General features: G+C 45.5%; 19 protein-coding genes and 3 long non-coding RNA genes across 91 annotated transcripts; 12 read left to right on the top strand and 10 right to left on the bottom strand.

Moving 5' to 3' along the window:
- Nucleotides 1-1,417: 1,417 nt before the first annotated feature.
- On the top strand, nt 1,418-21,033 carry LOC120386224. The gene is made up of 3 exons (XR_005589596.1): nt 1,418-1,493; nt 17,994-18,098; nt 20,911-21,033. It is a non-coding gene; the product is annotated as an uncharacterized LOC120386224 (long non-coding RNA).
- Nucleotides 4,842-32,114, bottom strand: PPP1CC (protein phosphatase 1 catalytic subunit gamma). 3 transcript variants are annotated; one of them, XM_039505308.1, is made up of 8 exons: nt 31,990-32,057; nt 31,823-31,959; nt 14,618-14,749; nt 13,066-13,296; nt 8,372-8,476; nt 6,470-6,693; nt 6,013-6,147; nt 4,842-5,532 (listed from the first exon to the last, which is right to left on the bottom strand). In XM_039505308.1, exons 2-8 carry the CDS (start codon nt 31,875-31,877, stop codon nt 5,443-5,445), a joined length of 972 nt encoding a protein of 323 aa, XP_039361242.1. In that variant the 5' UTR covers nt 31,878-31,959; nt 31,990-32,057; the 3' UTR covers nt 4,842-5,442. The 3 variants fall into 3 exon arrangements, with proteins under 3 accessions (XP_039361242.1, XP_039361241.1, XP_039361244.1); XM_039505307.1 differs by having other exon boundaries at nt 31,823-32,114; XM_039505310.1 differs by lacking the exons at nt 31,823-31,959; nt 31,990-32,057 and adding an exon at nt 26,604-26,622.
- A 30,549-nt stretch (nt 32,115-62,663) lies between these two features.
- Nucleotides 62,664-78,829, top strand: CCDC63 (coiled-coil domain containing 63). Of its 8 annotated transcripts, none has more exons than XM_039504519.1 (13): nt 62,799-63,045; nt 63,350-63,425; nt 64,845-64,940; nt 65,741-65,907; nt 66,610-66,799; nt 68,307-68,426; nt 68,989-69,170; nt 70,009-70,190; nt 71,514-71,734; nt 75,029-75,103; nt 76,326-76,518; nt 77,316-77,513; nt 78,609-78,829. In XM_039504519.1, exons 3-13 carry the CDS (start codon nt 64,926-64,928, stop codon nt 78,722-78,724), a joined length of 1,659 nt encoding a protein of 552 aa, XP_039360453.1. In that variant the 5' UTR covers nt 62,799-63,045; nt 63,350-63,425; nt 64,845-64,925; the 3' UTR covers nt 78,725-78,829. The 8 variants fall into 8 exon arrangements, with proteins under 8 accessions (XP_039360454.1, XP_039360453.1, XP_039360455.1 ...); XM_039504521.1 differs by having other exon boundaries at nt 64,840-64,940; XM_039504520.1 differs by lacking the exons at nt 62,799-63,045; nt 63,350-63,425 and adding an exon at nt 62,664-62,728.
- Nucleotides 78,830-80,660: 1,831 nt separating this feature from the next.
- Nucleotides 80,661-88,741, bottom strand: MYL2 (myosin light chain 2). The gene is made up of 8 exons (XM_039504398.1): nt 88,605-88,741; nt 87,639-87,717; nt 86,403-86,492; nt 84,897-84,972; nt 83,958-84,062; nt 82,517-82,592; nt 82,352-82,400; nt 80,661-80,974 (listed from the first exon to the last, which is right to left on the bottom strand). The coding sequence occupies exons 1-8, from the start codon at nt 88,724-88,726 to the stop codon at nt 80,876-80,878; spliced, it is 696 nt and encodes a 231-aa protein (XP_039360332.1). The 5' UTR covers nt 88,727-88,741; the 3' UTR covers nt 80,661-80,875.
- A 42,988-nt stretch (nt 88,742-131,729) lies between these two features.
- Nucleotides 131,730-350,729, top strand: CUX2 (cut like homeobox 2). Of its 11 annotated transcripts, none has more exons than XM_039505550.1 (23): nt 131,861-131,876; nt 263,046-263,152; nt 263,688-263,798; nt 267,818-267,865; nt 293,068-293,146; nt 307,307-307,444; nt 310,916-311,039; nt 315,061-315,137; nt 316,786-316,852; nt 319,648-319,696; nt 321,798-321,902; nt 323,904-324,095; nt 325,481-325,539; nt 326,061-326,109; nt 326,213-326,312; nt 327,564-328,223; nt 331,922-332,023; nt 337,245-337,990; nt 339,655-339,814; nt 343,898-344,167; nt 344,891-345,079; nt 346,506-346,779; nt 347,279-348,107. In XM_039505550.1, the coding sequence occupies exons 4-23, from the start codon at nt 267,830-267,832 to the stop codon at nt 348,105-348,107; spliced, it is 4,305 nt and encodes a 1,434-aa protein (XP_039361484.1). In that variant the 5' UTR covers nt 131,861-131,876; nt 263,046-263,152; nt 263,688-263,798; nt 267,818-267,829. The 11 variants fall into 11 exon arrangements, with proteins under 11 accessions (XP_039361478.1, XP_039361479.1, XP_039361480.1 ...); XM_039505548.1 differs by lacking the exon at nt 131,861-131,876 and adding an exon at nt 248,307-248,322; XM_039505544.1 differs by lacking the exon at nt 263,046-263,152 and having other exon boundaries at nt 131,730-131,876; nt 263,691-263,798.
- A 12,614-nt stretch (nt 350,730-363,343) lies between these two features.
- PHETA1 (PH domain containing endocytic trafficking adaptor 1) lies at nt 363,344-367,783 on the bottom strand. Its single transcript, XM_039504455.1, has 2 exons — nt 367,653-367,783; nt 363,344-364,206 (listed from the first exon to the last, which is right to left on the bottom strand). Exon 2 carries the CDS (start codon nt 364,193-364,195, stop codon nt 363,344-363,346), a length of 852 nt encoding a protein of 283 aa, XP_039360389.1. The 5' UTR covers nt 364,196-364,206; nt 367,653-367,783.
- Nucleotides 367,784-379,512: 11,729 nt separating this feature from the next.
- On the top strand, nt 379,513-472,999 carry SH2B3 (SH2B adaptor protein 3). Of its 3 annotated transcripts, none has more exons than XM_039504969.1 (8): nt 379,513-380,212; nt 395,566-396,354; nt 458,012-458,113; nt 460,125-460,216; nt 464,328-464,422; nt 465,938-466,152; nt 466,913-467,084; nt 471,196-472,999. In XM_039504969.1, the coding sequence occupies exons 2-8, from the start codon at nt 395,593-395,595 to the stop codon at nt 471,498-471,500; spliced, it is 1,743 nt and encodes a 580-aa protein (XP_039360903.1). In that variant the 5' UTR covers nt 379,513-380,212; nt 395,566-395,592; the 3' UTR covers nt 471,501-472,999. The 3 variants fall into 3 exon arrangements, with proteins under 3 accessions (XP_039360903.1, XP_039360904.1, XP_039360905.1); XM_039504970.1 differs by lacking the exon at nt 379,513-380,212 and adding an exon at nt 390,151-390,428; XM_039504971.1 differs by lacking the exon at nt 379,513-380,212 and adding an exon at nt 390,151-390,441.
- A 6,405-nt stretch (nt 473,000-479,404) lies between these two features.
- On the bottom strand, nt 479,405-563,459 carry ATXN2 (ataxin 2). 16 transcript variants are annotated; one of them, XM_039504665.1, is made up of 26 exons: nt 563,438-563,459; nt 541,007-541,043; nt 538,773-538,832; nt 537,934-538,005; nt 537,477-537,627; nt 530,210-530,224; nt 527,810-527,934; nt 526,330-526,421; nt 520,058-520,255; nt 519,347-519,525; nt 517,395-517,604; nt 515,755-515,937; nt 513,908-514,105; nt 512,649-512,756; nt 510,643-510,713; nt 508,540-508,847; nt 507,905-507,968; nt 506,440-506,592; nt 502,493-502,559; nt 500,415-500,599; nt 499,618-499,750; nt 495,075-495,128; nt 485,437-485,582; nt 484,390-484,617; nt 480,871-481,039; nt 479,405-480,040 (listed from the first exon to the last, which is right to left on the bottom strand). In XM_039504665.1, the coding sequence occupies exons 1-26, from the start codon at nt 563,446-563,448 to the stop codon at nt 480,012-480,014; spliced, it is 3,246 nt and encodes a 1,081-aa protein (XP_039360599.1). In that variant the 5' UTR covers nt 563,449-563,459; the 3' UTR covers nt 479,405-480,011. The 16 variants fall into 16 exon arrangements, with proteins under 16 accessions (XP_039360599.1, XP_039360603.1, XP_039360593.1 ...); XM_039504669.1 differs by lacking the exon at nt 563,438-563,459 and adding an exon at nt 552,740-552,863; XM_039504659.1 differs by lacking the exon at nt 563,438-563,459 and adding an exon at nt 551,753-551,804 and having other exon boundaries at nt 515,785-515,937.
- On the top strand, nt 552,822-565,357 carry LOC120385992. Its single transcript, XR_005589474.1, has 3 exons — nt 552,822-552,957; nt 554,469-555,181; nt 564,408-565,357. It is a non-coding gene; the product is annotated as an uncharacterized LOC120385992 (long non-coding RNA).
- Nucleotides 565,358-569,990: 4,633 nt separating this feature from the next.
- Nucleotides 569,991-589,897, bottom strand: LOC120386033 (BRCA1 associated protein). Of its 2 annotated transcripts, XM_039504790.1 has the most exons (12): nt 589,693-589,897; nt 588,388-588,549; nt 587,335-587,539; nt 586,220-586,409; nt 584,442-584,555; nt 583,400-583,548; nt 580,253-580,328; nt 579,530-579,668; nt 578,907-579,016; nt 577,412-577,501; nt 575,369-575,472; nt 569,991-573,393 (listed from the first exon to the last, which is right to left on the bottom strand). In XM_039504790.1, exons 1-12 carry the CDS (start codon nt 589,772-589,774, stop codon nt 573,033-573,035), a joined length of 1,782 nt encoding a protein of 593 aa, XP_039360724.1. In that variant the 5' UTR covers nt 589,775-589,897; the 3' UTR covers nt 569,991-573,032. The 2 variants fall into 2 exon arrangements, with proteins under 2 accessions (XP_039360724.1, XP_039360723.1); XM_039504789.1 differs by lacking the exons at nt 578,907-579,016; nt 579,530-579,668 and having other exon boundaries at nt 589,693-589,894.
- Nucleotides 589,879-619,451, top strand: ACAD10 (acyl-CoA dehydrogenase family member 10). 4 transcript variants are annotated; one of them, XM_039504785.1, is made up of 21 exons: nt 589,879-590,009; nt 590,687-590,884; nt 591,971-592,119; nt 593,176-593,370; nt 595,951-596,109; nt 596,894-597,053; nt 599,874-600,015; nt 601,283-601,351; nt 602,770-602,951; nt 603,864-604,014; nt 605,889-606,034; nt 606,858-607,031; nt 608,977-609,365; nt 610,547-610,687; nt 612,091-612,228; nt 612,895-612,985; nt 614,043-614,201; nt 615,432-615,604; nt 617,495-617,638; nt 618,013-618,090; nt 618,551-619,451. In XM_039504785.1, exons 2-21 carry the CDS (start codon nt 590,698-590,700, stop codon nt 618,683-618,685), a joined length of 3,162 nt encoding a protein of 1,053 aa, XP_039360719.1. In that variant the 5' UTR covers nt 589,879-590,009; nt 590,687-590,697; the 3' UTR covers nt 618,686-619,451. The 4 variants fall into 4 exon arrangements, with proteins under 4 accessions (XP_039360719.1, XP_039360720.1, XP_039360718.1 ...); XM_039504786.1 differs by having other exon boundaries at nt 589,945-590,032; XM_039504784.1 differs by lacking the exon at nt 589,879-590,009 and adding an exon at nt 590,148-590,403.
- A 3,483-nt stretch (nt 619,452-622,934) lies between these two features.
- ALDH2 (aldehyde dehydrogenase 2 family member) lies at nt 622,935-643,189 on the top strand. Its single transcript, XM_039504426.1, has 13 exons — nt 622,935-623,101; nt 628,648-628,752; nt 631,044-631,184; nt 632,264-632,343; nt 633,681-633,792; nt 635,264-635,392; nt 635,987-636,100; nt 637,290-637,392; nt 638,857-639,041; nt 639,437-639,601; nt 640,130-640,287; nt 641,419-641,533; nt 642,501-643,189. Exons 1-13 carry the CDS (start codon nt 622,970-622,972, stop codon nt 642,531-642,533), a joined length of 1,572 nt encoding a protein of 523 aa, XP_039360360.1. The 5' UTR covers nt 622,935-622,969; the 3' UTR covers nt 642,534-643,189.
- Nucleotides 643,190-644,699: 1,510 nt separating this feature from the next.
- Nucleotides 644,700-673,631, top strand: MAPKAPK5 (MAPK activated protein kinase 5). 5 transcript variants are annotated; one of them, XM_039504429.1, is made up of 14 exons: nt 644,700-644,750; nt 649,994-650,067; nt 652,133-652,208; nt 653,714-653,811; nt 655,050-655,158; nt 658,240-658,329; nt 659,599-659,694; nt 661,125-661,205; nt 664,451-664,638; nt 667,303-667,423; nt 668,137-668,267; nt 671,952-672,073; nt 672,944-673,048; nt 673,436-673,631. In XM_039504429.1, exons 1-14 carry the CDS (start codon nt 644,715-644,717, stop codon nt 673,528-673,530), a joined length of 1,422 nt encoding a protein of 473 aa, XP_039360363.1. In that variant the 5' UTR covers nt 644,700-644,714; the 3' UTR covers nt 673,531-673,631. The 5 variants fall into 5 exon arrangements, with proteins under 5 accessions (XP_039360363.1, XP_039360362.1, XP_039360364.1 ...); XM_039504428.1 differs by lacking the exon at nt 644,700-644,750 and adding an exon at nt 644,772-645,346; XM_039504430.1 differs by lacking the exon at nt 644,700-644,750 and adding an exon at nt 644,773-645,346 and having other exon boundaries at nt 671,952-672,067.
- Nucleotides 673,632-679,100: 5,469 nt separating this feature from the next.
- LOC120386128 (disintegrin and metalloproteinase domain-containing protein 9-like) lies at nt 679,101-682,150 on the top strand. The gene has a single exon (XM_039505049.1). The coding sequence runs from the start codon at nt 679,696-679,698 to the stop codon at nt 681,916-681,918; it is 2,223 nt and encodes a 740-aa protein (XP_039360983.1). The 5' UTR covers nt 679,101-679,695; the 3' UTR covers nt 681,919-682,150.
- Nucleotides 682,151-683,962: 1,812 nt separating this feature from the next.
- On the top strand, nt 683,963-689,187 carry LOC120386127 (disintegrin and metalloproteinase domain-containing protein 20-like). Of its 2 annotated transcripts, none has more exons than XM_039505046.1 (2): nt 683,963-684,101; nt 684,420-689,187. In XM_039505046.1, the coding sequence occupies exon 2, from the start codon at nt 684,467-684,469 to the stop codon at nt 686,729-686,731; it is 2,265 nt and encodes a 754-aa protein (XP_039360980.1). In that variant the 5' UTR covers nt 683,963-684,101; nt 684,420-684,466; the 3' UTR covers nt 686,732-689,187. The 2 variants fall into 2 exon arrangements, with proteins under 2 accessions (XP_039360980.1, XP_039360981.1); XM_039505047.1 differs by lacking the exon at nt 683,963-684,101 and having other exon boundaries at nt 684,431-684,689; nt 684,966-689,187.
- A 5,454-nt stretch (nt 689,188-694,641) lies between these two features.
- On the bottom strand, nt 694,642-724,869 carry TMEM116 (transmembrane protein 116). Of its 7 annotated transcripts, none has more exons than XM_039505053.1 (11): nt 724,467-724,869; nt 719,187-719,233; nt 718,878-718,941; nt 715,442-715,573; nt 707,935-708,039; nt 699,902-699,951; nt 699,014-699,097; nt 698,776-698,914; nt 697,367-697,511; nt 697,164-697,237; nt 694,648-695,460 (listed from the first exon to the last, which is right to left on the bottom strand). In XM_039505053.1, exons 2-11 carry the CDS (start codon nt 719,198-719,200, stop codon nt 695,260-695,262), a joined length of 1,008 nt encoding a protein of 335 aa, XP_039360987.1. In that variant the 5' UTR covers nt 719,201-719,233; nt 724,467-724,869; the 3' UTR covers nt 694,648-695,259. The 7 variants fall into 7 exon arrangements, with proteins under 7 accessions (XP_039360989.1, XP_039360988.1, XP_039360986.1 ...); XM_039505050.1 differs by lacking the exon at nt 724,467-724,869 and adding an exon at nt 719,855-720,223; XM_039505051.1 differs by lacking the exons at nt 694,648-695,460; nt 724,467-724,869 and adding exons at nt 695,547-696,960; nt 719,855-720,223.
- A 1,345-nt stretch (nt 724,870-726,214) lies between these two features.
- ERP29 (endoplasmic reticulum protein 29) lies at nt 726,215-732,898 on the bottom strand. Its single transcript, XM_039504399.1, has 3 exons — nt 732,515-732,898; nt 729,222-729,360; nt 726,215-727,998 (listed from the first exon to the last, which is right to left on the bottom strand). Exons 1-3 carry the CDS (start codon nt 732,641-732,643, stop codon nt 727,496-727,498), a joined length of 771 nt encoding a protein of 256 aa, XP_039360333.1. The 5' UTR covers nt 732,644-732,898; the 3' UTR covers nt 726,215-727,495.
- Nucleotides 732,899-735,349: 2,451 nt separating this feature from the next.
- On the bottom strand, nt 735,350-781,628 carry NAA25 (N-alpha-acetyltransferase 25, NatB auxiliary subunit). 6 transcript variants are annotated; one of them, XM_039505173.1, is made up of 24 exons: nt 781,598-781,628; nt 772,926-773,011; nt 771,989-772,127; nt 769,793-769,911; nt 766,197-766,271; nt 765,120-765,227; nt 763,566-763,644; nt 762,413-762,524; nt 761,009-761,098; nt 760,041-760,210; nt 758,158-758,270; nt 756,124-756,331; nt 755,507-755,596; nt 753,767-753,947; nt 752,351-752,450; nt 747,353-747,504; nt 746,482-746,607; nt 745,913-746,156; nt 745,575-745,698; nt 745,120-745,185; nt 743,477-743,574; nt 742,821-742,931; nt 741,572-741,718; nt 735,350-738,598 (listed from the first exon to the last, which is right to left on the bottom strand). In XM_039505173.1, the coding sequence occupies exons 1-24, from the start codon at nt 781,611-781,613 to the stop codon at nt 738,476-738,478; spliced, it is 2,877 nt and encodes a 958-aa protein (XP_039361107.1). In that variant the 5' UTR covers nt 781,614-781,628; the 3' UTR covers nt 735,350-738,475. The 6 variants fall into 6 exon arrangements, with proteins under 6 accessions (XP_039361107.1, XP_039361106.1, XP_039361111.1 ...); XM_039505172.1 differs by lacking the exon at nt 781,598-781,628 and adding an exon at nt 778,568-778,665; XM_039505177.1 differs by lacking the exon at nt 781,598-781,628 and adding an exon at nt 779,010-779,028 and having other exon boundaries at nt 735,353-738,598.
- A 215-nt stretch (nt 781,629-781,843) lies between these two features.
- TRAFD1 (TRAF-type zinc finger domain containing 1) lies at nt 781,844-798,714 on the top strand. Its single transcript, XM_039505715.1, has 12 exons — nt 781,844-781,978; nt 783,213-783,275; nt 785,381-785,516; nt 785,592-785,645; nt 786,765-787,179; nt 788,786-789,052; nt 790,011-790,081; nt 790,753-790,980; nt 793,741-793,870; nt 794,924-795,236; nt 797,216-797,288; nt 797,692-798,714. The coding sequence occupies exons 2-12, from the start codon at nt 783,226-783,228 to the stop codon at nt 797,734-797,736; spliced, it is 1,782 nt and encodes a 593-aa protein (XP_039361649.1). The 5' UTR covers nt 781,844-781,978; nt 783,213-783,225; the 3' UTR covers nt 797,737-798,714.
- Nucleotides 798,715-801,687: 2,973 nt separating this feature from the next.
- Nucleotides 801,688-914,516, bottom strand: HECTD4 (HECT domain E3 ubiquitin protein ligase 4). 8 transcript variants are annotated; one of them, XM_039504791.1, is made up of 76 exons: nt 914,104-914,516; nt 890,856-891,373; nt 887,529-887,618; nt 887,022-887,152; nt 884,350-884,458; nt 882,843-882,981; nt 881,731-881,901; nt 880,828-881,020; nt 877,426-877,587; nt 877,198-877,311; nt 875,008-875,148; nt 874,389-874,621; nt 873,726-873,871; nt 871,207-871,277; nt 865,208-865,313; nt 864,335-864,455; nt 863,088-863,216; nt 861,755-861,879; nt 860,081-860,234; nt 859,110-859,210; nt 857,897-858,095; nt 856,325-856,471; nt 854,980-855,084; nt 853,970-854,133; nt 852,402-852,635; nt 851,890-852,082; nt 851,617-851,721; nt 851,088-851,176; nt 850,350-850,525; nt 849,126-849,318; nt 848,835-848,976; nt 848,544-848,710; nt 847,399-847,545; nt 846,331-846,515; nt 845,324-845,477; nt 843,907-844,187; nt 843,312-843,501; nt 841,789-841,870; nt 840,804-841,006; nt 840,530-840,665; nt 839,735-839,917; nt 839,468-839,638; nt 838,903-839,072; nt 838,307-838,422; nt 835,032-835,135; nt 834,580-834,741; nt 834,326-834,474; nt 833,948-834,027; nt 833,659-833,822; nt 832,835-833,072; nt 832,224-832,360; nt 831,941-832,067; nt 829,435-829,572; nt 828,881-829,017; nt 828,567-828,727; nt 827,372-827,553; nt 825,257-825,462; nt 824,748-824,878; nt 824,258-824,463; nt 822,748-822,927; nt 819,861-821,164; nt 818,254-818,461; nt 817,130-817,353; nt 816,894-817,045; nt 816,517-816,623; nt 815,443-815,566; nt 814,414-814,604; nt 813,861-814,007; nt 812,565-812,684; nt 812,263-812,418; nt 810,029-810,132; nt 808,891-809,112; nt 807,266-807,432; nt 806,658-806,853; nt 805,649-805,871; nt 801,688-804,958 (listed from the first exon to the last, which is right to left on the bottom strand). In XM_039504791.1, the coding sequence occupies exons 1-76, from the start codon at nt 914,263-914,265 to the stop codon at nt 804,822-804,824; spliced, it is 13,332 nt and encodes a 4,443-aa protein (XP_039360725.1). In that variant the 5' UTR covers nt 914,266-914,516; the 3' UTR covers nt 801,688-804,821. The 8 variants fall into 8 exon arrangements, with proteins under 8 accessions (XP_039360725.1, XP_039360726.1, XP_039360730.1 ...); XM_039504792.1 differs by having other exon boundaries at nt 816,517-816,620; XM_039504796.1 differs by having other exon boundaries at nt 849,126-849,261.
- A 1,483-nt stretch (nt 914,517-915,999) lies between these two features.
- LOC120386084 lies at nt 916,000-939,063 on the top strand. Of its 7 annotated transcripts, XR_005589518.1 has the most exons (9): nt 916,000-916,485; nt 917,271-917,429; nt 918,097-918,366; nt 930,952-931,001; nt 931,225-931,389; nt 933,156-933,193; nt 934,315-934,355; nt 935,688-935,819; nt 936,812-939,063. It is a non-coding gene; the product is annotated as an uncharacterized LOC120386084 (long non-coding RNA). The 7 variants fall into 7 exon arrangements; XR_005589516.1 differs by having other exon boundaries at nt 931,228-931,389; nt 935,688-939,063; XR_005589517.1 differs by lacking the exon at nt 935,688-935,819.
- On the bottom strand, nt 937,888-942,139 carry RPL6 (ribosomal protein L6). Its single transcript, XM_039504916.1, has 6 exons — nt 941,938-942,139; nt 941,739-941,837; nt 940,457-940,600; nt 939,749-939,797; nt 938,961-939,145; nt 937,888-938,077 (listed from the first exon to the last, which is right to left on the bottom strand). The coding sequence occupies exons 1-6, from the start codon at nt 942,100-942,102 to the stop codon at nt 937,925-937,927; spliced, it is 795 nt and encodes a 264-aa protein (XP_039360850.1). The 5' UTR covers nt 942,103-942,139; the 3' UTR covers nt 937,888-937,924.
- Nucleotides 942,140-950,377: the final 8,238 nt, after the last annotated feature.

The following is a 950,377-nucleotide window of genomic DNA, read 5'->3' as shown; positions in this document are numbered from 1 at the left end:
TAATGTTGATCAGGTCACTTAATGCAGTGGGTTCTCAACCAGGGGTACATCACCTCATCTAGATATTTGCCTAGCTTTACAACAGGCCACATAAAAAGCTCTAGCAAAGTCAGTACAACCTAAAATTTTATACCATGACTGATGTATACTGCTCTATGTACTATACACTGGAATGTAAGTATATTTATATTCCAATTGATTTATAATTATATGGTAAAAATGAGAAAGTCTGCAGTTTTTCAGTAATAATGTGTTGTGACCCTTGTGCATTTTTATCTCTGATTTTGTAAGCAAGTAGTTTGTAAGTGAGGTGTAACTTGGGGGTGCGCAAGACAAAGCCGACTCCTGAAAGAGGTTCAGTAACTGGGAAAGGTTGAGAGCCGCTGACTTAGTGCACTCCTGGGAGGCACTCGGAAAAGGGGATGAGCCAAATATACAAGCTGTGATCTCTGTCACTGGAGTTCCCTATAGTCTTGTCTACACTAGCATTTTAGAGTCTCCTGCGGAACAACGATCAATTATAGCTATATTGTTGGCTGAGACAAACAAGGATGTAGGAAGTCAGGAAGATGGAATAAAGAAAATGGGATTGTTTTGCATCCAAGATTTACACATGCAAATTCTAGTCAAGCAGTAGCAATAATCACAACTCACCACTTGCCTAACCAGTCTGAGAGGAGGGTTTTCTATATGCATTCTGGAGGCGGCCAACTAACCTGGAGGGGTAAGGTGGTAACTCCCAGCCAAAATCTGGGAAGCTCTTCGCACACTGAAGGGTCAGCATGGGAGACAGCACATAGATGGGTGTGGAAGAAGCAGGTGACCATATTGGCAGAGTTAAGGCAGAAGCTGCTCTCATGGTAATAGGATGGATAAGAAGAGTGGAGTTCTATTATGAAAGCCTGTAACAGTTGAGATAAGTTCGATTCCTTTAGCTTTTGTTCCACTGCTGAATAAATATTAGCTCTTTCCATCCCCCATGGTCTTTAAGTATCACACCATCTGTATCACTCCCCTCAACCCAACTTTTTTCTTATTTTTTATTAGACATTTTTCATTTTCAGGCTTTACAGTTCCATAGCACAAAATGTTTTACTCCAAGAATCACTTCATACTAAAAGGAGCCTAGCTAAGCAGACATGCATTTGGTGGAACAGTGTACCATGCAAACACACCTGCTTCTTTTAAGTGGCATTTATTGATTTGATAACAAGCTTTAACCGATAAATGCCACTGACATTCACACAAGGCATGACATTAAAGCATGAGTCTATGCAGAGATCAGAATTCAGCTGCAGACAATGTGTGCAGATTAATTCCACTAGTCCAAGGTGTGTGTGTGTGGGGGGGTGTCAAAAGGATTACACAAGTGTAAGCTTTATACAATTAGGCCATGATTAACCCATCTCACTTTACAGACCCCATGCTTCAGCAGAAGTCTTGAAGACTGTTGCCCCCCCCCCAAGCCAAGCCTGATTTTGGAATAGCAGCAGGTGAGCTCTGAAAGGTATTAAGGGAATGTGTCTACTGGCAGTCAGTTTAAGACAGACTATTTAGGGGCTGTCACAGATTCACAGGGTTAGTGCTATGCCCCAGCCTTTGAACAGTTGCCTAGGAGTACCCCTTTAGTGGGGGCGGGGGGGGGGGAAGGTTGGTCACACCCTGAGCAAGATTCACCAGGCAGGCATCTACATAATAGGATAAGATTTGTTGTACTCACCTCAAGGCAAGGCCCACCACATCTTTATCTGTGGAAAATTTGTTTCTTTCAAGGAATGTAAAACACACCCTGGATACATGTTGCCAATTATGCATAAATAAAAATCTTTCAAGACTGATGCAGGTAACCAGCTGAAGCCTAAGTTTTGATTATAGGGATTGTCAATGCAGAGGTGCCAGTGTTGTAAGCGTACTGAGGGCAATGCAGGCAATCTTGTTCTCCCCATGGGTCATGAAGGAAAGGTGATGGGGAGGACCTCATGGCCTGAAAGGACAACCAGGACTAGCCCAAGTCCCTGCACATACAAGCTGTAGGAAAGTACATCTTTTAGAAAGGTATCTAATTTTAAAAACTCCCTAGTGATGGTGATGACTCCACCTCTGCTGTAAGATATTCCAATGTTTAATTATCCTCACTGCTAGGACATTGTCTTATTTCAAGGCTAACTTCCAACTCCCAGCCTGTGGGCCTGGTTATGTCTGTCAACACAAGTGAAGAGCTCCCCCCATTAGATATCTTGCATGTGTCAGTACCTACAGTACTTAAGTCACCTCTTAACCTTCTCTTTGGTAAACTGCATAAATTGAGCTCCTTAAGCCTCACATCCTAAGACGTGTTTTCCAGGTCTTGGATGACATTTGTTATCCTCCTTTGAACTTTTTCCACTATTTCCACATTCTTGCAGTCATCTTGTAGCAGTCTTACCAGTGCTGTCACAGGCCTTCAAGAAGTCCATGTATACATCAACATAACTGCCTTTATCAGAGTTGTAATTTTGTCCAAAGAGACAAAATGGATTTATTTTCTACTCCCCTATTCAATGCAAGTAGAAAATAAGTTGTAAATATTACAAGGTTAAAACACATATGGTATGATAGGAACTTCACCCTGAGATTTTCCTAATCAAATCTCCATTCTGACTTACATTAAGCCAGGGCTACATGACCCAACTCTATTGGAGGAAATATCAGGCAAATGGTTCCCAGCTGTGATGTGGTAAGGCTGTCTCTGATAGGAGCAAGAAGCCTCCATTCCTGGTTCCCATGTGCTCTAGTAAGAGAAGCTCAAGTCTGAGTAATACTCAAAATATAATCTTAAATATTGCATGTCCCTGTTAACTGTCTTAGCTAGTTAGTGCTCACCATATTACTCCAGTATTAGCACTGTATCCCATTAGATGGGCATAACAGGGAGAAGAGATGAGCCTCAGTAGATGCAGAGACTTACCATGATGGGCATGGAATAAGAACCGTGCCTTGCTGCAAGTTCTCTTATACAAAACTGATAAGGGGAAAAAAAACCTGTCACTACTGCTTCTTATTCCCCTTCATATGGAGAAGGTATCTGGTACTAAAGGGATGTTTTAACCTATCTGTAAGGCCGAACAAGAGCCAATGGCTAGAAGTTACAACCAGACAAATTATAGTTAACATTTTTTGCCTTATTGCGAACAGCTAGGGTGATTAGCTATTGGAACAAGCCACCAAGGAAGTGGTGGATTCTCAATCTGTTGGAGTCTTCAAATCAAGATTAGAGGACTTTCTCAAAGATATGCTTTGCTCAAATGCAAGTTATTGGGCTCATGGATCCCTTCAGTCCTATCTGCTGAGTCCAGTCGCCTGCTATCACAGCCAACCCCACTCATATAATCCCTTTCAGATTGGAGTAACAATGAAGTTCTTCAGTCTCACTCTTGTATAACACAGGCTAATGATCTAATGGTTCCTTCTGTCCTTAACATCTATGAATCTAACATTCACAGTGATGGAGACTTGTTCTGTAATTACACAGCCAGATAACCAAAGACTTATATAGGAGCTAAGTTCTTCCTGACAAAGCTGTTTGAAAGAAGGCTGGTGGTACAGGACAAACTAGTTTATTCTACTTTTAAAATCCTACTCTGCAAGGTCTTTCAGAAAAAATGTGTGGTGTATTTTCCCCATTAGCATTCTTATCAGGGAACTTCATCACCAGAAATTTACTATCATTTAAAGCTTTGGGCTTTAACTATAAACCTCCACTCCCTCAGATTATACTGCTACTAAATGGAAATACACTATACTAGTAAAGCCTACTGAAGATATGAGGCCAAGTTTTGGGCTGCAAAGGTGAAACTGGGGGCGGAGTATCAAAGTTTGAGGGGAAAGCAAAATAGCACAGTTCAAGGCTGCAGGAAGATCTTACAGCACATTCTTTCCCCATTCCACTGGAAGGCAAACAAAACTGTCTAGGAGTTGTGTTGCAGCTATCTTGATCTATGGAAGACATTATAAATGTTTAAGATGCCTGTATTTTTAGTGACAAATTTAGAACTTAAGATTTACTTTTATACTATACTGGATCTACAGGAGTGTGTCTAGCAAGTTAGTCTGACAGCACAACTCTCCCATCTCGCTTTTAATTGGGAGGCACTCAAGTTTTACATGTAAGCATGATGAATCTATAGCAAGACCTTCCCTTTAGAAACATACCGCAGGTGTGTGAAGCTCAGACATAATTCCAAGTTGAGTTTGTGGGTTTCCAGATCAATTTATTGATCTAATTTAACCAAATCTTCTGATAACTCTGGTGTGTATTGTGCTGATAAACAGACACTGAGAAGATTTAACAATTTCTTCATTTAATAAGTGAATTATTTTCACTACATGGTATTGTACACGGTCATCTGTTCAAAAAAAGATTAACAGTTTTGTTTTTAAAAACGAGAGACTTAGATTTGTATAAACTGGTGAACAGAAATAACTCCTGTGCTTGGCTGGTTAGCAAGTTATTTTCTACGCTTCTTTGCAGAAGCAAGTCTTTAGGCCAGAAATGGACAAATTCTCAGGCAGATCTAGAACCATTTCCACACGTTACTGCTTTCTGGAACTGGCTGCCCCAGGACAGCTGCAACTGTAAGAAGGTTCACTCAGTAGAATATATTGAAATTGTACAAAACGTCTTTACCTTTACCATTAATAGCACAAACAGCACAGCATTACAGCTTGCTATTGAAAGTCAAAACTTCCTTTTATGTCCAAGAGAAAGGCATGAATGTAAAGTCCTGCCAATTCATCTTGATGTGTTGTGTAGATACAGCTTTTTAAACAGAAACTTTGGCTTCAGGAAAGAGACACAAACATTTAAAATAATGGCTTTAATTTTCATTTAAAGCATATGGGAGGGGAAGTGTGCTTTAATTAAATATACATCATACCAGTGATGCTGGTCAGGTTGAGGGTTATTTCTTATGTTGACAGCAATAAAACTAATGTGTACATGACAAGACATTAAAAGAAAAGCAATCCCTTTAAAACAAATTTTTAAAGTAAAAAAAGTTCACAGTGGTTTGTATAAACAGTATGTAACTTCAGACAATAACAAATTTCTAATCTCACAGCACACTAGTGCCCTCTTTAGTTCCTAAAGAAGAAAACAAGCATTTACACTACGCATTGTACAGATTCAAAAAAGTCAGTTGTACAATTACCCATAATGACAGGATAAGATGCTGTGGAGTGTACAGCTGTAACACCGACATGAGGGAAGTTTTAAAAACTCTTCTTGGGAAGGGAGAAAAGTCTTTCATTTGCTGTTACAACCAGCAAATACCATTCATTAAATCAAAATGAAAAACCACAACACGTTATCTATTTTGAGCAAGCCGAACAGTACACGTTACAGTTTTAAAAATGGAGGTTATATACTATAATACAAGTCCCAACTAGGCAGTACCAAATTTACTATTTCTTCGCTTGTTTTGTGATCATACCCCTTGGTGGCGTTACAGGTCTGCTAGCATTAGGCTTCTTTTTCTCTGCAGGTTTCAAAATCTGAAAAGACAATTCAGCCATTTACTATGGTGCTTTAGCCGCAAATAACTAGCCAATCTGCTAATTTGCTTGTAAAAAACATCATACATGATGAGTAAAGTCAGCCACCAGCTCTGCATGCTCAGTGCTAGGAGTAGTGTGCTCCCTGCCCACCTAACAGTTATGCTAGTACTAGACCAGACGATCTAGAATCACGTGACAGTAAGAGTCAGGAAACAGACGAGACTTCAGTTGGAAAATCTAATTCAAGGTGAGAAGTGTGCTCTACTTTATGCCAATGTGGACAGAACCTAAATCCTTTCTGAGAAGAGAAAGGGTAACTGAACTGAATGTAGCCTTTCCAGCCACCTTTCACTTTTGTAAAAAGTCTATTTGCAGTGAGAACTATTTCTATAATAGTGGGGTTTTTTTGGTGTTTTTTTCTTTTTCTTTAACTAAAAAAGCAAATTCACTAAAGGGCAAAATCTTAAGATACTGTACCTGAAAAGAGCACATTAGAGTTTCATCCACACTCATCATGGCACCAGCATTGTCAAATTCTCCACAGTAATTTGGGGCAGAAAACAGAGTTACCAATTGCCTTTTTGCAAAGAACTCATACCCATCTTCAACCACCTTTAAGAGAAAATTAGCTCTATTAGAGTAGAACAATTTCTTACCACAGTCATGTAACTATTTCTCAAATGACATGCATCTAAGTCAGCCCACATACAGCTGCAAGATGGTATGACTGTCTAGCACAGACAACTGTGGAAGAGCCATTTAAGCCGAGACAACAGAAGTTTTAAATTAAGTAGCTCAGAACAGAATTAGGAATGGATACTGGGCCCACTCTTGGGGTGTGATCTATTAGCAATGAAATTGTGGGACTCTGCTGAGGCACTAGGATCCCACTGGGAGAACAGGGCCATGGATTGTACTTGTAAAATTAAAATACCTGATGAGCTCTACATATAAGATCCAAATCATGTTTATGGAGAAACTTTGCAACCACTTCAGCACCAAATGTGAAGGACACTCCTCTGTCATTTTCACCCCATCCTAAGACGTCTTTGTCAGGGTCAGACCATAACAGATCACAAAGAAGACCCTGATCTGGTACATCAGTGGGGCGCATAATTCGCCGAATCTGTTCCATTGACTGAAGGTCTGGCGACAGGCCTGTTAGGAGTTTTAAGGTGTATAAATGGTTAGTGTTTTACTCAAAGTATGTTCCACACATTAATAAACATTTTGACTCATCTATTAAGACACAAAAAGCCTTAAAGTCCATCCTGTTGATTTGCTGGTGGCGATTAGTATCTATCTAGTTTTATGGTGATTCTTAATTTTTATCCAATTTTAAAAGCTTTCTGTAACAGGGTGGTCTGTCACCATCAAGAAGCAGTGGGGCGCAGGGCCAGCCAACCCTATTCCATGACATGGCCTCATTTAAGGAAAAAAATGCAAAGGAGTGGCATGCAAGCCAGCAAATGACTACCAAGTGTTATACAGTAAAACATGACAAAGCCCAACTGTTGGGAGGCGGGGGAACAGGAGAAGAAGAGGGTGAAAAGCCTGGTGAGGAGAAGCCTGACTGTTGAAATACAGCACAACCCAACAAGGAAGGCTAAAACTTCTTAACTAAGGGGAAGGAACTGAGTGGCCTACAAGCATGAACTGGAAGTCTCAAGTTGGACAGGCTGGGTCTGAAGGGCTAAGAGATACACTATTGTATAACAACTTAATAAATTAGACTCCAAGGAGGGGGACATTACTTTATGTAGCCCAGGCTTTAAATGAATTATTGGGAAAAATCAGGAAGGGAACTGAGTGCAGGGTACTTTGAAGGGCCACACCATGCCACAAAGAGGTTTAAGTGACTTGTCTTCACAGCTTTACGATTTAGCAGAAACAGTGGCCTATTGTGCATGTTCATATATTTAAGTATAAGGATGAGAAAGGTCACTTCCACATTTTACAGAATACTTCATTCTCACTGCTTAATATTTGTGAACACCTACAAAGTGTGCCTTTAAGACACAAACTGAAAGATATTTAAATAGTAGAACGAATACTGTACTTGTCAGATTGTTCAGGCATAGTAACATAAAATACTAAGATGGGGAGATATACTAAGTTACTGTAACACTAAGTAATATTCATACTATTTTTCACTGTAGTGTCTAGGTAAGCTATAATTGTTGCAAATTATAGACAGATACCAATAGGCCACATGTCACTGCTAAAATACTTGGACTGTTTTACACATTAGACCCATTCAATTATTGAAGTGGTATAAACAGCTGTAAAAAAACCTAGCTTAAATACACTTCAAAAAGGGTAAGACTGACTTTTAGGAGTAGACTAACCCCTTGGTATGTCCTGGGGGTCCCCTCAATGACCAGGAATTTATTGTCCTTTGTAGAATCTATATAGGACTCTGAGTCCATCTATTCGGCAAATTACATAGATTCTCTATCTGAAAGGCGAGGTGAGTGCAGATGAACTTCTATAGAACAGGAAAAGCAGACCGCCATATATCCCCAATGATACTAAACTACTTGCTCAATTAAGTATTTCAATGCCTAAAAATAAGCGCTCTGGAACTTGCTGCATGACAATCTATTTAGGGTTGATTTACTTAACTTACCCTTCAATATCCAGCTCAGTGCATGAATTGAGCCTCCTATATTCCCCCCGGGAGAACAGGTGTTCCAGAATTTCAGCAACGAGGATTAAACCAACAGGGAGTCATTTTCCAACTATGCAAAATGCATAAACACAAATATGGAACTAGCACACCTAGAAGTAAGAGATTAGCAATCACTTGAGTAACCACTAGAGAAGCACTACATACCTCCATGACAGCAGAATATTTTCTCATCCACAATGGCTGCAATTGGTAAACAGTTGAAACAGTCTGTAAATGTTTTCCACAGCTTAATATTATATCTTCTTTTACCTACAAAAGTTTTAGGGGGAAAAAACCCAATTAATATGGTCTCCGAATGAGAACTAGAAAGGATCCAACAACATTACAATACTACTATTGCTGTCTTAACTTTGCCGCGGTGTAGAAATGAAGCCTACACACACACACAGCTCCTCTTAGACGCAATGCATTTTACTGCTGATGAAAAAAAGTTAAGGGGTCTCAGACTGTAGCGAATTCAGAAAAGCCAAGTGGCTCTTAAAGGTTTCTTTTGGAGTGGTAGGAGTTTCCATGTGTAGAATGAGACTGACCTTTTATAGATTAGGGCCAGATTCTCTGGCTTGTTCCACTTCCATTGCATTGCTCATACCTTCTCAAACAGGCACAGAGCCAGTTCAACCAACTCCTACTCTCCACCCTCATGCAGCCCCAATATAGAGGCATTTTGGGAGTATGCTGCACTCTGGAAATACATAACTGAAAGACTGTCCCTTGGAAACCACTGTTGACTAGTGTTCAGAGCAGCCTTGAGACTACTCTAAACTTAGCAGGGACTGTACCTGACCAAACAGTCAAGAGAATCAGAGAGCTGCAACTGTCTCCATAACACCCCTCTACTCTACTGTACCCAGTTGAAGCTAAGCTTAGAAAACCTGGACCTAAAATTTAAGCACACAAAAAACCCAAGAAGTTGTGTTTATACAAGTTATCCTAAGCAGCACCACAGAGGTGCATAGTGTTTTATATAAAAACATCTCAGACTAATCTATGTTGTCCAACAGTGAGTATGTAGAAGATTTAAAAGTCTCATTAATTCATCCAAAGAATGTTCTGGATGAATGAGAGAAAGTTGGAAGAGACCCTCACTCCCATATGAAGTCTATTGTATTTTGCATTAAAAGTATCACGTAAGCAACTAGCAAAGCAAATGACCCACAACACAAACAAGTTTAGGGCAAGATAGCATGTTTTCCCCATATTTTCATTCAACTCTTTAAAAGTGAAGTTATCCAGCTTGTTAGGTTTTTGGTTTGTTTTTTTTAATTACACCCCAGAAGCCTTTTAAAACGTAACTTTAAGTACATTAAAGTTATGATTAACCGAGCACTTGTTTAGAGACATTCTTAGCATAGATCAAATATATTCAGAGTTTATTTTGCGTACTGACCCCCTAAAGTTGGGCAACTTGTGTATGGAATTATGTTAATATTTACATTATATACTTACATAGTCTTTGTCCTAAAAGAGCCTAATTAATATAAGAATCAACACTTTCTCCCAGTGGCAAGTGATAACAGTATACAGCAACACTGTATGTGGTTCAGAGTTTACCAAAAGCTACCCTCAACACCATGGTGAGATACTGGGTCCACACCAACACTCATCGAGAAAGGCCGCCTATTGAATTAGCAATCTAATTTCATGGGCCACCTAGGTTTTCCATCCATACACATACTGTCCAAACTGCTCAGCATGCAATATCAAATCAGATCACAGCACAAGATAATATAGGACAAGGTACTCCCGTCATACTAACATTTTGGTATATAAACCTAAATTATCTTTTTCCGAGTTCAGAGGACACCAGTACGCCTCAATTGTATCAAAAGTAGGGGGTTCTTATGACTTTTAAAGTGTTTTAATAATGAAGAATCTAAGTTATGAAGCCAGCTCTATGAAGTGGGGCGAAACAAAAAACCTCTATTTTCTGCACAATTTGTATCCTGCACAATTTGTAACCTTATTCTCCCCATAGTATAAAAAGGGCTAAAACTTAGAGGTAATGGTTCTCCAAGCAAAGTTTATATTTTGAAACAGCATATCACTTTAAAAATCAAATGTATATATTGTGGACAGCACAGATGAAAAAAATTGTCTTTATGCGTGCTTTTAGTCCACACACAGCCAACAGTCAAGGTCACAAGGCACAATAACTAGGAAAGCTGCACTCATTTAATCAATTCCATTTGAAAGGTTGTGTAATTACTGATCATGTTCTGCTTGAAAAATGTTAAAGCAACAAGCACATCACAGTTTCTATCCTACTTTCATATAGTTTCCATGAACATTCTTTTTAAGAGTATTGTTGCTGGTTGCCAAATTTACCACCAAGATCAAACTTGCCAATCTGATAGATCTGAACAAGACATGAAAGATTCCACATTCCATTGCCAATCTATGAATATTTAAATCTTAAGAGTTTTCTTTTAATAAGCCAGTAGAAGTGAAATCAAAACCTTTCCAATGAGATTTCCCATAAACAAGTCACTTGTCATCAAGATTATTTTCACCAGGAGACAAGAATGCCAGTAACAATTTTAGTTTAGAAGTAAAACTGCAAGCCAAAGACAAGTCAATTTTAGTATTTATTGTTCCATTAGGATGCACAAAGATAGCTTCAATTCTCCCCCTGCCTCCAAAATATATACAATATTTGAAATGTATCAGATCCTTACTGTCTTCCAAAGATCACAGTCAAGGTCTTCCAACAAAGGGAACAGATGAAATGTGTCAATTCTGTAATCTGAGCTGCCTCTGTCTCCTCTAATGAGAGGGGCAGCAGAGGGTGGATAAAATCTGATGACTTTAAAAAAGTCGACTTATCTGAATTAAATAAAAGTTCATTTAAAAAAATTACCTTTGAATTTAATAATCTATTAAAATTAAATACAAAAAAATTAAGTATTTGCTGCCAAGTTTTAAAGAAAGCCAAACCACTAAAGTGGTGGAAGTCACTGACTAAGCAACTGGAACCAGATATCACTGAAGTGCTAAACCAGCTTTTGGATGGCAGTAGCCACTTCTACAGGTGCAGAAAGATTTTTCCCTTCATTTCAGTTTATTCTGCTAATTGAGTTTTATGATTAGTTCATTTGAAGTTAAGAAACCAACTGGAAGTTGAAAAAGCTGGGAAGCTTGTTTTTGTCTTCCAATCTATGAAAAAAATAGGTGCGAGGATGAGATCTACTAGGTTGAATCTCAAAAAACATAGGATAGGATTGGACCCAGTATGTTTTAGCTCCACTACAATCCACAAAACTCCCACTGAACTCTGTAGATGCCTACATTCATTTGACACCTATGTTTTTGCTGCAAGAGTTCCCTAGGAGCTTACTGTTTCTGTCTCTGGGAATGCCCACTACTGCCTCGTTCTATGTGTCTGGAGTCCTAGTGCCTGCCAAATTCCCAAAGCAATTCCTGAACCAGGTAAAGACAGGTATTTGGCCACCTAAATCGTGTATACGGCCCAATCTGGTAGGCATGCTCAGAGGCTGTTTATAGGATTGGATTTATTCAAAATCCAGATGGAAGAGAAAATCCAGCCAACAGAGGTGGCACCTATCTTGTAGGTTTTAGCTAAATAGTTGGTGCACTTGCCTGGGTTGTGGAAAACCCAGATTCAATTCCCCCATTCTCTGCCAGGAGATAGAGGATTTGAACAGGGGTCCTCCCACCTCTCAGGAGAATTCTTTAACCAGTGAATTATGAGATATTCTGATGTGGGGCTCCCTCAGTCATGCTATTCAACTGTAGATAAACAACAAAAGTGTCTCTGGAGCATGGAGGGGGGAGAATTGAACCTGGGCTTCCTTGATCCCAGGCTAGTACTCTGGGCTAAAAGTTATTAGGTGGGCAGCACCATCACCATGTATGTTAAGTTATATCATTGCTTAAATACATTTTTATAGATATAGCGTACCCTACTGGTTCATGAAAGGAAGCATCAAATTTAGTGTAAAGGCTATATTTAGTTACAAATGGTTACCAAAGAAAACCCAACCTTTTTAGTTATTTTCCTAAAGAAAAGTACAAATGCATATCATGCTGTATCACTATTCAGGTCCTCCTGAAAAGCGGAAATAAGGATCAGCTATTTCTAATATAAACAGTTTTGTAAAAAGTCAAATCTTGTATTTATTGTATGATAAGCAGGGTATAAGACAGGGGTCCCCAACGCGGTGCCCGCGAGCGCCATGGCACTCGCGGGGGCATCTAAATGCACCCGCATCCTGCCCGGCGGTCGAGCATCCACCGAAATGCCGACGAATTTCGGCGGCGATGCCTCTCTATGACACCGCTTGGAGCTGACAAGCGGCATCATTGAGAGGCATCGCCACCGAAATACCGCAGAAATTCGGCTGCATTTTGGCGGATGCTCGACCACCGCCACGGTCCTTCGTCTGGCGCCCACCAGACAAAAAGGTTGGGGACCACCGGTATAAGATAAAGGACCATTCGCTAAAGGATTTACAATGTAATTACACACAAGTTTTATACTTCAGAGAAAAGGTAAATATTTTTGTGCTGCAATTTAGAATTTCTATCTAATACAAGATTAGATAGGCTTACAATTTGAACTTTAACACAGTGTACAGAAGTGAGAGCTGTGATCAAATAGGAATAAAATTATACCAGTCATTCTACTTTGCTGATCAGACCATAATTAGATCATTGAGGGTACACATTTCCAAGAGGCCACCTGAGCTATGCAAGAGAGAAGCTGTAAGTTAGTACACAGTTCAAATAAAACCAGACTGGGAGAGAATTTTTGTAAGCTAGCATAATTAAGTGCATAACAATCCTCCTTCTCCCATCCACCAAAAATAAATGTTACTTACATTCATCATAAAATCCATAAATTCTATTAATGCTGGCACATTCATGGTTCCCTCTAAGAAGGAAAAAGTTCTCAGGATATTTGATTTTGTAGGCCAATAAGAGACAAATTGTTTCTAAAGACTGTTTTCCTCTATCAACATAGTCACCAAGAAATAGATAGTTGCTTTCTGGTGGAAAACCTCCATATTCAAAGAGTCGAAGTAAGTCATAGTATTGTCCATGGATGTCACCTTAAAAACAAAAGCATTCATAAGCGGTGGTACATAAGTGAGACCTTCACTACAATCACCAACTGACTTGCTAGCCAAATAAAACTTGAGAAAAGCTATATCTATTTCTGATATCTCATGTAAAGCTACTTGCTGCCCACCATAGATGTCTGAAGAATCAAATGGTCTCGTCTATTAGTATGAAAATTATGCACATTCAGCAGTATACAGAGTCGCTGAAGTTACGTAACCCAGCAAGTTGTGCTGAATGACCAATGAACTGCTCTTTAAGAATATCCATATATATTTTTTAATACCTCAACCCAAAAGTTAAAGCTCTTTGTGCCCAATCCTATAGTCTTTACTCAGGTAAACTCCCATTCGACTCCACTGTGAGTTTTGCCTGAGAAAAGATTCTATGATTAAGACCCTTTATTTTGGTCTTAATGCCTCCTGATGGCATCCATCTGCAGCTTTTCATTTCAGAATGCTGCATAAGTAAGTATTAGAAGATCCCTCCTAGATATAAATCTTAACATATCCATAAATGGCACTCAAGAAAGTAACAAGATTATTCAAACCCTAGCTGCAAAGTTGGCTTGGAAGTGAATGCTACTTTCACTTCTGGTCTAGATTTTTTTTTAAAATAGAGCATGCCCAACAATCATACTTATAAAGACTACTAGATTTTAAATCAGATGTGCAGTTATAAGAGATAATGGACAAATTACTCTAAATTGAGGTAATCTTCAGTCTTAGAAAAGGATTTAATAAAACAACCTAATTTAAGAGCTGTAGTTACATATTCTTACTGGAGTGGTTTCTATTTTGCCTTTTATCACAATATAAATTACTTAGATAGGCTAGGAATCTATGCCTCAAATACCTCGCCTAGAACTATTATGGGTCTCTGTTCTACCCCTAGATTCAATCAGGGCGGTGCTGAGGGCAGGGCTTTCTTCATACAAGGTCTTCTGTTCTGGGACTCCCTCGGGCCCCCAACCCAGAAGTAGCCCATCCTTTTTTGGTAGTCTAGTTTCAGCAAGCTTATCTTTGTCATTGGGGTTACTGCTCCTCATCCCCCACTTTTTTACTTCTGTATTTGCTACCCTCTTCATTATTATTCTTTATATTAACCAGACATTGGTTTGTTCATGCCCTCATGCTATAGCCTTTTGTTCAGACCGGCTGATTAGAACTAATATAAAACAACAATTGTACTGTATTTAGATTTAAGACACTTATCAATAGGGATGTAATAAACAAAATATTTCCAAGTTAATGCCTGTTCACTGAAAGCCAAGTGTCAACTGACCAATACACAGTAAGTCACAATACTTACCACATATTTTAAGCGGAGCTTCAAGTTCTAGTAGAATAGGCTGACTGAGAAAGATTTCTCTGGATTTCAAGCACAGTCCTCTAATTTCATTCTCTTGAAGTTGGACGTTTTTACCTGGTTTTGAACCCCTCACTGTGGGAAGAAGTTAAAACTGGTAAATGAATCAAATGACTTGCTAAGCACTCCTGTCCCTGTTCTTTTATTAGTTGTCCCCCGAAATTAGTGGGTTTCTGAGGGTCCGTAGATCCTCCCCTTAGGCTGGGGGGATCCTTTAGCATTGCCCGCCCAGTTCCCAGAAACCCAATACATACTCCTAACCTCCAAGGCTGCAGTGCTGTTCAAATTTAGTCTGGTCCCACTGAGGAGGGAGCCATCCAGGCCAAATCAGAGTAGCATTGTGACTAGGTTTATGGGATTGCAGCACCACTCTCTCAGATTTGGCCCAGCCAGCCCTGTCATTATGACAGAGAGGTGGCTGGCCAAACCTGAGTAAGAACATAACATAAGAACATAAGAAAGGCCGTACCGGGTCAGACCAAAGGTCCATCCAGCCCAGTATCTGTCTACCGACAGTGGCCAATGCCAGGTGCCCCAGAGGGAGTGAACCTAACAGGCAATGATCAAGTGATCTCTCTCCTGCCATCCATCTCCATCCTCTGACGAACAGAGGCTAGGGACACCTTTCTTACCCATCCTGGCTAATAGCCATTTATGGACTTAGCCACCATGAATTTATCCACAGCACAATGCCCAGAGCAGAGAGCCCAGCCCCGCGGGACTGAAGCCTTTGTAGTCGATGCTGCAGGGAGAGCTCTGCATCCCTCCAGTGCATTCCCCCCCTCCATTTTACGCATTCTGGTGACAATTTTGATGATCACTTTGAAAAACTTTAGTTTCATTCTGAACGATACTGACCGACTCAAGATTACAAAGAATTTAATTTAAATTTGAGAGGGAATCTACTCTACTCTTTTAGACAGCAGATTTTCTAGACTTTCCATTTGCGTTTCTTGGCTACATGATTGATAGCCCAGACAAACTCTTAAAATCCTCTCTGTAACACAAAAACCAACAAAAAATACAACATACCATTGTTTTTCCTAGCTTCCACCCTAACCCTTTTGGATTTGGGTTTCTCACTATCTTATTTCTTACCACCGGCTCCATATATCCCATCCTCAGTTCTTTTCCTGCTTTTCCCCCCATCCTCTACCCCTTCTGTTACAAGCTTCCAGTATCGACAATATTCTCCTCATCCCTTGCATCCCAACATTTCTGCACTACCCCAACTGGCTCCCTCCCCAGTCTGTCAATAATACTTCAGTTATTGAAGGGTGTTGAGAGTTAAAATAAAGGTGTCCCCCAACCTTTGCTAATTTAACAGTAAGAACCCCAACTCAGTCCAATTCTGTTCTGAATAACTATGCCACCAGTTCAGCTTTCCCTTCAGTTTTACTGCCTCCCAGTACTCTTTGAAAATAAACATTAAAATAACACTATGACAGTACGATAGCTCCTGCTAGGGATATGCCCTGTGCAATAACAGCAGAGTGAAGACAATATTTGTCTCCTCCTTGCCCTGTTAAATAGAAAAAAAAGGATGTGTGTTGTAAATGTCCCTCTTAGGCAAAGTGTTTTACCTCAACAGTTGACTCATTACAGGCCCATCCCTCCAGATCTCAAATGGCATTCCAGAGTGTCCTGGGGATTTAAATACCTTAAGTCTAACAGTGGCAGTACCCAAGGCTGTGTCTTCGAAACAAGTTTACAAAAAATCCTATTCACCATTCAAACCAGCTCCATAGTGTTGATAAAGCTCAGGTGGTTTCTAAATTTTTAAATCACTATTTTAGTCAGCAGGTTTAGCTAAAACATACGCTGCCATTAGAACTTGTCTACATTACTGCTCCCCTAGTTCAGCTGAACCAGTGAACACGGTTAGGATCAACCCCCAAACACAATCAAGGCCAAAGAGGTCTAACCTTCATGGATTAATTTCTCAATGGGGACTAAACTTTTAAAGCCTAAATTTCAGTAAATTAAAAGCTACTATCAGTGGCTAGAATTGTATTAGAGGGAACTCAAAGAACTAACATGTCCACTATAATTACAGCCCTGCATGGATACAAATTTATATCCGCGGACATAAATCGGTATCCGTGGAACCGCAGGGCTCTCCTGGGAACCGCAGCAGTGAAAGGAACAGAACGTGGGGTCACTGCTCCCAGAAGCCAGTGCCCCATGCCAGCAGCTCCTCCAGCACGGCTGTACCGGCCCCAGCCCTGCCTCCATCCCTTCCACACAGCTGTCTGAGTCTCCTGTCCAGGGGCATGTGCACTGCACGAACACAAGAGCGCGACCAGGGACAGTTGCCGGTGAGCCTGGTGCCTGCCCCAACGGGCTGGGTTGGGGGCAGTACAGCCACACTGGAGGAGCTGACAGTGTGGGGCGCTGGCTCCATGTTCTGTTCCTTTCGCTGCTGAAGTTCCACAGATACTGATTTATATCCATGGATATAAATTTGTATCTGCGCAGAGAGAGAGAGTTTGCATAGAAGAGGGTCTTCATCTGGGCTGCAGCGTGGCCATAGAGAAGTGGGTTTTTAGCAATGGACATCAAAAGACTAATTACAATTCTGAGTTGTGAAGAAGGCTCTAGTAGTCTTCAAATGCTACTCTCCTGTGAGAGCATCTCTGATCACACACTAGATGTCAGTGGTGTTTCTGAGCAATCAGAGAGGCACTTAGGAGCAATCTACCTCCATTACATAGAGAAGGAAGTAGCTAGGAGCTCTGACAGTCTGCAGAAAAATGCATCAGCTGGCAAATGGCCCAAGTTGTATATAAGGCAATCCTTACAAGAGACTGAGTTGCTGTCCTATAGCATCTGAGTCTTTAGTGAACAAGTGGAGCCTGTTGACGTTTGTCTTCAACAGACAAATACACAACACTGAGTATTGTAGCAGAAACTGGTGCCTGAAGCTGGTGCTTGAAGCAACTAGAAGACGCACTTTGAGATGCAGTCTCCAACTGTATATAATAGGACATTAAATATTACTTCATAGTCCAATATATTAAACAAAACATACTAGGTCAGTGGTATCAACTACCCAGGCCACTTGATGCACCTGTGGCCCACATGGCATTCAGCTTATGCAGAGTGTAAAGTTCTTTAAAAGTTTTTTGCCCTCAGTTGCAAGGAATCTTCCAAACATGAACCTAATGAAAACTGATACAAATATTGTCCGAAACTGCAGACAGCCTGAGATAGCGACTCAGACGTTAAACTCCTCTACCCCCTTTAACCTCACTGGAGTGTAAACTCTAAAGGCCAACGATGATACAAATATCAACTTTCTCATTGCTGACTACTGTAGTGCAGGAAATGGAGAATGGATGGGAGATAAGAAGTTGCGGTAGGAAAGGAAATGCAGATGGAAGAACAAGAGAAACAAAATGCAGAAACAGTCGAGGGCCAAAAGGTGAGCGTATTTTACTATTGGGTGATATTGTCTCACAATAAAGGGACCACACCAACAAAAGTTTCATTAATACATAGAAGTACATACCTATAATCTTTGTGCAAGCCTCCCACTGACATTGCTGGGCATTTTGCTGTGACTGAGGGGAGTATTCAGCCCTAGATTTATACTACAGACAACTATAGTTAAAAACTGAATTAAATCCTTTCCTCTGAATGAGCTTAACACTGTCCTGTTTTAGACCATGTACTTGTAGTGTGGTAACAAACATTCTATAACCATGGTTCAACTGAACTGCTCAAAGTAGCGGGTACGCTTTTTGGCAAGAGTTAAGTGAAAAGTTCCTTCTGACTATTGAAGTAAGATTACGTCTATCCTGCAGTCTACTTGTGCAAATTAGACATTGCCTGAACATTTAGTGAGAAGTTGTAAATCAGTTTCAAACACCTTAAACAGGTGGGATAAGATTAACAAGTAAAGAATAATGCATGCCAATCTGTATCCATTTATATACATTTTAAATAGAAGAGCAAATAAGCATCCAAGTATAACAAGGTTATTATTACATCAATGGTGACCTAGAGGCAAAGAAAAAAAATCTGCTTCGTTGAACCCCTTGTATTCACAGAGATAACTTTTAAATTAATTTTTACTAAAGCTAAAATTGGAACTACTATCCAAGAACCAGAGTGTCATAACAGAGAAAGTTTAACAAATAAATTTGACAGTGCTTAATCTTTAGGTGTGATGTTTTCCAATTTGAAAATAAGAAGCACAAAGTCAGGAATTTAAAAAAAGGTTTAGATTTTAGTCCAGTCAAGGTGCCTATACTAGAAAAGAATACCCATATTATAGCAGCCAGCAAGCATAATATGGATACTCACTTTTCTATATAGACACATATAGCCTGTTTAACTCTTAATGGACTAAAACATACCATTCTTTGACCCTAGCGCCCCCACCCCACTTGTAATTTTTATAGTGAAGTTCAGTTTCAGAACTTTAAAAAACTAAGTTGCCCAATTCCTTTCCGGAACACCTTTTAAAGTATGTTACTTGTGATTCTGCAGCCTTGTCTATTCTAGAAAAATGAGGATCTGTGTGTCATACCAGGTACAGTTGCAATGGTAGTAGCAATGACCTAACCACTAGTGTAGACAGAATTCCAGCATACGAGGCTTGCCTACACTTGTGGTTTAGTAGTATCAGTTGATGTCACAGGCACTAATTTTTCCTACTGTAGACAAGGCTGCAGAATCACAAATTGAGTTTTTTTGAAGTTCTGAAATTGAACAGGTAGTGGGGGCCCCAGAGCTCCCAGCCACCCCACAGTTGCCCAGTCCCTTCTCGTTTTATCATTTTTAGTAAAAGTCAGGGACAGGTCATGGGCTTCCATGAAATTTTCTTTACATGGGGTCCCCAGTATACATCGGGGTTGTGTTCTGAAAAGGATGACTGATACTGAAACGACGGATACCGGGGAATTTTTCCCCATAAGAAATAGTGGCCTGGGTCACCTCTTCCCACCCAGTTCCGCCCCCTCCTCCAAGCATGCCATGTTTCCACTCTTCCTCCTCCTTCCCAGCGCCTCCTGAACGCTGGGGGAAGCGCCCAAAGAAAAGTCATGCAAAAGGTGAAGCGATGAATATGCGGATCAGGACTGATGTGAATCAGAATACGTTCCCCTACTGATGAGCGATGGGATACATGAAACGATAGATAAGGCGGAGACGTATACCAGGGACCCCCTGTATTGCCAGTGACCTGCCTGTGACTTTTACTAAAAATATCTATGACAACATCTTAGCTTTACCCATAATCAATGCGGACCCCATCCTGAAATAAAGTTTTCCTTAACCCCTTCTTCTGGCCTTCAAACATCCCCTCCAACCTCTCAAAGCTCATCATCAGAAGCCAGCTCCCCACAGACCTGGACACCTACTCAAAATCGGCACCAGACCCTGCCAGAACAGATACAAAAGCTGCAGACATATCTCCACTGCTACAATGATCAATAGCCCCCGTAACATAGCCTTCAAGATCCATGGGTTCTACACATGCCTATCACAACACATGGTGTACCTCATCCAGTGCACTAAATATCCCAACAACTACGTGGGTGAAACCAGACAATTACTATATCTTGAATGAACTCACAGATGAGACAAAAACACCACATCACCGGAGGGTGAAAAAGACATCACTCAGTATCTGACCTATCAGTCCTCATCCTCAAAAGGAAACCCAGACAACATTTTCAAAAGATGAGATTGGTAGCTTAAATTCATAACTTTGCTGGATACTAAAAAATATGGACCGAATAGAGACACTGGATGTATGGCTTATTTTACAACAATCTATAACACACACACTGCCCGCCCTAGCTGCCTTGCCCACCTTCCTTTCTCCCTTATGGGCAGTATTAACAGGCCACTTCACCTGGAATTGCCCTTTGAAATGCATTAACTACTATGATAAACAACTGATTCACTCTTGTGTTTAGCTGTGACACTGAGGGCTTGTCTACACTGGCAATTTACAGCGCAGCAAGTTTCAGCGCTATAAAGTGTCAGTGTAGACAGTGCTCCCAGCACTGGTAGCTATGCCCCCATGGAGGTTTTTAAAAGAGCGTCGCACCCACACAAGCCACATTAGAGCGCTGCCACGGCAGCGCTTTAGCATTGCCAGCGTAGACTAGGCCTGAGCATGTTTCCCAGACCTGAAGAAGAGCTCTATTACTCCCAGAGGAATTCTGTGCTACTGCATATGCACATAATTAATGAGATGTACCTATTTTTATTTTTTTGCACAGAAAAAAGCTTCTGCTGAAATTTTGCTACAGTTCTTCCTTTTTCCCACCAGAGGGCAAAGTAGCAATAGTACCACACAGCTGCTCCCGGCCAGCAAGGGAAGAGAAAGAGCCTGTAGTGCCTTCTTCACTGCGCCTGTCAGGCCAGGTTAGGAGACATGAGCTATGGGGTGCTGGTCACACAGGGGCTCATAAGGGCTAGTGAGTGAGGACAGACTGGGGCAGAGGCTGAATGGGAGTGGAGGCACAGGGCCACAGGGGGGTGCAGAGCTACATAAGAACAGGGGAGTAGCTGGGAGGGGGGACAGAGCCACATGGGGATGGGGGGATGGAGAAGGGGGATGGATGTCTGAGTGGGAGCAAAGGAACACATCTGGACAGGTGGTGCAAAGACACTGGGGGTGCAGGAATACATGGGAACAGGGGCAGATGTGCCTGACTGAATAGGAGAGGCTAGGGGTCAGCCAGGGTCTGCATGGGGGAAGCTCCCTAACAATCCCTTCCCCCCCCCCCCCCAAAAAAATGTTCCATACTTTTCCCACCCATACCCAACAACCCTCCAAGTTCACATCCAGGTTCCTTCCCAGCAATTTACTTCCCTCTCCCTCAGCTCCTCCATTACCCCCGACTCCCCCAAGCCTTTGCACTGCTTCTGAGGGGTGCGAGGGAAACGGTTCTGTATTGTAGTTTAAATGAATTATTACTCAGAGTTCTGTATGCCTAATAAGGAATCTATTTGTCAAAAAAACATTTCCTGAATCTTTTTTGTTGTCTGTATTGTTACAGACATACTTGCTGACAGGTATTTTGAAATAAATGACCAAAAATAATTGAAACTGGTGTGATTATGTGGTGTTATTTTGACAAATAAAATATGCAGAATTTTAAAATATTGTGTGCTTATTTTTTAGGCACAGAATTTCCCCAGGAGTAGCTCTATGTAAGCTTGAAAGCATGTGTCTCTCACCAACAAAACTGATCCAATAGAAGATCTGACCTCACCCACAGCGTCACTAATATCCTGGGACCAACATGGCTATAACACTGCATATCTATATCATCATACATCATTGACATTATATGGCATCACTGGAATTGCCACTAAATTTCAAGTGTTCCATTAAAATGTTAAAAGTCATGAAGCATGGAAATGAAAGTTAAATCTTTATTTCATAATAGTTTATTGAGCATGAAGCTACTCAGCCATATAGCAATTTTCAAAACACTTTGAGCTGAGCAAGTTGTCCAAAATGCCAAATATCCAGCAGCAAATTAACAGAAATTTATAGAAAAAGTGATCAAACTTAATTGCATTATAAAAGAGAGCAAAATTAACATTTAAATATTAAAATTAAACTTTCCTTTAGAAAGCTTAACAAGTGTCTAGTCTTATCTGTAATTTCTGTAGAGAGGAAACAGATTTAACCTTGCATTAGTCAGTCTTATAGGTACTACTACTACTACTACACTGAAACCCTGCGTCCCACATTCTAAAAAAGCAAAGAGATTAAAAAGGCTTAGAATGAGCAATAAATATGCTGTCCACAGGCTCTCAATTATATTTGTAACTAGACCAAACAAAGATGGCACAAGTCTATTTTTGCTAGAAGTTACGTGATAATTTGAAACAGAAATCAGTATTAAATTTTCAGGGATTTTTCTCTCCACTGAAATGCCAGAATATTTTGTTTTCATGTAAGAACAAGCAATTTCTAGTCCTTTGGATGCCGACTGTCTTGAAAATAGAAACTGATCACTCTGTTGCCAGTGCACATTAAATTCATTGCCATAAAATGATAGACGGAAAGAGAGAAGTGGGGAAATCTCTTGAAATTCAGTGAGGTACTTTTTTTTGCATGACCTTTGGAATGCTTTGGTGAAACCAGGCCAGAGAATGGAAATTTTAGTTCTCTGTAGTCTTAATGCTTCCTAAACTAGCAAATATGGATAATCTGCTTGAATTGGTGATGGCGATATAATACTTCTGTCTTGATGTGTTGGAAAGGTACTTCCTGACTCCTGCTGAGTTGGCTATTTCAGATTCAGAACTGGAACTGAAAAGCTACTCTTAGATGCTTGAGTCTCTATGGGTATGTATACACAGCAATTAGACACCAGATGACTCAGGCTCACGGGGCTTGGGCTAAATAGCTATTTAACTGTAGTGTAGATGTTTTGAATTGGGGTGCAGTCCAAGTTTTGGGACCCTCCCACCTCACAGGGTCCTAGAGCCCAAGTCAGCTGGCACAGGCCAGCTGTGGGTTTAACTGCAGTGTAGGCAACCTAAGGATATGTCTATACTGCAACATAAGCCCAGGATTAGCAGAACTCAAGTTAGCAGACCTTGGGTTTGTTAACCAAGGGCATGAGTATCTATGCTCATTTATAACCCCATGTTAGGGGCTGCTGAACTGTGGATCCCAACCTGAGGCTCCAGCATCTACACTACATTATGCAGGCCCAAGTCCAACCATCCATATCCCAGGCTTCCTAGTGCAATCCCAAAAAATGTGGCTGCTCTAGCCCTCTGTTCATGGTGCAATGTGGGAAAACTTAACTGCTCACTAAACTTGACTGTCCAGAGGACAAAGTGTCACCTTGTGAGATTTGTGGAATACTTTTGGCAGACTCCTAGAGCATGAGTCCAGTAGAGCAGCATCTACACTGCAAAACAGTAAGGCTTGAACTCTGGGTTCTGGCCTGACTCAGGCCCAGACCCTCCTCCCCCTTGGGGTCCTGGGACCCTTTGTCTGAGCAATTTGTGTGTAGACAAAAAGGGGGTTAGGTTTGAGTCTGATTTGAACCCTGGGCTTACACTGCAGTGTATACATACCCCAAGAGAGAAAATTCTAGAGCTATTAACTTTGATAAGACTAAAGCTCACAGTAGCACCACCAAATTGAAAATGTGTACTTCGCATACGACTGCAAAACAAAATAGCATTTTATGTAATATTTACTCAGACTGTTATAAGTAGTAATGTGCATTCACTGAGGTAGAGGTTAAGTGACTTGTCCATATCAGTGATAGCGGTAGAAATAGAATCCAGGTCTTCCAACTTTTAAGTACCTAATTCTATTAGACACTGCTGCATCCCTGCAGAATGTAGTCCACTAAAGGGTATGACCCATTCCAAACTAGAGGTTTCCAAACTAGTGAGCACTCCTTGTTAATTAGGAACACCACGTGTACCACATGCACCAGGCTTGCCCAGTGAGCTTTGAAATAGGGTTACTTAAATAGCTTGCTTAATAAAATGCTCCTACAATTCTGTCAGCAGCATGGGATTTAAAAGAAAGCCAGAGAAGTCTCAGAACAAGTTGCCAGATCTGAGTGCAGTGAACTTTTAAAAAGACAGATGAGTTCATATTCAGAAGTTAACGCCTGAGCGCTCCATGCAGCTGACCTAAATGCTACAAATACAAGATTAGTTGGCAAGAATATGTCTCCAAGCTCATCTTCAACAACAGCTTCACCACGCTAGCTCCTTTGTGAAACAAGACTGACTATGGAGCAAACATGGAGACACCTCCACACAAACACTGTTGCTGTTTCAGTGATCACCACTAACCACCTCAACTTGCATCCCTAGCATTATGACCAGCTACAGGAGCACATGGGCAGTGGTTCTCCTTACAAGAACATGGTGGAGTGGCTGTATTTGTGAAAGACAACAATGATTGAACTTGGTGGCTTGTTTTGAGGAAGACTGCACTTTCATTTCCACAACTGCATGAACTCTATAAGGATCTTCACAAAAAACAATGAAATGCTTGAAATATTAGATGCAAAAGTATTTAGAACTCTGTTTTTTGAAAAACTATGAAAAATATTTGCATTTACTTCTAGAAACTAAAGGCCTTTTTTTTACCTAAGGACGAGTTAGGAAATAAGAATTCCATGTAATACTTTTCCTTTCCCACAAAAAGTTTTCTTCCCAAAGATAGACACCTTAGAGTGCTTTGTAAGGCTAAAACATCAATTAGTAAGTTATTCTATGTATTGCACTAGCACCTGGAGGCTCCAACCAGCACCAGGGCCATATTGTGCTAGGTACTGTACAAACATAGTAAGAAACAGTTCATGCCCTGAACACCTTTTTATTCTAAATTGACAAAACATGGGAGAGCAGTATTACACATTCAAGCAGAAGGCTGGGAACAAGGCTCAGAGAAGGGAAATGACTTGCCCAAGGTCACACAGGATGTAATAGGAGGCTGGGTTGAATTTCTGGCTCTAAGTCCCAGCTTAATGCACTAACCACTAGAAAATGCTTCCTACCTAACCAGAAGTTTAAGGAATGAGTAGATGCAGTTTTAAAGAGGGAGGGGGGAAAACAACCAACAACAAAAATGTACAAAATCAAATTATTTGCTTTAGGAAGAAGGCAAAACTTTATAAACACTGCCTATGCAAGTTTATCCATATTCCCTCCCACCTAAGGCCCAGGAAATCCTTTTCCCCCATTTACAGAGATAGATGGATGTCTCCTCAAACCAACATGTAAGAGGCATTACTAGGAACAGAAACCTGGGTGTAGTAAATGTGCATATTTGATTTGGAGTCTTTCATGTGTTAGCCGGGATCTCAGCACTCCCTCTAAAAAACAAAAAAAGTAGAGTTCTAGCTTTCATTGGCTGCATCTACACTGGCAAAGTTGGGATGCATAATTTACAGCTCCCTTTTGGTAGTAACTGTGGAAGCTCTAGCACAGAGAGAACCAAGATTTTCAGAAACAAATGGTTTATAATAGGTTTAGGAGCCTACCCTTAGGCACCCATTTAAGATCTTGGTCATCTGTTTTAACATGTCAGTTAATCCTTTTTCCTCTGATTGTTTTATTTTCTTTTGCCACCTCAGTAAGCTGAGCAAGTTTCAATCTCATTTTCAAGATATTATTGTGGAGTCCAGCTGCATGAATAACCAATGTCTCAGTTTGCTGACCATTCCATAAAATTGAAAAACTCATTCTAAGTCAACCCAAAGCAATGTTTGGATTTCTCAGCAAATGAAAGAGTAAAAAGATTTGTTCCAGGTCAAATGAAATGTTTTGTTCAAAAAAGCAGTTTCATTTAATCTTTAAGGTATCTGGTTTTTTTAAAATAAAGCAAGTACATTTTGAAACAAAGCCATTTTGAATCAAAAAATTATTGTATTTGATTTAGAAAGTGTCAACACAAACTACGAAGTTCCCTTTTTGATCAGCATCTACTTTTATATTGTATGTAATAAGGTTAGTGATATGCACTAAATGCAGAAAGCAGTTAGAAGGCTAAAGTTATAAAAACAAAATATCAGAAGTGCACGAAGACTGGTATTTCAAAGCCATGCTTCAGCTTTAAAAACCCTGGAATGTCTTGATTAAAAATCTCTGGCCTTAAGAATGGGAGTTTAGGCATTTCCTAGAACCCCTTTTCATGGCTGTCTGATCACTACTGACTCTTCCCAGTGTAGGGGGTCATTCTCTCAGAGGCATCTTTCCTAGCAACGTTCTTGTAACTAGCCCTTTTAATTTTACAGACAGGCAACTGCAACCTTGAAGTGGCCATTTCAGAAGCTGACTAAATCTCCTTTCTTATTCTTATACAGCTGGTATATGCTCAGGTATTGCTGAACATATTTTTGTACATCTCATTCTATTACTAAGGGGAATTTTAAGAAACGTCTTTCTTCCACGTAGTGTTCCTGTTACTTACTCCCCACTTCAAGTCTCGTTCTTCTATCAATGTATGCTGTGAAAGTTACTGGAACATTCTGCAAACGGGAATAAGCAGCAAGAGTATATAAACTCTAAGTGCCCTCAGAACAAGGGAAGAGAAATAAAGAGTTGATTACAGGCAGAATTATCTATAAAATAAGTATTATATTTTCATTGAATTGTTCTTTAAGGTTGTGACCAGTCAAATGGCTTTGTACTATACATGTTTGGAGGAATAAAGGAAGCGTCAAATATTTACATTACAATGAGAAGAAAGTTTAAAGTGTGTGCGCAAGTCTTTAAAATCCAATCATACAGATTCATTTTTTAAAGTGTCAGCTACTTTGAAATGTGGTCTCCATAAAACTACTATATTGTGGGTGTACAACTTGTTAAACATTGTACTCAAGTAGTTATCAATGGTTTGTTCAATCTAGTAGGGCACCACAGGAGTCAGTTCTGGGTCCAGCACTATTCAATATTTTAATAAATAGCTTGGAAAATCGAGTAGAGAGTATGCTTATAAAACCTGTGGATGACACCAAGATGGGAGGGTTTGCATGCACTTTGGAGGACGGGATTAGAATTCAAAAAGATCTTGACAATCTGGAGAATTGGTCTGAAATCAGCAAGAAGAAATTAAGACAGACAAGTGAACTACTTCGCACGTAGGAAGGAAAAAATCAAACTACTAAATGGGGAATAAGTAGTAGTACTGATGAAAAGGATCTGGGGGTTATATTGGATCACAAATTGAATACGAGTCAGTGTCATGCAGAGGCAAAAAAGGTTAATATTCCAAAGTATCAATAGAAGTGCTGTATGTAAAACACAGGCGGCATTTGTCCCACTCTGTTCAACACTGGAGAAGCCTCAGCTGGAGTATCATGTCCAGTTCTGGGTACCACACTTTAGGAAAGATGTGGACAAACTGGAGTGACTCCAGAAGGGGAGCAACAATGATAAAAGATTTAGAAAACTGGCACTACGAGGAAGGTTAAAAAATCTGGGGCATGTTTAACTCTTGAGAAAAGAAGGGGGATGGGAATGGACTCGATAAGTGTCTTCAAATATGGTAAGGGCTGTTTTAAAGAGGACTGATCAATTGTTCTCCAAGTTCACTGAAGGTAAAACAAGTAGTAATGGCCTTAATCTGCAGCAAGGGAGATTTAGGTTAGATATTAGGAAAATTTTTCTAACTGTAAGAGTAGTCAAGCTCTGCAATAAACTTCCAAGGGAGGTTGGGGAATCCCCATCACTGGAGGTTTGTAAGAAGAGCTTAGACATAAATCGGTCAGGTTTACTTGGTGCTGCCTCAACACAGAGGGCTGGACTTGATGACTTTGAGGTCCCTTCCACCACTACACTTCTATGGTTCGATGAACATGGGCTAGATTACATTTTTTTTTTTTTAAAAAGGGGGAGGTGGTATATCAGTAACTTTTTTTTTAAACTGTCTTTAAAAATTTCAGCCCAAGAACTACAAATTTTTTACTGAAATTAACCATAATCTGTTTAGATTTGAGTTTATTAATTTAACACATTTCACACTGAATCTTTCCTAGGTACCATATTAATGTGATGCTTCAAATGGGTATTAAGAATTGGATATTCAAGACAAAGTATATTTCTGTTTTACACGTGAATCCATGTTTTGTCACCGCAGTCTTTTCCTTTATATTTTGAATGTGTGACTATAATCTGACATTAAAAGTTATAGGTAACTGCACAATCACTATATTCAATTTCTACACTGAATTTTTAACATAACTTTTATCCTTTTTATGAAAATGCAATTACATTAACATTCTATTATTAAAACAAAGTAGTTTACTCTTTACCATTAAATCACTTCATTCTGAGTGGACAATGAAAACAGATTTTCTGGTTAGTTTCACTTTGAGTCTTCCCAAAGAGCACAAGACTAAAAACTATGTTATAAATAATGAAGCAATGTTTAAATCCCAACACCTTCTCATTGATTTGAAGTGTTTCACAAAGATATTTCCATTGATATTAGGTTCTGTTAGCTCCAAATTACCTGTCCGGATGCTTTAATTTTATTAGCAAAACATTTAGAAATCTGACTATTACCTACAAAATGCAGGAGTATGTAGTTTCTAAGGACAGGTGTACTGAAATACAAGATAGCTCTAAAGATTAAGCCTTTACTAAAGGGTTTTAGGATTAAGTTTGAGAGATGTGGTAATCCATCAGAACAAACTTTTAATCAATGGAGAACCCAGTCTGAAGTGTTATTCATTTGAGGAGAATTTGACTGAGATATAATTATATGAAGTTATGCAATAGTTTCAGATATATGCATGTGCGCACACCTAAATATTAGCACATTTTCATGGAAGTAAAAGTTTGGTCATGCTACCAGTGCTACTGTAGTTATGGTTGAGGAGGAGCTTTATCCAGGGCCTCTTTATAGATGAGTTATAATCCAGAAATCATCATTTGGGTTTCTCTCCCTCAAGTTTGCTCAGCAAAGCCCAAAGAACATTTACTGAGTGGAAGAAGAAAAGAATGGTGGTGAGGCTTTTGGGATGAAATACACTAAGAGAATTTGAGCATAAAGACATTTTTGTATTTAGATCAAATGCATCTGTTCAAGTTAACTTTTAAAATGTTACCTACATAGTTAATGGGGATGTCGGCTTTCCCAAGTTTGGAAAAAAGGGTTGGGAAGTTGTAAAACCCACTATACTATTTTAGTTCTTACATGTTATTTCCCTTTTAAAATACACAATCACAACTTAACACTTCTATTCAAAACACAGCTATTTACTTGAATGCAAAAATGGGTCTTCGGCCTTAGTTTATTAAAAATGGTATTAAATACAGAAGGCTACATTAATCTAGTATCACTGAGATTTATAACAAAATTAAGTTTTTACTCCATATAGCAACTGATTGCTATAGCTCATATTGAAAATAGGAGTAAATATATAATACACTAAATACATATAAAAAGGGGCAGAACTAGCTGTTGTGGGAACAACTGTTAATATCTGTAAACAGTGTTATATGTAATTTAAATCTAGAAAAATAATACCTGCCCCAAGCAGTTTAAAATCCTCTCTTTAATTTCTTGATATTATATAAAGTTTCAATGTTAAAGCTTTGGCATTTAATCAATGCAACACTAGTTAATACTGCTAATTTTTGTAGTGATAAGTACAGTGAGTGACATGGCCATATCCTTTGAGTACCTTGTTGGTGAGTTCTTTAAAGTACTATTTATGTAGTATTTCAAGTAGGGTTGTCGAGGTGTACTTTTTCTTGTTAAAGAACTTTGACACATTTACTTTCTTTTCCTGGAAAAAACTACTGATAGTTATGCTATAGCAAGGCAAACAAGAACTACAGTAAGTAGTCACGATACAAACAACTTTTAAAGACCAAATGCACTGAAACAAGGAGCTGACACCTGCAAAAAAGCAGCGATGTTTCAGGAACACTTCTGCCTAAGCTTGTCAAAGAAAGGCTATATATATAAAAAACCCTCCCCATTAAGGAGAGAAAAAACAAGAGACGAGAAACACTCTCTCTATACACACACACACACAGCACAATCACAAACCAAATCCGCTGGATTTGTAAATCCTAAATTTCTATAGCAGCACAACTGTCCCTTTGCCCTGGCTTTTCATTATCCAGGTCAAAGATATCTTACAATAAGGAAGAGATGAAAGGCATTTATCTAGTATCTGGCTAAGCAAAGTCTTAGATTACTTTGTGCCAAATGGGAAAAAAATTAAAATCCTGGCCAAGCTCTTCCAGGGTAAATCCATACATATGAGTGCATGGACGGACTTGAGACAGGCTAGATAAATCCAGTTTTCTTCTTTAACCAATTATTTTGCTTTCTATTCCAAGGAGAATATCCATTGGCTACTTTGCAACCTTGTACCCTAGTCAAAGATTAATAAACCATTTTAATCAGATGCTGACCAAATAAAAAAATTAAACCCAGCACAACCCCCGTATTTATTTAGGAAAGTCTAGACACTGGATGCACCTCCCTATCGCCTACCCTCTAATGGAATACAGATGGACAGTAAGACAAACCATCTAAATGCCATTTTACTGAAAACTGCAAAACCAGCCCACTTTCATTTTAAAAAAAAATCAAATATGAGGCTTTATAAACTGTAACTCAATTACACACCCATCATCAGAGGCTTGTATTCCTACAAGTAACTGATTACAATGTTTTAATTAAAAATTATACCCCTTCCCACCTGAACAGAAAATCTCCCAGATTATGCTAAAAAAGGTTGCCACAACAGACTCAGTCTCTGTCCTTTAGACCAGGGGTTCTCAACCTTTTTCTTTCTGAGCAAACCCCCCCAAAAAAGGCTATAAAAACTTAACGGCCCACTTGTGCCACAACCACCGTTTTTCTGCATACAAAAGCCAGGGAATACATTAGTGAGTAGCAAGCAGGGCAACTGCCATGGGTCTCATGCCACAGGGGACCCCAAAAAGCTAAGTTGCTTTGGCTTCAGCCCCTGGCGGGTCTCGGGGCCCCGGGTTTCCATCCCATACGGTTGGGCTTCAGCTTTCTGCCCGCGGCTGAGCAAGTCTAGTGTCGCCCCTGCTTGGCAGATCCCCTGAAACCTGCTCGTGGCCCCCCAAGGGACACCAGAGCCCTGGTCGAGAACCAGGGCTTTATACAGAGACGAGCTGCACTTGCACACACACCCCCTGTGACTGCCCAGCCACTGCGCATGTGTGCGGCGGGCAGGCTGCTGGACATTCAGCTTCTTAACCTCTCTCTACTCCCCCACCCCCCCAAAATCGCCCCCCGCTTGCAAAGAGGGTGGGGGGAGGGGAACGCACCCAGCAGCCCCACGCAGGACCCTGGTTTTCCCGCGGGCGGGCGCTGAAGGAAAACCCGGCGTTAACACGCAGAGGCCGGCCAGGCAAAGCCGGGGGGTCGCCGGGGCACACACAAAGCGCCTCTCCGCTGCGGCCAGCCCTGTTCGAGCGGGCCCGGGCACCAGAGGCCCCCTCACCGCCCGGGCTGCCCCCACACACCGCGCCGGCCCCGGCGTCCCCGCCCCCTGCCGCGAGCCTCCCACAGGCTCCAGCCCCACCGGACCCTCCCTCTGCTGCAGCCGGCGGGGCCGAGCGCCTCGCCTCGGGGACCCCGCCGTGCTTACCCCTAGGCCCCGCGCTCCCGCCAGGGGCCCCCCGCTCCCTCACCCTCCAGCAGCCGTTGGATGATGCTGTCGATGTTGAGCTTGTCTATATCCGCCATCGCCTCTCAGCGGCAATGCGGACCCCGCAGCTCCCGCACCCGAGTGGCCCGCCTCGCCCTGCTGCCCGCCGGCCCGGCGCTCGCCCGCTCGCTCGCCTGCCTCCCGCCGCTCTCAGCAGCGACCCAGCACCGCACAAAATGGCCGCCGTCCCCTCTCAGGAAGCTTTGGTGGCGCATGAACACTAAGTGCTACGGCTCGGCAGCCGGGAACCCTTTATAGGCAGAGCGCCGAGCGCGGGTTCGCTTTACCAGCGTCCCACTCTCACGGAATCCTTCCGCCGCGAGGGGGCGGGAGCAGGGAAATAGATCCGACCTGAGCTTTAAAGGCAGCATGTGCCCGTAGCATTGCACGGGGATGGTGTGTTCGGAAAGCGCCTTGTAGCCAGATTCCCCAGGCGTGCAAATCTGGTTCCTAATCGACTAGATGAGTGTGTGAAGATTATTATTACTGTCAATCCTGCATAATTAATAGAATCAATAATAATTAACAATCCATAAATATAATACATATAACATTAATATCAATCTTAATTTGCCATAACAATGCTAACTGAAAAATGATCAATAACTATGTCAAGTGATTATTAAGTGCTGTTATTCAGACATCATATTTTGAGACTATTTGCTCTATTGCTTAAAGGCTTCCACTTTTTTCTTTTAAACAGACCTGCCCAGCCACTTAGAACATCTGGATTTACCCTGGAAAGCAGCTGTCTGACAACCACAGATAGGGGGAGTTTGTGTAAGAAATGTAGTCTGTTGGTTATAGGGTGATCAGATGTCCCGATTTTATAGGGACAGTACTGATTTTTGGGTCTTTTTCTTATATAGGCTCCTATTACCCCCCCACGCCCCATCACGATTTTTCACATTTGCCGTCTGGCTGCCCTAGCTGGTTAGAGCACAGACTAGAGCCTCAAGAGATTAAAGTCCTGGTCCTGCAAGGTGCCCAACATGAATGAACCCCAAATGGAGCGCCCCGTGTCTTCAGCATGGCTCTGCATGGGTGCAGGGCTCTGACTATGCAGAGCATATTGCACAATTGGGTACACAGATTCTATTCCTGGCTTTGGCAATGACTCACAGTGTAGTGCTGGGGAAGTCAATTTCTCTGTTTCTCAAACCCTTATCCTCCAATGAACTCTATAAGATTGTAGGGGTGTGGCCCTGGGGCTCCCATGGCCCAATTGGGGTCTCGGTTGCTCCATCAATAAAATGGGGTAAATCATACTGACCTACCTCCCAAAGGTGATCTGAAACTTAATTCAGTAATGGCCTCAATCCTGCCAATACTTCTGCAGATAAGTAACTATGTATGCGAGTCTCCCTATGCCTCTAGTTATTTCCAGGATGTTTGTTAAGTGCTTTGAAATTCTTGTAGGAAGGCACAAGACATTAGCATATCCTTTTAAAAATATTTTATTTTAATCCATATTTAAAATTATTTTATTCTATATGTAGTAGAAACACATTGGAGGCAAAGCCAAAAACAATTAAAATCAGCTGAGTTTCTGACAAATTAAATTGCATTGGCAGTGAGATGGTCTGTGCTGGCCTTTACTATTGCTCACTGCTTTGCATGTATGATTGAATATTGTTTAATGGGTTTATTTACTCCTAGTTTAATTTGCAGGGACGTCTCTGCCAATCCAGTTTCCTCCTCCTCCTCTCTCCAAGATAAATTGCTTCCACTGTACACATGCTGCATTCTTCACACAGCAGTTATATAATAATCATAATAATAATCATTATCATGGTGGGGCCAGAGCAGAGTTCAGAGTGATCATGGTGATGAAGGAAGAAACTTGCAATCTCAGCAAATTTTAGAGCCAATAACAGAGAAGCAGTTGAAAGGAAATAGATGTAGAGACCATAGGTAACCACAGGCATTTGCTGATTACAAAATGCACCTTCAAAATTAAGCTCTGGAGTGAATGTCTATCCTAATAGGTACCCCAGAGTCAAATGCTAATCTCAGAACAAAAGTAACCCCACACTGATGTAAATCTGGAGTAACTTTATTGTCTTCAGTGTGACTGAGATCAGGATCTGGCCAGCCACGTGCAATGAGTTGCTATGAGAAACTCAACTTTTGTATTTTCCAAATTTGTGTGTTTAAATTCAAACCTCATTTCCACCTACTCCTCCTTCACTCCCTACACTTCTTCCTTCTTCTTCGTGCTCTATTTCTCTCCATCTTCCATTTACAGCTTTGCATCTGTTTTCATGCTGCCTCTTCCCTTGGAACAACTTCCCAGTTCTTGCCCACCAAACACCCTTTCTCTCTTTTAAATCTCTCCTTTAATTCCATGGGTCAACTTCTCTGCCAGCTGATTCCATTTAACTCAGTAGAGTTACATCAGCAGAGAATCTGGCCCCCTGTTTCCAAGGAATCTTTCCTGTCTTGTTCTCCTTGCCAATAAGGTCTCCATCCACTCTCATATTTCAACTGCTGTTCCACATCTTGTTTCTCTTAGAGGCCTAATCCTGCAAGGTCCTGAGCATCTCCTGTGAGGTGCTGAGTACTTTCAACTCCTGTTGATTTCTGTAGGAGTTGGAAGGGCTCAGCACCTTGCAGAATCAAGCCTTTAGGATTCAATCCTGACAGCAAAGATGTCAGTGGAACCACTCACCTGTGTGAAGTTACTTGCGTGAAGCAGGATTGGCCTTTACAACATAAACTCTTCTGGGCAGGGACTATGCCTTGCTCTGAATCTGATCATGCAAAGTGCAGAGGACTAACAATTCCCAGTGGCCTCAGCAGGTGCTGAGGGTGCTCTGCACCCTGTTTAGGATCAGGCCCTTTTTTGCAAAGCTCTATGTACACTGACAGTGCTACATACACTCTGACTGTTCTAACACTAAACCACAATTCATATCCATAAAATACATTGTTTGCAAACCACAATCATTACTGTGACATTTTAAAATGAAATTTTCTGAAATCAGCTAATTGTTCTTTGCAGAAAATAGCAGGTATCACTTGGCAACAACATCGTTGCTTTAAAAAAAGGGCACAGCCAAAGTATTTTTAATAGTTTTAATTTATTCCCCTCCGTTATTTGCTTCAGGGTGTTTGTGGGAGAAAGAGGCAGGGAAATTCCTCCATCCTTTAAACTCTCAGCTTGCTGGTTTCAAGCATTCAATAACTTTCCAGCCTAGAGAACATATCTCTCCCCTCCTCTCTGTTTTTCTGAGGTTTTCATTATACTTTGCTAAATACATGATGACATGCTATTTGTCTCACTCCACAGCTTCAAGACCTTTGGGTTGCTTCCTCCCTCTCCTCTAGGAACTAAACCAGTAATTTATTTATTCCATAAATAAATCACTGGTTTAGAACTCCTTGGCAGCCTGAATATGAAATGCCCTTTTCTACCCATTTTTCTCCTCCATTACAAGCATATAAACTGCATTATTTGTAGTAGACTGTCTCAATCTGGGCTGTTGGGGCTAATCGTGTTTAATTAATGCTCTTTTTTATTGCCGTGAATGTGTCGATCATAAGAAATGTGAATTATCCACAGTCCCCATTGACTTAGGTTACATATTTGCTAAATCTACGGAATTCCATGTGTTTTAAATGAAGAATTACCTGGATTTTGCAAACATTCTAAAAATAAAACTGAATCAGTGTTGGCTTTCCCAAGCTAGACTTTCAAATTAGGGGGGAGGGATAGCTCAGTGTTTTGAGCATTGGCCTTCTAAACCCAGGGTTATGAGTTCAAGCCTTGAAGAGGCCACTTAGGGATCTGGGGAAAAAAAAAAAAAAAATTTGGTCCTGCTACTGAAGGCAGAGGGCTGGACTAGATGACCTTTCAAGGTCCCTTCCAGTTCTAGGAGATTGGTATATCTCCAATTATAAAAAATAAAATAAAACATGGCTTGTGTGTTTCCATGGCTCCTATTGTTTCCAGCTGCTGTTTCCATCTAGGGAAAATTTCTCCACATTTTATTCAATCTTGATGTCTAAAAAAAGTTTGCTGACCCAGAAGCCTCGGATGTTTAAAATAAATAAATAAATAAATAATATATGGAGCTATACCTATCTCCTAGAACTGGAAGGGACCCAAAAGGTCATTGAGTCCAGCCCCTGCCTTCACTAGCAGGACCAAGTACTGATTTTGCCCCAGAGCCCTAAGTGGCCCCCTCAAGAATTGAATTCACAACCTAGCTCCCTGTGCAGAAATTCCAAGTAAGAAACCACTGCCCTGTTCCTAGAACCAACTAGCTTGAGCCTCTGCCCCCTCCATTTAATTGGTGCAAAAAATGAATGTAGACGAGTCCATAGTCAAACATGTGTAGTCTGCTTCCTTCCAGAAACTACACTAAGGGTAGGTCTACACTTACCTGCCAGGTCGACGGGCGGCGTTCGACTTCTTGGAGTTCAAACTATCGCGTCTAATCTAGACGCGATAGTTCGAACTCCGGACGCGCTCCCGTCGACTCCGGAACTCCACCGGAGCGAGTGGCGGTGGCGGAGTCGACGGGGGAGCCGCGGACTTCGTTCCCGCGGCGTCTGGATGGGTGAGTAGCCCGAACTAAGGTACTTCGACTTCAGCTACGCACGCTGAAGTGAAGTCGCTGAGTTCGAGTTCCCCAGTGTAGACCAGGCCTAAGTTCTCTCTCTTAATGCTTAATACATAGTTCTGTTTGAGCCCTCAGCCCCTATGTATGAAACCTAGGAAAGCACATAAGCTCCACATTTTCCTTCTGAACTGAAAGGTCTCACAGTGGTTGAGGCATCAGCCTTTTCCTTTGCATGCAGTTGTTTTGCACTAGACAGGGCTGAGCTGTTCTCGTCTAGTGCTGTGCAGGAACCAGAATTTTCACGTTGTACGAAATGCCACGGTTTTGACATTTGTTATTGTTTTGAAATTTCCCACAATGTGACATGTTTGAAAACTATTTACTTCAGGTCATTTGAAACATTTTGTTTCAAATTCAACATTTTTTTACTAATATCAAATACAAGAAATTTAAAAACAAAAAGTTGTTTCAAAACAAAAAAAATGAAATGTTCTATTCTGAAAATGTCAGAGGAAGATTTCAATCTAATCAAAACGCTTTTTTCAATATTTTCTCTAAATTAAATTTTGTAAAAATTGAAATGTTCCCACAGGAAGTTTGTTTCAATGAACCAGTATTTTTTGACAGAAAAGCATCCCACTGGAAAATTTCTGACCAATTCCACTCACGCTGTTGGTCACAAAGGAAAGCATTTTAAGCACACCCCTTCACTTTAACAAGTTGGTCAGTCTGTGATCACTTTGCATCCAAGAACTTCTCAACATATGTACTTACATGCTTTGTAACATAGGGAACTGAATTCCCCCAGTGAAAAGTCTGGATCATATGCTGAAACAGGAGCAGTGGCAGCTCTAGCTCAGAAATGTAGGTGTGGCACTGTATCTTGCGTTAGTTTCACATGGATTGATGAAAGCACTTAATGAAGTGCTCCTAGATGCCTTAATGCCGTGGCCTGGTTGTTCAGGAACAACGTGCAGTTGCTTTGCAGCCCCCCAATGAAATGTGCACTATGCAACTGGGACAATGGAGTGGCTGTCCTGAAACATGACCCGTTTCTCCACTCACACTGATTTTACACCAGTGAAAACAACTAACTTCAATGGATTTATTCCTGATTCACACCAGTGTGAGAGGAAAATCAGGCTCTCTGGACATTTGTCTGGAAGGGCTATAAAGAAGAGCTGTGTATAGAGTTAGGATGAAGGTACATTTTGCCTTGAGTTTTGTTCTCCTGGTTTCAAGGGGGGCAGAGCTCCTTTGTACCTTACAGTGGAAAAACCACCACTGAACAAGAGGAGGCACAAGAACAGGGCCACCCAGAGGATTCAGGGGGCCTGGGGCAAAGCAATTTCCCTTCCATAAAAAAAAGTTGCAATACAATAGAATACTATATTCTCGTGGGGGCCCCAGCAGGGCCTGGGGCAGATTGCCCCACTTGCCTCCCCCTCTGGGCAGCCCTGCACAAGAATGAAAGAAGTCAGCCTGGAACAAGCCAGCTGAGGCACTTGAAAGAACAAAGCAATGAGTTGCAAGAAACCAGAGACCAAAATTGGGGCAACAAAACATCGAGGTGAGGGGGAAATCCCTAAACATTGAACAAAGGGGCGTAACAATTTGTGAGTACAGTAAGTGCAATGCCAGCCAGAGACACAGTCACACGTTTAGGCTGCCAAAAAGACAATTGAAAGGGGCCTGACTGTCCATTTCTATGCATCCAAAATTAGCACTGGCTCCAATGAAATGCAAGATGGGACTGCATGAGCGCTCACCGAGCTACTGAAGGCAGGAATCTCAATACAGTCAAGCTATTCCCCATGCTGAAGTTAGATGACCATAGTTAAGGGGATGTGAAATCACCGTTCCCTTTCCCTCCTTTCCTGTCTGTGGACCAGATTCTGATCTCACTCACACTGGTGTCAGTCCATAGTCACTCTATTGACTTCAATCAGTTACCTTGGATTTCCACTACCATACATGATCTTAGAACCTGGCCTTATGTAGGTAGCTGCCTTTATTTTGTTTGTGCGTGTGTTTATTTGTTTTCATTCTCACCTCCTCCTTTCAGCTCTTCTATTAGTGTAAACTGGCAGATTTTCAGGAGCTAAGCTGTTATTACATAATGTTACACCAAAAGGTATATGAATGAATTCAGAGGAATGTGTGACTCAAGCCAATTTTGAATCACTGAGCCCTCTGAATTCATTCAGATGCCTTGGACATGCCATTGCAGGCTGTTTCTTTGCCCTGGAGTTTCCTGGAATCCAGCAGTAATGCCATAGGATGACGTCTTTCAGATTTTGGCTCTTGCCTTTTGTAGGATCAGGCTGTCAGAAGTATTGATCAAGTGCAACATGTGCTGCATCTGCCTCCTGAGAGAGCTGCCATGCTCAGCAACCACCTACTTCACCCCGAATTAAGAGAGTTGGATCTCTCTAATACAGTTATTTACAAAAGGAAGCATCTCTGCATCCCACTGAAAGAGGTGAAAAATGTAAAAATCTCCAGGGAAACCGCAGGTGACTCAGTAGGCCACACTCTTCCATCTGAATAAGGGTCCTATCAGCTTGCCTGGTCGTTGCAGAACGATAAATCCTGCTGTGATCCAGCGGGTGGTACTACCAAACAGGCCAGTTCACCCCTGAGGTGGCTTCCTTTGAGTTAGGTAAGCTGCAGTCGGTTACAAAAACAACAAGGAGTCTGGTAGCACCTTAAAGACTAACAGATTTATTTGGGCCTAAGCTTTCATGGGTAAAAAAACCTCACTTCTTCAGATGCATGGAGACAGTAGGCTATGCCTCTCTAGTGCCCCCTTGGGGAGAGGGCAGGCAGTGCTCCTGCCTCAGAGTTCGGGGCACAGCCCTCCAGCTGGGCTATTCAGGGCGTCTGCACCCGTACAGGGTGGAGTTAAAGTCACCCACACCAGAAGTCAGGATGCTTCTCCCACCCACAAAAAGCAGTCGTGGGCCTTTGGGAAGCCAGAGAAGAGAGAAAAGTACCAGCCCTTCTCCCTTCGGAGAGGGCCTGGGCAGCCAAGGGGCTCAGGCTGTTTCTCCAGTCAGCAACCCCCAGCTGTGTGGTCACAATGCCACTGAAATTTGATCTGGCCACCCCTCCCTACTGACAGGGGGGCAGCAGGGCCAAATTTCCGTGAGTGATGTTGCAACCCGGTCCCACGGGGTCACAAAGCCACTGAAATTGACCTGACCGCCCCTCTGTGCGGATGGAAGGATGTCCAGGCCAAATGGTGTCGCAACCTGCTGCGTGAGGAGTCTGTTCCTACACAGCAGAGCACAGGGAAGATCACTAAGAAGTAAATTCCTGGCAGCATTGTCTCATGCATTGTGTGGGTTAGAGAGAGGGGAGACTCCTGGGCTGAGGGAGACCCAGGGTCCCCGTGGGAGGAGGGGAGATGAGCGGGGACCAGATTGGGGTCCCAGCTGGCGGAGGTGGGGACCAGAATTTCCTCCCCTGAAATATCTGAATTGGCATCACTACAGAGAACGCTGAGTTACAATCCTGCCACCCTGTACTTGGCAGGGATCCTCCTTTTCCAGGACCTGCCCATCTCCAGGCTTGACAGCGCTCACAGGTGCACAGAGCAGAGGCTGCCTGTGCCCAGACGAGCTCTTTAACGCCTTCCTGACCGAGGTGCGGGATCTGCTCCGCCACATAAAGACAAGGGCTTCAGGATACTTCTGCGGGAAAGCTGCAATGTAACTGTCATTGACGCTACGGGCCCCATCCCAAAGCCTTCATCACATGTTTAGTCCAGGTGGAATACACTCCTGTGCACAGAGACAACACAAATCCCCAACACCACTTACATCCTCACTGGAGGGCTTAAGTGGGATAACGCTGGTTTCGGCCCTCAGCGTAGCAGTGAACGGGACCCCCAGTCTATACTCAGGCAAGTGTCCCACTGATTTCAATCGGAGCAGGACTGGGCCTCCGAAAAGGGGAATGTAATAAAAAAATCCAAGGCAAAACGCACAATGAGAAGAGCATCTATTTTAACACGGCAGCTGATAATAAAATAGCCAGGTGCCTACATGAAATTAAAATTCCTTTGTAAACAGGTTTAAGCATTACATTTCCAATGGGTTATTTGTACTAACAGCAAAGGAAAAGGGGCATTACAAGATATGAAGAAATCCTGACAAAGGGGTTTTTAGGACTTTGACACCCATGTTTCAGACGGAGATATTGTATACTCTGGGGTGAAATGACCATTGTTAGCAACTGCCGATGACGTTTTTCAATTGTTGGCAGTGAATCTCAACTTTACCTAATCAGTGCTGGATAATGCTGCAAAATGGGTTGCCAGACTGCACCAATGTTAGGGCAATGATAGATTTCCCAGAGTGTCTAACGCAGAGACAGCCATAGTCAGAATGTACTTATAGTGGTCTTGGTTATAGTGAAAGCCTTTGAAACAGCTCAGTACATTTCAATGGATTTTCACTCCTTTCAGTAAAGCTGCCTTCCACTTCCAATGAAGTTTCCCTCTGCCATAAATTGATTCCACTGGGTTGACACTCCCCCTGCTCTTTGAATTCAACAATTGTGACTAGGCAAGTGTGCTGCATTCCCAAGGGATCCTTTGGCAGAGCAACAGAGGAGAAGGAAGTTGCCACTACCTCATGTGGAGATGGGGAAGAAGAAATTCCTAGGGCATAGTCTTGCTGCAGCTGCTCCTAGAAAGATGCACTGTGAAAAGGAACCAGTCTGGCTACAGCTGCTCCCCCCGGGAATCAGTTGGGTTTTTGAGATCCTGTGGATCCTCCCCTTGAGCCGGGGGGTGGGAGGGGGAATCCGTTCCCAGAAACCCAATAGGTACAGCTGCTCCCCAATAGAAGAGGAGAAAATAGCTGCGAAGAAGCTCTACTAACAGCTTTCTCTGGCCCCTGAGGGTTTATCTAGATTATTATTACCAGGGTTTGTCTGCACTAGAAATTTGTAACAGGAGTGAATTCATTGCCAATTAACTCAATGTAGTAACAAATATAAAAGCAAGTGATGGTGCTCCTGAAATGTCTGAGGTTTATGTTAGGGCTTGGAGGCTTTGCCACAGAGTTGCTAGAGTGAAAAGTAGGGGACTTTTTCCTGTTAGGTCCTCTCCTGTTTCCTGGACCACTCAGTTCCTATCTGGAATGCTTAAGTGGGATCACACTTGGTCCCTATACCTTGTTTTAGCCCTCCACACAAGAGTAAAAATCACCCTTATGTTTCTCCACCCCCGCTGTTATAGGAGACCACATTAGGGCTGTCAACCTTTTTTTTTTTAGTTTACAGCTCTGCAGCTGCTTGGCTGTATCCCTTTGACAGCAGCTTTAGCCATGCATGAAGGGGACAATTAGATGTCTTCATTTCAGCAGGATGCAACATACCTGCAGTATTCACCTCTCCTACAAACTTACTGCACTCTGCCAATGAATTTCATCCACCTTTGTCACTGTAAGCTACTGCTGTGGGGTTTCTTTCCCCCTCAGTAGCATGTAGGTCACCAGACAGCTTTAGGGACCCACCAGCTGACAGTCAATCCTTAATTTTGAATCTGTGCATCAACCTTTCTGGAGGCAGTAGAAGCTAAGGCTGACTTCTTTTTGCATGGTCGTAATTAAATGTCTTTCCCAGGACAATATTGTTGCCAGTATCATTTTTTAAAGAAACAAAAATGAAAAAGGTTCAACAAGGTCCCACTTGCCTTTGTTTTTGAGTGGCTCAGTCAAAATGTAAGGAGCCTGTATTCCTTCATGAAAAGGTCATCTATATTTTCAGTTGAAATGTCTCTTTTTCTTTGTCTGCCACTTAACCTTGCAGATTAACCATTGTTAATGTCAATGCCCATGAGCTTGTAGGGGTTATTGCTTTGCGCTCAATGGATTGCTGAATCTGCTGGCATTGCAGCCATTCCACATGCAAGCCCAGAAAGTCACTCAATGCTCTAGACAATGATTTGGAATAAAATACATACAGGACAAACAAAATGTATATTAAAGCTAATACAAGACAACGTAAATTTAGAGCGGGGCAATACAAAAGTGACTGGCTGAAGGACAAGCATCTCAGAAAGGGTTAGAGGACTCCGTACAGGATGTAAAAATAGACCTGTAAGGAGATGGTTTTGTCACTGACTGAATATGGAGATGAAGATAATAAAAATAAATAATTAGCACGTCCCAAGTTCCTTCCTTCTGAAATCTCAAAGAACGTAGCAGAAGTGAATACAGTCCCACAGTCCCCCTCTGACGGAGGTAGGTATTACCATCCCATTTTACAGGCTCATCTGCCTTAATGCATCCGTTTTCAACAGTGGTCTCCAATGTTGGGTGTCCCAGTTTTTGGGTGACCAACTTGAGACGTTTAGGATCTGATATGCAGAGGTGCTGAGTGCAGCTTCCAGCGGCCACCCAAAAGATGGAGGCCACTGAAATTAGAACCCACTTTTCAAATATATGCAGTTTGCTGAACTAGTGTCTTGTTATGTGCTTTCTGAATCGTTTGATCATCTTGCTACCTTGGAATCCTTTTTGACACTAAATTGCATGATGTGCCAGTTGGAAAATAGAGAAAAAAATACATTTTCCCAAATGATTTTGTCTGTGGCTCATTTCGTTGCAGAAGCTACAAGGACCTTTTGTAGGTCTTGCTCTACTTCCCTCCCATGCCCAGTGGCTCCTGGTCCTCTCTGTGCTTTTGCTGCAGTGTCCGTCCTGTCCTCTGAGCCTGGTTTGCATGTTCCCAACACCCCCTTTGATGCCTGTGTGGCTTCCCTGTTTTTCCAGTGTGTCTCACTTTGGAAAAACCCACCATCTGCCTTAAACAGACTGGATATAGAAGGTTCAATGACTCATCATTCAGTCATATGCACACTGCTTTTTCCAGATATGCTTATTTGGCTTGAACTGAACCTTACAGCTAGAGGAGCTTAGAGATCTCTGCTTGGATCTTGGAATACCTATGCTCTTGTAGTATTGCAAGATCATATTCCAGAAGGGTTCACCCTAGCCTTTATCCTCCTGAAATAATTAACTAAAATGAGCAGCATGCAGTCTAATGTGTGGGGATCATTAGAATAAGATTAACCCCTCTAAAGCCTATCCACTTCATGTAGAGCACCTTTTGTTTAGGAAGAGGTGTCACTGGCCAAATAATTCCTCTGCTCCAGTGTTGGCTGGCTGGCTGCAGCCTGCCACCCCAGAAGGCTGGCTGGCTGCATTTCAAAGAGGCTGTATGTACATAAGATGTGCAATTCTTTAGGATGAAAGTTACTAAAAATCAAATATATGTTAATATCAAGTTCTTTGGTATCTTTTGGTTTGATGCATACTGCAGCCACTTGCTACTCATAGTTATTTAAGATAGCTCAGGCCATCTTTGGTGGGCAAGCTTTCTCTAACTGTAGCAAGAATTTTGTTGATGAAAGTTGCATGCAAGGGTAGGAATGTTCCCAGTTAGCTGCAATACAGCAGGTGCCAGCCATAACATTTGCATGAGAAACAGAAAGGTGATGAGGAAATCAAATCTAAAAGCAAATGTAGTGAGTCACTTGGTGAAACTGTAATAACTCTGCTGTTATTTGCTGTACCCTGAAACCAGGGCAATAGGAGAGAGCTGTAATAATAGTTTGGGTGTAAGCAGCCAGGATAACAAGAACTCGCCCAGTCTCTCACGCAGCAGAAGAGCTGACCAAGTCAACTAACCCACTGCTGTTTGCCTCAGTCATCAGTGCTTTAGCAGCACTAGTTGATTAGTATAAACATTGTAACATGACTGAAATCTGCAACTGAAATGTCTATAATTTTATGTGAGACAAGGTGGGTGACTTCTGTTGGGGAAAGAGACGAGCTTTCGAGCTCCACAGAGCTCTTCTGCAGGTTTGGGAAAGATGTTTTTATGTGACTATTATTATATTTTGGAATTTGACCTTCAGGTTGATGAATTCCTCAGACAAAGCCAGCATAATTTATCTGCAAAGCAGGTGTGGTTCAGAAAAATAGCATTTAATGCCTCTTGTTGGTATGCTCTGGGTTCACCTGCTAAAAGATTTTGAGCGCCATATCATTAAGTGATTATTTATGCTATGCTCTTCAGTTTCACCTTTCTTGATGATAAAGTTATGATCTTGTTAGTAAAAAAAATTAATACACCTCAAAGGATGATAAAAAATGCCTGTATTGAAACATGTTGGATTTATACTTTTATTGCACTTCCAGTTTTTATACAGGACTTACTGTTTGTGGCGGTTATTTTTCCTGATTCACAGATTAAAACAACCTTGAATTTTTGTTGTGCATTGAACCAGCAGGTTCCTGCAGGGAATTTGGTATTTGACTTTTAAATGGAAAATGAAACAACCACTAAATAACCCTATTTTGTTTGTATATTTCTCAAGATTAAAGGTTGTCAGCCTGGCCACTCTATAACAGTATAGTCATGTATTTCAAAACCAGTTGCATTAGATTTCATCCTTCACTATTTAATGTCTGATTCTGCAGCCTTTACTCACAATAAGCAGTACTTACACAAATAGCCCCACAACAGGAGTGTTGTGCTAATTTCGGGCTTTGAGAGTCTCCAGAAGCTGGATGTCACAGATAATAACAAAACTTCTAGGATACTTTGATCCGAACAAAGTCTAAAACAATGCTACATTGTAAGGGGAGGTGCCATACGTCAGGGTTGAAGATTACTTACTAAGAAGGTGCCAGGTCATTATATGATATAAATAGGATTATTGATTTTAGGTTAAAAATAGGCTGGGAAGTATTAGAGTTTTATCAGTAAATGTTGATTTCATCATACGCACACAAACTGGTGAACAAATATTTCCAGCAAGAATAATCAAAATGCACAGACAGGCAAAGGAGAAAAAATGCTGCTTGAGAACTTATCACAGTTTGATTTAAGGATAGTTACTTTGCATATTTTGAAATACGATGATGACAACTTGTGTTTTAATGGTTATAAAGCTTTAACTTTTTGAATCTCAATGTCTACTATCATGAAATAGTTATTGGCTGACCCCCTTCCTCCATAACTTCCTGCCACTGTGAAAGTTTAAACAGATGAAAATAGAAAAAAGCTTGAAAATAAACATTGATATTATCTGTCAAAATTAGAAAAAAATAAAAATTGAATTCTGCCAAGCCTTGTTAAAACAAATAAAACACACACACAGCCTGAAAGCAAACATATCAAAATTAAATTGTTAATGGAAATAATACAGTGAAAATCCCTCAAGTGTACAGTTTTTGCAATGTTGAAAATGTTTTCCATAGTGGCCAGATGGACCCTAAAAAACAAGCTAATACACTGACAGCTATGGGAACTGCTTGAGTTTGTAAGGGCTTTTCAATACAAGTAAAGCATGCAGAGCCAGGATCATTACAGTTCCTTAGAGTATACACAGCAGGCTCATGGGAAATGGAAAACGGTTACTTATCAGTCTGACAGAAATTAGTGGCTAAGTATGTCCAAGAAACACAAGGGATTGTAAAACAAGTGTTGAACCATATGTATTCTCAAACACTCTCTCTCTCTCTCTCTCTCTTTCTTGGACAAAAGGGCTCACTAATACGAAGTCTCACTGGTAGCCTCTCACTGATGCTGAGTTTATTATTCAGAAAGCAGCCTCTTATTATCTGTTCCAGACCTTTGGCCAATTTCCAGTGCTTGCCTTAGCAACCATGCCCACAGAACTGTGTTTAAATATGGCTCCAATGCAGTTGCTCCATAAACAGGTTGTAACGCAGTTGAGCTGCCCTGTGTAGACATAATACAAATTTAAGGTAAAAAAACATAGTGGAGGCTCAGCTTTGCAGTTGTGTTTGGTCTATGTTTAAATATAATTTTTCCATGTCTTCTTTTTCAGTCATGGAGGAGCCCAGCTTTGGATTAAGTTACTCAGGAAAGTGTTCTCTCTCTCTGTCACTGCCACCTCCACAAGCATCTTTTGATGTGGCTTCCGTCTTTACTTTCCAAACAACAGGTGAGAATAGCCACACCCCCTGTCAATCTGGCTTCCCGCTCTGTGCTTCCACCCCAAGGACCAGCACATGTTGAGGATTCCAGCGGTGCAGTGAAGTATGGAAGTCGATAGCTACCAAAAGATGCCTTGAATGTGCCTATGTAAGAACCCCCTGTTCAGTGGGTGTTACATGATCCACTCTGTGTTTCGTGCACAAAGGATGTGAATAGAGGCCAGAGGACTTAAAACCAGATTTTCAAAGGAGCTCAGGGGCAGGTTTTTAAGTGATCAGCCCCCACAACTTCGGCCAGATTTTCAAAAGTGTTCAGCATCCAACGTGCACCCAGCATGCTGAGAACTTTTAGTAACATGGGACACTTACTTGGGTGCCTAAATGAGATCTGAGCCTTTTGAAAAATCTGTATTTTAGTGCTTTAGCTCTGGACGTCATATGCTATGGTGATAAGCGTGGTATAAATATCTATATTGACTAGAAAAGAATTGGTCCTTGATTCAATCCCTGGTAGAAACCAAGATACACATGCTGGAGATGCTAGGCCAAGTGCAATCCTGCTATAACTTCACTAGCTTTGGTGGAGTTACACGAGGGCTGAACTGGGTGCACTGTGTAGAAATTTCTGTACTGGGAGAGCAGAGAAGAAATTGTTGTTGTAAATGCAAACTCTACAGAAGCAGGAACACCCAACTTGCTTGAGGCACAGAGAGGGAGTGCACTAGATCTGGTTCTTATGCAACCGTACTCTTTACAATACCCTAGGATGTTCCTGTACAAACAGGTGTATCTGTGCTTAATTGCTCCCATCAGTCACAGAAAGAGGACATGTGTATTCAGGAGAGAGGACCCCCTCTTGTAAAATGCTGCCCTCCAAAAACACCAAGCACTTTCTGCTATTAAATCTCTTAATGCATACATTGCTCTCCGGAGCTGAACTGCAGAACTAGATTCAGAGAAGACAAGACAAGCTGTCAGAAGCTCTGCACATCAAAGCCACAGCGCTGCTGCTGGGGCTTTTTTCTTTTCAGCATTACAACACGGTGGATTACGCTTTGATCTCTGCAGCAGAATCCTTCCAAGCTGAAGCTCCTCGGCCTCAGTGCTGCACAAAATACTGTACCATTGGGCTTTCCATCTGACAAGGCTTATTTTGCCCTTGGATGCTCGTGAGTGAACCCCAGTGTAGTCAACAGAATCAAGACTCAGGGGTAGAATTTGACCCATTGTACTTAGCAGGGAGACTGAGTTTTCGCTGAAAGGGTGGGATCCCTTTCGCAGAATGACTGCATGGTAGAGCACCAGACCCCCATAGAGAGTTGGGGCAGGGATATAGTGTTTAGCACTGTTGCTGATGCTGTGACTACCCAAGCCAATGGGCCAAATTCATCTGGGCACCAATGCAGGGACAGAGGAGAGGTGGCTTATATCTCCCCTATTTTGGGACTGCTGGAGGCTGGTTTGGCTCCCAGCACAGGCTGCCTTAATTTGTACTTAATTCATCCTCCCTTCTTGTCAGCCCCCAGTCTTCTCTGCAGAGGGAAAGCTAACCTGGGCAAAGGGGCCACAGTGGAGTAGAAAACTCCCTTGATTGTGTTCAGAGTGCTCAAATGTCAGATGGCTGCCCTCTGCGCAGGTGTGCAGGTTGGGACGGGCCCTCTTGCTGCTCCCTTCCTCCCCATGCCTGTGATTTAGTCAGCCGGAATGGTTCTTTCATTGTAGCCACGATTAACAGGCATCTATCTTAATTTGCTAAAAGTTCCAGCAGTCATACAGCTGCACTTCTTACACCGTGCCATGATGCAGCAGTTCCTTTCATTTCGGGAAAGCACAGAGGTTTGTAGCAGTGTGTGACTTGGAGACCCAGCTGCTTAATTATGGCTCAAATATGGAGCTATGCATAATGTACAGTTACTGGGACTGCAGCCAGCTAATATATGGATGTTGGTAACACAAGGCTTTCCGATTCTGAGAAGTGCCAACCTGGGGCTTCCCTCTTCATGTCTTCTTCGTGATTTCAGAGGTCACTTGATCAGCTTCCCATCCAAAAGAGGATTTTTCTATCTGCCAAAGCGACAAGCTCCCCGAGAGAACAGAATGTTCAATTGACTCTTCTGTCTCCTGCAGCACTGTCAATATTAAAGGTTCTACAATTAGAATTTAGCTGACAATGGTGCTAATAGCAGGAGAGACAGAATAATGGGGGGTTTATAGCTGGTATGTACAGAAAGATACACAACTGCCCTGTACAAGCTTGTATCTGATCAAAGGGAAACAGAGGAATTTGGGCAGTGCAATGGAATAAACTCCAAAGGAGTGTTTCTAGAAGCATAACAAGTAGACCTTGTAAATTATAAAACGCCATACTTCAGGGATGTTATATAATGTCTCTTTACAGTACTTGGTAGCTAAATATAAAAGAGAGAGTGATTGCGCACTAATATAAAATGATGCTACAGGATTGCTTCGCTTGGGAGGGTATGTGAGAGCGAGGGACTTAGCTTCAGCACCACTGGATCTATTTCCATCTCACCCACTAATTTGCTATGTGACTTTGGGAAATTCATTTAATCTCTCTCTGCCTCAGTTTTTGCCTCTCTTTAAAATGGAGACAATAATATTTCATTCTCTTACAGCTGTGTTGTAAAGGTTAATGAATGTTTGTAAAGTAACCAAGATTCTCTAGAAGTGCCAGATAGTATACTATTATCCTGATGAAAGCTTCATGTATAATATCAGTGAGCCAAATTCTCCTCTCACATTGGAGCAATCCCACTGAGGTACCTCTGAGAAAAATCTATAGGAAAAAAAAGCCGAGACCTCTGTCATCCTGTTCTTTATGTCTCACTTTCTACAAATCAAGACATGGTGAAAATTCAGTCCTTGATTAGCTCCAACTAAAATGAACAGTGCTAGTTCTGGGTAACTGACAAACCAGCTAATTGCAAAATATGCAGTAGCCCAGCAGAGATTTTTGATCATTCATTTGTCTTTCCCCTCTGGAAATATTCACACCTATAACAAACCTGATGAACTGAGACTTTGGAACATTGGATATTTACAGGAGCAGCAGGAACTGCTTTCAGGTTTTTAGCTAAACATTTCAGAACATATTGCCAATCAGTTGCTATCGGCAAGTGTGCTGCTATGAAAACACAAGGTGCAATGAAACAAGTGAAACATAAACCTAGAGAGACAGTGTGTGTTCAGACACTTGCTGAATGCTAGAGAATGGTTCATACAGAGCCAGTTTGCATTTCCTTGGTCCCCTTCCTTGAACTGTATTTCTGTACACAATGACCTACCCTACACAAACCCAGACGGGTTAATCAAAGTGAGTTCTGATCCCAGCAGTATTCTATTCCATATATATCCCCTGTTCTGTTTTCCATGTAAATGGATGAGACTGAGATTCAGATTTCAATCTTCTTTGTTACACTGGTGTATTATGATTATTCATGATTAATATTGCCACAACCCTAGGAACTCCAGCAATGGACCCAGACCCATTGTGCTAGGTGCTGCACAAACACAGAACAAAGAGACGTCCCTGCCCCAAAATCTGGAGTAACTCCACTGCGGTCAATGGAGTCAGCTACAAATCCTGATCCCATGTAATTGAAGGGAAAAGTCCTATGAGCTTAATTTAAACCAGGATTTAGCTCTTACTCCAGACTTATGGTGGTGTGAGTGAAATCAGATTCTGACCCAGTGTTTGTAAAACAAGATATTGGATACCGGGGATTTAGTCAGAAAAGAGCTAAAATAAACGATCCTCACTTGCACTCATTTCCTGACCAATTTCCAACTGGCATTTGACTTCCACCACTGTTTACATCCTCCCTGAAAATGGTCCGAAGACCTGCATGGAGCTGCAGTTGCTTGCACCAGGTCTGCATCGGCCTGTGTGTCTATGAGAGAGCAGCCCCAAATGTAAGGCATAAAACAGTCTGGATATAGACTGAGGGCCTGATCCAAAGCCTATCGAAGTCAATGGAAAGACTGGCATTGATATCAGTGGGGTTTGGATCAGGCCCAAGTTCAGTCACACTGTTTGTGACTACGTGATGACAGTGGTGGTTTCTCAGAAGACACACATATGAGTCGACTATTTCCCCACCCAGATCAAGGGCAATGTGGTTTCTTTTCCGATGCACAGCTGCAGCTGTAACCATACAGTCGGTTCAACCCTGAGTTTAAATGTGCACTCTTCGGTTGAGGGAGGCTCGCCAGGAAAGTGCTAGCACTTCAGTTAATACACGTGGGCCAGTTCCGACTTCTGCTTGATTGAATTGCCAGCAGTGTCACTCAGAGCTGATCCATGACAACCACCATATACTTGCGGTGCAGGCCTAATTAAGATGTAACAGAAAAAGAGAGAGAGAATGGCAGATAATTGATACAGCTTTCCAAGCCACAAAGGCATCAGGTTCACTCCAATTGCACAGACATTTTTCACTTGCAGAAATCACTCTTCTCCTGCAGCTGTACTTGCTTAGGTTATGATATTATCAGATTCCCAAAAACTGAACAGGGCCATGTGTGGGCTGGGAGACCAGGCTTTGGGTGCTGCAAACACTGGTGATGAAGTAGGAGACCTTCTGTCCTCTGAATCAGTAGTGAATCAACACTGCTGGCTGCACTCTGTTTCTGGAGATGCCAACTTTCTGAGGAGGAAATGGCAGACATGACCACTTAGGATCATTAAAGGCCTTATCACACCTTTCCCAGGAGTAGATGTGTTAACCCCTGAGTCCTTTTGGCCAAAGGGTAATTACTGGAAGGTTCCTGCTGGATACAGCATTAGTCACTTCCCATTCTAAACTATTGCATTGTGTTGCTGTGCACTAGCAGCTGCTGCGTTCCATCCCAGAAGTGGCCACGTTTCAACTGTAAGTGGATAAATAAATACATAGTGAGGACCCATGGTGTTGTGTGGAGTTACACCAACTGAGGAGCTGGCCCATAATGTAACAAATCTGTGGCCACATAGGACTTCATGGTTGTCATTATGACACACACCAAGGCCCCTGAGAACTCCATAAAGCTCAGTGGTATCTCAGCTTCTCTTCCACAAAAGCACCCTTGAGTTAAAGGAGAATCTCTTTAGCTGTGAGCCATATAGGGCCTAACATGCAGATTAGCAGTTCTGCTTGTGTCCAGCAGGCAGCAGCAGTACACCTACACACTAGCTACAGGAACTCCTCACTTAAAGTCCTCCCCGGTTAACTGTTGTTTTTATGTTACGTTGCTGATCAATTAGGGAACATGCTCATTTAAAGTTGTGAAATGCTTCCTTTTAAAGTCTTTGGCAGCCACCTGTTTTGTCCACTGCTTGCAAGAAGAGCAGCTCGTTGCAGCTAGCTGGTGGGTGGTTGGAACCAGCATGGACCAGCAGCCCCCCTATCAGCTCCCCACTCCCCTAAGTCCCCTGTGCAGCAGCTGTCACTCCCCCCACTGCCATGTGCTGCTCCTGCCCTCTGCCTTGGAGCTGCTCCCAGAGACTCCTGCTTGCTGTACAGCGGGAGGGGGGCTAATGTTAGGGTGTCTCCCCCTCCCCCCTGCTCCTGCACCCCGCTTACCTCATCTTCCATAGAGCAGGGGGGACGAGGGAGCTTGTAGGCAGTAGCTGTGGTCTCAGGTCTCAGCAAGCTGATTTAATTAACAAGGCAGTGTACTTAAGCCTGGGGTCAGCTACTTAAAGGGGAAATGTGCATTTTTTCTCTCACACACAGGGTGTGGGTCTCTGTCTGCCCTCCCTCCTTTCCTGCTGCCTTGTTTAGTGTCGTGAGAGTTAACCCTTGAGGGCTCAGTCAATTGCTAGTTCATTTAGCAGTAAGGCATTCCCTGGGAAATATCCCACCCTCTGACTCCTCCACCTCAACCAAGCTTCACAATCATCATCACTGTGTATCAGTATTAAATTGTTTGTTTAAAACTTATACTGCGTGTGTGTGTGTGTGTGTGTGTGTGTGTGTGTGTAAAATATAGTCTTTTGTCTGGTGAAAAAAAATTCCCTGGAACCTAACCCCCTCATTTACATTAATTCTTATGGGGCAATTGGATTTGCTTAACATCGTTTCACTTAAAGTCGCATTTTTCAGGAACATAACTACAACGTTAAGTGAGGAGTTACTGTTGTTAATTCTATACTAAAGTGCTTTGAAGTCCTGTTGGATGAAAGGTGGTTATGTCCAGGGCCGGCTCCAGGCACCAGCTGAGGAAGCAGATGCTTGGGGTGGCCAATACAAAGGGGCGCCGAAGAAGTGAGGGAGTGAAGGACCCACCTGCTGAACTGCTGCCAAAGAATGGAGCGGCATGATTGAGCTGCCGCCGAAGTGCCGCCGATCGGCTTTTTTTTTTCTTTTTTTTAATTTTCCGTCGCTTGGGGCGGCAGAAAACCTGGAGCTGGCCCTGGTTATGTCAATGTGAATCTTTGCTATTCTTCTCCAGTCAGCTAGGAAATATAGCCCTCTCATCCAGAAAGTCATGATTTAGTTTAAATTTCCTTTCAGTACAAGCATCAGGTAATTTCTTCCAACTTCTGTATATGCCACACGGCGTTGCATACAAGTGACAAATATTGGTCAGGGCTAAATAATTCCAAACAAGTCAAACACCATACTGCCTTGTGTACTTTTGGGCATGTCACCATGAGTATTGCTCCTCTGCCTTGTTTGAATGGTTATAATGGCGTATACTTCAGAGTTTGTTTCAGAGGAACAGACCACAGCCATGGGATAATTGTCACCTGCTACGTCCAAAGCGCTAAGGCAATGGCTGTTTGTTTTCAGATACGGAGACAGTGATCCCATGCCAGCGATCTGCTCCCTGGATGTCATTTCTGTAATGCAAAATGAGGTGTGTGCATTTAATAATTGTAACTGATAGAGAAATAAACCAGGAGAGAGTCAATTACAGGGCTAGTGGCGTGCACGCCTTCAGTGTGTGGTGAGGCACAGGGCTTTCAGCCTCCTGCCTACAGCCATTCAAAAATGGCCATGTGCAGCCTTCCTTTGAAACCATGGATTTGCCAGCCAGCTGCTGCCCCTGGAGCAGGAAGAACAGCAGGAAGCTCACCTGCTAATGCTGGCCCAGGAAGCATCAACTTAGTTGAGGAATCCCTGTGTGGTGTGAGTCCTCTGCCTCCCTCCTTAGGCAGATCTCAAGCCCCAGTGAGCACCCACAGATGGGGTACCAGGAAGATGAGGTGTGTGGGAAGAACCAATGCCACAGGGGTGGTGCTCCCCCTTCTGTGGCCCTGGCCCTGCAGATCCAACCCTAAATCTAGGATAGTGAACCACTCCCAGTTCAATTTTTATTCTAGTAAATGGATTCAAAGTGTCTGAAGGTCCCTAAACTGCTGCTGAAAGGGCTTTGTAGGGGGGTTGTTGTCATGGCCACAAGAACAAAGGGTTGTTATTCCTTTTGGCTGAGATTTTCAAAGCCACCTAGGGGATTTAGATGCACAGCTTCCATCACTGGGAACTGTGTCAAAATCCCCAGGGCACTTACAAAATCTCAACCTCAGCCTTATGAATTAATGAAATTCTGGCAGACCCTTCACTTCTCTGAGATGGCTGTAATCCTCGTCCCACTCCAGGGCACTTTTTGTCTTCATTCTCCAAACCAGTCCTGCCGGTGGTTCGCTTCCCCATCCATTCAGCACTAACTGCTGCCTTTTTTAGTTTGGTCTGTTTGTGCAGCCCTGTGGATGGCAGCTTTCCTGAAGACCAGATAAATTAGATCCAGAGCCCCCCCTAGGTTGTGTGTGTTATTTTTGTAACCCATCTGATTAGCTAGGCCTGATCCTCCTTTTGTGAATCTAGTCCAAGTTGCTGAAAGAAATGTTTTCTGACAGGATGAAAATTTGCATTCAAGTTGCTAGGCAACTGCTACAGTTCTGCTGCCTATTGAACTTGTCTACGTGGCCAATCCATACCACCCTGCCAGCGATCCAAAACCTGATCTGTATGTTTTGTACAGAGGCCCTATACTGAAGGTAAAATAGAAGATTGTTAATGATATTTAATACATTTAATTGATGAGGGAAAGGATGATCTTGTGGTTTCTTCACTGCCCTGGGACTCCGGAGATTGGGCCTCTGTTGCTGACTCTGCCACGGATTTCCTGTATGACCTTGGTCAAGTCACTTAACTAATTTACCCATAGACATGAAGACAATCATTCGCAAAAACAGGTTTAGAATTCAGGACTTTGCTTCCCAGCCCTGTGTTATTCCTTCAACTCATGCAGCCTCCCTTTGAGCTAGCCACCAGAAACATGCATACTAACATGTCAAACAAAAAATACAGTGATCCTGATTACAATCCCACTTTCACTGGAGTTATACTTGTGTCTCTATGGAATGATTTCTGATTTACACTGATATAAATTAGTTCAGATTTGGTTTCAAGCTGTCCAGAGAAATATGCATCTCAAACCCTTGGAATTTTTTAAAGTTTTTATTTAAAGAAATTATTGAGTAACACCAGACAATTGCCAACAAACAACAACCTCACTCTTGAAATTCTTGCAGCTGAAAGGAGAAGGCAAAAACCAAAGGATTATGGGAGAAGAGGTGACCAATAATTGTGATCTTGCAAAAGCTCAGTGGCTGAGCATGTGGTGACAAATGGCAAATCCAGCCAGCAAGCATAAACAGCAAATGGACCAGAATGTTCTGAACAATCTGTTCCTTTTATCGGGGAGGAATAACATGTTAAAAGGAGGCTGGGAAAACTTCTGTTCTTTGGAATGAAAACCTGAAATGTCTGTTCAGAAAAATGGAAGCGGGAGTAAAATTCCAAAGTAGAGATGGTCCACTTATTTGATGACTCAAAAAAATGTGAGTTGATCACTTCAATAGAATCACTTATCTCTAAGTTCCCTGATGGCTTTGTTGTGTTCTTTGCTCTTTACACAATAAATGGAAGATGAAGGAACCACACAGGCACAGTGGGGTCCAAATGATTGTGTGTATTAACTGTATACAACATGCATGGCCTAGCTACATATTGTTTCCTCTTTGGCCCAAGTGGTTAGCTGGGGCTTTACAAGGTTGTTTCTCTTAGGAGGAGAAATTGAGACCATGAGTCAAGGGAATTCTCAGTGTAATCTTTGTTTATTTAAAAAAATGTGTACCCAAAGTCCTGTTTCCCTGAACACAGTAGAAACCAGCAGGCAGTTTCCTTGCTCAGAAATCCCCAAGTCTGCCATTCTAGCAAGCTCTGTGCTCAAGGAGCTCTGACTTTGCTTCTACGCAGGGTCATGGTTACCACTGCTTCTCTGGCTTTCTGCTGCAACATACACAAGCTGCAACCAATCTCTTAGCCCTGCATTTTCACCTGGGGAAAGCACTGTTAGTCTTACCCAGGTTAGCTCTGCTCAGGCCTGGCCATGCAGTGTAGTGCCTCATGGGGAAGTCTCCATTGTCTGTGGTTGTTTCACTGCTATGAAGCCTGAAGGAAAGTGCCTGGCAAGGTGGGCATCAACAAGTCTTGGCCACTATATTTGTATTGCTTTCAATGTTGTAAATTAGAAGAATTCAGTAAACACAGTCTGGACCTGGTTCTGATCTCCCAGCAATAAAAAATAGGAGAAACTCCATTTATATCAACAAAACCACACATGCAAAAGTTTAACCAATGTGGGGTTAGAATTTGGCTCATGGTGTTCAGATAACTTTTGAGGGGATGAGGGGCTTAAACACCGTTGGTCAAATTCAGTGTTGGCAGAAATGGGCACAACTCCATGACTTCAATGGTGTTAAGCCTACTTACACCAGCAATGAATTTGGCCCTCTGACTGTTAAACATTTTTGTGAGGAAACAAGCGCATTGGAGTTGCCATCCCAGGTCAGGCCATGGTCAATCTAACTGTAAACTTTCCTTCAGCAGTGGCCAATAGCTGATGCTTCAAAGGAAAGTGAAGTATTCCCCATCTCCATCTGCCCATCTAATGCATGGAGCCAACTGTGTATTGGGGGTAGAGGGAGAGATTTTCCTTTCTGACACCCATAGCAATTAGTTTATTTCTCTGATACAAGACAACATCCCACTGGTGTTCTTGCTGCAATACATTGGATGGGACCAGCATTTACATTCTCTGTCAACAGACCTAAACCCCTTCCTCTGCTGTATCAGCTAATTCAATTCCATGATGACAAGTGCCATGTAAGATATTAATTATTATTATTAAAACTGTACTTATTGTTAACACTTCTAGCCAAGTGCCATCACTTTGCACTCAGACACACGGCACTTCATATTCCACCGTTGGGCTGGTTTGCCTAAGCTCCCAATTTTAGCTTGTAAAACAGCTACATCCCTCTGAGACTTAACCACTCTTTCTCTTTTGGTATCATCAATCCACTGATGGTGTTAAGTTCTTACAGCTTTGTCTAAATCATGAAGAAAAACATTTCAAAGCACTGATCCCAATATACAACCTTGCAGGACCCCATGACTCCTCAGCTTTCACAAAAAGTTCTTGCCTTTAATTCCAGTCATCTGCTCTCTGTCTGTCTGTTTCTCTGTATGTCTAAATACTTATGTGGCCTCTATCATTGCCATATCTGAGTGCCTACTGCTATCTAACCAGGGCCCTGATCCTAAGCCCACTGAAGTCAATGGGCATCTTTTTATTGACTTCAAAGGGTTCTGGATCATGCCCCATATCTGTATCTGTCTTAAAAATGAATTACCTAATCCATATTTACAGTGTTCATACAGTAATTCATCATGTGAAACCTTACACTTGGTTTAACTTTCTGAACGTGCAGGCATATTAAATCTTACTGCTTCCCTGTTCCTAGACCAACAGCTATTTCCTAAAAAAGGAATCAAGTTTGCCTGACATGATTTCCCTTTCACAAATCCCTGCTGACTCACACCAGTTCAATTCAACATCATAAACCGAATATCTGCCACAGCCTAAGTAGCATGTAAGTTAGCAGAATGGGACAAAACTAATCTATACCATTAGGTTCACACTGCCTGACAGAGGTCTGAAGACTATAGGATTTCCTTTTAAAAATACCACATAAAATCATCAAACCCCAAAGGAGTCTGTCCACTGCATGAAATTCCATGTTGTTGGTTAATAATAATTCAGAGGAAACCTGTTTGTAGGGAATTTACAATTAGAAATTCAGAGGCAGATAAAATGGACAGGAGGGCTTGTGGCACCTTAGAGACTAACAAATTTATTTGAGCAGAAGCTTTCGTGGGCTACAGCCCACTTCTTCGGATGCATGCAGTGGAAAATACAGTAGGAAGATATATATATACACAGAGAACATGAACATGAGGCAGATAAGTGGAGATTTCAAGTGAAAAGGAATTATTGATGCACAAGATGAGATCCAGAAAAGGTTCTTAGTAAAAATGACTACTAAGATGTGAAACAACCTGCTTGGCAGAGAAGTATCTATTTCGCTTCTGATATCTAAAGCATAGTGTCAGCAGCTGTTATAGACAGTCTAGGAAAACCTCCAGAGAGGGGGAAGTTAAGCTTTGTTTTTCTGGTTTGGTAATACTACTGCTAGAGCCATGCTTGTTACTTTGTGTCCTGTAAGTTTTTGGGGTAAGGCCTGCCTGCCTTCATATCCTGACTGGGGCGGCAAGGTGTTATTGTCATACAAATATTAACTAATTACAATGATAATAGTTGCTTGCACCATTGGAGTACTTAGCATCTTTTATTACCCAAGGAAAGGCAGAGAGAAGAACGGCACTGGAATTCCATGGAGTGGGTTTTTCAACGTTTGTGGGTTTTGTGCGGTATTTTTATAAAGCAACATTTTGACTTTTACACAGCACCCACAAGGGGCAAAATTCAGCCCACTGTAAAAGCATGCCAATCCAGCTATGTCTTTGGAGTGGCACCCACTTACATCAGGGCTAAGATTGTCGGATGGAGACCAGCTTAGCTTGTGCACACAAGCCAGAGAACTAATTAAGCCATTGACTATAGGCCAAAAATACAAATCTACATGTACCGTGTCTCTGGCATGAGCACAGGAGCAGACTTGTCAGGCTACCTCAGTACCTGAGGCATACCTGAGATCAGAACCTGACTTTTAGGTTTTGCCTTTTGACTCTTAACTGGGAATATTCCTCCCACCATAGCGTATGCCTTACTGGTTGTCAGTCTTTTCATGCATCGCCCAGTGATGCTGCGGGAGCTGATCTGAGTTTGAATATGATTTAACCCAGGCAAAAAGAAAGTTCTGACAGTTCCATATATAGCCCTCTGACTCACAGATTTCATGTGTCAAGGACTGAAGACTGGTTAAGTAGAATTAAGTTTTGGATTTGTTATAAATAGGGATTAAGTAACATGAATTTATTACATTTGCATTAAAAATATGGGCCTGATTCTCTTCTCACTTGAACTAATGTAAATCGGAAGCAATTGGAAGGAAGTGCAGTTATGCCGGTGCACATGAGACCAGAACCAGGCCCAGTATCACTGGTGGTCACAGCCCTCTGTAGACACCATCTAGATAGGCTAGAGTGTGCTCTCAGGTAAACGGGTGTAATGCTGGAGTAATTCTGTTGAGGTCTGTGAGTTGCTCTGGATTTACACCAGAGTTATCGAGTTCAGAATCTGGTCCCCAAAGTAGCAAAAGTCATTTTAATTAGTCTAAATAGCTGCAATTGAAATAATTCCTCCACGTCAATCAGCGTTATGTGTATCAGCTAAATCAGGGCACATAGCTTTAAAGAGGATTAAAACCAGCACTCAAGAAGGCTAGATAACATGGAAATTCTATACAGATTAATTCCTTTTCTGGATGCACCAGTAAATAGAGCTGCTGCTGGATTCAGATGTTACTGTTGATCTTTTCCCACTCTGATTACCATTTTGCTGAGCAGCAGCATAAGAGTCTATTCAGACAATAAAGTCACATTCATCCAAGAAAAGCCTGACAGTTGTTCATTGTTTGGGTAAAAAACATAGGTCCCTTTTGGTGAAGTAAATGCTTCTGCAGTAGAGGGACAGACACGGACGCTACCAAATCAATTCCCTTCTCAACAATTTAATGTACCGCCTTGGTGATTGCCAAACAATTGAGAATAGGCCCATGGAATATGGATGCAAGGAACAATATGACCAGTATTTTTAAGCTGAAGTGTACTCTGCAGAGCAGGAACCGTCCAAGGAAATCCAGGGCCTCTTAGAAGCCATTTGATTGGGTCTTCCAACTACAACTTTTATGAGACGTTAGGCCCAAACACTGCAGTAGCACCATTACTATCAGCTGCAGGTGCTGCTCCTACTTCCATGGGTGGGAAGAATGGAAGGAGGAAGGGGGAACAGCAATGTGCCCCAGTCAGGAATGCCTAAGAAGGAGGGAGCCCAATTCCACAGAGCTCTCAGTCAGTAGGACGCAGCTCAGACTCTGCACCACACAGCACTGAAACCAAGACCAGCAAATCTCTCATTAGCCTTGGTGGCCAGCCAGGATCAAATGTGGCTGCAGGTTTGGCTGCTTTGTTGAGATCATCCCTCCCCGAGGCTCATTATTTTCTGCTGGCGTTTATCTATTGCCACATTCCATTTTCCTCAGCAAAAGTCGTCTTCAATTAAATAAATGACCAGCGTGTATCTGGCTTTGCATTAGCTTGAAACTTGATCATTGGGTCTTTAGATCATTACGGTCTTTAGAGTAACTGGGCAAACCAGGCCCAAGAGCAATGAATTTTTTGTGGGTTTTTTTCTTCACTTTCTCAAACTAACTGTGCTAACCTTGGCCATATGAAATGGAGTGTAAATGCCCTTGTCTTGCCAGCAGTGAACCTGTAGTTCCATTTATTCCAGAGCTAAGTAAGCAATACAACCGGTACAAAATAGGGACTTCATAGGGACTGGAGTACTGTTCAGGTACTGCAGTATCTCGCCAGTTAGGTTATTTAATTACGGTACTTTGCCTTTTTATAGCACCCCTCACACAAGGAGGTCAAAACATTTCACAAACATTAATGAACTGATCCTCTCAAAACCCCTGTGAGATAGGTCAGTGTCACTAGGGCAGTGGTCCCCAACCTTTTTGTCTGGCGGGCGCCAGACGAAGGACCATGGCGGCGGTCGAGCATCCGCCGAAATGCTGCCGAATTTCAGCAGTGATGCCTCTCGATGACATTGCTTGCCACTGACAAGTGGCGTCATCGAGAGGTGTAGCCGCTGAAATTCCGCCAAATTTTGGCAGCATTTTGGCAGATGCTCGACCACCGGCCAGGATGCGGGCTCATTTAGATGCCCCTGTGGGTGCCATGGCGCCCATGGGCACCGTGTTGGGGACCCCTGCACTAGGGGGTTGGGTGGGCTTGAGCTCATGTGGCCAGCCTGAATATCCACCAGAGCTGCAACATCGGCATAGCTATTTTAGCATGCTAGCGTGAGTCCATCGATGCAGGCTGGGAGACATACCCAGAGCGACCTACCCAAGAACACAGCAAGTTAATGGCCGAACTGGGAAAAGAACCCAGAAACTTGCTTGACTCGCTGGCGACCACTAGAACAGAGTCCTTCACTGGTTACTTTCTAAGGCTACAGTACGCAGTAACAGTCTGACGTTATTTGCGCTAATATTTGGGGGATGGATTTTCAAAATGCAAACTTTGAAATGCTATTAGCTATAAACAGGGCTGGCTCCAGACCCCAGCGTGCCAAGCGCGCGCTTGGGGTGGCATTTTGCCGGGAGGGGGGCAGGAGGCTCCGGCGGACCTTCCGCAGTCATGCCTGCAGGAGGTCCACCGGACCTCCCGCAGGCATGACTGCGGAGGGTGCGCTGGTCCCGCGGCTCGGGTGGACCTCCCACAGGCATGCCTGCGGATGCTCCACCAGAGCCGCGGGACCAGCGCACCCTCCGCAGGCACGTCTGCAAGAGGTCCCCCGGAGCCGCGGGACCAGCAACCGGCAGCGCGTCCCCTGCGGCATGCCACCGTGCTTGGGGAGGCCAAATTCCTAGAGCCGCCCCTGGCTATAAACCAAATCAATGTACATAAAGTTTGTTTGCAGTGTTGTAGCCATGTTGATTCCAGGGTATTAGAGAGACAAGGTGGGTGAGGTCATATCTTTTATTGGCCCAACTTCTGTGGGTGAGAGAAGAACTCTGTGTAAGCTGGAAAACTTTTCTCTTTCACCAACAGAAGTTAGTTCAATGAAATATATGACCTCACCCACTCTGTGCAAAAAGGTACCATTGCAAATAAGGGAAGTGAACTCAAGCAGATGTTATGTCAGGAATATCATCACAGAAACCCTTAGTTGTGAATATCTGAATGGGAAAACATGCATCATCTACCTCTGGGCTCTGTAATCAAGTCATTATCTCAGTGCATCCAGCCATCCATATACGTACAGCGTGTAAATCAGCTGGATTATATAATTGGAGCTGTCTTCTGAACTCAGAAATAAAATCCAAATTTCCAGCTATACCAGTTTGATCTAAATAGAATGTTGAGAATAAAAATATCTAATAACATCGTTCCACCCAAATCTAACGGAGAAAGGATGCAGGCAAATACATCCATCTCTTCAAGCACAGTGTGGAACTAGGGAGTCGTGATTTATAACCCTCTTATGAAACAGTAAGAGCATTGGCCTTAGACACAGGAGGACAAAACCCCCCTCGTACTTCAAAGCCCTTCTCAATCACAAAACGTGCGGTCCCATTAATATGCCCTTCAGCCTAGGCCAGTGGGTCTCCACCTTTTGTACGGGGGACCCCTTTCACACAGCAAGCCTCTGAGTGCGACCCCCCCCTTATACATTAAACACACTTTGTATATCTTTAACACCATTATAAAGCTGGAGGCAAAGCGGGGTTTGCAGGCTGACAGCTCACACCCCAGGTAAGACCCTCGTGACCCCAGTTTGAGAACCCCTGGCCTAGGCGGTTGAAAGCAGAGAGGCGAGGAGGCCCGGGGATGCGGGCTGGCAGCCCTGAGGGTCGCTGCAGGGGAACAGGAGTGTCCCGGGGTTCCAGGAGCTCCTGTCTCCCCCCGAGGCGCTTTGCAGCGAGCTGTGCCCTGGCGAGCAGGGGTCAGACCGCGCAGCGAGCGGCCGGGGGGCACGGGGGGGGAGGGGAAGCAGGTGGGGGGTGGGGAAGGAAGGAAAAAAATGGGGGGAGGGAGCGGGGCAGGAGCCTGCAGACACCGGAGCGTGTTCCCCCCCCTCCCCGGGGCTGCGACTGTCCGGGGCAGCCAATGGCAGGCGGCCGCGTCACAAAGGGGCCCCGTTTGTGCGGGGAACCCCCGGCCCGGCGTGTTCTGTTACGGGCTGCGGAGCGCAGGAGAGCAGCGGCCGGGCCCGGCTTCCGCACCCCGCGTAGGCGGCCTGTGCCCGGCGGGGGCGGGGTCCTGCCCGAGCGGCTGGCTGCCAGCTGGGGCCGCCCCTGCAGGGCCGGGGAGATGCACGGGGCGGTGGGATGGGGCCGGGGCCGGGGCCCTTTTCTTTCCCCCCCTCGGGAAATCGGCTGGCCCCGGCTCGGAAAGCAGGAGCTGATGTTCCCCTTGGCTCTAAATGTCATGGATTAAAAACAGCTTCCTGGGGCAGGAAACCTTTGCCCCCCTTACAGAGGCTGGACAACCCACCGCCTCCTCCCACTCGAGCCCGCTCTGAAGCCCCGTGGTTGTATGAAGATGGTATCCCATGAGAAAAGTGTTCGGATCTGATCCAGAGCCCACGGAAGTCAGTAGAAAGACTCCCATCGACTCCCGTGGGCTTTGGGTCTGGCCCTTCATTGGAGAGTTTATCGATAAACCAAGCTTTAATGGGTAGTTTTTTAGGCCCTTTCTGCAAGGACTGGCCCCGAGTTTTAGATTTGTGACAAGTTTCCTCTACTAGTGGGACGGGAGGGTGTGGGTGTGGGTGGGCGTGTGTGCTCCTGCATGTATCCCAAAGACAAGTGTGTAAATACTGAAATAACTTTAATCCACAACTGCTCAGAGAGTTCTACCTTCCTTGAGGTTTTTACCAAGTTATTGGACAACTAGTTTCTCATTTCTTCAATTTTCTTTAGCAGGTGCACTCTTTTTTAAAATGTAAAACCCACCAATAAAGTTACGGGTTAAGTGTAAAGGCTTGTCTACATATGGAGTGATTCAGGAATAGCGATTGTGCTCTATATTTACACCTACCTTAATCTGAATTAACTCTCAAATTTTAACTGTTACTGGGTATCTGTAAAAGATCCGAGCATAGATAGAGCCTTCCAGTTACCACAATATACTTACAGTCCTTGCACAGAGCAAACAGTAGTGAACAGAAAGGGTGTGTTGGATACTGACCCGTTGCTGTGTAGGGATCTCTCATAAGCACTTCTGATTTGTTTGCCAGGCTCAGATTTTCAAAAGAGCGCAGGGCCAGGTTTTCAAGTGCTCAGCACCCACGAATGGCGACAGATTTCTACAGCAGCTCAGCTCCCATTTAGGCACCCGGATCCAGGCCAGATTTTCAAAGGCACTCAGCATCCAATGTGTGGAGCTCTTTGAAAAATCTGGCCCTAATTGCAAGCCTGTGGGCTTCTATAGCAGCACAGTTTAGCAGCCCAGAAGAAGGGCAGACAGAGCTGTCCCACTCAGCACAAGCCCTAGTAAGTGGGTGGCATCCCTGACCTGAACTTGCCAGGGAAGTGTTCCTTATATGCCATCTCATACAGAGGGCCACTTGCAGCCCTGTTGTGTGGAGTGGGGGGCAGATTCATGGCCCTACCTTGTCCCTGTCCCCTTCAGGTGACCCTGGAGGAGTAGGGAAGGAGCAGAGTGCAGGGTCGGCCCCTGATGCAGATGCCGCAAGGGAAGGGAGAGAAGTCTCCTTGTACCTCGGCTCCTTTGCACCCCTGCAGAAAGGTCCCGGCTTAATCTGGCCTTCAGTCCTGGCACAGTGCAAACTCTCATTGCAGCCAGTGGGAGAGGAAGGATGGCAGGATTCATCCCATACTGATGACTAATGACTGTCCGGGTTGTATTTGAAGAGGGGTTGGAAATCCTGGGGCTAACTTCTGCCCTCACGTCCACCGTCACGTCTCCTGCTGAAGCCAGTAGGAGTTCTGTGCCCATAGCTGAGGGCAGAATCTGATTCCCCAATCTTCTTTTAACCCCTTCATCCCCATGCCTACTGTATGTTTCATGCAGCTGCTCTGCAGACATGAGTTCTTTCTATGATTTCTATGGAAACTCAGATACTGAATGGGTTGGAATAGGCTTCAACCATCTGTTCTTCCCCTAATTATAAACTGGATAGGAGGAACATGTTTCACAGTGACATCACTACAAATGTTCTTCTTTTATTCAGCATGCAACCATCTGTGATTATTTGCTCATGTGCCAAAGATAATAAAGGGGGTTTGGGGCTGGGGCGGGGAGACTGACTGAATCCCGAATCAGTGCAGGGAATCTGCTGACATAGCCGGTTAATTCTCTATTTTTTTCTTTAAGAACAGAGCTTCTCTGGAGGAGGGTTTGCTACGTTTACCGTATCGCAGTATCTGCCCAGAACTGAAGGCTGACGTCAACAGGAAACAATGAAGGGTTCGCAGGTAAAAAATCCCCAAAGCCAACATCAGAGACTAGAGGAAAGGTTATAAGCAAAACTGCACAAACTGTCTCCTACGACTGTCAAGAAGATCGTGGGTGAGACTCTGGCCTCATTGAAGTCAGTGGCAGAACTCCCAGGGGCCAGGATTTCAACTCATATGAATAAATGCTGGCTTTAGAGGGGAAGGACTGTCTAGTGATCAGAGCAGTGGCCTGGGAGCCAGGCACTGCTGTGGCCTGATCCTTTGTCATCGAGTTGTTGTGGTGGCTTTGTGGAACCGGGGGAAGAAGGTGCTGCAAGTCCCTGCCCCACATCTTTGTGCTCCCGTCCTGGGGGCCGCCAGCTTCCTGAGATGTGGACTTCCAGGTGTGAAGCAGTGCTAGTGCCTCCTGTGGTGTTCGGCAGCCCATGGGGGTATCACAGCCATGACCACACCCTACTCCTGTACACAATAACTTCTAAAGTCAGGCATGCGGACAATGCTGCACCCGTTACAAGAGTGTAGCAATTGCTGCTCCTGCATGTGCTTCCCTAGAGACCCTGCAGACTTTTTGCCTACCTCTGTCAGCTGCAGGACACCCCCTAATGCTGTTGTGGCTTTTAAAGCCACAGCAGAGCCCTCTCTGTCCCTCAGTTTCCCCTCTGTAACACAGGGGTAGGACTACTTCCCGAGCTCTCAGCGCGGCTAAGAGGCTGAACTAGTTAATGTTAAGGTGTTACTTTATATAGGCACTAAGTGTTAGCATTTAACTTTCTTAAGCAACTTATTAAGATTTTGACAAAACTGTACCATTTCCCCAGCGGTGGAAAGAGTCCCAGTCCAGGAGTGACCCTTCGGAATTCACCGAGAAGGAGAAGGAGAAGATGGCTGAGACCGAGCTCCAGAAGCTGCAGCAGCAGTTTCGGATCATGGTAGAAAGACGGAAGTCTTTTGGTGTCAAGGCTCAACAGGAAATGTACCATCAGGAGTAAGGGCAGCTTCATTTTGCTTGTCTGCGACTGAATAAGAAAAGACACCTTCAAATTTGGGCCGCACATGTCCTCTGTGGGCCTGATTCTGCTCTTACTTATGCCAGGAGCAGTTACATTAAAATCACTCTGAGCCAGATCCTCAGCTAGTGTCAAACAGTGTAGCTGCATTGACTGCAACAGAACTATGCCAATGTGCACCAGCTGGGAATATGAGCCTCTGTGTTTTGCATACTACATGATACTGGAGGTCCGAAAAGCACACATTTATGGGCTTTGGGCCCAGTCCTCCAGGCCAGGTTCGTCCACTGGGAATATTGAATGCACAAGAAATACAGGATTGGGTTCTTTATGTGATACTATTCTCTTTATAACCTTTTGAATTTCCCGCTTTCACAGAATTAATCTATTTGCTTAGAATAATTAGAGACCCTTTGTTTAGGTCCAGATCCTTCCTTATGCAGAACTCCCTTTGAAATCAGTGGGAGTTTTAAATGCAAGAGGACAGCTGGATTAGGCTATAAAGTGTATACATTTTTGGAAAAACTCTTAATTTTTTTGCTTGGGGGGAATGTCTTTTAAAATAATTTGTCTAAACTAATTTTTCTCTCACTAGAAGCTGAAATTGCAAGGGTTAAATGGTTTGCACGGTGCTTTGAAGTTGCTAAGTGCCAAATATTATTTTTATCATTTTTCTACAGAAAAGAAATATATTCACTGAAGCAGGAACATGAAGAGATTGCATTACTCTTGAGCCTTACAAAGTCACAGAGAAATATGATGTTAGATGACAGAAATTGTATGGAGCTTAAATTTCTCTTACAGACCAAAGAGGAATATGATTCTCTGATTAGAGCAACAAAAGCTCTGATAGCTGAACTTGACGATAAGGTAGAGAATCTGAACAGCTAAATGGATAAACATGATATACATTAGCAAAGCCACAAAATGAGCGACGCCCTCCTATCTGTCACAACTGGGATGGTAGCTCTTTCTTTGCTTTGCAGCTGTGCAGCTTCAGGTGCCATCACATTTCATAGCTTGTCAAAAGAGCAATTCACTGCTACCAAGGTTCCCGGTACTGCATCCATTACACACCTGAGTAAGTCTTACCTGAGTAGTGCCAATGAAGTAAGTGTGACTTCTTGCATAAGGTAAGGACTACTCAGGTGAGTGTCTTGGGATCAGACCCTAAATTGGCTATACATTTTCAGGTTTCTGCTCTAACTGATAATGTAACTCAAAGGATTATGACATAATAAGTTTGAACACCACAATGGCAATATCATGGCATGAAATAGCCAAAGGGACTAAAGCCCCGAATCAAATAATTAAAATCTTAGGGGGAAAAATCTGGCCTGTCTGCAGTCTGTTTGCGGGGGAATCTTGTGTTTGAAGCATTTGTATATAAAATGTGTCAGCTCAGGCCTTGGAATATAATGCCACCTCTCCAGCAAAAGACCACATGATTTGAAGACATTATGGACCACCTAATCTGTTCCTGTTACAGTCAGTGGAAGTTTGCCCAGTGACTTTGGGTTTGACTCTGGTCCCTGTGTTCCTATACACCAGTATGGTTTGAGGGGGTGGTCTGGATGGGGAAAAGGGAGTGTGGGATTTGTTGGGGAATATTCCCTACCCCACGCTTGCTCTCATTGTTTTTCTTGGAAAAGAGGCAAAACCAGTGTTTTTTGTTACATTAATTTATGTGCCCTGAGACTTGACATTTAAGTAAAACAACCAAATACGCACAATAAAAATATCCTCAGCTCTTATAGGCTCAGCATAGTTGGGTCTGACCAGTATTTTTAGAGGAGACCAAGGAACACCCAAATGCTGCAGAAGTGATTTGGGAGACTCAGTAGGTGGCACCTTCCCTTGTGAGTCAATATGGAATCATTGACCATCGTGCTAGTAGGGGTCAGTTTCAGGGGATCTTCCAACTGTTTCACTCTTCTGACCACTTTGTGTTGAGAGTTTCTTCCAACTCCCCATTTCTCCAAACATTTCATTATATGCACCTTCAGGAAGTGCTCCACCAACCGTAGGTGGCCCGTGGACTATGGCACAAAAGGTATCGTGATAAAATAGTCTTCATTTTCTGTTCTACTCTGTTGCATAGTGTTGCTGTGCCTGTTGTGCCCTAAACAGCTGCTGTTTCACCCCAGAGGTAGCCGTATTTCAGTGATGACATAAAAATAAAGTGACTGCTGTTTGTAGTTTGTACTTCAATGTCTATGAAGAGGGATCAGTTGGGATAAAAGCTGCTCTATAAATTTAAGATTATTACTGACATGGGTCACTGTAGTTCAGGTCACCACATGGGTATTTACATTGGCTAAACACACTGACAAAAATCCAGAATGTAAAGATAGATTTTTTTTTATTTTTTTTTTAGGTAATGGAGATGGAAAAAAAGATCAAAACCCAAAAATTGGTTGTAGCAAAGGTGAAACAAGTGAATGATAGCAAATGGCTGCAAAAGCAGATTCAGATGCTGGAGAATCGCCTAAACCATGTAAGCAATTGCTTGACCATGCTGTTGATACGTTTTGCACTGCAGCTCCTTGACTAGCTGGCTACCTGTATGTGGAGTGTTTGCAAGATGTTTTTCTATTATCAAGATAATTTAAAAATTCAAGCACTGCTGGTTCACCCAAGCAACGCAAAGGAATTTTCCTGACTTCATTGACCCACTCACTCTTGCGGTATATTTCACACCCAAGCCTCTTTCAGGCTTGTCCATCCAAGAGCAATGTTTGCAATTTCCCAGGAGCTCCAAGGGCTACACCTACTTTGCAGCAAAATGAAGCTGATTGCAGCCAAGCATCTTTGATACAGGGCAGGTGGACTTCAGTAGCCACAGATCCCAGCTCCATCGTGATCCAAGTGGCCTCTCCTATAGGTTCAGTGGGCTCCGCTGCTGTATTAAAACAAGGGTAGCCAGAGGGCCCACTTAAGACTTCCGTGGGCTGTGTTTGTCCTAGCCCTGTTGCATGTTGTTTGACCCATAATAGCTGGGCTCCTCCTTCCTGTTCTGCCTCCCTTACAGACTTTTCATTTGCAACCTGTCTTCCCAGGTCACTGTCCATTTCGACACCATCCTGACCACAAATGCCACACTCAGAGAAGAGATTGAAAACCTGCGATGTCAGAAAGCTATTTTTGACAATTTATATTCAAAACTTCATAAAAAACTAGATCAGCAAAAGAAAACAATGGAGAATGCAATTGAGCAGTCCAGCCAAGCATACGAACAGCGGTAAATGGGAGAGGAAAAGGCACAGGCCGCGCTAGCTCTTGGCAGTACATTTGGTATTGCTCTCCAGGGCACAAATGCCCATTTTAGTCATTAATAAATATCCACCTAGGATCAGATTTTAAGACGTGCCCACCGATTCTGGGTGCTCAACATTAAATACGGGACTTGATTTTCAGAAGGGTTGATCTCTGGCAGCTCCCATTGACTTCAACTGGAGCTGTGGGTGCTCAGCACCTGTGAAAATCAGGCCCTAGATGTCCAAAGCTGGGCACCAAAAGCAGAGTTAAAATCCACTGTGAAAATGTGGGCCTAGATGGGTTTTCTAGTGCCCAGGAAAGATGCCTGATTGATGGACCTAGAATCTGAGCTCCTCTGCTCATCCATAGGACAGGCAGAGTGGGGTGGTCTTCACCCAACTGCCCACTACCAGTGCACCTCAACCAGGACCGTGTAGGGATGGCCCCATCAAACACTTGGCCTCTTAGCTAAGACTGGGGGGTGGGGTCTATCAGTGCCCATTGCAGTGGTGGTTTATGGGGTGGTGAACTTCTGTCCTATGGAAACTGAACCTCACCAAGTCATTTCCCACGCACCACCAAACAGCAGCTAAGCTGGCACAACACTTGGTGACTACTAACCTGGGCTATAGTCTAGCCAATGTCCTTAAGGGGAAATACTCTATACCCCATTCTCCTGAGTTGTGCTGTTGAGGAGCCACAGTCTGTCCATGCTGCTAGTTAATTGTTGAACCAGTGTCTGGAATGATACGTGTGGATTGTCACACAGGAAAGGCTAAGTAGTTAACGGGGCGTGTTGTGTGATTTCTGGCTGGGTCTAGGGTCGAGGCGCTGGCACGGATTTCCGCCATGAAGGAAAGGCGCTGCAAAGACATCGCACAGTATAATGTGGAATTCAGGGAACTGGAGCGTGTCTTTGACCACGAGACCAAGCTGAAAGCCTTTATGCTCATCAAACTAGTGGATCGCTCAGACTTTGAGGAACAGGCCAAAAGGGAAGAAGGTACCATATGAGATAACAACCCTCCCACCCCACATCCTCCATATGGAAAAAGCTGGTGTGTGACTCAGCATAAAACCTCGTGGTCACAGTCAGCTGGGTCTTGTCTGCTGAGGAGAATGTTCATAACAAGAAGACAGAACACTCTCAGATTGGGGTCCATCCTGGTCTTGACCTTCCCAGAGAGGTTCTCACCCCTGTGTCTCTTACTCCGATAACCCCAGCACTGAATCTGGGTGTGAGGGGATGGGGACGCTGAGCTGGGGTTAACCCCCTGCTCGTGGGGGACCAGGGAAAGCCCCTACCCTCTCCCACAGAATGGGTGGCATTATCCATAAAAGTAATGATGATGTGAAAGGCCATTTGGGCATCTGTGGACAGAGGACTAAATCCTGCTAGTGCTGAAGTCATTGGCAAAAATCCCATTGGCTTTAGGGAAGCTAGGATATGGTCCACGCTACGGAGACACCATGGTCTGGATTCTCCACTCACTCCAGGATAACTTCATGGACTTCCACGGTGCTACTCCTGATTTAAACCAGGCAACCTTCAGTGAGCTGTGTAACTGGGCAGCCAGTGTCAGGGGTCCCTTCCAGGCCTACATTTCTGTGATTCTGTGGGACCTTGCGGCAGTAGGAGGGGGAGAGGCGCTGGAGAGAGGTGTTGGTGAGGGAGGGGAAATAGGCTCCAGTTTCAGTGTACACTAGGGGGCTAATCATTTATTGCTTCACCTCAGCTGAATTCAGTGAGGTGGCATCGATGGGACTGAGGGCAGAGGTCATTTCTCCTGCCATCCTCAGGGAGAAATTCCCATCCTCCACTTGTACTGTTACCTTGCAGGTGCGTATGGGCCATGTGCGCCACCCTGGGTTTTCTTATTCTATGTCTACACAGCAGCTGGGAGGTGTAATCCCAGGCCGGGTAGATGTACACGCACTAGATCTGCTCAAGACATAGCAGTGTGGCCAGGGCGGCCTGGCTAGTTGCTTGGGCTCACCACGCTAGGTACGTAGCCAGAGTGTCGGGCAGGAGTTCACCTGAGGCGCCCAACCACACTGCTATCTTTAAGTGCTATTGCAACTCTCAGCTGCTGTGTCGATGTACCCTTAGTCTCTATAAATCAGCTCCCTGGGTCTCTCTGGCATGTCCCATTCTCCAGCCCTGCTGTCAGTTTTTTTGGCCTTCTTGAGGTGGGCATGAATTTAATCCCCAGTGTTTTCAGGTGAATTCTTTTGAGTTTGCCCAGCGATGGGCATGGATGAAATGACAAGAAACGGAGGTAGTTTGCTGCCCCAGCAGTTGTGCGTTGCTGTTGGTCTCTTCCAGCCCTCAAGGCGAGCAAGCGGGCCAGAAAGAGCAAAGGCGAAAGCTTTGAGAGCTACGAGGTGGCTTACATGCGCCTGCTGAAGCTGAGCGAGGATGGGGACATTGGCCAGCTGGTGGCAGATTTCATCGAGAAAGAGGAGAAGAACTTTGCGTATTTCAGCTACGTCACCGAGTTGAACAACGAAATGGAGAGGCTGCAGAAGAAGACACAGGACATTCAGGTTAGTCCCGGCTGCTTTTCTACACCCTTCATGTTGCTGTTTTGCTTTTAGACGGGGGTTTTCTTCTTTCCGCTCTTGCAGCTGTTGCCACCCACGCTAGGGCCTCAGCTGCCGATCCCACCGCAGGCGTGTGACTTTTAGAACATAAGTGGGGTATCCAAAAAAAGAACTCTAGTCTAGGAGACAGAATCATCGTCTCATTGCTGCCATCTTGTACCCAGAGGAGGTACTGCAAGGCAGTGATGCTCAGCAGCTGTGCAGAGCCGAGGGTGTTTGCTGCAGGAGATGCTGACCAAACCCGACTTGATGTTCTTTTTAGTGGGTGTCACTGGAAATGTGCACAGAAATGGGACAGCAAATGGTGCAAAAAATTCTACTGGGAGGGATCAAGCGTGGAAGCTCTTCCTAGGGCTTTGCCTGGGCGAGACTCCCATTGAGTGTTGCAAGAGAGGTGAGTGCTGGCGGACGTCAGGGTCTGGCCCCCGGTTTGAGGGTTTGGTGGTAGAAAGCAGTATTTTTACCTCTGTCAGTGGAAAGCTATTTCTGTCCTGCCCGGGAACCTGGCTCCCCTCCTGCCATAACATTTGCATCAAATCCAAACTCGAACTGAATAGGCACCACACTCTAGCTCCTAGTGCCCGGATCCCCAGATTTTATTTTGCCCACTGTCGAAGCTCTGGCTTGTTTGATGGGTAAATGGAGTGTTCCACGGCCTCCTTGCAGCCATGGCATGATGCTCTAATTCATATGCTTTACCTGCTGTCCATTACTGCTGCGGACTGCAGCCTCTGTGCAATCTGGTTAAATCAAAGCAGGATCAGCTGGAAGGGATTCCATGGGACACTCTCAGCCTACCAAGGACAGGGAGCTGGGGAGGGACCCGTCAAATGGACAGGTTAGGTGCGGGGGGAGGGTGGAAGCATGAAGCCTTTCAGAGAAGGTTTTACTTTGCTACAAGGATTGTTTTCAGGAGAAAATTGGGCCCCATACTGCACATAGCTTGCCGGGGGTCTCCCAGAGACTCAAGATAGGCCTTAACACTCAGCTGTTCAGGTTTTCCCCAGTGGCTACGGCATCTCCTGTTAGTAGAGATGCATGGCTGAGAATAGCTGGCCAAACGCTCCTCAGTTCAGCCACACTGACTTCTGTGCCGCCGAGAGGAACGTGGCCCAGCATACCCAGCAGTTACCTGCTGGACCCTTAAAATATGGGGACTTTATTACTCTCTGGCCTGTGTTTGAGCAGAATGGGCCTAGAATTATTATTCCACCAGGCTCTGCTGCTGAGATCTTTAGGGGAAGGGTGCTGGTGGGTCCATCTTCTGCACAGCCAAAGAGAGTGGGACTGTAGGGAGAGGCTGCTGATGGTCTGTGTTCGGACACAGCAGAATTCCTCCCCGTGGCAAAGCAGCCGATCTCTTCGGCTTCCTTTCTCTACAGAAGCTGGGCTTTAAAATGTATCTTCTGTGAGGATTTAGTGCTTGGGAAAGCTTTTAGGATGGCAGCAAAGAAGAGGTGTGTTCCCCTGCTGAACAGGGTACAGCATAGGCAGTGCCAGCTGCTCTACCTGTGCCTTATCCCAGATCTGGAGGGACCACTCTTACGGGAGAGAAGGATGTTCTGTCCTCATGGCCCAATTGGTCCTTCACTGCTCTGTGGAAACTTCCACAGTGGGGTCAGTCTAGCAGAGAATTTGGTGATATGGACACTTGTTTTCCTCGGGGGTTTGGACTGATATCCCAAAACATTCATCAGCTGGTAACACCTTTCAGTTACTCTGACCTGGATGTGAACCAGTGACCTAGAGATAGAAGTCTCAGTGTTACCTGTCAGTGATAGTTAATTGTCCCCTGGGATGAAGGAATTAGTTCCAAGGCTTTACCTCCCAATACTGTCTCTTGATTGTGTGGCACTAAAGAAGAAAACACTTTATCAGCCCTGATACTGATGCCTGGAAGCTGGGAGATAAGGGAAGCCTAGTGGTGGGAAAGGAATATCTTGGCTACTAACCAAAAATGTTTCCTTTCTTGACTTCTAACTAGGAAGCAGTTATGTCCTAGTGACTGTGAGCTGACTGACTGGCAACATGTCCTAAGCAGTGGCTAATTCATGCAACCAATGCAAGAACCAATGTATTCATTGCGGGTGAAAATAGAACTCTGCTTAGCTCCTTCAACTTTATGATGCATCACATGTGCCTTGGAGCTATTATGCTCTGTGCTTTCCAGGTGTGGAACACCTCCGTCAGGCATTGGCTGGTTGTTCTAGTCACCCGGCAGACTGGCAGTTGAAAGCAATTAACACAAATCCAATGTGCCGACTTTGTAATGCCCGTTTCACCTTGGAGTTGAACAGCACAATGAGGCTGTCTGTGATCTCTTGTGATTTTATTCTCCAGTTTAACATTTTCAGCTGGTTACTACATTTTGGAGCAGAGCCAAGAGGTACTGGTCCTACTGGATCCTAGGACTACTGATCCTCCAGTTGACTACAACAGACACGAATATAGACAGGTTGAAGCATTCCAAGGGAGTGCACCGGCATTTCCACTAGGGGTATAGCACTGGGGTGGCAGCACTTTTTTATTATATATTATTTGCATAACTGTAGCGCCTAGGAGGTGTGTCAGGTGCTGTACAAACGTGCCATTGTGCTAGGGGCTGTACAAACACAGAACAAAAAGATGGTTGTGCCCCAAAGTGTTTCTAATCACTTGGATCCTAAGGTGATAGATACCTTACAGAGAATGATCGATTACCGATCCCTTGAGCTTCCGGCTCTCCACCAAAGACAAGCTTTTCAGCTGGGGTAACTCAGCAGTGCCCCACTGATTTACACCAGCTGACGAGGAACTGGCCCATATTTTTCAAGCTGCAGTGACATGAGCTCAGAATAATGGTTTTTGCTGCGATTAGTAGAACTTTTCTCCCATTTGCTCTTCCAACACCCAGGGAGGGAATACTGCTAGGACTTGCTGCTGCTTTCAGAAAATCCTGCCTGATTTTGGAAGGGATTATTTTAACAGAAGGTGGAAGAAGACAAGGAGCCGTACTCTGGTCTGTCTTGTTCCCACACAAGCCCATTGGCAGCCAGTGTAAATGAGAGCAGGAAGTGAAGCTTGCAGGAAGCAGACCCTATGTGTAATCGGCCCCGCTGAGAGTATAGCATGGACACTGCCATTGGTAGCGTACAGCTGAATCAATGCCGCTACTACATACAAAGTCCCAGGATATGGTTTGCTCAGCAGTGTGGGGAAGCCCTAATCATTAGTCTTATGTGCTTATATTTTATGTAGAATGAAATTCTTCACTTAAAATCCCAACAGAAGTTTGCTGATGACAAAAGCAACACCAGCCTCAAGGAGATGGAGGTAAGGAGCTGTCCGGGGAGAGCCTCGGTAGCCCGTGACTTGCCCCCTGGCTGTACGGTATGTACTGTATGGGCTAGATTCTGGGCCTTGGATGCTGTCTGCATGGCCTGGCCAGGCACTGGGATTTCTCTGCATGGGCATTGGCAGAAGGAGCTATTCCACTGCCAGTGCTGCAGCCTCTGAGGCCGAATGCTGCCCTCCTATGGAGGAGAATGGCCAGTTCCCTCCATTGGTCCTGCTCTGCCCCTTTGCCTCCAGGCCACCCCTGAAAACCTCTGCCCAGTGGGGCTCAGAGCTCTGTAGTGGGCAGGGCTGCAGACCCACTGTTCAGGGTCCTCCGATCCAGCCCCTGCCCCTTCCAGTGCCCTTAGTTCTAGAGCCTCCTTGACGACAATGGGTGTCCCTTCCCGCCCCTCCTGTCAGCTCTGATACCAGTGTGTGCCAAGGGGGCAGTGGTTGGCTGAGCCGAGCAGAGGACCCTGCTTTGGCTTTTGCCAGCCCTTTCTCTCAGCCCCCGTCTGAAATCCCACCGGCTCAGGATGCTGGAGTGGGCTCTGTGAGTGCAGGCCTCACCTTGTGACTGGGAACTGCACACCAACCCTGACCACCCTCCAAGTCAGATGGGCTCCGGGTGTAGCCCTGTCAGTCACCCCGGGCCCAGTCTATGCCATTCATGGAGCCCTTGGCTCATTCTTCCCCACACGTGGCCCTTCCTAGCCACCTGGGGCCTCCCAGCTTATTGAGATTACTTGGGGGAAGTGGGGTGTTGTTAGCCTGTCTCCTGAGTACTGAGTATCTCCTGCTCCATGATCTTTCAGGGGACATTTGGTGGTGATGTCCTGCCTGGAGAATGGGGGTCTGGACTAGAAGGCCTCTCAAGTTCCCTTCCAGTCCTATGATTCTGTCATCCTCAAGGGGCTGCCAGGAGGGGGCTACTCCCCCCCAGACACATGGCATCGTAGAATTACAGCAGGGATGAGATCAGTCCAAACCCTTTCCACACTGGTTTGTGCTCAGTGTCTTTCACACTCACCTTCTGTGTGGAGATGCTCCTCAAAGCCTCCAACCCTAAACTGAAATTGGGCCTGAGCTGCAAACAGAGTTTGGGGTATTCGGATGGGGCACAGTTTGTGGGGGGGGTCGCTTTGGGCCCATCTCTTGTACATGGTACAAGCCCTGTAGCCTAGATAACTCTTGGGATGGCTTTGCTTTGTGCTGATAGGAGAAGCTGAAGAAAACCACCGAAGAGGCCAACCTGTACGAGTACACCTGTAAAGAGAGCAGCAAGGTCCTGGACCAGCTCAAATCCGCTGTGGACTTTCTGTTTAAACAAATACACTGCGAGGACACCAAGATAATGGAGCAGCTTGGTGAGAGTGGGGAGATCACGGATCTGAACCTGATGCAGTATTTTGGTGAGTTGTTAGTTATTTTTCCTTTGCTCGAATTTTACTAAAGCTCCAAAAAAACCCACCCCAAACTATTTCAGAGAAACTCATTGAGAGAGAAGTGAGTCACTCACACATTTATGGTGGGAGTGAACGTGGGTCTAGTAGCTAGAACAAGGGGCTCTTGGACTTCTGAGTTCTCTTCTTGGTTCTAGAGGGGAATGTGGCATCTCGGGGCTGGAGCAGGGTTTGGGGATCAGGACTGCTGAGTTTTATTCTTGACTCTAGGGGGGGAATGTGAAGTCTGGTCTATTTTGTACAGCACTCCAGTGGTTGGGGTGGCTCTGGGGAGCCTGGATTCTGTTCTTCGCACTGGGAAGAAGTGTTGCCAACTAGTTAGAGCAGAGGCCTGGGGACCAGGACTCCTGAGTTCTATTCTTGTCTCTAGGGGGGGACCATAGGGTCTAGTCTGTTTTGTATGAGGCCCCACAAACCCAAGGCCTCACCTAGCCAGTGATAACCTATGTCCCACAAGAGCTTGAAATAGAACCCAGGTTCCTGCCTCCCAGTGGGGCTTTTGCCAGAAGTGGTCTCGGAATGGATGGTATCGTATGCCTGGATCTGGGGTAGGGTTGCTAAGTGTCCAGTTTTTGACTGGAATGCCTGGTCGAAAAGGACCCGGCGGCTCTGGTTGGCACCACCAACCGGGCTGTCGGTGGTACAGAGGGGGCCTGTGGCTAAGGCAGGCTGTGTCCGGTTTTGTGTGATTAGAAAATTGGCCACCTGAATCTGAGGGGTCACTGGTTTCAACTTGTCCCCCACAGGCATCATAGAAAAGAAAACCAATGATCTCCTGCTCATTGAATCCTTCCTGCGCTATAAGGAGGTCGAGGGAGAGCAGGATTCGCTCCCTTTATTGAATCCATTTTTGGGTGGCACAGGACTCCTTAAGAGTACAGATGCAGCGAAATTACCCCCGTCTTCCCCTACCATAGAGCACATGGCAGAGAACATAGAGGACTGTAAGTACTCACATCTCGCCCAGCCTCACTTGCATCCAGCGCCACCTATCACACACAGGAATGGAACCACAGAGGCCTGGCGGGGCAGAGCAAGGAGACTGCAAAAGGAACAAAACGGGGAATGTGAATCAAATGGCAGGATCATAGCAGTCAGAGGTGGAAAAGGCTCCTGGGATTATAACTGTCTCCCCGCACCCACTTGCCAATACGTTCCCATCTTGGCTTGTGTTCCATCCAGCCTGGCTTGAAATGGCTCTAGTGATGGGTCTTTTCACGACTTCCCTTGGGAGCCTGTTCTGAAAGATCTAACTTGGCCTGGTTCTCAACTACGCCAAGGCCCTTTTACATTGCCCTGGCGTAAAGAAGCCTTAATGCAGGTGGAAAGGATGCTACAATAATATCCCCTGTGGAGGGGGCTGCCCCGGTGGGCATAAGGGCTCTATGCCAGCCCTGCTCCCAGCTCCTGTGATGGGATGGCTGGAGTGCACTGCATTCTGGCTGTTCTCTGCTTCCCAGGGCTCATAGTGGCCAGGAGAAGTGAATCATAAGAGCAGTCCTGGGGCTGCTCTAAATTAAACCAGGGACAAAACGGGATCCTTTATTAGCCCCAAAATATAGGGAAGCAAAGGTGGCTAAAAGTCACCTCCACCCTTGCCTATAGCACAGGAATGGAGTCACAGAATCAGGCCCCATAGTTTCTAAGATGGGGCCAAATGCAGGGAGTTCCCTAGGGCCTGCAGTTGCTGCTGGAGTCAATGGGAGATGTATGTGCTCAGTGCCTACCCAGGATTTGGTTCATTGCTTTATTAGAGTGGGCACATTTCTGACAGTCTGGGGACTTAGAAACGTTATACTCGGATGGCTGTGGGAATGAAATGCAATAGCAGAGCTGGGGCCACATTTAACACTAATGTGAGTGGGTGAAACTCCGTGGGCCCCTGGATTTGCATATTATTAATGAGATGGTATTAGCAGCCTTCTGATACAATTATCCAAAAGTGCGGGTTTGCAGCAAGCGCAGTGACAAGTTAGGACTTTAGCTGAAGCTCTGGAGAGATTTTTCCCCCCTAATAATCCTAATTTCTTTTGAAACAGTTGATTGGCCTTTGGACCATGGCAGTTTGCGCAGCCTGATTATTGAGAACTTCGAGAAGGAAAAGTCTAGTGGGATCTCACTGGACAAAGAGAAGAAGAGAGGGATAATTTTATAGACAGGGAAAAGCAAATACACTGGGTATAAATAATAGGTTATTAATTCACTAGAAATCAAAATCTGATTCTGTGCTTAATTTAAACAAAGCTAACTTTAAGTCTCTGGACTGCTAGTACTGGCTTGTATTTACAACAGCCTTTGCCATCCGGCAGGATCTCAAAGCCTTTTACAAACTTGAAACAAAGCTCTACAGATTATAGGCAGGCATCACACACAGTGAAATGCAACCATTTCTGGGGTGGAAAGGAGGGCAGCAGCCGCCTAACAATAGTTCACAACAGTTTGACCGCAGCACTGGGACTAATGTCCTCTGTGTTGCAAAGTGCTGGTGCACTAAGTGCATGGGCATTAATGGCCACAGGTGGGCATGACCTCACTTCTCCATCTCCTCTGCCTGAGCAAATTGCCATGGGCTCTTCAACATCTGCACAGAGTAGGCAGGCCCCTGTTTAAAGTCCCCACAGAATAAATCAAAGGATGGAGGCCTGAGTTGATGCTGCACTTCCAAGTGTTTCAGACCTGAGATGATTCTTCTATTGGACCGTGACTGCCTCTCACCTCTTAGTATATGGGACTGGCTCCTCGGCTGGTGTAAATCAGTAGAGTGCCATTGAATTCAATAGAGCTGATTTACCCCAGCTGAGGATCTAGTCCATGATTTTTAACATCTCTGTGGGTTTTTTTTTTCAGTTAACAAATATTCTGTCTGTAGACAAACACTGGTGAGAATCCCAGAGAACTAGACATAAGGGGGGAAACTAGAGAGCAGGAGAGGATCAAGCATTTGAGTGGGACTCTGGACAGCTGGGCTCTAATCCTAGCTCTGCCACTGGCCTGATGAATGACCTTAGGCAACTCATGTCCATGGCTCTGTGCCTCAGTTTCCCCATCTGTAAAATGGGGATAAGGATACTGACCTCCTTTGTAAAGTGCTTTGAGATCTACTCATGAAAAGCTCTGTATGAGAACTAGGTTGTGGTGTTATCACTATAGAAAAGCTCAAAAGTGGAAGCAACCAGCCTGGCTGCTAGCTACTGCTTGATCTTCCAGTGTGAAACAGATACTGATCCCCTTAGATGCTTTTGAAGATCTCACTGACAGTTCCTGTTCCAAGGACAGAGGAGACTCTGATAAGATGCCTGGGAGATCCAGAGAGGTGGCAGTAGCTTGGAAAGATTTCTCACTTTGGGTGGTGAGGGTTTCGTAGCCACGTGGGACAGCAGTGTTGTGCGCTTTGCAGAAGCGGGGGGGTTTCCAGAGGGGTGTGAATGAAGGGAGCCTGCTCCAGTGGGTTTGAGAGGGTAAAATCACTGCATGTCTTTGTGCTCTCAAGGCAGCAACCTTGTCATAACAGCCGTAGTCATGTAGCTGTTGGAAAAGGGGGCACGGTAGCCCTGCATTGCCATCAACGGAGCCTTAGTTATTTTGTCTTTTAAGCACCCCCATACCTTGCATGATCCCCATCACAGAGAGAGAAAGAGAAGCTTTAGTGGTCTGCGTAGGCTGGCCAGTAAGAGAAGTTTACTAATGCCAGCGATGTACCGTGCACCATTAGATTAGCGGCAGTTTGACAGCGAGCCATGCAGTATGAGCCCATTTCCTCCCTGCTGGGCTTCTGCTGTTTGATGTCTGCAAACTGAGAACGGTATCACTGGAGGACAGCACCACGTGCCACTCTAGCCCGAGCTGCACAACCCACCTCGGACAAGCCTTCGCCACCTTCCCTGTAACCGAGTCTCGTCCTCGGAAATTCAGCCGCAGGGATTTTTTGGTGGTGACCGTGTCTAGATCTGGCTCACTGAGCCCTCAGCTGGGGAGATCTCACACACACACACACACACACACACACACACCCACCCCCCTCTTTCCTTGCAGCTCTGCAGGGTTGTGTTTGCCCCAGACAGAGCATTTATTTTACAGACCCTTATCACTATTGACGTAGGCAGCTGGATTTCCTCCTGCAAAATGTATCATTTAATTTGGACACAATTCAGGTCTGCATTTCCCCAGTTACAGTAAGATTTTCCTGCATAGAAAAACAGACAAGAATGGGAGCAAGGCCAAACCCAGCCAGAACCACGGGGAGAGGCAAGCGTCGCAAGGTACCATCCCCATTACTGTGCCTGAGGAATTAGCGCAACCCCGCTTCTTAATCCTTCTCTTCTCCATGTGTGATGATGTGGACGAGGTTTCTGTAGTCTAAATTTCCAGTGATGTCTGGGGGAAAAGCTGCAAACATCTGGTCGATCTGCAATGTAAACGGGCCCAGAAGGGAGAGGGTTCAAGAGAATGGTTGGGTATTCAGGTCACAGATCTGAAGGAGGGGGCTGGGAGGTGTTTGAAATCACTGGAAGTTCTGCCATTGGCGTCACTGGAAGCAGGATGGGACTTGGAGGCTACCGTTGTGGCTGCCGGCCCTTATTTCGCTAGCTCGTTAACCGAGCAATGGGAATGTGGGAGGTAAAGGAAAGTCTCTCGCGCTCCCCTAACTGCAAGGCCCCTGATCTACACTAATTCTGTGCCCCGACCCCCAGCTCCACTGAAGGCTCTTGCCCGTCCACTCCTGTACCGCGATGCGCGGTGCCGCGGGAAGCTCTGATGGGAGTCCATCGCTCATCACTATAGCTCAGTGTTGGGTCCACGCCCAGCTCTGGGTGCTGCTTGACACAATTCAGAGATGGCTTGGTCCCGGCCATCACAGAGATGGTGACGTGGATCCGGGCCGGGTTTGAATTCTCACCTTTTGGGGGTGTTTGTATCCAGGGGGTTGGGTTTGACTGGTTATGGAAAGAGGGGCCTGCTGTGAAATTTAGCTCCCAGACTCCCCCAGGATGTAGGGTGAGTCAGGCTGTGGGAGATGGGCTCTGTTGCAATGGACTGATTTGCTTCGTTTAATTGTTGTTCCTTTGTGCCATGGCCTGATGTGATGGACCCCCATGTCATGGCTCTGAGCTGGGCTCAGTGCCCCCAGCCCACACAGCACGTGAGCGCCGGACAATCAAGGGACTGTCCGTGGGCAGCGTGGGAGCAGCCAGGGACATGGCAAGACCCAGAGTAGGGGAGCTGGGGGGGCTGCCCAGGGGGGCTGCGGGGAACAGTGAGAGGACCCTGAGCAGAGGTAAGAAATGGGCTGTAGAAGACTTTTTGGTGAGCCCTGGAGAGAATTTGTATGGGTAGTGGTAGGAAGTGGCAGTGGGAATTGTGTCGCAGGATGATCTTGGGGTTGCAGCAGGGTCCATGGGCCGGGTCCCAGCGTAGAGGCCGGGCATGGGCTCCCCTGTCGTCCCCATGAGGTGAGGAGAATCCTCTATGGGAAACACTGAGGCCCTGTTCAGTCTAGGGCAGGGGAAGGACTGTTTCATCTGAACTCTTGTGACTGCCCCATAAGGGAGGGCTCTTGCTTCATCCCCCTGCCCAAAGCACTAGTTCACCCAGCCACAAAAGGGAGACTGCAGACCAATGTGGAAACTGAGGCACGGACCTGTGCTCTACGCTGGAACGGTAAGCCGACCTGTTACAGCCTGACCCTGCTTTCCATGCCTGCGCAGTAAACAGATCAGTGCTAGGCATTGCTGAATGGTGCACCCTGTATAAGGATGGAGGTGAAAAGGAGCCCTATGCATACCTCTTCCTGGGAGAACCTCTCTCCCTGTGTCATCAGCATTTCTTTAATGCTGCAAATGAAAGAGCATGTTGTCAGAATGAGGGAGGGACGGTGTGAGGAAACCAGAGCAGCTCTCCACCCCACCACCCGGCCCCATGCACACCCCAATCGCTGCTCTGCACTTACTAGTCAGATTTCAGGCCTTTGCCCTCAGGGTCAAACACCTTGAACGCGTTCAGGATCGTCTCCTCTGGATCAGCACCTGCAATGGGGAGCACACGCAATTGCTGCTGGCACGGAGCAGGGATTGTCCCTGCAGCGGGCGGCGCCGGAGAGTAGCATTCCCTTTGGGGAGGGGGATGGCAGATCCTGTGACATCCCCCGGGAAACAGAGGCTGTGTGGGCGAGAAAGCTCATTCCCTGCAGGGAGGCGTCTGCAGATCAGTTGTGCCCTGTCCTGCTACCACCATGCACAGCAACGGCTGACGTATCTCTACTCACCCCCTGCTTTCAGGACCACCATGGCATAGAGAGGAACAGATGCACATTCATGTTGCCTCTCCCCGCTCCCAATATCTAGCTAATCTACCCAGTGTATTTATAGCATGGCAGTCTCAGAGGAGCCAGGGGCTCTGTGGCCTTAAGGAATTCTGCACCGAGGTCACATAGCTCGGGTTGCACAATGGGTGAGGGGATATAGCTGCTGGGCAGGAGGGACTCAGAGTCACAGACAAGCTGCTGCTCTAGGGATTGGGAACATCCTCTCCTGAAAACCTGTCAGGACTTAGGCAGCAAATAGCCACAATAGTTCACATCAGCACGCCTGGAGTCTGTGGCACCGAAGCATGGGGCACGAGTGGCGTGGGCAGCTGTTAGCGAGCGTGTCTCATCTGGAGGCCCCGGGGTGCTTCCCAAAGATGGAAGCATTGCTATCTCTATTGGACAGATGGGGAAACTGAGGCACAGAGCAGCGGCGACTTGCTCAAGGTCACCCAACCTTGGCTAGGGGCAGAACTGGGAATAGTGTAGTGTAGAGGAGGCTGAAAATGAATAGAAGCAATTGCTGTGTACATTACACCTAGGTGCACAGATTGCTGGGGAGATCCCGTGTATGAGCCTTTGACTGGCAACACCCCATCACCCTGTCTTTGCCATTGTCTGCCCCACAAGGCTGAGAGAAGGATGCAGGAGAAACCCCAGGGAATGGCTCTGGGACATTTTCACCTGTACTTGTCTAGGGGGAAGAGGGTGATTTGACTCCTAGGCCCTGAGCCAAAGCCCCCTTAAATACAGGCAAAAGTGCCCACTGAGCGCAGGATCAGTTCCTTGGGGAGCAACTGCACATAAAGCTGCTTTAGGCTTTAATATACATTGCCCTTTCCTAGCACCTTCCCTTGGAGGAGCTCAACACGCTAAGTCTTAGCATTCCTTGTGAGGCAGGGCAGGGGCATTATCCCTGCTTTACACATGGGCCACTGTGGCCCAGAAAGGTTAAGTGACTTGCCCAAGTCACACAGGGAGTCTGTGGCACAGCCCAGGTATACAGCCCAGATCTCTTGCCCCCACAAGCGCTGTAACAGCCACCGGACCATCCTTCCACTCATTTCATCCCCCTTCCTCATCTCACCCTTGAGCTTTTCTCCAAACATGCTCAGGAATACGGTGAAGTTAATTGGTCCAGGAGCCTCCTTTATCATTTCATCGAGTTCTTCATTTTTTACATTCAAACGACCTAGACGAGAAAAAAAAAGACAAATCACCTGGGACATGGATTAAACTTTATGCAGATCTCAAGGTACATGAGCCCACTTTATACACAACCGAGCCTATGGATGAGTTAAAAGACACAGAAAAGGTGCATTTTTTACCATGGGAATAGTCTCCCCAGGGAAGTGGTAGACGCTCCATCCTTGGAGAGAAAGAGAACTGGACCAGACAAAGCACTAGAAAATGTATCATAGGGAAGAATCCTGCACTGACTGAGGTATTTCCAGCGCTGATTTCTATGAGTCTAGGGAACATCACAGAACTCCACCATGGTACTTGTTTAATTAGTTCCCACCTACATTTTGTCAGTAAAATGAACAGAACCAAACATCTGCATATTGTCATCCATAGAGCTACAAAAACAGAGCCTGATCCTCTTTGGATCTGTCACACCAGGCCTTATGTTTCTCCAAGGAGGTACATAATTCTCATAGATCACGTAATCCAGCAAGACTACTCATAGAGTAACTTATAATTCAGCAGCAGTAAGGCTGGAGGAATTGGGCCCTAATTAATTTAATAACCATTTTCTCTAGCCAGGACCTAAATTATTTAACAACGTCAGCCTAAAAAATGATCCACACTGATCAAAAATGTTCTGAAGGTAAAACATTCTGCTCTTTGTAATAGAAATGATTTTGGGTCCTGTGGTTTTGAGCAGAGGAAATGGAAGATCCAATTAACCAGGGATTGAATGAAATGGAAAGCAGAGTCGTTGACTTCTCCTCTAATAATTAGTCTAACATGATCAAAGCCTTTTCTGGGGGGGAAGGAGGGGTGTTCTAAGGTGCAGGCTTACCCACTGCAGCAAACGTATCTCTCAGATCTGCCTTGTCAATAAAGCCGTCCCGGTTCTGATCCATGATGGTGAATGCCTGGAAAGGGGAGAAAGGGGAATGGCAGCATGATGAACAATAACCCACAGCTCCCCCAGAGTGTAATATTGCTCCCTCTGGCTAGGAACTGTGGTGTGTCAAGGGACATAAGCCACGGCTTTAACGGTGTTTGTTCACAGCTGTACCTGCACCTGCCTCTCGCAGTGATTTACGCCAGTGGGAGCGGAGGTGAGGCCTTCCAGCAGCGTTCAGGATTGGGCCCAAAGAGCCCCTCTTGTTCAGCACCATTTGTTAGAGGCCCCAGTGGTGCAGGGCTGGAGGCTGCTCTCCGAGCCCCTTTGGGAGTGGCTGCGTGACACGGGCTGAGGCATTACTCAGCTGCCCAAAACTGCCCCCCTTCCAGAGCAGGTGTCTCCACCCAACCTCCTCACCCTATGTGATCAATTGGTAATGTCTTCGGAGCCCAGCTGACAACTGTGCTCATGAGAATGACATGAGAAGATGCACTGAGAATGCTAGCAGGGGATGGGCCTCTCTGATTGGCTGCAAGGTCCATCAATCAGCTAGAAGAGCGCAGATCTCCCTGTCCAAAAGCTCAGCCAGGGAGCAGGACCCATGGGGTGGGAGATTATCCCTAAGGTGTCACTAGAGGTAGGAGAATTCCTTCTGTAGGAGTTGTTGGGGGGGGGGGGAGAGATGTTCTCTCCCACATGGTAGCTATTCTCTAGTTTAATAGAAGCCTCCCCAGTAGGCCTGGAGCTGTCTAACCACTCTGCCTGCAGCCAAAGGTTAGATGACATTGTGTAGGGCGACAAAGAGTCCTGTGGCACCTTATAGATGAGCCCAGCGAGTGGGGCTGCGGGGGGAAGGAATCAGCCAGGAGACGGCGTTATGGAGCACAGGGGTTGGGGAGTTCCCTTGCATGAGGTCACCTGCCCCATCTGGCTCCCACGCTCCCCAGCATGCCGGAGTTCAGTTTTGGCCACTGCCTTGTCCTCGGTTATCGTAGTGGGAAGAACATGGATACACTCAGCTAGAGAAGGCCCCGCGTTATCACCACGTCCAAAGAGACTCCGTGGGTAACTTTTAAGACCTGAAAATGTGTAACCATGTGACACCCAGGAAAGGGTTAACCAGTTCTCGGTAAGAATGCCCTGCCTCATAGTCACAGCTCAGCCAATGAGAATTTGCTCAGATGATACAGTGCTGCTGTCTTGCGTGTCTTGTCACTCACTCTTCTGCGGGGGGTGCAGTATCGTGAAGTTGAGAGAAGACTCCATATTTGATTATGTAGTCGAATTATTTCCCCCTCCCCAATAAAGCAGTTGTCTTTTAAATGAGCTTCTAGGACTCTTGTTCCAAATCCAACATCGCCGAAGCTAAAAGCATTTAGGAAAAGTTTGACGATACCACCCCATTGGTGGTTCTTGGCTTTACCCTTCATGGTCATTGCAACAAAGGCCACCTACCTCTTTGAATTCCTGGATCTGTGTTTGTTCGAACATAGAGAAGACATTGGAATTAGCTCCCTCTGACCTCTTCTTAGCTTTCTTGGGTGCCTAGGGGAATGCAAGCATGCTATCAGTAACTCACTGTATTTTTCAATGTGGAATAAATTTAAAGTACCCTGAATTTATTCCTAAATCTTTATGAATAGCTAGGGGCTGCTGCCTACTGGTGCACTTTAGTTCTTGAAATGATCCGCTGTTTCTCAGCTCAGAAGTGTGGGGTAAAGTACATACTGTTCTTTAGTGATGGGAGTTATTATTTCTTCTCACAAGGTAGGGTAGAGCTCAGTTGCTTGGGCTCCTCATGCTTCTCACCAAATTGATTAGTGGGGAAGCGACGTGAAAAATGACTAGCCACACTACAGTGTGATGTCTGCTGAGGTTCAAATGACATTTGGCTGAGAAGTAAAAGCAAAGAAATCTCCACTTGTAACAACAGACATTCAGGACCCCTGGGAGTGGAAAAGATAGTTAAGCACATCTCGGAGATTTCATGCAATGGCTGTAGCTATTCTGAGCTTTATCACCGTTTCACACTTTTTGTTAAGAATGATGTTACTGCAATGGCTACTACACATTAAAACGCTCTAAAATCTGCCCTTTCCTACATCAAAGAAGATGAAACCCAGAATTTAGTTGATTCTGATTCTTGTGGTTTAAACAAGAAATGTTTCAACACACGTGTTACAGTTTCTACCTTCTTGAGAACTTCTGATCCTTTCTACCTTAGCGACACGCGTGATCTGCTATGATCTTTTCCTTTTAAATAAAAATCACAGATTCATAAGCGACCCCATGGAGAGGGTCCATGTCTGGTATTCCTAGGTACTACAAAATACAACTAATAATAATAATGATTATTATATAATAATAATAATTTAGATAGAGCGCTGGAGATGTACTTCCTAGAAGGTACATGGATGAGGGGAAAGAATTCCAATTTGACCTTAAAAGGTGCTCAGTCCCATCTTGCAAGCTCTGTTTAGTTCTTGATTTGAAGACAGGGCAGCAGTTAACCCAGAAGAAAAACCCTCCACTTTGCTGCCGCTATTTGTGAGCCACCAGTGAATTAAATACCCCTAGACCAGGAGCTATAAGGCATGTGTGTGCCATTAGGGCACTAAAGCGTCTCTCTCTCACTGATTGCTAGAGATGCGCTGACTGTCATTCCCGCAGCTGCCCACTCGCGTTACTCACCATCACCGGAGTTGCTTTGCACGGCCCCTGATGTTCCTGCAAGAGGAATTCAAAAGACAATCCCCCAGGCCGCCCTGCGCTGAAACAATAAATACAGCCCAGTGCAGTTTAAAAATAAACGCATGCCCACTTTTGGCTGTAATAGGTAAGTTAGCTGCCACCTCCGCCGCCCCCAGCCCTGTTGTCTCTCTCTTTGTCTCGCTCTCATCTTGAATAACAGCTTGTTGTCACTGTGTGACACGTGAGACACGGAGGTTTTCAAGGTTAGCGAAGTGCTAGCAGGCTGTGTGGTTGCCACTTTGAAGATGTTGACACAAGTCGTGCTGCGCAGCTTGTGCAGAATGAGTGACACTTGCGTTTGTCAATGGATTGCTGGGGGCGAGATAAGCACGCTGGAAGCAATATATTCCGCTAGCTAGGGATCTCTGGCTATACAGACGTACAGAGCTGCGCTGATTTACAGCGGCTGAAGATCTGGCCTGCAGATCAAGAAGGTTCTGTGCAGTGAATGTCAGATCTGAACCAGGGTTTGAACTTCATCCCCCGACTCCAGGAGTATTCCAGGAGGGTTTTGGTTTGCCTCATTATAGAGCGGGGGTGATCTCTATGCACAGTGAGATACATCAATCTACTCACCCAGATCTGCCTCTGAGATAGCACCTTCCACCCTGGAAGATCCCAGAGTGCTTCACCAACCACACACATGTTGGGATTCGCAGCACCCACCACACAAATGCAGCCCCCTCTGGGATGGAATGTGGCAGCTGTCACAACACAGCAATCACACAATCCTATCCACGTCTGCCCAAAGGCCCCCACAGCCCAGGTGGTGTGAGCTGCCACCGTGCCAGGGCTGAGGTAGCCCTTTGCGGCACCAGCAGGGCGGGGTGGGCCAGAGCCCTTTGTTTGGGGTGGAGGGGTAGGTGCTTTCTCAACTGGATCCTTGCTGAGGAGCTCCTGCCCCACCTATCTGCCTGGTGGTGATGAGGGACCCCAGGCTCCAGCTGCTGCTGTCTCCGGTCTCCTTGATGGAAGGGGGCTTGCTCCCTCTGGTTGCCCCCAGGGATCACTGTCCCGATAGGCCCCATCTCATGGTCCTATCTCGGGGCTGCTGAGGTCAATGCTTGGCTGTCAGTGAGGGTGGAGCCTGGCCCAGCCGGTGCAGCTGGGATTACGTTGCTAGCTGGGCTGCAGAACCATGAACGGGCACAGCTGCAGGGAAGGGCCAGAACAAAGCAGCCACGCATCCAAATTGCCGCTGGGCCAGATTCAGCCCTGCACAGGTGCCTGGCATAAGACCCTGAGGAGGCGGCTGGTGCCTCCCCCATCCTGGGGCTGCTGGGGGTTGGTCTGGCCCCACACAGGTTAGGGCAGCCCTCCCGAGGCTGCGCAGCGCTGGCGCTCAGAGCCATGAATGGGACAATGCCGCCTCTCCCCCCCTGCCATGCCCTGTTACTGACCCTTATTGATGGGCACCCACCTGCTACCCAGTTATGCCACACGCTTACTATGGCTTTAACTCCAGCATACTGCAGTGCAGTTATTAACCTGCTGCCTTCCATTCATTTTCAGCTAGCGTTGCAGTGGGCTGTTGAATAGTTGCTATGTTTCACCCCAGACGTGGCTGCCCTTTGCTGCTACAATTGATTTGTCCTGGAAGAACAGACAGCTGTAGCAGAGGCTACTGAAGGTGAGAGATGATGGATCCTCCTCCCAGCTGGACAGGCTACATCTTGTCTGGGTCTCACTAGCCCACGAAGCCATTGACTCACAAAGCTGAACTCATCGGTAACCATTTTTTCCCCTCGTCATATATTTAGCCTGTAAATTTGATCTCCTCCCCACCCCATGAAATCTATCATGTGATGCAGACATACTTGTACAATGAAGTTGAAATGACACTCCTGGTTAAACAATGCCCTGCAGATCCCCTCCCGGCTCTCAGCTGTCTTAGCCGGTGGCTGGTGGCACTGCAGCCACGCCACCCAGCTGGAACTGGGCCATGCTGCCAGCGCTGCCGCCACCACCACGCAGCACAGAGACTGGGTCAGGCCGGGCTCTGCAGCTGCGCTGCCCCAGAAGCTCGCAGCCAGGGCCCGCTCCAGACCCCAGCGTGGCACGCAGGCATGACTGCGGAGGGGGCGCTCGGCCCGTGGCTCCAGTGGACCTCCCGCAGGCATGACGCGGGACCAGCGAACCCTCCACAGCTGCGGGAGGTCCAGCCGAGCCCCGCGACCAGCGCATCCGCCGCAGTCATGCCTGCGGGAGGTCCACCGGAGCCCCGGGACCAGCGGACCTGCCGCAGGCATGACTGCGGAGGGTCCCCTCTTCCCGCGGCTCTGCTCCAGCTCCCGCAGGCATGACTGCGGAGGGTGCGCTGTCCCGCGGCTGGGACCGTCCGCAGGCACTTCTTGGGGCGGCGGAATTTCTAGAGCCGCCCCTGACAGAATGGGCAAGAAAAATATTGGCCCAGCCAAAGCATAGAAGCAATTTGATGTAACCTCTCTTCAAGCAGGCCATTTTAACGCTTGACTTTTACATACTATCTTCAGGGGCTTTATGTAAACTCTCCATCAGTAATGATTAACCTGGGAAAAGCGTAGGATAGAAAAAGCAGATCATTCAAATAGGCTGTTGCCAAGTCTGTTGGCATCTATAGGAAACCAAGAAAGTCAGCAACTCCAGTGCCGGCGCCGACTCTGATCATTAAAAAAAATCCCATTTTTAGACTCGCTCATGAGATTTTGGCTACCTAATAACTGGACCTGGAAGAAGCACACCTACTGATTTTTGGATCTGTTTTCTATTCTTAAACGTGGAGCAAATTCATATCCCACCTGTCAAAAAACACAGAAAGCGAGATACATATTTTTCTGTGGTGGTTTCTTTTCATAATTTTTAGTGTCTTTTTTCTTCATGTTCATCCCTGTGTATTTATTTAAGGCACCCATTTTTGTTTTGGGGAGGATGTTTTCTCCATTCTACTAGACACTGTTATGTTTATTGTCCTGCCACCATCATGAAAACTGTTTCACAAAGCTAGAGGCTTTATAAAATGTCAAAAACTGTTGGGCTGTCCAGTCCATAAATACCTTTTAGAAAATAACAGATCTTCCAACTAGGTCTAAATCATTATCTTCTATATTTCCCCTACTCCTACTGTTCATCTAACAATTATGGCACCACAACAAAATTCATGGCATATTTCCCACATCGTTTCTCTTTCTTATCCTCTCTTTTGGTCTGTGTCAAGCTTGCCTGTACTTTTCCTTTTATGGGTAGCTTCATCTCCATGTTAGACCAAAACTGTGCTAGATAACCAGTAAGGGCCATCAACTAAACCCTCTTAATCCTAATTTCCCTTGAGGGGCTTTCCCACCTTGGGGACCTTTTTGGGTAAAAGACAAGCTCTTCTTGCCCTATATTCGTCTGACCTTCTGACAACATGGCAACCCTTCAACATAACTCCTTTCACAAAAGAACAATTTCATATCTAGTGGGGTGATTGTTTTCAATTACTTAACTGTGTATTCATGCTGGTGATGATCAAATGCACAGATAAATGCAGCATGTATGCAACTGACATTTGCAAAATAATACAATGCGAAACTGTCTTCTATGTTGACATTTTATTACTTTCAAAAAAACCCCTAAATATGCAAGTCAGCATGCATCAATTCTCTGCATGTATAAATCTGTGTGGTATAAATCTGCTCCTTGAACATCTGTCAGATACTTCTTTGTATAATGTATGAGAACATGTAAGTGCACTGATATGACACACAGGATCACAACACAGACTGACATACAAGCAGAAGGACAGAAATAGACAAGACAGAGGTGCTATAGTTGTTATCTCACACTGAGTAATACCTCTCTCTTCTAACACTGAGTTCAATGGGACTTGCTTGTGGGGTATTGTATAGTCAACATAAGGGTGGCAGAATCTGGCCCAACATGAGAACAATAGGCCAGATCCTCAGCTCATGGAATGCAGCATGGCCCCATTGGCTGGCCCAATAGCATTAAAAGAAAACAGATAACCCACAGTAGAAGCCAGTTACAGTGATTGGTGTAAGAGGGTCAGAGCCAAAGCCTGATAATAAAATTCATCTCTCTCTCTCTCTCTATATATATATATATAGAGAGAGAGAGAGATAGAAATGGAGAGAAAGAGGGAGATCAGCTCCCAGAGCTCATCCAGAGCTCTGTGATAATAATAGAGAGCCCCTGAGGAAGCCAGCCCTGATTACAGAATGGGCCCCACCTGAGAGAAAGTAGGTGATTTCAGGTTAACTACTGAGTGGGCCCAGCTGAGGAAGGGCTGGAGGAAACAGAATGCAGGGAGTCAAAAGGTGCCTGCAGGGTAATAAGTGAGCACCCAGGGGACAGATTGGGAGACCTAGAAGGGAAGGAAAGAGGTGAGGAAGGAAATGGCACAGGGAAAATTGTAACAGGGGTAGAGGATTTGATTTAGCTGTGCAGTACAGAGTCCTGGGCTGTAACCTGGAAGTGAGGTTGGGACTAGATTCCCCTACCAGCCCCAAGGAAGCAGTGTACAAAGGTAGCTGAGCCCAGAAAGGGGGCTGCAGTCTGAATGTGACCTCGCTGAAGAAGGAGCTGTGGAGAGACTGGAAGCTTTTTATTTCTGTTAAAATAGTTTTGAATTTTAGTGTGGAGCGGGGGGCCGTCAGGCCAGCGGGGGGGAGGTAGTTCCCTTTTATGGACACCCAGTCAGCCGGAGGTGGCGGAACCATACCCCAGACCAGAATCCATGACAGTGGTTTTCGATCCGGTTCCTGGGACCCAGCCAGAACCCATGCAAGGATCAGATCAGGCAGAGCAGTCAGCATCACAGGCTGCGCTTACAACCCCACCAGAGTCAGGAGCCAGCACCAAGGAGCTCCATGGAGCCTGCAGCAGCAGCTAAACCAGTGCAAGATCAACTGGAGCCTGAAATGCCACCTAGCGCACCAGTGGAGAGTAGTTCAGTCAATGGATGCACCCACATCATCTGCATCGCTTCGTGTGACCCAGCCGAAGTTCACAACATAACGAGGAACTAATGTCTTATGGAGCAGTTCCAGGTAGAGCAGGAAGCGGATGAGAGCCTCAAGGGAGCTTGGACGGCAGCCCAGAGTAACCTACCCGCCTCTCAGCTCTTCTAATAGGTCCAGGTTTGTTGTAGAAGGAGGGCTCTTACACAAGGAGACCCTTTCTGGTGGGCACAGGGAGGACTGGCATCCTCAGAGACAGTAGTTCCAACTAAGTATAGGGAAAAACTCTTGAGCTTAGCCCACGATCACCCTAGTGGCCATGCTGGGGTGAACAGGATCAAAGACCATTTGGGGAAGTCATTCCAACTGGGAGGGAATCAGCAAGGACATTTCTACCTATCTCTGGTGTCATGAGGTGAGCCAGAGAGTGGTAAAGCCCAAGACTAGGTCAAGGCCCCTCTTCAGCCACTCCCCATGATTGAGGTTCCATTTCAGCATGTAGCCAGGGCCGGCTCCAGACCCAAGCGTGCGCGTGGGGCGGCATTTTGCCGGCAGGCGGGTCCAGCGGACTTACCGCAGGCATGACTGCGGAGGGTCTGCTGGTCCAGCGGCTCGGGTGGACCTCCTGCAGGCATGCCTGCGGATGCTCCACCGGAGCCGCGGGACCAGTGAACCCTCCACAGCTGCAGGAAGTCCACTGGAGCCGCGGAACCAGCGAACCCTCCGCAGTCATGCCTGTGGGAGGTCTACCCGAGCCGTGGGACCAGCACCTCCCGCAGGCATGACTGCTTGGGGTGGCCAAATTCCTAGAGCCGCCCCTGCGTGTAGCTGTAGATATTCTGGGTCCTTTCTCTAAGAAGACATCCAGAGGAAAGCTGTACATACTGACTTTCATGGCCACAATGCCAGGGCTGGTGTCGGCTGTGGCCGCAAGGCCAGGGCCGGCACCTGAACCATCTGAACTGAGGAGTCTGCTACAACTTTGACTTAAGGGGCACGTGGCTTTCAGCTCATACAGTCAAGGCTCTTACACTAAGATTCAAATGTCCAAGGTTCAATCCTGCCCACTGAAAACTAGGGCCTGTCAGCGTTACAAGTGGGGGCTCATCTGAGATGTCAACTGGGAAGTTTTTGAAGCTCAGAATGTCCTTCAACATGTCCTCTCCCAGAAGTACACCCATAGGTGTTTTACCTCTGCCAGGGGCTGTGTAGATTAGGGGTGGCCGACCTGTGGCTCTAGACCCACATGCGGCTTTTCAGGGGCTCCGGTTAGGGTTAGGGTTGATGTATATTAGAGTTGGGTGTCACTAGCATTGCAGCTCTTGCTGTGCTGTGAAGTCAAGACATCATCAGCGTTATGAGGCGCTGAGTCTGTATGAACCACATAAAGACGTGATTCCCTCCATAGCCCTGATACATAGGAAGGAACCTTTTATGTATGTAGCTCCACTATTCACTAACTGCCCCACTCTACCTTTCATGACCTGACAGATCTTCAGTCTATCCCCTATGCCTCCCAAAGACCTGTTGCTGCCTGTTTTTCTGTTTTGGCTCCTCGGGGTCTCTGTACTGAGTGGAGACAGAGGGAGTCAGGCTAGCAGCATCAGAGGACAGAAGTAGCTAGTAGAACTCAAAATGTCTATTGGCTTTTCATCCCAGAGATAAAGCAGGTTATAAGGAGGAAATGGAATAAGTCTATTTGTGTTCAAAGTTAACATTTTCAGAAATGGTGTGTGTGTGTGTTGAAACTGCTGTGGCTCTGAAGCTAGAGGATGGGGGGGACATTTTGTAAGTGTAGGGGAAAAAATAAAAAAGCGTTCATTCAGAAATGTTTCCTCTGCTGAAGTTAGTAAATCTTTGAACAAAAATATTATAGAAAATTCAGTTGACCCACAAAGAGCATCTATTAAATTTGGAGACTACATTCAATTGTTAAATATAAAAAAGGCTTTAAATGCAAAATTTGAATGCAACCTCAACTCTGGAGTTACTGCTAATGCGTCCATAATAACTATAGCACTCCTGTCATAAACTTCAAAGGGCCCTGGTCCCACAGGGTAGTGTTACAAGGAAGGGGCCAGGTATTGGCTCATGACATGTAGATCAAGTTATTATATTGAAGGTTTTATTGTATTCATTGATACTTTTTCAGTCTCGTGCAAAGGCACTCTCTTCCCTACCAGCTCTATTCCTGCAGCAGTTGTTTGCTTGAGTATTCAAACGCCAATGAGAAACATGGCAAACATTACATCATGTACCAGTATATTGAAGTCCATCCAAGTGCTTTGCTAGGGAACTCAATAGCAAGTTCACAGCAGATATGAACAACGAAGTGGCACATTAGACAAGTAACTCATGTTCTGTGCACAGATACATGTGAAAGGGAAATTACTTAACTGGTCTGATGTTTTTTCCCCTTTAAACTAACTTCACTGACAATGTTTCCACATACACATTGTGCCATTAATCTTCATCCTGTAGCTTCTGCAGAGAACCCTTTTTTCTTTCCCCTAAGGCTTCCAGGCTCCAGCCCTGTAAGGGGGCACAGGTTGCAGAGAAATTCACAGAAACAGGAAATTGAGCTTCCTCAATCAGTTTTGAAACACTAAAAACCTGTTTCCTCTTCTACAGAAACAAAACTGGCAGAGCACTCTGTGCAGGTTCACTCTGAGCTGCACCTCAGGAGGAGGAGAAGGCGGCTGCAGGATCCTCACACAAGGAATACATGCTTTAAAATATTCATGAATTAAGCCCCAGAACACTCCATTGTACAGACGGAGAAAACATGGCACAGAGGTTAAGTGACTTGCCCAAGGTCACCCAGCAATTCAGTGGCAGAGCTGGGAGACCTCAGATCTTACTTCCTACCGTTTAGCCACAACTACATGCTTCTGCCATTAAGCTTTGTGTTTAAGAAAAAAAGTTTTACAGAGCCAAGTATTAGAAAGGTTTAAAATAAATCAAATGCAATTACTTTTAAAATTATTTTTTTTAATGTAAAGCAATCCCTTGCAGCGTAAAATCCAAAACACTTTCTGACACTTGTGCATGGGAAGGAGAAAGTGAAGCTGGCTAGAGATAAACCTGGAACTATTCAGGCTAGATGTGTTGTCCCAACGACTGAAACGTTGCACATACACAGTATAGGAGATTGTTAAACTGGAAATCACTTTTAAAACCTACAGGGTTGGTAACAGGCAAAAATGTAATTAAAAGCTAGGGAGACTTTCTTTTTAAATGCTTCTTAGTTTTGTGTACTTTCAACACATTTTTTTCTTCACATTCAAGTATCTTATTCTGGGAGGCAGGAGCTAAAAACACCCTAGTTTTACTCACATTCAGATATCACAGTGATGGACATCATAGGCTTTGGCCAAGTCAGTTAACGTCAGTGTCAAGTTCCTCATCTTTGAAATGGAAGAATAATAATACTTGCCTACATTATTGGGTGTTTTGAGGATTAATTAACTATCCAAACCCTGACTGATTTACTCCTGAGCAGTGTCAATGAAGCCAATAGCTTGACTCACATAACCTACAGAAGGGAATTTTTAAAGGGGCAGAATGTCTTTTCTCAGCCTGGAATATAGCCAGGACTCAGGGAAAGGACTGTGGAGTCTCCAGTGACCAACGATTAGTGATCTGTCCCTAAAACTACGAATCAAACGCTTCCCCCGTAATCAGATTCTTCTGTCTTTTTTTTTTTTTTTGAGAGAGAGAATGGCAATGTACATCTCCCAGCATCCTCAGGACCATTCCCTGAGCCAGCGGCCCCCAGCCCACCTCCCGGGATGGTCCCTTTTATAAACCCGGCCCAGGCGCCGCCCCGGCAGATTCTTTTCTTACAGGATCTAAGATGCAAACAACAGCTGCTACTCTGGTGTCCCCTTTGCTGCCCTGTGAAAATGGCATTGTTACAGCTGAACCTGTTTGTCAAGAGTCCTAAGACCCCGGGGGCTATATAAAGGCCAGAGCTCTTCACATTGCCATCCACTGGACGCCAGACACCCGGACAGAGTTGCTTTCAACACTCGTCAGTTTGTTGGAGACATTGAGAATAGGGAAGGACTGGAGAAATGGGCAGACGTGCTTCTCCGTGCTCCCAGACCCCTGGGGAGTGCCTAAAGTCAGCCATATTTAGGCAGCCACAGCTGGGACCTCAGAGCTTGCCCAGGTCCGGCTGGAATTGCCTGAATGGGGAACGCTGCCTTTGGCCGTTGGGCCCCATGGAGAGGCAGTTCAGAGCTGGCTGGCGGTTTTACCCAAGCTGTTTGAGGCGCATGTAGAACATATGGCTATAGTGTGAGAAAGGGGCCGAGGTGGGGTCCGGGGCCGCAAAGAGAGACGCACACAAGCTAGTGTCTGGCCAGTCTCAAAGACATGGAGGTTCAGGTCTGTTTGGTTGCCGAGCTCAGACCATTCAAAAGTCTCTGAATGAACGGGGTGCCAGTGTCAAGAGAGAGGTTCCTCGCAGGTTTCCAGGGCTTCCTGGGGTCGGCCTCTCCTGTCGAGTCTGCGTGTGCTTCCCGTCCTGTCTGAAACCAGGGAGTGCAAACTACAGCAGGTTAACTAAAGATGGGTCACCGAGGGAGGTGGTGGAATCTCCTTCCTTAGAGGTTTTTAAGGTCAGGCTTGGCGAAGTCCTGGCTGGGATGATTTAGTTGGGGTTGGTCCTGCTTTGAGCAGGGGGTTGGACTAGATACCTCCTGAGGTGCCTTCCAACCCTGAAATTCTATGATTCCCATCCAGATACCTGCGCGCACACACGCAATCTCTCTCTCTCTCTCTCTCTCTCTCTCTCTAAGAAACCCAAACCTGAGTGATCTATTCAGACAATCATCACAAATCTCTGATTTTGTTGTTTTCCATGGGAAAGAATATAAAGCTATCTAGCAAACCTGGTTTTATTGCATTCTGATATATACCCCAGCGTGTGGGGAATTCCTTATTTTCCTTCATGTTATGAACATTTAAGAGGGAATTTTCTAGGTGTCTCAGGATTTAGGACTCCCTAGACATTGAGAACAAGCTCCCTGCCTTTAAAAATGAATGTATTTTGTAATATAACTAACAATACACTGAAATCGACATTTTCCCAATTAGCTGTACTAGAAATGTAAATTGCTGCGGCGAAACGTTGCAACTGAAATTCCCTTTCCGCTGCTGGCAAATGCAGGGTTAAGGCAGGGATCTGCCAGGGTGTCGCTGAAGGGCCAAATGTGGCTTGTAGTGTACTAAAATGCAGGCTGTGCCCACCCCCTGTTTTCCCTGCAACTTCAGAGTGAGGCCAGAGCTGATCAATTGCAGGTCTCATTGCTTGGGAAACTGACCAGCAAGCAATTTCTCTTCATCTGTCAAGTACAAGCAGCTATCACAATGACGGGCACTCAGTTTTCATTAAATAATGTATCAATATTTATGTCTAAAAGCAGGTGACACCCTGGGTCTCCGGGCAAGCCGCCCAGGCTGTTCTTGGTGTTACAAGGTTTTGGCAGCCTGGAGAGGAAGGGAGATGGGAGAGAAGATGTCGGCAGTCAGAGATAGGGTGACCAGACAGCAAGTGTGAAAAACTGGGACGGGGGCAGGGGGTAATAGGTGCCTATATAAGACAAAGCCCCAAATTCCGGGACTGTCCCTATAAAATCAGGACATCTGGTCACCCTAGTCAGAGAAGAGTTGAATTGTTTCTACTGTGTAAGAAATGGCTGTTTTGGTGGCTAGTCCGTGATTCGAGATTAAAATGCTGTTTGAATGTCATGTTAAAATGAGGTGTCACTAGGTGTCCCACTGTGACAACTTTACTGTACATTTCCTGACACACGCCCTACGACAGCCAGGTACACGGGAGGGAGAGGTGGGGGCGGGTGGGGGGGAAGGGATAAGCTTCTGCATTTAAATCTTTAACAACATGATGACTATGCTCTGTGGTACCAGAGAACAAATAATGTTCTTCCCAGATTATTATGTTTTAGAACTTGCGTTGAGTCTATATTAGTGATACACGGTATGGGATACTGTCAAGCCTTCTGGGGAGAAAGATGACAGAGCTGAACACTTTTTTATGGTGGGCTGCATTTAAATTGGGGTATGTACTAGGGAACTGATCTAAGCCTAAAGAGTCTTGTCAGCAATGACTGTTGCTTAATGAGAACAGTAATTCCGCTTAATGGCGGCACCGTTCAGGTGACTTAACGGAGTTGAAGTTCACTGACTTCAGTGACGTTATTTATGACCTACCCCAATGGGAGACCTAGTCAAGTTACATCCAGATCTCCAGAGGCGATAGGTGGTACCACAGCCTTCCCTCCCAGTGGCATACGGCTTAGGGAACACTCCTCCCCCAGGGAAGCTAGAAGGTTACAACACTTTTGGAAACAAAAGGGAACAGTATTTAATAAGCACTTGGGAAACCAGATCCCCTTGGGTTCAAGGACTGTGGTAAGATGAGCTAGCTTCTTGATTGCAAGATTGTCCTAGTTTGCCAAGAGGCTTTGAATATCATTTTTAATACCCTGACAGCTGCTTCTCAATGACACCTTCCTCTGCCTGGCTCCCTCTGCAAGCTAGCTCACAATGCACATTGGCTTTAAAGGCCTTGCATGCTATTCCACTTATTCCAAGATGGCATTTGTTATAGGGTCAGTTGACAGAGCCGAACGTAACAAAGGGCTCAGAAAAGACCCGGGGAAGAAGCTGGGTCAGTACAGGTGAAATCTGGTCCCCACCGTGGTGAACGGGAGAAAACCAGAAGGCAGAACCGCATTCCATGAGAAAAGTCAAATGGCTAAAGGAAAATGGACAGTGTCCCCTTTCCTTTATGGAATAGGGGGCTTGTGAACTGAAGAGCAGTGCTAACATAGGAGCTATTCTGGCCCTGAGCCAGGGCACTGGAAAAGAGATTTAAATAGCTAAGAGGCTAACCAAGTAAGACAAAGAGATGGTATAAGAATAAACTCTTAAATGGGGCGTTTGGGCCGAGTCCTGAAGTCGATATTCAGCCCTTACTTGGGCAGAACTCCCACCAAAGTCTGATCGTGTGTCAGGATTTAACAACTTGCCCTGTTTTTTTGGGCGGGGGGTGACTGTGAGGATGAAAGAGAAACAGGGAGAAAGATCAGAAGTAAGAGCCAAGTCTACGAAGTGTCTGCAGCTGGCATTGTATAAGTCACAGAGGAGCAGGGCAAATTCAGGGCCCTCATTGAAGCAAAACTGTCAGGAAAATGTACTGTCGTAAGCCCCAGACCTGCGTCCCCAGCCTCTGCTATGATGATGATGAGAATTTGTAAAAGAACAAACTCTTGCCAGCTATTATAGATACACTCATTCCAAACAAACCACTCGTGCAGAATCTTGCCATTTAGAGGACAGTTCATCTGCTTCCATGTGACTCACCCGCATGCAAATATGTCAGGCTCACTATTACAGTAGTAGTTGAACACCTCACAGCCTTTGTAACATATTTATCCTCACAACACCTCTGTGAGGTAGGGCAATGCTATTATCCCCATTTTATAGATGGGGAAACTGAGGCAGAGCACAACTAAGTGATTGGTCCATGATCACACTGGAAGTCTGTGGCAGAGATGGGAACTGAACCTGGGTTTTTCAAATCCCAAACCTTAATGACTAGACTATCCTTCTTTTGCCACAGCCATACTCCAACTGGCTGTGAACTGTGAGATTTTATAAGCTAAGTAGGATTGGGAGACCAACAGGGAAAAGCCAGAATGCTACCAGAAGTTGTACTGGGGATCCAGTAGGTGGCGATCTTCCCTTTGACTTGGTACTGAACCAATACCCCCGTGTGGTGAGAGGGGCTGTGTTGGTCAAGGGGCGATGCCATGGCCAACCGAGGACTTGTGGCTGCTCAAGTTTCGGTTTCACGTTTTGCAGGAATCATCCCATGTCCCGGGCAGCAGAGCCTGAGCTCAGGATCTGGACCCCCGCCCATGTTTTCTCAGAGCCCTCCCGTGGTGACTGAAGGGAAGGCCTATGAGAAACACGGTGAACCATTTTCAGCTCCTCACGGGTACTGGCAAGTGCATTTTCCACCGTCCCTGTGGAGTCCATGGCATTTAGCACAGTCCCAAGGGCAATCCAGCTCGCCCCTCTCTCTGCATCCCTAAATTCCCCTCTTTGTGAAAGTGACTTCTGGTGAGCCCTGCAGTTGCTGCAGGAACTGGTGTGGTTCTTGGCCTTGCCAGCGCCTCCTGTGTTGAGATCGGTGGGCTCTGGGCAAGTTTCTAGGGTTGTTGGAATCTCCATCGATGCAAAAATCTCATTGATTTTACAAAGAGATCACTTTTCAGGTGAGGCTGGGGGAGTTCAGCTCTGAGTCCCATTTCATCCAGACCCCTGCACTTTGAGAGGTTTGGGGAAAGGCTTCCAGGCCGTGGCCCCTCCGTGCATGCACCTAGAGTGTGAATGGCATGTAGAAAAATGCCACGTGGAACCTGCCTCGCTCTTGGAACACTGGCGTCTCCAAGGTTCAACAGACAGGAGATATTTATACATACAAGTATGCATACCAACAGGCAGAGTCTAATCAATTGAGATTTGAAGGTTCAACAGGAAGCCCCACCACCAGCCTTCGGGCTGTATTACCCCTGAAGCCCAGGAGAGGGCAGTATTATGTCACCATTTTCCCACTAGCGCTAACCAACAGGTGCATGCATGGCATATACGTGGGGATTTCATTTTGCCCATCAGGTATTAGAAACTGACATTCTTGTCTTGTCCGATCAGCTAGTGCATGGGGGAAGTAACCCCTCTGTGTCAATAGGAACACATTTATAGTGCAGGCCGGGGCTGGGGTGCCAGCAAAGCTCAGGAGTCAGAACACAGGGTGCAGAAACTTTACACAAGGAAGTGAATTATTTAAAATGTAAGTGTCACCAGTTTGCTATGTCCAGAACCTCTCTTTAAAGTGACTTTGGCCCTCCGAGGCTTCTGAACTGATGTTTTCCTTTTCAGAGTTAGTCTGTGTGAAATAGGTTAATAAAAAACAGTTCATAGCCCAGCTGTTTCAAATAACAACAGTACAGAAACCAGGTGAAGACACATCCTGGCTCAAGGAGGGAGAACAGTTCCTAAAGTGGTGCTGGATTCTGTCTCTTTTCCTTGTTAATACGTATGCACCTGGCCCAAAGCTTTGGGCCAAGAGCCGACTTCTCCCGTGAAAAGCGGGTTGGAGTTCAGAACCTTAAGGTGATTTATTGTCAGGATTTTAGTGTAAAAAGAGGGAGGAGAGACAGAGATGGGTTCTGACTACTACAAACCAGGGCACATGACATTGTAATTCCCCCGTGCTCATAACACACGAAAGGCTCTGAGCGAGGCGCGCTGTCACTCCCACCTCCGCTCTGCACGTTGTGTTCAGGAGGGGGTTAAATTCCCAGTGCTAGAATGAATCTCAGCGGTGATACCAGAAGGGCAGCAGGACTATCTATATTCCCAGCAAACAATCGACAGCAAAAGCAAATTCTTGATCCCATCCCTGCTCTTCGGGGGCCCTCTGTTGGTGAAACATAATGAGAGCTCCATCACACTGAACATGGAGGCACTTCCTGAAAGGCAGACCGGATTGTTGTGTGCCGCGAGCTGTCTGCCAAGGCTCCATGTGAATGGGGGGCATGTTCCCAGTACGTGGGGGCTGCTGGCAAGCAGGGACTCAGTGTCCCAGGGGAACGGTTTTCGGTCAGGGTTCGATCATGGCCGGGCTTGTTAACCTTGCAGCTATTCAGCAGTCAGGGCCTGGTCTCCCTGCCTATGATACAGCCCACAGCAGGGGAGAGGTCCTTCCCCTGGGTGTATTGAGTGGGGAGGGTTTCTAAGGATTGCAGCCTGGAGACCCTGTGGAATAGGGGCCAGGCCGCCCTGCAGACAGGTGGAGGATCTCTCGTCTCTTCTTTGCCCCATGACAATACAGCTGCCTCGGTAGATGAGCTGCCATTGGCTCGCGCTCCCCCAGCCCCAGCACCTGTTCACCCCCCTCCCTCCGAGCAGGTAGAGTTCTCAGCTAGTTAACCCCCAGGCAGGCTTCTGCTGAGGCTCAGAGGCTGTTTTCCTGACACAGCCCCAACGCGCTGCCTCCAAGCGTCCCCGTGCACCCATGGAGGGGCTTCTGTGGCTGCTGGGGAGTAGCTGGTTCCCTCCCCGTTCTGCACCCCCTGTTCCGTTCGGCCTGGGTTTTGCTCCCCTCCCCTCTGAAATAGTGTCCCAGGCCCTGACGTGAATCAGTCATCTTGGAAACACCCAAGGGTAGCAGCCTCTGCCCAGCTCCAAGCAGAGGATCTTGATGCAATTTACAAAGCCTAATGAATTCAGTCTCCACATGACTCTCTGAGGCCAGGGTCATTAACCCCATTTTACAGCTGGGGAACCAGAGGCAGAGAAAGGGGCAGGGACTACTTGGCCAGGGTCACTCAGTGAGTCGGTGGCAGAGTCAGGTATAAAACCCAGGAGTCCTGACTCCTAGCCCTGTGCAATCTCATCTAGTAACAGAACCTTCCGCCTTCAAAGTGCTGTCCCAACATTAGCCGATATATTTAGACTGCACCAGTTCCACTGTACTGTGGTTTTATCCCAGGTACTGTCAGGTCCCTGAGTCCATTGAGATTGTATCTGGTGCGGGAGGAAATGACTGGGCCATTCATTCTTTCGCGTCAGAGCAATGCTCAGTTTGAGTGCCCCAGGCAGAAATTTGCCGATGCAATGGGCATGCACACTTTGTGTAAGACATTGGAGCCCAGGTCCCTGGCAGCTCTCCCTTGGCATAGATGGGATGGGATGGGGTGAGCTCAGAAAGCTTTACGTCTAATCAAAGTTCGGACGCAGCCTCTCCTCCAGAGTCCAGAGACATTAATTGGCCCCATGTGCAATCACCTTCATTTGCAGCATTAGGTAAAATCTATAAATGTCAGGGGGCAGCACGCAGCGGCTTCAGCTGAGTCCTCAGGCTGGGGCCTTCTGTTCAGCAGTGGGTCAAGTCCGGGCTGAGGGAAACTCAGAGGATGGGAGTTTCTCACACCCTTGAACTGCTTGTGGGTTCACAAAACTACCGGTACTTGGTGTTTGAGCTGCTCCCCTCGAATTTCAGCTCCCCTCCCGCCCTGGGTGATGCAGCCTGACACCCCTCGTGTGTTTCTAGCAAAAGGGAACCAGGCCTGGCCCAGTGCATGCCCTCTCCACGATCCAGATGGCCCGGCAAGTGTCTTTCCTTTCCAGTTCTTCTTTCCTCACTTCTGCAGCTTTCCTCAGTCTGTCCTGGCCGGATTGCAAGCCCTGTAACGGCCACATCTGGGCTTGAAATCAGACAAACCAGGGCTCAAGCCGAGCTGCTACCTGCACTCTTAATAACTCACCGCTGCTCTAATTCCTGCGTCCTCTCACCCGTCCCGTGCTTCTTCTCCCAGAGCGGTCTGGGAACTCCTGTTATGACTCCTCTCCAGCCCACCCCTCTTTTGGTTCCAAATTCCTTTTCATTTAGAAATTGAAAGTTAATTTAAGGTTAAGGCAATGTTCAAAGGGACTAAATCGAATCAAAACACTTTGATTGACCTGATCGGAAATGGTCTTCAGATTTTGAGATCATGGACGTTTTTGAGATTTCGACTTTTCGTCTTGATTCGGGTCAGGAAAATTTAAAATCTCAAATTCTCATGGGACAGGAAAACCATTTCTCACCCCACTCTGACAGTGAGCCTGGTATCCAGTCTCCAGACCAGCTTCTGCTGCTTCATAGGCGGGCAAACCCCAGCCCCCATGTTAGACTGGCAATACGGAGTGGGTGGTAAAAGTCCTTCTACTTAAACTCACTTTGCCTCAGTTTCCCCACTTGTCAGGTGTGCCAATAGCCCTTCTCTCTCTACCTCACAGGGTGTTGTGGGGCTCCATTGGCCAACACTGAGGCTCGCAAAGGGCTTACGTTTTTCTATACACAAAGAGCAGCTGCAGACTTTCATTCAGAATGGCTTGGATTTTAGCATAAGGCAAACAGGAAACAGCAAAAAGGAGCTGAGCCCTTTCTCCAGGAGCGAGCCCAGTGTGTGCAGCTCCCTGCGGCATGCTGCACCCCCTCTGCCTGGCTAAATGGCAGCTGCCTTGCAGATTGACAGATTCCCTCAGAAATTTAAAGGCACAGCGCACAGAAAACTGTCATCACAGCTATGTGTCCCCCAGCCCGTGGGGAGGTGCTGGTATGTGTAAAGTGCTACCTCAGAGCTAAGTTACCATGACTCAGGCACACGGACTGCCGAGAGCCTCAGGAATGTTGCCAGTTCCTACAGCATCCGGGCTTCCACTCTCTCATCTCAAGTGGTGTTTTGGCTTCTTTTTCCAGGGCTTGATTTTCCCTGAGCTGGGCAGTTAGTTCTTGTGATCTCCACTTTTCTGGTGCCAGCGGGAGACCCCTTTGCAGTCAGGTGTGAACAGGTGCTGGGATAGAAACTGGAGCTGGAGCTGGGGTGTTCCAGTCTTGAGTCGGATCCAAACCAGCCTTCGCCAGAGTATGGGGGAGGGTTGGTTTTCAGTCTTGGGCTTCTGGATCAGGCCTGTTCCAGAGAGAACCCCCAGCGGCGAAGTTTGGATCTAGAGCTGAGCACGGTGACCACGCACCTGGCTAAACATACCATGCAGTGTGAGCACTGGGCTCTGTTCTGCCACAAGGAAATGCCTTGGTTTGCCCCTGGACTGAGGGCTGGCTGATGAGACGTCTCAGTCCGAAGCTCCCATTAGCCGCGGTTTCCTGTTCTTGGCCAATGGGAGCAACAGGGGAGGTACCCACAGGTGAGGGCAGCACGTGGAGCCCTCTGCCCACCCCCTTACCCCAGGGGCCACAGGGACATGGTGCCAGCCACTTCCAGGAGCGGTGCGGGGCCAGGGCAGACAGGGAGCCTGCCTTAGCCCTGCTGAGTGCCACTGCCACCCCAGAGCTGCTCCAGAGCCTGCACCCCAAACCCCTCCTGCCCCCTAACCCCCTGCCCTGAGCCCCTTGCCATACTCCACACCCTCTGGCTCCCCCTCCCTCAGGGGCGGTGGGGATGTGGTGCTGGCCACTTCCGGGAGCAGCACTGGGCCCGCAGCGCCATAGGGGTGGCAATCCCGTGGGCCAGATCCAGAGCCCTGATGGGCCAGATCTGGCCCATGGGCCGTAGTTTGCCCACCTCTGATCTACAGGGTCCCTGGGCAGGGATATTATTATGATATGATATTGGCATAACTGATGTATTTTATGCAAGATGAGTCATGTAAGATATCATTGAAAAGGTTATGATTTACTGAGTATGATTATCCTACTTGTATACATGTATCATTTCTGTATCTGGAGTTAGGAATATGTTTTAGGTCTCTGTTACAAATGTGTTTACATCTGGGCAATGCCCACTAGGCAAAAGACACTCTGTCTAGATGGCTGGCTGGGAAGGGTCTATTCAGGTCAATGAGCCATTCGGAGAAAACAATAGGTCTGGAAGATGCTAATCTCCCACCAGGGAGCCTCCCTGAGGACTCTGTAAACAGCTTCTGACTCATGACTGCTAGCAGGGGCGGCTCTACCTTTTTGGCCGCCCCAAGCAGTCATGCGCGGGAGGCGCCCCGGAGCCGCGGGACCAGCGGACCTCCCGCGGGCATGACTGCGGAAGATCCGCTGGTCGCGCGGCTCGGCTGGATCTCCCGCGGCTGCGGACGGTTCGCAGGTCCGGTGGCTCCGCTTGAGCTGCCGCAGTCATGCCTGCAGGAGGTCCAGCCGAGCCGTGGGACGAGCGTCCCCTCCGCAGTCTTGCCTGCGGCAGGTCCGGTCCTCCCGGGGCTCCGGTGGACCTCTCGCAGGCATGACTGCAGCAGGTCCGCCGGCCCAATCTGCCGCCCCCCCGGGAAAGGGCCGCCCCACGCGCGTGCTTGCCGCGCTGGGGTCTGGAGCCGGCCCTGACTGCTAGTACCCTACATGGTCATGTGACCAGGTCACCTGGTACTGGACTCCATCTTGGAATACCAGTGTTTTTCCACAGGCTAGCAACCAAGCTCGGAGACAAAGGGTTCCCACTATATGCAAAAGCTATTTAAGGCAGGGGAGTGACATCACTGGGGTTTTTCACGGACTCCCTGCCTAAAGGAGACTCTGGGAAACAGCTGAGGAACAAGGACTGAACTGGGGGGAAGTGCTGGACCCAGGCTAATAGGGACACCTGGGGTTTTTAAGCTGCAAGCAAGTGCAGCTGCCCTCTTCAGAATCTCTGCAGCCTGCTTAAGTCATCATTTAGGGTGAGAATTTGCTACTCATACCCAATCCTCTTAGTATATTAAGCTTAGATTGCATTTTTGTTTATTTGCTAGGTGATCTGCTTGCTATCCCTTATCACTTAATATGTATCTTTACTCGCTAATACAGTTTTTGCTTTATCACAAACCAGTGTGTGGGAGTCATAACTTAGACAACACCTTATTGCCCCATTTCCTCTCCCCCTTGAGGGAGGGGGTGAATTTCAGGAGCTTACACTGTACAGATCTCTGTGCAGCGCAAGATGGTCTAATTTTGGGTTTACAGTGCGGGGGAGGGGGATGTGTGCACTTGGGCAATTCCTTAGTTGTCGCCTCGCCACGCAGAGCTGATCACAGCATCTGTATGTGACTGCATCTGAGTCTCCCTGTCTGTGTGTGTGCTGGAGCCTGGAAGAGGGCTTGGCAAGCTGGTCACAGCAGTACGGTGTAAAGGGAGATCAGGCTGGTGGGTTGGGGGGGCTCAGTGATACCCCAGTTCCAGGTAGCACCCAACGGAGAACCCATCATAGAGTGGGACTGGGTCACTCCCCCACTCACCACTGGGGAAGTGGCTTGACAGTGGACTGCAGGGCCCCCAGAAGGGGGGAGCACAGATTGTGACATAGACGGAGGGCTGTGTCATGAAGAGGACGCCGTGGTCCTTGGAGTGATGTGGGTCCAGGAGCAGAAGTGACGGTGGGCAGGGCACCATCGGGAGAGGGCATACCAACCTGCAGAACCAATCCCCAAGATGGCCAGCAGGAGGCGCCAGCGGGGTCAGTCCCACCCTGCAGGAGCTGAGTGCCGAGGGTGGCCAGGAATGTCAGTGACTTGGCATCTGATGAAAGCCATTTAAAAATCTGTAACCGTTACCCTCAAGTGGAGTTTTAGCCCCGATCTTGCCAACACTTAGGCAAATGTTTAACTTCATGCCGTTGAGTGGTCCTGTTGGAGCTGCCACGGGCCTGAGGGTTTGCAGCATCAGGGCTTTAGGTTTCCCAGCCTGTTGAGCTCCGGTGAGCTCTTAAATCAGGCCCTAGTGAGCACTCCCTCCTTAGTGCTTAAGCCCGTCTTCCCACACAGGAAGGGTAACCACAGCTGTACGATCAAGGCCTCTAGTGGGTCGAGCCCTGTTTCATGTGGGGGCAGCGATCGCCCCGCTGGGGTCAGCTGGCAGAACGAGGGCCAGAGGAATTGTAGATTGTGATTGGTGACACAGGTGGGGATTTTATGTGACTCTCCCCAGCCTTCACCTGCTCTGCGCCTGGCACCGACCGGAGTCCGTTGTATCATTTTTCTGGGGCCAGATGAGAATGGCCTCTGGTGAGGCTGGTTTGTGGCCAGAGCAGCCAGCAAGCAGTAAATCTGCAGCGTGTGGCCTGGGTTTTGGGGCCGCTGCCCAAGCCTGGCTGTAGCACTGCATGAACTGGAGGGGTGGATGTCCTGCTGAGGTGACCGACCTGGGGCTGAATCCCTGGCCCTAAGCTAGGCCTGGCATGGGCAGTGCAAGCGTCCCCCATCGGGGCTTGACTATGTGGGAGAAGCACCAGCAGGAAGCTGAATCTCCGTGGTTCTAGGTCTCTGGAGAGACTGCAGCACCTTCCACTGAGTAACTGCTGCTGCTCAGTCCCACCAGTGTGGGGCAGGGTGTAGCGGTACTTGCTGTATCCCTATTGTATTTACCCATCTCATAGCTTCCACGCTGGCTGAGCTGCCCCGTCCATTGCTGCATCATCCCCTCCCTAGCCACACAAGTCTCGTGACTTGTATTACAGCCCCCACAGGGCCCCATTGTGCTAGGGGCTGCACGTCCCAAGAGACAGCGCCTGCCCTGCAGAGCTTCTAACGTACCTAGACAAGGCAGGGTGGGGGCAGAGGTTCAGAGAAGGGAAGTGACTTGTCAGGGTCATGCAGTAGGTCCTTGGCAGAGCAGGGAGTTGAATCCAGTCTCCAGTCTACTTCCCTATCCACTGGGCTACGCTGCCTCCTCTGCTCCGTGGAAAGAGCAGTGAAATGCCACAGCCAGTGTTAATGGGAGGGACTCTCCTTCTCTGCCCCTCTTGGCCACTGAGCCGGCCCTAGCAGGGCTCAGCTGCCTCGCAGAAGGTGTTGGTCCCTATCCTAGTCCATGGCTCTGCCCAGGACTAATGGCCATGCGCAGGGCAAGCCTGCCTGCTTTGGGGCATGGTGGGATCCTTAGTCCTGCTAGGGAGCGATTGATCCTTTCCCCAGGTGTGGGGAGGCTGGAGTTCAGTGGGGCCAAGAGAGACCAGCCACCAAAGATGCAGGGAGCGGTTTTGAAATTTGAGCCCATGATCTTTCCTGCTCTAACTGTGGTTTCCTGCCTGCCCTCCCCATCCTGTTCTGTGGCTCCTTCCCTGCCAAGTGCCCCCAGGAAATGGGAGTGTCGTCCGTCCTCTGCATCCCAACCTGGTATTTGATTCGTAGCTGGGAAATAGCCAGTGGCGGAGACTAGAGCGCCCTCCAGCCTGAGTGCCCAGGCATTTGAGGCAGGAGATTTAACAGCTGTGCTGATGGTCTCCATTCACCGCAGGGTAACCAGACATGCAATAGGTGCCCTCTGAACTCCTGCCCCTCCTTCAGCCATGCATGGCAGCCCCGCACCCCACCTGCCATGACGTGCTTCTGCCCCATTGCCTCGCCCAGGGATGGATTCGAGTAGCCGCTGTATTGCACCCAGGAGACAAAGGGGAACAAATATCCGCACCGTGCAGGGCCAGCTCCCCCCGGTCTCTTCCAGCTCAGCACCCTGCTGTATTAGCGGCATTGTCCGGGCCCTCGGCGGGAGCTAGCTGCAGCTCTGTCCTCCCAGCTGAGGTGAGCTGGTGCCTGGCACCCGCTGAAGGGTTCAATACAAGACTCTAAACTCGGATTTAGAGAAAGAGCAAGTGGAAGCGCCAGACTGGGAAACTGGATTACCTGAGATTACAGGCTAAGTGGGGCAGAAGCAGGGTAAGTGTGGGCCGGGGGCATTTGAACAGTTCATAGCTAATAAGATGGGGCGGGAGGGCAGAGAGAGTTAACACAGACTTGCCACTAACTTACTGACCACTTCCCCAGGCGGATCGTTCAGCAGCCACTTCTAATTGGTGTCCCCTAGTGGCGCTGGGGGCATTGTAAAAAGCTGAGGACCAGAGTTCAGGGAACTTCGGCTGCTTATTTGAACAATCAGGACCCGGCTGGCCTGTCCTTTGGTCCCTGGAACTCTGCCACAGTGACAGTCCTGGAGCTCACAGCAGGCTGATAGTTGCTCTTTGCGCGGTCCCAGTGGATGATGCTGGCAGCATGGTCTGTTGCTTACGTAATTCATGTTAGCCAAGTGGGTCTGCCCATCTCTTGTGGTTGGACCACATGCTTTTGGTTCAGTGCCCATAGACAACTTATATACTTCCGAATCCTAGTTCTTTACAAATGGTTTAGCAGTACATCTCAAAACACATCACAATCTTCAATGAACTTATGTGACACCCTGTGAGGCAGAGCAGTGCTGTTCTCCCCATTGTAAAGATGGAGAAATTGAGGCACAGAGAAGTGAAGTGACTTGCTCAAGATTGCACGGGAAGTTGGTGGTAGCTGCAGACTGGCAGTCTGAACTCCTGGGGGCTGATGGCAATATGAGTGAGCAGTAGACTTCAGGGGGAGCTGTGTGTGTGCATCTGTGGAGACGATCAGGCCTGTGGCTTCTAGCCTCTGCTCTGCCACGCTTACCATGACACCTTGGGCAAGCCATGTTGGTGCCTCGTGCCTCAGTTTCCCTCTCTGAGGCTGTATTAATTGGAATTTGTAAAACGCATGGAGTCAGAGGATGAAAGATGCTCTCGAAGTGCAGAGCACCCTGTTACCCTCTTGTCAGAAACAGACGCCTATGGCAGCACTACATTTGTGGCCTTGCATCTCACATGTACTGTCTGATGGATTACAAGATGTTGACAGGATGGTTCGGATCCTAAAAACATATGACTACATATGGGAGAGCCCCAGTGCAGCATTACAATTCTGGCTGGTGGTAGGGTGCAGATGGCTATGTATAATTCCATGGTAATTTGTAAGACTGTACATCTGCTCTGTTGCTCATTTCTCAGTAGTCAGACAGCAGCCCGAGTGTTGTGTTATCGCGCCGGGTGGAGAAGTGAGGCTGGGTGCCAGGGAGCTAAGAAATCCTTCCCCGGTGGAGTGTTCGGGAGGCTGGAGCAGGGTGAGGCGTGTGCGTCGGTCCCGGTGGGTCTCTGACTGCAGCAGAGACCTGCACTAGTACTTCTGACAGCAGCTGGAGTGCTCCCACGCCGTTCCCCAAGGTCTCCTCTCTGCTTCGCAGACAGGCCTTTCACTTATGTCCCGCCCAGGGGAGTCTCCTGTTGGGGACGGTGCTGCCCTTCCCCTGATCCACTGAGCCTCTCCAGCGTGGACAAGAGTGGGGCAGCGTCGGAGAAGCTTGCACCACAACCCGCTCCAAGCTATGCAGAGGTGATTTGAGTCTCCATGGCCCATTCAGGCCTGGGCCTGAGCAATGTGGCCGTTAGAGCTGATGTGGCAGCTTGTGAGAATCTGCTCCCTGGGAACTCAGGTGGGAAGACTTTTCCAGTCCTCACTGGCTTGGGGGCTTGTTCAAATCCTGCCCTAGAGGCAGACAGCTCCGGAGCCCATTCCAAATCCTGGAGCCAGCCAGCTCCAGGTCTTCAGCAACCAGCTGCCTCTTGCAGACCAGGTGAAACCAATTCCAGTCTACCCTGCTGCTGGAAGCGAGCCTCAGGCCAGCTAGACAGGCTCCTGCTAACAGGGCTGGAGCCAGCACGTTACAAATAGGGGTCTGCGTCCGTGTCTGCGTCCATCCAGCTGCAGTGTAGACAGCCCGGCAATCCCTTGGGGTCTGTCTTCACTGCAGTTAACTGGGGCTCTTAGTTGGGTGTTGCCCCTAAATCCCCCTCCTATATCCACCCCCCTCACCACGAGTGGTGATGCTACCAACCCGGGCTAGCTGGCCCAGCTGGGGGTGTAGGTTAAACCCAGGTCCCACTGGGCAGTGACGACGCAGGCGAAATCACTTGAGTACTGATAGTCCTCAGCACCTTCCCACAGTGCGCAGAAGGACAGAAAATGTTCTCCCACAATTCACTGGGAAACGATCCTAAGGAGCTTTCTAACTGCTGGCAACCAGACCCCCGAGGCCCCAGCCCTGCCTTCCCCATCACTCAGCCCCAGGCCTGGCCTGGGGATTAATACCTGTTTGGAGGGGAGGGTGGGTTGGTTCGCAAGGGCTCCTATTCCAGAAGGGTAAATGGCCCAGCGAGCCCCCCACGCTCGCTCCCCTTGCAGCCGGCGTGTGCAGGATCCAGTGTGGATTCCCGCTCCCCCGAGGCAGACGGCTAAGCTGCCATGTAACAAAGGGAAGAACGTTATCGCCCCTCGCCAGGCCGAGCCAGGCTTGGCTCCGTTGCAGGCCACACGTCTCGCTCAGGCAGAACACGCCAAATTGAAAAGAGCGCGAGTTAATCCAACCCCTTTGACTGTGGTTTTATCACACTCGAGAGGGGCCGGCCTATTAATTAGAAAGGCTTTTTCATGTAAAACACAGGCTCCTCTGCGGATAAGGGGGGAAGATGCTGGATTCTGCAGTTCCAGTGCTGCTCCGTTATTCCCTTCCATCCAGTCGCTGTGCCGCAGCCATGCGGCCTCAAGGGTCTGTTTGCTTGAAAGCTTTGCTTTGTTTAAAGGAGCCCAGTTTTTTCAGCGTCTCCCTGAGTTTCCAGGTTCACCTGCTGCTCATGCAGCCTGGGCTGGGCTGGAGACCACACCCGCTCCCAGCACTCCAGCTTTTCTCTGCATTGTTGCGGTTGTAATTGGAATCAGAAGCTGACCCGTCCCATTGCCATGCATCTGCACGGAGCACCTGGCGAGTACAATGCCAAAGTGAAACTGCAAAACCAGACTCTCAACACCATGGGAGGCAGGATCAGGGCCTGGGGCACCAGGATTCCCAGCTGAATGCAACTGAGTTGCTGGCGACATGAAATGAGGTGCAAGTTGGCCCATCTGGGTCTAAACAAAAGCTGAAATCAGATGGTCCAGCCTCAGCCCAATGTATTTTATTAGAATTAACCCATTTGTTGGCCTAACACTAGAGTCAACAGGATTTTTCTGAAACCAGCCTATGGGGTGTTTGTTCAAAACCATTGTTTTACTTTTTATGAATAGAATCTTGCTCTAACCAATATATAGATTATTTGTTGTTGTTTTTTTAAATCAGATACATTTGACTAAACTAATAAGTATGTATAGAAAGTTCTCCATTCCCATTCAGACCAATGTAAGTTACCTTTAACCAATGCACTTTCCCTGGAAATCAATGCATTTTAACACTGGATAATATTTATGAAATTGAATGTTTTTATTAAAGCTAATGCAATTCTAGTCTATGCATTTTTTAAAAAAGCTTCATGCATTTTAAATTAAACAATTGTATATTAACTACAACAGATGCTGGTACTTACAGTAAAATGTTTGCTGAAATCAATACATATTCCAGACCCAGGATTTTCAGTTAACCAAGCTACAGCAAATATAACAAATGCATGTAGCTACTTAATTTGGTGCTTATATACCGTGGCTGGTGTATTTTGTTTTTTATTGGTAATGATTTTTAAAAGGAAAAAGCTGCTACAAAGATGGATTTCTATACTGTATTGCGTGCTGCTCTTGTGATCTGAGTGCTGGTTATGGCTGGATCTCTCCACCTCACCACCCTACCCTTGGGGTTAGAGATTTTTATAGAATTACTCTGGATTTCCTCCACTGTACCCGAGAGCAGAATTTGGCCCTTAAACTGTATTAAAAAGAGAGAATTCCCACTAGCTAGTGGTGGTAGAGGCAGTGAGATCCAGGGGTAGGATACTGGATTGGGAGTCAAGAGCTGGGTTCTATACCTGACTGGCACTGAACTGCTGTGTTACTTTGACCAGGTCCAGGTGCCGCTTGGTGCCCTCTGTACATTGGGACTAACATTACACTAGTTGCCTTTCTTGGTGAAGCGCTTTGAGTTCAATGGATGTGGGGTGCCATGTAAGTGATGGTGTCTCAAGCAGGGTCCTGTGGTTCTGAGCACCTCTGTGTTTGGGGGGATATGAAGAAATCCAAGTCTGAAAGTTGCTGTGGGGGGGCCTAGCCAGTCTTCCCACAGCTGTGGACTTCACAAGAGACCTGGATCTCATCCTGAGTGGGTGGGAAGCTCTCTGGGGGCAGGGAGAGAGTGGGGTGGGTGGAGTCACTGGGGCCCTGGTACTGAGTGGAACCACTGGGCACTACAGCAATAGGAGACCAGGCTTCACATCAGCCTGGATTCGGTTGCCATCCTTCCAGCTCATTGTCTGCTGCTCACTCTCCAGCTATCTAGTACGGACGACCAGAGAGAGACTGCAGTGAATGTGAGATCATGATCACCAGGTCTCTCTAGAGCAGTGGTCCCAAAATACTTTACCTCGTGCCCCCCTTACCCCTGTCCATGCCCACCCCCAGGGCCAGGAGGGTGGGACGTGGACAGGAGTAAGGGGGCTGAGGTGGGGGGGGGCAGGGCCAGGAGCAGGGAGACCAGGGTCCCAGGCATGGAGCTGAGTGACACTCCCTCCCTGCTCTCCCTGGGGGCTGGCCTGGGCCCCAGCTGCACCCCCCCAACTTTCCTCCACTCCCCACTCAGGGGGCACACCCCACAGTTTGGGGACCTCTGCTTTAGAGACAGACATTGAGCAGGAGCTCCCGCAGGGGGATGAGATCCCGGAGTAGCAGAAGGTCCCTAAAGGCGTGGGGGCCATTGGCACCTAAATCATGGCCTGCCCATCCAGGCCACATCTTCCCCATGCCCCCCCCACTCCTCTCTGCCCCCTTCCCTCTGTCACTCACCCCTATGGCCAGTAAAAAGTGATGGGGGGCCATGACCCCCTTCTCCCTCCCCCCCCATTTCAGCACCCCGATTAAGTCTCCTCTCTCCAAGAGAAAAGCTGGAGAACACTTTACAGGCCCAAACTGATCAGCCTCCGGGAAGGTGAGGGTTAACTTCCATCCGGGTACCTGGGGGCAACCCCATTGTGGATGTGGGTGGACGACGTGCCTGCAGGGCAAGGGCATTAACAAGCCCCCTGGTTTATTCCTTTCAGGATTTTGTCTTTACTCTGTTTATGGCAGCTTCATTTAGAGACTTGCTGCAGCAGCAGCTGGTGTTGGCGGGAGCTTGTGGTCAAGGGTACCCGGCTCCCTGGTACTGGGACACTCCTGGGAGGGGCCAATGCTGGGTCGCCACATGCCGCTTCCGAGCTGAACTGCGGAAGAGATGGACTTGGTCTGTGCTGCATTAGCTAGTTATTGCTCCCAGCATTAATAGTTCTTAATCGTAGCCTCTGTTCTTCCAGCTAACGACTCTCCCGAAGCTGCAAAGGGAAACTGCGGCCGCTCTGGGCTCCTGGCTCCCGCTCCAATGAGTGGGGAGTTCTCTCCAGGGCAAACCAGGCCCCTGCCAGGCGAGCGGAGACCCCACCTGCTTACAGACCCCCTTGGGGAAGCACAAAACTAGAAAACAGGAGAGTGGCTCTCTCGGGGGCAAGGGAAGGGCACTGGTTGCTGGGGACAGGTCATGTATCGGTTTTAAAACTCCATCTGAACCTGTTTCTAAACACAGACAAAGAGCTGGCAAAATCCCCCTGCCCCGGCACTTGTCTTTGCTTCCTTATTCCTCCTGCTCTTGCATTGCCTGTGACACCTCGTTAGGCCCCAGGAGGATTTTTCAAGCTCCTCCGCACAATTCTGTGCGCCGAAGCCCCAGCAACTGCCCTGGAAGTTGTGCCTCTGGAAGGCCCCCAGGCTTGGGCCCTCGCTCTGTTTTACTAGCAGTCAGTGTTGGTTTTTCTAGGGTCTGATGGCACACGCGCTGACGGGAGGTAACGCTCCCCTTGACTCCGCCCTTCACAGTTATTTGCTTCCCAGTGGATCTTTTCTTTAACTCTTCCTCTCTCAGGTTATAGACCAGGTTTAATAGCATTATTGCGGCCCAAATGCTGCTCTGCAGTATCTGCAGCCTAGACTTTAACCCCCCCTCCCAATTCACAAAGCTTGTTTGCACCAAATGCACGTACGCTATTGAGCAGGCCCAGTTTAGTCGTGCAAACCCCAGGCTGGATGTGTGCCAGCTGCCCACGACCATCCACCTCACCGCACGAGCCTGACTTAACACACCTACCCGGAGAGCTCTGTGAGTCTGAAGCAGTTTACACATACAAGGCCTGATCCCAAAGCCCTCTGGAGTCAGTGAGACTGACTTAGCTGGCTTTGGAGCCCGTGCAAAATGAGCGTGAGCGCTTGCATGGGAATGCTTGTGAATCGCCGCATAGTTTAGTACAGAGCCGTGTGCTGCAGACCGAATTCTAAACTCATTCTCCTGAGCTTGGAGCTGACAAGGGGGGAGAATAGCTCAGTGCTTTGAGCATTGACCTGCTGAATCCAGTGTTGTGAGTTCAATCCTTGAGTGGGGCATTTAGGGAACAGGGGGAGAAAAATCTGTCTGGGGATTTGTTCCACTTTCAGCAGTAGGTTGGACTAGATGATCTCCCAAGGTCCCTTCCAACCTGGAGATTCTGTGATGTAGAGGAGCAGGGCTGCTAAACAGAGTTTCCCCTGAAAATGAATCCCTTGATGGCTGTAGGCTCTCAGGCCTGGCATGGGCAGGTGGCTTTTGCAGGGACTGCTCAGAAGTGCTGGGTTTTTCTGGATCCCTGACATGTTAGTTTGGACCCCACCTGCCTCTTGGGGAATAAAGGTCCCATTTCAGGCCCAGCCACTGTCCTATGCAATGTAAAATGTGTTTTTCAGTCCATTTCCATGAGGGGGCAGTGTTAACACCCGAGGGCTGAGTCTGGTGCTTGAGCTACACCTGGCTGAGTTCCATTGTCATGCAAACTAAGATCCCCTCTAGTGAAAAGGAATATTTGCATCTCCCTAGGCCTCTTCTGAGCAAATCCTAACTCTGCTCTCCACAGTGAGTCAGGAAGGGCCCATTCCTGCATGGCTGGGCCCAAGTTCAGACTTTCTGCAGGTGGTTGTACTTCCTCTGCTATTAAGGGAGTTGAGTCCACTTCCCACAGGGCTGAGTCTGGTGCTAGGAGTTTGGGCTGTGGCAGGAATGCAGCATCGGGCCCCTCGAAGAGAGGGCTGAATGCTCTCCGCTCCTATTGAGGCCATGCAGGATCGGGCCCTGCTGTAGTAAGATCTGGGCTCCTCAAGTGGCAGGGGGAGGGGGGGTGTCTGTATGAGGAAGCCATAAGCGACAGGGCCGTGCACATGTTGAAGAGCTCCATAGCTCAGACAATCCCCAACACAGTAAAAGAATAAAACGAATTAAAGAGCATGTGCTAATGGTAGCAGGGAAGCCCCGTGACATAAAGAGAAATTGCATCTGCCCAGTGCTGGTAAAGGGCAGGAAGGTGCCGGGATCTGCCAGGCCAGCAGCAGCTGGGGCAGGGCAGCAAGTGGAGGGGCTGAGGGTTGTGCGGACCCCAGTGGAAGATCACATCCATTCCACACTGTAAAATGCTTCCATGGATTTTTATTTTTATTTTTAATAAGACCAGAGGGAACTATTGGATCATCCAGTCTGACCTCCTGAATAGAACAGGCCCGTAAGGGCATGTCTCCTACAATTAGACACCCGGGGCTGGCCTGTGACAGCTGGCTTGGGCTGCAGGGCTGTTTAATTTCAGTGTAGGCATCCGGGTTCAGCCTGGAGTCCAGACTCTAGGACCCTGTGAGGTGGGAGAGTCCCAGAGCTCTGGCTGCAGCCTAGAATGTCTGCACTGCAGTGAACCAGCCCCGTGGCCTGAGCCTGTCAGCTGGCATGGGCCAGCCACGGGTGTCTTAATTGCAGTGAAGACCTACCTTAAGTGTCATCCAGATGCCCCTACATTGAGCCCAGAGACTTCAGCATTTCATTCCTCAGGAGACTCAACCATCGTGTGCTCCAGGCAGGACCAATGTGCTCCCCACGCTCCAGGCCCCTGCAGTGATTAGGTGAGACATGCCCGTGATTAGCGAGTGGAGCTGGACAGAATGTTTGCCCAGTAACCTGAGAGCAGGTGACACTCATTCAAGCAGTCAGGGACCTTTCAGCTTTCTTGGGCGGATTGCGGGGAAACGCCCTGGCAACCTCCAGCACCCAAGGCAAGGCTCTCTCCTCTTTGGGTGGGTGTTTTCTTGCCTGCCAAGTAATGGTGGGGGGTCACCCGTCTCCTCTTGGAACTGGACCCTCTGGTTAGAGGCCCGGTTGGTGGAGGACAAGTTCTGTTCATGGATTGTTGTTGTAGGATGGCAGTAGTATGAGTGAGGGCACTGCGCCGGCGACACTGTTCTGCTCTTGGCCCTACAAGGAGCAAGCCCTGTATTATTGCATCTGGTTGATGCAGGCACTGACTGTTGGCTCTGGAACACAATCATTCATAAAAAGGAGCAGTATCAGTTGCCCCTGAACTGCAGTGACAGCTTGCAGCGTACCTCGCAGTCAACAAACTCTGCCTTTGTCAGACTGCAGGAAGGGAGTGAATCCAAATCACTGCCTGCCACTACCTTGAACCAAGCCCCCTGGCCTGCAGTCTAGGGGCAGCTTGCGTGTGTGTCCTAGTTAGACTCCAACTGCCTAGGGAATGTATAGAAGAGACTTCTCTTAGCTACCCAGGATCCAGTAGGAAGAGCCTATGGAAACAGCTGGGTTTGCTTCCATGTCTCCATCTTTTTCCTAGTAAATGGGCAGCTGATTGTGTATCCCACAAATGTTTTATTGTGTTGGAATTGCCTCATCCATGCTGGACAGGAAAGCAGTGACTCAATTCTCCCTGCCTGGAGGGATGCATAACGTGTAAACTTCTAGCATCTGATACCCAATCCACTGACTCAGGAAGAAAATGGATTCTCCAATCTTTGAATCTGAGACCATGCATCCTATTTGGGCCCTCAGGCTTTAGAGTCTATTACATTCTGTTACACATTTATAGTACAATGGAAAAAGGAAGAGCTGCACCATTAAGAACTATCTTCTGTGTTGGAAAACTATGGAATCAGGTATCAGAGAGGTAGCCGTGTTAGTCTGGATCTGTAAAAGCAACAAAGAATCCTGTGGCACCTTATAGACTAACAGACGTTCTGCAGCATGAGCTTTCGTGGGTGAATACCCACTTCTTCAGATGCAATCAGGAGAACTCCGCTGTAATAGAAAATGCCTGATTTGAGGAGTACCTTTTACATGAGCCCTGCATGCCTTCGGAGCAAAGCACCCACCCAGTAAAAGTTCATAGGACTCCAGGATCCCAGAAAACTGACAATGGAGTGCTGCAGAATTTCGCCCTTTTGCTGTAATGAATGTAACAATTGTGTGCTGTGCACTCACTGTAATTCCCCATGATTTCCACCAGATGGTGCCTTTGTCCAATGTGCCACATTAGTTGTAATAATACCGAGGAAGGCAGGCGCCTGTATTAAATTATTTGTGTAGTTCTTGAAGTTATGAATTTATGTGGGGGGAACTCAGCTTGCAGAGATGAGTGGAGCCCGAAGATGTAAACTAAATCACCTGCTGTAATAGGTTTAGACATTAACAAGCAACAGTTTAAATCATTAATGAGAACGTGAAAAACAGATTTAAATCATTTAATAACCCTCACAGGGCAATAGCTTGTGTTTTCCTGGGATAGCTGATGTCATTGAATCCCAGGGAGTCTCTCAGATGGAGCCCAACTTTGCCCTGCTCCTTCAAAAAAAGAGAAAAAGTCCCCTTGAATGATTGTCCCCCAGTGAAACAGAAGCATGAAAAATTGACAGGATTGTAAGCAAGTTGCTAGAGATGAGATCAGGATGGGGAAATTAAATGGGCTGCAGTTGAAATTGACCATGCCAATGTTTGCTACCCCAGGTGTCTAAAAACAATCCCTTAACTCCATAATTTAGCCTGCTAGATGAAGGGCGTGTATATGTGTGGGTGTGTGGTGGTGGTGGTGGTGTTTGGGTTTTTTTACACCCAGTGGCATGGTGCACTGGCCACTGCCCTTGGCTCTGAAAATCAAGGCACTTTAGCTGAGAAACCCAGCTTGGGAAATGTTAGTCACATGCTCTCTAGCTGAGCAGGTCTCCAAAATGGCAGCCTGCCCCCTTCAGATCCATGTTCTCCCTGCCCTCTAGCTGAGTCAGTCAGAGTCCTTCCCGTGAAGTCAGCACAGGGAGCAGGCTGGGAGAGAAAAGTTGGGCCCACTGTCCTTTAAATACTTTGCAGTCTCCTCTAGCGGGGGCAGTGATGTGCTGGAGGCAGCTAGCATAGGTGCCCCTGAGTAAAATTCTGCCCCCAAAGTGAAGAGGAGTTTGGGGTGATCCCACATTCCTGATTCTCTAGATTCAGCTAAATCAGCCCTGCCCGGGAAGATGCCAAAACCTCCTTCTAGCCAGCAAAGCTGAGTCTATTCCACTGTCATTTAGGACAATGACAAGCTGGTCTCAGATTCTCAGCGGGAGCAAACTGACTTTACACCAGCTGAGAATTTGGCTCTAAATATTTTTGCCTTGGGCACAAGCAGATTGCACCCAATGACCAGTATTTCCATAGAATCCCCCAGTAGGATCTCTCCTCCTCCCCCCGCAATTGACAAAAGGTTCCTTCTGTGCTATTGCGTGGGCTCCAGACAAGCTCCAGGCCCAAAGCACACGATCCCCATACACAGCCCCTCCCAGCTGTTTGTTTAGCGAGTGGTGCTGCCTCTTTCCTGGGCTCTGAGAAAGCAGGTGCTGTTTACCTGGGAAAGCAAATGACCCGATGCCCATGGCCCTTCTTACCCTCTCCTCTGCAGCACCTGCCCCAGGCATCTCCAGGGTTTACTGCAGGCTGGTGGAGATAGAGCCAGCAGCCCTTGCGGGAGCACTGGCAACATGACACAGGCCCTCTCGCACTATAACTTCTGGGTGATCGTGCTGCTGGCTCACTGCAGGGGCAAAGCGCTTTCTGTGTAACGTGCAGCACAAGGAAGCTCTGGCACATCTCCCTTCCTGGGGCCCAAAACTCTGCTTGGAGTGGGGTTTGGGTGTTTGTTCTGGGGGGCTGGCAGAGGTTTGGGACTGGACGGTGCGTCGCTTACGTTGGAAAGGCGTTCTCAGAGGAAGGTTTTGCGACGGTCCCTAACGCCGGTCAGACTGGATCCACCTGATCTTCTCCAGAAGGTTGTTCTAGAGCTGGATCCCCTCGACTGAGCATGCTCTGCCCATCTCCTCCTCTTGGCCTGCTCTCCTCGCCTGAGTTTCCCACCGTCGCAGGCGCTTGTTGCCGTGCAGAATGTGCCCACGTTGCAGGCAACCTTCCCCCTGCGTGGTTCATTGGGTTAGGGCACAACCCATTGGGAAATCCTAATTCACCACCAGGCAAGCGCCTGTGATGTCCTAGCCAGGAGCTTGAATGATTTAATGAAGTGGGCAGGTGTGAAGGACAAAAGCACAGTAACATTCTCTGCTCTTCCCCAGCCCCTCTCAAAGTGCTCTTCAGGCACTAAGCAATTTGGCCTCACAGCACCCTCAGACACCTTTGTTCTGATGGGGAAACTGAGGCACACAGCAGGGACATGACTTGCCCATGGGCACCTCGCCAATCAGGGACAAGCTGGGCCCAGGAGGCAGCTGATCTGACTCCCAGCCCTGTGCTATGCGCTCTAGCCTGAGAAATACACTCAGGGATGTCTGTCCATGTACGTACCAGCAGAAGGGGAAGGAGAGATTTGGCATCATATCAGTCCATGGGCTGAACGTACCAGTAAGAGGCAGGAGCAGTGTTCATGCGAAGGCTGCACCATTGTGTAACAGCCGTAGGGAGACCCTGGGGAGCACAGACCTAATGGGTACCACAGTCAGCTCTTGGTGTGAATGGGTGCTGCGGTGTGGATAGCAGTGGGGTGTTGTCCTCTGTACTCTGTCCTGGTACCAACACTGCCGCTTGCTCCCTTGCTGGGCTGCCATTCAATCTTTGCCAGGATGGGTCCGTTTCACACCTTCCCCTTACGCAGCTCCCAGACGGTTTGGGCAGGGTGCACGTGGCGTACATCCCACGGCTCCGGCTGGCTGACGTTACCCACCCTGCTCGTGCTCACACCTTCGTGCAGCACCACGCAACACTGTTCCAGAGGCCCCCCACAGCTGCCCCCCACGGAGCTCTACCTGAGGGGCACGTAGGCATTTGTAAGCTGCAGGGGGAGGTCTGTCCCTGGCTTTTTTAGGCACTTCCTACAAACTGCTCCCCTCCATGTCATAGGAAGGCACTTGGTCATTCTCCAAAGGAGGAGTTATCAGGTGGATCTCCAGTAGCAGGGAAGGGAGAATAAATTAATGCCGTACATGGGAGCAGGGAACATTTGTTTAAATCAGGCAGAAAAGTCCCTTCCATATTTTAATAAAAAGCTTTTCAAAAGAGAAGGCAAAGGGTTGCCAGTTACAATGGGCCATTGTCAGTCACACAAAGAGCATCAGTCTGGAGACAAACTGATTTATTAACTTGCATGTTGCAGCATTCTTTTGAGCAGGGTTAGAACCTGCCTGGTCTGAACCGAGTGTTTCTGTGCATGCTATTGTTTAGAATGCTGCTCGTCGGGTAACCGTTATCCAGAGAGTCCAGAGCCAGGCTGGTAAGCATCGCGAGGCATGCTCAACCAGTGGGGAAATCGCGGCAGGGACAGACAGCAATTCGCTGGCGGAGTGGGGAACGGAACTCAAGCCTCTTGCTTCCCAGTTCTGCAGCCCTCTCCCATGGCCTGTGCTGGTCCTCTAAAGTACCATCAGCCCTACGCCTTACGGCGACTGCTGATTTACTGTGGCTTGGCCAAACAAGCGTTCCTCTGTGCCAGGTAGTTAGGCGGTTGTGAGTGGCATGGGGCTACAGTGTCTCTCGTTCCCAGAATGAGCCTGGAGTGTTTGGGATACTGGGGAGATGGTTTACTTATACAGGACTGATTTGGTTCTGAACTGGAACATGGGAGGATTTCCCACTGGCTCATATCCAATTGCAATGCTGCCGATGGATCTCCTGGGGGGAATTTCTTCCCTCCCCACTCCCTGCCCCAGACAGACCCTGAATTCTAAATACCACATCCTGCAGGGCTCACTGGGGTAAATGCAGCTCCCCCAGCAGCCAGTGGGAGCGCAGGGCATGATCCCAAAGACCAACTTCACGAGACGTCTTGTCTGGCTGTAGGATTCGGCTCCGAAGCCTTGTCTGCAGCCAAATTTACATTGGTTTGACTGAACTGACTCCAAACCACCCCATGAACTAGTGTTGGTTTGTGTGTCCATAGGGCCTAAGGTCCAGGAAAGCCAAGATCCAGTCCCCGTGCTGGACTGTCCATTGCTGCTTTTGACAAGCTGTTTGCTGTTCATCAGCGCCTTCCTTCCCCTAGCCACATGTACATCTTTCATTTTCTCTGGCACAAGTTGATCCAAAACCTCTCCAAGGCTCTAAATCTACCAGCAGCCCTCAGAGTACAGGGCGCACCCATGGTTCTGCTTGTTCTAGTGACACTCAGATCTCGTCCCTGAATTTCACAGGTGAGATGGCCACTCAGGGTGGGGAGACGCTCCTGGCATCTGTATCTCTGCACGCTGGCCTTGCCCTGCCTAGGCAATCAGTGCACACGTGGCTCTGCTAAAACATCCGGCTGTAAGGACTGGGAGGAAACTGCTGATCTTTGTCAAAGTAAAAACTTGGAGGAACAAAGAATTTTGCTGTGTGCGACTCCAAAGGTTCCATGTAGCTAAGGGCCTGCACCACGTGGGGTGAGAGACCCCTTGGGATCGAAGGGAAAAATCGGCATGTGCTGCAGCTCAGAAGAGGGACTGTAAAAACAATTTCTTTGTAAGGCTTCCGTGCTTTCTCCCCTGTCCCCAAGCCAGGATCAAACATGCTCTGCTTACCTGTCAGATGATGCTGTTTGTTTCTGACAGCCGGCACTGCAGACATCACCTGGGATCTGAGAGTCAAGCTGGGCACTGGCCGCATCTTCAGTTGCCACCGGGCTTTGCTGTTTGTTTTTTAACTCTGTTGACTATCTTGCTAACAAATAGAATCCTGCCTGCTCTCCCGTACCTGAACCAGCTCTGTGGGGCTCCAGGAGGCACAGTTTGGTGTTAATCAGTCAAGTAAATGTAGGACTCAAAGGCACATGGAGAACACCCCAAGTTAGGACATGTCACTTCGCTAACCATATCTGTACTCAAGGCATGATCTATAGTGGGGAACTCACTTCAGCCCCAATCCCGCACTTGGATCTGCATAGGCAAAGCCCTGAACCTGCAACCAGACCCAGTGTGGCCAGGGTTCTGTCCACACAGGCCCTGGGGTCTGTCTGCGTGGATCTGATTACGGGATTAGGGCCTGTGTTCTGAAATCCTTGTTAATGCGGGTAAAATAAAAAAGAAAAAGAAAAACTTGAGTGAGTCTGGTATCACCTAGTGCCCCTAGCCAAGACCCAGGGGGGCTAGCACTGGCCACAGGTGTAGTAAGAGTCCCTGCGGGGGAGAGCTGACATTCTAAACACATGCGGGGGGGAATTATTCTCTTCATTTTGCTGATTGGGGTGGGGGGACCCAAGGCCCAGAACAGGACAGTGACTTGTCCAAAGTCACCCCGGGAGCTGAAGGATCTGTGGGACTGTGACCCAGGTCTGTGGGGTTAGGACTAGCTTGTTCCCACATTGCCACTGGGAGGGGGGCGGGGCATGGAGAGCTACTTCCAAGGAGCCCGGTGGAGATTAGGCACTGCACTGCAGGAAGTACCGCCCCAAGGGTCCAGAGTGACAGCACGCTGTGGCCTTGTGATTGGCCCATGCTCACTATTTAAGCTTGGAGAGTGGCCCAGGAAGCTTCCTGGGCCATCATGCAGAATTCTGGCTTGTGGTGACTCCAGACCTTGTTCTGCCCCAGCCTGAGTCTGACCCTGACTCTGGCCTTCTGACCCCAACTTGGCACTTGCTTGTTGATCCCGGCTCTAGCGATTACTCTGATCCCTGCTCATTGACTACCGCCTCGTGGCCATCCTGGCCAGCTGTGACTGCTAGGCCAGACTGCCTGCGTACCGGTCCCTGACAGAGAGGGTGCTAGATCTGACAGCGGAATCTAGATGCACGTGCCTGAGCAACACGACCTCACTGGAGAGGGAATCTCTGGCCGGGTGGATAGGTGGGACCGTAGGATGGCGGAAGGCACTATTTAGGAGCATAGGCATTGCCAGACTGGACCAGACCCAAAGCCCATCTAGGCCAGTGTCGTGTCTCTTAGTGGCCAGCTCCAGATGTGTCAGAGGAAGGTGTCAGAACGCTGCGGAAGGCAGATGGAGTCATCCTAACCCCTAATAGTAAGTGATGGGGTTATATGGTATCAAAGGGGGCAGGGAGTGAGGGGGTCGGACGTGCCCAGGGTCATGTGGTCCGGGTCTGCCATGGCTGGGATAGCCCTGGCCTAACCAAAACCATGAACATAAGAATGGCCATGCTGGGTCAGACCAATGGTCCATCTCGCCCAGTGTCCTGTCTCTGGCAGTGGCCGGTGGCAGATGCTTCAGAGGGAATGAACAGGGTAATTTCAAGTGATCCATCCCCTGTTGTCCAGTCCCAGCGTCTCACAGTTGGAGATCTAGGGACACCTGGAGCATGGGGTTGTGTCCCTGGCCATCTCGGCTAATAGTCATTGGTGGCTCTATCCTTCATGAACGTATCTAATTCTTTTTTTAAACCCAGTTATATTTTTGGCCTTCACAACATCCCCTGGCAAGGAGTTCCACAGGTTGACTATGTGTTGTGTGAAGAAAGACTTCCTTTTTTTTTTTTTTAAACCTGCTGCCTATTTATTTCATTGGGTGACCCCTGGTTCTTGTGTTATGTGCAGGGGTAAATGACACTTTTTCTCCACATCATTCATGAATTGATAAACCGCTATCATATCCCCCCCATTAATTGTCTCTTTTCTAAGATGAACATTCCCAGTCTCCAATTTTTCCTTCTATACAAGGAAGGAAGTCTATCCTCTAAAAAAAGGAAGTCTATCTCTAATTATGTTCATTGCCAGTCTCTGCAGCTTTTCCAATTCTAACGTATCTTTTTTTTAGATGCGTGAGAACCGCACACAGCATTCAAGATGGGGGTGTACCCTGGATTTATGTAGTGGCATTACGTTTTTTTGTCTTATCATCTATCCCTTTCCTAATGGTTCCCAACACTGGTCACTTTTCTGACTGCCACTGCACACTGAGTGGATGTTTTCAGAGAACTATCCCCAATGATTCAGAGACCTTTCTTGAGTGGCAACAGCTAAGTTAGACCCTGTCATTGTATGTGTAACTGGGATTATGTTTTCCAATGTCCATCACTTTCCACTTATCAGCGTTGAATTTCATCTGCCATTTTGTCACCCAGTTTTGTGCGGTCCCTTTGGAACTCCTCGCAATCAGCTTTGGCCTTTGCTGTCTTGAGTCATTCTGTATTGTCGGCAAATTTGGCCACCTGACTGTTTACCCCTTTTTCCAGCTCACTTATGAATATGTTGAATTGCACAGGTCCCATTACAGATCCTTGGGGACCCCCACTGTTGACTTCTCTCCATTGTGAAAACAGACTGGAGGCAATTGAAATCTACGTTGGGTTCTTCTCTAGCTGCCATCTTCCTGATGTTTGGGGTGCCTGGTTGCTCTGGCCGTAAGCTAGGATGTCAAAGAGGGCAGGAGCCAGCACCAGCCCTGTGGGGCAAGGGACGGGTTTTTTTTTTCTGCCCAGTCACCAAGTTGTCCCTGGGGGGAGACGGACTTTTGCAAAAGACTGAAAGTTAAAACAAACCAACCTAATTGCACTGGCTTGTTGTAGGGCCCAATTCTATCGGCCTTACTCCTGCAAAACTCCTATTGCCTCCAGTTACCCTCCGCTCGCTAGGGTGGGAGGGCAGCAAAGCTGTTGCTGATGCTGTGTGCGATTTGAAAGCCAGGGTGTCGAGTGCGATATAAACATGTAGGGCCAGATCCTCAGCTGGCGTAAATCAGAGTAGGTGCTTGGGCTGCAGTAGAGGTGGGTTGATTTACAGCTGCTGAGGATCTGGCCCCAAGGTCTTTGGTTATACTGGTGGATTGAGGTCAGTGAGAGGTGTAAAGGAGAGTAAGTGGCCCCTAAGTGGAGAGAGCTAAGCTGTACTGATGGACTTGCATCTGTCAGATATTCCTAGTGCACCAATTCACTGCGATGGAGGCACCATAGCATCTAGCTTGACCTCATTAACATGGCTGCAGGGGGAGGATGGAACCAAAATCTTTTACACTTAAAAGGACAAAAACCCTACAAAACCCCAAACCCTAAGTCAGGGTGATGGTACAAATACTCACCCCCATCTCCCCCATTTATTTCCAGACTCCCCTAAAGCTTGGGTGTGCAACTTCCACCACTTTCACTGCAAGTTTTCAGGGCTAAGCGGCGCACAAACAGGATCTAGAATTAGTTCAGGTGGAGATGCACCTATTACTTGCGTGTGACATGCTCTGATTTAGGTCCAAGTTACCTTACTTAAGCACCTCACTGGGTGATCAGGGCTTGGGGCTTGTTTCTGACCCCCATTAAGTCAATGGCAAATCTCCCATGTGCTGTTGACAACTTGCATGACTTTATCATGAGTCTTGTGATTTTTGGTTGCCCTTGTATTGCCGGTGAGTCTCCCTTGTGTAAATGGTGTAACAGGAAAGAGGAAAAACTTGATGGTAAAACCACAAAAATTGTCCAGGGGTCGGGGGAGGGGTAGTGGAGGGTCTAAAACTACATTTAACTCCATTTAAAAAAATTGACTTTTTCAAGTTGTCCCTTTAATTTAAACCATTGCTTTTCAGTGGAAATGTAATTAAAAATCCTGCTTTTCACACCAAGTAGAACCACTTGAAATGCAAATAAAAACAACTCTGGCCTGACAGTAATTCCTGCACTGCTGCTGGGGTGACCAGGTGCAATCAAACTATCTTTGTAAATCCTACAGCAGCCTAGAACACACATTTCTTGCCAGAGCCCAATGGAACACAAAACTCCAAAAGCTGGGAGTTCTGTTCTAGATCAAGCAGCTCAGTGGGTTCTAAATTGGGAAGGTGAATTCTCCACTGTCAGGTATTTGGCATCTATATACTGCAGTGAGGGGTGACCAGGAAATATCTTGGGGCCCTGATTCTGCCAACATGTATGCACAGGAGGAACTTTAAGCCTCTGAGAAACCCTTAAGGAGACATCCTCAAACCAAATGCTGCTTAACTCCAGAGGCCGGAGTGAGATCCTCTGCTGGAGGCTTCCATTTCTGAACACTCCTCTCTTTGCAGAATAATTTAAACTGAAATTTACCAGGACATAGGTAACTGTTACAGCCATTGTTCACCGCTAAGTAGCCTGGTCTAGTGATTGCATCACCCCAGTGGGAACCAAGCATATGGGCCAAACTTCCATCATTGCGCAAGTTAAATTCTTACCGACTTTCACGGGCATTCTGCTCAAGGGCCACAACAATTGGCCCTTTGAGACTCTTTGTGTAGTTCAAGGTGCAAAGTGTGTTCTACTGCTTAGAGGCGGCCACATGCTGAAGTAGTAACTCATGCGAAGCTTCCTATACGCATCTTCCCTGTTTAGAAAAAATGGTCACTTTCCAAGCTCGCTGGGGTGGGGAGGGCAGATCCTAGTGGGAGATCCGTGCAATTAGGGATGGCATACCGTCCGATGGGAGGGGTGGGCTACGGATCCCAGAACAAAACAAGGCTGCAGCTAGTCTTTCTTTGTGATGTTTATTTTCAGCTTCTACTGCTTGCTCCAAATCAGATACATAATTGTCACCACCTCCTCTTTAGATAGCAGCTGTCTGAGGCATACCTGTGTGTTATCGTATGGAAAATACATTTCCATTCTGGTCTTGTGACTTCACAATGAATTCAGTTGGAGGCTTCGGAGTTGTCTATCATGTAGCCAGGCTTCTGGTGGCCTGTCTGGGGCTGCATAGTGTTTCTGGGTGACATTTTCTTTTGTTTCGCCTTTGATGCAGGGGAATTCGCATATCATTATCTGTTTGTGGTTAAGGACCTGCCATTATCTCAGAACATCTTTGTGCAAGCCTGTGAATTTTCTAAAGGCATGTTTACTTAAGCCTACATATGTTTTCTGGATAAAGCTACACTCTATCCTTAGCACTCCTCCCTGGCTTGTAGATGCCTCATTTTTGCCCCGAATTTTCTTTGTAACTTAGAAATAAATCATGAAATTTAATTTTTTTCATATACATTGTTACCTGTGTATGTGGACACTATTAGTTCTCTTAAAAATAGATACAGATCCTATGTCTCATGCACAAACTAGTGCCCTTGGATACTAAAAACTGTTCACTTTTGTTAATGTCAAAGGAAAAAATATTCTAATAAAATAACAATTTAGCACTTTTCTTTACACATGCAAACAATCTTCCTGACACAACCAACATCAATAATATCTTTTCAGTATAAAGATGGGTATGTTTTCCTACAACTTTAATTTATTATTTACACATAGTGAAACGGAAATGTAATGTTCAAAGACTCTTCACATGCAATATCGTTCAGTACAACAAGCTGCTGTACAATTGTGTTTGTACTAAAATATCTGGAGCAGATATTTGAAAATCCTCTAACAGCACCAACAAAAAAAGGCAATAAACAAAGCTAATATGTTTCAGCAAAAACAGACTATCACACTCATTTTTTTTTAAATGTATCAGCTTTAGCTGCACTGCCACTTTCTGGCATTAAAGTTGTTTGAATTCTTCAGAGAATAGCTGCATTAAGGTGTTTTAAAAATATCAGCCTTAAAAGAATCTGAATTATTGGATTTTTCTTGCTGCTGTGCTGTAAGCATGTTTGCTATGGCAATTCCCATTAGGGTCAAAGGTGCAGAACATGTCAGTTTGAAAATCTGAAAAAGTTTACTGGCTGTCTGAAAAAGCTTTGTCTGGAAGCAGTCTTCTCTTTCGCAGCTAACCGAAAGCAAGTCACCTTTTTACGTTGATTTGTTTAAAAATAAATTAAATTACCCTGCAAGATCATATACACATTTCAGATTTTACAACTGTCTCTTATAGGGCTATAAAAAAGCCACTGTTATTTCAAGTGCTTATAGGAAGGCTTGTAAGTAGACAAATTGTAATGCCACACATTTATGAAACCTACATAAATTAATTTCGTCCAGGGGAGATGGAAATGTAACTGTGAACTTGGCTGGAGCTAAGAATTTTTTCAAAAGCACCAACCCATCATAGTCTTTATTAGAAAAACCAGTGCAATTTGAATTTTCTTACTGAGTTTAAAATCATTACTGTCTGCAAATTCTAGGGAACGGGATTGAGAAGAGGGGCTGTCTGTGTCTTGATAAATGACATTTTAGCCCTGCCCATGGAAAAGGCATGTAAAGGTAGTAGGGGAAAATTTGTATTGTCTATTAAATCAATAAACAGACTGAATGATTTAGAACTAAACCTTCAGACAATCCAGTATCAAAGGGATGATCAACCACTTATTTGCATGACATTAACAAACTTTTTAAATAGCTTAAAAGCAGGTGATAACCTAGACCTCCTTCCAGCTGGCATAAAGCTTAGGGAGGAGGGCATAGAAAACATCAGTAATTTGTTAGCTTTATAACTCTTATGAACTTTATCCTTTTAGTGAGCATTGCCTGGATCTATCGTCCCCATGCACGAATGATGTAACTGCCGCTGGCTGATCCTAAAATATAATTCCCCATCAAATAATCTACTTTTTTCTTTTAATGATGGATCTTCCTAGAACACAACAAAACGGATGCAGCTCTAATGCTCTCTCCCCTGTGGTGCACAGGATCAGCGCCTGCCTGATATGCCAACCGTTGCCTGAAGGATATATATGGATTATTGGCAACAGGCACAGTGCACGACGAGCCTTGGCATCGAAACTGCCCGTCTTCCCATGCAAACGGCAAACCAGTTCGAGACCGGGCGCCACCTCTCTCCTGGTGTTACAGCCCTGCAGCTCCAGCCTGTGCAAGCAGCCCCCGCTGCACAGAGAGATGCAGCCGCTTGGGTGCATTAGCCACCTCCCGCCCCCCGCAGGGCAGTACAGCCCGATGCACCGCGGAGTGAGAGGTAGCAGCACCTCCGGCCGCGTGTCCTGTCCGATCCCCGCACGCAGCAAGCAGCAGCCCAGGGGGATGCAGCGTGGGGCGCTGCGGGAGCAAGGACCGCGCCGGGGTCCCTGCTGCCCCGGGCGGCGATCCCCACAAAAAGCAAACTCCGAACACTTCTAACTTTGTTATGCGGGGAGGGGGGCAGCGAGGTGTGTCCCCCCCCCGCGAATAAATTACACACCCGCCCCCGCGCCTCCCCCAAAGCGCTTCCTCCCTTCGCCTCCTGCATCGATCCGCACGTGACGTCAGTATCGATAAGTTTGGGGGCGGGGGGGAGAAGCCAAAGTCAAGTGCAGCCCCGCTGCGCCTGGCGCCCGGACTTGGGGGGGAAGGGGGCGGGGGGCGAAGGCGGGCAGCGCTCGCTGGCTCCGTGGGAAGCCGCCTCGCCCGCCGCCGCCGCCTCCCCCCGTCCCCATCCCCGCCGCGCTCCGCTCGGCTCCTCGCTCCCGTCTCCTGGTCGCGGGCAGAGGCGGCGGCGGCGGCGGGTGTTCGCGGGGCAGCCCCGGCCGCGGAGGCAGCGGTGCGGAGCAGGAGGGGGGCGCGCTGGGGAAGTGGGGGGCGGGGGGTTCTCGGCCGGGGCGGGGGCAGAGTCCAGCCCGGACATTGGGTCCAGCCACGGCGGGAGCGGAAAACCCCACACAAAACTCTCGCCGCCGCTCTCCGCTCTCCCCAAGATGGCCGCCGAGGTGGGATCGATGGTTCAATATTGGAAGCAATTGGATCTGCGCCGGCTGCAGGTGAGTGGCCGGAGCGCCGGGCGGCGCGGCGCGGTGCGGCGCGGGGGAGCCGCGGGGCGCGCCCGGGAGAGCCCCCCCCCGTCCGCCCCCTGCCCCGGGCGCGTGGGGCGCCGCCGCCGCGGGGCTGCCCGCATCGATCGGTATCGGGAATTGATCCCCCGCCGCTGCTCTTTGTTCGGGGCGCGCTGCGCCGGCCCGGCCCGGCCTCCCGCCCCGGCCACTTGCCGCCCGCCTCGCAACTTCCCCGGGCTGCCCGGGGCCCGGCCCGGCCCGAGGGCAGGACACCGGGCCGGGGCCGGCGGGTGCGCAGAGAGGGCACCTGCCTTCCCGGACTTTCTGCCCCGCCGGAGCGGGCTTCGCCTCGCCGGGCCGGGCTGGAAGTTTTCCCCTGCTGCGTTAGGACTTGAATTGCCTCGGTCGGATCCGAGCTAATTGCCAGGCAGGTGAATTCAGCAAATGCAGATGTTCAACTTTTCGGGGGGGGGGGTGATTTCCATTTTCTCCTCTCCCTAGCGCTGGGGAGAAGGGAGAGCTCGGCTTGGCGGCCCGGGGGTGGCCCTTGATCAGGTCTGTGCAGGGTGTTGTATGTATTATCTGTACTGTTTTCAGGGGTACATTTTAGGTATTAACTTCATATATTGCTTAGGAAGCAACTGTTTTGTCTTTGCTGCTGCACTGAATACTCCATAAATGTTTAAATCTTTGAAGTAGCAATCACAGCAGGCAGAAGTTGAGGGGAAATGATGCAGATAACAGACCTATTATAGTATCTTGACTTGTTTGCCATGACATTAGCTTAAGATAAAAGATAATCAGGCTGAAGATAAAAGAGCTGCTTTCCCCCTATATGCAAATGCTGGTAAGTTTCTTACATTCAGGCAAGTGGTACCATCCCTGAGCCCCAACAACCGGCGTTCACATCAAATGAATTCAAAAGCAAGGCAAGGTGCTTTTAAAACGTAAGCTGCAAGTGACTTGCATTTTTTTCAGAGGTTTTCTGACCATGAGCATGTAGCAAAGAAACAAACCAAACTGTCTGTTACCTGTATTTTCTGCCTTTTAAAACGCCCCAGCCACAAAAAAAGAAATGTCTTAAAAATCAAAAGCTGCTTCCCCCTCCCCCTGTTCTAGGTTGTCTGTATTGTATTTGGTGTTAAGGCAATTGTAATTGTATTCCCTGCTAATGTTTGTGAATCAGACCTGGGCACTCTAAGGGCATAGACTCTTTATTTATGATTGATGTTCTGTAACATAAGGAATGACAAGAGCATGGCAAACAGATATGGGAGAAAGCAGAAGGAGAATCAAATCTGCTCAGGGCTAGCTGAAGCCCTTCTGTGGTCCTATTGTTATTCAGGTCTTGAGAATTTAGTGTGCAGATTTACAGCAGTGGTATTTGGGTTCATTCATCCCTGAATGTCAGTTAACAAAATTTTCATTAGCCAACTAATATTCAATCTTCTAACCTTACTCAAGGTGCATATAGATCTGATTGTCAGTGTTTTAGACTTGTGATGGATACACCTATCTTGCATTAGGAAAGAGATCCTTTGTGGTTCTGTTTAAGTCACAGAATACTGTATACAGCTGTAGTGCCACTGGTCTGTGAAATTAACGATAAGCTCTTTAACATTTACAAGAGGACAGTTGACCTGAAAAAAATAGATGTTTACATTTTGTCATTATATAGCTTTCTGTATGTGGCATATAATGAGATGAAGTCTAAACTGGAACTCCTACAAAAGGAGAGATGCTCATTTACATGGATATTAAATAGGTTTATCCCTGTAGGATATTACAGTCTTTAAAATGCGGCATGTTTCATAGGGGAGTAAACAAATTTAAATACAATTTATGGCACTTCAATAATGTATCAACAGTTCCAGCATTTAATACATTTTGGCTTTTAAGCAGATTACTTAGTACATCTGTGATACCCAACCCTCAAAGTAATACAGGTACTACAGCCAGTCAGCTTTCCATGACTGTTCATTTATGGCATTTTGGTTTGAAGGGGATTAGCATCCTAAGCACATGGGATACAAAGGATTCCTTAATACATTCTGCTGATGACTTTTGCACAAATATTTACAACTAGTTTTTTGGTGTGAAAAAAAACAACTTTTTTGAGCTTGGGCGGGGGCGGATTTTGTAAGATCTAGTTTGACTCTTCAGTTTAATTGTGCTTCCTTGGAAAGAGGTATATAGCTTTAATTCTCAGATGTTCTGAATGAATGTGTAGCTGGGTCTGGGTGCTGAACTGTAGAGATAGTTCTCGCTGTCTTCTGTCCAGGCAGCACTTCTGGCACCTCCCCTCAGATGGTGGAGGGAAGGGTGACCTTGTGCCAGCTTGGCCTAATGCCCTCTATTAAATAAAATTGAAACAATCCATTTATTATTTCCCCCAAATGCATTTTTAAAATTTGTATACACAGGCCTGTTTGCCTGGAACGCCCAGGCAATGGCAAAGTTTGGACAACCTTGACAAACAGTGGGCATATGTAAAACATGCAGAAAATGGGATACTCTATAGCACGTTGATCAAAATGGCATTGAGCCTTTTTACAGCAAGTAGGCTCGGAAATGAGAAGAGATAAAATTCTATCAAAGATAATGCCAGGCATATTTCATTTGGTTATGAGATTGTTTTATAGTGTACATTACTAATGCTGTATTTTTTTACAGCTTTCTTGTGTATAATAGTCATAACAGGATTCATACCTTTATGATTTGTCTGGTTTTAATTTGCTCTGTTTTATTATGTTCGGTATACCAGTGTATGGATTATATGCTGTCTGCATCCTGTATGCAGCCCATTCTACATTTAAAAAGGCAGAAGTGGGAAGCACTGTAGACTACTGATTTTGGATATTAAAGACAGCTCCAAACTGGGGGATATATACCTACTATTGCCCTGGTTACACAGTGTGAGCGAGTTAATCAAACCAAATATTGTGCATTTAGTTTCAGTAGGGCAGGCATTTTTGCGTGTCTGTGCGAACCAGGGCTTGAGGCTGTTGGCATTGTGGAGCGTTCCGCAGAAACTTAAGTGGTAAGATAATGTGAGGCATCTAGTTAGTTCAGACTGTTTTGCCATTCACCGAGTGCCAAGAATCTTCTGAATGCGTTGTGCTTGATGGAATGTTTTCACTGTTCAAAGTTTAGAAAAAATGTGGATGTGATTAAAATATTATAACCTTATGATATTCTGAAGTGCATAAATTTTACATATCAGCTACAGAGGGAGTTTAGACATCCATTAAATGATATGACAGCTTGACTTATCTAAATGTGCTATCATTTAACAATGTGTCAAAATTCTTCTTTCTATAGATGACAGTGGTAAATAAGCTATCAGTCCCGTTGGCTGAAGCTTAACTTCTGAAACTTGGCCTAATAAACTTCACTGCAGTACTGTGGAGCAGTCATAGGTGGAATAACCTAGTTATTACCTCAGTGGGTATGCCCAGAGCCTTCCAAAAAGAGCTCCAGAGGTGGCTCTTGCGAGGATTTAACCTCGCCAAATGCTCTGGGCTCTGCATATCATTAGGACTTTCCAAATTTACAGTAAGGCTGAGAAGTTAATGAATCATCCAACTTACTACTTCATGATCAGCTTCTTAAAAAGTACGGCATAACTGATTGCTTGGCCAATAGACCTAAGCCATAGCATGAATCAATTCCTGTTGGGTATCAGACTCACAGGTACATGCATATTAAAAGCAATAGACAGACAGGGCCAAATTCATCCCAGCTAGGTCTATATTGACTTCAATGGAGTTAAACCAGGGATGGATTTATCCCTAACTCCATTGACCTCTGTAGACGCTGTCTGAATGATGGAGCTTAACACTAGCTGTTTCTATTTGCAGGTGTTTTGGGGACCATATCTGATTCCGTAAGGATTTGTTTGGGGAAGCTGTTGGCCCAAACAGTGCTGGTTGTTTATATAGTCAGGCCATTATTCTATTAATACCCTCTAAGGTATGATGAAAAGACTAGAGCTGTGCAGGACTTGCTTTCTTTAAAAGATTCAAAATAAAATTCCATTGCAGCAGCATAAAAATGTCTCCTTTGATGTGTGGGTTTGTAGCACTGTCGTCTTCTTGTATTTAGGATCTTGATCAAACCGTCACTTGGAAGGGGAAAAAAAATGTGTTCAGGTTTTTTCATGACCTTGGACAAGGCAGAAGGCACCAGTTCAACAGCCCTGGAAATTCAGGTTCTTGAGTTCTCTATGGAAGAGATACAGCATAGGGCATGCTGCCCTGCCCATGTGTCTTAACCCTGTTATCAATGGACCAGCTGTTGGGGCCAGAAGGGTGTCTGGTCTTCAGGGGCCCAGTCAGTCTGTGGTCTGTGATTTGCTCTTGCAATGCTGCCTGTACAATGGTGGTTTTGGTAAATGTGGTCACTCATTCACTAGGAACCGGACTGAGATCTGTCAACCGGTTCTTTTATATTGAAAGTACAGTTCAGGTTAAACTTCCTATCCACTCAAACCAGTCTCTGAGGCACTCAGCTTTGTGGTGGACAAATGCATTAGGAAACAGAAGCAGAGTATTGTCAGAGGACTGTTAACACCACTACCTTTGTCTCCCAGTTTCCATTATTCATTTAACTTAGTTTCCAGAGTTTCTGAGCTCTGGACTAACAAAGGTCTGGTTATGGGTGACACGCGAGGTTGGATCCTCAGCAGGTGTAAATTCAGAGAGCTCCACTGACGTTAGAGCTATGCTGATTTAACACCAGCTGACGATCTGGCCCACAGTGTTCATGAGCGCAGCCTTGGAACTCTGACTCCTTTTGAGATGGGGTTGTGAATCTAATGTATATTGTTTGAGATGTGTTGAAGCTTCAGTAACCCAAAAAAAGCTTCATGTTTTTTGAAACAAGGGGATTGCAAGTGGTTAGTTTCTAATGTGATCACAGCCAGCACCCTTATCGAGAGGCTTGGCAGAATTAGATTTTAATGTTTTTTTTAACAATTTCAACAGATAATATTGAAAATTCTTTGTAAGCATTTTTTTCTATTATCGATTTAAATGTTCACAGTTATGGGAAATTGTAAGGGACTGAGGCCATAATTATTTAGTGACAGTGGATGTTGAGATTCAAAAGCTTTATAACCATTAAAACACAAGCTGTCAGCATCACATGTCAAAATCTGAGTCACAGATCAAACTCCGGCAAGTTCTCAAGCAGCATTTTTCTTACTTTGCCTGTCTGTGCATTTTGATTAACATCTGCGGAAATATTTTTTTCACCCATTTGCGTGTGTACGGTGAAATCAACGTTTATTGACTTTTACCGATAAAAATAATCCTTCCAAGCCTACTGATTGGCCACCTCAGTGAGGCCAAGGATTCAGTGGGTTCCGGAGTCTGAATTATCATCATATCCCTAAAGGTGATTCTTCTGGGTCAGGATAGACAGTGTAAGGGAAGCTGGCACTACTGCTATGCATGCTGCCAGTGTCCTGGGGAATGAAGGGTTCTATCCTGACCCACTGAAGTCAGACAGAAAGGGATCATGAGTCTTCAGGATTGTCAAGCCAGCATCATTCACTCATCTTTTTGAGGGGTGAAGGGGAGTGTAGCGGGGTGGCTACCCACTCCTGCCCTGTGGGGCTTTAAAACAGCCCTGGGAAGGGGCTTTTTGGCTGGGCTGATTGGGGAAGTGGCTGCAGCTGGAGGCCACGCCCCAAACTGAACAGGGCTTATAAGAAGGCAGGGAAGCCAGGAGCAGTCAGTCTCTCTCTGCTTCCAGAGGGAGAGGGGCCTGACTGCTTAGAGGTTGAAAAGGTACCTATGGTGAAGCAGGGCTGGGGAAGGGCTGAGGAGTTAGGGAAGCTCCAGCCGGGAAAGCCCCAGGCTGCGGCCTAGGAAAGGGCAAGAGGTACTGGGGGTTGCAAGGGACAACCCAGGAGTAGGTAAAGCAGCAGGTCCAAACCCCTTTTGCCTGTGATGAGTGGGCCGATGCTGCAGTCTGCCCCAGGGTGTGGAGCTAGACCATGACTGTCAGTGGCCACTACTGAGGCAAAGTGGGGATAGCAGGGTGGGGGTTCCCCGGGGAGGGGGAAACCCAGTTAAAGGGGCACCGGGGTCCTGGGAGGGACACGGGGCCGATAAGAAAACAGGCGGATCACCGGCCAGCAGAGGGCGCTCCGGGCTGAAAAAGAGCTGGTTCCCCGGAAAAACCAGCAGGAGGCGCTGCGGCGGTGAGTAGCCCGTTTACAGGGAGGCAGGGTCTCCTAATGGAAAATTGAAAACAATCCTGTTAGCTTGTAAAGTTGCTACATTTCTCCCCCTCTCCCCACAGGAGAGTCATTTGCAAAGTGCATTTCTGTTTCTGCAGGTGCCCAGTAACTACTTCCATCAGCTGTTTCCATCAAGGTTTCAGCTTAGCCTCTATGGGGCCTGGCTTTGTGCAGTGTGAGTCTCTGTGCATTATGACCCAACTTTCCTTACCTGCGCCTCTGGAGCTGGGCCGGTCTGGCTGCTATTTACACAATTACCGGTAACTACAACAGCACCAAATGATCTCCGACGGTGTCTTGGGTTAATGATCTGCAAAGCGCAGGATTTCCTTGTGTGACGCCACCGGGGGGCCACCCCATGGTGTGTGGTGCCAACAGCACCCACTGTGAGGGTTCCATCTCCTTTGGAACTGCTGTGGCTCCAAACTACGCTCTCATTGATCTGATAGACCATAATGGCTCCCAAAGCTGATAGACCATAATACTACTGAGAAATCTGCGTTAAAGATTGCACAAGGATAATTAAGGGAGCAGTTAACGTTAACAGGCTAGATTCATCCTGGGTGTAGTTCCATGGCTTTGATGGAATAACCCCAAGGATGAATTTGAACCACTGTTTTCTCTAAATAAAACATTCCTTGAATGTTACAAGCTGGCTTCAAACCACAGAAGCTGGGATGTTCAGCTAAGGCTGGGGCTGGGCATCCATCCTTAATTTGCCTCCTTGTGTCTAGCTGTAGCCAGGACACACACATATATGTACATATAATATAATGCTGTATTCTGATCTGGGACCCTTGTGATACCCATTACCACTGCACCTTGGTATGTCAAGTAGGCCCTGCCTGGTCTGGTATTGGATATAACTGGGGATCACTCTCCCTTTCTTGGAGCCTGGGTTTGGTGACCTCCAGGACATGATGTCAGACCATCTTTCTAGTTGGGTGTTTACACATTATTGCTGCTGTAGCCAGGGGAGTCCAGGGCATCGAGTGGTTTCATGGTGGGCTCGTCTACTCTGATTGCGTATTGAAGGCAATGTGCGTCTGTCCCGTATGATTTTCATTGCTGTGCAGCACTGAGAGGCCAGCAGTGAGTGCCAGGTTTGTAAATAACAGTAGGGAGAGGGGGAGTGAGAGTGTGTGTGTAAAAGGAGAAGGGAAAATAAAATGGGTGAAAATATTTTACAGTTTCCAAAAAAAAGTGGATCCTTTATAACATTGGAAAAGTTCATTTCCCCAGCTGTGCTCAAGGAACAGAGTGTGACTTCCTTGGATGCTGTCATGTAGAAGAGGGTAGATTATGGAGCGATATGGAGACTTGTTATGAATTTTAGTAGCCTTCTCTTGCTGACTTGAAGTCATTAAACTCCTATTAAAGTACAGTGTATTGTTTAGGTGGAATGCATGGCAGGTTGATGGCTGTCGTTTGTATTACCCCAGTCAGGGATACACACACACATCAAACGGTGGTCCCTGCTCCAGAGAGCTCTCAGGCTAAGGGTAAGATGAGACAGGAGCTAGATACAACACTCAGGTCAGGGCAGTACGGGGTAACAGGGAGGCACTTTGTTCTTCCTTGACCGTACTATAGTTCGTCTTCTAGGCCTTGATTGTGCGAACACTTGCACCTGCAAGGAACTTCCCACCCGGGACCGGTCAAGTTGAGATCCATGGGTTACTCTTCTGAGTAAAGCTGCTCACCCGCATCAGTGTTTGCAGGATCCAGAGCTAGTTCTGTAGGTAACGTGTGGCAGGCTCACTGGTGGCTCCTGGATCTCCTCTTGCATCTGAGCAGACAGAACATGCGATTGAAGCTGATGGTTTACTTAAAGAAAAAGTCACCCTGTCAGAAATGGCTGGCCCTGTCCTGCCAGGCTGAGGAAATCTTATTGAAACTGAGTTTTAACAAATGGGAGACACAACCTGATACCTTCTTCTTTATAACCTGCCTCACTCAGTTTGTGCCCAGTGTCCTTCTTCCTTGCATTGCCTTGTTGTTTCTTATTTAGGCTCTGATTCAGCAGCTGTGTCTCTGGGTGTGCCGGGGTCCATCTGGGGAGATCTGAGTGAAGGGTCTGGTCTGAGGATTTGTAAGTTCCTCAGGGCAAGGTCTGCTCGTTATCATTGTGTGCAGAACCATGCACACCTATGGCCCTAAATGCAAATGTTTAAGAATAACAATTCTGGTACCTGTAATTATTGGCTTGATCCTCCTGCCATTGAAGTTTTGCCATTGTGGCAGCAGGTCTAGGGATCCTTATTTTTAATTAAGAAAAAAAAATGGGGGTGGTGGGAGTTGGATGGACTGACTGTCCCAATTTCTTCCTCTTAATTCTGAATTTCTTTGTATTGCTGGAGAAAGTCAGGCTCTGAAAGTTACCAAAGTGTAATGTTTTTTGTGGTTGAATAATTGAGACTCTGGCAGACAAGGCTGGCAGAGCTGCAGAAAATTAGAGTTTATCTTTAGCTCAGCAGCTCTCACTTTAGAAACTGGTGACCCCAATTCCAGCCTGAAGAGTGACTTCTTCCCTAATTAATAAATCCATTAATTAATTGTGTGCATGCTGCAGCCCATTAGAGATGAATTGGGTGGCCTCCCGATCCAGTTTAGTGGATTCTCTCTACGGCCTTGCGAAAAATGTGACTAAAAGGCAAACGGGACATAAACGAAAATATAATCAGATTCCCATGGGCCGACAGTGGATGTTATTGACGCTGTGACTCTTGGGTATTTCCTGGCCTATTATCTAGTGAGTTGGTGTTTGCAGATGCGCATTTCAGATTGATAGCAGAGCTTTCAGATTGTCCATAAATGGCACCCCTCAGTGGCAGCTGCAATGAAAAGAGTGGGGATGTGTGGAGAGGCTAAGATAGGGCATTAGCATGGGGGTGATAGTGCCAGGAGACCCTCCCCTTCGAGAGCACTCACCACATCTGCCCTGATCTACCATAACGGCATCTGGCCTCTCTCGCGTTCTTGCTGTTGGGTAAATCGCTGAAGGAGCCCTTCGCTTGAGACCAAGCAGGTCATCTCGCCACCGCCAGGCCCAGCATAGGTGCAGCACCTCAGGACTTCCGTGGCATGGGACAGCAAACCACACATGGAGGCTGGTTTTCCCTGACCTTAACATCAGCCAGCAAACGGTGAGCGATGGAAGGGGCTCGTGCACATAGCACTGCACCTGCCGGTGGAGTTGGGATCTCTAAGCAAGAACAGAAGCCCGCGATAGAGCCAAGCTGACGATAGCGCTGCTGTGTTTGCGTCAAACTCCTTATAACTGCCAGAGCTCTAGGAAAATTGTGTTGAACGAGGCAGAAAGTCAAGCATCCGTTTGCACCTGGAGAAGGTGGATTTGAAAGAGGGCTCTGGAGTTCTTCAGTTGCATATGGAGTGGAATGTTAATTGTTTGGTGATCTGAATGAGTAGTTATGAACAGATTTAACAGACAGTACACTCCAAACTGAGTTCCCTTCAGGAAGCACGTGCTTAACCAGATAACCTCTATGGAGCTTTCACAACCAGCTATTAGTCTCCCTCCATATGTTGGCACAGTAGCTACTCTCTTCATTTATTTTTTTCTTATAGTCTGCTGAGGCTTCAACTAAAAATGCAGAAAGAATTGTTGTGCATTCTGATCCCTGATCTAATGTTTTCTCCACTGAACGTAGTTAACTGTCAGGCTCAAAATCATAATGTAAGAAATCAAAATTCCTAGTTTGTCTCTGTGGATTTTAAAAATCAAATAGGCTTTTTGCATTTTTCTCTGTGTGGCTAGTGAAAATACACTAGTCAGTTTGGCACATCAGTTTTTAGTCTTTCAGGTGCTTATGCCTCGCATCGTACTGTGCTTGCTGCACTACAAACAATGACAAGGAATTGAAAAAAAGTTTTCACTGGAATTAAATAAAAAACATCCTTGACAACATTTTCATTGGGTTTGGTTATTGTAAATATTAGGTTTTGTTTAAAAACCCAACATTCAGATTAGCTTGGCTCAGTGTCTCTTCCATAGACAAGACTGCAGAGATAAAACTGTAGATTTGATACGGTGTTGACTCTCTTTAGCAAACAGGTAGTGACACACATCTGTACCAGCAAAAACAACGAGGAGTCCTTGTGGCACCTTAGAGACTAACACATTTATTTGGGCATAAGCTTTCATGGGCTAAAACCCACTTATCAGTTTCTTCCACCAGAGACTTCACTTGGTGCTATCTACAGAGGGCTGGAGGAATTTTCACAGAAGTTTAGTGCTCTGTGTCCTTTTCTGGGGCTGGCTTCGGTTCAGCAAGTCAGTTATTCTGCATTTCGGGTACGTCTACACTGCCATTAAACCCCCATGGCTGACCCATGTCAGCTGACTTGAGCCTGAACATCTACACCACGATTTTACAGCCCCACAACTCAAGCCTCAGTTGTCTGAGTTGTTAACAGTTAACTTCAGTGTAGACGTACCCAGGGTGTTTCTTATGTTGTTCAGCAGACAGGGAGAGAGAATGAGGGGTGAGATCGAATTATTAGATCAGTAGCAACCCCCTCCTATATCTATCCTTTAGAAATAAAAGTGACTAACTTTCCATGTGTCTCATGTTGTGGGTAGTCAGTCCCCTGCCTGGATTTCAGTGAATGTTCACAAGAATAACTGATGCAACATTAAGAATGAAAATGCAGGCATGTTTGCAGGGACTGAGGGGTTCAGGACCTGAAGAATCCTGCTCCTAGAGCAGAGATCTGGTTTAAATTAATTTAGGGTTCGAAAGCTACAGTATGTGCAAATACAGATTTTTTTTTTTCCTTGTACCTTGAGATAGAAAATGGATCTGCAGCATGGTTTCTTTATATAGAGCACAGGAAGAGTCCCTCTCAAATTGGAAAATGAACCTCGAGGACATTCATTCCATCCAAAAAGGCTCTATGAATATTCTCAGAACATTTGGTACCTTCTGGCACCTATTATAGAAAGATGTAATTCCCCAACTTGGGAGATAATAAGCAGGTATTGACTTCTGCTGAGGTCATTATCAAGATTTATTCAGTCAATATGGCTTCTTGGGTCAATAAATCTTGAGGTTGATGGAGGAAGAATATATACTTGTAGACCTTATTAAAAAGTTTTCCCCTTTTCGTAACACTTTCCTATGTATATTACATGAGCATCTCTTTCTGATTTTTATTACCACATTTTTTGGTGATTACACTTTTTTATGCTGCTTTAGACGCATTTTTGTTTGTTACAAAGTGAGGGAAAAGTAGGAAAGATCTTGTTTTATTTAGTAGGTTTCATGTGGGAGTGTTGCTCTGTTCTGATATGCTATTTTTTAGGTGGGGGAAGATTCCTAAGACAAACAATATATAGCTGTTTTCATCTTCAAAGCATATTACAAGCATTAGCTAATTAACGAATCTTCCCATTAGCCCTATAGCAGTATATCTGTTTTGCAGATGTGGAAGCTGAGGCTGAAATGCTGAGTGACTTTCCAAAGGCCACAGAGATGGCTGGTGTTCATTCCGGGATTCGAACCCAGGACTCCTGGCACCCAGTCCTGTGCTTACATATTTGGCCCTTATTTCTTTCTGTTTCCAAGCCCAACATTTTGCTGAGGTTTAGGAGAGAGCAAGATGCCTTGCAGTGATACAACTCCCACTGATTTCAGCAGGGGCAGAATCAGACCCTTTAAAATCCCAAGCCTGGGGAGGTTGGTCTGTTTCTGAGCAGCAGTCATTGGGGTTGAATGGAGGTAACCGAGGGCAGAATCTGGCTCATTGACTTCATCTGGAGTCACATGGGGTGACATTTCTCCCCTGGGCAGACAGGGGGGCACCAGTTGAGCCACATGTAAATCCCCAGAGCAGGGTTTAAGTGGGGTGTTAGTGGGGGCCAGGAAAAATGAGGGACGTTGTCTCCCACAGCAGGGAGTGTGTTCAGTGCAGCCTGTTCTGATTTCCAATGTTCCACGTAGAAAATGGCCCCCTAAAGGCAGATTCAGAACACCAAAATACATGTGCAATTTAGCACATAATTTGCACATGCAATTGCAGTGATTGTGTGCTCAGGTCAGGTGTTTGCATGTACCTGCCTTCTGAGGTTCCATAGTAGACTACTGGTGCACACAGGTGCCTGACTTACACGTGCATTTTCAATAATTGCATGTGTAAATGGGTTGTGCAGGTACCTTTGCACAGAGCGCTAATGTACTGTACTGTGAAAATTTGGCCCCATCAGAGGGCTGGGGGTTATCAGAGGAATCTAACCAAAGGTTTAGCTAGACTAGAAAGCCGAAGTGTTCATTATGTACTGCAGTGCTTGTTAATGAACAGGGACTTGCAGAGAGTGCAGCCCTTTTATCCTGACTGGTTGTATACAAGTGCTGGAAGTGATCCTTGTGTCTGCAGCCCCGGCCTGTGTTCAAGGAATAGTCTGCAGTAACCACCCCTAATTCTTGTGGGTATTGCTGTGGCAAAAGAGAGCGAACAGACTGAAATCAGCGTAGAACTTGCTACTGCTTGTTCCCCTTCCTGGTGTTTTCTGGGATTCATGATACCGTGTCCCACTGCCCAGCTTTGCAAGTTTCCTTCTGTTATAAAGCTGTTGTACTGTATTTGGGGCCCATTGCGTTCAGAGTTACTGGGCCCAATCCCATGTCCCTCGCCCACCCAAAACACTCTGCATCCAGTGGCTATTCTGGGTGAGTAAGGATGCAAGATTGGGCCCAGTGTTTGTACAGCACTTCAAGGATGGAAGCGCCAAGTATTGTAACAAAGCAATGCCCACTGGGGGAATACACAGTTGTCCTTAGGCTACAATCCATGTCTAGTGGGACTTTGTGCATCCACAGGACCAGAACTTGGAGTCTCCTGGTCCAAAAGAGCAGGCCCCTGCTTCTTAAACTAAATGAGTCTCTCTGTAAACTGTTAGCAGTATAGGATCTATGACACACGGATGAGTATTTCTGATTCCATCCAGGAGAGGACAGTGGGACATGCATGTAGACTCTATGCGTGCGCATACACACCTTCACACCCCTCTTGGGATTTTCTATCCCGTGTGAATTTCACCTCTGTTATCCTAGGAAGACTGAATGGGCAGATTCCTATGGCAGTTCAGGAATTGCTCTGGCTGTTTGGGTAGAGGGAGGGACTAATGATTAAATCAGTTTTGTACTCATCCAGGTACATTTCATAGCAGCTGCATATGATAATATAAGAGAAAAAAAGCCAGTTGAAAGGACTGTGTGTAATCTAAGGATTGCTGTTGCTTTAGCTGAGCATTAATATTATTTATTTTGGCAGTGGCAACAAAGAGCCTTTTTGCAGAATTCCATCGGCTGGCGCTTTTCTGCTGGCTGTGTATGTTGCACAACAAGAAGAGGTCATTTATTTTAAGTTTAGATGCTAGATTGTGTGTGCGCGCACACACACACGTGTGTGTGTGTGTGTGTGTGTGTATATATATATATATATATATATATATATATTTTTTTTTTTTTCCAAAATGGTCTCAGTGCTTTTGAATGTCGCCTCACCGTGTCATTATTTTTTTGACTAGTTTGGTGTAACGTTTTCTCAGAAGCTGAACCAGGGCCCCCGAGTATTTATTTCGCTGTAGTTTAAGTGACTCTCGGCTAACGTGGGGCTGTTTGAATATTAATTGGTCTGCGTGTGCGTGCAAGCTGGTTCTGCAACACAGATTTCTAAAAAAGTAAATAGCCAATTTGAACCTGGTGTAAATATTACTCTAGTGGGAGCTGTGCCGTGCGTCAGCTGCTCTGAATGGGGCCTGCTTGCCTGTGGGTAATGCTCTTGCTGAAGTTAGGACCTCAGGCTTTCTGTTTTCTTCCATCAGGACAACATAATAAAGTATTACCTGATTCCTGGCACTGAGTCTTGTAATGTGTAGCATAGGCAGAGCCACTCATCTGGGAGATCTGGGGAGAGCGGCAGCGCTGGCTAAGTAACGTCTTGCTGCCTAGCCTGGCTGCATAGTGCGTTTATTCTTTATTGATAATCATACAGTATGCTGACATAGCTGCTTTCAGCCGAGGATCTCTAAGCACTTCACACACGTGACTTAATTCCAGAGAGGTAGAGAGAGAAGGTTGGGGGGGTAATATCTTTTATTGGACCAACTTCTGCTGGTGAGAGGGAGAAGTTTTCGAGCCACACGGAGGTCTTCTTCGGGTCTTTCGGTAATTATTACCACCCTCATTTTACAGGCGGCGTGACGGAAGCATAAAGGATTTTGGTGAGTTATGTTACGTGTCTTGCCCGTTGCCACACAGCAGGACGGTAGCAGGACTGGGTATACGTGCTGCCTAGGGGACAGGCAGATTGAAGGACAGCCCAGATCAGTGGTCAGAGTTGACGCAAGAGATCCAATCCAAGGGGCAGGTACTGCGAGGCAGCAAGGTAGGGTCAGGCAAGGCTGGATCCTAGTATCAGCTAGCGGGCAATGGCTTGTTGCTCAGCCAAGGTCAGAAAGGAAACAGGAAGTTTATGTATGGTCATCAGCCAATCCGGGTCAAGACCAGGTGGGCAATCAGGAAGCAGGTCAAGGAGCCCTTGAAGCTGACCCACCCAAGTTGGTGAATTCCTGGGTAACTGGATGAGTCCGTGCGGTGCAACAGCCAAGGCTGCTCCCCAAGGGTAGAGCCTTGCAAGTCTGCTTTATAGCCGTGGAGATCCATGGACCATTTTTGAGGATTGTGGACAGGATTCGGATACAAATTTTGTATCCACACACGGCTCTACCCAAGAACCCAGTGGGCTGGGCTTTGAGACCGGGGTCTTGCTAGCATAGAACCCAGGAGCCCCGACTTCTAGTCTTCTCCTCTCTAACCAGTGAGACAACCAAGGGTCTGCTCAGGAGTGGTGCTGAGCACCAGCAGCTCTGAATAAAGTTTGTCAGAGATACATGTGCTCAGTGCCTCTGGGAGAAGTCCCATTGGTGTTGCAGAAGGTTAAGTTTCCTCATTTGCGATGTTTGATTGGTGTGTGTTTAGTTGTTTTAGAATCAGTCTAGCATGGGGTAGTCAATTTTTTTTGTCAAGGTCCAGAGAAAGTAATAATAATAATAATAAAGTGATAAGTAAATAAAAAGATTTTGGGGTCCGTTCAAAAGCATCTGGTGGTCTGGATTTGGCCCAGGTTCCGCCTATATGCCTGGTCTAGCACATCGGCAGGGTGATTTGATAATGAGCCGTGCTTTGATTCCTGGAGAGTTTATTGGGGTTGTACAGTTTTAGTTTATGGCGGCTGGTGGGAATAGGTTGGGTGGTAGAAAGATGTCATTTGTTTGGTTCTCATTTGAATAGCGCTAATGGATCCAGTTGTGCTGCACATCATTTTTAACATTCTTACCTGTGCACTTCTGCTACTGTAGCTTCTGCATCAGCCAGCTTGGATTTCTGAGTTCAGGTTCTCCCTTGCCAGGTGGAGTTGGAGAAAACTATCTGCAAAAGGCAATGGCCCTACGGCTCCTAACTCACCAAGGCTCTAGTGAACATTCTACCTGATATCTAAACCCTCCTGCCCCTTTCTGAGACCCCAGACCCTCGTACGGATGTAGAATAGTGTCAGTGCGCTCTAGGCTGCTGGTGCTGCGGGGTTACTAGTGATAGCCGAAAGTTACCGACACAGGAGTTACCGGCCCGGATCAGATGGCAGCCCCTCTAGTCCAGTGTCTTGTCTCTGAAGAAGGTGTCAAATGTGGGGTAACCTGCCTCCTATATTAGGTCTCATCCTGATCCCCTAATAGTTGGAGACTGTCTAAGGCCTGAGGTTTAATATCCCTCCCAAAATGTTTGTGGTTTATTATGATAACCATGGTTAGTTTGGTTAGCCACATTAATATCCAATCCCTTTTTGATTTATCCCCATTCCCTTGGCAAAGCAGGGAGCACCGTATCCACTGGAACTTCTGCTTTAAACTCTCTGCAGATTTGGGAAGCCCTTGGGCGTCTCCTTATAGAGACCGTAGCGGCTTTGTCTCCTTTGTGCCCTTTTAGCTTAGAGGAGATGCCCTCATCAGAGAGCTGGGATGAGCAGGTGGCTCATGAAGAGCTGGTCAAGCTCCAGGGGCACTGGCTACACAGTCATGGTAGCCACTGTGGTTCTACTGATCTCATGAGTCTGTAGACTGCACCTACCCTGAAGCTCTCCTCCCCTCCAGGGAACAATCCTCTTCAGAGTATGACACAAAAGTGTTGAATTCCCAGCCGCTAATACCACTTCCCTAGTTTCTGGGGTCATCTTTGTTTAGATAAAAAGAACAGGAGTACTTGTGGCACCTTAAAGACTAACAAATTTATTTTATTTGTTTATTTGTTTAGATAGACTCTCTCTAAACCTCTGCCACACCGACTGTGCTGTCCTGAGTATCCCACGTCCTTGTTAAGTACTGGGATTCCATTGTCTGGTGCTTGCCCTTATGCGTGGTGGCAGCTACAGAATGTGGAGGGCAGAGAAAAATGTTTTTTTGATTCCTCCTTAGATAGACCGTCTAGTCTGGAACTGAGAGGTTGGCATGATGGCACCACTGAGTCTAGCAGAGTCCTGTGTTCCATATGTAGAGCAGATGGAGTCTTCCTCCTTTCTGAGATGCTTATAAAGCAGCCTCAGTTCCTTGCCTGGCCAATCCTGTGTCTTTATGGTCAGAACAATGCCTTCCCTCGATCCTCTGTATCCATTCTGAGGACCTCACCTTTCGGTTTGGATTGTTGTGGAGCAAAGAGTAGAATAAAGTTCTGAGACCTTTTAACAAATAAAAACATGATAGGTTTCCTCCCCCACTCTCTTCATTTGAGAGACGTCTAGGCCCAGAGGTCCAGCCTGGTGTTTTGTTTCCAACGAGGGTTTGTTTCAAACACACTTAAGACGGAGAATACCATAAGCTGGGCTGTCTGAAGGGTCCGGTCCGCTTGTGGATTGGAAAGGAGGGAGCTGAGGTCACTCCCTCAGCCTTGACTCCCGAAGAACTGCTGAGGAAAGAATTGGAGACTACAGAGCTGCAGAGAGAGCCATGCTCGCAGGCGGTGTCCTTTGCGTTGTCTGATGCTTTAACAGAAGATTGGGAAGACAGAAGTGGCTGGAAAATTCCCTCCTCTGCTCTGAACACATGCTGCACTCTTGGACCTAAGTGCTCCGAGCGACTGGAGGAAATATCAAACCTAGCAGATTATTTGGCTGACTGAGTAAGTGTGTTGTTCAGAAGGATACATGGAAAAATCTTGCTGCCTCCATGGTGCTATTAACCTGGTGGAGGATAAGGAGAAGTCTGGATGCTTTTGCAAAACTGGGACATTTGGAGGGAAAGGGGGAATGGCATGAGGTAAGTGGTCTTGACGGCCCTGGGGATCAGCTGTTGTTCTGAGTATGCTGATAACAGATCAGGGGACGGACGGGGCAGCGTGATGGGCCAGGTAAGCCAAAGGGAGTGCTGTTGAGAGGATTAATATGTCCACTCGGGGGAAGGATCGTGAACATGGCTTTACAATCCCGGCGAGCTATAAAAGGCATAGACAGAGGAACGTTCTTGTCCAATGATCTCAGGTGTGAGTGGAAGTGACATGTGAGGGTGGGTTGCCTGGCGGGTCCTTTGTGGTGGTGTGATCCTCCGGACTAAACTCCAGGGTTTGTGTTGCCCTTCCCAGTTCCTTGCTGGTGCAGGGAGCATCTTGGCTGGTACTTGTGGGGGATGACACAATGTATTACAATGTGCTGTGGGCCGTGCCCCCCTTCCCCGCCCCCCGAGCCCACAAATGGGTGGAGCTGGGTATGCAGCTCCCTCCCACCTGGGAGATGGCTAGGAAAAGCCTGCTCTCCACTCTCCATATTCAGTGCCCAAACTCCCCTCCCCACCCTGTGCCATGCCTCGTGTTGGCACGCAGGGGTCAGGCCAGTGGCAGAACGCCGTTTGTGTCCGTGCAAACTGCTCCCTAGGCAATGAGCTGCCGAGCTCGAAATGACATGAGTCTCTCCCAGCCTGAGTCTGATGTTTCCAGCCTTGGACTCTGTTTGCCAGGCACTCGCTGGCTGGCCGACTAACCAGGCGGTAGATGTGAAAGCTCCGCATCAAGCCCCAGCAGGCTCCAAAGGCAACACCCGGGTGGGCCAGCCCCTAGCTGCTGGGTAGGGGAAGATTCGGGACTTCCTCCTAAGTGCTGTCCCCAGTCCCTGCTTGGAGTCCATGTCTCTGGCAGGTGCCTGTCACACTTGACGCTCCACCCCTAGATCTGCTCGAAGGAGCTTTCTCGCTGATTTCCCCCCTGCAAAGTTTCCTGATTGCTGCCAGAGGGGAAGGCCTGCGCTCTTTTACCGATCCCTGCTGTGTAGCCTTGGGCTCGTCTGCCCGTCGCTGGGGGCCAGGTTCATCCCTGGTGTAATTCCCACTGAAGGCTTTTGGCTTCCCTGCCTGTAAAAAGGGGAGACCACGAATACCGCCACCGACCTCCCGGGGCTGGCCTGGCACTCGGTTAGTGTTTTGTGATGGGTTTAGAGATGGGAAGTGCTGGTCGCTGTATTGTTCTGTGGAATGTGTCCTGGGCTGATGGCATCAGCCTGATGTGAGCGCTTCAGTACCTGTATTGGTACAGCATAAACTATTAAAAGCGACAAGTGTAAGTAGACCGCCATGGTTAGGCTGAGCCCCTCGTTCGTGGAGTTCTCAGTACCCTGGTTCCCTGCCCTTGAGCCGAATGGAAGTGCTACCAGACGTGCCATGCAGCAGGCTGGTAATGGGCTACACTGCAGTAATCCTCGTTGACTCTTAATTTCTGCAAGAGCCCGGCTTTCATGCTGCAAAAGCCGAACGATGGGCAGAGGTTAGATTGTACCCCATCAGTTGGCTCACGTTGCGAGTTTCGTGACCCTCGTGTAGCTTAGACTAGGAGGGGATTTGGTTTTTTCTGGTATAAAGCTTAGTATGTTGCAAAAATTGCTGCTTCTCTCTCTTACACTGTTTTTTCCTGAGTGCGGATAGTGTAATCTAGCCTACGAGTATTGCTCAGGCAAATACCTGATTAGCAAATGGTCCTGTGGAAATCCAGAGGAAGGCTGCTCTCTTTTTTTAATTTTCCACAAGGAGAAGGCTGCACAAAGCTGTGCAGCCCTGACTCCAGTACTTAAGAGTCTCCTGCTACTGTACTTTCTTCCAAATAAAAGCAGCTAATTAACATTATTCTTTAATTATTGCTTTTATCAACAAGGGGTCTGATTTGTACCAGCAGGATAGTCGCTTTCCCTCAAACTACCCAAGCGAATGCTTCAATTCCTGTTGCTTTTGAAATGAATTTGATGTCATCTGCCCATTGTCACTTAATGGGGGCACTTGGGTAATGATTGTGCGTACTAGCACTGTTAGCAGCACTGCAAGCATGTAATTTAGGCCCTTAGGCAACAGTACTTCTGAAATCTCTGGATAGTTTTGAACTCTCTGTTCTTAATTAAATATGCAATTTTTCACGGTAACCAGGTTAATTCTTTTGTGTTGTGTTGTAATACTGTTAGGAATTTTCATAGTTCTTATTAAACATTATTCAGGCATTGTGAATTCCATAATTAAAAAAAATGAAAAGAACAAAGCTTGATTCACTTCTTCCTTTTCCCTGGTTAATTTATCAAATGAATTTTGCAAATTTTTCTTTTTGTCCCCAGACAGTATGCCAAGTGTTTTAAAGGGGAAGGATTTAATTGCTCTGTAGGGATTGGTTGGTTATGAAGGATTTGGCTGTTTGATTAGTAAACCCTATTGGGAATGGTTTAATGCTCCATGATCTTAAAAATTGTCTGATTGTTGGGCTCTCCAAGGATGCTTTCCCTTTTCGTTATGTACGGCAACAGCTTCACACAAGTGTGATTATTAGGTACTGAGGAGGAAGTGAAGGGGAAGAATCTTACTTCTCTTTAAATTGGTGATCATGGGAGATTTTTCTTTTCCTCTGGCAGTGCAAAGGGAGTGATTGCTTCCTACATAACGGGTAGGATGAGGAGACAAATCAGTAGCTGTTTACATACATCATCACAGATAATGCACATTGCTGGAGTGCTGGTGGTTAAACCAAATAGGTCATATATTACGCTGCAAAAGAGCCATTCCTGTTGTGAGACCAGTTCCTGCTCTCACTTACTCCTTCGTGAATCCTGAGTAACTCCATTAGCTTCAATAATGCATCATTAACTGCAGCTGAATTGCACCAGATTTTCTCCTGGCAGAATCTAGCCCCACCAGAGCATGCTTAGGCAGAGGAAAAGAGGTTACTGGGTGACTAGTATAAAAAGAAATCTTGATGTCTGTAAAAACATGGGTGATTTTTTTTCCCTGGTATCCAGTGCTTCCAAATGCCTTTGGAGCTGAATTTCTCTTTCAAGGCCTGTTTACCAATATCTGCAGTGTAGCATAATGAAATTATACAATATGTCTGATTTATCAAGGGGCAAATCTGCAGCATTCTCTACTGCTCTGTGTCCAAATCCGTATGATATTTTCATTAGACAGTGACAGAGGAAATGGGGCATTGACATTTACTGGTAACAACAATATTAAACTGGCATAATGGCACACTGGAAAGTCCTCAGCGGTATGTGCTTTATAGCTGCACAAAACAGCTAAGCAAGGAGATGAACACAACCGGGTGTGGCCATGCTGCTAAAGCATGGGATGACCTTCCATCGGGAGGTGGCGGAAGTCTGGTTACTTGAGACAAACTAGGTTGGACCCAATATATTGTAGGGAGCAATCCTGGTGAATGTTGCCAACTCTCACAATTTTATTACAAGTCTCACAATTTTTGCATTTTTTCCGTAAAGCCTCAGCTGTGGGAATCCACATGAGAATCCCAGCTTTAATTTTAAAAGATGTACGTTTGCTCTAAAGCTTGAAGTCACAAACTCTTTAGGCTCAAAAACTAGAAGGCAAATAAAAAACCTAAACTTACTATTTTAAAAGGAATCTGGCTTGAAAATAATAACTCTCATGATTTCTGAATTTATGAGGTTGATGATATTAAGTAGATTACTTAGTATGTCTCCTCCAGCTCCAACTCCTAACATTTTTTGGGATTAGCACACTCAATAGACACATTCAGGAGGGCTACATCCTGTCTTGACTCTCAACTTCTTTAAAACCCATTGAATGAATGGGGCAGGCTCTGATCTTACTTGTATAAAAACTGACCTGAAGTTGATTGAAATTGGAAAGAGTCTTTCCATTCACTTCAATGGGGTTTGAATCAAGCCCTAAATCTGGAGTATCCTCTTTGATTTCAGTTTACACGGTCATAACTGGGGACAGAATTTGGCCCTGTGGGAATATCTAGGGGGCTGGAGTGATAGAATTTTGCTCTCAGGGTGGTGGTTAAGCAACCGTGTGATATGTTTCTCTTGTAAAATGGATGCTTGGTTGGTTGGATTTTCAAAATGCCATTGCATTTGAGAAAAAAAGTCAATATTTAGTAGTTCTCTTCTGTTGGTAATGCATCGATGCAGCTTTCAAAATACCTGAATTCAGTATTTAAGAGATTCTTCTTCTCAGCTCTTTAATTGTGCAAGAGGTTGAAGTGCTCGGATCCAAGAGTTTATGTAAAAGAAATAACATTTCATGTCTGTGCCACTTGGGACTGATTGCGCCATTTCTGTGGCAAGTGAAGAAAGGAGAGTGAGAGCTAGACTCGGTCAGGTCCGATGCCACTGAAGCTTTCAGAGCTTAGCTACCCTGTGATAAAAGTTGATCTCCCCCTCTCCCTCCCCCAGCAACCTCCTGCAAACTGCTTAATCAACAGGATTGGCAACTTCCGATGGAAAAAAAAATCTTTGAAAAATATCAAATTTTATCTTTGGTTGTAAAAGAGTTTTATAGCTTTTTAAGACACAGCATCTGCTGCAGCCTCTCTCCCTCAGACATCCTGGGCATGGCTCCTGTGCGCTCCAAAAATGGGGTGACTCTTGCGACATGAAGCTCTGGGGGCCTGATACTGTGAGGTGCCCAGTGCGCGACGCACCCTCCTTGAAGTTGCCACCTTGGTGGATTGGGACTTTCATAGTCCCTCTGACAGAGCAGGGCATGAAAAGAATGTACAGCTGGATATTCAATTGCAATGTGAGGGCTTCAGAAGTTCCAATCCCAAGATGATATTAGCTCCTCACACCCGCATGGCTCAGAACTCTGATCAGGCGGTCGAGGTTCTAGGATTTCCATTGCTTTATAATTGAAATTGTAACATGAGCTCAACAAATCCTGCAGTATAATTAACTGGGAAAACTCACAGCCCCTGGTGTTGATGTTCAGCAAAACAGAATGGACTAGAAACACTTGCGTGAGACAATTCTTGCTTTTCACTCCTCTCCAGCATCGATCCTCCATTCCTGTGTATCCATTGAAGACAGCGGGACTTTGGGGGGTGAAAGTAATGCGGCACTGGGCCTTCGAATTGCATGTGTGGGGGCATGCTTACGTGTGTGTGTGTGTGTGTGTGTGTGTACACCTCTCTCTCTCTCTCGAACTGACCAGTGGCCACCTCAGTTAAGTCTTTTCTCATCCCTATTACGAATCTGTTTTTTTTCCAGGGCTTTTCTCTTGTCTGTATAATCCCATAATTCGCCCCTGGCTGAAACCTTGGGAACATACAACTGCAGCCTCAAGGAAAAATTATTTTTTTTGGATGACTTGAGTCCATTGTAAACTCTTCCCTGGCAGCAGGTTCTAGGACTTTGCTGTCAATGGAGACAGAGCTGGGTGTAGAACGGCGGGGCGGGAGATGCTTTGTGTACAAAGGGATCACATTGTGGAAGGTGAATTAAAATACAAATGGGTGGTGATTTATTGGGTCAGCAGGGTGGTGGCAGGGGACTCAGGTGCAGTGGCTCTGCTCTTTGTCGGCCCGTAGTCCATCCTGCAGACTAGCCCCTTCTCAACACAGTCCTGGGCTGCCCTTCTCTGAGAGTGGCCCAACAGGGTGTATTCTCCTGTTCCTCAGCTCAGCAGAGTTGGGGCTTAGGGATTTCAGGGGGTCTATGCCAAGGGGAGGAGGAGGAGCCATGCTCTGCTACCAATTCCCCCGGGATCCTTGGGGCTGGGGGTTGTGGTGTGGGGGGTGCAGGGCGAGGGCTCTGGGAGGGAGTTGGGCACGGGGGGGGTGCGGTATGCAGGCTTGGGGCGTGGGCGGGGGCTTGGGGTGCCGGACCTGGGGGGCACTCAACTTGGGCGGCTCCCTGCAAGTGGCGACCTGTCTTGGCTGCTTCTAGGTGAAGGCGTGGCAGGTGGGGCTGCACGCTGCCCCTGCCCAGCGTCAGGGGCGGCTCTAGACATTTCGCCGCCCCAAGCACGGTGGCATGCCGCGGGGGGCTCTCTGCCGGTTGCTGGTCCCGCGGCTTCGGTGGACCTCCCGCAGGCGTGCCTGCGGAAGGTCTGCTGGTCCCGCTGCTCCACCGAAGCCGCGGGACCAGTGGACCCTCCGCAGACGTGCCACCGAAGGCTGCCTGTCTGCCGCCCTCCCAGCGACCGGCAGAGCGCCCCCCACGGCTTGCTGCCCCAAGCAGGCGCTTGGCGTGCTGGGGCTTGGAGCCGCCCCTGCCCAGAGTGCTGACTCCGCAGCTCCCATTGGCTAGGAACTATGGCCAATGGGAGCTTCCGGGGTAGCACCTGTGGGTGGAGGAGTGCGCAGAGCTGCCTGCCGCATCTCTACCTAGGAGCTGGGGATATAGACTCACCCTGTATGTCTTGCTGGCTGTCTAGCTCCTGGGTTGATGCACAGAGCTCATGCTGAAGTCAATGGAGTTCTGTCCAGAGTCTCCCTGGTCTGGATGAAGCAGACATGAAACAGGGAGCTGATATCACTACAGCCCACATGGCCCCACCTTGCGCACAGGGACCTCTCCCAGGCGTCACTACCTGGGGTTCTAGAATCCTGCTCTCCTCACTGTTTCCCTCCATGCAGATGAGCCTCCACGGGGCGGGGGGAGAGGGGAGGCATCAGGGGAGAGGCTCACTTCCCCCCTCCCAGGTCAGTGTTCTTGGGGAAGTTCTGTGCCTAGCCCTGAATTATGCCTGGATTTAATTTTATATATATTTTACTTCCCCATATGGGAGATCTGAGAAACAGACCATACAGGATGTTCCTTGGGATTTCAAAATCTTTTGCGAGAGACACTGGCTTTGTTTATGTCTTCGAAGAAGCCACATCAAGAGCGGGGAAGGTGCAGACAGCACGTAATGCCAGTTTAAACCCATTTGGAGACAGTAAGTTATTTCTGCAGCACTATCGGCAGATCCTTTCTGATCATCCATTTACAGTTCTCTTCTCTTGCACATCAAAGAGCTGCCATTTTCAGAAGGGCTGCGATTAACTGTCACTTCATTCTGTACTGAAACCGGTTTCTCCACGAGCTTACTAGTAACAACTAGTCCAGACCGATCTCTTTCCCCCCACTCCCTCAGTGACTGTGGAGTTACACTGAAAGCGGAATTTGACTTTTTTTATGCTAATATAATTGCAGAATAGGCTGTTACTCTGGACCATGTTCTGCATGCAGAAGTTCCCTTGATGTTGTGGGAGACTCTTGTACAAGTTGTGGGTGGAAGACCGCTCACTGAATGCCCCGGGGGCAGGATCTCACTTATAGCAGCATAACTTCAGCATATTTAATCTAAAGTCATCAGAGCTGCTCTGGACTGACACTGGCATAACTGAGAATCTGGCCCCCAGATTACAGAGCTTTGTTGTAGGGAGTTTGTATTAGCAGAGGCGCGTATAAAGACACATCAGATATGTGTTAGACACCATCCCTGGGGAGCTTGTAGAGAATCATTTACTCCACCCAAAGACAGCTTTATTGTATGCTCTTGAAATAGGCTTAAATTCAATAGCCTTGAATTGTCAACCCATGAGTAACTTGAGCTCTGGTCCTCAAACACCCCCCCTTTTGCCATTTTTGGTCATCTGCCCCTCTGTGGAGATCCAGCATCTGGAACGTGGAAGAGATGTGTGGGACTGGGACAGAACAGAGCAGGGGGCAGTGAGGCTGCAAGGACCTGATTGAGGCTTGGTTCCACCATAGGTCTCGCTAGCCTTGATCTCCACAAATGATTAGAAGAGGGAGCAAATAGCACGTTAATGAAACGTGGGAGGCGTTACAACTCCCAGTGAGTGCAGGAAAGTAATACCGATTTGACCGGGCAAAAAGCCTCTAGGCAATGCCAATTCTGCAGCATCAGGTATATAACAGCAGATGACCTGTGAGCACTTTACATTCCCGTTGACTTCAATAGTAGCACTGGGGGATCAGTGCCACATCTGGGCTCTGTAGGGCTTTTGCATCATTTCTACAACCTGGGGTGAGCCATGTTTTATGAAGATGCCAGGAAGTATGTTCAGCTCCCACCAAAGGCACCAAGCGCATGCAGCATCACGTGCCCCTTGGAGATGATGCTCACAATGAAATCACAGACCAGACAGGATCGATATTCGCAGGTCTAAGGATGCCCCCGGAGGATTATTCTGTTTTTAAGGAGAGGTTGGAGAGGCATTAAACTTATAAATATATTATTATTTAAGCAAAGATTCATTGTAGTCTTTGAGTTTAGTTTATATGGCGCCAGTGTTTTGCTCTGTCATATTTTATGGTTATCGCTCTAGGTGAATTAAATTGAATGACTGTACAATGCTGTCTGCATCCAGTTAGTTTTTGTTAAATAGAAAGTTTCCTATAGGGCCACAATCAAGTAGTGTTTTGTTTTGTTTTTTTTAGAAAGGTATTTTTTTAAAGTGTGTGGGGTTTACAAAAACTAAGGTGTATAGACATTTTTTTCCTATAAAATTTAACACACAAACATGTGAATCATCTTATGATTTATTGGACACCCAAACACAACACTTGTGTGTTAGCTTGTGAGATTCAGAAAATGAAACTGCTAGACAAGGACTAAAGGTTTCCTTAATCTAGAATCACAGAAATGTGGGGCTGGAATGGACCTTGAGAAGTCATCATGTCCAGCCCCCTGCGTGGAGGCAGAACCAAGTAAACCTAGACCATCCCTGACAGGGGTTTGTGGAGCTTGTTCTTCCAAACCTCCAGTGATGGATTCCACAACCTCCCTTGGAAGCCTATTTCAGAGCTTAACTTATAGTTAGAACCTTTTTCTTAATAGCCAACCTAAATCTTCCTGGCTGCAGATTAAGCCCATTGCTACTTGTCCTACCTTCAGTGGACATGGAGAACCGTTGACCTGTCCTCGTTATAACAGCTCTTTGCATGCCTAAAGACTATCAGGTCCCCCCTTCAGTCTCCTTTTTACAAACATTGTCTTTTTTTTTTAACCTTTCCTCATAGGGCAGGGTGTCTAATCCTTTTATAATCTTTGTTGCTCTCCTCTGGACTTCCTCCTATTTATCCACGTCTGTCCTAAAGTGTGGTGCCCAGAACAGCACACAGAACTCCAGCTGAGGCCTCATGCTTGCTGAGTAGAGCCAGAGAATGACCTCCCATGTCTTACGTATGACACCCCCATTAATACATACCAGAATCACATTAGCCTTTTTCACAGCTGCATGACATTGTTGACTCCTATTCAATTTGTGATCCACTAAACCTCCACGTCCTTTTAGCCTAGCCAGTTCTTCCCCATTTTGTAGTTGTGCAGTTGATTTTTTTTCCTTCCTAAGTGAAGTACTTTACACTTGTCTCTATTGAATTTCATCTTGTTGAAATCAGGCCAATTCTCCAATTTGTCAAGGTTGGTTTGAACTCCAATCCTGTCCTCCAAAGTGTTTGCAACCTCTCCTAGCTTGGTCATCTACAAATTTTATAAGCATACTCTCCACTCCATTCTCCAAGTTGTTAATGAAAATTTTGACTAGTCATGGGCCCAGGACTGACCCCCGTGGGACCCCACTACGTACACTCTCCTTGTTTGACAGTGAATCACTGATAACTACTCTCAGTACAGACTTTCAGCCAGTTGTGTATCCACTTACAGCAATTTCATCCAGATTGTATTTCCCTAAATTATGTAGGACAGTGTCAGAAGCCTTGCTAAAATCAAGATGCTGCTTCCTCTCTATCCACTAGGCCAGTTACCCTGTCGAAGAAGGAAATGAGGTTGGTTTGGCGTGATTTATTCTTGACAAATCCATGCTGGCTATTCCTTATAATCCGATTATCCTCTAGGTGGTTACAAATTGATTGTTTAATAATTTGTTCCAATAACTTTCCAGGTATTGAAGTTAGGTTGACTGGTCTGTTATTCTCCGGGTCCTCTTTGTTCCCACTTTTAAAATATAGATATTATGTTTTCCCTTCTCCAGTCCTCTGGGACCTCACATGTCCTCCTTGAGTTCTCAGTCAAAGATAATTGCTAATGGTTCCGAGATTGCTTCAGCTAGTTCCTTAAGTACCCTAGGACGAATTTCATAAGACGCTGCCGACTTGAATACATTTAACTTATCTAAATCTTCTTTCTTATTCTTTCCCTATTTTGGCTTGCGTTCCTTCCTCCTTGTTGTTGATATTGTGTTGAGTATCTGGTTACCATTAACCTTTCAATCTAGTGAAGAAAGACATAACAAGAACCGATGACTGAAAGTTAAAGCCAGACAAATTCAAATGAGAAATAAGGCACAAACTTTTACCAGTGAGCGTGATTACCCATTGGAACAAAGAGCCAAGTGATGGATGCTTTTGTTGTCTTCACGTCAAGACTGGATGCCTTTCTGCAAGATATGCTTTAGTCAAGCACGAGTTATTCGGCTCACCACTGGGGTAGCTGGGTGTAATTGCGTGGCTTATGTTGTCCCAGAGGTCAGATTAGATGGTGTAATGGTCCCCCCCTAGCCTTAAAGTCTATGAATCAACAGAAAATGTTTGCTTGCATTCAAGGTGGAATATAAATGAACCTCAGTGTGTGTGCAAAGCAAGTTTTTACAAAGCTCCTGTTGTAGCATCTTGAGAGGGTTTTATCACAAGGCCTTTGTTTTTAAAATGATTTTTATCTTGTTCCTTTTAGGAAAAAACACAAAAAGATGCATGTTGATTTGCAAAGCAATTCCATGCTGATTTGGGCTAATATAGCTGTTTTTGACTGGATAGCAGGTAGTCAGTTATTTTGTTTAAGTTTGTAGGCTAGCGGATACACTAACTTTTCAGCCTTACAGTTTATGGCCAGATCTCCAGCCGGTGTAAAAGAGCCTACCTTCTTTGGAGTCTGGGGAACTGTGTTGATTTTCCCCAGCTGCGGGGTCTGGGCCGCATGCATTGCTGACATGGGATTTGAAATGAAGTCCGTGTTTCTCTAGATTTCTGGCCCAGAATAGCACAGACAGTATTTTCGCTTTAGAAAATGTGAATCCTAGAGGATTCTGAGAGCTTTCCATTCCCACTGAAGTTAATGGGACTCAGAACCACCCAGGAGGCCCCCGCTGTGATGTGTGGAAGAGTAGAAGGAAATTCTGTTTGCTGTGTAAGGGAGGAAAGTGCTGCTTTGAGTAAAAGAGTAACTTCAAATGCAGCTCATTCCCAGCGTTGTCAGAAATGCGATATAAGCACTGAAATGGGAATGTGTCTGTGACTTTCATTATTTATATATGTATATTTTAATATATATTTTAAGAACAACTTCTGTCCGGTGCTGTAGTAGCCTCAGTTAATTAGTTAGGGCCAAATTCTGACTCTAGTTACACCGATGCAACCATGCTGATTCTCCCCCAGATTTCACACTACTGGCACTCCACGCTGGGGTTGCTGCAGGTGGAGCAGTGCAGGAGCAGAATCGAGCTTGCTGAATGCCATTTCGGGTGTGTAACTGTGCGAGCAGAATTGGCTCCTTAGTTATTTGCTTTGTTTTTGTTTAAAAAAGAAATAATTGGCAAATTCAGCCTAATTCAAGGTCAGGGTGCTCAGATTTTCCTGAGAAGCCAGACTTGAAGCAATGCAAAACGTAGGTGGGTAGCATATGTCTTTTTAAAAATATACTTTACACTGAGCCATGTCAATCTAGCGATTTTTAAAACAGGGAAGTGAAATATTTGCCATTAAAGCCCTAAGCCTTACTGATTTAATTCAATGTCTTTGATCATGTTAGTTGTAGGGGGGAGAAAAAACCCATTTCTCACTTTCTTTCCTTTAAATAACAGCATCTTTTAGCTGTCTGCTGCTCCCACTGTGCAGCACTGAATCCAGAAAGTCATTTTAAAATAAGGCCTAGACATCTGAAAGCTGAAGCTGAGCAGACGCTGGTAATGTATTCGCAGTCATGACACAGAGTGGCAGCATGTCATGAACTATATTCTCCGGGGACCAATGGGTCTGGGATATTGGCTTTAACCCACAAAGACTCCAGTCAGAGCGTAAATTCATCAGGCTTCCAATATTGCTGTTGGACTACTGAATAATTTACAGTTTCAGGGCCCAGCCAGGTTCAGGTCATTGGGGTTCATGGGTTAATAACAGGTTTGGTTTTTGTTGTCAGCAGCTGCCTTGATAACATATGAAAGAATCCTATTCTGTTGATTAGATTTTGAAATGGATCAATTTTTAATCAGCAGAACATCTGACTCACTCAATAAGAGTAGCATTGTGGAGACAGGATGGAGGTTCTCTTTATTTACAGGATTGTTTGTTTTTAGTAATACGCAAATACTTGGCATGGCCTCGGCCCTTCCTCCTCCCCAAAATAGACTGGCAGGATTTATCGTCAGACTCGAATCATATATTTGATTCATCGACTGATTAGTTAGTAAATCCATGGGTCTGTTTAAGAGATAAGAGTACGCACTAACGGTTTGATTTAGTTATTCATTGTTATTGATGGAAAAACATTTACTTACTAACGAGGAAATTTTGCTTAATGGAATAATGAAAAAATGCCAGTAGAATGGTGTTTGGGGGGGGACATCGGCAAGCTGGTAATGGGGTTCTGAAAAAGCCCCCTCCACTTGGATTGGGAAACTCCACTAGAAACCTTGGTGCAACAACAGGGATGCCGTTAGTCGGGTTACAACCATCAGGTGGGCAGAGCATCAGACGGTATCTGCATTTCAAAGTCTGCAACGTGTTGAGAAGCCAAGATCTAGCCCTGGTCTTTATCCAACTGGTGTGCTAACCCTGGCACAGAAACTGCTGTGCCTTTGCTCCCGTTCATGCAACTAAACCAGCTGTGTGGAGGTGGTGTTGCAGAATGATGACACTGTACGTACATGGTAAAATCACTGCTGAGTCTTCCACGGCAGATGGGCTTGTGTCCCCAAATCACGCTACGCCCTCGGGGACGCTTGTTTCATCGCAAGGACCGGCTACGATTTTAAATGTTGTTCAAGCCCATCTACACCTCGGTCTCCAGGGCCGTCCGTGTGACGGCGTGGTCCCGTCTGCCTAGAAAGGACTATTGCTGCTGTGTCAGCACTATTATTTTCTTGCCCTACCAAACGGCAGTGCCAGGAAAGCATCCCATGGATCTACACTTGTGTCTTGTGTTTATTGCTCACTGATTGTATTTGACGTGAGGACGACACAACATTCCAGATTTCACCAGCTTCAGGGTCTCTTCCAATAACATCTGATGGGTTTTTCTGCCACTAGGTGACCCCCGGCAATGTTCATGAATGTAAACCCCCCAGCCCTGCCCCACTCCTGTCTTCATGTGGTGTGGGACAGCGTCTCTGGGAAAAATATAAATCAAATGGAGAAGGGGTGGGAATTTCTGGTTGTAGAAGATCATGGGATTTCTCTCGGGTGAATCTGAGGCTTGCGTGCAATTCCATGTGGAGGTCGCTGCACAGGTGGGATCAGTGGATTCCTTGGCGGGGGGTGGGGCTGGGGATTCCACATTCTCCTTACCCCCGGGGAGAGGACAGAAAGCACTGCACGTGGCAGATGCTAGTCACGTTGTCGACGCTGTTCACAGGCTACGATGCAAGACTCTATATAAGAACCCGAATGGGACAAGACTCTCCAAGCCCCCTCTTTGTGTTGTATTGTCTGGAGAAGGAAGCCGCCCCCTAACCACTTTATGACTGTTGGATCTGCTGGTAAACTGTTGGGGCCAGGAGCTCTCTGCCCATTCACACCCACTGAGCATCTAGCCCCAGACACCCAGGATTCTATCAGATCTGTTGGCTGTCTTCAGTATTGCTGAGCACAAGATATTGCTGACCTGCCTTGCACAGGTGGACAGGGTCACTCTTGAGTGTCTTTGCTCCTCTCTTCATAAGGAAGCTTTTTTATGAGCAGTTTGTGATTTTCCCATATTTATTTGTTGTTGGCAATAATTTGCTGACTATTTTCCATGAGTAATTGTTGGGCTATAGATCGTTTGTGAGAGGTGTTGATATTAAAAACACATGCAGTGCTGGTTAGTTTTGATTGGCTGCACAGGTTACATGGCGATTGTTTCTGTTCCCCGTGGGATGAGCACAACACCTCGATTGTGTGTTCACTTTTATACAGTTCAGAATTTGCACTCGTTGACCCTATCAGCTGATTCCACAAACGTTCCCACTAAACACATGTGCCCTATTTGTGGAAAGTGATCACGCAAGGGGCACCAACCCTACCGAAAGCAGTGTAGAGTCAGATCCTCAGCTGATGTATAAATGACAGCAGCACCGTGCGGATTAACATCATCTGAGGATCTGGCCTTCATTTTTAAATTCAATTGAAGACTGGCAACTAATTCTTCCAGCCATAATGGTAATTATGGCTCTGTGGTCAAGGGGAAGTTTTCCATTGACAACAAGTCCATAACGTAACAGGGATGGGTCTTTAGACCAAGTCTGTGCATGAGCAAAGGCAAAGTTTCAGAAGGGAGCAGCTTGCCCAGTTCCATGGTTATTTTTAATATTAAAGGAGCCAAGTTTTCTTAATACATTAAAAATATCTATTTGGGGGGTGGGAGAGGGATTGTGCTGTTTACGGTTTAAGAGCAAAAAGGCAACTGAAACCATCATTTCACCCTTGCATCCTAACAGCCATAGATACTCCTTTTGTAAAGACATGTCTAAAGTACATCTCCTCCTACGTGGAGTCTTGGGAGTCAGATTTTGGCCTGAAGCTAGCTTGAACAGCTGCGTTAATAGAACTCCTTGAAAATTACCTCCCCCCCTGCCGCTTTTTCTTTTTTTCTTTCTTTTTTTTAAATAATGGGAAAGGTAAGAGTCCCATAAATATGGTACTGCTGTATTAAAGATTACTTTGTGGTTGCTCATTGAGTGCTGACAGACCAGTTGGGAAGGCCTTTTGCTGGCAGATATTGATAATGATAAGAAGCCAGTCTGAATGGTAATTTGCATAGTTTTGCCCTCCGTGCATTGTAATTTTACTTTTAAAACTCATTGCCTTCTGACAGTCTCCTTACCCTAAATAAATATTTTCCCTCTCACGTGGATCAATTAAGATCACAGTTACTGAGGGGCTTGCTGTTGGCCATATCTTCCGCTGTGATGTTTTTAACATTTGCATCTGATTTTAAAACGCTCGCAAGTGTTCACTTCCCCGGAATATGGGAGAATATGCAGAAGTGGGTCTCAGAACTGGCTCCAGATGTGTGGAATATACGGCAGCACAGCCATCATGCAACCTGTTCGACCACTTCTTCCGAACAGGATTTCAACCTGACACTTTTCTTAGCGAGTGCTTTAAAACGACAACAGCCAAACGGAACGGGCTTCTGGCTATTATGGAAATAGGAAGCAGCAAGCGCTCTCAGGGAATGAATGGCCTAATTTAATTACCGCTTTAATGTATTTTAATGCTTACTATTTATATTTTTGGTAACTTGATTACATGGCATTTTAAACACCTGTGAATGTTTTTTAAACCTCCCTGTGCAATGGGTTGTTTTCAGTGTCCTGAAAAATTCTACTACCAGCATGAAGATGAACATTCCTGTGAAATCTCCTATGCTTCAGTCACCTTGTGTAATGAAGGTAGGAAAGCCTTGTGACGTGGAAACAGAGACGATAAATGACTTGCAGTGGGTCACACAATAGGGGTGTGATCTGCAAGGACTCAAGAACTCACTAGCAGGGCCTTTGCATGATCTAGCTATGTGTCTGTAACAGACTTGAGAACAGAAGTCACTGTGCTACCTTGGTGATGGCACTGGGCTGGGATTCAGAAGACTTGGCTTCTATTCCTGGCTGTGCCACTGACTCGCTGTGGGACACTGGTCACCTCGCAGCTCTGTGACTCAGTTTCCCCATCTGTGAAAAGAGGACAATAATACTAACATTCCTCTGGAACCTGCGTTGAGAGCCACTGACAAAGAGCTAAGCCTCATTGTTGTTTAATGTATTTACTTGGCATTTCTGTGGCACTCATCACTGTACCATTGGAGTGCTGGGACCCTGCACTGCTACCTCTTGATCTCGGCTGCTTCCCAGTGACTTGGAGCAAGCCGCATAGGGGCCTGACCTGGCACTGCTGCTGCCTAAGCTGCAGATAGGCAGGGGCCTCACCGCCCAGCACTGCCCCCCTGGCACCTTCCGCAGCACGGCATTCCCTGGGCATGAATTCACACAGGAGCTCACCAGGCCCCAGCGTATTTCCTCCACCTCTGCTGAGCTTTCCCACTTGTGCTTTATAGCCAGAAAGCCAAGGTTCAGGCTGCATTGCAGCTGGGGCATAGCGCCCTCCTGTGGGGGAGCAGGTGTGCAGCCCGGGATCCTTCCTGGGCGTCAGCGAGAACTTGAACAAGTATTTGTAGTGAAGACTGCAGGGCCAGGTAAATAGTCTCAGCAGCACAGAAGGAAAACACCACTCCCATCCCCCCAGACTTATTTTTAAAGAGAAATCGTAATTGGTCTTGGCCTTTCTGCACACTGTAGAGCCTGTTTTTATGTCTTTTGGCTCCAGTGATCCATGCTCCAGTGATTTCTAAAATGTACGTTCTCCAGAACGGTACCTGCTGTTCCGGGCAGAACTGCCGAGCTTTTCCCCGCTGAATTCAGCCAGCAAGTTCCTTGGTCTCTGTGTCATGCAGGGGTATAATCGCTGCTGATTGTATCTGCGTTACGATGGCTGTGTCTTGAGCAGAGTCACTCCAAAAATAAATAAATTGTTACCAGAACAGGAGAAGGAGAACGTCTTCCCGGAGCTGCCCTGAGGAACATGAGTGCCTTCCCCAGTGTGCTAGGGTTCTATAAAGAAGATACAATTCCAGATGGGATTGGGGTAAATAGTAGCCATTCTCCTTGGTGGAACGTGCTGCTCAAGGATTATCTTTGCATTTAAAAGGAAATCGACATGGCAATAGTGCTTTACGCTTACAGAGCACCTTCTGTCTGCAGGTCCGAAGCACTTAATGAACAGGCATCACTGCCTGTTAACCAAACTTCCATACAAACGGACTTCACTGAAATAAGACAGGAGATCTACATTACTCACTTCACCTCTCTACAAAGGAAAAAGGACTGTAAGCTGTCTAAACTCCTGCCTGCTACATGGGGCCACAACCGTGATACCCCTAACCCACCCAGCAATATCGTCAATCTATCCAACCACACACTCAGCCCAGAAGAACAGTCTGTCCTATCTCGGGGACTCTCTTTCTGCCCTGCCACCCCCACCAACATGATACAGTTCTGCGGCGATCTGGAAGCCTACTTTCGCCGTCTCCGACTCAAAGAATACTTCCAGGACAACACTGAACAGTGCACTGATACACAGTTACCCTCCCACCAACAGCACAAAAAGAAGAACTCCACATGGACTCCTCCTGAGGGTCGAAATGACAGTCTGGACCTATACATTGAATGCTTCCGCCGACGTGCACAGGCAGAAATTGTGGAAAAACATCGCTTGCCTCATAACCTAAGTCGTGCAGAACGCAATGCCATCCACAGCCTCAGAAACCATCCTGACATTATAATCAAAGATAAAGGAGGTGCTGTTGTCATCATGAACAGGTCTGACTACCAAAAGGAGGCCGCCAGACAACTCTCCAACACCAAATTCTACAGGCCACTTCCCTCAGATCCCACTGAGGAATACACTAAGAAACTGCACCATCTACTCAGGACACTCCCTACACTTACACCGGAACAAATAAACATACCCTTAGAGCCCCGACCAGGGCTATTCTATCTACTGCCCAAAATCCACAAACCTGGAAATCCTGGACGCCCCATCATCTTGGGCATTGGAACTCTCACTGAAGGACTGTCTGGATATGTGGACTCTCTACTCAGACCCTATGCCACCAGCACTCCCAGCTATCTCCGTGACACCACTGATTTCCTGAGGAAACTACAATGCATTGGTGACCTTCCAGAAAACACCATCCTGGCCACCATGGATGTAGAGGCTCTCTACACCAACATCCCACACGCTGATGGATTACAAGCTGTCAGGAACTGTATCCCTGATGATGTCACAGCACAACTGGTTGCTGAGCTCTGTGCCTTTATCCTCAGACACAACTATTTCAAATTTGATGACAACCTATATCTCCAGATCAGTGGCACCGCTATGGGCACCCGCATGGCCCCACAATATGCCAATATTTTTATGGCTGACCTGGAACAACGCTTCCTCAGCTCCCGTCCACTCACGCCCCTTCTCTACCTACGCTACATTGATGACATCTTCATCATCTGGACCCATGGGAAGGAGACTCTAGAAAAATTCCACCATGATTTCAACAGCTTCCACCCCACCATCAACCTCAGCCTGGACCAATCTACAAGGGAGGTCCACTTCCTAGACACTACGGTGCAAATAATTGATGGTCACATTAACACCACCCTATACCGAAAAGCTACCGACCGCTATGCCTACCTTCATGCCTCCAGCTTCCATCCCGGGCACACCACAAGATCCATTGTCTACAGCCAAGCACTGAGGTACAACCGCATCTGCTCTAACCCCACAGACAGAGACCAACACCTACAAAATCTCCACCAAGCATTCTCAAAACTACAGTACCCGCACGAGGAAATAAGGAGACAGATCAACAGAGCCAGACGTGTACCCAGAAGCCTCCTACTGCAAGACAAACCCAAGAAAGAAACCAACAGGACTCCACTGGCCATCACATACAGTCCCCAGCTAAAACCCCTCCAGCGCATCATCAGGGATCTACAACCCATCCTGGAGAATGATCCCACACTTTCACAAGCCTTGGGTGGCAGGCCAGTCCTCGCCCAGACAACCTGCCAACCTGAAGCATATTCTCACCAGCAACTGCACACCGCACCACAGTAACTCTAGCTCAGGAACCAATCCATGCAACAAACCTCGATGCCAACTCTGCCCACATATCTACACCAGCGACACCATCACAGGACCTAACCAGATCAGCCACACCATCACCGGTTCATTCACCTGCACGTCCACCAATGTAATATATGCCATCATATGCCAGCAATGCCCCTCTGCTATGTACATCGGCCAAACTGGACAGTCTCTAAGGAAAAGGATAAATGGACACAAATCAGATATTAGGAATGGCAATATACAAAAACCTGTAGGAGAACACTTCAACCTCCCTGGCCACACAATAGCAGATCTTAAGGTGGCCATCCTGCAGCAAAAAAACTTCAGGACCAGACTTCAAAGAGAAACTGCTGAGCTCCAGTTCATCTGCAAATTTGACACCATCAGCTCAGGATTAAACAAAGACTGTGAATGGCTTGCCAACTACAGAACCAGTTTCTCCTCTCTTGGTTTTCACTCAACTGCTAGAACAGGGCCTCATCCTCCCTGATTGAACTAACCTCGTTATCTCTAGCTTGCTTCTTGCTTGCACATATAAACCTGCCCCTGGAAATTTCCACCACTTGCATCTGAAGAAGTGGGTATTCACCCACGAAAGCTCATGCTGCAAAACGTCTGTTAGTCTATAAGGTGCCACAGGACTCTTTGCTGCTTCTACAGAACCAGACTAACACGGCTACCCCTCTGATACTAGGCATCACTGCCACAACCCTATGAAGAAGGGAGTATTATTATCCCCCATTGTACTTGGGGAAACTGAGGCATGAGGCAGGTAAATGATTTGCCATGGGTCACCTAATAAGGGCCTGCAGATCACATCACCGCTCGGTTTCCCTGGCTGTCAAGTAGGGACAATACAAGAGTTGCTTACCTGACCTGAGTGTCATGAGGGCTAATTAATCTTTGTAAAGTGCTTTGAGATCCTTGGATAAGAGGTTCAGCGGAAGAGCGAATTCTTACAGTGCTTTGTCTGTAAATGGTTAGCCACCGTATGTTAGTCCCCGGGGTGAAGCTGTTGCCCCTGCACGCTGAAGGCAGATAACGCCGGCCAATACGTTCTGCTGTGTCTAGTGGAGTGTTAGACCAAAGCAGTGGTTTGGGAAAGATTTGCAGTAGGCTAAGTGAAAAGCTCCTGTATAGAGCAATATAGTGCCCAATGTTATTACAGTAACATAAGCCCAAGGGCTCTCTTATATAACCTGGAAGTAACACTGCAGGAAATAGGCAGTTTGCTAATAGCCACAGTAATAGCTTATAGACTCTTGCTCCTGTCAGCAGGAATGGACGATATATCAGGTTCTGTTAAAAACATTAGCAGCATCAGAAGGTTAAATATGCATATTATATCATCCCTGGCGGTTTTATTTTCATGAGAGCAATGGATGGCATAAGTTCATGACTTTAAAATTAAGTTTATTTCAGTGATGGAAAATCTGCTTACCTCCTCGACGTCTCCTAGTTATTTTCTGAGATTAGTTAAAAGGAAAAACATTTTTGTAAAGAGGAGAGGGCTGGCTGCCCTGATTTTTAGTAATGAGTGCTTAGGAAGTATTGATTGAGATAATCAGCATTTAGTGTCTTTTGTAATTTAATGAGGAACTGTCCAGTTTATGCTTCATAAAGGCAGTTGGCGGCTCTGGGGCTGTGAGGAACTTTGCAGGTGCTGGTGAATGGGAGAGCTTTCAAAATGAAGAATCAAATTGTAGGTGTTTCAAGGAGAAGGCACCAATCAGGTGCCTTCCTCGGCCTGCCATATAGACATAATCCACATGTGGTGGAGAGTCCAAACTCAGGCAGCCTTGGGGTCCTGCTTTATTCACCTAGGAAACAATGAGACAAAGTGAAGATCAGCTCAGACTTTCTCTGATCATATGATTCCTCCCTCAGGACTGCTCAGCCCATACCCTTGATTCTCTTTCCCCCAGGAAATCTCTCACTTCTTTTATAGCCAGGTGGGTAATGAGTTACCTGCCTCAGAGTTAGCAGAAATTATTTAGACCTCTTTTAGCAAGATAACATCTGTTAACAATGAATTCCGGGCAAATGCTGTCAGCTGCTTAGGCCTGATCTATACCTAAAAAGTTAGGTTGACCCAGCTACGTCACTTGAAGTGTAAAAAATCCGCATCCCAAGAGATATGTTTAAGCTGACCTAACCCCCCGTGTAGCCAGCACTAGGTTGATGGAGAATTCTTCTGTCGACATAGCTACCACCTCTCAGGGCCGTGGATTAGCTATGCTGACGGGAGAACCCTTCCATCCACACACCCTTATTCATCTTATCCTTCCTTCTCAAAGTTCAGGCGTGTTCCCAGCAGTGTGTTATCCTGTATTGTGAACCCCAAGCATTCAAAATTCATGAGTCAGGCCCCCCAAAATCACAAGGTTAGATTAAAAATCATGAGATTTAAAAAATACTCAAATGTGACATCAAGGCTCTGGTTTCTGAGCCTTGATGTCACACATGGGTCCCATTTTGAAGCTTTTCTGCGCAGCAATGAGGGCTAGACACTTATTTTATTTGTACCGAAATCTGAAATGTTCACGATCACCTGACTCCAGGGGTTAGGGCTTGAAGACGTAACACTGAATATTGCCAATTCTCATGATTTGATGGTGACTCTTGCAATGCTGGGTCTCAATGGTGGGGGGCTCCCGCCTAGCTCTGCCAAAGCAGGCACGGCTCCCTTGACTGCAGCGGACTCACTTCTGCTTATGCCAGCATTGAATTTGGCCCTACGGGTACACTTAGACCTGGGGTTGGCTGGTGTTTTATTGCCTAGGCTGAAAAACATTTCCCGCCCCCCAAAGGCACATGCAAACCACTCCCCTCCCCCAGACCGGAGTTTGGCACCCCTGCACGTGGGCATCCAGGGCAGCCGCCTCGATCGCTCACTGCTGCTTAGGCTTGACTTCTCAGAAGCAGCCCCTGATTTTTGATGCCTTAGTTTTTGCACGCCCAGCTTGTCCCACTAGTGCCTGGTTTTATTGCAGGGTATTAAACACTTGCACTTCCAGTCGCAGCCAAAGGGACGCTAGGGCATCCCCACGCCTTGCTGGATTCTCTTGTTCTCAGGTTCTTATACTGCGGCCGTCCCCGTGGTATCTGAGCGCCTGGTGCTTGACTGGGCTTTTAATAGCCAAATTCATTCTGGGTGTAACTCCACTGCAGGTCCCCAAGCCCTTTCTAGGCAGACAGGCTTAGAAAAGCAACCAGACCGCTTTGGCCTACTGGTGTAAACGGGCCAAAGTTGCTGTGTTTCCAGACTAGTTCTGCTTTTAGGCATGTTGTACCAACAAACCTTGTCTAGTGCTTCCCCCGCCCCCCGTGCCCAGTAAAAGGAGACTTTGATGATCTGACTGGGGGTTTGACACAACATGTCATCAGATGCGATATGAAAAGCTCTCACTTAGGCAGAGCCTTTTTGAAGCGCTGCTTGTTAGCGAAAAGCAGTCATTTGAGAAGGGGCAATCTCCTTCACGTGAGTCAGCCCACGGATTTCACCGGGAATACTCGGAACCCCTGCACGCCTCTCCGGGGTCCAGTTCTGCTCACCTTAAAGCACAAACTACTGTGATGTGGATACAGCAATGAAACCTTTCCGTGGGCCTTGTGCTTGTCTCTTCTTCTGACTAGCTGAGTGCTACAGCCTTGCCCCAGGGCTCCGTTGCGTAGGGATCTGCTCTAGTATTGGTGGTCACTGTGAGTTAGGGTGACCAGACAGCAAATGTGAAAAATCAGGATGGGGTGGGGTGTAATAGGAGCCTATATAAGAAAAAGACCCCGGAATCAGGACTGTCCCTATAAAATTGGGACATCTGGTCACCCTACTGTGAGTGCGTTTGTAGGTCTGGGAATAAAAATGGGCTTTGATTACCCAGGTGTTTGAAGCTCTAGCTGATCAGTGTTCATAGTCACGTATCTTTTTTCTAAGCTGCTTTTTGCAGGACCGGAAGCTCTAGTGAAAGCTGCAGACAGATTTGCAACCTAACTTCTATTACAAACCTCAGTTTTGAGTTGCTCTTAACTTTCTCCGAAGCTCTTTGAAGGTTTGAGAACAATATGCTTATCAGATTTGGAGTTAGCTGACTTGGGGCAATAGACATTGAACTCAAAGAATAGCTGCGTATGAGAACTTGAAGCTTTGTACCCTCCAGTTAATTCTGATTGTTATTAAAGGATTCCTGTTTAGCTCTAGTCACAGGTTTATTTTCTAATTAATTTGTTTGATTTGTTTCATTCATTTCATTTCTCCATACCAGCTGTGGCATTATGAAACTTAACAGCTCTCAAAATTGCTTTTGTGAAAAATAGCACTTTCTCATTCCCTGCTTCCTGCTTGAGTCAGCGGTGCTGACTGTAGTGACAAAAGTAAGTTTTTACTACTTCTGTTGATCCTGCAGATCCAACACAGTGAGTCAGGTTCTGTTCTGGATCATGCATCATCACAGAGTTATTGACTAAATTCCAGCGGCAGGGCCGGATTTCACTGCCAGTTGTACATTTGCAACCTGTTAAAGCCCGGGGGGGTGGGGGTCTCGGTTGGAGCTGAGGGTTATTTCTGGCCTGTAAATTCTTACAGCTTGACCTGGAGGTCTCAAAACTGGCAGTTAACAAACAGGTCGTTTTACTTGTAAAGTTAGTTAAATTCAATCTAGAGTTATTGAGACACAATAAGCATGGAGGGTGGTTGTTTTTTTCTTAACAGTCACACTTCAGAGTAGAAGCCCATTTTGATTTGCAGTGTCCTACAGTATTTTGCGTGGAATAGCTGCACTCAGACAGATGTTTCAGAAAGGCCCTCAACTTCCTGAGAGAGACAAATGCAAAGCATGTTGTGTATAGTCAATGTCACGCTTTCCCCTTTACAATCAATCACTTGCTTGTTGAAAAGACTCTTGTAAACCTCAACAGGCGAGTAGAAAAACCCTTCCATTTTTAGAAAGTTCGTTATTTGAAGAGCCAGCCGTATTATTTAACGGGGTCTCTAATTTTTTTCTAAGTTTGTCAATTTAAGAAACAATTCCAGTTGCTAGTGTCCCCTTTAAACAAAAATCTGACTAAAAAGCACGCCCTGGGGGGGGACTCCTGGCTCTATGGGCAGTTACTTCTAGTTTTTATCTGTGTTAGGCAGGTTTGTACCTGAAATTTCCAAGCAACTGTGCAAATCCTGCATTCCCCCCCAATGCGTATTACTCCATGGGCAATGGAACAGTGCAAGAATCAGGGTGTTGGGGCTTCATATGTGGCTGTGTAATATCCTCTGTGTGTAATATCTTGTTAGTAGGATCAGATCTGGATTTCAGACTTTCAGGGCAATCCCAGGAAATGGTCTTGCATCATGGGCTCAGTTTTCCCCTTTAGAGTAAGATGTCACACCCCTCTTCTGCTCATGTCAGCTGCAGTCATGTGGATAATTCCCAGTGTGCCACTTTGAAAAGCATCTTCCCGGGCCGGCTGTGACTCCTTGGGGCCTGATCCTGAGGGATTCTGAGCACTCTCCCCCCCCCCCCCCCCATTGACTTCACTGGGGCACACGGATGCTCAGCAGCTCTCTCCTTGGATCAGGGCAGTGCAGAGAACTAATAGGCAATCTGAGGGGCTGAGATTTTTTACTGATATAACTGAAGAGGGGCTTTTTAGTGACAAAGACTAGATAGTGGATAATCCCAGGCTGCTGCTTCTAAAAGCGATAAAGAAGCAGGAGCGCTGGTTGCTGAGTTTGGCTGGAGCTGGCTGGTCTCAGTTGTGCTTGTTAATGTTGCCTGATGCACAGCGTGGAAAAGTTTTGGCTACTGAATCTTTTACAAAGAGCCCAGACAATTTGCTAGTGAAATCACCGGCCCTCCAGGTTGTGCCTTTAGTGCGCAATGCCACCTCAGAGTTGTGGTGTTTGCTTCCCTTCATCTTTGCCGATTTCTCATTGAAAGCTCCCCCACCCCCACCTTCTTTTTTTAAAGCAACTACAATTGATAATTTAGCTTTGGATAAAGCAACCTTAGAGCTTTTATTTCTCAGAGGCCAAACATTGATGTTGTGTGAAATGGGGGCTGTGAGAAGCCTTTGTATGGAACTTAGCTTCCTGAAAAATTTATTTACTGCGACTGTGATCTGCAGGAGTGAATTGATGTTTATCTATAGTCATTCTTGCCAGGGAAAAAAATGCATAACTGCACTTTCTTTGGAAGCCTTGAAGGGGCTTTTAAATAAGTGTCGAATAGTAGGCTCTCAATAGCGCACAGCCAGCTTGATAGACAGTGTACGGTATATTATTACCTGTAAGCAGGCTAATCTTTTTCTCATGTTTTGGAGAATGTTTTATAACCTTATGGCCAAAGAATTCATGATCGCCAGGTATTTGAAGCTAAGCAGAATTATACCGGCAGTTACTGCTGTGAGATCGATAATACTGGGAAACGTGCAAGGCACTGAACTACCTTTTTGCAGTGTGGATCCTGACATTAGCAGGATCCATCGCTTTCCTGGGGTTGGGCAGATCTGCGTCTAGCTTGCACGGGGGCCAAGAGCAGGAAACAATTGGATGCTTTTTTCCCAGCATGTGCGTATCCCTTTGCTGTCCGTGAATCTGATGGTGATGGAAATCCAGACCCCCCTTATGACCACCAGCGCTCCTCTTGCAGTCACATGTGGATGAGGGGTTGTTTGAAAGCTGTAATTGGGTGCATCTGGGTCTCAGCACCACCTTTATTTCATTCTTCTCTCCATCTAATCTCCATCGCAGGCGGGCAAAGCCGTCAGCAAACCACAGAGCGCAGGTACCTGGGAAAAGGCGCATGAGACAGACTGGTCCCGTACTTCCATTGTTCCAGCTGCCATTCTGAAGAGGCACCGGTGTCCCCAGGCGACCTTCAGCCTTAGTCACAGAAAGTCTGTGAGACAATCATGAAATCTATTGTTGGACAAGCCGGCAACGTCCCGGGCTGCTTGCATCTCTCTACTCCCTCCTGCCCAGCCCTCTTGTGGCGTGTGGGGATTTTCGGACCCACCTGACTCTCCGTGTGACCAGGCGAACCAGGGTTCACCTGACCCGCATCACCCAAAAACCTCACTGGTCCAACATGAAATCATGTTCTTCCTCTTCGTCCCTGAGGTGGGTTACTGGCCCTGAGAAGGGCCTGACCTCTGCTGGGTGTGAAGGAAGGACCCCCATTCCATTTGGGTAATCAGAGTCGGACTTTGTATCCTAATGGTACTGTGTGACGGCGGTGTAGAGATAATCGCCCCTCCGAATCCACTACATTTCAGCAGGGGCAGGGCTGCACTAAGAGGGGAGTAAAGTCCCCCCAAAATGGGGGAGTTTTCCAGCCCCCACAAACCCTTTCTCATATGATTTCCCAGTGAAGGGCTCACGTAAAGGCAACTTCCCCCAGAATGTGCAGCATTGCCAACTCGCCTGGCTTTATTGTGAGTCTTGAGGTATTTGGTGGGTTGTTTTTATTTTCATGCCCCAGCTCCTGGAGTCAAGTGATTTCTTAACTTTTCATATTTGTTAATGTAGGTTTCTAGGCCTCATGGCAGCAGAAAAAAGTTTGAAATTGTGACCCAGAGTGACCCTAAAGGGCCAGAAATACCCAGAAAGCAAACTAGAAGAATTCCAAATTAACTCTTTTTAGAAACCTCTTGATTTTTAAGCTGAGCTCCAGATCTTTGAGGGGCCAGATTCTTGAATGTTTAACACCGACGTTAACAATAGTGAATGTAGTTAAGAATTTTTGCCCAGAGGACTCCTAGCTGAGAATATAGGTGCTCAGCACCTTTCAGAATCAGGCTCTTGCGTTCCATAGAGGATCCTTATTACCCAGAGCAGTTCTTTCCTGCATTCTCCCGTCCAATTTACTTTAGTGCCATGACTGTAAATCCTGTGTCTTTAGAGAGCGCTTGCATCACCTGCAGGGATCCTGGGCTGGTGGTGTGTGCAGCATATTCCAAGGTACACTCAGTAATGTGCGGACGGATGCGCTGCGTGACAGCGAGATGTAATCTCAAAGTGCAGATAAATGTTATCTTGGGACTTAGCGTAATGTCTAAATTACTCCAGCGAGTCTGGTGCAGTTGTTTTTGCTCTTGCATTTGACATCCGATCATCTCACTTTTCTCCTCCTCTTGTGTTTTTATTTCCATGACAAATATTTGTTAAGCGATTTCCTTCGGTGCTGAGTTGTTTTTTTTAATAAAGTCTGTAGTCGAACTAAAATCCAAGCTCCAAATGGAATCCTGGCTCTGACTGAGGTGGCCGTTTCAAAGGGACCTGGGAACTAGCCCCAGAATGGACTGTGGTTAATCACAAATCGTATTTAAAGAGCACACTGGCTATCCTGGCCTTTGATCGCTAGGGGCCCAACCCAACTGCTGCTGGAGTGAATGGGAGGCTTTCCATTGACGTTAGTGGGAGCTGGATCAGACTGAGGGGCTGAATGTGATCTTTGGATTGCCTGCCTGGGGCTTCCATAGATTTATTGACTTCAGCGGGAGCTGCCTGCATGCACATCAGAGGAGAGGTCTGGCCCCAGGACAGCAGAACCAGGTGAAGCAGGGAGACAAGTCTAGGTCACCTGTGGCTTTCCCCAGCTGGTGCCTGCAAATGATCATTAATAAATGTCCTTCCGAGCTAAGGGCCTGATCCTGCGAGGTGCTGAGCACCCTCACCCACCATTGACTTCAGTGTGGGCTGAGGTTTCTCGGCAATTAGCGGACTCCAGGGTGAAGTATCCTATTTACAGAACAGAGGCAGTGGTAGCAGTGGGCCATGCGGCCTGTTCAGTACAGGGCATTGTTCTTCCAGGAGCCTGATACCCCACACACCACCTACGAGTCAGGTCTCCGCCAGGCCGTGGGAGAGCCCCGGCCCCTCACTATTTGGGTGCAATGATCACGACGGGGGTGCATGCCAGGCATGTGCCTTGGCCTCAGATGGAGGTTCTCTGATTGATGGCCGTGCCTGGCCAGGCCAGAGCAAAAAAAAAAAAAAAGCCACGATTTCCACCGATGGGAACTGCTGGCTGCTCAGCACTCTGAGCCAGGTGCCCAGCTCCGGGCTGTGGGGTCTTGCCTCCTGTTTCCATTGTGGAAAATCATGGGCATGATGATTTCCACGACCCTCTCTGAGCACCTCGTTTGCTCGTGCTGTATTGTCTCCTCATATACCGGTAGCTCTGCCCAGAAGTCAGGGGATCGATAGATGGTTGAGATAAGTGGCTTTGCAAAAACCAATTTTGCAGAAGTGTCAGCGGAGCGGCTCCGTAGCCCCACCCTGCGTTCAAGCCACAGTCTGCCTAGCACAATAGGGGCTGGAACACTCCGCATCTCTAAACCACTCTGCCAGCACAGAACGTCCCGGGGAGCAAGCTTTGGTAGCTTCCTCTGACCGCCAGGCAAACGGAGGCAAAGAGAGGTTAAAGCGACTTTTCCGAGGCCACTCAGCTAGTCCAAGTTAGAGCTGGGGGCTAGGACTCAGCATTTCCAGTCCTGCGCTTGGTTCCCTGTGGGGCTGGCCTGACATTTAGACCATTAGTTAGGGGATGTCAAAGACAGATGAAGCCTTCCCCTTTCCCCATGTGCTGTGTCAGTAGCTCCTCTGCCTTGCCTTTCATTCTCCTGTACGTTTTCAATGCATGCAGAGGCCGGAGCAGTAACTGTAACTAGCTGCATTGAAGCTCCAGATAATGGCAAAGATTAATTTTGCTAGAACTAAAGTTTTGTTGGTTTTCCCCATTGCCTGGCAATTTTATGTTGGTGTTCGGTGTCAGAACAGATAATGGCAGCACACCGTGCCGCAGAGTTCATGAAATCAGCAGAGACAGCCACAAAAACTGAGCAAGCGAGATAGTTAGCTATTAAGAGCTGTTTGCTGGGCCTGCTTCAGGTTGGGAATAGGAAAACTGTGGAGTTTATTTTAACGTTAAGGCATCCCAGCGGATTTGTTCATTTCGTTTCCCAAAAGCAGCGCGTTAATCTGTTTGAAAAGGAGGATGGAAATGTTTGTTGCCTTGCACGGAGCATCAATCAGAGCAGGAGTCCCAAGGGAGACGAGCTGCTCTCCCCACCTTTTTAGTTTAATTTGTTAACTCGTTAGTCACCGGTTTTGATGGCAGCATCAAAATGAGCTGTAGGACTGCGTTTATCCGAGTGCCCCACAATCTTCCATGTATTTATCCTCACAACAGCCGAATAAGTAGAGTGGTGATATTATCTGCGGCGCAGAGAGATGTAGAGAGTATAGCAGGGAATTGAACCTTGGTCTCCCAAGTTCCAGGCTGGTACACTAGCCACTTTACAGAGAAGCTTTCTCTCTCTCTCTCCCCCTCCCCTCCCATTGACTTCAGTGTGTTTAAGGAATATGCCCACAGGCTTTCTTGTGTGTCATTAACCATTATTAATTGGTCTTTTGTCAATCGTGGAGACCCACATTCTCCGTGCCCTCCCCCTCCTCCTTTTAAAATAAAATTCTACCAGGCTTGGGCCAGATGCTGCTCTGTTACTATAAAATGGTGTAAATGTGGAGTGATGATGTAACATCAGAGTCATTCCAATTATGCCACTGTAACTCAGGACAGAGTCTGGTCCCCTGAACCGATCTGTGGACCAAACCTTGAAGTCCTTGTTTAGTTCACAGTCACTTCTTTCTCAGGCAGATCCCCCAGTGGCTTCAATGCCTGAATAAAGATGATGTGAAATCCAAGCTTCAGGCTTTGTCCTCGTGTTTAGAGCTGGGTTTAGGAAACAGGACTCCTGGGTTCCAGGCTCAGCACTGACACCGATCCATTGTGCGACTTCAGGCAAATCACCTCAACCAGATTTCAGATCGCAGTTGTGCACGTGGAGAAGTCTGGTCTTTGGCTGTAAAATGGAGCTGTTACTTACCTAATGCATGGGGATTCTCTGAGGCATAAGAGACGTTTATCAAGGGCTTTGAGCTCCTTGGAGGACTTTGAACAGAACTTAGCTGTCACGTGAAGAGCCAGCCATACGCTCTGGTGGATGGACTTACCTCTCCTCTCCCGTAAACGCCCCCCCCACCATTGTTCATGCTTCAAATGAACAGATCGTTGTGTAGGTTTATCTTGATGTAGGGGATGATTATGAGGTTGTGAATATCAGAGCTTGAAATGGACCAGGGAGGAGCGCTCATGTAGGTTAGAACCAGGCCACGCTGTTTCCTGGTCATCCTCTCCAAAGGTTCCGTTGGGAGGTTCCTTGATAACCACCTTTCATTTGTCAGGCTTTCCTCTCTGATATAGTCAACAGCTTGTTTGCTTGGAGGAAGAGTTCAGCAGGATCTCTGGACTATGTCTATAGAGCCTTTTCTGCTTATTCCAAGAGGGAATGGTGGGTCTGATTTCTATAGCAGGAGGTCCTTTGTGAGGATCTGTATTGCCCCAGTGTTCTGGAATAGCTGCTCTATTCTCAGCAGAGGAATGTGTGTGTTCCTGGGACTGTCTTGCACACGGGATAGGTGGACTTTCCTGTGGGGCAGAGGAGGTAGAAGACCCTGTAAGAAGTTGGGATGGACTGACTTTGGTGGAATGAGCCACCTTTTCTGATTCCCCCCCCCCCCTTGGGGCCTCCTTCCATAGAATCACAGAGCTGGAAGGGACCTCGAGAGGTCATCTAGTCCAGTCCCCTGCCCTCATGGCAGGACGAAGTATTATCTAGACCATTCTTGACTGGTGTTTGTCCAGGTGTCCTCCCCAGTTTTGGAGCCCATATCCTGCTCCCACACCAGCCTTTCCTCTCCCAATGAGGAGGTTCCAGCTGAAGATGAATGATCTGTCTCACTTTCCAAGGGCTGAGAACGTTCCCCCAGGTCTCTGGGTCATGGCAGGGTAAGTTCTTTGTGTGCAGAGGGACAATCTCATGAGCAGACGGTAACAGAAACCTGCGTGTGGCAGTGTGAACTGTATACGGAGTCACTGAAAGGGCACCTGGCCAGCTGTGGTGAAGAAGCCCAGGGTTTGAGTTGGATCTGAACCTTGCCCACTGATGAGCGGACCTGGCCATGGGGGAAGGCGAGTTATTGTCGCATGGGACAAAGGACCATACTGTTCCACTGAACTAGACGGGGTTTCTGACCTCGGCCTTGGCTTTTAATGAGTGAGCTATTGGAAAAGGTCTGGGCACCGTTGGCAGCCCTCCTGGAGTTGACTAGTGAGATTTCCAGGAGCCGCAATACCTCTGTGGTTACTAGAAGACCCCCTAGGACGATAAAAGGTCTCTTGCTCGGTGCAGTAAGGATGACTGTCATTCTGTTCTGCACCTCGAATGTAACTCCCTCTTGCTGCAGATAATTTGGGTGTTAATGGGGTAGAGATTTTAGAGAGAATGGCACTCTCCAGCCAGAATGCCGTGCAAGCCCCGGAGGCACTTGGAAGACAGGGGAGGCGAGCGGAAGTCAAAGGAATGCCTGGTGGGCAGAACAAACGTCCCCCTAGATTGCAGGTCTTAGCGAATGATTGTGTATTATATATGCGTAGGTCCCAGGCAGAGCTGGCCTGGAGCTGGGTGAGGGGTGGGCAGGGCACAGAGTGAAGTTGGAGCTGGGGGTGGGTGTAGGGTGTGGAGCTGGGGCTGGAGGCAGAGTGGGGCTCTCTCCCCGCCCCCCTGTAGGGGCTGACCTGGGCCCTGCCACGTGCCCCCCTGAATGTTCCTCTGCTCCACAATTTGGGGACCGCTGATCTACAAGGAGCCGGGGGATCCCTGCGGGAAGCCGCAGAGTCCCTGGGACGGGGAGCCTGGGGAGAAGCTGCTGGGAGGAAGCAGCGTAAGTGAAGCTGTTCAGAGCCCAGTCGGGGCCTGGCAGCAGGACTCCAGTGTAGCCCAAGGCGGGCAGAAGTAGTAGTATTGGGTATCTCTTTGGCCTTTCAGCTGGACCTTTCCTCCCCTGGGAGGGGCCTGAGCTTTTACGTGAGTTGGCGGGAGCGCCAGGCCACGGAACACCCCGCTAGAGACTTGGGCTAAGACAGGCTGGGCAGGGGCATTGCAGGGCTAAGGAAGTGGCCGCTGTGGGGTGCCAGAGAGGAGGCCACATCACGCCCTGACACGCGGGTGCGCTCTCAGGGGGAGGACCCACCCTTGCAATATACCACTCTGGGTTCAAGTGGCTCAGATAGTTTTTTCCACCAGCTTCGCTAGCATTTCTTTTTCCACTACCAGAGTGCAGCCACCTCTGGGGTGAGAGGCAGCATGTGTTCAACAGTGCACACTGACGTTACACAGCCGCCTAGGGCAGGGTGGGAATAACGTCTCCGGTTCACCTTGCTGGAGGAATTTCAATGGGCACAGGGTGATACACCCCTATTGGAACTGGTCTACAATACTCACTGCCACACAAAGGGCCATGGGCGCACTAGTGACCTCAGATGATCAGGACCTTGGCAAGCAGGGTGGTGCCCTCTTTTGACTATGGCATTATCTCCGTGTTTACTCAGCGGAAAGAGCACCACCACTTGAGTCCTTCGTTCCCCTTCCTGCAGCTCCTTGGCATTCCTTGGAGACCTCCCGTCCGAACAGCTGCCCTGGCTGGGCTCATGAGGCCTGGCAGGATCCCAGCTGCCCTGGCTGGGCTCATGAGGCCTGGCAGGATCCCAGCGCAGGGTGAGGGGTGATTTTCAGAAGTGTCTGTGTGATTTAGGAGCACGAGTCCTGTGGGCTTAAGTCACTTTTGATCCTTCCGAAGATCCCACTGGGTACGGTTACCGGCCGGGGTGCAATGAATACGTTGCCCAAAGGGAAGGGTTTGGGAAGTCGGAGAGGTAAATGTGAAGCTGCCTAAAGGCAATAGGAAGTTAAACAAGCAGCATGTACTCAGTGATAACTTGTAGCTGGCCTTGGAGCCGATGGCTCTGCCAGCATTACGATGCCAGTATTTACATAAGGATGAAGTGTTCTTGTACAATTTCTCCAACAGAGTAAGGCACAAGCTGGCTTTTCTTTAATCTGTGCCGTGAATTACTTGTGGGTCCAACTATGTTTTTCCCCCACTTGAGCAAACAAATTTATTGTGCGCCTGCAAAGAAAAATCCCGTTTTCTGTTTGTTCTGAGCTCCCACCCGTCTCCCTGAGTCGATGGCATGCCAGCAGGAGCTCAGATGATTCACGTGCCTGGTGGTTTGGGTTCCCTGGTGGGCACCGGAGCCCGAGAGGAACTGGTAGGGCCAAATTGATCCTAGTGTAATACCATAGATAGCTTTGTCTCAGTGCACATAGTGATTTTTTTCTCCCTAGATCCCTTTTAAGCACTGAAATAAACTTTCTGCATCCTGGCAAGTGCTGATCCGTCCCTGCAGTGGGAGCAGGTTTGCGGCGATGCCCTATCACCTATCTTTGTGTTTAATTCTAACATCTTGGGGGGAAATTCTGCTTCACCTCCTTCACTGGGACTCCCGTGTGACGAATGCTTCACGTTTAGGGCTCAGTCGTGCTTCCCCCGCAGTCGGGAGTAAAAGGGTGTATGGTTCCTGCAGGGGCTATCGGCACCACTGATTGGCGTGTGTGTGTGTGTGGGGCGGAGGAGCCGCAATATCTGTAAAATGCCTGGATCCCCTTCGAGGGCGGGGATGGTTGAAAGGAGAAGTGCTATTGAAGGGAATGAATTATTCCCACACCTTTCTGAAGGTGTATGCAATATGAGCTTTGGTACCCAGCACGCACCGGGGAAAAACCTCCGTCCCAGGACAAAGAGGGTCAGTGCTAATTACCCACCCAGAGATCTTGTGCGCAGTGAAGGTGTTTTGAGAAGCAGATGGAAAGGGAGCGGAATAACCCCTTTAAAGTAGCATCTCGGCAGTGTCTTCCCCGGAGGCAGCGTCAGTTTTGAGCTTAGTTGTGAATAAGTACATACCTACAGCTGTCTTGTGGACTTGTCAGAAGAAGACAGGCAGCTGCCTGTTTTTCGGATCTCTTGTTATAATTAAAAGGAGGTGATAGTATTCACGTCTGACTTACGTTTGTAATAGAAAAACACGGTATTGTGTTAGGGTCTTTTAAGACACGGATGAGTGTAGATGTTTGTGGTGGCTATAATTTGATCTGCTGATTGAATTTCTGAACTATGTTTTTACCTCTTTCCTGGTTCATTTAAGGGCTTCATTTGGCAGCTAGGCTGAATTCCCAGTCAAACCAATGGGAGTTTCAGGATGGGACAGGTTGTATGATACAGAAAAAACAAAACACAAAACCCACACTCAAATTTTTTTTAATGTTGTGCAAGCTGAAAAGTGAATAATGATAACATTTATATAGTGCCCCTTACCCAAGAATCTCCGAATGTATTACAGTATTGCCAGTGTCAAATGTTCAAAAATCAAGAGTCGGGGGCCCCCCTCCCAAAGTCACGAGATTGGTGTTCAGTCGTCCACTTCCTGCGTCATCGTTTGTCACTTCAAACTCATTCCACATGTTGAAGAAATTCTCTCTGATAAACAGATAGAAATTATAGTAGCAAAAGTTAAATGGCATTAAAGCAAAGTGACATTTAAACAATTGGTATCACATAAAACCCACTGACTTTGTCATGATTGATAAACTTGCGGTAATAGCCACAGAATCCCAGAAATGACCTTAATTTCTTGAGAGTTGTGGGCCTCGGCCAGATAGTTACCGCCTTCACCTTCTCTGGGTCTGTAGCTATACCATCTGCAGACACTGTGTCCCACATACCGCACGGATGTTTGGCAGAAGATGCACTTGTTTAAGGATAACTTGAGGCCAGCCTGTTCCAAACGATCCAGGACTTTGCACAGCCGAGTCTCGTGTTCTTCTAAAGTGTGCCCGAACACTATAATGTCATTCAGGTATACCAGACACTCCAACAGGTGCATGTCCCCTACCACCCGCTCCATGAGTCGCTGAAATGTGGCTGGAGCTCCAGATACTCCTTGAGGCATGCGATTAAATTGGTAAAATCCTAAAGGGCAGATGAATGCTGTCTTTTCCCGGTCCTCGGGTGCCATGGGCACTTGATAGTATCCACTGCGGAGGTCAAGGACAGAGAACCAGCAGCTACCATTCAAGCTATTCAAAGCGTCATCCACCCGGGGCGTTGTGTATTGGTCAGGGATCGTCCGCCGGTTCAGAGTGCGATAGTCGACGCACATGCGCACCTTTCCACTTTTCTTTCGTACTACGACGATCGGCGATGCGTAGGGGCTCCTGGATTCCTCAATGATACCTGCTTGAACCAGTTCCTGTAGGTGCTGCCTCACATCTTCAATATCAGCGGGGGCTAATCGTCTTGACCTCTCTCAAAAAGGCCGACCATCCTGCATTTGGATATGGTGCTCCACATCATGTGCACACCCAACATTCCATTCGTGCATAGAGAAAACAGCCTTCCTCTTGATTAACTTCTCACACAGGCGGTCCTTCCACTCAGCAGGAATGGGGGAATCCCCAAACTGGAAACTATCCCTCCCAAAAGGTCTAGCCTTGGTCTTCTCTTGGGATGGGGGCCCCCTGGCTCGCTGGTATGCATTGTCCCTGTTTTACAAATGGAGATCCAGATCTGCAGTGGGTATAAATCAGTATAGTTCCTGGAGCTGCTCCAAGCAACAGCAGCCGAGGATCTGGCTTGCTCGTAGTGAGGGGCAGGGAAGTCAAGTCACCTGCATGAGATTACAGAAGGAGTCCTCAACAGAGCTGAGAAGAGGACCCAGAAATCCTCCCTCCCAGTCTTCTGCTCCAGCCACAACACACATGGGTCCTGATTCCCCTCTCACCTGCATTGGTGAAAATCAGGATGAACTCCATTGAAATGGCTGGAATTACACTGGTATGACCCAAGGCCCTGGCCCTTGGGCCGCAGTGCAGGCCTCTCTTTTTTTCCATCCAAGGCACTTGAATGTACCCTTCCCCCACCCCTTGGTTGAACATTTTACTGCTTTCAAGATCTCTACAGTAACTAGCAATCTCAAATTTCCAGAAATCAGCATTTGCAGCCCAGAGATATCGCGTGGGTTTGCTAGTATTGATTCTTCCATGTGTTCTTTGGCATAATGTCAGATTTTTTGGATTAGATTTTTCCAGACTTTCTGCTGGAAGTTGATTCTAAAATAATTCCTTTTTTCTCGAGAGTTCTCCGTTCCATCTTGACTCCTTCGACCCTGGTCGCCTTCCTCCCGCTGCACGTCTTCAGCGGACAAGGGGAAACGTGTTGTTTTATTTCTTTTCCTCCTGAGAGAACAACTCACTAGAGGCTGGAGATGACATTTTGCATGTTGCACTCACAGCTGAATAGCCTCAATGCACAATGCAAAGTCACCTTCTACCTTATACACAACCCTGTTGTTTTTTTTCCCCCAAGTTGTTCCAAACCAGCGCTTTGCAGTTGAATTTAATTGTCAGTTGGATTTGATAAAATATTAACATCAACACCTCATGAGAGAGATTCAGGGCCAGATTTTCAATTGAGCCCTCATTTAAGCATCTAAGGGTATGTCTACGCCGTGGGGTAATGTGCACTCTGGGGGTGTGATTTCTAAAGCACACAATGTATTGCACACGAACTGGTCCATGTAGGCCTTGCTGGTGCGCACTAAAATTTCCCTAGTGTGCTTTAACATAGTACTGTTTCAAACGGCACTTTGTGAACATGCACTAGGGAACTTTTAATGAGCAGCAGGGTCTATACGGACCAGTTAGTGTGCAACACGTTTGTGCGCATTAGAAATCAACCCCCGCTCCCATGGAGTGCCTTGCCCTGCCTTCAGATCACCCTGAACTGAAGGGATCAGATTTTTCCAAAGTGCTCAGCAGCCAACTGCGCCCAGAGAGAAAAACGGCGAATGTCCCTGCACCATTGAGGATGATGGGAGCTGTTAGGTGGTGGGCACTTTAGATAATCTGACAATCGGCCCCAGTTCTGTAAAATGATGAATGCATCTGGTGAGTCATTAATTCAGCTCAGTGGAAGGTGCTTAGCACCTCGCAAGCTCAGACGCAGGCCTGCTCTACACACTGTTTCAGTTAGGGTTGCTATTTTTGTTACCGCATAGTTAGACCCGTACAGCCCCTAGCACAGACACCTTTATATGGTATAAAGGTGCCGCCTACCAGTATAGCTTATCTTCCTTCCTGGAAGGGAATCAATTGTATTAGCCTAACCACGTTTAGCTGCCTCCACACTAGGCTGTAGTGCTGAATTAAAGTGGTACAACTGTTGTGGGTAGACTAGGCCTCAGAGTTGGATCATGATGTCTTTTTGTTCCGTGTTTGCCAGCGCCAAGCACACGGAGTCCTGGTTGACGACTGGGGCTCCTCGATACTGCAGTCGTATCAATCAGAATGTTAGAGTGTTGTCCTGCGTTTCCTTTTACTGGCTGTCAACTTGCTGTTCTGTATGATGCTTGTGGAGAAGGGCTTGGGGGGGTCTAGGAAAGTGAATTCCATTGTGGATGAGAGTGACAATGATTTCCCCTGGCTCCTGTATGGGCTGCTTTCAGTGCTTTTGATAAGTGGAGGTGATAGGCGATGCCTATTGATTTCTCCGGTTTCTGCCGTGAGGCAGCTTGTCCTGAAAGCCAGTGACTCAGCACAGAAGAAATACTTCCAAATTCAGGGAGACGTCGGGGCTAGAAGGTAAAGGCAGCAGGCCAAGAACTTGGAGCAGCACGTCAGCTGGTCACACTATGGGCTGCTGCTGTTTGGGCTCCATCCTCTGGAGCTGTCGGCAGAACACGCTGATTTACAGTGCTGGGAATCTGACCTGCTGTGGATTATTCTGTGTAGTCTCAGCAGGGTCTGAAGGGGGCTTTAAAGAGATGGAGCCTGACTCCGCTTTTAGTTTTATCAGCATCAGTCTGTAGTAATTCTGCTGGGGTCAGGCGGGTTACTCTGGTTTTGCACTGGTGTGGCTGAGATTAGTGACTGGTCCATAAGAGCACCTTGTGAGATCTCAGCATCCCAGTGAAGCGTGAGGGAGGGGATGCCAGGAGATGCAAAGGGCCTGAGCAGTGACGTTAGCATCGGGCTTGTTTTCCCAACAGATTTTTATTTTTTTATTTTTAAACATATACCAGTGGTTGACTGTCTCCATGTCTTTGGGGGGAGGGATAGCTCAGTGGTTTGCGCATTGGCCTGCTAAACCCAGGGTTGTGAGTTCAATCCTTGAGGGGACCACTTAGGGATCTGGGGCAAAAATCAGTACTTGGTCCTGCTAGCGAAGGCAGGGGGCTGGACTCTATGACTTTTCGAGGTCCCTTCCAGCTCTAGGAGATAGGTCGGTGGAGAAGCAGATGTGGGGGGAAGGGCAATAAGGGTTGAGAGGCCTCCTGGAAGCAGGATATATTAACAAAAACATGAAGGACGACATGGTAGAGGTGTAGCAGGAAGGCCGGGGCCAAGCCTTGAGCCCATGTGCCCAGCCTAGCTCAGTGGAGATTTCCAGAGGGCCAGGGAGGATGCTGCCTCCTTGCGGGGCAGTGCGCATTGACAGATTGTCCCCCTGTTCTGTGGGCTCCGGATCTGTCACCAGTGCAGCATATCTCTGTCCTCCCCCTTTCCAGAATGATACAAAGATAATTGTTACCTCTCAGGCAGCCTCAAGAAGAGGTTTAAAGGGGGGAGGAAGAACGGAAGGAAATCTTTTGCTTCACAGCTCTAATAGTTCTGTATTGATTTGTCACACTGGGAGCTTTCCAGTCACTGTGTTCTTAGGCGTAGGCATCTGTTGGTACAACAGGGCTACCAGCCAGCTACCACAGGGCGTATTTCCCGCCCAGTCCTGCAGCTTGATAAAGCTCCATCACTCTCAGCCCCACCAGTCCCACTTACCTGATCATCTTCCCTGCACCCATGGCTCTGCTGAAGGAATAAATGATAAATAGCTCTGAAAAGTTGAATGTCTAGCAGAGATGGGCCTGAGCTGCAAAATTCAGAACCAGAACTACACTGAAACTGTTCAACACTCCGCAGAGGTTGGGATTCAGGCCCATCTGTCGAATCCAGACCACAGTACAATCCTCAGCAATTCTGTGGTGTCGTGGGAACATTGGAACTGTCAGGCAGGATCTGACCCGGGGTCTGGCTTGTCTAGTATCCTGCCTCTGCCCAGCACCAGATGTTTTGGTGCAAGGAACCTCACAGTAGGCAGATTGTAGGATAAACTGCTCTCCTTCTACTCCCCAATAGAGTTTAATTCCTGAAGCCTGAGGTTTAATATTCCCTCCATAATGTGTGAGCATTAACTGTAACAACTCTGGATACCCTTGATTTCCATCTCAATGTCCAGTGCCTTTCCTGAATCTTACTAAATTCTTGGCCCCAGGAACATTCTGGGGCAGTGAGTTCCACCGTTTCATTATGTGCTGGGTGAAAAAATATTTCCATTTTGGTTTGGAATTTGCCACCTTTTAATTTCATTGACTTCTTGTTTTATGGGACAGGGAGAATGATCTCCCTTCTCTAGACTCTTCAGTGTTTCATTGCCTTTTATGTACCCTTTTATTCATAATTCATAATCATAATGCCAGCAAGTTAAAGTATGGATTGGATGACTGGACTATAAGGTGGATAGAAAGCTGGCTAGATCATCGGGCTCAACAGGTAGTGATCAATGGCTCAATGTCTAGTCGGCAGCCGATATCAAGTGGAGTGCCCCAAGGGTCGGTCCTGGGGCCAGTTTTGTTCAACATCTTCATTAATGATCTGGATGATCTGAATCTGCACCCTCAGCAAGTTCACGGATGACACTAAGCTGTGGGGAGAGGTAGATACGCTGGAGGGTAGGGATAAGGTCCAGAGGCACCTAGACAAATTGGAGGATTGGACCAAAAGAAATCTGATGAGGTTGAACAAGGACAAATGTAGAGTCCTGCACTTAGGACGGAAGAATCCCCTGCACTGCTACAGGTTGGGGACCATCTAGCTAAGCGGCAGTTCTGCACAAAAGGACCTGGGGATTACAATGGACGAGAAGCTGGATATGAGTCAACAGTGTGCCCTTGTTGCCAAGATGGCTAGTGGCATATTGAGCTGCATTAGTAGGAGCGTTGCCAGCAGATCGAGGGAAGTGATTATTCCCCTCTATTAGGCACTGGTGAGGCCTCATCTGGAGTATTGCATCCAGTTTTGGTCCCCCCACTACAGAAAGTATGTGGACAAATTGGAGGGAGTCCCAGCGGAGGGCAATGAAAATGATTAGGGGGCTGGGGCACATGACTTACGAGGAGAGGCTGAGGGAACTGGGTTTATTTAGTCTGCAGAAGAGAAGAGTGAGGGGGGATTTGATAATAGCCTTCAGTGACCTGAAGGGGGATTCTAAAGAGGATGGCGCTCGGATGTTCTCAGTGGTGGCAGATGACAGAACAAGGAGCAATGGTCTCAAGTTGCAGTGGGGGAGGTCTAGGTTGGATATTAGGAAACACTATTTCACTAGGAGGGTGGTGAAGCACTGGAATGGGTTACCTAGGGAGGTGGTGGAATCTCCATCTTTAGAGGTTTTTAAGGCCTGGCTTGACAAAGCCCTGGCTGGGATGATTTAGTTGGTGTTGGTCCTGCTTTGAGCAGGGGGTTGGACTAGATGACCTCCTGAAGTCTCTTCCAACCCTAATCTTCTATGATTCTTTCTTGGGCAAACAGTCCCAGTTTATGGAGGGGATGGTATGATGGGATAGCCTAATTTTGGCAATTAATTGATCTTTGACTATTAGCAGTAAATATGCCCGGTCTGTGATGGGATGTTAGATGGGTTGGGATCTTAGTTACTACAGAGAACTCTTTCCTGGGTGTCTGGCTGGTGAGTCTTGCCCACATGCTCAGGGTTTAGCTGATCACCATATTTGTGGTTGGGAAGGAATTTTCCTCCAGGGCAGATTGGCAGAGGCCCTGGAGGTTTTTCGCCTTCCTTTGCAGCATGGGGCACGAGTCATTTGCTGGAGGATTCTCTACACTTTGAAGTCTTTAAACCACGAGTTGAGGACTTCAGTAGCTCAGACATAGGTTAGGGGTTTGATACAGTGTGAGATTCTGTGGCCTGCATTGTGCAGGAGGTCAGACTAGATGATCATAATGGTCCCTTCTGACCTTAAAGTCTATGATTCTATAATTCTGTTCAATGTCTCTTGATATGAGCGTTTTTCTAGGCTCCTGATCTTTGTCACCCCTCTCTGAACCCTCTCTAGTTCTGCAGTGTCCTTTTTGAGATGGGGTGACCCATACTGCACACAGTATCCACCACTGATTTATATAATAGCATTATAATAGTCTCCATCCTACTCTTTATGCATCCTAACATTTTGCTTGCTTTTCTGACCGCAGCTGCCCATTGCACAGAGGTTTTCGTTGAGCTCAGCAATGATGCCCAGGTCCCTTTCTTGAGTGGATATGCTTAATTTAGAACCTTCTGAAGTGTCTGAGCAGTATAAATTTTGCCCTGCAATGTGCTTTACTTGGCATTTATCAGTGCTGAATGTCATTTACCTTTGTGTCGCCCATTCACCTAGCTTGTTTAGGTCTCCAAAGTTCCTCACAAGCTGCTGTAGTCCTGAGTAACCTAAATAACTTTGTGTTATCTGCAAAGGGTGGGGATCCTGAACAGCGCTCGAGTGCCCTTTCTCTTCCTGAACTTGAATGTACGAGGCTGGTTAGCTACACCGAGCTCCTCTTGGGCCCTCAGCCTCAGAGACAGAGGCATTGCCGAGTTCTGAGCCGGCCTCTGAAACCGACTTCCTCTTTGGCTTTGGACAAATCGTTTTGTATTTCTGTAAAGTGAGGAGAATAATTCTGGCCTAACTGCTGACCGGAGTGTTGAGGATCAGTTATGGTATTGCCAACACTAAGCATTCAAAACTGAGTCAGGGCCTCGAAAATAATGATTGGCTTGAAAATGAGATTTTTTTTTTTTTTTAAATTGGATTCTGTTTGTTTTCCTTCTGTTCTTTGAACCTTAAGGGGTCACATTTTTAAGCTTTGTCCAAAACCATAAGGGCTCAAACGGTGAGTCTCACAGAATCATGTGATTCCAGGAGCTGAGACTTGAAGAAGATCTCCAGGTTTCATGAGAGTGGGAAGAATCATAATTATTGTTTTTTAAGTCCTTTGAACGTGAAAAGAGCTATGCAAATTCTAAATATTATTTAATTAGCTGTTACCACACAAGAAAGAGAGCTTGTAGTTACGGTAGATGGTTGTCTGAAAACTTCTGCTCAATGCACAGCAGTGGTCAAAAAGACTAACAGTATTTTAGGAACGATGAGGAAAAGGTTAGAAAATAAGAGAGAACATGTCATAATGCCACTATATAAATCCATGGTACGTCCACACCTTGAATACTGTGGCAAGTTCTGGTCACCCCATCTCAAAAAGAATATAGTGAAACTGGAAAGGGTACAGAGAAGGGCAACAAGATGATCAGGGATATGGAATGGCTTCAGTATCAGGAGAGACTAAAAAGATTATGGCTGTTCATCTTAGAAAAGAGATGACCAATGGGGGGCGGGGGGATGTGATAGGGGTCTATAAAACCATGAATAAAGTGACCTAAGAATTGTTGTTTATAATACCTCCAATACCGTAACCAGGCGTTACCTGACAAAGTTAATACAAACGAGGAAGTACTTTTTTATACAATGCACAACGAACCTGTGGAACTCATTGCCATGGGATGTTGTGGTGGCCAAAAGAATAAATGAGTTCCAAAAAGAACTGGATAGGTTCATGGAGGATACCTCCATCAATGATATTAGCCAACATAGTCAGGTTCGCAACCCCATGCTCAGGGCGACCCTAAACCTCTGACTACCAGATGCTGGGAAGGAAGACAGGGTGGATTACTGCATAAGTGCACTGTTCTGTATATTTTCCCTGAAGCTCTGGTGAGGGCCACTGTTGGAGACGAGGTGGTGGGGAGGATGGATCATAGTCTTACCCGGTGTGGCTGTTCTTATGTTCATATTAATCCTCTCAGGTTGGAATTCTGTATACACTATTGCAGGAGACATGATGGTTTAAAAACTGACAAGGTTTTTTAAAAAAAGTCTTAAAAGTGTAACACTTTAAACTGACAATGTTCTGTTTAATAAAGTGATTTATTTTGCAATAACTAATCTGAAACAAAAGCAGGTAAAATTCATTCCTGGTGCAACTGTGCTGACTTCAGCTAAGTTAAATCAGACATGAATTTGGCCCAAGTGTGTCTAATTAAAAACAACAGCACCTTTTTTTTTCCTATTTTGAGTGTTGGGTTCACGTACAAATTCCATATGAGCAGCTGCAGAGAATTTACATGACATATTGAAATCATTAGGTTACAGCTAGTAATTAGGTTTACGTGAGGGCTTTTTTTCACCCCTCTCTTTCTTATGGAAACTATGTTGGGCATGTGTCTCTAGCAGAGACTTTTTTCAGTTCTGAGTTGGTATTGTTTTGGTAAGTTTACTTTGTTCCATTTTTTAAATCTTTTCCTGTGCTCTGCTTGCCTGTAAGGCATAGATTATACGTGGTTAATGGCTTAACAGGAACTATTTTTAAATCAAAATTTCAAGTATCAAGCTAACATATCCGTACATCTCTGTTTTAGGAAGCATGAAAGTTACTCCAGGGTCAGAGAGTACAATAGGCGGCACATCTCACTGTCTATATCCTCTCCCAAAAGGAAATGTTGCATTGTGTTCCTGGTGTTCTAACTCACAGGAGCATCTTATAGTGGGTGATATTAGACAAACAACGACTAACTCCTCCGTGTTCCCCGAGGACCTGATTCTGGCCCCATTAAAGTTAATGGCAAAACTTCCCTTGCCTTTAATGGTGTCAGATCTGGGCACATATTGAACACTTAGGGCCTGTTTCTCATTCACACTAAGGGCCCTTTAAACCACTCTGGCAATGCAGAGGGGCCTAGAAATGGGTGTAAAATTGCAGCTCCCCCGCTGCAAGGTGCCTTTTCATGTCAGAATGGCATAAAGGGGTCTCAGTGCAAATGAGCATCAGCCTGTAGGCCTGGCCGTGCACTCTCTCTTTAGCATGGCCCTGCCCCACTTGACCGTGCTCCGCAGTGTGAGAGTTGCACAAGCAGGCCCTGGGTTAGCGATGTGCTGCCCTAATGCCTGGTGGTGATCATGGTGCAGGTCGTGTTTGCAGCAGCCCCGACACCTGTAACAACTCCGGTCCCGATGTCCAACTGCGCCAACATCTTACAGCTTCAGAGGGATTTTCCCGTGGGACGTGCCCTTAGTCACCACAAGCTACTGCTTAGTCGTAGCCAGAAATGCTACATGAGATATTGCACTGTGAGTGCGTGGGTATAATGTGGAGATGAAGCCATGACCCTCCTGTATAATAGAGCTACCGAGTCGTGGATACCACAAGTGTTGGAAGGCTCATTAGCTAAAGAAACTCCCAGTATCTCCTGTTGTGGGAGGAACCCCTTCACCCCCTCCAGGTAATCAATTTCTATTTCATTACACTTCTGCTCAATACATTAGCAACACCATGACTCAGGCAGCTAGAATGTGAGCCAGATACAAACCCTTGACGTCAGAAACGGGCTCAGTTCGGTTAGGCCCTACAATATTTACGCAGAATGTTTCCCAATCAGGAGTTCCTGAGAGACAGAAGTTTGTCTCGCTGGTATTTTTTGAACGTGGTGGGGAATAGGCATCAAGTGAACGAAGCTCAGCAAAATGGAAATGCCGACATAAGCCTGGATTTTATTGACACATGATAGTTTCAGGGAATGTAGGAGAAAATGGAATGAATCATTGTTTGTGTGCCCCAGAGTGGAGAGAACCTGATCGCAGTTGTATTCTCTTAATAGGCAGGTGCTAAGGCGTAACCATAGCTTCTCCTTCCCAAACTCTATTGGCTGCTCGAATCTGCTCTTTCCGCCTGCTGGTTCACCAATCCCTGTTCTTGGGGCAATGTCGCTGCAGGATTCATTCAATAAGAAAACAGAGGGGTGCTCAAAAGAGGCTTTTCTGTGTAATGGCCTGGCTTGTGTGTGTTTTGCGCAGCACTGCCCTCTAATGGACGGAATCGGAACTGCCCAACCGTGTGTCAGAGACCCCGGGCTGCTAACAGGAAGGACCCTGTGCTGTTGGAGCAGGAAGGTATCCGTGCTTTCCCCTCTGCCTCTGTGAGGTTGTGAGTGGCTGTCGTGTGCAGCACAGTGATGATCATAACGGTGTGGGGTGGCCACACGTGTTCCAGCATTCTGCACATCATGTAAATGGACACAGGTGCTGGCAAGCATGTGGCTCAGAATAGCCCCCTCTTCCTCCGTGCACTGCTCTCTGTCAGTTGCATTTCCATCTCTCCTGCTGGCCTCCTTTTGCAGAAGCTGGCAGTCCCAAAGGGGGGACCAGAGCTCTCCTTGGTGTAAACGGGCATAGCCCCACTGTAGCCAGTGAAACTACACTGAGCTACAGCAGCAGAGAATCTGGCCTGGGGTTCAGAGGGAGACACTGGATGATCCTTCCCTATGTGTGTGTTGCTTTCACCAGCTGCTAAATGCTGGGACTGCTCTTCCATCCGATCCCTGTTGCTGTGTTTCATCCCGTGAAAAGGGAGCTGCTGTGGGAGGAGAAGAGGGAAGATCTGCAGCTGCAGAATAATTTTTTTGTCTTTGGAAGCCTTGGCTGAGAAATCTTCACCTTTTTAGAACTCACTGCCTGGTTACAGGTTTCAGAGTGGTAGCTGTGTTAGTCTGTATCAGCAAAAACAACCAGGAGTCCTTGTGGCATCTTAGAGACTAACAAATTTATTTGGGCATGAGCTTTCGTGGGCTAAAACCAACAGCCTACTGACCTGGGTTAATGCATCCGTGCTAGAGAAACCAGGGCTGGGATTTTCAAAGGAGCCTAGTTCAATAGGAGTTGGGTGCCGAATTCCCTTAGGCTCTTTCGGAAAACAGAGAGGTAGGGAAATGACCATTTCATCCCTCTAAGGCTGCATGCCTGGCAGGTACTATTCCTGTCCCATGGAACAGCAAATTTGATACTTGATCCTAGAGGAGATATTATCCATTTTAATTCTGATGGATTAGTTCTAAAGCCTGTTTGTGGATTGATCTCATAGTCACATTCCACTCCTCCTTATCAGAAAGCATTGGGCTTGAACTGATAAAGCTGAAAGCTTTGTTTGGAAATGGCGAATTTTGGAAGGGCTCAGAATTTTAAGAACCGTCAGCATCACCACATGAAAATGAAACACGATCCACTCGGCATTGTCTGATGAAAACTCAGCTCCAAGCTTCCAGGACTTGCACGCTTCCAGGACGAGATCCATTTGGGGTCAGGCTGCTGGGGATGGGCTCCCGGGCCAGTGTTTGGGAGGGAAGTGAGATTCACATGCAGTGCTGCCGTTACTTCACCCCCTGTGCTAAGTCATGGAGTCAGTGCTGGTTTGGCTTTGGGCTCAATACAAACTGAAGTGGGGCTGTTTGTAACTTCACCAGCTGTTGAATTTCTTTCCCTTTGATGGTCTCAACAGATACCCATGGTCCTAAATTGCGCATGGGTGCACCTACATTCATAACCCAATGGTGATAGTTACATGTACCCCTTCTGTGCATGATCCACAGAGGATGAGTTTCTGTTACAACTCTCCCCTACAGAACCTGCCTGTTTAGCCCAAGCTTTTAGCTTTAAAGGTCTCCAGTTCAATCTGTAATGTTGACCAAAATGGTAGCCGCCACATAGCGAGATCCTCAGTGGGTTTTGAACTGTCGTGGGCCTCAGAGGCTCAGGACAAGCTTCCTCTTCCATCCAGGACATATGTTACATGCCTGATCCACAGCATACCCTAACCAGTGGGTTACGCATGCTTGTGTCCTCAACCCTCACCCAAATCTTTATCCAGTGGATACTGCCTCCTGTGGTCTCTTTGAACCCATCAGATATACGTATCAGTTACGCCATGAACTGAATCCAGTCTAGGAGCTGAATCTGCAGATAGTATTTATAACGAGCCCATCAATGTAGTATCTAAATATTGCTGGTGGTTTTTCCTGAAGTACAGTTGTTGTTGACTTCCAGGGGATGTGCTGGTTGTCCTCTACTGTTCCTAATCACTGAGCTGTTGCATCACTAGGCACCGCAGAAATAAGGAACTAATAAGTTCAGGGTATTACGGTCAAGCAAAAGTTCTTTATTTAGTGCCCTGCTCCTTCACACCAGCAGTCAGGGATCTCCTGCTCCGTGTCCCAGCCCCTCCCCGCAGTGTGAGTTCCAGACACCCTCATGGATGGTCTTGTGAAATTGATTGGACACCTGTGCGCTACCAGACGGGCGCATGTTTAGCTACCTCCTCTGCAGAGTCAATCTCTCTGTACTTCTTTCCCCCAACAGCTTGTGCAGTGAGAGTCCCCAGCCTAGCCGTTCTCCAGCCTGGGCAAACGCTGTAGCCCACCTCCCAGCATAGCAGAGTGCTACTGCAACACACCTGCTGGGCATTGCATTCAGTTCTGCCATCCTGCAGCTTTAAAGGCCACCAGCTCCTCTCCAATCAGTCCTGTGGAGCACTTTTCCACATAGCATAGTCCACAGTCCTGTGGAACTGCTTGCTTGGAAGTATTGGGCACTGGCTGCTCTCAGAGACAGGACACTGGATGAGATGGGCCACTCGTCTGATCGCTAAGGCAGCACCCGTGATACCAAGAGAGAACCACTGATCCTGGAGAATACAGTATGCTCCAGAGGCCCTCAAATTTCAGAGGGAAAAGCTTACCCCACACTGTTAGCATCCAACTGCACAGCATTGGTGGCTTGATCAGTGGTTAGTATTTATACCGTGCTAGTGTTTGAGCGACATCATTTTATATTCCAAAATGACGGGGGATTTTGTGCTTAATTTTAGCCACTAAATATGGCACATTTATAGATGCTGCTCAAGCCAAATCATGGTAGCTTTGTTAGGCAAGTCAAAAAGGGAAAGGCAGGCACATTTCTGATGCTATCTCTTAACAGACTCTGTTTAAAAAATTAATGCAAGCAAGCTTTTGAGAGTTGCACGGTCTTCATCAGAGCACTGAGAGCCTGTGTTTGAGATTAAACCTCACATTTCATTTTTATATGCTGTGCTTAATCCAATAATGATTTCATGTTACAAACTGCAATAATATCTTTCAGCATAGTTAATCAGAATAGACTTAATGCTGTCACTATTTATTAACCTTTGTTGAAAAGCAAGAAGTTTTCCTACTTATCTGTGATTGTTGCTCTTGTCAGGCTCTATCAAGTGAAAAAACAGATTTGGCATTCATTAAAACTGTGAGAATTCTGTAATGACAATTGAAACTACATGGTGTTTGGTGCATGAAATCTTTGTTCTATTCACTGTGATAGCTGTGAAAACTGAGCAGGGATCGAGTAACCCAAATAGCTAGTTCAAAAGACTTAAGTTTATTTACCATCGAATGTATCTAACCACTGTATAACAAAGCTGCCCAGTAAATGAGGGAACTCCAGCCATATACAGTATCCAGACAAAGGAAGCCCTTTATTTGAAGCAGCAGAATGGCCTTTTGGTATCAGGTGGTTCAGAAAAAGGGATGAATTCAGACACTGAGCTATTCAGCTTGATCAGACTCATGGTGCAGCCCAAATGCCCCAGTTCTGTACCCCCAAAACTTTAGGAAGGTTTGGATCCCAATTTCTTGGCTTTGTATTACCCCTCATCCCTTTCTCAGGCAAAATTTCCACTAACATCTTGGTAGTTTTGCCTGAGGAAGGACTGCAGAATTTGGCCTATTTCTGGTCTGGGCCTATATACTACATTCAGCTTTTCAGTGTAGGTGTCATATTGCCTTGTGAATAGGGCCATTTTATAGATGGAGTAACTGAGGCACAGAGAAGTTAAGGGAATTCCTTAAGGTTGAATGCAGGACATGGGATCCAGGTTCCCCAAACCCCAGCCACTAATCTGCTGCTGTTAGTTGGGATTATGTTTTGCAGATGTAGGTGAACGTTCATAACTGGTAATAGTTTAAATAAATGTGTCTGTACCCTCAATCCAGGACCTGGGCTGAAGCCAATTGAAACCAATAGATTAGGCCCTTCGGCATAGTTACATCTTGAGACATGAGGCCTTATGAATAGTTTAGTTGAGGAAGCCTCCAAAGAACTGAATCCCAAGTAACCCTGGTACCCATTTAATAAGACAAGGTCCCTATCGTCATTTGAGTTACCTGCACAAACCTGTTGCTTTAAGGAAAGAACACTTCTGCCATATGGGACCATTGCACCACTCAGCAGCCAGTCAGGAGTTTCCTGCAGTCTGAGAGCTGCACTGTGTGACTGTCTTAGCAAACGAACTGTGGAGGGGGAAGCCTGAATCTCATGGCTAACGCAAAGGCTGGTGGAGCTGACTTCCACTCTTGGGCTTGTTGTGTGACCACAGGGGAGTCTTTCCCCATCCCGGGGACTCATTTTCTTCCTGACGATAGTGTTCCCGTCTTGCAAGGGAGCTGTGAGGCTTAATTCATGCTTGTGTGATGCTTTGGATGAAAGGCACCTTGTAAGTGTATAGTAATGAGAATACCGTGTTTTTCATAGCAGATCACAGAGATGGCCAGTCTCTTTCTCCCCATTTTACAGATGGGGAAACTGAGGCACAGAGTGGTGAAAGTGACTTGCCCAACATCACCGAGCGGGGGCAGTGTCAGGACCAGAACCGAGGTCTCCTGAGTCCCAATGTGGGGTTTATCTGCTAGGTCACACTGCTTGAAGTTACTGAGGTTTCTCAGGAGCCTGGGGACCACGGATGTGGTGTGACTGGTGTGGAGATAATGCTTTGTGATGGTGATAATTGAAATGCATATGTCGGCAAAGACACAAATAACCAGCTGGGTGGACAGGTGCTGCTATTTATGTGGGAGGAATGAAGCAGTTCGAGGTGTATGTTTTCGAGGCTGTGTGGTAATAAAAGGTTGTTGCATGACGGGATCTCAAAATTCAATATTCTCATGTCTACCTCATATTGCAAAGAAGTCTGTGCTGGAATTGGCTTGTAGGAGCATCTGGAATTAATGAGCCAGTTTGGTACAGTGCAGAAATCAATGTTTCCTGCATTAATTGCACTATGTTCGAGCTTTGTCCTTTTATTTTGAGTTATGTAGTTACAACGGGAGATGTCTCTCTCAAACAGCAGTCCTCCATCTCCTGGGGAAAGGGCCTTTCTCCCGGGGCCAAGCGTGCTCCTAGGGCTTTGTTGGCATAGCGTGTGGCACCTCTCTCACAAGCCCCACTGTTTGGGGGCCTATTTGATATGCCCTACCTGAGTGGCACTGGGACAGGGAGGCTCGGAGCAGTGGGTACTGGATACAGTTCGTTGGAGTAACTGGTTTTGAATGTGATCCTGGTTGGTAGGGACTAGCAATGACTCTCTAAGTGGTGCTCTGTCTGAAGTGAGCTGATGGGCTCAGTCCAATGTCTGTTAGTACAGAGACAGAGCTGCTTTCTGCTCCCAGAATGGCGGGTGTGATGGAGCTGGAGTTGTTCTGAAATGTGTGGATCCTGTCTGTTGCCCTGCCTCTGGGGATGTTTACAGTGCGAATATATTGGGTTAGCTGCATAGGGGCCTGTCAGGAAAAACAAGCAGGAAGAATGGCTTGAGAGAAGCCACCCCTCGGAAAAAACACTTGAGGGGTGTTAAGGGACAATGCCCAAATTGTTGGCTTTGAATATTTGACCTCCTCCCCTGTCAGCCTGCAAAATTAGCTCTGTCCAGGAGGGCCGAAGCCTGCGAATGCAGATGAACAAAAGGACTATAGCAGTTTTAAAAGGGTCTTTCTCAAGAGAGTGGGGAGTTGTTCAGGGAAACAGGACTTGGGTGCAGGCACCCGCTGGTGTGTCTGAAGAAGCCAGGCTTGCCTGTTACTGTCAGGGGATGATGAGCCTATAGGTAAGAGAAACATGCATGGAGACTGTGGCTTTAAAATCCTGTTCTCTGCATGCTTTGTCACTACTGCTACAATACTACTTTGGTTTTAAGGAAGCTGTTTGGTCACTGAATACCAGACCCCTAAGGGAAGAACCGCAGGCACCAGAACTGCGGGGTAAGCACGGTTGGTACACACGGTGCTGTAGCCTAGGGCCTGGTCAAAGTGTGGGAAGATTGCGGCGTTCCGCCCCAGGATAGGTAAAAGCACAAGGCCTGGCACCTGCGCTCAGACAGGCCAGGAAGGGCACAGAGATTCAGCTAGCCCTGTAACAGAGCCAGGCAGGCAGGGCTGCAGGTGTGCGCCAAGCTCACATTGATACTGCATACTGAGTACGTGTTCTGCCGGGAGCTGATTTCTGTTTTCAAGGCTATCAGTTGGATCCGGCACCTTTCATGAATACTAGAGGCCTAAGCTGGAAGTCCTGGAGGAGAACTCTTGTAAACCTCTGTGGGAGGTTTTTCAGGAATAGGATTCAGTAAAAACGTCAGGACAGGACTCTCCAAATACACCTAAAAGGAACAAGAAATTCCAAGTTGGAGAAGTTTTGGGGGAAAGGGATTAGATCTGGAGTCAGGAAGCAGGGTCACAGGGAAGTTGTTTGAAAGGTAGGTTAATGTTCAGACAAGTATCCAAACTTCTGGATGCTTATTTGCCCTGAACCTCGACAATGTCTGCATTTGCTAGTCATGAATATTAATACAGCAGTGTGGCTATTGCTTCCTTGAAACACTTGCCTCTTATCTTGACTAAAGTAGAGGCTAGAGAACTATGCTATGGCATTCAGTATCCTAGATTGCCGGGACCTGCTGAGACATCAAGTACAATCTGTAGCATCCAGCTGGAACGAGATCACTGTACTTTCTATATAGTGGGTGCTGTTAAGAACTCGGCATTCGCCACCCCAGATGCTGGTGGTACTTAGCCTGGGAGAGATCACAGTCCTGCAGTCAGACTTGATTCAGCAAAATTCTCTCCAGGTTTAACTCTAATCATGTGCTTAAGTCCTTCTCTATCCCGTGAAGAACCAAAGCATGTTCTGAAGGCTCCTTGAAATCAACAGGACCTAAAAGTGTGCTTAGTGCTTTGCTGAATCAGAGCGTCCGCGTGGAGTGGTAAGTTTGTTTTAATAGCACCCATTTTGGCTTGAATGTCTCCCCTGAGTATGCCAGAACTACCACTGGAGCTTGTCTCCACCATCAAAATGTGCCTCCTAGTAGCCAACCTATAAGTATCCTTTTAACTTAAATCCATTTCTCCTTGTTTTACAATAGTGCCCAATGGACATAGTCCTTTTCCTTTGTTCTCATTATTACTCTTTATATGGCGTTATCAGGCCCAGTTTTCAAACTAACTAGTCTAAATTCATCTTCACATTCCACATTTATGTACTCAAATTGGCCCTGAGATGCAAAAAGTTAATCTGTATTTGAGGGCTTGCATTCAGAGTTGGGTGCCCCAAAGTGGGCCTCTGTAGAAAAAAGTGGACCTTGGTCTTCCATGGTCCCCCGTTAAATCAGTATGTAGTATGAGCTTATACTCTAGGGTTTGCGTTAATCAGACGTAGTTCACTGTTTTAAAAAAAAAAAAAAATCTAAGCTTTCCAGATTTTTGATCTTTGTGTCCAAGAGTTTGTATTAATAATATCCGGTGTGTGTGTGTGTGTGTGTGTATTTTGAATTGCACCGGCTGTAAATGTATGATATAAATTTAAGCAATATCTGCTAGAAAGACAAAAGATACTTTTCCAATAGGATTTTCAGGTAGTGGGAAGTTTTTACTAGCTGATGTGAGCTCTGTACCTTCATTGGCAGGCTTGCTACATGTAATTATGACAGATTGAAATTGCACGTCTGCAGAGAATTTACAGGTAATGATTATAATGTGAAAGTTTAATTTACTAAGAAGGTGTCACTTTTGCAGCTCTGGGTTGAGCAGTTGAAAACCTGGAGGATAGTCTTGACTGAATTAATCTTAGCTAATAATTAGGAAATTCTATGAACTGAAAAATACTGAGATTTTTTTTTTTTAAGCGAGGAGAGCTAGGTGTTCCCAAAGCAATGAAATGTAAGAGGTGTTTTGCAGTAGTGAGTTGAGGTATTTGGTGTCTCGTTAGTTTTTTTTTTTTTTGTTTGTTTGTTTTTTAAATTACCATTGTCAAGATTGTATGTAGTGTAGAGGTTTGTTCTCATGTTTCATGGGCACTCCAGTGGCTCAGATCCTTGAGTTCTCTCTCCAGCAAAACTTCCATGGATTCAATGGAAATTTGTGCTGGAGGAAGCATTGAGTAACACCGGAGTAAGGACGTCAAGACTTGGTTCCATGTTTAGTACATTCCAGGAAAGTCCATGGAGAACATACTTTAAAAAGAACTGCTCTGAGGCTGCACATCCGGCAGATAATAGGGCAGATCTAGCAAAGCACATAAGCACTTGTTTAACTTTAAGCCCGTGCTTAAGTTGCGTTAAAGTCAATTGGACTTTAAGCACGTGCTTAATCAGGACCTGACATGCTAGCTTTTTATTTCTGAGTGAGCTGGACCTCAGTGTGTTCGATTTACAAATGAAACGAGTTTGCTCTAATTCTATCCTGGGGTGTGTGTAAGTGGGGCCAGTATACAGGAATAACACAATGCAACTGTTGGGTCTAGCTGTGCGTTCCCAGGACCGTGTACATTATATCCTAGGTGAGCAATGTCTCACTGAAGCTTCAGTCTAAATGACTCTATCTAGACTTGCAGACTATGCTTAGTACTGCAAGATCTGAACTCCCTAGAAGGGAGACTGACCTGTCATAAGGTGGGGGAGGAAATGGAATGGCATTCTTCTGATGACCCTGAAATTGACATGTGTCACAGATGAGTGACAGCCTTATATAACACCCACTAAAATCCATGGAAAGACACCCATTGTCTTCAACAGGCTCTTAAAAGAGGCCACAGAACTTAATACCTATTAGTTAGCATCTCAAATACAGCTTTATGATGATCATCCCCTGGACAGAATGAACTGGCCATTGCTAATGGAAGTGTGCTGTTGCAAAGTACCACGGTGGTGCATTGGTTGAGCTGCATGGGAGAGGATGCCCACCATCTTTCTGGGGTATTTAATTTTCCTGACCAACATATTCCTCCCAATGTAATATATATAAAGAACTGCTATAATCCAATGACTCTTCTTTTATTTAATTATTTATTTACACCTGAAGCTTTCATTAACTCTTAAGTAGAATATTCTCTCTCTCAATACCTTGGCCACAAATTGCCAGTAATCAGCCAAATGAAGAGAGTGACCATGAAAGTCTGGTTTGATTTAAACCTGTTTAAAGAGTAGCTCTGTGTAACACTGCTAGTTTCAGCTTTGATTTGCAATTTGAGATAAGTGCATAAGATGTGTGTTTAGGTCTCTACTAAAGGGTTATATTTCTTTGCAAGTAAGTTGGTGGTCGCTTTCAGTTTTGGGGATGGCTATTTGTAATGTTTATACTTGAACACTCATTTACATCAACAGAACATTTCCTTAGGCCCCATATAGCTGTGGTCCTACTGTTTTGGAGGGGAAACTGCTATTATCGTAAAATGTCTTTTTCAGCATTCCTATTTTGAGTTCAATTAGCAGCAAATGTTACTTTGATCTTATTGTGGTCACTTGAACAGATGCAGTTATTTTAGTAACAGAACTAAGAACAAAATCTTGTTAATGTTGTTAAAACACAAACATGGTATTTTGTATTTTTAGCAAATTGTTCTTTACGGTATTGATTTACATGTAATGTAGTACTTGCATGAATAACTACCATAAATCTGCAAGCATTTATCATCTGAAGTAGCTATGAATTCAGTCAATTTTTTTATTTATTAGACATGGTTATGGAACTTACACTGTAAGAATAAAGAATAAAATGTAAACCATTTTTCCTATGAACAGCACCGAATTGAATCCAATGAACGAATTGATCTGTTAAGAGGTGTAAGGGTTCAAATAATCTGCCAAAATGAAAAAAATACTACATACATTATAATAAATGGATGCTTTGATCTGACTTGTGAATATTAGTGCTGCATTGTGTGTGTGCGCGCTTCTGCAGAGAGGAAGAAACAAACTTTTGAATAGAGTGGGTACAATATTTTCCTCTTGACTCTCATTCTTAAGTCCTGATAGGGAACTGTAGCAGCAAATGATTTGTTTTCCTGTTGATATTTGAAACACGGGAGGGTTAAGCTTTGTACAGCTAAGACCTTTTGATAAAAGTTTAAATCTTGTGCTTGAAACAGTGAACATAAAAATACCCTGGTTCCTGTCACGCGTGGCTACTTGGAGGTCTGTAGTTCAGAGGTCTAATGTGTTCAATGTTCCAAATTTAGCCATTTAAAAGAAGATTATGGGCTATCCACTTGGGACTTTTAAAAAGCCTTTCACAATAACTCTTGAAAGGCTGATGCCTTTAATCCTTAACTTTAATTTAAAATAAAGAAATCTTTTCAACTTGCATTCCTTCTATCCCCTGCCTCATTCGCCAGGAATAGGGATCTTTACAACTTGCTTATGGAGCAGAGATGTGCTAAAGCTCTTTTAATTTCATCTGAAGAGGGTTTTTTTTTTTAATAGAAAATCAAGTCAACACTCGAGAGTATACACAGCAGTTTACCGAGATAGGAAGAATTAATCAGTCTATAAAGTTCAAAATGTAAAAAGGAAAAAAAAACCTGACTGATCAAACACAAGCTCTTCTATGAGATGCAAAGATAAAAGACTTTTCCTCTGCGAGCGTCTTAACTATTGGCAGACAGTGGGGTCAAGATTTTTTGTTATGGAAAGCTAAAGATAATTAATGTTGTTGAAAGAAGACTATTCTGTTGGCGTCTAGCTGGCTAGCCCCCTAGTCTGGGATCCTCTGAAAAAGAAGCAAGTCAGGAAAAAGTTATCCACTGAGGAACTGCCAATTTAACTGAGCAATAAATAATATCTAGAGATAAAAAGAGCATTTAAAAAGTTATGTGGTGCTGTGGCTGCTGCTGCTATTTGATACGCGGCAAAAAAAGAGTGTGTGTATGTGTGTGTGTTTGGACGCGGGGGACATTTGCATGCAAATCTTTTAAAAAAGAGGTTGCAACAGAGCAGGCAAATGTTAAGCAGCCGCCCTGATATTTACAGTTTTCATTACTTTTTCTCCCCTCTAACACAGTTCAATCTTTAATTTAATGGGCAGGAAATTCTTCACGCAGCTAAAAAGTTCATTGCTTCTTATGCTACCCATAGGAAGTGGTGGACTTTTTGAGTGGTTTTGTTTGCTGGAGCGCTTGACTGGAATAGGAGCACCAGAAAAACCCACGTTTGAGTGCAGAGCTTTCCTGCCATCAAGTCTGCCTGGCTGAATGAAAGTTGTCCTGCAAGCGTCAGCGAGATCTGAAATAGCACCGCTGTACAATGTTCTCCTGATGTGCTCCGTTTACATGTCAGACTCCCTGGGGCAAGGCCCTTCTCTTCTTACTTGTCTCTCCTTGTGTATAGCAGTAGTGCTATTGATAGTAACACATCTGCAGAGGATTCAGAGGCTGGTCGCGTGTTGCTTCCTGCTGCCTTTTGCTTCGTCCTCTCTTTGGGGCTATTGGGAGTTTTCCCCCAGAAGGACCAAGGGGTCATGGAAACTACCACCCTGGGCTCCCTCATCTTACTACCAAGTTGGTCAGAGGCTTAAAAGCCTATGGCTGGGCTGGAGGCAGTGCTTGTCTGGGCATCCTTCCTAAGGAGTCGATCAGCCAGGCAGAGGGGAGTATAGAAGAAAAGACTGAAGGGTTTTAGGGAGCTCTCTGGGGCCCAGGGGCTCTCTGTCTTCAGGCACAGGTTGTGCTTACAGAACTGTGGGTACAAATCTGAGTACTTGTGTCTCTAGATACCAACTTTCCTCTCATCCTGGGATGGTCTGAGATGCTGGGACTCAGCTGGGCGTCTACAGTTTAAGTGCAGATGTCTGGATGAAACCAGCGGGGGGAGAGGATAGTTGAGGCACGGAACTGAGACTTTGGAGATCAGGGTTCAGTTCCTGATTCTGCCGTTGGCTTCCTGGTTGCCTTGGACAAGTTGCTGTCTCCTGTGATGGCTCCACGGTGCTGGCTGGCAGCCAGGACACTTGGCTGTTTCTGTATAGCCCACCAGCCGGGAGGCAGAGATCTGGTCTGGTTTGGTGTATTGGAGCTGAAGGCTCCCCTTGCTGGCACAATGGCTGAGCTTGCTGCGCTCCCAGTCTCTGCCTCTTTGAAGGCAAGGCTCCCCTCTCCTCTCCCCTCCAGCAGAACCTTTTGCAGAGGATCCTTTTCCCTAGCAAACAAGTTTTCCCTTTTATTGTTTTTAGCTCCTGACAGTTTTCTCCATCTGCCCAGCTTGGTCCCCTGCTCTCCCAGCCCAGGCCAGCCGCCTTGGGAGTGATGTCAAAGGGCTTTTGCTCTCACTTCCCACACGCAGGGGAGTTGGGCCGGTAGGGTGGTGGTCAGCACTTGGGGCAGAAGCCCTTATCCCCGGAGGTTTCCCTCCAGGTCTTCCTGCCCCTGGACACCTCTCAGGGTATGAGCTCCAGCCAGTTTATACCAGTAACTGAAGGTCTGTTGGTCGTGCTCTGTATGCTCTCTGCATATGTTGGTCAAGTGCTCAACAAGTTGTCTTGATGCTCGGTACTTGGCTCTCTCTAGGACTTGGGCTGTCAGCTGTGGTCTTCATAAGCTGACACGTTGACTTTTCCTCCTGTCTCCAGGAGTCTGTGGTCAGCCTCTTGAAGATCAGACTCAGGATCCCAGCTCTTCCTCCAGTTATCTGAGTTAACTACACGGGAGTGGATACTTAAGGTCTATGGCTGGGTCGGAATCCACCTCCAAGGAGCGATTTGGTGAGGGAGAGTCTACTTCAGATTCCTCAGCCTGTCAGAGGTTCAGTGCCATCAAGTCCTTGAGGAGACATGAGACAAATGTCAATGTGTGACCCAGGTCCTGGCTGCCCATCCCCTCTGTGCACATGTGAACCTGAAAGCACAATGGTTGGGACATGTGCACTATTGCAACATCAAAGAGTGTTGTCCACATGCACATGAACTAGCACATGGCTCATATCCACCTTTTTGTCATTAGGGATGGCTCCAGATCCAGTAATCCCTGCTCCCTCAGCCTTATTGGAAGTAATTTCACCTGATATCGCATAGCTTTGGGGTGAGCAACATTAGCCTAGCATTGGACCTTCTCTTTAGAACGTTCCATTAATCTTCACATCTTTAATGTAACCATTATGGTCAGTGCCTGGATGTTCAGGTCTCAAGGTCTCTTGGTTTCCACAAGGATTCACTCATTGGGATTCCTTCCCAAAACTCCATCAAGCTGGTTTGTTTTCACTGCTGGAAACGCTTTAGACCCCTCTGTTCGTGATGGCTGCCTGAAGGTCAGAGTACGTGGAATGCCCTCAGTTTACACAGTCTATTAGGCACGTAAGGTGTCACCCGAACATGTTGGCGAAGGGAAGTGGATGGAGTGGGAGGGCTACTTGGACATGTAAAAACGTGCCCGGGTGATCATTTAAAGTTAGCTTGGGCTGGAGGCATTTAAGCTGATTGATGCCCAGATAGAGGGCATGTTGCCTTGCCCCGCAGCAACACATTCATCATGCTGCTGTGCCGAACGTACAGATGTGGTTAAACAAAGAGGCGCTGGTGAAAAGACAGTGTGGTGAATGTAAAGGGTTCGCTCAAATGCTTTTGAAAAAGCAGCAGCAGCTTGGAAGGGAAACACTGGTTTGGGATCCCAAGCAGGTCTTTCCATTTGTGAGTTTTAAAAAGGGCAGAATATTTGTGAACCATTCAGGGCGGTCAGAGTTACCTAATCAGGCCATTTAGGTCCACTTGCCGCACGCTTGATCTATTTCGACTCCTACTGCTCGTTTGGCTATGCCTATTACAGTGTTTGTGTTAAATCTCCTTGCACTAATAATCAATAGACGTATGGTCACCCACGCTGTTTATGTATCTCTTCTATCAAAGCTGTGACAACAAGCGATCGAGATGTGAGCAGCGAGGCTGACATGTTGGATGCTATTTAAGAATCAGGATGAATTAATTACTAGCATTAATAATTGGGATATCCAGTACCCTAGCAGGCTTCAGCTAATAGTTTTAAGCCTCTAGTCAGTAAGTCTAGTAGGTGGCATGTTTTGGTATTTCTATTCTGGTATTTCAACAGGATGTACGTATGTAGATGATTATAGGCTGATGATTATATTTGTGCATATAAGCTATGCAGAAAATCTCTCCGTGATATGATGCCTCTCTTCGGTGCTCCGTTGTGCCCAACTTTAGATGTCCTCTCTGATGAAACTCCTAAAATTCACCTCCCTTCAGGCCAAATTCCAATGATGTTGATGGAGTTACAACAGAGGTGGAGTGAGTTAGTCCCTCCTGATCAGCACTTAATTGTCAGCATGGGTGGCTACACATTGAGATGCGTTCCTAAGTAATCTTGGATCTCTGTGTCCCTGTGAATGTCTAATTTAGACCACATCTATAGTGGAGGCTGGTAGCGGCATGTCCTTTGCATGGTGAGGTCCATTCCTACAGCATGTGACAGGGAGAGCTGGTAGGGAAGAGAAAAATGAAACTGTGCCTGTATTGGTCCTGGTATGTGAATAAACCTTGTCCCTGTTTGCTGTCCCCTCATCCGAGGCCTGTAGATCTACACCACAGTTTACAAATGATGACTAGGACCATCTTGGTGGACAGCAAGGCTGCTTCCACCCAACTAATCTGATGCCAGTCTGTGTTGACTAGACAGCAGGGACTTGTTGTGGGACCATTTAGTGCCAGTCCTGCTTCCTGCACAACCACACATCTCTGTCCGCTTGTGACGGGTGGAAGTGATCTGGGGTTGCTAAGTTGATCAATAGTGCAACTCAGATAAAGGGAGAGTTGCATTCATCAAGGGCCTGTTTAACAAGGCGTTGCTGGGCCCATGCTGCACAGGGAGGGAGCCTGCAAAGCGAGTTCGGGCTGCTGGAGATAAACGTCACAGCTGAATCTGGTATCGCCAGGCTATCCCTTCGGGCAGTATGCCCATCTTCAGGTGAGGGTTTCCCGCTGGAGAGCGTAGAGTTGTCTTGATCGCTGGATAACTTGATTATCCAGCCAAAAAAGTGTGAATCAGATTCGCACCTTTCCAGGGACAGCTATTGGGTCCCTGTGCCCTGCTCTGGACCCCTCTAGGAGAAGAGTCCCAAATGAGGCACTGGGATTCATAGAATCATTCGACGGGAAGGAACCTTGTGAGGTCATCTAGTCCAGTCCCCTGCCCTTGTGGCAGGACCAGTCATTATCTAGAAAGATCATCCCTGACAGGTGTTTGTCTAACCTGCTCTTAAAAACGTCCAATGCTGGTGATTCCACAACCTCCCTGGACAATTTATTGCACAATGGTGACGCTGGAGGGCTGCTGGGTTATTTGCTGCGGCAGGGGGACGTGTGGGGCTTGACTCAACCTCAGTTATGATGGCTTCTGCTGATGTAACTCAAGACCCAGAGGGATATTTTGGAGGTTCGAAATGCCAGAGGGCTGCATCAGGAGACCTGTGTGTTAACAGCACCCAATGAGCTCTCTTGGCCAGAAGAGATACCTGGGAGATGTGCTGATTCAGTTAATCTCCGCAGCTACCTGTCCCGGTGAGCTGTGGCGCTCTTGCTGCAAACTAAAGCTGCTTTCCTCAGTGGAAGCCCAGGAGAGATGTGATGATGCAAATCCTGGCTGTCCTCCCCTGTGCTGAATTCCCCCCAACCCCCGGTTGTGGTGGGGTAAACTTTTAGCAGGGAAGGGGCAGGACAGGGATGAAATATTGGCTCTGCAAGCTTTGACCATCCCCAAATGACCTACTAACAAATCTTGATTGTAAGTGTTTGCATCATTACAGCTTAGTGAGACGATCACGTCTAACAATCATTGGCTGCTGAATCTGCCCCGTTGGGCCGCTCGCTGTTTTGAGAAGATCCAATTAATTTATTTTTAATTGCTTGGGGGCATTCCTGTATTCCCCCCTCCCTCTACAAAGCAGAGATTTAGCTCCCCTTCTCCTCCACCTTTCTTTCTATTGCTGCATGATAAATAACTGCATAATCAAAATTGTTATCAGACAGCACTTGTCAGCTATAAAGATACTGGGGAAATTTTATTAGTGGAGAGAGAGGGCTTTTTTCTTTCCTCATGAAAATATTAAAAAGTCATTCTAGTTTAGAAACCTAATTTTAATTTGGTTACGTTTTAATTTAGTTTTTAAATGTATTTTTCAGACAGAAGTCAATTTTTCAAATATAATTTGATGCAGTCAGTGGCTATAATGTTTAATGTCCTACCTATAAATTGTTAGGACTGCTTGGAAATGATTTGCAGAATTCATAGTGGTCTGGCAAGTGGATAAAGCTGTCGTCTTGGTCCCATAATGGGGGGGAGAAAGGGATGTAGTTCTGGCATCATGATCTCCCCTCCCCCGCCCCGTGCAGATGACCCTTACTCTCACCTAGAGGAAGACAGGGAACCCCTGGTCTCCCTTCCCTTCTGGTGCTGGTGGAATGGTTAGAGGATTGTTCAGAGCACAGTCCTGGAGTGTTTCTTTGCTACTGCCAACGTTAAGGAATTCTTTGTCGCTGGGGCAGAGACCGCCATAGATTGCACAGCTCAAATTGCAGCCACTTTGTTCTGATCCCTGGACGACACCCACTTACTGAGCAGGGGCGATTGTGTTGGCTGCATTCGGATAGCGGAGAGAGGTCGCACACTTGGGAGGGCACTGGAGGGGCAATGTGCATAATTAGGTAAAACCACATCTCCACTTCTATATAAAAGCTGAAACTTAACGTGGAGACCCAATTTCCAGACTAAATGTGGAACACAGGACTTCTAGGAGGGATGGATGCTTGGACAGGGGATGTTTGGCCAGGTGGCAATTCTCCCCTTTTTGGGGTACATCTGCACTACAGCTAGGAGATGTGATTCCCGGCTTGGGTAGATGGACGCACGCTAGCTCTGCTTCAGCAATTGTGCTAAAAACAGTAGTGTGAGCGGGCTGGCACAGGTGCCATGGGCTAGCCACTTGAGTACATCCCCATCCGAGACCCGAGGTATGTATTCGGGTGGCACGCCTGTGCAGGGGTGGCCACGCTGCTAGCCAGCTAGTGTAAGTCTACCTGCGCTGGGAATCACACTGCCCAGCTGCTGTGTAGATGTACCCGTTGTCCATGCAACAGGTAGGGTCAGGCTGCAAGGCAAGAAGCCCGTCAGGAATGGCTAGTAGAGAGAGAGGTTGATTCTCTAAAATGCTCTGCAACCTGCCAAACCTGACTGTGCCAATACGGATGCTCCTCTGTTTACTTCAGTCACTCTAGATCCCTGGGGAGGAATGTGGCTGTTTTGAGGGCCGCTCCGCTCGGCTAGACTGGCTGCAGTTTAGGGAGCTTGTGTTTTTTTTTTTTAAATTTAAATAAATGTGTTTCCACTTCCACGTAGGCCAGGGTGGGTAAATCCCCCAAATACAAACCTCACAACGCTGACTGCGCTGGGCAGAGGCCAGCAGCTGTAGAGCAGAGTAAGGCCTAGGCTCAGCAAGATACTTAAGCAAGGACGTAACTTCAAGCATGTCCTGAAGTGCCTTGCTGCTCTGGGACTTATGCGATTGCTTAGTTTGGGTCTTTTCCTGGAATGCCCGAACCTATGGTACTGAGGGTAATTTTACAGTGTGGTTTGTTGCCTAGGAAGGTAACAGGAACCAAGCTGAAGTTAGCTACCTCTTTTGCTTGACCCTTGTCTACCTTTAAATGCGACTGGACAACCCTCTTCTATCCCTGAAGGGGCAGGACCTCGTGCTGCCCCCGTTGAAGTCAGCGTTAAAGCTCCAGTAAGGGGCGCAGAATCCGCTCCCTAGATTCAAGGCTTATCTGCTGATTTTCTCCTCTTGCAGTGATGGGTTTGTTTCCGCAAATCAAAGCGTGCTTTAAAAAATGTCATAATGGAATGTTGGAATTTTCTCTTGGGTTAGTTAACACACAAAAGGGAAGGAGTATAGTGAGAAGAGCCCCTAGACGCACTACACACAAAGCCGAACACTTGTGTGTCTAAAATCAAGGCACAATATCGTAAAGTTCAGTTGCATAAAATACCGCCCCAATTTAATCTGTCTATCTACTGTTCCATCTAATTACTGTATTAGAAAAGCCTTTAGACCATGTATTGAACATTATAAATGGGAATAAAATGATTCTGGTAATGGCTTAATAAAACAGGTGAGGTAGCTCAGTCTGTCTGCTTAGATCCTTGGATTGGGGCCAGATTGATTTGTCAAGGAAAAAACCCCCTCTGTGCTTGTGTTACACTTTGGAGAGTGTATCCATTAGAAGGCTTTGATTTTAGTCTTGTTTTTGCTTCTGAGCGGTAGTCGTTGGCTCCTTTTGTTAATGGTGGAATATGCAGGACCTATGAAAAAACATGCATTGTGTGGTTTTATATATGTATAAAAAGAAATGACTGACACATCCACTTACTGGTTTGAAGGAAACTGCATCCTAAGACTGCCGGATGAATGTCCAAACAATTAATCTCCCTCCTCTTAACAGGTGCAATTGTTGGTATTTAAAAGCACTGGAAATTTGGTCACAAAAAGAAGGCTATTTGCAGCATAAAATTGCCTTCAAGTTGGGTGAATGCAGCAAAATGTTTCTGGAACCAACCGGCAAGCATGTGGTACTGATCCCCCTCTGTGTCGATCCAGAGAGGATGCAAGCTGTTACAGCCCCCAGCTAGGGACCCTTGCCTGTGTCTCAACCTACAGCAGCTCATGGTTATAGTTCAGGAAGTTCAACCCCTGGTGTTTCAGCCAAGATGGCAACCATCACTTGCTTGGATTTTTGTAACAAATTCTCTCTGCTGTGCTTATACCCCCTTGGGATCTGAAATTCACCCCAGTGCAAGCTCAAGCCCCCACTTCTTTCTGAGGGCTAAATGGGGCTTCACTGGTCCCCAGGCCTCATGATGACTCTCTGCAGAGTCCGATTTTGCCCTGTGCGAACGTTGCAGTGAACGAGCTTCCGCCACATGGATGTTTGTTAGTGTGGAAGCTCGTAGTGAAGGTTGTGATCTGCTCATGGATACTCTGTCAGCAGAAAATAGAGTTGAAATTCCTTGGATAAATGGTTTGTTAGTAGCTGGTCATTTGGGCCCTGATTCAGCAGGTCATTTACACATTTGCTTAACTTTAAGCTTATGTGTATAGTCTAGGGTGACCAGATAGCAAGTCTGAAAAATTGGGACAGGGAGTGGGGGGTAATAGGAGCCCATATTTTAAAAAAAGCCCCAAATGTCAGGGCTGTCCCTATGAAATCGGGACATCTGGTCACCCTAGTATAGTCCCATTGAAGCCACGTACTTAAGTAATTCGCTGAGCTGTGCCCTCCATTCTAGAATCAGCATTGACGGAAGCGTCTCTAAACCAGGACCTTTTGGTTGATCTGGCTTTTCAGAAGTGCTGGGCACCCACAAATTCCATTGAAATCAATGGGAGAGGCAGGTGCTCAGCACCTTTGAAAATCAGGACGCATGTCGTAAGCTCCAATTCAGCAAAGCATGTAAGCATCAGTGGGATTTAAATGCTTTGCTGACTAGGGATGGACTGCTGACCTGAGGCCTTGGTTATCAGTAAAGTGCCATCCAGACCTATTGGACTTTATAAATCGTTACCACAGGCTAAATCCTGTGGGTTTTACTCCGGCAAATGCCCACTGCCGTCGGCAGGAGATTTCCCTGCATAAGGATCTCCAGATTTGACCCAGTAATAATAGACATGTCATTCTTTTTGCAGTGACTCCCTAAAGGTGCAAGACTTCAACTGTGTGTGTGTGTGTGTGTGTGTGTGTGTGTGTGTGAGAGAGAAGCCAAGATTTTTTTTACCCACTTTATTCCTACAAAGCGCATTGTGAATTCTTCATAGATTCTGCAGCTGATATAATTATCACTTGCAATGCTCCTACCGGGGGGGAATGATTTGCAGGTTTCAGAGCTGGTGCCTGATAAAGACCCTTGCCAAGATCTGAATTGCTTATCCCAGTGTATTTTAAAAGGTGTTCAGGCTTCATGGAATGGGTCAAACTTGTAGTGCAAAGCACCTTGCTTATTTACAGTACAAACCCTATAATTTCTTGCTCCTAGTAGACTATTATGCAGGTGTCAGAGGTTAAATTCCAATGCACCAATAAGGTGTCCATCTTACGCAGAGAGATGCCATTCCTGCTCGGCGTCTTCCATGTTGTCATGGATACTAAAGCATGGGACCCCAGAGATTGGAGCTGGGAATTAATGGCAGTCCTGCATAAAGGATTCCTGTCTTGGCTGAGTTGATGGATTACATTGATGTGCCATTTGTCATACTGTAATTGTTCTGGCAAATGTAATACCCACTAGTATAAACATTGTGCTGCTTTGCTAATAAAACTGAAAATAGGAAGAGAAAGGATGATACAGTGTTACGTTCAGATAAAGAGACAATGCTGCTTTTCTGGACCTGAGCATAGTTCTTCTTCCTGAAAACCCAGCTCATTCTGCACTCTTTATTGATGGGCGAAAACGTACTAAGAAACCATTCAGGTTCCTTGTAGAATACTTATTGCAAAGCTTCTCTTTGTTAGCGCCTGCTGCCTGAAAATCAGGGTTCAAATATTTCAGGGGGTGGTGTGGGTGGGTTCAGGCGGCCGAGAGAGAATTCAAAGCACGTGTTAGCATTGACTTCCTGGTCACTACATTCTTCTGACATTAAAAGTAATTTTCAATGGAAGATCTGTCCAGCAAGATTCCTGCTCATGCCTGGGACCTGTTCCATTCTGGGTTCTTGCCCATCATTCTGCTAGGGCAGGGGTTCTCACTGGGGGTCGGGACTCCTCAGGGGGTCGTGAGGTTATTACGTGGGGGTTGCGAGCTGTCAGCCTCCACCCCAAACCCTGCTTTAGCTCCAGCATTTATAATGGTGTTAAAAATATAAAAAGTGTTTTTAATTTATAAGGGGGAGGGTTGCACTCAGAGGCTTGCTATGTGAAAGGCGTCACCAGTAAATAAAAAATTGAGAGCCACAGTGCTAGGGGGGTTTGAAATTGTAATTTACTGAGTCGTGCAGGCCTTAATTTCACATGCACTAGAAGCAGTTGTTGGAGGCAACTCTTTGGTTTGTGTTGTCCAGTACTTGCCATGCTCAAGAGGGATTTTGGCATGTCCCATTTTTGTTGTTTGATTTTTTTAGCATGCACAGGAGATTGAGGCAAGGAATTGTTGGTTTGTCCTCTTGGACCAGCCAGTAATTTAATAGTCTCTCTCTCTCGTGCTCTCTAGGTACCCGAATCTAGCCCTTTATGGTGAGGGATATTTCGGTGACCTAAACACTAGAGGTCAAATTCATTCCTGGTGTAATTCCATCGAAGTCATCAGGGCTGAATTTAGACTCATCTAGATAATAACTAGACTTATGGAAACCAAAGATTCAAATTCAGGAGAGGACGACTCAGCCCCTAACCCTTGTTTGATAAGTGAATTGAGTACCATGCAGTTTGAAGATTTTGTCATTAAGAGCCATCCACATCCAAACACCAAGGTCCTGCTAGATCTGTGCATCTGTTAAGGGTATTATGGCCCTTTTGAAACAGTCCCATCCCCCAAGTCGGGTACTGTGTGTTGTTAAACAGCTGCTGCATTTCACCCCAGATGTAGCTGCATTTTGGTGGTGTAAACGGGCTACTCACCGCCGCGGCGCCTCCTGCTAGTTTTCTGGGGGGAATCTTTTTTTTCCGTCGCGCGCTCTGGCAGGCTGGTGATGCACTGTTTTTGCTCTCGGCCCGTGTCCTCCCCCACAGGACCCTGCCTTTTAATAATTAATCTCCCCCCTCCAGAAACCCCCCCCCCTATATCCCCTTGCCTCAGTCAGTGGCCAGGCCACATGGTGGTCTGGCTCCACCCCTGGGGGCAGACTGCAGCATCCCTCATCTCACACAGGGGGCAAAGGGTTGCTGCTGCCTGCTTTTACCCTCCTGGGTTGTCCCCCCAGCCCCCCCACCTCCTTGCCCCTTTACTTGGGGGCAGCCGGGGCTCTGGCTGGAGCTTCTGCTCCTCAGCCTGTCCCCAGCCCTGCCCCCTGCAGTATCTAGTCTCAAGCCCTAAGCAGCCAGCCCCAGCCCTCTCTCTCTCTCTCTGAGAGACTGTCTGGACTCTGCTTCCCTGCTTTCTTAGCCCCAGGGCTTCTTCAGTTTGGCGGGCCCCAGCTGCGCCCACTTCCTTCCCCAGCCCAGCTTCCAGAGCCAAGCCCCTCAAGCCTGGCAGGCAAGGGTGGTGATTAATGTATATAGGGTCATTTGGAAAGTGCTTTGGGAACCTTCAGGATAAAATTTGGCATATAAATTATAAAATATTATTGGTATAAATTGACTAATAATTGAAAAATAAGAGACTCTGTGGGTACATCGGGAAGCAGGTCAAAGCAGGTCTCAGTCACTCTCATGTCCATGTTCCTCTACACTGCTCAGAGAACTACTTGAGAGTAAAGCTGGCTGCTAGTGAAGCCAGGCTAGCAGGGTCACCTGTATCAGTGGATTTGAATGCAGACCTCAGGTCCTGCTGCCCCTGAACTTTAGCATGTTTGAAACAGAATTTTGGCCCAGATCCCTGGGGTTTTTTTTAACAAGAAAGGTCTCTACCTTCTTGTTTAGAATATGAGGGAGCTTCAGAATGTCGTATATGAAATTCCTTGCCTTTTCAGTCTGTGCACTCCCCTTTCAGAGACATGCTGGGATGGATGGATTCCCCCCTCTGCCCCGATGTAAATCTGGAGCAGCTTCCTTGAAGTCAATGGAGATGTTCTAATATAAATCCAGTAGGAGAAGAGGAGGAGGCCCGTTGCTCGGTTATTCATTGAAGGATGCAAAAGTTGGCCGCCGTCTGTTTGCTTGTGTGTTTTTTCTGACACTCTGGCATCAAGGATATCCACAGCTCAGGGGAACCTGGAGCTCAGTCTAGCCCCAGCCAAATTCCATCCTCTGATCTGTGCACATGGCTCCCAGGGAAGTCAACGGGAGCTGCAGATGTGCATCTGTGGGCAGCCCCCGTTGTTTCCACTTGGCACAGAAGCAGTGTTTGTTAGTAACTGTAGCTGCCGGTGGTGGTGGTTAAAAACAGAGCCAATATAGGGAGCTGAAACAGGCAGCAAATCTATTACAGTGCAATCTGGTGTGATCTCACCGAGTGAATAGCAAGGGTTTCGTTTGAATTTCTCAGTGACTGACTAGTACTGACCAAAAGAAACCAACTATAGAAGTGGGTGATTCTGGGTCAGGCCACATTTTAGGCCTAACTAAATTGAGCACCAGTTTCTCTTTAACATGGGAAAAATGCCAGCTACCCTGGACAGCTTCATAAAACCAGTGGATTTATGTGGTCTTGATTGGCTGTCTATGCATTGTTCATTCCTCATTATATTAGTGTGATGAGACTCCCTGCTGCGTCTCTATACCATTATTTATGGTAATACAATTGTTCCTCTTTTGCCATTATCCAGGCTACTTCCACTCTTTAAAGAGACACGGTCACGTTAAAAACAAAATGCCAACCCCAATGTAGTTGACTATCTGGCTAATAAGCTCAGAGGTAATTAGCACAGAGAGAGCTTTATGGAATGTAATTTAATTTTTCACCATTTCTGCAAGCTTATTCCCTCTTTCTGCTTTTCACTGAGGTTGGACAATGACAGACAGACCTGTCAGTTTCACTTGATGTTTGCAGAGCCTGATCCTGTGTGTGTATTTTATCTCCTGACTTTCAAATGAAGTACCGTAGAATATGTTAGAGGGTGCTGTAGCATGGGCAGGTAACTTTCCGCTGGCTAGCACTGTTAGCACCCTAGGAGCTAGAGGCACCAGCCCCATGGCACCATCTCCTCTCCTGCATTCCACTCACCGCAGGGAAAGTGCTAATCTGGCACTGTAACGGTGGCAGTCTCTAAGGCGCCGATTCAGCAGAACACTTCTGCACATGCTTAACTTGAAGCACCTGAGTAAGTATTTTGCTGAATCAGGGCTGAAGATCCTGTCTAGAAAGGCAGGGCTCGTCTGTTGAATTGGTGTGAAGTAGGCTTACTGTAGTTACTGCTGAGTGATGCTGGTAAGTGGGTCCAGTTCAGTGGAACTAGGGTAGAAAGGAGTGGAAGTCTCTCTTTGAGAAGGGGGAACAAGAGGCTGGGACAGAGGCAGTGCTGTGGAGAAACCCTTGGAATAACCCAGCACTGGGAAGGAGGTTAGGTTGAGCTTGTGTTGTGTTCTGATCCCTGTGGCCAGGCAGAAGAAGAAATCCAGGCTAGCAGTGCTGATTGCAGGACTAGGGCCCAGCTTTGCCTGTTGTTTGCCTAGCCCCCTCTCCAAATTTTTCATCTTTGCTGACAACAATATGAGCCTTGGCTCCCTCTCGGATCTTGTCTTGCGGGCATTAAAGTTCTCTGAGAGGCAAAGGAAAGGGAAACTACAACCGCAAAAAAGAAAAGAAAGAAGGGGGGGGGAGAAGAGAAAGTAGCCCCTTTTGATGCAGCGCGCCTGTATAAAAGCCTATGTGAAGTCCTGAATATTCCAGAGGCATCTTCGTTTATATGATTGTATCTCCAAATGTTTTTAAAGTTTATGGTTGACCTGATTCGTAGAAAAAGATAAACACCCTTTCTGTGTTTGCAGTCATATGTAATTTTTATCTCTTGACCTTTAAACGTAAGCAGCAGTAAAATGAAGAACTATGGCAGTCATTTAACACCCTGCCTGTACTAACTGGTTTCTGCCTGTGAGCCGTGGTTTTAAATTGGCTAATGCAGAATACTTGCAGAGCTAATAATAATTCAGATTACTCCTGTCAGCTATTCCGGTTTCATGGGTAATTTAGTAGTTGAATAAATTTTTAAAAAAATTCATTCGTTCCCATGCACTGTTATGAATCAGTAGATGGTTTACCATTGGCAGCAGTAACTGTAAGAAGATTTAAATTGCTACTGAAAAGGATTTGAGTGAAGGTAATGTTTTATAATGTTCTAAGCCATATGCACTACTTTCAGGCCTCATCAGTTTTACATTGATTCCTAGTGAAGTGTTTAATTGCATCATGAATGCAATATAATTCAGTTCTTTTTGCTAATATGGTATATATCTCAAAGTGATATACAGCACTGACAGGGAGAATTCAGAATTTTCATAGGATTTTAAAATATATGTGTGTGAATGTGTTTGTTTACACACATTCTGAACATGCTCAGGGTTCAATTCAGATCTCATGTATGTGTAACTGTCTATATACCAGGTGGAATGTGGGTACTATGTGCCAGGCTAGCTAACAAATCTCCAGAGATGTATGAATAAGCACCTGCGAGTGGGCGGAGTTTAGCTGATTGTGTAATTGACCATGGATTTTAAATATGGGCGCAGGGATTTCATTTTTTTTCATTTCTTTTTCACCCCCTTGCTCATAGAAGGGGCTACTCACATTTTCCCAGATGCTAAATAATCAACATAATACTCTGCACCTGAGGCTTTAGAGTCAAATTTGCTGGTTTATACTGGTGTAAATCTGGAGCATCAGTGAAGTTGCTTTGGATTTACATTAGTGAAACCAAGCTCAGAATCTGACCTTTAGGAGCCATAGCCATATGGTATGAAATTCATCTCTCTGCAGAAGGCTAGCATAAATTTCACAAAAGCCCTCAAAATAGGGCATAGCTCTCTGCATAGGCTGAATATCATCTGCAGTACTCAGACACTGGTTAGTCTCATCCCCGCAGGTGGCAGATCTACCTCTATCCCGGTATCTCTGGTGCTGCTAATTCTTATGCCCAACAGGCGTCAGCATAATATTGTGGTATACAGCCTCATTGCTGCTTCTCCACGCCATGTGAGTGAGGTGAGGAGACGCAATTCTGTTGCTATTGGCCTGATCGTGGGCAACAGATGAAAAGGAACATGGTTTCATGTTAACATGAAGACAATTTATTTGAGTCCATAAAAGAACTAATTACTGATGCAGAAGATCAGTAGCTCTAAAACAGTGGCATCTTCAAAGCAATTCTGCAAGATAACATTCCTTGCTTATATGGTATCTATCTTCTGGATTCTGGGCTGGAACCAGTGGCGAGAGAGCTGAAATACAGATAGACTGTGGAGTTTAGCTGCCTGGTCAGAATAAATATGCTTCTTCCAGAGAGAGGGGATTGGACAGAAAGATGCTGAAGGGAGTTAGCATTTAATACAGTGGAGATACAGCTCAAGAACCGATCATCCTTATATAAAGGCTATCCCTGTAAAGCTGCCAAATTGACTAAGGCTGTGTCATCTGCCATGCAGCTGGTGATCTCTGCCCAGGAGCAACGTGGGCATGCTTTCCTCTCCCCCCACCAGATTCCCTGCTTTCCATTCATGAATTGGCATGAGTAGTTCCCATTTGGGGCTGGATCCTCCCTTTCCTCCCTCTCGCTGTCTCTCTTTATAATTCGCTCATTGCAGCTGAATTGGATAATGAGGGATTCGGGGTGGGTGACTATGCAGGGTTCACACAAGTTCAACAAGAGACTTTCTGCCCACTTCTCCGTTTAAATTACATACAAGCTAGACTCTTCCATAGTGTAACACCCTTCCCACTCCCCCACACACACACCAAAGGGCCCAAAATCAGGGGGTTATACCTTTCCAGATAGCCCACGTTGGACCTTGAGCTAACAAAGTGCGTATAAAACACACAGGGCTTTAAGGTAAAGCCCCTCCAGCCCAGCTCCGATGTGAGTAATCACAGGTCGTCCTCCACCCTTCCAAGGAGGGCTGACAGCCTCACCGTTTTGATCATCGTCCCTCCTTGGTACAGAGGAATACTTTATCCTGGGCCCCATGGAGGAAAATGGCACCATATTATCTCTGAAAGCGGGTTCCCGTAATCTAAGGCAAAAGGATTTTCTTGCTGTCATAAGGGAGATACGGGATGTGCGCTCAAAAAAGCAGAGGGAAGAGGAGAGGCCCCAGCTCCCTGTGAAGAATAGTAATTAACACAAGTTGTTACAAGAGAAATATTTCCCTTCTGTGGAGGCGGAACATCCTCCCCCAGGAGACAAGGGATACTTGGCATTGTTCTTCCACTGTGTGCAGCCTTGCTGAGCTCTGGAAGGAGCATCCTAGACATCTGGACTCTAAGGCCCTGATCCTGCCCTGAGAGCAGAGTCTACCTGGCCAGAGCCCCATTGATTTCAGTGGGTGCTGCACTGGTGCAGGATTCTGCCCACACGGTTTTCAGAACGAGACCGGGGCCTAAGGGTGTGGTCTAAAGGGGAGGGGAGAAGGCATTCCCAAAATACAATCGCTGCTCACAACAGCCCTGATCATGCTGGTCTCCGAGAACTGCAGATGGTTGAAGAAATGTGGTGGAACAATTTTCCACTGTAAAATGCAGTTTCATCAAAATGGAAACGTTCAATGGGAATGTGTCAATTTCGATGACATTTTCAATGGGAAAAAGTCTAAATGGATCGGTTCCATGTTCTCGTTTCATCTTTCATTTGACTAATGTATTTTTAATATATTTTATATGTTATATATTTTACATTATATTCTAACATTTTTGACATTATTGAAACCCAAGCATCTCCTGGCCACCTCCATCCCTCGTGATGGTGCTTAACTGACATTTTCCAAAATTTCCATTCATGCCGCCTGGAAATTTGAAATATCGTTTCTTTGGGCAGATTCAGACCAAACCCAAATGTCAACACGTCAGAAATTTGCTTGGAACTGGAAATTCTGTTTTCCGACCAGCTCTGCTGAGAGTCTCCTAAGTATTTGTGAATTTATCCTCCCATCCCTCCTCTTACGGGTGTGAAACTCAGGCACGGAGAGGTTAAGGCTGTTACTTTACAAAGGGACGTAGGGGAGTCAGTGGCAGTTAGGCTCCCAGCCAAAGTGATTTGCCCAGACCCACCTGCCAAGAAATGACTTCAGATCTCCTGAGTCCTGCTTCAGTGCCTGAACCACCAGGCCATTCCCCCTCCCTGCTAGCACATGTTGATCCTGTAATGATATGTTTTAATTCCTGAAAACGTAAATTGCGGTGGCTTTTTTAGCTAAAGAGATTTGAAGGGCATTAGGCAGCAATGCAGGCATTACAGAGCTTTGTGCTAATAGAGATTCGGGGCGGGGGTGGGAGCCGCACATGTATTTACTGCGAGAGATTCCGCAGGTGGGTGGAAATCATTAGACTTCTGCTGTGAGGCTGCAATTTTCAGCTTTAGGAGTCTTTCATTTTGAATGAAGTAGTAAGTTATTCATTCAGGATGCAGAGCCCTTGCTTTTTATTTCACATCTTCCCAACTCAAGAAAAAATTCTCCCTCCTTTCTCCACAGTCCCCATCAATTCCCTGCCACGGAAATGGTACCAGGCTGCATGGTATGTAAAACAGGCTCCCCCGGGCACAGGCCTTGGGGGATTTTGAAAAATTAAATAGGATTGCACTTCTGAATTGAAATGTACAAGTCAGACCCGTTAGTCTCTTAAGTTACCTTCAGCATTTCCACAGCAAACCATTTCCCGCCCCCTTGCCTTTCCCCTCTCCCAGGTGTAGTAACGTGCCCTGGTTTAGATTGCATCGCCTCGTCTTGCTCCCCTAAGATGACTCTGCCAAGATGTCTCATCTATGGCTGATCGAATAGAGCCCAGCTGAGGGGATGCAGTGTGTACTTGAGAACACTAGGGGGAGCCTCAGCAAGGGCAAATCTTGAGTCAGACAGAAGTGGGAAGGAAAGCCAGTGAATTTACCATCTATAGATAAGTCTCCTGCATTCAGCAGTCGGCACCTTGATCCTGAGTGGGGCTAGAGACCCAGCCTGAGGACTGCCTCTTACGGAGGCTCTCCGCACCATTCAGGATTGGGCCCTGTGGGCTTAAGCCTGCTTGCCGTGGCCTGGATTCAGGAAAGCACTAACGCGCGTGTTTAGCTTGAATCACTTGCCTCACGTTCCATTGGCTTCAGAGGGAGTTAAGCCCCTGTGAAGTGCTTTCCCACGTCTTGCCACTAGTGCTCCCAAAACGTCCGTGGCCGTTGGTGGGAGTATTGGGTATGCACAGATAGTACGGACCAGCCAAGCCTCGGAAAAATCATGAGAGAGATTTTGAAAAATCATTAAACGTTGGGCTGCTTTGCTTTCTGATTCCTGAGCCTTTAGCCCTTGGGTCATAGTTTCAAGCTTTGCTCTGCAACTGAGACTGTAAGTTCTTTGGGTCAGGGACTGTTTTTTCCTTGTCTATCTGTACAGCACCTAGCAGACTGGGGTGTTGGTCCATAACTAGAGCTTGCAGGTGGTGGTGCAGTACAAATAATAACAACCAGGAGGGCTAGAAACTTTTTTTTTTATATAATGAAAGCTGAGATTCTCATTTGATCTCTTGACTCCAGGAGCTGGGGCTTTAAATAAACGTCCCCAATACTGTGTCGTGAAGCTTACATTAAAATATCAAGAGTTGGCAATGCAGCAGTGGTACAGTTGATCCATAAACATACACCAATCACAAGCTGCCTAAATAGTTAACCATCTCTCCTGAAGTCAAAGAAGAGCACTTTTCACCTAGTCAAGTTAAACTACTTTTCCCTCAGAGCTTAGGCTAGCTAAGCATTGCTTAAAGAGACACCCCCCCTCCCCCCAACTCACCCATGCAATCCCACATTTTCACACAGGCTCAGATGTTTTCTTCACTGTATCCTCAACCAAGCAGAGCAACCTTCTAAATAATTAATTGTTAAGCAGTTGGTCTTGGAAGTGGAAGTCGGTTTGATGTAGGAGGAAGACAAAGCACTGAAATGTTTACTGGAAAATCAGCTGCTGCTCATCTTCTTTTTGTATAAACCCATCGATATTTTCTTGCCCATTTATGGAGAAGTGAATAACTTGGTTACAATGGTCATAAGCATATGGGACTTAGGAATCTTTGCTACAGTGCTAAGTTTCCATTCACATGTGCTCTGCGGTATACGCGGGCTCGATATATTTGTTGTTTGGGTTATGGTAGTGCCTGGGAGGCCCATGGACCAGGTGCTGCACAAACACAGAACAAAAAGACAGTCCCGGTCCCAAAGAATGTCTCTAGTCTTCCACTCAGATTGTACAACAGCCAGGGACAGGCAGGCAGACGGACAGACAGCGGAGTGCAAAGGACCAAGGAGATATGGGTCAGCATGATAGACAGCGGTCGATGTACCCGCTTGCTGAGCTTGGCTTAATTTGTAACTCAAATAGCAAAATGTACGTCATCCTAAGCTTGCTTCTCTGCAGGACCCTCTCTGCCCAGCCCTGAGACCCCCGTGTCCCACGGAGACGTCACGAACCCTCTCAGCAACAATCCCAATTCCGAAATCTGCCCCCCTCGAGTTTCCCCACAGCCCCAATCCAGAGCCCATCCCCTAGTTTGTGCTGGGCTCCCTGACAGCCCCAATCCAGCTCCTGCAAACCCCCAGCTCCTGCCTCCCTCCCCCATAGCTCCAGTCCAGCCTTCCCATCCTCCAGCTTCTGCCAGCTCCCTCCCTTGCTCCCTTCCAGTGCGGGTCCAGCCCCCGCCACTCTTCCTCAACCCCCCTGCAGCTTGGTTCAGTCCAGCTCTCAGCTCCCCCAGCCCTGAACCAGTCACCCCTCCACATCCCCTTAGCTCCCCTCCTGCCCCCCACTTCCCTGATCCACCATTACAGGCTTCCACAAGCCCTCCTCCAGCTCCCCTCCTTGGACCCCTCCAGCTCCACTCCAGCCACCCCCTTCCTTCATCCCCCCAGCTCTGATTCCGACCCCCTTCCCCTACCCTCAACAGTTCTGATCTAGCCCCCCAATCTCCCCAACCCTCACCAGTCCCCCCCATTCAAAATGGCCGATGCTTTCACTTTGTGCTCTATCTTTTGTGAGTGGCCAACGTGTCCCATCTCCGGGCCGCTCCCACGCATCCCCCAGCGCTGAGATCCCTCCTTCTCCACGCGTCCTTGCCGATCACTCATCCCTAGGGCCCGGGGCCACCACATCTGAAAGGCCCCCAACCCACTCGCTCCTGGCAGCCCCTCTGGTTGGGCCCCTGAAACCTGTGGCATGGAGAGGTGAAGTGACTCACCCCAGAGGCGCACAGTAGCCGTGCTGGCAAGAGAACTCGGGAGTCTTGATTCCCAAGGCGTATGTTTCATTGAGGGTCAGTTCTCCCCATGGTGGAGAGCCAGCAGTAGGGACTGCAGCCGTGCCCTGGCCTCTGCACGGGGTGAATTGTCTCTGATGCCATTAGCAGTGACAGACGTGCCCTTTCCAGTTGCCTCTTTGGCTAGTAACTTCTTCGAGCCCTGCTAAGGCCCTGGAATCTGACACGCTGCTTTCTGTGTGCAGGGCTTGTATTGATCACTTTATCTGCCAGCTTCCCTTCCCGCTCTTTCAGGGAAATACTCTCCACTGGTGCTGTTTCATTGCTATTAATACCCTTCTCTGAGTGACCTGGCACGTGACCTCTGGAGCGGGAGTACGGCTGTAGGGTCTCACGCCGGGGTCCCATCGTGTCGGAATGTTCCTGGCTTTGAGGTTGCGGCAGAGTCTCTGGTTTTCTTCCAGTGAGAGCTGCTGCTCCTCCCTCCAGCCCCCGAAGCCTCCAGGCAGTCCCCCTGTTCTGCAAGCAGAGGGGGTCAGAGAGGCAACTGCAATTGTGTGGGCCTCAGCTCCTGCTCCATGGCCCGCTACACAGGGCGGCGCAGGACTTGGGAGGACCCTGCAGTGATGTCTGTGTGGCAGTGTAAAGGGGAGGGATGGTGCCAGGACTAGATCTGGATGATCCCCCAATCCGCTCAGGTTATAGGCTGTGAAGGCTGGTTCAGCCATTGCCTGGAGTAGCCTCCAGGGAGCAAGGCTTGGAATGCCCCTGATCTAAGCTGGGTGCCCCTGGAACTGTCCTGGGGTCTCAAGAATTCATCCTCCCCTGCCCAGCCTGCCCCATTGGGCTGAGCACAGAGCTCAGCATTTCCCTCTCTGGGTTTCTGGCTCGAACCGTTCCCTAAAATAGCTTCCCCCTCTTCTCCCAGTGGTAGAGCTCCCTGTTTGTTGTTCATTTATTTCAGTGTTTTATGGATGCTGCCTATCGCCGTGGCACTGGGTGCCTCCCATGAGTAGAACACATCCACAGGCATGCATAGGATAATATACATGCAAATACTGCCTGTGCATATAACAGGTGCAGTTAATAAATAAGCTACATGGCACAGTGGTGTTAGTCCATCGCTAAGTCCATGGACTGAATACATGGCTAAGCTGAAGCTCATTGGACTCAGATTCAGGGGGAGGATCTGGAGGCAAATTTCTGCATATGTGACTGATCTTTATGCTGGAGCTCAGCTAACCTGCCAGATTCACACACTTGGTCTCTGAGGGCTCTGAAAGCTAGATCCAGATTTTCCAGCATAGGCCTGACTGTCCCCAAAGAAGATGTTGGACTTGTAGGAGGCACCACCAGACAGGGGCGTGACCTTGCTGGGAACTGCCACAGGGACGTTGCTGAAGGGACTGGGCCCACATTGGCTCTCGGATACTCACCTAACCCCGCCCCGAAATCAGTGGGGTCACAGGTGTGTTGGGGGAGCAGCGCAGTTCGGCCTGGCGTTTGGAATATTCCTGCCAGAGGAATCTCATTCAGCGTGTGGCTCTGCAGAACAACGGTTCCAGGCAGGAATGCAGTCCAATTGTATAGGCTAATGTGATATCAAAGTCACTAACATGATTATGCTTTTATATCATATTAGAGAAAATGAATACTAATTCAATACGAAATACTAATTCGGTAGAACAGAAAATTGCTGAGAGAATAGAAAACTGCTTCATGTGCTGAACCTCACATTCCAGCTCCAAGTAAATACAATGTGCGCCCCCCCCCCCCCCGAGCTATTTTCTGCTTTCTCTTGCTTTGTGGCATAGTTAACTGAAGATATATGGAGTCAAATGTCCCTTGGTGAAGCTTTGTGGAAGCCAGTGGAATGAAGCCAGAGATGAATTTGACCCGTGATGATGATGATAGGGTAACCATGACGTGACTTCGAATATTGTCCTCAGGGCCAGATCGTGCACCTCTTACCATGGGGCCTGCTGCTCACTCAGACAGTGGTGAGACGAGTTCGTGGGCCCACGTGCACCAGTGAACGCTCCTCAACCGAAGTGGGGGCTGTGGAATCGGACTCTAAATGGATTCTTCTTTTGATACAAGTGCAGCCTCGGAATTGCAGCAATGCTTAAAACTGTGCATTTAAATATTATGTAGTTGCAGTAGTGTCTAGATTGTGTGAGGCGCTGTCCAACCACATAGTGCAAACACACAGGCCTTGCTCCGAAGGACTTGCAGCTTAACTAGGCAAGATAGCCAAAGCGTGGGAAGCAAAACAACTAGCAGGTCAGTGGGACGAGAACCCCCATGTCCTGATTCCCAGTCCAGTACCCTAGACTAACCCAGTGAGTCCAATCTGTTACGGTGTTAAGTACAGGATTACTATGGTAATGCACCTTCCCTGAAGGCATCAGGGAAATTCCCCTTGGATTCAACAACAAGATCGGGTCCTAGCTCTCTCTGGAGAATTGGGAATTTTTAAATGTATCAGAAAGAAAACTCATCAGCAGAGCAGGGCAATTGTTCCTCATGCTGCAGGTGTGTGAAGAACAAAGAATACGCCCAGCATCTAAGCATCCGCTGAGCTGCGGCATTAGCTTGCGAGTGAAAGGTGTTTTATCAGTTAAAATATATTTTAAAAGGCTTTATCTAACTTGTCCATCATTAATCATCAGATCACTGCATATTAGTTAATATAATTCATTTTGGGGGGAGGGTTGAGAGCTTCAACCAAGTAGAAACACATCCTAAACTCTCACCAGTCTAAAGCAAATACAGAAGTCATGAGAACAGATTCGACCATACAGATTTGCATCCTAGACCAGTTCTTGGTTTAGCTCGTGAAGGCCATGGGAGTTTCTCCATTGACCTCCGTAGGACCAGGATCTGGGCCTGGCAGCTGAAGGCTGTTACTCAAAGTGTATTTAGGACCGAGTGCTCCATAAAGCAAGCCTCCTCACTGGGTCGGATCCAGGAATGTGCGTGGGTGGACTCTCTAGAGTACATTCACAGCTCATGGAGAAAGGCATCCCATTGCTTGTTCCTATTGCAGACACACAGCGCTTTTCTTGTGAAGTTTGGGTGAAATTGGAAGGTGCCATTGACTGAGTCTTTATGTACCCTCAGGCTCCATCAGTCTCATGAACTGATGGGCTGCTCTCTTGCTGTAGGATTGACAGGCATACGTGACCACTAGGAAGTCAGGATTATTTGGTGCCTTCGTCTCCCCTAGCAACGTGCCACCCTGGAACTCCTTGGTGATTCCAATCAGAGAAGCCCCCAAATCGCTGGCTGATTGGACCCATTTTTCAGTGTTGCCGGAATACTTTCTGCATGTATGGTAGCAATACCCCGTCATAGATTACAAAGTCATGCATTCCGTGGAATTGTCTGTTCCTTTCTATGACCACGTAAGCTGTGCTGCTGCTGGTTTGCAGAACAATTCTACCAGGATTTAATAAGCGTTGTAGACTTTCATAAAGTCTACAAGTTTGATAAAGGTTTCTGCTAATGCAAAAATTACAGGACAGAATACTTGATTTATTCCTCTTTTATATTAGTTTTAATTATTGCTCATGTGAATTTTAGGGCCAGATTGAGAGCCCTAGAGACTGTCCAGGGAGAAGGTACAGCACACTCAGTGGCAGTGCAAGGCTGCTGTGCCTATATAATGTGTGCCACATCTCCCTCTAATGGCTTGTCCATATAGAGGATAACAGCCTTCTGCTGCTGCAAGTAACAGAGTTACTCCTTTAGCTCAAGTGGAAGAGGTCTGTGCTGTGGTGCTGAAGAGTCCGGATTGGAAATCTGCTGACAACCTTTGATGAGGGTCCTTACGCCTGTTTTCCTGCCGTCCTGAATGGGCCATGCTTCTCGGCAAGTGAGGGAAATAAATTTCTATGGCTCCTTGAATTCTCTGCTGAGACTGTCATCAAAGGAGCTGATGTGTGGTGATGTGGACACTTTCCCATGGTGAAATGGACTTAGACCCACCTAGCTCATTTTGCACCGGTGTCCACTTATTGAACGTCAGTCATGGTCAGTCACTACCAACCCGCACTGGATTTGAACCTGCAGCCTTAGCCGGGGGGGAAAAAGCTATTGCCTGTTACTGATCCCCTGATCCAGAAAGTCCTCCTTTTCCATACCATTTACATCACATTGTAAATCTTTTGGGTGAAAGTTACATCTGTTATTAGGAAAGGGTGGAATAAAAGGTCTGTTTACATTGTCTGACTGAATCATCTGGTCTCGGGTCACTTTGAACAGTCCTGAAGACAGCTGGGATTTGGAAAAGTGAAATGAATCCCTTGGAGCCTGCCTTGCAGGGGGAATCCATTGAAAAACGCTGAGTTCCTGTAACAGACCCTTCAGAAGGGGCGGAATTGTAAGGCTCCAGGATTTAAAGGGGAAAGTAGTGTGAGAGAGAGGGAATGTGAGCCAGAGTGAACGCAGGTGTGATGTGTGAACCCTTGCAGTCTAACCCCAGCGCCATCCCCGGGAGCAGGGCAGATAGTGACTCTGAGAGTTGCAATCTGGTTCCCGAAAGTAATTTGCACCCGCCTTCACAGGGGCTCAGATTACTCCACGTGGGCACATGGGGGTGTGGAGCCCAGGTTCCTTTCACTCCCCGCCCACCAGCATGGGGTGGAAGTAGCTGTTCTCTCCCCACGCAGACTGTAATGGTATGGGTAACACATGCAGGGATTTAAGGGGTCTCCTCACACCTCCCCTTCACAGATGCACTGGAGGGATCACAGCTGAGCCCTGAATAACACAGGTTGGGTTTTTTTGCAGTGTGCGACTTTATTAGCCCCCGGGTGGTGTGCAGGTTGAGATCTGTACTGCGCCCTGGGTGGTGCTACGTGCCTATGGCACTCGTCTCAGGTTTGGTTCACACAGGCTTCGGCAATGTAGCTTTGTCAAACATCTGGATGGTTCTGTCACTCACAGCACTGCCCGGGCAGCAAGTGAACAGCCTATGCCTGGCGGGGTTGTGTGTACGCGATTCAGCTACTTGCCTGGGGAAGGAGAAATATTTGTCTTTCACAAATAGTCAAAAAATTAGCCTTTGGATTTAGGGACCTGACTGAAAAGGCTCGTTTTCCTTTTCAACGTGTGTTTTTAAGCAGCTGGAATAGTCTGATTTTTATTCTGATTCTGTGCAAACGGCAACGTTTATGGGAGTGCTAGAAAGGTCTGTAATCTGTTGGTCATTATAGATATTGTGTGTATGAGAGAGAGATGTACGTGTATGTCTCTCGCGCACACACAGGCTTGGATTAAAGAAGTTTGGGACCCTGTGCACTATGGAAATTAGAGGGACAGAACATGTGAGATGCAAGATAATTACCATCCTAGGCTGAACTGCGGTGTCCCATCCCCTCTGACCTCCTGGGAACCGATTCTCAACCGGGGTGGTGCGTCGGACTTTCCCCGGGGCGTGGTGCATCGAGCCTTCTGATGGGGGTTACGGTAGAAGTGGGGGAGTCAAGCCCCGGGCTGCAGTGCCACTCACTAAGGTTTGGCCCGGCTGTTAGAACAGAGCGCCAACTGGGCCATCTTTGAGTGAGTGGCACCGTGATCTGACACACAGGGGTGCAGCACCACTCGGGAATTTTCCTGCAGTGGTCGGGGGACCCTTGAGATGGTGGCCCTGCGCAAGTGCAGCGAGTGCACGTTGGCTAATCCAGGCCTGCGTGCACACCCCCCAATATAGCCTATTGCACACCCCCCAATATAGCCTACGGTAAAACCACAAGAGTTGGCAACACCGGAGCAGTGTGTGTCCTGCTCATCCAGGAGTGACAGAAAGAGCAAGGGAGAGAGACTTGCTGGCCAGTATCAATATAGAAGCAGAGAACAGGACTGGAGGTGTTGGCTTTTGTGCCGAGATGCTGTTTTGAGGAGTAAGAGCCCTCTGTGCTCTACAATCTCCACTGTGCTGCTGCAGGTCAGTCAGAACCCGTGATCAAATTGCATTAATAGTATTGATGGCCAGGACTATTAATCTCTTCCAGATTTCCCTGGCGAAACTTCTGAAGCACTTTGAAGTTGAGGGGAACATTGATTGGTGGGCTCCTGCCTGACACACCTGGGAGGAGAGCGCCTCTCCCAGGTGTTCTAGGCTGGGGCACTCAGCATTCAGAAGCCTCGTTTGTAGGTGGAAGGTCTTGAGTCTTGCCCACATGCTCAGGATTTAGCTGATTGCCATATTTGGGGTTGGGAAGGAATTTTCCTCCAGGGCAGATTGGCAGAGGCCCTGGAGGTTTTTCGCCTTCCTCTGCAGCATGGGGCACGGGTCACTTGCTGGAGGATTCTCTGCAGCTTGAGGTCTTCAAACCACAATCTGAAGACTTCAATAACTCAGACATAGGTTAGGGGTTTGATACAGGAGCGGGTGGGTGAGATTCTGTGGCCTGCATTGTGCAGGAGGTCAGACTAGACGAGCATAATGGTCCCTTCTGAACTTAAAGTCTATGAGTCTGAGACATACCCGCTGGCCCCTTCTCAGTCTGATACACAGAGCAATGTGGTTTCTGCAAATGGTACTGTCTGGGGTGGGATGTTTGCCATCTCCTGGCCAACAGGAAAGAGGTAGGTGAAAACCAGCTCACGGAACTAGTGGCCAGTCCCCGAATAACAATCTGGTCTCTACGGCACTCCAGTGTAAAGCCAGTTCTTCTGAACCAAAGTCAGTTTGTTAACATGGCACCTGACAGCTCCATCCTGGTGGCTGCTCGGTGGGTATTTTTGTTGTTACAATGCCACAGAGCTTCATCTGGGCCATCTGAAACGCTAGCCAGGGTTACTGCCGCTGGCGTCAGCCTTGGGAGGGGAGCGGAGCCCGTAGACTTTCTCTCCCAGAGCCAGTCAGCAAACCAAGGCTCAACATGGTGAATTCCGTGCTATTTTGGGGTACATATCACCCCAGCCACCCTTTGTGGGGGGAAAAATCATGTCGGCTCCAGGGTTCTGAGTATGGGGGCAAACCAATTCCGAGTATAGTGATTCTGAGGGGAGGAAATGAACCCTACCCTCAGTCCCAGCCTTAGTGCCTGTGATGCTTGGGAAATGTGCCGGAGGCAGCCAGCTTCCATCCCCAGATCAGGTGCAGCGGTGCCAGTCAGCTGTGCAAGCATCCCTTAACTCTGGGTGAGTTCGGTCTACATTCGGTTGACGAGTCCCAGCTCTCACCAGATGAGGAATGAAAGGCAGAGACCAGGGTTTCCCATTCAATCCTGGGACCGCCAGTAAGGACGCTTGTTTGTGCCATTTGCACTCCCACCTGGACTCAGACAATGAGCTCCGTACATGTACCCCATCACTGAACAGTCATTGGACTGCAGCTAGGAGAGCGAACCCCTCTACTTTACCTTACACCGGCCTGCTCACCGCCATGGCTGCCTTGTGCCCACTGTACACTTGTTTTGCACACCCAGCGCATGCCAGCTTGGTGCAAGTCACACTCCAGATTTACACTGTTAATGGAGAGCAGAATTAGGCCCACTTACCCCCCGTGCGTAACATGCAGCACCATGAACATGGCAGGCGAATTTGGTCCTGAGATTGCTGTGGGAGCTGCAGTCACGTCTTCCTGTCTGCGTTCGCCTCCTGTTCCCCGGAGCTGAAAGTAGGCCTAGAGCATTGAACCATCCTGTGTCTCAAAGGAGACTGCACGCACTGAACTCAATGGAGCTGCACCGGCTCACACCGATGGGGCAAATTCCAGTCATTTACCCCCGGTGCAGCTTCCATTAAATTTAGCAGGAATTGTGTTCCTGTAACTAAGATCAGCATTCGGCCCACGGACAGGGATCCTCCCAGTACCTTAACCAGCCCAGTCCACACACCGATGTACGCAGAGCACATAGATCTATTTAGAAATGTAAGATCGCTTGCCTAGTTCAAAGTGAGCTGCAACTGGGAGTTTCAGCGTTTCGGTGCTAATATGGTAACAGAGTCTTATTGTATTAGCAATTTCCCATCAGATCATGTCATATTAGTATTGGATTGTATTAGTATTTGTTTTCACTAATGTGATGCGAAAGTTGCTAATATGATAAGACTTCTGCATTGTATTAGTGAAAACAAATATTAATACGATAGGATGGAAAATTGCTAATAAGAAACTAAGTTGCTAATCCGACATGATGGATCTCCTGGAGAAATGGGTTGTAGCTTTCCTGTACTTTTCCAGAACCACCTTCAACCGTGCTCAGAGGGGAAATGGTGAAGAACATCTCCACTGCGGCCTCATGCAAACCTTAGGCAGAGTTGGATCTAAATAGCCAAGATGACATTGTAGCCTGAATGCCCACCAACAGTCAGTGGTGGGGAGGGGCTGGTAGAGGATAATAATCATTAACAGCAATTCTAGGCCTGCTTAGAGGCAGTGGGCCAGAACCTGCTTGCCTTACCCCGATGCTGTTTACCTTGCTGAAGGGAGCAAGGGAGGGCTGGAGTGAATTGGATTTGCAGCAGTGGAAACATCTTCCTCCTTTCTACAGTTAAAAAGCGCAGTTATTAGTCTAGTGCACTAACCTTTGGCTGCTGTCTGCAGTGTGGTCAGTGGTTCAGAGCCACCGTTTGGCCCACGTTGTTCCCTGCAAAAGGCTTGGTGGTTTTTAAAGAGAAAACATCCATTATGCGAGTGTGAGGATTGACGCACTGAAGCTGCAATAGCCTGGCCTCCTGGTAATACGTGATTAGAGGATTCTTAAAACTCCACTTACTTCCTCTCTGGTACATAATGGCTCTTTTGGATTTCAAGTAGGATTTTATTTACTCCTTAATCCATAATAGTTGCTGAAGAAACACTGCACGGTCTGTACTTAGACCATTTCAGAGATGCATATTACACCCTGGCTGGAGCTCAGCGGTTGCAGGTGCTAGGTCTGGTTATGTAAACGTTTGGGCTTTTAAAATAATACTATGACAGGTCGTAGGTCTAGCATGCAAATATTGGAATAGCATCCCCTTCTGAAATGATGCTGAGATGTTGCTTGGCATGAACAGTGGCTGATATTGGGATCATCTAGGCCGGATTCGGGACCCGTTGGTGAGCAGTCCTTGTGTTAGTGGTCCCATTTGAAGTTTGTCCTTCCGAGAGGGAGCTGCACCGGCTTTACTCCACACTGCATGGAGCCAGTAACTCAACTGTGTTAATAAATCATTCATTGTAATATTTGTTTAAAGGACTTAAACTACAGGTAAGAGTCTGATATCCTTACTCATGTGGAGTAGCATCTTACTCCATAAGTAGCAGGATTACTTGTGGAGTAAGATGCTACTCAGTGTGAGTAAAATCATCAGAAACTGGCCCGTTGTAACAAACTACAATGGGTTAGATCCTTAGTTGGTGTAAATCGACATAGCTCTGTCAATGGAGCTACTTTGATTTACATCAGTTGAGGAATCTATCTTATCTATCTCCCTGCCAGGGATGTTGTGAAGGCCAAAAGTATAACTGGGTTCAAAAAAGAACTAGATAATTTCATGGAGGAAAGGTCCATCAGTGGCTCTTAGCCAAAGTGGTCTTGGAGGCGACCCCATGCTCCGGGTGTCCCTAAACCTCTGACTGCCAGAAGCTGGGACTGGATGACAGGACATGAATCATTCAGTAATTGCCCTGTTCTGTTCATTCCCTCTGAAGTTTCTGGCACTGGCCACTGTCGGAAGACAGGATAGTGGGATCGATAGGTCATTGGTCTGAGCCAGTATGGCCGTTCTTATGTTCTTATCTATCTAATCTATCAAATCAAATCAAACATTTGAAATCTGTGGGCTTGACTCTGATTTTCACCTCCCTTCTTTTCTATGGGATCAATTTAGTTACCTGGAGGAGCGACTTCTGATTTACACTGGTGTGAGTGACTTCCGAATTCAACCCAATGGAAGTTTTCCTATTAACTTCAAGGGCAGCAGAATGAGGTCCTGGAAATGGACATTAAACTTGTTTAAATAAAAAAAATATTGGAGCGAGCCTGCTTCATGTGCCTGGTTCCAAACTGGAGTGACTCATTTATGGTCAATTATAATTCTCTGATGAGAGAATTTAATAAAAGAATTGCTGACCTACTGTTAACTATAGTAGAGCAAATGGCATTGCTATAACTTCGGTTATATTGCTGCTAACATGGCACTGTCCACTGAGTCTGGTTGAATCATCTCCTAGAAAAGCCCATTAATTCCTTTTCTGTGTGGAAAATGCCGCGCTTTATTTTTTCCCCTCTTTTAAAAAACACTTTTTCTAGTGGTCTGCACTATAATGTTACAGAGACGCGATCCGATACTCATCGCACTTACATTGCTGTAATTCAGGAGTAACAGATCAGAACCTGAACCAGTGGGTGTGATTCTCCTCTCACTTGCACCAGCAACTATTTCTTTCAATGGAGTGACTCCTGATTTACCCCAGTGCACATGAGAGGAGAAACAGCCTGAGTGCCTTTCAGATAACAAGGCAAACTCATCACACCACATTCAAAATATGGTTGGATGCCAGCCATGTGGGGACACGTGAGCATCTTGCATTGATATATGGTACAGCATCCCATGGGCTTAATTGGGTTCTGTTACCCCTGTGGAATTCCAGTGTAACAGAGAGCCCAGTTTGGCCCATTAACCTTAACATTTACTGGTCATGCATTTCCTTCTGTGGCAAAATTCAGTTTAACGTGGCTAGCAGCATCCCCATCAATGCCCCTGCTGTGCTCTGTGGTGGAGTTGTTATTAATGTAGGAGACTACCGTGACACCAGTTTGACCACAAATTCCTTTATTAAATCTAATACTATTTCTGCTGTTGCTCTGAACACGTCTAATAAGCCTAAATACTAAGCAATTTACTACATCCAAACAGTAACAGGTATTTAAAGCATTTGATTGAAAGAGTCACAAATGGCCAGACCCAGGGGTGCTTAGACACATGTTGGTCGGCTCCAGCATGGTCAGGCAAGTATTAGCAATGACCCCCTTTAAGAGTTTACCTTTTTATACCTTTTAACAAACAAGTGATGTCATTGCCAATGAGCGGGCCTTAGCTAAGGTGAGATGAAGCCGTTTTTTTTATATCATCTTAAACTTGTACAGCCAATTATTTACTGCACCAGGTACCCAGGTAACTATGATTTCTTTCTGTTGCTTCAGCCCAAACCTTAAATAAGATACCAGTGGCGTTTGGAAGGGTCACTGCGAGATGAACACAACTCTTCTGTGTCATGATCTCATTCTTTCTGATCACCTGCTTTGGGCTTATTGCTCATGCTAATGTCCCAAAGCAATTTACAACCATAGTTCACCCAGGTCTAATGTGGGCCAATATTTTTACACTGTGGAGCTAAACTTAAGAGCTTGGCTACCCTTAAAAAATGTTGCTGCTTTTATTCTGCCGGTATAGTTACAGTGGCAAAAAAATCCCTAATGTGGTTGCAGTTATAAAAGTTCTTGTGCTGGTACAGGGTGAACCTCTCTAGTCCGGCACCCTCTGGATCTGACCGGTGCTGACCCAGAGAATTTGCCGAACCACGGGAGGTCAATACAGTACTGTAGTGAGCGGGTCTCTTTTTATTTTTATTTCACCGAGGCAGATAAACAGAACAACGTCCCGAGGTGCCCTTTTCCAATTTCTGCAACTATTCCACCTTTTGCTGTATCGATATTGACACGTGCTTCCGCTTAGCAGCATTGCCAACACTTCCACGGCTTGCTGGTCTCTTAGGCATATTTAGGGGTAAATTAGAGCGAAATAACAGCACAGAACACTGAGAGCCAGGACTGGCGGGACTTTGCCAGACCCCACCCACGATAAGCGGTCATCCGGCTAACTAAAATCATGCTGGACCACGGATGTTGCTGCACCAGAGAGTGCGGGACTAGAGGTTCAACCTGTATAACTTGTTCTGTTTCAGGAACCAAAATAAGCTATACCAGTAAAAGGACTCTTATACCGGTATAATTGCATCCATTCTAGGGTTTTTACTGGTAGGGGGTGATTTTTTTTTAAATCAACATAGTTCTAACTGACATTTATACAGTAAAATTTTGAAGTGTAAACCAGTCTCAATGTGGTCTGCCCTTGTCTCTTATCTGACTCTGTTCATCTCTCAAACATCTGGCAGAAATTGTAGAAACCCCGTGTCACAGGTTTAACACACGCACCAAATAACGAGCAAGCAGGCAGTTCATTGCTAGGTCCCCTTTTCAGTATGTATCTTAGCGAAGAGGCAACATAAAACTGATGGAGAGTCCTTGCTTTCACATTTAGCATGTTTAGGGGTCACTTCCTCCATCAGTGTGAACTCGCCAAGAGGAGAATAGATCCCTTGGTAAGCAGAATGGACATGAATTTATGGGCAGTGTTCAGTTCTAGCCCACTCTGAAAGAGATGACAGATAAATCAGCTTCTTAGGGAGCCAGGATTTCATGCTTTGTCTTTGGCGGTAGTGGATGTGGTGCGTTTGACAAAGATTGCCTCTGCGTTGTGATGAGCATGTTCTGACATAATAAGTAGTTTCCTAATTTTCTTCAAGGAATCTGAGCAAAATATCAATTTCTGTCATCAAGAGACAGAGTAGGCGAACCAGAACTAAATAAAAATAAACATTAAACAATTATTGGAATTTAGGTTTATTTTAAAAATCAGCAGGGTTGAGGGAACAAGCCACCTATTATCTAGAAAGAGCTATTGGGCTTTTTAACAACATGCTGCTTCTTGGCTGAGTCTGGGATTTGGCTATGTAAGTGGTGCCAACCCTGGATATTATTGATTAAAGATGATGCATCAACAGTGCAATTATATCGCAGTTTGTGCTCACTGTGGTAGCAGCGCTGGCCTCTCATTTGTCTGTATGAAGATTGCTTTGTTTACCTTGCTGTGCTGGATTTCATTTGCTATTTTCCCTGCGTTATTACTGGTTGTGGTTATCTTAGGAATTAAACGCACTGCGTTGCACAAACTTGATTTTCTTTTTGGTCTCTGACCTCCAGTGCTAGTTGCCGTCTGCCTTGACTGTAATATTATTTTAATTTGTGGTTTTTACCCAGTACTTCCTGTGCATACTGATAATTCAAGAGAAGTCAGTGCTTTTATCAGCCAAATCAATGCAAATAATGGGCAAATGTTACTGTACTTTTCCATAGTAATTGATCTGCCTGGATCTGATATTGCGTTGAAATATACAATTGGAGCAGCAATCCTACAGCCTGGCTTAAAAGAATATAATTACGTTGGGTTATAGGAAAATAAATTTCTTGTCTTGAAGCGTCACGTTCACAAGGAAGAAAGTAAACTTCAGTATTGAGAGGCTCTCGTTAGCCTCTTAGCCTCGGGTCCGTGATGCCCTGAAATGCCTCTTGCTAACATTCTTAGGTGGACAACAGGTAGGGGCCATGGATCGGTGACACGGCCTTTGGGTTTCCACTTGTGGTTCTGCAGAATTGGAATGAGGACAATGCATATTTTCCCCTCCCGCTCCCCACTGGGATTGTGAGACTGGCAGAGACCCTCCTTCGTGGGGTCCAGAGAGGGAGAAGCCCTGCTGGGGAGGCAGCCGAGGTCTGGGCGAAGCAGAGTTTGTTAGTGCGCTAGGAGGGGCTTGTGTGGCGTATGCTGGAGACGGGCAGCAGGGGGGTTGTTTCCATGCTCCTTAGGAGCAGCAGAGGTACACGCAAGCACCAGCCCAGGGGTGCCTTTCTGCCCAGCGTAGTGTTCAGTTGAAATGTCGGGGGTGCGTTCAGTGCTGGTGGCAGGAGCCAGCTGACAGCCCTGGAGTGCAAAGGCCTCGTTTCTCCATAGAACAGGCAGGCCCAGGTGGCAGCAGAGTGAGCTTTGCCAGCAGGCCTTGACCTCTCCTTGGAGGACCCAAATCTAGGCCTAGGGCCAGTTCAGGCTTCATGGCCCCTTCAGTCAATTATTGCCTTACCGAGGCTATCGACAGTCATTAGGGCTAGTTCTGGCAGGTAGGTTCTGACCACTGACTTACTGGACTGTGACCACCAAACTGCCATTAGAGGCTAGCAGCTTCCAGTCACTCCCAGCCTCGTATGCAGTTGAGCCGTTCTTTTCCAGGTCATTGCACTGGGGACGTCCTTGCTTGAAGATGGAGAGGGATTCCTGCTTCCCCCCAAGTGGGTTAGACTACGACATGACTCCCCTGCCACACAGCACAAGTCCTCCCTACAAAATGCTCACTAAGCTGTAAATAATAAAGTTGGAACATTTTTGCAAAGCATTTCCAGAAAATTTGAAGCAAACCTTAGGATGAAAGTTACGATGTAATCTAAATGTCTCTGCTCTCCAGCTTTCCACATGCATGGAACCTCACGGATACCTTGCGGGGATTGTGCATCTTAGAATCAGTCTATAATGCAATCAATTCTGTATATCCCCAGTGAAACAGCAACATTTATTTAACGTCTTTTATAGAGCAGCTGAGTTTTATCACAAATCACATTCCATTTCTATTCATCAGGGACCCCTTGAAGGCTAAAATGCACTTACTTTTCTCAGAGGAAATTTACCAATTCTTCAATAAAGACCCATTTGCCTCAGTATGTAAAATTGACACATTTATTGAATATTAAACATTTGTTGGTTTATTCCGTACTTCTTCCAACTTTATCTGCTGCCCTTAAAAGTCGTTAGGGGAAAGATATATCAAAGTTGCAATAAAGGCCTATTTATGTACAGAAAAGAGATGTTTAAATTTCCTGGAGAGACAGGTTTTCCCATTTGTTTGGAGATTGCTAAGGTACCGCTTGAATGTAGGTGGTAACATTAATCCTTGGAGTGACCTTGTTTTACTTCTGTTATCTTTGTCTTTGGTAAACAGTTGGTAGCCTTAGTCTCTCTTATGATTATTCTGAGGTTTTTATAAAAGCTTCAGTTTGTTGCATGAAGGTCTGGGTTGTATAATATTGCAAAAGGCACAGTAGTCTCCCAACTGTAAATTGAACTAATTAGCATGAGGTCCAATAAAACAAGTTTTTCTTTTATCACCGTTACTAAATGCTGCTGTTAATCAATTAAAATTTATTCTAGTCATTCTGTTTTTCCTGCGCTGTTGTGGGTTTTCGTTTAATGGCACTGTATATCTTGAACAATTTTGTTAATGTGGGAAAAGATTGAACTGTTACACTTAAGTTCTGAACTCCATGTACCCTTCCTGTAGTGAACAGTTGAGTGCATGGACCTCGATTTGTCCCCATTTTCTGCCATTAAGCCAGGTACCTCTGTATCTGGTTTACTGTTAGAATGAGGGGCATGGGATTTTTTTCTCTTTGTAATGGTGAGTGATTCTTCTTATCCTGAAAGCATAAGGATAAACACACATGGTTATCCTGGTGATGAGCAAAAGATTGCCATTGTTCATGGCAAATAATTAAGATCGCCACCTTTGAGTCTGATCCTGCCGTCATTACTCAAGCAACAGTAATTCAAAAGAATACTACAATAATTACCCAAAGCATTGACCTTATTGTGAGATGTAGTGTTTAGACCCACTACTTTGTAGCAAACAGCAGGTCTTTTTGCATACAGAAAAAATTTCCAGTGGTTTGAATGGGAGACCTGCCTGAGTAAAGACTAGGAAACCAGGTCCTTTGCTTATGTATCTTTCATTCAATTCCCTTTCCTGCTCCCCTCTTCTCTTTATTTAATTAACCTGGCTTAAGTGGAAATTGCAGACTTTTGTCAGATTGTCATGTATTCTGAATAATTGTTCCACCTATAGTAAATAACTAAAGGAGAATTGTTAGATTGGAAATTTACCCTCTGGTTACTTCCAGCTCTGCTGTGAGTGGACAAAGTCAGAACATCTTGTCTTGTGGAGAACTTTATAGACTATTGAACGTCAGCATTTCATGACTAGCCATTTAATGCCAACTGGTTTTAGGTCCCGATTTGTTGATCTGGAAGCACGTAGCAGTTTTGGATGAAGCCATTCCCCTGCATTGAGCTTTTCCCCTGCAGCGTTGTGATCCCAAATGGCCTGGTGCCAGCTCATGAGAACTAGAAAGTGAAACTGACCCATCCGGTTCCATTGGCCAAACTGATTGAAATTAAAGCATGAAACGAATCATGGGATTGGTGGCAAACATCCTGCCCTTCCCCCCTCGAAGTCTGTGGGAGGTGTGTCATTGACCTGTCTGGGCATTGGCTCAGACCCCACGTACCTTAGATTATAGCTGTGAGCTCAGTTCTCGGAATCTCTGGTGTAACTAACAGAACAAACAGAGTCTTACACTGATCATGCAGGTCCACTTTTCTAATGGACAATGTAAGAGATGCCCAGATCCTCCCCGCCAGCTTGCTCCTGTCGGCACCCAGGCGCAAACAATGGGCATCCAGGGACCTAGCTTTGCTACCTGCTATTATAGGGCTCATCTCCAAAAATCAGGTCCCTAAAGCTGCGATTTTCAAAGCTGCCTAAAATTGAGTAGCAAGCAGGTGTCTGCATCCTGCAAATGGCTTTGAAAATCTCTGTCTAGCTCTTAGCCAAGGATATTGCAATACAGGTAGCTCTGTTAAAAGCTCCCTGTGAGCTTCTCCCTGCACTGCCCCTTCTCAAAGGCAGCGCAGTTCCCCTGGAGTGAGGATGCTGAGATTTTAGGGGCACTTTCTCTATTACAGCAGTGCTCTCGTTTCTCGTTAGTTTATAAAACAAGCTGGCATAATAAATGTCATCTGAATAGAACTCTACTAAACATACTATGTCTTGAGTGTATAATAAAAATAACATACTGTTGCTTCTCGCTCCCTAGAAGTGCAGAAGTAGCCATAACATTGGCCTCCCCAGTGCTGGGGGGTAGAATGTGCTGCCGGCTTTTCCTGCATCAGAGCTCTGCCTGTGCTTGTCATTCATCCATTGCTTTTGCTGGCTCAAGTGTACACTAATTTCTCAGCCTCCTTTTTATTCCTTTTACTTTCTTTGCAAGAAACTGTGTAAAAACAGTGGGGCTCAATGGTCCCCCCCCATCCCTCCCCAGGGCAAGGGGTTTAAAGGCACAGTAGGCCTTTAAAAGGGGAGGCGGAGAGTTTAAAAAGTAACATTAGTTTGTTTTGTTTTTAAGATGGCCTCTGTGTCCTGAGCCTCAATGGATGACATGAGTATGGTGGGCGTTTCCGGAGCTTTCAAGCCGTCCGGTTCGGTCGCCATCGCCTTCGCCGTCCCTGTATTCTGGATAGCTTTGTAATCAGATGCTAGAGCAATGGCTGCGGTATTTTTCAGTTCCTTTTCCCTTCTCTGCATCACTCGCAGCCTGGAGGGCTGTGTGCCCCCTCTAACGCTAGAGGGTGCGCGCCTATTCAGCCAATCCCTTGCGAATGAAGTAGAGAGGGCATCAGTGCTGGCCTCTCACCCTGTTGTTGTTATAGGTGGTAATGGTAGCATCTAGAGGCCAGGGCTGCATTGTGTTAGGTGCTGTACAACCATAAAACAAAGAAAGAGCTTACATCTGCCACGTGGCGAGCTGGCTGCGGCACACAAAATGGTGCCTGGGTGCCTCTGAGAGCATGATGACGAGGTAGAAGAAAAGGGAGGTTTATTCATCATGAAGCAGGTATAAATTGGCCTCCCCCGCATAGTCTTTAGATAAAGAAGGGTAACAACGTTCCTTTCATGTTACTGAGGAAGAAATATCACAAAGCAGCGCTCTATAAAAATAACTTTTCCAGTGCACAGAAAGGCTCTTCTTTATGGGTGAGGGAAAGTGCTTAAAATGCTTAGAGGGAATAAACAGCTTTTAATGAAGTTACATTGCCACATAATGGGTATCATAAAATTGCCTTCATAGTACAGGGTCCCAGGATGGCTTTTATTATTGACTGAGTTGGAATCCTCTCTGTAAAGCTCCAGCAGCTGCAGAAAGGAGAATGCAAAGTCTTCTTAAATTACCTGATTGAAATAACTGGCGAAATATTCTGCTTTGCTGCTTTGTTGAAGGGAAAGCTGCCTGTGGGGTGGTCTGTCAGACCTGGTTTGCCGATTCTAAAGAACACAGGAGTTTCATTGCAGCAAAACAGATGTTCATCTTGTTTCTCTATCGGCTGTTTGATGAGAAATTTATTGCTCTTCTGCTGGGCTGGAGCTCCTCTGCTGTGGAGTCTATTAGCCAGACCAGCAGCTGGCAGGAAGCCAGGAAAGCACTGTTTTGATGAAACCCATGAAAGCTCTGGTTCGAAGGCGCCAGTAATAATGCATTGGCTAGACTCTTCTGATTGGGCAATTGATTGCTCTGATTTGATTTATTGATCAATACCCTCAAATTTGGCGTCTGAGAAGCTGAACTAATCTTTAACTGCTGTGAACATCTCTGCCTGGTGGAGAATTAGAACTGATAAGGAATGTATGAAAGGAATCTGAACTTATCTTAATCACACAGTGCCTCAGTCTGCCTTAGCCGAGAGAGAGTCTGTGTGCAGAACACAATCACCAGGCAGAACAGAGCAGATCTATAAATTGATGGAATTCAAAGCCTCCAGCATCGATTACCATTATAACAAACAGTGGCGCGCAGAATGTCTGATTATTTTTAGACAAAGATTCTGTGGTCTCAGCAGCAATTTTGCTGATGCTGTCACTGTGTCAGATGTCTGTTGTTGATTGCAATTAGCTGCAATACAAAAAAAAAATTAAAACTATCTCTGCCCATAGTTTTATTTCCATTTATTAAATCCCCTCCTTTGTTTGCCTTCTCGTAATGTCTACAGCTGGATGAAATATTGTGTTACCAGTAGAGATCTCCTATATTCAGTTGGGTGTAATCACTTTACAGATCATTAGATTATATCTGATATGGTTCAAATGATCCTGGGGAAATGTGGGACATTTACTCTGCTTTGTTTAAAACGGTCCCGGTTTTGGTCTGGAATGCTTTTGGTTTTCAAAACAGATCTCCAAACCTCCAGGTGGTTTAATTCTATTTAAAATACTGGTTTACTCCCCTCTCACCCCATCCCATCATTCCATGTTCCCTTCAGCAGTGAACGTTAGGTCTAATGAGGATCTGTTCTTTCTTTTTTTTAAATTTCGTTTGGAGTTGCAATGGCATAACACTGAATAGTTTCAAGAATTTAATTTTTTTTGAATGGAGCCCACATTTTGGAAGCATTCAGCAGTAAATCACACCTGAGAAGCAGGCTCCAGGTAACTGTGGATATGAACAAATTATCCAGAGCTCTGCAGTTTAGTGTTCCGTGGGGCTGTGTACTGGGATTCTTTCATTGCCAAGTTCATTCATCATCTTGATGATTTCCAGTTTATCTCTAGTTAGAGCCATTAGCCGAGTATCCTATATTGCACCACAGCTGTAAACTTGCGACTGTCTAGGGGGTGTCTGTGATTGACAATTCATAGCCGAACAAGAACATGTAGGACTTGTCTACACTATCAGAATGACTATGTGAAGGAAATGTGGCTTTAAAATAACCATTTTTAAAATGCCTTCCATGGCATAGCTTTGCTCCCTGCATGGACAGGCATAATGGCAATTAAAATGGGGTTTTGGAAACCCGTCTCGAAACTACTCAGATGCACCAGGGAAGGCCATAGCCAATGTAACTGTCTGTCCAGCACACACATAAGCTGTATGTCCAAGTGGAACATACAAGCTGGTGCTCGATAACTATCAGATGTGGTGGAAAAATGACCACTGGGCTGAGAGAATTGTATATTCCTTTGTTCCTTCTCAAGGAGAAACTTCCCTTTGGAGTTCAGAGGAGTCCAGACTTGCCTGCCTTGGAACAACAGACTGGGCACAAAGAGATTCCAAGAGAGTCCATGGAAAGGCCCTGCAGCCCCAGAGATTGGAGAAGGTGGAGGAGGATGTAAGAATTCAGAGCAGCTCAGACCATGAAGCCTCTGGGGGCTGCTTGGGTACCTCATATTCAGCCCCAGCACCTCATAACTTGCCTTCAACAGTGAGCATAGGCCTCCTGAGGTTAGCACAGAACCATGCTCCCATTCCTTCCCGAGAACAAGTGTCCTCCTCCAGGACTAGGCTCCAGCAGTGTAGTGCCTTGTTTCCATTGCTTGCTGAGATTTCCAGGATACTTAGCTACCGTTGGCTGTAATTAACATCAGAACAAACCCACTGGACAAATGTCACTTGGAATATATTGACACAGGGATGGGCTGGACTTAGTTATTCTGAAGATCAGCTTTCTTCTCCTCCTCGTCACCCCTGCCGCATCTCCTGCTTCTCCTCCTCGTCACCCCTGCCGCATTTCCTTTTCTCGCTGGATTTCATAGTTGTCTTCATAGGCGTAGTTTGACTTCTATATCCAGGGGCAGGGGGCAGCTCCAGTCAGGCCAACGGGATTGCATGGGCTGGGGGCAAATTCTGTGCCTGCCCTAGGCTTGCAATTTGGGGGGGCAATGCGCCTTGCCCCCCAAACTATATCCACGGTTGTCTTCTGAGATGTCCCACCCATATTTCACCTGCTGGACTTCCCGACCCTTTCTCTCTGTCTCTGAACAGCAGCCTCTAGTTCATGTAGCCTAAGCTGTGCGGGAGTTGAAGGCCATCTGGACTCCTGTAGGTCCCTTTAGGGAATCCTGTTAGATCCTGCTACACCCTACACAGATTTGGTCTAATGCTCTGAGGTACTTCATCGCACAGAACTCTACAGAGGCATAGCAATTAAAAATGGATGCCGGGAGCAAAGATGTCAGAAAGCAGCCACCTCCGTGTACACGCAGAAAAACTGGATGGGCAAAGTTGCATCAACATGTAGAACATTATATGTGATTCTATTACATCCTGCAAAGTGTGGGGGAAGAAAGAATGGAAGACATCATGGAGCATATAGACCTATGAAAAGTGTGTGTGGGGGGGAAATCAGCTGCTCTCCTTGCCCCATACTAGATGACACCCCTGGCCACTAATCAAAACCAGGACTCCGTTGTGCTAGATATTGTACGTGCATAATGAAAAGAAGGCCCCTCCCCTGTATAGCCGGTGCTCTATGTAGGGTGACCAGATAGCAAGCACGAAAAATAAGGCTGGGGCGGGAGGTAACAGGCCCCTGTATAAGACAAAGCCCTGAATATCAGGACTGTCCCTATAAAATCGGGACATCTGGTCACCCTAGTTCCACTGGTCCAGTGTATGTTACACATTGCCCTCCGTGTTCTAAGACTGTTATAGCTTTAGCTCAAATTGCAGCAATTCATGCTTTAGCTCGGAGGTCCTGGTTCAGTCTCTGGTGTGTTGGCCATGATGGTGTCTGTTTGATTTGCAGTGTGTAGTTAAAGTCGAGAGGCTAGTCCTGGGAATGGTTACTTACCCGTTAACCAAGTTCCATCCATGAGCACCGGGTCAAAGAGCAGATTGCCCAAAATAAACACCTTGTGCCTCGTTCCTGAGACCTTGACTAAGTTGTCCGAGATCTGACACTTGCCATTGGACACAACCTGCAGATTCAGGCAACAGAAGGCCATCTTCTTCCTGTGCATGTCTGCATGCTGTGCAGCTGATGGCGAATGCGCCATAGCATAGGAATTATGCATAGCTGGCAGCTGGTGTTTTTCTTTCTTTGGGAAATCTAATCTATTGATTAGCTTTCCTCAGAACAGCATCAATAGACTGTATAATGGCATCGCTGGTGCCTGTGGCGTCTCCCCCACCAGTCTGAAAACCCCCTGAAGCCAGGAAGCCTACATCAGCTATGTTGACTGCTGCAGCCCACGCATGGCTCCACCTGGTCTGAGATTCTGCTTCCCCTTGTCGTTCCTAGCAGAGCTATTGAAGGTTCTGCTCGTTAAACAAACACTTGTTGGAAGAGCCGTTCCATAGGGAGGTTGAGAAGAGGTTGCTTCAGCCATACGTTGTTTTGAGAGGGATCTTTTTCCTGTTCCTTCTCCTTGTCCTGCTCCTGCTCAGCTCCCTTCATCACCACCACCAGAGCTAGAGGAACATCCCGCTTCCCAAAGGGTTCCGTGAATGTGGGTGGCTGCCTGACAGCAGCGTTTTAGAGGGAAGTGAAATGCATAGTTGTCTGTCTGTCACTTTCTGCTGGAGTCCGTCGCCGTAATGCTTGAGCCAGACATGTGCTTTCATCATTTCTCCTGGATGGGCCATTTTGAGGACACTCTGCTCTCTCTCCCCTTTTTGCACAGGCAAGACTCCGACTCCTGGAGGAGTACAAAGGAGACTTGCGGGATGGTGTGGGTTGTGCTTGGTGAATTAGGTATCTTGTGCCAGCTGCACGCTAACTAACCCTTCTGGGCAAATCCCATGCATATTAACGAGAGGCTTGTGATTAATGTGTCTCCCTTGCTGGGTTTAATGCGGCTGATAAGACGGGAGTCCCTCAGTGGGGAAGGCAGAACTCCCAGCTGCTAAATGAATCAGATGCCATTTAGGTGAGTGAGTCAGTGGAAGTCCAGGAATAGGATTTCCTCCCCATCTCACTCTACAACCCAGCAGGACACCATCATTACCAAGTGGAAAGTGGAGTCTCACAGAGCCGCAGAACACCCCTGGCCTGCCTGTCATCACAACATTGGGGCAGTAAGTGCTGGCATCACATCACCATGGCACAAGACGTTGATGCAACATCATGCTTGTGTATCGGCCCGATTCCCCTCTTTATCCCCTCCTGGCTACTGAGGAGGGCTGGAGCATTTCCCCTCCTTGGCTGGTGGGCTCTGCTTGTGCGTGCACTGGGCAAGAGGGAGCTGTAAAATGAATCTGTCGCTACTGAGTCCATTGACTCATCCCTCCCTGCTCTGTCTGGGCGCACACACCAGCAAGGTCCCTACCATCATTCTGCCTAGACTGCCGGAGAGGGAGCGTGGTGTGTGTATGGGTGGACCCAAGAGCCACATGCATGCAACAAAGTGTCATCTGGAGTGCGGCGATGGGTCAGGTATCACGGACTGAACCCATTAGCCACACCGCAGGTAAATTTCCCATTAAAACGGTCCATGACCGTAGCTCTAAGGTTGGGGGGGGGGGGAAAGGGGGCTAGCTGATCGATTGCAATAATGAATTGCATCCCAGAAATAGTTCTGAATAGCTGTTTGGCTGCTGGTAGCTGAATTTAAAGTCCTGGTTGGCTTTGAGCCTCGTAACTACTTCTGTCAAACTGCAACAGCGTTCATCTGTAAAATATGCAGAAGCAAAGCTGAATCTTATTTAGCACTGTCTTAAGCATAGATCTGACCTCAGATGCCAGTGTCTTTAGGAATGGATGTCTTACAGTTGTCAAGAGCCCTGTTATATACTGCTGTTTTATTTATTTCTTCCTGGTTCAGTGGCCAGAGACTCCGTTCTAAGAAAATGACCCCCACCACCAGGCTGTACCTTGTCAAGAGGCATGGCGGGGTAAGACAGAGCGATCTAAGCTTGAGCAATCTTATTACTTCCCTTTTGAGCGCCACATCACTTTTAAAAATATTGTTTGGGATCCATTCTGAGCCTTAGCTGCTGCAGTTTTCTCAGGCACCTGTAAAAATGGGGTTTACTCCGTGCATTTTGACAAACGTTTGCCAGATTTTCTCTCCCCAGGCCGTGGTGAAATGGTGCATAAAGGCAGATTCCTTAATTTCTTGCCAACAGGATCAAAGATAATGTAGGCCCCAAATTTTACCTTACCTTTGTGGCTGATCCAGGCATTGCATGTTCTGCCATGGAGAGTGAGCTATTCACAGCAGGAAGCACTTTGCCTGGTAGCAAGTGCTTGTAGAATTGGGGCCTTTCATTGTTAATTGGTGGGAATGGAAGTGTCCCCAGAACATTTGTGTCCCCGCCTCTTTGGGTATGAGCCCGGGAAAACTCCAGGCTCGATTGCATCATTTGCTAACAGGAGCAAGGCAGGCTGGGGAAACCTGGCAGAACTTCTGGGGTCAAGGGAGGTGCCGAATGGGGAGCATGTTGACTCTGTGTCATGCCCTCCCCAGCTGCCCAATCCCACAGGTGTCCTGTGCTTTGGGAGGGGACCCTGCCTGGCATTTTACCCCTCGCGCCCCAGGATTACCTGGTGTGAAACAAAGCTGACCCGTTGCCAGGCAAAATATTTCTTGACGTGTCAGCCTCCTCCAGGAGGGTGGATTCCCCTTCTGGAGAGGGCTGCATGGGAGGGAGTTATCGGGGGAGATGGGCCTCCTTTGCTGTCTCCAGGGCTTCAGGTTTAGTGGGGGTGAGGGAGGTGAACCCTCTGGCTGCTTCATGTGGTGGGGGGATGGAGCAAACCCCATGCCTAATAGAATAGAATGAGTTGGTGGGATCTCCTCATGGAAACCTGGTGGACATTCTCTCTCTCTCTCTCTCTTCTCCCCCCCCCCCAAGGAATGCATATGGCCGCTGTTATCGTGGTAGCTCAGCATTCCTGATGTCCTTGAGGGAGCTGGCACGTGCCCCAGGAGGCAAACAGAGCTGAGACGTGCTGCCCTGTGTCCCTTGGAATGCCCGCGGCTGCAGCGGCGGGTAGCGGGAAAGTGTTGCAAATACCAGCATGCTAGAAACCAAGGAGAGTAGCACAAAATGCCGCCAGGAGATGAGCTCCGGGAACGGCTTCCTCCAGCCCACGCCAAGGAGCAACAGCTCTTTAACACGCGCTGCCCCCTCCTACAGAGTTCTGTCCCCCCAGGTCCCATCAGGATAAAGGGTCAGAGCTCTGCATGGGGTCGGAAGTGTGCAGCTCCCTTGAAAAGCAATGGGAGCTGCACTGCTAAAGCCCCAGGCAACGCTCTGTAAAAGTTGCCCTTGGTCTCTCCAGGCAGCTCTCTGTTCTCCTCCTCCCCCACTTTTTTTTTTCTTTCCAGTTTTACCTGGGATGATGATTTCTCTGGGAGGAAGGAGGAATCGAAATCTGGGGGCAGCTGGAACAAAGCACCAATTGAAGGGCTTGGGAACCTGAGCTGGGCCTGCAGCCTGCGTTGCTTTAGGAGTGCGAGTGGATATTGTTCAATATACAGAAGTGCCCTGTATTATTGGGGGAGCAACAGTGGTCCCCTATATTCACCTAACACTTTCCGTCTAACACCTAGACATTCACTTTTTGGAGAGCGCTATGGCTTGAAGCGTGAACTTGAAATTTGGCAGGGGCTTGTCCTGGAGTCAGGGAGGTGCCTTTTGCTGTCCCCCATGAAAATCCAGCCAGATTTGGGCTGTATAAAATATGCAGCAATTGTATTTAAAAGGTATAGCAGTGTTAAGGCCTGATTCTCATTAACACTGAGGCTACTTGATAGCTCTCTGACAATGCAAAGATGCCTTAAAGTGGGCATACGAGCTCCTTCATGCTGCCAGAGCAGTAGGAAGGAATCTTTATGTAAATGACAATCAGGCCGTCCAGCCTTATCTCAAAGCACTTACAAAAGTGGGAAAGTTGCATTATCCCCATTTTACAAATGGGTAAACTGAGGCACGGCATGGTGGTATCTAAGCTTGCACAGCACATCAGTGGCAGTGCTGGGGATAGAACCCAGCTCTCCTGATTCCCACTCGCTTCCCTCTCTGCTGCTCTGTCCAGTAAAGTGAAAGCACATACCCTTTCCGAACATCATTTTGGGGAGAGAGCAAGATTTTTTTTTGGAAAACGGATGGATTGCGACTATGGTAAGTTGTTTTCAAAAGGAGAAACAATTTACAATAATTAGAAATTTATAAAATATCTTTAAACATGGCAGGAAAAGGGATAAGAAAACACTTGCTGCAGTGTAATCAGTTATTAGCAGCTGATCAATTATCTCCATGGATAGTTGCTGCTGGTACATGAGACACGTAATAATAGGACCCTTGATTAACTAATTTGAATATCTTTTGAGCACAAATTCCAAATTCTCTTTTTTCTCCATTGTAACAGATCCGTACATCTGCGAGATAAACACTGAATGAATATGGTAATGAATATTATTCTGTAAATGCAGCCCTTGAACACTCCCATCATCATTACAGCTCTGTCGTCGGGAGCTGCTGTAATAGATCTAATAATAAAGAGGGCTAAATGATGGGAGGAATCTGTGGTGGGTGGACCCAAGGTGCGGTATTCCAGGCAGAAAGAGCAGCCGATAGCTTAGGAAGCAGAATGTGTCATCCGCAGGAATGGGAAACAGGGCCTTAATTCATGGGAGCGGCCAGCTGCGTCCGTGGAAATGAGATCGTTGGGTCTGGTCTGTTTGCAGGGATGTTGGGCTGAGGCCAGTGGGTCCTTCGGATGTGATGCCGTCAGTGGAATTGATGATTTTGTATAGGGTTCCCGGGTGCAAATCAAACCGACATGTTATCCCATTGCCCAAAGCTAACCAAAGTCGCCCATCTCCGCTAAGGACTGGGGGTACCTCTGTTCTAATGGAAAGACTCCCTTTGACTCCAGTGGGCACTGGGTTGGGCCCCATTTTAACCTTTCGGCTTGAGGTGCTGTCCTCTTGGACGGCATCATCCAAGGAGCCTGATTCCACGCTGGGTTGCGTCCTGTGTCGTCCCTGACACCGGTGCAGCGTGGATGTAGAACGCCACCCGATCGGAATGGTAGTGCCTCGGGCTGACTCTACACAGGTGTAATTGCTACGCAAAGTAGCCAGCTGCTGAAGCCATGTGTATTCTGCCTGGTGTTTTGACCTCCCAATGTGCCTGCCATGTAAAGAAGAGCAAGGCAGCAAAACACGAGGGCCTGCAAAATACTGAGTGACTGTTTTATAGAGCGTGAGCCGTGGCTGCCAACTGTACGTTCGTTCATTTCTGTGGGGAGTCCCCCGGGGGCGGCTATCTGTATAATACGTTAGCTAGCATTGCTTGATATTTTTGAAACACTGCCTTTTCATATCTCCTCTGGAATGGAAATCCAACGCGTGTCTCAAATCTCAGCCCTCTTAGAGATCCCATTACAGCCGTTTTGATAAAGCACTGTAAACCTAGATTCCATTTTAGATTGTAAGATCATATCACTTATGTTTCAGCTCAGTTGGAGCTAAGATTATTTGTTTCACAAGGTTCTGAATGAACAGGCACATCGTAGCCTGCTGAGTCTTCTCACCGGATGAGACAAATCTGGAGATTGGCCTGAGCTGATCGGTGGCAGGGCCTGGCAAAAGTTATCGATAGCAAATGCACCGCAGGAATTAAGAAGCTGCTATACTTTTTTCAAGGACTCTGATTCTTCTTGCATTTCTGTTTCGCTTAAATGTGGGAGGTGGGATACAAAATGAACTTGACAAATTTTCAGGTTTTAATTCCTGGCTAACGGGTGTAAATCTGGAATAACTCCACTGAAATCATTGGATGGGAAAGCGATCAGCGTTTGGACCACAAACTCTTAATTCACTTTATAAAGCACAACCTGGAAAGCAACATCAGGTGAATAAGGGGAAATTAAATCTATTCTCAGTTATGCCCATTGGAGCCAACTGGATTTCATGGGTACGACTGATAGCAAAATTGGGCCCAACAAACTCTTCATTTCACAGGGAGAGTAGGGAGTGGTTCATGACTGTCAGATAAAATGAAGTCTCTTTTGACTGCTGCTGTTACTGTTTTTTCCCTATGTGCTTGGTTCCTGGTCCTTCGTTCCAGCCATAAGTGAATGCATCAGCTATGGAGTGACTTCTGCTGCCTGATATTTATTTGGGTCCTGAAATACTAATAGATTCACATTCCAATAATTCTCTGCGGTCCCCAAAATATTAGGATTCTTGCCATGTCTGAAAACCAAGAACATTTGAAAGCGACAGTCCCAGAGCCGCTTATATGTACGAATCCTGGTTTTCTCACCGTCATAATTTCCCCCCTCTCTTCTCTTGTGCCCATGTACCTGCTCCCCGCTGCCGCCTTCTGCTGTACCCAATGTCTTTCCTTTGGCTGGAGTGGGCTGCTGGCCAGCACTGCTTCCTGCTCAGCCAGTAAGTGGTGCCTTAATGGGGTGCGGCGCCCGGTTATTTCCCTCGTCCTCAGGGGACTGGGTATGACGCTGGTCTTTAGTGTTTGTGGGCTGGTGGAGAAGGGGCTTGAGGTCTCCATTTTTACCTTGATGATGGGCATCTACCGCAGAACACAAGCAAAGTTAATTATGGGGGTGTATCAAAATAGGAGTATGCGGGGGGTGAGCCAGAAGCCTTTTCGTAATGCCTGTAATGTGGCTTTTACTTTTGACGGAGAGGAAATGGCTTGTATGGAGTAGCAAAGGGCACCAATTCTGTCAGTGGCAGGATCCCATAGGCTTCTGCAGTAGCAGGGTGGGCACCGAAAACCACTGGGTTTAGTTTTATCTGAAACCTTAAAAGACCCAGTTTGGTGGCTTGATCCCAGATTAGAGCCCTCTGATCCAGCTCCCACTGAAGTGAGCGGGAGCCTTTGCATTGACCTGAGTGAAGCTGCACCTGGCCCTCCCGAGGTAACTGGAGCACCGATCCCACCACCTGTGAAATGAGTCCACAACCCAACCGCCTGAGAGATGGGGGAAGGGAATGAGCCTAGAGTAGAAGGAATTTCAAGTGGCCTTGGAGATTCCAGTGCCTGGGAAACTTCTCAGCTCCAGTGTTTCCTTTCTACCCCTTCATTTGCTGGCTGGCTGGGATCCGCTTTGAGTTTTCAGCCTCGCTGCTGCTTGGCTAATAGAACCGATCGAAAATTTCCCATCCAAACAAATTGACACTGGAAAATGGCTTTTCAGTTAGATTGAAACTTTCACCAACAGAAAATTTTGTGGTTTTTTTTACACCCCCCCCAAATTAGATGTTTTGTTTTATTTATTATTGGGGGGGTTGGTGACCTACAATGTTTGGGTTCGGGGTTCTTTGATGAAAAAGTGAATTTTTCGCAAAATCATTTCCCATCCAGCTCTGTCTAGTAACAGTGCAGGGTGGGATTTTCCAAAGTGCTTAGCGTTACCCTAGTTCTGTTCCCATGGGAGTCAATGAAACCAAGCTAAGTGTTTTGGAAAGTCCCAACTTGTGCTCATGCTGGATGGGGGGCTATGGGTTGTCACCTTGTCCGGGGGGAGGGGGAGGGGAGGCTGCTTTTTTTCTATTTGTTTTAATACCGGAAGCTGATAAATTTGGTGAGGGTTAGGCGGCTGGAGTGCTGAGACCACCACCTGTAATGCTGCCCAGCGTAGTCTCATTGTTTTCTTGCACTCCTCCATCTGTCTGTATCCAGCTGTTGTCTCTTGTCGTACACGTTGACTGTAAGCTCTTTGGGAAGGGACCGTCTTTTTTAGATTAGATCATGGAATAGCCTCCCAAGGCAAATAATGGCGGCTGCATCTGCCAAGACATTTGAGCATAGACTGGACAGAACACTAGAAAACACATTGCTCCCCTGGGAGGAAAAGAGAGGACCTAGATAACCTTATGGATCACATTTTTAAATAGGCCACCACCAAGTATCTAACTGTGCAGCTTTAACTGATCGGGACTGCAGAATTGGGGGTGCAAATTATGGCATCTCTTTGACTGCACCCAGTTGTTCTTCTCTAGTCCAGATTGTCCAGTGCAAATTGTACTGCTCAGGTATTGCAAAGTGGGAGGGAATGGCCAGTGGCAAATTCCCCTTGCAAAGAGGAACTCCCAGCTGGCACAGAACTGGCAGAGAAGGCTCCTGTGCCAGCCAGTGTAGGTGGAGTGGAGCTGTTATGTTGATTCTCTGCTACTGTAAATTTAGAGCAGTCCCATGGCTGTTGTAACTAATGTTTCCTGCCCACCCATGCTGAGCAAAGATGTAGGGGAGAACAGAGCCCTGACTATCTAAGTATTTTTGCCTGCACAGGGATTCGTTTCTAGTTGGTGCTTTCACTCTTAAAAATATTGGAGGGAAAAAAAAGGTTTGTCTGTAAAAATAACATAAAGTAAACCTGTGCCACCAAACCAAAATAAACCCCCCATCTGGTTGTGTCATTCAGTTGTCTGTTCTTGAATTCATTTGGTTAGCATTGTTATTGAAGTATCTCTGCTTATCACTTTTATTTCCTGCCGGTAGAAAGGAAGTCCTCGTGGTGGTGGGTACAGTTTATAGGTAATTCAACTCAGCTTGGTGGGGATTTAAACATTAGTATTGATGCTAAAGTTTTTAATAAAATATAGGTAGAGAGAGGGGTATTGATTCTTAAAGGTTTTTTTCTTTTTATTGTAGCAGAGAAGGGTTGATGTATTGGTGAACATGAAATAAGAATGTCCTATGCTAGTACATGAGACTGCAAATGAGGACAGATATGCTAACAGAGGAATAAGTCAGGAAAACTATCAGGAAAATGTATCTGGAATTGATCATTTGCAGCTTGCTAGAGTCGAGTGATGCTCAGACGCTAAAGGGCAGTGGGCCCAGGCTAAGAACTGGTAAGATCCCAGACAAGGAATGTAGCACAGAAGGTTTCAGGTCATGGCAGATTAATTTCTGCAGTTTAAAGGGTATTTTTTTATTCAGTTAGTGACTCCACCTTTCTGGACACTAGTACCTGACTGTCACAAACTTGGGAACAGCCGGTTTGTGGGGGACAGAGCTGAATTTGGATCATAGCTAAGGGATGTTGGGAGCCGGGCTTGGAGGACAAAGACTAGTAGTATTTCTCATCTGTTTTTAAAGTGGAATTTTTGAATGGAAGAACCTCAGTTGTCCATGCTACCTGCCTCCTGTGAAATGAGCTGCCTAGATCACAAAGTAATGGTCAATCCAGTCTAGTTACAAGGGCACGGTTTGGTCTCTAGATACGCTACAACTCCAGCCTGCTTCCATTGCATACAGGACCTTCCATTGCCATGTACTTGGGCTTCACACTGAGCACTTGGGCTGCCCAAAGTTTTGGGCTGCTAGTGACTGGCCGTGCAGCCCTGTGTGGGATTGGGCCCTGATAGAGCCCCTCCATGCTCAATGCACAACACGAGCCAAACCTGTCTCCCAGACATCTGTGACGATGGCCATCCCAAAGGGCTCGGCCTCCTCCTAAACCCCCACAATTCTCTGTCTGTGGCCTCAGCAGCCGGTACAATGTGAGACAGGGGCCTGGGTTTTCCCAGAATGCATTGCTGCAAGCATGCAGCGGGTGTGGACAGCTCAACATGCCAGACACGAGTTTGTGCTTCTGGGTGGAATGCTGCCATCTGGACATGTGGAGCCTGTCAAACCCTGGTTATGCTAACGGGGTTCTGTTTGCAGGTGGGACTCTAAACAGTGGGACCTATACTGTGGACATGTCACATTGGGCCAAATGTGGGTGTTACACCTGGAATGAGTTTGTGTTACCGGGCCAGAGAGTGGCTCTGCGGCCAGTTGTGCTTGGCAGCTCAGCTGTCAGCAAGAGAAGGTGGCTGAGAGGTGGATCAGAAGTGCTGGGGGCATTGGAAACTCAGAGGCATATTTTGCAGCCCTCTCTAACCAGTGTATGGTGCCAGTGTACTCCCTTCACTGCTGGGGTGCGGAGCGCAGGCAGCACTATCCTGTACTGCTTAATAGCATCATTTCCCTTTGGGGATGGGGGCCCCCAGTAATCGTGGGACCCGCAGATAACCCCCAGCCTGACCTTGTGTTAATTCAGGCCTGCTGCGTGGCTCCCCTTTCCCAGCATAGTGTTGCCTTGAGGCTAACATACGCAAATCAAATAGCCAGCAAGTACCAAGGGCCACCACCTTCCACCTCGTGGTCGGAAAGGCCCCCTTTCAGCAAACCTCTTAAGAACACACTTCAATTTAAGCATTGAAGTCAATGGAATGGAAGCACGTCCTTAAAGCTCTGGGCATGCTGAGTACGAGCCTCTCGTCTGAATACAGAGGGTGTAGCGTGCTCCCAGGGCAGAGGTGCCTGGGGTCAGATGACTCCCCGAGGTGCGAAGCCGGGGAGGAAGAGGTTCATCGCGTGACGTTGGAGCCTGTCTCCTGGGATTCATAGAACCTCGCTCCCAGTTCTCCAAAGGGCTGACTCTGAATGGGCAGTCGAGGCCAAGTGGAAGCTCCGTGATTCTGATGTCAATTTATATGTGCTCAGCTCAGCTCATTAGAAGTGTCATTGGCTTCCTTTCCTCATCCAGAGGCCTCTCTTTTCTGTTGGCATGGCCAGAAAGCACAGGTCACTCCTACGGTTTGCTGCCAGTGGGGAGGCTCCAGTTTGGAGGTGGGGCCGATCAGGCAGAGAATTGGTGCTTAGCAGAAATAAAGGGATGTATTTAACTGTGGCAAAGGGCCTCTGGTTTCCTGACAAGTTGTACCGTGGAGGTGGCTGCGTTTTAGCGCTGACGGAAGCGATTCCTCTCTCACGGTTTGTACAGTCTGATAGGAAAGCTTGTAAAACACCTGGGGATGACAGGCACTGCATGCCACACATGGGAGATCGTTGGCGTTACAGTGAGTCTCAGTTTGAGAGACAGCTGTTCTGCTGCCCATTCATCCCTGCTACAGACTCATCCCCAGGACCTATCACCCGCACCGCACACGCGGCCCCCACTGACACAGTGGGAGCTCGGCATATGGCGGCAGCGCCACGTATGCTGGTACGCCGATCTGGGAGGTCACTTTGACAGCCAGCAAACAGAAGGATTCTGGCTGGAGCATTTAGGTTTGGCTCTGGACTGTCCTAGGTTTTTTATCTCAGGGCCTGTCTGGCTGTTCTGTTCTTATTTATAATCTTCCTAAACTGTTTGGAAATGTTACTGTGCACAAAACCAAACCCACCAGGCAGTGCTTGTGTTAGGAGGCTAGTACTGTATTTACTGTTCTTTAGCTTTTATTAAGTTATTAAACAAGGGAGTACAAGAAACAAGCGTGGCTGTGATTTATTGGCTAATGATTACACCGAAGCCTTTGACTAAGTACTGTGTGTCACGGAAAGCCCTGGACAAGTCTACGAGAAATGGGTTTCCATGTACGTTTCATCATTTCACTCTTTGATCTCTGTCATGGCCAGAAAGTGACAGTTAGAACAAGACACGCAACAAAGCAGCTCAAAATTAAACACGGGAGCTTGTTGCTCTCTGGCTTTGCTTCCATGCATTGGCACAGCTTTTACGCCGATGCCCGTTGCTCTCGATTTACTCTGGTGCAGCTGAGAGCAGGCTTGTGTTTCCGGAGAGCTTGGATCTCTCAGGTTGCTTTCCAAACCCAGATCTTTCCCTGTGTTAGGAACACAGGCTGCTACTGTACCATCGTGAAACCTACGATAAAACCTGCTTCACAACCAGTATTCCTGTAACGCACCAAAAGGCCGTTAAAAAGATGCTGACTGCCATTTTTCACTCCCTGTTTCTCTGTATACACACAGGATTTAGTTTTATCAGCTTTCTCTCCAATATTTTTTATATAACAGTGAAATATTTATATTGTCCAATAAAAGGCAGTAAGCTTGCAATCTCGCTCAAATTCATTTGAGACCAAGAGAGCTTCATTGTATGAATTTCACACCCAGCAGTGACCCCTGATAATTGACTCCATACATCTTTAGCATCAGAAATTTACATAATATGTAGGAAATGATTGATAGCTTCTGTAACCCGGCCTGTCTAACATCCCGTCTACCGTGCGCCCGTGTGCACCGCAATCCGTCTTGTGCACGGCAGTCTGTCTTGTTCTGCCCTGCTTCACAAACCTGGCAGGCCCTCTTCCTCTGTGTCCGCTTCCCGCTGCAGCCGCGCAAGCAGAGTCGGCCATTTCTCTCTCTGCCTCACGTGGACGGATCCCTTCCCTGTGCCACATGCAGGAACAAGGAGAGGCTTGTAAAGAGGCGTAGGACGTTGAGGAGGGCAATTCAGGGCCACGCGCTGCTCTCAGTGACGTTGGAATTGGGAACGACTCCACTGACATTGGGGGAGCGACTCTGCATTTCCACTGGGGTAAGTGAGCAGAGTTTGTGTCCTGGGTTCTATTCCCAGCTTGTGCTGTGTGATATCTCGTGCTCTGGGCCTAATTCCTCCCGGTGCGGTGGCCCCTTCCCAGTTGCTCTGGCAGATTGATCTCCAGGGACAGTTGACGTAATGGCTGTATGCTGTGCCCGGCGCAGAATTGTGTTGGTGACGTTCCCAGGGGAACGTCAGACACATGATTTTTGGTGGCCTGACTCATTACTGTTTAACATTGGAGACCTGCTGTGCTCAGGAAAGTCCTGCACTGCCTAAGCCCAAGGAGCCTGTTAAGAGTCAGAGAAGCATATCGGCGCAATCATTGCGAGAACACTGACCTGCTTCTCTTTGAATGGGTGAATGCCTAGTGAGTCAACTGCGCATCACATCCCCTACAGGGCAGGTAACTATTGCGAAGTTTTCACATCTGTGAAGGGCTCCTGTAAAGAGGACCATGGTGATCAGTTGCTCTCCATGTCCACTGAAGGCCGAACAAGAAGTGATGAGCTTCATCTACAGCAAGGGAGATTTAGGTTAGCTCTTGGGGGAAACGTTCTAACTATAAGGAGAGTTAAGCTCTGGAACAGGCTTGGAGGTTTTTAAGAACAGTTTCGGTAAACACCTGTCAGGGTAGGTCTCTATTTCCTTGGTCCTGCCTCAGCGCAAGGAGCTGGCCTCGTTGACATTTCAGTGTCCCTTCCAGCCCTACATTTGTATGGTTCTGTTATTAACCCCATTTCACAGACTGAGTAGCTGAGGCCCAGATGTTAGTCTCCTGCCCAAGACCCCAGCGACTCACTGGCAGAGGTGGGAATACAAACAGGAGGCCTGACTCCTTGTCCATAGCTCTAGCTGCCAGACCAGACACCCTCCTTAAAATGTTAGGTTAAAATGGGATTTCCAGTACTTCCTGGTCCCGTTGTGGGAGGATATACCAGCCGATCGTTATCTCGTTGCTTCTCTCACCAACCTGGACAGGCAGTGTGGGGCTGCGCTGTATGTTATGTGTGTGTGCGCAATGGATGTATAAATAAAATATGGAATGAATAAAAAGTTCATGGGATTTTTTTCTAACCCGTCAGAGGGTTGAGTTCAGGTGGGGCTTGGAGCCAAGTTTCCATGTTGGATCAGTGCTTTTTGGAACTGAAGTCATGGGCACGTCTCTGCGGCCCCTGCCCCTATCAGAAGTCAGTGGCAAACGCTCCTGTTGAGGTGAAGAAGAGCAGGACGGAGCTTGTAGTTTCAGCTCTGCTTGCTGGGCTCCCTGGCAGGTGTTGCGGTCATTGTGGGTGTCCGTTCTCGGTGACTCAAATCCCTTCCCAAGTTGTCCGTTTGTTGGCGTGTGGCTTGAGGACGTAGCCTGTCTGACCCTGTGGACACTGTTGTGTTAGTGGAAAGTGGGATGTTTATTATTCAGAACGGGCTGCTCGGAGGCTCCCGTATGTCTGTGTCTGATGTGCCATTAATCAGAGGAGCCTATCGGAATAGAAGGGTTGGCACAAATGACACAGTTTGTGTAAGCGCGTCCCCCAGAAGATCAGATGGGGGTTGTGGGGGAGGTGACAGTGCTGTATATTCAGGCTGGCAGAGGGGTTCTCCTCTGCTTACTGAGTGGTCTCTTGTCTGAATTCTGGCCTTATCCAGGGAAGCCCAGTCTTGGCCAGAATTCGATACATGTACGGGCCGAATGCTGATACAGTTAATGGCTGTTATCTCAACTCCTGCCTCCTAGTTACACACTGAGACATTCAGTAACCGGTTGACCATGAGATCAGAAACTAGCCAGCCCCTTGCCCTGCAGCCAGTGGCTTTCGCGTGGGTAGGTTATCGCTTTCTGCAGAACGAGTTTACTTGAAAGTTTTGTCTCCTGAGCCCATCGCCCACATGACGGCCGCAGGGGGGTGCGGCTGCCCAGGAGGGCCCTGGCGGGGCTCGAAGAAGGCCTCAATTGATGTCATCCCCTGTCAGAGGGCAGGGCAGAGTGCTGAGGAGCGGCTGAGCAGCCCCCAGAGTAAGTTCAATTGTGCTCACTGAGGTTATTTCTGCTGCGGACAGTGGAGCCCCGGAAATGCTCATGGGTGACTCTGCTGCTCAGGCTCCTCGGCCGCACTCATCCCCGTGGGGGCCGAGCACCAGGGAGGCCCATTGCCAGGTCCTGGAGGTTGTGAGTGAAGGTGTATTTCTCCAGCAGGGCCGTGGGTGGGGAGCTCTGCAGAACCTGATCGGGGGGATAGAACAGTAAAACCTACACACCACGTTGCAGCTGAGGGTCTCGGCATGATCCACACTTTATAGATGGGGAAGCTGAGGCTCAGAAAAGTGACAGGATGTGTTCAAGGCCCCACAGTGAGTCAGTAGCAGAGCTAGGAACAGAAACCTGGTCTCCTGATTCCCCGGCAGGTTCCCTGTGTACTGCACCACATGGCCTCTGTAGAGTCTTTCCTCCCCAGACCTGCTGGAACCGAACTTGGCAGCCCCTCCGAGGCCTTTATTCCACCTGTGATGTGGAGCAGCAGCCGGGGTTCCTCTATGCTGCCAGTGTGCATAGGCTTGGGCTCCTGGCTGCACCTAGGGCTCCTGGCCACGCTCGCTGTGATTCGAACACCTGCAGGTTAATGAGGTCCTGCTGTAGCATGTTCTTCTCCAAGCAGTGAACTGCAGCTTCAGTCCCACCTGGTGGGCAGAGCGGGCTGCATGTACAGTTCATCCCATTGGGACATTACCTTTGTAAAGCAGCGCTGGGAGATGGAGGAACAATCTGAGACTAACGCGGATATGTTCTGACCCTCTGACACCAGCGCTTCAGCCTCCGATTTATCAAAAAGCAATTAATAGAATCTTTCCCCTCTTACATTTTACGGTTTGTGTCTCTTCCCTTAGACTGAAGGGTGGTAATTAGACTCTGTGTTAACAGATAAATTCTAATGAGGTTTTGATGGCTGGAATATATACTCTTACTGTATTCCGGTATCAGACAAAGGCCTCTACGTTTTGCCGAGGTTTATGGCACTGGTATAAATTTTTACTGGTCTCACCTGATAGGAGTCAGATAATTACTGTGTATTTCGTGATTTGGAGGTGAGGGGAGAAATACTGGAAGGGAGGAGGTGTGATTAGATGTTGTGGTTAGAGCTTGGGACAGAATGATGGAAAATCTGGGTTTTCTGCATTGATCTGCCACTGAATTGCTCTGGGACAAGACACTTAATTGTCGAATTGGGATCATGCTAGTTCCCCAGTTCTGTAAAGCGCTTTGGGATCTGGGTGGTAAGTGCACCGTGTTATTTCTACCTAATCGTCACCATGTTTCATTACCTGGAGGCCGGCCTTTCCATTTGGAAGCATTGAGCTGTGCATGCCGGCTATACGGGTATAAGTGACTATCAATGTAACGGCTACTCCCACTAATTCCTTTAGCGCCAATCCATAGCACTTTCCTCCAAAAGTATTTCCAGCATGTACTTGCATGTTTGTAATAAGTGTGAACGCGTATGTCAGTTACGGCGCTGGGTCTTGACAAAGTAGGATTTGATCGGTGCTCCTGGAGTCCCAGGGTATGCTGTACCACAGCCTGACTTGCCAGCCAGGGGACCGCCCCTCTGTGATGCAACCAGACAGCGGAGCACACCGGCACACTAGGGAATGAATTCCATGACTGCTAATGGGGCCACGTGCTCCCCTTGTGAAATTTGCAAACACTAAAGTCAAGAAGAGAAGGAGGGTGCGATGAAAAATACAGGCCTAACAAATGCGGCTATGCATAATGTATTATCCCCTTCTCCCCCAGCCTATATCTGTTGGCTTGGAGGGTGATTTTTTTTTTAAATGCCATTTTAAATCCTGCATCTGATTGCGGTTTCACACACGCAGGTTAGTGTTCTTCAAAACCAGCTTGATCTGAATCCATAATTCTTTAATGAAACATTTCCCTGCACTTGAAGTGAACTGTGCATGATTTACTGCGGGATACCCAAAAGGTCAGTTTACTTAATATCGGCACCTCCATTTTTCCAAATTCTGCTGAAATTAAAAAGCCATATATATCTTAAAAGGCATATTTATGAACACTTAAGCATAAGTAAGTCATAGTTGGACTTCTTCCCTCTCTGCTGATATATGGAATCTGGCAACAAAGCGAGCTTAGAATAAAATCTGGCAATACAATATGCTGCACTTTACTATTTTGACACTACCACGGTGATGTTTTTTTTGCAGTTACTGTGGAGCTTATGTCACTGTTCCTTTTGGGAGTGAAAGGGTGGGGGGGGGAGAATATTGATGAGCTGAGTTTCTTGATTATCTCGCTTTTATTTTAGTTTGTTTTATTTTGCATTGAATACATAGTTTCTTCAATTATTCATGCAACCTCCTTGTCGATATTGCAGGTCTTGGCTTTGTAAGGGAGGAAAATGAAATGTTTGGGAGAATGATGTGTACAGTTTAAAAAAATGCATCAAAAACATCTTTTTTCTTTCTTTCTTTCTTTTTTGTTTTTGTTTTGTTTTGTTCCAGAAGGAGCTTAATTCTGTTGCTTCAGAACTGGCTGCTCGGCAGGAAGAGAGTGAACATTCTCATAAACATTTAATTGAACTCAGCCGGGAATTTAAGAAAAATGTACCTGAGGTACAGTATATTTGCTGTTATAGAATTAACTCAGTAGGACGGCATATTTTCCTCTGTTCAAACTAGATTTTGAAAACCGTAGACATAAGTGACTAACAAGAAAGGAAGCTAATTAGCCACAAAGACAAATTATAGTCTCTAACCTTTGGGTTTTCTTTATTGCTTATTCTTGCTGCCTCTGATGGCTCCATTGTATTTAAAGGGGCTGATCCTGGGAGATGCTGAACAGGTTCTGCTCCCCCTCGATCGGCGTTGAGGGGAGCTCAGTGCTTTGCAGCACCGCTCAGAATCGGGCCCGAAAGCATTTCCATTAACAGAACTTTTGGTTTATAAAAAGCAAGTGTTAAGCGTTCGGAGCTGAGATCCTGGCACCCAGCTCTCAGCCCAGATGGGGTAGGCACATTTTTATTTTTTTCTAAAATACATTTTATTTTAGTCAGTTTGACTGTTAAGATTTTTTTCCCCCCTCCAGTTTCAGATGCTATTTTCTTTCCTGCCTGTAAAAACAAAACCGTAAGGGGAGATTTTCAAAGGCCCCCCCAGGCAGGTAGGTACCCAGCACTCACTGAGAGTCACTGCAAGGGGGGCATGCCCCTTTGAAAATCTACTCCTTTGTTCATGAGATTCAGGGGGCCTGAGGCTAGAATAACACCTTCTCCAGGAGTAGCCCTATGGCTTCCAGTGGGACCATGGCATGAGGTGTGATGTTCTCCTTCCCGGGAGTAAGGCTGGCAGAAAGGGGCTCAGAGAAATTAGAGACGGGGGCAAGGGCCTTTGTGGTCCTGTCTGATCCAGTCTCTGTTTCCTCCTGTTAGTTTTCTGGTGTTCTGTCCAATAAGATTTAAGGCTGGGCCAAAGGGAGTTAGGCACTCCAGCCCCAGTGAATTTCAATGATCTTTGGATGCCTAACTCACTCCCTCAGACACGTCTGACATAGTAAATTTTCCTGATATCGAGCCTAAAATCTCCTTCCACGAATTGCATGTTCTTGTCTAAACCCTGCTCCCTCCTTGGTCTTCCCACTGTTCATATGTTTGTGATTTCTATTAAATGGATTTTGCATGCGCTTAAATGATAACCAGCGTTTTCTCTCGCTACAGCCTAGCATTTAAAGATCTTAAACCATGTATAGAAATTTGACACAGGGAACACACTTCACCAGCCTCTGAAATGCAGCCACTCCTGGGGTGATGACTGTTTGACAGCCCTCACTAACGGTACAGAGCAGGTTAGGACTGGAATTGAAGAGTAACGTACTCAACTGAAAATGAGAGAGGAAATTAAGGTGATCAGGATGTAATGATTGTATGTACTTTGGCCCATCACCATGGTTAACACTTCTAATCTGGTGAAAAAGTGCAAGGGGATCGTTAACCAGCACAAGGGGACAGAACTTCCGTGTTCTATTTGGTATGCAAGTGGGCAGCTCCAGCAGCCATTGGTTCAGTACTGATTCCGATTTAAAGGGGCAGCAGGGCAAAAGTGAAGGGTGGCCAGCATAGATGGGAGCGGCAGCTTTAACATTTCCTTCCTGTTAATTCCAGTGGGAGATTGGTGCTCTCTGCTCTGTTCAATCCTGTCAGGTTTCGGTTTCAGCAAGGGCTCTGGTGGGCCATAACACGAGTCGCGTACTTTGGGGGTTAATTTGTTTAAAAATGGTGGGTGAATTGGGTGCCAATGAAAGAAAGAAACCTTGGGCCTGATCCAAATCCCAGCAAAGTCAATTGAAAGCTTTCTGTCGAATTCAGTGAAAGCTAGATCTAGCTCTCACGACTCTGCCCACGAGCCATGCCCGATGCGAGAATGCACTGTGCAAACTTCCACCGCTTAGAAATGCCGATGCATCTCCATTCTCTGTGCGCACGCTCTAGTTGATAGCTGGCCCAGAGTGAGTTAACCGCGTCTCCCTGAGCTGAAAGCCCACCACAGGTGTATACCCTCGCTCTGGGGAATAATACAGGTTCTGCTTTCATGTCCATGTGAATGGGAGTAACTCCATTAAAGTAAATCCAGAGTGGAGTGACTCTGGATTTACATGGGTGTGAGAGCAGGGTGTGGGTCAATATCCAGGGACCCGGCTGGGCTCTGCAGTGGTGGATTGTCCTTCGGAAGAGACGGCTGGAGTGAGCTTTCAAGGCCCTCTCTGAGCTTGGCTAGAAATGGGCACCTCAGAGGGGAGTCTGCCTTCATGGATTGAATCCTGGCTGTGAGATGCCCACATGCTCTTTGAATCAGCTGTATAAACCCCAAACTTCCCAGATCTTCCCTTCCTTGGTCTTGGCTCCATGCCCCCATTATCTAGTGCGGGGCCTTCCCTCGGCAGAGTCTGCCCTTCCTGCAGTGTGTCACAATGAGCCGCAGTGCAGGTCACCAAATGCATTTCCATTTGGGGTGCGTGCCAGGATTTGAACCCCGGAGGTGACAGACATATGCCCATTTCCGCCAAGCCCCCGGACCATCTCCCCACATCGGCTGCACTTGAGAAATAGCCACCGATGCTTCTGCTGTTCAAAGGAAATGGATAAAGTTAGCGTAGAGCTGATGGAAGGGGCTGGATAAGGGTGTCCCCTCGCCTGTAAAACCTCAGGTAGCAGCATTTCCCATCATGCCTTCCACCTTAAGTGAAGGAGCCAACATGAGGGGCAAAAGGGGGCAGCCTAAGCTATATCTGCCCTGCGGTCACAAGGAGTGATGGCGGCTCATGTCGACATACATGAGCTAGTGTTCTCCAGCTAGCTTGGTACTGCAGCTGTGAAGCCGCGGCAGCACAGACATCAGTAATTACCCAGGGTTCCAGGCGACTTGTCCAGCCCATCGTGAAGCCTGTAATGACATGTCTTCGCTGCTCCAGTACTGAGTTAGCTAGAGTAAAGTTACCTTGGGTTGTAGACATCCTATTCAGACCTTGGCTCCCCCTCTGACACCCTTGGTAAGGTACCTGCTGTGATGATCTGTGACCGGCTTCTCAGAGGCGCTGCTCCCACTGACTTCAGTGCTCAGCCCCCTCTGAAATTCAGATCAGTCGGAACTGGCCCGAGACCCACCGGCTCCTGTTGGGTGGGCCGCTGCACAAGGTGATCGTGCTCATCTTGTTGTTAGAATGGTTGCTCGCCAAACGCTGTCATTAGTCTGGCAGCCGTGTTTTGGTTTAAGCTGAGTAGTGTGCTTACAATCTGCTGGGCTCCCATGAATTGTATTCCTCACGACATAGAAAGGGTCGAACCCCATACCCTCCTGGGTAGCTGTGTGCGGGAAGGACCCTCTGCGGCACGGCTATCTGGCCATTACCGCAGCCTCAGGGCCGAAGTAGCCCTTCCAGGCATTGCCCTCCCATTCCATCGCTTGGCCGTGCCTCGGCGGAAACAGGGATCCAGAGACCTGAGACAGTGATGCAATCGTACGCAGAAGAACAGCTGTTGTAGACCAGTATCAACACCTGAAGAGGACTGACATAGTTCAGTGTCTTCCTGAATTACACATACTCCTCTCAGATACTCCTGGGCATCTCCTGTTGCCTTCTACTCTGGGATCACGAATGTGGCCCCTGCTGAACTTGGCCCTAAGAATGTTGTTCTTGCGGGGCGGGGGACCCATTCACAGCAGCTCTGGGGCGCATCACACTTTGAAAGACTTATTGGAAACGGATGCTGCAAAGGACGAATGTGTCTTGGTAGGCAGAGGACGGGAGGGAGGGGTTTGACTACCCCCTGTAAAGAGAGAGTGGGGGACGGGAGAAAGGTCAGTGGTGTTTGACTGGCCTCTTGCAAAGACAGTCAATGTAGACATGCTACGGGTTAAAAACCACTTCGCCCTTTGTCAGATTTTAGATTCCGGTAGGTTGAGAGTAGCCGTTGAGAAGATTAAGTCCAGCCAGGGCACCAGCTCTAAAGCTTCAGAGAAGAGACAGGTAGTTGCTCGTGCCCGTAGTTCAGTGTGTGTGGCTCTGTAGATATATACAAATACCACTGCAGAACTCGTACGATATCTGCTTCCGGTGAACTCTCTGATCTCTCTTTCAGGAAATCAGAGAGATGGTGGCTCCTGTCTTACAGAGCTTCCAAGCAGAGGTAAGAAGCCGTCACTCGCAAGAGGTACTCTGTCGTGATGGTGTTTGCGACTAGCCAGATTAGACTGAGATGGACCCTGGGGATAGAAAAAAGCAGATAGATACCAAGACCAAATTGCGCAATCACTGCACAGCATGTCCCTCACTTCCAGCTCTCACATGCTTCCTCTGAGCTCACTAAGGCCAAATTCATCCCTTCATTGCCCCCCTGCTGGTACTGATTGCTCCTAGTTTGTACTGTGTCCCCCCACCTAATCATCTCACCCGAGATCTTGGGTATTTTACATGTGCAAATGAACTTTCCCAGCTCAGGTACCAGTCTGATGTGGAGAGATTTAAATCCTTCCAAAGGGGAGGGCAGTGTGGGAGAAATATCGCACTTCAGAACAGGTTTTTTAAATGATTGCTCTTCTGGGGGCTGCTTTCTGTGTTCTTCTAATGTGCGTAGATTGAAACCCCTAGAGAGATGGAGGCACTCAGCGCTCACCACCAGCAACACATTAGAATCTGTCATCTGCTGAGCATTACATTACTTGAAATCTGTCTCTTTGGAACACCGGAACTGCATAAGAAAATATGAAAGTAAACAATAACTGGATTTACACAAATGCGGCTGATTTCCATATTTCTCATCACTTCATTTTATTACTCAGTTTACTGATATGCTCATTTATTTATAGGGCAATCCGGTATTGATTCATTCCAATGCACTATGCATAAATACACAAAAGAGAGCGATAACAATAGGAATACATTTTCAGTCTTTTAAATACTGCGTTTTTCCCAATAGCTTTCATTAGATCCGCTCGGAGAAGATGAGCTATGTGCTTTGGGAGACCCAGCCTGCCCTTAAAGAGGAGTGGCTCTGGATTTACGGCAGTGTAACTCAGATCAGAATCTGGCCGCCTGACTCCACATTTTCTTTAGAATCTCCCTTACTGATTCGGTTTCTTCCAGGAAGGTTTTTGCAGGGGATTTTGAGGAGTTGCCTCTGAATGATGAATAGGAAGATGCCTGTCTGGCGTTAGGGGTGTTGGGCCCAGTCCTTGTCCCACTGAAATCAATACAAGTTTTGTCACTGAATACAGTGGATGCAAGATTGGGCCTTTTATCAGCTGCTGTTGGAGAAACTCCAGACCTTTAACTCTGCTTTTGGCAAGTAATTGGGGGAGGAGCTGATTTCCATCTCTTTGCGGGGCTGTATTCTGCCCTCACTCACCCCGTGCAAATCAGGATCAGAGTCAAAGTGGCTGCACAGGTGACATTTGCTAATTTTCCATCCTGTGTCAGTTTGGTTGACTCTGATCTTTGCCAACGTAGGAGTAAAATCTTCGTGCATCAAAACCCTTGCTGAGGTCACGGGGAGTTTTGACTGAGTAAAGGCTACGGCATTTGGCCCATCCTCAGCCCATATAAGGCAAAAGGGCTGTTAAGTGGAGACCAGCATCCTTCTTCACTGTAAATCAGAGTAGCCCCACAGACTTCCACACAGCTGTGCTGATTTATAACAGCTGGCGATCTGCCCCCGTTTGCTTATTAGCGGGGGTGAAATCTTGAAATCCAGAGAACTCGGGCTTTACGCAGCTGTTCTTTTTGCAAGAAATCCTCCCTTCCCAATGCTCCAGGTTCTGACCACTGGATCTATGTAATCATGGATCAGTGGCCCTGATTCCATCCCCACAGATCCCGACTGCTTCTGCATATTCAGAACCCCCCTCCAGTAGGCAGGAGGTGGCAGAGTCCCGCCTCTAGGCCATTCCAGTGATGCCCCCCTCCACCAAACCACTCATAGCCAGGATGGCTGGTGCTGGGGTGTTTTTACTATGGTTTAGATTTCACTAAACATGAATATTTACAAGGGAGAACACAGTGCTACATCATATGTCCTGGGGAGTAGCCAAAAAGCCCCCCTGATGAATGCCGGGGCTCCCCCTCCTATTTTTTCTTTTAAAGGGAAAGAAAAAGATCATTTTGAAGTAACAACCTGTGTTTTTGCAGTCGCCATAAGCAGCTCATATGCATTTAGGCACCAGTATCCTTTATATGCAGTTTCTTAGTGGGAAGGGGGAGTTGTGGGGTGGAGAAGGGGCTAAATCGTACCCACTGAGAGGAAAAACAGCTTTTGTTTTCCATCCCGATTAGATAAAGGCCGGTTTATTTCCCTGGCACGGAATAACAAAAAGCTGCCCATGACAGTAGCTTAATGGCAACAGCTTGAAATGGACAAAGTTTGAATCTCCTTGCACGGAGAGAAAAGAGCAAACCGAAAGCCCTGCTAATTACAAAAGTTGCTTTATGAAAGATAATTCAAAGCAATAATTTAGCAAACATAATCAAGTAGCGCAGATGGGGATTTTGATGAATAGTTTGCAACATGCAATTAGCAGCTCTTGCAGTTACATATCATTAACCCTCAGAGCACAAAAATTATTTTCTCATTATTAGATGAAAAGGTAAAATTAAGCTGACTAGACAGTAAAGGAACAAACTACAATTAATTACCTTCATTTATTACAGTCATTATTTTAAACTTATTTCTTTTCTCCAATAGATAGATGAAAACATCTAAATTAAAAGTTTTGTTATGCTAAAGCAGAGGTGAAACTTTCCAATCCGTCTGTACACTGGAGCGTCCCTGTGCTGTGGAAAGGGCTGCTTCGTCTGATTGAGCGGATATTTTATTTCAAATAAAAAGGCAATTTAGCAATAATTCAAGCTGTATAATACAGTAGGTTAAACATGGAAAGCAAAGTTAAGGGCTAAGGATCAAAAGGGTGAAGGTTAAAGAAAACATGTCGCATCTTTTTTCTCAGCCTCCTGTTTGTATGTTGTGGGCTGAGAGAGCTCACCGGAGCCAGTTCTCCGGTCTTGCTCTGTATCTGTAAAGTGGCTGTTGCATTTTCGGGCCAATATAAATAGGTTTTGCTTTGGTTGGTGTGAAATGGACGCTTCTAAAAGGCTGTGGAAATGGAGCAGCTATGGCTGGAATGTCAAATACACAAGACCGGATTCTCCTTTGTGAATCCCAGACAACCCCACTGAAGTCAGTGGAGTAACTGGGAGCTGAATTCAGCTCTCATACCCTTGGGGAAAGAAAGTACCTAGCACATGGATGCCACCGAGCCAGTGAAATGATGCTAGGAATGACTGACCACTTGCTTCCTGATGGGGAGGTGGAAAGAAGCAGTGTATCCAGCGAGCCTAGCTCGGGTAAAACTCCCCTTGACTGTGCTGAGGAAGGACAGCAGAGTAGGGTCTAAATGTTCGGCAGCACGGTAAAACCTCGCTTTTCTCACGGGCAAAGTCTGACCACTAGAGAAAAGTGCGAAAGGCAGGTAAAGGAAGGACGTTTGCAACAGAGCCACTTTTGAATCTTGGTGAGCTTTTTGTGGCAAACTCCCAGCCATGAATCTGTGCCCGGCAGAGCCGACTAATGCGGAAATGAGAACAGCTGGGAAAAAAACTTCATTTTTTCCCTGCAAGAAATGTTCCTGCAAAGAACCAAGTGTAAAGTGTGGAATGTGCCCTGGGGTATCAGATGGGCCTGTTTAATGCCAGCATGTTTTATGTGCATATTTGGGTGCTGTTTCTGAGTCCCGGGCACGGCAGTAACTGGGGAACGTATGCACATGCTGTTTAATTTCGTTAAGGGAGGGAAGGGCGCAGACTTTGAATTAAATTGATGGAAACATGGCAAGTAATTAACCGATGTCAGAGACAAATCCTGTATGGAATGACAAACCACACAAAAGGGAGAGACAGAGCCTGTATTTGTGCTCTGTGGATCTAATGCCCGTGGCTGCACGTGTACTAGTCAGCGGTAGGTTTGCCTGAGTAAGGACAGCAGGATGAGTCCGGGTGAGAGGGGTATGAGTTGAATGCTAAGGGGCGGGTTACAGTTGCTCTGCGCAGGCGCACTAGAGGGGGAGATGATGCAGGCGTGTCTAAGCAGGCATGACCACGGCCCACCTACCAGCTCACTAGCCCGGCAGTGCTGGGGGGAGTGCCAGCTCTGCCTTTTCATCCCAGGAGCCCATGCCCAGCACGCTGAGCCATCGGGTCTTACAAAGGCATAATCTGCCTCTACAGTGCTCTGGCACCCAGGATGCTCCCCGCTGCCTCCGGGGTGGAACCAGATGGGGGAAATTAAATGTGTGGTGGGTGTTTGAGAAACTAGTTTAATAATATCCCACTGGACCCAATCCCGACTGGTAACACTTCCTGTGGCTTCAGGGGGGACTTGGCCTGCATTGTTCTGTGCACTCTCCTGACCTCACCCAGTGGCTCCATTTGCTTTCTGGTGCCATCTGAGATGAACACACAAGCCAGGGGCTTGATCCTGAGAGTTGCTGAGCACCCACCACTCCCAGTGGCTTGAGTGGGAGCTGAAGATGCTCAGCACCAATTGGGATCAATCCCGAGACGTCTCCCATTTCTTTGGCAGCCCCCATTCTGTTCTTAAAGGCTTATCCCCAACCCCAAATAATGCCCCCCCCAAACGAGCCCAGCTGTGCATTACCCCGGCATGCTGGCTTTCCCCTTTAGAGTTGGTGTGACGGCTCTCCGAATGGCTTTGAGCCCCAGTCATGGTTGTCAGTGTTACCAATGGATGTAATGACAGGCCAGTTCCAATTTTAGGTCTAAGACCTTAGCTCAGAATTTCCTTGGCTTTGTCTTTTTTATCTCCTGACCCGTAATGTTGTCTTTAAAGCACAGCAGTTTTTCTATAGTGGTGCTGGTGAGATTCAAGTCACTTACCAAAAAGTAATTTGCTTGTATATAAAGGACCTTTTACAGCCCAAAGCTTTTCTGGTGGTGTGCTGGCTTTTTGAAGTTAGAAAATCCAGAAGCTCCTTCTCTCTCACCTTATCTCAGAAAAGATGTGGCAGAGGTGGAAGGCGACCCAGGGGATGGCTCATTAAATGATTAAAGGCCTGGAAAGGCTTCTGTATATGGAGAGACAAACAAAAGATAGAGATCGTCTAGTTTGGAGAGGAGTTAGAGCAAAGGGCTATGCTAGAGAGATACAGACTCACAAATGATCGTGAGACGGTATGGCTGGCACTCCTATATACTAGGATAAGGGGCCATTCTAGGAACCACTTTTAAAACTGACAAAAGAAAATACTATTTTACATACTACAGAACTGACCTGTGGAACTCTCTGCCACAAGACAACACTGAGGCCAAGAGCTTAGTGAAATCCAAAAAAAAAAAAAAAAGCTAGACATTTCCCTGGGTAATGAGAATGTCTAGCATTTTTTTTATCCTGTGCAGCGTGGAAGGGATTTAAACTCTCCCACATGAGGGTACAAGCCAACCTTTGGGGATTAGAGACAAAGGTTCTCTATCGGCCGCTTCTTCCAGTAATGGTCCATGAGGGACAATTCCTCCTGGAGGAGCTGGTTCTAGCTTCTGCCAGAGACAAGATCCTGAGCTGGTTGGATCCCCTGTGGCAGTGCCTGTGCTCACTTGCCCTGGTCTGGAATTATTCTAGTTCATGAATCTAACAGGGAGAGGCTCCAGCACACAGAGAGTTAGCGGGAGTTCATTCCTTGGGGGCCATCTGCATTTAGGGGCTGTAATTTCCTGCTGCTTATCCATCCATGGCAGGGACGAGGCCCCATTCCTGGCCACCAAGCAGTGGTGGTTTGGGAGCTCCATGTGTTTTCTCCATGGGCAGGTGATTGAGTGTGGGTTTGAGATGGGGGGCCTGAGGTTTTCCCCTGGGTGCTGGTGCCCCTAGAGCAGGAAATGGCATCATTGGTGGGCCTGTGAAGCCGTGACTGGCCAGGCACGCTCTCCTTGGGGAGTGACGCAGGCGAGCTGGATGGCAGCGTGTCTAGGGGGAGAGGGCTAACGCCCGGGTTATGTACCCAGCCTTCTGCCTCCCATACAGTCAACAGAGTCAAGGTCCCTCTTTGCTGGGAGTTCTGCTTACACAGCTTAACTGTCCATTGGAGCCTGGTGCTGCTGAAGATGTTAGGCCTGGAAGCTTGGACTAAGATGAGGCCTGTAGGGTAGCCACCAGTTCCTACTGTCATGGCCTCACCTGGCTCAGGGCCTAGACATCCCCCACGTGGATCCTCCCCAGGCTTTTCAGGGTTCGAAATCCGGGTCCAAATTCTGCGGCATGGGCCCAGCTCCAACCATTTCTTCCCCTGCGCTGGGGGAACAGTTCTCTTCTCCCATCAGCTCTCAAAAACATTTTTATCTGCAGCATTGTCCATACACCCTTCTCTTCCCCCGCCCTCCACCCATTTCTTCTGTTCCACCAGTCAGAGCCTGCTTCCCTCATCCTCACCCCGGCCCTTACAGGCTTTTAGAAAGTTGGAAAAGAATAAAGCTTCTGCAGTGACCCTGTCTCGCTGGCCATCTAAAATCAATCTGCTCCTCACAGCCTCGTTCACTTCATTCTGAAGCCTTTCATCGCAGATTAGGCGTCAATACAAGATGATTTACAGTTGCCAACTGTCAGTAAATGCACTAAAAAAAATAAAATTAAATCAGTTAAAAACAAAACAAAAAAGTTTACATTGGTGAAAAGGGCAAAATAATCTTGAAATATTTCTTCCCCTTACCGTGCTATAAAAAGAGCCTTTAATGTACTAGAAGAACAGTGCTATCGTGGCTAGGGTACCACTCTGGGATTTGGGAAAGCCAGGTTTAATTCCCAGTTCTGCCACAGCCTTCCTGCATGACCTTGTCCAAGTCACTTAGCCCCCCTGCGGCAGAATACATCACGTGATGCTGTGAGGATAAATACAGGAAAGATTGTGAGGTGCTCAGATATCTCGGTGCTGGGGGCCAGATAAGAGCCTTAGGTAGATAAGAGGTATAATCCAAAATTGCCTCCAAATAATCATTCTCTACTCTAGACTTTATGGCCCCAGCTCTGAAATCAGTTAAGCCCCGGTTCCTGCAGGGATGTGCCTGTATGGATCCATGGCAGGATCAGGGCCCATGTGTGCTGCAGGCTGCGTTTCCTGACCTTTGAAAATGTGTCGTCATCATTTCTGAGTGTCAGGACAAAGCATGAATGTTCTCAGTAAATGTATTACTTGCCAGTTGGCATTCCTGGCTGCGGCAGTGCTCCAGCATTAGAGCTTTGGAATAATGCTTGCAGGTTATAATTTTTCGTATTAATTTTTTCTTACAATATTTATATGGTGCCTTGACTTTGCTGGTCATTTTGTAGACACTGAACAAGAAGTTCCTTGCCCTAGAGAGTTTACAGTCTGTGGGTCTGAGTCTGCAGAAATGTAAGCCCACATGAGTAACTTTACTCACAGGAGTAACCTCATTAAAGTCGATGGGATTACTCACAGGAGTAACGTTACCTCCCCCCACCCCCAATATTTTATAGATTTAGGCCCAAAATGGACACCCCAGATTTGGCTGTTGCAATAAGCCCAGAGTTTCACAGCTGGCTCTGGTGAGCTTCTCTATAATTCCCCCTTAACTCTGGCCACCGTGCCACATAGGGGCGCAGTCCTGCAAGGTGCTGAGCTTTCGGGTTCCAACCCACCAAAGCACCTGCTTATCTTTGAGCATGAGGCTCATCCCAGCGAGGTCCGTGGAGCTATGTGGAGTTACGCCAGCTGAGGATCTGGCCCGATAAATTTTCCCAAGGCATTGGATGAAAAATCGTCTCTCCCGGCACCCCAGTGAACTGATTTCTGAATGGCTCCCAGTGGCACCAGCAATGATCCCTCCCCATTTCCTCTCCTGTGCCGTGAGCCAGTAGCAGCTTTCCCAGCAAATAGCAAAACAGGGGAGTGCAGGTCACCAGACACATTCTCTTCAGCAGTGAACTGCGAGTCAGACGTGGCCAATGGGGCCTGGGCATCAACGTCTTAGCGCTCTTCCCGCCTGACTCTGGTAGTGCCCACCGAGACACCCGCTGATGGCAGTGGGGAACTGTTGCACTCTCGTTTTCTTTGCGGCCGAGAACAGGTGGAACCCCAACCAGTGGTCACTGGGTGCTGTAAAATCTCATCACCATCCCGTTGAGCCAGGGCTAGAGCAGTTTCAAAGAGCATTCGCGGGTCCTGCTGCGCTTGTGCAGGACTCGGGTCTTGCTAAAAAGTCAGCAGCGGGTGTGTGACCCTTGGAAAGGTGTCCCATTAGCATGGCGTGAGGCACCCATCACAGAGCGCTTCATCTATCAGATCGCACCAACCGTGGATCTGTGGCGGTATTTTTCCATCCGATACAAATGGGTGTTTTAAAGAAAAGATATAATCTGCCTAGGCGGTTAGAGTCATGCGTTCGGCTGAAATTCTGGGGCCTGCTCCTCTATGTGCTCTCCCACAGAATCCAGTGGGAGTGAGCTGTGCACACAAAGGACTCGTCGGATTCGTGACCAAGGGGGGTGCCTATTCGTTATTAGAACAGCCACACTGGGTCAAACCAAAGGTCCATCTAGCCCAGTATCCTGTCTTCCGACAGTGGCCAGTGCCAGGTGCCCCAGAGGGAATGAACAGAACAAGTGATCCATCCCCTGTCACCTGTTCCCAGCTTCTGGCAGACAGAGGCTAGGGACACCATCCCTGCTCATCCTGGCTAATAGCCATTGATGGACCTGTCCTCCATGAATGTATCTAGTTCTTTTTTGAACCCTGTTATAGTCTTGGCCTTCACAACATCCTCTGGCAAAGAGTTCCACAGATACTTCAGTAATTGGGGGCCATATATACCTTAAATACTTAGACAACTGTCCAAGACCCTGATCATGTGATGGCTTGGGATCTCCCCTGGGACCTTTGCATAACTGGGGTTTACCTGTATTTTGGGAGTATCCCCTGAGCTGTTGGGCCTGACCATGGACTGCCCCAAATATCTCAGCGAGACTGTTCGGTTTTTCTGCTCTCTCATACAGTGCCTCTCCTTAGAATTCCTCATGTGCCAACGTCTTGGGTTTGGCACTCTAATCAATGAGATTCACCTGATGAGATTTATGGTATTTGAAAATAACCAGGATTCCCATCAAGTAACCAAAGCCAGCAAGACATTAGTGTGATGGGAGGTGGAATCCTTGGAAAAAATTCTAATGAGATTAACATCCTTTGACTTTAATATCAGGAACTTGGCCAAAGCATCATTGAGCTTGTCAGGAAGTATTACAACAAAATTAAGAACCAGCAGCAATTTTCTTTCATTCAGTATCATATGCTTTATAAAGTAAATTATTAATGCTTTTTTTCCCTCTGTTAAAGCAGTTATTTGCAGCGTCTTGGTATATTTCTCATTAGAAATAACATCATCTAAAGAACTGTATTGATTAATTTTTTTCATCTTAGATTCACGAACGTGAACAACATATTTATATGACATTCTCTTTAACTAGAATTCTCCTGCTTTATTTTTATATTATTGATCTTTTTGACGTGAATTGCTTTTTGGCCTCGTGAAAATGTTGTAAGCTTTCTGACTTCAGAGAAATGGACTCCAGCGTGAGCAGCGCTGGAAAGAATGAGAACTCCCATGTCCCAGGGTAATATCCAACATATTTAATGACAGTTAAATGCAGCAGCTCCTTAGTGTGTCTTCGGAGTCTCAGCATTTACAAGCGTTTTAATGGACTGGGTTACAAAGCCTGAGCAATATGTGGAAAATATTTAGAAATGTTTAACCCCCCTTCCCAGCTGCCGGCTCGCAAGGCTGCAGCACGCTAGGGGAAAAGACAGGGACTCTCAGACAATAGGCATGTTCCAGATTTAGCTTTCATCCCAACATTTTGTTTCATTTCGCTCCACTGGGGCTGGCTGTTGGGTAAGGAGCTGTGCTGTGCCTGAGTTCCCGTGGGATCGTCTGATGCCTGTGTGATGACTGGGGAAATGTGTGGCCATTAGTCGCTAACAGGGAAGATATGGCCCGTTGGCAGCTCTTGACCAAAATTGTCTCTGATCCCTGTCCAAGACCTGCCTGTGGGCCTGATCCAAAGGCCACTGAAGGCGATGGGAAGACTGCCACTGACCTCGAAGGGCTTTGGGTCAGATACAGTGTTCTGGCGCCGTGGGCAGAGGTGGGGCACGTGCAGTTTGGTACGCTGCCTACTAAGCCCCCCTGGCCTTCGCCCAGCACTGCAGGTTGGCCCTGGGAAAGCATCTCCCCCTACTCCCTCCTCCTGGAAACCTGCCGCAGCTCGCCAGCCCGGCGCTGCTGCTCCAAAGCACCCTGGGCTTGATGTGAACTCCCAGTTCTGACCAGACACTCTCCCTCCTTCCTCTCCCTTTCCACAGCCCGTGAGTAACTCTCCTGCTTCCTTCTCCTGCCCCTCTTTAGACACGATCCTGTCTGTCCTCCACCAGCATGGCCGCTCCTCTCTAGCGCCTCCTAGCTGGGATCGTCCACAGCCCTAGGCGGCCACGCCTTCCTCTCCCTCCTGGGAGATCCCTGGGGGATCCCTTGCTGCTCTGCTGTGTGCTGCACACTCACCCAGTCCCCTTCCCCGCTCTGTTTTCCAGCAATATTGCCTTGGCTAGGAAACCTGCTCTTGCTTTCAGCACCTCCTGTCTGCAGCTCTCCGCCCCGGGGCCGTGCAATGCTGCAGCTTCCCTGGCTGGGCAGGGGCCTTCCCTGCTTGCAGGGTGCACCTGCCCTCCTCCTTCCAGAGTAGCTGGTGTCTTCTGGCGTCCATGTTGAGTAGATCTCCCGTTCCGAGTCCCAGCTGATCCTGTCTCCCTTTGTCATCTCTCCCCTTGCTCCCCTGTATTTGTCTTTATTTTCTTCCTCTCCATTAGAGACTAGGATGATTACGCCCAGCTCCCCCCAGCCCAGCCATTATAAACCCCCCATCCTGTCGCCCTCGGTCACTCTTGTCCCCGATAGCTTTGACTGGGCCCAAGCCAAGAGTGCTGCCTTCCTTTGCACAGCACCTATTGCTACACTGGCTGCTCTTCCCTTGAATCCCTCAGCTATTGACATTACCATGGAACGTGGGATCAAATGGGCCCCAGTGCTGAATCAGCCCGGATCTGGGGGGGTGGCAGGACAAGCCCCCGCTGAGGAAGTTATGCAAAGCTGAGCTGAAACCTGCCCCACTTAGCAACGTGTCCGTCTCAGCCAGATGTGTCGAGTTACCTGTGTGGCTCTTGTCACCATTGGATCTGAGCATCCAGTCCAGTCACTCCTGGATTGTAACTCCACAGCCCCACGAGGGATGGAAACGTGATCCCCACTCTACACTCGGGGACCTGAGGCACAGGAGGGATCAAGTGGCTGGTTCGACGTCACACAGGAAGTCTGCGGGTGAGCCAGCAATTGGCCCCAAGCCACCTGTGTCCCAGCCCTGGGCTCTACCCCAGTTTTACAGCTCGGAGGGGTTTTGCCCAGGTGCTGTATTGGATCGGTGCAGCAAGATAGGTGGCTACGTTGTGCGGTGTGCTCCTGTGAACTCGTGTGTGTATGTATTTACGCCCCTTTGGGTCCTGTAGTCTTATTTAATGCCACCTTCACCACTTGAGGCCAGTATAGCACAGTATTGCCCAGCAGCGGGTAGGCTTTTCTCTCCTCAAGGCATCTGGCTGGGGAGTATTTTCTAGGAAGCAGCCTAGTTGCTTTAATGATGAACAGCTCCGAGGCACCTGAGTTTCAGTGCGGGTGCCGTGTCATCAGAAGACCTGGGTTCTATCCCTGCTCCTCACTTCATTGCGTGACTTTGGACAAGTCACTTAAGTGCTCTGTGCCTCAGTTTCCCTGTCTGTGTAATGGAGGATGATGACACTGCTCCAGCTTTGTAGAGCACTCTGAGATCCTTGGGTGAAAGATGCTAGACAAGGCCAAATTATTATTTGCTCACCTGGCTGACAAACGCCACCCATTTTAGCATCTGGGGCTGTTGCTCTGTCATTCAGATAGATTTCCCCTGGAGGTTGTTTTATTTCAGCCAGCCATGGGCCTTTGCAGGGGTTTTTTCCTGCTGATTTCATTACCAGTTTCATTGTGGCTGAAAACCAATTACCATCCAACAGTCAGCTCCGTTACAGTCCTTTCTCCAGCCTCTGATCACGCTGCCCTGCTGCCAGTAATTCCTCCACAGTAGTCACTCCACTCTGGTTTTTGCTGCTTGTACTTTGTAAGGGCTACCTGTCCCTGAAAGGAAGCAGCATTAGAAATTGGAGAGGCACCTCTCCTGTCTCCATTTCCTTCAAGAAATGTAGCAGCACTTTTGGGGAGCCATTTTTATGGTGCATAAAGAATTCCCGAGAAGTTTTGGCTTTCTTTTTTCTAAGGAGATAATTTTATTTATGTATTTGCTTGTTTTCTAGGTTAGAAATTCAGGCCTTTGTTCACGGGGTCTGCAAGGAAGGACACAAAACACTCAGAAAGCTTTGTAGGGTTAGGACATCCCATATTTAAAATGGAAATCTGATGAATTGAAGTGATTGTGTATTTGAATTAGATGGGAGTTTAACAAAAACAAGTGTTTTAAATGGAGCAATAAAAAGGTGGAAGAAAAGATCCATGTGCTAACTAAAAAAGCAAAAAGGTTTGAGGCAATCACATGGAGTCGCCAACCAGAACCAGGGAACATTAGGAGCTGCAATTTGGGGTGCTTTTGCAGTACATAACAACTTTATTGAACCAACAGTCTTATGAACAATGTTACATACTCTTGTGCGTCAGTAGATGGCGCTGTTCAGATTGACTGTCTACATACACAACAAGCTGTTTTTGCATAGAACTCTCATAACAAGGGACACCTGATTTGACCTTCTTCATAAATATAGGGGGGGAAAGAAGATAACAAGTCCTCTTCTCTTCCCTGCCCACCTCTAGTCTGTCTTTCTTTATTCTTCTACTGGCCTTCTTTATACATCCCAAAAAAAGAAGAGGAGGCAAAAAAAGAGTGCAAAACTCTGATTTTCTCTCCTTCACAATTTGCATTTAACATTTGGAGACCTCCATTGCCGTGTTCCTAGTCTTAAAAAACATACATCCCTTTGTTTTACTCTGAGGATTTAGATTGAAATAACTGAACTCTCAGCCTAGATTTGATCGCATGTTCAAAATAATAAAACCACCCCGATGCAATTCAGATTCTGCTCCTTTCGAGATGAGACGCTGAGGTGATCACACAATTGGTGGTTAACAAAGTTTTGATACTGGGAAGGATCAACAGAGATAGGAGAGTTTAACCATTTAGCCAGTCAATTATAATAATATTTCTGCTTCCAAATGTTTAAAAAGTTGGCTTCATAAGGTATAATCATGGCACAGAGGCCAGTCTGACAATAGTAATTAATTAGGCTATTATGCATTCTACAGTGATAATTGCTTTGCTGGAAAGTCACCAGCCATGAAAAAGACCCGGCACATAAATGTAATTCATCAATCCGAGTTGTTCCAGCACAGTTGCGTTTTCTCACCTGAAGTCAGGGTACACTGTGGAAGGAAACAAAAAAATAAATTAATGTTACATCGCTATATAATAGCTGAGCGCTTGCCATACCTCGGATCATTGGAGGATTTTGCAGGGGCGAGGGAAAACAGCAGTTAAATGAAGGTTTAGCATCTCAAATGGCCATCTCTGTGATCTTGTGGCTGGCAGCAGGCATTTCAGCTCCTCTCCCATTACTGATTGCAATCAGGAGGGTGGGAAAACCAGCCACTCTGACAGGTTACCGGTGAAACACCACACAAAGGAGCGGGGAGTTTGCATCTGAGTGAAACGTATCCAACTGGCAGCGGATGTTCTGATAGGATTATACCCATGTGGGCAGTGCCTCTTGCAGGCACTGAGACTCGGGTGGGGGAAAGAGATCTCTGAAGAATACAGCGTTGCAAGTTTCTGGGTGGATTTGGACCTTTGTTTTGGAGCATTTGCTGTTTGGGTGGATTTCACCTCTGGGCAGAAGGCCCAGCACCAGGTCTAGGTGCCACTTCAAAATAAGGCATAAGTGGTACCTAAGCCTGGTGCTGGGCCCTCTGCCCAGGGGAAAATTACATCCAGCGAACAGAGAGACATTTGTAAATAATTCCACATCTGATCTGGGATGTGCTCGCGTGTGTGCTTCCTTGTTGCTTCCTCCTTTTTTCCTTGTCTTAATGTGGTGGTGTCGAATTAAAAACAATCTCCTTTTGAAAAGCACATTCCCTGCCTTGGATGATTAACACAAAGTTAAATAAGTAGCTTTCCCCCTTTTGTGCACTTGGTTCACTCTTTGCCCTTCATTCCGCTGGAGCTATGAAAATCCACTGGTCAGTTTCACTTTTTGTTTCTAGTCAGTTTCTCCTCCCTCTCCTGCTCCAAGCATCCTGAAGCAGTGTCTGGGTGGTGGATACCCTGTACTGCAAATGTTGGTATAAATCCGAGCCCAAACCCTTCTATTTTCATTCACCTTTCTTGTTTTTATTGCTTTCACAATTTTTAAAAACCTTTCTTGCTTGCTTTAGGACAAACCCTACATCTTGGATCTAAATTATCACTTGACTAGGTATCAAAACCCAAAATATTTTAAACGGGCTGGGGAAGGAAATCGAACCCAGCCACTCACATAATACAAAATGTCTCTATACTGTGATATATTTTTCACACGATAAAGTGATTTGAAATTAGATCCGATGGGCCACTTTCCACCCTGCTGTAAGAAGGGCATAACTGATTAACTAAATGGAGTGGCACAGGCATATATCAGGGCTGAATTAGACTGTACTTCTCTCCCCATCCACACAAGCATTCTTGCTGTCTTTTCACCTGGTGAAGGACAGCCAGCCACATTATGCCATTGGGTTTTATGCAGAACTCCCTGCCGGTTTCAAAGGGGAATCTTATTTAAAAGCCAGCTGTATTCTATAGGTCAGTACCACTCGTGTGGGTGGAAGAGTTCCTTGTGGAAACTCAGACTTCGGTGCGGTTCAGCCCAAGCTATTGACCCATGTAGGAAGGGAGTCTTGGACAGGATAGTGCCCTTTATGTAAAACTCAGCCCGAGGGGCAGCCTTGAAAAAGGAAGAGTGATCTGATTAGTCAGGGTTGGTTGATTAGTCACAAACTGCTCTGTTTCGATTACAGTATGACATTTCACTTTTTTTTTAGAACTCAGGTAAAATACCATCCTCCAGCCCGTCCCAGCAAATGTAATATTTAATCCCCAGCACTGGCCTGGCAGAGCTGTGTCAGGCAATTAAACAGCCTCTGTGGGTCCTCACTCACTTGACGACAAGTGCTCCTTACGCTCTTGCTAAGGTGGGCGGTAGGGTTCTCAAATGGAATCGGGGCTGTGCAGATAAAATCAGAGAGAATTTCTTCCCTGTTGGGTGCATCGCCGCGAGTGGGGTTTTCATAAGTGCTCAGTGTTGGTCTAGCTTTGCGCCCAGTGGGAATTTACCACTGACTCAATTGAGAGCAGAGTAAGGCCAATGATGAGAGTGTTTGAAAATCAAATCCTAATAGAGGGCCTGATCTTGCTCCCATTTAAATTAATGGCAAAACTTCTGTTGACTTAACTGGGAGCAGGAACAAACCCCAGATGACCAAACTTCCACCCCATCCCAGAGCAGTGGAGCTAAATGTTCGTAAGTAACCAGGAAGTTAGTGTTTCATATTTTGTGGCATTGAGAAACTAGAAGAATTGTCCACACTCAGCCATGGGCCTGATCCAATGTGCAGTGAAGTTTGATGGGTGCTGGAGGTAGGTTTCACTTTCTGGTTGTGATGTATAAGCCATGTCATCTTCCACTGGGGTTTATGGTACCACAGGGAAATATTCAACTCTAAAACTTTCACTGAGTTTTTTTTTTTCAATCATAAAAACAATTCAGTTCTGGGTTTGTAAAAGCTGTTTTGTTTAAAAAAAAAAAAAAAACCCTAGGCCAAAAAACTCAACACCTTCCCTTGAAGGCTTTTTCAGTGTATTTCATTTGCTGATCCTCAAAACGAATAGTTCCTAGCAATGTATTTTCTAGAGTAGTTTAAGGTGGCCCACTGCAGGAGGGAAAAATACACTTGGAGTGTCTCCAGAATGATTTTATTCTCTCCTTAAAAACTCAAGCGATTGGCTGATATTTAGGCGGATTATCTCTATCCGGAAAAGGTCATTTAAATTTTTTTTAGCTGACATTTCCTGAAAGAGCAGAGCCAACTACTGGCTGAAAATACTAAAACGAGAGTAGCGTGTCTGAGCGCACCTGTCACATCATTCCGGTGTCTTTCACCAGGGCGCTCTCAGCTCCTGCTTTAATCCTTTGTAAAAGTACCTTTCCGTAAAATGGGACTGAATTGGTGTCCTCTCCATGTGGCTCTTTAGCCATGCATGTGATGTTTCCTGTATCCCATGGTTTAGTCTGAGGACTGCAAAGGAGCTATATGCAGACTGCTGTCCCTCAGCAGCTTCATGAACGTCGGTGAAATGGGCACCTCACTGATCACATTATCTCCATTGCGGGCTGTGTCTCGTGAGTCCCGTTCAGCTCGGGGCTTCCCTCTGGTGGGAGCTGGCCTTGGCTGGGCACAGCCCTGCTTCAGTGCTGGGGAGAGGCTCAGGCATAAAAGTCAGACTGGCGTGATGATCACCCTGCTGCTGATTAAACTGCTCACCTTTGAAAAGAGTCACTCTTGGGTTTCCGTTGCTTTGTGGCAACCTTAGCCTCCCTGTGCCCTCCAGGGAAAGATTGCAATAGGGTTGGAATCAAGAGGGTTCTATAAAATGTAACAAGCTTCCATAGAGACGATCGCAAAACCTATGAGATGAAATCCCGACCCACTGAAGTCAACAGCAAAACTCCCATGCAGCATTTCACTCATCAAATTTAAGCCAATGATGTCCTTTCTGTGGATTGTTGGAACCAGCCCTGTGGAATTCTGTAACAAGGAAAGAATTCTCGGTTAATTTTGGTGGGAAGCTTTCTAGCCCTATAGAAAGGCTCGCCTTTCTTACTGTTGGCCTTTTTCATAAGGGTTAAGGTTTAAGCCTTTTGTATATTTCTAAGGTGATTAATCTCAGATAATACATTGATAAATTGATTTGAAAGTTTAAAGGGCTTTGAAGATGAAAAGCGTTGTAGAAACACTAATGTTAATATTATTTATTACTGTGTTTTAACAAAGGCAGTTCAGTGCTTCAGAACGCCTGCTGTGGTAATATTTAGCATTTGAGATCTTTGCCTGAGCATGTCCATTTACTCTCTTAATTCTGCTTGTCACCCTACCCCTTGCTTTTACCTTCCTGTCCCAGGCAGGCAGATTGTCTAGTGCATAAGGCGTGACAGGACTCAGGATCTGTGGCTTTAATACTCAGCTGAGCTACCGACTTCCTGTGTGATCTTTGCCAGGCTGTATTATCTACCCTGGGCCTTGGTTCCAGTCTCTGTAATGGGGAGGGATTCTGCCCTCCTTCACAGGGAGGCTGTGGGGATAAAATCCCCTAGTGACTCTGAAGTTGCTCAAATATCATAGTGAAGAGGGCTATATAAAGTTCCTCTTAAAAAAACCCCAAAACTTCTATTACCCTTTTAGTCTTTAACTGCACGTGTTTGTGTGTGTGCACGCAGAGGTGCACGTGTGTGTACTTAATGATTTTGTTCTTTCATAGAAAAAAGAAAAGTTCAGTACTGGAAGTATGACCCTCTACTGTGTGTGAATTTTAACATGTCTTTTACACAGAATTACATACTTTGGGGTTCTGACTAGAATGAACACTTGTCTGGTTTCCATTTGAATATTACAGATTTTATGAAACCCCAAAACCTTTTTAAAATGGGGGAAAAAGTTAAAGCCCCTTGAGCTCTTGACTGAGAGAGATCTCAGTGATTTCTGTAAGCAGGGAGGCAGAGTTAGCCACATGTTGCAGAGGGGGAGATTGAGGCACAGAGGAAAGAAATGATTTGCTCAGTGAGTCAATGGTAGAGCTGGGACCAGAACACAGATCTCCTGAATCCCCGTCCAGCCACACTGGGCCCGCTTGACAAACCTAAAACCCAAGGAGAATACTGGATTCTGTACAATATCTGCTCTTTGCTAATTCATTGCTCCATAGGATGAGTTTATGGCGCTTTTTGCACAAGTTGTAGAGTCAACACTCAGCCCCAGTGATACTGAGGCGATGCTTTTATAAAGGGAAAATTGGGCTGCCATAACACTTCCAATAAAAGTCAACACCGATGATTGTTTCCCCTCCAGTGAGATCCCTCTACCTGTTTGAAATGGAAAGTTCTGTGTCACTGACATGGGTCATAAGGTTGAAATGTGGGTGCTCCAAGCTTAGGCACCGATGTTCATTGAGACATCAGGATAAGTGGCCAGTTTTCCACTTCAGCTGCATGTGCTCAGCACCTTTGCTAAGCAGGCCACTTCTCGTGAGTGGCTAGGACCCAACCTGTGCCCACCGAAATTCATGGAATCTTTCCATTGACTTCAGTAGATGCCTTCGGGCCCTTAGTATGTATTTAGGTGGCTAATTGTAGGCATCCAAGTTTGAAAATGTTGACCTTGAGCCATCGTGCCCTTTTGTTGTGCTAGCGATTGCTAATGAGTGTCAGTAACCCAGTTCTCTGGTTCTTGGCTGATAAAACAACTGCACTAGAACGGTGAGTCTCCAGGAAGGCAAAGGCTGCGTTCATCGTAACGTGCAGGCTAGAGATGGAAAAGGGCTCCATAGGGATATTGTATTCCAGTGCAGAAGCATTGCAGTAGCCTCTCCTGCTGTAAAAAGGAGGAGCCTTAAATCGGCTTCTACAACCACCTAGAGATGATGTGCAGCTGGGTAGTGCAGAAAACAGAACTTCGTCCAGTTAAATTGCACACAAAGCTCGGCTAGTTTTCCGCTTGTGTTACTGGCCTATTGCCACTGTGTTTGTGGTGTTCTTTCAAACCCCCTGAAGCCGAATTTGTTTGTGAAATGCTAAAGAAAGCCCCCAAATTTTGAAGATGCTGGAAGCACTAGAATGAGAAAGTGAGTCTGTGTATTAGATGCTAAAAAAAGCCACGGCTTATGCAATTTTAACAATAGAAAAATGATCTTTGTGCTCTAGTGACTGTGAGCATGGAGGGGGGGACGTGGTTTGCTCAGGTGGCTGGTGAATTACAAATGAGTGGTTTGCTTTTGTTTTGAATGACAAGCAATTTAAATTCACTCTTGTGTGGAGGTTGGAAGCTTTTCTAGCAATGGGAAGACTTCCCCCCCCCCCCCAAAAAAAACCCAAACAAACAAACAAAAAAACCTCTCACCCCTTTAGATTGGTGAGATTGCGGAGCTGTCACTGTGCTGTGGCTGGAAGTTAGGACTTTGTTTGATAATTATCAAATCCGTGATCGGTGTAACTGATGATTACGCCATTGCTCATACCACTTCTGCCAGTTGGGACCAGTTCAGTTGCAGCTTCAAACAGGACCTGGTTCTCTTTCTAGAGGCGCACAAGACCACTGCTCTTCCTTGGGTGGAAGATGATTATTAATACAGACAAGCTGCTTGTTGCCTTATTATTAGCTCTGAAGTTACTGCGAATGTTAGAGTACAATGGATCTGATGGGTTTTACACTGAGATCAGCCTGGCTTCCTGGTGAGATTTCAGGGTAACTCTTTCTGAGGATAAATTAACACAGAGCAATGTTTTTTGATCCTTGACCTTTTCTGGAATAAACCAAATTCCGTTACAATAGTGCGGTTGGTCCAGGGGCTTTATCAGAACCCTGAGCACTTACGCAATCAGTGCTCTACACTTTCAGAGCACGGGCTGAACATCCAATAGTGAATCTGCCCAGTGCCCCCATGAGGCACCGGGAGGTCGAAGCCGAAGTTTTCGAATGTGGCTGTCTAAAGTCAGACAACGAAATCCACGGTTAGGTGCTGAGCTGGGACATGGGAGATCATGAGCCCGTTCCAAGCTTTGGTGCAGACTTCCTGGGGGCCTTGGCAAGTCACCGCGGCCTCAGTTCAGCAAAGCCCTTCAGAATGGGCTTAAGGCCCAGACCCCAGCAAGGAGTCTAGGCTCCTGTCTTCCAGGAAGCTAGGATTCCAAATCCCTTCGTGAATCTGGCCCTAAGGATCTAACCTCTCTGTGCCGCCGTCTTCCCCATAAATGAAACGGGAGTAATAATACTTTACTCGAGGATAAATGCTTTAATATCAGTGAGGCTCTCGGGTACTCCTGCAGTGAGCACCCGAGAGAGCCCTGTACGCTACAGCTCAATCCGTGCGTTCTGGTGTTATCAGAAGGGCTAAGTACCCTGGGCCACTTCCTTTTACTTGCCTACCTGCCTCTTAAATCTGATGTTCGCGGCCCAGAAACTGGCCCCAGGCCTTGCCGGCCAGTCAGTGGAGGAAAGAGAATTAGAACCCTGCAATTCCAGGCTCCCAGCCTGGTTCTCAGCTCGCTACACCAGGCAGCCTGCAATGACTTGGTGCTTCAGCACCCTCCGCTGGAGTATGTGGCTAGACAAACGCCGCGGTGTATGTGGCTCACTCGCCGCGGTGGTTTCAGCCTTTTCCCCTAACTTTTGTTATGAATTCAGGGCCTGCTCCCACAAGTGACAGCACGTGGGCGGATTGCCATGGCTACTCAGTGCCCCAGCAAGGTCAGGGGGGTTGCCTGGAGGCTCAGCTGGATGCTGCTCCTGGCAGGAGCAGAGACTTAGCGCTAGTGAAAGTGTCAGGTGATCGTTGATTATCCAATTCCAAGCAGGGCTGATGCAAACTTCCTCCCCACAGCCTTCAGAGACCGGCTCAGTCTTTAGGCTCTGTGCTGAGACGCCTCAATTCAGTCTCGTGCTTGGAGCGAAATCCATGCGGTAGCACAGAGATGCTCTTTGGAAGGGGATATTTGCATATTTGCATGTCCCTGGTTCCCTAATTTTAACCTCTTTTCCCCCCGGTCTATCCAAGCGCTGGAAGGCGACGGATCATGCTCTCCGGCATCAGCAAATCCATCAGGGATGAATGTGAAAGTTCTGAACAAAGTCACTTTGATCCAGATTCTCCAGGCTATTTGGGCACCTAACTCCCACTGATTTTGATGGAAGTTAGGCACCTAAAAACCTTTAGACGGCCAGGACCTTAGTGAACAAAGAGCTCTGCCGTCAGGTGGGAGCGGGTGGGAAAAACTCCCAGGATTGTGTAGGCAAATGCTGAAAAATTAACTGGAGTAAAAGATTCATGCTCATCAATGTTGAATGGGGATATTGTGGCAGTACTAATGTATTGGTCTGGTAATAGCCATGCAACGCAGCGGAGCTTAGTTACTTCTGAATTGCGCAGTGGGCGTCTGGCTGCAGCCCCTCTGGGAGGTTGCACACCCTGATGGGAAGGCCCCTGGGTTTGCGAGGACTAAAAGAAAAGGGGGGGGGAACTGGGGTCTCAGCCATCCCACCCTGACCTGAAGATGTCAGCGTGGCCAAGGCTTTTCAGGGTGTGTGTTGTTGGACCCAGCTCAGCAACCTGCCATTTAAATAAAAGGTGAAATTCTTATTTCTTATTTAAGCTCCAGCATTAAATTATAATTTTCATTTACTCAAAGTGCATCAATGATTTATCTTGGCGTGACATTACTGTAGTGTTAGGAATTTAGCCAAAGGCAAAGGACGCGGGGTGTGGATCCTGTACCCAGCGTAAGCTAGTTACTTCGTTTAATTCCATGGATCCTTTTGACAACCTCCTCACTGCCATGTGGGCACCTGGGAACTCCTGCCCTCCAGGGGACAGCAGAGATGTATGGGGAGTAAATGGGACAGAGGCTACAGAACCACAGCCAGATAAACTTGTTCTGACCTCCTGACATTTCTCTGCCTGCTAACGCTGTTGTGGTCGTTGTTATATTTATATTACAGTAGCGCTCAGAGTTGCAATCTGTGGTGAGGCTCTATTGCCCTTGGCACTGGACAGACTAATAGTCAGAGATGGTCCTGCCCCTGTCTACAATCCAAATAGACGGACAAGCAATGGCTGTATTGTCATCGTTCCTGTCTTGCAGTTGGGTAAACAGGCACAGAAAGAAGAAGTGACTTGACCAAGGTCACACAGTGAGTCTGTAGCAGAGCCAGAGGTTGACTCCAGGTCTCTCGAATCCCTGTGCGGTATTGTACCTTAACTGCAAAGCTGTGTTTCCTGTCTTGCTCATGTCTGCTCTCTGTGGGGCTCCCCCTGAGCCGTCTCTTGGGTTTCTGGGTTCCAAATTAAAATAACTGCCCAGTGCGTGGAAGGCCCAGGTCTCACGAGGGGACATAATGTAACAGACAACTCCTGGGAATGGAAGCACAGCTGCTTGCATCTGGCAGGATTTCAGGGCCATGGAGAAGGGTTTGGTAAACGCCTTGCGACTGGCTAGTCGTATCTTTCTCTTCCTTAACAGCCGGGTGTTTCTCCTCCCGAAGGAGAGGGACGGATTCATGCACAGAGGCAGTGTGCTGCTTCGTAACGCTGACCGTGAAACATGTAATGAAGCGAGGTGAGCGCGCTGGCTGGCCTCTGTTCGTCCTCTGGCCTCGCTGCCAGCTCACGTCGGCAGGGCTGGCTAGCCTGGGGGCTGGTGGAGTCGTTTCTGCAGACCACGCTTCGGGGGCCCCACGTGTGTGACGTGGTGGGGGTAAGGAATATGCTCCAGAGTCAGGGTTAGCACTAAGCCACCTTCAGGTAGAAGCAAATAAAGCCAATTGAGCTGCATAATTTGCTGGTCCAGTGGATACGGCACTGGACCGGGAGTCGGGAAGCCTGGCTTCTCTTCTTGGTTCTGCCACTGACTCATTGTGTGTCCTTGGACAGCTCCCCTGAGCGCTCTCTGCCTCAGGCTCCCTATCCGTAGCAAGGGAGTAACGATACTGATCTTCTCTTGCAGAGCACCGTGAGACCTGCCGCTGAACAGTGCTGGATAGCAGCTGACTATGAGTCTGTCTTTCTGCTAGGGCTGGAATGGTCTCCACTGACACGGTGCTTAGTGTTACGGCTGGCATGGCGCATTAGCACAGGGCTTAGGGTTGCTCGCACCAGATCACTGCTGCGATTCCTACCAGAGAGCTACAAGAGTCTCTCTTCTGGGCTCATCTTGGGGCTGAGGCATATGGCTCTGAGCTAGACGTGGGGGGGGGAGGGGGTTTCTGCTCACGCTCACCGAAGAGTTGAGAAGGAGGCTAGCCCACATCTCTGGCTGATAATTAGCTGAGTTTCCTGATCGCTTGGGGTTGAGTGGCAGCTGGGAAGCTGAAATGCGCTACCCGTCCCCAGTGAAATTTCACTGACAGCTTTCCCTAGGGTGAGGCATTAGAGGGAGGAACTAACAGGTTGGCTTTGCTTGGAGATGCCTGGTGTTGATGTCCCACCAGGTTCTTCTAAGTGGGGTTCTTTGTGCCGTTACCGCTGCAGCGAAGGTGCCTGCGTGGGGAGCCGGGTAGGTACCAGCGAGAGTTTGCGTCTTTCATAACACAAGAACCTGGGGTCAGCCAGTGAAATGAATAGGCAGCGGGTATAAAACAAACAAAAGGAAGTACTTCGTCACACAGTGCCCTGTTAACCTGTGGAACTCCTTGCCAAGGGATGTTGTGAAGGCCAAAACTATAATTTTGGTTTTTAAAAGAATGAGCTAAGTTCATGGAGGTGCATCAGTGGCTATTAGCCAAGATGGTCAGGGATGCGATTCTGTGCTTTGAGTGTCCCTAGCCTCTGATTACTTGAAAGTCCCGTTCCCTCCAGCTATCAGAGAGCAAAGACCAACCCCAACTGGAGGGATGTGCTGAGCACTGACACGTGGCGAGGCCATCTTCCGAGGCAGGCAGTTGCTCTGATGGATGGAAGAGGGATCTGAAAGCAGGGGAGACATTGGGTCTGTTCCCAAATGTGCCAGCTCCCAGCGTGACTTCATGCAAAGTGTGTGCCCCCTCTGTGTATCTACGTAGACAGCCCCAGCACCTCCCAAATGTTAATGCTTTAACCTCACAGCACCCCAGGGGGCAGGGCAGGGCTGTTCTCCCCATTATGCAGTTGAGGAGCCAAGGCACAGATATTCAGAGGTAGTTAGGCTCCTAACTTCCATTGATTTCAATGGAGCCTTAATTCCTCCCAGGATCTGGGCCAGAGAGGCTAAGTGACTTGCCTGTGGTCTCAGGGGAAGTCTGTGGCAGAGCCTGTTCCCCACTTTCCTATCTGTACTACAGGGATAACAACAGTTCAGTTAAATGTTCTCCCGCATTTGATGAAAGGGGCTGGACACATATCAAGTGGCATTATTCTTCATTCTGATGAGCCCGTATCCCCAGGCTTTTTATAAAGTGCCCAGAAGGCCCGTCCCTGGAAATATCACTTCCAGTGTTCCTGTGCGAATATGCCAGTCCCATTTCCAACTCTGGTCAACTAGACAAACCACGTAATAGAACTAGACCTTGCGAAGAGCTCAGCAGAGGGGCAGCTCGTGTGGACGTGGCTGCATCTTCGGGGTTTCCATTAAATAAGAAAGTTAGAGGATCGTGGGAGTTGGCAAAACGTATAAAGGCGAAAAGCAAACAAGCTGGTGGAACAGGTTTGTGTGCTGTAAACTGACCTACAGGACCTGGGAAATACACCCCAGGTTCTCCCTGTCGCTGTGGAATCTAAACACTGCACAGGTCAGCTAGGTCAGCAACGCAAGAGCCGTTGTAAGCTTCGTGGAATCTTTTTCTCTTGGCACTTCTCTGTCAGAAGGACCTCGGTTTGGAGTTCAGTTCCTTCCCCCACCCCAGCTCCCTGTGAGACCCCTGTAGTTATGGTGGAAACAACTTGAACAAAGAGGGTCCTGCAGCGTGCCCTAGAGGCGCTCCGACCCTGGGCTGCTCTGTTATGATCTTAAAGTCAGCGGTGACCTCCGCTAAAAATAATTCCTAGCGTGCGCCAGAGAAACCCCAGCCATCGTAACTTCTGATCAGAAGCGGCACCAAGCAATAAAACAGAGGGTCAGAGGCTGTTAAGTGTTATGGTTTTGTTTACTGGTTCGAGAACAGACCCAGCCGCTTGGCAGTGAATGGCGCTGCCCAGCCCCCGCGGGGTGAGGCCAATGTAGGTGGGAATTTATTAACGCTTCGCAGCAGGGCACGGATTCTGGTCTCAGTTACGCTCGTGCCAATCTGGAGCATCCCTGCTGCAATCTAGGCATGTGGCAGGGAGATCTGCCTGTGGCTTAGATGGGAGTGACTCCAGATTCATGCCGGCCTCGCTGAGCCCAGCGCCTGGCCTTCACGGGTTTCTTCTCTTCTTTGAAGCCCTGGTTTCACATTTCCTCACCTCGGATTTTTATTTTCCCTCAGGTGATTGCACTTAGTAAAAGAAGCAAGGAGGCTGAGACGGCTTTCCTCAGTGTTTACAAGCAATTAATTGGAGCACCAGGTAAGGAATGCTTTGGCTACTTAGCTGAATAATTAATGTTGCGAACAGACCGCCAAGCGGCCATTACAAGCCAGGATTGCTGTGTCTGCCGCATGCCCCGGCATCATTGCCCTGTCCTGGTGCTCGGGGCTTTCTGCAGCTCCATCTCTCCCGTTATCCATCCCTCCAATTGCCCAGAATCGGGTCTCATTCCAGTGTCCTTTGGGCCACGGCTCTGCATCCTCAGTGTTGCTCTCCCTGCGTCGCAGCCGGGATGGTGGCCACTGATTTTCCCGTGTTATTTTTGAGATCCGAGCGAGCGGAACAGACAAGTGGGAACATCTTTTGCCATCCTTGTATTTCGGTGTGTGAGCCAAATGCATCTTGACGTTAGAAAAGGAATACATTTGCTCAAGCCTTGTAATAACACTGCTCCTATCCCCTGTTGTGTTTTCGACGGTAAGTTAACTACAATGACTGAGCTCCTTTTACAGCCCAGCTCCCCACAAGGACATGTAGGGGGTTTAAACACGCACAGGGACATCAACCAAACCCTACACCTAGCGCTGTTCATGCCCATCCATGTGTTTGTCTGAGCCCTTTTGAAAGGAGAGCCAGTCAAGGGTGACCCCAAGGTTAACATACAGTAACTAGGCATCCTGAGCCTAGAATGAACCGTCAGCCCCTCCGTGCCCAGTAATAACAGTGCTTTCTAGCACAGGGTCTCACAGCCCTGTGCAAATGGTCTTCCCGCAGCAAATCCTGCTTGTTGGCTCCCCTTGGATAACTGGTGAGGGTTTGACGGGCAAGTAAAATAATGTTGGTTTTTTCATTCTCATCTCAGTGGTAAGGGTGGGTGAGAAGATTTGGTGCCTGGGCTGGTAAATGTTCACAACTGGTTTAGCAAGACTGTGTTGTCTCCATCTCATAGATGGGGAAACTGAGGCATGGAAAAGTTAAGCGACTTGGTGACGTCCAGCAGCAGAGCTGGGCCTGGCACCCTGGTTCTCGGCCAACCAGCAGTCAGCTCTGCCTCCTGTCAGATTTGTGTGTGGAGCAAAGCAGTGTGGTGCAGTGGTTTGGGTGCTGGACTAGCATTCAGGGGTCCTGGGTTCTAACCCTGCTTCTGCCTCGTTGGCTGCGTGAGCTTATCAAGTCTCTGTGTCCCTAGAAACGGGGCTGGCTGCTGCCCAGGACCCTGAGGCCAAAACCAGCTCCCACCTCTAGTCCTTGGCATGGGCGAGCAGCGGACCCATGCTGCTGCTCTCGGAGCGCCCTCGGGGAAGGGACTAGGAGCTCTGCGTAGTGTGGCCTTTCCACACGCTCGCCTGGCTCTGACCCCCCAGCGATGGGTTTGGTGCCTGGCCCTGCGTAGAGGGATTGAGCAGTAACTGCTAACAGAGAGCCCCACGTGTCGTACCAGGGGCTCTTGCTTTGCGCTAACCTCGCCCGTGCAGCGCCTGGCAGGAAGACGTCTCCTGGTAGCGAAGAACCAGTCGGAGGATGAAGAGTCGTGAGGTGCAGGAGGGCTCCGGCAGGGGCACTAACTCATCGGGCAGACATGGAGGAATAATAAAATGTTTTAATGATTTCTTTGGGGAATTCGGGAGACACATTCCTGTCCTCATTAAATTTTATCCTGCGACACGAGAACCAAATGTCAGAGCCCGGATCTATTCGCTCGTCCTCGCTGCGCAGACCCCACCTCGGCGCGGGCGCTCACTCCTGTAATTTTAGCCCTCTCGACGCTTTCCTTGACAGGCAGATTCTTTGTAGACTACTTTCGAAGCGACACACAAGTCCTGATTCAACGTTTTTGTTTTGAATGGCTGCTGTCAACACGGCTCCCCGGCGGAGGTTGATTGCTCAGCGAGTATTTTGAGAAGTGAGCGGGGCTGTGTGGCTGCAATTACGAAAGAAGATCGTAAATCTTTTCAATATTGTTCACACAGATGTGGCATGAAGTAAGGGGGGGGGAGCAGTAAAATGTGTTAAAAGCATAATTAATGTCATTGTTGCCGAGGAAGATTTGATTTAAGCCTCCCTTTGACTTGTGTAGCAGGGGCGGCTGATTTCTGTCTCGCGTTGGGCAAACCCACGAGGCGCAGACCCGGGCTGGAGGGAAGGGGCTTGTTAGCGGAGAAGCAGCTGAGCACATGGGCTGAAGAAGAGGGAGATGCAGGGGGAACAGGGCGGGTTGTCTCCATTGAGGATTTGCCTCCGTTTCAGCCAGCAGTGTAGCTGTGCTGGTGCAGCCCATGGTGCAGACAGGAACAGCCACTGTTTGTACTGGCCAAGCTGATGCCCATTTCCAGCAGGGCATCCTTTGTCAGTGCAAACAGCGGCTGTGCCTGTCTACACTGATGGCTGAAATTGGAGCAAATCCCTGGTGTAGACAAGGCCTGGGATGACCAGATGTTCTGATTTTATAGGGACAGTCCCGATATCCAGGGCTCTGTCTTACCCCCCCACCCCCGTCCCGATTTTTCACACTTGCTGTCTGGTCACCCTAACAAGGCCTGGAGCTATATCCTCTGTCTGTCTAGCTAACTCTAGCTGTAGCTTCTCCGCTGTAACCCCCGAGTGTAGACGCAGCCTACAGCGATGGAAGGGCTTTTTCCGTTGCTGTAGGTATCCGCCTCCTCAACAACAGGAGTGAGGCTGATGGGAGAATTCTTAGGTCAGCAGGACTACGGCACTTGGGTTGTGAATTTTTCACACCCCTGAGCGCTGTAACTGTGTCAGCCTAAGTGCGGCTCAGACCTTAGTCCCAAATCCTTCCCCTTCCTCTTGTCCAAAAAGGCTTCGCTGTGCAGGGGGTGGTACCGTCTAGCTCTGCAGGGACTGCCTGGGGGCATGTGCGGGATGGAGCAGGGGTGGTGGATCTGCCACCGGGTGGCTCCCCCAGCCATTGGCCCCTGCACAATGGCCCCAGGCAGTACCAGGTGTCTGGAAAAAGCAACAGTGAGTCCTGTGGCACCTTTAAGACTAACAGATGTATTGGAGCATGAGCATTTGTGAGTGAATACTCACTTCGTCAGACGCATGCCAAGTGGGTATTCACCCACGAAAGCTCATGCTCCAATACATCTGTTAGTCTATAAGGTGCCACAGGACTCTGTTGCTTTTTAAAGATCCAGACTAACACGGCTCCCCCACTGATACAGGTGTCTGGAGGCTCCCCCACCCCTGAATCTGAAGCAGGCTCAGCCCCTGCTCCTGCCTGGATATGGGGGGGGGGCGGGTACTACGCAGGCCCCAAGGCAGGAGTAGTAGCTGCCATCGCTTTGCGGTGACCTTGTGAGCCGGAGAAATTCCTTCCCTCACCACGTGGCCACTGAGTGACGGGCTGGGCACTAGGAGGAGCATTTCCCCCTGGGAGGATGCTGCCGCTTTCCCAAGGGGCACCCAGGGGCTAAGGAATGTAACTAGCCCTCCCCTCTCCCCCAGTGTGGGGCTGTGCGCTCAGCAGGGCCGCGACCAGGGTCTCGGAGGGGTTCCGTGCACCTCCCCTGACCCGATTCGCTGTGTCACTCACACTAGTGCCAGACGGCATAGGGAGACATGCTGTTCACTTTCCACAGCAACGCCACGTGACAGGCCTCCGCGTGCGTGCGGGGGGCTGAAAGCGAGCTGGTGGGCTTGGCCGGCCCTGCTAGTGAGCTGCTCGTGGAACCAGCCCGGAGAGAGCCCTGCCGATGGGAGAGCGGGAAATGGGACATGCCCTGCCAGAGTCAGCCAGTAGAGGCGGGGGAGGTTTCATGGTCAGCTGCATGGAGAAGGAAGGAATGAGAGTCCAGCCTCCTGCTGATTCCAGCAGCAGCAGCATTTGGCCTCTTGACTTGAGTATCAATGGGAATTTTTGCCCAAGCAAAGGCTGCAGGCCTGGGCCCGGAGGGGAAGGAGTCCCAGGTGAAGGAGCTGGCTCTGGGGAGGAGGGAACAGGGAGGATGTGGCAATGGGGGCAGGGACGGGGGCAGGGTTCGGTATGGGGAGCATGTAGGGGTGTGCGGAGACCATGGGAGAGTTAAAAGCCAGGGGATGGCTGGGGTCTGGAAGTGGATGGGTAACAGTGAGTGAGGCTCTCCCTTCCTGCCGGTCCTGAGCGATCCAGCTGTCTGGAGAGTCTCAAACGTGCCAGGCACGGTGTGGTTTGCTGGAGACACGTTGTTGTTCTGCAGCCGCTCCGTGCGGCTCCACAGCAGCTTTGATGTAATGTGTAATTAGACGTTAACTAGAGTAATGTTCCGTGAGTATCACATGGAGCTGGAACATTTCAGGACCCAGGAAGGCGAATGAATTATTCACTAAATAACTCAGGTAAGAACAGCCAAGCTGAGTGGAAAATACAACCCAAAAATCCAGGACAGCGAGATGTCAGGCCAAATTCAGTTCTTTCCCACATGGCTCTGCATTGACTTTAGTGGGGCTGGATGGGCAGCCTCAGAACATCCGCTGAGCATTAGCGCTGGCCTCTCCTGGGCCCTGTATTAATCAAAGCGGGGGAAAGGCTGGTTCTGAGGCAATAAGAACCATCCAGAACATTCACCCAGCCCACCAACCCCAAGCGAACCCTTGTTCAGAGTTCTCGAAAGTTTGACCAACGCTTGTATCTCGAGACGGGACATGAGGTGAGCTAGGAGTTTCAGCTTGAGTTCCTGGCGAGAGGGGTTCAGCGTGGAACCCAAACTGACCCTTCAGGGGTTCCCCCGTCACTAGGGCTGCAGAGCTGAAGCGCACTGAAGGTCAGTTCCCGAGGGCACAACCTTCAGTTACTGACAACGTTTAGATGAAAAGATCTAAGTTATATGGCCCACCCCAGGGGTCCTTGCTCAGTTTGGTCTCCGCACGTCTTCAGGCACAATTCCCATTGGTGCCCAGGGGGCAAATCCTGGGGTATCCTGAGCGCTCGCTGCTCCCCCGACTGCAGGAAGGGCTTTGCTTTCACAAGGACTCAGTACAGCAAGGACATCCGGGTTCGGCCCATCATGATCCCAACTGGAGCTCAGAGATGGAACCAAACCAAGACCCTGCTCCTGTGCGTGACCACTTCCAGGATCAGAGCCTAAAGCCCCCGATGCAAATGCCCCCGACAGGATCAGAATGGGAAATCTGCAGCAGTCCCTTCACTCGGAGATGTGCGAGGTCAGCTCCCCTCTCCATTGCAGACACCCCCAGGCTTTCAGCTCAGAGCCATGCAGCTGGACAGACGCCATCCCTCGTCGGCACTCCGCTTCCCCGAACACACTCACGTCGCCAGCGGGAGCCTCGGTCTCTCTGCGGCACAGTGTGGAAAGGTATTTTGTCTTTTCTTTACCAGGGAATTGGGTTTTCCTGGAAGATTTCCTAACGAAGCCAAAAACCCAACTCTTTTGGACGCATCAGTGAAAGGGACATTCCCCTTCCCTGTGAAGTTGTGAATGCTAAAATAGTGTGCAATAGCACCAGCTAGTGGCTGTATTTGGCATTGGTAATTTAAGAAAAATACCAGGCCAATATTTATTTTTTAAAAGGACTACGTTTTGTATTCAAGTATTTAAAAAAAATAAATCAGCTGGTTTGGTCTCTTGTGAGGATAGGCTCTAATGAAATCAAAGTAAGTTAGTCATTTAATTAAGCACCGTGTGCACAAATAGATTAGAAATTGCCACACAAAGCCAATATCATTTTAATCCACACTTCGTTTTCATAGGACTGGTCCTGCAAAAACTGATGCATTTGACTAATTCCACCAGTGTGGGTCGTCTCCCTTGTGAGCAGGATTGGGCCCGTAGCCAGTAGCAGACCTCTCTGCTTGCCGCAGACAGGAGGCAGGGGGCGACGTGTGTGATACAAACCTAAGATGAGGGGCACTCAGAATGATTCTTCCAGTGTCATAGGCACCACTCCCTTTAGTGTCAGTGGTTCTTCCTGTGAGCCCAGCCTCATAATTCTTCATTTCTGATGTAAATTGTTTCTAACAATAAAAGGCTCTGATCCTGCATCATCAGAGTCAATGGGAACTTTGCCATTAACATCGCTGGGCAGTAGATCAGAGTCGAGGTGAGGGGTGCCGCATGTGTGGACCAAACAGCTCTCTGGGGCTACAGTGAGTTACGTCCCTTGAAATGAAGGACGTCTGAGAGGTATGGTTGGTGATCACATGTGGTTGGCTGGACCTTTAAGATGTTGGCCAAATTAAGGGCTATATTAAATTTCAACCCCTATTTTTTAAACTTAGATCTTAGGCAAGTTGATTTTATTGCCTCTGTTGCCTATGTGGACTGGCTGTTTAGCCCACAGATGACATAAAATCTCCCCTCTCACGTGGACTAGCCAGGAGGGAATGGTGGTGTGCGGCTTTAAGCTCAAATGTTTTCTTTAGCGCGCCCAGGTCCAAAAATATATAATCAAAATGCAAACAGCTCACATCTGAAGAGGAAATGTTTAGAAAATGTGTCATTTTTATTTCAGCAAAGGCCTGGTTGCTGAAAGAAGCTAGATGGAAATGCTGATACAGGCAAAACTCCATCGCAGCTTTATTACACAGGGTAGTGGCATACATTTTTGCTATTACATTATTCCTTGTTACAAAGAGACAGAGGAATTTGCCATAACAGATTGGGCTGTTTAGCTTTTTATTCTGCATTGGCTGTTCTCTGGTGCTTCCGGGGCTAGCAAGAAAAGACCCTCTTGGTGATACATCTACCCAGTGTGTGCAGTGGGAATGAGATGGGGAATCCTTCACAACCCAGCAGTCTATCATCTTAGGCCCTGGAGCATGAGGTTTAATTACCTGTATTGTTATCTTAGCTTGCATAGCTACAAATGTTATTAATGGCTGTAAAATTATCCTTTTTAAAATCAGCCACGCTATATGTCTTCAGCTGATGACCCTCTGCAGCTGGGATTTCCACAGGTGGACGCGATGCTGTGGGAAGGGATGGTTTCCTTTTACTGGTTCTAAATTTATGGCCCTCTAACTTCATTGAGTGTCACTTTCTGCTAATGTGTGCCAGTAGGATGCAAGGGTTAGTCAACTCTCCACTATCTTGTTTCTTTACTGTAGCTTCTATGTCCAGGGATAATCCATCAATTATACCAACGAATCAGGTTTATTCAGTGCTCATATACGTTAATCTGATGCCCTTCTGTAGTTCCCTTCAATTCAAGGATCTCAAAGTGCTTTGTAAACGTTATTTGTATTTATTTATTTTGATTTTAAAAAATTTAAGACACCTATCCAAGGCTCTGGACATCCAAGACATTGTTAATAATACAGTAAAATCCGAGCAGCATTACAGTCCTCATCAGGAGAGGGACTCAGCCAGGCAGCCACCTGCAGAAACTCCTTTCCATCCTATCATCATTAGGGGCATTCCCATAGCCCTATCAAACTGGTATGTCTTGCAGCATGCCGGGAAAGTCAGCAAATCCAAGCTACTGATCAAGGAATTTAGCCTCCCAGCACCATGGTGTAATCATATTATGGGCTAGTATTATTATTCTCATGTAACATAGGGAAACTGAGGCACAGAGATGACAAAGCATTTATTTTAAAAAAAAACAGGAGTACTTGTGGCACCTTAAAGACTAACAAATTTATTTTAGCATGAGCTTTCGTGAGCTAAAGCTCACTTCTTCGGAGCTTTAGCTCACGAAAGCTCATGCTAAAATAAATTTGTTAGTCTTTAAGGTGCCACAAGTACTCCTGTTTTTTTTGCGGATACAGACTAACACGGCTGCTACTCTGAAACCTGTCATTTATTTTCAGGACTTTTGGGTGCTTCAGTTTTGGCGCATCCAATGTGAGATGCTTGGGCCTGGCTTTTCAATGGCATTGAGCATCTGCAGCTCCCACTGACTTCAGCTGGAGTTGTGAGTATTCAGAAGCTCTGAAAAGTGGGGCCAAGGTTTCTAAATCTTAATAATTATTGGAGATATACCAATCTCCTAGAACTGGAAGGGACCTCGAAAGGTCATTGAGTCCAGCCCCCTGCCTTTGCTAGCAGGACCAATTTTTGCCCCAGATCCCTATGTGGCCTCCTCAAGGATTGAACTCACAACCCTGGGTTTAGCAGGCCAATGCTCAAACCACTGAGCTATCCCTCCCCCCGAGATTTTGGATGAATCTTGGCATCCAAAATTCATTGATTCATAGATTGCAAGGCCAGAAGGGCCCAATGTGATCAGCTTGTCTGAGCTCTTGGATAACACAGGCCAGAGACCTGCCCCACAGTAATTCCTAGAGCAGCTCTTGTAGAAAAGCTGCCAGTTTTGATTTCAAAATTGCCAGTGTTGGAGGATCCCCCAGGACCCTTGGTAAATTGTTCCAGTGAGAAGCCGCTTTGAAAATTTGGGCCCAAATGACTTGTCCAATGGATTAGATATCCCGGATCTCCTGAGCCAGAAGCCCAAGACCATCCTTCCTTCCCTAGCTCGGGGATACTGGGATTTCCATTGTAAGCTCTGGCTTTCACTGGTTCCTCTAACTCAATCATTTTTGCCAGGGATTCCAGTGACCAGACCGAACCTCAGTGTGGAGGATTCTTGGCCACTGTTAGGTACATTGGGTCTGACCAGGGGCGGCTCTAGACATTTTGCCGCCCCAAGCACGCTGGTTCCCGCGGCTCCGGTGGACCCTCCGCAGGCATGCCACCGAAGGCACACTGCCTGCCGCCCTCCCGGCGACCGGCAGAGCGCCCCCTGCGGCATGCCGCCCCAAGCATGCGCTTGGCGTGCTGGGCCCTGGAGCCGCCCCTGGGTCTGACTCTCCTCTCACGCCTGGGTAAATCAGGAGTAACTCCACTGGAATCGTAGTGTTCTGTTGCGGTAAAACTGCTGCAAGTGAGCGGGGAATCGGACAATTGGACAGCCAGGGAAATGGACGTCATCTCTTTATCCACAGACCAAGCAGAGAATGAGCAGCAGCTGGTGAGCTTCTACCCACCCCAGCCACCACCTCTTGAATCCCGGTGGAACCACCTTTAGGGATTAGCGGGTAGTCCAGAGCTCCTGGGTCGTGTTCTTTGCTCTGGCACCAACTCACCATCATCTTTGGGCAGTCGCTTCTGTGCATTGCTTTGCCCAGCTGCCCTAGGGTATCACAAAAGAGCCTTAACGGGTTTAGAGACTGGTCTTCCATCAGTGCTGGGCAGTGACTCGCGGCTGCAGAGGTGAAAGGTGAGCGCACGAGCTTTGCTCCTCACTTGAGCAGGTTTTCTTTTTTCCCTGTTGTAATTATCAGAATGAGCCTTTCCTCTTCTCGGTTCTTGCTGAGAGAGGGGGATTTGGAGTGGTTCTTTATACAGCTGTTTTTACTGTAGTGAAAAACTACCTCAACATATTTGAAAGCAAACAGAAGGGCCCCCCCCCGCAACTTGTGTACCTTAGTCACTCTGCCTGACATTTAGCTGATGCCTCAAATAATTCTTCAAGACAAAGTAAATGGGATTTCCTTTGATACAGCGATTCTTCAGTTACAGGCATTTTAAGTATGCATATTTTGACAGAATCTTCTTGTTGTCTGGTCTTTTATTTCTATAAAGAAAACCACCCGGCTGTGTTTCAAAATTAACAACAGTGGATTGTTGTTCTCTGGATTGCAGCAGAAATGGTGGTTGCATGAAGAAATTAATGGAGAATGGTTTTCATAGACTAACTGCAGCAAGAGATGGAAAAGAACCAGTGTGTCCATCAGGGTGTGATGCCAGTGCAGGGATATAGTAATTTGCTCAGGGCCTGTTGTTCAAAGGTGCCGAATGCTTGCAGTCCCGCTGCCTTCATTTGGAATGGTGACCTCTTCTGAAAACCAGGCGGTAGATTCCTTGGGCAAGATTCATCGTTGCGGTAACTCAATGAAGTTAGTGGCCAGGGGCGGCTCTAGAAATCGGGCTGCCCCAAGCAGCGCGCGGCGCGCGCGCGCCGCCTCCCCCCCGCGCGGCGGGTCCTTCCTTCCCGGTCTCGGTTGCCCTCTGCCGCGCGCAGCCCAGCAGGTCCCACGGGGGGGGACGACCACCTGACCGCCCGCGGTCGTGGAGGGCTCAGGCTCAACGGGAGAAGACAGGACCGCGCGCAGTCATGCCCCGCGCGCGTCCGCGCTCCCGGGCTCCTGCGACCGCCCGCAGGCAGCGCCGGAGCTCCACTCCACCGAGCCCCCGGCGCCGCGGCGCCCCCCGCCCTGCGCTGCGCTGGGCTGGCGAGCCGCCCCCTGTTAGTGGCGTTCTATCAGGAATGTGTTTGGCCCGTCTTGCTAAAACGAAAAAGGCCAGAGTTTCAGTCAATGGCCTCCATTTTGGCAGACTCGCTAATTCTGCTCACTTAGCAGTGTAAGTCTTTGATTGGTGGGGATCATCAGAGACCTTGATGTTGACATGAATTAAATAGCGGGTGTTCACTGGCGCAGTTTTGCACCTTCAAAACTGTAGACTTGGATAAAAGTGCATTGAAAATTTGACCCAATGGGCTATATCCGAAGCCTAGGGAAAGATTCCCATTAACTTTAGTAGGAATTGGATCAGGTATTTTATACATAATGTCAAGGCAGAAATTGAAAGGTGTCAAAGGAGCATTTTGGTCTTTGACTAATATTTGCTTCATTTTGATCTTCTGTCCTGGAAAACGTATGGAGCCAATTCTCTGTTCTTCCAGAGGATTTCTTCATCGGAAACTGGAGAGTTCAAACTGGTCTTACGAGGAGACTTTTGTAACCATTTATACTCGCTAGAAAGCAACATTTAGCACCATTCACTGGTATAAATCACTTTATCTCTGGTATAAATCAGTTTATCTCCACTGAAGTCAGCCAGGCTATGCTGATTTACACCAACTGAGGAACTGGCCTTCCATACCCAAGTAAAGCCTTGGAAAATATGCTTAACTGGCTAGTGCGGTTGAGGTTCTTGTTCAAGGGCCACACCCAAGTCTTCTCACTGACTTCACTGGGCTTTGGGTAAGGTTGGCGTGAAATTGGATTAATTTTGCTCCAGTAAACCCCTGAAATCTGCCATCTGTTACTAGGATTCCAAGATGGTCTCTGAGAAGAGAGTTCAGACTGTAATGTCAGTGAGGGTTTCCAGCTGCTCCAGAATGGTTAGCGTCATTGTTGATGATTTAGAGAATTATTATTTCCAGCCATTTCAGCTTGTTCATTTCCTTGGCAGTGCATCTGGTAGGGCAGTTGGGGCCCAGGCTATCGCTGGGATTTTGTTCCTGTTGTTTGTCTGAGCGTCGCGCCTAGAGGCCCTAGTCATGGGCCAGGACCCCAGCGTGCTAGGCGCTGTACAAACAGAACAAAAAGCTGGTCCCTGCCCCAAATTGCTTCCGCTCTACCTACAAGACAAGACCACAGAGGGCTGCAGACAGCCTGACGGGAGAGAACGAGGGAATGAGACAGGATTGGGCTCAGCACACCAGCAGCCTAGCTGGTGTCAAGTTTTCATAGGCAAACCCACTACGTGCCTGAGTCACGGCATACCATGGTGCAAGCCAGGTCCTGCTGCAGCTGGAGAGCACGGGGGTTGCTGCTTGTTCCGAATCGGTGGTTCCTAACCACTGCTCTGTGCGCCACTACCAGCGCTTCAGGCTTTTGTGTGACTGTAGGCGGCTTCCTTTCCCGCCCTTATGCCCTGCTCTGCTATCTCAGTCTGTTCCCTAGATTCCCAAGAGGCAGGCTGAGAAGGTAAAGGATTAGCTGGGTGAGTAGCCCAAGGAAATGGTCCTGGGTAGTCAAAGAGCATCTCCCAAGACCAATCTGAAGAGCATGTCCATTGAGGTCTTGTTCCTGTTAGTCATTGACAAAACGCCCATTGAATTCAATGGGCGCCAGATCAGGCCTCAACTCGGCTGCTTACCTCCATTACAGCATCTGCCCTGGGTGCAGACGAGATGGCAATCGTTCCAACAATTCACCCACTGGGGTGTTTCTCCAGCGATGGGTGCCCCAGAAATGCAGTACAGGCCCATTTATCCAAAAGGCCTGGGGGACCTCCGAAAGCTTCAAATAACCAGGGATACACGTGGCCTCGGATAACTAGGCTTTTCAGGTAAAAGGGATTCAGATAGCTGGCATTTAATTTCACATGTGCCCAACTTTCTACACATGAATAGTCCCATTGACTGCAGTCAGGTTGACTAACCATGGGTGCAAAGTTAAGTCGGTGTATAAGTGTCCGGAAGACGGGGGCCTAAGTATATAAATAGACATGGCTACGAGAATCCTGGCAAACATAAAGGGGTCAAATCCTGCTTCCCGTGGGTGAAATTCTCCCCCAGACAAAAGACAAGCACAAGGCCCATAGACCCAGATCATCAAAAGTATTTAGGCGACCAACTCCCAATGAAATCAGTGGGAGTTAAGCAGCTAAATACCTTTGGAGAGTCTGGGCCCTTTGGACTTGAGCGGGGCATTGTCCTTGATTGCTCAACCTTCTACACGGGGCGAATTTCCCCCTTCAAACAAGCAGGGCCACTGGAATCAGTAAGACCAGGATTGGCCATGACGCTGGTGGAGATCCAGAGGAAGCATGTTCACCCAGAGGACTTACTCCAGGTCTATCTCTGTGTAAATGAGATGAGGTCCTGGCCCAGTGGGCTCCTCGCAGGAAGAAGGCAATCAGCATGGGCCCTGTATCCTAGTTAATTGCCCTGCCTATGATTTCAAACTGACATTGCGCCTTGTTGACGTCCCACTGTCAAATGTCTCCAAGCGGCCCCTGTACAATTATATACGGCAAGGAAAATGAAAGGTCAGTCGTGCCGTCCTCACGGCTGTGGCGAGCTGGCACCGTTCGTTACTACCGCCCGTAATTATTCTGCATTTGATACCATCGCAGGCTGAGGGAGTTGTTCTTAGCAACAGAGCTGGATTTTATTGCCAGTTGTTGTTTTGCAGTTGGATTTGTGCCATAGGTGTGGGTAGAAGGCAGAGAGCCTAGCTCTCTTCCACCTCCCTGTTTATCTAACTTTTTGACCCTGGAGAATTTGATTCTATTTTTTTCCCTCTTTTCCTCTTAAAAAAAAAAAAAAATTAACCTGGCTCAATAGGAGGCATTTTCTTGAACTTATTAAAAATCCAGACTTGTAAATTAATTTGTTCATGTTGTACAATGGCAGTGCAGATGGACTCATTAGCATGCACACAACAAATAATTATAGATGAATTTTTAGCTGGCCTGCTTAATGGGCTTGCTGGGTTAATTATGTCAATGTATAATTACATCAGCCCTGGGAGACATAATGGCACACCCTGCTGAGCAGACACTAGCTAATGATGGTGTAATGCTGACAGAGGGAAGACGTACTGTTCTGAATGCACCTGCTTACCTCTGCACAAACTGCTATTGTCTGTGCCTGCCTGTGCCTAAATAAACAGGCATTATCAGGAGTGTGTGTTGCTGGCTGGCATTCGAGCAGGTTTCAGGGTGGGAATGGAGGTTCCACGTGAATAGAAGGAGTGCTGAAGGCCTGGGATGAAAGCCTTTATCCTCGCAGCTCTTAAGAGTGTGCTCAGACTTCAACAGGGCTTGTTGGCTTGTGTTAAGGACAATCTCAAAGACGCCACGTTTGGATTCTGATCTCCCTGCCCCGCTCTAAGGCCTGGGTTTTAAAAAGCTCCCATGCGCCCCGAACGCCCGTGTCACTGAGGCCGCGCGGCCTAGCTGGCGGTTTGCATGCACGCTGCTTTTCCAGGATCGCTGCACAGTACGGACATGTGGGTGACTGGGGCAGTCAGAAATGGGGGCCTAAATCCGGAGCTAATCCATTGACTTGGCTGCAGTCGCTCCGGATTGACGCTGGTGTAACCAAGAGCAGAGTCCGGCCCCTTTAATTGAGGAAGGTGGCTGCAGCATGCGCACTGTGCAGAATCCATATGGGGATTTGTAAGAGGAAACCCATCCTGCCTTCCCTGCCATGCGGGAAATGTGGGTGTGCAGGGAATGCAGCCTGGGGCTCCCGCCTAGCTGCCATGGCCATTACAGTCTGGATCAGCCGCCCGCTAAGGGAGGCCCGTGTTCCCCGGGACACAGACGGCCTCGATCCAGTGCAAAGGATCAGTTACGCTCACCGTAGCATTGGTCGCTGTCCCTGCCCGGGCATGCAGGCTCTGACCCAGGCTGCCAGCGTCTGCATTGTTCCCAGAGGGCGCGGGGGCAGCTCACTGCCAGCTGCTGCCCCTCACCTCATCGCCTTGCTCCCCTTTAGACCCCGTTCCTGTCCTGGAGGTGGCGCAGAGCTCAGAAGAGAGGCTTCAGCAGGTCCAGGGCCTCGACCCCGAGAACCCACCCCTGAAGGAGCTCAACAGGCAGCGGAAGAAGCATCCGGAGCTCCTTGGCACCAAAGGTACCAGCTGCTCCTCCCTTGCCCTGGTTCGTTTCTGGCACCAGGACAAGGGGGAGCCAGGGGCACGTTCCTGTCCCGTCCCCTGGTGCTGGGGCAGGCAGAGGCCCTTGCAGGCCTCCAGTGGAGTTTCCAGCTGGGTGGTGGTAATAACCCTTCACGCTTGTATGGGGCAAATCATCCGCCCTGTCTGTGCTCCGCTTGGGGCACGGGACACCCCGGTGACGGGGGGAGGGATGGACACTTCCCTGCACTCTGCTTCAGGGCTGCCGTCGCCTCCACAGCCGTGGGTCGGAGCTAGGCCGGTCCAGCATTTCCAGGGTGGGAGCAGCTTCATGGGGCTTTTGCTCCAAACCAGCTCAGTCTCTTCCATGGAGCTTTTCTTCCAATCCCCGACTCGGAGTCAAAGGTGAGAATGGAAGGCCGGGCAGATCCCTCCGCAGACGGGTGGGCCAGCTCCCTGCAGCCTCGCGCTCTCCCTCGGCCGGGGTCCCTGCTGGGGTCCACTGTAGAGTAATCAGTGCTCCTCTCTGCCCAGCGAGGGGCCGCCTGGGGGCTGGTTTGACAGGTGAGGGCTGTGCTGGAGAGTGCCTGTCCCTAACCATCCCTCTCACCCCCACCTGATGCCCCCTGTGGTGTGTGGAATCTGTTCTGTCTGATGCTCTTCAGGGAGGGGCCCGATCCTGTGTGCCCCCAGGGAGTTATCTACTCCCATTAAAGTCAAGGGGCCTGATCCTCAAAGTCGATGGAGCTGCGCTGATTTGTACCAGCTGATTACCGGGAAAGGGACTGGGCAGCCAGGGAGCAGAATCCGCAGCAAACGCCACACCCTGCTGCCCTCACGCAGGCTTGTCAATCCAATGGGCTTTAACGGTCTTGATCTGCATTTTCTCCCGGCCTCTGGCAGCCGAGGGACAGGACAGAGTCCTTATCTAGGGCAGCCCCCTGCCGTTCCAGGTTCTGTGCAATAATACCATGTGCTCATTTCTCTCCACCAGTGTGGCACTTCTCTGAGCGCCCCTCTGCAAACCCCAGTGAAATGTCACCCAGGGTGGAGAAAAGGAAGAAGAAACAAATGAATTCTAATGAATATTCATTAGCAACAGCACAGTTAACATTGGGGCTTAGTTTTAAAGGGGCACTGTCAGAATAAAACTCACGGACCAGCTCTTCAGCTAGTGTAATTTATACAGAGCTTTTCCGCAGTAGATCTCAAAAGGCTTTACAAAGGAGGGCAGGGTCTCTAGCCCCATTTTACAGGCGGGGAAACTGAGGTACAGAGAGGGACGGTGGCTTGCCCAAGGTCAGCCAGCAGGCCAGTGGCAGAGCCAGGAACAGAATCCAGGTTTACCGAGTCCCAGTCCAGCGCTCTCCCCACTAGGCTGGGCTCTGGTGATACTGATTTATGCCAGCTAAGGATCTGGCCTTGTACTTCCAACAAACCTTTGTTTCTTACCATGTGTCACTAATGACTCCTCAGATCGTTAAAGCTGAAAAGGAGCCTGAACTGGCCCAAGTAGCTTATTTTGCTCTTCATGCAGCTTGTCTGGTTTTTTGCCTGTTGGAAATGCAGGAGGTCACTTTCGTAGCTGGCTGAGGTCAGTTTCCCTGTCAGGTTCTCAGTACAGCAGCGTTTGGGGTGCGAACCACTTTGGGCCAAGACAGTCATTGCAGGGCCCGAGATGATGCAGCCAGATCCTGCGAGGTGCACTGGGTGCTCAGCAGGACTGTCTGGAAAACAAGAACTGTGTGAAAAATGTCAGTTTCAACATCTGTTTTCCTTTTGCATTGGAACAAAATCTAGAGCATTCCAAAGAAATGGTTAAAAAACAAGAGAGAGCTCAAGCACCCGCAGCCCAGTGGGTCTGGCGCTTACCTGGGGTGTGGGCGATGCAGCTCTGAGCCCCTGCCCTTCCTAATTCACCAGGTAATAGAGTTGGAGCTGCTCAACTTCGTATAAATAATGAAATATTCGTTGGGCCAGAGGGAGGGACTCACTCTATGGGCCGGGTCGCCCATGGTGCCTGCAGTAACCAGCAGCCTGCTGGGGATGTGCGTATCTCTCTGGTTTTGACCAGAAATTCTATCCTGGTTCTCAGAAACCTCCCCCATTAAAGTTTCATTGAACCCGGTAAGTTTCCACAAAAACTTTTGGTTTTGACTGTCATGGAGTTCCCGGGCGATGCTCTGGAACTGCTCCCTACAAAGCCACTCGGGACACTGGTGAAGTCTCCTCTCTGTGAGCAGACTGTCTCCAGGGCAAGAAACTCACACGGCTCCCACCTTCCTGGGTCTGACCTTGGAGCATTCAGCATCCTCTGCCCCTCCATGCGCTTCCCACAGCGAGTCTGCCCTGGCGGGGTCCTGGGGAAGCCAGAGGGTCCTGACCCCCACTTCGCAGTCAGACGTGACTCTCAGCCAGCCAGTAACACAGAGGTTTATTCGATGACAGGAACAGGCTCTAAAACAGAGCTTGTAGGTCCAGAGAACCGGACCCCTCGGCCGGGTCCATCCTGGGGGGGCAGTGAGCCAGACACCCATGTCTGCACTTCACTCCCCGTCCCCAGCCAGCTCCAAACTGACTCACCCTCCAGCCCCTCCTCCTCTGGGCTTTGTCCCTTTCCCGGGCCAGGAGGTCACCTGATCTCTTTGTTCTCCAACACCTTTAGCTGTCTCCTTGCAGGGGGGAAGGGCCCCGGCCATTAGTTGCCAGGAGACAGAGTGTCAGCCATTTATGTGCACTGGCCCTTTGCTCTGCAACACTCTGACCCCCTAGAAACTTAAGAAATGCACAGGGGAAACTGAGGCACCCACACAGTATTCAGAGGAAACCTTAAGAACAGTCCCACTTTGTCACATTGATCAACTGGCATTTCCTGACAAAAAGCCCTTTTTGTCTAAAAAATTCCCAGCCAGTTCTAGTGCACAGAACCTGTACAGAGTAGCCTGAAGACTAGCGGCTTCCAGTGTTCCAGCCCAGAAAGCTACACTCCCCTCCCCCCCCCCCAGACCCCCTTGTGCAAATCGCATGAAAATCGCAGCCGCGCAGGGTGTAAATAATGACGGGTCTTGAGCTCTGAGAGCTTTTTTTGCAGAAGATTGGTTTCATGCAGCCATACTGTGCTCCAGGTTGGAGGCGCAGTGTAGTGTAGCGTAGACAGCTTTGCTGGTCATTTACAGACTTTCCCGCCACTAGGAGCTGAAGTGGTTCGAATGAGACTATTAGCAGATGTAACCTAGCCAGGAAGCTGCCACTTTGGCAGGCTTCGGGCTGCACTCAGGATTTCATGCCCCGCTGTGATCGTCTAACGCAATTGACCAGCGGAACCTGCCGAACGTATTAACTCCGTGGCTGAAGTTCTGGAAATCGATTCTTTACCCCCTGAGATTGATCTCTTGGCCCTGGAAGAAGCGGTTGCTTTTTCCCTTCAGTCGTGCTGCTTATGTGAATTTTTCTCTCCCCCTCCCCCGCAGAGCAAAGAGGGGGAACGTCTCCAGCTGGGCTCACGGTGTCAGAGGGAGCCAGGCTCACCAGCATCAGCAGCAAAGCACTTGTCACAGACACCTTGCTGCAGAGAAATGAAGCCGAAAAACAGAAGTACGTGAGTAGCAGAGGATGGGCCTTAAAACCGAAAAGTAAATATGATCTAGATCTGCCTGGGGTGGGAATGTGAGTCTGTCTGTCTGTCCGCATACATATTCCTCTGTCTGTCTGTCCTCTCTGTAGGTCCCCATACAGCTCTGTCTATCCATCCTCACCTTCCCTCTCGCCTGCCTAGCATTTATTCTGCGCTCCTCCCCCTGGCGAGCTAGGCTGAGAGTCACAGGTCCTGCCCTGGCAACACGGGCCCAGATTCCGAGCTGTCACACCAGGCACCATCCTCTGCCTGCCCTACCCAGCTCAGCTGTCTCCTCTATTGTAGAGGTTTCCTCCTGGGCCCATCCCCATGACTTGAGAGTTTCAAAGCTGCCTAAGGGATGTGATTACCGTTTTTCATTCAGGTGAATGGTTCTTTCCCCAGTTATTTCTGGTATCTAGGTTTCCTCACCTCACAGGCTGGCCTGTCAGCATGCAGCCTGCTCTGGCAGGGGATCTGAGTTTGAGTCTCAGGCCAGCAGGTGTGGAAGAAATGGGCCCAAAATCAGTCCTGATGTAAGTGACTTTTGAGCTCGGTGAAGTTACATTAGGGCTGGATTTGGTCCATCGGGCTCATGTCCAGATGCAGGAGCTCCAACAGCACTCTAGGGCGGCTCCCTCTGGCTGGTGCTCACAGTGGCATTACCAGGATCCAAAGGGAGCTTTCAAACCCTCCATGGATGCGACCTCATTCAGGGCTGCTGAGGAGGGGAAAGGGAGTCACCATCTGGCCAATGCAAACCAGTCTGAAATAGGGGCTTATGCTGGCCTTGGAAGAGATGCCCATCGGCAAAGATCTGCTTGAGTGAGAGACACGTTTGTACACTAGTGCATACAAGATTGTGTGTGGGTGCATGTGACTGTTTTTACACGTGTATTTTGCATGCACTCTGTCGTGGTCATTGTACCGTCATCCTTAGAACTGGGAGTTTATTTCCTATCCCCATCTGGTAAACCTGGCAATCACCGACTCGTATCTTTCTCCCTTGTGTTTTGCTTGGAGGATTCAGATAAATACAGCCCAACAGATGAACCTCCTTCTTAACTGGCCTTTCAGTTTTGACAGTCTAAAGTTTACCAAAGGCTCCTTTAATGGAACTTCGTTGTTATACCTTAGCATGCTGAGCTGACAAACAAATGAAGGAGCTTTAAACCCTCTATTGCAGTTCTTTTGGAGGAAGATCCTGCCAAACACAGGTTATAAATAATGCAAAATAACTTTTCCCTGGTTGCTTTTTTTCCCCACCTCAGATTAATTACAGGTGGGTTTTCATTTTCTCCTCTGACTGTCAGAAAATGAAGAAAAATGTAGCTCCCTTATCACCTGAAAGATGCATCCACTTTGTGTCTCCTTGCTGTCTTCTCAAATAAATCCAGCCCCGTCCCGTGCTTCGCCAGGAGACGAGGCCGATTTGCAAGGCACATTGCCTCGTCTGTCTAACCGTGTGTGGGCCTGGTTCACGGGGACTTCGCTGGGAGTGGAGAGTGCTCAGCGCCTCTGAAAATGAGGCCTTTTGGCCCAGGGATTGAGGCTGCAGAAGCGAGACGCCTAAAGCCCTGAGAGGATCTAGGCCTTGGAGGGGCTCAAGGTGGGCACCCAGGATTAGTGGCTTCTTCTGAAAATATGGGCCTGACCCAGGAGCCCCTCTCACATCCATCTCTGGGCCTGCCACCGCTACGTACGCTACCAGAGATGGGGTCCCATTCAGCACAGCACGCACAGGGCAAGGCCTTTCCTTCCTTAGCAGGTTCTCTCTAGTGTGTCCCCCTGCTCAGTGGAACTCAGCCTGTGCTGCTGCGAAGGGACTCCTGCGAGGCAGGGAAAGGCCGTCTGGGGCCTCTGGGAGGTAACTCTCCAGACGAGTCAGATTCCACGTGGAGGCCTTGCTTCCCGGTCACCGGACCGACAGAGAGTCTAAGTGGAATAAACTCTGTCCCGGGTCCCCGAGGAGAGGGACGGTGCAGACTGCGCCGTGACGCCGTGGTCAGGCTGTTTGAGGACGTGTCTCGTTGGAGTGTGCTGTGACAGCAGCTAGCAAGAGGGCTTGGAGGGGGGCTGAGGAAGCAGATAGGCTCTGTAGGGACCCCTGTCAGTGCAGTCTCTGCTGGCCCATGGCTGGGCTGGTTACAGCTGGAGTCCGAACTGCCCAGGCTAGTGGGGTGTTGGCACGTGCCTGGGGAACCCAGGGGCAGTGCCGGTGCTTGAGAGGGAAGTGCTGACCTCAGTTTTGACTCCTAGATCTGAATGTCCTGGTTGCTGGGGAGCTGCCACAGACTCAATGGATCTGGGGGGCTGGATGGCCTGTGCTTTGGCGCTGTGGCTATTGAATCCAGCATTACGGACTCCCTGCTAATGATGCTACTGCTCATTGGATCTTTGCCCCGCAGCTGTTCATTGCGTGGTGCAGGTCTGTCCGGTCGGGCCAACACCTCCAATGAAACAGGAGGTGGGGAAGGCCACCCCGATAATGGGCTGGATCACATGGGGTAGCCCCAGGGAGGGGCAACACTTGCCCAGTCCCCGATGAATCATTTGCTCCAGGCAGGGTTTGCAGGACTGCAGAGGACCGTGAGTCATGGCCTTCCAATCATGTGGGTGCCCCAAGCGAGGCATCAAGACTGTGTGTCTGGAAGGCCAGCCCCACTGGAGCTGAGCCGCCGTGGTCTCCCAACCTGTGCCTGTGCACGGGCCCTATTCCCTCGACCTCGTCAGGAGGCGCTTGCAGGGTACAGAGCAAAATCTCCCAGGTGCTGAGGCGGACTGGGTCAGCGTTCATTCCTGGAGATTTGCCAGGGGACGACGGCACACCGGAAGCTGTCCCAGAGCACTGCCTCTGCCCCCTTCCGACACCAGTGGGTTCGTCTGGTGGGAAGGGGTGCTCACGCTCCGCTCCCCCATTATCTTTACCAGCCACTCCTGGGCGCCCCCAGTGTCGAGGCTGTGTGTGTGCTGATATGTCACCCCTGCTCCAGTGGAGAAACCCTTCCACAGCTGCTGTCTCTCTCTGGATCACACAGATTGCTAGCTAAGGAAGAGTATTTCAGATGTGCACAATACTGGCTGGATTAGTTACGTGTGCGATTAGAGGGTCCTGAAAACCTAGATTCTCAATGCACTGCCTAGCTGTTAGCTTGCAAGTAACTGACCCAGGAGGTGGTGACTAATCCTTCAGAGCCAGGAAGGTCTATTATGTCGACCCGTTGCATTGATCATTGGCTCGGGCGACGGTTACACACAGCACGGAGCTTCGCCATCCCCCAGGTCAGCAGCGAGGCTGGCACCCTGTGCATCTGCAAAGTCTGGCTAGTGCAAATTCCTCATGGACTGTTTTGACAGTGCCTGCATCTGCAGTGGCAGCGTTTTGGGTCCGGAGCGTGTGTGAGTTGTGCTACAGAACACAGCAGCCCTGGAGGCTTAGCAGAGTGAAGGAGTCCATTAACGGCATGTACTCGCTTCTGGTTCCTTTCCACTCTTAGAGGAACTCCATAATAGCCAAATGGATTTTCTTTTCTTCGCTCGCTCTCTTATTTATCTATAGGTAGATCTTTAATTCTTTTCACCAATTTTTGCCCAGAAATTTATTTCTGGGCTGAGATCCAACATGCCAAGTTTTTCAGCCTGAAGTGAATTTTTACAGCCGGGGCTATAAACCCCTGGAAATAGAGGTTTTTAATGGAATGCGGACAATTCTAGTGGCATGAAAACGTCTCAGCTGCAATAGGCGTATAAATTTTCTAGGGAAACTTCTGAATGATGGGGTTTAAGTACATGTTAAAAATGCGAAATGAGCAGCTCGATGGCCCGGTGTGGATGAAGCGGAGCTGTTCGTGCGTTCCCCACCCTTGGGAGAGCAGAACGGGAGTGACTCTGGCTGTCTCTGAGAGCCAGCCCCCATGGCTGCTGGAAGGCCCCATGCTGGCCAAGGGTGAGCTGTGTATGAGCACAGAAGGTGATCACTGATGCTGACCCTTCTCTTCACAGGGGACTGCAGGAAGCCCAGATCACTTTGGCGGCTAGGCTGGGGGAAGCAGAAGAAAAGATCAAAGTGCTACATGCAGGTATTGACAGATGTGACGTCCGAAAGTCCCGCCCAGGGTGGGTCCCTGAGCCCTTGATCCAGATGTGAGGGAGGGTCAGTGGTGCTTTGGCTCTTCTCCCCTGGGTGCGCAGACATCGCTGCCCTCCTGGCAGAGCAGTCAGGGGTCACATGTGCCCGCCAAGGGGAGAATATGCTATAGGGGCACATCACACCTCTCTGGCCTTTATCGCCATGGGACCATGTTCACATTGGATTTGTTTGCCCAGCTCAACCCTACCAAAGTAAGGGCCTGATGCTACCCTCAGTAAAGTCAACAGGGAGAGTCTCACTGACTTCAGTGGGAACTGGCTCTCAAAGGGCTTTACAAAGGAGGTCAGTGTCATTATCCCCATTTTACAGATGGGGAAACTGAGGCAGAGAGGGGCATGACTTGCCCACGGTCACCCATCAGGGCAGCAGCAGAGCCAGGGATAGAACCCAGCTTTCCTGGGCTCCAGGCCAGTGCTCTAGCCACTAGGCCAGTGTGACGCCATTGACTTAGTTGTGCCTAAGGACATAGTGGCCCCAAGGGTTGAGTGAGTCCCCCGGCCAGAGGGGGGAATTGCACCCACTCTGGTTCTGCGGCTGGAGGGGGCTGCAAGCAGGGAGTTGCTGAGGCTGCGTGTTCTTTGCCCCGCCACGCTGCCCACCCCATCTCTGTGGGGCTCTCCCACAGGTGTGGACACACTCAGGGCTCTGCCACGCTCGCGTCCTGTGTTTGGAACACCCAGGGCCGTGGCGCAGGAGGAAGGGCAAACGGGGCAGGAACAGCAGCTGCTAAAGGTCTTGAACAAGCAGCCACTGGCTGGGTTATGGTCACCCAGGGGAGAAGAGAGGAGGAGATCTGGGTGCCATGGAAGGGGACGAGCTGTGCGGGCTGGTACAAGGCAGCACAGCGAGGAGCTTGGGGGTGAAATTAAGTGGAGGAAAATTGGGGCCCATCTTGACCCCACTGCAGCCAATGACAACTCTCCCACTGGCTTCTGTAGGGCCAGGCTTTGGCCCCATTACCAGGAATAACTTTCTGACAGTATCAGACTCTGGTCTCCCCATGGGAGTGGAAACTACTGTGGATAATGAACTAGGGGAGAGAGGGCCAGATCCTCAGCTGGGATAAATCAATGCAGCTCCATTAACTTCAACAGAGCGACTTTGGTTCACTGCAGCTGAAGATCTGGTCTGTACTGTAGGGCGAGGAATGGGCCTATTAGATCTCTCCAGGTTTAATTTCTCTGGTTCTCGCGCTCTATTTCTGCTGCCGGCGGGAACCCAGAAAGTCGCTGGTGCATGAAAAATGTTCATCCCTTCACTAACAACACAGAGGCTAATTGAACGTTTCAGGAGCTCCAAAAAGGTTTGGGTCGAAAATCTATTAACTGGTCCTAAAGTCTAGGAACATGGTGACTATTTTTTAAAGCCTATCGGTTTTATTGTCTTTATTTGCATCTTGGTTTTGCATCAGTTGAAGTAAAAATTTAAAAAAATATTCATTTGAACGGCAGCAGAACAGAGGGCTGAGTGGGAGCCTGCCAAAGGCTGCTTGATCCACCTTCCAACCAGCCGGTACTTTACCAGCCACCAATAAATCTCCTTTTACTTACTGTGTGTTTGATTTTCCATCTGGTCAGCGCTAAAGGCGACCCAGACGGAGCTGCTCGACCTGCGGTGTAAATATGATGAAGAGGCAGCTTCAAAGTAAGTCACTTGGTTTTGTCTATCAGTCCAAGCAGAGACGTTGTGTCTGGCCACAGCCTTTGAGGGGAGGGTCTGGCCTTCGGGTTGCATGGGAGAGTGTCAAGAGAGACCGAGCTGGAACAAGGCCCGTCATCCCCACATTCCTGATGCCGTGGCATTGCACTCTATGGCGGAGCTAATACTAACCACTTAAACCAACTGCCAGAGATCTCCGGCCAGCTGTTTGCCACTGGGTATAGAGCTGGGTATAGACCTGCGTTGTGTATACCTACACGCATGCCACTGTCACCACCTTTCTGGAGGCTCGATCCTCACCTCTAACCAAGCTCCACTCAGTGCACCACACCAGGCGGCTGGGCAACTGTGACATCACACCGCCTTTACTCCTCCCCCAAACCGGCCCCCACTGCAACTGGGTGCAGCCTCAGGGCTACCCTAAATTGTACCTGGTCAGCATTTCATTTAATCCAGCAGCCTGTGATCTCCCAATTGGCAGTTCCAGCCGTATTCTGTACATGCCGCCTGCTAGGAGGTGGGAGTGGGGGTGACAGGGATGTCTGTATTAATTTTATGCCATTGGAAGAGTCCCCTTGCATTTAATCCAGTCTTTCACCACCGGAGCAGAGCGAAGGAACCATAATGGCTGAAGGTCTCCAAGCCGCATCACAGAGCTAGCCAGCCATCTCTTCAGGTCCCAGAAGAATCACCTTCATGGGGGTATTTCTGAGACTGATGCAACAAACCCTAGATCAGCTATCAGCAGACTACTCCACTCTCTCTGAGTTTGGGGTCCCTACAGGGATCTGGGTCATTTTCACGAGCAAGTGAGCTATTGTAAAGATGCCGTGGCCAGGTGGTTTCTCAGTCCGCATCAGTCAGGCCTCAGAGATGTGCTCTAACGGAATGAGGGAGCACCAAGTTCTAATCCCAGCTCTGCCCATTGGCTGCACCTGCGTATCCAAGGGCAGACTTGGGTGGCATGGCATAGATGCTCAGCATGACAAGAGGGCACTGAGGATAGGGGCAGACTCGGCAAGGAAAAGACCAGAATTTCAGGAGCAGTTTCAACTGTCTGAGAAAGTGACTTGGGAAGTCAGCCAGTCCCAGGTGGGACGTCGAGGTTCCTAGGTTTTCTGCTAGAGAGGGAGCTCCAATAAGACCCCAGATCCAAAGACCCTCCGACTTCTGCACAGTCTTGTTGTAGATCTGGACTTCAGACATTATAATAAGGTAAAATCAGTTCTTCCTAAAAACCGCTGGACTTTCCCAAGTCCTTCCAGACATGCAAATACACCTTGAGCCGTCTTCCAATGGCACGGGGAGAGCGCAGTCACTGGATTATGTTTACCGGGCTCTTCCACTTTATTAAATGTACATTTGCTTATTCTTCTTTTTGTTGGTCGGGTGCCATTTACTTTTATGAGTCAGGAACATCTTTTCCCTCCCTTTGGCTCTCGCTAGCCGTGGAGGCTGCCAAGCATTTACAGCTGTTCAAATGTTCCGGTCTCGCTAACAGTGCGCGCGCGCGCACACACACACACACACACACTCATTTCCATTATGCAACAGAGTCAGAACACTTAATCATATCATACCAAAGCAGATGTTCTTTGATAATTTGATATGCCATTTGTACACGCGGTGCTGTAACTGATTCTGCCTTTGATCAGGATTGCAGCCGCCATGCACGGAATGATGGGGATGAAAAAAGGTCTTGTCCCATGCCTTGGTATCTTTGCATCTCCCGGTGTCACGTTTTGGACTCCCCCTTCGGGTTCATTTGGCTTGTTTCTCTCTTGTTAATTCGCCAGCCAGTGGGTGTTGCGTGGCTGGGACTGGAGATCACAAATGGGAAACTTTGAGTATTTACCCTCCTACGTTAAACAAATCCGCCACCATGTACAGAGCAGTTGTGCCAGCTCTCAGCAACTGGTGAAATAGTGGGTGGGAGGTAATTAAACAGATGCAAATGTTCCTCATTGACAAACAGCCCGAGATCAAGCGGCCTTTTGGAAATAATTTGGTGGCCGTGGGTGGCTCAGAGAACTGGCAGTGGGAGAAGGAGCCTTTCATGTCGAGATCCCCCCCCCTCACGTATAGGCATGGCTTGTTTATGACCCGAAATTGTTCCCATCACATGGCTGTTTGTTGGCTGGTGTGAAACGAGCTGGGATGGCCTGCGGCCAGTTCCTAATGGACAGGTGCCCACTCCATAACACTCGCAGCATAGCTGGCACGAACCGCCTCCTTGCTGGCAGTCTAGCAGAGACGCCAAGGCTTGACTGGGCCGCGGAGACTGAACTCCTGTTAACCCCGCGAGGTGGTCGCTCCAAAGCTGATTTGGTGGGGCGGGGTGGGGAGGTTAGCATGACTGCTACCCATGTTATACCTGACCTGTGGGTAACCAGCAGACTGGTCACCAGGGCTGTCAGCCTGGCCCCTTGCATGAGCATTAAGCCGGCCCAACAAAATTCCACTCGTCGGGTGGGAATGTTATTTTTGAGGGGTGCGTGAAATATCTTTAGTGTTTTCTTCATCAATCAATCCCTGCGTCAGCCACGTCACTGTAGGGGCAGGTAAGAAGATTTTGTGCCTAGGTCGGTACGTTTCCATGACAGTTTTGCAAGGCTGTGTTATGTATATTGCACACAGATGGCTAAAATGTCATATTTCAATTAAGTGTGTGTATTAAAAAAAAAAAAACCACTCATCCAGGTGGCTATCACAATGGGATGTTTGTGGGGACACTCTGCCGCCTTCCAACTAATTTTTTTTTGTTTGCTTTGCTGTCTCAGGGCAGATGAAGTAGCAATGATCATGACAAACCTTGAAAAAGCCAATCAGGTGAGGAGAAATTCTTTCCATTGAATATTGAGCTGGCGCGGCCCAAATAACTGATTTCCTTCCCTTTGCTCCCTGCGATTATCCAGGGACTGAGGTGATTCATTCTGCAGCGGGGGCAGTGGAGGCAGATCCAGGTGGGCACAGGATCCCGCAGCCACTGATGGCAGTGGCCATGCTAAACGCTCCCCCCTTTGCCCTGGCTCTGTCCAGGTCAGTTGCATCACTGGAGCCTTTGTCTCTGTCCTGCTGGATCTGCCACCTTGGGGCTTCTCGGGATGGGGGAACTGACTCAGTGAACATGGGATCTCCTTACAGCGCTGGCAGCTGAATCCCAGGGCTGGGGAAGGGAACTAAACCCAAATCTGGCGGACACGGCTCAGAGTGACATGGTCGCTTGTTAATCCCTACCAGGAACGCTCCTGCGTTAGCCAGGAGACATGCAGAAGGAGACTCCTTGTGAACAGTGCAACTTTTATCCATCGATGCTCTTTAAAACTACCTGGGTTTGGTCACTCGGGCACCGGAGACAGCCCTGGTGTCGCTGACAGCAAAGTCTGACCCGATCTCTTTGGTTTGTGCTTTAGTTATCACACTGCTATTGGGGACATGCCACCATAGTCCAAGTGTCATCAGTGTTACAAACCATCAGCCCCGGTATCCGGGGGGTTTAAGGCAAGGACATTGCCTGTAGGGTGACCAGATGTCCCGATTTTATAGGGACACTCCCAATTTTGGGGTCTTTTTCTTCTATCGGCTCCTGTTACCCCCCACCCCTTGTCCTGATTTTTCACACTTGCTCTCTGGTCACCCTAATTGCCTGGGGCCTACAGCAAATCAATGCATTCAGAGCTGTGTACGTTGCTGGAGTACTTACTACTCATTTGATACATTTCCATGAGGGTTTGGTGTTTTTAAGTCACAACAATGTACGTACAAACTAGGCATGAGTAATACAAATATTTATCAGTAGCAATTTACATGTAGATGTGGCCTTTCATGCAGAAGAAGTCAATGTCTTTTTCAATGACATACAAACTATGTGCGGGATCACTTTGCCCACCACTGAAAGGCAGCCACCTCTGGGGTGGAACGTAGCAGCTGTTTAACAGTGCACAGTGACACTAAACAAGAGTTTAGGCAGGAAGAGAAGAAAACAATGCCTAACTGGAATGAGGAAGCGTTTTAGATGAGCAGGAAGTAATTACCCACCTTGGGATTTGGTTGGGACAGAGGGATGGACACCCCCGGTGTTGTGCCCGGCATTGTGATCGAGTACAGGTGATTAGGACGTGGGTTCAGGCACAGTGGCACCTGTGCTGCTGCATGGCATTAAGTAGCACGTTGAAATGGTATCAGGGTCCAAACCAAATCTGAACTTGGGGAAGTTTGTATCCAGACCAGGACCTCGTGGCCAACCCTGTTTCTGTAACGGGCCAATACTGACCCCTGGGTCTGAATACACCAAACACCGGGAACCTTGTGCACTTCATGGCTGTTGCCCTTGGCTAGCTGAAATCCATGTGGACAGGGAGCCCATACAGGCAGTCTGTTCTCTCACCCGCACAGAGGCAAACGTCCCCTCGACGGCAGTGGAAGCAGTGGGCACTCGCTAGGGGTGAGCACTCTGCTAACCACCTCGTCTGGCTTTCACCGTCCGCTTCCTGACTGTGGCAGGCAGCAGCTAGACTCGTAACAAAGGCGGTTTGGGCTCTGCGTACCCGGAGCCTGGGTCGTTGCTGTAGTGTTGTTCTGACCCCACCTCGGTGTTATCGCAGGGTGGCCAGGGCTTAATTTGTGCCAAGGCCTGGCAGGTCAGGGCCCCGGCGCCGCTGGGCCTGGCAGGTCAGGGCCCCGGCGCCGCTGGGCCTGGCAGGTCAGGGGCCTGGCAGGTCAGGGCCCCGGCACCGCTGGAGCCCCGGCACCTCTTTCATTACAAATTAAGCACCGAGGGCGCCTCCCACCCCGCCACACACACACACACGGCCATGCAGCTTTAGGCCTGGGCGAAAAGCTCAGCCCGGGAAGATCCCCTATGTCCCTGGTTGGCCAGCTCAGCGGAACAGAGAGCCCTGCTGACACGCGTCATTTTCTCCCCTTGCAGCGAGCGGAGGCAGCCCAGAGGGAGGTGGAGAGCCTGCGGGAGCAGCTCGCATCTGTAAATAGTTCCATTCGCCTGGCCTGTTGCTCTCCACAAGGACCCAGCGGGGTAAGGGACAGAAGTGTGACGTTCAGGAAGAACAGGTCAGAGCCTCGGCTGCGGGAAACTGGCTTCGCTCCATGCAGGGCCGGCTTTAGGCCGATTCCCCCAATTCCCGTGAATCGGGCCCCACGCCTCAGAGGGCCCCGCGGTGTCCGGAAGAGGGGGCCCCGCAAGGTAAGGCCCCGGAACACAACTGCTGCCGAGGAAGGACCCTCCGCTGAAGTGCGGCGGAAAAAGTGGCAACCAATCGAATTGCTGCCGAATTGCCACCGCTGTCTTCGGTGGCAGTCCAATCTCTGCCGCTGTCTTCGGTGACGTTTTGGCAGCAGCTCTTTTGAATCGGGTCCCACACGTCCTAAAGCCGGCCCTGACTCCACAGACCTCACTGCAGCCAGGCCGACCTACACCCGCTGGGAGCTGACCCAGAGTCTGCAGTCAGGGGCGCAGGAAACTTTGAGGGCCACGGTTTTCCAGTGCTCTTTAAAACTTCCTTGTGCCAGGGCCCACGTGGCCTGTGCACATGGGGTGGGTTTCACGTGTGCACCTGCAAATAGCTGAGAAGTGACATAGGAGCCAAAAACTGGGCCCGTCGTTGCTTTCGGAAGGACCTGGTTTTCCAGAGGGTGATAAATGAAGCACCTTTGCTGCTGGAAGCCTGTGCAGCAAGCGGGCCATAGAGTGAGTGTGTGTGTGTGTGTGTGTGTGTGTGTGTGTGTGTGTGTGTGTGTGTGTGTGTGTGTGTGTGTGTGTGTGTGTGTGTGTGTGTGTGTGTGTAAGAGTTCAGGCCCCGATCCTCAAGGGCGCCTAACAGGGACCTAAATACCTTTGGGGATCTGGGCCTCGGCTAGCAGGATCTGTGTAAGGGTGTGTCTGTCTGTCCCCATCCAATTAGACATCATAAGTCCATCATCAGACAGGTAAAATGCCACTGGGGTGGAACGTAGCAGCTGTTAATAGCTGTTTATATCCTCTGTCAATAGAAAGCCTTGCCCAGCAGAGGCTGCCCTGGCTTAGTCCTTCAGCAATAAATCATCACCTCCAGAACGCTCTGCAAGAGCTGGAAGACTTGGACTGCTAGACTTGTGTCTGTCTGTGTCTGGCCTCGTGTTTCCCTCCCCCGCCCCCTTCAGCCCCCAGAATTCAGGCAACGCCCCTCCCTGCGCAGTGTCACGGCTTGCTAGCTGGGGGACTTTGCCTTTTTAGCTCCGATCTCACCCCTGCTTTGGCCCTGTGATGCCATGGCAAAAGGCTGGCGAGGTGTGCAGGGATCTGGCCCGGGGAGGATTCCCCCCGGTGCAGACACTATGGCCGGCAGCCCCTTGCAAGCCTTGGGGCAGAGGGTTGGTGTCGCAGTGGCTGGGCTGCAGGGCAGGGCATGCCAGGCAGGCTGCTGGAACTTAGACTGACGGGCTTGTCTCAGGTATGCCAGGGGCTTCTCCAACCCCTGGACTAGCCCAGTCCTGGCAGGGTGCTACGGTGACGTAAAGCCACCCAAGGAATAGTGCAGCTCCCCGATCCCCTGTAATACCGCAAACGCGTGTCCAAAATCGCTAGGCCAGGTGGAACGTTGGGAACAGAAGTGATCTGAAAATCTGGTTCCTCGACCCCAGCTTCTCGGAGCTGGCTGGATGATACCCTGGCCCATGGGCTGTCAAGCTGGCAGCTAACCAGAGTGAAGCCAAAGCCGGTGCTTGTGCTCTGCGAGACAGAGCCCAGGGGCTCCATTGCCGTTCAAGACAGCTGCTGAAATGGAACAGCTGAGCTGACATAGGGCACTGGGTCACGCCGGCTTCTGTTACCTCGAATGATGGAGTGTAACCGGCCATGACGCAGCAGGCAGAGGTACAGCGACCTCTGGGGATCAGCAGGTAGCACCACGCAGTGGCTATTTCGCAATAACTCGTGGGCTGGAATTGGGAGCTTTTGGGCTGCCAGCTCGCCTCTGCTCTGATCAGAATCCCAGGGCAGCGCGGCTGGACGGCTAACGCTGCCCCGATCTCCTTGCAGGATAAAGCGAACTATTCGCTGTGCTCAGGGCCCAGGCTCGAGGCTGCGCTGGCGGCAAAGGACCGGGAGATTCTCCGACTCCTCAAGGACATTCAGCACCTCCAGAACTCTCTGCAAGAGCTGGAAGAGTCCTCGGCCAACCAGATTGCGGACCTGGAGCGGCAGCTCACGGCCAAGAACGAAGCAATCGAAGTACGTGCCCCTTTCTGTCCCTCCAAGTAGGAACAAAGGCTCCGGCCTTCCAGCAGGGGGTGGCTGCCTGCCTCATCCCCTCCGGCGCCTGCAAAATACACAGTGAAGTGCTGAGCAGGGTGCAGGAGATTCCCCTGGGGAAATCCAGCCCTGCGCCTCTGTAAACGGAGGCAATTCGAGGGGCGCGGACAACCACTCTATGGGCCTGATTCTGATCTCAGTGACGTGGTGTAAATCAGGAGAGACGTCTCTGAAGTCAAGAGAGTCCCACTGGGTTTGGTGAGATCAGAATCAGGCCCTTGCTGCTGGAGCCGAAAGAGAATCTCCATCAAGGCGAGTAATGCTCCAGGGCACGGGCCAGAGCGTGAGCTGAGGTAAATCAGCCTCGTTCCAGGAAAGCCAATGGAGCTGTGGGCCTGAGCCCTTCTTTGTGGGGCAGCTGGGCAGCCCATGAGCTCACGCTCGCCTGAGGAGATTAGCTAGCCTGCCGGCACAATGCTGGGCACAACACCCCCCCCCCCAATATACTAATCACCGTCATTAGCTGTCCCCACCCCCCCTTGGATGAGTTGCTTTTGCACATGGCCGCATGTCCTTCCCTGGCAATGATAAGGCTGCTGCTGTGCATTAGCGGTGCATGTTCTCCTCTTTGCACATGCATGCAGCAGCAAGAAGGGGACAGAGCCTCTCAGTCACGTCAGTGCAAAGGGATCGGGACCATTTCGTGTTGTGCATCTTCAGTGCCCCATATACAATTATATTTATATAATGGAGCTATACCCATCTCCTAGAACTGGAAGAGACCCCGAAGGTTCATAGAGTCCAGCCCCTGCCTTCACTAGCAGGACCAAGTACTGATTTTGCCCCAGATCCCTAAGTGGCCCCCTCCAGTAGGAACTGACCACAGCTGTAAGGGGCTGGCCGAGGGAGGGGAAATGGGTTATTAAACCAGCTCATAGACTCAGGCTAAAGGGTTTGCTGGCTCTGGATTCTCAGACATCCTGACCACTGACATTGACGGGAGCTGCTGGGTGCTGTGCAAATTATCCTTGCTCACCGCACGGCATGGGCACCACGTGCTGCATGTCACAGGGCCCCGGACTGACGCTTGGCCCAAACCAGAGCCCGGCGGTTGTGAGACTGTCGGTCTGTCGAGCTCATCGGTTTGTCTCCCTGGCGCGGCATCCCGGTGGCTTGACTCACCAGCCGAGGTCAGCGCCGGGGAGGAAGTGCTGTTCCATCGCTCTCGGCGGCGGCTGGCTGACTGCAGACAGACAGTGTGGAGGAGCTCAGGCTCCTGGGCCGTCCTTAGCCGGCGTGGAGCTGAGAGCTGGGGGAAAGACCAAGCAAGTCTGACTCTTGTTTCACTCTCATTCCTTGTTTAGAAGCTGGAAGAAAAATTGCAGGCCCAGTCTGACTACGAGGAGATTAAAACGGAGCTGAGGTAAGGGCCGCAGCTGCGCGCGATCCCTTCCCTGCCCACGTGCCTGGCTGGTGTGTGCGCACCCGGGAGCGCCGAGAACCCCGCAGGCTGCTCTGAGCTGCGTGGAGCCAGGCTCCCCCAGACGTCTCCCCGGAGCTGCCAGCTGGGAGGCACCGCAGCTCTGTAGCACACTTGCCAGCCTGTCGCCGAAGGCAGAGAGCAGCCTACCCCCCGGCTGATGCCTCCTGACCCTGGGCCCATGGAGGTCACCCGCAGATACGCAGTGAGGATGTCACATCGCATCGAGCTCGGCAGCTCGATGGCAGCACGGCAGGAAAAAGCTGGGCCGGTAGCTCTGATGGGAAACGTCAGCCGTTAATTAAAACCCTTCCCCCGGTTTCAAAGGCAGTGCTTGGAGGGGACGGAGCGGACCTCCTGTCCAGACCTCACGAGCCATCTCCCTGTGTGTCAGGCTTTGATCTGACTGGCAATCAAGGGGGAGAATTAGCTGCAGGACTAACTCTGTCTTGTTTCTCTCCCAGCATCCTGAAGGCCATGAAGCTGGCGTCTGCTAACTGCAGCCTTCCCCAGGCAAGTGCCGGAATCTGCTTGGGACCCGCTAAGAATCGGTAGCGAAATCCTTCCTCTCCAGGCAATCGATAAACATTCCCAACCGCTGCTCTCTCTCTTTCAGAGCATATCGAAATCGGATGAGGCGCTGCTTCTAGACAAAGAATCTTTCTATTCATCCCAGAAATACCTTTTGGAAAAGCCAAATCTCTTAGCCACCACTGGTAGGGCCACCGGGTTTGTTTTTTTATTGTAACCGTGCAGTTTCCATTGTTTGGTTTTATATTTATAATCCTTCCCCACCAATGTATTTATTGTTAATGGTCGGAACCGTCCCTGGGTGTGTGCAGGACTCCTGGGTCCCATTGCAAACTCTCCCATCGACTCATCCATGGGCCAGTCACTGACATTCCCGGGGAATGGGATACCTAGTTCCCTTTGGTTCCTTGAAACTGCTACGCCTTAAGGACAGCTCCTTCCATCAGAGACTGCTGAGCAAACACCAGAACAGCCTCACAACCCCCCAAGGCAGGGGAGAGGGATTATACAGTTGGGGAAACTGAGGCACAGAGCAGGGCTACGACTCGTCCCAGCTCACACAAGGTGTCTGTGGCAGAGCTGTGGCGAGAAGCCAAATTGTCAGAGCCCTAAGTCGCTGCTTTAGCCCCAAGACCATCCTTCCGCACCCGGGCTGCCGTTTCCTCATCGCTAGCCCATCCCCGGGTTTGTACGGTGTGTTGGCTTCTTTGGACAGACGGTGCAATAGAGGCTTCTTGGCGCTGGTGCAGAGTCCATCCGCCTTTGCTGTACGGGCTGCAGCGCAGCCATTGTCCCGAGATTCACCTCGGGGGCACAGCTCTCTGTCGGGCAAAGGCCTGAGAGAACCTGCTGGCCCAGGCTCGGCCCTGCCCCTCCCCCAGCTGTGCCTGCTTTAGGGCTGATGGCAGGAGCTCCTCAGCTGGCATCCTCTGTCTCTGGGGCAGGGCTGGCCTCTCCCTTTGCATGTGCGGCCAGGGCTTGTCCCGCCGGTACGTCGACACTGCCATTAGATGCCCGTGACTGGCCCGGGCTGCTAACTCGGGCTAAGTGGCGGTTTAATTGCTGTGTAAATGTTCTGGGACGGGCCCAAGGTCTGGGACTCACCCAGGCCGAGCCCAAACATCTACAGCACAGTCAGCTGGCATGGGCCAGCCGTGGGCTTTTAATCGCAGTGTAGGCAGCCCCTACGGGGCCAAATATGGCCTGGATTCAAGGAAATACTCCACCCAGCTTGGAGTCACTCGGCCGCCCCGTCCCCTGGTCGCTGGCCGGGCGCTGAGGGCCCCGAGCTCAGAATCAGGCACGATGCCCAGCCACAGCGAGGATCTGGATGGTGCGGCAATGCCGGCGACAAAGGTTGTATCGCAGTCCCTGCTGCCCCAACCCAAGCGCCCTGCGCTATAGTGTGTGTGTGTGTCTCTCTCTCTCGTCTCTAGAGGAGGATCATTCTGAGGACGAGTTGGTGAAGGATTCCGTGGGCACGGAGCAGTCCTACCCCTCTCCCCAGCAGCTCTCTCAGCCCCCCGGGGAAGACCCTGCATCTCCCAGCCCCCTCCAGCCTCTGCTGGCCCCCACCATGGACCAGGAAACCCAGAGGACTTTCTCGTTGTCCCCTTTCCCCAGCATGGCTGCGGGCGAGCGGCTGCCGACGGACGCCTTGCTCCCCAAGCAAATGGTTCCGCCGGCGTACAAGAGCGAGAATGGCAGTGTGCTGGCCTTCCCCTCCCCCTTCTACATGGCCAAAGGCCCCCCGCTGCCCGCCAACCCCAGCCACACCGCCCCCGCCAGCGACTCGAGCCCACCCAGCGACCAGTCGGAAGGCAGCAGCGCCAGCTCGGCCGACGAGGAGCAGCTGGACACGGCCGAGATCGCCTTCCAAGTCAAGGAGCAGCTGCTGAAACACAACATCGGGCAGCGCGTCTTTGGCCATTACGTCCTGGGGCTGTCGCAGGGCTCCGTCAGCGAGATCCTGGCCAGGCCCAAGCCCTGGCGCAAGCTGACAGTGAAGGGGAAGGAGCCGTTCATCAAGATGAAGCAGTTCCTCTCCGACGAGCAGAACGTGCTGGCGCTGAGGACCATTCAGGTGCGCCAGCGAGGTGAGTGGCCCGGAGGGGGTCGACTCTCACGCTGCGTGAGCTATGGGGGGGCAGTTGTGCGGGGGGGGGGGGCAGTTGTGGGATTTTCACTTTGCCTTGCTGGGCTGTGACCCAGGGAAAACTCCCTGCTTTGCACTAGCAGCTGGAAGGAACCACAGCCCCAATTCCCAACGCCCGTGAACAGCAGCCCAGGGTCCGATCCTGCGAGGTGCTGAGCACCTGCCACTGTTAGCTTCTGTGAGCATGGAGGGAGGCTTGAGGCCTGGCGAATAATAATGATTGAAAACAAACCTGAAGGGGCTGCATCACTGAATGCGCTTTATTCATTTCTTCTGACAAGTGGCATTTAATTATTCATGGTAATGTTTCAGGGAGTCCCAATCAATGTGCAGGAGAATGTTTTGTCAAAATAACAAAGTCTTGACGTGAGACCTCAGCTATTTAATAAACAGTCTGAGCACTTCTCTAGCACATCCATGCAAGGGAGTGTTGCAAACACTCTCAGCCAGGGAAATCTTAGCCCTGGCTTATAGCAGGGGAAACTGAGGCACCAAGAGGGGAAATGATTTGTCTCAGGCCACACACAGTATATGTCAGAGCTGGGACTAGACTCCAGGTAGCTTGGCTCTTCAGTCCTGTACTTTAACCACAAGACCAAGCAGCTTTGCTGTGAGGCAGGATGGGATGTTCCTGCCTTTTCAGATTAGCAGCATGAGAATTAGGCAGGTGCTCGGCATCTCTGGACAAAATGGGGCCACTTTTATTAAGGAGCTGTACTTGGCCTGTATTTCTCTAGTGCCTGGCAGCCTGCGGCTCCCAGGCCATTCAGAGTTGAACAAATGCAGACTCGGCTCCCTAAAAACGCACCAGATGACACTACGCCGTGGGCTAAAGCCATGGATAGAATCCGTGCCCTCGGCCAGTCGTAAACCAGAACGCCGCGGGGTACAGCTCACCTAGCGTCATCTGCTGTGTACAGCTCAGTGGTGAGAGGATCTTCTGGCTCCTGTGTGACAAGGGGCAGGAGCCTGACCAGACGATATAAAGTGAGACTCGAGGTGCTGCTGCTCCCGTTGTCCATGAGGCTCTGGTCCCTTGCAGACTTTGCCCTGCTGCAGCCTCTCTCCCGCTGACAGGCAGGCTGTGGATTTCACTGGGTGAGACGCTGGAGCGACTCACTGACCTGCTGCCACTGTGACTGGGAGCAGATTCAGGTCCTCTGGGGGCTTGGGACTAGCAGCATTTTCCAGATGTCTCCTTTTTAACCCCTTGGTCCCTGATCCTCCCACAGCTCCCCCTGCGCTAACCCTGGTTGGGCACAATCCAGGGGCGTGTGTCAGATCAGTGCAGCACCGTCGTTTTGGCTTCATCTCTCTCCGGAAATGACCTACGTTAGAATTTACCAGGCACGTTAGAAATCTCAGCCCGCTGGGCCCAGGCTGTGCAGATGGAGATGCCTGAAAAGCAGAGAACTGAGGGTACCCGCCCCAAACCTGCAGCATTCAGAGTCCATAGGGGGTCCAGGGGAGGACTGGAGGGTGCGCAGCTCATGCAATCACCTAGTGCAGCAATAACTTCTGTCCTAGTTCTCAGGAAACACTTCCCCAGCCAGCCGCTTCTACACTTCCCATGGCCTCTAGTACTGGATTTTCCACCAAATATCCAGATGGTGCCTGGTATCGCAGAAGTCACATGAGCTCCCTGGTCTTTGCTGTACCGTAGGTGGCACATTACGGGGGGTGGGGGAGAAGGGGCTACCCCACTGCGTCTGTTAGCGTTTCAAGTGGTAACGGCTGCAATCAAGAGAAGACCCACTTGGCTCATTCTGCTTCAGGAGCCATGAGTGGTGGAAAGTGGTTTTTTGTCTCTAAGGGCTGGTCCGTCTGGGGAAATTGACCAGCAGAGCTGCTCTGGAACCAGAGAAACGTAGGGCAGGAAGGGACCTTAGGAGTCCATCACCCCACACGGAGGCAGGACCTGGTATACCAAGACCTTCCCTGACAGGTGTTTGTCTGATCTGTTCTCGGAGTAATTGTCCCAGAATAAAATCACTTTTATTCTGGAATAGAGCGGTCCTGCCGGGGAGTTATTCCAGAATAGCTCAATCATACCGGCACAGGTCTTCTGCAATAGCTATTCCTCACTAGCGATGCTGGTCAGTTTTCCCCCAGGTACACGAGCCCTGATCTACGTACTGTGGAATCACAGAAGATAAAAACCCACGTGGCCTCTGGGCAGATTGGAGTCCAAGCCCTGTTATGGTCAGGCTAATTGAAAACTGCGTGCAGTTGTGAGAGCCGTTTGTGTGTCAGTGCGGCTGGAGGGTTTACACAGCCCCGGGCAGCCCCCTAACAGATGAAAGCATCCTGCTGCCGTGTTGCTAGTGTAAGATCCAGGGGCTGGGCCATTCCTGGGAGAGCCTGTAGCATGTGGATGTATTTCACTGGCGTGGCGAAAGGCACAGGGGCCTTATCCGGGACTGAAGCCCAGGCCTCTGGCAGCTCCTTTGGAATGTCGGCTCCGTGGAGGCGTTTCACGGCGGTTTCAATCTAGAGCCGGTGGCAGGCACCGGATTCGTACTGTGGAGACTGAACGCCGCTATTTAGTGCCAGGGCCTGGGCAAGACTTGGCCTGAGGAGGGATTTTCGCATGTGTTAGCTGGCGTACCCTGACGGGTGTGACGAGCCTAGTGCAGACGGGGCCCTGCCTTGGACACACGCTAAGCAGGCTGAGGTAAAGCTCCGTCTCCTTACGAGGTTTTTAGCTTGGCCAGTTCAGTGCATGCTAAAGCACCGCTTGTGAATCTAGTGTAGACAAGGAGCATATGCCTGAGCCGAGGCCCAGAATGGGCGTGTTAGCAGACAGCAGGTCTTTAGCGCCTCTCCTGGGCCCATCGCTGTGGTATCTAGGCATCGAGCACCTGATGGGTGCCGTGCAAACACCGATCACTGACTTCCTGATGACAGCAGGCCTGGTAGTTCGGTGCCTATGGCCCAGTGGGCCCTTGGCCTGTCTGCCAGTGAAGGGGAGGAAGGCGGGGGGGAGATCAGTCACAGCCAGCCGGGAGAACGGTTATAACGCAAAAGCAGAAGACTCGCCAAGTGGGGGCCAGCCCAGCCCTATGACCCCCCTGGCTGTGAAGCCCGAGGCTTCCAAAGGCACTTTGCCTGCTGTACCTCCCCAGCCCTTCTCCTCAGCACCTGCACAGGGGGAGGGGGAGCTGAGCCAGGATTAACCCCTCGTGCACTTGTGCCCCTACCACCTGGCCAAGCAGTGCTGGCGGGGTAAGCTCAGCTGAGAACACAGCCCTGGGAAATCCCCCTAGAGTTCATTCCTTCAGAAGCGAAGTTAATTCACAATGTATGACATCCCCCTCCCCGACTCCAGCATCCCTGCTCCGTTTGTATGGTCCTGCCTTTGTGGCGAATGGGATTTCAATGCCCTTCAAACGAGAGGGCGGTGGGAGGGGGGGATGAGGCCATGCTGCTTGGTGTAGGAAGTGAACGAGGCGAAAACTGACAGCCAGTTACCTGGCCTCTCTTCAGTCTTGCTAGTGACTAATGGGGAGTGACATTTCCTTAAAACCGGCGTTCCTAAAAATAACTGAACATGAGCATCCGTAAATACTTCCTGACATACAAGTTGAGCTTGTAAAAACAGCGCAAGTGACAAATCTGTTATCATGCCTCTTTGATCAGGTAGCATTACGCCGAGGATTAGAACTCCAGAAACCGGCTCTGACGATGCCATCAAAAGTATCCTGGAACAAGCGAAGAAGGAGATTGAGTCTCAGAAGGGAGGTAGGTGGAGAAATCACGGAGCCAGGCAAAGCTCCCTCACACAATGTGTGTGCTCCTCAGTGCGTACCTGGGATTTACACCGCCAAGCAGACAAAGCGATGTTTGTGAGCTGAGCCAGCCAAGAGAGGCAGTGCCTGGGATCCCACTTCTCTCTCATTGTTCTTTTCCTCCGGAGATACCTCACCTGGAAAACAGAGTCCAGGACTTGTTAAATGAGCAAAACTATTGCAGGGGCCAGAGGAGGAAATGAACGGAGGGCTCAGCTGCGTGAATCTGACAGCTACACAAATAATGAGAACAGTAATAGTATCCCCAGTACCCTTTCTAGTGAGTGGTCACCGGGGTGAGGCAGCTTTGCGGCAGTTTCATGGTGTGTCCCCCTCCCTGAGGGTTATTGCTCCTTCCAAGCCGAACAAAGTGGGGAACAGTCCCCTGCCTTCCTTGCATCCCACGTTGCAGCTCGGTGTTCGCACACAGAGAGCCGGGAAGGGAAACTAACCCGCCCCTCGGCATTGGTAAGCTGGAAAAAACCCTAAAAGGGGGAAAACGCCACCAATAAAGCAACTCCAGGGAGGCTGAAAACCCAACACACACTCTCCATTTCATCACCTGGGATAGTTTGTGCACAGGTAGGGGCGAAAGGTTGAGTGCCTAGTGGGGTCTGACTGCCAGAAGGTGACTGCTCCACACTTTCTGAAGACCAAGCCCCGTTTATGATGTCTCAGGTTGGAAGCCCAGAGTCACTCGTTCCTTTTGAAGAACTTCTAGGCCAAAATTGTCCGACTTGGGTACCAAACTGGAGGTGCCGACCATACATACGGATTTAGGAGCCTACCTTTAAGCATCCAGGTTGGAAAGTGTTGGCCATAGAGTTTTTAATCTGGAAGCGTCCCTTTAAAATGAATTCCCTGGTAGTCTTTGAACTACTTAACCCTGAGCATGGTATGTATAAAATGCAAGGCTTCCTTTCCAATAGGTCTGTTGAAAGGTATGCTGCATATGCTGCCCTCTGCTGGACACAGGCCTAGAAGTGATTCTGGAAGTAATTCCATAATTGGGCTTTTCTTGTGGTTTCATGTCTTTGAAGAATAATCTGGTATGGAGCAGCATTATCTTGCTACTGGGTTGGATCTGATTTTTAGTAGAACCGGGACGATGTCATTTTGCCGAATCCGCATGCACAGTTGCAATAAAAAATTAAACCTTCAGTTTGTGACAGTAGAGGAGAGCAATGAAAACAAACCATTTAAATGTTGTGAGACAGGAAACAGTTTTCCCCGGTTCTGAGAGCTGCTTTACCTCCCTGCCTGCACAAGGGAAAGGGCAAATGTAAGTGGAGTTGCGGTGGTATGTCATCTTTTAAAAACTTCAAATCTAACCTTTTTTCCCTGAAACAGATGATTAAATGAGAATGCACGATCCATGTGGCACAAGGAATCGTTAAACCGGCTGTGTTCAGAGTCCATTACAAGAAGTAACATACTTTAAAACAGGTAGTCTGCTGAGAAAGCAGAATCCCCAAGAATTAAATTAGATGAGAATGGTGGAAAAACAGACAGGGAAAACAAACATGTTTGCATATTGGCATTATCTTTAATGGGATTTAGTTTGCAGTGGTAGAATTCAAACGCTGGCTGTATATATGTGTGGCAAAACATACGCTCTTCTGGGCACTTACGTCCAGACAAACTCTCTGATTTTGTGTGCCTGTGACTTTAAAAATCAGTCCCAATAGAGCTGACATTTTTTAAGATAGATGTGTGCCCAAAGGTGAATTTTATTAAGAAGATTCAAGGAAAAGCTCTTCACCTGGGTTTGAGTTATGGGAGAATTTAAAAACAATTGAAATCATTTTCTGTTGTGAAGATACAAGATGCATCATGTAGACAGCTAGGTTGCTGCCATATTCATCCAGGAATGCAGGAAACTGACTCCAGTCACACAATAGCAGCCAGCGTGGAAACTCCCCTACCCCCTTAACTTCAGCGAGATGTGAACATCACATCCAGACTGGGACGATTTACGTGCTAATGATATGAAGCAGAGGCAGTTTTTTAAAAAGGCAAGGAAATGAAATGCAAAAAACTGGACTGCAGAGATCAAATCCTAAAATGGGAATTGCAGAATTGAAGGGGTCAAAGGCAACGTTCAGAATGAGATGATGAGCTGTATTATGGTAGTGCCTGCAAGCTGCCGCTGAAATCAGGGCCCCGTTGTGCTAGGCTGCCTACAGCCGCATGGTGCGAGAGAGTCCTTGCCCCAGCGAGTTTACACTCTAGATAGACAATAGAAAAGGTGGGAGCAGAAAGTGAGGCAAAGTGACTTGCCCAAGAGAACAGAGCAGGTCATAGTGATAGACTCGGGACTAGAGCCCAGTTCTCCTGACCCGCAGTCTAGTGCTTGAGCTACTGGATGTCAGCCAGGTTATCACCCCTCCATCTGGAAACTGTTCAGCTCCCCTTGTTTCAAGGAACCCTAAAATGGCTGTGAGAGCTGAGAGAAGGGAGTTATTTTTCTCTCTATTTTCAGTTTGGTTACTTGGTGCACTTTGTGTCTAGTCAGTTTCACCATTTCACTGCAAACTGGTATGTCCCTCAGTTCTGGGGCTGACATACATAAATGTGTGCAGGGATTGGTCAGTTTCCCCTGTTGTTTGTGTGGGTCTTTCACATGCCAACAAGGGAAAGGAAACCTAGTTTATGAGAAAACAAGATTATGAACCCACAGATATTGGCAAGGGGGCCTTTTAGGGGCAGATGTGGCACCTGAAACCATGCTTAACAGACTGCTTCAGTGACTGACTAGACTTTAAGTTGGAGCTGCCCCTTTATCTTGGCCCTGCTGCACCTATGCATTGTATTCTGTTCCTATCTTTGTAGTTAACATGCGGTGTAATGTATTGCTGGTTTTGCTGAAAAACATTATTATGGTGCATGTCCCCAGGTGGCGCTGTTACACATAGTCTTCCAAGTTCTTTTCCTTGGCATACGAGCAAATGTTCAGTCTTGGGAAGATATGCTCTGTGTCAGGATGTTAGTTTTATTATGCAGGGCTCAGAGGAGAGACTGGTGTGGGAGCACCAGGGATTTTCCTCTCTGCTTTGGTCTCTGAGGCTATGTCTACGCTACAGACCTTACAGCGGGACAGCTCTACCACTACAGCTGTGCCGCTGTACGGTCTCCTGTGTAGCCACTCTTTGCTGGCAGGAGAGTGCTCTCTGGCCAGCATAATTAAACCACCCCCAACGAGCGACGTTAGCTGTGTCAGCAGGAGAAACTCTCCTGCCGGCATAGTGCTGGCACCAGCACTTTTGTCGGTGAAACTTATGTCGGTCAGGGAGGTGTTTTTTTCACTCCCTGACCGACAAAAGTTTTACCGACAGAAGTGCTAGTGTAGACAAAGCCTGAGTGGAGTCAATTCCTGAGGCAGAGTTGCTCCCTGGGAACCAGGCATTGAGATGGGCTGAGAACCCAGAAAGAAGGGATTTCTCTGCATGCTGTTCCAGGACTGGTGTATGTGTGTAAATAAAACAAGTTACACTCAGAGTATCCCTAGACACCACATTGCTGATTTCTCCTCCACTGGAGGGCCCCAGACATCTGCTACCTCTCACTAAACAAGCAACAATCTGTTCCCTATGTGTGTACACAATGTATAATGGGGTTAAGAACCTGTTGCTCCCGGAAGGGGCTAGTGATTTTGGGGTGTCCAGTTCACGACATATTACGGAGTAATTGTGTAAAGTTTCAGCCCCAAAGGGAACATGGTTCATAAAGCTGAAGCAAATGAAAATAGGGGAATACAATGGAAAAGCTTTCCCTGTCCTTCGCCAGCATATTAGCAGGCTGTCGTTAGATTGCATTTGTCACAGTTACATAACCCAGCAGTTTCAAAGATTTTATGCTACCTGCAAAAATAGCTTGGCTTTGTTCCCTCTCCACTCATGAACATTCAACTTTTGATCTCTGCAGAAGACCCTGCACAGGGTGACACAGTGAGTGACACCTTAATGAGTCAGGTTACAATGCTTTTTAGCCATTTTTTCTATGTAGGGTGCACAGATCTATAAATAGCTTCCATTGTTGTTTGGAGTGATGTTGTAGCCAAGTTGGCCCCAGGATATTAGAGAGACAGAAGGGGTGAGGTCAGATCTTTTATCTTTTATTGGGCCAAGTTATGATGGGGAAAGAGACAGAAGAGCTCTGGGTAAGCTTGAAAGCTTGTCTCTTGCACCAACAAGTTGGTCTGATAAAAGATATGACCTCCCCCACCCTGGCTCTCCTAGATATAGAAACAGCATCCCAGAGTTCCCCCTGGAATACGCTATGCGATATAATCGTGTTTGTATATAAGCACCAGGATTATTATTAATAATAGTATTTTTAACAAACATAGCTCTTATCTAAAGATCTGCTGGTGGTGGTGTTAAAGGGACTCACCCCCGTGTATTTTAACCAGGGGCCATTTCCTCAGCTCCTCCTCACACGAACGCCCACAAGGGATTTCAAGGGCTGGCTCTCCACGAATAGCGCATTGACACATGTTCCAAGTGTTCGTTTCCAGGAAGGGTAGGGCAGCCCTTGGCTCGTTTCTGCCGGAGGGATCATGTGTACACTCTTTTCAGTGCATTGACAACCAGCTCACCCTATTGGTTTAGCTTGTGTCGAGTCCAGCGTTGCGGCTCTGGGCTGCTGAGCCTTAATAGGACTTTCCAGCTGTAGATCTTAGAGCTCCTTACAAAAGAATGTGTCCCCATTTTGCAGACTCCCCGTCAGCATTCCCTACGGGTGCTGAGCTTGTCCCCCTGCCATTGGCGGGGGCGTGTGACATAGGGGTGCAAGTCTGTGACAGCCCCAGCACGGTTTAGTTCAAGCTATGCAGCTCTTGCTTTTAGTTCTGGGAGTCCCCAGTTCAGTCCCTGGTGTGTCGGCCAAGATGGCGGCCGTCCCATCTCCTGTGCAGAATGGGCTCTACTGGGTCCTGGAGAGCTGGCCCTCCCGCACCCAGCCAGGCCCCCGCTCCTTTCCTTCCAATATCCTCTCCAAAGTGAAGGGGAAGTTCTAGCACACGGCCTAAAACCTCCCCGGGCCTTCCTTGGCCTGCAGCCGGCGGTGCTGCGCCCAGTGACTCAGTGGGGCCTGCCCCACGTTGAGCTGCCCATTGCCCAATGAAGTTCCGTTTCCCTGCCCCCTCATTCCTGCGTTGTCTGCCCTGTCCCCAGGTGAAACCAAGAGCTCGGCGGCTGCTCCCCAGGTGGTCACCAACGGCAACAGCAACTCGGAAGAGGTCATTAAAAGCATCCTGGAGCAGGCCCGGCGGGAGATGCAGGCCCAGCAGCAGGCCCTGCTGGAGATCGAGTCCGGCAGCAGGCCCGTGGCCACGCCGCCCACGGAGCGCTCCACCTTGGCCGCCGTCAGCCAGAACATTGTCCAGGCCTACATCAAGCAGGAGGAGGGGACGCTGGGCACCAGCTCCAGCTCCACGCAGACCCCCCTGACGGTGCTCTCCCCCGCCGCCTTCGTGCAGAGCATCATCCGCAAGGTCAAGTCGGAGATAGGCGACGCCGGCTCCTACTTCGACCAGCACTGGGCGTCAGAGAGGAGCCGGCCCTACACCTCCGTGTCGCCCTCCCTCTCCTCCTCCTCCTCCAGTTACTCCAGCCTGGCCAACGGGCGGGCCTGGCCGCGGGGGGAGCCCAGCGAGGAGGAGCTGGCTGCGGGCGAGGACGAGCCCCACAAGGCTGTGGAGATGAAGTCCGAAGGGGCCAGCGCAGAGCCGCAGAGTGCCAGCCGCCTCTCCTATTACCCGGCGTACGTCCCACGCACCCTCAAGCCGACCGTCCCACCGCTGACCCCGGAGCAGTACGAGATGTATATGTACAGGGAGGTGGACACCCTGGAGCTGACCAGGCAGGTGAAGGAGAAACTGGCCAAGAATGGAATCTGCCAGAGGATCTTCGGGGAAAAGGTACCAATCTGGCTGGGGCTGGCCCATGGCCTGGCTGGAGCCCCAAGCCCAAGCAAGCCCCAGTTTAAAGCTTGGCTTCCCTCTCTGGTCTTCTCGGCTGTCCCAGCCACTTGGGCTTCTTCCCCCACCGGCCATCCCTGAGCTCCTCTGCTAGCAGCACCAGAGGGCCCCCAGCATCTCCACACCCCCCAAGCGCCATGGGGAAGGATTTACACCTCTCAGTCCAGCAGACACCCCCTTTCCCCCAGACTCATGGGCGGGGGGCTGCTGCTGGGGGCTGGACTCTCCCCCAGCTATTGCTGATACCTGCCACAGAAAACCCACTCGATGGGCCTGGAGACAGGGTGGCTGGCTGGGGGCCTGTGGAGAGACAGGGAATACAAACCAGTTTCTCTGGGAGGTGGGTCAAGCCCTGTCTATGGGGCCCTCTCTGCAGGGGCCCTTTGCTTCCCCAGCCACTTGTCTCCTGCTCCCCGAGCTGCTCCCTCCCCCTGGGTGCATTTCCCATCTGTCTCCCACCCTGCCAGGCCCGGGCCAAGCTATACTATTAACGGCTCTCTGCTGTGCCAGGGTCCTCGCCCTGCCGCCAGCCACAGCTTCCCCTCAGCTCCTAACAACAGGCCTCTGTCTGCCCCCTCTGCCCCTCCCCTTTCCCCGGCCCCCACAGACAACTCTGAGCCATGCCCGGGCCTACCCTGGCCCCCGTCTCCAAGGGGAATGGCCGGAAGCACGGCACCCCCATTGGGTGGCCGGAAGGGCTTCGGGGCCGTTTCTGGTTGGAGTGCCCCCCTTTTTGGGGGACTTGTGGCGCTGGCTTCTGGGGAATGCCAGGTGCTTCTGGGCCCAGCCAGGGGGAGAGTCTCTTTGAAGATCAGCTAATGGAGCGGCGTCATCTCCGTTCCAGATGCCGTGCTGATCTCACAGCTTGGTGCACGGGAGCAAGGGGACCTAGAGGCGCTCTCAGCCCAGATCCTCCTCTGAGTGCTAGGCACACAGCCTGATGCCCACAGATAATGTGTAAACTGCAGGGTTGGACTCTGCCCCGTGTTGTTCTCTCCCCTTCTCCACCACCACCCCCCGGAACATGGGTCAGAGAAGCCCCACAGCTACCTGGGAGAATTCTTCCCAAGCACGGGCTTGCCTATGAAACCCCCGCACGCGCTGCAGAGCCCCAGCATAGGGGGCATGCTGGCAACGGGAAGCATTCGCCCACAGTGCGTGGCACCACCAGCAGCGCCTGGCGAGGGTGCCGTCGTTTAGAGCAGCCCAGGAGGTTGACTCTATTATGCTGGTGTGAAGCAATCAGGAGGGCACAAAGACAGCATCATGCCACGTTCCCCCAGGGCTCTGAACCAGGGGCAGGATAGGACCAGGGGATGCTGTGAACGCCAGGCCGGTCTCCAGCCTCAGTATTTTGGATGCTCAGTGGCACAGAATCTCCCACTTAACACTAGGTTGTTATGAGGGAATCTGTGGGAAGAAATAGCAAAGATTCATGGAGTTTAAGGGCAGAAGGGACCCCAGATCCTCCTGTGTATCCCAGGCCATTATTTCACCCAGCTACCCCTCTCCTGAGCCCAGTAACTTGAGTTTGACTAAAGCATCTTCCTGAAGAGGATGCTAACCGTGCAACCCAACCTCTCCCCCTGTGACATCTGCTCTAGGTGCTGGGCTTGTCCCAAGGAAGCGTGAGTGACATGCTGTCCAGGCCCAAACCATGGAGCAAGCTGACCCAGAAAGGCCGGGAACCATTTATCAGGATGCAGTTGTGGCTCACCGATCAGCTTGGCCAAGGGATCAGCCAACAATCAAACCCGCCACAGGGTAAGTTCTCGCTGCTCTTTGTCTGAAGACTGCACCCACTGCCTTGAATATTGGATGTAGGGATGGGCCTAAGCCATATTTGGGATCCAGGTTCCAACTTGGCCAGAGCTTAGGGATGTTCAGAGGGTTTGGCCCATCCGTAGTCTGAACTAACCAGCAATATTCATCTGGTCCATTGGATTGACCCAGCAGATAAATCAATAGATGGGTCAGTCCACCTGTTAGACTTGTCAATCAATCTGATCACTGATACTTGTATCAACCATAAGCCATGGAACTTACAGTGTTAACCTGGAGACTTCAGTTACTTTCCAGCTCTCTCCTCTGTAACCAAACCCAGAAGCAGGAGCACACCTAGCAGGATAAAATATCTCAATAAGATCTGCCCTTCCCATTCTGGCAGATAGATCAGCAGGGCAGGAGCTGTCTCTTTGCAAGGTGTTTGCAGAGGGCCGAGTGCAAGGGGCTCTGGCCTCTCTTGGCACTATCCATAATACGAATGATAAATTATAGCAGAAGTGCCAAAATACGAGAGGTGGGTGACATTTTTAAGTGGAAACCCTTTTTCATAGAAAAAAATGCAGATTCAGTGACACCGAAACGGTTCATGAATTGATGTCAGTTTTGCCAAATTGTTCATTTGGCGGGAGAGAGGATTCTGAAAACATCAAAGCATTTCCTTTCAACATTTTCTAAACAAAACATTTTGTTAAATTTGAAATTATTTCTGGTTTCAAAATATCTTTGAATTGTAAGTATAAAATTCAGAACATTTTAAGAGTCAAAATTGAAAGAAAGCGTTTCATTCAACTTAAAAAAAAATTTCAACTCTTCCATTTGTGGAATTCTTTAGTTTTCGATCTGAAACAAACATTTTTTTATGACTTTTTGAAATTGCTAATGAAGTGAAAAGTCAGTTGTGAACCCCTGCAGAGACCAGTCTCACAATATTGCTTCCTGACTAGCAACAAACAGTGCTGTACGTTTCATAAAACAGCCTGTGCTTAAGAAACTTCCAGCCTAAGGTAGTTAGAGCAGAGTCATTAGGAAGAGGATCCAACAAATGTCTGAACATTTTGGGGGCTTATGTCTATGGATATTTGACAGCACCCATCCAGAGGTCTTCAGCAGGGTTTGAACCTGAGACCTGTGCCACTTGAGCAGGGCCAGCTCCAGGTTTTCTGCCTCCCCAAGCAGCACGAAAAAAAAAAAAGCCGCGGCAGCACGATCGCGCAGCTCCACTCTTTGGCGGCAATTCAGCGGCGTGTCCTTCGCTCCGAGAGGGACTGAGGGACCCACCGCCGAAGACCTGGACGTGCCACCCCTTGGTATTGGCCACCCCAAGCACCTGCTTCTTTAGCTGGTGCCTGGAGCTGGCCCCGCACTTGAGCTAAAAGAGGAGTTCCATTAGGGGCACCAGTAGTAGGTTATTATCCTCTCTGTGGCACAGCCACACAGGGGGTGCAACCCACAATGTACAAGCATGTTGCAGATATATACGCACACTGAACTCCTGTAGAGTTGCATGCATGTGTATCAGAGCAAAATGTAGCCCTCAATGCAGTTGCAAGGCACGGGTCTCTCTCAAGGTGTGCTGCCATGAGCCTCGTTCATCTTCTAGTAAAGTCAGTGGAAAGACTCCCATTGACTTCACTGGCCTTTCACATGCTGGATCAGGTGTCCAAGCTTGTTTAAATGGAGAAAGCAAATATAGCTGGTGACCACCAGGGACTTCAGGGACGCATGGCATCCTGCATTAGCAAACCAGTCTGGGAGATTGCCAGTCAATCCTTTGTCCCATCTCAGAGCCATTATAGATGCTGACACTGCTCATCACAGGTATTCCAGGCGCTCTCTGCATTGACCTCCTTTGAATTCTTAAACGCAGGAAGAATTTGTGTTCTTTATTCCATAAAACCCAGCCTCCCCTCCCCCCAACCCCTCCCATGCTGTGTTCTAATTGGAGTGCTACGTCTCCAGGTTAAAACAAGGCACACTCATATCCACACACACATACGTGTGCGCTGTCATCTTTCGGAAAGGATCCTTCATACATCTTTCCAGAGCTGTTGTTCTGACACATCCAACTCATTTCCAACCCCCTTAATTAGTCTGTTAGACAAGATCAGGTGGTTATACAGAGCTTTCAAATGTTATTTTGTCAGAAATTGGTTTTGAAAGTTGTCTAGTAAAAAAAACAAAAAACCCAACAACAACAACAATCCACTGGCTGTGTGCCTAGAACAGAGAAGGAACTGTGCGGAGGGTAATGCTCATGTTCTCTCCTCAATTATTTCCACCACCACAGGATCTGTATAAAAGATTTTGCCTTATTTCTCCCCCACTTCCAAAAAGAAGAGACGTGGCATTTCTCTCCCCCCTCCACTGTTCTCCAGTCTGCGCGTGTTGCAAACGACAAATCACCACAATAAATAATGTTCACTGATTTGCTTTTTCCTTCCCCTTCCCACCCCCACCAAGGTGAATGCAACACGCAAGCTGGAGATTTACTGCAGAAAGGGATTCTCTGTCAACTCTTGTTTGCCCCCAGATGATCTCAGACTTGACTGGAGTTGACAGTTGTTAAGAAAGGGGGAAGGACCTGGCGAGACGGCATGCCGCGAGATCAGTCTGCGGCCGCGCACAGGCAGCTGACAGATTTGTACAGAGGATTTTGTTGCCAGTAAACCCATTCAAAATAATGTTTCAATTGCACTTAAATGTCTTCCCCTGTGATATATCACGGCGGAGAGACAGTCGAGATCTGGAGGGGAGAAGGGTCAGCGGCCAGGGCAGAGTGAATATTACGTTCACTGTCACACACCTGAGCTCTTATTTCTATGAATTTTTTGGCTTGATGCTCACACGCAAACTTTCACTAGTCGTGAAAGGTGCCACTGGGGCCAGATTAACACCATCCAGCATCCTAGGCCACATGGGGGGCCCCCGGTCAAGCAGAGGTCTGCTGGCTGTGGCCCTAACCATGACGAGATGGGCAGCACCCTCCCCCAGGCTCTTCTGCTCTGGTGCTGAGCGTGGGGCCAGATGCCTTTCTGGCAGGCTGCAGTGGCTGGTGCTGCAACCTGTGTGTAAGGCTGTCAGCAGACTCAGACAGACGTTGCTGCATTGGTCACGTTGGATCCACCTTCTCCAGCTTTTCCTCTCAGCCGGGAGGGCTAGAGACATAAAGGGCATTAGAAAGAAAGCTTCAATTCTGCTGCCGTTGTAGGACTCTGGGATCCAGGGCCCTGGGGATGGGCCTGCTGTGCCCACGGACTGGGCTTTTGTCCACAAATCGTAGGTATCTCATGTGCCACAACCAAAACCTCATGTTTGCCGAGAACATTCGGGTGATTAAGGCTCAGTCTGACCCTTGTGTCTCACGTGTGGCTGACGAGGCGACAGCAGCCAAGCGCAAGCGACTAGCTCATGGTTGAAAGTCAAAGCCATGGCCTGGCAGCTATAAATAAGGCAGCAGTAGGAAGCGGAGCTGGTGAGTCACCAGGCTGTCCTCTTGCCACTGAGTCAGGGCTGAGCTCTGGACTCCAGCCCAGTGCTTGGGGCTAGTGTGCTGCTGAGGAGAACTGGGTTTCTCAAGTCCTAACCGCTTATGGCTAATAAAATTCCTGCGGCACCTTTTGCAAGAGTCAGAGCGTTAACCCTGCTATCCCAGCCAGATTTCACCCGATGTCCTTCCGTCCTGCCTTCCTAAATGCCCCCTTGCATTTTGAAATGGAGATGATGTTCTCTTCTCTGGTGCATAGTGTTGCTGGGTGCTGTTAAATAGTTGCTGTGTTTTGCCCCAGAGGTGGCTGCATTTCCGTGACGCGGGAAATGATCCCTGGGTATAGTTTGCCTGGGATCCTTGAGGTTGAAAGATGCTCTGGGATGTTATCAATGACTAGGTAGGTTTAAAGGCTCATTCAGAAGCCTCTGTCTCACACAGGGCTAACTAGCAAACAAACCGAGCTGACCAGGATACACTTAAAACTTAAAACCCCCAAGGCGAACCCTACAGCTAGGAGGAAACAGGATTGTGTGAATGGCAACAATAATGCTTTCTGTTTCCCTGGTGTTTGACAGCCAGCCCTGGGGAGACCCAGTCTTCCCCCTCCCCACCGCCCAGCCCTTTGGAGCAAGACAAAAGCCCCCCGGAGCCACTCACTCTAACTCTGGAGAGCAGCAAAGAAAATCAGCAACCGGAGAGCAGGTCGGCCTCGTCACTGAGTGGGAAGATGTGTCCCAACAGCCAAGCACCCGTGGGCATCCAGGAAATCGTCGCCATGTCGCCCGAACTAGACACTTACTCCATCACCAAGAAGGTCAAAGAGGTGTTAACGGACAACAATCTAGGTGCTGATTTCCAGATGCCGTTTGGCTAGCCGTGGCCTCCGCAGCAGCGCGTGTGCTTAGCTGCAGAGACGGGCTAGGCTGGGGGGGCTCCGGGGTTTCAGGCACACGGTTTGATCATGGCAGCAGATCCGGGGGGCTGCACTGCGGTGCATTGGTTTGGGCCTCTCACCAGGCCTACGGGTGGGTCTGTGCTCCAGCTGGAGGGGTGATTCCCAGCTCGAAGAGCCAGACCTCGTGCAGCTGCAGCAACGTCCGTAACTAGCACACTGGCTCGAGGAGTGCTAGCCCGGGTCTGTCTGCTCGAGCTGGAAGTGACACCTCCATCTCCAGCGTAGACATCCCCTCAGCGTCAGGCCCCGAGCGATGGCAAGGAGGACACCCCAGCTGCCAATAGCAAGGAAGCTGATTGTGGCTGGCGACTGGCTGGTTCAGCCGCCTCCACTGCCCAATATTCTGTTCATTGCTTCCTTCATGAGAGCATCAGCTTTGTAGCAGCAACAGATGGGCCAAATCCCGCCCTGGGATGGGCCTGCTCCTGCTCCCCTGAAGTCTGTGGGAGCTTTGCTGCTGGCTCAGCTAATCAGGGACAATGTCATTGCAGGCAGCAGTGCTGGCAGAATAGTCCAGCTGGGATCAGGGACTGTGCTGAGCTCCAAACCCCCGGTTCCAGGCCTGAACCGCGGTGGCATATGGTATAACCCCCCCCCTGTGCTTCTCTGCCAGGCCAGCGGCTGTTCGGGGAGAGCATCCTGGGCCTGACACAGGGCTCGGTTTCCGACCTCCTCTCCAGACCCAAGCCGTGGCACAAGCTGAGCCTGAAGGGCAGGGAGCCCTTCGTCCGCATGCAGCTCTGGCTCAACGACCCTCACAACGTCGACAAGCTCCGCGACATGAAGAAACTGGAGAAGAAAGGTGAGTGTCAAAGCCCATGAGCTCACCGCAGCGCCAGGGGGCACCGAGCCGGGGCCGGGGTGTAAATCTGGAATCACTCCCTGAACGCCACACTGGATTGACACTGCTCTGCACCAAATTCAGGCTTGCCTGTCTAGCTAGTTGTGGGCTGGTCTTTACTGATGGCAATTCCCTGTGAGTTGGGATTCGATTCTGCTCTCGTACTGGTTTAAATCAGGAGTGACCCTACTGAAATCAATAAACAGAACTGGAGTACTTGTGGCACCTTAGGGACTAACAAATTTATTTGAGCATAAGCTTTCCTGGGCTACAGCCCACTTCTTCAGATGCGTAGAATGGAACATACAGTAAGGAGATATATATATATACATATATACATACATACAGAACATACAAATGGAGTTACCCCAGTGTAAACCTGCGGGAAGGCGTTTCGGAATTGGGCTCGCAACCTCTGCTGCTCAGTGTCAACATTTCAGCCAAGCAGGCATCCCAGCTAGCAGACTGCGGAGACTAACCTGGGATTTGTGAGTTTGCCCATTGCAATCTGGTGACTTACAAATGACCTTGCCATGGAGTTAAATAGTGTTCTGGGCAGTGTTACTGAATGGTGGCAAAGGGCTGACTGCGCCGATCCAGGCACTCCAATAGGGGTGTGACCAGAACGTTCCCACCCCACCCCACAGTGCAATATGCTGTTGCTGGTTGACTAGTGGTGGCTGCATTTCACCAGGGCAGGATGTATTTGATGGCGCTGTTTTCTGACAGCCTTCAGGGCTGGCAGGTGCCCCACACAGGAGAGGTGTCACAAGGATCTATTGGCTGTAGCTCCCCAGTCTCCAGCACTTGCTCTGGCCTTATCGGGGTATGTTATCAGGGCGGGTAATTGTCTTAGAACGACAGGATTGCAAGCTGCCGAGATACAGGTCCTCATCGCTAAGGAATGACAAGAATGCTGTGCTCAGAGAGGGGTTGGGGCGGGGAGTGCCCCGGTAGAGAAGGATTGATGAGAAGTGTGCAGGCTCGGGGTCAGTCATGTCTGCATCCTTGCCAGCGGTAACCCCGCTCCTAGGGTGAATCTCCCCCAGTGCAACCCAAGATTCAAGCCCCGGTCTCCAGAGGGGAAAGCCTGATGCTTTGACCCGCTGCAGCACTCACTTGCGAGGCAGGGAACAGGGAGCGCGCTTTCTGGAAGCTGCTTGCAGCTGCTCTGAAACGGACTGTGCCACCTGCCGTTTCTGTCCATGCTGCCTCAGAGGTTTGGTTTGGCTGGTTTTAAGGGCCCTGGCCTCTTTGTTGCCAAGTTCCCCATTGGCTGCCCGCTGGGAGAGCCCGGGGGTAGCAGAGCGCGTGGAGAGACGGGCGGAGGGGTGCTGGCAGCACAGGGCATCTCATGGATGGGCTGCGTCTTCTCCTCTCCCATTAGCTTATCTGAAGCGTCGCTATGGGCTGATCAGTGCCAGCTCCGACAGCGAGTCTCCCAACACCCACTCCGAGTGCACCAGCCCCAGCCTCCAGCCCCAAGACCTCAGCCTTCTCCAGGTCAAAAAGCCCCGGGTGGTCCTAGCTCCAGAAGAGAAGGAGGCCCTGAAAAAGGCCTACCAGCTGGAGCCATACCCCTCCCAACAGACCATCGAGCTGCTCTCCTTCCAGCTGAACCTCAAGACCAACACGGTCATCAACTGGTTCCACAACTACAGGTCTGGCGGGTTCGGGTGGGGTGGGGCCGTCTCCATCTCGGCGGGGAGCGGGACGGGGTGGAGATCTCGGGAGGCTCTGAGCTTCGCAGACCCATAGCTCCATTTTCAGCGGCGAGACGTTGGCCGGGGGAGTGGGAGGGGACCCCGGAGGAAGGTCTGTGTGTTGCTGCTCATAGACACAAACCAGGTTCTCCCGAGATATACCTGGCCCTGGCTCGAGGGTGGGGGCAGGGGGGTGTCAGTGGGTGGCGTTTCCATGCATCACACAGCAACAAGCAGAACCCCACTGACATGGACCTTACAAACCCGAGTGAGGAGTCACCCCGAGTGACGTCGCTAAGGCGACCTGACTTTCTAGCGTGGACCAGCCCTCAGTAATGTGGCAGCCTGGGCTCGTGGAGAGGAGAAGGGATTCAGAGGTGATGACACCCCTGCTCTGAGATGCTCGGCTGGTGGTGCACAGTGCTGATGTTACCGTCCTGTTATGCTTGTCCTGCAGGTCCCGGATGCGCCGGGAAATGCTGGTGGAAGGGGCCCAAGACAACGACACAGACCTGGAGCCGAGCAGCTGTGGGAGCGTTGTGCCTGGCAGCAATTCACACAGAGTCCCCAACCCGCTGAGCCCTGATTCGGAGGGGGAGGACAGGAAGCCCGTCTTCAGAGACACGAAGCACAGAGGGCCGAGGGAGACCCTGATCAGGGTCAAGCAGGAGCAGATGGAGGCGGGGGAGAAGGGCGACTGTTGCAATCACCAGGACTCTTGCAGCCTGGAGCGGGAGACGGAGCACATGGTGGCCTCCATCCAGCATCCCCGGCTTCTCAAAGAAGAGCAGGTAGATGCCGCCTGTGCAGAGGCCACTCAGGACGCTCCCCAAAGCACTGCCAGCCTCACCAGGAGCAGCGCTTTGTACAGCACAGCGCACACCGCAGGCACTCCCGACTGCTCTGCCCTTCATCCACCCCAGGAATCGGAAGGTGGAGAGCGGCTGCACCCTGACCCCATTAGTTTTAAATCCACCTCGGAGTCCTCCCGCTGCAGCCTAGAGGTCTCTCTGAACTCGCCCTCAGCTGCCTCCTCTCCGGGCCTCATGATGTCTGTCTCGCCAGTCCCGTCCTCCTCTGCTCCCATTTCTCCGTCACTGCCAAACACCACCTCCGCCAAGGTGCAGAGTTCAAGTCCTGCCGCAGATACGGGCTCTTTACAGCAGAGTGTCAAGCTGAACACAACCATCCAGCGGAGACACGAGAAAATGGCCAACCTCAACAACATCATCCACAGGCTAGAAAAGGCAGCCAATCGGGAGGAGTCCCTGGAGTGGGAATTCTGACCGGCTGGGCGGCAGCTGAAGAACAAGGATCTGATTGGTTGCTTTCGTTGGTGACAATTATAAACTTTCTGGAACACGTTGATGGAACAGGGAGCCCTACTGGCGTATATATATAAAAATATATATATATATATATTTTGTTAATTTCATCACATGCTGAGGACAAAAGAAAAACCCATTTGGTTAATAAGAAAGGGAAGGAAAAACAGCACGTAGCTTCTGAATCTTCACACCTGATGAAAGGGAACAAAAAATAAATAAAACCTGAGCTTTGTTTTAAATGTGAAAAACTGGATACACTTTTAGAAAAAAAAATATTTATAGACCTCTTTTAGATATTTTAATAAAAGGATACTTTGGAATTTATTAACAGCTTAAGCTGTTTTGATATTAAAGATAGCTATAAAATCAAGATGATGTAGCAGTTGTGTCATTAAATGTACACTGAAGTCTTGTAGTTTGCCACTGGAAGAGATTAAAAAAAAAAAGACTTATTGATCAAAGCCATCGAGAAGCACTATAAGACTGACCAAATTTAATAAACTTTTGACTAGCGGTTTTTCCACATTTGTCTGTAAGACACTGCATTGCTACTCTCCTTTCCAGAGACTGTGGTATAGTCCGTGAAGACTCTAAATTGAACCCTTGATGCCATCAAGTATGTATTTAATTCTGGTGGTATGTTTTGAACCCTTTGTAACACAGAATGTCACGTGCAGTTGTATATGTTGTAGAAAATGTCTGCAATAGCCTTCCTGAACAAGCTGTAGCATGGTCCATAACCAATTCCTTCCACTTCCTCTCGTGCGTAACCCGTGACAAACTGAAAAGAACGAAACAATTTCAGCGGTTGGCAGCAAAGCTTTCTGTCCATTTGAAAAACAAACAAAAAAATGAAATAACCCATATCTCTGATTTTGGGAGGGAGAAGGGAAAGGTTCACGGGTGCAAAATGTCTTTTGACGTATCTGGTTTGATGGTAACGTACGTTAACAATGATCATGACATCGCAAGATATTTTTTTTTATGCATGAGCATCACCTTCTTTGGTGAGTGGGCGTCGGCCAGCAGGACACCTTAACTCTGAGCTTTCAATGCCGGTGCTTGGGGGCAAGCACTCAAAAAATAGAAACCACTGGCTCACATCCGGAGTTGGAATCTGTTTGTTTGTTTTTACCTTAGGCAGTTCCAGCTTTTGAGGCAGAAGCACCTTTATGTTGCTAGATTTTGGGCTCTAGGAAGAGCGCCAAGGAATGAGGATTATCCTCCAGGTTTGAATCCGTCGACAGCAAATGGCTTTCTTTACATGTTATGGCTTCTGCATGTCAAATAGGTCCTCAACTGTTCTCGACAGCAACACTTGGTTGAAGTTACAGCCGAAGGCCAGCCGCCTTCCCCCCACACTGAGTGAAGGGTATAAACCCTGGACAGTAGAAAGGCAGTGCTGCAGCACTTAGGGGCACTTGCTTCCACCCCACTTTGCAGTGGGTGTCGTTACAACAAATTGCCATCTGTTACCCACAGTGTCTTCCCGTGCTTAGACAGGAGGTCCTTGGTAATCAACCGGGGCCCTGATTTAGCAAAGCCCTTTTAAGCACATGCTTTGACTTCAGTAAAGCCTAAGCATGCGTGTGAAGTTACATGTCAGTGTTTTGCTGAACTGCGGCCTTCGGGCCTGATCCAGAGCTTGCTGAAGAGTGCAGGAGTCTTGCCATTGATTTCCAGGGGCTTTGGATCAGGTCTTCATTACAGAGAGGCACATGCTGAGTTATCAGCCATCGGACCAGACATTTTAGCAGCATCAGTTGCACGTGTATCTCTGTGCTGTTGAATTGCCCCTGCAATGGATTTTTCTCCCATTCTCGCAGCTAAAGACTGTTGAATAGACCAAGATCTATCTTAATCCATGCCAGTGATCGGGCCCCGGCTAACGCAATGCCTTTCAAAGAAGACTGGTTTAGATGAATTGTGTTGGTTTGTTCAGTGCTGGGCGGGGGCTTTTAACAGCCTTTGGCAAGGACCAGAATGCAGCATGCAAAGACCTACCCATTCCCTCCCTTCACAGATGCAGCCAGTTAAAAATCTCCGCACCGAATGGCGACTGAAGTGTCGTGAGCGCACATCTGCCAGGCACAGAGGCGATGCATGGAATACTTTTCCACTGTATACATTTTTATCGGAATAGAAGGTATTTTTATACTTGGGTGGTAGTTAATGACCAATTTTAAAAGCAAATCCATTTGACTCCATGACGGCCAGGATCCCATCTGCCATATTTTAGCAACCATAGCCCTGTCTGAACAAGGGAGAGCTTGTCTAACGGAACAGTTTGTACGGTTTCAAACCCCAACATGCCATAGAAGGGCGAGGCATACACGTTGACTACTATTCTTAGTGTGCTAGTTGTTAGCTTTAGTGGAACGGGATTTGATTAAGCACTTAGTCTAGTCTTTTGAACACAGAAATCCTGTTGTACTAAAAGCTAGTGGGACATGTTGATCACTTTTTGTTAGGCTCATGTACTGTACTTAAAAAGTTTCTATGAGATTGATGAACTTTGTTAAAAATTTTAAAAGGAACAAGTTCTGTAAAGAGCCACTAAATACAGAAGTTGTATAATAACTCTGGTGTTTCGGTCTGTTTTGTTCTGAGTTGGTTCCTAAGCAATCCCTTTCCTCCCTCCCCTCATCTCCCTGCTTTCTGAACCTGCAAGGAGTTAGTTCTTGATGACACAACACACCATGGATGTATGATGTGTCATGTCTAGGGCCCAGCTGCATCCTGTCCAGTCCTCCCCCAGTGCTGCGCTAGGGATGGGCTGAACCAAACCCCTCGCTCCAAACAGCCCTGGACCCGGAGCAGCATTCAGAATCCAACTGTGGAGCTGGGTTTGAATTCTGCAACCAGCCCCAAGCTAACCATGGCACAAACTAACCCCCAGCAGCCAACCCGCCCCAAATCCAGGGGCCATCTCTCCCGACGCCCCGTCTTTCCGCAAGCAGTTCACGCTGCACTTCCGCTGCAGGTAAGTCTCTGGGCTGTTAAACCTGCCCCTAGCCAAGGCAGTCCGCCTTCAGCTTCGACATCTCAGCGGAGGATTAAGGAGCGTCTGTTTTCATTGCGGGCTCTTTGTTTCTTTAAGGAGCTGGCTGACCTTCCACAGATTCATATCGCTCGACTGTTTTGTAGCTTCCGACAGGAGACAGGGTGTTGCCTTTGATGAATTAATAAATCCATATGTTGTGGAGCTGTTTAAGCGCGTTCGGCTGCTAACATGGTGGGGAGGATTTATTTTTAATGAATATCTGCAACTTCTCAAGAAAGCTCAGCCTGCTGCCATGGCAACCGTTTTTCTGTCTTTGTGGACAATTGAATGTTACCAAGTTAACCCTTCGGATGCTAGTGGGGAGGGAGGGTTCCCTGTACTCCAGCTGTGGTGTTAGACAGTAGATCTGAGCTGGTTCTACTGTAGCACTTTGTTTTTAAAAAAAAAATAAAAAATCCGCATTTATCTAGCAAAGCAAGGTAAATATTGGAAGGCCTGTAAGGAAGCCAAAAGACCTAGGTTCTGTTACTGGCTTTGCTACACCCGCCCCGAGTGACTTTGGGAAAGTCACGTCACCCCCGTGTGCCTCAGTTTCCCTAGGAGTAATAACTCATCCCACTGGGTTGTTGCAACAATTCTGTGAGTGATACTGGGCTGGGCATGGTACCAGGGTGTGGCAGAGTCCCCCCCGGCTACTTCTATATTGATGGATAAGCAGGGGTTGTTACAGGAAAACTTCCCTGCACTTTGGGCTAAGCTGGCTCCAACCAGCCACGCCCAGCTCCAAACCTCTGAAGTGTGTGGATCCAGGCACGGTTTTGCTCTGGGCTTTTATAGCCATAAAGTTTCAGTGGTTTGGATCCAGGATTTTGGTTTGGTCCAGCTCTGATTCTCTTGAAGTCATTCCCCTGGGACCGTCCTGCCGTGGCAGGGGAGTAGTTGCAGGCTCACGCCCAGCGCTGAGCCCAGCAGATCAATAGTTGCGAGACTGTCTCCCCGCCCTTTTTATTTTAATGCAGCCATGCCGGGGCCAGCCTGCTCCCTGTTTTATGAGGTAGCTAATTACCAGTGATGCTCCTGCAGTGGATACCGGAGGCCAGAAGAGGCTGGTTGATGCAGAAAGGACTTTGAGACAAGGGCCAGGCCCCATGTTGTGAGCTGGACAATTCAATATTAGGGAAGAGACTTGTGAGCCTGGACCCCAGACAGGCTGCAGGAAGCCGAATCTGCCATTGCATAGGGGCCGGGAGTGGTGGGCTGGCAGCTCACCGGAGGATCAGCGCGGGAGAAAGGAAACCAGGGCGGTGACGTTGCCTTTCCATGCAAAAGCACATGCTCAGAGTAGCAGCTGAGAGCAGTGCTAGCTCCCGGCGTTGCGGGGAACCAGAGCTCTCCTGTAGGAGAGGTCAAATGCAATGAGTTTGGCGTTAGCAGGGACACCCAGGGCTGAGCGAGGCCTGCACTGCTTTGGGGCCAGCTGGGTGGTGCGCTGTGAGCCCCACGTATAACCCAAAGCAGCCTTCAAAATCCAAAGGGGATCTTTATACTTTCACGGCCATGCTTTGTTTTGCCCAGGGATGTTCCCGCTGCTAGCCGGCCGGCAGGGTCAGCCATGCTCATGCTGTGAGCTCCGGGGGCCCAAAGAAGGCGGTGAAGCGAGGCGCAGCGGCTTTGGATTAGCAGGCGTAGCCGTTCTCTTGTGTTGGGCTGTGGTCATTCGTTTCCCATTCTCCCCCTGCCCCCAGCATACCCAGAAACGAACACTGGCTGCCCAAGAGACAGCAGCGGTGAGGTAGCAGGAGCCACACAGCCCCGGAGGAAGAACGAGCAGCAGCATCTCTAGCGCAGCAGCGTGAGAGACAAAGCAATTCCTGCTGCAGCGGCACATTCAAGCTCCATGGAGCATGGCTGCAGCCTAGGTCAGTGTCTTTCCTGCCTCCCTGCAGGGAGCCAGCCCCACCTGTGTCTGCACCTCAGCATGGAGCTTCCTTTCTGCTCTGGCTCACAGCTCATTTTCCTGTATCGCTCGTCTCTGGGCTTTACCCTCCTGCCGCGGATGCTGCGGTTCACACGGGCATAGATCCCACCTGCGCTGCCACCATCTCGGGCACAGCATCAAGGCCACTGCCGCTGGATTTCCCCCTTCGTGGGCCACCAAGAGCACCTGGCTTCAGGCTGCCGGCTCCCACAATCATCCAAACCTTTAATGTGACCAGGGCATTCAAGGCGATTGCAGGAGATTGCCCTGTCCGTTACAGGTCGCTCCCAGAGGCCCAGTCGCTGATTGGCAGCTAGATACTTTACAACTACACAGTGGGAGATGCTCTGTTATGGGGCGGGCTGCCCCATCCTGAAGAGGAGCCCAGCAGGCGGGTGCTGGGAATCGCCTGTCCCAGCTGGATAGCAGCAAGTGATTGGAGCTAAGCTAGCTAGGAGAGCCCCGGCAACCTGAGCATGCCTGGGCCCAGGAGAGGGCGGGAGGATGCTCTCCGGGGGCTGTGATGAGGACTGGGAGAGAGCAAGCAGGCCTTGTGGACACCCCAGGCTGGGAAATTACCTGCCCAGTAAGCTGATGGAAGCCTGAGGGCCCCATGGGCTAGCAGGGGCACTTGATATTACTTGATGTTGTGAATATAAGAACGTCCGGACTGGGTCAGACCAAAGGTCCCTCTAGCCCAATGTCCTGTCTGCCGACAGTGGCCAGTGCCAGGGGCCCCAGAGGGAAGGAACAGAGCAGGGAATCATCCAGGGATCCATCCCCTTTGCCTTGTTTCCTTCCTTTTGCACTGGAGAGTAAGCGGGGCCCGGAAGTAAAGGCTATGACCTGACCAAAGCGTGGCCAGTGGCATTCCCCAGGCTGGCGAGCGAATCCACCAGCCTCCGCGATCTCTGCCCCAGAGATCCCGCTCCTGCTCTTGACTCTCCCGTGGGCCCCACTGAACCAAAGGCAACTGCAGGGTCCGGGCGTAAGAAGAAGGAAAAGCAGGCGGGGAAGCACATCGTAAAGCTTGGTGTCTATTTTAAGGCTGGGAATGAAACTCAGTGGGAGTTGGGCACCTCACTCTCCCAGGTGATTTTAAAAATCCACCATCTGGCTGTTCACAAGCTCAGGTGCCCATTGGCATCAAATCTTGTCTCTCTGGGAGTGACATGGCAGCCACAGGGCAGCTGTTTGCTTCTGCTAGCTGTAGACTTGCTAGTTTTATTTTGTTAGGTGCTAACAGCTACGTCAAAAGGGCTCAGAACAAACTGCAAACGGGGCAAAATGCCCTGGTGCTTAACCAGATTAGCACCGGGAGCCTGTCCTGCTTTCAAAGCGGGCCTTGCCCCCAGGGCCGGCTCCAGGGGTTCGGCCGCCCCAAGCAGCCAAAAAAAAAAAAAAAAGAAAAGTCACAATCGCGATCTGCGGCAATTCAGCGGGAGGTCCTTCGCTCTGAGCGGGAGTGAGGGACCCTCCGCCAAATACGTGAAAGTGCCACCCCTCTCTGGAGTGGCCGCCCCAAGCACCTGCTTGATAAGCTGGTGCCTGGAGCCGGCCCTGCTTGCCCCAATGGGCTAGTGATACGCATGGTGGAAATAGAGGTTAGAAACATCAGAGGAAATGAACCGGCCATGATGCATAATCCCCTTCTGATTGCAGGGCCGCGGCTCAGTGCTGGGAATGGCAGATAGAACAAGGCACAGCAGATTCCGGGAAAATGGAGTTGCAAGAAATGTAGCCCAATATCCTGGTTTAGGGCAAAGAGGTGATGACTCATTATTTTATTTTTTTTTAAACACTCCAATGCATTTCCACGAAAGAGTTTGAGCGCGGTTCTGGGTCCTCATCCAAAACCAGCAAAGTCTCTGGAGGTTGCTGACTTCAATGGAGCTTAGATTAGTCCTATCTATAGGCAATAGCTTTGAAACTACTTCCCTATTTTGCACTCAGTAAAGTGGTGTTACATAAGGGGTCTGATTCTGAGCTCAGCTAGACAGGCATAAAGTAAAGCTGGCTGAAAAATGCAGGGGAGAAAAAACGCAATGAACATTTTTGGAAATGCTTTGCAAAAAAATTGTTGCAATTGTGACTATCTGAGATGCTCTGGTTCCTCAGGTTGGAAAGCTGAAGCCATTTTTTGTGAAATATGTTGAAATATTTTTGGGGAAAAAAGTGTTTTTGAAAAATTTTGACACACTCCAGGTGTAAAGCTGGAGTAACTCCAGTACCCAGTATATTATACCTAGGGCCCTACTAAATTCAGGGTCAATTTCACAGTCATAGGGTTTTAAAAATCATAAATTTCATGATTTCAGCTATTTAAATTTGAAATTTCACAGTGTTGTAATTGTAGGGGCCCGGACCCAATAAGGAGTTGTGGGGGTCACAAAGCTTATTGTGGGGGGGGGAGTTGCGGTCCTGCTGCTCTTACTTCTGCACTGCTGCTGGCAGCGGCGCTGCCTTCAGAGCTGGGCACCCAGCCAACAGCTGCTGCTCTCCAGCCACCCAGCTCTAAAGGCAGAGCAGAAGTAAGGGGGAGCAATACTGAGACACGCCCCCCTGCAACTCCCTTTTTGGTCAGGACCCCCCATTTGACAAACACTGGTCTCCCTATGAAATCTGTGTAGTACAGGGTAAAAACACACAAAAGACCAGATTTAAAGGGGGGAGACCAGTTTTCACGCTCCGTTTTTCATAGCTGTGAACTTGGTAGGACCCTAATTACAGCCCCGGCAAAATCATTCTCTGAGAAGAACAGGCAGACCCTGGCGTGACTCACAGGAGCCCTGTTATTGCAAGTGGCGACTTCTGATTGTGGCAAACAGCTGTTTTAAAGAGATGCTGGCAACTAGCTTTGAGTCTCAATCTTAAATGTTTGAGTAAAGGGTATTTCATTGTGGGGGCGTTGGGCTGGTTTGGAGTCACATGCCCCCGCAGCAGCAGGCAAGGGGCCCAGTTTATGTCCAGTGCTCGAGTTGATCGAAATGTCCAGGAATAAAAAGTGCCCTTGACGGAGAAGAGTCACGCTGGTCCTGGGCTGCCAGCCTCCTGTTGATCCAGGGAACAGGAGATCCAGCCCCTGCTGCCATCCAGTCTCCCTGCCCGTCATCAAATCCCCATTTGCTTTCCCCACCCTTTAGGGCTAGCATCATCTGGCTGTTCACAAGCTCAGGTGCCCATTGGCATCAATTTCCTCTGCCTTCAAACCGACCGCATGATGCAGCCCTGTGAGCTGCTCATTGAGCGTTCCCTGGCACGTGGCCTTTGTAACCTTCATCCCCACCCTGTGCTAGCAGCAGCTGCTACTGATCCAGGGGGCTGGCCCTGGAGGGGACCCCTAGAGCTGAACAGCCTCTGAACTGCAGGATTTCCACTTGGATGGCTGTTCTCCTCCTCACCTGCATCGTCTGTATCCTCCTATCACCATAGTTAAGCTACATGGCTCACACCTGCCAGGCCTTTGCACTGTGTGTTGGCACAGATAGCTACTTGGGCGCTAGGTGCTGTACCAAGGTCAGTTACGTTTTCTCACAGCGGGCCTGAGCCGGAGCGGCTGCTTTGGAGGGGCACTGAGCCCCTTCCATTCCCATGGACTCCAAGGGGACATACAAGTGCTGACGGGGCTCAACACTTGTATGAGCGACTTGCCCGGCCCATCAGTGGGAGCCACATCTTGTCTGACTATTGCACTTGGCAGGCATCAGTAATGCACCGGGTTTCTGGCACCGGCTCTGCGAAGGGGTGGCTGTTGCTCAGCCCTATGGGCTCGGCAGGTGCACAGCTAGGGGTTCCATGCTACAGAGTGAGGGATGATCCCTTTTTTCCCCACAGTGGAGGGGGCCTGGAAGCCAGCTTGTGGTGGGCATTTTTTTTTAAATGACTTGACTTCTGAGACTGTAATGTTATAGAGCATGTTCCCTGAGGGCTAGTGATTTGCACAATCCTGAACGAAGAAAGGGCTTGCTGGAAATATGTGATTTAGTCTTGGACGACTGAAGAAAAATAAACTCAGCAGTGTGTTTGCAGACAATCCATCTTCCCTCGGATGACACGTCTGCTGTTGCCCAAGCTGGCAATTCTTGGAATGATTTTAGATGTGCAAGTACTACATGCAAAAGCTCTATGAATAGTTCCACTTCCTGCATTTCACACACAAAAAATCCCCCGTTTGGAGATTTGTGATCTCGGCTCTACGCTGTTATTCATAGCTTGCAAAAAAGTATGAATTTTGGTCTGACTTGCAATTTTCCATTATTTTAGTTTAAAAAAAATAAAATATTCAGCCTTCATCATAGACATGAGAGAGCTTCTACCGAGAGATGACAGGTAGTTTATAGAGCAAGGGCTGGAAGCAATTTGTGATCAGTTCATCTTTGTGGATTTCCCAGCACTAAACTAGCAATTATCAAATGGAAAACAAAACCCTTGGTGCCTCGCAGTTCTGTAGCATTTGGATCTCCCAGCCTTTTCCAGGCCGTAAGGAGTGGATTTCAAACTGTAACCTCCGTGGATTCTTTAATTATTCCATTAGGTATAAACCCTCCCTCCCCCTGTAACATTCTACTTGCATTTGCTTTCCCCTAGGCCCAGCATGATAAATGGACCTTTGACCTAGTTCAGAGTAAGTCTGTGTGATAGTATTTACATAAGCAGAACAGCTCCCACACTATCAGCAGCTTTGGTCCTGACACTTTCACTATGAAAAGCATGTGCCTCCACCCCTTGAGCTGAACAGTAATTCCATGACCTGGTAGCAGTAGTAAACTCTTGTCCTGTACTGGGAGGGGTACAGAGTCCCACATTCTGCCAGCGGGGGTTACACCTGATTGTGTTCTCGTGACCTGTTGTGTAAAATTGTTAGGGGTTAAACCGGAGTATAACTAAAGTCAATGTCAAAACTCCCATTGAGTGGGGTGGGACCAGTGATGAGCTGCCAAAATATTAACAACTGGTTCCGTCCTCCTCACCCCATGAGGGGGTCATGCCCCATCCAACCCCCCCATGTTCCTTGACAGCCCCCCCCAGGACCCATGCCCTAGCCACCCCCCTTCCCTGTCCCCTGACTGCCCCTTGCCACCCCATCCAACCCCTTCTCTCATCCTGATGGCACCCGGGGACCCCTATCCCATTCAACCACCCCTTCTCTCTGTCCCCTGACTGACCCTGGAATCCCTACCCCTAACTGCCCCCCCCGCCCCATCCAACCCCTGCTCCTTCCTGACTGCCCCCCCGGGACCCTTCCCCTGTTCAATCCCCGTTCCCTGCCCTCTGACCGCTCCGACACTAATCCACTCCCCCAACTCCCCTGCCCTCTATCCAACACGCCCTCCCTGCTCCCTTACCGCGCTGCCTGGAGGTGGGGGCCCAGCTGGGCTGGGACTGGAGCCACCCAGCCAACGTCGGGGCTGGACCCGGGGGCCGGGCAGGAGCCGCACCGCCCGGCCGGACCCGGGGGCCAGGCAGGAGCCGCACCGCCCGGCCGACGTCGGGGCCGGACCCGGGGGCCGGGCCGGAGCCGCGCCGTGCTGCCAGGCGAGGTCGCAGCTGGACCCGGGGGGCAGGAGCCGCGCTGCCCGGCCCCCAGGTCCGGCCGCGAACTCGCCAGGTGGCGCGGCGCCTGGAGCCCTCCTCCCGCTGGCGCCCCCACCCCCCACTCAAGCTCACCTGGTGGAAGCCGCTGCTTCCTTCTCAAACAGCTGATTCGCAGGAAGCTGGGAAGGGGGAGGAGAAGCTGGAGGAGCTTCAGAAGAGGAGGCAGAGTGAGGTGAGCTGGGGCCGGGGGAAGGGTAGGGAGCTGCTAGAGCTTTTGTTAAATTTAAAAGTCCTTTTGGAACTAGTCCCTCCAGGAACAACCGGTTCTAAACGGGCTTCTAAATTTAACAACCAGTTCTCAGGAACCGGCTGCAGCTCACCCCTGGGTGGGACCAGGATCTGGAATTAAACATGCAGGGTGTTTAGACTAACAAGTCAAAGCTTGAACGCATGTAGAAAGCTTTAGGAATGAAGCAAATACATTCTGAGAGAGGGAACATGCACCTGTCCCTTCTGAGAGAAAATTAATGCCAGCCAAACTTGTAATGACATTTCTTTGCAAAATGTTACACTCTTGCAAGTTACAAAACAGCTCTCGCTTTGGAATAAAAACACACAGTCTTTGACAGTCAGACACTAACATAAATAAGGATACCAGTAAATGAAAATTAAGGTACAATAACATGAAACAAAATGGAAAGTCCAGGCCTACATATATATAAAATGCAACACAATCCAGCTGGAGAATGAGGAGGAGCTAATCCACTAAAACATGGCTGGGTTGTCTTAGTGTTTATAAGGTGTGTGTAAAACAAGAGTAACGCGCACGCACGCACACACACAGCTTTAATACAGCCCATGAATCATTCAACGCCTCGCTGATGGTATCATTCTCTGTCTGACGTGTTCTTGTTCAATACACAAGAGAATTCCCCTCCAAGTGTTTCAGGGACACTTCCCCTTAAAGACAACTGACACTGGGATGCTGACAGCTTAACACATTCAGAGGTTTTGATGCTTGTAGCACTCAGCTGTTTCTGCCTAGCCATGTATTTATTTACTCCACGTGCAGTGAAAAAAATCCCAGAATTTTCATTCCCTGCCAGCATTAATCCAAGGCAGTCAAGTGTCATAGGAGTTCGATTCCATGCAGTATTTTCCAGTATGCAGAAGCCTTAGGCAACCGAGCTGGGCTGTAATGCTGGAACGATCATGTGTTCCTGAAAACCCTTGCCCCGTCTAAAGGCAAGTTCACCTCTTACACTACAATATGTGCATCCGCAAGGCCAAATTCATCCTGGAGGTAACTCCACTGACTTCTCTGGCGTTACTGCAGGGATGAAGTTGCCCCTGTGAGTTTAAGGGCTCCTAATGAGCACAGGCTGGACACACGATGCCAACCACTGTAGATTGCGAAATGATCCAAGTTAAGCTCTTCTGCAGTTCTACCAGGTTGCTCTAGGTAACGTGAAAGAATTTCACTCCTGCTGTGTAAAGTTAATGGTGATTTGCTGTCCAGATGCAATTGTCAAGTTCTAAGAAACCCCATTTATCTAGTGCAAGAGTCTGGCTCCTCTCTCCTCTATTTTTAATGTCCCTGGAAACTGAGAACATTAGGAAGAGGCAGATTTCCCACAAACCAGTTTGTGCTGGAGTAGTCGAAGTTGTCAGCACAGAGATTGACACAACCAGGGTTGATTTTTCTGACCTATTCCAAGGTCAGCCTGGCTTCCCTCCGCATGAATAAGGTATTTTCTATTGCACTCGCCTACCTAACTGCAGTCAAAGACGGTGAGGTCAAAAGCAGATCTCAGCAACGTTGCTTGCTGGGATTGTCAATGGATTCCTCGTGGGGGTCGATTCTGTGCCCAGGAGAACTCGGTGTTAAGCATACAAATGCTAGCATCCTTCCCTGGGAGAACAGATTTAAAATGTACCCACATGACAGGCTGGAGAGGAAAAAAATATTTTTTAAAGAAAGATCTTATAAATAACTTTTCAGTATTACAAATAAATACACACACACACAGACCCAGCAGTGAGTCTGTGGCACGTTATACGGTACATACAAGGAACACAAAACAAGGTGCATGGAAATGACCTCAGACCTTATGCTCAGGGAGGCCATTTTCTATTCAGGCAGTCTTAGGAGTGTGAAATATTCCCAAGAACTGGACATCACTCAACGAGCCACGAGCTGCAATAATATATGCATCTCTTCAATGGAGACGTTGTCCCACAATGGAACTGACAGGAGAGAGTAAAATTTAAAATATTTCAGCAATAAAAAAAAAAAACACCAGAAGCCTTCAGTTCCTCACTGTGCTAAAATGCACTGGATTTTTCAGTTCTTTGCAAGCTAAATTTATATCCATGAGCAAGTGCCTTTCTGGGTACTGAATCACTGAGCTGCTGTGCATTTCCTCTATAAATTACAGAAGCTGGTTTGAAATTAGCTTGGAAAAGATGAACATTTCCATTGAAATTCGTGTTGCGCTTCCCTCGCCATAGCCCTGCAGTGTTCATTGCTACAACCCCTTCAGACACAACCAAACACTTCTTATTAATACTCATTCTATTACCGTAGTGCCTAGGAATCCTAGTCCTGGACGAGGACCCCACTGTTAGTAGGAAGTCTGCTTTACACGGTCGTATGTAAAACACAGAGCAAGCCATGCTCTGCCCAAGCACTGTGCTTGTGCTCCAAACCGAAGCCCCGGTGCTGCAGCCATTTACGCCTGAAAATTACTCACTTCATGGAAGTCTTCCCATGTAACTCTCGGGGTAGGATGTTCAATCACTAAGGATCTGATTCGGTCACGGATTCCATGACTTCAAGAGAATCTCTGGGACATCGTTGGGTTCAGCTCACAGCAGCAGGGCTGGAGCAGCCGTCAGCCCCCGCTGCAGGAGCAGCAGCTTCAGGCCTGGGGCCACCGGACCAGTGGCTGGGCCACAGACCGGGGCTGGGTGAGCCCCCAGAGCACGGCCAATGCTGGGTGAGCCCCTGGCGCTGCAGGAGCAGTGGGTGCAGCAACAGGGGCAGCCCCCAGGACCAGAGCAACAGCTGCCAGAGCAGCTAGGTGAAGACCTTTTTCTTAAGGGAAAAAACTAACTCCTGTTCTAGCAAAGCACCTTCTCTCCTGGCCGTGTTGCCTGATCTAGTTTCAAGGAGGAAAACCATCCTTCTTTAAGGAACAAATGCTTTTATCCTGCTCACTGATTTTCACCTGGAAAACCAAGGAACTGTGGCATTGTTTGACCTTCTTTCTGCCCAGCCCAAAAATATTAAATCCTGAACAACACAGACCTAGAACAAATATTCACACCAAGGCTTGTGCCGCTCTTTGGCCTAGACAAGTGGTTTTCAACCTTTTTTCATTTGAGGACCCCTAAAAAAAAAAAAAAAAGTTGCCTGGGGATGCAGACGCTTTTGGAAATCTTAGGGGGTCGGCAGCACGGACCACAGGTTGAAAACCACTGTTCTATGGTAATGACACCTTTACCCGACCCCTTAGACACAGTCTGTGGGCTCCCCGGGGTCTGCTGACCACAGGCTGAAAACCACTGGCCAAGAATGAACTAGGCACAAACCAGGAACTAAGAATTACCCATCTATAATCCAGCCTGGATCAGTGCCAAAAATAGCATTGCTAGGCCAAAGGAATTAATGCAGGCCCATGTTTTTAAAGGTCCCGTACCACAAAACCAGGAGGGTTGGAAAGAATTATTTAGGCCAATGTTAAATGGGGTCCCAGCTTTCCGGTGGCATCATGGAAAGTGGCAACAGGTCACAAGGTATCAGACTGTAAAAATCACAGTATCTTGGTCACTTTCTTGCTTCTCCTACTTCCACACTGATGTGATTTCAGCAGCTGCTGTCTCCAAAACCGAGAGGCCGAGAGATCCCACCCGGAAGCAGCGATTCTAGCTGCCCGGGTGCTCTAGCACATTTTTTTCTGACTCCAGCATCTCAAAGGATGTCAGACACTAGAATAATTTCAGGAAGACTGTTGCATAGAGTGACCATTTTTAAAGGGACAGTCCCTTTTTTGGGACTTTTTCTTATATAGGTGCCTATTACCTCCCACCCTCTGTCCTGTTTTTTCACAGTTGCTCTCTGGTCACCCTACCATTACAGAGACAGTCTGCAAGCAATGACACACGCTTTGAGAGCTCCAGGCGTGTCCCTCCTGAGCTGTGGTGCTGGACCAGCAAGCGCCTGAGCCCCGTGTTAGTGCAGGAAATGACTTTCACTGATCGACACTGGCCTGAGGGGTTTGGACACAAAGCTGCTTTGGCTCAGAAGAGCTCATCGTCTCCAAGGTGCCATGAATCTATTGCCAGCAATGGGCAGGTCAGGCACCTAAATCCAGAGGCAGAGTTCAAAACCAACTGTCTCCACTTCCACATCAAAGCCGCTGCTGGCAATGGAAAGACAAGACTCAGCGACCCACGGGATCACTGCTGGAGCCGGGCATGCGACACCGGGCAGGCAAAGTTCCCGGCATGCAGGAGTTCCCCATCCCGCTGACGGATCGGCAGCATGTGACCGTGTCTCAGGCGGCACTCGCAGCCAGGCCGACTTCAGAGATGGCTTCCTGTTTCCAAATGAGCCCCCCCGTCCCCCCGGGGCTCATCTCGTTGCACTCACCCCCGCCCCCACCAGAACCTCCGTCACAGTTTGTGGCTCTCCTGCCACTCTCTCCTCAGCTCAGTGATCTCTCTGCCATACCAGTTGTGGAGCTTAGAGAAACACACCGTGCCTGGGCACACCGGGCTGTCCGCCACCAGGGCCCCAGGGCCACAGGTATTGCCAGATGATGCGCGTCTGCGAGGCGGCAAAGGAGGCGGCTTCACGCTTCCCTTGTGGCTGCCGCCCGCAGATGTTCTCACGCTCCCTGAGTCAGCAAGGCCCCCGAGGACATCCCCAGCTGGCAGGGTATCCATGCCCTGAACGTTATTCCACACGGCACAGCCGTTCTCTTTCAGGGGGGCGCAAGGCGGCACCATGGGTCTCTCCCGGGGAGGTGACAGCTCCAGAGCTGGAGACATGGTGTCCAAGCAAAGAGCCGACTTGGTTTTCCGGTAAATCGGTGACCTCCTTTGGATGCTTCGGCTGCCAGCCAGGCCCGACTGCATCTCCTCCAGCTGCTTCTCCAGCTCCTTCACCACCAGCCGCAAGTAGTCGAAGCTGGCGCGCGACAGGGACTTGACCCAGGACTCCATGGCAGCCTGGCTCTCGGCCGCCAGGACGTAGGTTCGCGACTTGGCGCAGTCAAACTTGATGGCGAAGGTGAACTCCTCGGCGGCCTCGCAGAGCTCCACCGTGCAGCCCTCCAAGATGATCACGCCCACCGGCTCCCGGCTCTCCCGCTCCTCGAAGTAGAAGAGCATGTTGCCCTTCAGCACGAACCAGCGGCGGTGGTAGGCCGTGTTCCGCTCGCCCTTCTTGAAGAGGAAGCCGGCGTTGTCGGCGGGGGAGTCGCAGGTGGCGTAGAATGCCAGGCTACGCTCGTTCAGCTTCATGGCGCCTAGGCCTAGAGGGGGAGAGAGATTCATATGGGATCGGGGGCGAGGATCTGCCGGGTTCTCTGAGCTACGAGCAAAGGCCAGGGAGCCCAGGCAGTCCCATCCCAGGAGCTAGAGTGAGGGCCCTACTCAGAGTGCCCACGTGGGTACTGCCTGGAAACGGACAGCAGGTAGCAAACCCCTAAACAGGGGCACTGGGGCAACCTGCTTGAATTGGCTGCTTGGGGAGCCCAGGGCCAGAATGCCTCTGGGAAGAGATGGGGTCATGGAGGCCTTAACTTATCAGCAAGGAAAGCGATTTTCTATGCTTGAGGGAGAGACCCTGCTCACTGCCACTGGCTTCTTCTTTCTTTGTCAACTCCCCTGCTTGCCATCCAGGTCACCAGGCCCTATTTCTGCTCCTGGCTGTTTGTCTTTCCAGGGAGAGCCCATTGGATCAGTTTCACTTTGCTTACTATCAGTTTCCTTTCTGGTTCTTGGGCCCTGAGGGGGAGGGGAACCACTGTTTAAAACAGGGGTCAGCAACCTTTCAGAAGTGGTGTGCCAAGTCTTCATTTATTCACTCTGATTTAAGGTTTTGCGTGCCAGTCATACATTTTAACATTTTTAGAAGGTCTCTTTCTATAAGTCTATAATATGTAACTAAACTATTGTTATATGTAAAGTAAATAAGGTTTTTAAAATGTTTAAGAAGCTTCATTTAAAATTAAATTAAAATGCAGAGCCCCCCGGACCGGTGGCCAGGACCCGGGCAGTGTGAGTGCCACTGAAAATCAGCTCACGTGCCGCCTTCGGCACATGTGCCATAGGTTGCCTACCCCTGGTTTAAAACATACTTTCAATTTAAAAGAGAGTTCTATTGATCTCCGCTTTTTGTTCAGAACTGACTTTTACAAAACCAACAATGTTCTGGGTGATTCTGATGCCCTTTTCCCTTTCCCCTCAGTGGGATCACGCCCAATCTAATGCTATTTATCTAGGAATGGCTCTTCAGCCATGCCTAGAGTACACTTCCCGCTCCCCATAAATGCACTTGAACAATGCAGAATGCAGCTGGCCCAGCACTGCTAATTGGGTTCCTAGCACCAGTCTATTGCTGCCCTGATCAGCAGGGACCAGGAGTACTCAGGGTGCTGCAAACACGGCCGGCATTGGTTACTCCCTGTCAGCCATAGTCAGTTGCTTCAAGTCCTGTGGTTGCTAATCAGAGCATCCTAGATGCTGCTGTTTTGCAAGCTGGGTGAAGTTAGGCCCTAGCAGCTTATCTAGCCACCCAGCTGCCCGAGCACGTTCACAGCTGCCGCAGACGTTGCTTGTTTAACTGTCCTTGCTCCTCCTCTGTGGGGGAAGAACTGGGAGTCAGATGACCCAGGTTCTTTTCCCACATCTACCACTGACTGTGTGATTCGTGCTTCTCTGTACCCATGTCCCCACCTGGAAAACAAAGCTTGTGTCACCTACCCTGCACTGCAACTACCAGCCATGAGTCAGGAAGCGTCATTCTGAGCATGTGGGTGATTCCGCTGATTTCAGTGGGAACATGTCCATGCTTTCACGGTTAGTGTCTACTTAAGCACTTCACTGCAGCCAGAGCAATGCAAAGATGGAGGGTTGCCAGAGCTTCCACGATTCCAGTGGCCCCCGATGGCTGGCTGGAACGGAACCTCAAACAGCCCCCACCATCCCCACAATGGGCCTGCCACTAGCCTTTGGAACAGTCCTTGCCGAGTGGTTTCCTTTCAGTTTAGTGACTTGGTTCTGATCGAGGAAGTAAATGGTCTTACAACCTTTGTTACCAACAACAGCTGTCGCTGGTGACCAAGCCACCAATGAGAGAGGTTTTCATGCTGTTAGGCTGCTGTCCTTGTCCTCAGCAGCAGGCGTGTCACTTGGGGTGAGGAAAGGGCAGCATTTGTCCCCAAGATCTTAGTTTGCCCCCTGACTTTTAACAGGTCCATATGCTCCACGCTCTCTTCCACTCCCCCCACACCCAGCCTTTGCAGGGTGAAATAAAATCATTTTTCACGTTGGGTGTGCGGACATCAAACTTCTCCCCCTCCCCCAACAATTTTTCTGAAATGCAGCCTCTCTTCAGTGCCACAGAAGCCACAGCCTCTGGGGTCTATAAATATAACACCACTGCTAGTTTTTGCTTCCTTAAAACTACTGACAGCACCTCCAGCGCAAGGCACTCAAAGCCTGGGAGGCTGATAACTACCAGTAACCATTTTACAGCTGGGGAAAGCAGCACTCAAAGGTGAAGGTCCAAGTTTTCCAAAGCGGCCCATGAACTTTGGGTGCCCAGGTGGGAGCAGCTGGAGGTTGGCTTCCCCGAGGGCCTGAGCAACTGCGGCTACAGTTAAAAAGCAATGGGCGCTACTGGTGCTCAGCAGACTGAAGCAGCAGATTGTAGCGTGTCAAATGTGACACCCAGGGGTTTAGTGACTAGCCCCAAGGAAACACAGTGAGGCTGTTTCAGAACTGGGACTAGAATCCAAGAGTCCTGAGTCCCAGGCCTTTGCTCTGACCACTAGACCACACTCCTCCCTGAAAGACCATTGCTGTTTAACTCTAGTCCTAATCTAGTAATTTTTTTAAACATTCGACTACAACAAAACACTTGGACAGGGATAAGTACTTTCAAAGATTAATTGGGCTTTTCCCCTGTTACCAGAAAGTTATTTTTATAACCACACAGGAGCCTCATTCTGTGTAGAAGCCATGTAGGAAATAACAGGGAAGGTTGCAAGCTTCACAGCCTCATTCATGAAGTGACTTTTTTGTTTGTTTGTTTGTTCGTTTAACTTATTAAAAAGTGACTGTTTTATTCTGCAGCTAGCAGGAGGCCAGCCCAGCTAGCATGACTAAGGGATGAAAATTAAATACGAGTCTTTAACACAGCAGCAGACCATTCGCTCATTCTTGGGTTTGTATGAGGTTTTGGGTTTTTTAAGTGACACTGAGAAAGCTGGGTTGAGAGCAGCCCCCATTGCACCTTGCAGTGTGTCTTTCAGCAGGCGTGTTTCCTGCATGTCAGCCAGGGTCCTAGCTCTCTGTGGACTCCTGGGGAATTGGGTTGTTCCCCCCAGAGCCTGCTAGGCATGGGGCAAGCTAGCAGCACCCCGCTCGCCAGTGGGCGCTGGAGTCAGACACGAGTGGGGAAGGGGCTGCGTGTCTCCTGCTGGGCCCCTGGCACGGTCAGCGCAGGGAGGCAGCCAGTGGGATGCGGGGCAGGGGAACAACCCTGGTGGCACCCAACGCTGGAGACTCCGGGCTCGAGCCCAGCCCAGCAGGGCTGCGCCAGGCAGCGTCTCGGCGCGGGCCCATCCCCGTGGCCTCCAGCCCCGCTCTAGCTCGGCCCAGAGACCGGCCTGTCCCCTGCAGCCTCCCGCCTCGCCGGGCTCTGCCCGCGCCCCGGCCCCGGCCAAGGCTCCGTCCCGCCCCCCGCTCTTACTGCTGCGCGCCGCCGGCTGCGCCCCGCTCCTTTGTTTCCTCCGCGCCGCTCCTGCGGGCCCCGGCCGGGGCTGGCTCCTCCTCCGCGGGCTGCGGCTGCCGGCCACCGGCCGCTCTTAAAGAGCCAGCCCAGCCCTGCCACCCGCCTCCGAGCCGGCCCGGGGGGGTGTGTCTACACGGCCTCGGAAACCCGGACTCACACCGCTGGGAGCCCAACCCCCTGCGGGTAGGGTGACCAGACAGCAAATGTGAAAAATCAGGACGGGAGGTGGGGGGAAATAGGAGCCTATATAAGAAAAAGACCCCAAAATCGGGACTGTCCTTATAAAATCGGGACATCTGGTCACCCTAGCTGCCGGCCACATGCAAAGGTGCAAGTACCCGGGACCCTGAGTCCTGCGGCGACTGGGGGCCAAGCCCCGTCATTGTGCAGTGTGGACCCAGCTCAAGCCCCAGAGCCCAGTCGGAAGCTCTGTGCAGCGGGGGAAGGGCCCCTTAGCAAGGTGGGGAGATCTGGGGCCAGCCCTAAGCCCAGGTTGACCATGCAGTGTGGACATACCCTAAGGCAGTGGTTCTCAACCAGGGGTATGTGGGTATGCTGAGGTCTTCCAGGGGGCACTCAAATCTGCTAAATCAGTGGGTCTCAACCTGCCAGTCGCGAACTCCGTGGGGGTTGCAGGATGGGTTTAGGGGGATTGAAAGTGCAGGGCCGGCGCTAGGGGTGGCAAACTGGGCAATTGCCTGGAGGCTCGTTAAGCTAAGTTCGGTGGCTCGGGTTTAGACAAGGCTCAGACGTGAAACGCAGGCTCCAGTGTCCCACGGAAAGGTAAGTACAATATAGTCCAGTGGATGGATTTGATGATGGTATGGTAGAAATGAGAATGTCAGCAGTTTTTCAGTGAGAGGGCGCCGTGCCACTTGTATTTTGATGTCTGATTTTGTAAGCAAGTCGTTTGTAAGTGAGGTGTAACTTGGGGGTGGGCAAGACCAATCAGCCTCCTGAACGGGGTACAGTCATCTGGAAAGGTTGAGAGCCGCTGCCCTAAGGGATTAGAGGCGATCCGGATGGCCGTGTGGTACAGGTCAGAACATTAATGCTTCTGGGAGAAATTGCTATTGCAGGATGTTATTATTAGTCACATTACTGGAGTGCAGGCCATGGACCCTGCTGTGCCGGGCACTGTACAACCACGGAACAGAGTCCCTGCCCCAAAGAGCTTCCAATCCGAGTATAAGACAAGAGACAACAGATGGCTATGGACTGGCCAGGACAAGGAAACAGCAAGACAATATGCCACGAGTTCCACCCTTGGGCCTTAACTTCAAGGTGCTGGGCCCACAGATAACTAGGGCTCTGGGTAAAGCCGAGGGGTGACAGCTCCACTCCTGGGCTCCGTGAGAAGCTTTACCACAAGGCTAATTGCTCTATTTGAGGTGCCCTCCTTTGGCTGCCTCTTCTGACACAGATACCGAGCAAGGCGTGTATCAAAACGTGCCTGTCAAAACAAGCTGGTCCACTGCCCAGACTTGTCCCCCTGGGGAAAAGGTGAAAGGACAAAGAACATACGACAGGTGCTAGGCCCAGCTATTACGGTCAGCCTGGTGTACAGGCCTGTATAGAATAGAATATTGGCAGCAGGGCAGCCAGTGGTACCAGCGTACGAGCAGCTGCACTTACAGGCCCAGCTGCGATGGGTGCCCCATTGTCTTAGCTCTATGCGAGAGACAGTCCCCACCCCAAAAAGTGAGTAGTCTAGAAAAACTAGATTTATTATCCCTATTTTACACACTGCCTTGCCCAAGGTCGCACGGGGAGTCCATGACAAAACTGGGACTAGAACCCAGCTCTTCCCAGGTCCCTCTGCAGAGTTTCACAAATACATCGCCGGTCACTGACAGGCCTGAGCACAGGAGATGAATCTGGGAATTATTATTGTAAAATGTTTATGCTGCAGCAGCTAGCGCAGAGGCTTCAAATCTGATCATGGTAGGTGCTGTATGAACACATAAAGCCCTGGCCCTTGCCCCAGTCTACAGTCTAACACGAGTTGGTCCATTGAAGCCAGGGGGAATAGTTGGTGGGTTGAAGCTAAGCACGTGTCTCAGTGTTTGCAGGCTCAGGGCCTGAGTCTACCAGTGCACTACGCAGATTGTGTGTATCTCCTTGTCCGTGCTTTCAAGAGGACACAGCCAGTGCCCACTCTTTGAATGTACTGGTGCCATCGGTATTTAATTGTGGCTTGATTCCTTATATGGGGCATCGATTGAGTGATGTTATACATTGCACAACAACCTGACAAATCTAGTGACTGCGTTATCCTTCTTAGGATAGCATCACTTACAGTATGTAGACACTATTGCTTCTTTCACAAGACCAGAATACGTTTGTGGGCCCAACACCGGAACATAATTTGCAATCAAACAATTAATAACAGGGAAATTAAGCCTTCCTCCTCGCCCACATAAAAAGGAAATGCACAAACCACTAAAGCCTATGATGATGCACACTATAATACACATGACTGAAATCAAGAGGTGGCCACTGAGCCAAGGGTGAATTTGGTCCAGGATAGTATTGCAATTATGCAAGTGTCTAGGAATCAAAGGTCCCCTGCAGACAAGTGCATGTAACCTTGTGTGTAGGTTTTTCTTTGTAGCAGGACAGTGTTTCCTCAGGAGAGTGGGTTGACCCTGTTTTCTGTCAAAAACTGCAATTTTGTCAAAAATCTAAATGTTTGGCAGGAACGTGTCGCTTTGGCTGAAAATTTTGATGGAAAAAAAGGTGAACCGAATCGTGAAAGAACGTCAGAATGGCCATACTAGGGCAGACCACTGGTCCCTCAAATCTAGTATCCTCTTCGCTGCCAGTGGCCAGTGCCAGATGCTTCAGAGGGAATGAACAGACCAGGGCAATTATCGAGTGATCCATCCCCCGTCATCCAGTCCCAGCTTCTGGGCTTTCTGATTTTGTTTCAATAATGACAAAACATATTAAAATGTGTTTTAATATTAAATATATTAATGTTTTGATGGTCTTGAATGGGAATTTTTTGGAATTTTCATTCTGTGGGAAATTTTGATTTTTTATGCTAATTAATTTTGGCCTGTCGTTCTAATTTGGAATGAAAACAGAGATCACATTTCCCCAGGTTCAGTGCTGCAACACAGCTGCTGGTTTCCTTGGCAGCTAGACCCTTTCCCCTCTGGAATGGAGAATGGGTTTTGAAAGGGCAGCCAAATCAGCCCTAGTTTTTATCTTCTCTCAAAACAGGTTCTGGATGCATGGTCTGCTCGACTCTGCTGCATCATTCTCTACCCATCTTTCCAGTTCTGCACAGAGAGGCCTCGGCTAGTAGAGAGCCGTTGAAGGATGCTTTAAAAATCCCTTTCATGGGAGTTCACTTGCTCACCAGATTAGCTCTGCAATGCAAACTGATTCTACCCACCTTGTAGACCTGCAAACAGGCACCTTCAATGCATTGCCTGCTAAGGGCTGAGTGTAAAGTTGCTACGGCGCGTGTGCAGGCTCAGGCACATGTATTGCACACCAAGTACAAGCCACTCAAAAAATTATTGTTGCAGCTTATTTCTTACACGCTAATGCCAGGCTGGGCACAGTGCGAGCTGCAATGATCAAGGCAGCCCCTGCTCTGCAGAATTTACAGAATAGAAGAGAGCCATGGAGAGGGGGAAATGAGGTGCTGTGAACCCCAGAGGAAAGAGCGGGTGGGTGGGGGGAAGTGCAGTTGAAGTCAACCACAGGCTTTAACAGGAGGTGGATCGGGCCCCCGTCCAGCTGACTGCATGAGCACATGAGGTGAGTAGCCTCTGTCTCACTTGGCAAAGGGCTGCTTGTGGCCAGAGAATGCAGCCCCCTACTCCAGATGCTGTCAGAAGCGGGGGTAGTGCAGTGTTTGGCCTAATTCCTAAGGGCCTGATCCGGCAAAGAGCTGAGGGGAATGAGGGGGCTCTGCCCAGTGGCCCACAGGATGTGGCATTGGGCCCAGAGGCCTGAGCTAAACACACAGTTGAACTAAAGGTGTAAACGTATTGATACAAGCTGGTTTGAAACCAGTTTAAGCATCTCTGCTCAGGGCTGCGTGCTAATTCGGGTCTGGGCCAACGTGTATGTATGTAGATGAGGCCTTAGCCAGAATCCAGTGTTGCTTCATTGCCTTGGTCAGTGTTGTGAGCCACACCCCGAGCAGTGCCTGGCACTATCGCCCTTCCTTCCCCAGGACAGGGTGGCATGAGCCATCGAAACATGCGCAGTTCATTAGTGTAGGCAGCTGTGTGGGTTGGAAACTGAACTGTGCCCTGTTGTCACTGAACTCAGGCCAGGGCAGTCTCAATGGAACGGGAAAAACGTGACACCAAGGTAGCAAACAATCCGGCAGATCCCTCTGTGAAGCAATTAAAGGCAGCCAGCTGCTGTCCTGCTGGCTAATTAGTTAAGAGGGTTTCCTCTTTAATCCGGATTTACCTATTCTCATGCTGATGGCTTCCCATCACCCTCATCCAGCTGGAGCTGTGTAGGGAAGGAAATTTCACTCCACACCTGTTTGTTGCAGGCCCCATTTGTCCTGCTTACTCGGCCCCCTGGAAGGTTGTGACAATCCCTGAGTTACATCTGGCCTGAATGGGTCTCCTCTGAGCTGCTTCACACCACAGGCATGACTCCAGTACTTAAACTGGCGTGATGGAGAACAGAACCAGGGGACTCTCTAAAGCTGCACATACAACTTGTGTGTGTGCCCGCGCGCATCGGCGCCTTTCTGGGTTTGCTGAGCTAACCCCCCACTTACCGTGGCTGCATCCATTTCTTACAGGAAACACAAGGCTGCTCAAGAAGCTAATGGAAAACCTCACCAGTACAGCAATCTCTGAGCGAGACGCATTCATTCTTTGGGACCAAACTGCCCGCCCGCACGCTCTTTCCAAACTAGGACTCTTATTAGTATTGCAAGGAGGTCAGACCCCAATTTTTGACTTGTGGGCTCCCTATTCCAGTGCAGTCAACACTGCACAGATGAGTAAGCCCCACAGCTGATGAAATAGTCTCTAGTCCACGGGGGGAATCTAGGAACCAGGGGACCATGAGTTTGAGGCTCACCTCTTCTGCTCCCTGCTGTTTATAGTTCTGAGCCCTTCACTTCCCTTATTCAGGAGCCAGGCCGCTGACCCGGCCCTTAGGAAGCAGGCAAGTATAATTTCCCCCTCATTTTACAGAGAAGTTAACTGAAACATTGCACTGGGTCATTGCAAGGGTCATTCCCTTCACTGGGAATTGACACCACGCTTCTAATATGCCTGACTGAGGTTTCATTCAGGCTGAATGTGCCAAATCTCTATGGTTGGCAAGCCTGGCTGTAACCACTAGGTAACACTGCCTTCTGAGACAGCAGTAGAGTCCAGAAGTCCTGATCCCTAATATTCTACTGCTGTCTTGCAAATAGTTATGCAACCCACTGGCAAAGAACGTGCCACAGGATCCTCTAGTGGCTGGCCCGAATATAGAGCTAACAATTACTTGTTAGCTCACATGGTAGAGCTCTGTTCTGTGGAGCTAATGGACCAATGGCCAAGCTCCTCAATGGGAGTCAGGTGCCTGTTGAAATTAATGAGAATTAGGTGCCTAAATACCTTTGGATCTGGGCCAAAGTTCAAACCCTTCTTATGACCCAGGGGAGGATGCACCTGCTGGGCATCACTGGTGTTTTTCCCCCCAGTTTTATTTTTGTACTGTTTTTTGAATCATATTATTTGTAATAATACAACAGGAGAGAAGCTCCTAAACACCAGGTTTCTAGCTGGAAACAATTATCTGTCAATGGTGGCGTGAGGGGGCCACCAAATACAGGGGTTCCACATTTCAGCCATATGGCCCGCAGTGACTGTACCACTACTGCTACTGCTCTCTGGCATGATCTCCAAACTTCCCATAGCCTCGGTGGGCGTTAGGAGTGTGGACAGAATGCAAGACGAGGTCCTATTCAGTAGTATATTGTGAAAACCCTTCTGCTGTGTGTACTGGGATTTTTTAATGTGTGGGGATTGAGTGGGAATTTGTTACCCAGCCTGGTGACAACCAGGTAAACAAAGATCTAGAATTTCAAAGCGGATATAAAACTTTTGTCAAACACTGATATACAGTAACTCCTCAATTAACGCTGTAGTTGTGTTCCTGAAAAATGGGACTTTAAGTGAAACGATGTTAAGTGAATCCAATTTCCCCATAAGAATTAATGTAAATAGGGGGGATTAGGTTCTAGGGAAATTTTTTTCACCAGACCAAAAAAAAAAATATATATATATATATATACACACACACACACAGAGAGTACACGTTTTAAACAAACAATGTAATACTGTTCACAGCTATGATGATTGTGAAGCTTGGTTGAGGTGATGAAGTTAGAGGGTGAAAGAGGGTGGGATATTTCCCAGGGAATGCCTTGCTGCTAAATCAGTGGTTCTCAGACTTTTGTACTGGTGACCCCTTTCACACACCAAGCCTCTGAGTGCGACCCCCCCCCCTTATACATTAAAAACACTTTTTAATATATTTAACACCATTATAAATGCTGGAGGCAAAGCAGGGCTTGGGGTGGAGGCTGACAGCTTGCGATCCCCCATGTGACCCCCTGAGGGGTCCCAACCCCCCAGTTTGAGAACCCCTGTGCTAAATGATGAACTAGCACTTGGCTGAGCCCTCAAAGGTTAACACGTTGTTGTTAATGTAGCCTCACACTCTACAAGGCAGCAGGAATGGAGGGGAGGGGAGACAGCATGGTAGACAGAGACAGACACACACCCTGTGTGTGGGCGAGAGAGAGATGCGCCCTGCCCCTGTCTGTGTCCCCACCCTGCTCTATATGGAGAAGAAGGGGTAAGCGGGGTGTAGGCGCAGGGGGAAGGGGGACACCCTGACATTAGCCTGCCTCTCCCCCCCCCACCGCACTGCAAGCAGGAGGCTCGGGGATCAGCTCAGCGGCAGAGGCCAGGAGCAGCAGGGGCAGCGAGTTATATGGGCCCATGGTGCCCGTGCTCCAGCAATATTCAGGGCCCAGGGGCCTGGCTCCACCACTGTTCAGCCCCACTTGCTGCCCCCACGTGCCTCCCCCAAGCGTCCCTGCCTGTGCCCCGGGCAGCTCTGCGCTGTGCTCTGCTCTGCCAGCTCCTGGCATCAACTGCTGCCGCAGGGTCCTAGCGCCTCCCATCACTAGTGCCAGGGCAGGCTGCCTATGCCCTTCCGCCTTGGATGGAGGGACCCTTCCCTTTTCCGGCGGGACCCTCCACCAGCACAAGCCCCGCCCCCTGCAGTTACCACTCCTGCCCCACGCTGGGCAAGAGGCAGTCCCATCCCCCACCCCCAGTGAGGCTACAGTGAGGGGCAGTAGCAGGGGCGGAGGCACACATGTGATGGCAGCCCCCCCACCACCACCACCACTGGGAGGTGAGGGAGGCTTCCTGGACCGGAGCGGGCCCTAGGAGCACGTGAAGTTACAGTGGTGCAAGGTGAGTGTGCTGCCTGGGGGGAGAGGGCTGGGGGGAGTCCTCGCTGGCCCCAGCTGGGGGCAGCCTGCCTGCAGCCCAAACGCCTCATCCCTGGCCCCGCCCCACCCCAGAGCCTGCACCCCCAACCAGAGTCCCCGCACCCCAACCCTCTGCCCCAGCCCTGAACCCCCTTCTGCACTGTGAACCCCTCATCTCCCGCCCCACCCTGCAGCCTGCACTCCAACCCTCTGCCTGAGCCCCTCCCACCCCCCAAACCCCTCATTCCCAGCCCCACTCCAGAGCCCTCACATTTTTACATTATTTTAAAAAATATATCGGCTTACAAGGCAGGTGTGTGGGGGGTCGGACTTGGACCTGTTCTGGGCACCACCAAAAATTATACAACCCTGCCACCCCTGAGGAGCAGCACATGGCAGTGCGGGGAGGGACAGCTGCACTTGCTAGCCTGCTGGGCAGCTGCTGCACAGGGAACTTAGGGGAGCGGGGAGCTGATAGGGGGGCTGCTGGTCCACCCTGGTTCCAAGCCCCCACCAGCTAGCTGCAATGGGCTGCTCTTCCTGCAAGCAGTGGACAAAGCAGGTGGCTGCCCAATGACGTTAGAAGGGAGCATTGCACAACTTTAAACGAGCATGTTCCCTAATTGATCAGCAACTAAACAACGTTAACAGGGACGGCTTTCAGTGAGGAGTTACTGTACGTTTATTAGAAAACAAAGTCTCCCTTATTAGCCAGCACAATACTAAAAATGTCCACTAGATGGTAACAGAAACTCACTTTTGGCATTGTGGCAGCATTCCTTTCTTACATGCAGGAATTTTAGGTAATTCCTCGGTTCTGGCCTGCGTCATCTCCCCTGCTGTTCTAGTCTGGCGTTCCCATTTTGGCACCAGATGCTATTTAAATGAATCCTCTGAGCCAAGGATTTCAATGTGCTTTACCCATGGTGATTAGGTTCCACAGTACCCTTTGTGCAGCCAGTGAGTGTGAATCGCTCCATTTTCCAGATGGGGAAACCGAGGCACAGACCACTGACGTGACTTGCCTGAGATCACACAGCAAGTCAGCGGCAGGTCCAGAAGACAAGCCCAGACTCCCAGAACCCTGCAGTAACCATGACACTCACCCCCCTAAAACTAAATAAGATATTACCAAACGGGCACAGAACTTACACAGTGCTCTCCTGGTTTGCAACCGCTACCCTTCCCCCACTCTGCCTCCTTGCCTCGTGTCTCCCACAGCCACGTGTGCCTTTTTGCACACTGCCCCGTGTGCTTGCTACGCCCTCCCTATTTCAGTCCAGCAAACCCCACTCTCCTTTTATCCCAGTGGCTCCTGCAGACTCACTGCAGTCTAGACATCCCACAAGACGTGATTCAATAATACTAAGGATGCTTTATATAGCATGCCAGCCATTCGCTCTTCAGTGCGTCCTGGCTACTCTGAGATACCAGCTCCTTTGGGGCAGAGACTATCTTTCTTCTGGGTGATGTAAAGGGCTGAGTGTATTGCATTCATAACCAATTAATCATTAAACAGCATGCATCAGTAGCTCTCCAAGTCTTTTAAGCCAGATAGCCATGAGTTCACTGAGACCCCCTTATAATTTCTTTAGGAACCAGTCTCCCTAGTTACAAGAGCAGCACTGAAGCCTTTAGAAAACTTTCAGAGAACGAGGCAGCAATCGGCCGGGACGCCCTGGCACCTGGGCTGCGAGTGCATCGCCCTTAATCCTAGCTGGAGGCATATTACGGAGGTTTTCCTGGTGCACTCCGGAGCAGCATGGACCTGGCCCAGCTGCAGGGCCAGTCACAGTGATGTTTAACATTCCTGACAGGAAGTCACTTCCCAAGAGCACCAGAGCAAACAAAGAATCGTAGCTAAAAATAAACATCGGCTTAACCCGCTAACGGAATGGCTGTGCTGCCTGTGTGGGGTGATCGGGCACAGATGGGACATGTTGTGACTCCAACTGACGTGACGCAATAACAACAGTGAGAGGATACCATATATGGCCTGCTCCGCAGGGCTACGCCATGAACTCGGCGGCCGTTGGACACTTCTGCTACCTGCACTCGGCCTGTTCCTGCATCTGGCTGCGGACCCAGCAGTCCCCATGACGGCAATGGGAGCTTTGCCCTATATTTAGTGCTGAGTTGGTGTGGATAACGAGTTCCCGTGCAACAGGAAAAAGGCAATTAAAAGAACTCTTAGTCTGTGTTTTATAGGGATGGTTACAAATACGTGTGGAGGTAAAGATCTGTTACATGCTCAGGTTTTAGGGATGGTATTATATACAGGTAACAATGGAGGGATTTGGGGCAGTATTGTTCTGTTATTACTATCTGTCTTATGGTTGCACTGGGGTCCCACTGTGCTAAGAACTCTACATCTTACACAGTAAGAGACAGTCCCTGCCTGCTGAGCTTACATCTAACTAGACACAACAGACAAAGCAAGGATTGTCATCTCTTTTCTTTACAGCTGGGGAGTTGGAGCACAATGAGATTAAGAGATTTGCCTAAGGTCATCTAGGAAGTCTGTGGCAGAGACAGGAATTGAACCCAGGATCCCAGCACTATACCTTCAGCTTCCCAAGACATATGAGTGTCATCAGCTGTACATAGGAAGGTACTCAGCTATTTAGTGTGGAATTACAATACACAAGCAGACAGGCAGAGGCTGGTGGTCAGCAGGGTTAGCTGTGATTGCCTGTAGGGTTAGGCACTGTGGTAGGTGAGCAGGTGTTTTCTACCCAGGCAGGTTTTAAAGGAAGCTTCAAAGTCTTTTGTGCGTCAGGTTGTCTATTGTCAGTGAGGGCACCAGCCACTGCCTATGCAGTTCTGCTCAAGAAGAAGGGAAAACCATTAGTTCCCCCAACGTTTCTGATTCTTCACAGCCTAGGTCTGAGTGTAAAAGGCCAAAGAAAGGGCCCTGTTCTTGATTTTTTTCACATACAGGCCTCGCAGTGAAGCCAGTGGGAGAAGTGACTGCATAGACCAACTAAATTTCACTCTACAGGCAAATAAGCATCATCCTGTCATTTTGGATGGCTCAGTAGATTGTGTGTCTGAGGGCCAGTCATGCAGCCCTTAATTCTCTGGGACAGTACAATTGTCCCATTGACCAGTCTCAAACTGGAGTTACACCCAATGCTTCTTCCCTTTGCTTCCAAGACAGCAAAGACTGCTGCTGGTGGAGTCCATCCCTCCTCGCTAGGACTGGCTTGATCATAGAGAAAGGCATTGTGACTGCACTTTTTATCCTGATCCCCTTTTCAAACACTGCTAAGGGAAAATCAAGGCACCGCTCTCTACTATGATCAATATTCTTTGGGCTTGGCTAAAGCCCCACAGCTTGCCTCTTGCAGAGGGATTACGTCATTTAACAACGACAGAAGGATAAAAACAAGAAGAAAAGATTGCAGAGAATTCCCAAGTGCATAAATAGCTTTCCTGGAAGCATGACAGACTCCCTTGTGCTATAACACCAGCCGCAGGATGGGACTGGCTTTTAAGGAACAAAGACCCATTTTCTGAAAACATCCCTGGTAATAAAAAAAAGTGTGTGGGTGGAAGAGTACTGAAAATATATAATATACCAATACTCTGCACTTCAACAGCACCTTCCATCCAAGGTCTCAAAGTGCTTTGCACACAGAATTCATGAACCCTCCTCCCAAGCCTTTCTATCCTGGTGAGTGTGTAAATGGCACTTTTTACACCAAATTCCAGCTGGAAAATGCAAAGTCTGTGAGAACCCTTTTTTTTTTCTTTGGTTCTTCTTTAACTTAAAAGCAGGTAACTTTTAAATTGGGGAAGAGATAGCTCAGTGGTTTGAGCATTGACCTGCTAAACCCAGGGTGGTGAGCTCAATCCTTGAGGAGACCACTTAGGGATCTGAGGCAAAAATTGACTCTCCTAGTGAAGGCAGGGGGCTGGACTCAATGACCTTTCAAGGTCCCTTCCAGTTCTAGGAGATTGGTATATCTCCAATTATTACATTACCATTTAGGGAACTGCAGTAAAAATCTGGGATTAGTCCTGCTTTGAGCAGGGGGTTGGACTAGATGACCTCCTGAGGTCCCTTCCAACCCTGACATTCTATGGAAGGGGAAAAAAAGGAAATGAAGAATTAAGCCAAATACAACTTTAAATCACCCCAAAAGTCCCCCCCCTTGATGACACAACCACCCCTCCAGGGGGCGCCGTTGCAGAGCAATGGAAGCGCAGCCCGAGGAGATCGGGACGAGAAACCTCGTGCTGGAGGCAGCGGTTTAATGTCAGGGTGCAAGTTTTTTTCCTGTCGCTGGAAAAGCAACCGAGCCGAATTTCTCCTCCCCGCGCACGGCGATGGCTTCCCGGCCGTGCGTGGGCAGGCCCGCGGCATAGGCGGGCGACAGGCGGTGCACTGAAGGCGCAGGCTGGGGGTGTTTCTCCGCCTTTCAAGCCGTAGATAAGACGGGTGGGGGGGCTCATTCTGTGCCGCTCGGTCTCCCCTCCCCTGCAGCCCCGGCGGGGCGCAAGGCAGCACTGAGCAGCCGGCTACTTTCGGTATCGTTTGCGGCCGGACTCCGACTCCCTCTCTCCTTATTGGTCCGAAAGTTGCCTTTTAACCGGCGGGCTGTAAACACGCAGCCCCTTTCCGCGGCGCGCAGGGGCGGGCTGATCGCCCGGGGAAGAGACCCACCCGCGCAGCAGCGTGACAGCGACTTTCGCGGCCCCCGGGGAGACCGGAGTGCGGCGCACGTGGGCGCCAGGGAAGAGGCGCTGGGGGCGGCAGCCCCCCCGCTGTCTGCACCCGGGGCCAGCTGGCCTGCCCCTCCCCCGCACCCCCCAGCGCCGCTGCTCTTTGCCGACCAGCCGGGGACCCAGCAGCGGGGGGGGTCCCGCGCTCCAGGCCAGTGCCGCGGGGCGGAGCCGCCGCCGACCCCTCTCCGCGCCCGGGTTTCCTGCCCGAGCCCGGCGCCGCCCGGCCCGAGGCAGCAGCACCTGGCCCCGCGGCCAGCACCATGGGCGAGCGCCACACGGACGGCTTCTCCTGCAGGTACGGCCCCTGCCCGCGTCCCCTCGCCGCCTGGCCCGGGGGCATCCCTGGCCGGAGCCCGCCTCCCGGGGTGCCCCCGGGGACCCCCCCTGGCCGGAGCCCGCCTCCCGGGGTGCCCCCGCGGACCCCCCCGGGCGGGAGCCCGCCTCCCGGGGTGCCCCCGGGGTACCCCCCTGGCCGGAGCCCGCCGCCCGGGGTGCCCCTGGGACCCCTGGCCCGGAGCCCGCCTCCCGGGGTGCCCTGGGACCCCCTGCCCGGAGCCCGCCTCCCGGGGTGCCCCTGGGACCCCTGGCCGGAGCCCGCCTCCCGGGGTGCCCCAGGGACCCCTGGCCGGAGCCCGCCTCCCGGGGTGCCCCAGGGACCCCTGCCCGGAGCCCGCCTCCCGGGGTGCCCCGGGGGACCCCCCCTGCCCGGAGCCCGCCTCCCGGGGTGTCCCGGGGGACCCCCCCTGCCCGGAGCCCGCCTCCCGGGGTGCCCCGGGGATGTGGCCTTGGTTCCCTAGCGCTGGCCCGGAGCGCAGCCCGGCGGTACAAGGGGCCCGATCCCCCCCCCCCCCTTGGCACCACCACGTGCGCGCTGAGCGCCGCCGACTCCATCCGCCCGAGGCAGGGACAGGTGCGGGGCTCGCCCGGCCGGGGCGAGGGGCCGGGGCCGGGGCCCTTCCCGCCGGGCTGCCCTGGAAAGTGAAAGTAGCGGCGGCCGCGGCTCCTATTCCTGCTGCGTAGGGAGGGGCCGCGCGGGGGTGGGGGGCGGCCAGGTCCTCCCGAGCCCCCCGGGAGCTGCGGGGCACAGGGGCGAGGAGCCCCCCAGCCGCTCCCGGAGCCTGAGGGGGGGTTCAGGCCCCTCCAAGCAGGAGCCTAAGCGGGGCGGCCTGAGGCTCCAGGGTCAAGCGGTCCCTGTCCGGGGCGGGGGACCCCGCCCGCTCGGTGTCGCTGGCCACGAGGCGCCCCCCACGTGCCCGGGCCCCTTTTCCAGCTGCGGGCTGACAAGCCCCGGCCCCGGGACTGGATGGATGGAGCGCGCCCCGGGTCTCCGGCCTGATCCCCCGGGCAGGGTCTCCCGGGGGCAGCCCCAGTCTCAGTCCGGCTGCCCCCCCGCCGCCCCCTGCATTCACAGCGGGGGCGCCGAGAGCAGGGGCTGCCCCCGGGCCGGACCGCTGGGGTCGGTGCATCGCGCAGGGGCAGAGCCAGGCTCGGCTCGCTGGCGATGCTCGCTCCCTGGAGCAGCCCTGCTGCCCGCGGCACCCGGGCTCGGCTCCTTCCCCCAGCCGGGCGCTCGGAGCAGGGACGTTCCCAAGCCTGCGGCTGTTTGCCGAGGTGCTTTGACAGCCACCGGACCTGGGATTGACTGGAGTTGTTGTTACCGGTTGAGTCAAGATGGGCTGGGGAAGGCGGGTGGCAGGTGGCCCGCTGGGGGCTCGAATTATTCTTTGCAATGAGGTAACTGAACAAGTGGCGGAGAGAGGAACTGACAACATGCTCCGAGAAGCCTTTTTCTGAGGCACCTCTGATGGGACTGGAGTTTTACCAGCAGGTTATTTGATCGAGTAGAAGGGCCTGTGAAATCAAAGGGAGGTTTTTGCCTTTGGCTTCATTGAAAGCAGATCAAACCCTAATATTTCCTTATCAGTTACCTCCCCCCCCCAACAAAAACCTCCACTTTTATTTATAATTTACACGACTCGGCATTTCTGGCAGTTACAATTTCTTGTTTGTGATGATAAAACCTCAGGAAGGACCCTTTTATTTTTGAATTGGACCCATAGGAGTGGCCAGCCTGCTGGCACCCCGAACTGTTCCATGGAGATTTGTTTATAATGAGAGCTCTGTGGCTTTGCATTGTGTCTAAGCAAGGAAATCAGTGGCTTTTACTTTCAAGTCTTGTTTTGTGCGAGCTCCTCGTTCGGTTGTGGAAAAACCTCGGCAGGATGATAGAATTGGCACAAATCCTACAGAGGGTGTAGGCATAAGACAAAGTGTAAGCTGTTTAAATAGCCTGTTGTGTTAGAAGGATCATGTTGTAACACACTAGTGTTGCCTATAAAGGGCCAACTTCAGACGTGGCATGACTATACATTTATAAAGCGAGGTAAGTAGGTCCCAAGAGAAGGGGGTGTGTGTGTGAGAAGGTGTATGACTAAGCAGGGGAAGTCTGCTTTTTAAACCCTCCTGTTTGGTACTGCTCCAGCGGCACTCTGCTCTTCCACCTCCCCGTTGGGCTTATCCCAATATGTTGCTACCTAACTTAGACCCTACATCCCAGCAGGTACATGAGGCTCCCTGGATATTTATATCGCTCCCATCACTGAGTTAAAGGAACGTTGTCTAGACACAGAAGTTGCACCGGTTTAACTTGACTCGGCCTCGTTAAACCAGTGCAGCTTTTCTGTGTGGGCTGTTCGAGACTGGTTCTGTTGGTTCTGTTGGTTCAGCTTGCACCTGTACATTTACCAGTGCAAATTAAACCGAGATACACTAGCTGTAAACTGATCTAAGATTGTGAAAACACACAAGTTGCATGGGTTTAACTCAATTGATATAAAATCACTCTTTGAGTTAAACACAGCTCTGTGTACGACCAGGCCTCCAGCAATCCTTTTATCTTTCCAAAGGTTGATATTTAAAAATAAAACTCATGTTGATTGGGGGGGGGGGGGAAACCAGCGTGCACTCACCAGGTACATGCCTTCGTCGCCCCTCCTCCCCTCACATGTGCCACAGTTTGTCTTTGCCCACTGTGGTGAGAGGGTTCTATAGTTTACCTTTGCTTGTTGCAAGGGATGTGTTCTTTTGTTATCAAGGGCACCTGCTCCCTGAGCTTCAGTCTCACTCTGTTGCACACACACATCAGTTTTCTATCTTTCCCTGGGTTGTTGGGTTTTTTCATGTTTCTGGATCTTTAGAGATCAGTAGAAAAAAGTTCCCAGAAGTACTTTCCACATCCTTTGCCTACTTAGTGCATTTATTTTACTGTCTCTCATTATTCGATCAGTTTGGAGCTGCTGTAATACCTCTAATGGTGTGTTAGATCATTATTCATACGGAGTCTGTTTCTCACGGACCCTACACTAACTTTCATTTGCTTGAGTGATTGGAACACACGTTTTATTGTCAGGATTGCGGTAGCAAGCTGTTCAGCCTTCAAGCAGAGGGTGGCTAACGCTTGCAAAGGTCAGTTCATGAGCAGGTCACAGCCTGGTATGGTGGCAATAACCTGCCAGTCACTGGGATGCCTGCTGGCTTTTCATGCAGGTGTGAAATAACTGGGCAGTTTTTAAGGTGTGCAAGTATCGTCATGTGTGTGAGATTCCAGTGACCTTTAAAAAAAATGTTGGGGAGAACACTTAAGATTTCTTTATACACTATATTATACTATTGAAAAGTCAGTGTCACTCAAGTGAGATCAGAATGTGGCCAGTTATGACCGTATTATGTTGTACAAATATAGGTATGTTTGGGTTTGATATCTCTTCCCACACTGGTGTAAATCAGGAATAACTCCACCAAAGTCAGTGGCATGATGCTAACCGGATTTTCCTCTTCATTACTTGCAGGGGTGTATGTTTAATTATAAAGGAAAAGCCCCTTGAAGTTCTGTAGCATTGCAAAATGTTAACTGTTAACAGTACTTGGCTTGAAATAAAACAGTGATCAGAGTTGGAAAATCGAATGGAAATGTAGCAGTCAGGGTGATGTCAAGTAGTGTCCCAGTTCCTCTGAGGCTGGGAAAGGGAAGGGGGATAGCAGTAACCATGGATGCAGGGGAGTAGCGCATTTATGAGTTCACCCAGAGGTGTGGGGAACAATAGTGCAAGTTCTTGCCAGGCTGCTGGAGCCTGCCAGCAGCGTGACCTGGGAAGGGGCAGGACCAGGGTTAGCCAGGTGATCTGCTGATCGGGTCACTTCCATTGGTGGGGGTTCTGGGGGAGTGCAAAGCTGCCCTCCCCTGGGGGAGTGGGATCTTGTAGGCATGGTCTTGTTAGAGAGGCTAAGGAGTGAATGAACGGGGCATGGGACTTAAGCACCTTTTCACCCCCGAGGGATGGTCCCTTCAGGTCAAGGCTAGAGAGCAGCTTCTGCTGCTCCCACCCATGTTGTACCCACTCTGCAGATGCAGAGGATTTCAGTCTCCCCAGTTGCAGCACTACGTTTACTTTACTCAAACTGGTCACTGTGTCAGGTTCTAAAGCATGGTTCATGTATGATCGGGCTGGCAACGTGCTAGACAGAGCAGCCTCAACCCTGCTAGGCAACTGCCTGGCGTACAATGCTTCCTTTAATGCATGCGATCCTGGAGAAAAACAGTGAGTTTGTTCATAGAATTTAGTTCTGGGAACTTTCTGTTTTGTTTGAGAAGTAAGTCGTAAGCAGGGCAAGAGTGTAAATGTATACAGAAGGAATGTTAAATACTCCTTGAATTTAAAGGGGAGCTATCAGCTTAAAATTCATGAGTCTGGAAAACTCTGATTTCCTTGTGTGTGTGTTTATGTTCAGCTGATCATGTTAAAACTGAAAGTATTTTTTTAAACATCCAATTTACTTTTCAGGGTTTACATCAATTGTTTACATTTCTTTTGGCCCCAAGAATGGAAAGAGAGCAGTCAGTTTCATTTTCAGCTTGCCTTGCCTAGCTCCGTTTCTGCCGTGTTTGGGTTGCAAATGCTCCCTGGGGATGTTACGTTTTGGGGTGTGGGGGTTGTTTGGTTTGTTGTTGTTTGTTCTGTTTTGTTTTATTTTATTATGTTTTAACAATTTCCACTGCAATGGCAAAAGAAGAGTTTGTTCTTGGGTTTTGTAAAAGGTGAATTTTACAAATCCTCAGTGTGGGGCCATATTTCATTTGATACTGTCCTTTTAAAATAGCCTCTTTCTGTGTGTGCGTGTGTGTATCTCGTTTGTGATAGATGGTGGGCCTGATTCTGCAGCTCTTGCATTTATCACTAGGCCCCCTCGCTGGAGCAGTGGTTCTCAACCTATTTACCATTGTGGGCCACGTATGCAGCTCTCTGTGTATTGTGTGGGCTGTATCCACACAAAGATATACTACCTGTACACTTACAAAAAAAGAAGGTTTCGTATTTGTTATATGACAGCAATATGATTTAAAGCGATAACAGTACCTGTCAATTCAACACTGGCAAAAGTCTGGCAGGAGCTTTTAAATTAGAAAAATAACTCAAAATGAATTAATTTCCTGTAAAGGTGGCATGGCATGGCATGGGTTGTGCCACCCTCCCTGCTGTGCTGCTGCTGGCGGAGTGCCTGGGGAGTGTGGCTGCAGAGCTTGCCCGCAAAGATGGGGAGCTCTGCTGGTGCAGGGCATGCCCTAGCCAGGGACTGTCCCCCATGCACCCAGCTCCCCCTATCCAGGGGCTGTGCCCCATAGCCCTCCATCCAGGGACTGCCCCCAGCCACCCGTGTCTCCCCCCCCCCCCCGAGTCTGTCCCCCATGCACCAGCTGCATTCCCCCCTCCCCCCGCCCTAGCCCTAGCCCTCTGCACTCACCCCTCCCTGCGCTGCCCTGGACCCCTGCACCCCCTTCCCCATGCCTGCTGGTCTCCTACCTTGGCTGCACATGCTGGGCCTGATGCTGATGCTGGGCCTGATCCTGTGCCCCCTCTTTTTTGCACGCACCCTGCCGGCTCTGGGCCCGGGGCAGTGCTCCTCCCACCCCATCCTAGTTATGCCCCTGAGGATGTCACATGGGTGCAGCCGTGTGTGCTGATTGGGCAGCGGGTTGAGAACTACTGCACTAGATTGTGTCCCCACGTCTCTACAAAAGGGACCCAGTTTGATATGTGACTGCAGCGTTAGTGAACTGCACAGGGAGACTAGGCCAGACGGTCAATGTTAGCTCCACGCGAGCTGAGTACCTGGCCCAGTGTGCCTCCCTCGCCTTGCTCCTACTATAGTCAATGGCAAAACTCCAATTGGTTTCACTGGGAATCCGCATCGGGCACAGGAACGTGAACGCCAAGTAGATCATGTGCTTGTGCTGATGCTATCGGTAGTTCTGGGGCCAGTTGCTGTTCGGGCTCTTTTAAAAGCTTCAGCACTCCTCTGCTAGGAGAGAGATTCTCTATTCTGCTGTAGCTTCCTTGCTTTGAGTAAAGCAGAGCTCATTGCTGTTGTTAGAAGCACTCAAATGAGCATGTGGAAAAATGGAAGCTCATGGCAGATCGCTTCTTTTAAAGTGTGACCTACGCCAGGCGACCTGTTGGAGTTGTGCCTCTCTTTGCTGCTTTGTGGTGTAAAAGAAGCCTCTTTCCTGTTTGTTTTTCCTTTAGAAATATCAGGTATGTCAAGTCTCCCCTTTTTGTGTTGGTCTGTTAGGCTGATGCAGAAGCTGTCTGTCCTCTTAGAGCAGGGCTGGGAAATCCTTCCCAAAGGGACTTTCTCCCATGTGTGTTAGCAAAACCCAGTGAATAAACATCCCAATGCCTCTCAACAAACGAGCTTTAATTGCCTTGCTTTGTGTGATGTCACAATCCCACCGGTTCCCCTTGGTTGCTGAGACCTGAATTTCTAAAGTAATGAAACAAATAGAAAGCAAGTTTGGGTTTTAAATTAAAAAAACAACAAACACACACACTCCAAACAACCAGCAACAACTTTTACCATCATAAAAACGTGCCAAAAAAAGAAGCCCCAAGCTCACTTTTTTCTCCCCTTCACGGATCACCCTTAGAGCATGTTTCTGGGGCTGTCTGCATGGCAAATTCTGGGCCAAAGCATTTGGGAAGCAATTTATTAACATCTCCCTACAGTAGGGTGACCAGACAGCAAGTGGGAAAAATCAGGACAGGGGGTGGGGGGTAATAGGAGCCCATATAAAAAAAAGCCCCAAATATCAGCACTGTCCCTAGAAAATCAGGACATCTGGTCACCCTACCCTACAGTATTAGCAGCCCACTGAGGATTGCTGCCAGTGCGACCTCACTAGAACATGGTCCTTTACAGGACTGCAGCCCAGCTTGGTGACTCAATTACAGAGCAGGTTAGACCCATTTAGACAGACTAGGCCAACCAGTGCTGATGCAACACAGATGTGGGACTATGGTCTTCTAGTGGGATCCTCCGACCGGGCAGCCTGTGCTGCCTGGGCCAGATGTGTAAGCAGGCGGCATTGCTTTGGGTCAGCATTTCTGAGACGCTGGGCTGTAGGCAGCTTGTTCCCACTCAGCACAAACAGAGACACCCCCACTCTATTCTGCACACAAGGGCAGCGCAGCCTCTGCTGGGCGCTGAAAGACAATGATCAACAGGAAGGGAAAACATTTCACGTGCCTGCACCTCCCAGAGACCAGAATCGCTGACCCAAAGCAATGTTCATTTGAAACCTTATTGGAGCATGGCTGCTGAGCTGCATGCTGATCTGTTTTGGTCAGGGCATGCCAGAGCCCCAGGCTACCGTTTCCTGGCCTGGGCTGACCCCATGTCAGGTCCTGAGGCCGCCACTTCCCGGCATGGGCTAAACTAACAAAGGTGTGAAAGTGATTTTTCTGAGGACGACTCTTCCTTTTGGAGCTAGGCTGAGACCACTATATTCATTGCAGGCAGGCCCCCAGTCACCAGATAGCAACTTTGCCTCCATGACCCAGGTCGTGTTTGACCCCTGATCTGTAGGTGGAAGGTTTTGTATCCTGTTACCAACTCCCCTGGGCAGACCTAGAAGTGTTCCATCACCAGAAGGCACGCAAACTCACTACTGGTATATTCTCACGGCACACAGACATGTATTCACAAGGCTGCCTAATGAAATCACTTCAGTCGGGTTACAGAGCAAGATTTGTAAAAGCAGCAAAGAGTCCTGTGGCACCTTATAGACTAACAGACGTATTGGAGCATGAGCTTTTGCGGGTGAATACCCACTTCGTCGGATGCATCATGCTCCACGAAAGCTCATGCTCCAATATGTCTGTTAGTCTATAAGGTGCCACAGGACTCTTTGCTGCTCTTACAGAACCAGACTAACACGGCTCCCCCTCTGATACAGAGCAAGATTTGTGGTACATGTTTCATGATGTGCTTTGTTTTATGGTTGAATAGCTTTTTGTGCATGTAGAATTAATGATGATAGCTCTAATGGGTTCTGAGGTACGCATGGGGGGGCGAAGGGGTTTGCATGCAGCGTGTAAAACCAGCTAGCTTTTGGAATGTTTGCATTCAGTCGGTGTTTCCATCACATTTACCAATGAAATAAATCTCTCCGGGCCTGATTGTGGGCGGTGCTTCTCATAGCCTCCAAGCCAATAAAATGGATCTGAAAAGAAACGTAGCCCAGACCAGAGATGATTGCCATAGTTCAGTTTCATGGAATATAACAAAGTGTAATGGAAAGAACGTTCATTTTCAAAACTGATTACAAGGAAATATTGTTTTCAGACGGTGCATAATTAGACTGTGGAACTCATTGCTACAGGATGTTATCGAGGCCAAACATTTAGGAAGATTCAGAGACTGTTGAGTCATTTATATGGACAGCAAGAATATCCAGAGTTGTAATAGCTAATGCTAACATTTTAAAAAGGATGTATAACCTCATGCTTCAAGGATTAAGCCAATCGCTAGCTAGTAGGGATTAGGATGAGACCTTCATGGGAGGCAGATTACCCCATGTCTCCCAACTGTGGTGTTCTTGCACCTTTCTTTGAGGCATCTAGTTCTGGCCACTGTCCTTGATACTGGACTAGAATGACCATGGGTCTGATGCAGTCTGGCAGTTCCTGTGTTACTGTCATTGCTCATTTGCAAAACAGGTCTGTTAAGAATGCAGAAATTATCATGACACCAAATCCTATTGGCTGGCCAAATCTGAGACTTTATTGCCAATCTGGGTGAAACGGCACATCCTTCAGCTCCCATGTAATTTAGGAGATATTTGCATCTGCATGCAGTCAGAATTCCCAGCAATATAATATATTCTGTCCACTTTTGAAATAGAGGAAACTCTGGGAGTGTATTTCCGATTATAGTCCTGGCTAGAAAAATGCATTGTCTTTTGAAATGTATTTTCAACCGCTTGCCATTACTGCTCCCAGCAATCCATTGGCACGTATCAAACACTGGATTTGGGCAGGTGTCATGGAGCTTGTGCAAGCAAACAACCTCGTTCATTGGCCGGTTTTGCTGGCACATTCATGGAGGCTAGAGGAAGAGCTGCTAGTTCCTGTGAGCAGAGCCTCATAACTTGCTGTCATTTATCAGCGTATTGAAGGCACCTCTGTTGAACTGAATTGCTCCATATGTGTATATGGTGGTGTGCATGGGAAGGGGTCAGCTGATCCATAGGTGTGTGCAAGGGGCATGTTATGGTGTGTTAAATCAGAGAGTGTTGCAAGAATCCATTGGTTTCTCGGCTACTCTGTTAGTCTGCCAGGGAAACAAGACAAGTTGTCTCCTTCGTAGAAGTGTGCATGGGGAGCTTGGATTTGCTTTCTGCCCCTGGAGGGCAAGTGCAGTTGGAGAAGGCTGCTTTAACAGCCCTGCTGTCTATCCCCGTTTCAGCAGCCATTGAAATTCCATGGGCCGAGCACTCGTGTTGTCTGCGAGAGGAAGCCAGAGCTGTGCCCGAGGATGCTGAGTCATTCGCAGGCTGGCAGAGCTGATAGAAGGAGAAACTCAGGGGCCCAGAGGGGGGTGAATGGCTGGGACAGTCACAACGAAGCACGTCCCCACTCTGCCTGGTTCTGGCTCTGGAGCTGTTTCTTCCTGTGTTGTTTCATGTCCCGTCAATTCCAGTTATTTCCAAACACACTCTGTTATTCTGAGAATATTGGGCAAGGCTCGGATGGCTCTCAGCAGATACAATCTCTCCCTGGCCTCGAACATTCGAAAGACGTAATAGGAAGCACAGTGGGTCTGCACAGATATTGGTCCACTTTCTGAACAGGTTAAAGTGTTTATCGTCCCGGGGGACGCTGGATGTAAACAAGAAGGGGCGCGTTCTCTGCTTTGACTTGCTCCAAATCTCCTTGCTCTTTCCATCCAAGTTATTAAACCCCTTGGATTTTCTAGAAAAATGTAACCAATCCCTTTTAGAAAGGGCTTCCCAAACGACGTCACTGACTATCCGCCTTAATCACAGGGAGGCTTACCAGAGGAGCAGTAAGCCACACGTCCCCGGAGCGGCAGGATATTTAGCTAAGTGCGGACGAAGGACGTTTCCTGTTTGAACAGAATGTACGACTTTGATAAACGCTTCAGGCAAGCAAAAGGTACAAGCAAAAGGTACAGGAATAAGCAGCCTCCGCAGAGCCAAGCTGCAGAATGTGGTGGTTAAGGACAAGTTAGCGGGTAGTTACAAATCTAGCGTAGGATGTTTGTGTCTGTAAATTCAAGGTCAAATCCTACAGTCTGTACCCAGGAGCAGGGGAAGGGAATTCAGTGCTCTAATCTTCTCGCGTCGGTGGCATTCTGGAGGTGAGTGAGGCAGAGGGTAGAGGCTCTGGAAGGCCATTAGAAGGACAGCATTGTCAGAGTCACAAGGCGTCATGTGGTTTGTCTCCAGAGCAAATCTGCTTAGTTTAAGGGCGGCTTTTCTAATTGCCAGCCCTGTAATCTCCCTGTGGGATCTGAGAGTCAAGCTGGGTTCTTTCAGGCTCACACTTAATTACTTGTAATAGAGGTTATCAGAGCCAACAGCCGTCCTTAGTTATATCCGCGAAATTCTGCTGTCCTCAGTAAGGTTGCCCATGTGTGGTCAGGGGCGGCTCTAGGAATTCCGAGGGCGGCGCGCCGCAGGGGGCACGCTGCCGGTCGCTGGTCCTGCGGCTCCGGAGGACCTCCTGCAGACGTGCCTGCGGAGGGTGCACTGTCCCGCGGCTCCGGTGGAGCATCCACAGTCATGCCTGCGGGAGGTCCACCTGAGCCGCGGGACCAGCGAACCCTCCGCAGTCATGCCTGCGGGAGGTCCGCTGGTCCCGCGGCTCCGGTGGACCTCCCGCAGGCATGACTGCGGAAGGTCCACTGGAGCTGCCTGCCGCCCTGCCGGCAAAATGCCGCCCCAAGCGCGCGCTTGGCGCGCTGGGGTCTGGAGATGGCCCTGTGTGTGGTTGAAGGCAAAATTGGACCCGGCAACTGGAACTGAGGGCCCAATGATGCTGCTCTTTCTCATGCTGAGTAGCACCGTATTTCATGAGTAGTCTGGTTGAAATCAATATGAGTGAGAGGCAAAATCTGGGTCTGAGTTAACAAACCATGTGATGCATGTGCCAGAACAAAATCCAGCTCACTCTTCCATTGCTACCTGGGTTGTGTAGGGCCAACAAGAAGTAAAAAACAGACACTTTGTCACTAAGGTTGGATGCTGTGAATCTGGAAACGCATGGTGGGCCTGATCCTGGTCTGTCTTTAGCCATTTTTACAGAGCTGTGACTGTCGATGTCAGTGGAATTATTCTTGTTTGACACTTATGTAGGTGAGAGGAGAGTCAACCATGGGAGCATGGCTAAGAAGGAGCCTTTTTTCATGGTCCCTTGTCTGGTGACCCCTGCGGTTTGAGCCAGCCAGCTGATGTCTTTTTATTATTATGGACTCCTTCAGTCATCAGCTCTAAAGAAGGAGCTCTTTGGAGATGAAGGGGTCCTGTGGGTTTAGTGGGGAGCTAATGAAGGTGATATTGACTGGTTTAGGAGCATGCAACAGTTCCCTTGAAAACGTGGCTCACAGATGGCTTGTGGAGGGCTGGCTTTCTGTTGGGTTCACAAAGCTGCAGCCACACTGACACTGGGGAAAAATGAAACCGTCCCCAGCACCACTGCTCCGCGTTACTACAACGAGAGCCCTGGTTCCCACGGCGTGCCTGGGCGCAGGTGGCTGTCACTGGGCTTGTGGGCTAATGTACGGCGGGGGCAACTGAGTTGGACTTTGTGTCGCTTCTAGCAGACCTGTTCGTTCAGGCTGGTCTTGTCTCCCAAGGAAGGGAAGCGATCTGGGATCAGGCAGTGCAAACGGCTGCCACCTTTGCCTCAACCAGCGCTGCTGGAGGTGGGAATTGTCTCAGGTCCAGGTAATGGAAGGATTCATAGACTCTAGGACTGTAAGGGACCTCGAGAGGTCATCGAGTCCAGCCCCCTGCCCTCATGGCAGGACCAAATACTGTCTAGACCATCCCTGATACTGATAAGACATTTATCTAACCTGCTCTTAAATATCTCCAGAGATGGAGATTCCACAACCTCCCTAGGCAATTTATTCCAGTGTTTAACCACCCTGACAGTTACCTAGAGGGAGAGCGGCTGCTGTTGCTGCTTTAGGGGAATGAGGATGCTGGTTGCTGCACGGGCAGGGGAAATGCCGCGGTGCTGCTCTTCTGGTTCAAATATTGACACACGTTTAAGCCACCCAGATTTGGCTTTGCACAACAATAACTGCAAACCCTGTTGTTTATGTTGGAGTCGGTCCAAATATCCAAAGCTCCGAAACAATCCCTCCTGTTATTGAAGTCTGTAGGGTGAATCCCAGCTGAGACTGCGAGGCGAAAACACCTTTCTTCATCACTTCCCATCCACTTGTGGCACTCAGGCCTGTGCGTGTGAGAATTAGGTTTGCGAGCATTAAAGTGGTGATTTAAACAAACATGACGCACCAGGAAAACCACAGGGGTTAAGTGTTGGGTGGTTAAGCTCAGTTCTGCGTGTCAAGAATCATCTGTAAATCAGATTCCTACGGCTGGGTTCCGAGCATGCCATTTAGAATGGGTGCACCAGTGAATCGGCTCTCGCGGAGCTGAGCTGGCAGGGGTGCTATCTTTCTAGGTAATATGCTTAGAAGAGCAGAGAGTTTCAGATAACAGGCATGTCTGAGGGAAGCTTGGCTTTGGCAGCTGTACCTGCAGGAAAACGTGTCTGGCCATGGAGAGTCATGCAGAGTAAGAAGCTTGCGCTTGTTTTGGGGGGGAGCTGGTGCGCGTGGGTTTAGTTGTGGTGTCAGTGTAATTACTTCCCTTTCACGCTCCCCTGTGAGCCTGCCGAACGGCAAGCCAAGCGTTTGTTCTTTACCTGGACTTTTGCAGGAAGTTATTGATCCTCCCCACCCCTGGCTTTATTGGCTCATGCTCTTGAGAACTAACATCTTAAACTAAAGTGAAACCTGCCAGGCTGTTACACATGGGTGAAATGAAACCGTGCATGCTTAGGGCAGTGGAAGGGAGAGATGCACAGAAAGGAATTGAAAGCAGCTGTGTGAACAAGGACCCCTGGAATGCTCAACATGCTTATAAAACACTGAACTAATTTAGCTTCGCAGCACTCCCTTGGGACTCGTAATTTTTGCCCCATCTTACAGATGGGGAAACTGAGGCAGAGTGCAGCTAAGGAACCCACCCAAGGCCACACACAATTATGGCAGAGCCAAGAATCAAACCCGGGAATCCTGATTCCCAGTCCCTTTACTAACCTCGAGCTGATGGGTGCCTTGCTCCTGGTGTTTAAAAAACAAAGCTTTCCTTTGAGAGACAAGGTGGGTGAGATACCTTTCATTGCACCAGCTGGTGGTGGAAGAGACAAGCTTTGGAGCTACACAGAGCTCGGAAAAGTACTGAGTGTCACAGCTAAATGCAAGGTGGAAAAATGGTTTAGCGTAAGGGACCATTTAAGGTGAAGTGGCCAGTCAACCTGGGGTGCGGGGGAAAGTAGTGAGTTAGGGATTCTTGTAATAAGCCCTAAATCCAGTGCCATAAAGACACTATCTGGCTTCTTACAACACTCCTAAAGAGATGAGTAATGGCTTATTACAGCAATCTCTTGCCCACTAGGTCCCCTCCCTTCTCTGTCCTATGACTGCAGGGGTGTTGCTGGGCCTTGAATGGTCCCATATACTAAATCATCTGTTCCCACCTTGTATTTAGCTCTGACACTCTGAGCATCTTTCCTAGTCCTGAATAGCTTGAAAGCTTCTCTCCCCCCACCAGAATTTGGTCCGGTAAAAGGCATCACCTCACCCGCCTTGTCTCTCTAACGTCCTGAGCCCAGCAAGGGTACAATACCGCCCAAAGCTTCCCTGGGTCACCCTCGGAGTAAGTGGCTGTGGAAGTGGCAAGCACCACGGCACGTGCCACTCTGGAACTTTTATCCACTTATATTTTTGAGGTTGATTTTTTTCCCCCTATCCCCCAAGGCACATTGCTGCACATACTGATAAATCTTCACTTTAATTGTTGTCTGAGCAGGAAAACTTCCATTAAATCCTCCAGTGGACCTGGAGGTGTGGTTCTCAATTCAGTCCCAACCGTGTGCTTAAACGCTACATAACATGAGCTTGAATTGACTTGCTGCCTGTAGCAGAGAATCGTGGCCTGTTGTTACTTGATGGCGTAGGGCCTGGTTCTGGTCTCTCCCCTTTTTATCTAGGGTGGCCACGGCTGCATCCCTGGAATACCGGCCGTTCCGGTGCTTCCGGGAAGGACTGGTGCAGGACCTCCCCTGCCAGCGGGCCCCTGCAGAGGGGTGTACTCTTCAGAATGGGGCCACCCATTCTTGATACTGGACAAAACCACGTCCTGTTTTGTCTCGGTACCGGACAGGGGACAAAGCCATAGTTAAAGAGGACTCTCCGGTATAAAACTGGATAAGTAGCCTGCCTAGCTTTACCCTAGTGCAGTTCTGTGGGGCTCCCAGGCATTACTCATCTCAGGGAGAGTGAGAGCAGACTCAAGTCCTTTTCTAAACTGATTCCCGCTGCTTGTGTGCAGCTAAGTACTAGGGAAATCCCACCCTGAGTTAATGCGGTTTTTCCAGTCCTTATTCAGACAAACTCTCAGCTCTCTCACTGGTGTAAACGTGGAGTGATTGGACTGGTGTCAGTGCAGTTCAGTCAGCACAGAGCTATTGCGAGTGAGATCAGAATTGAGTCCTGAATGAGGACGTCAGGATTTGGCCCTGTGTACACATTGTACAACTTCACTGAAATGCAGCTACTTCTGGGGTGGAAGGCAGCACGTCACACAGCAGTCACACAGGATCTGTAATATGTGTGGAGAGTGGGTGGGACGTTGGCTTTTATAAGGTGTTATCCCGGAGCACCCCTCCCCCGCGAGTCACCTGCATGGTATTTGATCATTTGAACCTGTTCTTCCAGGGACTCCAATGCTCTGTCATAGAGCTGCTCCAGTGTGAACCCTTGTGACTTGCACTGGTGCAAACTGTAGTGCACGGAGGCCAGGTGTGGCTGCACTAGGGGCTTGATCTGGTGCACTCCACTGGTGCCTGAAGTCCCTGTGTTGACAAGGTCTGGGCTCTCCAGGGCTGGCATTTCCATCTCTGAACCGCCCTCTGCTGGCCTGTCAAGCAGACAGAGCCCCCCACCGGCCCCAAGAAAACCCCTCACACAGCCTTTCTTCCTTTGTCTTTGCAGCGCACCTGAATCGCTCCGGTCACTGCAATGAATGGCCAGACTATCCCAGCAAGCACTCCCGGGCGTTCCCAGGGCTGGAATGAGTTCTGCGAGCTGCACGCCATCACCACGGCCAAGGAGCTCGCCAAGAAGTACCTGCTGTTTGCCACCGAGAACCCCCACCATGACCTCCTGGCAGCCGAGAACTTCTCGGTGCAGTTCACAGACCTCTTCCAGCAGTATTTCTGCAACGAGGTGAAGGAAGGCTTCGCCATGAACCAGTTCAGGGCCCTACCCTTCAGCAGGGTGCGGGACTATAGGGAGACCAGCAAGAGGCACGCGGACGCCTCTTCGGGGCCGGTCGCGGCCAAGGTGGAGACGGAGCTGACTGCCCACTCTGAGGCCGACAGAGCTGCTGACACTAACGTCCGGGGCCTGCCCAAGTCGTGGAGCTCTGAGGAGCTGATGGGGGCAGCCTCCCCTCTGACCACCAGGAGACACTTCTCCCTCACCCAGCTGCGGCGGAGCTGGCGCAAGTTCCTGCGCCGGGGATCCTCCGAGGCCATCCCGGGAGAGGGGGAGACGCTGGAGCCTGCTCTCAAGACTGGGCTGACCAAAAAGATCCTGCCGTGGACCCTGTCCCGAGATCAGGCTCACGAGGTGTGCAAGGAGGGTCTCTTAAAATACAGCATGGTAGATGAAACCACCATGGACAGTGGGACACGCTGGCAGCGGTGCCGATTGGTTCTACGGAAGGCAGGGACGTCGGACAATGAAGAATATGTCTTGGAGCTGTTTGATCCCCCCAAGGTAAGCGGCCCGAGGTCTCGCAAATCCCTCCCCTGTTTGCTGCTGGCCATGGCTCTTCATTGCCTGTGCATTACTGGAGCAGTGGGTCTCAACCAGCGATACCTGTACCTCTGGCAGTAGGTAGAGGTTTTCCAGGGGTACATCAGGTCATCTAGATATTTGCCTAGTCTTACAACAGGCGACATAAAACGCTCTAGCAAAGTCCGTACAAACTAAAATTTTATCCAGACAATGGCTTGTTTATACTGCTCTATGTACACACTGAAATTGGAAGTACCATCTTTATATTCCAATTCATTTATTTTATAATTATATGGTAAAAATCAGAAAGTCAGCAGTTTTGCAGGAATAGTGCGCTGTGGCACTTCGGTATTTTTGTCTGATTTTGTAAGCAAGTAGTTTTGTAAGTGAGGTGAAACTTGGGGGTACTCAAGACAAATCAGACTCCCGAAAGGGGTACAGTAGTCAGGAAAGGTTGAGAGCCACTGGGCTAGAGAATGGTCCCTGGCTGCTTGGACTGGGCTGGATTTGCATGATGGGGTCTGTGGTTACTCCTTTGTCTTGGAGCGGAATGGGCCAGTTGGTCTGGCCTGACACGTCCTTAGCTTTTCTTTTAGAACTCAGACCGGGGCTCCTTTGTGAGCCGTGGTTCCACTTTGTCCCCACTGGAGGAGCCAGATTAGGTCTGATTTGAGGAAGTGGCCTTTGCTTCCTGGTGCTTATATCCCCATGAAGTGTAGGGTGGAATTCCCCTGCACAGAGCTGCGGCTCCTCCCTTATGCAGCTGTTATTGAAAGAATCCCACAATGGAGGCAAGGAACAGGTGACCTAGGGAGGTGGGGGAATCCTGGCCGGGTGGTCTAGGTTTACCTGCAGTAGGATGGACTAAATCAGTGTTTCTCAACCACTGGTCCGTGAGAGCTCCCTGACATTGTTTGGGAAGGCAGCAAACCGATCCCTGGTATCAAAAAGGTACAGAAACACTGGACGAGGGAGGCTCTTGGGCTAGAGGGAACCTCTACATTTCTGTGATGTTTCTTTTCCTCTACAAGTTCAGGATGGGATCTCCAAGTGGCCTAAATCTGCCTGGCCGTTTTTACTGGCATCGTGGTTTTATTTAAAAAACAAACAAAACAAAAAAAATGTGAATCAGCTTCAAGTTATAAAGGTCTCTAGTGCTCTGGGCGAGTGAATTGGGTGTTCATTCCAGGAATTCCTTAGCATATTTCCCATGGGCAGAGATAATCATCACTTTCCCATTATGAGCATTCTCTGAGTGGGGACAGAACTGCCAGTGGATTCAGATGCAGGGAGGGGTTGTCAGCCTCTGTGCAAAAATATGGAGTTGAAATGAGTTTCCAGCTTTGGAAATAAGCGAAGGAGCCTTGTGCGTGAGTGTTTTATTGATTACAGTAGGTGAAGGCTACACTTCAGCTGGTTTATTTTCTTCCCGGAGGAGTACAGCATTAATGTTTAAACCTTGATTGAGCCTCAGAATAATAAAGGGTCACCTGTCCTGGGTCTGATCCTGCCTCCAGTGACGTCCATGGGAGCTGGACTGGGCCCTTGGTGCGGCTCTGAAAGTGAAACTTCACCACACGTAGACTTTGTGCCCTACATGTTCAGAACTTTGATGCTAGGTGAGAGTCATGTGGATTCCAGTCGGAGAGTTTCTCCTTTGCTTCTGCTTGAGGCTTTAGGGCCTGATGGCTGGCAAGATTAGCTTTGTTGTGAAACCTGCTTCTCGTGATTTGGGAACGACTGGTGCTCAGAGTGGTTTGAGATCTAAGCTGTCAGGGTCTGAGCTTTCCAGGATTCTGCTCTGAGGAGGCACTGGAGCGCTAGCACCCTGGGGAAAAGGCCGGGAGTGGGAAGAAAGAGCTAGCGGGAAGTTCTCGGCTCTGTTACTAGACGTCCTTTGCATCTCATCCAGAGCCTCCAAAGCTGGGCGAGCGTTACGAGCCCTGCTTTTCCGATGGGACTGAGGCACGGAGGGCTTAGGTGATGTGCCCAAGATTATGCAGGGAATCGGTGGCAGAGCCAGGAACAGAGCCCAGGGGCCTGATTCTGATCTTATCCTGGGGAGACCCCATTAACTTCAAGAAGTGACTGACTGGTGTGATGGGTAAATTGGGCTCTGAGAGTCCACCTGCCTGGGTTCTTATGTGGCCCTTATCACTGTAGTAACCAAGTATGGAGTCTTTCCTCCTGGCCCCCCTTCTCTCCCCTCCTCCCCCCGTCTGCTAGACTGGGCCTGTCCTTGCTTGGGTATATGGTGCTATAGGATGTGGGCCCCGCTTTGGCCAGGAAGTAGGAGTGCTCCTCTGTAACTAAGGGGCTGCACGGAGTTCGCACGTAGGCCCCTGCCCTGCTCCGTGGAGGGAGAGGATTATGCTCCCTTCCAAGCCCAGCTGCAAGGTTACTCGTTCACAAGGCCCAGCCCGTCCTGGGACGTGCCCACCCTGAATCAGCACAGCCAGACTTGCAGCACCCAAGGGCGCAGTCCAGCCCTGGCTGTGCAGTCAAGCGAGAGGTGCCCTGTGGTGACTGGGAGAACCTATGCTGCTTCCTGGGTGGAAGGGCACAGACTGCTCTGTATCAGGGACCTGAATCGGCTATTCCCACGCAGGCAGGTCACCTCCTGAAGTGACGGGGAGCTTTTCTTGCAGGGGTCTGACAGGAATGGGCCAAATTCAGCCTTTGTTGACCCCTGTGCAACTCTCCTGGGCCAGTGGGCTTTGTGCCTGGGCCAGAACTGCGGGAGAAAGCCCCCTGGAGTCTGTGTTTAGCTTAGTAGAGACGCTTGACACAACCCTGTATCTCTGTACCTGCATGGGCTCCTTTACTCCCCAGCAGGGCTGTTACGATAAATAGGTTGACTAACCACCGCTAACTATGTCAGAGAAAGTAAAACATCTCTCTGTCTCAGATTCCTTGAGAGCCCCTCTCTGGACTGACTCTCTGGGCTATTTTATAACCTTCTGATTTCCTTGTTGGGTCTTTGACCACGGCCTGTGAAAACCTTGTCTAGTTCCTCATGTCGAAAGTGCTGGTTGTTGCACTTTGGGGTGCTGTCAGAATAAGAGCAGCAGATGCTTCTATTGAAGAGCTGGCAGTCTAGAACTTAGGTATAACACCGCACCGGAGGAGAAACACAGAGAAGGTGGAGGGTTGGAGAAGGGTTTCAGAAATGTACAGCACATAGCGCAGGGAGCCCTGATCCCAGCTCGGGGCCCGGAGGTGCCTCCACAATACAGATAATTCATAGTATCACTTGGGTACTGACTGGGCGCATCTCCTTGGTTTCCAGTGTTGGTTCTTGTACGTGTCTTGGGAGAAGGGAGTTTGCAGGAGGGCCTGGACTGGGGGGAGGGCCGAGGTTTGGGTACCTGCTCAGCGCACACCTGTGATACGGAGAAGGAGGGAATTGAAGGGACTTGGAGGCTGGTGACTCTGCTGGTGCCGGCTGAGAAAAGCAAACCTTACTGGGGAGGGCTGATTGGCCCAAGGGCGGCTGTGTCCAGCAGAGAAATCGGATCATCGACTGTCGCTGGAAAGGTGAACGTGGGACAGCACCTGCACAATGGGCTGATGGCTCCGCAGGGCTGGCTGCTGCCTCGGAGAGGGGGGACTTTGATCATTGACTAGAGCGGCTGGAGGGTTTGATGGGTCTGCACGGTCCGGTTTGGGGAGAGGTGATCATGTAAAGATTGATTCTAAGGAGCCTGGGCAAAAAGGTCCCTAGGAAAACCCCTGGGTAGGATTTGATATTGGCGAATGGAGGCATCCATGGCTGGCTTGTCTGCTTGAAGCACTTAATATCCAGACTGTGGGCCACGTTCCCCGTGTAACTCCATTGGCTTCAGGGGGGAATTGAGTCTCGTTTGCTGGAAAATTGGTCAGGTTAATAGAAGCTGACAGCCCATGACCCACGAGCTCCAGTCTGTCGGGGGAGACTGGTCTGCGGCCCCGAACGCTCATCCCAGCTGCCCCTGATGTTGGCAGCCTTGGAAGAGAGAAATAAACTCCCTTGGGTTCTAGATGCAGCTGTTTCAGGTCAGAGTTAGGAACAGGGTGACCCTACATCAGTCCCCTTTTTCAGTTCCGTCCCGGACATCCTTGCTTTTCGCCAAAACTGGGCATTTGTCCCGGCTGCAAGGCAGAGTGGTGGCTGCTGCCCCGGGGTCAGCTGAAGGCAGCGCTGCCTGCCAGCAACAATGGAGAAATTTGCTGCTGGCGGGCAGCGCTGCCTTCAGAGCTGACCCCCGTCAGGGGCCTAGAGCTCAGGAGGTCAGCCCCAGCCCCGGGTGGCACGGGGCTCCGAGGGGTCAGTCCCTGCCCCAGGCAGCGTGGGGAGAGCAGCCCTGGTGAGCCCAGGGCCGTCCCATTTTTACTTTAAGAAATATGGTCACCCTAGGGATGGTGCCAGGATAGCATGGGAGAAAGAGACAATCTGCTTGTTGTGCCTTTGAAGGTGAAGACTTTATGATGGGGACAGAGGGCCTGGTGGGATAAATGTCTTTCTTTATTTTAATGAGGTATTTACATTAGAACGTCAGGTCTTGTCTACTCTGGAAGAGTCTATGATTAGAGAACTAGTGGAAAGTTGAGTAATTTTTTTTAGGGGGCGGATTTTTAGTCAGACTGTTTAAGACTAAGTTCTGTGGTGGTTTTTTTTTGGGGGGGGATGGCTAATCTCCCATTTAACTTCAAAGACTAATTAACATTCTGGAAAAGGGAAGCCTTGGCTAAAGTTTCTAGAACCTTGTCTCCGAATGGTTCTCTAGCGCACAGTGCATCTGTACAGATCCATGAGGTCCTCCAGCAAAACCAGAGAAGAGTAGACTTGAAATTCTTGATATTTCTAAATTAAACAGCAGGCAAACTCCACCCCTCCACCCCCCAAAAAAACCCTTTAAAAATTAAAAATCAGGCTGCCTCTCTGCATCACTGAGAAGTGCAATTAAAAAAAAAAAGACAAAAACTCAGTTAAAAAAGGCTTTCCAGTTTGCCTCCTGTGTTGCTTTTCTAAATGGCTGCTGGTCACTTGAAATGAGCACCCGCCTCACGTCCCTGGAACCGCCCGCTGTCCGTTTGATCCAGTCCATGTGGAAATGAGCAGTGTTTCAGGTCTGCTCATAGTACCACATAGACCACAAATGAAGAGAGAGCAGTTTGCACCCTTACATGTTTGTGGTGGTGCCTGGGTTACACGTATTGGTTTCACTTTTCACAGTTCCCCATGAAATCAGTTTCAGTAACGGGTAGAATTTGTAACAGATTTACACCTCCTTGCAGTTTCCCCTGAGCCTTTCTGCACATGTGCACGCTCACAGAGAAACTGAAATGTCTTCTGTATGGGCTGCCTGTCTGGCTCCACTCTTTATCCGGAGATCGGCCTCACACAGCCTCTGTCCTCAGACAGTTCTAGGCACAACGGGCTCGGTCCTGCTCCCATCAGGTCACTAATGGCCCTTTCATTGGGCCAAATTCACCCTGGGCATAACTCCATGCCCTGCAGCAGAATTACCCCAGAAACGAATTTGACCCCTGACTGCAACAGAAGCAGCATCTGGCCCAATAAGATTTGATTTGGAGGCTAATGTTTAGTGACCCCCCTCTTCCGAGCGATCAGAGCCGGCCTGCTCTTAGGCAGTGTGCCCAGAGCAGTAGCCGGCGCTGAGACCCCTACGCCCAGCGCTCTGCCAAAATGCTTCATGAAGTGTCCTTACAGCTGAGCTCTGTGCAGAGCATCTCCCGCCAATCCAGATTCACCTGAGGGGCCAGACTCGGAAGGAAACTCTGGGCTTGGGGAAATGCAGCAGCGGCAGCGACCCTCAGTGGAGCTGGGAGGAGAGGGAACTCGGCTCAGGTAAGCCACACGAATAGGGCCCTCTGACCTGCAGCATGGTTAGTTCTTTTAACTGGGCAGCAGCACTGAATTCCGGCTCCCGGAAGACTCACATGAAAGAAGCAGCAAGCAGACATCACCTCCAGTTCCCTCCTTTTTCTGCTCACTCTGTGGTGCACAGAGGGGAAGACGCTCCACCCAAGCCCACGCCTGCGTCTTTGCGACCAGCGTCTCTGTGTCTGCAGAGAAAGGGGGATTTCACAATTTCCCCCAAAGGGGAGTTCTCCCTCTTTGCTGTTAGTCATTGCAGCCAACTTGCGGAGCAGCACGTGACCTGGCACGAAGATGTGGTGATAAGCTCGAAAATCAGATCTAGGGGCAGGCAAATTGCGAGCTCTCAATACTTGGTTTGTGTTTGCTGTCAGCGCTACACAACCATCAACTTGTGCTAGTTGGCGAAGCAGGATCCATCTGCTAAACTGTACAGCTGCAGTGATGGGACGGGGAAGCTGTTGAGCAAGGCGAATGAGCTCTGGGATATCAGGATGTACATGTCTGGTCAGTTTTTAGAGATCTCTGGGGTAAATTCATTGCTAGGGCAAGTGGGCGCAACTTGGTTGCAGCCAAGAGAGCGGCATTCCCTGTTTCATTAAAGAGCAGCTGAAGTCAGCTGCATTCTTGGGTGGGATTGAGGACAATCATTTCAACAGGGCCTTTCATTCCAAAGCTGACCCGAGTCTTTCTGGTTTTACAAACACCCACTGAAGTGTAGCAGGTGGGGAAGAGGGATAGCTCAGTGGTTTGAGCATTGGCCTGTTAAAGCCAGCATTGTGAGTTCAATCCTTGAGGGGGCTACTTAGGGATCTGGGGCAAAATCAGTACTTGGTCTTGCTAGTGAAGGCAGGGGGCTGGACTCAATGACCTTTCAAGGTCCCTTCCACTTCTAGGAGATGGGTATATCTCCATTATTTAAAAAAAAAAAAAGCCACCTCTGGGGTGACTCACCACAGATATTTAGCCACACACAGCAATGCTGCTCAATTGTTTGGAATCAGAACTGAAGAATACCACCACATTCAAGGGGAATGTGAAATTAGCCCAGACAGGGCACCAAGATACTTTTTTCTCCTTTCTGTCAGTTTATACTTTTCAGTCCTACCTGTGGCCAGTGGCTCTAATTAACCTATTGTGTTTCCGAATAGTCTTTGTCTTTTCAAAGCAAAGTGCAGCCTGGCTCGCAATCTGAAGGCAACTGTAGTAACCACATGCATTTTCCCTGACCCAGTTTAATCTTAAATGCCATTTTTGGTTTTGTACTTGATGTCTTTGTATCGAAGGAAATAATTGCCAAGGAAAAGCCACAAACTACAAACGCCCGTGGAGGTGGATAAATCAATAAACGCAGACAAGTAGGAGTATCCTCAGCAGAATAACGCTAGCTCCTCCTTTGAGCTCCTGTTTGCAGACCCCTGTCTCTCTGGGTCCTGGTCCATGAGGGGGGCTCCCAGGGGCTACAGTAAAACAAATAATTAATAATAATACTATGCAAGTACTGTATGTACAGAAAATTGGGAATTTAACCAGTCTATTTACATTGCTGGAGTTTTATTTGTTAGGGTTATTTTTCTTCTTCTATACGCCTCTACCCCGATATAACACGGTCCTCGGGAGCCCAAAATCCCTACCGCGTTATAGGTGAAACCCCGTTATATTGGGGTAGCGGCGGCAGGGCTCCAGCGGTGATTTAAAGAGCCCAGGGCTCCAGCCACTGTGGGGAGCCCGGGCCCTTTAAATCACCGGCCGAGCCCCGCTGCCACAGCTCCGGGGTAGCAGCAACAGGGCTCCAGCGGTGATTTATAGGGCCCGGGGCTCCCCGCAGCAGCCGGAGCCCCGGGCCCTTTAAAGCGCCGCCCGAGCCCCGCTGCTGAAGCCCCGGGTTACCGCGCTATATGCGAACCTGTGTTATATCAGGTCGTGTTATATTGGGGGAGAGGTGTATTTAGAGCTAAAATCAGTGGTGGTGGCACAGATGCTGGTGTTACACATCAGGCCTGAGTCTGATCCTATTACGCTATTACTCCAGGGAGTAACGCTGGAGAAGTCAGTAGAGTTACACCAAGGTAAAAAAGAGGAAAATCAGGCATGCTAGGTGCAGATTAGTCAGGAAACTGGTATAAGTGGCAAGGGGCCTGGCACATGTACCCAAGCCTGTGTATACCTTCTGGCCATGATCTCACCATGCATGTTACACTCATTTTGCACACTCACTGAATGCTAAATCAGTGCAAGCTACCAGTTATCACACCCCATTTCTAACCGGTTTGTGCCCAATGTGGCATTTATTCTTCTGTTTACATCACTACTAAAGGATCAGTCCTGCAAGCACTTACACACGAGTAACTTCACGCAGCAGAGTAGCCCTATTTAGTTCAGTGGGTATGACATGAGTAAAATGACTTGTACATAAATGTTTTCAGGGATGGGATCCTAAATTTGGCTCTTCATGTCTGAATTAAGGGGAACGCTCTAATGTGATTTACGCCAGTATAAATCTGGAGTAATTCTCAGTGACTTCAGTTGAATTGCTTTCCATGTGCGGAATCAGAATGTGGTCCAAACACAAATAATTTTGGCGTCAAATTTAAGTTGGGGTTTTGTTTTTTATTGTTTTAAGTAAGTAAAAGGTGGCAATTAACAATCGGATATGAATTGAAATGCTTAATTGGTGTTAAAACAATGGAAAACATCTTTAAAACTTAAACTGCAGGTGGCAGCCTCAGAAAACTAAATGCAGCTGTCTGTTCTTAGTTTATTAATACCAGAAAATGAAACTGATTGTAAACAGAAAGTGAAACTGATCAGTCCAGGTTCTCAGCCAGGCTGACTGAAATGCAAAAAGAAAACAAACAGCAGAAATGGAGGAAAGTATATTTAGCTTTTGAATGCTTGCCCTGTTAAAGTAACTGAAGTTCCCATTCGTAACAGAGAAAGGCGTCTTTCAGATTATGGGCCCAATCCTGAATCCTTTCTCAGGCCAAACGCCTGCTAAGCGAGTGGGATTCTGTTACGTATGTGTACTCCCAGAGTTCTGTGGAGCGACTCAGGATTCACACCCTTTGTTCACAGTTTGTTTCAGTGGCAGTTTTGACTGAGGGAGGAGTTCAAGTTTGGCCCTCGTGATTCTTCTCTTATCAGCATTCCAGCATGATCAACCTCCAGCTCTCAAAAATCATGAGATGTAAAACAAACAGATGCACCTTTGGGTTCTTGGTCATTTGCCTTGGGTTCCCGAGCCACTGGGGTCACACTCGGGTCCCATTTTCAAGCTTTTTTTCCTACCACCCCAAGGACTAGAAACTTACTGGGTTGGTTTGTTTGTTTGTTTAATTGAAAGAGAGATTCTCACCTAATCTCATGCCTCCAGGAGTTGAAGCTGTACGAATGGGGTGTGTGTCAGTCAGGCAGTCAGAGGGCTCTGGTAGGCTAGAGCATTGCAGCTGAACTTGGGCAGACCAAGCTGTTTTCTGGAGAGCTGCTCTCCTCTGAGAACTGCCAGGGTGATCTCTAGGATTATTCTTTTTTAGATCTTTCTCCTCTGGAGAAACCTTTTTCCCCTCCCCACCTTCTCCCCCAGTAAACTCGAAAGAGGCCTAATCCTGTCAAGCCCGCTGTGCACAGCATCAGATAGACTAGGGTTGCTTTGAAGAGCTCCGATCTTGGGGTGGGTTGGCTGGCTGGGGCTGGCATTGCATCTGGCAGCAGGGGGGTTGCAGAACTTGGCCCGCCACGCAGTGAAAGCCAGGGTGCAGTGCCAAGGTCTGATCAGCCAGCCTCTCAAATGCCCTCCTTGACATCTCACGGGCTGCTTTCCTAGGTGGTGGCCTATAGGTACAGATTGCTGGATGCTGGACCCATAGACGTCAAATGCAAAACTTCCATGTGGTTTAATGGGGAGGATTCGGCCCTTGAAACGTGCAGCCAGCCTTATTTCATGGGTAGGGAGGTGTTTGTCGTGTCCTCCCCCTCTGCCCCCCAGGTATTGGAACGTGGGATTTAAAGAGGATTAAAAATAATTATCTAAAAATTATTTAATGCCTCGAAAGCTTCCAGGGACACTGACTAGGAATCCACTCAGCTTGTGTGTACAAACCGAGACTTATCGAAGACCACAAGATAGGAATTGGATTTAAACTCAGTCTGAGTTGCCGGCTGCATGTTTTGTTTTTTCCCTCGTGAGCTATAAATAGATCAGTGGTTCTGTGTTTGCTGTGAGCCTTCTCCTTTAAACACTGCGGTGCTCTGATCACACAGGATTTGGGTTGCTCTTGAGGGTTTGATGTTTTTCTGTTTTTAATCTGAAATCGAGCACACGGAGAAGGTCAGAGTTCTGGGCCACTTGGCCCAGCTGGTTGTAGCTAGAGACAAACACCTGTTCTGAGGTTTGCGAATACCTGCTCCTTAAACACATTTTTCTGTGCAGAGGCAAAGCTGCAAATGCAAATTCTGATCCTCCTTTTCTTGTAAAGCTGTGAAAACGCTGCAGGCAGAATCCTGATCTCACGTACTGCAATCACTGGAGGGTTACTCCAGATTTATGTCAGCGTGGCTGGTATAAACCCTGGCCTTGCATCACTCAAAAGAGGAGAACATTCAAATGCAGATATTTAATTAGCTACTCTCCGGTTGGGAAACCTATTGGGCCCAGTTCTGTGGCTTACTCCGCTTAGGAGATGCAAAGAGAGTGCAGAGCAGGGTTCCCACTGGCATGGGGAGTTCCCAGTGGATGTAGAGTCAGTATAGCTGGCGCCTTCACCCCAGCTTCTCTACAGTCCCTGGCATAGGAGGTGGGAAGTGGGGTGTTGGAGCGTGGCTGGAGCCTGCTCTGCTCCAGCAAACCCCAGTTGGTGGCTGGTCCCTTGGGGATCATTACCAGCTAGTGAGGTTTAGAGCAGCCTCCAAAGTGCTCTAAGTTCTGCAGAGCTGGCCTCAGGATCAGGGAGCTGGTAGAGCAGCAGGGGATCCGTGGAAATACTGTTTTCCTCTGGGGATCCCAGCACTCAGTGGGTTCACAGAAAGAGCCTTTCTTGTGTTTTTTAGCATGGGTGGGATCCAAGATACCAGTCAGCTTTATATGAGAAATTTAGCAATGGGAGATCTGTAACCGAGAGCTAGGGTGCTCTTCTGAGCATTGCTGGGAATGCAGCTCTTACGGCTGGCCTCAAGGGACAGGAACATGGGCAAAAATAAAATAAACATGAATGAATGTGCGGTTTGACTTGTTCTACCCTCTCTTGCTGGTAACGTTGGCTAGGGAGATGTTCTGGGCTGGGAACGATGATCCAGGATCACTCCCTCAAGCGAGGAAAATGACGTAGGTTCTGTGAGCATAATGTTCCAGGGAAGTGTTTGGAAAACTACAGAGCAGTTCACTTGAATTCGTTTCCCAGCCCTGCTTCTGACTCACTGCGTAGACGTCCCCTGGGCAAGTCACTTAACCTCCTTGAACCTCCATTTTCTCCAGAGCTCAATGGGGTTAAGAAGAACTGATTAATAACACACCATTGCTTCTAACGTGTTTTGAGATTATTTGATCAAAGGTGATATCAAGGCTCGATCCTGTAAGGAGTTAACCATCAAAGTCATTGCGGGTCAGCCCCTGCCAAGACACCTGCAGGATCAGCCCCTAAACAGATAACTTTTCAGTCACTGGAGGCCGGATTTTCAAAGAGATTTAGGCACCTTTGCAAATCTTGTCCTGGGTCGTTAGCCTTAGTGCTGTAGTTTCAGTAGATGTTTACAATTCCTTGTTTACCTGCCTACCTGATTCAGGCTGCTGATTCCCTTGCTTTTGGATTTTATAGGTATAAATAGATGTTGGTTTTGTGGTTGATTTTCCCCAAATCGTGATTGTTTCATTGTGTAAATGCACATTTTGCTTCACTTGCATTGGCATCATTCCTGTGTGTTGTCCTGGAGTCACCACATGGCATCAGAGGGAAGCAAGGGACTTAAAGATGCCCAAAGGGCTTGCAGAAATAAACAGCTCTAGCAACGCTTTCGCAGAGGCTGACACATGTGTTTGCCAGTTTCCAGCTCTTAGTAAATTTTTGCAGCCAAGTCCTAAACCCCATGAAAATTGGGATTTCTAATGGAAATGTCCCCGGATGTTGTTACAGAAGGGAAGGGAGGGGGAAATGGGGTTTTCAGTTCCGCAGGTTTCCTTACGGCATTTGTAATGATCATGCTCTGAGATGAGCCAAGATGATTCCTGCCAGTGGGCTGCCCGAGGCAGGCCTTCTGCTTAAGGTGGGGTGAGGCTAAATCTTATCTCATTTGTGTTCTGAGCAAGGCTATTTTCAGCTTCCTTGGCTAGCCGCCGAAGCATGTTTCTCAGACTTCTAGCCGACTGAGCCAGCAGCTTTCCTACCCTGTTACGTGCATAGACTCCAGCGTCCAGCTCTCTGGAGGAAGGATGGCTCAGTGGTTATCATGCAGGCCTGGGACTCTGGAGACCGCGGTTCAGTTCCCTGCTGCGACTTCAGCAAAGCGCTGATGTCTTTGTGCACTTCGGCTCCTACTTCTCGGTATTGTGAGGGTCTATATGTTAAAGGCACTGGGGTGCTAAGCTAATAAGAGGGGGCATATGAGTAGCAGAAGTAGACGAAGCAAACAGGCTTTATGCAGGGGCTTTGAACCTCCCCAGGGCGAAGCAGACAGTATCCGCAGCAGCAGCCGTGGTTGTAACAGAGGGGGTGGGAAGCAGGGCGGTTAAACAGTGGATAATGTCTGTCTGATTCACTCAGACTTTGCCTGGGGGGTGGGGTAGCAGGGACACCATTTGGCCCTTTATACAAATCTTAACTAGTAACAGATTGTAGGAACTTCCTTGCAGTTGGTTTGGTTGGGGGAATTCATGGCTGGCACAAAATACAGGTGGGCTGGCCTGCAAAGGCCTGGCCTCCTGCAGCAGGGGCGCCCCAGCTGAGAGCCAGAGGAGTTGGTGGAGGGTGGTGAAGGTCAGTGAGTGCATCCCACAAAGCTAGAGTGCGATGTGTTAGTGTTACCTCCCCCCCCATATAGCGCCTTGGGTCTGGCGGACTTCAGAGAGCACGGGGAACCCAGGCTCCGTGTTCTGGAAATGCAGGGCCTAGTTCGCACTGCAGCTGGAAGCGAGTCTCCTAGTCTGGGTGGGCAGATGTGACCTAGAGTGCTAAAAATAGCAGTGTGGACATGGCGGCTTGGGCCCGCCCCGCCCCCCCGAGAGTGAGCTTGGGTGCCTAGCCCGACTCTCCCAGGGCGGCACGGTCCCCACAGCTATTCCTAGTGCAAGTTTGTCCACTTGGGCGAGGAGGTTCGCTCCCATCCACACCCTTATGGTCTGACTCCAGACCTACAGTGCCCAGGGCATCAGGCCAGGTGCGAGGAGGCGCAGAGAGCGGGTTAGTGCAGAGCCAGGGTTAGCGTGGATATCAGTTAACCATAGATTCTTGTCTGTGTACGTTCTCATCCCACGTTAGTCACGGTCGTATCGGAGCCCCTTCCACCCAGCACCCGAGAGCAGCTCACAGCCACGAGACACCTCACAACCACCTGGTTGTTACCCCCGTTTCACAGAGGGAGAATCCGAAACACAGAGGCAAAAGACCCCTCACCCAGGGAGGCTGTGAAACGGAACCTGGCTGGCCTGACTTTGTCCTGTGTGTTAGTCAGGAGTCTGCCCTTCTCCTGCCAGTGGCTGGGAAGGCGAAAGAGGATGCTTGGTCATTGGCATGGGGAGAGGCCCGTGTGGCGGGCATTCCAGAGGGAGCAATGTAGATGAGTTATCACCTTGATTAGAAATGTTCGCTTAAAATCTGTTTTTCCTCTGTGTGTTACCGGTCCTGCATGAAATGTCAGCAGGGCACATTTTTCCAGGGACAGCTTTGGAATGGACAGGCTTGGCACTATATCCCTCTGTCAGAACCAGGGCTGTCTGTCTGTCCTGCCTGCCTGTGTCATCACTGGCATCTGAGCACGTCTACCTTCTGCTTTGACTTGTGTCATGGCAATCCAGCTGAATCGCGTCTCACTGTGCAGTTACCAGTCTGATTATTTCAGATGTTGTGGTGGTTACTTAAAAAACAAGCTGATGTGGACTTAACCGCAAGCTCAGCTTTATGTACACCCTGGAAATCCCCACCCTGGTGTCTTTGTGAATGGAAAAAGGTCTTTCTTTCATTCATAGGCAGGAAGGGCCCACCGGAGGTCTGCTTCGTGAGCTGCTTCTGCCCCAGCGGGAACACAGACCCTTGCGGGAGCTGGGGGGTGGGGGGGTGTTCGGTTAAAACTGAAGCGGGGACTGAAGAAAGCAAAATCTGAAGTGAAGCCCTAATTGCTGCAGATTTGGGAAGTGTTCTTTGAAGGGGCTGGTGGGACTTAGACCTCAGTGCTTGCCTTCAACTTCAGTGGCAAGGTTTGACACCCCACCGTGCATGAGGGCACTTACCACCTCTCTTCAGTGCGCAGCTGCTTGCAGGATCGGGCCTGCCGTTCAGGAGCTCTGAGCACTCGCACCTCCACCAGCTGCCGTCAGTGGTAGCTGCAGGAGCTCAGACCCCGTGTGTGTGGCTGTAACCCTGCGGGATGGGGCCCTAACCAGCCACGCGGCAGAGCCAAAGCGAAGCAACAGAATCTCCGCCAGCACCACGCTGGGTGCAAACTATCGCTTTGCTGTTTGAAAAACTGCAACTTGTGCTCACCCTTGGGCAAGTGGTTGTGTATCCCCAAGGTACTTCAGGCCCGTCGCTTTAATGTGTACAGATTCCAGCACCAAAGAGGAGGCTGTCAGTCAAGCTAATAAACCCCCCTCCCCACACACACACACTCATACCACATGCCTGGAGGATCCAGCCTTGTGTGAATAAAATGGCTAATGCACTCGCTGGCATGCTGTGAGCCTGCTCCTACTCCTCTTGCAGTCTGGGGGCATCTCAGCTGCTTGAGGACAGGCTTTGACAGCTTGGCGCCTAGTTCCCCACTGTATGCTCACTTCCCCCCTGCCAAACGGGTGTGAGAGACTCCCAGCTGGAGTTGTACACGGGCTCTGCACGGGCCAGAGAGGAACAAGGGAGTGCAGTACTTAGGGGAGAGGTTTTCGAAGGCACATACTGGATTGAAAACCAAGGGATATCAGTGCTCCTCAAGGTGCTTTTGCAAATCTCTCCCTAGATATTTTTAGAAAATCTTTAATTTTTCAATCCAATCTTAATTGCCTGTTTAAGGAGTTTAAACAGCTGGAATGAAAAAACCCAGCAGTTTGGCAACCTGTCAAGCCAGCTTCTGTGCTGTGCCTTTGGAGAAACGCAGGACCCTGGGTGGCTCTTGAATTTGGGCTGACTGCTTGTACTGACAGATTTTCACATAGAAAATCAAGGGCTGGATGTTGGAAATTTTTTTGTCACAATAAAAAGTTAAATAAGGATTTTCAAATCCTAGGAGAGAGCAAATCCCCCGCAGGTGGGAGCTGGGTCACTGATCTTACGGCCACAAGGGACCAGTACAACCCTCTAGCCTGATTTCCTGAGTCTCCACCTGGCGATTCCTGCCTGAACCCTTGACCTGTGGATGGGTGCTGGCCAGGAGGGGAAGAATCTTCCCAAATGTTAGGGCAGCGGGAGGTGATGTGTGGGAGTTCAGAGAGGGATTTTGGCCCCCAAATGGGGCTCAGTGGATGTAAGTGAGAGCAGAACTAGCCCCTTGGCATTACAAGGGCTTTGTCTGAATAAAGGTGGCTGGATCCAGCCCTTACGGAGGGAGGAGTTAAAGGCTCAAGATACTGATAGGGAACGGACGCACTGTACTGCGCTCCTGGCCCAGGCGGTCAATCCAGCACAAACCCATTGGTGTAAACCTGCCCACGGTGGCGTTTGCTGCCGATCGCAGCGGCTGCCTCCTTGACAGGCCCCTCGGTGCTTCACTTTCAGCTCTCTCTTTCGATCGTCGTTCTTCGAAGGCAAACGGGGCTGGGTGTTTGGGGCTTTTTGAGATTTCAGCGGTGACTTTTTTCATTTTGGTGAGCAAGCGGGGGGAGGGGAATGGTGATGGAGGGGTGAGGGGGAGGAAGATGTGACAAAAGGTTATTTGTCATTTATTAACCACAACTTTTTCCATCCTTGGTCATGCACGGAAAAAACACTTTTAGCAGTGTAACCACAGCCCCAGCGTTAATCGCTGAAGAACGGAGTTTCTTATTTTGGAAACTGTGTTGCTGGGATGAACTTAGCTTGTGTTTGATTGGCTTATGAAGGGAAGGTCACAGGAAAAAAATCCCCAACCTGCCTGGGTAGAGACGGCTTCACTGCGTTCAGCTTCGAGCACAGCAGCTGAGAACAGTTCACTGCTCTGCATTCCCATGGCTCCCAGTGACCCAGTCCTAGAAGCCTGGAGGTGGAGGAAACTTGACGTTCGCTAGCTCATTTCACTGCCCGTGCTGGGATGTTCCCTCTAGTTAATGTAATGTTTTGTCTAGACTGAGTTTAAGTGTCTCCAGTGAGGGAGTTTCCTCAATTTCCCATGGGGAATTTCTCTGGCTAATGCATCTGGCCATATATGAGTGCTAGCTGGTGGTGGTGATCAGGAAGTTTTCCCTGACCCCGAGCAAACTGGTTCTGTTTGTAGCACGCCAAACAATTCCTTTCCATCCTTCAGTTATCTGCAGACGTGCACCACTCACCCTGTCCCTTGGGCTGTCACTTAGTCCAGCTCCACATACCTGGTTTATATAGTGTAGTGATTACTGCGGTCACCTCACACGTGAAAAGTTGCCAGTTTGAAACTCAGCAGAAACGTGTCAGAATTGTACCAAGGGTCGTGGTGATGGATTCTCCATCGCTGGCAATTTTAAATCGAGATTGGATGTTTGCCTAAAAGCTCTGTTCTAGGTTACTTGGGAGTTATTTGGGGGAGATTCTGGCCTGTACTGTGTGGGAGGTCAGACTGATGCCTGAGAATCGGTGCCCTCAGCTCCCACTAACTCAGGATACACTCCACAGAATAGGGCCCTGTGACTTTCTAGTAGGGAAATTAAACCACAGGACACGCGGGATTTGTAACCCTCTCCCCAGGACCAGCTCTATGCTCCCTCATTTGGTTTTGCTTGCAGAGGTTCTGTACTTGCCAACTCTTGGGATGTTATCACAAGTCTCCTGCTAGGTGGTTTTTTCCTTAAAGTCCCAGCTCCCAGAGTCAGGAGATTTTGAAAGAGGATTGATTGATTTATCTTTAAAGAAGAGTAATTTTCTACCTCTCACGGCTGCAGAGACAAGCTTGAAAACGTGACCCTAAAGCCAGAAGGCGAGAAAAAAGAACCCACTTTCCCCCCCTGAATTCTCATTATTATTATTATTATTATTTTATTTATTACTTGTATTGTATTATTGCCTAGGAGCTACAGTGGTGGACCAGGACTCCATTGTGCTAGGGGTGTAGAAACAGAATAAAAATAAAGACACCTTTGCCCCAAACAGCAGGATTTTTAAGCCAATCCCATGACTTTTCTCAAAGCCCGAATCCTGAATACTTGAGTTTGGAGGTGCTGTGCTTCCAGCTACGGAGCCAGCCCCGTGAGGTGCACAGCACCTCAACGCTGGCAGGGCCGGGCCTGGGGTCTGCGTTCAAGTGCAGACATGAGGCCTCCTTTTGCATCCTACACGGTCTCTACAGAAGCTCATAAATATTTACCTCTGAAATAAGCACGCAGCCTTGAACCAACCACATCCTGAACCAGAACAAAAAAAATATTACACAACGAGGAGGCATGGTACGTCGCTTTCCAGGGCTGACGCTGCCCACGTTCAGCAAGTCGCTCAGAGCCCTTCCCGGTCCCAGGGACCCCTTTACGCACTAATACACAAAAGCAGATATTAGCCTCTACTTTTCAAACCTGTTTCACTCAAAATGGCTCTTGAGAGGCTTCTAAGAGTGCTTGGAAGCTAGTAGAAGGGGGAAGTGCGATAGCCGTCCCAGCACAAAGCATGTATGGTACTGCCGGCACCAATACAACCTGCCCGCCCCTTCTCCTGACAATGGACTGCACTTCAGGCCTACGGATGAACCGGCAGCTCAGTTTCCAAGGCTCATTCACTCTGGTGTCTCCGTTGATGCTGCCATCTGTGGTTTCTCTGATCTGGCCTCCATGAACTGAACTGAGGCAAACAGCGAATGTCTCTCTGAGCACAATGATCTCCCACCCCCCAGGCACCATTCGTACAAGCAGCCTGACAAGAAAGCAGCTCCTGTATGTCCAGCTAGTAATCCACGGGGCCTGCTGGTCCCAGCCTCATCTGGCAAGACCCTGGCATAAATGGAGAACTGTGTCATTCCCCTGCCAGCCAGCCCCTTTTTCTACTTAACTTTGCACCAAATCTGCTGCCACCAGAAACTGAGCTGGGCCGGACATAGCAAGGAAATGTCATGCTCTTACCACAGCTCTTTTTGCTGGAAAATAAAGAATTTGGAAACGTGCAATGCGTTTTGCTGGCACCCACAGGAAGCCGACGATTAATCTCTTCCAATGGACTTAAAAGGCAGGTGCCCTTGTTCCCTGCTATGAACACACTTTCAGTGGAAAGCAACAGAACCTTTCACAGCAATAAGAAAGGTTGTTAAAACCTTGGATAACCACCAAAATCAACGGGATGAATTCAGTCAGGCCCTTTTAAAGAGCAGATTCGGGGAAAATATAACCTCCCGAACCACCACCATCCTCCCTCCCTCGCATAAAAAAAATCACAGTCTTCTCAGCAAGATTAGGGCGTTGGAGGGCATGATTAGAGAAACGACGCGTGGACGGTTTAGATGGGGCTAGGTTGACAGAAGAATTCCGTCGACCTAGGTACTGCTGTTCAGAGCGGTGGATTACCTACGGCAACGGAAAAACTCTTTCCGTCATCATAGGAAGCAGCCGCACTACAGCGGCATGGCTGCAGTGTTGTAGCTGTGCGGCTGCAGCCCCCGTTGTGTAGACGTGGCTTCACTCCAGATTTGCAGCAGTGTAAGAGAAGGCAGAACATTGCTGCAGGTCTCTGCCCTAGTTTTGTAATTACTCTGTGTCCTGAAGTGAGCAAAACATCACCATTTCTCAAGGGCACGTTCCCCACCAGACGCACCTGCTGGCTCTGGCTGGAGCTTTTCAGACTTTTCCCTTAGGCCTTTTGACTCCTCAGTGAAATGTGCTGGGAGAACGACCCTTTGCTATCTGCTAGCAGCTTCCCCTGTATTTCAGCATTGTCTTTAGTTTTTGTTCATTCTTTTTCAGCTTCTTCTAGTTTTAATGAAACACAAGATGGAAAAAGAGAAAATGATTCTCCTTGAGTTTGGTTGTAGTCTCAGCAAAACCCTTCTGGGAGGGGAAGTCTCTTTGATAGATTAAGTTAGAAAAGGATTCCCACCCCACCAGTTTTGGAAAAGGGGAAACTAAACCCTGGAGGCTGGCTTGGGACAGCCTCCGTATCTATAGCTGCAGGGCTGTTGCTTCCAGCTCACTGGCTGTGTTACAAACACATCAAGAGAGAAGGTCCCTCTCTTCAGGGCACTGTGTGGCTGGGTGTCAGACGGGTACTCAGGGTAACAGTGGCTTTGCTGAAGAACGCACACAGCTGAGCCTACGAGCTCTTTACTTCTCTGAAGTTTCTTTTGTCTGAACATCCCCTTTCAGGTGCAACCCAAGGGAATGATTGATTGGCAGGAGAATTCTGACCGAACAGGGTGATCTTCCAAAACGTGCTGAGTGGGGATAAGGAAAAACTCGTTCTTGCATCTCTCTGACGCTCCTGAACCTTCTGCTTGGGTTTCCATCCGTCGTTCCCGCTATCTCCCGCCGTGTTTTGCCTTTTCTTGTCTCAGCAGTTTCTCATCTGGTAAAACCCGAGTTGCTTTTCCGCTTGTGCTGCTGGCCGGTCACCCCGCTAGATCTTAGGCTGCAGTAACAATCTCCTCTGTGGCTCTATCTTGATTTCCTGCAGGCTGTATCCGCACTGGGTTTGTCTGCAGAGTCGGAGGCTGCCAGCTCTGGCCCTTATCGCCCTGTTTCCTACATTCTCATGTGCTGAATTACAATCACATGTCCAAAGAAAGAATCCAAGAAGAAAACATGAGTGGTGATTAGAAGCGGGGAGAGAGGGTTATGCAGGTGCTTGTATCTGGCCAGCCCCGCCGCCCCACGCTCCCTCCCTTGAAAACGTGTCTCCTCCTTTAAGCCAGACTGTGCAAGTTTAATAGCAGCAGTAATTTAAACATCTGGTGTTAGACATTTCTTCCCTTCTCCCATTTCGGGGGGAGGGAGGAGACGTCACACTGAGGTTCTTTGCTCTCCCTCCCTCCCTCCCACAAATCAGTATGTATTTAGTTATGGAATGGAGCAGGGTTATTGGCTACACTGGGAGACTGATTGAGCATCAGGACTCCTGGGTTCCAATTCCCAGCTGTGCCACTCGCTCACGGTGCAACCTTGTCACGTCACTGAACCTCTTTCAAAGATCCATGGTGCATCTCACAGCAGTCGAGGTGTTAACCCTGGTTTAACGCAAGTGTCGTAACAAGTTGACGTCCTGCCCCGGCTTCAGTGTGGGTAATTGCATCCTGTCAACCTAAATTCCTCCTGTGGTTTCAATTGGGTGCAGCTCTTATCTGAAGTTGCTGCATAGTGTTGCTGTGCACTTAGTTAAACAATGGCTGTGAGTCACCCCAGAAGTGGCTGCATTTTAGTGAGAGATGAAAATTTTTTAGATATAATTAGGGCTGTCAATTGCAGTTAACTCATGCGATTAACTAAAAAACATTAATCATGATTGATCACACTGTTAAACGATAGAATACCAATTGAAATGTATTAAATATTTGTGGATGGTTTTTTTTTACATTTTCAAATATATCGATTTAAATTACAACACAGAATACAAAGTGTACAGTACTCACTTTATATTTCTGATTACAAATATGTGCACTGTAAAAATGACAAAAGAAATAGTATTTTTCAATTCACCTCATACAAGTACTGTAGTGCAACCTCTTTATCATGAAAGTGCAACTTACAAATGTAGGGTTTTTTGTTACATAACTGCGCTCAAAAATGAAACGTTGCAAAACTTCAGAGCCTACAAGTCCACTCAGTCCTACTTCTTGTTCAGCCAATCACTAAGAGAAACAAGTTTGTTTACATTTACCAGAGATAATGCTGCCTGCTTCTTAATTACGTCACCTGAAAGTGAGGACAGGCGTTCGCATGGCACTGTTGTGGCCAGAGTCGCAAGATATTTGTGTGCCAGATGCAGTAAAGATTAATATGTCCCTTCATGCTTTGGCCATCGTTCCTTTCACTGCAAATCTGACAAAATGCAAAGAAGGTACTAATGTGAAATTTCTAAAGATAGCTACAGCACTCGACCCAAGATTTAAGAATCTGAAGTGCCTTCCAAAATCTGAGAGGGACAAGGTGTGGAGCATGCTTTCAGAAGTCTTAATAGAGCAACACTCTGATGCGGAAACTACAGAACTCAAACCACCAAAAAAGAAAATCAACCTTCTGCTGGTGGAATCTGACTCAGATGATGAAAATGAACATGCGTCGTTCCGCACTGCTTTGAATCGTTATCGAGCAGAATCAGTTATCAGCATGTCCTCTAGAGTGGTGGTTGAAGCATGAAGGGACATATGAATCGTTAGCGCATCTGGCATGTAAATGTCTTGCAACATTGACTACAGCAGTGCCATGCAAATGCCTGTTCTCACTTTCAGGTGACATTATAAACAAGAAGTGGGCAGCATTATTTCCTGAAAATGTAAACAAACTTGTTTGTCCAAACAACTGGCTGAACAAGAAGTAGGACTGAGTGGACTTGTAGGCTCTAAAGCTTTACATTGTTTTATTTTTTAATGCAGTTATTTTTTGTACATAACTCTACATTTGTATTTTCAACTTTCATAATAAAGAGATTGCACTACAGTACTTGTATGAGGTGAATTGAAAAATAATATTGTTTTTTACAGTGCAAATATTTGTAATAAAAAATAAATATAAAGTGAGCACTGTACACTTTGTATTCTGTGTTGTAATTTAAATCAATGTATTTGAAAATGTAGAAAACATCCAAAAATATTTACATAAATGATATTCTATTATTAACAGTGTGATTAATCACAATTAATTTTTTTAAGTTTGACAACCCTAGATATAAAATAAAATTGGAAAAACCTCCCTGATTTCTGTAGCTTGTACATGAGATTAAGCATGCCGATTTAAATTCTAGCAGTTTGCCTTAAGGCATTTAAATGGGTAAACAGTGAGGTGGCAAAATTGACAAATGATCCAAAACTACTCAAGATAGTTAAGTTCCAGGCAGACTGCGAAGAGCTACAAAAGGATCTCTCAAAACTGGGTGACTGGGCAACAAAACGGCAGATGAAATTCAGTGATGATAAATGCAAAGTAATGCACATTGGAAAACATAATCCCAACTACACATATAAAATGATGAGGTCTAATTAGCTGTTACCACTCAAGAAAGAGATCTTGGAGTCATTGTGGACAGTTCTCTGAAAACATCCACTCGATGTGCAGCGGCAGTCAAAAAAGCAGAATGTTGGGAATCATTAAGAATGGGTTAGATAATAAAACAGAAAATATATTATCTCTATATAAATACTATGAATACTGTGAATCTTTGAATACTGTGTGCAGATGTGGTCGCCCCTCTCAACGAAGATATATTGGACTTGGAAAAGGTTCAGAAAAGAGCAACAAAAATGATTAGGGGTATGGAACGGCTGTCATATAAGGAGTGATTAATAAGACTGGGACTTTTCAGCTTGGAAAAGAGGCGACTAAGGGGGGAGTGTGATACAGGTCTATAAAATCATGACTGGGGTGGAGAAAGTAAATAAGGAAGTGTTATTTACTCCTTCTCATAACACAAGAACGGAGCCACCAAATAAAATTAATAGGCAGCAGGTTTAAAACAAACAAAAGGAAGATGTTGTGGTTTTCTCCCACCCAACACACAGTCAACCTGTGGAACTCCTTGCCAGAGGATATTGTGATGGCCAAGACTATAACAGGGTTCAAAAAAGAACTAGATAAATTCATGGAGGACAGGTCCATTAATGGCTCCTAGCCAGGATGGGCAGGGATGGTGTCCCTAGCCTGTTTGCCAGAAGCTGGGAATGGGCGACAGGGGATAGATCACTTGGTGATTACCTGTTCTGTTCACTCCGTCTGGGGCACCTGGCATTGGCCACTGTTGGCAGACAGGATACTGGACTAGATGGATCTTTGTTCTGCCTCAGTATGGCCGTTCTTATGTTCTTTGAGAACCCTCATAGCCTTGCTGGGTAACATCTAGTGTATTCACTCAGCCAGTTCACAATCCTTCCCCACAGTATAATTTCTGGAAACTTCAGTACATGGACTGAATGAAGCTGTTGCAGTTGCATGCGGATATTGTGTTTACCTTCTGTGCTCTTTATTTATTCCAGGAAGTTATTAAAACTGCCCACAATTCGAATGACTTTGGCTTAAAATAAGAATAAAACCGCTGGCAAAAATCGTCTGTTTAAAGATCCTGTTTATAGCCCTGATCTTCAAAACCAGCATCCAGCCTGTGAAATGCTTTGTTGATGTGGGGAATGTGGGTCAGAGGCGGCCCGTTTGTTTCTCCCACTCACCCTCCTTTTAAGAGGAAAGAAGAAAGAAACCATAAAAATAATAACATGTGAAGTAGCTGATAAGTGATGAGAAGAAGCAAAGTAAGATGGCGGGTTGGGGCTGTGGAGCGAAATGCCCTGTCTGGAGACGTCTTTTAAAGGTGATAACAAAGGCTCCTTGGCGCACATCGGTCTGTCATTAGATGATCTGGAGAGAGGAGATACGTTTTCTCTAGGGCCGGCTCTGATGGAGATGTGTGGAAATCCTAATACCTAGCACATTTCCCCCCGCTAGATCTCGACGTGCGAGAAGGCTGAGAACAGCTTCTCATTGGCAGGGGTGGATTCTCCTTCCTTCTGTACAATTTTCTGTCCCAACACCCCTCTTACGGTGTGGCCCCTACAGGAGGGGTCTGTTGATGCTTTCTCATGGCCGCAGCCTTCCTTTCCTCCAGCAGGTCAGCCTGCCACCTCCACCCGCACAGGAGGGAGGAGATCGGCCTGCAGCAGGGCCACATGGTGGTTGTGCAGGGTTTGACTTGAGAACAGCATTCTCAGCACCTCTCCAGCCAGGGGGCCTTTAGCCTTTGCCCAACTCAGGGGTGCCCCTAGTTTTCATGCAGTGGAGGAGACGGCAGCTGCATTATCTCTAATACAGAGATGAGATCTACAGAGACGACAGGCCCAAGCAGGCAGTGCTCCATCAGGACCCACATGCAGTTTGGGGCTGGGGGTGAGGGGGGTTGTACTCTCCATAGGTCCCACCTCTGTATTAAAGCGATATGGGCTGCATTCAGGCTACTCCATCACCCTGTTCGCAAGCACCTCAGAATGTTTCTGCCTTGGACATTGAAGTGAAGCCAATGGCAACCCAGGGTTGTGAGTTCAATCCTTGAGGGGGCCATTTAGGGAACTGGGGTAAAAATCTGTCTGGGGATTGGTTCTGCTTTGAGCAGCAGGTTGGGCTAGATGACCTCCTGAGGTCCCTTCCAACCTTGATATTCTATGACTCTATGCAGGAGGAGTGGGTGAAGGTGTCTGTTTGGAGGTATTATTTATCTGCCTATACTTGTGTGAATCATGCTAATCACTTTGCATTGGAGGCGGGGCTGGTAGCACTGCCTCTAGTTAAGCTTGCCCAGTGCCTCCTACTATAAGATCCTGTTTTCAGTTGCTTATAACTTTCCAAAAATTTAAGTGTTTGGACTGAAATCTTTGAAAATCTTTGAAATGCTCCACCATCTCCATGCTTTGGAGTGGGGACTTGGCATTTGAGAGGGTGGGGGTCTTTCTCAGGGATGTGTCTTTTGCTATCCCTGAAAATCCACCCAACTTTGGCCCAGTTATAGGTTGCACATGCTCAGTAGAGACTTCTTAGATTTTAGCAGGTGTATTTGCTGAAGGTTGGTCTGCACAGAGCGTGCTGCGGGGGTCCGGTGGAAGAATTACATCATCATGTCATCAAGGAGGGCCATAATGATGCAAACTTGCAGCCTTATTCTGGCACCGCCTAGCTTTTTTGAGTGCTTCACTTTGCAGCTTTAATAATGTTCTTTTAGCACAGTTTTCATGAGCATAGCACATACATAGGTGCATTCTATGGCGTCTAAGCCCCAGAAAGACCTCCTGGGGTATTATCTTCTGTAACATCCTGCCACGTGTCCCACAGCCATTTAAAACTCTGATCAGGCAGTGCAGCCAATGATAAAACTTAATATTATTCTGCTATTTCACTTCTCACTAGTTATTACATGTTACCAAGACAGAAAACAGCAATGAAAAGAAACCAGTTCCATTAATGCAAGATCCTGATAAATAATGCATTGGACTGGCTAGTGTGTTTGCATGCACGTCACCGCCCCCTGTTGGAAGGAATCAGAACTGCTCAGCTGTTTGATATGCTCTATGTACCACTAAAGAAGTTAATGGAAATTCTCTTTGAGTCGGAGAGGGCCGGGCATTTGGACCAGGGGACTAGACGCTGGGCCTAACTGCGGAATCTCTTAACACCACAGTGTTTAGCGGATAGTGAAAACGCTAGTGAGTGTGTTCACTGGATGGAACACAAAACTGAAATATGGTGGGAGTCTGGGCTTTTCACGGTGTATGAATTTGTGATGGCGAGCCGCAGACTAACAAAATATCCAAGTACTGTGTGTAGTTTTTGGCTGGAGCCAAGCTAGCCTGGGGCTCCCGTGGTTCTCGGTATACACCATGTCTCCGTTATAGTGAGGAAACTGTCATGTGCAGTGCCTGACACTCCCAAGTGGGAAATGTCAGCATTCTTGTGGCCTGCTGCAGTTGTTTTGGAGCTGGCCATGCATTTGCGATTCCTAAACCTCTTTTGCAAGAGTACAAGTGCCAACCTGGCCTCTTAGCCCAAATCCGACTTCGCCGTGGCCAGCAGTTTCAGCTGGAGGCCAGTGTTGCAGTGATCTGTCACACGCTCACCAACGGACCATACACCCGTTGGAGTCAATTGCAAAACTCCCATTGACTTGATTTACTGCATTTCCCCCCTGGGGTGGGGGGGGGGAGGAAGCGAATCCTTTCTCTCTAGTTTGCAAAGTGACCCCAGATGAAACGGGTGAGACGGCATCATTGCAGGATAGTTTTCACTCCTGTGCCCTCTACCTTGGTTTCAACAACGCTAATGTTCCAGCTGCTTTTCCCTATGCCGGTATGATCTGTCTTCCCCTCCTGGACTGTATAACTCCTCTTGAGGTTAGCTGTGCTCTCTGAACTCTCAGTTTGAAAAACTGAGAAGAATCGCAGCCTCAGACTCCAGCTGAAAGCTAACCAGCTGAATAGCCGACATTCAATCTCGATCAGAATGAAAGTACCTGTGGTTTTTGAGACTTTCAGTAGTGAATGAGTAAATATTCATACCCTGCATAGGAAACAGGCCAACCTCTGCCTTATTTATTGACATTTTTATCAATGGACAAAGAGGGTTAGTCATATGCGAGTGATGCAAAAGAGCTGCTATAATTTGCTCATGAGTTAGTTCTCACCAGTGCAATTTTAATTTCCAGCCACGGCCCTTTAAAGGATGTGTTTCCTTTCAGCACGCCGAGCTTTCATTAATAAGAAAAACATGCTTGGCTGGTTGATGTGGTTTGGAGCCTGTTTTTATTTTATTTAATTTCTTATTTAGCAGCTGTTTGCAATTTGAATAGCAGAACGTTGAGTGTTCTGTTTATAAGTCAGCATTTCAGATTGGAACTACGGTATCTGTTTAAAACTAGGAAAGTCCATTTCTGTTGGGCAGACCCTTTTGTCTAGTCCCTAGGGTAGTTCTGCAGTCAGATTGCGTGGTTTCTTTCAGGTAGGTTTTTCTTTACAAAAGCCTGCTTATTTTTTCCTCTGGTAACAGCTGATCAAGAATAACTTTTTTAGCTACATTTTACAAATAGGTAAAAGGCTTGGAGAGATTTGGATTTGCTCAGGGCTATATAGTGTCCGTGACAGAGCTGAGAACAGGACCCAGGAATCCTGACTCCCATATTCAGTGATCTAACTGTTAGACAACATTACCTCACTTCCTAGCCTGTAGAATATTATTGTTGTGTGATCAGCAGTGCAGTTAGGCTAAAGGAAAGCTGTTAAAGGTGACAATTTACGCTGCTAATCACAAGAGTATGAAGGCTTGTGTGTAATGAGGAATGCCTGTAGTTTAACCCAGAAAAACAGGTTTTCACTTGAATCCTAAAAAGAGAGACATGTTTCAAAACGGCTAAGATACAATTTAAACATTTTTTTAAGAAGCAAAACAAAAAGGCATTCTTTGCCTGAAGTTTCTGCATCAAATAGTCTAGAGTGTCGTTCTGTAGGGAAGCCACCAGCTGCTGGGTGGGGTTGTTGTAGTCTGGAAAGTACAGGAGGGGAATTCAGAAGGATCTCTACTTCCTCCTGAATTGCGACAGGGTGCTAGATCAGGAATGCACATGTATAAAAGGGCCTTTAAGACTGTCAGCAGAATATGGTCACTTGTTGGAGAAATACTAGTACTATCTAGCTCCTGTAGTGTCTAGATCAGCGGAAGATGTGATAGATCTTTGCAAAGGACATTTAAATGACTGGAAATTCATAACCAAGTGCGGGAGGAGAGAAGTGCCTAGATTCTAAGGTCAGAAGGGACCATTTTGACCCTCTAGTCCAGGGGTGGGCAAACTACGGCCCACGGGCCACATACGGCCCATGGGACCCTCCTGCCCGGCTCCTGAGCTCCTGCCCCGGGAGGCTCCCCCCCGGCCCCTCCCCCGCGGTTCTCCCTCCCCCGCAGTGCTCTGGGTGGAAGGGCAGCGCAGCTGCAGAGCCGCGGCCTGACCCGGTCTCTGTGCTGCGCAGTGGCGCTGCTGGCTCCAGCCGGGCGGTGCAGCTATAGTGCCGCCAGCCACCGGTGCCGCAGACAGTGCGGTAAGGGGGCAGGGATCCGGAGGTTTGGTTAGACGGCTGGGTTTTCCGGGGGGGGGTCCGGGGGTGGGGGTGTGGATGGGGATCGGGGTGGTCAGAGGGCTGGGAACGGGGGGGTTGAATGGGTGCAGAGGTCCTGGGGGGCAGTCAGGAAGGAGGGGGTTGGATGGGGCGGGGGCCAGTCAGGGGTGGAGGTTGCGGGGGGGGTAGAAGAGGCAGGGGTCCTGGTGGGGAGGGGCCTGTCAGGGGGCGAGAACCAGGGGTCGGGCCCCTACCCAGCCCTCCATACAATTTCCAAAACCCGATGCGGTCCTCAGGCCAAAAAGTTTTCCCACCCCTGCTCTAGTCTGACCTCCCGCGTGGCCCGAGCCAGAGAACTTCATTGAGTGGTTTCTGCATCAAGCCCGGAACAGTTTGTAAGACACAGTGAGCACTTCAGTGCTGCAAATCAAGCACCAATGCCACTGAGTCCTGTCCTGCCATCACCTCTGCTTTCCTCGGACCTGCCCTCTCCTGGGCCAGTGACGTCAGCTGGTCTGCCCTGGGAGCGGGGAACTAGTCTGAGGCCTCCTGCTTCGTCTCACAGGTGATGCAGTCCCACGCTGGGACCAGAGGGGACACAGGTGGGATATTCTCTTGCACGGTTAACATGACTTGTTGGGCAGGTGTCTACTGCACAGGCTTTCCCTGCCTCTTCCCACACGCTATCAGCTAAGCCCTGGCGAGACCCAGCATTCTCCTGCTCTGCACTCCTTGGTTGCACGGCTGTTTATGGTTTCACCTCACTGCCTCAGCTTGGCCTTTCGCCCCCTAGAATCTAAGGATTTGTCTGTGCCTGGAACATGTGTGTGTGTGGGGGGGGTACTGAGGGCAGGATTCAGCATGCTCCTGCTGAATCCAATGGGATTGTGCACCACTGATTGCAGTGGGAGCAGACTCTGCCCCAGGATGCAGATGGGGAGTCTGATGTGGGGTGCGGTGTGTTTTAAGGAAGCCCAGTGCTGTGTAACCAAGCTGGTGTGAAGTTGGAGGAGAGCGCGGATTCCCTCACACCAGCCGTGTTGCAAATTTGGCTCATCCCCCTCCAGTTCTGCAACTCACGCTCCAATGAACCCACCAGTGAGACTCAGGGATGGAGTGGGGGGGCTCCTGACCCAGGCTCTCCCCACACCTCCAAAGCCTCGTACTCCACGCACAAACCCAGAGCAGATCGATACTTCTGGGTAAGAAAAATCATCCTAGTTTAGCACTTCCATCGATAGACTCCAGAGTGAAGATGCCACTGGGACAGATGGGGGCCGTTGGCAGCTTGAGAGCAGTTACTGCAGCATGTCTGTCTGCTGACAGAGACGGGCAGCCCTGCACTGAGACATGGGGGGAAGGCTGCCTTGGCCGTCAGAGAGGCTGGAAAGGAGTGGGTGGCTCTGCTGGCCAGTACTATTCTAACCCGTTAGACCCCCCCGACCAAGTATTCTGAGTGCCCCTGGACCCTGCCAGCCTCTGCAAGGGGACGCCGTGGGGCGGAGAAAACATGAGAGAAGAGTGTGACGTGTAGAGAAGTGTGTGCAATGGAGCCAGTCTGAAAGGACCACCCAAGAGATGTCAAAAGCAGTTGCCTATTTAGAGGTTGGTCTTTACCTGAGGGATGAAGTCAACTGGACTGGAAGCCTTTACAGCGGTAAAACGACTACTTCAGTCAGGACGCTACTGATTGCATGTGGGCACAAGTGCCGGCGTCGCTGACGAGGGAGCTAGCTGACGAGAGCAAGTGGGTCTTTCATATGGGACCCGATATTGTTGTATTTTTGCAGACGTTGCTAATGTTGCAGAGGCAGTAAATGGTACAGAGGTTTGTTCCTTACAACCCCGTCTTACGCCACCATTTTATTGGATTTGTATCTGTTTTACCCTCAGAGCAACCTCTCTAGATTCCTGCCAGGGCTTGGCAGTGGCCAGAGAAGAGAGACCGGCCCCAGCCCAGGCTTTATCCAGAGCTTGGTGTGCTCTGGGAAGGCACTTCTGGGGGGTTAGTTTGTGCTGTGAGGAGCCGTGGTCAGGTGCTGAGATGGTGTGTGGGACAAACACCCCACAGTAAAGCTCATCACTGAGACTTGGCACCTGGATGTGACGCGTTTCCCACTCACCTCTCAGAATGGCCCCTTGACCACCAGAATTAACCCCTTTGGTGCTGCTTGTGCACAGAGGCTGCAGGGGCGGCAGGTAGCTCGTGCCTGGCCCTAGGGCCCCTGTCGCTATGCAGCTGTTGACATAAGGGCTAGGGTGCAGTGGAGGTTGTCCGCTGGCTCTCTGCCCCTCCAGCACTTGGGAATCAGCTTTGAAGAAGACCCTGCTTCTGGGCCTAACCTCAGGTCTGTTCAGGGTTTTACTTGGGAGCAGAGGAAGGAAATCTGGAGAGTCCAGGGCCTGTTCAGTATCTTAAGCAATCTGAGACGCCAGTAGTAGGGGGATCCGAGGCGCCTGTCTCTCCTGCCTTCTGCAAGTCCCTTTCATTTATGGGCTCTGAAGGGACTTACTCTGTGCAAACAATCTGCGAGCGAAGGCTCAGGCAGTGGCTAAGCTAGTCCTGTTCACGACCTCTCTTAGGAGGACACGGGTTGGACTCTGCTCTCGGTTACGTAGGTGTAAATCCAGAGTCACTCCAGCAAAATCAATGGAGTTACTCCAGTGCAACCAGGAGCCGAGAGGAGGAGGAGGATGGGGAGTGGTGTGGGGGACGGGTAGGGTGCAAGATGGTACTGTGGCCTGGTTTACACTTAAAAATGAGATCGGAACAGGGGGCCAGGGGACCATGGCTCCATCACTTTTTACTCACCTTAAGGGCGAGTGATGGGGGAAGAGGCAGAGGAGAGGAGCGAGTGGGGGTGGGGCCTGGGGGGAAGGGGTGGGGCCCACTCTTCGAGGCTGCTTCCGGCACTCCTGGATCAATCTAGCTACGTCGCTCAGGGCTGTGAAGAACTTTGGCCTGGGCACGGCAGTTAGGTGGCCCACAGCCCCGGTTTCGATGCGGCTAGGTTAGTGGAAGGATTCGTCCGTCCACCTGGCTGCCCCTCTCGGCAAGGCGGATTACGTACATCAGCGGAACCCCCTTCCAGGGAGTCCCCTTTGGCCAGAGACCTGCTGAAGCCTTTATTAAAGAACCGGGGACGGAGAGAGATTTGGGGGGAGAGACAAGTGAGCGACAAGAGGCGAGGTGCTGATTTAGGGGAAAGGGGCATATGGAGAATAAAAAAATCTGTTCATAAAAACTGTAACTGAATGAAAAAACAAGACTCCGTGTTAGCTTTGGCAAAACTTTGTGTAACCCCTGAGGAATCCCCTGAGGAATCCCCTGGGGCTGGGGCTGCCAAGCCGCCTTAAGTGGCCGAAGTCAAACAGCCATTCAGAGGAGCAGAAGGATCCCGGGGGGGAGAGGGGAGTGAGAAGCAAAGAAAATAACAAGCAAAGGGGAAACCGCGTGAGAAAAAGCGAAGGGAACGGGCCTCTTTGCCTTTTGGAAATGGAGGGGGTTTCACCCATGAGCCCCATGGGTTCCTTTGGGGGGGATCTACAACACTGCACCCGGAGATGGCGAGAGATGAGGACCGACGTGTCCTAAGGGCTCAGGCTCCCTCTTCCAAGGGGTCCCCATTTGCAGATGCTGGGGACATAGTCCTCGGTCTGCAGTCTCCAGTCCAAAGCCCCGCACAGAAAGGCTTGTGAGCAGCGGATCCGGGTTGAGAGCCCAGGATGGCACTTACTGGGCTCCTTCTGGAGGCAATTACTCACCTGGCCTATAATGGGCCTCTACCATCATTGATCATGACCTGAAAAGTCTGTTTGGACGAGCGGTGGCGTCTCTTACTTACCGAGCCCCGGTTCTGCCAACAAACTGGAGCCACAACCTGACATGGAAGACACGTTTCTCGCTCCTTCGGCCTGGGGCTCCCTCTGAGGAGACGTGACCTGGTTACCGTCTCACGATCAGCTAACGGCTGAGGCTTGTCCTCTGCTGTGGGCATGTGTGGGGGGCAATAGCAGTTCCCCCCCCCCATTGTACAAATGAAGGAAATGGTCAGGTAAGGGCCAGAGCCGGCACATGTCAGGAGTGAGTCAATGGGAGATTTGCCGAGATAGGGGTTGGGGTGAGGTGAAAAGCACCCAAGTGATTTAGGAACACAAATCCCATCCAGACTTAATGTTCCCAACTCCCTTTAGAAACCTCCACCCCGAGTGAGGCGTGCAGGGCTTGGGTCTCAGATGGTGTCATCTGTTCCTCCCAGTGGTTCTTTTAACTATTTGTCCGTCGTGGGGGATAACGGCTCGCAGGCCTCGGCTGTGACCTGCCATTTACAAGAAGCTGCGAAGCTCTGTTCTGTTTTGTTGCACTCTCTTTTTGGTTCTTTTCTCTCGGTGGCTTTGTCGTGATTAAGAGTAGAACCGAAAGAAGAAATCCGGGAAATCCCCAGCCTGAGTGACAGCCTGCCTGCCCCCCCCCCCATCAGCAACCGGAGTTACTTGCCATTTGTCATTCTGTTGCTCAACAAATCCTCTCCTGTCCCGCCCCTATGATTCGTTGTGCGTGGTGGGATCCTGCAGCTTGTCTGGGTGCAGGGCCACTTGCCATGGCCAAGTCCAGGTCCTTGGTATTTCTCTAGCGCAGGGACTGCGTGGAATCCATCAGTGGCTGGGAGAGCCCAGAGAGCCTCAGTATCACCCGCTCTCCATGAACTCTTTCCAGTGCCCGTGGAAATCAGTGGCAGTCTCTCCATTGACTTCCAGGCGAGTTGGGACAGACTCGGTGTGTAGGCGGGTGCACCTGGAAAGTTTTAATTCGTGAGCTTTGTAAGCTTCAAAACAAACTTAACAAACAGCTGGGAGCGTCTCTCTGCTGGGAATTTCCAGGTCGCCCCAAGATCACTGTGGGATTGCTCTATTTCTCCCTGCCCCGAGGGAAAAAACCATACTACAAAAGGTGTTGACGTTACAGTGATGCTATTTGTGGTGACCTTACATAGATAAATCCAGGATGCTGCTTTCTCTTAGTATCTGTATCTGCCTGCGATCACATCATGATGGCCAGAGAAGTACCAGGGTGCACGGATGTGTACACACATCCTATTCCACGTCTGTGTTTTAGGCTCCTGTGAGTTTACAGCGTCCTTCCTCTCTGAGATGATCACAGTGGGACGGTGGAACATTACATCTTTGCTACAGTGGTAGCCCTTCACAATAGCCTTAAACAAGCCGATAATAATGGCCCAATATTTAGTGTCTCCACATTTCCTTTTACACCAGATCGTTTCAGTTGCCTGAGGCGACTGGAAAGATTTGAAGGGTGGAAAGCGTTTTTTTGTTTTTAATTAAACCTTTTGGGCATATGAGTGTGTTGGAATAAATTTTATTTAATAACAAATGAAAGAAACCCATGAGTTAATTAGCGTTGGACGCATGCCAGGGTGTGGAGACAGAATCTAGTGCTTTAGTATGATTGATGTAGCTGAACCAGCAGGCTTGCATCAACTAATTCTCCATGAGTGACTTTGATCAAAATATATTTATTGTACTTTATGTTTAAAAACAAACAAACCAGAAAGCTGCGTTTCTGCATTCTGCTGGCAGGTCTCTCGGAATGGGAACAGAATCTATTCTAGATAAGTGCTCTTTTCAGAGCAGATAGCATGGGCCTGTCTCCTAACCCAGGAGCGTTGCTTTAGTACTTCTGCCGGGGGAACCTCCGTTGTGCTCTTAAGAACTCCCTCCCCACTGCAGCTCCAAGGGCAGACTAGTTTCCATGCCTACAGTCTTCAGGACACAAGTATTAAAGAAAGTAAACTGAAAAGAAGCTGTGGTAATGTTTGGCACTGGAGATTTTTCAAGCCGGAAATTCAGCAGTTACCCTGTGCTCTTACTGGAGAAGCTAAGTCTTCAAAGCAGGTTGTGCAGCTGTGACCTTGCCTTGACCTTAAGGTCTTCTCTCCAGTGCAACCACAGATCTGCCACTTAGTGTGAGCTGTCGTGTTTCTCATTTCTGTGTTTGGAAGGGGCAGGCAAAAATCTCATGTCTTCCTTTTCCCCCTTCTTCAGATGTGCCCGTTCCCAAGCATTTAGCCCCAGGGGCCGTGCAGGTCTTCACTTGGCTCTTCTCTGCCCCTGGAACCAGCTCTTGGTAAAAATTGCAGAGTTTAAATATTTGCCAATGGCACATTTGAAACTCCAGCAAAAGAATGTTCATGTCTCAGTGCATCATTCCTGCCCATCAGGCTCCCCTCCTTGTACAGCCCTATCTGTCTGTCTCTCTGTCGAACGACATGTTGTCTCTTGTCTTTGTTCTGCATTTGTACTGCACCTAGCACATGGTGTCATGGTGTGACTGGGCTCCTAGACATTCCAGTAATGCAGATAGTAATCGTACACACTTTAACTCCGCTTTCCACTGTGGCAGCCACTGATTGCTGGCGGGGGATGAAGTCTCTCCACACCATAGTTTCACCTTTGCCCTCCCTTCAGAACCGTTCTTAACTTTAGCACCGTGCAGGGTCCGTTTTCTAAGAAACATCGCTGGAAGGGCGGTCGCATGTCAGGGCATGTGAGGTGGGGAGATGGAGCTGAACAGCTGAGACTTCAGTCTCTTTTTGTGAGTATTATGAGGCTTGGAAAAAAGAGACATTGCAAAGCAACTGGTTGGGAGAGAGCTGCTTCAGACTATAGAAAAAGCAGCCGCAGAGCCCAGGCAGCAATGGCCATCTTACCATTGTCGTCATTCTTTGGTAAAGTGGCGTTTCATTCACACGCTCTTGATTTCCCGACCCCTTTCTTTACTGTCTGCGCACTGCCCCAGCCCGGCGAGCGAGAGCTCCCCAAAGAACCTGAGCGTCGGATGAAACCATGATGCGTTGGTTTATGGAGCGCTTACGTTTCATTCATTCAAACCATTCTTTTCTTTCAGAGCCTCCCCCTCCCCCGCACCCTCTTTCTTTAATTTTGTTCAGTGTTGCAAATTTCTAGCTGAGTAACTATGTGCCATTGACTGATTTGGTGTTAGCCAGGCAGCACCTTGCTGTAGTGAATTTCATGGGCTGTGGTTCCTTGTGCTAGCAGGACTTCATCAGCTGAGCCACTGGAAATCATCTTGATGTGTTTGATTTGATTTAACGTCCCTTCCTTCCTGTGAGCCCTGGAACCCTTCCCTGTTACTCGTAGCACCTTGGGCAGCCCCCCACTAGGAAGGATGGCAAGGATGAGCAGCTCCAGAGTTCCCCCTGCTCAGCTCATCAAACATACCCGTCCATCACATTAGCAGATGGTTCCACTTCGCAGGCCGGTGCAAGCTTTATGGCCCATGGCTTTCTGGCTTCATGAGCAATTACGTGTGTGGCTGAAATCCAGGAAGTCGCCTCTGCACACGGGGACAAAGTCATGACTTTGCTGCTGTGCCAAGGGCATGGAAGGGCTGGGGTTTCTCTAGCCAAACCAAACCTTCTCTGGGATCCTTGAATTCATAGATTCCAAGGTCAGAAGGGACCAGTGATCATTTAGCCTGACCTCCTGTATAGCACGGGCTGTAGAACGGCCCCAAAATAATTCCCAGAGCAGATTGTTTTTAGAAAAATATCCACTCTCGATTTAAGAGTCGGTGGCGAATCTACCAGGGCCCTTGGTCAGTTGTTCCAGTGGTTAATTATTGTCACAGTTAAAAATTGACACCTTGTTTCCAGTCTGAATTTGTCTAGCTTCAACTTCCAGCCGTTGGATTGTGTCATATTGTCTGCTAGGTCAAAGAGCCACTTTCGTCCCCCCCTGCATCCGGTCACCTTTTAACCTTCTCTGTTAATCTAAGTAGATGGAGTCCCACTGTTAGGCAATCCTGTCATCAGTCTTGTGGCTCTTCTCTGAACTCTCAGATTTCTCAAGCTCCTCCTAGTTCTGTGGAGCAGGTTTCCCAGAAGCCGTCTGGAAAGGGCTCTGGGCCCTGCTGGGCGTCTCGAGATGGCTCATGCCAGGGCAAAGAACAAGTGTGGCACTGGCAGAGCATGAGCCAGATGCTGCTGCTAAGAAAGCTAATGCTAGAGTGACCAGACGTCCCGTTTTTAAAGGGACAGTCCCGTATTTAAGCCCTCCTGCAGGTGTCCGTCCCCCGTGCCCCCCGCCCATACTGGCATGTCCCACTGCTGGCCGGATTCCTGCTCTCCAGCTGCCCACCCACCAGCAGTGGGGGGGGGTCCATCTGCCGATGATGAAGGTGGATGTGTAAGGCTGGTAGCAGGGTGAAGATGCAGCACGCGGGGCCAGCCACTCCCCCTGCTGGTCCATCAGCACATCCCCCGCTGCGTGCTGGCTCTCGGCCAGCAGGGCCCCGCCCCCCGTCCCGTTTCCAGCTGGCGATAGCTGGTGAGTGCAGGCAGGCGCCACGCAGCGGCCAGTTCCATGTCACCTCTGCTGCCCACCCGTCTGCCCTTTCCGTTTCTCCCTCTCACTGTCCTCTCCCTGCTTTGCCCCTTCGCCCCCCCCCCCAGCCCAGCTGCTCCTCCATATCCCCCCTGGTGGGGCGCGTCCCACTCCCAGTGCTGTGCGGAGAACCAGCCCCCGGTTGGAGCGCTCAGCCCCTTTGCAGGGTGCTGGTGCTGCTGTTCCCAGAGCTTGGCATTGTCTGAGGTTTGTAGATGGGCAGAGACACGTCTGCCTTTGCTCTCTGCTGGCCCCATCTGGCGCTGGGAGTGACTGGTATTGTTTGGGGGAGCTGTAGGCGTGTCCCTCAGGCACGTGATCCCATTGCACTTTCACGATTGTGGATGTCTTGTCAGAATAAGGGCAGCCGGATAAGGCCCAGAGTTCACAAGCCCTTTGCTAGGCAAGGACCCCATCCCCTTGTATTTGTCTGTGATCCCCCCAGGCCCCCCAGGGCACTGTAGAGATTCCGGGCGCGTCTGCACAGTGGTGAAACCATCTCCACCTGGCAAATCACAGGGCCATGTGTTTAGGGAGCTTGGCCAGGATGCCAGGGTTCAGTGAGCTTCCTTCTTGTGCCTGGAGCTCTTTAATGAGTGTAGGTGGCAGGTGTCTGACGTCAAATGTTGCCCTGCAGTGGCTCAGCGACACCCCGACCAAACATCAGTACAGAGACGGGCGGGAGCACCCCAGAGAAACACCAGCCCTTCTTCCTGCAGATCCCAGGGTTCCCTCGCCGGGTCCCTCAGAGCGTAGCTCACAGGAGCTGCTACGCGTATGCCTTGAGTCGATAAGGCTGCCGGCCGCATGCTAGAAATGTTCAAGAATGACTCATGCGAGTGCCTTTGCCACCCTGTTCTGAAGCATGAGCCTGTGGTTCCTGAATGCCGTCTGGACGCAGAGTGTTGCGTGTGCAGTTCTGGTTACTCAGAAATCCCTTTCTCGGTATGATTTCCCATCTCACCCATGTATCTTGAGATCAGGTGCCCCGTCTCAGGGGTGGGGTGGGTATGTATGCAGGCTGTGGCTAGGCAGTTCTCCGAAGCCTGAGTTTGCATTGGTCACCCTATCACTGCGCTGCATCATTTCCTTTTGAAATACTTTTTTTTTTCCTCTATCTGCTCTGAGAAGGAACCTAATGTTAGTTCTGAGCAATGATGAGCTTCAGCTCCAGCCGTCGCACTGCAAACGTGCTTTTCGGGGAACTGGTTCTGTCCCAGTGCCAGGAAAGCAGGTGCAGGGCTGCAGCGAAAGTGCGGATCCCAGAAGAACAGGGGAGCATTCGACAGGTGTTTGGAGCTGTACAAGGCTAACACTCGACATCCCCGCAGCGCTTTGCGGAAGTTAACTAATGAGCCCTCGCTGTTCTCTGGCAGCACGGATCAGTCCTGGATTAATATCCCCATTCTACAGACAGGGGAACACACAAGGGTGGTGTGATTTGCCTAGGGCTACACAGTGATTTTAGTGTCAGAGCTGAGGTTAGGGTGCAGGTTTGCGCTCAGATTAGCACACTCCAAACCCGTCTCACTGTACACGTAGCAGGCCTGATCTGTGTAACGTGCTACGTGTCCTCAGTCCTCCTAAGTCAGTGCGTGTTGAGAGTAGTCTCCTTTGCAGGAGGAGCTCAGAGGATAGGGTCTTTTCTGTAAGCCGCTGGCATGGCATCTGAATCCTTTCCACCACGCAGCTCCCCTCTCCCTCCCTTAGCTCACCATGACTCCACCCTCTCCTCCACCAGGTCCCTCCTTGATCTGCCAGCCCTCCGTAGAGACACTTTCCTGCAAAGCCCCATGATAAATCAAGCTCCAGTTGCCTCAGAGAGGACGAAATAGCTGTTCACCTGGCTTAGCGCCTGCTGCTGCCATACCCCAGGACAGCCCAGCAGCGTATTTAGCAGCAATCGCCTTTAATTACCCTACAGTCGCTGCGTAAAGGCTGTGAGTGCTGCAGCAGGTCTCTGGCAGGCTCAGGAAGTCCCCAGCACCTGGCGTTGTCTTTTTCACACATTTCTTTGACTACACTGATTTGTGGATGTGATCATGCAGTTTCTGAGCACCGCTCTGACCCCTTTGCATGATCTGCTCCGTGTGAAACTTCTAAGAACTTTCTTTCAGCGGAGCTCCAAGCTGATAAGGGCTGGTTTCTTTCATGTTGCATTTCCGGCCTCAGAGTACGTTTTGTCCTCAGTAGAAAGGAATAAAAACAACAAGCAACCATTAAGGTTTCCAGTGTTTCTGGTAGAAGCTCTGTCTCCCTACATGACTTCTCTTCTGAGCTCCTTTAGCCGAATTCCTCCGTAACGCCGCGTCTTTCAGTCACTCTGTGCAGATTCTCCTTCCCGCACAGAAGGTGCAAACTGGGTTTGATTTTTCTCTCTCTCCTCATGGAGCCCTATAAATCAAAGATGGAAAAGATGTGCTGCGAGTCTGTCCCATTCCTTTGTCAATGAAGGATTGCTCCCTGTGGGATGGTTTCTGGCCCACTGAGTTTTAAAATCCAAAGAGATGAGGTTTCCACCACTTCCTTGGGAGACTATCCCACGCTCTAAGACGGCTGTGTGCCCTATGAATTTTATACCTTCTGTTCTGCCTAAAATTCCTCTTCTTGTCCTCCTCTCCAAAGCCCTGGGTAGGACCCACTCCACCAGTCCCAAAGAAACAAGGTCTCGGGGGACTGTTCTGTGGTGCACTGTATTTAAACTGTCCCCACCTAAAGGTCTTGCTGCAGAAGCCCAAAAAACCTGCCACTGTCCCAGACCCTTCCAGGTGATTATCCACATTGAGAATTTAAAAACACCGGAGCAAATTTAAAATTTAAATGGCTGAAAGTGGCTGTAAAATGTTCATCTTGGGGAGCGGTGCCATCAGTCATACAGAGCAGAATGTTAGACACCTGCTGAAAGCCTCGTCACTTGGGGCCTTTCACACTAGACCAGGCAAAGCTCTGGTAGATATGGCTTGGGGAGCCGTGCTGCTGGGGCAGGACGTGCGATGGGACAAGGTCACAGGTCTCTCTCCTTTCTGGATGACTCTGTGGTATATATTTTAAAGACCAACTTCTAGAGGAATCCAGCCATTCAGGCAACAACCACTGGCTTCTGCAGAGCTTGTTGTGACATTTTAAAATGGGAGTGTGTGTGTGTGTGTGTGTGTGTGTGTGTGTGTGTGTGTGTGTGTGTGTGTTGCTGTGGAAGGTCCTATCTTGTATACCTTTTGTTAAACAGCGAGGTGGGGGGGAGTCGTTATCAGAATTCTTAGAGTTTTCCGTTCTGACTGATTTCATGACCGCAGCGTCGCCCACACTCAGCATAGAGACTGCCCCAGATACTGTGGTAAAGTTAATTATTACTATGATTTGTTTGTATTGTGGGGGTGCATTGTGCTAAATGCTGAACAAACCCAGAACAAAAGGCTGTGGCCCAAAGAGCTGGCCATCTCCTTGCAAACACTGAGCGAAGGCAGAGTGCCACCTGTAAGGATTTTGAGGACAGTCTCTGTTTGGATCCCTGCAGGAGAAAGATGTGGTTGAACACTAGCAATCTCCCTGGGACAGGTAAAAGCCACCCTTCTTTGCAGTTGTCAGGGCCCGTGGGAACTCAGTTCAGGCTCTCCCTCACATGAGGGCAGGTCCAGTGCACTGCAGACTGAACTTGTCATTCAATATAATACTTCTATTAAAAGATGAATGCCCACAACCCCAGTGCTGCTCCAGCGTGTACCCTCCGCGTTCGCTGAGTAGCAATGGCTCGTTGGCTGACTTTACCAGCTCCCTAGGCATGCAGCCACGGGGAATAAGGAGATGAGTTTATAAGAAGAACCAAGAGTGTTACCTAGAAGGAGGTCTGGGCTACACTGAACACACATGTCAGCATCGCTGCATCTCGCAGGAGTGTGAAAAACCCACTGCCCCGAGAGAGGTAGCTATGCTGACCTCTAACCCCTGGTGTAGACCGTGCGAGGTCTTCTTCCAGCCTAGCTACCTCCTCTTTGACGACGGGCGAACCTCTCCCGGGCTGGAGAGGGTGTCTCCGCTGAAGTGCTGTAGCGTTTTAAGCGTAGACGGAGCCGAAGTGGAAAAACCCAGACAGCTGTTAGGACCCGATCCTGATGGAGAATTGCCCTGGAATCTGGGCTGCTAGACTGACTGCAGATCCCCCAGTGCTAGAGGGAGCTCTGTGACCAGGAGAAAAGAGCAGCCTCCCCAGGCAGTGGAGGTGACAAGCCCCACAAGAGTGTGGGGATGGAACCGCACAGCCGCGCCCGCCCGCTCCCCATGGTGCTGCTTCGCAGTTGTGGCACTAAGCAATCGGGGAAGGGGAGAGGCTCTCCAGGGGAGATCAGACCTCAGACGAGGTTTAGGATTAACCTAGTCTGAGCTGCCTTAAACCACAATCCACTCTGCAAGGAATCCTCCCTCCTGCTGCGAGAGTCAGGCTGCAGCGTGATCTGATGACAGCCGTGGAGCAGCCTCCCCCGCCCTGAGATGCAAGGACAGAGCACACGGGCAGGACCCCTCAGCCAGGGCAGAGCATGGGATGTCCTCTGGGTATGAGCAAGGGGCTTGGAACCCTGGCCAGGCTGGAACTCCGTGGGGCCAGGGAGCGCTGCTTGGCCCCAGAATGTGCCCTCTCCCTAGGTATGACTGGGACATGGGCGGGCTGACCTCGTGGTCAGAGCAGGAGTCAGGCTGGGTCAGATCCAGGAGTCAGAGTCCGAGGCAGGCCAGAGAGCAGGCTGGGACTCAGGTGGCTGGAGGCAAGGTCAGCTTGCCAGGAGATCAGAGTCGGGCAGTAGGAGCAGGTAACGCAAGGGAGACTGTCCTACGCAGGGGGAACCCAATCGCTGGGACAACTTCCTGTTCCTGCGCTTGGTTCAAACAGAAGCAGGGAACCAGTCAGAGGCCAGGACTGGAGTCCTCTGGCAGGGGTCAGCGGCTGTTCTGGGGGCTCTCAGCCGGTCACTGGGTGGCAGGTCAGAACATACCATCTCCTAAGAGCCCAGTGGGCCAGGGCTCAAGGTCCGCGGTCCCTGACACTGAGATCACCATCCCTGTAGTATCTGAGCACCTGACAGTCTCCTCACGCACCCAGGAGGCAGGGCGGTGCTATTACCCCATTGTACAGCGGGGAGCTGAGAGACTCCGTGATTTGTCTCAGGTCACACAGGGAGTCTTGGGCACAGCTGGTCTAAGGCCCAAGCTAATGCTCTAACCACTGGACTCTCCTTCCTCATGGCAGCACCTTGCCTGGGGCTGACCCGGGTGGGCTGGAGGAGGACGAGGGTGTAGAGCGAAGATGGGATCAGTACTTGCAACCTCAAGTCATAATCCGCTTCCTGTTAACGTGCCCAATATTCAAATACTGCAGGTGTACCCAGTCTGGGAAACCTCTTCCATACATTTCGTGCAGTGTCCAGGCTGCACCCAGCTGCCATTGGTACGTTGGCCACACAGATGGTCGTGTTCTGGAGTAATCCCTACTACTGCACCTACATCATCTGTGAGGCTAAGCTCTGTTGCTCAGCCGCTGGACCAGCCATCATTACCGAACAGCTTCTGAGCCAATGTTGCTGAGAGTCAGACCTTGCACCGGTTTCCTTCAGTGACAGAGGAACCGAAAGCTGACGTCAGTGGGTATTATTAGAGTTTATAGAAGCGTTTGCTCAGCATTTTGTCATGTGCCTCTTCGATGGTTTGTCAGAGTGAAACTAACTTGGCTTGGATACTCAATCCCAGCCTGCGTGTCAGCGGTGCTCTCAGCATACGAGGTGGAGCCGGCTAGGTGATGAAAGCTGGTGCAGAGACGGGCTCGGCCCATGCGGATTCCTGCAGATTCGGAGATTGAGCTTTACGCTAGGGGAGCCAGTCTGGGGTTGGTGCTGGGTGCGAATCCTGGGATGGGGCCCAGTCCCGCTCACTTTAGTCACATGACTGTGATCCGTTGTTCTCCGGAGCCAGTGGAAGTAGGACAAGAAGTAATGTGCTTAACCTGTAGTCAGGGAGACTTTTGGTTAGCTGTTAGGAGAAGCTTTTTAACTCTATGGGGAGCAAAGCTCTGGAACGGGCTTCCAGGGGAGAGTGGGGAAGCCCCGTCATTGGAGGGTTTTAAGAACTGGTTGGACAAACGCCCGTTGGAGATGGTCTAGGTGTGCTGGGTCCTGTTTCAGCTCAGGGGGATGGACCTGATGACTTCTCGAGGTCCGTTCCGGACGCTCTGGGACGAGCAGTCCCAGTGACCTCGGTGGCATTGCTCAAGGAGCTGCTTCTGCCACCCTCCCCCATGCCGAGCAGCTTCCCCCTCCATGGGCGTCACGGGTGAGGCCAGTGAGGCTGGCAGAAGAGCTGCTCAGCATGAGGAGAGGCTGCAGAATCAGGTCCTCCACAGGGCATGTGGTCTTCCATTGAGGCCCCTAGAGAGCACCCGCTAGTGGAGACTGGAGACTCACAGCCCTGCTGTGGAGGCGCCTTCTCTCGTCCTGGGCTTGTATGGGAGCTAACTGAGCTGCGGTGTGTGTGTTAACTGCATATTCATCGGGGCTCCTGGAGCCTCCTGCACTGTGTGTGGGCCTGGTTAGGAAGTAGCTGTGGGTCCAGGACTTTTATTTTTCCCGGTGGGTGCTTTGCCCCAGGCCCCGTCCCCACTCTGCCTCTTCCAGGCCCCACTGAACAGCTGTGGCTGGTGGGTGCTGAGCACCCCCTATATTTTTTCTTTGGGTCCTTGAGCCCTGGAACACCCATGGAGTCAGCGCCTATGGCTGTGGGTTTCAGCCGTGGCCTGTTTGGGGCAGGGACTAAGGCCCATCTGTTCCTGGGGACATCTTACCCGTAGGGGAGACATGGCAGCGAATGTGCCTGTGAGCCTGTTCCCCTCGGGTGCAGCATGCATTTCCCCTGCTCCAGCCTGATTCTGTTGGACAGCATTGGCTGGGATGGGGCCACTTATCTCTGTCCCTTCCAGGTTTCTGATGCTGCTCTGGTCTTTGCCCCTGGGGGATCAGATCAGGGGAGCGGGGAGGAAGTGGTGCTCTACTCAAACTCCACCCACACCCCCAAGCTCCACCTACACTCCCCAATTAGTTGGATGTTTGTGCTTCAATGATCATCAGTGCAGTAGGGTGACATTTGTAATTAGGCTTTGTTGTTAACCCAGTTTGCTTATTAAAAAGTTCACCTGTGGAACTCATTGCCACAAGGTATTATCGAGGCCAAGCGATTTAGAGAAGATGTGGCTGTTTCTGTGGATAATAAGACATTGTTAATAAAGCAAGATGATATACTAACATAGGGGCGCAAAGTCTGTTGCTTCAGGATATAAGTTGAGGGCACGTGGTTAGAATGAACCCATCCCTCTGGGCAGTATATTCCATGAGGGTTCCTGCATCTTCCTCTGAAGCATCTGGATGCTGTCAGAGACCGGATACTAGGTTAGATGAGCCACTGCTCTGCTCCCCTGGGCAGTTCTTATGTTCCTCTTGGCCTAGAAATATTGGTTCATCTGCAACTAACGAGTCTATTTCCTGTCTCTCCCCCTCCCCCCCCCGAGCTAAAATTAGGTTACAAATATCTCAGACAGGACTCCTGTTTCTGTGAGCGCAACTCAGGGCTAATAATTCAGATCATCGCTGGGTCGGCCCCCGAAGAGAAAACAACGGACGCCAAACTTTCCTGGAAGTGGTGCGCAGTGTGTAGGCGGAAGGGCCGTCCGGAGGGAGACGCCAGCCCTGAAGAATTCCACTCAAATTGATTTCCTAGACAAAAGAAATATGCAGGATGGTTCGTTTTCTCCAAGTAGTAATAATATAAAAGTTACCCAGGGATATAAAATAAAGCCTGGCTCTTGTTGGTGCCAGGAATCTGACAGCCCGGCTAGCGCAAGCATCCAAGGAAAACCCATGACCAGGATTGTCCGGAGCACGTGGAGGAGGGGTGCTTGCTTGCAAAGGCTGGTGTGTTTCATTTGTGTGTGTGTTAAATGACCACACCGGCCCAGCCATGGCTTTCTCCTCGGGGAGCCGGGGCTCTCTGGAGGACGTGTGCGCTCTCAGGACATAGGGGGCAGTAGCACAGCGGGTGCACTTTGTAGACTGGTCTCCCTCGCTTGCTTCCCGGTGGATGAGACGCTATCGTCTACAGCAGTTCGCAAGCTCTGGGTCAGGGCCTCATTTTAATGGGGTTGCCAGGGCTGGCGTTAGACTTGCTGGGCCTGAAGCCCGAGCCCCAGCGCCTGAAGCTGAAGCCCTGGTGGGGCTCAGGTCACAGGCTCTCCGCCTGCGGGGGGAGTCACTAGACCCCGAACTCCTTGTGATACTGTCCGAACCGAGCCGAGGCCGGGTCAGAAAGGGATGGGGAAGCTAACGGAATCTAAAGCCAAGGGGGTCTTGGGAGGCCTGGTCGCTGTGACTCGGAGTGTTTGAATTAGGGCCTGATTTAAACCGTGGTGAAATCAAAGGGAGGCTCCGTCAAAGCCCTGCTCCTTGGCCAGCGCCTGGCACACTCTGACCCGCTCGGACCGTTGATGTAAAGAAGCAGCAGAGCCGTAGCTGTCACTGGGATGTTCCAACAGCCTGACGCCGCTGGGAATGGGTGACAGGGATGGATCACTCCATAACTGTCCTCTGAAGCGTCTGGCACCCACAGGCGCTGGCTTCCTCTGGGCCCCAGGGGTGCTTAACCCCCTGCTCCCCTCGCTGCCATCTCAGCACATTGCCTCTGTCTCTCTCACCTCCTGCCATCGAGCATTCAGGGGAGGTGCTGTGGACTAGGCCTGGAGCCAGAATGGAGCCCCGGCCCACCAGGGCAGGACAGATTGCGGGGGAAACATAAGAATGGCCAGACTGGGTCAGACAAAAGTCCCTCTAGCCCAGTGTCCTGTCTTCTGACAGTGGCCAGTGCCAGGTGCCCCAGAGGGAATGAACAGAACAGGGAATCATCCAGTGATCCATCCCCTATCGCCCATTCCCAGCTTCTGGCAAACAGGCTAGGGACACCATTCCTGCCCATCCTGGCTAAGAGCCATTGATGGACCTGTCCTCCATGAACTTATCTAGTTATTTTTTTAACCCTGTTATAGTCTTGGCCTTCACAGCATCCTCTGGCAAGGAGTTCCACGGGTTGACTGTGTGTTGTGTGAAAAAAATACTTCCTTTTGTTTGTTTTAAACCTTATGCCTAGAAATTTCATTTGGTGACCCCTAGTTCTTGTGTTATGAGAAGCAGTAAATAACACTTCCTTATTTGTACATGAGGCCGGAGTCCTGCCTCTGCCATGGGGCTACCCAGGCTGAGAGGAAGGGGAGAGACTCTTTCCATAAACCGCAGGCTGGCTCTGGCCCTGTTGCTGGATATCTCTGTGTAATAGTGCGGGACCCCACTGATTCTGCTTCGGGATCTGAAATGGCCCAGAGCGACGAGGGCTGCGCTGCCACGGAGGTCCTGTGTGGGTGTGTTTTGACAGAGCACGTGCTGAACGAAGAGCTGAGAGCTGTATGTTTGTCTGGCCGGGGCAGCCCTGGTCAGACCAGTACCTCTGTAGTTGCTGAACTGCAGCTCTGTAGCAAGAGCTTTGTTTCAGAGGCAGATAATTAGCTGAGCTAGTGGGGGCCCAGGTGCTAGCCTTCTGGCTGCTCCCGTGGTGTTTGGAAGAGGCTGGCAAAGGCACAGGGGGCTGATGGAAAGGCAGGAGCTACCCTGATGCTCCATTCTGAGCCTGCGGATTTCAGTGAGGCCTGCCGGGAGGTTTCCTCTCTCAGCACTGCAGCAGCGTGCAGCCTCTGAAACAGACAAGACCCTGAGTGCACACTATGTCCCGTGTTGATCTCCAGGAATGCACTGGCTGGGTTGAATTGCCCTCTTGTGGAGGGTTGCATCGACATGGATCCACAGGGTGGTGTGCTGTTGTCACTCATATTTACTTGTATCATGGTGGTGCCCAGGAAGCCAGTCAAGAATCAGCTCATCCTTTGTGCTAGGCACTGTATGGATTGGCCATGCCCTGGGGAGATTGAAGCCTGGGTATCACAACGGAGATTAGACAGATGAACTGAGCACGGGGTGGATGGAAGGACAAGGTAACAGCAGCAGGAACAACCCCAAAAGTTCCGAAATCATGAGCCAGACCCCATCCCCATGAATGACTTAAAAATCATGAGGTGTAAAAATGAATGTGTGGAGGGTTTTTTCTTTTTCTTCTTCTTCTGGTTTCTGAGCCTTAGAGTGCACTCTGTGGCTCATTATCAAGCTTTTCTCTGCAATCAGGAGTCCTAAAAACTTTTCTTTAAAAAAAAAAAGGACTCAGTAATCACCTGACTCCAGAAGCTGGGGCTTTAAGAAACACCCTAAGTATTGTGAGAGTTGGCAGCAATGTAACAAAACATTCAGAGTGGAGGAAAAATAGGATAACTTGTCTGTCTTGCAGCTCTCCGCCTGAGGAGAGCACAGCTTTTCCTTTAAGCTTGAGGAAGTCATAAATCTAATTTTGCCAAGCACAAAAATGAGTAACCAGATGTGTTTAATTGTCCCAGTTACATGTACAAGGAGAGTAGAACTCCTAGGCCAACATATGGTCAGTTCTACGTGGAGGAGTCGAAACTGGCAGGTGGATTGTGACCACAGCTATGCGTACGCATACACACATAGATGGTGATTGCACACCTGCACTTGTACACATGCGCATGCCGAGAGTTTTGTAGGCATAGCTGTAGTGCGCGTCTTTGAAAATGTGGCCTTGTGCTTTGCTGAAATCGATTTTGTCAGCCCATTTTTCCTGCGTTCTCTGTGCCATCGGGTGGAATCCTGGCCCTGCTGGAATCAGTGAGAGTTTTACCATTGACTTCAGTGGTTCCAGGATCCACTTGCATGTCTTTTCCCTGCCTCGGGGCTCTGGTTTTGAGAGAGAACTGCCCACATCAGGGCTGAGAATTATTATTTCCTGTTGCTAATTGCCAGCAGCAGATAACACTTGCTGGAGAGCTCAACAAGACAGCAGTGTGGGAAACCGTAGGGCTTGATGTATGGTGGGTGTAGTATGCAGGTGGTGGTGGTAGCCTGTGCTGTATGGGAGGTCAGATGGCAGCGACTCATAGCCCAGGTCAACTGACTCGGGCTTGTGCTGCGGGGCTAAAAACAGTTGTGTAGATGTTCCGGCTGCGCCTGGGCTCTGGGAGCCTCCGCTCTCCCTGAGTCTCAGAGCCCGGGCTCCAGCCTGAGCCCAAATGTCTACATAGCTACTTTTAGCCCCATAGTGCAAGCCTGAGTCAGTTGACCTGGTCTCTGAGACTGACTGCTGCGGGTCTTTTTTTTTTTCTTTTCAGTGTAGCGCACCCAGGGGCTATTTGCAAAGTTGTGGACCATGCAGCAATGAAGGGCAGAGCCTCCTGCTCCAAAAACAGAAGCCCTGACCACTTGAGCTAGAAGAGAATCTCTCAGTTGTTGGCAGTATAGGGCATATGACACAGACTTTAGCAATTCTGATTCCATTCAGTACAGAGCAGTGGTAGCTCTGTCTGTCTCATGTCTCTGTTTGTCTCTCTATACACATGCCAGTTAATTGTGATGTGTTCTGTTTCTATATATACTAGCCATGATGTGCAGCATCGTAAAACTTCTCAAAGGACGAGAGGTGATCATACACTAAAGGGAAAACAGTAAAGGTGAGAATTAGAGAGAGGGAATGACTCAAAGGGGTGGGTTGTGGGGAAATGGGATGGTCCAGCACAAACAGCCAGCCCGGATATGTTAGAAGCTATTAATGAGATAGTAGGAACTAATCTGCTATCGATAAACCTCCATCCTGCAAGCAAGTGCTGTGCATGGTAAATTAATTATGGGTGTGCTGAGAGCCAGAATGCCCTTCCAGATCCCTGGGAGTTTAAAGCAGGCCTCGTGACCATGCTCTGGGAGTAAACCAAAGGGGTTGGCTGTATCTGCGAGTGGTGCGTTCACCTCCCGCCCACAGCCCTCCGTGGGGACGAACCTTTGTTTGTTTGGAAGCACTTTTAGGAAGCCAACCCACCAGCTCCATGTAAACTGTGTATTTTAGCTGTTTCCTAGAATACCCTAAAAGCTCCCAGAGTAAACTCCAAAGATTCGGCGGAGCTGGTTTCCTGTGCTGGACGTACATCCTGTCAGTGTTTAGGTAGGGATGGTTCCTGTAAACAGCTTCTGTGAAGCAGCACTGAGAATAACTTCCTTTGCTTGGAGAAAGTAAATAGAAACACAAGTGTATCCCTGTGTCCCATGTGTGTATGCGGGCAGGGTGGGGGTAGGAGGGGAGGCTGATTTCTTGGTAAACAGTCACTTGGAAAATGCTGGCTCTCCCGGAGTCTGGTCAAGAGGAGTTTCTCAACCACTGCTCCGCATCTGGGGGCTCCCGACCCCCTGTTCTGCTGCACTGCACAGGCTCGAGGGGCGTGGAGGCTAATCTAGTCCCCGCTGCCTGCTGGCATCCCCAGCGTCCATCCAAATCGCTCAGCAGGGCACTTGTAACAGGAGTCACTTGAGAGCCATCCCTTTTGTTCCCCTGGGACAGGCCAGGATATAAAGGGCAGTTTGTTTCCAGCCTTCCTGAGTGCCACATCTTTATCTCACTCAACCAGTCATCGACCCTGCTGGGCAGCTAATTTGCGTGCAGTGGTTTCATGGCTTGTTTGAGGGAGACGGCACAGATTGTGGATTACTCAGCCCCCCTGCCTCACCCGTGTGACAGCACAAGCTTTCAGCTACTCATAAATCCAGTAAAGATTGTGAGGTGCCCAGAGACTGTGGTGATGGCAGCTGTGTAAGTACCATACTTAGAGCATTCTTGGATCCCAAGGATGGGCAGCTCGCTGGCCAGCAGTGCTGCATGGCCCCAAGCAGGGCTGGCTTTGCTGGTTGGTCTCATTCAGTGAAACCAAAGGGCAGTTAATCTTCAGAGAGAAGCTCCTGGGGGGACAGTCTGCAGGAATCCCTTATTATAGAACATGTATACTGTGAATGGCACCAAAACGCCTCAGTCGTGCTAGGTGCTGTACAAACACATAACAAACAGTCTGTGCCCCAAAGAGCTTACGCTCTAATACTGCTGATTCACCCAGAACGGTCCCAGCTGTGCAGTCACTCAAATGCAGCTAACTCTAGAGTGGAGCCTGGTGGCCATTTCACAGCTGAGAACAACGCTGCGCAGCGTTTGTTAGGATGAGAAGCAGGGTTTCACTAACCCGACGGAGGCAGGCAGAATGTGACCCCCTACTGTGTTGAGAGGCAACCTTGTGCCCTCGCTACTGTGGTGTATTGTGCACATGTGGGGGTTGTGGGTTCTTTAGGAAGAAAGACAGAGCCCTTGAGGTTTGTTGACAACAATCCAGTTGGCTCTTTGAACCCATTTCTTGTTAAGGATTATGGGTAATGTAGTCCAAAACAGGCATTTCTTGTATCTAGAAGCACTATCCTTAGAATAACCGGTAAAGGGCATTCAGAATATGGTGTGCACACATTACTGCACTGAGTATATTTGTGTGTGTGTTGAGACTGTGTGTGGCATGCAGATTGATCTCTGATTGCGTGTGTGTGTGTGTGTGTGTGTGTGTGTGAGAGAGAACTTGTCTGTCACCTGCCACCCTGAGAACATTTCTGGAAATGTCCTGATTTGTGACACTGCCCCTTTGAGCCCAGAACACAGTCCTCCTACGTGTCACCCATGCAGATTCTGTGCTGACCAATCTACAGGCCTTGCTGGAGGGGTGGTAGGATTCACATGCAAGATATTAGGAAACAGCTGCTATGGTTTGTAACAGTTATGCTGGGGGAGGGGGGAGCAACTAGACCTGTGGTTCATACTCTCCCAACTGATCTGGGGAGAAGGGCAAACAGCCCTGATTAAAATCCAGGGCGTTGGACGAGAACTGGGGTAAGACGGCCTCTCCTGTCAGCCGTGGCCATTTTGCTTTGAATGCATGCACAGCTTCGGAGATCCCATTTCTGATGGGTCAGAATTGTTTGTTTCCACACAATGGGAACGAAATCCGTCGGAGGCTGTATTCTCGCTTTTATCTAGTCCGGCAACACAACGCCTATTGATTTGTCAGCTGCTGCATCCTCTGTGCTCTTCATATCCTTTGTGCTTTCATGTAGCAGCTGACTGAAAGGAGGGATTCAAAGGCTAGAGCTGGGGTCTGGAAAGAAGCATTGTCCAAGCAGGAGAACTGTAATAATGCCTGTGTTTGGAAGAGACTAAGGGGGGACCAGGCCTCATTATGTTTTACCTGCATTCCCCCTGGTCCAGATAGTGAAACATCTCTTCTCATCCTAGCACACGCTGTACAGTGTTGCTGTCAGCTGTTCAATAGCTGCCCAGCGCCACTCTAGAGGTAGCTGCATTTCAGTGACTGTATGGCCAGTGCGGGGCAGAGGTGTGCTGGCTCAGTCCAGCTCTTCTGAAGGAATCTCCCCCAGTAACACCTCTGGCGCTCTGGGGAAGTCCTTCCTCAACCAAAACTGCTTTTAAGCTCCTCTAGCACTTCAGTCCTGTATGCCTTGCAATGCTGGGCGCTCCCTGAGGACAGAACCACAGCTTTGAAAAAACAATCCACCCCCAGGTTTGTTAGCCTCCTAGAGCAGGGGTCAGCAACCTTTCAGAAGTGCTGTGCCGAGTCTTCATTTATTCACTCTAATTTAAGGTTCCGCGTTCCAGTCATACATTGCAACGTTTTTAGAAGGTCTCTTTCTATAAGTCTATAATATATAACTAAATTATTGTTGTATGTAAAGTAAATAAGGTTTTTAAAATATGTTTAAGAAGCGTCATTTAAAATTAAATTAAAATGCAGAGCCCCCCGGACCGATGGCCAGGACCCAGGCAGTGTGAGTGCCACTGAAAATCAGCTCGCGTGCCGCCTTCGGCACTCGTGCCATAGGTTGCCTACCCCTGTCCTAGAGTGTCTCTGCTGACAGACCTGCAGATTGCACTGAGGTGGGACCCATGTGACCCAGTTCAGAGTTGATACCCATGTCTCCAGTGGCCCAAAGATCAAAGAGACAAATCTGCTCTGCCAGTCTGGGGCTTTTCTTTCGTTTTCTCATGTCCCTAGTTGGGTGTAAAGCTGAAGAGTTCAGACTCTGTCACAATTGCAGCACGTCCCCTATCAGGATAGACTCTGCTGGCCTCTGGGTCCCCTGTCATTGCTACAGGGGGTTGAGCCATTACCGCAGTCACTGGATTAGTGTTTAGGCTGTAGCGGTTTTCCGAATCGACTGCGTAGTTTGGCCCGTACTGTAGAACGCTGTGGTGTTTGTCATGCATTACGTCTGGCCTTCAACATTTGGTTTTGAGATGGCTTCGTTTTCATGCTGTTTCTCCTACTATATCCCCAAAGCCGGGTGGATCAGCTAAGCTCCTAGGCAGGGCTTACTTAGGGTGTCTTTCGTCCCCAGCCATTCTCTTGTTGACAGCTGAAAACACAGGAGCACTGGTGCAGTCGTTGAGGACTGCTGCTGCGAATACTGGAGTGCAGGTTTTTGTTAAATAAAGGTGTCCCAAAAGACCCAGTGCTGCCATGGCAGCAGGCCTCATTCCATTGCATATGGTATTCCTTGTCTCTCTAACCCAAATGCATTAGCTCCCTTGTCTATTATTGTTACTTTCCGGTCACTTTGTTAATTCCACCCTTTGTGGAGCTGTACATTGCACGGCAGTTCCTGTGACGCCAGCTGCCTCGAGCTGTTCCTGTTGGGCCCCTGTGCTGTTTATAGAAGAGGGCGGCTTTTAAAAGGACAGCTCCGGGTTAGTGCGTGTCCCAGGTACCGATGTCGTAATAACGAGGCTTTTAGAAAACGTCAGGTCACTGTAAAAGTTTCCGTGATTTTTAAAAAATTTGGTATGAAACCAGGGTTTGTTTGCACAGCTGTAAATGTGACTCTGCTCTTTGCAACAAAGTCCTTGCAGCCTTGTGGGAATGCCTGAGAACCAGGAACTGAAATTGGTTGGCCTGTTTTCTGCTCAGTGGAAAGCCAGAAAGCAAGCAAGCAGCATAACTGATTAAATAAAAGTGGATTTTAACCTACTCTCAGTGGGTGACATACATTTGTGCCAGCAAAGTCTAGGCACCATTTAATCCCTGTTCCTGTTGTTCTAACGATCAAGGACCTGTTCTATACCTTAAATGGCAATGAATCCACAGTCCTGTTCTCTGTATGTCAGGGAAATTGTTCAGACAGGATTGACTGGCCAGTGCATCTGGCTGGCCTGCTTTGAACATTTACTACTAACTAAAAATGCAACTAGTGGGTGGGTGGGTTTGTTTGTTTTTTTTTAAATCACCTACAGACCTACAGAGTGATCAGATGAGGTCTAGAAGCAAGCTCCCCCCCCCTCCCATGTCCTCTGCCCACAGACAGGTCCTATGATAAGCTCAAGCTAACCTGTTAAAATTACACACCACCCGACCTGGGCAGAACTTGAATTGCAAAACTCTAACCACATGACAAATGCCTCCCTGCTCTGGGTTTTGCTCCAAACTTGAAATCCAGACCATGTTTTCTCCCAGGAGCCAAGTGAGTCATGTTAAAGCTCTATGAGGCTGGCACAGGCTCCGGGAGATCTGGAATATTTGTATTCAGCCCCAGCTGTATGAAGCCTCTGATGCTGGAAGAGGAGATGCAAGGGAGAGATCAGAGACTCATAGACTTTAAGGTCAGAAGGGACCATTATGATCATCTAGTCTGACCTCCTGCACAACGGAGGCCACAGAATCTCACCCACCCGCTCCTGTAACAAACCCCTAACCTATGTCTGAGCTATTGAAGTCCTCAAATCATGGTTTAAAGGCCTCAAGGTGCAGAGAATCCTCCAGCAAGTGACCCGTGCCTCACGCTGCAGAGGAAGGCAAAAAAACTCCAGGGCCTCTGCCAATCTGCCCTGGAGGAAAATTCCTTCCTGACCCCAGATATGGCGATCAGTTAAACCCTGAGCATGTGGGCAGTGCCTTGTGCTCTTTCTTCCTGTTTTGAATGTTGTGATGAAGGTCTATTATGGCCTTCACCCTCCTAGACAGAGAAGGAAGATTCTGTTTGTGGTCTGACTTAGCCCCCTCTTTTTTGCTGAAGAACTGTTTGGATGACTCAGAGATGTCTCTAGGAAACTTTCTCTGTCCTCAGCTGAAGAGGTTGGACGTGTTGAAACCTTAACAAGGAGATTTTTTTCCTAACCAGCAGCTGAGAAAAATAAGTCAGGAGTGAAGAGTTCTGATCAGTCTGAATCAAAATCACTTCCCCTATCTGTTAACTAGGGTTCGCGTCTGTGGCACTTGGGATGCCTTCATCCTTCCAATTGTCCATGGAGTCTGCTAGTGTAGATAAGGGGGGTGATTTTCAAAGGCACAGATGGGATTTGGGAGCCCAGTTCTGTTGACCATTCCATTCAGTGACTTCCAGTGGGAACTGAGAGCCAAAGACCTGATGTCCAAAACCCAAGCAGATAAGAAGCCTTTAAAACCAGCCAACGCTGAACTCTCTTGATTGGATGCAGATTGCCTGGTGAGAACTGCAGGGTGGAGTTGCTTGTCACATCTGTGTTTCGTCAGTCTTCACAGGGAGCTGGACGATATTGTGTTCTTGTTTTTTTTCTTTTTAACAAGTCCCAATTTACTAGACTGAAATGTTTTCGCTCACTCCAGAGACTCGTCTTCCTCCCTAGCAGAAGCTGGTCCAAGAAAAGATATTATCTCACCCACCTCATCTCTGTAACGGCCTGCCCTAGTCAATGGAGTTACTCTGGTGCATCCAAGTGGGGACGCCGGCCCAGGGTGTTTCATGCCATGGGGCTCCTGGGATAGGTAGAAAGCCATGCAGGGAGCAGAGGGGTCAGTGATGGGAAGTGCTGGGGGGCTTGGGCCTGCTCTGAGCACCCAAATGGGGACATTTTCCCAATGGTTTTGGAAGCATCCTGGGGAGTCGGCACATGTGATCAGCTAGGCCGGGGGGCAAGAGGCTGGAGCAGTGAGCCGAGCTCCCAGAACAGCTCAGCACTCCCCAGTACCTGCCCTGGTACCGCGCCGTAGCCTCTGACTTCAGTTCTGTCACTGGTTTTGTTCTGCGTCACTCCCATCCCCCTGTGGTGGGGGGGATGCGGCCTGGCCCGGCCAGCCACCAAGGGGCCGTAAATCCCCTGCGCTGGGCCGTTTGCCGACTGCACGCCCGCAGGCGGTGTCACAGTGGCACGGCTTAGCCTCAGGAAATGGCTCCAGCGCTCAGCCGCGGGGGAGCTCATTTCTACCGGCAGGGGTAGAGGCTATTCCAGGGCCTTGTATTTCCACTGATCCCGCCGAGCCAGCTTTTCACACGCCCCAGCCTCTTCCTCCGTGCTGCGTCTCCACTGGGAATCCCCGAGCTGGCTTTGGAAAGGTCAGCCACAAGGATTAGGCATAAAATCAACATCCTCCAGCAGCGTCCTGCCAGGCCAGCCCACGGACACAGGGCAGCCTGGAGCGATGGCTGCTCTGGGTACAGCACGGAGCTGGGAGCCAGGCTCTCCGGAGCCCCAATCACAGCTCGGACATTGGGAGAGTCATTTAAACGCCTCTCCGTGCCTCAGTTTCTCCTCCTGGAACAGAGATGCTGATGCTGTTGACCCGATAGTGGAGCTGGAGGGATTAATTAGTCACTGTTAAGTCACTCTCTTTTGCAGATTTTCTGTCCCTCTTTCCTGGTCTCTATCCCTCTGGGTCATCACTGACACTAGCGATTTGCATGACAATGGGATATTGTCGCTTATAACTCTTGCTTCCCCTTCCTCCTGTCCCTACTGCTTGCTCCTTCTGAGGCCCCCTCACTTTGGGTCAGCAGATCCTACAAACCCACCCTGGCATGTGGCTTCCCTTGCTATGTAACGGCGAAGCCTCTGCTCGCTGTGTAGTGCACCTTTAAATCAAAGGCCCCTCGGCAGCCATGGTTTGTTTCGCACAAGCCACGTGCCTTGGGTGTGCTCTTGTAGACTTTACCTTTCTTCTTTTTTGTCTTGTCCGGTTAATCTCAGGGGAGGCGATTCTGGCTGTTGTTTGCTCTTGGTGCCTGCTGGAAAAGCATTACTTGCATGAGTAGCTCTGATTCCCAAAAGCAGCCCCCTCTCCCAGCTCCCACAGAGCCACTTCCGTGAGCAAGTGTTAACTCCCACAAGGAAGGGATCACAGAACCCGGTTCCAAGCCTTTGGGTTGATCCAGTTCTCACGCATGTCTCCCAAGCAGTGAGCAGAACCCCTGGTCTCTCCCCAGCAGAGCTCTGTCCGTGCACATCTTGCTGCTTCCTCTCCCTGAAAGCTCGTCCAATCTAGCCTCAGACTCTGCCCTGCAGATGGCCCAGCTCCCAGATGTGCACAGAAGAATGGGAAACCCAACATCAGAGACTTTTCCCATTGTCGGGGGTGTAGGAAAAACTGACTGAAAACAAACCCCAAGAAGCCAAAGCCTCTGTCTGAGTTTGGAATGGTGGGCTGAAAAATAACTCTCCAAGGCCCAGTCCCGCCTCGGCGGCAGAACACCCAGTGCCCTCGATGGGAGCAGGACTGGGCCCTTGGATGGGAAGCGAGCTGTTTGCCTGCTGGAATGCAGAGGGGTGAAGCCTTCCCAGGGCTGTGACGAGGGGGTGGGCACGGCTGCTGTGATGGTGCCCTGATGGGGTTCGGTTCCCGGAGGGCACGAAGCAAGCGCAACATTCAGCACGTGGGTTGTTCTCATGCCGGAGTCAGACCGTGCTGCCTCTCTGCGACTTCAGTGGCTGCCCTTCCGCTTTCAGTTTGAGATGCCTGCCCCGAGCCGTGCAGTAAGGGAGCCAAAGAGGGGCAGAGGAGAACTCCCCAGAACCCAAGGGGTTTGGATCTGGGCTCGGGCTGAGGTCCATCTCTGGGCATGGCAGGAACGTAGGAGAAGCTGCAGCAGAGCCAGCCAGCATTCCTTCCTGCCCCAGATCCTGACTCCCAGAGGAGGCTGTGAAATCCCCATCTGGCTGTGCAGTGCGGCCCACGGGGCTGGGAGGAAAGGAGTCCCTGCCAGGCCCCGGTGGCGAGTCTGTGTCTGAAGCGTGGCGTCTGTGACCTCAGAGCAAAATCGTCCCCGCTGCTTCGGGTGCTATTCAAAACACTGACTTCCTCTCCCTAGTGAGGCCCAGCTGGCTCCGTGGCCACCTGTCTCCTCCACCCACCTGTGGCCTGCCTTTGGGATGTCCTCGTGGGCTGCTCCCAGCGCGGTGCTCGGGGTGAGCAGCGGCCCATCGCCGTCAGCTCGGTAGTTCACTCTTGTGGGCTGACTGAGACGCCCGGGGGCAGATTCTGCCCTCAGTCACGCGGGTGTAAATCCAGAGCCGCTCTGGCGATGTCAGTGGAATGCACCATATCAAGCCCAGGTGAATCTGGCCTGTGAACACTGGTGACCTGTGGGCCGTAGCTCAAAGTGCACCTCTTGTCTCTGCCTTGTTGCTGAGCTGGGGGTGGGACTGTGACGGGCGGGAAATGGCCAGTTTAGGGCCTCTCGTCAGCATGGCCTCCTGTGTGTGTCCCGTCCCAGCATGGTAACAGTGGGCACGCTCTAGGACGTTGCTCAGTGACTCCGTCAGGCCAGCCACATCCCTGGGCAGCTCTGGCAGTGCCAGGTAGGAGAGGAGCTTTCCCTGCCTGGGGCCGGGCCCCCGGAGAACTGGCTGGGAGAACGGTGGCCTGGCGGGGGAGGGGGACAGCCTTGGAGCTGGGCGGATGGGGTAGGGCAGCGATCAGTGGGGGGCTGAGTTCAGTGTCTCTCAGACCTAGGCACACTTTGCTGCTCAGGCTAAAGCCGGCTCAGTCCAGGCCACCAGGGAACTACCCTGCAACATTTCCCCCTCCCCTCTCCCCCCCCAAGCCCTCGAACGGGGCAGGTTTTGCCCCTGCGCCTCATTCTCCTGGCAGTGAGCTCCGCGCGGGTGGCGTTCGGTGGCCAGTTCCTCAGTGCTTGGATGAGGCTGGCTGAGCAATCTGTACGTGAAACTGACGAGCATAATTCCCCACTCCCTTGGTTTGAGACCCCAGCGCCAACCTGCTCCAAGTTCAGGGCCTCAGACTGAATCTCTGTGTTCCGTCTGAGTGAGGGTTTCGCAGACGCTGAACCAAGCCGGCTTTGCCACTGTTCATTTATAATTGCACTTGTTCAACATGTTTTCCCTTCACTAAATACCCCGTTGACACAGTGTGATGAAGTGGGAATGGTCTCACAGTTTTCTCTGAATACTGTATGGGTGCCTCAGTTTCCCCCATGCAGTTCTTAAGTATCTAGGTGGTGGGATAAGGGGGTGTGATTGTTGCAGAGCCCTAGAGAGCCAGTGTGATGGTGTCTGCACAGAGAATGGCCGACCCCCTGTCTCTTGGCAACTGATGGCCTGGGCCCCTCTTCTGCATGGGTGCCGACTGAAGGTGTTGGAGAACAAAGAGATCAGGTGACCTCCTGGCCCCTCACCTCCGGGGCTCTGGCCTCCCTGGCCCCAAGATGGACCTGACTTAGGGGTCCTATTCTCTGTACTTACAAGCTCTGTTTAGGACCGTGTTCCTGTCATCTAATAAACCACCTGTTTTACTGGCTGGCTGAGAGTCACGTCTGACTGCGGAGTTGGAGTGCAGGGCCCTCTGGCTTCCCCAGGACCCCGCCTGGGCGGACTCGCTGTGGGAAGCGCACGGTGTGGGAAGAGGATGCTGAATGCTCCGAGGTCAGGCCCAGGAAGGTGGGAGCCATGTAAGCTTCTTGTTCTGGAGACAGTCTGCTCACAGAGAGGAGGCTCCCCAGAGTCCTGACTGGCTTCGTATGGAGTAGTTCCAGAGCATCGCCCGGTGACTTCTCTCTGCGTGGGGCTGGCCGGTCTTTGGGGCGATTAGTTGTCCCGATTCTCAAGGGCTGGATGATCTGGCATAGGGACACTTTCTGCGCTGGCCACGAAGGCACCATCTGTTAGCAGCTTTGCAGGGATTACTTCCTTGCTGCTCTGTAGGACACCAATGAATCACGCGGCTCATCCCAACCAAAGATGTTAACTCAGATCCCGGTGGAAAAGCCCAGGTCATTGGCTGAGGCTGGTAACTGCTCCCAGAAGCGAAAGGTTTCTGGTAAAAATATTAAGGGGTGTCACTGCCTCGGTTTCCTTCCTTAACTAGCTTTGCTCACCTGGATTTCAAAATGGCTCATTAGTTTCAAGACGAAGTAATAACAACGCTAGTGTTTTCACACATACGGGCCCATCTGAAAAGCCACATGGTTCTGACAAATGGAAATTGATCCCCGCTGGGTTTTTCCCCTTGAGTCTGTTTCTTCCTGCCCCAGAGAGAGCATCCAGGTTCCTCCCCAGTGACTAGTCCTACTGATGTTAATACAACTGGATCACAGCAGTGTGCCTTCAGCCCTCGTCCAGGTCCTCTGTCTGACAAGGCTGCTTCAGAGAAAGGTGCAAGAAACCCCCCTAGCTGCCATGTATGGAGTGACCTGCCCCTAGGGTAAGTTCCTTCCTGACCCCTCACAGGGGCTGGCTCATGCCATGAAGCATGAGGGTTTTTAGTGGATGGGTGTCCACAGCATAGAAACCACCTGCCAAGTTAGTATTAACTGGCCCCCTTGCTGGAAGCAAAGGCTGGAACAGAGCAGGTGATGGTGGGAAAGGGTGGGGAATGTTTGCTCTGCCATTGCCCAGGCTGTACCTGCTCTGTAGAGACCCTCGTGGCTCTCCCTCATCAGCGGGGGGAGGCCTTTTGTTCCTTTGGGGGACCACCCACCATCCCAGGGTTCCAACAGACTGGCACTTCCTGTTTCTTACCCTGTTTGATTTACCCCACCTGACTGGTTGGCCCCGTTCCTTCTGGTCCCTCCCTTTTCTAGGGGTTGACCAATGATGTTTCTGCAACAGGGCTGTCTGGGCCCCTGCCCTTTTACTGAAGTCAGGTTGACTGGCTCCTTCCACCAGCTTACTCTGCCTATTTAAACAAGTCCTGTGCACTCTGCGTAGCTTTCAGAGGGTGGGATTCCCCTCCCTGGAGCGGGCCATAAAACCTATAGATATAACTAGGATTGAAAGGGTGTCCAGAGCCTGGGGCTCAGGGAGATTTCTCCCGGGGAGAGGGAAGAAGTGCTGGTTCTTTTAAACCACAGCTGAGCAGCCCAGCCCAGCAGCAGTTCCTGGGATCCTTTTTACACCTTCAGGGATTTTCAGGGTCATCGGACAGATGTTTCAGTTCGAGGCCAGCGCAGCAGCCCACGCAACAGTCAGGAATGTATCCAAGGCTGCCAGGATAGATTGGACCCAGGCACTTTCTCGTTAGATGTCCGGGAATAGGAAAATGTGAGGATGTGCCGCTGATGCTGGTGGTGGGAATTCTGGCCAGCTAGGAACTGGCTCAATGTTCTCGTTGTGCTAAGTGGAAGGCCCGAGTTCTCCAGTCTGTTTTTCTGGGGCCAGATCTGGGTTTAAACAAACGGCAAGCACAGTGAAAAGTAAACTCGCTGTTTAGGATTCATGGAGTTTTAATCCTCTCCTGTTTATTAGTCACTTGGATAACAAAACGTGGGGTGAGGGGGTTGAAAAACACACGGGCCAAGATTTTACAAAGGGGTTACTGAGGGGTTACCAACCCCAGAACCTTAAAGGGGCCTCCCGGCGCGTCCAACCCCATCTTTAGAGCTGATGGAAAGAGCTGCTCAGAGGGAGCCATTTGCAGGGCACGACATTCTCATTGTAGCAAACCCATGTGACACTGTGTATTTTCTACTGGCACCTTATCTTTTACATGTACACAGACCTAGAGCACGGTTGTAACACTGATCGTCTATGCCCGGAAAACCAGGCCCCTTTAAGGTGTGGCCAATTGGGCATCCCACATCACTAGCCACTTTGGAAAATCTTGATCATGCCTTTTAAACTTAAAGAGCTGCATCCCATGTCAGATTTTCAAGTCCACAGGCCCAGCGTTCCCCTGGTGTAACTCCACTGAAGTCCCGCCACAGAGAGTTTCTGTTTTTGACAGCTGTTTGCAGAATCCTGCCCGGGGGTACCAGGAGGCATGCGAACCTTTCATGCTGGCTGAGCACTGGGTCCTGATTTGCAGCGTCAAAACTGCAATGTTTCAGACTCCGACAAAAGGCCTAATTGAGAACAGCCCTGGAAATGTTGGTGCCTTTTCCACTTGCGCTCTGTGCAGTCTGGCCTATAAATAGGGATTTGAAAATCAGGCTGATGGTTTAGTTCTCCGAGAACGACGGAGACGAAAGGTTAGGAGGCCTAGAGAACGTATGGCAGTAGGGCCATGCAACTTGGCAGCCCCGACTTGTGGGAGGAAACTTAGCCTGCATCTGGGAACCAGATTACGCGGTAATGTAGTTTACTTTTGCAGTACTTTCCCATAGTTATTGTTGATTAAAAAGCAATTGCTTGCACATGTCGATCTTGAAAGGGGGTAAACAATGAGGCTCTGAAGCTCTTCTCTGGGTAAAGCAAGGAGCCCAGATTTGCAAGCTTAGGAGCAAGAGCACAGCTCATGTGTTAGAGATCAGCTGCCTTCAGGCTGGTGTCTATTGTTTTTATCCCATTAGGAGGTTGCAAGGAAGCTGACTGCGCCGCGTGTCTGAGAGGAGGGTGCCAGGGCCAGATGTTGTGCAATATATTGATTGTGATTCCTTGCAGAGCCGCTGCCTTGTTTTGGTAGCTTGTGCCAGTTATTTGCTTAAGCACAAAGGCCTGGTTTGTGTTTCTGCAGATCTGGACAGTAGAGGTTAAAATGCAATGCCAGGGGCTGCCTCAGAAGTTGTTCTGAAGTTTGTCTCATTTAACTGAAGCCAAAATGGGCTCCAGCAGGGGTCACGAACAGCAGCCAAGATGCAGTGCTGCAGAGCAGATGAGAACTGTTTACTAGTTTAACCTTCCTCCGTAGAATATTACTATCTTGGCACGCAACGTACGTCTCTGCTGGGTGATATGCTGGATGGCCCTGGAGACAAGAAGCAGGACCCAGAGCCTTTCACCACAAGGTTGCTAGTAGCAATTCAGTCAGGTCGGCAGGGAGCCGAAGTCTGTGATTCTCCCCCCCGCCCCCATTAGGAGCAGGTCTTGGTGCTTTCCCTGCAGCGCACCTCTTGCCACGTGCGGGCACCCTCTGTTCCCATGCCGGGTGGTGGGAGCTGAGGGTGCTCAGCATCACAAAGGATGAGGCCCAGCCTTAAGAGTCTCCGGGTGGGCTCTGTGTCATTCCGGGTGCCGGGGTTCTGGTTCTGCACGCTCAGCGATCTCTCTTTCTCTCTCCAGTGCTCCAAACCCAAGCTGCTCACGACCTGCTCCGCTGTCCAAGAGATCCGGAGATGCACCCGCCTCGAGATGCCAGACAACATGAACACCTTTGTACTCAAGGTAGGGCCTGCATCTCCCCTGCCCTTACGAAAGGCCCGCGAGGACTGACCGTAGGGTTCTACAGGCAGTGACCCCTGGGATGGGGGCCAGAGATCTACTGCCTGGCTCTCAGCCCCGGACCGAGTCCTGCAGCAGGGAGCGAATGCTCTGTGAAACTCCAGGGCCGGCCCAACACGTGACCTCAATCTGTGTCTCGTTCTCTGCCCCTGTCAGTGATCTGAGTTCAAACAGGCCAGCAGTTACCAGCCGTTGGGGCAGCTAACGCCCATGCTGCGCCAGCCAGTGCCTGCTGCTTGTCATACAGCAGTGCCCTCTGCCAGAGCCTTGCCGCCTCCCCAGCTCTCTTCCTGCCAGCACCAAGGGGCCCGGCAGAGGCTCCTGAGCCTGGGGTGGGGAGCCCAGAGGCCCTGTCACTAGAGACAGCTCTGGGGCGTGTACAGGACAGCGAGCGTGGGCTCTGTGGCTCTCCCTGCAGGCGCAGCCTCGGCACGTTCCAAATGGGTGCCGGAGCTGCTGCTCAAACAGCCCCGGGGCCTGCAGTCCGAGTGTGCAGGTGGAGCAGAGCCAGGCTCCTTCTGTCTGGGCAAGCAGCCTCCTTGCACCGACTCAGCAGCTGCCTCAGGGCACATCGCAGGCTCTGGGGTTTCCTTCTCCCCTCGCAGCACGTGTCCGCTGGAGCTCGGATGCCAAATTTCAGTTCCTCTTCTGCTTGCGGGGGAGTGGGTGCTGTTGGCTTGGGCTGGGTGTTTCCTTCAGGCCGCTGCCTGGTAGCTTGCTCTCAGCTCGCAGTCACGCTGGTTAGATGCAGGTATTTCCTTGTGTGGATAATGCACTGGGCTGGGGGGAGATCTGGCCCCCTGGAGACCAGCAGAAGGATGGTAAATGCTACCTGTGTCATTGGCAGCATCTGGGCTGGGGGCTTCCAGGAGCCGGTTTGTCATCTGTCACCCCCTCCTTGGTGCCCGCCCCCACTGCTGCTCTGCAGACGCTGCAGTGACCAGATTCTTCATAGCAGCGCTTGTCCGTTCCTTCCCCAAGAGGGGACGACCGAGCTGGCACCAGCCCCTCCCCAGACTGTCGTCCCCTTCTCTGCCTGCTGCCTATCCCAGAGCTGGGAGAACCGTCTGTCACATGTAGCCTCTCCTTTAGGCGCATGTGCCAGGCCCCCAAGCTGCGCCCATGCTGCTGTGGGCACCGGGTGAGGCAGCCATCGCTCCTCGTTGCCCTGTTCTTCTGCTAGAGGTCTCCCATCCTTAGGCTGGGGACCAGGCTCCCAGAGGTGTGACTGCCACACTGGCTTCTGGCCCCTGTTTGTGCTGAGGTTGCCCTGTGCAAAGCACACGTCTCCCCCTCCCATCTGCTCTGCTCCTGGTGCGGCTCTGCTGCCTGGCCTCCTTCTCCCCGAGCAGTCCTCTCCCTCTCCCTCCAGGGGCTGGCACGTCCTGCCCCATGCCCACAAAAGCAATTGGGTACGAGTCGCAGAGCTAGCCAGGACTCTGGGGGCCAGTGCAGTTTGAGAACCGCGGGCTCCAGGGGCCATGGTGCGGGACTTACTCTTCAGTTCCCTGGCTGCAGGCACAGCATTCTGCCCACAGTCACTTGTGCCGCCCAGCCATGGGGGCCCAGTGAGGGGCAGGTGGAATGTGAGGCCGTAACTGGCCAAGTTCCTCTAGGAAGTAAGTGGCCCAGATCTCCCCGCCCTGGAGCCAGAGCCTTCCCCACAAGAGTTTCCTTCCTCCCCTTCCTTTCCGCTGCAGAGGCCATGAATCATTTCCACTGGAGATGGCTGCCCAGCCGGGGTGGGAGGGAGAGCGGGGGAGCAGAGAGCCAGAGGGAAGAACAGAGAGGGAACTCCCAGGGGCTGGTGGGAGTGATACTGTAGCTGATTCTCAGGACCCAAGCGGAAATCCCCGCTCCTGTGGGGTGGGCCGTGGAGACCCGGGCGGGACAGGGTAGCAGTGTTTTCGTGCCACGAGGCGTCCGTCCAACACTCACCTTCTCTCCTGTCTAGGTGAATAACTGCACAGACATTGTATTCGAGGCTGGGGACGAGCAGCAGCTGAGTTCCTGGACAGCCGAAATCAAAGAATGTACGGCCCGAGGGTAAGGAGCGCGAGGGCCAGTGGCTCGGGCGCTTGCTTTGGTTGACCCCGAGTTCGTGTGACGCTGGGAACAGTCGGCTCTTGACACTTACACTCGATGGATGCGATTCCCTCCCTGGGGGCTGGGCCCCTGCCTGACACTCCAGTGGGCATCGCCTGTGCACACGTTCCCCACGCAGAGCTGAAGGGATGCCCAGGCCAGATGGTGGAGGAGCCGCCCCTTGTTACCCTCCCCGTGCTCCCCCGGTCCAAACTCCACCTCCCGCCCATGGGCCTCAGGACACGGACCTTGACTCTGCTTCTCAGTGACTGGGCGGCTTCGAGCCCTTCGAATGCACAGGGCAGGGCAGCTGAGCGCCTGAAAACATTGCCCATGTAGGGCCCAGCCCTGCTGGGTGCTCTGGGCCTCGGGCTCCCATTGGAGGCCGAGGGAAGGGAAGGGGCTCAGGCCCTGCATTGGTCCGGGCAGAGCTGTGCTCTGGGAATCCCAAGGGGAGTCTCTGGGCCGGGATTTCCAGACACCCTGAGCGAGGGCTGCAGGGGAGTCACTGGCAGAGCCTGCAGCTGGCAAGGCCGAGCTGGGTGAGTGAGCCCCTCCAGGCCAGTCTGCCCACAGTTTGCTAGGCCCCAGGGCTCCATGTGCCCAGATCTTGGCTCTAGGAAGAGGCTGCATCAAGACACAGGTGCTGCAAGCCACAGTCCAAAGCCCTTTACGAGGCTGCAGCGTGGCTGGCCTGGCTTCTCCAGCCTCCTGCAGCCAGTGGGGGCAGGTGAGACTAGCCCAGTGCCATGCGGCTCCCCGGGAGACCTGCCCAGGCTTTTCCCTGGGCCACTCGCGCCCTCCCCTCTCTGTGCTGAAAATGTCAGATTTCAAATCCAGCCCATCAGGGAGGGGGAACTTGCTCACGGGGTCAGTGCCCGTGGAGGGCGGGGTCCTCGGGATCCGGCCCCCTGGCACAGAGCCCCCGCTGGTGGCAGAGACTGGGACGTTGGCACACTTGGCAGAGCTGCCCGGCTCGGGCACTGATATGGAAATACAGCCGGCCAGTGCCACCGTAAACGCCTGTCGCAGAGTTAGTGTCATTAAAGGAGCTTGCCCAAGCCTCCAGCCGGCTGGGGGAGCACTTGAAGCGCTGAAGGAACTCCCTCCTGCCAGCTGAGGAGCCCCTGGGTGGTCTGCATTGCAAACGGAAACGCCCCTGCCCCCGGAGCCTCCTCTGCAACTGTGGCTCGGAGCCTGCCCTCGGGTGCGTGGGGATTCCCCCAAGTGCCAGCCAAGCCTTTCCTGGCAGCCAGCCCTCCTAACAAGTGGCCAGAGCCAGATGTTCTGAACACCTGCCAGGAGCCGGGCTGGCTGGGGACTGGGATTCCTCACCCCCGGCACGCTGCTGCTGGGATGGCAGCGAGGGGAGGGCAGAGCAAATGGCTCCCTTCCCTGGGTGGCGGGCAGACCCCTGTGCCAGCTGGCACCAGCCTGTGCCGCCTGGAGCACTCTGCAAGTCGGGGGATGGGGGATGCACTGCGGGTGCTTCTGGGGCGGGAGGTGAGGGGCTGCAAGCAGGGCTCCGTTGACACAAGCTGCTGCCCCGAACATCACACCTCCCTGCTGGGCTGCTCTCCTGTCCCGCCTCCCAGGAGCCCCCGAGCACCATCTCCCCTCATAGGCTCTTCCTCCCACGGGCACGTGGCTCTGCTCCCCCCATGGACACACTCACCCCTCAGGCTGCCAGGCCCTGCTCTGCATGTGTGGCTGGCGGTTTCCCAGGCCGAGCTCACCCCTGTGGGTCCCACGAGCCTGGGCCTTGCTGTGGACTGAGGGCGGGGGGCGCGGGCTTCCCCCCGTCCTGACCCACTGCCTGGGAATTGGGCTCTGCCGGTGATGGCCGGGTTCCCTTGGGCTAGTGGTGAGCCAGCCCAGCCATGCTGGGCCAGACGCATCCCTGGTGTGAGTCACCTGGGCTGGGGAACTATACTGAGGAGTAATTGGGCCCTAGCCCTGAGCCAGATGGAAGGACTCAGCAGGGCCTGGCGGGGAGCCCCGAAGCCTGGCTTGTGCTGCCGCGCTCCGTGAGCCTGGTCTCTGCCCTTTGCTGGGCCTCGAGCTCCGGGACTGTGGTTCCCTGGCTCGTGGCGGGGAGCTGCCAGCCTGTGTTCCCAAAGCGCCCGGAAGGGGCTGGCTGGCGTGATTCCCAAATCCCTGCTTGGAAGGCCAGGGGAGAAGGGGGGCCTGGCTCCGAGGGGCACTGGGTTGGCACAGCGAGGTGGCAGTGCCGCTCCCTGGGGAGGAAGCGCCGGAAGCCCCGGCTATCGCCCAGTCCTGCGAGCAAGGCGCTTCCTGTTATTGAAATACCCTGTGGCGTGTCAGGGCCGAGCCCTGTTGTGATTTACGAAGCGCTCTGCTTCCCCGGTCCCTGCTGTGCTCCTTGTTCCCATGACTTAGGGCAGGGGGTCGGCAACCTTTCAGAAGTGGTGGGCCGAGTCTTCGCTTACTCACGTCAACGTAAGGGTTCGCAGGCCGGTAATACATTTTAACGTTTTTTAGAAGGTCTCTCTCTGTAAGTCTATATTATATAACTAAACTATTGTCGTATGGAAAGTAAACAAGGTTTTCAAAATGTTTAAGAAGCTTAATTTAAAATTAAATTAAAATGCTGATCTTACAACGCCGGCCCGCTCAGCCCGCTGCCGGCCTGGAGTTCCGTTCACCTAGTTTGGCAGCGGGCTGACAGCTGGGACCCCAGACCGGGGGGTGAAGGTGGGACTGTGTGAGTGGGGGGGTGCAGGAGCTCCTGTCTGGTGCTCAGCGTGGGGGTGGGGAGGTGGGGTGCAAGAGTCAGAGCCCCGGGTGTGGCGGGGCTGGGGATGTGTAGCGGGGTGCAGGGGTCAGGGCAGAGGGCTGGAGGTACGTCGGGGGGTGCAGGGGTCAGGGCAGAGGGCTGGGTGTGTGGGGGGGTCAGGGGTCAGGGCAGAGGGCTGGAGGTACATCGGGGGGTGCAGGAGTCAGGGCAGAGGGCTGGGTGTGTGGGGGGGTCAGGGCAGAGGGCTGGGGTGCTCACAGCAGGGGGCTGGAGGGGAGATGCCCCGATTCCACCCCTTTCCCCAGGGGCCCATCCCCACCTCTTCTCTGCCTCCTCTGCGGAGCAGCAAGCAAGCTGTGGCTCCGCTCCCCCTCCCCCTTGCAAGGGCGATCAGCTGATCGGGGGCAGATAGAGGGAGTGGGCAGGGGAGGGGCAGGAAAGCACCACGCTGGGGGAAGAAGTGGGGGAGGGGCGAGCTTGGCTGCCTCCTGCCACCACAGGAGAGAGCGATGGGCCGGGGGGGGGGGGGGGAAGGGGAGGCTGAGGGGGGCCGGGCCCCCAGCAGGCAGCAGCGTGCCATTAAAAATCGGCTCGCGTGGCGCAGGTGGCCGAGCCCTGACTTAGAGCCCCCCCGTCCACCTCCAACACCGTCCTTTCTCTCCTCTCCTGAGCATCCCCATCTACCGCCTGAAGGCACTTCACACAGGTGGAGACAGATGGGGAAACTGAGGCAGCAAGCGGGGCTGTGACCTGCCCATGGTCACAGGACATTTCTGGGGAGAGAGAGAGAGAGAGAGAGAGAGTGTGTGTGTGTTTAAAATCACACATCTCGCACTCTCCCTCCTGTTACTAGTGAGGCCTGCGACTCTAGCGGGGTGGGGGGTGGGGTGTTGCAGCTCTTTGCTGGGTTTTCCCCGGCTCTGCTGTGTGTTTCCTTTGGGCAGGCTGGCCGATGGCCCGGGCCCTGCAGCCGGTTGAGAGTGTTGCTCACGCTGGCTCTGGGAACGCGCCTGCAGTAGGACCCCATGGTGCTGCAGCCCCGCAGTGTTTAGAAACTTGTTTCCCTCGGATTTTTTTTTTAATTCATAAAAACACTTGGAATTTCCCAACATTTCATATCCTCACGAGCCCTGAATTTTGGGCAGCGGCTGAGCTGTCACGTTCCCGTCCAGGCAGTCTCTCTGCCTGGCACGTTTGCACAAAGGGAGCTGTGTTTCTCCTGTTCGCCCTGGTGCTTTGCCGAGTGGAGCAGCCGGTTCTCCACCTGGGTTCGGCGGCGGAAGCTGTGACATCCTTCCTGTGTCTTCCTGGCAGGTCCGGGGGAGCCGATGTAGAGCTGCTCTCAGGCCAGCACTCTGACACCGTGGCGTCCAGCCCTGCCACTGGCAGCACCGACTCCCTTACCCAAGGTGAGTGCCCTGCATGGGAGAGTCCCTGATGGCTAAGGGCTAACAGAGCAGACAGGGAGCAGACGGACCTTTACCAGCCTGCAGCAGTCCTGGGGATCCCAGCCATGCTCGAAAGGCTCCAGGGGACACCACTTGCAGGGGTGTCTAGTGCCAGTCACCCAGGGAGTGTCTCCGGTGGGTTGGGGCAGAGGTGGCTCCTACCTGAGAGAGCTGGTGCTGAAGCCCAGCGAGGAGCCCCAGGAAACTAGCCAAGATCTCTGATTGGAGAGCGAAAGAGGAACAACCAGCCCAGGGCAGCAACTGGAGCACTAGCCTAGAGAAGAATTACACAGCTTCTGGGGCAGGAGAACTGCTGATCTGGGGCTTGATCCTGCGAAGGACTCAGCACTCTTAAACTCCCCTGGATCTGGGAGGGAGCTAAGCACCCTTGGGCCCCTGCAGAGCAGGATTCTGAGAGTTTCCTGCTCTGCTCACCTGTCCCTGCAAGAAACGTGCTCCCAATCCTCTGCCAAGACACTACTTATCAGGCGCTGACACACAAAGCTGATTCACAGCACCGTGCCAGTGGCGTTCTCCCCTAAGGGGAGGCTGAGGTGGGAGGGGCCGATTAGCACGCTGCTTTTGCCTTCTTTCCAGGCAAGAGATTAAATCTGAACCATGGCGTCCAGAACCGTTCTGGAGCTGACGGCAGCTGCTTTGGGAAGTGGGGGGTGAGTGGAGGGAGAGCGTGAGATTCGCTCCTGCTCCAACCCTGAAACGTCAGGCTGGTGCCTGTGTTTCCTGGAAAGAGGAACTAGGGTTGCCTGGGTCTCAGGTTGAGTTGACAGGAAACAAGGGTTTTACTGATCGTTTGAACGCTGCGTTTCAGTGTCACACAGCTCCCTCTGTGCTGTTGGCGAAGGCCGGTACCGCAAGGCGAAGGACCTGGAGTAAATCAGGCGCTGGCTAAAGCAGAAGTGGCCAGTGACTGATTCAAAGCTAAAGCGTGCAGGGTGCTGGGGGAGCCTGTCACACAGCATGTTGGGGGCGAGGGGGGGGGGGCACTGGCCTCTGTCACTAAGGCACATGACGCACAGTAATGATGTGAGATGGCAGCTAAGCAGGGATGTGGCGAGGGGAACGAGGCGTCAGGCGGGCCTAGCGCCTGCCAGATCCGTGGGGTCAGGGCTGCTCATGTTCTCATTGTCACCAGTTGGGCTTTTGCTGTTTGACCGGCTCAGGATGGTTTATTGGCTACAAGTCCTGCCCAAGCTGTGCCAGGTGCTTTCCAGAGAGCAACAAAGTAGGAGCCCTGCCCTGCCCTGCTGAGTGGGGATTTCAAGGCGCTGGTCCCACGGGGTGGGGGTGGGCAGCCTGCCAGGGAATGGCACAGCTGGGCCCACTTGGGCTGTGGCCAAGGCTTCAGCTTTCCCAGAGCCCCTCAGCCCTGCTCAGGGTTTGGCCTATGGGTGGCAGCGTTTCTCCCACCGGGCCTGTCCCCACGGCCGTGCCTCTAATGCTCTTCTCCCTCCCCAGGCGCTATGCACTGTGGGCAGCCAGAGCCGTCCTGCCAGAAAACCGACCAGTTCCTCTCGTCCTACCCCTGGTTCCACGGCCCCATTTCGCGTGTCAAAGCCGCCCAGCTCGTGCAGCTGCGGGGGCTGGAAGGCCACGGGGTTTTCCTTGTTCGACAGAGCGAAACCCGCAGGGGCGAATACGTCCTCACCTTCAATTTCCAAGGAAGAGCGAAGGTAGGGCCTGTGCGGGGGGAGGTGCGGGAGGCGCCAGCCCTGCTTTTCTGCTCAGGGTTTCCTCCCTCTGGTCGACTCGCCGGACACCTGAGCCCTCCCCACGCAGACCGCTGCCATTCAGAGAGGGGCCTGGACCCCCCCTGGCACAGCCCCCTCTCCCTGCTGAGCCAGCGTTCCTCCGGAGAGCACCAGCCGTGGTATTGGGCAGCCTTGTTTCTAACGCGCCCCGGGTCAAGGCTCCCGCGTGTCTTTGGGCTGTTCTACCCTGGGGGTGTCTGACTCCAACACCCCTGGCCCAAGACCCAGAGGCAGGGCAATTTCCAGGTCCCTCCTGAGCTCCAGTGTTCGGCCTGTGTCCCTTGCGGAAGGCTCTGAACAGCCATAGACCTGCCTGCAGAAGCCTTCCCCACTAGCGGCTGGCTCGGAGCCCCTGGGGAAACATGGCTGCTCCTGCCCCTGGCCTGCCATCCCCTCATGGCAGGAGACAATCCCACCCCTCCCAGCACAGGACGTAACCTGACCAAGGCCAGGCTGGTCCGACTCTTGGGGTGAGGGAAGGAAAGAACCCGCCTCTGCCAAGGAAAGTAAACCCCGAGGTTGCAAACCGGTTGTGTTTGGCTCAAGGGACCTGCTCCCGGTGACACAGCTGGGGCTCAAGTCTGCTGCCCGTGCCCAGCCACCAGCCTCTGGCCCCAGCTCGCTGCCGCTCCCCCTGCCCAGCCGAGCCAGCAGCTTTGTAACGCGTCCGTCTCCCTCGCAGCACCTGCGGCTCTCGCTGACCGAGCGGGGGCAGTGCCGGGTGCAGCACCTGCGCTTCCCCTCCATCCTGGACATGCTGCACCACTTCCAGCGGTGCCCCATCCCTCTGGAGTGCGGCGCGGCCTGCGACGTCAAGCTCTCCAGCTACGTGGTGGTCATCCCGTCGCCCCAAGGTATGAGGGGGCAGGGGGGCTACGTGTGCACGTCCCAGAGGGGGAAGTTTGTCTCTTCCCACCCCCATCGCCCCACTGGAGAGCAGCTGCCCCCCACCGGCCCCATCCCTGGCTCCAGGCACGGCTGCAGTTGGCAGCTGCTGCGCCCCCGCTCTGAGAAGCTGCCAGCCCCTCCTCTCTGCACGCCCCTGGGGCCGGCTGGCCTCACCCATGTTCCAACCAGCCAACGCTGCTCGGACCGTCCGGTCTGTTAATTGAGCCAAAGCATTAGACCGTGGCTTAATTAATTATTGTATTAATCCCAAGCCCGGCCTAGAGTAGCTGCTGGAGCCCACCTGAGGCCTGCGGCCACGCTAAGACCACAGGGTTAGCGTTCCACATGGCCCATAATGATCAGGCAGACCCCCCGCCGCTACCTTAGTTCCTCAGCAGAGCCGGCAGCCAGGTGCCCAGTGGATGGCTCGCAGGCGTCAAAGGTGGATCCTGGCCCCCTTGGGCCAGGGCTGTGGGCCTGTTGGACTGTTGGCTAAACTAAATTAGCCCACAGGCCTATCCTGGCACTCCCCTCCCTTTCCCCCAGCGCTCAGCAGCTGGTGCCACTGCCTAGCAACACCATGCGCCTTGCTGCTGTCATCCGTGCATTGTGCTGGACACGCTTCCCCAGGAGGGAAGCGATTCTGGCAGGAGCTCACACATTGCCCTCGAATGAGGAGAGAGCTGATAACACCAGGTATTTTTTCTCTCAAGTGTCAATGGTAGAGCCTCCGTTTACAGGCGCCTCTATGTTGACCCTTTAGTTTCCCAGCCTAGTGTCTATCAGCAGTGCTTTTCCTCTTCGTCCTAAGAGCAAAAATCTGTGCCAACCACCCAGTCTCCCCTCACACCTCTGGTGTGACATGTGGCCAGGCCAGGCCAAGCCAGCGGGATTCCTGAAGCAGCTGTCTGGCCGCCTGCTGCAGTGGGCATTACCCCGCTGGGCTCTGCAATCACAGAAGCCGTTCAGCACAGGCTTGAATGTAGGAGCCTCAGGTTCCAGGTGCAGCATCTGGCTCTGCTGGCTGCTTCTGCTCTCGCCTGACTTAAAGCAACTTGTGAAAGATGTTTTTACCGTTCCCTCCCCTCCCCCTTTGAAAGGGGTGAGGTGGTGTTTAGAGGAGGTGCAGAGCCTTTCAGTTCTACACTTTAATTGCATTGCAGGGGTCACTACAGACTAATTACATGCCAGGTTATTTAAACTTCAGCACTGCTTCTGCGCTTGGTTTATGGAGGAAATGCAGTTAATGGCCTGCCTCTCCATGCAGCCTGCAGCGGGCCCCAGGCCAGCTAGCTCTGCTTGCACAGCTTTGTGCAGTGGCAGACGCTTCCCTCGTCGCCCCTGGGCCGTGAGGTCAGTGGGGTTACACTGCCCTAGTGCAGGTGCGGCAGCCCAGTAGCTGTGATTTTACGAGTTCCACTGAGCGCAGTCCAAAGGGGGGAGCTCTAGCTAACTTCCTCCTGGGGGTTCGGTGGAGGTGGGTAGACTGCAAGGAGTGCTGCCTTGTGACCCCCAAGTGGTTAGAGAGGCATGTTCCTGCTCGAATGGTTTTCGATTGGATAGAACAAAACTCCAAAGAGCCCCTGGCACTTTCACTCAGTTGCCTTATGATCAAGCGTTGGAGAGTCAGATGACGGGGGTGGGGGAGGGCGGGAAGCAGAACTGCACACTGCCATGGAAGGAAAGGGGTAGGAGCCCAGTTTAGCGCTGTGTCCTGAACTCGCCTCCTCTTTCTGTACATTTTAAAACCATGGTCAGGTAACACAGTGTGGCTGAAATCTTAAGGGCCCAGCTGCCCCCTAGAGTCACAGAAATGGGCTGGAAGGGATCATGGAGTGCAGCCCCCTGGGCTGAGGCAGGACCAAGTAACCCTCAACCATCCCAGACAGGTGTTTATCCAGCCTGTTCATAAAAGTGTGGAAGTAGAGCAAGAGCTGACAGGGATTTGAATGTAAACAGTTACCTCTGTTAGCCAGAGTTAGGCTAGCTATAATCCTAATACCGTGAGGTTTGCAAAAGCAAGAATTGGGTAAGGCGAGTGGAAAAAACACTGTGTAAGAAGTTGCTGCGACCGTGTGTCAATAAGGTGAAGTGCAGACTAGCGTCTAAATGGAAGTGAGAAAAATAAGATATCAAAATGGCCTATATATAAACAAAATGCAGCTGTTGCTTATTATTATATGTAACAAAAAGTATAAATGCTTCTGGTAATTGTTTACCTGTAGAAAGACCTGCCAGGAGGGGAAAACCCTGTGTCCTAGCACACTCTCTCCCTCTATGCAATTGCTTAAAATAATAAAGTATCTGACTTTGCTGCACCCAACCAAAAGGTGAGAACTAAGTTTTTCTCTGACGAAAGCCTGCAGTGATGTAGATCCCACCGTCACCCTGGTAACTTGCTCCACTACTTAATGAGCTTTATCCGTAGAAAGTTTTTCCTCGTTTCTAAGCCAGTTACCTCTTGTTCTGTCTTCAGTGGACATGGCGAACAATTAACCACTGTGCTCTTTAACCATGCTGTGGTGTGAAGCCAACTTTGATGAGCACAGACCTTTCAGATGCTGGAGCCTCTAGCTCTGGCAAAGGGAATACGAATTTGCAGGGAAAGAGTAGATAGAACTGAACTGAAGCAGGAGGTAATTCAGGCCTCAGGTGATAAGGGGAGGAGTATGGGCCAGGCCCCAAGAGGCCTGCTGAAAGTCAGGTCCTAGGTTCCTAGAGGGAGCTCTCCCCTGAAGAGTTTACTCCCTCCCTTTGGTAGCTATGGGCTCTGCCATCAAACATGAGTAAAGCTGCCACTGCATTCCTAGAGCTGGTGCCGGTAGCTGGTCACTGAGTGGGTAGCAAGAGGAGAGAGAATCATAGAAGATGAGGGTTGGAAGAGACTTCAGGCCCAACCCTAAATCATCCCAGCCAGGGCTTTGTCAAGCCGGGCCTTAAAAACCTCTAAGGAAGGAGATTCCACCACCTCCCTAGGTAACCCATTCCAGTGCTTCACCACCCTCCTCCTGAAAAAGTTTTTCCTAATATCCAACCTAAACCTCCCCCACTGCAACTTGAGACCATTACTCCTTGTTCTGTCATCTGCCATGGCTGAGAACAGCCGAGCTCCATCCTCGTTGGAACCCCCCTTCAGGCAGTTGAAGGCTGCTCTCAAATCCCCCCTCACGCTTCTCTTCTGCAGACTAAATAAGCCCAGTTCCCTCCTGCATTCAGCAGGAGTGACTGGCAGCAGCCTGTTAGCTGACTGATCGCACTGACTCCTTGGGCCAGACAGGTGCAGCAAGGCCTGGGAGCCTGTATTCAGAGCAGGAAGTGCCTCTGCAGATAGAAAAAGCTTGAAAGTCACCCTGTGTCTGTTTCCTCTTTCTAAAAGAGAAGCTGCTCTAACCACTGGCCACAGGGGCGGCTCAGCCTGTTTCCCATGGCCGGCTCATGGAGATCTGATTCAGAACAGGCTGTTCTAGGAGTTCGGACAAACTCTGCGTGGAACGGGTCACCTGAGGTGGAGCGCAGCAGCGCCACCTCCAGGCTTTGGAGCTGTAGGCTGCAGCTTCAACGCCTCTGCCAACCAGCATGGGCTGAGCAGGAGCAGTCCCGGATGCTTTTGGTGGCACAGACACCTTAGGGGGAGGCACCCCCCCATCTGTACATTGCACCAAGGAGAGCTTTACCCAACCTTCCTAAGGAGAGCCAGTCTGAAGGCTGCTCTGCCTCTGCAGCCAGCTCTTTAGTACAGAGCAGCTCTCTGTCCCAGACCCCTGCTGCTTCCTTGGCCAACGGGGGGAGTAGGAGCTGCCATGAGCAGGGAGAGGCAGCCAGAGAGAGAGGGTGGACAGGGTAACCATAGACCTTCTCTGGTGCCGTCACCCTCCCTCTGACCCCCCCCCCCCCACGGCATTAGATAACTGGCCAAGGTACATGCAGGATCAAGGGCTAGGTGCTTAGGAAGGACCCAGGAGAAAGGTAAGTTTCCTCAGCTGTGGTCTTAAGCCAACAGGGCTTGGGTTTCTCTTAGGATCCTGCCCATACCCTGGCCAGTTATCTAATGCTTGGATTTCTCCCCTCTCCCTGTAGGTTTGGGCTCAAGCAACACCATCTTGCTCCCGTTCTCCGTCCCTAATTGGAGCTCCGAACTCAACCTTACCCCCCTCAGTCCCTCCAGCTGCCCCCGGCTACACATGACAGACGACATTCACCACAGTTCTCAGCCAGAACAGATCTTCCACCTGGTGCCTTCTCCAGAAGAACTGGCCAACAGCCTCCGAGACAGCGAGGTGGCCGTCGTGCACTCCAGCCGGCAGCGAGACTCTGACTACGAGCTGGATTCCCCTGGCCGGGGCCACCTTCGGGCTATTGACAATCAATACACACCACTCTGACACGATGTGGGGGAGGGGTGCAAACCACGCACTTTGGCTTGGAGCCCTGTTAGGGAACTTCTGTTATCGAGTTTGGGAAGTATATGAAAAGAATGTAATTTGGGATTTATTGTTTTTGGTAAGGGAGGGGGTAAGATATATAAATTGTTCACGCCACTATGGGTGTGATCCCTCTATTAGGCCTGTTAAAGGGCCTGTTTTACATATTAAAGCTTTCTTATGACTGTTTACACGTCGTTCCTGTTAACATGCTAGGCTCTCTGCCCTTTAGGCTAATATCTCACTTAGTCTCTGTCACAGGAGCTTTTGGTCTTCGCTGCCCTTTTTGACATGACCGAGCCCAGAAAAGAAACCAGAAGATTCCATTACAGCCACATAATTGGACAAAAATGGATTTGAAGTTCTTTGTGACAAGTTACTGATCTGGGCTGTGCATAAGCAAAGAAAAGTCACTTTGTGATGGCCAAGGAATGTGCTGCAGTTGCATAAGTCATAGTTCCATGTTTCAAACAGAGCAGTAGCCTTATCGCTAACCTAAGAGTTCATTCGTTACTTTTGGATATGGAGAGTTCGGGCTTTACCTTAAATCACGTTAGCATTTAAAAAAACAAAACAAACCGTGGAGCCATTGAAGTCACAGCTACAGCCATGGGCAAAGGAAATGCTTACATCTATTAGTCACGATTAAAAAGTGAACACTAACTTCCTCCTATTAATATAGGCTTAACGTAACTGATCAGAGGACAAAAGAGAAGACTGACATCTTGTCATAGCCTTGGCGTAAAACTTCCTTTCTGCTGTGGAAATCTTTTAGGCACAAGTCTAGAGTTCAGCAAAAGTTTTTTTCCAAATATGTTACCTCAGGTTGGTTCGTCAAAGCAGGAAGGGTGTTGATAACCAGCCACTGTTGCTTGCATTTAAAAAAACAACTCTTTAAATACTAGATCATATTTTGTTAAGTAAAGCTATGCAAATACAACTCCCCTGAGTGTCATGGTTTTCCAGCCAGATTGGGTGTAACCTTTTCTCCCCAATATTCCCCTTGCCTGTAGGTCTTAGGAAAAGCACTTTGACTGTTGGGGTTTTGACAGCGGTTTTGCTATTTATGGAGAAGCAACATGATCCCCTTCGGTGGAACAAAGTTACCCAAAAGGGAGGGGGGGTGCACTAATGACCCTTCTCATACCTTATTGTGACTAGGGTTAGACTTTGGCATTTCCTCAGTTAGAATTACAGTTACAGGAGATGTGACATATTTGCCTTGTGCTTCTTTACTGAGAGACAGGTCTGTGCAGAGCTGTGTGTTAGGAGTTAAGATTTATAGATTCACAAGCAGTAAATAGGTAATTTCACTAACCCCTAAAATTGTCACTAGACCCAACCTCTTTTCAAGGTAAAGCACTTCAGTTACGCCAGAGTTGAGCCACACCAGAAGGGGCTCTATGGTAGAAGAGACTCTCTGGAATGTGGCTTAAGGGAGCAACGCTTAAAAAAAAAAACAAAAAAAACCATTCAACTTAAAAAGCCCCTTTGTCTGAATTTTGTACACCCAGTATGTGTCTTCCTGTAATTGTAAGTTCGTAAAAGATGCTGTTCCCTCTAGATCACTTTCGTGCATTTGACAGCACTTTGTCAAGTCAGTGTCTCCCTTCATGGAAAGGCCCTTAAATTTTGGCCATAGAATTAAGTTCTATATACAGAACGGAGAGGGGTAACTAGTGGTGTTCCCCAAGGGTCAGTCCTAGGACCAATCCTATTCAATTTATTCATAAATGATCTGGAGAAAGGGGTAAACAGTGAGGTGGCAAAGTTTGCAGATGATACTAAACACCAAAGCAGATTGTGAAGAACTTCAAAAAGATCTCACAAAACTAAGTGATTGGGCAACAAAATGGCAAATGAAATTTAATGTGGATAAATGTAAAGTAATGCACATTGGAAAAAATAACCCCAACTATACATACAACATGATGGGGGCTAATTTAGCTACAACGAGTCAGGAAAAAGATCTTGGAGTTATCGTGGATAGTTCTCTGAAGATGTCCACGCAGTGTGCAGAGGCGGTCAAAAAAGCAAACAGGATGTTAGGAATCATTAAAAAGGGGATAGAGAATAAGACTGAGAATATATTATTGCCCTTATATAAATCCATGGTATGCCCACATCTCGAATACTGTATACAGATGTGGTCTCCTCACCTCAAAAAAGATATTCTAGCACTAGAAAAGGTTCAGAAAAGAGCAACTAAAATGATTAGGGGTTTAGAGAGGATCCCATATGAGGAAAGATTAAAGAGGCTAGGACTCTTCAGTTTGGAAAAGAGGAGACTAAGGGGGGACATGATAGAAGTATATAAAATCATGAGTGATGTTGAGAAAGTGGATAAGGAAAAGTTATTTACTTATTCCCATAATACAAGAACTAGGGGTCACCAAATGAAATTAATAGGCAGCAGGTTTAAAACAAATAAAAGGAAGTTCTTCTTCACACAGCGCACAGTCAACTTGTGGAACTCCTTACCTGAGGAGGTTGTGAAGGCTAGGACTATAACAATGTTTAAAAGGGGACTGGATAAATTCATGGTGGCTAAGTCCATAAATGGCTATTAGCCAGGATGGGTAAGAATGGTGTCCCTAGCCTCTGTTCGTCAGAGGATGGAGATGGATGGCAGGAGAGAGATCACTTGATCATTGCCTGTTAGGTTCACTCCCTCAGGGGCACCTGGCATTGGCCACTGTCGGTAGACAGATACTGGGCTAGATGGACCTTTGGTCTGACCCGGTACGGCCTTTCTTATGTTCTTAAATGGGACCAAGATTTCTGCACCATCAGAAACTGGAATTCTGCCATCTCCATTTTTTATATTCAAGTGGCCAGTGCCCTTATCCTCACCAAACACATTTCTAATGCACGAGCAGACTGCAAGGGACAGGAAAACCAAGACATTCTCAACTTCATCCCAGCTTTGCAAAAGAAGCTGCTGAAGCACCCATCAATCTCTGTTCCCCCACTTTTGTCTTGGGACTTCTCCGAGGCAAGGTATTTCTCAAGCCCAGAGTGATAGGCTATAGTATACTAGGGCTCCTTTACACTCAGTAAGCGGAGCTAGCTACAGGATGGTTTCTGCCAAACAATTCACTCCCCTCCATCTCTGACAAACTGAGTCTACTTATAAGCCCATAGGATAGCTTCTCAGTTGGAGTAAATTGTCCATTGCCCCCGGGTGACTTCAGCAGAGCTCTGACACACCACCAGCCAAGGATCTGCCCCTTGGCCTTTTAAAAAAATGAGGTTCAAGAACTAAATAGAAGAATGATGTGGAAGATGGCTACTTCTCTCTGCAACCCTTAGGAAGTGCTTGTTTTATAGGCTAAACCTTGCTTCAAAGCCATCATCAGCATTTCCCACTGACCACTAACCAACCTGCACTTTTGGCAGGCGTGGCTGTGACAGAACGGGGTGTGAAGGCGGAATGCTCATCATAGCTCTCATGCCTGTTGGTAAACAAAGCACCCAGGCTGCTTCTGGGTTGAGATTTTTGGCCTAAGTCTTATTGTTTAAGTGCCAGCAACCAAACATACACATATTTGGAATTAGGTTGAATTGCTAGGGCCTTCTTTCTGGACTAAATGGAACTTTTTTTTCTTATTTAATACAATATACACCAAGTTGGTAGTCATTCATTCAGTGCTCCTGTGCAAACAAATTCAAGCGCGTGACTATAAGTTCCTTCTTCTGGTACCTAGTTGGAAGGTTGTTCTGATTATTCACCAAAGTTGCAGTTGTTTCCTTCTAGAATTTCACTGTCAAGTTAGCCAAAACTCGCGAGAATCTTGATAATCCAGATTGAAAGGCTGGCAGACCACTCCAGTTCACTGCTGAAGGGGATTGTGTATGGAATCTGAAGAATTGTACACTGACCGCTAACACACAACAGAATGACTGTTCACCACCTCCAGCCTTCCCCAGCAGTGTTTGGCCCATCTCATTCCTTTCCTTCTCCAGCCAAAGGTCTAACTTTCCCTAACTGGGCAAATATTCTTCCAGTCCTTCCCTGTGTTGCTCCAACAGAGCCTCTCATCTCCCCCTCACTTTGGTGTTGGGTCCTAAAACCAATTATACAATAATTGCAGGGTCAGTTCTTTAATCTATTTTCCCAGGTCGTGGGAAGCTGAACTTCTCAGAATTCCATCCCTGCTAAAAAGTAGTTGGCTTGTGATACATTTCCAAGTCTGACTTAGTTTCCCTTCCTCTTCTGTACTGCCAGGACTATTTCATAACTCACTCAGTACACACAATGCCCTCGTAGAAACCTGGGGACAAAACATTAAGTCCTTGAAACATACGCAACTTCAAAGTAATTATATGGACTTCTCTAAGATCTTTTTGCCGAGTAACTAGTGAAGGTGTGTGGCATGTTTCAACATTGACTTTTATTGTAAGATTTTTTTATATTTAAAAGCACATTAAATAACATCTTGTAGGCCAAGGAATTAGCTGCATTTATGAAGTGTTCTCAAGACAGTTGCTTTCAATAGTCACAGTCTTAGCAGGATGGAAAGGCAAAGGGCGACACTGAACTTTTGCATGTCTCACCTTAGCAGCTGAGCAGTTGCCTTCTCCCCAGGACTACTGGATACCAGGGAACACTGCCAGCAAGCTGCCTGCTTTGACCTAGGTTCTCAGCCCCTGCTAGAGTCTCAGGATCCAGAGAAGGGGCACACAAAATTAAAACTGATTGGTTCCAAAGTCTTACCTCTGAGGCTGACTGATTGAAAACTGCTTGTCTAAGGGCTGGCACCGTAAAGGAGACCAGCATTTCTGGTCTTCCACGGCAATAACAGGTGGCTGGGCAAGTGAAACGTTTCTTTTTTCATAGCAGCCTTAGGGCTGCACTCCACAGTGAAGATGAAACAGTATGTAGGGCCTCAACTCGCTCAGCCTCTTGCCAGGCAGAGGCCTGGTTTAGCAGGTCACTGTGATAGAGGCTACTGACTGCCGAAACAGAAACAGAGCCCTCCCACCCCCAACTCTACACCCCCTTATTCGTATGAAAAGCCTTACTTGCTATTTGCTGACAAACGGGCACTGCCTACAGGCAACTCTCGCATGTCCTCCTGGTAGACAGGCCGTGCAGGAGAAGTTTGTGTTATCACTATGAAGTACCATTCCGGTCTAGCTCACTGAATGGGCCAACCCCACAGGGAAAGGCTAACCCAGCGTGTAAGAACAGGGTACCTAAAACACCGACAGCAACCTCATTGATCCTTCTGCTTCAAGGCTGCGTTCCACAGCGAAGCTTTGAAGAAAAGGTCCAGATCCAGCAGAGGAAGCATCAAAGCCAACATCAAAGAATTAAGGCAGCCTAGTCTGTGCCACCGTGATGCAATATTGACTGACTGTTGATATTCCTTGGACCACAGAAAACTGTCAGTTTAGAGCCAATGTGGTTTTACTTTACTATGCATATAAGGCCTTTCAGTCTTGACTTACAATAGTTTGAGTACAATATTCCATATTTCAACGTAAAAGCTTGTTGTATGAGAACAGGACGTTATCTTAGCCAGCACATGCCCACAGCGTAAGAGTTCAGAGTGCATTCTATCGTTCACTGCCTTTTTATCCCATAGGCAAATTAAGGCCAACAAGGGTTTTGTTGGAATCAAGTGCATTTATTTCAAAGCTCTACTTTTCATCAACAGAATTCTTGTATAGTAGATTTTCTATGTATTGTTTCTGTATGTACTGTACAAGTAACTTATTCTTGAATAATGCAATTTTGCTATAATGTACAAATCAGCTCTTAAATAAATTGTTTTTAGAATCTGTTTGTTCTTATATTAATACTTTTAGCCTAATTTTTTCCAGAAGCTCTCACTGACTTGCCAGATATTGGACTAATAGCTGCTAGAGTACAAGAGCCCTCCCTCCTCACTTTTAGAAATGAAAGTTACATGAATGTATGGTGGTGGTGTAGCCATGTTGGTTCCAGGATATGAGAGAGCCAAGGTGGGTGAGGTCTTGTCTGGCTCACTTCTGTTGGTGAGCCAGACAAGTAGAGCCATGTGTGGATACAGCATTTGTATATGCATCAGATCCGCCAACATGGTCCACAGATAGCGGCAGATATCAAACGGATATCCGCAAATTTGCAGGTCTCTAGAGACAAGCTTTTGAGCATATCTCATCCAGTGCACTAAATGCCCCAACAACAATTATGTGGCTGAAACCAAACAATCACTGCACTCTTGAATGAACTCACACAGGAAAATGATAAAAGACAAAAACATCACATCACCGGTGGGTGAACACTTTTCACAAAACGATCACTCTGTATCTGACCTTTCAGTCTTCCTCCTCAAAGGAAACCTGCACAACACTTTCTAAAGATGAGCCTGGGAGCTTAAATTCATATCTTTGCTAGACACTAAAAATCATGGACTGAAAAGAGACACTGGATTTATGGCTTATTACGACCATCTGTAACCCACTAAGCCACTTCCTCTCTTCCCTGTAAGTGGAGGGCCCCATCACCTTGAATGGTCCCTTGAAATCATAGAATCATAGATTATTATGGTTGGAAGGGACCTCAGGAGATCATCTAGTCCAACCCCCTGCTCAAAGCAGGACCAACCTATGTTAACTACTTATGCTAAACAATCTGTTTCATCTTGTATTTAGCTGTGATACTGCAGGTAAGTTGCCCAGACCTGAAGAACAGCTCTGTATAAGCTCGAAAGCTTGTCTCTCTTGCCAACAGAAGTTGGGCCAACAAAAGATGATATCTCCCCCACCTTGTCTCCCAGTTACATGAATGTTTGCTAACCTACTTCAACAAGCTATGCTGTGTTCTTTATTAAGAGTATTTGATGAACAGAAGTACAAGGCATATTTACTCACTTGGTTGAGTAAGATACACCATTAGTATTTAATGGTTTCATGCCCCCTACTTCCTGTCAGAATTTCTTCTGTAGAGCAGTGACATTTTCATTGTACGGTGTCCATATAGTGGATTGATTTACAAGACTAGCTATACTATTTAGCCTCATCTTGCACTGAGCCATGGTATACTTTGCCAGCTATATTTAATATGTACATATTTACACGAACACATTATTAACCCACCTTTGAAGTGCAACAACTGGTTTGTACCTTAATAGGTCACTGTTTTTCTCCTCCTATCCATTAACTTTTGGTTAGCAGATGTAAGTATGCCCCATAAGGAACAGCAGTGAAGACCACCATACATTTTATGGACATGGGCTGAGGTAGCTCACGTTCACATGAAATTCATGCACTTTTCTTCTAGTCTTTTTCTATAATTCTATCTCACATTTTGCCCATCACTACTGCAGCTTTTTCTTGCTCAGCCTGACAAATAGCTTCCCCAAACACCAACAAACACGACTGACCTTTGCATCATCTCTTCTGCCCCAAGCATCAAGACTTCCCATTCTGCTTCTTTCAGAAGATGCTACGTTGTGGACCGAAGCTACCGCAGTTGAATCTAGAGAGCTAAGAACATAAGAACGGCCATACTGGGTCAGACCAAAGGTCCATCTAGCCCGGTATCCTGTCTTTCAACAGTGGCCAATGCCAGGTGCCCCAGAGGGAATGAACAGAACAGGGAATCATCAAGTGATCCATCCCCTGTTGCCTATTCCCAGCTTCTGGCAAACAGAGGCATTTAAAGTAGGATACTTTGACTGAAATAATATGTATGGTAAATTGATAGTTGTACTAAACCTCATGTCTTGCATAGAAAAACATGTCAAAGGTTTGACATCAAAGACTATTTAAATTTCATAATGCCAAATCAATTTTACCTGACATTAAATTGGACAGAATCTTATTAAAGCTAGAGAAGCAAGTATGGCAAGAGTAACACACACACACCAGATTGATCAGTTTTTAAAACTTTTTTTATTTTTTAATTTTTTTTAAAGTTTTTATTTTATATTATCTACAAAGTAAAAGTTTTCTTAACTTAAAAGTTACATCACTGTCTTGCAATAGTGATCACTTCATCAAACGTGATTTATAAATAATAATCCATCAGTTTGACGATTAGAATTTTTTTTTACTGAACCTGTTTCAAGTTTATTAGACGTAAAAGGGATCTCCGAGTCTTGATTTTTAGTGATAATAGCAGCAAGAATCACTTGTGTTACTTCTTTTGCTAGCTGATGAGTTCATAACTTTGAAGGGTCATTAAAAAATAAATAACTTCCAGTTTTCAGCAAGCAGAGTTTGGGCACCTGCAGGACTCTGATACAGTGTATGGAATTATGGAATAACCCACAAGTTCCCACATGCCTCTACTCAGTCCGAATCTCTCCCACTGCAAGATGAACTGTTAGCATTCCTATTGGATGTTACAAGAAATCAAAATTTTTTTTTTAAACAAAATAAATGAAATTCTAGTTTTCTGTGCTTCCAGTTGGCAGAAGCAGTGGAAGGAAGGTATTTGGCCTACAAAAGGTATCCAGCCTTTGTTACTCCAGATCAGCCTTACAACTGCTGTTGGTGGTGGGCTTGTACTGCAAAAAAACAAAACAAAACAAACAAGAGTGCAGGTGTAAATAGCAGATTGAGAAGCCACACAACAACGTGCTAGTTATTCAAATCACAGGATAACTATTTAGCTCAAGTCTGTAAAAAAACCCTGCATTGAAATGTCCTTTGGCTGTTTTTCTACCTAAACCCTAAGAAAGCAACATTTATTTTCCCCACCCATTCCACACCACACAAAACCAGGTATTAGTTCACGGTACAAGTTCACACCCTGCTTTGGGGAAAAACAGTATTTGAGACACCTAGGTAAGAGTTACATTTAAAGAGCAACAAAACAAGTAGGGCCTGCTTTTCCCAAGCAACAGTACTGCAAAATGTCGCTCTTGGGATAAAAAGTCAACTTCAAACTGCCATCTGCCTTCAGCCATTAGTTGCCAGGAATACTCATATCCCTGGAACAATCTTTTTACAACTATCCTCAAGACACTTTATATATGTTACATGTACAAAACTTGGATCATTACACCATAAGCCACCTAGATATTCTATCCCCCAAGACAAGGGTAGGCGGATATTGTCCTACACACATTGAAGTCTGCATAATATGTTTCAGCCATACAGAAATAAAGTCTTTGCTAACTGAGTTCATCTTGTATGCATTCCAAGTTCACAATTGGAGCACCCAAATACAAATACTAACTGCAGAAATACTGTCTGCCGCCTTCAGCAGTTTGCCTCTGTAACAGGACATCTTACAGTTTTTTGTTTCTAACCCAAACCTGGCCCATAACTGTTTTGCTCACTAATTTGACCTGGCTCAGTTAAGGTGCAGGTCTCACACGCACACACTCCTCACCTGAAGGGTGCGTCATATAGGGGAAATGTGTTGTTGTCGAGACTGGAATGGGCTGTAGTGCACTTTGAGCGATGGCGGCTTGGGGACCACCAGGTGGCTGTGTCGTCATTAGCATCATTGGAGCATGGGCAGTTGGGTGAGAAGGAACCATTCCTGACTGTACATGAGCCTGAAACAAAGAGCTCTTTAGTATAATGGTCACAAGGAGGCAACACTCCTGGCCACATGCCTAGCAAAGATTCCTCCAACTGTAATAGTAAATCCTGAGATTTACTTCATTTTAAGTAGATTGGCTAGAATGTGCACATAGGGAGTAAGTTTGAGATTTTAAAACACGAAGTGTCAAATCCTTATTCTTGGCTTTGCTGACATCTCCTCCTCAGTTTGGGCAGGAGCTCATTGCTGACTAAGAGCATTGGTAAAGGATACTTTCGGAATATTATTTTAAAAAACCTGTAGATGTTTTGTTAAGAATTGAGAAGCATTTCCTATGCAGAGAATGAATTGGACACTGCACACAAATAATAGGCCCTTATATAGGCCTTTACATACATGAGAAGAGCCGCCATCCCCTTCTCAGTACCTCATATGAACGCATGGTTATAAAGAGGAAGGAAAAGCATGAAGCAAAGGCAAAGATTTCTACATTTTCCCCCAGCAAAAGTCCCCAACGTAAACTTCACCCCTCAATGAACTGAACTTGGTTTCTCACCTCTCTACAATTCCCAATTTCATCACGTTCACCTGTCCTAGATGCCCATTGTCTCTCCAATGTCCAGTCTCTCTCTCTAGCTATATTGGCTCCCACATAAACAGTTGAAAATTAGTAATATCCCCCTTCATTCCACTATGTAATGCTGCTAGCTCAGATTTGTTCTATTTTCAGTTAAGCTCACAATATCACAGTTCTTGTGTACTGAAAGCGTTCATAATTAATCCCCAAGGGAAAAATGAGATCCATCTGTCTCACTGCTTGTCTCCTCAGTTGGTAGGGAAACTCCTTTCACTTGTTAGTAACGCTTCCTGACAGGAGGCAGGCAGAGGGACTATCAATCTCGAGCAGTAATTTCTCAATTACAAGATGACCCTCAAAAACCAGACAGCATTTAACACTGTCCATGTTTAGATTCAAACTAGTTTTCAAAAGAAAATTGGTTTTGCCCATTTTAGTTGTGTTTTAAGTGAACTGGCAGAGGAAACTCAGATGCCAGACACCACTCCAGACAGTAGCAGGCACTGGCTGACTTCAGACTCATTCAAGTTAGATGTGCAGAAAGGGCAAAGTTCCCATGTGGCTAAACCCTGCAACTCTTTCCATAGGCACTACTTTTGCTGCATCACTGTCAGCCTTAATCAGACTGGCATTTGATTAACGGAACTCCTCAAGTTGTAATATAGCTTCCAAGAAGCCCCTGAAGGCATGAGAACTAACTCCCAAATCATACTAAGACCCTGGTTGTGCTCAACAGCCATGCCTTCCAAACCTCATGCATTACATTCCTCATGAACACCAGCACTGTTGCTTTGACCAAGCAATGCTATTATAACCATAGCAGCCATGCTCAATACAGACATGCAGATACGATTTTTTTGCCATGGTAATGAAGCTTTGCAAAGCTTGATGCGTAGGTGCTGACTTTTGTAACATGCTCAGAGTTTCGTGAGTCAAGGATTCAATTAGCATCGAGTTACTGATTGTCTTTAAAATGAAATTAATTTAATCCCTTGGTGTGGGCACGTCTGGAATTCCCACCATAAAGTGATAATGAATTTCATGATAGAATTTAGCATTAGGAAATCCCTATCTCTGGTGCTTCGGGATTATTATTTGTTTTTCCTGTAAGCAGTTGCGGTAGCCATTTCATAAGAGATTTTTAGATCAATGAAGCTATCATTCCTTCACTAGAGGCTTATGGGGCACTTCCCCGGCCTGAGAAACCATCTGGGACTTTGTCAATCTTTTGAGATGTCCATGCCTGTTGTTTTTATGTCTGTGAAACCAACAGCACAGATCAGAGATATAGAAGACTGGATTGTGCTCATTAAAAATATCAGAGACTTTAACAGTCATTTAGTTAATTCTGCACTACAATAAGCTTCTTATTTACTCTAGTAGTTTTTTGTGAATCCCACAAAGCAAAAAAGGAGCCAGTAAGAGTAAAGAATTAACTTCCATTTACGGAAAGCGTGCTGGCACACAGGTATGCAATTGTCAGTTACACTTCAGTACAGTTCACCTAGTCCTTTCCATCATGGAAGTGAAATGATTACCTCTGCTTTTGAGGTTTGGTGCTCTAGGTGTCTATATAGCAGTCACTTAAAATTAGGCACATCTGAGGGTCCAAATGCAGGACCTTACAAGGACCCCAAAAGAACTACAAAATCTAGTCAGATACAGAACTACCAAGCTAAAACAGATCAATATCCCACCTACACCAATATCCTGTTTGAGGCAATGGCCAGATGCTTCAGGGGAAGATAAAAGGCCTATAACTAGTTGGCTAAAGAAAGTCAGTTGGGAGTTCCTTCACAAAACAAGAGCAAGGCAATGGGAGACTCTGAAATTAAAAAGTTATACATTTAGAATGGGTAAAAGGAAATTTGGTAAAAACAACTTTTTTTCCACATCTCCTAATTAACTTGAACAGAGACTGTCCCAGAGATTGTGTGAAAGATTTTAGCAGAATTCAGAAAAGGATTAGACTCCTTTTGGATTAACAAGATCTTGAGTTACACTAGCCAGGGTAACATGCAAAGGGAGTATCGACCCTTCTGATTTAAGGCATAAACCAACCACTAACTGCCTGGGGTTAGGAAGAAATATCCACAGGAATGATCCTGCTTAACTGTCCATTCTTTGATGTACCCTTATGTTTCCACTAATCTCTGTTTTCTAAATTACATAGTGCCAATCTCTGTTGCAGTGCCTCCTGCAGTGGTCTCTCCACACCTCTAATCACATTCACTGCCCTTCCCTGGGCCTTTTTCTATTTTTTTCCATACAGGTTTTGAAGTGGGGTGACCAGAACTGAAAACAGTATTCAAGATCAGCCCATTGCAGACCACTGAGATGTCCCCCGTATCCTCAATGGCAGTTTAATTGACAACCCATCGATGTACATGGTTATTCTCTTTCCTTCCCACCTCATTTTAACCTTTTCTGATGTTCTTCATAATCCTCTCAGGAGTTTTCAAGCACCCCTGAGTATTTCTCATTGAATAGACTTTTTATAAAGATTTGGCTTTGCATTCAAATGTGTTAACAAAATACCTTTTCCAAAGCTCTAAGTGGAGCCCCACAGTAGCTATTTTAGACGAAGTGGTGTAGCAAGATTCTTGAGCACCTGTGGCGCCTCCAGACTGCTAAATTAACGGCACTGTGCAAACAGAAACCTAAGCAACACAGAAAATAGTCGGCCAAGAGAAATGATGTAAAAAGAGGCCACTACCCCATGCGAAGGCGAGATCTTTGAGGCAATAGGACATTCAGTCTTTGGAAGGTTGTTAAAGTTTGTTTACCTGGGGTACATGGGCCATGTGTGGCGGATTGGTATATGCAGGCTGAACATGGGAAGGATGAATAGTGAAGACTGTTTGTTGTGCTGTGGGAAAACTATTTTGTGGAGACTGCGTATTGGAGCCTGGTGTCATGGAAGGTGGGGTTGGAGCAAGACCCGCATGGTACATTGCTGACTGCTGCTGTGGGTTTGCCAGGTGGAGAGCCTGAGCAGCCTGGTGCTGGTGATGCTGCAAAGCAAACAGAAGGAAGAATTAGTGAGTTTCAGGTTTTGGTTCCAGGGAAGAAATGATAAATGTTTATTCCATGGAACTAATAATGAATTATTAAAATTCCACTTAATATCAAAAATTTTAGAAGCATCTTCCTATATACACTGCACAAACAACACAAAATAAAGTGCCACATTCTGATCCTGTAAGTCTTATTATCCAAGTCTGTTGCATAGGGGGGAAAAAGTCACTGGACCCTGCAGACCTGATGTGTTCTCCAGAATTGAGGCTATCATGTAAAAACCAAACGCCATCTTTCAGCACTTCTGTCTGTGACTAACTTCCACGCCATAAATCCACACATACCGAACCTGCAGCCAGAAGCACCAGGGGAGTGACGTTCCTTAATGAATTACAAATCATTCCTTATCAAAAAGGGTCAAATGAGTAACTCCCAAATACTGGACTTGTGTGTGCGCGGAGGTGGGGGAAGAACCACCCCCTGCTGTTTACACAAAGTTTTTTAAGTCATTGTTCACTATCCTTTACCCTTATTACTATCATCACACTCTGGTATAAAGGCAGGCCGACTGCACTTCACTTTGGATTCGCATGCAAATCATAAGGAAAATGATATTTCCAAGCCACATTATTTCTGGAACAAGGGAGTATGAACATAGCCACTATAAAAGATTATTTGTCAGGAAGAATACATTTGGAGCTGCATGAAGAGCAAACCGATGCCGAAGTAATAGACTGGTGCCGTGTTTTCTAAAACAACGAGCTACAAGACAAGACATGTTCCAAAATGTTTGCTCTCTAGAGTTTTGCTGTTACCTGCACTGGACTGGGAGCAGGGTGGCTTCCAGCATGTTGACTTTGCTGCTGTCCTGTTGGCGTAGCAGAAGGCTGCGGATGAGGAGGGTGTGGATGCAGGGTAGCATTCGGGTGGGCATATTGCTGAGCAAGTGAGCCAGTAGAAACTAGAAGGAAAAGGAGGAAATTGACAAGTGACAAAGAATATACATCTCACCAAATTCACATTGCATACGAGGATTTTACAGCACATCAGTGATACTGTGAATTGGTCTTTTTTTCCCCCTACAAATAGTTTATCTTGTAGTTACCTGCACATCTTACCTTGGATCTAAAAATCTATATTTACTTTCATGTAGTTTACATGGTTTTGCAGGAAAGTCAATAAATAACCATAATAAAATAGTTCAGCTTTCCTAGCTTGATTTAATAAAAGATACCGTATAGATCAAAACACAAAAGCAGTATTTAATCTGCAATTTTAGTCAAACAGATAAGTCTACAAGTGATTTGTAATCAGTTTCTTAAATTTTATAGTTCTGGAAAAAGTAAATTCTCTATTGTACAGCGTTAAATAATTTACAAACATGAATATTTATTCTATTTCCACCATCCACAAGTCTTTGGCCTTTTACCTGGCTAACCTCACCATGCTACTCTTCTGGAGATTATTCGCAGTATAGTCAGCACACGTATATACAGTGTTCTTGCATGTAAGTTACACAAAAACAGCATACAGAAGAGCTGGGAAACTGGCTCTCCGAGAGCCAACCAGCTTTCATTGAAGTTGGAGCCTTGCATACAGCACCCACTTCGAGACGCCCTCTTGCATTACCACCATTCCCATTGACTTTTTGATGTTGCTCTAGAACCCTTCATTTCTGGAAATCATGGACTCTGAATTCCACAACAAGGAAATTGAACACACATGTCAAACAGCAGCATTCACTAACTGCAGCAACACAGGCTTAGGAAAATCCTTCTACAGCAAAGTGAAATGTAACAAGAAGTCCCTGCTTGGTCATTCCTATCATATCGGGCTACAAAATGGGCCATGCAGAGTTTGCTCACTCCCTTTTGTGAAAGGAACAGTAATTTTTAAGAGTAGGCAGCATGAGAAGCCACACTAAATTGCTTCTAAAAGGTTTTTACTAGAGCACTAAGCAATCTGTTTAAATGAAGCAATAGTCTCCAAAAAATGACTACATGCTTCCTCTATACCTGTAGCTTTTAGATCTTACATGTTTAAGATCATGCACAACCTATCAATCGCTTGTCTATGTGGCTTGCAAAGTCATTACTAATTCAAGCTCACATTCATCTCGGTCCAATACCACATTGCACTGAAGTGGAGACTAGCTTTGCTTCCCACAGTGCTAGAAATGGAATGTCTGAAGCAACCTATCACTTGGGTCCTGAACCCAGCTCCTGCCTGTATCCTAATTTAACAAGCAATTGTTTCAAGGAACAAACAGGACTGTAATTACCTGCTAAATCAGAGAGCTACACATGTAAAGTTCTGTACTAAAGTGCTAAGAAAGCCAACATTAGGAGAATCTCAGGGCCACATTACATGGACCACTGCTGCACCCTTCTAGATTTACAAAGCAGTTCATAGGGAAAAAAAGGAGCTCCATCTGGGATATAGTTTTAAGGTTAGATTACAGTTAAGGCCACAACCACCCACATATTCATTGCCAGCAATTCTTTTTATACTAGAAAATTCCAGCTCCAAGAGCAAATAGATTTAATTGCTCTAACTTCTATATCTCAATATGTCAAAACCCGTTACCGTTTCTGAAAGGTAGAACTTCTCCGCACAACACACATAAAAGAATGGCCTTTGATCTATTCATCCTAAAAAGCAGGGAATTGAAGGAGAGAACATACCAAACATACGGCCATTTGATAAAGTGCAGCACTGTCTGCCACAAGCCTGCACAGAAACTTACCACTCCATCAAGTGCCTCAGACATACTCCAATTACTTCTGAGCAAACACCCACTGTCCCAACCTTTCCCAGTCCAATTTGCTATTACTTCTGTTGCTTTACATTTGGTCAATACTTTACAAAATCCTAAACACTGACTTTATTCAGCTAGCGGTGAGCTCACTTCAGTATAAATAATCCACCTACTGAAGCCCATTCAACCCTTCAAGAACTCCCCTCACATCAAAGTGTCATTAACTCTTCATGGACCCTGTGTTTCCAGCACACATTACAACAGCATTTGCAGATCTCAATGGACAGATGAATCTTGTGAACTACACTGTACGGCTTTCAATTTGCAAAGTACTCCAAGGGCTACTTTGACCATGACATACTTGTTACAATATTAAGTCTTTACATACCATTCATGTTTTTAGTTAGGAGTTGGGTTTTTGGAAGTTCTAAAGTTTCTATGCACCTAAACAGGAGTTAGTCTCCAGTGCCACGGTATCCTGTTATGCTTTCAAGCAGAAAACAGTGTCTTCATTTTTAATGTTACCACTTAAATTCCATTTACAGCAGCAGCAAATTTCCATCTAATTTTTTTTTGTTTTTTCACTGCCTGCAAGCTTGTACAAAAATTTACCTATTCACACATTAGAATTAAAACTCAACTTACTGTTACAATTTCAAGTTTCTCCATTTCATCTCCTTATGAAATTAGTCTTGAGCCAATATTTATATAGCCTCTCTCTAGTCTGAGTAATCCCTACAAAAAAGGGACACAGTATCTCTACTTTAACGATAGGGGACTGAGGCACAGATGGATTAAATGGCTTCCAAATCTAACCTACCTCTCCCAAGTCTGATTCTAGTGCCTCAGCCCCAAGAACTTCTTTCCTCCCTCCTCATTCCATTCTTGAGGAGATTTGTTATAAGCATGTACTGGAAGATATAGGGTATTCAAGGTTTCCCACATCTATTCTTTATTCATTGGAGGCCCTGAAATAATGTAATTATTATTCCCTAAAACGATTACTGTGCTTCATCTTTTATTTTTTTCATAGCTTGAGGGAAGACCCAAATACGAGGTATTCTGAAGCAGGTATCTATATTATGCAATAAGGCTTCATGTTGAAAAGAACTTGTTATGCAAGTCCAGAACTTACTAAAACATTTTTACATGCAGAAGGAAGTGGGAGAAGAGCAAAACACCAGTTTTCAATAACTTCTCCTAAAGCAATATGTCCACAGCTTGGTAGAGAATTGTGAGAGTTTTGTTTGTTTAAAATCTAGCATTTACATTTTCCCAGCTGTGTATTTGTTTTCAGAACCTATTCTAGTCAGTTTATATACAGTAAAGTCCCCACTTGATAAGAACTGGAGTACTTGTGGCACCTTAGAGACTAACAAATTTATTTCAGCATAAGCTTTCGTGGGCTACAGCTCACTTCTTCAGATGCACTTAATGTCCTCTCACTTAACGTTGTTTCGATCTTGCATCCCTCAATTACAGAACACGCTCCATTTAAAGTTGTGAAATGCTTTGCTCTAACGTCATTTGGCTGCCTGCTTTGTCCACAGCTGGCAGCCCTCCCCCGCCCCCAGTGTCTCCCGCCCGCCGGCAGACCCTGCAGATCAGCGCCTTCCCCTTCTCCCCCCGGCTCCTGCCCATGGCAATAGGCTGGCTTGCAGTGTTCAGGAGGAAGGACTCTGGCTCCCCCTCCGTCTCCTGAACGCTGCAAACCAGCTGATTGCCACGGGCAGGAGGCAGGGGAGAGCCTGCGCGCCGAGTCCTCACTCCTCTCCCTTGAATGTTGCAAACCAGCTGATTGCTGCTGGCAGGAGGGAGGGGGAAGGAGCGACAACGCAGCACATCTCCCCCCTCCCGCCTGCCCATGGCAATCAGCTGGCTTGTGGTGTTCAGGAGGCAGGGGGGGAGGGGAAGCCTGTGCACCATGTCCTCGCTCCTTCCCCCTGCCTCCTGAATGCTGCAAGCCAGGTGATTATGGGGACAGGAGGCAGGGGAGGAGCGAGATGTGGCGTGCAGAGTAAAGGGGGAGGAGGGGGAGGGAAGAGGCAGGGTAAGGGTGGGGGACTGAGGGAAGGGGTTGCGTGGGCAGGCCGAGGGTTGAGCCCCCCCGCCCCGGTGCTTACAGAGTAAGGGAAGCTGTAGCTGCTGCTGCGCAAGATGCGTCTCCTAGCCTACAACACCTTCAGCCTCCTTGCCTGCCTCACTGTCTCCAATGCCAGTGGCTGGGCCTGTGTGGGGCAAGACGGGGAAACCTCCCAACTATAGTACTGTACTGTATGGCAAAAAAAAATTTCCCTGGAACCTAACCTCCCCATTTACATTCATCCTTTTGGGGAAACTGGATTCACTTAACACCTTTGTATTTTTCAGAAACATAACTACAATGTTAAGTGAAGAGTTACTGTACTACTGTGTACTAAAATGCTCACTCAACTGCTGCAAATATTTTAATAGTAACATTTAAGAAAAACACTCACCTTCGTTATTTTTCTTGAGGCTTTACCAGATTCCATAAACATCTTACTCAAGAAGGCTTCAGGAATAATGGAGCAGATAATTTAAAAAACAAATGTATCCACCTTTTCCAATTTATAGCCGAAGTTCAACTTGACCTCAGGAAAATTAACTTTAGGAGTTTTTTTTTCCCCCCACTTATTTCTACAGAATCTCAGTTTCTACAGAGCTGCTGATATCTCATCACTTCAAGAGAGATTCTGATACAGTGTTTCACTTTCAAAAGGACTTTCCTTCCCTTTATTACTAGGGATGTGTGAGAGGAAAAGTCTGAGTTTTATGTGCTGTAACTGTGTGCTCTCACCTAAAGTCAGGTCTTTAACATCACAATCAGATTCCACAGAGATTTAAATTGTGGTGTCACAGGATTAATTCAGATGAGTAAGACGCATGAACCCATTAAAGAAGCCTTGCAAAAATAGTAATGAAAATTTACCAACCCAGATACAATCTACTCACTTTCATTATGATAACTTATTATAAACAATATTTTACATGCTCATCTATAGAGTTAATCACCCTAGGTGACTATTTCCATGCTAAATTTCTATAATAAACATGGTAAGAAAAAAAAATCATTGATAAGAGTAATCAGAAATCATATTACATTGTCCTTGACATGTCAGCAGTGCTATGGTTTTCCAGCTGTTGTACTAATACAGAATACAGTGGTGAAAAAGCTCTATGGAAGCACATAACTAACAAAGTGTTGCAACCTCTGCTCATCTGAGGACTGCTGATAATCATGGTTTGCCTCCAGCAGAAGTCTACGGCTATGTCTACACTACCACGGTAAGTCGACCTACACTACGTAACTCCAGCTATGTGAATAACGTTGCTGTAGTCGACATACCTTAGATCGAGTTACCGTGGGGTCTACACCGCAGGGGGTCGATAGGAGAAACTCTCCCATCGACTTACCTTACTCTTCTCATTCAGGGTAGAGTACAGGGGTCAACTGGAGAACGATCTGCTGTCGATTTGCCGGGTCTTCACTAGACCCGCTAAATCAACCGCCGGTGGATCAATCTCAGAGCCTCAATCCTGGCTGTAATATAGACATAGCCTAAGTAAGAAATGCCTTCTTTCCTTATGAAGAGCTCTGCAGCGCGAAAGCTTTCCTCTTTCACCGCCAGAAGTTGGTCCAATTAAAAAAAATAAAATAAAAAAAATTACCTCACACACCTCCTCTCTCTTCTTTCCTAGGAGCACTTCACTTACATCACTTTTTAAACAGGTGGATTCTTGATATGGGCTACATTATTTATAACTAACCATTATTTTGATATTGATGCACAGTTAGGACAAGCAATTCCATATTGGATTGGACAAAGATACTATACCAGACAGGGTTTTAATTACTGAATTGAATTCCAACTAAAACAAGGAGGAAAGAGTAACAGTCAAGGTTGCTGACAAGAGCAAAGCAAGAAAGGCGAAAGGCAGCTATTGTAAACCCACAGAAATGGCCGACATTAAAAATCAGAGCAGCACAGATCAGAGACAGCATTACCAACCACTAGCCTAGACTGAAGTCAATCCCTGAACTTCTGACGTTCAAATTTCTCTTGTGGGGAAAACGGAATGCTGACAATGGACAGAGTGAGAACTGTCAGAGGAGTAATGCACTGATACTCAGAACCTACTAGGTAGCTTCTAGGTGCTGACCAGTGAAGTGATTCCAGACTATTGCCAGACCCAGTAAAATGGTGAGGATAACTACATTTAAAGACCTCAGTTTGAATGGTAGGAAGCAGAGATATAGCATGTCTTTTTCATGTTATAAACACATACAAAATCATTTTACACATTTACAGTGGACTCCACTTAAAAGAATATCTATTAAAGGAAGAAACTTGTTGAAGGATTTCAATGCACCAAACCAAGATATGTGAACACCCTTAAGTGCTCAAAGTAAATTTTCAGTATACAATCATAGGAAGTCATTCTGTAAAACACATTTTCTGCATGCCAAAATGAAAGCTACAAAGTCTTTTAAAACCAAAATTTGTTAGGGAACACAAATTACATGATTTATATTGTTCTTCATACCCTCTTGAATGAACTGACTCACTGGACAGAGGGTGTATGAAACAGATCACTACTATGAACAGGTATTGCTGCAATACAGGAGCAAGTTGAGAGGCCCAGCAATTGCACCTCACCTATCTGTGGAGGGCTAGAGTCTCTGGTGGGATTCACAGACTCTAGGACTGGAAGGGACCTCGAGAGGTCATCAAGTCCAGCCCCCTGCCCTCATGGCAGGACCAAATACTGTCTAGACATTTATCTAACCTACTCTTAAATATCTCCAAAGATGGAGATTCCACAACCCCCCTAGGCAATTTATTCCAGTGTTTAACCACCCTGACAGTTAGGAACTTTTTCCTAATGTCAACCTAAACCTCCCTGGCTGCAGTTTAAGCCCATTTCTTCTTGTTCTGTCCTTAGAGGCAAAGCTGAACAAGTTTTCTCCCTCCTCCTCATGACACCCTTTTAGATACCTGAAAATTACTATCATGTCCCCTCTCAGTCTTCTCTTTTCCAAACTAAACAAACCCAATTCTTTCAGCCTTCCTTCATAGGTCATGTTCTCTAGACCTTTAATCATTCTTGTTGCTCTTCTCTGGACCCTCTCCAATTTCTCCACATCTTTCTTGAAATGCGGTGCCCAGAACTGGACACAATACTCCAGTTGAGGCCTAACCAGCGCAGAGTAGAGCGGAAGAATGACTTCTCATGTCTTGCTCACCACACACCTGTTAATGCATCCCAGAATCACGTCTGCTTTTTTTGCAACAGCATCACATTGTTGACTCATATTTAGCTTGTGGTCCACTATAACCCCTAGATCTCTTTCTGCCGTACTCCTTCCTAGACAGTCTCTTCCCATTCTGTATGTGTGAAACTGATTGTTCCTTCCTAAGTGGAGCACTTTGCATTTGTCTTTATTAAACTTCATCCTGTTTACCTCAGACCATTTCTCCAATTTGTCCAGATCATTTTGAATTATGACCCTATCCTCCAAAGCAGTTGCAATCCCTCCCAGTTTGGTATCATCTGAAAACTTAATAAGTGTACTTTCTATGCCAATAGCTAAGTCGCTGATGAAGATATTGAACAGAGCCGGTCCCAGAACAGACCCCTGCGGAACCCCACTCGTTATACCTTTCCAGCAGAATTGAGAACCATTAATAACTACTCTCTATGAGTACAGTTATCCAGTCAGTTATGCACCCAGCTTATAGTAGCCCCATCTAAGTTGTATTTGCCTAGTTTATTGATAAGAATATCATGCGAGACTGTATCAAATGCCTTACTAAAGTCTAGGTATACCACATCCACTGCTTCTCCCTTATCCACAAGACTCGTTATCCTATCAAAGAAAGCTATCAGATTGGTTTGACATGATTTGTTCTTTACAAATCCATGCTGGCTATTCCCTGTCACCTTACCACCTTCCCAGTGTTTGCAGGTGATTTCCTTAATTACTTGCTCCATTATCTTTCCTGGCACAGAAGTTAAACTAACTGGTCTGTAGTTTCCTGGGTTGTTTTTCTTTCCCTTTTTGTGGATGGGCACTATATTTGCCCTTTTCCAGTCTTCTGGAATCTCTCCTGTCTCCCATGATTTTCCAAAGATAATAGCTAGAGGCTCAGATACCTCCTCTGTTAGCTCCTTGAGTATTCTAGGATGCATTTCATCAGGCCTTGGTGACTTGCAGGCATCTAACTCTTCTAAGAGATTTTTAAATGGTTCTTTTTTTATTTTCTCTTCTAAACCTACCCCCTTCCTATTAGCATTCACTATGTTAGGCATTCCTTCAGACTTCTCGGTGAAGACCGAAACAAAGAAGTCATTAAGCATCTCTGCCATTTCCAAGTTTCCTGTTACTGTTTCTCCCTCCTCACTGAACAGTGGGCTTATCCTGTCCTTGGTCTTCCTCTTCTTCTAATGTATTGATAAAAAGTGTCTTCTTGTTTCCCTTTATTCCTGTAGCTAGTTTGAGCTCATTTTGTGCCTTTGACCAGAGATTATTCTATGGCCATTCCACTAAGGACCCTACCCGGCCACACCATGGGTTTCTTTCTGAAGCTTCTTCCCCAAGTTTTGTAAAGCCTTCAAATAGAAATGTAACCTCACTCAGCAGATTGTAATTTATTTCTAAGAGAATAGAACATACTCCATTTTGGAATGTGCTGTGTATGGTTACTAGGATCTATTATCAGGAGAGAAACACAGAGGCATCTGACATATAATTCAGTTGTGAGTCCAATATTCTCCTCTTCAACTCGCTCTGCTTAAGCTATGATGTCTTTGTTCAGTACCTGGACTATCTGGCACCTTTGTTTGGCAGTTAGAGACTGCTGATGCAGCTTATCAGTTAACCACAATGACTGCTAGCCCTTTCCATTAAGTATACAGAACCACGTGGATGGCAGCACGCTGAAGCACAAGGACCAGTTAATGTAACTGGTAGTGCTTACCTAGCCAGCGGGAACCCATCCCCACCATATCCCATGAAAGAACACAGGGCTGAGACTAGGCTACACTTTTACAGGAATGACAAGATGTGCTGCTTGCCATGCTCCTTCAGAGGCCCCAGAATAAGAATTCTCGAGTGATCTCTCCCATGACTACAGCGGGGATGCCGAAGGTGCTCTCCCCTCAACCAGACTCAAAATAGAGTTTTATTGCTAGTAAAGTGCTGGGTTTTTTTCCCTTCAGGAATTTGACCAACCTTGAGAAAATAGGAAATCCCATTTTTGGCAGAGATGGGGGAGGAGTGGAGTTCCTGGAAATCCTAAGGATAGTGATGCCTATTTTTTGGTGGTAGACTAGGAAGAAGCAGCTTTAAGTCTTCATCAGTTCAAGATACAGTAGAGGCTAATTAGATGCAAGACTTCGTTGCACAAAATGAAATGCAACTTGTCACACAGAAATGTATTTACACAAATCTATTCTATAGACAAGTCACACATACATTGTACTTTAGCTTTTGGTGCCCTGTAAATTCATTCATTCAACAACTTTGTTGCTTGAAAAGAGTTTTCTTACATTTTCTATATTTTGACCTGGTGCAAAGAAAAAATGTTCCCTCAGCATGTCTATTCCTTTAACATCTACTCTTTAAAAATTATTTTCTGTACAATCAAAATTAGTACAAAAAACCCAACTCACTGGCAAAGTAGAAAGAAGGACCTGTCTCCTTGCTGTATGGTATTTTGGGACATGCTGAATTTGGGAAATAGAAAGATAAATTAGCCTTTTGCCATGTGTATACTTCCAATCTTCTGGAAAGGTCGACATTCATTTATTTTTGAAGATTGTACGTTCATGCAGATATCATTTTTATTTGTTTAGTTAATAGGGCTGGATATTTTTACTTAATTTTACAACTGAGTGAAGTTGAAATAAAGTAAGCCCCAATAAGCTCTCCTTTTGAACTGTAACACTGAGGGCTCCACTTCTTACTTTAATACAAAAATAAAGATGAACAGATATTGAGCCTCTTACACTCCAACAATAACCTCAGAGGTAGAGTTAAAAGAGTTACAATAAAGTAAACAAATAATTAGGCTTTTGTTTTTTCAGCTGTATCACTGAGGTCTTAACAGTTCCAAAAGACACCTTTGGAGATGGTTCACTCTTAATCCCTGGAGACTCGTTGAAATTTATAACATGCCCACCATTGAACTATTTAGGATATTAGAACTTATTGCTAGGACAGAAAAACAGATAAAGGTTAGAGAGAACACCAGACCAATAAAACATGTGCAGAAGAGAGAGGGAGAGGTCCAAGAACCAGAAAAAGAATAAATAATGTATCTGTGTAAAATCAAAATTTTGTTTTACACAAGTCTTTCAGACACACAAGGGAAGTTTTACAGAGGACAGCAATTACCTGAAACATATGCAATTTAACCAAACAATAAACAAGTGGGAGTTAATTGTTACAGGAATATATTTGTCCTCACAGCTTTAATTGTCAATAGAAAACTTGATAACTCATGATTACCCATCTCTGGATTCTGGAGATAACAAACAGCCCATACCTACCAGAAAGTACAAAGCTTGAGCCATTGTTCTTTAGAACCAATAAACGAATTAGTTCTGTAGGCGTGCCAATCATACATATATTGTTGCTTTGTTTTAGTGCTAAGTTCCCGTTTCAAACTTTTCACACTAAGAATTTATATACGATTTAAAGGAGCCAACATTTCAAACCTAGAGCCAGATCAAGTGAATATCAGAGTCTTTGTGTTAATGATGTCCAGTTTTAGTGTTTATTTGTAGGAGCAAGAGGAAGGAAAATTGTTTAACATTCTCTCAATGTTTTAAAAAAAAACACGGATTTGGGTGTTGCTCCATCATATGTTTAGAAGTAACACTCATTTATGGTGCCCATATAGTTTAGCTACTTTCCATCTGTTGAAGAACATTCAACTTCAGGAACTGAAGTGATGACAAAATTGTGGCACTCAAGAGCAGTGACAAAGACACCAATCAGATCTCCTGAATTGCCTGTTATTGTAGACATCTAGCAGAAACATTCAATTACACAGCATTAGCTAAATGGGATCTTGAAGACTGCATCATCCTAGCCTTCACTATTCAAAAGATTTAACAGGCATAGAATGTTACATTCATTTCAGGATTCAGATTCCTCTGCCATGAAGGAAGAAAAGTAACTTTCAGCAAATCTAATTCTCTTCACTGAACACTGCCTATTGTTTGCCATGATTTTTATTTGCCTCAAACTAATCAGGAAGGTGAAGCTTTCAGAGATTTTACTCACAGATTAAAAAAAATGTTAGGAGAATGCTTTAAAAGCAATTAACACCCCCCACCCCAATGCAGTTGCTCTTTCAGACTTCTTCATTCTGCAACACAAGTGCTCAGATAGTACAACAGTCTGATATTAAAAGGGAGTGATTCGTGCAGGGAGGCACTTGATATCACAAAGAAAGCACCCATTAGCTTCAAGGACACGGGAACCTTAACACAGTTCATCTTAATAGCAATGGGAAATCCAACGGTGTAAATGAAAAAGCCAGAAGTAAAATCTGAGAACTCACTTGGGCAAATTTATACTAGAAATTATTTCTAACTGGGAATGGCATAATCATATGGAAGTTATTCATCACTAAATATTCCTGAAGAATTAAGTAACATACCCAAATCAAAAGTTTATTTCCAGGATATGTTGGTGTATTCACTATATGGATGCTATGCATACACTTGAGATTAATAAAATGTGGAGAAAAAAAATAACTGTAGTCTAACGCAAGTGGTTCTAGCTACCTGCTTACAGTATAGTCCAAAGTGACTGGGGGAAGCTTAAAATACCTAGCGTCTCCTAATGTAAGTGATTGTTAACACATCCAGCAAGTTGCCCAATAGCAATTTACTCCACATGCCGCACATCTATTAAATGCTACAAATAGATACTCAAGCAAACAGCCACACATTGATAAATGGAAGCAGAAGTTTTATTATCCAGAAACAAGGTCGTTATTTGTGGGAAAAGTAACCAAACTAAATGCCACATTTGATTTGAGAATATCCTATATTTGAGCTACAGCATTAGGAGTCATCTACTAAATACCTGATGGCAAGCCCAGAAGGCTAAAAGATACAGGTTAGCTGATTTATGTTAAGGCAGGCAAAAGATGACATGCCTGAAGATGGTAAGAACATGCTATCATCCAACAAGCCACCTATGATGTAGCACTGGCATCAGACTGGGCTGAAGCAGATTTCTGTGGCAAAAATTTCAAGCATTCAGATATAAAAAGAAGAGAGGGTCAGCAGTTCAGAAAAGCAAACCGATAACCACCCAGAAGAACATCTAACTTCTGGCAAGACCAAGTTCTGTAAGAGAAATGCTGCTTGGATTTAGGTAGAAGGACACACCACCACAAAAATCTAGCGTTTTCAGGTTTCTTGTCACACCACCAAAACATGTGTCATTAGATTGTCTGAAATATATACCGACGATGGATTGAAGCTGAAAAAACAACAATAGAAAAACTAGAGTTCTACGGTATGTTGGAACATCAGAGAAAAATAATTTGATATATCTGATTAAAGTACACTAATAGATTAAAAAATTGCTCCTGTACCATGATTTCAAAGACCTGCCAAATTGTGACAGGTAAGAATGATGTACAACGTAAAGTTGCTGGGGAAAGTTGCGATCAACAACCAAATTCCAGATACTATTTCATATCTAGTCTTATTTAAGATAGGATTTTTTGAGGACTGCCTTTTCACCAAGAAGTCTAAAAGCCTTCAAACAGTCACTCGATCAAGACAGTAATCCCATAAAAATCACAATAAAAGCTCCGTTTACATGAATGTCTCAAAAAACTAAAGGTGGACATGAAAGAGCAGAATACTTTAACAAACGTCAACATGGGCCAGTGAGCACAAAGACCTATTACTTAAACTTTACAAGTTACTTTCTTTTCAATTCAGCTCTATCACATGAAATTTCAGCTGAAATATACTTTTCCTCCAAATCCAGCATCAGAACTTTTTACTGTGATGTTGTCTGTATCTGCATCATTTTTTCCTGAATTAACACACACGAGCAAAGATCAGACTTCAGTATGATACTTCAAGACAGACATGATAGATTCTGTTATCAGAATCTTAACTCTGCATTAAGCCTTAGATTTTTGGGCTTGCAAGTTTTCATAACAGACCATATTCACCCATAAGGAGAAAAATGCAAAACTTTGTCACAAAAAAACGTACAAAGATGTCTAAAGTTACATGACATCCTTTAGCAGACCCTAGGTCAACATTATTTGATGAAGAAATTTTGTTAGGTCAATCATACTCAGCCAAAAACTGTTGAATAATCATATTTTCAAGAGATGATCCTTCTGTTTTGATATCTGTGTCAAATCCTAAGCCCCCTTTTAGATCATGGACAGAGTCTTCAGTGGCAAGTTCTTGCAGCCATTTTTTCCTTTGGACGACATATTATTTTAGTGCAGGTTTATGTGGCTTTAGAGATTCTTTGTATTGTATTTTTCAACCGGTATCTCACTTCATGTTTTAACTTAAATATTTCAGTGAGGTTAGTGCTAGTGAAAAATGCCAGACTGACAACTTTGGAGACTTCTATTTGTCACTGAAATCATATAGCAAGCACTTATACATTAAATGTTCAAAACAGGATTTATATTCTTGGGTTTGCCAAGAAAAGGAGGATCGCCCACACAGAAATTATATTTTCCTCAGATGACAAATCTTTTTATACTGTTAATGTACATTACTAGCATTATTAAAGCAGTGGTTTTATCATGCTAATGTTGTGAGAACTAGAAGTCAAGTTTTGAAATGGAAGTCAGTTTTGTGACAACACTACAGTCCTTGTTATAATGAAGAAACAGTCAAGGACGTAGTGTTAACAGCATCAAGAAATGCCTGTGACAGACTTGCTTAAGCTGGTATTCCTTAGCAGCCTCTCATGCTAGCACATCATCTCCAACACTAGTGCCTTATTAAAACTAGCATACTTGGATCTATTTTCACTCTAATCAAATAACTCAAGTTTGCAATACCTTGCTTATTAGTTTTATGAACCATATTCTTTGTCTACGGTTACAGCTTTCACTGTGATGCCAATGGTTGAAGCTTGAGATAGTAAATATATCCCTGCACAATGTAACAACGTAAAAAGTTACAAATAACACAAAACGTTTCCTACCATACATAGCATGCGTCTGCTCATGCGCACCATACTGTGTTGCTGAAGAAGATACTAAACCAGGCTGTGCATGTGTTGGAGGTGCCATCATTCTAGTGTTACCCTGTATTACAGGGCTATAAACATGAGGATGCTGTGTCCAATAAAAATAAAAGACAAATCAATTAGTTAAAAAACATGTCTGTACAAAAGTTAAATACACCCTTTAATCAAGCTCGTACAGTGCATGCTTAAAGGCACTTAATGATAATTTGAAACGCTACAGCTTGCTTTGCACTAGCTACAAGAATTTTTCAAAATATACCTGTCACCATTATCCAGATAATTCCTGCAAACTTAAAATGAGAAATACCTTCCACAAAAGGAAACTAAAAAAAGGAACTACTCTGCTGATCTTACGTTGACAAAAGGGTCTCTAAATTGAACAGAAGAAGTTTTAAACTATACCATATTCCATCTATCTTATCACACCAACTATTTTAGCAACTGCATCTTTTAAATCTACATCCAATTAATCATTTGAAAGAGATGTTCCACCATGGGATGTAGTTAATGATGAGGTACAGATATTCTGTATTTAAGATTTGTATTTACTATTAAGTGGAGATTAATGTTTGTGGAGGGCTATGATGTGAAGTGCAAAGTATCAATATTTCTGCAGTATTTGAATACTAATTGTAGCAATTACATGATGTAACAGAAGATACAGTACACAGAATTCCAGAATTAAGTCTGAATTATACATCTGTTCCAATACGAATGCAGGAAGAGGCAACCACACACTAAAGGAGTCTTACCTGAGACTGATAATGTGGCACGTGCTGCACAAGAGGCTGATTAGGGAACTGTTGAGGACTATAGGTAACATACTGTGTTGAATAGGCTGGTGGTGTAGCTACAATAGGGGGGCCTGCGGCTGAGGCAGGATGCATCATGGTGCTCTGATGATGCTGGTCTTGGCGTTGTTGTGGCATATTTGGTACTACAAAGCAAGGAATATTTCACATTAGGAAGGGGAATCTAAAGTAGCCAGGTCTTTCCTGAAAGTTTTAATTTAAAATTACTGTGCCTAACTAGAATATCCTCACTATCAACTTTAACCATGGTCTGTAGAAGTACATTACACAGGTATGATTCTGAAGAGGAAAGATGATAAGCTGAGTTTGTAAATTAATTTAAAAATCTTTCTAAATGCAAAAAGGTAGCTTCATCAGCACAAATGGAGCTTTCCGTGCAGGGGATTTAAATACAAGCAGCTCTATATGAACCTGGTTGTTGGAGAAATGTGAATGGCTCCATGTTCACAAAACTGAAACTGCTACCAAAGGGATTCTAAAGGAAGCTGTTCAGAACAGAAGAACTGTTTTATAGAGGAAAGTAACTCTTAACACATACAAGAAAACACTTGCATATTATCAAGCGACCACCTCATCTGTCAACCAAGAGCAGGAAAGAAAATGGCTACACTAGTGGCCACTGAACCTTAGTGAAGGCATGTGCACAATTTTTCCTTAGTGGAGCTAAACTCTTACCTAGCACTGCAAAGAAATCTTGACTGCTGCAAGCAGAGACTGCATCTAGTCTAAATATGCACTTTAAGAGCTTGAACATTAACACATTCTACATAGCCTTGGATCTCTTAGAAACAGGAGCATGGTTGACTAAAAAACTCTTAAATATACATTTGGTAAAATCAGTATTACCAACCCCAAGTGGTCAGAAATCATACTTAATAAATAAAACACATTTTGGGGGTTGATTTAGCTTCTGGGGTTTTTTTTGTTTGTTTGTTTCATTTTCAGGCTTTTCTTCACAATCATTAGGGCAATAAACTTGATTTTTTTAATTAAAGCAGAGATGCTCACGTGATCAACTGCCTCCAGGAGCTGGGACTTTAAGAGCGCCACCAAATTTCCAAGAGTTGTCAACATTGTAGAATTAGGTCTGGTCTACACTACGGCGGGGTCGAACTCCGCGGCTCCAAGGTTGACTCCGCCACCGCTGTTCGCGGTGGTGAAGTTCCGGAGTCGACCGGAGCGCGCGGGGAGTTCGAACTATCGCGTCTTGATTAGACGCAATAGTTCGAACTCGGAGAAGTCGAACTCACCGCGTCGACCCGCGCGGTGAGTATGGACCTGCCCTTAGAGTATTATCTAAAACATAGCTATAACAAGAAAGACAGTTCCTGCCTTCCGTTCACTTTATGTGTATTAAAAAATGCAGATAATGCACTTAGCCATACATGCACACCAAATTTTCCAGATTATCTAGCAACAGCTTTCACTCATTGGAGAACAGTATCTAGCCATAAAAGTATTATGTTAAATCACTTCCATTATTTCGGTGTAAGAGGGATGAAAAGGGACAGTGAGATACAAGGACTAGCAGCAAACCATTCTAAATAGTGTTCCAGTAGAATAAGAAGCAAAGAAAATAAACCCTTTCCACCAGAGCAGTGTAGAACTTAGTGGAAAGAGTACCATATACAGAAAATATTCTACTAAGGTATAGCTCAATGCTCTGCTGCAAATTGCTAGAAAGAATCCCTCTTTAACAACGTCAACTAACAACATTTAGGAAAACATTAGTGATTGAAACAGTCAGCTATTAAACAATTCAAAATATTTGTAAACATTTTTAAATTTGATTTTCCTGTACTGAATTCAAAGACAAGCAATTCTCCAGTAATCAAGCTTACAGCATTTTCTTTTTTACAAAGACAAAAGCAATGTATTTATCTTTTGCATTGTGATTTTCAAGTATTTGTACCAATTTAAAATACATAAATTAACATGAACTGGATAAAAATGTGCATGTCTGTTACTCTATTCATGCTACATGCAGTCTAAAACCAAACAGGCAGTATTATTCTCACCTTTACCTGCTCTATAGGTCTTGGCTTGGTTCACTGGCATGGGAGTCATGGGAATAGGATACAAAGGCTGAAACAAAAGAGAACTCAGTGAAGTTACGGTATGTTTTTGGACATGTTTTTAAATATATAAGCTTTAGAATTTTCACTCCTGAATCTAACAATACTGTTCATAACCACCCTGAAATTAGAAATGTTCTTAGTTTTTTCCTAAGAGCAACTGTACAGTTTTTATTCCTATAATGGGATAAGACAAATGATTATATTAACAGCCTGGGAAGGACAGTGCTTCCCTACTATGTAGGTCCCCGCTGCAATATTAACCCTGAAATAAAAGCTAGCGTACCCTAGTTTTCCAGCTCTATTTATAAACTTGTTAGGAGACTACTAGGTGATCACTGTTATCTATACTACACTCACCTACCCAACACAGAAGAGTATGAAGATGCCAAGGATGACTTATAAACAGCACCTTCTTACTCAGAACTAGTCCCTGCATGTATCCAGAGTAACATCTGCTGATTTTAGTACATGCTTATTTTTCTCGCTGTCTTTTACTTGTTACTACAGCAGAGCCAACACAGGTGCTGAAGAGTGAGCTGGATCCTATTCGGTCTCATTGATGACTCAAGTTGTGACAATTTCATATACAGAATCAGATTCTGCACTGTTAGATGTCTGAGGTGGTTTAGCAATGGTGATGAGGCATGAGCCAGAATGGAAATGAAGCTGGGTTCTTATTCCAGGTTGAGTTTGCAGGACAGACAATTGGAAAAATATCTTTATACTTGTTGACCAAGCACATTTCCTCTTGAACCAAGGACACACAATACAGGCCCAAGTTTTGAAGTCTAGGAGCCTAACTTTAGGCACCCAAGGGTTGTCTGATTTTTCGGAACTTCTTTTAGTGTAAGTGGGTGGTATTTTACACCTCTGAAAACCAATTGTTTTACCAGCTGCTTAAATGTATAAATTTTAAGGACAGAAGAGACCATTAGATCATCTAGTCTAACCTTCTATTTAACAAAGGCCAGAGAATTTCACATAGCCACCCTCTGCATTAAGCCCACTAATCTGCATGTAGCTAAAGTATCTCTTCCAAAAAGGCATCTACCACTTTTGATTTGGAAATATCAAAGAGATGGAGAATCCACCACTTTGTTGGTAGTTTGTTCCAATAGTTAAAAACGTCTGCCTTATTTTTAATTTGAATTTGTCTGGCTTTAGCTTCCAACCATTAGCTCTTGTTCTGCCTTTCTCTGATAGACTGAAGAGCCATTTAGTACCTGTTATTGTCTCCTTATGGAGATTCTTATACATTATAATCAAATCACTTCTCAATTATTTTTTTTAAATAAGCTTAACAGATTGTGCTCTAAGTTTCTCACTGTAAAAGCATTTTCTCCATCACTCAAAAAGTTTGTGTGGCTCTTTTCTGTACCCTGGCTAATTTTTCAACATATTAAGGATCATATTAGCCCTTTTTGCCACATCACCACACTGGTAGCTCATGTTCAGTTGCTTGTCCATTATGACCCCTACGTCCTTCTCAGAGTCACAGCTTTCCAGGATACAGTCCCCTATTCTGCAAGTAGGGCCTGCATTCTTTGTTCCTAGATGTATGACCATGCATTTGCCTGTATTAAAATGTGTTGTCTACATGGGCCCATCTTATCAATCAGTCCAAATTGCATCATGTGTGCCCTGGACTCTTTCCTCATTTATCACTCTGCCAATCTGTGTTGTATGCAAGTTTTATCATCAGCACAGATTTTATATTTACTCCAATATTTTTATTAATGATCTGGAATAGCACCAGGCCCAGGCCTAGTACCGATCCCTGCAGAACCCCACTTGAATGCCTACATGTGATTTAAAAGACAGAAAAGTTGGGCGAGGTAGTATCTTTTATTGGACCAACTTCTGTTGGTAAGAGACAAGTTTTCCAGCCACAGAACTTCTCATCCACTCTGTCTCTCTCATATCCTAGGATCAACATTGCTACAACAACACTGAAAACCATACATGATTTGTAATGCAGCAGAGACCATATTCCCCAATCAGGCACGTGTTTCCAGACATATGGGAAACAATACACCATCCCTGCCCACAGTGGTTTACAATAGGTACCTAACTTTCAGCACTCAAGTTAGAAAGCTTTGTCCACGAAACCTCTCATTGCCCTTTCCTCAGTCACTGCAGACTACAACTGCAATTTTAGCTTATGCAGAATGAATATTAAAGAAGCTACTAGACTGAACTATGAAGTTACTAGATTTAGAGAGGCTTCCAATGACTATTTGGAGCCTTTTTTAAACTGTGCAAGTAACTATTTTTCCTGAGATTAATTATTTAGGATTTGTCTGAGACCATATTAAATTTATTTATTTATTACCTGTGAATTTTAGGTTTTATATTTGCATACTTAAACAATAAATCACTGCAGACACTATGTAGGGAACTGATACAAAAAAGAAAAAAAGGACACAGAAAAGGAGGAGTGAAGTACATTTAATTTTAAGATGACACAGTAAAACAGATTCTAATAACTAAAACAATGTTGTACCTCACTTGAGTCTCAGTAAAAGAGATCTTAAAGACTGGTTGGAAAGCTACTGCATAATTAATTTGAATTTAAAACTTTATGCTGCTATATTTGCATTTTAATTTTCTTTTATGTGACATCACTGAAAAGCTATTAGCATTCGAAGGGTAACAGTGTATATTATTTAGTAGTTACCAAAAATAACCCTATCACATTCTAGTTACATGAGGATGAGCAGCTATGCTAAGAGAAAATGTGCTACAGCAATTTGCATGTTTGATGGTTTTTTGTCCTAGACTAGAGTTTCATGGTATCAATATTTGAAAAGCTCACAGTCGTACCTACTACAGGCTATGTGTCAGCCAGGAATTCGTGTAGATTCAAAACAGTGGGATCTAACTTGCATTTGAGAAGCTAACAGATACGGTATAGGCACCCTTCGTTTAACATTTCAGAAGGATCGCTTCAACATTAGTGCAGTAATCCTTTTTTCTCTCATTCTCCCTAAAACATGTTTTATTGGAAAGACTACTAGTTGAGTCTTTATATTGTGACTAAAAACACTAAAATTTTGGCAAGGAACCAGAAGATTAATAAATGTTCTAGGCTTGTGAGCACAGCTCAAGTTTCCAATTACCCAATACATAGCATTCTAGCATAGCTACTATTATTAAGTTTGCATGTCCAAACATCTACAGACCACACGGTAGAAATCACAGAATTGTAGGACTGGAAGGGACCTCGAGAGGTCATCTAGTCCAGTCCCCTGCACTCATGGCAGGACTAAATATTATCTAGACCATCCACGACAGGTGGATGTCTAACCTGCTCTTACAAATTTCCAACAATCCACTCTTGAGGCTAGTAGTGATTGGATGTGCTACTCTGAACAACATCTAGAATAGAAAGTTTATGGATCGGATTTACGGCCAAATGCTGCACTTCAAGCTTTCTATCATATAGAATGTAGCCTCTATAATGACAGAGGCTAGAATTTAGAGTGCTAGACCACTATGTATTTGGTAGCCTGAGGCACAAAACTCAGCGCTATCTTCACTAGTATTTGGGCAAATGACAGCATGAGGGTAGGCCTGTATATATGAACTGAAGTCCCTTCAAAACCCACTTCTGCAATAACACCTAAAAGAAATCAAGCGATGTATCAGTTACGCTGATAGGCAATTGGGGAAGTTTTCTATTTTTTAGTTGCTTACATAAATATTAAACATACATCTGAATAATGGTGTAAATATTGATCACAGAGCACATCTATCCCTGTACAGCACTGGCACAACAGGGCACTAACAGCTTACTTCTGATTTTAAGTCCCACCTCCTATTAATCATCATCTTAAATGTGCCAAGAATATTATATTTAGTTAAGCTATTAGACAAATCTATTTTACCTGCACGCCTGGGCTCACTGGAACCGGGTACATCATATTTGGTGCAAAACAAACAGGCTGAGTATACACAGGAGTTGGCTGTTGATGACCCACCATAGAAGGGCTAGGCTGAGCTTGTGGACGAGGTGAGGTTGGTGTAGTAGAAGGCTTGGGCTACAAATAAATGAAACAGTTCACTCTGTGTCAGTGCACAGTTCACTCACGTATACCATGTATGCCAGTTTTACCTAGGCTCAGAGTTTGCTCATGGCAGTCAGATAGGAATGGACAGGTTGTACTTCTTTAAAGACAGGCATTTAAAACATGTAAATTCTTTTCACCTGATTGCATGGTGAAGTTAAAAGGACAAATAAAAAAGTTTATCAAGATTTTAAGACTCTGAAGGCTAGTCCTAGAGTTAGTGTTTTCTGACTCCAAGTACTTCAAAGCAGAAAGGCTTGCTCCTTGAACAGAGGCGAGCACTACAGAAATGGCACACTGCCGGTGGGGAAGGAAAAGGCAAGGGCTAAGAGCACCTCATGCCTCCACATTTCCTAGCAGCATCAGTTTTCAAAGATGCCACAGACCCTCCTTGTGGTAGGCTGGATGTAACATTCACAGCTGCTGTTTCCTCACTAGGAGGAGGAAACTTTTCAAGGGAAAGGTGGACTGGCTTTGGACCCCCTGGCAACAGCTCCAGGTAGAATATTGTTGTCAGTCAAGACCAAAATCTTGAAAGCCTTCCTAGAGGGCTTGTGACCATCTGTGAATAAGTTCCATTAAGTTAAATATGGTCATTAGAGTTCAGAAGAATGTAATTAAGAACCAGTTTCGACAATGGGTGAGGGAGGGGATGAGAGGATATGTGGTGAAGATCTGAAGGAAATAAATATAATCTGGCCTCCCAAATGGTCACTCAGACCAGGTATTTAAGACGTACTATTTTATTTAATAAAAAAGGCTACCACATTTGGTGTAGTCTGTTGTTTACTGAAATATAGTAAACCCCTTTCAAAATGTGTTATGGTTTGATGTACCAAACTGCTGTTCTTAAAAACCCTGAGAATTAATCTGGTACACTGTTAAATTATGAAGGAGAATTGGTCAGAGACACAAAGGGTATGTCTACACTTCAAATGCTAGAGCAGCACTGCTTTAGCACTTCAGTGTAGACACTACTTACACCAATGGGAGGGGCTCTCCCATCGGCGTAGGTAATGTACCTCCCTGAGAGTCAGTAGCACTGTCTTCTACACCAGGGGTTGGGTTAGCACAGCTACATCTCTCAGGTGTGTGGATTTTTTACAGCCCTGAAAAACGTAGCTATGTCAATGTAAATTCAGAGTGTAGACCAGCCCTCAGACTCAACTAGCAGAATACAGCGTACTTGACCCAAATGTACAAAGAAAAGCAATATTACTGTGCAATTACTTGAGAGGTTGTATGTCACCGCATGCAATATCGCTTAATACAACTATCAACTTACTTGAGCAAAAGATCGAGGGTTGAACTCCTTTGCATTGGGATTAAGTGTTGATTTCCTAACTTGCCTACACACAAAAACACACAAAGGATTTAAAGTTCAGAGATATTCCTTCACAAACATTTCCCCTGAAGTCTTCCATAGTTCAACTGTTCGAGTTATTAAAATCCCATCACAACATAAAAATATTGTCGGATTAGGTTTATGACTGAGAAGACTTACAGGAAACTAAGGGGCACACGGCTAATTACACTGTATGGAAAGAAAAAGGAAAAAAGTAATCTACTACATTTATTTCTACAAAGCACATTTTTGATGGTGCTTAGTCTGACTGACAAAGGGACAGCGTTTAGACAAATGAGTGCAGGACTGGTATCAGGAGGATCAGAGTTCTAGCTCGGCCACCAACCTGCAGCATGGCTTTGGGCAAGTCATTTAACTCCTGCCTTAGTTTCTCCATTTGTAAAACACATACATTTATCCACCTAATTCAGAGGCGTTGTGAAGATTAATTCATTAATGTAAAGTCCTATATAAATACTAAGAATTAATTTTTTCAAAACAGTAGCTCTCCCCTTTGCAGGGGATTCTAAAAACAGAACACACCCGATTTGCTTATTAAGAACACAATTACTTACTCAGAGGTATCTTTCTTCTCTTCTTTATCCTCTTTATCTTGTTTACTTCCAGGTCCAGATGTCTGTACACCCTGAGAGGTTACCTCTGGCCCTCGCTTCTGCTCAGAGCTACTACTAGTTGATGGAGAAATACTGGGACTATTCGATTTGCTACTGCCACTGTTAGAGTTCGCATTACTACTGGTTTCAATGACAGATTCTTTAGAGTTTGATTCTGTTTTCTCTTTAATCACATCTCTGGATTTTTCACCTTCTCGGTTTTTGTTTAGCAGTTGATCCACAGTCTCTGAGGTGGAACTTGGCTGTAACTGAAAGCACCAATAGTTAACACTTTCGATAAATATCATCCCTATGCAGGGATGCAGAAAACACATGAATTACTACTAACAATACTTATGCAATCAAAAAGGAAAATGCCTTTTCCATAAACTTCCATAAACTGTTCAGCTGCAGGAGCCTGAAATTATTTTAATGGAAAATGCAGGTTTCATCACTAAAAACAGAAATAAGCGCACACATGTGATGGGTCTATAAACTTAAGGAGGCTTAGATGAAAGAACGAGTTTGATGGGATTGAAGAGGCTTCCTTTTCATTTTCTAATGAAGGTACAAATCACAGCAACACCTAAGAAGTACTAGACACTATTCAATACAATGTAACAGTAACACTTAATGATGAGATAGCAATTTAAGAAGCCATGTTTGCCCCCAGATAGCTAAAAGGTTCAATTAAATATTCTAAGTTAGGTAAACTATTAGATATATTATGGCATAGCTGCTTTTGGGATTTAGAGGTTCTCTGGGAGGGAAGATGTGCAACATTGCTACATCACAGTTAATTATATGTGCCCCAAGTGCTCTAGCTATTTACAGTGAGACACAAAAGGGTTCCAACTAGTGTTCCAATAGACAGTATCTAAATTACCATATATACTCATTCATAAGCCGAATTTTTTTTTTTTAGTAAAAAAGGGAAGCACCAGAGACAGGGGTCGGCTTATGAACGGGTATAGAGAGGGAAAGGTGGGACACAGCCCCTCCTCCCAAGAGAGGGAGCAAGAAGAAGCAGCACAGCCAGCAGAGACAGAAGGGAAGAGGCAGGGCCAGAGTCTCTCCACTTCTGGCCATGCTGCTCTCCCACCAGCTTCCAAAGCAGCTACCACTCCAGGGCTGGCAGACTGCAGGCGTGCCGCTCGGCCCCACCCCCCAAAGCAGGCTGTGGCCACGCCACCCGGGTACCGGGGCACGCTGCAGCCACGCTGCCCAGCCCAGCCTGCTGGAACATGCTGCAGCCGCGCCACCCTGTCTGGCCCGTAGAGCAGGCTGTGGCCGCGCCGCCCGGTCTGCCGGAGCAGCTCCAGTCAGGTCAGAGACATCCTCCCCTGGCCCTCCCCAGATAAGGTGGGAAGGGATGGGATGGGGAGAGTGTGGGGGTCCCAGGCTAGAGGTGGGGTCATGTGGGGTGGTCACAGGGGTTACTCCCCTGACTCCCAGCTTCTACCCCCAAAAACAATTCCCCACCAGTTGCTGTCCCAGCCCATCAGGGTAAGCAGCTGGCACGCTGGTACACTTTGTTTACTTAGGTTTACCTCTGTGCCTGCGGACGCTCAAGGTAAATAAACCATCTCAGACCTGATGGCTTATCCCGATGGCCTGGGAGCCAAAAAGTTTGCTGACCCCTGAATTATGGAGTCGTCTTATGAACGGGTTGTACAAATTTTTCCATTTCTACTTATCCATCTTGGGGGGGCGGGGGGGAAAGGGGGCTGTGTGTGTGTCAGGGGTCGGCTTATAAACGAACCGGTTTATGATCGAGTATATACAGTATAATCTGCATTTTACATATGCTCAATAGTCTGAGACACCTAAGTACCACATACAGATTAAGGAGAGTCTGCACTGACTTTGTTTATATAGGCTTGTATCACAATCTTATATGAATATGTTTGTTTGAATGACATTCTAATATGTACTCATTAATTTAAGGGCCTATTTTCCTATTGATAAATATGCTCAACTCCTTAACTGAAAATATAGATACACATCAATGGAAAAGGACGGTATAAAACTCTTTTAGTCAACGCCCACATGAAAGACACTTACCCTAAAGTCGTTCTTAAATTTCTTTAAATCATCAATCTGTTTTCTGTGTTCTGAAACAACTGAAGATACACCTGCCAAACATAATATACACATGAAAAATCCAAACTCCTACTCCACATAAAACAAAACTTATAATAACTGGAGTTATGTCAGTAACACAAATATCATGTTTCCCAGAATGAAAGAAAGATAATGCCTTTGATTTGGAAAGTTGTTGTTACTCCAACAGGAGCAAACATTCAGTGGCAATTCTAATCCAAATTACTGCATAAGAGAAAATGAAAAGCCCCAAGGGCTGAACTGATTGATCAGTTATCTACGTGCTCCCTTAAATACATTACACTTTGGGGATTTTAAGTTAAATTTTGTGCTTTATCTGCAGAGATACTTAAATTTAGTTACAATGCAGCCTCCAAAATCTTGAGCTGTACTAAAGAGGAAAGATCCAGTAATGTATCAACCTCCTATCCACGTTTCTAAACAAAGCAGAGAGAGAAGTAGAAGTAGCTCTGTATCTCAAGAAACTGCAGCCACTCATTCTTGTTTCCCCAAACTGAAGCAGTCTCGTTCGATTCTGCTTTTCCCACTCTCAAATTAGTTGTGTGAGCGCCATGGCTTTTAAACCATTTGAAGTACAGGGTTAATCTTTTTATGGAGACCACACCAAAAAAAACAAAAAAACAACAACAACAAAAAAAACACACCGGTTCTGTGCTTTATATTACTAGAACCCTACAACAAAATGACAGCAGGCCATAATTCACAATAAGGAACACACACACACACACGTTAATACATCATCAAGTTACAAATTTAAAATAAACAAGGAAATGCAAGTGTTAAAACTTTAATACAAAATAATTTGACCTAATTAGTAATTCAAAGTACAACCTGTGTGCAAATTAACTACAAAAACTAGAGCTGACTGAATAGTTGAGTAGGTCAATGCATTTTTCTGAATAACCATTAGTTGTTAATTTTTCCACTCACGTTATTCAGCCATTTCTAAGAAACACAACTTCTGCATTTCATATTTTAAATTTGCATCATGAATGTAGATCTTTGTGCTTATTTTCTTCTTAAAAAAACCAAAACACTCAGCTGCTTCATTATAGCTCTACAGTTTTATACAACTCCACAAACTGCATTCCTAAACACACAAAAATCCTTACCACTGAAACCATGGTTATTTTTTGGCAGATCCATAAGTTTTTGCTACACCACACTCTAGATACAGGAAAACCTAGATGTAGAGCTAAGAAACTCTGCAGTGCACTCTGGCAGACGCCAATGCAATAATACAACCTTAAAGTTTACATTGCATATGGTCAGAAACATTAAAATGTTAAGACTAGAGACTAAACTGAAAAAATGTAATAATCATAGAATATCGGGGTTGGAAGGGACCTCAGGAGGTCATCTAGTCCAACCCCCTGCTCAAAGCAGGACTAATCCCCAGACAGATTTTTGCCCCAGATCCCTAAATGGGCTCCTCAAGGATTGAACTCACTACCCTGGGTTTAGCAGGCCAATGCTTGAACCACTGAGCTATCCCTCCCCGCATAGAAGATTTTTTGAGACCTATGAGCAACTATGGAGCAGGTTATAAAGAAAGCTGAATCAAAACCATACATTTACTTTTTGTTACTATGAGAACTATAATATCCAAGAAGCAAAAATCTTATGTATCATGAACATAATACTTAAAAGGGAAACTCTGGTCCATTTAAGCTTGGTTAAAAACTAGTCTTTACAAAACTAGTCAACAGAAGTGTTCCCATATTTTATTTTAATGTTGATGGAATGGTTAAGGAATAATCCCTCTGCAAAGTTTGTAATGCTGTTCACTTTCACAGCTGCATGAACAAAAATTCTTGTAGAAAGCTGAAGCAACTGCCTAAAGGTCACTCTAATAAGATGTTAATTTCACTAACTGATACTGGGATTTGTGCTTACAATTCCCTAAATTACGCTAAAAATATTTAAGAGAACTTTTAGATACAAACCTTTGTTTTCAGGTTTAGTAAAGCTAGGAGAAATCTCACTTGGCTTAGCATTTTCCTTGTTTCCAGTTGCAGAATTCTGCCTCTGGTCCTGAAGCCTGGAATCTTTAGCTAGAAATATAATTTCAATTCAAAGTTACTTTCAAATATATATATTATGTATAGACATACACCTCATAAGAAGATGGTAAGAACTGCAGGGAAAGAAATATTTGAGGGAAAACTTTAGGCCAGAAGAGAACTTAGGAGGAAGAAGAGGAAGCTAAGAGCCATTTTACATTTACGAAAATTCTGTTAAAGGTGAGCTGCAAAGGAAAAAAAAAATAGGCTTAATTTTTTAAAATGCTTTATGATGTCTAATGAGAAACTGGGAAAAAAAACTGCACTTTGTTTTACATTAGAAATTCAGGGTCTGCCTGGGCTGAAGGACTATGGTGACTTGAAAACTAGTGAAAAGAACTCACAACAGTCAAGTAAAGATTTAAACAGTTTGGATAAAGAAAGCCACTGTTAGAAAAATGAACCGCCTGGGCTCTTCAATTAAGGTTTTACAGGTGTTTGGGAGTTCTGAGACCTTCAAGCATTCTGCTAACAAAAAATTGATTTTATATTGCTAATATTTTGGATACAAGACAAGGCTGCAAATTCAGTTTTTAAAAAAAATCTTTTCAGGTCACCTTTAAGTATGACAATAACTGTATGCTACACATTCTGTTAAGAGAAGTACAGAGGAATGGGGAGAAGTTTATTAGGCTTGGTCTACGTTTAAAATATGCATTAGCATAGCTATATCAGTCAGGGACATGAAAGAAAGAAAAAAACACAACCCACAACCGTGACTGACACAGCTATGCCAACAAACCCCCCCAGCACAGATGCAGACAGAAGAGTGCTTCTGCTGGCATAGCGAATGTTATCCAGATGTGATGTTCCTACACCAGCAGGAAAAATTCCTTCTGGCGCTTTATGCTGCATCTACAGTAGGGGCTATGCCACCATAGCTATGCAAACACAGGCTCTGTAGTGTAGACACAGCCTTAGCCTATCAATGTTTTTCAGCAGCGTTGCTGTGTAAGATACCCACCCCCACACTCGAATATCATGCAACTGACTATATACAGTGGAACACAATGCAATAAAATCCACAAAACATAAGAAAAATGTTGTTTCTAATAGGAAAGAAGTATAGTGTTTGGGTCAGTATATCCTTTCCCTTCACTTAAGACTAAAACTGCAGAATTTGAAGTATCAGGACAGTTTACCTTCACTGGATGGGGTAACTGCTCTATTGGATGCAGGACTGGCAGGTGTGGGAGATGCAGCTGGGACAGGCATGGCAACTGATTCAGTAGGAATAGTACCAGCTTGAGGAGAGGACAGAGCTGGCCCAGCTGGAGTACTTCCAACACTGCTCTGTCTTGGCGACCTAGGCCTGTGTGTTTTAGGGGATAATCTTGGAACTAGAATAAATAGAAACAATAGTTATAGGATAGCTGAGCCCCTATAGCTGTTAAGTGCTTAAAAAAATGAAGCCTAAGAACATGCTTTAAAAATAGTTAGTGCAACATAATACAATTATTGAAAACCTGTTTACCTTTCAGGTACATTTCTTAGTTCTTTATAATGCAGCATTTCAGATTACATGTAGGATTTGTCAGAAAGATTCCCTCAATACACAATCACTGCCCTGCAGTCCTACAACGAAGCTGCAATTCCAAATCGGTCCAACCACAACAGCTCAGATTAACACACAGTTTCAGGCACAGCAAAAGAGGTGGCCCGCTATACAAACAAATGTAAAACACTTTTTTAAAAGTGACTGAAGGATAGGACTATCTTATATATGACTTGCTTTACATGCTCGTCTTTAGAGATTGATGCCTACTGGAAAACTGAAGTATTCCACTGAGACAGATACTTATATATGAAATTTGCTGCCATGCCAGAAGTTCTATAACTAAGAACAAATATATGCATACAGAATAAATATTCCTTAGGAGACCACCTGCTCCTCCTGCCTATTCCTCGCCATATATTATAATCTGCTTTGACACTGATTATCTTGAAAGCAACTAGCTGTGATGCCAGAAGATTATGACTTCAAGTGAGACAAAAAAACAAACAAACAAACAAAAAAACACAACCCACACACCCCTAAAAAAAGATCCTGTTTTCATGTTAATAGCCCTATTGTATGTTAATAAAAGAAAGAAGAAAAATCACCAAGGAGAGTGACAGAATTGTACTGAAATAGAAAGCTTAAGGCAGCAGGTCTAAGAAATAGCCTTAGTCTATCAAAATGTGGCTATGCATTACAAAATGACATTCTTTAAAACAGTGTCTCCATTGCATGATCTTCTGGAGGTCTAGCAGTGCTAAGCTTCAAGCTCCAGACTGTATCTCACTTGTTGGGGGCTGACTGTTGCTAACTCACTAAGACAGCCCACACTATAAAAGAGTTTAAAAGCCTCTAGAGTAGACATTCAGTGTCATAAAAATAAGCTTTAAATACTATGCCTTCAATTAAGAGGCTGTTAACTGAAAATTCTGATTGAAAGAATTCAGAGCTATAACAGAACGAGACAGACCTATTTACTGACTGTACACAGTAATCCTGATTTATAAGATTGGAAAGGAAGCAAATTAAAACCTAGGACAGTTTTAAGAGAAACATGTAATTTTGAATTCCCTTATAAAGGCTTCACCTTAAGTAGAATTCCAACTTTTCTTGGCCTATCACTCTTACTTTCCTCGCTACCCAAGGTTCTTGTTCATATACAACTGCACATGAATTTAGTCACACAGCAGTACTAAGGTATAGTTGTGTGAGTGGGGCCTATACCCTGTTACTCGCCTCTTCCAATAGCTTTCTTAGGAGTACACTTCCTTTCAGCTAACTCCTAGGCATTTTCCTTCCTTTCAATTATGTTTAATTGCAGCAAACAGTTGACGGAACAACCCCTTTGAAGTTAAGGCAGTACTACAATCATTTAGCAGATCTGATGTTTATTCAAAGGCTGAACTGCCTGGAAGTTTAAGATTCTGCTTAACATTATTATTCTAAAAGCATCCCTGGAAAACCATCTGCAATAAGCCAAGCTATACCTACCCCCACTGACAACTGATGACCACGTCCCACCTGATGGGCTGCCTCGTGCCACTGTAGAAGTAGATGCTTCCCCTGGTGCATTATGAGATACAAATTCTAAGCCACTTGAAATTGTACCCCTACCAGTAGAGACTCTGTGACCTCGAGGGTGCCGTTGTGCCTTAGGAGACATCCGCGGTGGCCCTAGGAAGAAGAACACATCCCCACACTATGAATACCTAAAATCTCTCTTACTGTAAGTGTAGCTAAGTTTACTATCCATTTTTACAACTGGATCTAAGCTCCAATTCCCGTAAGCTCTAGTAGGACAATAAAGTCAAGCAAGTTAAATAGGTGTTGACCATAACCGGCGTGCCATGGGTTCAGGGCAATTGGACACATGGGTGAATATTACTGGTCCAATCAATCTAGGAATCCTAACTTGCCAATCATCTTGATATCTGGGCATGAATTCACTAGCAGTTACAAGCTTCATTAGTGTTTAACAAAAAAATTTGCAGCACCAATTTACTTCTTGAGAAATTTTAAATTCAAGAATTATGTGCATTTTAATATTGCTTACTGTGACCTGAGCCAAGCAAACTAGTCTACTAGCCTCCTCTGGAGGAGTGTTGAAACCTGAACCATCTAACAACATGCTTCATTCCACACTTGTTGAATCAGAGCAGCTAAAAAACAGTGGAACTTGCATGCTGGATTCTCAAGATTTTATTTAGTCAATAAGGCTAGCAATGATAGCCAAAAGCAATGAAGGAAACTGCTGCGGGTACATCTATTACCATCTTCTTTGAAAGAGATCATCTTGAGATTCTAGCAGGCAAGTCACGACATATTAGTAATTGATTCAGCTGATCGGAGATTGCTGTGTCCCTGACTGACGTTTCTGTTGAAATATCTATTTTGAGGGGTCATCAAACTTTCCAGTTAGTGCACTGGTATGCAATATTGTCTATTTCTTTACATGATTTGACTATGAATCACACATTCATGAGGTGTCCATCACCATAATACTGGAGTGCACCATATATAAATTTAGTTATACGTGGAGAAGTGTTTGAACTATGAGATTGAAGAATGTGATCCTTTATATGTACTGTTAGCTACCAAAGGTATACCATGTTGCTGCCCCACTGATGTAAGCGTCAATTATGTCAATATTTTCTACAGGTTCATTTTTAAAGTAATTCATTCTAATCTCTTTTCACAGTGCACTTTTATCAAAAACAGGATTTTGGGATCTGTGAGTAAGCAGTTGGAATGAGTCTGGTTTATTTAACTGTTGTATATGGTACAACATGACAAAATGCTTGAAATTTTTACAGCGATCCTAAAAATAACATTCCTAAGAAAGCCTTCTAAAATAACTGCCAGGCCCTGTGTGTTGCCGTTTGCTAGGTTAAGACACTGAGCAGCGTTACAAAGCTGAGTTTATTTCATACCAACTTGGGAAATTTCACAGCTTTATATTTTGTTTTTGTAAAGTTTCTTTAAATAAAAAGGTTAATAGAAATAGTCTGATAAACTAAAGTTAAACACAAATTATAGGTTAAGTAATGAAGAGGAAAAACAATTTTGTAATTAAACTCACAAAGGAGTTAAACAAAGACAAACAAAAACATGAACAAATTGTGGTATTGTACCTTCTGCAGACATGCGTTTAGGCATAGTAGAGACAGGAGCTGGAGAACCATGAGCAGAGGGGTGAGACGGGGGCCTGGACGGCCGCGAGGGGGGCCTGGAGGGCGGCCTTGTAGGGGTGGCTGCCCGAGGTGGAAGAGAGTTGGGACCTGACTGGTAGCGAGAAGGTGGGCGAGAGGAAGGAGATGGGCAAGGCGATGGCCAGGGAACACCTGACAGAACAAATGATATGAAGGAAAGTATAAAAACTAAAGAAAAATTATGGGGGGAAAAAGGTACACAGAAAAAAAAAAGTAAAATATGACAAAAATGATTTTTCATATGATTAACCCTTTGGGGACAAATTCATTCATTTCTACAAGTGGTAGAATAATCCCTGTTAGGTTGTTTTCCCCTCTTCGAGACTGGTCAAATTTAACATCTGAATGTCTCATGAGCTCCCCAAAGGGTTAATTTAGGATCTACAAATACTACTGAGGAATAGATAGTTAAAGCTTAATCTGTTAGCCTGTTTATATACATGTTTCTCAGTACACATTTCTCTAGATAAGATGCATAAATAGCTACTAAAGGATCTCATACAGTGATTCACATACAGTACTGACTATGCAAGCTATTACTTTTCAAACTTAATGACAATGCGCGATATCAACTATAGAAAGTATTTCTTTACAAAAAACAGCGGTGTTCAGTGTCTGAAGTCTGACATTTGTGCCCCTACCACTTCTGTAGAGGGCTTATTTAAAATTCGTTTTTGAAACAAAGCAACCAACTTCACAATTTAAGAACATAATGCATACACTTCTGACTGCTGTGCATTCAATAAACTATACAGGCACGAAATGTAGATTTCAAACAAAATTTATATTGTTTGGGCAGTAGTTGAGTGCTGCAGATCAGAACGTTTAAAGGAAAAATATTTAAGTAGTAAACATCACTTACCTTTATCTAGGTATTGCCCAGGTCTCCTCCCTAGAGCGCCACACTTGAGTATTATGTGCTGTTTTATTTCTCCACATCTTTAAATGTTAGGTTTTTTTAAAAAAAATAAAAGTATTCCAACGAGGCTGGCGTATTACTGAACTCAATAAACAACACATGCCAACAACTGAATGTCCAGTTCGCAGCATATAGGACTCAATTAGCTCTGTTAAAGGAAACAGTGCTGCACTTTGCTCAGTTATGTATGTGTGTGTGTGTATATACACACACACACACACACACAAACAAACGTACACACACACACACACACACAAACGTACACACAGCCGAAGATACTCAAGAGTATTTATCTGGAGAGAAAACTTCTGGAGAACTTCCCTCTCTACCCAGTTGTTTTTCCTTCCTATTGCATATCTTAATCACGCCACACTACGTCACACTGAAATCAATGGGAGCCTTTACATTGCTTTCAGAGGAAGTTGGATTGGGTCCTCATACAAGAGCGCCAAGTGATATTTCTTCTTACACTGCTGCCTCTTTCCCAAGTCGCACCAGAGACTAGTTTGATATCTGGAGATCAGTACTTCAACTCTTCTCACACCCACCCACAACACAAAGCTGATCGTCACTAATTTAATATGTACAAGACTTCACGTAACACTACAGAAATGTGTATCAGTCATCTAAAGATTCATCTTCCCCTTCAAGTTTAAGGTGTTTTAGCAGAAGGTAAACAAATTAAGTTCTCAGCTGCATGAAACTACCCACAATGTAGTTGAGTAAATATTTAAGTGTTCATTATCAGATAGCAATAAAAGGTTAAACCAAAGTGAAAACCATGAACTCTATATACTAGTCTGACTTATCCTTGGAAAAAGGATCAGTTTTTGCTATTTTAGTTGTATGATTGTTTTGTTTTGTGATCAGTATCTCACATAACTTCATAGTTGCCACATTTTTAGAAACAAGAAGTCACTCAAATAAGACTCATTGATTCAACTGAGATACTTGCCTCCATTAACTACTCTTTGGTCTGCTCCAGAATTAGGACTAAAGTCTGAAGTATGGGATCCAGATCTCGAAATTGAGGGGCCCGATCCAGATTGGCCCATCCTTGGTGAATTTTGTCTGCCTCCTCCCCAGGACAGAACATCTCTATTTCGTTGTCCAGTTGGAACATACTTGCTTTCCCTGGAACAGAAAATTCCTTTCAGTGTTATAGCCAGAGATGGAAAATAAAAGATTATCTGACCATTCAAAGAATGAATAAACTTTACTTGTATGTACCTTCCCCACTGCAATCAAAATGAAGGTAAATCCTACACTTCCTAGTTCATATTTTGTACTCTTTTAATGGTTCAATATCAGAACAAAAAGAATACTTGCATGCGGTACATAGCTGTTGATACTATTTGTAAGTCCTCACAGTTTGGTTTCTATAATCCTGCAGGACGCTGGATAATTTAATGCTGAATTTTCAAGGTTTTCTGGGGCATTTTAGATGCTTTGATATGTGACATGCAGAGCCTACATTGCTATTTCCTGAAGTCTGTGTGAATTCAATACACTGATTACACTGTTTCTTCCCCTACAACAATTTGTCTTTTCTTTTTTAAAAACAGCCATAATAACTGGCAAAGACACATAAGTCTCAATGCGTAAATTACTACTGTACTACATTTATCTTTAACAAACCATGAGTAGTAGTTTTCCCTTTAAATACCTAGTGTTCACACCATGTCCTTCTCGTTCACTTGCATTTCTCTGAACAGCAGTATATTTTTCTTCTTCTGTCCGGTCATCGTTTTCCAAGGCAACCCGAGCTTTGTATTGGGCACTTGATTCAATTTCTTCTGCTAATTGAGCTGCTCTTGCTTCCCGTTTTAAAAATTCTTCTGAATTATCCCTCTCTAAGGGCACCCTAAAAGACACAATGGGAAGGCAGAGAAAAATATATTTGACATTTATAAGTGTGCAGATAATCCACAAAAAATACATTTACATAAAGCTAAGTTTAACAAACCCACAAGAGCAAGAAAGCAGTTCAAGATGAAATGAAAGGATGTTTAACTTACACATTACTTCTAATTTTAGAAATTGACCAAATTCTAAGTTATTTCCTTGCCAACCAAAGTCCGAGTTCAAGGTGCAGCATTCCCCCCATGACTAAAGATGTCCCTCACCACTAATGCCAAGTGAGACTCCAGTTTTCAACACTGTTAAAGATATGAGAATTAGCTATCAAGATCTGAAGCGAAGGTTGTTTCTCCTTTCAGTTCAACTCTAAAGCTGAAGCTCTATAACTGGAATTTCTAGAGGAGCCCAAGGAAATAAGGTGTCCAAGTCCTTTTGAAATTCAGTGAAAGTAATCATCAGTAGGTGAGGATTGATCAGAAGCTTCCAAAAAGGGCGAGATATGATCAGTAGGGATATCAGACCCTTCTTAGCCACATTGGTGCAATCAATGAGACTCTGGCTCAATCTTGTTTGATCTTGTTGAGAACCTTTAACAGTAGCAATGTTAGTAGATATGCATACAGAAGTGCTTTCACCCATGAGATTAGGAACATGTCTCTAATGGATTGGGGATCAAGCCTCCCTCCAGAGCAATACCTGATGCATTTTGCACTGGCTGCCTTAGCAAACAGATCAACCTCCGGGAACTCCTAGGCTATGAATATCATATGGAGGACTCGTCATTTAGGAAGAAACATCTGGTGAGATTGTCTGCCATGGTGTTCTGAATACTTGGCCTGTATGAAGCTCAGACAACTATGTGGTTGGCTATGCACCAATTTCAGAGTTTTATCACTTTGGCACAGAGAGATGGGGGAACATGTGCCTCCCTGATGGTTGATATAATACATGCATACTACGGTTTCTGGCATTATCTTTACTACTAATCAAATTGAAATCAGTAGACAATGTAGACAAGCATTTTTGATGGTTCTCAATTCCAAAAGATGGATATGGAGAAGCTATTCTTGTCATGACCACTTTCCCTGAACCTTGTGAAGTCCCAGATGTGCCCCTCCAACCCAAAAGTGAAGCATCTGATGTTATCGCTATGGTAGGGGGAATCTGCAAGAATGGAACACCTGTGCAGGTTTTGGTCCTTACAAAGGTGGAGTGATCGTAGAACCTACAGTGGAACAGACAGTGAGATGTCTAGACTGTGTTCGCTTGGTTTGTAAATCGTTCAAAGCCATGCCTGTAGATCTCAGGAGGTGTAGTCTGGCATGCTGCACTACAAAGATGCATACTGACATGTCTCAGCACCTGAATACAATCTCTTACTGTTACCTAGCACTGCCCTGAATCTTTGAGATGAGACTGACAGGGAGAAAAATCTGCTGGATAGTACGTAAGCTGAGAGCCGGCGCTAGGCATAAGCAGACTAAGCAATTGCTGAGGGCCTCAAGCCACTCAAGGGAGTCCCTATTAAATTATTAATGTGTGTTTAGGAGGGCCCAAAAATATTCCTGTTTAGGGCCCCCAATGGGCTATTACTGGCAGTGGGTAAGCACTGCTTCTCACTGCATCCAGGGAAGCTCCTACGAAATCTATACTCTGTAGTAGAGTCAAAACTGACTTTCTAGGTTGATTTGAAGGTACAGGCTGGGAAACAGGGAACACATGATCTTTACTGATGCCAACACTTCCCAACACAATTTGCCCTGATCAACCAACCACCCATATATGGGAAAACAATTATACCCAAACAATGTAGGTGTCTGGCAATCACTGCCAGAATGTTTGAAAATACCCTCAGTGCTGAAGACAGGCCCAAAGGGCACATCATGTATTCATAGTCCTTGTTTTTTTGAAAACAAACCACTTGTGTGAAGGGTGATTAGTGACATGAAATATGCATTTTGTAGGTCTAGAGTTGCAAACCAATCTCCTACTTCTAATGAAGGAATTATTGTTGCAATTTCTGTTGCTTTACATATTTGTTTAGAGACCTAAGGTCTAAAATTGGCCTCCACCCTCCATTCTTTTTTGGAATCAGGAAGTACTCTGAACTGAATACTCTTCCCCTGTGTTGCACAGGAACTGGTTATATGTGCTCCTAAACGTAGAAGAGAGGTCATCTGCGGCTCTAGCAATTGATCATAAGAGAAGTCCCTGAAGAGAGGAGAGACAGATTTGAAACAGTTAGTGTAACCATATGTTATAAACTTCCAGGGCCCATTTGTCCAACATTATAGGCTCCCATTCACCCTGAAAAGGAGAAAAGAGGCATCTGAAAGGAGGGAGGGAGGCAAGATGCTGCAGCTATAAGAACTTGTCAGTTGAATGGTTGAGACTTTCTACCACCCCACCAAAACTGTCGCTTGGAGGACACAGAAGGCTGAGAAGATGTAGCTGAAGGAGGTTTCTTGAGTATCTTAGTTTCTTTGCTGGGGGTTCAGAGGGTCTACAATACGTTGAATTTGGGTCTGGGCATGTTCTTTGGGCTGCCTGAGACCTACTAAATCTCTTTCTTTACAGGAATGTAAATCCCTAGGGATCGCAGCATGGCTCTTGAGTCCTTTAAAGTGTGAAGAGCTGTATTAGTCAAGTCCACAAAGAGCTTGCAAGCATCAAAGGGTAAGTCTTCAACAATATTCTGAACCTCTCTTGTAAAGCCCGGCAGCTGTACCCAAGACACTCTTCTCATGACCCCTGCAGTGGAGAGGGACCATGCTGCAGTATCTGCCACATCCAAGGAGGCCTGGAGTGGTATCTTTGCCAGGAACTGACCTTGTATAATGGATTTAAACTGGTCCCAATTTGTCTGGTAGATGCTAACTCATGGCACATTCAATTATATTAGTGAAACAGTTGTATTTTCCCATGAGTGCCTGACGGTTTGCTATCCTGAAGTGTGGCTGAAGCATAAGATTTACAATGAAAAAGATCAAACCTGTGGTGAGTCCCTACTGTACAGAGTGGGCTTCAAGTTATGCTGTCTGCCTTGTTCATTAACAGCCTCAACTACTAGAGAATTCAGAGCTGGGTGAAAAAAACAAAGTCCGATTCTTTAGCCAGAACATATTTTTATCCTCTCTCGAAGATATGCAGTGTGTTAGCAGGGCTTTGCCAAACCATCTGAGCGGGCTCCCCAAGAACGTCATTGACTGGAATGGCAATCTTTATAGATGTGGAAGTGTGTAAAATATCTAGGAGTTTATGGTGGGACTCCTGAACCTCCTCCAAGAGATTCTGCATGTCAGCAATCCACATTATCAGGTTCTGAAACTGACTGAAGTCATCTGCCATAGGAGGTGGGGGAGGCATGACCGCTTCATCAGAATAGCCTCAGGACAGGAGAGGCACCTTTTAAATCACAGGGAGCACAGCATTCCTGAGCAAAACTGGCAAAAATTTAACCCCTAAAAGGGGAAATCTCTTAACTATACAACTACCTCTATGAATAAAAAGGGGGTGGGGCACTATAAGGTAAGTAACTATCTGAGAAAAAGCTAAATATTACAGAACAGGCACACAGTAGACTCCATCTCAGGCCAATGGTGGTTGAGAACAGGCCAGACAGGCACAGTAAACAAAAATTTCCATCAGAGGTGCAGGTGCCCCTGAAGTGGAGGACCCACAGGGACACTGCTCTAAGAAGAACTTGACACTTCTGCAGCAGACACTAAATCATTTAACATCTTTCTCCTTCCAGTCACTAAAATGCTGAGTGAAATCCTGCTTTCCAATTTCAAGCAAGGCTAAGATTGCAGTGTGAGCAGTCATGTTACTTAATCCAAAAACCATCAATGACAGAGCTCTAATGGAGCTGCTGCTACAAACAGAACACAAAATACTACCTTTAGGCCACAACTTTTTTTAAATTCTTGACAATGGAGTAAGACTTAAATATCTAGAGTACAAGGGATTGGTCCTCCCATCAGATAATTTCAGCTTTCAAATATCTTGGCACTCTCCCTAGAGCAAGGGTTCCCAAACTACGGTACGCTTACCCATGGGGGTACACAAGACATCTCGCGGGGTACATGGGAGATATTGTGTAATGCTGGATTTTATCTATTAATTATTTTATTTATTGCATTTTCATAATAGGCTACTCAGACAGAGCTTTAAAAACTATGGGAATTTATTATATAAAATACGTTAGTTAATTTACATCAAGATGTACCACTGAGGCCACGTTTACACTTACCCGGGGTCGGCCGAGCGTTACTTTCGAGGAGTTGAACTATCGCGTGATCTCTGACGAGATAGTTTCGAACTCGCGCGCTCGAAACTCCGAACTCCACGCGCGCAGTAGACCAGGGCTGAGACACTGATGTACAGAGCCCTCACTTCCAATCACCATACAGCATGGGTTCAGTTGCCCAGCAACTGTCCATTCTAACTGAGCTCAGAACTTAGTCAGTTGTATATGTCGCACTATAACAGGGGTCGGCAACCTTTCAGAAGCGGTGTGCCGAGTCTTCATTTATTCACTCTAAGGTTTTGCATGCCGGTAATACATTTTAACATTTTTAGAAGGTCTCTTTCTATAAAAGTCTATAATATAGAAGTAAATTATTGTTGTATGTAAAGTAAATAAGGTTTTTAAAATGTTTAAGAAGCGTCATTTAAAATTACATTAAAATGCCGAGCCCCCCCAGACCGGTGGCCAGGACCCAGGCAGTGTGAGTGTCACTGAAAATCAGCTTGCGTGCTGCCTTCGGCACCCGTGCCATAGGTTGCCTACCCCTGCACTATAACTATATCTGTTTGTAACAGTGAAATATGGACAGATGGCTAAAGACAGGTAGTGTTAAGAACACACAACGTATCAGTGATGAGAAGGGATGGCGTACGTGGTTAGCTGGTAGGTCTGGAAGGGGGTACGCAATACAAAAAGTTTGGGAACCTCTCTGCTCTAGACAAAAGAAGCTTGTCAAATGGATGTGGGAGTCCACAATAAATTTAAAAATATGAACGTAGGCATTTTTTCATATAAAAGTTATCCATGCAGCAGTATTGATGGCAACCTGAAAAGTGGTAGAGAAAGTGCGTTTTCACAGTCTGTATCAAGGAGAGGACGAGTAAAAGTGAAATGAAGGTGAGAGCCAACACACGATTGTCTACCTATGTTAGGCATTACCAAGATGCCAACCACCTTGATATACGACAGTTTATCAGCACAAGAATTAATCAAATATGCTTGTTGGCGTGTAAGTATCTAGTTTATGAAGTTGTTGAAGCACAGCTGCAAATGTAAAATAAGTATTGAAACTCAAGAACAACAGAATCAGACAATGAATCATTTGGCAGAGACTTTTTTTTTTTAAAAACACATTCAAACAGGAATTTAGCATGTTCAAAGAAAGCCAGCCTTATTCCCCCTCCTCCAACTACAATCTCCCACAATTTAGCGGGAGAAATACAGAGCCAATTTTGCTTGTGTTGCTCTTGCAATGATTGGGAAACAGTGAATTTTTCCCTTGAGATTTAAAGTCATCTTTACATTTTTAGTCTGCTCCCACAGTTATCTATAGAGGAGATAGACGCAAGAGAGATATTTACAGTTCAAAAAAGTACAGAGGGGTTACAGCAGCAGGGCCAACGTTTTGGTAAGGAAAGCTAAGAAAGTTATGAGTTTTTTTGGTTCAAAGATTGAGAGGACAGTTTCTTAAAAAGTTCCAGTCAGTTTAAGTACCATTAAAAAACAAACCACACACACACACACAAATTTGAGTAGCACTGCAACTCTGGTGCCACATCGCAACACCACTCATTAAAATTTGGCCCACCTAGCCCTCCGCCATGATGGAGGGGCAGCCAAGCCAAATCTGAGTGAGCGACATTGCGACCTGACAAGTGGGGTTCACAATGCCACTGAAATTTGCCACAATAGTACAAAGTTGCAGTGTGTATCATTTCCATCTATCACGCCAGAAAGTAGGTAAAAATTCTGCATCTAAATTTAGAACCTGAAGATGAGCTATGGAGAATATTAATACAAATCTAAGAACAAAATATTTTGGAACTTACGTATAGGAAGATAAACTGCTGTCATAAGTTGACACTATGCCATAATTTTCTTCATTGTAACGGAACATGTCATTAGGATCCCATCCATTAGACTAGAAGAAAACGAGGTTTATTTTTCAAAATGACACTGGAAACATTTCCCTAAAATGTATGGCTGTTACCAGAAAGTTTAAACTTTTGCCCTTACTCCTGGATTTACCAATCAGATAGTGAAATTACAAACCCCAAACAGTATCTAAAATATATTTTACCCTCAAAATCCAGTATTGCTGCTAGTGTCTTCTCATTCCCATTTGACACTATAGGATGTACACTGCCTTACATTAGCCAAGAGCTTTGATTCCTTTGCAGAAAGTGGCACTCAGATGCATCCATTTCTGAAATATGGAATAGTGTTCCTCCCTGTGGCAAGTACCGGAACTTTTCAAATGTACTACCAACACAAGTATCTAACAGGGGATCCTCCTTGATCTCACACAAAAGCAACATGATCTCCCCATTTCTTAGTGAAGTGTTGTGTGCCATAGTAACAGCATTACTAAGATTTTTACTTTTACAAAACATACAGAATGTTTACTACAATTATTTTTAAAAATATTTAATAGTTGATGACCCAATAAGGTGGATATATAGAAAGAACACGATCTATCTGAATATTAGTATTCATAAAGTAAGTGATCTCCGCAACATTACAAAGATTTCTTGAACCATATTGTTAGTCTCCTCTAATCTACAATACTAATTTCTTCTTATTCTTACATATTACAAACTTTGTGTCCTTTAGTAAAAGGCTGCATTGTAGCATAAAACTAGTTGCTATACCATACACAGCAAATCAAGACAATGTAATAGATGTGGAAACTCATTCAAGACCAGTCGCCATCAAGTAATTCAGGACCCTCAGAGACAGCGTTTTGGCACTTCAACTAAACACAATCACAGTGGTGTCCAAGATTCAGTTACCGTATATTCCGGCGTATAAGACGACTTTCTATATTAAAAAACAACCCCCAAAAATCGGGGGTCGTCTTATACGCCGGGTATAAACAGCGGGCGGCTGGGATTTAAAAGGCTCTGGGCTCCCCGCCGCAGCGGGCAGCCCAGAGCCCTCTGATTCCCGGCCGCGGCTGGGATTTAAAAGGCTCTGGGCTCCCCCCCTCGGAAGGGGGGGTCGTCTTATAGGGCGAATATAGGCCAAAACCTATATTTTAACTGTAAAATTAGGGGGTCGTCTTATACGCCCCGTCGCCTTATACGCCGGAAAATACGGTATTTCTTTTAAAACTGTAGGGGAAACTGTGATATCCGTTGTCAAATGATGAATTTTCATGACAATACATGTTTACATTATACAGCCATGTTACTTAAACACTTTAGTTTCAACTAAAATTCCATTCTAGATTGAACTTAAGGGACACCATGGGGCAAAACAACTTGTTTTCTAGAAAGATTTCAGTGTATGATAAATAAGTTTACTTACAACATCTGTCTCTAAAGCTTCAAGTTCCTCAGTGGTAGTAGTCTCGCCTCCATCCCATGGTTCAAGGTCCTTCTCTTTGTGTTCACCATTTACTTTAACACCAATGGCTGAATCAGTAAAAGCATCTACAATGGAGATTCACATTTGGTTAAACAAAGAAAAACACAATACACACAAGTGTTGAGGAATAACCAAATGTAAATGCATTATAAGTAAAGAACACTAGCATGATCCAAAACCATCAGAGTTAATATATTAATTGAGAATAAATTCAAAACTAGGATGTGTTAATACTTCTGTTTTTGAGTAGTGTACAAAGTGTATACAAAATATGTTTTAGTTATGATGCAATTACTTAGTTTCAGCTAAGTGCCAGCTAACACTGAAAACTGAAAGATAGGCATCAGGAAATAGTTTTCGTTGCCTTTGATTTAAGAAAAATCAAAGAGCATTAACATTAACTAGGACTATGCCTTTAATCATGTACAGTATTGCTTCAAGAGAGTATCATCATTGTTCTAAGAGACAAAATATTCACTGATGTTTTTAACATACTACTTGAAACAAAAATGCTGTTGAATACAACTATACTTTAACATATTATAGACACCAAAAAACATTATGCAGATTTACTCACCCCTATGCCCAGAATGTCTAAGCTGTGTCTTAAATTATACCTCCCCTCTTTGACTCAATCCCAGTTTCTTCCATTTCAATGATTCCTTGATACCCGTGTTCACACCTTTACAGTCTCTCCATAAAAGAGCCCTGCAATGCTTGGAATTATCCGTTAGCTTAATATACAGTTTTACAGTGTGAAGCTGCTGAAAACACATTTTTCTAGAAGAAGCTTCTTTAAGTGGCAACTTACCCGAATTACATAAAATTCAAAAACCCTCTACTCACATTCAAGACAACTATAAAACTAGAGAACTAGAAACATATGAAACAGTATTATGAACATACCAATAGGCAGGTGTACACTAAGCTACTCCAATCAGTAACTGGATCATGAACTTTTATTTGCAGGCTCATTTATGTTCTATTCAAACCAGACTGTAAGAGTACAATTGAAGGCATACTAGACTATTTAAATACTTTATTAAAAATAATGATGCCATTCAGAATTAAGGAAGCTAAGCTTTAATATTTATCAACTAAACAAGTTCAAAGCTGCCTGCAGATTTTTAAATGCTTTTTAAAAAAGAAAATTACTTTATAAACCCATTTTTTCATTTTGTAAGTGGCTTTCAGTCTAGTTTTGAATCAGAACTATACACTTTTCATTACAAACATACAAATGGAAATAAGCAGCCATTTTGACAGTAAAATCAGGGTTTCTCCTAAGATTTTAGGAAAAGGTAGGGACCAAGCCAACAGACTGTGCCAGAAGTGGAAGAATGCAGCTTTAACTTATTTTGGCAGTGTCTGAAATTGTATTGAAGAAGAACGCACACTGAAGCCATTGTGAGAAGAGTTTACATTTATATAAGAGATTTACTTGGCCACTAATCTGTTACATTTCATCTGCAATCACTGAAGACATGTTTTAATTAAGACTGTCAACACAGCCTAACTATTATTTCTGCTTTATCCAGTTTCACAGTCAAATTCTGTGCTTATATCGCCACAGTTTATTGCAGAAATAATTCTGTAACAACATTCAGCATTATGTCTTATAAAATACATACTCAGCTCATATATGGCATAGCAAGACCAAATAGGATACTTGTGAAGGATTAAGCATTTAAGCATAAACAGCTTTGTTAATTAGCAAATACTGTATAAAAATTAAGGAATGTGTATAAAGATAAGACAACTGAATTATATTAGCTTAATATGAAAGTTTCCCTGAACATGAAAGACCCATTAAAGAAAAGAAACCACATGAGAGGAAGATACCCTGATGGGGCCACGTCACTTTTAGGGCTTGTTGTGTGAAAAATTAATATCAAGTCAGCTTGTAAAATGTTATTGCAGAGTCTGCCAATGAAAGCAGTGATAGCCCCTTCCTCCTTGAAGGTTGGCACTTTTTACTGAGGTTGTACTTTAACCTGTTACTGCCACATAGGTTGTGCCTGCAAAGGCACTTGGGCTACTTGTACGCTGTTCTGAAGCAGAGTAATTTATTTAGTACCATACCACTTTGTAGTTTTGGTATAATCATTTTGCATACTGAAAGCAATTAAAATGCAATAGCTAAAAATCAATGTTCTACAAGGCTCAGAACAAAAAAAGTAAAATTTTCTAAAAATGATTCTGTGAAATTATGCATGCATGTTTTATAGTGCCATAAATGTGCGAGCAGAGGTATTAAATTTCCATTACATATTATGGAAACAAGAGCATTATGAAAAGGCAAGATGCAGAAACACAGAGTGACCGCCAAAAAAAAGTTACCTGTTTCTGAAGGAACTATAACAGATATGGAAAGAGAAAAAAAAATTGAAAATCAGATAAAAATACACGTTCAATTTTTCAGGTGTTTCACATTACATGGTTAAATTCAGACATGGTTAAACTTCATTTATTTTGACATCGTGATCACAAATCCTTATGAATCCTTCATCTTTGAAAAATATGACAGCGATACATCTCATTCAAATTTTAATAAATATGTCCCTCCATTCACAGCTCCCTCTATCCCCCCCCTTCTGCCTTCTAAAAGCATCTCAATCTATTTTACAAATCTTCAGGGTGAGGAATTCTTAAAAAGCATCTAAACAGCACCAAGAAAAAAAAGATGCCTCGATTACTTCCTACTTGTAGAGTATGTAAAAAAATAACTTTCAATGTTTATTGCTATTAGTTAAATACAAAATAAAATGTATGTGTTACATCAAGCCAAAGTTAAATAGTAACAAAAGAACATGTCTGTTTTTAAGGCACAATATTTTCTTGGAATGTCTATATTTACCTATATGACATTTTTATAGGCACAGGAACAAAGCAGCAACCTAATGAACTCAATGGCCTACTCCTACATTTGTATGAAGCACAAAATGTCTCCTCTCAGATCAAGACATTGAGTGGTCTCCAAACTCACTCTTGGAGTCATTGTTTATCCAAGAGGGAAGGCCAGTTTCAAACTGCACCATAGCAGCAACTGAGAAAGTCATTCCCAACAGAATACGGCGAGTATCAGGTAAGACAGTATCCAGGTAGAGAGGGATTTACAACTTTTTGCATGTTATTGAGACTTCTGGTTTCTATGAAGTGGCCTCAAGACACAAAGCTGAAGTATGCCACTTAGATAGAGCGTGAATAAATACTACTTGAATGGTATTTTATCTATCTTGCCCACCCACTCCTTGTCATAGATATTGGGGGTGGAGGGAGACAAAAAACATTCAATGGAGCTCTATAAAAAGCTACAAAGGTTCGAGGGAAAAAATATGCTGTCTGATGAAGTTTACAGAACTAACAGCAGCGTCTATAATCTACAAAGCACATAATTTGTAAGTGTTTAAAAACAGTAATACGGGGTAGGCAACCTATGGCACACGTACCAAAGGCGGCACGCGAGCTGATTTTCAGTGGCACTCATACTAGTCTTGGCCACCGGTCCGGGGGCCTCTGCATTTTAATTTAATTTTAAATGAAGCTTCTTAAACATTTTAAACACCTTATTTACTTTACATACAACAATAGTTTAGTTATATATTATAGACTTACAAGAAGAGACCTTCTAAAAACGTTTTAATGTATTACTGGCACGCAAAACCTTAAATCACAGTGAATAAATGAAGACTCGGCACAGCACTTCTGAAAGGTTGCCGACCCCTGCAGTAACATATAGTTGTGTACAGCCATTCTTATCAAGATGATTAATAGCAGAATCTAGTAATACTATGAAGCAATGCGGAGGCACTGTTGTTTTCACCTATGCCTCACGTTGGACACGTTTTCATAAAGTTATAGAGCATGGCTCCACAAGCTTAACCATCAGGATGAATCTCAAATGTGAAAAATACAGTTACCCTTAAGGCAAATATATATTGGGGGAAAAATGGACTTCTAGTCACGTGACTCCAATCTCATGTGCAGACTCCGAACAAACTTTAAATGTATCAGGAGCATATACCCTTATGTTATGTTTTGAGAGAGAGAGAGAGAGACAAACAGACAGACACACAGACAGAGATCAATTGATGCTCATGTGACTCCTTGCAGAAGAATCTAAATAACATGCCATGTTCCCTTACTTCACTGAAGGCGATCTGAGATCTTTGATAGCCTAAGTTAATTCAGAAAGCCACATGGAGAAAATGGAGCAGTAATCTAAATGCTAAATAAGTATACACAGGGCATTGAGATAAATTTAAAAAAAGATTAAAAAAATAAGAGGTAAAACAAACAAGAAGTGAGTTAGCAAAGTTTATGAGCAACTGAACATTCTGGAAAACTACAGAAAAGCAAAGAAGTCCGTAATAGTTCCTAAAATAAAAAAAAGTGCTCTTATTTTTGATGAGTGTTAACATGGAAGACAGTTGAATACATGGAGTGCTGCTACAAATGTTAATCGGCAGCATGGTAACAGACAGGACTGTGAAACACGCTTCGCATCTATTGTACATGGCAATTCATATCACCAAAGCACCTCATGAACTAATTCCATGACACTTGGAGAGATAGTCAAGTCCACAGTCAGTCCCATTTTATACCTGGTAAAACTGAGGCAAGGAGATTAATGAGTGGACTTAGGCAAGTGAAGCCAGTAACAGCTCCTGGCTAGTCCCATGCTGGCTCTCTGACCTGATGAGGACACAGAATCCACACCAGGAGGCTAGAGTTTTAGCATTCAAATCCTTTTCTTTCCTGTTTTGAATTCTGTAATTGAGCAGCGAAGAATCTCAATGGCATTTATTTCTCTACATGGCAAAACTGCATGTTATGCAAAGATAAGAGATATATATACACATGTTCTGAGAAGCTTCAGATTAATATGTTCTTGAACAAGGTAGAGACAAGCTTGTCAGAGCTGGAGTGTGACTAGGGAGCTTAGCATGAAATGTTTCATTTGCTCTTGTTTTCATGAGTAAGTAGGTTCTAAGTTGTTAGATGCATATTCTAATTATTGCCCCATAAGCATGACTGGGAGGTTCAGATTTTACTAAACCAGTGTGCTTTATAGTCCAAGGATGTTCAAATTACTTGTAAAACTGAAACCAAGTTTACTTTCGCTTGAAGTAAATTGGGGTTTTAGCTTAAATGTTTTAAGAGTAACAACTCTGATGTGTATTGTCCCTGCCTACTACTGACTTGAAACCATTAAAACAAGCTACCACCACTGCACAGTTATATTTCTTTCCTTTATTCATATTATGCCTACTGCCATTCCCCTGCTGACACAGTTGGTCTGGAAGGATGCCACCTCCACCATTACAACCCCCCAAAAGAACTTGATAGCTATTTCCCTTTGCTTTTTTATATTTTAGACTGGTGGTACAAGCTTGGATTTACAGCACTGTCAAAGTACTGTGAACAAAACACTGCAGAATCCTGCGGTTGGACTAGCAGAACCCACCCTCTTGAATTACCTTCTCTTAAGAGGGAAGCCAATCAGCCACATCTGAGCCTTGTTCCAATTTAAACCACATGAGAGCTGGCATTGCTAACTGGCATTTTAAATCAAGACAGCTTTTAGGACTACAAGAAATGCTGGGAGAGACTCACTCTACTGAGCCATAAATGCAAGGTAGTGGGGCAGCTGCTGAAAAGTATACATGAGCCTGGTCTGAATCTAAGTACTCTGAAGTCTGCTATCTTTAAGCATTTAGGAATAAAAAGTTGCTTAATGGTCACCTATTACAGAAGTTCTGTTTCGCATATTAAGGGCTGGATTTTCAGCCTTTTGATGCTACAAGCACAATTTGTATCCATACTTGGCAGGTACTTGTGACAAAGGCTATGAATAAGTACAAACAGCTTCATATTTATTTCCTAGTGCATGTTCATTTACAGAAGCTAAAAAGGGAAGCAGCCTGATTGTCTTGAACTGCTCAGTCAGTTTTATTCATCAAGCTACCCACACAGAGTAAGACTCTAATCCTGCAATAGGATGCCCTAGCACCTGCCCTTTCACCTATAAAGTTCTACTGTAGCCAATGGGAGTCCACATGGGCACAGGAGTCCACAGAAGCTCATACAGACATAGGTTAAGGCCCATACAGCCTTTTTAAAAATAAATTGGTAATGAGCCCATTGCAACCAACCCCTTGCCTTTCTTCCCCACTTCAAATTTCTGTAATCTGTAGGCATTCCTCTCCACTGCACAATCTAAGACTCAATCATTTCCCCTAGCTGCCATGGTATATTGGAAGATGCCAGATACTAGAATTATTGGGCACTAGTAATGTACTAGAAAAGAGTTATTTTAACAAGTGATCTATTGGCATCACAGGGAAAAGTCAGTAGGGAAAGGAAATTGTTATTTTCCAGTGGAGCAGATGGGCTTTTACCAAATAAATTGGAGAGAACCCTGCAGATGGATAAAGAGAATATGGTAAAGCTACTCGGACTCTAGCTTTTGTTACTTGTCTAGGCCCTAAAGACTTCCCTTATCAAACACCACATCTGCCAATGGCAAAGCTTTCAGCCAAGGTGACAGTTTCAGGTGGCTCTTTCACTAAGGATTCCCCATTTCCAGGCAAGAAACCTGCATGGCTCCTGCAGAAAGCCTTGAACAGGACCGGAAATGAACTGAGCTGTCCCATTCTTCCACCTCCAATACCAGATTGGAGTTGAGTTAGTTTCTGTCCTATCCTATCATCTTCTGTTGGATGACTGGTTTATGACATAGCAGATTTAAGGATAATAGCAAAAGTCTCTTCACCGTTCTCAGATCCGTGGACCATGGTCTTCCAGGCTACTCCAAGGCTCAAAACCATTGTTTAACTGCACTTCCAGATCACATAACTCCACAGCAGCAGAACAGAATATGCATGTACAGAGATAAACTTCCACAGGATTGAAGAGGAGACTGGCTTTTACTGAATCAGGATACGGCTACAGAATTTTAGAACTAATACTCCATGAAGGGAACATTTGTCTGAAGCACTCCCCAGAAAGCTATTAGACTCTGAACATTTTTTTAGACACTACTCTGGTACATTCAGAGGCTTCCAGCTGAGCCTGTCCTGCAACATAGCAGAGATGTCACCTGAATGAAAGGGCCATTTCTTTAAAAACTGAGCTGCCTTTCACCTGCTACTCTCGCCAGACTGTCCACTGACTAATTACTTCACAGCAGAGAGCTCAAGAGCCAGGCAGAACTTTACAAACTTTGTTGGCTTTTGGACATGTTCTTTTAAAATCTACAGAATTTAGTTGGCTGTGTTTTACATCACACATAGTGTTGTCAAAATTAACTAGGCACTACAATGTATCCATTTCCAGTACAAATACTAAAGGAGAGCATAGCTCCATCAAGAAACTCTTATAACAAGAACCTTTAGCTTTCACTATGAACTGAAAGTGCCTGTCTGACACTACAAACCAAGAAAAACGTGAAGTTATTTTTAAAAAACAGATGGCCCACAATTCCTGTATGTCCATAAGCATGCATTACTCCCTGGGAGTCTATATTTATTATCAATATACTTATTTCTCAAAGGAGTCTCCTATTTCTTTCAAATTTTCAAGTGTGATCAGAAGGTTCACTTACTCTTACAAATACTATCCTGGCACTATTCCTTTTGAGACACCATGGAGAGGATATGAATATTCCACTACAGATCATCATGCATTGCAGCCATCTCTGATCTACCCTGCTCCAAATCTCTATAGGTTCATCCAAGTTCTCAGAGGTAAACTTTGATCTTAAAGTAGTTGAATCTAGTATTTCCAAAGTTTCTTTATTCTCAAAGAGATTCTATCCAATAACCACATGTAGCAGGTGACCTTTTAGTCTGAGGCAGCTGCTCCTTCTAGAATACTTCCCATCAATGAAAGATACCTGGAAGGAGATCGGGTGGGAGAGAAGTAACAGAATCTACATCTCTCTGCTTGCTGCAAGGGTCGGGATTATTAGCCCAACTCTCATTTATGTTAAGGCTAGTTTAAACTGATCTGGAAGAACTTGCACTTAAGTTCTATACTTCACTGCCCCTTGTGCTTGGAATGTGTACCTTCCCCTAAAAAGGTAGGGTCTTTCAAAAGCCTGGAATCAGCAAGCCTCTATTCTTAGGATTAACATTAAGGTGGAGATATACCTATCTCATAGAACTGGAAGGGACCTTGAAAGGTCGAGTCCAGTCCCCTGCCTTCACAGCAGGACCAAGTACCATCCCTGACAGATTTTTGCCCCAAATCCCTAAATGGATTGAACTCACAACCTTGGGTTTAGCAGGCCAATGCTCAAACCACTGAGCTATCCCTCCCCTCATGGCAGGTCAAAGGGCATTAAAGCAGATGCTCCTGTTATGTCTCTTCTACATTACAGATGTGTAGAAATCCCATGTCTGGATGGTCTCTTCAGCAATAAATCCCAGGCTGTTGTGGCACAAACATCTAACCTACCAGTGGTACTTGTTGAGGCCTGCCAATGTACAAGCTCCACAGGTGGTGCACTTGTGGTTTTGTTTCACTGCACAAAAAGGAATAGATTACCTTTCTTCTTTTGTGGTCCAGCAAAGTGGGGACTTGTTAAGTAAACAAAGGAGACCTTAGAGATTTGCTATAAACAGAGAAAAACCCTTCAAAAGAAGCAGAGCTGCCTGACCTGTGAACATCTTAGACACCAAAAAAGTAACTAGAGTCTTGGAGGCTGCACAGTAGAAAGAGAAGAAAGAAAAAGACACAAAAAGTCTATGTGACTGGCTGTCAGATGCCTGATATGCTATAAATTATTAACCCTTTCTGGCAGTTACAAACCAAACCCTGGCTTGAAATATTAAGGTCATTTTTGTCTCAGGTCCCACTGGATTCTTTTATATTTTTTAAAGTCTGAACTATAAAGCTGTATGCAGTTGATAAGAAATAAAAGTTAGTTAATTATATGCAGAGGTGGGTTCTTCCTAAGAAAACACTCACAATTTGAGCTTTTTACTCTCTACTTTTCTGCAATAGTTTTTAGGATTTTGAAAAGAGACTTCCTTCTAAGCAAGCATGTTCAGAGACAAATCCTAATTTTTGATTAAGAGGACTTCACATACCACATTACTTCTTGAAGAATGCAATACATTTAAAAGTATTTATGAATTAACGGATTCTCATGGAACATTAAAGTGCCTAAAGCAAATGCAAACAAACCATCCACATTTGTAAGAAAATTTAGCAATTTCTGTGAATAAAATTACCTCATTTTCTAGGGAGCCAGTAACATCACATTTGTTAATACTTCTGGAAGTTAACTTTTCAGACAACATAAAATTACAGGCAATGTTTAGCCAAATTTTTAAATCCGAGTGCCTAAAGTTAGGCTTCAACATACATATATTTAAGCACCTAAATAAACGTAGACTGATTTCAAAAAGGTACAGAGCACCTGTACCTCCTATTGACTTCAATGAGCTCTACTGGTACTCAGCATTTCTGAAGAGTCTTATTCAGGTGCTTACATTTGGTTTTCAGAGCCTAACCCAAAGCATCAAGATTTAAAATGTTTACCTTTATGACGTAAAGCTATACCCAATTTTAAAAAGCCATTTAAAATACAGAAACATACCTCTCCTTGCATAATTGGTGTCCATATCTTTAAACTGCACCATAACAAAGTCTGAAGACTTGAACAAGATACTCTCTAATATGTCTTCCCGTTTTGGCCCCAGACTGGATTCTGCAGGTTTTCGATGAGCAGCATCAAGCACTAAATCACACTAACGTTAAAAATGCAAGTGAGTTTGATTCTAAATATTTAATTTAATAATAAATATTGTGACTACAGAACAATTAATTACTTGTTAACAACCTACACAACAAGATTTGCAACAAGTATTAGGCATATTCAAATAGTGAATAATTTCATGAAAATGAAGCTGCTTGTGGGCAATTCCCAAACAGAAAGAGGCTAGATCTGAATAAACTTATTAAGAATTATTTGCTTTACTCTACTAATGAGTAGTAAATCAGTGGAGCTTTGTAGAAAACTGATCAGAAAGAAAAAACAAGCAAAAAAAAGTTACCTTAGGACTGTAGGTTTTAAAAACTCCTTCATATACACCTCCGTTTTTCACTTGTACTTCACATTTAGATCCCTAAAATGCAAGACAAAAAAAATCAAATATGCTCTCTCACTCTGGCATAAAGACTGTCAAGTGACATTTGAATGCTTTCTTCTACACTTGTGTCTTTATGTATTTAATCTGAAGGCTCAATTTTTAGCCAAGCCTCTACCCAATCACCATTTCCATACATTCACAAACATGTGCCTATGCTTTGCAGATGCAAACACCTGTGTGCACTCAAGAGTTTGTCTTAATGGGGTTTGAAGTTGTCAATTCAAACATTTATGGCACACAAGTGTTACAACTGTCCAAGTGCACATGCAAGTTTTTGAAAGAGCAAAGTGTGCGTACATATACATGCATGCAAGGGGAGGGTGGAGGCTGAAAGCTTACACAAAGTATTTAGCAGCAAGAATGTGGGATTGCCTGGGTGATTCACTTCTTACTTTCACCATGTCAGCATTTTCCTTAAAACATAACTTTTTTGGTGTGCTGTATTCAGACTTGATTTTTTAACTGTCATTTGTTTCACTCATTCAAAATCTATCCTAAGATGGCAATGTCAAAAGAAGTAGGGTTGTGGGAAGAAACATACCATATCCATCACTTGCAACTTTCTAAACTAAGAAAAACAGAACAGTCACCACTGTGGTTCCTCATGGTTAAATCTTGGCACAAGATATCCATTGTTCTAATTTAAATGCTCTCAATTAAGCTGCGGTTAGTTTAATATTTTATAATTAATTCTGTATCAACATCGCTAAAGATGTTTACCCTCCTGTCATATGACAACTTACAACAACTGATGTAAGTATGTGAACCATTCTCATGTTTGCATAGATGCCATCAAAAGAAATCTGAAAGATAAAAAGCTTGCATCAGAAAGCAAAAAAGCAGAACTATTCACCACAACAATTCAAATGAGGTTATGCCAGCTTCAAATATATTACAACATTGAACATACCAGTTTGTAAGAGCGTATGGATCAAATACCTTGCTCAGGGCTTGCCAACAAATTTAGTTAGCATCAACCTGGAGTGTGAATCTACTAGCCTGCTGCACACTGCTGACATACACTAACAGTTCCTCAGCGCACTCTGATCTACTCCTGTTTCAAAGCAGGACAGATCAAAGTGCGCTAATAAACTGTTAGTGTGTGGCAGGCTAGCATGGGGCAGATTTACACCCCAGCTTCATGTGAACTACATACTCCTGTAGACAAGGGTAAAACACAAAATTCATTAATTCACAGGTCACTAGTTGACTCAATGCCAACAAAGGAATTAAGCCATCCAAAAAACCTCAAACCCCTCCCAAACATGCTCTGCTATCATTGCCCTCCAGTTTAAGGCTACGGGCTGTTGGTGCAAATACCTCAACTGCCACCCAAGAAAGAGAGCTGCTTTAGCTAAAAGCCTGTTGATATACCTTCTTCCCTCCCCCTTCGCCCCCATTTCAGGGACTAGCTAACAGACCCAGGTTTAGGGTGACCAGATAGAAAGTGTGAAAAATCAGGATGGGGGGTGGGGCGTAATAAGTGCCTATATAAATAAAAGCCCCGAATATCAGGACTGTCCCTATAAAATCAGGATATCTGGCCACCCTACCCCAATCATATTAGCAGCAGTTAAAAGTATCAAATTACAAATTGCCAAGACAACTACAGAACATATTCTAAATAAACCAAGACTAGATTTACAATCGTATCAAAATCTAAGATCCTAGGCTAGGCAATCTAACCAAGTATCAAGCATGATGCTAGATTTGTTGGATTTGCACTTGCATACATTAAGTGATGAGAATGTGCGCATGGTGCGACATCTCTCCTCTCTCCCTGCCAGCTTCATTCTTGTGAGCCAACGGATGCTGAAACAGATGAATACCCCATCATATTTTGAGCTTATCAACTGACAGCATCTCTTTTAGGCTGTGTCAAACTGTTCAGCTTAATCTAGTTATGCCTATGTATTGAAGTACATGTTTTGTGACATCACCCATTGTTCTTAGAAACCATCTTTAGAGGTACATACTTCAATATTTGTTAGTGTGGGTGATTTAAAGACATCAAACACAAAATATTTTGTTTAGCTTTAGCCTCTCAGATAAAGTATATGAAGTTTGAAGGGACAAGGGAAAATTGTGTACTAAACTGTTACTATAAAGACACTTTTCTATCTGTAAAAATGATGCACCAGGTATAGCAATTTCAAGTTGCCCTCTCCCCCTACAAAAAAATTAAACAATTTAATTGCCCTTAAAAACTAGCATACATACATACATACATGCTTTTAGGGAAGGGCTTATCAAAGGTGTCTGAAGCAAGGTTTAACATAATTTTTGTTTCGCTAGAACTCCAAATGTGTAAAACTATATAAACTATGCTAATTTGTAGAACATTTTTCAGAGCTGTATGGAATTTGAAATAACCAAAACTAAACTAAACTGCCAGTTTAAGAGACAATTAGCCCAACCTTATCAATAGCGCTAAAACATTTGTTGCTTTTGTTCAACTGAATGTCTTATACTAGCTTTAGACTTCTCTACTTAAGGGAGGGACTAATATTACAGGCCTCAAATAAGAACAAATATGCAGCCATTGCCATGAGTAACACCTATATATGTACTACTATACATGTGTATAGTACAGTTGGCAAGAATATATAGAAAACAGATTTACACATCCACAGTTCTATATTTTGTAGGTAAGTGCTTTGTTTGGGAGACTACTAATATTAAATGAATGCAAGGCCGTGAATTTCAAGAGAGTCACTCAATGTTTGACCAAGTGTTTCCTAACAGTGTCTGTGAAAATGGCTAGAATATCCATAAAGGTATTAAAAACCAAGAGAGATTTGACAATTAAGACAGTTTACTGTCTGCTGTTCTCAAATTACCTATCTACACTGAATCGAAATATTAGAGATTTAAGTTTATTTCCCTGAAACAAGAGTTGAAATTTTCAAGTTATTAGATATTAAATTTCCATGCAAATCAAGATAGTACTATGAGAAACAATGAAATATGTACTTACTGTAGGCGGAGGCGGCCCTTTGCCACTGCTGCGACCTCTGAAATTATTAAATATGTATCAGATTCAACAAAAACAAGACAATTAGATTGCTGAAATTAGACATCTCTTGAAATCAAGTATTCAGGGAAACTGGTTGAGTACAGAAAACCTACCCAGATTACTGGTGTTGAAGAGAAAAATCAATCTCAAAGAGCAAGAAGTGTTTTATCCCAATAAAGTTTCCCTTACATCTTTTTTAAAAAGAACAAAAGCAGAGATAAATGTTAAAGCTCCTTAACATTTTCCTCTATCAAGAGAAAACTGAATTCAGAATCATTTTATTAATCTTAAAAAGACACCATTTCTACAACAGACCAAGAAACATAGCAGTGAAGGAACACTTCTAAAGCAATTTCACTTTAAAGACGTGTTACCTCTTAAATACTAGCCCTTTTCATACTAAAGTTGTCATGTATTTATGACCAAGTGCTATGTGTCACGAAGGTAATTACCTGATGTTTCAAGTTATAGAGTCAAGTACCACTGCAGAGTCATAACTGAGAACACTAACATGTACGTCCAGAAAGAGAAGTGGCAACTTTATAAGCAAATAAGTGTGAATTATAGCATCTTTATTCTACTAAAAGATGCTGATACCATAGTACTTTAGAATAAAGCATATCAATATTACAGATATTACACATGTATCTAAAATTGTAAAAAAGTTTTCGTATTTAATACATTTTATTTTGAAACAGTATGATCGCAAAATGCATGTGCACATGAGAATAGTGTTCTGGTTTCATGTTAAGCCATAACTTTTGCATTTCTGACTTCAGACTTTTAATTTCACATAATATAACATTTTTTGCATTTTAATTTGATCATCTTGTCTCCTCCCATCCCAAAGAAAAATTCTAGGGGCTATTTAGATTAGAGGAATTTGAAAGGCACCTTCTTTCTGTGGAGATCCCAAACTCAGAAAGGGTTCTTCATTCTAAAGTACATACAGCTTTCAATCCTGAATCTGTTTCTGCACTGAAAACTGTATGAGGTGAGAGATAAACTATGAAGACACTGTCAGTAGTAAAATAAACTGGCCTAACATTAACAGTGCAAAGTATGAATTTCTAAAATGTTAGCATTTGGTTTTCCATAAATAAAAAAGGATCTGAATAGCCATTCTGAAAATCTGGTACTACAATATTGGGCAGTTCATTATATAAGAGTCAGAAAGCAACTTGATATACTTAAAAATGAGAAAGACTTTTTCACCCTTCCAAAACTAAAACAAAATCCAGAACAGCTGACCATTTTTTCTTCAAACACTTACAAAAAAAAATAAAGGCCAACGTCAACTACAGAAAATTTCAGGCCCAAAACTAAAGCTTAAGCAACCCAAAACAAGGGATTATGGAAGTGTCTCATATCTGTAGCAGACACTACCAGGCACTAGTCGTAAGACAGAATCTGTGTTGCATGAGACCTGCATAGCAGTAATAAGCACCTCTATAGTGCTTTTGAATTACACTCAAATTACTTTACAAAGTGATATAAAGCAAAAGATGTTCATATGTAGGAAAAGATCTACATTTCCAACATTAAGAAAATAGCTGACTGAATATTAGCCCTTCTGAGTCCATGTGTTTACCTTTTATAGAGCTGCATAAAAAAAAATGTGAAAGAATTTGCAACTATCTGAATAAGGACTTGTCTACATAGGGAATCTGGCTGGAATAGCTATTCTGCAATAACTCCTCATGTGGACACTTGTCTAAGGCTTGTCTAGGCTACAGGGACTACAATGGCCTATAGTACTGCTATTATGTCACCATAACCCCATAGTATAGATGCAGCCTACAGTGACACGAGTGGTGGTAGCAAGGCTGATGGAAGAATTCTTCTATCTATCTAGTTGCATCTACACCAGGGGTTAGGTCACCATAGCTATAGCGCTCAGGAGTATGAATTTTTCACATCTCTGAGTGATGTAGCTATGCCAATCTAAATTTAACTGTAGACCAGGCCTTATTCAAGAATAAGGGTGTCCATACAGGGAGTTATTCCAGAATAGCTGTGGCACTTTAAAATTCACACCGTCTTCTTCCAGAATAACTTCCCCATGTAGACAAATCTTAAATTCCTAGTGCCAATTTAGAGGTATCAGCACACAAATAATTTTCCAACTGTCTTATGTATTCAATATTTGGCATATTTTAGCATTTGAAGAATGAGATGTTCTGCATCAGAATATATTGTGTGAGTTGTATAAATATATATTTCTGAATCATATTAATAGTCCCTTCTAACCTTGAAGTCTGTGTTAAACCAATTGCACATGTAACCACACAAAAATCACAAATACTGGTGGTCCTACAAATAAGTGGAATTACACATTTCCTGAAAAGTGATACTGAATGGAATGGTAACTGCTCATGAGTAGCCCTACAGGTCCATCACTGTGATAAAAGGTCACAGATTCAGTGTTTTTTTCATCTGTCCAAGACTTCTCTTTGTATTAACAAGAAGAAGGGGAACAGGAAGACTCTGAACTGTCAGCTGTCCTGTTTAAAATATAAACTTCTTGAGCAGCAGTTCTCAACCCATGGCCTGCTATGGCCCAATCAGCACACAGCTGCAGCCCATGTGACATCCTCAGGACTATACAGGTAGTATACCTATTGTGTGGATGCAGCCCACATAGCACATAGAGAGCTGCATATGTGGCCCACAGTGGTAAATAGGTTGAGAACCACTGTTCTTGAAGCATGACTTCATCCACCTTTCTGTTTTACACAGCCTCATGCATACTGATGATGCCCCATAATTAGTAATAAAATACAGGTCATTCAGAAGTCAAGCTGCCCAATTAGTTTTCAGAAGTCTAGTGAAACCTAAACCAAGTAAATACAAGTTTATTTGCATGAGTTCTCTGCCTCTCCATTAGCATCACAGCTTTCTGCAAAATAGTGCCACACACTCTATTTTGAGCTTTGGTTACAAGTAGCTGACTAGGTTAATTACTTGTCAAACTACGTGCTATAGCATGGTGAGCTGTCCATGTTCCTGTAACATAGGAACATCCATCTGAGCCACTCATGCAGAAGGCAAAAAAGTGATGTAATCAGAGGTGAGAGCTCCATGAAAGAAGCTGTAGTTGAGTTTTCATTGTGCTCTATTACACGAATGTTCAAAACATTTAACTTTTAAGCATTACAGAAAAGTCAAGACAGCTGACTCAACCAGTCTCAAAGCAGGCTAGAAATTAGCTTGGAGATTCTTCACTGGACTCTCTTTTGTTGGTGTCAAAAGTCATTTCAGTAACCTACATGCCTTCAACGTTAGATATAAAAGTGACCATCACAAATGAAAAGATTACGAAATCACAGTTTTATTCTAGTGAGAAGCGCTTCTTAGCCTACAAGCTTTTAGGATGCTGGACTGAGCAAAATGGTTGCAGTTTTTCTTAACATTTTCAATGTGTGCAAAGTTTTAAATTCCACATCTGCTGCAGCACTTCCATTAACAAAGTTACCGTTTTTTCCTTTGTTTCTGTAGCAATGGCCCTCAGCAACAATTCTCCTTGTCCTCACTAGCAATAATGTCTCAAATTCTAAATTGGTTCAAGAGTTAGGTTAACTTTGGGGTTTTCACCTTCTGCATTATGAGGTACTAGAGATCTTTCTGAATCTTACTTCTTGTTTTCAAGCTACATCTTAAGTCCTACAGAATAGAGGGGGGAAGTCACCAAGATTTTAATATTCTGTTTATGTCTTGCAATGCAACCAGAGTGGTACATGCCTTCTGATAGAGGCCAATCAACTTGATGTTTCTATCCCAATAAGAAAAGGCTCAACCTCAAAACATCCTTGCCGAAGTACAATAAAGAATATTCTGAGCCATTATAATTTATTATGTTCATAATACCCAAGAGCATACTAGATGTTAACTAAACAGAGAGATATAGATTGATGGTAAACTCTTTGGGTCAGAGACTGAGACATAATCTAAATGAACGTAACAATCAGTAAGGGCAGGAGGTGGTGAGAAGGGAAAGCAATCACAGCGATCACCATGCAGACTGTCTAAGCAGTGCACATCCTGACTGTTCAGCTAAGTTTCTAATGTAATAGATTATTACTCACTTCTTGTGGGCACTGCAGAAGTGAGGTTAAGGAGGGATTTGAATAAGAGGGTAGCAGCTGGCAGACCAAACTTGGAAACCATTCCATGCATGGTGGGGGAGCAAAATCACAGATAAAGGCACAGACGTTGTCTGTTAGAGTACGTGTCTCACAAAAGAAACAATTTAAGCCATTATTCTGTAGGAAGAGCGCCAAAATAGCAAACTTCTCATATCAAGCCGATATTACATTATAGGTCTGTTGTGCTCAGAATTCACATTGAAAATTCAGACTGTTACAAAAAGGTATCCCCATGGGTAAAATGGTAAGTAAGTTTTCTTGGTAAGTAAGTTTTTGAGGTTTATAAAAGCTAAATCATACTATTTATAAATGCTACACAATTATACTTCAGTTATCACCTAACCATCAAATACAGTATTAATATAAAAGACAAGCAGAAAGCCATTCCTTTAAACTATTTAAAAAGTGTCAACTTTTATATATTTTTCTAGTTAAAAAGACAAACATACAAAGAACACATGAATATTTAAAGAAAGGGAACTTAGTTTTCCAACAATATACATAAAGTCTCATGATTCTTCTCCAAATGGAATATTTTTGTTGGTTGCATTAATTTTGCTATACAAGACTGAACATAAGAAACAGCTCCACATATATGCTGCATTTAATGGAAACAGCTAGTGCAGAGAGTTTAAAACAAGCAATTGCAAACTACAATTGTTAAATTCAACAGAGCAAAGAGAAGACTTTTGGGGGCATCAATTAGTATTACTAAGGCTTCGAAGACGATATATGGGATGAGTTGGCTCCAGAACACTTTCCCTACAAAATAAATTGCCTAGAAACTGTAAACCAGTTTCTTGTATTGGAGAAATACCTTAACAGACAAGTAAACTTTTTTTTTCCAACAGATTCTCTCAGGCCCGGTCTACACTACAAAGTCAGGTCGATGGCATCACCTTGTGTCAACCTATTCGTGCATGCGTAACTGCCTTCATCTTCTGAGAACCTCTACAAAAGTTTATCTACCTCATTTCAGGTCAGCATCTTGCAAAAGCAGACTGTCTTTATAAAAATGTTTGTGTACCACAGATGCAAAGTTAAAAATCCTACATGATGTATTAAAACAAGATTTTCAACAATACTGTCTACTTCAGAGGTGGGCAAACTACAGCCCGCGGGATCGTCCTGCCCGGCCCCTGAGCTCCCAGCCAGGGAGGCTAGCCCGCAGCTTCTCCTCTGCTGTCCCCTCTACCCCGAAGCCACAATGCGCTGCTCCTGCTGGGCTGCGCAGCTTCCACCCACCCACCTCCCAGCCTTTCCAATAAGCCAGTCCTGCCGCTCTGAGAGGCATGGTAAGAGGGCAGAGAGCAGTGGGGTTGGATAAGGGGCAGGAGGTCTTGGGGAGCAGTCAGGGGACAGGAAGCAGGGGGCAATTGGATAGGGGCAGGGGGTCCCGGAGGGCGGTCAGGGGACAGGGAGTGGTTGGATGGGGTGGAGGTTGGGGGGGCAGACAGGGGACAGGGGGTTGGATAGGCGTGGGAGTCAGGGGGCGGGGATCTGGGCAGTCAGCGGACAGGGAGCGGGGGGGTTGGATAGGGGGTGGTCAGGGGACAAGGAGCGGGGGGGGTTGGATGGGCTGGGGGCTCTGAAGGGGGCAGGAAGTGGGAGGGGGCGGACAGGGGGCAGGGGCCAGGCTGTTTGGAAAGGCATAGCCTTCCCTGCCCAGCCCTCCATACAGCTTTGCAACCCTGATGTAGCCCTTGGGCCAAAAAGTTTGCCACCCCAATCTACTTAATGCAAAACTCCTATTCTTTTAAAGTACACTTAACTCCGTATTCACTGTAAATATACAGTGAACATTAGGTCAAAGTTACAGCTCAGTAACTTATATCAGTTTTTTAATATACCTCTTATATAAAGTAGGACAATTGATATGAGGCACTGAAGAGCCTTCTTTACATAATTGTTGCAAATCACAACCATTCATGTTGTCAATTGCACTTTCTAGAAAGTATGAAACAAACATCACACAGATAATTGTTTATGAACATTAGTAGCAATCTACAATTAAGAGTTACCTGTAGGTTACAAGTTAGTTATTCTGTTTGATCATTTAACAGTGTTACATTAAGGCAATATTGGGTTACTAACTAATTTGATGTAGATTTTATTATAAACTTGGACACCACAGAAGATTATGTAATCCTGGAAAATACTTTACACACATAGTGCCCTCCATCCAAGGACCTCCAAGTGCTTTAAAACGGTACATTAAACCTTGAAGTAGCACTGAGATATAAAATAGGAAATTATCCTAATTTTGCAGCTGAGAAAAGTGAGGAACAGAGAAATTTAGTAACTTACCCTAAATCACACAAATCAACGCCATCAGGCACCTTACACATACAACAGCCGACCTTTCCCTAAAACAGTTACTAACACGATATACAAAAATGAAAAAGTTACAGGTATTCGATGACACCAAGGGAATGATTATTATATCATGAAATGGTTACTATGACGAGGTGAAGCCTTCTAGTCAACTGAGGTCACTACTAAAAGTGTGCATGCACACAAGCACAGAGGACAGTAAGTAAGCTTTTTAGGGTAGAGAAAGTGGCGGTTTAACTTGGACTCTGGCAAAACCAGTATGCATTTCAAAAGAAGCCACCACAATAATATCTAGGAGTTAGCATACACTAATATTCTCAACTAGTTCTGTCCAGGTGTGACAACCATTCTTCCTCCTGCTCTTGGTTTACACTTTTTGGTGAGACTACTGAAAAGTGAAAATGACTAACCTACTTCATTGCCTACAAGGAAATTTGATAGAGGACAATTAGCATTAATGGCGAAAGGGGAGTTTTCAATCATTTCAGCTTTAATCGGTTCATAAGCAAGGAATTTTTAAAATACTTTTAATTTGCATCCCTTTAAAACTGAATGTTCAACATAGTTAGGCAATTGATCAAGATGCTAAAGTACTGAAAAATAGTTTTCTACAAAAGTAGACTGCAAAAAGAATGAGGAGCACTTGTGGCACCTTAGAGACTAACAAATTAATTTGGGCATAAACTTTTGTGGGTTAAAACCCACTTCAACGGATGCATGTAGTGGAGTATACAGTAGCCCACGAAAGCTTATGCCCATATTAATTTGTTAGTCTCTAAGGTGCCACAAATACTCCTCATTCTGTTTGCTGATACAAACTAACACGGCTACCACTCTCAAAGTAGACCCTGATTTAAAAGATTGTTTTAAATAACTTTACCTGAGGACAAAAATATTGATATTTCCTCGCAACAACATTTTCCTTTGGATGGTGCCTCTTGATGAGATTGATGCAACGGTTTATGATTACACGAGAGACGCAGAATAACTACATTTATATTTGGATAAAACTGAACCGATCATCAAAATATCATTTGAGAAGGTTTGGCTAGCATGCTGTAGCTGTAATTTGTCAGGTCTGTATACAGTGTCTGTATTTTTTGTAATAGTTTTTTAAGCAGTTGGACGGAGGATACCAACAGCATGTTATGTCCGTATATGCCATATTCCACATATACAGACCCTAAATAAGCATGGCATTTAACACATCTGCCCATTTGTGAGACACATCTGCTTCTTTTAATGCACCTTTTCGAGGTTTTGTTTTTTAAATATTCTTACTGAGCGGCTGCTAATCCCCCACCCAAAACGCACACAAATCTTTATCTTATATACAAGGGTAGTTATAGCAATCATTAAGGAAGCAAAGCAAGGAAGCATTCCACCCCACTGTCAAAAGAGAAGCAGGTGCTTGTCCTTACTAATTTCTACAGTTATAAATGTTATGCCTCCAATAGCTCAAATGAGCTTTATGGACAAATTTCAATCCTAAAATATGACTACCCATGCAAAACAACAGCATCTCAAGAATGTATTATGCATGTAAACGTTATGGAGTGGTAAGTAACAGAAGTGTTAAGAAACCAGCTTAGCACAAGGAAGAAAATTTAATTTCAAATTTAATACCAAGGCACAAAGGTTGTAAAACATATTTTTAAAAAAACAAACTTGTTTTTAAACTCTGCACACAAACAGAGCATACATACAAATTTGCAGCATGAGCTAAATTTTTAAAAAACACTGATAATCCAAAATTAAGATTTTTCTCTTAAACTAGCAGTGGGAGTGTTTTAAAGGTGCTTCATTCAGACCCTTGGCAAGACTTACAGTGAGAAAGAGTCTCATAATTTTACAGGACCCTTCATCTAGAAAGATCTCAAAGTGCTGTGCAGGTTACATAAACAGAACATCAGTTAACTGTACCCGTAACAATTTATCCATTTGAAACCAAAAGGATAACATAGGTAGGAAAAATGTAATTGCTTTAGTTGGAATTTGACCAGGAAACATGGAAACATGAACTGACACCCTTTCTCTTGCACACGCACAAAAGGGTTCACACCCCCACTAAAATTTCAAGGAAGGAATGTTGAATGTAAGAAATCACTTCAGTAAACTGCTCAAAGTGTCAATACATTTTTAGTTTGCATTGTTCTTTTCATCCTAGATCTTTTCCCCCCACTTTGTTCTGTTGACTGGAAATGAAATGAAATCCTCCTTTCAGATGTGTCCCACAACAGTTGTCTAGTATATTTTGTTTTACTGCTAGCACACAGAACTTGAACAAGAATAGAACTCCCAAACAGGAGTGCAATGCAAGAAGGAAAACTTTAATAGCAAGTACCCTGAGAGACCAGGAACTCCAAACTGGAAACATTATGCATGGATCCCTCAGGATACCAGAAAGTCTGCATGGTGGGGCTGGGGAGGTGACAGGGGCAAGCACAACTAAAGAGTGGAACCCTTTTGAATGATGAAGAATTGGGAGCATATCTTTGCCCTGAGAACCATACCCAATCATCAAGCAAAGGAGAGCAGCTCTGATATAGGGTCATGAGTAGGGAGCTTACTGCAGGGAGAGTCTCAGTACCATCGGTGGGCACTGAGAACACCTGACACCTCCCACCAGTGAGAAACGTCTTTACATTACGAACTTGGATGGCATTTCACGGCATGAGCAAGCGCGCTCAAACCCCTCATCTCCTCTGCAGGGGCTAACGTTAATCATCTTCACCTGCATTGGCAGACTGGGAGACTTTCGCCTGCTACCCGGCGGGGACGCGCCGCCTATTGCGGTGCCAGCCCCGGGGCTGAAGCAGACTCACTACGCGGGTCTCAATAAAACGCCTATTTCGAAAATAAAATGGTCACCTCTGTACCGGCGGCAGCAGCGCCGGCTGCGGGCAGGGCGCCCATTCGCTGGGCCGTGGCCTCCTTCCCCCACCCCCGCAGGTGGGGGGTTAGTCCCCGCCTCCCGCCATCGGGACCCGCCCGCTGCCCGCCGGCAAAGCGATCCCCGAGCCCTCACCCGGCACCACGAGCCGGCCTCGGCTTTGCTGCAGCCTCGGCCTGGGAAACGGAGGCCTAGCAGCGGCTGCTCCACTGCGGAGCCGCCAGCCCCCGAGTCGGCTGCCCGCCCCCCCGCGGTGCCAGGGCGGGTGCCTCTTCACCCTCCCCCCCGCGATGTCAGGCCCAGCCCCTCACAGGGCCGGGTGCCCCTTCACCCCCCACCCCGCGGTGCCAGGCCCAGAACCCCCCACACAGGGCCGAGTGCCCCTTCACCCCCCACCCCGCGGTGCCAGGCCCAGAACCCACCCCACAGGGCCGAGTGCCCCTTCACCCCCCACCCCGCGGTGCCAGGCCCAGCCCCCCACAGGGCCGGGTGCCCCTTCATTCCCCACCCCGCGGTGCCAGGCCCAGAACCCCACAGGGCCGGGTGCCCCTTCCCCCCGCGGTGCCAGGCCCAGAACCCCCTCCACAGGGTCGGGTGCCCTCCACCCCGCGGTGCCAGATCCAGAACCCCCTCCACAGGGTCGGGTGCCCCTCCCCCGCGGTGCCAGGCCCAGCCCCCCACAGGGCCGGGTGCCCCTTCATTCCCCACACCGCGGTGCCAGGCCCAGAACCCCACCGGGCCGGGTGCCCCTTCCCCACCGCGGGGCCAGGGCCAGCCCCCCATAGGGCCGGGTGCCCCTTCACACACCCCGCGGTGCCAGGCCCAGCCCCCCACAGGGCCGGGTGCCCCTTCCCCCCGCGGTGCCAGGCCCAGCCCCCCACAGGGCCGGGTGCCCCTTCCCCCCGCGGTGCCAGGGCCAGCCCCCCACAGGGCCGGGTGCCCCTTCCCCCCGCGGTGCCAGGGCCTGCCCCCCACAGGGCCGGGTGCCCCTTCACACACCCCCCGCGGTGCCAGGGCCTGCCCCCCATAGGGTCGGGTGCCCCTTCACACCCCCCGCGGTGCCAGGCCCAGCCCCCGCCCCCGGGCCGGGTGCCCCTTCACCCTGCCCGGCCTCTCCCGCGGACTAGACCCACCCACCCAATCGCTCCGCTCCGCAGCCTGCCATAGGCCGGAGCGGCCTAGCAGGGAAAGGGAATCAGCGCCCGGCCCGCGCCGCGTCCTCTGTTGCTCCCCCCTCCCCCGCCCCCTTCAGGCCCGGGGGCCGCTGCAGGCCCGCGCAGAAGCGCTGCTCTGAGGCCCGCTCTCCCCTCGCCCAGCCCCGCGCCCCAGACCCACCTGCCCATGTTCTGCCGGCCGCCGCCTCCTCCTCCCCCCGCTGCTGCCGGGATGCCGGGGCCGCCGCTGCCGCCGCCGCCGCCGGGGGGTTTGCGGTTGTTGCCGGCGGCCTGGGCCGCCTGCTGCTGCTGCTGCTGCTGCTTGAGGGACATGGCGAAGGGGCCGGGCCGGGTGCGCGCCGGGGCCTGCTGCGCTCGCTCGCTCGCTCGTTCGCTGCTCCGGAGCCGCCGCTGTCTCGGCCGGTTGCTCCCAAACAGTGTGAGCCGGGCCGGGGAGGGAGGGGGAGCGCGCGGGCAGCGGGGCGCGGAGGGATCCGGCGGGGGGAGGGGAGGCGCGCTGCGTACCTGCCCGCCCAGCCCTGCCCGCCGCCTGACAGCGCCCCGCCGGGCGGCCGCGCCCAGCCGCGCGGCCCGCGGACCCGGCCGGGGCGTTCGGGAGCCCGGCTCCGCTCCGAGCCGCCGCCGGGAGCCTCTCCGCGGCCGGACTCTTTACGGGAAGTCGGAAGGGTCTGAGCGGGGAAGCGGCGGGTGAAGGGGCGGCCGGGGAGCGAGCGCCGGCCGGGACACGTGAGGCGGCCGGGGACGGGCCCAGGGACACCGGCCTCCCCCCACGCTCTGCGGGGAGGTGGCTCCGCACGGCCGCGCCGGGGCGGGCTCCCGGCCTGGCCGCTGGCGCGTTCCCTGCCGGGCTGTGCGGCCCGGCCCCCCCCAGCGCCGCCTGGCCGAGCCGCGGGAGGGACGCTGCTCCCTCGGCCCGGCCAAACCTCTACCAGCGCCGGGGAGCTGGAGGCAGCTGCGCGGGCACCTCCCTTACCATGGGCTCCCCTCTGCGGTGGGGGGCTGGGCCCCCAGCAGCCCTCCCCGCGCCAGGCACAAACCCTGCTTCAGGGCCGCCGAGTGCTCAGTGGAGCCCCCTGGGAGTTACCCGCGAGGCTGGCACCCCAAAGCTACCCTCTGCCCCGTTACCTCCCGCTGCTCCCCAGCTTACTTTCCACTCCTCTCCACGGCTGGCTGCTGCCGCTCAGGTTAAGTTTTTGGGTTGTAGCTGTTTAGGGCCCAGTCCTACAATAGGATCCGCTAGTAGAGACTTCTGCACTCCTGTGACCTGGCAGACTTCACTGAGGCAGAGCAGGCCCCTGAGTGCAGGCTTAGGGCAGTAGATTTTTAAAAAAGTTTTGGGGCACAGACGTCTAGGTCTTCCTCCAGGTTTGTAATGCACAATGTTCAGAGGGTGCTGTGTGTTATTTCAAGTTTATGAAAACGATAAGCCCCTCCTCTCATTAATTAAACATTAAAGGACTGCTAATAGATCAAAAATTATGGGAAGTGGTGATTAACAATTATATTGTGCTTTACATCTTCAAATCACCTTTGCAAACATTCTTAACACTCCCATGAGGAAGATAAATATTCCTCTTTTATCCAAGGAAAAAAGAGATGGATGTTAAGCCTTTTACTAGTTCTAGATACAGAATTGGTTTCAGTTAACATTTTTTACATTTGAAATTTAAAAATCTTTGCTTCCCTCTTTGTTGGAGCACATAGGTATGCAGCTGACCCCAGAGCTGTAACATTCCCTAATCTCTCTGCTTTTAGGAAATTGTTTCCTTCATCTGGAGGAGGAAGTGAGGCAGCTCAGTTGTGTATGACATCACTCTTCAGATCCTCCACCAGAGAAGGAAATAAGGATCTAACATTTATATAAAAAAGACATTTAAAAAAATCTCAAGCCTATCTGCATCACAGATAAGTAGTAAAAGAACAAAGTGGATTTTTGGCTTTGCATTTCACCTTTAAAAAGACTTATCCAAGGCTTCACTGAGTTTTTTAATTTCAGTCTCCTTAACCAAATTGCCCTAGTCACCAAACAAGAAAACCAACCTCACATCATATATGCAAACTTCTAAACAAGTAGTTTAGAGTTTTCTGAGGAATCAGTGGCCCTTTAAATGTAGATTTATCACATATCAGTAACTGATTATAGCATTAGTATTGTATTTAAACAACTGAAATGGATCCCCCAGGGTTATCACATTGTTTTCCCAACTCCCTCAGTACTTAAGATTCCTAATTTCTTAAAAATGCAGTTTAAGACATTCAAAGAAAAACTACACAGTTAATGTTAGATTGCTATAATTGGCAGAAGCCAGAACATACTGTAAGTGCTGAAATGCCAACTAACCCTGGTAGCAAGACATTTTATTAATGTATGGTATTGAATATCATCCAGTTTTAAGCATGGAGTTTTAACTTTAGAACTCTTTGAGGTGTTCCTTGTACCTGTTACTTTATTCTACTTGTCATTTCCAGAGGCACTGAAGTGCAGCCAATTCATTCTAATATGTAAAAATAAAATCTGGACTGGCCTGCTAAAAGTCTGTCATGTACATAATTAGCATGAGCAGATGGAATTTCAAAACCAGGAGATTAAATTGATTTATAACCATGGTTACTCAAAATTCTTGAGGCTAATCTGTTCATAGAAACTCTCTAGGAATCCCAGAGAATGTAAGTGTAAAAAAGAAATGATGCTGCTAGGCAGGCATTATTTATACACCTTGCTTGTAAAGCAAGTTTTCCATAGGTTTGGCAGAGTTGTGGGTGGTAAAACACAATGGTAAGAAACACAGCAATATTTTACAGTTTCTTAAATTAGCATTTCCCCCACATTTGTGCACTTTTGGCTGCTAAGTTTCTTGTTTTGTTTTATCTTACAGGCCTGAATAATGATGTGGTGACACATTATTGGCTGGGTGACAGAAGATGCCAACTGAAGTGGACACAGAAGAAAGAGTTCTTTATATTTAATTGGAAATGCTTGCACTGTGTGGAGCCAGAAATTTAAAGCTCTTTTTTCTCTCCCCTTTTTAGTAAATTTTGTGGCCAACTAATGATTTCATAACCACAGGAATTGAAAGCCATGGACATCAAGTATTCATGCAGTTCGTGGAAGAAACTTCTGTGTGCAGAGCGGGAGACCACTAAAGTTACTCCTGGCACAGGTTTCAATGATATTTGCAGTAAAATTAGTCTGATGCCAAAATGCTGTAACCCACCTGGTGCCTGCTACTAGAGATGATCTTGAGCCTTAAATAATGCAAAAAAAAAATACAAATAAAAAAATCCTTTAACGGCAACCTGCATATTTTTATAAGATGAAGCAAGAATCCTGAACACCTAAATTGGACTAAGCTCTTCAGGCCATTGCCTGAAGAGATCATATGTCTGGTTCCTAGTAATATGGTGCTTTAATCATGACAGGGGCCTCCGCATGCTACTACAATACAAATAATGTAGCAGTTAAGAGACTTTCAAGCTTGTTTCAAGGCATTTTTGGATCTTTCAAATTAGTTGGAGCAGAAAAGGATTGTGTCTAGTGACTTGTAACAATGTGCCCCAAATTTAAAGGAAATGACAAGATACAATTAAAGTAAGTAAAATTGACAACATACGATTATTCAATAGTTTTTTGCATATTAAATTTTAATTCTAGAAAAATTTTAAGTAAGAGCATTCTATCAGTTTGATATGCAGGTACTAGACAGTTACATGATCTGGCATGCATAAGATTGACAGAATGACAGTCCTTGCAGTTCAGAAATCCTGGAATGGGTACACATGGGATGCATTGCCAGGGCCAGCTCTGGCTTTTTTGCCGCCCCAAGCAAAGAAAAACAAACAAACAAAAAACCCACCACACACAACCCTGTGGGCTGGCTGGAGCAGCGAGGGGGAGGGGGGGGACAAACCTGCGGGCCAGCCCTGAGCAGCGAAGGGGGGGGGGGAAAACACAACCTGCCGGGCTTGCTACAGACCTGGCACTGCTCCCAGCAGGGTGCTCCCCTCCTCTGCGCTGCTGCCCCCTACAGGGCCGCCAGAGTGGTGAAGGGGGCTGGGGGAACCTGCAGGAATACCGCCCCTTGGAATCTGCCGCCCCAAGCACCAGCTTGCTCAGCTGGTGCCTGGAACCAACCCTGTGCATTGCCATAGGCTACTTCCAAGAGATCTAGTATGAACACAGATATTTAAACAAGTTTTCTTTAACATTTGTATAAAAACAGTCTCTTGTTAATGCCTGGTATAGCAACCTGGGTGTTAAGTGGTTGATGTCTACTAGAGTTCCTCGGTGACTGCCTTGAAGGACATTGGACCCATAACAGAAAAGCTGAAAACCACTTAGGAGAGAGATACTCCCTCTCAATCCCTCACCTTTCAGCCAACTTCTAGTGCTTAGTGCATGATTTATTTATTTTTTTATTCTGCCTATCCTGCTTCTGTGATGTTCGTTTCCTCTCCCGTGCATACTCATCTCTCTAGTCACTTTGCAATTTGGCTCTGTTGATCTAGGAGTTTTGCCTCTACTCTTTCTGGTGACATCTGCAAGTTTGATCACAAGTGAATGTGTGCCAAAGAAGCATTTACGTCAAGAGAGAAGAGACAGCCAATTGGTTTAATCAAAAAAGTTTCTATAAATCCCCATGGCCAAATTAAGACCTCAACTAGGATTAAAAAAAGGCTCATGCTATATGGCATCTGTAATGTTTATCAGCTGGATGTTTTCTATAGAATGCAGTTTAAGAACCACTGTTTTCAGGGCATACTACAAATCCGTTTTATTTTTGTTGGCCTTCCTTGTTTTTCCCCTTTCCACGCTAATCTTTGTGCCAGCAAAAGAAGTGTTCTCTTTTGTTGGTGGGGTGGTCTGCTGATGGTTATTGGGTTTGCCTTTGTGCCAGATGCAGCTGGCATTGTCCCAACTGTGTAGTTCAATTGTTTGTATTTAGGTGGGTTTTTAATACTTTGCCTTTGGATACCTTCAGCAGGCACTTTATAAACTAGACCATCCAGCATGACTGATTTATCTACAGGGGAAGGGGAAGGATCAGGAATCAAGAAGTTTTCAAAGAACGCAACTATTTTTGACAAAGAATTCTTATTTTACAGCAATTGATGGGTCTGAGGGTCTCATTAATTCAGTCTCTGATTATTCTTTACATGGTATTGTTCTCTTGCTGGAACTATTAAGGATGGGGACCATATTTAACAAGGTGATGCACACGTGCCTGTGATGACACAGCTGACAGTAACACTCTGCTTTTATATAAAATGCTAACAGCTTAAATCCCTAATTATAATAGAAGTTAATCTTTAACAAAAATATTCAGAAAAAGACTAATTTCTTTCCCAAATTCATAGTCCTTCTTTTGGACACAAACATTTTAATTCTCTGTTCAAGCACATAAAAGTCTATCAGAAGAAGAGAAAAATACATCCAGCAAAGAGACTAGCCAGTGAAGCTAGTGTTTATTTTACGTGAGGAACATGATATCTTATTCAGGTTTGGTAGGTACCTACACAACAATGAACAAAAAACAAAGCTATGTTTTAGAACTGGCAGGTGAGAGAAACTTCTCTGACTCCTGTTGGTGAGAGAGAAAAAGCTTTCCAGCCACACACAGCTCTTCAGGTCTGGGAAAGGTACTCCTAGAGCTGAAGAAGAGCTGTGAGGCTTGAAAGCTTGTCTCTCTCTCACCAACAGAAGTTGGTCCAATAAAGATATTATCTCACCAACCTTGTCTCTCTAATATCCTGGGACTGAGGCAGCTACAGCTGCACTCATACATATTTGACTCCTTCATTCTCTTTCCTCTCTGTCCCACTCTCCCCCCATTGCCATATAGTATCTCCTCATTGCTTGGAATTCCATAAGTGGTTTGCTAACTCCCACAGTGTACATTTCTTGAGGTATGTCTACACTATCATTTTTGTAATTCTTACGGTTGAACTACTTTCAGTGTAGTTCCACTGATCATTGGAAATGGTGGAAGTACTCATGTGGACCAGCCACCAGCATTTAAAGCCACCATGATGTCATCCAGCTCAAAGGAGATGTAGGTGACAGATTAAAATGCCGGTGCCTAGTCTAAATTAGCATTTTAACTGTTGTTGCCACCAGTGGGCGATTTTAAGAAAAATGTTAATGTAGATAAGGCCTTGGACAAAAGCTACAAAGATGCAACAAGCTTATGTTGCTAGCTACAACCTCCCCACCCCACCCCCTTTTTTTTTTTTTTTAAATTAAGGTTAATCTCAGGAATGGACCATTTAAACAAGAGCATGTTTTCTAGGGGAGGATTGTGGTTGGGCAGGGAGATCACTAGGAGTCTGATCCGATTGTCATTGGGAAAAAACATGTGGAAAGACTTCCATTAAATTTAGAGCACATTGAATTGAGCATAGGACTACAAATCAGGAGATCTTGGTTCTACTCCCAACTCTGCCAAGCAATTTACTGTTCATCCTTGGGCATGTCACTTCACCATCATTACTAACCCTTCTTCATAAAAGCATTTTGATTAGCTACAGATAAAAAAAAATCTCAAGTATTATTACTAGAAGGTAGCAGTAGGTAAAGCAACAATTATCTCAAAGCTTATCTCCAGTATAGTTCTATAGGCATCATGGTCTTAAATACTTCTACAGAGCATGTGTGCATCTCAATGTAGATGACAGAGCCTCCTAACCTAGTCATGACTGCAATCTCACACCCCCAAAAGCGGTTACGTAGTGTACATCTACACTATAGGAACTATAACCTATTCATCCTCATAGCTACGCTGGTGTGAGCCTGTAGCATATGGAAGCAGCCTACACTGACTGAAGGAGTTTTTCCTGTTGGTGTAGGAACTCCACCTTCCTGAGCAACAGTAGCTAGGTTGATGGAAGCATTCTTCTGTTGACAGAGCTGCCTCTGTCCTGTGGGGTAGGTTGTCATAGTTACAGCTTTCAAGGGGGTGTATTTTTCACATGATGGAAGCATTCTTCTGTTGACAGAGCTGCCTCTGTCCTGTGGGGTAGGTTGTCATAGTTACAGCTTTCAAGGGGGTGTATTTTTCACACCCCTGACTGACATAGCTATGTCAACCTAAATTTTAAGTGTAGGCCAGGCCATAGATACTTCAGTATACCCTTCTTCCATCCCTGTAGTTTATCAGTGTCAGAACCAAATTACTGCCTTAGAAACAAGGAGTTCACTCAATGGAGAAAAAGGTTGCATTTAAACAGGTGGTAGGTCAAACCCCTCATACCAGCAATGCAGGGGGAGGACGTTCAGGACAGGATATTCACTTAGCAGGTGGATTGCAATCTGGTTTTCTTTGATACTCTTTCTGGGTCTGTTGGTTACATCTCAGTTTCATCTCTGAAAGTTCCCTTGGTTTCCCTATTAAAGTTTCCTTGCTAACTGTTCCTCTCTGGTCCTGAAGGGGGTTTCCTGCTGGCTTTTCTTCCAACCCATGCTCCAACTGCCACAAATGTTTAGGTTCCCACATTCCATCCCTTGACATGCTGCTCACTGTTTGAAGTGGACATGAGAAAGGATATGGTGGTGTATGTAGCTATGAACTTTGTGATGCCTTGTTTTCTTTGTTCCACCCCTTTACATTCTGAAAGTTTTCCGTGAGTGGGTTTCAGCAGCCATTTTGTTCTCAGCTGCGCCAGCCTGTTACAGAGTAACACACACCATGCTCTCTTTTGTTCATTCCTGTCCTTTTCCTTAATTTGAAATGAAAGTCCTCAGACCAAAAGGGAAGGCTCTGCTCTATACATAGCGAAACAGTCTCATGCCATACAAGCACTTTTTCCATTCCCTCCCCAAAGAGAAGCTCTGCAGAAGAGTCCTTTCATCCCTGCCTCATCTGCAAGTTCCCATTTCCTTTAGGCTTTGAACACAGTCTCTCTGGTTCAGAATGCAAGGTTTCCCCTGTATTTCCTGGGGGTATCCTCTTGCTTTTCTCCCATGCAGTCAAATTTCAGAAAAACAGCAAAGATATTTGTGTATGCAGTGGTGGTGTAGCCACCTTGATCCCAGGATATGAGACACACAAGTTGGGTAGGGTAATATATTTCATTGGACCTACTTCTGTTGGTGAGAGACAAGCTTCTGAACTCCACAGGGCCTGAAGAGTTCTGCATAAGATGGAAAAGTTGTCTCTCTCACCAACAGAAGTTGGTCCATTAAAAGATATTACCTCATCCACCTTGTCTTAAGGATATTTGTCTCAGGCACAGCTCTCTCCTCCCTGGAGCAGGCAAAAATGGAGCTGGCACTGATGGAGTCCGAAAGCTGGCTGACTGCCGTGCTTGGGGCAGCAAAAAAGCTAGAGCTGCCCCTGCCCTCAGAGCCTCCTGCACACCACAAAACAGCTGATCAGGAGGTGCAGGCAGGCAGGGAGGGAGGCGATGCTGATCAGCAGGGCTGCAGGTGGGTGGGAGGCACTGGGAGCTGCGGGGAGCTGATAGGGACCTTACTGTGGCTCTTTGGTAATGTACATTGGTAAATTCTGGCTCCTCAGGCTCAGGTTGGCCACTCCTGCTTTATAGAGTGCCACAATTTAAATTTACCTTGTATATTCCCATCTGGGTATTCTAAAGACTTCATATTTATCTAGTGCTTTACCTCTTCAGGGCACTGTTCAATATCAATCAATCAATCATCATAACTTCAAGGCAGGTAAATGCTGTACCCCTGTACAGCTAGGTTATGCTTTGCCCAAGAAATCAAGATTCGAAGGCAGAAATTTCTGCTTCCAGAATTGTATTCAGTTCACCAGATCATGCTGCCTCACTGAACAGCATAGGCCCATTTTGGATTTCTCAGAATGACCTCATTAAGTGGTGGTAAACTAAAGTGCTTTTGACAGGGAAGCAGTCAAAGTCATTTGGAGGTCTCCTGGTTACAGACAATCCTATACTGTTTAATTCCATTTGCAGAGTGAAAACCCTTGGTGAGATTAGACTTCACTTTAACAATCAGTCAGTTCAGCCAACAGGGAGGCTGTTCACACTAGTTTGTTACCATGTCAACAGTCCTACTTGTAAGAGTAGTAATAGTCTGGCTGAGATGTAACAAGTGACCTCCTCAAGAGGGACTCCACACACACACACAAAATTTTAACCCAGACTTCAATATTCTTGGGTTTCACCTGTACTGAAACATCAAACAACATACGCCATGTCATTCTAAACATTGGTCTGATCACATTTAATGCACTAGGCATATTTGCCACATTTTGTCTTACATTTTTGGAACTCTACATTCTTTGCCGTGCTGTTTTAAAGAGCATCCTCAAGTCCTGTTTACGTTTCCTTTGCCTAGGTTACTACTACGGGAAGGATTGAATTAGTTACTTTTTACTCATCTTGGCAAAAGAATCCAAAGTGACCAGTTTTATTTTCTAGCCACCATCAGTTAGTCAATTGTTATAGGATGAATATCTCCTTATTGGATTCCTTTCTGTTGTTACAAGCTTGTTGCATCTCGTCTTAAATTAATCCCTAATCCTGCAGACACTTATCCACATGCTTAAGTAAGATTGTACATATTCCCCCATGGATTCAATGGGACTCCTCATGTGCTTAAAGTTAAGCATGTACCTAAGTGTTTGCAGTGTCAGGGCCTCAGACTGTAAGCTCTTTGGGGCAGGTACTTTTTAAACCTATGTTCATCCAGCACCTAGCACAACAGCATCCTGATCCAGACTGGGCCCTGTGAGGATTGCTGTAAAAAAATATTTGTCTATCTTCTTCACCAAAACATGAGGATTCTACTGGCACTTGACAATCCCAGGTTGCACTGCTTCTCGAATGCCTTTAGTCAGCACAACAGTCTGTCTATCCCCCTTAGCCAGTGCAGATTTGTACCCACAACACATTCTTGTGAGGGTGAACTATGGGGTTTGTTGTATTTTACCCTCACTGTAAAGATTCTGTGGCAGATTAGATACATCTGCAGATGTATCTATTTACAGTGGTTTGGGAGTGGGGAATGGAAGGAAGAACAGAGACTGAACAATGTGCAGAAATCCCACATTTAGTCCAAGACTCCCAGGTGTCCTTTTTCCAGTGTCTCAGACTAGATGATTTCTCAAACACACATGGGTTTATCTTGATCCTACAACCCTGTCATTTCACTGAGTGATAGATCACGGTTTGTGGTAGCCTCACAGACAAACAGCACAGGGTTGTGTGTAGATTGCCAAGGACTATTCAGAAATACAAAGCATTGCCTATGTGTGTAGAGGTGTCAACAACAGGGGAGCCCAGTTGCTAGGCTAGATACTTTCCAAAGCAGTAACACAATGAACATGCAGGGACAGCCCTACCACTGAACATTATGGATCCAGACAGTTCATGTGCAGGAGACATGGACATATCATGTCTCTAGTGACAAATACAGGACACATTTAGTAGGGAAAGCCACTTATTTAGGATGATTCTTAGGGAAGCAATTTAAGCCCAATATTGGCAATGACTGATGTTTAACAGGGATGTTAATTCTGCTTAATAGGGACAGCTTCAGAGGATTTATAGAATCGTAAAAATGTCAGTCTGGAAGGGACCTTGAGAGGTCATCTAGTCCAGCCCCCTGTTCTGAGGTAGGGCCAAGTATACTTGGACCATCCTGGACAAGTATTTGTCCAGCCTGTTCTTAAAAACCGCCAGTGATAGGGATTCCACAACCTCCCTTAAAAGCCTATTCCAGTGCTTAACTATTCTTATCATTGGAAAGTTTTCCTGAATATCTAACCTAAACCTCCCTCACTGCAGATTAAACCAATTATTTTTTGTCCTACCTTCAGTGGACACAGAACAACTGATCACCATCCTCTTTATAACAGCCTTTGACATTTCTGAAGACTGATCAGGTTCTCCCTCGATTTTTTTTCCTCGAGATTAAGTTTGTTTAACATTGTTTTCTCATAAGTCAGGGTTTCTAAACCTCTGATATTTTTGTTGCTCTCCTCTGGACTCTCTCCAATTTATCCACATCTTTCCTAAAGTGTGGCCCCCCAAAAACTGGACACTGCACTCCAGTGGAGGCCCCACCAGTGCCAAGCAGCATGGGACAACTATAGCTCATGTCTCACTTACAATAGGCCTGTTAATACACCCCAGAATATAAGCTTTTTGGTTTGGTTTTGTTGTTTTGCAACAGCATCACATTGTTGGCTCACTTCCATATAGTGATTGAGCAGAGTACTTCCCTAGCACTAGTCTCCAGTATTAGATCGCTCCCTCCACATCATCTCCTATGCTAGACATCTTCCACAAATAGTAGAGTCAAACCCTTTCCTTGGGCAGGCTATACCACCTCCCAGCATCAGGGGTCTAACCATGAACATAACAGGTTCAGTAGCATTCCAGAGAGACATATTACTATTAAAATAGCATCTTTAGTCAGTCAGGAATTCCACTTAATGAGGCCTGAAAAGTCAGCTAAAAGAGCTACCCAATGAAGTGAACTCAGCAGTACTAGAAGTAGTAACCAGCACTAAAAAGAGATTAGTATTGCATTCAAGATCCCCAGATAAAGAACAAGAGGTACATGATTTAACATGAACAGTTACAAATAAATAAGTACTTTCCCCATCACTCACCTACCCCATTCTGGAGTCAGGAATCCATACAATCGCTAGTACAGTAGTGACCCATAACAATAACAAAACCATCACACCACTGAACCTATGCAAGATGCCCAAACAACCCTCAAATTACTCAACACATGCAAGTCTGCTCACTTGCAGAATAACCACATTCCAAGACACAAATACAAGTAAAATCATTACTGAGCACTAATCCTACCACAGTTAGGAAAAACCACCAGCTCACAGGAACAAACCTTTACCTGCTCCACATCAAACACCACCTCTATTTCATTAAGGCAACAATTCAGTCACCTGTTGCTGCTTTATAGTAGCTATTGTCCCTGGGGCAAGTTCAACAAGAATTAACTTCCTGATGGGGGAATCAACATTCTTTTCCTTCATGGGTTTGGCTATTTTAACTGATTGGGTGTGGAAGAAATCCCATTGTCCCATGAATTGCCCAAAAGATAGTGGTAAAACTCCATGGTGACAATAAATGCTTTTGGTGTTTGTTTTCTAATTACATTATCGATCAATCACTTCCAGGTCAGCAAGGAACAAAGCTATAAAAGCTTCCCTATTCTGTCAGTAGAAGTGCAGGTGCAGCTGTGCTTAACTGAAAGCAGACGGTGGCTGGGAAGGGTGCCTGAAATGTAAAACTATAGCTTGATTTGCCTGGAGAGGAAAATAGGGATGTTTTAGCAAAACCACAATCACTTAGAGTTTCACTGTTGTCACCATACTCAACACCAGGGCTGCTCAGAACTTCCTGGTGAGAGGGACTCAGAACCTCTTGCTCTGCAAACACAAGCCCCTTCCATTTGAGCTAAAGGAGAACCTCTGTAATTTATCAGCAATGTAGGCTTATGGTATACAGTTAAAGAGTAGAGGACAATTATATTCTGCCCAGAAGTTAAGTACAATAAGAATACAGAAAACGTATCTTATCCGTAGCCCTTTAAGCCAAACTTGAGTATAGTTAGAGAAGCACATTATTTTAAATGACAATATACTGGATGTGTTCTCAAGCCAGGTGTCAGATTAGAAAATTGGGATAGCTACTCCAGATCTACCCATGTTTCCAGCTCTGTCCATATCAACTGTATGTTAATACTAAAAATGATCAGTAGTGATTTCACTAAGGATGTTTAATTGTTATCATTAGGTTTCAGAGTTAACCCAAATTGATCTGTGCAGTGGCAATTCATGCTATTGTTTGTCCTTCTGCAGGCTCAGGAATGTAGCACTGCATAAGGTCACGTTTGGAAGGTTTCTTCACAATCTCTGGGCTGGAATGTTTTATAAATCTCAAAGCTTAAATTCTGCAGAAACTAACTGATCCATTGGAGCAGTGTTCTTATTGTGACTGCCCCATCTACTGTTCTTTTGAGGCTGCAGATGCTGTTCAATATCGTCTGGTGAACAGCGGCGGTCCCATCTGACTGGCAAAAAAGCATTAATTTACCACTTTGGAAAGGCAAAGGCAACAAATGAGACTGTTCTAACTATTGCAGCCGTACTCTTCTGTCTGTCATGGGGAAAGTTTTTGCTTCTACCTTATAGGCCCAAACCACTGATATCTTAAGGATCAAGAGAAGACAACAACAAGCTGGCTTCACTCCCACAGTGAAGCAAAACTTCACAGTGCACCAGCTTATTGAGATGGCATGAGAATCCGGTTCACATTGCACTGGTGGATCTCAAGACTGCATTTGACTCTCTTGACAGGGAATTGCTTTGGCTGATCTTGAAATTTATGGCATCTCCAACAAGCTTTGTAGAATACTCCATCTCCGATGACTCCTCAAGCTGTGTTCTTGTATATGGGGAAAGAGCCATCTTCTTACAAATGAAGTCAGGCATTCAACCAGGATGAGCTGTCACCCCAGCACTCTGCAAAGGCATCAGATTATGTGCTTGGCCCGACACTAAGTAAATGCATTTTAGACATAGGCCTTAATGATAAGAACCTCACCATTGTCCATTTTGCTGCTGACATACTGCTAGTGGTTGAATCAGTGGATGAGCTAGTTGCAGCATTTAAAGCCCTGGAAAGTTCAGCAGCAAAAGTTGGCTTGAAAATTAATTGGGGTAAAACCAAAATTCTTCCAGTCAGTGATTTTGAACATTTTTCAGGCTCTAGCAGCTTAGTGGGCAACCACCCAGTCGAGAGAGTCAGGTATTTCACCTTCCTTTGCTCTGCTGCTGACAACATAGGTGGCATTGAGAGAGAAATTGAAGCCCAGCCTGCAAAAGCATCATTAGTAATGGGGCACCTCCCCAAGAGCATCTTTCGCAATCAGTAGAGATAGTCAGAGAGATTAAGCAGAGGATAGACACTGCTTCAGTCGTCAGTAAGCTGGTCTTTGGGACTGAAACATGACCGCTCACTGTCAAGAGTGAAAAGAAGATGGACCCCATTCAGTTGAAGAATCTCTGAATGATCAAAAACATCAAATAGCATGAAGTCAAGTTGAATTAAGAGCTCCATCGTCTAATTAAACAGGTCCTGGTCTCTCAAACAATTGGCCAGCACTCTTTGGCTCATGATGTATTTGGTGGTCTCTACTCTGTCCTTGTGCCAGCATAAAAACTAACCAACCTAACCTGTCTACTTGTTCAGCGTGGCCCTGATCTCAGCTGTGTTGAATAGGTTAAGGGGAGAGGCATAGTGGCAGAACTTTCTTGGGCTCCAAGCTAGGGTGACCAGATAGCAAGTGTGAAAAATCGGGACGGGGGTGCGGGGTAATAGGAGCCTATATAAGAAAAAGCCCCAAATATTGGGACTGTCCCTATAAAATCAGGACATCTGGTCACCCTACTCCAAGCCCATTTTGAAGATGGCTGAGCATTCGACCTTGCTAGGAAATAGCAAGCTCTGAAGCCTGCTCAGTTATTTATGGAAAAAGTGTCTGCCATCCGTGCTCTTTGTTTGCTTAATGATTCCTCCAGCTTGCATGTTTCCAGAGAGGATACAAATTGGATGACTATCCTGATTGCTAAGGAAATATTTTACCGAGATACTGGAAACTGAATCAACACTCAAGGAGCAAGAACAGATTATGATGCAACTATTAATGAGCATCAAAAGGAGTTTTTAAGAAAATGGGGACACTTTTGGGAGCCCTTTGGGGATGATGTTAATTGTTGAATATGACCCATCAGGACCAAAACAAACATGATACAGAGAAATCTCATCTTTTGGATTTTCTATCTTAAAAACCATTAGTGCAGTTCTAGTCTTCCATGTTTAAGAAGGATGAATTCAAACTGGAACAGGTTCAGAGACGGGCTACTAGGATGATCCAAGGAATGGAAAACCTGTCTTATGAAAGGAGACTGAAAGAGCTTGGCTTGTTTAGCCTAACCAAAAGAAGGTTGAGGGGGGATATGATTGCTCTTTATAAATATATCAGAGGGATTAATATTAGGGAGGGAGAGGAATTATTTAAGCTTAGTAACAATGTGGACACAAGAACAAATGGATATAAATTGGACACTAGGAAGTTTAGACTTGAAATTAGACAAAGGTTCCTAACCATTAGAGGAGTGAAGTTCTGGAACAGCCTTCCAAGGGGAGTAGTGGGGGCAAAAGACATATCTGGCTTTAAGACTAAGCTTGATAAATTTATGGAGGGGATGGTATGATGGGATAGCCTAATTTTGGCAATTAATTTGGCAATTGATCTTTGATTATCAGCAGGTAAGCATGCCCAGTGGTCTGTGATGGGTGTTAGACGGGATGGGATCTAAGTTACTATAGAGAATTCTTTCCTCGATGTCTGGCTGGTGAGTCTTGCCCACATGCTCAGGGTTTAACTGATCACCATATTTGGGGTCGGGAAGGAATTTTCCTCCAGGGCAGATTGGCAGAGGCCCTGGAGGTTTTTCACCTTCCTCTGCAGCATGGGGCACGGGTCACTTTCTGGAGGATTCTCTGCAGCTTGAGGTCTTCAAACCGCAATTTGGGGACTTCGATAACTCAGACATAGGCTAGGGGTTTGTTATAGAAGTGGATGGGTGGGATTCTGTGGCCTGCATTGTGCAGGAGGTCAGACTAGATGATCATAATGGTCCCTTCTGACCTTAAAGTCTATGAGATCCTCTTTTCTTTCTCTGTCTCTCACTGATGTTGGAAGGCACAAATTGAAACAACACAAGATCTACCGGGGGAAATATTAATTTTATTAGGAACAAGGGAAATCTGCTAGGTCTCTTTTCCCTCCCCAGCATGATGTCAGATAGATAAACAGTTAAGTTTTGGGGAACTGGCTGGCAAAGGGAATCGCTAGTGGGCTAGAGAATCTTTCACATGGAGAACATCACTTCAAATCACAGCCACATTCATAGTGACTGATTGCCACAACTATCTGCTGGCTCTTTGGTGAAATCCAGTGTTGGACTTAATCCCTTGCTAGGCTAGGCCAAGAGATGAACAGACCTAGAGACTAAACTCAGCTTCCCACAGCTCCAGTTTAAGGGGTACAGGGGAATGCTGGTGCTGTCACAGCTTGTGCAATTCAACATCCAGGGCAGTCAGACTAGCATGACGTTTACAAAAAGAACCAGAAGTTGGGTTTTGCTCCTTTGTTGGTGCAGCATGTCCCTGATCAGTAACCAGCGCTATCCACCCATAGGAAACGAAACTCAATGTAAAAATACGTGAACAGTTATGGACAACACCCTGATAGCCTCCCAATGAGTTGTGGTGTTGAAGGTAGCTTTACTCAGGTTTCTTTCATTGGGAAATGATTTTGAGCCTTTGTGTCCACTTAACGTATAAAGCACATGAAGTCTGAGAATGCTGAATGAACAGCATGCATGAAGCACTTCGGGATGAAAAATACGTTGGTACAACAAAGGCTACAGGACAAGTGCAACTGACGAGCCAACTTTTGTCCTCAACTGTGTACCCAGCTTTAACCAACCCCAGTGCAAGGGCTGAACTTAGCTCCACATAAGGGGCCCAAATCATCAGTGGAGGGCTCATAACAATGATCTGTAAAAGGAGTGGAGGGAGTTTTACTTCATGATGCAGACAGGAGGCATGAAAGTTAGGAGTTCTGGCTGATTTTTTTTTTACCTTAGCAAGAACAGGGCTCTCCAGTCTCATCTTCCCAATTTTTCTGGGAGAGTTTATGTCCATGGGGGCTGTCTTAGCCCTTAATAAAAGGGGGAGAGGTGTTGTATGTTTAGCTACAGATCTCTATCTACAGGGCTTTTAAGTGGGTCGGTATCAACCACCACCCAGGGGTTTGGGCAGTCTGAATGAGAATCACTTTCTCTCTCAGTCATTCTCTATGTACGTAATATCTATGATGTAATGCTCCTGGTGGTTGACAACATCTTCCAGGAAACACAACATAGAGAAGAGATAAGATTTCCCAGGAGGCACCTAAATGACTTAGGAGCATAAATACCCTTTGAAAAAGCACCTAAGACAATTTCTAGTGGGGAAAAAAATGACCCCAGTTCTGGCCTTCCTTATACATCAGCACACATGGCACAAACTTGTTCATTTTCTCCATTTCAGATCATGTTAAAGAAAATAGGTTAGAGGGAAGAAGAGTTTAAATTCTTTAAGGCAAAGAACATTACCTGTCCACGGTTTTGTAGTTCTGCATTATGACAAAATGTGGCAGATGTGGAGCAGACAAGACTAGTGATGTGTAATAGTTTTATGAATACTATATAGGACGGCTCAGTGAGATGAGGTGTATATGATGGGTTATTACACTTTCCTACATGAATACCCTGATCTAGCTTAACAGGGAGGCTGCTGGAAAAACACGCAGGAAAGCAACACCCAGGCTATAGATAAGTAACCTTCCACCAAACTCTTGGGGGGCAATGACAGGACAGAGGCCTAGGGCCCGGTGTTTTGGCAAGGATGGGAGCCTAGAGGCCAAAGGGACACAACAGCTGAAGGGACTCTGGAGGGAGAGTTAGGAGTGTGCTGTTTCTATATAATATAATAATAAATAATAATTGGAGATATACCAATCTCCTAGAACTGGAAGGGACCTTGAAAGGTCATCTAGTCCAGCCCCTGCCTTCACTAGCAGGACCAATTTTTGCCCCAGATTCCTAAGTGGCCTCCTCAAGGATTGAACTCACAACCCTGGGTTTAGCAGGCCAATGCTCAAACCACTGAGCTATCCCTCCCCAGCATGTTGTGGGGAGAACATGCTGAGAAGAACCAGACACACAGGCCTTGCAAAAATGTCTGAAGCAGTTTCCAGGGGCTGGTAAGCTTTGAGGCAGTTACACATGGTTCTAGTTTTAAGACCTATTTCCACTGAATTTCTTTGGTTCTATATAAATAATACTTTGCTTTAAAGAGAGTTTCTGGTTACTAGATACTAGTCATAGGTCCCAGCAGGAAATGAACTGCAGGCCTGCTGAGGTAATCACCCCTAGTACCTGCGGACTGCAGCCTGGGGCCCAGTCTGAGAGTGGGAAAATTGCATGATTCCACCCCGAGAGATTATGGGCCAAGATAGGCTTCGGTGGTTAGTGTGCAGCACTATAAGAGGCCAGGAAGGGACAGTTAGGCCAGTAACTGTGACAAACAATTATCCTAGTGAGTAACATCACCTCCGGCTACAACAACCAATTCTTGTAAAGACAGAGAAAGTTGAATGGGATAAATCTGGACTCTTCTTCCAGGTTAAATAAACCGATTAAGAGATTATCTTCCCCTTTGAAATTCATTCATCTCCTTTAGGCGGCATTAAAGATCTTTTCCTGGTACATTAGCTAAACACCCCCATGCAGTTACACTTCACACAAATGCAGAGAGACCATTCACCCAAGTTTCAGCACGTTTAATATCCTTTGTTTCAGATGTTACTGGACAGTGTCAGTCAGTAAGAACTACATCAAGGGCTGTCTCACACAACTGTTACAATGTAAATAAGAGGGATTCTAATCTACCCATTTACAAATGCTGATCTTTCTGTGCAAACACTTGGCAAACCACCTTAAAATGACTGAGTGCCTGTGAACGGTGCCGCTGTGACAGCTCAGGGCAGAAGTCCTTGTTAGCTACAGCAGAGGTACAGAGTGAGCAGTAACAGGCAAGTCCCCCCGCTCCCACTGCCCTGCCAGCATGCGTGTAGCTGGATGGAACGGAGTTAGGACAGAGAGTAGTTTACCCCCCTATCGAATAGGGAGGTGTTAATTCAGCTGCTGGCCTTGCAACTTAGACTTGCAGAGAGGTGATTATCTGAACTAGATCCCTAACCAGTGATATCAACTAATGTCACATAGGCCCCTGAACAGCTCTCAGACAGGCTGGAATTAAGCTGACTCTCTTATCTTGTACTTTACTAACGCCATTTCTTTGACAGCTTTACCGCCGACACCGTTCCCTTTCACAGTTCTCCTTTTGCTCCCGTTTTAGTCTCTTCCCCCCTCCACCCCGCTCACAAGCCTGTCTTCCTTGATTAGAGAGTTCCCCCCTCAATAGTGTGATCAGCTACAAAACAAAAATACTGTACACGTCTAGGTCTCATTTGCTGAAAAGGAATTCTAGGGCACAGTGTTCTACACACAGCAAGCTTTCAGCAAAAGGGAAGAGGATCCCAGCTGGTGTAAAAATATATTTTAAATAAAATAGAGTTTCTATAGGAGAGCAAGCTAGGTTGTACATTTCTAATTCTTTAGAATATTTTACAGCAGCCAGAGGCCTGGTTGTAGAGTCTACACCCTAAAACAAAGCTCATGTACAGTCATGCTTCAGCAGATGAGGGCAAGTCTACAAAGCAAAGAATTGGATGCATTCAGTGCATGAACAAAAGTCACGTACGTGAGAAAACGTAACCTTCCTAAAATGAAGCCAGCCAATTGGTTAAGGCAAGAAGCAGATTTAATGCAATGCAATTCTAGCCTTGCTCCTGTAACTCACCCATAAAAAACCTAATGCTATTTTCACTTGTTGGTTCTGCTTAGCAACTGGATATGTCACAGCTTCAGTTGCATTGGTTTTGGCCTAAATTGAGGAAACCGCTGCAGTTGACTGTTGAACAGCTTATCCAACGGAGAGGACAGAGGCACAAGATCTCTCACACATTTGTAAGAAAAGGTAGGTCTGCATCCTTCAAACACTGAGCACACGTCATCCGACACATTCGGGCCTTCATTTAAGAGAGACACTGTAACATATCAAGTTTAACATGGGTTCTAGGATGAAGAACCAGATCTGAACCAGAGTTTTCGCCCTAAGAAGGTTGCTTGCCCACAGATGGCTGTAGGGCAAACTGAATGGGTGGCTTCAGTCTCTATCTCTCAACTGGAAAAATGAGAGGGGTTAAAGGAAAATAAGGGAGCCCCTGAGGTCCAGATCCTGAAAGCTATTTGGGCTCCTAATAACCTTCAGGACCTGGGCTTGCAGTGTGTGTTCAGCTACCACAGGAACTGGGGACAGCAAATACACTCAGCTAGTCACTGCACCCAGTCTGAAGATGTTACATTATCCTGGCAGCTGGCTGTGCAGCCTGCACACGAAGTGTGAGCAGTTCCTCAAGCGTACGGCAGCCTGGAACGGTAGCAAGCTAGTGACTCGTCTGAAAGCCAAGAGTATTTGGGCCATATCTGAAAGATGACCGATTCAGAGACGGGAAAGTGAACGTGTGGTTTTCACACTACACGCATCATTCCCACCTCACTCTGAGGACAGCACTCAAGAGTATGCAGATACCTCGCACTTGCACAATTTAAATACGCAGAAGACAAATGTATAATGCATCTTATTCCAAGAAGTATACTTCAGAGAGCAGAACAGTGTAACAATGTTAGTCTGCAACAGGTACCAGTCTTTGTATATATGGTTCCTATTTAATTAGTAGGAATGCTTATAAATAATTATGGAGACAAGGTGGGTGAGGTAATGTCTTTCATTGGATTAACTTCTGTTGGCAAGACAAGCTTTCAAGCTTACCAAGACCCGAGGAAAAGCTCCGCGTAAGCTCAAAGCTTGTCTCTCTCACCAACAGAAGTTGGTCCAATAAAAGATATTCCCTCCCCCACATTGTCTCTCTAATAACCTGGGACCAACACAGCTACAACACTGCATATAAATAATTATGTTCAATTATTTCCATCGCATACTCATTTCACAATCCCTTGTACTTTAAAGCAGTTAGCACTGCACCAGACCACCTTCAAAGGGGACAGCTGGTTAATTGTTTAGCACAGACTCCCTTCAGCAGGGAGTATCACATTAATTCTCAACACCATTACCATGGTTTATTATTTTTAAACACGTCACTCCGTTTCATTGTCCATGCTAACTCATCTATTCCTATCCTAATTCTGCACTAGCGTAATGCTGCAGTGTTTAGGTTGCACACACTAAGTGGGATGGGGACTGAATCAGGTTTTCACTTAAAAGGTTTTATTTATATGAGCATTTCTAATCTTGGTTAGTAGGAAGAGGCTTTTAAAAAAAAAGTCAAAAAACAAAACAAAACAAAAACTTTAAAACTTTGGGCTGAACCTACCCTGTCATGTCCTTTTAAGGGGATCCAAGATTTGTTTTGTGTTTCAGACACGTCTAAAACTGAACACAATCTCCAAGGAGAAAATAATGTATGAAGTGGGACTTAGATAAGATAGGAAGGCAAAATGGTGATTAAAATCTGCCTATGATTAGCTAGCTAATGCAGTGAAATGCTTTTAAATACTGTAGATCCCCCATTAGCTGGCAGCCAGCTTTATGAAAAGCTCTGAAAACAACTTCTAGCTGAGCCTTATTTGGACGTGGTATTTAGTGTTGAACGTAACATTCAGCTTGAGTCCCGACACTTGGACCTGGTCATTCAGAAGTGGGGCCAGATGCAGTGAGGTCGATCCTCACTTGCCCCTTTTGCTACGGCCTCTCCTAGAAGGTGGCTTTCCCATGCCCCCCGCTGGCGAGCTTGCAGAAGATGCCACTGCAATGTTGATCTGTCCTTCCTGGATTTCCTGCCTGGTCTCAGCTGGGAGGTGGTTGATTTTCTGTTGTGTTTCTAAGTAGAACATGACATCCCGCAGCTGCTCCTGTATCTCTGTGATCTGCAGGTCCTTCTGCTCACAAGTTTCCTTTAGAACCTTCTCTTCTTCCTTTAGTTTGTTCTGCAGTAAGACCTGATTTGCTCGCAAACATTTGTTCATTTCCTGTTCCTCCTTTAGCTCATTGGAGAGTTTGGCCACCTTGTTATTCAGCTGAACGCACCTTACACACAACAGACAAGGAGGAAAAAAGCAAGTGAGACATTGCAGCCACAGTGGCCTAATTATCAGAGGAGTTAAGCTATCAGGGGTGTTAAGTCAGACAAAGTTTATAGAATCACAGAAGTGTAAGGCTGGAAGAGACCTCAAGAGGTCAAGTCCAGCCCCGTGCTGAGGCAGGACCAAGTAAATCTAAACCATCCCTGACAGGTGTTTGTCCAACCTGTTCTTACGAACCTCCAATGACGGGGTTTCCACAATGTCCCTTGGAAGCCTGTTCCAGAGCTTAATTACCTTTAGAGTTAGAAAGTTTCTTCCTACTATCTAACCGAAATCTCCCTTGCTACAAATAACGCCCATTACTTCTTGTCCTACACTCAGTGGACACAGAAAACAATTGATCACTGTCCTCTTTATAACAGCCCTTAACAGATCCGAAGACACTAATCAGGTCCCCCCTTCAGTCTTTTCTCAGGACTAAACGTGCTGTTTGTTTAACCTTTCCCCACAGGTCAGGCTTTCTAAACCTTTTCTCATTTTTGTTGCTCCTCTGGTCGCCTTCCAATTTGTCCACATCTTTCCTAAAGTGCGGTGTCCAAAACTGGACCCAGTACCAGCTGAGCGTCCCTCACGAGTGCCGAGTGGAACAGGGCAATTGTCTCCCATGTCTTACATATGGCACTCTTGTTAATACACTCCAGAATGATATTTGCCTTTTTCACAGCTGCATCACCTTACTGCCTCTCATTCCATCTGTGATCCACTATAACCCCCACATCCTGTTCAGCAGTGCTACTGCCTAGCCAGTTACTCCCCATTTTGCAGTTGTGGATTTGATTCTTCCTTCCTAAGTGAAGCACTTTGCACTCGTTTTTATTGTATTTCATCTTGTTGATTTCAGACCAATTCTCCAATTTATCAAGATCATTTTGAATTCTAATCCTGTCCCTTGAAGTGCTCGCAACCCCTCCCAGCTTGATGTCATCTGCAAATTTTATAAGCGTACTCTCCATGCCATTATCTAAGTCATTAATGACAATATTGAACAGTAATGCAGCAGGAGGATTAATGTGTCAGGCAGGATTCCTTGCCCTTGATTTCTGAATGGCAGGAAAATACTCTTTTGGGTGAAAACGGAGATCTAGGCATTGGCTAGATGTTAGAATCAACTGGTAACACCAAGATGCGAGGACAACAAGCTACAGTGCAGAAGGACAATAGAACTGTCACATGTTAACAGCTATTCCTTATCACACAGGTTTTCCAATCCAGCCTATGGTTTACTGGCAATTTTGTGTCATCCGTTTGCCTACAAACACATGTTCCACATGCAGTATGGTACAGTGGCTTGAGCAGACTCCAGCTTTACTACTGACTTTCTGGATGATCACCACCTTTGTGCCCCAATTTAATCAGTGTGTATGACAGGGATAATGCTTGCTGAATTTCCAGGAAAGTGTGTAAAGCACCAGGGATGACAGGTTCTGTACCAGAGTGCTAGGGATTGTTACAAAGACAGACACTTTGTGAGGCATCTTTAATTTAGATGCTTCAAAGTTTGTTTTAATAATGCATTATTCATGGAGAATGCCTCCTTCCAGCTGCTTTCCTTCTTTTGCAGGTTGTATTCCTTCTGACTACACAGCTGACTGGCTTCCACTTCTGAGTGGGCATGGAAGGAGAAAGATTTAATGAATGCTAACCAAGCAAACTATGAGGAAAGAGCAGAAGCTCCAAAGCTGCATTCCATGCTACAGCCACTTTAAATACATGACACCCACAGAGGTGGGACATGGGATTTTTAAAGTCAGGGTCCTTACCACACCAGTTGAGGGTATTAAATATTCATATTCAAGAAATACTGAGAACCTGATGGAGAGTTTTAAAAAGTCAGATCCAATTTGAGTCTTAAAGTAGCGTGTATAAAAACCAGAGCTTGGAGACTTGTTAAAAATCTACTTTTAGAGACAGAAACATACTTCCTTTCCACAGATTGTTTCTCTTTAAGTAAGTTGTTCAGCCTGTGCTCCAAATTATCACATTTCTCAATGGTCTCTTTAAATTTAGTCTTCATGTTGTTAATCTGTAAAAACAAACAGACATTTCAAACAGGTCAAAGTCCTGTGCACTTTCATTATGACAGTCACGTTTTCGGGAGCATTTTCTAGACTTTGACCAATTACTGACTCAGGAGAGCAAGTGTTCAGAAAAAAAATCCTCTCCCCCACCTTTTTTAAAGAAATCCCTAAAAATGCTGTTTGCCAAAAAAGAATAAGAATTAACAGAAACACTGACAAGAGGCTAATTGTTATGGAATCTGCTTCTAGAGAACCACACTTAAGCTTGTAAAGATGGTGTGGGGAAGACCTTGGTGGACACTAAATAAGCCTAGAGCAAATCCCTAAATTGCTGCCTTCTTTTTCTGAAGTTTAAATTTAAAGAGAGAGTTAGTTTAGCAATTCACACTCAGATGCTGGTTCCACTTCAGTGTTTACTAAGCAGCAGCAAGAGACCTCTGTCATATGACAGTGACCTATTGACATTATCTCTCAGTCATGCATAATGCAAACCAAAAAGGTTGCATATGTCCGGGTATGCGTCCTGTTCCACTGTAATATACCACCAGGCACCATTGCTTTGCTTAAAGAGAGCCACACTCCAATACGTGATCCGTGGACCTAATATGATGTATGAAAAAACAAAAAACAAACAAGGAATGTCTTGTAACCTAACCCAGTGAACAGAATGATGGCTCAAAGTGGGGAAAGAGAGATGTCATTCAATATCTAATGAAAAACCTTTCACATACTGGCAGCATGGACTCAAATGGACACTGCTTTTTTGAAACAGCAGCCTTGACAAGTTTAAAAGCCACCACACACACTGATTTCAATGGAGCCACTGTGAAAGCAGGTCAGGTTTTATGCTTTCCAGACTCATAGTTTAATGTTTATACAACTTCTGGTTAATTTTGGGAGGCACACTTGCCAAGGGATAGTGGAATATTTTGTACAGTTAATTCAAAAGGCCCTTCTAAGGACAGAGTTCCATGAACAATTACAGGGATCTCTAGAACAAGGAGGAGTCTTCAGAATATATGGCCTAGTTATTTTAGTTTAAAACTAGAGCTGTATCTACTGTGTTTTCAGCTATTTCAAAGAGGATTTTAACTATAAAACTTCTTCTTTTACACACACAGATAAAGGTCTTCAGCCATTTCTTATTGAAAATGAAGTTTTCTGGACCCACTACATGTAGCTAATTTTAAATGAATTCTTTATATGTTTATGGAGTGGCTTAACTGCAGATACAGTGCATGATTAATTGGAAGCCACAAAGTTTATGTAATCTTATACAGCATGCAGACAAGGGGCAGTTGAGGATTTAGCCAAGAGCTTTTACTCACTTAAAGCACAAACACCAATTGGATCAGCAGATTACGGATATTTTTTATATTCTCCAATTTCACTAAAGCTTCTCTGTACCTTTCTGCCCAAGACATTTTGGATCAGTCCTGCCCATAAAACGCTCCACAAATCATAGAACTCTAAACCAATACATCTTTTGGGGGATGTGCGGAGCAGAGATTATTTCTGCTTTCTTCAGTGGAGCAAGATAATGTCACAAAAGACTAGTGAGGGCTAGTGTAGCATAGAGTGACATTTCCCAGATTTTCATTTCAGGGCTTCCTAACATTTCCACTAGTTCCATAGGTTTCAGAGCCACCAAATTTAAGTCAGGCTTCAATCTGGGCAGTGATTTGCCTCCTTCTGCACAGCTCATCAGCAATTTTCTGAGTCTGTGCACAAGACAGGGGAGGAATCTCCAAACTAATTCCCCTCTAAAGAAGAAAAAGAGCTCTCCTTCATATGGCAGCCTAATTCCCTGACACTCAAACTGCACAGTAATGGCCAACAACCACAACTCCCATTAGAGCCAATGGGATCTGGGGGTGTTCAGCACATTGAGAATCAGGCCAAGTGTCCAATTAACAAGACTAGGGAAGAAAAAAAAAATCTTACTTCTTCCGCTGTATCCTTTTCTATTCGGACTATCTTGTTTTCCCAGTAGATGCGCTGAGATTCCAGCTGGCTTGTAAGCAAATAGGAGTACTACAATCATACAAGACGTGAAAATACATAGTCAGGGCAGGTTACCACCGTTTCACAGATGCCAATAAACCCAAAGGGCTGCAGAAATCTAATACAATTAAACTGTGCAGAAGCAGCACTCTAAACTTTTCACAAGCGGGTACAAACTGCAGATGCAGTGCACAGACAACAACAAAAAAAAAATCAAATTAATTGCAAAATCTTTACTGCATGCTCGTGGGTTCCTCCTGTGAGTTTTAAATGGGCCATTGCTAGCATCACAATAATAAGTGTTTTATAATGAGGGGAAAAGACAATAAAAGCACCCTAGAAAATGTGGTAAGTCCCCTTAGCTTTTACCTTCAACGAGAACATGAAGTTACCAGTCACACCTGCTATCTGCATTTGATCTACTGAAGGATCTCCGAGTCAGCACTTTGTTTTCCATTTTCAGGTGGTTTTACTCTACAACTGAACAGGCTTCTAAAAATCCTTAAGAAGAGGGGTTAGGTGCAAATCTCATGTGATCTGCACCTGGAGAGAAACAACTGATCTTCACCTGTGAATACGTATCCTCAGTATTTTGTGCTTTCTTCTGGCCAGGAATGCTCATTACCAATGCTATTTTTGTGTTTAAAGAAGGACTTCTTGCTTTACATCTCATCTTTTCCTGTTTGATCTTCTAGTAAATTTATAATGAGGATTTGGAAAATATGATCATTTGCTTAGCTGCACACTAACACCCACCAGATTAGGACTTCAATGCAGGTTTAAGCAGGAAGACAAAGCCCTTAAACATATTCAGTAGAGACTCCAAATAGCTACTAAATGTTTCTTTCTACAAATGTTTGATCTAGTTTGCTCTACCAGCGAAGTATCCATTTAAAAATCCTACATTAAGTTCTGTTGATGGTTTGTATGCTGAATTTGAACCCAAGGCCAATTAAGATGGCAGAATTCAAGTTCTCAAAAAAAATAAGGTTATAGTGACTTAGCCATCAAGTAAGGTTCCACACTGAAAAGTATAATTGTAAAAAAATGCCACCCTGGGCTCCTAGAGCTTAGATTCTAGATCAAGCATGCTCAGTTTACTTCTGTCTGCCCCACAAACTCACCCTGGGTTCCTGAAGTCAAACTAGGAGTCTTCCCTTCTCATGTATCACCACCACTGGCCAGAACTGGCCATCAGTAACACCTCTGCAACGCCACTGAGTTTGCACAGGTGTAACTGACTGAAATGTATGAACTTTTGGTTGACGATGCACAGGAAGGAACAGAATCCAGCTAACTCTTCGCTGTGTTGGCTCTGCAGGGCCAAAAGACGTAAAAAGCAGTAACACATGCACCATTTTTGGTCACATTCAGCGTTGATGCACATTTACATATAGCAGCACAAAGTGGTATCTGAAGAAAGCTAAATATTTACCTCTAACTGTAAGGAATCGATTTTTTCGTCCTGACACAAATCCCCCTCACACTCATACTGAACTATCTTCCCATCAGTTTTACTTGCAACCAGTCGATGGACATAATTATCTAAAGAGAGAAAAGCAACCAAACCAAGGGTCGTTTCAATTTGAGAAAACCCAGGTGTTATAACTTGGCTGGAACAATGGGAAGTACTTGACACAGCACAGTTAATCATGCAGCTTGATGCCACAGAGTAATACTGAGGCAAAGAGGTTAGTAATTACGTAACGTATTCCACATTTCACAGAATCTGCATTGACACTAGCTAAGATAGTTACAAAAGCTCAGTCATGCTTCAGGGCAAACTGACCAGGAGCCAGGCCTCTCCACTCCACCAATGCTACAGGGTTTCCCCACGGCATTATGGCTTTATGGCCTCCCTCTGAAGCATCTGGAATGGCTTTACCAGAGAAAACAGATGATCCCAGAAGATGGGATATTAACACTGCAAAAACTCCCTTCAAATCTTCATGTTAACTTTATTACTAGGACTGTGTTAAAAATGCCACTGCAGAAAGATTCTGAGAACTATGTGCAAGCGAGCAAGGTTACCGTTCGGAGCAGAAGGGAGAGGTTTACCTCCAGCATAGTCCCAAACTCTGTGATTGGTTAACTGCATTGCATAAGTGTGCTGAGTCTCCTCAAAGTGTTTGTAAGCGTGCCGGCTCACGTAACGGCCGCATCCAATGTGCCCACATATCAAACAAATCCAAAGGTTCTGTCAACAGAAGGAGACAGATGTTGCACATAAATAAGAGTAACACTTGTTAATGTGAAAAAGGTGTTTGTGTGGTTTTAGAGGTTTGAGAAAGCATCCACCAAGTACAACTGCTAGCATCCTCCATCGACAGCATGCACTGCTGCTCGAATTTCCAATCACCTTCCTAGGCAAGGCACAGTGTTTGCTTGTTGTTAACCACCGTGAAGACTAAAGGCAAGACAGCAGAAGTACAGTACAAGTCTACTGAAAGAGGTCTCAGTGTACCAGATGCAAGGGCAGCCCAAAGAGTGACCTTCCCAAAGTGAGGCATCCCGAAAGAACACTGAAAGCAAGCTCTGAACATCTGCTATGCTTCTCAAAGGCCCTGGGAAGATTTTTCACACAGCAGGACATCTTTTTTTGTGGGACAGCATCCCCTCCCAGTGGACCGACCCCAGTGGAAAATGGGTCCATTAATCTAGCCAGAAGGAAGATGGGCCAATAGCAGCCTCGTGCATTAGGGATTTAGGAAACTAAAATGACAAAGTACCAGTGCGATCAAATCTAGTAAGTCTCACTCATCTCCCACCCCACCTACTTACTTCTTGAACTCCACACTCAAAGCATTTATTCTCTTCCACTGGCTCAGGTGTTTGGCAGTACCTGCAGACAGGACACCTATAACCGTAACAATCAAGCAGATACAGTTAGATACATGGAACCCGATGGTTACTGCTGAGATGGGGAGAAACTGACCTTATCCAGGAAGCTTAAGGCAGATGTTGCATCCTGGGGTTTTGTGGGACACTCCCTGTCTTTCAGCTTTTTCCTCACTAGTTTGACCCAAAGTTTGCCTCCCTCCTACACAAACCAGCTGTTCTCTCACTATTTATTCCTGTAAAACTGATGAATGCCATTTCTTACACCAGATGAAGTGTCTTGCAATAATCTTAGTTTTAACTGTGATCCAGGAGTTGAACAGCAGGGATAAAGCCGGGAGATGAGCTTGGCAATGCACCCAGTCTTTTCCATGGAGAATGCAATGCAAATCAACTGATGTCATGAAACATTACTTGTCCTCAACATTAAAAGAAAAAGCACCCAGTAAAACTCTTCTGGATAGTGAACAATCTGATTATTTTGGACTGCCTCAGTACTTCCTTCAATTGATCACCATGATGATTTTGAGCTTAGAAGAAGAGAGCTGGAAAAACAAAGCTAGCCCCTTTGCTCACCATGAGTGGGGCTAGCCCCCTACATCACTATCCATCTCACATTTCATGTTTAATTTTTAATGCATCTTGGTTTGGGTCTGTGTCACGCATTTGGCTCTTGTGAGAAGTAAGAGCTGTGTAGATACAGAGTGAGGAGCAAACTCCTGGTTGGTGGGCTGTGTCCGAATCATCTGGTTGGTTAGATGTAGAGTTTGCATTCAAAGGAAAGAAAAAGCCACCCTTCTCTCTACAGCCACTTCCTTGTTACTCAGGGTACATCTTCACTACCAGCCGGATCGGCAGATAGCAATCGATTTCTCGGGGATCGATATAGCGCGTCTCATCTAGACGCGCTATATCGATCCCCGAACACGCTCCTCTCGACTCCGGAACTCCACCAACGCGAACGGCGGTAGCAGAGTCGACAGGGGGAGCCGCGGACGTCGATCCTGTGCCGTGAGGATGGTAGGTAACTCGATCTAAGATACTTCGACTTCAGCTACGCTATTCACGTAGCTGAAGTTGCGTATCTTAGATCGATCCCCCCCACCCTCCCCCAGTGTAGACCAGCCCTTAGATGTTCTCAATTTGAGACAACAGAACCCAAATTTCCTTACTATCTGTGTAACGCTCCACCGGATCCTCTTGCATTCTCGTGGGAGGATGCTGCAAATACGCACTATTGAAAATATTCTAGTCTAGCAAAACAACATTAATTAGAAAAAAATTGTCATGCAAGAGATTTAATTTTAGTGAGGAGATGTAGCCTTGTGCAATACACATGTTTTAAGCTTTGATATTGTGCCAGTTTTTGGTTAAAAATGAGCCAGGAGGGATCTGGATTAGTCAGTCACTGGCAAAATCTCATTTCTTTAAATTTAAACTGTTTTTGATTTATGAGGCACCAAGCTATTTTTACGGAGAAGTTATTAATTCAATCCTGCTGACATTTTGTAAGGAGTATAATTTGGGACAAGACCAATTAGCTCTGCTGAAACATGGCATGCAAAAGAGGGTATATAGTGAAATGTTAACTGTAACAACAAAGGAATGATGCCATTATAGACAGGAAAGCAATAAAGAATTTGAGATGGGTTCTGATATTTAGTTTTCTGTAACATCGGGCAATCCAAGTTACTGCAACAAATGGCAACTAATTACCAGGAGGAATGTAAAATATGAATGATAGATAAAAGGATTTGTTCTCACTGGGAGATTCTGTGAAGGACTCAGACATGTTCAAATCTGACTGCACTATCTAAATGGAATGCGTAAAACTAATAAGAGCAAAACTACTCTAAAGGATTAAGGTTAAGTAATTAAAGACAAGAATGCACAAGTTTTAAGGATAAGATCTCTCGAATCCTTCCACAACACACATTTGTAATGTTAAATGACAGTTACACACTACTTCACTCTTCAGTGGAAATTTATATTGGCCTTTCCATGTAGCTTTTGGTGCAAGATTCCCTGCAAAGCCCAGCTAATGCTACTCCAGAAGAGGTCCCTGTAAAGCAATACAAGGCTGACTCCCCTGAGATTACTGCCTGGGAATATCCCAGCTTCAGCACACTCAGCCTCCACTGGATTGAGGAGAAAGGGAGAGGCCAAGACTCGGACCAGGGTTTTGTGCTTCTATATGCAAGTCCTATTCTCCTCCTCCTCCCCCCCACCACTTTTGTTTCTAAAAACTTTTGAGTAAGGGGTCAGGTACAGGCAGCTGGGTAGAACTTTAGTTAAAATACAATGCCTCTGGAAAAACCCAGCGGTTGTTGTAATGAAACGGTGATGGCAGCTAGCAGCAATGTGTGCAAGGGATCAGTCGGAGTCTGACGCTTGGTCCTGTGCTCCCTGGCTAGAAACATGAGTGCATATCCCCTTGGTCTCAGCCTAGGCCATGTTTTTTCTGCTGCGCTGTATGACTGAAGCAGCCTCCCGTTTCCCATTTGCCAAGTAACCTTGCTGGCTTTTGATCCCTTCCCTTCTGCTTTGCATTGCAGCTAAGATCTCCCCTTGGACACTGTCTGCTCTAGCTATCAGGCCCAATTCTTTGTCATTATTGTAATGTCAAGTTAGATTGAAAATGCCTCAGAGCAGAAACTTTGTGTAGCTTTGGAAACATCTAAATCAGACACCTATTGCACTACACTTCCCATACAGCCTCAGTTATCCACATGTCACTGGAGAGGACACTGACCAAATGTAGATAAGGAGAAGCTGAGCCATGCAAGACTGGACAGAGTCAATGGGGGTCTCTGTGTCAAACAGTGACAACTGACATCTCTCTCCTACAGCATTGTGTTGCTCTGCAAATAGCTCATGGCCGAGAAGAGCTGGAGGGAGCTTTGTCCAACTATCCTTGTCTAGATTTATCTTCTGTGCCTCCGAACAGGGAAGGCAAAGATCACTAGAGCTTGGAGCAGCTCCCATCCCCACATTAGAGACGAAGAGCTGGTCCTGTCAATGTAGACTAGGAAAAGCTCCACCACACCTTAAACACACCGCTTTGAATCAGGAGAATAAAAAGCCTCTTACGTGGTGTCTTCCCAGCGCTGCAGACACTGGCTATGAAAGCTGTGGTTACACACCGTGGTAAGGATCCCGTTCACAGACTCATCCATTCTTTCCAAGCACACCGTGCACTTTGGCAGCTCCGTCAGATCCATTACGGGAAGGCTGGCTCCCTTCACAAGAAGAGGAGCACAAGCTTATTGCTGCACACACCATATGCTATGGGTAAGTTATGTACGTTTAGCTACACAACAACTTCTTACCCTACTGCTTCGTACCCGCGGGGGCTAGGGAGTAAAGGGATTGTTGAACATTCCAGTAAGTTTAAATGCAGACAAAAAATTCAACCACAACAGTGGCTGACCTCATTAGCTATTTTGATTATTGGTCTAACCATTGACAGTGCACAACTAATACTCAACTGTATGCATGGCAAAACATTTCAGTGATTTTTCCTAAACATCTGAGAGGAGCTATGCCAGAAACATGAGTAGGAGCCAGGCCTCAGGTTCTATTCCTAGCTCCGGTACATTCTCTGTGACCATCCGCGAGTCACTTAATTGTTCTGCTTTATCTTCCCCATAGGGGTCACTTACTCCACCACACCGAGGTGCTGCGAGGGTGAGGAATTACTGTGTGTTAAAATACCAGCGGATAAATCTGAAAGGAAAATAATCCATTTGTTTTTTTGGGGCAGGGGAGGGAATGCTTTGCTTCGCTATCCTAGCCCCAGCATTACTGATTCAGAACATACAACCGCCTCTCAAAAACACAGACATTATATGGTAAGTTTATCTGCACCATGCCCAATTCAGATTTCGGGAATCGCTAAGATCTACTGCAAGAGGAAGAAATTTGGACCTGGACAATTTTCAGTGATCACTTATTAGGGCTGAGCTCAGTTCGGAGAATAAGTCATTCTCCTCTATGAAAGTACTGCAACAATGAAAAGCTGCGTCGGGCTTGCTGCAGTTAAGTATCCTCCAGCCCCACAGCCAGGCCTGCCCTACCCACTCCCAGATAATCCTATTAAACTGCTTGTAAAATATCAGAAAAAGAAACTTACATCTTCCGATTTGAAGACTTCAGCCCTCTCCACATACACCAGCTGGCACACATCTTCCTCTATGGAGTTGAACTGTCGACCGTTGCATGCCATATAAAAGCTATCAGCATCAGCCTGTGCACAAACCAAAGGGAGCCAGTTGAAGAGGAGTAAGGCAAATGAGACGTTTTCCAAGTACCATGATATTACCAAAAATAAAAGGTATTTCACAGGTTAATCTCTTGAGCGCTCCTGCTAGTCAGGATCCCTTCATTTCCACACTGGTTTCAGCAGAGTAGTTTTCTACTTGAATTGGCAGGAAGAACTGAAGTGCACAGTGAGGAGAGCTATTATGATCTTAATATTCAACAGCAATAGCCAATCTCTCTCTTTAGTGTCAGTTTTGTCCCTAGTCAGCAATTTCAGCATGGGTGGAAAGCAAATATTGTCTCTCTGCAAAAATGTGGAGTAAAAAGTTTGCTGCAATGGGCCCTATTCAAAAACACTGACATTCATGTAGGTGAAAAGGATGGCATATAATTTAACTACAGGAGAGAATCCATTTCACTTAAAAGCATCTCAGATATTTGTTGAGCCACCAATAACAGAGTATGACTTAGGAAGGGACACTCACAGACATCAGGCCCAAAATTTTACCTGCCTCAGAATGACTAGCCAAGTCACACACTCAGTGGCAACATCACTTGGTGGCAACATTTTAACATGCTGGGATATTCCAGTAAGTGATCCCACCATCACGTGAAGCGAGCTAGATTTCAGGGCGTTACCTCTTCCTTGCCACCCCATGTTTTAATAGTAAAATATGAAGTGATTCCAGTCTGTCCATGTCATTGTTTCAAGTCGCTTCATATATACACAAGCCCTACAGCTCCACGAAACAAATAATGATGTAATGTAATTCAAATGGCCTTTTGCTGCATGCAGCAATTGCCTTTGAGGGCCTACTGGAGCAGAAATCAGCAATTTTTGATAGACAAATGAGAAGTTGCCAAGTCAATTAACTCTAGACAGTTCTGCTGAATTAGTGCAAGACTGCTCAGAAAAATGTCCAGTGCAAACAAAGCAAGTTGATATCGAGTGAGTTTTTCTGCATTTCTGGGTGCATATACATGTACACAACACATAGGAATTTTCGCCTTGTGACAGCCATGGATGAGAACTACAGTACTCGGTCATCTAGTCCACCTCACCCAATTTTGACAGAAAGGAAGCTTATTACATAGTGTATGTTCAGTGGTCCTGCTGATCTTGACAAATGCCCCACTCTCCTCAGAGCAGTGGACTAGATAGATAATCAATCCTTCATTTCTATTAAAACTAATGCTGCCACACTGATCAGGCTCTTTCTGCTCTGCGTTCTGCACCACGCACTCATGAAGATATCGGAGTAGGTTTATGGGCATGCTGTACTTTTATTCCATCCTTGTCTACTTACTAGAAGCAGTCATTTCTGAAGCACCCAAAAGCAGGATTTTTTAGGTTTCAACACAACCATCTGCTGTGATAAAGTATGAAGTAGGATAGAGAGGCACTTGCTTTCATAGCAGCCATTCAAGATGAAGGCCTAATTCCAGGCCTACCAGGCTCACTGTTGCTTTAAGGAAAGCGTGAGAAAGACATTTTGCTTTACACAGCAAGAGGATAAGATGTGTGATCTCAGGTAACACAGCAGACCGCTGAAGCTGGATAGCACCTTCAAATAGTATCTATAGAGCAATACACAAGCCATTTCTAAAACAGTTCCTACGGCAAAGGAGTCTAATATCTTTAGGTTTTACCTGTGTACTAAACTTTATCAGCACCATATACTGGTTTGGAGTGGAATCTCTGATGATTTTCATATGTTCAATTACTTCATAGAATGAGGCCACAAACTTCATAAGGTCATGACTGGTCATTGTAGCAGGGACTGTGAGAATACACAGCATGGCACTGCGCCTTACATCTTCTTTTAAGGAGGTCATCTTACTAATAAGACAATAATTAGATAGTCAAACTGAGGTCAAGTTAGACATCCTATTATAAGACAATGCCATTTTAAAGAAGACAAAAAGAAAACGATGCTTCATAGTTCAAATGGTTAGCTATTAACATTATTTTAAACAGCAACTTCAAAGCTCTTTACCTATTTGTAAGCATTTAAGATTTAACAAGGAGGTTGTGGTAACAAGGCTAAAAATGCCCATACAAATTTTGTCATGAACCGTTTGCTGAAGATATGTGCAGCACTGGAAGAGACAAATCATCCCCTTCAAACGGACATCTGTAGTTCTAGAAAAGTAGCTGGAACTTGCAAACCACAAATGCTCAAAATATTCCTAGAACAAATGAGCAATGGTTATCACTAAAAATGGAGTATGCATACAACATGTCATTGTGTCCTGGTAACTTTCACGATGAATATCGGAGACTGAAATTCTCATTCAGCTCCCCAAGGTATACAATTGTGCTATCATAAAAATAATAATAATAATAATAATAAAAAAAACTCAACACATTTTGAAAGTGCAGGTTCTCACCCTATTTCTGCTGTAGGAATTTGAATGAAGGGATATCCTTCAACAGAGTCCTCTCAAAACCAGTTTGTCTGAAGCCACTATTTTTACTTATCTCGTCACTTCTAACCCTGGCACAAGCACGCACTACAGGAAGTGACCTTACCCATGGCTGGAAGGCCCGGACCTGCTTCAGGTTCTACCATTACTGCAGCTATACAATTCAGATGGCACTGTAATCCTTTCTGGATGCCAATATATCACACTGCCAGTGTGTCACTGCTCTGTCAGTCCAAGGAGCAGCAGCCCCAATGGTTACTGACTCACCCTTCTGGATGGCAGCATAATTCTATGGCACTGTTCCCACTAAGTCTATAATTAGTTAAGCGTGTTCTTACTTTGTTTTGTACAGGTGCATAATGCCATGAACTATTTCAACTGATGGATTCCCACTGAAGAAGGAAATCTGGTCAGGAAGTTGCTTAGATGGCGAGTCTGGAGCAGCCTCAATACATTCTTTAGTTTGACCATCACGTTTACTTTTATCGTCAACAGATGAAGCCTCTGAAGATTTTCTTCCTTCCACTGCAGCTTGTGTCTCATCTTTTACAAATCAAAAGCTTTCTGATTACACGCCACACATTAGAAACTTCAAATGCACTTTAATTGTCATCTTAATGTACAACAGAGCCAGATGTTAAGTCAAATAATTCCCTTTGAAAACAGAATTAGACAGTTCTAATCTACGGGGTCCGGACATACAATAATCATCAACATAACTACTAAGCATCTTTAGTCACCAGTATTAGAGAGCTACTGGCAAGGCCCCGGGGTGCCGTGAAGCCAGCTAGACAAGCCCTGACGGGTGCCATGCTAAGTTCTGCAGCACACTGACTTTTCTACAGTTAAAAAACAGATTTTATTGAATTAAATATGAAAGCAAACAGTGTTGTCAGGACAATTTTCCTTGGGATTTGTTTGGCCATAGAATTTAATATCACCTAGTTTTAAATTTTTTTCCTCCATTCTGAAGTAAGTTTTCCACAAGTTATTGAATTTTACTTTAAACAATTAAGAATTTCAAAACCTGCCTGCTAATCACAAGGATAGGGTACTCTAATGTGCACGCACACACAAACCCGTGTATGCTTTGCAATTACTGCCAAGAGGCTGTCCCTGCTGGGTAGTGCTTTGCCTGGCCAAATGGATTCGCCTACCCGGTCCCAAAAAATAATTCTTAAAAAAACCTGGCATTTTCATGCCCTTACATTAGTAACACAATAGATTTTGGTTGATGGGCACTCCTGCATGCCCAGCACTTTGGAAAATCAGCCCAATTTTAAATACTTCTAAGAGACAACTTATGCAACAAATTGTAGCATAGCCATACAAATGTACCAGAGAAATTAACAGGACCAAACCCACCCTTTTCAAACTTTTGGAATGAGTACCTGGATTGGACTTTATGGTCTCTATGATCATATCTGTCATCTCTCTGCGACCAATATGCTGGTGAATAGTTGCTGCTTTTTCCATAGGTGCCTTTCCTTCTAGACAGGCTGTAGCTGAAGCTAATGACTTTTCTTTGATTTCCTCATCAGACATGTCAGTGGCTAAGTAGAAACAATGATTAATGTCATTGCAATAGCTACCCAGAAGCAGAAACAAACAACTCTACTCAATCCAGGACAGAGCAGACCTGTGTAATAACAGCAATTAGGCCATTACTAGCTTATTAAATTAATTCTTGAAACTGCTTTTATTCCTTCTTCAGGCCAGCAAAAACATGAATCAGAAGAGCACTCTCCTGAGAATATATTTTACTTCCGCTACAACAAACATGTGGTCTGTCACTCTTTAAAATAATTTCTCTCTCTATTTTATATTCAACAGCTGTGAAGCTAAAAAAAGGGCAAAATGTAGTTAGATATTAGGACAAGTTAATCATCCCTCCAAACAGTGCACTTAACCAACTCTGAGGAGTCATATAAGCACCATCACTGCATATATATCCGTGGCAGCTATAGCCTGGTCAGATTTCATAGGGTTTTTATCTGGTAACAAAGGGAGTCTTGATTTATTATCCTTTATACAGGAGAGTGGTCCCTTTTTAGTCACTCCTGTCAAATTTGAAAATTTGACTGCATTTATCTGCCTATACCCCAATACACTTTAATAACTGTACTAGGTGTTTAGTCTAAGAGCTGTTGATGAGGGGACCCCCACACACACACCATCACACCCATTTGCTGCTGCCACAAGTTTTAGTTTGCCTTGAGCAAAGTTGTTTTCTTTTAGAAATTACAAAACAAAACGAAAGCTTAAAAAAATAAAAAATAAAAACACCAACAAAACACGTTAACCCTCCCCCTTTCAAAGGGCTGGGGGGGCACCTGCTTCCAAACCCCAACCCACTTCAGAGATCTGCAGACAGACACGCTGCTTCCCCGGCACCCCCACCCCCAGAAAGAGACAGACACCCTGATCCCCCTCCCATCAGTCCCCTTCCACTACACAGAACGAGGAACAGAAAACTCGGCTCCCACACAGACACACTAGCCCCCCGCCCCTGAACGAGGGGGGGAGACACCTTGCTCCCCCTCCCCCACCAGCCCGTCCCCCTGCACGGGGGGGGGGGAAGGATACCCTGCTCTCCCAGTTCCACCGGGGGGGGCACCTTCCCGCTACCCCCCTCAGATCAGACCTCCGGGGGGAGGGGCGAGCGGCTCGGCTCGGCTCGGCTCCCCGGGACTCACCGGCCGCGCTGTAGGGGAAGCCGGCGGGCAGCGAGGAGTGCTCGGCCAGCTCCAGTCGGATCACAACGAGTGACACGCTCATAGGGGCCGGGGATCCCGGGCCGGCGGGGCCCGAGCGGGAACGGGCCGGACACAGCACAACGCCGGGGATTGTGAGCCGCTTGCTTCCGCCCCCGAGACCTTTGCCCTCTGACCCGCCGGGGTCACGCAGGCGCTGCGCGGGGGCCCTGGTCACGTGAGATTCGTTTACCTAGACTACGGGTGTTGTTGCTAGGAGAGGGCTCCCCCCTCTAGGCCACAGCCTCGTTCCGCTGAAGGTCAGAGGTCACCAGCTGTTGTGGTAGTAACTCCCCTGGGGCCTAGGGGTGTGGAGCGCGGTGCACCTGGGAGGGAGGGAGGCGGGCGGGCTGGAGATGGGCTTGGGGAGGCTGGGGGCAGATGCGGGTGGACCTGGGGGGAACAAGCCTGGGCTTTGTTGGGGGAGGCTGGCTGCAAGGTGGGGAAGGGACGGGGCAATAGAGTGGGGCCTTGCTTAAGGAAGGTGCCCAAGGTAAATTTCCTCCCCCGGCTAAGGTGTGGCGAGGGTAGAATTGAGCAGCATGAACAAGGGTTTGTGGGATCGGGGATGGCCCAGCATAGGGGAAATTGTGTAATTGTATCTGCTGCCGTGCGAAGCTGCTGTATCACGTTGACACGGGGCCACCTGCTTGGGTGAGATTCCTTCAGACTGTCTCCCTTATCTTTCCCATGGACCATGGGCAACATGATCCCTATCCATAGCCTGTGTGTTAGACATGCTCAGATAGTGTCCTGATGGGCACCTTAGAACTGTGCGTAATAAAACTGTGATACTAATAAAATTGATACTACACTTGAACTCAGTCCAAGGTGTAAGTGGTGTTATATAAAGACCTAAGTGCAAATACTTATAATCTAAAGAAGAAGCCAGAGAATCCTAAATATATACCTCTAAAACATTCCCTTCTCCACACAGAGTTTTGCAGAATGGGCCTTAGGAGATTTATCCAAGCCTCTTATTTCCAATGTGCCAGAACATCAGGAATCCTAAAGCATGTACGATACAAACCTCCAACTTTGGTACAGTGGAGGTATTCTGGATCAAGTCTCTATAAAGCTGTAATCTTTGACATGGGGGGAGTTCTTCTCCCTTCCCCTTACCGGGTGGCTGTAGGTGAGTATTTTTGACTGGACATGTTGACTGGAGTAGCTGACTAGTGACCTTTTTGTGCATTTAATACAAGTATATTTCACATTTATTTATAACTCTCATTGTTGTTTCCAGTACAGTGATGGTCAACTTGACTTCCTCTTTGGGGACTTACATGACATGGTGGTGGTGATTCCAATTCCCAGTGAACACATACACATCATCAAAACTATTAGAATTGACATAGTTGGCAATCTTGTTGGCATTTGCAGGTGGGAGGTCAAGGGTTGAATGGGGAGTGAAGATTAAACTGTCCTGTAGTACTTCTGACTACTATATGAACATGAACTAATTCTTTCACTCTCTGTAGTATAGGATTGAGGCACATTGGCAGGATGGCTTGGGGGAAACTGTTACTGTATTTCTTCTGTGGGTGCATAGAGGATATCAGTAACCTGGGCTATCAGTTCAACACCTTTCATGAATGCTAATATTGCCTTTTCTGTGCTAGACTTCATTGTAATGCCAACTAGTGCTGAGGGATTTCAGTTCCATTAGTAAGGCTAAGATTTAGTCACGTGATATTTTTAGTAAAAGTCATGGTCACAGGACATAAATGAAAATTGACAATCCGTGACCTGTCCATGACTTTTACTATAGAAATACCTCTGACTAAAACATAGCAGCCCCAGGGTGCCACTGCTTTGGGAGGCCCCAGGGGCCGATGGCTAGCCTCTGCATTGGCTGTGGGGGCTAATTACCCCCAGCCACCCGCTGCTCCGAGGCCCCGGGGACTGCTGCCATGGCACTCCCTGGGGCCAGCTGCCCGGGGCCACCTGAGCAGCAGCTGGTGCAGCTGGCCCTGGGGCATTCCCTGGGACTGCTGCTTGGGCACTCCCTGGGGCCAGCTGCCCGGGCCGCCTGAGCAGCAGCTGGTGCAGCTTGCCCTGGGACCACTGCTTCGGTGCTCCCCGGGGCCAGTCTGAGGTCACGGAATCCGTGACTTCTGCAACCTCCGTGACAGAATCGCAGCCTTATCCATTAGGGCTTTCCCACTCCTGACAACGTTATAAGTGCTGTCTCCTCACTCTGCTACCTTCCTTTATTTAGAATGGGAGGTGCGGAATCGTATTCCTCCTGGCACTATCAAACAAGCCTTAATATCTGGAGGGGAGAACAGGCCCTGGATGAGGTACATGAGAGGGGAGCTGACATCAGCGGAGTTTTTGCAAGAATTTGGACATCAGTGCTCTGAGATTGTAAGCCAAGCTCCCAGCTTTCCTGCTTGATTCTTGCTGACTCCTCACAGGAGAATGGGGTTTCATGCAGATTCATCAAACTGCATAGAAATCATAGAGCTAACAAAAGAGCAATTTTTAAAAGAGTCCTGTCTGTAGAAGGTTCTGCTGCTGCTTCCACTGTTGCCTCATGTATAGCACTTGGGCAGGTGTGGACTTTTCTGTCTGCAATGCAGTTTTCTAAAGCATCTTCTCATGCATTTAAGAGACACAGCTGTCTACTCTATCTGCCTATCTAGATTTTTACACTGCAGTCATTATTCTGGTACTTTGGCAGAGGCTGCCTTAATCTGGTCCCCTCCCTTCTGCCTTCCTTGCTTCCTTGCTTTTTTTCTTAGTTTTTCCACTTCCAGTGCCAAGAGAGCCAGTGTAGATGTGTGATATCCACCTCTGATGAAGGGTTAGCAGGGAGAGAGGAGAAGCAGAGGCTCCTCAGCAAAGAGATCACCTCCTTCCTTAGGCATCATGCAGGTGGCAGAGACTGAATTTTGCCAACAGTTCCTAGATGGACATTTAATGGCTAGAAGCAACATGCTTGGTGGAGCGTCTGTCATTTCAGTGGAACTTGCACCATGCTCCAGAAGCCAACATACTCAATCTGTAGTGGAGCAAGGCTCAGCTTTTCAACCAAGCCTTTGTCAAAAAGATCAGTCTACAAGGAAGGCTCCTTTTTTGATTGCTGAGTTGTAATGAATGGTTTTATTTGCAATCCGCCCTGTTGCTGTGGTGGAAGTGCACTATCAATAAATAAAGGTCTCTAGTTGTTTCTCTTCACCAGCATCATCCTTTTAACGCTTAACTCTTCATCTCCTTCTTTCATAGAATTAGGAACCTACGGAACTTTTATTTATTGTGTTTGAGCAGTTTAGCCGGAGAGCTAGGCTGAGTGCCTCCTGTTACAGGAGGAAGTGGGGCAATAAGCTAAAATGATCAGCCAATCTCAGGCTATGCACTAAGTTTCACATTTTCTTCCATTTGCTGCTGATGATCATTGTTGGGGTTTCTCTTGTTTCTTAGGCAAACTTGTCTGTTCCAGTGGACTCCTTTCTCTCTGATCTAACCAGTAGTCAGATGTCGAAACAGCTCCCCATTATGACTGAAGCCTTAGAGTGTATCCGGGCAGAAGGTCTTAAGACAGCTGTTCTAAGCAACAACTTCTACCTTCACAGTGGGCTGAGCTTTTTCCCCCTAGACCGAAACCAGTTTGACGTGGTAAGCCTGAACAGATTAAAAAATGCATTTCTGTCGCTAGATTTATAAAAAGCATTCAGCAGAATTCTCCAAGTGCAGGTCCAAATTAAAGATAGTAGAACAGCAATAAATATACTGTGTGTTAGTATAACACATGGTGTGTCTTCAGCTGCATCTCCCTCTAGTGACTAGCCCATAGCAAGGGTTAGAGTGAGTTCCAGCCACCTGTGCATTTGGTGGATTCATTACAAAGTGGCCCACAATTAGCTAGCGTATTACATGTCTAATAATGCCTGTAAAAGGTTTAGAAGATGGAATGCTCTATATAAGTTATTATTAACAGTTCCAAAGCTCCGTTCATCTCAAAGGGTCCCAGAGAGCACTTCACACACTGCATACACACGGCCCCACTGAAATGCTGTCATATCTGGGGAAGTGGACAGCAGCCAGGCAGATAGCCATCTCAACAGTTGGAGAGAGGAGGGGAAATTTTGGCCAGGGACATAGGGATTCGTCTTTGGTCTTATCAGAGGTTAAACTAAGCAAGCTGGTGCTGATTCAGCAAGCTATTTATATATTTATTTATTGTATTTAGTTAGTTAGTTATTTTGCAATGCTGCCACCTCATGCTCCAGAATCTAAGCTTAAATCTAGTTGGGGGAGCTTCTCGCTCCGCCATGGACTTCTCAAGAGGGATGGATTTTAAAGTAAAGTATTTTGGCTCTCTTCGGTGAACGTTCTCTCTCCTGTGCTGTAAACGAACACAGATGCTAAGCGTGAGCAAGGAATGTGGACAGCATTGTGAAGTCTGAAACCTTTGATGTTCAGATGTAAAGTCTGTTCTATATGAAATGATTAACCTTTCCTCTGCTGTTCAGTGGGTGGTCGAATATTTAGTCATTGAATGCTCCAGACACAGTAGCTTCATCTTCAACTCTCAAATAGCCAGTTGTGTACATGTTCACTTAATAGATATGTTTAAAAAGAAAAAGCCCCAAAGTAAATATACATTTTACCTAAGTTAATAATCTTTTTTTTTTTTTTGCTGATTGGTTATCTTAAATCTGGCTGAGTTTTCAGCACATTCGAAACTAAACAGGAAACTCTATACTTCCAGTTTCCTTGCATTTGCTTTAGTCACCAGGTGTCAGTTCGTTTTGCATATTAAGTGTGGAACAGTCAGTGCTGCACCTAGATTTAGCGACAATATCAGTGTATAGTCTGGACACAATTTAAGTTTTATTTTACAAGATTTCACAAAATCTACCATGAGTAGAACTCTTTCTGTGTATGTGTTGAATCCCAACTACAGAATGTAAGGAGACCCAAACTGTGAAACTGCCTTCATAAACAGGTGAGTATAGTGTCCCAGGCCTGGCTGAGTGACGCGCAACACTGAAGCAAATAGCATAGGGGAAAAGGAAATCAAAACTGTACAATTCTGTGGATTTCAGTCCTCTAGGATGTTGTTTTGTAAGGAAGGAATTTCTTTTTTTAAACCTTTTTTTTTAACAATGCACTTTTCCTATATATGCCAACTCACATTTTTGCACTGACCGAACTCCAGAAGTTCACTCATAATTTAGGCTTGTTTTATAGCCCTCACTGAAGGAAAAACAATTCATACGTGAAGAAAATCAGATCCATGTTTTTAAAAGTTATGACTGTTTAAAGTCATCTTGTTAACATCTGGATGTTAGATCATTTTCTATTCACCTTTCCTTGTATGTGTTTTACTAGAAAAACCAGTATCTATTAAGATAATATATTGTTATAATAGTAAGGTATGTTTCTAAAGTGCCTTTAATCTCAAAGCATTCTCAAAGCATTTTAATAGCTACATACCCTGTATATAGGACACGCCTAGCAGTGAAATATCATCCCCTCTGGAATGTGGTTGCCATTTAACAATGCACAGCAAGATTATGCAATAATTTAGGACAGGAAGTGAAGGAAAATGTCTATATCTTAGATATTTGTCTTTTTAAAGTGCCCATCAATGTGGCATCTAAGCTAATTTTGTATCCCGTTGTAAGTGTAGTATTTATGGAGACAGTATGTACTTCCTGAAATTGGAATTTGGACAGGACATTGGGGTTAACATCTCTACTACTGTGAAAATTGATTAGGGATTGCTGATGAGCATAACAGTCAAGACCTCAGTTTTGCATTTCAACTGCAAGATGACACCCCCAGCAGTTCAGCCCGCCTTTAGCACAATATCAAACTATTGGTTTAGTACTGACTGGTGAAAGAGTGCCACCTATGGAGCCACCTGCACCCTGAGTATTCCTTGAAGGCCTCCCATCCAAGTACTGACTTGACCTGCTTAGCTTGGTTGAGTCGACAAGATCATAGCTGAGGCAATATGTCTGCAGAACAATGATTCATCAGATTAGGTCATAGACTCTCTACCAGGGCAGCTCTACCCCGTTTAGGTGTGTGCAGCAGTCTCATGGTCCTTTGTTTCATTTATTGCACTGCGTGTCAGTCACACGCTCTTTCATACTTGTATCCTCCATGTCCAGAACTGTCCTGATATTCATGAACAAGAATTACAGTGGCCTTGTGCATACCTGTCTCGATCGTATGTTGTTGTAGGTAATTGAATCTTGCCGGGAAGGGATATGCAAACCAGACCCTCGTATCTATACGTTATGCTTGGAGCGCTTGGGTGTTCAACCAAAGGAGTCCATCTTCCTTGATGATATTGGGCAGAACTTGAAAGCAGCCGCCCAGCTTGGCATTAAGACAGTGAAGGTACAAAGTAGCACCCTCAGGGCTGCATGGGGACAGTTGTTGGTAGAACATTTATTGTCTTAAATATTTTTGTTTGGTTTCTAAATCCAAATTCTGCATTTGATGTGAGTGTGCTTAGTATTTTCACACACCGGCATTAGATACAGATTGCCTTGCTTCACACACTGAACGTGTCCATCGTCCTGTATGACACCAGTAAGCCAAATAACCACAGGGTTAACTGTGGATGCCAAGATTGCAGGGTTCCATGTCCAGCTCTGCCACCAACTCCCTGTGGGCCTTGGGCAAGTCACTCCTCCCTCCCTGTGCACCTCAGTTCTCCATCTGTTAAAGAGCAGTAATGACATCTGCCAAACATGCGGTTGTGAGGCTTAATTAACTAGCCCTGTGGGAGCTAGATAAGCCTCATGTACATTACACCTGGGGGTTGGCTAACTTCCAAACCGTGGTGAGGAGGTGGAAGGGTAAGGAAAGGACTCATGGATGGACTGAGTTCTGACCTCCCTCTGCCTGTCCCACTGGGAACTCCCACTGTTATCACAGCCTGTGCTTGCAGTATGATCATCCTCTCCCCATTGGAATTCCTTCCCCCTTCTCCTAGGACAGAAGCCAGGCAAAATGTAGGTGCTTAGATCAGGAGAGGGAAGGCCGTGTTGGGGCTACCTTTGGTGTAGTGTCATGGCAAATGCTACAGAGCAGTCACAGGAATGCAGAGCCCTGGCTTTGCCAAGAGATCAGAATCTTCTTAGCTATTTATCGTACAATGTTTTCTTGCCGGTATCAGGTTGATGACCCAGAAGCAGCTCTCAAAGAGTTAGAAACCTACGTGGGTTTTCCTTTGCGGGGATTTGTTCCACACACTCGCCTAGTGAGACCAACAATGGAAATTCCAAAAGATCCCCTACAGAAGTACCTTGAAGAGGTCCTAGGTGGCCGGACAACAGGTATTTTAGCTCTTTTATACTTTACAACTTTAAAGGTCACATATTCTGGGTCTGCTGGCTCTTTCCAGCATAAGACAAATAGATTTTAAAAAATATTAATAGTATCAACTACTGCAAAGCCACTCTCGTGGTTTAGGTACCTTTCCAAGCTCTTTGTGAAATGCTAGGCTGTTTAAAACATTGTTATTGGTATTTACCTGGATAGTTAGAAGGAAAACCTACTCTGTGACTATGCTGCATTTGATGTCTGTTCATCTGCCTGTACAGTGAGTATCTGTATTGTGTAGCATTGTGCTCCCTGACCAAAAGCTTCTAGCTATTGCATCTTTCTTAAAAGGCATTTGTTGTTCATAGTGGTTCTTCTCCAACACTTGTAAAATTGGTAATAGCCACTGAATGATACTCCCTGGCAGGAGGTCACTTCTCTGCCAGGGGATTCCAGCTGCTGCCTCAGGCACATGGGTATTACATTGCCATTTAGGACCACAATGTAAACACCTGATCATCTAGAAAGTCTGTAGTTTAATTTGGATTAGATCAAGTTTTAAAGCAACAATGTCAGATTTCAAAGTCATGTTTCAATACAAGCAAGTATGTTAGCTGGACTATTAATAACTACTAAGATTATTTAAAGAGAGAGAATTCAACACATCTAATTTCCTTTTCATTATTCATGCTATTTGTTTACTTGCATACTTCATTCTGCTTGGGTAATGAAAACAGATCAGTTAACTTTGCTTTGGTTTCTAGTCAGTTTCATTTCTGTGTTTTCTTGCATTAGCACAGTTGTGCAACTTTTGGATGGCAAGCATTGCATGGGCAATGTTTAACTAAATTAAAAAAAAAACTTTAAATTTAAATTAAAAACAGATCATGAAAATTTTTTTTTGACATTATGCATGAAGAACATGATATGTTGAATTTCTGCTGCTTGACAATATCCTTTTGAGTAGGGCTTGGAGGATCGGGTTACAGAAATCCCGAATCCCTAGCATTTGCATGTCTGAACCAAACCTGACTTTTTTTTTATGCTCTGTATTGGTTTGGATTTTAAAAAGCAATATTTTTTAAACCATAACATAGTCCCAGTTCCTTGGCTCTAGTTGTAACTGGTGCGAAACCAAGATTCAGCTTTGCTGCTTCTTTCTGCCATTAGATTTCCAGAATCTCACCTCTATTTCAAGCCAGGAGAGGGGCTGTATTATTAAAGAAATTGCACCATTGACTTAGAAGCTATGCCCTTGTGGGTCACACTATGTATAATATGTAATATGCTGTATTAGTCAAACAAAGGCGCCGGTGTTATGTAAATGATATTGAAGTGCATTTATATGGTATTCTGAAACATGATTGTCAAAGACTGCAGATCATATGTGCACAGTTTACAAGCAAAAAGGATGATTTTCTAACTACAATCAGACCCTGCGATCAAACTGAGGTCTTTTCAGCTCATATATTATCACCCCCATAATAAAGATTTGGAAAATAGCCGTTAGTGAACAATTCTGTTGATGAAGGAGATAGAATAGAATCCCTCTTATGTGTCAGCTCTGCAGGAATAACATTCAGTAAAAAATGATTTTCATCATTAAAATCAGCAACTCTGACTCTGAAAATGCACAAGGAGCAGATCTGCTGAGCCAAAAGGGACCATTTTTACACAGTCACTTTTCTAGCTGACTGCACTTTAAATTGGAGAAGCCATGCTGTCAGCAATTACTGCAGATTACCAGTTCAGATTGATCAGATGACTTACTAATTAATAGTTGAAATACTAGTGGGGTATGTTAGTGAATTAAGGCTGGGAGTCAAATGTGCTGCCAAGTGAGAGGATAAACGTTCACAAGCAAGCTCACACCTCTGTGCTGAGGAGCTGACCCTGTCCTGGGACAGGAGGAGTGCAGAGCTATGTGGTCCTCACTCTCATATTGCTAAAGACTGGGTCTGGAGTAGCCATAGAAATGTCTGATTGTCCTTTTGGTGTCGGAATAGTGCTGGTACCACTATAGATGACTAGAGAGGAAGGGATGGCTGAGACTGTAAGGGGAATATGGCTAAATGGAATGACAAAGTATGGAAATCCCTGAACAAGGGAACCTGCAAGGTGCAGAGCACTCGGTCCCCAATCCAGTAAGCTTGTGCTTAACTTTGAGCATGTGAGTAATCCTACTGCCTTCATTGAAACTCTGCACCTATTCAAAGTTATTTATATAGGTGAGTGTTTTGCTGGATCAGGGCCAGTGTGCTCAGTACTTTTGAGGATAAAGCCCTTAGAGCAGGAAGGACATGTGAAAGGAGCCTCTAGCTTGCTTTGCTGGATACAAGGTAGAGGGCTTTAAGCGTCAAGCAAACAGCTGCATTCTGTACTAGCTGCAGTTTCCAAATGGTCTTCAGATGTCGTCGTCCCCATTCAGAACTCATTGCAGTGATCCAGTCTCCAGTGACAAGGGCCCAAATGACTGGAGTGAGTGCAACATTTTGCAGCCTTCAGCTCTTGTTGAGGCAGAGTAATAGCTCCTTTCCCTTTCTCTGGGAAACAACCTGTGCATAGAACTTCCTGACTGGAAGGAGCGCTGGGCAAAAATACAGAGCAAAGGTCAAGCAGATTTCTGGCCCTCTGCCATCCGAGAGTGATCGTGGTCACTCAAAAGAGGCCCATACTGATTCCATAACAATGGGGCAGTGCTCAGTCTTCTGCTGATGCAAGTGACGGTCTCTAGCTTTGTCCATTTTAGACTAAAATAAAACACGGAAAGGAGGAGAAATAATTTCAGTTCCTGTACTTTTCTCTTCATTGATCATCCCTTTTCAAACTTTCAGGTCCTCTGATATTACGACAGTTCAGTCATGGACAATCTAACCCCACTTACTATATCAAGTTTGGGGATCGTCACTTAGTCCTGAGGAAGAAACCTCCTGGCAACCTACTTCCGAATGCTCATGCTGTGGAGAGGGAGTACAGGTGAAAAAGCACAGTGTGCTACAGAGCCGTTCCCAATTCTGGCTGGCCAACATAGGCGCTCTCTGATTACTGGAACACAATTCCAAATGTGCACATCCTGTAGACAGTGCTGCTTTCCAGTCTCACCTTTAGTGTTCCAAGCCCTGCTCCATGAGAGTAGTTGTCAGTAGGAAACTGGCAGACTTAGGAAAGAGACCCTTTTTTGTAGTATAAGTGACAGGCATATTTCTCTTAGCACATTTAAGGAAGTGCTGCGTGCGATTCAAGAGGTGACCTGGTTCAATCTGCGTTAATACTGCACCAGTGACTCAGCATGGCATTACGAGGCACTGTGCTGCCGGTGTTGCCTCCTTTAGGATGATACATAAAACTGAGCTCCTGCTGATTAGAGCTCTAAGAGTGCATATTGCAAGCATTGGAGGGTGGTAGCCTCTTTGACTTAGAATGTAATTACTCTTGGTGGAAGTAGACTATCCTGTTAAACTCACTCTGCAGCTTCAGTAGGACACAAGCTGCCTCCATTTTATGATGATTCTGTGGATGTCATCATCAGGAATAGGCCACAGGTCTCTCCCCACCCCTACTTGATGTGAAGGAGAATCTTCTTTAGCCATAGTAGTATTAAGGCTTATAGCCTCTGGCCTCTAAAAGGTGACATGGCAAGTCTGACATTCTGTCCAGCAGAGGGGCAGTGGCACTTGTATACACTTAACAATTTAGACAGGGAATTGTAATGTACGGGTTAGGTAATGTTGTGTGCTTTAAAACAGTCCAGAGGTGGCTGCATTTCAATGGGGGATGAAGTGATTCTTCTGTGTGTGTATGTTAAAGTGCTTTGAGTTCCTGCTAGGTGAAAGGTGCTGTATACATGTAAGTCAGTAATAAAGTGGGGATGAATGCTAAATATTAAATTAATAGCATGATTCCATTTCTATATGTCCATCTAGCGCTGGGGTTTTCAAACTGGGGGTCGTGACCCCTCAGGCGGTCACAAAGTTATTATGTGGGAGGTCGCGAGTTGTCAGCCTCCACCCCTAAGCCCCACTTCACCTCCAGCATTTAATAGTGTTAAATATAAAAGAAGTTCCACTCAGAGACTTGCTGTGTGAAAGGGGTCACCAGTACAAAAGTTTGAGAACCACTGATCTAGCATATTACAGTCCTATTTAAAGGAAAGCACCTTTTTTAACATCACCAGTATGGCAGGCAAAAAATGATCAATTATTTCTCTCCTGACAAAGTCTCTCTGGGTTGCTTGTCCTGGCAGGGTATTGAAGGCTCTTGCTGAGGCCGGAGTTCCTGTTCCTAAAGTGCTTGCGCTCTGTGAAGATTCAAGGTGATTTTTTTTTCCCAATTTTCATCAAAAGTAAGTGACAGTTGTTGCCAGAAACTTCCACTCCCAGTTTATAGCAGAGCAGAGGAGGAGGCAGCTGTCAGACTCAACGGTGGCAGAAGCTGTAGAAAAACCTAGTTAGACAGATAGAACTGTTCATGTGGGAAGCAGCAGCAAAGGTGCAGTAATTTCAGTGACTGTGTCATACCTGTGAAGAAGTGTTGAAATCAACCCAGGAGGAAGGAGCCCTGTCTTGGCTGTTTGTGGAGGAGATGTGTAAAAGGCACAGTGTGTGTGGCCAGTGGAGAATGTGTGGTCTTACTGCAGATATGCTGAAATATTGGGCATTTGTGTTTTGGATGGTCCTGCCTGTTTCTGGCCTCTAATGATCCCCTGGCACTTTTTGCAGAAATAATGGTGTTAACCTAGGTGTTCTGACCAAATTTCCACTCAGATAATTCCATTCTGCCTACCAGTTGGGTATATTAATTTTGTTTCCCACTCTAAACTATTCTATAGCATTGCTAGGTGCTGTTAAACAGCTGCCATGATCTACCCCAGAAGTTGCTGTAATTCAAGGTGGATGACGCTTCACCTATGTATCCCTTGTCCATACCTCACAAAGGGCTTTTGTGGCTTAACTAATAACTATTGTGAAGCATTTTGAATTCTCCAGATGAAAGAGGCTATAGAAGTGCAAAGCACCATAACATATTATTATTATTCAGCTTGTGTTGGGTGTGTCTTTAGTATTTTATTTTTGCAATTAATTAAAATTGCTCTTACGCTCTCAAAAGAGACTGCAAAAATGGCATAATGGCACTCCCTGTATGGTTCCAGATCAAATATGCTCAGGTTCCAAGTAACAAGATGATTTTTCTACCTGCCAGCCCTGCAAACTCACCCTGAGAGCTAAAGTTGAGTTCTTTCTGGCTTTTGCATCATCATCATCAACAAAAGATTCTGCAACTGGAACTTGGTTAACAGTTCTTACAGGCCCTTGCATGAGAAGGAATAGAATCCATCTCCCTCTCCCATTGCTATGCTGATTTTACAAGACCAATAGGTATAAACAGTAGCACAAAGTGGCTCTTGATCCTAAAGTCAGCCCTTCTGTTGAGAAAGGCGTTATTTTGACATAATCGTGTTTCTAACCTTAACTGCACTTTTGTTTTGTACGGGTATTTACATCAGATGGTTATAATGGTTAACTGGGTTCTGTCGTTATTTATTATTATAACTGTTCTGATTTTTGTTCGTTAGGCATAAACACTGCGCTCAGCACAGAACAAATCCTAGAATTAAAGAGCATGTTCAGACTTGGCGATAACTGCTCTACCCTGATGCAATAGCTGCAGGAATATTCTACTCATCTCTGAGCCTGTCACTGAAATACCGTTGTTTCAATTCTGTCATTCTAGTATCATTGGCACCCCATTCTACCTGATGGAATACTGCTCTGGCCACATCTACAAGGACCTCTCCCTTCCTGGCCTGGACCCTGGCCAGCGGAGGGCTATTTACATGGCTATGATCAAAGTCCTCTGTAAAATCCATAGAGTAGACCTCAAAGCGGCTGGACTGGAGGATTATGGGAAGCATGGTGAGAAGAAAATCTGCTGTCATGCTCTTCCTGTGTGTTAGTTTTTAAAGGGGTATGGTCACATTAGGCCAAATCCTTAGGGCAGTGGTTGGGAAGGGGAGCTGTCCAGCAGCATGACGGATCCTCAGGCCAGTTAAGGGTGCATGGAACAGCTGCTTGGGATCCTCCAGGAGTCAGTGTTTTTTGGAAATAGTCTTCAGAGCTTCCTCCCATTGGCTCTTCCTGCCAATAATTTGTTTGCTGTCATCATGACTGGGCTCCCTCAGATGCTGCCCCCAGAGGTTCAACAGTACCCCCTGCAGAGCCGCCTCCGGGGGCAAAGGGCTCCTGCTGAGCAGCAGCGCCAGGATTTGGCCTTTGCTGGAATTATATTTTTTGTTTAGGACCCCAGTTATTTGTAACCAGTTGCAATATCTAATCCATTCCCCTGCCAAGAACCGATACAGAGCCCAGATAGAGAACATACTGGGTTCTTAACCCAAACCATGGGAGTGGCAGTATTACAGGAGGAGACTCCCTTCTTGAGACAGCAACAAAACCTGACTTGGGTGACCATCTTGCCGTAAGCCGCTATGCATGATGCTCTACCTATCCTGCTCCTTAAAGCTGCCAGGTGTAAAACAGGTGACGGATATTTCTGCTTCACCAGACTTACAGGACCAAAGGCAGTCTGAGCAGAAGCAAGCAAATCTCCTGGGCTGCTGGGAGTTCTGCCCAATTATTCTGGGGCTGATTGTGGCCCATGGCTGCAGCAAAACGCTCTCTTGGAGAAGTGTATTTGTCTGGTTGGACGGAGACTGGCTTTATTTTTGGCTGTTAGACCGTTTCCAGATGCTGCTCTTTTGTGGTTATTTTGAAAGGCCTCCTTGTATTTGGAACTATACCCCAGAGACTTAATTCCCTTGGCTTTAGGTAACTATGTTCAACGGCAAGTTCAAACCTGGACGAAGCAGTATCGAGCCACAGAAACCCACACTATTCCTGCCATGGAGAGACTCATTGAGTGGCTCCCATTGCATCTCGCAGGGAACCAGAAGACCACGGTTGTGCATGGAGATTTCAGGTACTAGCTGTCTTGCAAGCGCCTGTTTGGAAACGGCCCTGTGTGTTACCTAGGGAGGAAGAGAGGGGGATCTCAGAGAAATCCCCAGCATTATGGTCCAATGTTGTTTGAAAAGGAAGCTGCATCACTGCTCTGTTCAGCACCCTGAGCGCTCACAAGAGCTACCTGCAGCATTTCACTCCCCATTTCATCTGCCTAGTGCATTTGTAGCCTTTAAACCAGTGGCATTTGGGTGCAGAGGAGTTTAATCTAGTAGTTAGAGTAGGGAACTAGATGTCAGGATGCTTGGGTTCTAATCCCAGCTTTGCTTTTGGATCAGCAGTTTGGATTCTCTTTCGGGCACAGCCACTGCAAAACGGCACCATTGCTGATCTCAGCTTAATTGAGACATAACACTGAGGATTATATGGTATTTTCTGCCTCACTCTTAGCAGTCAGAGAAGGAACCTTGCGATGTGAAGTTTAAAGTAGTGAGAGTTTAACTAGATCCGTGGTTTTGATGGAGCCTTGCCTGACGGTGGCATTAGCTCACCCGCTGCCAGTATTACAAAGGAGGTCACCCTTCAGTAATACGATGGCTGCACATGGGGAGGTCAACATTCTGACTGGTGAGAACTACTTTTATCATGAGCTAAAAAATTTGCCTGGAGCAAGAACTGCATTTGTCTCTTTAAAAGGTCATAGGTGGTAGGCAGGCTTGCAGATCTGCTGGAGCATGACGCAGCTTCCGCTCTGTAACACTTCAATCTGCTGGCTGAACAATTATTATTGTTTATTATTTGTATTACCGTAGTGCCTAGGAGAACCCCATTGTGCTCGACACTGTTCAAACTCAGAACAAAGTGTGGGTCCCTGCCCCAAAGACCTTACAATCCAAATATAGGAGCTGCTCCTCTAACTTGTAGAAATCAGAGCTGGAAAAGATCTGTTCTCTCCCATGTATTCTGTGCCCTGGGAGCCAGGGCAGGATCGGCCCCTGTACATCATTTCTAGTTCTCAGTGCCTGGGGAGTGGCATGCACGCTATAAATAAATAATAAGCAATGACCTGACTGCTCTGCTCCCACCTTTCCCCTCAAGGAGAGTATCCCAGTCTAATCTGTCTCACTCTCCCCCGTCTTAATATCATCCCATTGTGCCTAATTATACCTCTCGGCTGTCCCCATCCCGCCTTGCAGCCAGCTCTCATTCACTTGCCTTGCAAGGGCCTGGATTAGGGGAGCTCATGGCTCTTCCTTTGCATTTCTGATGCTGCATGGTGGATCCGTATGGCAGATCACTAACTCATCCAGACGTGAAGCATTACAGTTTCCTTCACCAATAAAACTCCTATTTGTGAGTGGAGTGAGTGGGTTCTTTGCATCTCAGCAGGAGCCTTTCACACCCCATTATCACAGCCAACCTCTGTGCAAACTCTTGGAGGTCTCTAGTCTACGCCACACAAAAAGTCAGCAGAAAACAGTTTGGAATCTTGAATCACTAACAAATTATAAGTGTTGGCTTAAAATGACCAATAAATCCATTTTGAAATTGACCTGAAGTCTGTCATCTTCCAGTTGGCACATGCCATAGTTTCTGTTAGTGATCTGAGATCCTAAACTGTCTTGTTTAGCTCTTTAAACCACGTCAGTTCACAATTAACCAGCCAGAAGGTTGAACAACTTAAGCCTCTTCTGTCCATCACTTCCCAGAGCTGAGCTCTCTGCTTCCGCAGCCCTCCCAAAGGAGCTAGTGATATAGAATCAATCCCCCAACTAGCACAGAGTTCCAGGTCACTTGTTTAACTGAAACTAACCAACTGTCAGGAATGCTGCTCCCTCTGATGAGTGTTTTTTCTCTTAGGACTTATCTAAACCCTTCCCCTTTCTGATCCAGGCTGGATAACCTGATTTTTCATCCAGAGGGTCCAGAAGTCCTTGCTGTCCTCGACTGGGAACTTTCTACCTTAGGAGATCCCATCTCTGATGTGGCGTACAACTGCATGGCCTACTATATGCCTTCTGACTTGGATATATTGAAAGGTACAGTGTGTCCTCTTGGGGAAGGCACAAATTGCTTCCTATTTTGAACGTTTTACAAATAAAGAGCTGGGAAACATTGTTTAGAAACTGCCAGGACTGTTGTGAAGGGTGCTCAGCTGGAAATGTGACTCAGTGCTTCAGACAAGAGCTCGCTTTCTTATCTCATCCCATCACCACCTCTACCTTTTCTCACCTCCCTAAAGAATCCTCTTCTCTCCTTGGTGTTGACATCTTCAGATATATGTAGCCAGGGCCAGCGCAACCCATTAGGTGACCTAGGCGGCCCAGTATGTCCCTTGGCCCGCGCTGCTTCCAGCAGCTCCCATTGGCCTGGAGCAGCAAACCATGGCCAGTGGGATCTGCGATCGGCCAAACCTGCAGACAGGGCAGGTAAACAAACTGGCCCGGCCCGCCAAGGGTTTTCCAAGCGGTGTCCCAAGTTTGGGAAACACTGTTTTATAAGAAGGGTAGTTTGGGATAAAGATACTGCAATCACATGCTGCCTGTCTTGGTAAAGGCCAAATTCCTATAGAGACTTGTCAGTTTTCTTCTGCCGATGTAAATTCAAGTATCTGTTAGAGGCAGAGGGTAATTTCACCTCATTTTAGCTTAGTCCTGAGCCTCTCCAGAGCTAATTTGTCCCTGGTTATAGGTGGGCTTACGATTCAGACACACCAGAGTTTGGAACCTGAGAGCAGAAAGGCCATTGCTTTATCCACCGAGCATGTGTGCCAGTCATGAAACTAACAGAATCCGTAGAACTGTCTGACTCTTTTTGAGAACACCACCTGCCTAGTCATTGTTATGCCGGATTCTCTTTCAGGTTTGAAGGACTGTGATGTAACACAGTTGGGAATTCCCACAGCAGAGGAGTATTTTCAGATGTATTGTGAGCACATGGGAATTCCACCCATTGAGAACTGGAATTTCTACATGGCCTTTTCCTTTTTCAGAGGGGCCGCCATCTTGCAGGGTGTGTACAAACGCTCGCTCACAGGTGAGAAAATGAAGCCAGCCCCTGAATGTTTAATTGATGCCACATGTATTAGGATGAAGGCTTATCTATCCTCTATATGCTGCACACACACGCTGTCCACCCACAACCACACTGAAGAGATGTCAGTGCTGTACCAGTGTAGTAGTGTTTAACCACTGGCCGGGAGGTGACTTCAGTTACAGATGTCTGTAAAAGCAGCAAAGAATCCTGTGGCACCTTATAGACTAACAGACGTTTTGGAGCATGAGCTTTTGTGGGTGAATACCCACTTCGTCGGATGCAAGTAGTGGAAATTTCCAGGGGCAGGTATATATATGCAAGCAAGATGTCTGTACAGTAGCTTGTGTAGCAGTATTACAACTCTAGAGGGCATCATAACGATACATTTTGAGCGGCTCTGAAATTCCGGCCAGTAGAAGGCAATAGTGACTTACACAGTGTGGCAGGATTGAGGGACAAATGTAGCAAGTTTTTCTAAAAGGGCTAAGGTGGCTTGTGGCTGCAGCTGGACATTAGGAGATCTGGGTTCAAGTCCCAGCTCGGTCTCTGAATCTCTTTGTGATGATGGGCAGGTCACCCAGGGGTACGTACAGTCAGACTGAGCACTGCCCCCACTTTTTATAGACAAAGTCCATACCCATAGAGCCTACACCTGTAAAAAGAATATAATTGGAGGGGCACACACTCGGATTTGGCACTCAGTCTGTTAGGCTGGGTTCCTTTGGGATTTGCCATGATGATGATACTCTGATTGGCACTTGCATTTCAGTTTCAGGCCCAAAAGGTGCCATCCTGAGAATGTACTCTTCCCCTTCCTCAGAGGAGTGATGGGGGACTTAATTCCTTAATGTTCGTAAGGTGTGGGAGGGGGCAAAGGGTATTTATTCAAAGAGAAATAGTTAAGAGCTCACAACTATTACAGAACGAATCCTCCCTTGCATAGGCCTTGGAAGGCTTTGGCTTGAAGGCTAGTTGGAATGCCACACAGCGAGCCGTGTTTGCTCAGATAGCCATCTGTAATAGAGGAGTGGTTTCTGCAAACAAGCACAAAGATGGAGAGAACAGTGTGTTTTCACTAGCTGTTGCGTTTTGCTGCATTGCAAGGTCTGATGTGGTTACTGGGCGGGGCGGCTGTAGGTGAGCACTAGTATCTGCCTGATTGCTGCCCTCTACCCCAGAGCTGGCCACTTTTCAGCGGGGCTGCATGTATATTGTGAAGGGCTTTGGGAGCAATATTAACCATACCCAGCACCTGGCCTGCTGTTATCACATGCTGAGTCGAAGACCAGGAAACACAGCTCAAAGCTTGCCTGACCTGCTGTGCCTCGGAGGAAGGGAAGTGGGGTGACTGCTATTGCAGATGATGAATCTGTGAACAAGAGGAGAAATGTTTGATGGCTTTGCATGAGATCACAGAAGCAAAGCCCAGGCCTTTGGTACATATGCGAAAAGCTTGGTACCACTACTTGGTGCTCTTGCTGGTTCACTAGCACAAGGAAACCATGGAAAGGGATGGACGTTAGTCTGTTAAGCTGAGAGCGGAATCCGTAATCCCCCTGGGTCCTACACAGTGTCTTTTCCCCCTTCACTGCAGCACAGTGCGTCCCTCCGCCTGGGCTCAGCTCTTCCCGCTGCTGTAGAATGCGCCTCTTGCTTTGCTCCTTGCAGACTCATCCACTGGGGTATTCAGGGCTGACTCTAGGCACTGTGTCCTTCCAGGCCAGGGCGGCTCAAATGTTACCCTACTAGGGACTCTCTTGGCAACTTGCCAGGGTGCTGATAGACTTGGTGTTTAATCAGAGAAACTGTGACATCGTTGTCACGTCCCTTATACAATAATCCTGCGGCGCTAGCGCTGAGCGCTAGTGTCTGCTGGTGGTTTGGAGCTTTGTCATGTGGACTCTCTAAGCAGACGGGGATTATTAACCACTTTCATTTCACGCAGGTCAAGCAAGCTCAGCTGCAGCTGAAAGCAGCGGAAAGCAGGTGGAGCTCATGGCCAACTTAGCGTGGGACTTTGCTACAAAAGAAGGATTTCGAGTGTTTAAAGAATATCCAGCTGCAAAACCTTTAGCGAGACCTTACAGTACCTGGACCAGGAATGGGGCATTCTCCAGGAGAAACTATGTCACCGTGGCACCTTCCTCACCAGCTCACACTTCCAAAGCTCATCTTATTCTTTCTCCTGACGGCCTTCCCGGAAGAGCCCAGGATCTTTACCACAAGCTGAGGAGATTCATGGAAATCCATGTCTATCCTGCTGAGCAGGTTCTGAGAGATCATCAGGTTTCACAGTCTAGATGGACTCCACATCCTCTTATAGAAGAGCTGAAGGTAAGTCAGACTTCTGCTTAAAGTAACAATGCCTCCAAGCCTGGGTCTGTAAGATGGCACATCGATGCCCAGGACGCCTCTGAGCCAGAGCTGTGCACTTTCCTGATCAAATCACGTATCTGCTCCTGTCAGTCCACAGATCCAGTACAGTAAGAGAGGGGGAGCTGGAGTCTCATCTGGCTTGCAGCTCAATTCTGACTGCAGAATTTGTATTATGGGTGGCAGTGACTTAAGTGGGGAACCAGCTTGACTCCCAGAGCCTAGGGAAAGTTTACAGGGCTGGGAATTAAGTCATGGAGAGAGGCAGTAAATACAGAGCCCACATTATCATGTAAACTGACCGGCTACAGTTGCATTTTTCAGGGAAACATTTGTCCTGGGCATCTTCTGGTAGGTGTAGCCCCTCTATCGTGTCTCCCATCTCGTGGATATGAGCCAGCCCCTACTTCTGACCAAGTTGTCTGGGCTGCATTGGCTCAGTGACTTGCTCACTCAAAATCCTGTCTTGTGTATTAACCTGCCCGTGTCCCAACACAGTTCCTGACCTAACGGGTGCTGTCTTCCATTACATGTCATACTGGCTGTCTCCTGAATTTGATCTCTGGAGCTGTGGAAGGAGGATTGAGGGAGGGACTTCTACAAGTACAGTGTAACTGTGATCTTCATTTTTATACAAGAGGGCCTGGGCATTAGGAGATTTGTCCTTGGGGCCTGAGTCTGATCTCACACCACTATGTCCCATTGACTTTAAAGGACTTACTCCTGATTTACGCTGCTGTGATTGGCCAGAATCAAGCTCTTCAGGTCCAAATTATTCTCCAGTCCAAAGCCATCTCTCTACTATCTAGTGTTTGTCCCTCTTACAGGCTGCACGTGATGTTTCCATAGACCCATAGGACTAAACTCACCCCTGGTGTAACGCCATTGACTTCAATAGGCCAACACCAAGCTGAGTCTGACGTACTGTCTTTAGCTCGTCTCTTCCCCACAGCTCTGGGTGTTTGTCTGTGATGAGTGGGAAAGGCAGAATTCAGGCCTCAGCTCTTCTCAGCAGATCCCAGCATTGTGGGGTTGTCCTTCCTGCATCCATGCCCGTTGGGGGTCTCTATGGGCAGGGAGCTGGCCCCTCACACCGGAGAGCAGAATTGTGCCCGAAGTGTCATGCTGTTCCATTCTTTAAGGACAAGGCAAAGTCTGAAGGACTGTGGAACCTTTTCTTACCCGCGGAGAGTGATCCAGAAGTGAAATATGGAGCGGGCCTCACAAACCAAGAGTTTTCCCATTTGTGTGAGCTCATGGGAACATCACTGTTTGCGCCCGAGGTACCTGCTTTAAGCCTTTACTAAGTCATCTGGGGTGGTGGAGGGGAAACACGCGGTCTGGGGGAGGGATTCTTAGCTAGCCCTCTGTTGCTGGAATATTCACAGTCTATCCGCTGCACTACTGCTCCCTGCACACATCTCCCCGCTCCTCTCCCAATTGCTCCTACTCTGGCACCTGGCTGCTTTGAACCTGAATGCTAATACTGCCTTTGCATTGTGTATTTGTGCTGTTTGGGAGGGCCAGTGCTGGCCAGAATGTGGCCCATTGTGCGCTATGCTAGTCAGCCCAGCACCAGCCCCTGATGGAACCACGTGTGCGGGTTTCCAGTATAGCATGGAGCCATTCTAGCCAGGCTCCTACAAACCTGGCTTCTAGCCAGGTTTCACCCTGCCCTGCATTGCCTGGGGTGTGGAGTAGGAGCCTTTTTCCTGCTCCAGTGCTCCCAGGCAGTAACAGGGCAGGATCGCACCAAATACTTAAGGGAGAGCTGGCTGCAGCACACACACCACCCAAGGGGGTTGCCCGTAAGGGGACTTGGCCAGCTCCTCCGTAGTGTCCAGTCCCTCGATTTGTGTGTTCTCACTTAGTAGTTTAAAAGATAAGAAATAAAACCAAGCTGAATGTTAAGATTCCAGCCTCTGGGGCAGTTGCAGATCATTTAATGGAGTGAAGGAGTGTGAATGACACAATGGGTGATTTAAAATTAAAAACTTTATTTATAGTTAGTTAAAGCCAACAGGCCTTCCACTTAACCACTCTCTGCACTGACCCTGGCATTCTAGGATGGAATGATGCAGTGGGGAGGTTCTCGGGCCGCAGCTGGCCCGCGGGCCGGAACGTTGAGACCCCTGCTATAAATAGAGAGTGCATTTTCCAAAATATGAACGTGATTTAAAACACTTGTGAAAACCAGTTAGGATCAAACTGTGTTTACAGCATGACCTGGGGTTCTGCCATAACTCATCTCTAACTGGCTTCTGACTTGGCTCACTTCACTTTACTCATATTGTACCTGGCCTTGCTTGATTATTGTCAAGCCGTTTTCAGGAAATAGATTTTTGGATCCACTTACATTTCTATGTAACATAAGAAAACATCATCTGTATAGGCTACAGTGTGCGCTAGCCCCAGGTGCATGCTGCTCCCCCTCAGCATTCTGCTGTGTGCTGGCTCAGGGACCTGTCTCTGCAATGCAGCTTCCACCCCTAAGGGCAAAATCTTTGCCCTTAGCTCTGGCCTTTTGAAACCAGCATGAGCTTGTGTCGTCTACATTTCCTGATGCTTTGGAATGGGCTTTTGGCAGGCAGAAGTAGCTGTGCAGTTTGAGGTTGACCCACAAACTCCCTTTCCCAACAAACATGCCTCTGCCGTGCTGACTGGTGCTTGGCTTCCCCCCCTCCAGATATTCAACTGCTCTGCCCCTGACACTGGGAACATGGAGGTGCTGGTTCGATATGGGACGGAAGAGCAGAAGGAACGCTGGCTGCAGCCTCTGTTGGACGGGAAGATACGCTCGTGCTTTGCTATGACTGAGCCGCAGGTCAGGATCGCTGTCCAGTCAACCACACGATGGAGTACAGCAGAACCTTGCTGATCCACACCATAGAACGGCGCTCCCTGTTCTCAGTGCTGGCAGTTGTTATACTCACTGGCCAAGGTTTTCAAAAGTGGCTCGTGATTTTGGGAGCCCAACCTGAGGCCCTTCAAAGGGACCTGCTCTTCAGAGGGAGGGTGCTCAGCAATTTCATAAAATCACATTCGTTTAAAGTGTCTGTTGGAGGCACTCAAAATCACCAGTCACTTTCCAGTAATCTTGGCCACCATGTTTCTTATCTGTGCTCTTGTGCAGTTAGTGGTAATTATGAAGTGTAACAAAGTGTTTTCATTAAACTACTGTCTAGCTGACCGCCCGATTGGTAGAGGGGCTGGGCACCCCTTTCTAGGGGAGCTGCAGGTGCTCAGCACCACCAAGAGTCAGGCCTGGAGTCCATTGTGTGACTACCCAGCTTTGCTTTTAGAGGTGTTTGCTCACTCGGTTGTTCAGCTGAGCTGGGGTTCTCAGCCTTTGCTGCGCTGAGCTCTGCCAGCTTCAGGCAATGACTTCTCGCCTGCCAAGCCACCTGATTAGAATGTCTGAAACTTCTCTCCGGCCCCTCTGAGGCTGAGAGGAGCTGGCAGATTCAGAACTGAAAGTGTTTCTGCTTAGGTTGCTTCATCTGATGCCACCAACATCGAATCTTCAGTCGTAGAAGAAAAGGGTTTCTACATTCTAAATGGGCATAAATGGTGGATTTCAGGTACATTCCAATACACACTGGGTCTCCGTCACAGAGCGTGTGCTCCCTTGGCTGCCTGCTGTGGCGTGAAGCTGTCCTGTTGCACCTTGTCTCCAGGGTGCTGATCTAAAACAGCTCTTGAAAGGGGCCCTGGGCCCTGACTTGCACTCAGCCCTCGCTTACGGAGGGTCAGATTCTGAACTCAGTTACACCAGTGTGAATCCAGCGTAATTCCACTGTCTTGAATGGGAATACTGTGGATTTACACCAGAGTAATGGAGAGCAGAATTGCTATATGCTAAGCCAAGAGTTCAAACAGCACTGTTCTGTTTCACGTACAGTTGTGACTGTTACAGGCATTTGTGCATTAGATGCTGCTGTGACCCTCCCAATGGCCCTCTGGGAAATGCTTTTGCTGCAGTCTTCAGCTTTCTGTTAATCATTAGGAAAACATCCCCTTTTTGGATAATAAAATACAGGGCGTCTGGTGGCACATGGGGTTGCTAATGGGATAGTGAGGCTTTCACCTGTAGGCAGCCAGTTCTAATCCCAGCTGGGTCAGTAATGACTGCGAGCTGTTACCATCCACTGGTTGCTGGCTGTCAAATGAGTCGGGTGGTCTCGGTTCAGTTCCCAGTAGGCAGTAATGAGCACCTATGTTGGCAGTTCCAGCAGAGAGGCCAAGGTCTGAATGAGCCTTGAAAAGCCTTCTTCCCTCCATCACAGGGATGGGTGGGGTGATGTGGGAAAGCTTGAATTTGCCTGGTAATTCCACAGTAATTGTGGATAAAGGACTTCAGAGCCTTTATCAGAGCCTGGAGTTCTCATGCCAGCTCTCATCTCTTCTGTTAACTCTTGAAACAAACTATCAAACCAAATAACCAGGTCCTGAATTAGCTACAGCTAAGATGGCTGGATTTGCTCTGCTCTCTTAAAGGGCTAAGTCAGAATTAGAGACAGGCACCAAATTCACCCCGATGTGCCTTCGCTGCAATCAGTGATGTTTCCCTGCGGATTGACTGGGCCTGAGGTCTACAGCACCAGTCAGTCTAGTTTTCATTGTGTCTGTTCCCGGCAGGGGCTCTGGATCCTCGTTGCCAGCTCTGTGTGTTTATGGGGAAGACCGACCCAGAAGCCCAGCGCCACAAACAGCAGTCAATGCTCTTAGTTCCCATGGACACTCCAGGCGTAACAGTCACCAGGCCTCTCAGTGTATTTGGCGAAGAAGATCCCCCAGGTGAGGCAAGGAGCTAGCTCAGTTTGTAACTGACATGCCTTGACAGCTCTGCTTTGTCCACTGAATTATTCTGGTTTTGAAAGGGCACATGTTGTGGGCACCTCTGATACACTGGCCCTAGCTTCTGTGGGACCCCACTGGGCCGTGCCTCTCCGTATTGTATGACTTGGGCATTACTTTCCTGTGGATCAGGGAACTGGGGCCCAGAACAGGGAAATAACTTGCCTGAGGTCACATGGGGTGGTGGCAGAGCTGGGACTAGAACCTAGGTCTCCTGACTCCCAGTTCCTTACATCACTCACGCACTCCTCCGTTGTCCCTGGTACATAGTCAAGCAGGGTTGTCTATTATCCAGAGCAGGGGACTGGGAGTCAGGACTCCTGGGTCCTCTTCCCAGTTCTGCCACCAACTCTCAGTGGGCAAATCACATGACTTCTTTGTGCCTCAGTTCAATAACACCTGCCTCCCAAGGCATCAGTGCTGTTTACTGACCGTGGAAGGCTCGGGAGTGAAAGGTGTAGTAGAAACGGGCAGACCAGTGGTATGAGAAATAATCATTCATGGAGTATGTTATGATGCTACTTCCTTTTAAAGCAAACACTGGAATCCGGGGGCTACATTCCCCGCTACAGCCTGTAGCACATTGTTAAAACATCCCAGTGACATTAACATCACATTGTATTTAATTACTTAATTAGTTTTTTCAGCCAAAGAACCCGATAGATGATCTTTTGAGCTGTTGAGTCTTTAAGTGACGTTTCCTGGCTCTTTGACAAAGAGAAACCACAGCAAAACCTGTATTTCAGTCCATTTAGCATTGGACATGCTTTCTAGTCCACAGTCTGTGCATGCGGAATTACAGGAAGTGGCTGTGGTTGGGGGAGCTGGGAATAACAAGGAATTGGCTGGCTCTGATGATGGGAGCTGGAAAGTGCTGATAACAGAACGGGGAGAAGCCTCCCACCAACCTTTCTGCCTTGGCTTTGACTTTTGTTTTGTTCAAGCACTGGAAAGAAACCAGCAAACCTCAACGTTTGTTAATCCTGATGAGAATCCGAGTTATTAGCTCACTTGCCTGCTCCTGGCGGGTGAGAGACCATTTCAGAGCTGCCTGGGCTCTGGAAGAGCCAGGAAGAGAGGAGTGGGAAGAAATTCAAACTTCCTGCATGCAGGGATGTGTCCAGTGAGTGACGCCGCTGAGCTCTGTGCATTCTGTCCCTCCCTCTGCAGCTGGCCATGGGGAGATCTTATTTGAAAATGTGCGAGTGCCCAAAGAAAATATACTGCTGGGACCTGGCCGAGGCTTTGAAATTGCACAAGGGAGACTAGGGCCCGGACGGATTCACCACTGCATGAGGCTCATTGGCTATTCCGAAAGGGCGCTGGCACTCATGAAGGAGCGAGTGAGTATTGCTGCAGGTTCGACGGGGTTCCTGTCTCCTCAGTTATCTTATGCAACTGCATTCCAAGTGCTGCCTTATCTGCATTTCAGTCTCATTGGCTCTAGCATCATATTTCTCAGCAGACTGTCACTGTAGTGTGTAAACACCTTTAATCCATTTTAGCGGCATATCTTCCTGACACCCACAGCGCCATGGGTAGCAGGAAACAGTCCACTTATCCAGCCTGGCATCCAGAATCAAATCCCCACCCCTGTGAATTCAGCCTGTAGCAGTGGATGTTGGAAGCCAAACTACAGTGAGTTATTCGTGGAGTCCGGCAGCCCATACCCCGGTTGGGGTGACGGGCATGAATGAATGAATGATTAGATCTCTAGCAGGGGTGAGAGTTCAGATCAATAAAATATTTCACAAGAACAGCCTCACAACAGCAACACACCTGACCAAATGGGTTTCCCTGCCTGACTGAGTACTCCATGGACAAAGGGCTGTTTCACTCCATTGCTTCCCTTTTTCTCATGGGTGGGGAGTTTCTCTCGTGATTAGAGAAATTGACTGCCCCTGTTTGCAGCTCTGTTCAGCCAAATAAGACCCCCAGTACACTCTGAATCTTCCTCCTTCCATTTCCTCCTAAGGGTCGAACTCTTCTGCTCTCCCTAGCGGATTCCCTCCTTAGTTGTCTCCAACATCTGGGCCCTTTCCATGTCAGTTCAGAGTGTGCTCAGAACAGCAACTAACCAGGCAATTCATATCCCTGGGATGAAGCCCAGCAATCTCTTCGGATACTCCCTGGCCAATAGGCAATCGGATCCTGACGCTGGCACCAGAACCATTGTGGTCACCCAAATCTTCCTTTTTAAACACATTCTCAGGCTCTCCACTATTCCGTCCCTCCGTTACACCCCATGCTGCTTCAGTATAGCACAGGGAGGAGAGGTAGCTGGGCCAGGTGGATCCTGAGAGTCTGGGAATCAGCAGGACAGTTAAAATCTAATTGCAGGCTTTGTGAGATGTCTTAATGCAGGTAGTTTGAAGGCAGCTTTCAGTACCACTCTTGAGTGCTTCACTACAGATCCTACCTTCCAAGCATATCTGCCTGTGTTAAGCGGACACTGAGAAGCAGGGGGATATACTTTCAAAGTCTCCCTGTTTCTAGAAGCGTGGGGTTCCCTGAGCACTCAAAACTCTCCTCTTTCCACTTTTGTACGAGGGACATTACTTGCTTCTTCGCCTTTTTCCTTCCGTTGCTCAGAACCTGCCTGAATTTCTCCCCCGCCTTTATTGGCTTGGAGTGGTAATGGCAGGGGTCAGTTTGTCCCTCTGCCTGCAGAGGAGAGAAAATGCAAAGGGAGTGTTACACAGTGGACCTGCAGCTGTACCACCCTGGCCTGTGATCACATTGGTGCTCACGAGCTAAACAGGGTAGGACCTAGTCAATACTTGGATGGCAGACCAGCCAGGAACATTGCAGGGAATGGGGCTGGTCCCTCTGTCAGCAAGGAATCAATGCTAGCGGGTGCTGTGCTGCTTTTTGGGGATCTGGAAACTTGAGATTCTGACTGCTGTTGCACTCTTGGAAGGACTTGAATCCTGAGTCCTGGTTAATTTCATTTTAGGCAGGGTGTCAGTTACCCTTCTAAACAATTCCCCAGGCAATCTGACAGCATTCGTCACTTCCTGTCCCAAACTGCCATGTAGTGTCACTGTGCCCTGGCAGACAGCAGCCACATAGCACCCCAGAGGTGGCTGCATCCCAGCAATGGATGAAGTGGGTCCCTGTCTAGTTTGCAGGGGCAGTCAGGATGAAAGCTTCTCTGCAGATGTAAGATATTATCACCAGCAAAAATAGCTCTCTAAGCTCAAAGCCCTTAGCCCTGTGTGTGCCTATTGCAGGTGACGTCTCGTGTGGCCTTTGGGAAACCCCTAGTCGAACAGGGCACTATCCTGGAAGACATTGCCAAGTCCCGCGCTGAGATTGAGCAGGCCCGGCTTCTTGTCCTGAAGGCTGCCCTCCTCATGGATACAGCTGGCAACAAGGTGTGTGGCTGGGGCCCTCCGGGGGCTACCAGCCTGAGGACTGCAGCGCTCGGCCCAGTGCGCTTAGCTTGTCTGGTTGCTGCGGGGGAGTTCTAATGCTTAATCTTTTCCTCCCCGGAGGCCTGAGCAAAAATATAGCTTAAAAAGTGAGCTTGGGCCTCTCCTCCTTGGATGTTCGTGCCCATCAGCATTATCACACGAGCAGTCTGTGTTCGGGAGAGGCCCAGGACTGGGATAGCAGGGGGGTTGCAGGCCTAGCCCGGGATCATTGTTTTGGGGAGACCAGAATGGGAATAGCAGGGGCTGCAAGCCAGGACTGAGGAGGGTTCACCAAGCTGGATGGATCTGATGTGTTTGATCCTGTTTCTATACAGGCAGCTGCTCTAGAGATTGCCATGATCAAAATGGTGGCTCCATTGATGGCTCTGCGGGTTATTGATCGTGCTATCCAGGTGAGTGGGGAATGGTGCACTTGTCATTCCTTTCTCTCCCATTGCAGGTTAGGGTTTAGCCCAAACAAAGCAAGCAGTTGTTTGGAGCCCCAAGGTTCTTCTGCTTTCAGCCAACTCCTGCAACTTACGAGTTAGTCCTATCCCTCGCCTCCTGGGATGAGGAAACTGCTGCCAGACCTCATCCTCCTAGACATGATCCCTCTGGGTCAAGACTTAGGCACATTAGCAGGGGCTGGTGTGGGGCAAACTTGTCTTGCTGTTGCCTGTGCACTGTTCCTATTCTATGGAGAACCTTCTTCTAGCACTAAATTCACATGAAACCGTGTGATAGGAAGCAAGCTCCTCAGGCCCGTAGAGTTTGCCTTCCTGCTTCTACAGTTCGAAGTGTCCCTGCTTTGCTCTGCTGCTCCCATCATGGCATTGTCCTGCCCTTTTCACACCTCCCATGGGTTTGTTGCAGGCCTTTGGAGCAGCAGGTCTCAGTAACGATTACCCACTGGCACAGTTCTTTGCCTGGGCGCGAGCCCTGCGTCTCGCTGACGGACCCGATGAAGTTCACAGGACAGCAGTCGCTAAATTGGAGCTGAAACGCTAGCCCTGGCCCGCTGTGAAAAAGAACCACTAGGAGGCAGAAGAGGAATCTCCCAGCTGCAGCCTTGGGATGTGGAAATGTGAGGGGGGGGGGGTCCTCTGATTAACACAGGGTGTTTGTGGGTGGCAATAGCTCTTTCATTTCAATGTCCTTGCAGATTGCCAGAGCCCTGGGGACAGAGGCAATGCGCTCCCCAGTTGGCTTTAATGCTGGGCTCATTTGGTGGTGGAACAAAAAGCAGAAAATGTGTCCTTGAGCCACGCAGAGTGGCCTTGCTCCAGCTGCGATGAGGCTGGCTGCCACCCCTGCGAGTCCCAGCCCTGCTCTCAGGCTTCCTGGGCTAGCGCGTGCTCAGCCTTCAGGGATGGAGAGGAAAGTCTTGTCACCCAGCAGCAGCCCTCCAGGGGCCTGCTCTGGAAAGACTTATTGACTTCACTGGGCATTAGCTCAGGCCCCGGTTAGCTGAGGTGCTGACTGGTTTGAAGGGAACCCTGCTCCTCGGAAGGGACGGATGCCCAGGCTGGGGTGAAGGGAGGAGGGGAATTGGGTGGCTCCTGAGGACTCTGCCAAGGAAGTCGAGCTCTAGTTCTGTGATTTGCTGTGTTTGGGGCGTGGGGGTTGCCATTTGCCACCTGAATACACGTGTTCATACTTCTGTAATTCACATCGCTCTGCAGAGAGAAAAGAATCATGGAAGGAATTGTGCTGATTTCTGTGCCATTCATTAGTAACATTGGATCAAATCAGAATAAAAATAATGACCCCGCTTCCTTGTGTGTGCCTCACCTGATGCTGCAATCCTTCAATCGTTTTTCCAGAATGTTTTATACCTTCTCCCCTCCCCAGGAATGATCAGTTCTGACAAATGGAGAGATGCACATAAGCACGGTTGGTTTCCCTTTTGGGTGGTCTTGAGTGACCCTGCGTCTGTGCACGCTGCAGCTGGGCGAGCGCGTTGCAGCAGTATGGATGTTGCAGTGTGGTGGCGACTTGGGTGGCTAGCCAGAGCCTCACTCCCAGCTGCTGCATAGACCTACCCAAAGGGCCCATCGCAGCTCGCATACAGCTCTGGTCTGAAATGCGCCGACCAGGATCCCAGAGCATCATGTGCACACGAACGCCCCCATCTGGTCACTGAGGAGTATAAAGGAAACCTGGTCAGAGCGGCTTCTAACCAGGGTTTCTGAAAGGGTGCTGAACTTGCAGCCAACACGTGCTTGGCACCAGGGCATTTCAGTATGCGAGAGGTGCTCTGAGGGGGAGTGTGGGACGGAGGCAGGAGCTCAGTGACAGGCCTCATGGAGGGGGCAAGGAGGCTACAGTATTGCAGGAGACTTGCGGGGCAGCCCCTGATGTGCAGGGCTGGCTTTAGGAAGTGCGGGGCCCAATTCGAACAGTTTCAACGGGGCCCCAGCAGGGATGACTAAAAACTAAAAAAAACCCCAAAACACATGTAAAAAAACACATGGGGCTTGTACTCACCGGACGGTGCTCCGAGTCTTCAGCAGCTCTTCGATGTTGGGTCCTTCACTCGCTCTAGGTCTTCGGCAGCACTGAAGGACCCGTCGCCGAAGTGCTGCTGAAGACCCAGAGCAAGCGAAGTACTCACTGTCGAAGACCCAGAGCGCCACCAGGTGAGTAAAAATTAAGAAGTCACCTCTAGCCAGGGAAAGGAGTCTCACTGGGCATGGGGCCCACATAGGCGCGGGGCCCGATTCGGGGGAATTGGTAGAATAGGCCTAAAGCGGGCCCTGCTGATGTGCATACGTGTTCCACCAGTCTGCTGTGCAGTTCCTGTCCCCAGCTCTGCAGGCCGGTAGCTCCTGCAAGGGGCCATTCTGCTGGGTTTGTGAGAACCGGCTATTCTGTAAAACAAACAGTGACAGGCCCTGAGGACAAAGCCCCACGGTTCCCTGGCTAGAAACACGGAGGTGGAATGGGGCGAGTGTGGGAGACGAGCCCCTCTGTCTGGAGGTGCGGGAGCATAGCCTGTTTTGCACAGGGAGGGTGGGTGCTGAGGGCAAAATACACTCCAGGGGCCATTGTAACTCCAGAGTGACTCCACTGACTAGAGCGGGTTTACAGTGGTGTCTTTGGAAGCAGAGTGCAGCTGGCATGGATGAGCAGATGAGCTCTCAGGCTGCGTGTCTGACATCGGTGGATGTGTGCAGAATGAGCACGTTCCCTGCTGCTAGTGCGGCCAAAAAAAGCAGCGCCCCAGGCAGCTGTATCGGGACACCCAGCATGACTACGGGGCGCAGGGTAGCTACCTTGTATTAAATAACTAACATGGCACGCAGAGATACAATTCTAGCTGTGGGGTGTGGGGCTGGCAGCAAATTGCTCTGCCTTGGCTCAGCTCAGATTTCTCGTGGGCTCCGAGGATGGAATTCCACCTGTCTTGCATGCAGTTGGCTTTATATTCTCCACTTGACAGAACGGTGTCTCTTGGCCCATAGCCCATGTGCACAGCCAACTGCTCTGGAGAACGCTAGACTGCAGCAACCCTCATGCTGAACTCACCCCTTCCCTGACCCGACCATCTTTCTTGGGACGTCGGAAGGATTAGATCCCAAATGGCCAGCTGTGATTTACCGGAGTACAGAGCAGCCCAGCAAATTAGGAGTTTTTAAATACCTCACAAAGCAAACCTTGTCCAAATATTATTACAGTGGGTGTGAACACAGGTATATTCTGCAACGCAGCCACATTCCCTGAGGGAGAATGCTTTGGCTAGAGTCAGGCAGCCAACAATGGGGGAGTGTGTGAATTTAGCGCTGCTGAGAGAGACGTTATGAATCCTCAGAGAAAGGGAACAGAGAAAGCCCCCAAACAGGCCCTGGCTAAGAGGAACAAAGAATCCCAGCCTCCACCCCCGCCCCAAGATGCCCGGCTGACACCACCTCTTGCTGCATTTACAAAAGCAGCAGAATGGCACATTTTCCTGGATAGGCACAGCCCACAGACAGTGCCTTCAGATATCAGTCTCTGAGCACATACCTCCACCTCCAGTGATCAGCAGATAAGGGAAACAGGCAGAACAGCACTCAGGAGCTTTGCCATTAGTGCAGCCATCTGAATACTCTGGGGCACAGACATGCGTAACCTGCCCCGTCCTGTCCAGGATGCACACAAGGCAGCTCAGCATGTGCTTCCCATAGCTAAGGGGGAGCTTGGGTTTGACTAGCACATACTGAAATCAGGGAGCAGTGTCATGGGGCTTGGTTTAAACCTGCAGGCTTTGAAGCGTAAGTCTGTGCAGTTTAGAACAAGCTTCTCAGTCCGTGTTCCACAGACCTGGGTTAGTGCAGCTGAGCCAGACCAGCGCTCCAAAAATAGCTGTGCAGACACTGCTTTGAAGCTGAGGCTTGGGCTCTGAGGCCTGGGCAGGGGCTCCAGGAGTGGAGCTCTTCGGCATGGGCAGACCCCTGGGCATGGATCCTTGTTGCAGTCAATAGGGCTCAGGGGAGGGGTCGAATCCCTCTGTGTGGCACAACTAGCAGGATCAGGTCCCACATATTAATAGTGTGCAGGAGATGCACATGAGGCAGGATGGTCCCGTGGGAAGGGCACTAGCCTGAGACTTGGGAGATGTAGGTTAAATTCGCTGCTCCACCCCAGCCTCCCCGTGTGACCTTGGGCAAACCAGGCAGTTGGCCTGTCTGTGCCTCGGTTTCCCTATCTGTCGGACAGGAAGAGCACTGCCCTACTCAGAAGGGTGTTAACACGTTAAAGGATGTGCGGTGCCCAGATGCTACAGGGACGAGGACCATACAAGTATCTAACACAGAGACAGCCAGGGACCCTAAGGGGAGGCATTAGGGGAAGCCCCGGTTCCTGCCACAGCCCCCTGGACTTAGGGGGTCCAGATGGCCTGATTTAAAGGGGCAGCAGACCCACTATCCGGGGCTTTGTCATACAGGCGCCTAATTCCCCCCTGATTTTTCGCACTTACTAGTACATGGACGGTGCCCACCTGGCACCGCCCCTGCGCGGGGGATGAGGGAGGCCGGGCAGCAGCCCCCTTAGCCCCGCGCGAGCCTGGCGAGCCCGTTCGCCCGTAACCAGGCGAGCCCGGCGCTCCGTTGCTGCAGCGCCAGCGGGGCCGGAGCTCGCTGGATCTCGCTGGCCCGAGCCCAGGCCCCAGCTCCCGAGCCCGCTGCCCGCGCACACGTGCTCCGGGGCCCGGGCCCGGACCCTCCCCGGGCCGCTGGGAGGGCTCGGCCCGCCCTCCCCGTGGCTGCATCCGCGGCTCTGCCCAGGGCCCCGCGTCTCCCCAGCGCCAGGATGCTGCGAGCGGCCGCGCTGGGCTCCCGCCTGTGGGGCCGCGCGGCTCCGGCCCAGCTCCGCTGCCCCTTCTCGGCCGCGGCGCCCGCGATCCCCGCCCCCAACCCCCGCCCGGAGATCGCCTACAACAAGGTAGGGGGCGGCCGGGCTGGGGGTTCGAGCCCGGCCCGCGGGCGCTGCCGCGCCCGGCTTCCCTGCCGCCCGCGGGGGGAGCGGGGCTGCCCCCGACCCTCCCGCCAGCTCTCGGCCTGGGAGCTGCCGGGCTGACCCGCCTCCTCCGGCCCCGCGAGCCCTGGGGCGGGAGCTGCGCTGCGCCGCCGGAGGTCGGGCTGGGGGCTGGCCGAGCCGCTGGGCCCCGCCGGGAATCCCCGCCTGAGCCGGGGCAGTGGCATTTCCTCCCCCTGGGACAGCCCCCGTCTCCCGCAGGGAGACCTGGCACCAACACCCGCTGCCCCATCCGCCCCCGGGGGCCTTTCTCTCTAGCCAGGGGCCCGCTGGGCGCGGGCAGCGCGGGGCTCCTGCTCAGAGCTCAGCCCCTGAGGGAGCATCACGGCCTCAGAGGTGCTTGTTTCCTTGGGGCTGGGGCCTGATGGCAAACCAGCTTTACCCAGCTCCCTTGGTAGCGCATCAGAGGTTTAATCTGAGGGTCCAGGGTTCATGGCCTTGGTCGGGCCGCCTCGGCCTCTCCAGCTGTGTCAGGCACCCACAGCTAAGAAAGTTGTCCCTGCAGAATCCTCTCCTGCAGCAGTAAATGGAGTACTCCAAGGTTGCTAGTAAATTGAGTGACTATATGACCAACCCTCTAATAAACATAATCCTCAGAAACGTTCCCGCTTCACAGTCCGGCTGTCTGTCCGCTCTGCAAGCAACGGACTCGCTGCATTGTGTCCTGCGCTGCAATGAGCCTGCTGTCACTGCTGCTTTATTGTGGGGGTGTTTTTTAAATAAAAACAATGCCATGGTACTGGCCTGGCATTTGCCACCTGCATCGTGGTGTGCGGAGGGTGGAACCAATTTGCAAGTCCCTAAGTGCTGCAAGTGGAGGGTTACATCATACTTTGCTTGTCTCTGTAACCTGTCCTCTACAAAGGGTTGTGCCAATACCAAGTGCAGAGCAAACGGAAACCTGCCTCCTGTAGCGGAGACAAACTCCAAAATAATCAATCTTTGCATGGTGCTGGAAAGACTCCGCCCCACAAAGCACACGGAACTGTGCACTAACCGCCCTCTGAAACCGCTTATTCTTCATGGATTAATGTTGTTTACCAAGGCACCTGTATTTGGACACACAAACGGGCACTGCCACATTTTAAAAGCTTCCTTACCTGCTTTCTTAACACCTGAGATTAGGTTAAACTACATTAATGCTGAAGTTTGACTTTTTTTTTCCATGTAAATGCTACAAGTCCTAATAATACCATCTTCTGTATTGGTGGTGAGCAGGAAGCTGAACAGAACAGGCCTGCAGAGCATTTAAATGCTGTCTTTCGTTGCAAGACATTCTTTTAAAAAACAAAAAGAACCCTCCCAACTGTTCTTAATACAAGTAATTCAGAGTCTATTGGCCTTCGCAAGCAATGCAGTCAGTTCCTGAATCTGACCAATATAGCAAGTTGTCCTCCTGTGTGTGTGTGTGTAAATTCAAGCTGAGTCATGACTGTCACTGGGTTCTACACTTAGATCAATTGCTGTCACCAGTGCAAATGAATAGAGAGAAAACAAATCGATCCATTGGCTAGGATTTAGCATGTACCCTGGGTATGTTGTTTTGCCTAGACTATCTTCTACTCTTCCTTCACTGTTATCTCAGGGAATGCTGATTAGTCAGCTCTAATGATGGAAAATGAAATGTGACGAGGCCCTGGACAAGTACACTCTTACAACTGCAGTGTCACTGCTTTTGAGTAACAACTTTATATGAATCAGTTGCTTCTATAGGGGAATTTGCTTGTTTTCGCTTATTGTGCAACACTGCTCTGATAAAAGTGCTGTGGTCTTTGCACTGAGACTTTGCTTTGGGTGTCTAACGTTTGGCTTCTGAAAGACCTCTCACCTCAGTTAATGTGACAGCTATGCTAGCGTTGAGTATTTCATGCAAACTATATCCCATGTCGCTCTGACAAAGCAGAGAGAAACCAGACTTATTTTTGTCCTTTTAAAAACACGTTAACGGCTCCTCAGCTCATGGACTGTCTGGAATAGTTTGTGGCCCTAGTGCCTAGCACAGAGCAGCCAGGCTCCTGAGTGGGGCTTTTGTGTAATGCTCCCCTCAGAATAGCAAAACAGTGTCTAGAAAAGACATGAAGATAGAGTGGGTGAGGCAGAAACTGAGCACAGTGGGTCCTTAGCAATACTTGGTTGTTCCGGATGGCAGGAGCTGCAGAGCAAAATCTTGCCCTAGTGGTGAGGAGATTGTGTGAAGGGACAGCAGGAGCCACTGCTAACTGAGGGGGAACTGAGAGACTTCAGTGATGTGCCCTAGTAAACACATCCTGAAACCTTCCTAAATGAAGGCTGTAATTCCTCAGGCTGGCAACCTACTAGCGCCCAGGTGCCAGTTTGCTTTATAATGTCATTAGGAGTTGAATGAATCCGTCCTCACTGGCTAAATGCAAACTGAGTCTGTGTTTACTGCTTCTTCTCTAGTTCCGATAGGAATCGGGGGGGGGGGGGGGATTTGTATGGAAAAACTGTTTATAAACTAAGGCCCAAATGGCACTGAGTCTGCAGATCAAGTTCCAAGGAACCAGCTCTGAAGCGCATTGAAAACTGGCAAGTGTGGGAAATGCAATGTAGTGGGAGGAGCAGGGCCGCCCAGAGGATTCAGGGGGCCTGGAGCAAAGCGGGGGAGCTGCGGCACTTGTACTCATCTGGCGGTGGTCTGGGTCTTCGGCGGTGGGGGGCCCTTCAGTCGCTCTGCGTCTTCGGCAGCACTGAAGGCCCCCCCGCCGCTGAAGACCCGGACTGCTGCCAGGCCAGGGCTCGCAGGGCCCCTGCGGGGCCTGCCCCCCCCCCCCACCTCTGGGCAGCTCTGGGGAGGAGTGTTGTATCCTTGCTTAAAACAGCATACGGCTGCCAAACTCAAATTAAGCATCTAAACAAACTAGACAGCTGCGGCTAGAGCGTGTATTGCAGTCACGTGTAAAAAGCCCTGATAAGGAGCCAGGTTCTATTGTGTTACCTGTGTTTATTGTACCTCCTGTACGAGCAGCAGGGTGGATTTGATTTAAATCACTAGTCGGGAAGACTCAATTTAATCATGGCTTTCTACATAAAAGTGCATTCTTGGTTGTTATAACCTTAATACATATTCTTCACAACTCAGAGGTAGAGGTAGGTTTCATTTTTTGAAGGTACACACTATACATTTTTAAACAGTGATTTATTTTGAAAACTTTTCAGATTAGTTTGTTATATCAGAAAGTGAATGATTGTTTGGTTATTTCATTTACCAAAGGTAATTGAAGCAGATTGTTCACCTCCCAATGACTTCATAAATATCTCCAGTTCAACAGGTTAATCATTAATATTTAGTGGATTTTCTTGCCATGCTGTATCAGGAGGAGAACAGCACCAGACAGACATTTAAATTGTTTTATTTAACTAAAACAACAATGTTATGGAATCTGGATTTTTTTCTTCAACAGCAAACATATAATATTTTAACAAAACAGGCATATGTCCCTCGCTTCTAACATTTATCTCTGGACTTCTTCTCCTTGTCCAGATCTGTTCCGCCCCCAACAATCTTCTATTGAACTTTTTGAAACTTGCACTTTTAGAGAGAGGTAAGGGATTGACTCTGTGTACACAAATTTGCAGAGGGACAACAGCGTTTAGGTCTGTTATTTCTCATCTCTCTTATTTATTTATTTAAAAACATGTTTGCTATTAACAAGCATGTTCCCTCTGGAGACACAAATCCACAGTTTGAGAACTGCAAAACTAAGCATCTCTGATGGTATCTTCTAGACTGAGCACTGAGTCCCACTGGGTAGATAGAAAGATTAACCTAAATAATCTATACAGAAGCCCCTGGAACCCCATAAAATTGGGTCCCTAATCCATGAACTACTGGAACTCATTTACAAAAAACTTGTCTTAAACATGACAGGAATATACTGTCTCCTACTATAGAATTAGAATTTTTAATCCCTATTCCATGATGAGATATCTTTGAGCTGTAATGTATCGTAATTAAAACTATCTTTAGACAGGTTTTTTCCTCAAAAAGCATTTTATCAAAAAAATCCGATTTAAATTTAATTTGATTTTTATCCACCCTGGCGAGCAGAGTAGACGCAGTTCTTGCCCTCTGGAGCTTAGTCTAATTTGAGACAAGATAGAACGAGTGGGTGTGGCAAACAGGAGGGGAAGGAGTTGTCTCTTGCTTGTTACACAACATACATAATAGGAAGAACCCACATGGGCAAGTGAGATCCAAGTATGTGTGTCTACTCGCTGTACGCAATGTGCAAGCTACGTGTAAACCCTGCAGCTCTGGCAGAGGGCTGGCGGTTTCTGAGACACTGAGGAAAGTAAGCAGGAGACTGAGGGTGCACTCCCTATGGAAAGGGCTAGGGCCCTGTTCCTATACAGTCCGCAGGGCAAGAGGAAGATCATGCCGTTGAATAGGGAGCTGTTGCAAAACTTGGTAGCTGCGTTTTGGACTGGAGGTGTTGGTCTGAATGTCTCAGTGGCCAGGATGGGGGAGGACTCGCACAACCTAAGGCGCTGCCTTGTGTATATCATGGAGCCCCAGGCTGGGCATAGAATTGGAGGACTGGAAGGCACACAAGCACAACAAGGTCACTAAGGGCGTATTTTGTTGTCTTTCCTGGTGGCTTGTGGCTTGCTCTGTTTGTCACCTGCCCCACTCTGCTCCTGTTTACTCTAGTTTCACAAAATATTTAGAACTAGGGGGAGGGAAGGAAGACGCCTTTTTTCAATAAGAAGAAGGTCTTTCCGGTGGGTGCTGTTCCCTCTGCTCGGTAGCTTGTCTCGGCGGGAGGAATGGCTAAGCATGCCCTGGGGTCTCTGGCAGAGGTGGCTGGGTGAGCTCTCTCCATTGATCTAGTACCAATACCACACTCATTGTTCTGGTATCCAGGGGCCTGGAGGGGTTCTCTGCCTCACTCCCAAGGGTATATGTGTGGGCTGGGATGTCTGCAAAATGGGACAGTTGCACAAATGGCTACCCTACCATGGCAGAGTCTAGCACAGGGGAGTCTGTTGTTATGGGGTCCCAGTGGCTGGAGCTGTGTCTCTTGTGGATCATGCACTGGTCAGTTTATCTCTGTAGAATGAGGGGGTTTGATGCTGTCCTGACTCAACGCTTGACTGTGGATTCCTCCCTTCCCGTGCAATTTTGCCTGATCCAAAATGCTGTGAGATTAGCTGTGTACAGCTTAATGACTGTTCTTCAGAAACCCTTTGCACGTGGCACATGTCTGAGGGGTTTTCTTTTTAAAAGCCCCAGTGGGAAATAGCTTTTCTATGACTCTCTAGTGTTTTGCATGTTAAAAATTATGTGCAGAGGCGCACACATTTAATTTGAACCACTTAAGGTGCAGAGCTGTGCTTCCAGCTTCCTCTTAAACCCAGCACCAAACAATAGAGCTTCCAGATTAGATGACTCTTGGGCCTGAATACTTACGTCTCTCTTTTTTGAATTACAGATTTTCATAAACAATGAATGGCATGATGCAGTCAGCAAGAAAACCTTCCCTTCTGTCAACCCAGCAACGGGGGAAGTTATCTGCCAGGTTGCTGAGGGAGACAAGGTAAACGCTGTCCTTATAAGATCTCAGAGACTGATAGGCGTTGACTTACAAAATCATGGCATAAAAAGAGATCATGTACATGGCTCTTTATTACCCCTGTCCAGAAACTGTTTGCTCTCTATCCTTTATCCTGCATGTGCCTGAACTCCATGTTATGGGAAACTGCTACATTTACTGTATAGAAAGAAGTGTCAGTGTTGCTTTCCTACCTAGCTTTGCTCTGCTCCTAATCAAAGGTAGGAAGTCAAACAGGCAGTGAGGATACTTAGCTGTTATATGGGACTTTGCTATTCCCTGCCCTACCCCAGAAAGGTGCCTGTTTTCCCCCACTTTGAACCTTGGGAGACTGAGGCAGAAAGGTGAAGTAACTCAAGGCCACCAATGAGTCAGCATCGGAGCCTGGATTAGAACTGCGGAGGGGTGGTGAAGAAGAGGCTGAGCTCCCAGGGTTGGGATCAGTCTTTGAAGCATGTTCCTACCCCAGGCAAGGACGGAAGCCAGCCTTGGTGGGTGCCAGAGGGCTGCGTACGTGACCTCGGTGCTGTCAAACAGGACGGAGGCTTGGGGGGGTCCCAGTGAAATGGAAGGGATGGATGTTTTATCAGCAGAACAAAAGGGACCCGAGCGCCTCGTATTGCCGTAGTACCCTCATGTACTACGTGCTCCACATACACACGTGGGGACAGAGACGCTTCCAAAGAGCTTATAGTCCAGAAAGACACGAGAAGAATTCTCTCGATTTTTACAAGCGGGGAATCGAGGCACAGACAGATGAAGTGACTCACCCAAGGTTGCTTGGAGTCCAGGCAGAGCCAAGGATTGAACTCAGATCTCCTGAGTCCCTATTCAGTGCCTTAACTACAAGACCAACCTTCCTCTCTCAACTGGTCGATTTATGGTGGTGTCGGAGGAGGGGGAGGAAATCACTTGGATTTCTGCATGCCCTGGTAATCAGCTTCATTAGGTTGACGCATATGCCAAAAATGGGAACTGACTAGAGACAATAAACACCATAAAATAGAGAGATGCTGGATTCTAAATTGAATCAGCCATGCTAAACCTAAACAAATCCAACTAGAGACTTCAGAAGTCACCCCACCACCCCTGCTCTTGTCCTCTGTTGCCAGAGGATCTAAAGTAAATATTAACCCAGCAGATACTGCCGCTGAAATATGCCTAGTGTAAACATGCTTGGCTTTACCCAGGGCAGTCGCCTTTATGTGGTGATGTTTGCTCAGCCCGTTACACTCTCTTTTCAAATATAATTTCATAACGTTATCTCCGGATGTAGCATGCAGTGCTGGGCAGGCTACAGCTGGGTCGATAAACAGTGACTCTGCAAAAACCCCGCAGGCTGGAATCAGTCTGCAGCCTGCAGAGGATCAGCTGACAGCAGGGCTGGATTTTCCATGTATGAAAGATGCCACCTGGTCTTATCAAGGAGATAACAGGAGCTCTGTGGTGTCACTTGGATGGACGTTCTGTTCCCTCCCACAATCCAGCGACCTTCTCAGCCAGTGGTTGGCAGCTGTATTTTGAAGGGGGAGGGTTTCTTTTAGTTGCATGAAGTTCATGAATAAATCATTGGCTTTGACTTAGCCACTGTAACACCAGTGTTTGGCAGTGCTGATGTGGGATTATCCAGCTCCTGGGGATGGGACTTTTGCAGCCTCTCCACCATTCCCTTCAGCTGAGTCAAAGGGGGGGAAAATCAGGACAGGCTGGCACCTATCGTCCTGTAGTCCAAGACGTTGACATAGGAGACCGTCTCTCCTTCTGGCGAGGGCAAAGGTGGCCAGACTGCGTGGCCACTGGCTCCTGAGTGTCAGCCCTTCCACCAACGAGGCCTTGCTCAGCATCTTTCTGCATTAGGGCAGAGGAAGGATCCCATTTTCCCATCTAATATACATATGTGATGAGACACACAGGGTTTTGTCCCCCTGCCTGTGCCGTGGCTTGGAGTACGGCGCTGCTACATGCAGTACGCGGCCTCCCAGCGCCCTGGGACACAGTCAGTGTTAACCCCAAGGCGAACACAGGGGACTAACCAGGCACAGGGACCTAGTGTAGAAACTAAACGTACAGTTAGAGCATGCGCCGGGGACCCAGAAAGTCCTGACTCTTAGTTCAGGCTGCATTTCAGCTTCCTCTGTCTTTCTCTTGGGCCACTTCTCGCCAGCCTCTCTCAAGTCTTTTTCCCTCTGAGTGCAGCCTCTTCCATTCAACCTCAGATAGGCGGTGGAGGAGGGGAGCACTGTCCACTCAGCCTGTCTGTCTGGTTTCCTCCTCAGGCGGATGTGGACAAGGCCGTGCAGGCGGCCAAGGCGGCCTTCCAGCTGGGCTCGCCTTGGAGACGGATGGACGCCTCTCACCGGGGGAAGCTGCTGTACCGCCTCGCCGACCTGATTGAGAGAGATCGGGCTTACCTGGCCGTGCGTATCGCACTCCCTGGATGTTCTGTCTGTCCTCCCCAGGGTGGCACAGTCTAATAAAGCTGTCTGCTGGGCACTGCTGGTCTGGTTCAGCTGGGTAGGGGAGGGATTCTGGCAGTGTCGCCAGAGGTGGATACGGCCGTCTCGGGGTGGGGGGGGAGCTCGCCTGTGCGCTTGGCTGCATGTGTAAAAGGGAGCTGCCAGGTCAGGTGGGAGGAGCTGGCAGTTGTAGCTCATGCACTAATGGCAGCTCTGTGGGGTACGAAGGGTAAACAAGCCACTCCTCGTGTCCGGTAACCCATTCCTGCAGTCAGAGCAAAGGAAGGACCCGACTGCCTGCTCCTGTCTGCAGCGGCTATGGCTCAGGCTTGGAACCCTCTGAACTGGTGGCCGCCGGAGGCTCTTTCTCCACCTGGACTGAGTGCTCTGAGCATGCAGCAGGCGTGACCTCTGCTAGAAGGGCCTTGCAGCCTATCGGCCAGTCCTGCTCTTGCACGGCTCTGAATCTTGCACTGTCAGAGACGAGGGAGCTAGCCTGGTTTCACTGAGAGCAGACGTTCACCCTAAGAGTCTCACAGGCTGAAGCCTCACGGCACACTGCTGTTAGTATGATACACGCTGAGACAAACCCATCTCGCCCAGCCAAGGGCCTGCAGCCCCATTGCTTCCCCCTACTGCTCACAGGCACGATGACAGTGATCACGACTACACCGCTCTGTCTCGTTAGTGGGGAAAGGAATAACTGACTGTCCTTCGGGGTGTCTGACGGTCTGAAAGCTCCGTGTGCTGCAGCATGGGGTGATCCAAGCTCAGGTCTTTAGCCTGGAGTTTGGAATAGCTCTGGGGCCAGTATACTCTACCCTAGGAGAGGGGAGAAGAGGACCTTGGATCAGGCCCTTCTAGCCTAGCAAGGAAGGAGGTGGGGGGAGTCTTCACAGTGTTGGGCATTTGGGGCTAGGTAAGAAGAGCTAAATGAGGAACCTGTCCAAAGAGCAAACCCAGAGTCAGGCTCACCTTGGGCTGTGGCTGGGAGTCAGGGCTGGGACTATCCAAATATGAGTTTGTAACTCTCTTTGTAGGAGCTGGAAACTCTGGATAATGGCAAACCATACTCCATATCCTACTTAGTGGATCTGGACATGGTAACCAAGTGCATCAGGTAGGAGTTTGTTTTCTTCATGCAACGACGAGAGCAAGTCCAATGTGAAGTGCCATGAAGTCTGGCATTCAGCTGATCTGTGGTAGCTGGAGATCTGCAAATGTTGCTGTGTGGTGGGAATTCCTGTCTGAGTGCTGCTGTAATTTGAGCATGCTAGCTGGTTAGACTTGATCTGACCTGATGGCATCCTGTGTCCCGTCCTGTTGGCCTGAGGCAGGGCGAAATGCACCCCGAGCCAGTGACTCTCACTTTTAATCAGTTCAGCCAGGTTAGTGCAGTCAGTTGCTTCCTCAGTATGGCCCTGGAACGCGCATCTCCAAATCCTGCCTTCCTAAAGCCACATACCAACCCTGAAAGATGCTATTGGCAAATCTGAGACCTCTGAACTTGTTAAACCCATCGTAAAGGGTAATGGGCTGCTGCGAGTCCTGGCTGGACCCAAACAATCTGTTTCTGCTGTTTGTATTCAACTTGCTGTCTATAAAGCAAGGAAAATACCAACCTATGAGTCTGGTGTCTGAAGATGTGCCAGTGTTCAGGTGCTGGCTAGAGGCTGGATGGAGGCTTCCTGTGATGAGTACTTGACACTGGCAGAATTCTGTCCTTGGGGCTTGTCCAGTTTTGAGCTGAACTTAGCTCAGTGGCATAGCTCAGCGGAATGCATGTTGCTAAAAGTAGCCTTGCCAGATGCTCATGAAATCATTAGGCGAGGAACACACAACCTGCTCTGCCAAGTGATAAGGGACCAAATGATAAGGAACCAAGGAATGCAAGTGTTATTTTACTTGCCTATCAAAAAAAATCATGCTGGACTTGTGGGTTTACATAGTCACATAGGTGGGCCTGCCACCCTGGGAGCTGAAAAAGGCCTGTACCCTTTGAAGCTTGCAATGAGTACTGAGCTTAGACTGCTTTGAAGGAGCTCTCACTCAACCCTAATGCCCTGTATATTTAAAAAAAAGTGATTTCAGGTGACCCGAGCCTCTTAGCAATGTTGTGGCTTTCCAGTCAGGTCCCTTTTAAAATCAGTGTTTGAGAGACATTCTTCTTTGAGTCATGGTCCGTATATGTATTGCTGTCCCCCATCATGCGCGCCACGTGCTGGAGCCAGGAGATTTTTTGACTCCACATGTTGACCCACATGTGTGTCATGCGTCACCTCCTGTCTCAGGCAAGGTTATAGTAGGTCATGTGGGGTGACGCCTCTGTAGTTCCCTCTTACTGCCGCAGGATCAGAGTCTGAATCCCTGCCCGAGATGTCAAAAAAAAGTTCACTCTTATTCCTAAGTGGGAGACTTGTTGTCCTAAACCAATGACTAAAACAATGTGATTGTCAGGTACTACGCTGGCTGGGCTGACAAATGTCATGGAAAAACCATTCCCTTAGATGGAGACTTCTTCAGTTACACAAGACATGAGCCAGTAGGGATCTGTGGACAGATCATCCCGGTAAGTAAAATGTATCATGAGCCTACAGAAATGCACCTTGGCATAGAGAGTAACATTAAGATGCAAGTTTCTGGCCTCTGCTAGGCATGATTTCCCTTTAATACTGAGGGAAATAACGCTTAGCAGCCCTTTGCGTTGCTCTGGCAGTGATGAAGCAGACTTGATGTAATTGTCAATCCGACTCTGTGCATCCAGCTGTGAATGACAGAATTCTAACCCTCTTTACTGCAAGTATCTCATTTACACTTATAGCCCAGATCTGATGCAACTTCATTTGTATCTATGAATATTTCTATGAATTGCTGTGGACATAAAATAGTGTGTAAATATTACCTTGTTAGAGATCAGACATGGTTGTGATGAACTGTGCTTGTGTGTCTCCTAATGAGCAGGAATTGGATGTAAACCTTTAATTCTGGAATCTTAATCTGTTAGCGAGTTTAGCATGAACTTTTTCATAAGCAAGCTCTTGCAGACACTCCGCTATCAGTGTTTCAAACCAACTCGTGGGCAATTAGAAGAGGCCTGGTTTCCAAGAGTTAAGATTAAAACTTTCAAGTTAGACGTAACTTTTGTAAATAGACATCCCCCAAAATACGTCACTCATTTAAAAATAGCAGCATCTTGAGAGGCAGAGAATCAGCTCTTCACTCTGTCTACTAGTCTCTTCTGGTTTTGTTCCTAACTATTTGATAGATTCCAGAAGTGAGTGAACAGTTCTCCTGTTCAGTCAACTCTAGCTGTGGGAAATGAATAAAATCTTTTACTTCCTGTCCCCCATCAGATGAGCCGTGCAGGTACTTGCAGTTAATGCAGCATCCATGTCTAGTGTATCCCAGGAAGGACGGCCTTGAGGTTTCTGCACTTGACTAGGATGTGGCGTTTTGGCTTTGGTTCTTAGCTCTGCTACAGACAGTGTGACCTGGAACAACTTGCTTAATCTCTGTGGCTCCGTTCCACATCTGTAACATGGGAATAATGCTCTTCTGCCTCACTGGGGTGTTGAGACTAAACTCATCCATTTGTGATGGATCCTGTGGTGTGGTGTGTGATTACGTTAATCAGTAATGAAATGAATAAAAACTTCTAAGAGACAAGGCCAGAGGTCAGGCCCATAATGTTGAATCATTTAAGTAAGTTTTTAGGAAGTTGTTTTAAGTGTCAATGAAAAGGCTTTAAATTTTTTTGTATCAAAATTTAAACGTTTGCAGTTCCATCTTACCAACTCATGAACCAAGGGCAGGGATAGCAAAAGGAACCACACATTTATAATCCAGGGTGTTAGTAAGGCAGGGATGGAAAGGGAGACAAATACAGGGTTGGATCCACAGCTGGTGAAAGTGTCTTCAGTGGAGATGAGCCAGCTACAGAAGCTGGGGATCTGTCAGGCCCTTATTCATCTCTCTAATTAATTCAAATGGCGAGTCCGTGTTTTCAAATGTAGTCAAGAAGATTTCCTTGTGTCTTGCAGTGGAATTTCCCACTCCTGATGCAGGCATGGAAAATCGGGCCTGCCTTGGCCACTGGGAATGTGGTTGTGATGAAAGTGGCTGAGCAAACACCCCTGACAGCTCTTTATGTGGCCAGTCTGATCAAAGAGGTGAGAGAAGAAGCTGGTTCTGACTCAACCTCCCACTTATACTTCCAGCTGTGGTTGTGCAATGTGCTGTGACCACATAGCAGCACAAAGAGTGGGCTACAGGAACCTATATGAGGCGGGGGCTGTGGTGGTGGAGGAACAGCCAGAGCAAAAAGTTGCCATGGCCGAAGAGGAAAGACATGTTTTGTTTTGTTTTTGAAACATATCCCATCACCTAGACTAACCAGATGTCATTCCTGTTCCTGCCCTTCTCTCCGGCAGATACAGGAGATGCTGCTTTAGGATGGGGATGGAGTTTTTAATGAACTTCAGTGGGCTAACTAACTAAAATGAACTTAAATGAATGCTGTCCCTTTAAATTAGTCAGGGGTCACCCAAGCTGGCAATCTGGCTTTAAGCTACTGGAGGCAGGTGTCTGTGGTCTAGCAAAGTCCGTAAAAGGCTGCAGCCTGGAGGATGAGAGTGAAGTGGAAAGGAGCTCTGTTTTTTGGAGGGCAGGGTATTGGAGGTTGGTGTGACTGATAGGGCTATGGATCCTCTTGATTTGTAAAGGGCATAATTAACATCAGTTTTCTTTGGCTGGTGAATTTACAGGCTGGCTTCCCACCAGGGGTGGTTAATATTGTTCCCGGCTATGGGTCCACTGCGGGGGCTGCCATTGCGTCCCACATGGAAGTAGATAAAGTGGCCTTCACTGGCTCCACTGAGGTAAGACACGGCGTGTCTGCATCCCCTTCAACAGTCTCGTGTAGGTGGCCTGGTGGTCTGTGTAAAATTTATGTTCTGTATCAAACACTAAAAAACTGTTTTGCCTTTTTTAAAAAAATGCAGCTGTCTTTAAGCACCAGGACTGATTTGTAACCAAACTAAGCCTTACGCTGTTGAGATGGTATTTTTGGAATGCCTTTGGGCTGCTTTTCTGTAGGTGAAGTTTAATCTCTGTGCAGACTTCAATGATTCAGCTAAAATGCAGACAATGAAGGGATTATAAGGAAACCGCTGACAGATACCTGACACTGGTAACCCAGCCAGGTGACGCAATAAGCTCTAGCAGGTGCTGAAATATCTAGGATGCTGGGAGATGCACAACACACAGATTTTAAATTCTGTATGTCTCTCTTAAAATCAAATCCGCACAAGCTGTACATCTGTGTCCAGCTCTGCTTGGTCAGAGGTTCTGATGTCTGTCATTACTGCTGATTTTTGTTACCGCCTAGACTTCCTGAATGAAATCAGAGTGGAGTACAACAACATGGCTTCCTTTTCTACGTAGTGTATGTCCTTGCACTAGCTGCTTGAAAAGCATTAGGACAAAATCAGACCCTTCACTGCAATGCCCAAGAGCATCAGAGTAACACAGGGCAGCTATAAGAGTTGCTTAGTACAGTGGTTCATAAACTTTTTAGTAAAGTGACCCACCAACTGTATTTTTTTTTGTGTGATTTCCCCCCAGGGTCCAAATTTTTGGGGGAATTATAGGCCAACATCCTTCGCCACTGCCGCCTCCTTGCCCCACCAAGGAGGCTCCGATCTCCCACAGCAGTACCTTCTGTCCTGGCACCACAACCCTAATCCCAGGCCGGAGGGAAGGCCCTGAGGCAGGTGGTTTGGAGAGTGAGCTGGCCCCACACTTAACCCCGTGGGGCTGGGCCCAGCTCCTTGCTCTGGGTGTTGTGGTGCACAGGTTGAAGTGCCATTCACTCAGATTTGGCCCGGCCACCCCCTCCATCGTGACGGGGTTGCTGCTGTGGGGTGAGTGAGGAGCAGGCTTGCTCTCTAACTCCCACCTCCCAGGGCCTCCACAACCCACATGGAACCTTCCATCCACTAACCATTTGGGAAGCACTAGCTGAGAGGTGTTTATTTCCTAATCTTGATTCCGCTCCTTCCAATACAGGTTGGGCATCTGATCCAGAAGGCTGCAGCAGAGAGTAACCTGAAGAGAGTGACGCTGGAGCTTGGCGGGAAGAGCCCAAATATCATCATGTCTGATGCTGACAGTAAGCACCGACTCAGTGCAGTGTTTGAATTGTAGCGCTCGGAATGGCTTTTTGCAGCCAGGATTTGTGAAGGGCTGGAAGGTTCTCACTGTGATTCCCACATAAGCTCCTATACCAAGAGACTCTCTGGACTTCTGTTGACAGCGCCACCTGGCTATTGTCCTACAGAGTACACGGTGCATCTTGGGAGGAGTATCTTACACACAGTGAGGCAGCCAAAATGGTGTATCAGCATTTCCTCACATTAGCATGGGGGAACTAATTTACCCACAAATTACACTTCTTTGTTGTTTTCCTGCAGACCTCTCACATCTTTTACTCATTCTTTTGGGCTCTATTTCATTATCTTCTGTATTTAGTAGTGTTTCCTCCCATTCTTTCCTCCATTAGGTTTTGCTTCACTGCTGTGCCTGCCTCTTTCTAACCTCTTGCATTTTTTCTTAGTTAGACTCATAGACTTTAAGGTCAGAAGGGACCATTATGATCATCTAGTCTGACCTCCTGCACAAAGCAGACCACAGAATCTTACCCATCCACTTCTATAACAAACCCCTAACCTATGTCTGAGTTATTGAAGTCTTCAAATTGTGGTTTGAAGACCTCAAGCTGCAGAGAATCCTCCAGCAAGTGACCCGTGCCCCATGCTGCAGAGGAAGGCGAAAAACCTCCAAAGCCTCTGCCAATCTGCCCCGGAGGAAAATTCCTTCCCGACCCCAAATATAGTGATCAGTTAAACCCCGAGCATGTGGGCAAGACTCACCCGCCAGCACCCAGGAAAGAATTCTCTGCAGTAACTCAGATCCCATCCCATCTAACATCCCATCACAGACCACTGGGCATACTTACTTGCTGATAATCAAAGATCAATTGCCAAAATTAATTGCCAAAATTAGGCTATCCCATCATACCATCCCTTCCATAAACTTATCAAGCTTAGTCTTAAAGCCAGATATGTCTTTTGCCCCCACTACTCCCCTTGGAAGGCTGTTCCAGAACTTCACTCCTCTAATGGTTAGAAACCTTTGTCTAATTTCAAGTCTAAACTTCCTAGTGTCCAGTTTATACCCATTTGTTCTTGTGTCCACATTGGTACTAAGCTTAAATAATAGTTCTCTCTCCTATTTCTCTTCCATGTGGATTTGTGTGTGTGCGTGCACCTCTCATTTGAGCCAAGAAACTGGCACACTCTGTAAGTGGTGGTCGGGGAAGGAAATTTCGCTGGATCTGAAACAACTCTTCAGATTTGTTAATTTTAATGGACACTGCAGTGTGGGTAGAATTTGATCTAAATAAAGAGTTGTTCAGCATGTAGATCCACATTTATACCCTTGCTATAGGAGCAGTAGAACCTTCCATATGAAGTGACTGAGTGGACAGGAGTTCATAACCCTGACATTCCTGCTGTTGGCTTAGGGGAGAACCTTCCTCATGCCATCTATTGAGTTTTTGCCCTCTCTTTCCTAGTGGACTGGGCTGTTGAGCAAGCCCACTTTGCCCTATTCTTCAACCAAGGCCAGTGCTGCTGTGCTGGATCCCGGACGTATGTCCAAGAGGATGTATATCATGAGTTCGTAGAGAGAAGCATTGAGAGAGCCAAGTCCAGGGTGGTTGGAAACCCGTTTGACTCTCAAACTGAACAGGGACCTCAGGTGAGAACATGAAGCTTCAGTTTTCCTTCTCTTGAGATGCTACTTGATTGTGCATTGAAACCTGGGACTGTATCCATGAACCAGTAGGCTAGAAGGTACTTGGCACTCATATGTCTAACTTGCGTTAACCTTTGCCTGTTATCTAAATAAATGGGGATGAATGAACTGGCTTAGATAATCACTTTGACCTCAAAATACTCCCTCTGAAACTTAGATTCAGCAATTTCTGCCCTTGCAGACTGGCTTAGGAATCTGTCTGAATGCAGCATTGTTGTTCTATTAACGCCTTCCTAACTCCATGTAAAGAACTGGTGTATATAGACCAGAATGTGGTGGAATCCTTTTCTCTCTCCATAAGGATCAAACTGACCTATTGCTATTCTTTTTGATCTTAGGTAGATGAAGAGCAGTTTAAGAAGATCCTTGGCTACATCAGCACTGGGAAGCAGGAAGGAGCCAAACTGCTCTGTGGTGGCAATCCTGCTGCAGACAGGGGCTATTTCATCCAGCCGACTATCTTTGGAGATGTGCAGGACAACATGGCCATTGCTACAGAGGAGGTCAGAACAACTGATTTGTAAATGTCTCTTTTCTCTAACTTTCTGCCAAGTGTCTAGCCCCCACCTCCTATCTGCCCCTCCTGTTCCCTTATGGCGTCCCTGGGACCCTTGCCCCAGCCAACCCCTCCTCTCATTCCTGACGGCCCCCCCACTCCCTGCCCCCTTACTGTGCTGCCTGGAGCTACCAGGTATCTGCTACCCAGCTGGAGCTGGGCCATGCCGCCGCCACCATGCAGCTCAGAGCGCCAGGCCAGGCCTGGCTCTGCATCTGCGCTGCCCCGCCCCAGGAGCTCGCAGCCCCACCACCCAGAGCATTGCGCTGGCGGCAGAGCGAGCGAATTGAGGCTGTGGGGGAGGGGGGGCAGCAGGGGAGGAGCTCGGGGGCCAGCCTCCCGGGCCAGGAGCTCGGGGGCCACGCACGATGGTCCCGTGGGCGGGATGTGGCCCGTGGGCTATAGTTTGCCCACCTCAGGGCTAGACCATGGTGGATTTTTTTTTTTTTTAATATGCTTTGTTTTGATTTCACAGATATTTGGGCCAGTTATGCAGATCTTGAAGTTCAAAACCATTGAGGAAGTCATTGAGAGAGCAAATAATTCCAAGTATGGTCTGGCAGCAGCAGTCTTCACAAAAGATATTGACAAAGCAAACTACGTGTCCCAGGCATTGCGAGCTGGAACTGTCTGGTAAGAGTCTACACACAGGATCTCTGTTGCCCAGTCCTTCCCGAGTTTTTAAAAGCTGTGGCTTTCTCATTCAAGCTGCCTCCTTCATTAAATGTATAAACTGTGTTTTATTACACACCCTCGGTGCAGGTACAAAACTAAAACCAAACCAAATGTCAAAAATCTCCAACCTTCCTCTGGCAAAATCTGTGCAAACAGATGAGCCTTGAAGAGTAAACAGAGGCTTGGTGGGTGGGATGGAAGAACAGGCTCCAGCATTAGGTCAGAAGATACAAGGGGGGGAGGGGGGGGGCCTTGCCAACTCCCAGCCCTGTGAATTTAAAAGCTGTTAGGTCAGCAGAGAGGTTTGTGCTGTCTTGGCTGCTGCAGCACAATACAAAAAGAGAGCTGTGTCTAGTCAGGGCTTTTAGTATATAGGTCAAAAACATCTTGAACTGTACTGTAGAAACAAACTGGAATCAAGTGAAAATTCTGGAACACCAGCATCTCACTTTCCCTTCTAGAAAGTATCAGAGGGGTAGCCGTGTTAGTCTGGTTCTGTAGAAGCAGCAAAGAGTCCTGTGGCACCTTATAGACTAACAGACGTTTTGCAGCATGAGCTTTCGTGCAGCTTGCATCCGAAGAAGTGGGTATTCACCCACGAAAGCTCATGCTGCAAAACGTCTGTTAGTCTATAAGGTGCCACAGGACTCTTTGCTCCTTCTAGAAAGGGCATGGAGTAAGCAGGTAGTCGGTACTTAAAGTTGGCCAGATAGGGGCAGCCTCAGTGCTTGGTGTGCTGACAGGTGGGAGACCTGAATTGGATTCCTGACTCTGTCTTACTCCCTGGGCCCGTAGGGATGAGGTTAGTACTCAACCAGCAGAGGAGAGATTGTTGTACCTTATTTCCACGCCCCCCCCCCCCATCCTTCCTGCTTGACTCTCTGATGGATGCTGAATTGTGCCTCCTCTGGATCTGCTTGGCCAAAAGGGTGGTGTGTGTGAGAGAATCCTTGTAGATGTGGACTACTTGCTGTAACTGAATCTGAGGAAATGTTCATCTCTTAATCATGGAGACTTTCATGGAAAGTCTTTGGTACTATAGATGCTCTGGAGCAACAAACTGCTTCTAAGGTTTGATTTCCATTCCAGGATAAACTGTTATGATGTGTTTGGAGCTCAGGCGCCGTTTGGTGGGTACAAAGCATCTGGGAATGGGCGAGAGTTGGGGGAATATGGCCTGCAGGCATACACAGAAGTGAAAACTGTGAGTATCAATGTGTGCGCGCCAGGGGAAAACACTAGAGGTATGGGCTTTGTACCTTTTGACATAAGACTGCCAGAAGAAAGAAGCTGGCCCTCAGTATTCAGTGTCACAAACCGTCCTCTTCTTATTTATCACTTTACACTTTAATTCTTGTAGCTCTGAATTTTATGCTTCTAAAATAACAAAACTTGTGGCACTTGCTTAGCATGTTTCATTAGAGAATGCCAGAGTACTTTACAAATGGTAAATAAACTTCACATACCTATGTGAGGTGGGACAGCTAACCTCTGTATCAGGTTTCCTCACCTGTAAAATGAGGATGCATGACTTGCTCAAAATCTCACAGTGAGGCAATGGTAGAATTGAGGCATCCTGGATTCTATTCTAACTTCCAGTTTATTGCCCCATGAACACTATCTTCAAGAAACCTCTTAGAATCCCCCCAGTTTTAAGTGCATTTGATTGTAAAGAATGAGTGGGCTAATAATGAACTCATTTGGGAAAGGAATTAAGCCTGCATTTCTGAAGAACATGGGCTGCTTAGAAGTTTGAATATCAGTAGTGCACTTATAAATCAGCCCCTTAATAGTTGGAGTGTAGTTTGTTACTGGAATGGAAGACCTCCAAGCAGTGCTGACTATTTAAGTGCCACTCTTCCATCCAAATCAAGATTGAATCCAGGCCTTCGCATGTGTGATACTAGAAGAAAGGAAACTACTAAACTGAAAGTCCAGAAAAGTGAGCTCTGTTGAACTGTAAAATTGTGGTTAAAAACCCACCACATGGTGCACTTAAAACTAGAGTATAGAGGATGAGTGAGCCACAGGGAATAATCAGTAACAGCGATGACCTAATGTCTCTTCCAGTTCTAATTTCTGTGGTATTTATACTTGAGCAATGGGAAGGGAACAAAGTGAATCTTATAACACTTCAAATATAGGAAATTAACCAACATTATTCTTTCTAGGTAACAATAAAAGTTCCACAGAAGAACTCTTAAGGAACATGCTAGTTGGTCCATGCATCTGAACCCTTCTATTGAATTGAAGTTTAATGGGATAAGAACGTGGGGAAACCCTTCTTAAAGCAAGCAAAACCTGAAGTCCATAAGTGCAAAGTATATGTAACTTTTTTTTCTGTTTCTAAAGATTTTTTTTTTGGTGCCTGAGGCAATTTTGTTCTCTGCTTGTCTGAAACTTCACTTAGCTTTAACATTTTTTATACCAAACATAATTCTCTGTGCACTAGTGTTGCACATATTTGAGTAACCTTGTTTGCATTTGTCCAAAGAATCTAATGTACTCTTTTGAAATCATTTGAGTGCTTTATGAAAATACAGCTACTAGAGACTGCCAATTAATTGCTTATAATTGGCTTGCTACATATTTTTTTTGTGAGGAATAAATTTATTTGCTTGACTTTGAGAGTACTCTCCACTGACATGCATGAGCAAAATTTGGCCTTCTAACCTAGTAGCAGAGATTAGGAAGATACTGTGTTACACAAACTATAGCTACTCTGAATGTATGACTTTTTTGATAATCCGAATTACTCTGAATCAAGGTAAAGATTTTTCTCTCCTATCCTGTCATCTGTGAAATATCTTCTTGTACTATTTGCCCTTTCATAATAAACATACCTGTGTTTAACCTGCCAGACTATGGGAAAGTTAATCTTATATTTTGGTTGAGTCTAGGGATTGTTATATTCTAAAACTGTTAACCTAAATTAAAGTGCATGCAGAAGCTAATGGTTTCATACACAGATACTCAACATGTACTACCAATTTTGATACTAATTTCAGGAACTATGCCTTGGATAAAGTCTGAAAAACAAAGCTAACTTCAGAAAAACCTCAGTCTACCATCTTTTAACGTTCAGCTTTAGTTTAGTTTTGAGCAAAAAAAAAAAAAAAAGCTGAAGAATTCAGAGTTCCCTGCAGAAATATTACCTTTACTTTGTACGGGTAACAGTGCTATCCTTGCATTAATCAGTGCTCTAAAAGAGGAAAAACGTCAGACTTTCATTACCCAGATAAGCTTTTTCCAGTGGCAGAGAAGATTGCTACTTCAAACTGGATGTAACAGTATAACCTTTGTGATGTAGCTTCTTGCCTGAGCCAAATGGATGATTTTTTCCCCTTTTAAAATGGCGGGGGGGGAGAGACGAGACACTTGCAGGTGAATGGGATTAGGTTGCCACCTCTAGGACACTAAGCTTTTCCATTATCGTGGAAGTTTTCACCTATGACTGTCACCCCCACAGCTGTTGCTGTTTAACTGAAGCTTAGTCCCAAGAGATTACATACACCCCTTGTTTCCCTTTCGCTAAGGGCACCTGCGTGCCGATTATGCCGCTGTTAGTCAGTGCTGACACACGCTGCAGGGCTGGCCAGGGCCCGAGCCCAAGGCCCCTGCAGCGACCTCAGGCTGTTCAGCGGCTGCCATGGTGCAGAACCAGAAGGCGACAGGGCCCAAATAACGTCACCGCTGCCCGGCGTTGGCCTGGGTGACGGGCCCCTGGCTCAGCTGCCGCAGAACTGCCAGGGCCCCCGTTAGCCCGGGCGCTGAGCGCCTCACACCGCCCCAGCGAGGGAGGCACTTTCAGCCCGGACGCAGAGAAGCGCGGCCGGGACCCCACAGGGCGGCCCCGGGTCCCTGCCTCAGCGCGGTACCTCCCTGAACAAAGCCCCGTCCCCGCCAGTCCCCCCCCACGACCCAGGCTTGGAGGGGGGGTCTCGCCACCGCCCCTCGGGCCTCACATGGAGCGGGCCTGGCCCCACAGACGAGCTGGCACGACGGCTACAGCTACCCCCCCGTTAGCGGGCCCGCAGGCTGATGCCCCCTCCCTGCTCCCTCCTAGCGCAAAATGGCGCTTCAGGTTCAGCACGGCCCGCGCTTAGGTTTTCGTTGGCCTGAAATCTCGCGAGATCTTGGGCGGGACTGTCCCGCCATGACCCATCTCGCTGGCGCAGTCTCTTTCGGGACATTTTCGCGCAGTGGGCGGGTCCTAGCTGGCTCTAGGGCGGAGCTACGGGGGGGGTCCTGGTTTCTCGCTCCGCCTCTTCCCCCTATTGTCTGGCCTAATCCGACCCATATCCCTTACGTCATCAGTGCGCGCCCCAGAGGTCGAAGGCCCTCTAAGGGGTCCTTGGTGGCGGCGTCGCCTTCTTAGACGGGGAATGCGGGCGCCTGTTGATTATATAATCGCCGCAGAGGTGGCTTCTAAAATCCTCCTAGTGGCGTGGGGCGTTAGCGGCGGGTGCGGGCCCCCGAGCTGCGTTAGCGTGGGTAGCGCACCGGGTGACTCCGTGCGGCGCGCAGCCTGGCGGGGCTGTCCCTCACCAGGACCCCGGCAATGTCTGGCTCCCAGGCAGCGCTGGCCGTAGCGGCGTGTCGGCTGCGGCGATTACCGGGTTAAGCGCCAGCCTCCGGGGCCCCCTGTGCCCGCGCAGAGACGCCTCCCGGCCCCTCCCAGCGCCCCCTCCCGAGCCACCGACCCGGCCGCGCGGGGATGAGGCGGCGCAGCGGCACAAAGGCTCCTCGGGGGCTGCCCGTTGCCTAGTGCGGGCGCGGCCCGGCTCCCCATCCCCTCATCCAGCTGGCCGGCCTCCCTCTGGCTCCCCCCCCCCTTCCCGTGTCCTCCAAGCTCCCCCACCGCGCAGCGGCTCCGGGTCCCTGCCCTGCTCCCACGGCCTCCTTTCCTCTCTCCCTGGGGACCGGCAGGCGGGATCCCCCGCCTCCCCTCCCCGCTCAGCTCGGGGCCCCGTGGGGGAGGATGTCGGAGGATCACGAAATGGATAAAATGATTAAGGTAGGAAGGAGGCGCCGGAGCTCGGGGACCCCCCAGCAAATCCCTCTTCTCCCCCCTGCCTTTCCGCTCGGGGTCTTCAGCCCCCTAAAACAGCTCACCCCTTTCGCTTTGGGGGCTTGGACCCCATCCCCAAAAATCTCTTGGGATGTGTATGTGGGGGGGCGAGGCGAGTCACCCTTAGTGCTGGCTGCAGTCTCTACAGGGGCCACAAATTTTTGTTGAGGTTTTTTTTGCGGGGGGGGAGAGAAGGGGAGAACCTGTCTGATCTTGTTTCACTCAGATGTCTCGCGTATCTGGGGGATGATAAATCTGAGCTCCCTCTTACAAATCTTATTCCTTCCACCAACATATTCTTTCACACATGCTGTCTCTCTGAAAACAAACTTCAGCCATCTGTGTCCTTTGATGCTGGGAATAAAGAGCTAAAATATTTGAATATTACTTTAATTACAGTGCTGTTAAATTTGGCAATGGAAATTTAACCAGCTGGCAGAATAGCTCTGTGCTATGGTTATTGGCTGATCATTGGTTTGAGTGCTGTTAGGGTAATAAATATGTAGGCACTCTGATACTATGTTGAGTATAAAAACTTGCACCCGCATCCCACTGATTGCAGGAGTAACACCCTGAAGTCTTTTTCCTTGTAGTGGACCAAATTTACCCAGACAGTTTTGTAGTTTCACTCCTTAAATTGATATGCAGGTAATTTGTCCACTTTAAAAGAAAATACTGCTCTTTATGAAAACGAATTTGGCATTTGTGACATCTGGTTTTTGGGAGAGGGGAGGGCACAAAACAAACTTAGTTTTGCACAGCAAGAATTATTGTAAGAACTTAGGATTCAATAGGAAGTTGTCACTGCCTGAGTTGATTTCCTGAAGAAAACAGTGAAAGTCAGTGAGAGAAAAGAATAATAAAAATGTACTAGAGGATTTCTGCAATGTTTTGGTCTTGCATCAAAAGTTCACTACTGCCAGCTGTAAGGCCTTCATAAATGTGTTAGAATCCCTTCCTGACTCATATAATTAGATAGCACTTCATAATCCTAGATAAGTACTACTTTTGCTAATGAAGCCACAAGGATAAAACAGACAAATTCCAGAAAGGCACCAGAATTAAATACAAGTGGTACCTGGGGAAAAAGGCATTTCAAGTCTCCTCTCCTCAACCTCCCACCATCCTTTCAAGACCTGAAGGGTTTCTTATAGGGCACATATAAGAAAATGTGAGCTATTTAAATTTCTGTATAATCTTGTAACATTGGAGTCTAGATTTATTTGAGAATGTGATGATGGATCTTTTTAACATGGCACTTTGGTCTGAGCATCAGGTTGGGAATACCCATCCACCTCTGAAACAACACAGTCAAATACTAACAGGGTACATCATTCCTGAGGTAATAGACTGAGTACAGTGCTGTAGTTGTCCAAAAGTGAGCATCCATCTGTCTGACTTGCATAGGCACTACAATCCTGTGGCACAGTTTGTAAGAGTAAGTGTTTGCCTAGATGTCCTTGGTTTAAAAATCCACAACCCCATGGTGTATACTGTGGTATCTGCCAGCCATCTACCTGGCTGCTATTGTCAGGATAGCTAGTTAGCAGTGGATACTGTGTGATCCTTTGAGATAAAAGGCATTATATCAATTCAAAATATAATTCAATCCTTCATTAAAGCGTGAGGTTGAACTTCCCATTTATCATCAATCAAAGGTGATTATTAAAGTTTATTGTTTTCATGCCCATTGGTTCAAGTTCTGCAACAGAAGTTGGGAGAGCGTAGATCACTGTGCCAGCATGAACTAGCAGAAGTTGGAAAGTACGTTTGAGCAATGCAAATCCACTAATGTTTTGAAGATCAGGCATTAATTACTCCAAATAAAATGTTTAATTGATTTTGATGTTGAATATGAATGGTTCTTTTTTAAATCCCTCTCTACAATTTTTCACTGGGTCTAGGTGGAAAGTGTTGGGAAAACAAACTTGCAAGACTTTCCCCCAAAGAGTTGATACATGCCTTCACCTTGTGCCCAAGAAGAGCTTAGTTGGTTAGCTGAGACCCTACCACACACTTGCTGGGCTGTTGGAGCCTGGATAGGAGATGTGTGGCATGAGTGCCCATGCCACTGTTTTTAAGTGCCCTCTGCTTATTGAATGGAAGTTGAACTCTTTACCAGTGGAACTGTAACTGATAGAGGGAGGTTGTGGGAAATACATGGCAATGAGAGTGAATCCCAGGAAGCAGGCTTAGTTCATCCTTAAGCCCAAAACAATAAAAGGCTTAAAAATCCCCTCTTTGCATAACAAGCATGAGTGTTTAAAGCAATGTTAAGGTACAACTTAGCACATTTAAAATCCCTTCACTAGTAGCAGCTGAAGCACTTACATTCTGAGCATCCGCAAATTAGTTCCAGCTGACCTGCCAGTCACTTTACAAGTTCACTGCTACACTACACTGCTACTCCAAGTTGCCAGGCCTTTCCAGCTGGAGAGCTAGCTCCCTTTGCTACCTGCATCTATAGGTGATGTCTCAGCCCTTCAGAAGCTATTTCCTCCATTCCTCCACCCCTCCCAAAAAGACTTTCTTCAGTTTCTCTAGAGAATCTATAGGTTCATTTCAGAAGTTTTAAAATAGCATTAAAGCTTTAAAAAGCATTGCTTTAGCCTGTACCTTTCTCCTCTCATGGTCTCTTTGTCCTATATAAGGCAGGAAGAGACCACTGTCTTGCTGGGCTTCTCTGAGGGAGGGTTTTGAATTCGTCCTTGCATCAAGGAAATTCCAAGTTATTCCTTGGATGGTCTTATAGAAGCCATGAATATTGTTTGCCATTCTGTTTGGGCAGGGGAGGTGCTGAGGAGATGTAGAGTAATGTGTGAGCCATTGTTCAAAGAGACCCTGTCTATACTTGAATATTGTTTTAGACTGCAAAGGCATTTTTTTCCAACAGCCTGCACTCTTCATTATACAAATAACTGATCAAAGAATAAAATACTGGGATAAATCTGTTCCTTTATATGACTTTCTAAGATCACTTAAATTGATAAGAGAACTACACTTTGTCAGTGTTATTACTTGAAAACAGTAAGCCAAGTAGTAGGCACCTGCTCTAATTTTCTCCTATTTCCTCTAAGGTGGTATAACTGCTACATGTGAAAGATGCTTAAAATTTTGCCTTTGTACCTTTGTTCATGCCACTCATTTATTATTAGTACCCAACTTTACTAAGCACTCTGCAGGTCATATAGAGAGGCAAGCTCCCTGTCCTAGACAGCTTACAATAGAATTTTAGATTCATGTCTCCCCTTTACCCTGGGACCTGTTCCCTTATCCTTACATGGGATTCAGTCCTTTTCAAATCCTGCTTAAAATACCACATTTTCTGGGAGGCTGTTCAACATTAACCCACCAACTGCAGTGTATACGGGGGGTCTTTTAAATTAATTTAATTTAAAAAGACTGAGCATTTGAGTTTTGCCTCTTCAGCCTGTCAGTAATATATCTGAACATCTATTTTACTTTGATGATCCACTCCTTTATCTAGAGGATGACTTTCTCTGTATACAGCTCTGAGCACACAAGTGCTTAAATATGCAATTAGTTGTTGCACATTCCAGAAAATGACCAGTACAGATCTTGCAGAGTGAGGGAAGGATGAGGAGCAGAAAGAGAGCTCAGACCCCGGCTTTGGTCACTATTGTACTACTTAGTCTGACAGAAAATATATAGGAAAGACTAGTCAAAATAGTCACTTGGCAAACAGTTTATTCTGTTTGCTGCATCCTCTTAACTTTTTTCTCCTGTTTAATCTTTCCCTTGTACTGTCGATCCCTACTTCCTGTGTTCCTTATAGCAAGCCAGAAAACAAACTTATATAAATTACTTCCTGGGAGGAACAGCATCAGGAACAATATGGAATATATATTTCCCTGGAACTATATTAACAGCTAGCATGTATAAATCTATACTCTTCTCCAGTGGCATTGCCATTAACAGCCGTGGTAGAAGTTTTAGCCAAAACTCTGTCTATGCTAAGGCCCCCTACATATACAACAAACGATGTAATGTTGAAGGAACATGTTTAAGTACAATAGTTCCTGAGGCATATAGTACAGTTTGGTCTTGTTTGTGCAAATCGGAGGAAAAAATGGTTATCATGAGTGTGGTTCCTTAACAAACAAGATCAAAGTTTTAAAGCACAGCAGAGGCCGTGCTAATTTGCAATGTAAGGATCCAAAGACTGGAAACCTCAGTTCTTTAGCAAGATGCTAATGTGGACAGGACCAAAGAGTAAATTCAAATTAAAAAATATTATTCATCCACAGTTTATTTTTTGGGAGGGCGAAGGGGTAAGGCAGAACTCAGAAGCAAGATAGTCTTTGCATATTATTTCCCAGGCCCCTTCTATCAATTGATGGTTACCCCATTCAGAATGCTGCATGACCAGCTTTAGCAAACTGCCATAGAAGCACAGAAAATATTTTACACTATAGCACCATGTTGTTATGCTAGTATTTGTATGGGTGTGTAACTTTCCTTGGTAAAGTGAAATAAAAGCATATTTTCCCCATTGATTTGTCTCTTTCAAATCTGGTCTGCAGATATATGCTTTTCAGAAAGGTTGTAGTAATTTTTTTCCTTTTTGCCTAGGAAACCTCCATTTTAGAGGAGTACAGCATTAACTGGACTCAGAAGCTGGGAGCTGGAATCAGTGGTCCAGTTAGGTAAGACAGTATACCTGCTGATTTGTGTATGCCATCAAATTGTCATGTTAGCAGCAAAGTAAAGTAGGGAGTATATATTTTAACTGTGCTAATAGTTGAAAGATGTGTAACTCTTGAAAAGTTCCTCTCATTTAGTTATAAGGAAATAGGAATAGTTTGTGTGTAGTAACAAGTTCTTGACTCGGATGTAAGGTACCGTGTACATGGCGCATGTATGTGACTCGGGTACTCTGCCACTATTGGGAATGTTTGAAATAAAAGTAAAAATCCTTCATCTCATCTCTCTCATTTTGCCCCATCATCCACCATTCTATTTGTAAAACAAACTAGGAATAGTTATGTGCTTGGGCAAGATGCTCATAGAAAACCCTGTTCCAGCATCTGTTTCTCTTTATAAAACACTGTTCATATAATGCAGAGGGCACCACCCCCATCAATAGTATTGTCAGTTGGTTAGCGAAAAGGCATCTAGTGCTGAATAATTTTACCAGCTCTTTTTTTCAGCTTGTTATGTGAAGCCAATTCAGATACTGTAACTAGTCCAGTATCTGTTACCAGAACTAACTGGGTCATTAATAGTCTTATCACTGACATGCAAGAATTGGTGCTGCCTGTGAAGCACCATGAAGAGTCTCTGTCTGCCTGAAACCCCAGAACAGACGTTTGTGCTTCTGTCCTTTTGACTCACCGCTGGAATGCCCCCTCAGGGCTGGGTCTCATCTACTGCTCCCCTGCTGACAGGCGTTCTTGTCCTGCGGGGGCTTGCTTCTCATGGCTCAGCCGCATGGCAAGGTTACATTTAGTCCCCCCTCCCAAGTCCAGTAAACTAAACTCAGACATAACTCCTTGCCCCTAGCCTGACTCCCTCCTCTACAGATTCTTTAGCCTGAAGGTCTAGCTCCAAATGCAACAGTCCTCCCTGCATTGTGTCAGGATGTTCCCGTACCACCTTTCCCAGTGGTGGGTAGGGGAACCCAGGGCCTCCCTCTCCTCTAGGTGCCAATTTAGAGACTCCATGGTGAGTAGCTAAGGTTTGTTCCCTTTGACTCTTGCTGCTTCCTGGAATTCTCTCTACCTTGGCTTTTCTTCAGGCCCTTTCCCCCAGTGTTCCCTCTGCCTCTCTCTAGGCCATTCTTCACTCTCTAACAACCAGAGATGGACTGACAAATCACCCTTCCGACCTGGGCTTCCTCCCTTTATACTCACCACCCAGCTGGGCTTCATCTTGTTGGACCTAGCCCCGCCTCCAGGTGCAACCAGGTTTCTTAATTGAGCTGTTCTAGCTCCAGTTAACCTGTTTAGTGCCAGTATGGAGAATATACCTCATTACAATCCTGGAAAACAAACTTCACTGCCTCCATCACTGGGAGACTGAGAGGGAGACGACCAGTTGGGCCATCTCATCTATTTCCCTGTCCAGGAAGGATGATTTCTTACATTTTCTATCACTCTGTCCCATCTAGTTTGAAATGTCCCTTTGTTCTTTATTTGTTTATATTTGATGGCTGCCAAATAGGCCTAAGACCCTTCCCTCTGAAGCAGTCCAGTCATTAATATTAAATATACATTGCACAAGTGCTTGTTTTCAACATGGTCAGGGGCCTTGTCAGAACAATGGCTTTGCATTGGAAACATTGTATGTATTATTGCTGATTAGACTCTACATTCCAGATGTTTAATTTGTCACTGAGTCTTTAATCAAAAGCTACTCACTTAATAATTAACATGTACAATATATTGTTTCTGATCTGCAAAGCTATTTACCAGTTTCAGTCCTTGCCTTCTCTTGAATCAAGATGTGCTGTGTATTGTTGGGAGAATAAATTCTGTGTAAAATGTCCATTTTTCAAGTATGTCTTGTGATTGTTGTGGAATATGGTGATGACTTGTCATTCCTTTGAGGCTTTCTAGTCTAGTTTCTCAACAAGCACCCTGTATATTACAAATAGGCTATGTTAATCTTAGCTCCCATTTCATGAGCTAATACCAGTAATTATAAATCAGTTAATTAAAATATCTTTTTCACAATTCTGCTGACTGAATGATTTTATTGCTATAATACCAGAGTCTGCATGAAAAAATCTACTCAAGAACGGTTTGCACTGAAAATTCTTCTTGATCGTCCAAAAGCTAGAAATGAGGTATAGTCCATTTTTAAAAAAACCTGTATAATTATTGAAATGTACAAGATCTCTCCCGTTTTGCAAATTATTCCACTTGTATTAAAAAGAATTAGCTAAGGTAGAAAGTCAGTCAGCCATTGGCAGATTCCATTAAGATATGTTAAGAAGGGTTTGCTTTTTGCAGTACTGCTTGCTAGGCAGTGCTCTGTGCTTTTGACCCTCTGAACTCCGTATGTTTGGTTTCTACTGGGAACACTTTTGTGGTCTTGCTAGACATGCTATATTCACAATGGATACCTGCTGTTTATGCACAGAAAGTTCCATTCAGAAAGGTGCATGAATTTACAGTGCCTTCCTCACCCTCCATTATGTAACATAATATGAATAGTTTAGTAACGCTGGGAGTGAGATGTATGGAAGCTAAATTACCTCTGAAGTAAGAACTGTCAGACATGCTTCAAGTTGCACTCTGAATGATTTAGGGTTGATTTGGTGTAGGAGATCTTAGATGAGCACACTAGCTTAATTTGTGATTACATTAGTGTGAGTGACAATAACATGGGAATAGCCATGTGGAATGTATGATCTTTAAGATGACTATTGCAGGTTTATATGATTTTTGCGTACTGTTTATGTTCTTTTGAATTTTGTTGAATGAAAGATGTGATGTTTCAGGCAATATTTCATCAGTGTACATTCAAATGTCATTTATTCTTAAATTAAAAATAATATATATATCACACATTCTTTACACATCTAACATCGGTTTCCTTCTCCCTTCTCCTCACATTGAAAAGTGTATCAATCTACATAAAATTACAAGCAATAGTTTAAAATGTTAACGCTTCCCACTCTAAAAAGAAAAAAAGAGAGAAAGAAATTGTGCTTAAGATTTATGCAAATTCCATTTCCTGCTACAAAGCAAATTCTCATTAAATTGCCTGGAAAAGCTATATGAAAATAACATCAAGGACCTGGCTTGATCCTCCAAACTAAGAGGTTTAAAACTGGTTGAAACTTGTCAGCTTCCAGTATGGCAGAATATCTGAATAGAAGGTGACTTTACGTATCATGATTACTATTCCATCTGGTCATAAAAGGAGGCAGGGTATAGAGTTTCAGCTTTTATTGGTGAACTTCCAGATTTGTCACTGTAAGCCATATCCTTATTGTTACAATAAGATCATTTCTTTAAAAAAAAATCTTCTAAAGATTGAACTTTGAGTGGTTTATTAGCATTGATGTCATAAACTGTAACAATTCTTGACAGGTAAATAAATTGATAATATTGTCTTTTTGTCTTATTTGAGTGTAATGTCTCCTTGGCTGATTTATATAAATTCTTTTAGGCATTGTTTTGAAATAAGTGAATGGGCTATGTAATTTTTAGCCTTGGTAATTTACATTGAAGCAGTTAAATCATTTTGATTTATTGGCTCCTGTAATCTTGGGGATATGGGGAGGGATGGAGCTGTTTGATGCACACCATTGTGTACAGTAACGTTTCTTACCTTCTCTTTAAGGTACGTCTGCACATGATGTGTGCAACACATCCAAATATTGTTCAAATTATTGACGTTTATGCTAACAGTGTGCAGTTCCCTCATGAATCCAGTCCAAGGTAAGATTACATAGGGTGATTGATTCCCACAGCTTGCTTTCCATATTTAGGCCCAGGTATAGTGGAGACTTTTTTTAATAATAATTAATGAACCTGAAAGGAGCCTCCAGCTGGGGTTTCCAGGCAAGATACTACACTTCATAGTAAGCTGCACCCATTTTTCTCATCACAGTGCCCTGGCTTTATAGACAGATACTGTATACATTGAACTTCATTTTTTGATTAAAGTTTGATTTCTTTGCTGCATATTTCCAGCCATCATCTTGTTGAAAAATACCATAATTTGGGACACATACATTGTCTGAGAGTAAACAGGCTTCTGTCCTGTTTTAATACTAGTTTGGCACATAAGAGCTTCAGAGTCAGCATTCTTTGAGGAGCTTTCCATTTTGAAGCCTGTATTAAAACAGGGTAGGAGTTGTAGTTTTATCTCTCTGACACTGATACTTTCCCTTTACATGCAGGCTCACAAATGAGATCCCTTGCAAGAGATTGGTGACTTCTGGCCAGCAGCAGGTTCAGAAATGCCAGTGTTAATAATAATAATAATAAAAATAATAAATCTGTATATTGAATTGCATTTGAAAAATAACATTTCTGGCCTTGCAAACAGTCAAAATGTTGCCAAGCTTAAAATAGATGCAGAAAAAACATGAACCTGGGCTATTTTATTGATATGACATAGGGAAAAATACTGATATTAGCTTCTAATTGGGTGTTAAGTGTAAAGAATTTAAGAGTGGGTAGAGTTTTGTTTTAATATAAAATAAAGGACTGACATCCTCTGTCTTTTTGTTCTCAGGGGGGTTGACGGTAAAACTTTAATTAAAACCGGGAGACACATGGTACCCTGCCTCTAAAACTTTAAAGATGGCTGTCAGCTTCACATTTGTAAATTGCTGTGAATACCTACAGCTCTACATAAATAATCCCTAAATGCATTCGCTTCAGTTGGAAAGCATGAGAGCCTAATGTGAAGTGCAAACTGTAGTCTCCCATGTGATAATACAATGCACTATTCAGTGAGTCAGACTATGCAGGAGACCAGAAGAAACTGTATTTGACACTGTAAAAGCCAAAATTATTAAACTAATGTAGACAGAACAAGAGTATGAGACGATTACACTCTCTCTCTTTTGGCCTGCGTCACCAGCTGTGAAATGTTCATTACTAGATTAGCAATTTTGTTATATTTTGACAATTTTTTTAATGTAATGAAATGAAATGCTTTTAAACAGGGCTCGGCTTCTAATTGTAATGGAGATGATGGAAGGGGGAGAGCTATTTCACAGAATCAGCCAGCACCGGCACTTTACTGAGAAGCAAGCAAGCCAAGTAACAAAGCAGGCAAGTTAACTCCCATGTATAAGCAAAACCATGAACAATAATGGTTAAAATAGTTACAATTTCATGGGGGCGGGGAAGGAAAAAGGAAGCTAAAATAACCCTCAGTTCTGATCCAATGATCATTGCCTGCTTTGTTATAATCTGACAATACCAAAGTTTTGATAGAACTGAAGAATTGTAATTTTTTTGCTAGTCTTCCTGGGTTGAGATCTTTATATCTTTGAAGTCCTTCTTATTAATGGTTCTCCAACTTCTTCATTCTGCTGAGCACTTAACAAGAGAGAGATCCCCTCCTGGATAGTCTCCCTGCCCTGTCCCTGGCTTTGCAGTTCTCAAAGTGTTACATTCAGGAGACCACCAGGAAGGGTCTTCATGGGGAACAGATGGTCGCAGGACTACTGGTTGGGAACCACTGCTAAATATCAGCTATAATTACTAATTAGTAGTGTTTCTCTTGGCCCATGGGAGACAGCAAATATACCATACCATGTATATATGCCCTAAGCATTCATTTTTCTCGAAGTCTAGAAAATACCAGTGTTCTCTCTAAGTGTTAAGGATCTGCTAATGTCTCATGGAAGACCTAAAAATCCATTGAATTCCAAGATAAGTCTACCAGTATGTATAGCACATGTCGTCTATGTTTCTCTTCTCTCTCTAGTCAACGATAACGCACTCAGCACTGTGGTATCTTGGCATCTCCCCAGCTTGTATTACTAAGGACTTTTGCATCCATCAAATGCTTTGTTGCTTATCAGTTCATCTGCTCATCTCCCATCAGAGGGGCCAGATGTGGTCAAGCTTAAAGAAGGGGCTCAGTGGGATGGCATTTCTGCAAGGATCCCCTTGGGAAATTCCCCACATCATTCCTTGGGGGTGGGGGGAAAAAGGGGAATTGTTCCTTCTGTGTGAGCTGTGGGGGCCACCCAGAAAAGCCCAGATTCACCAGAGGGCTACAGAAAAAATAATATAGCTTTAGGCTGTGGTTCCTCCAGAGAACCACTGTGGGACAGGAAAGGCCTCTACCAGGAGCCACGGAAGGAGACTATTGCTGCAAAAGTGTTTGAGCCCTTCCACATGCTGAAGGGCCCTTCTGTGAGTGGATATAGGGAACACAGTCCCCCTCACTTAGTTCTTGCAGAGAGGATTACGACATCCCAAAATGAAGATGCAGGAATTGAGATGGGAGATAAGCAGAGCAAGATTCAATGAAAACTCTAAGCTACAAATATCCTGGTCCCCTGAAAATGACCATAGTGGATTTAAAAAGAAAGAGCAGACAGGGATACATCATTGTTTCTAAATAGAATTCTGTTTAAGGTTTCCATAGTGTGTTTGGCTCTTTAAACTGTTGATATGGTTGCATAGTGATATCTTGATGTCATGATTGTGCTTCCAGTGTATTAGGCAGACTATGCTGGCTGCTGTTTTTTGAGGGGGAGGCAGAGGGGAGATTTGGAGGGGATGGAGCAAATTCTGTTCTTTCCAATTTAATTTTCTATAAAATACCTTATGTCAGTGGCTTTCAACCTTTTTTCATTTGCGGACCCCTAAAACATTTCAAATGGAGGTATTGGACCCCTTTGGAAATCTTAGACATAGTCTGCAGAACCCAGGGATCCACAGACCATGGGTTGAAAACCATGTCTTACGTTTTGTAAGTTGTTTCTCATGAAGTTTCTCATTAATTGCAATGACCTTTCTGGCTTTCCATTCTGTGCAATGGACCAGCATAGAAATTAGATGAGAAGTGCAGGATTGTTCTCCGCAGTAAATTTACTAGTGTTTTATGAAGTTTGGTTTTAAAAGACAGCACACTTTCTGAACAAGGGAGTCTCCAGGAAGAACTCGTCAAAAGTATCTTTGTTTATTTAACTCTCTTTTTTTTTTTTTTAAATCACATGGACAGAATTCAGCTCATTCAGGTCCCAGTCATACAACCATGCATGTATGAAATCCATTGATTTCAGTGAGACCACTGAGTGCATTAGTGTTTGCAAGACTAGGGTTTTAGAAATGACTTTAAAATGTTATTCTTGTGTCTGGCGTTTCCTTAATAATATCTGCAGTTAGAGAATTTTAACCCTGTGTGCCCAGTTAATGAAGCCTTGACACACAGCTTACCGGAGAACACACATTTAAGCTTTTGTATTTGCTTCTGGGTTAAGTTAGCATTAAAGCTCTCATTGCACTATTTTTTTAAGCATTCATCACCCTATCCTGAGACCCTGCTTGGGCCCAAGTCCCACTGAAATCAATGAATTCTCCCCAAATAAGGACTGCTTGACTGGGCCTTAATTTTGTTTTGTTTCAATGATGTTATGTAAACATTTTATTTCTTTTCATTGTTTAAATGAATGACTAGGTAACAAGTTTCTAAACAATTGCAGCAGTGTAAAACTATCATCCCCTTACCTTGGAAGGACTAGTAGTAGTTTTCTGTGTCACATGGAACAGGTGAAATGTAGACTGTCCATTAATGTGTTAAAGAAGAAAGTTGCCTGAATGTTAGCTCTTAAGTAATGAAAGAAAGAAAATGTTGGCTGAAATCAACCTTCATAGCTGAAGTCCTGAAATAAGAACTTCACTGTTGAAAGTTAAGCAGAATGGAATCACTTGAGTACCTGCAAACATGTTAGTGACACTGCTGACCAAGTACAGAAAAGAAAGAGACACTGTCATGGTAAAACCTCAGTCCTAAAAATGCATTACGTACCTGGGTTAGTGATACTGTACTGCTCTGACTTATTAACGTAATTAAAAGAAAATCAGAATTTATGCTGTTTGTTTTCATTTTGTCTAAGCCTAATGAAATGTAAATTGAACAGACTGGTAAGAGTGTCTACTTCTAGGCAGTTTCACTTCCTGATTTCCATGCATTAGTGCAGTGTGCTGTTTGGGTTTCCAGCGCTGCACAGGAATGTCTGAATCTGAAATTGGCTTTCGTTAAATATTTAACTTCTCTCTAAAAACATTTGGGGCCTAAACGATGTTACAGTGTCTCTGCAAAAGTGCAAAAATACTGTCAAGGCAAAGGAAGAAGTTCTATAACCGTAGTTGATTTATTGTGCCCTTTTTCAGATAGCTTTGGCTTTGCAGCACTGTCACACATTAAACATTGCACACAGAGACCTCAAGCCTGAGAATCTCCTCTTCAAGGATAACTCTTTGGTAAGATGGGGACTTAGTTTTCTTTCTTTCTTGGTGAATTTTATAACATGATCAAAGATGATGCTCAGAAAAGTGGAAAATAATAATAATACTAGTTCCTAAATAGTGCGTTTCATCGTTAGTTCTCACCGTGCTTTACAAAGAGAGGTCATTGTGCAGTGAGATCAGCCCAATCTTTTGGTGATAGGAATCCAAAGGAGTCAGTCATGTGCTCCTTCTCAGTGCCCCCAGGGAAATCAGATTGTGATTTCCTCAGAACAGAACCTGTCCGCGCCAAAGAAATCTTATTTAGGGCCAAATCCTGTGCCTAGGCACGAAAACACGATAAATGGACCTTACATAAGGGATCTTTTCAAGGGTTTAGATGGGACAGAATCCTTCCTACTCTGTTTTTATTACCTTAGTCACTGCATCTCAACCCTCCCACCCCCAACACACACTTGCAAATATACACAGTACGGGTGTTTTGACTAGAGCAGGCGAGGACCAAACTGTGGCTCACGAGCCACACGCGGCTCTTTTACAGTTAAAGTGCGGCTCCTGGAGGCCCCCACCCCCAATCCCCCTCCCAGATTGGCAGGGAGGGGAACTCGGGGCTTCTGGCCGGTGGGGTGTGCCTGCTGGGGCCCTGAGCCTTGTCAGACACCTCCCATGGGGCAGAAGCCTCAAGTCCCACCATCCTGCTGCAGGGCGAAGCCCCGAGCCCCGACCGGTGAGCCCCACAGGGCAGAAGCCCCGACCCGTGAGCCCCACAGGGCAGAAGCCCCGAGCCCCGACTGGTGAGTCCCACAGGGCAGAAGCCCCAAGTCCCAGCAGGTGCGCCCGGCTCTAAAAGTTATGAAGTTTATTGTATGTGGCTCAGAGGGCCTGTAGGTTTGGCCACCCCTGGACTAGAGGGTCCATATAGTGTGGAACCACTCTTGATGGCCCATCACATCCCTCCCTACTCCCCACCCACTCTGCATATACAAAGGAACCACCACAGTTTGCGGGTAGGACCTTGCAGACAAGGGGGTGGGATATACTTTGAGTTTCTGAGAGCAGCGTGGAGCACAAAGGGTATTCATTGCTCAAGTAAATCAGTTCATGACACCGGAATAGCAGCCTTGTGGCAGTAGGAAGGAAATAGCTGAAAAAGAGGAGTAAGCCACGGCAGGAATGAGATGAGAGTCGAATGCAAGAGGGAAGGAAGAACGCTATACTGTAAAGTAAAAGAAATTCAAATACAACAAGATTCCATAATAAAATCCCTCCTGCTGCTTGTTTCAGGACGCTCCAGTTAAGTTGTGCGACTTTGGATTTGCCAAGATAGACCAAGGTGACTTGATGACACCCCAGTTCACTCCATACTATGTAGCACCTCAGGTAATGAATGATTATTTCTCTATAACTGAAAGGACAATGCATGCAGTATTTATTGGCCACGCCTCTGTACACATGCCAGTCTAATACCCCTTTCTAGAGACTACTTAGGGACTCTTGGGTGGGAGTCATGAATAAATGGATAGTGTGGGTAGCCTTTCACAACAGACTGCCTATTGCTTTACACCACTGCAATCTACTGGTTACAGCAGGGGACTGTGAGATGAGGGTCTAGAAGTCGTTTCTGGCGTGGATGCTGCCTTGCTGCATGCCCGTGGTTAAATCAATCACTTAGTGTTTCTGTGTTGTAGTTTTTCAAGTAAAATGGTATTAGTCTGTATTTTAAATCTTGGATTTTGATCTCAAGGGGAGGCTCATCTGTAAATCTGGCAGAAACCTATTGTTGCATCTGTGTTGAGACTCAGGGTCTCAAAGTGAGCTCTGGTTGTGTTAACACAGGTGATCTGGGGATGCCTGTTGTACTCCTTGCCCCAGTGCAAACTTGTATTAAACTACACTTTTAAAAGCTACATTACAAGAACAGTAAGTTGCAAAGCCAAGTGCTCAGAAGTTAGGAAATGCCAGAAATCAAGTGCTCCATGCATCCTTCATATGGCCCCTTGGTGCACGTACACTGTCTTTAACTATATGATCCCTTCCCCCTCCTTTCCTCAGTTCTCTGCAGCCAAGTCAGGTTAATTCCTCCTCCTTGCTGCCTGGGTACCAGTAGGGTGAGTGTTGAGAGCACAGCAGAGGCAGTCTCCCTGCTCTGTTATGGTGCCTGGCATCACAGCAGCCTCTGAAAGCCAGGAGCAGCAACTGTAGGGAAAGTCCTGCTGAGCCCCTGCAGCCCCATGAGGGAGCATGTTCACTCATTCGATGGGATGGTGCATGCGTATTCCCCATAGCATACAGACATGTGAGGGGCTGGAGCACACTTAGTGAAGATGGACTCTTTGGAAAATTTAACTGTTCAACTCTGCCCAGTCTCTAAGGAGCAGATTTTTTGGAGGCTTATAACTTGATCAAATTTTGGCAAATTTTCACAGGGACAGCAAAAAAAGGGCACATCCCTGACTCCAGGGCAACACCCACTGCTGGAGGTACTAGAGCTTGCCAACAAAGAGTTGGAAGGATTTTTTTTGTAACATCAGCTAAACATCTAACCTTCATTCTCTAACTTCATTGTTTTGCTAACCTCATTCTCAGAAGTGGCCAAACCATTTTAGCTGAAACTTTCCCAAAAAATTCAGCCTCAGGCAGATACGTGGCAGGGAAAATTTCAGCCTGAACTGTTTGTTTGGCAAAGTTTTAAGCAGATGAAAATAGGGTCATACAATGGAAAGTGTCCGGCAGCTTTAACTATAGGCATGTGATTTAGATTTGTGCTGTAATTTCTAATGTGGATTCTTGTTTTTGTCTCCCTGCAACAGGTACTGGAGGCACAAAGACGACATCAGAAAGAGAAATCTGGTATTATCCCTACCTCACCAACACCCTACACTTACAACAAGGTGAACTTTTCAAAGAATCTGGGTGCTGACATCTTTTAAGGAAAGTGCTTTTTCTTTCTGCGGGTAGATCCAACCATAGAAGTAACTGTAATAGCTGCTTATCACGCTACCATGAAGTGGGGCATTTGTGACCAGGAACAGTAAAAAGGTTCAGACTCAAGGCTTTCTAATACATAAAACTAACCAGATTATACCACACAGAGTTTCCCAGTGAAAAGCAGGAACTATAACGAACCTTAGGGAAATGTCACTTTGCCAAATGACCCTTTCTTTAGCCGGAATGAAGTAACCTCAGGGATAGTTTTTTTAATTTGGCTACTTTACAACGTATCAAGTGTTGGAAAATAAAAATTTAAAAAACGAGCAGGTGGTGCATTGGCACTACTGTCAGTACTCTTTCCTGGGTATATGGTTGGTCTGATTTCATTAAGTGGGCTTGGAGAATTGTGTGCAGGTGATATGGAGGAAGGTAAAATATTGCCACAAAAATGCATTTAATTGCAATTTAGCTTAATAGTTCAAAATACATATGTCCCTGTTGTTCATAGTTGCTTTTTTCAATAATCAGTTATTATTTTAGGGTTAATCGATTTCAGAGGTACTATGATTAGTTTCTGCTTGTTAACTGGGCTGCACAGCTTAGCTGTCCCAGGTCTAGAGATCCATGACATGCTTAACTGTGCTTCTGGCTTTGAGTTCTTCTTTCTGATGGGAGTGATCTGTTGGTCTGAAGTATAAGAACATAAGAAAGGCCGTACCGGGCCTCCTTCATAATAGCACGATCAAATGAGAAATATGCCAGCGCTGTTAGCAATAGCACAGTATTAGTAACAGTAATGGTATTAAAAACTGCAAGGAAAAATGATTCCATTGGGATATACCTGCCTGGGAAGAAATTATTTCACCACTGTCAAAGCTCTTCCAAAAGAATCCTCTCTTCTGTTGATATTAGGGGCTCCTGATAGTAGAGCCTGCTAACTTGAGCTCTCTCTTATTCATACTGTTGTCTTTTTTTAAGATGAGAAATAGTTTTATTATACAATGAGAAACTACTTGAATATCTGTACCAGTAAAGTCATAGGTATCACAGCTGATGCTAGGATTGTCTTGGCAAACGTTGTGATAGAATTTGTCCTGAGATTTCTTTTATGAGCACTCTCAAGGCCAACCAGGAAGGTTGCATTCCTTTCTGGCTTCTCCTAAAAACTAAGTCTGCTTATCAGCATCTTCCCCTCCGTAGTTAGTGGCGTTTTGGCCACTTAGGGTTTTCCTGTGATGTTTTCAGCTTTGATTGAAGAAAGCCTAGAGTTCTCTGGTTGCAAGGGGAAATGTTTGCACTGACATCACTCTCAAGGGTAATTCTTCAGCTCAGCATACACTGAGTCTTCAGTGTACGGAGGTACATTTGAGTAGACTATAGCAGAAATTCAAATGGCAGTACACAGAGGTGAACTCTACTGCATTACCCCATATGTCTCGCTTGCTTCTTCCTTTTCAGGAGGAATCCCTGAAAAGTAGCTAGGGTAGAGTTGAGCGGGAAGAAACCAGTTCTGTCCAGACACTTACATAAATAATGGAACAGATAGAGCAAGTCTCCGACAGGAGTTTCTTCCAGTATAGTGATTCACATACCCTGGCACTCTCTCACCCTCTCTCGCCCATTTGCCATTGAGCCTCAGGGATGGGGAAAGTGGTCCAAGTTCTTTTTGATAAGCTTTTAAAAGTCACAATCGGGGGACATGGGATGCACTTTTGTGGACTGCAGCGAGTAGATTATGCAATAGTAGATAAGTAATTTCTCTCCCTTTCAGTACAGAAGTGTCAAATGCAACTCTTGCGAGTCCTAAAAAGAAAATATTTTTTCACTGTCACGTTGATACAGAGCTTGAAGGCAGTTTTGTTCCTTCAGTGGATTAAATCTGTACGTTATCAAAGTATGAATCATATTTTAGCATAAAGGAAAGAGTCAGAAGAATAGGAATGAACTCCACAGTGCGTACCTGTATTGACAAGGTTAACCAGTTTGTTGCCAATGTGTTATCCCTTTTCACCCTGTTTAGTTGTCGTCTTGTCCTGTGGAATTATACTGTGATAAGCAGCCTTGTTTGCATGTGACAGAGATCACTTAATGAACTGTTCCAGCTCATTCTTGAACAGCTTTCAGTCATGGCTTCATTAACTAGCTAGGAGTGGTGTATAAAATGTTCTTACCAGTATCCTCCTGCCAAATATGACTCACTGTAAAAACAGCACCTAGCATATGCCCAGCTCTCTGAAATAGACTCTGATAAACTCCCACGTAAACTGTCTTTACATAGTAATTCTTGGCCACTCTGATTGCAAATGTTTAATGATCCACCTTCATGAGTAATAAATGCTGCTTATGTCATTTTGCTACAAAGTTAAATTGGAGCCTTCCCTTGAGCCTTTGAGTGTTGTTGTTTTTTTTTAATTTTTGTGTACTGGATCAGAGAAAAGAGAGAGAGAGAGAGAGTGAGTGTGTGTAATATTTGGGGTTTTTTTTGTAAGTACAGAATTGGCTGTTAAAATATAGACTCTAAGGGTGGAATGCTCAAAAGAAGTTAAGCTCCTATCCACTGAAATCACTGGAAGCCTGGGGAAAATTTTGTCCATGAAAGGTATCTGGTGAAACCACATAGGAGTTTGTTTAAAAAAAAAAAAAATTCAAACCACTGACTTTTTGTAGAAGTAAAACATGTTGGGTATCTACTTTCCAAATCCACCCTGAGGATCTGGGTGTTGGAAGGCCTTCAGTATGTCAGGGGCACGTGCAGGTATACTGGGCAAACTTGCGAAGTGTTGTCGTTTGTTTTTGACTGATCTATATACAAGGATACTTGAATCTTAGCATGTGACTATCAGAACATTACTAAGCACACTGGGAAATTACTCATTTTAAAAAAGTAAACATTTAAAAAAATACACAACCAATTTAGCTGGCAAAAATACTTAAAATTTAATCTTTCTGTTTTAGAAAAAGGTAAAGTATTAAGCAGCTAATGGGAGGGGGAAAAAAACTTTTGAAATCTAAATTCTTACAGAGTTTGGACACTTTTCATTGATTTTGTTTTTCCCTCTCCAATAAACTAATTCAGACTAGACCACTAGAGAGAGACCAAAAGGTATTTCAGCATTTCGTAAGAAGTCGTGTAGATCTTTTAACATGGCTACACAGTGCTTTGCCGTAAGTTGTGCCCCAAAAGTGATAATTTCCTTGCTTTCAGAGCTGTGACTTGTGGTCCATGGGTGTCATTATTTATGTGATGCTGTGCGGATACCCTCCTTTTTACTCCAAACACCACAGTCGGACAATTCCAAAGGACATGCGGAAAAAGATCATGACAGGAAGTTTTGAATTTCCAGAGGAAGAATGGAGCCAGATCTCAGAAATGGCAAAAGACATTGTGAGAAAGTGAGTCAGTTGAGGAAAATGTTATATTACTCTTTATTATTTCTATCAAGACATTGGAAAATCACTAAATATTTTGTCACTAAAGGCTCCATTTTCAAAAGAAAAAAAATTGTCTGCTGTGTATAAAGCTGGAACATTGTATTTCATATTCAGCATGAACAAAGGTTGGTAAATGTTTTCCCTTGTTTCTCTTTTTCCAAACCACTGTCTTCAAATTTTATCGGCTCCTACCACTAAAATATTTAGAGTTGCATGGAGATTTAGCCTTTAACGGGAGCGGTACGGTTAAATCCTCATGCAACACTTCTGGAAAAGTACAGGTGTTTAGTGCGTAGTGCACGTGTACCCAGTCTAAAACAAGCAGCTGATCAGAAAAGGTTTTTGAGCACAGTGCAAAAGTTTTTCTGGTATGTATTTTATCAAAGGGACACTGTCAGGTCACCTTTGACCTAAAATTTGAGCATTAAGATCTGTTAAATCCTAAGACCCCAAAATAAGTATTTCTGTACATTTTTTTAAAAGCAAAATCAATATTCCCTGAAGTGTTTGCAGCTCAAACATTGCAGCACTTTGCTATTGCATGATAACCAGAAAATGGAACTGATCAGAAGCCAACCGCATTTTTAAAACTGAAATTGACTAGTTGTATTTTCACTGTTCAGTCAGAGAAATGAAAAAAGTTAAAAGCAACATAAATAGTGAAAATCAAATCCATTTAATTATTTTAACCTGACACTGTCCCCTTTAAGGCACTGTAAAAACTCCAGGAACTAAACCAATGGCATACTTTTGTAAATATTGGAGGAACCTGTTTTTAACGGTATAGAGAAAGTCCAGAAGGGCTTTGACATACAAATTGCAGTTATGGTTTCACTGAAACCTTCACTTAGAGTGAAATCAGCTTTTTTCATACAGCAGCTTCACTCTAAGAAGGTTCCACTGTATTTCAAAATGGCCACGATATTGGATTCCACAGACCGTCTCTAATTTGGATAAAGTCAGTTTTCTTTCATTCTCTTTAATAAACTATCAAAACTACTTTTCCTCTTTGTCCTTCTCCAGCAAATGTGTCAGAACCTGTGTCTATGGCTTGATGTGCAGTAAGATATTTAAGTCTGTATAGGGGATCCTCTTGTTTTAGAGAGGTTCTTAGCCTGTGTGTGTGCTGTTTTCTGTTTATTTTGGGTTTTAAACAAAATAGATTGTTATTCACATGAGCCTTGGCTCTGGAGGTCACATTCTGCCTTCAAGTGGCTGCTTGCTTTGGAGCATGTTTAGCTGATATGTGGCCTTGATCTTTACTTAAGAATATAAATTATCCCTTTTAAATCTAAAGGAAAAAATCCTTATGGCTTGGGGTCTTGAATCAAAACTGAAATGGAGGCCTGTTTGCCACCTGTGCCTTGTACCTAAATCTATGGACTAGCCTGGGGCTCTGCTGACACTTCTGTAAAAGTCACCTACTTTTTCTTCCTATATTGAACAATTCTGCTATACAATCAGATAATCAGTTTACGGTATAGTTGTGCAAGAAAGTTAATTATGGCTTAATTTGACCGTATTGTTTTGTCTATTTCCAACTTGACCTTTATCTTTGACCATCAGCAATACCAATAATATATCAGCCATAATACTGACAACTTATTTTATATTAAACAGTGGTGCTTAATAGTGGGAGCTTTAATTTACATGCAGAATCTTTTCCAGGCTGCTCTTTCTAGTCAATGTCTAGTGATTTATCTTTCTCTCCATAACAATCCATGAGGTTTTCACAGAATCTCATAATGCAACTCTTATTTACAATCCTATCTGGGACTCGACAGTTGTTGCGTTATAGTAAAATTGTGCTTTGAGTGTTGGTATAAGTAAAAAGCAAAGAATAAGCAGATATCTGGCAGTATAGAAACTTAAGTGGAAACAGCTAATTTATACTGTTAACATGGGAGAGCTGAATATTCTGGAGGCTGTTCAATCAGTGTCAGGGGTGGAAGGGAAAGGCGGCTATCCATCTGTTGCAAGCACAGCCATTAAATAGTTGCCTAAATCAGTAGGTCACTGGAGAGTTCTTTATATTAAGTGCTGCTAATTCACCAGAGATAGAGGTTGTCTCAGTTGTAGAGGTGTCCACTTGTCCATCCTTCTGCTGAGGAAACAGTGCAAAGAAGTTGCATTATAGGAGCAGAGTCTGTTCAGTAAACAAATACCTAGCTTTGAAATTCTGCCTTACTCCGCATGCACAAAATCCTTGATTAAGTAAGTCCCACTAGCTGGCAAATCTGTAGAAGCGCATTTCCAGAGAATATTGGTCCTTTTTGCGTTGGGTATTTCTTAAAGGAGGAGAACTTTTCCTACCACAAGATCTGAAGATACAAGTTAGCTGAGTGCATTCATTACAGGATCCCTTTCTCACTTTGTGTCACTGAAGATACCCACTGTAACTCTGCAGGGCTTAAATAGATCTCCAGAAAGGGTCATTGGAATAAAACGACTGATGAGGAGCAAATCATTTGAGAGAGGTTTTGTTGGCATTCTAGTCAAAGAAGAACTCTCATCTCTGGGGATGGTAACTGCAAAATTAAAAGCACTATGATTCTAGGCAGAACAGCAGGTTGTTGCATAGAAAGAACAGAGCATCTTTAAGGACCGATTTGTTTTCTCTCTCAGGCTGCTGAAGGTAAAGCCCGAGGAACGGCTGACTATAGAAGGAGTCCTGGACCATCCCTGGCTAAACTCCACTGAAGCTCTCGATAACATTTTGCCCTCTTCCCAAATGATGATGGACAAGGTTTAGATAACGTTTTATTATTTCAAAAAGGTCAAGTCTGGAAACGGGCCACATTGATGTTTGTTAAGCATTTTGTCTTAAAACTATGTCCTGCAGATTAAGAGCTCAGAGGTTGATGACCTTCAGAAAGAGAAGGAGAATCTTTGTTCCTGAAACCAAAAAGTTTCATTTAAAACTGGGCTAGAAAGAAAATGCTTGAAGATCAGCTGTAAAGAGCAGCCCTGACCTAGTGAGACTCCGGAGGAGATGGACAGTTATAGTAAATGTGACCTATTAGGGCTCTTCTGTCTCTAGGTGCTTTGCTCACTTCAGTATTGCATCCTCTTTCTCCTTCGTTTACCTTGTTCTGCAGCTATGAGTCCATTGGTTGGCAGGCAGGGATTCAGCTGTGTGGTCTGTATCCCTGCCTTTAAATGACTAAGAGGAATACTCATTTGCACAAAGGTGGTCGCACACTCAGGTCTCTAAGATCATGGAAGTTAGACATGGAGAAGACCCATTAGACTGAGTCCAGGCCCTTGCAAGGTCAGGATATTATCCCGCACTGGTCATTGCTCAGTACTGAGCTGGTCTTGTGGAGCACAAGCATGATTTTATTGTGCATCCCTGAAATGTGTGCAGGATTTTTTATGAACTGTTTTTGTACTGGCTTATATTGGCCTTTTATACACAAAGGAACTAATTAAAACACTGTGTAACTTTTTCCATTCCAGGCAATGGTTGCTGGGATACAACAGGCTCACGCAGAACAGCTTGCTAACATGAGAATCCAAGACCTCAAAGTTAGCCTCAAACCCCTCCACTCTGTCAACAATCCAATTCTACGCAAGAGAAAATTGCTAGGGTAACTTTCTAAAAAATTAATGTTTTAAAATCTAATAATTCCTAAATGTCAGAAGCCAAGATACTTCAATTGTTGTTTAACACTTAAACCTCTGTTAAGGTTTGTTTGACTGAAATTCCTAAAATGTCTAGTTGGTTGGTTGACTAGTTCCTACTTCCTGTGCTGAAGCAGCTGGAGTCAAACCTAGTAACAATAATACATGTATAGCATGCTGTATCTTCACAGCTCCAGCCAACACCTCTGTGAGGTGTGAAAATGGTGGTGTTATCCTCATCTTACATATAAGTATATTGTATTAGGAATTTGTGGACAGGGCTTAATCTACCTACCAAAGAGTTAAAATTTAAGCTTAACAAGAAAAAAAAAATTCTTTTGACACATCTGACACCACTTAAAATGACAAAGGTTCAAATTAAGGCTAACAATCAAATGGTATGTGAACTTCAGAGCAGGTAGTACACATAAAATTCAAAAATTGGAAGCAACAGATTAACTGTAACTTGTAACGGTATTTTGGATAGAGTAACTTTCTATTTGAGTAATAAGCAGATGGAGTGTAAGTATCTAGTTCTGAAAAGTACAGTAAATTGAGTATAATTTTTTTTCTTCTGCTGTGGTTAGAAGCAGAGTAGCTACTCTTCTTGGTTTTTTCCCAAATAGTGTTTGTATTCAGGTAGCTGGAATCTTTTATTGCATTATATTATGGCATTTTGTTTGGAAAAATAGCTGATTTTTTTTTTAAATCTTTAGTTTTAAATGTACGAAAGGGCATATCAAGCGGGGCCCGAAGGGATCAGTTACAGGTCCAATTCTGTTCAATATCTTCATCAATTATATAGATAATGGCAGAGCGAGGGGACACTTATAAAGTTTGCAGACAATACCAAGCTGGGAGGGGTTGCAAGTACTTTGGAAGATAGAATTAAAATTCAGAATTATCTGGACAAACTGGAGAAATGGTCTGAAGTAAATAGGATGAAATTCATTACGGACAAATGCAAAGTGCTCCACTTAGGAAGGAACAATCAGCTGCACACAGACAAAATGGGAACTGACTGCCAAGGAAGGAGTATTACAGAAAGGGATCTGACGGTCATAGTGGATCACAAGCTAAATATGAATCAGCAGTGTAACACTGTTGCAAAAAAAAGCAGACATCATTCTGGGATGTCTAAGCAAGACACAAGAAGTAATTCTTCTGCTCTACTTCTCGCTGATTAGGCCTCAACTGGAGTATCGTGATAAAAATCCTGCCTGGCCTGGCCCGCTCTTCTCCGCCCCTCCCGCCGGCATTTGCATATGCTTTCCTGGCCTCTGTCACTTCCGGCGGAAGGTTGTGTTTCCGGGTTAGCGTGGCCATACCGCTACTTGGTGTCTGCAGAGTCTGAGCGGCCCGGAAGCGGCTCTGCCGGCGGGGGCAGGAAGAGGGACCCCGCGAGGCCTGTAAGTGGGGAAAGGTCCTGGGTCCCAGCTGCACCGTGCGCTCCCTGGACTCAGGCAGGCTGCCCCGGGGTTAGAGCCCCGGTGCTGGGATGAACTCGGCTCTACTGGGGCAGGCCGCGTCTCACAGCCCAAACCTGAGCCCGGGGGCTGCGGCTCGCCGCCTGCTGGACCCTGGGAACAGCTGGGTCGCGCCTCTTTCCCCACCCCAGATCCCCTCCAGCATTGAGGGCAGAACCCAGAAGTCCGGAGCCCTAGTCTCCGTCTGCCCCCCACCCCCTCAAACAACTAGAGCCCAGCTGGAAAACTAGGAATCCGGAGTCCTTGCTCCCAGCACTCCTCCCCCGAACGTCAGACACCAGCCCCTTCCCAGAGCCCAGGAGTCCCAACTCCCACCCCCCTCCAAGCCCCTGCCCTGACCCCTGCACCCCCCATCTCACACACCCAGCCCGCTGCCCTGACCTCTGCACCCCCCCACAACCCCAGCCATGACTCCAGCCCCCAACACACATCCCCAGCCCCCCCATACCCCATGCCATGACTCCTGTACCCCCCTCAGATGCCCCCAGCCCCAGCCGACTCCTGCACCCCACACATACCCAGCCCCACACACCCCATGCCCTGCCTTTGCACCTCCCACATCCCCACCCCCCCCCTGAGCACCAAATGGGAGCTCCTGCACTGCCCCCCCCATTCCCACCTGCACCCCTCACACCAAATGGGAGCTGCCCAGGTAAGCACTCCACACCCAAACCTTCTGCCCCAACCCCGAGCCCCCTCCCGCCGTCTAGCTCCTGGCCAGACCCTACACTGCAACCCCCAGCCTGCTCCTTCACCCCCAGCCCTGTGCTCAGTGCACTCCCACCCTCAGCTCAGTGCAGAGAGGAAGACAATGGGCTCGAACCAGGGAGAAGGTAGGTACCCACTGTATGTGGGCAGGGCTGGGACCCCAGACCGGCAGCAGGCTGAGCAGCAGTGGGCTGAGCCGCTCAGCCCACTGCCGGTCTGGGGTCCCGGCTGCTGGCCCCGCTCAGCCCACTGCCGGTCTGGGGTCCCAGCTGCTGGCCCCGCTCAGCCCACTGCCGGTCTGGGGTCCCGGCTGCCAGCCCCGCTCAGCCCACTGCCGGTCTGGGGTCCCGGCTGCCAGCCCCTTGCCAGTTGGGGTCCCGGCCACCGGTCCCACTCAGCCTGCTGCCGGCCTAGGTGAATGGAACCCCAGGCCAGCAGCGGACTGAGCAGGCCGGTGGTGTAAGATCAACATTTTAATTTAATTTTAAATGAAGCTTTTTAAACATTTTGAAAACCTTGTTTACTTTCCATACGACAATAGTTTAGTTATATACTATAGACAGAGAGAGACCTTCTAAAAAATGTATTATTGGCATGCAGAACCTTAAATTAGAGTGAATAAATGAAGACTTGGCTCACCACTGCTGAAAGGTGGCCGACCTCTGGTCTAGATAATACTTAGTCCTGCCATGAGTGCAGGGAACTGGACTAGACTACCTCTCAGAGTACCTTCCAGTCCTCCGATTGTATATCATTTATAGTTAGAACGGAGCAGACCTCGCTATAAGGAAGTGGTTAGAGCAGGACAGCTTGGGAATCAGAATGTCAAGATTTGTTCCAGGTTCTGCCACTGATTCACTGGGCAAACGACTTAATCTCGCTCTGCTGCAGTTTACTCATCTGACAATTTGGATATTAACCTACCTTCTAGGAGTATTGAGCATGTTACTAGATTCATGGAGGACAGGTCCATCAATGGCTGTTAGCCAGGATGGGCAGGAATGGTGTCCCTAGCCTCTGTTTGCTAGAAGCTGGGATGGGGTGACAGGGCATGGATCACTTGATGATTCCCTGTTCTGTTCATTCCCTCTGGGGCACCTGGCATTGGCCACTGTCTGAGGACAGGATACTGAGCTTGATGGACCTTTGGTCTGACCCAGTATGGCTGTTCTTATGATATAAGTAAAAGTCTTAATCTTCTGATCTAAGGTGCCATCATAAGGCAGAATACGACGTCAGAACTTTTAATAAATCTACTTTCTTTTACAGGTTTCCAGATCCTATAAGAGAACTATACATGGGTTCAGAATTATGTATTGAGTAATGAATATGATCAGACTTCTTTCAAACTTCTGCTGCTAGCAGTTATTTTCTTCTTAGATTTGGCTTTTGGTTACATGGCTGTGTTGTGCTCAGACTATAATAGTGTTTCCTTCTCACTCCCATCTGTTACAGCACTAAACCGAAGGATGGTGTCTATATCCATGATCCTGAGAATGGAAGTGACGATTCCAATGTGGCTCTGGAAAAACTCAGAGATGTCATTGCACAGTGTATTCTACCACAGGCTGGTAAAGGTCACCGCTTTTAAGAAAGCTAATGTGTGTTTACTGTGGTGCCAGTTTAGCCCCTGTGTCAGCAGTGAAGGAGTATGCCCAGCATTCCTATTGCTATAGTCAGTCTCAGGAGATAGGGAGCTGATCGCCTGACACGGAGTCCTAAAGGGGCTTGTTTTATAGCTATAGGACAATAGTTTCCTTGCAGGAAAGCCCAGCATCTTTGGAATTGTCCCTTTTTACCATCCCTGAAGGCAAAGCTAACACACACGTGAATCAATGTCCTTTTGCCCTAGAATGTGTATCTCTGACACCTTATTCAGGAAAGTTCATTGCAGAAGATTGATTCATATGCATAACTTTGGTGCGACCCTTTGCTGATTTGTGTGTGATGGGATGTCTAGCTAGAAGAGCCTTCCAGTGCTTGGGAGTCACACATGCCACTGTAGGGGATCTGTGGAGGCGCGTATTGTCAGTTGTGCAGCCTTTTGAAGGAAATCAGCACCCTGTTGGTCAAGAGGCAGGAGAGGATAGAAGACGGATCTACAGAGCCTGGGGAATGAGTTGCTGTTTAGAGCAGTTACATGGATTCTTCTTGGTATGGCCCAATGGAGACCTGGGAGAAGGAGGGATTGAGATGTGGGAAAGATCACTGCAAAACTTTCCAGTTACAAGAATAGGATTGCTCTTTGTAACGGCATGTGGATTGTAAATTACCTGTGTATTAAAGTGTTAACACATTGCTTTAACAGTGGCATATGATGCTATTAAACTGGCTTTCTAAACAAAGCCTCTGCTCCCTAAACCAGTATGCAGGAGAAAAAGAAGGGTGCATTCTTTGCTGAGAATTTATATGACAAATCTGTTTTATCTTGTCTTTCTTTTAAATAGGAGAGAATGAAGATGAGAAACTGAATGAAGTGATGCAGGAAGCATGGAAATATAATAGGGAGTGTAAGTTATTGCGAGACACTCTACAGAGCTTCAGCTGGAATGGTAAGTGACGCCTTCTCCTAAGACAGAGACTGCTCTTACATGCAGGGTATATTTTGAAACCATTTTAACGAACCTGTTTTAAATCCATTCAGGCTTATATGGCCCCAAATGGTGTCAGTTTTGCCAGCACAAAGCATGAATTAAATGGTTTTTTAAAACCTGTTTAAATTTTATGTTTGAGGCTCAGGTAACATTTTAAAAAAGCACCTAAGTCCCATTGATTTCTGAATGTGGGTTAGGCCTCTGAGTCACTTGGGGTTTTTTCAGAATTTTACCCTAAGCTTTACTGTCCAGGATCAAAGCATCAGTTTGTATTCAGCCAGTTACGACTGTCTGCTTTCCTCCCTGCACCACACTGAAGCTGACTTGCTTTTTCTTCAATTTCAGGCAGAGGATTCACAGATAAGGTGGACCGGCTAAAGCTGGCAGAAATAGTGAAACAAGTTATTGAAGAGCAGACAAACTCCCATGATTCACAATAGCTAGAGCTTGTTACTATTTTTTTTTTTACCATTTGAAAGCTATTCTTTAACTGTAAAATATTTTTATGTAAATTAATAAATCATAATTTTCATTAAATTTCCACACTGCTTGAAAATCCTGTATAGTTGTAGATACAAAAATCATTGGTACTGTAATATTTTTTTAAAAACTCAGTTCCTCAAGGTATATATGATCACTCATGTACTGTTAATTCATGAGTCCCTTGAATGGGACAAATTATATTGTTAAAGACCATTTGTTTCTTAATAACCAGATGCAGAAGCAGCCTTCCATCTGCTATACAGACAGCTGCAATGACTAAGAATATGAATTAGACAACCACAGTTTCTTAGCATTTTGCTCAGTAAATATTTGAAGCAAATGCCATGGAACAAACTTCACAGGCACCCTTTTTACCTAAAATGTGCAGCATTGTAGTGACAGCAGAATAACTTTCTCCTCTGCCAGATAACTCAAGAGCCACTCTTAGCATTGCTAAGGAGACATGCACTGAAGTCCATATTCTTGCTATAATTTTCAGTTCTGATTGGTAATTCTGTACCTCTCTTCTCCAGCTCCACATCTTGCTCCTGGCTTCACCAGGACTTGAGTGGCTGTTCAGCATCAGACTCCTCATCTTCATTTTAAAACTTCAGTAACTTGTGCTTATTGTTTTTATTTTAATGGTGATCTTTCCCTCAGGCAGCAACATGTGGGTGGATTTGTTTGCCTTTTCCCCACATAAATAGTTGAGCCTGAGTTTTGTTTTTTTCCACCACTCCACCATTTTCCTTCTGGAATATATAACCCTGTAGAAGCACAGAACCAAGCTTGTTCTCCTGACTGGAAGGGATCATCCTGTGTATAATCACAGTGCTGCTGTGCAAGATGGCTAGTGGTCATCCATCTGTGTCCCTCATTGGAGCACATCCGCTCTATGATTTTCTTGAGCTTCATCTGCCTGGGGAGGGATTGACCCAGAGCTGCCCCCAACTCAACTCCCTATGCTGCAGCATACTGTGAAGGGCCACCAAGGGCAAATCCTTACACTAGTCTGAAACTTTGGCTCAAAAAAAAAAAAATCTGCTTTTTTTATTTTTTAAAAAAATCTGTAAATATTTCTAGTTTTCTATTTTCTGATACTTTCCTTTCTTTTGAGACTCGTTGAAGGCTTTTTATAGAGATATTTTGGTACCATACCTGTGCAGACACAGAGAAAGTATGGTCTGCAGACTGAAGTGCCAATTCAGGGCTATTAGGAGTAATTACTCTTGAACTTTGTTACATTTCATAGCTCAATTACTCTTGGGTTTACATTTAACAACTTGAGCCATAAATCTCCCAGTGTACTCAGTATGGCAGTTGGGCCACATTCTGTCTTTTTCTAAATCAGACTTCCTCTTACCTGTTTGCTTTGGCTAGCAAAGCTGCGTCTGATACTTTTTGCAGGATTTTGTAAACAATAACTCGTTTTTTCCTACATAAAGGAGATGTTTCAGTTTGCATTCTTTTCCAATGCATACATCATCTGTGTGTCGGCTGTTTTCATCCCTTCCAGCAGTTCCCGCACTGCTTAAAGCTTTAAACTGCCTGATTATTGCAATTTTAGGACACAGTCATTACTTAGCTAGCACCTTTCCTGACTACAATGGGAGATTTTTGCATAAGTAAGACTTGCACCCTTAAACACTACATGGAATACTTGTGCACTGATACATACTAATGAGAAAGGTAGTGAACGAGCAGGCAGTGAATAATGGTTTTATATTTCCTTGCTGGAAACCTAATTTTTTGGGAAAGTGAACTTGATCTCTGGCTAGTTCTGGTTAGTAACTGTCCTGCCCCATAAAACTATGAGATGGGAATAACTTCCAAGGCTGTGGTCCATAGGACAAATGGAACATGGATACTTTAACTGTCCTCCTCCATAAAAGAGATGACCGCTCCAGATTAAGGCATAGGTACAATACATTAGCAGAAATGAGCATTCTTCACTTCTCTGTAGTAGCAGCTGCAAGGCTTCAGGCTGGTACCCCTTTCCTTTGCACTAATCTCTCGCTCATGTCAACATCCATAAAATCTTTAAATATTCTAGATTGTTTTAAACTTTCACTCGACGTCTGTTTTTCCTGGGACATCTTAATTGTCAACTTTTAAGCATGGTGTATGGAGAATTAAACAAGGCAGTCACATTTTAATAGGAACTGTGTAGCTAATTCCCCACAAACTGCTTTGAAGCTTTATCCTGTGAGCCAGGAAGCCCAAACTTTGCCCAACTGAGCACCACACTGGCATCTTCCCAGGAGCATAAGGCCACATGTAGCTCGCATATAAAATGGATCAGACTGTAGTTATCCTCATCTTTAATATGGAATGCTGGGCAACAAAAAATACCAGTCCCAGAATGCCATGCTCTCTCATGATCCAACCAATTTCAGCTTTGTGAGCAAGATGGCGTTTAGCATGCAGGGACCTGTTCGCTCATGCAGGTTGATCATCAGGTTGTCATCATCTCTCATTAAAGGTGATCATGACAAGGCTTGTCTTGTAGAATTCCACTGGCCAAACTTTGGGCACCACTGCCTTAACCAGTGACCTGGTATTTCCATATTGCTTTGCTTTGGAAGCGAAGCCAAGATGGGATTCCCAAAAACCCCTTTGGTGCTGCTATTGTGTAATCCCCTGTAAGAACTAGCTTCAAACTGTTTCCACAATACAAAATATCCATTTTGTAGAAAACCTTAGAGTATTGTGGCAACTACTTCTAGGAGAAATCCAAACCAGGGCTAGAAAATGGCAAGGAAGACCTACAACTGGCTGGCTAGTTACTGAGCATTGTGACCAAGTCCCTCCTCCATTTATCGGTTTTAATTTATTTAAATGACAGGATGACTTCATGCCGTTAGTAATTGCAAGATGGATAAATTCAGGCCTGACTTAGAATGGTTTCAGTATTTTAATGGTGCAGGTTTGGAGGGGGAGAAGTCAAATTTCCAAGTCTCTGGTGGAAAAACTGCCTTTTGTAAGTTTACTTGATATTGTCCATATACTAATTGAGAATAGATTAATCTGAAATGCGTGTAGGAAGGAAGAGATTATGGTGACACTAGTTGAAACTGAAGGTCAAATGGTTTTATAAAATGATAAAACTGATTTATTTTACTTTTTAAAATTAAGTTAAATTTTTGAATTCAAAATTAAATATACTAATGGATTTTGTTTAAATATTTTTTAAGTAATTTTTTTTTCTGCCCTACATTTTTATTTTTCAGTGGATGAAATTGCCAGGTATTTTGTCTTGATTGTGCATATTTTTGTTTGGTAATAAACACCAGTCCTCCTTAGCAGACTGTAATATTTTAAATATCTTGAATTGAAAGGGTCTGATGGATGGTACCCCATAAAAGAACCTCTGTTTATAAAAACGCAAAGGATAAAGGAAGCTACTATGGAGGGGTTCTTTTGTTTTTAAATAAAACTCTAAATAAATCTTTGCCTGAAATCATGTGACCTTTTATATTTTTTTTAAAATATATATCTGGCTTAACTTGTGATTTGACTGTTTGGGGCTATTTAAAAAAAAAAATTAGAAGAACTTGTCTAGAAGGAGACTGTGTTGACTTGGAAATAGGAAGTTGTTAAAGTTTTGATATTACCACGTGTTTTTCCTTTGGAAATCTCTCTTGGAACCCTTCATATGCCATGTTTAACTTCTGTGTATTAAGAATATTTTCATTTCTCCTTTTCAGTGTTATCTGTAATATTAGTTTATTTTGGATCAGTATTAGATTGTAAATATTATTCATCAGTGTACATAAAAAATGATTTTACTAAACTTAAAAGGTATCTGGCTTTTTTGTTTGGATCAAGGCTGAATTTAAATCTTTGTAGCCCAAATGGAAGAAAGGGACAGTCCTGTGGTCAACACCAAGGACAACTGGACTCTATTTCTCTCACTATAAGTCATCTGACCTCTCTGCTTCAGTTTTACCTGCCTGTAGTAGAATGGAATAGTCACATTCCTTTGTACCTCACAAGAGTGCTGGGCAGCTGAACTTACTCCTATCTGTAAAGTGCTTTGAGATAGAATGGGCTGTGTTTAAGGACAAACTACAAAACTGGGCTGGACCAAGCACCAGAAAATTAAGGTAGGTGACACTCTCACGCTGATAATAGGTGGGGCAAGATAATCTGTCATCTCTTCTTTAGTAATTATGATGCCTCCCTGTAGATGGCAGCATTATACACTCGATAAGAATACAGCTTAGCCCCATTCTGTCAGTACATACAGTAGAACCTCAGAGCTAAACACATCAGGAATGGAGGTTGTTGGTAACTCTGTTCAGGGTTACAAACATTTCAAAGTGACGGTTGTTTCAAAAGTTTACATAAACAACTGAACATTGACTTAATACAGCTTTGGAACTTTACTATGCAGAAGAAAAATGCTGCTTTCCCTTTATTTTTTTTCCCATAGTTTACATTTAAACACAGTACTGAATTGTAGTTGCTTTTTTTCTTTTTTGTCTCTGCTGCTGCCTGATTGTGTACTTCTGGTTCCAAAGGAGGTGTGTGGTTGACTGATCAGTTCGTAACTGGTGTTTGTAACTCTGAGGTCCTACTGTATAACTTACTGTAGCTGTAATTTTTGAGTTGGGGAGATAAAGTTGATGTGTTTCTACTATGGTAGCTAAGACTCAATTTAATGTTTTAAATCTGATGTCGCCTTTTACATTTGGTAACACCATGCTGTAAGAGTATTCTTGGAAGCAGAAACTAGTTATTCTTATTTCCTTAATGCGTTGCATAAAGGGAAAACTCTCTCATGCCATTGCATTAAAGAAAATGAAACTGAAGCAAAGGAAGGCACTGCAAGGCTTTGAGTTCACTATGCTGAGATTTCTATCTGTAATGATGTTGCTTTTATAAGAACTTAACACAAATGGGAATAGCCTAACTATTCAGTAAAACTATTTTTAATCATTAGCATAATAGAATGTGAGTGGCTATTTGATCTATAAAGCATTGCTGTGACATAGTGTTCATGTTACTGGAGAAAGGAGGAAAGAACAGGCCTAAAAAGTCCTGGTAACTTAAAAGAAGAGAGAGATTACAAGAACACAAGCAAGCTGTATATATGTAAAATTGTAGTGGGCAGGAAGCTTACAAGCCTCTTCATTTTCTCACCCTACAGTGAGAATATCTTTCAGAGCAGAAGGCTGCATTGCTCAATGCATGCAACCCACTTTCCAAAAAACAATTTAAAAAAAATGTCAGCTTATGAGCAGTAATAAGGCGTTTAGAAAAGGGCAGTATGCTAGCCAGTGCGCCAAAAAGCATGAATTAATAACCCAAGGTGTGTCTTGTTGCTATATGGTCCCAATGAGTGACTGAAGCATTGTTCACCACCCTTTATCCTTCCATTGCCTTATTCATTCCAAATTTATATCGAGTAGAATCCCAGGGATCCAAATCTCCATTTCATGCCCATCACTGCATGGGGGAACACATGGCTGCATTCTGAGCTTCATGCCGTAGAATGTTCACATTCAAAGAGGCACGAAGAGAAACAGACACGATCTGGGCCATTCCATTGCAGCAGAAGTTTCGGGAGTAACATTTTATAAGTGTTATCCTCTTCCCAGTTTAGGAGCCTAAATTTCCTTTGGCAGACAGACTTGTTAGCGTTTCTGTGCTGTATAATATAGCGGGGTTGGGCTCTCTGGCTGGCCTGCTGCTTTGTTGGATGTAGTATTGCCCTGCCAGACAGAGAGAGAGCACCCCTGAAAATACAAAAGACAAAGATGGGGAGGGTGCCCATAAAAATGTATGTGAAAGGCGGCAGGCAGCTTTGATACTCCAGGCGGATCTAGCTGGTGATATGTAAGGAGAGTGTGGGGAATATAACTTGGTCATTAAAATGTTCAGAGTCAGAGAGGGGGGCAGTTGGTTGGGGGTATGGGCAGCAGCTAGCAATGGAGAGAGGGGCATTACCTGTGTCTTTTTAAGATGCTGGGCTGTACTGTGTGAAGGAGCTGCTCTGTGATTGAATTAAGGGCAGTACTGCTGCATTAACACACCCCAAGATTTCCCTTCTCTGCTCCAGTTTGGGCATCAGCAACCATAAATCAGATCCAGAGAGCATTCAGTTTAATCCAGCGTTAATGCCGAGGAGTCTGATGGCAAGGGACAGAGTACCGGGACAAGGGCTGCTCCTCAGACTGGGCGTCTCCATGGTGCTGCTGGGGTCTCTCCTTCCCAGCACAGACTGTAGTCCTCATCCACCTCCACGGTTTGCTTCCTATGAAGTGATAGTTCCGAGGAAGCTAGCACCCAAGGAAGGCAAAGCCACCAATGATGAGGTGTCCTATGTCATCAAGGCAGAAGGAAAGAACCACATTGTTCACCTAAAGCAGAAGAAAGGATTCCTAGTAAAAAATTTCCCAGTCTTCACTTACGATGCTAGAGGTCAACTGAGAGTAGATCTGCCCCATATTCCAGATGATTGTTACTATCATGGGTATGTGGAAGATACCCCAGACTCTCACGTGGCCCTCAGCACCTGCTCTGGACTCAGAGGGTTTCTCCAGATTGGGAGCTTAAACTATGATATTGAACCTGTGGAGACTTCCTTTACATTCCAGCACCGTCTTTATCGAACAGAGGAGATGAAACCCAAGACTGTGACATGTGGATTAACCGCCAAAGAGATCAAATATCAAGCTTCTGAGACGGAGAGGAGGCAGGTTCCCAAAGCGGAGGCATTTCATCCCTGGACACACACTAAGTATATGGAGCTTCTTATAGTGGTGGACAACCTGCGGTTTGAATATTCAGGCAGAAATATAACTAATGTTTCAATGCAAGTTGTTGATGTAGTCAGTATGGTGGATGAGCTTTTTTATCCTCTTCGTCTTCGCGTACTACTAACTGGACTAGAAATTTGGACAGAAAGCAACCCCATCAAAATTACACACAATATAAGTGAGGTTCTTTTCAATTTTAACCTTTGGAGAAAACGTCACATTTATCCACGGGCGCCACATGATGTAGGACACCTATTTGTGTATATGAATTTTGGAGCAAACATTGGAAAAGCGTACCTGAGAAGTGTCTGTGATAAGAAACGTGCATCGGGTGTCGAAGCATTCATGCATGGCCCTTCAAGGGAGTTTGCTGTGCTTTTTGCTCATGAGTTGGGACATAATATTGGCATGAAACATGATGGAAAAGAGTGCGTATGTGCCAATGACAGTACCTGCATCATGAATGCACATCATACACAAGTCCATCAATTCAGTAACTGCAGTTCTAGAGACTATTTTGACCTAACAGTGTCAGGCCAAGGACGCTGTCTGAATAACATCCCAGAAATTGAAAAACTATTTCATGTGCAGCATTGTGGCAACTTCATAGTTGACCCAGGAGAACAGTGCGATTGTGGCTCCAAAAAACAATGTAAAAAGGACCCTTGCTGTGATCACACTTGCCAGTTGAAGCCAGGGGCTATTTGTGCTTTCGGACAGTGCTGTCACAAATGTCAGTTTCTTCCAGAAGGAAGAACATGCAGAAAGAAGACTACTGAATGTGACCTGCCTGAGTATTGCAATGGGACTTCTCCATGGTGCCAAGAGAATGTGTATATGCAAGACGGGACTTTATGCAGTGACAACGGCTACTGTTTTCATGGGTTTTGCTCTACTCACAATTTACAATGTCAACACCTCTTTGGCAAAGCAGCTATGGCAGCTCCAGAAAGTTGCTTCAAAGAAGTGAACCTAAAAGGGGATCGGTTTGGCAACTGTGGAGGGGACGGGGGAGATGTAAAGTTTGAGCAATGTAAATTGGAAAACATCTTGTGCGGAAGGGTGCAGTGTGTGAATGTAAAAAGAATACCTTGGGGAGAGGATCATACGACCCTAATTCAAACTCCAGTGGATAATATGTGGTGCTGGGGTACGGACTTTCACGTTGGGATGGAGCTCTCTGATACTGGTATAGTAGAAGATGGTGCAAAGTGTGGAACAAACAAGATTTGTATTAACCATACATGTGTCAATGAGACAACAGTGCTGACATCCAGCTGTACTGTAAAGAAGTGTGGCGGTAGAGGGGTTTGCAACAGTAACGGGAACTGCCATTGTAATGATGGTTGGGCCCCTCCAAACTGTCAGTTCGCTGGCTTTGGAGGAAGCATTGACAGTGGGCCCCCCCCACTTTCCAAAGTTGGACTCTTTAGTTTTGTCGGGACTATTGTGGGCATAACCCTTGCTGCCGCTGTAGTCACTGCAGCTATCGTTCTCTTACTTAAAAAGCCTGTAGCAACAGTGATTCATAGAGCATCTGAAAGCATTGCGCAAATACATCCATCTCTCAGGAGCATGTGAAAACAAGGCAGCGTTAGCTTCAAAAAGCCAGTGCAGAGTGGAAAGTCCATGGTTTAGGGTTTCTCAGAACAGTTGTGGAAATGCCTGGGGAACCCTGCCGGAGAATCGATGGATCCGGATGACTAGTTTCAGTAGGACTCATGTAAATTTACTTTATACATATCCACACACACTTTTGGCAGTTTGTTCTGTTTTTTAAAAATAATTAAATAAATTTGGTCTTGGAATCAAATAGCAAAACGATCAGCGAATTAAAAAAAACTGACGGATTTAAATCTATTTATCATCCCCTTGGCCCCATCAGGCCCTAAGCAATTCACAGCTTGTCTGTGCCAGGGTTTGTAACTGGGGTCTGACTGGAATCCGTCAGCCCCGCCCCAATGTGGTTTTTTAGGATATTGGTGAAGTGGCACACAAGCGGGCAGAGGAGGGGAGAGACCCAATTGGGAGTTTTAAAAACTTAATATTTAGGGCTAAGGTTCCTATTTTTTGCCATTTTTGCTTCACAACCCACAGGTTTTTCCCTCAGCAGAGACTGGCACCTAGGGTGACCAGACAGCAAATGTGAAAAATTGGGACGGGGTGGGGGGGTAATAGGAGTCTATATAAGAAAAATACCCAAAAATTGGGACTGTCCCTATAAAATCAGGATGTCTGGTCACCCTACTGGCACCTAATATCGTCCCCCTCAGGGGAAGTCAGCTTTCCAAATGGCCGCCATCTCGCCTTGTTCTCAGTGAGACAGAAGCCACAGGCAGCCCTCAGTTAAAATGGCTGCCACTTCCCTACAGCCTGTGGAGGAGCAGCTCTTAAAAGAAATGGACACTGTCCCTGTCCCCCACTGTAACCCGTGGGGCTAAAGTTCTGCTGTCCTGAGGGAGGAGGGCGGCCCCATATTCTGTGAGGAGGCAGAGAGGGGCACTGTGAAGAACAGGTGGGGTGGGGAAAGGGTCATTGACCCCAAGGGAAGGACACTGATGTGGGCAAATATAGATAAGGAAGGAAGACGCCATGGAGGCTTCCCAGAGAGGGTCAGGAGGGAGGTGGGTTATTGATAAGGGCAAAGGCTGGAGTGGAATCAATGGCAGCCACTCCTGCCCTACCCCACCCCAGGGCGTAGGAGAGGGCAAGTGGAATCCCTTAAAAGCAGCGAGCGGGGGGGGCACCTCTTTTTGTGGTTTTTAGCAGTTCAGGTTGAATTTTGAAGCCCACAGAAAATCAGGGTCAGGCAGCCTGACCCTGTAGGCTCAAAGGTCAGAATGCAGACCAGAAAAAAAAAAGTCCCTCGCTGTTTAAAATCATCTGCTATGTGGGGAGCTGAGTCATGATTTTTAAATGCTTGTTTTTGGCAACACAGCCTATGACCCGCCTGCATTTTCCCTCTTCACAAGCCCTTATTTCAAGCTTCCTGCCCCCCACACCCGCAAGCCTCAGCATAGTAGCTGCTGACAGCCATCCAGCACCCTATTCACCAAATTGTCTCCTTTCAGCACATCAAAGGATTTCTCCAAGCACACACACCTCATTATCTTAAGACGGGGAGGTGTTGGAAAAGGAGATAGTGGAAGATGGGATGGGTGCACTGTGGTGTACAGGAATGGGGGCAGTGCCAAAGGCTAGATACCATTTCATTTCTGTCTTGCAGTTGTGGCACAGGTCCCACGTGCAGCAATATTTTAATTGCGCCACAACAAGGACTTTTGTGAATTGTAGCTTGAATAGCTGCACCAGCTTGCGTGACAGCTGACTCAAGGAACGGGGCATAGCTGGGCTTTCATAGCGTTGGGCTCTCATAGCGCTGGGCTCTGGCATAGCTTGGAAAAGTGCTCGTTTCTCTCTCTCTCTCTCTCCTCTCTAATTGACGTCCTACATAACTGGAAAGCCCTAAAGTCTGGCTCTGCACAAGCCACACATGGCTACGTTCTAAGTCCCTCTCTACCCCAAGCCACATGCCATAGAATGTTCACGTTTAAAGCGGCACCAAAACAATCAACCGCCATCCCGGACATTCCACAGCCGCAGGAAGTTCAGGGGTTAAACATAACCCACCCTTTTTTTTTTTTTTTGGTTTTGCCCATTTAGAACCCTGGATTTCCTTGCATAGAGCGGTTTGTTAGTGGGGCTGTGCTTTATTATATAGCGAGGAGGTCTGTTGCCTTGTGGTACTTGGTATCCCACAAATGGTGAGCATGAGCCCTTGATGTTACAAAGGAGAGATGGGTGAGGAAGGAGCCCACAGAAATGGGGTTGTGAAAGGGGGCTGGCCCCTTTGTGCATTACTTGATGCTGATCTGGAGCATGAAATGTAAGGGGAGAAGTTTACTGTGTCTACTCACTAAAGCTCAGAGAGGCAGTTGGCAGCAGGCGTGGGCAGCAGTTGGGAGTGGAGAGAGAGAGAGGCATTACCTGCTGCTTTTTAAGATGAGAAGGAGCCACTCCGTGACTGAATTAACGACCGTGCTGCTGATTTAACACCTCACAATTTCCCTTCTCTGCTCCAGTTTGGAAAGCAGCGACCATAAACCAGACCCAGAGAGGATTAGCGTTAATGCCGAGGAGTCTGATGGCAAGGGACACAGTGCTGGGACAAGGGCTGCTCCTCAGACTGGGCGTCTCCATGGTGCTGCTGGGGTCTCTCCTTCCCAGCACAGACTGTAGTCCTCATCCACCTCCACGGTTTGCTTCCTATGAAGTGATAGTTCCGAGGAAGCTAGCACCCAAGGAAGACAGAGCCACCAAGGACGAGATGTCCTATGCCATCAAAGTGGAAGGTAAGATCCACGTAGTTCACCTAAAGCAGAAGAAAGGATTCCTAGTAAAAAATTTCCCAGTCTTCACGTATGATGCTAGAGGTCAACTGAGAGTAGATCAGCCCCACATTCCAGATGATTGCTACTATCATGGGTATGTGGAAAATACCCCAGACTCTCACGTGGCCCTCAGCACCTGCTCTGGACTTAAAGGATTTCTCCAGATTGGGAGCTTAAACTATGAAATTGAACCTGTGGAGACTTCCTTTACATTCCAGCACCGTCTTTATCGAACAGAGGAGATGGAACCCAAGGCTGTGAAGTGTGAAGTAACGGATGGAGAAAGAAAACGTCCAGCAACAGTAATGGAGACTAGGAAGGACTTAATAGGTAAAGACCTGTCTATAAGATTCAGACACACCAGGTATCTCGAGCTCTTTATAGTGGCAGACAAAAAACTGTTTGACTATCATGGGAAAAATGAAACCAATGTGACATATCTCGTTGTTGACACAGTCAATATGGCAGATTCTCATTTTCAGTCTCTAAAGTTACGTATACTTCTGGTTGGGCTATTGATCTGGACGCAAAACAACCCCATTAACATTCCTGAAGACATCAGGTTGCTTCTTCAGAGTTTTAATGACTGGAGAAGACTTAATATTTCTCCACGGGTGAAACATGATGCTGCACACCTATTTATTTATAAAAATTTTGGAACACTAGTTGGGAGGGCATATGTAAGTGGGATCTGTGAAGGCTATTATGGAGCAGGAGTTGAAGCATACATTTTTAATTCTCCAATACTCTTTTCAAAGGTTCTCTCTCATGAACTGGGTCATAATCTTGGCATGGAGCATGATCATACAGGCTGTATGTGTGGCAAACACACAAGTTGCATCATGAGTGAAGCGAGTTCAAGAACCAGTCTATTCAGTAACTGCAGTAAAAATTATTTTTTAGACCTAATGGATAAAGGAAAAGGAAACTGTTTGTTTAACATCCCTGAACCTCATGCACTTTTTACCATTCAGCGCTGTGGTAACAAAGTAGTGGACCATGGAGAAGACTGTGATTGTGGGAACCTACGAGAATGTAGAAGAGATCCTTGTTGCCATCACAATTGCACACTGAAGCCAGGAGCTGTTTGTTCTGTTGGACAGTGCTGTAGAAAATGTAAGTTTCTGCCAGCAGGAAGAACATGCAGAGCAATTGCAGACGAGTGTGACCTGCCCGAGTATTGCAATGGGATTTCCGAGTGGTGTCCTGAAGATGTGTATGAGCAGGATGGAAATGCATGCAGTGACAATGGCTACTGTTATAAGGGGAAATGCGCCACCCATAATTTACAGTGTGAAAGTATCTTTGGAAAAGGAGCTAGAGCTGCTCCAGAAATTTGCTTCAATGAACTGAATGTAAAAGCTGATCGGTTTGGCAACTGTGGGGGTGACGGGAAAGAAATGGCGTTTGAGAAATGCAACCAGAGCAACAGCTTGTGTGGGAGAGTGCAGTGTGTGAATGTGAAAGACATACCTGTCTTGGAGGAATACGCAACCATAATTCAAACGCCGATGGGCAATGGGTGGTGCTGGGGCACAGACTATCATCCAGGGGTAGATATTGTTGACATCGGAGTAGTGGCAGATGGCACAATGTGTGGCAACACAAAGGTTTGTATGAACCGGACATGTACGGCTGCTTCAGTGATTAAAAGAGCGTGTGATGAGGACAAAAAGTGCAGCAGGAGAGGAGTTTGCAACAATAATAAAAACTGTCACTGTGTCGAGGGCTGGGCCCCTCCAAACTGTCAGTTCCATGGCTTTGGAGGAAGCATTGACAGTGGCCCTCCCCCACAGAGAGTGAGGGACAAAATCTGGTGGGGTTTTTGGGCAATACTTGGTCTTGCTCTCCTCATCCTCATTGCTCTTATTCTTGCTATAAGAAGATTTAAAAAATCTATCCTATCATGTCTGCGTCGTACGTTCCTCAAGAAGGCGCAACCAAAAGGTCGGCCAGCAGCGAAGGATTCAAAGAAGTCTGAAGGAAGGAAACACCATAAGTGAAACGCACAATGGAAAATCCATCATTTAGGGTTTCCCATTGCTGCCTTAGGAAGGCTGGTGGTCCTGGCTGGAACATCAGTGAATCCAATTTACTAGTTCAGGGGGTTCGTTTAAAGTTATAAATTCTTAGCATTAGCATTATATCTTCTGTTAAGGAAGACAAACTTCAGTACGTTTGGTTTGGGTATAAATAAAGAAAAGTAAAACTTACCAAATAAAGATGAAAGTTTTACAATTTTCAGCTCAACACCGAATTTGAAAAAATAATAAAGTAGGTTCTTACTAATTAAACTGAGTGGCTGGAAGATCACATTGCACATTACTTATTTAAATTCATGAAAGGTTTTGAAGAGACCCAGCTGAGGCTCTGGACTCTGACATAAATTACAAGATAGCAGACTCCATGAGAGCCAACAAAACTCCCTAGCTCTACAAAACGACAGCCCTATCAGTCTGCAAGAGCCTGCTAGAGCGACGCGCCATTTAGCATGCCATGATGCTCAATTTACACAGGACCTATTTAGGACTAGAGCTAGTGCCAAAGTTTTAGGTACCTTCATGGAGAATGTAAATTCGCGAGTAAACAAACAAACATTGCTAACAGTCAAAGCTGCTGCCTCACAGAGAGTACTGTGCTTTGGCAGCCTCTGACGTTATGGATCTGGACACGTCAAGGCTGATCTCAGCATTTGTGACAAGAGAAAGGACTAGAAACCTTTTTCTTTTAAAATCAGCCTGGTGGATGTAACGGGTGTAACCCAGTCATTAAAGCTTCCTCCCAGCCATGTGCCACCGTCCTGCAGATGAGCCAACTTCTCTGGCAAGTAACTAGAGTGGCTTCTGGGTACACGAGGGGGCAGCTGAATAGCATGAGAGGCAATTTGTTCTAGTGGACTAAACATGCTAGGTTTGTTGACAGTGGGAAAATCAGTAGTGTTATTAGCAAGTTTTAAACACCTGCTTTCCCAGTGTAGATAAATCCCCTGAGAGTAAAGTACTCCTGTAGCCTAGTCCTTCCTCTGATGCCTTCTGTGGCTTTGGGAAGTCACTGACCATCTCTGCCTCACTCTCTTTCAGTATCTCTGTCTGTAAAATGGTAACAATAATATTGACATACCTACAACACAAGAGTGGAGGGTCTGGTGATAAAATTAGTTAATTGATTTTAAGGCCACTGTAATCATATAGTCTGACCTGCTGCAAACACAGGCCAGTGAATTTCTCCAAATGATTCTGCACGAAGTCCTAGCTTGTTTGCGTTACAGAGTGCCTTTTAAAAAGACATCCAGTTATGATTTATAGACCTCAAGTGATGTGGAAATAGTGACATCCCTAGATAAGTTATTCCAGTGGTTAATTAAGGTGCAAAATATAACAGTGCAGTTATTTCTCTGCACTTGTCTATCTTCTTTTACCATCGTCTGCTCAAGCGCTTTCTACTCGTAGAAACCTTCTCCCTTTGCAATTTTTTATAGACCATGATCAAGTCACCTATTAACCTTCTCTTGGATAAACTAAATAAACTGAACTGCTTTCATCTCACCATATGGCAGGTTTTTCAGACCTCATATCACTCTTGGTAAAGACCTCTACTATATAAGTGGTAAAATTCACCCCCACATACAGAAACTCTCCAATGGCTGCCTCAGGCCCCTAACTTTTTTGGAGAAGTAGCCTTGAAATCCCTTTTAAACGTTCTCATTTACCCATTTCCTCCAGCCTTAGCAGCTGCGCTGTGCATCTCCTTCAGTGGGAGGCTGGTCACAGCATGAAGGTACCCTCAACCCCTTTTCATATACAAGGGAACCTATGTCCTGGGACTACCCCCAAAGAATCATCATGCTCTTCCTCACCAAAATCCTAGGGCTAGCACCATGCAGAACTATGTGATCACAGTGGGACTGATTCATTTCTGATTGGAGAGGTGGGGGGAGGAAAACCCCTCACACAAGCCCACCCAAAAAAGGATGCATCAGCTCTGAATATTAAATGTTTGCTAGCAATGAAATCTGAGACATCAATAACATTTGACAGGAGTTGAGCATTGTCATCTTCTCCTTGTACAGGGCGGATTGCGGAGATTGTTACATACTGCGCCACCTAGTGGCTGAACGTAGTAGAATTGTAGCATTCCGCCCCAGACACCTAACCTGTTCAGGTGCTTTAGCATATCTCATTAGGCATCTCTATGTAGCTTTAGGCTCCTAAATACCTTTGAAAAATCTTGCCCTCAGTGACTGAAGCTTTGAAACCATTCAAAGAGAACTACTTAACTAGCGTGCAAGGAACAATGGTGTAAATATTACAGTAGTGCTCAAACCCAGAGTAACTCCACTGAATAAAGAGTAATCATATGTTAAATTTAATTGGGTAATTTATTGCTAAGACCTTTTTGATGTGTGGAAGGTATTATATTCAGAATGATTCTTGACTGCCCTGTGACTGATGGTGTGATACATTTCTAACACAGAACGTGGGGGTGCCAAAAATACTCTTTTTTTTTGTTACTATTAATTATCAATGTGTTGTAGAATACTCTTTTAGTATTAATTAACAATGATGTGTTGTAGAATGTGCACTTCACAACATACAGCTCTCTGGTGAAGATGGTATTAAAACAAGTTTTAATACAAAACAGCCATCCAGCCCACAAAGCCTAGAGCATGAAATGAATGAACCAGCAAAATCAGAAGAGATCCAAAACAATCATCAGAGAATCATAGACGTTAACGACAGAAAAGCCATCACTCATCTCTCCAGTTAGACGTAAGCCAGTCACTAGAATTTGTTTTGTCCATCAATTAGATTATAAACTCCTTGGGGCAGGGATCTGACTTTCTGGGAAGCACCCTTTATACTGGTGGATGCCATAAAATAATTTCTAACAACAATAAAATCCATCTGATATCCCATCTAGGCCAATCCCAATCAGTACAGGATTGCATCCTACAGTCTATTTCTCCACTGCCTAGTTTATTCCAGTTTCAACAACTCAAGGTGATGCTGCCATCTCTTTAAGGGAGACCAGTCTCTGTTTACACACTGCAACTGATAAAACTTCTGTAGATACACAAAAGAGTCTGCAAACCCTAATGTCCTTCCCTACAGGGGACTCATGCAGCTATAGTCTCAGGCCCTCTTTATCCTCAGTCACATGTTGTAGACTGTTCACCTTCAACCAGACATGGAAGACGAAGACAAAATGCTGTTTGAAACATTCCACTGCAGTGGGTGTTTCAGAGGCTAAGGCCAAAACACTTTTCTTCTTCCCAGTTTAGGAGCCTGAATTTCCTCTCATACTACAGAGATCTGTCAGTATTTCAGTGCTCCAGAATCGAGCAAAGCAGGGCCTTTAGCTGGCCTCTGGCTTTGTGCTATGTGATAGCACCCTTCAGAATTTCTTGTAACCTCATCCAATAGCTATCCTAGGTGTTTTACATGCATTAGCAATAATGGGTGGGAATAACGCCAAAGACAAGGCCTTTAGCTGAAGTCTAGGTTGAACTAGTACATCAGCAATATGGTCATTCAAGTGCTACAGCTGCATGTGTTCAGCTGATCCTAACTCTATCCCACAATGCAATGCTTTGATTTTGGAGGTTGCGCCAAAGCCTCTGCTCTCACCAAATATAGTAGGTGAGCAGTCAACTTTTTTTCAGCTTTCTCCAGCTGGCAACTAAGGCTCCAATGCTGCAGCTGAATAACCTGTGGCTGTGCAGCAGCCTTCCAGTGTGCACCCAGTTGCTGGCTAGGGGTCTTGGTTTTGGCGCTATTTGCCCTTTGACAGTAACCAGCAGAAACCAGCTGAAGGATTCTAATGGAATTTCCTCTGGGGGAGGAAGAGTAGCTGGAGTGACTGCCGAAGAACAGTGGATTCTGGGTATAGTGAAAAAGCCAAGAAAGTTTACTCAAGGTTGTTTGGATCTGACAAGTTAGGCATTTGCTTTAACTAAAACCATGTTTTCTCCATCATAATTTGTGGAAATTTGGCTGGGAACCAAGCACTGTCTGTCTATTTGCATCTTTATGAATTGCCAGTGCCAGTTAACTACCACATAGTTAAAAGAAGGTCAGAAACCTTCCACCCCTAGACTAACCCTTGGAGCTGGTGCAGTCTAGTGCATAGAGCACAGACCTGGAGCCAAGAGCGCTTGTGCTCTAATCCTGACATTGATGTGCAGCATTGCCTTGGACATGTCTCTTAGCTACTCTGTGCCTGGGTTTCCACATCTATAAAGTGGAGACTAGACTTCCCTACCTTTCAGGATGTTATGAGGATACATTGGTTAGTTTGTACAGTGTTTTGAATGTAAAAAGTCCTGATACTATATAAATAACACAGCAATGACATCACTTGTGAGTGTGTGCTTGTGCTGCACTGCCCCATGCTGGATAGAATCAGAACTGCTCACTGGTGTGTCATTGGTGCTATATTGCTGCCAGTGAAGGGTGATTCTCCTTTAGCCCAAATAGAAGGGGCCTGTGATTGTGGAAGTGAAATGTGTAGGAAAAAGAGGTGCTAAGGTAACAATGATGGGACAGCGTAAGAACCTAGCTACGTATCCCACTGCTGCAGTAAAGTTCAGCATATGGAGAACAGTGAAGTCATAGTTAACGCTGGATTTACTACAGCTTTTGGGGGGAAAAACAAGAAATTCACAGTTCTCGAAAGTCTTTTCTTGCTCTTAAGGGATAGTATGAATTAGGGATGAAATGTTAGCCTCATATGTGTATTTACTGATTCCTATTAGCTTGTATCCACTCTTTTAATGCTCCTCCTGCTAAACATTTATTAGGATGGTAACGTGACACATGCCAGCAATCCAGTGGTTAGCATTACTACATGCAGGAAGGTTTGGAGTTTCTGGAAATGGTCCAGTTCAATGACGGCTTTTCTCCTATGGTTAAAATGAGTCAGAGTCTGCCGTCCAGCTCCAGGCCCGAGCACAGATGCTGAGAAGGACAGACAGGGAGTGCCAATAACGGCATTTGGGGGAGCGTGAAGACCCTGTCAGCACCGGCACTGACGGTCGTTTGTGTCCTCCGAACAACCGGCCTTACTCCAGTGGTGAATACTGCAAACAGAACTGAGCCTGGCTCAGTGTTTTCTGAGAAGCTACATCCTAGGTAACCTGGGGCCAAATCCTGAGCTCCTTTCTTGGGAAAAACTCCCATGGAACAGAATTCCCACCACCTCAGTGGGAACCCGAGAATTTAGCTTCTAGACTAAGAGCTTCTGAAAGCAGAGGCTAACTCAGGGGTTCTCAGACTTTTGTACTGGGGACCCCTTTCACACAGCAAGTCTCTGAATGCAACCCCCCTTATACATTAAAAACACTTTTTTATATATTTAACACCATTATAAACGCTGGAGGCAAAGCGGGGTTTGGGGTGGAGGCTGACAGCTCACGACCCCGCCCCAGGCAGGGCCGGCTCCACACCCCAGCGCGCCAAGCGCGCGCTTGGGGCGGCGTGCAGCAGGAGGACGGCAGGCGGCTCCAGTGGGCCTCCTGCAGGCGTGCCTGCGGAGGGTCCGCTAGTCCCGCGGCTTCGGTGGAGCATCCGCAGGCACGTCTAAAGGAGGTCCACTGGAGCCGCGGGACCGGCGACCGCCAGAGCGCCCCCCGCGGCGTGTCGCCCTGCTTGGGGCAGCGCAATTCCTAAAGCCGCCCCTGCCCCCAGGTAATAACCTCACAACCCCCTGAGGGGTCCTGACCCCCAGTTTGAGAACCCCTGGGCTAACTTATCCGTCTGTAAAGCACCACGTGCACCCCCGGGGCTGTATAATGAATGATCACATTACAGTCAGAGGAACCAGACTCTACATCAATGTATTTGTTATAGAACTTAGTGAGACAAGACGCGGGATACAACAGCAAGAGATAATACAGGCCAGGGGCATGCGTGATTTTGGAGGTTTGCCCCTTGTAGCTGCCCAGATCTGTTTAACCTCACTGCTAACAAAAACAGAGAAATCATCCCCGGGGCATCTGCAGCTACGTCATTGTAAGGCAACGTGGCAGATTTGTTTGCTAAGTCTCTCTAGCCTGCATCTCCAGGCTGAGAGTACTTAGTTTGTGGTGGAGCTTGTTCTTTCTCTCTCCTGTTCCTGAATAAAGTCATCAGGATTGAAAGTACAGGTTTGATCTTGGTTTATGAAAGACAGAGCAGCTACTATAGAGCAGCAGCAGCCCTGGACATGTTCTGTTCGTGCCATGACGTGCTCCCATTCCTCTTAGTTTTGAGCACCTTGGCAGAAGGTAGCCTCAACTCAACTAGTATTTTGGTGGAAAGGTTTCTGTGAAACTCCTACTGTTACCTGTTTAACTTAGTCTTAAATTTCTCTCTCCCTTTGGTTCAAAGTCTGTACTCCCTGCAGGACTGATCCATAACTAATGAAGCTTGTTCCTACCTCTACATGCACCCTGTAAGAACTAATATAACAGCTCTGTGAATAAATGGATTTAAAATATCTAATCTAAAAAAAGGATTTGGATTTTTTTTTTAAATCTATGAACTTTTTTTTAATTTTTTTTTTAAATTTTCCCTGCAGCATTCTAAGCCTCAACACTGGAGTTTTGTGTTAATGCAAGTCCCTTAAAAACGTCTCTGTGACTCAGTTTCACCATCTATAAAATGGGAACAATAGTACTCTCGGGAGGGAGTTCCCACAGTTGGGGAAGGCAGTCCTGGGTCCCCATCCACATACCTCTGCACAAGTACCAACCCTTTTCCCTAGAGGATTGTTAGACCTCTGGACCAAGTACGCCACTTAACCACAGAACAATCCCTGTATCTAGCTCAGACAGTGCCAGGAGTATCCCCAGGGAAGGATCTCCAGCAGGGGTTACACAAGCTCCTTTTCCCCTTGGTACAGCATATATCATACAGCCCCCTATGCCCTCCTAGGTAAGCACTTGCTCTCTGTTTTGAGCTGATCCATGGCCCCCTTCAGTCAGTCCTACCTGCCTGGCACTCTGGAGCTGGGGTGCGCTGTACACTCAGAGTGGTGGGGTCTCAGCTGTCCTGTTGGCTCCAGGCTGTGCGGTCTACTTTGCTCCCTCTCTGCAATGGCCATGGCAGCTCTTGATTTGTTTCTCCAAAACCAAACTCCCCTCCAGTTGGATGCAGTCCTGCTTTCCAGCCCTACCCTGTCTGCTCATTCATCCAAAGTCTCCTAGGTGGTCTATAGCCAACCCCTTGGCCTTGGTTTGGAGTGCTTGTGCTTCCCCCAGCCAATGAGGCTTGAGACTTCTGTGGCCAATAGTCTGTTCCTGTTCCAGAGTGGCGTTTGCCTAATGCAGTAGGAGTCAGGCATTTGATAGCCAATCACTCACAGCCACCTCACTCCCACAATTGTCCATGCCAGTTCTCCCTGGAAGGGAGGGTCTCTACCCAGTCCCACATCCCCATCCCCTAAACATGCTTGTCCTCAGGTCACCATCTGTAAAATGGAGATAATAGAACTTACCTCACAGGTGCAGGAACTAGGAGAGCTGGGGGTGCAGTAGCATCCCCTGGCTTGAAGTGGTTTCCATCATATCCAGGGTTTACAGTTTGGTTCAATGGCTCCCAGCTCCCGCACTATACAAATTGTTCCAGCAGCCCTGCTCACGGCGTGTTTTGGGGATAATTAGCTAATGTCTGTAAGCTGTCTGAAGACATGATGCTCTGTAGAAGTGCTAAATGTCACTATTACAAATGGACCACAGGCCAAATCCTGCTCACCTTACTCATGCAAAGAGCCCTCTTGACTTAAATGGGGTTACTCATTTAAGTACTGTCAGCTGAGCATGATTTGGTCTTTGGAGCAGAAATTAAACAATTTAGTTTGTTCATTCTCAAAGCCGAGTGAAGCACAAAAAGTAAACAAACAGCATCAATGATGAAAATTAAATTCTGTTTTCAGAGTAATTTCTGTGTTAATTTAAAGCAAAGAAATATAGTTTACAAAAACATAATGTAACTTCAATGGGTTTACAGGGCACAGTGATTTTTAACCTGAAAGTGTGACTTTAAAGTGTGACTGGCATTTAGCTGCCAGAGTTGGACTTGGTTGCATTATTGCATGGAGGTAGAAGAGCATGATTTATAAATAGTCACCTTGGCTTTATTGTTCAATTGTAATTACAAATAGCTGATAATCACTGAGGTAAGAAAAACATCCCCATGTCATCTACCCTTATGAGAACTGTCTTTAAGGAGCTGTAAAGGATCTCTGATATACAATTCCCAGCAAATCCTGGAGATGTTTCCATAAGGAAAAGACTGCACTAAATGGCTTACAAAGGTAAAATAATCCATTACAAATTCATAAAAAACTATAAAATAAATAACGATCTTCAGTGAAAACAGCTGATCTCCAGCTAGATGTGCTCAGGCTTTTCCAGTCTAACTCTGCATGTGTTACTGACAGAACAGTTCAGAACAAGAAAATCAGCAGAATAGCTCTGGCTGATGTCTCACAGACATGACAGGGCCAGGATTGCAGGGCAACATGCTGCCCACTCCTTCTGGGCAGGGAATTATCACAACGCCGTGGATGTAGCTACAGCTGCTGCCTGGGTGCTGGTGGGGTACGTGCTGGCATAGTACTTCTTCTGGGAACGTAAGAGAGGTGTCTGTGTGTCGATGTCACGGCAAGCATTGCGTTTCATGCAGCGGAACGTGTGCTGGGTCCACCCATAAACGATGCAGTTTAGGAGCCCCTGGGAAGCTGCTGTTAGAGCCTAGGAGAGAACCCAGAGCATAAATGTCTCTTTCCACACATCATAGGATATAACCCTGCCCTACACAGCTTCCTGCACATCAGGTTTGGTTAACTTCTAATCCGTAGGTTTCACCATGCCCACTGGGCCAGGGTCTATACTAGACTCAGAGCTGCAGTTCTGTTACTGGATTCAGCTAACCCACAGAAGGACACATTTCCAAGGAAAAGCAGTATTTCCTTGAAACTGGAATGAATTTTAAGAGCCCTATCAGGAGATCTTGATCCAAAGCCCATTGAGCGGGCTTCGCATCAAGCTTTAAGTGTGCTTCAGCACACAGACACAGACCTTTTGGAATCAGTGCTAGATCCTTCCACCTGTCCTGTTTTCAAAGTGCCCTCAAAGACTGTGCCCACAACCTGTGTGGGCACAAACAGGTAGGTAGAAGCTCCATTCCACAGCAGATGCTTGTTTGCAACCACCCTGGCGTTTATGTGCCATGGTCGAGGCCAGTTTCAAAATCTGCCTTTAGCCGTTCCACTTTGAGCGCTCACCAAACTCAGTGGAATCGAGTTTGTTCGGTGCTTAGATGAGGAAACCACAGGCTGCTGCAGGAAATTATATTTATGATTCAGTAGCTGGCCCTCTTCCCTCTGAGGCAGTATTGACCCCTGTGTGGTGCCAGGGGAATGCTGTGCTGCTGGAGTTGCTATCTTCTGAGTGAGATGCCAAACCAAGGCCCTGACCACTCATGGTTATAAAACCCCCACTGGTTCTTTTCACAAAAGGATGATTATTAACTTTGATGTCCTGGCCAAATGTCAGGGTAATCATTTTGTCTCCCTGCATTTTCTCTGCTCTTTCAGTTGGAGACAGGATTCTTCATGTCTTCCTGGCCTCAACTGCAGTGTGGTGATGTTCTGGGCTAGGAAACAGCTACTGGGTTCTACCTCAGGGGCAGCTGCCATTCAGTGGGAGCGGAAATGATCCCTGGGTATAGTTTGTGTATCAGAGTGAAGTTTGCAAAATGCTTTGGGGAATCCTAAGGGGAAGAAAAGCACTACAGAAATGTAAGCTAATTAATATCTGGCCCTAACAGATTAAACAGTTTGCACATTTGTCTGTTCATAAAACTGTGCCTCCGTTTTTCTTTGAATTTTTTATCTGTCTACATCCCAGTGTGACAGATGAATTTTGGAATTTTTTAGTGCCCAGTGCTAACTGCAGCTTCAGTGGTATCAAGAGGTGGCCTTCCAAGAAAACTCCTTGCTAACAGTGTCACGAACCAAGGTTATGCATTCAGGTCCTGTAGAAACCCAAACAGCAGTATTCAAGGGGACCCAAATAAAGTTCTTTATCTTAGGGTCTGCATTTGACCTATTCCACCAGGGTTTTTAATGCCTTAGAACTCCATTTATGGTCCAGAATAACATAAGATCTGATCTTCTCACAGTGTTTCCAGCACCTAGAAGCCCTAATAGGGTGAGGAGACGAGGTCTTACTTATTTTCGTTCTTGTGACCTTAAAAAGCATGTAAAAAACAAACATAAGGACAACTACAAAGAGCCTTCCTCAATTCCATCCATAAACCAGACACAAGCTCATCTAGGCACTGTTTGTGTGAGTGGAAGCAGACTGTACGTTTCCTGTTGGAGTACAGAACCAACCAAAAGCTCACATGACTGACAAGTTCGAATAAGAGATTTCAGCCTGGAGGGTTTTACCTGTAGAATATAAAGAACCATGCAGATTCTGCTGTTCACTGAAACAGTCAACTTCACTATTCCGAGGAGGATGGCTGTGAAAAGGGATTGATAAAATGATATTGATTTAGCCTTCGTTCTTTCCAGTTACTATTACTACCTCTCTCCCTATGCCAGAATATGAGGTTTAGAACCTGGCAGAAGTAACCTAGCTCTCTACTAACCTGGGCCCCAACAACAGAAGAAAGCGATAGGGTAGAAAACCACTCGTTGTTCCACTATCTTTATCATTGCCCACTGTTGATCACCCAGGAATCCTGTTGAGTTTATGAACCTTTTGTACAAAGCTCGGGCTTGGATGAGAAGAACCTAGAAAAGAAAATGCATTTCTTGATATACTTGACTACTTAAATGCAACTGTATGATTCAGTGTGTCTCATGTACTGGCTGATTTAAGAAGTATTCATCTAGAGCTTCAAAGCACTAGTGTACTGTTAATTGGTTGTTCTTCATGTGGTACTTATTTAATCTAAGAAATATCTGGAAAATAGACACTGCAGTGCCAGATCAGAGCAAGGGTCCATTTAGTCTGGTATCCTGCCTTCAGCAGTGGCCAGTAACACACTTCTGAAGACAGTATAATGGACAATTAAGGTCATAACTCATCTATGAGAGAAGTTGTGGTTGATTTATGTTTTAATGCATGAGAGTTGATTCCAGTTATGATTTGTATTCTAGCTAGTGTGGCAGCAGATAATATAGCTGGACTCCAGGAAACAATGAATCACCCTTAACATGTTTTAAAACAAATTATCACTCTTTTGTATGAGATGTAAGATTGAAGTCCTGACCACTTGCAGTCATTAAATATCCTTTGGGACATGTGTTAACCCTGGTACCCTGACCCAATTCTTAAATCATACATTCTGCCTGTATTATCAGTTGGATTCAATATTCTTCTTCACTTCCTGCCTTATACTGCTGTATAATGCTGTTGTGTGCTGTTAAATAGTTGCTGCCTTCCACCTCAGCGAAAGGGCCATTTCAGAGGTGGGTGGAATAATTCCTGTGCCCACAAAGGGCTATGTATTTTGGATGGAACTTCTACAGATATTCAGTGGGAAAGGGACTGTCACACAAACTAAATAAAACATGCATTTATTTTAATAATTTATATTCTGCCCCTCACCCTGGCATCTAGGCACATCACACACACAAACCAACATCTATTTATAGCTACTCACAGAGGGAAGCAATACTACCCAGCCTCAGAGGAGAACAGGAGAAAGGAAAAGAAAATGCCTTTATAATTCTGACCTGGTCAAGCAAAGGTCTGGCCCAAAATAATAAAAACAACAATGCCTAGTTCTTATATAGAGCCTTTCATCAGCAGATCTCAAAGCGCTTTACAAAGGAGGTCAGTATCACTATCCCATTTTATAGATGGAGAAACTGAGTCACAGAGAGGCAAAGTGGCAGTGCCCAGGTTCCTCTATTCAAGGGGGTGAATCTAGGGACTGCTGATATGGTCCATCAGTGATTTTGAAGTGGCTTAGGGATCATCTCTGTATAAATGTCAGTCACTATCATCCTTGCAACTCACTGTTTGATGGACAAGGACAATATTTCTTACCATAATGGCTATGAAGCTGATCAGGAAAGAGACCAGGAAGACTCCAACACCATAGAAATATATCACAGAACAAACAGAGCCACCGTGGGTTTGCAGCTGGCCAGTGAGCATGGCTGCTTCTGTGTGCATCAGGAGACACCTGCAGTCAGAAAGGGGACAGCCTGAGTGTTTACTTTTGTGACTCCTTTCATCAGTCCCAGAGGAAGCAGGGCGCTCTCAGAGGTGGGTTGCAGCTTACCCGTTGTTCTGGCTGAAGTTCTGGTAGCAATCACTGCTGTTGCCCAGACAAAACACAGGAACCATTAATAGGAAAGGGATGACGCTGAGGGGAGAAAATGGCAATAGCTCAGTTACTATACTTGCCCTCTCTTTTGTCACTATTGAGAGGTCGTTTTGCTTTTTATGGAGAACAGCCTGAAACATAATTTTTCTAGCACTCAAGTGTTATAGCCTACAACTTCTGTGTGGCATAAAGAATGGGCCACGGGTAATGGAAGGAATTGTACCTAGTTAGCTGTTTTCAGAGTCTATTACTGATCTTCTCAAAGGAACATTATCATCTCAACATACTACTGTTAGTATCAATAATGCTTTATGGTCTCAAAGAACTTTAGAACCACTAATTAATCCTTGTCAGATATGTAAGGGACAACAGTAACAAATTCGTAGCAACCCAAGGTTTAGTGGCTGTCACGTCACATATCATGGCCACTTGAATTTCATGGTGACAGTGAAAATACGACCTTGATCCTCCGAAAGGGGAATCTCCATTAGCTGTTGGCAGCATGAGGCCAATGACACACAGGTGAGCAAAGTCCTGATTCCATGCACTGGAGGAAAGATGTGTGTGTATATATATACACACACGCGCACTCACTCTCATGTGCTCGTAAAAGTTGGCTCATTGCAGTTGAGTTATTATAGCTAAGTTGAATGGAGATCAAACAATTTACAGCTGAGGATCTGGCTCTTTGAGTTTGGTAAGCCCAGAATACCATGATTACCAAGTGACAGGAAACACAGTCAAGTCTGAATAAGATTTGTTTCTAAATAAAGAATAGTTTGGGTCTAAAACACTCGAGTTTATTATAAACATCTAACCCTGTCAGAGAGAACTAAAGCCTACCTGGACAAAATTGTTGCTATTCGGCCAATGCAATTTGCATGATCTAAAGCCTGTAAAGATGAAAAAGCTTAGTTAAATGATCATTCCTTATATTTCAGTGCAACCATCATTTAGTTACATTTCAGCCAGGCTCATCAAAACAGGAACTCTGAATAGCTCAGTGCACAAATTCTCAGTAGGGATACAATGCCAGTCTTGAGTAAGGTTGCCAATTTTGTTTGGACATATTCCTGGATGTTTCATCACATGACATAATCTTTAATTAAAGAGTAATCTATAATTCTTGGAGACTCCAGGACAATCCTGGAGGGTTGGCAACTACCGGCTTGAGGGATTACTGGAGGGAAGGTACCCAGATTACTAGTGTAAATGCAAAGGTCGACATTTTGGCTTGCTGAGAGCACTAGTCCCTCACAGCAACTCCTGCACTCCTCTCCAGGAATGATTCCCACGGAGCCATTTTCCTCCAGGAAAGCCACCCGAGGACGGGGATACGACTGTGTGGCTGTCAGAGAACTCTGACTGCTCTGAAAAATGTTACAGAGAAAATGGGCCAAATTCTGAGGTCAGTGACATAAATAATGGGTTAAATTACACATAAATGGGCATCAGTTGTACCAGTGAGTGTAAACTGAAGGGGAGAAATGGAAGGCAGGAGTGCACCAGGAAAAACCACAATCAGGTGCGTGTATGATAGAGCTGAAGGGTGCTTTATTTTAAAGCTTCCTACATCTCCTGCCTTAGTTGTTTTCTCCTGCTACAGGCCCAGCCTTGCATCCTGCTGGCATGTAAGCCACACTCATTCCCTGGACTACATCATGGCCCCAGTGAAAGCAACGGGAATTTTGCTCGACCAACTTTCACTCACTTACCAATACGTGACTTTCCTGCCCCCTGAAGATTTGTCCCTCATGTGTCAGTTTCTCATGTCACATTAAGGAAAGGACAAGAAACATGGATGCATGTTTAGTCTTGATGCTCTCCTCCCTGGGAAGACTATGTGAATATGAGACTCTGGTGTTCCAGAGACAGCTATGGGTATATGTTTACCAGATGCTGTAATAAATATTAGTGTGAGAATCCATTAAAAGGGCCAGAAAACAAATTAGAGCTGCTCACTGTTGGGGACTAACATTTTCCTCCTTTGGGGAATGAGTCAGTTTTTAATACTCAACATACTCTGAACCAAATTCCCCTTTATTCCCATGACTGGGTACTTGCCCAAAACAAATAATAAGACTCAGAGAACTTTATAAGATCAAAATGCTTTAAACATTCATTGATCTCCATATCAGACCATACCAGAGGTAGGTAAATTTTTGAAATCAGCCGCTCCTGGCTCTCAGGACTGTGTTCAGATCACTAGGTCACACCTTTCTTTGGTCACGCTTACAGGATGTGGAGGGATTTTCCCAATGTGGGCTCATGGCAAAGAACTTTTTATTGAGTCAAACTGAAGGGTGCACAATGCACTGGGGAGTGCATGATGCAATGGAAATTAACCTTGGGGGTTGTGCAGCTGTTTCTTCCACCAATGTATTGAATGGCTTCTCCTCCAAAGCTAGAGGATTCCAGTTTTCAGAAGCAAACTGGAAAAGTAACAGACTTTTGATGAGATCTTTGCATGTAGCTTATTTATTTTGTGCAGCATAACTTGGGACAGTCCTGCAGAAGTGTAACAAAGCTATGAAGAGAAGCACAAACAATTCTGACTGTTGGAGACTCTGCTCGCTGGCAGGGGCGGCTCTAGGTATTTTGCTGCTCCAAGCACAGCAGGCAGGCTGCCTTCGGCGGCTTGCCTGCGGGAGGTCCCTGGTCCCACGGATTCGGCGGCATGCCTGCGGGAAGTCCGCTGAAGCTGCGGGACCAGTGGACCCTCCGCAGGCCTGCTGCCGAAGGCAACCTGCCTGCTGCCCTCGCAGCGACCAGCAGAGCGCCCCCCGCGGCTTGCCGCCCCAAGCACACGCTTGGCGGGCTGGTGCCTGGAGCCGCCCCTGCTCGCTGGGAGATGTATTGTGGGTGCTGGCACCAATTTGCCTTTAGGAAAGGGTAGAATTATCCTACTTTTCAAAAATATAACACAATCCTGTGCTGCAGTCATGGATCATCATTCCCATTTTATAGTTGGGAAAACTGAGGCACATAGACATGAATACATTAGCATACAGCCTGCTTTCCCCTTTAAGATCAGGAAGTTAACTGGTATCACTCCTTCCTCTTCCCCCCTGACAGTCTGTGTCCCTGTATTCACCTCTTGCACACTATTATAATAATCTTTGTGCAAGTATGCCTTGTGCGCTATCATTGGAAAACTCACAACTCACTGGTCTGTAACATCCTGATAAAATATGTGTGGCAACATTGTATGTAACGTTATAAGATTTCACTCTAGGGTGTTACTAAGGCTTTGTCTACACTAGCTGTGTACAAGGTACCACAGGTTACAGAGCTGAGGTGACTCAGCTGTTCATCAGTCCAGATTGTGCCCTGGGAATGTCACATCCCCTGAGTCACTTTGGGGCACAGAGAACCTATGACAGGTTAAAGAAAAAATTGTTCTGGCCAGGAATACAGAATGATGTGAGGAATTATTGCAGGTCTTGTGAATTATGTCAAAAAAGGTAAAGACGTGCAGGACCCCAGAAATTTCCTCTATATACATTGCCTGTAATACAAGAGGCATTTCTAAGGGTAGCAATGGACATTGAGGGCCCTATGTAGGGTTGCTAACTTTGGCTGGATGAATTCCTGGAGATTTCATCACATGACATAATCTTTAGTTTAAAAATAATCTTTAATTCCTGGAGCCTCCAGGACAATCCTGGAGGGATAGCAACCCTAGCTCTATGCCACATCCTATCCGCAGAGGGAATACATATATCTTGGTGATGGTGGATTTTGCCACCAGATATCCTGAAGCAGTAGTTCCGTCTAACATTGAGGCAGAATCTGTAGCAAGAGTCCTTTTCACTATTCTTAGCAGAGTGGGTTTCCCTAAAGAGATTTTATCTGACCATGGGACATATTTCATGTCTCAGCTATTCAATGAGCTATGGAAATTATGTGGGGTAAAACAACGAAAAGCTGCCTCATATTACCCAGAAACCAGTAGGACCCTAAAATCCATGCTGGGAATGTATGCAAATAAAAGGATTCAAAATTAGGATGAATTATTACCATTTTTGCTGTTTGCTTATAGGGAGGTACCTCAAGAATCAAAGGGGTTCTCCCTATTTGATCTCCAATATGGAAGGAAGGTGAGGGGACTCCTAGATCTCATCAGAGACTCCTGGGAAGGGGACACTGAGGTAAAGGAAGAGACAGTAACTGAAAAGTTAGAAGACGTGATGGGTATTGTTCAAACTAACCTCCAAGACAGGAAATCCAAACAAAAAGTGTGTTATGATAAAAATACTTGGAAACACTCCTTTGATATAGGAGACTTGGTGTTTTCTAGCAAGCCAGGGAAGACACACTTGCTAACTGACAAGATCATCACAGAAGGACCACAGCCACCTCACAGCAGACCCTACAGGGCCACTAACAAGGTGCAAGAACAAAGCTGTGAAGAAATACAAAGCATGTTAGACCTAAGAGTAATTAAAGAGTCTGACAGCTCTTGAGCATCACCTGTGATCTTGCTTACTAAGAAAGACAGCACTGTAACAATGTGGTCACAGTACCAGATGATGTACACCCCATGCCTAGAACTGATGTTACGCTGGACATTTTAAGCAAAGCTAAATAGCTCACTCATGATTATTGACAGATTCCTTTAGATACGGATGCACAGGAAAAAAAATCTGCTTTCATCACTGATATAGGAGTCTATGAGTTCACAACCGTTTGGTTCAATTAATGCTCGAACCACCTTTCTGAGGCTGATCAACCACGTGCTAAATGGTTTACAGAACTTTGTAAGGGCATAGGTGGATGACACCACAGTGTTTGGCAACCCTTGCGCTGATCACAAAAAAACACTTGGAAATTGTGCTGTCAAAACTCAAAGAGGCAGACCTACCCCTAAAAGCCTCCACATGTAAAACTGGAGCAGCCAAAGTCCCTTTTTTGGGACACTGGGAAGAGGGAGGTCAAATATCCTGATCCCTTAAAAGTTGAAGCCATTGCAAATAGGCTGTGCCTCTACCAAGACACAGGGCCAATCTTTCATAGGCCTAGTAAACTATTACAGAAGGTTTGTGTGTGGGTTCAGTGACTTGGTATCTGCAATCATTGATCTATGTAAAAAGACTAAACCCAACAAGGTCATTTGGACGAAGGCATGCCAGGAAGGGTTTGATAAGGTAAAGAAAAGCTTGTCTGAAAAGTCTGTTCTAGCTAGTCCAGATTTTGACAAAATGTTTGAACCATCTGCAGATGAATCAGGCGTTGGTCTAGGTCAGTGGTCTCCAACTTTTTTATGCCCAAGATCACTTTTTGAATCTAAGGACAACTCAGGATCTACCCCACCCCTTCCCTGAGGCCCTGCCCTTTCCCCAAAGCCCTACCCCACTCACTCCATCCCCCCCATCTCCGTTGCTCGCTCTCCCCTACCCTCATTCACTTTCACTGAGTTGGGGCAAGGGGTTGGGGTTTGGGAGGGGGTACAGGCTCCAGGCTGGGGCTGAGGGGTTCGCAGTGTGAGAGGGGGCTCTGGGCTGAGCCTGGGGCAGGGGGTTGGGGTACAGAAGGGGGTGAGGGGTGCAAGCTCTAGGAGGGAATTTAGGTGCAGGAGTGTTGATGTGTAGGAGGGGGCATGGGGTGCTGGCTCTGGGAGGGAAGTCAGGAGGGGGGTTGGGAGTACAGAAGGGGGTATGGGGTGCTGGCTCTGGAAGGGGGCTCAGGGTGGGGTTTGGGGTGCAGGAGGGGGCATGGGTGCTGGCTCCGGGAGAGGGTTCAGGGATGGGGGTTGAGGTGCGGCCTCCTGCCGGGCAGCACTTACCTCTGGTGGCTCCCGGTCGGCAGCGGGTGCAGCGAGGCTAAGGCAGGCTCCCTGCCTACCCCGCTCCCACACCGCTCTTGGAATGGGCCAAGACGCCCTTGAGGCCTCTGGGGTGGGGATAGTGGGGGCCATGTGGCTCTCCTGGCCAATGGGAGCTGCGGGGGTGGTGCTTGCAGGCAGGAGCAGCGGAGGGAGACCCCTTTCTCCCTGCACCCCCAGGACCACGGGGCTGCAGTGGCCGCTTCTGGAAGTGGTGTAGGGGCGGAGTAGCATTAGGCAGCCACACTGCGCTGCCGCTGGAGATCGTGATCAACTGGTTGGTGACCACTGGTCTAGGTGCTGTGCTGATGCAAACGGGAAAATAAGAAGCAGCACCCAGTTGCTTTCTTAAGCAAAAAATTGACATCCACTGAACAGAATGATTCTGTCTTAGAAAAGGAATGCTGTGCCATAGTGTGGGCAGTCAAGCAATTAAGGCCCTATCTTTTTTAACAGAAAGTTCAGGGTCCTAACAGATCATTCACTATTAATCTGGTTAAACGAAACTAAAGGCTCAAATTCCAAGCATCTACGCTAGAGCCTTATACACCAAGAATTTGATATGGAAATTGTGCATATAAAGGTTAAGGAAAACATGGTGGCAGATGCCCTGTCCAGGTAAGAGGCCCCTGACCTGCTGCCTCCAGGTCACCAGGGTCTAACCCTCTTGCAGCTTTGTTAGGAGGGAGGTGTGACTGTCTGTACCCCTGTATTCACCCCTTGCACACTATTATAATTATCTTTGTGCAAGTATGCCTTGTGAGGTATCATTGGAAAACTAGTAACTTGCTGGCCAATATTGTCCTGATAAAGTATATGAGGCACATTGTAGGTAACGTTATAAGATTTCACTGTATGGTGTTACTAAGACAGGTACCAAGTCTGTGGAGTGGCCAAACCAGTTCCCCAGCGACAAAGGACAAGATGATGCCTGAGCCAGGTGTAAAAAGGTCAAATGGTGTCTCCCTTTATCTCTGCCCATGGCATCCACAAAGGCGAAGAACAAAGGAAGCAGCGTTGGACTGGGGGAGAGATCCTGGCTGAAAGAAGTTCAGCCAGTAGGACTGCTGAAACATGTGCTGAGGGAGACTTTGCTTTGAATTCATTCTTATTTGTTAAGTTAAGCATTAGTTGCATTTCACTTTTATTTTTCCTCTAACCAATTCTGACTTTTATGCCTCATTACTTGTATTCACTTAAAATCTCTTTTTGCAGTTAATAAACTTGTTTTATTGTTTTATTTAAACCAGTGCGTTTGAACAGAAGTGTTTGGGAAACTCCATTTGGGATAATAGGGTTTGTGCATATCATTTTCTATTAATAATGTCCAGGAGCGAGCTGAGCACTGGAAGACGTTCATTTCTGGGGAAAGCCTGGGACTGGGAGTTTACTTGCATCACTCTGCACTGTAAATCAAGAGTAGTTGGCTGCAGCACTCACAATATAACTGGGAATAATTTACATGATGGAGGCTGTGTGAGCAGACCAGGAGTGGTAGCTACCACAGCAAAGTCGTGTAAAAGGCACCCCAGGTTCATCAGTCCAGATTGTGCCCTGGATATGTCACATCCTCTGAGTCTGTCTTTTCCAGATGCATGTAGACAGGGAAGAAGGGACAAGATGGAGCTCTTGGGGTTTCTAGGCAAAAGAGGCCCTTAGGTTAAGATGGTTTATTAGTATTAGTGAGACCAGAGTTGTCCAGGTGGATTGAGCCCTAAATCTGAAATAAAGAGAAGTGCCAGCTAAGCACAGAAGGACTAGAGATGGTCTCAAGTCGCAACACTCAGAACTAAAAAGTCTGAAAAGAAATTTGGATCTGAATGTAGGGATTAGTGAAGAAAGGAAAACATCGCCCTCGTGAGCTGATCCAAAATCTAAGCATGGAATTCTCAAAAGTGCATTTTCATCTATCAAGTCTGCTGCTCCCCAACAGACATGCAGAACGGGAGCCATCTGAGGAATTTAACTCTATGATGTGCAGGGTGACATCTATGCAACTTCTTGATTGGGAAGAGGAATGATATGCAGAAACGTAGCCAGTGTGTTCATTGGGATGAGTTGTGTAAGTGTAAAAAAAGCCAGTTGTTCTGCAGCAATACATCAAGAGGAATTCTCAGAGAGACAGAAGCTGCTCAGAGTTTAGTCAGGTACGAACAACAAAGAAACTGCTCTGAAAAGATTGAGTTTGGTCACAGGGTGTGTGAAGTGTTTGTTTAGCCTGTACTCAAAGTCTGTTTTTCTGAGGACTGTGTCCTTGTTCCTTCGCTCCCAAAGATTACACTTGATCTTGAAGAGCCATTTTTAAAGGCTAATGACGATAGTAGGGACCCCTTCTCCGCAGAGCTAATCTGTCCTGCTCCAAGTATGAATAGTACTTTAAATGCCAGCTCACTTCCATCGCACTGCTCACCTGATGCTCTTAAAGCACTTCACAGACATTCATGAATGGAGCTTTACCACACTCCTGTGAGATACTCAGTAAGTATTATCCCCATTTTAGAGCTGTGGAAACTGAAACACAAGGACATTAAGGTCCATCTTTGAGCCTTTTTCCATGCTGCTCATGCCCGGACTGCCTCCCCACAATTCTGGCTTGTCAAGCCACATCCCTTTCCTGCAAATACCTCCTTGAGATTTGTTTCTTCTGCAATGCCCATCAGAAGTGGGTTAGTGACAATAATAAACCACTTGGAGCCAGATGCTCAGCTGATGTCAATAGTGTAGTTCCACTGACTTTAAGAGATCTGGCCCTCCCAGTTATTCTTTCCTCCTGAGACCTACTGTGCAAGTTGTCTTCTCTGTTTTTGACTTTCAGGCCTAGTCCTGCAATCAGAACACAAAAGCAGATCCACGAGTAGCCCCTGTTGACTTCAATGGCTCTGCATGGGCACAGGCACCAACCCACACAGAATCAGCTGCAGGATCAGGGCCTTAGATTGTAAGCTCCTTATGACGAGAATTGCCGTTATGTTTATGCTTGTACAGCACCGAGCACAGTGTTAGTTCTTAACATATAATAAATAATATGAAAAACTGCCAAGGTGGCACTCACCAGAGGGGACATGCTGTACAGGTTCTGATTGTATTTCACCTTTAAATCCATGTACAGATGCCAGGTATAGTTGACAGTGTACAGAAAAGAGGCTACATAAAATATCTGAAAAATAAAAACAGGCCTTATTTTATTCCATCCGTAATCATTTCTATAGCACCTTAGCTCCTTTCATCTCCAATAAACCCAGAGCACTTGACAAAATGACACTGTATAAGCTATAAAAACGAGCCCCGAGAGAGTGTTAAAGGTGAAATATAAAGCACTCGGTAGGTGCTCAGCTATCATAGCCCTGAGCATGGCAGAAATGCCTGGCGAGCTAGATACAGAAATCAGGACATGCCAAAAATTAAGAGGCTGATTCTGGCCCATCTCCTGAGCTTCTATGCTGCTCCAGCGGCAGGAAAGGAGACAAAGGGCTGGGGGAGAAGTTCCTGGAGCAGCATAGGGCTGAAGTAGGCAACCCAGGACTGCCTCCTTCACAGGCCCCAGCGAAGGGGCTAAGCTGGGGGCATAGGCACTGACTTCCTCCGTTCCCAGGGGGTGCTCGACCCCCACTCTTTCCCAGGCCTCACCTCTTCCCACCATGCCCCCACTCCACCCCTTCCACCAAGCCCTCACCCTGCCTCTTCCTGCTCCCTCTCCCTGCTCCTCTCCCTCCCCCCAGCACCTTCTGAACACAGCTGAACAGCTGATCATGCTGAACACCCACTATATTTTTAATGTGGGAGCTCCAGCCCTGGGGAAATATGGCTGGGGATGGAGCTGGGATCAGAAGGGAGCATGCCCATAGCATCCAGCACCATGGCACAGCTCACAGGCAACTGTGGGAACGCTGCCTTAAATTAGAGCAGCCCCCAGCGGTTATGTCAGGGACCAGTCTGACCCCCCACAGCAGTCCAAAATCGAGATGGTCCAAAGATGGCTTAAAACTATCTTGGTCCTCATCCCCCTAGGCTGTGCCCTCTGTGCTGTCTCTCTCAGGAGACAACACAGACTCTGCGGCTAAATTTGCTTCCATTATGATGATCTGGCCACACTGTCGGCTTCCCTTGAACTGGTGAGAATAACAAACCATAGTGCATTTAAGGAAGACAGCAGCAATGGAGAACGCGTGAGAGAGAAATAAGAAATCTAGAGCTATTTGGTCTGAGATGTTTTCCAGCCCTGCCAGCTCTGAGAATCACCTTTGGACTAAGACCAAGCATAGAAAATCTGAACACAAAAAGAATTTGTTTGAGGAAGTTCTGGGCAACTGGAAAAAGAAATTTCTCGCACATTGTTTGCTGTGACATGGCAATGTCTGGATGGGTGCCCATCCAGTACACCCCAGTGGCAACCAGGTTCAGACAAGTGACTGGGTGTCCGGCTAGTGTAGGTGAACCACCATTTTTTTCCCTAGAAGTTCTCAACTAGGGAAGCATGAGCATGCATGGTAGAGTGGGAAGAGGAACTGGGTGAGAAAATCCTTCATCTGGATTGGCTACCTCCTGCTTGACTGAAGTGAAGAGGACTCAGTGTCAATCCTGGTGCCACCCATTGGCAATCCTCATGTCACCTCATCATGGGAGACTACTGACGAGGTAAGAGACACTGCGTTTCTTGCTTCACTGGATATGTCTACACACCAACTAGTCACCCACAGCTGGCCCAGTCGACTCAGGCGAGTGGGGCTCTGGATTTAGGGCTGATTCACTGCTGTGTAGATGTCTAAGCTTGGACTGTGGCCCAGGTTCTAGGACCCTGTGGGGTGGCAGGGCCCCAGAGCTCAGGCTCCAGCCTGAACCTGGAAGTCTACACCACAATAAAACAGCCCCGCGAGCCAATCAGCTGGCATGGGCCAGCCATGGTTTTTGCTTTGTTGTGCAGACGTATCCACTGAGACCACAGATGTTCTTAGCCATTGCTAAGAAGGTCAAGAGAAGTGATGATTGCTTTGCAGTAAGGTATGTTGCAATGACTCTCCGGCTCATTATAGGATTTTTAATAAGGAACCATTGCCCTTCCATGGGAGGCTCTCAAAGCACTCTACAAACATAACCCATTTTACTTCTTACCAGCCCCCGAGAGCTAGATCAATGTTATTACCCCATCGTACAGATGAGGACACTAAGGCACACACACTTAGCCAAGGCTTCTCATGGAGTCACTGGTAGAACCAGGAAAACAGCCCTGCTCTCCTAACTTCCTATCCTCAGCTTCTGGCATTGGGGATAATCCTGCAGGCCGAAGGCCATGGTCCCCATCAGAGCCTGGCATACGGAAATAAAGCTGGAGCGTAGGAGAAAGCAAGAGCCCTTTGTTTATCTCTCTCCAGTCGCTACTTATAATCATTTTGCGATTTTCCATTGTGCGAGCCAAACAGAGTGGAATCTACCAGGATGTTGTTAGGTTATTAGAATTTAATTGGGGAAACTGTAGATGAAGTGTGTAATTATAGCATGTCATCCTCTCTGTTTTGTAGCATGGAATCAAGGGTTACGACCAGAAAGGGACAGCAAAGGAGAAAATATGTTACTTTTTAATGTCATTTGTTCAGCTAAGTGCTGGGGACTGAAGTGGAGGAAATTGTCAAGGAAGAGGAAATAAAAGCCTGGGCCAAACTCATATCTGGTGAATCACCCATTGACCCCAATTGTAGCTCCACTGACTGCAGTGGAGTTATGCCAGGGATGAACTTGGCCCTGCATTTGGGGAAAGGAACTATCATTTCTATTGTCTTCCATTGAAGAAAGTAGTAGAAATTCTATGAGCCCCACTGGTAAAGCAGAGTGGAATTATGATGCTTGTCTTTGTCTGAAAACATAAACAGGGACAATGGGGGATAATACTTCTCTATCTCACGGGAAGTTGGGAGGGAAAACTATTAATGTTTGAGGAGCTCAGGCCTAAAACCTCAAAGATATTTAAGTACCTATCTCCCATTGAAATCCATGGGAGTTAAGTGGCAAAACACATTTGAGGGTCAGGGCCTCAGAGTGATGAGCACCACTGAAAAATGAATAATCCAGTACAGGTTAGTCATGACTGAAAATGTTGTTACCATCTGACAACTGTTCAGTGGTTGATATGATGAAGTGTGTGCAGTCTCAGTCTGGCTTTAGTGTCCACACAGCACAAACCACCATCACAACTGGCACTAATTGAGCTCCTGGTTCTCAGCAGAGATGCCAAAGACTGAATGCGCCAGGCAGCCTTCTTTCCTCGAGATCATCCCTCCATGTCACATGGTGAGGCAGCAGAAGGGACACTTGCACTGCTTTCTCTTTGAACTTAATCTAAGAACACTAATAAATAACAGTCTTTTGCCCATCTCCAGCCCCTCGTGGCACTTTACAAACATTAATCAGTGCCCGAAGGAACATTCTGACAGTAGGAATGTCATTGTTATTTGCTGCACGTCTATGAAATGCAGCATCTGTGAGATTCTTGAGCCCAGGACAGGGAAGGTGGGGATGGGGGGAGGTTTATTCATTTAATTAGTTTACAGCTCACGTGTGGCCTGCTGAGGTGCTGCTCAACCTGTCTCAACCTGTGCCTGAGTTCTCACCCCGCCTCCTCCCTGCCCTGTATCTTATCACAAGTCCCAGGTGAGGCAGGGGTTGCTATGGTAAGCACTCAAGTTATTTTAATTCTGTCCTAGAGTAAATAGCAGAAAAGGATCTTGCCAGAGTGTGAGCTGGATCTGCTAGACCTAGCACCCTTACATCAGAGAGGGACTGCCTTTGTCCTTACCTGGGAACAGTCTGGGGGGCTAGTGAGTCCCCTGTAGCCCCCTTCACTGGCCATATGTGTTTGTGTAACCATAAGAGATCAGGGTAATGGATTCACTCACACTCACTGCATTCAGGAGCTGGCAGCGGTAGCATAAACATCTCAACAGGAGCTCACTTATTGCCATCTCTCAGGTTGGGACAAAGGCAGGTGCTGATTGGTCTCTCTCCTAGGGACACGGGACACGCTGTACCTTGCAGGTCCGTGTAGTCCAGTGTCCTGCCTCCAGCAGCGGCCAAGACTTTATGCTCCAAAGGAAAGACAAGTTCCCTCATTTTGCAGCTACCCTTTTAGGCTCCGTTTCCTCCAGCCTCTTGCAGATGCCCCCAAGCTGCTTTGCCATAAACCAGGGAAGCAGAGTGTGCCGTCCCCTGAACTCAGGGGTGACAGAGCATTGCCTCGAGCACACAGTCTCCTTCACTGCACTTCGGTCAAGAAGGGAGGTGTCTCTGAAGTCATTGCCAAACCCACATCTCCTGTGACACACTACAGCGCTCTGACGCCAGGCCAACATGCATTCCAACCTTTCCCAAAGTAGTCTGGAGTAAACAGAACCAGACAAATGGCAGATATTGTCACTCCCCAGAGAAGTATGTACCACGACAACCTAATCTAGGGTGATTTTATCAGGACTGTCCCGATTTTATCGGGACTGTCCCGATATTTGCTTATTTGTCCCGCGTGCCAACCTACCTTCGGTCGGGATGCGAATTGTCCCGATATTTTGCCTCCGCTCACAGGCAGAGTGGAGCCCGGAGGGGCTCGCGTCCCCCCCCACCCTAACTCCGCCCCCTTCCTCCCCCATTGGATCCCTCCCCAAATCCCCGCCCTGGCCCCGTGTCCTCAGCCCCACCCCCTCACTGCCCCATTGGATCCCTCCCCAAATCCCTGGCTCTTCCCCAAGCACGCCGCATTCCTCCTCCTCCTCGCTCCCTCCCAGGCTTGTGCTGATCAGCTGTATGGTGGCGCAAGTGCTGGAGGGAGGTGGAGACGGAGCGGAGGCAAGCTGGTGCAGGGGGCGTGTGGCGTGGAGCTCTGGCGAACATTTTTCTCTTTTTTTTTTTGCTCCGCGCCTCCCCCCCGCATCCCGATATTGCACCTGTGTGATCTGGTCACCCTAATAATCCCCTGACCTCTTTGAGCCATGTGTGACCAATAAGAACCATGGCCTCATGATAGTATTCCAATGGCAAACTTGCATATGTGGCCTGTGAAGTGACTTTTGTCCCGCAAGCTCCCTGCATTCACACGCCTAGTGAATCTTCCCATATATTCACTTCTCTGCCCCAGCTCATTCTCCTTGTATAACCCTCAAGTAGACTATCTCCTCATTGCCAAGGGGTCATTGCCATGTCTTCCCTAATGGCTGAATTACATACAAACCTTTTGTTCCGTACCTCCAGGCTCAAGGGGAATGTGTATCATTGTTTTTACAGCAGCAAGAGAGGAGCTAGAGAGATCAGAGATAAGCTCCAAATGGAATAGCTGCTACCTAAGTACAGTACTTGGTGTCATGAGTAATAGGAATTACCCATGTGTACTGATGTTTAAAAAAACCCAACACAAAACTATGCCACATAACCCGACAACCAAATACAAAACAATGTGAGCACTCTCACGTGCTGTACATTAAGTTACCTTCCTGCCCTCTCTACAACATGCAAAAAGCCATTTCCAGCTCCCACCAGCTTGGCTTGACAGAGTGGGGTGGGAAGTTTCCTGGTAGCCTACATGGAAAATGTGTGGCCTACACACCAGAACAAACCTGATTCAAGTCTGGACTGCAATATAGGAATTAAAGAAGAGAAAACCTATTAGGTAATTTTCTCCACCACCCCAGGGGCCAATGTCACACTGCTCCCTACAGTGTGCTCTTCAGTACATTGTCTTGTCCTGTTCAAGGGTGCACACCCAGAGAGGGCCCTCACTCTAATGGATACTGCTGGGGATGACAAAACAGTAGCTTTAGAGTTTTCAGCCTTTGTAGGTTGTTTTTTTAAAGCCGATTACTTGAGTCAATATTCCAAATTAGACATAAAACTGAGCTCCTGGCTGCTTGTGGCCAGAGAGCCCATGACATTACCTGTAAGAGCGGTGGTGGTAACAGCTGTGTCTTGGCCAAACTGAAGTTCAAGTAATTAAAAGCTGCCTCTCTAAATTCTCCCTGTAGTTTCAATGGGATATCAGTTCTCTTCACTTCTCACCTTACCACTGTGGCCATGCACTGCTATGGGCTGTGAACCAGCTGCCATATTCCACCACATTGGAGTGATGGCTAAATTGATTTCCATCAATTACTGCTGGAATTTGCACACAGTGTAGAGATTCCTGGGCCAGTGTGAGACTTAGTTACTGTATGTGAAATTCTTTGGCTTAATGCTGACACAAGCCAGGCTGTGAACTGGGAGCTCCTGAGGGGGCAGAGAGAGGAAGGATTTATCAATCCCAGGCAGTGAAGCAACTTCATGACCACCACTCCTGCCTCTCGAGTACAGTGGCCTTCACAACCAGCATGCTCCCTCTCCACTGGGTGAATGGCCTGGATCTATGAAGTGACAGATCAACCAGTACTTCCCCTTCTCCAGCCCCAAATCCAGTGTGCTGGTGGCTCCCATAGAATGGGGTCTCTGACACACAGGCGTGAGCACCCCATGTGCAGCTACCCAAATCTTTGCATTCCCTCCACTCCATGGAGTGGAAGCACATCAGCTCCTCTGCATCTGGGGACTTCCCTGGCCATGAAGGCAGAGGCAAGGTTTGTCATGCTAAGAGGCTTCACTTTATTTCCCAGCTAAGCTCCTTTGGCTCAGAATATAGTTCATTTTTAATTTGGCCTGCTTTAAATAGCCCCAAAGTCCTAAATGCAAATAGCTTCCGAAATATTCTCCCTTCCTTACAGTACAAGCCATTCCAAAGCCCTATAGCTATTGGAGGGTAATGGGTTTCTGCACTGAGCCGTTCCTACTGCCACAGTGTTCCGTTTGCAGCCCCTCACACATTTCCTCTCCCTGCAGTCATTACCTGGCATGCTTCAGACGGCTACAAATCGACTCTGACAGGAGGAAACCCTAATGATGCAGCGGCAACCCAATGAGACAAAAAGAACTGTCAGGAAAATTATTCCACTTCACTGAGGGCCCTGCACATGAATTCAGCACAGAATAGCACACACAGCTGACCTTCAGGGCATCAGGCTGAGCTTACCACGAGCACAGCAGCCCACAGACAGAGTAATCCAATGGGACTGCTTGGGAGACTATTGGTATAAGGGTAACAGGAGCGGATCCCTTGGGGGCTACTCATGGGAGTAAGATTTACAGGGGTGAGCCCAAGGGGGATACCAAAGTTTGTTTGTTCTTTTACAGGAAGGAGGAGTGTGGAAATATAGCAGTACATTAGTCACAGAGATAGCCTTGGGTACCTGCTCAACAAGAGATGAGACCAACTCATTTAACATAGACAACTGAACACTCCCCATAGCAACCCTAAAGTTACTCTCTGCCTCTAACAGACTTTACCTTTGTAAGGTAGGTCTGTACAATTATCCTCATTTTACAGAGAAGACACAGAGATCTTACCTATTAAGGTCAATCAGCAAGTCAATGTCAGAGCCAGGATCAGAGCCCAGGGCTGCCTAACTCCCAGTCCTGTGCTCTAACCGCTAGACCAGCTCATGACATAATTTTGTGCAAAGCAACCTCACATCACAAGCTGATAACCCAGAGTTACTCACCTGACCAGTTGTTTGAAGATTATAGCAGACAACATCTTGATTTGTGGTTGGCGTGGTATAGAGAAGCGCCCCAATGAGCCAGCACATCCCCAGAAACAGGTCAGAGAGGCTCAGGTAGAACAGAGGGCGCACCTAGAAAAGTTGAAGTGATCATTTGGCTTGGTGAATATTGTACATAGTCCAACAATGGTCAGCTAAAACAAGGGTTTCATTTTCACCCTCCTTCTCCTGATATACTTTCATGCCAAGCCAGCCTAAGAATGCTGCTATCCCCACACAAGGAAACTGGACTGATCTGTGCACTCAGGAGATGTTTACACCAGGAGCACCAAGATTTAATGATCATTGGCCAGGGCCACATTAGCAACTGCCCAAGAACCTGAGAGCTGCACCAAATCTGGCTCTGAAGATTCAAAATCCTATGATTTAATAAAATAGATTTCCTTCACTGCATTATTAGTAACATCTGTGGTGACAAACGCTGAAGTATTTTGAAAAATCCTACATTTTTCTGTCTATGGGTGTGTTTGTTTCCCTGCTACATAGCACAGCTTGGAAAATGGAATACCACTTTAGTTAGCTTGTGGTCAGTTTCTAGCCAATTTCAAGTTCTCATGCACTGGCACAAGACCACTGCATTTGAGTTGTAAACACTGCAGGGAAAGATTTACTTGTTTAAAAATGATGACCACGTTTTCATTGACAGTGGGAGCTGAGGGTGGTCAGCCACTCTGAAAACCAGGCCAGTTATTTAGGTGCCTAAATGTGGATTTCATTGCCTAACTTTCAGCATCCAGGAGTGAAAAATTTAGCCTTTTTTTCTATAGAAATTTTTAAAACTAAACAAAACATGCAAACATTTATATAGGTCTTAGCTTTGGGAAACATTATTTATTTTATAGAACCTACATTAGTTTCCATCATCAGGTTCATTGTATTTATTAATCCCTCTTATAAAACATTTTTTAAAACACTTGCACACATTTCTCCATGCAGAACCAAGCAGTGGGTATACAGCAGACTAGAATTCTCTGCATGGTTGTTACTATGAGTATATTAAAAACGAACAACCCTGGAAGAAGGTAGATGATCAGTTGTAACGAGTGAACAGGTATTGCAGGTCTGTGCAAGCGTAGCGAAACCCAACTGTTTATCTAGTGGGTTATTTAGGTACAGGCATATATAAGGAAGTTGGAGGAGTAGGTGACGCTGTTGTTAAAGTGGAAGGCAAGCCAGTTCTTTCAGGAAGAAAAGCCAAATTATTTATAAACTGGAGGAAGGAAATGTAAAGAAATTTAATGGTTTAAAACTGCTGGTTAGCTGGACAAAATGTGTAGCCATTATTATATATGTTCAGACTGGGCTGGGGACTCTTTGAAGCACATCTGCTTGCATAAGAAATCCTTGTATCTTCTATGGTGCATTCACAAGTGCTCCAGGGTTAGACCCTGTTTATATTTTTTAGTCACCCTGTTTTTTCTTTATCACAAAATGGGAAATTCTTTCGTTAACATGTCATGCCTTAAACATGGTTTAGTTAATGCTGAGGGTTTTCTGGATTCTGTAGATCCAGAAAATATGTTTCAACAATTAGGCATTCAGCTGCAAGTTCTAGTGTGGAAAGATAAGTATCTGTGATTCCCATACTTCTCAATAACTGGGAAAAAAAACTTTCTTTTAAAAATGTTACTCTTTAAATATCATGCATCAGGGAATAATCTGATCATAGCAAGCATCAGGAAGGATTCAGCCTATGCCCTTCATTTACAGAGTTGCATAACTGGTCAGGTGCATGGTGGGTGTGAGTAGGAATGGGATCGTACTGAGGTACTCAGCTTCCTCTGAAGCATCAGGAATCAACTACCATTCTAGGCAGAATACAAGTCTCAAAGTCTGAGACACAGTTAACAGTGCTGTGTTCTTATGTAACCAAACTAGTTCCATCACAGTTCTTGAAATAAGACACTTTCTTACACAGATGGGATGGTCTAATCACCTCTAGACATCCGGGTTGAAATACCTGGGCTCCCTAAAGCCACTTCCTCAAATCCTAGCAGGGGTGACCCATTCTTCCAAGGTAAATCAATGGAGTTCCAGGAAGTTTACTCTGTGTATTGGGTGGGCTCTTTCTACGAGATCTTAAAAACTGACGCCCTGTCTTCTCTCTGTGGACAAAAGTCCCCCATTTTGTCAGAATAAGTCCTGTAAGTTTGCAATGGACTCCTTGGCCCACACACACTGTGTTCCATGGGAGTTTTGGGTGTGTGGGACCCATAACATGTGACATGCTTTGGAGATAAGGAAGATACAGAAATAGAAAAGTTTGATATAATTATAACAGAATACAAGTTTAGAAGTACTGCTCACCTAATTTATGACAGAAAATTACTATTCAGCCTCCCTCACCTTTCCTTAAACATTGAAGTTCTTGAGTCTTATTAGTGAAGTCTTGTGAAAAGCAAATGTTATTCACACATTTTGACTGAAAGTGAATTTTAAATTATTTCTGATTGGAACATTTGCTATTTACATTTTATTGGTTAGCTCTACAGGTCATCCAGTCAGGGGAAAAAGACACCATGTGACATACGTAATCAACTAAACCATGTGAATCTCAAATATTTGCAGCAAATATTTGGGGGACATTCATATTTGGGAGAAATGCTAAGCATAAATTAATGCATCTTTTGGAATCATGAATAAATCAAAGGGTTTCTGCTAATCACCAGAAAAAGAGATGAAATTCAATGAAAACATTATTTGTTGTGAATCATTCATTCAGCTGCAGTTAGGATAATGCTTATAGCTTTACATGTAATTATATTTGGTCAATTTGTGCTCTCAAACAGAGCACAAACAGAGGTGCACAGTCCCCACTAAAGTCAATGGGAGTTGAATGTGGGTATCTGAATGCAGAATTTGACTCAATAATACTCAGCCCTTGTAACCTTTGCAGTGCATCTATAAATTGTTAATCCTCACAACCCCTTTTCCTCCATCTGGTGAAGTTTTATTCTTGTTTCCATTTAACAGACCGGAACACTCAGTCTGAGAGGTGAAGTGACTGTCCCAAGGCCCAGAAAGAGTCAGTGTCAGAGCAAGAATTGGAACTAAGGAATTCTTGACTCAGACCACATGGGCACAATTTAACTTACATACATGTAATGGGGAAGGATTAAAAAACACTGATGGCATATGAACTTCATGAAGCAGTATATAAATACAGCAAAATATGCCCATGGTTTGTTTATTCATCTGCCCCGCAGCATTAAACCGTTGGTTTACTCTGTTAATAATAAAAAGAGAATGTGCCTAAATATTTGAAGCCTTCCTAGTGGAAAACTTATGCCAACACATCTGTTTTGTTACATAAAATATGATTTATCCTCAGGGTAACAAACATTCAAACTTAAAAACTGAAAGGCAGAATCCTTACCTCTGGGGATCTCACTACATTTTGAAAGACAGCATAGGCAATAATTGAGCTGGAACCTATAACACTGAGAAAATAAAGAGCAGGTTGGTTGGAGAACGTTAATTTGGATCTTGTTTCACTTGACCTGTGTATAGTGGGTTGCTATTCGCTTTTTATACTCTTACTAATAAGAAAACAATAATTAATAATAAATTACTTTCTTGAGTTCCAATTAAAGAGATTTAAAGGGAGTACTAAACCTCCAGGCAAGGTGCAGGGAAGGCTGCCATTCCTGACATTTGCTTACTAGTTTAAAACAATATACTGTACCTTAAAGTGGCCATGACAAACTGTATCCATTTTATAGCAGAGTAAATCTGGGGGAAATTAAAAAATGCAGATGGTAAGTGCGGCTGTAAACATACTCTGCAATCTCATATTCTATCTGTAATAAAAACGGCTAAATAGTTGTCTAAACTCGAGGACAGATGCGTACAGCGGGGCAGTGCAAACGCTGAGATGCCTAGGAGAAAACTCAAAGCCATGTTTGCACCTTAAAGCTGAGAGAGCCAGGCAGCATTTACCCAAGATTTCGCTTCAGCAGGTTTCCTTCACTGAGAGTTTGGGTTATGTAAGGTGCCAGCCCTGGCATCACGGAGAGGCGAGGTTAGCTGAATGGCTAGAGACAGGGAGCGCGGAGGGAAGCCTGGAGAAGATGGAGAGAGACTCGGGGAGGAGAAAGAAGGATGATAGCAGAGAGGAAGAAGCTCTGCTCCAGTGGAGGTGAAGCCAGAGAGGGGCAGACGGATTGGATCGCGGCGGCTAGATCACTCAGAGGGGCGGCTGGCTGGCTGGGGGCAGAGGCTGGCTGGGCAGAGGGTGAGATCCCAGGGCTAGCGAGGGAGAACGGACGGGGCGGGCTGGGCCGCGGGAGCTGGCCCTGCTCCCGGGGGGCTCCCGACCCGCAGTCCCCGGCCGGGGCTCGCCCGCTCACTCACCTGCCAGTCCCCGTCCAGCCGGGTGACATTGAGCCCGGCCGCCTGCGCTGCGAGGGCCATCGGGACACTGAGCTCTGCGCTCCCGCCGGGAGCCGCTGCCCGGCTCCTCCTCCCGGCCCCCGGGAGGCTAGTCCTGCCCCCGCCCCGGGGCCGCTGGGCACGGCCACCCCCCGCCAGCGGGGGCACCCGGCCGGGGCTAGAGCCCCCGGGCAGGGAGGGCGGCGAAGCGACGGGGCAGAACCAGGATCGACTCCGACTTTACCCTGCCCCCGTCTGCCTCGCAGGGACCCTGCACCGCGCTCCTGCCGCCTCTGGCAAAACTCCCCCCCCCCGAGCTGCAACCAGCGCCCCGGGAAACTCCGCGCCCCAGCAGGGAGCAGGGAGCGGGTTTGCTGACTGAGGAGAGAAGGGGAATCGCCCCTTCACATATGCGGCCCCTGTTGTGTTTCACTGCAGTAGCCAGGTCACTCTGGCGTGTCTGTATAAACTCCCCCCTCTCCTTTCCCCTGCTAGGCGGCTAGTCCTTCCCGTGCATCCTGTTTTGTCCATTTCCCTCCCCGCCCGCAGCTCCCCGGGGGCACTGCTGGCGCCCGCTGTTCTGCAGCCTGCGTTAGTCAAGGGAGGCTTTGTGAAAAGGTGGCTTCCTGCACCTTGCTCTGAAAATGGGCAGGATCAGGACCATCACGTCACAAAGGCACAGAAGTCACTAAGCAAACTGGGCCCTTCAGTGCAGTTCAAGTTGACGGGAAGTCAGGAGATGTCATTGGCAGGCTCTAGAAACGGCACTAGGGGAGAAACCAAAACAGAGCAGACTGTATTGTGGAAAAATGCTCCTGGACTTGAATCTAGCCTGGGAGCAGCAGGGATGTTGAGAGCTCTGGGGAGAAGAAGAGGTTAAAATCCAAGCAGGCTGCTTTACTCAGCTGAGTAAAGGGAATGATGATAATGGGGTAGAAAGTTCCCCATAAGGAAATGGAAATGATGCGAGCTTCAGCGTGTGGAAATTCCTCTGAACTGGGAGATGAGGGGGGCTGCTAGAAATACATCTAATTGGGCTCCTTAAATTGTAAGCGCCCTGTTTTCCAATGTGTCGAGCCTGACTGGAATCTCCTGGCATTCCTGAGATATAAATAGTAAATAATAGTGATAACTCAGGACATCAGGACACCCTTGGTCATCGGTGTGGTGGCGTAGGCCCAACTCAGGATAACTGCCACTGGGAATAAGGCAACTAACTATCTTTGAGGATCTGGGCCTCAGTGCTTCCACAGCTCCCAATTTCCTTTATGGCAGCCTGGGTCAATCTGAAGCAAGGCTGACCTGGCCAGCACTTCCCCCAAAACATGAATTATATTTTGTCTCGCTTGGTTTAAATCCTCCTTCTACCACAGGACAAGCGGCATTTATGACCATTTCCAGGGCTGTTTAGATTTTACACCTTCTTTATAGGACTGCTGTGCTCACAAGTCAGCACTGCAAGAGAGCTGGGCGGTAGTTACTAAGGGCTAGTCTACCAGAAGTGGTACATCGGCACAGGTGCACCACTGTAGTGCATTTATTCTGTTCTCCCATCGGCATGATAAATCCATCTCCATGAGAGGCGGTAGCTAGGTTGGCGGGAGAAGCTCTCCCGCCAATATAGCACTGTCCACACCGATGCTTAGTTGGGTGTAACTTACGTGGGTCGGGGGTGGCTTATTTATACCCTTGAGCGACAGAAGTTATACCAAGGTGAGTGGAAGTGTAGACCTGGCCTAAGACTTGGGCCTATTTTGTGTTTACAGAATATGTATATAGGATGTACAGAGTCACTCAGTGGACTGTTAGCTTTGCCTGCCATTGGTCAGCTGTCAGGCTTGTTTAATTAGTAGGAACCTGGATCAAAAGCACCTAAGATAGGGAAGAGCAGAGCATTATCACATGGATTTAGGTGGATGCTTTAATGGGATAGAGAAGAGGTACAAAACAGCTCATCCATAACTGAAATTCCCACAAGTGTCCTCACCTAATCTGTATAATGGAAGAATAAAGGTACAAGGCACAACAAACAGAATGATGTTTCATAATGAATATGGAGCTATGGAAAACACCGAGAGTGACATTCACTCTGGGCAGAAGGCCAGCACAAGGCCCTGTGCCCCATTTAAATCCTTTAGTGGTCCCAGGGGATATAAACAGGGTGACCAGACAGTAAGTGTGAAAAATCGGGACAGGGAGTGGGGGGTAATTGGCACCTATATAAGAAAAAGTCCCAAATATCAGGACTGTCCCTATAAAATCAGGACATCTGGTCACCCAATTAACAGTGCACAGGCCTTGTGCTGTTTCTCTGCACAGGAGTGAGTTTCACCTAGTGAGAATAGGAAGGAATAGTCAGCCCAACCGTAGTAAACATGATGAATGAGGATGGAGGGTGACCATAAAATTACCAATAGAAAGATTCCAGATCCCATTACCAATATTCTGAGTCATCTTTCCTCTACATTTCGCAATCTGAGTTTACCAGATTCTATCATACAATGATAACATAGTCAATAACATCAGATCATATTTATTGGACCAGTTTTCCTTTCCCAAGGTGGAACATGCATAATTTATGCTAAAGAGGGAGTGGGTTACTGGCCAGGCAAAGAAAATTCCAGCGATTAAAAAGAAAAGAAAAGTAACTGAGACTTGTAGTTGCAGATATCACAGCTAAAAAGAAAGCTTTTGTTGACCATGCAGTGTTTATATAAGTCAGAACTCAAGAATGATAATGCTTTATTGCGCTTGTGGAAAGTTATGATTAATGTTCCACAAGTGAGTCACCGCAAAACTTTTAAACAAATCATGATCTATGTTCCCAGTCACATTGAAGGTTACTAATGCTGAAGTAACATTTAAAATACCATTTACTTTTCACCGTTTATGCTGTTTGATCAATTTTTGTATTTCACTCAGTAGTCAGTTTTAGTTAGTGGCTTTCATGCCCTAACAGAGTGCTGCAGTGTTTGGGCTGCAAACACTGCAAGAGGATGTTGAAATCCAAAACAAATACTTTTAAAATTTCAATCCTTTTTATGGAGAAAAATGAGGACTCTCCAGTAAGGTAAGGATAGTTATGGAGGGGAGATTTACTAGAAGTCTTTGGAATTTGCAAATACCACTGACAAACACATATTTAAACACACCTAGAGTCAGATACACACCAACACTCACACACTCAATCATTGGCTATGATACCATGGTGATGAGTGCACAGAGATAGGCAGATAGATATGCTCCTCTTGAGAGTACTGAAATTTGGACTCAATTAACCAATGTAATAATCCATTTTATTTAAATAATGCACAAACTATCGGGGCAGTACTCCTGGTCAATATAGTTTATAAAAGGCAATAGAAAGGATGATGTCTGGGCTTAATGCACTAACAGAGTGTTCACTATACACCTGATGGTCACTGTGGGTTTATGCTGGAGACCAGCTACAGTTGGCTTATGGAGATGAATACATGTCTTGTGGGACTCACAGGAAATGAATGAACCAGTGTCTGCCCTATCATTAGAGGCGGAAAAGCCACTAGAGGGAAACAAGGCTATCTGTCATTTGTACTCATTCAGTTTGAGCTCTGGGACAATTTAAACAGTTAATAAAACCTTTTACTTTATTCCTTTGGTGAAAGTTCAAGTGACTCATTTTTCTTGGCCCCTTGTATTATGGAGAGTTGCTAGACAGGAGTGTCCTTTGTCTCCATTATTGTTCATTACATAAGTAGAGTTTTCGGGGGTGATACCATGGAATCAAAATAACATGAAAAGAATGCAAATTGGACAGGTGGCCATAAGATTCTGCTATATGCTGAGGGATCATCCAATGAGATAAAGATATCAGACACTACAGGTTTTTGGGGTACGATTTAGAATCACTGAACATAGGTACAGGTGAGGCATGAAAGTAAAGACTGAAAAGTTTCATCATCTTACATGCAATTATACCAAACAGTGTTAATACACCCCATCCTGTCTTTCTGGTAATATAAAAAGTGAGTGAACTTTTCTCCAGTATGTTGTTTCTTTCTGCCTTGCACTGTAAACTCTTCAAGGCAGGACACCTCTTTTTAACATGATTTGTAAAGTACACTGCGAACAGCTAGGACTCTATATGAATGTCAGTAATCATTTTCCTCTAGCCTCCAGGCATGGTCTACAGTAGGGCTGCAGGTCATTGAGGGGGCAGTTTGCACTACAACTCCCAAGAAGTGGAGGCCAGGTGGGGGTTCCCTTGAAAGAAGTGTTTTTTGTAATGTGAGCAGTGGAGTTTTATTCATTGGAGGAAAAGATTTAAAATAAGAGATGGATGGGCTGTTTTTAAAGGACAAACTATGGACCAGATTCTGATCTCATTCATTCCACTGAGGATCTGGAGTAACGCCATTGATTTAATTGTGGTTACTCTAGATCAATCTTAAATCCCTGAGCAGTTACAGCCGCGGGCTGCACAACACAGGCCTGATTTCCAACCTCCTTGAGCACCCACAGCCCGGGTCACCCATTACTTGACTACACCCAACGCTTAGCTTCCCCACGCGCTACTGCGCGCCCAGGCAAGCCCCTCCCCTCCAGTTTACGTTACCTCCTCGTTACTCGCTGGCGTCACGCCCTGGGCGGGTCTCGCAGACGCGCGTGCACCCGGCAGCCCCAGGAAGGGTGGGTGAGGTGCGAATAGCGCGCGCGCGGAGCCGTTAGTGCAGGCGCCTCAGCCTGCGTGGTCGGAGGCGCTTCGTTGGGGGCGGCTCAGCGCCCGTGGGCCCGGGCGAGTCTCCCCGGAGCCCGGCAGGGGGCCGGCCCTGTTGCTTGGGCAGTACTAGGCGGGGGCTCCCGGGCCCTGAGGGGCCGGACCGGACCCCTCGGGAAGCGGGTCCCGGTCAGGCCCCGAGCCCTGTCCCTCCCGCCCTAGGGAGGGAAGCGGCTGGCCGGGGCCGACGTTTGGCTGAGGCGCTGGGCGGAGCCCGGGATGGGGTTACTCCCCTCCCCCCCCCCGCCTCGCGACCCCCAGGCGTTTGCTGCGTCGCGCGCCTGCTCTCGGCGTTTCTACGGCTGCAGCGCAGGGACTGGGAGGCGGCGGCTGGCGCGAGCGGACGGAGACAGGTTTAACGTAGCAGTAGTAACGCACAGGCTTTATTTGCAGCAATACTCACGCTTTGCACCCACCCCTGCACTCCAAAGGCAGCAAAGCCTCCACTGCCATTAGCTCGCTGCGGAGCGTAGTGCAGTGCCCAGCCTCAGCCTAGTCCTTGCAGACCCTGTATTAAACCCTTTGTACAAATGCATTTAGTGTCTTAGGGCAGCTACCTGAGTTTCACATGGGAACAGCACATGCAGTAACACTTGCTAGGGCAGCAGAATCTGCTTGTTCACAGAGAACAAAATGATTTCTGGAAAAGGTATTATTTTAAAAAAATTATAGGGAGGGCTAGTAGCACTGCCTGTTACTCTGGTTGCCCAACTGTTTCCCTTATAAGAGCTTGTGTACACTTATAATTTTGCAAAATGTTCACCATTTGTGCTGAACTTTTCCACAGTCGGCATCTCCTCCAGGCTGACTTTTGGAAAATTTCAGACAAAACCACATGCCATTTTTCGAAACAAGGCTTGCAGAACAATGGTGTTTGGTCCGTGTTAAGTTTCTGAGACCATTTATGTCAGGCCTGCACAACTCGTAAAGCGGCAAGGGCCACATTACTCCAAAGAAAACAGCTGAGGTCCAAAATCCCTCGGCCCCGTGGAAACACACACACCCCCAGGACCACCCGTCCCCATGGAAACACCCTGCCCCAACACTGCCCACCCCTGCAGAAACAAACCCTCCTTCCCCAGCGCCACCCCACCAAAACAGCTGTGGGCCAAAAAGGAAGGTTGGGGGTAGGGAGGTGATACTTGATTTTAAATCAACCGGGGGCTCCCAGCTGAAGAGGTGGCTGGGAGCCCTCAGGGGCAAATTAAAGGGCCCGGGGCTCCGGCAGCTGGGGGAACCCGGAGCTTTGCAGGGCTGGGGCAGGGATTTAAAGGGCCCAGAGCGCCTGCCGCTGAGGGGAGCCCGAGCCCTTTAAATCCCAGCCCCAGCCCGGCCGCCAGAGCCGTGGCTGGGATTCAAAGGGCTCTGGGCTGCCTGCAGCCGCGGGGAGCCCTGAGCCCTTTAAATCTCAGCCACCGCTGGGATTCAAAGGGCTCTGGGCTGCCTGTGGCGGCGGGGAGCCCTGAGCCCTTTAAATCTCAGCTGTGGCAGGGAATCTCTGCAGGCAGCCCAGAGCCCTTTGATTCCCGCCACGGCTGAGATTTAAAGAGCTCTGGGCTCCCCGCCGCTGCCGGCAGCTCAGAGCCTTTTGATTCCCGGCTGTGGGCCGCACAGTGAGCCTCCGCGGGCCGCATGTTGTGCAGGCCTGATTTATGTGAAATGCTCCAAGAGTCTGCCACCAGGATGGGACTGGGAATTGGAGGAGGAGCAGCGTAGGTTGAGATTGAGAGCTGGTGAGTAGAAGTCAGTTGGCTGGGGGTGGGAGTGAGGGAGCAGAGGGATACAGAGACCAGACAAGGAGCTTGTGGAAACTGGATCTAGGAACCAGTGTAGAGGGGGTGGGGGAAAATGGGGGAGAAGAAACAGATCTGAGAAAAAGCTAGGGTGCAGGAGAAAACTAGGACTTGCTGGGGAAGGACTGAGATGGGGATGAGATGCCTGAAGAGCAGAGACTGTAACAAAAAACCAGGGGTGGGGCAGAAAGAGGTAAATTTGGGGAGAAAAGTTCTGTGCCCACTTACCGTATTTCCCTCCAGAGCCTAGGATAGAACCCAAGATTCCTGAATCTCACTCAGCATTCTTTGCTGTCAACAAATATCTATGAAACTCACTGGCAAAGTGTATCTTCCACCTCTAGTGCTGGTCACATAGAAGATGACAACCTGTAAATTGCTATCCCTTACTAGGTCTGTGTGGTGGATTTAGTGGTTTCAACCCTGCTGCTGAACCATGTGTATGACAATATAACACTACATGGTAGGATTTCTGCTTGTTCAGTTTGCTTTTTAAAAAAAAAAATCTAGGAAATTACATACACAAAAACTACATTAAAAGATTATTAAGATTGCAAAGCCTAATACTCAAAAGTTAGGAAATACCCTTTTTACAGATCCAGACTAACACGGCTACCCCTCTGATACTGTACAACCTCAGTTCAGCCCTATTGTACATGTGCATTATGATAGTCTTTAATCATGTGATCACATTTTTTCCACAGGACTCCTACCCCCATTCAGTGCAGTGGAGGGATAGTTCTGCAGAGGCAACCTTAATTATATTATTTCCAAAATTTTTGAGTGTTTGACTTTGCAACCTGAAATCTGTTTTTAATGTATTTCTGTGTGTAATAGTATTTATCAACTAATACAAATCAGTTTCAATTTAAGAGGTGATTGTTTGAATCCCTACTACAGAATACTGTCATTTTTCAAAGACAACATGCCTTCCTCTGAGTTTTCTAAAGCACCAAGCACACTAGAAGGAATTTTGCTGCTCCCTGGAGGTCAAAGGGAAATTTGCTTGCATAAGGAGAACTGGATGAGACCTTGTGTCAGTATTTCACAGCTTGTACAAAGTTCTCCAGCAAGTTAAAGCTCTTCTTTTTCACTATTCTTCTTTTGAAAAGAGGCGAGGATGTTTAGGCTTTTCTGGAGCTCCTCCTTCTTCCCATCACTCATTTTGTTCTTCTCAAGCAGTTTTGTGATCCGGACAACTTCATTAGCAGCAAACTCCTCTCCTTGCTCCAGGATTTTACTCATGATTTTCAAGTACTGCTCAGCCCGTTTCTTCTCCGTTTCCTTGGCTTTTGCTAAACTGTCCTGCCCCTGTTTGAGAAGAGCTTGACGCTCTAACTCTTTAGTGGTGCTCACAAATTTGCCTGCCAGGATGTCATATTCTTGTAGGCAGCCTGGCATTCCCAGATAGATGCCTTTACTCTTCAGCCAACGCTGAATAGCACTGGCTTTTATTTGGCCACTGTAAGGTAAGGGATTGTCAAAGTCCCCATCCTGGAACAAGTAAAAAATAGGATAGCTGTCCTTATCCAGCTTGTATTTCTCACCGAACTCTGTGTTCAGTTTATCACCATAATCTGGGAACAGAAACGAAACATGAAAAGGATCAGTGCATTAATCAGAGCAAAATCAGTAAGTAGGATCCTTTCTTCTCCAAAGCAATTCATGTTTATGTTTGTAATTACAACTCTGCTAGCACCCTCTCTCTACTAGGAATTGCCATAGGATGAAACAACCCAAATGTCCAGCAAGTCCACTTGCAAGAGTAACCATTATCGACTGCTTCAGAGGAAGGTGCAAATCCCCCATAATGTATGTGTTTAACCTTGCTTTACTCTATCACTGATTTTGTCTCTTGAATGTGGGGTGGGATGGAATGATTCCTTCCTGATCCCCATCAGATTAGCTTGTAGCCTGAATGATGAAGCATATAGACTGATAATACTCATTATAATTTCTAGCTGATGTCCCTGCAGACACTTATTGAGAATATGCTATATGCCAAGCAAATTTGTAAAATGACATCTAAAGAAACAGAAATCCCATGTGAATTCCTGAAGCTAGAATATTAATATACTGATTTCAGATATTCTACTAAGGTATAAAGAGTTTGTGTTTAGGTAGACTTCAGTGCCTTGTGTTGTATGCCACCTGGGCAGTCTGTAGAGGTTTAAATCCTTTGTTTACAGAACAGGGAGCAGCAGGGGTGATGGCAATTCAGTCTTCAGTGCTTATATAAGCCTTGGCTCTTCTCTTGAGACTACCATAGTGACGTCAATTGGTGCCAATTATGATGCCGACACCTCTATCATAACCTCAGCAATGAATGGCAATGCTCCCTAGAGTGAATCAACAATGTAACGCTTGTTTCTTGTGACCATAATTATGCCTCATAAGACATATTCCATAGAAGTGGGCCAAGAGGAACTGCAAATCAACTTTAATTCCATAGCTGTGCTGAGAGGCTTCACAAACTGGCCCACGGGCGTTGGGGATATCCAGCACTCCTACTCCCACTTCACATGAGGCTGTGAGGGCAGCCAGCTCCACTACCAACCAGGCTAAGGGGACATTCAATATATCAGTAACTAAAAATGAACTTTTCAATAATTTATTCTTAGGTTCCCAACGTCATGCTGGGCCATCCTAATTCCTCAATGACCTCTCAGCATGCCAGCTACACCCAAAACCCAGCTAACGCAGAGAACTGGGTGACATTTCACAGTACGTAAGAGGTCGAGTTGTGCCATTTTGTTTTTCCCCCCACAGATGATATTATATTAGTCTGTTTACAGCTCACCTGATATTCCCACTTCAGCTATAAGCAGATCTTCGCTGGAAGCTGAGCTTTCTGCTAGCTTTTTGAATTCATCTTGCTTCTCACCATAAGGATACTGGGTGTCAAATTTCACCAGGACAAACTTATTCTTTGGAATCACCTAGTACAAGAAAAACAAAGATTAATGGAGGAATTATTGAATACTTCATAAACATGCAATATACAATTACAGGAATTCTAAATTGTATACTTCAGTATTTTGTTAAAATGGCTTGTAATTATACTCTGAAAGATTTAACTTTCACTTTGCTTATCTGAAGTCAAATTCTGATTGACATAATGGGCCAAATTCTGCTCACCTTACTGGTAGGGAGCTCCATTGACCTAGAGAGTAGAATCGGCCCCAGCTGACCACAGGGGGACATCTCAGGTGAGTAATACAAGTAGGATTTTAGGCCAAATAAAATGTGACTGCTGAATTCAGCAGTAGGACTAACATTAGTTTAAATAAGTGAGCAATTTGGAAGTGAAGTAAAAAGTGTTACTCAGCAAACAGAAGCACCTTAGATTGCTAAAGTGAAAGTTTTTGAAAAAAATCTTATTAACATGCCATCATTTGCGCTATTGGCTTTTAGTTTCACTGCTTGGACAGTGAAACTGGCCTTGTCAGGCTGGCACCAAACACACTGGCTCTTTGAGGTCAGCTTGGAAACGGACTTGTTTGCTTTCAGTCAAAACTTGGTTTGTGTCTACACCTGACACGTCTTGGCCCTTTCTATGCTAAGTGGGAAGATAGTGGAGCAAATTCTTGCTAGGAATGTTCTGAGATTCCAGTAACTGCTCCCCACCCTCCTCACAAATGCCATCCCAGGCATTTTATAAGCGTTCGTAGTAACGTATGCAATACTTGGAACAAAGTCTTTAATTCTGGTCCTGATAACTAGTGTAGTTGGCAGTACTCTCCTTCCCCTCCTCAGTATGTCTGAAAATTGCAAATACTGTAGCTCCACCTCTCAGCCAGTCTTTTTCATTCCATCCCATAATGTAGTGCTTCACATCTGGAAATTACCCCAAAGTCCTTGCTCCTAGCAAAAGATGCTAAGGAACAAGTGCTTAAGGAGTCCCAGAATGCAAATACACCAAAACTGGTCTATCAAAGTGGAGATTCATTTCAAGTGGATGAGATGAACTGTCATAAGAAAAGGTTTCAGAGTGGTAGCCGTGTTAGTCTGTATCAGCAAAAACAATGAGACGTCCTTGTGGCACCTTACAAACTATATGCCCAAAAAAATGTTAGTCTCTAAGGTGCCACAAGGCCACCTCATTGTTTTTGTCATAAGAAAAGAAAACCTCCAGCTATGTGCAGTCAGTGCCCCTACCACAGTTACTTGCTTAGGGTGAATGCTTCCTTACATACTTTGAGAAACAAGTTAAATAAGCTGATATTGATTCAGTGTTATTACTGCATGGACCTGAAGTAGGTGCCTAGTACCCCTTCTCCAGTGTCGATTAGAAGTCTGACCCATGACAGCTGACTCATTTAGCTGGTGTTCTTCACTCCTACTTCTCACTCCGATTTCTTCTATTTCTGATCAATTTTCCTTCCTATTTCTAAAACCTGGCTCTTGTGCTTAAACATCATCTTGCAGTGCTAGAAACCTAAATCTTTACATAACAAAGGTACACCCTGTTAATGAAATGGAAAAAAAAAGCAGGAAGGTATTTCCATTTCTACTTGGTTTAAATTTGGTGCGTAAGCTACTTGCCTTTCCCTTACTTGGAAAAAAATAATCTGTACTGATTTGTCTAGGGAACTCAGGGGCAGATTGCATAGCCCATCCGCAGGCTGCTAAGAAGCATCAGTAAGAGTGAGAGGCTCAATACCATCTAGTGTGGCTGTTGTATACGGGTATAGAAGAGGGTGTTTCTGGATTTTCTCTCTTGTGGGAATGTCGCCCAGGCACATGAAATGCTAGGAACCTGGCTGGGGCTGGACACTGACTGCTCTGGCTGTTCAGAAGTGCTTAGTGTAGGCTAGGCGGAGGTGCCTCGCACTGCAGTTGTGGAAGGGCATGTGCTGCCCCAGCAGAAGTGTGAGGGGGCAGTGGCTGGAAGGAAACCTGACGGATGCAGCAATCATAGAATCATAGAATCTCAGGGTTGGAAGGGACCTCAGGAGGTATCTAGTCCCACCCCCTGCTCAAAGCAGGACCAAACCCAACTAAATCATCCCAGCCAGGGCTTTGTCAAGCTTGACCTTAAAAACCTCTAAGGAAGGAGATTCTACCACCTCCCTAGGTAACCCATTCCAGTTCTTCACCACCCTACTAGTGAAATTTTTTTTCCTAATATCCAACCTAAACCTCCCCTTCTGCAACTTGAGACCATTACTCCTTGTTCTTTCATCTTCTACCACTGAGAACAGTCTAGATCCATCCTCTTTGGAACCCCCTTTCAGGTAGTTGAAAGCAGCTATCAAAGCCCCCCTCATTCTTCTCTTCTGCAGACTAAACAATCCCTCAGCCTCTCCTCATAAGTCATGTGCTCCAGCCCCGTAATCATTTTTGTTGCCCTCCGCTGGACTTTCTCCAATTTATCCACATCCTTCTTGTAGTGTGGGGCCCAAAAGCAATCAGACACCTGCTGCAGACAAAGAGAGGAAATGCTGCAGTAGTAGAGCTGCGAGGTGCTCAGGACACCGCTGCCCTGCCAGGAGCGATGCCCCTTCTCCCACAGGTGATCACGCTGCACCGCAGCCTTGGCAAAAACCTTCACCCACGTTCGCGGTGCAATTAAGACACTTGGACTCCTGTGATTGGCCAGCTGCTGAGGCCGCCCCTCCTCTGCCCTTTCCCCATTGGCCACCGTGGTCCAGGGGCCAACGCTTGAGCCGTTCCCCAGCGGCTGCCAGCCTGCAGCTTCTGAAAATGGCCCTTGCGCCATATCTGTTCTTGCCGTGAGCCGAGCCCTGCAGGGCTGAGCGCGCCGCCGTGCTATTGCACCCGCAAAGTGCCCGAGGCTGCCCCATATCAGAGCGGGGGTGGGGGGAGAGACACTCTCTCTCTTCTACCTACCCACCAACCCTTTCCAAAAATCCCCTTGAAAAGCCCGGCGCTCAGGACACGTTCCTGTTGCAGCCGCCCGGGTCCTGCGCTGGAGCTGAAATGTATTTTCAATCCAGCGAGCTGAAAAGGCCCGTAGCTTTCAGGTCCTTCCCCGCCCCAACTGCCAGTGTCTCCGAGCCGCAGCACCGTGCAGGCGGGGGGAGAAGGGACGGCCAGGCAGGTACATGCAACCAGCAGCACCCCCCTTACCTTGTAGAAGGTGATGACATCCAGGGGCAGGGAGCCCTTGGTGTGCAAAGCGCTGCTGCTCTCCCAGGCAAAGGACAGCCAGCAGAGCAGCAGGGAGGAGACCGACACCACCCTGCTAACAAAAGCCATGTTGAGAAGGATCTAGATGGAGAGGACTTGCTTTGCGCGGTTCACGTGACCCGATCCGTTGTAACTGGCTCCCCCCAAAGGGGAAGGGAAGCTTCGGAAGAGCTGCAGCTCTAGAGCCAAATGCTAACTCAGCCCCCGGGGAACGGAGCAACCGAGAAAAGGGGCGGGCTGGGGCTGCCCATGGACCACAGAGCAAACGCCTCATTATACGCTGGTCTGAAAAGCCAGCGCCTCCATTGCACAATCCCGTTACTAGCTTCCTTCCCCTCTGCTTTGCTCCATTGGTCGTTGGCTCTTTCTGGCTGGCCAAGGGCACAAGCAGCTGCATGAAGCCCCCCCGCCCCCTTGTTAAAAATTAATTCGTAAGCCGAGTCTTTGTCGTCCAGCTGGGCACGTGTGAGGACATGCTCAGTCCCAGAGCAAGGGCTATTCAAAGGTAGCCTCGGTTTAGCCAGCTGCGAACTCTCTTCACATTTGTGGACGATATGGTTGGTCCCTGGAAATCTCTCTCTTACTGAATGGATTTGCACCAGCCCCCCATCAATCCAGAGTAGTTCTGAGTTATTGTTTGGGTAGGACCACACCGATCTGTAATCCATTCCACTGCCGGAGAAGGCGTTCCACAGAGCTAGGAGCCCTCTCAGTGCAGTAGAAAGCACTGAAACAAAACGTGTGTGTGTGTGTGAGAGAGAGATCATCTGCCCCCCACCCCCCCAGCTATAACTTAAACAGTGGTTGTAGCTTAATTATAAGTGAGGGCAGGGCTGGCTCTCTAGTAGGGAATTTTAGCGAAAGACACCCTCCCTCCCATGCACCAAAAGAGTAACAAACCCCAGTAAACCGCCCTCACTCAGTGCTTAGCCTACCACCGGTTGGGCTGCACCAGGAAGACAAGGCTGCAGCATCCTTGGGCATTTTTATTATGTTAAGTAAAGCGGTGCCTCAGCACCTGTGCAGCTGAGCAGGGCATAAGTACCAGGGGAAATTTTTGGGCTAAAATTCTCTAGTGTAACCCCCCCCCCAAACCTTAGAACAGCCATTCCTAAATTATGGTACAGAGACCAGCATAGGGAAAGTGCTTGCTGACGTGTGGAGAGGGGTCTGGTTACCTGGTGCAGGCTCCTCTCCTAGTTTCCAGCTAGTACATTGTATTATAAAGAGCTGAAACATAAATAATTTATTGCTTTTCTATATAAGCAATGGCAGTAGTTGCCACAGGACCGTGAAACAATTGTGAATGGAAGAGTGGGTCTGTGTAATGGCAAACAGAACACTGTAAGACCACTCTTGTTAAGATGGGAGATTTACAGAGAAATGAGAACCTTTGCCTGCACCTGATGCTTACACTGTGGGGTGAAATGTACTTAACTGACATGCACACAAAATGCAATGCCACTATAGCCTTATTTAAGTTGAGCCACATTTCAGAAATGGCCCTTGAGCTATTTGGATAATTAGGGTTGTTCTGTTCTGTGTGCATAAAGTGACCAGATAGCAAGTGTGATTTTTGTTTTTTTTAACATGGGTGGGTGGATGGGTATAGCCCTTAATATCAGGAGGATCCCAATATCAGGCCATCTGGTCACCCTATGTATATATAATTCAGGTACCTTTCTTTGCTACTACCCAGTTAAACTTTTCTAAACCTTTGGTAGTGCAGCTTTAGAGTCACTACACACACACAAAAAAAAGAGGAGGGGGGAGATAAAGGGAAGTGTATTGTTAATGGATTTCTGTGTTCTTATCCACAAATATTGTAGCATTTAAAATAAAAATAATTGGCAGCAGGTCAGCAAGGAATTAATGTGTAGAAGTTTCTGTTAAACAGGTTTCAGTTTCAAGTGGTACATTTCTAAACACGAATGAGGAGAAAGGTTTAACAAGCGTAACTGTCACCTAAAATATATCCTTTTAGCAGAGCAAATGGTTTACCAGAGGATAGTAACTAATTAACCATACCTGATCCCCTCCACATCAGAGTTGACTTGCATCCAGAGGCATGGGGTTTAGGGGAAACTGGTCATGCCGCTGCTGGTACAGTAACTAGACTCTGGCAACTTTCAACGTCACTGTGTTCACATAACATTTAAGAGAGTAAATGGAGATGGTAAACTCAAGATTAAGTTCTGAGTGTGCAAGGGTCAGATCTTCTCTGTAAGGAAAGAGAGAAAGCAGCACAAGACATGGCTTGAGGAAACAAGGGCATATTGCTTCTATCAGTGTATTGCGTGTTGGAGTGGACAGGGCACTGACAGCCAGATGGGGGCCAGTGATACCGACTCCCAGATGCCACATATTGTTGTTCAAGCTGTCCCTGACGCCAGGGCTACTCTATCATAATTCCACTGGCTGCATCATACTGCAAGTTCCTACTTCTTCCTTTACTTGTCTTTAAAAACTTGGGTGGGGTGCAAGTAACGCATAAACTGACACTGAAAGTTTCTTCAACACACTGCCATATGAACATGCCACAGAACATCTGCTTCCCAATTCCACTCCTGCCAGCAAGCCATTCCCTTATTTTGCACAAAGCTTGTTTTCCTTCCCCCCTGTTCTGTTTTCAGGCAACTTTTACTCCCCTTCATGCAATAAAGGGAGCATCTGGCTCAGAGTTTGATGGGAGATTAGCATTATAAAGTGAAATGGTGAAGAGAAGGACTTCAACTATTTCCAAAGATCCAGACAGAAAATGAAAGGCAGCAAAACTAATTTATAACGAAACTGACTTTTATATAAATTATAAACCCATCCAGTTTAAAGCAGATCACTTGTGGTTGTGTCACTTAATTCCGTAGAAGGCTGAAGCATACATAACTTCCACAGTCATAAATTACAACAAATAATCAGGAAGAGAAAAGTTCAGATAAGGCTGCAGACTGTAACAAAAAACCCTTTTATATTAATGAAGCTTAAAATAAATCATGATTTAACAATGATTGCAAAATATAAATGCAATTTTTGAACAGTTAAAACTGCTAAAAAGATACAAAAACAATGGGCAATACAGGTAGGCATTGCAAATTTTTCTTTATGAAGAGAAAGGTAGATGGAGAACTCGTCACCTTTATCCACATCAGACAAATGATTTAAAGCAAAGAAATCAATTGAGGAGGAAATCTGTAGAAGGATCTTGGCTCATGATCCCAGTAGTATAAAAGCAATAATTTTCAGTCTGTAAACAGTAGTCTTGGTAGCTTTTCTAAACATATGGTTCATTTAACCACAAAAAGGATAACAGCAGCAATGGGTTATACCCTGGATTTCCTATCAAATCCCAGTGAAGGTGTATGTGCTGGAGGGGGAAAATGCTCTTTACTTTAGTAAGAAATATATATTTAACTGTACACAATTTATAGGGATTGAGAAAAGATTCCCAAAGGCTCAGGAATTAGTCAGCCATTTCTGCATACCCATCTAGTTGCCTCTTTTATAGACAAACCCTGGAGTTTTAAGAGCATCTGATTTTCATGCTAGAGAATTAGTACAGAAACATCTACTGTGTAACAAAAGAATCACACTGTTTGACATTAGGCTTAGGGTCAATTGGGTGGCTGCAAGTGGAAGTGGGAAAACAGCTGTAATCTGGGAAAAAATGAACATTCCTCCTGAACTGGTATTGAGCAAGGTTTAAATGCTAGTGCAGACTGAACACAAGCATGTTCAGTGCCATTTCTGAAAGTGTGACTGATGCTTGGTTCCACCCACTCTCAGAACTCAAGCCAGCTGACTAAAATTAACACAGCCAGATGTATAACCCAGTGGTTGCAATCTTGTTCAAAGGGAACTGACGCTGAAAAACATGTTTAGCAAGTTCTGCTTTCTAGCGTACACAAGGCTTTAAGGCTTGTAGTCTAAACTTACTTCACTAAAATTGTCTACTGTTCAGTTCCGCTGGTAGTAGCAACGATGGACAGGAACTCCAGCATAGACTACTGCACTGTCTGGTCGTGTTCAGAGCTCTCTGCAACTTGGTACTTAAAAGTGTCAGTGTTTGCCTGGAGCCCTGTCTATACTAGTGAGTCCTACTGGTGTTTGCAAGGTGTGAATATTTTAGCCAAAAAGCCTAGTGCAGACTTCACCTCAGTGCCACTGTGCAATCTTAGTGATGGGACTGCTTTCACTTAAACTATGCATTTCAAATGATCAACTTCAGTCATGAGTCTTGTTTTAATGTAAATAGCACACTTGTCTTTCCAAAAGTATTTCCATACAAACATATAAGATAGTTTGCTCAGGAAAGATGTTTCACTATAAAACAGAGTTAATACATTTTGGTATTGTTTTCCCCCGGCCCAAAGCACTTACCAGACACTGCATCTACATCATAAGCACATCCATCACAATTCAAACAACTTGGAGGAAGTCCTCGTTCTCTTTTAGGAAGGGGCAAAGTAAAACTAAATCCAGCAAGAGCAGCAACTTGAAATTTTACACAGGGCTTTTAAAAAAATACTCTCGTCAACATTCTAGCATTTCTAACAAAATGTATTCAGAAGAGAACACCACTAGGATTGTCAGCTCTCTTAAAACTTTAAATATAGATTTCAGATTATACTTGCTTTTCTTTAATCAGAAGATAAGAAATCTGTAAAAGTCTCAAGTGTCCCTCACATCCTAGGTGCAACATGTTCATATTTGTGCCTATTTGTTTTATAAGTGTGTCTGTATTACTCTTTAAATTAAAATAGCAGAAATGCAGATTTTATGGGATCGGATGATGCAATTACATTTCTCTAACAGAATGACTAATGTGTCTATACTTTGATAATCATAAAAAATCAGTTACAAAAGGAAACAGTTACAAACAAAAGAGTAACATTCTCAGCCTCATACCACACTGGAAGCAAAAATTACTTCTGCCAACTTACAGCCATAGAAAGTTGACAGGACTCAATTCCATTAAAATTATTTAAGTACTTAGTCTTAAAATTTCAAGCCCCTTTTAAAGTCACAATTACTGTTTTACATGAAACTGACATGAGATCAGAGTCAGTGGTGTCAGACTTCACTGCAGATATTAGGTACATTGCCTCTAGATTTTTGCTGAAACAGTGATCAGGCTTGTAATTTTTTGAACCACCTTTCCACTAGAAACAATCTGTATGTAAACTAACACCACCCCCTTCCTCCAACAATCGCTGGGGTTCAATCTTAGAGGAAACTGCATCAGTACTAAGCATGACTTACTCTGACCCTCTTCAGTTAATGATGAGCATCACCGGAAGGCAGTATATGCCTAAATAAAAGATGTGCTTCCAATATAACATCATCTCTCCCTGCTGGACCCACATGAGATCAAGTCTTTTTCAGCAGGGCCACGTGGCTTGTCAATAGAATAGACAGCTCCAGAACTAACCTGCTTTAGTGGAAGAGGCCACACAATATGCTCTAAGGTTGAATGTGGGCATCTACAATTTCTGCTTTTCTAAGGCAAGGACCATATAAAACCTATAAACACTGTATGGCAGATGAAAATACAACTCCTTTGAGATATATGCTTTATACTGGATTTCTATTGCTGCTTCTAAAGATTATCTCCAGTTGTCTCTGGAGACCAAAAGGGAAGAAAATTGAATTTTTCCTGTTGCAATATGCTTATGAACATGTATAAAAAGTGGTCAAACCCTGATGGAGGGTCCCTGCTTCTGGTTTATGTACAATAATTTAATCAGCTGAATATATCTTTAATACCTAAAAAAAATATTTATGATTAAAGTCCTTCATGCATTTATGAGGAAGTTCTGGATTAAAGTGATGGTATGTTGGATGTTGCTTCTGCCTGGGATTATGGTGTCACTCTGTTGTGAAGTCCTTATGCCTGGGGTGCATTTCTTAAATCTTTAGTTTTTTTATGGTATCAAGTCTCTTTTTCAGCAGCTCCCCAATTTCCTGAATTGAGTGCTGGTAACTGCTCTGGACCTTTCCTTGCACAGTCTTTGTAAACTTTTTTTCTTCCTGCAAATCAAGAAAACACAGTCATTCACCCTGCAGGCTAAAGACCATTTTGTATTTTAAATTCCTCTGTAAAATTCCCCACACCCTCTTTGCAAATATTGAAATGGAGAAAAAAGTCCAGTTTGAAGTCTCAGTACATTGTAAGGGGGTTGTGGTAATAGTTTGAATTTACTAAAAAGATCAGAAAGCTCGTCAATCCAGAATAAAAACCCCACAAGAAGTAATTTTTTTTAAACTTAAGTTAATGTTAATTTTACCTATCACAGGATTATTAGCACATCAAAATTTCTTGACACTTGCAGGAAACATCCTTGTAGAATTAATTTAATGCCAAAAAATGGCTTCCCTTAACCCCAAGTCAGTTACAAGACAGACATTTTAATCCAGAAATTATTTATTAAAGCAGGAAGTCTCTTAAATACAAAACAAATTGCTGAAATCTAAGTTTTCATAAGACTAAGGCTATGTCTACAAAATACTCCACTGGTGGTGGTGCGTAGGGTATGTGTAGCTAGATGCTGCAGTGAAAAGCAAGCGGTGTCCATGCTGTAGTGTGTAGCTACACGTCAGGGATAGACTCCGGCAACGGGAAAAGGCTTCAGCAGCTCCACACTGCCAGAGCCTTTCACTGAAGTGAGGAAAGACGCTAGCAGGAGGGAAATCTCCCTCCCAGAGTCTTTTCTTGCTGCAGGGAAAGGCTCCAGCAGTGAGGAGCTGCCTGAGACTCTCTCTACTGCCTTCCCACTACTGGAGTCTTTTCCTGTGGCGAACTTGTCTGATTCAGCTGACACAAACTTCAATGACCTTTTCAAAAACACCAGTAATTGCGTGCATTCACAATTTTCTGGTGTGCATGTGTACACACCCACCCACCCCTTTGAAACTCTGGCCCCAAGTAATGTTATACAGCTTATGCACACTGACACTCTCCCAGTAAAGTATAAATAATGAATAGCATAACAAACATAGTATGCAGGTAGGAAAACCCCACAAAACTCCCAGCCAATGCATTCTTCAGGGTACCAGAAAAATCAATACATGTGAAACTTATGTTTTCTTTAGGCTTCTGCATTTCTGATTTCCAAATTCCCTCAATGCTTGGCAGAACATAAAGGAAATGTGTAGAATTTGCTGACAATGAGTTAACTTTCTGCTTATTTGTGCCACTCCTAGATCATTAAAGGAGCAGAAAAACAATAAGGTTTGAAGTGCTAAGGCAATTCTAGAAAACACTTCAAATTGTCCTATCCCTTCACATTTTCTTTGAAGTCTAGTTGATAAAAAAAAAAAAATAAAAAGGCTTCATTTTTGCCCCCCCAGTTTTTTTTTTATAATGTACAGTTTTTTTTTTATATTAAAGATTTTAAACACAGCAGCAACAGAGAAGAGAAAGACCAACAGACATGGTGGAAATTGTACACAACAAAAATCAAAAAATCATGGTCAACAATGAAAATAAAATTTTTTTTTTTTTTAATCTTTCATCAGTCAGAAGAGAGAAAAGATGCAAGCACTTGAATGCAAACAAAAGAAGTGTGTTTTTTTTTTTTTTTAGGAATCTTTCTCTTCGTTCTTCTGTAAAGCCTAAAAAAAAAAAAAAAAAAAGGGAGTAAGGACAGAAACAGACAGTGTGAAAGCAACAGCCCCACAGATCTGATTCTATAACTGTGCTACGCGTCTATTTTCCAGAGTCAATGACAGTTTTGCGGCTACAAACACTGCCCATTCAGTGTTTTGAGCAGCTTCACAGCACTTCACTTCTCTTTTTTCTTTTTTTTTCTTCTTCTTCATTATACATATATTATATATAGTTCATTTCTTAATTTTAATAATTAATTAAAAAGCCCCCCAGCTTTAGCTATTTTAGGGCAGCATTTGAGAGCAAGAGAGCATAATTATTCTTATTTCTATTTTGTAAAAATTAAAAAAATAAAAATCAAAAAAAAATCTCACTATGACTTTTGACTTGTGACTTGCTTTTCAAACTTAAGGTGAAAAGGTAACCTAAGGTGACCAAAGAACACTAGAAAACTTCAGAACACATTTAAAAGAAAGAAAAATAAAAGTCTAAAGATTTTTAAATTTGTCTCAGACTCTCTCTCTCTGATCTGATCCTCCACCACCAAATGATATTTTGAGCGCCAGAGAGAGGCTGAAGAGAGGCAGGCCATTATTTTTTTTCAGAACAGAAGACACAAGTGGACAGTGGAGGATGGAGGATAATGTCCTGCTGGTGTTCATAATATCTGTGTCCTCTTGGGCATCTTCTCCCTCATTTAATCAGAGCAGCATTCACTGCTTCAAAAAGATTTCTTCACTGGGAATAATTTTCATATATATCTTAACACATATTGTGCCTGACGTGTCTGGGACCTATAGATTCCTGTCCTTGATGCCCACTAAACCGCTAAGAGTTAGACGGGAGAGCCATTTTCTTTCATATGGATTCAGTAATTTCCCTGGCAATTTTTATTAGTCAGAAATAATTGAACCAAAAGGATTTCCTGTCACAACTGTGCTGGCCTTTATTATTTGATGTTGTCATGTCTTTCCATACTGAAAATAAGAACATTCATTTTCATGGCAACAAATTAATGTCACACACAGCATTTTGTTGTCCCCATACTCAACTCACTTAAAAAAAAAAAGATACATAGGTTTACAATTCTCAGGTTCCAGTAACATTTTTTAAATTAATCAATTTGTGGAAATAAGCAAGAAATGATCAGTTTAGGGAAAGTTACTATGCTGGGCTCCACAGGTAGGAACTTTACCACTCTGGGTCAGTTTCAACCAACTGTGACACTATTCTTTTTAGCTAGCAGCAAACAACTGAGTCAGTCACATCAGTGGTTATAAAGCTTTTTCAATAGGTAACATTTAAAGAAGAAGGTAAAGTAGCCAAGAGATATTCTCTAGGTTTATTTTTTTGTTTTTAAAAGAAATCACATAAAATAAGGTACAGTGTCTTACCTGTGAAAGTAAAGTGTCATCTATGGACAGTTCTTCAAGTTTAAGTGCAGTCAGAATTATTTCGAGCCCTTTGATATGATCTATAACATTGGAAGTTAACGTCTGTAGCTCAGTAACATAATCCAAAAACCTGGTAAATACAGGAGGCTACGGAAACAGTAAAAAGTGATATTAAAACACACTTTTACACCCATTTTAAATATTTTTGTATATGACACTCAAGTCACTATTTTAAAATAAAATGATTCATTTGTGTCCAAACCCACAAATATCCTATTCAAATATAGCTTAAAAAGTAGTGCTGGCTGACAGGCCGGCAAGCATTTCCATTTTGTGAAAAACTGAGCTCTTAGAATTTTGTTATTATGATGCTATATAATGAAACTGACTCTAAGCCCAGTAGTTCAGGCATGTACCTGGGAGACTCAGGTTTGGGCCTAGGTCTCCCACATCCCAGATGCATGCGCTAACCACCAGGCTATAGAGCCAGTCAGTAGCTCAATCACTCCTGTTGGAGTTGTTCCACTTGGTATAAATAATTAAACATTCACTAGGCCAGAGAGAGTCTGACTCTATTGCCCAGTGGTTGGGGCATGCACCTGGGATGTGGGAAGCCAGATTCAAATCGCTGCTCAGCCTGATTCAGCCTGGATCTAAGAAACCTTCTTGAGGAAAGTTTCATCGAAACAGATATATTTCCATGACAGGTTTCAGTTTAGACCACCTGGCATTTTCCAACGGAATTTTTCAGTGATTTTTTTTCCCAACTAGCACTGTTCAAAATTACATTTCATTTGTAGTTAATGTTTGTAAAAAAAACAAAAAACAAAAAAAAACCAAAAAACCCCTCTGAAGATGAAAAATATTATGTAACTTGATAGTATCTTCATTTTAGAAGCTTTTATCTTGAAAAACTTTTTTTGTGAGTTTGGAAACTGCACCAACCTTGGACTTAAGATGGTTATATACAAAATAGAAATCATACTAACTCTATCCAACAGGCTAATGCATACACTCAGCAGTGTTGGTTATGATATATTCCATAATGTTGCATTTTCCCATTAATTTTCAAAAGCACATAAGCAACTTACAAGTCCCACTTTCAAAAGTGGTTTAGGAGAGCCCCTTAATGGAGGTTAAGCTCTTAGTCACTTTTGAAAGTAGGACTTCAGTGCTTTTGAAAATTGCACCCATTCCCTTTACGGAAGCATCATAGGATTAGAACTCATGTCTCCATTGAGTTGCCTACCATAACTACACTGGTTTCTTTTTTTTTCTTTTTCTTTTTCTGTAAGCTCGATTTGAAGGGTCGCAGGACACTATCACAGTAACTTGACACCCATAGGGTGATGGACATTGTCTGAAAGGAAGAAAAACAGATGTACAAGTCTGGTACAAATAGAATTAATACTACTGGAGCCATTTTTAAGTTCAAAATTATGCCCTTTATTAAAGACTTAAAATACAGTAATTGGGATATAAAGGGAATGGAGAGATGGTTTCCATAGTTGTACATAAAAAATTGGGATCTGTGCACTTCATTTATTATGCTAAAGTCCTGAGCACCGTCAATTCTAAAATATTTTACCATTATCTTCATCTACATCTCATTTCCCAAAAATTACACCAGACCCCTTCAAGAAACAAAACTTTAGGAATCTTGATATTCTCCTGTCTTAATTCCAAGTCTGGAAGTCAGGTTTTATTTTTGCATCATCATCATGATTATTTGTATAAAGCTCAATGTGAAAAGGCAGGGTTCAGGGAGCCACAAGGTAGAACTCAGAAGAGAGCAGGATACAGATTTCATCTTGTAATTTGGATTGTTGTAAAACAGAACAATTAAATTAGAACAGCAGGAATTTCCAAAGCGACCAAGAACTGCAGTAAATGAAAAATGCTTACCTCAACAAAGAAGACTAAGTTTTCTAAAATGTTTGGATGAGTTTTCAAGATGCCATCTCTGACTTCCATCAAGTCACCTTTACATTTATTGAACAACTCTGAAAAAAGGAAGACAATTCTTATGTTCAGAATAAGGATCAACACAGATGCTTACATATTTTCGATGTGGTACACATTTTAATAAACTACATGAAGCTACAAAAAGACCGATTTCAAACTAGTGTATGACAGGATACAGTTAACCAAAGACTACTTCTAGAGTGGATACAGTTTTAAAATAATTTCTGAATGAATCTGTAATGTAAAGCCTTTGTCAAAAACTTGGTATGCGATTTTTTTCTATTGTCTTGTGCATTTGTAATTACGTGCACCTGTCACATCAGTACAGCCAGAAATGGAGTAGGAAGTCAGATAACCCAACATTTGCCAGCAAACAGGTTCACCTGCAGGTTTTTAATAATAAACTGGTTTAAATCAAAACCCAGGCGGTCTGCTTACAGGAAGAAAGATAGCTACAGGTGGAGATGAGGGAGAATATAAGGAAGGTTAAGAACAGTAAAAGGCCAGTTTTACATGACTGTCCTTTGCTGACTGATTAAGACTCTCTTACTGCATTTTCACAGCATTCTCACTAATGTCAGTGAGAGAAATCCAGCTCTCTTCCACTTACTGATATTCTGGTGGCTTGGTGTTCTTCCTGTTATCATGCAGGCAGTTCTCTTTACATACAGAATTTTACCTTTAAACTTGCTAAGTGCTTTTACTCAGTTACAGGATTAGTTTAAACCTTGTGTGCGCGATTTTAGTGCTTGTGAAGGGTGCTGGACTGACAGACCTAGGGAACACAGCTCCTTATTATGCACAAACCTGATACAGCAGAGGCAGTACCAACTTCCCAACCGCATCTCACCAGAATGCCCTAACCTTGACCTGAAGGGAAGGTTCATTCACCCCTTGCTCCCTCTGCTAGGGCTGCCAACAAGGTTGCCAGTTAGTGCCTTGGTGGTGGTTTGTGAGATATACAGACCCCTGCATGCTGGGAACTGGACTCAGTTCTAACCCATTTCACACAATACCAGGCAGCAATCATACGTTGGTAACTTTTGGCCATTACAAATTGACAAATTTCATTAAAATCCTTTTAGGGTTTTCTCTTCCCCTTTAAACAAATGTTAGATTATAACCCCACACACAGAAGTGCCAGAGCATTTGGCTTTGCTGCTGTATAGGGTGCTGGGTAGTATAACAAAACCATTCTGTGCTTAACAATGCAATCTAGAGCTGTAATGACTGACTTTTCGCTTCAAAATTACCTTAATGTCTGGAATGAAGAAAGAATATTTCTAAACAGCAGATAAATCATTTGGATTATTCTTATACCACCACAACCAACAAACTAGAATTCCAGTGTGTGACTGGTATAAACCCACGGTTCTATTTGTTTGTTTATTTATTTATTTGGGGGTGGGAGGGGAGGGAGTGGGGGGTGGCAATAAAACAACAGGACATAATACCATTCTCAGCCTCCAGCAATTTAAGGATGACATTATCAAAGAAGCCTAATGTGAGTCATTTTAAATTTTAAAATCACTGTTTGAAGTGTCACCTTGGCTATAAATGTTTATTCCCAAACTATTACTTACCTGTTAATTGTTCTAGTAAAGATTTAAAACTATTCCCTATCCTCTCTTGGATTTCTGTTGAATCTTCTGAAATAAAAAAAATGTACAAATACATCTTTTTTAAATAATGTTTTTTCTGCTTCAAAATACAAAACAATTAAAAAACCCCACAAAAATATGCACTGTATGGAATGCTTCAAGTGTGACTGACTGGTACATTAATATAATTGTAAGAAAATTCAGGAAGACTTAAACACATAAGCACGCAAGATTAAATCTGTGATTTTCTTCACAACCTGAAGTGTTACACAAAAAATGGTCACTCTACACATGGTTGGTTTATCAATTTGTTTCCAACTCATTAATATAATTTATTAACTAAATGCAAAGCCATTTTGAAACTGTTTAGATACACCTCCACCCCATCCGACACCCCACACACATTGGTTTAACCTCCCTGCAACACAAACACTTACCTAAGCCACTGGTATCTAGTTCATAAATATCACTAACAAGATAAAACAAGCTAGTCTGGCACTGACAGCTGCCATTACTGAAGAAGCCAGCCATTCGGGTAGGAGGAGGGCCAAGGACAGGATACTAGACAAGAAGGAAAGAAAAAGAAAGATGTTGCAGCTTTTCCTTAAACAGAAAACAGTATTGTTCTTTGGCACATCTCAGATTTCAAAAGCTACAAACTCAGGATCAGTTAAGTGAATGTTGCAGCCTGCAGAATGTTACAAGATGCACTGAGTTTCTGTGCTTGCATTCATGGGCATTAAAGATTCTGGGATCACTTTTCCTTAACAGGTACCTGAATTTTCTGCTCAAGAAACTGCTTCCCTGAATCCACTGCTGTTTCCAGTTGTTGAAGCAGAGACCGTATTGTATCAATTTTGGACGAGACACCATTTTCAGCAGTCTTTTCAGAGTTCTTTGGGTGAACAGTATGACTAAGCGTTGGGAGTCCGCTTACTAGCCTTAAAGTTAAAGATCGGATTTGCAACCAGATGGTTTCTTCCTCCAATGACCGTTTCCTATGCTTCTCAGAAATGTCCCTAGAGAAAGGCACCAAAAGGTTTTTAGACAAAATGTTTTATATTCATAACAGTAGCAAGCTTCCATGAACATCTTTTATCCTACTCTGGTGCAGAGCTTTGGAATCCCATGTGGAAAGGTGGGAATGAATGGAAATTCAGGGAATGGTATTAATGTGAATAAATAAGAGGAGAGCACTGTTAGAAATTGTAAATGATGCTCTTGTTAAATGTGCAGTTAGCCAGCCTAGAAAATATTTAAGTGACACTTGGAATTTATCTTGAAATGATTTTCTCCCTAAAACACATTTCTGAAAGACTGACCCCTGCAGGCCTTTGTACTCACCTGTCTTTTGGGTCCCAATTAAATAAGACTGTTAGATCTCTGTTGTCATGCAAATCTTTCCATGGAATATCATCTTCCTCTGGACTCAGACTCATGGACTTTATACTTTCTTCTAAACTGGTTGATCTAGCACATAAATATTAGTATCATTAAACCAAATGTTTAATAGCTAAGGTGAAAGCCCAACCCACTGATATAGTCTATACTCTCTACAGAGCACATAACTGTTAGCTACCATATAGAAAAGTCAAACCTAGCTACTAGTGTTAAAGAGATAGAACGCTGGTGGGGACAGCAAACTAGCAACTAACATGGATTAACTGGAGCTTGTACTGAAGGTAGTAAATGTTATTGGAGGGATTAGAAGTATTGGATAAAGTTTTTATTATAATAAATGAGTCTATGTTGTACTTCAATAGCATATTCCATCAGAGCACCTCAAACGTTAAACCTCCCAACATCCCTTTGAGGTACCCTAGTAGTATAACACATTTTACAGATGGGGAAAATTAGGGCTTGTCTACACTTATAATGCTGCAGTAGCACAACTACAGTGCAACCCACCTCCCTGAGAAGCAGTAGCTAGGTTAATGGAAGAATTCTTCTGTTCACCTAGCCCTGCCTATGCAGGGACTTAGGTTGGCTTAACTATGCTGCTAAAGGGTGTGGATTTTTCACACACCTGAGTGATGCAGTTAAGCCAGCCTAATTTTGTAGTGTAGACCAGCCTAAGGCTTACAAGGAAAGCAACTCTGATGACTTGTACCAGGTAGACAAGACGTACCCGTTCAGGAAAGGCTGCCCTTCCCATGCAGAACCCCTGACTGGTTTACTGTTTGAGTTACTGTACTTTTGTCGCTGCCATACTTACATATTTGCTTCAAGTAAGAGGTCTAACAACATCCGTTCAGTGCGGACTTGTGCAAAGTGAAGTGAAGTGTTCAGCCTGTTCCTAAAAGCAATGAATTCTGGGATCTTCTCAAATGCACCATACTTGTAGGCTTGAATAATATATTCTGAGGTCTAGGAAGGAACACACATCATCTCCGTATTAGTTGCCATGATAACGTAAAAACAACTAGAGTCTTAACAGGGTTACAGCCAAATCAAATTGCCATGAATCTGAAGGTGTAGAGTCTATCAAGCACTTATCACTCGGGAGAAATGTGCAGTTCTGCTTGCCCAAGCCTCCCAGACACAGATAGTGGTGTAAGCTTCGCTGCTCTCCTTTAGCAAAAGCAGACTGTACCCTGGGATAGTGTGTCTAGCAAGCTACCAATTTCGTTATTAAATAAAAGAGCCATCACTAAGAAACCGCAAGTTGGTGCCACCCCTAAAACTGAAAGGCAACTTTTTTTTTTTTTAATTGTGGAAGCTTCCTCTTTTCTTGAGATCTTGTTATGCATGCTATAGAAAGTGGGGGCATCTCGAACAAAATGCAACCATTTCATTGAGAAAATCCATTATAACCAAAATAAATCTACCCCAGATTTTCCTGCGTCTGACTTGGGCATGTGCCATTGTGTGTCACTTTCACATAGGTTTAAAAAATTACTCATGCTACACTTTTGCTTCTCATTTTTATTAGGTTTTGAATACAGCATCACAGGATAACACCATGCGGCGTGTACACATTACATCTCAATACAATCTAAATCCCAAAGGAAACATCAGAATCCATGCATTAGTTTGCCTCCCCTCGCCAACGAAATGCAACAATAAAAGCTTTAAACCAAGATTTCAGGCCCATCCAAGTGTTCCCCATGAAGAGATTTATATGAGTAGGGAGCCCAAAATGAGCACTTATTTTGATGTAAATATCAAAATATAAAGACATAGGAAGCAATTCATGCACCAAGACAAGATAGATACTTTACCAGAATTACTCTATCAATGAGAAATTCTGGAAAATCAGAATGAAAACCACAAATGAAAGATTATGGGATGAACTCACACCTGACATACACCAGATCAAGTCACCAGTGTGTGTCTATAATACGCTATACCAACTGATTGAACCTGAAGAGTTTGAGAGACTGTACTTAAAGCCAAATGTCACCGTATGTTTGCCAAAAACAGGGAATGTCCGTTTAGCCAGTTCTCTCCCTGTCTTTTTACCAAGCAATTTGGTTATTTGCATAATATGAAAAATATGCCAATATTCAACAACATACCCTCTGATAAACAGCCTTGTAGAATTCATTTCAGGCTGCGGGATTGCGCCATGGGCGCTAATTCAACTGCATCGACGCGGCTTTTAAATCCCCATGGGACACCTCGGTGCTCTGTTTGCCTGCAGTATCTGGAGAAATTAAAGACGGACGGACACAAGAAAATTAAAGAGATTACTTGTGATTCTGCAGATTTAAAGAAGGACTCTCTTGAAAAGGATGAAGTTGCCTTTTTAGTTTTGGTCAAGTACAGCAATACTGCCTCTTTTCCTCCTGGTCTCTCTCAGAACAGGAATATTCAAGACTGTTGAATAGTGCACCCCACAGGATTCCTTAATGTTGGTCACCTTGTCAGTTTAATTCACCTTACCAGGGGGCATACATTCAGCAAGCAAGCTGAAAAATGCATTAGTTTAAGATGATCAGTACTGTTCACTAAGAACTGCACTTTTATGTGAGATCACTCAATTTAAACCCCAAATGTACTGTTTCAGGCAAAGTCCGATGAACAAAACACTACAGGGCACGTTTAGTGTGTTCTGTATTTGGACAGTATGGTGGAGACACATGTTTTGGTGAAATTTCAAGCCTTCCAAACAAGAATCTAAAAAGTAAGGAACAGGCATCAGGCAGTATCTTAACCCAGCTAGAAAGGTAACTTTTAAAGAATAGTCCTCCTTTAACATTGCAGGTAGATGTTGCTGTGGAACTAGAAGGGGATCCAGGAAGCTGACGTCAGAACTGTTAGTAGGATGAAGAGGCAACCCCCTAACTGAACAGCAGGAGGGAATGAAAACTGCAGGCAGATTCTGAACTAACGACAGTCAAGGTGTGACCTCTATTAGAAGCCCTATTTTTTCACTGTTGACATGACATCGTTCTATTCAAATAAAACTCTGGAAATGAACCTTTGTCTCCTGCAATTTGCCAACAGACAGGATTTAAAGATAAATACTACAGGCAAGCTGGTAATGCTTACAGTAGTGTAGTTTCCATTAAACAAATCTAAAACTGGTGAGTACTGGAAACTGTTCAGGTCAGACGATAGAGTAAATCAATGCTTGTCTTTCAGAAATCAAGGACGCTACTAGTCAGTCGCCTTTAATGACTTGTCTGGAATTCTGTATCCTTGAGAAGAAAAATGACATGTGTAGGTCTTCAAAACTGTGTCTTCAGACTAACTGTAGAAAGAAGTGGATAGTCCAAATGCATCTTTTTCCACTTTGATTCCAATTCTTTGAGATGAGAGTAAACCAATACACTAATCCAGGTAAGAAGTATTCCACGAATTCTGAAAACTGAACTGACACACCAGATTCTGAATAGTGCGCCTCCTGCCAAGAGTGTCCCAATACCACATGGAATGCGATTCAATAGATCTTTATATGGATATGTGCCCTGAGTGACAGAAAAGGGCAACTGAGTCTTCTCCATCCCAAGCATTTTTATAAGTCATACTGATCAGAAGAACCTTCGCCTAAATTGGTGCCTAGAGGCAGTAATGCAGCCTGGCGTTAGCTGAATCAGAGCTCTTTTCCCAGTCAATATGGCTTCTTGCCGCTTTACAGTCTTTAGTGCACTCTGTCAAGAGAATTATGTCCATTAGGTGTTTTCTTCAAATCTTTATTCTTCCTTCTTGGCATGTTGCTGTCAAACTTTTTATCAATGAAAGTCACTTTGTCCTGAATTGCAGTCTCTTCCACTGAATTACTTGGAAACAGATCAAACATGGCTTAACAAAAGCAAGAGTAACTTCTCAATGAAACAAAAAGAAAAGCCACTACGTTGATAAATCCAAGACTCATCTATCAAAAAAATTAATGTTTCCATCCAGAATTTTGTTCCAGTATAATGAGGGCACACTCATCACACACAGTCCTAATGATCTTGACAAATAAGTTCAGCAGAGGAAAACAAAAAAACAGGCAAGTAAACACAAGAGAAAGCTAAGTTGTCGGCCAGCCAGCATGTCTGCTGCACAAGTGGAGTTCTCTGCCCCATTGTCACAAGATCTTTTCCGTATCAGTTGCGGACACATTTTGCAACTAAGATCACCACTTCTATTTCCACCCTTAGAGGTCAGTTAAAGCATTACAGAAACCTTACACATTGAAAGAACTTAGCTATTGACAGACCAAGGAGATTCTTCTATGCAATGACTGCATTATATGCATCATACATGCATTTCTACACAGTACAGATAACCCTTACATTTGTATTTGATGTTAGAAGGACAAAATGAGTTTTAAACCATCCACTGGGAGCCAAGAATTCCTAAATTCTAATCCCAGCTCAGACAATGACTCGAAGTGTAGGAAAATCAGTCATTCTGTACCTCAGTTTCCTCACATCAGTAAAATGGGGATAATTTTCTATTACTTACCTCTCAGGGATGTTGTGATGATCAACGTTTGTAAAGCAGTACCATGTAAGTGCTAGGTATTAAAATTCATTCTGTGGTACAAAATTTACCTCCTGAATTCATCGTGGCGAGCAACACTTATATACAATCATGTAACAACTGTTACAGATTAGAGCAATTTCTTCTATTCCTAATTGCCTAATAAATACTCACCCCAAGACTAAAGAAATGAGCCTAAATATCAGTACTTCTATATCTAGTCATGTTTAAACAAACAAACAAAAAACTGACAATGCAATTGTGGAACAACACTGATATTTTTCCTACGGCTACACCAAGATTCTTCCAGGAAATGTATTTCACAAATAAGAGTGTCATGACAATAATAATTAAAATGTGTTAAGAGTCACAAGCAAGCAACTGAATTTTTCTGGAGGCCTAGCCATGTGCATGCACATTTTAAGAAGTACCAAATGCTCTTCAGGGAGTTCAGTTGCTCTTTCATTAGCCCCACTCCAAAGAACCCCATTATAGTTGAGAGACTCATCTTTAAATCAGGAAGACTTTCCTGCAAGTCACGCCACCTTTCACTCTGCTGGCCTGGTGGTGGCAGTTGAAATGTGTTTCCATTAGCACTGCAGAATCCTAAATCCTCATCTTTATTTACTGTTTCAAAGTATTGCAGCTAATTTTTACGTCTGTTCTGCTTTATTGAAGCCAGTTTTCAATAAAGTTAGTTTAATTTTTCCTCTCTTCATACTCTCACCCTATTCCCTACATATTTACTGCACTATTATGACAACCTGCACTACTGAGACTAACCATACATAAATTATCCTGCTTCAACCAGTCTACTGCCACCACTCATTCATGCCACCGGGATCTCTGTTATCAACCTGTGCTGCCACGTAACTTTCCAAAATGCTAAATATGAATTTATGCCATCATGGACTAGTCACTTGCCATGTTATTTTTTATTTATAGTAATACAGAAATCACTATTCTTTAGCCATTCTATCTAAAATGGCCATAGGAGCACTTCTGAAATAAATTTATAATATATTGGCTTTTAGAAAATGAAAGGTCAGAAGCAGAATTCCAGCAAGCAATGAAGTTTTGTGGTAGAATTATAAACCTTTCTGAACAGAAAACAAAAAGCTGAGGCAAAGCTTTGCTATAGCCACAACAAGCTGCTATGTTATAGATCCAGTTTTTCTATTGTGATCCATCCACAGCAAATCCTGTATAAATCTTTCTATCACATGCATGTTCTTTTCGTAGTAACTTGGACACAACTGCTTTGTTGGGAGTCATGAGAGAAATTAGTGTCACTTACATCTTTCTGGTTGGAGTGGAAAAACCTGAGTGCAAAATTGCAGGATTGGGATGCAGCAGCATATTGACCCAGGGACTCTGCATAGCGTGTCAGAAGGTAACTGAAATATAACACAATAATTTGAATTATACACTGTCACACAATGCCCTGAGAATATGAATTTCATTAAGAGTCTCATTGACCAGAGAATCACAGCACAGCTTCTGTCTTCATATACAATTCTCAAGGGAGTTACAAGGTAATGGGAATTTGACAATGTTCATCTCAAATTTTTTTTTTTTAACTGTAAAGGTTCCTCTTTATTATTATTAAATTCTAATTTCGCCTAACCAGGATCTGCAGGACACAGAGCTCCTCCTTCTATCTGATCCAAGGGGCAAAAGCTTTTTTAAGTTGATATCCACAAAAAAAGCTTCAAGACCCTTCCCTGCACTTGTGATCTGTGGGCAAGTCTACATTTAAAATGCACTGGCACAGCTACACTGCTTTAATGAAGATGCTCTAAGCCTGTTGGCTTAGTTATTCCACTTCCCTGAGAGGCAGTAGCTATGTTGGTGGGAGAACCTCTCTTGCCAACATAGTGCTGTCTACACGTGGTGTGTGTGTAGGTTGGTATAATGATGTTGCTCGAGGTGTGAATTTTTCACAGCCCTGAGCAATGCAGTTATAGCAATATAGGTCTGTAATGTAGACCAGACCTGTGTTTTACCACAGCACAGTCTTGAGACTGCATGACCAGCACTGTATGTCAGAGCTAAGTTTTGCCTCCATACCAGGCATACAAATTCAAAAGGCATTTTCAAAGAAGGCAATCAATAAGTAGGTCCCCTTCACTCAGAGGTATTAAGATTTAAAAGTAACCAACATAAAACCATATAAGAAACAAATGGCAGAACTAGAAATGGATTGAGGGACATTATGGTGGAGCTGAAAAAGATTTTAGGTCTGTGTTTTACATGTAATACTAACTCACATTTACAAAAGCACCATTAATCCCACATGCTATTTTGATAAAGCCTCACAGAAACATGGCTCCCTCTGGGGCTAAGTGGCAAAGCATGCTGAAAAACCATAGGGACAGTAGGGGAAATCTGATTCAAGGGGGCCAGGATAAATCCCCCACCTTATTAAAAACTCCATGGGATCTTCACTGTCCACCAAAAGACAAGATCTTGGTTTTTAAGATCTCATCTAACAGACCTCTCTTCCCCTCCCCAGTGTGAACTGCATGGTACTCATTTTACCCATTTCAAAAGGTGGAAGGGCTGAGCTGATCCTTCCAGCACGGAGTGATCCTTTTAACAACAATTACTGGTTTGTAATTCTAAAGAAAACTGAAAATAGAACATTTAAAAATTGTGAGCATGGTTAGTGGAGAGCCAGTGTGACCAATTATTCTGAGTATATACTACCCACCCGATGGTGTCGTGCTGTATGTGCTTAGCATCAAGGCTGGAATAAAGCTCCACAACAGGTTCAAATGCACCAAGCATGCAGTAAATTCGAATGAGCAGCAATTTGAACTGAGCATTAGAAGGACTGTGGGTTAATCCTTCTTCTAATAAAGTCAAGGACTGCCACACGGCCATCTCTTCACCTGGTGATGAGAAGACAAGCACACACAGACATTAGGTGTGAACAGGGGGGGTATTTAACAGAGAGCAGGGTTTGAAACTGGCACAACAATTACACTGGGTTGAAAAACCTCTCTCATTGCTCCTCAAACATTTCCCATGCTGCCTGCATGTTACTCTTGTCTCTTCAAGCTACTTTGAATTATACGAATGTCTAAATAAATGGTATTACACTCGGCACCAAAACAAGGCATGTAGGTACCTTAAAAATACATTATTAGAATTCAGCCTGAATGCAACAGGCACCTGCTAGAAGGAGCTAGTTCCAGGTGCCTGGGTCTTCCACTACCATCCACCACAGAGTGCAGACCCCACACACCAGCAGTGTATGACAGTGAGAGAATGACCCTCTGTTAAATGACTCCTGGACCATTTAGGGTTTGTAGACTGTAACCACATCAGAAGATTAAGGGTGCCTTTAAGCACCATGGAGAGGGAGTTAACTGGATACTCCCTGCCCCCAACAGAGCCAGGAATTTCAGGGCATGTGGCTCCACCTGCCATCCTCCCTGGAGAACCTTGTGGGCTGGAGCTCTCCATGAGATTTCCCAGGATGAAGGACCAAGCATTCTGCAGAAAGGAGAGGCAGTAGCTGTCATACCACCAGGGGGTAGGAGGAGCTCCCTAACCCTCAACCACTATTGAGCCAGGACTTTGGGGAGATGTCTGTGGCCATGGTCCCTCAATCAGTAATACCAAAGGGTGAATACTAATGCAATGCCAGCAGTCTGATGTCAGGAGAGACTTTTAAATTTCTCTTAAGTGAAGAGGCGGCTGTGCAGAAGGGAGGGGGCAGATTCTCTGCAGAAGGGTACAGAGAGAGGCTGGACTGAGGAAGGATGAAGGGGGGAGTCCTAAGCAAGGAGGCAGAGTTCCAAGGATTTTACTGGGACTTAAAAATTGAAATTCTTAAAAAAATATCAGGTTTCAAATGAGTTTTGGGTAAGGAAACACCAGCTCAGAAGAGGATACTTTAAACAGCAGGGGATAGTTTATGCAGAAAAAATCCCAAACCCACAGAACTAACAAGCCACATGCTGACCATTGTCACACCCCCACACACTCAAACCCTTCACTTGTAATGTTGTATCCTTGCCCCCAAACTTTGCTTTTTGTTTTTAGCTTGTAAGGTCTTTGGAGCAGGGACTGTATCGTCCTATAGATCAGAACAGCACTGAGCTAATGTAATACACATAATCAATAGTAATAGTTAGTTATTTAAGGCTATAACAGAGATGTGTATCTAACGTCTAAGTTAAGCAATTTAAGCACTGTTTGTAAAATAAGTTTTGGACAAGAAGGGAGTTAAGCCTCAGGGAGATGGACCCTGGCTATGCTTGGGAACAACAGACTAATGCTGAGTGACTCAACAGTGACACCGTCTGCCCAATAAGTAGGAACTACAACTCAGATTTCAAGGAAGCAAGGTTCAGCCCTCCTGTTCAAGGGATGCAGAACACACATGTAGAAACAGAAAATTATTCATATAGGTTTTAAGAAGAATAAGACTGAAGGGACTTACCTGCCTCTAGCCACATATCCAGAAGCAGGTGAACTGCAAGCAGACAGTAATAATCTGAAAACTGCAATTCAGTTTTCAAACAAGATTTCCCTATAGAGGAAAAAAGAGCGTCACCCCGCATAGTACATGTATTATCAAAATCATTACATCCAATAAACAGGGCCATCATTTCTCACATCGCTATGTAAATTGAGGTAAATTGGCAGCCTTTCAGCCCACCAGATGACATTTCTAAAGGGACATTGTCAGGTTAATTATTTTTGAAATCCCAAGTTTCCTTACATCTGTTACTAATTGTCAACGTGTTGCTTTTCCTCATTTATGCTTTTTGCAGTTCCCTCAAAGTGGACAGGGAATGGGATTGTTTCACTTTTGTTTCTAGTGAGTTTCACTTCCAGGCTCTTCTATACTAACTAAGTACTGCAGGGTCTGGGGTTACAGACTCCACAGAGGATTGTTTAAAGACAAAGAGCTTTTCAACCAGATGCAAATACAACTACTACTTTCTTTTTGGTAAAATTGAAAAATGTTACAAAAAGTGACAAGCTTTTGGAAATTTGGCCCATAAAGTCTAAATATGAATTAACTGCAATGCACTAGTTTCAAGATTTTCTTACCAAACTCCAATCCATGCTGGTATCTTAACATCAGCTCCCGGACTGCACTCAGCTTTTGTTTTTTGTCAATGGTGTGATAGAGACCAAGCAATCTTGTTAGCTGAACCACACACAAGTGTTGTTGCAAAGCTTTGATGTCAGCTGGCAGTGCAAGTTTACCCTCTGCTGGTGCTGACAAAGGAATAATTCCCAGCAACTGACTGATGAACTGGAAAGGAAACACAAGTGTTAAATTCTGCAATGCACTTAGTCACCTCAAGAAAACAGCAAGTCTTATAGCCATGTTCAGAAACTGGGACAAAATGAGATTATGGAGGTGTTGTAACAACTCCATAATTAAAACGGCATTGAAATGTGAAGTTAGAGGGCTCACTCCTCAAGATGGTTCACATTCGGATCCTGAGCCTAAGAATGCAGGAAGTACCAAAAAAGTCAATGAGACTACACACAGGCTTAAAGTTAACTATGTCTTCATGTGCTTTGCTGGATTGTGGCCAGAATGCTCCATGCCTTGCTAACTTTGAGCCCCAAGTAGAAATTAAATTCTATTATTATTTATTAAAAATCATATTTATCAGTACCAACCATACAACTCTTTCCAAGGAATTAACTCTCTCAAGACAGGGTAAGTTAGAATTAAACTTGTTCAGTACTTTAGGAATTAAAATGAGTCATTTTTTAAATTACACTTGTTCAGTACTTTAGGAATTAAAATGAGTCATTTTTAAAATTACACTTGCAAAATGTTACCATCATTTTCTCCTAGCTAACAATGGCTTTAACACCATGATGATTATACCTGCTCTGAACAAGTTAGATAACACGGGGCTTAAAGTGTTGGCAGCAGCCTATCTATAGTAGGGCTACCAACATTACCACCATTGGGGGAGCTGAGCCGATATTAGCAACAGAGGGATCCCTAATATAGACAATGCCCATATGTAGTTTACATAGATTTTGTTAACAGCCTTTGATTGATTCAGGACTTTTTAATCTAACTCCCATCTCCAAGAAATATACAACAATGGCTTTTAGAAGAACAAGGAGTTGAGTGGCAGGATTCCCAGAGGCTGAAGTCATCTACCAAGCTGCTCATGACTCTGCTGAAATCCTCTCTCAATTTAAGTTTAAATAAGGTAGGGGTCAGAAAGATTCTGGAAGAAATATAAATAGTGTTTCAGTCATCTCTCTCAATTGATGCTGATGTGTCCATTCGGTCACTCAGATCTGCTACAGTGTTATTACTTAGTCCCCTAACTAGTCCTGGTACTTGGCACAGATTAAGAGAAAGACATTTTCCCAGGGAGTATTTACAACTAGACACAGAGCATGAACAAGGACAGACAAGGGGAGAAGGAAAGAAGGACAATGTTTAACACAATAGTAACACAAGTCCTATTATCTAAGAAGCCAATCTTATTCATTCTGATATTTTAGATAGACACTAAAGTTAATTCTATGGAGGTTTATCTTCCCTTGACGCTCATGTTTAACTCACATTGCTTCAATGGTAGCTGTGCATGTTTATACAGGGAGAATAAACCTCTTTATGGTGATATTTTGGGCTCTACTGTATATCTCAGACTGTGACAACTTGAACAAGAGTGAGGAGAGGTTATGCGCTACTAAAATCAACAGAAGTGATGGGACACCTCAGAACTGCAAGAAGGCGGCTCAGTCCTACAAACAGTTACTGAATTACTCCATGCATGCTCTATGCCTGGGAGTCACGTTGCAGGAACAAAAAGAGAGAGAGACACACACACACACATACCCCCATTGAAGTTATTCAGAACTTTGGCATTTTTGCTTTTTAAGAAACACTTTTTTCTGGTTAGAGCAGAATTTTGAATAAAATTAACCAGTTCTACATTATCAGCAATTTGTTTCTCTAAAAAACTGATTCCCTCCCTCCCTGAAAGGGAGTTTCCTTTTGACATCACCACTGTCAAAAGCTGCATTCAGCTGACAGCTGGTGCACTCAGCAGTCTCCAGCACCCCTCCCTTTACCTCACCCAGTGCTATTGTTCTTACCTTTGTACACTGGCTAGATGGGAGGAGGTCCACAAATACCTTGAGATCAGTGAAACAGCAGGGTTTGTCCCCAAACTTTTTGAAGTATTGGAACATTAGTTCTTCTGGGTCACCTAACAAAGAAACTCAGTTATAAAGAAGCCAGTTCAATCTTTTTTTAAAAAATGCTCACTTAGAAGCAAAGTCAACAACATAACGAGGCTTGGAAGGATTAGATTTTTATTGGTAAATTTTGGTGAGCATCAGTTTCACCAGACACAGCCAAAAACCGAAGAAAATATTTTTTTCCATTGATAACAAAAATTTGCAGTTAGGCAAAGTAAGAAAAAAGCTGCTTGAGAACATATTAGACATGGGGTTCTCAACCTTTTTCTTTCTGAGGCTCCCCCAACATCCTATAAAAACTCAAAAGCCCACAACATCTGTTTTTCTGCATCTAAAAGGCAGGGCCGGCATTAGGGGGTAGCAAGCAGGGCAACTGCCTGGGGCCCCACAGCACAGGAGGGCCTGTGAAGCTAAGTTGCTCAGGCTTTGGCTTCAGCCCTGGGTGGCGGGGTTTGGAACCCAGGCTTCAGCCCTGGGTGGCGGGGCTTGGAACCCCAGGCTTCAGCCCTGGGTGGCGGGGCTTGGAACCCCAGGCTTCAGCCCTGGGTGGCGGGGCTTGGAACCCCAGGCTTCAGCCCTGGGTGGCGGGGCTTCGGCTTTCTGCCCTGGGCCACAGCAAGTCTAATGCCTGCCCTGCTTGGCGGACCCCCTGAAACCTGCTTTTTAAACTATGATTTGAGGACTTCAACGGCTCAGACACAGGTTTGTTACAGGAGCGGGTGGGTGAGATTCTGTGGCCTGCGTTGTGCAGGAGGTCAGACTAGATGATCATAATGGTCCCTTCTGACCTTAAAGTCTATGATTCTATGCTTGGGGCGCCCGCAGTGGGCTCCGGACCCCTGGTTGAGAACCACTGTATTAGACTGTCATTAAATAATTACTGTCTGATCCTCCCACCCATAATTTCCAGGACTTGTGAAAATTTAAACCGATAAAAATAGAAAAAAATGCTTAAAAACAGATATTCTGTCAAAATTATTTAAAGAAAAAGTAGAGTTCTGCCAAGCCTAAATATAACTATGAGGAATTTTCAGTCCTGCAAATGAACTTATTCATAGCAATTTCTTATGTTCAAAGTTAAACAGTGATTTACAAATCATGATAGTTTCATTTCAGATCTTACACTCAATCAGAAACCTTAACTCATCTGATAAAGAATGAGAGATGAAAAAAACCAGGAGAATATTTTAAGCTACCCACGCACAATTTATCTGATGATGATGATGATATTTACTTTCCTGCATCTAAATGCAAAATGCGTTAATTTAAATAGGGTCTGCAGAAATCCTGCTAATATTAAACCACTTCCTTACTCCACTCCCAAAAGTTGTTTTTTTTTAAATCATGAAACCCCCAATAAGTGCATTTAAGAAGCATCATTGTTCTCATTTACAAGACTGCCAAAGAGCCCAAAGAAATATCAGCCAGTGATTACACTAAGGATGACAAAGGGAGAGGATTTTCAAAATTATTAAGGGCTTTATCAAAGCACAACTCCCACTGAAAGTCACTGGGTTTGTGCTCCTAAACCGATTAGGTGCCTTTGAAATCTCCCCCAAAGACCTTGTTTTAAAAGGTCTAAAACACTCTAGAATTGTTATCAGAATAATATTTGACCTTCTGTAACACCTTTCATCTGAAGATGCTTTATGCATGCAATCTCTGCACACACTTTACATCAGGCACTACTAAATTGATGATCCCAGTACAAAGAGCTTGTTCTAGGTTGGTGTTCTTTCCCTTAAGGTTTAATTTATCATCCAATTAGTGGCTCTTACCTAGTTTATATTCATCATTACAACCCCTGTGTCGCAAACGTCTAATCAGCTCCAGTTCGGCTAGATAGGGTCCCCGAAGTGGCCGAGAGCTCTTAGCTTCTTCTGTTATCCTCTCCTCTATAAATTTCACAGCTTGTTCTGTAGAATAATGCACTTCTCCTTCCAGAGAGCTGTGCAGTTAAAGATACAAGTATTGATTGCAAGTATTCTTATATCGTTCCCATTTCTGAGGCACTGGCAGTAAGTGGTAAGCATGCCTTAACATCACTCCCTCAAAGCAATCAGGTTCGACTGACTCTCTGACCCAGACCCTGTGAAGGGAGCAGGTTAAGGAAGCTCTAGTAAATACGCATGCCTCCAGAGGGGTCAGTGCCCTCTTGGAACAGGGACCAGCTTCCGCAGCTAAGTAGCTCGGGCACATTATGTGCCAGAAGCCAAGATGACTCTTGAGATAGAGAGCTCTACATTAGCATGCATTTACACCAACTATTTACCTATATGGATACACTAAAGCAAGGATGGGAAACTGGTGGCTTGGGGTCCGCATCTGGCCTGCCAAATTGTTCTATTCTTCCCACTGCAGCCCAGATCGGGGTAGGCAACCTGGCAGTCCCAGGGTCAGGACAGAGAGAGGGCATCAAATTGCAGGGGGAGGGTCCCGCCTACTCATGTGTTAGGTGACACTGTGGCAAGATCCAAGGTGCCGGAGCAGGGAGCCGAGCTCAACTCTGAAGGACAGGATATGTTGCCACAAGGTAAGTTCACTCCCAGCACTCCCTTGGGGGGACAGGACCCAACCTCCAAGTCTCAAACCCCAGCCCATCAATGGTTTTAGTGGGTTCTGTGGCCCTCAACTACCTTAAAATTACCTGTCCCTTCATTAAAGTAAAACTATCAAGGGGCAAACTATGATTTTGACATCTACTATATGAAGAGGAAAAAACCCTCAGGGATAGTAGTTGACTTACTGCTCTCCTTCTGCTGGAGGAGTCCAGGATTTGTCAATGAGTTGAAAGACTGAATCAAAGTAAATTATATAGAACTGCCAATCATCTGAGCTAAAAACAGGCAAGGAGCAAAATTAAGGAAAGTGCAAACAATGTTACACATACATGCAAGTTTACTCCTTTATAAAAACATTGTTAGATCTTGCAAGTCACAGAACAATTAAAACGCATAGGAAAAAACGCACTAAGAACCATTTCCACTAGACAATTTCCCATCTTAAAGGGGCACTGTTAACCAGAGGTTTCTAAAACCAACATATTTCAAGAAACTCAAGTTTCTGATACAGCTTGTCCAGATTTATATTTTAAGTTCTTTTACAATTTTTTGGCTCCCATTAACATTTATAAAGGCCTTTCCAACAAGGGAATGAGCAGGTTCAAGAGTAGCACCATCAAAATGCTGGGAAAATGCATCTGATCATCAACAAACAAGTGAAATTGACTATATACAAAGTGCTGCAGAATGTGCAAAGTAAACTGAAAACTTGTCTCTCTCTATCTAATGTTTCAGTTGTAGTAACCTTAGCTGTTGCTAGGTCATCCCCCTAGCCCCTCCCCAAGACTCTAGGCTTTAAAGTCTCCCCAGGATTTCCACTATAATTACGTTCGACCTTTTGTTAAAGAATAGTTCTTCTAAGTAAGATGTTTTTGATCTCTTGGACGGCAGCTTCAGACAGGATTCACTATAAATCCCATTAACTGTGTCCTAGTCCTTACAACAAACCCTCATGACTGCTCTCAGAGGCAGATCTGATCATCCTGATTTGCTCTGTTCTGATACACAGACATGTTCAAAGCAGCAGATGCATTTCCTAGGGCAAGTCTACACTGCTGTGCTACATGGGTGCAGCTGCACCGATGCAGCTACACTACTGTAGCGCATCTGGTGAACCGATGCTATGCCGATGGGAGAGCACTGTCCCGTCGTTTTCACACCCCTGAGTGACAAGTCACACTGACTTAAGTGGTAGTGTAAATCAGACACCAGAAGGAAGCCTGGCAGATTAAGAGAACTAGATTGTAGGAAATAGTTGTAGGAAATGAAATTCAAGTACAAGTTCACATTTTTTCTGAAAATTAGTATGTTGGACAGCAAGCTATGGCCCTCTGGAAATAGAGAATGAAATTTGTTTATTTCAGGAAAGCACACGTTACACAACTCATTTGTTCACTGTGAAAGTTAGTGGAGCTTCCATGTGAACTAAAGATAATTTGCAGTCTTAGCAGCTTTCATCAGAGGATCTCCTCACACTTTTCAAGCATTCAGTCTCAAACCTGGAGAGACAAGCAGCTGAGGTACTGTGGTGACGTGACTTGTCCAAGGTCACAGAGTGAGTCAGTAGCATAGATGTGAACACAACTTACTTTTTCAGTAGCAACCTCCTGGACAGTGCATTGCATTCTGGCCACTTGCACAGCTTCTTATACATCGCCATACACTTATTCTCTCGACTCTGGAGCTCACTAGTCAACTTCTCTAAATCAGAAAGAGTTGTGAATTTATTTCATCCGTCATTTTTCTTTAACAACTTTCAGAACAAAGTATCTTATCCTACACGGGATGCAAGAGAGAAAACACATTCTTCTCTGAGACTGGAGGGCCAGGACTGAAGTTCAGGATCAATGCCAAAAAGCACTGCTAAACCAAGAGGTCAGTAACAGATTTAAGGTCCTATATCTTGCAGGCCAATGGTGCTAGAAATGAGTGCTTTGTCATTGAAAAGCTGGGAGTCCTAACATTTAATTATTTTTAAGGCCTAGTACCTCAACTTGCTGCATCAGCACTAGAAAGTCTTTGCTGGATCAGCACCTATTTTCCAACTGAGGAAAGTGCTGAACTTGTGATTAGAAAGAAAACATTTTATGCCTAATTATTGGTCAACATATGACATAAGGAGGGACAGAAACTCTATTAAAACAATCTTCTCAATAACACATCACTATCCTCCTTTTTCTGTTAGAAGTATGGCTCAGAAGCTGCTGGGCCCGGGTGCAAAACCTTCCCTTAACAGGACATAGGACTGGGTGCAGAACTGTAGAGTCTGACTGGAACCTTGATATTCTGGCTGCTCTTAAGCTACAAATTCACTTTTGTGGTAGAAAAATAAGCTCTAAAACCATCTAGGAGGAAGGGGAATAATGCCATCCCTAGCAGCACTGATTCTAAGATGGTAGTTGTGAGCTGACATGATGGGATTTTGTGGGTCCAGTTATGTTAATCTGATAATTGCCCTTTGTACAACATGCTGCTACTTTAACACAGATAATGGAATTGATGCTGCGAACACTCCTGAGTGTAGTAATACCACAAGCAGTCGGATGAAACCAGTGAGAAAATCTGCAGAATTGGGCTCAAGGTGTGTTACTGGTATGAGTTTAGTTAATTTACAGTTATCTTTAAACGAGTACACATGCAGATCAATTAAATCCACATAATACAAGTTCCCAGCAAAAGACCTGGGGCAAACCTCCACACAGCTGGGGTTGTTAATTGACAGTGCGTTGAAATACAAGTTACCTCCTAGTTTTCCTCTAACAACATCCAAGGCTTCCTGATACTTCTCCAAACGCTCCAGTATCATGTAGTAAAGTTCAACCTTAGAAGAAAGATTTGGATACACTGACATTTGGAAGTAAAACAAGTGAAAAGTGTCTGGAAATAAAAACAGTTTGTGTTTCTGTCATTAGGAAGAGGAGAAAGTCAACGCTGTCTGTAAAACTGTCTGACAGCCACCAGAAAGGAAAATTCAAGAATTTAATTGAACGCTCTCTGATCCCAAAGGATCCCCTGGGCTTTACAAACACTACAAAGGAATCACTTCATCTAGCAATGAACTCTTCACAATTTTACACCACCTACATCTTCTGCCCTCACTTCCTTCCACACCCTTTCATTCCTTATGCTCCTCTATATCCTCTCTCCACACTGCTCCCTTTGTCTTCCTCCTCTCGCTCCCTGCTTCACACCTTATTTCATGCTGAGCTTGCAGCAGTCTCCTACTTTCTGTACACCAATCACCTTCTCCTTTCTCAGTTTCTCTTCCCAAAACTCCCTTTGGTCATAGGGCCTCCTGTGCTTATAAATGCATTGCTGATATTCCCCCTCCCCCTCTTTGCTTCTACATTGCTGTCCTGTTCAACTAAATTCCAGTTTTCAGTTCTGATTTTTACTCACTTTCATCGTGTTATTGATTACTTTTGCACCTTGTGACTTCCCAGAAAATTGTTAGATAGGTTCACTTGACTGCAGAAGTCTGTTTAATTAGCAATGAAAATCCATTTTTTAAACAAATGTGAATATCAACATTTCTTTTGTCTCCCATGTTTTCGCACTGTGTGTAACCACATAAGAAAAGCTGCTGACCATACTGCTTTGTTTGACCAAGAGGAGAAGCCCAGAGAGCACGGACAGGATGTGTACCAGCGGAAAAGGTGAACAGGACATGTATTTCACTGACAGTCCCTTTGAAAGAATCTGACCATTCTATGATTTCTCAAAGTCAGCTTTTGAAGTTACTATTGCAACTATCTCAACAGCTACTGTTTTTGGTTTAAACTGAAAACTAGAATCCCTGGCTGCAATGTATTTATATTAAGTTTGTGAGTTCTTCTGAGGCAGAGAACTTGTTCTCTATCTTAGGGGTTCTTATACATCCACAGAGCGGGTCACACTTTAATAGTTTGTCTCACGGACCATGTCCTCTCTAGTCATGTCTGCATAGGCCACCTTCCTTCACACTAGCAATCATATAACATCCCTGTGGCAACCACAGCAATTCCTTCCCTTGAACAGGAATATTAGGAGAGTAATATTTGGAGCTGTTTTTACTGAGAGTTACCAGCTGGAAATGGAGAGCCAGCATTGACCAGCCAGCTCCCCCTGGATCACCAGCAAGCCATCTACTTTGTGTACTTAATAATAAAAAAGATTACAGAGCACTATAATGGAAACCAGACTCAGTATTAGGTATGCTATACAAAGCCATTAAGCTATACTGTTAGCATAACATAAAGCTCATACAATGTATTAACGATGCTCAAATCAAGTAGAAAACACATTTGCAACTCTTACTTCAGCTTCAGCTTCAATCTTATCCTCCTTCACCATTTTTTCCACCATTCTTTCAGCTAGGGGCAAAAACATTGTTTTGGAGAGGTTTTCATCTTGTGCTGAAATAGACTAGGGGAGAGAGAAGAATTACTGTAGCAATTTATCAGCCTTTCCTATTGTCCAACTCAAAATTAATTTTTTCATCACGCAGGAAACATGACACACGCAACAACCCACAAAATACCCATCAGGGCTACCATCAGCTACATACATGGACACAGCGTTTTGTAAAACATGCTGCTGGGGAAGCAACTGATGGTACAATGAAGTGCTCACTCTTCACAACCTGAGTCTCAGAACAACGTAACAGACAGCATGTTATCAATAAAAATACAACAGTCACTTACTGAATTCATTTCTTCTACAATCAAATTATTTCAAAGCATACAATTATTATTTCCATGTTTATTTTTTGCCTGACTAAGGCTATATCTATACTAGCATTTCTGTCGTCAGGGTGTGAACCTCCCCTACTGACTGAAATAAATTTCACTGACAAAAGTGCCAGTGTGGACAGTGCTATGTCGGTGAGAGTCACTCTCCTGCCACCATAACTACTGCCGCTCGTTGGGGGTGGTTTAATTATGCTGACGGGACAGCTCTCTCCTGTTGGCACAGAGCGGCTACACGGGAGACTTTACAGTCGTGCAGCTGCAGCAGTACCACTGTAAGTCCATAGCATAGACACACCCTGAAGGAGGTCTGTCAGGAAGTTTGATTAACGCTCAAGTCTGTTATCTGTGCTAGTGCAAAATAGCATATTTTGATTTTATTGTTGTAGGAATCCTGACATCTAAGAGACGAGCAATACCAGGTAAGTTTCTGGACCACACAGAAAATATAGATTTGAGGAGGGCTCAGTGTTTACACTGATTTTATACAGAAACAGTAGCACCCTACAATGCTGGCAGGCAGCCAGCCAGCTTATTTAAGAAAGCTATTGGGTATTTTTCATAATGTGAAAACACCCAGAACATCTCAATAGTAACATTACAGCCACTGTTAAAGTCTTTAATTAAATTAAAATGCTGTATTCACCTGCATAATTAGGCTCATCACCGACCAAAAGTAGTAAGGGTTTTTGGGGACAATCTTATAAAGTGCCATTCCAGCCTGAAAAATATAAGACATGTATCCATCATTTCAAAAATGCTTCAATTTATAAGCTGCATTATAGAAAGTGAAGAGTGATGACAACAGTGACAAACAATTCCTGAGGATTAGCGACCAGATAAGAATTTATTAACCCCAACTGGATATACTCCCTAGGAAACACCCTCCACTGAGATCTATGTTTGTAGTTATGCAGTTTCTCTCCCTCCATCTGCTGCTACTTTTTTAAGTGTATTATAGCTTCAGCTGGCCTGGAAAGGCATTTCTAGAAGAGTGATTATTTGAAGAGTCTATAGCTTTAGATACAGGGTGCATGTGTGCGTACACACACTACCTACTTCTGCAGATTAAGGGAAGTTTTCAGCTCTGGTCTCCATTTTTGCACATGTTCAATTGTATACATAAAACCAAGCCCACGCTTTGCAAATGTAAACACCTGCATTTGAACATTTTAACTTGCACATGCATGTGTTCCGATTTTGAAGGCATATGGCACAAGAGACAGCTGAAGAGATGCCCAGTTGAAAATATGGCCCTAAATATCAACAGACAGCCAAGTCTTCAGTCACTTAACTTAGAATGGAAGCTATTCTTAGTCACACATTCCTCACACAAGCATTATGTCTCTAAATAAATGAAGACTGAACTTTCCTATATTTACTTCCGAGTTTTTAAATTGATAAATTACATCTACACAGTATATAATATTTTACATTAGCTAAGCTACTTTTGCAAGAAACACACTCTATTCCTTGTTCATTTCTACAAATTGTTTCTTGTCTGTTTTCAGATTATAATCATAGAATATCAGGGTTGGAAGGGACCTCAGGAGGTCATCTAGTCCTACCCACTGCTCAAAGCAGGCCCAATCCCATAGTGAGACTGATTCTCTTTTTCAGGCCTTTCATTTAAAGTCTGACAGGATGCAACAAAAGATGGTTTATTTTCACCCTCCATTCAGTCAATCTCTGTCTGAAGTCTGCATCCCTTTGAATCCTTAGGTGCAGTAGTAGATACCCATTCAAAAACACCCTATGTTTGCCATTTACGAGCATTACCAAACTAGACAATCTAATCAGATACATGTTTGTACAACGGTCTGAACAGAATATTTAGCATTTACGTAACATTTTGTATCCATATAAGACTGGTATTTTCCATTCAATATTCCAGCTAAGAGTACAATTATTAGAAGGTGAAATGTCTGAATTTCATATTTCATATACAGCTAGTAAAGTAGCATTATATATTGGCCTAGAGTAAACAACGAGGTTTCTTACTGAAGGATGTTTGCATCACAGCAAATCTATGCAAAAAGCTTTTTTTTTTTTTTTTAAAAAAGATTCTGGTCAGAGTTCTACACAATCAATTTAGCTGTCAGAGCAGCAAAAAAGGACTTTGCTTAACTCAGCCATAAATTAAGTACACTTTACCTATAGACCAATTCATCATTTTCTAGACCTTTTACCTCCTTAGCACTGCTAATCTGGGAGAGCAACAGACTTCATTTTTAGATGGCCTGACATTATTAGAGATCTCAGGATCCTAATGATTTTGAACCCTGAAATGTAAATGTATGCTTATGCCTGTTTCTTTTGAAATCAACAAGTTCTTTAAATGGAACACACACAGATGGCTGTCTAGAATTATATATAAAGAGTATCCTATATAAAAATTATGGCAGTAACTGATTTTTTTTTGTAAAACCCAAAATAAAAATGACATGCACAATCATTTTTAACATAAGCAAGCATGAAGCAAACTAATTCTGTGTTCCCATTTAGCAGTATAAATATAATCCTTATTTAAGACATTAAAGTCAAGGCCAATCAAGAATTATTTGAAGCCTCTTTCTATGCAAACAAAACAAAATCCATTAAAACAAGCAAAATTTTAAGATTAGATTAATATCCAACTCACAACTATCATAGCATATCTCAAAAGTTCTCTTTCTGCACAAGTGCAATATCATGTATTGCATGATACATTGCAAATCAGACTAGAATCTAGCCCTTTTAGTATGAAAAAATTGTAAATCCAAAATTGTTTTGATATTCAGATGCAGGTATGTCAAACAAGAATAAATCAGTTCTCTCTGTATTGGTATTTAGCACTTTGCAGGCATATATATTTCCCGCTGATTAATAAAGCTGTAACTTGGTGATATGCATATATCAGTGCAATGTCACAGCTTGCAAGAGATTGGTGTAGTTGGTTGTTCTGAGACTTCAGTCTCACTGACATGGGTCAAGTAGGTAACAAGCACAGTCGTAGCAAATTTAGGGATTAGTAAACCAGATACATTCCTTGGTGCTGTAGTCAAATCTACAGCTATTTTTAAATTAATACTAAAAGTACTGAGTAAAATAAGAACTATTTTTAAGTAGCAGTCTAAATTAACCTACCAATTCAGGACAGATCTGAAATGAGACACAATGATTTTACAATGATATGGCAGATTTAAGCCTTTTATGAAGAGTCATTTGATAAAAAGTTAATCATTCTCTAAGGCACCATATATACCAATGATTCAGTACCCAATCGAATTAAGCCACTTACAGCTGGGCCACACAGAGATTAATCACCATTGTTCAACTCTTATTTTTTGGTTGAGGAGACAGGGTCTTTGTACAGAGATTCGAGTCACTTTAATACAGTGGGAAGAGAGAGCCTGGAATCAATTTGCCTGCTTCCCTGTGCCTTTTTATACATAAAAGAGGGAGTGTGTGTACGCTTTGAAAAGAGACTTCCATTTATAGGCATTCTCCAGGCACCTAATTTGGGAAGAATGAAAAACAAAACTAACAGGCATGAGATTGTCTTGCCAACTGAAAACCAAGATGCATGTAAAGAAAAAACAACTAAGCTTTTCTTCTATCAAAATACAAGCTGCACAGTTTAACTCCATACTGGTTTCTAGAGATAAGAGTGCGGGCAAGAAAAAAAAAAAAAAAAAGGAAGAAAGAAAACTTTAAAAGTTTGTACATTATTTGACATTGTGGCCCTCAGGAGCTCTCAGTAAAGCTAAATATTCCTGCCTAATACACTCCCTTCCCTTATGTGTAAACTTAGTACTCTCTGATATAGGTATCAATAGGAAGCTACTACACCAAGAAGGCCAACCAACATACTGCATTAGTACAGATGACAGTTCATAAAGTTATCCTTTTTTTAAAGGAGAAAGGAAGCAATTGTCTTTTATATAAAAAACAAAAATCTGAGTAGTAGTTCTGTCTAACCAACCCTGTATCAAATATTGAATCATGATGTAGAATTTTAATATTGATTCAGCTCAGCTTTCTAGAAAATTAAATATAATTTATAAGGTGCTGGTCAGTAATACAGTATGATACAGAAAAGAGCCTTAGGGAAATGTTAGATTTATTAGTTATGTTTTTTCATTGGCGACCATCAACTGGAGGAAAAACAAAACAAAAACCACACTTCTGTCTAAGAACTTTGCCCCCACTATTGTTAAATGCGACACCTATGATGACTATAACTGAAATGGATGAAGGTACCTGTTGCATTTTCTTGTATTCCCCGACCCTGGCATAGGCCATGAAGAGATGAGAATGATACTCCTCACTGTTGGGAACCTTCTTTACAGCTGCCTCGTAAAGTTTTGTTACCAACTCCGCTAAACCAAAAACAGATGTTTCAGTTCACACACATTTGGAATATAAAGTTATAAAGCAGCTACCTCAAGATAACATCTGGGATACTTTGCAGAGTAATTCAATTAGACCAGTTCTTACAGGTGTTGAGTGTATCTCCCCCAGCACCGCAAGCCCCACAAACACACAGTAGGCAAGAAAGAGAAATGTTTAGAAAAAGAGTGTGTGTAAAAATAAATAAATAAATAAAAAGACTAAAACATTCAGAAACGTACTGAACGCTTTCAGGTACATCATGTGTTGGGGTTAAAAAACTTCCAAATTCACCCATTTGGGGGCATTACACCAATTCAAGATTTGTACTTGGGTCACGAGGAGACTGTCTACTTTAAATAAATGATTTATTAAGACAGAATTAATTCCTCAAGTTTAAATTGTTTTAAGGAAACTTCTCTAATGCAGCAGTTCTGAAACGCCATTGCACCGCGACCCCCTTCTGACAACAAAAATCACTACACAATCCAGGATGGGGGACCGAAGCTTGAGCCCCGCTGCCCTGGGGGCTTCAGCCCTGGGCGGGGGTCTGTAACCTGAGGCCTGCCACCTAGGACTGAAAGCTCCGGCCCCAGGCAGAGGGGTTTACGGGACACTTTGGCCCCAGGCCCCAGCAAGTTTAACGCCAGCCCTGGCAACCCCATTAAAATGGGGTCATGGCCAACTTTGGGGTTCTGACATACAGTTTGAGAACCACTGCCTAACGTATTAGGAGCGACTATGCTATACACTAAAAAGCCCTGATGTTTCCCAAGTGACTTTTATGCTTTCCATCTCCTTTAATAATTTAATACAAAGATAATTTATTTCAAGATAAACCTATTAATATAGACCTATTATGATTAGATATTTAGGATACCTAAACACTATTTGTATTTGATTTTAACATCCCTCGTCCCCATCGCACCCAAAAATTATTTGTACTTACTCACACAATCATTATTGAATGTACTTTTCTTAAAAATTCAAATAATTCTTCAAGTAAAAGCACTATATATGTGCAAGGTATTATTGTTAATAAGGTTTAGTATGATTTTATATATTCTTGAATAATTAATTTCTATGTGTACTACATTCAGTTCTATTTATGTTTATATTTTTCTGGTTTTTAAGTTAAGAATTGTAGAAATAAAGATTTAAAGGCAGATATGAAGAGGTTTCATATTATTACAATAAAAGTGCTTTAACAAAGCAAAGATTATGTACTGGAAAATTAACTAGTAAAGGACACAAGAGGTTGCTATATGTTAAGAAATGGCCCTGGACAGTTGCACCTTCTCATGTAAAAAAAAATCAGTTTTTCAATCTAAAATCATTTCTGCAATAAACCTGATGACGAACATTACTGACACGTCCTCAGGATAGTGATAAGGTATCTCCTTGTGCTGCAGACTAACCAAACCACATATGCTTTCTCTTTCATAGTAAGCATGCACAACTTTGTTTAATAAATGACCCAAGAAGTTATGATTCAGATGAATTGTTTTCAAAAGAGTAACAGGAAAGGGAGAGGTCAGGATTTCCCCTTTAAGTCTGCCACACAACTTCTAAAGCCATTTTGAGGGGCTAGATTCCTTGATTGTGTCTATATACATTATTTTAAATTGCTTCTTTGAAGTTCATATACAGTATAAGCCGTTTATGATTTACATTATTCCTATTTAAAGTAATAACATCATCATCACAGGGTTTTTGCTGGAATAAATTTGAATGAATTTGTTTGATATTATGACTAACATACAATGTTAAAATTACTCTGGACCCAATTTTCAATAATAGGAGCCTGACCAGAACATCTTGCTTTAAGATGCCCAAACAGAAACTTGCATGTCAAAGGGGCATTTATGCAGTTCTGTGCCAAACTGGGCATCTGAATCCCATGTCTGAACCACCTATTAAAGTGCCCATGTGTATAAACTGGACTTTGTAAATTTCCCTTTGAATTTTGGACAACAATTCATTTTAAAGGAAGCCCCAAGGAAAGGTTACATAATTATGATCAAGAAGCTGAAATTTGCAGGAGAAAAGTAAAATAAAAAAACCTACGTCTATGCATTTCCCGGTAAAGGATAGTTAGTGCTTGCAAAGAGTTGTCATCTGTAGGTTCGAGTGCTGTTACTTCTTGTGCGAGAGCAAATGCTTCATCTTGTTTCCCAGTTCTCTGCAAGCCGATTGCCTTTAAAACCTACACATGTAATAAAGAAGCAGCTATTAAAAAAAATTGCCACCATCTACAGAAGAAAAACTTATTTTGAAACAAAGAATCATTATTAGAGAAAAATCCACTTGCCCATGGTGAGAAAGGGACTTGAGTGCCATCAATTTCTGAACAATCTAAGCTTCCATTTAATAAAATAAAAATAAGGGGGGGGGGGCGTAACCCTTATGATTGCAAAGAAAACTTTCCAAATGTGAATAGTGTAAAACTGTTGTTTTCAACCTACGTCTCAGATTTCTAATGGGGTCTGCACCTCCACTCAAAATTTTTTAGGGGCCCGCAAATGAAAAAAGGTTGAAAACCACTGATGTAAAATGATGCAGTGCTGCCTTCCTCAGTCTGTGTAGACTGCCAGTTTCAGTGCTTTTGCTGCTGCTCAATTTTCCCTAGCTGTAGCAGAGTGAAAACCAACCAGTCTCACCAGTTTTCACTACTGCTATTCAGAACTATGTGGTCAGAAGAGAAACAAACAATACACGTATTCACATCTGTTTCACTCTCCAGCAGCTTGGGAAAGCTTTGACAAGTAGCAGCTGCATCAGTAGCCAGAAGCCTGGAAGAGGGATAGAACAGCAGAAGCCCTGGTAACATCATAGCAGCCAAAGGGCAGAATTTTGCAATTTAGAAAGTAACATTTCTTAACACATTTTCAAACAAACATGATATTACATGATTTAAAGTGTTCTATTAACCTTCTGAAAGATTTTAAGAAACATTGTGGGCTCTGTTTAAAAAAATAAATCAGAAATAACATAATGAACTTACCTTAGCGCAGTGAAGATCTTTGTGTTTTTTTAGCAGTTTATCTGCCTGCTGGATTGCCATTTTATTATTGCCATTATCAAGATAATCTACATAAAAACACACAGTGATTACAACTGACAGCAAAGAAAAGATGGATATCTATTCCCTAATCTAAAGGAGGGGGGAAGGTCTGTGCTCTAAGAGTGATAATGTTCAGTTCAGTTCACAACTACTGAATGCCTGTTCAGTGACCATTTCCACACTGCATCTTAGGCTTTGGCTACACTTGCACTTCAAAGCGCTGCCTCGGCAGCGCTTTCAAGCGCCAGCGCTGGGAGAGAGCTCTCCCAGCGCTGTCCGTACTCCACCTCCCTGTGGGGAATACACTGGCGCTTTGCAGCGCTGGAGAGGGTGTGTTTTCACACCCTGTTGCAGCGCTGCAAATTTGCAAGTGTAGCCAAGGCCTAAGAAATACATCTTGTTTGTTCTAGTTTCAGTCATCCCAACACGAAGTACAGTAAGAGACTCTTTTGGTCTTTCCTGATAAAAGCTCAGGATACGTTATAATAATATGACAAGGCACAATGGGTTCAGATACGAGCCTCTCTTCACTAAAGACTAGGCTGACACCTTTTGCTCTAGTTACAAGCAGAAGTGAATTTGGTGGGCTAATAGGGAGTCTTTCCATGGATTTAAGTGGTGGTGGATCAGACCCGAAAAGACATTTGCAATCTATCATTACAGTACATGGATAATGAGGCTTTCATTGGCTCCATGGAGACTATTCCACAATTAGTATTTATTATTTTCTATTACTGTAACTGTGCATGTAACAGCCCATGGCCTGGTCTACACTACAGAGTTAGTTTGATGTAATGCAGCTTACATCAATCTAAATCTGTAAGCGTCTACATTAAAATGTTGCTCCCGCCAACGTAACTCGCCCCCTACACTGACTTAATAACTCCACCTCTGTGTGCGGTGTACTGCTCAGGCCAATGTAGTTAGGTCAACGCAGTGTCAGTGTAGACACTGCATTGCTTACATCAACTGTTGCTGCCATTCAGAAGCCATTCCACGATGCCCCACACTGACACTTAAATCAGTGCAACTGCTCCTGGTGAGGACAGGCATCACCAATTCAAGGAGCACAGTGTGGACATGAAAAAGTTATTTAGTTACAGTGGGTGGCTGTACGTCATCATAACTTAGGTCGACTTAATATTGTAGAGTAGACTTCCCGCAAGTCATGAACAAGACTTCGTTATTCTCATCTCTTAAGGTATGTCTAACACTGCACAAAACCCTGGGTCAACTGACTCGGGTTCACACTACACGGCTAAAAATAGCCCAGTGAGGGGGGAGGGTCTCAGAGCCTGGGCTCCAGCCTGAGCAGGAACGTCTACACTATTAGTCTCATTGCGCAAACCCTGTGAACCTGAGTCAGTTGACCTGGGCTCTAGGACCTGCTGCCAAAGTGGATTTTTTAATATTTTTTTTGCAGTGTTGACATACCTTTAGAAAAATGTGGCTATACAGTTTAAATTTTTCTTTTCTCATTTTCATATCATTATTCTCAGTTCTAACTCCAATGGGATACAGTCAGATTATTTGAAAATTACTGAAATCAGAATAAGAGATTAATTTGAGACGAGAACAATAAACCCACTCAATCTTTGCACCACATCAGACTTTTTGAGACTTGTTAACCTAAACCTAGCGTAAAACAACTGGGATGTATCCAATGAGCCAAAAAGCATAAGTGAAGCGTTCCTAATTTTCTTCTAAATTCCTGGTAAGGCGCTAACACTAGCTAACTGAAATTAAATTATACACTTTCTTGCTAGGACTGCATTTCTTGTGAGGACGGATTCCACTGAGTTAACAAGGTGACCCGTAGTCATTTCCTGCCATATTCTACAAAATTCATATCCACATTACCGAGATTTACATTCAGTAGCCTGTAACATTTGCCTCTATGGTAGTATCTGTGCTAAAGAATTAAACCACTGCTAAATGATCTGGGGCCGGGGGGGGAGAATTGTATAGGTTAAGCGCACATTGTGCACTCTGTCCATACTAACTAAAACAAAACTCTCAAGTATTTCAACTAACAGGGTAAAATGATATGATGACTTTATAAGACGTGGCTGTTCTGAAAAGGATGCACAGCAACCTCTCTCCAATGCCCTTCCCGGCTTGTTAGATCTTAAAGCAGTGGTCTCCAACCCTTTTTGTCTGGCGGGTGCCGGACGACGAGCCACCGAGGATTGTGGCTGGTGGACGAGCATCCGCCAAAATACCGCCAAGCAGCAGCGTCATCCAGAGGCGTCGCCGTAAAAAATCAGTGGCATTTTGGCGGTGATGCCTCTGGATGACGCTGCTTCTTGGCAGCATTTCGGCAGATGCTCGTCCGCCGGACAGTATGCAGGCGCACACAGATGCCCTGGCGCCCGCGGGCACTGCGTTGGGGACCACTGCTTTAAAGATTTGCCGAATACAGACGTTTTAAAAAGTATTAAATAGAACAAGCTGGTAACCTCACTATAAATTGATGGGTTTTTGGTTCACGGATTTGTATTTCATAGTACACGCACACTCCTTCAGTATCCAGTTTGCACTGACTGTCTTGGAGTTGTTAAACTTATCTAGCTGCACTGATAAGATCTCTGCTATAGGTAGCAGTGTAACACACAAGTCACAAGGCTTTCTGAATAGTAGCAGAATAAGGACTATGTCTTGTCAATAACATGAACAAGTTTCTCAGGAACCAAAAGAACTGGCATCTTCCATTTATCACAAAAAAACTTAAACTAAAGAAAAATATTAGAGTACAGATTATTAATAGCAAGTCTATGGGTGGAGATTTTAAATGAACGGAAATGCAACATAATTAACTTCCTGATTAATGTACAACAAATTAAGATAAAAGACAGACATAACTGTCAAGGCATACTGAGAAATCAAGTACACAGTACAAACAGAAAAGTGATGATACAAGCAAAGTAACTAGAACCTTCACTCCACACAAAATCTGTTTACTTTTTGGCCTTTAATAAAAGCCACACAATTACATGTTTAAGAAGCCATGCTTCACTTATTAAGGACTATAAATACCAAATATTAACTACAACACCTTAGGTTCCCAGTGAAGCTTTCTAGAACCAACACTATGCACTCAGCACATTGCACTTTTAAAAGGCATTACACTCTCTCTGACAGCTACTAGGGGCTGAAACATCAAAATACATCTCAGTTAAAATGTCAGTATATTTCAGTGTCTTCTGGCTTAATTTTTTAAGTTACAGTTTTTCTAACAGTTAACATTTGAATTTTTTCTAGTTTAAGAAGTTACTTTGCAAATTTATCACTACATACAAAGCCCAGCAACCGGAGCATGCCACAGAAAATTCAGAAAAACTTTCAGTACATCACACTGAACCAAACTAGAGAGCTACAATTACAATTTCTGTAAGGAATGTTTATTTTTCTTTAATATAACAATGTATTTGTATTCTTTACAGTATTTTAACTAACACCAAATAGAAGTAGCTATGGCCCCAATCCCATAAAGAGAACTGCATCCATTGATTTCACCAGAACTCAACCTGGGATGCAGGGGTCTAACTGCAAAGTTTTCTTTGTGAGACAAGTACTTAAAACATGAATGGTGCACTTAAGAAAATAAGTTCATCCCTAACCAAATGCAATTCCCCTTGTGTTTCTAACCAGTGATTTATTTGCATGTGGAAGTCAAGCACATTTTCTGCGCTCTCTAAATTACCTGTTCTGGGATTCTAGAAGTTTAACAACATCCCAGTGTGGCACATGCACAAATATAGAGCAAATTTTTTCTACTACTTTCTTAACCAATGTGCCTCCTAATAAAGCTGGAGAAGAACTGCAGGCAATACTTAAAAGTCTGCCTCAAAATATCCTTAAGACAGGAGGTTGCTGAACAAGACTACTCTCTTGTAAAAGTTTCACTGCTTTCTCTCTCTATTGATTTTTGTATACCCATCACTATGATATCTAGGTGCCCCAATATTTCAGTCAACAGCTTTAAAGAGTGTGTGGCTTCTCTCACCCCTTTTAGTTTCACAGATAAGTGAGTTTCTAACTTAAAAATCAGTTTTGCATGGGGAAGATTTGATGTTTGTTTGCAAAGGCAGATGGGGAAAGAAAGCTCAATTCTGCATTAAAAAATATGCATCCACTCTTACAAGTCTCTCAATCTTTTGTGCAAAACAAAATAAACTGGGAACACAATTCTCTTAACCAGGAGGAAAAGAAATTAACATGGCAATTGTCCAAGGGTGTATTAAAGAAAGAATTTTCTGCATTAAGAAATTATACCATTCTCTTCTCTCCCCCCAAGAGTTAGAGAATTGGGAGGTTTCCAAGTGTGGGAAGACAAGGCAGGAAGGATATCAAAGCTGCACAGCAAGTTAAAGCATGGGCAATATATTTAGCAAAGGGTAATGTAACCTACAGAAAAATATACAGAAGTGGAATAAGACAAACACATTCTCTAATGCTGGTGAGAAATTAATAGTTGAAGACAGGGATCAGTTTCTGGATGGAGGAGGCAGGAGAAAGAAGTTATTTGTGGCAGGGATAGTGTCCAGCACTTAGTATACTGTGGGTGCTACTATCATGCAAACAATGAATTTTGCTCCCCCAGCTCCCAATTGTAGATATAAACCACTATACTACCCTAACAGACTGTGAGCTAATTGGGGCAGGGATGCTCCTTACATTTTACCTTGAACAGTACCAAGGTGGTGTTGAGGGCTAAACAGTAACATAAGGCCAAAGACCAACCGGGTAGAGGAAGAAAGGGCCAATCCCTCAGTTTCTCACCATGTAAATAAAATCACTGACCATTTGCAATAATAGCTCCTTTAGCGATCCTGGGCTTAGCACTTCAAAATACCAGTAATGATTAATCACAGATTTGTAAGGGGTGAGGAGAAGTGGGGAAATTCTCTCCTCCCTAGCCCAAGCAGGGGGTCTACACTAGGTAAAGCCTCTTTACCCCATGGTGGCCCCACGTGCTTCAGGGAAGGAAGCTTAGTAGTGATCAGCCCCTTCACATGTTATTTCCAATATCAGATGCAAACCAGCACAACAGAGCTTATAATGGGGACAGGGTGAACAGACAGCAAGTGTGAAAAATTGGGACACCTTTTTTTTGGGGGGGGGCGGGGAGAGAAATAGTTGCCTCTATAAAACAAACCCCTAACATTGGGGCATCTGGTCACCCTAAGTGAGGAGGGAAATCACCCCGCCTCCAGGGCTTGTGGGGGGACCTGGGGGTTTGGGGCCCCCGAGGAGGGGTGAGGGGCCCCTGTGGGGGCAGCGCCTGGGACGGGGTGAGGGGCCCCTGTGGGGGCAGCGCTGGGGGGCACAGAAGGGCAGGCTAGGGGGTGAAGGGCGCCCGAGAGAAGGCGCTGGAGAGGGGCGCCTCCCCCTCACGCAAGGGGCTCCCCTGCAGGAGCTCGGGGGTGGGGAGGGTCCGAGTCTCCGTCCCTTCCCGGCCCAGCGGGGCTCGGCGGTCGGAGGGAACCACGCGAGGCCGTGGCCGCGGCGCGGCCTGGTCATGCGGGGTGGGGTGCCGGGTGCCAGCCGCGGTGCGGGGGCAGCCCCGGTGGGGTCGGTACCGTAGATAGGCCGGAGGCGCCGGTCGTTGGGGTCCTGCACATGGCCCCGCGCCGCCATGATGAGAGCGCAGAACCGCAGTGCGCAGCCGCCGCGCCGGCGGGACCGGCCAGGCTCGGCCCGGGGGGCGGGGGAGGGTAAAGAGGCCGGGGCTGGCTGGCTGGTGGGCCGCGGCCTCCGCCCCGGCCGGGCCCGGACTCCCCCACCGCCATAGGGCCGTGTCCCGCGAGAGCCCGCGGGCTGTGGTGACAGCGCCGGCCGGGAGCCAGCAGCCCCCCGCCCCGTCTCGCCTCATGGCCGCGGGGTTGGGCCTACCGCGCTATTCCCCCCGGCTCGCGTGGCCGGGCATTTCCCCGGGGCGCTGAGCTCTCCGGCCCCCTATTCCCGCCCTTGCACGATGCCGCCCAGGGCCTGCCGCGAGGTCCCCCCATCTCACCCCCGCACCCTGCCGGGCCTAAAACACTGCAGGGTGGTGCCCCCTCTGCATGGCCCTTGCTGCCTGCTCGGAGCTTCACAGCAGCCCTGGGGCGACCACCCAGAGCTCTGCTTGTCCCCACCTGCCCCTAAAGTAACTGAGGCCTATGGCCGTGTCCAACAGGTGAGCTGCTCTCCTTCCACCCACTGGTAAGCTTTGGCCTGGGTGCACATCCACACATCATCAGTCTAGTACTTCAGAAGGGAGTCGGGAGTTTTATCTACTCCTTGCAAAGCACTTTGAGGGTTTTGGATGATAAGCGTAGACAAATGCAAAGTCTTATTAATCATGCTCCTCCTATCTCACTTCCTTCTTCTGTTTGAGTTGGGTAAAGTCTTTTTCAGCTCCCAGCCAGCTGCACAGAGAGCTGCATTTTTACTGTCATTCACGCTCGAGTCCTGTGCAGAGGCTGGGAGTGGACAATGCAATGGATCACTTGGTCATTGTTCATTCCCTGTCAAGCACCCGGCATAGACCACCATCAGAAGACAGGATACTGGGCTAGATGGACCATTGGTCTGACCCAGTATGGCAAAGGCAGATGAGGCAGCCCTGCAACATCCCTGCCTTAGTTTCTTCCTCTGAAGTGGGTCCTCTTGGCCTTCTCCACACAGAGAAATGTGGCAGTGTGGCTTGGCTCTTCTGTCTCCTGTGGAGAGGCAAGGAACAACTGCAGTCTCTGTGCCACCATGGTTCCTTGCTAGTGCACCCTAGGCTTTCAAAAGAAACAGTGAGGAGGTGAGGCCAGGGCAGTATTCCCCATGCCACACCAATTAAGAAGTGGCTAGTTGTGATGTGGAGAGAGCACAATGCACAGTCATAAATTTCTCAGCAGGCATGCATTTCCTGTGTTCTGCAGAGCTCTGCTGAAGCACGAGTTGAGGCACAATCCCTTCTAGAGCTCCCTCTAATGTCAGGGTGGCAAAAATAATTGACACTGATTGGCTAGCTTGTTGGCATTCTCATCAGAGAGGCCAAGGACTGAATGGTTCAGAATCTGAACTCCCACCTTCTCACTCCTAGAGATGGTCCTTTCACGTTAAGATTGAAGCAGCATGGGGGAGCTTCCACTGCTACTCCCAGGCTGTATCTGGTAGGAGGTTATAGGGAGGATTTCAGCCTCTGGGGCTATCAAGCTGGCACTTTTCAGGTACAGTAAATTAGTAATGTATGTATATTATTTACTCCTCTGTACAAGTTAGTCTATGAAGAATAAAAATTAATATGAAGAAAATAAATAAGGAAGAATTACAAGATTAGGATGAAGCATCACAGGGGGAACAGCTTCTGGGCCTAATTCAGCAGCGGTATAACTTGAGTTGCCTCTCCTTATGTTAGCAGTGAAGTTTGCCTTTGTCTTCAGTCCTCGCCAAATGCCAAAATCAAATCACACTGTTGTCACCAAATTCAACACAGCTCACACATCACACTTTATACAGTTGCTGCAAGATCCCCCACTCCTGGCAAGTAGGACAGTTCAAAAGTTGCCTCAGATTTTCATTCATCATTTGAACTTTAAGTTTGTAAATAACCATGTAACACAATAATAACTGACAATCTTGTCCACTGCCACTCTGTAGATAAGTATTGTCCAATATCAGAAATTCAATCTCACATCAAGGCCCAAGTTACAATCAGTGTTAAGTATGTGTTTATTATTATTATTTTATACTCTCAAAAAAGCTTTCAGACTTCAGGCCATAATCACAGAAGAAAAAAAGCTGTCACCTAAGAAGTGTTCTAAATAGCTACCAAACCCCCTCCAGGTTAGATTTAGAGAAGGGGTACTGTTTGGTTTAGGGACTGATAATTGGAAGCAGAGTGTTTCACTATTTGGAGATTAATCCTTCCTGGTGCTGGGTTACTCCCATGCTACTCCCTTCCTCATGACATCATGCCTTGTTTTCTGCTCTCAAAAAAATTTATGGGAGAGTGGCTCATGCGTCACTGAAGTAGAGCCACCAGGTGGCGCTCTAATTTAAGCATTCTGTACAATATTGTATATGCAGCAAATGCTAGAAAATTTGGTAGGATGACATACTGTTCTCACAGATGCCTTCCCCTATTGAGTCCATTCAACTCTTGCCCATATAAACATAAAGCTTAAAAAAAACCACAAACGTTTTCACCTCTGTGACTACTTGAAATGAGACCGGGGTATTTCTGTGCTATATTTAAAACACTTCTCTCTGTACCTCAAGTGGAGTTAGACTCGTAGGTATATGGGCGCTTTCTCAGAACATACTTGAAGGGGATGTTGTATGAGAACACAATCTTAAAGCAGCTTCAATCAAAGAAAGTTAGAATTCTGTAGTATAACACAATTTACAAAGCAAACTCACACAGCCAGAACACAAACAAACCCCAGCACCCAGCCACCCTGCCCAAAAATAAAAAACGGACGATCTCCTTTTCTGCCCCATCAACAGGAAAAAGTAAGGAATAGACAGTTTAGAGTTTAGTTTTTCAAAGTTGCCAACAGAGAATCCCTTCCTTACTGCATTTCAAAGGCCTGTGTCTGGCACCTGTGTAATATTGTGTGTCTAGTTATACACACCTTCCCTCAGGTTCATTCCCCTACAGCTTGGAGGCCTGCCCAGGAAAGTAATTTACTGTCATTGCCTGGAATCCTAACACCCACGCCCCGCTCTCATCACTAAACTGCTCATCCTCAGTCCTGGTCAATCCCTGGCACTTTTTGATAAAAGGAGGGAGGGGCAATCAGGAGGGGGCGGAGCCTAACTCCAGTGACCTCTGTATTACCCAATCCAGCCACGGTGTGGGCGGGGCCTAGCAGAGCAGTAAACGGCGGCTGCTTCGGCCAATCAGCTCGTTAGCCGAGTCTCAGTTGGCCAATAGGGAGGCGGGGAGCGGGTGTCGCCGGCGGGTAGGAAGCAGGACGCTAGGCTGGGCCCGGTGTTTGGTTTCTGAGGAGAGGGTGAGTCGGGGAACGGGCCGCCAAGAGAGAACGAAATGGGGCGGGGGGGAGGCAGCGAACTGCTAGGCACGTGCTTAACCGTGGGGGGCCTGGTCCCCTCAATGGCCCCGCCGCATCCCGCCCCCCCGCTCGGGCCCCCGGGGGGCGCTCGGCCCCGCCGCATCCCGCCCCCCCGCTCGGGCCCCCGGGGGGCGCTCGGCCCCGCCGCATCCCGCCCCCCCGCTCGGGCCCCCGGGGGGCGCTCGGCCCCGCCGCATCCCGCCCCCCCGCTCGGGCCCCCGGGGGGCGCTCGGCCCCGCCGCATCCCGCCCTCCCGCTCGGGCCCCCGGGGGGTGCTGGGGCCCCCGGCCCCCAACTGACTCTGAGGCCCAGTAGGTGCCGCTGAGTACACATACAGCTCGTGCACAGAAGACCCTGCCCCTACCTTGCATCGGTCTATGGGTTGCGTTATTTCTTCCAGTTTTTATACTAGAAATGCCAGACCCTGATTATGGAGACCAAACTCCTGCCTCTTTCACCTGTCTCTAGGGTAACTGGAAGTCTTGAGCAACGTTTTGGCTAGAAGTGGCTTTTATACACTGGAAAAAATCTGTTCTTTGAAAGAAACGTCACCTATTCTATGTTAGTGTTTTTTGTTTTTAAATATTATTTTTGGTATCAAATAAATATGATCACCTGGGGCAGGAGTCAGGGCTTTTCCAAGTAAAATTTTCACCTATCTTTACTAAGGCTTGTCTTCCTTAAGATATTTTTGTTGATCTCTTGAGTGGTGTCTTAATTCTAGGTTTTGCTGTATATATTTTATTGGCTAAATTATGCTTTACTGTCCATAAACAGTCCATAGATTTGCAGAGTTAATATTTTACCCTTCTCTCTCTCTCTCATATTCATATATCTATATATATGAATGAGAGAGAGAATTTTTGTTGTTGTTGTTGTTAAGATGACACTATCCACATCTCAAGGAAAAACATCTGCAGGAGATTATCCTCGCTAGCCAGCTAGGGTTCCTTACACTCTTAAGAGCTGCTTGAAACCATGTTTAATAATACAATTTGTTTCTAAATGGTGGGGGAGTCTTGCTGATTGCTTGAGAGAGCAACAATTTGTAATAATGGAATATGTGATTTAATGCCAGAGTATCTGAAGAAACAGGAAGTAGCAGAATGAATAATTGCACTTGTTCTTATGAAAAGAAATGAAACTGAAAATGTTTAATTGTCCCTTGCTCCAGCTTTCAAAAGAACATGGATATGGCTGCAGTTAATGATCAGGAAACCCAACTGTGCAGCAATTGGTAAGAAACAAATGTCTGGCACTATTGGCACAAGTGTATTGTATGTTATTACAATGTCCCTACATAAACTCATAGAAACATGCTGTATTGCTGTCAGATGTCTTCAGAGATGGAAGCACCAAGTGGTATATAAAATTGTTTCTAATGACCATAAAATAATAGAAAATATTCTGGTAGGCACTTCACCGGTATTCAGAACTTGCTGTGTCACCTTGAGAACAGCAGAATAATATTAATGGCACCTGCTGCTAGTGGTCTCCTCTCCTACTCCACCCTAGAAGAAGCAGAAATCAACTAAAACTATTGGTTCTCCTTCAGAGAATTTTTTAAAATGTTTCTTTAAAATCAGTTTCAAGAAAGCTGAAATATACAGGATTTAATTTTTGTGGCTTATTATAGCTGTGTGTTTGTCATACATACAGAATATCATTTTGCTGATGTCTCAGCCTGTTGTGGTCTTAGAAACAGATGGGATGAGAATGAAGGGTTATTGCTGTTGTTTTGGGAGGGGCTAGGTTTTTATCTTGTGGCAGGGAAGGTAAAAATAATTGTCTTGTTTGGGGGCTGATGAGTTCACTTCTGTGCTGGTGAACATTGTGTCCCTTAAAAGTCAAACTCCATCTTGAACTTTACTCTACTTCCTCTATCAAGTTGATATTGGTAGAGAGTGGGAGAAGTTAAAGTACTTTGCTTCCACTTGGACTGATTTGCCATCTTTGCTTTTATGGCATGGGTTAGCCTTTCAGGCACTCTCCTCTGTTTCCCCTCTCAGGACTCCTCATGAATACTTCTCCAGTACTCTTAGGCTCAGAATATTCATACTACATAGTGGCGGTAACTTCAGAGGCCCAAATAAGCAACAACACAAATGACATCCACCCACCTAGGCTTAATAGAAGTCTCTCATCCTTTCTGGGCTTTTCCCAGCTCCCCGCTCCTCCGCTGGGACATCACCTGCAGGGGTGCTGCCCTCTGCCTTCCTCTTGCTCTAGAGCAAGGGTTCTCAAACTTCATTGCACCATGACCCCCTTCTGACAACAAAAATTACTCCACAATCCCAGGAGGGGGGACTGAAGCCTGAGCCCACCCGAGCCCCATTGTCCCAGGTGTGTGTGGGGGGCAAAGCCCTAGGGCTTCAGCTCCAAGCAGGGGGCCTGTAACCTGAGCCCTGCTGCCTGGGGCTCAAGCTTCAGACCTGGGCCCCAGCAAGTCTAAACCGGCCCTGGTGACCCACTTTGGGGTTCTGACTCACAGTTTGAGAACTGCTGCTCTAGAGACTCCTCCCATGATCCAGGCCTCCTGGTTTCTGACTTGTGTCTCGAGAACCTGCAGAGTTTTCTGCTTCAGCCCATCGGAGCCCCACCTCTGCTTTCTGTGTTCCTTTCCTACCTGATTTTTCTAGTCTCCCTCCCCTTTAGGGCCCAGGCTCTTTCTCTTAAGCCCAGTTTGGGGTCAGCTGACTGGTCTCAGGTGCATTGTACTCTTCCCTCTTAAAGGGCCAGTGCTACCCTTACACACTTTTCAAATGGCTGAATGGATTTTTCCCTCCTGTAAGTCTGTCTGCACATAGCTCAGGATAGAGCAATAGGTTTCTCCACAGTAGAGTAAGGTAGGGATTCCTCACTTCAGAATAGCAGGGGTATTGCATCTTTTGTTGGTTGAACCATTGACCAATATTGCAGCGTAGCTGAAGAATCTGTTCTCTAGCTTTGCCCAGTGGAGGATTGCCTGACTTTTACACTATGGTGGAGTGCTCTTTGCAGAGTCTGTAACTGTTACTCCTGGTCTGAGAGCCTGGATCTGGTGACTGCCTGAGTATACTGCAAGGCTTGTCTGCTTTCCCCAAAGCTGGAGTTGAACAGAGTTTTGACTTAATTTGATGAATTGGGAGACTTTGGGTGTCTAACTTGGTAAGTGTGTGTGTTCTAGGACTACATGTTGTATACAGTCAGGTTGGCTTTTTTCTTTTACAAACCTGAATACATGGAAACTATGAATTCCTGAAGGGCTTATTTGCTTTTCAGGCAGCTCTCTTGAATCCTAAATCTGTTTGAGTTTATTTTCAGTGTAATTTGTAAAGAGTAACTTTTTTTGTATCCTTGTAGCAAAAAGGCTATACCTGTAGCTAACTTCACCATCCATGAAATCCACTGTAACAGAAATATTGGAGTGTGTCATTTCTGCAAGGAGTCTGTCCCTAAATCTGAAATAAAAAACCACATTGAATCTGAACATGTGCAGGTAATAAAATAAATTCTACTCTAAAATCGCTGATTTTCATGAAGTGCATTTAATAATTGATTCTGTTTATCCTAGGTTACTTGTAAGTGTAATATGAAGATGGAAAAATGTCACTTAGAGGATCATGAGGTTGGTATATTTGGTTTTTGCTCTTGATAATACTCTCGTGTATTTCCAGTACTGACACTAGAGCCTTAGTGTTCAGATTATAGCTACTGTGCTAACTGATCTTGGGTCTGCTCTGCCCATGTTTAATCTGCTTTCTAAATCCATGCTAATCAGTGATACTCTTGTAAGAGGCTAGCTGTATTAGTTTGAAGTGGTGGTACTCACATGCCTAATAAGCAGCTCCAAGCCCCTCAACAGGAGGGAGTTTATGTACATCAGTAGCTTAGGTTGGTGGCCTAGGTTTGTCCCTAAATAGTGGTTAAGGCTAAAAATTCTGCCTGTAGCTATAGTTGCATTGAGCTTGGCAACTTCACTTTTCGGTATCGTCTTTATCTTAGGTGTGGTGTGTTTTGTATTTTTTCCCACCCTGACGTTTATGCAGGACCTAAGGATTTGTTTTGTCTAAACAGTTTTTTAAAAAAGCATGGAACAATAAACACTTACTTCCTATGATTTTCTTATTTACAAATTGTCACTGGAGTTAACATTGTCAGTGGAACAAAAGTGTGTCACAGGAAAATGGGATTGTGCTTCAGCATAAGCATCAAATGCAAAGCTATGGCATGGGGAGGGATGCAAAGGGAGTTGGACCACATGTCTTATTTTAAAGCATGCAGTTTTGATCCTCTTATTTCCTGTTGCAGTAACTTACTCAAAGCATTTCATGCACTATAACTATTAATGAAGCAATATGAACAGTGGCGATTGGGACAGTTAAGTCAAAAACGCAACCAAAAAAATCCACTTTGAGTGCTTAGTTTTTTAGGGGTGTTATGTTGAAATATGTCTAGTAAATGCATGCTTCCTTTTTCCTGTATAAAATACACTGAACTTCCAGTGAGATATACTGTGTATAACTACTCAGGAGTTTGTACCCCCTGTCTTAAGTAGTAAGTTACTACTTAAGTCTTCTTTTATGGGCTGGTTGGCTTCTAGCTGAAGACACAATCTCTAAAGCAATTTGGAATGCATCTCTCAGTAATAACACAGTGAGCTGGGTACCTTCTTTGGGCAGTAAGTAAGCCTAGCATAACTATAAGACTGGGCATATATCAAGAGTTATTCAATTTTATATTTTAGGCATCAGCATGCCCTCTGCGTCCTGCAGTTTGCCAACATTGTGAGATAGAGCTTGCATTCAATAAACTTCAGGACCACGAGGATTACTGTGGAACTAGGACTGAAACATGTAGTGAGTGCGGTCGCAACGTAATGGTGAAAGATCTGAAAGAGCACCCTGAAGTTTGTGGGAAGGAGGTGGAAGAAAAAAGAGTTAGCCAAGCAATGTCCCATTATAACTATAAAGATGAGGCTGCAAATCTGTGTACCTTTCAAACCATCAGAAACCTTCTGAGTTCAGATGGCTATGCTGGGCCTCTGCAGAGGATGTCCGGGACGCAGGAAGGCCGATTTTATAGCAGTTTTGGAGGAGACCAGGCTTCTAAGAATATTAACAGAAGAAATGCATCAACAATGCAGAGAGATCAGAACCGAGGTAAAGTATGGACAAGGGAAATAATTATACATTCATAAGTTTTACTTTTACCTTTAATTTAAAGTTAGGTAATTAAGTGGAGTGAAAGCTCTATACTTGTGCACTGTATGGCAGTGTTTCCCAAACTTGGGACGCCTCTTGTGTAGGGAAAGCCCCTGGCGGGCCAGGCCAGTTTGTGTACCTGCCATGTCCACAGGTCTGGCCGATCGCGGCTCCTACTGTCCATGGTTTGCTGCTCGAGGCCAATGAGAGCTGCTGGAAGCAACACGAGCCGAGGGACTTACTGACATCACCCATAAAAAGATCAAATACGCCTTTTTTTATTTTGATCTCTTATTCAGCTTGTCTAACTCCCAGGAAATGCACATGCCAAGGCTGCTGTTGCTGTTAATGACTGGCTTGTGTTTAATGGTCTTCAGAACATCATCTCCCATGTTTGTTTGTTTGTTTGTTTAATTCATCACCTGGAAGTGTCCTGTACCTTTGTAAATACATAGTTTAATGGGGTAGAGTCTTCCAACACAGATGCGTTGCTAAAGCATGTTTTAAAGTAAAGTCCTAATCTTATTGAACACCTGTATCTTCATTTAATGAGAAACTAAGAAAGCCGAGCTTAAATGGTATAAAGAAATGTGCCTTTTAAAAGAGATGTACAATTTAAGATTGCAGCTTCAGTGCATAAATATAGGTCTCTAAAATCATGATCAGCCATATCTTGTATATTAAAAACCACTTGTTTTTTAAAAGTGAGTCACTGAAGGAATTGTCTCAAGCCACAGGGGTGCAGAAAAGTTTTCACAGCTTGCATGCTGTTTTACTAAATGTACTGTATCAAATTGCCATACTAATTTACAAAATAAAGCCTATTGTTAGAACCCCACTGATTTCAGTGTACTGAAATCTCCATGTGGGTGAAGAGATCAGAGCATGTAAATGTCATTGCAGGCATTTAGAGTCTGAATACTCCTTCCTGAAATGTTTTTAGAGGCCTCGCTTTGTACGGCCATAATCCCACTAACCTGTATCTGAGTCAGGTGCTTGCATCAGTAGGTGAATGGACTTTTCTCAGTGATGGATTGAAAACATAAGACTGGTTACAGGTTCATAGATCTTTATGACTAGAAGAAACCATGCTGAACTACTGTGACCTCCTGCATGATACCTGTCATAAAATCTCCTCCAGTAGTTCCTGCATCAAGCTTACAACTTCTGGTTGAACTAGAGCTTATTTCTTAGGTGTTTAATTGTGATTTAAAGACTGCAAGGGATGGAAAAAACATAATGTCCTTTAGTAAGTTCTTTAATTTTAAGAATTGTATGGCTAATAAAGGAAACAAAGCCCCTCCTCCTCTCAGGCTGGGGGCGGGGGGAAATACAGGAAAGGGCAAGGCTTAGCTTCCCTTAATTCATCCCAAAATATAAGTAATGAAGTGTTTCTGAGGCTTTGGCAATCTGTTTTTAAAACTAGAGTGCTGTGTGTGGGGCCCAGTTCTGCCCTCGTTTGCATATGTGAACTTCTGTTTTATTTACTTAGTCTGTTCTTAAAATCATAATTACTGTTAAACTATGTAGTTGATACTTACAGCTTCTGATATTTTTGTTTAAGAGGATGAGCTAGAACGGCTGGAGAGGAATAAAAACACGGAGTCCTCTCTGTATGGAGAACAGAATTCCAATTTAGACTATATGTTAGCCCTTAGCCTGCAACGTGAGAATAATCCACACAACAATATTGCAGCTGAAATTCACAGTGACTTCTGGAAGAACTTCTACTCCAAAGAGTCCAAGCCATCTGAGCAGCTTAATGAAATAAACAAATCAGATACTTTCTCCCGTGATCTTTTGTCTATTAACACTTCGGATCAGCTAAAAAGTAAGTTCTTTAAAAGCCTTTCTTCATCAACAAAAATCAAATTAATTTTTTTTATCAGGGGGACTCTGATGACTAGCTCCTTGGAGATATTCTGACTTTCAGTACCAGAACAGTAGCACTTTGAGACTTTCTAAACTGCTTTAGATATCTCCTGCATCTGATGTAGAAATTCTCTGAATGTGCAGAAAAGCCTTCCCTATTCTTGGAGACTTTCCTTCCTTTTTGGAACTGTATCTTCAGCTACCTCAGTTTTTGACTGTACTGGCTGCTAAAATAGCAACATTTCTATTTATAGACAACAACTCTTAAGAGACTATTAAGTAGTGAAATTTGATATTGGTATCTGTCTATCCCAAAGTTCCTTTCTTACCAAAAAAATTTTAAATGGATAAGACGAGAACAGCATATTAATATGGGAAGGTAAGTGACTTGTTTGGAAAACCGTATACAAGCAGATTCAACTTACTGTAGTTCTGCCATGTCTTTAAAAAATAAAACCAAAAATACCCTTATTCCTGCTTGTATGGAGATGTAACAACTGAGTAGGTGATGTTACATTTAAGATTAAACATGCTAAAGAGGAACTCTCCTGTATTATCCAAGTGCCAGATAATTTCTTTTAAAAATAGTGTGTACTGTGTAACATGCATAGGCAGGCAGATGATAAGGTTTGTGGGTGGGTTTTTTTTTTGTATTGGGCTTAGGAACAGTGAGATTTTGAGGGCAAAAAATCCTTTTCAAACTTTTTTCTAAAAAGTGACCTTCCCCCCCCCCCCCCCACTTATAAAACTCATAAATGTGAAAGTAGAGTGACTACTGCCCTGAGACTTCCTATAATCCCTCCTCTGTCGTGCAGAACGAATGATCTCATGGATTAGAAATTCTGAAGACCTGTTGGTTAGTCTGATTGTTACCCCTTTTTATGGTAGGGGGTTTAATCCTTTTACTTACCTCACAGATGATGATATCATGTTGCCATGTGAATTCTGTGAGGCACTCTACCCTGAAGAAGACCTGATTCTCCATCAGGTTTGGTATTTCTGTATTCTATAATAATAATACTTCGCTCTTAAAGTGCTTTTTGTCAAAGGAGGTAAGCATCATTATCGACATTTTATAGGTGTATATGCAGTAGGCTTACTGAAATGGATGCTAGCACTTCTGAGTACAATTTCTATTTAGAAACTGAATTTTGTTGGAGCAGTTTAGCATAGTTAGTGGGAACACACTCCAGCAATGCTTACAGGATGCTACATCTGCATAGAACCTTACAAAGCCTAATATTGAAATGTCTTAGTAAACTAAAAATACTAATGCAAAACTTTCATCAAAACATCCACTGTACTGTTCCTTGGATTAGCACTAGAAACAAATTTAACTTTCTTGTTCCTGTGAAGTGAAATGCCAGTACAAAACCACATACATTGTGAAAAATAACATCAGTAGTTAACTTATTTAGTTTTTGAATTCACTATGCATAGCAACTTACTTTGAACCTTATTGTCCCATTAACTGGATATCTGAAGTGGAATATAATTTTGGGTGGCTTATAATACTAAGCGTATGTACTGGAAATAGAGGGTGGATCTGTTTTACTCTGTGAAATGGCAGTATTATTGTCAGTGTTGAAATATTACTTAGTACACGAAGGCTTTGTAAGTATAACTAATTCCTTCTTTCCAACATTGCCCATGTAACAGACTGGCTGTAACCCAGCAAGCGCCTTTGCTTCGTTCAGTAAAAGAGGTTCGTCCCCAAGTCAACAAGAAGAATACAACAGACATGTTAAAGATTTCTTAGACCAACTGCACAGCAGCAGATCTACATATCCACAGCAGCAACAAGCTGTACAGACCGAAGGGAGCATTATCATTCCATGTGAATTCTGCGGCATTCAGTTAGAAGAGGAAATACTCTTCCACCACCAGGTACAAATGCTATTTATAGGATGGAATTCTACAAGACCTAGCAAATCTGACTCCTTAGTAGTAAATATTGAAATCATGGTAATGTTCAGAGGCTGCAGTTGGGATTGCAGATGCCAGGGATTCACATACTTGTCATTTGAATTTGTCCTCTTTCAACATAGGGGTTATGATCTGTACCCCAAGATGTTGGCGCATACTGGGGCTCATGTTAAAGAAACAGTTGTAGAAATAAATAAATATAATTTCAAATAATGGAGTCTGAGCAAGCAGCATTCAAGCAATATAGCATAAATCCTCACATTTTAGGAGCTCCTGACTGCCACCTTCTCGCTTCTTCACTGTAATACCTTCCTCTGCATGACCACTTTCCATCTCTTAACAGTGAGGGCAAATCATTCCGCATAGAGAACCATAATGTCTGAGTTCTTGAATCTTTCTCCCATTGGGTTCTTCTGAAGTAGTCACAAGAGACCTATTTTATTTCCCTATCCAAACCTGAACTCCTAACATTTTAATTGTCTTACACTTCATTGTCTTGGCCTCTTGCTCATGCACCTGTTGAATTAATGCACATGAATGAACAGATTCAATTCTCTGATGCAGAACTTCTTGAAAGGGAAGATGACATGCTCACAGGTCATCTGAGACTAGAGTCTGACCTAAATTCAGATACTGTTGGCTGATGTATTCTGACTTCATGATGTATTTGGGTTTAACTACAGTTCAATGAAAAGCTGCCAAACAGATGACATTTTGCCATAATCACACTGTTGCAAACTTTCCTGTCACAGCATGTTCAGATCTAATGAGCTGTAGACTGTCAGAGGTGTGACAAAAAGGATATATTTTGCAAACTTATTTAAACCGTCCTATGCTTTTTTTGTCAAGTGAAACCCTGTCCCAAAAATGTATCGCAGAGTTTATACAAAGGTGGTTCTGCTACTTAACTCAAGAGTCTGCCAACACTGCTGCAGCATGGCTTCCGCTTGTTTAAATCGGGAGGGGAAACGTGTGTGTGTGTGAGAGAGAGAGAGAGAGACACTCACTCACACTAGGCCCACTAATTCACTCTGGCAATCTCTTGAAGAAAGGCCACTGCCATCAGTACGAAGGGATGAAAGGTCTTCCTATGAACTATATTTAAATAGTGCTACAAATATACAAAATGTCATCTTCACGGAATAAGTCATAGTCTCCACTGTGACGAGCTTAGCTTAACACAGACAAGATCAAGCATGGAGTAGGAGTTAGGGGCAGGCAGGTATGAGGGCTCTGGTAGAGGTAAGACTGGGCTGAGTGGCCAGTTACCATGCAGGTGGGATGGACCCAGCCAGAAGGGGTAAACTAACCTGCAAGGTGTGAAACTGAGAAGGAATGAGGGGAAAGTAAGAGAAGATGAGACCAAACCTGCAGACTTTGTACCTTCTACCGCCTCATTCCCACATATAGATCACAAGCCTGGGAGACAGAAGGTAATGGAGACATCTCAGGTGATAGAGAAGGGAGGATATTGAAAGGAATTAAAGTGAACTGGAAAATGCATGAACCAACATCCGAATGGGATGGTTTTGTAGTGTCCAAGTATGTTGAAAATTGTGCCATGCAAAACAATGGAGTGGGGAGCAGTTAAAATGTTCTTGTCCCTGTGTAGATCAGTTATGCATTTATTTTTCTAGGAACAGAGAAGTGGTAATCTTACCTCCTTGACTTTGGTAGTAATCTTTCAAAGTTAATTTGATAAACTTGCCTAGCTTACCTCTTTTGCTTTATAGCATGTGCTCCATAGTAGAGGGAGTTTCAGTGCATCTTGGATCATAGTTGAGGGCTGAGGTTTTCCACATCAGGTTGATTTCTGCCTTTTGAAAGTAGAAGGACATTTGGATAAAGTGCCTTTGTGCATCTGATCACAGTATGCAGTTTGGGGCTCCTTCAAAGTATCTTGAGTGACTGCGATTGAGCCACTGTCACATACAACTTTCTCGTCATCTTGGCCTGTGGTTCTCAGATTTAAAAGGGACACCCTTCTATTGACAATCCTCAGTTTTGTTTTTTAAACCTCTTGTGCTATAGGTAATCCCTAATATGTGTAACTGAAAGATGGCAAATATGTTCTGTTTTTAGTTTGTGCATTTGACAGCAGCTAGTACAGTCAGTTTCCCCTCTTTAGTGAAGCTCTTTCACACAGCAATAGAGGGAGAGAAACTATATTATTAAAAAAAAAATTGTAAAACTTAGGGAAACTGGCATTAATGCTCTGGGGTGGGAGTAGCACTTGAAGATATTTCTCACTTGGCTTTTTAAGCTACATTGATGTCAGGGTGACAATATTCCTTCTGACTTTCCTGCTGATGAGGTGCAAGGTTGCATTGTCACTATAGCAGCAATGCAGATTGCCTGCTCACGTGCTTCAGCTGGCTTGGAGGGATCATCTCTAAGGATGACAGGCCAAGCATTGACTGGACATGAAGCATGACACCAATTATGGTGTGGTGACTTCTACTATAGGAAGTAGACTGAGGTCATCAACTCCATCTTGCATAGACCACATGTCAACTAGTTACTATTTCTGGGCTGTACTTCAACAGGTGACCTAGAAGTGAGGATGTGAGCATGCTGTTATCAAGCCAGTCTCTCATTCTTTTCTCAAAACACATCCTTACTTCCCCATGGCATTTGAGGGAAGATGTACCCTTCAAAGCTTTCACAGGAATTAAGTGTTCTCTAAGTGTCCAGAAACTATCAAAATCTCTCTTGCACTAGGACCAGTGTGATTTACGCCCAGCCACTGCCAGCCCAGGGGCGGGATTGCCATCCTCGCAACTGTTGCCTCCCAAAGACAACTTGGAGAGATCAGAATCGCCAGAATCTAGAAGACGCATCCGGCATCAAGGTATTGACAAAGTACAGATTTCCAGCCTGTGCTTCTTTCTGTTCATGCTTTTAAGATCATTTTCTCCAACTGCAAAACAGAACAAGAACAACGCACGTTTTAATCTAGATAAGGACTAGAATTTCCTAACTCCACCCTTATACCATTGTTCTGTTTCACGTGGCGTAACTTGCAACATACATTAAAAATGCTACTAAATCATAAGCATGGAGCCCCACACAAACAACTAAAGAGAAACTTGAAATTACTAAGCCCTGTGCAGCAAGAGTGGAAACTGACAAGTCTGATTATAGTCTGCATATGTTGCTAGCGCCATCTGTAACTATTGCAGTTGTGGGGAAATTAATGATGAGGCAAGAAATTCAAAGTTCACCCCCTCATCAGTTTTTATTGCACCCTTAGGGTCAAATTATGTAGTTAGTTGCATGGAGAGAGGTTTAAGTGACAGTAGAAATCGTACATGGGTATCAGAGGGTAGAAGCTGACCCTGAATGTTTACTAAATTAAAAAAACCCAACACATCACAGAACAAACTCCATAGCGCATGTATTATCTTAAATTGCCAAAAGGAAATGGACTAGTTTACTTAACTTGTGCATGGGGTCATCCAGTGTGTTGGTTGAAGTTAGTATGTAAATTTAACTGCTATGGCAGGTAGTAACTTTGCCCATAAGCCAGTTTTAAAATGCAAGTAAAGCAGCTTTTTATGCTACTTTCCCTTAATGAACAGATGCCCAGAACTTTGACCTAAATGCAATCACGGTACCATACTCTGTGTACCCTTTTAAAACGGTACTACTAAAGGAAGTTGTCTAAAGCTGCTTGGAATTTTGGGGGAATTGTACTAGTCAGTGAAGACAATATTTCTATGGTGCAGTTCTGTTTTCCCAGACTATATGGTATTGTGTTAAAAATCTAGGCTATTGCTTTGAAATCCAGAAGCTTTTATCAAGGTGTTTTGTTTTTTGCCTCTTGTTCTGATCTTTGTTCCTTGCTTTGATCAGTTATTTCATTGCTGTTCCTAGTATGCTTTATTTACCGACTTTCCTTTAGGGGAAATTTCACCTCGGTATCTAGAAGACTTCAGGCAGCAGAGCCTTGCCCATGCTGTACGAGAGAGCCGATCACTAAGCAACTTGGAAGTTGCCAGAAGCATACCCTTGACCTCTTTTAGTGCTGTAAGAGCTAATGATGCTCTGACTCAGAAAGGGAAGTCCAGCAACTTAGATGGCAATGACAGAAGACTGAGAAGCAGAGGCACAGCTGAATCTGGAACAGGCCCCAGGCCAGTTGTGCGATCCACGCAAAACATCCACCCTGAAAGCTACGTTCCCAGTTTCCCAAGGACATCTCCAACACGACCAAGGTAGCTTCTCTGCTCAATGTGGTGGTGGAAAGAGAATTTTTAGCTTTAAGTGATTCCTGGGGATGCATCCTTATGAATGGACAATTAGTCCATGCCGATCTAGCTCTGCTATGGTGAGGGTGAGGCAGTGCTTCAGGGCCTGTTTCTGCTACTGCAGACATCAAAACTTGACAGAAGGAGAATTCTGCATCCACTGGTGGTCTCATCACCCCACCACAGATTCTTGTACATTTTGCCTATGGCTGGGGTAGGCTGCACTTTGACTAGCTGATGTCTTTTTGGGTTTGTAGTAATGAGTTTAAGAAAACAAGTTTTCTAGGAAACTGTTTTATGGCACCTATTTCTAGGGCTCTACCAAATTCGTGGCCATGAAAAATGCATCAGACCGTGAAATTTTGTCTTCCCCCATGAAATCAGGTCTCTTGCATATTTTATGTTAAGGCTGCAAGTTTGTCATGGAGGTCACGGATTCCATGACTTCTGCAATGTCCAGTGCAGCTGGCCTGTGAGCTGCCTGAGTTGCTCGGGCAGCACCTTGGCCAGCAACAGCAGCCGCTGCTGGAGCAGTCTCAGGCCACTGCCCCATCCCCTCCCTAGCAGCAGGAGGAGTTTTGGGTTTGGGAGGGGGCCAGGGTTTGGGGCATGGCAGGGGGTGAGGGCTCTGGGTGGTGCTTACCTTGGGAGGCTCCCTGGAAGTGGTGACATGTCCCTCCCTGAGTTCCTAGCTCCATGTGCTCTCTCCACCTGCAGGTACTGCCCCCATAGATCCCTGCAGTTTCTGGCCAATGGGAGCTGCAGAGCCGGAGCTTGGGGTGGGGGCAGCGTGCGGAGCCAGGAGCTGAGGAAGGGACATGTCGCTACTTCTGGGTAGCTGCCTAGGGAGACTGCCAGCCCCTCAAGCACCTGTGGTGTCCCCTATGAGCACCTGTGGCACCCCTGGGCTGTGCCCCCTCCTCTCTCCCAACCTCCTCCCTCCCCCACCCCCCCCAAAAAAAGATTTAGTCAGGGGTATATCGTACAAGTCCTGGACAGGTCATGGGCCATGAATTTTTTACTGCCTGTGACCTGTCTATGACTTTTTTACTAAATAAAAATACCTGTGACTAAAACGTAGCCTTAACTATACAGATTTCATGGGAGAGACCAGTGTTTCTCAAATTGGGGGTCCTGACTCAAAGGGAGATGCAGGGTGGGTTTACAAGTTTTTATTTTAGGGAGGTCGTGGTATTGCTGCCTTCAGAGCTCGGTGGCCGGAGAGCAGCAGCTGTTAGCTGGGCATCCAGCTCTGAAGGCAGTGCCCCTCCAGCAGCAACACAAGTAAGGGTAAGCAGTACCACAACCCGGCCCCCCGACAATAACCTTGCAAATCCACCCCCACCCCCCCATAACTCCTTTTTGGGTCAGGACCCCTTCAATTACAACACCATGACACTTCAGATTTAAATAGCTGAAATAATGAAATTTACAGTTTTTAAAAATCTGACCGTGAAATGGACTGAATTTGGTAGTACCCTATGTATTCGGGTACATCTTTTACATGCACTCTCCTTTTTCATGGAAAGGAGTCTAATCTTGTGTGGAAATGTCATCGTGGTGGTGGGTTGTTTTTTTTTCCCCTTCTAATATTTCAGTAGCATTCTTGCTATTGGGATGCCACTGGTTAGAAATAGTTCTGTCTTTAACACCTACGTCCCTTGCTCTTGGGTTCAGCCTCCAGTATGCACGTCCGAAAGCTCTGCGAATTCTGCCCAACATTTAGTATCAAAGTACCCAAGGTGAAATAGTGAGACACCTTGTTCTCTGATCCCAAGATTCAGCAGTTTGGGATACAGGCCAAGGGTGAGTTTTTGGGGGGGTTTATGATGGAACTCTTGCTCATTTAGTAGGAGGACTGTGCTCTTTTCTTAAACCAGTTCCCGTAAGAGGATTGAACTTGTAGAGCTGCTTCATCTAATGGTGTCAACTTCTCTCCTCTGCAGTGTGAGAAACGAAGCAGGCAGGAGTCCTAGGACTGCAAATGTTCCCGTCAATTTCAGAAACAGGAGCACAAAGGTAAGTTTTTCAGAGCTCTTCCCCGATACTGGATGGCTGCTTTTCTGTGTTTCAGTGGCTGACTAAAAGGTTTAGTTTATTTTTACTACTGTCTTTTTTGAGCAGCCCGCATCAAGCATGACTCTAACATGCAACACAGGTCATTGCTAGTGACTCACTCACTGCTAGTAGAGCTCACACTGACTGCCTGTTGTCCTCAATCTCACCTGGATTGGCGAAGAACCACCCTTTCTGCTAATATACCATTGCTTGGTGTTTGCAGGAGTCTGAACTCCTATACTTCCTTATAGGACTTGGGGCGCTGTCCTTGCTCCTTGATCAAGTCTGAGAGAGCATGTTGTGATTCAGCTTGTCTGTTTTAAAATGACATGTACGTTTCACTTACTGTTTCCTCCTTACACAGGCAAAATCCCAGAAACCAGAGTCTGGCCATCTTGAAGAAGAATAATCGATCCTTTTATGAAGCGCATATTTAGCACTTGAAGCTCTCACTATGCACTATAGTACTTATTTATCCCAGCGCAAGTACTTGCTTTGTTGCCACCATCAATGGGGACTTTCTATTAACTTTACAATTTTTAGGCAGTGATTTTTCTATAATTGTTTGTTTTTAAAAGTTTGTGAGTAATGTGTACTATAGCCGCTGTACAGAAATGTCAAAGTGTAAATTTTATATTGCTGCTATCTGGGTGGTTTAAACTGACAGTATCCTAAATCAGTCAGTACTCAGAGGACCAGTCTGTTTTTATCTCATCTGCTTGTGTATGTTTCGAGAGGGATTTCCTTTTAATGTGCTCGGCCTTGGCTCAGCAGTGTGCAGCAGAAGTAATCCATTGCTTCATCACTGAAGGAAATGAATAGATGTCTGAGCAGCAACCCTGTTAATCAAACCCAAAACAATCAGCCAGAACTGCTCTGCATGAAGAACCTACCATAGTAAGTTACTGTAGCGTTCAGTACTTGTCTGACTCCTCAGAGGTCGGTTGCAGAACACACGTCTCTGTAATGAGCAGTTCATCTTAAATGATGATCTTCAGTGAGATTTGGGATCAGGGGATGAGTTTAGTGGCTTGGCTTTAAACCTATTTCCCCTTCAGTCATTTAGCTTGCTGCTGTTGGCAGTAATTCTGCATTAACTATTTCTACAGTCAAGACTTTCCTGAAGCTTTCTATCTTGTCAGACCTGGCCTGGGAATCAGGTGGGGAAAGTCCATATAGATTGTAACTTACGGTGGTTCTGTCTTCCTATCTATAAGTCTCTATTAAATACCAGAAGTGCCCAGTATTCCTAAGGGCATCCTCAGATGAGATTGTGATCCACAGTGTGGCAGCTTCAGTCCCACGGGCTTCCATTCTCAAACTGCTCTTTTGCTGTACTGGAGCCCTTACTTTTTAAATTCCTTGTAATAAAATTTGTATCTACCGATCTGTCTTTTGTTCTGTAAACTGAAACAGTCTAGGCAGACCCTAAAAGTGACTGAAAACTCTGCTGAGCAGAATGGGTTGGGAAAACTACTCTTCTGGGGAGAAATTTGCTAACTTTTTTCATCAGCCATCTTTGGTTTCAAAATGTCCAGCTTATTCTTCAGTTTAGCCATAACTGTGATTGTGGCATACTATCTGGGCACATCTACACTGTGGCTGGCTCATGCCAGCTGCCTATCTTTCATTGCAGTGTAGACAGTTGGCCTCTGTTTAGCCACAGTGGCACTTTTTTGGTTCTCTTACTATGTTTTTCAATTTGGGGCTTACATTTAAGTTGAGCCTCTATTATGGTGTCTTTAAAAAGTTTCCATACAGCTTGCAGGGATTTCACTTTTTGTGCTGTGCCTTTTAATTTCTATGTCATTAACTTCCTCATTATTGTGTAGTCCCCGAGATTAAATGCTACAATGTTGGGCTGCTGTGGTGGTTTCCCTGCCACAGGGATGTTTCATTACATTAAGGGTCACTATTACCAAGTAGTCCAGCTATATTCACCTCTGGGACCAGATTCTGTGCTCCACTTAAGACAAAATGAAGAATTGCCTCTCCTCTGGTTGCTTCCAGGAGTAGTTGCTCCAAGAAGCAGTCATTTAAGGTGTCAGACTTTCTCTGCATCCCATCTTGAGGTGACATGTACCCAGTCAATCTGGGCATGTTTTAAATCCCCCATTATTATTCAGTTTTTTATTTTAATAGCCTCGCTAATCTCCTTGAGCATTTCAGTCACTATCACCATCCTGGTCAGTAATCTGTCCCTACTGTTATATTCCTATTAGTGCATGGAATTACTATCCATAGAGATTGTGGTACAGTTTGGTTAATTTTAAATTTTTACATATAGTGCCACTCCCACAAGCAGCACAACCTGTTCTATCCTTCAGATATATTTTGTACCCTAGTATTATGTTGTCCCATTGATTATCCTCATTCTACCAAATTTCTGTGATGCCTATTCTATCACTAACCTCATTTAATATGAGGCACTCTCGTTCACCCATCTTGTTATTTAAACTGCTAGCACTGGTATATAAACACTTTAAATACCTGTCACCTTTTTAGCTGTTTACCATTACATGATGTAATTGAAGGGGACTTTTTTCCATTTGACTTTCCCATCAGATCCTCAAGATGGGATGCATAGATAAAGTTTCCCAGAGAGTAGTAGTTAGTGGTTCAGTCATGCTGGAAGGGCACAATGAGTGGAGTCCTGCAGGGATCAGGTCTGGTTCTGTTCAATATCTTCAATGATTTAGATAAAGGCAGAGAGAGGACACTTACAAAGTTTGTGGACAATACTGAGCTGGGAGGGGTTGCAAATGCTTTGGAGGAGAGGATTAAAATTTGAAATGGGCTGAAGTGAAGTAGGATGAAATTAAAAGGACAAAAGGAAAGTGCTCCATTTAGGAAGGACATTGCACCCATACAAACTGGGAAAACTGCCTAGGAAGGAGTACTGTGACTGGAAAGGGATCTGGGAGTCATAGTGGACCACAAGCTAACTGAGTCAACAATGTAACACTGTTGCAAAATAAAAGCAAACCTTCTGGGATGTATTAGTAGGAGTGTTGTAAGCAAGACATGAGAAGTAATTCTTCTGCAGTGATTAGGCCTCAACTGGAGTATTGTCCAGTTCTGGGCACCACATTTCAGGAAGATGTGGAGAAAGTGCAGAGAAGAGCAACAAAAATGATTAAAGGCTAGAAAACATGACCTCTGAGGGAAGATTGAAAAAACTGGGTTTGTTTAGTCTGGAAAAGGAGAGGGGAGAAGTTTTCAAGTATGTAAAAGTTGTTACAAGGAGGAGAAAGGAAAATTGTTTTTCTTAACCTCTGAGGATAGGACAAGCAGCAGTGGGCTTAAATTGCACCACGGGAGATTTAGGTTGAACCTTAGGGAAAAAAAATTCTTAACTGTCCAGGTGGTTAAGCACTGGAATAAATTACCTAGGGAGGTTGTGGAATCTCAATCACTGTCTAACCTGCTCTTAAAAAAATCTCCAAGCACATGTCAGGAATGGTCTAGATAGATAATCCTGCCATGAGTGCAGGGGACTGGACTAGATGACCTTTCAAGGTTCCTTCCAGTTTTATGAAATATCTTCCATCCTCTCCTCCTTACTAGGGCATAGAGAATCTCCATTAGTAGAGCCTCTCCGGTCAGCTTTCCCCCAGCCCTTAGTTTAAAAAATGTTCAATAACCTTTTAAGTGCCAGCAGTCTGGTTCCATTGTGGTTTAGGTGGAGCCCATCTTTCCTGTATAGGCTCCCCTTTCCCCAGTTCTTAATCAATCTAAACCCTAAAATAAGGGTTCTAAAATGTAAACTAGTTTTTTATAGGCACATCTCAGATTAGGAATTAATGGATGAACAATACAAGTTGTAAATAGTAAAAGTAGCCCCAGGTTTCAATGTTTGCAGGGAAGCTGCTTTCTTAGAGCAGTTGTATTTCAGCAATGGAATGGGAACTGGTGCCAACCACTGCTGTGTAGACAAGCCCCCTGCTGTATCTGCTTCACAGCCAAACTTCTGAGTGGAATGAACAGCAGACAAGCTGCTTGTTACTCAATACCATCCCTTACGGCAGCTGTTGCTGCAGGACTTTCACTGCAAGGCACCATTGTCCACACAGGATGTTACTCTGCAGTCACACAAGGGCTTGCCAGGCAGAAACTTGTCCTGGGGACCAGTCTGTACTGGTGCCATTCAGTGTTAGGCCTGGGTTACCGTGGCAGATGGTACTGATAAGGAGGGCTCAGTCAGTGTCAGGGAGGTAGCATTGTCAAAGGTTTTCCTTAGAAAAGTCACATAACATCCTTGGTATTAAGTAAGTTGCTTCTGCCAGCAGTGCACAATGTAACTAAAGCCAGAAGAAGCAGAGAACTAAGATCTAAGTTTACAAATAAAGACACTGTCAGGATGCTTCCACCCAAAGTAAGCATTTATTAAATACAAGAGAAGCCAATGAAAGGTATTAAACAAGTGGCAATCAACCTGGCAATGGTAGTTTCTGGGGTAGAATACTATGGCTACATCTCTCCTTCTCTAGATGGGGTCTAATTGAATATCTTAGTCATGGGGAAATGGTAGGGTGAAAACTTGGAATAAATTAACTAAAAGTGCTGAGCTGCCACATGGGTTTTCTCTACAGGAGCTGTACTGCATTCTTCCTGTTCAAGAGAAACGCTACCAGGGTCTGGACTTGACTTTCCCTGTTGTAAAAAATACTTACACCTCTGCTGGAAAGAAATATAAAGAATATTATCCCATAGAAATAGGGTTTAAAGAAGAATTTCTAGTAGTTTTAATTCTCTCTGAAGATGCAACTTCAAGGTCAGGTTTTCTATGTCCAGCCTCAAGTAATAAGGACACACAATACAGCTAAAGATGGCTGTGGAGCCTCGTTAAGGCTGTGTATGGTACCAAGATGGACACCTTGCAGGTACTAGAATAAACACCTGACAGTTTCCACGGCTCTGGGTATTTTTACATTCTGAATGAGTATCCAAGTAAAATAAAAAAAAATGACAAACCAAGGTGTGCTTAGAAAGACAGGCTTACTCCAGGGACCGCCAGGTTCACTGTGAGCACAAGGAACTAACCAGGATTAGAAAAGCTTTAGTTCACGGTCATTGTTACCAAAGCCACAGCAGCACTTCATTCCTTTAACCTGTTCTTCCTACCAAGGGATCACACCATTCTTCAAATCAGTCAGAAGTAGATGAAGGTTATTTATTGTTGACACATTTTGCCTGTAGTAAGAAGCTTCATTTACACAGCAGGGTGTAAACAGCATTGACTAAAAGTTTGTTAAATGCAACCATAAATAACTATAATAAATAATATATATCAAGTAACTTTACAGCACACATTTCAGGGCCAAGATGTGGATATGCTTTACTCACATGTGCTTTCTGGAAGGAGAAGCAGAAACATTAGCAGCAGTTATCTTACTCACAGCTGTAATCATATCATAGGAAAGGATTGGCATACCAAAGTCCTCAAACCCCTACCAGTGAGGTATTTGACTGAATTTTGAGTCCACTCAAGTTGTTAGGGGTTTGAAAGGAGATACTTAAACAGTACAAAAATGCTATTCAAACCCCAGAAAGAAAACCAAAGCATTTAATTGTCAGCAAAAGTCGTTCTGCTCTGAAACTCAGATGACATTGTTCATGTTCCCCTTGCTCAGCATCTGTTTGAGAATGCACTTTTTGGATGGGAATAAAGCATTTCAAGCAACATATTGTGCTTAGTTTTCCTCTGGTCTTGGTAAACTTTACATGTTTGCCTTACTTGGAATGATATTTCATCTACATCTATGCTTCTACCAGAAAGTGGACAAGATTCAAGAGTATATATTATTCCTACATGTTTCTCAGAGGCGAGGGGGAGGGGAATGCTATAGAATGGTGACAGTTCTCCTAACAGGATTTGGAGCCATTGTATGCCAACTACTACTACAGCTGTTACACACACACACACCTTTCCATTCACTCTCAGAATACCACACACATACACACTTAGTGCCTTTCTCTGTTCTCACACATCCAGCTCTCCAAACATATCACACATCATAATTCCCAATATTCACAGTAGTATACAAAAAATACAGCTTTTCAATTCCCATTACAACTGACAAGCCAAACAATTAGTGTATGTCTGTCTTCTAAAGAGACATGTAATACCAACCTTAAAGTACAGTCACACACACAGTCATAGACCTTATGTGGTTAGATGTGCACCAGCAGGAAAATGACTAATCTGTAGCTCAGTACTGGCACTTAACTTACATATAGTACTGAGCCAAGAAGTACAGCAGTAATTTCAGTGTTCTCTTCGGTTCTTGAGCACAAATAGGTTTTTCATAGGAGTTCAGTTCTAAATGGTTTATGAAGTGATGCCTCACTTTAAATACACCCAATAGAGGGCAACACTTTTTTGCATTACTGAAGGAAGCTAGATGTGGCATGTTTTACCGCTGCAGAACACATTCCATAACATACAGAACTGTCACCTCCCCATATTACACCATTATCTTTCTATATAAAATAGAAGCTACATCTTCAATTTAGCAACCGTGTGTCTTTGTCCCTCTTCTAGGTGTCACATTTTTAGGATAATTTGCTTCCTTTTAGATACATCATTTTTGAGTACAAAAACCAAATCACAGGTGCTTTAATCACTGGTTAATATTTTGAACATGGAATGTGGTATTTTATACACCATAGAGAGAACCCATTCTTTCTTCCAGTATTTAAAAATCAAAGATCAGTGAAGAAATTTTTGTTAGTAGGTTCAGTATCAATCCAGGAATGGCCCGATTAGGACCTAACTATCATATTCTTCCCTGTTCTGGGTTTTTCAGTTATCCAACTCTGAAGAGGAAAGTTTGAAAATAAAACATTGAAATTTACTGTGGCAGTTACCAGTGTGTCTGATTTGTATTTAACTAGTTAATCAAGAACATTTCAGGATATGTAAACACCTGTAATCGGGAAGCCTATTTTCTGTTACAAAACCTGTGTGTGCGCGCGCTGGAAGTTCAGTGTATCGAGTACAGAAAATGAACTCTCAGCTTTCATATGAGAGGGATGTTGTGATTTAAAAAAAAAAATTCTATTTTTGTACTCAGAAATGTTTGAGGGAGAATGAGCTCAAATCATTTAGATCTGAGCTCTCAACCTCAGAATAGCCAAGTTTGCTGTGTTTGCATGGGCAACACAATTTTAAATTACAAAATTAGAAATGTACATGTTCAAAGGTCTTTTAAAATTAAATTATACACATCAAACCAGTCTGTACTAAACTATCCTACAAATATTCCACAAACAAGGCAGCAAAATAACCAGTCCACCACAAAATCTACAAATACAAAATGTAAGTCTTCCAGTAATTACTGTAATGGGAACAAAAGTTCAGAAAATAAATTAGTCTCCAATTCTTCATGTACTGTCACTGGAGGTATTTTCAGGTGAATCACAGGGTTTCCAACAGAGCAGACTCATGAAATGAGCCTCCCAAAAGCATCCCTAGTCTTGGTCTTGCCCAACTCAGCCGCTAAGTGGATCCTCTCTGTAGTGAACAGCATACCGGAGCTTTTCGAGCATTATATCCAGAGAGGAATATTGAGGAAGCTTTATCATGAACATACATGTTTCAACACGGATGTACCGAGAATCTGGGGAACCTGTAAAGGAACCACATGAAAGACTTGTTAACAGGCTCTGCACTTTGAAGATCTAGTTAAGTTTCTTTTCCAAGAATGTAATTTTCACACTGTTGATATTGACGTGTATCAAAGTAATGGAATCCTGTAAATTCTAGGTTCAGGAGACCCACCAAAAAGCCCAATGGAATTTATACTGTTAAGTTTGGTAGGGCCGACACTTGGCTACAGTATCGTCACTTGAAAAGATATTCTGCTCTACAGGAGCCACATCACGAAATTCCACCACATTCCCTGCCCCTGCGTACATGGCCAAAGGGCAGGTATTTGGAGTCTTCAGAAGATTTATTTTTGCTTGAAGCATCTTATTAGGGCATGGCTTAAAAACAGCCACATTATCTCTCTTGTCATAGTTACAACCATTTCCTAACTGCAATGTGCTTTCTTCTGCACCCTTGTCTACACAGTGGGGTAATGCACACGCTGGGGGTGTGATTTCTAAAATACACTAACGTGTGTGCTAACTGGTCCGTGCACGAAGTTAAACAGCACTCTATAGCACGTTAGTGCACTTTACTCCACTGTGCAGACAAGCCCTGAATCTGTCAGCCAAAGAATGTTTTAAAAGGCAGTAAGGATTTCAAATCTAAAAAAGGTCACAAGGTATGAGAGGCTGATTTTATTTATACAAATGTACAGTAAACAACATACCTGCAGCTCCATCTGGGGGTGCAATTTTCATGGGATAAGGTGGGACATGTGCAGTATCTGGTCCTCCATCTTTACATGGACATGTAAAGGGGATTCGTTCCTGGTTGCAGGCAAACTTGATGAATTTGCAGAGTTCTTCCTGAGTAAACATTTCTAATGCACCCCAGAAAAATTCAATATGTTGGTCTGTTTCCATCAGCCCCACCTGATACATGGTGTGTGCCTACCAGAGGGAAGGGGACAGGACAGTGAAATTAGATACAGATGAAGAACATGATGTGTATTACTCTCCTTTTCACATCTTCCATCACTTATTTTAAAGCAGCAGCGATAATGGAAATCAAACACAGCAGTACCCTGTGTCCTAACCAGTCAGTTTTACCAGTACAAGTTCCACTAGAAATCGATTCACTCAAACTGTTGCACTGTGTACAGTGAGATGTGCCTGGAATTTTGTATCATTCTATCCCAACTGCTTCTATAACAGACTGACCTTTAACACAGACCCTTTCTAAACCGCTTCCATGCTGTGTTTTTGTGCACTGTTCTATACCAGCTCAAGGCTGCTGCTGTTGCAAGGCAAACACATCTGAAGAGATCGCACAATATTTTAATACAACGAGTTAAAGGAGTTTGATAATGTAAGCCAAAAAAACAACCTCTCTTTGTGGTGCATTGCCTATAACATAACATTAATGTACTTAAAGACCAATGCCAACTAATTCTGAGAAAGTACATTTGCAGAAATTATCCTGCTGTATCCCATGATGGAATTTTAAATAGCTAATGTAATCTTAGCCAAAGAGGCAGATATTGACTAGAGTTTGGTGTCGTGGACATTTTTAGAGTTTGATAATTTAAATATTGATTTTAAACAAATTTAAGCCCTGCCTGAAAAACAGAATTGTAGTTTTTGTTGAAACAGAAGCAACTGTGCCAGAAGGTGCTTACCAATTTGTTACCTTAACTTTAGACATGTACGTTCCAAAGGGACCTCAGCCCAACGTACCTTCAGGAACTCCAGGTTAATGTAAGGTAGCCCACATGTCCTTAGCTCCATTTCTAGAGGAGTCAGTGTTGTTAGAAGCTGCAGGGGTATAATCGACCCCAGGCCAGCACGCACAGCCGTCATGCAGTCAGGATTCTGCAGTTCATGCAGCCTCAGATTCCGGATTGCTGTTGCATATATGTCCTTATTCTCCCAGCTGACATAAGGGATTCAGAAAGAAATGAGTCAGAAGAAAAGTCTTACTCCCCATTACAAGCTGCAATCCCATTTCCTGGGTTCCCGAGCAGGGGCTTCTGGTCACTCATTCTGATGCCATCTGTTCCCAATGTAACCCACATGCAGCAGCACCTGCTGATCCTGGTGCACGCCCCTTGCTTTCATAGCTGAGAGTGCACGCACACAACATGCAGCTATGACTACTAGGAAGTGGTCACTGTGCAGTACTGCTCAGCCCTCCATTATTTACAGATGCACAGAGGGATTCTGCAGGTTCCCAGCTCCTGCCAGTCAAAGGTACCGGTATTCCCAGCTTTCACCATTTAGCTGATGGTTGAAAAGCCATCACATTTACCCTCATGAAACACCATCCCAACAATGGTGTTACTCACATTACGGGAATGTGCCTGCCTCTAGGACACAGCTCCACCTCCTCGCCGGTCATGCTCAGGTAGGTGAACTTGCAGCACGGTTTGTTAGGACAATCAGGGCTCTCTGTTGCTAGATGCTGGGATGCAATTTCAGCACACAAGGCCTCCAGTTCGGTCTCATCGTTTATCTAGGATGACACGTGATAATATCTAGTAACTTGCACTTTACTGTGCCTTGCTCTTGTTAATCTCTTCAGCCATCATGCCAACATAATGAGTAAAAGGGCAGGTGCCGGCTTTCTCATTTCCCCAGGGGTGCTCGACCCCTGCCCAGCCACAGGCCCCGCCTTCCACAAGCCCCACCCTCTTCACCCTGTGCTGCCCCCTCCCCTGAGCACACCCCGCCGTTGGTCTGCCCCCTACTGCACACGGGTGAACAGCTGATCCACAGCAGGCAGGAGATGTTGGGAGGGAGGGGGAGGGGCTGATCAGTGGGGCTGCTGGTGGGTGCTGAGCTCCCACTATTTTTTTTCGATGGGTGATCCAGCCTCGAAGTGCCCAAAGAGTCGGCGCCTATATCATCCAATGACCATGGCACAGGCACTGAAAGGCACCCTGTACACGGGTAAGTGAGCACACGTGGGTACGAGGCGCAAGCCAACCTTCTAGTTTAGCACTGTACAGATTACGAATGTGGTATGAAATTTCACATGCTGCATAAAAGTAAAATATTTAAGAAGGATAACGAGCATGTCACTTGACCTGCATTCCAGCTGTGAGGATCTGCTGGGGACTCTCTTAGAGGTTATGCTTTAAAAACCCCAAAACTATCCCTGTGACTCACAGAATGTTTTAAAGATAGTGCCAGCCACTGCTGAGCCAGCCCAATGAACAGACACTGCTGCATTTCCTTTACTGTGCTAACAGCTACTTTGTGCTATGCATAAGGACAATTAAAATGTCTATTAGAAACATGGGGTTATGGGAAATTAACATTTGCCAAGCAGAACACCAAGTTATTAGGAAAAGCAATGTTAGTTTTCACATTTTTAAGGGAATATTATAAAGAGTAATTTAAAAACTAAAGGGCATTTCACAGACCATTTAAAGTTACTACTGTTTTATAGTTCTGCTGACAATTGTGCACCGTACTAACATTTGTGCATGAGATCGCCTACTGCCTGCAATGTTTCGAAGCTAAGAGCTGAGTTATGTAACTGATTCACAGCATCAGGTTTCTCCAGATTACTGAATTGCTGGCTAATGAGTAAAACCTGTTGCTACCTAATGTAGAAGCCCTACCACAGTTGATCGTGGCACCTACAGATAAATTGTAAAAGTTAAAAGTTCCTAGTCTCACTGTAAGCAGAGCATGGCCATCCTGGGAGGGATGACAACTTATGATTGAGCGGCTTTCCCATGCCAGCAGGATGTAAAATGACTAAAACTCAGGGTTTCATCCTGCAGTTTCATGCATGATGACAAAGCTTTGCACCCACATGGAGCCGTACTGGCCTTTAACAGGAGTTTAAAGGATCAGGCCCTCAGGCAGTACAATTACGGCAGGGTTTGCTATCAGCAGCTAAGGCCCAGTGCACAAGGGCTATGGGTAAAGAAGACAAAGAAGAAAAGAGGGAAAAAATTACATTTTCAAATTTTTTGACATAGTTGTAGGTAAGGATGTCAGCTTCCTGGAGATCAACATCTGGATCCAGTGGTTCTCCTACTAAGGTCTTCCAGAAGGAGGGTAAGAGATCCAGTGGAAGAGGAACGTCAGCTCTAACTGCAATGCCCAGCAGCTGTCCAAAGAAATGAAGCAACTGCTCTTCCGCATAGGTGATAGGACTAGGTGTCAGAATATACTTCCCCTTAATAAAACAAAACACAAACGTTGAATGATTAGAGAAAACGCCAGAGGTGAATATTTTCAGGAAGTAAGAATTGGCAGGTAAGAGGTTTTCAGCCACGTTAAAGCCTCGTTAGTTGCCTGGAACAGAGTTTCTCAAAGCTTTGGGCCCGAAGATACATAAATGTTGGCCCTTAACAACACATTGGGGTGTTGAAGGGGGCTCTGCTTTGAAAAGCTTGGGAAATGCTGGCCTAGTTTTTTTGTATTAGCTTTAATAGTTTAAGGTCTGAAGCATGAAGGTGGTAAACAGCCCTGCGGTAGTTTGCATACAGAACTGGATTGTGTTTCTGTTTATGCAGTCTGCTCTGCCCCACCTCAGCAGCACCGCAGGGAAGGAACCATGAGCTCTCTGGGACAAGAACCATGTCTTGTCTTGTTTCTATAAAATGTCTAGCACACAAAATAGGGGCCAAATTCCAATACCCTCACTCACACTGAGTTGGGTCTTACTCCACAAGTAGCACTACTGATTTCAGTGCGGACACTTGTGGAGTAAGAGTGGCAGAATCTGGCCCATAAATAACTTCTCATGAAGAAATACAAGGGACACTCTTGAAATCAAACACTTTAAAGGGTGCTTTGGAGGAGATGAGCTTTGTTCTCAGGTCAGAACTACGGCATGTAGCAGACAGACAAGCACCTTACTTCTTGTGGCCATTTTCTAAACACCATGCAGGGGAACTCACCTGCACATTCCCTCCAGTCATTAATGGGAGTTGTATGGCTAACTCCCACATGCATCACTTTGAAACCCCCCCTAGTTGTCAGCAATTGAGAGCATTCTAATCCTGCCCTAGTCACTGCGTGCTGATAGCGAGTGTGTCCTTAGTAAGAGGAAAGCACTTTTCTATGAATTTGCCATGGGGATATCGTACCTTATTCTTATTGACTGCAGAGCTGGGGCACAGCAAGAGCAGGGAAAGCGAGGAGCTCTGTAACTCCTTACAGACCTGCCACAGGAAGTGACGAAACGAACCACCTGAAAGAAAGAGGCAACACTTTCACTCTAAGGGTACGTCTACACTACCCGCTGGATCGGCGGGTAGCAATCGATATATTGGGGATCGATTTATCGCGTGTAGTGTAGATGCGATAAATCGATCCCCGATCGCTCTCCCGTCGACTGCTGAACTCCAGCAGTGCGAGAGGTGGAAGCAAAGTCGATGGGGGAGCTGCAGCCATCAATCCAGCGCTGCGAGGACGCAAAGTAAGTCATTTTAATGCGATCTAAGATAAGTCGACTTCAGCAACGCTATTCTCGTAGCTGAAGTTGCATATCTTAGATCAATCCCCCCCTCCCCCCGCCCAGTGTAGACCAGGCCTAACAAACCACACACCCCCTCTGGCCTCGCTCCTGTTGCCTTCTTATCCACAGTGTACTATCCCCCTAAAATCAACAGGTAACTCCAATTTCTACAGGTGAAACATGTTTCATTGTGAGTAGGTGGATAACCAAGAGTGGGGAAGATGGCAGCCACCTCTAACCTGTTCATGTGCATGTCTGCACTGCCGTTGTTTAACTGCAGAAGAGAACATTCAGTGGATTGCTTTCCACTGCATTCTCAAGTAATGGTCTTGTCTTCAACCGCTAGCTGTTTATTTAAAGGTTATCTGGAGAGATGCAATACCTTTGTTCTTCTGCTTAGACTTCAAGGAGAATTCGTAACCTTATTAAGATGGAACGTATTGTCATAAAAACAACGAGGAGTCCAGTGGCACCTTAAAGACTAACAGATTTATTTGAGCATAAGCTTTTGTGGGTAAAAACCCCACTCCTTGTTGTTTTTGTGGATACACACTAACACAGCCACCCCTCTGATACGTCATATTTTCATAGTGATGGAACATGCAGGCAGTGTACTCACAATATAGTTAAATGCAATGGGGAAATACTGCTAGAATCTTAAAGCAAACCAAGTGAAGTATGCATCACATTAATCTATTTACAGGTATTGTTAGTCATCATAACTGTGTGTCTTAAAAAGAAAAGATGGATCTAATACTTTGAGGTGATACTTCAAACAGCTCTTTAATGACATTTCTGTGCACCTCCAATAACTTCCTGCCATTTGATAGACTTGAGTAGTCAGTAGTGGGGAAAGTTTAACTAGAATTTCCATTTTTCCATCTCCCATGCTATATCCTGTCATTAACCTCCTAAGATGACCCATTAGAATCAGTACATGGAGACTGCACCAATCTAGCAAACAGGAATTGATTTTCTTTTCTCAGATAGTTAGTTCTTTAAACCTCCCTTGCAATTGCATATACCCCGAGGATGGCAACAAATCAGTAAAACAGGAAACTTTTTCCTGGCTCTTATACCAGTATCTCTTGGAGATGCCACCCAACAGTATGTAGCACTGGGGAAAGTGTCTCTAAGCCAAAGTTTAGTGATTAAGTCATTTAGTTAAGCCTCTCCCTAAAGTCAGTATGTTCAGAAAACTAGTTGGCCTCAGATATGATGTTTTCCCAATTTCTTTCTAGCATAAGAATAAAGCATACCAGGGACTAGCATTTCATGTCTCCAAAGAAAAATCTGTACTATATAGCAGATTATATAAATTAAATATAAATGTCTACTCAGATAAACCAAACAACTATCTGATAGCTTAGACCCCAAACTTAGGCTTTTGTTTTTCCCCTTCAAAAAAAGGGAAACTTTTTTTTTTTTTAAATTAGCTTAATTTAAACCTTTCCCCTGAAGTGTCTGCAACTCAGCTATTGTAACACAGGGTTAATCAAAAAAACCAAAAAGTGAACCTGACCAGTGTACTCTCACTGTCCCAGCCAAGTTGCACTCAAATATCAAACGCAAAGTGTTGGGAGAAAAGGAGACATATCACACAGTCAGTCGTTATTTAACAAAAAAAAGTTCTTACCTAACTAACGTTCTTTTAAGTAGAGCATCACTGTTGTGTCACTAGGGTTCTGTCCCTGTACTACTTATTCAGTCTAAACAGTCATTAACTTTTATGGAAGCTGGTCCAAGTAAAGACGACAAGCTCAAGTCCTCTCTAGCCTTAGTTCTGCCTGCCTCCTTTGGGCACATTCTGATCAACACGCCCAATGCTACGTGTCACTACTGTTCTGTCAGACTGTAACTTACTTGTTCCATGAACCTCCTCTCCAGTGAAGCGAATGTTAAAGGCGTATGTGGGATCACCACCACTGGCGAGTTTAACACAGAGCTGAGAGGACGGCACACAGGCTAGCTGCCTAGCTGCCTGGCAGAAGTAGGAATTTTCTGAAGAACGGATCTCCCCTGTTTAAAAGAAACATTTTTAAAAACTGAATCTACTTTGAGTATTTTGTGTTCATAAGCAAGTGAGCTTGGTTATTTTAAGACCAATTTGAAATCATAGGCAGTAAATGAAAATAAATTTTAGAGAGAATAAATCATGCACATACCTCCCACTATTTCTAATGGATCCAGTGTGATTTCTGGGGCTGCATGATCTGCTGTTCTTTGCACAGTGGCATTCAGCACTCGATTCATTACAGTCACCTTTGTGTCATAAAAGATTAAACCTAAATAAAGAAATACATGTTTATGTCTACAATTGGTCCTTCTGTAATTTTATTTCCTGAAATAGTCTGATGAACAACATTTTGGGACTGATTTAATCTTCTGTAAGCCTCAGTCTAAGAGCTGGCCAATCCAAACAAACCTTTGGACACTTTTGGTATTCAGAGTTAATATTTATTGGAAGACACATGTCAAATAAGTACTTTATCACGATATTTCTGTACAACAGATTTCTTATATGAGTATTTCCTGCCAGCCAAACCATAAGCTGTGCAAGTAAGATAGAAAAGCACATTTCTAAATAGCTTTCTGAAATCTGGCATGCTCTGAGGGTGATACTAATGACAAGAAGATATAAATAAGTGTGTCGCATGGCACCCCAAATCCAGACGCTACACATAGACAGAGACTGTGAACACTCAACTTTCATACCTTAGGTTTGCAAGTGCTCTTTTCTGGTTGGGTAGAAGCAAAGATCCAGCATCAGCTATTTCTCCAGAGTAAATGAAATGATTGATCTGGCTAGGGTAGCCTAAATCTTTTACTCATTTTATGATTATTGGAGAGTCTCATGAAGGCTTCTATCTTTGTAAGCCTCTCACTTCTGTGGCAGTTAGCAGGCTCACCAGTTCTGGAACCCTTAACTATATTGTATGCTCTTGTGACTAACATACCACTTCAGCCTTATTGTTAGTTATATTGTGGTAGCACATGGAATCCCCAAGCAGGACAAACGTCCCTTGTGCTAGGTATTATACACAAACAGAACAGCCTGTCTCCATCCTCCAACCTTACAATCTAAATATTTATGTTTGTAGTGAGATACAGCAGCCTCCTCGTTACAGCAATTTCTATTGTGTTTTCAGGGTACTTCAGCAAGGTCATTTGAAACATAGCACTGCCCTGGTTGGTTCTCCCTTACTCATGTGCTCACGTCGTTCTCAGACAGTCACCCCATTCAGTCAGCGTACTGGGTTAGCCCGTTGAGAAGCAAAGTCAAGGAGCTTTTGTCAGTATGGTGATCAGCTCTCTATCTCCCCACAAAGATCTCCGATTTCTGAGGTAAGTGTGGATTAATATTTTCTCCTATCTGTACCAATTAGAGAACCCCCAGAACATGCTAACTTCCCCCAAGCATCAGACATTCACAGAACTCATGCAGTCCTAGAGACACTGACCTTTGGCCTCTTGCAATAACGCAGCAATACTATTAGTGTACATTTCTGTCTGTCGCAGCTCCACCAGTGGTAGGAAGAAGGTCTCCAGCATGGTGTTCAGAGACTGAAGCAGTGCAAAACGCAGACGTAGACTTTCAATGGGAACATCTAAGATGGGGAAAAAGTTCAGAAACAGAGAGGTAAAGGACAGGACAGGAGTCCCCAAACTCATCACACTAGCACCCATTCTGGCATAGTGACCTAGTGACCACAGACTGCATGGGCCCTGCAGAACGAACTACCCTCATGTCCATTAGAGGCAGCCCCCGCAGGCTAGGGTAGAGACACACTGACAGGGTTTTGTGCGGGGGAAGCCTGCACTGCCATTGCTTATGCTGTTCCTTTGCTGTGGTGACCCAGAGGACTTCAGTTTCCAGGGCTGTCAATTCAGTGCTGAATTCACAGCCCTTCACTAAGTGTTTCACACTCAATCCATAAGCAATCTATAACCACGAACTGAAGAGGAATACAAGTGTATGAAGTAATAACTAGAAACCCCCCAATTTGTGCATACTCAGCAGACAAGAGACTCTGGGATCAGCTGCGTCAGCTGGATCCAAGTAAACTTCATGTGGGTGCAGTCGTGCTGGGGTAATTGCAAGATGGCGGCAGAGTCGGTTGATGTACTGCACAAGGGCTACGTCCATTTCCAAAGTCCACTTCCGGGATGCTTTCTGGGCATGTCTTGTGTCAATGCAGGCACACCTGAAGAACAAGGGGATTAGAACTGCTACATGCAAATGCTCCCCTGGACTGTATTAACCATGAAGCCAGGGGGTTTTAGGTCTCTCCCTTTCCCTAAGTACAACTCCTTTAGCCTAGAGATTAGAATGCTTCAGCTATGAGGGAGAACGAATCATTATCATCCCCCCTTGCCTGACTTTCATCACCTGCCTACTAGGCTTACTGCACTGGGCACTTTCTACTCTGAGCTCTTAAGCAGACAAGGGAGTGGGATATAGCAGGCAGGCAATTTGCAGCTCAATACCAGGGAAGAGGATCAATCCATTTTAGGGACTTCTCTGCTTTGAAATGGTAACAGGGAAGAAAGTAACATGATGACTGAACATTCTACTCTGTACTGGCTCCTTCAAAACAAGTGGAGAAATCTACCGAAGCAGTTTCAATACCAGGATGCACAGAATGCAGGTCCGATGTGGCACAAAGCCAGAGAAGGCCAGTTTAGGCAACAGCTGGCAGTGCACTTTTTGACAGATCAGTTTATTGGGGATTTTGGAAGTAAAAGGGACAAAATGAATTAATTTTGTTTAAACCAGGTTTCACAATTCAGGTGTGATCCTCCTAGCTAGCATATGCATGTGGGAGCCAGGAACATCATCCTGGCAGCTGAATATGAATCGAGTCCCTTAAGTAACAATCTAAGAAACTATTTAACAATTCTAGGTTGAGGCATTGTAACCATGTCCAGAAGTGTACTGAACGTTAGTAAGTTTCAGACTACCTGTAGTAAAACTGATCCATTCCAAACACGTTCAGATTAAGCACTAAATTCTATACCACTTTTACAAAACATGTATCGCACCTTTCAAAATGAAGATCATATCCACAGGACAAAATAGCTCTCCAGACACTGCGGATGTCCTGTTTGGCTCGATCAACAACAAATCTGTGAAATCCATCCAGTGTCAAATACTTCTCTTCTGGAACTGACAGCAGAGAGGTAAGTATCAAACAATTAGTAACTTACCAGAAAAAAATGTATATCAGGCAGGCTTATTTCCAGAGTGTTTGCTTTTGTCTGGCTACCCTCAACTCACAGCCAAAACTCAAGCTACCTGCCTGCTTCCCACTGGTCTTGTCCTCTCCACAAGGGACAACTCCAAGACAGCCTTTCCCAGAAGAAAATCTGAAAACATCAGGGTTGCTAGGGTTTAATCCAGTGTTCGTTTCTCCCTTATCAATGACTCCATCAAGGAGCATTTCTGCCTGAGAGGGAACGCTATGCTAGCTCTCCTATAAACTGACCATGTGTTTCCAAAAGCGAAGGGTGGAGCCACAGAATGAATCCTCATTCTCAAGCCTTGCTGGCCCGGGAGTGGAATATCAAGTGAGAGCCTTGCACTCCATTCCCCTGCCTGGCGGTACCAGACCCGAGACTGCCATGCTAGCTACGCAGCATTTCTGAAGCTTTTATTTCAGCTTAATAGATTACAAAAGTCTTACTACAAAGAAACCAATTCCACACTAAAACTGAGGAACACACAGGGCAAGTCCCATTGTTCAATCACATTCTGTCTCCATTACACATTGCCTTTATACCCAAAGCTCTTTGGACGTAGAGGAAGACTAGTTCCCTGCCCCAAGTGCTTAGTACGCCGCTGGAGCTATAATAATCATCACGTGTCAAGTTCTGCCCTCATTTACCCCAGGGACTCCAGATTCACGCTGATACAAGTGAGAGTGGAAACTGGACCAACATTTGCCATTAGTTTAATCTTTTAGACAACATGTAAATTAACCTCATTTAAAAAAAGACAAGTGGTCTTTCATTTTTAGTCTAGAAATACCTGGCCAATTGACATGTTTGAAATCTTTACCCTTTGATAGCTTGTTTTCAGAGATAAAGGAATGAGAAGAATTTCTACATAGCCCTTACCTTCTTGTTTCTTTGTAGGAGACTTCTCTGGGTCCTTCTCATCAGGTTTGCCCTTCTCTGGAGATTTTGGCTTTACAGTAGGTTTTTTCTCACTTAAAGCTGTTCTGCTGTGGGACAGAAACTTTTTTTTGGTTAGACTGGACATTTCCTTAAACGACCGAGTGTGGTATCAGTCTAAAATATGAAATATTGTTTAACGTAATAAATGATTTATGCCCTCAAAGCCATGAGTTATTTTAGGTCACCTCTTGATTTTTTAAATTTTCTTTTAAAATCATCTTCTGCACACCAGTATGAAAGAACACCAAAAAGGAAAAGCTAGTTCCATGCAGAAAAGTCAGCTGTTTTATGACTGCAGAAAAGTTCAAGGCACTAACCTGACACTATTGAGCACAGACTTTTCCTTTGCAGGTGGTTTAGTAACCGGACGTTTGGAGCTCACAACTTTCACTGGATGTTGCTCTTTGCCTGCCTTGTTATACTTGCTCTTGTCAAACTTAGGCTTGGGGACACCGTATTTCCTTAAAATCTTCCAAAAGAGAAATGAATGATTAGCCAATATTTTCAAATTACACCAGGAGAGTAATTAAAGAGGCGTTTTACACACAGCTACCTGAGTGAGTTGGTCCTCCAGCACCTTCTTTGGTGGGCGGACATTTGTGAAGAAGACATGGAGAAGGTTTCCAGGAGTCTGGGAATTTATTTGCTCTTTGCTCAGATAAATATCAGCAACTTTAATGGGTTTCGCTGGAGTTAGGCTCAGCGTTTGTTCAGAGTGAACACAGCTCTTAAATATTTCTGAGAGGACTTCTCGAGCACCTGGGACCAATTTCTCACCTAATACAAAAAATTGCAATACAGTACAAATCCAACATAAAAAGAGAGTTTAGAGTCAAGACCCTGGGAAGATGTGTTTCTATTCATTCACTATATTATTAAAAAAAACTTGTGCTCTAAAATACTAGACAGCAAATAATTTAGAAAACAGTACACAAAGCAGTCATGACATTTTTAAAGTTCAATTTATGGTACTGCAGACAGTGCCTTCCATTTATTTTGATCCACTACATTAGTGTAATTTTGAGCGACATCAACAATTGATTTAGTTATCCAGCAGATCCCCAGGTGCACATCACAATTTGCATAGATACACAATAGTGTTTATGTCAATAATTGAATTAATTGTTCTCTGAGGCCAATTCCTCCCTGCCTCCACCCCCGATTAATCTTTTCTCCCCCTCATTTAGAATTTAGGCCCCATCCAACTGATATAATTTTCTATAGCTTTCTATGATTTGATTCAAGAGTTTTTGATCACATTGTTAGAATAAAATTAACCATTGACTGATGTAAGTCGAAGACTATGGGTAAAATTCTGCTCAGTTATTCTGGATTTGCCCCAGCATAACTCCGTTCAAGTCAAGGAACAGTTTGGTCTAATAATATTTGCAAATGGGTTAAAATCATAATTTTTTTTCCTGTCAGCTATTAAATAAGTTAATCATGAATAACATTTTATTTAGTATCTGACCAGCTTTAGCGATTGTTGAATGTGCTAATTCTCACAAATCCCCTCCCCCTAATCTATTGGCAAGTAATTTATATGAGAACAATTTTTTCCATTGTCAGTCAGTCTGTCAATGAATTATTCTGGATTTACACCAGCATAAGTGAGAAGAATGTGACCACTGCATAAAACATGGAAACAAGGTATTTACCAATATGAAAGATACACACCTTTTATCGATTTATCATTAAAATAGTCTTCTAGGACTGGGCTCCCTTGCGTATCAAATAAACTCTGATTTACAGTAGATACAGTTAAAATCTCCTCAGTTGACATTTCCATTAATTCATCTTCACCGTCCAGACTTGATAAACCAATCAGATCACTACTGTTAAATAAACTGGCTCGGATTTTCTCTATTTTAGCTCGTGACCTTATCTGCGTAAATAACGAAAGTAGTTACAAGGAATTCTGATGGGGAACAAATTATCTGTCATTTATATTGGTTAAATCTTGCGTTCTCTTTTCTTGCAGAGGTTTAATGTTACACATGTGCTACATTAATCCTCTGATACCAGAATTCAGATTTACCTGGCAATACATACACTCTAAGAAGTGGGTTCTTTGAAACCACCACACCGTGGGTTAATTACACAGGCCTCTGAGCAATGACTATTCCATTTCTTAAGTTTGGAGGCAACTCTCAGAAGCCTTGAGATACGAAAATATTAGTTCTAGATCAACTTGAAGGTTTCAGGTTCACCTGCAGTTCTCCTCAACTGTGCAGTAATTAGAAAATATCTACATAAAATTGGCCCTTGGAACCAGAGCTATTGTTCCATCTCCCTAACTTTCTTGGAAGCTGTGAATATCAGTAATGCCCCATTACTGGAGTAGCTACAGAGCAGTTGTAGGGTTCAACATGATTATGTTACCAATTTCCTTGTACAGGGTCTATTGCTTGTTTGTTTCAATGTTAATATCTTTGGCTCAATTAAAAATTAAGACAGCTGAATACATTCTTTTGGAGTAAACTATATTTCCTTCTGTAAGAGGAGCTGAAACACAAGCCTAATTCTGAAGCTGCAACAAACTTGAGGCAGATGTTACTGAAAGCATCTGGAAGCCCGGGGGAGATTTTTCAAATATGGGATTTAGGAGCACTAGACTTTCAATAGCATTTGCAGTCCTTTGGAAAGGAGAATTTTAAACAAGCAGATGTTAGCCCAAGTATGCCTCCCTTTTGGCAACAAAGTTCAAAACCATTCAATGTCAAACCATAATACTGATGGAATCAAGTACATTCTTCAAGTCTACTAAAGTAACAGACTCTAAAAACCCGCAGTGACTCTACACTGTTGCATTCAGAAAGGATGTTGATTTTAAAGGTTCTGATAAAGGCAAGAGAAAGTGTTTAGAGTCACTGCACTGTGATCCCTGGGGCAAATCTGAAGATAATTTAGTACAAGAAAGCACAGCCATCAAATTCTAATTGGAATGCGTTTTATGCTGTGTCCTAGTTAGACAGCATAATTTGTGCTGAACTATTCCTTGTTTATAGTACCTGCCACTCTCCATCCAACATACAAAAGTGAATTATTCAAGTTGTAGTATTACCCCGCCACGAGTCTACATGGAAAGGAAACACCCTCTTTGGCCCTGTGAGTCACCCCCACAGTGTGGCGTAGAGAGAAGTGAGAAACAAGATTTGTTTTGTTTTTGAGTTTGGGGGAAGACGGTTACTAGAATTGACATCATTCATTTAGGACAAAATCTGACCTGACTGCTGCAAGAAAGGGAGCTACAAATGAATCCCTCACTGCCTGAAAGCTGTTACCTCCACTACTGCAAAACCCTTGATTGGCCGTGACATCAGTGGCTGGTTGTCCAGTGACGTGACAGTGTACATTGATCCAACATCAGATACAGACGCTGTTTCTACATTGTCAAGTGGTTCCCCAAGACTGCCAAGGCTGCCAAGGCTTCCAGTGCTGCAAAGTGAAAGATCTAAACTCTCCTGGCTGGAAACAACATGTGGCTCTAGCAGTCCTGGTGGAATGGCCAACTCCAGTGAAGCTTGAAACTGGTCTACAGAAATATCGCTAATTGTCCGAGAGATACCCTGCGAGCTGCAGAGGGAGGCCTGGCTTGTCGAGGCTGAGGCACTAACACTCATGGCAGGTGTGACGCTGCTAGAACTGCTGATATCGAGACTGTCTGCACTACTAGATACAGTTGGTTTTTCCAATTCAGTCCTACATTCTCCTCCTCCTGCTTTGTCCTTGATTTTTTTGGGGTCCTCTTCCTGCAAAGGGATGTAGATTTCATCTTTGAAGACTCCACCATGTGCGTTACATGCCTTCCGGATTGCACTTCTGACAATACCCTCCTCTAAGTGAGTTGGTATTCCAGAAATCACAAGTAACCGACTATGAGCTGTTGCACCCACTAGTGCCTGGCAAGCATCAGCTACAGCATCATTTGTCACACCTAGCCCTTGTGGATCCTTTTTAGTTAGGTGTCTGAGAATTATAAGTAAGGTCAGTGCTCTATGAAACCATAACATATCCTCGGGTTTGCTTCCTCCTATATTGAGAATTGCAGTGTCAGTCTCAGCAGCTCGGGATGAAGACCGTTTACCTGAAGACGATGTCTTTTCCCGCTTCATTTTGACCTTTTTCCTCTTTGACAGGAGGCTTGGGCTCTGGGGCGTCTGCCCCGGAGAAGATGAAGAGGAGGAAGATGAATCACTTAGATTTGGGGCATTTGTGGATGACATCACACTAGCTGTTACACTCATGTTGATTGGCAGAGTCACTTCTGCTACAGCTAGACAGCCTTCCATCAGAGCGTGAAAGTAGGTTGAAAATCTTCCCTGGTCAGCCACTCCCACACCAGAGCCACCACATGCATTTCCAGACACCCAGTTTTGAGTTTCTTCATCGTATAGTTTGTGCAGTTCTGACTGAAGAGCCATAAGCATGGCTAGACAGGGATTTAGCTGAAGTGCAATGGAAGAAGACAACCCTGCTGGGTTCTTTTTCTGTTCCAGATTATGAATTTTGCGAAGCAATTCTCCCAAGAGATGAAATATCAGTTCCTTCACACAAGCTGCCATGTCTGTTGTCCAGAGAAAGTTCCCTATGTATGGAAGACAGACAGACATGGGAATTAGATTTATTCCAATGTGACTGGATTTATTACATTAATTATGACAATACCATTCAATGAGTGTAAAATCAAGCGAGGCCACTTACAAATCCATGGGGACATTCTTCCCACAGAGACATCTTCATACAACCAACAAATACATAATACTAGAAGGTCCTATGGCAAAACAAACCTACATTTTGCATCACTCAAGTTCAGCAGGCTTTAAATGCAGCACCTTCATTAAAATTAAAAAATGACAGAATACAACCTGATCAGTGGGCCTGTGTTTGCTGTAATGTGATGGATGTCTCCACATTTTCAGTTTTTGTTATACTCCAGATTTTTCAATTCACAACACATAATTGCATCACAAGAAGCCTTTAGGGGAAGCTGGAGGTACTGGCAACTGGGTAGGGATAACTGGAGCTTTGTGGCATTTGGGGAAGTGTCAGAGAGCATTTGTGATTATGGGCAAGGCTACAGTGTTCACAGTAATTGTTAATTTTAATAAAGTTTGTGAAACCTGCAGTGATGACTCCTGTGAGCCCGGCTCCCTGCTCTGGGCGTTATGACCTGGCCCATGGGGTCACAATGCCACTCCAGTTTGGTGCGTACACCTGGCTGGCGATGGAGATGGAGGAGCGGATGTGCCAAACCTCAGTGGTGCTGTGACCTAGTGCATAGGGTTACCATGCCCAGAGCGAGAAGCAGGGCCCGGTCCTGCCCAGCAGGACAGGAGCTGCCACTGCAGGAGGAGGGAGCGGTGGACTCACGCTCCAACAACCCCACATCTCTCTGATTTTTTCATGACTCTGGGTTTCTCCCTCTTGCACCTCTGCTGTGAAATTGACTAAAAATTTGAATGAAAAATCATAGATTTAATTTTGGGAGAAGACCATGACCTGGATATTTTCTTAAAATGATCAGTAGAGAAGCAGTTAGTGTTTATAGAATTTCCCATCTTTAAGGTTTCATAGTTAATAAAAGGAGATAAATACAAGTTCTATAAACTGCCACACTCATGATTTTAAGCCTTCTGGAGACTTAGGAGGACAGCACTATAGCAGTTTACACTCTATTTAGATTTACAAAATTGTTTTCACAACCATGCATGCTAGATTTTTTTTAAATGAAAGCTCAGAACGGAGGCTTCTGTGGCAAAAAGTTGGCTGCAGTACTGGAGAATACACAGGGTCCTGGTTACTAAGTAACATTGTCAACACATCCGTGCATTGATGAGCTAAGGGGTAAAATTTTCAAAAGCTCTTAAATGACTCTTAAGTCTCATTTTCAAAAGTGATTCAGGCACTTAGGTGCTCTTGAATATTTTAACCAATGTACTTAATAGATATCAGCTAGAAAATCTTCATGTGATTTTTCTAGTACTGAGTTTATTTTAGAATTTGGCATTATTAAACCATGCGAATGCACACTATTTTAGAGTTTAAAAACCATAAATTCCATCATAATTACTAAAGAAAGCTTAAATACTGTATTTTTTTCTTTCTGAACAGTCCAGTTGATCAGCTGTTTCATTGTAATTAAATACTCGAGAAATGCTGTACTCTCACCTAAAAGTTCCACCATTTGCAAGAGAACTGAAGCAGGGATAGTATCCAGCTCATCTTCTGATTTCACATCACCATCCTCTGATTTCCAAGTTAACAGCTGTTCTGTAAACGCCAGAGCCAGAGGGAATTCAAGCGGAAGAGAGTGCAAAACTAAGACAGCTCCAGGAGGGGGGGATACTCCTTAAACAAGATGACAGAGGAATTCCCATTACAATTCTATAAACTAGAAAGCAACAACTGTGTCAAGAAAAAGCAACGTCTTATTAGGCCAGGTTCAAACATTGTTTTACATTTTTCTAAGCTCAAGTGTTTGTTAAGTGAGGTAGTTCATTAAATCGACTAATCCTCTCATTAAACAGAAATGAAAAGACAGAAAAGGAAAATATTAAGTTAATGCTATAGCCCAGGGAAGCCTGAGCAGGAGCCAGAATTTACCAATGTACATTGCCAAAGAGCCACAGTAATATGTCAGCAGGCCTCCATCAGCAACCCCACTCGTCTCCCAGCGCCTCCCGCCCACCTGCCGATCAGCGCCCCCCCCCATTCCCTGCACCTCCTGATCAGCTGTTTCGTGGTGTGCAGGAGGCTTGGAGGGTGGATGGGGAGGAACAAGGGCATGGCAGGCTCAGAGGAGGGGGTGGGAAGGGGTGAAGTTGGGGCAGGGCCTGTGGCAGAACCAGGGGTTGAGCAGAGAGCACACCCCCTCCCCCACCCACCCCAGACACATTGGAAAGTTGGTGCCTGTGGCTCCAGCCCCGGAGTCGGTGCCTATACAAGGAGGCGCATATTAACTTCTGAAGAGCTGCATGTGGCTCCGGAGCCACAGGTTGGCCACCCCTGATGTAGCCAATGGTTTCCTGAATATTGGCAGGACATTCGTGCTACTGCAAAATGGAACCATACAGGGACCCTAGTGACCAGGAGTGGTGAGACTTGGAAGAATTTATTGAAAGAAAACTTGTTCTTTTGCCCTCTCTCCCCCGACCCTCATTATTATAAACAAACCAAGCTATTTCTTCTATAGGCTGGAGGGAAGAAGGAATGTTATTGCTACCGAAATATTTTCAAGGGGCCCTGATCCTACAGTGACGAGGGCCAGCCATATAACTATCTACAGAGATAAAACTAGGTTAAAATGTGGGATCTCAAATAACAAAGCACCAACCTGGGGCAATGGTTCAGGACTGAACTTAGCAGAACAAGTGCTGCCTGCTCAGTCACCGGTCCCAATTCCTGCAGCGAGCAGAGGGGAGACCCCCCTGAAAACGCCAGGTACTGGCTGACTTCTGAGAACTGACGAGATTGCAGTGTGAGTTTAGAACTGCCCGGCCGAGATCAAGCCTTGCCTGTTTAGTTAGTGACGGTAGATTCCTATTGCCTGGTATTTTCTGATACCTTGCATAGCATAGTACCCAAATGAACAGAATGTAGGTTTGGTGCTGCCTGAGGAAACTCTGAGAAATAAGGTGATTTAGCCTGTCCTCATTTTGAAAAGACTAAGAACATTTACCTAATTTGATGTGGACCTTGTCAGTGGAGATAATCACTGAAGGATACTGATTGGTTGTCGGGGGTGGTGTCAAGCCTGTGTTGGTTGGAGAGGCATCCCGAGGGTAACATACTGCCTCGGTTAGGTTTAACTGACCGTTCCTTTTTATTTTATGACCAAGACCATAGACAAACACTCGAGCCCACGGAGCCTTATACAGGGAGGAGCTAGAAAATAACCAGAAAACAAATTAATTAATTAAATTAATTAAAATTCATAAAAACCCAAACTTAAAAAGGACACAATCAAGGGGTACTCCATATCCTTCTGCACTATCATCCCCCACCTCTCCAAGATAAATCCTTGGAAAGGTTTGTGTGGAAAAATTAACACAAGCATTACACAGAATTCCCAAAGAGGTCTTAGAGAAAGGCAGATCACAACCCAGGCCCAGCAGCCTACACAGGGGCTCTTTATAATTGGTTGCTCTCCCCCTTCCTTAATAACTTACTCTTTGCGGAATCCAGACTGACTTTCCTTACAGGACACAACTACAAAAGCAGCCCCAGGAAAATTAACATCCATATTGACTTTGGACTCTGAAATAGGGAACTCTTCAGCGGGGAATTGTTCTGGTGCAGTCTGTAAAATGACATTTAACAATGAAAGCCTCGGAGAAGCAAAGCAATAAGCCAAAACCCCTTCCTTGCCCCTTATTTTACAGCTAAAAATAGTACTGCAGACTAGTTAGATAACTTGAGAGCATTCATTTCAGTACTACACAGGCTATCCCCCTGCACGTGTTCACATGACCAGACAGCACTGCAGTGTGTGCAGAGAAACACTGCACTATGATTAACAGTATTATGTATTTAAGGACAGTAATAACTGATGTAAAAATAGCCTGGCAAGAAGAAAGGCAATCTCTCTAGAGGAAAAAGATTAATACATATTTTAATAAATTCACATTTTCTTTACATTACTATAAACATTCGGAAAGCATCAAAAAATATCATTTACCTGCAAGAAGGAACAGATTTGTTTAGTTAGTTCTAACAGACTCTCCTCTCCTTGATGTAGTGTCCGAGTGATGGCTACAGTCAGCCACTCCCTGATTTGCTGTGAATTGCCCTGGTAGAAAAGGTCTGTGGCAGAACAGTTCTGGGAATGGATACAATGCTGTAGGGACTGGGCCAAAAGAATAGAACTTGAACTGATTGTTCCATCTGTAAAGAACAAATGCAATACACTGCATATTTTGGAAGATCTCTGAACTTATAAGTAATCAGACAAAGGAACTCTCAGATCACAAGCCTTTATATCTGCATTCCTGCCCAAGTGCAAGTCCTCCCAAGGTTTAGCAGTATAAGGAATTCTTCCAGGGCCAAACCTGTGCCCCTGACACTGCTGACACAGAACTGAATGGAGGGTCGAAGGCCCGGACTCATTCTGTCCCAGCAGTATTCCAATCTTTACATGGATTCCCCCAGGAAGAAAAGCAGTGGACGGGCTCCGGGGCCACCCAACTGTGCCCCACCCTGGAAGCCGTCAGATAGCTCCCCACCCCACCGGTCAGATATGGAGACATTGCTTCCCCCAATGCTACTTGATGGCCAGGGAGACAGAAGGGGCCGAGTAGCCCCAGTTTGAGGGGTTCTTTGAGGCTGTACAATGAGTCCAGGGCACTTGAGGTTTTTCCCCTGCTCATTCGATGAGATGAAGCGGGGAGAAGTGGTGTCCCTGATCTCAAGCTTCTCCCACCCACAAACAAGCTATTTTTAGAGGGCTCCCTATCACTGCCTCCCTTACAGACTGCTGCTGTCTACTAAGTTACTGCAGGAGCTATGGAGGGCCAATTTGCAGTGCATTGCGGCACTAGACAAAGCAATTCCTACAGAGCCTGTTTGCAGAAATCCCGCTCAGCGAGGTGCAATTATACACATTAACATGATGCAAATTACTCACAGGTTAGCTAAACAAGGCCAGAAATGGAAAAAAAAATATTGCTAAGAAGGCAGGAGAAGCAAGGAAGTATGGAGGGAGGGTGTGTGCTTAATTACGAGTATTTAAATTGTAATCTAGAAAAGGATCCCAAAGCCATGCAATTCCTCAAAATACTCTGTACTCTGCAGAGGAGTCACACATGATGCAGCCTCTGAGAGAGCTAGTCCACTCTCAGAATGATTTGGGGGAGGGAAGATCTTCAAGTGCTTTAGATTAATTTTAGGTATTAACCACCTATTTTTAGCTACTTTTTAGTTCCTCCTAAGTGCCCTGCCATGTTGCGTGCATCTCTTAGCATGCATAATGGCATCTGACAGGTTGATTTCCACCACTGACACAGTTAATTTAACCCAAGATCTTTTCCCAGAATTCGGCCACATGCATTCTCTTAGACTCATGAGGAATTAGTTATCAGATTCATAAAACGCGACAAAGAGTCCTGTGGCACCTTATAGACTAATACCCACGAAAGCTCATGCTCCAATCCATCTGTTAGTCTATAAGGCGCAACAGGACTCTGTCGCTTTTTACAGATCCAAACTAACACAGCTACCCCTCTGATACTTGTCAGATTCATGACTCTGTTAGGAAAAGGATGAACTGTTCTGTATAACTGGAGACAAGTTGAATTTTGAAAATGAAGTGACCCAATGGCAGCTATATACCTATACTGAATTCAAACTGTACAACGTTTTCAGTTTCTCACAAGTATCCCACAAACGAAAAGAAGAATAGCAACATATTAAATGGATTCTATTTGGGGGAGGAATAAGGAGGGAGAATTCCTTCCTACAGCTTACTTTTCATGAGATCATCAATAAACATTTGCAATGAACACACCTCAGTTTAGCCCCGAATTTACTTAACTGCTTTTACATGGTGGTTAGCCCTTTTTCTACCTGCTCATGAATCTAGTAAGAGATTGCTTATTTCATATGTTCATGCAAGTTTGAAAAACTTAATTTAAAAGCAATAGCACTTCAGGGCTTCATGAAACAAATTGAAAATTGTCAGTTTCAAGAAACTCCTAAACTTAATCAGCCTTTCACACAGTTCTTTGTGAGCACACACATTGCTATACTACAGTATCAAACGCAAATGAGCTGCTGCACTTTTCAAGTATTATTTTACCAGGAAGGGGTGGCGCAAGAAGTTGGTTGGACAGCAGCTGCAGGTGCTCCAGGGTGATGTCACGGATAGCAGGAATATGAAATAGACGAGTAAACATATGTGGAGATTTGGGGGCAAAAATATTGAGGAGAGCCATGCGGCAGTACAACCGCGCAAGTGAGGCTTCACATCGCAAAAGTTCTCTATAAAAAAAGCAAGAAATAGAGTTAATTAAAATAGGAACTATACCTACCAACTTGATTTTTGGACCCAAAACAGACGTATGAACTTAAAAACAGCAATAACTTGTTAAGTAGAGCCAAATCTTCCTTATTCACTTCGGAAAGCAAATCATTAGTGACTGAATAGGTAGATTCTATATGAGAAACTCTAAACTTCTCACTACTGCTTATCCAGTGTTAGGGCACCACCAGGCCACAAGTTTAAAACCTCTATGGTGCTCTTCATAGTTGTGGGGGCCCACATGTACGGATCTGATGACAGGAACAGAGTCCCCTTTACTCGTAACTCTGATACAAGGGCAGTGAACAAACACTCTTCTCATCTCTAGAAAGAGATAAAGTGATCGATGCCTCAGTTTTAGTTAATGATCTGATAGCCCTTTTTGGCAAGGTAAAGGTATAAATTCTTCCTACCTAAAATTCCCTTTGCTTTCAGTTGGGACCTCAGATAAGTTAGGTATCTTCTACTAGTGGTCTTTGCTTTTACAACTTGGTTCTTCAAGTTATGAGTTCAATCCTGTGAAGGGCCCTGAGGTCCCACTGAAGTCAGTAGGAATGCGAAGTGTTCAGAATCACACGGGATTGAGCACATAGATGATAAACAGAAATTACCACCAACACAATAAGTGATTATACTAGACAAGATGTTTTTGCCCTTGCCAGAGCTAAATATTTATGAATAATTTAGAGATCATTCTTGTTTTAATAATGCCCTAATAAGATCATCATGACTCCTTTTATAAAAAGATGATCTAGCCAATACTATGTGGAGATCCAATGACCTCTATTTAGGTCTAAACCTAGTGAGTGTACTAAGAAGGTGTCAGAAGTTTACTTGAAATCTACTATTTAATGCAAAGCTGCAGTAAGTAATTAATTTTACAGTTATGAAACACTACGTTCATCCAAGTAATAAGCATGGAAATACTGATATATTATGCACTCTAAATACACTAAATTAATTTCTTATTTACCTGTGAATTTGGATGTTTGTATTATCCAGAGTAACCAATCCATTTGTTGCAGTCCTCCTATAGCCAGCAGGTGGCCTTTCTAACATGTCAATAGGATACCAGTATCTTACCAACACACCTTCACTTCTGAGATAAGTCTCTACTTGCACCAATTCATTTACCTGAAATGTCAAACACAACGCCATCTATACACTGGACACATCTTTACTCAAAGAGCAGAAAACAGCATCTTACATGAACTAGCATGTTTTACCACATAGATCAGAGAAAAATGCTGTAAACCCATTAAAAAACTTAAATATAGCTTTACTCACTGAATCAACATCCAGAACAACACCATGGAGACCAAATGTCTTCAGCATCCCACGAATAGCAAATTTAGGTAAAGCCGTTCCCACAGCATTGCTGGCCACGTTGTTACTGTCTGGGGAGCGAGTCACCACTGTGAGGCCTAGAGACAAAGGAATAACATGTCTTCAAAACATCATTTACAATGAGAAGGTCCTGAATAAACTAACAGTATATACAAGCTGACTCCTACCACCCAGAGTCCGATAGACTAATCTTTGGCTCAGAATGCACAGGCTGTAGCCTTAGCACACCCGATTCTGCTATTTGGTGGGTTGTTTAACATTTTCACTTTGTGCACAACATACATATTGACAAGTGATTCACTTTTTAAAAAAGTTATTAAAAAGGTAAAACAAAAGCAGTGATTTAACCCCTCCAGTTCTATCCATTTATTGAACTAAAAAAGTTGCAGCCTTAATTCAACCAAATAATGATTTTGTCCTGTGTGCGCCAAGGTCAAAGGGTGTTCAGTCCTAACTTTTCTCCTACTGGCAAATAAAGATTGAAATAGACATACCTTTCCGAACTTTATCAATAGTGAATTTATTTGCTTCATCTTTGATATCCTCAATGGTAGGAAGATAGAGGTCTCTTGGGATACCACCATTTTCCTCATAAAGGAATTCTACTGTTTGTCGGGCTATATCGACCATTCCTGATAAACAGAATAGCATCTGGATTAGACGCTGGCCTTGGTCTTGTAACAAACCACACAATCTTACAAATACATTAAAACATAGTCTCATCTACTCATTACAAGCCAGATTCCGCCACCTCACTCCACACTTTGGATAAGAGACAGCAAAACCTGGCCTAAAGTCTAGCACTCAAAAAGTCTAAATCAATATCATACTGATTTCTGGAGAATATTTATAGAGCTAATCTGTTTCAGGAAACAAGTTTGTTTACTACTGATGATAACTATTTCATAGTTAAACTAAATGTTTACCTGCAGACTATAAACAGATTTCGGCAACCTTCGGCACACAGCTCGCCAGAGTAAGCCCCCTGCTGGGCCGGGCCGGTTTGTTTACCTGCTGCATCCACAGGTTTGGCCAATCGCGGCTCCCACTGGCTGCGGTTCGCCGCTCCAGGCCCATGGGAGCTGCTGGAAGCGGTGCGGGCCGAGGGATGTACTGACCGCCGCTTCCAGCAGCTCCCATGGGCCTGAAGCAGCGAACCGCAGCCACTGGGAGCCACGATCGGTCAAACCTGCAGATGCGGCAGGTACACAAACTAGCCCGTCTCGTCAGGGGCTTTCCCTGCACAAGTGGTGGAACAAGTTTGGGAACCACCGGATTAGAATAATCGCAAAACAAACTAAGAAAGAGCATTATAAAGGGAAAACCACAGCACAGGAGCTTGTTTTGATTTTATCAGAACAGAAATGTTTATCTACTTAATTGTTCATGACTTTTTTTTTAAAAGGAACATTTTATTTTAATCTGCATGAAGAAGTGACTAGGAACCTCAGTGTCAGGTGACTAGGAACAAAGATATACTCAGTCACTCACATGCTAGCTGCTGGATAACTTTGACCTACCAAGTGCAATTAACTTGTGAGTGGCAATGAAATAAAAAAAATGACTTCTAAAGCACCGAGGAGAAAGACTTATTTACAAAGCACATTTGTCATGGAATATTCAGGCTGATTGGTCCCCCATACATAAGCTGTGGGAGAAGGCTGTTGACTCTCCTGCTGAGCAAATAATTGCACGTGAGGCAGAGCTGCCAAACTTGTACTGAAATGAAAAGTCTTTCTGCAGCATTCCACTGTGTCCAAATCACTAGTTTATCAACATGGAAGAAGACACATCTTGGGAAAAAACCTAACACTAGAGCTAAGGTTTCTAGCCATAAAAATAAAATGAATTAGCATACATCTGATAGAGGTTACACTTTGCCAATAGCTCCTAAATAGCAAGTAAAATCAAGTATCAAAAGCAGATAAACCATCAGGAGTTCATGAAAACTATGCAACATTTTGTCAAGATCTTTTGGTCCTTAATCAAGTAATTTTGACTGAAAGAACTTTGATAGAAAAGTAAATGAAAAAATCTCTGATAATACAAGATTATACAACTAAAAATAATCGGTCATAAAACAGAGAAAGTAAGGTACCAACAATAACAATTTTAGTGTTCAAAATGAGCCAAATTAAGCCCTGAGGTTCCCATCCTTGCCTGGCAATGGTTTCCTGAAGAACCAGGTTAACATGTTAGCAACCCGTGTCTATATTGTAATGGTATCTATATTATATTGTAATGGTTAGATCTTTGCAATGAAAAATGTAGAACCCTTTTTTCAAATGAAAGTAGTGACTCTGTTGAATACAGTAGAATGTAGCAAAAAATGCTAAACTCCCCTTAAATCATGTAATACATTATTATTGCTGCTGCATTTGTGACCTTTTGTGCCTGGTGCTAAAGCCTGGTTCTGTTTTTTTTGTGGGGAGATTTCAATGTGGTACTTACACAAACTCCCTCTTACAGGTTGTCCCATCAGCCCCTATTCCTTGCCCAACTATCTCATAAGGGGGTAGAATGTTATTAAGCTCTATTAAATGCTAAAAAGCTGCCAACCATTTCAATCATCTATAACCTTTCTTCTTTCTAAGAACACTTCCCCACAAGTTTCATATTTCAGTCAGTATTGATGTAGCTGTGTCTAAAAAGTGTGTTTAGGTGGCTTTTTAAAATCCAAACTACTACATGTTTTTCTGTTCTCAGAGACTCGTAGCTCATAACCTAAAAAACAGAAAAGATGTTGCAGAAACTTTCCACAATTCTCTACCCCCCACAAAATATCTCACTTTTGAGCAGAAACCAAGCTTGGAAAATATTTGCCCAAAAGAAGAATGTTTCTGTAAGTTACAAGCATGTGAAAAACAGAAGACAAACGGTTTTGCAGCCTTGACTCTAGTAGGTGCAACAAGACCAATCCAGCTCCCCCAGTTTCATTCCTGCACCTCTGATATGCCACATACAATTATGACCCTAGAAAAAAACATTTGATAGTCATACCTAGCTGTAAAGCCCCTTTAATCTGGTCTAGACCAGACTTCCTCTCAGCTTCATTGCGAAACCGTCTTCTAATTGTAGGGAAAACTTTAGTCTCCCAGGCTTTAACCAAGAGAGCATAGTGATCCTCCTGGGAAGAGAAGTCAAACAAAAAACAAATGGCATTTAGAACATGAGATTTAATGGAAACTATAGTTTCTCAAAGAAAAAAATATCAGTCTTTAAATACAAGATTTATAGTTAGAGAGCAGGCTCTGTAACATGTGAGGTGTCCCATCTTCCTTACCCGGGGGATGTCGTCGTCATCATCATCATCGCTTTCGTCGTCTGCAATAGCAGGGGGATGTGGCTCTGGGCCTGATGTGAAGAAGTTCTCATAGCTGAGTTCCATTTTATAATGACAAGAAGTGTCACTGTCATACTCTGCAACCAACCAAATTGAAATAATGAACTCCCAACCATTACTAGACATGCTGAAATATTTCATGACGTTCTTCAGATATGCTGCATTCTGTGGTCTCTCTCCAATCACTTGGTGGAAGTTACTTAAATGCATTTTGAGGTAGCGTAGCACATTGAATAACTCAATCAAGTGAAGCATCTAACTACATTGAGAGCCCTAATAAAATATTTTTTCATTATGGTTACTTTAATTCAGAACAATTTGAATGCTTTATTCTATATAATGTAAAAGAAAGATAACTGATTTTTAGGCTGCTTTGTCTAAAATGAAGTGAGCATTTATCTGCCAATGTCTATTGTGCTTTTTTAACTATTATTGTATTTTATCTGGGCAGCACACTGAGAATTTCAATTAGAGAACATTTAATTGGATTTAGATTGTTTTACTGAAATAAACTGAACATGCTATTTAAATGTTATGAATGATCACTTTACGTTGCTGAGCTGTGGCAACAGCAGCAATTCTACAAGGAGGTCCATGGGTTCCAGGATCAGAAGCTATGCTGGTACCAGCATCATTATCACTATCGGAAGCCATGGCAAAAGGCAATGCTTCAAAGTTGGCACTTATTTCTTCAGCTAGATCAATGCACAGATCAGCAGCATTCCTGTGAGCTTGTCCCTCAGCATAGGCAAACTGGCGAGATCCAAAGTTAGCACGGACTTTTGTATTCTGTAACAAAATTCAAATAAAGCATAAGAGAAGCAGCTTTTGTTTTAAAGTATTATTTTAACCCTTTGATATGATCTTCCTATTCTAAACCTTGGCCACAGGATGAGATCCCCACTGGTTACTACCATATCGTCTAGTGATACGGATTTCCTTGCATTATTGACCATAAATTTTAAAGAATAAGTGTGATAATACAAAATTGCAAAGTATAAGCCTGCTCAATACAATCTTTATGTTTTAATTGTTCAGCCTGGTACTTTCAAGATACAGTCACTGGGACAAATGCCATTTTCAGCAAGGTCACTGTCAAGATTAAAGTGAAGTAATAGCCAAGGAAGGCCTATTAGTATATAAAGCTTAACTCAGTCTCCTCATCAGACCAGCTCTACTTTATTGTCCTGATGGGTGAGACTAGCTCCCATTAAAGGTATATGCACATTAGAAAGAGAACACAAGTTTTAACCCAAATCAATAAATGAAGGTGAAAATGATTTTAAAAATATTTTATGGTTTCCACACAGGAACATTGACTAGTGTTGATGAAAGTCAAATGCATCCCAAGTACGCGTTTAATTGTTAAACCTGCCTTTTTCTGAATGTGCACCACCGGCCACATTCCACCAGAGACATCCTCCAGATAAGGCCCAAGTCGCTGTCCACAATACGTGAAGTACACTCTTCCTTTAGCTGGCTGTCCTGGAGGGGGAGGGGTGCCTTCTGTTCTCTCCCAGCCAATTCCTGCTATATCACCTAGAGGAAAATAGAACATGACCAAAAAGAAACAAGGATTTTTCTCTTTTTCATCCATTACCTTGTTTATATCTAAGAGGTGTTAGGCTCTTTCAGCTAAATAAATAAGCTGAATTCTGACATACCAGGAGAAAGGGTCACATCCAGTCGAACACTCTTCCACTGTAGCAAGCTGGAGCCATTGTAATGCACAGCTCGTCCATTACTAAGAAAGTAAATGTGAAGAAGAAAGTTAAACATAAAAGAGCAGCCCTCTACGGTAAAAAAGTCATTGTAAATGACCATCAGTTAGCGCTCAGGTGGTTGGTACATACTGCTAAAATGCAACTGGAGCTCTCCTCATTTTGATAAGGAATTACTATATTTCAAAACTTTAATCCCTCCATTGAAACTATCCATTCAGCACTATTCAGGAACAAAAAGCAAGCCAGTCCAGAGGAGCTTATACTCAGTTTATGTAGTGTACCAGGCTGTAATTTTTAATGAACACATTTGCAACATACTTATGAAAAAGACATGTGCCAACAGGATTTGTCCACGCGCCGTCCCGCTTTTCTGCTTCAGTTGCAAACCCAAATGAAACTATTGGACCAGTGTCATCATCTGTATCTCCATAGGAAACTATTTCAATCTCCCAGTAAAATGATGGGGCCTAAGGAAACAGCCATACAGAAAATTTGTTGGTCATATTTAAAAAAAAAAAAACAACTGAAGGTAAAACACCACAGAAATTTGCTCCATCATTGTGATTTCTTACTTGTACTGGAACTGGGGAGGTAGCGTAGATAAACGTGCCACGAGGCAGTCCCCCGCCTGCACTAGGGTCAGCCAAAAAGGTCACAGCTGTAAGATGTGATGAGAACATGCATGCTCGCACAGGTGGAAACACTCTAGAAGGGCTCCAAGTAATCTCCTTGGGCTGTAAAATAGGTAAAGAGTGGTTTAGTCTGACTGCATTTGAGGTCACAAGCTAGATTTCATTCTACTGAAATCCAGTGTCCAAGATCTGCTATGGAATGCATACTCGACCCAACATATAACATAAGTAACCAATATGTTGCATTCTAGAATGTTTATGTGTGATGAATTTTTCTTTTTTCCTTTAAACCACTGTAATGGTTTGACTCCGGTGATCCTTAGACCACCATATGAGAAGCTGAATCCATTAGAGAAATAGCCAGAAAAGCAGCACCTTGTTGATATGTTTACCTGTCTTCGGTCTGTCTGGAGTGGCGGAGGTGGGGGACGAGCACAATCTCGATACAACATTCTTAACCTTTCACATTGCACTTCTACAACGAGAAGCCTCTCCCCTGTAACAGTACAAACCAAACCAACACCATTAATACTGGGAACATGAGAGTTTAGCTGGAGACAGTCATTTGAGATCTAAAGATTACACCTATGCTAACAATCTCTAAATGTCACAATCAGGTCCATTTCAGAAATTAATCTTTCCCTCACTTCTTCCCCCTCCCCATTCCAAAATCAAAAAAACCCAAACTGAGTACACCTGAGAATGGCTTATATTTCAGCGAAAGCCTCACATATGAGAGGAATTAAATGGAAATTATTTCCAAGTAACAGCGAAATTTCATTTTAGATTAACAAAAGCAGTTGATCTGCATTAAGGGCTGTCACTCCATCTTTATCTAGCATGAATGGTAAAGAAGTACTACACAGCACTACAGCACCTAACATCCATACTGTGGAAAGACACCCTCATACCTACACCCCACCGTCGTTATTCAGAATGTCCTTGTTTTGTTTAATTTTCCTTATGACAATACATGTTTGTGTTAAATTTATTTAAAATAAAATCAGTGAGCTTGTTACAGCTGCAAATGAAACTGACTAATACACCATCAAATCAAACTATCCTGTTTGCTGTTAGGTAGTCAAGATGCTTCAATGCACTGAAGTCTGTAGGATACTTTCTGGTAAGGGAACCTTGAAGTTATAGTTTGACCATTTGACCATGGCCAGTGGAGATACTCACTAGGAATAGAATAGATTGCTATTAATGTTAAGCACAGTACTGCATTGTTTGTAAGTATCTAGAGATTTGGGGTACCAAGACAGATATGGAAGGTGTTCAACATTTTCTGAAAAATGAAGCTGCGTTAAGTGTCAAGTTGGGTGCCCAAAAGCTGAGATGCCCCAAATCACTAGTTATTTAAAAAACTAGGCCACGGAGCTTTGGCGGAACGAGAACAGATAAACCTTCTCTCCTATTAAAATATTTAACCTGCGGTTGAGCTGACACTGGCATGAAGTGCATGGCTCCCCTAGAAGCTGAGTGTAGATAGTGCTTGAGCTCTTCAGGGCCTAGTTAACATTTCCCTGAAGGTACTATACTGTGCACAGACCTAACTCTGGAAGCCAGGGAATTCCTGACCAAGGAAAACACTGCATTTGAAAAAGAGTTGAGTAAAGGGGATTTAACCTAGTCTTCAAATGACTACAAAGGAAGCAAACACTCTAAAACTGAAATTTAAGTTAGCATCCAGAACAGTAAATCATACTTTTAAAATTTACATAATATTCCTTTTAAAAACTGAAATGAATAAGAAAAGCTGAAGGTCTAAAGTAACAATTTCTCCCGGCTATTAACTATTGTTACTTTATCTGTAGGTTTGTCTGATACATAAGTCAACATGTTTTCACTAGTCCCTATACAGATAAAAAGTGTGGGTTAAAACTCTCGTTAAAGAAACTACGCTATTTAAGTCACCTGTAATTGATTCAAAGGTTTAAACTTTATTTCTGATTACATTTAGATTTGGAACATTAGAAGCCAATGAAAACAGTATCTCCAAGATAGCATCCGCTTTGGGAAGCGGGGGAGCCATGTCAGTGATATGGGGAAGGGAAACCTTAAGGAGAAAAGACAAATTTTGTCAGGCAGGAAGAATTATTTCTTTTGTGTTTTATTTAAACTAACCACACTGAGTATATTCACTGCCGGGAACAGGATCATATGTCATAACGCTGTTCTACAAAGCCAATATATTTTAAAGTGAAAGATTAAAAACAACAAACTTGTAAGAATAAAAGTTCCAAAGACAGCAGTGGAGTAACCTGAATGCTGACTATTTTTATATTACTGTTAAACAACAGTTGGGGAGAGAAAGATTTACAAGACAGAAAAAGGCAGAAATCAACACCAAAGTGACTGATAATCTCCCTGAACTTTCAGTAAGACATTTCAATGTTAAAAAAAAACAGTCAGATTCACAGCACCATTTAAAACAAAAAATATTTGGAAATTTACATCACCAAATCACCCTGAAACTAAATTATGTCAGGAGTCGATATCACATAAAAACATACAACAAAACAATGTCACTTATTGCAGGTTGTTCCACAGTAACCAGCAATCAGGTGTTGAAGAGGATGAATTAACTAAAAAACTTTGGTTTTGTCTGCATTTAACTTGTAGTGTCTGGTCACCAAATATTTATATTGATAAATAAATAAAGATCTACTGGAAGTTAGTTGTGAACCAATAACCCAGCATGAGCATGAAGCTGGAAGTTAATTTAGGGCACAGGAATAAACGAGGCCCACCTAAGTTCATATCGGAAGCCTAACAGAATTCCATTTGGTTCTACAGTCTAACAGCTTCCTTTTCTTCAGTCCTTTTCCTCCACTTCAGAAGCTCTGGCTGTATCCTTAATCTGTGCTCGACCCTAGAACTTCTGCTGGGTGCAAGTGCCCACCCATAAACAGGAGAGGAGATAGGGAGGTTAAAAATAAGGAAAGAAAATAAGAGTAGTCTTTAAAATAGGCAAGAAGAGAATAATGAAGGAAAAACAGCAGCTTACACTCATAAAAAAAAACTATGGTGAAATTAAAAAAAAGTCCAAGATTTAGAGACTTCCCTTCATCTCAGTTTGTACATTAGTATGGATAGGTACGTTCATGTAAATACCACAGCTAATAAATAAATCACCATTGCAGCTTACTGATAAAATTATAACTTTTCACAGTTTTGAGTAATTCATCTGCAATTTCATTCAGTCTTGACTTTGCTATTGACTAAAACTGAGTATATCTGCACCCTGATGTACGTATCAATACAAGAGAGGCTTCCTGGGAAAATTCTGATAGTCTTTAACAAAAACAAGATACAAAACCAGTGAACCAGCCATGAGACCAGAGTATTATGAGGGGGGGGAAACTTGATGGCCATATTCACACTAGGTGTAAATCCACTGCCTTTATACCTAAAACCTAATTTTAAGAAGTCAAGCTATTAGCCACCATGAATTTATTTAGATCTCTGCAACTGTAATAAGCCACATTGTATTATATTAGTAAGTGCTATTAATACTGTCTTCCTTTCCTTAGTATTTAAATAGTTCACTTTTATTTGGGATATAGCCTAGTATCTAAAGTTTAAAATTAACCTTACTTATCTGTTATCTCACTGCACTGACAAAATACAACAGTAAAACTGTATGGACATGTTAAATACATACCAGGGCTACACTCTTGTGCCACCAGGTTAAGAACTTCTACAGCAGCTGGACATTGTTGTATGAATTCTTCACAAAACAAACTGTCTTCTAATAGCTGGGCCATCACCAGGCATGCTCTTAATGTACAAAAAATAAAAAATAAATAAATAAAATGTATATATGTGATAAACATTAAAAATGTACATTATATGGTGAACTTGATGTCAATACTTGTGAAAATAATTTCAGGACTAGCCTCAACAAAATGAGTATTCTTGTCTACTTCTGTTTGTTTAGCTGTTCATTGGGACTGCTGCAGAAATGACTTGACCAGCTTCATGTTAATAAAACACCCAGCTCAACAGGTTGCCAAGTCCACTCCTGGCTTTGGGCTCCTTATTAGCAGTGAGGCCATTGTAACAAAGTCAATTAACTTTATTTCCTTTTGGAAACTAATATAATTCTTTATTAAACACACAATTGTTCCATGTAGCAAAATGCCAATATTTACATAGGAAAAACAAGCCTCAAGATGACCTCAATTGGCTGGAGCATTTACATTTTGTACAGCACCTTGTACACTTACAGCCCTTTACAAATAATGAACAAAACCTCACCTTGTTCTTATTTCTCCAAGGAGCCGGACCACTGCCATTACTGGAGTTGAGCCATCTCCTGTTGCAGGAAGTGAGGTATGAATAGATAGACTTCCCTCCTGAGGAAGCAACATGGACTGGACTGCCTGTACTACCTTCTCAGTAATGGACAGTTTATGAAGAGGCAATGCCTGATGGTGGTGGTGGGGGGGCACGGTAAAAAGTTAAATTCAAGTAGTTAGTTTCTAAGACATGAGGGCGTTTCATCACCTGGAGTTAATTCTCATTTTGTACTATCACAAAAACAGCACCAGACAAAAAATCACAAGCCAAAAGGAAAGGTAACACAACATGCTATGGAACATCCTTAAGTGCTGAAGGATGAATAATATGTTATTTGGATGAGAAATTACATATAAACATTGCTATGAAATGTTTAAAACAATGATGTAAACGTCACAAGTCATCTTTAACCAAACATGAATTAGGCTTTTACATGCTGCAGATTGTTGTCGTCGTTGTTTTAAATCACAGTATAATTACAATTTGTTATTACACTTAATGTTGGATTTTAAAATGACCTTACCTCAGATCTTGGAACACAGAGCCTAGATAATGGAATAGTTAATGTGTCTGATGCTTGTGAGGTCTTTCTACAGTCTATACTGGCAGGTGGAAATTTGACAGTTGCTATACCTTCCTGTTCATTAATAGAAGCCACCACTCCAATGCTTCCTGCTATTCCTCTACCCAAAACCTACAAAAACGAACAAGGAAGTACAACTTTAAAATTGTAAAATGATCAAAAGAATCACCTCTCATTTGAAGTATAAAAGGAAAAGAAGTTAATTACCTGCACTTCAGAACCTATTTTAATTGTCTCTTTAAAGCCACCAAGAGCACACAGTGCAGCCACCGCCTGTCGAGCAATTCTTTGAAGTTTGGCAAGTTTCCTGCCACTGCTGCTCCCATTCTCCAAGATACTCTCTGCATATTTCCCAAGTTGTGGAATGTACATCAGAGCCCGAGACAGAACCTAAATATTCAAAGCAGAAATATCGGTCAGGAACATGTAGGCACTGAGGGCACAGCTGAATTTTTAAAAAATACACCAGAGGAACTATTTTAATTTTCAAGAAGTAGTATGCTGTCATACTTTAAAATAAGATCTTTGATCAGTGAGTAACAAAGCCAGATTCCATTGCTGATTCCCACATAACTGTTAGAAGTGCAATGATGTGTCGTCATCTCTACAGCACATAGCCTGAGCAGCCACGATGTATGCTAAGCGATCTGGAAGCAAAGACTTAGTCCTCCAACCATTATTTTGGCCCTTAGGGGTCCGGGTGAGAGAGGATGGGTCTGTCAAGGCAGGATGACTGCCTGAATAAACAGTCTTATGAAGTATAAAAAATGTAACACTGCCATTTATCAGCAGTCAATTCCTTGTTTCCAGATCTGTTTGGACAAATTCTTTCCCCCATCCTCCACCCATTATTAGGACAGATAGTATCTAACTGGATAGTGACAATTAAAAAATATATTTTAAACACGGAAACAGGAGAGGAAGGAACGGGCTCAGGAATGCCAACAGTTAAAAGTTGTACTGTGCATCACACATTTAGATATCTAATCCTCCATTGCTTACCTTTTCAGCCGTGGTTGTCCATATTTGAGCTGCATTTGATTCTGGTGCCATCAATAAGCTGTGAAGCAGAGCAATCACCTCTGCTGCCATACTGTTTGCTACATGACCACTGATAAATGGGCGCACAGGATCTGTTCTGTATAGAAGAAAAATGTCACTTGTCCAATAAATGCTTCAATTGTTACCCCTGCCCAACACAAGTGACTAAAAGTTACACTCTACATTCCTACAAAGACATTCATGTTATTTTGAAGACTCCACAGTGAGTTTCTACCTGGCAAGTTCAGAATTCCTCTCCCTGCAAATGGAGGTTTGAGCAGTTTTCTTTTTGTCACCAGTTGACAGCCCACTAGTGGTTTCTGGACTGATAGATTCAATAGGTGGCCCGACACTGACAATTAGGCCAGATTGTGCCCACTTGGTAGCCTTTCGAAGAGCTGCAGCAGCCTCTTCTGTAATAACCTCACAGCAGCCACTCTGAAAAAGAAATATGGAAGATATTCAAAGTGACTATTTAATTAGCTCTATTCAGACCAGTTAAAACCCAAGCTAGCCAGAGCTAAGGGAAATCATTTATCTGACAAATTTTAGCTTCCCCTCAACCCCAGTTGTGGTATAACCACAAAGAAATCAACACTTCCTCAAACTGTATTCATTATTCACATTGGACAGTTTTTTGTTTGATTTCATTTTTTTTTTTTTTTTAAATCGATGACTTGATCAAGGAGTGGATTCAATACTATTAGTTTAGTCGGTCAGATAGTCACATGGTGGTATTTCTGTTCTTTGATCGAAGAATGCATGAGTACTTCTGACACATATACTCATGAGTATGAATTTAAAACCAATTTCCTTTAATATTCTAACATGATCTTTGAAATTTACTTTTTATGGATTTTCATCCCAGTAAAACTTGGTCTCCTTAAATACTTGTGAAAGAACACAAAACCATGACACAGACACGTTTGAGAAAACATTAGTGGAAATATTTTTGCAGCAAAACACACCACCTGTTTTTCAAGGATTTACATATGCATGTCAATAACAACATTATAATGCTAAAGTTTATGAACAAGTTTTCTTGAATTTCACTTGTTTAATATAAATATTTAGCCAATAATTTATCTTTTTGGAAGAGAATTAAATTTAGTTTTCTGATTTTTTTTTTTACAGAAGGCTTAAGAACACTGGGGTAGTGAAAATGTTGACTGTCTAATGATTTCTAAGTTGTTAAACAATTATCTTTATTACTTCCTTACTTTAGTCATGTCCCGATCCATCTTCACTACTTTCTCCATGTTAGCTCCAGTGCCAAGTCGGAACGGTCGACCTTCTGAACTACTACAAATGTACGAATAAAACCTATTAAATGTGGCTTTACTATGTAAAATTAGTGAACTAGCTATGCTTTTGTTCTAACAGATCTCAAAGCACTTTAAAGCCTTTATTTACATGAAGAACTCAACCAGCTCTGTAGTGAAAAGAATTCTCTCCAGTTGAGCTGCTTACTATCACAGCAATTCTAATGAGTTAAGGACACACGATGGGAAGATTACCATTGCACTGAAACTGTAGCAGAAATGGAAGTATATAGAATGTAGTTATTCACAGTGCAATTTGGCGATGCTACTGCAGTTAATTCCCCTATTTTTACAAAAAAAGTATCATGAGTTTTTTTTAGTGGCCATGAATGCCTAAGAGTCTTGGATTTACATTTCATCTGAAAGAGAGCACTGCTGGCAGGAATGGTTTAAGAACACTGCCTGTTAACATTATACTGAGGCAGTGGCTCAAGGCTGACTCAGAGCCAGGGGTGTCATGTAATGAACTACCAACAACACTTCCTCCAACACGCTACTTTTATTTTGGAGGGGTGTCTTGTGAGTTTTACAGAGATCAAAGTCTGAGTTGGTATGACTGAATACTAAGATCACTTCTGTAGTTCTAACAGAATTATCCTAATGGAGGGCCTTACTGAGAGTAACATTTAAAATAATTTTTCTTCTGGTGATTCTACTATTTGTAATATCACTTTGTGTTGTGGACTTACAGGAAGATCTTCAAATTTTCTGACAGAGTACCATTTAAGTAGTGGGTCCTGTTTTAATTCTTTTAAAAACACATTTGAAAGTTTTTTTCTGCTCCCCTGCTGTGGTTTCTGAGCAGATCAAAGAGCAACACTCTCAAAACAGGCTGTGACTTCTCTACCATCTCCCTCCCTCTTTGCATATCTGCCTCTGAAGTTTCAGCTTTGCTGCTGTGGTCACTGGTTCACACACTCTTGCAGGTCCTGGGGAAGAATATGAACATACGCTTCCCATAGATTAGTGCACAGATAAGGTCACTATATTAGTGAATTAGACCTGAAGTGCATTTGACCATCAACAAAGTAATGAACCTGACTATACACCAGGTGCTGTCAAATAAACAAAAACAAATTGGTGAAAAGAAAAGATTTTTCTTCCTCTAATCTATAAGTACAAATGGAAATTTGATTTTTGAGCTGATGGTGTCTGTGCATCAGTGGGCCAAGTTTGGGGAACTGTGGTTTAACACTCAATGTAGGTGTATTTATGTAGCTGCACATCACCAAAACTCAATCTTGGATAAAAATCCCACTATTTACGAGCAGCAACAGAAAACAGAAGTTGAAGCATTTTGCTTTTGCTCAGTTATTATCATCTCCAACACAAAATCTTCCTACAGTTCTGGCACTGTATAGAAATAAAGATGGAAACCCCCAAATTGCTTTGTTAATTCTAATCCACTGAGTTAAAGTTACCTCAGTAAGGGCTGAAGGACTTCATGGGATGACTGATCTTCCCGTTTGTGAATAAAAATAGAAAGTTTACCATCCACTGCCTCACTCTCTTCTCCAGGATCTTTATCTCCTTTTATGGAATTTTTTGGGCTGGTTTTTGCCAAAGTGGTATCTGGTTCAGATGCAGTTGGAGACAGAACTGTCTGACATCCTTCAAGCAGAAAAGAAAAAGCGCAACAGTCAGATACTTTCAGGATTGTTTTGAAGTCAGCTTCCTTAACAAACTTTCCTGGCTTTAAAAGCATTGCCTTTAGATTTATATGAGCTTTCTTTCATGTGTCTGCAATAAGCACCCTATTCAGAAAATTGAACTACATTGAACAGTCAGAATGCCAGAGTTATAGAAACATGCCTACTTCTGGATATTCGAACTCATCCTGCTGATAAATTTTTGGCAAGTTAACCTTCTGAATACTAACATTTAATACCCATTTATCCTAATTGTGCCTTTTGTCAACACACACCTCTTGCACAATAATGCATTATTTCTCAAGCTTGTGACACATTTATTACACATAATAAGAACAAACATTTAAACATGAGAAACGGTTAGTACCTGGCACCACATAATCTGCCAATTTTGCTAAGAGTAGTGATGCAATCTTGGAGGCTGGGTCACTGGGGTCATCCTGTTCACTGTTCAGGGAGGGCACAGAATAACTCCATGGGGGCAGTTCAACATTTCCACAGTCTTCTACACTCATGAGAGGAAGCGCAGCACGACACAGCTGGAGGATTATAAGGACGAGTTTTGGAGAAGGTCGTTGGTCCAAAAGCAGTGAGAGAAGTTTGGACACACAGGCTGGCTGGCTCAGGATAGCTTTACCTATGTGACTCCTGAGATAAAAGAGCATAGTCATCTCTCTGACTGCAAAACAGGAAAGTTAAATCATACTCCTGAAATCAAATACAAACTATAAGATGACATCCTGCCATGGGTAAAGGGATCTTTATGGAGATACAAGATTATGTTATTAAAGCCTGTACTTAAAATTAAACACATAAAATGGTCCATCAGAGTTAAGTAGTAATCAATTTCAAATGCAAGATGAATGATACCCCATTATCTCTCTTTGGTGTCTGGAGCCTCTTATACAACTCCCATAAAAAATGTTTGCCTGTTTCCCATATAATCCCTCATAAAACAGCTCTTGAAGATAGTTCCATTATTTGAGATTTCATGACAAATTTTAGAGCAAAACAGTTTAAATGTTGCTATTTAGTCCCATTAATCCTCCAGCTCAAAAAATCCAAGAAAGCTTCCCTAGGCACCAAAGCTTATAAACATAAGAGCAACTGTGAAGTCTGTGATATTCCGCTCCACTAATCGCCTTTGTAACATGTAAGTACTGTATTATTTCAGTATGCACTCCACAGCCCAGAACAAATACGTTCTTTAGCTATGGTATTACTGCAGCTGGGTGTCACTTTTCATCAACAAAAAGACTCCGTACGCAGTAAGATGCCAAAAACAATACGTGAGACTGCAGTCTTCATATTCAATTTTTCAGTTGTTCCCAGTGTACAACTCCTATTGAGGTTAATAAAAACTATACCAAGGTCAGCAGGGTCAGGTTTACAATGGCATTATACTGAATGGTTTCATTCTTAATGAATAAACTATTACTCTGTTACAGCATCTATCTTAAAAATATGCAGGCATGTGACACACGTAAGCTCATTAATGTTGTCAAACAAGTCACTTGACTCTGCCACACAGAGTATAGATTTCAGTTTCAGAAAGTACTACTGGACGTCTGCATACCCTCACCTGCTGTCAACAAGGGATTGATCCTAAAATTTAACACAAGTGTGTTTATGCTGCAGGCCACATTTCAAAATAGCCCCAAGCTTTTGGAATGGTATTGAAAGAGGTTATCTTTAATATTTCCATTAGAGGAAATGAAGTGCTTTCCAACACTGGACAGTAATCCAGAAAAAAAAAAAAGACTTTATTGAAGTACTTCCAGTACCTTGACAGGTCATTAAGAAGGCTAAGTACATCTTGCAGTGCATCATTTCCAGCGGCCTGATTACCACAACATTCTGTCGCTCGTGCCAGGTGATTGGTAAGAAGGCTGGAGACTTGACGAGCCAGACCAGAATGAACAGCCTCTGTTGAACCACCTTCAAAGGTAATGCAAGAATGTACAATTGTAAATGTATACATAATAAAAAAGTAATATATTGGAAAAACCTAGACACATTCATTTACAGTACAGTAACTGCTTACAAAAAATCATTTTGAGTTCAAGTCAAATCTGCAATAACATCTAGTTGCTAGGTAACAAATGGACATTCAGTCTGATGACACAGTGTAGTTGAACATACTATTCTATTTATGTGGATAATATTTAAGTGAGTAAGTTTCCCACCAAAGTAATTTTGCTAATTTCACATAAAGACACAATTTAGAGAAAACCCAGGCTCCAGAAATTTCAGATGGGTATCTAAACGTACGTACTGGTTTTCTATAAATATAAGAATACGAGAGTCAACAGAACTTTTTCAAGTTCACCAACAACCTGTCAGATTAAAAAAAATACTGAAATGACAAAATTATTCCATTGGAGTTACACCAAAGAAGCATTTGAGCCATTGCATATACTGTTGATTAAACCTGACGCTAAGCCACTCAAGCCTCTCCCCTTTTAAAAAATTCTAGAATGAAAAACTTCGATTCATTTAACCCCCCCGCACTCATTTTAAAATCCCATCTCAACACTATTTTAAAATAAATAACAACTAATACTACCTAGCTCTTATACAGCACTTTTCATCAATAGATCTCAAAGCGCTTCATAACTTTTAATACAGATAATAAAATATTTTATATTTAATAAAAATAATTATTCCTAAATGTCAGTGGCTGGTCAATGCAAGATTTAAAAAAAATCTATACTGTTTCCTCTCATACATGAACTCAATGTCCAGCAGCAATTTTAAAATAGACAATATGTAATATCAACACTGCTCCTACCCTCTTCTTTTTCCCATTCAACACAGCGATTGGCTAGGACCTGGAAGGCAGCCCAAGCCATAGTAGCCACCTTCTGTTTCTTAGTCTGCTTTTCATTTGAGCTGGATTCTGTCTGGCTGCTTAAACTACAGAGCCTGTCCATAAGCTGCACCAGGCCACTGCGTACCAAGCACTTCTCTTCACTCCTGTTCAGAAGAACAAAGAATTAAGTATCAGAGGGGCAGCCATGTTAGTCTGGATCTGTAAAAGCAGCAAAGAGTCCTGTGGCACCTTATAGACTAACAGACGTATTGGAGCATGAGCTTTCGTGGGTGAATACCCACTTCGTCGCATGCAAAGAATTAAGGTTGTACTGCAGTAACTTCTCAACTGTTTTCAACATACACAAGCTATCCCACATTTCTCAGCATATGTACTATATCTATTTATCAGATCTTTCATTGTAGCATTGGACAATTCAATGTTTCCTCCATTACTTTAGCCTTAGAAGGGACAAAATGTAACAGGATATTCTCCAAGTTTGTCATCCACCATTATCTCTGAATGTCATGGTGCCAAGCTGTTCCTAGTAGAAGCTTAAGTGCTATATAAAGGGTTATTAAATCTATATGCAGTCTACAGAGCATCATTTTGAGTTATGCCACCTGCTAAAAATGGAAGACATATTAATCATCTTTATTTCATGCCTCACCATTAACAACAGTAATATTTTATATTTATATAGAACTTTATATGTTCAAAATGCTCTCATGATGTTCATTAATCCTCACAACATCCCAACAGATAGTTGGCAAGGTACTATGCTTACTTTAGGCAAACCGAGAAAGCTAAAGTGTCTTGCCCATTGCTACAGAACAAATCAGTGGCAGAGCCAAGACTCACACTCTCCCAATGCTCACCCCTGTGCTTATTCCGCCAGAATACACTGCCAGGAGATATTACAGGATGATTTAAAAAAGACAACAACAAAGTCCATTCCACCTACATAATAATACTTCCCTTTGAAGCAACTCTATAAAAAGAATCTAACCATTCTTTTCTCTCTCCTTGAAGCAAAACCTTTCCTACCTTGTATATGGTATAGTGCACAAGAGGCCAATGCTATTTGCACAAGCAATGGGGTAACGAGCACACAATGAAACCACCGAGGTCATGGTCTCTCCAAAGGCTTCTTGGACTTGTTCCACCATCCCGCCACACGTGAGTTCTTCGATTCTGTTGGAAGTTATATATTTGAAATCATGTCTTTTTGCACCAAGTAAAATTAAAAGCTTCCAAACCAAAGCTACAGGAAATTGCCACAATTTGAAAGAATTCATGAAAGATCTGAAGACAAAATTCTATACCAGATTTATATAAAATGTAAGAAATGCTTAATGCTACAAAATACGGCATTCTTGTTCTGCTCCCCAACATGCATAGAAAATACTGACTTAAAATCACCATTCTGGCTATACTGCCTAACTGAGAAACTGGCTCCAGACACCCAACAAACTATTAGAATTTATTTTTACAGTTACATAAAAAAAGTTTCTATAAAAGAGCCTAAATCCGATTTTGTTACCTCATGCCATAAAACCCACTCGTTCAGATCTTACCGATTCATTTTATTTGATGTGTGTTTAGATTTAAATCACAAATGTAAAATAATCTCTCTCGTGCTTTACGTCTTCTTGCGGTTAGTTGAAAACGCATCATACAATTGTTAACACCTGAACATTTTACCTCCCTAGCCCTGCACACAGCCACTAGGCCGCAACAACATAATACAAACCAAATCACTCAATTCTCCTAAGTCAGCAGTTCTCAACTAATGGGTCATTGTCCTAAAGTGGTTGAGAGGTGCAGCAGGGATCTTGGCGGTGGGGTTACAATTCCTACTTCTTTCCCTGTCTTTAGTCATACACTAAGATGAACTTGCTAAAAATCACTTGCAGCTAGTCCTCAAATAGCAGTATCCCATAAGACTCTGTGATACCTGTACTTTCTGACAGGTGATAGGACCTACCAATTATTCTGAAGCACTGTGGGAAACATTAAAAGGAATTCCAAGATGCCTCACAAGAGGACTGGTCATAACAAAGTCTGAGAACTCATGCCCTGGGCTTAGTTGCAACTAATCTCCTTAGTTGCTGTTGGTGTAATGCAGTACCACTCCTTGCACAAAGCACACCATCCAGCCCCAAAAGTTTAATAAAGTTCTGAGAACTTACCTTGGTCCTCCTTGAAGTACCATAGTCACTGGACCCACAAGATGTGTAACACCACCAACCCGAACTGCTGCTGTTAGGAGCTCTCTCATATGCACCAGTGCCTGTTTCCTTGTGTTTCCACGACGCCACCTGGTCTGAGCAGCTAACAGAAAACTGCTACTGGACACCTTATAAAGAAATGTCTATGTTTTACTACATAAGCCCCATCTGTACCTTTCAACTTCGATTAAAAACTCATGTTACATTTGTGCTTGGGCATATAAGGGATTGAGCATGTTTAACATGACATACCGCTTGGTCAGGATTTGTCCCAATGAAAGCAAACAGCTGCCCTAACAAGACACTGTACGTAGGTTTATCTCTGCTATCTTCGACGGTCAAAGATTGAAGAAGAGTAAAAGAGCTACTTCTATGACTAGTAACATGGCGCCGCCTATGGGAAAACAGCACTTGTTAGAGAATTTAAGAATGGGCTGGTCTATGAAAAATTTTCTTCTAAAAACATGGTACATTATTAACAGAAATACAGAATATACTTTTAGGTGTTTCATACAGCAATTTAGTGGACTACCATCTGCATACCTCTGACTTGATCTAGTGAATTCCAAATCTTCATTTCCAATCATTTCTAGGTCAGAAGGTGCAGACATGCTACGAAGGAAGACAGGCTGGCGGACAGCATGAGATATCACTTTTGTTTCAGATGCTGATTTACAAGCTGCAATGTTATAAAACAAAGTTCTGTCACTGCTGGTCTTGAAGTGTAAAGCAATTTCTAAACAAATTAGGAAACAAATTAAAACAAAAACAACAACCTACACAAAACACCAAATGCATTTCCCCTAACCCCATGCAAGAATCTGAAATTCCATTTAAATGGCTTTTCTGCTGGCAACCTCATACATTTTTAAGTTTTATTTCAAGATACCTGGTTTTATTTGGATTATGTGTTTTATTATTACTGTCTGTAGTATTTACATTTTAGGAGACTGCAGTATCATTGAGTCAGCTTTAGGTAAGGAAAGTGGAAAATATGTAATTTCACTTTTATTTTACATCAGCAATTCAGAGTGTACCTAATAAGTTTTGGATGAAAAAGAACAAATAGTTTCTATAGACCCAGAAATGTTAATTAACACTGGGTCACTTCCCTTAGAAGTTGTCTTCCATCCATGTTTATCTTAACATTTCAAGACCATCTAATTAACAGGTAATTCTTAAAGTTTCTGCATTTCATTTTTACAGCCAGTTTCTACATTAAGGCAACCTCTGATAGAAAAAGTTATTGTAGACGGGCTACCAACCTTCTTAATCCTCTCTCTTTACACCATCTAATAATAGTCTTATAATGAAATATTTACTTATAACGTGAAATTGCAGAACCTGGAATTATTTATCAATAGGAAAGGAGAGGAATCAGAGGCAATTTGATTGAAGTGTGCAAGATTATAGTAATCAGAAGACGTAATTATTTTATTTTTAAAATCAAGCTATATAAATGAGAAATTTAAAAGACTAACAGACTATGTTTGCAATATAATTATTATTAACGTTGCAAATTCCACTTATTGGTTTTGAAATTAGTTAACACTAGTCACAGAGCTATGCTGGTAACATGGTGACACTGGTAGGCAAATAGTCAACAGAGCCATGTTAATTCATTACCCCTAAAAACAAATTCACTGCTTGTTAAATGGAAAAGGAAAAATAGGTAGAGATGATTAATTACAGGTGTCATTTATATTCATAGCAAATAATAATAGCAAACATTCCGGTCTAATGATCAGATGCACTGTAAATTGTTACCTGGTGTCTCAGCAGGGGTACCGGATATACTTCTTGTGATTCCAGCTTGTGCTGCAATAGTAACATGCAATAGTAGCTCTGCTCTATTCATCAAGCTCTTTACTAATGTTTTTGTTTTAGCCAAGGGATGTGAGGGCTTCTGAACCAGAGAATTGACTTCTTGAAAAAATTTCTCCCTAAAATGGTGAACGAAAAACCAGTGTAAACTTAGTTGTTCTTTATGCCTCCTGATATAACATATCTTAACTGGTAAAATTTTAAAGATGTCCCTCTTGTAATCTCTTTAATTATTGTTTCTGAGTTAAGAAATGTATTCAAATAGAAAACAGAATAATCCTACTGTTTTTTTCTCCCTCCCCATTACATAACATCCATAAACAGTTAATTGTATTTATGTCTCCAGCATTTCTAATTTTGATTAACTTTGATCTTCCCAAAGATGACCCTCTTTATGCAGAGTTACCAGCAATTTGAAGAGGCCTTTCAATTCTATTTTCAAAACAACAATCTAATCAAGGCTTCTGTTTCACTTTAGTAGGTAAAAAAAAATCATAGAGAAGTTTCATACAAGACTTAGGTCTTGATTTGGGAAGACATTTAACCACATGCATAACTTTGAACCTGTGGGTAGTCTTACCTAACTCAGTAAGACTTTATGTGATTAAAGTTATGCATATACTTAAGAACCTAGGCTGAATCAGGGCCTAGAATGCTCAGCTAACAGATCCAACTACTAACCTCAATGACAGGACCATATTCTCAAGATCACTTCCATCAAAGGAAATTTCTTTCATTGAACACAAAAGTTCCAATTCTTTCATTTTGCTCTAGAGAAGAACAGGGTGAAAATGTATGTGATTCAGTGGGATAATGGAAAAAAAAATTTTTTTTTGCACGTATGCATTAAAAATGTCCATGGTTACAAACCAAGAATATTAATCTCTCATATCTAATTGCCAACTTTTTAATGCAGATACAGACACTGGGAAATCATAATACATTTTTGGGAGATCTTACTCTTTTTATATTCCTAACAAAAACTACTCCAAAAAGCAATAGCGATCGACATTTATGATGAATTCCTATTGTCAGCATATACATTAGACAACTTGAAAGCATGCACTATAATTTTTAGTACTAATAAACTTACACACCGAAAAACTTAGCAGTAAATGAAAGAAAAGAGTAATTATACTGCAGCCTAGAAATGGAAAAATAAGAGAGCAAACTTATCTCTATAAACGAATGGGATAAATGCAATGCTTACCTCATTGAAATGATAATCATAAAAGAATGGAACATTGTTTTCCAGCTTCCCATGTATGGCATCATCTACCTCATTCTGCCATCTCTGTTCTAATTCAGCTACACTCTAGTAAAGATACAAAAATAATGAATATATATGAGCATCCATTTATCTTAGCTTCAGTAAGAGAAAAGGGGTCTTTCAAGTGCATTTTGAGGGGTTTTTTTTTTACATTTCTATATTAGTAATATCCTTAGTAGTTAGTAATAAAAGTTATTTCTTTAGCAGTCTTACCTGCAATTGTCTTTCCATGGCATTTAGCTTCTTAAAGGTCTCTCCCATAATTTTACACAGCAAATCATATTCCTCAGCATGTTCTTCCTGATACTGGAAGTTTATTAGGGACTGGAGTGCATCAACCAAGTTCAAATGTTTAATAACACATGAAACTACCATCTCTTCCATTACATCTGGCTGAATCACTTCTCTGTTACAGATGGAAACCAAACTGATTAGCAAGGATACAACATCATTTATATTTACAGTTCACCAGCCACGGTATTCAAGAAATTTTGCTTTAGGAACTACTGAATGCACACCAAGTTGAGAATTATCTATTTCCATCTGATATTTCTGTGCTTAATATTATTGTTACAAATATCATCCTACATTTACTACTACCGAGGGATTGCAGAATATTTTTATTTAGTTTGTTTGCTTTGTGCACTTGACAGCACTTTGTGTATCATTTTCAATAATAATAAAACATAAATTAGCAAAATAGTGGTGAAGAAACAGTTACTTACTTGATACTAGGTCTAAACTGAGGCCGAGCACGTCCAGATATTTCCCTGAGTTTTATCATGATTCCTGGAGGTAACCTGATCCTAGGCAGATCAAAGTAATGTCCTACAGGAGGCACTAGGACATCAGAAGGATATGTGAATTCTCGATCCTCATCTATAGTAAGAGGCAGTGGAGAAGGACTTGGAGTGAGGGCTGGAGATATTACCCCATTGGCTTCCACCTGCCACTGGCATCTGAGAAAATAAAGATAAAGTTTCCCATATTAAAGAGCCTTTAGTTTCTTTCTAGCTCTTACTCTTCAGGTAGAGAAAGGCATAGTGCAACACCCTGCCTAAAAACATTGTGTATATGGCTTTACTTCAGAACATGAAGAAAGTATGAGGTTCATGCTTCACAAGGGCTGGATACCACACCCACTGAAACTAATGGAAATTTTGCCACTGACGTAAACGAGGACAGGATCTGTCTTATAATGCATAAACCTGAAGCTGTCTTTATTGAGTCCAATTTTGACAAACCTTTTACCCCAAGGTTGTAGTGAATTGTCACATGTCAAAGTTTGGAACAAAACATGAATCCAAAGCCCCACAGTGCAGAAAAAGTCTACCTCATGGATTATGAGTAAGGCTACATTTTAGTCACGGGTATTTTTAGTAGAAGTCATGGGCAGGTCATGGGTAGTAAACAAAAATTCATGGCCCGTGACCTGTCCATGACTTTTACTAAAAATACCAGTGAATAAAACTTGGGGGGGTGGGAGGGGCGGCCAATGGGAGCTGCGAAGCCAGCACTCTGGGTGGAGGCAGCCCGCAGAGCCGCCTGGCCACGCCCCCACCCAGCAGCTGAGCAAGGGTGAGGCTGCCACTTCCAGGGAGCCCCCCAGGTAAGCACCACCCAGAGCCTGCCTCCCCCACTCTGGTGCCCCAACCCCGTCCCTCAACCAAACCCTGCTTCGGGGGGGCAGGCAGGCACGGTGGCCCAAAACTGCCACATCAGCAGCCAGTGTGCCTGGCGCAGGGGCTGTCTGAGCTGCCCCTGTGCCAGGCGCACTGGCTGCTGCAGAAATCACATAGGTCATGGAAAGTCACGGAATCCGGGACAAACTCACAGCCTTAATTATGATTACACCCTCTTCAAAAGACACTGGGCTAATAGACAAGTTCAGAAAACACAATGCACGCAAACCAAGTTGATAATTTGTACCAAATAACCTCACCATATTTTGGGATCTGGCACGGATCCTTGAGCCCATGTGTCTTTGTGGACAAGTGGGGGCTTTGTTCAGCATGGCATTTTTGGAGCTTTTAGGATCAGCAAACTAGTACCTTGGACCTCTAAGGACTCTTCTGGAAGAACTTTGGAATTTAGGGGGTACACATTGCAGGGATGATTGGTGATATTAATCTTGGAGGTCAAAGATGGATCAAGGAGGCTGGGGTAAACCCATTATTCTATAGGACAATGGTGAGCCCGAAATCTGCCCTGTCTCTCTAATCTGGGACCAACACTGCTACAATTACACTGCATGCAATTACATTAAATTCAGATTAAAACAAAGATTTTTTACCTCTGTAATAGTTTAGACCTTAAGAGTTCCTGGCATGTTTCCTCGTCTTTTGTAATTTCTGGTCCATTATATAATATCCTTAGCATGGAGCAAGCTAACACAGAAAGGCCTAAAGCCAGGTCAACTAAGAATGGTAATCCTCCTGACACATCTTCTGAAGACTCCTGCAGTATTGACAGGGATAAACCACAACAATCCAATTAAGTTTAAAGTGGCTCTCTAAGCAATCTACTTCAAAATATGGCATGCATATCATACAGTGCCACAATAAAACAAGCTCTGGGCATTTTATTTATTTTTTTACTTATAGAACACTACAAATCAGTATGTGTAAGAACTGAATTTGAATACTAGGAAATTCATGTGCTTACCAAACTGGAAGCCACATAACCCAAAAGGACTAAATTTTTTTTTTTTGAGGGCAGGCAATCCATCACCTCTGAAAACTCCATTTTATCTTCTCTTAGACCAGATTTTGTCTCATCTCCTGGGCACAGTAGTATGAATTTTTCTTCATAGTACTTGATCCCAGTTTCCTGCCTCTCCTCCCAAGTCTGGTCTTTTTCTCTGTCCTCGAGCCATTATTTATACCTCTGATGCCCAGCTTACTAGTAGGTACTCAATACCCCCATTGAACTCATATCCTACAAGCCTGGATGGATATCTAGTGGTCTCCTCCAAGTCCAGCACCATTGATGCTTCATAACAGATAAGCAGAGAGTATTTAGAACTGTCATCCATTGTTCCAAAGTCTAACCATACTACAAAGTGTGCCTAACCATATCTAGCCAATGAAGAAGTGAGAGATCTAAGGCAGTAGCTCCCTTCCATTGTAAAGAGATGGCCATCCAAACAGCTCTTCTGGGTTTTTTTAACCCAAACCCCAACATTTAGGTCTGTTTCATAAATACAACCACCATTTCTTTTTTTAAATTAAAATACTGTACATAATGTAAATCAGAAAAATTTAAGTTCAGCCTATCTGACAACACTGGTCATATTGACAGTACCTGTGCTCGAACAGTGCAAGCAAAGCCCCACATAGCTTTGTCTGGGGTGTTGTGCTCACGGCCACTCCTCATTTCAAAGGAGAAGGTGACTGTATCCCCTTCCACCTTAAATTTTAAAAGGAGGGGAAAAAAGACACTTAAAACAATGCAAACACTTTTTTTTTTAATAAAACTGGCTTATTTTATGGATTAATTTTTAAAAGAATGACAGTTGCTTTATTTTAAAAATTCTCTTTATTTCCAATTATGTATGCTAATTAAGCTCTTCCCCTTTTCATGCAAATATCCATTTCCGATTACACCGTGGTTAGGTTTTGCTGCTCACTACCTATAGCGGGGCAAAGGAAAGAATGTGTTGCCATATGGCTACTATGATAGCTAACCCAGGCGGACCAATTTCCACTAAAACATTTCATTTTCTTTTTGAGAGCACAGGGAAGAATCACCAGCTCCTTTCCTGTGGCCAAACAGGCAGGCAAGCTCTTCAAGTAGAGGAAGCTAGTAAAATAACTTAAGTAAACAGCAGGGGCTGCTAACAAAACTATGTAATTTCTGACAAAATAACATTATCGTCCCTAATTTGAGCCACTGGAACAGTGTGTTCCCAAGACTAGAACTTCCAAGTTGAAAGTCAAAGCACTGCTGTCTAACTGAACAACCACCTCTCGCTTTCCTTTTTGACAATGTCATATGTTTTATCAAGTACACATCCAATTTTAGTATAGGACAATACTCAGGATTACACTTCACCACAACTACGTAAGTCACCAATCTTGATAGAGCTCTGGAAATTCCTATAGGTTTCTGAGAATTTCAGATTTCTATTTCTTGTTAAATGTATGTTGCCAAAAAACGCATATTAACTGATTTAAAAAAACAACAGACAAATGGGTAGGAAGGCAGAAATTGTTATATTTAATATTTTTAGTGGCTGTGTGCAGTCCTAAAACTATGCCCCTAAGGTCCTTGAGACTATTTGCATAGCGTTAGGGTCAGCAGGAACTTTTGCTATATATACTCAAGGGGAATGGTAGTGTCTTGAAAGTCTCCGAGATTGGAAGTGCAGTTCTTTCCTGATTCCCCTACAAGATGTTGATCATGAAATGCCATTACTGCCAAAATGAGTGCCATGCTCCTATAAAATAAGGGCAACTGTAATGTTGTATGGGACAAGAGTTCCTTCCCCAAGGACATAAACACCATCTTAGTGAGTGCTCTCAAAGATAAGCTTACACTAAAATATTTGGGTTCCACTGCTAAAAAAGTAAGAGTTAAAAATAATCTCTATGCAGTTTTCAAAAAGGGACTTTTCTATGTGAAATATTGTTGTTTTGTAATACTGTACCTTCACTAAGTCTTTCGGCCAACCCGTTCCTAAGACACTACGGCTGCCATATCCCAGTGTATTGCCTCCATACTCAGCAACCTTCCTACTGTTTGTGTTAGGACCAGCATAGATCACCAACTTCAAAACATAAAATACACTGTTAGACTGTAAAAGAAAAACAAAAAATCTAATAATAATACTTAGCACTTACACAGCGCTTTACAACTTCAAAGCGCTTCACAAATATTAAGAAACAAATGCTCACAACAGCCTTGTGAGGTTGATAGGCAACCAGGCAAGTATTATTATCCCCATTTTACAGATGGGGAAACTGAGGCAGAGAGGGCTATGTGACTTGCCCAAGGTCACACAGGAAGTCAGTGACAGAATTTGGAATAGAAATCAGGAATTCAATCCTAGCTCCCAGAGTCCCATGTTCAGCCCACAAGAACATACTGCCTCTCTAAATAAAGGGCTGGATCCTGCTCCTTTTGAAGTTAATGGGAGTTAACAGTTTACAAATGACTTCAATGGGGACATGATGAGGCCCAACTTTTTAAGTGCTTAAAAGTTACTGATGACAAAACCAGTAAGTCTAAGATTAGGTATCACAGGACTCAAACTACAATGTTAGAGAATACACAGCAACAATTACTAAGCAGTGTAAGTGGCTCTTAGCGTAAACAGAAAATAAGGGTGGTATTTCATTAGCTATATTCTTGAAATTGAAAAGACATATTCATATTAATCCATGTAAACAAGCCATTTATAATCAGAAAGTTATCCTTTCCAGTTCTGCCCAGTTTGAACAAACTGTGCTGATCTACAAAGGAGACAACTTAATTAACATTAAAGAAATAAGGAAAACTGGATGACCAAAAAAAGGAGAATGAACTCAACACATTTTACAATAAAAAGGAATAATCTAAGCGGTCACGAAATGGATGTCAACAGGGAATGTTGGTCTGGGTTTGTGGAGGAGGTAACCTTTCTGAGGGTTATTACATTTCTTCCACTGAATTACCATCACCACATTCCAGCACCTTAGGAGAAAAGTTCTGTATGGAACCTAATTCTTTAAGGATCTACCAACTAAGTTTCGTTAGATAACAGTGACATTCACTGGATGTTGCGTTCCAAAAATGTCCTTTGTAAATGTTTAGCCCATACTTTTTGACCTTTCTTAATAGAATTATAGAAATTATCCCCCACAAAAATCAGAGATGGAAAAGAGCTATTAAATCATCCAGTCCAATTTCTCTGCCATTTCAGGATAGCTCCTCATTGTATATTTTCTAGTCTATAATGCAACCTAGTTTTACACATGCTAATAGATGAGACTGACACCTTTCCCCTGAGAAGTTATTCACAGCTGCCTACTACCCTAAATTTCTTTTCATCTCTAAATTCTAGGATTCTAGGGACAATCAGACCTTGTGGAATTACAGTATGTTAATGTTGCTGTTAGTAAAAACCTCCCACATCATCCTCATCAAGGTGCCATGGATGAGGAGGAGCAGCAAAGATGCAAATGAGAAACATTAATGAAAGACACATAATAAAGAAGTTTCTGTCCTGGCCCTTGCTTACCTTATCATAATCATACTGTGAAGAACATCTGCTATCAAATCTAAGGTATAAACAGCGGGCTCCTGGAATATGTACAGTTTCTTTAAACTTATAGTTGTCCCTGACAGGATGCACTGTTTCTACAGTTTTCCCAGCAGCCCACGGTGCTGGGATTTTCAAGCCAGTGAGAAAACCTGGCTCCTCTTTCTCTTCTAGCATTCTGAAATTACAGAAAAAGCTAAAAGGTAGTACTGAAGATGAACACATATCATTTTGTATTATATATTCAAACACCACCATAAAATGCTTTTAAAAGCCTAATAATTCTCTTTGGGTTATTAATGGCAAACAAAGTATTTGTCTAATCACTTTAATAGCATCTTAAATAACCTAAGCTCTTTAAATTACAAATCAAACATGTCAAGCTGTAACCAGTACACTTGGATATGTCATAGTTATAGAAATCCCTGGAAAAAATTATATCTAACAAGTAATGTATTGTACTATAAACTGGTTCTAGTCTGAATTTTAATACATAATCCATCTTCCCTCCTGGGATAATGCTTGATAGAAGATAAGATCACCATAAAAGAATATATATGTAACATTTCATTCAAGTCTGTGCAAGTCTGGAGTGCAAAGGAAGTGGTTGAATTTAACGTATCTCAGAAAAACTGCTTTCAAAACTACCAGTGCAAATAGGAAAAGCTAAATGTGAAATTAAACAAAACTTGCACACGATAACTGGATGTACGTTGAGACTATATTATTTTCATTTGTGACCCAAGATTTAAAACCAGGACTAGCGATAAATTACATCTTGCCCTTTACTACTTAAAAATCACAACAAATTGAAAATATGCTGCTACAGTGAACCACATTTTGTTATAAAGCTCTCTATGATTCTATACATTGACCTGGGGCTCAAGCATGCAGAAATCCTTTTCAAAAGCTAGAGAGAGCACACACGCACGCTATACTTCATCTAAGCTTCCCATTAGACCCATATTTCAACTCTTTATGGGAAATTATTTCTTTTCAAAAAATTAAATGCACTTTGTAAAGTCCTGTTATGTAAAATTGCTTGTACATTCAGACTACTGTAATGCTGACCCCTTAAGATTCTTGCTTCTATGAGTCACTCTTCAGCAATGATCAGACCAGGAGCAACATAATTAAAAAATGAGTGTTTTCAATATAAAAGTTGTGAATATTGGGAGTAAGAGGCAATCACCTCTCATCAGGGAACAGCTTGCCCTTCTGCTCTGATGTACCACTGGGGGAACTGCCCACCTCTGAGAAAACTGGAGACTGAGTTTTAAGCAACAAGGCCGTCTGCAACAAACACAAACAACTTTAACAACACATAAACACCACGTTTCACTGTAAGAACCATGTAGATTTCTGAAGCTTGTTAATATTACGCAGCATAGTTATTAATGCTGTAACTTAAACTAGATGGGGCACAATGGATAGCATCTGTTTCTGTTACTAGTAGTTGCCAAGCAGCAGTTCCTGAACTGTGATCCATGGACCACTTGCTGATGGTTTGTAGAAAGCTGGCTGGAAACGTGCCAACAGCTCTCCTCATTGTTTCTAGTGGCTAAAAAAGCTAAAAATAAATTAAATGCTTTCCTATTATTACTTTTCCATATAAATAACTGCTATAGTTGCCACAGGGACATTGTGAAATTGCCCATGCGAAGGGAAGTGGGTGTATGAAAATCTCTTGTAGGATATGATCCTCACCATGAAAGTTTGAGAGTCCTTGAGCTAACTAAGAGAAAAACGTATTTTAGTTAATGTAGCTGTGTAAACACTATCACAAATTAGAAAATTCTCCATGTGTTAATAATTTGGAGAAATTTGCTGCTAGCTGGAATGTAAAAGGACTTGGTCTTTTCACCCTAGACCTTAAAATGCGTTTCCTTGTATGTGAACAACACAAGGACAGCTTTGATTCAAAACAATAACAAGTGATTAGTTCTTATTACATTTTTATCAATCTTGGTATTGTGGAAGAACCCCACCAATAGCACAGCTCGTTTTGGAGAGCTAGTATAGATAACATTTCACCACTATTCTTTAGTCTTGATATTTTAGCCTGGTATCCTTCATGAGAATACCACTGATAAGTTTAATATTTATGTGTTTAAATTTGTTTTAAAAATATGTATACTTCAATCCACTGTATAAAGGCCATACCTGACTGGTATAAAGTACCAGCTGCACCAGCTGAGGCATCAGTGCATCGGCCATGGTTAGCGTCTGTAAATTTGGATGCATCAGAGATGTCAGTAATACCGGAAGCAGGTGACCAAGCATAGTAGCCTTGGTAACTTGTTCCAAGCCTTTTAACCTGCAACAAAAGTCAAAAGTACACGCTAGCAATTCTTTTCACAGACCCACTACTACTTTTATTTAAAGAAAAGAATTTAATACCAAATCAGATTGAGTAAGTAAATGATTCAAAGTGCAGCAGGAAACTTTTATGTGCAAGTGTACTGAGAAAAATCTGTCTATTTTATTATCTACTGAACACTCCAGTATCTCATAACATATATGATAGGAAAAAAAAAAAAAAAACAGGAGTACTTGTGGCACCTTAAAGACTAACAAATTTATTTAAGCATGAGCTTTCGTGAGCTACAGCTCACTTCTTCGGATGCATCCGAAGAAGTGAGCTGTAGCTCACGAAAGCTCATGCTTAAATAAATTTGTTAGTCTTTAAGGTGCCACAAGTACTCCTGTTTTTTTTTTTTTGTTGTTGTTTTTTTTTCCGGATACAGACTAACACGGCTGCTACTCTGAAATATATGATAGGGTTCACAATCTTTTCTGTTAAGCAATTCCTATTAAGCAATGACAGTCCTAGAAGACTGTTTGCTGAATGATAATTAAATTCTTAATATACCGTAGTGCCCAGAGACTCTGCTTGGGATCAAGGCCCCCAGTGTGCTATGCATTGTACCAACACAAAGGTAGACACAGGGCCCAGTCCACAACTCCTTACAATATAAAAGTGCTGTAAGACATCCGAGTATCCAAGACTACGTATGAGGAAAAAACCCACAAAAACAAGTCTGTATGTATGGCAATAAGAGAGCAGTCCAAAAAAAGGGCTGTATTCCAAAAACACGCTACAGACCCTATGGGTGCAAACCGAATATGCAGCTCAAAGCCTAGAGTCTGAAACAGGATTTTTTCTAGAAAAGCCTTCCTTCATTCTGGATATTTTCAGACCTAACTCTTCTTTTTTCAACATGGAGACATATTCAGAACCCTCAATAAGATTTTGGGGAGTTTTTTGTTTTCCAGTCCCAGTTTTCACTTCCTGTCCAAAGGAAGAGGGCAGAGGGTGCTGCTTGGATGATATATGAAGGGTATTAGAGTAGCACCAAGGACTGTAACTGATACAAATGCTGCTGCCAAGGAGATCTTCAGGAGATAAAGACCCTGAACTACAGAATTTCTAGCAGGATGGATTCCAAAAAGATGTTGGCAATTAAGGTTGTTACCAATTATTATAATGTTTATAGTGCTTAGCCAAGTAACTGGACTAATTATAGAGCTAAAGAGACTTACGATTTTCAAGTCTCTCTGCTGATCTGTATATTATGTTAATACGACTGAAATCAATTTACGGAAAGCCCGATTCAAAGCTCTCCAAAGAAAGACTGCCTTAGGGATGCCAAAGGATAATTCATATTAAGAAATAGCTCCAAGCCCTTCAATAATTTGATCATTAAATTAAAAACAAAAATAAAGGGAGGTAAGAATTCTGATAGTATTAGCTTCCCTTTACTAAGCAAACTGGTTCACACAACGGGCAGCAGCTCATATATTTCAGGCTAAAAGTATGAAATCAGGTTGTCTTACCTCTGCTCTCTGTCAGAAATGTCACTGTTTATAAGAGCAGTAGTGACCTGTTGCAGCATTTCTAAAACTTCATCACATCCAGTCAGGATTTGTGTAGCAAGAGCCAAAATACTGGTCTTTAGCTCCTAGGTACAAAATGTTATACAATAATACTTAAATTCCTAGAGAACAAACAACTGACAACTGAACAAAATGATGGGTTTCCAAATTAAATAATGATAATGTGACCTGGCAAGCCTATGGGAGTGGATTCCTCCAAGACTTAAATTTGATTTGTAATGCTAAGCCCTAAAGTGCTGGGAGAAACCAGGTGCATTTTACAGGATGCACACACAGTTTCTATGGAGGGAAGGCGTCCCCAATCCAGCACAGGAAAGTAGCCAGCCAGAGTACTGCAGTGGTGATAGAATGTCCTAGAAGGTATGAGGATAACTGTAGAGAGAAACTGAACAATGAGAACATGGGTGAATAGTGAAAAAGACAGACAATAGTACGGAAACTTTTAGAATTTACTGAATAAGCTTGAACATAAATGGCATTAGATAACAAGCATACAAATGCCTATAAAAAGTAACAGACAGACACAGCCCAATGACATTAGCACTAGAATTGGTAAGATTATGAGATAAGTTACAAAAACAACCTGAGCTTTGGGACAAAACTGACAATTATCTACTGGCAGCACTACTCCAGCAGCAGTGTAAATGTAGTCACAATTTAGTAAACCTCAAATCATAATCACCATAATCCCCCAACCTCACCTTTCCCCCAGCTCCCTCTGGGACAGGGAGAAAAGATGGGCCTAGCAGCAAGATCTGAAGATTAGCAAAGTCATGCTAATAGAGACCAGGGGAAAGACTGTTCCATTTTTAGTTAAAAAACAGCAAAAATTTTATGAGTGAAGTCAATAGTTACAGAAGGCCAAAACATCTTCTGAAAGCAGTAAGTTTATATATAAAAATCTCTAGAGTTAATGTTTTCTAAAATTGTATTCCAAAACTAGTCTAAATATGACATTAAAAAAATACATGAAGTCCAGAAGACACCTTACATTCTTTAACAGCCAAGTATGAAACGGCTTCACACAGAATTTTAGAAGGGAAGTGCTGGCAGACTCTAACAACATAGTGTCAAATGAAACTATACAAAGAACAATCACAGATTCTAAGCTGAAGTATGAGACAGTATTGACTTCCACTATATAACTTCTTCAACACAACAAAAACTGACAACACAAACAGATTCTACCAGTAAGTTGCACTCCTGAAACATAAGAACTGTCAGAAGAACACTGGCCGTAGAAAGCAGTACTAGAATAAAACTCGGTGTTTACCTGTACCTTCAATGTCTCTCCCTGCAAGGAGCTGTCACTGTCATCATTTTCATCAGGTTTAATCAAAATAGTATTACTCAGAAGGTGGTTCTGTACAGCCATCAGATACCGCAAGCATGAAGATGCAGCCTTTAATATAAATAAGCACATTTTACATTATCTGAACTCTTTAAATCAGACTTGGCACAGGCAATCCTTGTGCTTTTTTAAAGTATGAAAAAGGAAACAAGCAGGGGGAAAAAAGTACAAGAAAGATACAAAATTCCTGCTATTGAACAAATTATTGTCACTGAGTTACATAGTTCTTGTTAAATCAGCAGAATCTCACCAATTCATACTTAAGGCTGGTAGACCAAAGTATTTAGTGAACTAATAAGTAGGTGAAGCATTTAAAAAGAATGAAGCATCACAAAGCACTAAGTTTGTTTCAAAAATGTAGTCATAATTAAATACTAAATGTGTATGTGTTTTTGTTTGCGGTGTATATAATAAAAGTAATGAAGTCTTAACATGAGACCTCACTGCAGAGCTCAACCATGAAATCTTTGCTGAAAGGAGACGCACAGTCTCTGGTGTGAGATTCGAGGAGTGCAGGTCAACAAGACTGAAATGAGAATTAGTAACTTTACTAACACAGTAAAGTACTGTAGTAAAACTGAAAACAACAGATCCCAAACCTCATCCCACTTATTACTTCCCCATTACTGCAACCTCATGTTCTCCTGCTCGTTAACGGTTTTGCAAGAATATCTATGTGAATTTTTACTACTAAAAATTTCAGCTCTTTACTCATCTCCCAACTCTGAGCATACAGTATTCCTCTCTGCTTGTATGCATAATTAAACACAACTCTAAAAGGCTCTCTCTATTCTAATCCATTTTGTAAATCACTCTGTGAAACTTTGAAGGACCTTATACAAAAATAAATGTTAAGACTGAAACAGTTTGCAAAGTGCCAGGGAAAGTGTATCAACATGTAAACCTGCTTTCACACTATTATACAAGATCTCTTTGTAATGAAAGTGTCCTGCCCCCCTTTCTATTCATGATCATATTAATTCAGTAATATTAATCAGGTTTTATTTTTGCAACAATATGCACTTAAAAACTCCCTCACCTATTCTTTTTCAAGACTGTATTATTGTATTCATTATACTTTTACATAAAAGGGAATGGATGGCTGGAATCAAGAAACAGAAAGAAAACTTAAGCAAATGGAATATTTTCAACAAATACATTTTACTTACAGGCACAGTTGAAAGAAGTCTTTGAAATTCATCTTTAGATACAATTTGGCACTTGGTGATTAAGAAGCAAGATTCTCGAACAACAATCTTGAGAATGTAGTGCAAAAGCTCATCGTTTAGTCTTTAAAAATGCAGGAAAGACATGAGGAGATGTTGATGATTTATAATTAAAGAAAATTAATGACTGATACACATTCAACACACCTGAAAAGTCTTGACAAATCATATTACAAATTAGGTTACACTGACTGAATGACTGCATTAGAGATGCTCAAGCACTAATATGCTCAACCAAAGCACTCTGATATCAAAGATGTTTGAAAAATAAAATGTCTCTTACCACAGTATAATACAAGATAGATATAGCTCTGGCTTGTTTAAAATATCAGTACATTCTGCATTCATTTTGCTCACTGTACCTCCAGAGAGTCCATATCAAGTGAAGCCTTCTTTTTTAATAAAAAGAAAACCCTTCCAAACTTCAATCTTTAAGTAAACGTTAGAGCTTCTTGAGGGTGATAGTCTTAGTGCTGAAGAGTGACACTTAAAACACAGTAATATGGAGTGCAGTGTTAGATTATAAAATGTCATCTGCTCTCATTTAACTATCAGGGAATTCACAAAAGTCTCCCCCAAACCACTTATGTAGTTCTACAGAAATCTCCAAAAGTTCCATAATACCTCAAACCCCCAAGGGAACTCAGTGCTTTTAGCAAACGGTACAGTATGTACACAAGGCTAGCATTAGCTCAAACTGCAGTAACAAAGGGAATAAGTTGTTTAGACAGAAAGTAGCTCAGTTTACAATAATGCTGACAAGCCAAATGTACTTCAATACAAATTAAGAGCGACAACTGTGTTATTTCACTTTACCTGTAATGATCATCATCTTCACTTCCAAATCTGTTGTTCTGAAGCTGTTCAGCTAAGTTAGTGAGGATCACATCACGAAGTTGGGAGAGCCCACTATTTCTCTCTCCTACAATGGCAGAACATGAAAAACGTAAAACATCCTTTTTTAGATACAATTTTTATTAATTCATAAGGAATGTTGCTGGACATACACTGCAGACTAACAGTAACTATGCTTACAATTTATTGTGATTCTCCACAGACATACAAGCAGTTTGGGACTTACTACATATGCAGTACTGTTTTAAATTTGAGACGACTCACTGAGTTTAGTTGAGTGGAAGATACCACCACCGTGGTCTACAATGTAGGCTCTCTACACACATGCATATCAAAGCTTATTATGTCTATTTTAAGATGAAGTATGATATGCAGTTGTCAACTGGTGCCATTTCCACCATCAACACATTAAAATGACCACTTTGAAGTATTTGAATTTGTTTCTATTAATTTAAAGATTCTATGTATTATTTCAAGACATAACATTGGATTTCTTTGTGACCTCAATGCATCACAACAATCTAAAGGGTAAAACAAAATCTAATAATAAACTTGTACAGGTATCATTGGGTGCATGGGACCCCAGTAATGAGCGAGTGTTGAGAGAATGCAGAATCGGTCAGTGCTACGCTCGGCTGATGCAGCAACTCATGGTGTTGGATGCCATCAGGTGGTCGAGCGACATCTACCTAGAACACCTCACTGGATATTGGCAATACCAGGAGAGATGAGCTGGAGTGCTGATGAGAAGCGAAGTGGGGAAAGTAACTGAAATACTTTCTTCATGGATTCACAGACGTTTTGGAGCATGAGCTTTCGTGGGTGAATACCCACTTCGTCGGATGCATCCGACGAAGTGGGTATTCACCCACGAAAGCTCATGTTCCAAAACGTCTGTTAGTCTATAAGGTGCCATAGGACTCTTTGCTGCTTTTACAGATCCAGACTAACATGGCTACCCCTCTGATACTTCTTCATGGATTGTATTTTCCAACTGGACAATCTACCCTAAATGCTCAATTACTGAGGGACACTCTACACTCATTCCTATATTTGCTTTCTACAACCAACTCTCTGTAAAATTTTTCATTAGTGATGTACCCGAGTATTCGGATTCTAATATCTAAACTGTATTGCTATACTTATTCACCTTAATTTGGATTATTCCTGATTATGCACTATACATCTTATGACTTTTTAAAACAAACTTTGTATTGTGGATAATCTAAGCAATATACCCAGATGTAGAGACACTCTCTTCTTAACCTGTGTGCTATATAATTTTCTTTTTTTTAAGCACTGGTGACATTTTTAGTTATCATCATCATCATCTTGTTCATCATTATGATCTCTGTTGAGAGTGAGGGGGTTACCATAGTCTTTACTGCCTTGGCATGTACATAGGTCTATGCAGGGAAGACTGTCCTGGCTACAGACAGTTGACTGTGCAGTGACCCCTACTGGTACAAATAAGGTCTTATAAAAACTCAGATGCCATTGGGCCCTTGAAGAATACAGGAAGTAGTTCATCATCCATATTTTTCCACCCATGCTGCAATGGTGATCCAATATCTGGTTTACTTATGTGCAAAGACATCCAAATCTTTGTTTGACAAGATGCTCTTTTGACAAGCTCTTCAAAACTGTCCTCACATGGTGAGAGTTTGGCCAGTGACTTGTCCTTTTTGATAGCTAGATTGAGACACAAGCAATTCAGGTCTCTGTGGATCTTTTCTTTTTTCGTCTGGCCACAGCACTGCTACCAACTTCCTTGCTGCAAAAACTGTGGCTTGTCCAGCACTGTTTTCCAATTTGGCAAGTGGTAAGTTCCTTTTGTTTTGACAATACTGAACATAATTTTTTTCCGAGCACCAAAAAGGGATGACATAGTCATCCTGTTAATATGTACAACAGGAAGTATGTGCATCACAAATTGCATGCACGGGTATGAAGTAACGCTTGTCAGCTGTGCTGGTAATGGTACCTGTTTCAATCCGCACATTATCTGTATCTTCCATTCTTGGAAAGAAGAGAACAGCAAGGATCAAAACATCTGTATCAAGTGACGTAATTACTAGTTTCTTTGATACAAAGAGACTCAAATGCCATATTGGTACATACAGCATGCAGAAGCATCCTTCTATCCACTTCAGCTTGAGTGCTGTGCAAGTTCTGGGCTTCTGAAATACCTCTACTGGTGATGGACTTTGCTCCTTCACCACTGGAAAAGACTCAATCAAGGAGTGTTTGTGCCGGGTGTGCTCCTACACTGTCAGGTAGATTTTGAACCATAAATTCACAGAGGAATTTTACAAGTGACTGCTTACTGGATGATAACTTTAGAAACTTTTTCACAGAGGCACAGGATGTCTACCAATGGCCTGGTATTTCTTGTATCCATCTTTAAATCCTGTCCAGCACTGTCTTTCTGCAGTTTTCACAGAGTTACTGTTGTCATATTTGTCACAGACTTCGATTACAGAATTAGCTTTGTCAAATCCTTTTTGGACCTGCCTCAAATACTCAGCAGCCCATTCATCGAACGTGTGGAATTTGTCTTCAGCCATCATCTGTATGACAACTGTGGCATCTCGGATGTACACTGTGGTTTCTTTGTTGTATGCTCTTAGCTCATGAATTATTCCAGCTTGATTTTACAGCTGGTACCCTAATTCAGCTTTGTCTGTTCTTCTCATTGTTCCATCAGCAGGGCAAAGGCACAGGTCTTACTGGCTGACTAAGAACAGTTCCCAATGAAACATCATCATTGCATCTTGCAAAGGACAATGCTCTGTGGAAAACTGGTATCTGCTGTGAATGTGCCTCCCTTGCCAGGCTTAAATTTGTTCTTCTTGGCCATGTCAGCAAGTATTTTAATGCCAGATTTCTTGATTGGGTGGCTGAAGAAGCTGTGTCTCTCTTCAGAATCAAGTGCACCTCTCACAAATCTCTCCATTTGTTCTTCATCAACATCTGCTATTTTCAGTAGAGCTCCTGTAACACTGATGTTACATGCAGTTTAGCAGATATTTTGATAAGCACCCCTGGATGTGCTTCAGGGTCAAATGGGTTTGTCATATTGTTGATTACATGGTTGGTAAGAGCTATAACATGCTCTCCATCCCTCTTCAGTGCAGAGGCAAGGACTTGTTTGTGGACTTAGTCTTCATTACTTCTTGTTAGGTCACTTCCTTCTCTCATAGCTTTTATATATTCATAATATGAAGCTGTGTACTGTCATCTCTAACTCTAATACTGACCTGTGCATACATGTAACTGAATTAAAAGCTAATTTCTAGAATATTTCAAAGGCTAGTACTGCATGCATAGGCAATTACAAATTAAAACCTTCTATCAGGCAGACTAGATGCTACATTGTATGTACAAAATCTTACAAATGGCGAAGCATTATATTAGGAATTCACATACATTTATATCTACCCACTACACAGTACGAATTATGAACACAATCTACTGCAACAATAGATTTCAGTAAGGCGTTTGATACGGTACCGCATGAGGAATTACTGATTAAATTGGAAAAGATGGGGATCGAAATGAAAATCCAGAGGTGGATAAGGAGCTGGTTAAAGGGGAGACTGCAGAGGGTTGTATTGAAGGGTGATCTGTCGGGTTGGAGGGGGGTTACCAGTGGAGTTCCTCAAGGTTCGGTTTTGGGTCCGATTTTATTTAATCTATTTATCGCTGACCTCCGAACCAAAAGTAGGAGTGGGCTGATAAAGTTTGCGGATGACACCAAGTTGGGAGGTATTGCTAATTCGGAAAAGGATCGGGATATCCTCCAGGGAGATTTGGATGACCTTGTAAACTGGAGTATTAGTAACAGGATGAAATTCAATAATGAGAAGTGTAAGGTTATGCATTTAGGGATGACTAACAAGAATTTTAGTTACAAGCTGGGGACGCACCAGTTGGAAGTAACGGAGGAGGAGAAGGACCTAGGAGTCCTGGTTGATCGTAGGATGACTATGAGTAGGCAATGTGATGTGGCCGTTAAAAAAGCTAATGCGGTCTTGGGATGCATTAGGTGAGGTATTTCTAGTAGAGATAAGGAGGTGCTAGTCCCGTTATATAAGGCGTTGGTGAGACCTCATTTGGAGTATTGTGTGCAGTTTTGGTCCCCCATGTTTAAGAAGGATGAATTCAAACTGGAACGAGTACAAAGAAGGGCCACTAGAATGATCCGAGGAATGGAAGGCCTGTCGTATGAAAGGAGACTTGAGGAGCTCGGTTTGTTTTCCTTAACCAAAAGAAGGATAAGAGGAGATATGATTGCACTCTTTAAATACATCAGAGGGATAAATACCAGGGAAGGAGAGGAATTATTTCAGCTCAGTGCTAATGTGAACACGAGGACAAACGGATATAAATTGTCAGTTAGGAAATTTAGGCTTGAAATTAAACGAAGGTTTCTAACCATCAGAGGAGTAAAAGCAACAAAGAATCCTGTGGCACCTTATAGACTAACAGACGTTTTGCAGCATGAGCTTTCGTTGGAATATCTTCTTCTTCAGCAGCACACACGCCTCATGCTGCTCTGCAAAAACTGTTGTTAGTCTATGTCATCAGAGGAGTGCAATTCTGGAACAGCCTACCGAGGGAAACAGTGGGGGCGAAGGACCTCCATGACTTTAAGATTAAGCTGGATAAGTTTATGGAGGGGATGGTATGATAGGATAACGGGTTTAGTCAATAGGTCAATAACGTGCCACACTGGTAATTAGTATAAAGGGTCAATGTTGGGATACTGTTAGCCTTTTCCAGAGGGTCTGGCTGGAGAGTCTTGCCCACATGCTTGGGGTTCAGCTGATCGCCATATTTGGGGTCGGGAAGGAATTTTCCTCCAGGGTAGATTGGCAGTGGCCCTGGAGGTTTTTCGCCTTCCTCCGAAGCATGGGGCAGGGGTCGCTTGCTGGTGGATATTCTGCTACTTGAAGTCTTTAAATAATGATTTGGAGCATTCAACAGCAGAGTCAAGGGAGAGAATTAGTTCAGGAGTGGGTGGATCGGCTTATGTGGCCTGCATCTTGCAGGAGGTCAGACTAGATGATCATAATGGTCCCTTCTGATCTTGAATTCTATGATTCTATGAACACAACCTTCAGTGAGACTGATCTGGTCAGCAAATTTCAATTGAAAATATAGAGAACTATTAAAATCACTTATGAGATATTTTGACAATTAAGAATATGCAATGTGAAAACAATTCATGTTAGCATATTGCAAAATGTTGGTTTTCACCATTTTTGCCACATGCTAAACAGCTTCATAATTTCTGGGGAAAATAAATACTTGCCCATGTAAAACTAATACACATATTTTACTTCATTGTCATGTGGTAGCTTTGACCAATAAACACCACATTAAGATACTGAAATTAACTTAAACAGTAAAACCGTAGTCAGCGATGTTGCAATGTTTCTGGAACAGCAGGAAAAAATGACATTCAATTTGGGTCTCATTGTTTCACCTCACCTACAGATTTATGACACCACTTGACAGTTCCACATCGTCCCTCATCTACACATACATAAAATAATTTTTCAAATGATATACAATGGAGATGTGTGTATGACGAGGGCCCTTTCTGAGGAATTGCTGCATAACTACTAGGTACGATATTCAGGCAAGACAAAGTACATTATGAATAGTGTCAAAACAGATTTGTAAACTTTTCTAGTTTTAAGTTAGATTTTGCCATTACTCTGATACAGAGTTTCACCTTCCCCCACACATCCAGGCAAAGCATTGAGAACTTAAAACATTCTATAACTTCCAAGGAAGTGCTAGTTTATGATAGTCTAACATTCAACCACTTTCCTGAACTTCTTTAATTCCAGAAACAAAAAGTACTAACAGGAAAAAAGACAAAACTGCCCTCTCTCTGCATAGTATTTAAATTTAAAAAATTATTCTCCAGAGTACCAATAAGAACTCACCTTCTGTCAAGACCAACTTAAGTAAGTTATTAATTTCCACTTCTCCAGGATATAGGATATTTAAGCCAGAGCTAAAAAAAAAAAAAAATAAAGTGGGGGGAGGGGGGAATCAAAAGTTGAATTTAACATTTGTTTATAATGAGTGAAAGAAAAATAGTTCCATTATAAACATGGGAAACAGAACATTAAAAATTGGAGCTTACAATTGTATAGCTATCACCCCTAGAATTATTCCATATGGTTGCCTGAATTTTTATAAAGAGATATTTTTATACTAAGGAGAGACGTCCAACACATCTTAACATTTAGATTAATTTATCTGTCATATAATTGCAATGTTTCCTCTGTGATTTCTGCTAATCAAAGAAGTTTTGTTGTATAAGCAGAGGATTTCCCCCCCTCTGAGCCATCTGCTCCCTCCTAACAAATCCTACAATGAAGTCATCATTGTAACATATGATAGCACAGTCATTTCTGTAACAAACAGACCAATGTCAAACACAGGATGATGGCTTTACTGCAAATCCAAGCAGAACAATGGTGGAGAGAGGGAGAAAGCAGCAAATCAAATATCTGAAATGAGAACTATAGGAAATGAAAGCCAGTAGCCAAGAACTTTTACTTGTATTAACTCCTTTAACCTCATTAACCTTTGACCCATTATGGAAATCCTTCTTTAAACTAAGTGGGGAGCCAGAAGTACAGTAGTGTTGGAACTGCACTGCTATAGATACACCTCCAAAAAAAAAAAAAAAAGCAAGTAGTCTCCCCCCATTTAATAGTTTGTCCCCTCTGCATAAATTATTCACCGTATCAAGGGTAAGAGATCACCCTTGTGCACAGGCGTGTGCTCCTGATTGCTTATACTGTTAAAGGAGCAACTATATGGAAATGTTTTACCTTATTAAATGCATCTCATATCAAACATAAGCGTGTGGTCTACTGTTCATTTTACAAGAGTGAACTGGAGCCAAGATTTCTGCAGTTTTTTCCCAACTCAGTCACTGACTCCAAGACTGATCACAGTCAAGTCACTTTGAAATGTAGACTTAGAATAGCCATAACCACATAGAGAGTCTACATTTCATAGTACCTTACAACACAATTTATTTAAGTCAGAAAATATGAACCTCAAAGTTAACTTGGAATTTATTATTACTACAAGAAGAAGAAATCCTTCCTGATCTTTACTGATCTGCTCCTTTGCTTACATAAGCTACAATGCTTTAATATATTTGCTGACCAAAACCAATAAATCTAGTCAAATACTGTAACAACTACTTAACTGTTCTATCAATATCCACTGTGTAAACAGTCAGCAGCATATATAAAACCTGAAAAGACGGCCTTCAAACCAAAGACATACTACTATTCTGTAGTGCATTTAAATAGCTGTATACATTTTGTAACTTAGTGGTTTATAAGAAAGGCACAGGTTGATCTTTGGAAGATTTTGTTCTCAAGCTTTGGAACATTTCCCACTTGAAAGCAGATTTACAATCTGTGATTAGGACACCTGAGACAACATTATTTCCCCTTGAGATGCACATTTTCTGATTCTCTTGATACACAATTGCATTTTTTCCACTTTATTGTCCTCAACTTGGTCACTCTGCTGTCATGACAAACCACAGAAAAGTTTCACAGCTTGTAGCTCAAATGAGACAGCAGTGCAGTTCAGGCTCAATGACACTGTTCCTTCAGCACTAGTGCCCAGTGTGCTGGGGAGCTAAAGCATCTGCTTGGATAATACTGTTAGGTGCTGATGCAGCAACACAAAGACATTGGGCTCACCCCATCCCAGGATGCCTATATAACACAGGTTCCTCATCCCTAAACACAAGTCTCCTGCCACCCCAAGCCACCTGGACATCCTTGCAACCCATTTCATACTTTGCCAAAATCATCCTCAACCTATAGCATCCCCAAACCCCACTCACTCCACTTGTCTCCACACCCCTGGTCACCCCCACCCCCCAAAAAAGTCTCAAATTTGCTTTCTGAAACATTGCTCTAACCACCATCATTTACACAGATTCTTTCACCTCAGAGCATATATAAACCACACACACACAAACACACTGTACCCATCACTGAAATGCAGCCAAGTCTTGGGTGAAACATTACAGCTATTTAACACCATACTCATGGTTAGGTTAAAAGAAAAAGAAAAAGTGTAGCCAATAGGAACTGCAGGAGCAATTTAAAGTAGGCATAATGTAGTTATTGCATACTGCATCACCATCACCACTTAACATCCTGCATTTTTCTTCCCCTCCAAACCAACCAAATTTGCAAGATCTGATCATATTTATCTAAAATTTGCCACAGGCATAGTTTACACACAGAATCCTGGATTCTTATAACAAAGTTCAGATTAGCTGTATTTTTAACTTGAATGGCTCAGTGAACTAAGAAATAACAGTAAACTAAGAAATTACGGCCAGGTTATGATTTTTCATAACTATCATTAATATCTTAGTTTCACTTCATTTTGACAAAGTAACATTGATATTTACCTGATTGCTAGACAGACCTCCTTCTGAATTTCAGGGCAAATCTGGCTCTTTGGTGCCATCAGTAACTGCCAAAGTAAGAGGCCAGACCTTCTAACAATGTCTCTGTTTCTCTCAGTTTGGGGGCTGAAGAAAAATTTAAAAACCACCTACAAAAACGATAGTTAGAAAATACAGCAATATTAAAAACAAATTTCTTCTCTACTCAAGGGAAGTGCTTCATACAGGAAAGTCTCTATAACAAAGTGGCTCAAATGGAAGCAGAGTTAGGCCAACTTTAAACATTTTTATGGCCACTCTAAATAATTTCTCCAAGGTTGCTCAAAGTTGGTGGTAATCAGGAATTGAATCCAGATCTACTGAGTCTGCGATCAGAGCCTTAACAAAAACTAGACAAACCACCCTTGTCCTTGAGCAAATAACTTAACCTCTCTGGATCTTATCCAATTTGTAAAACATAGATAAGAACTCATAGGGTCTAATTTTAGGCTATAACACATTCTAGAAATGCAAAATAAGAAGTTATCTCTAGGTTAATGTCCATTAGCTCTTCTCTACTCAATACAAAGTCACCATTCATTTTAAAAAAGGCTTACTTGTTGGTCTGCATTCTTAAAGTCTCCTTTACAGAGTTTATTTTAAAATATATTTAAGATTTGTTTATACCTGAAAGACAACAAGGATGCAGCGTATAATGCAAGTATCTCCATTCACCATAGCTTTCTCCATGATGTCGCAAATACTGCTGAGATGGTGTGCTTCTATGGGATGTTGTTTGCCCAAAAAATTTGTTATTGGGAGATTGTTACTGGCTGCAAGCAGATTTAGTTGGTGTATGCACATGGCACCAACATGGTGCAGTAACTGGTTGATAACCTCATTTGTGGTTATATCATCTCCTGAAAGAAATAAATAAATGGACATACTTTTCTCTATGAACACAGAGGTGCATGTATCAAGTTTACATTCATTTTTAAAATATGTTATGAAACCATCATTAGCATCAATGAAATTCTGCAGCACTTCAGAGCTATCATCTGCATTAAAGGTAAGAGATTTCTGTTCAAGTTTTTAGAAGCGTTAAAGGCAGAAGTCAGAAAACCAATAAACATGCACAAAAAAAAGCTTTTTTCTTATCTTCAATAAAGATCAAGTAATTTTGTAATATGCTGTAACTAACCTTGTGGCTTTCTGAAGAAAGTATGTTCAGTGCTTTATGTGAGTTTAGACTATGTTAATCTCATATTTTACTTACACTTATACAAAGTGCTGACTATATGCTCACCTCTAGGCTCTGTGATGATATGACTAACTCCCAGTCTCTGACAGACATAATGGAATGCTTGGTTTCCAGGATTACACCATTGATCAATATAGTCATTAGAGCACGTCCATATCATGTTATTCCTAGTATCATAACATGCACCTGAAGAGAGAATATACAAAAAAAAATCAAAATAGTTTTTATTTATTAAAAAGTTGTCTGATGATAGTATTTTCTATTGGATTTTTTTTCTTGGAAAGCAATGCAAACCTTGCTATATCAGATGTGGATTTAATGTGTTTTCTAAAGTTAACTCAATTACATTAGGTGACACATCAAGCTGCTTAAAGATAAGGGTTAAGAATAACAATCTTTTAAAGCAAATTTCCTAATGTGGTTAATGCAAACCCCTCATTCCTCAGTGTCCTTATCACTCAAATTGCCTGCTACCAATTAATCAACTGCCTGAAATACTGGGGCTAGCATCTTATGCTCAGGAGTTGGCACCACCATGTTGCACGACAGACACTTGAGAAAATTACCGTACTTAGTGATGGACATGGGGGGGGGGTGTGTTATGTCATTCGTTTTTTTTTTTAAGTTACCATGGACCTCAAAATTTTTACCCTTGCTTATGCTGCTGTTCAAGAAAAATAGATAAAGAAGTTTCAAATATTTTAGCTCTCTCTATTCATAATTAATTGCATTTGTTTTTAATTTAATAGCCTTGCTCTTACTACTTTGCAGGTTATTTATATAGCTAGTGACATGTATGGTGCTGTGCAACTGGTGAAAAGTGGTAAGCAAACAGACCTCTGGCCTGAGCAGCTTACAAGTCGGCACAATACATCATAAAAACAAGAATTGTGTGAGAGCGTCATAGCTGGATCTTTAGAAATTATATAAAGGAGAGAGAGGAAAAGTATGAACTTGGCAGTATCCCCACTGCATGAGATTGCAGAAAATTCTTCTATAGGCTTCAAGTATCAGAGGGGTAGCCGTGTTAGTCTGGTTCTGTAGAAGCAGCAAAGAATCCTGTGGCACCTTATAGACTAACAGATGTTTTGCAGCATGAGCTTTCGTGGGTGAATACCCACTTCTTCGGATGCAAAGTGACTTGGGTATTCACCCACGAAAGCTCATGCTGCAAAACATCTGTTAGTCTATAAGGTGCCACAGGATTCTTTGCTGCTTCTATAGGCTTGTCTAGACTAGGATAGAAGATATTTAAGCACATTTCAAAACTCAAGCATAGATTGGACTAGTTGTATTGTGACAGGCGTTAAGTGGACTGAGGTGAACTATCAGCTTGATTGATTAACATGTTAACATACTCCTAGAGTTATTACTGCGCTAGAGTTTCAAAACTTGTTGGCCAAAGTGTTTTAACGAACATTAAAAAAAATTATACTTTTGATCCTTGTCAATGGGAGTCCTATACAGATCCTAGTTAATTAAGCATTGTTTAAAACCTGTTGGTATCTATTATATACCTATCTCATAGAACTGGAAGGGACCTTGAAAGGTCATTGAGTCCACTCCCCTGCCTTCACAGCAGGACCAAGTACTGTCCCTGACAGATTTTTGCCCCAGATCCCTAAATGGCCCCCTCAAGGATTGAACTCACAACCCTGGGTTTAGCAGACCAAAGCTCAAACCACTGAGCTCTCCCTCCCCGCTTATCTAGCATAGCCAGTGTTTAACAATTTATTCCTATTCTACTTTGTATCCTTCTGACTATTGAGCTGGCAGAAGCAATCCAAGTCCAGAATGCAAATGTAAGTGAAGTCGTGAAAACCAAAGTCACAGGGAAATAAGAAAATATAAGCAGAACACCTTCCTGGTTAATATATTTATTTTTTAAAGTAAAGATAGGAAAGTTCAAATCTTCTAAACATTGACTCTTTCTTTTAAAGAGTCTGTAATACAACGGATATTAAAAAAACCTTCCAAGTTCTCTCCATCTAAGGTCAATACCTCTTCTCACTGTCTACAAGAGAGAGTGCACCTTCAAAACTTGCAAACCAAAGCATAAGAAACCAGGAAAAAAGCTTTCCTTCAGAATTTTCACATCACATCTTCTAAGTTGTAATTTTATTTATTTTTTACAAAAAAAAAGTGGAAGTTACTGGAAATTGAAAGAAATAATTTAGAAAATGGAGATTGCTATCTCCAATACTGAATGTCCCTAAAAATAAATGTATTTCTTACCAAGTCCTGGTATTAGAGCACCACGTCCCAGTGAACTTCCTGCAGCATCAATGAGATCTGCTCGGCTTGTGAACTGCCCATCTGAAATATTGTATACCAAGCTAGAAGCAAGAACTTTAAAAAAATAAAAATAAAAGAAAATCTCCAATTAATTTCTCAAACGTTTAAAATATGATAAAGAAGAGAGTCTCTGAAATCTGCTGTAAGGATAACAAAAAAACAACTTACTTTTCAAAGATGACAAACCACTTGTCCCACCAAACAGTGATCGTGTCGCAGAGCTGCCTGACCCACCTGGAGGTGGGACCAACATCACCAAATATGATCCACATGTGTACATTGGAGTCTTTCGTAACATTTTTAGTGGTAGCCCACAACTAGTGTTAGCAGCTGAAATGTTAAATAAAGCAATGAATCAAACAATTATTTCTCTAAACAATTCGTAAGATATGGAGAGCAAGCAAGACAGAAGTCCTAAATATAATCTGTTTTGGAGTTTAAATAAATCCATCAGAAATACTGATAAATCTAACATTTTTGCAGGCTTTGGAAGTTACTTGTGGGTCTGGCCAGTGGACTCTAAAGATCCCCCCACACACACTCATTAGGAGATAATTCCTCAGAGGGCATGCACAGTTTCAGTGGCATTTTAAAATATAATTTGAATAAAACAATCTTTAAATATGAATAAAAACAATAAACCCTAGTTTCCATAATGACAATGATGACAACGACAACAACAACATCAGAAAAAATAGAAACCTAAAAGCTAATAGAAGGTATAATATACAGAGAAGCAAACAAAAATCTGTCCTAGGGATGTCTAAGATGGTAAAATATCACGAGCAACATTTTAAAGCCCAAGGAAGTTAAGACAAGAGGCCCTCTGGGATTCACTACCACTTTTTAATCCCGTGAAATCCCCCTACCCTGGTCCCATATCCAGTGAAGCATGATGATCTAGCCTCCAGCCAGAAGGTGAGGGTGGAGCTCCAGCCAAAGCTGATCAACACTGCTCTGAATACTGACTGTTCAAGAGGAACCCATATTTTATTTTCTGAAGCACTCCTATTCACTACTAGGCAACATATAGCTTTTACAAGATCTCCACTATACCTCTTTCCACTCCCTATCACAATCTAAAGGGTACGTGAAAAACACTAGGAAAATATTTGCAGTGGTGTAAATGTACATTCCACTGGTAAGAGAGAGCATTTTCTTAACTGAGGAACTTATAACAACATGTAACTGGATCCATGAGATATTTTAAAATCCATATGCATACAGTAATCTCACCATTAGTCAGTGAACCCAGGGTTCCAGGTTGTTTAATGCATATTTGAAAAAAGGGAGAGAACTATTCAAGACATACCCATAGAAAGTTTGTCCTGAAAAGGAACTTTAAAAAAATCCTCAGAATGCAAAGAAAATGATCAGTACACTAGTTTAGACAGGGTGTTTGAATAAAATGAAACTTAATATAGTAGTTTCAATAAGGTCATAAAGAACAGTAATACTGTAATATATAAACAATTAATCAGTATACCAATAACAATGTCACACACATTTGCTATTTCATCAATAATGAAGAGGTACTGCGGAATAGTGCCCAAAAAACAATTCCAACAGTGCTACAGTGTGAAAAGAGTACTCGATGAGTGCTTTGAATGGGAATTGGACCTGTTTATTGATGTCCCAAACAATATGGTGTATCACCACTGGAGTATCCCTCACCTCAATATGAGTTTACACAAGTATAATGAAATTTCATAACACACATGGTCACTGGCATAAAAAATAAGAATATGATTAACAATTTCTACTGTCAACAGAAATGTTAAAGTTCATTTTGAGAGCTTGGGACACTTACTGGAAACTGATTTAGGATTTTCTGAAGTATCCTATTCATAGTAAGGATTAATAATGCCAGAAGAAAATAACCATGCTATTGTTACAGGTTTGTCAATGGTTCCATGTAAGCCTTTATTTATAGCCTAAAAGTGAAACATCTTCTGAAGAAAAAGATCCTTTCGGATTTCTTGGAAGACTTTTAAGGCCTCTAAGTATTGCCTCAATGTACTATTAATGCCATTTTTAAATCCTTATGTAATCACTTATGCATCTAGCCTCACCTCATTTTCCTCCTATCTTTATCTCACTGGCAATTCCATTACCCCCTTCCCTCCCAACACAGGCTCACAATCCTGGAGTTATTTTTACTCTTCCTTCATTTTCTCCCCACATCAAATCTATCATGAAATCCTGTCAGTTTTCCGTCTACATTATCTCCAGAATCTAAACTTTCCTTTCTATACCCGCTACCAAAACTCTGGCCCAAACCCTGATAATCTTACACATAACTACTCCAATGTCATCTTTGGTCTCCATGAAAATTGTATGATCCTCCTCAAATCAGTTCAGAATACATCTGCTAAGCTCCTCTTGGTTGCCACTCCAACCACCGTCTGCTTCTCCTCAAATCCCTTCACCGGCTGTACCTTCCCATCCCCATATCAAAGACAATATCTTGGTCCTTTAGGGACAAAACAACAACAAATAATCACTTAACCATGGAGTTGACAATAAAATTAGTTTTCTGGGAGAGTAATCAAGTCAGTTTTGTCTGACACACCAGTCCTATAGTTTAGCCATTAGTTTTATTCTTGAACGTTCAATTTTCCTATAGATCTTTTGGAAATGTACAATTAAACAGAAGAGAGGAGCTACCTGACTAAAATCAAACTATTATGAGATCTTCAGTGAAATAAGTTTCACCAAAATCTAGGAAAGCTTTATACGTTATGGCTGATGAATTTTAATTTTTAGCCCAATTAAAGGAGTTTAACACAACATCGAGATAAAGGGATCCAGATGGCCTGTAAAAATAATTCAAGATCAATCTGCAGTACAAATTAATTTGATCTTTACCCTACTTTTCTACAATTCCTACATTTAAAAAATGAAAACCCTCATTCTGAAATATTTAAATTGCTTCTCAATCAAAATTTGCATTTTATATACTGCAGTATGTTATGCTGAATGTAAAATTAATCTAAAGAACCACTCATACTGAGCTTTAAATTAACTTTAAAATGGTTTAACTGTTCCTACTGCCAGGGCCGGCTCCAGGGGTTTTGCCACCCCAAGCAGCCAAAAAAACCCCCAAAAAACAAAGAACAACAAACAAAAAACAAACGCGATCGCGATCTGCGGCAATTCAGCAGGAAGTCCTTCGCTCCGAGCGGGAGCGAGGGACCCTCTGCCGAATTGCTGCTGAATACCAGAAAGTGCCGCAGCAGCAGGGTATTTTATATGAATATGAACTGTTATTTTGCTATTAGAACTTTGAATGTTAAGCACTTGCACTGAAGTATGTATTTGCATCAAGTATTCCAAAAGCAATTATCTTTACAAGAAATTCACACAACTTTCAAGAATTTTAATAAATTCTAAGAAATTCATAACAGTAATGTATATGATGGCAGTTTAAAGAGCCTAAATTAAAAGACTCTATATGTACAGGTATGTAGGATTTTCAAATTCTACAGTTAGAGAAATAATTTTGTAAATATGCATCACTGCAAACAAAAAATGAAAAATTATTGTAAAGGAGAAGAGAACTCTTCTGACCTGCTTGGTCCTCTTTCAAAGTATTGGAAATTGTAGAGCCAGTTAAAGCAGCCAGTGTTGCTGATGGGGAGGCTCTGTACCTTGAAAGCCTGCTCAGAAGCATCTCATTTATACTCTTTGCAGATTCTCCCTCTTTTCTCATTAGTATAATGCGCTCCTGTAGAGGATTTGCTATACATATATCATTTTCTACCTATGCAAATGAAAAAAAAAATCCTTAGATATTTAAGTCCCTAAGAGATTGAGGATTTTATTCCTCCATGCTCGCAAAATGAGAAGAGAAGCAAAAACCAGATCCAGATGTATGCAAAGAAGTCTGATACCAAGGTGATTGGTGTGACTGAAATACCTAGAAATACAGATTATTATATCATGGCCAAAATCATATCATGACTGATCATCTTTAGACATTTTTTACTTTGGAAAATACAACAGTAATAGTCCAGTTGCTATAAATAAATTTCCAGAAATAAAGTTGAAGTTAACATTATACAAAACCCAGTATTTAGATGATTTTTTAACTATAGCAAATAATACAAAGTAAGCAGTCTCCACTTAGTATATGGCACTTACACTAAATTACTGTTTCAGTATGAAACAGAGTAATAACGATGCTATAATATATTTCACACTAACAACACAGGTTACAAGCAAGCCTGCAATATTGGAATGTCCTTTGGAAGTGCAGATTTTATAGTATGGCTTTTCATCCTGTTAAACACTATGTCAACTGCTTGTAATATTTTGACTGTATTCCTGAAGTTATCTACTAGCACTCAAATGAACAATTAACATGTTGAGTAACTTTATTAAATGTTACCATTTTAAGAAGTGTTATTCATGTCACTAAACTAAGTCTGCTACAAATAAACAAATTGCTAATTTAATTGAAAATACACTTACTATAAGTTCAAAAATATCCATAAAGACAGAGTGTCCCTTTGGTGTTTTTTCATTCAGGCTTGCAGGAGACCAGATCCAATAGAAATAGGTACCATCTGAAGAAAGATGTACTGTGGTCATAGTACTGCCAACTGGGAAGTGATTTACTGGCATGGGGAGTATGTGACATACCTAGAGATCAATAGGAAAGCAAGAAAGGAGAGTTCAGTTCACATTTTGAAGCTGTTCTTCAGACTATTAATTTAAAAAGTTAGTGTTTTTAGTTATTCTAGAGCAAGGCTCATTAGGCTTACTTATCTAGTTATAATTTGCTATGATTTGAGGGAGAATACAGTTTGCCAAATAAAGGTATTGTGTACTAACAAATTCCATGCTAGCAAGACACAGTTATCCATCTAAAAATAGACAAAAGATCATGGTTTCAAATTGCTGAAAAATGTATATAGTACTATCAGCAAAATGTAAATATTAATATAGTTATCTGCTTTATCCTACTTTACTGAAATGTCTGCTCAAAATTCTGGAAGGAAACTCATTTAATGAGGAATCCAAACACTTAATTTGAGGAAACATATTGTATATGGCTGGAAACAGACAAACAGCCTTACTCCTTATTCTTCAGTGAAACTTCTTTAAACCACAATGGAAAAACATTGTCAAGAGGGACAGTTGCTCGTCTGCAAAACACAATTATAGCGAGAAGTGAAGGTGCCAACCATTCTTGTACTTAAGAAAAATGGAGGCATCGGGGGGAGGGGGAAGGTATGCTCTAAATATATTTGGTTTGAAGATAAAGATCATTTTGCTTTGTTTTAAAATACTATTAATTTGTTATGTGTGCGCATAAACACTGTAACACAATGTAACTTGTAAGATGGTTTGTGAGGCAGGACATGCAACTCTACCAGTGGGAATCTGCAGAAGCAGTTTCATGAAGGGAAAAAGCAAACTCTCAGCACAAGAGAACTAATTAAATTTAAATTAGAAATTTTGCTGAAAGTACATCAGTATTATTATTATTATTGACAATTTAAGAATATTTCCTTACTGTATTACGATTATAAAATAAAGGCATGAGGGTTTTGGTGATTTTTTTGTTTTTGTTTTTTTACCTGAAGGGTATTCTGGTCAATGACCTGGAAAAGGGAGTGAGGCTTATTATCAAAAGAGACAGGCCGATGAAGAAGTTTGCCATTGCCAAAAGCAACCCATCCAGTCTCCAACTCCTCGTTACGACAGTATACAAAGCCTCTGGGGAAAAAGCAGGACATTACAAACCTTTAAATATGCTGCACCTTTTCAAACATTTCTTGAGCTTTGTTTGAACCTAGCTACAAAGGCATGTATTTATTTAACGTAGTAACACTGGTTTTAAGCATGTGAAGACTCTGAAGATTCAAGAATCATAACCAAGGAAAGAATGAAGAGATAGAACAATCTCAGTGCTAATAATTTGTATTGTGAATTGCACAGGGCTGAAATTTGTAACATAGGCGATATAAATTCCTAAATACCAAGGTTTGATGCGGACATGGTGGTGAAATGAGATGGATGGATTTTAAGCAGCAGGCCGCGACTTTTATTAAACTTAAACACAAGAAAGTGGCACTACCCATCCATAATCGATACTCTCCTATACCAGGCATTTCATTGGTTCCAATGTAGGAGTCCTGTAAACCCCACCATACAAACGGTAACTTGGGGTAGGCTCTCCTCAGAGCTCAGCTCGTTCCAAGTCCAACCACCCACCCCTCCATGAGGGGGACGGAGGGTACAGAAGGAACATGACCTCGACCCATGAGGGACTCGCCCTCTCCCATGAGCCCAAGGCCACCAACAAAATCCCAGGTTTTTTACCTCTGGGAACCATTAATTTTATCTTTTCAACTCCACTGGAAAAGGGCCGCAAGTTGCAATGATTTCATAACTCAACCACGTACCTCATTTAGGTACTATGCCTATTCTTACTCAGCCTACTGTGGCTTGAAGGTGCTGTGAGGAAAGGTGAAAAATTCCTTGGTCCTCTCCCAATTGGCTCATGGGAGAAAAATTTCCTTCCTGACCCCCCAAACGGGTGACTGGCTAGTCTCGCAGTACCAGTCAGGCCACATTCCCATGCCTAGCTCAGGGTGGGACAGAGTCAAAAGAGCTCCACATGGCCTCCTCATGGCCCCTGACTCAGGTTAAATCCTGGGAGCTAGTGAATGCTGGTCAATCAGCTCCCCTTGCTCCATCTGGCCAATGGATATCAGAGACTCCAATGTGGGGGGGGAGCTTCCTCATGTCCCTCAGTGACAGTCTCGTTCCCTAGGTACAGAGGCTGTCCCACTTGCCACTGTCAACTGCTCCCAGGGAAGAATAAATTTATGCCTACAATATTCTATAAAGGAAAACATCTCAAAATATGGACCATGTTAGACGAGGAAGATATTTAATGGCAGTAATTTTCAATATAAGAAGGGGGGAAAATCAAATCACTAAATCTGAATCACTGAAAAATGATTTAGTGAAAAAAATATTAGATGTTTCATACACTTATCAGGTCCTCTGGTGACAAAGATTTATCTAGATAGGATAATAGATCTGCAAAGGCAGAAATATCACAATACTGTGGCTTACCGTAAAGTACCGTGTAATCCAGATCCTAATTTGCTTATTCCTCTGCCTACTGAATTAGTTGTATAAAGATAAAGTCCATCTGCTGCAAGACAGCGCCCTAAGTCTGCATCTGAAATAGGAAGGAAGCATTGAGTGGAGACCTTTTATGGACAGCAAAGCTACAATGATCATGTCACTGCTGCTGTTAGGACAGTGACTGAAAACCAATGAGAGCTCCTCTTCTTCTCTGGTCAGAAGAGGTAAAGTTTATATTTATATATAAATTATTATTTGTATTACAGTCACTTCTAAGATGGCCAATCAAGGACCACTGCCCCATTTTAGTAGGCACACTACCATGCCTGAATCCAGTTATGCATAACTGTATATTTACAATTTACCCACATTGCTAATGTATATATATTAAAATATGAAATAAATTATACAAAAAATGTGAAGTGCTTCCAAGCAACTTGAATGAGAACAGTGTAACATGCTTATTCAAGTATGCAAAATGGCGTCAGGTAACAAACTGTTTTCTCAGATATGGATGATATACACATTTGAGAAGTTCCCTATTTCTGTATTGCTTTCTTATCTGTTATGCAATATGGCTCAGAGTTTAAGTTCTAATCTTAAATTCCTCATATGTTCTGATTGAGAGTTCAGAACCTGATCAGAGAGCCCCTGCACATTTTTGGCTGCACACTATTCAAGTCTGACTATGGTGCAAGTTAGAATGCTGCATTTAACCATGCTTAGTAATAGGACATGATCAACAGGACTCATTTTAGATGAAAATGCTTTACCTTCACTACCAGAATCTAAAATTATTCCTTACAATACATTTTAAACATAATTTTCAATTAAATACTTTCAGAAGGTTGTAATGGAGCAGAAGACAATTGTCTTTTGTTTTGCTTGAAAAGAATAGAAGGATTTAACTCCTGTTCCTAGGGTATCAAGAAGAGGCTACTGTTGCTCACACATCAGCATCCTGGAACGGGAGATAACACCCAAGGTTTATGAATGTGGCAAGCTTTTCTGCTCAAGACCACCACTGTAACCTTAACATACTGTTTGTAACTATGTGAAAAAAAATCTAACTCGGTGCATTTAAGATGTAATTGTTGGTGCCAGTAAATGCTGGTGGAACTCAGTATTGCTCGTACATCTAGCCATTTGTGTCTCAGATCTTTGTTAATTGAGAGAAAGATCTTTGATCAAGAAGGATGAGATCTCTACCAAATCTTTTAACTCAAATACATTAGAAGTAGAAGTAGAAAACTAACAAGCAAGCAAAAAAAGATGGAGGGTGGGGGGGAGAATGGAAAAATCTGGCTGCAATGATACATGTACGGCACACACAATATAATATTAATGCAGGAATGTCAAATAACCAGCCCACTTAATGTATTTTGGTAGTTCAGATTATATACTAAGATCACAGAATCTAAGCTTTCATTTTTTTTCCCGAACAAGTAACTTCCTAGCTCTCATGGTTGCAAACATAAGCTTCCAAACATGCATGGAGTGTAAACCAATATATTTGTCTTCCTGAGTCTGTAGGCAAGCTGACACAAATGACTCAGAGGTGTGAATTCCTTTCATCTCCAGTGATCTCACTGAGATGTCAACTCAAGTCTGATGACACTTCAACACCAACAATAACTATTTCATTGCTTACCTTTGTAGCAATAGAATTAGGGAAGTGGTGGGATTGGGAATTGCTGTAGGCAGGGAAATACAGAGTGAAGAACAGGAGAGGCACAGAAAGAGATAAGTCAGAGCAGAGGAAGATGGGTAAGGAAGAGAAAGGACAGAAACATTGGCAGTCCTAAAGTTAAGCACCTTCCCACTAATGGATGCTTAACAGGACAATTATGCATTAGACAAAAAACAAAAGTTTCGTTATAAAAGCTATTCTCAATTTAATCTTTGTGCAAAACTCCCACTGAAATCAGTGAATTCTGCTATGCATATTGCTTGATAGACGCCTAAATGTATACCCCAGATCACTAGCCATGATAAAAATGACATTCAGTCCTTAACAGTAACTGAGTTGTATCCATGCATTGAAGCCAATAGCAAGTGTTTAGTAAAGTGATACAATCCATTGTACTACATCAATATGCAGATTTAAAAATTTCCTTTAGCCAGCTAAAACTTTATTAATTTTAATACAAGTGGACTCTTTTCTTCCATTTAACCTCCTACTCAAAAAAAAAAAAAAAAAAGCAACCAAAGGAAGCTCTATTCCCTCATGTACCCATCTCCATCAAGTTTACACGATTGTGTACTACAAAGATTGTGTACTATTACAAAGATGACCCAGTAATAACAGGCTCCCTGTAAAATTAAGTCCATGCCCATTAGTCTGTTTTTGAATGTGCAAGTTGGAAAACTGGGTGCCTACATAGCCATCTTCTTGCACAAATGTGGGGTTTTGCAGATATAACAAGTGCCTGCATGTTCCTACAGATGCCCAAGTACGCTATCTTCTGAAAAAACATGGCCCCATGTGTTCTCTTCATTATGCCTCATGACTGCTTTTATACTCTTTCCAACAGAAAGAAAAAACTTCTGAAATTCTAAAGCTTTAGATAGAGAAAAAAAATACTCTGTACAATCAATGCAAAAAAAATCTGATCCTCTTAAGTGATTTTAGTATAGTCATAAAACAAACTCTTCACCTTTGTTTTCAGAGCTGGAGCCACTGTTGGCATCAGGTGCAGGTAACATATCTTCAAATCCCCAAGATACCATGTGTTTTCCCCCAAGCAAACAGGAGGGAGATCCAGGCCCGCCTTCCAGAAGCAGCAACCTTTAAACCAAAAAGAGTAAAGAGTAAGATACATAAAGAAAATGTTTTCAGAATAATGATAAAAGCAACAATTAACCAGCTTGAACATTAAGATATTTTTCAAATGAGAAATTTCTTATCACTATGTTACAGTTCATAATTAAGCCATTTTAAGGGAACTTTAGGAATTTATTTTTTTTTAAATTAACACACATTTTATCATTATCCTTCTTCAATTAACCGGATTTTTCCTAGGGCTTCAAAATTTTCATTTTAGTAACTATAAAGTCTTGGATTTGTCAATGGATCACATTTTGAGACTAATCTTTTATCTTTAATATTTACACATTTTCAAGGTTGATGCAAAAGAGCTACAATTAGAAAAGTTATTACCCACCTGTATAATACATCAGCCACAGGCAGGGATCCCAGATCTGTCTGTTTCTGTAATAGATGTACTGTGTGAACAAAAGTTTTCAGTGATCCCCTAGGAAAATAATTAAAATAAGAGTTAGAAGTCTTTGTTCATGGAAAATACACTAATTTGAATGCAAGGCAACAAAGGACAACAGATATTTAAGACAATGTCCAGTGTCCTTGTAAAACCTCAAGGATGTTTTCTCTCTCAACGAGCCAACTTTTTTTCCTGTTTGCATCCTTCTTCTAGATTACTTCCACTCAACTCTGGGGTAACACAAACAAAGAGGGGGCAGAAGGAAGGATTTTATCTAACTGCCAGCCCTGAACCCACTTCTTATTTTGGGCATCAGCTGCCACAGGCAGCTCCATAAACAATATACAAGGGAGGGCAACTGGGAATCACCTTTAGAGCATCTTAGATTCTTTTTATTCATAATTTAAGAAAAATAATGACATCTACGCAGCCTGAAGGACTATATTTGGTTTATAAGTGTTGCAAATGAAGGCTTCAAAGGGAGAGTCAAGTGCTTTCGGCAATTGATTATCCTTAAAAGGAATTTAAAAATCTCAAGCCTAGGAAATAGAACTTGGGGTACACACTTGCAAGTGTTTGTCAGAGAAGTTGAACGGTAGAGATCTCTTAATTGTTTAGGCCACTACCAAAATGTTTCTTATAATGGGTTCTTCCCCAACTGAAGGGGCTCTTTTTAGTAGCTTCTACAAAACGTTTAACTTGCAGGTGCATATAGAAACTAAGAAAGCGGATTACCAGTACATTAGTTTTGTACAAACTTTAGTGCTACACCCTGGAAAAAGCCTCTAATGGTTGACAGTCCTTTGATATCCCGTCTTTGAAATGCTCAATTTCAATTTCCCCCCAAGAATTTTAATCAGTTTTTTAAAACAATATTCATCCCATTGCTTTTGTATCCTTAGGAAAATGAAGCACCCAGGATTGAAAAAGGATTATCAATATTAGTCTTCTTTCAAAGGCTTCTTTCTTTGTAAATGGTGCCCAATGCATGGAGGAGTGCATGGCTTTTGTAGGTAAACACAACACTGTAGGTAGCATTATGTAGATAATTTTGTAAAGACAAGCTATGAAGAAGATCTTCAATTCAATGCCTTTGGTTCATTTTGGTTCCTTTAACCATTTAAATTCACAAAGACATTATCCATGCCTTTTGATAATAACTTAGACATGCCAGATAGCAACCATTGACCCCCAACTGGTGCACAAAACAAATGTAATCTGTCACATACATTTTATTTAATGCATTTAATAGATTATAAACCCTGAAGATACTACTGTGGTCATCTAATCTGACCTCATGTATAACCCGGCACAGGAATTCCCCGAAGTGATTTGTGTTTCAACTATAGCAGATCTTTTAGAAAAAGTTTCAATCTTGATTTTAAAATTGCCACTGATGTAGAATCCACCACAACCCTTGGTAAGGTGTTCCAATGGTTAATAACACTAACTGTTAAATAATTGTGCTTTATTTCTAGTCTGAATTTGTTTAGCTTCAACTCCCAGCATTTGATCTCATTATAACTTTGTCTGCTAGACTGAAGAACCCATTCTCAAAGTTTTGTTCCCCCATATAGGTACTTCTAGAGTGGAATCAAATCCTCCCCACACACACACACACCTTCTCTTGGTTAAGCAAAACAGATTGAGCTTCTGGAGTCTACCACTATAAGACACGTTTTCCAATCTCTTAAATCACCCTCATGGCTCTTCTCTGAAACCTCTCCAATTTATCGCATCCTTCTTGAAATGCAGACACCAGAATGGGAAACAGTATTCCAGTAGTTGTCACAACAGTGCCAAATACAGAGGTAATATAACCTCCCTACTCCTACTCGGGATTCCTATTTATACATCCAAGGACCACATTAGCCCTTTTGGTCACTATGTCGCATTAGGAGCTCATGTTCACCATGGCCCTCAAGTCGCATCCGACGAAGTGGGTATTCACCCACAAAAGCTCATGCTCCAATACGTTTGTTAGTCTATAAGGTGCCACAGGACTCTTTGCTACTCTTACAGATCCAGACTAACACGGCTACCCCTCTGATACAAGTCTTTAAGAGTCACTGCTTTCCAGGAGAAAGTCTCCCATTCTTTGTTCCTAGATGTATAATTTTACATTTGGACTTATTAAAACTCATACTGTTTGCTTGAGCCCAGTTTATCAATCGGTTCAGATCAAAGTAATTTTTAAAAAAATATTATGAGTTTATCTCAGCTAATCTTTCCTAAAACTGGCCAAAGACACTTTATGTAGAAAGCGATTATTCACAGCAGAAAGAATTTGAAAGATACAGTAAAACAATATGGTGTTTATATTCAAATTCAGGCTACCTATAAGCCAGTAGGTCAACATCAGTCTTTTTCCACAGGTAGCCTTTATAAAGAAACCTATTACAACAGCACCTGATAACATTTCTCTAACCATTTGCTAGTTTCCATTATAAAACATACTTTTCTTGTGTTTATAATTCTACATTCGCACCTTATTCAGTTAAAATTGGCAGACAACATCTCAGCCCAGAAGTATTTAAAAAATTTATGTCAAGATTTTCAGATGTGACTAGCAATTTGGTGTACATTAGAGGGTCACGATTTTCAGAAAGTGCTAAACACCAGTCCTCTAAAAATCTAAAAAAAGACCTCCTTCAGCAGATGACAGACTGAAGTACATTGACCTCTATATAAGCCCTTGAGGAAAAATAAGCAGCAGGACCAGGGTCACAGAGCACAGGGAGAAGTCAGACAAACCTTTCCCCATTTATTAAAAGAAAGAGAATAAAGGGAATGTTTAGTATCCTGTGTCAACCATCCTTACAGATGGGTTCAACACAGTAAAGGAAACCACACGCACAAGAGTCAGTCCTAGGCTAAATCTTTCCTCTTCCACACGAGCTAAGCATTTATATTTTCTGTATTGGTTTCACCTTTTCCAACCAATTTTTTAATATGAAGAGACTACTAGGTAGTGTAAAATGAAAAGCTTTTCCACAGCATGACCACATTATACACCTCTACCTCGATATAATGCTTGCCAAAAAAATCTTACCGTGTTATAGGTGAAACTGCATAATATCTAACTTGATTTGATCTGTCGAGGCACACAGCCCCGCCTCCCTGGAGCGCTGCTTTACCACGTTATGTCCAAATTCGTGTTATATCGGGTGGCATTATAATGGGGTAGAGGTGTAATTTCTGCCATTCTTTAGCACAAACACATGCTACCCTCATTAACCATGACATCTGTCTAATATAGACTCTTCTTACCTTGCACAGGCCAAGGCAACAAGGGCGGCAGCAGCATTCTCTTTTTGTTTATATGGAATCTGTTGGCCTGAGGCAGATGTTTCCTCCAACCAGGAGCAGAGCAAAGATTCAATTCCATTAAGACAGTCAGCTGGTTCCTTAGTCAAACTCAAAGGCTGGCAATCTCGAAGGCAATTCAATAGTACTTCAGCAGTTATGTTACAGAGAGAAGGGTCTGTTCTACTTTGAGACTGAATGAGAGGAAAGACCAATAGAAGTCCCATCCGTGAAGTAAATGGTGCTTGCTCAGGTTGCTGTAACAAACCCTGACGCTTGAGCAAGGCCAACGTTTCTTCATCCCCAGAATTTTCCCGTTCATGTTGTTCTTCCAAGGCTAGCTGGCGCTGAGCATTCCAGAGTCCACGCAAAGCATTTAAACGGTATTCAAGCAGACGGGCATAGGCGTTGCTCTGGTTTCCGCATACAGAACGCAAACGCTCAGCTAGTTCTGTTGGATTCTTAGTCTCAAATGTTAGAATCTAAGAGGAGAACAAGGTCACATTTACTAGTGCAAACATGTCTGCTTTTATTAGAAATGCTTTAAAAAAAGCAAAGTCCAACATAATACATGTAATATAACTTCTAAATATTAGATTGGAACATAATGCCAATCTAAAGTGTTAGAATATTTTTTTAAAGAAAACATTTCACGTCTTAAGTCCACGTCCCAAGAAATGCATGATTATTCCCTGAAGTACATTTTGTAGTACTTTCTCCAGTTTTAGAACAGTTCAAGTGATAGAGCTTCCCCCAATTTTCTAACCTCACAGCTCCCTCCCACTGTGACTTTTTTCCCCCTGCTATTCATCTCACTTTTATCCCATTACTCTGTTACACCTGCTTCAAATGTTTGCAGTTATATCGTGTTCTCTTCCTTACTGATAGCTGCTGTCACATCAAACACACACCTTATGATCAGATGTTTCTATGAGGAGAAAAATGTCTTTATCTTGGCACTTCCAAATAAAATGGGAAACAAAGTGGGAACAACAAAATCAAGCAACCCTGATGGAAAGCAATTTTTGGAGAATTCTTCCAAGTACTAAGCCAGAAAACCATTATTTCTGTGAGAGAAGACAGATCTCTTTTCCTCATATTACACAGTACCGCATCTGAGATCAGCAGAGTCACTCGAGCTGGCATGCCCTCAATAGAAATAAGAGGGAGCTGCTGGCAGAGCATTTTCTGTGATAAGTCCTTGGATTTATTAGCCCTCGGGAATGCTACAAAGCCCATATTGTCTTCTCTCTTTACTCAGGCTATTGAGGAGAGAAAGGGTTAAGAGTAGGGGTAATTATATTGACAGGCAGTCCTTCTATATTTTGTGTTTTTTTAACTTACAGGATAGGCATACAAAGTATACAGTAGGAAAATAAAGATAAATTTTATAAATGTGATGAACAAGAATAGATAAATCACTTCAGGACATGTCATATTGACCATTTTCATGAGTAAACCTACTGAAGTCAGTGAAAATACTTTACCTAAGTATAGTGAGCAGGATTTAGTCTTACTAATAAAAGGGTACGTTTAAAAAAAATGAAATTCTTACAGAATTTACATTAGCAAAGATACATTTTAATGGTTAAATATTAGCAAGTAAATTTTGTATATCAATATTTCCAGTCTAAGAATGTTAGTTACTAAACTATACATTACACTGAATAATACATTTACGATAAATACTGTTTATATTAAATTGTTCTTTTGAAGTGCTAGGCTTTGTGTATTCTCTCGCCTCCTCTGGCAGAATATTCTATTAATCTGTATTAGAGGTTGTCATACTTTATAATGTTTTGTTCCAAAAAGTCAAAATTTTATATGCAGGAAATGTGTTCCTTGTAAATAGAGCCCTGCAAATCTGCAGATATCCACTTTATATCCACAGAACATGCTTGCAGATCATGTATCGGATGCAGATACAAATTTTGTATCCACACAGGGCTCTCTACTTGTAACTCAGGAGGATGGATTCTCAAATAGAAAGTAACAAGCAGCAGCAGCAGCAAAGAGGAAGAACAATTAATGAAGATCAATTCTAAAAACTAACATAATATTTTTAAATAGTAGGTCTTACAAAGAAAAGGTGGCTCCCCTCAGGAGTTAAACACCTAAAATATTATTGGTGTTTGTTTTTTTTGTCTGTTTTTTAAATGCTTGCTAGACAAATGTCACAGGCAACACAAAAAATAATCATTACCTGCTTACTATTTGGGTTCTCCTTTGATACTATGACAAACACTAGATCATTTAGTTTGATTTTTTTAGATCAAATATGTTTTGCTTTTTTGCTCTACAAAAATAATAGCGTCTTCAAAGTGTGTGCCAGATGAGGTTTAAACACCTAATTGTACCTCGCTAAGCTATTGATTCAGAACTCTCTCCAGCCTTTCTGGACTATAAACAAAGTCTATATTTAATTTGAAACACAGTTACTCACTTAGTGGACCTAAAGCATGAGATTCAAAGTGAGAATGACAGAGTACAGATTACTATTCCGTTATCTTATTAATGTATATGAAATGAAAACCAAGGAGGAAGAAGAAAAGAAAGGAAGTGAAAGAAGACCAACTGTTTAGATTGATTGAGTGGAACTTTCAAATCAAAGCTCAATTTCAGCCCAAACTCAACATCTTGTCTTAGGTCAGGTAAAATGTTATATACCAACGAATAAATTATATAGCACTGATAGCCTTAACAACAGGGGAACAGCTTTGAGCATAGACCTTTACAAGGGGGATCAGTAAGGCAACTCAATGACATCACGCCATATACTGTAAAGCAAAAGCTCTCCAACTTTTTAATTCTGAAGACCAACTTCATGAGGAGAAAGAGCTCTAGACCCCTGCGTGGATACAAAAATTGTATCCGCATCCATCCACTATCTGCGAACGTGGTCTTTGGCTATAAAGTGAATATCCGCAGATCTGCAGGGCTCTAAAGATCTCCTCATGGACCATCAGATCAACCAGACCAACAATCTGTCACAGTACAATTCCCCCCAAATGTTACATTTAGCACGCCAGTAGGAAGGGCTCTCTGGACTGCTGTTGAATAGAAAGTCGTGCCTTAAATTCCATTTCATTCCTAACCTGTGAAAAATAAGCAAAATGTATGCACCCGCTAATCTAAAGTGTCCTAATTGTGTCTGAACAGCTGAAAGACAGTTTAACTTTTTCTTTCCCAGAAGAATGTTGTTGATAATTGATTTTGTAATTTTTCTGCTTTAATAAAACCTGATACATTGTGCATATGTGCGACACATACATTACTTTGTGCTTTAAATTTATTAAATGTTTATCAATTCATATTACACAAAGAAACCACTGAAGAAATCAAAAACAAGCTTTTGCAAGATCAAAGAATTAGAACAAGTTTTGTTGCTATGTATTTTTATGATCAGGATCAAATTTTTAAGTTGAAATTTCTTCATAACTATTCTGACACTTGTGACTGGGTATTTTTAACTTTAATTCCAAGTAAATATTAAATTCCTATTTTAAGTATCGTTTTCCAGACAGAAAACAAACTTAATTAAGTATCTTCATTATTCTAGAAAATTCCTGGTTTTGCTATTTGTGTATCTTTTGTAAAGGGTACATTTTTAATATACTATCTACAAACAAAAAAGATTATTCTGAAAAGATTTGGGAGATACTTAACCAAATAGACATCCTATGGTGCATACACTTAAGTGACTGCTACATATATTGATTTAGCAGTGCCCACAGGTTACTGAGCTTTTAAAAATCTGTTTGATTGTTCAGAATTAGCCCATTTTAAATGGCACTTTATAAGCAATAGGAAGAACATTTATTAATAAAGTTAGGTTGTTCTTCAGACACTGATTTCTAGAGTAAGAAAGTCAGCCTCAAATTATTTCATGCTTTTTCTTCTCATCAAATGTTGAGTACCTTTTCTTTTTGTAGTCTATTCTCATGCTTAATAAGCATATAAGGCCTGTGACAACATTTAAAGCTACAAAATAAGTTTCACCCTGGGCTCAGATACAGTCCCGTGTCATTGCAACCAGCCAGGGAGGTCACAAGCATTTTACAGGGAAAGCAAACATTAATACTTTGTTATTGTAATCAGTCAGGTGAGGGAAGGGTGCATAAGTAGTAACTGACTACAGAGACCACCCTCATCATCTCTGCAATAGGTCAGATTTTCCAGTTTTCCTGTGCAGGATTCAACATAACTGGGCAAGTTGAAGGAGCACTTACCCTCAAACTTATCAAGTTTACCATTTTCTTTTAAAACATGATTGCAGCACACAAATATCAAAGAAATCATAACTGTGGAGCCAAACCTGAAAGACTCCAAAGACATGTTTCTTATCCACACAGGAAAAGCTACATAGATTTTTGGTATTTGTGCATGAATATGAAAGCAGTAATCTTTGAGGCAGCATCTGAAACAACATTTCATTCCACAATTAATCAAGAATTTGGCAATTAATTTGGCAATTGATCTTTGATTATCAGCAGGTAAGTATGCCCAGTGGTCTGTGATGGGATGGGATCTAAGTTACTACAGAGAATTCTTTCCTGGGTGCTGGCTGTTGCCCACATGCTCAGGGTTTAACTGATCGCCATATTTGGGGTCGGGAAGGAATTTTCCTCCAGGGCAGATTGGCACAGGCCCTGGAGGTTTTTCGCCTTCCTCTGCAGCATAGGGCACGGGTCACTTGCTGGAGGATTCTCTGCAGCTTGAGATCTTCAAACAACAAATTTGAGGACTTCAATAACTCAGACATAGGTTAGGGGTTTGTTATAGAAGTGGATGGGTGAGATTCTGTGGCCTGCATTGTGCAGGAGGTCAGACTAGATGATCATAATGGTCCCTTCTGACCTTAAAGTCTATGAGTCTATAAGAATCCAAATGGCAAACTAGCCAACTGAACATCTCCAGGATGCGCTACTTAGCTGAAGTAAAGATCGATCTAACAATTAAAATTACACTTGTCACTACAAATGGCAAAAGTATTGGTCACTTGACCAATCTAACTAATCAAAGACTAAGACTGGGTTCTTCCCCTCAGTTTTCAGGAAAAGGTCTCTGTGTAGGAAACAAAATGAGGAACAGGAGTTAGAAATTTTTTAATTATTGCTTGAATGGTTTATTTTGGCATTATTCTACAATAATCTACCTCGGATTCCTATATGCAAACGATCATGGTCCAGATTCTCAGCAGATGTTAATAGAGCTATGCTAATTCACATCATAGGAGCTATGCTGATTTATACCTGTTGAGGATCTGTCCCCAAGTCTTCAAAGATTGGAAGTCAGAAGATTAACCAAGTGAAAATTTACTTTTTCTAACAAAGTAGAGCACGGCACTTGTAGAAGTGAACATCTAATGTCAAAGTATTAGCTAAATTTTAATCTTTTTTTTTTTTTTTTTAAAACACTGCTTACTTGACAGTCTCTAGTCTTAAATCTCTAAGGATTGCTGGATATGGATTTGCATCCATACATCTAGTCCTGCTTACATCTTTTGGTTTATTAAAGTATACAGCTTCTAAATTTCAGTTCATAAGGTTTCCAGGGCAGTTCTCAACTAAATTAAGGACGTTTCCTGCAAGCTGACACAATTTATATCAAATTGAATTACCTGCGGTTTGTGGGAGTCCCTAGCTCCTTTTCTTTGGTATGTTTCTTTACTTTCCTCTTAGAATCACTGACAGATTAGACTATCATTTGGATGCTGATAACATAGAGCTGTACTGCTTTGCTGCTGAAATTTCTAGAAAGGTTGTATCTGGTTTGATCTTAGAAGCATCAGTTTTTACAAAATTCCCTACCTTGAATGCTTTACTTCTTCTAGCCATTTTCAGAATCCTTATCTGCCACAAACAGAAATGGACACATCTGCTTGGTCTTGCTCTTATATTGCAACATCTGTGCACATTCCTCAATACAACTCACTCACTAACAACTGATAAAGTTGAGTGAACTGTCAAAATAGTACTTCTGATATTCCACAACAAACAGCTGGTTCTGTAAGTGAATTGTATCAATGCTGAAGGCATTTCTTGAACTGGCTACAAAATTATTTCTTTTTTTGCAAAAGAATTCAGAGGTTTTATTACTTGACACTTATCAATAGGGTCCTGGTACAGTCTCCATCACTGACAATTTTTATATCAATTTTGGATGTTTTTCTAGAAGATCTGCTCTAGGGATTATTTGGAGAAGTTCTAGGGCCTATATGTTATACAAGAGGTCAGACTAGAATGATCACAATGGTCCCTTCTGGCCTTGGAATCTATAAATAGTTTTCAAAGTTTCTATTGCTGGCATAATCTGTATTTGGTAAATCTTGGACACAAATGTCATTTGTTTGGAGACGTGGTCTGCTACAGAAATACAAATTTAGATGATTTAATTTTTTAATTAGTTAGTAAAGACCTATAGAAAAAGTCATTTCTTTCATATATTTTGTAGCCACTTGGCACCTTGGTAACTTATATTATTTGTTTTTGAGAGAAGTTAAAATACTCACTGCATAGGGTTTTTAAAATAAAAAAAGTCTGCAGTACAGACAGATGTCATATGATAATTTATAGTAAAATTCAATGATTTAATTGAAGTTGAAAAGAGCTGATTTAAAACATTTACTCACTGAAACACAAAACTTTAAAAAACGTGCTGGATTCCATATTTTGTAATAAACTGTAAACATAAACCAGGTTGGCTGGAAGATTCACTAAGCCCCTACCTTTAAAACTATAACTGAGTCAGGGGACTCAGCCTTAATATGGTTAAAAGTTATAGTATTGATGTCTCGTGTCTCCACAACCTGATAAAAACTTTGGATCCCTGAATTGGTTATCACTGTAGTGCTGATGGGCCTTTAGGGCATGCACCTTTTGGCAAACCTGGCCCAATTTGTGATTTTCTTTCAAAATGTTGAAACCATATGAAACCTGGTGGGTTCGACTGATTGCTTTGATATTCTAGCTCCAATTACCATGACATTCAATGTTGAAAGAGCGCACAGGTATATTAAGGAGAGTACACACGCAGCAGTTTGTTTACTGTAGTCTGTAGTAGAACAAGCAAATAAATCTAGAAGTCTGTACGCTCCCCTTCTCCTATGCCTCCTCCAGCTCCTTATACCTCTTAATGCCGGATAGACTCACAGAGCTCATGGCTCAACTGCTGCAACTTCTTGGCTCAAAGAAAGAATCCAGATGCTGGGGAGCAAAATCCTTCAGGGCTCCACAGGCCTCTGACATGGACTCGACAAGCAGATAAATATGACACTTGAAGGCAGAGCAGTCCTCTTTAAACTCCCAATGTGAAGACAAGGGAAGTTTCCAGGACTGTTAACTTAGCACCTTTCATGAGCACTAAAGTTCAGTTAGGGAAGCACAAGCTATAGTTTTCTTTACCAGAGGCAGCCAAGGTAAGAAAACAAATGATAAACTGGTATAAATGATATTTACTCCATGTGTTGTACAGGGGAGAGCACAGACCAACACTTACAGATATGTCTACATTGCAAAGAAAAATCCATGACACCATGTCTCAGAGCCTGGGCCCAACTGACTTGGGCTTGCGGGGCTAAAAAATAGCAGTGTAGTCTTTCCTGGTTGGGCTGGAGTCAGGGATATGAAATCCTCCCACCTCACTGGGTTTCAGAGCCCATCTCCAGCCAGAATGGGAAAATCTATACAGCTATTTTTGGCCCCGCACTCCAAGCCCAAGTCAATTGACCCAGTCTCAGACTCTGTGTTGCAGGTTTTTCTTTGCAATATAGACATATCCTTAGTTAGTATTGCAGAACAGACACTAAAAAGACTCACGCTATACATGCGTAGAGAGCTTGCAAAAGACTATTTCCTAAATTGCAAGTAATTTCAGTGAAAGATAGTAAAGTGAGAAGGAGAAGTTGAGCCACAGGCATAGTTTGCTATTTAGGGAGAAACTTAAAAAGAAATAATTCATACTACTACCCACTGCTGACAAAGAGAGCAAAGGAGAAATTCATTAAAATGTTGCGATAGAGACCAGGCTTTTAAGAGTAAGGGATAAAACATTTGTTATAAATAACTAACTTTTTTTAAGCTTTCAAATCCCATCAATATTACCTCAACACAATTTTTGCTATACCCAGAAAAGCTTGAAAGAATAAAGATAAAAAATAAATGAACGCTGAAGATGTTAAAAAAAACCCACAATTTCTGAAATAGATATGTTCAAATTCTTACATAAAGTACACCAAAGATTTTTTTATATAGATATAAATCCAGTGCTTTGACTACTAGGCACTTCAATGTCAATATAAGCTTTTTAAAACATAAGTTACAAATGCCTAGACCACTTTTAAATACATTTAAGGACCTCCACTTCCATTCACAATTGACTGTACCACCTCACCTCCAATTTGGGATCACAAAACTCTGTGTCAATCAAAAGTACAACAATTGCTTACATGAAAAAACTCCAAACCCCAAATCCCTTCACCTATGAGTGACTGACTGAATACATTGCATTCCTAACAAATGGAGAAAAGAATCTGCACATTCTGCAAAGACTTATTTACACTTCTACCCTGATATAACGCTGTCCTCGGGAGCCAAAAAATCTTACTGTGTTATAGGTGAAACCGTGTTATATCGAACTTGCTTTGATCCACTGGAGTGCGCCCCCCCACCCACCCCCCGAGCACTGCTTTACCACGTTATATCGGGTTGCGTTATATCGGAGTAGAGGTGTATATTACAGTAGCACTAGAGCCTCAGGCAAGACTGATGTCTCACTCTTTTAGACACTGTACAAACACATAGGCCTGGTCTACACCTAAAACTTAGGTCGACCTAGCCATGTTGCTTAGGGGTGTGAAAATTTTTCTCACACATCCCCCCTCTGACAGACAGAAAAATTCTACTGTCCATCTAGCTACTACCTCTCACCGGGCTTGATTTACTACAGTGATGAAAAACCCCTTCCATGGCTGTAATAACTGTCTATACTAAAGTGCTGCAGCTGTTCCTCTGTAGTGTTTGTAGTGTAGACAGACCCATAGTAAGAGAGAATTCCTGACCTGAAGAGCTCACAGTTAAAATATGCAAGATATATAAAGGTTGGGAGGGGAATGAGAGAAAGAGAGAGAATGTGACTTGTATGAGTTCACAAAGCTGGTCTGTGGCAAAGAGAACCAAAGCAGACCAGTCACAAATTATAACTGTTCCTATACAAGTAGGGGGACTGAATAATGAAATGGAACAGTCCATAATGAAAAGCTGAGTCAAAATCTTAGAACTCTCATCTAGATTTGCTAATATCCCCAAGTCAGTGCCTTAAGAAGAAAGGCTATGGGATAAGAGAAAGTAAACCCACTAACAGATGTTTAGAGCTTCTGCACTGCCTCTCTCTTTCTCTCATGCATACCTAGTGGTCAGGCTGTTTTTTGCTTGTTTTAGGGGCGAAAATGACTCTCTTGCTGCATAAATATTATGGCCTTAAATAAACAATATGCACCATAATGTATAATTGGGCATATTTTGAAATCTAACAAGCAACAAGGCCAAAAAAAACCAAACCCAGCATCAAAAAGACAATTATGATTAAGTAAGCAACAGTCCCAGTATCAGCTACTGCCCTACTTACTATAAAGGATACTTTGACATATTGTTAACATTAAAAGGGCTCTTTTAAAATCAATTTCCGGTTCCTAAATGCCAAGTGATAGTGTTTCGAGAGCTGGTACAGACAGTAGGGGATGCTGGGATTACAGCTTACTTCAGGCAGAGGATCCTGAATCCTGATGTTAAACAAAAGGGTCAGGTGTTTTCAGCTCTCAAGCAAATATCAAGGATCTGATTCAATTTCTAACCAAGTTGTCCTGGGTGATATGGAAGTCTGAAGAGACACTGGGCTACAAGAAAGAGTGGGGACACTGAGTCATCTTGTCTCAATAAAATATCACGTAAGGGTGGATCTGCCACATGTGATCCCAACTCCCACACCCTTCTGGCTGAAGTGATGGTTACAAGGAATGCATTTTTGAAGGAGGAGGAGAGAATAGCTCCTCATAGCCTCAAAGTGTGGCTTCCTCAATGCACTGAGAAATAGATTAAGGTCCCAAGGTGGAGCAGGCTCTCTAATGTGAGGAAAAAGATTGGTCACGCCCTTAATGAAACTTGAAGTCATGGGGTGTGTGAATACTGAACTTGTCAACTGATAGGTAGAAGGCTGTAATAGCAGACTATGTAGTCTTTGATGGAGCTATGAGATAAGCCCAGGGTTTTTAAATTCAACAAATATTCAAGTATATGACTGAGGTGTGACTTATGAGGTGATAATGCCCATTGGATGCCTCAAGAATGGGAACAATTCCACTTCTGCAGGTAAGTCTCTCTTGTGGAGAGTTTCCTACTATCAACAGCACATTTTGTACTTTGAAAGAACAATCCCTTTCTATGCCCAAGAACCATCAAGGAGCCGGACCTTGAGATGTAGCAAGGAGAGGTTGAGATGAGTTATTGTGCCGAATTCTTGGGTCAGTAGATCTGCTGTCAGGGGAGGTGAAAAGGTGGCTGCAGAGTCAGGTGAATCAGGTCTGGGAACCACCTGCCTCAGCCAGGCCAGTGCTACAAGGATGATAACCACTCTCTCTTGCTTCAGTTTGCTCAGGACCTTGAGGAACAACAATGTTGGGGGATAGGCATATAGGAGAAAGGTGCCCCCTAAAGAATTGAGACCTTGACCTCGCCATGGGCAGAATCATCGGCATTTTGCATTACATGGAGTTGCGAAGAGGTTTATATCTCCAGGAAGCCGCAGGTGAAAAAAATCTTCAGTAGAATAGGATCGCTCAGCTCCCATTCATGGTGCTGGCAGAAATGTCTACTCAGCGTGTCTGCTATGGTGTTTTGCAGACCTGGTAGATATGCTAGTGCAGGGGTCGACAACCTTTCAGAAGTGGGGTGCCGAGTCTTCAATTATTCACTCTAATTTAAGGTTTTGCATGCCAGTAATACATTTTAACATTTTTAGAAGGTCTCTTTCTGTAAGTCTGTAATATATAACTAAACTATTGTTGTATGTAAAGTAAATAAGGTTTTTAAAAAGATTAAGAAGCTTCATTTAAAATTAAATTAAAACGCAGAGCCCCCCAGATCAGTGGCCAGGAATTAAATTAAAACGCAGAGCCCCCCAGACCATGGCTCACATTGACTACTTAAAGCCAGGAAGTGTCTTCAGTAGGCTGTCCGAGCAACCGTGCAGACTCCCGGCTGCTGCCGCACTGGACCCTGTTTCTGCCTGCCTCCTGAAATCCACATCCAATCCTATTCCTGCACGGCTCTTTACTCCTGCCTCACCCCTAGCTCCCTCTTTGCTCTGGCTCTGTGCCTGATCCTTTCCTCTTCCCTGATTCCTGCCCTTTCACCTCCCTCCTCACCCTCAGCTACCAATCCTGGCTCTGAACCCCAGCTCTGACTTGACTCTCTGGTATCTGGCAGATGACTCTGGTTCTGATCCTCGCTTCCATTCCCCAACCTGGAAGCCCGCTCCATCCACTAGACATAACTCCTGTTCTGACCACTAGGCCAGATCTCCTACATTCTGATCCCTAATTTGATGCATCATGCAGAGTCTGGTCTTGGGGTTTTTCCTTTCCTGACATTTGGTTTTAGATGATGCAGTACTTTTTTATTTTCCTCAGACCTACAAAATGTTGCACGAGCTTGTGTACAGAAAAGATTATATTTCAAGAAAGTGAACTATAGCAATACTTGACCCTCATAAATCTGCAGACAGCAATACACTGTGTGCACATATAACATAAGCAGATACATTATTTCTGCTGCAATATAAAAACCATCACCAAATTTTTACAGTCTGTGCTGAAACCGACTCTCTGTGCTCGATTCTCTCAGTGATGCTGGTGGAATTTATATGCCTGTATCAAGAGGAGATTAAACCAATTTTAAGTGTGCAAGAATTCCTGATCTCTCAAGAACAATGGCATTTAAGCTTTGATTAGTACTTCTAGGATAAAAGAAGAAAAGCAGAAGTAGTTGAATACATATCTATTCAAATTACCACAAGGAGTCTTAACTGCTTCTTAGTGCCTTATCACTAAATTTGTCAATTTCCTTGCCCGTAAACGAGATTACAGAAAATAATAAAAACCATGGCAAAGAAAGTTAGCTTCCCGAATATATCAAAGGGTATATTGAACAGGTGGTAAGTGGGGGGAAGGTTGCTACAAAGGAATCTATTCATATAGCCAGAAGAGAGGTTCTAAATGTAATACTATGAAAATTGTCTAGTAATTAAATCAAGTATGAAGCTTAACTATCAGTGCAATAAGCATTAATATATTCTGCTTGCATACATGTTTAGAAATATTTCTGCAGACCAAAGATCTAGAGTAAGACAATTTTCACATATGAAATATATTAATCTCAAACTTTATAAATAAAAATCCTGTCTTGTGAACTGATTAAGACATGTTTTCAAAGTGCTCCAGTGATGCAAGACTTTACAAGCATCAACTATAACATTATAGCCACTGCTTATAGTATGAATTTTCTCTTTTTTTTAAATCTGTTACAGCCTGAAGCCCTATCACCTCTAGTGGTGACTCCATGCAACTTCACAAGCCAAGTATCTGGTTGCTTCTGATACAGACTTCTATAGAAAGCAACCATTTAGCAGACAGCACTGTTTGCTTCCAGTCAGCACTACACCAATGCTTAAGCACAAAAATAAGGCCCAGCATGTTGCCAAAGATGTCATCTTTTGAAAGAGAACAAAAGAGACCCTCTTCCACTTGAGGACATTGAAGACCTCATGGCATTTTTTCCCTAAAGAATAGGAGTGTTAATTTATTTCAACTTTATTGATATTTTCAAATTCTGTATTGGAAGACTGGTGTATAGACTTTAACAATGTGTTAAAATAAGATGTTAAATACCACTTGGTACTAGTCAAGTACTTCCCAATTGAGGAGCATTTTTGTTAATACTATTGCATCTAAACAGCCATGAAGACCACTCACTATCATAAAATGATTCCTTGTAGACATCCCAATAATGTATCTGTTCCAGTGTAGTGCATTTCAATTAGTGGTATGTACTGTATGTACTTTATGAAGAGTTTCAGGCTAAATAAATTAGTTTTACTGACCTACTCAGCCAAAAGTGGAAGTGAAAAATGTATTAGCAAGGAATTTTATGGATTTGAAAAGTGTTAATTAAAATGTAATATAATTTAGAAGTACTAGAAAAAATAAACTGATTATATATTTATTATACACCTAGACCACAGTGAGCATGTTAGGAAAAGTACCCTCTTCTATAGAGTTATAATTCAGGAGAGAGATTTTGAAATTTCTAGATAGGACTCACTTATTTCTCCACATAATCAGTTTAAGAATAGAATTCTTACTACACACTTATCCAAAACCTTGCACTTACACAGCAAAGTTTCTTGGGGATTGTAGTACACTTCACCAACACCCTTTGGATTAAGTAAGTATTACTCCCATTTTACAGATGAAGGAACCAAAGCACAAAGAAGCAGAGTCAAAAATAGAATGCACCTTCTTGACTTCCAGCCCCATCCCATAACTAAAATGTCATCCTTCTCCAACTCAACACAGGTAACATATAAGGACAACTGCTTTCTTATGTGATCACTTATTCTTTAAGCAAAAACCTAGTGCAAAACAGTGAATTCCAAGTTCTGTGACAGAAATACCAGAATTTCTTAGATTAAGACATTCTTGCAAAGTAAAATGCATAGCAAGAGTATATCAAAATTTAAACTGTTCCAAAAAGCTATACTGTGTACAAACTCTCAACCCTCAGCCTGATGGATTGTGTCACTGTACTAGGATCTAGCAATTCTGGTTAATACAATTTCTGAAGAGACACAACAGAAATCAGTAAAGCCTTCAAGAGCAGTAAGCCATAAATCCCATGAACACCATAGAATCAGCTCAGTACACCATTTACTCCAAGCATATGCCAATTGCAAAATATGTAAAGGATATATTCTTAAAATCCGCTCTCAGCATAGATGGGATGAAAAACACCAATTGAATAAGAGGTTGTGACACAGAGGCATACTGGTAGTTCACTACTCTGTGTCAGCTACTCTTGTCAGGCCTGACATACTCACTATACCTAACACACTGTGTCATGATATTTATTTAAAAGGTGATGTGCAATATGCCAATTTGAAATCTATTAACACTGGTCATTAATATCACGTGAAATGTTTGTAACAACAATGTACACAATCCAACAATTATGGATACACTGATATTATTACTAGGAGACTGTAAACCAATAAAGTAGACAAAACAGAATTTTCCCTATAAAGAGGAAACAAAATATGATGGCAGTTGCCCTGCCAAGAAAAGAGGGTTCTGACTTGCTGCCTCTGGGTCAGCCAGTGGCTAATCTTCCTGCAGTTTGATAAGGGGGAGGTATGACCCTAAGAGCATCTCTATGCCAGATGGTAAGAGACTCCCTGGTATGTAGCAAGAAAGAAAAAGTCTTAGCCACTAGAAAGTGTATTTTACTTTTATTTGCTTGTAACCATTGTGTCTTTATCCTTTGTACTTGAACTCACTTAAAAACTCTCTTTTCAATTAAATAAACTTGTTTTACTTTTATTCTAAATCAATTCAGTGCTGTGTTTGACTTGCAGTGATTACTAACTCCAGTTAAAGAAACAAGCTGCTGCGCTTTTGTCTCTTTAAAGGAGCAATGCCCCTTAATACTCCTGTGAACGTTCCAGGAGAAGGCTGGACATTTCAGGACAGATGGTTTTGGGGAAATCTGGGTCTGAGGGTGAGGGATCACACTGCAAATGGTAAGGAAGGCTGGTGGAGACCAGGTTGGGGCTGTTGTGCTGTAGGCAGGCTGCTGGGGTCAGAGTGCTGACCCAGAGCTGCACAGCACACAGACGGTTAGGGAACGGCATGCTTGTCTGCTGGTGTCTGGCCTAGAATCTCTAAAAAGCATTACTCAAGTGAATTTCTTGGTTATAAAAGATTGTGTTCATTGTTATTTGCAAATACTAACAGAATTTCTATATTTCATTCTTCTTAGATCAATATTATTGCATATGGAAAATGTTACTATAATATTGCAATTACATATGATGTATATGTACACATGTAATATTTGGCATGTTTCAAATCTGAAAATACATACAATTTTGAAATTGTTACATAATACTCTTGCTGTATTCCATTGCTCCTAACAAGTCTTTCAGCTACTGTAGCACAATACATAGCAGGATATACCTTCAATTTATAATCAGAGTTCAGAGATTGCTCTAGTTTTTAAAAATATGTCAAGTAATTTTAATCATATCTCCTCCTTCAAAATCTCTGATTCATATTATGCTGTATATAGAAGCATGATTAACTGCTCAGCTAAAAGTGGGAACCATGTTTCCCTTGTGGAAGCACTATAAGTTTAATCACTCACTTTGAAATATGCCATAGGAGAAATAAGAAAATAATTAAAATGTATGCATACAATTTAATATTTAAAACATCCTTAGTATCCTTCACAGTATATAAAAAGAGCACACAAATATCAATCAAATGTAATATAATTTTTCTACCTGCACTTCCTTTGTTAACAATCCTACTGTCTCTCAGCACAGATTTAAAATACATACAGACATTAATAAAAGAAAAATCTATGTGGGAGGTTTTAATCTATTTTAATATGAAAATATTGATTTGGGGTTTTTTTTATTATTTAAATATTTGGATCTAAATTATTAAAAGGGGCGGGGGGAGGAAATCCAGACCCTCATCCTGCACTCACTGCAGAGCATAGTGTTTACTGCAGTAAGTAGTCTCATTGAAGTTGGTGATAAGCAATATGCTTCATAATAGATATTTGCAGAATAAATTCCAAAAAATATGTTCTCTAACATTTTCCATATGAGGTAGCTAGATTATGATTTAAAATGAAGTTCTACAGGCTGCTGACCTATAATTTGGACTAGTGCCTTTCAGAGTTGTTTTTTTAAATGTGACTGAAATCTGAATAAAGGTAACTGGTGATACAAAACATTTAACAATAGCATCCACACTATAGAGCAAGTCAGACCGTTGGTGGGACAGGCCAAGATTTCAGGATTACTTTCATAAGAAAGAACAAACAAAGAACGGGATGAAAAATCCTTTCACAAAGCAAGTGGATAATTTGCCCTGGTGAGTGAGAGTATTGTCAACTTACATAGAATTTAAGCTTTCATTTATGGTGACAAAGATAACCTTCCAAATGTGAGCCAAGCAGTAAACTGATCCAGTGTCATCCTTCTGAGCAGCAATGCTACTTTTGAGAACCATCATAATTTCATACCGCTGCTGCTTAGGAAAGCTCTGAGCACCAGCAGAGACAGATTCTGGAGTATTTACAGTGGAAGAGGATCTGAAAATCAGGGGCTATGGTAGGAGCAGAAAAGGTACTCATATTACAGTTATAAGTATGATGTAAATGCCCAGATAATAGAGAACCATCCCCTCTTTCTGCAGCCAGGGAGATAAGAGACTTTATAAATACACCAGCTAAGCCAGAGGATATTGTGAAAGAGAGCACCCCAAGAAAGTTCCAGGAGCAGCATTCTGCTATAAATCCTAACACTGGAATTAAGGTGTTCAGTTTCTCACAATGGTACTGCCCCTTGCTAATGGGGATCCCACCCTTGTCTTTTATATCTATTCACTGAAAAAAAGAACCTCCTTAATGCAGAGTTAAGGTTGCCTGGTGCTATCTCGTGTCCTTCCAGAACATCCAGTTCAACAAAACTTAAACCTCTGAAAACTAGGAAATATAAAGTTACACTACACACCAATAAAACGTTAATTTTGCCACCCTCAGAGCTGACACTCATTAGGAGTTATATGCATGCCCCTCAGCTGCGTTCCCTGTATTAAGTGTAGCCGTCTTGAATGGTGGCGGGATTAGTTGGAGAAACTTGGCAGAGCTGTGATTGTGATATGAAGCCATCTGGGGGCCTTGAGCACACCAACTAGTGTCAACCTTAACTATAGCAGAGCTTCAGAGTAGTAGCCATGTTAGTCTGTATCCGCAAAAAGAATAGGAGTACTGTGGCACCTTAGAGACTAACAAATTTATTGTAGCATAAGCTTTCGTGGGCTACAGCTCACTTCAGTACATGCATCCGATGAAGTGAGCTGTAGCCCACGAAAGCTTATGCTACAATAAATTTGTTAGTCTTTAAGGTGCCACAAGTTCTCCTATTCTTATAGCAGAGCTGACGCTCCCCTATAATCTCAAGGGTTACTCCATCAGCTAGTAAGCATCTGGGAAGTTTTTCAAGTCTGAGTAGAAGATATGGCTAACCCATGACAAATGGTTAATCCCAGATGGGTCAAACCTAAATTAACTTAAACAACCTACTGCAGATCTCAGTGTGGATGATTCAAGCATTGACTACAACCTATGGCTACTGCAACAAAACACACAAGATCTGAACAGCAGTCTTGCTATCGCTACTCTCTCTCACACAGGTAAATAAATGTCTATGAAAAGCACTATTCCAGCAACCTACCCCACTGATTCTATTCATATCACAGAAGGGCACAGGTAACTAGATCCTCATCAGATGAGGACAGAGACATGGCCTAGATGGCCGGCTACAGGTGTAGCAGTATTTATAGCTCCAAGTACAAGGTCCTTCGGATTTTCCCAGGCTAACCCTGAAGACCATTAAGAGAGGATGTCCCAATGACTGCTGTTTTTCTTAGGCAGATAAGTGAAGTTTAAAGTATAAGAATTAAGACAGCAGTGGGACCACTGGCATTTATATTTTACTTAGTCCTATGACTAACATAAAAGAAACTGGACTTTTCTCACATTTATTTCCCCAGTGGAAAAGTTTCAAAGTAAGTGCCATTTTACATTAACTGAACCTCCCACTTGTTAACTCTAGAACTGCTGGCCTTCCACATAAGTCACTGACTGGTTTGAATCCAACCTACATGGTACAGAGCAAAAATTTATTACCATTTGATGGGCTATATGAAAAAACATTGTAATGTCATCACTTGTGCACTGGGGCTTTGACTGAGACTAACAATCTCCATTGCTGGCATCCTTGTTAGTCTCAGAGAAGCCAAGGACTGAATACACCTTGAAACTCTCATCCCGATACATCAGGGTTGAGGAATATTAGTGGGGAAGCTTGTACAATGACTAAATGTTGTATATATTCTTTTGGCAGAGGACTTCATTGTCAATACTGATCACTGCAGCAGCTTTTTTTGTGATTCACTTTTCACTGAAAATACAGACTTTTTATAGTACATATACTTACTTTGCATGTGCACAGATATACAAGTTTAAAAGACTGCTTATTTAATGAAACACTGAAATTTGGAAATTAATCTTTAAAGGATACTGCAAGGCAGGAATGCTGGAACAATTTTTATAACAGGGTTGCTGATGATGGAAACCATGTATTTGGTGTTTGTTATTACTACTTCAAGCCAGGGGGTACAGCAGCACCCCCAGCACCAGCACCACTGCTGCAAGAACATATTTTCTCCTTGTGAGTGTAAAGATTTCATAACCTTCCATTTAAAAACCCCAACAAAATCTTACAGGAGTGGGAATGTCAGGTTTAAACTTTAAATATCCTGTTTATTTTCAATTTGTTACAATCTTAGTGTTATGTCAAGGTTTTTTTGTTCTTGTTGCATTTATTTTAAAAGAGAATGAGACTTTAAAGAACTACAAATAAACATACAGAAAAAAACAAAGTAACTTCTTTGGATGTTATTCTCTCTCAGGTAAATGCAGAGAGATTCCTAGAATTAGGGATATCCATTCATTTATATAATTGTTTTAGATGTAAAGACTACCTACCAAATAAACTTCCATCCAGAGTTGAGTGCCCTTTGCCAAGTTTAAAAGTATAAATAAAAGTTAATTAATCAACGCAGCAGCAAGATATCTTCCCTATCCCCAATCATCTCACAGCAGATGAGTATTTGGACAGTTGAAATTTGTTTATTATGCATCAAATCAGAATAGCAATAGCTCAATTTACTGGATGAATATATAGCCATGCATCAAAATAAGAACATAAGAAAGGCCGTACCAGGTCAGACCAAGGTCCATCTAGCCCAGTATCTGTCTACCGACAGTGGCCAATGCCAGGTGCCCCTGAGGGAGTGAATCTAACAGGCAATGATCAAGTGATCTCTCTCCTGCCATCCATCTCCATCCTCTGACGAACAGAGGCTAGGGACACCATTCTTACCCATCCTGGCTAATAGCCATTTATGGACTTAGCCACCATGAATTTATCCAGTCCCCTTTTAAACATTGTTATAGTCCTAGCCTTCACAACCTCCTCAGGTAAGGAGTTCCACAAGTTGACTGTGCGCTGCGTGAAGAAGAACTTCCTTTTATTTGTTTTAAACCTGCTGCCTATTAATTTCATTTGGTGACCCCTAGTTCTTGTATTATGGGAATAAGTAAATAACTTTTCCTTATCCACTTTCTCAACATCACTCATGATTTTATATACCTCTATCATGTCCCCCCTTAGTCTTCTCTTTTCCAAACTGAAGAGTCCTAGCCTCTTTAATCTTTCCTCATATGGGACCCTCTCTAAACCCCTAATCATTTTAGTTGCTCTTTTCTGAACCTTTTCTAGTGCTAGAATATCTTTTTTGAGGTGAGGAGACCACATCTGTACACAGTATTCGAGGTGTGGGCGTACCATGGATTTATATAAGGGCAATAATATATTCTCAGTCTTATTCTCTATCCCCTTTTTAATGATTCCTAACATCCTGTTTGCTTTTTTGACCGCCTCTGCACACTGCTATCCACGATAACTCCAAGATCTTTTTCCTGACTCGTTGTAGCTAAATTAGCCCCCATCATGTTGTATGTATAGTTGGGGTTATTTTTTCCAATGTGCATTACTTTACATTTATCCACATTAAATTTCATTTGCCATTTTGTTGCCCAAAATGTTTTGTGAGATCTTTTTGAAGTTCTTCACAATCTGCTTTGGTCTTAACTATCTTGAGTAGTTTAGTATCATCTGCAAACTTTGCCACCTCACTGTTTACCCCTTTCTCCAGATCATTTATGAATAAATTGACTAGGATTGGTCCCAGGACTGACCCTTGGGGAACACCACTAGTTACCCCTCTCCATTCTGAGAATTTACCATTAATTCCAACCCTTTGTTCCCTGTCCTTTAACCAGTTCTCAATCCATGAAAGGACCTTTCCTTTTATCCCATGACAGCTTAATTTACGTAAGAGCCTTTGGTGAGGGACCTTGTCAAAGGCTTTCTGGAAATCTAAGTACACTATGTCCACCGGATCCCCCTTGTCCACATGTTTGTTGACCCCTTCAAAGAACTCTAATAGATTAGTAAGACACGATTTCCCTTTACAGAAACCATGTTGACTATTGCTCAAGAGTTTATGTTTTTCTATGTGTCTGACAATTTTATTCTTTACTATTGTTTCAACTAATTTGCCCGGTACCGACGTTAGACTTACTGGTCTGTAATTGCCGGGATCACCCCTAGAGCCCTTTTTAAATATTGGCGTTACATTAGCTAACTTCCAGTCATCGGGTACCGAAGCCGATTTAAAGGACAGGTTACAAACCTTAGTTAATAGTTCCGCAACTTCACATATTAAAATATTTTTAATATAGTCACTATTGGAACAAATTCAGTACAGTTTACCAGGGAAGGATAAGAGTTATATATAAAATGCACAGTAGAAGTTATATGCAAATTACTGAAAATTTGTAGTAGGTAGGTACAGAACATTTTTACTAGTCACTTAAAATCTCAACTGATCAAAATTCTGCACACCCCAATGCCAGAAGCATTTAAGTCTGCATACTATACTAATTCAATTTTTAAAAATAAGGTATCTTTTCATTTTAAGGTCTTTTACTATTTTCAGTGTCACAAAATACATTTCTACCCTGATATAACGCTGTCCTAGGGAGCCAAAAAAATCTTACCGCGTTATAGGTGAAACCGCGTTATATCGAACTTACTTTCATCCGCCGGAGTGCGCAGCCCCGCGCCCCCCCGGAACACCGCTTTACTGCATTATATACAAATTCACGTTATATCGGGTCGCGTTATATTGGGGTAGAGGTGTATTGGTGTCTCAGCGCTCCCCAATTCAAGATTACATATTAACCAAGCAAAGGTATCATAGCAGACTGCCATTTATAAGGTTTCATACTAAAAGCACACACAGCACTCAAACTCTAACCTTCCCATTTCAGAGGGTTTTTTTTTTTGTTATTTTAAATCACACCCACACCGTGCTTATAGCGCCTTACACAACTGTAATAAAACATAGGATAGCCTTAAACTTCATTTCCTGCTCTGCTCCACTCCACTCCTCCCCCACTAATAATTTTAGGGCAGGTTATTTGAAGTTTTAGAGACATATATGGCTCCAATACTAAGGCCCTTCATGTCAAGTTTCATTTTGGAGAAAGTTTCTGGTCTAGTTTGTAAAATCATGAAAATAAGAGTGTATCAAAGAAAAAATAGGAATCCTTTACTACTGTATGAGGGAACAAACACACTAGAGATCTAGGCATGCCCATGAGACATTCTAGTACAGTAATTAGATGATTTGCTCACTACTGCTTCCACAAGTATATACTGCTTGCATCCGAAGAAGTGGGTATTCACCCAGCTCAGCTCATGCTGCAAAAAGTCTCTTCTAGTATATGCCACAGGACTGGACTCTTTGCTGCTTCTACAGAACCAGACTAACACGGCTACCCCTCTGATACTTGACACAAGTATATAGTGAGGTTTAAATCAATTTCTGAATACATGTTTCATTGAACATCAAAGTGGATTCAGATCACAAGAGAGAAGTCATGCCATTTAAATAGAGATATAAAAAATAAAGAAACAGAAGATATCACACAAATAGGAAGAGCCTTTTATGGTGGGTGACTTGTGCAATATCCATTTCATGACAACCGGTCAGTGCCCCTAGACCCACCCCCAATGACATCTCACAGAGAGGAAAGAGTCAGAGTCAGCAAAATAATAATAATAATAAATAATAATAGTAACCTTCCTTTTTTAGATAAAGCTGGAGGAAGTTTTCATAAACAGCAAATTTAGCGTCCTGTCACCAGAATCTAGCAGTGATTTTGTCAAGACTGCAGGCTTCTGCACTTGCTGTGGCTTGTGGGTTCTTGGCAACACCTTGATATGCAGCCAAAACCTCACTAAAGGGGTTGCGGCCTAAATACATGCCTTTGACCTAACACAATACACAGATAAAGCTGCTGAACCATCCCCACTTAGATAACACCACTCTGCTTCTCTGACAAAGACCCTGTGTCATTGCAAGCTACACTACCAGGGAGAGAGGGTGGGGTGATAGAGGGAGAAGGAGAAGAGAGACATACAGCAAAAGATGCAGTCTACCGAATAGATGCAATCTACACACAGTCACAGGAAACACCACTAAAAAAAAAAAAGATGCATATTTTACAGAATACACAAATACACACAGCTGCACAATTCGCCTTCCACCAGAGCTACCAACATTTGTGGGAGGGGCAGAAGCTGTGATGAATAACCCAGCTGTTCGCCTTGCTTTTTAATAATAATCATTACAACAGCCTAAATACTGCACCTAGATACCCAAGTATCCCAGACGCTTTGCACTAAGACAAATAGATTTAATTGCTAACTATACAAAAACAACAATTAAAATAAGGATAAAATCAATACATCAAAGGCTGTTCTAGAACACACAGATTTTTTTTCTAACCCTGCCGATTTCAAACAAGGAGATTTTGCTTCAATCCTTCACCCTCCATCTTCATTCCCTCTCTAGCCCCATCACCATTAGGTAGGGGCTGATTAATACCCTGAACCACTTCGATCTCTGGATTCAGTACTCCCCAAAATCATCCATCACCTTCTTGCATCCACCATTCTTCATCCCAACCTCCATCCTCCCTCTGTCATCCTTTCCCCTCATTATCACCACCCTCCTCACCTTGATTCCCACCACCTCCATCCTCACCCAGTCCCCCCCAAGCCCTCACTGGGCATCCTTCTCCTCTTCCTCACCCCCCCCACCCTAACACCCCCCGCCCTGCCCATGGGGCAGCCCCCCTCCCGGCAGGGGTGTGTGGCGGGGGAGGGGGCTCACCTCCAGCTCGGTGTCCCCGGGCTCGGCCACCCCGATGATCTCGCTGGGCAGCTCGGCCAGGTCGGTGACCCGGATCAGCCCGTCGTGTAGGAAGATGGTCTCCTCCTTCACCGAGAGCCACTGGGCCGAGTCCGCAGCCGCGGCGGCCGCCGGGGACCCCATGGGGCTGGCACCGGGCGACCCTGGGGCAGAAGTGAGGCGGGCCCCGCTACCCCCCCATGGCGGGGGGAGATGGGAAGGGAGAGGGTCCCTCGCGCGCTGAGGGAGGGAGCTGAGCGCCGGGGGTCCCTGAGGGGAAGACGGGGGGCTGGGATCTCTAGCGGCGGCCGTGCCTGGGGCGCAGCGTCCAGCTCCTGCTCCCCTCCTCACACACACAGGTGACAGCACGACGCCATGTTGCGGGCTGCGGCGGGCCCGGCATGCCCCGCGCCGGGAACAATACACCCTCCCCCCGCGGCTCCCCAGCGCCCCGCCCCTGCGCGAGGCCCCGCCTCCGGCCCCGCGGCTCCTCCCCCCGCTGGCGCCCCCCTCAGGCGTGAGGCGACCCCTCTGCTTCGCCCTTGGCCGCCTGGCAGATAACTCCCCCTCATCCTCCCCGGCTGCCGCGACAGCTCTGCCCCTGCTTGTCCCGTCCCCTCCCCGTCTGCCCCACTCCGCTCCCCCCTTTCCCCGCCTGCACTGCGCCCACTCCGTTCCCCCAGCTCCCCGCCTGCCCCACTCCGCTCCCCCTTTTCCCCACCTGCACTGCACCTCCGTCCCCCTTTTCCCCGCCTGCCCCACTCCACTCCCCCTTTTCCTCGCCTGCACTGCGCCCGCTCCGTTCCCCCCCCAGCTCCCCGCCTGCCCCACTCCGCTCCCCCTTTTCCTCGCCTGCACTGCACCCGCTCCGTCCCCCTTTCCCCGCCTGCACTGCACCCGCTCCGTCCCCCTTTTCCCCGCCTGCCCCTTTTCCTCGCCTGCACTGCGCCGCTCCGTTCCCCAGCTCCCCGCCTGCCCCACTCCGTTCCCCCAGCTCCCCGCCTGCCCCACTCCGCGCCCCTTTTCCCCGCCTGCACTGCACCCGCTCCGTCCCCCTTTCCCCGCCTGCCTCCCACTCCCCTTTTCCCCGCCTGCACTGCACCGCTCCGTTCCCCCAGCTCCCCGCCTGCCCCACTCCGCTCCCCCTTTTCCCCGCCTGCACTGCACCTGCTCCGTCCCCCCCCTTTTCCCCGCCTGCCCCACTCCGCTCCCCCTTTTCCCCACCTGCACTGCACCCGCTCCGTCCCCCGGCTCCCGCCTGCCCCCTCCGTTCCCCCAGCTCCCGCCTGCCCCCTCCGCTCCCCCTTTTCCCGCCTGCACTGCACCCGCTCCATTCCGTTCTCCCCACAGGTCCCGCCTGCCCCACTCCGCACCCCCTTTTCCCGCCTGCACTGCACCCGCTCCGTCCCCCTTTTCCCGCCTGCACTGCACCCGCTCCGTCCCCCTTTTCCCCACCTGCACTGCACCCGCTCCGTTCCCCCTTTTCCCCACCTGCACTGCACCCGCTCCGTTCCCCCGCTCCCCGTCTGCCCGCTCCGCTCCCCCTTTTCCCCACCTGCACTGCACCCTCTCCCCCGGCTCACCGCCTGTCCCACTCCGCTCCCCCTTTTCCCGCCTGCACTGCACCCTCCGTTCCCCACCCCGGCTCCCCGTCTGCCCACTCAGCTCCCCGCTCCATTCCCTCCCGGGCTCCCCGCTTGTCCCGCTCCACGTCCTCCCTCCCGCCTGCCCCCATTCCACTCCCTGCCCCCATCCACTCCCTGCCTGCTCCACTTTGTTCCCCGCCCCCGGACGCCCGGCCTGCGCCACCCTGGTGCTCCCCCTGCCCCTACAAGTCTGGGTCCCATTTATTCCTCCTCACCTTGGCTCTGTGACCCCCTCCCAGCCTGAGCTTCCTGACTCCCCCTTAGTTCTACCTCCCTTGGCCTTGACTGTCTTTCCTCTTCTTCCCATAACCTCCCAGCTCTAGCACCTTATTACAGGACACCTAGGGACCTCGGCACACATACTTGCAGACAGACACATTTATCTGATTTATTTTGATTTTATTCCTATATGTTGGTCTCCACACCAAAGGGCACGGGCAGTTTTGACATACATTTAAAAACAGAAGGATATAGGGGATTCAAAGTAAAAACTGACCCAGGGTGAAGCACTTCTTCCTTTTACCCTACTGAACATCATTTCATTACCATTCATATAACCAATACAACTTAAATAAAAAAAATCAGGCTCCCACCAAATCCCACCCTCAACTGCTTCAACCCTCTGCCAATGCAAGTTCAGAGACCAGTGTGCACACATGCACACCAAAAAGTTCAGAGGCAGGTGTCTGCACAGATATGCACGTATACAGCCATGATTGTAAGTATACTATTGCTTGCATCATAGTAAATGTTCTGCAGTGTTTTATTTTTTTAAAAATCTTGAAGCCATAGTAATATGAGATTTATTCACATCTCTATTATGTATTAAATCTTTGCTGAGAGATGAGGGAGACAGCTGGGTTCTGTATGGGAATTGTCATATATCAGATTAGCATAGTACAAATTAGTGAGGTTCTGCTGTGTATATATACACCTGAGGAGTGGGCTTCAGAATTACAGGCCTCTCTCCACTTAAATTATCAGCTTTTCTAGCTCAGCACACACAAAAAACACTCTATACCTATGAGTTCAGCCATGAAGCTGGGGGATGGTATACACCATTACATTACACACACCACCCGGTTTGAACACAGCTTGTCCTTGAGCTCTGTAAAGTAGGAGTATGTGGAGTTTACAGATTCAATCCAACAGTTGGACACTGTGTAAAAAAATATACAATATTTCAGATCACACCACTGCCACATATCTCCTCAAGATAGAGGAGTAGAAGAAGCTGCTGCAGGATAAATGTGTTGATATACAAAGGGATTTTCTTTTCCTTTGCACTGCACATGCAGAAAGTTGGAGCTGGAAGGTTTTGTGGTAGCTGAGAATGAATTGTCATTCAGGGGGTCCTTTTTAAAAGGGAAAAGTATGGAATGTTGGAATAAGAAGGTTTAGTGACAATTAGGAATAGTAGTTCATAGATTCGTAGAAGGTAGTTGTATGTTTGATCAATGCAAAACACAGAAAACAGTGACCACAGTGGAATGTATCCATTAGGCCACCTGGTCGCCATTCTGGAGCACCTTGTATAGTTGGAAGTGGTGGAATGTTGTGGTTGGAAGACTCTATGGCAGTTGGGGGCTGGTAACTGCATCCTGGCTGATTAAACAAGCTGCTCCAACAGCATCTCCCTGGAGAAATAGAGAAGCTGCTGAGGTTAGTTTAATTCATAGTGTTTGGTTACAAAATAGTAACTAGGCCAAGTGTTTTGTAACCAGATATGGGAGTTTTACTTTTTTAATTAATTTCTATAAGATAGGAACAAAGGAAGGGATCATAAAAATAAGTATTCGTATATTGTAGTGGAAGTAACATTGGAAGAACTAATGATGACTACCTATCTCGCTTTCCTGCATATGCTTCCACCCATCACATTAGTATCTGAGTGCTTTCCATAGCAATAGCAAAATTCCTAGCAGACTTCATGGGGTCTCTGGCACATCCCCCTTCTTGGGATCTAAACTCTGCTTGCAGTATCATTTACATATATACATAATTTTTTTTGGTGGGGGTTTGGAATGAGAATAGAGGAGGATGTTTGTATTGTGAGCATCACTTATAGTGGGAAAGCTTTCTTTAAAAGGAAGCTTTTGCAATGTTTCCCAAAACTGGCCAGACTAATTTGCCTGATCTCTTCTGGATGGCTGTTCTATAGCTGGATCCCCTAGACTGAAAATTCTTTGTCCCCAGCTCTCCCAGGGTTCATTCTGTGCCTTGTGATCTGCATTTTGCCAGAGGTACTCCTCTGTCACCGTGTTTTATATATTGAAATTCGTTCTTTGATGTAGCTGGGGCTTGATCCATTAGTTGTCTTGAAAATTAGGCCCTAGGCATTATATTGTCACCAGAAGCTGACAGGGAGGTACTTGCATATGGGCCTGATATGATCACAGCAGCCCAAGCCATGGAGAAGCTGGCCAGACACATTCTATAACAGCTGATTCCCCTGCACTGTCTTCACATTTGACTGGGGACAAGCCGACAGGATCTCACAGCTCCAAGCTTCCAGATCAGCAGCTGCTCAGGCTCCAGATTTCCATCCCTACAGTGGGCCAGTCTCCAGACAGCCTGATGTTGCGTATCTCTGCAAGAGGTAAGTAATCTGACCTGCACTTTGGGCAGTAAAAAACCACTGAACTGTAAATGAGAGACAGTGCTAGGGTTGCCAACCCCCTCGGATTGTGCTGGAGTCTCCAGGAATTAAAGATTAATCTTTAATTAAAGATTATGTCACGTGATGAAGCCTCCAGGAATACGTCCAACCAAAATTGGCAACCCTGGACAGTGCAGCAATTTTAGAAATCCCCTTTACTGAAATTTGACTCAGTACTTTGCCATATGAACACTAGGGGTTGTTGCTATTCATCATTATATATTTGATCTTTGTGGAGAGTTTGGTGTAATAGATTGTGCAGAGAGCTATCATTAACTATCAGTTGTTGAATTAATATATATCAGTAAGTGCGGGTAATTTATCCTTTGTTAGTGCAGCTCTGCCTAAGTGCAAATTAATACAAAATAATTAGTACATTTAAGATTATGTTCTTCTTGTGTTCTGATATCCTAGCTGTCTCCCATTCCTAGATGGGGTAGAAAGAGGGATTATTTTACGTAAGTATCATTGTCTAGCTATGCCATGTGAAGGACAAAAGACACTGGATGTGGTTTAATTAGGCTATAACTTATTCTTAAATGTCTGGGAGTATTTGGCAGATAAAATTGTACAATGCAGGTAATTTCATAATCATTTATATATACTTGGGGGGCTGCTTGCAGCTTTCCCCCTTACCCACCCTGGTTCCCAGCCAGTCCACTCCTGGAACCCTGCCATCCCTATCTTGAAGGAGGGTTAAGGGGGACTATAAAGGAGGGGGGTTGGCTCCCTGCTGAGAGCCTTGAATCCACCCACCCCATTTCTGTCCCTTTAAAGAATACCTCCTTTAAAACCTTTCCCAATCCATTTTATCTGATCACCATATCAATTCCCTACACTGAACATCTGCCCAAAACTTACATAATGAGTTGTGACATCATAGCCTAACCCTCCCTTTCATTCTTTGCCCACCACTAAACCCCCAACCCGCTGTGAGGAAAACGAAAACCAGTAGCTCGTCTTGGCCAATGTGGCAGTGAGGGAAAAATTCCTTTCCAGCCCCACCGAGAAAGGAGTGACTAGTGTAATGCCCTCAGCGTATCATGATGAAACCTGGTATTTCAACTACTTCCATTGGTGGGAGTAATAAAACTTCAAATATTAGGTGGGATTCACTAAAATCCACTAGTAGACTTGTGCAAAAAGTCAGAATGATTTTACTGCTTTAATTGTTTCTGATCTGCTTGGTTTTCCACCTGCCCGCTTTATCTTTATTTCCATAAAAGAACCTCAGGAAAAAAATGTCTCTTGGAGTTTCTTTAGTTGTAGTTGTGTCTGTCCCGGTAGCCTGATTCTGGAATGAAGTTAGCCAAGCGGCAGAGTCCCCAGTCCCATAAGTGGATGTGTAGTGTGTATGGCGCACACATCAGCTTATGGCTCACTGGCAGCAGCACATTCTGGTGATCTGAATATGGAACCTCCCTGCTCTCACCTGAAACTCATTCTTGCTTATTTTATAACTTCCTTTAAAGGAACATTGTTGAGGCCTCCGGTTTCATTTACCTTAAAATTGTTAATACTTTGGATTCTTAGTGTTTTTGTTTTTAAATGTACCATTGTGGTATTAAAAAGAAAAGCAATAGTTGCTGTTTTGTCTGAGCTGAAGTAAATGATGTTTAGTGCTCTACCTCCTTGCTCTTCAACAGTAGGTACCTAGTAAATACTATTCATAGAGCATACTGCCATCATTAATAACACTGATGCTCAAGAAAGTCTGTGTTTTCATGATAAGATGTCACATGAATTGAAGCAACTGTTCAACAAATTAAATAAATACAGCCTTGTCAATTTTTGCTCCATTCAAAACATAGAGGGTGGGTAAATCAGTATTTAACAAGGAAGAAGGGACAAAGTTAATAGTGAAAAAAATAGTTTCAAACTTCTCGCACATAACTGCAGTGAGAAAAAACGTAACACCTCTTTCATTTGGATTTAGTAATGATAATCTCTGGGTAATTCTGTGTTTGATAACAAGGTATGTCTGAGAAAGGGGAAGAAAGACAGAAAGAGATATTAAAAGAAGTGAGAATAGTTTATTATAGAAAACTTTAGTAATGAACGATCTTCCTGGCAAACATTTTAATGAAATGTGTATTTGACACAGAGTTAAATGTGAGAGGAACTGGAAGCTAATATATTTTAGTGCTATAATAAAACTGTGGCATTGTAAGGTAGCATTTTACAAATGTAACCCTGTGAGAAAGCAGGTGTTTAACATTGCCTTTTTATTATCATCTGCAATTTTCACATTCAAGAATTCAACTAAAATGGCTCTTTTAAGGAAAGAGGTGTTTAAATGCCACCTGTTGGTGAGGAGGGGTGCTTGGGAGATGAACAGATCCTTAAAATGTGGCATGAATTTCAAAATCTCTAATGTCCCCAAAGACTTCTTATTAATATCCCAAAATAGATAGATTTTAAATAACTATTATTTGATGCAGTTTAAAATGTAGCCTTCCTGTAAAACTGGTGCAGTGGAATGAAAAAAAAAATCCTACAGATTCTCCCACAACATTCTGCCTGATATTATCAAAAACAATTATAACAAGGGGAAGGCACTCTGTTCATACTCATTATTGCTCAGCCCACTATTAGATGACATTTTATGGTTTCTTTATTGTATGAACATTGTTATGTCTGTGCTCTAAAGATCCATTATAGCTTGGTTGAGATCTGAGAGGGATATAAATTGCAGTTTCCAGGAATCAATTGCAAAAATATTATTTGGTTAAATCCATGTATGTTGCAAAATCTGCACAGTTTCCTTCCTCTTGTGGAGTAAGCAAAGGACTACTTGGCAATGCTGGTATGCATTGGTAAGATGCTAAAAAGGTCTGCTTATAGGCAGGGTTTAAAATTTGGACACAAATACAAAATGAATCTTCCACTAGAAATATCTGTGGGTTCATATTTGGTGCTTATTTTGCATTAAGTGTTATATAAATTTATTGGAAAGAAAACAGCTCCATATGCTGATCTTCTGTTAATATCTCAAGAAATAATTCAGTTTTTCACATTCGTATTTCTCTAATTATCCTTGTAGATTGGTGGAAATGTTAACTGACATAAGCCTAAAAGCCTCTGTGTTGCAGACAGGAGAGAATTCCAATGCTTGTTCACACAAGATAGTCTCTCCATTTTTCTAGGATCATTACCTTTGTTCTTCATAGATATCTTTTGTTCTAAGTTGAAGACATCTAGAATGTCAATCATTGCAATACTGTATCTGTTAGATAACACCTTGTCTTTGCATTCAGTTAAACTTGTGCAATTTTTGTGTGTAGATCAGCTCTAAGTCATGGTTTTGAGATCTTTCTTCTTTGATGCCTAAGAAATTAGGGTAAATCAGTTAAATACATTAAAACTCCCCCAAGCTTTCTGAACCTGAACACTCGTTAAATACAAACTTATCTCTCTGTATGATATAATCTGAAATGGCAAAGGACAGAGACTGCTTTAGTTGTCATTTGTATTTCATGGGAAATTGCAGTGTCAAAGTCACATCCGCCGCACCATGCAGAAAATTAGACTTATTAGCCAATTTCATGATGCCACTGTGACAGGGTGTAGAGGCACTGCCTGAAAACAGGCAAACAGGATGTTAACTCCCTATCTAACTCTCCTGCAGGTGAAGGGTGGAGTGATCTGCCAGGGTTTGTGTCTGACTCATTATGTTCACTCAGATGCTCAATCAGGACAAGTTTTAACAAGCTTTCAAACCTGCAGTCAGAGGTCCTAGGGGAACAGGAGGATGTCCCCACCACCAAGGACCAGTTATAATACTACTGTTCTGTTTCATTTGCTTACTTCACTTATGTGTGTTTTGAGTGTAAGGAGTTTTGTGCTGAATGAATGGTATGTGGTACCAGAAGCTGGAGCCTTCAGGAAAATCAGGATCTCTCCTTTCCCCCCTCTGCTTGTGTCTACACTGGCATTTTAAGAAAAATGTAGACCTGGTCAAAATTTTTGCAACTCAATGGCATTTTCCAATGGAAAAAACAATGTGTCAGGAACTGGAATTTCTGATCCATGGGACATTCTAACATTTTTTTGGGAAAAAATTATTTTGAATCAGAACAAAAAGCCAAAATTTCCCACTAGACAAAATTTTCGTGAAAAAATGTTTCAGGTCAATCAAAATATTTTGATTCTGACTTTTTCTTAAATATTATATTATTTTTAATATTACATATATATTTTGTTACTTTTATTTTATATTGTATTATTGTATTTGATTTTATATTTTATATTCTAATTTATAATATAAAGTCCATCTTTGAACTAAAAGGTATTTTGAAACCTTCCATTTCAACCTTATCAAAACTCATTGTTTCTGTTTTATTATAAAAAATTTAATCTGAATTGGCACATTAACATGGAATGTTTTGTTTTTGACAAGTAGGCATTTTCTGATGGAAAAACATTCAGTTGCAAAATATCCAACCAGGTCTCCATTTTTCTTCAAACTTCCCACTGCTACATCACCCCTAATTCAGCTCCACCAGTTATAGCAATAACATGAGCATGAGAGTAAATTGGATGCAGGATTTTTTTTTATTATCATGTCATCAAACCTTACTCATGGCAGGTGTACATAACACAGTGGTAAAAATACTCATGTCTATTCTACACTAATGCTCCCATTCTTGCTACCACTGGTGGTGGCAAAGTGGTGGCAAGGGGGATTTTAAGGAAAATGCCAGTATAGATGAGGTGTTTGTCATGGCCCTAGCTAGAGAACATCACACAGTTCTCTTCCTTCGGTTTAATAGAAAAACTTCATCCACTGTTAGTCTAACAAACCCATATGCCACTGCTGAATTCTTTGTTGCCTTCTCCCAAGCCCTAGTAGGTCTGAACCTTTCTGCGGCAGAGCAAAGCAGGGTATGGTATGATATGGTTGCATCTTAGAGGAGGTCACTGTTTTGAATCTTGGGTCTTACCGCTGGGAGGATCTGATAAATGGTTTTGCAGAGGTGTCCCGGATTTGCTGGAACTGGCCCATCGCTGAATTAAACCAAGAAGCTCTATAAAACCAGCTGCCTGGTTGTGAGAAGAGGAGAGCCTGCGTGGAAGCAGGAACAGAAGAACTGAGTTGTTTTGTGGCTTTCCTCTTTCCTGCTGTTGTTTAAAAAATATGTTGTTTTGCCTTTTTCCTTCCAGCTGGGAATTCTGATTACTGTAAATATAAATTCTAGGAGAAACAGCTTGGTGGATTGGCCTTTAGAATGACAACCCTCCCCCCCCCCCCCAAACCTTGGTGGGTTGTACCTACGTATAAAAAGAAAATCCATTCTGAGTGGTTTGTACCCAGGGCTGGCTCCAGGCACCAGCAAAGGAAGCAGGTGTTTAGGGCGGCCAATGGAAAGGGGCAGCACGTCCGGGTCTTTAGCGGCAATTCGGCGACGGGTCCCTCAGTCCCTCTCAGAGGGAAGGACCCGCCACTGAATTGCTGCCGAGGAATGAAGTGGCGCAGTAGAGCTGCCACCGAAGTGCCGCTGATCGCGGCTTTATCTTTTTTTTGTTTTTTTCTTCACTTCGCCACTTGAGGCAGCAAAAAAGCTGGAGCCAGCCCTGTTTGTACCTCCCTCTGATAAGTACTGGCGGGGTCTGTCACTTTGGCAACACTTGTACAGCTCATCATACCAATAAAATCTTACTGAATTGGGTAATTATCTAGGGTGACCAGACAGCAAATGTGAAAAATTGGGGTGGGGGTGGGGGGTAATAGGAGCCTATATAAGAAAAAGACCCAAAAATTGGGACTGTCCCTATAAAATCGGGACATCTGGTCACCCTGTAATTATCAGAATTAAATGAAAACAAAGAATAAGGAAAACATGCATAGTCTGGTGTGCTCATATCATTTGTATTTTAGAACAAAGGTTTATTTCCAATGTATCGCTAAGGGAAGGCCAAGAAACTTGTGGATTAACCACTAGGATTCTTCTGTAATTTGCTTTTCCTACTTAAAAAGTCCAAGCACATATGTTTGTCTGGTCTCTAGTTTTATCTCTCAGGCAGCTCAGCATTTTTCTGTTGCACTGAATAATTCTGATCACCATAACTAGATTTCAATGAAGAGGTGGCTATTCACAAGTAAGAATGTTCGTTTTCCTCTATTACACAGTAGAACTAATCATGAAATAGAAATGGATGCATCCTGGCTTTTTTATCCAAGTGACCAAATTGCTGTACAAATTTCCAAAGAATATGCTGATAAGAGTCTTGTTTCATTACAGGACACAATCCAAGAGTAAAATAAATTACATGTTTTCAAGGCTATCTGGAGCCAAGAAAGTCATAATGTCTAAGAAAGTATTCATACAATTCAGCATAATTTAATTTAGTTCATACTTCCCAGAGAGGATCCATCACAAGCTGAAGGCCTGGAATGTTTGACATTGAGATTTAAAATACATACAATGTAGTGAAATAAATATAGAAAAATGAAACCTGAGAATGGCTTGTCAGGTTCAGAGCTGTGATTACTCCTGGTCAGGAGCAGGAGTAATCACAGCTGTTATATTTATTTGTTACTTCATTTCCCCTTCCATGCCCAGTTTTTGTTTGTATCATCCACATGTTATATCTTGTCTTTTAGTCTGTAAGCTCTTTGGGAGCAGAGTCTGTAATTTATTATAGACTTGTACAGTGTCCAGCAAAATGGGACCTAACCTAGCTATGATCTTTGGGTGCTAGCACAATATAAATGTTAAGGAATAAGAAAAAAAATGTTTTTCAAAAGAGGCAGGGGGAAAATATTCCAGGTGCCCCTTAAGTGAAAGAACAGCTCTCTAGCCACATCCATGTGCACCCTCCAAGTGTGAAAGGTCTATGACTTTTACTTACAACCAAGGGATCATACAGGGTGTAAAAGCTCAGGTTATAAAATGCGTATTGTTAGCAAAATGTCATTTATGTTGAATTAACTTTAACATATACTTTATTGAACTACTGTGTAGTGAATAAATGTTTATGGTTTACTCGGAAAGGCTAGATTTTGCAGCTGAAAGTACTATTAGGTAAAAATTTACCAGATACAAAAGCTACTCATCCACCCTTACCATGATGATGATGGTGGGAGAAAACACAACTAATTATATTTTACTCATCCAGAAAATTACTTCTCCTAAGTGAGTGGGAGAGTGGAATTAGCGAGGTTACCCAAGTGACTGGGGTTTCTGAAATAACAAGCTGAAAAAGGAAGAGTTAAAATGATGAGTGGCTTGGGGTATTTTGTTAAGCTTTTATTACTTTCATCCTGTCCTTGAAATTCAAAACTTCTGACAAGGTTTTGTGAGGTTTTAATTAACAGATTCTCACAGGGCTACTTCAAATTGCAGCACTGCCTTGTTCCCTGAGAAAATGAAGCCATGCTGGTGAAATGCCTGGCGACCTCATGTACGTGCTTCACTCTTTACTGATGTGTTCTGCTCTCTGGTGACACACATTTGAAATCTAAATTAAGAACTGAAAGCCACTTTGATGACAACTGAAGTAATGTAGTGCGACATAGAATGTGTTAGTCTCTTCTGGAGAGAATTATTATTCTGTGCGTGGGGTTGATTGGGATGCCCAGCATTTCCAAAGTTGTTGTCCCCTCGAGGCTTACCTTTCATTCCCCTCCTTTCATTCCTGCACTGTTCTTTCAACGCTTTCCACTGTCTTCCTCTTTCCTGTTCATATAATCTCAGTGCAATAATGTGGCTGTAAGAGAGAATTGAAAGCTACAATGCTATGATCTGACGATAAAGTCACAGCAGGTGAGCAGCTTAATGGGGTGTTAAATGGGGAGCAAAAAAACTTACAAAGGATGGACAGAAAGTGTATACTGGGGTTTTATTGATGAAGGAACAGTACAAATGATGAGCTCTGTATCAGAGACAAACTGACCATATTTCTGCATGCTTTAGTCTTTTGTTACGCTCACTATGAGTCACCTGGTTTTTTTTTTTCCTCTTGTTCCTTACAGCCAGATGGTATATGTGAATACAGTCCAAATAATTCATCACACCACATACTTGTGACATAATGGTATCAGGTCTAGTCTATGGTGGATGAAAATTGTCTTTCCATGCCTCGACATATAAGACAGTCCATGTACTAGCACAATGTTGTAGACTTGGAGTTGTAAACGCTGTAGAGGAATGTTCAAATACTAAAAAACTTTGTTGTTGGTTGTTTTTTTTTTACATTTTTTAAATCTTAAACCATAGCGCACTGTCGTTTTAAACGGTGGAATTTTGTAACTGGCGTACCAAAAAAAGTCATGAAGATTATCCTTCAACTAAAATAACTGAATGCAATGACCAATCAACCCAACAAGCAACAGCAATGCCATCTCTATCAGTTATCCAAAGCCAAATGTCTAGTGTTTGAAGGACTATACAGCATCACCTCCATCATTAGGCTATTTGTATACAAAGTAGTATTGCTTCACTCCGGCATTTCACATACAATGCAGAGAGCATAATACATGTATTGTGTTCATTCCTGTGCTTCTAGATTGTTGTGACACAGGATAGCTGTTGATTGTGCATGACAAGCACATATGAGAAATGTTTCCTATGCTTGCTTATCCAATTTGGTCGGCTTACACTGGCTGCCAATCATGAAAAGTTGCAGCACAAGTTTTACATGAAGAATGACAAGAACTCTAATAACTATTTTTATAATTCTTCAAGAGACAGCTATACTTCCTGTGTTAAACTCATTGGCCCACTCTTCTCACGTAGATGTCAAGCCATCTGTCATTTACTGGATGAACTAAACCCCAACCAAATTGCTTCTGAGTGTATTGTTACCCCTTTTTGACCCAGGTGGTGAACAAAAATTTGGTGTCTAGTGGGTTGTTTCTGTTAGGAGGGGAAACTGATGATGGAGTCAGGTATTTCTTTGCTGTAATCTTGTTTGTTTAGAAGGAATAATGTACAGAGCCTTGTTCCCCTGACCACGGGAGGAATCAAACAGGAGAGAGTTTCTTTTCTCACAATTCCAAATCTCTTTCAGCCAGCATTCTGACCCAAAAGCCCTCTCTCTAGGCTTTCTCTCAGGGCCATGTCCCCAGTGGTGGTTGTGCTGTCTCCTTGGCTTTCTGTTCCTTCTCTCTCTATTTCTGCAGTGTTTCTCTCACACATGGACACACAGCTCCAAAACCAATTAATCCCCAAACACCTGATTGTTTCTTAAATGGAGCCTAAATGAAGAGAGGTGGCCATGTCCACTAGCTTCAGTGAGACATTGCCCACAGCGTTACAGTATGTTTGCATTGATAACTTTGAATATTTACTCTTATGTACAGAGTGAGGGATGTTTGTGCTTGGTTATAATACCCTTTCGAAGACTCTAATATTAAATTGTCTAGGGAAAAACCCTCCTCCTTTATATGTAGCAAAGACATGAACCTGTTACATATGACTATTTTTGTACCTTTATCTTTTTTTTAATACCTCGTGAGAATGAGCATTTTGAACAATAGGATGCCAAATAAAGGACTTTTTGATATCTGAAAACTTTAATTTAAAAAACAATTACATCTGTCACATAAATGAAAAACCTGATATCTGAAAATATAAGCTCTTTTATTTTAATCTCATGTTTTCTTCATGAATAAAATAGAATGAGCAGTAAACTGGGATTGGGACCTAGAACTAGTTCTATTCTGTGCACTGCCACTGTCTTGCTGAGTGGGATTGTGCAAGTCCATTAACCTTTGTGCCCCAGTTTCCCAATGGGGATAAACACAATTTTTACCTCAGCTGGGTGTTGTGAGTCTGGTTTAATTAGCATTTGTCAGCGGATTAAAGGTGCAGGCAAATTACGATGATTAATAAATTCCTTAGGCAAAGAATCATAGTCAATCCGGGCCCTGCTAGTTGTGAAAGAAGCTGAAGTCTAAAGCTCCATCAGAGATTGTCAGTCTCTCAGCTGACTGTTCTTGACTTTTCTTTACAAATCTAAATATGGACAGCATCCTGCAGAAATGGACTTGGTAGCTCTGCACTGTGAATTGATAACAAATAAAGAGGATTATAAAAACTTTTAAGTTCTTATACCACTTAAGCACCATTCTTCAAAACCCTAGTCACATTTAATTTTTTTTTTCTAGTACTAAATACTGGTATTTAGATAAATACTCTCACACTAGAGAGGAGACCTTGTAAAAGAATGGGCAACATTTGGCTCTCAGTGATACTCATACAAATACTTTTAGTTCTTTTCTTATTGATTTTAAGCATTTGTTTGACACTTATCTCTGTAGAATCTGAACATGTCACTAATCTGAATGAATTTACCTTCGTAACGCTGCTGAGAAATAAAAAATGATTATCCCTATTTTACAGGTGAATAAACCGAGATACAGTGAGGCTGAGTTACTTGCCTCAGATAATATGGAAAGTCTGTAGCAGAGCTGGGAAAAGAACCCAGATCTTCTTACTCCAAGTCCCATTTCAGCCACCCTCCTTCATGAACCAAGTTCTGATCCTGGGGTCTCTAGGTTTGCACAGAAATAACTGAAGGCAGAATGTGGGTAAATCTTATGCAACTCTTGGAAAATTTAGAAGAACTCCAATAATAACAATATCCATCTATCTAAGCTAATTATATACAAATGCCTATCGTTTTGTTATTGAAGCACCAAACAAAATTGTGAAGAACTATAAAAGGCTAGAAGAAAAATAATTTACTCTCTTGGCTCTTCTGGGTTTGTGAATTTCTGTATGAAAGAATTTTTAAAAAAATATTTCTTAAATTGTGTCATTCCTGGGGAAAGGCTTTACTGAAAAGGTGCGTCTGACACTCACGCTGACTGAACGGAGTCTGGTATCTTCTGTCTGGGGTTCCATAGTTAGGGACATGGCACTAAGAACACCACTCTTGGCAGTCTAAATGAGTCTCTCTCCATCTGTGCTGATTTTGTGAAGTGCAGTTGAAGGGACACAGAAAGTGGGCGGTTTCTGAGTATGCTAAGCCTCAGTCTATTATGGTCTTTGTAAATTAACACCAGGGTTTTGAATTGTGTTCTGAAGTGAAGAGGGGAATCCAGTGCAGCTCATGAAGCTCAGGTCTGAAATGTTCACAACAGCCTTTCTTTATGGGTTGTCTTCAGCAGAGAAGTAACTTTTTGCTCCTATTAACTCACCCCCACCCCCCCATTCAGACATGCAGGGCAGTGCATGAGTTAACTTGCAGGGCTGTTTGCTTACTTGGTGTGTCCCTAGTGAGAACTATGAAGTGTGCTGCTGAGCAATGTACCAACTTCATCCTTGTGGTGGAGGCTGTGTTCTTAGTATTTAGCATGTTTTGTCTTCAACAACACCCCATATAAGGGTATTTATTATTAACAATGTCTATAGTGTTAACTATAATGTAAAAATTAGGCTGTGTGTCCATAATGGGTTTAATCCAGCTCCCATTGAAGCCAATGAGAGAACTGGGTTCAGTGAAAGCAGGATAAGGACCAAGGGCCAGGTTTCCAAAAGCATTTAGGTGCCTAAAGATGCAGATAGGCACCTGGAGAGATTTTCAAAAGCATCTAGGCACCTAACTCCCATTGATATGAGCTCGTTGCTGCTACTGATTTTAAATATTGTGGCAGCTGCATTGTTCTAGCCTGCTATCCCTGACCAGAACGGACAGGGATTTTTATTTATTTATTTTTTTCTGAGAACTGTATTAGCTAAATCCTTCTATAGGTAGTCTGTAATCCCTGTCTACATTGGTCAAGGAAACCTTGCTAGCAATTACCATGTTGAAATATGGTGATGGCTGTTGCAGTTCTGATTCCAGAGAGGACAGAGTTTTAGTGGAATCATTTGACCAGTCATCTGTCCACTTCCTTTCTTTTGTCACTGTGAGCTAGTGGAATGGCTCAGCAGGAAAAAAAAAAATAGAAAAATGTATTTGTGGTTCAGCAAGATCTCCTCTAGAGATCATACTTGTAATAAGAAAGTAAAATAAGTTAACGTAAGTAGAAAAGAAAATGGAAATCTGCCCACCTTGGGATTCAGCCCAGGACTATGACCCTGAGGTAGAGCCTGGCCATCCCAAAACCATGTTCTGCCTCTGTCTCCTAGACAGTCATTCTTAGAACCATTCCTCTGAACTTCTAAACTGAGGTTCACCAGGAGCCAGGTAGTGCCCTTCACTGGGTCAGTCTGTTTGTCAGGTCAGTATAACAGTGAGAACAAAGCACTAGTTTGAATGCCCTTTTGTACATCGGTAAGTTACATTTTTACTTTGAGAAATACTGATTTTTCTTTCATTATTTACTGATAATTGCATTTACAGTCAGTGTAGTGTGAACCATGGTCAGCACATAGACACTACTGGCTGTGGGTACGGTATATGGTCCATCATGTGCAGAGTGTGTGAAATAATTTCAGTTGAGAAATATAAAAATTGTGATCCGGGGGATAAAACAAGCCATTGGTAACTTATCAAGAAACAGTTGCTAGTGGGAATGAATTGATAAAAGGAAGTGAGCTGGACAAAATGCTTTTTCTTGTCTCTGTCTACTAGTGGGTGGAACTGGTCTGGCATAAGAGAACATGAAGAAATCAACTGAACAGGTAAGAAATTATCATTCCTGTTGTATGGCAAACTTGCTGTGTTGAGTTCCGCATGCAGCCATCATAGACTAACCTGCCCTGGTGATTCAATTGAGACAAATGTTCATTACAGGTGATGGGGCTGGCTCACTTTGCCCAATTAGTGTCTTCCTGAGCAATACAGTAAAAGCAATCAGAACTATTATGAGTAAAGTCCTCTGGAAAAAAACATGTTTCTCTTCAGCAGCATAAACAACTTGAACTGTGGAGTGCCTGGGCTGATCTAGTATAGGAGGACCTGGGGAAACCAAACTAACTAATAAGAAGTTATCCTTCTCCAGTCTCCTCCTATTCCTGCACAGGTCAGTGGGAACTTCAGCAGCTATACTTAGCATGCAAACCAAAACAGGTATGAGTAACAATTAATATTGTAAAGCTAAATGACTGTGATATCCATTGTAAGCTGCTACTTCAGTTCACTAGTAACAGGAGAAAGTGTATAGTGATACTCATATGTTTGCCCCTAAAGGACAAAAACTGCTCTCTAGTAACAGAATGGACCTTAGCTGACGTTTCTGATAAAATCTCAAAAGTCTCTGAGACTCAGAGCCTGTATATAAGCCACAAAGTCCTACTTTGGACCTCCAAACAGAACAGTCAAATTATCGTAAGAACATGAGAATAGCCAAACTGGGTCAGACCAATGGTCCATCTAACCCAGTATCCTGTCTTTTGATAGTGAGTGGTGCCAGATGCTTCAGAGGGAATGAACAAACTGGCAATTATCAAGTGATCTGCCAGCCAGAGGGTTAGGGTTATCCAGAGCATAGGATTGCGTCAATGACCTTCTTGGCTAATAGCAATTGATGGATCTATCCTCTATGAATTTACATAATTCTTTTTGGAACCCAATTATCATTGTGGCCTTCACAACATTCCTTAAGTACTTCCTTATGTTTATTTTAAACCTGTTGCCTTTTAATTTCAATGTGTTACTCCTGGCCCTTGTGTTATGTGAAGGGATAAATAACATTTCCTTCTTCATTTTCTCCACACCGTTCATGATTTTATAGACCTCTCTCATATCCTCCCTTAGTCGTCTTTTTTGTAAATTGAATAGTCCTAATCTTTTTTTAATGTCTCCTCAGAAGGAAGTTGTTCCATACCCCTAATAATTTTTTTTGCCTTTCCCTGTATTTTTTCCAATTTTAATACATCTTTTTAGAGATGGGGCAACCAGAACTGCATTCAGTATTTAAGGTGTAGGCATATACTGAATTTATATAATGGGATTGTGATATTTTCTGTCTTATTATCTAGCCCTTTCCTAATGGTTCCTAACATTCTGTAAGTTTTTCTGACTGCCACTGCACATTGAGCAGATGATTTCAGAGAAGCATCCCTGATGACTTCTGGATCTCGTTCTTGAGTGATAACCACTAATTTAGACCCCATAATTTTATCTGTATAGCGCCGATTATGTTTTCCAATGTGCATTACTTTGCAATTATGAACACTGAATTTCATTTGCCATTTTGTTGCCCAGTCACCCAGTTTTGTGATATCCCTTTGTAACTCTTTGCAGTTAGTTTGGCCTTCAGTATCTTATGTAATTTTGTATTGTCTGCAAACTTTGCCACCTCACTGTTTATCCCCTTTTCCAGATCATTTGAGTACGTTGAACAGCACTGGTCCAAGTACAGATCCTTGGGGGACCCTGCTATCTACCTCTCTCTTCTGTGAAAACAGACCTTTATTCCTATCCTTTTTTCCTGTCTTTTAACCAGTTACTGATCCATGAGAGGACCTTCCCTCTTATCCCATGACAGATTACTTTGCTTAACAGCTTTTGGTATGGGACCTTGTCAAAGGCTTTCTGAAAATACAAGTACACTATATCAACTGGATCACCCTTGTCCACATGCTTGTTGACCCTCTCAGACAGTTCTAATAGAATGGTGAAGCATGATTTCCCTTTACGAAAGTCACATTGAATCTTCCGCAAATATCTTGTCTGATAATTCTGTTCTGTGGTGTTAATTAATTTGCCTGGTACTGAAGTTAGGCTTACTGGCCTTTTTTAAAAAATTGGTGTTAATTAGTTATCCTTCAGCCATCTGTTACAGGTGAGAGGTTACATATCACAGTTAATAGTTCTGCAAATTCATATTTCAGTTCCTTCAGAACACTTGGGTGAATACCATCTAGTCCTGGTGAGTTACTACTGTTTAATTTATCAATTTGTTCCAAAATCTCCTCTAATGGTACCTCATTCTGGGACAAATCCTCAGATTTGTCACCTAAAAAAGAATTACTCGGGTATTGGAATCTCCCTCTCATCCTCTGCAGTGAAGATTGATGCAAAAAATTCATTTAGCTTCTCACAATGCCATTGTCTTCCTCGAGTGCTCTTTCAGCACCCCGATCATCCAATGGCCCCACTGATTGTTTGGCAAGCTTCCTGCTTTTGACATACTTAAAATTTCCTGTTGTTAGTTTTTGTGTGTTTTGCTAGTTGCTCTTCAAATTCTTTTTTGGCCTGCCTAATTATACTTTTACACTTGATTTGCCAGAGTTTATGCTCCTTTTCTATTTTCTTCAGTGGGATTTGACTACCAATTTCAAAGGATTTTTTTTTTTTGCCTCTGCCTCTTTTACTCTGTTTAGCCCTGGTGGCATTTTTTTTGGTTCTCTCTATTTATTTATGCTATACATTTAGTTTGAGCCTCTATTATGGTGTTTTAAAATAGTTTCCATGCAGCTTGTAGCCATTTCACTCTTTTGATTGTTCCTTTTAATTTCTGTTTAGCTGTCTCTCTCATTTTTGTGTAGTTCCCCACCCTACCTTGGTGAGTTTCCTTGGTATTCCTCTCCACCTCCATGTTAAATTTAATTACGTTATGATTGCTATTACTGAGTGCTATTCAGCTTCCTACTTTGAATGGAACCCTAAGAGAATCCTAAATACAGTCTTCTTGGTGAGACAGGGACAGAATAAGAGGACTCTTACAGACTCCAGTTACAGCAATTTTTCCCATATTAAACATTCTCATGTGAAAACTAAAATTGCTACTATAGTTTCCCAGATATTTTTTATCAACACACAGTTTGAACAACAGATTCTCAATCTCGAGACATTAGGGGAGGAGCATACACAATATTACTGGATGTGAAAGAATTAGAACGTTGCTTGTACCTGCCTTGTCCTATGAAGACTCTTCCCCGAGGGAGATTTTTTCCCCATTGTTCGGATTTATTTTGAGCAAATTTGGGGCATATGGAGGTTCTCCCATGCTAATGACTATATGCTTCCCTTTGCACATAACTTCAACAGGAGTTCTACCTGAATCACTGAGGACACCTGACCCCAGAGAGGTAAGAGTCACCTCACAATTTGTGATGGGCAATAGGATTTAAGTGAGATTTTATTATTTTAAAGGTAGATAGGGTTGTGTTTTTTCCCCCCAATCTTGTCAAATATTGTCATATGACCGTTCCTCAGCTAGTTTAAGAAAATGTTGAATATACCCCACCACACACCTCAACTACCCACATACCTTGACAGGGGCGGCTCTAGACATTTTGCTGCCCCAAGCACGGAGGGTCCGCTGGTCCCGCCTGCGGGAGGTCCGCCGAAGCCGCGGGACCAGCGGCCCCTCCGCAGGCAAGCCGCTGAAGGCACCCTGCCTGCCACCCTACCAGCGACCGGCAGAGTGCCCTCCGCAGCTTGCCGCCCCAGGCACACGCTTGGAGCGCTGGTGCCTGAAGCCGCCCCTGTACCTTGATAAGTCACTGACAAAGAGTGCATCTAGTACACACTGATTCTGACAGGCAGATTAAAAGAATGGGACAAAAGAGAGACAATTATATATAGATGTTCTAGAACAGGGGTTTTCAACCTTTTCTCATTTGTGGACCCCTCAAATATTTTGAATGGAGTACAGACCCCTTTGGAATCTTAGACATAGTATGCAGATCTCCCAGGGGTCCACAGACCATTGAAAACCATTGTTCTATAGTAATGACAACCTTTATGGAGCCTAGTGGTCTGACTATATCTAGGGCTCCACAGACCACAGGTTGAAAACCACTGCTAGAGCCAATGTACAATAATATGTGGTATTTTCAGAGACATCAGGAATAGATAACACACAGGTCAACCTGCAGCACTGAATGACAGGGCCTAAAATGTTTATTGGCCCCACCTGCTTAAGGGTGGTTGAAAACTGCTCATCACCTCCCCCTGCTGCATAATGTACTATTATATATGATCAGCAGCACTGAGCCCAAGGCCAATACTAACTAAAGAAAAATAACATCCATTAAGTAGGAAAGCCAACTAAGCAGGCATTTCTGCAGGAGGTATTTGAAAGTGAATGTTTTTCCTCTGCAATTGGGCAGAAAGTTGATTGCGAATCTGTGTATACCAGGGGTTCTCAAACTGGGGAGTGGGACCCCTCAGGGGGTCGCAAGATTATTACATGGGGGATCACAAGCTCTCAGCCTCCATCCCAAACCCCACTTTGCATCCAGTGTTCTTAATGGTTTTAAATATATAAAAAAGTGTTTTTCATTTATAAGGGGGGGTTGCACTCAGAGGCTAGCTATGTGAAAGGGGTCACCAGTACAAAAGTTTGAGAACCACTGGTGTACACAGTTGTGAATTTTGAGAGAGCTATTTATATTACTAATGCCATCTTCTTCCAGATATTTCTGTGCAATTTGAGATGGAAAACTGGAACCAATCAGGGTTGACCTTTCTTCATTTTAGAGCAATTTTCTCCTGTTAATAGAGATTGAATCTGATGTGCGTACATTCATAGGAACCCAGAATTCTAGGTATTTGTAGAATAATGTATCAGGTTTCAAAATAAACTCAGCTATGCTTATGAGCAGAGGGTCCTCTTTGCTCAGGCTAATGAAGTAATATCCCATACTGGGGCCAGGAGGGAATAGGGAGAAAGCATAGGATTTTAGAAGAGCTGGCATGTTAGGAAGTTGGTCAGGATAGAGTGAAACTGCCCAAGTTGCACCATTATTTACATTTTGCATGATTCCACTTGGCTAGGATATCCTGTTTTAAATGTGTAGTATCTAGCTGCTGTGGCCTGCAAGAAAACTGGTATAATTTGAGATTTCTACAGTGAGTAGTGAATGAAAGGTGCATTATTCAAATCCTAGCTGAACAAAGCTGTCAGCCAACCTTAAAATGCTGGTGAATTATGTAGCAGTGGCTTAGAAGGGGCCCTGGTTATTCAGTTAAGGATACCTGAAGCCTTGGTCAAAAGCTAAGGGCTTGTCTACATACTGGTCTGAGAGTCCTTAGCGGGAGTTTGTAATAAATCAGTAAACTTCCCTACGTGGAGAGATCCTCGGACTAAGCATTTGTGATTAAACAGACAGACAGCTAGAATTAAACTGCTCGTTTCTCTTGTACTAAAACATGGTGCTTGTTAGTGGAAAAAATGTGCCCCCCCCCCAAGGCAAATGAGAGGTTCTATACTGACTAGAACAGGAGCCCCCCTCACTTTGTGGAGAGCCAAAATCCAGTTTTACTCAGAGGGTGGGGCACAAGTTTGGGCTACGTCGCGCCTTCTAGCCACAGAGCCTCTCCTGTATTTAGCTGTTGTGTACTAGGGCCTAGGAGCCCCGCTATACCAGGCACTGTAAAAAAACAACAAAACACTCCCTATCCCCCTGGGTAGAATATTGCCTTTGTCTTGTAACTTGGTAATTTGTTCACTTCCTATTTCAACTCTGCTCAGTTGGCAGCTCATACTCACCTTTAGGGGGCCCTATTTCTGCCTCCTCCACCTCTCCCTTCCCTACAGCAACTCCCAGCTCACGTTCCATCTGCTAAAATGATCAGCAATGAAATAATGAATGTTGCTGACTCTGGAAGAGATCACTGCATTACTTGACTTGGGTCACATGTGAAGTTATTTCTGCAACCATGTGGGCTGCTTTTTTTTTTTTTTAATATGAAGATTTTCTAAAATTTTGCAGAAATCTGAATGTCATGAAGGCAATAAAAATACATTGAGTGGGCTGCCATCTCGTCTGTGGCTCAGGAATTTGACAGCAGTGGATTAGAGTGTATTTTGATAGATGCTAAGGTGTACATTTTTAAGACAACTTTGCCCTTATGTAGCATATTTTTAAAGAGGTCCATCTACCTTGGCCAGTGAGCAAGACCTGCCGTAATGGTCCAGTGCTGCAACATTCCAAGCACTTATGTACTTGGCTGAACATCTCAGTAGGCCTACGGACTTCTGTGGGACTACTTGCATAGTTAAGTGTTTTGTTGGATCAGGACCAGAGTGCTCAGCACTTTGCAGGATCAAGCTCTTGTATGTGAACAAATGGAAGCACCAGGCTCGGGTGATTTGTCAAAACACCCCCAGCAAGTCTGTCAGAGCCAGAAACTGAAACCAGGACTTACTCCCACATCATCAGTAAGCAAATATACCAGGAGAGTCACACATACACATGTGAACAATAAAGTTAATAGTTATGGATAGTTTCCTGTCAAGAGAGACACTTAGTCCATTTATGGCAGGACGTGGAAAGTAAGAACAATGACTAAAAACCCTGAAAAAGTTTACCCCAATTTGTCACTAGTACTAGCCAGAAGCCATAAGGGCCTGTAGAGGATATCCTTCCCGAGTAGCGTGAGGACTGAGCCTAGCACTCCTATCATTATAAATGGGACTAATGATTCTAACAGTGCATTTCTGAAAGCTGTCATTCGCTCTTACGTCATGTAAGAAACTCCATCTGTTCGAAATACAAGGTCACATTCCTCAAAATAGTACAACTTAAAACCCCTAGCAGTTTTCTAATTCAATCCAAACTGTGTTAAGATATGCACATTACAAAGTTAACTATAACCGGAATCAGACAAACCTCAGTTTTTCCCCAATTTTAATGTGTTTTCAGAAAATTTAGAACACCAATTTGTGAGGATAAACTCCATTGGAGAGAGAAAATACAGAACGCAGGTAGCCACGGAGCTGAGGCATCTTCTTGATTCTTGGCAGGATTTGAGAGTCCACTGTCTTCTGGTCTGCCTTGCGTTGTTCTGTTATCTCATATTTCTAAAGAACAAAATTGAGAGTTAAAATACTGCAGAGATTTAGGAACAGTTGGTTATCCCTACAGAGATAAGGCTGGCTTCTTGTTTCCCGCCATGGCAAGGGCTTTTTTCACTGAGTAAGCATTTCTCAGCATTCACTTGGAATTTTCATTCCAGGGAACAACAAACAAGTAGTAGTTCTATTGGGGCCACAGGACTCAAGTCACCTACAGTAGATAATTAAAGCTGTTTGAGTTTACACAACTGATGATATGTTTAAAAGAGTAGGAATAGATCTTAGCTAAAAGAGCTGTTGCTAAATTTAATCAGCTGATGCTATGGTGCAAATGGAGTCCCTAAAATCACAACACATGGAACACTTATGGACAACAGACCATGGAATGCGCATTTAAGAAAATTCAGGGCTATTTTATGAATCAATTTACAGAACAACATTGAGACCATGCACGCAGGAGATGCTGCGTTAAGAACCTGTGTTCAAGCACTTCCTCAGTATGGAGTTATCTTGATAACAGCAACATTTTAAGATCTCTCCCCCCCCCCCCCCAAGTGTTAGACACACACACTGGGGGAGGTAACATCTGAAAAGCACTATATCTCGAAAGCCTGTCTCCCTCACCAACAGAAGTTGGTCTTAAAAAAAAAAAAAAATTACCTCACTCACTTGGTCTCGAATATCCTGAGACCAACACGGCTGTACCACTTTCCCCAATGTTGTCATATTCATGCATTTTAGTGGACTTGACCTTGCTTTCTTTTAACATGTTCTTATTCTTAAACATTAAATCTGTTTCATGGAAAGACATCTCCCTCCCCTTCCACCTAGGCTACAAACACTGAAAAAGACATTTGCAAATAGGAATACTAATCATTGTTATCCTTACTTCTTTCTCAGTGTCAAAGATCTCGCCTTCTTGATGTTTGGGCTTACGCAGCCTCTTCTTCTTAAAGTAGGCATCGGTGAGATGTTTTGGAAGTTTCACCCCAGAGATATCAACCTTGGTAGATGTGGCAATAACGAATTTCTGGTGAGTCCTGCGCAGAGGGACACGATTGATAGCCAAGGGTCCTGGTGGCATAGAAAAATGAGTTGCAATGTCACCTTATCACTGGAGAAATAGTACTCCCTTTCTAGTTTGCATCTTTAGCTACACTAAAAGGAAGGTCACTTTCCATTAGGACGATTAGTTTGAAGTCGTTGTGTTCTTGCACAGGACAGTTGGCTTCCCCTACTAAAATCTGAACTGATAAAGAAAATTAGGAAATGCCTTTCTCAAGACTTCTGATAATGCTAAGAGCTTCCTTGCATTGTCAGTATTTTCAGATGTTAAAGCACAATGATACTTTATTACAAAGAAGTGTTAGCACCACAAGGCTTAACTGCAAATTATTGGTACTGTCAATGAGGTACCCTCTTTTACTAAAGGAAGGACACTTCACTCCCTTTCTCAGATTTCAAGTGCTATCCAGTGTTTCTAGCACTGGAAGATTGAATGATATCAGAACTTAGAACAGTCACGTCATGGGTACCTCAGGTTAGTCAGAAAAATTTCTATTCCCAGACAAGTACAACAATGGCAAATCATGGTAGAGTCTGAAGACAGGCTGCATGGACAAACTTAAAATGCATTGAACAGGAATTCAACAGACTTGAGTGAATAAAGTTTCTTACCTGTTACCAGCAACAGGCCACTAGCAAGCTGCTTCAGGAAGACCACACGCTGAAAAGCGAACACAATAGGACATTAGTCTCAGACAGCAATGCTAAATGTAGTTTGATGTCTGGCAAAATATCAGGACCCAAAAAAAGTTACAAAAAGAGGAGAGACACACTTTAGCCAGAAAGGCAAAAGGCATAGTAGTACCAAATCCACAACACTTGAGAACAAAAACTGTTTTAATTTGACAGGACCCATTCCCACTGGTTAGGGAAACCAAACTAGAAACCTAAGTAGCTGGACTATGTTTAATTGTCTAGAACAGATTTTAAAAAACTGGAACAGGAACTGGCTTGGGACCCAACAATTTCATTCCCAAGTAGCCCCTTTTGTAAGTTACATGGGTTTATATTGGGTAAAGTCTGGCAATCAATCAACTGCAAGTCCCTCCAATGTTTTACCTATCACAGAGGTATAAGCAAGGCATAGTCTACACTTATAGGTACATCAATGTATAAATTGTCAGTCAGGGGTGTGGGGAAAACCCCTACCCCAGCACTGACTGAAAAACTCCTTCTGTTGGTATATGCTGCATTTATAATAGGGGGCTATGCCATCATAGGTTCTGCAGAGCATACAGAAACTTCAAAATATTGGTTGGCTGGTCTGTTAGAAGATCAGATGTGGCATGGAAGGATATATGAAAGACAATTCTCCTTTACCTTGCCTCTGTGGCGACCAGTGAGAATGATCAGAACAGTTCCTGGAGTAATAGAAGCCCGCAGTTTCCTCTTGTGTTGGCAGAAGGGCTTTTTGCCATGACTCAAGAGCTTGCGAGGAACGTCTTCAGTTGGATAATATCTAGGCTAGGGAAAAAGCAGCAAATTATTAGCCAAAACTGCACTTTTACTATTCCATCAGCGAACTTAGCGAAAACAGTTTAATCTGAGTTTTGATCCTTCCCCTTTTAGTGGATGCAACACCTCTTCTCTCATGGGAAGATTATTTTTCCTGAAAGGCCATTTCCACTCTATCCCACTTTAGATTTTTTGTTTGTTTCTCTGTTGTGCACAGGATTCACTTTGCTGCAGGCTAGCGTTTTACAGAAACTGGCACTTCTGAGTGATACGTGTTAGGTACACGATTTTGCATCAGATAGCTAATCAGTTACACAACATAGAAAAAAAATAAAGTAAATGCATGTTATTTGTGATTGTATTTACAATTCACATGCCAGAGGAGCCCTACTCATTCATAGGCCTGTGCCCATTCAAACAACGAACCTAGTCCATCATGGAGGTTGTCAGGGTATTCCCATGGGAATATCCTTAATGCTGAATGCAGTAGTCTCCTTTACATGTCAACAGGCAATTAGCCCAGTAATACACACCCAGAAGCCAACTGTACACGTTCTCTGATTCAGGCCACGTCTACACTGCCCAGAGATGTGAATAGCAGCGCTATGCTGTAGCTCCCCCATGTGAACACTGTGGGTGTGAACTAAAAGGTTCCTAGTTTGCCTGGAACAGCTGCTCTCCAGCTTTATTGTTAAGTGTGCCACCTTCTTTAATAAAAAATTATTGTGAAGTAAATGTATGGAACATCAAGCTCCCATAGTATCAGTGATGCATGCACCAGTTATGGAACGCCTGTTCTAGAATATTGCAACACAAAAGTCACAGTAAATATAAAGATGTGATGCGCATCTCTTTAAAAGCAAGACTTACCCCCCACCCCACTTTTCTTAACCCCCCCGCCCAAAAACCCAATATATAAATAAATCACTAGCTTAAATGATAGTACCTACATAACAGTTTTACAGTGCTATACAGACAACCTTGCCCAGAAGTACATCAATAGCAGCACTAAGGACGTTTTTCATTACAGAATAGGAAGCATATTCTCTTGTCATCTACATCAATGCAACTCTGTAACTCAGTGTTTAGCAGGAGAAAAATTCTGCTTGTGCAGTTTAGTTAGTTTTTTCCACTAATCTATTCTTACCATTTTACGAACTTTTACCACACGGTTGCCTCCATTCTTATCTCCCCCAACTGGTTTTGTGAGGGTAGCCGGTGCTTTCTCTCTCTTTTTCTTTTCTATCTATTGATAAACCAAAAAATTTTTTCAGACAAGTTAACTTATGAAAGTTTGAGACACAACCTAATTAGTTAATAAACATGGAAATTCATTCCCTTTATACCTTTGTTTCTGGTGCTTCATACTTGCGCTTGTACATGGCTTTTCTGGCATACATCGCCGATCGGGAATATTTCCCAATTCCTCGGGCCAGCACTGGGTTCCGGCTTGCATGGTGCTTTTTAGGCTTCTTTGCCTTCTTCTCACCTGCCTTCTTCTCGTCTGCCATCTACCAAATATCAAAACAAAGCATTAGTGATGTGTCACATTAAACAAAGAAACTGCACAGAAAAAATGTAATGGCTGCAAAAAACAAAAGCAAATTATACTTAAAATATCCATGGTACACCTCTACCTCGATATAATGCTCTCCTCAGGAGCCAAACAATCTTACCGCGTTATAGGTGAAACTGTGTTTTATCAAACTTGCTTTGATCCCACCGGAGTGCGCACCCCTCCCCCTCCCCCGGAACACTGCTTTACCGCATTATATCCAAATTTGTGTTATATTGGGTCACATTATACCGGGGTAGAGGTGCATTCCTACAGTGGTCTTGAGACTATTCGGGTATGTTTACTGTACTATCTTTTGCATCAAAGCCATCTAAACTACATGGAGCCTAATCAAGATGCACAGGACACCACATCCATTGCATCTCGCTTGTAACACAAGGCCACATAGATACAGGTGACACAATTCATATACCTGACCATGTCCAAAAGTACTAAAGCAGAGATCCCAGAGAAGAGAAACATGCAAATACAAGGTGGGGCTGCAACTGCATGACAGCCCCTAGAGGGAAGTGGAGAGAGGGGCAGTAACCAGCTTCTCATGCCCAAGGCCATAGCCACATGGTGACTTGGGGCTTTTACATGCCCTGCGGAGTCCCCAAGCTGGCCAGGCTCAGCTATGATTTACCGCAGGGAGCAGAGACTGGAGGCGAAGGAAGAATCCCCGTCCTGTGTGTGCCTACCGCCCATACGATCCGATCTGCCTCTGCCTGGAGCGTCCTCACACGTTTCAGACCAAAGGCTTCAAGCCGGGCTGGGGCTGCACTTTACAGGCTCCCAACCGCTGCTCCGGCCGAGTCCGGTCACCGCCCAGGGAAGGGGGCTCCTAGGATCACCCCCCACCCGGGGAGTTATCCAATCCATTGCGGAGGCTGCCGGGTCCCCAGCCACACAGTCACCATAGCGGGCCATCCGCGGCCTACAGTCCCCGGAGTTACCGGGGCCCGCGAACCCCGCACATACGTGCCCCCCCGCGTGCATCCGGGCCCCCCGGAGCCACCGAGCCGGACCCGCGGGCCCTTCGGAGCCTCCTCGCGGCAGATGGCGGCAGATAGCAGCTACCGCTCCCCCGCTATGAGCGCCGCCACTCCGCCATTCTTACCTTCCTAGAAGGGAAAGGGAGCAACATCCGGGAACCCGGCTCTAAAGCGAGCCCGGCGTCTGACGTCACCCCGTCCACTCCGGGGCACGCTGGGAGATGTAGTCTGTGGCCTGTAGCGGTTTCTGGCTGCCTGTAGGTCTCACTGCGGAGCGGAGGAGGGTCAAGATCTGGGTCAAAGGGAGGACACGCTCGCCCTCTGGTTATAGAACGGGGTAGTGGGAGTTGGTCACGAGTGGGACTGTCTGGATTCTACCTTGGCTGGGGTTGGAAAAGAAGGTATGTGATGTGTTGAGTAGTTACAGGGTTTATGGGGTCTGTTCTTGGTTCTGCAGATGACCTAAACCCCCCCCCCCCCCTCCAATGTAGCATATAGCTAAGTGTTTAACTTCAGTACCTGGAACTTGTGAAAATTAAATTTGTGTAAATCTGCAGAATTGGGGCCCTGATTAGTAATAAACCTACACATGTCAGCGTCGTGGTTCTATATACTTTAGTTTCCCCGTCTGCATATTATGTCAAATAGCTACTTCGCAGAGTTGTATAAGGTGACACTATTGACTTGAAAAACACAACTGTAAACAAAAATTGTACCTACTCTTATGTGTAACCCCCAATTATAAATGAAAGAGATCAGAGAAAAATCTTTCTCTTTAAGTTTCTTTGAACTTTTGAGAGCATTTTGAATATAGTAAAGTATTTTGTTGATGGTTAATTGCGCTTCCCCTCTCATGTAGTAGGACGGATGACTCCCGCATGGAGTCTGTTTTGGAAGAGGATTTTTTTTTAAATAACATATTAATTTGAGTTCAGCAGTCTCTCTTTGGAGTCTGTTTTTGAAGTTTTTTGTTGCAAAATTGCCACCTTCAAGTCTGTCACTGCCACCACCACCATGCAGCACAGAGACTGGGTCAGGCCGGGCTCTGCAGCTGCGCTGCCCCAGAAGCTCGCAGCCCAGATGCCCAGAGCTTTGCGCTGGCGGCAGAGCGAGTGAGTTGAGGCTGCGGGGAAGGGGCTGCGGTTAGCCTCCCAGGCCAGGAGCTTGGGGGCCGGGCAAGACAGTCCCACAGGCCATAGTTTGCCCACCCCTGAGTTAGCATATAAAGTGTAGACACTTTACTTTGACAGAATGGGCAAGAAAAATATTGGCCCAGCCAAAGCATAGAAGCAATTTGATGTAACCTCTCTTCAAGCAGGCCATTTTAACGCTTGACTTTTACATACTATCTTCAGGGGCTTTATGTAAACTCCCCATCAGTAATGATTAACCTGGGAAAAGTGTAGGATAGAAAAAGCAGATGTAGATCATTCAAATAGACTGTTGCCAAGTCTGTTGGCATCTATAGGAAACCAAGAAAGTCAGCAACTCCAGTGCCGGCGCCGACTATGATCATAAAAAAAATCCCATTTTTAGACTCTGGTGGTTTCTTTTCATAATTTTTAGTGTCTTTTTTCTTCATGTTCATCCCTGTGTATTTATTTAAGGCACCCATTTTTGTTTTGGGGTGGATGTTTTCTCCATTCTACTAGACACTGTTATGTTTATTGTCCTGCCACCATCGTGAAAACTGTTTCACAAAGCTAGAGGCTTTATAAAATGTCAAAAACTGTTGGGCTGTCCAGTCCATAAATACCTTTTAGAAAATAACAGATCTTCCAACTAGGTCTAAATAATTATCTTCTATATTTCCCCTACTCCTACTGTTCATCTAACAATTATGGCACCACAACAAAATTCATGGCATATTTCCCACATCATTTATCTTTCTTATCCTCTTTTGGTCTGTGTCAAGCTTGCCTGTACTTTTCCTTTTATGGGCAGCTTCATCTCCATGTTAGACCAAAACTGTGCTAGATAACCAGTAAGGGCCATCAACTAAACCCTCTTAATCCTAATTTCCCTTGAGGGGCTTTCCCACCTTGGGGACCTTTTTGGGTAAAAGACAAGCTCTTCTTGCCCTATATTCGTCTGACCTTCTGACAACATGGCAACCCTTCAGCATAACTCCTTTCACAAAAGAACAATTTCATATCTAGTGGGGTGATTGTTTTCAATTACTTAACTGTGTATTCATGCTGGTGATGATCAAATGCACAGATAAATGCACCATGTATGCAACTGACATTTGCAAAATAATACAATGCGAAACTGTCTTCTATGTTGACATTTCATGACTTTCAAAAAAACCCCTAAATATGCAAGTCAGAATGCATCAATTCTCCGCATGTATAAATCTGTGTGGTATAAATCTGCTCCTTGAACATCTGTCAGATACTTCTTTGTATAATGTATGAGAACATGTAAGTGCACTGATATGACACACAGGATCACAACACAGACTGACATACAAGCAGAAGGACATAAATAGACAAGACAGAGGTGCTATAGTTGTTATCTCACACTGAGTAATACCTCTCTCTTCTAACACTGAGTTCAATGGGACTTGCTTGTGGGGTATTGTATAGTCAACATAAGGGTGGCAGAATCTGGCCCAACATGAGAACAATAGGCCAGATCCTCATCTCATGGAATGCATCATGGCACCATTGGCTGGCCCAATATCATTAAAATAAAACAGATAACCCAGAGTAGAAGCCAGTTACAGTGATTGGTGTAAGAGGGTCAGAGCCAAAGCGGAGCGGCCAGCGGGGGGCCAGCCCGGCGACGGCCGCGGAGCTAATTACAAAGACTAAAGTACATGCTTTAATATAATTAGGACTGGGCAACCCAAGATGAAAACAACTACACTGTGGAAGAGTCCTACAACCAGGTATTTGAGGCCAATCCCTTTATCAATGGAATCCTAACCAAAATATGAGGAAAGAGAAGAATCACCCTCAAACTTTTGACAATAGCTCAAGGTCAGACACCAAGAAGACCAGCACCATTCATATTCTGGTTTTGGATAAAATACTTGATCTTGCCTACATCATAGAAACCTTCCTCACTCCGAGTCTACACCCCACTACACCCTTTAGCAATAAAGTAACCATTAAACAAGTTCTGAATCAGTCGTCTTTCTTCCCAATTTAGTTTTAACAATAAAGCTGCAACATAAGTAGCTATGGGAGATGACAGTGCAACTACTAGGTATTGGTGGGGGAAAAGTGTGCTAGTAATGTCCTGGACATACTGTCAGGGCCGGCTTTAGGCCAATTGAACCAATTCCCCTGAATCGGGCCCTGCCCCTAAGAGGGTCCCGTGCCCAAGCCCCGGTTCAGTGTATTGGCAAGAGTCGGTGCACTGTACCGGGGTGGCCCGGCTTCTCCAGGGGACAATTTAGACGGCATGGGGGCCCTTTAAATTGCCACCACAGCCACACGCTAGAGCCCTGGGGTAGGGCTGTGGGGATCTGTGGGCTACTTAAAAAGCCCATGGCTCCCGTTGCTTCTATCATCCCAGCCCTTTAAATAGCCACTGGAGCCCCGCCGCTTCCCCAGGGCTCCGGCAGCTATGTACATGGCCAGGGCTGTGGAAGCAGGGGAGCCCCTGGTGGGGGAGGGAGGAGGAGGAGGGAGCACTTACCATACCGGGTGGTCTGTACCCCCTGTACCCGCACTCCCTGCCCTATCTCCAGCCAACCCCTGCCGCACCCCCCTATGGCCCTGCTTGAAGCCAGCCAGCCCACCCCACCCCACCCCACCCCACACACCCCTGTCTCCAGCCATTGCTGCACCCCTTGCCCTGCCTGCAGCCAGCCCCATGTCCACTGGTGCCCTGCAATTCCCTGGGCAGTAACCCTGCATACCTGCTTCAATGATGGGAGAAGAGAGCAGCTGGTACTCACACATGTGCACACCCTAGGGTGACCAGACAGCAAGTGTGAAAAATCGGGATGGGGTGGAGGTTAATAGGATCCTATATAAAAAAAAGACCCCAAAATTGGGACTGTCTCTATAAAATTGGGACATGTGGTCATCCTAGCACAATCCCAGGGAGTGGCGGGGACCCACACATGTGAAACGGAGCTCATTTCTAGTTCAGTCCCATCTTTTTAAAAAATAACTGTAGGTAGGGTTAACATACAGCCACATTTTCCCAGACATGTCAGACTTTTTGGTTCTTAAATTGCTGTCCGGGAGGAATTTTTAAATATGGACATATGGTAACCCTATTGGTACCAAAAATACATACTCTGGCACATCCCTTAAATCAGAACTTTTTATAGGGAACCGGTTGCTAAGAAAGGAAAGGCTTTTTTTTTAACTTTTTTTTCTTTTTTTAAAAGTCATCCCTGCTGGGGCCCCGCCGAAAATGTTTGAATTAGGTGGGCCCCAAACTTCCTAAAGCCGGCCCTAACTAGTCTGTTAAGTGTTATAGCTTTTAATATGCTAATGCAAACACTGTAATAGAGCATTAATGTCCCAATGGTACTGTAGCTTGTTTTAACTTACCGTAATACTAGAAGTGGTGCATGTGAACATTGCCGTAACGAGGGCAAGGTGAGTGAGGCACTTGCCTCGCGCACGGAAAGTGAGGGGCTCAGAAAGTCTCTCCTTCAGCGGCAATTCGGCAGCAAGTCCTTCCCTCTGAGAAGGACTGGGGGACCCGTTGCCGAATTGCCGCTGGTCGTCATCAATGGAGAGGGGCGGCACATACGGCTCTTTTGCAGAAATTCGTTGGTGGATCCTTCCTTCCAATAGGGAAGAGCCGGACATGCTGCCTCTGTTCCTTGCCTTGTGTGCAAAAATCCCTAGATACGGCTCTGCATGTGAAGCTCTCTTAAAAGCTGACACTACAGTAGTGATATTCCCAAGCCAGCATGCATAGGGCTGGGAGTGGGGAAGGGGAGTGCATTGAGGTACAAGTAACATCTCTCACACCAAACAGGAACTTTTCCACAGTTCATTATTATACCTTGTCTTACAAACACCAAAAACTATTACATATGCACAAAGGTCAATAATCACCCCCTCCCCATATATACAGAGTTGTGCTTCTGCATATAGTATCTATCTCAGATTAATATTGAGCTACCAGCTGTTCAGGAATCAGTAAAGAGTCAGCTGACAAGCCACATGTTGAATACTATTGCAAACAGCATGGGTGACCCATGAGGCATTCTGAAGCAAGAGATTACTGTAAAACTTTAAATAAGACGCAGAAAGAATACACTTTTCTTAGGTTTTGTTTCTGTCAGATTTATTGTATTATGTATAGTAGGTGTTTAATATAAAAACCAGGTAGTATGGTTTACAATGTTATAACAAGAGATTATGCTATTATCATTATCCAGTCAACTTGCACACTACTATTTTGAATTAGTGATAATTCACAGAGAGAGAAAGAAGAAAGCTGAATTTAGATAATTATTAACCAGATTCCTGGTTATTCACCAGCCACTTTGCTTCAGTCCATGGCATAAAGCATCATAAACCCAGGACAGTATTGACAAGACAATATTCACCTCGAATTTGCATCTGCTACATTCCTTCCCCCGCCTCATTCCCAGTCACAATATTCAGGATATAGCCTAATGAGAAAGTGGCATGGCTGAAGCATGTAGCTGGCAACTGAAAACTAGTACAGAGTACAATAGCCTTGAGAACATTGCTTAATTCTGAGCACTGTGTCTGCAGTGAGATGCAGGATGGGCCTGGTGCCACGGCACCGTTGGCACCATTGTAAAGTCGGTACTGACTCTAATCCCCCTCCCACAGGAAAACTCCCTTGGACCTTTTCTGGATGCCACAAAAAATATAAAAATCTGCCTCCCCGGTGCTAATTTACTGCTACAAGAGACTTGATGCAGTGAAATAATTTCCCTATATTCCATCAAACTCTGCATCACATCTCTTGAGTATTTAAAAGAGTATCTCATAACTATTTGTCTACGTAAAGTATCAGAACAGTTCACAAATTTTAGGATTGCCTTTTGCTGCATTACTCTTGCCTGTGAATCCAGCTCTTACAGTCCCATGTTCACACGTCATCGCTTGTGTGTAGAAGCTGATTCACAAATATTCAGTAAGTGTATTATATGGTCTCACCCTACATTGTTCCCAAGGGCAAAAATCTTCTGCAACAATGAAGGCTTGGGCTGATGACCAGTGGCTGCAGAATTTTTGGATGCATCTTTATGCAAAACTTGCCAAAATGAAAGCTGCACTGACAGTGGAGAAGAAAAAACAATTGCACTATGGGGATCTGCAACAACAGATTACTTTCTGTCAATCAGTGGTCTCTCTCCTAAACTAAGGTGAATGGATTTCTTTAATGTAAGTAGTCACAACATATGGTTAAATATTTTATGATCAATATCCTGTTAAGAACTCAGCGGTCACAGATAATACCTGTCTTCTTTGGAAACCAGGGCACATTATCCAGTCTTTTCCCCCACCCCAGCACAACCAAAACTGATCTGAGTTTTGCTAACACCAACTTGTCTGCAGTGTCACCCAGAAGCAGAGCACAAATACAAAATACAGACAGTATAGCGCCAATACTTATAACTTCAACTACAAAATGATACATACATACAGACAGCATAATCATAACCACCAACCCATAACCTGGTCTTAGCCACCTTATATGACCCCCTTTACCTAAGATTTGGTGCCACTACAGGACCTTGGTTGCAAACCATGTTCTATATGGTCCCAGTTTATATCAATAACGTCACACACACACACAAACGAGTGAAAGAGCGCGCCTCACTCATCCAATAGGTCAATTTGGCACATTAGCCGGGAGGAAGCAGATCGTGAGCGTTTTCAACCACAAATCCCATCCCTCCAGATTTGCAACCATCCCTGGACCAGTGACAGGGGCACAACCATCCCCGGACCAGTGACAGGTGCATAGGCAGCCAAGTCATTGGAAATAATCAAGGAGGAAGCCAGTGGAAAAAATGAAAGGGGCCACTCTGGTTATCACCTTGAGGTCAGGGGCATGCTCTGTACCCCCAAACCTTACCTCAATTTGGCACATTAGCCAGGAGGAAGCAAATTGTGAGCCTTTTCGACCACAACCCCCATCCCTCCAGATTTGCAACCATCCCTGGACCAGTGACAGGGGCACAACCAACCCTAGACCAGTGACAGGTGCGCAACCATCCCCGGACCAGTGACAGGTGCATAGGGAGCCAAGTCATTGGAAATAATCAAGGAGGAA

This window comes from Mauremys reevesii, linkage group 18, assembly GCF_016161935.1.
Source record: "Mauremys reevesii isolate NIE-2019 linkage group 18, ASM1616193v1, whole genome shotgun sequence".
Lineage (NCBI taxonomy): Eukaryota > Metazoa > Chordata > Testudines > Geoemydidae > Mauremys > Mauremys reevesii.
The sequence above is the reverse complement of the archived record's forward strand: the minus strand, read 5'-3'. Positions and strand labels throughout refer to the sequence as shown.

Bases quoted from the DNA above. Each gene is read 5' to 3' on its own strand.
- PPP1CC (XM_039505307.1), bottom strand. From the start codon at position 31,877: ATGGCGGATATAGACAAGCTCAACATCGACAGCATCATCCAACGGCTG. The intron at 8,477-13,065 runs GTAAGTAACATT...AAACTTTTGTAG, and splicing joins TTATGGATTTTATGATGAAT to GTAAAAGAAGATATAATATT. The intron at 6,148-6,469 runs GTATTTTAATTT...TTTCTCTTAAAG, and splicing joins TTATATGTAGAGCTCATCAG to GTGGTTGAAGATGGGTATGA.
- CCDC63 (XM_039504520.1), top strand. The intron at 70,191-71,513 runs GTACCATATGAG...GGTCTCTTCCAG, and splicing joins ACAGGCCAAAAGGGAAGAAG to CCCTCAAGGCGAGCAAGCGG. The intron at 71,735-75,028 runs GTTAGTCCCGGC...TATTTTATGTAG, and splicing joins AGAAGACACAGGACATTCAG to AATGAAATTCTTCACTTAAA.
- MYL2 (XM_039504398.1), bottom strand. From the start codon at position 88,726: ATGGGGCCTATCGGGACAGTGATCCCTGGGGGCAACCAGAGGGAGCAA. The intron at 82,593-83,957 runs GTGAGATGAGGA...TCCCCATTGCAG, and splicing joins GTTTGGAGAAAAGCTCAAGG to GTGCTGATCCAGAGGAGACG. The intron at 80,975-82,351 runs GTATGCATAGGG...TTTACATTGCAG, and splicing joins AGAGGTTCTCCCAGGAAGAG to ATCGACCAGATGTTTGCAGC.
- CUX2 (XM_039505543.1), top strand. From the start codon at position 131,814: ATGGCCGCCGAGGTGGGATCGATGGTTCAATATTGGAAGCAATTGGAT. The intron at 315,138-316,785 runs GTATTGACAGAT...CCATCTGGTCAG, and splicing joins GATCAAAGTGCTACATGCAG to CGCTAAAGGCGACCCAGACG. The intron at 346,780-347,278 runs GTCTGGCGGGTT...CTTGTCCTGCAG, and splicing joins AACTGGTTCCACAACTACAG to GTCCCGGATGCGCCGGGAAA.
- PHETA1 (XM_039504455.1), bottom strand. From the start codon at position 364,195: ATGAAGCTGAACGAGCGTAGCCTGGCATTCTACGCCACCTGCGACTCC.
- SH2B3 (XM_039504969.1), top strand. From the start codon at position 395,593: ATGAATGGCCAGACTATCCCAGCAAGCACTCCCGGGCGTTCCCAGGGC. The intron at 464,423-465,937 runs GTGAGTGCCCTG...CTCCCTCCCCAG, and splicing joins CACCGACTCCCTTACCCAAG to GCGCTATGCACTGTGGGCAG. The intron at 466,153-466,912 runs GTAGGGCCTGTG...TCTCCCTCGCAG, and splicing joins ATTTCCAAGGAAGAGCGAAG to CACCTGCGGCTCTCGCTGAC.
- ATXN2 (XM_039504662.1), bottom strand. From the start codon at position 547,538: ATGTGTAAGGTGCCTGATGGCGTTGATTTGTGTGATTTAGG. The intron at 520,256-526,329 runs GTAAGTTCCAAA...TGTGTCTTTTAG, and splicing joins AGCAGTTTATCTTCCTATAC to GGTGCCCTTAGAGAGGGATA. The intron at 507,969-508,539 runs GTAAGTAATTGT...TTTTGTGTGTAG, and splicing joins GAGAAGAAAGATACCTCTGA to GCAAGTTAGGAAATCAACAC.
- LOC120386033 (XM_039504790.1), bottom strand. From the start codon at position 589,774: ATGAGCGTGTCACTCGTTGTGATCCGACTGGAGCTGGCCGAGCACTCC. The intron at 588,550-589,692 runs GTGAGTCCCGGG...GTTTCTACTTAG, and splicing joins CTTCCCCTACAGCGCGGCCG to CCACTGACATGTCTGATGAG. The intron at 587,540-588,387 runs GTACTCATTCCA...GATTTGTAAAAG, and splicing joins GACCATAAAGTCCAATCCAG to ATGAGACACAAGCTGCAGTG.
- ACAD10 (XM_039504785.1), top strand. From the start codon at position 590,698: ATGGGCCTTAGGAGATTTATCCAAGCCTCTTATTTCCAATGTGCCAGA. The intron at 612,229-612,894 runs GTCAGGATCGCT...GTTTCTGCTTAG, and splicing joins TTGCTATGACTGAGCCGCAG to GTTGCTTCATCTGATGCCAC. The intron at 615,605-617,494 runs GTGAGTATTGCT...TGCCTATTGCAG, and splicing joins TGGCACTCATGAAGGAGCGA to GTGACGTCTCGTGTGGCCTT.
- ALDH2 (XM_039504426.1), top strand. From the start codon at position 622,970: ATGCTGCGAGCGGCCGCGCTGGGCTCCCGCCTGTGGGGCCGCGCGGCT. The intron at 628,753-631,043 runs GTAAACGCTGTC...TTTCCTCCTCAG, and splicing joins AGGTTGCTGAGGGAGACAAG to GCGGATGTGGACAAGGCCGT. The intron at 641,534-642,500 runs GTGAGTATCAAT...TATTCTTTCTAG, and splicing joins CATACACAGAAGTGAAAACT to GTAACAATAAAAGTTCCACA.
- MAPKAPK5 (XM_039504429.1), top strand. From the start codon at position 644,715: ATGCGGGCGCCTGTTGATTATATAATCGCCGCAGAG. The intron at 664,639-667,302 runs GTGAGTCAGTTG...TTTCTCTCTCAG, and splicing joins GCAAAAGACATTGTGAGAAA to GCTGCTGAAGGTAAAGCCCG. The intron at 668,268-671,951 runs GTAACTTTCTAA...CATCTGTTACAG, and splicing joins CGCAAGAGAAAATTGCTAGG to CACTAAACCGAAGGATGGTG.
- LOC120386128 (XM_039505049.1), top strand. From the start codon at position 679,696: ATGCCGAGGAGTCTGATGGCAAGGGACAGAGTACCGGGACAAGGGCTG.
- LOC120386127 (XM_039505046.1), top strand. From the start codon at position 684,467: ATGCCGAGGAGTCTGATGGCAAGGGACACAGTGCTGGGACAAGGGCTG.
- TMEM116 (XM_039505050.1), bottom strand. From the start codon at position 719,914: ATGGCCCTCGCAGCGCAGGCGGCCGGGCTCAATGTCACCCGGCTGGAC. The intron at 699,098-699,901 runs GTAGGCTTTAGT...TTCTCCCCTCAG, and splicing joins ATAGCAACAATTTTGTCCAG to CGTCATCCCTTTCCTATTAA. The intron at 695,461-697,163 runs GTAAAACCCTCC...GTTCTCTCCTAG, and splicing joins TGGTTCTTTATATTCTACAG to GCTCTAACAGCAGCTTCCCA.
- ERP29 (XM_039504399.1), bottom strand. From the start codon at position 732,643: ATGGCTTTTGTTAGCAGGGTGGTGTCGGTCTCCTCCCTGCTGCTCTGC. The intron at 729,361-732,514 runs GTAAGGGGGGTG...TTCTTGTACTAG, and splicing joins ATGTCATCACCTTCTACAAG to GTGATTCCAAAGAATAAGTT. The intron at 727,999-729,221 runs GTGAGCTGTAAA...TTCTGTTCCCAG, and splicing joins AGCTGAAGTGGGAATATCAG to ATTATGGTGATAAACTGAAC.
- NAA25 (XM_039505172.1), bottom strand. From the start codon at position 778,625: ATGGCGGCGCGGGGCCATGTGCAGGACCCCAACGACCGGCGCCTCCGG. The intron at 765,228-766,196 runs GTGAATACAGCA...TCTCTCCCCTAG, and splicing joins TGATGAGCCTAATTATGCAG to TCTATTTCAGCACAAGATGA. The intron at 738,599-741,571 runs GTAAGACACTGT...CTTGATTTGCAG, and splicing joins ATGACACTTTACTTTCACAG to GAAGAAAAAAAGTTTACAAA.
- TRAFD1 (XM_039505715.1), top strand. From the start codon at position 783,226: ATGGATATGGCTGCAGTTAATGATCAGGAAACCCAACTGTGCAGCAAT. The intron at 785,517-785,591 runs GTAATAAAATAA...TGTTTATCCTAG, and splicing joins TTGAATCTGAACATGTGCAG to GTTACTTGTAAGTGTAATAT. The intron at 797,289-797,691 runs GTAAGTTTTTCA...CTCCTTACACAG, and splicing joins TCAGAAACAGGAGCACAAAG to GCAAAATCCCAGAAACCAGA.
- HECTD4 (XM_039504791.1), bottom strand. From the start codon at position 914,265: ATGGGGTCCCCGGCGGCCGCCGCGGCTGCGGACTCGGCCCAGTGGCTC. The intron at 833,073-833,658 runs GCAGGTTTAACA...ATTTTGTTACAG, and splicing joins TGGTGCACATTCAGAAAAAG to AATACAAAAGTCCGTGCTAA. The intron at 825,463-827,371 runs GTAAAATAATAC...TGTTCTTTACAG, and splicing joins TCTTGCGCCACCCCTTCCTG to ATGGAACAATCAGTTCAAGT.
- RPL6 (XM_039504916.1), bottom strand. From the start codon at position 942,102: ATGGCAGACGAGAAGAAGGCAGGTGAGAAGAAGGCAAAGAAGCCTAAA. The intron at 941,838-941,937 runs GTATAAAGGGAA...GTTTATCAATAG, and splicing joins ATGAAGCACCAGAAACAAAG to ATAGAAAAGAAAAAGAGAGA. The intron at 938,078-938,960 runs GTAAGGATAACA...TTTGTTCTTTAG, and splicing joins TCTTTGACACTGAGAAAGAA to AAATATGAGATAACAGAACA.